At 39.5% G+C, this 1,153,433-nt stretch overlaps 4 protein-coding genes and 2 pseudogenes across 6 annotated transcripts; 2 read left to right on the forward strand and 4 right to left on the reverse strand.

Moving 5' to 3' along the window:
- Positions 1-6,942: 6,942 nt before the first annotated feature.
- On the reverse strand, positions 6,943-23,844 carry EMX1 (empty spiracles homeobox 1). Its single transcript, XM_059078700.2, has 3 exons — positions 22,362-23,844; positions 16,382-16,566; positions 6,943-7,524 (listed from the first exon to the last, which is right to left on the reverse strand). The coding sequence occupies exons 1-3, from the start codon at positions 23,386-23,388 to the stop codon at positions 7,357-7,359; spliced, it is 1,380 nt and encodes a 459-aa protein (XP_058934683.1). The 5' UTR covers positions 23,389-23,844; the 3' UTR covers positions 6,943-7,356.
- Positions 23,845-47,774: 23,930 nt separating this feature from the next.
- Positions 47,775-53,777, reverse strand: SPR (sepiapterin reductase). The gene is made up of 3 exons (XM_059079758.2): positions 52,941-53,777; positions 52,086-52,376; positions 47,775-48,596 (listed from the first exon to the last, which is right to left on the reverse strand). The coding sequence occupies exons 1-3, from the start codon at positions 53,260-53,262 to the stop codon at positions 48,406-48,408; spliced, it is 804 nt and encodes a 267-aa protein (XP_058935741.1). The 5' UTR covers positions 53,263-53,777; the 3' UTR covers positions 47,775-48,405.
- A 74,023-nt stretch (positions 53,778-127,800) lies between these two features.
- EXOC6B (exocyst complex component 6B) lies at positions 127,801-849,121 on the forward strand. Its single transcript, XM_059079741.2, has 22 exons — positions 127,801-128,122; positions 216,405-216,570; positions 221,244-221,291; positions 222,960-223,050; positions 223,163-223,208; positions 236,684-236,888; positions 402,171-402,347; positions 424,092-424,160; positions 484,037-484,120; positions 484,475-484,521; positions 485,924-486,044; positions 499,203-499,274; positions 500,125-500,222; positions 501,841-501,946; positions 502,823-502,932; positions 529,366-529,477; positions 543,872-544,006; positions 559,184-559,363; positions 646,493-646,634; positions 674,127-674,200; positions 841,430-841,542; positions 845,736-849,121. Exons 1-22 carry the CDS (start codon positions 128,010-128,012, stop codon positions 845,860-845,862), a joined length of 2,436 nt encoding a protein of 811 aa, XP_058935724.1. The 5' UTR covers positions 127,801-128,009; the 3' UTR covers positions 845,863-849,121.
- Positions 192,356-193,652, reverse strand: LOC131765832 (general transcription factor IIE subunit 1-like; annotated as a pseudogene).
- LOC131765834 (dnaJ homolog subfamily A member 1 pseudogene) lies at positions 251,471-252,713 on the reverse strand (annotated as a pseudogene).
- Positions 849,122-875,432: 26,311 nt separating the features above from the next.
- CYP26B1 (cytochrome P450 family 26 subfamily B member 1) lies at positions 875,433-895,977 on the forward strand. Of its 3 annotated transcripts, XM_067007406.1 has the most exons (7): positions 875,433-875,507; positions 876,588-876,991; positions 880,484-880,708; positions 889,683-889,958; positions 890,218-890,373; positions 891,848-892,132; positions 892,509-895,977. In XM_067007406.1, exons 2-7 carry the CDS (start codon positions 876,788-876,790, stop codon positions 892,899-892,901), a joined length of 1,539 nt encoding a protein of 512 aa, XP_066863507.1. In that variant the 5' UTR covers positions 875,433-875,507; positions 876,588-876,787; the 3' UTR covers positions 892,902-895,977. The 3 variants fall into 3 exon arrangements, with proteins under 3 accessions (XP_066863507.1, XP_058935732.1, XP_058935736.1); XM_059079749.2 differs by lacking the exon at positions 875,433-875,507 and having other exon boundaries at positions 876,112-876,991; XM_059079753.2 differs by lacking the exons at positions 875,433-875,507; positions 876,588-876,991 and adding an exon at positions 877,133-877,517.
- Positions 895,978-1,153,433: the final 257,456 nt, after the last annotated feature.

Here is a 1,153,433-nt window from a genome sequence, read left to right on the forward strand (position 1 = left end):
AGACCCGGGTTCCAGCCCCAGTTTGGCCCCAGCCCGACTGTGACTTCTAGCCAGGCACCTCCTTTATTCACCCATTCATTCAGTCAGATGTTTATGGAACATCTCCAGCAGAGCCTTGGTGTCCTTAGCTATAAAACGTGAAGAACAGCATCACTTGCTGGACTGGTGTAAGGATGGAAGAGACCAGGTAAGGAACGCACCCAGCTGCTTCTCCCACACCTCCCAGGTGTGGGCGGTGGGGGGGGGGGGGGCTGCTGCCTCCCTTTGCCTGGGCGCTGGGCCTCCCTAGGAGGGCGGGAGAAGGGAAAGGGATGGGGGGAGGGGTCTGTTCTCAAAGTGATACTTTTAGGTCAGGGGGCTTCTGGTCTCTGGGGAATTTCTTTGCTAAGAGCCTCACTGGCCACAGCCCCCATCCGGATGGAAATCCTTGACTCTCAGAAAAGACACAAATCCCTCCTGGGATCTGTTTGTTGTTTTTAGCTAGTTTGGGGGCTCAGCTTCTGCCTAGCCCGGAGATCATTAACACTCCAGGAATGTGGCTTCCCCTGGCCCTATCCCCATCCGCTGGCCCCTAGGGCCTCCCCCCTCCCACCCAGGCCATGGTTAGAAGGAGAGTCAGAATGCTAGCAGATGAGGGCAGTGATGAGTGACCCTTTCCCAAGGCCCTGGGGAGCCGACTTCCCCTGTCCTCCAGAACTGCTGCTGCCCCTGCTATCTCACCCATTCCGCTGCCATTGTTTAGCCCCCCAAACAAGAAAGTCTCAGCCATTCCCTGAAAGGTCTAACCCCCACATGCTTCCCTGCAAGTACCAGGTGTCTCTCTCAGGCAGTGGCCCAGAAGTGTTTGTTCTCCGTGTCCCATTCCGAGGTAGGTGCCGGCAGCCTGTCCAGGTCAGAGCCTGGCTCCTTTCTGACAAGGACACCTCCTCAGCCAGAGCAAGAATCTGGAGACCTACCTCACCCGAGTCCCCTGGGCCTTTCAGAAGGGTAGAGAGAAGGAAGGAGAGAACGAAATGGGGACAGAGAAGGTGTACAAATGGGCAGACAGAGACACCAGATGTCCCCCTGGAAGACCCCATGCAAATCTAGCGGGTAAATGCGGGAAGGGGGCTACCATCAGTCCCCAGCCACCTGAGCTGGTTCTCCTCCCCTTCACATGTGAGCATAGCAGAGGGAGGGACAGTACAGCAGGGCCCTCGCTCTCCAGAAGTGAGCTGCAGGAAGACGCCGGAGACATAAGTGAGCCAGGGGCTGCAGCGCCAAGGGGGCTGGGAGCCATTGGAGGCTTTAAGTGGAGAAGTAGATTCATCTGTCAACGGAGTGAGGTGAAAAGGGGGAAAAGGCAAGACTGCTGGGGAGACCAGGGAAGAGGCCAGTGTGGCAGTCAAGGTGAGGGAAGATGGGGCCTGGACCAGGTGGTGGGATGGGGATGGAGAGAAGTGAAGAGATTCAGAAGTGCTTAGCTCTTGCCGATTGATTGTGGAAAGGATGGCAGAGAAAAGTCAAAGATGGCCCCAGGTTCTTGGCTTGGGCAGCTGAGGACATAGATGGTGGTGCCATTTCTCAGAGCTTAGGAACAGAGAAGGAAGAACAACATCTGCAGAGAAGACGGTACATTCTGTTCTGCAAGTTATTAGACGTTCCTGTGAGATAACCAAGTCAAGATGTCAGGAGACAATTGAGTGTGCTTGTCTGCAGTTCAGGAGGCAGGGTGGGACTGGATGTGTAGATTGGCATGTTATCCATTTATCGAGAGTACCTGGAGCTAAAGGAACAGAGGCAACTACCTCTGTGACTCAGGGGGAGTACGTGGGGGGGGGAGAAGAGGAAGACTGGTTTGGAACCTCAAGGAGTCCCCATCTATGAGGCCTAATGAGACGCTCAGCTACAAGAAAGGTGTTGTGGGCTGAATTATATCCCCCCAGTATGTTGAAGTCCCAACCCCCAGTATCTCAGAATGTGACTCTCTTTGGAGGTACGATCTTTAAAGAGGTAATTAAGTTAAAATGAGATCAGTTAGGATGGGCCCTAATCCTACCAATATGACTGGTGTCCTTATAAGAAGGGGAAATTTGGACACAGACAGGCATAGAGGGAGAACACCATGTGAACATGAAGACAGCCACCTGCAAGCCAAGGAGAGAAACCTCAGAAGAAAACAAACCTGCTGGCGCTTTGATCTTGGACTTCTAGCCTCTAGAACTGTGAGAAAATAAATTTCTGTTGTTTAAGCCATCCAGCCTGCGGTGCGTGTCATGGCAGCCGTAGCAGATTAATACAAGAGGTAAGAGGAAGATAAGTAGTGTGGTATCCCAGAGGACAAGAGATGAGAAGGCTTCAAGTAGGAGAGGTTGTCCACATATATTAAATATGGTGGTGAGAGCTGAAGGAAGATGAAGACCAGGGTGTCTCTCTTGGAAGGACCTGAAGAGAATGGTCTCAGTGGAGTGTGGTCGGGGCAAAAGCCAGATCTCCATGGGCTGAGAAGTTAGCACGACTCCCACCGACTGCCAACGCAGAGAATTCTTTAAAGAGATTTGGTGGTGAGTTGGGCAGAGAGGCATGACAATGGCTGCAGCATCACATGGGGCCGAGGGAGGGCTTCAGAAGGGTGACTCTCGGGCAGCTCAAAACTCTACAGGGTGAGAGTGAAAGAGACTGGAAAGGCAGGAAAGAGGAAGAACCACCCAGAAGTGAGGTCCCCGGCGGGGCAGGAAGCATCTTGGCTGATAACAGGAGGCAAGTGGAGAGAATGAGTTGGATGCAGGCAGTGTGGGGCCGAGGGTGGGAAGCAGGGTTGGGGGGGGAGGCTAGCTTCCCTGGCCCCTCCAGATCCACGCTGCTACCTTCTCCCCCACTCTCCGTCCCAGGAGGCTGACTCATAGCACTTGCTGTCTGGCTCCCGCCATCGGGAGCCAATGGCAGGAAACTGGAGGATTGGAGGAGAGTGAGACTGGGGGCTTTATTCCCCCTAGAATCCCCTGCAGGCTGTGGGCCTCTTGCCCCTAAAGTCTACAGCTCCTGTTTGGGGCCCTCTCCGTCCAGCTGTCCTCTGCTGTCCTCTGTCTGGCACCTGCTCCTGCCCTTGGCCCCTTCAGGCCTAAGGGCCACATGGATTCCCAACGGTTGCTAGTCTTGGGGTCCTGCAACATCTCTTGTTGGTTTCCCAAAATTTGTTGATTGCCCTTGATTCAACTCTTCTCAAAGCGCCTCCATTTGATGAGACCATCTCTTTCTATCAGTCAGGGCCCCTGACTGGTATGAAGGTGTTCCCTTCTAGTGCTTCTAGATGGAAGTAAGTTCCTCTGCTGAGGGTAAGGGGGAAAATGAGGTTTGGGGGACAACCTTGGGGAGAGGTCTGAGACATTCTTGTGGAGAATGGGAGTGGACTTATTAATAAGGGTGAGGCCTCAGCTGAGGGGTGCCATGCAGCCCGCTTGCCTGATGTCCTCACGGACTCAGCTGCAAGGGCAGAGGGGGAAAGGGGTTCAAGCAAGTCTGTGATTTCAGGCAGGTGCAACTAAGGAACGGCGGGACGAGGGGATGTCATAGAGAAAATAGAGGGGTCCATGAGGTCAGAACACGGTTGTAGAGGAAAACTGTGTGAGTGAGAGGAAAGAACGTGTGGTCTGAGAGGAAAGGACATCTCAACGTGCGATTGGAAAGAAGGCGCATTCCTGGGCTCTGATATACCCTGAGAGTGGGTGGTGATGAGAAAGGAAGGGGGTGAGAGGCTGGGGTGCCGGGTGGGTTGTCCATGTAGACCCTCAGGTCTTGGGGAGACAGGAGGACCAGGAGCCGGTAAGGCACAGTCTTTGATAAATGAGGGGGCTGACCGGGACCTGCAACCATACACCCACACATGCCCACACGGTCACACTCACATACGCACGCCCACAGCCCTCCCAGACGCTCCCAGACACCCTCACACACACTCACCCTCACACACGCCCCAGACAGCAGATGGGGAGCTTGGGTAATTGGTTAAACCTGTTCCCGATGTCTGGCTCCGCACTGGCAGTGCCTGTCTGACAGGAAAGCTGGCTGGGCCTGCACCACTCAGCCTGCTGGCCCCCCCCGCCCCTCCCCCTGGGTGGCTGCCCCAGAGCAGGGGTTCCAGAGAGGCCTATGGGCCCGGCCCGGCTCCCTCCTGGGCAGAACCCAGTTCACGAGGCGAGGGTTCAACAAAGCTGCACGGGAAGCTATCCCAGCACCAGTGAGGAGGAGCTGATGTAAACCAAGTGTCAAGATGCTGAGAGCAAGGGCCATGGCTGCAGAGTGCCCAACAGGAACCAAGCCCAGAAAGCCCCATGGTCAAGGGGACATGAAAAGATCATTCCCTGAAAGGAAGGCGCGCAGCTTAGGCCACCAGAGCTGAGGATATAGCTCCCTGTGTTCCCTCCACTTCAGCCACATGCAACGTGGGGTTCTCAAGGTGCTCATCAACAATAGCTCTGCCGGTGGGGCTCTGCTGGGCCCAGGCCAGCCCCACCGAGGGGCTGTGACCGAGCCAGCTCGCTCAGGGAAGGCCTACTGAGCGGTGCTGTCCACCCATCCTCGTCCTCACCTCTGCGGGGCCCTGATCTCCAGGGGGGAGGAACGGTCGGGGGAAGGAAGGGAGCATCCTTCCTCGGCTGCTTCTCCCCTTCCCAGCTGCATCTGTGTCTCTTCGAGAGAGACTTTGGTTTGTTCCCTGGAGAGGGCCCAAAAACTCCCAAATTAGCAAACCTGGCAAGCCCACAGCTCAGAAAATAGTTCATCCTGATTCCATGTTTTTCAGGCTCACAGAAGCCTTTATTAATGAAGTCACAACACCAATATTTACCGTCTGCGGGGAGAGGCACAACACGAGGGCATGGATGGAAGTGTGGCGGGGACTCCCGCCCCACCCCTTGCGGGCCTGGCCTAGGAAGATTGGCGGGTTTCTCTGGGTCTTTTCCAGCCCTTTATCTGGATGACAGGGGTGCTCTGCTGTGATCTTCCTGCACTCCCTCCCCCACCAAGTGAGAGAGAGGAACAATTTACCCATTCCTCCGCCCCTGGGATGGTGCCAAAAAGATGCCTCCTCTTCTTACCTTCACCCCACCGGTGCATACCTGCTCCCCAGAGGCTATCCAACCTGCCTGGCAGCGAGAGTCCACTGTGAGGTTCAACTTGGACTTTCCTGGATGATGTCTGGGGAGGGTGTTAGGATGGGACACAGCCCGTTGGTTTCTAGCATTGACCGGACCCAGGAAAGACACTGACAGTCCCAGCAGCAGGACCTTCTGTGCTTGGATCCCTGCGTGTGCCCCAGGCAACAAGGCTTGGCCCTTGACATCTTTCCAATGACTTCAACACTGATCAACCCCCCCCACCCCCGCCCCCAGGACATTCTAGGTGCCAAGAATAGGATAAGTAAAGGCACAGCAGAGGCCAAACACATGGCTCACTGGGGGACAGGGATGACACGGGTGAGACTGAAGCAGAGGGCACCAGTAGCAAAGGAGGAGAGGCCAAGGGTGGGAAAGAAGGGAGCAGAGTGGGGGCCTGAGGAAGGGGGTGGCATGGCCCTACTTGAGCTTGAGGAAGAGAACCCTAGCCGCAGCACACAGGTCCTCCTTTGAAGTGGGCCTCATCCTTGACATCTGCACAAACCTCATTATGCCTCCCACCCCTCCCCTCCCCTCCCCTCCCAAATCCCCGGGATCCATGTACACTGTTTCCCAAGGTAGAAGAAACCTTGGCAGTTTGCGAAGGTGGGCAATCCTGCAAGAGAGAAAGTGGGGCCGTGAGTCAGCTGTGAACAGGTTGGGTTTGAGGTGCCGGGAGGCGTGGAGGGCAGCAGGCAGCCGGCTCATAGGTCTGCAGCTCAGCAGAGGTTGGCTGGAGGCACTGGCCGGGAAGCAAAGGGAAGTCCTAGAGGCGGATGCAAAGGCCCAGGTGGAGGACACAGTGAGGGAGGCGGGAGGAGCACGGACTGACCCCAAGGTGGACAGAGGTGACGGGACAGGGATAAGACTGGGGAGGACTCAGAAAGGCAGGAAGAGGTGTCAGAGGTACTGGAGTGAAGGCAGGGAGGGGTGGGGGAGCCTAGGAGGGAATGGCCAGAAGATGGGGAGCAGTGAAGCCAGACAGGAAGTGTGGAGTCTGGCCACAAGGGTGAGCATCAAGCCCAGTGGTGAGGCAGAGGAGGGAGAGCAAGGGGCTGGGTAGCACACGGGAGCTGAAGAGGTAGAGGCAGGTCTGGACATTGTAAGGGAAAGGGTGTTAGGAATACAGGTTTTGTTTCCTAGGATGAAGGAAAACATGACGTGTGACAAGCAGGAAAGACAAGTGGGCAAAGGAGGCAGATGAACTAAAGAGATGAGCGGGCCCTGCCTTGAGCTCTTTGCCGGGCTGGGAGGCCCTGAGCCCTCGGGAACCAGTTGCGAGCTCGGCCTCAAGGCGAGGTCCGGAGCTTTCATCTGAAACTTTCATCTGCCGGGAGGGTGAGGGGGGCTCTCCAGGGACAGGTGAGCATCCTGGTGGGGCCAGGACCTGCAGCAAGGACTGTCAGCCTCTGTGAATGGTGCGCCCACCACCCAGCCCCCAACACTCCGTTTCCTCTGGTTTTCCCTCAACTGGAGAAGCCACCAGAGCTCTACGCATGGGCAAGTACAGACGCTCTCTCCTCCCCGACCCACCTGGGCCTGATCCCCACTGCTCAGTAAGTTTGGAGAGACTTGAGCGTAGCCTCCCTCAAGACACAGGGTGGTCCTTCCCTACATCTAGCCTCAGGTTCTCTTGCTGTGGAGTTGAAGCTAGAGACCAGGGTCAACCACCAAGAAAGGAGAAGAGTTCACGGACTGAGTCTCCAAGGCCCCACCCCGGGCTCCCAGGCCCTGAACAAGCTTGCTCTGCCAGTTCCCCCAGTGGCCCTCAGAGCCAGAATCCACGACGCCAGGCTCACAGGCTCTGGTGTTGGAGCTGGATGCCTGTGTCATTAAGAGAGAGACTTTTATTATTCCCATAGGGAAGGGAGACACAAGGGGATCACTAAGAACTACAGCAGGTGCCTGGAAAATAAATTAAAACAGAAACGCATCAAAACAAAAAGGAGATAAGAGAAATGGAGACTGGCTGGGAGGCTGCAGTGGCCTGCGGCCTGCTCAGGCAGGCAGGCTCTCTGAGGAGAAGGTCGAGCAGTCCCGGGCCTCAGCCAGCCCATTTCTTGTCCCTCTGTCGGTGGTGGCCCCAGGCTCCAAGCCCTCTGGGGCCGTGACCTGAGGCCTCCACGCAGCCTGGCCAAGGAGCGGCCAGGGTCCTGCTGGGCCCACCGAGGGGCCTGGCCAGCAGCGAGCAGCACTCCGCCCTCGTGGGTTGTGACCGCCCACCCTAGTCATTGGAGGTGACGTCGATGTCCTCCCCGCTGGCCTGCTTCGTGGCGATGCGCCACCGGTTGATGTGGTGGGAGCCCTTCTTCTTCTGTTCCGACTCGGGCCCCTCTTCCTCCAGCTTCTGCCGCTTGTACTTTGTCCTCCGGTTCTGGAACCACACCTTCACCTGGGCCAGGGAGGGAGGGGCACAGGTGAGAAACACCCAGGAGGCCCCCAGGGCAGCCACCAGGGCCTCAGCACTCAGGCTGAGCTGGGAGCCGGAGGGGGAAACCGAGGCCAGGGTTGTCTCTTTTGGCCGGTGCCACCTCATGCGTCTGGAGGTCTGCCCTTCCAGATGCAAAAGAGGGGGGCCAGGGAGAGGGCACAGTGGGCCAGAGAGCGGCCGTTTTCCTGTCCCCTCAACAGAGGGAAGGGAGGGGGTCGTGGAACTGCCAAGCATCCTGGTTCCTGTGACCACAGGAACACAGAGACCTGGGTCTCTACCAGCTTTTAGAGAAGAGATTAATAATTACTCCTTCTCAGGGTTGATGTGAACAGTAGATGAGGGAGTATACAAGAAGCCATCACACGGGTTCTCATGGCCTGGGGTGAGCCCCACCCCCCGGGGCAACCCTGTGCTCTTTGTGGCACAGAGAGGCAGAGTGGACACGGCTACATAAGCAGGAGGTGGTGTCCACACCAAGAGCAGCGCCCAGGACAGCCAGAGCACTCCTCGGGTCACGGACCCTGCTGCTCGAGGCTCTAACTTCTCATGCTGTCTAGGTTAGTCCGTTTCGCCAGAGGACCCCGTCTTAGCAACCTCAGGTGGAGTTCCAGAGGGTCTCTGGGGAAGGCGGGGCCGAAGGGCAGGGTTATGAGGCATGGATGGTTTCCTGAAATGACAGCACATTTAAAAGGCAGGTAGGTTTAGCCAACTGCAGTTGGAGTGATCCACGGTGCCCATGCCGGTGGTGAGCGGTAAGTCATGTGCGTGGAATGACGATGAGCACCTCGGTTTGGCAGCAGCAGTGACTGCTGAGGGGAGATCCTTGAATCCTGGGCAGGCCTGAAGGCAAACCTCAGAAACACTACCCACTTCTGACCCTGCTCCCTGACGATGGGTAAAAAGCACAGGCCGTAGGCATAAAGCCAGACAGTGACAGCCAAAGCAGGCCTGGCAACCAGGCCCAGGGAGTAGCTTCGTGGCCAGCATGCCCCACTCTCACATTTCCCAGACCTCCCCCTCTGTCCCCTCCATGGAGCTGACCCAACCCAGGGCTCCTCCAACAGCCCACCCCTCCCCAGGGTTTCCATGGTACCATCTGCCTTGCCCCTTGATTTTCGAGCACGAGGATAGGTGTGAGGGCAGCCAGTGGTCCATGACGCACAGAGCAGCCAGCCAGGGACAGGAAGAGATGAGGTACCTGGCCTTGGTGGACGGTGAGGAAAGGCCTTCTTCCCTCATTTCCAGAGCTGGCTTCAAACCCATTGCCTGCATGTCCCAGCTCAGATAGATGGGGAGGATGGCAGATGCTCCAGGCGCAGGGCTTCTGGATTCCATGCCCCTCTTTCCTTGGGCATAGGGCTAGCTGGGCCCTGGGTGGTTCTCGGCACAGCCATTTGGCAGCCAGCTTGGCCCCTGCCTCCCGCCCTGGAGCCCACTGTGAGTGTGCCAGCCTGTATGCGGGGAAGCTCGCCCAGCCTCCTGTGCAAGGCTTGTGTGTGACTCAGGCCTGGGGTGGTGTTCCTGAGAGCCCGAGGGGCTGGCTGAGGGCTAAGCATGGCCAGCCTGGTGATGCGTGATCTGGGGCAGCACCAGGGACACAGGGCCCCTTTCTGCACCTTCTCCCTCCCGCACACACTCCCCAGTCTCCTTCCAGAAGGAGACTCGCCTCTAGTGGGATGGAGCTAGGCTGCTCCTCTCGCCCAGTATCACTGGCCCAAAAAAGGAAAGCTTCTTGGGCACAGGGCACAGGGTATGTTTTCACACCAGGGCTGGCTTCCTGGCACATACAAATGAAAAGCAATTCTGAATACTTTCTCCATGAAAACTACTAGGGTCAAGGAGGCAGCTCTCTAGAAACAGGGACGAAAACCCTCTCCCCAGGCAGCCTGGCTATCTTCTGGAGAACAGCCTTGGGCTGAGTGTCCAGATGCTGTTTACAAAGACTGTAATAACAAGGGGATGCTTATGACTTAGTAATATCAGTGAGACCGGCAGGTTTGGGCACAGTGTGATCACAACCATGGAGAAACAAAGCCTATGCATGGGGAAAAAAGACTAGAAGGAAATGTACCCAAAGTATGGGTGACTTGTCTTTCTTCTTTCCACTTTCCTGACTTTTCTTTAATGCATTACTGATAACAATTACCAGTAATTGCTTTATTTGGAAAAAGAAAAGGAACTGGGCTCCGAGTGTAGTAAGAGATAAGAGTGACACCCCAGCCAGTCAACGCTAGGGTCACCCCAGAACCCCTTCCCTAAAGGACAGAGGACCTAGAAAGGAACCAGGTCACATTGTGTGGGTACCAGCACAGTGGGAGCGGCCTTAGGAGGCTTGCTTATTCTGCACTGCCTCCCCTCAACACCGGCACGCTACTCACCTTTCAAGTCCAGGGCGCACTTGGGGTGCTGGCTGGAGGAACCCCTCACCCATCTCTGAGCCCTCTGGGTTTGGGGAGAGAGAGGTTCCTTGTGGCCGCCCAAATCCCCACCTCACTCAATGTCTCTCAGTTTTTCTGATAAGCGAGATCCTTCCAAGAGTCTCCACTTTTGTCTGAGTTACACCACCTGGAATACTCTCACTTAGTCTTCAAAACCCTGCTCCCTTGTTCCTAGACTGGATGTGCCCCATCACCTGTCTGTAACCCCTTAGTGCTTTTTTCTGTCTCAGTAACAATGACCCCAGCAATGTGTTAATTTATTTGCTCAAACCTCTGTCTCCTCATCAGATGGTATGGGAACCGGGAGAACAAAAATGGTGTATTAGCTGGCTTTGGAGGCCCAGTGGGCATGTTCCAGGTATGTTCAGCCAGCGGGGCAGAGGTGAAGTGACCTAGGCCTATGCTCTAGGAAAGAGGCGCTTGGGCCAACCTGGAAAACAGGAGAAAATCAATGGTAGAGGGATTGAGGTCTAATTGGAAAGGGGGTTTTGAAAGTGCTAACTGCTGCAGAGATGGGATCCTTTTTTGGCTTAGTTCAGTGGACACTTCTACAAGAGGGTCAGTTCTTAAATCTTCATGCTGTGGATTGGATTAACCACTTCTGGGGGTGGAGGTGGAGAGGAAGATCCATTGTTGAGGGGACAAGGGTCAGCTTGAGTCAGGTAGGATAAAGAAGCTAAAACTGCTGCAGATGAATGAATGAAGGCATTAAGGCATTAGCAGATTGATCACTGTACGCATTAATGCATGAAGATGTGCATGAGTGAATGGACAAATGAACTTACAAACAAGCAAACTACAACTCCAGCCAATGTTTCAGATTTTACCTTTGAATGAACCAGGTCTGGATCCCTTCTTTTCCACCACTCCCCATCTTAGCCCATCCCAAATGGGAGCGTCCATGGCTCCTGGCCCCTGCATACTTTCAGGTGAATACCTGTCCTCTCATCAAGGAGTTCAGAAACCTCTATCAGGAGACATTTGAGTCTTGTAACTCTGATACAAGAAGTTCCTCCTTATGTCCTACTGTTGTCTCTTCTGTTTTAATTTAAGTCTGTGTCCTCCTATTCTGTCATCCTCAGACACAGAGAAAGTCCTCATACTAGAAAGAAGCTTAGCGACATCAGTCAAGCCACACCTCAGCCTGCTCACCTCCCTGCCCTCTCCACTGGGATCCACTTCCTAACATTTGATCATGTGAACTGTTCCCGCTCTCAGTGTCAAGCCCAATGCCATGCTAGGCTCAACCCTCACCCCACCAAACTGAGGTCACTGTTGACTCCCCATCAACTAGAGTTCTAACTCTTCCTGAGCTTTCTTGGTTCCTCCTCTCTCAGTCCACCCTGGATGCTTGCCCTCACTCTCAGGGAGACATCACAAGATTTGCCTGCTCGCTCAGGACCACACCCTCAGAGAACCGTTCCAGTCTCCCTTATCTCCCGTGCCCTCTCCTGCCTCCCACTGGACTCCCGGAGCTTCAGAGGTGCAGAAGTTCTTGGAGAAGAGCCAAGACTTAGAGAAGGGATGAGTCCATCTCAGAACACACAGTGAGCTAGTAACCTTTCCCTAAAATTCAAGTCCCTAGGATATCTCCCTCTCAGCCATCTCCCAAAAGGCAGATATTCCAGGCAGGAAGTCTTCTTACCATGCCCCTGGGGTGAAAAACCCATAGGCAGGTGACCACACACTCCTGCCTCCTAAGACCCCATCACCCATGCTCTCGGGACCCAAGAAGGTAGCCAGACTTGACAGCTCCTGCTCCATCTTAATCTCAAAGCCTCCCCTTTCTTCCCACCAACGTACACGTCCCTCCAAGCCTTGCATGTCTGTGGCCTCCCAGGAGACTTCCACCGATGCAGCTCTCCCCTGACTCCCTCAGTCCACAGCTGTGGCTTCAATGGGACTCCAGTCTCTCACCCCTCACATGCCCTGGCACCACATGAGGAATCTCCAAGGCCAAGACACCACATTTCTGCATGCTTTTCCCTCAGTTTAGCTCAGCTAAACTGAGCCAGAGAAGGTCAAGAAACACCTCCTGAACTGTTCAGAGCTGGAGGAGCAGCTGGAAACACTAACCAATCAATCAGCTGAAGCAACCAAATGCTTTCTCTCACTCCCCCCAAAACTAATGTGCCCCTCCCCACACATGCACAGAAGCTCACAGAGGCACTGCAAGCCATGTGTACATAGGATAGCACCTGACCTTTGGGCATGGATCACACTAAGCCCACATGTGCTCCACATTATGGGCATACATATGTTACATACACCCATTATGCACACACACACACACACACACACACACACACACACACTCGAGGCTCTGATCTGACCCAGGCCCAAGTCTGCCCCACCAGCCACCAGGACTGAAGCTTAGATGGGCTTCACTCCAGTCAGACTCCTGGGCCGCACAACAGTGAGGAGCAAATAATTAGAGCCAGAAGGAAGACCTAGCCCTTGCCCAGGGCCCCTCCCTCCACCTCCTGGATTAACCCACGGCCATCCCAGTACAAATACCCCCACACGCAACCAAACTATAGCCCTACCCCAACAAAGCATCTCAGGTTGCCCACCCCCAATATCCCATGCTAGAGCTTTGGGCATACAGACACCCCTGAACTCTGAACTAAGACCCCTACACCAATGTGCTTAACACTCCCAGAAGTTTTATCCGTGAACTGGTAAATAAAATTCGATCATCTAGATCAACAATCAGCTATGAAAGTGTAAGGGAATGATAGAAGGAGAGGGACAGAAAGGGAGCAGTGACAGCAGAGAGTGAGGGAAATGACTGATAAAGTTAACATATGGGTAAGTATACAATCAAGAGAAACTTGCCCGTTCATTCAATACGTATTTATGGAGCATCTACTTTTTGCTGGTCGTGGAGCTGGGCCCTGGAGCACTGCAAGAAATAGGAAGGCTTGGCCTCTGCCTACCAGAACTGAGATGTTCAGGCCTATTGTTTATCAGGATCACCCAGAGAGCTGTTTTTTTTGTTCTGTTTTGTTTTGGTTTTGCGGTATGCAGGCTTCTCCTGTTGTGGAGCACAGGCTCCGGACGCGCAGGCTCAGCAGCCATGGCTCATGGGCCCAGCCGCTCCGCGGCATGTGAGATCCTCCCGGACCAGGGCATGAACCCGTGTCCCCTGCATCGGCAGGCGGACTCTCAACCACTGCACCACCAGGGAAACCTCAGAGAGCTGTTTTAAAAATTTTCATGGGTCCCATCCTGGAACTCCTAAGAGAATCTCCTGTGCAAGGTCCAGGAATCTGCATTTTAAGATTTCTTTGAGAGATGGATGCAACCAGTGTACAGACTGACATTTGGACATGGAAGATTATTAAACAATAGCAAAGTCCTATAAATATTATGATATGCGGGAGATATGCTGTGAGTTCTGAGAACTTGGAGGAGGGATTATACAGAAATACAGAGAAGTAGAATATAGATGAGCCAGAAGCTCAGGGATGAAAAGAACCCTGGAGTTCATTTCATTCAATCTTTCAGATCAGCAACTGAGGCCCAGAAAAAAAAGACATAGTGAGAGCTGATGAGATGATAACCATTACAGACATATGCATACACTGTCAGCTGCTAAAGATCTATAGAGATGGAAGTTTGAGATGGATGGTAGATATACAGAGGGCAAAACAGGGTAGATGATAAAGAGATAATCAACAGTTGGGTGAATAGGAATTATTGTTAAGAAGAAGATAGAATTAATAAAAAATAGGAAATATAAATTAACCAGCTTTGCAGAGGCAGTTTAATGAAAGCAGACAGAAGTACACGGCTAGATATAAAATAGCTCTCTGTGAGAGATGAATATAGATATTGACAGTAGAAGTAGATGGCAGGGGGCTGATGGGAGTGACTGATGCTTGACAAATAGCTGATAGCTAGAAATGACAGGTCAGCCTGCCTGGCAAATACAGAGAGATAAATAGATAATTAGTTAGTTATATAGCCTAGGTCTTAATGATAGCTATGAGAGGGACAGAAAGACAGCTCTGCTGATGAAAAAGACTGAACTAAGAGTCAGGAATTCCAGGTTTGGATCTTATTATAACACTAATTTGACATATTACTCTCAACAAAAGGAAGGGAAGCACTGGGGATGAGAATTAATCTTATTGGAGTTCATATTAGGTGCCTTTAATCCTTAAACAACCTATTTTATGCATGATGAAAACAGAACTCAGAGAGGTTGAGTAACTGGCCCAAGGTCACACAGTCAGTTAGCAGGGAGGCAGATACTGAAATCCCATCTGCCTGCATGGGGTGCTCTGCCTAGTTCATCTCTCCAACTCAAAGGCCTCACCTGGAAAGACAGGACTCTACAAGGAGGTTTCTCGGGCTTAAATCTCCCACAATTCTATTATTTTGTTTGTTTGTTTCATATGCTTAACCAGCTCATTTACAGATGGAACAAGATTAGCCATGCATTTTGATCGTTAGTGAAGCTGGATACATTTTATTTTCTATCTGGTTTTGTTTTAAATATATGTCTAAGCACCTTATAATAAAAATGAAAGAGAAAATCATTGGGTTTACTAACTGGCATTGTTAGGAGCAAATATTGACAGGCAGATAGGTTCAATTGAAAGAAAGTCAATTAAAAATGCTCTGGCTGAGCTAAAAAATTGAAAGTTTAAAAACAATGACATTATTTCAACAAGTGTTAATCTGTGGGTGGTGGTCTTATAAACGGTTTTGTTTTCTTACACTTCTGCAATTAAAATTTAATAACTAATACTTTAAAAATGAAGTTAACTATAAATACCATTCTTAAATTGACACCTTGTTTTAAACAACAATTTTAAAACACTGTTTGCCAAGAGGGAAAAGGGGGTATTATTTTATTAACTTCTTTTAAAAAAAAATATCTTTCTTTAAAACGTTTTTAAAATTAAGTCCGTTGTTTTGTAAGCTTTATCTCTGCAGTTAGAACAGCCCAGCTAGCAAATCTGAAAAAGCCCGGGTCCTGCCGCGGAGATGGGAGCAATGCATTGATGAAATAGGGCATCAGATAGACAGGACAATAGATACCAAAATGCGACGTGAGCGGCAAAGAGTGAGGTCGGGGCTGCAGGATGCTGGGGACGAAGTTTGGGTTTGGACTCCCCCACGACGCCTTCCATCTATCCTCACTGCTACCCGGGAGACCCCAGGCTGCACACACACCCCACCCCCACCTCCAGCCGGACGCCTTCTCACTGTCCAGGACTAGGGTGGAGGATGGTGGGGTGTAAGAGGGGCGAGGCGAGCAGAAAGGGGAGCGTAAGATGAAATGCCGGCGGGCGAGAGCTGCTGGGCCGCGCCAGCCGACCTCTCTCTTTGCAAATCTGGGCGCTGTCAGGGACAGAAGGGAGTTAAGGTCTCCCGGAGCCCATTCAGATACTGAAATCCGCCTCCAGGGCAGCAGCCAGCCACCCCCGCACGTTGGACTCCGGGCGGACTAAGAGCTTAGCGGTGCTTCCAGACAGCATTTATTTATGGCAAAGTCTTTACTTACAATAAACCCAAATCTGCCTCCCTATAATTCCCTTCTAGTTCTTTAAATTCTTTTTCTAATTATCAATTACAAAAATACTACGTGGTGATTGTAATTTCACCCAGTTCAAACCCCTTCAACTCCATTGCAGTTTATTCCCTCCCCAATGCAACAGCCCTTCAAGTGATTGGAAACAGGTCCTGAGTACCAGAGTCTGCTTTCCCACCGTTCCCAGGCCCCGCCAACGCCGGCGCACACACGCCACAGTTTCAGAGCCCTGCCAGCCGGGCTGGGCAGAGATCAGTAACCCCCTTGGACCCCCAGCAGGGCTGCGCGCTCCCGCCTAATCCTCTGCTTCTGATGTTTATAGCCCGAGGACACGTGGGCTTTCTCCCCACAGCACACCCGCTGGGGGACAGCGAGGCCTCCGCCGGCTTTGCCCCTGCACAGCAGCGAAGCCAGTACGAGACGGGCCTGGGCACCCCACACACCCCTGAGGGCCCCCGGAACAGTGGCGGGAGAAGGGCTGCAGTAACCGCAGGGCTGAGACGGCGCCAGAGGGCCCGGGTGGGCGCGGAGTGACCGCGGCTTGGGAGCTCCGCGCTCGGCCGGCTCCCGAGGGCGCCAGCCGCCTTCTGGCAACTGGCACCTCCTATGGGCTATGGGAGTGGGGTCGGGATAAGGTTTGATCCCAACCTCCCGGTGGGTCCTTAGTGCTTAATAAAAGTCCTGTGGCCTCTTCGAGGCTGCATACAGTCGGAGGGAAGACAGGCGTGACGGGGGCGCCGCAGGGGTAGCGGGAGAAGCTGGGGAAGACTGGGGGCGAGGCCGGCCGCTCCGGCCCCCCCTCCACCTGGCCCCCGGGCGCAGCGCGGATCATTACCTGCGTCTCGGAGAGGCTGAGGCTGCCGGCCAGCTGCTTCCGCTCGGCGCCCACCACGTAGTGGTTCTTCTCGAAGGCACGCTCCAGTCGCAGAAGCTGCGAGGGCGAGAAGGCCGTGCGGATCCGCTTGGGCTTGCGCGCGAAGGGGCCATGCAGAAGCAGCCCGTCCTGGGGCACGTCGCTCGCTGCGGCCGCGCCGCCGACGGCAACACACGCAGATACAGACAGAGAGAAGGGCGCCGTGAGCCGCAGCCCGGCCAACGGGCCGCCCGCGGGAGCCGGCCAAGCTACCCATCGCACCGCGCTCTCGCACACGCCCCGGAGCGCCGCTCCGATGCCCTCTCCAGCCCTTGACACACGCACTTCTCCTCTTTCTCTTTTGCCGCCCCTTCTGTAAGTCCGCTCCCCTTCTCAACGCCACCAGGCTGAGGGGGCCTCGCGGAATCGCAGCGCTGCGGATCACTGTTAGGCCAGGAGGTGGGCCCAGGCCCACAGTGCCTGGAGCAACCTAAGAGGCCAAGGAGTGGGAACCTCTTTTTGTCGGCTTGCCCCGTCATGTCTCCCTCAAAGTGGACCAAGAGCAGAGACGGGGCTGGGTGTCAGGAGAGTGGTAAAAGGGGAACAGACAGTTGTTAGGCATCCCCCTACCAAATACAGATTCAAGAACTAGAGGGTATCCCAGGAACTCTCCCTTCACACCTGCTTAAACCAGCCTTGCAACTAAATGTGCAGGCTACTAGCCCATAGAAAACTCCTTCCAACAAGCCAAGGCTCTGCCTTGCCTGTGGTAAAAATAGGCTAGGGGCTAAGTCAACATCCAGGCAGCACCTGGAGGTCTAAAGTTAGGTTTCTTCTTCCCGGCTTTCCCACCTCTCTCCCCTCAGGCCTTCAGGTAAAATCCTCTTCCCACAGGAGACTTACTGCTCTCTGGTGGAAAAAGGCCCTGCTTCATCCCTGAATAATCCCCTGCCGAAGAAACATGTGTATAAATATCTAGACGTCATTTTCTCTCTAATATATATAGATATAGATATACTGGTTTCCGCATGGGTGTGTGTAAATACATGCTCCAGCCTCCCTACTTACTGTCTTCTTCTCCTATCTACCATACAGGATTTTCAAAGAGTGCAACTGTCCCTTGGCAAATGTTGGCCATCATGGGGACTCAGCTCGTACATGCAGGAGGAGGGGCTGACGTTGGGCTGGATGGGGCTCAGGTGGGGGGGTCAGGAACTACAAAAGTGAAACTAGCTTCCACCCACAGTCCCAGTCTCAGTGAACCCCCCCACTAGGCCTTCAACCACCTCTGGCTTGGCTGGACATGCCAACAAGACTGGAAACAGGCCCTAACATCATCCACAGAGCCTCATGCAGTGGCACATAACAGTACCCTGACCCACCAACAATGCAGAGCACTAGATGAAATGTTTTGACAGTTAGTTGTTGAGATTGACTGATCCAATTAATTTCTTCAGAAACGGCCACTGGTTTGACTCAATTTGATTTGTTGTTTCATTTTTTAAGGCAATTGTTTGGATAATTCGGTGGAGATCTCCCACCTCTGGAAATATCTCTGTAAGTGAAGCAAGGGCACATAATTGAGATGCTATGGCTAAAACTCTCCAGGTAACTGTTCATATCCCTCTGCTGGTGGAAACTGCCTGACATGACTCTCTCCACGTCCATGGGCTTTGGACACCTACACAGGCAAACTTTATTGCTGGGGTTTTCTGTGGAAGAGCATTGCCTAGGAATGAGAGGCTAGTGCCTGGGAGGAGACAGAGTTGCCTGAGAGGGAGAAGCCACTAACTTCCAGTCACCTTATCCATTTCAAGTGGCTGGATCTGTGCTGCTATAAAAGTGAGTAGGATCACATCATAGGAAGATGGGGGGAGGACACCCTGCCCATTGGGCCCTTCAAGGTGGGGGCAGATCCAGGGCTCTCAGGCCTGACAGAAGGAAGAGAAATTTAGCTTGTGGTGGTGGAGGGGACAGATGATCAGAGGATGTGGTCTGGCAGAGAGGGGTAAGAGGGAGAGAAAGGAGGAGAATGATCCAGTGCTGATACCAACAGTGGTTTCCTCTGGACAAATGAGCTGAAGAGGGAGAGAAAGCCCACCCCTGTGATCGCAGGGTTTGGCCTCAGCAGCTTGACTGGCCCAGATTGGTCAGAAGTGAAGTGGTAGTGTGGAGAGACCGGGGAGTTGTGAGTAAATGGATGCAGAAGTGTGAAGAGTAGTGTGGGGCTGAGAAAGCAGGACTGCAGCCTGCCTCAGTGTGTGTGATTTGATGGCTATTTTGTAATTTCGTGGTGTGTGTTGGTCACTTGTGTGGCAGAGTTCTCTATGTTTGTCTTTATAAACCCAAAGTGGAGGATGGAAGCAACAAGCTCCTCCTGACATACACGTCTCTTTGCTTCACGTCAGGCTATTTTAGGGGAAAGGTAGGTTGCTTGAGGTCTCCCTCAACGGGAGAGAGAATAGCCCCAGTTCATTGTAATGCCCTGAAGGGACAGATAGCATGTATCCTGTAGTCTGTGTTGCATGTGCAGAAACACAGGGGTCCTTCTGACCCAACCAAGAAGAAGCAGAGGCCAGAAAAAAGTATTCAAGATGTTGATTAGTGATGACAGATTTGATTTCAAAAGAATCAGGGCTCTTTCCTGTAAGGAAGAGTATGTTTAGTACAAAACTGAGAAACTCACCAATAGCTGCATGTTTGTGTAAGAACTAGGGTGGTGCCTATGAGCCTGGGCCACTCTCACTCTGACCTATGGAGGGGGCCTCAAACGTCCCTACCAAGACTTCAGTTTCCCTTAATTGGATCACAAGGGCAGAACAAGCTTGGGACTGGGTTGCGGTGTGGCCTGTTTAGATGCAATAATTCTGGGCTCTGAGCGTGAGCTGTCAGTTTCAGACAAGGACAGGTGGAAAAGTGGAAAAGGGGCTGGCTTAGTCTTCCCTGGAGCTAGTAACTGTACCCTACCCGCTCCGTTTTTCTCCAGCCTTCTCTACGGGCCCCTTTAAGACACTGGCTGGGACCTAGCAACGGAGGTTCCCAGGAGTGAGGCGGCAGGAGGTGGGAGCTAGGGATTCGAAGGCCCGGGGCTCGAGCTGCCAGTCCCTCCTGGAGAGGCCGAGGCAGACTGGGGGCTCTGGGCCGGATGGCGGGGCGGAGGGGCCTGGGGCTACGAGACGGAGAGGCCCGCCCGGCAATGGAGATAACCTCTTTCCCCCTCCTCCTGCCGGAACAAAGGCGCCCTTTGAAGCACCGGCCCATTACCACCACCAGTCCCAGAGGGCCTGGTCTCCCACGGCCCCCTCCCGACGCTGCTCCTCGGCCTGGAAAGTTCCTGCTGTCCGAGGGAAATAGCACCGAAGTGCGGCTAACTCGTCGTCTCCGCCAGCTCCTCCCCTTCAGGCCTCGAAAGCCACCCCCGTCTTCGGCGTCCCGCCGCCTGGTCCCGACCATCCCGCGCTGGCTTTTCCTCTCCCACCGCCTCGCTCAGCGAAGAAGCCGCTTCTCCGCGCGCCGGGACCGCGCTGCTGGAGAGCGCAGCGCACAGAGCGTAGACGTGTTCCTTTTCGTTCGTGTAGGGTTTCGCTTCTTGCATTAAAACGGGGCTGAAATGAGCATCGCAGAGACCCGGTTCTCTAGAAAACGCGGCGCCGGAGGGCCTGAAATGGCTCGGCTCGTAGCCCCCGAGGGCCCGCGGGATCGCAGGACTCAAGGGCGCCCGGGCCGCAGGGGTCTGCCCCGACGATGACCGGCCCTGAAGCCAAAACTTCTTAGGATTCGAAAAGTCCTTCAGTGCCCAACGGATTCCGTGTTCAACAATGCGACCACATTTAGCTCCATCTCCGCGTCCAGACACAGTTCTTGGGAGAAAAATGCAACCATTTTTGCAACTCGACAACGTGCCCGCCGGGACTGACGGCTCAGGGAGAGGCGGTAAATTCCGAGAGGGTTTTGCGGAGGATTTATTCGGCCTCGCCTGACTGGGGATGCTCAGAGCTGGAGCTGGATCTCTCGCAAGGCGCCCCCGACGCTTGGCGCCCCCGGCCATCGCACCCTAAGCCCGCGCGGGCGAAGCCAGAGGCGGGAAAGGTAGCGCGGAGGGCGTGGAGCGCCGGGTCCAAAGCCGAGGGCGTCGCCGGGAGGCCATCTCTGAGTGAGCAGAGACCACAGGGGTCAGGACCAGCTCTGCCCTCTTCTCCGAGCCCCTGTCTCTCTACTAGCCTCTTAACCGCTGGTCCTTACGCCGCCCCGGGCCCGAAGGTTCACAAACAGCCGCGACTCTCAAACTGGCCCGCGGTCGCGAGGTTTAGAGACCCAGGCTGGGGACCCAGTCCATGGAGGACCGAGGTGGTTTGCTCAATTTTAAATAATACTTCATTTTACCAGTAAACATATATTTTAATTGACAGGTTTCTTTCCAATAGCGGCTGACACCATAGGCTTCCCCCCCCCCGCCCCCACAATGATTTGGGCAAATCTTTGAAATCCCCAGGGTAGACAAAACTGCCCACAAAGATTCTTGCTCAAATAATTACATTACCTTATTTTGTGGGATCTGTTGGGTCAGTATCCTTTGGCCAGATGGGACTGAGAAAATTGTCTGACAAATTGGGGCCCGGGAAAGCGGCTTTCCGTGAAAACAGTTAAGCAGCTATAGCGAAAGCTTCAAGAGATCATTTTTCTTCTGTTATCTAGATAATTGTACCCAATATCCAGTTTATTTTGACTGTGTACACCCAGTTAACCCTCGGATTAGCTCCAGGAGCCAAAGCTCTAGCCACATCCTTTTCATTTGTTTTGCTAAAATCAGGGTTACCTACCTCTGAGTCATGGAACCTCATAAGACTGAGGTCCGGTCTACACTAACAAAATAAAACCGGAAACTAAACCAATTACTGCACAAATTAAGGACACTCCAAAAGAAGAAGAAGAAGAAGAAGAAGAAGAAAGAGAAGAAAAACTCCAACAAATTCAAAGAAGAAAACGAACTCCAACTAATGGAACTCTTTCTTTTGGGAAAGTCAGATAATTGAAACCTGTGTGTGTGTGTGTGAGAGAGAGAGAGAGAGAGAGAGAGACAGAGAGACAGAGAGACAGAGAGAGACAGAGAGACAGAGAGAGACAGAGAGACAGAGAGAGACAGAGAGACAGAGAGACCGAGACCAGTGGGGGATCTTCTTTAGCAAACCCACTGCCCAGTGCAGACTAGGGGGCTCGGACTGCCTAGGACCTTAAAAGCCCGCTGCCCCCGCCCCCTGCCTAGGAGGACTGCTGTTGGTCCCCCAGCAGCCGGTGGGTTCCCGGAGTCGGCGAGCGGCGCAGGAAGCCAGCTTGCTATTGCAAACCTTCCCACCCTAGGTCCGAGAAGCACGTGTGACTTGGAGAAGTCGGGTCGAGGTTGCTGACAAACATCCCAAGACAGCAGAGCACTCAACACTGAACATTAACTCTCCAGTTTGCCCTCCCCTCTGCCCCTTCTTCCCACAGACCCGGGGCACGCAGGTGGACTTTCCCCTGCCTCCAAGCGCCGGCGAAGGCGGATCCCTGGGAGTTGGTGGTGGAAATGCGAGCGAAGTATGGTCCCAGGTCCAGCTGGGTCGCAGGCAGGGCGGCAGGCGCTGCGCTCTCTGGGATGGGACTGGCTCAGCCAGGAGAGATTAAGGCAGGCCGCAGAGAGGACCAGGAGAGGCTCCAAGGATGAGCCCGGGATTGGCGTCCGGACCGGCATCGTTCCTGGGAAAGCCTAGAGGTCCCAACCTGGTTCTCTCTGGGAGGGAACCCAACGCGGCAGAAGCGCGGATGGATCTGGCGTGGCTCATCCCTGCTTAAGAATCGGCCTTTGCAGACCCGCAGCCTCATCGGCAACAACTTCTGAACGGCCCCGCACGCCCCCGAGCCTCCCCGCGCCACCTCAGCACGGGCGCCGGCCGGCCGCCGAGGCGGACACAACGTGGGCACTCACCCTGAAAGCGGTGGCCGAAGAAGCGGTTTCGCAGCACCCAGGGATAGAAGTGCAGAGGGTCCCGGTGCTGGGCGCCGAAGAAGGAGTGCGGGGGCTGCAGCGGGGAGGCGCCCAGCTGGTGCGCCGGGTGCACGGTCAGCGCAGGATGGTTCATGGCCTCGGGGAACACGAGCTCGGGCCCGCCGTAGAGCGAGCGGCCGGCGCCCGCGGCGGCGGGGAAGCCGCTCACGAAGGCCGCTTCGGCCGCGCCGGGGTGAGGGTAATTGAGCGCCGTGGGCCGGAGCGGCTCCTCCGAGGCGGCCGCCGCCAGGGGATGGGAGCCTGCACCCCCGCCGCCAGTGCCCCCGCCGGTGCCGCCGTCCTTGGCCACCAAAGACTCGATGGTAAAGCCGCGCTTGGCTGTGGGCTGGAACATGGTCGCGGCCGCCAGAGCCGAGCGAGGCAGCCGGGCGCTGGGGAGCGCTCCGCGTCCTGGCGCCGCCACCGTGCGGGGTGTGCACCCAGCCAGGCACATGCACACACACCAGCACCCCTCACCTCCCCCGCCCGCCCGCCCGCGCTCAGCCCCTGCCCACGAGCCAGGCGCGGAGAGGCGAGGGGTGTGCGAGCCAGTGAACGGAGAGTCGGGCCACGGCGCGCAGCTAGGCTCGCCGGCCTCTTCGGCCGAGCGGGCAGCTCCCGGCGCCGGCACTGGCGCGGGCTCCGTGCGATGCTGCGAGCTGCCTCTATGGCCTGGGGGCTGAGCCCGGCCCCCTCCCTCCCGAGTCCAGCCAGGACCGACCCCCGCCCCCGGTCCTCCCAGCACTGTCCAGCCCTGGCTCGGCCACCTCGACGCGAGGCGAGAGTTAGCGGGCACCTGCCCCGAGCCCGCCCATTGGCCGCGGCTCACCTGCCCCAAGGTGGGGGGCGGGGCGGGGCGGGGCGAGGGACAGCGGGTGGGGACGGAGCAAGCAGTCGGAGGCAAAAACCGGACTGGAGCTTGTACAGGGTGATCTAGGCCTCCTCCCCATCTCGCGTCTTCTCGCATCTCCGCCCTTTAGCACAGTCTGGCTGCCGCGGCAACCGTCTCAACCTACGCGGGAGCCGAAGGTGGCAGGGGCCTGGGGCTTGGGAGAAACTCCAACCCCAGTCCCCAGTGTGTAAATCAGTTGAACCCTCTCCAGTTCGTCCCGGGATGTCGTTTCAGTTCTCAGATAACTTGGATCCGAGTGGAATGTGGGTGTTTGGAGTCCAACAAATAGGTTCTCCCGAGAACCAGCTCCCTGCTCCCCTGGACTCCAGGACCCTCGGGATCACCCATCATCCATCTCCTGGGCTACAGTCTGAAGCCGCGGCCTTGGTCGTGAGGTTTCGCGTTTTCTGGGTGTTATGGGTGACAGCTCCGGAAAGGGGTCGCGCAATTCTTTTCACAAGGGCCCGGGCCGGGGACAGCGCTGGAGGAGCTAGCGGAGCGGTCCCCCTGCAGTCAGCAAGCTGCCGTTCTCAGGGCTTGGAAGGAGCTCCTTGGCCCAGCCACAGACACCGCGGCCGGCTCGCACCGGGACGCAGGGCGATCTGCTTTCCTCCTCTTCTCTGGTCGTGGGGCTCAGGTGCAGGTGGGCCAGGCCAGGCCGGGGCCTTGAAGACACTGTCTTAAATTGGAGGTGGCCAAGCAGTCTAAAGCCATCCCCAAGAAGACATACCGGCCGTCCCGGGAACATAGTGGCTGCCTGGCCTCCCCCGACCCCCACCTTCCCCCCGCGCCCGCGGAGCAGCGTACTACTCCAGCCAGTTTCCATTTCGTGCACTAATTCCCCGGGGATAAGAGGGCAGTTGGGAAGGAGAACCAATACTCAGAAAACTTTTTCATCCGGGCCTTCCAGGCCGCAGGAAAACACCTCATCCAGGCCTAGGAGGGTGTTAGGCGGTGATAGGGAGGCTGGGACGGAGACCCTGACAGCGCACAACGAGAAGGGGACTACAGGCCGATCCGCTTCCTCGCTGCTGCCCGGGTCAATCAGAGCGGCCTGGCCGCGGCCTGGGTGTGTGGATCGGGGCCGGGCCTCCCGGCGCCCCGAGGCCAGGAGGTCCTCGTTCCGCGAGACTCTACAAGAACTCCAGGCCGGGTCTTGGGAGTGGCCCGCCTGAGCGCCCGGAGCCCCGGCCCAGGAGAGCGCTCCGGGCGCCCTTGTTGCCACAAAGCGGGTTAAAGTCTATTTTCCACTCGACTGCTCCGAAAAGCCCCCGCGCCGAAACCGTTCCGGCCCCCTTGGGCTAGGTGGGGAGGGGACAGCGAGGGGGTGGGGGTGAGACTGCCGCACCCTGCAGCCGTTCGCGACCTGAGCAGACCCTGGCCGAGCACCTCGGAGGCGCCCCAGAAACGCCTGAGGAAGGAATCATTAAGGAATTCGTGGCGAGAGCCTGTGTCTCTTTTGCTGGCCTCTCCGGATCTCTCTGGCTCACTGTGCTGGTCTCTCCCTCTCTCCCGTTCCTGTCTCCGGCTCTCTGTCACTTTACCCCTTGCCTCCTTCCCAACCGTCACCCCCCCTTTTCCTCTATTTCTCCCCCCTCTCCCTTTGCCCCATCCTCAGTCCTAGATAAGGAGAAGCTCCCCACAGTGGGGACAGGGACCTAACCAGGCCATATCACTGGGGTGGCGAGGGTGCGGAGCTGGGCAAAGACATAGAGCGAGATTTCCGTTCTATATGGAAGGAGACAACGGGGGTTTTGTTGGAGCAAGGTCCCCACAGGGGCGCGGGTTTAGTTGGATAAGCATTGCCTGGGCCTGTGCTCTGGTGGCGACAGACCGAGTGCTTGGGCCTGTGACCGAGAAGACAGGAACCGGATCTAGTTAAACTCAGCCCCAGGGCCTCATGCCCCTAGCGGGAGGTGAACCTCACCTGTCTAGCTGCAGGCCCCTACCTCCTACCCCACCTCGAGGCTGGACATTGAATCACTAAATTGGGCAGGTAGAGGAGCTTGGAATCTCCTGGGCCATTTCTAGACGTATGTACACTGGCCACATCTACTTTCATCGTCTTGCTCTGGGTATACATCTCCCTATGTAAATCCATGGACCTTCATAATAACAACTCCTTCCCTTGTTGTGGTGCTTTCCAAATACTTTGACATCAGCTGTCTGTCGTTAACCCTGTTTACAGATGAAGAAACAGACTGCACAGGACCAAAGACTGAAGTTGGTCATGGTCTGGGTTGAGGTGGGACAGCTCAATGGTCCTGCCCTGGTTCAGGTTCCGCCCCCATTCTATCCCCAAGCCCGCCACTGCAGCGTACTCTCACAGGATTAGCGATGGGGTATGCCGGTGCCCTGGGTGATGGGAGTTCTACTGCCATTTTTCCTCTCCTTACCCTCTCCCAATGCCCCTTTCTCTCACGTTCCTTTCCTGTAATTCCATAATTTCTCTCCTCCCCTTCCCTCCCTCTGCAGATATTCATCCTTTACCTGATTCCCTCGATTTCTGCTCCTCTTAGGGCCTATTTCCCCATTGTCCTTCCCCTTGCAGTAGGTTAAGAGAAGAATCTGTCAGCCTCAGGAGGTCTCTAAGTCTCCCACTGTGGTCTGGATCCAGCATCAATGACCCCCACCACGCCCCAATCTTTTCTTGTGCCGCATCCCCTGCTCCGTCCCTGCCAAGCTCTCAGACGTTTCCCATTTCGATCTCTCCCCCAAACAGCTGACCGTGTACATGCCTCCTCTCCTCACCAGTAGACAGGCACCCAATCTTAACCAAACACCTGCGGCCCCTCCCCCACCTCTGTTCCCCAGCCTTTCCTCTCCACCTCCCTGTCCTCCCTTTCAGGCTGCTGAGTTCTGCCGGAGCCCCCAGGTTGATCCTGCCTCCCTCATGCTGGAGCACCCTAAAGTCCCACACATCTGCAGGCTGCTTACCTTTCACTCTGCACCTGCCTGAAGCCCAGCCCCTTCCCTGGGTTCCCATCTCCCCAAACCTAGCACTTTGGCTTTCTGCAGAGGAGCCTGATGCTTACTCAGAGTATAAGACCTGGACCATCTGTCCTGGTTCTAGCCCCACATTAACTTTTCTCCTCCTCCATCTCTGGAATAACCTGGGCTCAAATCCTGGCTCATCCATTTACTAGGGGTGAGACCTGGGGCCAACAGTCTTGCCTCAGCTTGCACATTTGTGAAATGGCAAGCCTTGTATGGGACCTCTGTGGGGATTAAATGAGATCTAAGTTTGTGATGTGCAGGACCAGTGCCTGACTCCAGAGAGGCACTCAGTAAATATTACACTCTCTGCCTTTGCCCATGTAGGAAACCTGGGAATCATCCTCAATTCCTCATTCTCTCTCATCCTCCTCATCCTTCCAGTCACCAAGTCTTGAGGTCAAGCACTTCTCAAATCTGTATCCTCTCCCTTTTTGCTTCTTTGCTGGCTAACTTCATTCTTCACAACTCAGTTCAGCTCCTCCCAGAGCCACCACCCGAACCCTCACCACCTCTCACCACTCTGTCATAGCTTTCACCTACAGGGTGGAGCTGCCTGTGCCTGCATCTTGTGGAGAGATTGGTCCAAAATATCCCCAGCCATCTCCCTTTTGCCTTCCATCTCTCTCTTTCCTCTTCAGCCTACTTCATCTTCATGTATCCCTGTCGTCATGTTTCCCTCACTCTGTTAACTTTTCTTCTTCACCACCAAGTTTTTTGAATAACTTTCATCTCTCTCCATATCCCCTATTTCCCCCTTGACTCAGTAAGCCTTTGCAACCTGGCTTCCATCCCATCGTATTAAGAAAATGGCTTGCAAACGCTCCAAAACTTTTTTTATGGTGCTATTACAACAGAAACATGTGCTTATGGAGACGATAATGAGCACAACCTTGTGGCATTATTGTCAGACTGAATAAGTTATAATCCCCACCCAGTGGCCTTAGAGCAATGCCTAACATGTAGTAAGCACTTGATAAATGTTAGCTATTATTTTATAGAGCTGTTCTGTCCAATATGGAAGCCATGTGACTGTTGAGTGCTTGAAATGTGGATGGCCCGAATTGAGATATTCTTTTTTTTTTTGAGATATTCTATAAATGTAAAATACACACCAGATTTGGAAGGCTGAGGGTTGAAAAGTATTATCATTGTTATCAATATTTTTATCATGAATATTCTCTATGTTGATTACATGTTACAATAATAATATTTGGGGGGGGTTAAATAAAATATATTATTTTTATCAGTTTATTTTTACTTTTAAAATGCAACTACTAGAACACTTAAAATTACTTATGTGTCTCACATTATATTTCTCTTGGTCAGAGTTGCTATAGAAAATACAAGTAATCCAAGAGAGAGGGATGGTAAATGGATGTGGGGGAAGGGAAAACAGAGGTCTTATAATTGTCAAATCCTCCTACCCAGAAACAGCATCATGAAATTCTTATAGTATATCCTTCCAGTTCTATCTATATGTACCTCCCTTAAAAGTGGGGTGGGGGGAGTCATACTGTACACAGTTCTGTAATCTGCTTCTTTATAACCATCACAAGCATCTTTGTATCCATTAAATATTCTCTATTGTTGACATTTATGACACTATTTTAAACAAAATTTTGACCAACAGCTCCATGGCTGTATCTCACTATATGTCCCTGAGTATTACTTTTCTATACAAATTTCTAGAAGTAATTTCTAGAAAAGTAATTTCCAGGTATGCAATATTTTAATTCTTTTGATCCACATTGCCAGTTTGGCTCTGGAAGTGTTGTACCCATTTATTCTCCTATGAGAGAGTTTAAAGGTTTCTCTTCATCCTCTGAAATGCTTATCAGGACTCCTTATTTCCAAATCCTAGTCTTTCTAGTTATAATTGTCCGTGGGCTCTTCACATTTGACTGACTTCAACTCTCTTTTCTTTCGGAAACTCTCTCTTCCCTTCACTTTCCTAACAAGGTACCTGCCTAGATCTGCAGCCTCTGGGACTAGCTCCTTCATGGGCTTCCCTTTCTTCTCCTAACTGTGGGTGTCCATTAGGCTCCCTTGTCTATTCCAGCCATCCTATCTATCTATCTATCTATCTATCTATCTATTTATTTATCTATCTATCTATCTAGCTCTCATCTAGCTCTCATCTATCTATCTATCATGTAGCTCTCATCTATCTATCTATCTATTTATCTATCTATCTATCATCATCATCTAGCTCTCATCTAGCTCTCATCTATCTATCTATCTATCTATCTATCTATCTATCTATCTGTCTGTCTATCTCCCTAACATTATTTACTCCCACAGCTTCAACCAGTACCTGATACAGACCCCTTTATGTGTTTGTAACACCAACTCTATTTTTCCCCAGATCAAGTCACTAATTTTTCAAATGTTTGTGAGATGCCTTCCCACAGGCTCCTTAGACACTCACAATACCCTCGAACTGAGATCAACATCTTCCCCACCAAATCTGCGGCTCTGGCTTAGCCTCTTCTGAATCGACCCCACATTTCTCCAAGACACCCAGCAGCTAGGAGCCATCTGTGATATCTTTCTCTCGGTCAGCACCCTGCACATCCAGGCTTTGCATCCATTCCTTCCTTACTGTTCCGCCTGCCACTGGCCTATTTCTGGCTCTTGTTACCTGTCCTCGGTGATCCTCTTATGATAACCATTTGTGGTCTCTCCTCTCTACGATTCATCTTACACGTGGCTGCCAGATTTCTACAACACAACTCTATCCCGTTAAAATGTTTTCACACAACTGTGGGACCCAGGCCAGTTTCTTTACCTCTCTGTGAGTCAGCTTTTCATCTGCAATCTGCAGATAATAATAGTACCTGGAGAGTTGTTGACAGAATTAAAATGAGGTGATTCATGTATAGCTTTTAACACATAGAGTAAGCACTCAATAAGCATCAACTATTAATGTCACTATTTCCAATAAAGTTCAAACTCCTTAGCTGGGCATTCAAGATGCTTCATGAGCAAGTCCTTACTAGATCATGTCCTCTGCTCACCTATGGGTAGCCACACTGCAGCAATACTGCTGCCACCCAAGGCCTTTATCCAGAGACCTCTTGCTCTCTGTGCACTCCCTACACATTTCCCCTGCTAGACTTGCTCAAAAATGTTACTCTAGAGCATATGTCAGTCCATCTTCCGAGAGGAGGAAAATTGTCAAAAGTGCATGAAGTCAACTGTATAGAATGCCAACTTCATGAGAACTTCATTTATTGTGTTCACTGCTGTGTTCCCAATACCCAGCATAATTGCCGGGCATATAATAGATGCTCATTCAAAACTGTTGACTCAACATATCAATTTGAAAAGCGTAATTTAAGATTGTTTGTTCTGAGACAGTTTAAAAATGTAAATTTTCATCACCGTAGAACATAATGAAGAGATGATCCATGCTCTGTGAGGCCTGTGATGAAAGGAGAGTTGGACCTAGGTCTCTTCTTGGAAGATTTCTTCTTCAGAGCTTCCACCCGATGGGAAAGGAATCCCAGACACTTTGAACTTGAACCCTGCCCACTAATTGCCTAAACTCTTGAGTAGGGAGGACTATAAATTTTCCAGTGTGTCTCTATATTGTAAAATGTGTGAACTTGGAGCAAATATCTCTATCTTCTGGGAGGACCACTTCGATGGTTGCCTTACTTTTGCAAAGACAAACAAAAGACTTAATTCTTAAAGAGAGCAATTAGAGATCCTATGACTCAGTGTTCTGCATAATGATAGAAACGTCTTCTCTCTAATCGGATGGTATCTTTGCAGGTTACTATTACTTCAGGGAAATGTTTCTTTTCAACATATGGGTCTAGGCTGCTCTGTCCCTGAAAATTAGAGCTCTTTCTTGGGAGTGTGGATGTGTTCTTATTCAAACAGTTGTTCCATAGAACTGGAAACTGAAGGGCAGGGAGACCTCTATCTTCACCTCCCACTGATAGAGGGGTCTTGACCAGAAGTGCCAAAGCCCACACTGAGCTATTGATTCTGCTGAATACCCACTCAGAATATCAATCCAGAAGGAATATTTTGACTTTTTATTATAAAAACTTGCAAACATACCCCAAAGTAGATGAAATAGTATAGCCCACCCATATTCCCTGTCACTTAGATTTTACAATTACTAACATTTTTCCATTTTGCTTCATCCTTTTTCCTCTGAAGTATTTTTGAGTAGATTACAGGTATCATGATGTTTCACCTCTAAATATCTCACTATGAATCTCTATGGGGAATTCTTTTTGAAAATCCAAGACATTTTATTATGTGAAATTTCAAACATACTTTGTAGAGAGAATGGTATGATGAATCTCCACATGTTTATCACTCAACTTCAATTATCAATCTTTTGCCAGACCTAAAAACATCTTTCTGAATGATGGCTGAGTTGGCACAAAAAATAAGGAAAAATCCTTAATTGCCCAGAAATTATAGAAACTTGAACTGAGACAAGGAAGTGAGTTCTGAAGCTGGAGTTTCTGTTGGAACAAATCCCAGTTCACTGGTGGTCCAGAACTTGGGCTTTAAAGGGCCACAAGTGAGAGGGGGACAAAGAATGGGACAGGAAGTCAGATCAGAGACCTTTGAAAGGTGACATCTTTACTGAGTGAATGAGAAAATATTTCACCTGCCGCAAAAGGAGGTGGAAGACATATATATCTGGCTTACCTTTGGCTCTGTGTGGAAGGGAAAAAAAGAAAACATGTTTTCTTGAGAGGTCCTAACCACAACCCTGGTATACTTGGATTTGGGGCCAGAAATTTTAGGAGGCCCTAAAAGATTCCAAGCTGAAATTTAGTATCCACTGGCAGAGGCAAACAAGCTTCTTTGGAGGAATATACTTGAAAGCCAAATTTTATTTTATATTTTTAATTTTAAATTGGAGTATAGTTGGTTAACAATGTTGTGTTAGTTTCAGGTGTACAACAAAGTGATTCAGTTATACATTTACATGTATCCATTCTTTTTCAAATTCTTTTCCCATTTAGGTTATTGCAGAGTATTGAGCAGAGTTCCCTGTGCTATACAGTAGGTCCTTGTTGGTTATCTATTTTAAATACAACAGTGTGTACATGTCAATCCCAAACTCCCAGTCTATCCCTCCCCGTTCCCCTTCCCCCCAGTAACCGTAAGTTCATTCTCTAAGTCTGTGAGTCTGTTTCTGTTTGAAAGCCAAACTTTAAATAACTTCCCCAGACAAAGTTCCAAGGAAGCCAAACTCACAGTCAAAAATCACAAAATACACAGGGAAATAAACTACCATGAGAGTTAGCAGATACTACAAACTACAAATCAGACCTTCAGAGACAGCATATATTAGAACTATCAGATATAGAATATAAAAAATTATGTTTAGTATGTTTTTAAAATAAAAGAGAGTATTAAAAAGAAACTAAAAATACCTAGCATGGGTGTGGAAAATGGTACAACTTTGGAAAATTATTTGGCAGGTTTTCTTTGTTGGTTTTTTTGGCTTTTTTGGTCATGCCATGTGGCTTGCAGAATCTTAGTTCCCTGACCAGAGAGTGAACCCAGACCCCGGCAATGAGAGCGCTGAGTCTTAACCACTGGACAGCAGGGGATTCCCTTGGCAATTTTAAATAAAATTAAAATGTACCCATTCAGCCATTCTACTCCTGGGTATATACCCAAGAGAAAGGAGTGCATATGTCTACAAAAAGACATTATTCATAATCATCAAAACCTTGAAACAATCTACATGCCCATCAACAGTAGGGTGAACAAATAAATTATTAGAGTCCTACAATTGAATGCAATAAAAATGAACAATGGATCATGTAACAACATGGATAGATCTCAGATATTTTATTGGGTTGATAGAAGTCAGAATAATGGTTACCTCTGAGGGATTCCTGCCTGGAAAGTAGCAGAGTGGAACATTCTGAGGTCCTAGAAATGTTCTGTATTTAAATTTGGGGACTTCCCTGGTGACGCAGTGGTTAAGAATCCACCTGCCAATGCAGGGGACACGGGTTTGAGCCCTGGCCCGGGAAGATTCCACATGCTGCTGAGCAACTAAGCCCATGAGCCATAACTACTTAAGCCCGCACGCCTAGAGCCTGTGCTCCACAGCAAGAGAAACCACTGCAATGAGAAGCCTGAACACTGCAACGAAGAGTAAAGCCTGCGTGCAGCAGCAAAGACCCAGTGCAGCCAAAACTAAATAAATATTTTAAAATAAATAAATTTGGTGGCGTTTACATGGATACACACATATGTAAAAATTCATCATGATGTACACTTAAGATGTATGCATTTTACAATATGTAAATTATACCTCGGTATAAACAAAAGGGGACCTTGTCAATTTGGAAAAGTATAAGGGAGAAATATAAACTAAAAATCACTGAAATTAGAAACTCAATTTATGGGAAATAAGTAGATTAGACATAGCAGAAGAGAGAAATCATGAACTGAAAGACCTAAAGAGTTGAAGAAATACACCACAAAGAGAAGCAAAGATGTAAAAATTATTGAGAGGTTAAGAAATATGCAGGGTGGGCTTCCCTGGTGGCACAGTGGTTGAGAATCTGCCTGCCAATGCAGGGGACACGGGTTCGAGCCCTGGTCTGGGAAGATCCCACATGCCGCGGAGCAACTGGGCCCGTGAGCCGCAATTACTGAGCCTCCGCGTCTGGAGCCTATGCTCTGCAACAAGAGAGGCCGCGATACTGAGAGGCCCAAGCACTGTGAGGAAGAGTGGCCCCTGCTTGCCACAACTAGAGAAAGCCCTCGCACAGAAACGAAGACCCAACACAGCCATAAATAAATAAATTAATAAATTTTAAAAAGAAAAGAAAAGAAATATGCAGGGTGGTCCATGAAGATTTTATCTAATTATGATTCTAGAGGTAGAGGATAGAGGTCATGGGGCAGAGGCATCATTTGAAGAGCTAATGGCTAAGAATTTTTCAAAATTGTTGAGTGACACCAATACTTGGATTAGGGAAGTCCATCAGATTTCAACAAGATAAATAAAAGAAATCCACACATAGACAATGTAATTGCAGAATACTTAAGGAAAAGAGATCGTAAACGTAGCCAGAGGGAAAAAACAGATTATTATAAAGTGATGACAAGGGACTGTCAACAATGGGTGCCAGGAGAGAGTGGAATATATATTCAAAGTACTGAGAGAAATTAACTTATAATCCAGAATTGTATTGCTAGCAAAAGTGGTCTTTCAAAAAAGGAGTGAAATAAAGACATATTGGGACAAATCAAAAATGAAAATTTCTACCAACCAACTTTCACTAAAGGAATTTCAGGCAGAAGGAACATTATTGCAGAAGGAAAGTCTGAGATGAAAGGATGAATGGTGAGTACAGTTAATATAACAAATACTGACTGATTCAAAAATGGGAAAAGATTTGAACAGACATTTCTCCAAAGAAGATACACAAATGGCCAACAAGCACATGAAAAAATGCTTAATTAACTTCACTAATCATTAGGAAAATTCAAACCAAAACTACAATGAGACAGTACCTCACACCCATTAAGATGGCTACAATCAATAAGACAGAAAATAACAAGTGTTGGCAAAGATGTGAAGAAATTGGAAGGCTGGTGCACTGCTGGTAAGAATGTAAAATGGGGTAGCCTCTGTGGAAGACAGCATAGCAGTTCCTCAAATACTTAAAAATAGAAGTATTATATGATCCAGCAAGTCTACTTCTGGGTGTATACCCAAAAGAATTGAAAGCAGAGTTGTGAAGAGATATTTGTACATCCATATTCATTGCAGCATTATTCACAATAGCTAATATGTAGAAGCAATTCAAGTATCCATCAACACATGAATGAATAAGCAAAATGTGGTATATACATACAATGGAATATTATTAAGTCTTAAAAATGAAGGAAATTTTGCAATATGCTAGGACATGGATGAACCTTGAGGACAATATGCTAAATGAAATAAACCAATCACAAAAATTACATACTGCATGATTCCACTTATATAGGGTACTTAGAATAGTCAAAATCATAGAGACAGAAAATAGAATGGTTATTGCCAGGGACTGGGGAGAAGGGAAAATGGGGAGTTATTTTTTAATGGGTAGAGAATTTTAGTTTTGCAAGATGAAAAGTTTTGGAGATGGATGGTGGTGGTGGTTGAACAACAGTATAAATGTACTTAATACCACTGACCTGTACACTTAAAAATGGTTAAGGTGGTAAATGTTATGTTATGTGTATTCTACCATAATAAAAATAATTTTAAAAATAAATACATAAATAAATAATAAATAAACAAATGATGGCATAGCAAGTAGTGTGTGTATATCCTAAAATATGTCTTTCTGGCAAAATAAAAACTTTGCAACACACCAATCTAAAATATAAATATTGACTGTAAAACCTTAATGTTCCTATATAATTTGTAGGACTAAAAAACCCTAAATATTGAACACATTAGTTGGGGTGGAGTGGTAACCAATTAAAGCATATTTGGATCACGTATTTTTCTGAAGAAAGGTAAAGAGAGTGATTAACTTTAGATATTTGGAAGTTACATATGCCTGATAAGATGTCTAGGGTAATCACCAAAAGAACAGAAACAGGGTATTATTTCCAAATTAGTAAGAGAGGAAAAAATAGAATTTTCAAAATCTAGGATGAAAGATAATTAAAGAACAATAAAACATCTTCTTAATTAAAAACTGTAGTCAGTGGGAAAATCTGAAATCCATGGTTTCTAGGCTATTGCAGTAGAATGCCACTAGGCTGAAAGAGCCCTGCTTTGGGACATTAATCTGGTTAGAAAATAACTGAGAAAACATGGAAAGTGTCATAACAAGAAGTGTTAGAGAATCTGTCATTGGCATTCTCTTCTTGGAGATGGAACACAATCACTGAGCAATTCTAAATAAATACTTAAATCACAGGAAATTAAAACATGATGTCAAAACAAAAGTTTGAGTTTCTATATTTCACAAAAATTTCTAAGAGTTTACCATCAAATTATGATGCCAATAGTACTGTGAGGGGTAATCATGTCTTTCACCATCAAGAGTTAATCAGGGTTGACGTGAGTATTGGTATGGAGAGTAACACATTTCAAGCCAAGGTTCTGTACGTGGTTTGAAATTTATGAAAGAAAGTAATAGGCCTTTTCAATCTGAAACTACCTTTAAAGTACAAAAACTTCAAGGAGAATTAAAATATTCTTTTAAAACCTTTGTATTCAGATTGCTGATAGATGGGACCGAGCATTGTAAAAGATGTGCTAATTTTTACCCATTCTATGGAATGGGTATCTTTGTTATTCTGCTAACAAGAATTCAGGAATGAAAAAACTTGAAAAAAATTACTGGAAATTTCAGACAACCAGAAACAATGTGGTATAGTTTTTTAGTAAACATCTACTTTTTGGTGACATTGTCTCTTATAAACTTTTATTTGATTAACTGAAGCATAATGAGGAGAGTAGAATGTATCTACAGTTGAAAATGAAAACTGTGTGTATCAAGGGGATAGGGAATCTAATTTGTGAACAAAAGGAATTGTTTTGAATTGGAAATCAAAGAGAAATATCAACTGATTTAAGTTGGTTTCTACAAACGGTGCTCACTTAATATGAAACTTAGGCAAGTTGCTTAATCTTTCAGTGCCAGCTTCCTTTTTTGAAAAATGGGAATAAATCATAGAAACTGCCTTGAGTATATAAAGCACATAAAATAGCGTCTAGCACATAGCAAGTATTTAGAATTATTAATAAAATAATATAGACATCGTTTCCTTAAATTACTCATGAGATACAATAAGACAACTGATGGTATAATAACACTAAACTCTCAACCTGTGCAAGCTTCCTGCAGAAAATGTCCCAGGCCATCTTAATTAAGCAGATGTTCCTGGGTGCCATGGCTATGGATGAGATCATGGGGAGGCTGTTATATGGGATTATTATGGAAGCTGATTTTAATAAAATGCGTGGCTATATCTACATGGGAGCTGCTGACACCAGTGAAAGATTTAATGTTGTTGCCACAACGTTTACGGAGGATGAGCCAGGAGCTTTATGCACACATTGTCATGCATGTCTTGGGGATTGAATGGTGTTGAGGTTTGTTGGGATATGAAAGAAGTCCGCAGTGATCTCAGTACTGTCAATTCTTTGCATGACACTATTCATGCATCTCTGAAAAGCTGGCAAGTTTTCAAAACATTTGTAAGCGGAGTGAAGGCGTAACATACAGGAAGCTCCAAGGTTGTTGAAAACATGTTGGATTGTTGGTTATGATTGAGGGACTTCCACAGATTATTCAAACATGGGAAGTCCTATCAAGCTATTCTTGAAATGCGCAGGTGACTGGTGCGGTGAGGCTGACTTTGGTTTCCAAATTTGAATTCACCTTTGTTTACAAATTTTAACAAATTTTAAACAAAGGGATAAGCACTGCAGGCATTTTTTTTTCCCCTAAAGAGCTTCCAATGAAGCTATAGACATTTTTCTCTTCGCCATCAAAGTTAGAAGCAAAATTTTATGGTTTATCATCTGAGAGAAGTGATAAATATTTCAAAACCATTTGGGATAGAATGGAGAAATTATGCCAAAAAGTAATCCCCAAGGCTTTCAAAGTGGGAAAAATTGTTTTAAGAAAAAAAAAGTTCATGGTAATTCAGGTAAGACGTTTCCGCTACTACATAAAAAAGTATAATAAATGTTTATTTCTAATAAATAGTAGTCATATTGCTAAATTTGTGTTTTTAAAAACCAGTAATAGCTGGTTAATAAAATGAAAGAAATTTCAGAAACACTATCTTGTGGAACAGTATATTAAATGAAGCTAAAAATGTGCAAGAATTTTCAGTGTGCCTGCCATGCCCACCCTTGCATACACCCCTACCGTCCTGGGTGAACCACAGGCCCTCCTGCTGGCCACAGCTGATTGGTCTGAGGTGGTCACCATAAGCTTGCTCGTGACCTTGATTTGGAGCTGGGCTCAAACAATGAGATTGTCTCTCAGGCATTTGAGTTAAGTGACTCAGAGGGAAATGACACCTGGTAGTGGGCAGAGGGGCAGAGAGTACAACAATCCGGAAGGTGGGGACAGTGCCTGGAGGCCCTGACGGCTGGGCCTCCGAGTGAGCCCAGGGTAGCAGCCCATGCAGAAAGGCCATCCTGGCTTCAGGCTGAGGGCCTGTTGTACTTAAGGTCAGGAGCACAGCCGTATCGTGGGACTGCTCCACCTGTGTCTGTCTCCTTTAGTCTTTGAGAGCCACTCATTATGTTGTGTTATCTTGTGTCCTCCTACGGCAGATGTTCACCAGGCTTCTTGGTAAATGGATTAATTAGGATAAGAGGACAGTTAGGAAATTTGCTAACTGTGAGGGATGTGATGAGTATGATAGACACTTCAGGAGAGGACTCTCGACCTTGTACTGGATCTCCTGGCAGGTGGCCTTGAGTATTGGTGGCATCAGTGGTGGGGAGGGGCCTGGAAGAAGACCGTCAGACAGTCTTGAGAAGTCTCAGGAGCCTGGGGCTGAAGACAGGGGCCTGTTAATATAGACACTCATCCCCAGGAGAGCAGCCCCATGTGAGCCCAGTACCTCAGCCCCAGTGCTTCAAAGACATCGGCCATGTGGTCTCATCCACTCTTAATAGACCATGGGCCACCCAGCTAGCTGGTGTCCCTGTCCTCACGCACCATACCCCTCAGCGCTTCTGCCTTCCACCTCCCATCAATGTGAACCCTGCTCAACTTTCAAGGCCTCTTCTAACCTCACTTCTCCCAGGCAGCCTTCCCCACCCTCCATCCCCTAAATGGTGCCCTTTGGAGTCTTCAGGCCTCCACTCACGCTTGAATTTGTTAACTCAGGAAAGGCATGTGGCACAAACCCAGGACTCCCTGGGGCCATAGCATGAAAAGAACAAGGCAGCCACTGCCCTTGATTCCCACACCAGCCACTTAGGCCCTCCTTAACCCCCTTTCTGCCTCATTCGATGACCCGTCCCCCAACAAGAAAGGAGAGCCAGAAGATGTTCTTTTCTCCCACAACCATGTCTGGATTTCCAGTCCTCCACCTCCCATGTCCAGGGGGACTGTGGTTTCAGCTGTTCACTTTCCTTTTGCCTCTGCAAAGGCACAGGATGCTTGTCCCAGGCTGCAGCCCATCCACTCACCTCCACCCAGCCCCAGGGACACCCCGTCTCTCCCTGATACTGCAGCATCAGCCTGGGTCCACCGCCAGCACCCGGTAGCCAACCACACTTTAACGAGTGCATTCGTGCTCAGGTGTGGCAAGCCCACAACTCTCAGTAAGCTGGGGCGAGCCTCTCGTTATCCTAATGAGCTGGCTGGCAGCTCTTCTGGAGACCCCCTCTCTTTCTCAAGGGATCACAGACTTTGTCCACTCAGTTACACCACTGGGTCTGCATTGCCCTTCCCACCCTGCTGCCACCTGCAGCTCAGGTCTCAACATTGCTGCTCCCATTCCCTGTAGTCTGGGATGCTGATTGCAGACCTTGACCTGTCTGATGTGCTCAGTGCTGACACTGTGGTTGGTGGAATTTCTGGTTGCTTAGAAATGAACCACAAAAAAGGCCAGGACATGCTAAGCCAAGCTTTCTCTTGCTGCAGTGGAAGCCCTATCTCACTTCTTTCAGTGTAATGTGCTCTTCCTCCAGGAAGCCTCCCTGACTACTCTAAATCTGACTCAGCCTGGATCTGCCAGTTCTCTCCAGAGAAGTCTGAAGCTCACAAATGATTCTGTAACACGTGTTCACCTTTTGCATCTCCGTAAGACCTTTATAAATGTATAGAATGGTGTGATTATGCACTTTCCCAATATTCGACAGATATTTACTGATCACCCACTATGTGGGTGCTGAGGACAAAGCAGTGCGCGAAACAAAGCATGGTTGCCCTGTCATGGAGCTTAACTCATAGCATGTTGGGTGAAACAGAACAAGCAACCAGACATTGATGGTACAGTGTGAGCCGTGTTGAGTGGGTGGCAGGAGGTGTTTTGGGAGTAACGTGGCAGGAGCACAATATCAAAAGATGCCAACCATTTCTTGTTCCACCCAAACCCCGATCTGAGGAAACTTTGGTCCAAACAATCACAGTCTGCACTGTGTGAGCCATACAACCCCAAAATGAAGGAGACCCAACAAGACAGGCCCCTAGGCCAAGCTTAAGCAAGGAGTGGGATAGGTCAAGGGAGGCCGCCAGGGATGTGAAGGATCAGGAAGACTTAGTCACCCAGGAGAGGAGAGGGAGGGAGTTTCCTGGAGGTAAGAGTGTTTGTCACGGTGTAAGACCTCCAGGGTTCTTACAACTGCACTCACCACAGCATGAGCAAAACAGTAGACATTTGATAGAAAAAACTGCAGAGCTACATTTGCTTTGAATAGTATAAATCCTTCCTTCCCTCCTTCCTTCTTTCTTTCTCTCTCTTTCTCTGTTTATTCTCTCATTACATTTAATTCATATTGCCAAGGAAATGAATTTTCACTGTGGAAAATTTTTAATATATTGTAAAGCAAAAAGTGCTACACAAAAATTCTTCCAAATTTCACCACTCAGATATCATTATTGTAAAGATCTTACTGTTATTAATATTAATAGTAGCTAATATTTATTGAGCCTAAATATTAGGGCCTTTCTAGATACAAGGCCCTATTCTAAGAGTTTCCATCCATTATCCTCACGACACTAGTAGATGAGTACTCTTTGAAACTCAACCTAGCAGATAGATGAGGAAACTGAGAGATTGTCTAAGTAGGAGACAAAACTGTGAAATGAATCCAGGCAGGTGATAAGCAATCTGAATGATAAGCAGTGTTAAATTTTTGTTGTACATATTTATGGTCTTTTAAGATAAAAGATCATCATCAAGTATGGACTCCTTTCCTGTTTCTTTTTACACATATACTTTGAAGACATTTCAAGTGACATATAGTCATACTTAATATACTTTACATAGATCAATTCATATATTTGTGTTGGAGAAAGTAAAAAATACAGATGATTGTAACAAGGAAAACAAAAATCATTTGTGATCCTCCCCCCCGCGAAAGACTGCTGTTTACATTTAGGATCTATCCTCCATTCGTGGAATGAATTTAGGATTAGGAACATAGCTGCAGCTCCCAAACCAGGCAACATCACCCAGGGAGCCTTTTAATGAGCTGGGAGGCCACGTGAGCATTCGGCAGTTGGGCACACACTGGAGGATGTGAATTATGTTGGAAACCCTGAAGAACACTTCTGTCTGATGCAGATGAGTATGTTACAGACTGTAAGGTTGAACGCTGCACAGAGTCTTTATAAACACCCTGGTGGCAGCGGAAAGGGAGCTGGGCCAGGGGTCAATAGAGCTGGACTCTTCTCCAGAGATGTACAAGTAGGAGAAGTCATTTCCTGTCTGAGCCTCAGTTTCCTCATCTGTACAATGAGCTGCTTCGTTTCGAGGAATGAGTGAATGTCAGCAGAGTTTCATTTCTGGGTTATCTGCTGCGTTTTGGACGATTCCTGACACAGTTCCCACCCAGCTCTGGCACGAAAGAGAAGAGGGCTAGTATTATGAAAGAAGCTGGGGTCAGGGAACACCAAAGGCTTAAGGATGCCCAAAGGAGGGTGTGAGCTCTATTTTCCTGGAGGGCTGGGCCAGCCGAGCCGATTAGGGGCCCGGAGCAGCTGTGGGCTGAGGGAGGCTGCTGGGAGTGAGGGGATTCAAACGGCTCTTTCCCACCCTCTCCCCCACCAGACTGCTCTGTGTAAAAATTCCAAACTCCCAATCAAACCCCCATCTCTTTTCTTCTTTCATTCACCTGCCCATCTTCCTCTCCTCTTCTCTCCTTTTCTATCCAAACTCATAATTAATCGCTCAAGGCAAAAGTAATGAATGTTAATTGGCCATCTGTAGGAAGACTAATTAAAATCTACCACGCTGGGGTTTCAAACATACCTATAGCAACGGAGTGAATCGGGAATGAGGCGAGGAGGGACTGAGGTAACAGCTGAAAGACTGCAAAACACCATTGGGCTTAGGTGTGAGGGAACAACGCCAGCGAGGGGCTGAGATGTTGGAGAGAGGGAGAGAGAGGAGGGAGAGAAGGAAAGGGAGAGAGAGAGAGAGAGAGAGAGAAAGAAACTTATTTGATTTATTCTTACCACTGCAGGACCTGCCATTTTGTTGCTTTCTGTTTTGTATTTAACAAACACATTTATACATTTCCTTCTCACTGGACATGGCTTAAAGGGTGGCTGGAGTTTGTCAGCACACAATTGTCCCTCAGTCACAGACCCAAACACACCCCTTTATTCAAGCACACCTGCATTTGTCAAAATCACACACACACACATGCTGGTTAAATCTCACGCACAGCTTTGCACAGGTTCAGGCTTGCAAGGTCATACGCTGTCTCATGTATACACATGCACACGCAGTTATAAGCTGAGAGCAACCAGGGACATGTGGTTACCCACAATCACACGTAATCACGTCTGCACACTGCTGTATGCATACGTGGTTTAAACATACAAACCAACTGTTATGCGAGTATAAATGCAGGTGTGCACTCACAGTAGTTTACACTTACACTCAAATTCACACAATTGCCTTCTAGGTATGTGTAGACAGACACCCGGACCAACATTTGCATGCAAACACTGTCATCTGGCAAGTTTTACATCAAAACTTGTATACACACAATTACACAAATTCCCCCTCCTTGCATAAGCAGAGCCAAATATTCAAGCATCCATATAACCAATATTAATACTAAGGAGGCAAACAGTGACACACACACATTTGGCTGGGGGCCAGGGCAGGCCCATGTGTGCTTCATATGTATCCATATACGTGCATACAGAGACCCTGGCCCCAGGAAAGAACACACCCTGCATGACGACCACGAACTCTCCTGAGAACACAGGGCTGGAGCCACAGACGCAAGGGCTTAGGCCTCATGTCCTCTCTCGGAACGCCCTGCTCTGAGCAACACAGTTACCTACAGCCTGCCTAGAATGTCCCATCCAACCTTTGGGCAGAAAGGATGGTGGATCTGGGGAAAGAGGGAGAGATGACCTGGGGGTCATGATGGGCTTTGATGAGGCAGGTCACGGGTGAGGCTGCCGGTGGGTGGGATGGGTGGCAGGGCCTTTGGACTCCCCATATCTTGACAGGGTCAGTTCTGTGGGTCTGGGGAGGCTTCCACTAGTGGGCCTGGAACTGTGGGAAGAGCTTTGACCCAGGGGCTGGGTGCCTCTGACCAGGGTTCCTGTTTTCTTAGGCTGAAAAGGCTGCTCTCCTTTCTGAGGCCTCTTCCTCATTGCTGTAAAATCCCTTTACGATAAGTTTAGATGAAAGCAGGAGGGCGTGCAAACACAAAAAAGAACTTCCTGACATAGTTGGCCAGGGATGAAAACCTGGAAAGGCTCAGCAAAGAGAAGGGAGACAGAGCTCTACCCAGGGGTCCTTACCAGAAAGGGGTAAGCATCCCTGGGCCTTATGCCCACTCTCCCTGCTCAGAATCTGAGGTTCTCAGACCTCTGTAGCCCAGAGTCAGCGTCCAAGCACATCCCCGGGCCCAGCAGGGAAATCAGCTGGGAGAAGAGCCAGCCAGAGCAGGGCAATGGCCTCGGTGCTCACAGAGGGAGCTGCATGCTGGGTACATCCCCGGAGGTGAGGAGTCAGCCGCAGAAGGAATCCCCAGCTATAATAAAAGGCTGCAAAGGATCCCTGAGATCCCAGGAGTAACAGACACGCGTGAGGCCAGCACTCATCACTACCCCTGTGGGATCCAGGTAGCTTGGCTACTTTACATCCCCACCTGAAAAGTGAGGACACCCAGCTGCTCTGACTGCCCAGGGCTACGTGGCTGTAAGAGGTCAAATCAGGCCGCAGACACCAAGTCTGGTGCTGGGCCTCTCCCCGTGCAGGCCGGGAGGGAGTGGGCCTGCTTCCCTGGGTGTGGACTTCCTGGAGAGCCTCCGGGCCCTCAGGATCTCCGAAGGCCTCAGCATCCTCTGGGAGGAACAGGCGCACACACATGCACACACTCTCACACTCACACACACAACCCTATGACAGCTTCTACATTTGGAGCTGACAGATGTGCAAGGTAACAGCTCGGCACCGCCTGTGCAGCTGAGGCCCTGTGTCGGAGTGGGATTATTTCCAGCGAGGCTCAGGGCGGCTGCGTGAGCACACGGCCGGGTGTGTGTGAGTGTGTGTGGTTTCTCTCGCTCTCTCTCCCTCCATCTAAATCTGTCTCACTATGTTTCAAATCTCTCTGTCTCTGTCTGTTTTCCTCCCTGTGTTTCTCCATCTTTCTCTCACTGTCCCGTTCACTCTGCCTCCATCTTTCACCCTCGCTGTGTGTCCTGGATGCTCCAGAGAGAAGACCTGCCTCCTCTCCGCTCCCTCACTTAGCCCGGTCCCTTTCCTGTCACACCCGGCAGGCCTCAAGGACAGAGCCCTAGAGAAAGCCCACTTTGTTTCAGAGGACGATGCAGCTGTCCCTGCCCTGGGCACAGGGCCCCTGCCCAGGGGGACGGAGTGGTGGAATCTGGAGCCATCCCGAGGCCGAGAAAGCAGCTCCTCCCTCCATGCTTTGGTCACGGTCTTCAGGCCTGGCCCTCTTCTCTTCCTGAGCCAGCTTACCCCGCCATTCATCATTTATGTGCAGGCCTCTTCTGCTTCCCAAAGTTGTCTATCTCCCTCTTGTTATTCCCAACTCCCAGCACAAACTAAGCCTAGCCTTGGCCCTGTGCTGATCCCAGATCTGGACTCACAATGACCCTGACCTTGGCCATGTGTTGCTCACTAGTTCTGACCTCAAACTAACCCCAACCCTTAAGCCTGACTCTGTCCCTTGAACTTCCCCTTGTTTGAGGGGCTGGCTCCTTTGATCTCTGCCAATACCACCTGGGGTTTGCAAGGTTCACAGCTCACTTTTTAAATTAATTGACTTTTCACAGCTCACTTTGTAATGCTGTAGCGCAAGTGGGGACATACCTAGATCCACTGGATTGAAGTCTGCGGTAAAGGAGAAACAATGGGAGAGCAATTTTTTTTTTTAACTCGCTGGGTGATTCTGACACAGGCCAGTCTTACCTATGTCCACAATACATACATGCGGGCTTTCCTTTAGGGGTTCCAAGGGGCAATCCAAGGGGGGCTTGAACCCCCCGCGTGGGATGCCTGGGCTGGATGGGGGCTTGTCTGCAGGGACCTGACTCCCAGGCACCGGTCATCACACCAAAGCCCTTTCAAATGCTTTACTATACACCAGGCAGTGGGCCACTAGAGCACTGACTTGCTAACTCTCTCATTCATTTTTCATCAAACACTCAACAAGGTCGCAGTGGATTAAGTCTGGGTAAGGGCCGCAGGATACACACAGCCCCTTGAGCCTGAGACCTTGGATCCCCACGGTCAAGCTGGGCCTTGGAAGGGCAGGGCCTGGCAGGAAAGACCTCTGCAGCAGCTGGACTAAGACCTGAACCAGGATATGGGCCAGACAGACTCCTGTGGCCCCAAGAGGAGGTACCGGGTCTGGAAAGTGGGAGCTAGGCCCCTCTCTTCCCTTGCCCTGGGGGTGGGGATGGGGGACATGGGCCTCGGGCTAAGAGACCACTAGACAGCTTGCAGGTCAGTCAGCTGAGGAATCATCTGAGCCCATGGAGTCAGCTGGGGGTGGGCCTGAGAGGTGGATCACCCAAAGGAAAAAGGAAACTTCCATCTCCCTTCCTTTCTTTTCCTGACCCCTTCCTGAAAATCAAAGGTCAGGGCTCTCCCAGCTCACACTAAGGACAGTTAGGGCTGAGGGGATGGGTGAAATGGGAGACAAAGGGGGTGCTAGGGGAGTCTTGCTGTGAATAACAATAATTTGGGTGGGGCTGGAGAGGTGGGCTTTACTTCAAAAGCCCCAGAGAACGTCCAGCATTAGCCCCGTCTCCCAGCACTGCAGGCAGAAGAACTTGGGATCGGGGCAGGGGAGCACGGACGGTTCATTCCCTCCTCTCTCCAGCCACGCTTTGACCCTCCCCATGCTGGTCCCAGAGGCTCAGAGTGAATCCTCAGCTAACGTCCCTGCAAGCTGCCTACTGGCTTCAGGTCCACTCCCCTTTGCTCCTCTACCCCAGATCACTGTGGGTTGCTCTGGGGGCCCCACCCCAGAGGTCACCACATAGGACTCCAGTGGTGAGGGCGCACGGCTGGGCACTCTGAGTGGGAGTTACTGCACACACATCAGCACAGGGGGGCCGTGTTCCGTGCGGAGAGGCTGGGAGAGGGGAGGCCGGAAGGCAGTACCCCAGAGCCCAGCTCTGAGGTGAGACGCGGAGAGAGCAGCGTGGAGCACCGCCCCACGGGGTTTTCCTGAGTGGTGAGGTGGGAGCATCTTTGCACCTCCAGCCTCAGCTAACAGTGAACACAAGCACCAGCCTGCATTTTATTCAGGGGACAAAGGACAGGAATTGGGGGTGGGCAGGGAGCTTCTGACCAGCCCAGTCCCAGCTGGTCATGCTCACAGACAGAGGTGCTGGAGTCCCCTGGGGTGGGCCTGGAATATTCCCCTCACTCTCCTGCTCCCACAGGCCAGCTGCTGGCCTCCAGCACAGGGATATTAAACACAAACCCGAAAAGCTACCAGCTCGTTCACGCCACAGACAAAGAAACCTTGTTTGTCTTTCGGCTAATCCAAGGCCCTGCACGGCAAGCAGCTGAGCTCTGGGCACGTGCAGGCATGTATTGTGTGTGTGTTCGTGTGCACTCCTGTGTGTGGTGGCCAAGGCCAGGCTGTGCACTCTGAGAACACTCATGGCTAGTCCCTGGAGGCTGGCAAGAAAGTTTCCCTGCCCCAGTGGTGCAGGACCTGGGGAGGCTGAGTCCAGGCTAAGGAGCGAGACCTGGGCCACAGCCCATGTGGCCAGAGCCCATGGATCACTTAGGAGGCCTGGGAGGCCTGCCGGGGAGAGTGATCCCAGCTCTTTCTGCCTCCCCAGCTCCCTGGGGGCCCTTGAGAGTCCAGAAGAGAGACAGGTCTAGGGTCTTTTCCAAGGCTCTTAAATCCCTGAGTTCAGAGAGGATATGTCAGGTGTGGGAGGGCCTCGCCACCTTGTGGGGACATGTGGTACTCCTCACGAAGTCCTGGCCTTACCTCCTCCGAAGTCCTGGCCGACCAGCCCTCTGGAGAGGGAGTCAACTCCACGGGACATCAAGTAGGGTTGTGCTTACTTACACTCCCATGGGAGCAAGGGCCAGGTGAGGAAATCTGTCCCACACCCACCAGATAGAGGGGGTAGCCCAGGCCGCACAGCCCCACCTGCAGAGGCAAATCTGATGCCAGCAGATGCAGCCTGACCACACTTGAAGCACCTTAGAGAAAGGTTTGTAGGAAAGAATCTTAGAGCTCATCTGTTTTAGGGAAACTGAAGCCCAGAGATAATGCCCTGCCCAAGACCCGCAGTATCTCCGACACAGAGGGAAGTGGGGCTGAGGGTTCGACTCCAAGGCTTAAGCGTTTTCCTGAGGGTCTGATGAGTCCAGGACCAGCTGTCCACACTGAACCCCAGTCCCACTGAGGCCCAGATTAGAGGCGGCGCAGTAAGAGTTCTTGCCACAGGTCAGCAAGGGAGAGGGCATCTGGGCCATGTGGAGATGAGGCTACAAATGGGGCTGCAGGATGATCTGGATCTTGATACTAAAAAGAAATAAATTAGCATTTACAGGCATTTACTGCAATGCCAGCACTGTGCTAAACATTTACAAACATGAGGTCATTTAATACTCACAATGCCCCTTTGAGGGAGGCACGAATATAATCCACTTTTTTCAGATAAGGAAACTGAAGCAAGGGAACAACTTGCCCTGGGTGGCAAAGCAGGGACCTGAGAACAGTGATTTTGACTCCACTGAGGGCAAAGGCTCTGCTGGATGAAGAAAGAGCATGAGCTGCTCACTCTCTCCTAGGGAACCTAGCAGGGCACTGCCAGCTCTGGCCCAGGGCCTGCCTCCAGAGATAGGGCCTGCCTCCAGAGGTAGGCCCTGCCACTGGTTCTCCAGGAGGCATGGCCTCGGTGCGCCCTCTGCCGTGCGTGAGGAGGAACAGAGAGTTCTGTCCTGCTATCAGATGTAGGGCCGAGTCCTGAGATGGCTGGCAAGGACCATGGTCTCTCTTCCCAAATAAGGAACAGGGACAATGGGCTGGCTGTAGACCACCACCACTGCGGAGCTCCCAGCCTGGCCCACACCTACTGGTCTGCAGAAGGATGGGTTTGGTCACACCCCTGGTTTCTCAGGGCTTCTCCCTCTTAGAATCTTGTCGTTCCCCCCCACTCCCCGCCAAAGGCATGTTGGTCCTAAGTCCACCCCACTGAGGACCAAGATCGTGGGCCAGATGAACACCTCTTGGGTCCAGCAAACCAGGGACTTAGTCATGGGACCTGTATCAGAATCAAAAGCAGGAGTTAATAAAGGACAATCCATGTTTTATTTGTATCTGCCTTTAACATGTACATAAACTCTCGGGGCCCTTTACCCCATCTGGTGGATACATGGTAGGTTCTGGAGGGAGGAAACATCAGAATTAGGACACAGAATTCACCTGAAGGTCCTGCTACCCTAAGCAAGGAGCTTCCCTGTGGGCTGAGACTTGCGTTGTCCTCCCTTCCCTCCAGGCCATCTGTGAATCTATATAGGCCCTCCTATTTGGCCCTAGCTCATCCCCTCTTCCCCAAGGACTCTTACCTCCTGCCATGGGCAGGAGACCCATCCTCCTTTTTTCAGTGTTTTAGCTTCTTGTCCTGTTTTTCCCACCTAAAATTCTATTCCTGGGGAGAGAGAACACCATCAGCCATAACTTGTCTCTCCTAAGCCTACTCCTAACTCAAGGTGGTCAATACAGACCCCTGAGAACTGGGAACTCCAGCTACCTGGCGCCCTCACAGCTGGCTGGATCCGAGGGCAGGACAGTAAGCATGAGTGCTTAACTGCGTAAGGCAGGGTTGGTAGTGCCACTGTGGCAGGATGTGGGGAGGCACAGGACTCCTGGGCATGCCTGAGAGGGGGAAGAAAGCCCTAAGAACCAAGGACATGGGCTTATTCATCGTAGAAATCGACATGGGCTCCAGACTTGAACTTGTCCTTTTGCAGCAAATTCAGAAGTTTCTGGGCTGATATCCTGCAATCCACAAGTTCCCCTTTTGTCTTCAGCTCCTGCAGCCTTTTTCGCAAGTCTGGGTCCACAGAGGTCTCCCGGGCTAACTGCTGCATGTCTGTGTCCAGGGGACCTAGGGGATGAAGAGAAGAAGATGAGGCGGGGGCCCCTGATGTACGTGTGGAGTTGGGTGGAGTCAGGTGTGGCCAAAGGCAACACCTCATCGTGGCTGACACATGGTCAGGATCACCAAGGCTCCACACTGTCACTACTGAGCTCCAGACTCAAATTCCAATGTCCGCTGAACATGGTCCCTCTAGACCACCAAATCTACAGATTCACACTACCCTATCACCCCTTCCCCAAGCCCCAGCAGCTATGTGCAGAGAGAGACACGGTCCCAGTGGGAGAAGAGTGAAGTGAGCACCCAACTTCCTTGGGGGCTCCAGAGTCAGCCTACTCCAGCACCAGGCCAACTCCCATGGCCCTAGGTGGCTCCCTGTGGGTTCCCATGAACCCAGGCCTCCAGCTCATCCTGACACCAGCTCCAGTGGTCCCAGCAGCCCCAGGCAGTTCCCACAGCCCCAGGCAGCTCCTGGAACTCCAGGCTCCTAGAGGGCCCCTGAGAAGCAAGGCCAGCACCAGCTGACTCCCATGGCCTCAGGTGGTTCCCATGGCACCAGGCTCCTGTGAACCCAGGCTTCTGGCACACCCCAGCACTAGCCAACTCCCGTGGCCCTACATGGCTCCTGGAGGTCACAGTGTCTGTGAACCTAGGCTTTAGGTGGGCACTCTCAAACCAGACTCCCAGCTGGTCTAGTGCCAGGATGACTACTGTGGACCCAGGCTTTGTACCCACCCCAGCAACAGGTTGCCTTAGGACTCTAGTGGCAAAACTGCCATGGACATCACCAGATGGCCCACCCAGAATCACTCAAAGAGTTGACTGGTGAAGGGCTCTGCCTACTGAACTCAGTCTATAAAGACTGGAAGAGGTGTCTACTTCCTCAAATGTACAAACACCAACACAAGGCCATAAGGATAATGAATAATCAAGGAAACATGGCACCACTGAAGGAAACTAATACAACTCTGATGACTGACCCTAAAGAAATGAGATGTATGAACTGCCTGACAAAGAATTCAGAATAATCCTCTTAAAGAAATTTCTGTGAACTCTAAGAAAACACGGAGAGACATCTAAATGAAATTAGGAAAACAATGCATGAACAAAAAGAGAAGTTCAACAAAGAAACAGAAACCATTTGAAAAAAACAAACCAAAATCTAGAGTTGAAGAATACAATGACTGAACTGAAGAATTTGATAGAGTTCAACAGCAGACTCAACCAAGCAGGAAAAATAAGTGAACTAGAAAACAGGGCATTTGAAATTACCTAGTCAGAGGAGCAAACAGGAAAAAGAATGTAAAAGAGTGAAGAAAGACTACATGAACTAAGGATTACCATTAAAAGAAACAATCTATGTATTATGGAGTCCCAGAGAGAAAAAAGGAACATAAAGCTTAAAGCAATAATAGTTGAGAACTTCCCAAATCTCTGAGAAGAGATTTACACATCCAAGTTTATGAAGCTAATATTTCAACCCCCAATTATCTTCTCCAAGACACCAGAACTAGAGAGTTTCACTGGTCAATTGTGTCTGTTTTTTATGCCAATACCTTAATATTTTGATTACTGTAGCTTTGTAATATAGTTTGAAATCAAGGCGAGTGAGGCTGGAGAGTTTTTTCTTCTTTCTCAAGATTGCTTTGGCTCATGAGGTTCCATACAAATTTTAGAATTGTTTGTTCTATTTCTGTGAAAAATGCCATTGGAAATTTGATAGGGATTGCATTAAATCTGTAGAGTGGGTTGGATAGTATGGACATTTTAACAATATTAATTCTTCCAATCCATGAGCATGGCATCTTTCCATTTTGTACCTTCTTCAAATTCTTTCATCAATGTCTTATAGTTTTCAGTTTACAGATCTTTTCCCTCCTTGGTTAAATTTATTCCTAGGTATTTTATTCTGTTTGATGCAACTGTAAATGGGACTATTAATTTTTCTTTCTGATACTTCATTTTCAGTGTATAGAAATGCAACTTATTTTTTACATTGTTTTGTATCCTGCAACTTTACTGAATTTGTTTTATTAGTTCTAACAATTTTTTGGTGAAGTCTCTAGGGTTTCCTATATATAATATGTCATCTGCAAATAGAGACAGTTTTACCTCTTCCTTTCCAATTTGGATGCCTTTTATTTTTCTTGTCTAATTGCTCTGACTGGGACTTCCAATACTATGTTGAATAGAAGTGGGAAGAATGGCTTCCTTGTCTTGTTCCTGATCTTAGAGGAAAAGCTTTTAGCTTTCCACCATTGAGTATATTAGTTGTGGGCTTGTCAACTTCCTCACAATGTCCAGGGCAGCCCCCTGAAATGTAACCCAGTCACATGGCACTCTAGAGTTTGCTCTGCTCCTGACTATGGTTTCCATTTGCTCTCTGTTGACTGAGTGAGTCCTAGGCTGAGCTCAGGGTGGGTGCTGAGTTGAATATTAGCTGCAAGAATAACTGTATTACATTAGGGAGGGACAGAAGGAGGATTGGGTACTAGAGAGTATGAGAAAATAGAAAATGCACTGATCATGACATTGGAGGCAAGGTTTGATCCTGGCTATGCTGCATCTGGACTTTGGTCAGGTTAATCTACCTCTTTGCCGATAGGGTTCCAAGGGGAATAGACTAGTGGATCTCTGTCTAAGTTGATCAGACATCATGCAACAGCTATGTCACCACCTTCTAATTCCAGCAACCTCAAGCCGAAAATAGAAGCCTCACTCTTAAGAAAGGTGTACAGTGGCATCATGGTAGGATGATGAGAAACCAGATCAAGTATCACAAGACGCCCTACTCTTTAACTTTCATGAGGACGGGGCTCTATCTTATTTATCTCAGCATTACCCAGTGTTCCAGTACCAGTTCAGCATGGGATGGTCACCATTCAACAATGTCTGTCTGCTCTTCATTCAGCTAACATTCACTGCAGACTGGCTCAGTGGGGTGCTTTACTAGGTGCTGGGGATATAAAGATGAATAGTGCATAATGCCTGCTTTCAAGGCTTTCCTATGCAGAGAGAGAAGTAGAGAAGTATATACAGATATAAGGATAATACAGTGTGGTAAGTCCTATCTAACAATTACAAATGCTAACAATTAGATAGCCCTTCACAGTTTGGGATCACTTTTACATGTTTTACCTCATTCAGTCCTACAAACTGCCCTGTGAGACAGGTAGCATCTTCCCCATTTCACATGAAGAAATGAGGTACAGGCCTGGAATCATCTCTCAAACTCTAACATCTCAGACTTTCTGGCCCCACCCTCAAGTCCAGGCAGCTGCCCACTCTCAATCCATACCTGATAACTACAGCTCCCTGCCCCTGCCAGCACTAACTTTCTTGCAGCCTATATTTCCCTTAAGGAGTGATGGGTCGTGAGTCAAGGACAAAATATTCTATGGGTCCTTTCCTAGAGGAAAAAGAGAAGGCTTCTTGCCCAGTCTCCAAAGGGTAATCAGCTGGTTCTGGGGACAGGGATGGCAGTAATGCTTCACCTACCTGGGGCATAGCTCAGCACCCTCACACTAGGTTCCTCTGCAGCCAGAACCTGGAACATCATGTTACGGGCAGCCTTCCCCGCACAGTACTGTGCCCAGCCCTTGAAGGGCTGCAGGGCACAGAGGGACGAGATATTAACCACAGTCCTACTGAGGCCAGGACTGTCCGGGAAGGCCTTCAGGATGCTGGAAGTCAGGCAGAGCATGGAGGTCAAGTTCAGAGCCCAGTAGTTGTTCACTTCAGCTGGGTCAGCCAGGTCTACGAAGCGTTTGGACACATCTCCAAGACTGCCTGAAAAAACAGACCTTAGGAATCACCCAGTGCAGGCAGGGTTTTCTCTTCTCCCAGCCCTCTTCAAACTCTTCCAGACACCTCCTTCCCATCCAGACCTAAAGGAGGAGAGTCTCCTTAGTGCTTCTGAAGACGCCTCCCTCTTCCCAGCTCTGCAGACACGCATACCTGGGGAACGCACCCACCTGAAGCTTCAAAGTGAGAAAGCGCATGCCCTTCTCTGGGGCTGGGGTTCGGGGGAACTCTGGGGGCCATTTGGAGAAGTGGGGGAATTTACTTCTGCTGGAAGACCCCATGCCCCGACTCACGCCTCCGCCAGAGAGCGCTGAGCAAGACGATCAGAAAAGTTCTTGGCGTTGAAATGGGAAGGGGGGAAGAAGGGGGAGAGAACGAGCCCCAGACAGCACCAGGTCTTCCTCCACACCCCGCTGAAACTAGGGCTTTCAGGCGTCTTTTCAGACTTCTAGGAGTCACCTTTAAAGTTCTAAGAGGCGGGGGAGGTGAAAGGGAGGGACTGGACGCTAAGCAGTATTCCAAGCGCTCACACGCCGGCGGGCGTCTTACCGGCATTGTTGATGAGCAGAACTCGCTGCAGGCCTTCGGGCCTGGGGAGCTCGCGCAGGGCACCGAGCAGCTGCTGCAAGCCGGCCTCGGCGCTTAGGTCGGCAGTCACCCGCACGAGGCGCAGGCCGGGCCTCTCGGCGCCCAGCTCGGCCTCCAGCTGCCTCAGCGCCTCGTCACTGCGGGCGCTTAGGACCAACACGGAGCCGGGCTCCAGCAGCGGGGCCAGGAGATGGGCCAGCGTCCGTCCGAAGCCGCGGGAAGCCCCGGTCAGCACGCACAAGGCGCGCCCCAGGCCGCCCACCTTGCCGACGCAGCCCTCCATACCTCCTACTTTAGCAATCTGGAGCCGCTTCCCCAGACCCGGAAGGGGGCGGGGCGGCCGCGGTGGGAGTAGGCGGAGGCCCCGCCCGGTGTGGGCGGGAACCTAAGGCTTCGGGCAGAGACCGGACGCCCCTACTTTTCTTTGCAGTTGGCGGTGGAAGTGGAGGTGTCTGCAATCTCCGAGGGAGCGCGAAGGCACTAAACCGGAAGGGCTGGAGGCACGGCCCCCACCGGAAATCCTAGACCAGGGCGGAGCGCGGGCCTCATCCTTTACCCTGCTAGTCCCTTCAGTACCCCGCTGGGATGCATTCTCCTCCGAAGTCCAGACCCAACTTCCTTGCATAAGTGACTTCCTCCAGGTCAGGCCATCTTGCTCCTTGCTGGGCATCCCAGCACGTGGCACATGCCAGTTTAGGGACTGGGGTCCCTACTGGGCTGGGGGAACTCACCGCCCCGGGAGCGACCTTTGGGAGAACACAGTCACCCCTCCCGTCAGCTGTAAGAACCTCTTCTCCCTACTCGGCTCTGTGCTCGCACTGATTCCCCTGCCTCTGCGATTTCTCACTCCTTCTCTCCCTAAAGGACTGTGTTCCCAGGGATCCTGCACCCACTCATGCTACACTCTTCCTAGTAGGCAATTCCATCTACTCCCACATTCAAGTTTTTGCAAATGATCATCTAAGTCTGTACGTCCAGGCCTGTGCTTCAGAAAACGCACATTGCCAGCTTTTTTCAAGGAGAGAGGGAAGATGGGAAAGTTGGCAGACAGCCCCAGATCTCCTTAAAAAAAGGAGTCTCTTAAGAGATTAGCAAGGGCAGCAAGCAACCTCCATAGTGCAGCCCAAGTCCTCACAGTGCTGTTCCCTGTCGTGGGGACAGACAGCCAAATTGCCTTTCAAGGCTCCTAGCAAAATGCATTTTGCTCCCTTGTTCTTTGGGCTGTCGTTATAAACACCAGAACAATTTGGGGGAAGCTTTTCACTTTCCACTTAGGTGGCTTTACCACAAACTTTTTGTAAAATGTACAGCCCAGACTGTACATCACTGTGGAACATATTCTAAGAAGAAATGAAACTGCAAAATTTGTAGATTATTTGTTAACATAGCATAGCATTATTTTGAAACTATTTTATGTAAAATACAACAAAGAAAACAAGTAATTATGCAAACTGATGTTAGGAGGCAAGATTTTCAGTGTTAGAGAAAGGAGACCAAGAATGAATTCAAGGAAGTTAAGGGAACAATCTCTTAAGTTGTTTGAATTGGAAGCCAGAAAATTGTAGAATTTACTGCAATTACTTTTACCATTTTCTCTTCTGATGTGTTGGTTCTCCAATACCTACTGTAACAGAGAAAAACAAACCTAACTCCATATTGAATCTTCCTTTAGCTCTAACTTTTGTCTTCTGTTTGTTGCCTGTGCTTTTGTCGTGCTGGCTCTGCACCTTTTGTAAAAGAATGTTGCCTATAGCCTGAAATATACAGGATTGCCCATTCTCAAGACTCTGACCTTTAAAGGTATATCACTCTTATTCACACAGAAATAAAAAGTTGCAGGACAGAGAATAACATTTATTCTGTTGGAGGTTTATAGAAACATTTAGACCAGACCTACTGGACACCTACAAGGACAATGGATTCCAGCACCAAGAAGTTTGCAACAACCAGTCACACCCCCCACCCCTTTTAGTATAAATGAAATCTGAATTCTAACTCTGGTAAGATGGTTCTTTTGGACACTAGTCCACCATCTTCTCAGTCTGCTGCCTTTTTTCTTTTTAATTTCTTTTTATTTATTATTTTTGGCTGTGTTGGGTCTTCGTTGCTGCACATGGGCTTTCTCTAGTTGTGGCGAGTGGGGGCTACTCTTCATTGAGGTACATGGGCTTGTCATTGTGGTGGCTTCTCTTGTTGCGGAGCATGGGCTCTAGGCATGTGGGCTTCAGTAGTTGCAGAATGCAGGCTTCAGTAGTTGTAGCATGCAGGTTCAGTTGTTGTGGCTCGCAGCTCTAGAGTGCAGGCTCAGTAGTTGTGGAGCACGGGCTTAGTTGCTCTGCAGCATGGGGGAATCTTCCTGGACCAGGGCTTGAACCCATGTCCCCTGCATTGGCAGGTGGATTCTTAACCACTGTGCCACCAGGAAAGCTCCCTCTGCTGGCTTTCTGAATAAAGTTGCTATTCCTTGCTGCAACACCTCTACTCTCAATTCGTTGGCCTTCTGCGCAGTGAGCAGCGTGTGCTTGGACTCGGTAACACTATGACAATCCTTTTTAAGAGTTCTCCCTGCAACAGTGGTAGAGATAAAAGTGGTGCCGGATTAAGTCTACAGTTGTGTTTTGTTTGGCCAATAGGGCTTTCTTTTTTCTTTTAAAATTTGAGGTGACATTTCTAAAGTGGAAGATTTTACATAGTATCAGAATTTCCAGCTTCTTTTGAGTAATAGGAATGTCTGGCAAACTGGGTTCTGACTGAGGTAAGCAATAGTGCCTCTTGGAAAGGAGACTGTGCTCCAGTTTGCCAAGATTTTCATCACTTATGGGTGCAGGCATTTTTGTTTCCCACTAATGTTGCATAGCTGAATTCTTACCCAGTGGTGATGGTCAAAACATTTAACAGCTGGGTTGTACTGGTGGGTCTTAGGAGAGGTGAGGAGGCTTTTGATGTTTTAACACAAGTAGGACTATGTATACCTGTATATCATTTGAAGCTTTCCTGCTTTTCACTTATCTATTAAGGATGGAAAATACAGATTTTAAATTTGATTGCTCCAAAGCTAAACTCTCCTGTACTGGCCCAATGGCCTACTCTTTAAATAAATTTTAATAGCTTTTCCCTGCTCTCAGGCCTCAGAAAATAGATTGGTGAAAGCACAATCCCATCCATTCATTCATTTGGCATTTATTGAATTTCTACCTTGTGCCAGGCTTTGAAGAAAGGAGGGAACAATGAAGGGATGGCTAAAAGTCAAACCTAGCCTCTTCTGAACCTAACTGCTTCTAGGAGGAACCATTTGGAAATAGCACCCGCAGAGAGTGTGGTTTTCCTTGACTGGGAGAGAGCCTGGAAAATTTTTCTTTTCTGAGAAAGATGATTATATGCCGTACACCTCCTCCCACTGTCAGTCTTATTTCAAGTACTATTTCAGTAATTTGTGAATAATATTTCAGGGGCAACACAGCCCATAGAATTCATTTAACAGTAGCACAGTGGTTTCCAGATTTGTCTACACATTGGAGTCACTGGGGAACTTCAAAACACTGATGCTGGGCTTCCCTGGTGGCGCAGTGGTTGAGAGTCTGCCTACCGATACAGGGGACATGGATTCGTGCCCCGGTCCGGGAAGATCCCACATGCCGCGGAGCGGCTGGGCCCGTGAGCCATGGCTGCTGAGCCTGCGCGTCCGGAGCCTGTGCTCTGCAACGGGAGAGGCCACAACAGTGAGAGGCCCACGTACTGCAACAAACAAACAAAAAACAACAACACTGATGCTTCTGTCCCACAGGCCTGGATTTGGGAATTTTTTATTCAATTTATTTAAACTAAAAAAACAAACAAAAAAAACAAACCCAGTTCACCCATTTCTCCCACCCCCACCCCCCACCTCTTGCAACCACCAATCTGTTCTCTGTATCTCTCAGCTTGGTTTTTGTGTTTTGTTTTATTTTGTTATTAGAGTCCACATATAAAAGAGATCATATTGTATTTGTCTTTGTCTGACTAATTTCACTTAGTATAATGCCCTTGAGATCCGTCCATGTTGTTGAAAATGGCAAGATTTCATTCTTTTTTTATAGCTGAATGATATTCATTCCACTGTATATATATACCACAATTTTTGAATCCATCCTTGGACACTTAGGTTGTTTTCATATCTTGATTATTGTAAATAATGCTGCAATGAACACAGGGGTGCATGTATCTTTTCAAATTAGTATTTTTGTTTTCATTGGATAAATACCCAGAAGTGGAATTGCTGGATCATATGGTAGTTCTGTTTTTAATTTTTTTGAGGAACCTCTATACTGTTTTCTGTAGTGGTTGCACCAATTTGTATTCCCACCAACAATGCACAAGTGTTCCCTTTTCTCCACATCATCACTGACACGTGTTTCTTATCTTTTTGATAATAGCAATTCTAACAGGTATGAAGTGATATCTCATTGTGGTTTTGATTTGCATTTCCCTGATGATTAGTGATGTTGAGCATCTTTTCATGTGTCTGTTGTCCACCTGTATGTCTTCTTTGGAAAAATGTCTGTTCAGATCTTCTGTTCATTTTTTAATTGGATTGTTTAGTTTTTTGCTTCTGAGTTGTATGATAGTTTGTTTTAGCCCCTTATCAGATATATGATTTGCATTATTTCTCTCATTCAGTGGGTTTGCGTTTTTGTTTTGTTGATGGTTTCCTTTGCTGTGCAGAAGCTTTTTTGTTTGATACCATCTCACTTGTTTATGTATTTATTTATTTATTTATTTATTTTTTGCGGTACATGGGCTTCTCACTGTTGTGGCCTCTCCCGTTGCAGAGCACAGACTCCGGACACTCAGAGCCAGCGGCCATGGCTCACGGGCCTAGCCGGTCTGTGGCATGTGGGATCTTCCCGGACTGGGGCACGAACCCGTGTCCCCTGCGTTGGCAGGCGGACTCTCAACCACTGCGCCACCAGGGAAGCCTTCACTTGTTTATTTTTGCTTTTGTTGCTTTTGCTTTTGGTGTCAGATTCAAACAATCATTGCCAAGACCAATGTCAAGGAGCATACAGCTTATGTTTTCTTTTAGAGATCTTATGGTTTCAGGTCTTACATTTAAGTCTTTAATCCATTTTAAGTTCAGTTTTTGTGTATGGTGTAAGATAGTGGTTCAGTTTCACTCTTTTGCATATGGCTGTCCAACTTTCCCAACACCAATTATTGAAGAGACTGTCCTTTCCCTGTTGTGTGTTTTTGACCCCTTTGTCATAAATTAATTAACCAAATTTATGGGTTTATACCTGGGCTCTCTGTTCTGTTCCATTGATCTGTGGGTCTGTTTTTATACCAATACTATACTGTTTCAATGATGATAGCTTTGTGATTACAGTTTGAAATCAGGGAGCATGATGACTTCAGCTTTGTTGTTTTTTCTCAAGAATTTTCTCTAGAAAGTTTTTAAAGCTCTCCAGGTGATTCTAATGTGCAAACAAGTTTGGGAACTACTGCAATAGCAATTGGCAGTAACTTTTTTTTTAAGGGTACAAAGGCCTGAAAAGTAAGAAATATATTAAAATAAATTTAAAAGCCTAAACCTGATAAAGGCCTTTAGAAGAAAAATTAGTGAAATTTGAATAAGATCTGTAGATTAGTTACTGATATTGTATCATTTCCTGATTTTGACCATTGAGCTATTGTTATATAAGAAAATGTCCTTCTTTTTGGAAATATACTAAAGTATTTAGAGGTAAAGGGCCCTTTACCTGTAACTTAGTCTCAAATGTTTCAGAACAAAAATAGAATGAATAAAGCAAATGTAGTAAACCATTAATATTTGGGAAACCTGGGTTAAAGGTATATGGTTCTTAATACTATTTTTTGCAATTTTTAAAGGTCTGAAATTATTTCTAAATAGAAACTTAAAAAAAAATTAACCATACTTATAACTCAATGTTAAAAAGACAAATATCAACAAACTGAAGGAGAAAAACCATATGATCATCTCAATAGATGCAGAGAAAGCTTTTGACAAAATTCAACACTCATTTATGATAAAAACCTTGCAGAAAGTGGGCATAGAGGGAACTTTCCTCAACATAATAAAGGCCATATATGACAAACCCACAGCTAGCATCGTTCTCAATGGTGAAAAACTGAAACCATTTCCACTAAGATCAGGAACAAAACAAGGTTGCCCACTCTCACCACTCTTATTCAACATAGTTTTGGAAGTTCTAGCCACAGCAATCAGAGAAGAAAAAGAAATAAAAGGAATCCAAATAGGAAAAGAAGAAGTAAAGCTGTCACTGTTTGCAGATGACATGATACTATACATAGAGAATCCTAAGGATGCTACCAGAAAACTACTAGAGCTAATCAATGAATTTGGTAAAGTTGCAGGATACAAAATTAATGCACAGAAATCTCTGGCATTCTTATACACTAATGATGAAAAATCTGAGAGTGAAATTAAGAAAACGCTCCCATTTACCATTGCAACAAAAAGAATAAAATATCTAGGAATAAACCTACCTAAGGAGACAAAAGACTTGTATGCAGAAAACTATAAGACACTGATGAAAGAAATTAAAGATGATACAAATAGGTGGAGAAATATACCATGTTCTTGGATTGGAAGAATCAACATTGTGAAAATGACTATACTACCCAAAGCAATCTACCGATTCAATGCAATCCCTATCAAATTACCACTGGCATTTTTTACAGAACTAGAACTAAAAATTTCACAATTTGTATGGAAACACAAAAGACCCCGAATAGCCAAAGCAATCTTGAGAACGAGAAATGGAGCTGGAGGAATTAGGCTCCCTGACTTCAGACTCTACTACAAGGCTACAGTAATCAAGACAATATGGTACTGGCACAAAAACAGAAATATAGATCAATGGAACAGGATAGAGAGCCCAGAGATAAACCCACACACATATGATCACCTTCTCTTTGACAAAGGAGGGAAGGATATACAGTGGAGAAAAGACAGCCTCTTCAATAAGTGGTGCTGGGAAAACTGGACAGCTACATGTAAAAGTATGAAATTAGAACAATCCCTAACACCACACACAAAAATAAACTCAAAATGGGTTAAAGACCTAAATGTAAGGCCAGACACTATCAAACTCTTAGAGGAAAACATAGGCAGAACACTATACGACATAAATCACAGCAAGATCCTTTTTGACCCATCTCCTAGAGAAATGGAAATAAAAACACAAATAAACAAATGGGACCTAATGAAACTTAAAAGCTTTTGCACAGCAAAGGATACCATAAACAAGACCAAAAGACAACCCTCAGAATGGGAGAAAATATTTGCAAATGAAGCAACTGACAAAGGATTAATATCCAAAATTTATAAGCAACTCATGCAGCTCAATAACAAAAAAACAAACAGCCCAATCAAAAAATGGGCAGAAGAACTAAATAGACATTTCTCCAAAGAAGATATACAGAGTGCTAACAAACACATGAAAGAATGCTCAACCTCATTGATCATTAGAGAAATGCAAATCAAAACTACAATGAGATATCATCTCACACCAGTCAGATTGGCCATCATCAAAAACTCTAGAAACAATAAATGCTGGAGAGGGTGTGGAGAAAAGGGAACCCTCTTGCACTGCTGGTGGGAATGTAAATTGATACAGCCGCTATGGAGAACAGTATGGAGGTTCCTTAAAAAACTACAAATAGAACTACCATACGACCCAGCAATCCCACTACTGGGAATATACCCTGAGAAAACTATAATTCAGAAAGACTCATGTACCAAAATGTTCATTGCAGCTCTATTTACAATAGCCAGGACATGGAAGCAACCTAAGTGTCCATCAACAGATGAATGGATAAAGAAGATGTGGCACATATATACAATGGAATATTACTCAGCCATAAAAAGAAATGAAACTGAGTTATTTATAATGAGGTGGATGGACCTGGAGTCTGTCATACAGAGTGAAGTAAGTCAGAAGGAGAAAAACAAATACCGTATGCTAACACATATATATGGACTCTAAGGGAAAAAAATGTCATGAAGAGGTTAGTGGTAGGACGGGAATAAAACACAGACTTACTCGAGCATGGACTTGAGGATATGGGGAGGGGGAGGGGTGGGCTGTGACGAAGTGGGGGAGTGGCAGGGACATATATACACTATCAAATGTAAATTAGATAGCTGGTGGGAAGCTGCTGCATAGCACAGGGAGATCACCTCTGTGCTTTGTGACCGCCTGGGGGGGTGGGATAGGGAGGGTGGGAGAGAGGGTGATGCAAGAGGGAGGAGATGTGGGAGCATGTGTGTATGTATAACTGATTTAGTTTGTTGTAGAGGGAAAACTAACACACTATTGTAAAACAATTATACTCCAATAAAGATGTTAAAAAATAAATAAATAAATAAAATAAAAATTAAAAAAAAAAAAAAAAAAAGACAAATAAAATTGAAGAATAAATTAACAAAGCAGAAAAATCCAGAATGTGAGACTTTCTGCAGAACATCAGTCAGTTTCTTTGAGTCAATGGCATGAAAAAAAGGTGGGAGGGACAGCTTTATATTAAAAAGACGTGACAACTCAATTAAAAATATGGATCTTGTTTGGATTCTGATTCAAGCAAACCAATGTAAAATATATATTTTAAATAATTGAGGACATTTCAATATACTTGGTATTAGATGATGTCAATGATTTATTGTTATTTTTTTAGGTGTAATAATGGCATGTGGTTACATAAGAAAATGATGACACTTTTTGGAAAATGAAGAAAATGATGAAATTTATTTTTATTTCTTCTGTGAGTTGATTACTCATGTTCTTTGCCCATTTTTCTATTAGGCTTTCTACTTCTGGGCTTCCTTGTGGTTTTGTTTTATTTATTTATTTGTCTTTACTCAAGGTTTCTTTGTTCCATTTTTTTCCCTATTGATTTGGAAGTTACAGATTCTGTTTTTAGTCTACCAATAGTTACTTTTGAAATAAAATTATAAAAGTGTGAACTTTTATTTTTCTATCAGTATTAAAACCCAAACATGATACTTTGGGGAAAACAATGTGACTGAATTTTGGAGGCAAACAGACCGGGTTGGAATCCCGGCTCTATCTCTTATTGTGCAAACTTGGCCAGGTCACGTGACATGTTTAAAGGTCGATTACTTTATAGGCTTGTTTACTCAATATTGCACAAATATTTGTTAAGTGCCTAACATGAACCATGAAATGGGCTAGGCTCTGGAGATGTAATGATGAGCAACTCAGACAATCTCAGTGTTCATAGTGGGTAGGATAAGGCAGCTAAATATAAAGCACTTAGTCTATTGCTTTATAATACAATAAATAGTAGATATTATTACTATTATTACATCTCCAAATTATGAGAGATTTAACATATTTTAATTCCTCCACACCTTCCCATGCACCACCTTTTTAAAAGCAATTTATATGGCCTTTAGATTCAACTTAATTATATTTTATTTCATACATTATGTCTTCTTCGGAAATTATTTTTGATATATTCACTGTTTTATCAGCATAGAAAAAAAGTATTTGAACACTAACTCTGGCTGAGTCAAGATGGCGGAGTAGGAGGATGCAAAGTTCCTGTCTCCCCACAACTAGGGCACCTAGGAGATGCTGGTGGGGGACCTCGACACCCAAGGGGATGGGAGGAACCCCGAATGACCAGGTAGGATATGGGGGGGGGGAAGCGAGGGAGGAGGAGAAGAGGAGGCCAGATGGGACCAGTGCCTCTGAGGGGTGGCTGGGGGAGGGGAGGGGTTCCTGCACCAGGCGGGATCCTTGGGGATTGGAGGATCAGGGAGGGAACTCAGCTGTTTCTCCCTCCCATGCAGGCCCTGGGAAGCCTGCTGGGCTCCCCAGCCTGGTCCTCCGCCTTCTGGGGCCCCCTCCGGCCGTGTGGGTCCTAGGGTTGTGGTGGCGGGGGCAAGAAGAAGAGAGGTGGATGGGGAGGGACCCTCTGGAATCAGAGGATCAGGGGAACTGCAGCTAGTGTTTCCCTGCCCATGGAGGCCCTGGAAAGCCTGCTGGGGTCCCAGGCCTGGTCCTCCACCCTCCGAGGCCCCCTCCGGCCGCATGGGTCCTAGGGGCATGGGAGGGAGCGAGGGAAGAAGAGTAGAGGCAAACAGGGGAAGGACCCTCCAGGACCAGAGGATGCTGAAGTCGGCCCCCAGGGAGCGTGCTGAGGTCCTGGCCTGACCATCTGCCCTCAGAGGCTGGAGGCACTCCAGGGCCCCTCTGCCCACACTAAGCCTAAGCCCCACCCCCAACCCCCAAGGCCTTTGGTGGCCACAAGTGTCCTAAGCCTAGACCTCGCCCCCTGTCTAACCCCCCACCCCCACCCAAGTCCCTCCCACCCACAGCCAAGGCCTTTTCTGGCCTTTTATTTTTCCTTCTTTTTTGCTTTTGTGGCTGTTTTACCCTCCAGTTGTTGTTTCATTTATATTTTTATTTTTTTTGACATATCTGTTAGTTTTCTAACCTTATTTTATTTTTACTTTTTGTTATTGTTCTGCTCGTTTTTTCTTTTCTCTTTTTTTTTCTTCTTTGCCACCCCCCCACCCCAACTCCCAAGGCTTGCAGGATCTTGGTTCATGGGCCAGGGGTCGGGCCTGAGCTCCTATGGTGGGAAAACTGGACAGCTACATGTAAAAGAATGAAATTAGAACACCATCTAACACCATCCACAAAAATAAACTCAAAATGGATTAAAGACCTAAATGTAAGGCCAGACACTATCAAACTCTTAGAGGAAAACATAGGCAGAACACTCTATGATGTAAATCACAGCAAGATCCTTTTTGACCCACCTCCTAGAGAAATGGAAATAAAAATAAAAATAAACAAATGGGACCTAATGACACTTAAAATCTTTTGCACAGCAAAGGAAACCATAAAGAAGATGAAAAGAAGACCCTTAGAATGGGAGAAAATATTTGCAAATGAAGCAACTGACAAAGGATTAATCTCCAAAATTTACAAGCAGCTCATGCAACTCAATTTCAAAAAAACAAACAACCCAATCCAAAAATGGGTAGAAGACCTAAATAGACATTTCTCCAAAGGAGATATACAGATTTCCAACAAACACATTAAAGAATGCTCAACATCATTAATCATTAGAGAAATGCAAATCAAAACTACAGTGAGATATCATCTCACACAGGTCAGAATGGCCATCATTTAAAAGTCTACAAACTGGTCTTCGTTGGTGGCACAGTGGTTGAGAGTCAGCCTGTCCGCGATGCATGGGACACGGGTTTGTGCCTCGGTCTGGGAGGATCCCATATGCTGCGAAGCGGCTAGGCCTGTGAGCCATGGCCGCTGAGCCTGTGTGTCTGGAGACTGTGCTCTGCAATAGGAGAGGCCACAACAGTGATAGGCCCATGTACCAAAAAAAAAAAAAAAAAAAAAAAATCTACAAACAATAAATACTGGAGAGGGTGTGGAGAAAAGGGAACCCTCTTGCACTGTTGGTGGGAATGTAAATTGATACAGCCACTATGGAGAACAGTATGGAGTTTCCTTGAAAATCTAAAAATAGAACTACCATATGACCCAGCAATCCCAGTACTGAGCATATACTCTGAGAAAACCATAATTCAAAAAGAGTCATGTACCTCAAGGTTCATTGCAGCTCTGTTTACAATAGCCAGGACATGGAAGCAACCTAAGTGTCCAACAAAAGATGAATGGATAAAGAAGATTAGGCACATGTATACAATGTAATATTACTCAGCCATAAAAAGAAACGAATTGAGTTATTTGTAGTGAGGTGGATGGACCTAGAGTCTGTCATACAGAGTGAAGTAAGTCAGAAAGAAAAACAAATACCGTATGGTAACACGTATATATAGAAACTAAAAAAAAAAAAAAGAAAGAAATGGTCATGAAGAACCTCGGGGCAAGATGGGAATAAAGACGTAGACCTATTAGAGAGTGGACTTGAAGATATGGGGAGGGGGAAGGGTAAGCTGGGACAAAGTGAGAGAGTGGCATGGACATACATACACTATCAAACGTAAAATAGATAGCTAGTGGGAAGCAGCCAAATAGCACAGGGAGATCAGCTCGGTGCTTTGTGACCACCTAGAGGGGTGGGGTAGGGAGGGTGAGAGGGAGGGAGATGCAAGAGGGAAGAGATATGGGAACATATGTGTATATATAACTGATTCACTTTGTTATAAAGCAGAAACTAACACACCACTGTAAAGCAATTATACTCCAATAAAGATGTTTTAAAAAAAACCAAAAGAACAAAAAAAATACACATTTAATCTTGCTTCCTCCTGAAACAGCACTAAAACTATAATAAAGTTTTGTTGTTCTTTTTAAAGATACAAACATACTTGGATTGGGAGATGGGAAAGGAGGTAATTACAAAATTTTGGAGGCTAGAAATAATATGGACGACTTAGGAGACTCAAGGAAGCCAAATTTTTGGTAGCAGTGGGGAGAGCTGAGATCCAACTTAGTCTACTGACAGAATTCTAAAAAGGATCAGGAACTGGCAACACCAGCTATCTCTAGATTAAAGGTAAGGAGGCAGGTTACAATAATAAGTGGGTAAAAACTATGTAAAACCCAGTGAGATCCTAAATCCCCTCCCTCACTTCACAGCTATAACTGATTAATCCTCCTTTGCCCCAGATGAAGACTTATGGACTGAATGTTTTTTCCCCCTAAAATTCATATGTGGAAATCCTAGACACCAATGTGTGGTGGGAAGCTAATTAGGTCATGAGGGTGGAGCCGTTATGAATGGGATTAGTGCCCTTATAAGAAGAAACTCCAGAGCTTGTTCTTGCTCTCTGCCATGTGAGATACAATGAGAAGATGGCTGTTTGCAAAGCCTCACCAGACACTGGATCTGTTGGCACCTTGATCTTGGATTTCCCAACCTCCTGAACTGTGAAAAATGAATATTTGTTGTTTAAGCCACCCAGGCTATGATAATTTGATATAGCAGCCTGAACTGTCAAAGAAAAGACTAAAGGTTTGTTTTCTGGAAAGGGACAAACATAAGATCTCTGGGCTAGAGAATACCAAGTACAGCTGAGGGCACAAACACCCTAATAAATGGGGAGGAGGGAATGAGGAGGCAGGATTAAGTGGACAAATGAGACTGAAGGCTGGGACCCCCAGGCTTCTTTCCCCACTGAGCCCTGAGAATGATGGCAGCCAGACCTTGATACTTCACACTGCAGATTAGAAAAATCTGACCACCCCAAGAGGAAAGACCTAACATCAGGAGTTCACCATCAAATGGCCTAGCCAGATCACCTTGTGATGAAGTTCAAAGTCAACAAGCCCCATTCACTTACTCAGGGCTTTCAAATAAATTTTTAGTTCCCTTGCCCCCAATATAAAATATCCTATGAATGAAACAAGAAGTAGATACTAAAAAAGAATATTCAGGGAACAAAGAAGTTGTTGGAAATTTAAAATATGATAGCAGAATTGTTATAAAAATTAACAGACTGTGTTTAACAGACTGTGTGATGAATTGGAAGATTGGGATTGACATATATACACTAAAATGTATAAAATGGATAAGTAATAAGAACCTGCTGTATAAAAAAATAAAATAAAATTTAAAAAAAAGTTCTATTAGAAAAAGTTAAGAGACTGGTAGGAAGATAAATTTGAGACTATTTTACCAGATAATAGAGCAAAAAAAGATAAAATAAGGCAAAAAGAAAGCAAGAATGTTAGTGGACCAGTCCAGGAGACCCAAAATCTGAATGATATTTTATAAAGAGAGACAGAAAGAAAGGAAAAGAGAAAAGGGAATCATTAATGAAATAATTCAAGAAAAATGTCCAGAATTAAAGCACATGAATTTCCAGATCAAAAAGGACATGAATTTTCACTGAGTACCCAGCACAAGGGATGAAAATAGGCTACAGCAAGGCTTATCATTATAAATTTTGAACAATGAAGGTAAAGGAAAGATCCTACAAGCTTCTAGAGAGAGAGGTAAAAGCAAAAAAATATATCATATAGAAATAAAGGATGGTAATCTGAAAGTCTTTGGACTTCCAGACAGCCACACCAGAAATTCTGAAGGAAAATGATATCTACCATGAATTCTATACCGACACAAACCATTAATTGTGCATGAGGGTAGAATAAAATGCCTTTCCAGATACACAGGTCTCAAAATATTTCTCTTACATACTCTTTTTTTTTAACATCTTTATTGGAGTGTAATTGCTTTACAATGGTGTATTAGTTTCTGCTTTACAACAAAGTGAATCAGTTATACATACACATATGTCCCCATATCTCTTCCCTCTTGTGTCTCCCTCCCTCCCACCCTCCCTATCCCACCCCTCTAGGTGGTCAAAAACCACCTAGCTGATCTCCCTGTGCCATGCGGCTGCTTCCCAATAACTATCCATCCTACCTTTGGTAGTGTATGTATGTCCATGACACTCTCTCACTTCGTGACAGCTTACCCTTCCCCCTCCCCATATCCTCAAGTCCATGCTCTAGTAGGCCTGTGTTTACATATTCTTTATCAAGAAGTTCCCTGAGGATTATGACACTAAAATAAGATAAACGGCAACAACAAAAAAAGGCATAGGATATAGTAAAGAAGAGATAAAACACAGGAGAGAGGCAATAGTATCTCCCATGATAATGGTTGAATTACTTGACGGCAGATGGAAATGTATTTCTCTCTGTCAGAAGTAGGTGTGTTCTCCTGGGAAGGTAGGTTGCTCTCTCTTCCATAAAATTGTCCAGGGGCCCAAATCCTTCTATCCTGTTGCTTGGGCAACAAGATAGGATGTTGTCCTCATCTACATGGTCCAGTCTGGCTCACCAGCACTTTGTATACATTCCAACCTTCAGGAAGAAGAGGGAAAACAGCTCTCACTCATATCCAATTAGCCAGAATTGATTACATGATATATGTGCTAGGAAGAATGGAAATCACATGCTCCTGAGCTGGGTTATGGAAGTGGACTTTCCTTCCCTATAGCAACATTCCAACTTTATTGCTGTCATTGCCAGACAACTCCTACCTCTTTTTAGTGGCTTGAGAAAAAGGGAAAGAAATCAGAGCCAGTACCTCTGCTCTCCTCTCTGCCAAACCATACTTGTCATTACTCCTCGAAACTTACCTTTTCTAGACAAATATCATATGATATTACTTATATGTGGAATCAAAAAAAATGATACAAGTGAACTTATTTACAAAACAGAAACAGACTCACAGGCATAGAAAACAAACTTATGGTTACCAAACTGGAAAGGTGGGGGAGAGGAATAAATTAGGAGTTTGGGATTAACATATACACACTACTATATATAAAATATATAATCAACAAGGACCTGATGTATAGCACAGGGAACTCTACTCAGTATTCTGTAATAACCTAAATGGGAAAAGAATCTGACAAACAATAGATATATGTATACATATAACTGAATCACTTTGCTGAACACCTGAAACTAACACAACATTGTAAATCAACTATACTCCAATATAAAATAAATTTTTTTTTAAAACTCACCTTTTCTTTATTGCTTTCTTTGATCTGAGATTCCTCAATAGTTTGCCACCTGGTGACAGCTGCTCTATGAGTATTCTTTGGCTTCATTCATTCAGCAACTATTTATTGAGTGCCTATGAAGCACCAGCCTTCCAAGACACCACATCCACACTGCATTTAGGTGCTGGGGACACATCAGTTTAAAAAATAGGCTGAAACTAATATGACATTGTAAATCAACGGCACATCAACTATACTTCAATTATTTTTAAAAAATGCAAAAATTCCTGTCTTCCCAAAGCTTCCTGTAGGCTGGTAGGGAGAAACACACACACACACACACACACACACACACACACACACACACTCACTCACACAAAGTAAAACCTGTAGTATGTTGGATGGTGATAAGCTTCAAAGGAAAATAAAACAAGGATGGTAAACATCAGTGCCAGGCTGGAAGGAGCTTGCAATTTAATATAGAGTGACCCCAGAATGCCATACGGAAAGCACAATACTTGAGAACTGTAGGAGGTGATAGAGTGATCTGTGCAGACATCCAGAGGAGGAATATTTCAGGCATATATATTCCTTCACGTAAGTGCAAAGGCTCTGAAGTGGGAGCCTGGCTTGTATGAAGAACAGAAAAAGGTCAGGGTAGTTTTATTAGTGTTAGAAAGGCAGAGAGAATCTGGAGGGGAGATCAGAGGAATCATGGTAGGCCAGATTTGTATAGGACTTGTAGGCTTTGTAGACTTTTCCTTTTTGTTTTTTTTTTTTTTTTTTTGTACGCGGACCTCTCACTGTTGTGGCCTCTCCCGTTGCAGAGCACAGGCTCCGGACGCGCAGGCTCAGTGGCCATGGCTCACGGGCCCAGCCGCTCCGCTGCATGTGGGATCTTCCCGGACCAGGGCACGAACCCGTGTCCCCTGCATCGGCAGGCGGACTCTCAACCACTGTGCCACCAGGGAAGCCCGACTTTTCCTTTTATTAAGAGAGCATTGGAAAAACACTGGAGGGATCTGAGCAGAAGGGACCTGCTTGGACTCAGGATCATTCTTGCTTCAATTTTTAGAATAAACTATAGATTCTAGGGAGAAGCAGGAAGACCATTTAGGAGATTATTTCTGTAATACAGATGAGTGATTGTGGAGTTTTGCACCAGGGTGATTTAGCAGGACGGTGGTGAGATGTGATCTATTTGGGGATATATCTTGAAGATAAAGGCAAAAAGTATTTGCTGAGGAAGTAGACTTGGGGCATAATCAACAGTGACCCCAAGGTTTGGGGCCTGAGCAACTGTGAGGATAAAATCTCAGGAGATGGCAAAGGCTGCAAGACGAACAGGATTCTTTGCAGGGAGTTCAAGAGTTTGGTTTTGCATATGCTAAGTCTAGATGCCTACTAGACATCCAAGAGGTAGATATTAAGTAGTGGATAATGTTTGGATTAAAGTGGAGAGGTCTGCACTGGTGATATAAATTTGAGAGTATTCAGCAGATAGTTTTAAAGCCTCAAGGCAGGATGAGTTCGCATAGAGAGTGAGTATAGATGGAGAAGAGAAGAAGTTGGGGAGATAAGGAGGAACAGCAAAAGAAAACAGAGATGGGGTTGCCAGATGAAATAAAGGACACCCAGTTAAATTTTAATTTCAGATAAAGAACATATAATTTTAGTATATTATTATCTCATGTAATATTTGGCAAATATTTATATAAAAATTATTTGTTGTTTATCTGAAATTCATCTTTAACTGGGGACCCTGTATTTTGTTTGCTAAATCTGACATTTCTAGACCATGTGAGGTAGGAGGGAAATCAGAGTGTGATGTCTTAGTAGCCTGGTTTAAAAAGTACTTCAAGGAGGAATGTGTGATAGACATGTCATAAGCTCCTGATAGGTCAAGTAGATAGAGAATTGGTGACTGGATTTAACAACATGGAAGTCATTGGTGGCCTTCACATGAGAAGTTTCAGTGGAATGATGGGTACACAGGCTTAATTGAAGTAGGTTCAAGAGAGAACAAATGAGAGGAATTGAAAAATGCTGAGGACAGAATGTAGATTGTCTAAGACCTACTCATCATCCAGTTCTGCTATTTTTGAATCTTCATCTTCCATTTATAGCTGAAATGCAACATGAAGTCCTTAGCCCCCAGGATCATCCAGGGTTTCCCTGTTTGTAACAAGCTTTCTCCTTATGGATCTGTTTGATTATGGGGCACCTTATCCTTCTCTCACTGGCTGATTCTATGAATCTATGGAGTCTCTGTCCTTATTTACAACACTTTCTGCAGGGATCCCATATCCCAGATTAGAAGATGCCAGTGTTAACCTCCCTGAAAAATGTAGGTTACTGTCAACATAATCAGCTTGACAACGTCAATAATACAAATGGAGCACATCATTTAGAACTATTGCAAAATTTAACTTAGAGTGGAAATATCATTTGTTATATGATTTATATGTTAATATTCTGTTATACGTTAAAGTATTATTGCAAGAGTGAAGTTCTGAGGTAATTAATGGTGACTGTAAAAGCTGTTAATTTTAAATATCAAAACAATTGTTACGAGATTTCAAGTAAAAGGGGGAATAGATTGAGTTGATACATTAAGAAAGTGTGTAAGATAAACAATTTAGGTATAAAATTGTATCCTTTTTGGTCCAATAAATGTTTATTTAAAAATGTAAGTATATACAGGCAAATTAATAGAAATTACAATTGAAAACTGCTAAAAGAATAAGAAAATTTTGTAAGGTTAGTAGTACAAAATAAATTTTCTGAAATCCATGGTTTTCATAGTTAGATGATAATTAGTTAGAAGACATAAATAGGAGACCATATATGATTGGTGCATAAAAGAGAATACATAGGTATAAACTTGAACAAGAAATATGGAAAGCATACATAAAGAAAGCTAAAACTTTCCCCCCAAACGCAAAAATAGACCAGAATAGAAAAGTATAAATTGTTCTTGAACAGGAAGACTCGGCCTCACAGAGATGTTAATTCTCCCTAAGCTAATAAAATATTTTAATAGAATCTCGATAAAAATACAAAGAAAAAATGTTTTTGAATGAAACAAGCAATACTAGTTAGAAACTAAATGTGTGCCTGATGCTAAACTGGATCTTGTACTAGAAGTGGAGAAATGGGGGAAAGGGCATTATTAGGTCAAATGGCAAAATTGAAATATGAATGGTAGAACAGGTAAAAGTGTTATATCAATGTAAATTTATGAAGTTGATAATGGTACTGTGTCTATTTAAGAGATTATCCCTATTCTTGGGAAATGCACAGTTAGGGACATCTAGGGCTAAAGAGCCATGGTGTGTGAAACTTGCCCTCAGATGGCTCAGCAAAAAAGATGTGTGAGGGAAAAAAGGTGAACTAATAAAGCAAATGTTAACAATAGGAGATTCTGGGTAAAGGATATATGTTCATTCTTTGTACTATTTTTATTTATGTAATTATCTCTAAATTTGAAATTATTTCCAAATAGAGTTTTTTGTTTTATTTGTTTGTTTTGTTTTTTTGCGGTACGCAGGCCTCTCACTTCTGTGGCCTCTCCTGCTCCGGGGCACAGGCTCCGGAAGCGCAGGCTCAGCAGCCATGGCTCACAGGCCCAGCCACTCCGCGGCATGTGGGATCTTCCCGGACCGGGGCACGAACCCGCGTCCCCTGCATCGGGAGGCGGACTCCCAACCACTGCGCCACCAGGGAAGCCCCTGTTAGTCTGTTTTAAGGAAAAGAATGAACAGAAAGATTCTGAAAAAAACATCAATAGAAGGAACTTGGTCCTACCACAAACACACTACTGAAATTTTGTGCATTGGGCACCCAAATAGACACAGAAGAGGAAGTAAAATAGAAAAATCCAGAAAAAGATGAAAAGCATAGGAGAATTTAGTCTATAATAGAGAAGATATCTCAATGTTAATATGTTATGTTAGGACAACCAGATATCTTTCTGGAAAACATAAATTTGGATCCATACCTCACACTATATACATCAAGACAAGCTCCAAATAGCGCAAAGATTTATGTGGAAAAAAATAAAACTATTAAAGCAGTAGAAAAAATATGAACAAATTTCTACATTGGTGTGAGAAAGGCCTTTCTATGATTCAAAGTCCAGAAGCCAAATAAGAAGAGGTTGATATATTTTATTACCAAAAAAATAAGATGGCAAAAAGCATAGACAAAGCTACAAGGCAGAGAAATAGGAAATATTTGCAACTCAGAAAACTGACAAGGGCTAATCTCCTCAATATATGAAGAGTTCCTTGATATCAAGACATAACGATGCAGGGGACGTGGGTTCGTGCCCCAGTCCGGGAAGATCCCACGTGCTGCGGAGCGGCTGGGCCCGTGAGCCATGGCCGCTAAGCCTGCGCGTCCGGAGCCTGTGCTCCGCAACGGGAGAGGCCACAGCAGTTAGAGGCCCGCGTACCGGAAAAAAAAAAAAAGACATAAAAGAACACAATATGAAAATAGGCAAAGCATATGAACAGATTATTATCAGAAAAAAATTATAAATGACTTTAAACACATGAAAGATACTCAATTTCACTTATAACATGAGAACTGGAAATTAAAACAAAATTGACATACCATTTCTCATGTATAAGATTAGCAAAAAATATCCAAAGTTTGATAACACATATTTTGGCAAGGAACCCTTATGCATTGCTGATTGGGGCCCAAAATATCACAACACTATGAAAGGCAATTCGGAAATATCTTTCAAAATTACAAATGTTAGGGACTTCCCCTGGTGGCGCGGTGGTTGGGAGTCTGCCTGCCAGTGCAGGGGACGTGGGTTCGATCCCTGGTCTGAAAAGATCCCACACGCTGTGGAGTGGCTGGGCCCACGCCCCACAACTACTGTGCCCACGTGCCACAACTACGGAAGCCCACACGCCTGGAACCCGTGCTCTGCAGCAGGGGGGGCCACCACAATGAGCAGCCAGCACACTGCATCTAAGAGTGGGCCTTGCTCGCTGCAACTGGAGAGAGCCTGCATGCAGCAGGGAAGACCCAACGCAGCCAAAAAATAAAAATTACAAATGTTTTTACTCTTTGACCAGTAATCTCACTTATGGAATTTTACCTCAGATAGACTTCCCATGTATTAAATAACTTAGGTTAAAGGTTTTGCATGGTAGCATTGCCTATAACAACAAAAGATTGGAAAAGATCTAAATGTTATAAACAGAGACCTGGTTAGATACACTACGGTACATCTGCAAAATGGAATAATATGCAGGTGTAAAAATGAATGAAACTTTCTCTATGTACTGATGTGAGAGGATCTCCAGAATATACTGAGTGAAAAAGGCAAAGTGAGGAACAGAAAAAAAGTATATATTATGCTACCTTTTGTGCAATAAAAGGGGAGGATAAAAGTATATGCTTAGATTTTCTTACACTCACATATTAAATACTAGAAAGATCCCCAATAAATTATAAAATTGGTTAACTATAGAAGAGGGAGAGGAGACTTGGGGTGGAAGTGAATATACTCAAAGTGCACCTTTTTGAATTATTTTGATTTTTTAAGCCATGTAAACGTATTCTCCATTCGGAATTAAATTAATTAAATAGATTCTTGAATGAAAACAAACTATACTAGAAAAAAAGAATAAAGACAGATTATATCATAGTTTGAATCTTTATAGACTTGATTGGCATTTTAGCATTCATAACATTAAACAAAATAATCTTTAAGAACGAAATTTAATTCTTAGTTATTCAATCTTATTTAGCTTTGAGTCTTTCAAGAAAACGGCCTATTTGGGAATTCTTCACATCACATGAGAATGACTTACAAGGAGAACATCAGCTTTGTCACCACAAAATTTTATAAGAAGGAAAACTCTAAAATCCTGTAAAGCAACATCCATGCTGAAACAACTTTGACCCAGATATAACAAAGAATATAGAATATGAATAAAAGGAGAAAGGTTCAGAGAAAAATGTAATATCCCAAGCCCACTCTGTTCTTAACTAATCAAATTTCAAAACAACAGACTTTATAAAAACATTTCAAGAACATAGGTCCTTCTACTTTTGAGTCTATACAAAACTTTAAACAGAAAGCTTGACAAAAATACTGCTATAGACTGTCAACTATTTTTAGTGCTAAAAGATGAAGAATTTTTGACAATTGATGAAGATAGAAAATTCCTTCTATAAAATATGTTACTAAAACATTTTTTAGAATTAAAGTCTGCTGTGTATAAAAAAGTTAATGATATTATTAAATATGCTACTTCTGTATCCTGTACATCAGACATTTGAAAATGCAGAAACAACCCAAAGTCTTAAAAATATATAAGATAACACTATGGATTGGAAATAAACAGAGTAGACCTTTTCCATACTCTTCTCCAGCTAAAGCAAACAATGTGCTACACAAATACTTGGAATTGCTTTGTCATGTATTTAAGCAAGATGTTCAAACAAGGTGAAATAGCAGTTATTGCACATCAAGAGGCTGTTGGACTGAAAGAAAGCCTTGACATTTTCTTTGCAGATAACAGTAGCAACATAGCAGCAATTCATGGTAACTTGAAGATAAAGCAGTTCATTTGCTGGAACCCGCCGAAGTAATCAACTCAATTGTCTTGTGAAGGCAATGTTCCTTTCACTGTCTGAAACCTGCTGTTGGAGTGGGAATTTACCAATAAACACAAGCAGGGGGGGAAGGCTAGAATGAATCATGTGATAATGGATTGGCATTGGCGATATCAGTTTGAACTCATATTTAGCTTAATATAGGCACAGAAGAATAGACAAATAATTATAGATATGTGAGTATACATATACATATCTCCAAACTCTGTCTTTTGAGAGGGGCAAGAAGCAAAGATACCACAGTAGCAACAAGTACACCCAGTGTCCAGATCTTGGTTTGTAAAGCCATTCTCCAGTAAAAACAACGAGGGCTCCTTAGAGGAATGGCTGATTTTAGAACTTGTGCAGAAAATGGTCTGGAGCATCTTGTAGTGCCAGAAAGTTTTAAAAAGTGCTTAAAAAAATAAAAGCACCCAGAATGATAGGGGTAGGTCAAAGAGACACAAGAGGCAATTGAAAGTGCTCACAGTGGCCAAAGTAGAACAAATTGAGCAACAAACCGGAGTAGACTGGATTGTGACTCAAAGCATAAAATAATTTTTCATGAATCTACATGCTATAAATAAATGATTAAGTAAATAAACAAATGGAGGCGAATAGACACATTTCTCATACAGAAGAATTCCAAATAATTCATGTAGATACAACCATCATAAGGAGGTGCATCATAACTTCTTAAATGTGGCTGTGCATAGTGAATTCCTTCCAAATTGTATTGTATAGAAAAGGGCTGGGGGAGAAGACATTACAGTGGCGAAACCTGACAAAAACTATCTTGGCCTGGAGATCAAGGTCAACATCAACAGTGATGAGTCATGTTGCTAGCATGTACCCTTGATATGATGTGATGCAAATGTCACTTTACCACTGAGGTCTTCCTCCCCCAAGCCCATAATCCCAGTATAATCATGAGAAATATATCAGTCAAACCTAAATAGAAGGACATTCTACAAAATACTTGGCCAATACTCCTAAAAAATATCAAGGTTATCAAAAAGAAAGAAAGTCTGAGTAACTGTCATTGTCAAAAGGGCAATAAATAGACATGACAACTAAATATAATATGGTATTCTGGAAAGGATCTTGGAACAGAAAAAGAATATTAGGTAAAAACTAAGGACATCTGAATAAAGTGTTGATTTTAACTAATAATAATGTATCAATATTGGTTCATTAGTTGTGAACAAATGTACCACACTAATGTAAAATATTAATTATAGGGGAAGCTGCATGTATATATATTGTCACAATTTATTTTGTCAACTTAAAATTACTCTTAGGGGCTTCCCTGGTGCTGTGGTTAAGAATTCACCTGCCAATGCAGGGGACACGGGTTCGACCCCTGGTCCGGGAAGATCTCACATGCCACGGAACAACTAAGCCCTTGCGCCACAACTACTGAGCCTGCGCTCTAGAGTCTGTGAGCCACAACTACTGAGCCTGTGTACCACAACTACTGAAGCCCACACACCTAGAGCCCTTGCTCGGCAACAAGAGAAGCCACCACAATGAGAAGCCTGCGCACTGCAACAAAGAGTAGCCCCTGCTCGCCGCAACTAGAGAAAGCCCACGTGCAGCAATGAAGACCCAATGCAGCCAAAAATAAATAAATTATTTTAAAAAATTACTCTTAGAAAAAGATCCACTCATCAACCCTTCTGTTCTTTTGAAAAATTACTTGAACTTAGGTTCAACTAATGCATCCAAAAAATTATATGGATTAATGGAAGGATAGAGGGCTAATGAGATAAATAGGCATGTGATAAAAACAACTATAGTAAATTATTAATAATAAAATCTAGGTTGTTGAGCAGCAATTCCACTCCTAGAGAATTCCACCCAATTCCACCCAAGAGAAATGAAATCCTATGTCTCCACAATGACTTGCATGCAAATGTTCACTGTAGCATTATTCACAATAGCCCCAAACTGGAAACAATTTAAATGTCCATCAACTAGTGAATGGGTAAACAAAATGTGGTATGTACATACAATGGAATACCACTCAGCAATAAAAAGGAACAGTCCTGATACATGCTACAATATAGGTGAACCTCATGAAAGAAGCCAGAAATAACTACATATTGTATGATTACATTTATATGAAACTTCTAGAAAGAACAAAACAATAGAGACAGAAAGCAAATCAATGGTTATCTAAAACTGAAGGTAGAAGCAAGAATTAGCTGCAAATAGGCACAAGGGAATTTTTGGGGTGATTGAAGTGCTCTAAAACTGCATTGTGATGATGGTTGCACAATTGTAAGAGTTTTCTAGTTTTAGTTCTTAAATTTAAGTTTTTGATCCGTTTGAAATTGACTTATGTGTATGGTGTGAGGTGACGGTCCAGCTTTGGTTTTTTTGCCTGTGGGTATCCTGTTTTCCCAAAATACTTTGTTGAGGAGACTGACCTGTCCCCCACAGAATGGTCTTGGTACACTTGTCAAAAATTAATTGACTGCAGATGTGAGAATTTATTTCTGTGTTCTCAACTTTATTCCATTGGTCTATATGTCTATCTTTATGCCAGTACCACACTGTTTCAACAAATGTAGCTTTGTAGGAAGTTTTTGAAATTAGGAACTGTGAGTCCTTCAAAGTTGTTCTTCTCCTTCAAGATTGTTTTGGCTATTGAGGATCTTTTGAAATTCCATATGAATTTTAGGATGGGCTTTTCCATTCCTGAAAAAAAAGACCAAAAAATGCCATTGGAATTTTGATAGAAATTGCATTGAATCTGTATATCCGTTTTCCAACCCATGAACATGGGATATTTCCATTTATTTAGGTTTTCTTTCATTTCTTTCAGCAACATTTTGTAATTTTCAGTATATGTCTTATGCCTCCTTAGTTAACTTTATTCTTAAGTATTTTCTTTTTGATGTTATTTTCAATGAAATTGTTTTCTTAATTTCCTTTTTGGACTTTCACTGCTGGTATATAGAAATACAACTGATTTTTATGTGTAGATTTTGTACCCTGCAATTTTGCTGAGTTTGTTTATTAAGCTCTAACAGTTATGTATGTGTATGGTGTATGTATTCTTAGCGTTTTCTACAGATAAGATTATACCATCTATGTGCAGAGATCACTTCTTCTTTTCCAATTTGGATGCCTTTTATTTCATTTTTGTAACAGAGAAAAATGAACTTGACTCCATATTGGATCTATTCCTTTAGCTTTAAACTTTGTGCTCTGTTGCCTGTGCTTAGTCATGCTGGCTCTGTTGCCTATAGCCTGAAATATACATGATATCCCATTCTCAAGGCTCTGCCTCCCAGGCTTGACCTTTAAAGGTGTAACACTTTTCCATTCATATAGATGTAGAAAATAACATTTGTGTTGTTGGAGGCTTATAGGAACATTGTGGCCAGACCTATGTGGACAACTGCAAGAATTCCAGCACCAAGAATTTTGCAAAAACCAGCCACAATCCATCCCCTTTTAGTGTAAAAGAAGCCTGAATTCTAACTTGGATAAGATAGTTCTTTGGAACAATAGTCCACCATCTTCTCAGTCTGCTGGCTTTCTAAATAAAGTCACTATTCCTTACCCCAATACCTCTTCTCTCAATTTATTGGCCTGTTGTGTGGCAGTACAGGCTTGGACTCGGTAACATTTTCTTGTCTAACTGCTCTAGCTAGAACTTCCAGTACAATATTGAAGAGAAGTGGTAAAAATTGACATCTTTGGTTTTTTCCTGATGTTAGGGAAAAAGCTTTCAATGTTTCACATTGGGTTTTTTGTTTATGGCCACTATCATGTTGAAGAAGTTCCCTTCTATTCCTATTTTGTTGAGTGTTTTTTATCTTGAAAGAATGTTGGATTTTGTCAAATAATTTTCCTGCTCAATTGAGATGATCATGTTGGTTTTTCCCCTTCATTCTATTAATGAGATATATAACACTGATTAATTTTATATGTGGAACCAACCTTTCATTTTTGGGATAAATCCCACTTGGTCATGATTATAATAATCCTTTTATATTCATAAAGGAATGTTAGTCTGTAGTTTTCTTGTAGTGTCTTTGGCTTTGGTATCAGGGTAATAGTAAAGGAGATTTGAACAACACAGTTACAAGTTTGACTTAAAAGATATATACTGAAAAAAAAAAGATATATACTCTGTGTGAGTGTGTGTGTGTGTGTGTGTGTGTGTGTGGAGAGTCAGCGAGAGAGAATATTTTGTATCCACAGCTAAACAACACCAATCTTTTAACTACCCAAAGAACATTTACAAAAACTCATCGTGAACATAGAAATCTCTATAAATCCCTTAAAAGTCTCTTAACACAATGTAACAAAATGAAAAAATAGCAAATAATTTTTTAAAAATTCACTTGAATTTCTAAATACATCTTGCCAGATAACTCATTTCAAAGTAGAAATTAAAATCTGTTCATTAAATAATAACAATGAGGGGCTTTCCTGGTGGCGCAGTGGTTGGGAGTCCGCTTGCCGATGCAGAGGACGTGGGTTCGTGCCCCGGTCCGGGAGGATCCCGCGTGCCGTGGAGCAGCTGCGCCCGTGAGCCGTGGCCGCTGGGCCTGCACGTCCAGAGCCTGTGCTCCACAGCGGGAGAGGCCACAGCAGTGAGAGGCCCGCGTATCTCAAAAATAATAATAATAATAATAACAATGAGAACACTACTTTGTATACTAGCAAACTCTTCTCAGAGGAAATTTTATATTACGAAATATTTTCTATTAGAAAGCAAAAAAGACAGAAATGAATGAAGTGAGTTCATTGAGCTAAGGATATTTGTTTGCAAAAAACAGAAATCAAATCAGACAAAATAAAACAGAAAAAAATAAATTTTGGTTTAGCTCACAGCACTGAAAGAGAAAGCTAAACAAACAGGTCCATAAAGGGCAGAAACCCCAGGTGGCTCTGGGGTTGCTTTCTGAACCAGGAAACAGAAAGCAGTGAACCAGTACAGAATGAATCAGTTACTAGATGAATCAGCTCCAGCTGTTTCCAGTCTTATCATTTTGCTTAAGATTTAGTTGCCATGGAGAGAGCATAAAATTACCCTACATCAGGTTTCATATCTATTTCTTAACCTAGAAAAGTTCTGTGCATCTTCATTGATAGTTTCACCAAGCAGTATCCAATAGGGAAAAGTTAGTTCCCCAAGAAAAATTGGAGTAGTACTATCAGAGGAAGGGGCAATGAATATGGGGCGGCAAAACAACAAATTGTCCATTACACACCCTTTGAGGCTAGATTTTTGCTAGGATGTTCACTATAGCATTTATTTATAGTACCATAAAGTTATGAGTTCTCAATAGTAACTGAATGGATAAATGAAATATAGTGCTGTGACCTCCCTGGTGGTCCAGCGGTTAAGACTCTGTGCTCCCAATGAAGGGGGCCCAGGTCTGATCCCTGGTCAGGGAACTAGATCCCACATGCTACAACTAAGAGCCTGCATGCCACAACTAAAAGATCCCACATGCTGCCATAAAGATCCTGCATTCCACAGCTAAGAGCCAGCACAGCCAGATAAATAAATAAATAAATAAAGAGAGAGAGAAATATAGTGTGTTTAAGATGGTCTATGATGCATCCACTATAACTATGTTTTGGATTACTACTTAAAGAATACAAAAACTCACCATGGAAAAATAGAATAAAATCTGTTTAGAGTCTATGAATTAAATTCAGTTTAAAAGTCTTATTTATGCATGTAACCAACACCTGAGAAAAATGGGAAATGTATGTGTGTGTGTGTGTGTGTGTGTGTGTGTGTGTGTGTATCCATAACCTAACACCTGAACCTGTGAATATGACCTTATTTGGGAAAAGGGTCTTTGTAGATGTAACTATAATTAAATTAATAATTTTGAGATGAGATCATCTTGGATTATCCTCATCACTTAAATCCATTGACCAGCGTCCTTAAAAAAGCCAGAAGAGAAGACACAGACACAGAGAAGGCCATGACCATGTGAAGACAGAGATTAGAGTAATGTAACCACAAACAAAGGAATGCCTGGAGCCACCAGAAGCTAGAAGAAGCAGGAAACTATTCTCTTTTATCTTGAAGCGAGTGCAGCCCTGCTATAAACTGAAAGAAAAAATAACCTAAAAGTTGCAAGTTATGTTTTTCAGGGACCTTACTCAGGACTATAGTGCAGGAATGCAGCTCTCAAATAGCTCTGAGGAATCGTTCCCAAGAGGTAAGGGAGGAGCCAGGATGTATAGGAGTTTTTGCTGAAAAAAAATATTGTTGAACATCAAAAGATTACTGCTAATCACAAAAAAATCTTAAATTAATGATTTTAGTGCTTTTTTATGCATGGGAAGATGCAAGAGTCTAGGCTCATTGAAATTATCCTTTTGATATGCATCTTGACTATCAAGGGCCAGTATCCTGTCTTTTTCTCCATCCTGAATTCCCCTCAGGGTGGCTGCAGTGCCTGACAGCTCGATGACTGATGGCTTTATGGCCGGACAACATCCTTTGTTTACTGAAATGGCAGGCAACATTTTTTGGTCCACACTGCTGACACCTTGATTTCAGACTTTGGCCTACCACAACTGGGAGAGAATAAATTTCTGTTATTTTAAGCCACCCAGCTTGTGGTAATTTGTTATAACAGCCATAGGAAACATATATATATATATATACACACACACACACACACAAATAAGAGCAATCTCACTAAATAAAGATAGGTGGATAGATATAGAAAATATATAAAATATTTTCCCCAAATTTTGATTTTTTTTTCACAATAAGCAATATTGTTTTAAAATGTAAGTATAAAGAAGGCTAGCAAATTTTACATCAGACAAAATAAATTTTAAGCCAAAAAATTAAATGTGTCTATATTCGCAGGAGCAATTCCCTTTGAAAATGCTAGCCACTGTAACTCAGGGAGCCCATCCAGCCCTGTCTCCTGTTTGCTGCTTTGAATGCTTGGGCTCTTGTAGGGTCTTCCCACCTCCTTCAGGCATCTGTTTCTCTCTCCCTTCTGCTTCCTTCTCTTGGGCGTTAGGGTTGGCTGGGTAGACGGGTTGGGGTTGGGTCTTGCTCCTCTCTCTGCTGCCTTGGTTCCTGCCATCCCCGCCTGTCTGGGAAGGGAGAATCAGATATTCACAAACAGGGGTTATTACCACTTTTCGGGTGCCTACAGCACGTGTGGAGTTGTTAGGGGATACACTGACTGAAACCTCCGCCCTGGACAAGCAAGATAGTAGCCACTTGCATGAGTTCTCTCACAACAGGAGGTCCTGGTAAGGAACACAGAACTAACAAGCTACCACCAACTGGAAGAATTCCAGAAAGGTCAAAAGGAGAAAGAAGACGCCAGTCCACATGTCCTACTAACCTCCTAGAATCCTTCTCGCTGAAATCCATCTTGTCTGAGTGCTGCACGAGCCACCAGGAAGAACCCCGAGTCAGAATGATGGGCCAGAGACAACCAGGAAACTAATCCCGTCACCATAAAACCCAAGATTGCGAGCCATGTGGCAGAGCAGTTCTCCTGGGTTCCCTTACCCTACTTCTCTCTGCCCGGGCCCCCCTTCCCAATAAAGTCTCTTGCTTTGTCAGGACATGTGTCCTAGGACAATTCGTTTCCGAGTGTTAGACAAGAGCCCACTCTCGGGCCCTGGAAGGGGTCCCCTTTCCTGCAACAGAGCGATGATCAGGAAAACCCCACAGTAACACGCTCTCACCACAGTGTGAATTACAATATAGAGCAATGTGGTGAATGTTTGCTACTCTCTAAGGGCCGAGGTGGGGATTAAAGTTATCTTTTTTGGTAGGGTCGGGGAAAGGTCGGGCAGTGAAAACGCAGACCACCTTATTTTTGGCAACTGGGAAGTGGAAGGTGGTGTCCTCAGTATTTTTGGTGCCCAGTGTCCCAGATCACTCAGCAAAGCAGGCGCCATCTAACTGAGCAGATTCTGGGAAGACCGTAGCTCTCTGAGGTGTCCCAGGCAGGTGGAGGATCATTTGCAACAGCGCCACCATCCCAAGCAGGGTTTAAGCCCGGCCTGTCTCACCACCACCGGGTGGTGCCAAAGCGCAAGCAGACCTGGTGGATTTGGATCCAGCAGCCTCAGACTAGACATGTCGGTAAAGCAGAATCAGACACTGCTGTAGGTCTCTTGAGAAAGGGCCCTCCCTGCCTTCTGTGCGCAACCCCCAGGGTTGGAACTCCCCTTAAGGGGATATGAACACCCCCCTTTGCAGCCCCCTGTTAGGGATGTGAGATCCAAAAGTGGAGAGTCTCTGGGTAGAACAGGGAGGCAGCAAGTCTTGCATAAATGAGTCCAGGCAGCCTGGCAAGGTATCAAGATTGTCAAAGGACTAGAGAGCCTGAGAATGCAAAGGTTCCACAAAGGTGGCTGGGAGAGGGCTAGCAGAATGGAAGAGGCCTTGAGGTCTGGGCCAGAAATGTATGTACCAAAACTGCAGAGTGGAAAACAGGCCATTAAGCTAATGTCTGCATAGTCTGTGGCAGGTGACAGGCTTGGGAAGGGAAGTCGACGTACATCTCAAGGGATGCCAAAGTGGGCAGGTGATGAACAGAGCATTCAGATGACCCTCCCTTAGTGCTACAAAAGTTCCCCCTGACTTCGATGCAACCTCCTGTAAGAAGGTGGGAAGGGGGAAATTATAATTGATTGGGAAAATCCTGAAAAAGCAGAAATGGCTGAGTTTACCTGGAAATGACGAACATTTATGTGTGGTTGGTGGTTTTTTTTTTTTCATGGCCATTAGGAGTAATAGATAATTCAAAATAGAGGAAAAGTTCTGTAACATAAAAAGTTACATATTGTTTTACCAAACCTGAATCTGCCTGTGAAATGCATATCAGCTACAAATATTCATAAAAATTGATTGCATTAAAAAACCTTAATACATTCCCAAAGCAGAAATTGTATAGACTGAATTCTGTAGCCACACTGTAACCAATAAACATGTCAAAACAAAACAAGAAAATCCAGCCACTTGGAAATCGTAAAAGGGGGAAAATATCCTAAACAACACTAGAGTCATAGAGAAATCAAGATGACAATATAAGATTTTTTTAGAGAAAGAATAAGTAAGAAAGCACAACATAATAAGTCTAAGTATATGGACAGAGTTGTGTTTTCACATATAAATTTGTAGTTTTAAATGCTTTTGTTAGCTGAGAGAGTCAACTAAATATTCCACTTAGAATTTTAGAAAAAGAAAAAGTCATTTAAAAAGGAGTAAAGAAATAACTACAGAAATAAATTAATCAGAAAAAAGTACAAAGTTAGGTTAAAAAAAAAACCTAATAGACAAATTACACTAAAAGAAATGCAAAATACACACCTCCTACTTACCTTGTCCTTCAGAAAACACTAAGCCATCCAAGGGCCCTTTCGTCCCTCCAACTTGCCCACTGTGCACCTCGAAGGAGAGTCACAATACACCCTTCCTTGTAGGTTAGAGCTTGCTCCCAGCAAGGCTTAAAGTAATCTTTAAAATCCCAAAGTTCCCACACCTACAGAGCCCAGCTGAGACAGGGAACAGTCCTCCTGCAGGATGACAGCAGGGTGATGGGAGTTTCCAGTTGGAAAGTGCTTACAACTTTGTGTGTGTGTACAAGTATGAGTGTGTATGGTTTACTTTCAATCCTAGAATTATTCTAAATTGTTGAATCCAGATAGTCTCTAACCATCCAATCACAACACAAAAGTACACTTTTTATGTGTCCCATGACCAGTGATGAAAATGCATTATAAACCAAGGATTTTGATCAATTCAAATTGTGCACCCCAATTTTTTTTAAAAGACTCCCAGAAAGGAACTACCCTGATTTTCTTGGCTACCTATAATCAATCATCTGTAGCAACTAAGCACCATATACTAAGGACTCAGTGCCAAACAATCATTATCTCAGCTAACCTCTTATCATGCAGGAGATACTATTATTATTATTATTTTGTGTGTGTGATACGCGAGCCTCTCACTGTTGTGGCCTCTCCCGCTGCGGAGCACAGGCTCCGGACGCGCAGGCTCAGCGGCCATGGCTCACGGGCCCAGCCGCTCCGCGGCATGTGGGATCCTCCCGGACCAGGGCACGAACCCGTGTCCCCTGCATCGGCAGGCGGACTCTCAACCACTGCGCCACCAGGGAAGCCCGATACTATTATTATTACCATGCAATACATAGGGTTCACGGATGGGTTAAAGTGACTTCCCCTGCATCACATAGCTTGCCCAATGTCAAGCCTAAATGAGGTTTGTATGGCTCTAAAGATACTGGTCTTATCATTATGCTACAAAAAGTATTATAAGTATTTTTATAATAAAAGTACTTTTAAAGTATTTTTTCTCCCATGCTTTTAAAAGCGTTTTTTCTCCGTTCTTGTTGTATGCATATACAGAATAATATGTATGTCTGCCTCGGACGTTTTGGCCCTAAAATCAGGAGGTCCAGCACAAGAGCTGGGACACCGTGTTGTGGTCTGACCGCCATAAGGTGGCAGCAGAATCTGAAGCTTTTTCACTGACATGCAGTCCAGCCCCTTCTTGCCCTACAGGAATCTGCCCAAGTAGAGGAGCCCTCCTTGTCCTCATTATCCTTTGATCACTAGTCTGGCTTCAAAAAGTTGCTTTTCATCATCCCACTGTGCTGCTCCTCACAAGTGAGCAAACACAGATACTGGCTTGCATTAAAACACCACTGTTGGGCTTCCCTGGTGGCACAGGGGTTGAGAATCCGCCTGCCAATGCAGGGGACACGGGTTCGTGCCCCGGTCCGGGAAGATCCCACATGCCGCGGAGTGGCTGGGCCCCTGAGCCATGGCCGCTGACCCTGTGCTCCGCAACGGGAGAGGCCACAACAGTGAGAGGCCCGTGTACAAAAAACAAACAAACAAACAAAAAACACCACTGTTGGACTTCTCTGGTGGCGCAGTGGTTAACAATCCTCCTGCTAATGCAGAGGACACCAGTTCGAGCCCTGGTCCGGAAGGATCCCACATGCCATGGAGCAACTAAGCCCGTGCACCACAGCTACTGAGCCTGCGCTGTAGAGCCTGCAAGCCACAACTACTGAAGCCTGTGCACCTAGAGCCCGTGCTCTGCAACAAGAGAAGCCACTGCAATGAGAAGCCCGTGCACCACATGGAAGAGTAAAGTCTGCGTGCAGCAACGAAGATGCAACGCAGCCAAAAAAAAAAAAAAAATAGACACCACTGTTGCTAACACACAGTGAATTTTCTGTACTTGAGTCCTATTCAAGATGTAACTTGTATAAAATCAAGGGACTTGGTTTTATCCTGGGACTTCCCTGGTGGTCCAGCGGTTAAGAACCCGCCTTTCAATGCAGGGGTCACAGGTTCAATTCCTAGTCGGGAAACTAAGATCCCATATGTTGCGTGGCACAGCCAAAAAATTTAGAAAATAAATAAATAAAAGAAGCTGTATCGAGGACTGCGAGTCAGAACATCCTTTTAACACACAGTGAAGCCGAACCTTTGACAGTCTTGTGGAACAGCAAGATACTGAATTTGAAGGTTCCTGGAGCTGGCGCCAGGGGCAGTGGAATGCTCCCCCTCCTCCATCCCTCCCCACTTGGCTCATTTCTCACCGTCTCCATGAAGGCAATGAGCTCTGGCTAGACACAAGTGCCTGTGGCTCTGGAAAAGACTCTCGGGAGTGTAGCCCCAGAAGGAAAAAAAGCCAGAAGGGTTATCTAGACTGTTTCAAAAAAATTCTGCTGCTTCTCCTATGTTCGGTTAGGGCAGAGGGTGAGTCTCCTTGTGACCCCTTCTCACCCATGGTGCTCTTTCTGACCAGGGCTCCTTTGGGTCTCTGCTCCTGACCGTGATACTTCCACAGCTGGGTGAAGCCCCACCCTACAAAGGTCCTTGTTGGCAACCACCCTCTCGTGACATCTCGGACAAACATTTGGGAAATTATGCTCTTGCAGTGCGGGCTGGACAGAGAGGGGGTGACCTGACTTTGAAGGAGGGGGGCCTCACTGTGGCAGATCCTCCTACTACCATCATCTCCCCATAGCCAATTGTCCCAGCCCTTGACAAGCTCTAGCGTTTTTTCCCCTCTGAATTTGACTGTTGAGGGAAATGACCCCAAAATGTTACATTCATTTAATAGACCCCTTAGTTGGTCTGAAGGATGAAGGGGAGTGAAGAGATAGGTGTTGCAGTGGAGGGACGAACACCCCAGGGTAAGGGGCCAGCGTGAGGGACAGCTGAGATGGCTGGAACTCGGACAGTGAGGGGCAAGATAAGATCAGGGGTTGATGGGGTTCAAATTTTTGATCTTTATCATGATAGTGACGGAGAGCCATTCAAGAGTTTGAAACAGATTAGTGATATAACCTGATTTGTGTTTTAAAAGATTATCTGTCTTCGAAATAATCTGGAGCGGGGTAAGCATGTTAGAAGGATATAGCTGTGGCCTAAGTGAGAGATGATGTTGGCATGAGGGTGCTGGCAGCCTGGATGAAGAGAAGACTTATTTAGAATCTGGGGGGAGAGGAATGAGAGATGCGTTTACAACACAAGGATAAGGTTATTTTCCTGTGACCTCGCTTACCCTTCCACACACACTCACACCTACATTTATACTTTCTCTCTCCACCTTGGAGGGAAGATTTTCTCTGTCAGTCATCTCAGAGGGAGAACTCAGGGACCTGGTGGCTTTGGGTAGGAGATAAACATACAATAGGTGAGATAAGAAGAGTGAGATCCCAAGGTATGGGTCACACTAGGTCAACAAATCTATTCAACTTCGTCTATCCAGGTCCTCCCTAAGAACCCTGGAGAAAAGCTAGCCAGCTGCTTCCCAGGAGACCAAGCAGCTCCCTGAGTCCAGGTCCCTAGAGAAGCTGCACCAGGGTCCCATGGCAACAGCGGTCATGTGACACACGTAGGCCCCCACTTCCATGTCCCCAAGGACCCAGTGCACCACAGTTGGAAGGAGGTTTGGGAGCAGGACCAAAACCTCCTCACGCAGGGCCCCTTAACTATCTTGGTGACAGACACAGTTGAGGTGTGGTGTTTTCTGACTTTAGCTCTCTACAAGGGGCTAATGTAGTCCAGCCAGAGGGGAGGGTTTAGGGGACCTACAGGCCAAAGGACAGGAAAAGCTGGAGGCCATGGAGGAAGAAGCCAGGTGCCAAGAGAGGGAGGTTGACCACTGGCCTCCAAGCAATAGTATCAAAAGTAAGAAAGTGCTCAAAAAAACAAGAGGATGGGGGCATATCAAAAGGACACAGGGGCTTCCCTGGTGGCGCAGTGGTTGGGAGCCCGCCTGCCGATGCAGGGGATGCGGGTTCGTGCCCCGGTCCGGGAAGATCCCACATGCCGTGGAGCGGCTGGGCCCATGAGCCATGGCCCCTGAGCCTGCGCGTCCGGGGCCTGTGCTCCACAACGGGAGGGGCCACAGCAGTAAGAGGCCCGCGTACTGCAAAAAATAAAATAAAATAAGGGACACATGAACTGATCTGAAGGAGCTCCCAGTGGTCAAAGCTGGAACAATTTGAGCAATAAAATAAATAATATAGTATTGGATTATTATCCAAAACATGAAATAAACATACATGTGTTCATAGTGATAAAAATATGTTTGAATCCATAAGTAAATGGGGGCAGGAGACAAATCTTCCCCCAGAAAATTCATTTATCATATGCCATTTGTCCCTTCTCTAGGAGGCAGAGCTTAGTTCCCCTTCCACACCTGAGGGTGGACTTGACACTGGCTGTATGCCAAAGAATAGAGTTTGGAAAGGGAAAAATAGTAACGTTACTATCAGTGGAGGAACCTGGCAAACACTGCCTTAATCATGTGATCAAAGTAAACATCATGGGTGATGTGTGGATTTATATGTCCCCTTACTGTGATGCAATGAGAAGCGACTTCACCACTGTGGTATTCTTTCCAGAAACTCATAACCCCAGTCTAGTCATGAGAACAACATCAGCGAAACCTAAATTGAGTGGTATCCTACGAAATACCTGACCGGTATTGTTACTCAAAACCACCAAGGTCATGAAAAACAAGGAAAGCCTGAAAAACTGTCACAGATTTAAAAAGACTAAGAGATCTGAAGACTAAATGCTATGTGGTGTCCTGGATTGTATTCTGGAGCAGAAAGAGGTCATTAATGGAAAAACCCAGTGAAATCCAAATGAAGTCTGGAGTTTAGTTAGCAGAAATGTCCCAATATTGGTTTCTTAGTTTTGACAATGTACTATGTGATATAAGATGATAACATTAGGAGAAACTGAAACTGAGTGAGGAATACACAGGAAGTCTCTGCACAATTTTCACAATTTTTCAGTAAATCTAAAATTATTCTAAAGTTAAAAGTTTATTAAAAATATGTATCTCAGTACATAGAGGGCTTCCTCATTTGTTTTTACTACTGTATAGTCTCCATTGATGGATTTACTGTAATTTATTTAACTATTTCTTTACTGATGGACATTTAGGTTGTTTCCAATCTGTTTGCTATTACAAACAAGGATACATGAATGATATCACACTTACACATGTGCAAGAGTATCTGTAGGATGAATTCCTGGAAGTGCTATTGTTGGATCAAAAAATATTGGTGAAACAGGAGGGAAGGGGGCAGGGCACAACCTTTAAAAGAATGACATAGCTGTAGGACTTCCTTAGTGGCGCAGTGGTTAAGAATCCGCCTGCCAATGCAGGGACACTGGTTCAAGCCCTGGTCTGGGAAGATCCCATATGCTGTGGAGCAACTAAGCCCATGAGCCACAACTACTGAGTGTGCACTCTAGAGCCCATGAGCCACAACTACAGAAGCCCGTGCCTAGAGCCTGAGCTCTGCAACAAAGAGAAGCTGTTGCAATGAGTACCCTGTGCGCTGCAACTAGAGAAATCCTGCGCACAGCAATGAAGACCCAGTGCAGCCAAAAATTAAATTAATTAATTAATTAATTAATTTTTTAAAAAAAGAATAACATAGCCACAGTACATGATGAAAATTAGTGAGAACCAACTAGGTCCAAAAAGGTGGAAGATTCAACTTCCAGTAGACCTTGCGCCTCATTCATTGTACATTCATTGTACTACATTGGCATGCTAAATGACACACCCACATGCTCCATGACAGTTTTGAGGCCAACCATAAAAGGTCAAAAAGTGAGCGGTGACCCAATTCCTGGAAATCCCTGTTCCTTCTCCCAAATAGTTGGAATAATCCTCCCACTCATTAGCCTATGAAATTATCCAGCCCATAAAAACTAACCATGCCATATTTCAAGGCCTCCGAGATGGCCTGCACTCTGCCTGTGGAGTGTTTCTCCCAAGCTCTCTCACCTTCCGAGATGGCACACACTCTGTCTGTGGAGTGTGCTTCTCTCTAAATAAATCTGATTTTTACCTATCACTTTGTCTCCAAATTCTTTTGTGATGAAGAAAGAACCTTAACTTCACCAACAGCGTTGGCACTTGTCATTTTGATCAATACAGTGAAATTGCCTTCTATAGAGGTTGAACCAATTTATACTCCAGCCAGCAATGTAGGAAATGCCTCTTTCCCCACATCCTCCCAGCATTGGTTATAATCAAACCAGCTATAGATCAGAGGTTCCCATAACCCCCTCCTCAACTAATTTGCTAGGACAGCTCACAGAACTCAGGAAATCAGTTTACTTACTAGATTACCAGTTTGTTGCAAGGGATATTAAAGTATACAAATGAAGAGATACACAGGAGCTTCCACCCCAGTGGAGTTTGGGGTGCACCACCCTCTTGGCACATGGATGCATTCTGGTTCACTAACCTGGAAGCTCTCCAAACCCCATAGTTCAGATATTTTTATGGAGGTTTCATTAGGTATGATCAATGAAATCATTGGCCATTGGTGATTGAACTGTCTCCAGCTTTTCTGTCCTCCCTGGAGGTCGGAGGGTGGGGCTGAAAGTTCTAACCTTGTAATCACATGCTTGGCTCCTCTGGCTACCAGACTTTATCCTTAGGTTGCCTGGAGAACCTTCTAATAGTCACCTTTTAACATGAACTCACGTGTGGTTAAAAGGGCTCGTTATGAATAATAAGACATCAATTTCACATTTATGTTTCAGGAACTGAGGACAAAAGACCAAATATTATCACAAAAGATGATGCCATTGTTCCAATCGTTTAGGAAATTCTAAGGATTTTGGGAACTGTGAGCCAGGAACCATGGTAGAAGACCAAAATGTATATTTATTATAAATCACAATATTATAGGTTTATAATAGTGTGTGGTATGCAGAATAGCGGCCTCCAAAGATGCCCATGTCCTAATCCCTAGAATCTGTGAATGTTATCTTATGTGACAAAAGGGACTTTGTAGGTGTTATTAAGGATCTTAGATGGGAGATTACCCAACATGTCCTAGGTGGGACCAATGTGAAGCTGAAACTGAGCAGGATCCTATGGGACCTTCCTGGGTACAAAATCCCCTCTGAGTCTCCCATTTCTTGTCTGTAGGAAAAAGGCTTTAGTTTCCTAGGTCTTTTCTGAGTTCCAAAGAGCAGGCACACAGGCAGTTACTAATTAGGGAAGTGAGGGAATGCAGAAACAAAGGAAAAGCAGTTAATTAAGAAAGGTAATGACAGTAGTTCAGCAATAAGACAGAGTCCTAGTTCCTCCTCAAGGGATATACATAACTATCTGACACAAATCTTCAAGATGTTCTGTAGGAATTAAGACCTGCCCCCAACCCATGTAGGTGGAGGATGATGACCTCATGCTGAGCACAAGCACTAGACCCCAGACTAGCTGGAACTAGAAGGTTGATTAAAATTCCTGAAACATTACCCTGTTAACTCGCCACCAGCCAACCAGAAGAAAGTCATGTATCCTGCAGCCCTCACCCCAAATATTGTCTTTAAAAGCCCTTCTCTGAAATCCATTAGGTTGTTTGGGGCTTTTGAGCATGAGCTTCCCATTCTCCTTACTTGGTGCCTGCAATAAACGCTGTACTTCCCTTTACCACAATCTGGTGTCAGTAAATTGGCTTTGCTGCCTGGTGAGTGAGTGGACCTAAGTTCAATTCAGTGACCTGACCCAAGTTCAACATGGTGACTTATAAGGGGCCTTATTGTAACAGGGAAGAGCGAATTCTGACTCCATGTTAGATCTGTTTCTTTTACTTTATCCTTTGCTTTTCATTGTTTTTGTTATTGTAATCACTGTCTATAGCTGTAAGCATACATAATGGCCTGCTGCAGGGAACTCTGTCCCTCTGCCTGACTGTTAAACTAAAAAGCCTTTGTTCAGCTTACAGAGAGACATTCTGATCCTGCCCACCTGTGAATGGCTGCAGAAAATAAGAAATTAACACATCCCTTCCTATTTTGGAAGATAAATGGCCTTTTTACTTTACTTCCTCACCTCCTCCCTGTCTCTGTTCTATAAAAGAAACTGGCATACAGACCCTGATATGGGGACCCTAGTCCACCATCTTCTTGGCCTGCCTGCTTTCCAAATAAAGTTGCTATTCCTTGCCTCAGCACCTTGTCTGCAAATTTATTGGCCTGTCAGTGTGGCAAGCAGAGCAAGCTTGGACTCAGTAACAAATTGTGTTTCTACCTTAGGACTTTGCACTCTCTGTACCCTTTGCCTGTACTGCTTCCCCTTCACCCACAATCTTTACATGGCTGGCTTTTTCTTGTTATTCAGAACTCAGCTTAAGCATCACTTCCTCAGAGATACCTTCTCTAATGATCAATGTAGAAATTACCTGTGTGGCCTCTACTGTGTCACTCCACTTAAAAATATATTTATTTATTTTTATTGTAGTAAAATATACATAACACAAAATCTACCATTTTTTTTTTAGATGTTGGGGGTAGGAGTTTATTAATTAATTAATTTATTTTTGCTGTGTTGCGTCTTCGTTTCTGTGTGAGGGCTTTCTCTAGTTGTGGCAAGCAGGGGCCACTCTTCATCGCAGTGCGCGGGCCTCTCACTATTGCAGCCTCTCTTGTTGCGGAGCACAGGCTCCAGACGCACAGGCTCAGTAGTTGTGGCTCATGGGCCCAGTTGCTCTGTGGCATGTGGGATCTTCCCAGACCAGGGCTTGAACCTGTGTCCCCTGCATTGGCAGGCGGATTCTCAACCACTGAGCCACCAGGGAAGCCCAACCATTTTTAAGTGTGTAATTCAGTGACATTAAGTACATTTACATTGTTGTGTAACCATCACCACCATCCATGTCTAGAACTTTTTCATCTTCTTAAACTCTGTGTCCATCATACAAAAGGTCCCCATTCATTCTGCACCCCCAGACCCTGGCAACCACTATTTAATTTTTGTCTCTATGAATTTGCCTATTTTAGGTACCTCATATAAGTGGAATCATACAACATTTGTCCTTTTGTGTCAGCTTATTTCAGTTATCATGTCTTCAAGTTTCAGCCATGTTATAGAGCATGTGTCAGAATCCCATTCTTTTTTAAGGCTGAATAATATTCATATATATAATGTATATATGTTTTATATATATATATGTAAAAGAGATAAATGGAAAAATAAAATGTCATACATTTTGCTTATCCATTCATCTGTTGATGAACATTTGGGTAGGTTCCATATTTTGGCTAATGTTAATAATGTTACTATGAGCATGGCAAGTATTTGTTTGAGTTCTTGGTTTCAATTCTTTTGGGTATATATCCAGAAGTGGAATTGCTGGTTCGTATGGTAATTCTATGCTTAATTTTTTGAGGAACTGTTATACTGGTTTCCACAGTGGCTGCACCATTTTCCATTCCCATCAACAGTCACAAGTGTCCCAATATCTCTGCATCCACACCAACCCTTGTTATTTTTTGGTTTTTGGTAATAACCATACTAATGTGTGCGAAGTGGTATATTATTCCATTTCAGTTCTCTACATAGCCCTTGTAACTAGCTGAGATTTTATACACACATACATTTTTACCTCCACCAACTATGTTGTAATTTCCATAAGAACAGGGATCTTGCTTACCACTGTATTACCAGCACCTAAGAGTGCCTGGCAAGGAATATGAACAACAACAATAATGACAATAGCTACAACAAATAAAATAGCCAACATTATTATGTACCAGGTGCTGTTTTATAACAATATAACAGTTCTATTGGAGAGGTATTATTATTATTATCATGATTTTACAGATAGGAAAATTGGGGCACAGGGAATTAAGCAACTTGCTCAAGGTCACACAGTGTCACTTTAGTTGCTCAAAAAATATTTTTTGAATAGAAGAGTAAAGGAATGAATGATGGGGAAGGAGGATTTTAGGAAATTAAGTCGGTAGACTATGGTACAAGTCCTGGCACAAGTTGTTAAACCTTGACTTCTGGTGCTAGCAGTGGTGATAGACAAAGGGTGGGCGGATGCAGGCCACTGTTGAAGTAGAATAAATTACAAGTTTCATGGTGTAAATGTGTATTCAGGAATGTACAAGAAAATTAGATTGTCTGGGATAGGCACATAGGTTGTGAGAGGGGGCTTAGAGAGAGACCTAAAGGAGGTGAAGGGAAAACTAACCCCAAACACTCCTGATGACACCATACATTTTAGTACTTGGTTATTTTCAATTTAGCACATTGTTGCATTCTGTCTTTGTGAATTTTCCTATTTGATGTAGATCAGAATAATGCAATTGAGCTTCTACTTTGTCTTTCATTCTTCTGATTTCCTTCTCCCATTCCTAGGGGGCAGTCTGGCTTTGGGTACCATTGCCTCAGAGCCATTTGTATGTCAAGACAGAAATGAAAGTAGTCAGAGGGAAGTTTGAGATCCTTGATGGTTGATACTAGACTGCAGAAAGAGCGAGCATGTTAGTGTCTGAAGGGATAAAGCTAAAGTGGAGAGGGCAGAGGGGAAGGAAGAGTTCTGCAAGATTTCGGGGCTAACTTAGGGGTTCTTAAACATGTAAGAGCCCTGTCGCATTGGAGCATCCTGAAGAGGTGGTGAAACAGTAGAAAGGAATAGCACACAGTGCACCCCAGACTCCAAGGTTGCCAGCCTTACAATGCTTCTTAAGGGGAAAGGTGGTCTGGAGGCTGTGGAGCTACTTCACAGGTCCCCCAGGGCTGGAACAATGAGCACCTCAGTGCTGCTCCCGGAAGGCGCCCCCGGGCCTTTGCTCAAGACTGGATTGAGATTGAATTTTCACTGACCAGAAGGTTCAGAATTTGGAAGTAGATATAAGTTGACTGAAGGGAATTAAATTAATGCACTATTTCTTGCATACCCAGTTTGTAAAGCAAAATTTATGCCTGCTTTAGGTGTGCTAGTCAGCTTCTCCGAACAGAAGAGATGCTCTCTAAATGCAAGGATCACTTTTTATCATTCATTTGGTCAACAAAGATTTATTGAGCACCTTCTATGTGGTAGGCACTGATCTAGGTACCGGGTATACATTAAATTCAGGCATGGTCCTTGCCCCCTTGGATTTACAGCCTAGTGAGGGAGAAAGAAAATAAACAAAGAAACAAACAAACACATATATAAGTATAAATTGGGATGAATTCTATGAAGGAAAAGAACAGGGTCTTCATCTTAGTAGCAGAGTACCTAACATACAAGCTGGCCCCGAAGCCAGCGCTGTCAGGGAGAAGAACTTGATGCAGTAAATTAGCCCATGCATCAGCTCCTCTGCTGGATCACCACCTCGACCAAACTCCAAGTCCTCGGGACTGATGCTGCTTTTTGCAATGGACAGACCTGCCAGATATTTTCAATTTGAACTTATAATACTCAAACACCATGCCCAAGTCATCACTCACATTCTGTTTGCTACTCTCTCTGAGGGGTAACTAACCTAAGACCTACTACTCTGACTCATCCTGCCGGTCTCAAACATAAATTGCAAACCCTGAAGTGGTCAAGGTTTTGGTGTGTATGAGGGACTGAAAGATGGCTGATGGCACTGGAGCGGTTGAACACAGAAAGAACAGGGCAAGGGTAGCCAGCGGGGAGGTGTCCCGGGCCATGGTTTAAGTTTGAATTTTTTCTAAGTGCAATGGAAACAATGTGAGGATTTTAACCTGAGGAGTGCTTATCTAATTTTTCTTTTAAACCGTATCACATAGTGCTAAGTATTAGGGGAAATGATTGTCTATTTGGTTGTTTGATGATTCCTTGCCAAATTGAATTAAACTAGGGGTTGGTAGATGGAGGGAAAGAATCCCTTTACAGAGATGGCTTCCTTAAGGCTAGCAAAGACTGGGAAGTTAAAAAAAACCCAAAAGTTCAGTGTTGAAGCCCTTTTACGTTTCCAAACCTGTGAGAGTAAGAGCCTGGAAAATTTGACAAGTTGTTCTAATTTTCTCTTCCTCAACTTTTCCATTTTCCAGTCTGAAAAAAACACTGAGGAGTGTTTTTGTTGTTGTTGTTGTTGTTTTTGGATAATTCACTGTGTTTCCTGATTTATATTGGTGTGTCAGAGATTCCAGGCAGTGTTTGTGTGTGTGTGTGTGTGTGTGTGTGTGTGTGTGTGTGTGTGTGTGTAGCAAAGTACTGAGTGAAGCTTACAGTTTTAGGGGCAGGCCAGTTATGGTGAAAAACAAAAAGGAAAGCTGTCCATACATAGAAAGAGACTTCTGGGCAAAGAAAAGGATCCCCAAAATCATGGTTAAAAGTTGTCTTAGGGGGCTTTCCTGGTGGCGCAGTGGTTGAGAGTCCGCCTGCCAATGCAGGGGATACGGGTTCGTGCCCCGGTCCGGGAGGATCCCACATGCCGCGGAGCGGCTGGGCCCATGAGCCATGGCCGCTGAGCCTGCGCGTCCGGAGCCTGTGCTCCACAACGGGAGAGGCCACAACAGTGAGAGGCCCGCGTACAGCAAAAAAAAAAAAAAAAAAAAACTTGTCTTAGGCAGGGACATGTGGGTCTGAGTTCCTAAGAAGCCCCATGGAATCAAGGGTGACGTCAGTGTGATTATGACCTTTGTGGCCTGGCAGAACAGGAGGCTGACAACACTGCCCAGGGGATCCAGTGAGCTCAGACTCCAGGGAGGCCTACTCACAGTCCCCAAAGATGCTGGAGCAGCAAACATGACCAGGGGGACACGGGGGACTGAGCTGCTTTCATCTGCTGTGCAATTATTATCCTTTTCCTTCATGCTTCCACCAGTATAGAAGCCTACCTCAGCACTGGTGAGGGAGAAAGAAGGAAGGAGCATTGATGCTCTGCTCCCTGTAAATTTTAGACCTTATGGGGAGACGTATTTTTTCCCTTAAGAGAGCCATCTGCTGGGACAGGTTCCTGCCCACAAGGAGCTCATGGTATAGGTGATGAGACAGACTTGAAAACTAATAAAAGCAATAAAAGAAAGTGTATGAGCTTTGAGGTTAGGCCTGGCTACTAACCTCAGTCTGTCAATTAGTGATTAGCCATTTGACCTTGGTCAAGTTATTTAACCACACTGGGCTTCAGTTTCTTCATCAATAAAATGGAGACAACAATTTTTGTCCTACAGCAAGGTAACTGTGAAGATGAAATGAGAGAAATTGAATTATGTTCCTGGAACCGAGCAGGTATTAATAAACGATAGCTGTTATTATTGCTACTCCTCAAGGTCACACCGTGTGACAGGGACAATGTAGAGTCATCTATTAATACAAGATAGAGATGTTGACAAAGGATCCATTGTTCGACTGCCTGTGTTAGGAAGGGAAGCCTTCTCTTCACAGAAGAAGGTCGCACAAGCTGGATCTTGAAGAATGATTTCAGCAAGTGAGCAAGGAGGAAGAAGGGGAAGTGTATTTCATACAGAAGGAACAGAACTGTATATATAAAAACTGAAAAAAAGGACAAGCAGCTCAGTTCAGTTCAGTTCAGGTCCACTCAAGCTACATGAGCTAACTGTCTTCTATTCCAAGAATTAAAAAAAAATTTTTTATTGTAGTATAGTTGATTTACAATGTTGTGTTAGTTTCACGTGTACAGCAAAGTGAATCAGTTATACGCATACATATATCCACTCTTTTTAAGATTATTTTCCCATACAGGCCATTACACAGTACTGAGTAGAGTTCCCCATACTATACAGCAGGTCCTTATTAGTTATCTATTTTATATATAGTAGTGTGTATATGTAAATTCCAATCTTCCAATTTATCCCCCTCCCTTACCCCCGGTAACCATAAGTTTGTTTTCTACATACATAACTCTATTTCTGTTTTGTAGATAAGTTCATTTGTACCTGTTTTTAAGATTCCACATATAAGCAATATCATATGATATTTGTCCTTCTCTGTCTGACTTAGTTCGCTCAGTATGACAATCTCTAGATCCATCCATGTTGCTGTAAATGGCATTATTTCATTCTTTTTGATGGCTGAGTAATATTCCATTGTATGTATGTACCACATCTCCTTTATCCATTCCTCTGTTGACAGAGTTTGCTTCCATATCCTGGCTACTGTAAATAGTGTTGAAATGAACATTGGGGTGTATGTATCTTTTCAAATTATGGTATTCTCTGGATATAAGCCCAGGAGTGGGATTGCTGGATCATATGGTAGCTCTATTTTGAGTTTTTTAGGGAATGTCCATACTGTTCTCCATAGTGGCTTTACCAGTTTATATTCCCACCAACAGTGTAGGAGGATTCCCTTTTCTCCACATCCTATCCAGGATTTATTGTTTGTAGATTTTTTTTAACATCTTTATTGGAGTATAATTGCTTTACAATGGTGTGTTAGTTTCTGCTTTATAACAAAGTGAATCAACTATACATATATCCCCATATCTCTTCCCTCTTGCATCTCCCTCCCTCCCATCCTCCCTATCCCACCCCTCTAGGTGGTCACAAAGCACCGAGCTGATCTCCCTGTGCTATGTGGCTGCTTCCCACTAGCTATTAATTTTACATTTGGTAATGCATATACATTCAAGCCACTCTCTCACTTTGTCCCAGCTTCCCCTTTCCCTTCCCTGTGTCCTCAAGTCCATTCTCTAGTAGGTCTGTGTCTTTATTCCTTTATTCCTGTCTTGCCCCTAGGTTCTTCATGACCATTTTTTTAAAGATACCATATATATGTGTTAGCATATGGTATTTGTTGTTCTCTTTCTGACTTACTTCACTCTGAATGACAGACTCTAGGTCCATCCACCTCACTACAAATAACTCAGTTTTGATTCTGTTTAAGGCTGAGTAATATTCCATTGTATATATGGGCCACATATTCTTTATCCATTCATCTGTTGATGGACACTTAGGTTGCTTCCATGTCCTGGCTCTTGTAAATAGAGCTGCAATGAACATTGTGGTACATGACTCTTTTTGAATTATGGTTTTCTCAGGGTATATGCCCAGTAGTGGGATTGCTGGATCGTATGGTAGTTCTATTTTTAGTTTTTTAAGGAACTTCCATACTGTTCTCCATAGTGGCTGTATCAATTTACATTCCCACCAACAGTGCAAGAGGTTTCCCTTTTCTCCACACCCTCTCCAGCATTTATTGTTTGTAGATTTTTTGATGATGGCCATTCTGACTGGTGTGAGATGGTATCTCATTGTAGTGGTTTTTTTTTTGTGTGTGGTACACGGGCCTCTCACTGTTGTGGCCTCTCCCGCTGCGGAGCACAGGCTCCAGACATGCAGGCGCAGTGGCCATGGCTCACGGGCCCAGCCACTCTGTGGCATGTGGGATCTTCCCGGACCAGGGCACGAACCTGTGTCCCCTGCATCAGCAGGCGGACTCTCAACTACTGCGCCACCAGGGAAGCCCCTCATTGTAGTTTTGATTTGCATTTCTCTAATGATTAATGATGTTGAGCATTCTTTCATGTGTTTTTTGACAATCTGTTTTTCTTCTTTGGAGAAATGTCTATTTAGGTCTTCTGCCCGTTTTTGGATTGGGTTGTTTGCTTTTTTGTTATTGAGTTGCATGAGCTGCTTATAAATTTTGGAGATTAATCCTTTGTCAGTTGCTTCATTTGCAAATATTTTCTCCCATTCTAAGGGTCTTCTTTTCATCTTCTTTATGGTTTCCTTTGCTGTGCAAAAGATTTTAAGTGTCATTAGGTCCCATTTGTTTATTTTTGTTTTTATTTCCATTTCTGTCGGAGGTGGGTCAAAAAGGATCTTGCTATGATTTATGTCATAGAGTGTTCTGCCTATGTTTTCCTCTAAGAGTTTGATAGTGTCTGGCCTTACATTTAGGTCTTTAATCCATCTTGAGTTTATTTTTGTGTATGGTGTTAGGAAGTGTTCTAATTTCATTCTTTTACATGTAGCTGTCCAGTTTTCCCAGCACCACTTATTGAAGAGGCTGTCTTTTCTCCATTGTATATTCTTGCCTCCTTTATCAAAGCTAAGGTGACCATATGTGCATGTGTTTATCTCTGGGCTTTCTATCCTGTTCCATTGATCTATATTTCTGCTTTTGTGCCACTACCATACTGTATTGATTACTGTAGATTTGTTGTATAGCCTGAAATCAGGGAGCCTGATTTCTCCAGCTCCATTTTTCTTTCTCAAGATTGCTTTGGCTATTTGGGGTCTTTTGTGTTTCCATACAAATTGTGAAATTTTTTGTTCTAGTTCTGTGAAAAATGCCATTAATAGTTTGATAGGGATTGCTCTGAATCTGTTGATTGCTTTGGGTAGTATAGTCATTTTCACAATGTTGATTCGTCCAATCCAGGAACATGGTATATCTCTCCATCTATTTGCATCATCTTTAATTTCTTTCATCAGTGTCTTATAATTTTCTGCATACCGGTCTTTTGTCTCCTTAGGTAGGTTTATTCCTAGGTATTTTATTCTCTTTGTTGAAGTGGTAAATGGGAGTGTTTTCTTAATTTCACTTTCAGATTTTTTCATCATTAGTGTATAGGAATACAAGAGATTTCAGTGCATTAATTTTGTATCCTGCTACTTTACCAAATTCATTGATTAGATCTGGTAGTTTTCTGCTAGCATCCTTAGGATTCTCTACGTATAGTATCATGTTATCTGCAAACAGTGACAGCTTTACATCTTCTTTTCCAATTTGGATTCCTTTTATTTCTTTTTCTCCTCTGATTTCTGTGGCTCAAGCTTCCAAAACTATGTTGAATAATAGGGGTGAGAGTGGACAACCTTGTCATGTTCCTGATCTTAGTGGAAATGGTTTCAGTTTTTCACCATTGAGAACAATGTTGGCTGTGGGTTTGTCATATATGGCCTTTATTATGTTGAGGTTAGTTTCCTCTATGCCTACTTTCTGGAGGGTTTTTATCATAAATGGGTGTTGAATTTTGTCAAAAGCTTTCTCTGCATCTATTGAAATGATCATATGGTTTTTCTCATTCAATTTGTTAATATGGTGTATCACATTGATTGATTTGTGTATATTGAAGAATCCTTGCATTCCTGGGATAAACCTCTCTTCATCATGGTGTATGATCCTTTTAATGTGCTGTAGGATTCTGTTTGCTAGTATTTTGTTGATGATTTTTGCATCTATGTTCATCAGTGATATTGGCCTGTAGTTTTCTTTCTTTGTGACATCTTTGTCTGGTTTTGGTATCAGGGTGATGGTGACCTCGTGGAATGAGTTTGGGAGTGTTCCTCCCTCTGCTATATTTTGGAAGAGTTTGAGAAGGATAGGTGTTAATTCTTCTCTAAATGTTTGATAGAATTTGCCTGTGAAGCCAACTGTTCCTGGGCTTTTGTTTATTGGAAGATTTTTAATCACAGTCTCAAGTTCAGTGCTTGTGATTGTTCTGTTCATATTTTCTATTTCTTCCTGGTTCAGTCTCAAAAGGTTGTGCGTTTCTAAGAATGTGTCCATTTCTTCCAGGTTTTCCATTTTATTGGCATATAGTAGCTTGTAGTAATATCTCATAATCCTTTGTGTTTCTGCAGTGTCTGTTGTTACTTTTCCTTTTTCATTTCTAATTCTATTGATTTGCATCTTCTCCCTTTTTTCTTCATGAGTCTGACTAATGGTTTATCAATTTTGTTTATCTTCTCAAAGAACCAGCTTTTAGTTCTATTGATCTTTGGTATTGTTTCCTTCATTTCTTTTTCATTTATTTCTGATCTTATTTTATGACTTCTTTCCTGCTGCTAACTTTGGGTTGTTTTTTTTGTTGTTCTTCTTCTTTCTCTAATTATTTTAGGTGTAAGGTTAGGTTGTTTATTTGAGATGTTTCTTGTTTCTTTAGGTAGGATTGTAATGCTATAAACTTCCCTCATAGTACTGCTTTTACTGCATCCCATAGGTTTTGGGTCATTGTTGCTTTCATTGTCATTTCTTTCTAGGCATTTTTTAATTTCCTTTTTGATTTCTTCAGTGATCTCTTGGTATTAAGTAGTGTATTGTTTAGCCTCCATGTGTCTGTATTTCTTACAGATTTTTTCCTGTACTTGATATCTAGTCTCAGCATTGTGGTCAGAAAAGATACTTGATATGATTTAAATTTTCTTATATTTACCAAGGCTTGATTTGTGACCCAAGATTTGTGACCCAAGATATGACTTATCCTGGAGAATATGCCATGAGCCCTTGAGAAGAAAGTGTATTCTGTTGTTTTTGGATGGAGTGTCCTATAAATATCAAGTCCATCTTGTTCTTGTTTAATGTATCATTTAAAGTTTGTGTTTCCTTTATTTTGGATGATCTGTCCATTGGGGAAAGTGGGGTGTTAAAGTCCCCTACTATGATTGTGTTAGTGTTGATTTCCCCTTTTATGGCTGTTAGTATTTGCCTTAGGTATTGAGGTGCTCCTATGTTGGGTGCATAAATATTTACAATTGTTACATCTTCTTCTTGCATTGATCCCTTGATCATTATATAGTGTCCTTCTTTGTCTCATGTTATAGTCTTTGTTTTAGAGTCTATTTTGTCTGATATGAGAATTGCTACTCCAGCTTTCTTTTGATTTCCAATTGCATGGAATATCTTTTTCCATCCCCTCACTTTCAGTCTCTATGTGTCCGTAGGTATGAAGTGGGTGTCCTGTAGACAACATATATATGGTCTTTTTTTTTATCCATTCAGCCAGTCTATGTCTTTTGGTTGGAGCATTTTATCCATTTACATTTAAGGTAATTATCAATATGTATGTTCCTATTACCATTTTCTTAATTGTTTTGGGTTTGTTATTGTAGGTTTTTTTCTTCTCTTGTGTTTCCTGCCTAGAGAAGTTCCTTTAGCATTTGTTGTAAAGCTCGTTTGGTGGTGCTGAATACTCTTAGCTTTTGCTTGTCTGTAAGGTTTTAGTTTCTCCATCAAATCTGAATAAGACCTGCTGGGTAGAGTAATCTTGGCTGTAGGTTTTTCCCTCTCATCACTTTAAATATTTCCTGCCACTCCATTCTGGCTTGCAGAGTTTCTGCTGAAGGATAAGCTGTTAACTTTATGGGGATTCCCTTGTATGTTATTTGTTGTTTTTCCCTTGCTGCTTTTAATATTTTTCCTTTGTATTTAATTTTTGATAGCTTGATTAATATGTGTCTTGGTGTGTTTCTCCTTGGATTTATCCTGTATGGGACTCTCTGTGCTTCCTGGACTTGATTAACTATTTCCTTTCCCATATTAGGGAAGTTTTCAACTATAATATCTTCAAATATCTTCTCAGTCCCTTTCTTTTTCTCTTCTTCTTCTGGACCCCTATAATTCGAATACTGGTGCATTTAATGTTGTCCCAGATGTCTGTGAGACTGTCCTCAATTCTTTTCATTCTTTTTTCTTTATTCTGCTCTGTAGAAGTTATTTCCCCTATTTTATCTTCCAGGTCACTTATCCGTTCTTCTACCTCAGTTATTCTGCTATTGATCCCTTCTAGAGAATTTTTAATTTCATTTATTGTGTTGTTCATCATTGTTTGTTTGCTTTTTAGATCTTCTAGCTCCTTGTTAAATGTTTCTTGTATTTTCTCCATTGTATTTCCAAGATTTTGGATCATCTTTACTATTATTATTCTGAATTCTCTTTCAGGTAGACTGCCTATTACCTCTTCATTTGTTAGGTCTGGTGGGTTTTTACCTTGCTCCTTCATCTGCTGTGTGCTTCTCTGTCTTCTCATTTTGCTTAAGTTACTGTGTTTGGGGTCTCCTTTTCGCACTCTGCAGGTTCGTAATTCCCGTTGTTTTTGGTGTCTGCCCCAAGTGGGTAAGGTTGGTTCAGTGGGTTGTGTAGGTTTCCTGTTGGAGGGGACTAATACCTGTGTTCTGGTGGATGAGGCTGGATCTTGTCTTTCTGGTGGGCAGGTCCATGTCTGGTGGTGTGTTTTTGGGTGTCTGTGACTTTATTATGATTTTAGGCAGCCTCTCTGCTAATGGGTGGGATTGTGTTCCTGTCTTGCTAGTTGTTTGGCATAGGGTGTCCAGCACTGTAGCTTGCTGGTTGTTGAGTGAAGCTGGGTCTTGGCGTTGAGATGGGGATCTCTGGGAGATTTTCATCATTTGATATTACATGGAGCTGGGAGGTCTCTGGTGGACCAACGTCCTGAACTTGGCTCTCCCATGTCAGAGGCACAGCCCTGACGCCTGGTTGGAGCACCAAGAGCCTTTCATCCACATGGCTCAGAATGAAATGGAGCAAAAAAGAAACAAAGGAAGAAAAAGATAAAATGAAATAAAATAAAGTAAAATAAAGTTATTAAAATAAAAAATAATTATTTAAAAGTAAGTAAAAAAAGGAAGAACCTCATTTTAGTTTTGATTTGCATTTCTGTAATAATTAATGATGTTGAGCACCTTTTCATGTGCTTTTAGCCTTCTGTCTTCTTTGGAGAAATGTCTGTTTAGATCTTCTGCCCATTTTCTGATTGGGTTATTTATTATTATTATTATTTTTTAATTGAGCTTCATGAGTTGTTTGTATATTTTGGAGATTAATCCCTTGTCGGTTTCTTCATTTTCAAATATTTTCTCCCATTCCGAGGGCTGTCTTTTCATTTGTTTATAGTTTCTTTTGCTGTGCAAAAGCTTTTAAGTTTAATTAAGTCCCACTTGTTTGTTTTTATTTTTATTACTCTAGGAGGTGGATTGAAAAAGATATCACTGCAATTTATGTCAAAGAGAGTTCTGCCTATGTTTTCCTCTAAGAGTTTTATAGTAGCTGGCCTTACATTTAGGTCTTTAATCCATTTTGAATTTATTTTTGCGTATGGTGTTGAGAATGTTCTAATCTACAATTCAATCTATCAAATTACCAATGGCATTTTTCACAGAATTAGAACAAAAATTTTTAGAATTTGTATGGAAACACAGAAGACCACAAATAGCTTAAGAAATCTTGAGAAAGAAAAATGGAGCTGGAGGAATCAGGCTTCCTGACTTCAGACTATACTACCAAGCTACAGTAATCAAAACAGTATGGTAGTGGCACAAAAACAGAAATATACATCAGTGCAACAGGATAGAAAGTCTAGGGGCTTCCCTTGTGGTGCAGTGGTTGAGAGTCCGCCTGCCGATGCAGGGGACATGGGTTCGTGCCCCAGTCCGGGAGGATCCCACATGCCATGGAGTGGCTGGGTCTGTGAGCCATGGCCGCTGGACCCACGCATCCGGAGCCTGTACTCCACAACTGGAGAGGCCACAATAGTGAGAGGCCTGCGTACCACACACACACACACACAAAAGAAAGTCTAGAGATAAACCCACACACCTATGGTCACCTAATCTATAACAAAGGAGGCAAGATTATACAATGGAGAAAAGGCAGTCTCTTCAATAAGTGGTGTGGGAAAACCGGACAGCTACATGTAAAAGAATGAAATTAGAACACTACCTAACACCATACACAAAAATAAATCCAAGTGCTTTCCTGAACTGCTGGAGTCCCAGGGGGTGAATAATAGTATGAATATTAATACTTATTTTAAGTGCTTTGTATATATTAATTAATTTTAACTCCATGAGGTAGGTACTATTACCTTCCCTACGTTATGGATGAGGAAACTGAGGCATAGAAAGATGAATAATTTGCCAGTCACACAGCTTGAACCAGGTAGAGTCAGGATTTTAATCTATACTGTCTGACTCTAGAGTGTCCTAATTACTCTGCTATAAGAGACTGAGTTTTCCTGAGGGGAATAAATGGTAAAATCATGTGGTAACTCTTGGGACTGACAAATACACAGGAGGCTGAGAGCCCAAATGGAGGGATGAGATCATAGAGCAAAGACTCCCCATAGGAGAAGGTGACTCTGGAGTTAAGTCTTAAAGAATGAATGTGTTGTTCCTGGTAGAATGAACAACATTAACAAGAATGGGGGCAATTAGACTGGCTATAATAGTCCTGATATGAGGTGCAAGGACCTGAATTATGTAGGGCAGGGATGGATGCAATAAAGAGAAGTGAACAGATGAGTAAAATTAGCAGGGCTTGGTGGCCTATTGCATGTAAGATATGAGGGGAAAGAAGGAATCTAGAATGACTCCTTAGTTTGTGGTGTGAGCACCTACAGCCATTAACTGAGATGGATTTGAGAAGGGAGAGAGTATAAAATCAGTTTTGAACATATTGAGTTTGAAGCTCGTGGGAGATGTTTAAGATCAAATATCTATTAAACAATAATAGCTGGAGGCTTCATTACACTACTTTCAATAATTGATAGAACAGCTAGAAATAAGGGAAAAGAAAACTTGAACAACAGCAGAATACACATTTTTCTCAAGTGCACATGGAACACTCTATAGGATAGACTATCAATAAATGTAAGAGGAAATAATACAAGGTATGTTTTCTGTAGTGCAATGGAATTAAATTAGAAAATAAATTTGGGGATTCACAAATATGTGAAAATTAGACAGCATATTCTTAATAACCAGTGGGTCCAAAAATCTCATGGGAAATTAGAAAATATTTCAAGATGAATAGAAATGAAAGCACAACTTACCAAAATTTATGGGTGCAGCTAAAACAGCACTAAGAGGGAAATTTATAGCTATAAAATGCCTATATTGGAAATGAAGAAAATTTTCAAATCAACACCTTGAACTTTCACCTTAAGAAACTAGAAAAAAGAAGAGAAGACTAGATCTAAATCAAGCAGAAGGGAGGAAATAAAACTTAGAGTAGAAATAAATAAAATAGAGTATAGAAAAATGATTGAGACAATCAATAAACCAAAAGTTGGTTCAAAAGTTCAACAAAATTGAAAAACTTTTAGCTAGACTGACCTCTCCCCCACCTGCAAAACAAAGAGAAGAGCTAAGTAAAAAAGAATAAAATAATTAGGAATAAATTTAGTAAAACAAGTGTAAAACTTGTCCATGAAAACTACAAAACATTGTTGAAAGAAATTTAGAAAAACCTAAATAAATGGAAGGATATCCCATGTTCATGGGTCAGAAAAGTTAATATTGTTAAGATGGCAATACTCCCCAAACTCAACTATAGATTCACAAAATCCCAATCAAAAGCCTAGCTTCTTTTTTTTTTTTTCTGAAGAAGTTGACAAGGTTATCCTAAAATTCAGTTAGAAATGTAGGGACTGGAATAGCCAAACAACCTTGAAAAAAACAAATTTGGAGGACTCACTCACCCTTCCTAAAATCAAAATTTATTACAGAGATATAGTAACAAAGACAATGCTGTAGTGTCATAAGGCTGGACCTATGGATCAATGGAATATAACTGAGAGTCTAGAAATAATTTATGGTCAATTGATTTTTAAGAAGAGTGCCAATACTATTCAATAGGGAAAGAATAGTTTTTTTATATATATGGTTCTGGGACAACTGGATTACCACAGGTAAAAGAATGAAGTTGGAGCCCTACCTCACACCATTTACAAAAATTAACTCAAAGTAGACCCAGACCTAAATAAAAGAGCTAATACTATAAAACTCTTAGATGAAAACATAAGATAAGTATTTATTACCTTGGGTTAGGCATGGTTGTTAAATATGATATCAGAAGCATGAATAACAAAAGAAGAAATAGATAAATTGGACATTATTGAAATTTAAAACTTTTGTTCTTCAAAGAACACTATAATGAAAGTGAAAAGATAATCCACAGAATGGGAGAAAATATTTACAAATCATATGTGATAAAGAATATATATCCAGAATGTATAAAGAACTTTTACAACTCAATAACAACAAAATAAATGTAAATAAACTAATGGATATATGGGTAAAGGACATGAATAGACATAGCTTTAAAGAAGTTGTATGAATGACCAATAAGCACATGAAAAGATATTCAACAGCACTGGTCATTAGGGAAATGTAAAGCAAAACCATAACAAGATGCTACTTCACGCTGACTAGGATTGCTAAAATGAAAAAGATATACAAAAACAAATGTTGGCAAGAATATTGAGAAGTTGGAGCCCTCATATACTGCTGGTGGGAATGTAACATGGTGCAAACACTTTGGAAAATAAACTGACAGTTCCTAAAAATGTTAAACATAGGGTTACCATATGACCCAACAACCCTGCTCCTAGGTTATACACCGAAGAGAATTGAAAACATATGTCTGCACAAAAACATTTACATAAATGTTCATAGCAGCATTATTCATAATAGTTAAAAAATGGAAGATATCAGATGTTTATCAACTGATGTATGGATAAACACAAGTGGTATGACTATATAATGGAATATTATTTGGCTAAAAAAAGGGACGAAGTGCTGATATACACTCCAACATAGATGAACCTTGAAAAATTATGCTAAGTAAAAAAAGCCAGCCACAAAAGACTACATACTACATTCTATTTATATGAAATGTCCCATTAGGCAAATCTGTAGAGGGAGAAAGTAGTTGCCCAGGGCTGGGGAGGTTTGGGTGAAATGTGGATTATTGCTAATGGGCACAGGGTTTCTGTTTGAGGTGATGAAAATGTTCTAAAATTAATTGTGCTGATTGTTGCACAATTCTTTGAATATACCAAAAACCACTGAATCAAGGAATCTGTGAGAGTAAGAAAACTGTTGTTTTATGCTGTTTTGTAACATAGCAATAGTAAATGGAACAAAGCAGTTCTAACCTAATAATGTCTTTTATTACCATATATATATATATATTTTTTTTTTTTTTTTTTTTTTTTTTTTCGGTACGCAGGCCTCTCACTGCTGTGGCCTCTCCCGTTGCGGAGCACAGGCTCCTGAAGCGCAGGCTCAGCGGCCATGGCTCACGGGCCCAGCCGCTCCAGGGCACGTGGGATCTTCCCGGATCGGGGCACGAATCCGTGTCCCCTGCATCGGCAGGTGGACTCTCAACCACTGCGCCACCAGGGAAGCCCTATTACCATCTTTTTTAATGAAGGGGAGTTGTGGCAATTGTGTGTGTGTGTGTGTGTGTGTGTATGGAGTTTTAGGGATTGAGAAGATTATTGAAGTGGCAAATGATTGCTGAGGAAAATGTGAGAATTGACTAAGGATAGGTAAAAGGCAGTTGCTGGGTGGGGGGCAGGCAACTCACAGATCTTAGCTGAGATTTGTACTTTGGGTTGGTGGCAACAACAGTTTGCATATTTGCACTCTTTTCTCTAGTTGCCCTTGGCACTTCAAGTGTAGGAATGAAGGGTGATTGATTCACAGTTGGGGTTTGTAAGACAGTACAGTGGACGAACGAGAGCCAGGCATGGATGAATAGGATGGAAGAATAGGACTGTCAACCTTGCCTCAGGAAGGCTATAAGGAAAGTAGTGTCCTCAGAGGGAAGTCAAAGCTTATTTAAGGCAGGAACTGGAAGGACTGTTCTGGGAAAGCGTGAGGGAGTCTGGTTTAAAGTAGAGGTCAGCACTGGGTAAGAATTCTAGAGCAGTAAGGGAGTGAGACAGTCCGAGGGTTGTGCAATTTGAAAAGTAGTCAAGAGTGATTAGGATCAAAAGCAAAGAAGAAATTGTTCTGGTTCTACTCTCTGAATGAAGCTCAGAGGGTAAACTTCTGGAGGCTGATCTCTGACCCAATCATGCTGGCAGAAGGCATCCAATCTGTGGGCCACCTTAGGTACAGCTATTCACCCCAGGTGTCCTGAGCTTTGTCAGGACTGAGATGGACCTATACATGTTTATAGGTATTGATTAAATAGTGGGTGATTTTGTTATCTGTCAGAGGGAAGGTGGGAAAGAGTAAGAGCTGATTTTATCAAGAACCTTAGAAATTTGTTTAAAATACTGAGTTTGAAGTGGTAGGAGGATATTAAGCAGCAATATCCAGAAGGTAACCATAAATCTAGGTCTGAAGTTTAGAGGAGAGCATTAGGAGTCAATAGCAGAGTTTATATATATATATTTTTTTGCGTTACACGGGCCTCTCACTGTTGTGCCCTCTCCCGTTGTGGAGCATAGACTCCAGACGCACAGGCTCAGTGGCCATGGCTTACGGGCCCAGCCGCTCCGCGGCATGTGGGATCTTCCTGGACCTGGGTACGAACCCGTGTCCCCTGCCTCGGCAGGCGGACTCTCAACTACTGTGCCACCAGGGAAGCCCCAGAGATTATATTTGATCCTTGAGGATTAAATGAGAACACTCAGAGAGAGAGTGTGAAAGGAGGTTGAGAAGGGTACCAAGAGGATACATAGAATTAAAAAAATTGGTGAAGAAGATTAAGAAAATGCAAGGACAGTAAGAGTGAGCCAGGAGAGTTGTGTCCTACAAACTAATGGAGGAGACACTTTTATGAAGGAAGGTAAGGTGTATTACATAACTATTGTCTCAATAAAGCTGTGTAACCACCCAACCCAAAAGGCATGGCACGCAACAAAAAGTATTTATTTCTCACTTATGAGTTTGTGGTCAGCTGCAGTGGCTCTGTTTCAGGCTGCAGTGTGTAGATTAGCTGGGTAGCTCTGTTCTATATATGTCTTTCTTTCTTCCTGGACCAGTGGGCTTTTTAGGCATGCTTTTCTCATAGTCATGTCAGAAAGGCAAGAGGGTAAGCCAACCATGTAAGTACATTTTAGGCCTCTGCTTATCACTTGTTTATCCCATTGGCCAAATCAAGTCCCATGGCTGAGCCCAAAGTCAAGGATCAGGGAAACACACTCTACCTGTAGGGGGAGGAATTGCAAAGTTACATGGAAAAGTGAAGCATTGGGAAGAATAATGCAATGAACTACATACAAGTAGTCAACTAGGCCTGCTCCCTAATATTTTGTGAAGATCTGAGATAAGGGTTTGAAAGGACATCTACTCTCCTCTCTTCCTATTTCCTGGCTCCACTCAGCACCTGGGGTCAACATTGTCAGATAACAGATAGAGACCAGGTAGGATGAAGGGTGGAAAAAGCCTTTGGATTTGGCAATTAGAAAGTTTACGATTTCCTTTGAAAAGCTATTTTCCAGGAATGATTCAACACATTAAGCATAAGGGGGAAGTGGAGAGAAAGAGTGAATATAAAATACATTTCCAAGTAGTAAAGGAAATGGAGGAACTGGAGTAGCTCAGGATGCAGGGCTGAAGGGATTGAGTTTCTTTTTAATTTTTCTTCCAGCTGTATTGAGATATAACATTGTGTAAGCTTAAGGTGTACAAAGTGATGGTTTGATACACTTGTATATTACAAAATGATTACCACCATAGCTTTAACTAGTAACTGCATCATGTCACATAATTACCATTTCTTTTTTGCAATTAAAACATTTAAAATCTACTCTCTTAGCAACTTTCAGGTATACAATATAGTACTATTGTTATCAAGTCCAAGCTCGTTCTGCTCGCCACATGACAGGCTGATACATTGGGAGACAAGGTGTTGGAACAAGGAATAACGACTTTATTCAGAAAAGCCAGCAGACTGAGAAGATGGCAAACTAATGTCTCAAAGAACCTTCTTCCCCCAGTCAGAATTTAGGCTTTTTTAATATAAGAAAGGGGACGGGAGGGGGTGTGGTTTGTTGTTGCAAACTTCTTGGTGCAGAAATCCTTGTTCTTGTAGCTGCTCATGTAGATCAGGTCATGGTCAGGTCACGATGTTCCTGTAAACCTCCAACAAAGTAAATGTTATTCTCTGTTCTGCACTTTTTTTTTTTTTTTTTTTGTGGTACACGGGCCTCTCACTGTTGTGACCTCTCCTGCTGAGGAGCACAGGCTCTAGACGCGCAGGCTCAGCAGCCATGGCTCACGGGCCCAGCCGCTCTGCGGCATGTGGGATCTTCTCGGACCAGGGCACGAACCTGTGTCCCCTGCATCAGCAGGCCGACTCTCAACCACTGAGCCACCAGGGAAGCCCTGTTCTGCACTTTTTAATCTAAAAGTGTAATACTTTTAAAGGTCATAGCCTTGAGAATAGGCTATCCTGTATATTGCAAGCTATAGGCAGCATTCTTTTGCAAAAGATACAGAGCCAACAAGACTAAACACAGGTGACAGAGGACAAAGGTTAAAGTAAGGTTAAAATAAAAAGAACAGGTCTAGTGTTGAGTCAGATTTGTTCTTCCCTATTACATTATTAATTATAATCACCATGCTGTACATACTGAGAACTTATTCATCTTATAAACAGGAACTTTGTACTCTTTCACCAACATCTCCTTATTTTCCCCATCTCCCATTCCATCTCTGTTTCTATGAATTTCTATGAATTTGGCTTTTTAGATTCTACATATAAGTGATATCATATAGTATTTGTCTTTCTCTGTCTGACTTATTTCACTTAGCATAATGCCCTCAAGTTTTATGCATGTTGCTGCAAGTGGCAGGAGTTCTTTCTTTCTCATGGCTGAATTATATATATATAGATAGATAGATAGATATATAGATAGATAGATAGATAGATAGATATAGATATAGGTATATATATAATAATATATAGATATAGATATAGATATATACCTTCTTTATCCATTCATCTATTTCCAGACACTTAGATTGCTGTTTCCATGTCTTGGCTATTGTGAACAATGCTGCAAAGAACATGGGAGTGTAAATATCTCTTTGAGATCCTCTTTTTATTTCCTTTGGATAAATACACAAAAGTGGGATTGCTGTATCATATGGTAGTTTTATTTTTAATTTTTTGAGGAACCTCTATACTGTTTTCCTTAAAGGTCATACCAATTTCCATACAAACTAACAGTGCACAAATATTCCCTTTTTGTTACATCCTTGCCAACACTTGTTATCCATTGTCTTTTTAATGATAGAAATTATAACAGTGTGAAGTTATATCTCATTGTGGTTTTGATTTGCATTTTCCTGATGATTAGTGATGTTGAGTGCCTTTTCATGTATCTCTTGGCCATTTGTCTGTCTTCTTCGAAAAAAATGTCTATTCAGAGTGGACTGGCCAATATGACAGAGTAGGAAGACCCTGAGCTCACCTTCTCCCAGATGAGCACACCAAAATTACAACTATTTATAGAGCAACTATTGATGAGAGAAACTGGAAGACCAACAGAAAAGATCTTCTACAACAAAAGATACAAAGAAGGAACCACAATGAGATGGGTAGTAGGGGCACAGTTATGATCTACTTAAGACTCATACTCCTGGGTGGGTGACCCCCAAATGGGAAGACACTTACAATTGCAGAGGTTCTCCCCAAGGAGTGAGGGGTCCAGGCCCCACATTGGGCTCTCCAGCACAGGGGACCTGCTCCAGGAAGACAAATACCCAGAAAGTTTGGCTTTGGAGGCCAGTGGGGCTTAGTTTTCAGAGAGCCATACAACTGAAGGAAACAGAGACTCCATTCCTAAAGGGTGCACACAAAATCTCACATGCTCTAGGACCCAGGGCAGAAGCAGTAATTTGAAAGAAGCCTGGGCAGACCCCCCTGCTGATCTTAGAGAACGTCCTGGAGAGGCAGGAGGCAACTGGAGCTCACTCTGGGACATAGACATTGTTGGCAGCCAATTTGGGGAGCTCATTCTATCATGTGGACACTGGTGTTGGCAAGTGTCATTTTCGGGCCCTCCCTCTAGTTTATTAGCTCCAAGGGCCCAGCCCCGCCCACCAGCCTGTCACCACCAGTATTGGGATTCCTCAGACCAAGCAACTAGCAGGCAGGAAACACAGCCCCATCCACTAGCAGGACTGATGCCTGAAGTCTCCCTGAGCTGACCACCATGCCTGGACTGGGCCCTGTCCACCAGTGGGCCCAGGACATGTCCCCACACAACAGTGGGCTTGCACTAGCCCCAGAACCCCCAGGGCCCTATAGCCAGAGACCCTGGGACCCATCTCCACCCACCAATGGGCCAGCACTAGCCCCAGGACCAGCCTCACCAACCAGCCTCAGTGCCCCTGGGCCTTAGCCCCACCCACCAGTGTGCAGGTACAAGTCCCAGGACTCCTGGGCCCTGGCTCTGCACACCAGAAGGCCAATGCCAGCTCTGGGACATTTTGGGTCCCTCAGCCAGCTGGCCCAGGATCCGGCCCCACCCACCCATCAGTGGGGCTGACACCAGTGTTGGGACACACTGGACCCCACAGCCAGCCCTGTTAGGAATTGGGCCTGCCCACCAGCGGGATCTGAGATTTCTAGGAAACTGCAGCCAGAGACCTGAAAACAGATCTACCCACCAGTGAGCTGGCTGGAGCCTCCAGATGCCCTTGTCCCTGGCTGTGCCTACCAGCAGGCCAACACCAGCCCTGGGACCTCCTTCCATCCTAAGCCCTGCCCACCAGCCTGCTGAAACCAGCTCTGAGACACTTTGGACCACTCAGCTGGCCAACATCAGATTTGGGAAATACCAGACCCCACAGCCAGCCATGACAGGAACAGGAACCAGCTATGCCCACCAGCATGCTGACAGTAGATGTGGGACCACCAGTCATGCAACTACCCACTCCAGAACCCAGCTCTGCCTATCAGTGAGCCACCAGCACCAGCGCTGGGACACCTGGGGCCCTTCAGCCAGCAGCCTTATGACCCAGCACTGCTTACCAGTGGCCACCAGCTTCAGCATAATGCAAGGTTTGGCAACCAACTGGACTGGGAACTAACCACACCTATCAGACCACTCATAGTCGACAGTCTACCACACCAGAAACCACACAACTCAAATAGGGATCACCCCTAGAGCGTATAGCTCTGGTGACCAGAGGAGAGTGCACTGCTGGGACACACAGGACATTTCCTACAAAAGACTACTGCTCCAAGTTTGGGAAACATAACCAACTTACCACATACATAGAGTGAAAACAGCAAATTAGGCAAAATGAGGCAACAGAGGCATATGTTCCAAATGAAGGAACAAGAAAAAAAAAAACTCAGCAGAAGAACTAAGTGAAGTGGAGATATGTAATCTACCTGATAAAAACTTCAAGGTAATGATCATGAAGATGTTCAAAGGACTTGGGAGAAGATTGGATGAACAGACTGAGAAGTTAAACGTTTTAAAGAAAGAGTTAGAAAACATAAAGAAGAACCAAACAGAGATGAAGAATACAATAACTGAAATGATAAAAGAATCAACTAGAAAGAATCAACAGTAGATTAGATAATACAGAGAAACAGATGAGTGAGGTGGAAGACAGAGTCATAGAAATCACTGAAGCTGAATGGAAAAAAGATAAAGAATAAAAAGAAATGAAGACAGTTTAAGAGACCTCTGAGACAACATCAAGTTTACTAACATTCACATTGCGGGGTCCTAGAAGGGGAAGAGAGAGAGAAAGGGGCAGAGAATGTATTTGAAGATATAATACCTGAAAAATTCCCTAACCTGTGAAAGGAGGCAGACATCCAGGTCCAGAAAGTACAGAGAGTCCCCAAAAAAATCAACCCAAAGAGGACAAACCAAGACACATTGTAATTAACATGGCAAAAATGAAAGATAAAGAGAGATAAAAGCAGCAAGGGAAAAGCAACAAGTTATGTACTAGGGAACTCCCATAAGGCTATCAGTTAAATTTTCAGCAGAAATTCTGCAGGTCAGAAGGGGGTAGTAGGATATATTTAAAATGATGAAAGGGAAAAATCTATAATCAAGAATGCTCTACCTGGCAAGAATTCCATTCAGATTCAATGGAAAGATTAAAAGTTTTACAGATGAGCAAAAACTAACAGAGTTCAGCACCACCAAACCAGACTTACAAGAAATGTTAAAGGGACTTCTCTAAGCAAAAAAGAAAAGGCACCAACTAGAAAAATGAGAAGTATGAAAGGTAAAATCTCATTGTAAAAGGAAATACACAGTAAAAGTAGTAAGTCAACCATGTATAAAGCTAATAGTTAGGTTAAAAGACAAAAGTAGTAAAATCATTTATACCTGCAATAAGTAGTTAAGGGATACACAAAACAAAAAGATGTAAAATACAGTGTCAAAGACAATAAACATAGGGAGGAGTAAGAACAAAAGGTTGTTAAGATGTATTTGAAATTAACAGATCAACAACTTAAAATAATCATGTAGATAGATAAATAGATATGGATATAGATATAGATAAATAGATAGGAAGATAGCTATGTATAAACCTCATGGTAACCACAAACTAAATATCTATAATAGATACACACACAGGGCTTCTCTGGTGGCACAGTGGCTGGGAATCCACCTACCAATGCAGGGGACATGGGTTCGGGCCCTGGTCTGGGAAGATCCCACATGCCATGGAGCAACAAAGCCTGCAAGCCACAACTACTGAAGTCCAGGTGCCTAGAGCTCATGCTCCACAACAAAGAGAAGCCACCGTGATGAGAAGCCTGTGCACTGCAACAAGGAGTAGCCCACTCGCCGCAACTAGAGAAAGCCTGTGTGCAGCAACGGAGACCCAACATAGTCAAAAATAAAATAAATTAATTTAAAGAAATAGATACACACAGATAAAAGAAAGGAATCCAAACTTAGCATTAAAGATAGTCATCAAATCACCAGGGAAGAGAACAAAGGAAACAAAAGGAACAAAAAAGGAACTACAAAAACAACACCAAAACAATGAACAAGATGACAATAAGTACATACTTATCAATAATTACTTCAAATGTAAATGGATTAGATGCTCCAATCAGAAGACATAGAGTGGCTGAATAGATATAAAAACAAGACCCATATATATGCTTCCTACAAAAGACTCACTTCACATCTAAAGAAACACACAGACTGAAAGTGAGTTGCTGAAAAAAGGTATTCCATGAAAATGGAAATCAAAAGAAAGCTGGGGTAGCAATACTTATACCAGACAAAATAGACTCATAATACAATAATAGCAAGGGATGTTAGCACCTCACTTACATCAGTGGACAGATAATCCAGATGGAAAATCAGTAAGGAAGCAGTGGCTTTAAATGACATATTAGACCATGTTGTTTAGTAGATATATATAGAACATTCCATCCAAAAGCAGCAGAATACACATTCTTTTCAAGTGCTATGGAACATTCTCCAGGATAGATCACATGCTGGGCCACAAAACAAGTCTCAATAAATTTAAGAAAATTGAAATCATATCCAGAATCTTTTGTGACTACAAAGTTATGAGACTAGAAATCAACTATAAGAAAAAAAAAGGGGACTTCTCTGGTGGCACAGTGGCTAAGAATCTGCCGGCCAATGCAGGGGACATGGGTTCAATCCCTGGCCTGAGAAGATCCCACATGCTGCAGAGCAACTAAACCTATGTGCCATAGCTACTGAGCCTGCTCTCTAGAGCCCACAAGCCACAATTACTGAGCCTGCATGCCACAACTACTGAAGCCCGTGTGCCTAGAGCCTGTGCTCTGCAACAGGAGAAGCCACTGCAATGAGAAGGCTGTGCATTGCAATGAAGAGTAGCCCCTGTTGGCCACAACTAGAGAAAGATTGTGCACAACAATGAAGACCCAGCAAAGCCCAAAATAAATAAATTAATTTATTAAAAAAAAGAAAAGAAAAACACAAAGATGTGGAGGCTAAACACTATGCTACAACCAGTGAATCACTGAGGAAATCAAATAGGAAATAAAAAAATACCTGGAGACAAATGAAAATGAAAACGCAATGTTCCCAAATCTATGGGATGCAGCAAAAGCAGTTCTAAGGGGGAAGTTTATATGATACAAGCTTACCGAAGGAAACAAGAAAAATTGCAGATAAATAACCTAACCTTACACCTAAAGGAAACAGAAAGAGAAGAACAAATAAAACCTAATGTTAGTAGCAGGAAAGAAATCATAAAGATCAGAGCAGAAATAAAAGAAAGAGAGACTAAAAAAAAAAAAAATAGAAAAGGTTAATGAACCAGACAAAGATATCACACAAAAAAGAAAATTACAGGTCAATATCACTGATGAACATACATTCAAAAATCTTCAACAAAATATTAGCAGACCACATTAAACAATACATTAAAAGGATCATATCATGATCCAGTGGGATTTATCCCAGGAATGCAAGGATGGTTCAATATCTGCAATGTTAATGTGATATACCACATTAACTATTTGAAAATAAAAATCATGTATCATCTCAATAGGTGCAGAAAAAGCTTTTGACAAAATTCAACTTGAATTTATGATAAAAACTCTCAACAAAGTGAGTAGAGAGGGAACATACCTCCACATAATAAAGGCCATACATTGAGCATGATGTTAGCCCACAGCTAACATCATGCTGAATGGTGAAAAGTTGAAAGCATTTCCTCTAACATCAGGAACAAGACTAGGAGGCCCCTCTCACTACTTTTATTCAACATAGTATTGGAAGTCTTAGCCATAGCAATCACTGTTTGCAGATGACATGATACTATACATAGAACATTCTTAAGAGAGTACTGACAAACTACTAGAGCTCATCGATAAATTTGGTAAAGTTGCAGGATAGAAATTAATATACAGAAATCTGTTGTGTTTCTATACACTAACAACAAACTATCAGAAAGGAAAATTAAGAAAGCAGTCTCTTTTACAATTGCATCACAAAGAATAAAATACCTAGGAATAAATCTAACTAAGGTAGTAAAAGACCTGCATTCAAAAAACTGTAATACACTGGTGAAAGAAATTGAAGACAACACAAACTGATAAAAAGATATATCATATTCATGGATTGGAATACTTAATAATGCTAAAATGACTGTACTACCCAAGGCAATCTACAGATTCAATGCAATCCCTATCAAAATACCAACAGCATTTTTCACAGAAGTAAAAATAATTCTAAAATTTGTATGGAAACACAAAGGACCCCAAATAGCCAAAACAATCTTGAGAAAGAAGAACAAAGCTGGAGATTTCATGCTCCTGGATTTTAAACTATACTACAAAGCTGCAGTCATCAAAACCATATGGTACGGGCACAAAAGCAAACACACAGATCAATGGAACTGAATAGAAAGCTCAGAAACGAGCCCAAAGTTTTATGGGCAATTAACCTACAATTGAGGATGAAAGAATATACAATGGGTAAATGACATCCTCTTTACTTAATGGTTTTGGGAAAACTGGACAGCTACATGCAAAAGAATCAAACTGGACTACTCTCTCATACCATGAACAAAAATAAATTCAAAATGGATTAAAGATTTAAATGTAAGACCTGAAACTGTAAAACGTCTAGAAGAAAAAACATAGGCGGTACTCCCTTTGACAGCTTACTAACATTTTTTGATATGTCACTTCAGGCAAGGGACTCAAAGACAAAAAAAAGAAAACAACAAGTGGGACTAAAAAGCTTTTGCACAGCAAAGAAAACTATCAAAAAAACCAAAAGGCCACCTACTGAATGGGAGAAGATATTTGCAAAAGGTATATTAAATAAGGGATTAATATCCAAAATATACAAGAAACTCATATAAGTCAACATCAAAAGAACAAACAATGTGCAGAGGATCTGAATAGACCTTTTTCCAAAGAAGATATACAGATGGCACATGGCCAACAGGCACATGAAAAAATGGTGAACATCACTAGTCATCAAGGAAATCCAAAGCAAAACCACACATGAAATATCACTTCACACTTGTCAGAATGACTATTATCAAAAAGACAAGAAATAACATGTGTTGGCAATGATGTGGAGAAAAGAGAACCATTGCACACTCTGGTGGGAATGTAAATTGGTACAGCCACTGTGCAAAACAGTATGGAGATTCCCCCCAAAATCAAAAAATAGCAATTTCACTCCTGGATATTTATCTGAAGAAAACAAAAACAGTGATTAGAAAGTTATATGAACACCTATGTTCATTGCAGCATTATTTACAATAGCCAAGATGCGGCAGAAACCCATGTGCCCATGAATGGATAAAGAAGATGTGGTATATATATATATATATATATATATATATATATATATATATATATATATATATATGAATAATAAAAAGACATACACATATATATAATAAACACACACTATATATAACAAAATAGAATGAAATCTTGCTATTTGTGACAACATGGATGGACCTAGAGTATTATGCTAAGTGATATAGGTCAGACAAAGACAAATACTGTATGATTTTACTTATATGTGGAATCTGAAAAGTAATACAAATGAACAAACATAAAAAAACAGAAACAGACTCATAGATACAGAGAAGAAACATGTTGCTGCCAGAGGGGTGGGGTATGGGGAGGGGGAAGAAATCGGTGAGGGAGACTAAGAGATACAAACTTCCAGCTGCAAAATAAATGAGTCACAGGTATAAAATGTACAGTGTGGGGAATATAGCCAATAATTTTAGTATGTTTTTATAATAACATAGTGCAACTAGACTTATTGTTGTGATCATTTTGAAAAGTATAAAAACACCAAATCACTATGTTGTTAAACAGGAACTAACATAGTATTGTAAATCAATTATACTTCCAAACCAAACAACCAAACTCATATTAAAGCGGATCAGATATGCGGTTACCAGAAGCAGGGTATAGGGGGAGGGGGAATTGGATGAAGGTTGTCAAATAGTACAAACTTCCAGTTATAAGATAAACAAGTAAAAGATATGTAATGTAAAACATAATAAATGTAATTAACATTGCTGTATGTTATATATGAAAGTTGTTAAGAGAGTAAATCCAAGAGTTCTCATCATAAGAAAAATGTTTTTTAAAAAAATTTCTTTAATTTTGTATCTATATGGTATGATGGATATTCACTAATCTTATTGTGGTAATCATTTCATGATTAATGTAAGTTAACAACTTATACAGTGTTGTATGTCCATTATATCTCAATAAAACTGGAAGAAAAAATGTCTATTTAGATCTGCCCATTTTTCAATTGGTTTTTTTATTGTTTGTTTTGTTTTGAGTTGTATGAGTTCTTTATTTTGGATATTAACCCCTTATCAGATATATCATTTGTAAATATTTTCTACCATTTGGTATGTTACCTTTTCATTTCAATGATAGTTTTGTTTTTGTTTTTGTTCTGCTTTTTTTTTTTTTTCTGGGCAGAGGCTTTTTAGTTTGATGTAGTTCCACTAGTTCATTTTTGCTTGTTTTGCTTGCACTTTTGGCATCACATCCAAAAAAAATTGTTATGAAGACCAATTACTCTGTGTTTTCTTCTAGTAGTTTTACAGTTTCTAGTCTTACCTTTAGGTCTTTAATAAATCTTGAGTCAATTTTTGTGTCTGATGTGAGATAAGGGTCCAATTTCATTCATCTGCATTTGGTTATCCAGTTTGAAAGGAGAGATTTTTATTTGGAAAGACTCAAGCATATGTTTACTGATCAAGGTAAAGAAAAGAAGGAACATCTGGAGCTGTAGGAGGGAAGGTAAATAGTTGTGGGAACTTCTCCCAGAGGAGAAGTTGACTTCAGCAGGTGACAGTGATCCCCATTTCTCTTACACAGGAGATGAGGAGGAGTTGGATGAAAAGATGGTGAACAGTAGGGAAATTGAAGTTTTCATAATGAATGGTGGTCATTTCAGTGAAGTGGGAGGCAAATGCCTTTTCTAAGAGCAAGAAGGATAGAAGCAGGTCTAGGATTTTAAGTAGAGAGGAAAGGATTATAAATGGGTGCTGTGAGCAGAAATAGAAGTCAAAGGACGGTTGAACAGCCTTGAGGGTCCAAATGATACTGAGCAACACAAATGTGCTGTGGTGTTAGTTATCATGGTCACAACATTTTGTCCCCATGACAGTAGAAGGGGGAGGAACTGGCAGTGTTGGTATGATGAACATCAAGATGTTAAAGGAAGCTAAAGATCTAGAAATGGTTTAGTCAAATTGGTGGCTCATGGAAGTATGGAAACATGGGGTGAGTAGCTTCTAACATTTATTCTGCCAAGCCCTGCGCTGGGCCCCTTACATTAAGTATTCTTAATACTTACAAATGCCTAAGGTAGATATTATAAACTCCATTTTATACCTGAGAAAACTGTAGCTTACGGAAGCCATAACTTACTCAAACTCACCTGCTGATTAATGGAGAAGCCAGGGATCAAACTCAGATCTCTCTGAACTGGAAGCTTGGATAGAAGAAAATTCAAGATAGAAGGGGAAAATGCCAACAGATTTTATAAAAATCAGAAATGAAGACAAAGATTAGAGTAATGTGTAGGCCCCATGGAAATTAGGCAGAGGAAGAGGTGGATGGAAAGGGGGGCACAGAGAGGAATTTCAGAGCTTGTAGTCTTGCCGATAGAGCAATGTTAATAGAATGTAAAGGAAAAAATGAGGCTGTGAATGCATTGCCTATGTGGCATGAGGAACATGGTTGGCATAGTTGGGATCCATGAAGTCAAGGTCTTGGGTGGGTTATCCATGTTGATGTTGAAGTGCCTCAGGATGATGGTAGAGAATGAGGTGGATAGGGAATCTGTGAGCCAAGTGGTTAAATTTCTGAGGAACATGACCACAGCTCAACCTGGTGCCCTACTTCATCAGGAGGGTTGAGAAATTAGGGGGTCAGAAGAAAAGTTTAAATGTGGCAGTGCAGAGTATTGAGAGGCTGTAAATCTACTGAGGCAGGAGACGAAAAATCGGTTCATTTAAAGTGAACAAGGGGGGGCTTCCCTGGTGGCGCAGTGGTTGAGAGTCCGCCTGCCGATGCAGCGGACACGGGTTCGTGCCCCGGTCCGGGAAGATCCCACATGTCGCGGAGTGGCTGGGCCCGTGAGCCATGGCCGCTGAGCCCGCGCGTCCGGAGCCTGTGCTCCGCAGCGGGAGAGGCCACAACAGTGAGAGGCCCGCGTACAGCAAAAAAAAAAATAAATAAAAAATAAAGTGAACAAGGGGAAAGAGGTAGTTCTTTGAAGAGGGCTTCAAAGTGATTTGGAAGGGGTCTGAGAAATGATACAATCCATTATACTAATGGGGAAGCAGATGCAGAGAGGCAGAATGATTTGCTTAAGTTCACACAATAAATGTGTGGCAATGGAGGGGGTGGGTGGGACAGTATGGTTGAATGATCAGGAAATAGAGCTTGGAATGAGATTGACTTGAGTTTGAATATCGGTGTGATCACTTACACTGTGAGGCTTGAGGTATTACCTAATTTCTCAGCTTTCTCATGTGTAAAATGAGATATATAATATCTATAGCAAAGGATTGTTGTAAGGACTTAATGATGAATATGAAGTGCTTACTTTCTGTATTGTGCTTGGCACCAGAAAGTGCCCAATACATTTTAACTACTAAACTGGAACTCAACTGAAGGGCCCCAACTCTTAGTCCAGTACTTTTCTGGTCATTCCACACTGACCTGACATTCTATTTAGAGGACATTCCTGTTAGGCCATCTTCATTGGAGTTTCCTACACTAGTCACTCCAAACTCACACACCCTTGCTGGTAAGAACTCATGTGAGATCCCTGGCCTTTGAGGGGGCTAAAAAAACCCTGCTGACCGTGGCAGAAGCTAGGTTAACCACTACTATACATTTCTGGTCTACATACCCATCTTCCTGTGATGTACAAAAAGCTTTTTGCTGAGTGAGACGCTAAAATTGGTGACTGAAGGGATCTTCTCTCATATATTTCAAGAGGTCTTTAGAAACATGGAAGGCTCCATACTCTCCCTACCTCTCCAACGTCTGTCTGAAATTGTTTAAGCATGAGTAATGAAACAAGGTGAAGACAGCCAGAGATTATCTAGAAACAGACAGGTTTAGCTACTTGCTCAGTTTCTCGTAAACCAGGACTTGTAACCCATTCTCCTCACTACTGGTTTATTTTTAAAATGTGTTTTTAATTAATAACTACAATTTTTTTTAAAAAAGCAGTACATACACGAGGGAAAGAATTCCAAAAGTGCATACATAAGTAAAAATTATCTTCCTCCTACTTCAGGTCCCTTCCTCCCAATCTCTCTCCGGGCTGCCACTACTGTTGACAGTTCCTTGGATATCCTTTCAGAAATATTCTATCTGTGTAGTATTTTATGTATATATAAGCATATATATGAATTTAAAAAAATATATTTATTTATTTGGCTGCCCTGAGTCTTAGTTGTGGCACTTGGGATCTTAATTGTGGCATGTGGATCTTTAGTTGCAGCATGCGGGCTCTTAGTTGAGGCATGTGGGATCTAGTTCCCTGATCAGGGATCAAACCCGGGCCCCCTGCATTGGGAGTGTGGTCTTAACCTCTGGACCACCAGGGAAGTCCCATGATTTTTTATTTTTATTTTTTATTTTTTTGGTGGTACGCGGGCCTCTCACTGTTGTGGCCTCTCCCATTGCGGAGCACAGGCTCCGGACGCACAGGCTCAGCAGCCATGGCTCAAGGGCCGGGCCGCTCCGCGGCACATGGGATCTTCACGGACCGGGGCCCGAACCCGTGTCCCCTGCATCGGCAGGCGGATTCTCAACCACTGCGCCACCAGGGAAGCCCTCCCATGATTTTTTAATTGAGGTATAAATGACATACAACATTAGTAATTTCTGGTGTACAACATAGTGATTTGATATTTCTATATGTTGTGAAATAAGTGTAGCTAACATTCATCACCATATGTAGTTACAGAACTTTTTTTTTTCTTGTGAGAATTTTTAAGATCTAGTCACTTAGCTACTTTCAATTATGCAATACAGTATTCTTTTTGTTTTTGTCAACAAATATATCTGTTCAGTTTTTTTTTTTTTTTTTTGCGGTACGTGGGCCTCTCACTGTTGTGGCCTCTCCTGTTGTGGAGCACAGGCTCCGGACGTGCAGGCTCAGCGGCCATGGCTCCCAGGCCCAGCCGCTCCACGGCATGTGGGATCTTCCCGGACTGGGGCACGAACACGCGTCCCCTGCATCGGCAGGCAGACTCTCAACCACTGAGCCACCAGGGAAGCCCAGTGTTCAGTTTTTTATTCAACCAAACAAAAAGATTCTACGATCAATCCCACTTGCATTTTTTTCCTTGAAATATAGTTGATTTACAATGTTGTGTTAATTACTGCTGTACAGCATATATACATTTAAAATAAATAAATTTATTTATTTATTTATGGTTGTGTTGGGTACTTGTTGCTGTGCATGGGCTTCCTCTAGTTGCCGCGAGTGGGGCCACTCTTCGTTGGGGTGCATGGGCCTCTTACTGTCGTGGCCTCTCCTGCTGCGGAGCATGGGCCCCAGGCGTGCAGGCTTCAGTAGTTGTGGCACGTGGGCTCAGCAGTTGTGGCTCGCGGGCTCTGGAGTGGAGGCTCAGTAGCTGTGGCACATGGACTCAGCTGCTCCGTGGCATGTGGATCCTCCCAGGCCAGGGCTCGAACCCATGTCCCCTGCATTGGCAGGCAGACTGCCAACCACTGCGCCACCAGGGAAGCTCCTATATTCTTTTGTAAAATATTCTTTTCCATTATGGTTTATCATAGGATATTGAATATAGTCCTCTGTGCTATACAGTATGACCTTGTTGTTTATCTCCTTTTCTCTTTTTCCTGAAGTATAGTTGATGTACAATATTATATAAGTTTCAGGTGTACAACAAAGTCATTCACAATTTTTAAAGTTTATATCCCATTTATAGTTATTATAAAATATTGGTTATATTCCCTGTGCTGTACAATATCCTTGTACAGGATGAATACCCTTATTCATTTTATACATAGTAGTTTGTACCTCTTAATCCCCTCCCCCATCTTGCCCCTCCCCACTTCCCTCTCCCAACTTGTAACCACTAGTTTGTTCTCTATATCTGTGAGTCTGTTTCTTTTTTTTGTATTCACTAGTTATTTTATTTTTTTAGATTCCACATATAAGTGATATCATACAATATTTGTCTTTCTCTGTCTGACTTATTTCACTTACCATAATTCACTCCAGGTCCATCATCCATGCTGTTGCTAATGGCAACATTTCATTCTTTTTAATGGCTGAGTAGTATTCCACTCTGTGTGTGTGTGTGTGTGTGTGTGTGTGTGTGTGTGTGTTTGTGTGTGTGTGTATACCACATCTTCTTTATCCATTCATCTGCTGATGGACACTTAGGTTGCTTGAATATTTTTTTTTTAATGAAAATATGCTGTATATACTGTTTCATGCATTTTCCCCCCACTCAACCCTACTATTTGAAGACAGTTTCATATCTGAATATAGAGTCTTTTCTCTTTCTCCTTAATGATTGCATAATTATCCATGGCATAAATTATTTAGCCTCAACTTCCAGTTTGGTTCTTACGTGCCTTTTTTTTTTTTTTTTTTTTTTTTTTTTTTTTTTTTTTTTGCGGTATGCGGGCCTCTCACTGTTGTGGCCTCTCCCGTTGCGGAGCACAGGCTCCGGACGCGCAGGCTCAGCGGCCATGGCTCACGGGCCCAGCCGCTCCGCGGCATGTGGGATCTTCCTGGACCAGGGCACGAACCCGTGTCTCCTGCATCGGCAGGCGGATTCTCAACCACTGCGCCACCAGGGAAGCCCCGTGCCTTTTTTTGTTGATGGCAACACCATTCTCCTGGCTACTCTGCTCCAAACCTTGGAGTAATACCCAACATCCTCCTTCCCCATACCTAGTAAATCATGCCAATTCTGCTTTTACAATGCTTTTCTTACTTGTCCATTCTTTTTCATTCTCATTGCCACTTCCCTGGTTTAGGCCTTAACATTTTCTATAGCATTTTCCTGTCTCCAAATTTTCTATTTCTGTCCACCTTGCACACTTGCTTTAGATCAAGTTTCCTAAGGCCAAGATTTGGTTTGTGTCACTACTCTTCTTAAAAACCTTCAGTGGATTCCCAGTCATTGTGTTATATTTAAAAACTCAAGCAGTGAACAATAAATATGATTTAAAAACTCTAATCTGGTGAATTTATGAAATGCAGATGCCTGGATAAGAATGTCCATATGTAGGAACTTTGGTCTGTATGTAAAAAAAGGATCCAAGGTGCTTTTGATGCAGTTGGTTGTTGGACCAGTGGAGCCATTAGAATAAAGTACAAATTTCTCTTCCCGGTATTCCTTTTCCAAGATGCTTTTCCAGACCCATCTCTTGCTACTACTTCTCTACACACCAGTGCAAATGAAGTTTTTGTTGACTTTCTGGGTGCTCCTCACACCTTCCAATCACATCTTTTAAAAATGTTCAGGCTTAGTCTCTCAATGAATCCTTCGCAGCCAGAAATGATCATTGTGCTCGATTCTCTGAACTGGCTTACGGTACATTATGCCTTATCTCTTAGTTTCGGGTTTCGTAGTTTTGAGCTTTTCCTCCCTGTTAACTTATAAGATCGCTGTCCGCAGAAATCTAGTTAGTCCTTTCTTAATATTCGGGCCTATAGAGGCTTTTGTGCTTTGAGGCAAGGGTCTTAAGAATTTGTAGGTTTAGTGCCATTACCGGACTTAATCTCCGTTGCATATGAAGTCGTTAACTGTTCCTTCCTTTATAGTGGAGCTTTTAACACGTGTTTGCGGATTCAGTGAATAACGTGTGGAACCCCGTCTCCCAGAGAACTACAATCCCAGCGGGAATTGCGCGGAACGTCTGCGGACGTGGTGACGCTAGGGGGCGTGCCGCATCTGAGGGAGGGGTCGTCCTGCGGGTAGCAGGAGGCTCGGGAGGATCTGGAGACTGGGGTGAGAGAGCGGAGAGAGAGCGAGCGAGAGAGAGCGAGAGAGAGGGAGAGAGAGAAGGAGAGAGAGAGAGCGAGAGCGAGCGAAAGGTGAGCCGAGCTGAAGGAGGGCACGCGCTGCCGGGCACCCCCAGTCTATGGAGCGGGGTAAGATGGCGGAGGCGGAGAGCCTGGAGACGGCGGCGGAGCACGAGCGGATCCTCCGAGAGATCGAGAGCACCGACACGGCCTGCATCGGGCCCACGCTCAGGTACCCTGGGTACCGGGGCCACAGATGGGCGGGCATGGGCGGGACCCGGGGGCAGGCTCCCTCGGGGCTGTGCTCCCGACCGGCCAGCCACCCGCAGGGCCAGCGCCGGCCCCTCCCTTCGGAGAGCCAGGCGAGCGACCTCCACCCGCGGTGAGGCGGGTCCCCCTCCGCAGTCCCGCCGTGGGGTCCCTTCCGACCGTCGGCGCCGAGGCTCCTCCTGCCTCCCTCGGGGCTGGGGCAGCCGTCGTTCTCCCTCCGAGGCTAGACCGGCGCGGGCAGCGGGAGCGCGCCCGGCAGGTGGTGGCTTTTAGCATAGCTTCCCCCTGAGGACATCACCCTTCTGCCTCCGACTCAAACCCCGTCCTTCCCTAGACTCAAGTCCTGCTCTTCAGGCAAAACAGAATTCACCGCATGGTCTGTTGCTCGGAAATTAAACTCTTGCCTCAGAATCACAACCACTTCTCAGAATCGAGTTCTTGAAAATCCTAGGCCTGGAAGGAGGGAAGTTTCCTTCAACCTGTCCTGTGAGCGGGTGCTCGCTGAGCCCTGTCAGGAGGACGGCCTCCCCAAATGTGCAGCCTCCTGGTAGTTCTCACCGAAGAGACGTTATCTCCCCTCCGTTCCCTGTGATCATTACTTTGCCCACACACCCCCATTTTATTTGGAGTCGTCAAAACAAGCCGCCACCCACCTCAACTTATTTAACAAAACTTAGGTACCACTTACTATGTAAAGTGCAAGACATTTATTAAGCGATTTACAAGTATAACTTATTCAAACCGCACAACAGCCCTATTAGGAAGGTACTATTATTGCCCTCATTTTACAGATGAAGCACAGAGAGGTTAAGTGACTTGCCCAAGGTCACAGAGAAAATAAAGTAGGAGAGTCGTGATTCCTGCTCACGCATTCTGGATCCAGAGTCTGCATTCTTAATCTCTGTTTTTCTGCCTCAATTGGGGATCACCAACTACCAGTACTTTATGTTAATTACTCACCAAGCGCAATTTCAAACTACCTTTTTCTTTCCCCTCAGTGTATTCGTGCCCTAGAACTAACTTATCTTCGTCCTTCCTGTGGCACCTTCTGATCTCCATGCAACCAACAGAGAGAATTATCTTGCCCACCTTGTACTGTCTTGGGTCGCTGTTCCTCCCTTCAAAAAAGTTATTACTCACTGCTTGTTTTTTCATGGGGAGAGTTGCCTCATGAAGGTGTTTGAAGGAGAGGCAGGCTGGAGACTAGACTCCTCATTTCCACCTGCACAGCTTCCTTCTCCAGGGCATATTGTTAGCACAGTTCTACCAGTGCCATCCCTGGACATGGGACATGACCATCCTTAGTAGTTTGCTTTTTGTCCCTTACTGCATTATGATCATGACCGTCATGCTCCTCTCTTTTCACTTGAGTTCTTAGGGGTGAATGACCCTCATTTCATTATCTTTTCTTTTATAAAAACTAAGGACTACTTACTGGTATTCTATGTGCATTATTAATGGTTATTAATATTTGGTTTTCATGAAACAAAATATTATTAGAGTTACTGAGGATGCTGTTTCAGTATTCTACTAAGATATTTGGCTGCTGAGCTATATAGTTGGCAGCCAAGCAAAGCTCCTGCTGGAACAGTTGGGATTACCAGAGTTTTTAGGAAGGATTCTTCATCAGAACACCATCAATGTTGTCTTGAGTTGGTTGCGATTTTTAATTGCTGTCGTTCTTGGTTTATAGGATAAATGACTTAATTTAGTGTTATCAATTTAGTTCGTTGTGATTTATTATGTTAGCTCTCCACTGAATAGTAATGCATATTTGTTCAGCTGAATTTTGGCCTGTAATTTTCCATTATCTTGTCTGAGGAGTATACATATTATGTTTAAAATATGTTACCCATTCTCCCGCAGATTTGCCTCATTGTTGTCACTGAGTTGTTTTTTTCACTGGAAAGTCAGGTTTTGTTGGGGTAGATGGATTAGGGATCTTTTGTCCTAAGGGAACATGGTAAAAAAAAAAAGTTTTGAAAACCGCTGCACTGTCCTACTACTTTTAGTTGCTTTTCCTGACTCCCTTTTATCATTATTAGGGGCTTTTCATTTTTGGCTTCATCTGGTCTTTGGTGGATAACCCTAAATCTTACTATCGGACCCAAGATTCAATCACTAGAACATCCTATAATACAAGTAGTATCCACTGTCTTTGTCTTTAGTCTAGCTTGTTCTTCCCATATTCACAGGGGATGATATCATCTTTCTTCCTTATTCCATTCAGAGGCAGCAGCATGCACAGACTTGATGTTTCACATCTCATGCTTTACCCTGGGTGCACTTCCATAATCATTGTCTCCTGGTTTTCCACCACAGTTATTAAACAGGTTTGATAAAGGCAGTAGGCTCTCTTCCCTAACTTTACTCTTAACTGTAAATCTCAAACTCTATCCCTCTTCATAGTCTTTCCTATTTCTTCTGAGGTAGCATTTTTAAGGCACTGGGTTCGTAGCTGTTCCTGAGAAAGATTTTGTAAATGAAGAGGAACTAGATAATAATAATTTTTGGTACCAAATTATTCTTCCAGTTTTATCCCTTTTTGTTTGAGGAGCCACAGTGACTTGACTATACAACTACCCTTATTTAAGCTTGAACAGTAAATGCAATGTTAGTTGATTCCCATGTATCATAAGGAGTGCCTTTCCTTACTTACTGTAATTCTGAAAGTCCCAAGCTTATCCATGCTTATAGAGGCTGTTGCCTAGCAAATTCTTTTGGGAAAGCAGCCATCTCTTTCTTCTCTGTCTTCATCTCAACTACAAGTCCTGATTTTGCAGATGAGGAAAGAGGCCCATAAGATGTTAGGGCATGTCTTGTTTTTAAAATACTATTGATTCTTGCCTTGTAGTGCTAATACTAAAATAGTGATCACAAATCACTCATGAACAATAGCTTCATATTTTCATTTTTCAAATCACGTTTACATATCTCTAGTCTTCTTTCACATCAGTTATTCAGAATAAGCCATATCCTCACTTTGCTCTCTGGGTGCTAGCAATTAACATTCAGTCTTAATTGCTATTTAAGATTTTAAAACAGACTTTAAAATCTAACAGTGAAATACATTGCCTTTAAAACAGTAGCTTTATTGGGATATAATTCATACCCTGTACAGTTCACCCATTTAAACTATACAATTCAGTGTTTTTTTAGTGTATTCGCAGAGCTGTGTAATAGTCACCACAGTCTAATTTTAGAACATTTTCATCACCCCCAAAAGAAACCCCATACCCATTAGCAGTCATTCTTCATTCTGTCCCCCTTCCCAAGGCAGTCACTACTTGGTGTCTTTATGGGTTTGCCTATTCTGTTCACTTTGTATAAATGGAATCATACAACATTTTGAGGAATTGCCAAACTGTTTAACAAAATGTCTGTACCATTTTGCATTCCTGCCAGCAATGTGTAAGTGTTCCAGTTTCTCCATATCCTTGTCAGCACTTGTTAGTATCTTTTTTATTTTAGCCATTCTAGTGGATACGAAGTTGCGTCTCACTGTCATTTTGATTTGCATTTCCCTAATGGTTAATGTTTTCATGTGCATATTATTTATTTATCTTTTTTGGAGCAATGTCTGTTGAGATCCTTTGCTCAGTTTTTACTTGGATTGTCTTTTATTATTGAGTTGTAAGAGTTCTTTATATATTCTGGATATAAGTCTCTTACTAGGAATAGGATTTGCAAATACTTTCTTCCATTCTTTTGGTTTGTTTTTTCATTTTTCTTGTTGCACAAAAGTTAAATTTTGATGTAAGTCCAGTGTCTCTAGTTTTTATTTTTTTGCTTGTGCTTTTGATGTTGTATCTAGGAAGCCTTTGCTTTACCCAAGATTATGAAGATTTCCTCCTGTTTTTTTCCTGAGTTGTATAATTTTATCTTTACATTAAGGTCTGTGATCCATTTTGAGTTAATTTTTGCCTATAGTGTAAAGAAAGGTGTTCAGTTTCATTCTTTTACATGTTGATATGCAGTTCTAGCATCATTTGTTGATTGTCATTTTTCTTACCCAGATATATTTCTGGTTGATTTATCTTGGTCTTTTTACCATTAAATTTATATTCCTTATTTGTAGCAGAAATGTAACCTTCAAGACCCTGTCATTGTGTTTGTTTGACTTTGCTGTTTAGCTTGACCTCCCTTGTTGAGTGCTCTCACCTGGGAAGAAGTTTGCTCTAATGTTTTCCGATAAAGGTTTTCTCTTTTTTAGCTTAATTGCTGCCTTCCATTTCTGAGGTTCTTATGTTATAAGAATGATGTGATTGCTATATTTGATCTTGGTAAAGCACTTTACTTTAGGGACTGATTCTTGTCTTACCTCATGGAATGGTTTTGTGTTATACTGCTCAGCTTTAAGATTAACATAAGGTGTATTAATGATAGAATCTTATCTATTTGATCTTTTTCACTGTTGAAACATTAAAAAAGCTATTATGTCAACATTATAAAAATTTTGGAAGCTATATTAGGAATTACTTACACTCCTATAACACTGCTGCTGTTGTTTTGGTGCATTTCCTTTTAGACCTTTGCTTTATGTATTTTGTTGTTAAAAAGCTGTATTCTTGGTGCAGTAACAATTTTCTCTCTTGCTTATTTAATTAAGTTGTGTGTAAAGCTGCCTCTTACAGAAAAGAAATATGGGGAATATTTCCAAAAGCTGTTTTGCTCAGTGTCATTTGATAATTAAATATGGGGAACTGGCTTCCCCACTTACTACTTCTGTGCCTTTGGCCACATGGCTTTGTTTTCCATCCTCTGCCCTCCCCTGTTAAGTTGTACAGAAACCAGTTAATCATAATCCTTGGTTTACGACACTCTCTCATTATTGGTCACTGCATGGACCTCTTTAAACAATTAATTAATTGTTTTTATAAGCAATTTACCACCCTAGTAGGCAAATTTTTCTCATCTTTAAAATAGGGATTATACCACCTACATTGCAGGAACAGTATCAAAAAAAAGAAAAGGAGATAAAGTGTTCTTCACTGTACCTGCTAGGTAGTAGTAACTCCGATAATGTGAATCATCTGCCTTTTACCCTTGAGTTTGCTATGTGGACTTAGGTATTTCTGGTTTTGGAGTTACGTTAATTATAAAACTTAGTGTTTGGAGTGGTTCTTGACTTTTTTTTTCCCCTTCCACTCATACAGCTGAGGGATATAATATTCATCAATAATCAGACCCTGGAAGTGGTTACTTTGATATAGACTGGAGAATGGAGGAGGAGATGGGAAACAATTTTATAAAGGCAGTTCAGGTGACTGATATACTCCATCCTTGACAATCAATGAGGGGAGAGAAATGATCTCCCATTGCTAATTGCTTATTTTTAGTAGTAGCTCCCTTCTAAAGATAACATTTTTATATTTTAATTTATAAATGTAAGGTAATGGCTTGTAAAAAGATAGAAGAAACAGGCAACAATTAATCCTACCACCCTGTCACAATCTTATATTTGTATATTTCTTTTAAACTTTTTCCATATTCATTTTATTACATTAAAAGAATATTATCATGTGTCTTGCTTTTTCAGTTAACATATTATATACAGTTTTATACATTGTTATATATCTATATTATTTTGGTGGCTTCATTCATGAATTAATTTATGCATTAATTCTACAAATATTTATGGAACAACTTCTATGTGCCAGGTACTCTTCCAGGCTCTGGGGTACAACAGGGAACAAAATAGACATGTCCCTGCCCTTTTGGACCTTACATTCTAGTGGAGCACTCACAGAATAAACAAACACATAGATTCATAAAATAATAGTGCTATTTAGTTGTTAGTGTTACATATGATGGGGTATTAGTTTTGATTAGGTGGTTAGAAAAAGTTATTCTGGCAAAGGTTTGAAAAGAGTGAAGGAGCAAGCCATACGGCTCTCTGGGGGAAGTACCTTCCAGACAGCAGGCACAGTGTGAAGACTCAGGAGAAGCATAATGGGAGAAGATGGTAGGAAATGAGTGAGGGTCCAGATAGTGTAGGCTAAAAAGAGACTGATTTTATTTCTAAGTGTTATGGCAAGGTACAAGAGAGTTTTGAGCAGGAAAGTGACATAAAGAACATTCTGGCTGCTGTGTGAAGATTGGAGTAACAGAAGAAATAGGAAAACCAGTCAAGGGATATTTGCAGTAATAAGAACTAAGAGATGGTTGTAGCATGCAGTAAGATGTTGGGGAGGAGATGATGAGAAGTAGTTGGATTTAGAATATATTTTGAAAGCAGAGCCAAAATATTGGATTAGTTATAGGGGTTAAAGAAAGAGAGGAATCAAGCATGATTCCAAGGCTCTTGGCCTAAGTAAACGGGTGAATGGTGGTGCCATTTATTAGAATAGAGAATAAAGGGGGAGGAATTTTATTTTTCTTCGTGGCACTTACTATTGCCTGACATATTTAATTTTAAATTGTTTCTTCCATTAGAATGTGTATTCCAGGAGGGGAGGAATTTTGTTCCTTTTGTTTGCTGCTGTATCCTGGGAACCTGAAAGAGTGCCTGGCATACGGATGGTACTCAATAAATATTTGTTGAATGAATAGAAGAATAAAATAATTGTACCATGAACTGTTAATTATTTGGGGGTTAATTAACTGATTTGTAGATTAACTGTCTTAAAAAATATGACTAGGCTTTTGAGGAAAAAATAAAACTGCTGAAAATCTTGAAAACCTCGGCGTGTTGGAAGTGTTTATTTTTTGGAATTACAAATGATTTTAGAGTTCCTCTTTCTCTTCATCAAAAGCGTAATCTAAAATAATTGGCCTCTAATGCCTGTCATTCTTAAATATTTTTGCAATATTGTTAAAATTTTTCAAATTTAAGTATGGTAACTTTAGTGACTAAAATGTTATGATCTAAGTACACATTGTATAAATAAAGCTTAACATTTGGTAATAAGTTAAAATTTTTGTACATTTTGGAAAAAGGGGGTGCATAGTGTTAAATAAGTTTCAATTACAATATGGAATAAGATAATGAATTTTTTGTGGTTTGATAAAGAAAAGTTAGGTTTTATTCTAATAACTTCATTGACTTGTCAAGCAAATTGAAAAACTAAAAAAGCCCTCTTGTAGCTGATAAGACAGTGCTGGTTTGGTTCAATCAGCAATGGGCTCCAAGTCTGATTTCATTTGAGCTAAATAAACAAAAATTTTCATTGAAGCTCTTCCAGTGGAAGGTTATTCTGGTGTGTTATCTGATCAATTAGATTCAAGCCATAGAAAAATTAGTAGTCACAGAGGGAAATTAAATGGGAGAGTAGCATTTGGCAATCATTCCTATGTTGAATTTAGTGCTGGTGAAACTCATCTGGAAATTTTACCTAGTATAATTCTGAAAATAAAATATAAATTGGTAAATTATCTTTATTTGTATGGGTTTAAAATATTTAAAAAGTGGAAAGAAAATGATATGAACCATAAATCTAGTATCTTTCCCATTCCCTCTATTTCCTCATTTTATTAGTTTGTTGTTTATTCTTTCATTATATTTTTAATGCAAATATAGGCATATATGATTTTATTTTCTCCTCCTCTTTTACAAAAGAAGCAGTGTACTGTATATGCAGTTCTGTAGCTTAGTGGTTTATATTATTTCATCAGTATATTTTGGAAATCTGTCCATATTAGGATGCAGAGATTTCCCTTATTCTTTTTTACAGCTACATAGTGTAAATGTACTGTGATTTATTCAACCAATTCCCTATTTCTATATACTTGGGTTATGTCCCGTCTTTTGTTGGACAAAATAATGCAGTAGTGGATAACTTTGAATGTGTCGTTTCTTATTGTACATTTCATATTGTGTCTGTAGGATCGATTCCCAGAAGTGGGATTGCTGGGTAAAATAATGAGTGTACCTGTACTTTGGTAGGTATTACTTTCTACAGGGGTTGTACCATTTTGTTCTCCTTCTAGCCGTCTATGAGATTGCTCATTTCTCCATAGCATTTTCAACAGAGTGTGTTTTAGACTTTTGAGTTTTTGCTAATATGATAATGACAGATGGTATTTCAGCGTTTTTATTTGTACTGTATGAGTGAGGCTGAACATCTCTTCATATGTGTAAAGGCTGTGTGTGTGTGTGTGTGTGTCCATGTCCTTTGATTATTTTTCTATAAGGTTGGTATTTTTCTCTTTGATTTGGGAGCACCAGTAAAGAACCTTTGATAATTATGCTTTGCTTAAATGCATCAGGAGTGTACAAACTAAAATGGGTTGTGATTATTAAAACAAAGAAACTATTGTTTTTTATGGAATGAAAGTTTCAAACCTGCCTTTTGTTTTAGTTATAAAGGAACATGAATAAACAGACATTTTAAAAGAATTTAAAAAAAATATTGGGCTTCCCTGGTGGCGCAGTGGTTGGGAGTGCGCCTGCCGATGCATGGGATGCAGGTTCGTGTCCCGGTCCGGGAGGATCCCACATGCCGCGGAGCGGCTGGGCCGCTGAGCCTGCGCGTCCGGAGCCTGTGCTCTGCAACGGGAGAGGCCACAGCAGTGAGAGGCCCGAATACCGCAAAAAAAAAAAAAAAAAAAAAAAAATCTTAAACCAAGAGGCTATGATAATTTGAAATCAGAAGGTTTTTTGGGGGAATGCAGTAGCATTATTAGATAGTGCTGCTTCACATACAAATACAGTTCTTAGCAAATCAGAGGATGTCAACATTTTAATAAATTCTCTACTTTAAGATGTTATGGTATGTATTCACATGTTTACATAAGTTCCAGCACTTACCTAATTAGTATATGAATTAGTTGCAAAAAATTATTGATAACGGGCTTCCCTGGTGGCGCAGTGGTTGAGAGTCCGCCTGCCGATGCAGGAGACGCGGGTTCGTGCCCTGGTCCGGGAAGATCCCACATGCCGCGGAGCAACTAAGCCCGTGAGCCATGGCCGCTGAGCCTGCGCGTCCGGAGCCTGTGCCCCGCAACGGGAGAGGCCACAACAGTGAGAGGCCCGCATACCGCAAAAAAAAAAAAAAAAAAAAAAAAAAAAAAAAAAAAAAAAAAAAAAAAAAAATTATTGATAAGGACAATTATTTAGTATGGTTTTGGAAGCAGTTTAGAATTTTAGAGGACATTTATGATGTAGCTTTAGTTTGGAATATGATATGTATGAATATTGATTAGGTCATTAAGGAAAATAAACATTTTGATTCTTTACATCGTTGGATTTGATAGTTTTTAGTATTCGCTAATGATGTAATAATTTATTTAATCACATACAAAATCAAGCTTCCAGCTGAAAACAACTTGAAGAAATAAAATTAGTGAGTAGCTTCTCTATGCAATGTGTTAATCTGGGTTGAGATGCTGAGCAACTATGACATTTAATATTTGCTTGGGGGAGATAGCAAAAATAATGAGGGGGTGGAGGAGTTAGTAAAAACTGAGTTAAAAATAAAGCTGAGCTTAAATGCTTGCAACCTGATGTGACTTATAGCTTATTTCTTAGAGATGTCTGCTATGGCTGTGGGAAAAAAGAGTAAAGCCTTTTTTTGCAGTGTAGTAGTATCTGCTAGAGTATTTAGAAAGCAAAGAAGACAGTTTGCTGACTAGCTGATGTTGCATGGACTTTGAATATTTGAAGTAAGGAGAGGTCAGTTAAGAGATAGATGATGATAATGAAATATTTTAATATTTTGGCTGTTTTAGAAAGCAATTTGTGATGTGTATCTGTAAGTTATATTTATGTTATATTTTACATTCCTAGATGTCCTTGGAATGTTAAATGTTTTCTTTCAAATTGTGGGTAACTTAACATTAATATTTCCTTCACATTTTGACTGATTTTTTTGAAGGGTGATTAATTTTATTTTAACTCTGTTTTGGGGTTATTCTCAGTCTCCTTCCCCTCTTATTCTGGTTGACAATTGACTGTTTCTCTTTCTCTCTGATTTTCCCCTTGCTTTTTAGATGGTTTCCAAAAATCTACATGATTTAAAAAAATACATGTAATAGATACATCAAAGGTGGTGAGCAAATTGGGGTGAGGGAAAACGAAGGTAGGAAAGAGAATATGAAGTCAGGAGTGAGAGCTGTTAAAAGATTATGTTTGTTAAGGTAGGCCATCAGTTTGGCTCTAGGCTTTCCGGCAGCTAGTGCAAAAACAAGATATGCTTTGTTGTTTGAGTTATGGTGTAAACTTAAAAAGTAGTTACTTTGGAGAAGCACAGCTATTCTTGGTTCTAAGAACTGTTTCTCCCATATGTCCTCACAAAGAAGGCCCTGTATAATGTAACTTTAATAACCATATAGTAAATGCAGCAATATGTGACAGGCTGTTTCTTATATTGTCCTTTAGTGAAAGCATATGGCATAACCAAAGCACAATTTAGTAAAAGCAGTTCTGCAGGGAGTCAAGGGAATGCAGTTGTCTGCTTGTCTTGGCTTAATCAAGGCATAGATTTTATAATACCTACAGTGGAAGTTGATGGTGCATTATCCCACTTAACCCCTTTTTATGATTATTGATCACTTTGAGAATCTTTTGAATGCTATACACCCTTTCCTTAGTAAAATGCATGTGACCAGTCTTCATAATTTCTAGTCTAGAAGAGTGTATGCCTTGCATGTACGTTAGTTAAGTCTTCATAAGTACTGCTTTTAGTAGTCAAGGTTTTTTTCTCTCTTTTTTTTTTTTTTTTTTTTTTTTTTGTGGTATGTGGGCCTCTCACTGTTGTGGCCTCTCCCATTGCAGAGCACAGGCTCCGGACGCACAGGCTCAGCAGCCATGGCTCACGGGCCCAGCCACTCCGTGGCATGTGGGATCTTCCCGGACCGGGGCACGAACCCGTGTCCCCTGCATTGGCAGGCGGATTCTCAACCACTCCGCCACCAGGGAAGCCCCAATAGTAGTCAAGGTTTTTGATAACTGACAAGTATCAGTGAGTTCAAGATTATATTTTTTTGCCTTTCTTTCTGAATGTATCACTTGCATGTGTTCTAGGTTAAGTAAGACCTGTATGTGCTTTAAAAGTAAACCAGCTGTGGGCTGGAATATTTTTTTTTATGAAAGTTGAAGAACCTTGATAAGCCACTCTATTCCTTCAAAAGAAGTAGAGTGAGAGAGTACTTAAGGATAGGACCAAGGTTCTTTAGAAGTTATTCGGGTTGTGTTCTAGAAAGAAAGAAATGTCATTAAAGTCACCATAATTTTATTCCTAACAGTCTTAAATTTGATGTTAAAGACCAACCCACCTTGGCCATTTAAAAAATTGCCAACAAATAAAGTAACCATAGATGTTTTGTCTGTGTAATTTAGAGTATACTTCCTGGAAAATGTATGCCGTATTAAGGAGGTTATTTACCTGGAATGTCTGGAACCTACCCTGTTCTGGATTTATAATTAGAAAAAAATTGAGATGTATAAGTCTCAAGAGCACAGTGATTGATAAAATAAATTTAAATGTGTAATATATATTTGCATAACTGTAATTTAGAACTTTAAAACATGCATTGCCTGGTTAAACATCTAAGTGAGCAAGAACTATCACAGTGCAACCAACTAGGTTACCTTAATGTGATTTGTGATGATACATATGGACTAGGACTCTGTTAAAATACATGCCTCCCATTCACAGTCTTGGAGATCATCAGATTGACATGTATCTTGCACTGTAGTGAATTTACCTTCAGTTACTTCTGAGATTTGATAAAAGCAAAAGCAAAAACAATAACAATAACAAACTTTTTAAAAGAACAATTCTATCATTTTTTGTTTATTTAGATGTTTTCAGTGTTTAGGAAGCTGGACAAATGTTCTATTGTATATTAGATAAGTGACAAGGCCATTTGCCAAAAATGATGATTTGGATTAAAATAAGGCTCTTTTGCACATTTGTTTTTGATTAAAAAGCTGTGGAGTAACACAGGCTTTCAGTTTTGATTGTGTTTTTATATACTTGGAACATGACAAATTGGGACGAAAGTGTATCTTTTGGCACTGTGATTTTGTATAGTGGAGCACTAACGTCTTGTTGCATGTTAAAACCTTTGCTCTTCTTGTTCTCAATATCTCTGTATTTGAAAAGTGCTTCTTTATGTTTTTTCCTTTGCAAATTGTGGCTTTGTTTCTTTCCTCATATTTGTGCTTGCTTTTTGTATCTCCCTTCTGCTTCCTGTGAAACATCTAAGCAAGCAAGAATCATTTTGCAGTGCGACTAACTTTCACTTTCTGGGGAAGCTCTGGTGCCAATAAACAATAACATTTTAAGGGTATTGATATGAAATGTGATCTTACCAAGAAATATGAATGAATAAAAACAGCAGACATTGAGCTTGACTGAATCCATGTTATGAAACATTTTTGGTATGGAGTTTGATTTTAGGAAAGACATGTTTGTATAACACATTAAAAAAAAAAAAGGAAAGAAATAAGGGAGCTAGCCAAACATTTTGTTTTTGATGAGGTAAAAGAATTACTTGACATTTGTAAGGGAGAAGTGTACAACAAAGATCTTTTGGCATTGGAATAGCAAAAGAAAGAGGAAAATAAAATGAGAAGAGCTCTGGAAATAGAAAAATAGGCTATTGGAAGCATTTTTAAATGGTAAATGTGGCTCTGACTCTATATATTTATTATTTGATTTTTTTTAAAATGAAACTTTGCATTTTGAGGTAATTGGAGATTCACTTGTAAGAAATTATACAGATATCCCCTGTACCCTTTACACAGTTTCCTCCACTGATAGCATCATGAGAAACTGTAGTACAATATATCAGGACTAAGATATTGACATTGTGACAATCAAAATACAGAATATTTAAATCATCACAAGCATCCCTCATGTTGCCCTCTTATAACTACAACTATTTTCCTTCTGTCCCTATCTGCTCTTTAGCCCCTGAAAACCACTAAACTGTTCTCCATTTCTATAATTTTATCATCTCAAGAATGTTATATAAATGGAATCATACAGTATGTAACATTTTGGAATTGGCTTTACTCAATGTAATTTCCTGGAGGTTCATCCAAATTGTTGTGGTGTATCAATAGTTTGTTCCTTTGTATTGCAGAATGGTATGCCATGGTATAGCTGTATACCACAGTTTTTTAATCATTCACCCCTTAAAGGACATCTGGCTTGTTTCCGGGTTTTGGCTATTAAAATGAAACTGCTATAAATACTTCTGTAAAGGTTTTTGTGTGAACAGACATATTTTCACTTCTCCTGGGTATATAGCTAGTGGTGGAATTGCTGGGTCATATGGTAACTCTATGTTTAACTTTTTGAAGAACTACTAAACTTGTTTTCTAAACTGGTGGTACCATTTTACGTTCCCACCAGCAATGTAGGCGGATTCCAGTTTTTCCAGATCCTTGCTAGCATTTGGTATCACTATTTTTTATTTTAGCCATTCTGATACAGGTGTAGTAGTATCTTATTGTGGTTTTAACTTTTTTAACTTATTGTGGTTTGCATTTTTCTAACTGCTAATGATTCTGAATATCTTTTCATGTACTTACTTGCCATATGTATATCTACTTTGTTGAATTGCTTCTTCATGTGTTTTGCCCAGTTTCTAATTGGATTTTTTTAACTGTTGAGTTTTGAAAATTCTTTATATTTCTAGATACTAGTCCTTTATTGGATGTGTGGCTTGTAGACATTTTCTCCCACTCTGTGGCTTGCCTTTTCACCCTCTTAACAGAGGTCCGTTACAGATCAGAAGTTTTTTATTTTGATGAAGTCCAAGTTACCAATTTTTCTTTGTATGGAACATGTTTTTGGCATCAATTCTAAGAACTCTTTGCCTAGCCCTAGATCTTGAGGATTTTCCCTGGTGATTTTTTTTTATCCTAAAAGTTTATAGTTTTACAAAACTGAAAAGTCTGTGATTCATTTTTTAAAAAAAATTCATTTATTTAACTTATGTTATTTTTGGCTGCGTTGGGTTTTCGTTGCTGCGCTCAGGCTTTCTCTACTTGTGGCGAGAGGGGGCTACTCTTTGTTGCGGTGCTGGGGCTTCTCATTGTGGTGGCTTCCCTTGTTGCGGAGCATGGGCTCTAGGCATGCAGGCTTCAATAGTTGCAGCACGCGGGCTCGGTAGTTGTGGCGTACGGGCTTTGTTAATCCGTGGCACGTGGGATCCTCCCGGACCAGGGCTCGAACCCATGTGCCCTGCATTGGCAGGTGGATTCTTAACCAGTGAGCCTCCAGGGAAGCCCCTGTGATTCATTTTGAAATGATTTTTGTAATTTTGTAATTTTTGTATAAGCAACGAGACTTCAAAATTTCTTCCCCCCCCCTTTTTTTTTTTGGCCTCTGGATATCCAGTTGTTCCACCACCATTTATTGAAAAGGCTGTTTTTCCTCAAATGAACTTCTTTTGCACCTTCGTCAAAAGCCACTTGGGCATATTTTGTTGGTCTGTTCTGGGGTCTTCTCTTTTCATCTATATGTCTATCCCTCTGCCAGTATCATAGTCTTGATTACTGTAACTATATAGAATAAGTCTTGATAATGGGTAGACTGATTCCTTCCACTTTAATCTTCTTTATCAAAATAGTTTTAGCTCATTTAGTTCCTTTGCCTTTCCATATAAATTTTAGAATAATTTTGTTTATATCTACAAAAGTATCTTGCTGAGATTTTGAGAGGAGTTGTATTAAACCTGTATATCAGTTTGTGGAGAATTGACATCTTTACTTCATGAGTCTTCCAGTCACAAATATGATATGTTTATCAATTTGTTTAGCTCCCTTTTGATCTCTTTTTATCAGCACTGTGCAGTTTTTTGCATACAAACTCAGTCCATATTTTGTTAGATTTACACCTCAGTATTTCTTTTTAAAAAAGTGATTGTAAATGGTACTGTATTTTAAATTTTGGTGTCATTATGTTCATTGTTAATATGTAGAAATACAATTAAGTTTTGGCTGTTTATCTTGTATCTTTTTAACTTTATTAGTCTAGGACTTTTTTGTAGATTCCTTGGGGTTTTCTATGTTGATAATAGTGTCATGTGCAATAGGGACAGTTTTAGTTTTTCTTTTCCAATCTGTATGCCTTTTCTTTAACTTTGTTTCACGGGCTAGAACTTTCAGGACTATGTTGAATAAGACTGGCGAATGTGGACATCTTTACCTTGTTCCGAGTCCCAGAGAAAGCATTCAGTCTTTCCCCCATTAAGTATAGTGTTAAGTTGTAGGATTTTTGCAAATGCTGTTTATCAAGTTGAGGAAGTTTCCTTATATTCCTATTTTCTGAGAGTTTTTATCATGAAAAAGTGTTGAATTTTGTCCGGTGCTTTTAGTGCATTGATTGATATGATCATGTGATTTTTCTTCTTTAGTTGTGTGGATTACATTGATTGAGTCTGAATATTGAATGAGCCTGCCTTCCTGGAATAAAGCTAACTTAGCCATTGTGTATATTTCTTTTCATACCTTGAATTCTCCTTGCCCATATTTTCTTAGGGATTTTTGTGTTTATTTTTATGAGGGATATTGTTCTGTAGTTTTATTTATTTATTTATTTGCTGTCTTTGTCTGGTTGTTTTTTTTTTTTTTTTGCGGTACACGGACCTCTCACTGCTGTGGCCTCTCCCGTTATGGAGAACAGGCTCCGGACACGCAGGCTCAGCGGCCATGGCTTACCGGCCCAGCCGCTCTGCGGCATGTGGGATCTTCCCGGACCGGGGCATGAACCCGTCTCCCCTGCATCAGCAGGCGGATTCTCAACCACTGCGCCACCAAGGAAGCCCCTTTGTCTGGTTTTGACAAAAAGTTGCTTCAGAAAAATGAATTGGGAGGTGTTTCCTCCCTCCTTTTCTGTTTTTTTCCCTCTTCTATTTTCAAGAAGAGACTTTAGAATTAATTCATAATTAGATTAATTCTGCTTTAAGCATTTTGTAGAATTCTCCAATTAAACCATCTAGGCCCTGGAGATTTATTTTTTGGGAGATCTTACAAATTCAGTTTCCTTCATAGTTCTAGGGCTATATAAATTACTATTTTCTAGTGGGTGAATTGTGATAATTTGTGATTTTTGAAGAATTGGTTTATTTCATCTAAGTTGTCAAATTTATGTCAAAAGAGTTTATAGTTCTCTTTTATTATCCTTTTGATGGCTACAGGGTGTGTAGTGATGTCTGCTTTCATTCCTTATCTTGATAATTTGTTAGATATCTGTCAATTTTATTGGTGTTTTCAAAGAATCAGACTTTTCATTGATTTTATGTGTTGTTTTTCTGTTTTTTATTATACTGAATTCTACCCTCATCTTTATTATTTCCTTCCTGCTGTTTGTTTTTGCTCTGTAGTTTCTTAAGGTGTATGGGGGCTTCAAAGATTGATTTGAGGTTTTTTTCTCTTTTCTAATGCTATAAAATATCTCTAATGCTACATATCTCTATATTTATAATGCTATAAAATATCTCTAGTGCTATAAATATCTCTCCCAGCACTGATTTACCTGTGTCCTATAAGTTTTGATATGTTGTGTTTTCATATTCATTCAGTTTAGTGTATTTTTGGATTTCCCCTTAGATTTCCTGTTTGACCCATGAATTATGTAGAAGTGTGTTGTTTAGTTTCCAAGGGTTTGAATATTTCCTGTTATCAATTTCTAGGTTGAGTCCATTGTGGTTGGAGAACATACTGTGTATTATTTCAGTTCTTTTGAATTTGTTGAGGTTTGTGTTATGGCCCACAGTATGGTCTTTCTTGATATATATTCTGTGGACTCTTGAAAAGTATGTATATTCTGTTGGGTAGAGTGTTTTATGAATGTTGATTAGATTCCCATTGGTTGATGGTGTTGCATTTTTCTGTATCGTTGTTGACTTTCTGTCTGTCTCAATTGTTGAGAGAGGGGTATTGAAGTCTCAAGTATAATTGTGGAGTTGTCTATTTCTCTTTTCAGATCTGTCCACTTTTGCTTCACATGTTTAGCAACTCTGTTGTTCGGTACATATACATTTAGAATTGCTATGTCTTCTTAGTGGATTGAGTATTTCATTATATAATGACCTATTTTGTGTATGGTAATTTGCTGTGAAATCTACTTTATCTGATGATAATATAGTTAACCCTGTTTTCCTTTGATTACTGTTTACATGATATATCATTTTACATTCTTTTATTTTTAACCTGCCTATTTCATTATATTTGAAGTGAATTTCTTGCTCATAGCATACAGGTGTGTTTTTTCATCTATGCTGTCAGTCTCTGTCTGGTGTAATTAGAACATTTGCATTAATGTAATTATTGATATGCTAAGTCTTAATTCTGTTGTTTCATTTGTTGTTTTCTGTTTATTCTCTCTTTTGTTTTTCTGTTTTCTTTGTCACAGTAATTCTTTGAATTACTTGAACATTTTTAGAGAATTCCATTTTGATTTATCTGGTTTTTTTTTTTTTTTTTTTTTGGTGTATGCGGGCCTCTCACTGCTGTGGCCTCTCCCATTGTGGAGCACAGGCTCAGGACGTGCAGGCTCAGCAGCCATGGCTCACGGGCCTAGCTGCTCCACAGCACGCAGGATCCTCCTGGATCGGGGCATGAACCCGTGTCCCCTGCATCGGCAGGTGGACTCTGAACCACTGCGCCACCAGGGAAGCCCAATCTAATGTTTTTGAGTGTACCCTTTTTGGTGGTTTCTCTAGCATTAGCATTGTTTTTATTTAACTTCTTGCATTTTACTAGTGTCATCATTTTCTACTTTGAGTGAAGTATAGAAATCTTACTCCCCTTGGGACCTCCCTGGTGGCACAGTGGTTAAGAATCCGCCTCCCAATGCAGGGGACATGGGTTCGAGCCCTGGTCTGGAAAGATCCCACGTGCCGCGGAGAAACTAAGCCCATGTGCCACAACTACTGAGCCTGTGCTCTAGAGCCTGCGAGCCACAACTACTGAGCCTGCGTGCCACAGCTACTGAAACTCATGTGCCTAGAGCCTGTGCTCCACAACAAGAGAAGCCGCCACAATGAGAAGCCTGTGCACTGCATTGGAGAGTAGCCCCCGCTCACTGCAACTAGAGAAAGCCTGCGTGCAGCAATGAAGACCCAATGCAGCCAAAAATAAATAAATAAATAGATAAAATGTTAATTTTTTTAAAAAGAAACCTTACCTCCCTTTATATCCCTTTATTTATTCATATTTTTGCTAACTGTCCTTTTTTCCTTTCTGATGTTCCAAGCTTTTCTTTTCTTTCTGTCTTCTTTTTTTAAAAAAAATCATTTCCTTTCCATTTAGAAAACATCCTACAGCCATTCTTTTAGAGTAGGCATACTGGCAACAAATTTTCTTCACATGGGAATGGCTTAGTTTTCCTTTACATGAGAATGTTTTGATTTCCCCTTCATTCCTAAAGGGTATTTCTCCTGGGTTTAGGATTCTGGTTGAAAAGTGCTGTGCTACTTCTTTTTGGCCTCCATGGTTTCTGATGAGAAATTTGCTGTCATTCAAATCATTTTTTCCTTATAGGAAAGATGTCATTTTCCTCTGGCTACTTTCAAGATTTTTTCTGTCTTTAATTTTCAGGAATTTAATTATGATATGTCTCGGCATGGATTTCTTTGGGTTTTTCCTGTTTGGGATTTGCTGATCTTTTTGAATCTGTAGGTTTATATCCCTTGCCAAATTTGGGAAGTTTTTAGCCATTATTTCTTCAAGTACTTTCTTGCCTCACCCTTTTTCTACTCTCCTGGGACTTGGGTAACATGAATGTTAGATTTTTTGGTATAGTCCAACAGCCCTTGAGGCTATGTTCATTTCTTTGTTTATTTTCTCATGTTGTTCTGATAATGTAATTTCTCCTGTTCTATCTTTCGTTTCACTGAGTTTTTCCTCTGTCCCTTCCACTCTGTTCTTGAGTCCATTCACTGAGTTTTTAATTTCAGTTATTGTATTTTTCAGTTCTGAGCTCTACATTTGGTTATCATTTCCTGAATTTCTTTGCTGAGGCTCTCTTTTTGTTTCAAGCATGTTCATAATTGTTTGTTGAATCATTTTTATAAAATGACCACTTTAAAATCTTCATCAGATAATTCTAACTTCTCTGTTGTCTCGGTCTTGGCACCCAGTGATTGTCTTTTTTTCATTAGTTTGGCAACTTCTTGGTTCTTGGTATGAAGAATGATTTTTAATTGAAATCTGTACATTTTTGTATTATGTTATGCGACTCTGGCTCTCATTTAAATCTATTCTTTTAGCTGGCTTTCTCTGACACCACTTTGGCAGAAGAAGATGTGGGTTACTGCTTCATTACTGCTTGGTGGAGGTAGGTGTCCACTTGGCCTCTGTTGACACCTGAGAGGGGCCCCTCATTACTGCTGGAGATGGCAGTTCTGATTCCATACTTGGTCTTTGCTGACACCGTGGTGTGGGAGAGGGGGTTGTAAACATCTGGTGGGGATGAAAGTCCCAGATCCCTTCTTGGCCTTCTCTGACACCCTGACTGAGGTGTTGGGTGCTTTGTTATTATCTGTGAGGGTGGAAGTCTAGATTTTCTTTCTGCCTGTGGTGATGTGGGTATGGGCGGGGCACAGTCCCCCCCCCCCTGCCCCCCACCACTGTGGTGTTTATCTTGAATGGAAGGGTGATTGTATAAATATTTTCTGTCTTAGGCTGCCTCTTTTGTCATCTTTTGACTAGAGAGAGCAAGCTTTTGTTGGGGCTTTTTAAAATTTGCACCTGTTCATGTTTCTGGGTTGCCAGTCTCTTCAGTTCCAAGTCTGGGATATGAGGCAAAAAGAAAACAGAGGAAACTCACCATTGTGTCATTCTTTTTGTCCTGAGGTCCCAAGCCAGTTTGCTGCCTTTTTTCCACCTTTCAGATTTTTAAATTTTTGTTTTACATATAATGTCTAGAGTTTTTAGTTATACTTATTGGGAGGAATAGGAAAAACTATGTCTGCTGTATCTTTCCAGAAGTGGAAGTCTTATTATAAGCCTTTTAATTTTCAAATTATTTTTCTTTTTATAAGTATGCTGCATGCTTATCAGTAAAAATAAAATCAAGCAGTATAGAAGAGTATAAAGAAGACACAAGTACATATCTGGCCGAAATCTGAGAAATAACCATCATTAACTTCAGGTGATCATCATTCCAGATCAACATCACGTCACACAAATATACAAATAGAAGGATGAGAAGAAGAAAATAATTTTCATGAAAATTGGATATACTATAATGCTATTTCTAATAAAAAGTATTACATTTAATTTTACTTAAAAAGGAAACTGAAATGAAACATAATTATTGAATTTCAGGTAAATGTATTTTCATCACAAATAATGTTCATTTTTAAAAGATCTTTTAAACTTAGAGTAAAAAGTCAGCTTCTATATTTGTGATTAAAAAATTACATTCAATTTTAGGCAGTATTAATTGATTTCCTATTATGGAAGAAAAGGAAAATTAGTGCTTTTTCTTCTTTCACAAGAGCTTTATTGAGATATAGTTCACATACTATACAATTTACTTGTTTAAACTGTACAATTCAGTGGTTTTAAATATATTCTCAGGCTACATAATTTCTCCAGAGAAAAATCCCCTGATACCTTGTCAGATATTTGGCTGCTGGAATACCCATGTATGGGGTGCATGTGTAGGGGTCTGACTGTTCTGTATTAAGTCTTCCATTTAATCTGTTTGTTTTCAGTGCTTCCATTATTCTTGGCATTCTAAATCCTGACCTTCTCCATGGTTATGGCTGGTACCCAGACTCCCTTTTGGATTTCATTCCCTTGGCAAATACTCTAGGCTCTTTTTTGTACTATTCTGCTTCATCTTTACTGCCTTTTGACAGCTTTTCTTCCAGAAATCTTTTGCTGTATCTTGTTAACTACAGGTTCTTTTCTTGTCCTTTTCCTTTAATGGGGTCTCAGAAGGGAGGAAGATAAATGCATGTGGTTGTTTCATCACACTGAAATAGAATTCTGGAAGCCAGAGTTAACTCATGCTGGCTTAAGTTGTTATCCTCTAGGCTGAAGCCAGTATACGTTAAATAGTGGATATTCACTAGAGTTTTAAAAATGAAGGAAAAGTCTAAAGAAGATTTTCCTTAGCTACTAACTGCCTTGTCCTGTCCCCCATTCCTTATTTTTCAATACTGTTTTCATATGATGTGGTGACCCTCTCCCATTTATGGAACTCTTTCACTATCTCCTAATTTTCCTTCCACATATTTTCTGTCTCTTTTCCCTCTTTCCTTGTTTTTCACTGCTAGTCATTTCTTATCCAGTGTACCTCAGTTTTCTCTATCCATGATTATCCTGTAGAAGTCTTATTCATATATGTGTCCCAGTGTTTGCATTTCTTCTTTCTTTCATATTTTTGAAACAAACTTTTCAAAAGTTTATTGGTTTAAATGGTTTTCCTTTAAACTTTATTTCTATTTTATGTGAAATTATTTTATGTCATATCTGTGAGTGTGTGACAGTCCCTAGGCAATTCTTTTAAAATTTTCTCTCGTTAATTGAGTAACCTTTATGTTCCAGGTACTTTATTTTTAAACTGTAATGGCTTTTTTTGGCTGCATTGGGTCTTCGTTGCTGTGTGTGGGCTTTCTCTAGTTGTGGCGAGTGGGGGCTACTCTTCGTTGCAGTGAGTGGGCTTCTCATTGCAGTGGCTTCTTTTGTTGTGGACCACGGGCTCTAGGTGCATGGGTTTCAGTTGTTGCAGCACACAGGTTCAGCAGTTGTGGCACGCAGGCCCTAGCACGTGTGGGCTTCAGTAGTTGTGGTGCATGGGCTCAGTAGTTGTGGCTCATGTGCTCTAGAGCACAGGCTCAGTAATTGTAATGCATGGGCTTAGTTGTTCCACGGCATGTGGGATCTTCCCGGACCAGGGCTCGAACCTGTGTCCCCTGCACTGGCAGGCGGATTCTTAACCACTGTGCCACCAGGGAAGTGCTGTAATGGCTTTTAAATATTTTACAATTTTATAAGTTTATTATAAAAAAGTAACAATTTAGAAGTATATAAGTAAATTTTCCTCTCTTCCCCACCTTAAAGTTATCCCTTCAAAGCATTATTAGTAGTTTGATGAGTAGTATTCTAGACTTTTTTCTATGCTTATATAAGCATGTGTATATACATACATTTATATATACATACATAGTCTTATAGTTTTTTTTTTTTTTTAATTTTATTTATTTATTTATGGCTGTGTTGGGTCTTTGTTTCTATGCGAGGGCTTTCTCCAGTTGTGCCAAGAGGGGACCGCTCTTCATTGTTGTGCGTAGGCCTCTCACTATCAAGGCCTCTCGTTGCAGAGCACAGGCTCCAGACACGCAGGCTCAGTAGTTGTGACTCACGGGCCTAGTTGCTCCGTGGCATGTGGGATCCTCACAGACCAGGGCTCGAACCCGTGTCTCCTGCATTGGCAGGCAGATTCTCAACCACTGCACCACCAGGGAAGCCCCTTATAGTTTTTCTTTTTAGCTGGGAATTACCATATACATTTTTATACACATCTCTTTTTTTCCACTTAACAACATATAAATATGTCAGGTATCTTTATGAATTGAAACTTCTAGCTCTACTTTTGTTCTTTTTAATGACTGCAGAATATTCTGTTGGGAATTACATACTCCTCTCTTGGGACATTTAGATGGTCTCCTTTTCCCTTCCCACATTGTTCTTACAGAAAATTTTGTATTCATAAACATCTGTTTACATATTGATACTGGTATTTCTGTAGGATAGATTCTTAAATGTGGGCTTGTTGAATGTAAGCTCTGTAAATTTAAAACTTTGATAGGTACAGCCAATTCTTGCCCTATTCTTTTTTCTTTCCAAATTAATTTACTGTGGAAAATTTAAAACAAAATTGAGACAATAGTACAATAAATTCCTGTGTACCCTTCTCACAGTCTTAACAGTTATCAACACACAACAATCTTGTTTCATCTAATTCTGTCACTGCCTACCCCTTCTCCCCATGGCAACCTTGGCTAATTTTGAAGTAAATCCTTGACATCATATCAATTCATCCATAAACATTCAGAATCAGCTTTATTACTTCTGGAAATTTTTGCTTTGATTTACAAATATTTGCTTCATATGTATGCTCCCAGGAACTTATTTAGTAAGTGAATCAGGGACTGCCTGTAGTTGGTCTGAAATTATCCTTTCTGGCAATAATTAGGCAGCAAGGTCAGTTTTCTGAGGTCACACCTAAAACTGTATAATCATATAAGATATAGCTTTTGTTTCCATTCTCTTTGGGGGTGGGGATGGGGAGGGAAAGAAAGGGAAAAAAGGCATACATTTTCAGCTCAACCAAGAGAGTTTTCAAATTTCTAGGGTATAAGACTAAATAACAATAAAAAGTACTTATTTATCTCACTGAAAATTATCATCTGATGTTTCAGAAGACTTTGCCTATAGTTCCCAGCTCCTGTGCCAAATTTTAGTAATAAACTCTTAAGGACTTTTTTTTTTTTTGAGCTCATAAATTTTTTACCGAGAGTCTTAAGTAAGGGTCCATAAAAGCCTCATGCAATTGATATTCTTTCTTATGATTCATTGCATTCATTGAGTATGCTGGCATGTAATTGTAATGAATTATTTAGTATGTATAATACTAATGGATTATTTAGTAATGTACCGCTTTTTTTTGTTTTTTCTTTACTGAGGATGATCAAAATGTTGTTCTTTAACATAGTGACTCAGGCCCTACTGTCCAATCAGAAAGACCATTTGTGTGGAGCAGGTAAATTGGCAAAGTGGTTCTTAGATAATTCTGGAGGAAGAAAATCTTTTTAAGGCTTTATTTAGCTTGAACTTTTAAATCAGTTGTACGGTATGGGGACCTGTGACCAGTACTTTGAAGTGGCCTCATTTCAATACACAAAGTTCTGAGAATTTATAAAGCTGGGAAAACAACCTCCCAAAGGTATACCAGATTTAAACTGTCATTGTCTCCATTATCAAATTTGGACAGCATGACCCAGAATTTGCCCTTGTTAACCAGACTTGTTAAAAAAAAGTCAGAAGTTTATAATAAATTAATTCTTAAAAAAGTTCCCAGCTGTCCTTTTTGTGGTTTTATTTCCTACGTCATTACATAAACTTGGTCAGAAGCTTTACATTTTGCTATCTGGCAGTCTTTGACAAAGTAGGAGGACAAATTCCATGGCACTTCTAGTTAGTTTTTTTTTTTTTTTTGGCCGCACCCTGTGGCATGCGAGATCTTAGCTCCCCAACCAGGGATAGAACGTGCGCCTCCTTCCTTGAGAGTGTGGAGTCTTAACCACTGGACCGCCAGGGAAGTCCCTCAATCAGTTTTAAATAACCACAGTTTGTTGATTGAAGAAGCAGGGAGAAATTTCTCAAGATACTTGAAGCAGAGTTGTAAAAGTATCATTGCATTACAAGTTGCTAGAAAGACTTTGAAAGACTCCCTTGATCCTTTTGGTTTTCCTCAGTTTGCTAGTCTTCTAAGGCCAATCATACATGGAGATGGCTCTGGAATAGCTCTTTTAAGAGTTAAATGAAGAAGAAATGGTCATCTGTCTGGTCTAGGAGTAAAGTGGGGCTGCAGAATACTGCAAATTTGCTGTATACCTGAGCAGATTTACTTCTGGTATTACGGTTTTGCACCATTAGGTTCTGTTCATCATATAAAAAATTTAAAGAATATTTCATTCAAGTTAGTATATTGTCACTAAAATAACTAGTTGCTAGTAATCAGACCACTCATTTCTCTGTGGCCTTAGGATGGGCTGTATCAGACCTTTGTCTCTTGTGGTATTCTTGTTTTTAGAGACATAACAGACAAAATAGGCAGCCAGACCTATTAAAAAAAAGTAAGTAAAAATTAAATAGACTCAGAAGCAGATGAAGAATATGAATCTGCAGCAGAATTCTCAAACTAATTTTGCTTTCCTATGTACTAGAATCCATAGTCAAAGCAGCATCATCCTGTTTGTTGGAAAAGCAAAGCATCAGAGAACTACCTGCTGTTCTTTATCTGCTTGAGGCTGGAACCCCAGAGCTATATAGTTTTATCATTAGTTACTTGGAAAGATGAGTTTATAGGTTATGTATGTAGTGGGGAGACTCCTGTCAGTCTAACCTCTGTCAGCTTTATGGTCAGACCTCTTAAAGATTTCTGATTCACTATGGAGGTTCAGATATGGTCTAAATTAGGCTAATTCTTTTTTTTTTTTTTTTTTTTTTTTTCAGTACGCAGGCCTCTCACTGTTGTGGCCTCTCCCATTGCGGAGCACAGGCTCCGGATGCGCAGGCTCAGCGGCCATGGCTCACGGGCCTAGCCGCTCTGCAGCATGCGGGATCTTCCTGGACCGGGGCACGAACCCGTGTCCCCTGCATCGGCAGGCGGATTCTCAACCACTGCGCCACCACGGAAGCCCTAGGCTAATTCTTAAGCGTGTTTGCTTTGCACACTTGTGCAGGTTGTATAGTGCATAGCTGGGCCATATCAACGATGATGCCATTTATAGCATATATAATATAGGTTTATACATTCATTAGGACAGTTTTCCAGCAGATGGCAGGCAAGTATCTTGAAGAGGGGAAAGATACCATATGGACAAATGTAGACCCTATTTTTAAGTATATAAAAATTTCTTGCAAAACTGTAAATGAGAACTCTTTTTTTAAGTTGTATTTATAGATGCAGTAATTTTAAGTGCACTGTCCATATATTTAACCCCTCTTTCCTGTATTTATTATTTCTCCCACATTTTCCTTATTTTAATACTGATGGTGTCCCCCCCCCCTTCTGCTGGAGAAATGAGCTCTTAAGTGAATTTGCTGTGAAAGTGTTTCAGACTTATTTTTGATGTGTTTAGTTTGTTCATAATTAAGTAACTCTGAAGCCTTAATATGGATGTTCTTGACATTTTGAGATGACTTAATGCTTGGATCCTGTTAATAGCTCCATTGTATGTTGAATAAACCTTATATCTTTGCCAGAGGGCTGGGTATTACTTAGTTGTGATTCTATCAGTGTGTGGTCAGTTGGGATTCCAAGTCTATTTGTTATTGCTTAAGAGTTTTCAGAAGGTTGCCCTGGATAGCACTAGGCTTTTGATAGTATTCACCATCTGGAGCTGTTGTTTCTAATGTTGGGCTTGGAAGTTTTGTTCTGTTTGCAGCAGGATTAGTCATAGCTCAGGTGGGATTGCTGCTTCATTTCTGATATTTTGAGTATTTTTCAGGCCTTTATTCCCAAATTTTATCAGCAAGAAGGCTCTCCTGGCGGAGACATCACTTCCATTTGTTTGGATTTATGTGGCACTAACAATACCAAGAGGTGTTTAAATTGGCCTTTCAGATCGCCAGGTTTTGAGTTCATCTTAAACACTGGTTCTCAAACTGGAGAATGGATCAGAACCAACTGGATACAGATGTGGGCTCCACCCCCAGATTTTCTAGTTCAGTATGTCTGGAGTGGGGCCTGAGATTTTGCATTTCTAACTAGTTTTAGGTGATGCTGATCAGCTGCTGGTCACTTTGAGAACCACTGCTCTAAGATAAAATTCACTTTGAGAAGCACTGCTCTAAGATAAAATTGTCATATTCTTCTCTAAATTTATAGTACTTAGCATCTGTCATGAAAAGAAATAGGTTCAGGTCTTTGAGAAAACTATCCAAATCTTAGAATTCTTTTCTTATAAGATGAAAAGGGATTTTTTCCTCTGATTTTGAAAATAATATATGTATATAGTAAAAAATTCAAACTAAAAAGATACGTTTAAAGATAAAAGCAAAAAATACCTAAAATCCCATTATCAATACAGTAAACTAATTTTGGTATACTTCATTCCAGATGTTTTTCAGTCCATTCATATACATTTATAATCTCACTTAAAATGATTCAGTTTATACCTGGTATTTTGTAACTTATTTCTAAAATTCAGCAATATACATAGACACAGACATACATCAAATTAGTATTCCATTATATAGATTGCACAATTTATTTAATCAATGATAGTGGTAAACATTTAGATTGTTTCCAATTTTCTAGCAGTTATAAGTTTTTATATTACATCTTTGTACATATGTCTAATCATCTTATGAATTATAAGAAATGGTATTGCTAGGTCAAAGAAGATGTACATTTAAAATTTTGATACATATTGCCAAATTGCCCTCCAGTAAGGTAGTGAATTAACACTTCCAACAAGCTTCCACAGGTTTTGCCTGGAAACTGAAATGGTTTTAAAGATAGTAACTTACTTTATTCCAATCTTTGTATGGTAGAAAATGTTTTTTCTAAGATGGACAATGTCTATTCTTAGAGCAAATAAAGATTCTAATAGTTCTGGGATTGAGAGTCTTTAGTTTTCCATCCCTTCAAATTTCATCATAGTTCTGATAAGATTATTTAATCTTGGTGAGTGGCAAAACACTGTCCCAGATGTACCTTTATATTCATCCCCTTCTGGGATGACAACTGCATTATTTGTCCTTCATTCAAGTTTTGTTGAAAGTTTCTGAGAAGGACCTTTATTGCAGGGTAGGGACAGTCAACATGGTGTTTTAGGAATTCATCTGGTGACCAGTTAAACAACTAAAAATATCCTGAAACTTTAGGGTGTAAAAGGAAACCTTTAAAATAAAAGTCAAACCATCTTTACAGTGATGTAAAAAAAATTGTTTTTTGCTAGTTGTCTATTTTTTGACCATGTATTCCTATCAGTAAACAATGAGCACACATACCTCTTTAAGTATATTTATTTATAAATTATATGCAAGTACTAAAATATTATGTGTATGTATTTTGTAAAACATACACAGAAAAATAGAAATTTAAAAGGATGAGATTAGGATATTGATATTAAGGATGCTAATGTTTTCTTTCTGTACTTCTATAGATACTGGGGCTCTATGCATGGTTTATTTCTTTTTTCTTTCTTTCTTTTTTTTTTTTTTTTTTTGCGGTACACGGGCCTCTTACTGTTGTGGCCTCTCCCGTTGCGGAGCACAGGCTCCGGACGCTCAGGCTCAGCAGCCATGGCTCCCCGGCCCAGCCGCTCCGCGGCATGTGGGGTCCTCCCGGACCGGGACATGAACCCGTGTCCCCTGCATCGGCAGGCGGACTCACAACCACTGCGCCACCAGGGAAGGCCCATGGTTTATTTCTTAAGCATCATTTTCTACAGAGAACAAGGGGCTTCCTGATTTGAGGCATATACCTGAACTGAATTTTTATACCTATCATAGTCTTACCAAGCCCAAATACCTATTTTGATATTTTATTCCTGAACCTTATAACGCAATTTATGTTTCTTTAGCTACTTCTGAAAAACTTCAGTTACTTGTAATCACCACAGTGGAGAAAGAGAAGGAAGAGGATTTTATTTGTTCCTTTAGGTAGATGGATTTAAAATCATTGATAGAGCATATGTTACTTTGACTTTAGATCCAGTTCTATTCAGAACCATAGAGTTTATAAAAAGTATTGTAGAAATCATCTCTTCTCATTTCTCTTTATTACCTAAGTTTTAGTGTGGTGGTTTAGAACCCAGTCCCAGACTCTGGAGTTAGACTAGTTGGATTCCATTTCTAGCTCTGTTGCTTATTCACTGTGTGATCTTGGGTGAGTTACTTTCCCTTTTTGTGCCTTACTTTCCGTACCCGTAAAACAGGGCTATAAGAGCATTCATCTTATGAGGGCTATTGTGAGAAATAATGTCTATCTTGTAGTCAGAGCTTCTATTAAATGTTTGCTATTATTACTACTATTGATTCATTATTATTAAATTAACTTTAATATGAAAAGGAATATTTAACTTAAAATTAAAACTTGACAAATTCACTTATAAATCTCCCACCAGATATTTTGGTATTTTATGGCAGGCAGAATGGCATATCTTTCTGGAGTTCTTGGGTTTGAACCCTGACTTTATTACTTACTAGCTATATCACCTTGGTCAAATCAACTTGTGTTTGCCTCTGGTTATTCATCATTTAAGTGAGTGATAATAATAGTGCCTTAAAGTTGTCATAAGAATTAAATGAACTGTTACATGTATAGAGGTTAGAAGAATGCCTGGGTATGATGAGCGATCAATGAAATCTATATATTTTATTCTTTACAGTTATTTTTTTTTTTATTTATTTTTTTTTTTGTGGTATGCGGGCCTCACTGTTGTGGCCTCTCCCTTGCGGAGCACAGGCTCCGGACGCGCAGGCTCAGCGGCCATGGCTCACGGGCCCAGCCGCTCCGCGGCATGTGGGATCTTCCCAGACTGGGGCACGAACCCGTGTCCCCTGCATCGGCAGGCGGATTCTCAACCACTGCGCCACCAGGGAAGCCCTTTACAGTTATTTGAAAGCATATTTGTAAATTTTAATTTTTAAAGTAAATTATTTCGTAAATTCTTTTAATGCTTTTATTTTGTTATATTTGTAATTTTTAATGTCTATGTAGTATTCTATAATTTTGAGATACTATGAACCCTAAACAATAATTATTTTGCTTCTTTGTTAGAAGTAAGTTGTTTTGTTTTGCTTGTCCCATTTCTTCAAAAAGAAAAAATTCTTTTTTTTTTTTTTTTTGGCTGTGCCACATGGCTTGCAGGATCTTAGTTCACCGACCAGGGATTGAACCCATGCCCCCTGCAGTAGAAGCACGGAGTTCTAACCACTGGGCCACCAGGGAATTCCCAAGATTATTGTTTTTGTAAACATTTCAAAAATAGTTTCTTTAGGACTTCCCTGGTGGTGCATGGGTTAAGAATCTGCCTGACAATGCAGGGGACACGGGTTCGATCCCTGGTCCAGGAAGATCCCACTTGCCGTGGAGCAACTAAGTCCGTGCACCACAACTACTGAGCCTGCACTCTAGAGCCCATGAGGCATGTCTACTGAGCTTGCGCACCACAACTACTGAAGCCCGCGCACACTGGGGCTCACGTGCTGCAACCCCTGAGCCTGCATGCTGCAACTACTGAAGCCCGCGCGCCTAGAGCCCATGCTCCACAGCAAGAGAAGCCACTGCAATGAGAAGCCCGTGCACTGCCATGAAGAGTAGCTCCCGCTTGCCACAACTAGAGGAAGCCCGTGTGCAGCAACGAAGACCCAAAGCAGCCAAAAAAACAACAAAAATAGTTTCTTTTACTTACATTTTGACATTAAAATGCAATTTTAAACTTTAATTTAGAACACATTTCAAATGATATTGAATGTTAGGCCAAATGACTACATAAAATAATACTTGGAAATAAATTCATTGCTGTTATTATATTACTGTCAACTTTTTCTCATTTACCTAGTTGCATAGGCTTTTATGTTACTGTTGCTGTCCATCAGTATTGCTGCAAATGGCAACATTTCATTCTTTTTTTATGGATGAGTAGTATCCTATTGTATATATATGCCACATCTTCTTTATCCATTCATCTGTTGATGGACACTTAGGTTGCTTCCATATCTTGGCAATTGTAAATACAGTAAGTCCCCTACATGCAAATGAGTTCTGCTCCAAGAGCGTGTTTGTAAGTCCAGTTTGTTTATAAGTCCAACAAAGTTAGTCTAGGTACCCAGCTAACACAATAGGCTATATAGTACTGTACTGTAATAGGTTTATAATACTTTTCACACAAATAATACATTAAAAAAACAAAAAATAAAGAAAACATTTTTAATCTTACAGCACAGTACCTTGAAAAGTACAGTAGTACAGTCAGTACAACAGCTGGCATCCAGGGGCTGGCATCTGGTGAACAGGCAAGAAGAGTTACTGACTGGAGGAGGGAGAGGAGGGGGGAGATGGTAGAGCTTGAAGGATCGTCAGCAATAGGAGACGGAGGGCAAGCTGCAATTTCACACACGCCTTATGTTGATGGCACAGGTTCTGGTTCCTTGCTGGATTCAGTTCTATCTGCCCTCTTGAAAAAATGATCTAGTGATATCTGGGTAGTAGCTCTTTTTTTCTTGTCATAGATGACATGGTAGCACTGGATTGCATTCTGAACGGCTGCTGCAACCTTCGTGTACCGTTCTACGTTCAGGTCCTGTGCCTCAAAAACTAACAGTGCCTCCTCAAATAGAACTAACTTAGTGAATGGACATGCGAACACACGTTCGTGTCTTTGAAAGTTCACAACTTGAAGGTTCGTATGTAGTGGACTTATTGTAATGTTGCTATGAACATTAGGGTGCATGTATCTTTTCGAATTAGTGGTTTTGTTTTTTTCAGATAAATACTCAGGAGTCGAGTTGTTGGGTCATATGGTAGTTCTATATTTAGTTTTTTGAGCAACCTCCATACTGTTTTCCCTAGTGGCTGAACCAATTTACATTCCTACCAACAGTGTATGAGGGTTCTTTTTTCTTCAAATTCTCGCCAACATTTGTTATTTGTAGCACGTTGTTATTTTAAGTCAATGTGTGCTACAGATCTGAGTTTAACTTTTTAAAAGTTAAAAGTATTCAATTTTTATATGCTTTTTTCTTTTGAATTTATGTAAGGTGAATTGATTCATAAATTAAATTTGTGATAAAGTTAAGAATTGTAAAAATCATATATACTTATTTTTCTTTGTTCCATAGAGTTACACAAAATGGGATTCTAATCTTTTATGTTTGTCTTTTCCAACAGGTAAATTTTTGGGGTGGAAAATGGCAAAGTTTACATCTCTAGAAGTGTTCTTTTAAATTTAATTGTTTGGTTTATAAACGTTTCTTAAATGTCTACTCTATCAATTACTGTTAGTCCCAAGGGACATGAAGATAAAAATTAGAGAACATAGTTCATTGGGAATTTCTTTGGCAGATTCTTAAATTGAAAAATTATGTTTGAGTAACTTTTTTATAATGTCAGAATTTTTCTTCATGGAAAACAACTGTTCACAAAATATTATAAATATGGGAAGTAAAATTAGTTTTATCATCCTTTTTGTGGTTAGTTTTTTTCTGTTGGGGTGGGGATAAGGATGAAACAAAATTCTCCATATGTTGAAAATTAACTGAAGCTGGATGATAGGTACATGGTGAGAGATTCAGTTAATCTAGAACTTAATCAAATGAAATATTGTTTTGGTAGATACAGTGTTTTGATCCAGTTTAGTATTTCTAGAAAATGTATTGGTCTAATTTGTGGTAAATTTATTCTTTGTGATTTAGCATTTGACTCAGTTTGTGTTTTGGTAAAATTAATATTTAGTTCTGGATTAACTGAATATTGAGATGAGAAAATAGATTATTAAAAATGAACATGGGCTTCCCTGGTGGCGCAGTGGTTGAGAGTCCGCCTGCTGATGCAGGGGACGCGGGATCGTGCCCCGATCCGGGAAGATCCCACATGCCGCGGATCGGCTAGGCCCGTGAGCCATGGTCGCTGAGCCTGCGCGTCCGGAGCCTGTGCTCCACAACGGGAGGGGCCACAGCAGTGAGAGGCCCGCGTACTGCAAAAAAAAAAAAAAAAAAAAGAACATGGAAATAATATGTTACTTAACATTAAGCATGTTTTCCTTTTTCTTTTCAATACACAGAATATATTAAGAATTCTTCTGGTGTTTTCTAGGTAATTTTGCGTTATGGAAAATTTCAAAGATGCACAAAAGTAGAGAGTCTGGTGTAATACTTATCTGTTTAGCTGATAAAGGAAGGTTGAAGGGGGTTTGACTTAATTTTGCTGGACTGTACAAATGTAAGGGGAGGCAATGCAGGCTATCAACTTGATGGCCTTATCCATAGATAATAAGAGGTAAGATGATAGTTTTAAAATCACTATATAGAGCCAGTTTTACATTTAATAAAGGCAGTGGTGGACTGTAGTATCCTTGAAGCTCATTTTAAACTCTGCATTTCATGTAAGAGAGGAAGCTGAGACCCAAAGAGGTGAAGTAAATTGCTTAAGGTCCCAGAGTTTAGTTAGCTGGAGAGTTTGGATTTAAGTTTCTAGTTTCTCTAACCCAAATCTGGTGACTTTTCTTCTTAACTTTGGCTATTGGCAAAGTATATTGTTTTAACTATACTTGGTATAGCCTTGAGTTTATGATAATTTTTCCTAGTGGTGCTATGTTGGAATAACTCCTTGAGAGAGTCCTTAAATTTCTGTTTTTTAACTTGGTCTCTTCCCTCCAAATTCATCTCAAACTTAGTCCCACCTCCTCCTCTAATAAAAGATTCAAATTCTAGACCATTTACCCTTCCTCTGCTTTTGTATTCTTCAATATAGAGACCTTCTCTTATCTTTTCTTGTCTATTACCCACATTGAGCTAAACAATTTTGGGAAGTTCTTTATGTCTAGCTAGAGTATCTTCCTTTAATGAGGGAATCAGAGAAAAAAGGGACATTTTTGTCAGGACCAGGTATAGCAAGAAACTGAGATATATAAACAGCTCTTCCCTTATCCCTTCAGATAAGCCACCCTTGCTGAGGAAGAGGACCAGACTAATGCTGCTTGATTAGTATGGGAAAGGATGAACCAAAGAAAATGATAGAGTGATCAGTGGTGCTGCTGGCGTCAGGCATGATGATACCAGTTTTGGGATTTCCAGAGGAAGCCATTCCTTTGACTCACTTCATTCCTCCCATTGTTTATATCTAAAGTCCCCTCCTACAATTAATTTATCCTCCCAGAAACTTAATTTATCTACTCTATACCTCTTCTCCTTAGAAGTACTGTAGCCTGAGGTGTATTTGTACATTATTAGACATGCTTTTTTGGGAAGTTTACTCTGCAATGTAGCCTTATTCCCTTTTGGTAAATTATCTCCTCTTTAGGGGTGCTGTCCTCCTGTGGTCTAAGTGAAATTGCTTCTGGTTGCAAATTGAGCTAGTTGTGTCCTCTGGCAATAAGAGACCAGTGGGGATGCCTGGGAGACTTCTTCCTCCAAATCTTGACCATATAGAATTGCATAGGGATTGTCCTGGTAGAAGGCCTATATGTACTGGTAGGGGAAGGAAGAGGAATACAGAGACATGAAAGTAGGGGTGAATAGAGAGATTCATTTGTTAAACAAGTAATTATTTATTGCCTAATATGTGTTCAGGATGGAGAGATGAATAAAATAGGTCCCTGTTCCTGAAGAGCACATTGTCTGGTGGGGAAGAGGATTATGTAAACATCTAATTATGATATAATAAGTATATGTATTTATATGGGAGGACAGATAAAATAGTAATTAATTCTTTGAAGTAGAGGTACTTTTTGAGCTGCACCTGAGATAATGAACTCAAATTATTTTTAAATAAGGAAGCATATTAACTTCCTATGGCTGCTGTAACAAATTACCACAAATTTAAAACAGCACACATTTATTATCTTATAGTTGTGTAGTTCAGAAGTGTGACATGAGTCTCACTGAGCTAAAATCAAGGTGTCAGCAGTTCCTTTCTGGGGGCTCCAGGGGAGAATTCATTTCCTTGCCTTTTCCTTCTTTTGGAGGCCATCTACATTCCCTGGCTTGTGGCCCCCTTCCTCCGTATTCAAAGTCAGCAGCAGAGCCCCTGTCTCTGACCCTGCTTCCATCCTCATACCTCTTTCTCAGAGTCGCATCTTCTTTCTCCCTCTTCCGCTTTTCAAAACCCTTATAATTATATTGGGTCCACCTGGATAATACAGGTTAATCACCGTATCTCACAGCTGGCTAGCAACTTCAGTTCCTCCTTAGTTCCCTTTTGACATATAGCCTAGTGTATTCATGGGCCTCTTTGGGGGGGCCATTACACTGCTTACCACAGGAAAGGATAGTTTTTATGTCATTCCCCTGTTTAAAAACTTGGTTAACTTATTGCTAACAAAAGAGATTTTTTTTGGGGGGGTAGAATCCAAATGTGATGAAATGTATGATTCCTTTCACTAGAATAATGATCACATAGAAATTTTGTAAGAGTTTTGGGATGGCCTCTTAGAGGGCTAGTCTGGCTTTGAAGGCCTTTTCAGTCTAGCCCTAGTCTAGCTCTCCCCTTCCTCTGACCCTATTTCCCAACCCAAGTAATCTTTCTAGCTTAGTGCTTCTCAAACCTGGCTGTACCTCAGAAACATCTGTGAGATGGTATAAAATTATGTATCCAAGACTCAGTCCCTTTCCAGCCAGGGTTGAGAATCGCTGATACAGCCACACTGGATTGTTATTCCTGTAGGATTTCATCTTTTTCCTTTATCCCCCTCACCTCCACTGGATAAATTCCTAGTATTTTTTCGAGGCCCAAGTGAAATGGCGCCTCTTCTGTGATGTTTCCCTGGCTCAATTCCTATTAGAACTTCTCTGTTATTTCTTTTCACTTAGATTTCACACTTTTTATTTTTTGTTATAGCAATTAGCTCATTATGTTTAGTTCACATTTGTTTCTTGAGCAGGTTATGAATTCCTTGTTTCTAGCACCTACTACAGTAAATGAGTCATGTTAGGTACTTAGTGTTTATTTTGATCATTTGTCAAATAAAAGTCACTGAACTCATTCATCTGCTTATGTTTAGGTCATAACATAGCAGTGCCTTCTCTAGGAAGTGAATAAAGGAAAGAGATTTATAAAGTGGTAGGAACTGATTAAAGTGTTTTTGATTATTGGTGTACTTTAAATGAATAAACTTTCTTTTCCTGTTTGTAGCTCCACATCTCATCAAAGTATCTGGGTGACATTCACTAAATTTCAAAATTACCTTTGGGATTGTTTGACATTGACTTTGGGGAGCTCTGGAGGGAGGATCACCTGAAAACTAGATAATCATTGCAGAGCAGCTGATACTGTGTTAGGTTAAGAGGCCCATGTGACTGCCAGTTTGGAGAGTCATGTCATACATATTTAAGATGCCATACACAGAGAAACAGTAGTTTCAAATATGAGCTCCAAATCTAAGGTCAAATGATGGCTTATCTATGTTTTATCAAAATTTAGCCGCTCCTAAGAAGGGCAGCTCTATATAGCATGAGACAGGATTTCTCTGTTTATATCATGGTTAATGAGTATACTGAGCAACATGGCAGTGGTTAGTGGGAGGGCAATTAGTTGTTCATATATTAGTGTTCATCTCTCATCCATAATACCAAGGAACACCTCCCTTATGGAGTGAGATTTAGAGCAGTTTCTGCTGGTACACCATGGGTCCAGTGAAGAGACTTGAGGCTGAATTTAGTTTTCTCAGCGTTCCTTCTCTTCCATTTTATTAATATGCCTTACATACTATCTACCAACTTTTTGCCCATGTCATATTTGTTGTTCTAGGTACAAATTATTCAGGCATCTTGTTTTCTAGTGTACCTTTTTGTTTCTACTACATCTTTACCTTCCCAGTGGCAAAAGGGGCTCATCTCCCAGTTGAATTATCCCCCTTTAAAATAGTTTTTCATGATGCTCTACCTAATGACTTTCTCTTACATCTCATTGACTTGTTTGTAAGGGTTGTCCTTTCAACCATTTTCCACCTCAAAACCATACCTACTCTTCCAAGGCCCTCTTCAGGTGTGTCATCTCTTTTTCCCTGACTTTTTTAGGTAGTTAAGTAGTTCATTTTCTTTGCTTCTAAAGAACATTGTTCGTATCTCTGTTGTGGAATTTATAACATTATTCTTACCTGTCAGTTCTTTCTTCCCTGCAAGCCTAAACATTTTACCCTTCTGTGAGTTTTATATTTGGAACCAATGCATCATAGTAATACGTGGGATGGGTGAGGAGTAAGCCTTTATTTTCTAAAGTTACTGTATTATAAATGTAGCCTGTTCTTAGGCAGATCAGTTTTAGGAAATAGCATATATGGGTGTTAGGGTCTGAGTTGGATTCTTGAGAAACAGTATGTCCATTTGCTATTTGGAAAGTTTTTGTGTGTTCTTTGTGTACCCTTTGTGTAGGTATGTGTCTGTTTGAAGGTCACTGCCCTAAAGAAAATCTTTTGCATTTACATCAGGTTACATGTCAAGGAAATGGTTGCAGCATCAATGTATATAATAACTAAAACATGGAAATGATTCAGTTGTACAAAAACAATAGGGTTGTTTGGTAGAACATTATATAGTAATGAAAATGGATGACTCACAGGTAAGGTAGAACAACATGGATTCAGCTCATTATTTATGTAACATTGAAAGAAGTGCACAAAAGAAGTCTTATATTCCATTTGTATAATATTCAAGAATAAGCAAAACTAACCAATATTGTTTATAGGTACATATGTATATGGTAAAATATAAAGGAGAACAAGGAAATGATTATCACAAACTCAGGGTAATGGTTACCTTCGGGGCAAGGAATGTGAGGTAGTGATTAGGGAGGGATTCTCGGTAGGGCAAAAGTAATGATTCTAGTGACCAAGTGAATTGGGGCAAATTATCTAATCTTTTAACCTCAGTTTCTTTAACTGTAAACTGGAATAATATAACTGCTTTATGAAAGTTGCAAGGATTAAGAGAGATAAACTATATAAAGCACTTAGCTCAGTGTCTGGCTAATAGTTAACAGTAGATAAACGATAATATTTTCCTTATTATATTTCTCTCACCATGACTTGAAGTAGATGCTATAGGCTTTTGGTAGGGAGGATAAAGTTCAAAAAAAGTGGATGGAATTGAAATAAGAAGAAAATCTAGAAATTATGATAAGGACAAGGAAACTACATTTAGGTGCTACTGCTGCTTTGTGTCATATGTCTGGCTAGTTGGTTACATTATTTAATCTTCAAAATAATCCTGAGACCAAAGATTCAGTTATAACAGCCAGAGTTAACCCATATCTTGTGGCTTAGGTGTCATTATTACCATTTTTTGTCAGATGGGTTAGGTAACTTTCCCAGGGTTCTACAACTAATAAGTGGTAGAGCTGGGATTTGAATCAAGATTTTTTTCCACTGTGCTGTTATTAATGATTAAATTTGACTTGAAAGTTGCCAGAAAATAGTTGGTAGTCTACATTCATTGTACATGTAAATGCTCTCCAAAGTATTTAACGGAGATGTATCCTGAGAAAGTTTTATTGAAGAACATTAGATTATATCCATTTCCAGGGAGGGACTCCATTTTTCTGTGGCTATGCGGCAGAGTCTGGTTAAACTACTGTAGTTTATTCTGGGCCTCCAGGATTAATTCTCATTTAACAGAGTCCATTCTGGAATGCCAAAACTGGGATTTGAGGAAATTATTTGGAATTTTCCTTGAGTTCAAGATTAGAAAGCAAACCTTACAGGGTTGGTTGCTGAAGAACATCTCATGTTGAATTATTGTGTGCCTCACTGTCTTAGGTGTTTACTGCAGTGAAGCCAGATGTGATGGTGTGCAGTCAGATTTACAGTATACTCCAAGGATTGAAAAGATGACTTCATCAAGAATTGCTTATCCTCCACTAGGTACATATCCTTTGGGTATTGACTCCTTCACAGCTGTGTTTGTTCTCTCATCATTATTATTTCTTAATAAGCATTTATTTAGCCCTTGGTTTAAAATTTATTTTTAATTGGCCTATTTTCAGTTCAGAAAGTATGGTTAGTATTGCTTTCAATTTAAGCAGACAGATAAAGTGGCTTTTAAAAAAACCACCCAGAGAGGTTGCAGTGATATCAATATGTACATCCCCAGCTCCAGATTGCTTTTAGTGCCAGTAGTAATCCTCTGATTTTCTAGACTCTTATTTTGTTTTCTACTGAGAAGTTTTGGATTAAAATGGGCCACTTTTGTCTTGCCTCCTACATTACTTAAGAAAGGAGCTATGAACAGTTTGTTCCCTATATTCAGCTTAAAATATTTTGGAGACCAGAGTAGGCTGAAAGCATAGCTTTTGGTGTGACTGCTTTGGGTCCCAGAAACTATTTGAGAGGCCTTTTTTAAAAAAATTACTTTATTTCTTTATTTATTTTTGGCTGTGTTGGGTCTTTTTTTTTTTTTAACATCTTTATTGGAGTATAATTGCTTTACAATTGTGTGTTAGTTTCTGCTTTATAACAAAGTGAATCAGCTGTACACATACATATATCCCCATATCTCCTCCCTCTTGTGTCTCCCTCCCACCCTCCCTATCCCACCCTCCCTATCCCACCCCTCTAGGTGGTCACAAAGCACTGAGGTGATCTCCCTGTGCTATGCGGCTGCTTCCCACTATCTATTTTGCATTTGGTAGTATATATCAGTCCATGACACTCTCTCACTTCGTCCTAGCTTACCCTTCTCCCTCCCCGTGTCCTCAAGTCCATTCTCTACATCTGCGTTATTATTCCTGTCCTGCCGGTAGGTTCTTTATAACCATTTTCTTTTTTTTTAGATTCCATATATATGTGTTAGCATAGGGTATTTGTTTTTCTCTTTCTGATTCACTTCACTCTGTATGACAGACTCTAAGTCCATCCACCTCAATATAAATAACTCAGTTTCCTTTCTTTTTATGGCTGAGTAATATTCCATTGTATATATGTGCCACATCTTCTTTTTTTTAATTTATTTTTTATTTTTTAGTGAACAGGCCACCAAAATCTCTCTTTTTATTTGGAAATCAAGTTGAACAAATGTTTTTGAAATACTTTTCATATGGTTTACTTCTAAGGTACCTAATACTGTTTTTTTTCTTAAATTTAATTTTATTATTTTTTTTATACAGCAGGTTCTTATTAGTCATCCATTTTATACACATCAGTGTATACATGTCAATCCCAATCTCCCAATTCAGTCACACCCCCACCCCCACCCCCACCGCTTTCCCCCCTTGGTGTCCATACATTTTTTCTCTACATCTATGTCGCAATTTCTGCCCTGCAAACCAGTTCATCTGTACCATTTTCTAGGTTCCACATAATATGCGTTAATATATGATATTTGTATTTCTCTTTCTGACTTACTTCACTCTGTTTGACAGTCTCTAGATGCATCCACGTCTCTACAAATGACCCAATTTCGTTCCTTTTTATGGCTGAGTAATATTCAATTGTATATATGTACCACATCTTCTTTATCCATTCATCTGTCGATGGACCCTTAGGTTGCTTCCATGTCCTGGCTATTGTACATAGAGCTGCAATGAACATTGTGGTACATGACTCTTTTTGAATTATGGTTTTCTCAGGGTATATGCCCAGTTGTGGGATTGCTGGGTCATATGATAATTCCGTTTTTAGTTTTTTAAGGAACCTCCATACTGTTCTCCATAGTGGCTGTATCAATTTACATTCCCACCAACAGTGCAAGAGGGTTCCCTTTTCTCCACACCCTCTCCAGCATTGGTTGTTTGTAGATTTTCTAGTGATGCCCATTCTAACTGGTGTGAGCTACCTCATTGTAGTTTTGATTTGCATTTCTCTGATGATTAATGATGTTGAGCATTCTTTCATGTTTTTGTTGGCAATCTGTATATCTTCTTTGGAGAAATGTCTATTTAGGTCTTCTGCCCATTTTTGGATTGGGTTGTTTGTTTTTTTAATATTGAGCTGCATGAGCTATTTATATATTTTGGAGATTAATCGTTTGTCCGTTGATTTGTTTGCAAATATTTTCTTCCATTCTGAGGGTTGTCTTTCATCTTGTTTGTAGTTTCCTTTGCTGTGCAAAAACTTTTATGTTTCATTAGGTCCCATTTGTTTATTTTTGTTTTTATTTCCATTACTCTAGGAGGTGGATCAAAAAAGATCTTGCTGTGATTTATGTTAAAGAGTGTTCTTGGGCTTCCCCGGTGGTGCAGTGGTTGAGAGTCCGCCTGCCGATGCAGGGGACACGGGTTCGTGACCCGGTCCGGGAAGATGCCACATGCCGCGGAGCGGCTGGGCCTGTGAGCCATGGCCGCTGTGCCTGCGCGTCTGGAGCCTGTGCTCCGCAACGAGAGAGGCCACAACAGTGAGAGGCCCGTGTACCACAAAAAAAAAAAAAGAGTGTTCTTTCTATGTTTTCCTCTAAGAGTTTTATAGTGTCTGGTCTTACATTTAGGTCTCTAATCCATTTTGAGTTTATTTTTGTGTATGGTATTAGGGAGGGTTCTAATTTCATTCTTTTACAGGTAGCTGTCCAGTTCTCCCAGCACCACTTATTGAAGAGACTGTCTTTTCTCCATTGTGTATCTTTGCCTCCTTTGTCATAGATTAGTTGACCGTAGGTGCGTGGGTTTATCTCTGGGCTTTCTATCCTGTTCCATTGATCTATGTTTCTGTTTTTGTACCAGTAACATATTATATTGATTATTGTAGTTTTGTAATATAGTCTGAAGTCAGGGAGCCTGATTCCTCCAGCTCCGTTTTTTTCCCTCAAGACCACTTTGGCTATTCAGGGTCTTTTGTGCCTCCATACAAATTTTAAGATTTTTTGTTCTAGTTCTGTAAAAACTGCCATTGGTAATTTGATAGGGATTGTGCTGAATCTGTAGATTGCTTTGAGTAGTATAGTTATTTTCACAATATTGATTCTTCCAATCCAAGAACACGATATATCTCTCCATCTATTTGTGTCATCTTTAATTTCTTTCATCAGTATCTTATAATTTTCTGCATACAGGTCTTTTGTCTCCCTAGGTAGGTTTATTCCTAGGTATTTTATACTTTTTGTTGCAATGGTAAGTGGGAGTGTTTCCTTAATTTCTCTTTCAGATTTTTCATCATTAGTGTACAGGAATGCAAGAGATTTCTGTGCATTAATTTTGTATCCTCCAACTTTACTAAATTCATTGATTAGCTCTAGTAGTTTCCTGGTGATATCTTTAGAATTCTCTACCTATAGTATCATGTCATCTGCAAACAGTGACAGTTTTACTTCTTCTTTTCCAATTTGTATTCCTTTCATTTCTTTTTCTTCTCTGATTGCTGTGGCTAGGACTTCCAAAACTATGTTGAATAATAGTTGTGAGAGTGGGCAACCTTGTCTTGTTCCTGATCTTAGTGGAAATGGTTTCAGTTTTTCACCATTGAGGATGATGTTGACTGTGGGTTTGTCATATGTGGCCTTTATTATGTGGATGTAAGTTCCCTCTATGCCTACTTTCTGGAGGGTTTTTTATCATAAATGGGTGTTGAATTTTGTCGAAAGGTTTTTCTGCATCTATTGAGATGATCATATGGCTTTTATCCTTTAATTTGTTAATATGGTGTATCACATTGGTGGATTTGCATATATTGAAGAATCCTTGCCTTCCTGGGATAAACCCCACTTCATCATGGTGTATGATCCTTTTAATGTGCTGCTGGATTCTGTTTGCCAGTATTTTGTTGAGGATTTTTACATGTGTGTTCATCAGTGATATTGGCCTGTAGTTTTCTTTCTTTGTGACATCTTTGTCTGGTTTTGGTATCAGGGTGATGGTGGCTTCATAGAATATGTTTGGGAGTGTTCCTCCCTCTGCTATATTTTGGAAGAGTTTGAGAAGGATAGGTGTTAGCTCTTCTCTCAATGTTCAATAGAATTTGCCTGTGAAGCCATCTGGTCCTGGGCTTTTGTTTGTTGGAAGATTTTTAATCACAGTCTCAAGTTCAGTGCTTGTGATTGGTTTGTTTATATTTTCTATTTCTTCCTGGTTCAGTCTTGGAAGGTTGTGCTTTTCTAAGAATGTGTCCATTTCTTCCAGGTTTTCCATTTTATTGGCATATAGTTGCTTATAATAATCTCTCATGATCCTTTGTATTTCTGCAGTGTCCGTTGTTACTTTTCCTTTTTCATTTCTAATTCTATTGATTTGAGGCTTCTCTCTTTTTTCCTGATGAGTCTGGCTAATGGTTTGCCACTTTTGTTTATCTTCTCAAAGAACCAGCTTTTAGTTTTATTGATCTTTTCTATTTCCTTCATTTCTGTTTCATTTATTTCTAATCTGATCTTTATGATTTCTTTCCTTCTGCTAACTTTGGGTATTTTTTGTTTTTCTTTCTCTAATTGGTTTAGGTGTAAGGTTAGGTTGTTTATTTGAGATTCTTTTGTTTCTTGAGGTAGGTTTGTATTGCTATAAACTTCCCTCTTAGAACTGCTTTTGCTGCATGCCATAGGTTTTGGGTCGTTGTGTTTTCATGGTCATTTGTTTGTAGGTATTTTTTTGACTTACTCTTTGATTTCTTCAGTGATCTCTTGGTCATTAAGTAGTGTATTGTTTACCTCCATGTGTTTAAGTTTGTTTTTGTTTTTGTTTTTTGTTTTTTGCAGTACGCGGGCCTCTCACTGTAGTGGCCTCTCCCGTTGTGGAGCACAGGCTCCGGACGTGCAGGCTCAACGGCCATGGCTCACGGGCCCAGCCGCTCCGTGGCATGTGGGATCTTCCCGGACCGGGGCACGAACCCGTGTCCCCTGCATTGGCAGGCGGATTCCCATCCACTGCGCCACCAGGGAAGCCCTCCATGTGTTTAAGTTTGTACAGATTTTTTCCTGTGATTGATATCTAGTCTCATAGCGTTTTGGTCAGAAAAGATACTTGATATGATTTCAGTGTTCTTAAATTTACCAAGGCTTGATTTGTGACCCAAGATATGATCTATCCTGGAGAATATTCCATGAGCACTTGAGAAGAAAGTGTATTCTGTTGTTTTTGGATGGAATGTCCTATAAATATCAGTTAAGTCCATCTTGTTTAATGTGTCATTTAAAGCTTTTGTTTCCTTATTTATTTTCATTTTGGATGATCTGTCCATTGGTGAAAGTGGGGTGTTAAAGTCCCCTACTATGATTGTGTTACTGTCGATTTCCCCTTTTATGGCTGTTAGCATTTGACTTATGTATTGAGGTGCTCCTACGTTGGTTGCATAAATACTTACAATTGTTATATCTTCTTGGATTGGTCCCTTGATCATTATGTAGTGTCCTTGTCTCTTGTCATAGTCTTTATTTTATTTATTTATTTTTTTTGGTGGTACGCGGGCCTCTCACTGCTGTGGCCTCTCCCGCTGCGGAGCACAGGCTCCGGACGCGCAGGCTCAGCGGCCATGGCTCACGGGCCCAGCCGCTCCGCGGCATGTGGGATCTTCCCGGACCGGGGCACGAACCCATGTCCCCTGCATCGGCAGGTGGACTCTCAAACCACTGCGCCACCAGGGAAGCCCATAGTCTTTATTTTAAAGTCTGTTTTCTCTGATATGAGAATTCCTACTCCAGCTTTCTTCTGATTTCCGTTTGCATGGAGTATCTTTTTGCATCGCCTCACTTTTAGTCTGTATGGGTCCCTAGGTCTGAAGTGCGTCTCTTGTAGACAGCATATATACGGGCCTTGTTTTTGTATCCATTCAGCCAGTCTGTCTTTTGGTTGGAGCATTTTATCCATTTACATTTAAGGTAATTGTCAATATGTATGTTCCTATTACCATTTTCTTAATTGTTTTGGGTTAATTATTGTAGGTCTTTTCCTTCTGTTGTGTTTCCTGCCTAGAGAAGTTCCTTTAGCATTTGTTGTAAAGCTGGTTTGGTGGTGCTGAATTCTCTTAGCTTTTCCTTGTGCATAAAGGTTTTAATTTCCTCGTTGAATCTAAATGAGATCCTTGCTGGTTAGAGTAATCTTTATTTTTTAAATTAATTAATTAATTAATTAATTTATGGCTGTGTTGGGTCTTCGTTGCTGTGCGAGGGCTTTCTCTAGTTGCGGCGAGTGGGAGCCAGTCTTCATCGCGGTGCACGGGCCTCTCACTATCGCGGCCTCTCCTGTTGCGGAGCACAGGCTCCAGACGTGCAGGCTCAGTAGTTGTGGTTCATGGGCCTAGTTGCTCCGCGGCATGTGGGATCTTCCCAGACCAGGGCTCGAATCCATGTCCCCTGCATTGGCAGGCAGACTCTCAACCGCTGCGCCACCAGGGAAGCCCTAGAGTAATCTTGGTTGCAGGCTTTTCCCTTTCATCACTTTAAATATGTCCTGTCACTCCCTTCTGGCTTGCAGAGTTTCTGCTGAAAGATGCACTGTTTTACCTTATGGGGATTCCCTTGTATGTTATTTGTTGTTTTTCCCTGCTGCTTTTAATATTTTTTCTTTGTATTTAGTTTTTGAAAGTTTGATTAATATGTGTCTTGGCGTGTTGCTCCTTGGATTTATCCTGTATGGGAAGGTCTGTGCTTCCTGGACTTGATTTACTATTTCCCTTCCAATATTAGAGAAGTTTTCAACTATAATCTCTTCAAATATTTTCCCAGTCCCTTTCTTTTTCTCTTCTTCTTTTGGGACCCCTATAATTCGAATGTTGGTGCATTTAATGTTGTCCCAGAGGTCTCTGAGACTGTCCTCAATTATTGTCATTTCTTGTTCTTTATTCTGCTCTGCAGTAGTTATTTCCACTGTTTTATCTTCCTGGTCAATTATCTGTTCTTCTGCCTCAGTTATTCTGCTATTGATTCCTTCTAGAGAATTTTTAATTTCATTGTGTTGTTTATCATTGTTTCTTTGCTCTTTATTTCTTCTAGGCGTTTGTTAAATGTTTCTTATATTTTCTCCATTCTATTTCCAAGATTTTGGATCATTACTATTATTACTCTGAATTCTTTTTCAGGTAGAGTACCTGTGTCCTCTTCATTTGTTTGGACTGGTGGGTTTTTACCTTGCTGCTTCATATGCTATGTGTTTGTCTGTCTTCTCATTTTGCTTCACTTACTGTGTTTGGGGTCTCCTTTTTGCAGGCGGCAGGTTTGTAGTTCCCGTTGTTTTTGTTGCCTGCCCCCAGTGGCTAAGGTTGGTTCAGTGGGTTGTGTAGGCTTCCTGCTGGAGGGTACTGGTGCCTGTGTTCTGGAGGATGAGGCTGGAACTTATCTTTCTGGTGGGCAGTACTGCATCCGGTGGTGTGTTTTGGGGTGTCTGTGACCTTATTATGATTTTAGGCAGCTTGTCGGCTAATGGTTGGGATTGTGTTCCTGTTTTTCTAGTTGTTTGGCATAGGGTGTCCAGCACTGTAGCTTGCTGGTCGTTGAGTGGAGCTGGGTCTTAGTGTTGAGATGGAGAACTCTGGGAGACCTTTCGCCATTTAATATTACGTTGAACTGGGGGGGTCACTGGTGGACCAATGTCTTGAACTTGGCTCTCCCACCTCAGAGCACAGGCCTGACACCTGGCCCAAGCACCACACTGCTCAGAAGAAAAGGGGAGAGAAAAAGAAAGAAAGAAAGAAAGAAAAAGGAAGTTATTAAATTAAAAAATAATTATTCAAAATAAAAAAAAGGACTTCCCTGGTGGCGCAGTAGTTGGGAATCCTCCTGCCAGTGCAGGGGACACGGGTTCGAGCCCTGGTCCGGGAAGATCCCACATGCTGCAGAGCAGCTGGGTCCATGTGCCACAACTACTGAGGCTGCACTCTGGAGCCCGTGAGCCACAACTGCTGAGCCCGTGACCCACGGCTGCTGAGGCCCGCACGCCTGGGGCCCGTGCTCCGCAAAAGGAGAGGCCACTGTGGTGGGGGGCCCGCGCACTGCAGTGAGGATTAGGCCCCTCTTGCTTCAAATGGAGAGGGCCTGCACGCAGCAGTGGAGACCCAATGCAACCAGAAATAAATAATAATAAATTAATTTAAAAAAATAAAGAAGATAAAAGAAAGAAGAGAGCAACCAAACCAAAAAAGAAATCCACCAGTGATAACAAGTGCTAAAAACTATACTAAAAAAAAAAACCCCAAAAAACAAAAAAAACAGACAGAACCCTGGACAAATGGTAAAAGCAAAGCTATACAGAAAAAAATCACACAAAGAAGCATACACATACACACTCACAAAAAAAGAAAAAGGAAAAAAAAATATCGTTGCTCCCAAAGTCCACCACCTCAATTTTGGGATGATTTGTTGTCTATTCAGGTATTCCAGAGATGCAGGGTACATCAAGTTGATTGTGGAGATTTAATCCGTTGCTCCTGAGGCTGCTGGGAGAAATTTCTGTTTCTCTTTGTTCACACAGCTCCCTGGGTTCAGCTTTGGATGTGGCCCCGTCTCTGTGTGTAGGTGGCCTGAGGGCATCTGTTCTTAGCTGAGACAGGACAGGGTTAAAGGAGCAGCTGATTAGGGGGCTCTGGCTCGCTCAGGCCTGGGGGAGGGAGGGGTATGGAATGCGGGGCGATTCTGTGGTGGCAGAGGCCAGCGTGACGTTGCAACAGCCTGAGGCACGCTGTGTGTTCTCCTGGGGAAGTTGTCCCTGGATCACAGGACCCTGGCAGTGGTGGGCTGCACAGGCTCTGGGAAGGGGAGGTGTGGATAGTGACATGTGCTTGCACACAGGCTTCTTGGTGGCTGCAGAAGCAGCCTCAGCGTTTCTTTCCCATCTCTGGGGTCCGCGCTGACAGCCGCGGCTCGCACCCGTCTCTGGAGCTCTTTTAAGCAGTGCTCTTAATCCCCTCTCTTCGTGCATCCTGAAACAATGGTGTCTTGCCTCTTAGGCCGTTCCAGACTTTTTCCCGGACTCCCTCTTGCCTAGCTGTGGTGCTCTAGCATTCTTCAGGCAGTGTTCACCTAGCCAACCCCAGTCCTCTCCCTGGGATCTGATCTCCGAAGAAGCCGGAGCCTTAGCTCCCAGCCCCCGCCCACCACCGCGGGTGAGCAGACAAGCCTCTCGGGCTGGTGAGTGCTGGTTGGCATCGATCCTCTGTGTGGGAATCTCACCGCTTTGCCCTCTGCACCCCTGTTGCTGCGCTCTCCTCCATGCTCCAAAGCTTCCCCGCCGCCAACCCCGTCTCCACCAGTGAAGGGGCTTCCTAGTGTGTGGAAACTTTTCCTCCTAAACAGCTCCCTCCCACTGGTGCAGGTCCCTTCCCTATTCTTTTGTCTCTGTTTTTTCTTTTGCCCTACCCAGGTACGTGGGGAGTTTCTTGCCTTTTGGGAAGTCTGAGGTCTTCTCCCAGCATTCAGTATGTGTTCTGTAGGAGTTGTTCCACATGTAGATGTATTTCTGATGTATTTGTGGGGAGGAAGGTGATCTCCCCGTCTCACTCCTCCGCCGTCTTGAAGGTCTCCCTGCGTTGGGTCTTCATTGCTGCACGCAGGCTTTCTTTAGTTGTGATGATTGCGGGCTACTCTTCGTTGCGGTGCGCAGCCTTCTCATTGTGGCAGCTTCTCTTGTTGCGGAGCATGGGCTCTAGGTGCGCGGGCTTCAGTAGTTGTGGCATGCAGGTCTCGAGTGCAGGCTCAGTAGTTGTGGCATACGGGCTTAGTTGCTTCGTGGCATGTGGGATCTTCCCAGACCAGGGCTCGAATGTGTGTCCCCTGCTTTAGCAGGTGGATTCTCTTTTTGTGGTATGCGGGCCTCTCGCTGCTGTGGCCTCTCCTGTTGCGGAGCACAGGCTCCTGATTTGCAGGCTCAGCGACCATGGCTCATGGGCTCAGCCGCTCCACAGCACGTGGGATCCTCCCGGACTGGGGCACGAACCCGCGTCCCCTGCATCGGCAGGCGGACTCCCAACCACTGCGCCACCAGGGAAGCCTGATGAGAGACCTTTTAATAAGCTAATTATCAAACTTTACAGAAAGTTCCCATTTTCACATTATTTTTAGTTTGTTCCCCGTTTAAGAGCATAACGTGGATTAGGTCTCCTTTGAAGTTGAGGTATTGATGGGTACTAAATACACGGTTCTTTTCTTATTTCTATTTAATGGAAAAAAATCCCTCTTTTGCTACTTACAGCCTACTTTGTACTTACTTTTTATACTTTTGCTGCTCACAACTTACTTTTTGTACTCTACAACCATAGAAACTCACTACTTACTGCTCCTACTTAACTGCTTTTTCTTAAGTTTATTTGATTGTACTCAGCATTTTCATTCTTGGATTTAAAAATTAAAAATATTATCTCAGGGCTTCCCTGGTGGCGCAGTGGTTGAGAGTCTGCCTCCCGATGCAGGAGACACGGTTTTGTGCCCCGGAAGATCCCACATGCCGCAGAGCGGCTAGGCCCGTGAGCCATGGTCGCTGAGCCTGCGTGTCCGGAGCCTGTGCTCCGCAGCGGGAGGGGCCACAACAGTGAGAGGCCCGCATACCGCAAAAACAAAACAAAATATTATCTCAGTAAAGGTTTCTAGTGCTACCTTGGAGTGGAGATGTTATTCATGGTAGAAGCTTGGGAATAAACTCACCACCAGACCATTCCATTTCAACTGACTGTGTTAGAGCAGATTTATGGCTGCCAGGTGGAAACTCCTTGTCCTCATTAGCCTTCTGCTGTTCCTCTGAGTGTGGCACTCTTAAGGGGGTCTGTGAACATCTAGGTAGATTGGTATAAGAGTTAATCAGGAAAAAATCAGAGAGATTTTGCTTTCTATTAATTAGATGCTATAAACAGTATATTTTTTTTCTCCCCTGAACTCTGGGAGTGTTAGTGTATGAGTGTGTCAAGTACTGCCCTTCTGTCCTCTGCTGTCCCCGCTTTTTATTCAGCAAAATTCCTAATTTACAGAAAAATAGGCCAATCACCTAGATTCAATAATTAATTATTAACATTTGCCATTTTTACTTTATCTATACACATTTTCCTTTTTGGCTTTTTATTGTATAGTTGAGAGAAAATTCAGGTTGATGTCCACCAGTTAGTAGTTCTGATTTTCACATTATTCCTGAAATGTAGAACATTTTGACTTCTGAGTCAGAATGTGAAGTTTTCTTCTTGATGTTAATCATGATACAAACATTAAACATATAATCACACCTACCTTTTAGGAACTTGGGAGGCACACCTAAAATGAGGAAGTAGGAGATTGATATCATTAATTTACATTCAACCCAGAAGATGTTCAGTTGTTGTCAAGAACCCCAGTGTCTCCAAGCTGTGCCTCAGCAAGTTAACCACGCACACCCATGCTAGTCTATCCTCCAGACTTTTTCATTGTATACTCCCTGGAGGTGGGGATTAAGTAGGGAGAAGGGTAGAAAGAAACTAGCATTTATTGATTGGAGCTAGATATATTATATATCTTAGCTCATTTAATAATAATAGCAATGTTCTTATAGATATTACTATCTGCATTTTATAGCTGAGGAGACTAGGATCCGATAAATTAAATAATTTGCCCAGAGTCACATACTGGTAGTAAGTAGAGGAGGAGTATTTTTGAATTAAAAAAAAAAAAAAAAAAACCTGTTATTTTTAGGTCACTATGATGACAGTATATCAGGTACATTTAAATTAGGGATCTCAGGTGAAAAATGGTTCTTTTAACATCTTGTAGTTGGATAAATTATTTGTCTCAGATGATTGGCAGTCTGGGTGGGACTTGTTAATACTGCTTCTTAGGAGATAGTTGACAAAGGTCTTTTGTTCCTTTGGGATTTCAGGGGACTTGATAGTGCTAAGTGAAGAACTTGTAGTCATGTTTTGTGCTTTTCCTCACCCTGATAAAGAAATAGTGGATCAAAACTACAATGAGGAATTGCCTCACACCAGTCAGAATGGCCATCATCAAAAAATCTACAAATAATAAATGCTGGAGAGGGTGTGGAGAAAAGGGGGCCCTCTTGCACTGTTGCTGGGAATGTAAATTGATATAGCCACTATGGAGACCAATATGGAGATTCCTTAAAAAACTAAAAATAGAATTACCATATGACTCAGCAATCCGACAACTGGGCATATACCTAGAGAAAACTGTAATTCAAAAAGACACATGCACCCCAGTGTTCACTGCAGCACTATTTACAATAGCCAGAACATGGAAGTAACCTAAATGTCCATCAACAGAGGAATGAATAAAGAAGATGTGCTTTAACATAGTAAATTTAACATAGTAAAAATTCCATATATACAATGGAATATTACTCATTTGTAATAAAAAGGAATGAAATTGGGTCATTTGTAGAGACATGGATGGACCTAGAGTCTGTCATACAGAGTGAAGTAAGTCAGAAAGAGAAGAACAAATATTGTATATTAATGCATATATGTGGAATCTAAAAAAATGGTATAGAAGATCTAATTTGCAAAGCAGAAATAGAGACAGACGTAGAGAGCAAAGGGTGCGGATACCAAGGGGGAAGTGGGGGTGGGATGTATTGGGAGATAGGGATTGACATATATACACTGTTGATACTATGTATAAAATAGGTAACTAATGAGGACCTACTGTATAGCTCAGGGAACTCTACTCAATGCTCTGTGGTGACCTAAATGGGAAGGAAATCCAAAAAAGAGGAGATGTATGTATACACATAACTGAATCAATTTGCTGTATGGTTGAAACTAACACAATATTGTAAGGCAACTATACTCCAGTAAAAATTAAAAAAAACAGTTAATTAATACGGGCCTACATGTAAACCATACTATGCAATTTAAAATCTTTGCTTATAATCAAGTCCAATAATTTTTCAAAAAAAAAAAACAGTGGAAAATTACAGGCTAAACCAGCCTAAATACAGCTGAATTCCACCACATCAGAATTCTCAGAAGAGATGATGCCAAACATGGCACCACACCCAGATCAGCCTGGCACACCCCATTAAAGAGTCTAAATCAGGAATTCAGTGGAGAGGTTGTGACTCATCCCAGGATCCTAGAGAAAAAGCTGACGTTAAGATCTAAGGAAGATGGATGGACCTAGAGTCTGTCATACAGAGTGAAGTAAGTCAGAAAGAGAAAAACAAATACCATATGCAAACACATGTATGTGGAATCTAAAAAAAAAAAAAAAAAAGGTCATGAAGAACCCAGGGGCAAGATGGGAATAAAGACACAGACCTACTAGAGAATGGACTTGAGGACACAGGGAGGGGGAAGGGTAAGCTGGGACAAAGTGAGAGAGTGGCATGGACATATATACACTACCGAACGTAAAATAGATAGCTAGTGGGAAGCAGCTGCATGGCACAGGGAGATCAGCTCGGTGCTTTGTGACCACCTAGAGGGGTGGGAGGGAGGGAGATGCAAGAGGGAAGAGATATGGGGATATATGTGTATGTATATCTGATTCACTTTGTTATAAAGCAGAAACTAACACACCATTGTAAAGCAATTATACTCCAATAAAGATGTTTAAGAAACAAAAACGATCTAAGGAAGAAGCTCAGGCCAAGAATGTGGTTCTTGCTCAGGGCTTTGCCTGTGGTAGCCACTCTTGATATTCCTGCAGGATATATGTTGTTAAGAGTCTCCAGTTCCAGAACACTGCTAATATAAATGTTGATGTAAGGTAGTTTGCTAGGCTTATACACAGGGTAAATGACTAGCCTTCACATTCATCTTAATACCTATATTTGTATTAGATATTTTAAATAATAAGAGCAGTTAACATTATTGAGTACTTACTTTGTGTGGGCCCTATCCTAAGCAGTTTTACACATATTAACTCACTTAATACAACAACCCTATGAGGTAGATAAGAAAACAAGCTCAGAGAGTAATGCAGAGATCATGGTTAGGCAAAGGAACGGGAATTTGAATCTAAGGAGTCTAGATCTAGTGTTTTTGCTTTTGACTGCTGTGCTGTATCCAAACCATTGTGCTATATTAGAAAAACCCTATAAGGTAGGTATTACCTCATTTTTCTAATAAATTATTTTTTAAGGTCAAGCTTGAATAGGAAAAATGTGGATATCAAGTAGTAGGAAATTCTTTTAGCCATCTCTCTCTCTCTCTCTCTCTCTCTTTTTTTTTTTTTTAAATTTTTGGGCACGCCGCACAGCATGTGGGATCTTAGTTCCCCGACCAGGGATTGAACCTTTTCCCCTGCATTTGAAGCATGGAGTCTTAACCACTGGACCGCCAGGGAAGTCCCTAGTTATGTCTCTCTTACCTAGCCCAGATGGCTTGATGAGTCTTCCTTTTAGTCTTTTGAACTTTCAGTGCCAAATCTTAGAACTTAGACTAGTAGTCTCTTTCTGGATCTAAGCTAAAACCTTCTTGAAGTTTGTGTTATAATTCAAAGTAAATTAAAATCTTGAATTGCCCTTAAAACTGTTATGGAAAATAAGAAAGAAGAAAACCTTAGAGATTGAGGCATGAAGCCTTTTTAAAGATCTTCTGAGATGAATTCGCAGTCGGTGCTAGTTGAGAGAATCACTTCCTAATAACATGTAATACATTGTCAGGTAGTTGTTCCTAGAGTTCTTTGTGAGGTATCTTTGTCACCAGATTGCTTCTTTAGTCTTTATAGCTGTTTTCTCTAAGTTCCTATAGTTCATAGGACATAGACCTTAGTATTTAAATAAAGACTAACTCAGTGTTGATGTCATACCTACCTCTCCCTGTCATTGGCCTAATTCAGGCCCTTATGTTTTTCTTGGACAACAGTTTCCTTACTGTTTCTCTGCTGCAGTCTTTTTTATTTTTTCAACAAATATATACTTAATAATGTCTGCTAAGTGTGAGACGCTGTGCTCAGCACTGAGTGTATCAGCAGTAAACAAGACAGACATTGTCTTGCCCTAGCAGAATATATAGTCTACTAATTGGTCAGTCCATTTTCCATACCATTGCCATAAACGTTTTTGAAAATTCAGGTCTGATTTTTGCTGGTTCTCTTTTGCCTACCTCAGGCTTTTCATAGTCAAGTTGTAGCATACCATAACAGTTCAAATGACTTGTCCAATGAAGCCATCCTTGATTGCTCCTTAGAAGCAGAAAAAATTATTTTCTTATCCTGGTTCACATAGCCCTTTATAAAAATCCTTATCAGAGTATTTATTATATTTTATTATAGTTGTTTGTATCAGTTTCCTCTAAATGTTTGTGAATTTCTTGAGACCAGCGATAGTATTTTATTTATTATTGTTTCATCCTCAGTGTCGGATTTAGAATCTGGAATGTAAGTGCTCCGTAAAAGTTTAAAGTATAGCATAGTCTTAGTACTTTTTATCATGTCATGTATGTATGTTTTGTTCCTCCAACTATTAGGTTACAGACTGTCTTATAATTTCTTTGTATTCCTTCTGTTATCCAGGCTGATGCAAAGGACATCCTTAAAAAATATTTACTGATTATTATTAGCCTTTCAGTATCTTCTGCATTGTAGTTCTGTGTTTAGAAAAGCATTTATTGGTCCCTTGTTTTACAGAATGTCTCACTGTGTTTAAAAAATCCAAATATTTTATTTAAAGGGGCCTTATTTCTATGATACGCCTATCTTAAGCAACAGCTCATTGATACTGTGACTGGTAAGATGGATCTTGCTTGCTTTCTTCTGTTTGTCTACTAGAATACTTAGAGGTAACTTTGTGGTTTACCTTCAGAAAAGATATGATACGCATCTTGTGTATCATCTTCACTTCTGGTCTTATGTTGCTGCCCTTTGTATCTATTATTGCTCTCCTGTTTTAAATTTTATTTAATGTTGTATTGTTTATATCTTTATATGCCACTTTAGATCCTTAAACTAACTAAAAACCAGACAAAAACCTAGAAACCAGTGGTACTTTCATTTATCCTCCAAGTATTTATTGAATCCTAAGTCCTATGCCTTAGGAGATAAATAATACATAATACCTATCCCAAGAAAATGGAATTTGTTAATGTAGAAAACACTTGATGTAAGAAAGGTTAGACAAGAGGGCTTTGGGAGGTGATGGGAGGCATAGGGTTTGGAGATTTAGGTGCTTCTGGAGAAGGTGACATTTGAACTGAATCTTGAGAGATGGCTAGTATTTTGATTGGTAAAAAAGGAGAGATTGGGCATTCTAGTAGGTGGAAACAATAAGTGACCAAGAAAATATAATTTGTCTTATTCATTAGGGTTATCCACCCAAAATTTCTGTTTCTCTTCCCAGTCACATGTTATGATTGCATGTCCTTGCCCCTTGGAAGTTAGGTGTGGCCATGTAAGTTGCTTTGACCAATGATGTGTGAGCTGAAGTGACCTGAGTCACTTCCAAATAGAAGATTTAAGAATCCTTGCATTCACTATGCTTTCTTTTCCTCTGCCACAGTGATCTGCAGTGCTCTGATTAGCCTGTGGGCCAAATATGGTCTGCCTGTATTTGTAAGTAAAGTTTTATTGGAACATAGCCATCGTGATTTGTTTATGTATTGTCTATGGCTGCTTTTGCACTACAATAGCAAAGTTGAATAGTTGTTACAGAGAGCGTATGTCCCATAAAGCTGAATATATTTACTATCTGGCCATTTATAGAAAAGTCTTGCTGTCAACTGCTCTGGATGTTGGCTGCTTAGAATGAGGATTTTGTAGAGCAGAGACTCCTGCTGACCCACAGTGGACATATGCATATACCATCAGCAAGAAATAAATCTTTATTCACTGATATTTTGGGGTTGTTTGTTATAGTAGTACAATCCAGCCCATCCTGACAGCCAGGCTCTTTATAGGAAAAATATTTCAGTTGCTCACAGAGGAAGAGACCTTATGGACAGGAGTAGTGTGGAACAAAGTTGGATAGGAATGTTAGGGTACTGTTGTGAAAGTACGAGACTGTTAAGCTCAGGTGTTTAGAATCCTCAGTATGGAATCAGGACTTAATGATTTTTTTTGAGCGACCGAAGAATAGTTTGGTGGGAGCTTTATGGTAAAAAGTTTAATCTGCCAATAGTTATAGAAAGGCTGGAGCATTTGCTGAGTCAGGAATTTGATCTCTGTAAAACAAAAGTCCCTGGAAACTGGACTGACAGTGGTTTAAATGGAGTTTGTTTTTTTTTTTAATAAGTTGCAGTGACTTAATTGCTTGTGCCATTAATGCTTAATAACAACCTCAGATTTTTTGTAATTTGAACTGTTTGTACAAGTGAGGAAGCATCATTGTAAAGGGAGTTGTGATAGTTGAGGGCCAGTTTTTTTATTTCCTTCTTTTTTTCTTTGATTTTCTCTTTTTTAGGTAAAGCAAACACATCAGACACTGCCATCGACTCAGTGAAATTTGGCATCAGTTAGCCTAGGTAGTTTAAAGTGGAAAATGGTCACTTTAGAATTAGGTCTTACTGCATCTCCTGTTATTTCATCTGCTATATATCTGCTGAAGGAAACCTTTGTCAGTTTGCCAAGTTACGTGAATGCAGCTGAGAGTATATAGCAGTTCCTCAAGGTTAAAATATAATATTTTAGGGTACTGAATCCTTCAGGTTTCCTAAAGCAGTTTTGTCCTACATATATGATGTTTTGAAGATACATAGAAGGAAAAGAAGAACAATAGTAACAATGAAAAATGCTGTAGAAAATTACTGTATAATCAGGTTATTTTGTAAAGTGATGGACAAACTTGTTCTTCTAATCCTTTTTGGCTCTAGTGAAAGAATGTTCTTTTTTACTTGTTTTGATTTTACTGGCATAGGGGCCTTTAGAAATTTGGAAAATTCATTGCGTTGCAGGCTTGTTTTGTTGTTTATTAAGCTGTTAATTATTCTTTTTCTCTTGGATTTTATATTTTAATAATACATCTCACATATAGACCATTTCTTTAAAAGAAATAAACAGTACAGAAATTTTTTTGCCTTTTTATTGATTATGAAAATAATACATGTTTATATTGCTTGGGACTGAGGTTGCAATTTATAGAAACTATGTGAATTAACTTTAGCAAAACAGTTTAATATATTAGCTTACTGTGAGCAGGCATCTGCAGACACAGGGTGAAGCTGGTATTAAGTAAGACTGCAACATGGGACTCTTGTGTTTTTGTCTTGGCAATGTGTTTTACATTTTTAGTAAATGTTTTCTGTATAGTTGAAAAATGCATACAATGTGTTTATATAACATGTATATTTATAAAGTTATGTATATTTTGTATTGGGGCAGCAAGTTATAATGTATACATTTCATATATGTATATTGTGTATTCTTTTTAAAAAAAATTATTTATCTTTGGCTGCATTGGGTCTTCGTTGCTGCATGCGGGCTCTCTCTAGTTGTGGTGAGTGGGGGCTACTCTTCGTTGCGGTGTGCAGGCTTCTAATTGCAGTGGCATCTCTTGTTGTGGAGCACTGGCTCTAGGTGTGCGAGCTTCAGTAGTTGTGGCACGCGGGCTCAGTAGTTGTGGCTCGCGGGCTCTAGAGCGGTGGCTCAGTAGTTGTGACGCACGGGCTTATTTACTCCGCGGCATGTGGGATCTTCCTGGAGCAGGGCTTGAACCCGTGTCCTCTGCATTGGCAGGCAAATTATTAACCACTGCGCCACCAGGGAAGTTCCTGTATATTCTTTTTTATGGGCAGTTAGAGAAATAGATGAGTGTGGGATTCCGTGTCAGTATACTTATACTTTAATCATGGCTCTGTGACTTGGCAAATAATTTATCTTATCTGTGAGTCAGTTTCTTTGTATGTAAAATGAAAATAATACTGTAACTCTATATCATGGGATGGCTTTGAAATTAAGCAAGATAATACATACAAAGTGTTTAGAACAGTGCTTTATAAGTAGTGAAAATGAACTAAATGTTATTATAAATACTGTAATGTTTATATTATATTATTAATGTACACATGCACTATATATATATTGTGTTAATATATGATAGATACATATGGATTTTGTATCTTGCTTTTTTCACTAATCTGTTTGTTTTCTTTATTATATTTTTGAACTTTAACACCATTTAGAAAAATCACAGACCTAAAGGAAATAAACTTTGGAGTTCATTGGTGATCTTAACTTTCCTCTGAAACGTGGCATTTTTGGAAAACCTTTGCTTGAGCATGCTAGCCTGTAACCCAAAGATGTGATGTGTTCAGAAGGAATAGGAGATGACTAATACCCATGAATGCTTGAATGTGTTGGTTAGTGAAATTTGTATATCCCTTTCCTGAATTGAAAAGATAACTTTTTGGTATAAACAGACTGAAGATCAACCAGGGACTCTTTATCAATATATAAAATGACAGTTTTTTCATTACTAGTATGAATCGTATTATGACTAGATTTTAAGTCTGTTTTTATTATTGTGCTCTGCAGAATGACCGATTTGTAATTTGCACTACTTGTGTGGAATTTACTATTGCTGCCTGTTTATATTTTCAGATGTAGCCTGTCGCCCTCCTAAAGATCGCCAGTACTTGTAAACTTTTCTTACGGGACTGAGTGGTGATATAATGAATGTGATTTTTTGAATTGTATAATGAAATATATCAACATTTGCAAGACCTGCAAAACCCAGTGAACCAGTATTTTTCAAATGAAAAATACCTGATGTTACAAAATCATACATGGGTAAAAGATTCATTCGAAGTGTAAGATAGACCAATGAATTTTAATCTAAAACTCATCAAGTTTTGAGGTTGTATCATAAATATGTGTGTGTGTGTGTGTGTGTGTGTGTGTGTGTGTGTGTGTGTATAAAGTTTTCTGGGACTTCCCTGGTGGCGCAGTGGTTGAGAGTCCGCCTGCCGATGCAGGGGACACAGGTTCGTGCCCCGGTCCGGGAAGATCCCACATGCCATGGAGCGGCTCGGCCCGTGAGCCATGGCCACTGAGCCTGCGCATCCGGAGCCTGTGCTCCGCAACGGGAGAGGCGAAAACAAAGAGGCCTGCATACCGCAAAAAAACCCCACAAAAAACAAAAAACAAACCAGCAGGAAAGTTTTCTGAAAAGGCTTTAAAAATACTTTCTCCCTTTTCCAACTACATATGTGCAAGGCTGGGTTTTCTTTATATACTGTAACCAAAACCCCACATTTTAATAGATTTAATGTAGAAATGGTTATAGAGTCCAGATATCTTCTGCAGACATTAAAGATATTTGCACAAATGCAAAAGACTCTTCCAACTATTTTTTATTTGTTTATTTCAGAATATAAAATTATTTTTCATAAAATATATTCTTTAACATGTAAATATTATTGGTTGTTAATATTAATGAATTAATGTTTTCGAATTTTCAGTATTAATTTCTAATATAGTAAATATTGATATTTATATAAATCAATGTAAACAAAAGTTCTTTAGGGCTCTTAATATTTAATAGTATAAAAATTAAAAATTGTGTTTAAAATGCTGGAGAGCTGATAGTTTGGATGAAAGGAAACTGAAGAAACATGACAGTTGAATGTAATACATGGTCCTGGGCTGGATACTTTCCAGGAGGTAATGAAAACGCTCTAAAGAACATTAGTGGGACAGTTGACAGGATTGGAATATGGACTATGGATTAGATTATAATTGTATCAATGTAAATTTCTTGAATTTGATAATTATAGTTAGGTAAGAGAGGAAATTCACAGTGTAGTTTTAAGGGTATAATACATGCAACATATTCTAAACATACATGTACATATATGTAGAAGAGAAAGTGTTAAAACAAATGTGGCAAAAACATTACAAATTGGTGAATTCTGCATAACGGCTAAATAGGAGTTCCCTATTATTTGTACAATGTGAAGTTATTTCAAAATAAAAATTAAAAAATTATGAAGTAATATAATTAATCTCTTAAAAGCAGATTTTACAGATTAATTGGTGAGTGTCTTTTTGTGCTTGTGAATGACTGAGAGGTTTTGAGCAGTGGATAACTGGCTATGTTAAGTCCTTTGGAGTTTTCACTGCTTTTCAGAGGACACTCCTTGTGCTCTGCTGCCCCCTAGTGACTTTTATGCTCATCAGCAGTTCGTTCTGCAAGTACAGTAAGTTGGGAATTTGGATCACTGTAGTCATCATTTAAAAATAATTTAGTATGAAGTAAAAGAATTGTTTTGGGGGGGTGGAGGAAGATACTACTGTGAAGATCTCATGATCTGTTTTGTCTTATAATTTTTTTTTTTTTTCGGTACGCGGGCCTCTCACTGTTGTGGCCTCTCCCGTTGCGGAGCACAGTCTCCGCCTTCAGAGGCCATGGCTCACGGGCCTAGCCGCTCCGCGGCATGTGGGATCTTTCCGGACCGGGGCACGAACCTGTGTCCCCTGCATCGGCAGGTGGACTCTCAACCACTGCGCCGCCAGGGAATACCCGTCTTATAATTTTTAAAAAATTATATTTTTGTTCTTGTGGTTGCTTTGAATTGTATCCTCAGTCTTCCCTTCACCCCCGCTCTTTTTTGAAGATGGTATTATTGGTTCCTCGTCTGACAGAAACAGTAGAATTTCCTGTATTTTCTTTCCCTCTCTTTTCTGTGACCACAAATATTAGTCAATAATATTATCTTAGTGTTTTACTTTATAGTCTTAAAATGTTTAGAATTCTGCTAGCCCATAATCTCTCATTTGCAATTTGAAAATTCGAAAGGCTCTGAAACCATTTGTTGTCAAAAGCTGTCTGATTCATTTGGCAACAAAATGTGATGTGAGTTGCTGTGAGATAGTGATAGTCTTTATATTTACCACTTGTGTGAATATTCCTACATTTGCTGCAGAGTTACTAATGTTACTAAACTAAACCCAAAGGGTTATAGATTAGGGATTGTAGACTTGTACCTGATTTGCTTAGCTTTGACTCCCATTTATGAGGTATGAAGCATCACCAGTTTATACTACTTTCCATCTTTTCTCTCTTCTTTTTATTAGTTGTATAATTTTTACATACTACTGAAAAAATTTTTATTAGAGTATAGTTGATTTACAATGTGTTATCACATACTATTTTTATATACCATATTTTGTCACTCTTAATCTGATCTTTTTGTCTTAGAGTTGTAGTTAAATATGTTCCCTTATTACTTCCAGTCCTTTGTGTTGAAGTTTCTCTTGTCATTTAGTTTGGTTGGAGTTTTTCTCTACCAGTTACCTTCAGAAGGACTTATATAAACAATAATTTTTGAGTTATTGTATATTAAGAATGGCTACTCTGTAGACTGTACATTCAAAGGACAACTTCATTGAACTTAAAACTTTGACTCATATTTTGTTTCCCTGAGTATTGTCTTCTGGTGTTCAGTGTTGTAGAAAGGTCTGATGGCTGCTGGATATTCTTTTCCTGATTATTGACCGGTTTTTTTTTTTTTTTTTTTTTTTTTTGCTGTCTTTTGGTTCTTCTTTTTCTAATCTATAGGAATTACTCTAAGGATTACCACATGCATCTTTGACTCATTAAAGTATAATATAAATTAATTCTTTTATCACTTCCTTGACACTACTAGGACCATATAACACTTCATTTTCATTTACTCTTTTCCATCCGCTAATCTGTTGCTGTCATGAATTTTAATTTTACATGTCATTTAGTGCCCCCAAGACATTATTATTTTGTAGAGTCAGCATTCATTTATGTTTACCCCTTTTTGGTTTCCTACATTTCTGTGCTTTATTCTGAGATTACTTTCTTTTTGCATGAAGAACTCTCTTTAGCATTTCTTTGAATGTAAGCCTAATACTGACACATTCTCTCATTTTTTTGCTTGTTTGTATGAAAAGTGTCTTTATTTTACCTTCATTCTTTTGAAATTGTGGTAAAACATACATAACAAAATTTACCATCTTAACCATCTTTAAGTGTACAGTTTAATGGCGTTAAGTATATTCACATTATTGTGCGATCACCACCATCATCCATCTTCAGAATTTTCGTAATATTCCCAAACTGAAATTCTGTGCCCATTAAACAATAACTCCTCATTCTCCCCTTTCCCTTCTCCTGGCAGCCACTATTCTACTTCCTGTCTCTATAAATCTGACCCATCTGAGTACTTCATATATGTGGAGTCATACAGTATTTGTCCTTTTGTGACTGGCTTATTTCACTTAGGGTAATGTCTTCACGGTTCATCCATGTTGTAGCATGTGTCAGAATTTCCTTCTTTTTTAAGGCTGAATAATATTCCATTGTATGTGTACCACATTTTATTTATCCATTCATCCTTTGATGAACATTTGAATTCCTTCCTCCTTTTGGCTATTGTGAATAATGCTGCTATGAACATAGATGTGTAAATATTTCTTTGAGTCCCTGATTTCACTTTTTTTGGGTATGTACCCAGAAGTAGAATTGCTGGATTATATGGTAAATTATTTGTAATTTTTTGAGGAACTGCCAAACTGTTTTCCATAGTGGATATACCATTTTACATTGCCTGCCTTAATTTTTAAGGGACTTTTTTAAAAAAAAAACTAGTTTTAGGATTCTAGGCTGGCAGTTTATTTTTTTCAGCACTTTATTGTATAATTCAATTGTTGTTTGACATATATTTCCTGTTAAAAAGTTAGCTCTTAATCTTAATGTTGTTCCTTTAATGTTTTTTACTATGTTTTTGTTTTTCTGCAGTTTTACTATGAGGTGCTTAGGTATAGTTTTCTTTGTATTTATCCTTTTGGGTTTGTAGAGCTTGAAACTGTGGATTGATATCTTTCATTAGTTTTGGGAAATAGTTGACTATGATGTTTTAAATATTGCCATTTCCCCATTATAGAAAGACTAGACCTCTTTCTGCAGAGTCATAAATTTAAAACTATTTTCCTAGTAACACTAAGATATTGTTTTCTTCTTTTACTTACATTCTTTTTTTTTAAAACATCTTTATTGGAGTATAATTGCTTTACAGTGGTGTGTTAGTTTCTGCTTTACAACAAAGTGAATCAGTTATACATATGTTCCCATATCTCTTCCCTCTTGCATCTCCCTCCCTCCCACCCTCCCTATCCCACCCCTCTAGGTGGTCACAAACCACCTAGCTGATCTTCCCGTGCCATGTGGCTGCTTCTCACTAGCTATCCACCCTACGTTGGTAGCGTATATATGTCCATGCCACTCTCTCACTTTGTCACAGCTTACCCTTCCCCCTCCCTGTGTCCTCAAGTCCATGCTCTAGTAGGTCTGTGTTTTATTCCTGTCCTACCCCTAGGCTCTTCATGACATTTTTTTTTTCTTAGATTCCATATATATGTGTTAGCATATGGTATTTGTTTTTCTCCTTTTGTTACTCAGATTCTTGCAGGAGAATATAGTGAAGTACCCCAGAGGCTATATGATATGTGAAGACAGTCATTGTTTTAATGGCTAATGTAATATATGCTTATGTATTCTTATGTTTAAATTCTTATTCAGCTTTAATTTTTAATGTGATAAATGTCAATAAATATAACCACATATACAGTAGTTCTTGGGGAGCTCCATATTTTTTAAGAGTATGAAAATATCCTTAAACCAAACAGTTTGAGAACTGCTGGGGTACGCATTTTGACTCTATCCCATATATTTCATATTTTTTATAGTCTTCTGTATTTTATATATATATATTTTTTATATATATTTTTATTTTCCTCTTTATGCTTTTTTTAAATGGGAAGAGTATTCATTTAAATTATGCTCCAAGGTGTTACAGAGCTAGATTAACAAATTTCAGTCAGTATAAAATAGATTTATTGTCAATATTCAGTCATAATACAACCCAGGTAAATGAATCATTACTTTATACAAGGCTCAGATGTTTAAAATCTATCTTAACTTTACACAAGTACTATAAAATGATAAATACTTAAAATGACAATGCAAAGGAAAATATTATAAAAATACAATTGTTGTAGACCCTTGTATGAAAGTTCTTTAAAGTTCTGCCTTAAGGAATAATACCATGCTGCATATCAGAACCAAAAATAAAGTATTTTCCTTGAGGTTACAGTGCATATACTGGATGCACTCTAAAGTACCATGCCTGACAAGAATCAAAAGAGAAATGCCTTCAATAATGTTGAGAGGAAAAAAAAAGAGAGAGGAGTAATCAATTGTCATATACCGATTTCTGCTGGAATGGCCTCTTTAAACAATTTATAGCACTGTGGAAGAACTGGAAAAGAAGGGGACCAGTCTCAGCTTTATATAAAGGATTTCCAAATCAGCACAAACTCAGACAATGTTAAAAGGTACTGTTCCCAGTACTCCCCACTCTTCAACCCTTTACATGGACTCCTCGTCCTAAATCCCTGTTTCTTCTCTAATTTCTTCCTAAGGGTTTACCAAACACACTTTCTGTTTTCTATTATCCAACATACAGACCAAAAGGCATTAAGCAAAACAATATCTGTCAGTCAAGTCAGTTCTAAAGACACCAATTTTGGTTTAGGAATTAATCATGAGATTTACGCGTAACCATCCTTCTTCCACACACACTCCCACCTCCCCTTACATATTGACTCCATCCTAAACTGTGAAGCAATATGAAGTTTTAAGATTTTTTTTTTCCTTCATCAATGATTTGCCTGTTGCCAAGCTGCTTGGTTGACAGCAATATCAGAAGCTGTTTGGAATGCTTGGTCAGAATAGATAAGGATGTGATCAATGAATTACTGTAACCTATCAAAATGAGCTTCTACAGGCAGACATGAAGAATTTACCTTTAGACTTCTCACAGTCATTTCAGAAGGGAGAAAATGTGTCTTAAAAGGGAAAGGAAAAAGATAAGGAAATACAGCAAAATATTAATACTGTAGTAATAGGAAAGGGAATGCTTATAGCCAACCTATATCGTGGGAAAGTTTTTGGCATAAAAATCAAACTTTCTCTCCCATTACTCTTTGCATAAGATTAACAGTTGATTTACATCAAGAGGGGCAGAAAGCCACTACACACTTTCTTCAAACGTAGGGAATTTCTTTTTGAAATGAGCATTAGAGAAGGGAGGAAAAGGTAGGGAAAGCTCAGTCAAAGAGGTCCTCAGACATGCGTTGTCCCATTGCTGTGTACGCTTCCTTTTCATCGGGTGTCATTTGGGCCACCAGCTCTGGCTTCTGGCTTACTTCGCTGTAGGAGAATGGACGGCCAGCCACCATGACAAGGGGGTCATCTGCTCCTTCCTCAAATTCATCCTCCTCCTCCTCATCCTCTTTCCCATGATGTGCAGCCACAGCTGCTGCACAGGGTGGAGAGTCATTGTCTCACTCACTGGTCTCACTCTCAGAGTCACTGCTATTGGCAGTGGTCACAGGAGCAGCTGCCCCCACTGAGCCTGCTGTGGTGGAGGGGGTCTTCTTCTCATGAATGAGCAGTGCTCGCGTGACCTCCTCGTTATCATCTGGTCCCGCACAGCCTTCCTCACGCTCCTGAAACGAGTCTATATCTAAGCCACCTTCCTTCATTTCTTCAGAACTATATGCTCCTTGGATAGTGCTCTCTCTTAACCAAAGAGTTCTCTCTTTGGCAGATTTTTCCTCCAGTGAGGCTCGATGAAGATCGTCTTGGTCATCCATGTTAATGACAACATTCTGAGTGTATAAGTACTCATAAGAGGGACCTTGGTGGCCCATGCTTCCTGGTGGTGCCCATCTGCCAGGTCAGCAGCTGCAGCAGCAGTTGCTGCACGGTCCTTGTTCTGTTTCAGGGCTGGTATTTCTGTGGGTTCTGGCTCAAGTATTTCACAGGCCAAGTTCACATCCTCTGTCTCTCAAAGCATAGCATAAATGGGCTCAGTTTGTTCATTAAACCTTGCCAAAAGTGTGTGTGCATCTTTTTTGGGCATTGCTGATTCATCTTCTTCTACCTCTGTGTGGCAGAAAATACAGTGGAAAGTTCCTGTCATGGGATCAAAGAGCTGATTATCTTCTAAATCTGTAAAAGTACTACTACACATTTGGTGGAATCTCTCTCATCAGTTTCAATCCTCCTTCTCATGTGGTCCAATTTATATTTTACCACATTAACAAGAGTACGATAATTGATAAAGTAGTAGTTGTGGTGAGTGGTTTTCCCATGTGCAGCAGTCTCCACCCTCATTCTGCACTTGATGAATTTGTCTCCCTTTAAATTATTCAAAACTGATCGAAGTTGCTTCTGATCAAACTTGAGCAGCTCCAGCATGTCCTCCTCTTTCACACAGAGGTTTCGGATCAAGATGTCCAAGGCCAAAGCATGCTCAGTGCCATAAAACCCCCGGATCACATACTTGGGTAACTGCTTCAATGCTGCAGGAACCTCGGTGAGGACATCTGGATCTGCCATCTTTAGTAGCAAACTTCAACTTTAAATGTACTGACCAAAGCACATCCTGCATGGGGAGGGCTCTGTGCCACATCATTCAGCCTGTTACCTTTGCCTGAAATACCTTAGGGGACCCAGAGTGAATCCTTGAACACTCCCACTGCAGCTTCCCTCAGCGCCTCCACCACTGGCTTAAATGAGCTGTGCCACTTGTGTGACAAAGAGAACGCCCTATTCCTGCGACCAGCTTTAGAAACCACATGCTACTTTCCTTTTTATGCTTTAATCTGGATATTTTCTATTAATTTATCTTCACTAATCTCCTCTTGTTGATAAATCATCTATGGAGCTCTTAATTTTAAAAATTACATTTTCACTTCTGAATTTTCTCAACTTTTAAATAGCATAGATTTCAAGGCTCTGGTGAATTTTCCATCTTTCTGTCTATTTTGTTCATCTTTCTCCCTTTTTTTCTTATCATATTAATCATAGACATTTCAAAGTCCTTTTCTCATAAAGGACTTTGGATCATCTATGGATCTTGATTTTCAGTTCTGTGGTCCTCTCCCTTGGCATGCTTGGTAATTTTGGACTGCATGGAGATAAAAAACTCACGGAGGTTCTGGGTAACCTTCTCTTCCGTAAGAGAAGGTTAAACTCCCCCCAACCCTGTCTTTTTCGGTAAGGTGGATAGAGTGGCAGTGATCTGAATCCAGTCAGGGACAGAGCTATGGCTATCTCTGGTTCAGTATTGCCTTTTGCTATAGTCCTTCACATTTTCCAAACAGTCTTGGAGTGATGATTAGGGCCCCTTTCCTCAGGTGGACACTGTGTCTGATCTTTACACCATACCTCAAGAAAACCTAAAACTCTGTTCTGCTTCTCAGAGGCCTTTTGCTTGTCGTCTTAGCCTCTTGCCCACTGTAGGTTAAGAATTCAGCGCATGTATTGAGGGAAAAACAGAAGAGTGTTGTGTTTTTTACCATTTTTCCCCTCTAGGATCTTTACCTCTTTTCTCTAATTTATGTCACTTCAGTGCCACAAAACTGTCAAAAGCTGATTTCTCTACCTCTTCTGCTTGATTCCTATACTGGAAACTTAGCCTCTTGTGTGCAGACTTGGCAAATATCTTGGGAAAAAGTGACTTAAGAATGTTGGCACACCCCTTCTCATTCTTCCCCTGGTCTCCAGCATTTTGTTCCCTTAATTTCTGATCATCTTAGCAGCTCTGTAAGTCAACCAAGAAAGAACATCAAAAATAGATATGCATGGGGCTTCACTGGTGGCACAGTGGTTGCGAGTCCGCCTGCCGATGCAGGGGACACGGGTTCGTGTCCTGGTCCAGGAAGATCCCACATGCTGCCGAGCAGCTAGGCCTGTGAGCCATGGCCACTGAGCCTGCGCGTCCGGAGCCTGTGCTGTGCAATGGGAGAGGCCACAACAGTGAGAGGCCCAAGTACCACACACACACACACAAAAAGGTATGCAGAAAGCCTGGATAGGTGTCATTTCAGATGGAGCAGGGGAAATGGGAGCATCAAGAGAGTTTTCCAGAGAAAGGGGGGGAGAATTCCAATAAGAAAGGAATGGTAATCTTAGTATATAACCTGGCTTAAAAGTGAAGAATATTTATATAGTTAAACTAATACAAATGTTGTTTATTGGTTTTAAAGACAAAGTACTGGTAAACCATGAAAAACAGTTATGATTCTGGAACAGAGTATATATGTTATTAACCCAACCCAGTCAATGTAAAATCCACTTCAGCAGTTGGAAGAAAGTGAGGAAAAGAAATGAAGAGAAAGTAAGGGAGAGCTAATGCCTCACTTTGCACAATTAGGGGGTCAAGGTAGTCATAGATAATGATGTAAGAAATAAAAGCATAAGTATATTATTAAGAAATAAAAGTACAGTATTAAGCATAGTATATTAAATTACAAAAATAACCTTTAGAAAAACTAAAAGTGATATAAGTATGTTGAGAGGAGAGGGAGGGGGAATGATATGGTATGATGAGGTAAATCTGCTCTGGTTATAGCAGAAAGACAATATCTAAACTGATTAAAAAAAAGAAATATTATTATATGTTTCACAGATATGGGCTTACTTCCACAAAATTAAGACCAAAAACATTTTAAAAAGTTCCAAGTGGTTTTCTCTGGAATATTAAAATGGAAATCCAAGAACCTTAAAGATCCTCAAGCAGGGTAAACACAAGCAACAAAACTACACCAAGGCACCACAAAAGGAATCACAACAATAGCTCAAAAAGATGGGAAGGGGGAAATGGAAATATACTTAATTAATTAAAAAGAAAGCAGGAAAAGAGGAAATAATTTACATTAATATAATTACCTATTTGACTAGGTTTAAGTCTGTTATCTTGTTGTTTATTATTCATTTGTCCCATCTGTTCTTTGTCCCTTTTTTTCTCTTTTCTTACTCTCCTTAACTAAATTAGATTAACTGAGTATATTTTAGGATTCAATTTTCCCCCACTATTGTCTTATTCAGTATACCTTTTTGTTATATTTATATTTTAGTGGTTGCTGTAGGGTTTACAGTATGCATCTTTAACTTACTATGTTTGCTATTGCCTGAATGTTTTGTGTCCCTTCAAAATTCATATGTTGATACCTTACCCCCCCCCACTCCCCCTGCCAACGTGATGATATTAGGAGGTGGGGCCTTTGGGAGTTAATTAATTCATGAGGAAGTCATGAGAGTGGAGCCCTCTTGAAAGGGATTTGTGCCCTTGTAAGAGGAGACATGAGAGCTTGCTCTCTCTCTCTCTCTCTGTTCTCTGCAATATGAGGATACAGTGAGAAGATGACTGTCTGGTAAACCAGGAAGCTGGCCCTCACCAAATACTGGATATGCTGTGCTTTGATCTTGGACTTCTCAGCCTACTGAACTGTGAGAAATAAACTTTTATGAAGCCACTCAGTCTATGTAATTTGTTATAGCAGCCTGAACTGATTAAGACAACAGTTTGCCTTCAAATGATATTATACCTATTCATGTATAACATAAGATCCTTGTAACAGTATACTTTCATTTTCCCTATTGACCTTTGAGTTATAGATATGTATTTTACTTCTACATATGTTATGAATTCCACAATTCATTGTTATTATTTTTGCTTTAAACTTTCAGTTATCTTTTAGATAAATTTAAAATATGATAAAAATATTTATATTTATCATTTCCTATGCTCTTTATTCCCTTGTATATATCATATTTTGACCTGATTTTATTTCTTTTCACCTAAGGAACTTACTTTAATGTTTCTTGTAGTGCAGGCATGCTGGAAACTTCTCTAAGATTTTGTCTGAAAAAAAAAAACTTTGTCCTTAGGTTTTGGAGAATATGTTTGCTGGCTGTAGAATTCTAGGTTTACAATTTTTCCTTCAGCACTTTGGAGATATCTTTCCATTGTCGTCTTGCTTACATAATTTGGATGACAGATCTGCAGTCATTTTGTTTGTTTGTTTGTGTTCTTTTTTCCCTCCTCTGTATCCTTTTAAGTTATTTTTTCCTCATTTTTTTTTTTTTTTACTGGTTTTCAGCAACTCCAAGAAACCTTTTCTGATTAATCCAATTCCACAGTGAACATTATGTTTTTATAATGCTGTACAGATTTAGGTGTACAGATTTAAACATTATATTAATTTCTATACAGATTAATAATTTATAATTACCTTCAATTGTGTTTCCTTGTGCCTTTCTTATTATAGTATATGCTTCCTCAAAGGGAAACATTCTTGTCTTCATTTTAGTAAATTCTCAATAAATGCTTATTAAGTGAGCCTATGATGGTAAAATGTCCAAACCACCTGGTATAGCCAGTTTTCTTAAGTTTCTGAGAAAACAGTTTTTGTTTAACTTGCTGTGGTCATTTTATTTCATTATTTGGTTATTTTATTACTTAATAGTCAAATTTCTCTTGCATTTTAAAAGTTTATTTCTTCTGGTTTAGTGTATCATGAACATTGAAGAAAATTACTCTCATTTCCCCTCATTAAGTAAACAATCAAGTTACTCCTTAGATTGGAGAACTAGTGTGATAGTGATATTCCATAGCTTTTGGAGAGTGACCTAAACATAATCCTATGAAGAAGTAATTTACTGGTAAGCAATATTTGTTTCTTCAGTGATGTTTAAGGCCATATTAGATTGTCATTTTGTTGACTGAGAATTGACCTGTATAGGGTGTCAGATTCTCCAAAGAAGTTATATGATCTAGACGAGATTAACTGATAATATATAATTGATGATAGATAAGTAATGAAAATATGCATTAGGCCTCAGGATATCTAACAACTTATATAACAGACTTTAATCATAGGGTCATTTCTGAAAGGCAGGCAATTTACTTTTCCCAATTACCCATTGTAAATTACTTAATTCCTTGTATTGAACCAATCATTTGGCTTTAGTGACCTCTGTTTTCGGAAAAATGTCTCTTAACATGTTAAGCTAGTCTGTCTCCAGTCTTTTTTTTTTAATGGTGTGAGTTTTGGTATCACTCATTCTATTAAATTTTATTTTGATTGTTTTAGAACAATTTTTCCATATAAGTCCATATAGATCAAGGTTGTTTCAGATCTTTTTTTATCTTTCAAAGTATTAAAAATAAGATCATTTTAGTGTCATTTATGTAGTTGAACATATATTTTATTTCTTGGTCTAGGTATAAAGTAAATTTATTGACTAGAGTGGATACTAAGATGACTCCATGTACAGAGAGTTAATGACAGAAGTAAAGTCTTAATCAAAGACAATGACCAGCATTTAAACTAGCCCTATCTTGGAACACAAAGGACTGTATAGCAAGGCTGACTGTGATATGCCAGGGCAGTGTTTTGGAAATATGATCCAGATCATTGGTTCTGGATGCTGACATTTGAAAATGATTTCTTGATGGTGTATATGTGACCTTGGAATTATGAATTGTCTTAGAATTTCTTTTCAAGAGAAGGAAGCATATAAACGGGAGGGTAAACAAATATTTTGTTAATAATTTGCTGTAAAGATGGTTTATTACAGTTTAATATTAAACAGCTCAGTAGGCCTAAAATTTATCTCACTTGGTTCTAACTGGTGTTTCTTGCTGACACATGGTGTGAATCAACTGTCCTTCCAACTTGAAAAAGCAGAGAGCTCGCAGACACAACTCCTTTGTTCTAGGGAATTGTTTCCATTGTGCCTTCAAAGAGGAGGGACATTAAAAGCTTTTGCTCATAGCAAGTTCTCTCCAAGTTGGACACAGTTGTGGGGCTGAATCTTGGCTAAAGAAAGTGGAGTTGGTGATTTCTTTTGTATCCTGGATTTTTTTGTTTTGAAATTGAACATTTACTTTTTCAAGCTCTCTACTTGACCTTATGTGATTAACAGTTCTTCCTTCCCCCTTAAAATGGAACCAGAAAATCTCACATAGCTGGTGTTTTCCAGGGTTCTCCTTTCTTAGGTCCTAGAGTTGCTTGGGTGTCTGCCCTTCCTCATAGTTGAGTTTTCTTTTGTGAAAATATTCACGTACCTACTTAACAAAGCAAAACATGAACATGGAAGGTTTAATGACAAAATTCTGTCTCAAAAGATCTCAGAAGACTAGAAAAAGGATTATAATTGTAATAGTAAGTAGTAGATTCAGAATATCAACTGAATGAATATAGCAATGTATTATAAAAATAAATTAAAAGATTTTATGTGACTTTTTTTTTAAATTTTATTTTATTATTTCTTTTTAAATTTATTTATTTATTTATTTATTTTTAACATCTTTATTTGAGTATAACTGTTTTACAATAGTGTGTTAGTTTCTCTTTTACAACAAAGTGAATCAGTTATACATATACATATGTTCCCATAACTCTTCCCTCTTTTGTCACCCTCCCTCCCACCCTCCCTATCCCACCCCTCTAGGTGGTCACAAAGCACAGAGGTGAACTCCCTGTGCTATGCTGTAGCTTCCCACTAGCTATCTAATTTACATTTGGTAGTGTGTATATGTCCCTGCCACTCTCTCACATCGTCACAGCTGATTTTATGTGACTTTAAGCTCAGTGTACAGTATGATGTAACTGCCAGAAACACTAAAGCATTAGGCTGTTTTAATAAGGCCGAGTAACAAAGTTAAAGGAGATGTCTTCTTTTCCTAGTTTGGCCATGTTTGATCTGAAAATTGCTTATATTTATAGCGTGCTTTCTGTGTGCCATGTACTGTTTTGAATGCTTTACTTACATTATGCCATTTAATCTTTACACAGCAACTGTATGAAATGGTTATTATTATCTACATTTTATAGATGTGGAAACTAAAATATAGAGAAGTTTAATAACTTTCCCAAGGTCACAAAATTAATAAACAAGATGAATCCAGGAAGTTTGACTTTGAAGCCTGTGCTCTTGACTACTGTACTACACTGCCTGTTTTGTTGCATTTTAAGAATGTTGACTACTAGAATGTGTTCAGAGGGTAAAAGCCTGAATTGAAAGGCTGTATGTAGAATAGTTGAATAATCTGGATTGTTGAGTCTGGAGAAGGGAAAGGAGGGACCAAGGACTCGTTTTTGGTGGTCCTTTGAGGGCAAAAATAAGATAAATGGTGAAAATTATAGGAAGGCAAATTGTATTTTTTATAAGAACCAACAGCTATTGAAATGGGATTGGTTGCCTTGTAATGAACTTCCCTTTACTAGAGATGTTTCAGTAGAAGCTAGACAAGTATGTGATAGAGATGTTTTAAAAAAATTGAACTTGTATCTGCGAATTAAGGCCAATCATTTCTGAGGTTCCTTTTTCCTGTACATTTCTATATTTCCATATTAAAGAGAGATCTTTAAAATGGCCTCGTGTATACTGCCCTTAAGCAAATGCTTCTGTGAAAAAATGGCACAGTATTGAATCCTAATGGAAACATGGTGTGAGAGGAGGGGTGTGTCCTCATTTATTTTCGTCTAAAACATGAAGGGTATTTTGTAAATAGCTTTATGATATTGGTAGGGAGTTCTTTGCATACAATGTTAGTGGTATAGGAAACAACAGAAAATGGCTTACTTTTCCAATTCACAAATCAAGTTACTTAAATTGAGTAATAAATAGATCAGAGGTTCCATGGTAATAACCATTGAGGCTCCCTTCTTCCCCTCCCATTTGAAGGATCATGAAAGAGCATTAATTGGTGAGGTTCATAGTTGCTATGGAAGGGCTCTAGGAAACTGCTATGTGAGTTTTCAAATAAAAAAATTTCAGGGTATCAAATATATGTATGTTTTAAATACATTTTGAAGTTATGATCAGTAATGAGAAGGTTAGAATATAGAAGAGATGCTGAATTTTAAAAATTCCAGAATTCCCTGGCAGTCCATTGGTTAGGACTCCATGCTTGCATTGCAGAGGGGCATGGGTTTGATTCCTGCTTGGGGAACTTAGATCCCACAAGCTGCGGCAGTGTGACCAAAAAAAAAAAAAAAAAAAAAAATTACGATCAGTGGTGATTGCTTCTTGGGTTTGTCGGTGATAGATTGTGAGAAGAAATTCTTCTCTATTTTTTTACATAATTGTTTTTGAATAATTATTAAAAACTAGGCCCCAGGTTACTCTGAAGTGTTTGTTCTTGTTTGGTTTTTAATTTTAATTAATATTTTATTGAGCATCTACTATGAACCAGGTACTATTCTAGACTTTTAAAAATGCACTTCCTTTTTTCAATTATAAAAGCAATACATGTTTAAGAAAATAAAAAGTTAGAAAAGTAGAAAGAAGAAAGTCAAATTGCCTTATTCAAACATGCCATTTGTATTATTTGTATTATTGTGGTGATTTTCTTCTCTGCCTCCTCCTTCTTGTGCTCATCTTCCTCTGTCCCATTTTCCTTTTCTTCCCTCTCATCCTTTTTCTTTCATCTTTTCCTTGATATAACTGTAGCAACCTGGAGAAGGTAGATGTTTTTGTGTACTGACAATGTCAGAAAGGTTGCTTCATGCGTGAAATGATGATAATGATAACTACTCCAGTAGGATTATTTTTGAGCAGTAAGTGAGTTAGTGTATGTAAAATGTTCAGCAGAAGGCTTGGTACATTATTTTTAAAATGCTTATGTTTACTGTTGTAATTTTGAGCTGGATTTATCCTTTAACGTTCTGGGTGATATCGGTATAGTAAGATTTCCTAGACTGAGTTGCTGGGTGGTTGAATGATTGGCCTCTAATTTTCTTTGCTTATGAGTTGGTACTATACGTAACTTTTCCCCCTCATGTTCTTGAGCCATCATTACAAACTCAGACTTACACCTCAGAGTTTTTTCAAAACCATGATCAGGTATAAATCAACTTAGCTGTTCCGTATGATGTGTGGTAGGATTTCTCTGCATACCCCTATGATAACCATTTAATAGAACACTTGATCCAGGTCAAAATAGAATAATGAAAAGTTGCTAAATAGCAGGACATTTAGCATTGCCCTTTGTTCAGCTCTCTGTGACTGTACATTATGGTGTCTAGTCTGGGTATGAGACTAATGTTTATCATTATGGTACAGAATTCTTGACTACTTTTATGTTCTACCAAATAAAAATCTTTAACAGACTCCACCCTGCCCTCCCCCTTAAAAAAAGAAAGACTTTGCCAACAAATTTTTTTCTCTCCTTTGAGAGTTAGCTTGGTAATTTGGAGCATATAACCATGATGTTTGGGAGCTGTTTCCATTGTTTCAGTCTGATTGTCCATGGTTTAATCATCAGTAGTTAAGAAGGAAAGCAAAAAATGGCTCCAGGCTGCAGAGTACCATAAAAACTTTCCACCTGGAAGCAATTTTTTTCTAAAAGCCCTTAGGGACAGCTGTCACCCTTCCCCTTCTATTGGCAACAAGGGCCAGAAATACCAGTTCCCTTCAGAGCCAGGTCTTGTTGCAATTTAATTATCTTCCTTTTCCTAGCTTCCAGAGAAGGTTTGAGGAGAGCTAGGGAAATAAATTATTCCCAGACACTTCTACAGTAGATTTCCTTGAACCTTCTAAGTTCCTTCTTCTCCTGATTCCTTCCTTTTGTATTTAGCATTTTAGCTGAAGTACAAATTATTTGCACTGCTAGAACTTGAATTTACTTTTGAAGCAAGAATGTTTATTATTAACTCTAGTGCTTGTCTTTGGAGAAAGTCTAAATGTTGAAACATTTTTGGGCACTGCTTTAGGCCCTTTGTCACTTTATAATGTCTTCTCTGTGGGAGGTGGGCATTGTTCCAGGTGTAAACCCTCAAGGAACTCATGGTCCTGTAGGGGATATAGACATGTAAATAAATCATTACTGTGTAGAGTGCTCAGTGTAGTACCCTTTCAAAAATATGAACAAATAAACATTTCAAAACAAAAGAGTATCAATTCAGCTTTCCATCAGTGAATGTCATTAAGTGATGGTGCCCATTAATTTCTAGGATATTATTATGCATTTGTTCAAGAACTTTAAGGCAAAATAGGATAATAGTGCTTCTGGTGAAATTTACCTCAAATCACACATGATTTCATAGGTTCAAGGATGGTTCAGATTTGCACAGTGTCAAAATACGAGCCAGGTGGTAAATGAGGATACTGTGACTGTAAAGGGGTACCACTTATCTTATATGACTTCTTATCAAGGATAGGTCTAGGTGTTTTAGCAGAATTTGTTGCTTCATTTTTTGAAAATAGAATTTTAAATATATTTCTTAAAGATAAGCTATTACATGCTGTAACAGGTTTTTTTTTAACATCTTTATTGGAATATAATTGCTTTACAATGGTGTGTTAGTTTCTGCTTTATAAGAAAGTGAATCAGTTATACATACACATATATCCCTATATCTCTTCCCTTTTGCATCTCCTTCCCTCCCACCCTCCCTATCCTACCCCTCTAGGTGGTCACAAAGCACCGAGCTGGTCTCCCTGTGCTATGCGGCTGCTTCCCACTAGCTATCTATTTTACGTTCAGTAGTGTATATATGTCCATGCCACTCTCTCACTTTGTCCCAGCTTACCCTTCCACCTCCCTGTGTCCTCAACTTCATTCTCTAGTAGATCTGCGTCTTTATTCCTGTCTTGCCCCTAGGTTCTTCATGACCATTTTTTTTCTCTTAGATTCCATATATATGTGTTAGCATACGGTATTTGTTTTTCTCTTTCTGACTTAACTTCACTCTGTATGACAGACTCTAGGTCCATCCACCTCACTACAAATAACTCAATTTCGTTTCTTTTTATGGCTGAGTAATATTCCATTGTATATATGTGCCACATCTTCTTTATCCATTCATCTGTTGATGGACACTTAGGTTGTTTCCATGTCTTGGCTATTGTAAATAGAGCTGCAATGAACATTTTGGTACATGACTCTTTTTGAATTATGGTTTTCTCAGGGTATATGCCCAGTAGTGGGATTGCTGGATCGTATGGTAGTTCTATTTTTAGTTTTCTAAGGAACCTCCATACTGTTCTCCATAGTGCTGTATCAATTTACATTCCCACCAACAGTGCAAGAGGGTTCCCTTTTCTCCACACACTCTCCAGCATTTATTGTTTGTAGATTTTTTTATGTAACAGGTTTTTAATGTAGTTGAAGTTGGCTTCTTTTGGGAAAAGATGCCTAATATCAGCATATCAGTAAGCAGGAGAAAAGTAACCTTCAGTATGAATCTTCAAAGAATGGACTCACAATCCTATTTGGTGTAAATGTCTCCAGAGAGTGCATTCTTGCTGGTTTTATGAACAGTTTCTTAGGTTCTGCCTAGTTTGTAAGGAGGGGAGTTTCTATATCAGGGTATAGTAGTTGTAGGAAGGGAGGTTTTATAGTAGGGGTGTGTTATGAGCTGAATCTTGAAGGATGAGGAGGAATTTCCCAGATAAAGTGATAGTAAGGAGATTGTAGGCAGAGGGTGGGGAGTATTCAAAGATAAATCTGTACATGGAGGGGTCTTACATACTATGCTAGGGACTTAGGGCTTGATCCTGAGGCAGGACTTAATCCTAAATTGTGGTGTGCGTGTGTGTTTCATGATCAATTTCATTTAAAGAAGATTACTGTGAGAGAAGTATTGAACATGGATTTTTAGGGAAATAAGGAGAGGGAGGTGAAAACAGTTGCTTGGAGGAGACATAATGATGCAGGGCAAGGCAGTAGCAGAGGAGGATAGAGAGGAAGAAGAGCATAGAAAAGCTATTATGGAATTAGATTGGGAGGCCTTAGTGATTGCTTGGTTAGTTGGAGGGAGGTGTGACGTGGAGTGAGGCGTCAAGGTTAACTTATGTATTTCTAGTGTGGGTAACTGGGTGGCTCTGGTTGTTTCAATTGAGATGGTGAATATAGGAGGGATGTGCAGGTTTTGGTAGAAAAGTTAATGATTTTAACTTATTTTTTTTTTTTTTGTGGTACGCGGGCCTCTCACTGTTGTGGCCTCTCCCGTTGTGGAGCACAGGCTCCGGACGCGCAGGCTCAGCGGTCATGGCTCATGGGTCCAGCTGCTCTGCGTCATGTGGGATCTTCCCGGACCGGGGCATGAACCTATGTCCCCTGCATCGGCAGGTGAACTCTCAACCACTGTGCCACCAGGGAAGCCCTGATTTTAACTTTTGACATGCACTGTTTGAGATGTGTTTGAGGATGAATGGTGGTTGAATATTCAGGTTTATAGGATTTGAAAGATATGCCTTGTTATTGATTTGGGAACCAAAGATGTTTAATTAACAGTGAAAGCTGAAGTATTGGTGACATCTCCGAGGGAATATGAAGAATGAGAAGAGATGAAGTCCAAGCAGGTATTGAGGGTCAGAAGGACAAAGAATTATTGGAGACTGAGAAGGGGAATGTAATAGAAACCCTGGGAGTAGATATTTAAGAAAGAGGAGGTGGTTAGCGATGGCACATATAAAAGAGGAGTCAAGTAAATGATGAACAGAAGAATGAATATTTGATTTGACAGTTAGTAGGCTTTTATTGACCTTAGCAAGAATAGGTTCATTGGAGGGATGTGGGTAAGAAACAGGTTACACTGTATTGAAGAGCAAATCCAATTTGAGGAAATGGAGGAAGTGAGTATAGACTGCTCTTTTAAGAATCTTAACTGTGAAAGGAGAAAGAGGGAAAGAGAAAGGATACCAGATTAAAATTATTGGAAGAGAGATTTTAATTTTAATAGTACTTCATTTAAAAGACACAAAAAAGCGCCAAGTTATTTTGTTAAGAGGGGACATGTTTTGTTAAGGAAAAGAAGTCAGTAGAGCTGAAACATGAAAAGTACAGACATTTAAAAAAGTATTGATGGGGTACAGGAGAAAGGAGATTTTTAGAACATAGGACTAGTCTTATAAGTAAGGTAGGATGTCTGTTTTATTGAGATAGGAATGCACAAATGTAAGGGTAGATAGAGATATAGATAGACTTGTATATTGGAATGCAGGAAATTAAGAAGATTCATGCCTAATAAGCTTGTATTTTCTTTATGAAATTGGGTGGCACAAGTAAGTTACTGGATCAAGGTTGGACTCTTAAAGAGAATGGCAGTAGTTTGGAATAAATATTCTAGTCATGGAAGAATGAGTTGGTAAAAGACACACCAAATGTTTGGATGCTGCTAACGGTTCATGTATTTTATAATTAGCTCCATCAGTGTAAGGTTCTACACACGACTGTAATTGAGTCATGAAGAGAATGGCAGTGAGTTCTAAATGTTGGTAGATAGAGCTGAATAGAGACAAGTGCTCTTCCTCTGTTGGGGGACTTCTTTTGGTGAGGCTTATAGGTTTGTCTTTTTATTTTGAGGATAACAACTTCCTGTATCTTTTATCAGTTCTGGGAAATCCTCAGCTATTTCTCCGAATATTACGTGTTTTTTGTTTTTTTAAAAAATAAATTTATTTATTTATTTTATTTTTGGCTGTATTGGATCTTCATTGCTGCACGCGGGATTTCTCTATTTGTGGCAAGTGGGGCTCCTCTTCGTTGCGGTGCTCGAGCTTCTCATTGCAGTGGCTTCTCCTTGTTGTGGAGCATGGGCTCTAGGTGCACAGACTTCAGTAGTTGTAGCTTGCGGGCTCTAGAGTGCAGGCTCACTAGTTGTGGCGCACGGGCTTTGTTGCTCCGAGGCATGTGGGATCTTCCTGGACCAGGGATTGAACCCATATTCCCTGCATTGGGAGGCAGATTCTTAACCACTGCACTACCAGGGAAGCTGTTTGTTAATTTTTACTAGAGCTCCCATTAAACCCATCTTATTCTTTATGTTCTTAACCTTTCTTTATTATTTCCTGCTATAGGTTGAGTGTTTTGTGTCCCATCAATATTCATATGTTGAAATCCTAACCCCCAAGGTGACGGTATTAAGAGGATTAAGAGGTGGGACCTTTGGGGGTGATTATCTCAAGAGAGTAGAGGCTTCATGGACAGGATTAGTTTTCTGTGCCATTATAAAGAGGCCCCAGAGAGTTTGCTTGCCCTTTCTGTCCTGTGAGGATACAAGTTGGCTGCCCAGAAGAGGGCCCTCACCTGACCATGCTGGCACCCTCATCTCAGACTTCCAGCTCCAGAACTGTGAGAGAGAAATTTTTGTTGTTTATGTTACCCAATCTGTGGTATTTTGTTATAGCAGCCTGACAGACTAAGACATTTTATATCTTTTGTCTCTGTGCTGCATTTTGTATAAGTTTTATGCATACTTCCTAGTTAAATATTGTCCCTTCCCATTTATTAAATTTTTAAATATCAGTAATTATAGTTTTTATTCAGAAAGTTCTGTCTTTTCCAGTATGTCTGTTTTTGTTTTGGTAATTCCCTCATGTTTCTTTAAACATATTGCACGTTTATTTTTAATTTATACATATTTATTTTCAAGCAAGTCTGATTCTGTTGTTTTTGTTGATTCTTATTTATATGCTTTGTTTTCTTGTGTGTTTCATGGTTTTTGATACTTGAGTTCAGCTCAAAGGAATGTTATTATTTGTGAAAATAATTAGAACTATTGTTAAGATGTATTCCTCTAGAGAAGCTTTTCCTTTTCTTCAGTCAGTTTTCTGGGGGCATTAACAACCAGACTTTTAAAATAAATTCTCAATTTGAGATATCTCAGACCACACAGGTAATATTAAGTATGAACATGGGCCCTCCCTTTGGGTGAGAAGGCCAGGCTGTGGCTTCAAATTATCCCAGGAGTCTGTCTCCCCGCTTCCCCACCCAAAACAAGTAAGTTTCCTTTCAGCCTCCTTTTATGGGGAAGAATTTTTCTACATCTTTCACTAAGGGTGTAGCCCTTGGGTGTCTTGGCTTTACTCACTTGGAGGCCTCTCATTGGACTCCTCATCTCTTGTGGGCCCTAGGTTTTGTCTCTTGTTCTCTATATAGCTATAAAATAGAAGCATTAGGTTATAAGAGATTGGTAGAATCTAGATTCCTGTTCCAGTTTTGTTTTAGCCTCTGGAAATTTTCCTTATTTTCTTTTTTGCTTAGCCACGCACTAAAAAAGATTTAGAAACTTAATTCAGTGGTTTTAGAAGTTTAGTAGTAGAAAGGTTTTCCATGGTATATCCAGTCTTACATATTGTCCATGGAACTTTATCCTGTTTTGCCTACTTAGTTCTCCATCATTTTTTAGGGTGGAAACTATTCTGATACCTTTTATCCATCCTCCTTTCAGGGTCTTCATTGCTTATAGACTTAAGGAGTCTTAAATTGTGATCATTTTTGGCCATGGGGTGTGAAATTAGACCAGGAATTGAATGTGATGTTGGCAAGTCTGGTTCTTTCTCAGAAAATCAGAAAAGTATGTGCGTGTGTGTTTGTTTCGTGCATGTGTGTGTGTATCACAGACACATACATATAGCATATACACTATATAACATACAAATATGTGTATATAATGTATACTTATGTAGGTACATACATACTATACACAACATACACATTTACAAATGACGTCACATTTATTATAGTTTGATTTAGTGATTCTGGGAAACTTGGCTGGTCTAATTTTGTTAGGCCCACATTAAATCTACATGCATAAGAAGACCAGGACTGTTCACTTAAGTGTTTCTAATACCGACCCCCCATTGGTTTGTTTTTCTGTATGAATACGTTTATGATCCCTGTCATTGGAACCATAATGATAATTTTAAGTGTGGAGAATCTGAAGCATTTCTTCAATTAATAGGCAGTCTTTTAAAATATTTTCATAGCTCTTCAGAGTAATTATTTAAATTAAATACTTAAATCTTTTGTAAAGGATCTTAAAGAGTTCTACTAACATACACTAGATTCAGACACATTATGATGGTGGTAGATAGTAAGTGAATCTGTAGTTTCATTTTGTTCTAACTTTACATGTTTAAGTGTTAAACTTGACACTTTGAATTCCATGCAGTGAAACTGGAGCTAATCTACCAGTGTTAATTATAACCCTGTATATACCAAATGTATTAGATTCAATCAGTATCACCAGGCTGTAGATGGAGTATTTCTTTTATTTGGCAGTAGCATCTGAAACCCAACTTTTAGCTGTCAGATTTTATGACCACCACTGAAAGCTGCTATGAAATAAATCTTATTGTACTTATTAATGCAAATTGATACAGAGGCCAAGATGAAGCCCCTAACATATCCTGTAGTGCTTTTGTGTCTTCAGTTGCTTATGCTGATTAATTGTTCTCACAGTGTGACATTATCATGGTAGTAGTTAGAGCAGTCTCCGTATCCTTAATTTGGAGTTTTCTTGCTTTCATTAGTTTATTTCCTAATAGTCTGTTGTTGATTTGACTGATGTTTTGTGACAAGGTCCCCTTCTCCACTTTCCTGTGCTATTTAACCAATACCTAGTTTTTAGTAGGCTCTTTGGCTAGGTGCCATTTGAAACTTCTCTACCCTGTTTTTAACCCTTTGAAAATAGCCATCATGGAAGTGTGGGATTCCCTTCCTGCCTTGAGGGAGAGTTCCATCACAACTTCTTTTGGTTGCGTGGGCTATCTTAGTGAAGCCAGTTGGATACCTTGGTATTTGCAAAGGTGGGAAAAGGATTTGAATGTATTTGGTCTCCTGTGGCAGTACAAAAACATTTGGGTGTAGTCTTCAGCTTAGACTTCATCAATTAGCATATGCTTCCCCTGTCATGGATGGTGATATACAGTGATCTACTTTCACATTTTGCACTCAGAGCATCCAAATTACCATAGTAAGGTCTGAATTAAATTGATAGACAAACTGAAGTAAGGAAGAGAAGGGACTTTAAAATCCTCTTGACCTCCTGCAGTTTCTCTTTCAACATCCTGCTCAAATCTGTTTTTCCACTTTATTTTTAACTTTTGGAATAAACAGAAATACTAATGATGCTTTATGGAGCTTAATAAGAAGAAAATGTTTCAGGACTAAAACCATGACAGAAGTTAAAAAACATATATATGAAAAAGAAAAGAACAAAAATTCTGGAATTTTTTTCTTGGACTAATCAAAAACAAAAGCAAAATGTTCAGTCTTCTGTGTCTTGAAGTTTTCCTTGGTTCTGAAAACATCTCAACAGATAAACTTTGTTTGATGATACTCTTTTTTTCGCGGGCCTCTCACTGTTGTGGCCTCTCCCATTGCGGAGCACAGGCTCCGGACGCGCAGGCTCAGCGGCCATGGCTCACGGGCCCAGCCGCTGCGCTGCACGTGGGATCTTCCCGGACCGGGTCATGAACCCATGTCCCTTGCATCGGCAGGCGGACTCTCAACCACTAAGCCACCAGGGAAGCCCGATATGATACTCTTTTGCATCCATCTTTGAGGCAGTCAGAAACCCACATGTTAGTTTCCTACCCTTCCTTCTCTTTCTCTATCTTTAGCATACATGGAGGATCTCCTCTGTGCCAGGCTGTGTGCTATGAGCTGGAGATGAAATGGGTAAGACGCAGTCTCAATACACAGGAGATTAACATTTTGGTATGGGGAAACTGACAAGTGAATGGGTAATCAGAATATAGTTAAATAGGTTCTGTGATGGCATTAATAACAAAGGAGGAACACATAACAGAGTCTATGTGATTAGAAAAGGTTTCCAGAAAAAGTAAGGTGCAAGCTGAGATTTGAAGAGTGAATTGGGAGTTAACTCTTAACTAAGAAGAAAACCAGGAAGAGCAGTCTAGGTCCTGGAAACAGGATTCCTTAGCCATCCTTAGACTTTGACTGGCTGCTGGTTGTTTCTTTGATTTGCCTGCTACCTTTGAAGAATGAACAGTGTTGTGCATTTAGGATACTTTCCTTTTAAAGTAGCAGACTATTGAGACAAAGTGAAAATAGGAAGTTTCCCTTAAAATAGGAAATTTATTAATGCACATAACATGAAGTCTGGAGATAGGACTGTTTCAGGATTAGTTCATCATCAAGGATGAACAACAAAAAAACAGCAAAACCAGTTGTTTTCCATCTTTCCCCTTTGCAGTCCTCAAATTATTGGCAATATCTCCTCTCTTCTCAGGATGGTTGCTTCATCCCTAAGCATTATACAGGACAATGTCCAAAGTAGGAAAAGCAATTTCTTTTCCTGCATCCTTCCGGAAAGGAACCTTTCCTTGGATCCTCACTTCCAAACTTCCCTTTACTTCCATCAGTTGTGTCATCTGTTAACTGGTCACTGACAAGGGAATGGAATTACCATGATTGGTCTAAATTAGTATTTACCCCTTGCTGTAGGACGGAAAGGTGAAATACCAGAACAAATTGGAACTCTTCCAGCAGGAGGAATGGAATAGCTGTTGTGTAGGCACAACTAATAGTCAGCTAACTCATCATAAAGTAGAAGAGTGTGTGTGTGTGTGTGTGTGTGTGTGTGTGTGTGTGTGTGTCTTTTTAAAAACCTCTTAGCTTTGTGTCAGGCTTCATATTGCATTAGTTTTTCCTGTTTTCTTTGGGAGTCAGGCCCAGGTGTATCAGTAACAAGCAATATAATTTTGATTAAGGCATTTAACTTTTCTTGGCTTCAGTTTCCTCCATTGTACAATAAAAGCTTTGTATTCCATCCTCGAGACCTCTTTCAACTCTAACGTTTTAGGGGTCCATATGACTTTCTTACTTTCCTTTGCTCTAAAAGGAGACAGACTGCTGATGGACTACAGAGAACACTTTCTAGCTGTGTGGATTTGTCAAGTTACTTCATCTTCTTGGATTTTAGGTTCCTCAGTTATAAAATGGGAATAATGTCTAATTTATAAGGTGCCTAGGATTTAAATGAGATAACACATGCTCATTACATTATTTATTTATTTTCTCTTTTGACAGATTGGAGCTGATGTAAGTTCTTGCAAGTGATATAATCCTGTAATGATTCAGTACTTGGGAATCATAAATATTTTTGTTGAATAGAATTCCTGAAGTGTTTTATAAATTAAAATCTCTCTCTTAATCTAGGTGGAATGTTTAGAAGTATGTGTCAGATATGGACACTAGGGTAAAACATTTTACTTTTTGCAAAAACCTGTGGTTTATTTGGGTTTTTTTGGAAATTAGACTCCACAAGGCAGCATTTATGTAGTTGAGTAAAAATTTAGGCTATTAAAAGTTGCTAGTTTCCAAACATATCTTCTTGTTTACCTTTCACTAGGTACCAGAATATTCTTTGGATTATCACAAATAATTAAACCAGTGGTGCAGTTTATTTTGTAGTCTTGTTTAACTGCGACATACCTATGGCACACATGTCGAAAGCATATGACTTTGTTTTCAAGATCCTGCTTTCTATTAGAAACGGATGTTTAAATATTAGAGTACTTTATATAAAATATTATTTAATAACAAGTTATAAGACTTTGACTAGCAAGTATTATAGAATATAGTATTTAGATTTTTAAGCAGGCCCTCTTTGCTTGGTCACATCAAATTTAAGTTTCAAAGCATGTTAGAAATGGGCCATCACTAGATGGCAGTCTTTCTCCAGTTTAATCCATTTTTTGTGGGGGAGGGAGATACTCTGTTCACGTGCAATGTTGATTACAAATATTAGGTTAATTTCAGGAGATCTATGACTTTTCCAGAATTTAAGACTTGTTTATTTTTGTTTTTAGCATTTTATATCTGATAGCTGGTTAGCACTAAGTCTGAGATACACGTGAAATGCTGATGTGAGTTGAACTGTTAGGTACTGATCTATAATTATAATTGCCTTTTCCTGTTAGGCAGTTTGAAACAAAACCTTTAAATCAGTGGTTTTTAACCCTTTTATAACCAGATGAAAACTGTGGATGTTTCCCTTAAAAATTACACATATGTGCTTCTGCTGATACACACAAAATCCACATAAAATCTGGAAATTGTGGTTTTCCAGATGCATACTCATGGAACACAGGGTAATTAAATATAGTCCAAAACTCCTGTTTTAGATGTGTGGGTTTTACATTTTATTCTAACTTTTAAAATTCTCAAGATATTCAGGAGATTCACTATAAATCTTTCATGTTATTCAACATTATTACAATTGAAGAGAATAGTAGAATCATAAAGGCCCTAAAATAGGAGAAACAGGTGGGGCCTAGTGATAAGGATGTAGAATATTCATTAACTTGTTTTGAACTACCCCTTTAAACTGTTTTGAAAAATGTATGATCTTTACATTATTGCTGACTGGACTTGAAAGTGGAAGTGAATTGCAGAAATTTAGAGCTAGGCTGATGCTAAAGAGGATTTCTAATTGATTGCTTCCAATTTTCTAATGAGAAAGCTGAGGGTGAGAGAGATTAACTGAATTGACCAAAGACTCATAGCTAGTTAATTACATTGCTAAACACCAAGGCCACACAGTCAGGCAGCAAAAATCCACTCTTCCTTTCTTTGATTTACACTTTTTTTAATAGAAAGTTCAGGGAGCTAGGATAAATTATGAATTTCTTAACTGTGAGATTTTCTTCTCCTTGAGGTTATCTTTTGTCATATTAATGTAGATCTTTGGAGGGAGAAAAATAAAAAGTTTTACATTGTAGAAGGAAGTATACTTACTACCTAACTTAAAAGTGTTAATGGGTCAAGATATAACTGAATTTGAAACCAAGAGGCTTGTCTCAGTATTGAATAATAATCTTCTTATGCCATTTAGACTGATGAATTTTCCGTGGTTATTGCTCTTCTTCAAATGGCAAGGAATACTGGTGCTTTTACATGGAAATCTTTCTTTTCCTTCCTTTGGAAGGGGAAAAGTTATGCTTATTGGAGGTTAGTTGAAATGTCAATAGTAGATTCTGTCTTGTGTTTCCCAATAGCTCTTTTAGGCAAGTGGTTATGCTATATATAGTATGTCTTAATTGTCAAAAGCCGGGATTGTTTATAATTTATTTGAAGATCTTGTCCCTTTATTTCAAATGAAGGAGAGTGAATCTGGATTGCTCTGGTTTTTCTGAAGTAAGTGTTCATAATTCTTACCAGAATCCAAACTTGTATATGTATCTTCTGTGGTTACTGCTTGAGTTCTGGGTAGTGGAACTGATCTGCTGAGGAGTGGGTGCTCTCTTATCCACAGGACCAGGGTGGTGATCTGGTACCTACAAATGATGATAGAACCAGAAAATGTTGGTAATGAGCAAATGTATATTTGTTGAATAAATGTCAGAGATCAAAGTGTTCTTAGAGATAATGTTATTCATTTACTCAATGAATGTTTACTCACTGCCTATTACCTGTATGGCACTGTTTTAGAGGTACAGTGGTGAATATGGCAGACAAAGTTCTTGCCCCGGAGTTTACAATCTAATTGGGATGGGTTAGGGGGAAGATAGATAACAAACTATGGATGATGAGAAGGAGAAAGTTGCTTGAAGATATAGGGGATGAGTGTTAGTAGCCTAAGAACAGTAAAAACAAAATTCTTGAAGCAGGAAGAGCCTAAAAAAAAAAAATCCTGTGTAGCAGGAGCATAGAGGATGGAGGAAGGCAAGGCTAGGGGGTGGGACCTAGAGAGAAACAAGGTTAGAGAGCTAATCAGAGGTTAGATTATGTGGTATGTTATAGGCCGTGGTAAGGATTTATGATTTTTATTCCTTTTGTAAAGAGAAGGAATTGGAGCGATTTGAGCAGGAGGCTACATCTGAACTATTGCTTCATAAAGTCCATTTCTACTGCTGTGTGGAGAGTATCTGCATTGGGACAGGGAGTAGAGGGGATGAAGAGTGCAGAACGGAGACTTTTAGGAGGCTATTGCATTGATCCAGTGTGCCGATGATACAGGTTTAGACTAGGGTTTTAGTGGAAATGGTGGGATGGTGGTCAATTTTAAGATATGTTTTGAAGGTTGAGTTGTCAGGACTTACTAATGGATTGGATGGGGTGTATGATGGAAAGAGGTACATGAGGAGTGATTCCTGGATTTACATTTTTGACTTGGGCAACTGGATAGTGCCATTAGCTGAGATGGGGTAGCCGAGTGGTGGGGAGCTTTTGGGAGAATCAGGTTTGGGAGTGGAGATAGTTTGGTGATAGATGATTTTTTTTTTTCTATGTTAAAATTTGAGATGGCTTTTAAAAATCCAATTGGAGTTGTTAAATTATAGCTGTGTATTTGAGTCTAGTGCTCAGGGAAGTGCTCAGAATTGAAGGTATAGATTAGGAAGTCTACCACTGTAATAGATAGTATTATAAAGACATGGGATTAGCTGGCATTTCTTGGTGAGAGAGCATAGGTAGGGAAGAGAAGAGCTTTTACCAATATTTAGAAAAAGAATTGAGGAGGAGGAGCCCAGGAAGGAGATTGAGAAGGCATGTCAGTAAAAGGATGAAAATCACTTAGTGTGGTATCATTGAAGTCTAGAGAAAACAGTGTTTCAAGAAGGAAGGTATATTTAAACCATAGCAAATGCTGCCTTTAGGTACAGTAGGATGCTAACTAATGGGGGCTGAGGAAGTAGAAAGAAGTTTTGCTGGGAAGGGGAGCAGAGAAATGAGATGGTAGCTGGAGGAAAATGTGTAGGTAAAGACAGGTTTCTTAAAGTCATGTTTAAATAGCCATGAGAATGACTTAGTGGAGTGGGAGAAATATATAATACAGGATAGGGATAAAAGGGAATAACTGCGGGAGTAAAGTTCTTAGAGACAACAAGAATGACTGTAGATAAGAGCTTGAAATACTTTTTACATTGTTATAGGACGGTGGACAGAATAGGAGTTTCAGATGTAAGTAGGTTGGTTGAGGAGAGGAATTTTTTTTTTTTCCTGTGAAGTGCAGCTGAGAGCCAGAGAGAGGGTAGACATTTGAGGAGAGGAGAAGTAAGGTTTTCACACATTTTGGAGACTACAAAGTGATTTTTTGGTGGTGGTATTTGGTGGGATAATTTCATTATTTTTAACTAGTGGTGTCTGGCTGTCCAATTTAAATTTGTCGTCAGATAGCTAAACTGAGTCTAGCAGCACAGTTACGTGATTTCTCTCCAGCAGTGTCAGGTTCTTGAGTATAATCTTGGAGTAAATATATATTTCGGTTTATCCAAAATTAAGTTTTTCTAGATTAGTTTAATTGAGAAAGAAAGGTACGGAGGAATTGTAATTCAGTCCTTTGATTTTATGATGAGAATTCAGTGATGAATACTGTCAAACACTTACATATTTTTCTGTAAATAAGGAAACAAAATTTTGGATTTTCCTAAAAAAAGTACTCATCTAGCATTGGGACAACATTAATACAATTGGATTACTCTGTGGTTTATGTAACTTAAATACCTGATTTCCAAATAAATTTGCTTCTGGGTTTGTAATTCTGTTTCTCTTTCTTAGATGTAAATCTGGTATAATCTCCATGCCATTTTTTTAAAAAGGTCTGTCTATGATGGTGAGGAACATGGACGATTCATGGAGAAGCTTGAAACTCGCATCCGCAATCATGACCGAGAAATTGAGAAAATGTGCAACTTTCATTACCAGGGCTTTGTGGACTCTATAACGGAACTGCTGAAAGTAAGAGGAGAAGCCCAGAAACTCAAAGTAAGGAGACTCTAAGACTTGTTTCTCTCTGTCTTGGGGTTTTGATGAACATTAAAAGAGTGGGGAATACATTGCAGGTTACATATTTGTACTAAAAATTTTTGAATAGTAAGAAAGGAATTTATACTGCAACATAGATAACTGGGATTATGGCTTTTAGCTGGAAAGGATACTGTTTTAAGTTAAAATTTATTTGGGAAAACTATGTGTGGATGAGAACCAGTGACAAGAATCAGTTTCTTTCAAACAGAAACTTGGTTGACTCTTCATGTCATCTGTCTGCTTCCTTGCTAGTTGAAAGCCATCACTGTTGGATGACAGAATTGCAGGGCATGGCTGCAGAAGTCTTTGCAGCAAGGCAATCTGAGCCAAAGGAAAAAAAATTAGTGTTAGTTGAGGAGTATCTTCTACCAAAGCATGAAGGTTCTTTCTTGATATGACAGATTTAAGTTCAGGAAAGAGGCTAGTAATATTGGTTTTGTCCCTGGCATAGCAAATTCACGTATCTTGGGTAACTGACTTTGATACAGAAATATTACTGTATTTGATTATGGGATGCTGTCCTAGTGCCCATTGTTACATAATAAATAATATGTACCATATTATCTTTATAAAATTTCCAAAATTTTGAAGTCTAAAACACATTGGGTCCCAAGGTTTCAGATTAGAGTTTATGGACCTGTACAACAACTATCCAATCATCATAAGAAATATAATATTGCCAACAAAATTAAATCCCTCTTTTTTATCCTTCTCAGTGACTCTCTCCACCCTCCCCTCCAAAAGTAACAACTCTTCTGATTTGTTGTTAATGTTCTTTAATGCTTAACTATTTTAATTGAAATTAATTTAGATTCTTTTCTCAGTCAATGTAATTTAATTTCATCTGAAATTTAATTTCAGATGAACTAAAGAGTTAAATGTAAAAAAACACATAAAGGAATTAGTAGAAAATATAGATGAATATTTATGTTATTTTTAAGAGTGAGGGATACATTTCTAATCACAATTCCTAAGCCAGAAAAAAATATTGATAGGTACTACAACATTAAAATGACAGAACTTTCTACATAGAAGTTAAAAATATAAAGGTAAATAATAAATAAAAATATTTACAAATACACATGACAAATGATTGATATCCTAACATAGAAAAAGTCTACAAATTAATAGGAAAAATATGAACACTCTAATAGAAAACTGAGAAATACATGTTAATATACAGTTTACATAAGAAGAAATATAAGGGAACTCTACAATTTAGAATTAAAGAAATGCAAATTTAAACAATAAAGTGCCACCTAATAAAATGACAAAGATGAAACAAATATTAAGATTGGAGATGATACCTATCAACCTGGGAATGCCTGGTTGGAGTGTAGACTGTTACAACTTTTAAGGAGAGCAATTTTATTTATCAATACTGAAAATCCACATAGTTTTAAGATTTATTCTGCAGCTACAGGTGCAAGTACAGAGATGTTCCTGTGATTTTTTTTTTTTAATGGCTAAAACTTTAAAATGTCCCTGAAAGTGATGTACTAGAGGATTAGTAAAATAAATCATGGTGTATCCATTTAAAAGAGTAATAAACTACAATATATTGTAGAAGGATATCTGACATGGGAAAGCATTAGAAATGTTTGCTTAATGTATAAAGCAGATTAAAAAGTATGAACAATTTGATTCCATTTAAAAAGTTATACTGAGTTTTGGGGGGCTGAAAAGCATCAAATGGATGGAACTATCTGAAATATGTGAAAACAAAGATACGGGGCTTCTGCCAGGAGCTGTATGTGCCGTTTGTCCTCACTCAGCCATCCCAGCTTCCCATCCATCTTCACCTTGGGCTGTTCTTTTTTTTTTTTTTTTTTTTTTTTTTGGTGGTACGTGGGCCTCTCACTGTTGTGGCCTCTCCCGTTGTGGAGCACAGGCTCCGGACACGCAGGCTCAGGGGCCATGACTCACGGGCCCAGCCGCTCCGCGGCATGTGGGATCTTCCCGGACTGGGGCACGAACCGGTGTCCCCTGCATCGGCAGGCGGATTCTCAACCACTGCGCCACCAGGGAAGCCCTGGGCTGTTCTTGATGCCTGTATTCCAAAACCTCTCCCTCTGCTCCTTGGGCCCTTTGTCCATGATGGGCAATGGGGTGCTCTGTGTCTGGTTACTGAAGTAGTCATGTGGCTAAGTACCTGAATATTGCCCATAATGCTCAACATTAACACCTGGGAGACTCTGCTCTAAGGGGCATCCATTCAACCTGTGTTAAGAGCCTATGGAACTTAGAAATTCTTGAACTTGAGAAGCGTTTAGAAAATGGAAAAGGTTAAGTATTTCCTACTGTCAATACTATTTGAACATAACAATGAAAAATCCTACTCTCTTCTAGGTTGTCCATTATTTCTTTTGATTCACAGTATGTATGTTGGTACGTGTGTGTATATATACACACATACATATACATGTTCTCTGTATCAGCAAGTAGCATCCTAGACAGGCAGTATATATTTCCTCCCATTGTTATGTTCAAATGGTATTGAAATAGTAATTACCTTTCTTATCAAAAGCTTTGGTTAGGCTCCTATGGATGTTTTAGAACTCTGGTTTGCATGAAATCAATTTAGTGGGCCATGATCAGTATTTTTAATAAAAATTGATATAGAATAAAAAAGGAAACAACAAAGTGTATTACATGTAGTAAGTCTAAACATTGTTTCTTAAAAATTTTGTTTCTCTGTGTGTGTGTGTGTGTGTATGTGTGTCTGTGTCTCTGTGTGTGTGCGTGCATGCGCGTGTGCATTCCCTATACTTGTGTACTGGGTTGCAATGTAAAATATATTTCTTACAATGAGTTTGAGGTAAAAAAAAATTTCAGAAATGGTATCTTTATAAAGTAAACAAGTTATTTTAGTAGAAACAGCGATGCTGAATTTAGTAGTATTTATGGAAGGTTGAATTTTTTGAAATCTGTTTACCTGAAAAAAAATCTAATTATTCTTGAACAATGATCACTCAAGGCAACCTACCCCATTTTTATTCACATCGCTTAAAAACTTTTTCTTATATTGAGCTGATATTAACCCCATTTTTGAATAACATTCATTTATTGGTTTGAATAATAAACTTTTCAATCTCACTTATTCTAGATGAAGGATCAGCAAGCTATATCTTGCAGGCCAAATCCAGCTTGCCTCCTAATTTTGTAATAAAGTTTTATTGGAACACAGCAATGCCCATTCATTTATGTTATGTTTATGGCTGCATTTTTGCTACAGTGGCAGTGCATGTGGTAATCTGCTCAGAAAGTGATAGTCCAGGTATAGTGTTTAGTGTATAGTTTAGGGCGAAGTTTTCAAAGGTGTGTTCCTGAAAAACTAGTTTTTTGAGATGATCCTCAATAAAAGGATGTTACATAAAATAAGTTGGAAAACACTGTGTGATATCTCCTTCTTGGGCTTCAGGAAGTCCTGAATAAACTAACCTGTTTAGTGGTATTTCCCATACATATTGATGTGTGTGTGTGTGTGTGTGTGTGTGTGTGTGTGTGTGTGTGTGTATACAGAGTGCAGAGTACCTTTTAACTACCATTTCTTGGTGTTCCAAGAGACATAATAGGAAATGCTGGGTTAAAGGAGTGTCTTAAAAGCGTAAGGAGTCGCAGTTATTGGTGGAAGTATAGAAAGCCTCTATTAAAGAAAGCTTTAGAAGTTAATGTTGCTCATGTTTTGATAATGTTTAAGAAGGTGAGGAAATTACTATTCTATATACTTAATTTTTTTATATCAGTTGATTCTTCAAAAGTGGCTACCAAAATAAATGGTGCCAGTTCCTTTATTTTATTTATTTATTTATTTATTTTTTTTGCGGTATGCGGGCCTCTCACTGTTGTGGCCTCTCCCGTTGCGGAGCACAGGCTCCGGACGCGCAGGCCTAGCGGCCATGGCTCACGGGCTCAGCTGCTCCGCGGCATGTGGGATCTTCCCGGACCAGGGCACGAACCCGTGTCTCCTGCATCGGCAGGCGGATTCTCAACCACTGCGCCACCAGGGAAGCCGCCAGTTCCTTTAAATTATGAACTGTACATAATTTTGAAGCTTGTTCACCTGATTTTGACTGTCTGATGGAGACATTACATTTATAAAAATGGGAATGTGGAAGTGTTAGAAACTATTAAGAATTAATAATTCAAAAATGAAGATAAAAGATTTTCTAAAATTAGATAAGTAGATATATTTGACCCGAGTTAAAAAGTTTAATTTATACACAAGTTTTCCAGGAATACATTGGTGAAGTGAGGACTATCTAAGAAAAAATTTGTCCTTTCTACACATAGTAGAGATGGTAAGGTTCTTTGTGGGTTATTTTTTCTATTATATTTTTCCTTTCCTTTCCAAATGGAAGTGTGATCTTTAGTTGTTATGTTATTTTAGTTTGTAATATTTCAAACTGAACATATTTTTTAGTAATTTTTTTTATTGTTCAAAAGGTCATACAAATGTTCAGTAGAAAAGTTGATATAAGTTGATCCCAAGAGAACACCACTAAACCAAAATGTGGTGGAATATGGAAACAATCTGAATACCTATTCTTAGTCTTTTCATTTAAAATTTTGATCTTATCCAACTATTGTCTAAGTGTTTTTTATGAGTTTAAATTGTCTTCTCTCCACAGAATCAAGTGACGGATACTAATAGAAAACTACAGCATGAGGGAAAGGAAGTAAGGCCAGTTTACCTTTTGAAAAAATCTTTTGTTTCCTGTCATTCTCTTTGATAACTGTGTTCTTGATTTAGTGGCTTGTTAGACCATAAGCAGCATGTTGGAGGAACTTGGACATTATCATTGCTTCTCCTAATGTTTATTTGAAGTGAATGAATATAGCACTAGAAAGCTTAGTGAGAGTATGTAGCCTTCTTCCTTAGCTGTGTTTTTAAATCACTTGAGTAGTCATAATATGGCCAGTGCTGTTTCCTCTGCCTGGAATGTTCTTTCCCAAATGTTTACCTACTTCAGACTTTTGCTCCTCACATGTAACCTCCTTCATGAGGCCTTTTCTAGCCACCTTATTTAGAATTTCAGTCTCACTTTCACCCCTTGTATTCGTTTTATCTTTCCTGCTTTATTTTTCTCCATTGCACCTATCATGCTTTGGTATTATACAGTTTTCCTTATATGTTTGTTTTTTGTTTGTCTCCTTCCATTAGAAATTAAGCTCCATGAGGTCAGGATTTTTTTTTGTTTTTAACTGCATTGCCATATCCCCTCTACCTGCCTAAACAGTGACTGGTACAACATGAATATGCATAAGTATTTGTTAAAAAAAAAGAATCTTTGATTCTTTTAATTGATATACTCACCATTTAAATCATCATAGTTTATAAGATTATTTTACATCCATTTTCTTACTTAATCCTCATGGCAGACCTACGACAAGGTCAGGACTGGTATTATCACTATTTTATTGGTTAGGGAACTAAAACAGATGATTTGCTGAAGTTTACATAGTAATTGGCAAGGCTGGGACTAAAACCCAAGTTTTCTGACTTATAGTCTATTACTGTTCTCTGTATCATGTACCTTCCTCATTGCCTAATATTTATTTAATGTTTAATTTTAATAATCTTTAAGATTAGCCTTTGATCGTCTTATCAGTAACTTAATCAGGACCATTCCCTTTTTTCTTTTTTGCATAGTATCTAAGTAGATAACATTTTTAGGAAAGGGTATGGGATAAATACTATAAGAGGCCATAGATTATTGCTTTTTAAAAGTTTGTCTCATATATTTTAAGTTTTTGTAAAGAATGCAGTTTCTTCTACTTTTATTGTGGTATGACTTCAGATGGAAGGCTTTAAAATGCTGTGAGAAGAAAAGTGAGTTACTCTTCATTAAACTGGAACTCTTGGAAAAGCCACAACTTCTAACTGTGTGGTTTATTTGTTGAAATACAGATTTAGTTGCAGATTATTTTCAAGATTCATTTGAAGCTGTATAGGAAGGACTGTTTTCCTCTAGGAGTCTAGCACTGATGACAGAAATATAAGATCTTCTTAGAAGATTGATGAAATCATAAATCATGAAGAGTCTGAATAGGGTGTGGAGCAAATCTGCACATTTTTTCTTTTCTTCTGGATAGCCCCTGAATTTTAAGATTTCATTTCACCTAGCCTTTTCTAGTGTAGTATGTATGCATCTTGGGGAGAAAGTGGGAAACCATACAGGGATGTTTTACTGGTTGAGAAAGGCAGTTCCGTAGTCTACTTGGCAGGTCTTACTATGAAACTGTCTGGGATTTTCTGATGAGTTGAACATAGGGTGGAAAAATGTGACTGAAAGCTTTTTATTTACAGCTGTTGGCATAATTCATTTTTTTTCCCTCTTGCTAAGCTGGTAATAGCAATGGAAGAGCTGAAGCAGTGTCGACTACAACAGAGAAATATTTCTGCCACTGTTGATAAATTAATGCTGTGTCTTCCAGGTGAGGAACTAGAAATAGAGTAGAATTCTTGATGCAATTCCTTTAGCTTTAATTAGTCTTTTCACTTTCTCTAAATAATGGTTGTGTGCTCTTTTTCCCCTTCTCTTTCAAGTCCTGGAGATGTATAGCAAACTGAGGGACCAGATGAAAACTAAAAGGTAAGATTTTTTTTTGTTGAATACTTTGTAGTATCTAAAATTTCTGTTATTTAGAATTTTTTTAAAAGTCCATATTTAGCATAACCTTTCAAAAAATAATTAAGTCCATATAAAATCTTCTCTCACCTTTTGTATATCTATTGATTCATTCAGAGAGTTATTTATATATGCTGATGTATTTTGTCATGTATTATGTTTAATAAAAAACCCTGCACGTAGTTTGATTTTTAGAAGACCAGCATTTTAGGGGAAAAGTATGTAACTGTTTTAGTGATAGTTAATTTGAGAAACATGCTTTGGTTTAGTATTATAGTAGAAAAAATAGTTACTGGTTTTGCTGGGGTGAATCAGTCAGGGTTCTCCATTGATATAGAACCAGTGTGTGTGTGTGTGTGTGTGTGTGTGTGTGTGTGTGTGTGTGTGTGTGTGTGTGTGTGTGTGTGTGTGTGTGTGTGTGTGTGTGTGCGCGCGCAGAGAGAGATATTTTTTTAGCAAATTGGTTCACATGATTTTGGAGGTCCAAATCTGCATAGTAGGCTGATAGGCTAGTGTCAGGGAAGAGTAAATATTGTTGCCTGAGTCTGAAGGCAGTCTGCTGGCAGAATTCCATCTTCCTCTGGCAGTTTAGTCTTTTTCCTTTCAAGGCCTTTAACTGATTTAATGAGGCCCACCCACATTATGGAGAATATTCATCTTTACTCAGTCTACTGATTTAAGTGCTAATAATTTCATGTAAAAAATACCTTCACAGAAATATCCAGAATAATATTTGACCAAATCTCTGGGTACTATGGCCTAACCAACTTGACATATAAAATTAACCATCACAAGGAGCAAGGTCAAGGTTAAGTTCAGAGGAGTCTTTTCCTGTGTGTTATTTTCATCTGGTTTTATTCCACAGGAAACTTGATAGTGACTCTTTGGCTCTTCTTCCCAAACTAGAGTAAGCATCTCCACCCTCTCTGCCCTGGAGTACCCTGTGGTATGATGGGGGTATGTGAAGCTATAAGATAAACAGGGCACATCTTCCTGGAATGTTAATTTTACCTAGTTTTGAGGGAAAAAGTATGGAATTAAAATATTTAATACTGAAATAAGATTAAAAATATTGTGAATAAAAATGATAAATTCTCAAGAATTTTAAAGTTAAAGCATGAGGCATCAATATTTTTTGAATTTCTTAAGATTATTTCCCAGACTGCCTTCTCCCTGGGAGGATACATTCATATAAGAGAACATAGGTTGAACAGTATGAGAAATTCTGTTCAGTGAGATAGAAAGTAATATTATTTCCCTGATAACCTTTTTGTGAAGTTCTAAAATTATAGAAAATTACAGAGATTAAAAAAAACTTCAGTATCAACTTCTCTGAATTAACAGCAACAATTCCAGTTTTGATTCATATATATGTAAATATTTATGACATATATATATAAACCCGTATGGACAGAAAGAGGTAAAGATGTACATTTAAAAAAATTATAGATAAAACTCATATCCCCTTCCTCAGTCCTATCCCTTTTCCTACTCCGTTGGGGAAACTAGTATAAATTTGGTGTGTCCTTCTAGTCCATGTTTTTAATATCCATAAATCATATGCTGTATTTTGTGTTTTTGGAAACAGTTACATGAATAGTTCTCAGTCCTTGTTTTTTTGAGATTCATTCATTCAATAAAAGTGACTTGAGGGCTTCCCTGGTGGTGCAGTGGTTGAGAGTCTGCCTGCCAATGCAGGGGACATGGGTTCGTGCCCCGGTCCGGGAGGATCCCACATGCCGCGAAGCGGCTGGGCCCGTGAGCCATGGCCGCTGAGCCTGCGCGTCTGGATCCTGTGCTCTGCAACAGGAGAGGCCACAGCAGTGAGAGGCCCCCGTACCGAAAAAAAAAAAAAAAATGAATTGAGTACTTACTGTGTTGTTAGGCATTGCTCTTAGTGCTGGGAATATAGCTCTGAACAAAATAGACAAAAATATCTGCTGTTGTGGGGCTTACGTACTAGTGGAGAGCTTTTAAATTTATGTATAGAGATCTAGTTCACTTACTTTAATTGCTGTATAGTAGTCCATTATATGAACAACCCACATTTCTCCTCTTAATTTGGGTGGCTGTCATAAGTACTGTGCACCAGTATTTCTAGCTCAACCTTTTTCTGGCACAAAGTGTAGGTTTATATGTCTTGGGCTCCTTTGAGCTGTATCAACACTGCACACTGAGTTGCCCTCCTATATTGTATCCTCCTTACTCTACTGGGGCTCTAATACCCTGTGTTATGCTTCTGTCTTCCCTGAATGCCCTCCTCATCCCTGTTTGGCTTTGACACTCCATGCAATGCTGCCTTCCTATACAGACAGTCTTACCTCACTAGGTCCCTGGTGTCCCATGCTGGTCCATCTTACCCCTCACCCACCAGTATGAATGCTCTCATTTATTGAGGTCTTCTTTAATATTTTTCAGCAATGTTTTTAGTGAATAAATCTTATATATCTTTTATCATATTTATCCCTAATTATTTTTTATTTTTTGGTGCTTATTTTAAGTGGTATTGCTGGGGCTTCCCTGGTGGCACAGTGGTTAAGACTCTGCCCTTCCAGTGCAGGGGGCGTGTGTTTGAATTCTGTTCAGGGAACTAAGATCCCACATGCTGCAGCGGTGCAGCCAAAAATAAAAAATTTTAAAAAAAGGTATTGCTTTTTAAATTTCAATTTTCAGTCATTTATTATTAGTATACTATTAAATTTGTATATTTATCTTGTATTCTGCAACCTTACTAAATCACTTACTAATTCTAGTAGCATTTTTGTGTATTCCATTGGATTTTCTATGTAGCTGATTATCTTGTCTACAAATAAAGACAGGTATATTTCTTTCTTTCCAATTGGGATGCTTTCTTTTTGGTTTGTTTTCCTTGTTTTATTGAACTGGCTGGAGCCTCCAGTACAAGGTTGAATAGAAGTAGTGAGAGTAGATATCTTTGCCCTGTTTCTGATCTTAGGGGGAAAGCATTTAACCATTAAGTCATATATGTTAGATGTAGTCTTTTTGTACATGCCATTTAGAAGGCTGAAGAAGTTCCCTTCTATTTCTAGTTGTTGAAAGTTTCTATCAGGAATGAATATTGTTTTTGTCAAATGCTTTCTCTATGTCAGTGAGATGATCATATGTTTTTTTAAAATTTCTTTTTTAGTTTATTAATATGATAAATTGTGTTGAATGTTAAACCAAACTTGCATTCATGGAATAAATCTCACTTGGTCATGGTAAATTATTCTTTTTAATATGATGTGGTATTTGATTTGCTAAAATTTTGTTGAGAAGTTTTGTATCTATGTTCATGAGAAATACTTGTCTGTAGTTTTCTTTTTTGTAATATCTTTCTTTGTTTTTGGTATCAGATTAATGCTGGTCTTGTGAATAACTTGGAAAGTTTTCCCTCTTTGGTTTTCTGGAAGAATTTGTGTAGTGTTGGCAATTACCTTCCTTAAATATTTGGTAGAATCTAACAGTGAAACCACTTGGCCTAGGAGATTTGTTTGTTTTTGGTGAGAAAGTTGTTAACTACAAATTTAATTTAAAAAATAAATACACGGCTGTTTGCATTTTGTGTTTCTTGAGTAAATTTTGCTTATTTGTATCTTTCAAATAATTTGTCCATGTCATCCAAGTTTTTGAATGCCTTAACAAAATTTATTCATGATATTCCTGTATTATTTTAACAGTGTAGGATCTATAGTGATACTTTCTCTTTCATTGCTTATGTTGATAATTTGTCTTTTCTCTCATTGTTTCTGTCTCTGTCTCTGATTATTTTGGCTAGAGGTTTGTCAATTTTATTATTTTTTTGAAAATAGTAATTCAGGTTTTACTGAGTTTTTTTCCTTATTTTTCTATTTTACTGATTTTCACTGGTATCTTTAGTATTTCCTTTCTCCTGCTTACTTGGGGTTTCATTTGCTCTTACAAATTGAAGTATAGTTGATTTACAATGTTGTGTTAGTTTCAAGTGTACATCAAAGTGATTCAGTTTTATATATATATATCTCGTATTTTCTTTATCCATTAATCTCTTGATGGACACTTGGGTTGCTTCCATGTCTTGGCTGTTGTAAATAATTTGCTCTTTTTTTAGCTTTACGAGGTGGAGGCCTAGGGCATTGATTTTGGTTGTGTTTTCTTTCTTTCTTTTTTTTTTTTCTGTTTTCTAATGTAGCCATATAAAGCTGTACATTTCTCTCTAAGCAGTGCTTTGACTGCATCTTACATGTTTTCTGATGTTGTGGGTTTTTTTTTTTACATTTATTTCAAATATTTTCTAATTTCTTTTGTAATTTTTAGAATTTATTTCACCAACTTATTTAGAAGTTCATTGGTTAATTTCTAAATATTAGGAGATTTTCCAGATTTATCAAAATTGATTTGTAATTTCACTTCATTGTGTTCATAAATGTAAAACGTATGATTGCAACCTTTTATATTTTTTGAGACTTGTTTTACACACCAGCATATGTTCTGTTTTGGTGAAAATTACATACACACTTCAAAATAATATATATTGTTATTGAGGAGAGCATTCTTTAACTGGTCATTTAGAGATACTTGGTGTTGTGCAGGTTTTCTCTATACTTATGATTCTGTATTTGTTATTTGTTGACAGAGGACTGTTGAAGTTGCCTATTATAACTGGCTTTGCATATGTCTTTCTGTTCTTTCAGTTTTTGCTATGTGTATTTTGAAGCTCTCTTATTGGATGCATATACGTTAAGCATTGTTGTATCTTCTTGACGAAAGGACCCATTTGTTATTATGGAAGGTTCTTCTTTATCCCTGGTAATATTCTTTTTTTCTGAAATACGTGCTGTTTGGTATTAATGCAGCCAGCCACTGCTGCTTTCTTTTTAATTTTTACATTGTCTGTTTTTAATATCCTTTTTTCTAAAATATTCTTAACAGCTTCATTGAGATACAGTTTACATACTTTTCACTTCATTCATTTAATGTATACAGTTCAGTGGTTTTTAGTGTAGTCAGAGTTGTGTGACCATCACCACAATCAATTATAGAATGTTTTTATTCTTCACAAAAGAAACTGAGCTCCCTGGCCATCAGCACACAATTTTCTCCTGTCCCCTGCCCCCCTTGCCAGCTACTGGGAACTACTGATTTACTTTCTGTTTCTTCAGATTTGCCTATTCTGGACATTTCATATAAATGGAATCATATAATATATCGTTCTTTGTGATTGGCTTCTTTCATTTAACAATGTTTCCAAGGTTAATCCATGTTGTACCATATATCAGTACTTCATTTCTTTCTTAAATTAATTAATTAATTAATTTTGGGCTGCGTTGGGTCTTCACTGCTGTGCACGGGCTTTCTCTAGTTGGGGCGAGCGGGGGCTACTCTTCGTTGTGGTGTGCGGGCTTCTCGTTGCGATGGCTTCTCTGGTTGCGGAGCACGGGCTCTAGGCACATGGGCTTCAATAGTTGTGGCACGTGGGCTCAGTAGTTGTGGCTTGTGGGCTCTAGAGTACAGAGTAGTTGTGGAGCATGGGCTTAGTTGCTCTGGGGCATGTGGGATCTTCCCAGACTAGGGCTCAAAGCCGTGTTCCCTGCGCTGGCAGGTGGATTCTTAACCACTGCACCACCAGGGAAGTCCCACCAGGGAAGTCCCATCTCTTTAATTGCTGGATATTCCACTGTATGGATTTACCACATTTTATTTATCCATTCATTAGTTGATGAGAATTTGCATTGTTTACATTGGGGTTTTTACAAACAATGCTGCTATGCATTTTTGTTTACAGGTTGTTGTATGGACATACGTTTTCATTTCTCTTGGCTATATACACCTAGGAATGTAATTTTGCTTGATCATGGTAACTCTGTTTAACCATTTGAGGAACTGCCAGACTGTCTTCCAAAGCAGCTGTGCCATTTTACCTTCCCCCCAGCAGCATATGAGGATTCGATTTTCTGCACATCCTAGCCAATACTTATTACTGTCTGTCTTTTGATTATGGCCATCTTGGTGGGTGTGAAATGCTATCTCGTTGTTCACCTTCATTTTGAAATATATATATATATATATATATATATATATATATATATATATTTTTTTTTTTTTTGCGGTACGTGGGCCTCTCACTGCTGTGGCCTCTCCTGTTGTGGAGCACAGGCTCTGGACACGCAGACTCAGCGGCCATGGCTCCCGGGCCCAGCCGCTCCGCAGCATGTGGGATCTTCCTGGGCCAGGGCACGAACCCATGTCCCCTGCATCGGCAGGCAGACTCTCAACCACTGCGCCACCAGGGAAGTCCCTGAAATATATTTTTGATGGCCATATAATTCTAGGTTTATAGATTCATGAGTTCTTAAGATATCATTTTTTTGTCTTCTGGCTTGTGTAGTTTCTGAGGGAGAGGTATATGAACAGCCTTAACTTTTTTGTCACTCTACTTAATGTGTCTTTTCTCCAGCTGTTTAAAAACTTTTGTCTGTATAATTTGTTCTCAGCAATTTGATTTTGATATGCTTTGGTGTAAATATGTTTGTATGCATGAATGTGTGTGTATATTTATACTGCTTGCGGTTTGTTTACTTGCTTGTTTTTTTTTTTGAAATTTTCATAAAATCTGGAAGATGTTCAGATATTATTTTTCCAAACATTTTTTTTTGTCCTTTTTCCATCCTCATTCTGAGACTTCAGTTATAGCTATGTTGGACAACTTCACATAATCCCACAGGTGACTTGAGGATCTTCATTTTCTCCAGTCTTTTTTCTCTGTGCTTTATATGGGATAGATTTTATTGCTGTGTTCTTTCTTTTTCATTGTCTAATCTTTTAATCTCATCCAGTGAAATTATCATTTCAGATGATGTATTTTTCATTGTTAGGAGTTCCATTTAGTTGTTTATGTTTAATTTCTTTGGTTATTTTTGCATCTTTTTTTTTTTTTTTTTTTTTTTTTTTTTTTTTTTTTTCGGTACGCGGGCCCCTCACTGCTGTGGCCTCTCCCGTTGCGGAGCACAGGCCCCGGACGCGCAGGCCCAGTGGCCATGGCTCACGGGCCCAGCCGCTCCGCGGCACGTGGGATCTTCCCGGACCGGGGCACGAACCCGCGTCCCCTGCATCGGCAGGCGGACTCTCAACCACTGCGCCACCAGGGAAGCCCTATTTTTGCATCTTTTAAAAATACCTGTAACAGAGCTCTAATTTCTGTTTTTATGTACTTCTTTGCTGTTCTGTCACTTCTGGTATTTTGGATTTCTCTGAAGATTATTTTGTTTTTCCTAGTTACAGGTCAGCTTTTTGATTCTTATCATGTCTTGTAAGTTTTGATTGGATAATTGTCATTATACTATGTTGTTGAGTGTCTGGATTTTGGGGAGCTTCTTTTTTCTTTGAGGGTGTTGGTCTTTGTTTTGGCAAATAGTTTAGTTGTTTTCAGATCCACTTGATCCCAATCCCATCAGACCTTTTTTTTTTTTTTTTTTTTTTTTTTTTTTTTTTTTGTGGTACACAGGCCTCTCACTGTTATGGCCTCTCCCGTTGTGGAGCGCAGGCTTAGTGGCCATGGCTCACGGGCCTAGCCACTCCGCAGCCTGTGGGATCTTCCCAGACCAGGGCACGAACCCATGTCCCTTGCATCGGCAGGTGGACTCTCAACCACCATGCCACCAGGGAAGCCCCAGACCCCATTTTTAAGCTTTGGTAGGCCCTTCTTCATTCCAGGGGTTGCTGGGAGTAGTATTCATCTACTTTGAAAAACTCAGAAATCCCCAGGGACTCTTCACTTTGGCTGTTCAGAGTTCAGATGTTTCTCTGTCTTGCCTGAGCTCCTTGAAGTGTTTATCTTACATCTTGCTGCTGTCTGTCTGTCTCTCCTTCCTTGACCTTCTCTCCCTCCCTTCTCTTCCTTCCCTCCCTTCTTTATGTCTGTTCATGCAGAATTTCACTTTTCCTATGCCTGGCCTAGTACTTAGCAAAGACTCAAGGGAACCCTTATGTAAATCTCTGCACCATTTTTCTGCATTGCTTCCTTTTTTTTTTTTTTTTTTTTTGGAATTCTGCTGCACAAGCTTTCCTGAACTCCTCTGTCTATGAAGCTAATTCTGCTAAGTTGTTGGGCTGTGTTTGGGTTTTCTCTGTGTCCATGATCTAGAAATCACTTTCAGGCAGATAACTTTTTTATTTTACTTATTTATTTTTTGGCTGCATTGGGTCTTTGTTGCTGCTCCTGGGCTTTTTCTAGTTGTGGTGAGTGGGGGCTACTCAACTTTGTGGTGCACGGGCTTCTTCTCATTGCAGTGGCTTCTCTTGTTGCGGAGCATGGGCTCTAGATGCATGGGCTTCAGTATTTGTGGCACGTGGGCTCAGTAGTTGTGGCTCACGGACTCTAGAGTGCCAACTCAGTAGTTGTGGCTCACGGGCTTTGTTGCTCAGAGGCATGTGGGATCTTCCCGGACCAGGGCTCGAACCCATGTCCCCTGCATTGGCAGGCAGATTCTTAACCACTGTGCCACCAGGGAAGCCCCCCAGATAACTTAAATTCACCTTGTTTCCCTTTTTTCAGAGATCACTGTTCTGTGTTACTTGATGTTCACTACGTGAAAGCAGTTGTTTTACATATTTTAGCCAGTATTTTACTTCTTAAGAGTGAGAGTTCATGTCCTTTGTTATTCCTTAATGGCTGGAAGCCTAGTTATTATTTTTAAGCTATAAATACTCATTATACTACTAGGTTTTATGTTCCCTGAGGAAAGATATCTGACCATGTTTCTATCTCTAGCACATAGAAGGGATTAAATATTTCTTAATGATGCTCTTTAATTAGGAAAGACACTAATATTTTCTGTGAGGAAAGCTTTCGTTTTATATTCTTTTTAAAATTTTTTTATTCTTATCATACTCTGAATTTAAAAAAATTTCTCATGGGTAGTTGTAATCCACTTTGAAAGATTACTTATTCGAATTTTAAAAATCATCATTGTGAACGAGTTCCATACCATGACAAAAAAAGTACCAAAATTTGGGCTTCCCTGGTGGCGCAGTGGTTGGGAATCCGCCTGCCGATGCAGGGGACACGGGTTCGTGCCCTGGTCCGGGAAGATCCCACATGCCGCGGAGCGGCTGGGCCCATGAGCCATGGCCGCTGAGCCTGCGCGTCCGGAGCCTGTGCTCCGCAACGGGAGAGGCCACAACAGTGAGAGGCCCGCGTGCCACAAAAAATAAATAAATAAAAATAAAAGCTCTTAAAAAAGTACCAAAATTTAATTTGCCTAGAATCAACATTCCTTTTCTCAGGATAGCATTCAACCATGTCTAAGTTATTCTGACCTTAAGTTATCCAATTTTTAGGATTATTTAGACGTCTTTTCCTGCCTTATTTAGAAAAATTTCTTGCTTTTATTTCATTTACTTTCTTCCTGCTCACATCTCTATTAGGGAACCTGCATGCAGTGGGGGGAGAGGGAAAGCTAGCACATTTGGCTTTTGATTCAGTTTTAATGTTTAGAGGTTGTCAAAAGTAATGTCAAAATTTTGTTTTAGATTTCCACGGCCCCTGGAAATAGAATTTTTTTCTTTTGGTGTCTGCTATAGAGGTGTTTAATTGGCTGTCATTCTTTAACCTGTCACTGATATTGAAGTACACTAGAAATTTGAATGAATCTTATTGATCTGTTATAGTTGGAGTATGAGTATGTTAGGGAAAGGACAATGGGGAAATAAAGTAACATTCTTTATTGCCAGAAATCACTGGGTTTTGTACTAATTAGCCTTGAAAAATGTGGAGTTATTTGACAAACCAGATGTTTTCACCGTGTAGCCATGTGTCTCAACAGTGAATGTGCCTTGTGTCTGCAGGCAACATTGTTAGATTTTTCTCATTCTATAAACAATGTTCCAAAATATAACTAAACCCTAAAGTGTGTTTATCTTTCTGGCTTAATTTCTAGGTTTATATCCATTCTAAAGTTTCTCTCTAGAGGAAATGCATTTTATTGCACATAGCTCTTCGTACCTAATTGTAGTATAAACACCATTCTGTTTATACTAAACCATGTGAATTGTATTGTTTGTGAGTCTGTAAAATTTTAATAAAAGCAACCATTTTAGATTAAACTATATTTGTAATTTTATTTCTTAATTTAAGGGAAATAAATCTTTCTTCCCTTCATTTATTTGGACTAAGATTTTGATTTTTGGAACACAGGAGGGAAAAACATAAGCAAAGAAAACAAGTAAATCCAACCTTTCATCTTTAGTGTTTGTGGTATTACGTGCGTTGGAGTAGGAAGAGTTTAAGTATCTCCCATGGAATTCATTCTTAAAACCTGAAATAGAACTATAAGTCTTTTACTTACAGGAACAAAACTGAGTTTTTCCTATACTAAATATGGGAAATGTGGAAATTAGGAAATTAAAGACATGAAGAAGAAAACTATTACCCATAATGTTTCTATCCAAAGGAAAGAAAAGTCATGGTTAACATTTTGTATATATTTTCTTAGTCATTTTCTGTGCACTTATGTTTGTGTGTGTGCTTGTATTTAGTACTGTGTAGCTCATACATACATACGTATTCATAATTTACACATGTATAATATTTGTAATTTTGAAAAACATTATGATCATACTTGTAAGTTCAATTTTTTTGAAATAATTTTCACTCAACAATATTATAAACACTTTGCTGTTTTATTATTCTTTGCATGTACATATATACTACATGGATATATCATAATGCATTTAACCAATTCCTTGTTAATGGACTTCTAGATTAGTTTTTTATTTGTTAATATAAATAACTACAGTTCAAGAGGCTCATACATATTTTTGTACATGTAATTTTTTTGTGGGGGGGAATACAACTGTTTAGAATACTTGTTTGGTGAAATTTTTCATTGAAAATGTGTATCATTAATATAAATATGTTTACCAGCAGGCTGTGAATTCTCATTTATTAAAACCCCTGATAATAATATCCATTATTTTTTAAGAAATTGTTGGCAGTTTGAGTGACAAAATTATATTTTTTATTTTCATTTCTTCACATCAGCTCAACTTTTTTTTTTTCTTATTTGCATTTTGGGGGCTCTTGTGGCTTTTCTTTGTTCATTGCTTAAAAAAAAAATCCCTGAAGTTTATATGTTGCAACTAATCTTTGCCAGGTTGTTGTTTCCTCTTTATTCTTATTCTCTTTTTATGTATAACTTTTTTTGTTTTTACCTGTTCAACTGTATCAGTTTTAGTTTTATTTGTTCTCTTACGCTTGTGGAAGCTTTCCTACCTATCAGATAAATATTTTCCCTGTTATTATTATGAAATGTGTCCTTCTGTGTTTCCAGAAATATTTGTTGTCTTAAAATCTAATGTGTCTGATATTAATATAGCCATTCAAGCACTTTTATGGTTACTTTTGGGGTATATCTTATTCCAGCTTTTACTTCAGTCTGTTTGTATCTGTGACTCTAAAGTGGGTTTCTTGTAAACAACATACAGTTGGATCATGCTTTTTATTTTATTTACTTATTTTTTATTTTATTTTAGCCGCATTGTGCGGCATGTGGGATCTTAGTTCCCCGACCAGGGATTGAACCCATGCCCCCTGCAGTGGAAGCACGGAGCCTTAACCACTGGAACACCAGGGAAGTCCCTGGATCATGCTTTAAAAATACTGTCTGACAGTGTCTGCCTTTTGATTTGCATGCTTATTAGTTCATTTGCATTTAATATAATTATTAATATGGTTGGGGTTTGCTCTTTATTTTGTGTTTTTCACGTCTTTTTTGTTCTTATTTATCTTTTACTCCTTTTTTGTATTAAATATTTTGTAGTATACTATTTTCTTCCGTAAAGCTTTTAATGTTGTATTTTTTGAGGTTTTTTTTTTTAGAGGTTACTCTGTGGATTATTTGTCACAGTCTACTTTAGGTCATTGCTCATGTAGTTTTGATATAATATATAGAAGTAGTTTTGCTTCAACTTAGCTCCATTTCTTCCCTCTTCTTTTGTGCTATTATTGTCAGTTATATCTATATATTTTATAAACCCAAAATACAGTGTTATAATCATTGCTTTAAAAGTATTGTCTTTTACTGATAGTAAAAGAGAAAAAAAAGCACATTTATTCAGTCTTTTATATTACCATATATTTACTCTTTCCTATGTTCTTCATTTTTTTTTTCCTCTGAATTCAAGTTACTATCTGCTATCATTTTCTTTCTGGCTTTCTTTAGTATTTCTTGTAAGGCAGATCTGCTAGCAAGGAATTCTTTTAGTCTTTGTTTATCTGGGAATATAATTCATTTTCATTTTTAAAGGCTAGTCATCAGCTAATGGTTGGTCCTGGGTGCTCAAAGAAACTTGTGCTGAGAAAGGTGCCTACCCTTTGTTAGTGGACTTGTATATGGGCTAGGGAGTGCATTCAAAATTCAGGCAAGTTTTCAAGTCTGCTGAGCTTTTATATTCTGCCAAGCCTTCTCCTGTGTGCAGGCCTGCAGTCTCCTAGTCAGCCAGGGATGTGTGGAGTGCTTAGGCCCTTTTAGGTGTCCCCTGCATTTGTGCACAGCTTCTCAGTCAGCTAGGGATATTCAGAGAGCTATCAGGTTATTCTATGGGTCTCTTATTTCCAGGACTTCCCTGTCAAGTTTTGGTTGGTTCTCCAGTCTGCTCTTTGTTCCAACCTAGATGACTTCAGGCCAGTAGAGCTGGAGGTTCCCCCCACTCTCTTCCTTTTTTAAAATGAGTTTGCTACTTTTCCTAACAGCACCACTCCATACAGGATTTTCACTCTCTGCTACAAATCATGTCAGCCCCTAACGGAAGAGAAGCTGCTGGTTTTCTTGACAAGCCATAACCAATGATGGGGTGAGGGGAGGTGGAGAGGGTGATGGAGGTAGCCCCAGGCAAGAATACCACAAAGTCCCTCTCTATTTAGCAGTTTTCATGAATAAACCCTTCTCAATTTGTTGTTCTCCTTTCCAGAGTCCTTTCCAATTTCTGGAGTCTTGAAATGGTTGTTTGGGACAGTTTTGTCTAGTTTATATTTGCTTTTTGGGTAGAAGATTTGTTAAGCTCTTCGGTGTGCCATAGTTGGAAGTCTATCCTTGGGTACTTTATTTTATAGGATGATTTTTGTGGCATTGATATGATCATTTTATAGTTCCCTTTATTTTTTTTTCCTAGCAATGGCCTTTATTCTTTATGTAATGAATTTCATTGGTGGATTTTCAAAGTTTTCTGTATTCTTGGGAAAAATCCTTTTTTGATTAAATTTATTAAGTCCTGTAATATATATATTGATTTTTAATAATTTGACATTAATTTTTCCATTGATGTTTTTATTGAAACTTAATCCTGGATTTGTCTTAATGTACAGTGAAAACTAATTCAGGCTAGAAATTTTGCCTGAGGAATATATCTGTGGCCCTAAAGAAGACTGAGTTGAGCTAAAGGTGATGCAATTCCTTTTATAGGCATTATCCTGCACTGAAAACTCTGGAACATCTAGAGCATACCTATCTGCCTCAAGTAAGCCACTATCGATTCTGCAAGGTGATGGTTGACAATATCCCCAAGCTTCGAGAAGAAATTAAGGATGTTTCTATGTCTGATCTCAAAGACTTTCTGGAGAGTATCCGCAAACATTCAGACAAAATTGGAGAGACTGCCATGAAGCAAGTAGGTCTTGGGTTTATGATAGGTTGGCCAATGACTTTGCAAGTATTCTGTTAAACACAGATTTCTTTTTGCTAACTGTCTTAATTGTTTCTTGTCATTTTAGGGAAGTCCTTCATCTTTATGGGAACACATGATTTTAAAATATCTTTTATTTTCTTAGCAGAGCAATGAATTATTTACTAGTATATTGTTTTGCTCTGTGAATATTCAGTACATACTGATTGATTGTGATGGTTTATATTGGTGCTTTGAAGAGGCTTTTCTATTTTTTGAGTACTTTTCTTGACTTTCGGTATGATTTGAAGCCCAAGATTTTTAAAAGTTCTTTTTCTAGTTAATGAGCTAAATTGTGCTACAGGTACCTTTGGTTGATTATTTACTATGTAAGCAAGATGTCATGTTATATATGAATATTTCTGTAATTGTTATTTCTGATATCAGTGGGTATCAGTGAAAAAAGGCCTTTTGGGAAATGCTGGGAATTATGATCACAGAAAGGAATTCATTTATAACTTATAAATTAACGATGTGTTGAAAGTGTTTCGATTTTTTTCTTTCAATATCTTCATCTCTAAGTTATGAAAGCCACAAGGAACATCCAGAATTACTTTGTTGTTATGAATAAAGAACAATAGTAATTTGCAATATTACTTGCTCTTTTGAAATTTAAGTCACACTGCTTTTATTAAAATTTCTCAGTATACCTTATGATGTAACCTATAACAATAAGTAGAAGATTCAGCTGTTTATGGAAAGTGTTTTTTGGTTCTATAAACAACTGTGTTCTTGAATAAGTCATTTGTAGTTCTTATTCTGTGAGGAATGAGGGAGTAGGTCATATTTTTGGTCTCAGCTACCCTTGGTAATCTTTTAGATATGTCTTTGATTCTGCAAAAGAGATCTGCCTCTTTGGAAATCCCTTTCCTAAAGGAATACTCATATTCTTTTCCCATTTCTTCTTTTAATTTCTTTATTATTATACTTTACAAAGTGGAAAGCTTAAAACTAGTTGATGATAAACCCTGATGGAAATAATCATATCATGTCATTTTTTTTTTAGTAGTGAAGAAACAAAATTAATCATTGAAAATATACTTTTGCCTTGCTGTGTATATTTTGAGTACAGGAATGAAGGTAGCTTGTGAGACAAGTCTTTATTGTGGTTGACAAATTTTTACTAATTTTTCAAAATATACAAGAGTATAGTACAAAGTTGCTTTTCCTAGGCCTTTGCTTGAGAAATTACTTCCTTTTTGGTGAAAGAGAGGATTTCATGAAGAATATTATTTCATTTAATGTGAGATATCTGGTCTCTCCCCTAATTATCTGAAGAAATTAAGGCCTAGGCCAGGGAAGTGATTTGCTCAAGTTCAGACATCTTGTAAAGGTCAGATTCTGTAGTAGAATTCAGATTAGATTGAGATGAATTTGTCTGCTATGGCACTCAAAATGTGTAAACTGTTAGCTGTTGGCTGTATTTTTGTCATTTAAAGAAATGGTGAAGAAACCTTTTGTGAATTCAGGACTTTTTAATTAACTGATAACCCTTTATTCCTCCTATAGCATTTTTCATCTCAAGTATAGCTCTTATTGCATGTATTACTATCCTATGCTATGGTATATATAAGATCATTGAATAAAGATATCTTACACATTTAAAAATCTTCTGTAGTACATAAAAAGTAAGGAAAGTAGGAGGGAGAGAAACTACCATATACTTTGTACATAGTAGGTGTTCAGTAAATATTTGTTTGAATTCATAGATGTTAGAAAAGAGGGAGAGGATCTGATTTATTTCTCACTTATATCAAGCCCAAAATGATGTTTCTGATTTATGATGGTTTTCTTTGCAATGGTGATTTAAGGAAAGTTTCCATTATATGGCTCTGTCATTTTTAATATGGTTTTGAAGATTGCTGCAAAAGGGGAAAGACCAAAGAGTATTGCATGTGGTAGGGTTTTTAAGGGCTAGGCATGAATGTGACACATCATCACTTCTTCTCTGATTTCACTGGCCAGATCTTAATAACATGGCCATAGCAACCTGTAAGGGATGCTGGGGAATATAATCTCACTCTGTCTAAGAGAAGAACACAGTTTTGGCAAATAGTAGCGAGTCTCTGGCACAGTCTACCCTTTTGGTCATCAAATATCTCTTCACTCTTTTTTTTAAAAAAATAAATTTATTTATTTATTTATGGCTGTGTTGGGTCTTCGTTGCTGCGTGTGAGCTTTCTCTAGTTGTGGCATGTGGGGCCTACTCTTCGTTGCGGTGCATGGGCTTCTCATTGTGGTGGCCTCTCTTGTTGTAGAGCATGGGCTCTAGGCGCACAGGCTCAGTAGTTGTGGCTCGCAGGCTCAGTAGTTGTGGCACACGGGCTTAGTTGCTCTGCTGCATGTGGGATCTTCCCGGACCAGGGATCAAACCCGTGTCCCCTGCAGTGGCAGGGGGATCCTTTTTTTTTTTTTTTTTGCAGTAGGCGGGCCTCTCACTGTTGTGGCCTCTCCCGTTGTGGAGCACAGGCTCCGGACGTGCAGGCTCAGTGGCCATGGCTCACGGGACCAGTCGCTCCGCGGCATGGGGGATCTTCCCAGACCGGGGCATGAACCCGTGTGCCCTGCATCGGCAGGTGGACTCTCAACCACTGTGCCACCAGGGAAGCCCTGTGGGGGGTTCTTAACCACTGTGCCACCAGGGAATTCCATATCTATTCACTCTTCCTCTTGTCCATAGAACATACTTGTCCCTTCCCTAAGGAATACAACCCAATATCCCATCTAGTTACTACATCCATCTCAAAGTGTGATATATTCCAGGGATGCTTAGTGCTCTCCATCACATCCAGATGTGGCTCTTCAGTGGGCTGATGACCAGGAACTAAGATAGGTTATCTGCACCTGTTGCCCTCCCACCCTCAGTATACCATGGAGAAGCTAGAACAGAATAGCTACAACAAAAACTTCCATTTAGAAAAGGGAAGAACAGGAGATGTACAGTATTACCTGCTTCATAGCAAATCATGTAATCCGTTTGGGCCATCATTGGGAAATCTTTCTGCCTTAGTATTAGGGGAACTTCCTTGTCTAGATGTTGATTCTGTGGAAAGAACTCCTTTGCCCATTGTTCTCCTGGGCTCTTGGCTGCATCTTAGTTTTTCTTACCCTTTTTTTTTTTCTGTGTACATTTCTGAAGTGCGTGCTGGGGAATATACCTTCATTTGAAGATTTTTCTCTCTCTCTCTGTAGATATACACATACATCTACATCTACACTTATATCTACAACCACATTTATCTCTCTGTCTTTCAGTGCTTACTTTCTGCTTCTACAAGTTTAGGAGCCCAAGGGTTGTTTTAAGGTTCTGAACAAAGTTTTATTTAGTCCAGATTTGTGGGTTTTTGGCATTATAGTTACCTCAAAACTTAGTAGACCTTTGATCTGTCTCTTTCCAGTAGGTTCTATTTAGATACCATACCCACTGTTCTTTTCTAAATATAATTTTCAGGAATATATTTTTTTTCTTCTTCCCTGTTTGGGGAGGTAGTAGAGTTGGGGGAGCATAACCCTTGCCTCATGTCTTTTTCTTACTTAGGCCCTACTTGGAGGCTATATGAAATAACGGGTAAGAAAACCATACCTGAATCTAATTTTTGCCTCAGGATTAAGTCACTTTGTTCAAGGAGGTCTTCTTTGGACTTAATTGCTTAAAATTTACCATCTTTTTCTTTTACTATTTGGGATCTATATGTGTTCAGCTTTCTAACCCTCTGAGGCCCAAGTTTCTGGACTTGTGCTATTCCCTGTAATTTCAGTTTTCAAAGTAGGAAATTCTGTGCTCATTGTTTTTGTGTAAAACCTTGCTAAAAGCAGAAAGCAAATGCCAATATACACTATAACTCTCTCTCTACATTCACATATAGAGCTACAGACCCAATAGACATGTGGTGTGCCTTTTCATTTATTACAGGTTCCAGTTTTGCCAGTTGCTTTGCCACAATATCACAGGGCTTTTCAGGCCTTTGACTTGCTAAATATATATTCTTGCGACCTACTGCCTGACCTCTAAGCTGATGTCATTTATTTTAGGTTTTTTTGTTATGGCAACACCATTCTTCCAATGCCAGTGCCTGTTTCATTAAATAACGATGCCTGTTGTAGCTAAGCTCTAAAATCTCACCGTAGAAATTTTATTTTTCGCTCATGTGAATTCCAAAATGGATGTTTCTGGTTGGATAGCTCTTCTTTAAGTGACTGTGAAGGGATCCAGGACTCTTCCAACTTGTGGCTCTATCACTTCAACATGTGGCTTTCAATGTTACAGCAGTAGAGAAAAAAGTAAATAATGCCTGGAGATTTTTTTTTTAATTGACCAGGCTTGTAAGTGATACATATGACTGCTGCCAACATTATATCAGCAGAAGCTCATACACTGCAAGCGAGGATTAGAAATATAGTCTATCTATGTGACCAGGAGAAAGAGGAAATAGGTTTGGTGAATACCTAGCTAGTCTGCTACAACCTGCTATTACAGAGCTTAGAAAAAATACATATTTCCGTGTCTCTTGTCTGTTTTTCTTCACAATTTCATCTCTTTGACATTTCTCCCCCATATGTTTGCCTTCTAATTTACTAATCCAGTTTTTAGCATTATCTATGCCGCTATTCAGAACTTTATCGTCATCATCAGTTTTAGTTCATCAACTGCAGTTTTGGCCTTAAAAATGTATTATTTTCCTTAAAAAAAATTCTAAGTGGCCTATAGAATCATACAAGAAAACAGATTTGAAAGTATCACTTAATATTGATAGTTGGTCTGGGTGCTTCTGAAAATTATGTAAATGATTTTGCTTTTTCTTGGTGGACATCTCCTGTTTTCTTCTTCCACTTACCCTATCCTGAGTTGCTTCATTGACCCACGGGTGGGCTTTGTCCTTTGTACAATGAAATGATGGAGGCAGTTGGTAGATTGGCTTCTCTTTGGGATATAACAGTTAAACTACCAGAAGGACTCCACCCTAATTAGGGTTTAATGAGCAAATTTGGCTCCAAACTTTTACCTGAGATTATAATCTCAAACCGTTTGTTGTCCAATTTTATCAAGAGATATGATGCAAAAAATACTATTTGAGGATGATGCAAAAATACTATTTGAGGATGACCTGAAGGATATGTAGTTTATCCATTTCTCTATATTCCAACTATTATATTGTCTCTGGATAAAGCTTTATCTGTAGGAAGCTCTTTGCTTTGATTGCATGTGGTAGGCAGAATTTTAAGATGGTCCCCAGGATTCCTGCCCCTGGTCTGTGCATCCTGTAAAATCCTCTCCCTTAAGCGTGTGAACCTAATATGTAAGGTGAGTACCTTTAAAAGAGGATCTAGAGGTCAGATATAAAGCTAGAGAGATTAAAAACTGCAACAGATACTTTACTATTGGTCTTGAAGAAACAGAATGCCATGTTTTGGAGGGGGCCACGTGGCAGGGAACTGTAGGCAGCCTTGAGTTGTTGAGAGCTATCCCTAGCCGACAGTCAGCAAGAAAATGGGGACCTGAGTCCTACAACCACAAGGAATTGGATTCTGCCAACTTAGAAGACTGTGAGCTCCAGATGAAACCACAGACCTGACTGACATTATGATTTCAGCCTGGTGAGACCCTGAGCAGAAGGCCCAGCAAAAACATGTTGAACTCCTGACCCGTGGAAACTTAGATAATAATTGTGTGTAGTTTCAAGTCACTAAGTTTATAGTAGTATGTTACACAGCAGTAGAAAACTAATATACTCTATTATTTTGGTCTTGAATAGAATTACTTTTTACTAAACTGTACATTTTTATTTTAATTTTGCCTTTGGGTCTAGGAAACAATGGTATAGTCCGTCTGGTTTAAAAGGTGTCAAGCTAGAAGTTTCTTAGTCTTTCACTTGTCTTCCAATATACAATACCTGGGAAGCTGCAGAAAAGTAAGAAACATGTATAAGTATGAAAACTAGGATAGAAGTTCGATCATATAGCAGAATCTGAGGAGGAATTTAAAAATTGTCCATTCTACTGTGTATTACTATATTGAATTTTAAGTCAAGTGGTCTTATTTTACAAAAAAAGTTTCATGTTCCTGTATATATCTTTTTAACATGGTATTGGAATGAAAGCATTTAATGGACCCACCTATGAGTCTGCCATGGGAAATAGAGCCACAGTTAAAGCAAGTAGAAAAACCCTCCCTTTTATCCTATCCCATTTTCTGTGTTGATATTCTTACAGTGTGCTTCCAAAATACTGTGTATGTCTTATTTTGGAATAATCAACGTAGCTTGAACTGTTTTATAAAACATGTCTAAAGTTGTTCTTCCTTAATTATCTGCTGTTTTTTAGTTCTCCTTTTGAAATTGATTTCTGTAATTCACTTGTTATGGAATTGATTTGTGCAGGAGGGAAGTTCTGTATTTGTTATTTTGGTTAGTTTGCCTTAGGCTTTGTGGGACTAAATAACATTTGTAAGGTAAACATTCTTGGCTAGGTTGATTTCTATGTGGGGCCCTTTAACAAAGGGAAGGATTTACTTACTTTTAAAATTCTAACTTGGCTTTGCCAAATTATATAGATTATATGACTGATGCTTAGAAAAGGAACTGGTTGCTTATAAAAGAAATGGAAGTCTCCCCAGGCATTCTTCCTTTAGTAACTAGTTTTAAAGAAACTGCTCCTTGGGTGAGATTAGCTGTCACCATGGTTCTTTCAGCCCTTGACTTTCTTTGATTAAGTCTTGACTAGAGCAAAATGTGCTGTTTTATTTATTGTGTAGAACACCTTTGACTTAGATCAGGCATAGTACTACCAACTGAGTTCACATAGGCCATATAATGACTGCCAAGTAAAAGCAGTATTGCTGTTGAAATCTCTTTTGTGCTGGATGCTATGCAAAACTTCCACAGAATATGGCCTTTGGAGTCAAAGAAGTTGGTGCTCACTTGGTTTGGTGTTCCTGGATTTACTTTTTCTTTTCTTTTCTTCTTGATTTTGATATTTTTGTGTTTGTACTAATTCTTGCTCCTTATTCTTTGATGATATGGATGGCCTGCGGGTAAGGTGGGGGAATGTGAGAGCTGTGTTATATGGGATTCTTGAAGTAGGCAACAATCAGAGTAGCTTATGATAGATAGTACAATTTTAGAATCTGAGCTTATGATAGATAGTACAATTTTAGAATCTGAAGGGGATAGTAGGGATTTAGTTTACTGTTCAGTAATATGATAGTTAACAGAATAGACTTTGGAGTTTGGGTTAGACTCCTAGATTTGTCATTTGCTAGCTGTATGACAGTGGGCAAGTTACTAAACATCACATTCAGTCTTCACAACTCTGTAGTTGGAATTTTTAATCTTCTTTGCAAAGATGTGGAAATATTTAGGGAAATCAAGTACTTAGCTTAGTCTCAGGCTTATAATACATGTTAAATTAAAAGAAAGAAAAGAAAAGAACCATCCTAGATGAATGGTGAATGTAAATAGATTCTAAGAGTATGGAGAAGGAGAAGATTAAATTAGAGTTAAACTTGGTGATTGAACTACTTTTAATTTTATTCCTAAAATTCAATTTTCTGTGACAATTTTCAGCCTTGAATTTGATCTCATTATTAATCATTTTTTCTCCTTACCATAAAAGTTATTTCTATTGTATACACTTCTAAAATATTTTGAACCTGAGTTCAGTTAAAATGATGACAATTAAATTTAAAAGATAAATGACCCTTGATTCATGTTGAGTGAAAGAAGAGAATTTATTCCTTAAATCTAATTTGATGGCAATATTACAGTTTGCCTTTGAGTTTTCTTCAGGATAAAAAGGAAACTGTATGGTGTGTGTATATATAATAAACATATTATTTATTTGCTTTGGCTAAGCAAAGCACACCAGCTTATCAGGAGAAATTTTCTTGTTATTAAATTTTAAGAGAAAATTGTCATATGGGTTCTCAATATAATTTGTGAACATGGATTTTTAGTGTGCTCATCCTAAAATAGACAATTACTTTAGAGGAACAGCAGCTATTGCAATACTTACCCCATCTCTCACAAATATACTACATATACGCATATATATATATATATATATATATATATATATATGTTTCAGTTATTTTAAGATTAAATTCTTTTGAGAATATTCCTTTTACTGAGCCTTGGCTTGTACTAGTAAGTAGTAATACTTAATTTAAAACAATATGGTATCATAAGAATAAACTGCTGAGTAGAACAGAATACAAGTACAGAAATTGACCCAAATTATAGTATAAGAATTTAATAAGTGATAAAGGTAATGTTATACAAGAGGCATAGACACACACAAATTAGTATTATGCCATATAGGTATAAAGTAACTTTTCCTCAGTAAAACTTATAGGCAGAAAGTTCAGAACAGTGCATGAGAATACGATCTTCCTGTCATTTTGTGGAGGGACCTGATGGCTTCAACTTTTCTGTATAAACAGTGGGACATGCCTCAGGAGAAGGACCCTGCTCTTGTAATATTGATAGGGAAGCTGGGAGAAGGGCAAGAACATCTAGTCAATATGTACTAGGTGGATCTTTGCTGGTCAGAGAAATGACTTGGCTAGGGGAATTCTGTCAATGCCTCTTAGATTAGCTAAAGAGACTTAGTATTCTTCAGATGAGCCGACTCAGTCTACTGAACCAGTTCATTGCTAAGCTTTGAGAATGGGGAAGGTAGAGAGCCACTAGGGCCCTCCAAGGTAGCATCTCATGGCACTAGGGAATGCTATTAGCATGATTGCTGCTTTACTTATCTGTCTTCCCAACCAGTTTATGGTCTCTGTAAGGACAGAGGTATGTTTTTTACCTTTATATCTTCAGCACCTTGCTAGCATAGTGCTTGGTCGTAGTAGATAGTTAATAAATCAATTTATTACTCTTAATTGTGTATTTAATTAAATTTAATGTACCTACACCTTAATATTTTTCAGGAAAAGCCATCCTTTTTAAAAATATTCTAAGGTATATCCTCTTATTCCAATTATATTCTTAAATATATGAAAATATTAAAATTGTACTTTGAATGGATTTTGAAACTATCTGAAAATACTGTGGAGGTACTAAGAAGTGATCAGATTAACTTCTTGTTAAAGATAGTGGGTCGAACACATATATTTCTATCTTCCATCTCTCCAAAGTCATAAAAACAACAGCTAAGGGAATATTTTTAAAAAACACGAGCTCCCAAACATAAAGACTATAAGAGAGCAGGTGATAGCAACATTTTTTGGAAATTGGAAAGTAAAAAGATGTGTGATAATTGTCCTAACATATCCAAGAAAACTCAGTCCTAAACCAGTAGTAGAAGAAACTGAGAACACCCCCCCCCCCTTTTTTTTTTTTTTGCGGTACGCGGGCCTCTCACTGTTGTGGCCTCTCCCGTTGCAGAGCACAGGCTCTGGACGCACAGGCTCTGGACGTGCAGGCTCAGCGGCCGTGGCTCACGGGCCTAGCCGCTCCGCGGCATGTGGGATACTCCCGGACCAGGGCACGAACCTGTATCCCCTGCATCGACAGGCGGACTCTCAACCACTGTGCCACCAGGGAAGCCCACAACCCAATTTTTAGTGTTATGCAGAACTCCTATGTTTAAGAAATTGCTGGCACCAGAGAAAGGGGGTAAAATTGATGGCCAGACAGAAAGATTGGTTGAATGTCTATTTCAGAACCCGTTAGACATCTGGATTCCTTCCCCAGCTTTTTCCTATCAGTTAACTACTTGATCCCAACTCTAGCTGAAGATCAGATAACAATAGCCACAAACTGAAAACAGTGGAAGTTTATATACTAAATACTGAGATTTATCCTAAATCTCACAGCCCTCTTTTCTGATTTGGTTCTCAGAACCAGGCTTATACCCTTCAGGTGTGAGATTGTAAGATAATCTGAATACTCTGAATAATATGATTAGCCCAAGAGAAGTATCCTAAAGAGATGTCCACTGAGTAGTCCCCAGTAAAAAGGGCAAGTCATATCACTTTGAAGGCCACAGTAGACTAGACTGATGTACATTCAGTCAGCTTTTTAGTTTCCCAATTTAAAATTTGAGCAGATGGCTAAGGATCACCAGATATTTGAGAAAAGATTCTAACATTAAAGTACAGTCAGAACAAACACGTACAAAGAAGCAACTTGGAGAAGATAGGGACTATACAAGAAGAGGAAAACCTAAAAGGCAAAACAAGACAATCATCAGTAGCATTAGAAAGATAAGAGAAAATAAATTACATGTAAAAAGCAAGATCAGAATGCTGCATAAAAGGAGAAATGCAGAGAACAAAAAGAATGTTTAGAAATTAAAAATATGATAGCAGAAAACACTTAAAGGAGGGTTTGGAAAATAAAGTTAAAAATATATTCCAGAGAGAAGAGTAAAAAGAAAAAGAGATAGAACATGGGAAATAGAAAAGATATAAGAATATTAGGGGGCAGTCTAGGCGATCCAGCATTTGAATACTAAGCATTCTAGAAAAATAAAGCAAAAATGAAGGGAAGGAATTCATCACAGAAATAATATGGGAAAATTTCCCAAAATTCTAAGACATGAACATGCAGATTAAAGGACCCACCAAGTATCCAACGAAAGGGATGAAAAGAGACTTATATCAAGGCATATTGTGAATTTTCAGAAGCCAGAGGACAAAGTGAAAATCCTAAATGTCTTTAGAGGTTAAAAAACAATATCTTATATGGCTTGGCTATGTATTGCATTTATACAGTTATAATAATTAAATGCTAAAAGTTAATATAGGTAATTAATCCATTGGTTTATCTCTGTTTTGGAGGGATACGTGAATGGCACCACACAGATATTTGGTGCTGGTGTGTTAAGAATGTGAAAGAGACCTTAAACCCCCATCTCCCATGGTGGAACGTCAATAGATAATGCTTAGAACTAAAAAACCCCACAATAGCCAAAAGGCAGAAACAACCCTAGAGTCCATTGATGGATGGATAAACAAAATGTGGTATATACATATAATGGAATATTATTTAGCCTTAAAAAAGGAAATTTGGACACATGCTACAACATGGATGAACCATGAAGACATTATGCTAAGTGAAATAAGCCAGGCATGAAAGGACAAATATTGTAAAGTTCCACTTATCTGAGGTTCCTGAAGTAGTCAAATTCATAAAGACAGAAGGTAGAATGATGGTTTACAGGGACTAGAAGTAAAAGAGAAGAGGAGTTAATGTTTAATGGGTACAGAGTTTCAGTTGGGAAGATGAAGTTCTGAAGATGGGTGGTGGTGATGGTTGTACAACAAGGTGAATGTACCTAATGCCACAGAACTGTACAGTTAAAAATGGTTGGGCTTCCCCGGTGGCGCAGTGGTTGAGAGTCCGCCTGCTGATGCAGGGGACACGGGTTCGTGCCCCGGTCCGGGAAGATCCCACATGCCGCGGAGCGGCTGGGCCTGTGAGCCATGGCCGCTGAGCCTGCGCATCCGGAGCCTGTGCTCCGCAACGGGAGAGGCCACAACAGTGAGAGGCCAGCGTACCGCAAAAAAAAAAAAAAAAAAAAAAAAAGTTAACATGGAAAATTTTATGTCATAAATTTTACCACAATTAAAAAAAACTAAAGAAATAAGCAGTAGCACACATAAGCATGGTTTGTAGAGATAAAGATGTAAGCATCAAAAGAGTGGTTGCTTCTGGGGAGCAGGATTTGGGGAGAAAGAGGAGAGGAGGAAACGGTTGTTTCTCATAATAGACTCTTTATGTATAACTTAACTATGCATAGTTTTGCATGTATAACTTAGGGAAGATATATTGAACAAAAAAAAAAAAGAAAAGAAACAAGTCAGATTAGGTGTATGTGTATAACATGGGATTTGTTGGTGGACTGGATATGAGGTAGTAAATGTTCCAACTCTCAGGGTACAGAGGAAGCATTCCCTTATTGAAGGGACTATTTATACCTATCTATGGCATTATTGATTTTCTTTTCTGCTTTATGTGGGTAATTGAGGAATCTCCAGTCTTCAGATTCATAGCTATATATAACAAGGTGGGAAAGGAATTACGTGTTAGTTGTAAATTAAACTGAGGTCCATTCAAATCTCTGTTGTATTGTGTGCCTTATTAAAGAAGTGAACAGAGAAATTTGATTTAATAAGCAACAAAGCAAATTTAAAAAAATAATATAAACATCTTGAAAGTGATGATAAAGGTTGCAAATTTGTGATAACCAGAATGTTCTCTTTCCCTTGCCATGAATTCTTAAGTTAAATATTTACCATTGTTAAGAAGAGAATATGAGTTCTTCAGTACCTTGCTTTGGTTGCAAAATGTCACACTACCTCACCCCTGCCACTGTTGCAGGTTCACACTCATTTCATACTTGGGCATATGTTCTGCTGAGTGAGTAGTCCCTGTGCTGCTGCAGGAGAAGATGGGGAAAGAGGGAGTTAAAAGAGCAGTGAAGGAAAGTAGTGCTGATAGGCTAGCCTACATATAATTTGACTTGGCCTCAGAGTTTTGTGGGAGAGAGCCAGTGTTAACTTTCTGTTAAATTTACAATAAAGGAAAACGACCTACACTATGAAGTTTTCCTTCAGTGGTTCGTACAATAACTGAATTTCATTCCATTACAATATTCCTGGGATTTCCTACAGCCTCCAAGTATCATGAATAATTGTACCACACTAATGTGGAAATAAAGTTCAGGTCACTGAACTCACTTTTGACTTGAACTTGAGACCAGCACTTTAGATCTAACTTATGAGGTAGAAATGAATTGATCTTATTGACATAAATAAGATGCTACCTGTTTGTGTTTTTATTATATAATTTAGCCTCTGAAATATGCAAGGATATGAAAGGTTATTTAAAATGATGCCTTAAATATAATATGTAAATATACAGCCTAAGTGCTATTAAATATTACTATACAGGGGGCCAAGAACAACCACTTTATTGTCTTTATTATCAGATTAAGTTTATTATTATTTTTTAAAAAGCCTTTATTTTCAAAATTTATTTATTTATTTATTTTTGGCTGCGTTGGGTCTTTGTTGCTGCGCGCGGGCTTTCTCTAGTTGGGGTGAGCGGGTGCTACTCTTTGTTGTGGTGAGCGGGCTTCTCATTGCGGTCGCTTCTCTAGTTGTGGAGCAGGGCTCCAGGCATGTGGGTTTCAGTAGTTGTGGTGCATGGGCTCAGCAGTTGTGGTTTGCGGGCTCTAGAGTGCAGGCTCAGTAGTTGTGGCGCATGGGCTTAGTTGTTCTGCGGCATGTGGGATCTTCCTAGACCAGGGCTTGAACCCGTGTCCCCTGCATTGGCAGGCAGATTCTTAACCACTGCACCACCAGGGAAGCCCCAGGCCTTTATTTATTTGCTTATTTATTTTTGGCCGCACAGCACAGCTTGCCTGGGCCCTTGGCAGTAGAAGCACGGAGTCCTAACCACTGGACCACCAGGGAATTCCCATTGTCAGATTAAGTTTAGATCTGGTCAGACACAGCCTCTCTCTGCCTTTCTAAATGATGAAAGGAAGCAAGATGTATTTTCATCTCATTGGAATGAACTATTATTAAAGTTTGTTTAATAGGTAGTGATCTCTCATTACAGGTCTGAATGAACTAGTATTCTTTTTTTTTTTTTTTGCTTTGTAATCAGTGTATTAAGGAGATTCATACATTTCAAGAATTCTGATATCCAGATTTAAGCTTGTGAGAATATGACTTTAAACATACAATTAAAGCTATTCATAATTTGCTATACTACCAACATTAAATTACAGTTTCTTTGGAGCATAAGTTAAATGGTTTAAAGTAAGCCTGTAATATACCTACAAAACACCTTCCTAACTCATACATGCAAATTACTTCTTCATGTAAAGATCTCATCACTCCAGCCTCTAAGTTACCCTGCTCCAGAAGTTACTACTCTTAAGGCTTACTGAGGTACAAAGAGAAGGAAAAACAAAAAAAAGGAACCAGGACCAATAACTAGATATATTAAAAAAAGATGGCCCAGCAGAAGGGAATGCAGTTCTACAAATGCAAGCCCTCAAGAAGCAGCATGTTATATGATAAACCCCTTCTTTAGAAAGGTGTCATTTCTGTCACTGATACCACAGGCTAAATTAAATTATATAGCATGCCATCTTCAAGTAACAGTAGAGGCAATAGAATAAATGCAGAGGCATCACAATGAATCCCACTTAATCCCACTATACAGACCAACAGTTCTCTACCAATTCTTTGACTGCCAGTTAAATACAGTTTTAACTTCATAGCTGAACAATTAAGGGTCATACACTGAAGTCATTACATATACCTGGCATTTCTAAGTCTAAGCTATTCCATGTACATAGCTGAAGTCATTTACAAAGTATGGCCTAACAAATGCTAGGGGAAATTTTTTAAAGTAGTTTTTACAAGTATTAAACTTATCTTGCACACTGAAGTCATCATACATACAGGGCAAAGTCAGCGCTTTTATATTTGGGTTTATTCTTCATTTAACTTTTAAAACAGTACTGTAGTTGAATATTAAAACAAACAATAGCAAGCAGTGAGCATATTATGATTATAGTCCTTCACTCAATCACTACTGCAAATAAAATGCCAGCAGTGAGTGTTATTCACTGGCCCCATTAGGAGGTCTGAAACTGAACACCACCCCGAGGATGATGTTCATCATCCTCATATGCTTCTCCATTGTCATGGCGCCGTCTTTCCTGATTTGGATCAAAGTCCACTAGTTCTACCTGGTCCATTTCATCAGTCTCTTCCACTTCCTTCCTCTCAGATTGGAGTTTTTCCAGCAAAGGGAGTTTATCAGGGGAGAGAAAGCCATTCTCGGGGAAGTTTACCTTAAATTCATTGATCATGCGACCCTTTTAATATGGTCTACGATAAATTGGCATGCCTTCATTTAGCACACACTTGATATCTCCACGCTCGACAATCTGACCTGGATGAGAAGTGATGACTGTGGTGCGGTTGTCAAGAGTAGATATTGGCTTTTGGAAGCCACACAATGCCTCAACCAGCTGTATGTCCATACACATGAAAAGGTCTTCTCCTCGTCGAGTAAAAACAACATGGTCCTTCTGATCTAAAATGATGATAATATCTCCTGGCTCCAGTCCTGGTTCTTGGTGTCTCCTTCACCATGGAATGTTATCTTCTGGCCATCTTTCATGCCTTTGTCAATATGAACTTCTAGAATTTTCTTCTCTCAAACTGTCTTCCTTCCATTGCAGCTTTTACATCTATCTTTAGGACTGATCTGCTCCCCATGGCCCTGGCACTCCATGCAGACAGACTGAATTTGCTGAACCATTCCAGGTCCTATTTGATGAATTCTTATTTGCATTCCAGTACCTTGGCAATTGGGACAGCACTTTACTGCTCCTTTCTTAGCATCTCGGCCTTCACATTTGTCACAAATCACATTCTTTTGCAGAGCTAGTTTACTTTTTGCACCATGATATAAATCTTCTAAGGTTACTGTGAGTTGATGCACAACATTTTTACCTCTCCTTTCTCTTTGCATCCTGCCTCTTCCTCCAAAAAATATATCAAAGATGTCCATGGGGGAGCCCATACCACCACCTGCTCCACCTTCTTTAATTGCCTGCCTCCACCTTCTTTGTCATATAATTCCCTTTGCATCCGAAAGCTTGAGAAATCTGTTTAAACTTCTCTCCTTCATTTGGATTCTTATCAGGGTGGTACTTTAAGGCCAGTTTCCTGTAAGCCTTTTTCAGTTCTTCTTGGGTGGCATTGGGTTTGACCCCCAAAACATCATAAGTGGTTTCTTTCACCGTTTTCTACAGCCGGTGAGATGAGTGGGCTGATGCCGGTGTTGGGGAGCGGGAAGGAGCGTGTCGCAGCTCGGGCAGCCGCCACTCCTCCGCCTTTTCGAGGAGCGTACTGTCTTACTCTGCTTGTGTATGGATGATGTTTTCTCAAGTCAGATATAACAACTGCATGATTGAAATATGGAATATATATTTTAAAACAAAGACTTGCTTCTCTTTTACTTGCATCTCTTTATATGGTTGGGGTCCCTCCCTCCATTCTTCTCTTATTTTTTCCCTATTTATTTCTCTCTCTTTCTCTCTCTCTCTCTCTTTCTCTCTCTCTCTCTCTCTCTTCCTCTGTTTCCCTCTCTCTTAGTTCTAGAAATCCTGCTTGTAAGACCTGAGAATTCAGCTTCATCTTGAGCAGCCTTACATGCTGACCACCCCAACTGGGAACCTTTATTTTAAAAAGTCAATTGTGATATAAGATCTGAAACCAAAACAGAGTTTGAGAATCATGGTATTTGCTCTCTATTATGTGTATGTTTAGCTGTGTGGATAATGGTTCTTTGGTCTAAAGAACAGTTCCAAGTTTGACATTTTTAAAGGGTTTAAATTCAAGGATAAGAACTCATCAGTTCTGGTTCTTCCCAGATCCCAGATTTTCTTGATGTTCTGATATGCTTTCACTATTAATTCTAGTTAGATTCTAATATCTGATCTTATATTAGCACAGTGAATGTACAAAGCAAACAAGGACACTAAAGACATGTTTTAAAATGGTTGGTAAGGCTTGCATATTTTTACTTAAATGTGATTAATCCTTGGGCCCTGCCTACAGATAGTAATTTATTCTGCTGTTTGAACTGCATCTTAAATTTGGCGAATGCTTTCTCACATTTCGTGCTTCTTTATCCTAAGTTTAGATCTGTTTAATTTTATAAAATAGATCTCATAGAGATCTGGTCATTTGGTCATTTCAACTGTCTTTTATTTTTTAATGCTTTCATTGGGCTAGCAGGGATCATTAATACCCAAGAAAATTGGTCTCATGTAACTGACTATAAAAATTACTGTAACATTTTATAAGTAGGAGAATTATGAGTTATAAAATGTTATAATCAAGGAGGCATTAGCACCAATCAAAGCTACTTTTACTTTAAAAAGATTGAGTTTGATTATATTAGTTATAAGAACACTTCGAGATAGTGGTCTAAGAATGTAGACCCTTAAATGGGAGAAAAGAGACTGGATCCATTGCTGACTCTCTCAAGGACCATAGGCATTTACTTATTATCAACTTGGCTTGCACTAATTGCAGGCTAGGAGAGGTGGTGCCTTACCTTATCTTTGTCATGCAGTTATAGTGATAATAGAGAATACAGAGCAGCAGTCAACTCTCTTTGTAATAATTTTTAGAGAAAATTAGCTCATATCCATTCCTAGTCAAGTCTTTCTTGTAGAAAATTTTTTTTTGTAGTGTCTTCAATATTAAAGAACATAGGTTTGGAGTCAAGAAAGCTGGGTTGAAACTTCTCACTTATAATGGGCAAAACACTTAATCTAGGCCTTATTTTCCTCTTTTATTAATGTGTCAAATAAGATCACGTATGTAAAGTACTTAGACACACAGTAGGCACTTAATAAACATGGCATTTTTGGATGTTTTTGTTTTGAGATCTATGTGATTTTATCAGGCAATTCAGTTGGGGTAGCTTGAGTATTGATAGCTTAATACCAACTGTCTTTCTGCCTCTCCATCTTCTTATTAAATGATTGCAACTACATTTTTTTTCATGAGTAGTTTTTTTTTTTTTTTTTTTTTTTTTTTTGTGGTACGCGGGCCTCTCACTGTTGTGGCCTCTCCCATTGCGGAGCGCAGGCTCCGGACGCACAGGCCCAGCGGCCATGGCCCACGGGCCCAGCCGCTCTGCGGCATGTGGGATCTTCCCGGACCGGGGCACGAACCCGTGTCCCCTGCATCGGCAGGCGGACCCTCAACCACTGCGCCACCAGGGAAGCCCCATGAGTAGTTTTAAACAAACTGATTTGGGAAAGCATAAGCCACTACTTTTAGAGAGAAAAAAAATTTTTTTAACCTGAAGGTTTTCCTTATTTTTTTCAGGCTTCAGTGTTAAGAAATGCAGGGTTTTTGTTTGTTTGTTTTGTTTTTTGTACTATATTGCAATAATTGCTTTAATGTCAGTGAGAAACCAAACCTTACATTCTGCTTAAATGGGCAATTCAGACCATAGAAATTAGTGAGACTTAAATGGATATCTTTATTTTGTTGATGGAAATTGTATTTTGGGTTCTTAGTCTTTCTACAGTTTCTTGAAGTAACTTTACTATGCATGTGGTGATTGTGTTTCTCAGTTACTAGATTGAGCTATACTCTGAGCTCAGTGTATTTTCTCATCTCCTGTGCTGATACTTCTTGGAAAGAACAAGTCAGTTTACTGGTATGCTGTACTTTCCTTTTGACAATTATAGACGCCTGCCACGTGTGCAGAGTGTAGTGGAGCCAAGTTTGAGGTTTGGATTTAGAGCCCTCCCCAAATCCCCATGGTGTACCCTTTGACCTGGGGGATAGTTCTTACTGGCCCTGGAGAAATCCAGTTGAGAATTCCTAGGATTGTTGTCCTCTCAGTGAGTGCTTTATTCTTGTCCTCTGCCAGATGTTTTCTTTACTGAGCAAAAAAACTCCATCAAAATAATGGTAAGGGAGCTGGTATGTGAGGAAATAAAAAGAAAGGAAGAAAAAGAAATATTCAAATATATTCAGGAGGGCCAGAGATGTGGACCTAAGGATGTTCTAGAACAAGAGGAATCTGTTTACTCACATCCTACTAGATCTCCCTGCTAAAAAGTTTTAGCAAGTAACCCTATAGTATCTTTAAAATTAAAAATATTTACATATAATATATCTTTTTTTTGGTGTCCATAAGTTTTTAAACATGCATAGATTCATGTAAACACCACAACAAACAGAACAATTCCATCATCTCCCCAAATTCCTTTGTGCTACCCCTTTGTAGTCAAACCATCTCTCTATTCCTAACCCCTTGCCATTGATCATGAAGTTTATCAAAAGTATAAGTTGGGAAGCACATTGAACAGGTAATGAGGACTACCAGAAACTTTAGTTAATTAATTATTGCTAATTATTATCTCACTGATTGAGAATGTGGCATTTCTCTTATTCCCTCTTGTTTAGGATCTCAACAGAGAAATGAACCCCAAACTAAAAACGCAGAAAAATTAAATTTTTGCAATTGAATAGTGACAGATGACCACCTAAGTTGTTGCTTTTTTAGGTCTATGTGATTCTAAGCTTTAGAGGCTTTATGACCTTTGAACTTGACTGTATTGGGATGAATTCTTTCTGTCTTCATTAGGAGGTGAATGGATAAATGACTGCACCAAGATGGCTAGGGAATTAAAACTCTGGACTGGGAAGTGGTTTGATCATTAGAGGTGAATTTTTCACTCATAGACTCTTTTCTTCTTTGTTCTTTGTGAGAGGCTATTGAACAAAGCAGTGTCAAGAGTTTATACTGTGAGCCGAAAGTTTTCAACTGACTACATTTTATTTGTTTTGAAAGCTTGCAAAAAAGTTGTTTTGTTGACAAGCTCAGGCTACTTTACCTTCCTGACATAATTTTCTAATTGCACATCTACAGCAAATTTAGAACAGCTTTCAATTATTACTTTGTGTGTGCATGCAGAGGAGAAAATGCTCTGCAGATTGGGGCAGTTGTCTGGGGGGAAAGAAAAGGCCTTGTCATGTTGTAGTGCCTACTTGCACGTGTGTGTTTGCTTAAACTCAGAAGTCAGCCAACCATTGAGGCCTCTAGTGTGGTTAGCTATTAAAACAGAACAGTGATAATGGATCTTTATATAAATGTTTAAGTATTTGGAAATTTTTAAAATTGAGAAAATTCTGTTTTACAAATCAGGGTGGGCTGTCAGGGGAGATGATTACACCCTATTAATGAGATTGGGAAGGAAGTAGGGAATTTAAGAGTCCTTATTTTTAGTCTTGCAATGCCAGTGCTTAAGATGTGTTCTGTGGCACACCACCATAAATCACAGAGGACTCACTTGTAGGATACTAGGTACTAAAAGGGATCTGGGACACTTGTTTGGAGGAGGGGAACCTATAGCTAGGATAGAGTTCAGGAAGTGGAACTAAGATGATAATCATTTACTGGCATTTTCTCAAGGGCATATGTATGAATTGGCTTCATCTTGTTGTTCCCATAGAACCTAGCACACTGCTTTGTACAAACTAGGCATTCAGAAAATTTTTGTTATATTATACATACATACACTTTTTTTTTTTCCTTTGGCAGGGCACATATGCATTTAAGGACAGATAATTTCCATGGATATTGTAAGAGTTTCAATATTTTCCTGGTCTTCTTAGGCTCTTAATTTGCTGATGAAACTTGTAACTGTTATGTTCAATTTTGATATCTCAAGATGCAAATTATCTTTGAAGTACCAGGTGAAATTTTTTTACTTAGGTATAATTTTATCTTGATTCTCCTCCAGTGAACCTTTCTCACTTCTGTATACCGGTGCTTTTCTTTTCTCCTGGTAAAATATTCATAACATAAAATTTACCTGCTTAAGTCATTTTAAAATGTACAGTTTTGTGGCATTAATCAGTACATTCACACTGTTGTACAACCATCACCTCCATCCATCTTCAGGACTTTTTCATCTTCTAAAACTGAAACCCTGTAACCAGTGAATTAAAAGCTTATGATTTGTGCTCCAGTACTGATTGAACAAGTAAAATCTTTTATACAGGTGTTGAGGAACTTGCGATCTCTTTCCAGGGAAGAAAAAAAGGCAAAAAGCAAAACCGGAATTCACACAATAGCTTTTTAATTTAATAAGAAATAGATTGTGGTTCTTGAATTTTATAGATAGGTTTTTCTCTTCTTCAGTTTCCTTAAGAAATTTGTTCAGAAGCAACAACTGGAGCAGCCCTTATTCTCTGAAAGTATTTCTAGTCTGTGTGTGTGTGTGTGTGTGTGTGTGTTTGTAGTCTTTGTAACTAACAAGACAAATAGAAAGCTATATTTTTACCTTAGGTTTTGTTGTTAGTGTAATTACTTGCTGGCTTGAACCATGGTGGTCTTAATCTTCTTTTGAGGGTTGTGCCCTTGAGTATGGTGATTTTATTCTGGTGTCAAAGAATTTAAGGATAAAGAGTATCTTTTTTTTGGTACTATAATCTTATTTTTTGACTTAGGCTGAAGTCTGTTATTAATTTGTACCTTTCCCTTACTTCCCATATAAGAAAACAAGCAAATGTCAAAAAATAGTATGGCCTACTTTCCAACAGAATGACTTCAGCTCTCCTCAGTCTGTTAAACATATGAATCTCTTAACTGCTCTGATGAAGAGGCTGTGGTCTATCTGGGCATGTGTTATGTTTGTCTTTCTTGGTAAGTCTTTAAAGCAGAGTTGGTTTTTAACAGTAGAGAGGAGAGATATCTATAGCAGTAGTTCCTAAACATTTTAGGGACATAAACCTTTTGAGAATCCAATGAAAGTCATGAACCCTCTCCTCAGAAAAATTGTGTGGACACATATTTTTTCACAAAATGGCAGAGGATTTGAGTACTCTCTGAAATATATCCTTGTGGGAGCCATCTAGACTATTAAGATCCAATATGAGTATTAGATTCAATAGTGTATTCTGAGACGCTCCTTTTCTGGTTTCATCATGGTTTGTGAAGAATACATAGTGGAAAAGCTTGAATAAAATTATAACAGTCTCACAGTTCAATTTTACATCATTAGTGAAAATGGATGCTATTTTTACTAACACACTGACAAGGTAGATTCGAGATGTTGGTAAACTTTTCTGACTTGCCCAGTTTAGATAGTAGATAGGTGTCTGAGAATACGTTGACCTATATTGTATACTGTGAAAGTTGGATAAGGTTGTATTTCCAAACTTTGGTTTGCCTATGATTTCTCGTGTGCTTTTGTTACTTTTTCTTCTTCTTACTTCTGTTGTATAGGTAATACAGAAGAAATAGAGAAGGGCAAAATAACAATGAAAATAAATTTTGACTTGAAATAGCTAGTGATAGCATAATATGAGTAAACTTAAAATGGCATATTCAGTATGACTTATACTTAAAATTGGTCATATTCAGTATGACATAAAAAGGCATTTTATAATACTTCGGTGAAGACTCACCTTTTTCTTCATAGAGAAAATACTCCTTTTTTCTGTACCTTAACCAATGTCAAAGAGAAACAGGACTTCTAAGCAGAAACTTGCTTGGCTTTCAGCACACTTACTGCTTGATTATATGTTTCCACCATTCTTTATTGCTTCAATTCCAGTTTCCTCCTGTTTAAGACTGTTTCTTCCACTTGTGCTCAGTCTTATTTCTTTGTTCTGTCAGATGTTCCATCTTTCTCTTCCTTCCTTTTTTCTTCAACCTTTCCCTTTCACTGACTCCTTCCACTTTACACTTGACATGCTCAGGTCTCCCTTTCATTGGCTATACCACTGTAATCCTTGTCCCTGTCACCAAACCATCCAGTGCTTTTCTTCCATATTTCCTGTCTTATTGAAAGATATCACTGTTCATCCAAGATAGAAATCTGCTATGCTAAGGAATTTGATAGTTGGGTGGTAATCTAAGTATAGTAAGGAGCATAGTAAGTAAAATATTGTGGGATGGGGAGGAGGATACATAATATTGTAAAGTAAAAATGCATTGTATTAGTAAAAGCAGAATATTGGAACTATGGAGATTCTTACTTCCTGGGATAGTTTGGAGCTTGTAATGTCTGGAAATAGAGGTGGACTAAATAGCTTGATGAGGCTCTTTTTTCAACTTTTACTACATGTACTAGTGCATGACAGCTCACTAAAACTTTTCCAAAAAATTTGACACCCTTATCTTCAAAAGAAATGGAACATTTACACTCAATAGCTGTATATTTGTATTTATAAATTATATATGTATATTAATTTCAGTAGTAATACACATATGGTTCTAAACCTTTTTGATTATGTAAAACATAATCAGTAAAACATTTTTGTATATATATACCTTATATATGTATATGTTATTTATTTATAAGTGGTATACATATGTACTACTCTTATTAGCTACTGTCTCTGGGCAGGATGTATATTTAGGAAGAGAGTCATTGTTAATAATGCATTTAAATCCCCCTTTCAAATAGTCATTTTTATAATTTCAAATTTGGGGTGTTATTTTCAGTCAGATCTGCTTTGATCATCCTTATATTTGCCACATGATATATTTGACAGGGGGCTCTTACCAGGTGTATCAGTAATCTATTGCTGTTAACAAACTACCTCAAAACTTAATGGCTAAAAAAAAAAACTTAATGGCTTAAAGATAATATTGATGTATTCTTTTCTTTTTAAAAAATACGTATTGAGTGGCATCATGGTAGAGCTGAGGCTTAGAAAAGAGGTTTGTTCATGTTAATTCTTGGCTTTTTTTTTTCCTTGGCTGTGCCATGCGGCTTGTAGGATCTTAGTTCCCCAACCAGGAATTGAACTCGTGCCCTTGGCAGTGAAGGTGTGGAGTCCTAACCACTGGACCACCAGGGAATTCCCTGATGTATTTTTTCTTATGATTCCATGCATTTGTCTGCTGTCCTCACCTGGAAGTCACTCACGTGGTTAGCTGACAGTTGGTGCCAGCTGTTGTCTTGGTTCTGTACCTGAACTCTCACCCTGTTGTAGGCTAAACTGAGCTTCCTTATAGCATGGTGGTCTTCCTCATAGCATTCCTCATAGCATGGGTTCAGACAGAGAAAGAGAGCTGAAGGTGCTGGGCCTCTTAGGACCCAGAGTCCAGAATTTGGCAATGTCCATCACCTTCTGTTAGCCAAAAGCAAGTAACAAAGCCAGTTCAGATTGAAGAGCATGGAGAAATGGTCTTTACCTCTTCATAGAAGCAGCGGAGTCACATTGCTAAGGGGCATGCACACAGGGAGGCTTGATTCATTGGGGACCAATATTATAATGGTCTTACCACACCAGGATGAAGACAGGTGTTAAGCCTATTTATTAGTATTGTTTCAAACCACAGTGTATATCTAGGGAAACGTTAAAACCATTTGCCCATTTCCTACAAGTTTAACTAAAATTAGATAATATGATCTAATTTTATTTAACTGAGCACATGTAGTCTGCAACACATCACAATAAACTGAAAGAAAATCAACAAATGAGGGTATTACTATCAACCACTCTGCACTGTTTTTCCTCAGTATATATATCGTGAATTCCATATGTGGTACTTGACTCTTTGTCAGAGAGTGAGGGTGTCAGTGTCATTTCTTAAATCACATATTAGTAACTTAGTTTCTTTGCTTTTTTAAGATGAAAACAAATACAAGCACTAATGTATTGTTTTTGCATAACCTTCCAGGTAGACACCACCCCACTCTGGAGACCATCAGTCTAACTCATGTGGAACAGTTTTGTGCCACAGATCTGTGCCTGTTAGTGTCCACTCTGATAGAAGTCAGTGATTCAGCATGACAGTCTTGCCACTGTTCTAGACTAAGCCTTAGAGTCCTTCTCAGTGGACTAAGCCAGCAGTGATCTAGGCCATCTTTCACAAATGGATCATAGATGGCACATGAGATAAAATGTGGTTGTTATTCTGGTTATAAGAGATTAATTGTACTTGTGAAAGAGGTAGAATGTTCGTATATTTTGTAGTTGGCATTTGGGAAAGATCTTATCAACAGTATGTGTGTGTTTTGGGGGTTTGTCTGAGGAAGTTGGGGGAGATAATGGCCTTCCATCTCTGCTTCAGTAATTGTCTTTTTTGTTTAATCATCAATGGTAACTTTCCTTTGGTTTCCATATTCAAAGAAACTTTAATAATATTTTAATATATTGAATATTTTAAACTTACATTTAGATACATGAAAACAAGTGTTTATTTCCAATATATGAGGTTTGTTTTAATCCTTCGTTTCTACAAAACTCAGTTCACCGTTGAAGTTTCCTGATGTATGAGAGTTTGCTGATGTGAGTTCTTTAGCTTTTGATATATTATTATCCTATTGTACTGCTGGAGTTTTGTGCTTTTACTAAAGAGTTTACTGCTTGAAAAGCCTTGTTAAAATTCTGGTGTACTCACAGCTACTTTTCTTATAGTGTGCTTTTCTGTGTCCTGGTGACTATGGAGAATGCTTCTTCCATGCAGCCAGCAGGATTAACGAATAGCCAAGCTGAACCTAAAGCATTCAACCTTCTTTCCTGCTTTGACCCCATAACCTCTCTTCTGGTTGGCAGTGTGCTGGTGTTGACAGTTCTCCTGGTTCAGCCAAAGGTGAAAGATAATTGCTTGTGGAGTAGCGGCTGGGATGGTATGTGTTTTTGCAGCAAGCACCCCCACCCCCGTCCCCAGGCAAAGCTTTGGATCTGGTGCACATTTCAAAGCATGTGTTAAACTTTATGTGATACTGATTAAAATAGAGGGCTCCAGGGTGAATTGGCAGAGCCCCACAACTGCATCTGCCAAATGACATACAGAGAAATGTCTTGCTACAAATGGAAGGGCTGAATTCTATCTCAGCAATATGTAAGCCTGCAGAAGGAAAGGTGACTCTGGGCATGAATACATACACAGCCTGTGGAGCATCCAGGATTCTTTAGTAACTCCTTTGTTCCTATGGCATTTTAACAGGAACGAAAACCTTTTTATTTTCCTTCTCCTTTAAACAACAACAGCAAAATCCATATGGAAATAATAGTTCACATTACCATGTCCTTCAGTTCGCCATTCCCATTGAACATTTATTAAAAACCTAACTTGGACTAAAGACAGAGGTGGAAGAACTATCTACCTTCTGAAGCTAGATTTATGGGTCTTTGGGATGAGATCTATGAATGTCTTTGTTGAAGGAAGCAAACTTTTACAAAGCAGGTAAGTTTGTGTCCAGAGGTTTTTAGGTTCAAGGTCTCCTCAGGATTTCTTTCTAAAAAGAAGTATGTATTTTTATCTTATGTGTAGATAAACACTTCCCCAGAGGGAACATAAACAACATTAGTATCTCTGGTCACATTTCCTTAGACATCTTGCTCTACTTTTATGAGTTAGGATAGAGAGACCATCAGTTCTTTAAAGAGATTTAGACATTTTGTTAGGAAAAGGTACGGAATTCAGAGGAGTAAGAAGGGTAAGTGGCACACATGCAGGAATAGAAAAGGAAGAAGGAGAAAGAATTGAAGAAATCGGTAGAAAGAGGAGGGTGAATAAAGAGATCAGTCAGGCTTCTAATTCATGGGTGAATCAGAGGGAACAAATATTAGGGATTACAAAAGGTGGAGTGGGTATGAAATATCAACAAAAAGTAGCCACAATTATATCGATTTATGGATTTAAATAACCCCACAAGACATTGATGTATTTCATCACATTCATTCCCTGTTCTAGAGAATGAAGAATTGTTTGATCCTTTGCAGTATTCTTTTGTTTCTCAGAATGGACCAAAAGATGGCTTTGGGGACTTACTATAGGACTTTGTTATCACCCAGGTTGTATTTGAGGTGGGGAAGCATAAGTTGAACAACTTCACAGGCAAAGAAAAGCACTGTGTAGAGCAGATCCTGGGTTGGGAAAACAAATACATTTTATTGTTCAGAACTTGCTTTTATAAACTCTATATAAAAAACAAACACACTAAAAGCAAACACTATACATATGGATATATTTCAGTTTTCCAGGTGAGACCATCAGATCTGTTTTGCTTTTAAGTGTTTTCTATCATGTATCCTATTTCTTTGTTAAATTTTGTCCTCCTCTCCTCCTCATGCTTCTCCTCCTTTGAACTCTTGAAACAAGGGTGGAGAATATGCAGAGAACAGAAAGAGAAAATGCTGGCTGTTTGCCTATTATTTTGGAACTTTTGTTGAATTTCATACAGTTTCTTTGTTTTCCTCTGGTATTAAAGCTCAGCGTTTTAGTCTTGAAGATACTTATTTCTAAAGAGTATTTTCCACAAAACTTTTGTTTAAGAGTGGTTTTGGGGTGGGAGATTGATAATCTGTTTTTCTCTTTGCTAGAGTTTTGGTAGGGTCAAATAGGATTTGCCCTGAAGATATTAGTATTGACTTCATGTAAAAGAAGTGTGAAAGTAAGATTCCACTTAACTTCCTCTCCTGGGCTTTTGTAGCATATTTTGCACAGGGAGAAAAATGCAACTGGAATGTAGTTAGCCACCTATCTTAGTGAATATGCCACTTCTTTCCAAGGATCATCTTAGAGTTTCCTGTGGGTCAGTTACTAAATGGAAGCTTCATTTTATGTAAAGTAATCTTAATTGATAAAGAATTCTATGAAAACAGAAGAGGAAGATTCTACACACTTCTTTGTGTAGTCAAAGTTGTAAAACAGAAGGAAGAATAATAGAAAAGGAATTTGGAACTTGTTAGTAATCACATCGTATTCTCCTTATATAACACATTCATTTCACTATTTTATGTGTCAAAGATTATCTTTATTTAGAAATATCTCAGAATTTGAATAGTTTTTTTAAAAAGTCAAGATTAATATCAAGAGTGCTTACCCAGTTCCCACAGTTGTGTAACGTCAAGATTAATAGCTTTACACTTCATTTATTATTTCAGTCAATAAATACCTATTGAGTGTGTATTAAAAACAAGTCAGTTTAGTTTGTCAGATGGTGATATTTGCTATGCTGAGAAATCAAGCAGGGAAGGGGGAAGGTTTAGCTGTTTATTTTGAGACTGGATAAGGTGTTCTGTCCTTTGGTGTTCTATAGCTACTTAAAAATTAATTTTTGTATTTTCAAAATTCATTGCCTCCTCACATCAGCCAAAACTCATTATCTTGTTAGAGTTTAGGCTATCTTTGGGGGGCAGCACTTAATGCTTCTGCTTTTTCAGTAGCCCAGATTCTGACTATAAGCAACTATTTTTAAGTAAATCGGCATAAAATTTTGTATTTGTCCGTGTTTTTCATAGTACCTTTGGCTCGTGTAAAGCCAAATACAACAGCAAGTCACCAAATAATAATATCCAGTTTTTTAAAAAGAAGTACTTGAAACTTTAAAGAAGTTTTTATGCATTATAAATTTATATATTAGGTGAAAAGTGGATTTGGATGTATTCCCTCTTTTTGTTGTAGTTTTTAGATAGGTTGGTAGACACGTTTATGTTTTACTATTTTATTTCAGGGCGGGAAAGTTTCAAACCAATCAGTCTTTTGGTTGATACTTGCAGTTTTTACTTTTTTACTCTGTAATAGGGTTTTTGAGATGGATTTGTTGAACCCCTTGAAGTGCCTTCAGTATTCTGTCCTTGTGTGTGTATATGCATTATCTTCGCTCCTAACTTTCATGTACTCTCAAAGCAGTCTATGTATCAGTCCAGGTTTAGTCAGAGGAGTAGAACCACTAGGAGAGTACTTACCCATTTCCCACAGTTGCATAAATCAGTCCCTAAGCAGAGCTGTTATCTTTATGTTTGATGCTGGAGTTTGAAATCCAAAGAGAAGGTAGTCAGGAAGGGAAAGAAGATATAAAATAGGGGAGAGCCAAGGACAAGCTGGAACTCACAGGTACGAAGCTGGAACCCAGGAAAATGGACTGAAACCCATTAATCCTTGCTGCTTTTGATTTTGATGATCTGCATATACTTCAGGAGTAATGGTGCCCTTCATCTTGGAGCTAAACACAACTGGCCTAGGAGGAGCCGAAGGCAGGTCCCGGGGAAAGTGGAGTAACTGGCAGGTTTGGCTGCTGTCTCGTGCCAATAAGCTTAACTAGCAGATAAGTGTAACATGTGGGAGCTACGAAACGGCTGCTGCTCCCTTTCCACTCCCTACATCTTGCACAGGAATATCTCTTGTGCCTCACCTTAACCAGAAACACATAGGGAGGGCAACTGTGGGACATGTAGTTCCGGCCTAGCCAAGTCCACTCATTACAGCTATGTGTCTGTTTCCAGGACAATTAAAAAACATTACTCTATAGCAGGGGTTGGAACTACAGCCTGTGGGTGGACCACCTGTTTTTTTAAGTAGAGCTTAATTGGAACACGGCCTTGCTAATTTGTTTACATGTTGCCTACTCTTGTGTTGCCAAGGCAAAGTTGAATAGTTGCAGTAGCCACTGTATGGCCTGCAAAACCTAAACTATTTACTATCTGGCTCTTTAGGAGCAAGTTTACTGACCCTCATTCTGTGGGAACTAAGGGATTCTTTGGATCCCAGAGGACTCATATCTAGAAACACTTCTCAGAAGCTCTAGAACATTGTATTTATCCCTAGGAAGCCTTGCTAGTTTATATTTTCTTTTTGCAAGCATTCCTGTTAAAATTTGGTTTATCTTTACCCTTGCATTTTTAAGTTGTCTGAAACGTTAATCAGAAATAGAATAAAAGTTATGTATAACATATTATCAATTGACATTCTTTTTAGAGCTCTATACATTTAACTGCATATTCATCATAGTTTTTCTATAAGTTTTATAGCTAAACTATATTGTGTGTTAATTTTTTTCCTTTTTAATGTGATCCCTCAGTTTATAGTAAAATTTCTTAAGGTAGGTGTATTAGTTTCCTAGGGCTGTTGTAACAAAGTAACACAAATAAGGTGGCTTAAAAAAACCCAGAAATTCATTCTCTCACAGTCTGGAGGCTAGACATCTGAAATCAAGGTGTAGGCAGGGTTGGTTAATTCCTTCTTGGGGCCTTAGAGAATCTGTTTCATGCCTCTCCTAGTTTTTGGTAGTTGCCAGAAATCCTTGGCATTCCTTGGCTTGTGTCAGTATAACTCCAATTTCTACATCCTTCATCACATGGCATTCTCCCTGTGTGTCTGTGTCCCTTTTCCTTTTCTTATAAGGACACCAGTCATATTGGATTAAGGCCCACCCTGATGGTCTCATCTTAACTTGATTATGTCTGCAAAGAGACACTTTCCAAATAAGATCATATTTACAGGTTCTGGGAGTTAGGACTTCAACATGTATTTTGTGGGGGGACACAATTTAACCCACGACGGTAGAATTTAAGTTGACTGAGTGCCTGGCATGCCCTTCTTAGCAGCTTTCTGTGTATTGTCATGCCACAAGGAAAATGTAGAAATGAGCTCTAAACACCCCAGAAATTTTTAGCATAAGAAACTTTATGAAAAATGGATAAAAACTAAGTAGGTATAACAGGCTCTATATTCAGAAACTCAGGCTAATACAGTATACACAAAGATGTCAAATTGATTACAAAGACTGATTCATGATTTGTTACTAGTGTTCGTCAATAAGCTGTGCCTGACTTCAGTCAACAAATCAATAGTGGTTAGTCATTGACATTTTTTGTGTGACCATTAAGTACAAGGACTTATATTAGGTATTGTCAAAAGGCTCAAAGGAAAGAATCCCTTGAGAACCTTTTCAGGGAAGGTGAATTGATGTATGATCAACTAATAAAACTATTGAGGCAACTTGGGAATAAAGGAATGATTAGGTTAGTTTAATTTAGAAAATAAGATACTCCTCTTTATTTCTTGTCTCATGGAAATGAAATTATTGGAATATGCATGGGTATATGAAGAAGGACATTTGTTAATTTGTCATTAGTTAATTATAATATTGCTCTTCTTGGCTATCATGTACCCAGATGGTACTCAAATGATGAAAAGTTTACTGATGATATGAAACATCTGTTTAGAGGTTACTGTTGACTATTTTTATGAAGTAGGTCAGTGCTTTTTCCTTCTCTGCCTTAGGCTGTGGGGAAAAGCAACTTCTCTGGGCAGGCTGGCTATAGAATTTGATAATAAACTGATTTGAATTGAAGGTTTAATTCCTGGGTTTTAATAAACCACCTCTGCCCCCCTGTCGCGAAGATTTCAAACTCATTTAACAGGTTGTGTTGGCAGAGTCAGAGCTAGAATGAGAAGTTAGGCAATGTTCCCTTGGATGTCTTGTATGTGTTTTGGGCAGACAGTCTGTTTAAGACTGTCCCAGAAATCTCAGGGACACTTAAGCAGCACCTAGCTATGTCCCCTATTTGTCTGGTACATTATGGACCACATGTGCACAATTGTGCATACTTAAACTGGGATAAGGTGATCAGATTGCAAGGAGAGACATTGGAGACCCTAGGAGAAACAAGCATGTGCATAAGGATCCTGGTACAGTGAGCCAGACTTTGGCACAGGACCTGAATATTAGAAAGGAGCATTGATCCAACCATTCTGACCTAGTCTTCTTCCTAACCTCACTCTAGAGCCAAGCAGTTGTATACCTTAGGATATGAAACTTTGAGATTATATCATTAGGATTTCCAGTTCTTCTACTGTGAGGTACCCATCTTTAAACAAACTAGATATTAAAAGAGAAGGCATTTCTATAAAGAATAGAGAGACTCCTACAAAGTGGACTGTGAGTGAGAGTATGAGTGGCAACTGAAGTCTAGCCACTTTGATAAGTGAAGTTTTTGAGCCAGTGGGTTTAGAGACATAATATTTTTAGAATTAGCCTAGTAGGATACTTCAGTTAATGGGCTTAGGGGACATTCAGGTTGCATTTACCTTTCTGAGTTTTAATGTTGCAGCCAGGTATACTTTTTAGTTTTTGTTACTTAATTGTGAAATAAAGTAATGTACCTTTCTGGCCAGCTGCTCTGGGCTAAAATTCTTAGAGCTGGGAATTGGCATAATGTGAATGTGAAAGTTAGCAGGCAGTATGTTTTGAAAGTTTAAAATGGGTGCCATGAGTTTAGCTTTTAATTACACCTTAATTTACTTTTGGACCTTAATTGAAATTTGGACCTTAAATTTCACCTTAATTTACTTTTCGACCTAATGTATCACATTGTTGATTTAGACTCATTTTCTCGTTGGTGAAGTAGGGGTGGTTAATGGTTACCATACAGAGTGATGAGGTTAGTATCATTAACCAAAATAATAGCTTTGACTAGATAATTTTGTAAAAGTGCTTGATAATTTTGGGACCCCCTATCACATACTACTAAGTTATCAGCTTTCTAAAAGACAGTTAAGAAAAGGATTCAAGAGTGAACCTTCAAGAGACAATGTTTTACATTGGATAAGATAGTGACACAAACAAGCTCAGTTATCATGATGGATGTAGCAAATGCAGTTGTGCCCTGTTTATATCCCTTTAGACCTTACCCTTTCAGTGTGTGCCTACTGAACCTCCAATTCCAGCACCTGCATTTATTTGCCTAAGGGTTTTCTTTGGATGCCAGAGACAAGGAATTAATGCCACTCCCCCCACCCCAACGTCCCTGGTCCCAGTAGCCCTCAATCAATAACTGATGGAAGTTGGTGTGTAAATACCTCAGCTCCCTTGCCCATTAGGTGGGAGGATGGTATAGAATACTTCTGAGGCAAGTATTCTATACTATATCTGAGTACTCCACGGAATTAAGTTTCAGTTGACCTAACTTGCTTGATAATAGACCCTTTATAGGCTTCTTTCTTTTCATTGTCTCACTTCTTCATGTCCCTACTAATCCTTCCTGGGGTCTTCTCCCAAATAAATTCCTTGGACTGAAAAGCTTGTCTCTGGGGGATCTTAAAATAAGACAATAATCAATAGCAATGAGAAGTCTGGACTCTGTTTCTATACATACTCAGCAATAAATGTGAGTTTCTAGTAGATCGAAGACAAAGCATACTTACATAGCCACTTAACTCCAACTCCCATTGAAGTTGTTCCCTCTTCTGTTCCCCCCACCTGTAGGGTGATCTGGGTGGACAATTTCTCTGGGGAGAAACTTCCTTTGTCAGTATCTTTTGGTGATTTTTTTTTTTTTGGGGGGGTGCGGCTGGTCAAATTATCCCAAGTAGGAGCTTTTAGGATCCTTCTTGCTTGCCAGCATTTTAAGGAGTCTAAGTGGGAGGAAAAGATTGGAGATCTCAACATTTAGCAAGTAAACTCTCATGCTTAATCTCCCATTTTCAGAATGATTCTTATGTTCTCAATTGTGACAGCTATTCCCCAGTCCATAGACTTTCTAGCCTTTTGCTGTGATGAGGGAAGGATAGGTGGTGCCCAGATGAATTTAGAAAGGGGAATCTGAGAGTCTAATTGCTTCTTAAGCATACTTTCAACTAAGCCTATTCAAGCTTCATTTTCTGCTCTCCCTTCCAGAGATACCTAGTGCTACTGTTACGGTGCAAGTCAGGCTGCCACTTGGTTTTCCCCATTACTTGCTTTGTCTGGTTACCAACTGGGCCCTCTACTTTCCAGCTTCCAGCATTTTGTTGCTGTTGGTTCTTCTGTACTCTTTGATTTTTGTACACTTATGCCTTAAAAAAAAAGGCTGTTCAGTTTTATTTTAGTGGAGTTTTGAGGAAGGAGTTTAGCTCAGTGCACGCTCAATCTGCCATCATAGAAGTTAGTTTTCACCAAAGAAAACATAATAAAAGAAGGCTGTACAGCCAGCAGTATTGAATAAAATGGCAGGTTGTGTATAGTGCCCCAGTAGTTAACAAATTATATATTTCTGAGCATCTGAGGGAAAACATTCCAAGCGATTATTTCTTTTCGGACTATTCATAAAATGCTCGTGAGTAAGAAAAACACAGAAGGGAAAGTTGGGGAAGAAACTAAGATCTTACAATCTTAGTGGCTTGGGATATGTATTCTCTATTTGTGTAGGATATTTGTGCTGAGTTTCATTGTTTGGGATGTACTTACGTATATTGTACAGGGCCTCTTTTATAGTCGGAAGAAATGACTATAGCAATAGTACTTATTTACTATTGTGTATATGAGAAATTCAAAGTCTTTAAACATAAATAACTTAGAAAGTTTGGTTAATTTTATTGATGGGGTGAATAAAGTATTCAGAATCTTGCTTTGGTTACACAGAAGCCTCCAAACAGGTTACACAGAAGTCTCTAATCCTTCATTTCTGAAACCTGGACTTTTTCAGATACTACTCCTTGGCAAAAAATCTGTGCCATATGCATAAATTGTTTTACTTTAGTAGGATTATCAGATCATAATTGTACTTTCTAAGATACCTGTTGACTAGTATTTTTTCCCTAAGAGATTATCTTTCTTCCATCACCCATGATATTGTCTGTTTTATTCTATTTTAGACTGTATTAACTCAGTGAATTTTGTATGTGGCATATTTGTTAAGTTACAGACTTCTGTGGGTGGTTTTTCTATCATGACTCTTTTGCCTCTTAGACTTGAAAGCCTGAGCCTTCCTCAGGAAACCCACTTTCCAAAACTCCAGCTTCACGTATGATGGAACTTAAAGAAAAACTCTTGGCTGAGTTTGAATGCTGAGAACCAGCTAAGTGGTTTTCTCTGTCTGGAGAAAATTGGAAAAAGGGAATTATTAAGCCCAGCAAATGTAGTTATTGATGGAATTGCTGACAGACTGGTCCTGCTTGGTGCCACTGTTGTAAGAAGTCAATCAATATTAGATGTATTGTAAGAGCTGCTGCTTATGTACAAGTTGTGTCTTGTAGACCTTGTCACACATAAATAAACCCCTTCAAAAAATGTTAAGTGATCTTTATAAAAAACATTTATTTTGTTCTTCGTCTTAAGCCAAATTCTTGTTGTTTATGGCTTCCTGTACCCAACAGTTCCTGATTTTCTCAAAAAGCAAAACATGTCCTGCGTGGATTAAGCTGCTGAAATGCCTTTCAGGCATTGTTTATGAGTCTGTGCTCTTTATTTTCAGAGAGAAAGTGAATACTTTAATGTCTTCCATATTCCATAAATCTGTCCCATGCTGCAATTCAAAGCTGTGTGTGTTTTTGTTAGAAGGTACTTCTGGTTGTACTTAGGGAAGAAAAGCTGCCTAAGAACGTTAGTGAATATTTGGGTGGTGGTGGCAGACTCCCCTAAAGAGGATTTGTACTGGTTGAAAGTGCTCTTGATTTTTTAGCTCAAGAAAGAAGTCACCAAAGGTGCTGTTACAGTTAGTAGTAGTGTAGAAGCTCTTTGATTGCTTTGCACCACTGAGTTTCCTGTTTGGCTCATCCTTTGGGACTGGTCTTCCCTCCAGTCAGGCTTGCTGATTTACCGCTTTGACTCCACTACTAAGTAGTATATTGAGTGTGCCTGTCTAATGGTCTTGGACTTTACTTGCCCCCCAATAAGGCTGTCTATCTCTAGAGACTGAGCAAAAAAGTAATTTGAGTTGCAGATCAAAGTTTACTTTTTTCTTAACATTTTATTTTGAGAAATTTCACACATGCAGAAAAGCTGGAAGAATTGTACAGTTAACACCCATATTTACCCACCACCTAGATTCTACAGTTAACATTCTACAATACTCGTTTTGTCATCTTTCTATTATTTCTCAACCCATCACATCCTTTTTTTTTTTTCTTTTTTCTTTTTTTTTTTTTTTTGCGGTACGCGGGCCTCTCACTGCTGTGGCCTCTCCCATTGCGGAGCACAGGCTCCGGACGCGCAGGCTCAGCGGCTATGGCTCACGGGCCCAGCCGCTCCGCTGCATGTGGGATCTTCCTGGACCGGGGCACGAACCCACGTCCCCTGCATCGGCAGGTGGACTCTCAACCACTGCGCCACCAGGGAAGTCCCATCACATCTTTTTAAATGCATTTTAAAGTAAGTTTGAGACATCAGTACACTTAATCTCTAAATACCTCAGGATGCATAATATTAGCTAGAGTTCAGTATTCATTTGATTATTCTTTTTGAGGTAAATTTAAAATACCATAATATGCGCAAATTTGAAGTGAGATTTTGATAAGTATATCCACCTGTTTAACCTAACCCCTGGCAAGATATAGGACATTACCATCTCCCTAGAAAGTTCTCTCATGCTCCTTTCTGTTCGGTCCTCTACTCTTTTCTCCCTAGAGACAACCAGTTTTCCACTATAGATTAATTTTGCCTGTTGTAGAACTTGATATGAATGGATTCATACAATATGTACTCTTTTATATAAGGCTTCTTTCACATATAATGATTTTGAGATGCATTTATATTGTTACATGTTTAAGTAGTTCATTCTTTTTCATTGCTGAATTTTATTCTTTAACATCAGTTGAACAGTGTTTATTCATTCTCCTATGGATGGACACTCAAGATGTTTCTGTTTTTGGCTATTATGAATAAAGGTACTCTGAACACTCTTATAAGTCTTTTGTGGACATGTTTCATTTCCCAGGGTAAATTAAGGGCTTCCCTGGTGGTGCAGTGGTTGAGAGTCCACCTGCCGATGCAGGGGACATGGGTTCGTGCCCCAGTCTGGGAGGATCTCACATGCTGCGGAGCAGCTGGGCCCGTGAGCCATGGCCGCTGGGCCTGCGAGTCCGGAGCCTGTGCTCTGCAAGGGGAGAGGCCACAGCAGTGAGAGGCCCGCGTACCGAAAAAAAAAAAAAATTATATAATCCCGGGGTAAATATACCTGGGAGTGGAATTCTGGGTCACAATTTTATGAGAGACTGCCAAACCTTTTTGCAAAGTGGTTGTTCCATTTTACGTTCTATTAATATGTGAAAGTTTCAATTGCTCTACCTCCTTGCTAACATTTGTTTTTGTCAGTCTTTTTAATTTTAGTCATTCTGATGGGTGTATAGTGTTCTCATTGTGTTCAACATTTATTTTTGTTTTAACGTGGGAATGATAAATAAGAGATGGAAGGGACATAAAGCCAAATTGTAACAGCTTACCTAGTGAATTTTCTGCCCTGCTGTTGGATGTGGATGGAACTGTGAGTGAAGAAAACACAAAGAACAGTAAGACAGAAAGGTAGAGTGATAAGGCGGGTGACAAAGGACCTGAGGGCTACCAGGGCTGAAGTCACTTCAGGGATTTGGGAAAAAGAATAGTAGTTAGCTTAGTGAGTTAAATTTAGTTGACTTTTTTTTCCAACATAAAAACATTTAAATTGTTTTGATATCCATGGGAGGGATTGATACTCATTATTTAAAAATTTCATATACTCTATAATGATGTTTGTGACCAGGAATGTGAGACTCATTCAAAAATCCCGCTACTCACAGATAAACTTTTGGTGAAGAGATTTTAGATTTTTAATCTATGGATAAATGAGAATCATTTGTATAATACATATACATGTGAGTATATACATATTTGCAAAAATGAACTTAAGCTATATATACAAACTATATAGCCTTTTATTCACATCTTAGACATAATGTCCATAAGTATAAATATACCAAATCATTTAAAATATTTTATATAGTGTTTATATAATTATATAATAACCATACAGTTAAATAGTTTTTATATAATTATATAAATACCATAATATAACTTTTCCTCTGTTTCTGAACATTGGGTTGTTTCTAATTTTTTTTTTAAACCTCACTTTTGTTTATTTATTTATTTTTGGCTGTGTTGGGTCTTCGTTTCTGTGCGAGAGCTTTCTCTAGTTGTGGCAAGCGGGGGCCACTCTTCATTGCGGTGCGCGGGCCTCTCCCTATCGCGGCCTCTCTTGTTGCGGAGCACAGGCTCCAGATGCGCAGGCTCAGTAGTTGTAGCTCACGGGCCTAGTTGCTCCGCGGCATGTGGGATCTTCCCAGACCAGGGCTCGAACCCGTGTCCCCTGCATTAGCAGGCAAATTCTCAACCACTGCGCCACCAGGGAAGCCCTTTTTCAAATATTTTTAAAGTAGCGTTTTTTTTTTTTTTTTTTTTTTTTTTAAATGTGCAAAGCTTTATACTAGGCACTGGGTGGGCAAGGTTAAGGAAGGCAGAGAATCGAAAGTGAAAAAGACATAGTTCTGCTTTCTAGGAACTCATAAGCCAGTGAAACTGAATCAGATGCTAAAAGCTTTCAAAGTAAGTGTTTTTCTTACTTTGAGTGTGTGTTGGTTTGTGCAGAAACGCTTTAAGTCAGGTTTAATATGACTCGATTGCTTTTCAGTCCTTTGTTGATATACCTGGGCAGAAAGATTGCCAAATTTTGATAGAGTTTGGTATTCTAAGAAGTATTGTAAACTAGTTGCAGTTAGGAGTAAAAAACTGTTCCTGTGGTTTTCATATGTGGTTCCACAGAACCCTAGAATTGCATGAGAACTTTATGGGGGTTCATTGAAAGAAAGAACAGTTTTAGAGGGTGTGTCTTTTCCAGTGTTTACATGTAATCCCATGATAGTATTTGAAGATCTAGGTTATAAAACAATACCACAGAATAGCTTCATAGCCTTTCTACTTTAACTAATATGGAATCAAGATGGATTTCTTCCTTATAGTTTTCTTCTTAGTTATGTTTATAAAGTCAGAACAAAACCAGTTCAAATATTACTATTTAGTAACTTTGTTACCAGATCACATAAGTCTTTTAAAATAATTGAATAAGTGAACAGTTGGTTTTCTTCTGTGCTTTCTCCTTATCTCTTACGGTTACCCTGTGGTTTATTTTCGGGCCCATCATCTCTCCTTTCAGAAGTACTCCAAAACATGTTTTCTTCCAAGAATCTTCTTACAGAGTTTTCTTACTGAAGGGATAGCAAAGGAGGTGGAGAAAATAATATAAATAGAAAAACAATAAAATATGTCTAGGAGTTTGTGCACTTCTAATCTTACTACTGTCTGAATTTTATCTGGTTTAAATTGTGATCTTAAACTCCAGGGATCTTGTTTCTTGAATGGAATAAATAATGTCAGCCTGTCCATTTGTGAAAAAGGAATCTTAGGAAGAAAGAGCAGATGGTTGGAGCCATTGTGTTTCTTACCCAGCTGGGAAGAATACTATTTTCAAATGTTATTTCCATTGTGTTTCATACAGCTCAAGGGCCTATTTCCAGCAACTTTTTTTATTTGGCCATGTGTTTTGCCCATCTCATTGTGCAAAAAGAACTCTGGTCAAGACTGATTATAGGAATTAACCAGGCATTGTGATTAGCAAGATTAAAAGGCTTCACAGACAAATTGTGTTAGTTCTCTTTTTTTAGATACTCTAGTTTTAGAAATAACTTTATGAACTGAAATTAGGCCATCCTGTTTCATTGCTAGTGGAGAGAAGGGACTTAGAAAGTTGTCATTTATATGGTGTATGCCTCTGGCAGCAAAAGCATTTTCAATTATTAATATTGTTTTTAATAAATTAAGAGCTCAATATTGTTTTTACTGATGTATATTGGGAAATCAATGAACATGTTTTTAGGGGAAATGCCCTTTCTTAGCAAACTACACTGCCATCTACTTTTCCTGAGATCTTGAGGCATGGAGCTGGTTTTTAAAGATGGAAACTTGCGTGACTAACATTTTATATACTTGGTTAAAAGTATAGATTTTACTTAAACATTAGTCCTCTGCTTTGGACAAATGCTTTCATACGCTACCCAATAGATTATCTTATGTCTACTGACATACTGGCATTTCTTGTCAAGATTATTATCAAGAGATTCATTCACTCAACACTAATTGAAAGCCTATATTATATCAGGTTTTGTGCTTGGAATTCAAAGACTTAAAATACATAGGTCTTGCCCCTAAGAAGCTTAATTTTTTTTTTTTTTTTTGCCATGCCACGGCTTGTGGGATCTTAGTTCGCCGACCAGGGATCGAACCCGGGCCCCCTGCAATGGAAGCACAGAGTCCTAACCTCGGGACTGCCAGGGAATTCCCACCCATAAGAAGCCTAGAACCTAATGAGCATGATAGACTAATCAGTGATTATAGTATGATACCCTGGTGGAGGTGTGCATGTAGGGTTTTGTGTGTTCAGAGAGGCATTTACATCATACTAAGTTTTGAGAGTGAATATGAGTTGGCTAGATGAATAAGGGTGAGGTCCTGTTCTAGGCAGAAAAAAATCATCTGTTTTAGGGATTGAAGGTTTGTATTCAGAGAACTACATTGAGGCCTGAGTGAAGGGTATATTTGTGGAAGTGTGTTGAGAGATGAGAACAAAGGGGTATACTGTAACTAAATCATTATGGGCTTTATATAATAAGTTAAAGGAGTTACAATTTTATTTAAAGCTAATATTGAATATTTTAAGGACGGTAGCAATTTATCAGATTGTATGTATAAAAAACCCACTTGACAACCATCAGAGAATAGATTAAAGAATGACCAGCCTGGAGACAGGGAGCCCACACAAAGAATCAATAACCTTGAAGCTGAAGATGAAAAACCATGACTTTTCCCACTGTTTGTTTCTTTTTTTCTGTAATTAGCTTAGTCTAAGGCAGAGAGTGGTGGGCTGAAATGGGGCAGGAATAAGAATGATGTTTGGAAAGGAATGATAACAACAATAGTGATTAAGATTTGAGTGCTTATTTGTCAGATACTGTTCTAATAAACACTTTACATGAATTATTTCATTATCATTTTATTCTTTACAACAACTTGAGGTAGTATTATATTAATCCCTACTTTACAAATGAGGAAACAGAAGCAGAGACAAAGTTAAAAAACTTATATGTCAATGTCACATAGTGAGTGGCAGAGCCAGAATTTGAACCTAGACAGCCACGCTCAGAGCACATATTTTAAAATACTTTTAAAAGTAATTTCAGACTTGGAAAAGTTACAGAAGTTGTACAAATAAGTATATATACACTTTATCCAGATTGCCCAAATGTTTTCATTTTACCATATTTGCTTTACCCATCTCTCTCTAAATATAATTAGACATATTATTAGTTTTTTCCAAACAATTAGTTGCAGACATAACTCCTCTTCTAAAAATGCATTCTCTTATATAATATATATATCTCATATATTCTCTTTATTAATCACATTATCAAAATCAGGGAATTAATATTCATATTATCCAATCTACAAACCTTATTCAATTAAAAACTTTTAAAGATCTTATTGGCTTTACTCAGCAATTCAGGAATCAGGCAGCATCCAATCTAGCAGATAGACAGGAGCTCTCTAAAATTTTATAAAAGAAAAACATTTGTTTTGACCCCAAATCCAGCCCACGATCACCTGTTCAGAGTTTGTGCTCTTAATCTCTATACTGTACAGCCATCCCACGAGCTGTTCACCATTGCTAGTACTATCAGAATCATTGTCTCCAGCCAAATATCAATTATATTCCATTTTTATTTTGAAATCTTCTGTCACCATTTATATCAATTCAAATATTTAATAATTTCAAGGTTCTGTTTTTCTTTTTCAGAATTTTTTTCTCCAATTATAAATGTATAAACTTTACCTTTTCCATCACTTTCTCCCACATTTTACAGCTTTTATACCATCAATGAAGTCCCATGAAATTACCAGTGTTAGAAATTTTATTCTTTCTCCTGAACTTCCTTTCTTCTCTCCTTGAAAATACACTTCTAAAAACATAATCTTAACAGATTACAACTAAGAGACCCACATTTCCTTTGTTTACCTTAAAATGTCTTTTTTTAGAACTGGAATTCTTTTTTTTTTTTTTAATTGAAGTATAGTTAATTTACAGTGTTTTGCCAATCTCTGCTGTACAGCAAATTGACTAAGTTATACACATATATACATTTTTTAATATTCTTTTCCATTATGGTTTATCACAGGTTATTGAATATAGTTCCCTGTGCTATACATTAGGACCTTGTTGTTTATCCATTCTAAATGTAATAGCTTGCATCTACTAACCCCAGACTCCCAGTCCATCCCTCTCCGTCCCCTCCTCCCCTTTGGCAATCACAAGTTTGTTCTCTATGTCTGTGAGTCTGTTTTTGTTTTGTAGACAGGTTCATTTGTGCCATATTTTATATTCCACATATAAGTGATATCATATGGTATTTATCTTTCTCTTTCTGTCTTCACTTAGTATGCTAATCTCTAGTTACATCCATGTTGCTGCAAATGGCATTATGTTGTTGTTTTTCATGTCTGAGTAGTATTCCATTATATATATATATAAACACGTGTGCACACATGCACACCACATCTTCTTTGTCTGTTCATCTGTCAGTGGACATTTAAGTAGTTTCCATGTTTTGGCTATTGTGAATAGTGCTGCTATGAACATAGAGGTACATGTATCTTTTTGAATTATAGTTTTGTCCGGGTATATTTCCAGGAGTGGGATTGCTGGATCATATGATAATTCTATTTTTAGTTCTCTGAAGAACCTCCATACTGTCTTCCATAGTGACTGTACCAAGTTACATTCCCAACCAACAGTGTAGGATGGTTCCTTTTTCTCCACACCCTCTCCAGCATTTGTTATTTGTAGACTTTTTAATGATGGCCATTCTGACTGGTGGTACCTCGTTGTTTTGATTTGCATTTCTTTGAAAATTAGTGATGTTGAGCATCTTTTCATGTGCCTACTGGAATCTTAATCTGTGTTTCATGATCTGTAGGTCCGTTAACCCTCTGCAGTATTATATGTATTTGCAAATAATTTCTGGACAGAGTAATCTTACCTTTCATGGGGGTTTTAAAATAGTTGATAGCCCAGAATGATTTTAAAATTGTCCTGTTAGTTTGTTAACTTCTAGAGGAGAGAAATTACATCTTTAGGGGTTTTTTTGTGTGTGTGTCTTATGAAATCCTAGTAGACAACAAAACAGTAGGTCCTAGCAAATTTTAATCAAGTGCACTTTTTGAGAATTCATAACTGCATGCCAATTTGATAGGTACACATGTACATGTTAGTATATCTATGTTCCTAATTTAAACAGACTGCTATTGTGTATGTTTTAGCTATTAGCCTGCTTCAGTTCCTTAATAAGCAGCACTGTCTCCTTCTCATTGCCACCTCTTCCAGGGAACCAGTGCCCATCCAGCCACACTGTTTTACTACTGGGCAGTGAAATCCGATTGTACACTAGTGGCAGCAGGATTTATAGGCATTGAAACAGAAATTGGTAATTGTGTTACAAATGTTCAGCAAGCCACATTTCATGACCAGCTTTACAAGAAAAAATTGAAAGTGTAAACAGCTGTTGGTGCATTGCATTTGCATTTCTAAAATTTCAAGTGAAGATAAAACATTAGCAGTTGTGATAGATAGATTCCTGCATTTGACCTAGTGCCTCAGGGTGTATAATACATTGATGTCATCAGGCTGTCAGGGTCCTGGTGAGAAGTATGGAGAGAGGGAGAATCTAAGAGATGAAAATAGGTTTGTTATTCCTTTAAGTTTTTTTTTTTTTAATCTAGATAGACCTACTGGAATCTAGCAATTCCCATAGTCAGTGAAAGAGCTTTGATATAGAAATTCCAATAGTTGATTGTTCTCAGACCATGTATGCCTTAAAAATATTAAAGTAGTTATCTCTCTCATGGATTGCCCATTTAAAAATTTTGTCTATTCTGGATTGTATGCTTTTATGAGATTTTAATTCTCCTTTGAATGTGTTTGGGTTTCCTCCTCTGTCTTCACTTAAGGCACTGTTGAGGAACTCTTTTATGAGATCCAAATGCTTGAGGGCAGAATGAAACTTTATTGATGAAATTACTTTAAGCCCACTTCTCATAATATTTATTAATAAATTATATTTTCTTTCTCCTCTAGGAATTATGAAGTAAACTGTCAAGGAATATACCACTGTTTGACTTTTGGGCCCACTGAAGCTCAATGTGTAATGCTTTGGAGAGGGTCCAGATAAAACTGTTAAACAGGATTAAAAGTGTGAAGAGTAGGCTTGGAGGTGTTGAGTGCCTGAAGCTGTAAAAGAAAGAATTGGGGAGGGGCTGGAAAGGATCAGTTATCAGTGTTATAAGGATCTATTTCTTACAAGTTTGAAGGTACTTAGTTATTCTTTACTGTTGTGCACTCATTGTCCCCACTTTGCTGAACTACAGAAAGGAAGGTGTAGGGTTTGTGCTCTCATAGTTGAGAATCAGGTTAGAGATGAGGGCTGTATGGATTCTGAAACACTGGAATATATTCCAAAAGTTAGCAGATTTTTGGTCCAGGGCTATTAATAAAAGGTAAATTTAACGTTTTGTCTGGAATGGTTTTATTTTAGAAGACCCTTGAAGATCTTTTAGTCCAAGATTCTTATGTATCTGGTACTAAGACTTAGTGGACATTATGGTAAGAACAGTAAGTCATTTGAATTTTTTTGGTTTGTTTGTTTCTGGCTCATTTGGATCCAAAGCAAAACTGTGATGTGTCATCAAGGGGGCTAACTCAGAACTTCTTTGTTTTGGGGTTATGTTTTGTTTTGTTTTGGGTTTTTTATTTTTTTGTATGTTCTTTCCCTGTTTGAGAACCACAATAGTTTTGCAGTCAGTGGTAGTATCTTTTTCAGTTGTCTAGGAGGCAGAAGATCTTGTGATCTGATTGTTTCTCAAGAATACAGTTGACATCTGATTAGATAAGGATAGTTTTTCTTGCCTTCTTTTAGTTAGAGCTATTGCCTCTGTTTTGGAAATAGCATTTGGTGGTTCCCCTTTTACTCTCAACCACTAGACCTGTTAATCTTATTGAAGACTTGAGATTTTATGTGCAGCCTGTGCAGGTAGCCAGATGCCATATGCTGTTAATTTCTGATTCCATGAAGGCCAGATCATACAGCTGGAAATGATTGAAAGGAAAAGCCTGTTCTTTTGTTTAACAAGACAAAGCCTATTGTGTACTCTGCTTCTGATGCTTAAAAGATGTATTTTTTTTTCTTACTGCATAGTATGTAGGGCTAAAAGTTTTGAACTCTTCACTTCAGAAATTACTTTTCCAGACAAAAGAGCAAAACAATGTTTGTTTAAATTGTTCTCTGGAACATGACTGATAGTGTTTACAACATTTCTATGACATTTTGATCCAGTGGGGAGTACTTGGAGAGGTATTTAAAGTGCTTTTCACTAAATCAGATGCTTTGTAGTGTTTGAACCTTTAAAAAAATTATTTGAAAGGTTGAGTTGAGAGACAATAAATGGCCAGGGTATTCTCTAAAGACTAAGAATGGCTTATCATAAGCAAAGCTAATTTTTTCCCTCAAAAATTGAAAATCTACTTCTTTTTTAACTAGAATGAGATGAGTACATATTGGTTCAGAGCTTTGTTTATTCATGTCAGCCGTTTCATAAGGGTTGTTTTCCAGAGTGTACCTTCTAATCAATGAGAATTTCTTTGGAAAAAGCCATTGAGGGTGTGTGTGTGTGTGTGTGTGTGTGTGTGTGTGTGTGTGTGTGTGTGTGTTTAAATTCTACTGCAGAGGAAGTTATAGCTTGATTCAGGTACCAGGGACATATTAGTAGAACATAGAGTAAAGCACTATGTAGGTGTCTGTATTGAGCCAAAGATAGAGTTACACGTAGAGAAATTTGTGTTTTGCACATTGATTTTTCTGATCCTCATGTTTGACATGTGAGTTGAAGGCATTTAGCTGCTTGAAACTGCCTCAGGGGAGCTTATGAGCTGTAAAAATTCCACAACATAAGTATTTAAGTAATTGACTCATTTTGCATAATCAGTTACTTATAGAGAATCCCAGCTTTTTTTTTTTCTTTTTTTTAGAATCCCAGCTTTTAATGGTGGATTTTTTAGGACATCAGCCTAGTGGAATGTTTAAATGCTGTCTTTAAACTGGGAGAGATCATGTTCAGCTTTTATTTTATTTTATTCTATTCTATTCTCTCTATTTAACTTTTTAATCAGCTATAGAAATTTTGCATTATAGAATTCCAGGTATGAAAGTCAAAACAAAGTTCAAAGAACCAGTTAGTGATATGCCCTGATCATATGACATTTATCAATAACACTCCTCAGGATTGGACTATGTCTGTACATATCTGTATAAATTATGGCAGAGCAAGATATTTTAGTTTTGCCTGTTTTGAGTGGTATATAAAGAAACATGGTCAACCTGATTTTGTAGGTGGGATATACAACTGAAGAGGCTGTTAACCTAAAGATATGAAAGGAATATATTTAAGAAGCGTTCAAGTATCATATTAAACACACTTATTGTTGTGTATTGGGCAATTTAGATAGTTAAATTGACACTGATTTCTAGGCCTTTGTAAGCTAAAACAGATAAGCATTGTTTAATGTTGGTTTTCAGTCAGATGCACAGCCATTTTAAAGGTACATGAATCATTACTATTGGATAGATGTAAATGATTGAAATAAATAGGCATCTGTAGAAATGCATCTTTGTGTGTACAAGAGTGTGAAAAGTAAGTGGAGAACATTGGAAGTTGAGATAGCACTGGTTCCAAGACTGTTAATTAATGAAATGCTTTGGGACTCTGCATTTGAAAGAATGTTGAAGGTGGAGAGCTTGATCGTCTATAAAAGACAGGACTTTCCTAATTATATAGCAAGATCTGAGAGAAATCTCAGAAGAAGGGTGATGTTGTTGAAGGGAGATTGGGAATATGCTTGATTGATAGAGGTACAAAGGACCAAACTGGGGAAATAGGGAATTGGGGTAACTGGGACTTCCTAGTGAAACTCACTGAAATAAAGAAGTCATAGTTTCATAAAATCAAAGTGGTAAAGGATATCTTTTTTTTTTTTTTTTTTTTCGTTATGCGGGCCTCTCACTGTTGTGGCCTCTCCCGTTGCGGAGCACAGGCTCCGGACGCACAGGCTCAGCGGCCATGGCTCACGGGCTTAGTTGCTCCGCGGCATGTGGGATCTTCCCGGACCAGGGCACGAACCCGTGTCCCCTGCATCGGCAGGCGGATTCTCAACCACTGCGCCACCAGGGAAGCCCAAGGATATCTTTTAAGTCATATAATCTAAACTTTCTACCAATGCAAAAGTCCTTCTTCAGTATTACTAATGATTGAAGGAAAGTTTTAAATGTTGAAAAAAAAAAAGACTTTTGGTCAGCCAATAAAGTGTCTGCTATGAGTGTCTGCTATGTGTCAGGCACTGTACTATTAATGTAGGTGTGAAGGAAATAACAGTCTTCTGCTCATGAATTTTACTGTCTAATTGGGTGTTGATGGTGTAGAAAGAATAATCTTTAGGAACTTAAAAGCTAAATACATGCTTATAATTTTGTGATAAGAATTATTTTCTTTTTTTCTTAAATTTATTTATTTTATTTATTTACTTTTGGCTGCATTGGGTCTTCATTGCTATGTGTCGGCTTCCTCTCGTTGCGGTGAGTGAGGGTTACTTAACTTCATTGTGGTGTGCAGGCTTCTCATTGCGGTGGCTTCTCTTGTTGCAGAGCACGGGCTATAGGTGCACGGGCTTCAGTAGTTGTGGCACGCAGGTTCAGTAGTTGTGGCTCACGGGCTCTAGAGCGCAGGCTCCGTAGTTGTGGTGCATGGGCTTAGTTGCTCTGTGACATGTGGGATCTTCCCAGACCAGGGCTCGAATCCCTGTCCCCTGCATTGGCAGGTGGATTCTTAACCACTGCGCCACCAGGGAAGTCCCAAGATCTATTTTCTTTCCAGAAATAGAGAACTAACTCTAATTACCTTCACCAAAAAAAGGCCGGGGTGGGGGGGAGGAATTTACTGGTGTACATAGTTGAAAGTTCCAGGAATGGATCCACAGATGGATCTAATGTGCTAATTATATCTGCTTTTCTTTGTGCTGACTTAAGGAGACTTTTTTCTACCAGGTGGCAAAGATGGCTGCCAGCACCTCTAGGCTTATATAATATTAAACAGTCAATACTTCTCCAGATAACCTCAATAAAAGCTCAGAAAATTACTCAGCTTGAGTCATATGCTCAGTCTTAAACTATGACCAGAAGAATGGGGTACTCTGGCTAGCCAGTGTCATATGGGCACCGCTGGGGTGGGGAAGACAGAGCATATCACTGACAGTCACTTCATTCATTCCATAAATACCAATACCCTACACTCCAGACCAGTTGAACCTGAATCACTGAGGATGGGGCCTGGGCAATGGTATATTTTAAAAGCTTCTCAACTGATTGTAAGTATCCAGTCTTGATTAATGCTGATGTAGGTCTTGAAAGTTAGTATAAAGACTTACTTTTGAGTGAGAAGGAAGCCCTTGGAGGGTTTTGACCAGGAAAGAATTGACCACTTTTTTGACCCTTGGGTCATCACTCTCACTGCTGTGTGGAATATAGACAGAGAAGGTAAAAGTAGAATAAGAAGACCAGGTAGGAGGCAGTTTCAATAATGAAGGCATGAGAGGACTGTAGCTTAGATAAGACTGTAGTGGTGGAGAAGGCTTATACTCTGGATTTAGTATATTTTGAGTGTAGAACCAGTAGGTGGATTAAGTAGTGTTGTACCATAGAGAGATACCAAGAATGACTGTAAGGCTTTTGTTTTGAATAGCTCAAAGAATGGAATTGCTCTTTACCAAGATGGAGAAGAATGTGGGTGGAGTAGGTTTTTGGTGGGGGAGGAGGAGTTGGGAGGGGGAGTCAAGAGTTTGATTTTGGATATGTTAAGTTTGAGATGCCTGTAAGACTTAAGAGTACACATGTTGAGTAGGGTGATTGGATTTATGAGTCTGCGGTTCAGGAGAGAGGCCTCAGCTTGTATATAATTTTGAGACTCATCATAGAACTGGATGGAATCACCTAGAAGGGAAAGTGTTGATAAAGAAGACATCTAAGGACTAAGCACAGGAACCTCTCCAAAATTGAGAGGATGAGGAAAGGAGGTGAAGCTAGCAAAACAGATTAACTATAGCATTCAATAAAGAAGTAGGAGAGCCAGAAGAGAGAGGTGTTACAGGTTCTTTTATAATGAAGAAAGTTTTCAGTATGAGGGGAGAGAGAGAAAGTTCCTAAAAAGAAATATTGTTGGGCAAATAACAGTATCATATTATATAGGGTCTTGAATGCCATTTTGAGGAATTTGGACTTTTTCCTTTAGCCCTATAAAATGTTTATAAACATCAGAGGGGCATGACCACGTTTGTGTTTTGGGTAGACTTGCTGGTAAGCAGTGTGGTGGCCAGGTTAAATGAAAAAGGAGAGACTTGCAGAATTTCAAGGGAGAGGTGATATAGTTTAATGTACTGGTTCAACTCTGTCAGAGCTAATGCTGCCTTTTTATAAGGAATATTTTGTAATGGCCTCTTTACAGTTCTTAATAAAATAAGTAGATAATATAATCTACCTCTGTACATAATTCAAAAACTAATATAATACCCTAACTGTAATATAAAGGAGAAATAAAAGGAAAGTAACTTATAATAAAATATTATCATAACATAAAATTGTATTATGATATAACTTATTGACTTGTAAAGTGTTTTTTTTACAAGCCATCCAGGTGTGCATGAGTGAATCTGAAGCAGGCACCATTAAGACCGTATAATTCCTACAGATGTGAATCTGAGCCTGTGTATTTTAAAAAATGTTTATTAAGCAGTTTACTCCAGTGGGGCTCCTACCAGACATCTCTCCATTTTGTCTCTTCTGACACTACAACCTTGAGGAAACAATTAGTAATTGGGAGTTGAGTGTTTATAAAATGAGGGTAGGAAGTATTACTGTGGTGGATCCTGGTCATCCCTCTGTGAGATCTTTGCTTCAGGGACGGGGGTCTTATTTTTATCCCAGAAATCTGAAGCTGTTTCCTTTTCTTAGGTCTGTTATATATTGTTTTTATAAAATATTATGAATTCTGGACATGTTTGTAAAACAGTTGCTTAAGATTTGTATAAAATGTTGTTTATGGATCTTCTAATGAATAAACACAAAAAATTCCATAGGTGAAAAATTATGTATTTTTATCTAAAAATGCTTGAAGACATAATGGAATATATTGAAGGCATAATGAAATGGTTAGATACTTGTTAACCTTGTATGTTATATCTATAAATGCAGACTCATGCCAGCACACTGTGTGTGCAACTTAAATACCATAAGCAGCGTTACTATTGATGCTTAATTTTCTGAATTAGAGAACAACTCTTGTGAAGTTCTGGACAAACCACAGAACACAGTTTTCCCTTAATTTACATGGTCATTGCATTTGTGAAAGTTCAGTGTATATTAAAGCTGTTTAAAACCTTCAGGTTATGGGTTCTGATAACTAATTACAGTTTTTGCTTACACAAATGTGATTGGGACCGCAGACATTGCTTTTGTAGGACTATTTGACACATTCAGAATGTCTAGCATCTCTGACCCTGCTCACTGACGGCCAGTAGTGTCTGGCTATAGTGATAACCAGACTTCCTCCACAGATTTCTTAAATGCCTCATCCTCAACTCGCACACAGCATGGAGATCCCTAGTTTAAGGCATAATAGCATGTTTGATTTCTTTGTGTCTGGTGCTCTTCTTTTTAAAGAACTTTGAGGAGAAAGTTATGGTGAATTACAGTGTCATGTTGGAACTTCTTATGAATCATCAGGAAATGGTACTGTTTGGTTTGGTGTTTCTATAATTGTATAGATATACATTTGAATAGTTTCTGATCCCAGGGTTAATGATATATTTATTGTAGTATTAATTCCTCATATATATATATATATTTTTTTTTTTTTCTCATATATTTTTTGAGCTCTGAAACATGTAAAAACAAATTGATGAAAACAGTACCCACTCCCTTTATAAATAAGAATCATTTCTTTGACTTAGTTTTTAATCTCTTATTTTATTAAAAATTGAATGGTCTTTAGCTTAGATTACAGTTACATTTTGGGTAAGAGAAGCTTGACAATGAACCTCCCACTTGTTTTTTGAGCGTTGTGAGGATTTCTTGGCCTCTTGCAGTGGTTGGAACTTTTGCCTGCTGCGTTGTTCTTGATCACTCATGTTCCCAGGATTCATAACTGTTTTTCTGTATTTGAATAATGGGTGGCTTCTTCTCTTTTTTCTTTTTTAAAATAAATTAATAGACTTTATTTTTAAGAGCAGTTTTAGGTTTACTGAAAATTTGAACAGAAAGTACCGAGAGTTCCCATATACTCCGTAAATTCCATCATGCATTAGTGTGGTACTTTTTTTTTTTTTTTTTTTTTACAATTGATGAGCCAAATTTATACATTGTTATTAACTAAAGTCCATAGTTTACATTAGTGTCACTCTTTGTGTTGTATATTCTATGGCTTTTTTCTTTAACAGTATAAATAACACATGTATAATGACATGTATCCACCATTCACTATCGTACAGAAGAGTTTTACTGCCCTAACAATCTCTTGTGCGCCACCTATTCATCCCTCCTTCGCTCCCTCGTCCAGCCTCTGGTAATCACTGATCTGTTTACTGTCCCCATAGTTTTGCTTTTACCATAATGTCATGAATTTGGAATCATATAGCAATAAACTTCCCTGTAAGCACTACTTTTTCTGCAGCATACAAATTTTGATGTTATATTTTCATTTTCATTTAGTACAAAATATTTTTTAGTTTCTCTTGAGAGTTCCTCTTTGACCCATATGTTATTTAGACGTGTGTTTTTAAATCTCCCAATTATTTTGGGATTTTTCCATCTATCTTTCTGTTACTGATTTCTGAAACTCCCTTGTGATGTTCTTTTATGGTCCTCCTCCCCGAGAGCACTATAGTTTCATCTCTTTGAGAATGTCATATAAATGGTATCATACATATGTACACTTTTGAGACTGGCATATTTCATTCAGCATAATGTCTTTGATATTCATCCAAGTTGTTGCATGTGTCAGTAGTTCACTCCTATTTATCGCTGAATATTACCCCATTGTATGGATGTACCACAAGTTGTTTAGTCAGCTTTTGAAAGAATTTGGGTTGTTTTCATTTTTTAAATAGAGCTGCTATAAACAGTTACATACAGGATTTTATATGAACATAAGTTTTCTAGGATCAATCTAGGAAAAATGCTATAGAATGAGATTGCTGGATTATAAGGTAGGTGTATGTTTAACTGCTTAAGAAATGGTCAAACTGTTTTTAGAATATGCCCCACCAGCAGTGTGTGAAAATTCCATTTTCTCTACATCCTCCACAGCACTTGGTATTGTCAGCTCCCCCTGAACCCCACCCCCACCCTCACAAGTCTTAAATATATAGTGATACGTTATGGTTAAATTTGCCTGTCTGTACTGGCTAGTGATCTTGAATATCTTTTCATGACATCCAGGTGATTTTTGTTTGGTTTGGTTTGGTTTGGTGAAGTGTCTGCTGAGATATTTTGCCCATTTTTAAATTGGGTTGTTTGTTTTCTTATTTTGGATTTTGGGAGTTCTTTACGTATTCTGGATACAAGTCCTTTGTCAGATACGTGACTTGCAGATATCTTCTCCCAGTCTGTAGCTCATTTAAAAGTTGTTTTTTTTTTTAACAGTGTGTTTCACACAGCAAAAGTTTTTAATATTGATGTTTAGTTTTTCAGATTAAACAAGTGGATCATGATTTTGGTGTCATGTCTAAGAACTCTAGGCTGTGAATATTTTCTTCTATAAAACATTTCATAGTTTTATGTTTTGCAACTAGGACTGATTCATTTTTAATTTTTGTATAAGGTAAAAAGTTAAGTTCAAAGCTTTTTTTTTGGGGGGGGGGCGGGGTGCAAATGAATGTCCAGGAGTTCCAGCACCAGTTGAATGAAAAGACTATGTTTTTCTCCAGTGAATTGTTTCTGCACCTTTTTCAAAAGTCAAATGGCCATATTGATATGAGTCTGTTTCTGTCATTTCTGTTCCATTGATGTATGTGTCTATCCCTTCACTGATAATATACTGTCTTGATTACTGTAGCTTTAAAGTAAGTCTTAAAAACCAGGTAGTATAGTTCTTCTCACTTTACCCTTCTTTTTCCAAAATAAAAAAATATTCTAGTTCCTTTGCCTTTCTACATAAATTTTAGAATCAGCTTGTCTAATAGCTACAAAAAAATCCCACTGGGATTTTAATTGTAATTGCATTAAATCTGTGGTTCAATTTGGGAAGGATTGACATCTTTATATTGTTGGCTCTTTTAATACATGGATATGGTATGTCTCTCTGTTTATGTAGTTCTCCTTTGATTTCTTTCATTAGCATTTTGTAGTTTTCAACGCGCAAGCCTGTATATATTTTGTTAGATTTATACCAGTTACTTCATATTTCCTTTAAGCTATTGTAAGTGGTATTAAACTTTTTGTTTTCCAATTATTTATTGATAGTTTATAGAAGTACAGTTGATGTTTGTGTGTTCATATTACATTCTCCAAGCTTGCCAAACTCACTTTTTTGTCGTAGGATTTTTTTTTTTAAGGATTCTTTGATGTTTTCTAGGTAGATAATCATGTCACCTGTGAATAGCAACAGTTTTATTTTTCTTTCTATCTATATGCTTTTAATTTCCCATTCTTGTTTTATTGCATTGACTAGGTATTTTTCAGTTCCCTGGCTTTTGTTTTTAATCCTCTAGCTAGAAAGCTGGGGCTTTTGTTGTGGGACTTCCCCACCTGCCCTCTTATCCTGAGCCAAACAGTGGGAAGACAGAGAGAAAGAAAAAAGCACTGGGTTTGGCCCCACCCTCTAAGAACCACAGCTCCACTGTATGGAGGGAAAGATTCTTCTCGCTTAAGAGTTTTAGCTCCTGTAGGATCTCATTAGTGACCAGTGGCACTGTTGTTTAGAAATTGCTATAGGCTATGGTGGGATGGAGAAAAGAAAGAGAAAAAAGATGGGATATTTCTGTACTCTCTGAACTTTAGGTAGTCCCTTTCCTGTTTCTTGGGCCAAAATCGGAGGGCAGGTCCTGAAACTTCGTGGCCCACTTCCAAGTTTATGGTACATTGAGTTCAGGCTAGGAGATACCAGAAGGAAAAAAAAAAAGTAAATTTACTGTCAGTTTGGTGGTACTTCAAATTCTGGTCTTCTTCTCCAGTCAGCCTGCTACTATTTACTTTTCAAAGTCCTCAAATAGCTGCTGCATGCCTTCTGTCCATATTTTATAGCTATGTGCAAGTAGGAGAGATAGGTTTGAATATGTTTACTCCATTTTACCTGGAACTGGACTCCATTAATGGAATTTTATAGAGATTGAGCTAAGCCATCTCTCTTGTGTACAGACTAAATAATCAAGAATGAACAAACTCATGATGTTGCTATAGTTACAACAAAATATTCTGTGATAGATCAATTAATAGGCAAATACATTGATGGAGACAAAGTTGTTGTTAGAAGACATTGGATCAGAATAGCATTTGTACATTGCTCCTGAGGGGAATTTCAAGGATACTGTAGATACTTCATCTTTGTTGTGCCATTAGAAAGAGCTATGTTTCTGTAATTTTTAAAAAAGATTTATTTATTTAATTTATTTTAGGCTGTGTCGGGTCTTAGTTGTGGCACACAGGATCTTTGTTGAGGCATGCGGGATCTTTTGCTGCAGCATGTGGGCTCTTCATTGTGGCACGTGGACTTCTCTCTAGTTGTGGCTTGTGGGTTTTCTGTTCTTCTCTAATTGTGGCGCACAGGGTCCAGTGCATGTGGGCTCTGTAGTTATGGCGCGTGGGCTTAGTTGCCCCACGGCATGTGGGATCTTAGTTCCCTGACCAGGGATCGAACCCGCGTCCCCTGCATTGTAAGGAGGATTCTTTACCACTGGACCACCAGGGAAGTCTCTATAATTTTTTTATTTATTAAAGAGAATAGAAAAAGCCTAATTGTCGAAGGCTGAGAAAGGAGAGTGTTTTCTGAATACCAGTCTACAAATGTCCCTGGAAGTATGTGCAATAAGTATGTATTGTTAACTGTATTCAAGATAATTAAATTATTACAGACTTTTTCCTCCCAGCTTTTTGATTAGATTAGTCATAGCTTTTTGTGTGTGAATTTTAGAATTTTATTTTTTTATACAGCAGGTTCTTATTAGTTATCCATTTAATATATATTAGTGAATATATGTCAATCCCAATCTCCCAATTCATCACGCCCTACTTCCCACCACTTTCCCCCCTTGGTGTCCATATGTTTGTTCTCCACATCTGTGTCTCTATTTCTGCCCTGCAAACCGGTTCATCTGTACCATTTTTCTAGGTTCCACATATATGCGTTAATATATGACATTTGTTTTTCTCTTTCTGACTTACTTCACTCCGTATGACAGTCTCTAGATCCATCCACATCTCTACAAATGACCCAATCTCATTTCTTTTTATGGCTGAGTAATATTCCATTATATATATGTACGACATTTTCTTTATCCATTCGTCTGTCAATGGACATTTAGGTTGCTTCCATGTCCTGGCTATTGTAAATAGTGCTGCAGTGAACATTGCGGTGCATGTGTCTTTTTGAATTATGGTTTTCTCTGGGTATATGCCCAGTAGTGGGATTGCTGGGTCGTATGGTAATTCTACTTTTAGTTTTTTAAGGAACCTCCATACTGTTCTCCATAGTGGTTGTATCAATTTACATTCCCACCAACAGTGCAGGAGGGTTCCCTTTTCTCCACACCCTCTCTGGCATTGGTCGTCTGTAGATTTTCTGATGATGCCCATTCTGACCAGTGAGAGGTGATACCTCATTGTAGTTTTGATTTGCATTTCTCTAATAATTATTGATGTTGAGCAGCTTTTCATGTGCTTCTTGGCCATCTGTATGTCTTCTTTGGAGAAATGTCTATTTAGGTCTTCTGCCCATTTTTTGATTGGATTGTTTGTTTCTGTAATAATGAGCTGCACGAGCTGTTTATATATTTTGGAGATTAATCCTTTGTCCATTGATTCGTTTGCAGATATTTTCTCCCATTCTGAGGGTTGTCTTTCATCTTGTTTGTAGTTTCCTTTGCTTTGCAAAAGCCTTTAAGTTTCATTAGGTCCCATTTTTTAATTTTTGTTTTTATTTCCATTACTCTAGGAGGTGGATCAAAAAAGATCTTGCTGTGATTTATGTCAAAGAGTGTTCTCCCTATGTTTTCCTCTAAGAGTTTTATAGTGTCTGGTCTTAAATTTAGGTCTCTAATTCATTTTGAGTTTATTTTTGTGTATGATGTTAGGGAGTGTTCTAATTTCATTCTTTTACATGTAGCTGTCCAGTTTTCCCAGCACCACTTATTGAAGAGACTGGCTTTTCTGCACTGTATATCCTTGCCTCCTCTATCATAGATTAATTGACCTAGGTGCGTGGGTTTATCTCTGGACTTTCTATCCTGTTCCATTGATCTGTATTTCTGTTTTTGTGCCTGTACCATATTGTCTTGATTACTGTAGCTTTGTAGTATAGTCTGAAGTCAGGGAGTCTGATTCCTCCAGCTCTGTTTTTTCCCCTCAAAACTGCTTTGGCTATTCGGGGTCTTTTGTGCCTCCATACAAATTTTAAGATTTTTTGTTCTAGTTCTGTAAAAACTGCCATTGGTAATTTGATAGGGATTGCAGTGAATCTGTAGATTGCTTGAAGTAGTATAGTCATTTTCACAATATTGATTCTTCCAATCCAAGAACATGGTATATGTTTAAAAATATTTATTTATTTATTTAATTTTTGGCTGCATCAGGTCATAGTTGTGGCACGCAGGATCTTTCATTGTGGCGCCCGGGCTTCTCTCTAATTGTGGTGCATGGGCTCTGTAGTTGCGGTGCACATGGGCTCTGTAGTTGCAGCACAGGGCTCTCTAGTTGTGCCTCACATGCTCAGTAGTTGCAGCCCGTGGACTTAGTTGCCCTGCGGCATGTCAGATATTAGTTCTCTGACCAGGGATTTAACCTGTGTCCCCTGCATTGGAAGGCAGATTCTTAACCACTGGACCAGCAGGGAAGTCCCAGTCATAGTTTTAAAGAATTAGGATAGTACTGCCTGTTGGCAGACTGAGTTTTAAAAGCTAATCCTTCACTTCTTACTCTAACAAACGTTTACTAAAAGGAGAGAGTGAGATAGTGTATAGTAATGGAGACCACCGTACTAGTTTATGCTGTGATTGCTCATTTTGGGGTTTGTCCAGACTGATCTACATGGGATAGACCTTTTGCTGTTTTCAGATTGCCCTTTAGTAAGCTGAGGCTTTTAAGAGTTTAACATTACAAATACCTTAGGTTAATTGGCATATGCAGAACAAATGTGAATCAAACACAAAATTGATTCTTTCAAGAATTTTATTTATTGATGTGGTAGTGAAATACTACACTGTTTACAATAGAGAACTAAGTGGGATTTTGGGTATGCTGAGAAGTTGACAGCTTGTGGGTCTTGAACAAAATACTTTCTTTTGTGGGATAAAAGAAGAAAAGATTATGTTCTTGAAATGATTATTTATAAATTATTTGAAATCTTGTTCTGCTTCCAGCTCAAGAGGCTTTTGCCAGCATTGTGGTCACTGCAATAGAGAAATTTTGGATGCAAAAAAAATCTTCACAGAATCTGTTTGCATTTGAGTAACAAGTTAAAGAACCCTTATGTAGGCTCGGGGCAGTAAAATATAGTTGTGCTCACAATTCTTTCACTTTCTTTTTTATGGTAAAATAATTAGGAATTGGAATTAAAAATTGTAGCAATTCAGTGAAAAGTGAATCATGGGTAGGTGGAAAGGATTTTGCTTGTTATACAGTGGGTAAGAGATTAGCAGTTGCTTCATTGAGGGGATAGAGATCCCATGGAGAGATTTCCTTCTTGTGTGACTTTATCTTCTTTAGATGGGAAAATAATATCTCATTTTAGGTTGATTTTTGGAATTTGGGCTATAGTCAAAAGACTGCATTGTTTTCATATTGTGTATGTTCCAGTTTGTTTATTAATTTATTATATGTTTCTGCCTACTTTCAAAAAAAATTGAGGTACGTTTGGGAAAAGACATAAACCTACAAATACTGGGGTTAAATAAACAGTAATATAGTAATGAAAATGATGGTGGATAGGGGGTATAATGAGAAGGAAGAGGAAATAATTATACCAGGAAATTGATCTACAGGATCAACTAAGGTTAAAAAAGTCAACATGGGCTGCATAATTTTCATCATTATCAGATAAAAAGTATAACTTTTTCCCCTGGAAGTTTCTAAGAGAATGGAGAGGGTTTTTGTTTGTTTGTTTGTTTTTAAACTGTATATTACTCTTGATCATTGGGGGAAGGGTACACAATAACAGTGGTTTAAAATAGTAAAGGTATATTTGTGCAATGAATGAAAATTACTAACTCTTAATAAAAATATATACACTTATTAGAAAGTGTTTTTTTATTTCTCGATCTCTCTCTTTCTTGCCCATCAAAATTGTAACCATCAAATGGCCATTCATATAGGAAAGGCAAGCAAAAGCTCTTTCTTGGCTCTAGTACCACAGTGTCAGGGCTATGAAGGCCAAGGAATTAGGTGATGGGGGAAAGGCAGTGGAAGGGAGGGAACATTGCAACTGGAACTGAGTCTGTGCTTTTCCCTGAATCCATTATAATATTTGAAAAAAATAGAGAGCTCGGCTATGAAACTAACAATTACAAATTATTTTAACAGACAGAAACAATTTGTTGCACTTTGCAACAGGTTTTTTTTTTTGGTCTTCCTATATTGTTGAACCTTTATTGGTTTAAAATTTTTCAGTTGATTTTGTATTTTTTAAAAAAAAACTAGTTTTGCTTTTACTGTGATGTATAATTATCTTTGATTTTGTCTGTCCGCTGCTCCTTCCCTCCAGTTATCTCAGGGTACATTTATTCTTTAAAGTTCAAGAACATATCTATATTGGTTCCTGGAAGATGTTTTTGTATGACCTTCAGTATAGTGAAGGTGACCTTCACCTTTATTTTTTATAGAGAAAGTTAGTACTAATGAGCAAGACTGGATAGTTAACCTGCTCTTTAGATATTTTCCAATACTTACTGCCTTATTTTAATTGTACATATTTTTTTCAAATTATGAAAGTAATACTTGTTTAGTGCAGGACATCTGGGAAGTAAATAAAATAAAAATTGCATATAATTAATACTTAGATGTTACCACTGATAATATTCTCGTAGTGTTCTTATGATTCTTTATACGTCCACCTTTTAAAATCTAGTAGTATGTTGTGAACATTTTTTAATGTAAGAAAATATTCTTCAGTAAAAATAATAGCTAATATTTATTGAGTGCTTTATTTTTCTCATGTAAAATTCTTATGGTAGGCTTGCCAAGACTAATGTAATGACTTTAGCCCACAAAATCATCAGAGACCCAGTCTTTTTCTAGCTTGCTGCTCTGTCATCTGTAAGTGCTACCTCAGGTTGAAGATGACTATCTGAATTCTATTTGTCTTAGCCATATTCCAGCCAGGAGGAGTATTGTTGAAAATGGCAAAAAAAGGAAAGAAAAGAAAAAAAGGAAAGACCTAATGTTGAACAGTCATGGTAATATGGCTAAATGGTTAATAAAATAGATATTGATGTATATTGTTAATTAAAAAATAACAGGTTATAAAATAATACGTGTATATACAGTCAGCCTTCTGATTCAACCAAATTGCAGTTCGAAAGATTTGGGGGGAACAACCCCAGAAAGTTTCCAAAAAAAAACTTGAATTTGCTGTACTTTGGCAACTATTTATATAGCATTTACACTGTATTAGGTATTATAAGTAACCTAGAGGTGATTTAAAGTATGGGCATATCTCAGAGATACTGTGGGTTTGGTTCCAGACCACCACAATAAAGGGAGTATCACAATAAAGCAAGCCACACCAATTTCTTGGTTTCCCAGTGCATATAAAAGTTATGTTTACACTATACTGTAGTCTAGTAAGTGTGCAAATAGCACTGTCTAAAAAATGCACATACCTTAATTAAAAAAATACTTTGTTGCTAAAAATGCTAACTATCATCTGAGCTTTCAGTGAGTCATAATCTTTTTGCTGGTGGAGGGTCTTGCCTTGATGTTGATGGCTGCTGACTGATCAGGGTAGTGGTTGCTGAATGTTGGGGTGGCTCTGGCAATTTCTTAATGTAAGACAACAATCAAATTGGTTGCATTGATTGACTTTTCCTTTCACCAACAATTTCTCTGTAGCATGCAGTGCTATTTGATAGCATTTTACCCACAGTAGAACTTCTTTCAAAATTGGAGTCAGTTCTCTCAAAACTGCTGTTGCTTTATCAATCAACTAAGTTTATGTAATATTGTAAATCCTTTTAGGTCATTTCAACAATTTACACAACATCTTCACCAGGAGTAGATTCTGTCTCAAGAAACTACTTTCTTTGCTCACCTATAAGAACAACTCCTCATCCATTAAAGTTTTATCATGAGATTACAGTAATTCAGTCACATCTTCAGGCTCCACTTCTCATTTTAGTTCTCTTGCTATCTCTACCACATCTGCAGTTCCTTCCTCCCTTCAGAGTTATCCATGAGGGTTGGAATCAACTTCTTCTAAATTCCTGTTAGTGTTGATATTTTGACCTTTTCCCATGAATCAAGAATGTTCTTAATGACATGGAGAATGGTGAACCCTTTCTAGAAAGTTTCAGTTTACTTTGCCCAGATCCATTCTAGGAATCACTATCTATGGCAGCTATAGCCTTACAAAATATTTCTTAAATAATAAGACTTGAAAGTTGAAATTACTCCTTGATCCATGGACTGCAGAATGGATGTCATGTTAGCAGGCATGAAAATAATGTGAATGTCGTTGTCCATCTCCATCAGGCCCCTGGGTGACCAGGTGCATTGTCAATGAGCAGTAACATTTTGAAGGAATCTTTTTTTTCAGAGCAGTAGGTCTCAACAGTGGGCTAAAAATATTCAGTGAACCACGTTGTAAACAGATGTGCTGTCATCCAGGCTTTGTTGTTCCATTTATAGAGCACAGGCAGAGCAGATTTATCATAATTCTTTTTTTTTTTTTTTTTTTTTTTTGCGGTACGTGGGCCTCTCTCTGTTGTGGCCTCTCCCATTGCGGAGCACAGGCTTCGGACGCACAGGCTCAGCAGCCATGGCTCACGGGCCCAGCCGCTCCGTGGCATGTGGGATCTTCCCGGACCGGGGCACGAACCAGCGTCCCCCGCATTGGCAGGCGGACTCTCAACCACTGCGCCGCCAGGGAAACCCTATCATAATTCTTAAGGATCCTAGGATTTTCAGAATCCTGGGTAAATGAGCGTTGGCTTCAACTTAAAGTCACCAACTGCATTAATCCCTAAGAGAGTCAGCTTGTTCTTTGAAGGTTTGAAGCAGGCACTGACTTCTCTTGAGCTATGAAAGTCCTAGATGGCATCTTCTTCAATTATATCTATCCAGACCACTAAAACTTTCTCCATATCAGCAGTGAGGTTGTTTTGCTTCCTTATCATTTGTGTGTTCACTGGAGTAGCACTTTTAATTTCCTTCAAGAACTTACCTTTGCATTCACAACTTGGCTAACTGGCACATGAGGCCTAGCTTTTGGCCTGTTTCAGCTTGTGAGATGCCTTCCTGACTAAGCTTAATCATTTCTAGCTTTTGATTTAAAGTGAGAAACATGCGACTCGTTCCTTTTACTTGAACACTTAGAGGTCACTGTAAGGTTATTAATTGGCTTAATTTCAATATTGTTGCATCTCAGGGAATAGGAAGGCCTAAGAAAAGGGAGAAAGACAGGGAATGGCTGATCAGTAGAGCAGCCAGAACACACAGAATTATAAAGTTTGCTGTATATTGTGGGCGCAGTCTGTGGTGTCCCCAAACAGTTACAATAGTAATATTATGGATCACTGACCACAGATCAGCATAACAAATATAATAATAATGAAAAGTTTGAAATATTGCTGGAATTACCAAAATGTGATACAGAGACACAAAGTGAGCAGATACTATTGGAAAATGGCACCTATAACCTCACTTTGACGCAGGGTTTGCCACAAATCTTCAGTTTGTAAAAAACACATTATCTGCGAAGCACAATAAGGGCATAGCTCAATAAAATGAGGTATGCCTGTATATGGAAGGACGTACATAGGTTTTATGCAAATACTACATCATTTTATATAAGAGACCTGAGCATCCATGAATTGTAGTATATGTAGGGGGTCTTGGAACCAATTGTTCACAGATACCAAGGGACGACTAAATTAGTATATGTATGTATGCAACTGTATTTGTGTGTGTGCTCACACACACACACACACACACAGATTAAAATGGTCTGGAAGGACATACAACAAAGTGATAGTAGTACTCATCTCTGGGTGGCAGTTTTATATATTAAAAAAATTTTAAAACAGTTCTATGATGAACATCCTTGAATGAAGAATTTTTAGTTTCATCAGTAGTGTATGAATGTGGCTGTTTATCTACACTGTTGGCAGACTTTTTTTTTTGTTGAACTATAGTTGATTTACAATGTCGTATTAATTTTTACTGTACAGCAAAGTAATTCAGCTATACATATGTATACATTTAAAAATATTCTTTTCCATTATGGTTTATCCCAGGACATTGAATATAGTTCCCTGTGCTATACAGTAGGACTTTGTTGTCCATCCATTCTGTATGTAATAGTAACCCCAAACTCCCAGGCCATTCCCACCCCCCAACCACCCTCCCCCCTTTGGCAGCAACAAGTCTGTTCTCTATGTCTTTGAGTCTGTTTCTGCTTTGTAGACAGGTTCATGTCATATTTTAGATTCCATGTATAAGTGATATCATATACTATCTGTCTTTCTCTTTCCGACTTACTTCACTTAATATGATAATTTCTAGTTGCATCCATGTTGCAGCAAATGGCATTATTTTGTTCTTTTTTATGGCTGAGTAGTATTCCATTGTATATATGTACCACATCTTCTTTAGCCATTCATCTGTCGATGGACATTTAGGTTGTTTCCATGTTTTGGCTATTGTGAATAGTCATATTGTGGCATACTGTGAATAGTCATGCTATGAACATAGGGGTGCATGTATCTTTTTGAATTAGAGTTATGTCCAGATATATGCCTAGGAGTGGGATTGCTGGAGCATATGGTAATTCTATTTTTAGTTTTCTGAGGAATCTCTGTACTGTTTCCATAGTGGCTGCACCAACTTACATCCCTACCAACAGTGTAGGAGGGTTCCTTTTTCTCCATACCCTCTCCAGCATTTGTTATTTGTAGACTTTTTGTTTTGGAAAAAAATTTATTTTATTTATTTATTTTTGGCTGCGTTGGGTCTTTGTTGCTACACGTGGGCTTTCTCTAGTCACGGTGAGCTGGGGGGCTGCTCTTCATTGCTGTGCACGGGCTTCTCATTGCAGTGGCTTCTCTTGTTGTGGAGCACAGGCTCTAGGCATGTGGGCTTCAGTAGTTGTGGCACACAGGCTTCAGTAGTTGTGGCTCACGGGCTCTAGAGTGCAGGCTCAGTAGTTGTGGCGCACGGGCTTAGTTGCTCTGCGACATGTGGGATCTTCCTGGACCAGGGCTCAAACCTGTGTCCCCTGCATTGGCAGGCAGATTCTTAACCACTGTGCCACCAGGGAAGCCCCTATTTGTAGACTTTTTAATGATGGCCGTTCTGACTGGTGTGAGGTGGTATCTCATTATAGTTTTGATTTGCATTTCTCTAATAATAAGTGATGTTGAGCATCTTTTCATGTGTCTATTGGCCATTTGTACATCTTCTTTGGAGAAATGTCTATTTAGGTCCTCTGTTTTTCTATTGCGTTGTTTTTGTTTTTTTAAATAAACGTTTTTCTGATATAAGAAGGAAAAATTGATATCTTATTTTTTGACTTATAATTTTTTGACTATTTTATTTCTTCTTTTGTGAATTGCCTTTTTTTGTCCCTTAAATTTATTTGTAGGTGTTTTAGTTTTACGTAATCATATTTGATGAGCTTTTCCTTTGTTTTCTCTTATGAAATCTTTCTCCATTATGAGATGAAAAAGTTATTCTCCTTTTGTTTCTTATGGTATGTTTGTTTTAGTATGAGATAGAAACCTGGCATTGTATATTTTCACCAACGTTTATTCATTTATTCCATTTATTAAATAATTAATCTTTTCTTCACTGATTTGAGATACTACCTTTATAATTTTAGGCTGTTTTTGGACTTTCTAGTCTATTCAGTTTTTTCTCCTGTCTACTGCACACTGTTTTAACTATTATCACTTTACGTATACTCTAACATCTGATATTTTAGCTTCCCTCTCATTATTCTTCAGTTCAAAATGATTTTGAGCATTTTCACCTATTTATTTCTTCATTTCCATCATTGTCTTAGAAAACATTGTCACGTTTCATTAGGACTTCGTTAAAATTTTGAAAAGAATTACCTTATATTTCTAATTTAATTTATGGATGAACAGACATTTTGCAGTAGAGGCATCACATCCAAGAATATGGTATGTATCTTCATTTATTCTGGACTTTTTAATGTCTATTAAGTTTTATAGACCAAGATATTATCAGAAAATATGTAAGTTTAAACTGGGAGCCTTTGCAGAATATCTCAAGGATAGTTAACTAGTTCAGTATTACTAAATTAGAAAGGCACTTTCTACATAAAAAAGAAATTTGTAATTTTGGTTATCATGGTTTCAATAATTTTTTGGAATCTATTTTGTTAAATATTTCGATGTTCATATTCAGATGTTGGATACTAGAGTTTCTCCACATTGGGGTTCTTATTTTGATTAGTTTTTATATATGGGAGGGCATCTTTGAATACTTTTTCAGTAAGTGTACATGGAATGGAATTTACATGGATGAAAATATTTTGGAACTATTGTATAGCTGAAGAATTTTTTTTACCCCTTTTTCTTTCTCTCACAAATAACAACTTTCTTGAAAACAGAATTTTTGTGTCACATGTTTTTTCCACCTCAGAAGGTATTTATTTTCCTCCATTGTCTTATGGCATTTATGGTAGAAGGCTTATATCTGCTTGATTTTTCCTTTTAGCTTGTCTTTAAAAATATCTGTAAATGTAAAGAATTAAGAAAAAAAAAGACCCTGGATAGTTTTGAATAAGTTAGCATACAGTTATTTGTATTATGTACTTCTAAATTTTTTATTGACCTTCATATTCCCCAGCTACTGAGGTGATCATAGTTACAGTTATTTCTGCATAAACTTCACTGCTCCTAGTAGTGCTTTGTGTAGAGCAGTTACTAAAATCTGCCTAGTTGTTTGAATCATTGATCCAGTAATTCTGGATGCTGAGTCAGTAAGAAAACCAGATTTGTTTTTCAAAAGATAAATATACTTGTAAGTAAAAAAAATGAAGTAATTATTTCTTACTACTTATATGTGGTATTATTTGTTTTCAGTCAATATTCCTGTTCTTTTTTGGAAAGTGTTTAAGGTAGTTCATGTAGAGTAAAACCCAAGAAAACATGTTCAACCTGTTTTCTGCTCAGTTAACCTATAAAATCATACAGCCTGCTGACTATATTGATATGTGGGTGATAACAGCTGTTGGGAATTATATTTGAGGGCTTTGAATTTAAAATAATCCTGGCATAAAGTTGGGTGGTCAAGAAAGGTAAAAAAAAAAAAAAAGAGAAAGAGGAAGAAAGAAAAAGACAAAAAGAGAAAGAAAAAGAAATTACTCATCCTTGTGTTCAGCATGTAAATATTTCATGTATTCAGAAAGGAAGAAAAGGCACCTAGTTGTTTAATTTTCATCTCTGGAGGAGTCAAAAATAATAAGACAAAATCAGACAAACTCTATATGTCAGTTTTAAAATCTTATCTCTCCCTCAACCCAAATGATTGTTGTTAAATCCTTTTTCTTCGTTAACCTAGCTATTTATAAACATGAGAGAAATTTGGAAACTGACTTCAGTTATATGTGATATATGAACCCTTTGGGAATAAGATAAGACTTGTTAGAAGACAGTTGTTAAAGACTTCTATGTAGATTGAAAGCTGGAAGAAAATCTGATGTCTAAAAGTGTTTTTAAAAAATTAAATGCAGGATGTTGTGCAGTGGTATGTTATCAAAGATAGCCTTACAATCCTTTGGATGTTATTAATACTTAATATCCTTTTAGATTCATTTCTAGCAATGCTACAGCCGTTGTTTATAGAAGCTTGGAATATCGCACTGAAGCACATATATAGGAAGATTTATATTTGATAAAGCCTCTGCCAAATATTAGGCTCAAATGTTAAGTATCAAATCAATAACTTTGCTCAGCCAATTAACGTTATTCCTTCTTTAGACAGTATTTATATATTCAGGATTAGGGAGTAAAATCAGATGATTTTTAAAGTGTCTTTCAACTCAGTGTAAGTTGAAGGGTATTGCTCTCACATTGCTTTCTAGAAAAAAGTAGATTATAAAAGAGTAAGTAATTTTTTCCTTTTCTCTATAGAATTACATACACTTATATGAAATGTCTTATAATTATTATGATATATACATAATATATGTATATACAGGTTCCCCCTACTATCTGAAAATACAGCGTTCCTGTGAAACCTTTGTAAGCCTAAATGCTATAAAGTGAAGAATATATACTCTGCTTTCTGAAAGTTCACATTATACCACTTTGCTTTTATGTAAGTATGGTAATGGCTTTTTTCCATAAAAGTGAAAATCTTCCAGTTTCTTTTGGTTAGCGAAAATGGGCCCTCCCCTCCCCCCCCATCCCCACCGTCTCTCTGTACACACACACACACGCACACACACACACACACACACACACACACTACCCTTTTTCCTTCTCTCACAAATAGCAACTTTCTTGAAAATAGAAATTTTGTGTCACATGTTTCTACCACCTCATAATGTATTTATTTTCCTCCATGTCTTCTTGCATTTATGGTAGAAGTCTTATGTCTGCTTGATTTATCTTTTTAGCTTATCTTTAAAAAAACCTATAAATTTAAAGAATTAAAAATTTATAAATTTAAAGAATATGTATACATATATAATAGCTTATTTTTGTGGATTTTTTTTTCACTTAGGTAAGCAATAGAGATTATAATTAGCTTGTTTGGTGTAGCAACAAATACGAAAAATTTTATTATTATGTCATTGCTGATAATTGCAAAGTTTTACTTGATTAATCAGGAAAAATTATAGGTAGGAAGAATTCTTTTTCGATAGAAACTGTCACTCTGTGTTATAATTTCCCTTAGTTTTCTAACTTTAATATTTGAAGAACAAGCAGTAGCAAGGAGTTGGTAATGGTTGTGTGGTTGCTGGGTAATTTTGTTACTGAGCTAAATAAATGTAAGTATGATATCACTTTGAAGAGGCTGTCAGGTCCATCACTGGATAATAGGATTTGAACTTATTATAAAGTCAGAACAAACTAGAAAGACACATAGATGCAAACTTAATAAGAATAGAGAGAAAGGAAATGTGTATAGGTTAGGCATAAGCTATAAGGGATATACAAATTCAATGGTTTATTAAAAGATGATTTCATTAAAACTACGTAGGGTTTGTTATAGAATACAAATCCTTAATTTTATGAAATAAGATTGTGTACCCTTTTTTGTTGTTAACATCTTTATTGGAGTATAATTGCTTTTACAATGGTGTGTTAGTTTCTGCTGTATAACAGAGCAAATCAGCTATACATATACATACATCCCCAATCTCCTCCCTCTTGCATCTCCCTCCCACCCTCGCTATCCCACCCCTCTAGGTGGACACAAAGCACCAAGCTGATCTCCCTGTGCTATGTGGCTGCTTCCCACTAGCTATCTATTTTACATTTGGTATTATATGTATGTCCATGCCACTCTCTCACTTTGTCCCAGCTTACCCTTCCCCCTCCCCATGTCCTCAAGTCCATTCTCTATAAGACAGTGTGCTCTTTATCATTACTGCTGTTCAACATTTAATAGAAATTCGATCACTGCAATAAAAGAATAATATGAAATGAGTTGTGTAAAAAATGAAGAAGGAACAGGATTTTTTAAACTTGCAATGTAATGCCATTTATGGGATAGACCCAAGAAAATCAATTGGAAAATGATTTGAACTAGTAATACAGAGTAGTAAATAGCTGTAAATATATAAAGTTCAATGCTTTACCATATGCAAGAAATAACAGAAAAATAACATGGGAAAAAAGATGCCATTTACAAGAGCACTGACAAGAACTATGTGTACTCAAGTATATATTTCCTTGGAAAAAATAAGACACAATTAAACAAATTAAACTAACAAAGAAGATGCAGAATCTATGTGAACAAGAGAATAAAACACTATTAAGTGACATAAAATAAGACTTTAATAAATGAAGAGACCATGTTGATGGATGGGAAATCATAAATTAACATAGTTATAATGAAGATTGCAGTGAAATGTGAAATTCTTTTGGATAAAATGAAAAAGTGATCTCAGAATTCACTTGGTGGAGTAACTACAGTCATATTACTGGAATCATATTACTGAATAAGGATGTATGGCTTTTGTGGTATGTATTTGTGATTTGGTGCTAACATATGAAAATATATAATGCTATAACATACAGTAATGACAGAACATAAGACTAGAATAGAAAGTACATAAACAAACCTTAGTACATGTAAGAAGTTGATATATGATAGGAAGCATTTTAAATTACTAGTAGTAGGACTGGAGTTCACTGTGGCACACAGACACTAAAAATGGATTAAAAAAGTAAATATAAAATCCACCACAGTGGGCTTCCCTTGGTGGCACAGTGGTTAAAAATCTGCCTGCCAATGCAGGGGATATGGATTCGAGCCCTGGTCCAGGAAGATCCCACATGCCGCGGAGCAACTAAGCCTGTGCACCACAGCTACTGAGCCTGTGCTCTGGAGCCCACGAGCCACAACTACTGAGCCTGTGCGCCACAGCTACTGAAGCCTGCGTGCCTAGAACCCATGCTCTGCAACAAAGAGAAGCTACCGCAATGAGAAGCTTGTGCACCACAATGAAGAGTAGCCCCCAGCTTGCCGCAACTAGAGAAAGCCCGCGCAAAGCAATGAAGACCCAATGTGGCCCCCCAGAAATTAAATAAATAAATAAATAATAAATTTATATAAAAAGAAATCCACGAAAGTAATAGACAGTATGATTTATTATTAGTCTTGGGGTCAGAAGGGGCTTCTAAACTTGATACCAGAGAAAGTATAACAATGTTTGGGGAGAATTTAGTAAATTTCATTATAAAATTAAACACCTGTGTCTTATTTATTAAAATCAAAAATGAAAGACAAAATACAGACCAGGAGAGAATATTTCATATCCAATGAAGGACTTGTATCCATAATATATGAAGAACTCTTAAAACTCAACAGTAAAACAACTCAAAAAACTGGCAAAAGAGCTGAACAGACACCTCACTAAAGAATACATTCACACAGGAAAATTAGCATATGAAAAGATCCTCTACATCCTATGTCATTAGGGAATTGCAAAGTAAGACAACAATGAGACACCAATGCACACCTAACAGAATGGCCAACATCTGAAACACTGACAACACCAAATAATGTTGGTGATCTGAAGCAGCAGGAGTTCTCATTCATTGCTGGTAGGAATACAAAATGGTACAGCCACTTTGGAAGACAGTTTGGCAGGTTCCTATAAAGCTACACATACTCTTACCATATGATCCAGCAATCATGTTCCTGGGTATTTACCCAAATGAGTCGAAAACTTGTGTTCGCACAAAAAAACCTGCATGCAAATGTTTATGGCAGCTTTATTCATCCTTGCCAAAAATTGGAAGCAACCAAGGTGTCCTTCAATTGATGAATGGATAAATAAACTGTGATACATCCAGACAGTGGAAAACTATTTAGCACCAAAAAGAAATGAACTGTCAAACCATGAACAGACATGGAGGAACCTTAAATGCATATTGCTAAGGGAATGAAGCCAGTCTGAAAAGGCTACATACATATGGTATGATTTCAACTATATGATATTCTGGACAAGGCAAAACTATGAGGGACAATAAAAAGATCAGGGGTTGGAGCTGGGGAAGAGGATGAATAGGTGGAGCATAGGGGACTTTTAGGATAATGAAACTATTCTGTATGATACTATAATGATGGATATATGACATTATACATTTGTCAAAGCCTACAGAACTGTACAACACAGAGAGTGAAACAATGTAATCTTTGGACTTTAATTAATAATAATTTTTCATTATTGGTTCATCGGTTGTAACAAGTGTACCACACCAATGCAAAATGTTAGTTTTTTAAAAAATGCCTAAGAATGCTCTTTGACATAAATCACAGCAATATCTTTTTGGACCCATCTCCTAGAGTAATGGAAATAAAAACAAAAACAAACAAATGAGACCTAATTAAACTTAAAAGCTTTTGCACAGCAAAGGAAGCCATAAACAAAATGAAAAGATAACCTACAGAATGGGAGAAAATATTTGGAAATGATGTGACTGACAAGGGATTAATCTCCAAAATATACAAACAGCTCATACAGTTCAATACCAAAAAAGCAACCCAATCAAAAAATGGGCAAAAGATCTAAATAGACATTTCTCCAAGGAAGACATACAGATGGCCAAAAGGCACATGAAAAGATGCTCAACATCACTAATTATTAGAGAAATGCAAATCGGAACTACAGTGAAATATCACCTCACACTGGTCAGAATGGCCATCTTAAAAAGTCTACGCATAATAAATGCTGGAGAGGGTGTGGAGAAAAAGGAACCCTCCTACAATGTTGGTGGGAATTTAAATTGGTATAGCTACTGTGGAGAACAGTATGGAGGTTCCTTAAAAAACTAAAAGTAGAGTTGCAATATGATCCAGCAGTCCCATTCCTGGGCATATACCTGGAGAAAATCATAATTCGAAAAGATGTATGCACCTCAGTGTTCATTGCAGCACTGTTTACAATAGCCAGGACATGGAAGCAACCTAAATGTCCATTGACAGAGGATTGGATAAAGAAGATGTGGTACATATATACAATGGAATATTACTCAGCCATAAAAAGAATGAAAAATGCCATTTGCAGCAATATGGATGGACCTAGAGATTATTATACTAAGTGAAGTAAGCCAGACAGAGAAAGATAAATATCATATGGTATCACTTATATGTGAAATCTAAAAAAAAAAAAAAAAAAAAAGATACAGATTAACTCATATACAAAACAGAAATGGACCCACAGACATAGAAAATAAATTTATGGTTTCCCAAAGGGGAAAGGGGGGTGAGGGATAAATTAGGAGTTTGGGATTAACAGATACACACTACTGTATGTAAAACAGATAACCAACAAGGACCTACTCTATGGCACAGGGAAATATACTTAATATTTTGTAATAACCTATAAGGGAAAAGAATCTGAAAAAAATAGATGTATATGTATGTATAACCAAATCACTTAACTGTATACCTGAAACTAAACTAACACAACTGTAAATCAATTAACTTCAATAAAATGATGCCTAAAAAAATGAAAGAACAACTGGAAAACATTTATATTGTAGAATGTAAAAAAGATAGTTAATATCTTTAGTTTTAGAGAACTCTGTAGACAAAGAGCCTCATAAAATGGGCAAAGAATATGAACAAAAGAAGACAAGTTCAGTAAAAATGATGGAAATGTACTTTAAAGCTCTAATATGATGTTTTTTGCCACCTGTGGATTTGGCAGAGATATTCAAAAGTGATAATGTACTGTGACCAAAATATAGAGAAACAACCTTTTTTACATATTTCTGATTGGAGGAAGTATCAATATTAGTGAGTGAAAGAAAACTTGAGGATACACATCAAAGCTTTAAAGCCTTTATCTAGAATTTAAAGGTTGACAGATTATCCCAGTTAAAATGATCGAGGGTGCATGCAAAGATCTGGTTATAAGGATATACTCTGCCCTATGTCACTAAAAATTGGAAACCACCTGAATGTCCCACCATTAAATAAATTATTGTATGTTTATACAGTAGAAAAATATGCTGAAATGGTTTTCTAGACCAGTGATTTTCAAACTTGAATGTGCTTCAGAATTACTAGATCCCCAGAACGCCATCATAAGAAATTCTGTTTTGGCAGGTCTGGAGTGGGGGCCATGAGTTTGCAGTTGATCAGCATCTGCTGGTCTGGGAACCATATTTTAAGAACCACTTTTTAAGAGAAATATTTAAGGAAAGAATACAGATTATAAAAGTGTTTATAATGTGATTCCACTCTTATAAGTGAAATAAATAATATTCATTTGTAAAACTTGAAATAATATACAGCAAAATGCTTGCAATGGTTGTTTTGTATGACGGAGATATGGGTGATTATTCTTCTTGCTTTTGTTAATGTGTTTTTAAAACTTTACATAATGAAGAAATTTTTAAATAAAGTAAAAAATTGAAACAACTTAAAAAACAAAAAGGTAAGGTAGAAGAAGACTTAAATCTTTTCAAGTTCAACATGAGAACTAAAAGCTCAAGCTATAGGTGATTCCTTTCTCCTCTGTCATCTCCCACATGCTCTCAGTTGTAAAGATGTATCAGTTTTACTTTCTAAATATTTCTTTAATCTTTCCTTTGTTTGCCGTTCCTTCAGCCATTTACGTCAATTTGGTCTGTTATAATCTCACTGTTCGGTTTCTGGAATAGACTCCTAATCTGGTTCCCTTCCAATCCATTCTTTACTCAACAGGCAGAATAATCTTTATAACATTAAAATTTGAAGCATTGAGCACTTAATGTGTCCTTAGCTGCTAGAGTAAAATCCAGACTCTTACCTCTCTTGCTTATCTTTCATAGTTCTCCACTTCTACTTTTCCAAACATTCTGAGCTCCTTTTATTTTAGATCATGTAAGATGTATTTTAGTTTCACCATTCAGGTCTGAATACTTTTCTTCCCCCCCACTATTTTTGGAGCTTATCCTTCCACTTCACCCCTGACCTAACTGACTCCTAGTGACTTCAGCATAAATGTTGTTTTCTCTGGGGAGCGTTTTCTAAGGTGCTTCCTCCTCTACTATTTCCTGATTCTACATTAAGCACTCTTTCTGTGTACTTACATAGCATTCTTATCATAGGACCTTCCGCACTGCATTTTAGTTGCGTCTTTTCTGTATTACCCATTTGACTATAAACCGTCAGAGGGTAGGGATCAGTGCCTGGTATAGAGTGGGAGCTTCAGAAATAATTGTTGATGACTGAGTGAATGAATGAATGGATGAAAAATGAAAGATGAAGATGAGATGTAGAGATGCATTGATGTATGGTCCATTAAGTATAACTCATGTAACCTGCTCTGGTTAGACTGGAATTCTCTTTACTTCTTTGTGCTACCAGAAGTTAAACTTGGAAAGAATTTGGAGGAGAATTACCCTAATGTTTAAAGAGCTAGAAAGTAGAAACAATGAGGCAAAATTAATGGAATTAGAAAATTATGAGTAACCTGAAAGTTAGCAGTATGATCTAAAGCTGTATTTAAGTACATGCATGCACAGTTAATTTTCTAAGAATATTGATCAACTATTTGTCACTATTTCATGAGGAAAAATAATTTGATTGATTCTGTAGCAGAATTTAAATTCAATATATGGGGGAAAACTTAATGACTGCCAGTAAATCCTGGAATTATTTACTATGTGAAGCAATGGGAAGTGCCAACTTTTGTTTGAATTTGTAAAAATCCTTGTAAATAGAGAAGTATTGTAAAATACTTGTAAATGTGGTTTCTGATGTTTATTTTGTCAGTCAATAAAATACAGATAATCATAGTGCCTCAGATACTATGGAAATTTAAAACTAAAATTTCTCCTCCAAAAAAGCTCTTCAGACTTGAATATTGTTGATACCGAATAGTTTTGTGACTAATCCCTAAGCTAGCCTCACCAATTTCCTCTCAGGATTCAAGAAATTTTAGTCTTAAATCTATGGAGAAAATTCTGTCAAAATCTGAGATGTTAATAATCAATATATAGAGAACTATTCTAGGGGTAACATGAGCCTAGCAGTGTTGACTTGAATGTGAGTGAGTGATGTGTATCCTATATAATCAGCAGAATGTAAGGTTTAGCTTTCTCTGCAGCTGCAGGAGACATATTTAATTAATACTGGAGCAATTATCTTGACAAGTAAATCAAACTCAATTATATCTCAATTAGAACATTAACATTTTCTCAAATATTGTATGGTTGCCAGATGGTTACACTTTTTTTTTTTACCCCCCTACTCCCCTTTTCTTCTTTTAAAGATTGACTTTCCCACTACTGTGTTTATTAGGTATAATCATTCAGTTTTGTTTTCTTATTTTGGGGAGCAGATTTGAAATTTAATATAAGTGTATATCAAAATTCTCTTCCTAGCAATGTGTGGTTTTGTTTTATAGAAATTTGCAAAAGTAACAAATATTCACTTATTTATAAAATTAACAAATTCTAATTATAGATTTTTGATCGCTTAGGAAGAGAGATTTTTAGAAGGTATTTAATTCATACCCTTGCCAGATGCAGCCCAAATTACAACTGGATCTATGTATCACTGTGTCATAGTTATATTTTGTTTTCGAGTAGAATGGAATCATAGTTTTTTAAGACTTAATAAGCATAGGCGTCTGATTACAAACTGTAATGTAATGCCCACTAAATAAGAAATTATTGTAACAGCTTCTACTAAGCAGTTAGTTATACTTATGACAACTGTATCTTCAGAGGTTTTCCTTTCTAGTTCCTTTTCAAAGGTCAACTAAATTTATATCAATTCAGGTCCAGCTATTTTACCTCAGTCTTAAATTTAATTTCTTGCATCCTACTTGGTTGTTCACTCCCAGATAAAAGTGGAAGGTAGTATAGTAGAGGTAGTATTGAATCATGGAACAGAACTGCAGGTTTTGTGATCAGACTACATGAATTCTGAGTCCTGGCTTTCCCACTTCTTAGTAGTGAGGCTTTGGGCAAGTGACTTAACTTCTGTGATCCACAGTTTAAGGTAAAAAACCTAGTTTAAAAGATAGTTGAAGGTTTAAAGCAGATAGTGTTTAGTGTAATTCCTTGAACATAGTAACACTGAGTAAAAATTGGCTGCTGTTGTTATTATTCATGTACTTAATCATTGGTTTTATTCATTCACTAATACTTGGGTAATACTAGTCTCTAGATAACATTAATTCTTAAATTTAAGGATTCTGGATTTTATTGCGTAGCATATATGTAAGATTTTCAAGAAAGATGAAATACTCTCCTAAATTATTTTCTTGTTTCTGTTTTTGTCATTCTTCTATCTGTTCTCCAAATACTCTACATCAGGTGTGGGCAAATATTTTGTTTCAAGGGCAAGAGAGTAAATACTAATAGTAAATATTTTAGGCTTTGAGGGCCACACAGTGTCTGTCATAAATATATATATTTCTAACTTTTTACTTTGAAATATAGATTTACAGAAAGTTGTAGAGATAATACAGAGGTCTCATATACCTTTCACACACTTTCTACAGTGGTTACATCTTACATAATTATATTAATTTCACATTGTAATTCAGCACGTCATATATTGGTGACATTGGTATGTGTGCGTAGAGTTCTGTGTTATTTTATCACATCTGTAGATTCCTGTACCTACCACCTCAATCTGCAATCAAGATACAGAATTATCTCATCAGTTGCAAAGAACTCCCTCATGCTACTCCTTTATAGTCATGCTCACCTCCTCATCTCACTATCCCTAACCAGTGGAAGTCTCTAATCTGTTTATATTTTTGTCATTTTGAGAATTTTATATGAGTAGAATGATATACCATGTGACTTTTGGGGATTGACTTTTTTCCCTTGTTCTTGAGGTATAGTGTTTCATGTTATGGTGTACCACAGTTTGTCTATTGTGTATAGTTTTCGAGGAATTGGTCCATTTCATCTAAGTTGTGTAGAGTTGTTTGTAGTATGGCCTGCATAGTGTGTGGTGATCCTGGTTCCTTCCTGATTTACACCTTTTCTCTTTGTTTCATTGTCAGTATTGTTAGAAGTTTGTCAGTTTTACTGATATTTTCAAAGAACTACCTTTTTGTTTCATTGACTTTTCCCTACTATTTTCCTGTTCTCAATTTAGTTGATTTGTGCATTTATCATTATTTTTCTTCCTCCTGCTTGTTTTGGGTTTATTTTCCTCTTCTTGTTTCTTGAGCTTAATTTACTTGAGATTTTTTCCTCTTTTCTAATGTATACATTTAGTACTATGAATTTCCCTACTACTTTAGCTGTATCCTACAAATTTTGATGCACCTTATTTACATTTTCATTCAGCTCAGTATATTTTTGAATTTCATTTGAGACTTTCTCTTGACTCTTGTATTGTTTAGAAGCATTTTGCTTAGTTTCCAAGGTGTGGGAGATTGATTATTTTCAGAGATTATACCCTGTTTCACTTCTATTAAAATTGTTGACATGTGTTTTATGGCCCAGAACATGGTCTGTCTTAGTATATGTTCTGTGAGTACTTGAAAAGAGTGGGTATTCTGCTGTTATTGTGAGGAGTGTTCTATGAATGTCAGTTAGATCTTGTTGGTTGATGACATCTTGAATTCTTCTATATCCTTGCTGATTTCCTGTCTACTTGTTCTATCAGTTGTTGAGATAGGGGTGTTGAATCGCTAGCTATAACTGTGAATTTGTCTCTCTTTCCCATTCTATCACATGGTCTCCATTGGCACCGTGCAGGGGTTCCTTATTACTGCCCTGGCTCCCTACTCTGCCTTTTCTGACAGCATCCTTAAATGAGGGAGGAGTTAGAGCACCTCATTATAGTCTGGAGGGGTGGGAGTCTTGGCTCCTCACTAGGCCTTTGATGAGGCAGTGATGAGTGGGGCTGTAATTTTTTCTGTGGTGTTTGGCTAGGGTAGAGTGGTTACTGTGTAAGTTTTCTTTTTCTGTCTTGGTAGACTGCTCCTTTCCTGGTCCTTTGGCTAGAGACAGGGAACTTTTTGGACTTCTTTTGATCAGCTTTCATTGGCTTTTCCATGTTGCTGGCTTCCCTAGTATCCAGTATGGTACATGTGAGTCAAAATAAAACCCAGGGAACCCACTGCCATGTTGTTTGTTGGCTCCCTACATGGTCTGCTGCATTCTTTCCTCCTCTCAGAATCTCTATTTAATATCTAGAATTTATAGCTGTACTTAGTAGCAAGAGTAGGAAAAATACATTTATTCTATCTTACTGGAAGTGGAAACCTGTTTTTTGTTTTGTTTTTTTAATTAATTTTTTAAAGACATTTTTTGGGGGGCAGTTTTAGATTCACAGCAAAACTGAGAGAAAGCTACAGAGATTCCCCATATATGGTGCTGTCACCACATATGTGTAGCCACCTCCATTATCAGCATCCTCCGCCAGAATGTACATTTGTTTCAACTGATGGACATGTATTAACACATCATAATCACTCAATAGTAGTTCAGTAATCACTTTGAACTACTATTACATTGTAGTTCACTGTTGGTATTGTATGTTCTATGGATTTGGACAAATGTATAATGATATATATCTACTATTATAGTATCATACAGGATATTTTCACTGCCCTGGAAATCCTCTGTGCTTTGTCTGTTCTCCACTCACCCCTGCAACCCTTGGCAACCACTGATATTTTTATTAACTTCATAACTTTGCCTTTTCCAGAAGAATGTCATATAGTTGTTATTGTAAAGTATGTAGTCTTTTCAGATTGGCTTCTTTCACTTAATATAAATTTAAGTTTCCTTCATGATTTTTCATGGCGTGATAGCCCACTTCTTTTTAGTGCTGAATAATGTTCCACTGTCTGGTTGTATCACAGTTTACTTATCCATTCACCTAATGAAGGACATCATGGTTGCTTTCATGTTTTGGCAGTGATAAATAAAGCTGCTGTAAACATTCATGTACGTTTTTGTGTGGACATAAGTTTTCAGCTCCGTTGGATAGAAACCAAGGAGTGCAATTGCTGGATTGTATGGTAAGGCTATGTTTAGTCTTGTAAGAAACTGCCACACTGTCTTCCAAAGTGGCTGCACCATTTTGTGTTCCCATCAGGAATTAATGAAAGTTCCTGTTGCTCCACACCCTTCTCAATATTTGGTGTTGCCAGAGCTCAGGATTTTGGCCGTTCTAATAGGTGGGTAGTGGTATCTCATTGTTTTATAGTGTTTTTTTGTACAATCCTTAAAAACGTTAAAAAACATTCTCAGCTCTAGGACTATATGAAAGACTATGGAGTAATTTGGGTCATGGGTTGTAGTTTGCCAATATGATAGCTGCCTCTGTTTTTTTTTTTTTTTTTTTTTTTTTTGTATGCGGGCCTCTCACTACTGTTGTGGCCTCTCCCGCTGCGGAGCACAGGCTCCGGACGCGCAGGCTCAGCAGCCATGGCTCACGGGCCCAGCCACTCCGTGGCATGTGGGATCTTCCTGGACCAGGGCACGAACCTGTGTCCCCTGCATCGGCAGGCGGACTCCCAACCACTGCGCCACCAGGGAAGCCCTGCCTCTGTTTTTAAAGTCTCATCTTGAGTCTTTCTCCTGGTTGCTCAGTGTATTGCAGTCACTGGATTTTTTTTTTAAACCTGCCAATTCTTTCCTGCCTTTGGACCTTCAAACATGCACTTTCTTAATGGGTCTCATTCTTACCTCCATTGTTCCCCTCCATATCTCCTGTTTATCCTTTAGACTTCAGCTTAAATATCATCTTTTAATAGCAATCTTTCTTGACCCTTAGCAGTCTAAGTTAGATTCCCTACACTACTTCATAAAACTTTTCTTTTATAGTGCTTATGACAGTATTCTAAACTTTTCTTTTATAGTGCTTATGATGATATCTTATTCTAAATTTTATAAGTGTGACTATTTGTTTAAACCTTGTTTTTATTTTTACAAAATTGTACGTTCTTCAGGGGAGCTGCACCCCCCCACCCCCACCGCCGCTAATCTGTTTTATTCACCACCTTACACTGCCCTTAGAACAATATTTCAGTGCTTAACTCGGTAGTTGACACTTCAGTTTATTAAGGGGAAGTTGAAATTTTCATTTGACTCAGCTCCAAGATACTGTTCTAGGTGTTTTACCTATGTTTGCTAATTTACTATTTATATAAATCTGTAAGGCAAACATTGTTATTCCTTTTTATAAGTGAGGATGCTGAACCTCTAAGAGCTAAAGACATTTAAGGTTGGAGAGGTAGAACCAACCAGAGTTGGGTGGTAGCCTGAATCCAGACTTATTTTGTTTTTAATTATACCAGCGGTTCTCACTGAGGTCTCAGAATCTTGATGGCAATAGGAAATGGAGAGGTGATATTAAAATAACAACAACAGCAAAACCAAACGCTATATGCTCTTAACTATTTCCTTCCCCAGTTTGGGGGCAGGAAGACAGGTGGCCAGGAATGTGCTCCTGTGTTTAGAATCCCTGCACCTCCACCTGCTGGCAGACAGAGTACTTTTTGTTAAGTGGCTTATTACTTGGTCTGAGGACAAATTTTGTGTTTTATAATTTGCTAATGAGGCAGAGTTAAATCAATGCTAAAATAAAAGAGGATATATCAATGGATATACCGAGGAGGGTACAATTCATTCTAGCTGGACAGTTTAAAGAAGTTTGTTCACATCCCGTTTCCTTCATTGGGAAGCTAGGGTGTAAATTAAGAAGGTGGTGTCTGGGATTTACTTCCTGGGGGCCGGTTAGTGTAGTTTCTTACTAGACGTAACATTGGGTACTAAGAAGTAGGGGGTAAACTAATAATGTAAGAGACTACTGTTACTGAATTTTTGCTTATTTTCCTCTAGAATTTTTGTCTCCATGGCTGTGCTTTTATAAGCATATTCTCAATCATACTGTATATGCAGTTGTGTATCTTATTTTATACATTTACTTACAAGTATTTTCACGTTGTTTATTCTATGCAAACCTCACTTTCAGTGAATGTTTTGTATTCATCTAGAGAGTCATTATGCTATATGTTAATTATTTTTACTAAATGATGGATATTTAGATTTTTAGTTTTTTTAATATTAAAATATCAATGATGTGCCCATAGCCTTTTCCATATTAAGATCATTTCATTCAGATAGATTCTGAGAAATGGAATTATTGAGTTAAACAATATAAATATCTTCAAGGTTCTTGCTACCTATTAAAGAATTGTTTTCTAAATTGATTTTTCTCATTTTATTGATATTTTCAGAGAGTTTCTGTTTCCTTGTACTCTTGTCGGTAGAGTGTATTATTACTTTTTCAGTAGTTTTAAACGTAATAGGCATTGTTTTACTTTGCACTTCTCTAATCACTAGTAAGACTAAACATTTTAACGTGTTTATCCACTAGTTATATTTCTCTTTTGTGAATTGTGTATTCATTTCCCTTGTTCATTCTTCTATTCTGTTGGGACATAGTACCTAGGTTTTTTGTTTTTGTTTTTTTTTAAATCATCAATTTGTGTTTACTCCATGTAGTATCTTCTATTATTTTTTCTTTGGGATTTCTTATTGTTTTTATGTTTGGATATTTATATTTGAGCCTATTTTTAAAAATAGTTTTGAGTGTTTTTCTCCCTTAATTTAACTGTTTAATCCATTTGGAATTTATTTTGTTGTGTGGTTAAAGTAAAAATTATTGGATAATCCTTATATTCTATTATGAATTTGACTCCTGTACATGCCCATGTGTTTGTGCATTAACTTTTGCTGGTTTGATGTCAGGAGTTAGAGTAGAGCAGTAGGGGTTCTATATAATAGTGGTGTGGGATTATGGATAATTCACCTTTGACTCATTTACGTTACATTGTTTTATATACACACAGATATACATATATGCACATACATCCATAAACACACACACATGATTTCATGCTTTAGAACTCTGAAGGAATATTAACCGTGCTATATTACCTTTTCACACTGTGATATATTTTCCATTATAAATAAAAGTTAATTTTTGTAGAATGTTCTGATTAGTGATAGTAATGCAAAGTCATGATGAATGTGCTATTATGTAGTTTGCTATATTAGGACATCACTTTGGGATTATTTAGTTTCGTTTGGTGATTAGATATGGTGCCAGCATTTCTCTTTTAGGGTTGACTAGTGCAGCATTATTACTCATATTGCTACCTCCTCCTGAGATTTTCACTTGAGCATTAGACATTTTTTTCCAGTGTAAAAATACAGTTAATATGCTTTAGGATTGCCATTTCTCCAACTGTAATTGTTTAATTATCTAGCTTGGCTTTCCTCTCTTACTTAGCTTGAGAAGTAATCCTATATTTCCTAACTTCTGACAGCATTACTTTCAAAAATGTAAAATGTTTTATTTATTTATTTTTTTTGTTTGGAAAAATATACACACATTTATTGTACAATACAGAAGAGTATGTAAGAGTTTGGTGATCTCAGAATAAGATTTCAGAGGTCACAGTGGAAGGGTTGGGGGAAAAGGTTATGGACATGGATAGGACTAGATTGTACTAGGACAGATATTGCATATTCAGTTAACTCCAGGAATTAAGCAGGTGTGTAAATGAGTACAGTGAGGATTGTGTGGTTCTAAGGGGATTAGCTACTATTAGCTCTAGCTGATTGTTTCAGTGGGGCTCATTGTTATCAGACCTTAATCTTTTTTTTCCCAAGAGATATTGGAAACATGGATGTTGTGTGAATTCTCTTAATTTCTAAATATTGGCAGGTCATACATTTGTGATCTTTCAGGAGATCTAGAGAGCATTTGGGGATGACAGTCTGGAGGGTGATGCATGATTAAAGAAGGTTTGGCGTCATTACTGAGGTAAATAGATGTGAGGCATGATAGAATTTGTCCATGAAGCCTATGAAATGATGGTGGGTAATTAGATTTCTTGCTCTGGTCTGGACCCTTTCTTTCTGAATTTATTGGCTCTTTGAGGCTTGGCCTGATGTAATGATACCATAGCTAAAGGTGCTTCCAAATAAAGGCTTGCAGTCTGGTGAGTATGAAACACAAGTAAAGAAGAAATTATAACAAAGTACAGTGACTGTTGTAATAGAGGAAGTGCAGGGTGTTTCTGAATCTCAGAAGAGGGATAACTAACCTAGATTTGGGTGATCAAGGAAGACCTCCCATAAAAAGAGGTGTATTCACTGAGACAAAGGAGTTTGATGAAGGTGGGGTGGTAGGTAGGGCCTGTTGTGTGTAGAGGACGGAGTTTACAAAGGCCTGAAGGCTAGAAAAGATGGTGCATTTAGAAACTGGAAAGTAATTCACTTCTTTTAACTATCCCTCATTTTTAACATTGCTTTATATCATTGGCAGTTTAGTTACTGTTTATACACAGTGAAGAACTATGAGTTGAGTAAAAAGACCAATAAATAGATAACTGGTTGAATAAAAAGTACAGTGATAAATGAATCTGTACAAATAGAATATGGCTGCTATTGTATAGTAGGGTCCTTTGTGTTGAGTATTGGCTTTTTCATTAGAATAAAGATGTAATGAATAGGATGAATATGAGAAACAAGATTCTGAAGGCTCCTTATAGGGTGATGAACCTGGTTTCATCCAATAGAGTAAAATTTTGTCTTGAGTTGAAATTTTATCTTGAGTACGTTGCACTGCTCTTAAATCTATAATAATAATTAACTGTTAAGAAAAGTATGAGAAAATTTTATAAGCAATTTGTGTGTGTGTGTAGCAATCTGGTCATTCAAAAAAGCCAAGGATGCATGAGTAGTTATTACTGAATGAGAGTATTCTGTTTGGAATACACCTTGAATGTTATATTCAGCTTTTGGTGCAGCACTCTAATAGGCTACAAGTGAAGCAGAACATTTTCAGGGAAATGGAAAGAGAGTAGCTATCCAACAAAACACTATTGGATATGATGAGTAGTTAAAGGACTAAAAGGTTTTTTTAATTTGGAAAAACAGAAAACTTTGGGGGCCATCGATATGGCTTTGTATTTTGAAAGGGTTAATCATGGAAAATTAATTAGAATCGTAATGTTTTGGCACCGATAATGGCATTATATCAGATGGATAGAAGCTTTGGATTTGGGGAAAGATTAGGGTGCAGGAAGAAAGCAAAAGGATGGGAACTGACATTTCATACTTTAAATGTATTACATCATATAATCCTTATAACACCCTATACATTAAATATTACCTTAAGGATAATTTAATTTTGTGTATAAACATTTTTATAATATAAAGTATTTTTACAAATTTGCTAATTCCACATTTGCATAAAACTACATTTAAAAGCTAATCCTCTACATCAAATGGCTTCTACATCCTGCTTTTTTTTTTTTTTTTTTTTTTTTGTGGTACATGGGCCTCTCACCGTTGTGGCCTCTCCCGCTGCGGAGCACAGGCTCCGGACGCGCAGGCCCAGCGTCCATGGCCCACGGGCCCAGCAGCTCCGCGGCATGTGGGACCCTCCCGGACCGGGGCACGAACCCGCGTCCCCTGCATCGGCAGGTGGACTCCCAACCACTGCGCCACCAGGGAAGCCCTACATCCTGCTTTTACAAAACTAGCAAAGAACAACAAATGCATGTACAGGAATACATTTATCACAAATATACCGCAACAAAAAATGAGAAACCGGGGATCCTCAACCTTCTATACACTATATCTTTGTGTTTCTTGTGAGCAAATTTTCCAATCTTGGCATTTTCTGATTACAAGGACCTAAAGCACCAGGGATACGCTATATCATTTTCTTTCAAAAAAGAAGAAAAAAGACTTCTGCCAGGCCTTTGCAGAGCACATGCTTCCAAGGTAGCCAAATTATGCATGGCAGTTGAATAACAGAAGTAGAAGCAACCAATGCTTTTCATTAACAGCTCATGTAAGAGCTTTTATTAGTAACTTTAATGATTTTTTTCTTTGAATATACAAACATAACATATTCTAAATACTTGAAGCTAGCTCCATCCAAAAGCTTTTCTACCTCAGGAATGATTTCTGTGGATGGAGCGCTGGTTGCATAAGAGTGTACAGCATAGTCTGTTCAATTACAAAGGTTCTGTTCTATGAATGGCGAGTTATTATACAATTGGGCAGTGATCTCTAATGTGGCACCAGTAAAGGAAGCACTGCTGAAAAGGAGAGTGTTTTTATTTTTTTTGTGGTACGCGGGCCTCTCACTGCTGTGGCCTTTCCCGTTGCGGAGCACAGGCTCACGGGCCATGGCTCATGGGCCCAGCAGCTCCGCGGCATGTGGGATCTTCCCGGACTGGGGCATGAACCCGTGTGCCCTGCATCGGCAGGCGGACTCTCAACCACTGCGCCACCAGGGAAGCCCAAGGAGAGTGTTTTTAATATGTGCATTTGTAGGGTCTTAGACTCAATTAGAGAAGGAATTTAGTTTGTAGTTTGCCCTGACTTTTAGTAACCTGAGAAGCACAGATGAAGAAAGGAACAATTTTGCATGCAGAACAGCTAAAGAGAAATAATAAGACTCTAATTTTTCATTTTGCTTACTAAAAACCTGTGCATGAATTCTTTCCCCACCCCATCTTCATAATAGCTGAGAGCACAGTCTCTCCTTACTCAACTACAAAACAAACGATATTCATCTGATACTGCTCTCTTCCTTAAATCTTCAATCAGCCCACCCTGTGCAATAGAATACTCCATCAGCCTCATTAAATAGAAATTAAAATTGCTTCTGAATATTAATAAGGCATAGGTCAGAATCATCTTAATTAAGATCATTGCCCAGAAGGGATCAAACGTCAGCCCATGTATTTAAAATAAACATATTTTAAAATAATATAAAAGCAAAAAGAGGTTTTCTCCCATTTAAGTAGATTATGGGGTTTCAGGAAGAGAAAAAGCTCCTCCTCATACTTAGCACGTTTAATAGTATGTGTAAAGTATTGTGCAAGTTAGATGCCAAAAAATTTATTAAATGGTCATGATGTTGTCTTTAGTATTATTATAGTCTATGTGGGAAGACAAAACTATTATACATAGAAAGAAACTAAAATGGTAGTATATAAATAGCAAATAAATGTTATAGGCAATGTGTAGTAAAGGTTATCAGTACAGGGAGAGATCACTGTTAGATCCAACAGTGTTGGTGGAATGGTCAAGGAAAGCTAAATGAGAGAATTCACAGAGTCTCATAGTTTGAAAGGACCCCAAAAATCATCTTGTCTAATAACCCACTTAAGGATTGACCAATCTACAGTCAGATACCTCTAAAGATTGGAAACTTACCTCTTTGGATGAGGCTAAATCATAAAATATTCCTCAAAATAGATTTGGGAGCTATTATGTCACCTATTTATTATCTTAAGGGGAACTATATACTATTAAGAGTCTTTGGTATTCTCTTTTTTATAACCATTTAGTGTTTATTCTCTTCTCAGCTAGATCAATGCTGAAAAACCCAAACATTTCTATTGTTGAATATGAGTTCGTCTATAAGAATGAATTTAGGATATTTTCATATTCTATCATGCCTTATTTTTTTTAAGTGAAAAAACATGTGTTTTGGAATTTTAAATTATTTTTTTCTAGATTTGGTGAGGTGTTCTGGGGGATGGAGAAAAGCATATCTTCAAATTACTTGATTTATGCAGTAGTCCTGATATAGGAAAGGAAGGGCTACTGTTTAAATTCTGAATGAAGGTGAATTCAGAAGGGAGGGATAGATTAGTAGAAACTTTAGAGAGTAGCCAGAACATTTAAGTTTAGTCTCTGAAACCATGGAAGAGTTATAATTTTGTAAAATCCACAGTAAATTCATTTGAAACCATTGTTTACTGTAAATGATGACCAAATGTGAATTGGAGATGAGGGTATTCCTGAAGTTAGATTTGTAATGGATCTGCTATGGTGGTCTTGAAGCAACAGAAGGAGAATAGGAATACCCACTGATATTTATACAATTCAGTAAGACTAAAAATCCCAAGAGAATGCATGACATTTGGGATCTTTAACAAGACTGCAGGAATTTGGAGGTAATTGGTATGGCCTGGTGCCTTTCTTGGCATATGTTAGCGAATTATGGGAAATAAAAAAGTTCTTTTTCCAGATGTGTTACATGGGAGAGTTTTTCATGAGCTGCTGGAATGAGGACAATAGGAGAAACAAGAAACTGACGTTTCCTTGCCCTCCTTTGATGGTTAGGAGAGGGGGCCAGTCCCTCTTCGGAGTCTGGAAATAAATTTTGTGTGAGAGATAACTGAAATTAGTGGACCTAGCAGAGCTCTATTTAGGCTTCTGGACATGTACTTGACTATATAATTACAGACAAATATGAAAAGACTGTCTCATTTGAAATTTCATAAGTGAATGAATGTTAAAACAGTCTCTTTTTAAATGTCTCTTTTTATAGAAAAGGAAAGCTTTATATGTTCCTGAGCATGGAAAAAGATATGGAAAGACAGATCACCAGGCTGTTATCATTGATTAGGAGGTAGAAGAGTATAGTGGTTAATGCTGTATGGACTCTGCAGCCAGACAAGCTGTTTCAAATCCTTACTCTGTCACTTACAATATGTGTGACCTTGGGGAAGGTACCTAACCTCTTGGTGTCTGTTTCTTCTTTCATAGGGTTGATATGAAAATTAAGTAAGGTAATACTGTAAAGTACTTAGAATGGTGCCTGGCAAATGGTCAGTACTATATAAATGCTTTTTAAAGTAAAATACAGTAAATAAGATTTTCTGACCTTGATCTAAGGGGAGAAAATATAGAGTTACTCTTTTATATCTTCATTCTTCATTCTACTGAGGACTGAACACAGTATATTTTTAAGTGATTGTGTCATCATATTGATGTGCCACAGTTTATTGAACCATTTCTCTACTATTGGGCATTTAAATTATTCCCAATCTAAATATTAGGGTCAAATGGCTCTTTCAAAGATCTTATAAATATATTACAAAGTTGTAAAAAATAGGATCTTAATCTGACTTAAATATTCATACAGATATGCTTTTAATTTAAAAGGGATGGGGTTGGAGGAATTGGGAGATTGGAATTTACACATATACACTATTGATACTGTGTATAAAATAGACAACTGATGGGAACATACTGTATAGCACAGGGAACTCTACTTAATGCACTGTAGTGACCTAAAAGGGAGGGAAAACCAAAAGGGAGGGGATATATGTATATGTATGGCTGATTCATTTTGCTGAGCAGTAGAAGCTAACACAACATTGTAAAGCAACTATACTGCAATAAAAATTAATTTAAAAAACTGTCTCTGATGGTTTTAATTGAGATTGAGTAAACAAAATCAATTTTTTTAACCTTAAGAATATCTGACTTTATCTTATTCTATCCTATTGAACTTTATTCCCAGAAATGAACTGTGGTTTTTGAGAGAGACAGTGAATTGCAAAATTAAGAAAAAATTATAGTTATTTCCTGTGGAAAGTTTTTTTTTTCTACCTTTTTTGATTCAAAGACTAATGAAGAGGATATATATGAAACTGTAGTGTTGTGCCTCCTTTCTGGACTGTATCCAAATATTTAAGCAGATCATATTTAAATAGCACATTATCACTGTTTCCTTTCCTATAAATGAGACAGTAAGATTAGAGCTTTTCCCCAAATTTTGATTTTCTATTTATGAGTCTAGGTGCAAGTGAAAGATAATTTGGTACACAAAACTCAGCCCATAGAATTTGGTTACCCTGAATAATGTTTGCATCTTTATATTAATTAACATTTATTAAACATCAACAGATAATGCCATTTTTATTGATCTCTAGCTTAGACCTCTTTTGACCTTTGTCTTTTTTGACCATTAAAAAAAAATCACACTAGGGCTTCCCTGGTGGCACAGTGGTTGAGAGTCCGCCTGCCGATTCAGGGGACACGGGTTCGTGCCCCGGTCTGGGAGGACTCCACATGCCGCGGTGCGGCTGGGCCCGTGAGCCATGGCCGCTGAGCCTGCGCGTCCGGAGCCTGTGCTCTGCAATGGGAGAGGCCACAGCAGTGAGAGGCCTGCGTACCGCCAAAAAAAAAAAAAAAATCATCCTAATTTCTTTTAGTTAACAAAGAATTTTCACATTATTTCTTTTGTCCTTTAAAAATTTTATGGAGTTTATATTCATATGCCCCTTAGATTTTTAAAAAACTGAGTCATAAAAACATAAAGTATGCAAATGAAAAATAATACAGGCAATGAATTATTTAATTCCTTCTATGTGTTTGTTGCTTTCCACATAATTTCATTAACTTCACAGTGACTCTGTGAGGTTGATATTATCTCTTTTTTTTTTTTTTTTTTTTTTTTTTTTTTTTTTTTTTGTGGTACGCGGGCCCCTCACCGCTGCGGCCTCTCCCGTTGCGGAGCACAGGCTCCGGACGCGCAGGCTCAGCGGCCATGGCTCACGGGCCCAGCCGCTCCGCGGCATGTGGGATCCTCCCGGACCGGGGCACGAACCCGTGTCCCCTGCATCGGCAGGCGGACTCCCAACCACTGCGCCACCAGGGAAGCCCTATCTCATTTTTATAAAGGTGAAAACTGAGGCTTTGAAAGTTAAACATTACTTGATCTAAGTCACATACCTGGTAGTTAGTACAGCAAGAATTCAGACCCATCTTAGACTGATATCCCATACTTCGTTCATCATACTAGTAGCTTCTCTAAATATCTAGTATTTTCATTGTTATAATTATTTAAAAATATTTATTGTTTTTTTATCTTTCTTCTTTGAGATTCTTATTATTTGGACAAATATATAGAAGAGACAGGGAAAAGAAAAGGTTAATGCTACCTGCTTTCTAGGGATACTACTGCTTTTATAGTAGAACAGGGTACTGCTTTATCACATTATGAGCATTCCTCAGATTTTCTCGGGCTGGAGTCCTTGCTTCTCTCAATCTTCTGTACTTACTGAAATTTGCCTAAAATTTGATACTCTGATATGTTTTTAGCCACATCATTTATATTTCCTATATTTAGTGGTATTTTGCTTTGTTTTGAATCTTAGTTTTGCCATACTGTTAATGAAACTTTATTCATAAGTGTTTGAACTTATTCCTAAGATTCCTATTGATTATAGAATAGTTACATATTACATATTACATCAAGGCTGTCCACAGCTTGTCACAGCCTCTCTCTCTTATCTCATTGTCCTTTTCTCCTTTACTCAAATATTCTCTTCCTGCCCAGATTGTCCTGTGAACATATCAGGACCTCAGTTGGCCTGCTATATCCTTTGCTTGTAATAAAACCTAGCACTATATTCAGATCCCAGTCAATTGCTACCTTCTTCATATAGGTTTCTTGGTATCTTCAGTTGACTTTCTTAAAATGTTTAAATTTTAAAATAATTATAGAATTACAAAGATTGCAGGGATAGTTTGAAGAAGTCCTGTGTACCCTTTACCCATTTTCTCCCATTGGTCACATCTTACATAATTATAGCACAGTATTAAAAGCAGCAAACTGACAGTGGTACAGTGTGTGTGTATGGATGAGTGTGTGTCATTTTCTCATTTGTATAGGATGTAGAACTGTTCCATCACCACAGAGATCTCCTGGTATCAGTGTTTTACCATTTAATGTGTAGAAATCTTACCTCTCCATGTCTCTTTACTCTCCCTTGAAGAGAGTATAGTTGTCTTAAAATTTTCCTCTCTATGTATTGAAATCCCCACCAGACAATACAATATTATATTTTTGCTTTGATCATTGAATATAATTTAGAAAACTCAAGAGGAGTAGGCAAGTCTATTGTACTTATTCATATTTTTTCTCTTTCTCTTTTTTCTCCTTCCTTCTTTCCTGATGTTCCAAGATTCATTCATTTATCATTTCCTTTCTATTTAAGAACATCCTTTAGGCATTCTTTAGGGTAGGTCTGTGGGTGACAGATTCTCTCTTAGTTTTCCTTCATCTTTAATGTTTTGAGACATTCTGACAATATCTGACATGATTTTCCCTTAACTTTTTTTTTTTGCTATTTATTTTTTATTGAGATGTATTTGATTTACGGTATAAAGTTTCAGGTGTACCACATAGTGATTCACAATTTTTAATGGTTATATTCCATTTAGTTATTATAAAATATGGCTGTATTCCTTGTGCTGTACAATATATCCTGTAACTTACTTATTTTCTACATAATAGTTTGTACCTCTTAATCCCCTTCCCCTATCTTGCCCTTCTCCACCTTCCCTCTCCTGGCTGGTAACCACTAGATTGTTCTTGATATCTGTGAGGTTTTTTGTTTTTTTGTTTTTTTAAAATATTCACTAGTTTGTTTTATTTTTTAGATTCCACATGTAAGTGTTAGCATATAGTGTTTGTCTTTCTCTGACTTATTTCACTAAGTATAATACCCTCCAAGTTCATCCAAGTTGTTGCACATAGCAAAATTTCATTCATTTTTATGGCTGAATAGTATTCCACTGTATGTGTTTATGTGTGTTTGTGTGTGTGTGTGTGTGAGAGAGAGAGGGAGAGAGAGAAAGGGAGACATCTTCTTTTTCCATTCATCTGTTGATGGACACAGGTTGCTTCCATATCTTGGCTATTGTAAATAATGCTTCAGTGAACTTTGGGTGCATATATCTTTTCATTTCCCCTTTACTCTCTCTTTTTTTGGTGGTACATGGGCCTCTCACTGTTGTGGCCTCTGTTGTTGCGGAGCACAGCCTCCGGTTGCACAGGCTCAGCGGCCATGGCTCATGGGCCCAGCCGCTCCGCGGCATGTGGAATCTTCCCGGACCGGGACACGAACCCGTGTCTCCTGCACTGGCTGGCAGATTCTCAACCACTGAGCCACCAGGGAAGCCCTCCCCTTTACTCTTAAAGGATAATTTCACTGGATATAAAATTTGAGGTTGGCTGTTCTTTTTTTTCAGCACTTGGAAGATATTGTATCATTTCGTTTGTCCTCCATAGTTTCTGATATACAGTAGTAGTATTTGAATTGCATTTTGTGTCTCCTGCCAAATATGGGAAGTTTTTAGTCATTATTTCTTTAAATGCCTTTCAGCCCCACTGTCTTTCTCCTTTCCTCTGGGATTCCAATGTTAAGAACATATTTCCATGTGTCCCAGGGGCTCTGTTTATTTGTTTGTAGTCTATTTTCTCTCTGTTGTATAGGTTGAGTAATTTCTATTGTTTTCTTCTCAAGGTAACTAATTGTTTTTTCCTGTGTCTTCTCCATTTAGCCATTGAGACTATCCACTGAGACTTTTAAATTTCTTGGTTGTTGTAGTTTTTAGTTCTAAAAATGTTTTTAGCTCTCTGTAGTGAGAGGAGAAGTGCATCCTTTTCATGAGTTAGCTTTTGGATAGTACTATACAGTTGACAGTCCATTTGTTTCAAGCATGTTTATAATTGTTTGTTGAAGCATTTTTATGGCTGCTTCAGAATCCTTGTCAGATAGTACTAACATCTGTGTTATCTTACTTTTGGTGTCTATTGGTTGTCTTTTTTTTTTTCTAAGTTCAAGTTAAGAGCTTCCTGGTTCTTGATATTATGCATGATTTTTTATTTATTATGTGTGTTTTACATATTATGAGGTTAGATCTTATTTAAATTTTCAATTTTAGCAGATATTTTTAGCTGTGCTGGACTGTTTCAACAGAGAAATTGGTTACATTTTGCTGCCAGTTGTAGTGGAAATTTGGGTTCCCCACTTGGCCTCCTTTGACACCCTGGGAGGAAGAGTGCTTTGTTACTAATAGAAGAAGGTAGGATTTCAGGTTCCCCCCAGGCTTTCACTGACACTTTCTTGGCTGGGAGGGGGAGAGACACTTTGTTAATGTTCCTTAAGTGGCCTGTACTGACCCTGCAGTGGGAGAAGGATTTGTTACCACTGGATGATGGTAAAAGTTCTGATTTTCCCCACTGGGCCTCCTTTGACACTACCTTGTTGGGGTGCTGGAGAGGAATACCTCACTATTACTTTATTGGGGTTGAAGTCTAGCATCCCCCTCATAACCTCCACTGACACCATGGGGAGGGGCCTTGTTACTGCCTGATGAGGGTGGGAGTCTCTTCCCAACTTGGCCTTTTCTGTTGGGGTGGGAGTGGAGTTTGCATTTTTCCCCCAGGGTGTTTGGCTGGAGGGGGATTGTTACTTTCTAAAAGTGTACTCTCTTGCTAGGTTGACCCTTTCCTAGTCCTTTGGCTACAGAGAAGGGGCTTTTCTTTGACCATGTCTGCTTTGGTTGGTTTTTCTTGGTTGTTAGTTTCTCTTATACCTGCTCTGGGATATATGAGACCAAAACAAAACAAAAACAAAAATAACAGTAACAAAAAACCCCAGGGAACTTAACCTCTGTGATGTTCCTCAGTTTCCGAGGTCCCTAGGCAGTCTTTCTTATTCTCTGTACCTTTCTGAATCTTCATGTTTGTTTTATACATAATATCCAAAAATTTTAGCTCTACTTATTTGAAGGAATAGGGAGAAGCATGGTCAACTTAATCGTTAATCATGGTCAACTTAGTTAACTTTTGTACATTACTTGCAGTTGGCAAAATATTTTTATATATATCATCTCAGTTGATTTCTCATAAGAATTTTATGTGGTATAGCTGTTGGTATTATTATCTACTTTTAATAGATTTAGATTTGGGCTCAGAGGTTTATTTTTTATTTTTATTATTTTTTTGTGGTACACGGGCCTCTCACTGTTGTGGCCTCTCCCGTTGCGGAGCACAGGCTCCGGACGCGCAGGCTCAGCGGCCATGGCTCACAGGCCCAGCCACTCCGCGGCATGTGGGATCTTCCCGGGCCGGGGCACGAACCCATGTCCCCTGCATCGGCAGGCAGATTCTCAACCACTGCGCCACTAGGGAAGCCCGGGCTCAGAGGTTTAAAAAGAAATTCAGGAACAGAGCTCAGATTAGAAACTCAGCAATTCTTGTTCTACATTTCTTTTTCCTCCACTCTACTAGTTTGCTTCCCCATCACTCCAGTCTATAGCAATCCTCCTTCATTTGAATGAGAATAGCATTTACTATCTGATCATTAGTTTGGTAATCTTCATGTGATTTTTAAAAATTGAATCTTATTTCTTTATGTATTTGCCTTGACTCTATAATGAGGTTTTAAATTCTTTAAATGAATGATTATCCGTCTGAACATCATTTCATCTTTGGTTTCTTGTACAATGTCTTGATCATAATTAGTATTTAAAAATGTTGCATTAAATGAGTAGCTTGTGTCTCCTTATGTTACTGCTTCACATTGGCTGTATCAGTGTCAGTGAGTAGTACATTTTGATTCTTTTGTAGGAGGTATTGACAGGAAAGATGGAAAGACTAAAATGATGTTTTTGATAAGGGCAGTTGAATGGAAACAGAGTTATGGGCAGAAGTGGGCTTCCTTCTTTTCATCTCCATCTCTATCTTCATCTCTATCTATTCCTCCTTTTTTTCTTTTCCTCTGTCTATCTCTCTCTTTCTTTCTCTTTCCATAACCAGCTTGGTTTGGCATTGTATGTTGTTCTTAATAGTCTTGCGCTAGGTACTGCTTAGGGTTTCCTAGTCTCTCTCCACCTTATGCCCCTCTGGCTGCCATGTTTTCTATTCCCCCTTTTCATTGCCTTTCCCGTCTTTCCATTATTTTCTCCATGATTTCCTAGTGGTTTAAGCTATTTTAAGAACATTTAAAAAAATATATAGGGCATTTGTCCCCCAAAGGGCTCTACACCTGGTTTGATGCACTTGTAATAATGTCCAAGTTTTGTCCTTGACCACTTTTTTGGTTTGTACTGTAGGCTTTCTGCCTAAGGAAACATGAAAACTCTCAGGACTTCGACTATTATGTATGTATCATTGACTCTTAAATATCTTTGTCTGCTCTGAACTCTTACCTAAATTCCACTCCTGTTTTCTGACTGCAGGACAGCTTCATCTTAATGAAACTCAAAATGGTTTCTAAGACTCAAATTGTCTGAAAATAAACTCATATTCATTCACCCTGTAAGCCTGAACAAGGCCTTCTCTTCTTTTTTCTTTCTCATTTGGTAGCTGCACTAACTAGTCTTTCAAGTTAGGGATCTAGACATTCATCTTTCTCTCTTCCTCTTTTTACATGTACTTCATTATTACAGTCTGCCCAACATTACTACTGCTGCTACTGCCACAGTTGCCAAACCATTTTTCAGTATTCATGCTTTGGCATGCACTATTCTGAGCTCTTTACATGTGTTAACTCATACTCACAGTACACCTATGAAGTAGGTGCATCCCTATTTTACAGATGAAGAAATTGCCCAAGATCATACAGCTAGAGAGTGGAGGAGCTTGGCAGGTTTTAAACCTCTGCTCTTACCAAGTCTTGAAGATATTTTTAAAATCTTCCACCTCATATCCACCTCTACTACTAATGCTCCAGTTTAGACTCTCATCATCCTAGGTTAACAGACTTTACAGCCTTCCATTGTTTCATCCCTCATGTCCATTCTCTACATAGTCATTAGGATGACAGCACTAAAGAACAACGTTTTTCAAATAGCAGTAGTTCCCAACACTTGGGAATAATATCCAGGCTTCTTAACCCAGTATACAAGGCTGTCCATTACTATCTGGTTCCTGTCTAGTTCCTGTTCTTCTCCTGTCACCTCTTGTGTCTCTTTTCATTCTAGCACCTGTAAAATTGACGGTTTCTGAAGTTATTTAGACAGAAACTGGTTATGTGAGCATTCGTTTTTTTAATTCCTTCATGGGCTCCTTTGTCATCCACTTTTGGTGTCCTGCCTTAGCCCATGAATCTTCTTTTTCTGTGTTCTTGCCATTGTACCTTTCCTCATATTCTCTCTTGTGCTGGGTATATTCTTTTCTTTTGGCTGAACAAACCTAGAAGATTCAGTTCTAGGTCACCTCATCTTAGAAACCTTCCCTGAATTCTTTCTCCCATTTCCTCGCTTTGTGGGCTAGTGTGGTACCCTGTACATACCTCTGTCATTGCACTTAGTCTTCAGTGTACTGATATGTTTTTGTTGGTCTTGCCCACTCAGTTGGACTATTTGAGGGTAAGACCATGTCAGTGATACTGGCATATAGCATTGGCAGAGTGCCTCACACACAATAGGTATTTAATAGACGTTTGTGTGTTTCAGCTGAATTGTTATATTCATTTTTATATTTCTAGTATTAGCCACTGTATGTGTCATATACTTGTTGCTGTCTTCTTGGTAGGTGTTATATGGATTCAATTTGTTGGTATGAAGCTGCGAGTTTTTTCATTGCACACAGAAATGACACTAAACAGAAGTACATGTGGGCAAGTTCATTGCTAAAACAGCCCATTCTGAAATGTTTCATTTATTCTTCTAAATATGGAATCAGTAATTTTAAGGTAAGTAAAATACTTTTTATAGTATTTTACTGGAATCATGGTATATTGGATGTGGTGGTTTGCATCTTGTTTCTGATTTTCTAAGTGATAGTCGACCATTAATATGTATCTTTTAACTTTGTTTTTCTCATCTGGAAATGCTGGCAATTAATGCGGATAGTCTCCATAGACCAATGTGAATACATGTGATTGGAAATTGCTAGGCCATCATCAATACTTTTATAAATATTTACCTTTCATCCTGAGCTGTTCTTTGTGTAGTCTCTCATACTTTGCTTTTTCTTATGATCACCTGTTCATACCCCTGGGTTTCATTAAGGTTTCTTGGGAATTCATTTAGCCTATGTTTTCTTTGATGATTCTTTCTATTTTCTATACAGGCTAATTCTTGCCCCTGCCCTTGTATTTTTGTTGTTGCTATTGTTGTTGTCAGTTTTCTCCCTTTGACATTGATGACGTCAGGACTTTTTTCCTGTAGTCTAACAATATCCCTACCATATCCTGCCAAATTGTTTTACAGCTCTTTGAATCTGGTCAAATATACCCCCTGCAGTTTTGGACACTTGGCAAGTAGAACCCTGAAAAAAACCCTACACATTTGTTACACAGCTGTAATCTACTAGTGTTCGAAGTGCTTTGCATTGGAAGTTTAATCCCTGTCACATCTTTATGATTTATATTGCATAGGATGAAAAAAATGACAGGATTAGCCTTGTGCGTACCAAATTTGTCAGTAAGAAGAATAAAAAGTGCTTAGCTTTCCATTCTGTGCTTACTCTGCCTTCTTTGAGAGTGGCATTATCCAAGAGTGAAATTTTTACCATATTAATTTTTACTGTTTTTGTTTGCAGTCATTTCCAATTTTACTCACATGAGAATATGTGTGAGTCAGTATATAATAGAGATTGTGTGTAGATCCTAAGCAGTTTGCACTAACATGTGAAGAAGAAGAATGTTCTGGGTGTATTAGATTCTAGTTTTGCCCTAGTCTTGCTTGTGACTTTAGTGAAGTCATTTAAACTTCTTGAATGTGTTTTCCCAACCATCACGTGATGTGGTTACCTCCTAGAATAGATCAAAATTATGAGAACTGCCAGCAGAATCAGCAATTCTGAGAATACTTGCTAAATACTTTGAGAGTGAGAGCCCTGACTTTTAGATCTTTTAACAGTAGATTCTAGTACAAACCTTTAGGCTCTGTCTTCACTGTCACTTGACTTTGTATTCTATTTACATTTTGCCTTCTTATTCTTTACACTTACCTGCATTTTCTTTACATGATTTTTCTTAGCCCCAGTCTTCTTATGACAACTGACACTAAAATGATTGCTTCTGTGATTTTATCCCCTTCCATGACTATGAGAATATAACATACTCCAGGGGATAAAAAGAAGGAAGACCGGAAGATATCAACCTCTGTTTCACCTTTTATCTCTTGAGAATACCTTAGTTTTAGTAAGTTGCCTACCTGTTTTTTGACCTTTGTTGGTCTTGCATGGAAATGATAAATGCTATGTAACATCTGTAGACAGTTAATTATAAATTTGCACAATATGTTCTTTGGGGTCATGTGTTTTTTGGCTTTATAAAAGACAGAAGTAAAATTTTTTTTACATCTAATTTTTTTCTACATCCAGTTTCAGTTGTGGGTATTTGGAATAGTTTGTTACCCACATCTTTTGGTTTTTTATGGGGCTCTTGGCCTAAGAACATTGTGACCATTTCAGTATTCCACTATTTTTTAAAGTGTTCCAAAGGCTACATTATTGGAACTTCCCTTATGTAGAACATAAAAGTGTCATTGTTGTTGTTTTTAAAATTGCAACCATATTTTTTAAAATTAAAATCAGTTGCAATTCCAGTGAACAATAAGTCAGAAAATTTTCCAAACATTTGCCTTGAGCTGTTGTTTCTATTTTTAATTTTATGGAAACTAACTTTTTTCTGATTATAAAAGTAATATATGTTCATTCTAGAGAACTTGGAAAATGTTAAGAGGTACAATGAAGAAATACACATCAATAATGATGTATCAGCCAGAAAGAGATTGTTAGCATCTTAATAGAGTTTACTTTTTTGAGAGATATATAAAGACACTTATTTATTAAAAACATTGACATCATATTTTTAAATAGACTATTGGACATAGTTTAGTATTTATATTTTTCATTTGTTATAAAATATATAATGCATTAAAATGTATAATATATGAAAAAATATATATTATAAATGTATAATATATGAAAATTATAAAACATAAAAATAAGATAAACATCTTTGTCCTGCTCTTCAGCTTAAGATAGATATTATCAGCAAATTTGAAGCCCTCTGAGTAGATCAATTACATCATATCCCTGCTTCTTCCTCTACAAGAGATAACTAGTATGCTAAATTTTGTGTACATCATTTACTTATGTTTTTTGTAGTTATGTCTCTAACCATATATACTGTATTATTTACTTTTCCTTGCCTTTGATCCCTATGAAAAGGGTAACATATCTGAGGCTTGTATTTTACACTCAACATTATGTTGCTACAAATCGTCTGTGTCTTTGTGGCTCATTTATTTTCATTGCTCTATCAAAATATCACGAGGTACTTCACCATTCATCTGAAGGTGGACATTTGAGGATGGTTCAAGTTTGATGACCTCCAAGTAGTGTAGTATGGTTTGGTATATAAAATTATATATATAAAGGTTATGTGTGTGTGTTTGTATTATATTATAGTGCTTACTATCACTTTTTGTTTTGTTTAGTTTGAAGCTGTGTTATTAGGTGTTCGAATCTCATCGTAATATTATTTTTATCTCTAGTAATGATTTTGTCTGATATTTTGTGTGATATTAAAAGAACTGCTATGTATGTATGTATGTATGTATGGTTAGTATTTTTATTATTTTCAGTTTTTTTGAAAATAAGTTTTTAGGTGTGTCTCTTGTGAATAGCATATGGCTGCACTTTTAAAACAATCCAGTTTGATCTATTATCAGTGCTATTTATATTTATTAACAGGGGCATTCAGTCCGTTTACATTTAGTCTACTACTAGTACATTCAAAATTTTATCTATCATTTTAATTTGTGTTTTCTGGTTTTTGGCTCTTCTCTGTTTCTTTCTCACCTCTTCTTGTCTCTTTTTGGATTGATTTTTAAAAATCCTTTATTCACTGTCCCTCAATTATCTCTCCCTCTTTGAAAGTTATACACACTTTCTGTTCTTTCAGTGGTTACCCTAGAAATTACAACATACATCCTTAACTTACGAAAATTGAAAGTTAATTAAACTTTTACTTTCCTCCTGGGTAAGGACTTTAGAACACCTAAATTCCGTTTACCTTCCACCTGATTTGTGGTATCATTGTTCTATATTTTAATTTTCTTTTTATTCCTGCTTGACATTATTATAGTTTCATAAAATAAATGTTAGTTTATATTAGCCTTCCATTTGAGATCACTTACCTTCTGCCTGAAGAATGTCCTTTATAATTTCCATTGATGGAAGTCTGTCTGCAACTAACATTTTTAGTTTTGTTTTCTGCTGTTTGGCTTGAAATTTATTTCACCCTTATTTTTTTAAACATCTTTATTGGAGTATAATTACTTTATAGTGTTGTGTTAGTTTCTGCTGTATAACAAAGTGAATCAGCTATATGCATACGTACATCTGCATATCCCTTCTCTCTTGCATCTCCTTCCCACCCTCCTTTTCCCACCCCTCTAGGTGGTTTCAAAGCACCGAGCTGATCATGGCACCCTTATTCTTAAAAGTAGGAATGTAATTCTGAGATTGCAGTTATTTTCCTTTAGTACTTATCATATAGTATCTCAGTGATTTCTAGCTTCTTTTTTTGATGGTTTTAAATTAGCTGTCAGTGTGACTCCCACTTTGAATGTAATTTATCTTTTTTCTCCTTTAAAATTTTCTTCATGTCTTTGGTTTTCAGCTGCTTCATTGTGAAATGTTTGTGAGTAGATTCCTTTTTATTTATACTGTTTTGATTTTATTGCATGTTTGATTAGTGTCTTTCATCAGTTCTGGAAAATTCTCAGCTGTTCTTTTTAAAAATATTTTCCTTGCCTCAATCTCTCTGTTTTCTCTTTCTGGAATTTTAATTAAATACATATTAGATTAATTTCACTCTAAAATCCATGTTTGTTATTTCCTGCTCTATATTTTTCATCATTTTTCTCTGACTTGATTCTCTATAATTTCTTCTGATCTTTCTTCCAGTTAATTAATTCTTTGTTCTGCTGTGTCTTATTATCAGTGATATACACTGAATTTAAAATTTGTTTTTTATCCCCATTTCTAGGATTTCTGTTGTTTCCCCAAATGTGGAATCTCCCCTCCTAACAGTTTTCTATTTAAAAACTTTTTAAAAATTGAAGTATAGTTGAATTACAGTATTGTTAATTACGGCTGTACAGCAAAGTGACTCAGTTATACATATATATGTACATTCTTTTTCATATTCTTTTCCATTATGGTTTATCACAGGATATTGAATACAGTTCCCTGTGCTATATATAGTACGACCTTGTTATTTATCCATTCTGTATATACCAGTTTAATATAGTTTTCTATTTTTATAAGATATTTTCAACAATTTTATTTTCTTAAAGCAGATAAAGAATAGTTGTCATATCTGTGCCTATTAATTCTAATACCTGAAGTCTTTGTGGGTATTTTTCTGCTTGTTCACACTCATGGATCTTGATTTTCTTTTTTGCCTACTTTCCTTTGACTCTGTCATGGCTATTACCATTGGAAAAATGTGTGTGTGTGTGTGTGTGTGTGTGTGTGTGTGTGTGTGTGTGTGTGTGTGTATGTGTATTCCTTGAGGTCTGTCAGGTACCTAGTAGCACTGCCAATAAGGGAGTTTCTTAAACCAATCTCATGTGATCTGTCCAGGTGTGGGCTTCAAATTCTTGTGAGGCTTTGGCTATGACTACACCTTCCTCAGCATCTTGTTTTTGTTTTTCTCCTCTACTCCCTCACCTAACTCCCTGCCTTTTTGTTATTAATTTTGTGTTCTGCTCTGCAGGAAGGTAACTTGTCTTTGACTCCCCTCTGGATGGTAAGGATTTAGTGATCTATCCTTACTTCTAGGGTGTAATTGTCCTTTGAAGCTCTATATGGGGAGAATCTTGGATTCTTGGATGGATTTGAGTCTTTCTGCCTTCCTTGCCCTTTCAGGCTCCCAAGATGAACCTCAAGTTTCTAGAATTGTAATTGGGAAATGTCTTCAGTTCAAAATCAGTTTGGTGCTCTCATATTCTTACTTCTCTGGGTATCAGGTTTCTTCTGGAATTTGTCCTGGTGTTTTCACAGCAGCTTATTAACACTTCACTGCTTTTTTATGCGATGTTTTAAATGTTTTAGCTAACATTTACTTGTTTTAAGAAGAAATGTTGGTTTGAGTAACCAAGCTCTCTGGTACTAAAAATAGAATTTCTGTTGTGATTTGTTGTTGTTGTTAGTGCTAACTCAGTTTCTTTGGAACTTTATTTATGGATGCTATAGTCCTTATGAGAAAATTGTATTAGCAGCTGCTCGTGGGGTGAGGGACATTGATTATTTAATTCCAATGTAAATTAAATTTTCAACATGGTATTTTTTGAGCCCCATATCTATATGCAGGCTGTGTAGTGGCCACAAATGCTCAGGGAAAGTCCTCTTCTTATTCCCTGGTACCCTGCCCATGAATAGTTACTGTGGAAGCAGGCATGTGTCTGTGCTATGTGATTTTGTGGGATATATATTTCTATAGTTCACTTGTGATTAAGTGTGTAGCCCTTTGTCATTACTGCCTTTTTACTACATCTCCAGTTTAATTCCTTGCCCTGTGTGAGCCAGAGGCTTTCTTTCCTGTCCCCTTTGTGTATTCATTAAAAATGAAGCTCTTGGCCAAGGGTTGGCAAACTTTTTCTGTAACGGGCCAGATAGAAAATATTTTAGGCTTTGCAGGTCATACAGTCTCTGCTGTTGTGATATGAAAGCAGCTGTAGACAGTAGTTAAATGAATGAGCATAGGTGTGTTGTAAAAAACTTCATTTATGGACACTGAAATTTGAGTTTCATAAATTTTGTTAAGATTTCTTCTTTTTTAATTTTCAACTATTAAAAAATTTAAAAACTATTCCTAGCTTATGACTATAAACTGGATTTGGCTTGTGGGCCATAGTTTTCCAACCCCTGCTTTAGGCCATTAAGATAGCTTTCCTCCCTGCTGCTCTCATTCCTGGCTCTTTTAGAATTTTTCTCGCTTCCAGGAAAGCTTAATATTCATTTTAATATGAAATTTTAAAAGTACATTTTCTGTTTTATCCAGCATTTTAGGTGTTTTGCAGTAGGAACATTTCAGAATATATATATACATATATATATATATATATATATATATATATGTGGCCAGATTCATATTTATTTTATCATTTCATATTTAGTAATACATAGTGAAATATGAACAAAAAGGCAAAACATTCCCTATTTGAGATTTTATGACCCTGTCTGATCCTTATTTTACATTATTCACAATCTCCGTACTTATTTTTTAATGAATATATAATATTCTTTGTCTTACTGTACTACAGTTTCTTCAATTAACTTCCTTATTTGGGAATTGGGGTTTTTTTCCCCTCAGCTATTTGTCTTTGTTGTTGATTGTAACCGAGTAGTATAGCAAATTTAAAAAGTGGAAATAGTTTCTGTCTCCCATCATGGTTCATTTTGTTAAGACAGTTTAAAACACTTAAAGGGAGGAGCTTCTTGAAGAGAAGATCTTATTTTATTCTTTTTTCACTCCAAATGACCTCTGCACAGCAAATGCCTGCTCACTAAAATGTTTTGTTATATAAACACTACTCATTAAGTTAAAGTAAATTGAGAGTTTTAACTCTGATTTTATTGTCATTGTTTTAATAATAAAACAACTCAAGTTGTTTATCCTTAGCCTTCCCCCAAACAAGGATGGAACAGTTCCTCTTCTACCTATCCCAGGGGAACCTAAGCCAGTATTTATTGTGGCTTGAAAAATACCAAATACTATTGAGCCTGAATGACTTTCTTAAAAGTAGATTTTGTTCTCTTTGCAGGACATATAATAAGAAAAATTTGGGTACAGGAATCAGTTCTTTAATGTTTGGATTGTATACATGTGCTCAGAAGAGAAAACTTGAAACAGTGGTGTTTTAAAAATATGTGGGGGTGTTATTTTTGTCTTGTAACACAAAGTAGGGAGGGTAGGCAGTTCAGGGCTTTTGCAGTTGGGGACCAGGCTTCTTCTATCTTTCTGCTCAGAAATCCATAACATGTCGCTTTTACCCACATATTTTCTTCTCATAATTTCACGATGACTGTTCTATTTCCAGTGTAATGTCAAGAAGAAAAGGAAGGGTAAGAGGTAAAGGGGAACACAAACTTAGCTGGGTCTTTACCCTTTTAAAGAGCGTTCCTAGATGATTTTTGTATACAATCAAAATGTAGTTTTTTACCTAAGCACACTGCTATTTTTAATAAAACTGGAAATCTTTTAGAATGGAAAGAGAGAATTGATTGTGGATAGGCAAATGTCAGATCTACCTCATTTAGGATGATACTTTTGTAGAAACCTCAAAGGAGAGGTCATAGAATTGAAAATTTTACCTTCAGGCATGTGGTGCTCATCATACTTGGTACACCAAGAAGAGAATTTTAAAAAAACTATTATGTGGAAAATGTATAGATTTCTTTAATTTACTTTGTTCCTTTCTTTATGCATTATTGCCAGTGTTGTTTGTACATTTTATAAGATTTAGATATACAGTTTTTAATCTTGATTTTCACACTTGAAACATTATTTAGTAAGCTTTTACCACATTGTTAAAATTCCTTTTAAACATTTTTGAAGGTTACACATAGTATCCCATGATATAGGTGTACCATAATTTGTTTACCATTTCTCTTGCTATTAAACATTTATTTAGTTAGTTTGATTTTTACTAATGTAATTATAATTGGGGGGAAATAGTTTTAGATTTACAGAAGAGTTTCAAAGATAATACAGAGAGTTCTGGTATGCCCCTCACCCAGTTCCCCCATTGTTAGCAACTTACATTTACGCTTGTCCAAACTAAGAAACCAGCATGGACACATCACTGTTAACTAAATGCCAGAGTTTATTTGTATTTCACCAGTTTTTCCATTAATGTCCTCTTTCTGTTCATTGATTCAGTTGAGGGTAGCACATTGTTTAGTTGTCCTGTCTCCCCATATTCCTCTGATCTGTGATAATTTCTCACTCTCCTTGTTTTTCATGACCTTGGCAGTCTTGATAGTTACTGACTAGGTATCCTGTAGAATGTCCCTCAATCTGGGTTTGTCTGATATTTTTCTTATAATTAGACTGGGGTTATGGGTTTGTGGAAAGAATACCACACAAGTCAGCTTCCCTTTTTATCTCATCATATCGGGGAATGTGTGGTATCCACATGGCATCACTGGTGATGTGACCCTTCATCACGTGGATAAGGTGATGTTTGCCAGGTTTCTTCACTGAAGAGTTACAGTTTTTCCCTTTCCTTCTTCTTCTTTGGAAGTGAGTCACTAAGGGTAGCTTACACTTACGGTGGTATTGTGGGAGTGGGGTGGGGTGGGGAAGAGCAGATTAAGCTTCACCTTCTGGAAGGAGTATCTACATAAATTATCTGGAATTCTTCTGTAAGGAAGATTTTTTCCCTCTCATTCCCCCATCATTAATTTATTGGTTCAACCCTTTATATCAGCATGGACTCATGTATATTTTATACTTTGAATTGTAATCCAAAAGTGTATTATTTACTTAGTTTCTCAAATCATTCTAGTTTAGGTCATTGTAAATTCTTTAAAGGCTGTTTTCTATATCCCTTTGATATACTCCCATTAAAATTTTTTTTTTAGCAGTTTCTTACCTTTTAGTACCACAAGATGCTCCAATCTCATCTTTTATTTTTCCTGTCTTAGTCCTAGAATCATCCATTGCTCTGGGTAGCCCTGGTTCCTTTTTATTGGAGAATGGCATTTAGAAACCAAGATCTGGTTGCTCATTGCTGCTAGTATCATTGCTTCTAGTCCCTCAGTGGAAAGAGTTGCACTGTGTATGTGTGGAACCAATGAATACACACATGTAGATTAAGTTTTATTATGTATTTTAAGTGGTTTGACCATTTTATTATTATGAAATCTACCACTTTATCTCTGGTAGTAGGCTTTGTCTTGAGATTAATTTTGCCTGATAGTAAGATAGACACACTGGTTATTTTTTAGGATTACTGTTTGTGTGTTGTCTTTTTCCACCTTTTTTAGTTTATTTTTTTATTGAGATATAGTTGATTTATAAAATTATATGTTTCAGTTATTTTTAAATATTGGCTATATTCCCTGTGCTGTATAATACATCCTTGCAGCTTATTTATTATATGTAGTAGTTTGTATCTCATAATCCCCTAGCCCTATCTTGCCCCTTCCCCCTTCCTTCTTTCCACTGGTAACCACTAGTTTTCTATATAGATCTGTGAGTCTGTTTCCACATATAAGTGATAACATACAGTATTTGTCTTTCTCTGCCTGATTTATTTCACAAGCATAATACCCTCCAAGTCCATCCATGTTATTGCAAATCGTGAAATTTCATACTTTTATATGACTGAGTGGTATTACATTGTATATATCTACCACATCTTCTTATCCATTCATCTTGGCTATTGTAAATAATGCTGCTAAAGACATTGGGGTGCATATGTCTTTTCAAATTAGTGTTTTTGTTTTTTTCAGATATATACCCAGGAGTGGAATTGCTGGGTCATTTGGTACTTCTGTTTGAAGTCTCTCTCTCTCTCTCTTTTTTTTTTTGTTTGTTTGTTTGTTTGTATTTTGGTCGTGCCATGCATCTTGTAGGATCCCAGTTCCCTGACCAGGGATTGAACCAGGGCCCTCAGCAGTGAAAGTGCAGAGTCCCAACCACTGGACTGCCAGGGAATTCCCTTGTAGTCTTTTAAGGAACCTCCATACTGTTTTCCACAGTGGCTGTACCAATTTACATTCCACCAACAGTGTACAAATGTTTGCTTTTCCCCACAGCCTCACCAGCATTTGTTATTTGTGGTCTTTTTGATGATAGCCATTCTGACACGTGTGAGGTGATATCGCATTGTGATTTTGATTTGCGTTTCTCTGATGATTAACGATGTTGAACATCTTTTCATGTGCCTGTTGGCCATTTGTGTGTCTTTGGAAAAATGTCTGTTCAGGTCTCCTGCCCATTTTTCAGGCAGGTTGTTTTTTTGGTATTGAGTTGTATGAGGTGTTTTTGTATTTTGGATATTAACCCCTTATTAGTCATATCATTTACAAATATTTTCTCCCATTCAATAGGTTGTCTTTTTATTTTGTTGATGGTTTCCTTTGGTGTGTAAAGGCCTTACATTTAATTTAATTAGGTCCCATTTGTTTATTTTTGCTTTTGTTTTCTTTACCTTAGGAGAAGGATCCAAAAAAATATTGCTAGGATTTATGTCAATAAAAAATAAAATAAAAGTGTTCTGCCTATGTTTTCTTCTAGGTCTTTCATGGTTTCTGGTCTTACATTTAGGTTTATAATCCATTTTGAGTTTATTTTTGTATATGGGATAAGAGAATGCTCTAATTTCATTCTTTTGTATGTACCTGTCCAGTTTTCCCAGCACCACTTATTGAAGAAACTTTTTTCTCCATTATGTATTCATGCCTCCTTTGTCATAGATTAATTGACCGTAAGTGCATGGGTTTATTTCTGGGCTCTCTATTCTGTTCCATTCGTCTATGTGTCTGTTTTTGTGCCAGTACCACACTGCTTTGATTACTGTGGTTTGTAATATAGTCTGAAGTCAGGGAATGTGATACCTCCAGCTCTGTTCTTTCCTAAGATTGTTTTGGCTTCAGGGTCTTTTGTGTTTTCATACAAATATTACAATTATTTATTCTAGTTCTGTGAAGAATGCCATTGATATTTTGATAGGGATTGCATTGCACCTGTAGAGTGCCTTTGGTAGTATGGTCATTTAAACAGTATTCTTCCAATCATGAACATGGTATATCTTTGCATCTGTTTCTGTCCTCTTCATTTTCTTTCATCAGTGTCTTACAGTTTTCTAGTACAAGTCTTTTATCTCCTTAGGAAGTTTATTCCTAGGTATTTTATTCTTTCTGATGCGATTGTAAGTGGGATTGTATCCTTAATTTATCTTTCTGATAGTTCATTGTTAGTGTATAAAAATTCAACAGATTTCTGTATATTAGTTTTGTATCCTGCAAGTTTACCGAATTCATTGGTGAGCTTTAGTAGTCTTTTGGTAATGTCTTCAGGATTTTCTATGTATAGTTTCATGTAGTTTGCAAACAGTGACAGTTTTACTTCTTTCTTTCCAATTTGAATTCCTTTTACTTCTTTTTATTGTCTGATTGCTATGGCTTCCAAAACTATGTTGAATAAAAGTGGTGAAAGTTGGCATCCTTGTCTTGTTCCTGATGTTAGAGGAAATGCTTTCAGCTTTTCACCGTTGAGCATGATGTTAGCTCTGGGCTTATCATATATGACCTGTATTATGTTGAGATATGTTCCCTCTATACCTACTTTCTGGAGAGTTTTTATCATAAATGGATGTTAATTGTTGTCAAAAGCATTTTCTGCATCTATTGATATGATTATATGATTTTTATTTTCAGATTGTTAATGTGGTATATCATTAACATTGCAGGTATTTAAAACATTTTTAAAATTTGGGTATAGTTGATTTAATGTTGTGTTAGTACATTGCAGATATTGAACCATCCTCGCATCCCTGGGATAAATCCCACTTGATCATGGTGTATGATTTTTTAGTATATTGTTGAATTTGGTTTGTTAATATTTTGTTGAGGATTTTTGATGTATGTTCATCAGTGATATTGGCCTATAATTTTTTTTTTTTTTGGTCATATCTTTGTCTGGTTTTGGTATCAGGGTGATGGTGGCCTTATAGAATGAGTTCAGAAGCATTCCTACCTCTGCAATTTTCTGGAATAGTTTGAGATGGATAGGTGTTAACCCTTCTTTAAATGTTTGGTAGATGTCATCTCAGAAGTACTGGACTTCTGTTTGTTGGAATTTTTGAAAATTTCTGATTCAGTTTCATTGATGGTAACTGGTCTGTTCATATTTTCTATTTCTACCTGTTTCTGTTTTGGGAGACTGTACATTTCTAGGAATTCATTCAGTTCTCTAGGTTGTCCATTTTATTGACATATAGCTGTTCATAGTAATCACTTATGATCCTTTGTATTTCTGTGGTGTCAATTGTAACTTCTTTTTCATTTCTGATTTTATTGATTTAGGCTCTCTCTCTTTTCTTCTTGGTGAGCCTGGCTATAGGTTTATTGATTTTGTTTATCTTTTTAATGAACCAGCTCTTAGTTTCATTGATTCTTTTCTATTGGTTTTTTTTTTTTTTTTTTTTAGTAACTTTGAGTTTTGTTCCTTCTTTTTTTTCTAGCTACTTTAGGTGTAATGTAGACCGTGTATTTGAGATTTTTCTTGTTCCCTGAGGTAAGCTTGTATTGCTATAAACTTCCCTCTTAGAACTGCTTTTACTGTGTCCTGTAGATTTTGGAGCACTATGTTTTTATTTTCTTTTGTCTCAAAGTATTTTTTGGTTTCCTCTTTGATTTTTTTCAGTCATCCATTGATTATTTAGTAGCAGATTTTTTTTTTTTTTTTTTTTTTTTTTTTGAGGTACGCGGGCCTCTCACCATTGTGGCCTCTCCCATTGTGGAGCACAGGCTCTGGATGCGCAGGCCCAGTGGCCATGGCTCACGGACCCAGCTGCTCCGCGGCATGTGAGATCCTCCCAGACCAGGGCACAAACCCGCGTCCCCTGCATCGACAGGCGGACTCTCAACCACTGTGCCACCAGGGAAGCCCTGTAGCAGATTTTTTTTTTAGCGTGTTTTTTGCTTTTTTTTTTTCTCGTAGTTGGTTTCATGTCATAATATTGTGGTTGAAAAAGTTGCTTGATATGATTTCCATTTTCTTAAATTTAAGGAGGCTCATTTTGTAGCCTAGCATGTGACCTATTCTGGAAAAATGTTCCATGTGCATGTTGAAAATAATGTGTATTCTGCTACTTTTGGATGCAGTGTTCCATATACATCTATTAAATCTATCTGATACAGTGTGTCACTTAAGGGCAGTATTTCCTTATTGATTTTCTGTTTGCGTGATCTGTCCATTGATGTTAGTGGGGTGTTAAAAGTCCCCTACTATTATTGTGTTACTGTCAATTTCTCCCTGTATGTCTGTTAATATTTGCTTTATGCATTTAGGTGCCCCTATGTTGGGTGTATATATATTTACAATTGTTATATCTTCTTCTTGAATTGATCCCTTGATTATTATGTAATGGCCTTCTTTGTCTCTTGCAACAGTCTTTGTCTTAAAGTCTATTTTGTCTGATATAAGTATTGCTACACCAACTTTCTTTTCTTTTCTGTTTGCATGATAAAACTTTTGTCCATACCCTCACTTTCAGTCTATGTGTCTTTTTTTTTTTTTTTTTTTGTGGTATGCGGGCCTCTCACTATTGTGGCCTCTCCCGTTGTGGAGCACAGGCTCCGGATGTGCAGGCTCAGCGGCCATGGTTTACAGGCCCAGCCGCTCTGCGGCATGTGGGATCTTCCCGGACCGGGGCACAAACCTGTGTCCCCTGCATCGACAGGCGGATTCTCAACCACTGCGCCACCAGGGAAGCCCTGTGTGTCTTTACATCTGAAATAAGTCTGTTGTGGGTAGCATATATGGGTCTTGTTTTTGTATCCATTCATCTACTCTGTGTCTTTTGATTGGAGCATTTAGTCCATTTACATTTAAAGTAATTATTGATATGTACCTTTTTACTGCCATTTTGTTAATTGTTTTTGTAGTTCTTTTTGGTTCCTTTTCTTCTTCTTTTTGTTTTTTCTCTTGGGATTTGATGACTGTCTTTAGTGTTTTGCTCGGATTCCATTCCGTGTGTGTGTGTGTGTGTTTGTGTGTGTGTGTGTGTGTATTTGTTATAGATTTTTGGTTTTTGATTACTGTGAGGTTTTAAGTTGCTGATCTCTTAATTTCAAATTCATTTTAACAGTCCTGCATTTGTATTCTCCTCCCCTCATGATTACTGTTTTTTGACATATTTTCCATCTAATTGTTTTGTGTATCCCTTAACTGCTTATTGTGGATATGGATGATCTTACTCCTTTTACCTTCCTACTAGCTTTGTATGTGGTTGATTTTCTACCTTACTGTATATTTGCCTGTTCTGATGAGCTTTGTTCTTTCGCTATTTTCATGTTTCTAGTTTTGGCCTTTTCTTTTTTGCTTAGAGAACTCCTTTTAACATTTCTTGTAAAGCTGGTTTGGTGGTGCTGAATTCTTTTAGCTTTTCCTGGTCTGTAAAATTTTTATCTCTCCATGAAATCTGAATGAGAGCCTTGCTGGGTAAAGTATTCCTGGTTGTAGGTTTTTTCATTTCATGAATTTAAATATATTGTGCCACTCTCTTCTGATCTGCAGAGTTTCTGCTGAAAAGTCAGTTGATAGCCTAATGGGAGTTACCTTATATATAACTTGTTGTTTTTCCCTTGCTGCTTTTAATAATCTCTTTATCTTTTTCTTTTGCCATTTTAATTAAAATGTGTCTAGGTGTTCTTCCTGGACTTGAATGTCTGTTTCCTCTCCCAGGTTAGGGAAGTTTTCAGCTATTATGTCTTCAAATATGTTCTCTACCCCCCCTTTTTTGTCTTTTCTTTCAGGGACTCCTATAAAGCAAGTGTTAGTATGCTTGATATTGTCCCAGAGATCTCTTAAACTGTCCTCATTACTTTTTATTTTTTTTTCCTTCTTTCTGTTCAGCATCAGTGATTTCTGCTGCTCTGTCTTCCAGCTCACTGATTGGCTTCTCTGTATTGTTTATTCTACTTTTGATTTTTACTAGTGCATTTTTCATTGCAGTTATTATATTATTCATCTCTGTTTGGTTGCTCTTTATATTTTCCTACTCCTTGTTACAAACTTCTGTCTTCTCACTCTGTGTGTCCACTCTTCTCTCGAATTCTTTGGTCATCTTTACAATCATTACCCTAACTCTTTCTCCAGTAGTTTGGTTATCTCCACTTCACTTAGTTCTTCTTATGGGGTTTTATCTTGTTCCTTCATTTGGAACATGTTTCTTTCTTACATCATTTTTGCCTAACTTGTTGTTTTATTTCTATGTATTTGGTAGGTTGGTCATGTTTCCCAACTGTGTAGCTGTGATCTTTTATAGGAGACATCCTATGTTTACCAGCAGCCCACTCCCAATTGGTCACCACAGTTATATGCTCTAGGGATGCCCCATGTGGGCTGTGTGGGTCCTTCTGTTTTGTGGGACTGACTACTCTGGGTGGTCTGGTGGGCTTGGTTGGCTCCCAGTCTGATTGGTTGCCAGGCCCTGCCTTGTGCAGAGGCTGCTGGCAGCTCATTTGCAGGACTGGGTCATACTGCAGCTGGCTGAGGAATCCTGGAACAACCAGGGCTAGCACTGGCTTACTGGTGGGTGGAGTTGGTGTCCAGGAGATCCCAGGGCTGGTGCCTGCCCACTGGTGGGTGAAGCCAGGTACTGGGGCTACTGCTGGCCCACTGGAAGGCAGAGTTGGGTACTGGGGTCTGGCTGCAGGGCCCAGGGGTTCCAGAGCTGGTGTCAGACTGCTAGTGGGTGGGACTGGTTCCTGACAACTGGCTGTGGCGTCCAGGGTTCCTGAATCTGGTGTTGGCCTGATGGTTGGTCAGCTTTGTCCTCAGGTTTTGGGGTTGTAGTTGTCCTGTGGCTGGTGTACTCTTGCTGATGGGTGAGGCTACTTCTGACACTAGAGAAGAATGCTGGTGGGTAGGGCCAGGAATTCTGGGGCTAGTACCTGCCCCCTGGTGTGTGTAGGTGGGTTCTGTGGTCTCTGTCAGCAGGTTCCTGTGGGTCCCAGGTCTAATGTCTGTACAGTGGTATACAGGGCTGATCCTGGGCCCTTCTGTTGGGCAGGGGTGGCTGTGGGCTCATGGAGTCTTAAGGTAGCCTCTCTGCTGTTGGATGGAGCTATGTGCCCACCTGCTCATTTAGTTGCTTGGCCTGAGGTGTCCCAGTACTGGTGTCTGTAGGCCATTGGGTGGGCACGAATCTGGATTCTGAGGTTAATAAGCTAGAGGGAGGATTCTAAAATTGTGCTTGCCAGCACCAATGTCCACATGGTAGAACAAGCTCCACAGAATGGCTGCTGCCACTCCTTTTCCCCAGGGTAAGCTCCAGTTGCCTTCTACCTCTCTGGGAGACTTTCTAAAATCAGCAGGTAGGTCTGACCCAGGCTCCTTTCAAGTTACTGTTTCTGCAGATGAGATTTTGTGTGTGCCTTTTAAGAGTGGTGTCTTTTTCCCTAGCCTTTTGGGACTCCCAAAAGTAAGCCCTGCTGGCCTTAAAAGCCAAATGTTCTGGAAACTTGTCTTCCTGGTGTAGGACCCCTGGCTTGGGAAGCCTGCTGTGGGGCTTAGATCCCTCACTTTTGGGGAGAACATCTGCAATTGTAATTAATCTCCCGTTTGTGAGTCACCCACTTTAGGGTATGGGACTTGACTATACTGTGATTCTGCCCCTCCTATCCATTTTGTTGTGGTTCCTTCTGTATATCTTTAATTATAGAAGATCTCATCTGATAGGTTCCAATCATTTTCATCAATGGTTCTGGAAGTAGTTGTAGTTTTGGTGTGTCATTAGAGGAGGTGAGCTCTGGGTCTTTCTACTCTGCCATCTTGGCCGATCTCTTCTCCATCTTTTTACTTTAACCTCTCTGTGTTCTTTTATTTAAAGTGTGTTTCTAGTAGGTAGCAAGATTTAGTCATTCTTTTTTGTTTGTTTTTGTAAATCCATTTTGGCAGTATCTGTCTTTTACATGGTATTCTTAGTTCATTTGCATTTATCATAAATCCTTATATGGTTGTGTTTAAATCTTTCAGTTTGTTTCTTCTTTTTTACCTGTCATATCTGTTCTTTATTTATTTTTTCCTCCTTTCTTAACTTCTTTTGGGTCCTTTCAGCATTTTCTAGAAATGCAATTCATCTTCTCAATGGGCTTTTTGGCTGTAGTCTCAATTTTTAGCTATATACCAATTTTTTATTGGTAAGTCTAAAATTTTAATATGTATGTTTCACTTATCATAGCCTATCCCATATAGTACTAGTTTACAATTTTTATACTTTACAACAGTATAATTCCACTTACCTGCACTCTCATTTTTTGTACTATAGTTGTATTTTATTCCTACAAATCCCTTTATTTATTTTTCAAATCCCTTAATATGTTATTGCTATATTTCTTTTAAAGCCAGTAATCTCTTAAATAAATTTTACAAGAAGTCTTTTATAGTTATCCACCTATTTAAACTGTTTGGTGCTTTTTTTGGTCCTTCATAACTGGGTTTCCATCAAAGATCATTTTTCTTCAGCCCGAAGAACTTAGTTTAATATTTATTATTGTGCAGGTTTTCTGGCAAGTTTCTTTCTGTTTTTACTTGTCTAAGTGTGCATTTATTTCACCGTCATTTAAAAGTGTATTTTTCACTAGACAAATTTCGAGGTCAATTTAGTTTTTTCCCCCATCATTTTAATCATGTTATTTCATTGTTTTCTGCTTCCATTGTTTTTGATGAGAAGTCAGTTGTAAATATCATATAATACTGCTTATATGTGGGATCTAGAATGGTACAGATGAAGTTATTTGAAACGCAGAAACAGAGTCACAGACGTAGAGAACAAACTTATGGTTACCAAGGGAGCAAGGAGGGGTGGGATGAATTGGGAGACGGGGATTGACATATATACACTACTATGTATAAAATAGCTAACTAATGAGAACCTATCGTATAGCACAGGGAACTGTACTCAGTGCTCTATGGTGACCAAATTGCGAAGGAAATCTAAAAAAGAGTGGATATATGTGTACATATAACTGATTCACTTTGTTGCAGAGCACAAACTAACAGAATGTTGTAAAGCAACTATATTCCAATAAAAATTAATTTTAAAAAAGTCAGTTCTATTCTAATTATTCCCCCCCTGAATGCAGTATGTGTTATTTTTCTAGCAGTTCTTAATATGTTTTTTATTGTTGAGTTTGTGCAGTGTGCAGGTGAGGGTTTTTGGATGTGTGTGTGTGTGTGTGTGTGTGTGTGTGTGTGTGTGTGTCAGTTTTTTCATTCTTGGGGTTTACTGAGCTTGTTGGATCTCAGATTTGAAATAATTTTTTAGTTTTGGGAAACTTATACAGCATCTCTTCAGATATTTTTTCTGCTGCATGTTTTGTCTCTTTCTGGGAATCCAGTTATACATCTGTCATGCTGTTAGATGTTGATCATTGCTCTCTGATCCTTTTTTTCACCTTTGATAGTTTGTTTGATTTCATTAGTGCTTTCTTCTGTTTCATTATGTCTGCTTTTAAGACCAATACATTCTCATTTCAGATACTGTATTTTTCATCACTAAAATTTCTGATTCTTTTTTTTAACTGGAGTAAAATTGCTTTAAAATGTTATGTTAATTTCTGCTGTAAAATGAAGTGAATCAGCTGTATGTATACCTATATCCCCTCCCTCTTGGACCTCCCTCCCCCCATCCCACCCATCTAGGTTGTCACAGAGAACCAAGCTGAGCTTCCTTTGCTTTATAGCATGTTCCCGCTAGCTATCTATTTTATGCATGGTAGTGTATATATGTTAATCCTAATTCCCAGTTTGTCCCACCCTCCCCTTCCCCCGCTGTGTCCACATGTCCGTTCTCTACGTCTGTCTCTATTCCTGCCCTACAAATAGGTTCATCTGTACCATTTTTCTAGATTCCACATATATGCGTTTTTTGTTTTTCTCTTTCTGGCTTACTTGACTCTGTATGACAGACTCTAGGTCCATCCACATCTCTAAAGATGAACCAACTTTGTTCCTTTTTATGGCTGAGTAATATTCCATTGTATATATATACCACATCTTCTTTATCCATTCATCTGTTGTTGGACATTTAGGTTGTTTCCATGTCCTGGCCACTGTAAATAGTGCTGCAGTGAACATTGGGGTACATGTGTCCTTTTGAGTTAATGGTTTTCTCAGGGTATATGCCCAGTAGTGGGATTGCTGGGTCATATGGTAGTTCTATTTTTGGTTCTTTAAGGAACCTCCATACTGTTCTCTGAGTGGCTGTATCAATTTACATTCCCACCAACAGTGCAGGAGGGTTCCCTTTTCTCCACACACCCTCCAGCATTTCTTTTTTCTACATTTTTTGATGATGGCCATTCTGACCAGTGTGAGGTGCTACCTCATTGTAGTTTTGATTTGCATTTCTCTAATAATTAGTTATGTTGAGCATCTTTTGATGTGCCTCTTGGCCATCTGTATGTCTTCTTTGGTGAAATGTCTATTTAGGTCTTCTGTGCATTTTTTAATTGGGTTGTTTGTTTTCTGATATTGAGCTCCATGAGCTGTTTGTATATTTTGGAGATTAATCCTTTGTCTGTTGCTTCATTTGCAAATATTTTCTCCCATTCTGAGGGTTGTCTTTTGGTCTTGTTTATGGTTTCCTTTGCTGTGCAAAAGCTTTTAAGTTTAATTAGTTCCCATTTGTCTCTTTTTATTTTTATTTTCATTACTCTAGGAGGTGGGTCAAAAAAGATCTTTCTGTGGTCCATGTCAAAAAGTGTTTTTCCTGTGTTTTCCTCTAAGAGTTTTATAGTTTCTGGTCTTACATTTAGGTCTTTAATCCATTTGAGTTTATTTTTGTGTATGGTGTTAAGTAGTCTTCTAATTTTATTCTTTTACATGTAGCTGTCCAGTTTCCCTAGCGCCACTTATTGAAGAGGCTACCTTTTCTGCATTGTATGCTCTTGCCTCCTTTGTCATAAATTAGGTGCTCATATGTGCATGGGTTTATCTCTGGGCTTTCTATCCTGTTCCATTGATCTATATATCTGTTTTTGTGCCAGTACCATACTGTCTTGATTTCTGTAGCTTTGTAGTATAGTTTGAAGTTGGGTAGCCTGATTCCTCCAGCTCTGTTTTTCTTTCTCAAGATTGCTTTGGCTGTTTGGGGTCTTTTGTGTTTCCATACAAATTGTGAAATTTTTTGTTCTAATTCTGTGAAGAATGCCATTGGTAATTTGATAGGGATTACACTGAATCTGTAGATTACTTTGGGTAGTATAGTTATTTTCACAATATTGATTCTTCCAATCCGAGAACATGGTATATTTCTCCATCTGTTTATGTCATCTTTGATTTCTTTCATCAGTGTTTTATAGTTTTCTGAGTACAAGTCTTTTGCCTCCTTAGGTCAGTTTATTCCTAGGTATTTTATTCTTTTTGTTGCAATGGTAGATGGGATTGTTTCCTTAATTTCTCTTTCTGTTGTTAGTGTATAGGAATGCCAGAGATTTCTGTGCATCAATTTTGTATCCTGCAACCTTACCAAATTCATTGATTAATTCTAGTAGTTTTCTGGTGGCATCTTTAGGATTTTCTATGTATAGTGTCATGTCATCTGCAAACAGTGACAGTTTTACTTCTTTTCCAATTTGTATTCCTTTTATTTCTTTTTCTTCTCAGATTGCCATGGCTAGGACTTCCAAAACTATGTTAATAAGAGTGGCAAGAGTGGACATCCTTGTCTTGTTCCTGATCTTAGTGGAAATGCTTTCAGTTTTTCACCATTGACTGTGATATTAGCTGTGGATTTGTCATATATGGCCTTTATTATGTTGAGGTAGCTTCCCTCTGTGCCCATTTTCTGGAGAGTTTTTATCATAAATTGGTGTTGGATTTTGTCAAAAGCTTTTTCTGTGTCTATTGAGATGATTGTATATGGTTTTTATTCCTTAATTTGTTAATATGGTGTGTATTACAGTGACTGATTTGCATATATTGAAGAATCCTTGCATTCGTGGGATAAATCCCACTTGATCATGGTGTATGATCCTCTTCATGTGTTGTTGGGTTCTGTTTGATAATATTTTGTTCAAGATTTTTGCATCTATGTTCATCAGTGATATTGGTCTGTAATTTTTTTTGTGATATCTTTGTCTGGTTTTGGTATCAGGGTGATGGTGGCTTTGTATAACAAATTTGGGAGTGTTCCTCCCTCTGCAATATTTTGGAAGAGTTTGAGGAGTATCGGTGTTAGCTCTTCTCTAAATGTTTGATAGAATTCGCCTGTGAAGCCATCTGGTCCTGGACTTTTGTTTGTTGGAAGATTTTTAATTACAGTTTCAATTTCATTACTTGTGAAAGGTCTGTTTATATTTTCTAATTCTTCCTGGTTCAATCTTGGAAAATTGTACTTTTCCAAGATGTTTTCATGTCTTCATGGTTGTCCATTTTATTGGCATATAGTAGTTTGTAGTAGTCTCTTATAATCCTTTATATTTCTGTGGTGTAAGTTGTGATTTCTCCTTTTCTATGTCTAATTTTATTGATTTATGTCCTCTCTCTTTTTTTCTTGATGAGTCTGGCTAAAGGTTTCTGTTTCATTCTTTGTAGAGTTTTCATTTCTCTGCTGAGTTTCTTCCAGTCTTCTAAATTCTTTACATATTCGTAGTACTTATTTTAAAGTTTTTGTCTGCTAATTTGGATAATTAAGTTATCTATGGGTCTTCTATGTGTGTTAGTTCTCCTGAATGTGAGGTCCTTTTTTTTTTTTTCTTTATTCCATGTCTCGTAATTTTTGATTCTTTGCTCTTCTAGCAGGGCTCTAGGATGTGACAACTGTGAAGCTCTCGTTTTCCCTGTGTTTTCCAATACCATCCATGTCTTCCCACATGTTGCTTACTTAGTTATGTGAGTAACTCTGTGAGCAGAGGTAGGGTGTGAAGTGGTAATCGTATGGGTGAGGATAACTAGCTCTGTGTTTGGAACATCTCTAGGTTCCAATCCCTCATATCAGCCTAAGTGTTAATTTTTCCTTGTTCCAGCAATGTGCCTCTATCTGTGGTAGGCTTATTTCTCTTCTCACCTGTGACCCAGACTTGACAACTTTCCCTGCTGAGGATAATGGATGCCATTGTTTGCTAACCTTGAGAAGAGCTTGTCTCTTTCTGGTACTTTGTCCATTTAGATGTTTTTCGTACACATCTCCTGTATGTTTTTAAAGAAAAAAATACATATTAACTTTTTGATATGTGTTTTTACTCTTGTTATTGGTATGGTGAAAGCAGTGGTCTTTTGTGGCCTTCTGTAGCATAAATAGAATTGAAACTCCTTTTTTTCTTTGAATTTAGTTTTTACAAATTTCTTTCAGATTTCACATTGCTTGTAAAAACATTAATGTTCAGGGAAAATAGCACCAAATCTCATGGCTCCTCTGTGTGTGTGTGTGTGTGTGTGTGTGTGTGTGTGTGTGTGTGTGTGTCTATGTATGTACAATAAAAAAGAAATTATAAAGGCTTTTTGGTTCAATAATGATTTTGAGCATATGTGACTATTTGGGGGAGAAGGTATGAGGCTGGGTTTCACAGGAAGAACTAAACCATTAATCTAAGGAATACAAAGATCTTATTCAGTTTTTTCTAATGAATGAAAATTCATTAGTCAGTAAAACTACTCAATGATTTCTAAGATCAAAGATTTTTTACTCCTTACAAGAAGGAGTTTCTAGAATTTAATTATCTTTAGTATCTAGAAATTTTGAGACTTTATTGTATGTCCCTTATTCTCTGCTTTTTACACCTGTTTCCCTTTAATATCTTCTTTGTGATGGTACTGAGTAACTTATTAAGTCCTTAGGGGTTTTAAAAGTTCCTTAAAGCTCTGGGCCTTTTTGTACTAAATATTAATGCTCTACTCTGAGATCCATGAAACTCAAGATTTCAGGGAGAGAATTTTTAGAATCTTTTGTATTGTGTTCTGTTTTATTTAGCATTGTGCATTCAGGTCTAAATAGCATTGTTTAGTTAATTTAAACTTGTTATTTTTGATGATGCCCTTCTTTTATTTGCTGAACCTATATAAACTGTTGTTTCTTTAATATTCCATTTGTTTTGGCTCTTTTCTGGTAATTAATGTGTTCACTTCGAATTGGAAATCTTTTCTTTCTTTATAGTAAAACTTTCATACTTAGTCTTTTCATTCCATCATCAACAGTTATGAATATTTCAGTTTTAGGCTTTTGACCACCCACCAGAAAATCTTATGATAGTTGTATCTGATGTCTTCAAAAATTGGATGTGTTGGATGTGACCTGTCAGCTAGGAGGCTAGCTGTCTAACAGTATTGTAGCCATGTTTTCTTAGGTTGTCACATTGAATACAATCAAATATTTGGCTTATCATGTGTTGGCTCTTTTTTTAAACATATATATTTCTCTCTTCACAAATGGACATTTTTTCAGCTTTATTGAGGTATAATTGTTAAACAGAACTGTAGGATATTTAACATGTAAAACACAATGATTTGATATACATACATTGTGAAAGGATTCCTTCCATCAAGTTAATGAACATATCCATCACCTTACATATTTACATTTTTTTTCTAAGAACATTTAAATTTTACTCTCTTAGCAATTTCAGTTATACAGTGCAGTGTTGTCAACTATAGACATGTTATAAATTAGATCTTCAGAACTTATTCATCTTATAACTGAAAGTTTGTACCCTTTTAACAACCTCTTCCTATTTCCCCCACCCCCACCATGCAGTCCCTGGCAACCACGTTTCTACTGTTTCTATGAGTATGATTTTTTTGTTTGTTTTTTAAGTTACACATATAAGTGATACCAACACATGGGCATTTAATTGACTTAGTATGTTTGAAGACTCTTAGAAAAGTTAATTTATATATAAATTTTTATGAAGTTAGAAAAATTTACCATGTTATTAATTATCCAATTACCATGTAAACCTCATTAAAGGGGAAGACTATTGTTTTTTTATTTTTTCCATCTGTGGACCAGGGAATGACTGACTGCACTCTAAGGTATAACATTTATTTTTCAAGCATCCACCTAAAGACTTGGATTGAGCATTATAATGTATTTGTAAAAATGTTGTTAGGTCTTGAGAGTTTCTAAAACGTAGATGATTTTAAAAATTGGGTGGGTATAGTCATATTTTCAATAAGTTATGAGAGGGCTTCCCTGGTGGCGCAGTGGTTGAGAGTCCGCCTGCCGATGCAGGCGACGCGGGTTTGTGCCCCGGTCTGGGAGGATCCCGCGTGCCGCGGGACGGCTGGGCCCGTGAGCCATGGCCGCTGAGCCGGTGCGTCCGGAGCCTGTGCTCCGCAATGGGAGAGGCCGCAGCAGTGAGAGGCCCGCATACCCCATCCCCCCCCCAAAAAAAAATAAGTTATGAGACACAAGACTGTCCTAATTATTTGGGGAAATAACTTGAGATTTAGAGTTAGATTTGGTTCAGATCTAATGGTATTTGGGAAATAACTTTTTTATACTGTAATTTGTATTCAGTCTCTTTCTTTAATGCTGTTCTGAGAATGGCAATATGTTTAAAATGACATAAGAAAATTTCACTGAAATAAATTCTTGTTTTGTTGTATTATATGTATTAGTCAAGAGGGTGATTTTGTTAAGTTTGATACTTGGAATATTTGGTAGATTAAATCTTGGTAACATTAGGTTAAAAGAATGTGAATGTACTGTATTTATATTTTTGGGAAGTGATTGTCTTCTTAACTTTATATTACAGAATCATCACTAATATTTGGTTTATTTTGGAAGGAGGGTGGGTGGAAGGTTTTACTAATATGGAGTAGATTTTTAATGTTTAGTCCATAGGCCTGTCTAATAGTATATGTGTGTATTTATTTGTGGAATGTGTGTGTATATATGTGTGTGTATGTACAGACACACACACGTAGTATATATAAATCCCTTTATCTTAATAGGACACTGAATTTAAATAAGCTTGGTAAATTACGTGATTGAACCCTTGAAATATTTTGTTTAAAGAGTTGAAAGCACGTAGAATGTTTTGTTTGAAATTTATGTAGATTAAAATGAGAGCAATAACTGTTGGCCTAATTGTATTAATGCATAATAATCTGAAAAATCTTTATTTAGTTCTGTTTTTCTGGTTCACTCCACTAATGGCCTGTAGAGGGCATTGCATGAATAGTAAATACAGCTTTGTGTTTTCAGTTTTAATCTGAAGTCATTGTACAAGGTGAATAGGTTCTGAGTTATTATTCACATATTCTATGATATAACATAAATGTCAATATTATTGTCTTTAGTGATATTGGCTTGAGATTAAAAGATAGTTATGAAACTGTGAATTAATTTAATTACCATGAATATTTGGTTATGGTAATATTTTTCATTAACTGTGGTTTCATCTTTTCTTAGGGCTAAATGAAAAAAGTAGGCTTAAAGGAATTTTGAGAACATATAAATAAAGCTTCCTAAGAGATGTTTGCCTGGAATGGGTTAGTTAATGAATCAGGCTTTTAACATATGTGTACTAGTGTAACCTTTCCTGAAATGCTACCTGAGTGATCCTTCCCACTGAAGAACAACAACAAAAAGAGTAAAGTTTTTTTCTTATTGCAGACATTTTGTGAACTTAAAATGCAAATAAAACAGTTTAGTTCTTCTTATTTCTGAGACAAGTTAATGTGATATAGTGAGAACTAGTAAAAACTTACAATATGCTTTTCCTCTGGCCTAAGAGAACAATTACATAATCAAAATAAGAATGGGAAGAGACTATTAGATGGGACTGGAAGTTGTGAAGCCCTCCCCACTTTCTTTTCACAATATAAATTGATTAAGTGACGTGCTTTCTTATCTTGGGGTTTTAGTATTCCTCTCTGTGAGTTGGAGATTAATTGTAACCTTTATAGGTGGTGTTTTGCTTTCAGATTTTATGAGATTCTTAAGTGCATTAAGAGATGCTTGTGTTTTTATACACATACCACTGAATAATTAAATACATAGGGCTACCGCTGCTTTTTTTAATGGTGTCAATGATTGGGAAATTGAGTAAATGAATGAGGGATTTTGAAAAAAGAATTTGTGTAAAGGCTTATCTTTACAGAATGGAAAGACTTTTTTCTTTTAAAAATTTCTCTCACTCTTTGGTATAATATATGCCAGGTTTGGAATTAAATAATTTTAATATAAGATAGCCTGATATGATCAGCAAGAGATGTCCAGCTATTATGCACATGAGAATATAGTTGTATTGAGTAAGTGTATAGCCATTATTGTTAGTTTGCCTTCAAATCTTTGTTGTGTCACTCTCTGGGATTTGTAATCTGTGGTCACTTAAAGAACCTTTCTAACCTTTAGATTCCTCTTCTCCAAAGTGGGAATAACAAAAGTATCTACTTTATATAGGGTTGTTTGTGGTTTAAATAAAATTATCCAGGTTTTGTGTTTAGTATAATGCCTGGTGTATAAACAGCATACATAAACATTTTTATTATCATTATAGGATTCCTGTTTGTAATTAATTTTTAAGGCAAAAAATGATGAGGTTTTCCTCATTTTAAGGGTAGAGTGAAAATTTTAAAGTATTTTTGAAGGACCTGAAACCAGAGTTTATTCACAGGTTTTTTTGTAGTGAATTTAAGACTGAATAACAGTAACTCTCATGGGAAAATCTCCAGACATCTATGATATCTATTTCAGTAACACTGATTTTGCATTTCGTATTATACTTCTTCCTAAGAAGGTTAGAGTCAGTAAGTCATTTGGGGACTCTAGAAGATCAGTGTGACAGAAACTTACATCAGCACCAAGTGACCAGATGCTAATAAGTCTAAGATTTTTTTTTTTTCTGGCACAATTAATAATTGTTCAGAAACTATCTTGATGGAGCATATAAATGAAAAAAAAATTTTTAACATATCAAGAATCCATTCCTGATATTAAGGGGGAAAAAAAGTCCAAGACCATAAGGGAAAAATGTAGTGGGTGGGGAAGTCCTTGAAAAGTTGTTAACTTGGGTAAGGGAAATACCAGCATCTCTGTGGTCTTTCAGGAACAAAAAACATCTTTTGCAGAGGGCCTTGTGTTTGAGCCAAGATATAAACTGACCTCCATGGCTGGCTGGCTCAACTTCAGGTTTTCCTAGGAGAGTCGGTCAGCATTGCTTCAGTGCTTGACAGTGGGCAGCATATCACTTATCAGTGGGAAGCAAGGAAATGATGGTTGAAGCAGGGAATGACTGTTATTTCTCACCAGCAGATAAGTACACATCACTTGCTGAAATGATTCAGCAGTTTAAGGTTGAGAGCTGTGAGACTTTGTGAGTTACCACATTGGAAACATAGGACCCAGGAGGGTCAGCTCCATTGGAATACTTCTGGGATTGCTCTGTTCCCTTTTGCTTTGAATCACAGGCTGATGTACAGTTGTAGCCTTTTTCTTCTTTTTCTCCTCACTCTTAACCCTACCCCCAAGGTTCCTTAACTATTTATAACAGAGTATTCTAGCCAGCAGCAGGTAAAACTTTTCAGGTGTGGGGGGACTGAAGGGGGCAGGGGAGGGATGGGAGGAGAAGGAAGTGCTTCATCTATCCCATCGGTGTTTAAGGTACTTCCATCTTTTAAAACTGACATAATTCTGTTTCACACTCACTCCCTGGAAAAAAACAGGCCTCTTGTCTGGATCTTTTCATTTTAATGATTTCCATGAAAAAACTTTTACCCAGGCTCTGACATGACTGTCAGAACACACATTTAAATAAAGGCGAGACTGCTTTAAAGGCTATTGATATTCCCTGGTGGAAAAGAAAGTGCTTAAAAAAAAAAATCCATCTGTCCATGTACAAGTTAACCCTGACTATTTATTATTATATCCTTTCTCTCATTCTTCCTCCTTTTTTCTTTTCTCCCTTCTTTCCTCCCTCCCTCCCTCCCTCCCTCCCTTCCTCCCTTCCTCCCTCCTTTCCTCCCTTCCTTCCTTCCCTCCCGCCCCCTCCTTCCTTCCTTCCCTCCCTCCCCCTCCTTCCTTCCCTCCCTCCCCCTCCTTCCTTCCTTCCTCTCTCTCTTTCTCTCCTCCTTTTCTTCTCCTCCCCTCCCACTTTTTTGGTCAAAGACTCAGTTTAAAGTCAGATCCTTGTTCTCACAAAATTCATGTGTCACCATCTCTTGGAAGCTGTCATTTTTATACATTGATGTCTCTGATGAATTTTTTTTTTTTTTGGTCGGTATGTGGGCCTCTCACTGTTGTGGCCTCTCCCATTGCGGAGCACAGGCTCCGGACGTGCAGGCTCAGCGGCCATGGCTCACGGGCCCAGCCGCTCTGCGGCATGTGGGATCTTCCCGGACCGGGCCACGAACCCGTGTCCCCTGCATCGGTAGGCGGACTCTCAACCACTGCGCCACCCGGGAAGCCCTCTGATTAATGTAATCCATATTCATGGATGTTGAATGGGGAGGAAGAATGCTTAATTTTGATCTAAGGCTGCGTTGCTGTTTAGTCTCTGCAGACTGTTCTTTTTGAATATGGGGCTCATTTCTGTTTGTCTCAGATATGTTAGCAGAAGTCAGTAATCTGTGTGATAAAAAGATGATATATACAACAGGAATTGTATGTAGTATTTATAATAAAAAACACACTGGGCATTAAAAAAAAACACATTGGGCCTGAATTTACTGAGTTAGTGGGAATTAAAGCTCCTATCAGAGTGCTGTACTATATAAGCAGTCTTTTATATAGCAAATGGGTTCTGAAGTAACAACCAGTTATTTGATAAGATTTTAATTAATTGACAGGCATGAGAATATGGAGCTGTCAACATGGTTTGTCTGTTCTATTGGTGAGAGAATGTTCTACTTACTATTAACCACTATGTTCATTGTTGCCCTCTCTTCCTCACATGAGGTATGATGGTTTTATTGAACAAACAAGAGATTTAGGCAGGAAGTTCCATAACAAGAAAAAAATTACTGCTACTGAGAATTTATTCCTGGAAAAGGTAATATAATTATCCAGATTGTATCCATTATAATCATGCTACCTGAACTCACCTAGACATTTATGTCTACTTATAAATACTTATAATTATCTCACAAGTCCTGATTACTTTTCCTGGGGTGACTATTCTAAACTTTTCTCATGTTACTCAGTCCCACGACTTTACCTCGATCCTGTATTTCAGCAGGTGATCTTTTACCTAGAAAAGGGAGATGATTAGGTAGAAGTTTAAAAGAGATCTAGGCCATTTCTCAAGTTTCTTTTTTTCTATTTCAAATTCCCTCTGGGTCATCACCCTCCCTTTCCTGTTTCAGAGAAAGAAGTGCCTGGCTTCCATAATGAGGCTAATAGCTACAAGCTTTTTGATCTTGCTTCTTCCTGATTTTTCTAAAACATTGTTTCAATAGTATATCCCTCTTCCTTACATTTTCAGTCCCTTAGTTGGCCCTTTTCCCTCTGCCCACAAACTTGGTGTTGTACTTCGTAATAATAATAATTAAAGAATAAAAAAAGAAAATTCTTCTAGTCATGCTTCCCTCTTGAATGAAACTTTAGCTTTATAGTTGTTTTCAATGCTTTAGCAGTGATACTTTTGATGTTTTCAGTTCAAGTCTATATTTACTGAGGCCTGCATACTGTGTGCTCAGCACAAAAATGAACGAGTTATGGCCTCTGTCTTCTACGAGTTTATGTATATTTCAGTTGGTGAAGAAGAGTATGTCTAGTTATAATATTAAGTGATAGATGCTTTAATAGAGATATGTACTCAGTGCTATAGGAGTTTACCCTGGCATTCACAGTGTGCCCGCAACTTGGCTTTTCACTTTTCACAACACTCTTATTGTTGAATATTTGATGACTCCCCCAATGAAGGATAAAGAAATTAATGCTCTTATACTATATCCTTTTTCTTTTCATCTCATTTATTCTTACCTTTTTTGTTTTGGAGGGCATGATTTCTGGTTATAATTAATTCTTTTTATGTAAGATGAAGTTTTAAAATATAATCTTTATGTAATATAAAGCTTCTAATTATAGCAGTTCATGTTGTCTTATCAATGTGGGTAAATTATTTAGATTTAATTCAATTTTAAAAGAATTAGTCTTTCTACTAATCCTTTAATAGCCAACTTCTTCAGTCACAAGTACTTTATTTTAAATCAAGATTAGTTGCATTTCTGGGCTTCCCTGGTGGTGCAGTGGTTGAGAATCCGCCTGCCGATCCTGGGGACACGGGTTCGTGCCCCGGTCCGGGAAGATCCCACATGCTGCAGAGCGGCTAGGCCTGTGAGCCGTGGCCGCTGAGCCTGCACGTCCGGAGCCTGTGTTCCGCAATGGGAGTGGCCGCAGGCCCGCGTACCGCAAAAAAAAAAAAAAAAAAAAAAAAAAAAAAAAAGATTAGTTTCATTTCTAACTTCAAGTAGGGTTTTCAAGGACTCATAAAATGTGATTTTTCCCCAGGGATTAAAAAATATGAATACGTCCCCGTAATATATGTTATTTTAAAATAACTTTTTGGCTTTTTCAAAAAATTGATAGGCTATATTATTTTGGTAAGGTTTAGGTTTATAGAAAAATTGAGTAAATAGTCAGAATGTTCTCATATACCCCTTCTCTCCCCATTATAGTTTCCCCTGTTATTAATATCTTTTATTAGTGGAGTATATTTGTTACATTTGATGAATCAGTATTGATTTTTTTGAGATGTAATTGTGTAAGTTTAAGGTGTACAACGTGTGGACTTGATCCATTTATAATATTGCAGTATGATTCCCACCATAGCTTTAGCTGACACCTGTATCATGTCACATAATTATAATTTCTTTTTTCATGGTGATAACATTTAAGATCTAGTCTCTAAGCAATTTTGAAGTTTATAATACAGTATTTCTGACCATAATCACTGTGCTATGCTCTAGGACTTATTTATCTACTAGTTGCAAGTTTGTACTCTTCTCTTAAACAATATCTCCTGAATTTCCCCCACCCCCCCAGCCCATGGTAACTACCATTCTATTCTCTGGTTTTATGAATTTAGATTTTGGTTTTTAGATTCCATGTATAAGTAATATTATACAGTATTTGTCTTTGACTTATCTTGCTTAGCAAGGGTTTACCTAAAGGAAATGAAAACAAGATATCGATAACTGTACTCCCATGTTTATTACAGGATTTATTCACAGTAGCCAAGATATGAAAACAACTTAAGTGTCTGTCAGTGGATGAATGGATAAAGAAGATGTGGTATGTATGTATATGTGTGTGTGTGTATATAAATAAAATGGAATATTATTCAGCCACGAGAAAGAAGGAGATCCTACCATTTGTGACAACATGATATATTATTATTAACTAAGATTTATAATTTAAATTAGGGCTTATTCTTTGTGTTGTACAGTTCTATAAATTTTGAGACATGCATAATGTCACATATTCATAATTGTAATGTCATACAGAATAGTTTCACCAGGCTAAAAATTTTCTGTGCCTCACAACTATTTATCCCTTCCTCCACCTCCAAATCTCTGCAACCACTGATCTTTTTATTGCCTCCATAGTCTTGTTTTTTCTAGAATGTCATATAATTAGAATCATATGATATATGGGCTTTCAGACTGGCTTTTTTCACTTGGCAGTATGCCTTTAAGTTTCCTCTGTGTCTTTTCATGGCATGATAGCTCATTACTTTTGATTTTACAATAATATTCCATTGTATGGATGTACCACAGTTTCTTTATCCTTTCACCTATTGAGGAGCATCTTGGTTGCTTCCAAGTTTAGGCAGTTATGAATATAGCTGCTATAAACATTTGTGTGTATGTAAATTTTAAACTTCTGGGTAAATACCTAGGAGTAAATTCTGCGTGGATCATATGGTAAGACTATATTTAGCTTTGTAAGAAACCACCAAACTCTCTTCCAGAGTGGCTGTACCATTTTACATTACCACCAGCAATAGATGAGAGAGCCTATTGCACCCCATCTTCACCAGCATTTGATATTGTCAGTTTTTTTTTTTTTTTTAATTTTAGCCATAATAGGTCTGTAGTGGTATCTTGTTGTTGTTTTAATTAGCATCTCTCTAATAATAGATGATGTTGAGCTTCCTTTCATATGGTTATTTGTTATCTGTATATATTCTTTGGTGAGGTGTCTATTTAGAACATTTGCTCATTTTTAAGTTGGGTTGTTTGTTTTTTTGTTGAGTTCTAAGAGTTCTTTACATACTTTGGTACCAATCCTCTTATTAGATATGTGTTCTGCAAAGATTTTCTCCTAATCTATGAGTTGTCTTCTTACTCTCTTAACAGGGCTTTTCACAGAGAAGATGTTTTTAATTTTAATGAACTCCAACTTGCCAGTTCTTCTTTCATGGATCATGCTTTTGGTATTGTTATCTAAAAAGTTATTACCAAGCCCAAGGTCACCTAGATTTTTCTCTAATCATCTAGTGGTGTTACATTTTTGCATTTTATATTTAGATCTATGATCCATTTTGATTTTTCTTTTTTTTTTTGTGAATGTTATTAAAGTCTGTGTCTATATTCATTCTTTTTGCATGTGGATGTCCAGTAGTTCTAGTACCATTTGTTGAAATGACTCTCCCTTTTCTATTGAATTACCTTTGTTTTCTTGTCAAAGATCAGTTGACTATATCTGTGTGGGTCTATTTCTGGAATTTATTTTCTGTTCTATTGATCTGTTGGGTTGGCCAAAAAGTTCCTCTGGTTTTTAAGTAAAAATAAAAGACGTTTTTTATTTTCACCAAGAACTTTATTGAACAATGTATTCACCATTTTGTTCCACTGCCTTCTGCCATTTTTCAGGCAACTTCATAATTCCATCTTTTTTTTCTTTTAATATTCTCTTTTCCCTGACCATCAATTATATCTTTAATTTTTAAAAATTAATTAATTAATTAATTTTTGAGTGCGTTGGGTCTTCATTGGGGTGTGTGGGCTTCTCATTGCGGTGGCTTCTCTTGTTGCGCAGCACTGGCTCTAGTTGCATGGGCTTCAGTAGTTGTGGCATGCGGATCAGTAGTTATGGCTCATGGGCTCTAGAGCTCAGGCTGAGTAGTTGTGGCACACGGGCGTAGTTGCTCCGCGACATGTGGGATCTTCCTGGACCAGGGCTCGAACCCATGTCCCCTGCATTGGCAGGCAGATTCTTAACTGCTGTGCCATGAGGGAAGCCCCATAATTCCATCTTCCCAAAACTTTTAATCTTTTTGAGCAAAGAGCTGTTCTAGGTGCCTTTTACAGTCTTCCAAGGAATTGACATTGTTTCCATTAAGAGAATTTTGTAAAGACCTAAATAAATGGAAATCTGAAGGTGCAATTTCTGGTGAGTATGGTAGATGAATCAAAACTTCCCAGCCAAGCTGTAACAGTTTTTGCCTGGTCATCAAAGAAACATGAGTTCTTGGGTTATCGTAATGGAATATTACACATTTTCTGTTGACTAATTCCAGACGCTTTTTGTTGAGTGCTGCTTTCAGTTGGTCTAATTGGGAGCAGTACTTGTTGGAATTAATCATTTGGTTTTCTGGTAGGAGCTTATAATAGAGGACTCCCTTCCAATCCAACCATATGCACAACATCATGTTCTTTGGATGAAGATCAGACTTTGGTGTGGTTGGTGGTGCTTCATTTTGCTTGCCCCACGATGTCTTGTGTTGCACATTATTGTACAGTATCCACTTTTCATCGCCTGTCACAATTCGTTTTAAAAATGGAACGTTTTCGTTAAGTTTAAGTAGAGAATTGCATGTGGAAATACGGTCAAGAAGGTTTTTTTCGCTTAACTTATGTGGAACCCAAACATCAAAGTGATGAACATAACCAAGCTGGTGCAAATGATTTTCAACACTTGATTTGGATATTTTGAGTATGTCGGCTATCTCCCGCATAGTATAACGTTGATTGTTCTCAATTAATGTCTCGATTTGATCACTGTCAACTTCAACTGGTCTGCCCAACTGTGGAGCATTTTCCAGCAAGAAATCTACAGCATGAAACTTTGCAGACCACTTTTGACACATTCGATCAGTCACAGCACCTTCTCCATGCACTGCACAAATCTTTTTTTGTGTTTCAGTTGCGTTTTTACCTTTTTTTTTTTTCTTTTTCTTTTTTGTAGTACACGGGCCTCTCACTGTTGTGGCCTCTCCCATTGCGGAGCACAGGCTCCGGACGCACAGGCTCAGTGGCCATGGCTCATGCGCCCAGCTGCTCTGCAGCATGTGGGATCTTCCCGGACCGGGGCACGAACCTGTGTCCCCTGCATCGGCAGGCGGATTCTCAACCACTGCGCCACCAGGGAAGCCCTTTTACCTTTCTTGAAATAATAAAGTCTAATATGCCAAAAATTTTGCTTTTTTTCCCCTAACATCTTCAATATTAAAATGGCTACACAAAAATTCACTAATTTTGATAAGTTTTTTTTTTAATGCACACTGATATGACAGCTGTCACAGTACATCTAACAAAATTGTTTTGAATGAAGTTAAAGACAACTTAAGCACTACTAGAGCCATCTTACAGAAAAAAACCGAACGAACCTTTTGGCCAACCCAATATTTGTATGTTCTTTTGCCCATACCACACTGTATTTATCACAGTAGCTTTATACTAAATCTTGAAGTTGGACACTGTCAGTCCTCTTATACTGTTCTTTGTCTTCAGTATCATGCTGACTGTTCTGTGTCGTTTGCCTTTCTACAAATTTTAGAACCAGTTTGGTGATATCCACAAAATAATTTGCTGAGATTTTTATTGGTATTGCATTGAATCTATAGAACAAGTGGTAAAGAACTGATATCTTAACAATATTGAATCTTCCTGTCAATGAACATGGAATATATCTCCATTTATTTAGATCTTTGATTTCTTTCATCAGCGTTTTGTAGTTTTCCTCCTATAGGTTTTACATAGTTAGATTTATAGCTAAGTATTTCTTTTGGGTCCTAATGTAGGTAGTGTTGTGTTTTAAATTTCTAATTCCAATTGTTCATTTCAGGAATTTATGAAGCAATTAACTTTTGTATATTCACTTCTATCCTGCAACTTTTCTGTAATCACTTATCTGTTTTAGGAGGTTTTTTGGTTGTTGTTGGTTCTTTGGAAATTTTTACATAGACAATCATGTCATCTTCAAACAAAGACAGTTTTATTTCTTCATTCTTAATTTGTATACATTTTATTTCCTTTTCTTGCCATATTGCATTAGGTAGGACTTCCAATATAGTGTTGAATAAGAGGGAACATCCTTGCCTCCTTCTTGATCTTAGGAGGAAAGCATATAGTTTCTCAACATTAACTGTAATGTGCTATGTAAGTTTTTAATAAACGTTCTTCATTAAGTTTAGGAAGTATGTAATTATGTAATACCCTCTTTATCCTTGATGCTTTTCCTTGTTCTGAAGTCAGCTTCAGACCATAGTATAGTTATTTCATTTTTCTTTGGATTAGTGTTAGCATGGTATATCTTTCTCCATTTCTTTACTTTTTTAACCTGTGACTTTGTTTTAAGTGGGTTTCTTGTAGGTAACATATAGTTGGGTCTTGTTTTTTAATTTATTTTTCGGTCTCTGTATTTTAGTTGGTATATTTAAACCATTCACATTTAAAGTGATTATTGATATAGTTGGCTTAATATCCATCATATTTGTGATTCTTCAATTCATTGCATTTGTTCTTTGTTTTTGAAAAACCTTTTCTAATTCTGCTTTCTGTAGTTTTGAGTATTTTATGTTTCCGTTTTCTCTCTTCTCTCAGCAAATAATTATACTTTCTTGAAAATTCTTTTACTGGTTGCTCTAGCACTTTCAATATACATTTATAATTAATCAATTCCACTTTCAAATAACACATCACAGGTTGGGCAGATATCTTAAAACAGAGTATTCCTAGGTCCTCCTTCTGTCCCATATATCATCATTGCTTTTGTACATTTCCCTTACCCATTAGCTGTAATAACCTAATACATTTAGCTATTATTATAAAATTTTAAAAAAATCTTTTTTAAAAATTGAGGTGAAATTCAGATAACAGAATTAACCATTTTAAAGTGAATGATTTAGTGGCATTTAGTACATTCACAATGTTGTGTAACCACCACCTCTGTTTACTTCCAAAACATTTCCATTATCCCAAAAGGAAACCCTGTACCCATTTATTCCTCATTTCACCCTCTCTCTAGCAGACGTGATGTATCATATAATAGGAACTAAGGAAAACAGGATTTTAATGTGAGTGTTTATGTTTATCTGGGTAGGAGTTAGGCTGTATTTAATGTTTGCTATAACTGTAGTTGTCAGAGGCTTCAATTTTTTGTTTTGCTTTTGTTTGACCTTTTGTCTTTGGGTTTCCCTACTTCCTCCTTTAAAAATAGAGTCTTTTTCTTGTAGTTCTCTCAGTTGTAATTCACTGTAAGTACACTGGAGCCCTGTTGATGTGGTGGTAAGGTATTGGGGAAGGGAAGTAGTTTGTAGTTTTATGATTAGATCTCCATTTTTGTTTTGTTTTGTTTTAGATTGGACAAAATCTCTGAGCTGTGACCTTCAGAGTTTCTTAACCTTTCTTTTTAATCTCCTTCTGTGATAAAGCAGGGCTAGAGGGGGCATATTTCAAAATGGTGACTTTTCCATTTCCTCTGTCATAAGTATGAGGGAATTTTTCTTGGATGTTCTCCATGAGAACCTTGGACGGCTTCTGGAGGTAAAACTCATGGATGTGTAGGGGCTCTCCTATCACCGGGTCCCCAGGAGTTTCAACTCTTAAGCTATCTCAAACCCAGCCTCCAGGGAATTCAATTATTATTTAAGTTTTCCTACCAGTTACTGGGTAGGTTTTAGGCACTTCTCCTTCTGATAAGCTGTGATTCTCTGTGTCTACCTCTCTAATTCTTGGGTGGCAGTCTGCCTTGTGACCTCAGTTCTCTAATGGATTTAGAAGAGTAGGTTTGTTTTCTTGTTTTTTAGCTTTTTTCTTGTTATGAGGACAGGAGTGACAACTTCTAAGCTCTTTGCCCTTCAGAGCTGAAACTGGAAGTCTATTCCATTTCAGCTTTTTTTTTTTTTTTTTTTTGCGGTATGCGGGCCTCTCACTGTTGTGGCCTCTCCCGTTGCGGAGCACAGGCTCCGGACGCACAGGCTCAGCGGCCACGGCTCACGGGCTCACGGGCTCAGTTGCTCCGCGGCATGTGGGATCTTCCCGGACCAGGGCACGAACCCGTGTCTCCTGCATCGGCAGGCAGATTCTCAACCACTGCGCCACCAGGGAAGCCCCATTTCAGCTTTTTATATTATCTTTGGAACAGGTCCTTCCTGGGCTTTCTCTCTCCTAACCCCCTCTTATCTTTTGTTATTGAAAAGAAGCCTGAGATCTACTTGACTTCTTTTGACTTGATAATGATAAGATCTTTAGACTTAAACTTTTGGAATCTTACTAAGCTGTATCTTGGTATTGATTATTTTGGGGGAAATGTGGTAGTTTTCTTTGACATAGAAATTTAGAACTTTAAAAATTTTTTATCCTTCAACATTTTTATATTCTACTTGTTTTTTTCTCTTAATCTGAAATAGTACCTACCAGTTTGTTAGCGTTTCATTGTTCTTCATATTTATCATCATTTCACTAATTTTTCATATCTTTGTTATCTTATGTATATGTGTATTTTTCCTTTAATTTATGTCAGTTCTCTGCTTCTTGCCCCTGACTTGGTGTATTGCTTCTGGCTTCTAATATTCTTTCAGTTCTATAATGCTTTCAATATTTTACTCACTTTCTTCCACTAACACTCATCACTCCTAAAAAAAAGATTCTTCTGACATTTTCCCTTTTTTTGGCATGTTGTTTCTCTTCTTTGATCACTTGTTTTGTAGTACTTATGTTTTCTTAATTTCTCTGTTATTGTTTCTTTTACTACATCAATTATTTTTTGAAAAAAATTTAACAAAATTATTTTTATTTTAAATATTTAAAAAATATTTTATTTTTATTTTATTTTTTAAAAAAATTATTTTTATTTTATAGCCTATCTTTTGATTTTATGTCTTTCGTTTGGGTTCACTTTAATCCAATTAATGCTTAGTATGAGTCTCTACAAGGGCCTGTCTGATCCTGACTTAACCTTGTCAAAGGGTGCAACATTCAAGGTTTCAGCCATTAAGAAAGGTATACCCAAGGCCATTCCTCCCTGATGGAACTTGACTTTTATTCCTGTTTTCTAATGTTTTGGTATTGCAAAAAGTGCCATTTAGCCAGTCTGTTACCCTTTCAGTATTGGTAAATGCTCTCAAAGGAAAAATGGCTTCAGATGTTGGTGTCTCTTCCTTATGCACACTTCCCTTTCCTGGATTCTGGCCTACCTAATAAGTTTTCACCATCATGTTAGCTTTCTGAAGTCTTTAAGCAGATGGCTTTTATATTTTGTCTAGATATTCTTATTTAAATTATCTAGTTTACCATTGTCTGAAGTGGATATTCCTTTATGGTTGTTTATATCCACATCTGTCTTATAAAATTTTGATATTGTATATATAAATTATATCTTGATTTTTTAAACTTAACATAATATTTTAAAAAAATTTTTATTTTATTTCATTTATTTTTTTTGTGGTACATGGGCCTCTCACTGTTGTGGCCTCTCCCGTTGTGGAGCACAGGCTCCGGATGCGCAGTCTCAGCGGCCACGGCTCACGGGCCCAGCCGCTCCATGGCATGTGGGATCCTCCCGGACCGGGGCACGAACCCGTGTTCCCTGCATTGGCAGGCGGATTCTCAACCACTGCGCCACCAGGGAAGCCCTAACATAATATTAAGAATATTTCTTGGGGACTTCCCTGGTGGTCCAGTGGTTAAGACTCCACACTCCCAATGCAGGGGGCACAGGTTCAATCCCTGGTTGGGGAACTAAGATCCTGCATGTGTGGCCAAACAAACAAAAAAGAATATTTCTCTGTGTAAGTAAATATTCTTTAAAGACATGTCTTTAAATTATTTTATTGAATAATATTTCATCACATTTGTGTTATATAATTTCCCATTAGTTTTTCTGATCCAATTCCCTATTAGTAGACATTTTATATTCCCTCTTTTTATTTGCTACATAGTGCTATTTCTAGATTCAAAATTATTTACAGACCCTCTACTTTACACGTTATAAATATAAACTTGGTCATCCTTACTGGGATATATGTGTTGTGATAACAAAATTGAATTTTTGGGGGCGGATGCATGGGAACCTTTAATATCTTGAGAAACACCTGGCTTTTAAGTTAAAACTGGAAACAGAAGCTTGTGTAAATGTATAGTTTTACACCTAGCAATAAGAGAACACATGTCGGTCTGATCTTAGGAAGATTTCATAAGTTTCAAATGGGTCTTTGGCCCTGAGCCATTCTTGCTGTCATTTTTTATTAACTTTGTTCTCTTTTTCTTCTTATAGAATGCCTGCTTTTTGTACTATTGATATTTAAAAAAAAAATACAATTCCATATATATTGTAAAATGGTGTCTTAAAATAGTGTGTCTCAGCCCATTAAAAAGACTCATAAAACATCATAACACAAAATATGCAGTAATTAGAACCACAGAGTTAATCTTAACCCTCTTCTAGCTATTCATAGTAAATCATCTTGCAATGATCATCACAAAACAGCAAATTAATTTGTGTTTTTATTTGAAACTAGCGTTTCTAGCTTCTTTTGTGGGTAAGAATGAGGCATTCAAAATCACATTTGTTAGATGGACAGTCCAAATTGGAAATTTTAATAATGTCATTGAGATTAAATCTTAAAGTTTACTACTCAGTTTTTGTGTGACATTTGTATCAGCCTTTTGATTTATTTTCATAAACTAGATCATATTTGTGATGTTTGGTCTTTCATAGATTGGCTAACTTGCAATTATTGCTATTCTTTTTCATGACACTTTCTTAAGAGTAGGAAGTAGAGATATGTTCTCTCTATTCCATAACACTCCGCCTACTGTGGTTTATCAAAACTAAATGGAAAATTGAGTTCAGTTTTTTAATTCGTTTTTATGAACTAGTTCATGGTTGTTATGTTTAACAGTCTTTCTTAGGGTGACTAAATTGCAATTATGCTGCTCCTTTTCCTATGGCACTTCTTAAAGAAGTGGGTAGTAGAGATATGCTCTTGCTGTCCTGATATTCTTCATACCTGCCTAGTGTGGTTCATGAAAAACGTATCTTCTATGTTGATAGAAAGCAATTGATAAAGCAAGGAAATGTTTTATTATGGAAGGAAGAAAGAAATTGTTATTTTTCAAATGTCATTTCACATTTTACTGTGTGCCAGTTACAGTGCTAGGGACTCTCACATAAAATGAAGAGAATGATTTGCTTAGAACCTTTGAAATTTTAATGAAAACTTTCAAAGTGGTTGAAGCTTAGCTTTGGAAAGTTAATTTGTGCGGTATTTTCTTTGTAATTTTTATTGTTTCCAGCAGATTTGAATCAAGTACAGAATAGTAACTTATGTAATTTTTTGCAAATATTCCCATTCTTCATAGATTGGATCTCTTAGTAGCTTTTCTTTAAACAGTCTTTGTGTTAGAAAATGGACTTATGTTTAGTATTTTCATAACTTTCCTATTTATATTATAAACTACATTGTTATCTGTATTATTTTTCCAGATTTGCTTTATTACCAGTCGTTAATACAATGCATAAATTTTAGTAGGACCATAACCAAGTTTTGCCTTCTATGGAGTTTTTCTGTATGGGTAATTGTCTTATATACATTTGCCTCCCCCCATCCTTGGTCTCATTAGCACTCCACATAGCCGGTGAATTATATCCAGTAACTTTACTGCAGTCCTAAGATCGTGCCCCAAAGTCAAGGTAATTTACAGGATAGGAGAAGCATACCCTGGCTTTTCTAGTAAACCACACTAAAGGTATGGGTTTCCTCTGCTAAAAATTGGCTTCCTTCATCATTCTCCTCTCTTTAGAGGGCAGTTTGGAGTATTGCCCTTCACTTTGATGTGGTCTTTAAATTTCTTCTTTGCATTGGACTTCTTACAGAAGCCTTTATTTGAAACAGAATGTTTAAATCCAAATGTGGGTTTCTAACACATCATTTTTTTTTTCATTCAATACCATGTCAAGTAAGTTATGTTGGATCTGTGAAATCATTTTCTTGATGCAAAGCCATGAGGAGAAGAGCATATGTAGGTAGACATGGGGAAGTAATTCTGGTAACTCAGTGCACGTACTTAGAGCAACTTGTTTTTAGACTTCTCTTAATTTTGCTAGGGGAAAATTAATTTTTAGGCAGACAGTATGTCTTATTGGGTACAAAGTAATTACAGATATACCTTAACATCCTGCTCCTTTCCAAAATTTAAAACTTACTTTTTAAACAAAAGAATAGTTTTCTTTATCTCGACAATGTGCTTAAGTTTTTCAAATTTTCAATGTATATTATTGAATATTTTCCATTTTGATAATATTTAAGAAACTCATAGCACTTTGTAATATTTTGTCGAAGAAGATGGAAGGGAGAAAAGTTTGCCATTTACTTAGAACTACGGTGACTATTTTTGATTCAGATTTTTTAGATATTAATTATTACAGCAGTTATTAACTTTGTATCTTCTATCTTATCAGAAAGTTACAGTACTTAAAAAAGCTGATCCCTTTAAAAGCTTTTTAATTTTCAAAGTTGGATAATTATTTGTTCTATCCCTTTTTTAATGAGCTTATGTTGTTTCAGGTGTTGAAATAATAAATGTATTTATAATTTTCAAGCTAGAATTATCTTTAGAGACTCAAAATTTTCATTTTCTTTTCAGCAAGCAAACCAAAATCATGTTAGGTCATACAAGTAATGAGTAGTGCTTAGAACTACAAGTTACATCTCATGACTCTGTCCAGTATGTTTTTTTTAGTCATGCCATTTTGTTGTTTTGTCTTAGTAATTCTTTAATTTTAACTTCCTTGTGAAGAAATCTGTCATGAAAAAAAATTCTTTCTGACAGACAATTAAAAACTGGGGCCTGGGCTTCCCTGGTGGCGCAGTGGTTGGGAGTCCGCCTGCCGATGCAGGGGACGCGGGTTCGTGCCCCGGTCTGGGAGGATCCCGCATGTCGCGGAGTGGCTGGGCCCGTGAGCCGTGGCTGCTGGGCCTGCGTGTCTGGAGCCTGTGCTCCGCAGCGGGAGAGGCCGCGGCGATGGGAGGCCCGCATACCACACACACACAAAAAAACAAAAAACAAAAAACACTGGGGCCTAATTGGATTCTTCTTTTTATGATAGGTTACTTCAGAGAGAAAACCCTAATGGTACATTTGAAAGGAAATACTATACTGGATTGGAATCTTCAATATAATGTTGTTAGAATGAGAAGCATTTGTCCTTTGGGTTCTATTAGTAGTGATATTAGATTTTTTGTTTTTTAGATTTACCTAACATTTCCTCTCCTCCTACTCCCTACCCTTCTCAGCTCCCTTCTTGCTCTCACCTGTACTCAAACAAATAACAAATAATCATTAGAGTTTGGAAGGGATGAAGAAATGTGGTAACAATACTTGCCTTTGAATAAAAGACTTGTACCTCAGACATTTTTGAAAGATTGGTATCTCCTCTGTTTCTGAGAGCTCTTGAGACTCTGGATTTTATTACAAATGCATTCCAGAATTTAAAGGTATGGGCAAAAGGCAAGAATTACCTAGTTTCCTAGAAGGAAGACAGTGGATAAAGATTGATAAAGATATATAAAGAATTTTTATTTTGCTGAAAGGGTGAATCAGTAGAAGAGATAATTTTGGAATAATTCTTCCTGTTAAGGAATAGATCTCAAGTTGCTATTGATTTTACTTTCTGCCACTACAGTTCTTCATTTTATCCTTGTGTTTTTGTTTTCCTTAAGTGGCTTTTGACTGTAAGTATTGTAAGTGGAATAGATAAAAAGAAGACATTTTCTCCATAAGTCTGTCTAATGTAGAAGAAATGAAAGGTTCATTGAGAATAATAGCTTATTGTCTACTTTGGTGATATACTATGACTGTGCTACCTAGTAACACTTTCTTTCATTGAAATATAATTGACATACAGTATTAGTTTCTGGTGTACAACATAGTGATTTGACATTTGTATACATTGCAAAATGAACACCATAAGTCTGGTTAAATCCAGCACCATAGAAAGTTAATACAATATTAGTGACTGTATTCCCCATTCTGTACTTTACATCCCCATGGCTTATTTATTTTATAACTGGAAGTTTGTACTTCATGATCCCCCCAACCCTATCCCCAGTCCTTCCTTCCTCCCTCGCCATGGAAACCACCAATCTGTTCTCTGTAGCTATGAGTCTGGGTTTTGTTTTGCTTTGCTTGTTTTGTTTTTAGATTCCACATATAAGTGAATTCATGTGGTACTGGTTTTTCTCTGTTTTACTTATTCCACTTAGCATAATTTTATCCTCAAGGTCCATCCATATTGTCACAAATAGAAAGCTTTTATTCTTTTGTATGGCTGAGTAGTATTCTATTACACACACACACACACACACACACACACACCATATCTTTATCCATTGATGTGTCATCCATCAGTGGACCCTTAGGTTGTTTCCATATCTTGACTATTGTAAATAATGGTGCAATGAACATAGAGATGCATATATCATTTCAAATTATATTTTTGTTTTCTTTAGATAAATACCTGGAAGTGGAATTGCTAGATCATACAGTAGATCTATTTTTTAATTTATGAAGAACCTTCATACTGTTTTTCATAGTGGCTGCACCAATTTACATTCCTACCAACAGTGCACGAGGGTCCCTTTTCTCCACATTCTTGCCAATACTTGTTATTTCTTGTCTTTTTTATAGTAGCCATTCTGACAATTGTGAGGTGATGTCTCATTGTGGTTTCACTTTGCATTTCCCTGATGATCAGTGACGTTGAGCATTTTTTCATGCACCTTTTGGCCATCTTTTTGTCTTCTTTGGAAAAATGTCTATTCAGATTCTCTGTCCATTTTTTTATTGGGCTGCTTTTTGTTGTTGTTGAGATATATGAGTTCTTTATGTATTTTGGATGTTAACCTCTGTTGGATATATGATTTGCAAATATCTTCTCCCATGCAGTAGGTTGCCTTTTCATTTTGTTGATGGTTTCCTTTGCTATGCAGAACCTTTTAATAAATGTAGTCCCATTAATTTACTTTTGCTTTTGTTTCACTTACCTTTGGAGTCAGATGCAAAAAAAATCTCTAAGACTGGTGTTAATGAGCTTAGTACTGACTATGTTTTCTCCTAGGGGTTTTATAGTTTCAGATGTTACATTTAAGTCTTTAATCCATTTTGTTATTTTTTGTATATGGTATAAGGTAGTGGTTCAGTTTCATTCTTTGGTGTTGTTTGGTAGTTGTCCAGTTTTTCCAACACCCTTTATTGAAGGGACTGTCCTTTCCCCATTGTATATTCTTGCCTCTTTTGTATAAATTAATTGACCATATATCCATGGGTGTATTTCTGGGCTCTCTTTTTTGTTCCATTGATCTATGTGTCTGTTTTTTTTTTTTTTTTTTTTTTTCAAATACCATGCTGTTTTTATTATTATAGCTCTATAGAATAGTTTGAAATCAGGGAGCATGATACCTCCAGCTTTGTTCTTATGTCTTCAAGATTGCTTTGACTATTCAGGATATTTTGTTGTTCTGTACAAATTTTGGAATTATTTCTTCTCATTATGTGAAAAATGCCATTGGAGTTTTGATAGGTATTGTGTTAAATACATAGTTTGCTTTGGGGAGTATGGACATTTTAACAATATTAATTCTTCTAATCCATGACCATAGAATGATTTTTACTTATTTGTGTTTTCTTCAATTTCTTTCATCAATGTCTTTTAGTTTTCAGATCTTTTACCTTCTTGGTTAAATTCATTTCTAGGTATTTTATTCTTTTTGATGCAATTTTAAATGGGATTGTCTGATTTCTCTTTCTGATAGTTCATTATTTATGTATAAAGAAAACAGATTTTTGAATATTAATTTTGTATCTTGTAGCTTTAGTGAATTCATTTATTAGTTCAAATAGTTTTTTGGGGACTCTAGGTTTTTCTACATATAATATCATGTCATCTGAAAATAGTGACAGTTTTGCTTCTTCTTTTCCAACTTGTATGCCTTTTATTTCTTTTTCTTTCCTAATTGCTGTGGCTAGGAGTTCCAATACTATGTTGAATAAAAGTGGGGAGAGTGGGCATCTTTGTCCTGTTCCTGATCTTAGAGGAAAAGCTTTCAGCTTTTCAGTGTTGAATATGATGTTAGTTGTGGGTTTGTCATATATGGCTTTTATTTTGTGAGGCAAGTATTTTAGTACCATGTTGTTTAATTTCCATGTTTTGGTGGTTTTTCCAGTTTTCTTCTTGTAATTTCTATTTTCATACCATTGGGGTCAGTAAAGATACTTGATATGATTTCAGTCTTCTTAAGTTTATTGAGACTTGATTTTTGGCCTAACGTGATTGATCCTGGGAAACGTTCCGTGTGCACTTGAGAAGAATGTGTGTTTTGCTGCTTTTGGATGGAGAGTTCTATACAAATCTGTTATGCCCATCTGATCTAATATGTCATTTAAGGCTGATATTTTCTTACTGATTTTCTGTCTGGGTGATGTATCCATTGTTATAAGTGGTGTGTTAAAGTCCCCTACTATTGTTATATTGCTGTTAATTTTCTCTTTAAGTTCATTAGTAATTGTTTTATATATTTTGGTACTCCTATGTTGGGTGGATACATATTTATAAACGTTATATCTTCTTGCTGGATTAACCCCCTTAATGTTACATAGTGCCTCTCTTTCGTTTATTACAGTCTTTGTTTTAGAGTCCATTTTGTCTCATATGAGAATAGCTATACCGCTTTCTTTTCATTTCCATTTGCATGGAATGTGTTTTTCCAACCTTTTACATCCAGTCTGTTTGTGTCCTTACGTGTGAAGTGAGTCTTTTGTAGGCAGCATATAGATGGGGCTTTTTTTTGTGTGTGTGTGGTATGCGGGCCTCTCACTGTTGTGGCCTCTCCCATTGCAGAGCACAGGCTCTAGACGCACAGGCTCAGCGGCTATGGCTCACGGGCCCAGCCACTTCGCGGCATGTGGGATCTTCCCGGACCAGGGCACAAACCCGTGTCCCCTGCATCGGCAGGCAGATTCTCAACCACTGCGCCACCAGGGAAGCCCAGGCCTTTTTTTTTTGATTGGAGAATTTAGTCCAATTTATGTTTAAAATAATTTTTGATAGGTATGTACTTATGGCCATTCTGTTATTTGTTTTCTGGCTATTTTTATAGTTTCTCTCAATTCTTTTTCTCTCTTCCCTGTGGTTAGTGATTTTCTTTAGTGCTTTGTTTAGATTCCTTTCTCTTTTTTAAAAAAATAGATTTTTATTGGAATGTAATTGCTTCACAATACCGTGTTAGTTTCTGTTGCACAACAAAGTGAATCAGCCATATGCATACACATGTCCCCATATCCCCTCCCTCTTGAACCTCCCTCCCATCCTCCCTATCCCACCCCTCTAGGTCATTGCAAAGCACCGAGCTCATCTCCCTGTGCTATGCTGCTGCTTCCCACCAGCCAACATTCGGTAGTGTATATATGTTGATGCTACTCTCACTTCGCCCCAGCTTCACCCTCCCACCCCATGTCATCAAGTCCATTCTATATGTCTACCTCTTTTTACCTGCCCTGCAACTAGGTTCATCAGTACCATTTTTTTGTTCATTTTTGGATTCCATATATATGCGTTAGCATACAGTATTTGTCTTGCTCTTTCTAACTTACTTCATTCTGTATGACAGACTCTAGACATCCACCTTACTACAAATAACTCAATTTCGTTTCTTTTTATGGCTGAGTAATATTCCATTGTATATATGTGCCACACTTCTTTATCCATTCATCTGTCGATGGACATTTAGGTTGGTTCCATGTCCTGGCTATTTTAAATAGTGCTGCAGTGAACATTGTTGTGCATGTCTCTTTTTGACTTATGGTTTTCTCAGGGTATATGCCCAGTAGTGGGATTGCTGGGTCATATGGTAGTTCTATTTTTAGTTTTTTAAGGAACCTCTGTACTGTTTTCCATAGTGATTGTATCAATTTACATTACCACCAATAGTGTAGGAGGGTTCCCTTTTCTCCACACCCTTTCCAGCATTTATTTTTTCTAGCTTTTTTGATAAGGACCATTCTGACCAGCTTGAGGGGATACCTCACTGTAATTTTGATTTGCATTTCTCTAATAATTAATGATGTTGAGCATCTTTTCATGTGCCTCTTGGCCATCTGTATGTCTTCCTTTGTGAAATGTCTATTTAGGTCTTCCGCCCATTTTTTAACTGGATTGTTTGTTTTTTTGATATTGATCTCCATGAGCTATTTGTATGTATTTGGAGATTAATCCTTTGTCATTTCATTTGCAAATATTTTCTCCCATTCTGAGGGTTGTCTTTTGGTCTTGTTTATGGTTTCTCCTTTGCTGTGCAAAAGCTTTTAAGTTTAATTAGGTACCATTTGTTTATTTTTTTTTTTTTTATTTCTGTTACTCTAGGAGGTGGGTCAAAAAAGATCTTGCTGTGGTTTATGTCAAAAAAAATGTTTTTCCTATGTTTTCCTCTAAAAGTTTTATAGTGTCTAGTCTTATATTGAAGTCTTTAATCCATTTTGAGTTTATTTTTGTGTATGGTGTTAGGTAATATTCTAATTTCATTCTTTTACATGTAGCTGTCCAGTTTTCCCAGCACCACTTATTAAAGAGGCTCTGTTTTCTCCATTGTATGTTCTTGCCTCCTTTGTCATAAATTAGGTGCCCATATGTGTGTGGGTTTATCTCTGAACATTCTATCCTGTATCATTGGTCTATATTTCTGTTGGTGCCAGTACCACATTGTCTTGATTATTGTACTTTATGGTATAGTATGAAGTAGGGGAGCCTGATTCCTCCAACTCCGTTTTTCTTTCTCGAGATTGCCTTGGCTATTCGGTGTCTTTTGTGTTTCCATATGAATCATAAGATTTTTTGTTCTAATTCTGTGAAGAATGCCATAGGTAGTTTGATAGGGATTGCATTGAATCTGTAGATTGCTTTGGGTAGTATAGTCATTTTCACAATATTGATTCTTCCAATCCAAGAACATGGTATATCTCTCCATCTTTTTATGTCATCTTTGATTTCCTTCATCAGTGTGTTATAGTTTTCTGAGTACAAGTTTTCGCCTCCTTAAGTAGGTTTATTCCTAGGTATTTAATCTTTTTGTTGCAAGGGTAAATGGGAGTGTTTCCTCAATTTCTGTTTCTTCGTTGTTTGTTAGTGTATAGGAATGCAAGAGATTTCTGTGCATTAATTTTGTATCCTGCAACCTTACCAAATTCATTGATTAGTTCTAGTAGTTTTCTGGTGGCATCTTTAGGATTTTCTATGTATAGTGTCATGTCATCAGCAAACAGTGACAGTTTTACTTCTTCTTTTCCAATTTGGATTCCTTTTATTTTTTTCTCTTCTCTGATTCCTGTGGCTAGGACTTCCAAAATTATGTTGAATAAGAGTGGCAAGAGTGGATATTTTTATCTTGTTCTTGATCCTAGTGGAAATGCTTTCAGTTTTTCACCATTGAGTATGATGCTTGCTGTGGGTTTGTCATATATAGCCTTCATTATGTTGAGGTAGGTTTCCTCTGTGCTCATTTTCTGGAGAGTTTTTATCATAAATGGGTGTTGAATTTTGTCAAAAGCTTTTTCTGCATCTATTGAAATGGTCATATGGTTTTTATTCCTTAATTTGTTAATGTGGTGTATCACATTGATTGATTTGCATATATTGAAGAATCCTTGCATCCCTGGGATAAATCCCACTTGAACATGGTGTATGATCCTTTTAATGTGCTGTTGGAGTCTGTTTTTGCTAGTATTTTGTTGAGAATTTTTGCTTCTGTGTTCATCAGTGATATAGGTCTATAATTTTCTTTTTTTGTGATATCTTTTTCTGATTTTGGTATCTTTGTAGAATGAATTTGGGAGTGTTTCTCCCTCTGCAATTTTTCGGAAGAGTTTAAGGAGAATTGGTGTTAGCTCCTCTCTAAATATTTGATAGAATTTGCCTGTGAAGCCATCTGGTCCTGGACTTTTGTTTGTTGGACTATTTTTAATTACAGTTTCAATTTCATTACTTGTGATAGGTCTGTTTATATTTTCTAATTCTTTCTGGTTCAGTCTTGGAAAATTGTACCTTTCCAAGAAGTTTTGCGTTTGTTCCTGGTTGTCCATTTTATTGGCATATAGTTTTTTGTGGTAGTGTCTTACAATCTTTTGTATTTCTGCTGTGTCAGTTGTTATTTCTCCTTTTTCATTTCTAATTTTACTGATTTGTGTCCTCTCCCTTTTTTTCTTGATGAGTCTGGCTAAGGGTTTATTAATTTTGTTTATCTCTCAAAGAACTAGCTTTTAGTTTTATAAATCTTTGCTATTGTTTTCTTCATTTCTGTTTTATTTCTGCTCTGATCTTTATGATTTCTTTCCTTCTACTGACTTTGAGTTTTCTTTGTTCTCTCTCTGGTTGTTTTAAGTGTAGGGTTAGATTGTTTATTTGAGATTTTTCTTGTTTCTAGAGGTGAAATTGAATTGCTATAAACTTCCATCTTAGAACTGCTTTTGCTGCATCGCATAGGTTTTGGGTCATTGTGTTTTTGTTGTCATTTGTTTCTATGTATTTTAAAATTTTTCTTTGATTTCTTCAGTGATCTCTTGGTTATTTTAGTAGCGTACTGTTTAGTTTCCATGTGTTTGTGTTTTTTTACAGTTTTTTTCCTGTAATTGATTTCCAGTCTCATAGCGTCATGGTCAGAAGAGATGCTTGATACGATTTTAATTTTCTTAAATTTTCCTAGGCTTGATTTGTGAGCCAAGATGTGATCTATCCTGGAGAATGTTCCACGTGCACTTGAAAAGGAAGTGTATTCTGCCACTTTTGGGTGGAATTTTCTATAAATATCAATTAGATCTATGTGGTCTATTGTATCATTTAAAGCTTGTGTTTCCTTATTTATTTTCTGTTTGGATGATCTGTCCATTGATGTAAGTGGGGTGTTAAAGTCGCCTACTATTATTGTGTTACTGTTGATTTCTCTTTTCATGGTTGTTAGCATTTGCCTTATGTATTGAGGTGTTCCTATGTTGGCTGCAGAAACATTTATAATTGTTATATCTTCTTCTTCAATTGATCCTTTGATCTTTATGTAGTGTCCCTCCTTATCTCTTGTAACAGTCTTTATTTTAAAGTCTATTTTATCTGATATGAGTATTGCTACTCCAGCTTTCTTTTGATTTCCATTTGCATGGAATATATTTTGCCATCCCTTCACTTTCAGTCTGCGTGTGTCCCTAGGTCTGAAGTGAGTCTCTTGTAGATAGCATATATATGGGTCTTGATTTTGTATCCATTCAGCCAGTCTGTGTCTTTCGGTTGGGGCATTTAATCCATTTACATTCAAGGTTATAGGTATGTTATTCCTATTACCATTTTCTTAATTGTTTTCAGGTTGTTTCTGTAGGTCCTTTTCTTCTTTTGTGTTTTTTCTTCTCTTGTGTTTCCCCCCTAGAGAAGTTTCTTTACCAGTTGTTGTAAAGCTGGTTTGGTGGTGCTGAATTCCCTTAGCTTTTGTTTGTCTGAACAGCTTTTGACTTCTCCATCAAATCTGAATGAGATCCTTGCTGGGTAGAGTAATCTTGGTTGTAGGTTTTTCTCTTTCATCACTTTAAGTATATCCTGCCACTCCCTTCTAGTCTGCAGATGTTTCACTGGGAAATCAGCTGATATGGGGATACCTTTGTATGTTATTTTTTGTTTTTCCTTTGCTGCTTTTAATGCTTTTTCTTTGAATTTAAATTTTGTTAGTTTGATTAATATGTGTCTTGGTGTGTTTTTCCTATAGGGTTTATCCTGTATGGGACTCTCTGTGCTTCCTGGACTTGGGTGACTATTTCCTTTCCCCTGTTAGGAAAGTTTCCCACTATAATTTATATATTTGCTGAGACCCTTTCTTTTTTTCTTCTTCTGGGACCCCTATAATTCGAATGTTGGTGCATTTCATGTTGTCCCAGAGGTCTCTGAGATTGTCTTCAATTCTTTTCATTTTTTTTCTTTATTCTGCTCCTCGGCATTTATTTCCACCATTTTGTCTTCCAGCTCACTTATTTGTTCTTCTGCTTCCGTTATTCTGTTATCGATTCCTTCTAGTGTATTTTTCATTTCAGTTATTGTGTTGTTCATTTCTGTTTGTTCTTTAGTTCTTCTAGATCTTTGTTAAACATTTCTTCTATTTTCTCAATCCGTGCTTCCATTCTATTTCCGAGATTCTGGATCATCTTTACTATCATTACTCTGAATTCTTTTTTAGGTAGATTGCCTAATTTCCCTTCTGTTTATTTGGTCTTTTAGGTTTTTACCTTGCTCCTTCATCTGTGACATATTTTTTTTTTTGCCGTCTCATTTTTTTTTTTTTTTTTGAGTGGGATTGTTTTCGTGTTGTACTGTTTATTTGGCCTGAGGCTTCCAACACTGGAGTTTGTAGGCTATTGGGTAGAGCTGGGTCTTGGCGCTGAGATGAGGAACTCTGTGAGACCTTACTCTGATGACTATTCCCTGGGGTCTGAGGTTCTCTGTTAGTCCAGTGGTTTGGACTTGGAGCTCCCACTGCAGGAGCTTCTGCTTGACCTTGTGCTTGCAAATCAAGATCCTGCAAGCCACATGGGGTGGCAAAAAGACAATAACAAAGTAAAAAATAAAATTAGAGTAGGAAGCTAACAAATATGTTAGAAAGAATATAAAAATAAAAATATAGATGAATCAACAATCAGAAGGTACATCCATACCACAATAGTAAAAAAGAGGAGGGAAAAGAAAAAAAAAAAGAAAAGGAGTGGGGGAAAAGCCTTGGCTGTGGAGAGTGGCAGCCTAAGCAAGGGCAAGGTTTGGGTGGTGGGCGGGGCCAATACTCAGGACCCACAGGGCTGGAAAAGGCTCTGGTGGCTGTGGTGAGTGGGCCTTAGGCTCAAAGGGGGCCTAGGCATGCTCTCTCCCCGTGCCCCCCCCCCGACCCCCATCTCAGAGGACATGAGACCTCTCCTGGAGCCCAGCAGGCTTTCTGGGCTTGAGTGGGCAGGGCAAACTCCCTCTTTTCCTCTCCTGCTTCTCTGGTCTGTGGTCTGGGAGGGCCCCTCATGCCTGCCTCTCCTGATCTCCCCAGCCTCCCTGCTATGCCCCCAGGACCCACATGGCCTGGAGGGGGCTTTGGATTTCAGGGGACCAGCCTGGGAGCTCAGCAAGCTCCCCGGGCCCCAGTGAGCAGGGCAATTGCCCTCCACTCCTCTCCCAGTCCTCCTGGATGGCCCCTTCCACCTGCCACTTCTGATCTCCCCGACCTCCCTCCTATGCCCCCAGGACCTGTGTGATCTGGATAGGGCTTTGTTGGTGGGGGGGACTGGCTTGGGAGCTCAGCAGGCCTCCTGGCCCCTGTGGGACAGGCGATCACCCTCTGCTCCTCTCCTGCTCTTTCCGGAGAGTCCCTCCCACCTGCTTCTCCTGATCTCCCCTGTCTCTCCTGATCTCCCTGGCCTCAGGGACACCGATCTTGTCTGGCCTCCAGTTGTCCTCCCCCGTCGGTCCCTCTTTGTCCTAACAGTTCACTTGGTAGGGGCGTTCTTCCCATCTCCTTGGGGGTTAGAGTCCTCCACCAGTAGCTGGCAGGCGCTCTAGTTGTGGGGAGGCACTAACTCTGGGTCTTCCCACATGACCATCTTGCCTCCTCTCTCTCTCACTTTTATTTGTGTATTTACTATAAGTTTTTCCTTTGTAGTTATCATGAGGTTCACATGTATATCCTATGTATCTAAGAGCCTATTTTAAGTTGATAGCAACTTAGGTTTGAGTATACTCCACAATTTTACATTTTTTACTACCCTCCACCACATTTTGTTTTTGATGTCACATTTTACATCTTTTTATTTTGTGTTCCCTTAACACATTAATGTATTTTTAGCTAATTTTACTTCTTTTATCTTTTAATCTTCATGGTAGCTTTATAAATGATTGGTCTACTGTCTTATATATTTACCCTTTCCCCCGAGATTTTTACTTTCATAAGTTTTCTCGATATTAATTAGTGCCTTTTTTTTCAGCTTAGAGAAGTGTCTGTAACATTTCTTATAAGGCTGGTTTAGTAGAGGCCTCTTTTAGCTTTTGCTTATCTGGAAAACTCTTAATCGTTTCTCCATTTCTGAATAATAACCTTGCCAGATAGAGTATTTTCGGTTGTAAGTTTTTTCATTTCAGCACTTTGAATATGTTGTGCCACTTACTTTTGGCCTGCAAAGTTTCTTCTCAGAAATCTGCTGATGGGCTTAACTTTTGACATTTTTATTATAATATGTTTTGGTTGGTTCTCTTTGGGTTTATCTTATTGGAATTCTCTGGGCTTCCTGGACCTGGATGTCTGTTTCTTTCCCTAAGTTAGGGAAGGGTTCAGCCATTACTTTTTCAAATAGTTTTGCCCTTTCTCTTGTTTTTCTGGGACACCTATATTGCCTATGTTAGTTTACTTGATCATGTTCCACAGGTCCCTTAATTTTCTTAAAAACATTTTTTTTTCATCTTACTGTTCTTTCTGTGTGAGTTCCATTGCTTTGTCTTCCAGTTCACTGATCTGTTCTTCTATTTCATCTAGCCTGCTGTTGAACCCCTTTAGTGTATTTTTCAGTTCATTTATTGTACTCTTCAGCTCTGTGACTTCTTTTTGGCACTTTCTTATATTTACTGTCCCTTTATTTGAAGTTCTCACTGTGTTCATCCATTCTTCTCTTGAGTTAGGTAAGCATGTCTATGACCATTATTTTGAATTATTTTTCAGGTAGATTACTTCTGTATCATTAAGTTTTTTATCCTGAGGTTTTTGTCTTGTTCTTTCGTTTGGAGCATATTTCTCTGCATCCTCATTTTGCTTGACTCTCTGTATTTGTTTTTTTATATTAGGTGAAACAGATAACTCAGTCTTGAAGGTGTGGACTTGTGGATGTGATGAACCTTCTTGTTCAACCTTGCCTTAGCTGTTCATTGTCTTTCAAACCTTTGCAATTGTCTGAACTGCCTGATTTATTCTTGATGTGTCCCCATTGATGAGAGTGTACCAAGGCCTTTAAGTGTGTGCCCAGGGGAGGAATATTAGCACCTATTTTCAGGCTGATTGGCAAACAAATCTTCAGGCAGCAGCTTTTAAAGTATGCAAGTGTATACATTCCTTTGGGGCCAGAATCGTAATCCCTGCTGGCCACCAGTCCAAGAGATCTGGAACGTGTCCCTTGGGTGACAGTTGCAAAATTCAGGGCTTCAGATGAGTTTATAATCTCCTTTCCGGGAGGTCTTGTTGAGCTGTATCATGGCCAGAGGGATGCCCAGGGCTGGTGTCTTTCTGCTTATATTACCTGGGAGTGCCTTCTTATCCCTGGATGTATGTGAAATCTGAAACTTGTCCCTCAGACTGAAGCTCCAGGCTAAGTAAATAGATCTTTTTCACAGGAAGACTGGAGTTGTATTTCAGTTTGCTGTCTGTGTAGTGTCCTGAGAATGGTGACCTGCCAAGAACTGTCTTTCTGATTGTTACTGTTCTGTGGAGCTCTGTAGCTCCAGTCTCTTTGGCCACCAAGGTCTGGTAATCAAGTAGTGTCCCCTGTGTGGATTCCATGCACCCGCTGGCTTTAGCAAAGGCAGCAAAGAGCTAAAAGGGCTGAGTCATGCTAACTAGCTTCAGAAAAGCAGTGAGAAAATATCTTGACTGTGTGGTACTTGCATATGTTTCTGCAGTGCTGTGGGAGAATACCTTGTCTGTGGGTGTGTGCCAGTTTTAGTCCAGGAGTGGAAGAATGCCACAATTGCTTCTACTCTCCCATCCGAGTGAGGGAGTAGGAGTGTGCTACAACTGCCCATGCTTTTCAGCTTCAGGAAGGCAACAAAATAGTGCTGTGACCGCTTGCCCCTGCCTGTCTTAGCAAGGTGGTGGGAAGGTACTGTACAAACTTGCCTGCGTGTGCTAGCAGGGTAGGTGGAGAATACAATAATGGCACCTGCCAGTTCCTTTAATTCCAGAGAGAGAGTTTCAAGCATCCCCTGCCCCTCCTGCAGGTGCTTTTAGATTAGTAAATGAGTATCCTTCACATATAGTCCAGGTGCTTTTCAAAGTGCTGTTTTTTTGCTGGGTCTTTGGTGAGTAAGCCCATCTGCTAGCCCTTTAAAAGGGGAATCTTGGTTCCCTACAGCACTTTGTGTCCCTTGTGTCCCTTTGGTTTTCTAAGCAAGATGTTTTTGGTGCTTGTCTCTCTGGTGCAGATCCCAGGAATTAAGGTGCTTGATGTGGGGCACCAACCCCTTCCTCCTCCAGGAGAAGCACTGGACTGGTGAGATTCCTTCATCTTGTGTGTTGTTGCACTGAGCTGTGGTTTTTGCCAAGACCATGTCTCTGCCTTTCCTATCCATCTTGATGTGGTTCTTCTATCCTTTATTGTGGAGAAAAAGTTCATTTCATTTTCAGATCTTTTTCATAGGGAAATGATCCATATGTAGCTGTAGATTTGGTGTGTCCATGGGAGGAGGTGAGTTCAGGATCTTCATATACTGCCAGGTTGGACTCCCTGTAATATATTTATTAGATGTTTACTTTTTAGATCTCCTTTAGTTTGGGTTGACTGAGAGGAGTTATTTATAAGTTATGTGAGTTGTTAAAATTGACCACAGAATAGGTATAGAGGGATATATGCCTATAGTTTTCTCCCCCAATTTTAGCAATTGTCTTCTGAACCAAAAATAGGTTCCATAAAAGTAATATTTTTGGGGTATAATTTTATTCTTTGTTGTAATGGAAGCCCAGAAGTCAGATGGAAAATTGGCATCTTTGTTGATACCATAGTTACAATTGAAACTATTGATTCAGTTGAAAAATTGACTGAACCAGTAGTTTAAATTAGAACTATTTCTGGCCCTTTTCAATTGAGATGGGGTGGTCCTTGGAGGAAACCTTGTTTATATATGACTTATCTTTTTTGGGAGACTAGGTTAATAAAATATTAAGTAGCTAGTACTACTTCCTACCCTAGATTATTTTTCTTCCCAACTTTACTTATTTTTGATATTTGGGTGTCATTTTTATAATCACCTAAAAATTGGCATTGGTAAAGGATGTAAAACTCAAACTGATATGTGGTGAAAAAATTGTGGAGAAAAGTTAATGCTATTTTCAAAAATAATGTTAAAGATTATCTTGAAATTTAGTTTATCCATTGACCAGCCTATCTTAGAATGATGCATAAATGATCTCGAGTGATCTTTTAGTGTGCTAGACATTTAGCAAGCCTACCATAATGCTCCTGCCTTAGGTTATTGGCGTTCTAAACGAATGTTGTATTTGAAAATGAGTAAGGGGTTCTTGAAATATTATTAACATGGTAGATATTGTCCTTCCAGATATTAGAATATATTATGTTTACAATAGTATAAAATCTGTGTAAGAATTCAGGAGTAAATATTAACTACATGTATGTCTCTTAAACCTCTACCAGTATTAAATAAATAAGCACTAATGTGTGAAACACAAATGCCACTTTATGAAAGATACTCTTCTTGATCACTCTGTATTAAAAAAGCAGCTTCTCTTTTCTTCTTTTATAATTGCTAAACTATTTTCCATTTTCTATGCCAATTATTCATTTATTCATTCATTCTTGAGAATCTGAGTTTCCATCTGGAATCATTTCCCTTCAGCCTGAAGAACTTCCTTTAGCACTTTTATAGTGCAGGTGTGTTGGTCTTAAATTCCCTTAGTTTTCTTTTATCTGAAAATGTTTTCCTCTTGCTTTCATTCCTGTATTAGTTTTCTAGGGCTGCCATAACAAAGCACCACAAACTGGGTGGCTTAATAAAAAAAATCTACTATCTCACAGGTCTGGAGGCTACAAGTTCAAAATCAAAGTGTCAGCAGGGTCATGTGCCCTCTGAAACCTGCAGGAGAGAATCCTTCCTTGTGTCTTCCTTTCTTCTGGTGTTTTGCCAGCAATCTTAGCATTCCTTGGCTTGCAGTTGCAGCACTTCAATATATGGCTCCATTATCACCTGATGTTCTCCTGTATGTCTTCTCCTCTTCTTATAAGGGCACCAGTCATATTGGATTAAAGGCTCAGCCTGCCGCAGTATAACTTGATCTTGAATACATCTGCAGTGACCCTGTTCCAAATAACGTCACATTCTAGGATGTTTAGAACTTCAGCATTTCTTTTTAGGGGACACAGTTCAGCACATAACAATTTCTGAAGGATATTTGCTGGATTTAGAATTCTAGGTCGATAATTTTTCAATTTTATTTTCATTTCTATTGCTTTCTGGCCTCTGTAGTTTCTGATGAGAGATCAATAGACATTTGTGTTGTTTTTCCACAGTATATAATGGGTGTTTTTCTTTCCCCTATGGCTTTCAAATTTTTCTCTTGATCTTTGACTTTCAATAGTTTGACTATGATGTTCCCATTGGGATTCACTGAGCTTCTTGACTCTGGTACTCTATGTCTTTTATAAAATGTGAGAAATTTTCACCCATTGTTCTTTCAGATATTTTTTCTTCACTATGTTATTTCTCCTTTTTTCTAGGACTCTAGTTCTACTTAGGTTAGACTTTTTGATATTATCCCCCATATTCCTCAGGCTCTGTTTTTCATGTTTGTTTGTTCGTTTAATCTATTTTTTTCCTTACTGGATAATTTCTGTTCATATATCTTCAAGTTCACTGACTCTTTTCCTTTGTTATCTCTATTTGACTGTTAAGTGCATTAAATGATGAATTCTTTATTTCAGGTAGTATATTTTTTAGTTCTAGAATCTACTTTTGGTTGTTCAACATAGTTTTTATTTCTCTGCTGATATTTACTATCTTTTCATTAATTTATAATGAGAATGAAGAGGGCATAATAAATCTTTGGCAAAAAGAGAGTGGAGGTGCATCTAATATCAGAGAACCTAAATATGTTAAACAATGCTCACAGCTCTGAAGGGAGAAATAGACAACAATACAGTAATAACAGGGGACTTAAATACCCCACTTTCAACAATGAATAGATCATCTAGACAGAAAATCAGTATGGAACCACAGGACTTGAACTAAACCTTAGACCAAATGGACTTAAAAAAACATATGCAGATTATTCCACCCAACAGTGGCAGAATACACATTCTTCTCCAGTGCACACAGAACGTTCTCCAGGGTAGATTATACATTAGTTCACAAAAGAAGCCTTAGCAAATGTAAGAAGATTGAGATCATATTAAAGATTGAGATCATATGTTTTCTGGTCACAGTGGTATGAAACTAGAAGTCAGTAACAGATGGAAAACTAGAAAATTCATAAATGTGTGGAAAGTAAACAACACAGTCCCGGACAACCTAGCCATAATGAATCAGGAAGAAATAGAAAATTTGAAAGGATCATTTATGAGTAAGGAGATTGAAACAGTAATCAAAAACTTCCCAACAAAGAAAACCCCCAGACTGGATGACCAAACATCTAGAGAAGAATTAACATCAGTTCTTCTCAAATTCCTCTAAAAATTGAAGAGGAAGGAACACTCCCAAATTTATTTTACAAGGTGAGTCTTACGCTGATCCCAAAGTCAGTTAAGGGCACTACTAGAAAAGAAAACTACAGGCCAGTATTCCTGGTAAATAGAGGTGCAACAACTGTCAACAAAGTACCAGCAAGCAGAAATCAACTGTATATTAATAGTATCATGCATCATGATCAAGTGTGATTTATTCCTGGGATGCAAGAATGGTTCAACAGAGGCAAATCAATTAATGTGCTATACCACATTAGTAGAAGAAAAGATACAAATTATATGATCATCTCTATAGATGCTGAAAAGTACTTAACAAAATTTATCATCTTTTCATCAGTAAAACTCTTAGCAAATTAGAATAGAATAAATATATCTCAACATAATAGAGGCCATATATGACAAATCCCCAGCTAACATCATACTCAGTGAGAAAGGCTGCAATCTTTCCCACTAAGATCTGGAAGAAGACAAGAGTACCCACTCTCACCACTCCTATTCAACTGAGTAATGGAAATCCTGGCAAGAGAAATTATTCAAGAAAAGAAATAAAAGGTATCCAAATTGAAAACAATAAGTAAAATATTATCTATTTACAGATGATATGATCTTATATGTAGAAAATCCTAAAGACTCCATAAAAAAAACAGAACTAAGAAATAAATTCAATAATGTTGCAGGATACAACATCAATACACAAAATCAGTTGCATTTCTATACACTAACAGTGAACTATCTGTAAAAGAAGTAAAACAATCTCATTTATAATAGCATCAAACATAAAAAAATACTTTGGAATAAATGTATCCAAGGAGGTGAAATATCTGTACACTGAAAATTACAAGACATTGATGAAACAAATTGAAGAAGCACAAATAAATGGAAAGATATCTCATGTTTATGGATCAGAAGAATTAATATTGTTAAAATGTCCATAATACCCAAAGTGACCTACAGATTATATGAAATTCCTATCAAATTTCCAATGGCATTTTTCCAAAAAATAGGAAAAAACATTCTAAAATCTGTATGGAACCACAAAAGACCCTGGATAGAAAAGTGATTCTAAGAAGGAACAAAGCTGGAGGCTTTATTCACAGTAGCCAAGATACAGAAACAGCCTAAGTGTTCATTGACAGATAACCAGATAAAGAATATATATCTATATATACCTGTATGTATATATCTAATTATCTATGTTTCATCCATGACACAAGGAAATCCTGCCTTTTGCAAAACATGGAATGACCTTGAGGGCATTATGCTAAGTTAAGTAAGTCAGATAGAGAAAGACAAAAACTTCATGGTGTCTCTTAGATGTTGAATCGATAAAACCCAAACTCATGGAAATAAAGAGTAGAATGGTGGTTGCCAGGGACTGGGAGGTGGGGGAAATAAGGAAATGTTGGTCAAAGGATACAAACTTACAGCTATAAGATGAGTAAGTTTTAAAGATCTAATATACAGCATGGTCACTATAATTAACAGTAATTTATTATATACTTGAAAGCTGTTAAGAGAGTAGGTCATAAATGTTATCACCACATACAAAAATGATAATTATACGAGGGGATGGAGATATAAGGTAACTTACTCTGGTAGTCATTTTGCAATATATACGTGTGTCAAGTCAGCACATTGTTTAATGTTAACTTTCTGTATTAATTACATGTCAATAACAGCTGGAAGGTTAAAAAAGAAAGTGGAGGGAAGAGTGGTAAATATATATAGTTACCACTATATATAGCAGGGTGTGTTAAGCCACAACTGAAAGTATAAACAGGTTCATGTGGAATGGAGGAAACAGTTCAATACAGACAACTCCAGACAAGCTGAATCTTTGGAGGTGTGAATTATTATAGATGATGTGGGTATAAAGCAGTTAATTCCTCTACTTCTCCTCTCCCTTGCATGGAATATTTGTACTTATATTCTTAAGTGGGAGATTGGAAAATTCTTTTCTAGAGAAATTCATAAAGGACTGCCACAAAGTGCCATTTGGATTTCCCCATCAAAGAGGTGATTTCCTTTGTAGAATTCCCTAAAGTGAAGCATGCTACCTGACAAGTATTCCTATGCCCATAGACCTTCCTGTGAACTCTTAAGTGATTTATTATTAAATATGAATGACTGGCCAAGGATCAATAGATATTTGAGGAAAATATCCAACTGGAAAGAGAGAGATAAAAATACCAATATGAGAAAAGCAGTAACAACAATAAAATATACCTAGATGGAGCAAATAATGCAGAAAACAAAATAATGTCAGAAAAATTCATTGGTATCCTCAAAAATTAAAACTTTTATTTGTTATAGAAAAATATTACAAACATCATCAGGAGGTGTACCAATGTTTTCTTAGGTCAGTCTCCCAAGGCAATAGAAATAAAAGCAAAAATAAACAAACGGGACCTTATCAAACTTCTAGGCTTTTGCACAGCAAAGGAAACCATAAACAAAACAAAAAATCCTATGGACTAGGAGACAATGTTTGCACATGATACAACTGTCAAAGGGTTAATTTTTCCATATATACAAACGGCTCATACAACTCAATAACAAAAAAACAAACAACCCAATCGAATAATGGGCAGAAGACCTAAATAGCCATTTCTCCAAAGAAGACATATAGATGGCCAGTAGGCACATGAAAAGATGCTCAACATTGCTAATTATTAGAGAAATGCAACAAAACTACAGCTAAAAGTAGAGTTGCCATATGGTCCAGCAATCCCACTTCTGGGCATATATCTGGAAAAGACGAAAACTCTACTTTGAAAAGGTACATGCACTCCAATGTTCATAGCAGCACTATTTACAATAGCCAAGGCATGGAAGCAACGTAAATGTCCATTGACAGATGAATGGATAAAGAAGATGTGGTATATATACACAATGAAATACTATTCAACCATAAGAAAGGAATGAAATAATGCCATTTGCAGCAACATGGATGGACCTAGAGATTATCATACTAAGTGAAGTAAGTCAGAAAGAGAAAGACAAATATGTATAATATCACTTATATGTGGAATCTAAAATACGACACAAATGAACTTATTTACGAAACAGAAACAGACTTACAGACATTGAAAACAAACTTATGGTCAGCTTAAGGGGAAAGGGGTTTGGGGAGGGAAAATTAGGAGTTTGGGATTAGCAGATACAAACTACTATACATAAAATAGATAAACAACAAGGTCCTACTTATAGCACAGGGAAATATATTCAATATCCTATAATAAACCATAATGGAAAAGAATATGAAAACAAATATATATAAATATGTTATAACTGAATCCCTTTTCTGTGCACCAGAAACTAACACAACGTTGTAAATCAGCTCTACTTCAATTAAAAAAACCGAAGATCATCAGGAGGAATTATATGAGAATTCAGTATCCATTAGGAGTTCTAGACAAGGGGAGAAAATCATCAGAGCATTAGTATAAGAAAATCTCAGGACTTCCACATGTATTGCTTACTGAGTATAATGAACAAGTTAAAGACCTACACCAAGGTACATCCCCTGAGAAACTGAGAATATATACAGTAAAAGGTTTGAAAAGCTTCCAGAGAGAGAAAGTAATATATAAAGGAATGAAGATCAATATATCATTGCTTTTTCCACTAGCAATAGGGGGTAGTATAGGACAGTAGTGTGAGCAGTGCCTTCAATAACCTAAGGGAAAATTATTGTCAACCTTGAATTCTATAGTTTATTTGGAGAAGGATTAAAGTCACTTTTAGAATGGAAGAATTCAAGAAATTTAATTCTTAATTCTTAAGAATTATCTGAAGGTGTGTGCCAACAAAATGAGAGTCTGGATTAAGTGAAATATAGATATGGAATTATTGAAACTGAAATGAAAGTAAGTCCCCTCCAGAATGACTATTTATCTGCATAATTGCTAATACATTTATATTGTTATGCCAAAAAGTATCATACTTAAGTTTTTAAGTCTGCTTTTTGCTCAAAAATATTTCACAAATATCTTTCTCTACAAATAAAAATACTTACAATAATATTTGCATTGTACTACATTTCAAAGAATGGGTATTTATTTGAATATAGTCTACTATAGGACAGTCCTTATAGGACAATCAGCCCAGGTTATGCCTTTAGGAATAATAAGGTTTGGATAGAATGTCTATTATGATGAGCTTTTTGGAAAAAATCAAGATTGTTGTAGCTAGAATATTAGAGAATTTTTTGAAAACGTAGGCAATTTGAAACTCCAAGAAAAACAAAAAACCGTACCAGAAAGGAACTGTAATCAAATATGTAATCATTGGGCTTCCCTGGTGGCGCAGTGGTTGAGAATCCGCCTGCTGATGCAGGGGACACGGGTTCGTGCCCTGGTCTGGGAAGATCCCACATGCCTCGGAGCGGCTGGGCCCGTGAGCCATGGCCGCTGAGCCTGCACGTCCGGAGCCTGTGCTCCACAACGGGAGAGGCCACAACAGTGAGAGGCCCGCGTACTGAAAAAAAAATTAAAAAAAAAAAAGTAATAATTGCATATATACTTGACTCTGTAGTAAGACGATTTGGTTACATGACATGATGATTAATATTGATTATTGTTTTTACTTAAAATACTTGGTTGGGAATATAATTTAAGAAGCAGTAGTGTAAGGGAGTCTACATTTTTAAATGATCTACGTTTTTAACAGAAAGTAAGGGTATTACTAGAAACGTGGGTATAAAAATATTAACTCTACAGAGCAGGATTGGGGATGGAAAAAGGCATAAGGGGGAGTCTACAGTTTTTTATTACAATATTTTAAGTGTTATTAGATTTTTTAAACCATGAAATTATATTCATTTTGCAGACATTTAAAATAAATTGGGAAAAGATAAATTGTACTGTAAAGTTGAGTTGGGGTGAATAATCATTTGAGGGAGTAGTTTTCTTCCTCTAATAAAATAATTAAGGATATCCACATAATTTTAGCTCTGGAATTAGTCTTTGCAGCAGTTATTAAATAGCAAAATATTAGAAGCAATATGAATGTCCTATAGTAGACTATATTCAAATAAACATCCATTCTTTGAAATGTAGTACAATGCAAATATTATTGTAAGTATTTTTATTTGTAGAGAAAAATACTTGCGAAATAATTTTGAGCAAAAAGCAGATTTAAAAACTTAAGTATGATACTTTTTGGCATACCAATATAAATGTATTAGCAATTATGCAGATAAATAGAAAATACAGATGAGCTAAAAGAGAAATCTTTATATATGTACAGAAAATAGGCTGGGTTGTAATTCATCAAGTAACTGATTATTACTGGATGGAGATTTTATATTTTTTTTTCCATTTTTTTCTTTATGTTTATTTTGTAATTTATTTTACAGTTAACTACAATTAACATTGTGCTTGTGGTGTATATATGTTGACGAAAGAAAAAGATAGTATTTAAAAAGAGCTGGGGGCTTCCCTGGTGGCGCAGTGGTTGAGAGTCCGCCTGCCGACGCAGGGGACACGGGTTCATGCCCCGGTCCGGGAAGATCCCACATGCCGCGGAGCGGCTGGCCCCGTGAGCTGTGGCCGCTGAGCCTGCACGTCCGGAGCCTGTGCTCCACAACGGGAGAGGCCACAACAGTGAGAGGCCCGCGTACTGAAAAAAAAATAAAAAGAGCTGGGATTATCCTAATTCACAAGAGAATTCTTTTAACTTTTACTATTGCTTTATACAAATTGTAATACACTATATCTAGTATATCTTGTTGAAATGAATTTTGTTAGTGCAAAGACTTTTTCCCCTCTACGAAATATAGGTTTAAATATGAACTGTAGACTTTCAAACAGCTAAGGATCTCAGTTATAATGTTGAAGGCGATATAGTGAACACCTTTTTCCATTAAAAAAATTTTCTATGAATATCATAATTCTAGATTTCTCATTCTATTGATGGAAATTCTTTGGAACCTGATTAAATTGTATGAAAAACTGTTTATTTGTTTATCCCTCCTTTAAAATATTACACAAAATACACATATATAATGCATGTATATACCCCTATGGACACTAATTTGTAAATAACTTTTTGGATATGGTCTTGATATGTTCTATTTCCTTCATTTTAACTCACTATCCTTGTTTTGTTTTTATTTTGTTTGAACAAGATCTGATATTGGAGCTAGTCGCCAGAGAATGCTAGTTGCCAGAGCTAGTGCTAATAAACATGAAGAAACCTTTTTGAAATTGCAGGTCTTGTAGTTCTTTTGACTGGTGAGAACTGAAGAGGGTAGCTTTGGAGTCTTTATATCTTGGTCTTGCCAGTTATTTTCATGGACATCCTTTGGGCTTCAGATACGGGGTCATAATCCTACTTCATTGTATTTTTGTATGGGATGTTATTTTAGCCTTGATTTCCCTGGAGAAACCTGAGAAGTTGGTGTTTGAGTGGCGTATACAAGCATAAGGGTCAGGAGGAGTAAAAAGAAAAATTGTAGAGTCAGTACAGTGGTACATTGTAGGGCAGTCTGGTTCCTTAATCCATGAAGAAGCTATATGGAACTCACCATGGGAGGGATGCAATGGGGAGCGTTTATCTGTCAGCTCTTTGGTCAAGGTTTGCCTCACTTCTGGGTTGAGAATCATGAATGCTAAGTAGTTCTGTTGGGATTCCACACTGTGATGTCTGCAAAACCTCTGGGCAAGAAGCTAGAGGTGTGGTGTAAATGCTAGAGCTGGTTTCAGTTTACACTATATGAGACTTGCAAGGCTGCCCAGAACAGGTTGCTGATGTTCTATGTGGAATAAGAGCTGAGGCTGAGAGGATCTGAAGTGGAGCACAAGAAGTGTGCAGTACAGATATCTAATACTTGGCATGTAGCACAAATACAAAATTGAATGGCAATGTGAAGCAGTATTAGATGCCATTAATGATTATGTATCTAAGTATTGCTAGATCTTCAATGCTTCCAGAATAGACGGTGAAACAAGATTCCTATCTCATATTCAGAGGGAAGACAGGTGGAACTTAAATTTTTAGTGTCTTTTTTTTCTTTTGACTTATCTTTTAATTCAAGATAATTTACATGTATTATCTCATTTAATCCTTGTTGCAGTTCTGAAGTACATTTTATTAACCTTGTTTTTTTTTTTTAATAGATGGGATGTTGCATTGAAAAGAACCTGCCCATGGTTATGGAATTAATATGTTGCAGAGCTTAGATTTAAAGACCCGTCTTACTCCAAGAAGGTTTTTTTTTTTCTTCTTCTTCTTTTTTTCTTTTCTGGTATAGCACCCTGTAATTGAAGTCCATGTAGTTAGTTATATCAGGTCTTGAACCTGTAAGCCTACACCTGTCTCTCTCTCCCTTTTCAACCGGTTTCTGATTTTCAAGCTCAATTTAATGTATTCTTGTAGTCCACTAGAGGTCAGTATTGGGCTGATAAAGAAAGGAGCCTTTGGCTTTTGATTCACAGAATTTTAACTCTTTGAGTCTTATTGCTAGGAACCCTTAGAAGTTGTATTAACAACAAAACTTTATTTAATAGCGTGTGTAATGACAGTTGTAAAAGTTTTAGTAGCTACATTTTTAGGTGAATAGTTCAGGTTAGGTAATTCTTATGGGTTGCCCCTACCTCATCCCCATCCACCTTCTAATAGGTAGGAGAATATCTAAATCATGTCTTTTACAGATATCCCTCTCTTTTATTGGGCCAAATCTCATTCTTAAATAAGTTTCTTTTATCTTTTGCCTTTATATAGTAAACATTTATCTGAATTTACTATGTGTCTGAGCTTGAGGGATTCTAATAATGGTGAAGTATGTTTCCTGTCCTAAAGAAGAGAAGAGTTATACACTGAAGTGCCATACTGTTATTCTTTACTTGGATATCTGACAGGCTTATTGAACTCATCTTCTCTATCCTACCTTCAACTACTTATTTCCACAGTTCCTATTGTTTGGAGTGATCCCACCATCTAGTCATAAAGACCAGAATACTTGGAGTTATTTTTATTTCCTTCCCCTCTTCCATGTACTACATTTAAATCAGTAAATTCTGTTGCTTCTACTTTTTCTGTAGCTGCTGCTACCTTAATTCAAGTCCTCATCATTGTTATTTGGACTCCTTTCATGATCTATATTGGTTTTCCTGTTTCTATTTTTCATCTTCTCCTAGTTGACCATTCCTCCGCTCCTAGGGGATTTGCCTAAATTGTAAAGCTGATCCTGTTCTTCCCCTGCTCACATTCTTCTGTTGTTTCTCCATTGCCTGCTAGCTAACCTTGAAACTGCTTTGTATGGCATCTTTAACTTTATCTCTTGTTAGTCCTTCATAACCTATGTTCTTATACAAAATTATTTATTCCTTGTATGGATAATGTTATTTCACATGTGGTGGTCTTTTCTCATCCAGTTTCTTTCTTCTGGAATGTTTACCCTTTCTATGTACTTCCCTTTGGAAAAATCATATTCATCTTTTAAGAGCATAGTTTGCTACCTCTTCCTCTGTGAAGTTCCTGACATCCCTACAAGCAGATATGATTACTTTCTCCTTTGTCTAATCACTGCACCTGTATTTATTTCTATCATTATACTCTTTGCATTGAATTTTAGCCACTCAATTGCTTACCTATTTCATACAATAGAATGATGTGAGGTTCAGGAGTCAGAGAATCCATCTTATTCTTTGTATACCCAAATTCTTTGTATACTCAGCGCAATATCTGGTGCCAAGTAGATATTCAATACACGTTTGACTGAAAGTAGGGATACAGAGAGAAAACACCGTGAGTTAGAACAGTGAGAGGAGGCTTCCTAAAGGAAGAATAATTTTACTTGGGTTTTGGAGGAAAGATTGGATACAGGCAGGAAGAGGTCATCTAGAAGGGAAATGGCATAAGCAAAGATACAGTAGTGGAAATGCTTTTAGTATATTATGAGGTAGATTCTGATCCAAGTTGAAGATTCACGTTGGAGAGTATTGGATAATACATTGGAAAATTAAGTTCAGCTTCCATTATTGTGGAGCCTTAGTGATAAGATTATGGAGTTTGAATTTGTACTTGTTCAAATTGTTTCCCCCAGTTTACCTCATGTTTAATTGGTGTGATGAATGATGTGGTTTAAGAAGAGCCTGGCTGCAATATGTGTGGGAATTGTAATGAGAAGGTGATGAGTTCCATTTTAGGTATGTTGGAAGTGAAGTGATGGTGGAACACACAGTAATAATGTGAAACTAGAGATATGCTATTGGATCTTGGGAGAGTGGAAAGAGTGGTAGAAGAGTAGGGGCTGAGGAATAAACCTTGCTTAATTTCTGTATATTAGGAAACCAGAGAAGAACATATGTGAGGAATCTTGAGGAAGATGTGGGTAAACGTGTAAAGATTATTCACAAAGAGAATGAACAACTAAGAAAATAAAAGCCTAAATGCTTTCTAAAGTCTATTTGTGTGCTTGATACTCTTTTACCTCTACGCCAACCTAGGCAGCAGAAATCAGTAGCTGCTTCTTTGGCTCCAAGGTTGTCTTTGGAGGGACAGAATAAATGATCCTGGTGAGGTAGCTTAGCATGTTAGAAAAGAGCTCTGAAGAGCTTTTATTATTTTTTTTTAATGGACTTTAGAGTCACATGTTAATTTTAATATATTGCATATATTTACATATTTATATCTACATTTACTCTTCTCCACTTCCTGCCAGTCCCATAATATACATTTTGAATAGATGGTAGTTTTCATTTGCTTCCTAATGGGTAATATCTGAGTATTTATTTCGTTGTTCTACCTGTTTTAGTATTTCCAACTTGGCCAGTTCTTTCTTGGCAGATCTGCCCTGACAGCTTATTTATAGACTGGAGAAGCCTTGATAATTTTGACAGAGACCCCAGGTTCTCATAGAGACTTGGAATAAAACTTGCCGTGCTCTCATTTCTAGCATAGGGATTGCTATTTTAAGTTGCTGATTTGGCCTAAACTGCTTTGCGCTCCATCAAATTGATTGGTAAACCAGACACACCTAAAAAGAACAAATCATAGATGATCTAAAATTACTTCCATAGGATACTTTCAAATTTTTATCATTTCAAGTATAAATGATAGTACTTAAGTGTGGCTCTTTTTGATTGCTTTTGGTACACTGATAGTATTTTAGTGATTGTGAAGGAAAAATATTTAACTTTGGATTCAATAAAATAAGACCAACTTATGAAAGCTTTTGGTTTTGTTGTACTGAAAGAGAGGATAAAGAGACAAGTGGTTACTCTCTAGTTGAGAGCTTGCTTTTTTAAATATGAAAGCTTTAGATTTCTAGAGTCCTGGATCCCTTTTTGTGTGGTTTGCATTGGTAGTAAGTGGGGGAGAACTTCTTACTTTTGAGAGGAGTAGAAAGAATGTTCTATCTAATTTGGGGTCTCAAACGCTTGGAGGATATGTATGTCTTGTGTACAAACATAAATGTACTTGGATACCTTCTCTCTCAGTTTTGTTATTGAAGCCATGTACTTTATGTAAGTCAAACCAAAATATCAACAAGTACTATGTAGAGAAACAAGTTAGTCCATTGATTCAAATCTCTGGAATGTAGATTCTTTTCATTTTCTTGGCAGAAACTAGCTCACATAGTTCAAGTTTTTCTGTGTCTTGTTATAATTGTCTCATTTAACCGGTACCTGGACTAACACCTTATACTGAATATTTATCTAGAATTCCTTAATCTCATTCAGAATATTTGGAGATGCTGATTTTTCTCCTGAACTAATTTCTACTTGTCACTGAGTAGAAATATCATATATTGATTAAGCAATGTATATTCTGGGAGGTCACATTTCTTAAGCTTTGTCTCTTCAGATGATACTAAGTATTAGTATTATTTCTTCTAAAAAGGAAAGTTCCACTGTGAAATACTTTTGGAATGTGCTGGGTTAAACCATATTAAAGAAGTTTCCTTAAAATAGGACTTCTCCCAGTTTTTATTCTGTTAATGTGCATCGTATATCTACAAGAAGGCTTGTATAACATGCAGTGTTTCCCGTTTATTTGACCACAGAACTCTTTTTTGGGGGGAAACCTTTTTGTCATGCTTTGAGGGACTGTTGGTATAGTGGGAAGATCACTGATATGGAATTTAGGAGATCACACTTTGGGCTTCTGATTTATCACTTACTAGCCTTGTAGTTTCAAACAAATCCTTTGTCTTCTAGCCTATTTCCTGAGTGGTGACTAAGGTCCCTTCCAGCTCTCATACTTTGGTTTAACTTCTTTTGTTGAGTCTGTATAGTCACACTTTCCACCTCTTTGGATCTATGGAAACCACACCATCATTTAAGTCTATTTTGTTAAGGTGAGGGAATTATACTTTTCTATAAAAGTTTAGAAAAAGAAATGCTTAAAACTCTGTTTTCCACAGACTAAGCTCATGAAATCCTGTTGAATTCGTTAGTTCAGATTACTCTATTAAGATATTTCATTCTCCTGATTAAAACTTATTGGTCTCTTGTATCCATATATGTGTTTCTAAGAGTGCCCTAAGCTTAAAGGCTCCTGTCCCTCTTCTCCCAACCACAGTGGTTCTAGTATAGCACTTATGTTTCAAGAGATAAATATTCAGTCATTTGCACTAATCTCTTGGCTACTTAGGTACAAATCAGTAGATTTCTTTTTTGTGATGACTTAGTGTTTGTGTTTGAAAAGTCTCATGATAATATTGACTGATTATCTTTTTTTCTATGGAAACTGGGAAAACAAATAAAGATGGGTAGCTCCAGGGTTAAAAATCTATACATTAATATGTTTGGTTTTATTTCTGGCACTAAAACTTTATGTATTAAGGGATTTTGTTGTATTTTTTTTAAGATACCAATTAGTTCAAAATTAGAAGTTCTTTGAATACTTAATTAAGTTCTGTTTCTTTTGTTTCTTTTTTTGTTTATTTGTGTCTATGTGTTTCTATCCTAGGCCCAACAACAAAGAAACCTGGATAACATCATCTTGCAACAACCCAGAATAGGTAGCAAGAGAAAACCTAAGAAAGATGCATATACAATTTTTGATACAGAGATAGGAAGCACTAGCCCCAAGTCTGAACAGGATTCAGGAATTCTGGATGTTGAAGATGAGGAAGATGATGAAGAGGTAACTAACATTTGAACCGGGGAAGTGAACCTGTTGTTACATTTCAATATGGTATGTTTGAGATGCGATGAAGAATTTATCCATATAACATAGCTTGTGTTATCTTCTGGATATTAAATATCATTTTAAATAAAAATGTCCCTGATTTAAGGAAACTGAAGATGTACTAAGATATCTTAGATTCTAATTCTTTAGACTTTAAATATACTCATCCTTTTTTTTTTTTTTTTTTTTTTAAAGTTTCAGGGTTTGTTGATTGTATACTGACTGGGTACTACATTAAGGGAAGAGTAGAGTTTACCTGACTTAGAGAAAGAGATCTATTGATAGGTGATCTCCACTGAAGTTGGAACAGTTACTTCAGACAAATAAAAGATGTTACTTTAAACAGTAGGAGTAAACAGAGATTTCTTAGGCTTGAGAAATGGTTCAGATTGCAATTGTAAAAAGGTTCCAGAAAGTTGAGAACACATTTCTGGAGGAAATAAATGTATGAGTGATTATGGGGTATCTGGGAATTTTGTGATATATCCCTAACCTCTTAGTTCTGTGACACTTTCAGGTAAAGAATAAGATTAAGTGGCTTAACTAGTACATTTTTTTATATCCTTCTTTGTTGTTGGAAATATATTTAATGTGTTTTTAAAAATAAAACTACTATGACATTTGAGATTTCCAGTTAAAACATTTTTGAACTACTTATCATTTGCATAATCTGGATCAGTTTTTTGTGAGTATAGTGGTTAGGCGCATGAGCTTTGCACTTACAGACTGCATTCAGATATTGGTTTTGCCATTTTGTTTTATTTTACTGTAAAAATTGTCATTAATGATCATATTATTTACTTTTCAAATGCTCACTGACATGTGCAAGGAACCATTTACTCCTGTTCTCAGTAACCTGTTTTATCTTTAAGTATTTGTCTCCTTTTCATTGTTTCATTTCTCCAGATAAAACTGGATTCATTGTTTCTTCTCCATCATTGTTCTTTGTTATGCCCTTACTAACCTTCTTACTCTCTTCTCCATGCCGAAACTACAGCCCCAAACTTTTCACTGTCTAACTTTTTAATCTTAACGGTAATCTTGATCCCCTGAATATTTTTTAGCATTCTCTCTTGCCTGGAATGACTGGTATGGTTGGATATATATCCACCCTGGAGATCAAATTGTCAGGGATTAGACCCATCACAGATGACAAATTACAGTAATAGTACAATAAAACATCAGGATCAAGATAAGTCCAGTTAACATTTTAAACTTACATTTTGGTTGCCCATTAAGGAAATTAAATTCTATCAGGCACTATGGCTTAAGGAAACAGAAGTTAAACATTGTCTGTGCCCCTGGATAATACACACCCCAAAGAGATGGTTATGTGATAAGATGAAAGTATGAAACGTACACAGTTCTCATATATTAGTGAGCACCTTCTGGATATGAGCTGTCCAGAACCTTCTGGATATCATTAGCTCACTGAAGATCCTGGGCAAGTCCTTTTTAATTTTTGTGCCATATTTCTTCATTGTTTTGTCTTCTGAGGTCCAAAGAGGATAAAGAAAGTACGACTTGTAAAACGTGTTGGGATCCCTCATAAAGGAAAAATTGTAAGAATGTACTTGGAAGTTAACATTTTAAAATGGTTCTGTATCCCAAATCAAACAGAATTCATATTAGAGATTTGCTGATTGAGCTCTTACAACAAGAATTCAGCACTTTGCTGTCATCTAATGGCATCCTATCTTAAAAAAAAAATCCTACCTTATATTTATTTACTTCTCAGTTTGAATCTTCTTCAAGTGCACATTCTTAATCTCAAACCTCATGTAGAGAATTATTTATTTAGATGTCTCCAAACTGGTTTCTTGGCATAGTTCTTGCATGGTGTGAATAAATTCTTCAGATAAGGTCTTCCGTGACCCACTGTGACGTTCTGACCTTCATTCTTGTCATTCTTCAACAGACCTCATTGAGAGTAGCGTAAATAGTCTTTGAAATATTTTGACTTTTAAACTGTGCCATAGAATCTGGTAGTTCTTAATCTATTTGGAGGTCATTATATTCCTCTGAGAGTTTGATAAAAAAAATATGGAGTCTTTACCCTGTAAAATCTATGTATATTCACTCACAAAAAGTTCTGCATGAAATTTCAGGGAATTTGTGAAACTCATGTTGCCCTTAGGACCTGAGTTAAGAACCATGTTGTAGAGAAAGTGCTTCTTGAACTTAAATGTGCATAGGAATCACCTTGGAATCATATTTAAATGCAGATTCTGATTCTGCAGGTTGAGGGGGTGAATCTGAGAATCTACATTTTTAACAAGCTCCCAAGGTAAGGATGGTGCTTCTGGACCCTGGGCACACTTAGAGTTGCAAGGCTATAGTGGACCATGAGGAAGCATTTTTAGTACATAAAGCAAACAAACTCATGAATGTTTAGGTGTCCTATTGCTTTTTCATTAATATGTCCTAACATTTTTCCAGCAATGAATACAGTACTTGAAGAGAAAGTTATATTTTGTCTTCTAAAATCTGTTGCTTGTAATAGATTACCTGCATTATTTTTAATGAAATTTTATGATTCTGATTTAATATACTTAAGTTTAGGTATATTTTTCATTCTCCAAAGAACTTTTTGCCCTTTCCTGTGCTTTTAATGGAAGTGTACTTAATACATTCTTTGAGCCAAGTGACATTTGTACATTATTTACTATGTTTTTAGTTTGATAATACTTAATAGTAGGCATAGAATGAGATGGGTAAGGAAAACTAAACACCTAGAAAATAGCTTTGCACATAGTAAACAAGTTAGTATATTGTTAAACTGAAATAAAGTTTATGCCAGAGATGGGAAAAACTTGATAGCCTGGGGAACTGAAGATGAAGTCATAGAAGTGAATTGTCATCTTGGATAAAAAGCTGACTACATGAGCTGACTGACAGTCAGTCTCTTGATTGCCGAGAAGTGTTGCAGGAAAACTATTCCCCTGTAAATTCTCTTCCTATTGTATTTTATTTTTGTCTAACCTAATGAAAGGGTTGCCTTAGTTAAGTTTTTTTTAACTTGTCTTATATTAGAGTTGAACTATATAAACTACTGATATTTGACCATTTTTGATCAACAGCTTAATTCGATTGGTTTTCAGTGGAAGTATGTATGGTTTGGGGAATTTAAAAAAATTATATAAGTTTCAAGTGTACATCATAATTTGAGATCTGTATATACTACAAAGTGATCATGTACCAAATGGTCACATCTGTCACCATACAATTGACCCCCTTAATGCCTTGCACCCATCCCCCAACCCCCTTCCCCTCTGTTAACCACCAATCTGTTCCCTGTAACTGTTTGTTTTTGTTTTATTTGTTTTGTTTTGTTTTAGTTTCCACATGTGAATGAAATCATACAGTATTTGTCTTTTTACTTCTGACTTATTTCACTTAGCATAATACCTTCAGTTCCATCCATATCATCCCAGATGGCAAGATTTCATTCTTTTTATATAGCTGCATAGTATCATTGTAGGTATATCTGTATCCCTAGATCTGTATCTATGCCTTTATGTATACCTATATGCCACATCTTTTTTATCCATTCATCCATTGATGGACACTTAGTTTTTTTCCCTGTCTTGGCTATTATAAATAATGTTCCAGTGAACATAGGGTACATATATCTTTTTGAATTAGTGTTTTCATATTCTTTGTATATATACCCAGAAGTGGAATAGCTGGATAATATGGTAGTTCTATTCTTAACTTTTTGAGGAATCTCTGTACTGTTTTCCATAGTGGCTACACCAATTTACAATCCCACCAACAGTATGTGAGGGTTCCCTTTTCTCCATATGCTCTCCAACACTTGTTATTTCTTAACCTTTTGTTAAAGCCATTCTAACAGGTGTGAGGTGGTTACACCTCTTATTATGGTTTTCATTTGCATTTCTCTAGTAATTAGTGATCTTGAACATCTTTTAATGTGATTTTTGGCCATCTGTATGTCTTCTTTAGTAAATTATCTATTCAGATCATTTTCCCATTTTTTAATAGGGCTGTTTTTTTTTTTGTTGTTGAGCTGTATGAGTTCTCTAGGTATTTTAGATATTAACTCCTTATTGGATATACGATTTGCAAATATCTTCTCCCATTCAGTAGGTTGCCTTTTTGTTTTAATGATGGTTTCCTTTGCTGTGCAGAAGCTTTTTAGTTTGATATAGTCTCATTTGTTTATTTTTGCTTTTGTTTCCCTTGCCTTTGGAGTCAGATCCAAAAAACGTCACTAAATAGAAGTCAGTGAGATTACCATCTTTGTTTTCTTCCAGGAATTTTATGGTTTTAAGTCTTATATTCAAGTCTTTAAACTATTTTGAGCTGATTTTTGTGTATGGTATAAGATAATGGTTCAGTTTCATTCTTTGGTCTGTAGCTGTCCAATTTTCCCAATACCACTTATTGAAGAGACTGTCCTTTCTCCATTGTATGTTCTTTGCTCCTTCATCATAAATTAATGGTCCACATATGTGTGGATTTTTTTCTGGGCTCTTAATTATGTTCCATTGATCTGTGTGTCTGCTTTTGGGCTAGTACCATTCTGTTTTGATTACTGTATCTGTGTAGTATAGTTTGAAATCAGGATCATGATATCTCTGGCTTTGTTGTTTTTCAAGATTGTTTGAGCTATTTGGGATCTTCTGTGGTTCCATACAAATTTTAGAATTATTTGTTCTAGTTCTGTAAAATATTCCATTGGAATTTTGATAGGGATTGCATTGAATCTGTAGATTGTTTTGGGTATTATGAACATTTTAACAATATTAACTCTTCTAATCCGTGAGCGTGGAATGTTTTTTCACTTACTTGTGTCTTCTTTAATTTCTTTCAACAGTCTTAGAGTTTTCAGTGTATAGGCCTTTTACCTCCTTGGTTAAATTTATTCCTAGGTGTTTTATTCTTTTTGATGTAATTGTAAATTGGATTGTTGTCTTAATTTCTCTTTCTGATATTTTAGTACTATTGTACAAGAAATGTCATACATTTCTGCATATTGATTTTGTATCCTGGAACTTTGCTGAATTCATTGATTAGTTATAATGTTTTTTTGGTGGAGTCTTTAGAGGTTTCTATATATAGTATCATGTCATCTGCAAACAGTAACAGTCTTCTTTTTTTTTTTCTAATTTGGAGGCCTTTTATTTCTTTTCCTTGCCTAATTGCTGTGGCTATGGCTTTGAATACTTTTTTGAGTATAAGTGGTGAGAGTGGGCATCCTTGTTTTATTTCTGATCTTAGAGGGAAAGCTTTCAGCTTTTCACTGTTGACTGTGGTGTTAGCTGTGGGTCTGTCATATATCACCTTTATTATGTTGAAGTATATTCCCTCTGTACCCACTTTGAGAGTTTTTATCATAAGTGAATCTTGAATTTTAAAAGCTTTTTCTGCATTTACTGAAATAGTCATATGATTTTTATCCTTCATTTTGTTAATGTGGTATATCACATCAGTTGATTTGTGGATGTTGAACTATCCTTGATCCCTGGAGTAAATCCCACTTGATTGTGGTGTATAATCCTTTTAATGTATTGTCAAATTCAGTTGCTAATATGTTGTTGAGGTTTTTACCTCTATGTCCATGAGAGATATTGGCCTGTAGTTTTCTTTTGGTGTTGTCCTTGTCCAGTTTTGGAATCAGGGTAATGCTGGCCTCCTAAAAAGTGTTTGGAAGCATTCTCTCCTATTCATTTTTTTGGAGGAGTTTGAGAAGGATAGGTATTAAATCTTTTTTGAATATTTGGGATGATTCACCAGTGAAGCCATCGGGTCTAGGCCTTTTGTTTGCTGGGAGGTTTTTGATTACTGATTCAATCTCCTTACTAGTAATCAGTCTATTTAACATTTCTATTTTCTCATGATTTAATCTTGGTAGACTGTATGTTTTTAGGAATTTATCTGTTTCTTTTAGGTTGTCCAATTTGTTGGCATATTATTCTTCATAGTATTCTCTTATCATCCTTTGTATTTTTGTGGTGTCAGTTTTAACTTCTGTTTCATTTCCGATTTTATTTGAGCCCTCTCACTTTTTTTCTTGCTTAGTCTAAAAGCTTGTCAATTTTGTTTATCTTGTTAAAGAACCAGCTCTTAGTTTCATTGATCTTTTCTATTGTCTTTTTAGTCTCTATTTCATTTATTTCTGCACTGATCTTATTATTTTCTTCCTTCTACTAACTTTGGGCTTTGTTTGTTCTTCTTTTTTTAGTTCCTTAAAGTGTAAAGTTAGATTTCTCTTGTTTCTTGAAGTAGTCCTGTGTTGCTGTTGACTTCCTTCTAAGAACTACATGTGCTGCACCCCACAGATTTTAGTATGTAATATTTCTGTTTTCACTTGTCTCTACATATTTTTTTATTTCATTTTTTATTTCATCAGTGACCCACTGGTTGTTTAGTAGCATGTTGTTTAATTTCCACATTTTTGTGGAGTGTTTTTTTAAATTCAGTTTTCATCTTGTAGTTGATTTCTATTTTCATAGCTTTGTGGCCAGAAAAGATGCTTCATATGATTTTGGTCATCTTAAATTTATTGAGACTTGAATTTTGGCCTAACAAGTGATTTATCCTGGAGAATGATCCATGTGCACTTGAGAAGAATGTGTATTCTGCTGCTTTTAGATGGAGTATTCTGTATAAATCTATTAATTCCATTGGATCTAATATGTCATTTAAGGCTGATGTTTTCTTATTGATTTTCTGTCTGGATGGTGTATCTATTGCTATAAGTGGGGTGTCAATGTCCCCTACTATTATTGTATTGCTATTAATTTTCTCTTTAAGTTCGTTAATATTTGCTTTATATATTTTGGTACTCCGATGTTGGGTGCATACATATTTTAAGTGTTGTTTCCATAGTGTAGTGGTTATCACATTTGCCTCACACATATTTATAAACGTTATATCTTCTTGCTGTATTAACCCCTTATTGTTATGTAGTGCCTCTGTTTGTTTTTTATTACAGTCTTTGTTTTAGAGTCCATTTTGTCTCATATGAGTATAGCTATATCAGTTTTCTTTTCATTTCCATTTGCATGGAATGTGTTTTTCCATCCTTTTACATCCAGTCATTTATGTCCTTACTTATGAATTGAGTCTTTTGTAGGCAGCATATAGATGGGTCTTGTTTTTTATTTCTGTTTTTTAATCCATTCAGCCACTCTGTCTTTTGATTGGAGAATTTAGTCCATTTATGTTAAAGTAATTATTGATAGGTATGTACTTATTGCCATTCTGTGATTTGTTTTCTAGCTATTTCTATAGTTTCTCTGTTTCTTTTTCTCTCTTCCCTTGTGGTTTGATGATTTTCTTTAGTGCTTTGTTTAGATTCCTTTCTCATTTTCATTTTTACTATAAGTTTTTTCTTTGTAGTTATCAGGTTCACATGTATCATCCCATGTATATAACAGTCTGTTTTAAGTTGATAGCAACTTAAATTTGAGCACATTCCACAATTCTACATTTTTTACTATCCCACTACATTTTATGTTTTTGATGTCACATTTAACATCTTTTAATTTTATGTTCCCTTAGCAAATTATTGTATTTTTAGCTAATTTTATTTCCTTTGTCTTTTAAACTTCATGGTAGCGTTATAAGTGATTGATCTGCTACCTTCTTATTTACCTTTTCCTGTGAGATTTTAATTTTCTTATGTTTTCTCCTTATTAATTAGTGCCATTTTTTTTCACCTTAGGGAATTCCCTGTAACATTTCTTATAAGTCAGTCCACTTTAGTGGTGATAAACTTTTTTAGCTTTTGCTTATTTGGAAAACTCTTTATCTCTCCTTTAATTCTGAATGATAACCTTGTTGGGTAGAGAATTACTGGCTGGAAAATTTTTCCTTTCAGTAATTTGAATATGTCATGCCATTCACTTATGGCCTGCAAAGTTTCTTCTGAGAAATCTGCTGAAAGCCTTATGAGGTTTTCTTTCTATGTAATAAGTTGCTTTTCTCTTATTGCTGTTAAGATTCTCTCTTAGTCCTTACTTTTACCACTTTAATTATAATGTGTCTTGGTGTGGTTCTCTTTGATTTTGCCTTACTTGGAACTCTTTTGGACCTGGATGTCTGCTTCCTTCTCCAGATTAGGGAAGTTTTCAGCCATTACTTTTTCAAATAATTTTTCTGACCGTTTCTCTTCTTTTTGCCTTCTGGGACTTCTATAATGTGAATGTTATTCTGCTTGATGTTGTCTCAGGGGTCCCTTAGGTATATTCACTTTTAAAAATATTTTTTTCTTTTTGCTGCTTTTTCTAGGTGATTTCCATGCTTTTCTTCCAGCTCATTGATTCATTCTTCTTCATCCAATCTGCTGTTGAACCTCTCAAGTTTATATTTCAGTTGAGTGGTACTCTTTGGTACTTTCTTATATTTTCTATCTTCTTATTAAGGATATCACTGTGTTCATTCATTCCTCTCATGAGTTTGTTGAGTATGTTTAGAACCATTACTTTAAACTGTTTATCAGGTTGGTTGTTTATCTCCATTTCATTAAGGTCTTTTTCTGGACATCTTTTATTTTTTGGTTTGGAATATTTTCCTTTGTCTCCTCATTTTGCCTGGCACTCTGTGTTTGTCTATATGTATTAGGTGAAACCGCTGTCTCTCTCAGTCTTAAAGGAGTGTTCTTGTATAAGGTATGATCCTTGTGGCCTGGAAGCACAGTCTTCCCTGGCCACCAGAGCCAGGTGCTCAAGGGTTGTCCCTCATGTGGGCTGCACCTGCCCTCCAGCTGTGGTAGGACTTCAGCTGCTTCGTGGGGAGGATGGGGAGTGGTGCACTTGGCCGGCCTGGTTTTGATGTTGGAAATCTGTTTTGAATCTTTATGTCATACTGTGGTATATGCAGATGTTATTGCTTTTTTCTAAATGTCTAGACAGAACTTAAAAAATATTTTTAGAAGTAGTGAACATTTTAGCTTGAGAATATATTAGATTTATCCAAAATATTATTTTTGAAATACTGGAAGATATAGTACAAAGAACCACTTAAGGTGATATATTATTTGTGAGAAAGGGGACAATAATACCTACTAAGGATAGGGTCGTTGTGAGGATTGACTGAAGTAATTTATATGATGCTTCTGTCATAGTGCTTGGCACATACAATGCTACCAGTATATAATAGTTACTATTAGGGCATTCTGACTGTGTGCTTGTTTTGGAATAAAGGTGAAATATATCTTGATGTAGTTTTTGATGATGTATATTTACATGGAGTGGTGAATACAATCTACTGTAAACAAAAAAATCTACTGAAATAAAGCAGTATTGAGTATGAAATAGTTTGAAGAAGCAGGACCTATGATTTCTTCTTTGTTTCTGGGTTACTTCAGAGCTTCTGTATTCTTAGAACGCTTCATTGGTGTCATATTTCTGGCACATATCTCTCTTAATTTGTTTTCATACTGTTAGTGAGCAGTGGTCAATATGTTATCCACAAAACTCTTAATAGAATATGGATCAAATAAATGTTTGTCGAACAAATGATTGATGTCAGGTTTAACTCTTAAGATTTTGGTGTCTTTTTTGAAATATGTAATTAACATGATGGAAGTGCTAATCTAAACACAAATGTCATGTGTTTAATATAAAGCCTTCCGAGATGTCTTTTTGATTATGGTACTTTACTAATTTTGAGGTAACATGTTGTATTTGTTTGCTAGAACTGCCATACCAGAATACCACAGGTTGCATGGCTTAAACAACAGAAATTTATTTTCTCATAGTTCTGGAGGGTGATACTCTCAAGATCAAATTGCCAGCTGGGTTGGTTTATCCTCAGGCCTTTCCTCTTGGCTTGCAAATGGCTACCTTCTTGCTGTGTCCTCACATGGCTCTTTCTCTGCTTGCATGCCCAGGTGTATCTTCCTCTTCTTATAGGGACATCAGTCCTATTGTATTAGGGTCCCACCCTTATGACTTTATGTTACTTTAATTACCTCCTTAAAGGCCCTATTTTCAAATGCAGTCACTATGGGGGTTAGGGCTTCAATATATGAATTTTGGGGGAGACACAATTCAGTCCATAACAAGGTGATTGTAAAAAAACACAAGATTTGTCTCTAAAAAGTGTTAAGTTCTGTCAGCTTTTGTGCTGTTGGAGGAAGTCCTATAATTTCTCTAAGCATCTCTTTTCTCACCTATAAAGTAGTGACAATAATTAATTAATGTCAAATTGCTTATGTAAAATTGTGGTTATGATATTTGATCCAAATTTCAAATTGTTTATTGCAAAACTTTCTATTGACGGAAAGGTAACAAAATGAGGGTTATTTCTCAGCAAGTTAAAGTGAAATAAAAGAAGCTGTTAGGACTTTAGAGTTTAAATTAGAGGTTGTATATTGGCAGCCCATGGGCCAGAAACAGCTTACAGAATGGTTGTTGGCTTGTACAGTGCTTAAAAGTTTTAAAATTAGTTTCAAACTTTTAAAAGTTAGTTGAATTCACATAAAAAATCTATATTTCCAACCTAGTCTCTTTCTAAGCATGGTAGTAATATACTAGCCCTGAGCTTCAAGGTTGCTACAAAGGATATGGTTTTTCCACTAAGCCACAATCCCAGTTGTGTCTGCACATTGGATATTGCCATTTATTATCATATTTTTGCAGTTGTTGAGGGAAATATTACTTTTACTGAGTGTGTATTAAAAAATGGCAAAATGGAAGATACACTAGCAGGGCCACAGGTTTGGAAAAAAAAGATGAGAATATACTCCATTGTAAAAGTAAGTAGTAGTCCTAGGTATTTCATATACAAATTATGTCTGTTAAAAGAATACAGTTTAACATGCTGGCCTGCTTTGCTGGTTCCCTGTATCCACTGACCCCTGTCTCCTTTGAGTTTTCCATTTCTATTCTTGATGAAAGCTGGTCTATTAAGGATAAATGTAGTCAAATGAAAAGTAGGTACCTATATTTATAACCAAATGGCAATAAAGACAATTGACAAAATTGAATGAAAACATTATGACATGCTTAGATATTCTGTTTTGCTTTTCTTATTCCTATTTTTTTGATCTTTTGGGTCTGTCCATTGGCAAAAATTTATTATGGCTCTCATTGATTTAAGATCTTTAAAATTTTTTCATTTTCTGATAGTGTAAAGTTCTTGTTTTGAAATTATTTGCCTTAATTATAAAAGTCTACTTGCCTTTTCAGGTCTTCTGGAATATCTCCTTTATGTGCTCATTGCTTATTCAACTACCACCTTCACTCTGTGCTAAGTTGCTAATAACCCCAACTAGGGAATGTACTCCCCGCCCACTCCTTGTCTAAAATACCAAATTCTACTTTTCCCTGAGGACTAGGTCAATCTCACCTCTTCTGTAACATCCTCTTCTTACTTATTTATAAGAATTTAAAATTACAGTATAAGTGACATATAGCATTATATTAGTTTTGGGTGTACAATGTGATGATTTGATATTTTTGTATATTGCAAAATGATCACCACAGTAAGTCTAGTTAATCTATCACCATACATAGTTGCAATTTTTTTTTTTTGGTGATGAGAACTTTTTTTTTTTTTTTTTTTGTGGTATGCGGGCCTCACTGTTGTGGCCTCTCCCTTGCGGAGCACAGGCTCTGGACGCGCAGGCTCAGCGGCCATGGCTCACGGGCCCAGCCGCTCCGCGGCATGTGGGATCTTCCCAGACCGGGGCACGAACCCGTGTCCCCTGCATCGGCAGGCGGATTCTCAACCACTGCGCTACCAGGGAAGCCCGGTGATGAGAACTTTTAAGATCTACTCTCTTAATAACTTTCAAGTATATAATACATTTATTAAAAAAATACATTATTATTAACTATAGTTGCCATGCTGTACATTACATGCCATGACATTTATTTTATAATTGGAAATCTGTACCTTTTGACCCCTTTCACTCATCTTGCCCATCCCCAACTCCCACCTCTAGAGTAATATCCTCTTTTAAAAAGCTTTTTTAAAAGAAATTTTAAATCTTTAGAAAACTTACTAGAGTGGTAAGATAAACATACATATACCTTCACTTAAATACTTATAAAATTTGGAGATTTTCCTCTCAAAAAATTGATTTTGAAAGTCAATTTTATTCTCCACCCTCTCCCACTGCCCCAGCTAAAGTTGAATCATTTGAAAGAAAGTGGCATATTTCATCCATCATATTTGAACTCTCAATACAAAAACTTCTAGTTTTCTGAGAATGACATCCTTCCATATAACCAAAATACAATGGTCACGCTCAGGAATTTTAATTTTGATACAATACTACCTCTTTTTTTTTTTTTTTGTGGTAGGCGGGCCTGTCACTGTTGTGGCCTCTCCTTTTGCGGAGCACAGGCTCAGCGGCCATGGCTCACCGGCCCAGCCGCTCCGCGGCATGTGGGATCTTCCCGAACTGGGGCACGAACCCGTGTCCCCTGCATCGGCAGGCGGACTCGCAACCACTGCGCCACCAGGGGAGCCCAATACTACCTCTTAATATATAACTTGTATACAAATTTCCCCAGTTGTCCCCATAATGTCCTTTACAGCAGTTTTTTTTCTTTCATTTTTTTCCTGCAACCACATGTAGACAAGTATCACACATTGCATTTTAATTTTTATGTCTGTTTATTCTCCTTTAATAGCCCTTTATTTAGGTACATCTGGTGTGTCCTCATGATTAGATTCAGTTAATCATTTTTGTCAGGAATATAGCAAAAGTATGTGTTCTTTTCAGTGCATCATAACAGGATGTACACAATTGGTTAAGGTGGTGTCTACCAGATTTCTCCACTGTAAAGGTGCCTTTCCTCCTTTGTAATTAATAAGTGATCTATGGAGTGATACTTTTAGATCATTCAGCTATCCTGTTCCCTACTTTTCACCTGTTGGTTTAGAATTCATTGATGGTTTTTTTCCTGAATCATGTGTTACTGTGGTGATTATAAAATAGTGATTTTTCTGTCTTTATCATTTCATTCACATTGATTAGTTGACATTATTCTATAAAGAACTTTACTTTTCTCCCTTTCTTTTGTGTGTCAGCGTTGTCACATATATTCTTTTTTATATACAATGGTTATAGTCCATTTTTGTCTTTCATTTTGATTCTTCAGTTGTTCCAAATTTGGCGAGTGGGAGTCTCATCCATTGTCTTCATCAATTTTTGAGCACTTCCTTTTTGTTCTGGCACAAGATATTCTTGGTCTACTCCAGGTTTTGTCCCAGCCCCCAGTATTAGCTATTTTGTCAAAGAGTTCTTGTTCCTTTTACTGGACAGTGATATTTAGAAACTGAGATGTGGGCATTAGATATGCTCCTTTTGTGGACAGAGTTAAGAAATACACATACTATACCAACATGGGTATTTTTATAAATTGTGAGTTAAACCTGATGCTTCTAATTTAAACCTGATATCATAGTTCTTCCTCTTCTTCTATTCCATATCTGTGTCTCTGAGAATTCTGGTTCCCAGAGTATTAATATATTTACTCATTTGCCTAATCACATAGCACAAAATAGTTTCACAATTTCTATGCATGTGTCACTAAAAGCAGTAAACTTATTAAGTCTAAGATTTCTTTGCAGTTCTTCTCATTTTACAATACAGTGGAGCTATATAGTTCAGAGTATTTTGTTCAGATGTTTCTTGGCTATTCCATTTTCTTGTGTGTGATTGTTACCAAATTTATATATTCTTAGGTTCATTTGTTTCTTTTTGTGTTATTTTTGGGGTTCCCCATCCTTATTAATTTAATTTTTTTGACTATGTAAAATATGAACATGGTTCAAAAGGCAGAATTATGTAAGAAGATGTGTTAAGTGAAATGCCATTTTCCTCTTTATCTCTCCCTTCCTGATCCTAACCACCCTTTGTAAGTAATCAGTATTTTGAGTTTGTGTGTGTTTGTGGTGTGTGTACTTACCCTTTCTCATACCTTACACAACATTAATAGCATCATACATATATATTTTTTGTACTTTGTTTTTTCACTTGAAAATATATCCTGAAAATAGTAATTTTCATATCAGTTCCTAGAAATCATTCTCATTCTATTTTTATTGCCAAATTGTACTCCATTATTTGAATGGACCATAGTTTATTCAGCCAATTTCTTATATGTAGGCATTTAATGATTTCCAATCTTTTCCTATGAAAGTATAGTGTCTCTACTACATAGCTATTTGAATTAGCTTAACAAAATACAAAATCAAGTTCTGGCAGGGTACTGAACAACTTAAATATTGCTGTGAAAATGCAAAATGGTACAGTCAGTTTGGAAAACAGCCTGTTAGTGTATTATAAAGGTGAACATACACTTACCATATGACCCCAGCAGTCTCACTCCTAGGAACTTACCCATTATATTCACACAATAACCTCTACCTGAATGTTTATAGCAGCTTTATTCATACATTGCCAGAAAGTAGAAGCAACCCAACTGTCCTCCAGTGAGTGAAGGGATAAATGAACCGTGGTATATCCATAATTAGAGTATCACTCTGAAATAAAAAGAAGTGAACTATAGATACATGAAACAACGTAAATGAATCTCAAATGCATTATGCTAAATGAAAGAAGCAAGAATCAAAGGCTACATTTGTATGAGTCTATTTATATGACATTCTTGAAAAGGCAAAACTCTAGGGACATAAAATGGATCAGTGTTTGTCAAGGGCTGAGCATTAGGGAACAATTTGACTACAAAGGGGCATGAGGGAAATTTTGGGGGTGGTGGAACCCTTTTTGAAAATCTGGATTGTGATAGTGATTACAGGACTATATGGATTTTTTTAGAACATACAGAGTTGTTCACTAGAAAGGATGGATTTTACTGTATGTAAAACACCTTAAAACTTAAAAAAAGTTTCATAATAAACCCCCAAACCTGAGAATTGTTTTCCATATAGTTGGAGATGTTTCTTCAGGGTAGGTTTCTAGATTGTTGATTTAAGGGGTAAATGCATATGTAGTTTTGTTGGATAATGTCAATTTCTGCTCCATAGAGATTGTAACATTTTCTATACCTCCCCGCTACCAGCAATGTATGAGGTGCCTATTTTCTTGTAGCTTCCTTAAGAGACCATTTTGTTAAGTTATTGAATTTTTCCAGTTGCATAAATGAGAAATGGTATAGTTTGAGTTTGCATTCCTTTTACTGTGGGTGAAGTGTAGTATCTGATAAGTTTGAGGGCTATTTGTATCTTTTTTCCCCAATAAACTATCTGCTCATGTTTTTTGCCCATTTTTTTCTCATGGTTTTGGGTTATTTTCCCTTCAATTTTTAAGATTTCCTTATATATTAGGGATATTAGTTCTTTATCTATAATATTATACTATTTTCTTCTACCTACTTTTGATCACCTTAACTTTTCCTTCTCTTAGAACTTTTATATTTAATACCATATTCGTGCTAAATTTCCTTTTTGCCTAATAGTTTAGAGCTTCTTATCATATAGTAGACCATTGTTAAATAAAGACCAGTTGAATTTTTATTTCCTAAGTGTTCAGGTTCAAGCAGAGAATTCTTGAGGGACCCTCATTTAATTTTGGCCACAAGGTTTTTTGCAATGTCTCAGTAAGGAGAAATGCTAATATTTTTCCTGATTTCTTCTATTTAGTGCAAGTACTTGAGTAAATTAAGTGGTAATCTACCAAGGGATTTCTCAGGAAGAATTCTAATAATTTGCGAGAAGCTCAATAGAAAAATACTGTACTTTTTAGGATAGGGCTCTGGTCAGGGTATTCTTATATGTTTAAAAGCTTAGAACAATTTTTATACTTTAGCCAATTCTAGTCATTTAGAATCCTATGCCTTCTAGTTTGTGTGTCTGTGGTGTTTAGTCCAGCTTTATTAAAGCTTATGTCCAAATGAATTCTACCCTTCTTTTCTCTGAAATTTGGAAGTCAAGTAGTTCAGAAAAGTACACTGGTAAAAAATGTTTGACGAGTATTTCCTGGCTTCCAAACATAATATGGGCAGTCAAATTTGATCCTCTGAATTCAGAGGCAATGCCCCTTTAGCTAATCATTTGTTGTTTTCTCCTTTGAGAAAAATGCCTGATGCATTTTTTTTTTTTTTTTTTTTTTCCTGCGGTACGCGGGCCTCTCACTGCTGTGGCCTCTCGCGTTGCAGAGCACAGGCTCCGGGCGCGCAGGCTCAGCGGCCATGGCTCACGGGCCCAGCCGCTCGGCGGCATGTGGGATTCTCCCGGACTGGGGCACGAACCCGTGTCCCCTGCATCGGCAGGCGGACTCTCAACCACTGCACCACCAGGGGAGACCCCCTGGTGCATTTTAATGACTTGAGATCCAACTAATTTTCAGATATAGGCACCAAGACCCTAGATTCATTTACCAATACCAAGAAACCAAAATACCAAAATACTGTTTTAAGTGGTAATCAAAAAAGTATTTTCAAGATGGAGAATGATTCAAATAATTAGTGAGAAACATATCTAAATTCCTTGCAAACTTCTATCATACTCTTTTTGGAAGATCCACCTACTTTAAAATGGTTCGTAAGAGAGAAATAAATGGCCTCTGTGTGTGTGTGTGTGTGTGTGTGTCTGTGTGTCTGTGTGTCTGTCTGTCTGTATCTCCTGGGACAGCTGTGTGAACAACAGAACTAGAGCACATTAATGCATTTCTGTTCTCATGTACTGTCTTTATCAGCAGCCTAGGTAAATCTCTCTTAGTACATTTGCTACTCTTCTTGAGTGGAAGGAGACAAGCGATGGTTTCTTGTACTCTATTCCCCTTTTCTAATGATGTGCTTACACAGTAGTAAACATGTAGATTTACCAGGTTGTTACCTACAGATACTCTTTCTTCCTGCCTCCCTTCACTAGTGAGCCTTTAAAGGTAGTGGAAAGAACTAACTTCTAACTCCTTTTTTTTTGGAAAATAAATATTAAATGAGTGTATCTGTTAAAACTTGAATGTCATTATTTATTTTAAAATCAAAATCTCCTTTTTTAAAAAAATTAAAAACATTTTCCTTATCATATGTGAGATGAACTTACCCACTAACCTTTCCATTTTCAGAAACTTCCTTTGACTTGAACTAAGATGTATTAGAAAAGAAGAAAAACATAAAAATCAGATCCTGATGTTTTGCAAGAATTTTCATAATCAGAAATACTCATGTTTATTTTCTTCTTGACATCTAATATTCCCGTTTCTCCTCTGAATCTTTATATCTTCTCTAATGTATATTGTGTACAGAGGTTCAAAAGACTATTTTTTTCAGGGTGCTTTTCATTAATTCTATTTATAAATTTACTTTTCTTACTTTGCAACAACCTCTGTCCGACTCTTTTTGCCATCTGTTTAGTGGCGTCATGTGATAGCTGGTGTATTGATGGATGTAATGCTATTTAACAGCAAATAGTGTATAGACAAGAATTAGGGAGTATTTCTTTGACTGAAGCTGTTAATATTTATCATAGGAATATAAGGTTGAAACAGACAGATTAGCCATATATATTGGTATCTAACAGTACACGATCTCTAGTGGGTATGTGAATGTTTAATTATCGAACGTAGTTGTTGCCTCCATGACATCTGCCTATGGATGTTGTAGGACAGTCACCTGTAAATTCTTTTAACAACTTATTATTATCTGTTATTTTAAAATATATCAAAGTTCTTTTAATTTATATAATATTATAATGTGCTCTCAGGCATAGATTTCTTAGGTACATAATCTAAAATTTTACCTACTCTTTGCTCCTCCCTGAAAATAAAGAGGTTTGAGCTGGCAGAAGGCGCTCCATTCAGAAGCTATATAGGGAATTAGGCAGCTGCTGTCCTTGGTGATGAAATCATTTCATGTGAATTCTTAAGGAAAACAACTAGTTAAAAAAGTGGGATAATCTTAAGTATATTGTTTGTGGCTACTGTTGGTATGAAGATAGATCTATCTGAACTAGAAAAATACAGACTCCAGTATCTTAATGTCTTGAGTTCCTGACTGCCATGCAGAGGAAATGTTTAACTATTTTAATCATGTTTCTGTATCTCAGAAAGAAAGCCCTTATGAGAGGAAATGACAACGTCCTACCACAAAGTTATCTCTTATCAGTTATAGTCTCAGTCGATAATGATTTGTCAAACTTGGACATGTGTAAAATGCAAAGGCTGTGTTATTTACTTTGGAAAGGAAAAATTAGATGAAGCTGATAAAGACGGAGTCATGGCTTTTGTTAGGAGACAGAAACCATTAGAGGCAGTCATTGTTAGCTTAGGAAAGTGTCCTTGGACCCCTCCCTTTGCCCCAGCTGAAACCTAAACCTGCTTGGATCATTCTTTGCAAACTGAGGGGAGGCAGGGGCAATGGAGGAGAAGAAGAATGAAGACAGCTCTGACAGAGATTTAGCATTTTTTAAATAGGGAGCAAAATGTGGACCTTGAAATAGACTATTTATGTGAGTCAGGAAACATTGCCTTTTGTTCTAGTACTCCTTCCCCACTCCCATTTATTTAGGTTTTTGAAAGTTCATTTCTTATCCTTTCAAACGTGTAGCATTCCTTCACGTACAGTGTATGTTGCTCTCCTTCCACCTTTCTGAAGATGTAAGTGATTCTTTTTCATTAGTGGAAGCAGAGAAAACACATCTAGCTCAAAGCAACATGAGTCAGTGCATGCTTTACATACCTTCCTTCTCACAGCACTCTTCTGGGTTCTTCACAGTGTTCCTAGTGTTCCTCACAGAAGGGAGCATGGAGGAAAAATGATTTCTAAACAGTAGGCTATTTGGAGGGTGGAAATAAAGTTTGCCCCATTCAGCTCCTTCTTGTCTAGATTTCTGTGTACCACTTTCAAAGCAGCAAAGCATGCTTAGGAGGACTTAACTGGATTATGATTTCAGAGGCTAAGAAATAGTAGAGCCAGTACTTCCAGGTCAGAGTACTTTAAAACAGTTTGAAGCTGAATATGATGATGTCAAGACAGCCTCATAGAGAATAGGTTTGATAAATATTTGGTGGAGATGACAGGAAAAGCCTTTGTCTGCTCTCTAATTATATTTATTTTTTACTTGGCCCAGATAAACCAGTCTTCTCAGAACATTAGTAAAGGGCCCCATTAGGTTATTTGTCACAGATTTCTGGGGAAACTGTCCCCTAATGTGGATGTTCATTCTGTAAGGATGGGTCTGACTTGTGAAGTGGCCAAGGCTCTGTCTGAGCAATGGTTAGAAGCAGTTTCCTTTTGAATGAAACCATGGCTCTGAGTTCAAAGCAAAACAAAATAAATAAACTGTATGAATAAGAGCATATAAACAAAGTTGTGATGAAATTTGTTATTTAAAATTAGGTAAAGTTTTCTTAAACTTTTTTAAAGTATATATTTCTAAAAAAATAACTTTATAATCGTTAATTCTAAATAAAGGGAAAAAGCTTTCATTTTCTATACAGATCAAAAAAAAATTTTTATGCATTTCTTTCTTGTCTTTTTTATATGCACATGTAATTTTTAGGTAATTTAAATACTATTGTAAATATAATTTAATGGAAAATTTCGATTGTTTTTTCTTTCGAGATTGTTTTCCACTTAGCTGTAGTTTTCACTAGTAGGCTCTGGTTTTCTGGAAAAATAAAATAAATTTCCTTGAAATCTCCAATTCAAAGAGGAGCGACTGTAAATGTGCTTTAATGTTTTGGTCATTTCAAATAAGAATGCCTGAAATGATCACCTGCTGCCCCTTTTTGTGTTAAGATGAAAATGAGTATCCATGGTATTCTTAAAGTTAGAAATTTTACATGCTTTTTAGTTGTACTTTTCTTTACCTACATGGTGCCCATCTGTCCATAAAATGTTTTTCTCAGTAATTTGGCAATGCTCACTAACTTTTTCTTTCTCTTTTTTCTTTTTGGCCGCACCACGCGGCATGTGGTATCTTAGTTCCCCGACCAGGGATCGAACCCACGCCCCCTCCATTGGAAGCGTGGAGTCTTAACCACTGGACTGCCAGGGAAGTCCAATGCTTACTAACTTTTCTAAATGCCTTTTTTTTTTTTTTTTTTTAAAGGGAAACTATGCTTTAGCCATGGTGTAGGATCTTAAGCACCTTATCATCTTTGGATTCACAAAAAGTTTGTTTTGAGTGCTTATAGAGTGTATACTGTATAGAGTGAGATTCCCAAACAAAGATTTAATCTCTACTCTCATGGATGCAAAGCAAATGAATAGAATAGTCAGTAAACTTGAACCAATATATAGAGAGATATGATGGGTTTGGAGGGAAAAGAAAGTAGGTATTGTACTGTTGAATTGCAGAATGAGTAGGTTTCATTAGGAACAGCATCTTGATGAAGAATCTGATCCCTAAAGAAGATATGAGGCTTACTTTATAAAGTAAAGGAAACTGACCTTATAATCATGAATCAGCCCAACGCAATTTAGATGTGCCTGCTGCCTATATTCTGATGAATGATACAGTTACTAGTGTTACAGTAAAAACTTTAGCTAAGTCTTTATTTTGACTACTGTATTTCTTTATGTAATTTTGTCTTTTCTTTTTTGTTTTATTTTGTTTAATATTTGCTTTCAGTGTTTCCTTTTATTCTTGTTAAATTTCTATGGGTCAACTGGATAGTTTTTTGTCAGATGAGGAAATTGAGGTCAAAGTAAAGTGTGACTTATTCATCATCATGATTGTAACAAATCAGTTTTAGCACTGTGACTATACTGCAGTTCTTACCTGATGTTTTTTGTTTCACTTTCTTTTTTTTTTTTCTTTTGCGGTACGCGGGCCTCTCACTGTTGTGGCCTCTCCTGTTGCGGAGCACAGGCTGCGGACGCGCAGGCCTAGCGGCCATGGCTCACGGACTTAGTTGCTCCGCGGCACGTGGGATCCTCCGAGACCGGGGCACGAACCCGTGTTCCCTGCATCGGCAGGTGGACTCTCAACCACTGAGCCACCAGGGAAGCCCTTACTTTCTCTTTTGATGTCTAGGATTAATCTGTATGCATTGTTCAAATTACAATTTGTTGATATTACTCTAGGTTTGGTTTTCCATTCATTATCTTACTTTTAAAAATACAGGGACTTCCCTGGTGGCACAGTGGTTAAGACTCCGAGCTCCCAACGCAGGGGGCCTGGGTTCGATCCCTGGCTAGCGAACTAGATCCCACATGTGTACTGCAACTAAGGAGCTGGCAAGCCATAACTAAGGAGTCCGTGAACCGTAACTAAGGAGCCCACTGGCTGCAACTAAGACCTGGCGCAACTAACTAACTAAATAAAATTTTTAAAAAAATCATCTCCGCTTCTTCCTGGCATATTTCTGTATTTTGAGTGCATGCTGACTTAAATATTCACTGATTCTTATGCCCTTCAGAAGTTGCCTGGCAGGCCATTCAAGTGGCAAGTTTTGTTTTTGACCACTGAAACTTAGTTTTTTTATGTAGAGTACCATGTATCTAAGAAGACAAAGTCAAGTTAGCAAAGTCACATTTCCACCTTTTTCTTTTCCTTCTTTTTCCTGCAGCCTCCAAATGTGTCTCTAAAAGCAGATGCAGGACCAGTTACACCTGTTTCTGTTCTGTGTCCCAACCTTGGTGATATCCTCATTGTTTATTAATGCCATGGCTGAAATGCCAAAACTAGGTTCCTGGAAGCATACTTTCTTTTTTTTTTTTAACACTTGAGTGTTAAAAAAGAGTGTAGTTGCTCTTAATAGCCTTGTTTGAATATTTTACGACAATCTTGGTTGTTTTGCAGGTACCTGGGGCCCAAGATTTGGTTGATTTCTCTCCTGTTTATCGATGTCTACACATATATTCTGTCCTGGTGAGTCTTTATCTGGCTCTGCCTAATAAAAATCTATATTGAATTCAAAACTCTGCATTCTCATATTTGATAGTTTTTCTGTTTAGTATTAAGAGTAAGGAATAAGAAACTGTTACTTAAGGAGTATCAATTATTTAAAAAATAATTCTTTCTTCTTGAATCTTTTATTTGTTTGCCATGTGATACGCTATAGCTAGTAATGTTAATTTCTATCAGTCATCAACAAATTATTAGATTATACCTAGAAATAGTGATACACAAATTCAGATTTCTATTCTTAATTTAATAATGTAGTTTTTAATATAACAATAGCTTATCTTTACATATTAAAATAATATTTGTAAAAAATGTTTGCTTTATCATTCCTGATAATTCTTCCTTTGTCATATAACACATATGGGAAGAGGAACCTCTCTGGGGAGAAATATTATGGGTATTAATGGTATGCTAAGAAAGGTGCTTTCTCCTTGGTAGTACACCTACATGCAGACACACAGGTACATACAGTCAATAAAAAAATTAAACTATGAAGCTAAAGTATCATCAAAGACAAATTGATGAGAGAAGTCCATTATTGATATATTTTATAGCAAAGTTCAGTGAAACTTCTATCATGTTGTTTTTAGTATATTTGAATATGTCTTATTGCCCAGTGTGTTATCCATTTTCTTTCCTCATATATTTACCATAGTGTCACTTAGTCATTACTCCAGATGGTTTGGGTGGACTTTATGGCCTGAAGTATTTTTGATCTCCAGTAGTTTGAGAAAAGAACTGATAGTTTCTTCTCCTCTCCTCTCCTTCCTCCTCCCACTTCTCCTTGCTCTCTGCTTCCCTCTTTCCCTCTCCCTCTTTTCTCACTCTCTATTCCTTCTCTCCATTTATCATTCTTGCTATATAAAAATGAAGCAAGGTATAGATAAAATTGTATCAAGGCATCTAAAATAAGTCACAGTTTCTTTTCAATATCACGTACAGAAAGTTAAATAAATTATATACATCTTGGTTTGTGACACACTCTTTTCATCATTTCATACAAGGCCCCTGTTGTATTTTATTTTATCATGTTTTTTCCATTCATCCCATGTCCATAAGCCCATTCGTCTCTCATCCCCAAGTATACTAACTCTAATATGTTTAATATATGATCGTGGTTGTGTTTGTGTCCTTGAAAAATATATAGTGACTTGTATATGTATTTGTTTTTAACTTTTTCAGATAGTATTGTCTTATGGATGCTATTTTTAATATCTGTCCTCCTTATAGTCTGTATATCTAGTTCATTGCCTCCCACTTAAACGTGATAGTTAATGGATGGTCTGTATTGGCTGTATTTAATTATCTATTACTTTAGTGATAACACTTAAATTGCCTGTAATAGTCTGCTGTAACAAATAGTACCCTCTTATGGACTGGTGTGTAAGTTTCTATGTTTTCTTTACCTAGGCATGAAATTCTTGGGTTATAAGGTATATGTATCAATATAATATTTAATTTCACCAATTTCTAATTTCTGCTAACCTGATGGATATTGATATCATTTTAATTTGCATTTCTCTGATTACTGGTAACATTATGCTTCTCTCTATAGACTTACTAATCATTTAAGATTTTTCTTCTCTGAACGGCCTACTTTTAGTCTTTGTTAGGTTTTTTAAATTGATTTCTTGTTTTTGTCTTTTCTGTTTGCCAGAAAGAGACATTTCAGAAATTATTCCAATATTGTAGATATTAACAGTTTAAGATATTACAGATATCTGTTTTCCAATTTGCCACCAGATTGTAAACTATGTCTGTGTTATCTTTTGTGAAACAGAACTCTTTGATTTTAATATAATCAAGTCAATCAGTATTAACCTTATAATCTGTACTTTTTGATTCTTGTTTTTATTTTATTATTTTTTTATTTTTTTTGATTCTTGTTTTTAAAAAATCCTTCTCTCTTTCAAGGTCATAGAGCATTCCTCTTCCATTACCTTTAACATTTTATCATTCACATTTTGATTTTGATCCATCTTGTTTTCATTGCTGTATGTATAGGTATGAGGTAGGGGTCCAACTCAATTGTTTTCTATATGATGAATTCAGTTTTATTAATCCCATCTATTACATAATCTGTACATCACTCAGTAATTCCTGGTAGTACATCTGGCATACACTAAATAGTCATATTTATGTGAATCTGTTACTCAGCTCTATAGTTTGTTATATTTGGTTTTGTAATATATCTGCATATATAGTACAAGAAGTACCTTCTCATTTTTCCTCTTTTAAATTGCTTTCACTATTTATAGAACTTTATTTTTCCATATATATTTTATAGTCAGTTTGAGTTTATAAGAAAAAATTTCTTAGAATATTTGTTTGAATCAATTGAATTTATAGATAAGTTTTGGGAAGAATTGACCACTTTATAATGGTAAGTTATCCCATTTGTGGAAGAATAAGATCTACTTTAAAGTTATTTAATTAAGATTTTTTTCTATGTTAATAGTCTTGGGCATTTTTTTTAAGTTAACAACAAAATGCTTATAGTTTTTGTTGCTATTTTCTACTTTATTTTCTAATATTATTGCTGATATTGAGAAACACTATTGATTTTTGTAAGTTAACCTATATCTGGCAACCTGCTCAACTCTTTTGCTAGTTATTGTAGTTTGGTTTTTTGGTTTATGATAGGTTTTCTGTGTAGTTGATCATAATATATGCATATATTGACTTTGTTTCTTTTCTTCCTAGCCATATATCTCTTTGTTCTTATCATGCTGTTGTATTGACCAGGATCGTCATTACTTTGTTGTTAGTAAAGTGATAGTGGACATCCTTCTCTGTTTTCTAATTTCAAAGAGAAAGTATCTAAAGTTTCTCCATTAACTTGATATTTGCAATAGGATTTTGGTAAATATTCTTTATCTAGTTATTCCTAGACTTCTTATAATTTTTTATAAAACCATAAATGAGTACTGAATTTTATTGAATTTGTTTTCCAGATATACTGATATAATGCTATGGTTTTTATCCTTTAATTCATGAAGGTGATGGATTTCATTGATAGATATTTCTGATATTAAACAATCCTTGCATTCCTTAGATAAATCCAACTTGATGAGGATGTATTACTGCCTTTTTTTTTAACACCCTGTGGAATTCAACTGCTTTTTGTTTATTTATTTTATTTTTAATCTTTTTTGTGTTTCTGTTTATGGCCATAGTGTTCTTTTCTTTTCTTTTCATCTAACTCTTTTTTTTTTGCATTGTCTTTATGTAGTTTGTAAGTCAGTGTTATTTTAACCTCATTAGAAATGTTGAACATTCTTCCCTTTTTTCTATTTTATAAAATGATTTGTATAAGATAGAAGTTATCTATTTATTGAAAGTTGAGTAGAAATCACATATGCAGTAATACGCATTTTTCCTTTGCCATGTACTTCCCTCTCCTTTCTCCCTTATTATCTTGCTTCCATGCTCCATGATTTTATTTAGTCTCTTCAATAGTATGTACTGTTAAAGAACCATATTTGCTCATATAAAGTTTAATAAGCCTCATAATTGCAAAATCAAGTGAATATTTCCTCTCAAATAGTGTAGTCTTGAAAATGGGTAGTTTGTTTAGTTTAATGCTATATCCTCAGTACTTACAACAGTACTTCGTGTAGGTACTCAATAAATATTAGTTGAATGAATAGATAAATAAGTGGTACCTAAAGATGGATAAGTCAAGGACTTATGCTTTAACAAAACTATAATATATCAGGAAAGAAGTTACAACCTTTGAATGACTATAATATGATAGCACTATATCATCACTGTGTGTATGCTAGTTTTTTTAAGCTTTATTAAGATTTAATGATATAGAATAACAGATTTTCCTCAAGTGAGAACTCTAGTAGTGATTCATAATAGTACTGAGGTAATTTTTTGCACACTAGTGGTGTTAAGCAAGTCACCCAAATCTTAGCTTTCTCATGTATAAAATGCAATAATTACCACTTAGTGCAGTTATAGATATTGTATGAACGGTGCCTTTCTCTGGCACATAGTTGGCATTTAAAAAATGGTAGTTAATATGGCAAAAATTATGTGTCTCTGAAGCTGGTCATTAGACATGTTATTGGTATTTTTCAAAGTATATGACAAAGTGTAGACATGTTGATAGAGGTTGTAGTTTCTGCCATCAACATGCAAAGTTTATCAATTATTTAAAATTCACACATTCTTAAATATACAAAGCCTATATAATCTTAAATTGTGAGGACAAAACAGGGAGACCTTAAACTGCCCACTTCAAAATAAATTCTATACACTGGTATTCAATAATATTGAAATATTTATTGTTCATAATAAAGCATTATTTATATGGCAGAAACAGGCCTCTTCCCCCATTCATAATGTTTCTTTTTTTGTGTGTGTGGTACGCAGGTCTCTCACTGTTGTGGCCTCTCTCATTGCGGAGCACAGGCTCCGGACGCACAGGCTCAGCGGCCATGGCTCACGGGCCCAGCCGCTCTGCGGCATGTGGGATCTTCCCGGACCGGGGCACGAACCCATGTCCCCTGCATCGGCAGGCGGATTCTCATCCACTGTGCCACCAGGGAAGCCCCATAACGTTTCTTGAGTTTTGAAGAAACACCCTATCTCAACTAGGGTGATAAGAACTCAGCTCTATTTTTTCTGGAATACATGTTTATTTTTTAGATATCGCTGTTCCATTCCTATAGGGTATTTAAATAAGAACTCAAGTATCTCATTTGCTAAAGCGAGGGCCACAACATGTATAACTTCTAGGGTTGACTTTTCACAGCTTTTTGGGGGCAGTAATTTATCACTTTTCTGTATTTGTTTCCCCATTCTCAAATCACTAATTTGTATTATTGTATAATGAAAGATAGCTCCTCATAATATTAATGACAAAGATATTTAATATAAATATTCACAACATAAATATTTTCTTATTTGCTGATGTACTTAATATTAACATTAGGCTTTAAGGAGAGATTTAGGAGTAGAGAAATGAGGACTGAGCATAAAGTAAATCTCTCTCTCATTCCTTTCCATTCCTATACTTGTCTCTACTTTTTTACTCTTCATTCTCTCATCAACCCAGGATATTTATCTTCTGTTCATACCACTACCCTGAATCTGTATCTTACTGGACTTTTCAGCTGCTTTTGACTTTGTTGACAGTTTACCACTTAAAACACTTAATCCCTTCCTTTTTTCTCAATGACATATCCACATCTCCAAATCTTGCAAATGTTACCTCTTAAATGTAGTTCTACTTCATCCTCCCCTATCCTAAAATGATTGCCCTAGTGCAGATTTTCATCAGGATTATTGAAAACAGTCTCCTAAATGTTCTCCCTACCTTGTATCATAACCCTCTCACTCACTTTTTCACTGTAGTGTTAATTATCTGTCATACAAATCTGACCAATGTTGTCTGCTTAAAACGCTCTAATTGGTCATCCATGGAGTAAAATGTAGAAGTATAGAAGAAAACACAGCATATGGAAGTACATATCCATATCTGGTCTGCCATATTTCCTGCTGCTTACCATCTTGCTTTAATGATACTGAACTGCTTCCAGTTCTTTGAATGTACCATGTTATTTCATGCATCTCATCCTTTTTTCATGCTAGTCCTTCTGCCTGAATTACTATTCCCATTTCTATTTTACTGCTTCATATTTATTTCCTATTTATGTCCTCTAGCAAATTTTCCTGATGTTTCACTTTGAGCACAGTGGACCTTCTTCCTCTTTGCACTATTATAGGACTCAGTACATATTTACATTAGTGCTTACTGTATTATATCATGGTATTCTAAATAGGCATTTTTTTTCCTCAATAGACTATAAACTTTTTAACAGCAGGTACCATATTTCATTCATTTTTTTTAGTCCTAGCACTTTGCACTTAGAATTAGTAGTATATAATACTAAATAAATGTTTGTTTTTTATTTTGAAAGATAGCTACCCTCCTTTTGACCTGCAAATGAATCCAGCATTCTATTCTCAGTTAGTGTTATACAATATCAGAGCTGGGACTTATACAAGGGAAAACAGTTCTATTGGTGTCCAACGGAAGGATCATAACAGAAGTAACAAAAAGTTCTAGTATTTGTCATTTACAATAGTGTTTATCTGAACTTTTGGCCTGGAGGATAACAAGGCACACTTTGAATAAACATGGCAATATTTATTATTTTTAGTGAAAGCGACCTTCCATTCACCCCCCTTTTATGGCTGTGCTGCTTATAAATTCCCAAAGGATTATTTGAAAAATCCTACTTATATCTGCCAGCCTTATCAGTAGGGCAGGAGTTCACGTATTGTAACAGGAGGTCAGATTTCGGTCATGGTCTTATAGATGGGGCCAAGCACCTGTAAATTCTTCCTTTGGTGACTAAAGTGAAGTACAATATCAAACAGGCTGTGAGACTTTTCTAGGAAGTGCTGAACTTTGGCAGGAAGGGCAAACTTTGGCAGGAGGAGGGGAGGGAAGAAAGTGAACAAGGGTCAGATAGTGGTTAATTGAGACTTGGTCCTTGATGTAGTAATGCAAATGGAAGTGTGCAGGGCAAAGGTAGGTGTGTTTTATAGAATTGTTTTAAACAACTTATACTGTTTAAATCTTCCCGTACAGTTTGGAAATGGGCAGGTAAGGGACAGGATATGAAACATTTTACAGTCATTAAAGATAATTTTTTTAGGAAGGGAGAAAATAAAGTAAAAATTTTACTGGAAGGGGAATGATGAATAATAATAATCTGAAGTTCTTGTACATAGTATAGTTGTAGTTAAAAAGATGGATGGACTATCTGTCTAATGAATACAGAAACCAGTGTGTCTTACAGATTTTTAAAAAACTCTATACAGTGATGTCAGCCATGTTTATGGGCTCCAAGCCTCGAACTCCAGTCAATTTGGACAAAGATTTGTATGTACTTTAAGCTTCTCTATTTACTATAACATTTTTCTGACTTTTCTCCAAATTTGCTGCTCACTCACCCTTCTATCACTGAAAGGGTGTATATATGTCCCCTAACAAGTATCTTGGATATCATTAAGAGATTGGGGGAGCAAACCTGTAAATATAACTGTACCCCTAGTTTGTACCTCATTTATGATCTTCTTGTGGTATATTGTTGTTAATGATCATTTGCTCATGAACAATTTAAAAAAATTCCCAGATTAAAAAATGTTGACAAATGTACACCTTTGATTTATGTACTTTTCTGCATGTGTGTTATACTATAATGGAAAGTTTACTTTAAAGATTTCTGACATCTTGGGTCTAGGGATAGCTATTATAGCAATATATGGATTTTTTTCTTAGTAGGCAGCAACCCCTCAGTATTTCATAAATCATCAGAACCTTAGTTTTATCTAATTTTCCTTCAGTCACTAAAGGACACTGTAAAACAGCCTAAGATATAAGGAAAGAAGAATGTTGTTGTTCAGTGAATTCATTATTATAAAGAATATATAGTACTGCAAGTACAGTATTTCTTTTAAACTTTCTTCAACAAGAGGCCTCTGAGAATTAGATGAGAGCCGTGAACCCTTTCCGCAGACAAAATGCATGTATATACATGCACCTGATATTTTGCTTAGAATTTCAGAGGCTTCCTTAACTCCTGAATCTTATCCATAGGCCTAGAAAGAATTCCTCGTCTAAAGGGAACTACAAGCTGAATTAGGTTTCAGGTATCTACTGACTATAGACCTATGCCCCAGAATAGTTTACCCCATTCTGTTTGAGTATCCCCTTTTATAAGCCTCCTAGGGACTCCCTACCACCTTGTCTTTTTCTTAGATTTGGAAACCTTGACAAAAATCTAAATTTAAAAGCCTATTTCAAAGTGACCTTATTTCTTTGTCATAAATCATTATTCCCTGGGACCATTATATATGGGCAAGCTGGTGACCTGTTTTTCTGGTACGAGTAAGTTAGCCTCAGCATCTAAACTAGTAGTTTTGTCCCCTGAATTCTTCTACTTAGAAGGGTTCAGAGCAGAGATTTAGAAATAATTATGAGAACTGGAGTTAGTAGTTTATCTCCCCGAATATAACTAACTGTGTTAAATTTCAGAATATTTTACCTCTTACTTGCGTTTAATAATATCTCTTTTTAAGTACTTGGCTATAATTAGGAGAGGTGAATAAGCAGAAGAGTTAGAACTTACCCACAATTTCTTTACTGTCCTTCATGATTATCGTTGAGGCAGGGGATGGGGAAGGTTGGGTGGGCAGGAATATTCCTGGAACATGTTTCTCCCTTTATAATCTGATATAATCCCTTTGCGATCTATTGGTATGGTCTGTACTGGCAGCTGGGAGAATTTACAAAATCCATCGTCATTAACTACAGATATAGCAAGGAAAGGATTTGGAGTGTGGAAAAAGGAAAAGATATTAGCAGTTCTAAGTGACATGAGTTTTCTGAGGTGTTAAGGGAATTACTTAATGAAATTACATAAAGAATTTTGTGGTAACAATTGGCTATTATATAAAAGTACTTGGGGAATAAACATATGAAGAGTCTAAGACAGTATTGAAGTTTTCAATGAAAGAAAAATGATTAGTTTTGGCATTCTCAAGGTTAGACTTCAAGATCCTTTTGAGTAGTGGTAGTTGAAGTGTTGTTTCTTATGCATGCATTTATAATAATATTATCTTGGATTTTATATAGTACTTTGTCCAGCAGTCTCATAGTGCTATACAAACTTGACTGCATTAAATGAGGAAAACATCTCACTTGGTAGAGACTAGCCTCACTCCAAAATAGTTATTTTATTGCTACCAGAGGTAAGGTTTTAGGATTCTTATTTCTGTACTTTTATCAAGAGGCACTTCAGCTCTTTAATAACCAAGTAAATTTAGTAGCAAGAATTGGAACATAGACTTAAAGCAAATCTGAAGGATTGAGTGTATTTTTGATGGTCAGATTTTTTTTTATTGTTATTGATTTAAAAAAACGAGACCCCCTTTAAAAAAACAGCAAAACATCTCAGCTACATCTTGATTTTAAGATAGTTGATTGCCAGATGAAAAAAACGATATTCATACATCAACTTCACATAGCTTTTGACAATGCTTCTCACAGACCATTGATCTGGCAGTGAATGCTAATAACTAAATAGAGCTCTGACTGATTTTTTTAGTGTTCATTAGAATTGTACTTTTACCATAACCTAGTTTTTTTTTTTAAAGCTATCCTGATTCTACTTTAAACAGAGACTATTGATTTTTATTAATTTATATAACTGTAGTAAAAATCCATTATTTAAACTCTTTCAGTTTTTTACAAAGACACTTGAATGAACATTTAAATTTTGGTTTGGGTGTAAATACAAGTGGGATCACTTACTACTTCAATGGTAGAAATTAAGACAAATGAGTAGGGCCTATACGCAAAATTCTAGATGCTTAGAGTTTGTGAATAAGGTGTTTTTTTCCCCCCCTCCCCTTATTTGACATTTCCAAAGATGGTGGTACAGAGAGAGGGAAACATCACTTGATTTTGCTGGTCACATGAAATTGGAAATTTTGGATATAGAATTTTAGCATTGCTAGAGACAGATAGAGCTTAATGATCTAGGTCTCCTTAAAGTTGTTTCTGGAGCTGTATTTCTGGGGAACACCACTTTCATCAGTTGATCTGTTTTTTTCTGTTTGAAAAAAAGGAGGGGAGCCCTACTTCAAATATCATTGAAGCTGTGTACTTTATTTCTGTCTTGAGTTTTTTACAGTTCACACTAGTATATTCAAGTATATTCTGAGAAGATCTGCAAAAAATGAACATGTTATATTTTATTCAAGCAAGTATTTCCTAATATAGTGAAAGATGTAAAGATGATCAGAATGTTTCCTGATCATCAAACTTTTTGATGATCAAAAAGTTTATAATTTAATGAATCTAGAGAAAATCTCCTTTGTAAGAGACTCTGAAGAGGCCTGTTTTTTTTTTTTTTTTTTTTAAATCTATCATGTTTATTTGGGAAATACGAAAAGAAAGATTGAACTTTTAATCAAAAAGCCTTCCTGAGAACTGTAATTTGAAATGAGTAGGTACTATTTTCAAATCTTTATGCTGTTAGAACAGAGCTAGAAGCTTTCCTGATTGTTTCCATGGTGACCTTGAGTACTTCTGAGCAATAAGAATGTATTTTAAGTATTTTCTTTAGAGATATTTTTTTTAATGTGGAAAGTTTTACCCTGAAGTATTTGGTGACTCCTAGTCCATCTCTGACACTTAACAGATTGTCTCATCACTCTCCTGCCATATCTCACTGCCTCCTAGTTTTACTGACCTACCAGTGCCTGGTGAGGTTAGATAGGCATAAACATAGATCATAGAGAAAAGCTGAGGGTGAGATACTTTGTGCACTGCATTGATAAGGACACAGGAAAAGCCATTTATAGTGATAACTTTCCTGTAGTATGGGCTAATGGGCCCTGGTTTGTAGTAGCTGTAATCTAACTTTTTATAATTGTCATATTGCTCTTTTAACCTGGTGACCTTATTACCCATGGGCATACATATCATTTGGCTTTGAATAAAACAAGAGGCAAAAAAGAGTGATTAAAAATTTTTTTTTTCTAAACATGCTTGCGTTTGTTTTTCAAAATGCTTACTTTGGGAACATTGAACTTCTCAAGTGTGCTTACTTCTTTTTAAACAAGAATATCTCACTTAAACAGCTTTAGATACCACAATAATATAACTATTTTTTAAGCCCTGACAAAATGAACAAGAAATACTTAACTTTCTGTATAATGCCCAGTAATCTTCCTAAACACAGTTTAAATCATGTCAAAACTGTGCTTTAAATACTTTAATTTCTTACTGTTCTCAGAATAAAGTAAACTTCTTAACTTGGTCTATATAGTTTTCCATATTGTATCCTTGGCTTATCTCTCTTACCTCCTTTCTAGTTGCTCCTTTCCTTCTTCCTGCTCATAGTCTATGCTCCAGATGTACAGCCCCAGTGTTCTTTCATAATGATGCCTTTGCACAGGCAGTTCTTTCCTGAAACATACTTCATATTTTCTTTCTTTCTTTTGATGTTTCTTCCTATTAATTATGCCAAATTTCTTCATTGCTCTGATATCTGGATTTGGCATTTACAGTCTTCTCTCTCTCATCTCATATATCCATCCAGATCTCTTACATCGTTTTCTTCCTTTTCCTTTCTTTCTTAGTTGTGACTGCCAGGATTTTTGTTTGTTTTCAGTTTTTAAATTTAAAATTTTAGAGTTTTTTTTGTTTGTTTCTCCAAAATGCCTTCTATACTAGGTACTTAGTTTAATACATTGCCCCAATAGTTTTGGATGTTTGTGGGGGCATAAATAACTGTTGCCGGAACCTTGTGATCTAAGTAAAAGGGCACGTAGGGAAGGAATTTCCTTTTGTTTTATAGGGGAAATTTGGTCATTCATTTATTTAAGCTGCATGTGCCAAAATGATCTTCTATTCAGAAACAAATACTGGAGCTTGTGTTTTTCTGTGGTTGGTTGTAGCAGGTGTAATGAAGAGTTTGTTTTTAACCTATGACTGTAAATGATTTATTTTAAATTGTGGGGGATTTGAAAAGCTGAGTTTGAAACTGAAGTCGATTCTCTAACTTTTTCTCATTCCAAAACTCAGACCACAATCTTGAGGTGAAGTAATGTAGGACTTTAACGCTGAGGTAGAAAATCAAACTCTTTGCCTCTCCACACCTCAGGGTTTCTCAGGGAATGTAGGCAGAATTCATTTTAGTTCCTTTCTTCAGAGTCTTTAACTAGAGCTTCTGGAAATCTCAGAGTACTGTGTCATTCCCACCTCATAGAAGGAGCTTAACAAATAATTGTGGAATGAATGAACGAACAAATGAATTGTCAAAATACCTCAAGAAAATATAGTAAAAAATAGAGACCTATAAAAGGACTATAAAATATGCCATAGTCTAAGAAGATTTAGTTGTTTTGATTGAGATTAATATAGTTAATTGATTTATTATATAGAGTGTTATTATTTAAGATTTGGGATTTTTTCTTGCCCTGAAACAAAGTGTAAGATGTGTTAACATATTTTTTTAGATGTGAAAAATGAGGTCATGTATGATGTTTAATGGTGATGTTTGTAGCAGTTCAGATTGTATTTGGTTCCGTGTAACTAAAACTCATCTATAATGGTTTAAATGAATACAGAGGTTTTTTTAAAAAATAAATTTATTTATTTATGGCCACTTTGGGTCTTCGTTGCTGCACGTGGGCTTTCTCTAGTTGTGGCGAGCGGGGGTTACTCTTCGTTTTGGTGTGCGGGTTTCTCATTGCACTGGCTTCTCTTGTTGCGGAGCACCGGCTCTAGGCGCACGGGCTTCAGTAGTTGTGGCTTGCCGGCTCTAGACCGCAGGCTCAGTAGTTGTGACACATGGGCCTAGTTGCTCTGCGGCATGTGGGATCTTCCTGGACTAGGACTCGAACCTGTGCCCCCTGCATTGACAGGTGGATTCTTAACCACTACACCACCAGGGAAGCCCAGAGTTTCTTTATATATGACAAGAAGTCTAGATGTAGGCAGTTCACTGTTGGTATGGTGGCTGCACACTGTCATCAAAAACTTAGGTTCTTTTAGTTGTTCCAGCCCTCCTTCTTTAGCATGTAGTTAATTTGTCTTCATTCTTTCAAGGTGGATCATTTTCATATTTCAGAAAGAAAGCAGGTGGGAAGGCCAAAGTGCAAAAGCTGCATTCCATCTGTGTCTATTTCTGTTGTCAGGAAAACAGTAGCTTCAGTCAAAAAATAAAAGGTTTTGTAAAAATGTTGAATTCTTTTGTAATTTTAAAAGCAATTAAAATTAAAAGCCTATTGATTTCTAGTCACATGGTGTTTTTTGTTTGTTTGTTTTTTGGTTTTTGGGTTTTTTTTTTGCAGTATGCAGGCCTCTCACTGTTGTGGCCTCTCCCGTTGCGGAGCACAGGCTCCGGACGTGCAGGCCTAGCGGCCATGGCTCACGGACTCAGTTGCTCCGCGGCATGTGGGATCTTCCCGGACCAGGGTACGAACCCGTGTCTCCTGCATCGGCAGGCGGATTCTCAACCACTGCGCCACCAGGGAAGCCGGACATGGTGTTTTTTTAAAAATTGGGAACAAATCAGATAAGCTTGAATCTAGATCTTGGTCTACATACATTACTTAACTTCTCATAGCTTCAATTTCCCCATTTAAAAATGCAAATAATAGTGTTTATCTCAGTGTTTCTGTGAGAATGAAAGAGTATATGTAAAAACACCTGGCATACTAGCTAAATCTTAAACAAATATTTCTCCTTCTAACTTGTACATGTTCTGCTCACCATCCCCCATCACCAAATTTTTATATTATAAAAAGGACTTTTAAAGAATGCAATGCAGAAGGAGTAAGGGACTAGGAACTAGACTAATGCATGTGTAGACATACATATGCAGATATAAGAAACAATACAAGAAAACCTGTACAATTCCTCCCATAGCCCATCCCCATTTAATGTTACATTTATAAAAATTCTAATCTAGAGATTAAAGGCCATAATATATTAGGGAGAGAAAGGCCTTTGTATACCCTTTCTTTTAGTCATCTCTTTTCACAGAAACGGAAACCTTGGCCTAGGGCAGTTAAATTACTCACCTAAAGTCACCTGGTAGTAAATAGCAGAATTAGAACTAAAAATTCTCTGCCATCAGTTTTCATTATCATTAAAGCAGATAAATTTATCATACTTTGTGTGATGTCCTATTCTAAGCACTTAAAAGTGCTTAGTATATCAGTATCAGTATATGATATTGTACCCTAATATGGTATAGAATAGATATATGAACTTTATAAACCTAATTAACCCATGGTTTTTCTTATTCCACTACAGTAACGGACTAGACCTGGTTTCCTGTCAGTAATGATTGCAAATAGGGATGGAGGTGGGAAAGCTTTCTACAATATATTTATTAGTCTATCTTAAAAAGAAAAAAAACTTTTCTTTTTCAGCATTGCCTTTGGTATATACTTTAACAGTTCTGTACTCTCAGTTTTTATGTGACTGTGTTTGTCAAAATTCTTACTCTGGTTGTCCAGAACCATCTTATGGGAAGGCCTGATGACCATAGTTGTTGTAAGGAAAAGAACGGGATTTTCCTTTCTTAGTAAGGTCAGTTACTTTTCGTCCATAAAGATGGTCTGTTTGCTTCCTAGTTCTTTTTTTTTCTTTTCTTGTAATATAAAAAGATGCCATTGAAACTGGTATCTATAATAGAGTGAATAGTCCACACCAGACCACAGTAGGCTGCAGCTGGTTTTGGGCTTAAGCTATCAACAGCAACTATTTGTGAGTTTTTTTAAGCTATTATTCAGGTTTTTAGGAAGGGCTTGAGGACACTTACCCTAAGTTTTAGTTACATTTGGCCTGTTGTCTTTCTAGATTTTCCTACATTATTTAGAAATTCACAAGAATAATTTCTTCCATCAAATGACACAATACAGTGTAGTTGGGCTTTAAAATCTTAATGGAAAATAGAAAAATAGGAAAATTTGTGAGTATGGGTATTTTCATTGGGGAAAAAGTAGAAAACCATGAATCTATACTAATAGTAAACAGGTATATAAGTGAATGAACGATTACATATATACATTAAGTACATACATAAATAGAGAAGAGGGCTGTGATCTTACTCATAGTAGGGTGCTGCATGCCGACTTTTGGGAGACAATTATGGGTGTCTTGTATCTCTCTACATCTTGTGAGCAGAGGCACTGACTTTCTTCTGGACCATCTTTTCAAGAATGTGTAGTCAGCTGCTTTATAAGGTAGGGATAATGTCTTTGACCAGAGGAAAAAGCAGGTGTGCTTCCATGTTTGGAAGATTGAGATAGTGTTTTTCTATGGAATAAAGATATTTTGATTCTCTACACTCAGGGTTCCTCACCTTTAGAGCAAACCACTGTGTGTGCAGGTGTCACCTGGACTCCTTTGCATTGCCATGTGGAAATTGGGACTCTGGGAATTGGTGCAAGTATAAATGCTGTTGATACTAGTAATAAAGTCCTTTGTCTCTGATCCAGGGATCCAGGTTTTTTTTTTGCCTTCTGCTAGCATCCATGAAACTGTGGCATGCTAATTTGTTGGCTTGCAAGTGGATAAAATCTCAGACTCTTTATGGTTCTTCATTTTACAGTCATTATAATAAAGACTTATTCAGGCAGGGATCATCAATAGATACTAAATCTAGTGGTGAAATTGGTAAGAAGTAGTTTATTTGTGTGGTCTTAAATTGTCTTCCCAAGATTGCTTATTAATAACAAGACAAAAATTGTAACTGGGCACCATCTTTACCAGGTGATCAAAATTAACATCACAATTAAGGATTACTGTGTGACTCTGAATGAGAAGCCCTGAGAGGGATATGGCATTACTTATGTACTATTCTGACCTGGAGTGTATAACCTGAATCTAATTTATGAGGAAACGTAACAGAAACTTAAACTGAGGAGCATTCTATTATGAAAGAAAGAAAGAGTTGGAGGGAGGGAGGGAGGGAATATTTTTCAAAAATATCAGTCATAAAAGATAAAGACATGCTGAGAAACTCTTTCAGACTAAAGGAAGCTAAAGAGGCATGACAACTAACTAAATGTCCTAGACCTTGGATTGGCAAATATTTTCTCAAAAGGGCCTGACAGTAAATATTTTAGGCTTTGAGGGCCATAGGGTCTCTGTCACAACCACTCAAGTTTACTGTCACAGCTCAAAAACAGCCAAGACACAATATGTAAGTGAGTGAGAGTGGCTGTATTCTAATAAAACTTTATTTGCATAACAGGTAATGGGATTTGACCTATGGGCCATGGTTTACTGACCCCTGTCCCAGATTGAATCTTGTGCTTGAGGGAAAACATGCTATAAAGAACATTTTTGGGTCCATTGACAAAATTAGAACATAGACAGTAGATTAGGAAAATGTTATATTTTCCAAAATGGATAAATATTCTATTGTTAGAAATTATTCTTATTCTCAGGAAATACACAATGAAGTATTTTAGGAGTAAAGAGATCTGCTGTATATTACAAACTTTCAAATGGCTAAGGAAAAAAATATATGTAGAAAGAGCACATGATAAAGGATATGGGGCAAAATATTAACAGTAGGTGAATCTGGATAGAGTATATGGGTTTTTTTATACTATTCTTACAATTTTTCTGTTAATCGAAATTATTGCCAAATAAAAAGTTAAAAGAGTATATGTGTTTATATATGTGAACTTATATACATGCACATAGCCCATAGGGAGAGAAAAATATAAAAGATTTGGTAGCTTCTTTATGCTCTCTTGATAGATACCTAAAAAGAGAAATTAACCAAAACATGAATTGAAAATGAAAATCTGTGGTTGATGTAACACGGGAAGCCAGCAGACATCATCCTTGGCCTAATCTGAATGCACTTAGTTACCAAGCGGCTGTATTCTAGGGGCCAGAGGCTTTAGTGTGGTCTGAAAATGATGGTGGGAGCCACATTTTCCAGACTGTGAAACACAGGTTACCTTGTTTAGTCAGCACAGTTTAGGTCAAATGTGGTTATGAAAAACAGATGAATTCTGGTGATCAAGTTGTTCTTTGACAAATATTCCATTGTTTGAACATGCAGTAATTTCTGAAAAATGTGAAGCAGCCTGGACTGCAGAGATTGAGTTCTCTCTTCTCAACTCCCTTGCCTGCTCACAAAGGTCTTGTCATCATGGGGAGTAAAAATAACTGGGCAGAAGAAGTATGTTAGATACCCCCACCCCTTTTTTCCTGTTTCTTTCCTTTACTGGTAAATCAAGCAGTTTTGGGCAGGCTGTTTTGTCAGCTGGAGGTCTTGCCCTACTCTGGGCTTTGGGGACAGCTTTTGTGCTTCAGGTTTATGGATAGTGGTGTGTTCTAAGTGATTATGGATAGTGGTGTGTTCTAGTGAATTAGATACTTTGAGTTTATCCCATTAATAGAAAAATGGTATTTGAGGTTTAGTGAGACATTGCTATATTTCACTGGCTTCTCTGTTCATGACCTGGGAGTCATTATTTCGTTCAGTGTCTACCCCTAGCTCAAGAGGCTTATCCATAGAGCTCGGTTCCTATAACTTAAGAACTATAGTAATAGCATAACAGGCCAGAGATGCTTGATGCAGAGGACTCCACATAGAATCAAGTCCTCTTTGATGGCTTATTTTTCCATTTATATGCTTGTGTTGTACTTTTTTTGTTGCGTCAGGGTTTTGTCTCACTTTACTCACTTTGTTCATTTATCCATTTAACAAATATTTATTGCATACTTACTGTATGCAGAGCACACGATCCAGCCTTTTGCCTTTGGGTAGGATTTTCATTTTGGGTGATTTAGACTTGTGCTGTTCAATATGGTAGCCACCAGCCACATGTGGCTGTTGAGCACTTCAAACAATGGATAGTCTGGATCAAGATATACGTATAAAATACACGTCAGATTTCAAAGACTTAGTACAAAAGAAGTGCAAAATATTTTATTAATAATTTTTATATTGATTACATATTGAAATGATATTTTAGATATATTGGGTTAAGTATATTATAAAATATTAATTATAATATATATTATATCAATAAATTATTAAATTTTATATTACTTTTTTACTGTGGCTTATTGAAAATTTAAAAATTGCATATGTGACTAACATTTATGGCTTGTATTATATTTCTTCAAACATTGTTGCTCATCAAATATGAACCCTGAGTATTTTTTTCCCCCGTCTCTTACATGAAGTGATCCTGGTGATTTCTAATATTAGTATGTTTAACATTTTTATATAAAAGACTAATCAGTCACAATTACTATACCCTCATTATTTTTCTTTCAATTTTGATGATGGTCAGTACATCTCAAAAATATCATCAGTTCTTATCAAATTGGTATGTCATTTATGAATAAATTTGGAATCTTGATGAATGTTTCTGAGCATTTAGATACCTTAATAACAAGCTGACATTGGTAAAAATGATGACTATTGGTCAGAAATCTTGAATGTAGTGTTCTCATGAATTCTGCTAGAACTTTTATATAAGCTACTAAAACCTTAAGGAAAGTTTCCATTGTTTTTGTTTGTTTTTTTTAAACTATTCTAGCTACAGGGAAATAAGGTCATGGTAGTTTCATGAGTTGTAAAATATGAAAGAAAGAACTCATCTCTAGTCTTGAACATTTAGTAATTTATAAAATTATAAGTGAGTTCAGAATGATGCAGTGCATGTTTAATACTTATTTGTAAAGATGACTTTTTGTTGCTGAAATCCACAGTGCATTCTGCTTTGAGGAGAATAGACTGGGGAAATGTTTTTGATGGCTGCCTGGCTGCATCTTTGGAAATGTTGGTTCTTTCATGGCCTGGGAAAGCTGCCAAGATATAAGTATTTCAGTGCCCTACAGATGGCTTTATTTTTTAGAAGCTTGAAGCTAAATCTTCATTGTATACATTACAGTGTATATATACTAGTTTTGGAACTCTGCAAATGATTGTGGCAGTATGAACATCTTTTGTCATCATAGACCCATGGTTTGGATTTAGTTTGTCTTCCATTAGGTAAGTCATATTTGGTGTTAGTGGCATACATGAATTTGGGAAAGTTTTTAACCTCTCTAAGTCTCAACTGTGGTATAGATACTTTTCAGGGCTGTAAGGACTTCTGTGACTTGAGGCATTCTGATGAGGAATGAAGTTGAGGGCAACTTTAAGGGAGGGGAGAAACAAACAAACTTCTGCTGTAGAATTGCTTAAGCAGAGGGTAGAAGCATGGATTTTAGCCAAAAAGAATCATATTCATCTGGAGCTCTACATTAGGAAGCCAGAATGGGAATTATCATCCTTTTTTTCTCTTTCATTTTTTTGTTTGTTTGTTTTGTTACCTGATATTGACATATCTTTGCAATGAGCTTACTGGGAAAAAGACCAGTCAGTCTGAGAATATTGTTTTTTACTATGTCTTATACATTGAGGAGAGACAAAGAAGTATGAGACATATTCTTACATTCAAGAAAAATTGATATACTGGGACTTCCCTGGCAGTCCAGTGGTTAGGAGTCCATGCTTCAAAGGCAGTGGGCATGAGTTCAGTCCCTGGTTAAGGAACTAGCATCCCACATGCCGTACAGTGCAGCCAAAAATAAAATAAAGTGAAATAAATTCCTTAAAAAAAGAAAATTTGGTATAGATAAGACATGAGATAACTACCAAGTATGTACGGAAGTTTTTTCATTTGGTAAAAGGCATCTATGAAAACTCCACAGCGAAGTTCATACATAATAACTAAACTTTACAATGATTCCCAATAAGCTGAGAAGAAGACAAAGACAAATACTAGCGGAAAGATGCCAACTGCCAGCCATCATGATCATTATTCCCAAGGTTCTAGGCCAAGGAAAAAAGATAAAAAAGAGAAGAAAATAGATTTTAAAAGTTGTACAACATACTCAATAGCAGTTCTCTAAATCAATTATATCCATCAAGAAACTACAATTGAAAATAAATAAACCCTTTAATAGGTTATATAGAAATTAACCTGAAAAATGTACAAGGCCTTTATGATGAAAGTACTGAATAAATGAAGAGATAGATAACTCTTTTAATAGACAGGATGTCTGAACATTGTAAAATTGTCAATTTCTCCCTAATTTAATTAGTAAAATTAATGAAATTCCTATAATAATCACAATATAGGAGTTTGTGGTAACTTTGTGGTCCTTTTTGTAATTCATCAAAGTTGCTGTGCTATATGTATAGACTAGTGGCTTGCTGTCAAGACTTGAGGCCACATTATGATGGTCTCTACCCCACAAAAAGCTCTCCTTTATTTCCACAAGGATACATTTATGAGGGTGTTTATTTTGGCATTGTTTAGGGTAGCAAATAGTGGAGGCAATCTAGGTATTCATCACTAGGGGACTAGATGAGTAAAATTGGTATTTACATATGATTGAATGTAATATGAAACACATACCAAGCATTGTAAATGATGAACAATATTTTTATATAACAATATATTGTAAAGATTTCAGAAATATGGTGCTGGGGATCAGAGTAAGAAACAATATAATTGATGGCTTAATATTATTTATATAAATTAAAATTAATCCATAAACTAATACTATACATACTTATTTCAAAGACACACTTATGTAAATAACTATAAAAGGTTCATTTGAATGACGTCATATGTAGTAGGATGGGTGTTTGTGTTGATAAGGGGAATGAAATTAGGAATGGGGTATAAAAGAAAAAAATCAAAATGAGTAATACTGCATACTTTAACACTATGTCTTGAACTGGGGTAGTATTATAAGGTCAGTTCTTTGCAAGTGATGCCCTAATAAAATGCTCTAAACTGCTTCTACCTGAATGTCACATTATCAGAGAAATTCCATTAGCATTTATCAAAAAGCTTCTGGGAATTTCCTGTAGAACTATTTTACCCTGAAAATCGTGACAAAATTGCCACAAAACACAGGTGGAAGGTTTTGTATACTTCTTTTACTTTTCTGCAGCTTGAGTTCTTTTTAAGGTCATTAATGTACGTGTCAGACCACAGAAAGTTGTTTTCCTTATCTATTTTGTAGAATCAAAATAGAAAAGATTTTGATGCTTACAGCAAAGAGTGTGTACACATCTGTATTCCTACAGTGATTTTTAGTCATTATATATTCTTTTTTTTTTTTTTTTTTTTTTTTTTTTCGGTACGCGGGCCTCTCACTGCTGTGGCCTCTCCCGTTGCGGAGCACAGGCTCCGGACGCGCAGGCCCAGCCGCCATGGCCCACGGGCCCCGCCGCTCCGCAGCACGTGGGATTCTCCCGGACCGGGGCACGAACCCATGTCCCCTGCATCGGCAGGCGGACCTCCAACCACTGCGCCACCAGGGAAGCCCCATCATATATTCTTTAAAGGCCAATCTTTCAAAGGAAAACATGTATACCAAAAAAAATAAGTAACTAATGCTTTAATACAGTCTACTTATTCATTCAACAAATATTTATTACGAATATATTTTATCCTTTAAGGGTGAGTTTTAAACCAATTAACACACCAGATTCTGAAGAGGAACATCAGGGATTTCTTGCTTTTTTTAAAAAAAAGTTACTTGCTGAAAGTCTCAGCACCTTTCTAAACATAAATGACATTGAGAAGGTCCTTGTTCTTAAAGAGGGAAAAAGATGTAAATGATATGATTAGCAAGTTTTTCTTTTTCTTTTTAAGCTTTTCATCTCTAACCAATGGGTAAAACATTCTTTCACTAAAACAATTTGATGCAAGTTCCCTGAAACCACAATGGACCTGTCTACCTCCCCTGAACTTTAATGTGACTTAATCTGAAAAGTTTGATTTGGTGGGAGAGTTTCAGAAGAAAATCTTCATCCATTCATGGAGGGAAAAAAAAAAGCTACCCTTATTAGGTTCCTGCAAGTAGAATCTATGGAACTAGACAGAAAAACCTGTATAGAAAAGGGTATATTGCAAACAGTATGAGCCGGTATCAGACAAATTTGTATGGCTATCCATGAACTTTGTAATTTCGGCTTTCAGTTTCCTTATAGGGGAAAGAAAATATACTTTTTAAAACTGGAGTATAATTGTTTTACAATGTTGTGTTTCTGCCGTACAATGAAGTGAATCAGCTATATGTATAACTATATCTCCTCCCTCTTGGACCTCTCTTCTACCCCACACCCCCATCCCACCCATCTAGGTCGTCACAGAGCACCGAGCTGAGCTTCCTGTGCTTTATAGCATGTTCTTGCTAGCTATTTTATGCATGGTAGTGTATATATGTCAATCCTAATCTCGCAATTTGTCCCACGCTCCCCTTCCCCACTGTGTTCACGTCTGTTCTCTATATCTGCGTCTCTGTTCCTGCCCTACAAATAGGTTCATCTGTACCATTATGGCTGAGTAATATTCCATTGTATATATGTACCACATCTTTGTTATCCATTCATCTGTTGTTGGACATTTAGGTTGTTTCCACATCCTGGCCACTGTAAATAGTCTTGCAATGAACATTGGGGTACATGTGTCCTTTTGAGTTATGGTTTTCTCAGGGTATATGCCCCGTAGTGGGATTCTAGTTCTATTTTATAGTAGTACTAAAAATAGTAGTTCTACTTTTAGTTCTTTAAGGAACTTGCATACTGTTCTCCATAGTGGCTGTATCAATTTACATTCCCACCAACAGTGCAACAGGGTTCCCTTTTCTCCACACCCTCTCCAGCATTTATTGTTTGTAGATTTTTTGGATGATGGCCATTCTGACCAGTGTGAGATGATACCTCATTGTAGTTTTGATTTGCATTTCTCTAATAATTAGTGATGTTGAGCAGCTTTTCATGTGCTGCTTGGCCGTCTGTATGTCTTCTTTGGTGAAATGTCTATTTAGGTCTTCTGCTCATTTCTTAATTGGGTTGTTTGTTTTTTTGATATTGAGCTCCATGATCTGTTTGTATATTTTGGAGATTAATCTTTTGTCAGTTGCTTCATTTGCAAATATTTTCTCCCATTCTGAGGGCTGTCTTTTCATCTTGTTTATGGTTTCCTTTGCTGTGCAAAAGCTTTTAAGTTTCATTATGTCCCATTTGTTTATTTTTGTTTTTATTTTCATTACTCTAGGAGGTGGGTCAAAAAAGATATTGCTATGGTTTATGTCAAAGAGTATTTTTCCAGTGTTTTCCTCTAAGAGTTTTATAGTTTCTGGTCTTACATTTAGGTCTTTAATTCATTTGGAGTTTATTTTTGTGTATGGTGTTGGGTAGTGTTCTAATTTCATTTTTTTACATGTAGCTGTCCAGTTTTCCCAGCACCGCTTATTGAATAGGCTACCATTTTTCCATTGTATGTTCTTGCCTCCTTTGTCATAAATTAGGTGACCATATGTGTGTGGGTTTATCTCTGGGCTTTCTATCCTCTACCATTGATCGATATTTCTGTTTTTGTGCCAGTACCATACTGTCTTGATTACTGTAGCTTTACAGTATAGTTTGAAGTTTGGGAGCCTGATTCTTCTAGCTCCATTTTTCTTAAGAGTGCTTTGGCTATTTGGGGTCTTCTGTGTTTCCGTACAAATTGTAAAATTTTTTTTATAATTCTGTGAAGAATGCCATTGGTAATTTTGTAGGGATTGCATTGAATCTGTAGATTGCTTTGAGTAGTACTGTCATCTTCACAATATTGATTCTTCTAATCCAAGAACATGGTATATTTCTCCATCTGTTATGTCATCTTTGATTTCTTTCATAAGTGTTTTATAGTTTTCTGAGTACAGGTCTTTTGCCTCCTTAGGTAGGTTTATTCCCAGGTATTTTATTCTTTTTGTTGCGATGGTAAATGGGATTATTTCCTTAGTTTCTCTTTCTGATTTTTCATTGTCAGTGTATAGGACAGTGTGCATTAATTTTGTACCCTGCTACTTTACCAAATTCATTGATTAGCTCTAGTAGTTTTCTGGTGGCCTCTTTAGGATTTTCTATGTACAGTATCATGTCATCTGCAAACAGTTACAGTTTTACTTCCTTTTTTCCAATTTGGATTCCTTTTATTTCTTTTTCTTCTTTGCAATGCTGTGGCTAGGACTGCCAAAACTATGTTGAGAAAGAGTGGCGAGAGTGGGTATCCTTGTTTTGTTCCTGATCTTGGTGGAAATGTTTTCAGTTTTTCACCATTGAGAATGATGTTTGCTGTGGGTTTGTCATATATGGCCTTTATTATGTTAAGTTAGGTTCCCTCTATGCCCATTTTCTGGAGAGTTTTTATCATAAATGGGTGTTGAATTTTGTCAAAAACTTTTTCTGCATCTATTGAGATGATCATATGTTTTTAAAAAAAATAAATTTATTTATTTATTTTTGGCTGCGTTGGGTCTTCATTACGGTGTGTGGGTTTCTCATTGCAGTGACTTCTTTCATTGCAGAGCACGGACTCTAGGTGCACAGGCTTCAGTAGTTGTGGCTCGCGGGCTCTAGAGCACAGGCTCAGTAATTGTGGTGCATGGGCTTAGCTGCTGCACAGCATGTGGGATCTTCCCGGACCAGGACTCGAACCCATGTCCTCTGAATTGGCAGGTGGATTCTTAACCACTGTGCAACCGGGGAAGTCCCGATCTTATGGTTTTTATTCCTTAATTTGTTAGTATGGTGTATCACATTGATTGATTTGTGTATATTGAAGAATCTTTGCATTGCTGGGACAAATTTTACTTGGTTATGGTGTATGATCCTTTTAATGTGTTGTTGGATTCTGTTTGCTAGTATTTTGTTGAGGAGGTTTGCGTCTATTTTCATCAGTGATATTGGCCTGTAATTTTCTTTTTTTGGTGATATCTTTTTCTCATTTTGGTATCAGGGTGATGGTGGCTTCATAGAACGGATTTGGGCATGTTCCTCCCTCTGCAATTTTTTGGAAGAGTTTGAGCAGGATAGGTGTTAGCTCTTTTCTAAATATTTGATGGAATTCGGTTGTAAAGCCATCTGGTCCTGGACTTTTGTTTGTTGGAAGATTTTTAATTAGTTTCAATTTCATTACTTGTGACATGTCTGTTTAAATTTTCTAATTCTTTATGGTTCAGTCTTGGAAAATTGTATCTTTTCAAGAAATTGTCTATTTCTCCGAGGTTGTCCATTTTTTTGGCATATAGTTGTTTGTAGTAGTGTCTTATAATCCTTTGTATTTCTGTGGTGTCAGTTGTGATTTCTGCTTTTTCATTTCTAATTTTATTGATTTGTATCCTCTCCCTTTTTTTCTTGATAAGTCTGGCTAAAGGTGTATCAATTTTGTTTATCTTCTCAAAGAACCAACTTTTAGTTTTATTGATCTTTGCTATTGTTTTCTTAATTTCCATTTCATTTATTTCTGCTCTGATCTTCATGATTTCTTTCTTTCTACTGACTTGGGTTTAGTCTGTTCTTTCTCTAGTTGCTTTAGGTGTAAGATTAGATTGTTTATTTGAGATTTTTCTTGTTTCTTGAGGTGAGATTGAATTGCCATAAACTTCCTTCTTAGAACTGCTTTTGCTGAGTCCCATAGGTTTTGGGTCATCGTGTTTTTGTTGTCATTTGTTTCTAGGTATTTTTAAATTCCTCTTTGATTTCTTCAGTGATCTCTTGGTTATTTAGTAGCGTACTGTTTAGCCTCCATGTATTTGTGTTTTTTAGAGTTTTTTTTTCCTGTAATTAATTTCTAATCTCATAGTGTTGTGGTTAGAAAAGATGCTTGATGTGATTTCAATTCTCTTAAATTTTGCGGGGCTTGATTTGTGACCCAAGATGTGATCTATCCTGGAGAATGTTCCATGTGCACTTGAGAAGAAAGTGTATTCTGCCACTTTCAGGTGGAATGTCCTATAAATATCAATTAAATCTATCTTGTCTGTTGTGTCTTTTAAAGCTTGTGTTTCCTATTTATATTCATTTTGGATGATCTTTCCATTGGTGAGAGTGGGGTGTTAAAGTCCCCCACTATTATTGTGTTACTGTCGATTTCCCCTTTTATGGTTGTTAGCATTTCCCTTATGTATTGAGGTGCTCCTATGTTGGGTGCATAAATATTTATAGTTATATCTTCTTCTTGGATTGATCCCTTGATCATCATGTAGTGTCCTTCCTATCTCTTGTAACAGGCTTTATTTTAAGGTCTATTTTATCTGATATGAGTATTACTACTCCAGCTTTCTGTTGATTTCCATTTGCATGGAATATCTTTGTCCATCCTCTCACTTTCAGTCTGTATGTGTCCCTAGGTCTGAAGTGGGTCTCTTATGGATGGCATATGTATGGGTCTAGTTTTTGTAGCATTCAGCAAATCTGTGTCTTTTGGTTGGAGCATTGAATCCATTCACGTTTAAGGTAATTATTGATATGTATGTTCCAGTTACCATTTTCTTACTTGTTTTGGGTTCGTTTTGGTAGGTCCTTTTCTTCTCCTGTGTTTCCCACTTAGGGAAGTTCCTTTAGCATTTGTTGTAGAGCTGGTTTGTTGGTGCTGAATTCTCTTAGCTTTTGCTTGTCTGTAAAGCTTTTGATTTCTCCGTCGAATCTGTATGAGATCCTTGCTGTTAGAGTAATCTTGGTTGTAGGTTTTTCTTTTGCATCACTTTAAGTATATCCTGCCACTCCCGAGTTTCTGCTGAAAAATCAGCTGATAACCTTATGGGGATTCCTTTGTAAGTTATTTTTTGCTGCTTTTAATATTTTTTCTTTGAATTTAATTTTTGTTAGTTTGATTAATATGTGTTTTGGTGTTTCTCCAGGTTTATCCTGTATGGGACTCTGCACTTCTTGGACTTGGGTGGCTATTTCCTTTCCCATATTAGGGAATTTATCCATTATAATCTCTTTAAATATTTTCTCAGACCCTTTCTTTTTCTCTTCTTCTTCTAGGACCCTTATAATTTGAATGTTAGTGCATTTAGTGTTGTCCCAAAGGTCTGTGAGATTGTCTTCAACTCTTTTCATTCTTCTTTCTTTATTCTGCTCCTCGGCAGCTTATTTCCACCATTCTGTCTTCCAGCTAATATATTTGTTCTTCTGCCTCAGTTATTCTGTTATTGATTCCTTCTAGTGTATTTTCCATTTCAGTTATTGTGTTGTCCATCTCTGTTTGTTTGTTCTTTATTTCTTCTAGACCTTTGTTAAACATTTCTTATATTTTTTCGATTCATGCCTCCATTCTATTTCCGAGATTCTGGATCATCTTTACTATCATTACTCTGAATTCCTTTTCAGGTAGGTTGGTCTTGTAGGTTTTTACCTTGCTCCTTCATCTGTGACATATTTTTTTGTTGTCTCATTTTTTTTCTTTTATTTTTTATGGGTGGGATTATGTTCCTGTCTTACTGGTTGTTTGGCCTAAGGCTTCCAGCATTGGAATTTGTAGGGTGTTGGGTAGAGCTGGGTCTTGGTGCCGAGATGAGGATCTCTGGGAGACCTCACTCTGATGAATATTCCCTGGGATCTAAGGTTCTCTGTTGGTCCAGTGGTTTGAACTCAGAGCTCCCACCCCAGAAGCTCCGGCCTGACCCCTGCCTTGTGAACCAAGATCCTGCAAGCTGCACGGAGCAGCCAATAAAAAGGAGCAGAAATAGTCACAAAGAGTAAGAAATAAAGTAAGATTTATGTTATAAAAAATACATATATAGATGAAACAACAACCAGAAGGTAAAACAGAGCCACTATAGCAAAAAAGAGGAAAAAGGAAAAGAAAAAAAAGCCAGAAAAGGCCTTGGCTGTGGGGAGTGGGGCTTAGGCTCAGGATGGGGCTTAAACAGGGGTGGGGCCTATGCTTAGCATCCACAGGACTGGAAAAGGCCCTGGGGGGGTCAGGGGTGGGGCTTAGGCTCAGCTCAGCAGGAGGGACCCAGGAGTGTCTCTGGCTTTGGAGGGCAGAGGACCAGGTTCAGGACTCCAGCAGGTTCCCTGGGCCCAAGTGGGCAGCTGAAATGTTAGGCATGTTTCCCTCATCCTGTGATTTTGGAGGGCTCCTACCCTTTGGCCTCTCTTCTTCTTTCCCTGCCCTCCTGTGCCCCTAGGACCATGCGGCCAGAGGGGGACCCAGAAGGCAGGGGACCAAGCCCAGAAGCCCAACAGGCTTCCTGGGGCCCAAGTTGGAGGGGGAAACATTCACAGCAATTCTCCTGTCCTGGAGTGTCACCCTCCTGTCTGCCTCTCCTCCTCTTCCCCCCCTTCCTCCCTTCCTTCTATGCCCCAGGACCCATGCGGCTGGAGAGGGTCTTGGAGGGCAGAGGACCAGGCCTGGGAGCCCAGCAGGCTCCCCGGGGCCCGAGTGTGTAGGGGGAGTACTAGGCATGCTCCCCCCTGATCCTCCGATCCAAAAGGGCCCCTCCTGTCTGTCTCTTCTCATCTTCCCTGCTCCATGCTCCTAGGACCAAGCAGCCGGCAGGGGCCCTGGAAGGTGGAAGACCCCAGCAGGCTTCCTGGGGCCTGAGTGGGTGGGGGAAATGCCCGCTGCGCCTCCCCTGATCCTCTGGTTCTGGAGGGTCCCCCCTCCACAGTCTGCCTGTCTTCCTCTTCCCCCCCTCCTCCCTCTCTCCCATGCCCTTAAGACCCACATGGCCGAAGGGGGCCCCAGAGAGCCGAGGAGCAGGCCTGGGAAACCAGCAGGCTTCCCAGGGCCCGAGTCAGTAGGGGAAACACCCTCTGCACCTCCTGTGATCCTCCAATCCCAGAGGGCCCCTCCCCATCCACCTCTCCTCTTCTCCGCCCCCCCCCCCCCCAACCCTCCTATGCCCCTAGGACCAACATGGCCTGGAGGGGTCCTCGGAGGGTGGAAGACCCGGGCCGGGAGCCCAGCAGGCTTCCTGGGGCCCTAGTTGTTGGGGCAAATGCCCACTGCACCTCCCCTTGTCCTCTGGTCTCAGAAGGTCCCCCCCACCCCCCGACCCCTTCGCTTCTCTTTCTCTTCCCCCTCCTCCCTGCCTCCTACACCTCTAGGACCCATGCAACTGGAGGGGGCCTCCTAGGGTGGAAGACCAGGCCCAAGAGCCCAGCAGGCTCCCCGGGGCCGATTGGGCAAGGGAAACACTAGCCACACTTCCCCCTGATCCTCTGAGCCCCTGAGCGTCCCTCCAGGCATGGGAACCTCTCCCCTCTCACAGCCACCCCTCATGGGCACCGGTCCTGTCTGGCTTCCACTTCTGCTCTCCCCTCGCTCCCCCCCAGCTCCTACCCAGTTGCTTGGGGGTTCCTCCCATCTCCTTGGGCGTTGAGGTCCCCCACCAGCGTCTGGCAGGTGCCCTAGTTGTGGGGAGACGTGAACTCTTTGTCCTCCCATGCTGCCATCTTGACTTCACCCCTGAAAATATACTTTAAAGAGTTGTTGAGAATAATAAATGAGATAATAAAATTGTTTTTATGAAGCATATAGTAGGTGTAGTGGTTGCTCAGTATATATTAATTCTTTGTAATAAATATTTCTTAAAGTATCTGTAAGCTTGCCTCTTTCATTTCATCAAGTCTTAAATCCAACCCCTACCTCTTCAAGACTCTTAGGTGAAGTTTATTTTTACAAAGTATATAGTTAAAATATACCATCTTTAAGAGAAAATTTTATTATATGCTTTTTAAAACCTGAAGCATAGATTATTTCAGTTTTCAATTGTTTTTTTTTTCAAAATAATTAAAAATATTTGTTTCCTTGTGGCTTCTGTGAAATATCCTTTGTGAAAATGGCAAGCACAGAGGATCCAGTTTAACTTTTAGAGCTATATCTGTCTTCTCCTCAAACAGTTCTTGCAAGTATGAAAATAGAAAAGGATCAAAGTGTAATCCTCATTAGAAGGATAGTTTTTGTCTTTTTTCTCCATTTGACAACATTAGCTGTATCCATAACGTGTTCTACAGTCAGCACCCCAGACTGCTGAGTTCTTTTGAGTTTAGGAACTTTGTGTTTCTTCCACAGCACTTTCATACACACAGTCTCATTTGAGCCTCAGAATACCACTCTGACATAAGCAGGTTTTATAGTGAGCATCTTATATTGACTTGGTGGTTGAGGAAACTGAAGCTCAGCAAGATTAATTTAGCTGCCCAATGGATCACAGCACTAGTGATTGGCAGAAATAGGAGCCAAGCTTGTTTTTGAGTTGTATTTGAAAACTCTTATTACTTTTCTTTATTATCAATGTTTGTTTCAGGGGCAAAATTTGTGCAGTAAGTAAAAAGACTTTTTCCATAGCTATACATTCTGAACATACTGCTAAAAAATAAACATGTCGGCATTGTTTTGCATTAATATCTGGTTTCTGAAGTTTGAGGAGAAAGAAAAATTTATAAAATTTTTAATTAAGAAAGCCATGCTCTTGTAATTTATGGAAAAAACCTACTTTGAAAATAATAGTTATGCCCTTCCTTCTAATATTGGCAAAGACCTGGAAATCAGATATAAGGACCTGGAGAAACTCAGTCATATAAACCACATAGGTTTTGACTTAGAAAAATGACTGGGGTGGAGAGAGAAGATGGACAAAATATGTTTAATATTTTGCTCCTTAGATTAGGAGTATTGGCTTATGAGGAACTCTAATAATGTGTTAATGTCGTCATACAAGGTCTCTTTGGGCCTGTCAGGGTTCGGCAACTGTCATGTAAAACTGCAGCCTTGCTGGGGTGGTTCTCCACAGTTCATCCTAAGGGGTTATTTTTAATTAGAAATTATCCTGTGCTCTCTCTCTGCTCTTTACTCTAAACCTGGCTTGGGAAAATCAAGAGAGGAGGGTCAGGTGATAATACTGCTGTTTTAAAAGGATCATTGCCAGCTCTAAGTTAAGCAAAGCCAAACTCACTCTGGACTAGTCTTCGGGTAGATCATCCTTCCTTGAGCTGCCAAATAGTCCTTCATAGTGCCAGGTTATTTTGCAGTTTGTTCCAGGAACAAGCTTCTTTTGGACCCTCCCATTCAGAAAAGAGCAAAAATTTCCCCTTTTTCCAGGCATAGCTTTATTACTCTCTTAAGGGAAACGTTCAGATATTTGGCTATTTCAAAAGACCTTTTGTTGAAAGTTTCTACAGTGCAGGATGTCTTCTGTTGCCTGAAATCATCCTGTACAGTTTTGTAGAGTTGCATACTTGGTATTTACAGTGAGAAGTCTTCAGATAGCCAGGCACCTTGTCTGTAGTCACAAGTGGTAGATGACAGGTCCATAAAGTATCTGTTTTATGGTTTTCTTATTGATACCAGGACAGTGAATTTCTTTCCAGGTGCCAGCACTGTTACTCTAACTGTGTCGAAATCTAGGCGTAGCACAGGAGCCACTTTTATTCTCACCTATCAACTTTAGAGAAAGCACATATTTTTTTCTCTTCTTGTGTTCTTTATCTTGGGATCTGAAAGTTTCTATACTTATCATTCCACTGTTGTCTGCTCTAGGCTCTTTCTGCCCTGACCTGGTGAGATCAGTCAGTGGACATTGTGATGCCTCTGATAAAAGGGAACTAAGGAAATATCTTTATTTTTCACCTAAATGTCATTGTTTAAAAAACTTGAAAAATTTGAAGAAACCAAATTACTTGCAACTTCACCACAATTTTGGTATACTTCTTGCAGACATTATTCTCTGGACACATTTGATATACTTTTTACATAAATTGAATTATACTATGTGCATTTCTTTATATTTTGTTTCTGCCTCCCCTTAACATACACCATATCACAAATATCTGTACATGTCAATAAATATAGATCCAACATTATTGTTTTTGTTTTCACTATATAGGTTTACTTAATCTAATGTTGTAATTAATCATGACAGTCATGACGGCGATGATGATAATGATGATGACTACCATTTATTGAGAACTTAGTATATGCTAGGCATCATATTATATGATTTGCATACACTGTCTTATTTAATCCTCAAAGCAATCCTGACAAGTGTATTTATTAATATCCCTACTTTGCAGGTGAGGCAATGACACTTAGATTAAATAAATTGCTTAAGGTCACAGAGTTAGGAATAAGCCAGGATTCTAACCCATACTGTAAGAATATGAACTCAAGTTCTTTCAACTGTGTACATTTTAAGCATTTTTTAAAAAATCACTGGTCTGATGATTATTAAAGTGAGTTAAAGGGCATACACATTTTAAGCTTCCTGATACTTAATCTCTCAAAACTTCATAACAATTTGCATTCTTTGACAAAAGAATTTAGGAGTGCAGTTTTACCATATTTTCAATAATATTGAGTATTGTCCTTTTTCTTTTGCTAACTTGGTGGCAGGAAAACAAAGGGTACATTGGTGAATTTCATTTGCATTTTAAAAATCACTATTGATTGTGGACATTTTTCTTTTTTCTTTTTTTTACAAAATTGTTTTTTTAATTGAAGTATAGTTGATTTACAAAGTTGTGACAGTTTCAGGTGTACAGCAAAGTGATTCCATTATACATACATGTATGTAGATATAAACACGTATATATTTTCTTTTTTAGATTCTTTTCCATTATAGATTATTATAAGATATTGAGTATAGTTCTCTGTGCTGTACAGAAGTCCTTGTTGTTTATCTATTTTATATATAGCACTGGATATCTGTTAATCCCAAACTCCCAATTTACTCCCCCGCTTCCCCTTTGGTAACCATAAGTTTGTTTTCTATGTCTGTGAGTCTATTTTGGTTTTGTAAATAAGTTCATTTGTATCTTTTTTAGACTCCACATGTAAGTCATATCATATAGTATTTGTCTTTCTCTGTCTGACTTACTTCACTTAGTATGATTATCTCCAGATCCATCCATGTTGCCACAAATGGCATTATTTCATTTTTTTTAATGTATGAATAATATTCCATTGTATATATATACACCACATCTTCTTTATCCATTCCTCTGTTGATGGACATTTAGGTTACTTCCATGTCTTGGCTGTTGTAAATAGTGCCCCTGTAAACATTGGGGTGCATGTATCTTTTTGAATTAGAGTTTTCTCTGGATTTATGCTGAAGAGTGGAATTGCTGGATTGTGTGGTAGGTCTATTTTTAGTATTTTAAGGAACCTCCAGATTGTTCCCCATAGTGGCTGCACCAATTTACATTCCCACCAACAGTGTAGGAGGGTTCCTTTTTCTGCACACCCTCTCCAAGATTTATTATGTGTAGACTTTTTGATGATGGCCATACTGACTGGTGTGAAGTCATACTTCATTGTAGTTTTGATTTACACATCTCTAATAATTAGCGATGTTGAGCATCTTTTCATGTGCCCATTGGCCATCTGTATGTCGTCTTTGGAGAAATGTCTATTTAGATCTTCAGCCCATTTTTTGATTGGGTTGTTTGTTTTTTTGATATTAAGCTATACAAGCTGTTTGTATATTTTGAAAATTAAGTCCTTGTTGGTTACATCATTTGCAAATATTTTCTCCTATTACGAAGGCTGTCTTTGTTTCGGTTTCCTTTGCTGTGCAAAAGCTTTTAAGTTTAATTAGGTGAAGAGGGTCAAGAGGTACAAACTTTCAGTTATAACAAAAAGTCCTGGGGATGTAATGTTCAACATGGTGACTATAGTCAGTAATATTGTAGAGCATACTTGAAAGTTGCCATGAGATTAAATCCTAAAAATTAAGTTTGTATGGTGATGGATGGTAACTAGACTTATTGTGGTGATCATTTCACAATGTATACTAATATCTAATCATTATGTTGTACACCTGAAACCAACATGATGTTATGTATCAGTTATAGCTCAAAAAAAAGCTTTTTAAATTTTTTTTAAAAAAGATGTGTGGAATTGCCAAAGGGCTAGACAGATCAATGGAACAGAATAGAGAATTCAGAAATAAAAAAATATTTGACAAAGTTGCAGAAGCAATTCAATAAATGGTGCTAGAGCAATTGAACATTCATACACCAAAAAAGTGAACCTTGAGCTACTTCTCACATTTTGTACAAAAAGTAACTCAAAATGTATCATGACTTAAATGTAAAATGCAAAACTATATAACTTTTGAGAAAAATAGGAGAAGATTCTCAGACACTAGAGATAGGCAAAGAGTTCTTAGACTTTACTCCAAAAGCACTTACCATACCACAGAAGAAAAAATTTGATAAATTGGACCTCATCAAAATTAAAAGACCCCATTAAGAGGGTGAAAAGCCAAATTACAGAGTGGGAGAAAATGTTTGCAAACCGCATATCCAACAAAGGACTATTATCTAGAATGTATAAAGACTTTTCCAAACTCAACAATAAAAAATAATCCAGTTAGGATATGGACAAAAGACACAAATAATTCACCAGTGCATATGTACAGATGGCAAATAAGCACATGGGAACATCTTTTGCTTTGCATCATTAGTCTTTAAAAAGAATTCAGATTAAAGCCACCATGAGCTATCACTACACTCCTATCAGGATAATGACTACACCAAATACCATTACGATTGCTGGTGGGAACATAATATGGTGCAGTCACTCTGGCAAGCAGTTTGGCAGATTAAAAAACTAACCATGGGGCTTCCATGGTGGCCCAGTGGTTGAGAGTCCGCCTGCCGATGCAGGGGACACGTGTTCATGCCCCAGTCTGGGAAGATCCCACATGCCACGGAGTGGCTGGGCCCGTGAGCCATGGATGCTGAGCCTGCGCATCCGGAGCCTGTGCTCCGCAACGGGAGAGGCCACAACAGTGAGAGGCCTGCGTACCACAAAAAAAAAAAAAAAAAAAAAAAAAAAAAATTAAAATTAAAAAATAAAAAAAAAAAGAAATAAATAAGTAAAAAAGTAACCATGCAACTACCATGTGGCCCAGCAGTTCCACTCCGGGTCATTTATCCCAGAGAAAAGAAAACTTATTTCAGGTATTTTACATACCTGATAGCAGCTTTATTCATGATAACACCAAACTGTTATATCTGATATATTTCAGTAGGTGAATAGTTAAACTGTGGTACATTTATACCATATCAGCATGGTATATTACTCAGCAATACAAAGGAAAGAACTATTGATATATGCAACAACCTGGATGAATCTGCAGAGATTTATACTGAGTGAAATAAGCCAATCTCAAAAGGTTACGTAATGTAAAATTCCATTTATATAAGTCTTAAAATGACAAAAATTATAGAAATGGAGAACACATTAGTGCTTACCAAAAGTTCAGTAGGAGGTAGGGATGGAGGGAAGTGGGTATGGCTATAAAAAGGATGCTTGTGGGATCCTTGTAGTTTTGGAATGTGCACCTTGACTGACTGTACTGTCAGTGTCCCAGTTGCGATAGTGGCCTATAATTTTCTAAGATGTTTACCATTGGAAGACCTGGGTAAAGGAACAGGGGATCTGTCTCTATTACTTCTTTATATAAATTTACTTTATTTATTTAGTTTTGGCTGCGTTGGGTCTTCTTTGCTGTGCGTGGGCTGTCTCTAGTTGTGGTGAGCGGGTGCTACTTGTCGTTGCAGTGCTCGGGCTTCTCATGGCGGTGGCTTCTCTTGTTGCAGAGCACGGGCTCTAGGCACGTGGGCTTCAGTAGTTGTGGCATGCAGGTTCAGTAGTTGTTGCTCTCAGGCTCTAGAGCGCAAGCTCAGTAGTTGTGGTGCACAGGCTTAGTTGCTCCGCGGCATGTGGGATCTTCCCGGCCCAGGGATTGAACCCATGTCCCATGTATTGGCAAGCAGACTCTCAACCACTGCACCACCAGGGAAGTCCCTGTCTCTCTAATTTTTTATAATTGCTTGTGAATCTTCAATCCTCTCATTATAAAAAGTTTAATTAAAAAATTGGTATTAAAAAAAAATGCCAAAAAAAAAATTGGTATTGAAGCAAATTTTATTCAACTTTTAGTTTCCTTTTTTTCTCTTAAGCTATATTCTTACTTTTTCTTTTCCAGTAAATATCAGCTGAATATATGTCCATTTTTTTGTTTTTAGATATTCTGCTTGTTTTTCTAAACATCTGAAGTTCAGTATGACAAATTTTTTTTTATTCTTACATTCTAAAGTTGTCTGTTTCTGTACAGTTTCTGTTAATGAGGGAGAGAAGGCATAGATTTATTTATATAGAATTTCCCCAATCCTCACTTAACTATATAAAGGGCTATTTTGGGGTGTGTGTGTGGCAAATTTGATTTTGAAATGCAAGGAGCAGCCATGTGTCTTTAATAAAACAGCCATTACATACATTTATATATCATAAAAATAACGTGTATAGCCCTTTCAGTTTATAAAGTACTTAAACTGAGCCTCAGATTTTGTGCTTTTCCTGGCATTGACTTCCTTTAATATACATGGGAAATCACTTTAAAAGCTATTTTTCTAGTTCTTTTTGTATAAAATCTTATATTGTATCTTCTATTAAGCCAGCACTTTCTATTTACTTATTGTTAATAGTGAGAACTGTTAGTTCTCATTGCCTTTCATCTCCATGAAGTGATTGTGTGTAACAAGTGTGACATCACGATATTATTTTTATTTACATTTTTCTGTACTCTCTTTAGTAATTGTTCAGAGGTCCTATTCATTTTGGAAACATGAAACAGATTAAGAGGTTTAAACTTCTGAATTGTGAAGCACTTCAGCAATTTAAAAGATTGACAAGTGTGAGTTAGAAGAGGCTTCTAACCATCATTATCAAACCATCATGCTGTATGCCTTAAACTTGTACAGAGATGTAAGTCAATTATTTCTCAGTAAAATTGGAAAAAAACATGAAAAAAATTCTCCTGCTAATTGTCTACAAATTGATTAAATCATATTATAATATACAATTAGCATATTATTGGGGCATATAATTGTATGTGCACAGTTATCTGCAGCTTATGCAAGCTAAGGTTTTTCTAACAAAAGGGACACATCTTAAAAGTGAAATCCAAGTCTTTTCCTGATCAATTACCTTAATCATAGAGGAAGTCTGGGTTTTTGTTCTAGCCAGGTAGGTAGGTTGTAATTTTAAGCAGTTTGCTAAGCATGATTAAGACACCGTTCCCTTTGAGGTTTACCCTTTCACTTCTAAGGTACAACTGTTTATCATCTTGGGTCAAAGGTTATAAAAAGTAGTCATCAATTAAAGCTTTATTGGTTATAATTGGTAATGCTATGAAAGGAGCCAGCCAAACTGAACCTGATAATAAAAGACTCTTTGTTAAAATATTTAATAAATTAACACTCTTTCATGGAAGGGGGAAGCTAATTACAAAGCCCAAGATTGTTAATCATAATGTTTACTTTCTTCAAAAGCACAGACTCAACTACTCCATAATCATTAGGCATCAGATTTCTTTCTTTTTCTTTTTTAAAATTCTGCAGACTTGGGTCATTCCCGGAGGGGATGTTCTTTTCTATGGCTCAGGCTTGGGGTATGGCCGAAAGAGGAAATGCCAAGACAAACATAAGTTAAAAAGGGCATCTTAAAAATAAACAGGGTTCTGTTAGAACGTCAGACTGCCTTTGCTCTTCAATAAGGATCAGAAGTTTATGTAGATTTACTTTGTGGGCTAATTGAGTGATATAAAGAATTGGAACATTTGGAAAGTAATGTATTTTTTTTTCATAATAAATTATCTACCAGAGCTATTATCCTTTCCTCATACATAGATTTTTTTTTTTTTTTTTTTTTTTTTTTTTTTTTTTTTTTTTTTTTTTTTGCGGTATGCAGGCCTCTCACTGTTGTGGCCTCTCCCATTGCGGAGCACAGGCTCCAGACGCACAGGCCTAGCGGCCATGGCTCACGGGCTTAGTTGCTCCACGGCATGTGGGATCTTCCCGGACCAGGGCACGAACCCGTGTCTCCTGCATCGGCAGGCGGATTCTCAACTACTGCGCCACCAGGGAAGCCCCATTGATTTTTTTTGAGGTGTTTGACAGTGTTGTGGTTCTTGAATTTTAGACATTTTTCAAAGACCTAATATAGGTAAGTGGAGCTGTGACACATACCACCTCCATGACTCTTGAATGACCTTGCCATGGAAGCTCTCTGAATGGGCTTTTACATCTGGGAATCAAATGAATGTTTCTAGATTTAAGCAATAAGGGGCATCTTGGGTTTGTTCTTTACATGTGTTTCTGTAGTCTGATCTTTAAGGCACTTGTAATGAAAGAAAGTCCTGCTTTGGGCCTGCTGTGCAAATTAGCCATACGGTGAAGTGTAATATCCCGTTGAATGTCATTATGGGGCCCTGTGATATGTGCTCCCCTTTTCGCATGGAAGCAAATTAAGATGGCCCTTTCAGATTTTTTTTTTTTTTTAACACTCTGAATAAACCTGTCTTCACTTGGATGCTGGGACAGTTAAAAGGGAGTTCTCCAGCTGCAGTCAGGGTGGTGAAATTACAGGCTTTGCCTAAGACCAAATGGAAATATTGCTTCCTGTAGGCAAAGCCGGAAGAACAGTGGTGTGTGCTTCCCTCCTTCCATTTCCCTCTTGTCTTTGTGTACTTGTCCTTAGCTGTTTCTCAATCCAAGGGTTAACTTTCTGTTACTGTGATAGATGGGAAGGTCTCTGCCTACTTTCCAGCAGACCTCATATCAGTCTTTACCAGGAAAGATACACTAGATGAAGAGCTGTTTAGCCAAATAATGGCATAGTAAATGTTTAATGAAGAATATACAAGGTCTGTTCCTCTTTCCCTGTTATGTAGACATGCTGCCCATACGAAATAGTAGTGTCCCAGCGTAAGGTTTTTTTTTTTATTTCTATGAAGCTAGACACGTAGATTCCACTAATGTTTGGAGGCATGGGATCAATAATTGTATGAAATGTTCAGGATATTTGTGTACATAGGATACATTGTTACCTTTTATGAAGGAAAGAAATCCAGGAAAAGTCTTTCATCTGGCCTTCTCTTTCCCCAGGAAGAGCAAGGACCACATGATCCTGACTTACTTGATTACTGGTGCATGTTTGTGAGCTATAGCAGCTAAATTTTGACTTTGAGCTTTGTTAGCAATGAATTTTATCACTTTTATGTACAAAAACAAAAGGCTTCATTCATTTGCTCACATTGAGTGGCAATACTGTGTTTGTTATCTATGTTTATATCCAGACAAATGTCTAGATACATGGGGACTTCAAAGTCATCACTGTGTTTTTATTTTTATTTTTGAACATTTATTCAAAGCCCATGTTTGTTCCAGCATTTGTATGACAGTTTATAGCATGTGTGTGAAGAAAGGGAGTTGGAACAGTGTTGTGCAGTAAAAGTGGATCATACTGAATTATGATTTTCTAAAAAAGATTTTTGCATGGAAAGGTCAGTGAAAAGAGTATGTATAGTATGATCCTATTTATATATGTGTATATGCACATATGTGTGTAGGTAAAATATCTGTCTATTTAGAATAGAAAAACATTTGTGAGGGAGTACACCAAACAGTAAGCAGTAGTTATCTCCAGGTGATGGGGATTATGAATGACTTTTTTTTAAATCGAAGAAGGTTGATTTATAATATTGTGTTAGTGTTAGGTATACAACATAGCGATTAAAAATTTTTATAGCTTATACTCAATTTAAAGTTGTTATAAAATATTGGCTTTGTTCCCTGTGCTGTACAATATATCCTTGTAGCTTGTTTATTTTATATATACTGTAGTAGTTTGTACCTCTTAATCCCCACACTTATCTCTTGCCCCTCCCTCCTTCCCTTTCCCCACTGGTAACCACTAGTTCACTCTGTATATCCATGAGTCTTTTTCTGTTTTGTTATATTCATTCGTTTTATTTTTTAGATTTCACACATAAGTGATAACATACAGTATTTATCTTCCCTTGTCTAATTCATTTCACTAAGCATAATACTTTCCAGGTCCATTCATGTTGTTGCAAATGGCAGAATTTCATTTTTTCTTATGGCTGAGTAATATATATATATATTGTATATATGTATATACCATACATATATATTGTGTGTATATACCATATCTTCTTTATCCATTCATCTGTTGATGGACATTTAGGTTGCTTCCATATCTTGGCAATTGCAAATAATGCTGCTGTGAACATTGGGATACATGTATCTTTTAGGGTTTTTTTGTTTTTTTGTTTTTGTGGGGTTTTTTTTAAACATCTTTATTGGAATATAATTGCTTTACCATTAATGGTGTGTTAGTTTCTGCTTTAAAACAAAGTGAATCAGCTATACATATACATATATCCCCATATCTCCTCCCCCTTGTGTGTTTCTCCCACCCTCACTATCCCACCCCTCTAGGTGGTCACAAAGCACTGAGCTGATCTCCCTGTGCTATGTGGCTGCTTCCCACTAGCTATCCAGTTTACATTTGGTAATGTATATATGTCCATGCCACTCTCTTACTTCATCCCAGCTTACCCTTCCCCATCCCTGTGTCCTCAAGTCCGTTCTCTACATCTGCATCTTTATTCCTGTTCTGATGCTGGGTTCTTCACAACCTTTTTTTTTTTTTAAGATTCCATATATATGTGTTAGCATACGGTATTTGTTTTTCTCTTTCTGACTTACTTCAGTCTGTATGACAGACTCTAGGTCCATCCATCTCACTACAAATAACTCAATTTCATTTCTTTTTATGGCTGAGTAATATTCCATTGTATATATGTGTCACATCTTCTATATCCATTCATCTGTTGATGGACACTTGGGTTGCTTCCCTGTCCTGGCTATTGTAAATGAGCTGCAGTGAACATTGTGGTACATGACTTTTTGAATTATGTTTTTCTCATGGTATATGCCCAGTAGTGAGATTGCTGGCTTGTATGGTAGTTCCATTTTTAGTTTTTTAAGGAACCTCCAAAATGTTCTCCATAGTGACTATATCAATTTACATTCCAACCAACAGTGCAAGACGGTTCCCTTTTCTCCACACCCTCTCCAGCATTTGTTGTTTGTAGATTTTTTGATGATGGCCATTCTGACTAGTGTGAAGTGATACCTCATTGTAGTTTTGATTTACATTTCTCTAATGATTAGTGATGTTGAGGATCCTTTCATGTGTTTGTTGGCAATCTGTGTATCTTCTTTGGAGAAATGTCTATTTAGATCTTGTGCCCATTTTTAGATTGGGTTATTTGTTTTTTTCACATTGAGCTGCATGAGCTGCTTGCAAACGTTGGAGATTAATTCTTTGTCAGTTGCTTCATTTGCAAATATTTTCTCCCATTCTGAGGGTTGTCTTTTGGTCTTGTTTATGGTATCCTTTGCTGTGTAAAAGCTTTTAAGTTTCATTAGGTCCCATTTGTTTATTTTTGTTTTTATTCCCATTTTTCTAGGAGGTGGGCAAAAAAGGATCTTGCTGTGATTTATGTCATAGAGTGTTCTCCCTATGTTTTCCTCTAAGAGTTTGATAGTGTCTGGCCTTACACTTAGGTCTTTAATCCATTTTGAGTTTATTTTTGTGTATAGTGTCAGGAAGTGTTCTAATTTCATTCTTTTACATGTAGCTGTCCAGTTTTCCCAGCACCATTTATTGAAGAAGTTGTCTTTTCTCCATTGTATATTCTTGCCTCCTTTATCAAAAATAAGGTGACCCTATGTGTGTGGGTTTACCTCTGGGCTTTCTTTCCTGTTCCATTGATCTATATTTCTGTTTTTGTGCCCGTACCATACTGTCTTGATTACTGTAGCTTTGTAGTATAGTCTGAAGTCAGGGAGCCTGATTCCTCCAGCTCCATTTTTGTTTCTCAAGATTGCTTTGGCTATTCGGGGTCTTTTGTGTTTCCATACAAATTGTGAAATTTTTTGTTCTACTTCTGTGAAAAATGCCAGTGGCAGTTTGATAGGGATTGCATCGAATCTGTAGATTGCTTTGGGTAGTAGAGTCATTTTCACAGTGTTGATTCTTCTAATCCAAGAACATGGTGTATGTCTCCATCTGTTGGTATCATGTTTAATTTCTTTCATTAGTGTCCTATAATTTTCTGCATACAGGTCTTTTGTCTCCCTAGGTAGGTTTATTCCTAGGTATTTTATTCTTTTTGTTGCAATGGTAAATTGGAGTGTTTCCTTAACTTGTCGTACAGATTTTTCATCATTAGTGTATAGGAATGCAAGAGATTTCTGTACATTAATTTTGTATCCCGCTACTTTACCAAATTCACTGATTAACTCTAGTAGTTTTCCAGTAGCATCTTGAGGATTCTCTATGTATAGTAACATGTCATCTGCAAACAGTCACAGCTTTAATTCTTCTTTTCCAATTTGGTTTCCTTGTATTTCTTTTTCTTATCTGATTGCTGTGGCTAAAACATCCAAAACTGTGTTGAATAATAGTGGTGAGAGTGGACTACCTTGTCTTTTATTTTAAAATTTTGAATTTTCTTTTATTTATATTTTTATACAGCACGTTCTTATTAGCCATCAATTTTATGCACATCAGTGTATACACATCAATCCCAATCTCCCAATGCATCACACCACCATCCCCACACCCCCGTGGCTCTCCCCTCTTGGTGTCCATATGTTTGTTCTCTACATCTGTATCTCAACTTCTGCCCCACAAACCAGTTCATCTGTACCATTTTTCCAGGTTCCACATACATGAATTCATATACGATATTTGTTTTTATCTTTCCGACTTACTTCACTGTGTATTACAGTCTCTAGATCCATCCACGTCTCAACAAGTGACCCAATTTTGTTTCTTTTTATGGCTGAGTAATATTCCATTGTATATATGTACCACATATTCTTTATCCATTCGTCTGTCGATGGTTGTTTAGGTTGTTTCCATGACCTGGCTGTTGTAAATAGTGCTGCAATGAACACTGGGGTGCATGTATCTTTTTCAATTTTGGTTTTCTCTGGGTATATGCCCAGTAGTGGGATTGCTGGGTCATATGGTAATTCTCTTTTTAGTTTGTTGCAGAACCTCCATACTGTTCTCTATAGTGGCTGTATCAATTTACATTACCACCAACAGTGCAAGAGGGTTCCCTTTTCTCCACACGCTCTCCAGCATTTGTTGTTTGTAGATTTTCTGATGATGCCCATTCTAACTGGTGTGAGGTGATACCTCATTCTATTTTTGATTTGCATTTCTCTAATAATTAGTGATGGTGAGCAGCTTTTCATGTGCTTCTTGGCCATCTGTATGTCTTCTTTGGAGAAATGTCTATTTAGGTTTTCTGTCCATTTTTGGATTGGGTTGTTTGTTTTTTGAATATTGAGCTACATGAGCTGTTTATATATTTTGGAGATTAATCCTTTGTCCATTGATTCATTTGCAAATATTTTCTCCCATTCTGAGGGTTGTCTTTTCTTCTTGTTAATGGTTTTCTTTGTTGTGCAAAAGCTTTTACGTTTCACTAGGTCCCATTTGCTTATTTTTGTTTTTATTTCCATTATTCTAGGAGGTTGATCAAAAAAGATCTTGCTGTAATTTATTTCAAAGAGTGTTCTTCCTATGTTTTCCTCTAAGAGTTTTATAGTGTCTGGTCTTCCATTTAGGTCTTGAATCCATTTTGAGTTTATTTTTGTGTATGGTGTTAGGGAGTGTTCTAATTACATTCTTTTATATGTAGCGGTCCAGTTCTCCCAGCACCACTTATTGAAGAGACTGTCTTTTCTCCATTGTATATCCTTGCCTCCTTTGTCATAGATGAGTTGACCATAGGTGTGTGGATTTATCTCTGGGCTTTCTATCTTGTTCCATTGATCTATGTTTTGTTTTTCTGCCAGTACCATATTACCTTGATTACTGTAGCTTTGTAATATAGTCTGAAGTCAGGGATTCTGATTCCTCCAGCTCGGTTTTTGTTTCTCAAGACTGCTTTGGCTATTTTGTGTCTTTTTTGTCCCCATACACATTTTAAGTTTTTTTTGTTCTAGTTCCATAAAAAATGCCATTCATAATTTGATAGGGATTGCATTCAATATGTAGATTGCTTTGGGTAGTATAGTCATTTTCACAATATTGATTCTTCTGGTACAAGAACATGGTGTATCTCTCCATCTATTGGTATCATCTTTAATTTCTTTCATCAGTGTCTTATAGTTTTCTGCATACAGGTCTTTTGTCTCCCTAGGTAGGTTTATTCCTAGGTATTTTATTCTTTTTGTTGCAATGGTAAATGGGAGTGTTTCCTTAATTTCTCTTTCAGATTTTTCAACATTAGTGTATAGGAATGCAAGAGATTTCTGTGCATTACTTTTGTATTGTCCAACTTTACCAAATTCATTGATTAGCTCTAGTAGTTTTCTGATGGTATCTTTAGAATTCTGTATCTATAGTATCATGTCATCTGCAAATAGTGACAGTTTTACTTCTTCTTTTCCAATTTGTATTCCTTTTATTCTTTTTCTTCTCTGATTGCAGTGGCTAGGACTTCCAAAACTATGCTGAATAATAGTGGTTAAAGTGGACATGCTTGTCTTGTTCCTGATCTTAGAGTTAATGCTTTCAGTTTTTCACCATTTAGAATGATGTTTGCTGTGAGTTTGTCGTATATGGCCTTTATTATGTTGAGGTGGCTTTCCTCTATGCCAACTTTCTGGAGAGTTTTTATCATAAAAGGGTGTTGAATTTTGTCAAAAGCTTTTTCTGCATCTGTTGAGGTGATCATATGGCTGTTATTCCTTAATTTGTTAATGTGGTGTATCACATTGATTGATTTGCATATATTGAAGAATCCTTGTAACCCTGGGATAAATCCCACTAGATCATGGTGTATGATCCTTTTAATGTGTTGTTGGATTCTGTTGGCTAGGATTTTGTTGAGGACTTTTGCATCTATATTCATCAGTGGTATTGGTCTGTAATTTTCTTTTTTTGTAGTATCTTTGTCTGGTTTTGGTATCAGGGTGATGGTGACCTCATAGAATGAGTTTGGGAGTGTTCCTTCCTGTGTAATTTTTTGGAAGAGTTTGAGAAGGATGGGTGTTAGCTCTTCTCTGAATGTTTGATAGAATTCACCTGTTAAGCCATCTGGTCCTGGACTTTTGTGTGTTGGAAGATTTTTAATCACAGTTTCAATTTCATTACTTGTGATTGGTTTGTTCATACTTTCTATTTCTTCCTGGTTCAGTCTTGGAAGGTTATAACTTTCTAAGAATTTGTCCATTTTTTCCAGCTTGTCCATTTTATTGGCATAGAGTTGCTTGTAGTAGTCTCTGAGGATGCTTTGTATTTCTGTGGTATCTGTTGTAACTTCTCCTTTTCATTTCTAATTTTATTGATTTGAGTCCTCTCCCTCTTCTTCTTGATGCGTCTGGCTAACAGTTTATCAATTTTGTTTATCTTCTCAAAGAACCAGCTTTTAGTTTTATTGATCTTTGCTATTGTTGTCTTTGTTTCTATTTCATTTATTTCTGTTCTGATCTTTATGATTTCTTTCCTTCTGCTAACTTTGGTTTTTTTTAATTCTTCATTCTCTAGTTCCTTTAGGTTAAAGATTAGATTTTTTTATTTGAGATTTTTTCTTGTTTCTTCAGGTAGGCTTGTGTAGCTATAGACTTCCCTCTTAGAACTGCTTTTGCTTCATCCCATAGGTTTTGGATCATCGTGTTTTCATCGTCATTTGTCTGTAGGTATTTTTTGATTTCGTCTATGATTTCTTCAGTGATCTCTTGGTTATTTAGTAATGTATTGTTTAGCCTCCATGTGTTTGTGTTTTTTACGTTTTTTTCCCTGTAATTCATTTCTGATCTCATAGCGTTGTGGTCAGAAAAGATGCTTGATATGATTTCAGTTTTCTTAAATTTACTGAGTCTTGATTTGTGACCCAAGATGTGATCTATCCTGGAGAATGTTCCGTGTGCACTTGAGAAGAAAGTGTAATCTGCTGTTTTGGGATGGAATGTCCTATAAATATCAATTAAAACTATCTGGTGTATTGTGTCATTTAAAGCTTCTGTTTCCTTATTTATTTTCATTTTGGATGATCTGTCCATTGATGTAAGTGAGGTGTAATGTCCCCCACTCTTATTGTGTTACTGTCAATTTCATCTGTTAGAGCTGTTAGCAGTTGCCTTATGTATTGAGGTGCTCCTATGTTGGGTGCATATATATTTATAAGTGTTCTATCTTCTTCTTGGATTGATCCCTTGATCATTATGTAGTGTCCTTCCTTGTCCCTTGTAACATTCTTTATTTTAAAGTCTATTTTATTTGATATGAGTATTGCTACTCCAGCTTTCTTTTGATTTCCATTTACATGGAATATCTTTTTCCATCCCCTCAGTCTGAAATGGGTGTCTTGTAGACAACATATACATGGGTCTTGTTTTTGTATCCATTCAGGAAGCCTGTGTCTTTTGGTTGGAGCATTTAATCCATTCTCATTTAAGGTAATTATCGATATGTATGTTCCTATTACCATTTGCTTAATTGTTTTAGGTTTGTTTTTGTAGGTCCTTTTCTTCTTTTGTGTTTCTCACTTAGAGAAGTTCCTTTAGCATTTGTTGTAGAGCTGGTTTGGTGTTGCTGAATTCTCTTAGGTTTGGTTGTCTGTAAAGCTTTTGATTTCTCCATTGAATCTGAATGAGATCCTTGCCAGATAATGTAATTTTGGTTGTAGGTTCTTCCCTTTCATCACTTTCAGTATATCATGCCACTCTCTTCTGGCTTGTAGAGTTTCTGCTGAGAAATCAGCTGTTCACCTTATGTGAGTTCCCTTGTATGTTATTTGTTGTTTTTTCCTTGATGCTTTCAATAATTCTTGTTTGTCTTTAATTTTTGCCAGTTTGATTACTGTGCGTCTTGGCATGTTTCTCCTTGCGTTTATCCTGTATGGGACTCACTGTGCTTCCTGAACTTGGGTGGCTATTTCCTTTTCCATGTTAGGGAAGTTTTCGACTATAATCTCTTCAAATAATTTCTCTGGTCCTTTCTCTCTCTCTTCTCCTTCTGGGACCCCTATAATATGAATGTTGTTGCGTTTAATGTTGTCCCAGAGGTCTCTTAGGCTGTCTTCATTTCTTTTCATTCTTTTTTTCTTTATTCTGTTCCACAGCAGTGAATTCCACCATTCTGTCTTCCAGGTCACTTATCTGTTCTTCTGCCTCAGTTGTTCTGCAATTTATTCCTTCTAGTATAGTTTTCATTTCAGTTATTTTATTGTTCATCTCAGTTTGTTCTTTAATTGTTCTAGGTCTTCATTAAAGATTTCTTGCATCTTCTCGATCTTTGTGTCCATTCTTTTTCTGAGGTCCTGGATCATCTTCACTATCATTATTCTGAATTCTTTTTCTGGAAGAAAAAGAATTTTTCTGCCTATCTCCACTTCATTTAGTTGTTTTTCTGGGGTTTTATCTTGTTCCTTCATCTGGTACATAGCCCTCTGCCTTTTCATCTTGTCTATCTTTCTGTGAATGTGGTTTTTGTTCCACAGGCTGCAGGATTGTACTTCTTGCTTCTGCTGTCTGCCCTCTTGTGGATAAGGCTATCTAAGAAGCCTGTGCATGTTTCCTGATGGGAGGGACTGGTGGTGGGTAGAGCTTACTGTTGCTCTGGTGGGCAGATCTCAGTAAAAGTTTAATCCACTTGACTGCTGATGGGTGGGGCTGGGTTCCCTCCCTGTTGGTTGTTTGGCCTGAGGCCACCCAACACTGGAGCCTACCTGGGCTCTTTGGTGGGGCTAATGACACACTCTGGGAGGTTCACACCAAGGAGTACTTCCCATAACTTCTGCTGCCAGTGTCCTTGTCCCCATGGTGAGCCACAGCCACCCCCCGCCTCTGCAGGAGACCCTCCAACACTAGCAGGTAGGTCTGGTTCAGTCTCCCCTGTGGTCACTGCTCCTTCCCCTGGGACCCGATATGCAGACTGCTTTGTGTGTGCCCTCCAAGAGTGGAGTGTCTGTTTTCCCCAGTCCTGTCTAAGTCCTGCAATCAAATCCCACTAGCCTTCAAAGTCTGATTCTCTAGGAATTTCTCCTCCCATTACGGGACTCCCAGGTTCAGAAGTCTGACATGGGCCTCAGAAACTTCACTCCAGTGGGTAGATTTCTGTGGTGTAAGTGTTCTCCAGTCTGTGAGTCACCCACCCAGCAGTTATGGGATTTGATTTTACTGTGATTGCACCCCTCCTACCGTCTCACTGTGGCTTCTCATTTGTCTTTGGATGTTGGGTATCTTTTTTGGTGAGTTCCAGAGTCTTCCTGTTGATTGTCCAGCAGCTAGTTGTGATTTTGGTGTTCTCACAAGAGGGAGTAAGAGCACGCCCTTCTACTCCACCATCTTGGTTCAGGGCCACAGTAATTCTGGACTGCCTTGTCTGGTTCCAGAAAAACTGAAATGGTTTCAGTTTTTTACCATTGAGAATGTTGCTGGCTGTGGGTTTGTAATCTATGGCCTCATTATGTTGAGGTAAGGTCCCTCTATGCTTACTTTCTGGAGGGTTTTTATTATAAATTGGTGTTGAATTTTGTCAAAAGCTTTTTCTGGATCTATTGAGATGATCATATGGTTTTTATCCTTTAGTTTGTTAATATGGTTTATCACATTGATCGATTTGTGTATATTGAAGAATCCTTGCATTCCTGGGTTAAACTCCACTTGGTCATGGTGTATGATCCTTTTAATGTGCTGTTGGATTGTTTGCTAATATATTGTTGAGGATTTCGGCATCTATGTTTTCAGTGATACTGGCCTGTAGTTTTCTTTCTTTATGACATATTTGTTTCGTTTTGGTATCAGGGTGATGGTGGCCTTGTAGAATGAGTTTGGGAGTGTTCCTCCCTCTGCTCTATTTTGGAAGAGTTTGAGAGGATAGGTGTTAGCTCTTCTCTAAGTGTTTGATAGAATTCGCCTGTGAAGCCATCTGGTCCTTGGCTTTGGTTTGTTGGAAGATATTTAATCACAGTCTCAATGTCAGTGCTTGTAATTGGTCTGTTCATATTTTCTGTTTCTTCCTGGTTCACTCTCAGAAGGTGGTGCTTTTCTAAGAATGTGTCCATTTCTTCCATGTTGTCCATTTTATTGGCATATAGTTACTTGTAGTAATCTCTCATGATCCTTTGTATTTCTGCAGTGTCAGTTGTTACTTCTCCTTTTTCATTTCTAATTCTATTGATTTGAGTCTTCTTCCTTTTTTTCTTGATGAGTCTGGATAATGGTTTATCAATTTTGTTTATCTTCTCAAAGAACCAGCTTTTAGTCTTATTGATCTTTGCTATTGTTTCCTTCATTTCTTTTTCATTTATTTCTAATCTGATCTTTATGATTTCTTTCCTTCTGCTAACTTTGGGGTTTTTTGGTTCTTTCTCTAATTGCTTTAGCTGTAATTTTAGGTTGTTTATTTGAGATGTTTCTTGTTTCTTAAGGTAGGCTTGTATAGCTCTAAACTTCCCTCTTAGAACTGCTGCATCCCTTAGGTTTTGGGTCGTCCTGTTTTCATTGTCATTTGTTTCTAGGTATTTTTTTAATTTCCTCTTTGATTTCTTCAGTGATCTCTTGGTTATTAAGTAGTGTGTTGTTTAGCCTCCATGTGTTTGTATTTCTTACATATTTTTTCCTGTAATTGATATCTAGTCTCATAGTGTTGTGGTCGGAAAAGATACTTGATATGATTTCAATTTTCTTAAATTTACCAAGGCTTGATTTGTGACCCAAGATATGATCTATCTTGGAGAAAGTTCCATGAGCACTTGAGAAGAAAGTGTATTCTGTTGTTTTTGGATGGAGTGTCCTATCAATATCAAGTCCGTCTTGTTTAATGTATCATTTAAGGCTTGTGTTTCCTTATTTATTTTCATTTTGGATGATCTGTCCATTGGTGAAAGTGTGGTATAAAAGTCCCCTGCTATTATTGTGCTACTGTCGATTTCCCCTTTTATGGCTGTTAGCATTATGTATTGAGGTGCTCCTTTGTTGGGTGAATAAATATTTACAATTGTTATATCTTCTTCTTGGATTGATACCTTATCATTATGTAGTGTCCTTCTTTGTCTCTTGTAATCATCTTTATTTTAAAATCATTTTATCTGATGTGAGAATTGCTACTCCAGCTTTCTGTTGATTTCCATTTGTTTGTAATATCGTTTTCCATCCCCTCACTTTCAGTCTGTATGTGTCCCTAATTCTGAAGTGGTTCTGTTGTAGACAGCATATATATGGGTCTTGTTTTTGTATCCATTCAGGCAGTCTGTGTCTTTTGATTGGAGTATTTCATCCATTTACATTTAAGGTAATTATTGATTTGTATGTTCCTATTACCATTTTCTTAATTGTTTGGAGTTTGTTATTGTAGGCCTTTTCTTTCTCTTGTGTTTCCTGCCTAGAGAAGTTCCTTTAGCATTTGTTGTAAAGCTGGTTTGGTGGTGCTGAATTCTCTTAGCTTTTGCTTGTCTGTAAAACTTTTGATTTCCCCATTGAATCTGAATGAGATCCTTGCTGGGTAGAGTAATCTTGTTTGTAGGTTTTTCCCTTTCATCAGTTTAAATATTTCTTGCCACTCCCTTCTGGCTTGCAGAGTTTCTGGTGAAAGAGCAGCTGTTAACCTTATGGGGAATCCTTTGTATGTTATTTGTTGCTTTTACCTTGCTGCTTAATATTTTTTCTTTGTATTTAATTTTTGATAGTTTGATTAATATGTGTCTTGGCATGTTTCTCCTTGGGTTTTTCCTGTATGGGACTCCCTGTACTTCCTGGACTTGATTCACTGTTTCCTTTCCCATATTAGGGAAGTTTTCAACTATAATCTCTTCAAATAGTTTATCAGTCACTTTCTTTTTCTCTTCTTCTTCTGGGACCCCTATAATTTGAATGTTGGTGTGTTTCCTGTTGTTCCAGAAGTCTCTGAGACTGTCCTCAATGGTGTTCATTCTTTTTTCTTCTTTCTTCTCTGTGGTAGTTATTTCCACTCTTTTATCTTCCAGGTCACTTATCTGTTCTTCTGCCTCAGTTATTCTGCTATTGATTCATTCTAGAGAATTTTCAATTTCATTTATTATGTTGTTCATCATTGTTTGTTTGCTCTTTAGTTCTTCTAGTTCTTTGTTAAACATTTCTTGTATTTTCTCCATTCTGTTTCCAAGATTTTGGATCATCTTTACTATCATTACTCTCAGTTCTTTTTCAGGTAGACAGCCTATTTCCTCTTCATTTGTTTGTTCTGGTGGTTTTTTATCTTGCTCCTTCATTTGCTGTGTGTTTCTGTGTCTTCTCATTTTGCTTAACATACTGCTCTTGGTGTCTCCTTTTGGCAGGCTGCAGGTTTATAGTTCCCATTGTTTTTGGTGTTTGCCCCCAGTGGGTAAAGCTGGTTCAGTGGGTTGTATAGGCTTCCTGCTGGAGGGGACTGGTACCTGTGTTTTAGTGGATGAGGTTGGATTTGTCTTTCTGGTGGGCCGGACCACGTCTGGTGGTGTGTTTTGGGATATGTGTTATCTTATTATGATTTTAGGCAGCCTCTCTGCTAATGGGTGGGGTTGTGTTCCTGTCTCCCTAGTTGTTTGGCATAGGGTGTCCAACAGTGTAGCTTGCTGGTCATTGGATTTGGGTCTTGGAGTTGAAATGGAAATCTCTGGGAAAGCTTTTGCCGTTTGATATTACGTGGAGCCAAGAGGTCTCTGGTAGACCAATGTCCTGAACTTGGCTCTTCCACCTCAGAGGTACCTGCCTGACACCTGGCTGGAGCAGCAAGACCCTGTCAGCCACATGGCTCAGAATAAAAGGGAGAAAATAAGAAAAAAAGAAAGAAAAAGATAAAATAAAGTTATTAAAATAAAAGATAAAAAATATTAAAAATAAAAACAATATTAAAGTAATAAAAAAAAGAAAGAAAGAAGAGCACAACCAAGCCAGAAAACAAATCCACCAATGATAACAAGCACTAAAAACTATACTAAAAAAACCCAAAAAAACAAAAAACACCAGACAGAACCCTAGGACAAATGGTAAAAGCAAAGTTATACAGATGAAATCACACAAAGTCTGCAGCCTCAGTGTTGGGATGATATTCCAGAGATGCAGGGTACATCAAGTTGATTGTGAAGATTTAATCTGCTCCTCCTCAGAGTCCTGGGAGAAATTTCCCTTTCTCTTTTTTGTTCGCACAGCTTCTGGTGTTCAGCTTTGGATTTGGCCCGCCTGTGTGTTTAGGTCACTTGAGGTCGTCTATTCTTTGCTCAGACAGGATGGGGTTAAAGGAGCAGCTGATTAGGGGGCTCTGGCACAGTCAGGCCACGGGGAGGGAGGGGTACGGAATGCGGTGCGAGCCTGCAACAGCAGAGCCCGGCGTGACATTGCACCAGCCTGAGGCACACTGTGTTTTCTCCCAGGGAAGTTGTCCCTAGATCACAGGACTCTGGCAGTGGCGGGCTGCACAGGCTCCCAGGAGGGGACCTGTGAATAGTGACCTGTTCTTATACACAGGATTCTTGATGGCTGCAGTAGCAGCCTTAGCATTTCATGCCTGTCTCTGGTATCTGCACTGATAGCCGTGGTTCATGCCCATCTCTAGAGCTTGTTGAGGCGGTGCTCTGACTTGCCTCTCTTCATGTACCCTGAAACAATGGCCTCTTGCCTCTTAGCAGGTCCCAACTTTTTCCCAGACTCCCTCCCGGTTAGCTGTGGCGCACGCACTAGCCCTCTTCAGGCTGTGTTCACACAGCCAACCCCAGTCCTCTCCCTGGGATCTGACCTCTGAAGCCGAGCTTCAGCTCCCAGCTCCCGCCCATCCAAGTGGCTGAGAAGACAAGCCTCTCAGCCTGGTGAGTGCTGGTCGGCACCAATTCTCTGTACGGGAATCTATCCACTCTGCCCTCTGCACCCCTGTTGCTGCGCTCTCCTCCGTGGCTCTGAAGCTTCCCCCCCGCCAGCCCCCATCTCTGCCAGTGAAGGGGCTCCCTAGTACATGGAAACTTTTCCACCTTCACAAGTCCCTGCCAGAGCTGCAGGTCCTGTCCTTATTCTTTTGTCTCTGTTTTTTTTTCTTTCTTCTTTTGCCCTATGCTGGTACGTGGGCAGTTTCTTGCCTTTTCAGAAATCTGAGGTCTTCTGCCATCATTCAGTAGGTGTTCTGTAGGAGTAGTTCCACATGTATTTCCAGTGTATTTGTGGGGAGGATGGTGATCTCCAGGTCTTATTCCTCTGCTACCTTGAAGGTCTCTCTGCCAACCTAAGTCTTTCTTAACTTTTACTAATATACTTTAGATGTATTAAAGTCTGAAAATTTACAATATTCATTGATAAATACGGTTGATAATTCACAATGTTGTCCAAATTGGAATAAATTTTCTCTATGTTTAGAGCTGATAGAATGGGTTGAGAAATCCAGCTGTTGAGTGATGTGTGTTTTGCTGTCATCAACAGAGCAAACCTTAAAAGTCAAAAGACAGTTTATCCCTCTTCTATGGTATGCCTTCTAGATTGAAAATACAATCCTGAATTGATGAATAGATTGGTTGTTCACCCCTCTACTGCATGGATTCTCCTTTTTAGTGCTACCAGAACGTGGGATGAGGGGAAAGAGAGGGACCTTGGTTGGCAGCACAGTTCATTCTGTGCTGGAGAATACTCAAAGTCATAGTGCTGTACAAGAGCACAAATAGGAAAAGCTTACATTATTGTGGTTTTCATAAAGCTTAAGAAGTTCAGAGAGTTAAAACACTGTGAACTGTATGGTAGGAGAATGTTCAGCCATATTTCATACAAACTTAGTAGGCCAGTTCTTGCTAGACACTGGCATTAGTTTGTGGATGGCCTTTGAAACAGCTTTGTACCTGTTACAAATTGCCACTTCCATAAGGATGTTAGATCTATAGCCAGATGAGTGGTGAATTGGCCAAAGGCAAACCACAAACCAAGAAGAAAGTACTAGTCTAGAAGGGACTCTTCTTGTTCTAGACAGAGCAATTGGGAAAATGAAATAATATAAAACAAAATATGAGATCTGAGAAAACATACTGAATAAAATGGGACTGGGACTTCCCTGGTGGTGCAGTGGTTGAGAATCCACCTGCCAAATCAGGGGACTCGGGTTTGATCCCTGGGCTGGGAAGATCCCACATGCTGTGGAGCAACTAAGCTGCAACTACTGAGCCTGCATGCCACAACTACTGAAGCCCATGCGTGTAAGAGGCTGTGCTCTGCAACAAGAGAAGCCACCACAATGAGAAGCCTGCACACCTCAATGAACAGTAGCTCCCATTCACTGCAACTAGAGAAAGCCCTTGCGCAGCAGCAAAGACCCAGCACAGCCATAAATAAATAGTAAATAAATAAATAAATTTATTTTTAAAAAGGGACAAGGAACATTATCCTAGAAATTCAGAGGGAACATGATTGTAAAAATGATTTTATAAAGGAACCAAAAGGAAATTTTAGAAAGTTGTTTGATATGAGGAAGACATAACCTCTATGAAATAGGAACAAAAGTCTTTAAAAGGATAAATAGAGATAGAAAAACAACAGAATGACATGAATAGGAATAATTATAAAGAAGTGATTATTGTATAGAAGATAAAGTGTAAATATAACATAAAAATGATATCTTAAAATATCAATTAATATTTTACTCATACTTTTAATCAATTTTCAAACGAATGCATATTGATTGCCAATCATGTGCCAGACATTGTTCTAGGGGCTGTGAACACAACAAAAAATAAGACAAACAAGAAACTTGTTCTCATGGAGCTTGCGTCCTAGTGAAATGAGTTAGACAATAAACAAATAAACAACATAATGTCAGATGGAGATATGTGCTATGCAAAGAATTAAAAGAGGGTTATATGTTAGGCAAAACATTCCTTTTTAAATCAAGTAGTAGAAAAAATCTTCTCTAAGTAATTGACGTTAAAAGTTATATATTGATTACAAGAAGGAGCCAGACATGTCCAATATGGAAGTCATTATTATCAGTCTGTCCAATACATTTGATTCTTATTATTCATGGTAGTTGGCCAAAAATTTCATTCGGCTTTTTCCATAAGACGTTATGGAAATCCCGAATGAAGGTTTTGGCCAACCCAATATAAACTGTAAACACTTAGTTAATGAATACTTGACCATTGCTGTTAGGAGAAATACAGGGTTAGGTTTCTGTGAGCTTCTGATCACAACATTTTCATCAGCCAATCAACTCATAACCTTGTTTTACGTGTTTCTCATTTGATACCTTATTTAATCTCTATTGTTGATTCATTAACATTGAATTCAACTTTATAACTCATGCCTGAATGAAGCTCATCTAAAATGTATTTTCTCTGTAAAGTACATCTTGCCTTCTTGAGCTTAGGTACACCAGATAGCACTTCAGTACTATGTTTGAGGTTCATTTTAAATAGCAAAATCACCAACAAGAAGCACAAAAATTTAAGACACAGAGGTGGCTAACAGATACATGAAAGTGAGCTCTACATTAGGGAAATGCAAATTAAAATCACCATGAGATACCACCTCACCTGTTAGAATGGCTATTATCTAAAAGACAAGAAATAACAAGTGTTGGTGAGGTTGTGGAGGAAACGGAACCCTCTTGCACTGTTGGTGGGAATGTAAATTGGTTCAGCCGCTCTGGAAAACAGTATGGAAGTTCCTCAAAAAATTAAAAATAAAACTACCATATGATCCAGGAATTCCACTTCTGGGCATTTATCCAAAGAAAATAAAAACATTAACTCGTAAAGATAAGTGCATCCCTATGTTGCAGTATAATCTACAATAGCCAAGATAAGGAAACAACCTAAGTATCCATCAATATATGAATGGATATAAAGATGTGGTACATATATACACAATGGAATATTATTCAGTCATATAAATATTTCAAATAAGAAACCTTTCTATTTGTGACAACATGAGTAGACCTTGAGGTCATTATACTAAGTGAAATAAGTCAGACAGGGAAAGACAGATACTCTGTTGTAACTCACTTGTATGTGGAACCTAAATAAATGAACAAAACCCATCTGGACGCATTGTTACAGAGAACAGATTGGTGGTTGCCAGAGGCAGGGAGTAGGGGTTGGAGGAATTGGATGAAGGTGGTCAAAAGGTACAAACTTTGTTATAAAATAAATAAGTCCTGGGGATGGAATGTACAGCATGGTGACTATAGTTAATAGTACTGTATTATATATTTGCAACTTGCTAAGAGAGCAGATCTTAAAAGTTCTCATTACAAGAAAAAAAGTATGTATAACTACGTGGTGATAGACGTTAACTAGACTTATTTTGGTGATCATTTTGCAGTATACACAAATATTGAATCATTAAGTTGTACATCTGAAACTAATATAATGTTATGTCAATTATGCCTCAAATTTTTTAAAAAAGCACAAAAATTTGAAAAATGTGGCACTAGATAGACCATGAAAAGAATAATTGTTTATAGTGTGTGAACTGAAATAAGAAAGAAGAGTGTTGCTTTGTTTGGCCTCAGCTAGGAACATGTGCATCGGGCAACGCAAAATTTTCCCCACACTGCGTACATCCTTGAATGACTATGAAAGTGCCATGAGAATTGATTTTGAGGCTACACATAAATTTGAGCATGTAGGTAAATTTGCAAATTAGGAAACCATGAGTAATAATCAACTGTATTTCCTTCTGATTCCTCTCTCATTAAATGACACCACCAACCAAACTAGTTAACTAGGTTAGAAACCTCACATCAGCCTTCTTTCCTTCATGTCCTTTACCACATATATCCAATTGGCTTATGCCTCCTAAATATATGTCAGATTCTGACTGATCTTTTTGTAGCTAATTTCCCCTTCCTTTATTCTACTCACTACATTACAACCTCCAGGTGTCTAAAACTAGAGTTGAAGTCCAAATATCTTAACACGATTTACAAAGTCCTCTAGCCTCGTCTCTTGTCATCCCTCTCCTTTACACCCTGAACTTCCAGCCATGAAGAACTTCTTTCAATTCATGGGATATGTGATACCTTTTTTCTTTGAACTTCTGTCTCTACAAGGAACATTTTTTTTTCCTTTCTGTTTACCTGGCTTATTCTTCTGAGTCATTCTTCAATTATGAGTATAAATGTCATTTTTTTCCTGAGAATCTTTCTCTAACATTCCTCCCACCCCCTAAGTGCACGTGCGCACACGCATACACACACACACTCAGACATACATCCCACTTCAATCCATAGGGTTCTAATATAATTTTAATAGGATTTTAATATAATTGCTTGTTTAATTTCTAGTCCTCCACCATAGACTATAAATTCAGTGACGAGATTCTCAGTGTCTATCACATGGTGAGCACTTTATATACACTGTGACTAATTTTTCTGTGATATTGTGTGTATTAATTCATTAATTATTATATAGCCTTTGTAGCACTGTCATACTAATGACATAAAATGAAAAACAGAACAACTTTTCACTTGCTTGCCTATTGTTTTATATCTATTTGTTTATACCTTCAGTAGCTTTTGAGGTGGTTTTTTTTGTTTGTGTTTTGTTTTGTTTTTTCATTTGAGTGATTAAAGGAGCTTGAAGCTGAAGTGGCAGAACTCTATAGTTCATTGTCTATTGATTGACCTATTTGTGAATAGGCAGGCACTTCATCATTTACTCAACTGGATTGGTCAGACCTCTATTTCTCGAATTTCTCGTATAAGCATTGAGTTGACAAAACTGGCAAAGGAAATAGAATAATCAGAGGTGAATTTATTTAGCACCCACTAGGGAAAATCTAGCTCATTTTTGTAAATGGGGAAGCCAGACCTATTAGATAAATTGGTCTTTTCTTATGTTTTAATTTTATTGAAAAAGCAAAATGTATATACTTTAGAATTAAGTAAAGGTTCATGATTTGGTTTTTATATAGAATTTCATCTTGTTTATTTTCTATCATTTACAACAAATAATTAAGTTAATATAGTGTGTTCTAATTAGAAAACTTTCCCTAAATTCTCAGCTAAGTGTATCTTGGCTAGAAAGCATGTTGAAAGTGAAACGTCACACTAAAATAATAAAGGGCCTTTAGGGCTGTTAACCTTAAAATGAAAAGCCATTCAGTGTGTATAGAATGTAATTGACATTTAATAATACCTCTATGCTGTGAAATGGTGACAAGTGGGGAACAGCTTTAACAAACCAACAGGCAGTTTCCACTTTTTATTTCTTAAATAGAATTATTTGCTACCTCACTAACTTATAGACTAAGAAAGCCTTGAAATAGCTGTCTTAATGTTTGTTTTCATTTTTTAGGCAGAAAAATTCAGGTGTGTACAGTTATAATAACTTTAGTGTTTTAAAACCTTTGTTTTTAAGCTACCCCAGGGGTTATCAAACCATGACTAATGGGCGAAATCCAGTCTACTGCCTGTTTCTGTATGACCTGTGTGAACTTTTACATTTCATTTATTTATTTGCTGTACACGGGTCTCTCACTGCTGTGGCCTCTCCCGTTGCACAGCACAGGCTCCGGACGTGCAGGCTCAGCGGCCATGGCTCACAGGCCCAGCCGCTCCGCGGCATGTGGGATCTTCCCAGACCGGGGCACGAACCCGTGTCCCCTGCATCGGCAGGCAGACTCTCAACTACTGCGCCGCCAGGGAAGCCCAACTTTTACATTTTTAAATGGTTGGTATTCATAAAAATAATCATAAGAGGAGTAATATTTCATGACAGGTGAAAATGATACAAAATTCTAATTTCAGTTTTCATAAATAAGGTTTTATTGGAACACAGCCACACTCATTTATGTATTGTCTGTGGCTGCTTTTGCACTACAGCAGCAGAGTTGAGTAGTTGCATTAGGGACTGGATGGCTCACCAAAGCCTATTTACTGTCCTGCCCATTATGGAAAACATTTGCCAACGCCTGAGCTACACTATTGAGGCTGCATGATTTAGTACCTTAAACAGTTTTCCTGGTTTAGGGATCTAACAAAGAAATCATGTTGAGTGAAGTTCTTCAGACTTTTGGGAAGGTGAAGAAAACTGAACCAGGTATTTAATGGAGTTTATGTTCACTCACATGGGCTGGGCTTTCTGTTTCATCACCGATTTCATCTTAATTATGTTTTAAATAAGTACTTGCATAGTGGTTATTATTTATCAGGTACTATTCTAAAAGCTTTATAACTCTTCTAAATCCTTATTACAACCATGTGAGTTTGGCATCTCTACAAATGAGTAAACCATAGCACATCTATTAGTGAAAGGTAAAGAGTTAAATAGTGGAAGTTAAAATAATGAAAGGGAAGTTACATAGCTAGTCATATGAGTTATACAGCTAGTAAGGGGCAGAGCCATGGTTTGAGTAAAATCATTTGGTTCTAAAATCAGTACTCTTAACCACTGTGTAATGCTGTCTCTCCCTTTCTACTTTTGTTTATTTAGAAAAGTCTTGGGTTGAGAGTAGAGTTTAATAATGGGGAGCATCATGTTTTAAAAGCTTTGAGCTTATATCAGTTTCCTACGGCTGCTATAATCAAGTACCACAAACTGGGTGGCTTAAAATAAGAGAAATTTGTTCTGTCACAGTTTTGGAGACTAGAAATCCAAAATCAGGATAGCAGAAAGCCATCCTCCCTCTCAGATTCTGGGTAGAATCCTTCCTTGTCTCTCTGTAGCTTCTGGTGGTGGCCAGCAGTCCTTGGTGTTCCTTGGCTTGCAGCTGCATCAGTCCCATATCTGCTTGTGGAACCATATGTTGTTCTCCCTGTGTTTCTGCCTTCATATAGCATTTTCCTCTTCTTATGAAGACACCAGTTATATTGGATTAAGGGTCACCCTACTGTAGTATGACTGCATCTTAATTTAACTAATTACATCTGTAATGACCCTATTTCTAAATAGGTTCATGTTGTGAGGTCCTGGGAAGGACATGAATTTTGAGAGGACACTATTCAACCCTAGTTATAGAGCTCATGAGTTAGCTCTTGTTCTCTAGAGCACCTTTCAGTTTAAGCCCAGAAACCCTAAATGAAAAGTAGAAACTGTGTGCTAAGACTTTTCAGAGCTTCGTTTCTTCCTTTTTGATATTAATCCTGTGCTAGATTATATTCTGTCTGAGAAGACTGACTTAATGTTCTCAGCTCCTGCCTTTTTCCTGCCTCCCTTTGGCCTTTTGGTCATGATTTATTTGAGACTAGTTTTTATTCTGGAATGTTCTGTGAGTTTTTTTTTTTTTTTTTTTTTAAGAACAATTTTCTAAACTGTTGTTATCACCTATGAGAATGTTGGTTTGTCTTTCTTGTGAATTTGTGATAATTGATTCAGAAACCAGCTTTGGTGTGCTGGAGGCTGAGTTCTGGTAGTTTCCTCTTAAGAATTTTTTGTATCCATCTCTGTTGGTATTTGTAAGTAAGGTTCAATAAGTGGTAATAGTTATTTTTATTTTTCTGAAGATTATCCGTGTTAAAATAGCAGATTTTGAGAAATGTGGGGCTGCCTCAATTCCTGACCTGGGAATTTCCCATGAAATACTAGAGTAATTAGTCCAAATGTATCAACCCATTTCCTTTTGTTTGTTTTACAGGGTGCCCGGGAAACATTTGAGAACTACTACCGAAAACAGAGGCGAAAACAGGCTCGTTTGGTGCTCCAGCCTCCTTCTAACATGGTAGCATCACCACCTTTACTTTTCTCCCTTTTTCACTTTTCTTCTCTGGTATCTTTTACTTATTTTCCATTTGGGCTCCCCCCCACCAAATTGTCACTCTGGGACCACTAGATGTGACTTGCATTAAGAAAGTAGCAAGTAACATCTGTTGCTTGCTATGTGTCAGGCATTGTTCTAAGTACTAGATATGTGTTGTCTCATTTCATCCTCACTGTAATCCTATAAGGTAGGTACTATTATTATATTTACTTTATAGTCTTTGGAATTGAGCCTTAAGAAATTAATTAGCTGATTTTAACTGTCTTAATGTGTCAAAACAGAAACAATAACTTTTTTCTCTTTGCTTTGTTGCAGCATGAAACTTTAGATGGCTACAGGAAGTATTTTAATCAAATTGTAGGGTGGGTATATGTGTGTTTGTGTGTTTTAAATTTATACACTTTCAATAGTTTATATACTTTTTGTGAGACTTGGAAAAGTATATCAAGTGTTCTTTGGGAAATTTTTTTTCTTTTCTTTTCTAAATTCTTAAGACAAGATTTGTTTTGAATATCTGATGATTTTAAAGGAATGTCTATTCGTTTCATAGAATTATGTTGGGGAACATAATTCTATATTGTTGGGGAATCCTTTTTATGGATAAAGGTAGAAAAATATCGAATTGTAGTCTTATTATATGTGATGTTTTGTTTTTTCATTATTGTTAAGAGGGAACCAAATAATCAGCAAAAGTTGGCAAGTTTTTTTCTAAAAGGGCCAAATAGTGAAGTATTTAGGCTCAGCAGGCCATACGGTTTCTGTTAGAACTATTCAGCTTTGTTGCAGTACGAAAGCAGCTATAGACAATATGTAAATGAAAGACAATGGCTGTGTTCCAATAAAACACTGTTTATAAAAACAAGCAGTGGGCCAAATTTGTTCCATGGACTGTATAGTTTGCCATCCTCATCTGGAGTATATATACTAGTATGGAATTGCAGTTCCCAAATAAACATCCCAAATATAGGCAGCTTATTCTAATTGCAATATAGTAACTTTGCAGTTAAAAAAAAAGGAAATAAGTTGGATTGTTCCATGAAATTTCTTTTTTTCCCCAAGTTTAGATTGTTGCAATGTAATTGATACCTTTGATTAAAATGTATCGTAACAATTCCCTATTTAAAGAATTGTTTTAATTAGTATGAATATTTAGGCAAGAAAGCTGAAGATACATTTTAGATGCATAAAAATTAAGAAGCCACAGATGTTAAAAATATGTTAAAAATATGTGTATTTTTTCTTTACCTTTGTATAAATATATAAATATATCTATTTATATATTTATATTTAAGATATCTTTTCAGTACTTTGATGAGAAAGTTTATGTAAGGGGAATTATTTCGGTATTTTGTGTGTTGGATTCTTAAAAAAAATGTGTGCTTTAACTTTCATTGTCTCTTTAGATTCTATTAGTTTTTAAAAATGTATTAATGGGCTACTGATTTTAATGTAGTGAAATTATCCTTCTTTACCTATAAACATTTTTCTTCTCTTTTAAATTTCTAGATAACATGGTTAACATTTAATAGGAATGTAATTCCAATTTCTATAGAAGTGGTTAAGATGATATCATGATCAGAGGTATAATTCCAAGTCTAAGATATCTGATTTTTTTTGTTTGTGATACCAAACAGCTTTCTTTAAGAAAAAGTGACTAGTATTAACTTCCAATTTGATGGCAACTCTTAACGTTTGTCATCCCCTGATGATAGTAGTCAAACTGTAATTTCTGACAGCTGTGCTTTCTTTTTTCCTCAATCTTAGCTTTTTTGTGGTTGAAGATCACATTTTACATACAACCCAGGGCTTAGTAAATAGAGCCTACATCGATGAACTGTGGGAAATGGCACTTTCAAAAACCATCGCAGCACTCCGTACTCACTCGGTATGTAAGAAGCACAAGAGAAGTTCTTACTTCAAGCTAATTATCTATATGCTATTTAGTCTTCTACTGCTTTAAAATCATCATATGTGTATTGTTTGAAATCAGCCATTTGGAGTCATTTTCTTCAAAGATATATGGAAGTAGTCACTTCAAACTGCATGTTCTGTAACGCTAAGCCCACTTTTGTGAATGCTCTTTGCAATAAGAAAACAGCAGCTAACATTTATTGATTGCTATCTATGTCTCAGGCATTGTTATTATATTGTTATTGTGTACTGCATATATATTTCATCCTCACTTCATCCCTATAAGGCAGGTGCTGTTGTTATATTTACCCTATAGTCTGGGGAGCTGAACCTCAGAGAGGTTAAGTAACCAGCCTGATGTCACCCAGTAAGTGGTGGAGCTTAGATTCAAACCTTGACGGTATGACTGCAGAGCCAATGTTCTTAGCCGTTACTCCATATTGCCTTCATAATGCCTATTAATACTGATTTGGAGTTCACAGATTTATTCTTACTCTACAACATTTCAATAAGTTGCTTAATTATGAGTTTCCATGATCTATTGATATATTTTATGATAGCATCAATTGTTGATGATAATCTACTTTATTATAAGCAGAGAATGCTGGCTCTGAATTATTCATTCATTCAATATTTCTTGAACAAGTATTACATGTTGGCAATGGGAATACAAGAATGAATAAGAATAAAGTCTTTGCTCTCAGAGAGTTACATTTTAATTGGGGAGATTGCCAATAAACAAATAAACAGTAATATCAGACAGTGATAATGCAATGCAGACAATTAAAATAGAGTGATAGATTAGGGCAACTAGGTGTCTGCTTTTGACTGGTTGATCTGAAGTGGCATTCTGAGATCTAAGTATCGAGGAGTAACTATTTGTGGAAAGATCAATTAAAAGATCATTCCAGGTGAAAAGAACAGTAGTACAAGGACTTTGAGGTACTCTTATGTCTGAAGTGTTTGAGGAATAATAGTGAGGAGTTAATAATAGAAGATAATTTGGTATTTAAAAAATTTCAAGAAATGGCTCTAGTATACATCTAGTTATGCTAACCAGAAACTTTAAAGTCATTCATAACCCTTCAACTCTCTGTATCTAGTCATTAGCAAGTGTTCTAGAGTAAATACCATGTGTAAAATCTATAATTGAAAGGAGTGTAGCCATTTTAGGAAATTGAAAGATGTCCTGAGTGGTTAGAACATAAACATAGAAAGCTAAGCAACTAAGGTAGGAAGTGGGAATAAAGAAGTAGGTAGGTGTCATATTATTTAGGACCTGTTTGACCCTTTAAGCAGTGTGTTGAGTGAGTCTGTGTGTGTTGGGGGCAGGAGTAGGGTAAATTGGAGTGAGAAAGTCAGATTTCTATTTTTAAAAGATTGTTCTGGCTAAATTACAGATGAGGGATGAGAATGGATATGGGGAGAACAGTTAGTAGGCTAGTCTAGTATTCCAGACAATAGATTATGATTGCTGGATCAAGGTGATAGTAGGTATAGAGAGATATGGATGAGTTTGAGAGATTTTTAGGAAGTACTTTCTGATGGATTAATATACAAGAGGTTAGGTTGAAAGAAGTATCAAGGTAATGCCTAGGTTTATAGTTTCCTTCCTTGGATGATAGTGTTGGTTTTGATGGTTTGGAGTAGGGAAGTCGTAAGTTACCTTTTGCTGTGATTACTTTGCGATACTTTTTGTGCTATTCAAGTAGTAAGGTCTAGGAGATTGATTAATGTATGAGTTTGAAACCAAAGAGGGTATGTCGTTATTGAATGTGTTGCAAATATTTTTCTCCTTTTATTTTATTTTGTTTTTTGCGGTATGCGGGCCTCTCACTGTTGTGGCCTCTCCCATTGTGGAGCACAGGCTCCGGACGCGCAGGCTCAGCAGCCATGGCTCACGGGCCCAGCCGCTTCGCGGCACGTGGGATCCTCCCCGACCGGGGCACGAACCCGTGTCTCCTGCATCAGCAGGCAGATTCTCAACCACTGCGCCACCAGGGAAGCCCTCTCCTTTTATTTTTGTTGGTGGTTTCTTCTTTAGTATTTAAAATGTTAAATGTTTATGTATCTAATTATATTTATCTTATTTTAAAATTTCTCCCATTGCTTATATGTGTCCAAGGACTTGATCTGACATGTTTACCATTAACATGCTTGTGTTATCATAATAAAGTCTGGAACATTTAAAAATATTTTTTTAAAGTTCTGCCTGTTCTGAGACTAAAAAACAGTCTCAACTATTTCATGGCTTGATTTTTACACATTTATGTAGTTATTGCCACCTATTCTTATTGTCATTTAGGGTATGATTAAAGATCTCATTTTATTTTTTTTTGCAATAGTGTATCCACTGTCCTAGGACCATTTTTAAAATGCTTTACTTTCCTCCATTGCATGGCGTGCTCTTACATAAAAAAATTATACAAAGATAACATGGTTATTAAAAGATAGGAAATATTGATTTTTAATAGTAACGAGTTTGGCCATGATCCCTGGCATGATTATTATTAGCTTTCTTATATGTAAATTTCAAGACACCTTTTTCTGTTTATGAATACATGATATACAATATATATTTTAAGTAAAACATGCTGTATTTTTCATTTAATATCTAATGAATTTGTATTAGTTTTAATGTGCATTTGTATAATATTCCATTTTTAGGAATGTACCATTTAAAAAAATTAATTCACTTGATACACTTTTTTTTAAAGTTTTTTTAAGCTGTTATAAACATTGAAGTAAATATTTTTATTAACATATCCTTGCACATTAATTATACTTAGGATAAATTCTTAAATGTGAATTTAGTGAGTTAAAGGATCTGTATATTTCTGAGGCTCTGGATGTGTATTGCTAATTTGCTATACAAAAAGATTGATCCATTTAGCATCACTAAGCATCAGCTGTTAGAATTCCTATTTCCCTATTCCTTTTATTCCTCAGAAAGTTACGATTAAAAACAAAAAGTCATTCCCAATATAATAATAATGTCAGAAATTATATGTCAGAAATTAATTTAATGTTTTTCTTTAATACTGATATTAAAAATCTCTTCACATCTTTTTAGTTATTTGTATATCTTCTTAGAATTTCCTGTTCCTATTCATTGCCTTTATTTTGTATTTTAATCATTTTATTTTATATTTATTAATAACACATGGATGTTAATGTTTAACATTAACTTTAATCTGAATGTTAATCTCTAGTCTAATATATAGATTGTAAATATTTCCTTAGTTTCATGTGTTTCTAACCTTTGATTTTCTTTTCCATGGTTTTACAGAAGTTTTAAAATTTTTAATGGAGTTAAATTTATTGATCTTTAACCTTACTATTTATGTCTTCCTTATTCCAAATAAATGTAATTATTTGTCTTTATTTAATTTTAGTATTTCTGTAGTTACTTGTTTAACATATAATTCACAAACTAAAAGTTTATTTTAGTGTTGTGTGTGAGGTTGGACTTTATTCTGAAAATGACTCATCACCTCCAATAACATTATTGTGATAATCTGTTGTTTTAACATTATTGTGATAATCTGTTGTTTTATTCAGCTCAGGTTACCATAATGAAATATATAGATTGGGTAGCTTAAACGGCAGAAATTTATTTTCTCACAGTTCCAGAGGCTGAAAGTCTGAGATCAGGGTGCCAGCATGGTTGGTTTCTGGTAAGGACGCTCCTGGGTTTCAGATGATCACATTCTCCTTGTGTCCTCACATGACCCTTCCTCAGCATGTATTCTAGTGTCTTCTCCTTCTACAAGGACCCCAATCCCATCAGATTAGGACCTTACCCATATGACTTCATTTGACTTTAATTATCTCTCCAAGGCCTCTTCTCCAAACAAGGCTACACTGGCACTAGGGCTTCTACACAGAATTTCGGGGGGAATGCAGCATTCAGTTCATAAATATCTGTCCTTTCCCAACCTATTTTGAAGACCACCTTTATCATAATATGTTATATAAATACTAAGATCTGTTTCTAGGCTCTGATTCCTGCCCACCCCCTTCCTTCTCTCTCTGTATGTCTTGAACCAGTACAACATTGTTTTGATTATTACATCTGATATAGTATGCTTTAATTTCTTATATGACATATATGTCCTATAAAATCCTCTTTTTAAAATATACTATTTATCTCCTCAATATTCTTCTAGGTTAATTTGAGAATCACTTTGTCACATCCCTTCCACCTCTTACCTCCCCCTAAAACTGACCTATAGTGTTAATATGCAGTAAATCTGCAAATTTAAATGGAGATAATTGACATATTTCAGCATCTGGTATTTTTCAACAGGAATATATGTATTTTTCTCACTTATTTGCTTTAATATCTTTTGGTAAAATATTTTATGTGTTCCCTATCTAAGTCCTATTTTTGGTATTTTATGGTTTATTTCAGGTAGTATTTTGAGGAAGGTTTGTTTCTGATATTAACTAGTATTACTGTCATTCTATGGGAAAGAAGTCCTTGATTTTGTTTGTTTATTTTATATCTGTCCATTTCCCTGATTTTACCAATTTTATTTTTTTTCCTGGGAAAAGGTGTTTTTCTTTTAGAAAACTTAGATTTCTTCCAAACAATTTCTTTTTTCAAAGCAGTGGTTTTTTTCACATTTGAGAATGTGATAAATCTATAGGAGTCTCTCAGGAGGAAAATATACTCTTTTCCTCATCATGCAACCATACTTATTGTCTTGAATAGGACACTTTACAATGTGCTGATTAAAGTGTATACCTATGGAGAAAATTAATCTTAATGGAATGTTTCCTTGTAGATCTACTGTATATTCTTTTGAACTGAAGAATAAATGACAGAAATACCTTTTAAAAAATAATAGCTTAGCATCAGTCTACAGAGGCAGAAAGAAATTAGTGGTCTTCTAGGGCTGGGAGTGGATACGAGGAATAAGCAGGTGATAGCTTAAGGGGCAGGGTTTCTCTTTGAGATGAAGAAAATGTTCTAAAATTGACTGTGGTTACGTTTGCACATATCTGCAAAAATATTAAAAAAACTAAAAGCTGTTGAATTACATACTTTAAATGGGTGAATAGTATGGTATGGGAATTGTATTTCAACAGAACCATTAAAATAGAACTCAACATCATGTACATTTACTCACTGAACCATTTTTATCCATTATGAGACAAAGTGGTTGATGCCACAGATACCAATTCTATTTTATGACACTATTTATTGTGTTACATTATCAGCAAGAAAGAAAAATAAGAACAACCTAAACATCAAAACAAATCTCAGAAGGAAACATTATATCTGAGTGTTTATTTTTTGTAAAAAATCTGTATAGTTTTCTAACTTTCTGTGTCACTAATTAAAACTTTTTATATTTTCTGATTGAATTATCAGTCACTGCATAAATTGGAAACATTTTGAAAGATATAATATTCTCAATGCTGATTTCAAAACATGATAGAAATCTTATGCAATCTTATACAATCCATCTCACTTAGAATTCAAATTTAGCAGTACCTGTATATTAAAAGAATAATATGCTAATACAAAGAATTCATATCAGGAATGGTTTAATATTAGAAGATCTGTTAATATAATTGATAGTAGGACGGCCAATAAAATGGTAAACAGATCATCTGATAATACTAGAAAGTTATTTTTTTATGATTTAAAATTATGGAACAATGTAATTTGTGTGGCCCAAAATCTTCATGTTTTGTAGCTATTAAATATTGGACATTTTTTCTTATTATGTGACAGGCAGACAAGAGTGTGTACTGTAATAGTGGGTTTTGTGTGTGTGTGTGATTGATTGATTCATTGATTTTAACATCTTTATTGGAGTATAATTGCTTTACAATGGTATGTTAGTTTCTGCTTTATAACAAAGTGAATCAGCTATACATATATATGGAATCTAAAAAAAAAAGGTTATGAAGAACCTAGGGGCAGGACAAGGATAAAGACACAGATGTAGAGAATGGACTTGAGGACACGGGGAGTGGGAAGGGTAAGCTGGGACGAAGTGAGAGAGTGGCATGAACATATATACACTACCAAATGTAAAATAGATAGCTAGTGGGAAGCAGCTGCATAGCACAGGGAGATCAGCTCGGTGCTTTGTAACAGTGGTTTTATACACACCCACATCCATACCCATCCCCCCCACACACATATGTTAAATTTCTTTGAGTCAAAGGGTGTACTAAGCATATATGTCAAGCAGCTCTCTAACCAAATTGCTATTGAAATAACATGTAAGAAAAACTAAAAAGAGAAACACTACAAAGTACCTCTATAGGCCAGAAGTTTTGAAAAATTTCTTTGAATTTAGAAAACAGATGGAATCAGAATAATGACTCAACCTGAGAAAAGAAAATATTACATTAAATATGGTGTAGAGGGTATTGTCAAAGTAGGAAACATTGTTCCAAATGGAATCTAGGAACACTCTAAATTCAGTCAACAAATGTTATGAGCAGGAATGAGGCTGGGAGAAATCTTAAGGGGAAATTATTTAGAAGTCTACCTTCTAAAAATCTTGGCTAGACAGCAGGTTACCCAATTCCTTTGGCCAACCTTACCATCAACATAAAGAGATGATAGCATGATTAGTGAAGTTCTCTAGTACTACTTTTTGAGCAAGGTGATTCATCTGCCCCACCTACATACAAAGAGCCTGTAGTCAGTTTTTGGAAAACAGACTTAAAAGCTGCAGAGGGTGAAACCCATACCAGTTATATATACTAATCAATCTAGTCCTTCATTTCTAAACATAAACAAATGCTGAGTCATAGAATATTTGAGGAAAACCAATCACATCAAATAGAAGACAATAATAAACAAATTGCATAGCTATTCTTTAGCAAATACAAATAACTCATGGACTAGGAGATAAATTTATAAAGTAATAATTATTTCTCATTTTAGGAATATAGGAAGCTAGGTCATTCATAGCAGCTGTTCAGCTTGAAACAACTAAAAGTACTGCTTTATGTACTGCATATAAGATGTTGTTTAAGTCTAGAGTGCTTAGTAAGGTTATTAAGGAATTACCGGGCCAAATCCAGGGGAAATTGAGAGTCCAGAGGTCCAGAAAGATAGACTTAAACACTTAAACTGCATTTGCCTTGAGGTTACTTGTTAGTCCAGGCAATTTGTACTCAGATTTGATAGTCTCTGGGGCCTATCTGGCTTGGAGAGTCTAATATGGTGCCCTCTCCCACATTAGGCTGGAAAGAACTATTCTTTTCAGGTTAAGATTGAATCAGAAGTAAATGAAAAAGCAGTCAAAATTCTTCCGTTAAAGAAATCTTCAGGTCTAGGGAGTTTTTTCTTGAATTCCTATCTTACATAAACTCTTGGAGAATAGAAAAGAGGAAACACCAACTCATTTTATAAGGTGTGTGTAATCTTGATAATGAAGCCAGATGAGGATAGTACAAGAACTCATAAACTCATAAATATACAGGCTCATTCATAAATATAGATCAGAAATCTTAAATAAAATATTAGAAAACAGAATTCAGCAGTTTACAAAAAACATTAATACGTTGAGTTTATCATAGCAAATGCAAGCTGTTCAATATTACAAAGTCTATTAATGTAATTTAATGAATTAATAGATTAAAGGACAATAATTATGTAATCATTTCAATAGATACAGAAAAGCATTTAATAAAACACACCATAAATTCATGGTAAGATCTCTTAGTAAATTGAAAACATAAGAGAATTTCTTTAAACTGATAAAAATCTATCCTCAAAATCCTATAAGTATCATATTTAATTACCATCACTCCTATTTTGTATTGTATTTGACGTCATACTTAGTGTTATAAAGATAGAAACATAAATAAATTAAAAAATACATCTTTGAAAGGAAGAAACAAAATTGTCACTTTTTCAGATGATATATTTTTGTACATTGAAAATTCAAAGAATTTACAGAAAATTTATTACAATTAATGGAAGAGATTAGCATGTTTCCTGATAGGAAATCATGCAAAATCAATTGTCATTTTATAAACCAGGAATAAAAGTTGAAAAGTTAAAATTTTTAAAAGATAAAATTGATACAATAGCATACATTAAAAGTAGTAGAAATATATCTAGCAAAATATGTTCAAGACCTCCATGGAGAAAATTCTAAAATGTTTTTGAGAGACGAAAAGGAATTAAAGAGGACCTAAATAAAATTGAAATAGCATGTTCATTGATTGGAAGAGTTATTGTAGATATTTGTTCTCTTAAAATTGATCTATAAATTTAATTCAGTGGCAGTCAAAAATCTCAATAATCTTATTTTTGGGAGGATGAGTACCTTTGCAATCTGATTGTAATATTGTTAAGCCAGTACAAAAGCCAGGAACAGCTAAGAGACTCCTAAAGACTGAGATAATGTAGGTGGGTTTTCTCTATTGGATATCAAGGCTTAATTTAGAAATCTTATTAAATGAGTGCCAGACACTCCGGTACTGTCATTGGATAGATAATGAAACAGAATATAGGGCCTCCAAAAAAGATCTTTGATATTTATAAAAGAGATAGTATTGCAGGTCAGTGGGTAGAGGACAGACATTTCAATGAATAGTACTGGGACAATTGACTATCAGTATGGGGGAAATAATACACCAAAAAATGAGTTTCAGGTTGATAAAATATCAAAATATAAAATGTAAGGCCATAAATCTTTCAGAAGATAGTATAAGAGAATATCTTTATGATTCAGGTTAGGGAAGGAATTCCTAACTAAAATAACAAAGTCACTAACCATAAAGGAAAATATTCATATATTAAATATTAAGCTACGTTAAAACTGCAAGAAAAAAAACAAAAAAATGAAAGATAGTAGATAAAATAAGCTATATGATGAGAAATGATGTTTTCAGCACAAAATCAGCAAAGAACTAGCAAAATATATAAAAAATTCACTATTCATCATGACAATCGAGACAGACATCTCAATAGAAAAAACAAGCAAGGGCTTCCCTGGTGGTGCAGTGGTTGAGAGTCTGCCTGCCAATGCAGGAGACACAGGTTCGTGCCCCAGTCTGGGAAGATCCCACATGCTGCGGAGTGGCTGGGCCCGTGAGCCATGGCCGCTGAGCCTGCACATCTGGAGCCTGTGCTCCTCAATGGGAGAGGCCACAACAGTGAGAGGCCTGCATACCGCAAAACAAACAAACAAAAAAAACAAGCAAAAGATTTAAACAGGTACTTCACTAAGGAAGGAATTCACTTGGCTGAGAAACATGTGAAAGGTGATCAACTTTAGTGCATCATTGAAATGCAAATTAAAACCAAATGAGATAACATTATGTAAGAATTAATAACACAAATGTTGATAAGGGTACGAAGTATTCAGAACCCCTTTGAAAAAAATTAGCATCATCTTTTAAAGTCGAAGATCCTCATGAACCAGAAATTCTTTTCCTAACTATATTCCCTTGAAAAACTTGCCCTAATGTACCATAATACACATGCAAGAGTATTCATTCCAGCATTGTTGTATTTTCAAAATTAGAAATGACTTAAATGTCCATTGGTAATAAAATGAACAATCTGGGTTAAACTCCTAACATGGAATATTATACAGCATGAAAAGGCCCACCCTATTGCTATATACAGTAGCATGGATGTATTTCACAAGTATAATGTTGAATTATAAAAGCAAGACAGAAAATTATACATACAGATTTTTTCCACTTATATAATATTGAGAAAGAAAATATTGAGTAAGACTGAGTATTTAGATGGTTACAAAGCAATGAAATTAAGGGAATAAACTGACAGGCATATGTGATAAAGGCCTGGTACTGAAAATATAGAGAACTCTTAACACTCAACAGTAAGAAAAACATTTAAAAACGGGCCCAATTAAAAAACAGGCAAAAGTTCTGAACAGATACCTCACCAAAGAAGATATTCAAATGGCAGGAAAGCATACAAAAGATGCTCGACAACATATGTCCTCAGGGAATTACAAATTAAAACAACAATGAGCTTCCACCACACACCCATTAGGATGGCTACAATACTGACAACACCAAATGCTGAAGAGAATGTGGAACAGCAGGAACTCTCATTGTTGATGGGAATGGAAAATGGTACAGCCAGCTTAGAAGAGAGTTTGGCAGTTTCTACAAAATGAAACATACTCTTATTATATGATCCAGCAAGTACACTCTAGGTATTTGCCAAATGAGTTGAAAACTTATGTCAACATAGAAACGTGCCCATTCATGTTTATAACAGCTTATTCATAATAGCCAAAACCTGGAAGCAACCAAGATGTCCTTTAGTAGGTGAATAGATAAACAAACTCTGGTACATTCTTATAATTGAATATTTATTCAGTGGCAAAAAAGAAATGGTCTATGAATCCACAGAAAGACATGGAGGAAAGTTAAATGCATATTGCTAAGTAAAATAACTCAATCTGAGAAGGCTATATACTCATGATTCCAACTATATGACATTCTGGACAAGGCAAAATTATAGAGACAGTAAAAAGATCAGGGTTGCCAGGATTTGGGAAAGGGATGGAGGGATGAATAAGTGGAAGACAGGGAATTTTTAGAGCAGTGAAACTATTCTCTACGATATTGTAATGGTGGAATATGTCATTATACATATGTTAAAACCCATAGATTATATAACACAAAGAGTAAACTCTAATGTAAAGTATGGACTTCAGTTAATAACAGTGTGTCAGTATTGGTTCATCAGCTGTACCAAATGTTACCACACTAATGCAAGATGTTATAATAAGGGAATCTGCATGAATTTCTGTGTGAAGGGATATATGGGAACTCTGTACTTTCTGCTCACTTTATCTGTAAATGTAAAACTGCTCTAAAAAATAAAGTTTATTAAGTTAAAAAATACAAAGAAGCAAAAAATGAAGGCAAGACATGGAATTGATTATCATAAATGTCATGATAATGTTTTCCTGAGTGGAGAGGAAAGAAGTTGTTTTGGAGCTTCTGGCATGCTGGTGCTATTTAGTTTTGTTTGCCTGGTGAAATTGTACATATAGGTTTTATTTATTTATTTTCTTTATGTATACTATATTCATAATTTTAAAAAACATGGTAAGGAGGAAAAGGAAGGAAGCAAGCCACAGAAGGATAGAAATCAAAGATAAACCTTGCTTTCTTGGAAATTTATGACTACCATAATAGAGAAATTTAATTCAAAGATTAAATAGATAAAACTGCATATCATTCTGTGATCAAGAAGACAAAATCAAATATATGTCCCAAAATATAGAGTGAAGACACAAAGAGATGGAAAATATGAATGCAAAGTTAAGGAACATGGATAATTGATGTAGATTTTTGGTTGTATCTAATAGGGATTTAGAAAGAAAGTACAGTCACACAGCAGGAGACTGAAATATTTAAATAAAAGAGGGGAATTTCCCTGCATTAAAGAAAGACTAGGTTATTACAGTTGAAAGAATGCATTTTTTTGGTCAGGCAGGGTAAGTTAGGGCAGACAGTTTTCTCGCATCTGAAATTGTGTATTTTAGTTTGAGTGCAAAAGAGAGGCATTTCCAAACACATGAGTGTTCAAAGTTTACTTTTCACCCATCCTGTCTTACTGGTGTTTTACCAAAAATGAAAAAGAAATTCTAAATACAAGATGGGATGGGAGTAAATAAATGTGTGCAAAAGTGAGAGTAAAACTCATAGATAAATCTAAATAACTGATTGTTTGATTATTTGTAAAGTTTATGCTATTAAGAATGCCTAAAAGAGGAGAGGCTTAATGTTTAAAACATTTTTTAGATGAAAACCCAGATTATTTCAAATAAACAGTGGGCAGAAAGTGTATAACTTATTAATAACCAGTATAAGATAATTTGAAAAAACTGATCCAGTGAAAAACAGGAAAGGAAACAAAAAAGAAGGAAGAAATCATTGAAAATAGAAAACTTAAAATAAGATGGCTAGAATAGGTCCAAATATGTAAGTATTCATGAGAAATGCCAAAGTTGGAAAGTGTTATAGTTTGGTTACTAAGAGAGATTCATACATTAAGATCCCACAGAAAGATTGAAAATAAAGAATGGGGAGCAAAAAGGACAATATTCTTCAAGAAAATTGGATTGGAGTTAAAGACCATTAAATGGGAGAAGATAGGAACATTTGTTTTGATATTATTTTTAACCCATGAAAAAGACAGTAACCCATTTACTGGGGACAAGCAAACATCAGTATGTAAATAAACAAAAACTGTTAAGTAGTAGGAAGAGAAACCAAGGGACCACACCACTGTGGGAGAATTCAACACTCCTTCAGGAACTGAGCAATTAAGTAGAGGGCAAGTAATCAAACTATAATTAAGAGAATTTGAATGTCAAAGTCACTGAAAAATAGTGCCATATACCTCTTTGTAGCTTGCCCACAGAAGGTATCTTCCATGTCATTTCAGTTTTCAAATTTGTTGATAAGAGGTTATACATGGACTTTATTTGTAATTTCCTCTGTATTTATGTTTGTTTTTGTATTCTTTGTATTGTTTTCTCTTTGTTGTTTAATTGGACTTACCTGTGATTTGTCTATTTTATTGATTTTATGTTTAACTTGAGCTTTTGGTTTCATTGATCAAATCTTTCATGTCTTCTCTATGTCGTTAATGTCTGCTTTATATTTTATCAGTTTTGTTCTCTCACCTATTTATGGTTTATTTTGGCTTTTTTTGGCCTAGCTTCATGAGTTGAGTGTTTGTTTATTTTAAATCTTTTATGTTTTCTAATGTTCACATATAAAGATGTAATTTGTTTTTAAAATGGCGTTAGCTGCATTCCATAGGTTTTGATATGAACTATTTCATTGCTGTTCATTTTAAATATTAAAATTTTAAATTTTAAAATAATCTGCAATATCAATTTTGATTTCTTCTTTAACCAAACAGTTATTTAGAAGTGTGTTTTTAAATTTCCAAGTGTTAAAAATGTAGATCATGGATTATTGGAGTCTTTACTCACTCTTCCCTGGCTGAATCTGGTGTTACTTTAAACCAGGAAGGTTATCCAGAGAGCCTTTACCAGGTGCAGCATTAAGCAGTTGAGTAACTCAAAATTTACTTTTATTTTTAATAAAGGTGTTTTTCCTCATTGTCTTTTATTTCCTTTAGTCTTACTGCTCTGATCCAAACCTCGTGTTAGATTTGAAGAACCTCATTGTGCTTTTTGCTGACACACTTCAGGTTTGTGGTTTATGTTTACACAGACTTATCTAGATGAGTGTTTCATCAGCTCTAAATCTTTTCATTGTCTATCTAAGCTTGAGTAAGTAACTTTTAGTTTTTAGTTGTGTTTCTTCTTTTCTGAGAGCTAGATCTTTTTATCTCTTTGTAGCATTTCCTGGTCATCACCTTGACCGTTTATGTTCTCATAAATTGTTCTCATCCCCCTTTTTTCTCAAGGCAAATCAATTAATTGAACTCACTACCTTAGTTCTTCAAAACGTACTTAATTCAGATATAATGTCTGAGTGATTTTGGAGTTTCTTAACTACTATTTTAAATAATGAACCACATTTTGTTTTTGTTTTTGTTTTTGTTTTTGTTTGAGGTACGCGGGCCTCTCACTGCTGTGGCCTCTCCCGTTGCGGAGCACAGGCTCCGGACGCGCAGGCTTAGTGGCCATGGCTCACGGGCCCAGCTGCTCCACGGCATGTGAACCACATATTATATCCAATAGAATTGTATTAGAAGTGGGTGATATTGGTAGCATTCTCATTTTCTCTCCCTATTGCTGGAGGTTGCTAAGAGTTACAGAAGGAGTTGTAGGGAAAACTTAGCTGACATTTATACCCAGTATATATTAATTTTAATGTTCATCTTTTAATTTTTTTCTGACTGGCTCATATTGGTATATATCTTTTAATTCTTGAGAATGAACACTAAATATTAGGTGGGAATGAAAGATTTTTCTTATCATGGTTTTATTTAAATTTTTGGCCAAAGAACAAAAATATCTTTCAGTGCCTAATCTCTCATGTTGCTTTAAAAATATCACCTTATGAAATGAAGCTATTTTCTTATTTTGTTTCAGGTGTATGGTTTTCCTGTAAATCAGCTTTTTGACATGCTGTTAGAAATCAGAGATCAATATAGTGAAACTTTGCTAAAGAAGTGGTCAGGTATTTTCAGGTGAGAAATTGTCTATAGTTGTGTGTGTGTGTGTGCACATGCACGTGCACATGCATGTGTGTACACATGTCTTTATACATAAGGTTTTTCAGATGTAATAATCAACAAGTATATGTGGCGTATTTTTTCTAGCTCTGATCCCAGTTATGATTAAAAATTCAAGTAAGGTGTAGTTATGTCCCAAATAAAGTTCCCGAGATATCCAGTCTCAGTATATTAGTACGTACTATGTGAGGAGTCCCCAGATCCCATTTTGGCTTTTTTGTTTCCTTGAATGAATGTCATATACCTTGGTTCATACCAACCAGATCGCCTTGTGTCTTCTTAATCTGTTTTTTGATTTTCTCTTTGAGGATCATGCCCAGTCTGTGTCTCACTTGTAAAGTAGTGGCTTTTGAGCCCTTTCGAGTAACTTAGTTTTTTTGGAACTTTTTTGAAGACTCAACTCATGTGATTCCTCATCTTCTTCTCTTATACCCAGAGAAGAGATCTTATACCCAGAGATACAATCCAGTATTAATTTAATTTAAATAATTTGAAGCATATTATTTAAATAGTTACTGCAACATGCATACAACAATAAGAAAATTATTGTATTACACCTCCACTTACAGATGTTTCCTTGCACTGTTTTCCTGGCACACAACTCATGTCAGCTCACTTGTTTCTTCTCCTTTTGAACCTTTACTCCTTAAAGTGATCTTTCTGCTTACTGTAAGACCTCTTCCCCAGATCAGCTTACTCTATTTTCAGGTTCGTATAGCTTTAAGATATTATATTGTCCCTTTAATCTTACTCTTCACATTTTATGAACATGTCTCTGATAATCATGTAGTGCAACTCATTTATATATTAATATAAACATTTGTGTTTCTAAAAGCCCGGTTTATTAATGATACAGTTTTATTTAGAGGAGGATTATCTCTTGAAAATTAGTAACATGATATATCCATGGTTTTAAGAGCATCTGATCTGATGCCTTCAGTAAATTTCTTTTTTGATTTTGGTAGTATGGTCTCTGCTTTTAGAGAACCCCCAGTCCAGTTAAGGAGGCAGAACCTATGGATGAAGAAAAAGTCATTCTTAATATAGAGCAGTAGATGAAGTAAATGAACATAATTTGGATTTATTATAGAACTTGCTTTTCCTCATCTAACAGTTTTGAAAGTTAGATCTAGTACAGAATTAAAGAACATAATAAAAAATGTCTTATTTTTTTAAAAAAGCAAATAAAACCTCTTTGCCTTCTCCAGAGCTCACATTCTTTTATTATTTACTTCTCACTTGCCTTAAGGCTTCAACATGTTGCCTTAAAATTTTCTGTCTGACCTGTAAATCTCAAATACTATGAGGTCATGTTTATAATTGTGTTCCATTTGTTTTAGAGTGTAATTTTCCTTCTTTTTTCTTTTTTTTAAAAAAGATGTCCTTACCTGAGACCAAATAGCTGTATTATAAAAGGAATACATTAAGGACTGGGAAACATTTATTTTGGGTTGTGGTGGATATACAACTCTTGGAGCTCACCTGAAAATTATTTGTGATCACTATAGTGATTAACTAACCCTTCTTTCCTTTTTCCCTCCTGCCTTCCTTTCTTCTTTTATTTTCTTTATAGAAACATACTTGATTCTGACAACTATAGTCCTATACCAGTAACAAGTGAAGAGATATATAAAAAGGTGGTAGGACAATTCCCATTCCAAGATACAGAGCTGGAAAAGGTAAGGAACACTTTAAAATAAACTTCTCTGATTTGGCATCCCCTTAAAGCTTTCTTTGTATCAGTCTCATTAAAGGCATAACTTCTAACTCAATGGGTTAGAAATATAAAACACCTTCAAAGGACGATTTTGGGGCTTAGAAGGGCTTAGAAGAACAGAAGTTCCTGTTTGGGGAATCAGTAAATGGCTTTCGGGTATTGTCACCTCTGAAGTGTTTGGGGGATTGCTGGAAGTGTTCCATTTTGCCTTACACTTTCAAATACTTGCTTTTATTATACTTTTAGGACATTTTATCCCCAAAACATACAAGTAGAATTTACCATGCTATATAACTGTATTGGTTTTGACAGTGCATTGTCATGTATGTACTACTACAATAATGATACAGAACAGTTCCATGATTCCAAAAAATTGCCTCATGCTACACCTTCTTAATCAGTTCCTCCTCTAACCCCCAGCCTTTGCCAACTACCAGTCTTGTTGCTATCCATCACTTTTGCCTTTTCTAGAATGCCTTATAAATGGAATCATATAGTATGTAACCTTTTGAGACTGGCTTCTTTCACTGAACATAATGCTTTTGAGATTAATCTAAGTTGTTGCATGTATCAATAGCTCATTACTTTTTATTGCTGAATATATATCACAATTTATTTATCAGGTTTTAGAGGACATTTGAATTATTTTTTATTTAATTTAATCTTATTCTTTTTAGTATCAGGAAACTTTCACTAATATATATTTTTTTAATTTGAGGTTGTTAAGCAGGCAGTTCACAGTGTGGAAGAAAATTTCTTTTGCATTTTAATTAATTTATAAGTATTTTCAATGTATGTTGGTTTGTGACTTGGCTTTCATTAATTCTTGCTTTTACAGCAACCATTTCCAAAAAAGTTTCCATTCTCTGAATTTGTGCCAAAAGTTTACAACCAAATTAAAGAATTTATCTATGCCTGTCTGAAGTTTTCAGAAGATCTTCATCTAAGGTATAGTATGAAACAATGGAAATACAACAGATAGTGAGATTATGGATCCATATACATAAATATTCTGGGAATACTTTTGATTTTCCCTTACCTCTTATTTTGAAAGTCTTAATATTAGCCCTTTACAGTGTGGCACTGCTATATTTATATGGTCATGGTGAAAGGGAAAGTTGGAAACTCTTGAATAATTTCTTTTTGTTTATATTATTTACTTTATTCTCTGCTATTTTCTTTACAGATTTGCATTTCAACACTTTCTATCTAGTGAGAATTCACTAGAAAAGAGTAGTATAATATACTAGTTTTTACATTCTATTTGATGAAATTTTAAGGCCTGTAGGGGAGTAGCATGTGAAATTCTTTGGAAATACCATTCTTTCCAAATATTCTCTGGACTTGTTAAAGGAATTCATATCTTCTTTAAGTTTAATTATTTCACTAACGTATATTGAACCTATTTATATACCAGATGCATCCTGCTTTCTGGGGATGCAGAATTAACAGACACAGTTTTTTGCCCTTAGATATCATCAGTATTTACTGAGGATAATAGACATGAAAATAGACAGTTAAAATATACCATGGTGAGTGTTGTAATATGTATAGTGTGCTTGCAAAACACTGAGAAGAACGCTTAATTCATCTTAAAGAATTTGAGGGAGAATTATTGGCTTTTTAAAGGAGCCTCCTTCTCTCAGTGAGTATCACCATTCGCCCATATTGGAAATCCGAGAATCATTTTCAACTCTTATTTTCTATAATAACTATTTTTCTTAAAAATAAAGTTTCAGATATTGGTCTAAATTTTTATAAACCCTTCATGAATATGTTATTACATCTATAAAACTCAAAATAGTACTTATCTATGAGGTACCAGGGAGCATACTCCATTGTTACAGAGGAGGAATGTGAGGCAAACAGAGATTAAGTAACTTCATGAAGGTCACACAGGGAGTAAGTATTCAAGCCAGGATTCAAATCCAATCAGCATCAGCATCAACAAAATAATTACTGCCATGTTTATAAATCTTATTCTTTGGCAGTCATATTATGAAGTATTTTATATGCATTATCTCAGGTATTTATAATATTTCTTTGAGGTAAGCACTAATTATTACCATTTAACAAATGAGGGCAGTACTCATTTGTAAATGAGCTTCCCTAAATCTAATTGAGGACAAAATTAAATTGATTTCTTTTTTTCAGTTTTTTTTTTTCTTTAAAGTTTTCTCTTTCCAGTATGACTGCTTTAATTGATGTTGTAGTCATATTTGTCTTGGACTATGTAAGTAGTGTCCTAATTGTTCTTTTACCTCTAACTTTACTTTCCCAACCATCTGTTATTTCTTTTTCCTTTTTCTATTCTGTATGTCCCCTAGAGTAAGTTTTCTAAAATCAAATCTTATCATTTAACTTTATTCTTCTCACCTTTGCAGAGATTTCTCACGGCATACAAGATAAAGTTCTCACGGCATACTCTAGCCTGACATATTTGTCTATTTGCCTCCTCCTCCATTCCTTGACCTAGTCCCCTGTACCTTTTCCAGATTCATATCTCGGTAATTTCCCTGTCACCCCATGCTTCAGTCATACCAGCCTATTTGCTATTTTCTGATCATAACATGCTATTTTTTATCTCTCTTAATTTGCTCATGACTTTCTCTCTACTTGAAATTATTTCTTCTCTTCTGAAGCTCCTGACTCACTTCTAACCATCCTTCAAGATTTAATTTAAACATCATGTGCTGAATGAAGCTTTTTGACCACTTCCACCCCTAATGGAGTTGATCTGCTGACTCCTTTGTGCTACTTCAGTAATCTCTGAATACTGTCATTATAGCTCATCTTAGATTTTATTGCTCAATTGTATCTATGCGTTTCTCTCTGTGCTAGACTATAAGCTCCTTTGTTTATTTATTTGTTTTATTCATCATGCATTGTGAGTAATCTATTTGTGAGATGGTGCTTGGTAGTAAGGACATTAAGATGCTGAAAATCTATGTCTTCAAAGAGTACCTACTGTAATTGAGGAACTGTGCAATTATTATTAAGTGCTGTGATGAAAATATACAGCAACAAAATAAGAACCAAGTCTGAGATAAATTGAGGATGTAAGAAAAGGCCTCTTGAAGGATAGAAACATTTTAAGTTTTGTTCAGCACAATATCCTCTGCACCCAGCTTAGTAAATTTTAAAGGAAGGAAGGGAGGGAGGGAGGGAGGAAGGGAGGAAGGGAGGAAGGAAGGAAGGAAGGAAGGAAGGAAGGAAGGAAGGAAAGAAGGAAGTGAGTGGAATATATGGTATGCCACGCAACTCTGAAAATAAACAACTGGAAAATAGTTTGGTAACTTGCTTGATAGACATTCTTACTAAGTAAAAAAATGAAACATGGGGTTTGTGTAATTAATTAGTTCTTTTCTCTGAAAATGAGATTGATTTCATAGAAATGTTCTTTTGGAAATGAGATTATCTTTGGAAATTATAAACCAAAACTTTTTTACCCTTCAAATGACCACCATCAAATTACTTAGTACCAGAGAATGGTCTCTAAGGTACTTTTGGGTATGTTACTGTATGTAAGTTATTACAAGTTCATTGCATAATGACTTTTTCTATCCTTTTTTGGAGGAAAGGTAATATGGTAAAGGGATAATCTGAGTAAATTGTTCAGAAGTCTTTTTACTGCTTAACTATATTAAGTTTTTGCCTGAAAACTCCTTTGATACATTTAACATAGACAGTTAAAAAAAAATATTCAGTTTGGTGGGGGTTGGTTTACAGCTGCATTTTACTCTTCAATTGCTGTTTATCTTATTTCCTGGGCTACATTTACATTATAGCCTGGAATGACAGAAATCACTTTGGTAATCGTAGCTGTCATTGCGGGAGATTATATTATGAGGTGTAAGACACAATATGAATAAAAACAGTTTTCTTAAACACAAGGCTCTCAAAATAAGAAAAACTGCTGTATTGAGATTCTTACGGGGACTTGCCTGGTGGCGCAGTGGTTAAGAATCTGCCTGCCAATGCGGGGGACATAGGTTCGAGGCCCTGGTCTGGGAAGATCCCACATGCCGTGGAGCAGCTAAGCCCATGTGCCACAACTACTGAGCCTGTGCTCTAGAGCCCACGAACCACAACTACTGAGCCCACATGCCACAACTACTGAAGCCCACTCTCCTAGAACCCACAACAAGAGAAGCCACTGCAATGAGAAGCCTGTGCACTGCAATGAAGAATAGCCCCCGCTCACCACAAATAGAGAAAGCCCACATGCAGCAACAAAGACCCAATGCAGCCAAAAATAAATAAATAAATTTATAAGAAAAAGAGAGATTCTTATGAAGCTTTCAGCATAATTATCCTCTTAAATCAAACTTTAATTTTTTTTTCCTAGCAAGAATTTTGTCTTTTACATTGAACAGAGGATACTGAGAAAGATTACAGATATTGAATACATATGTAATTGTATGAATTCTGAGGACACAAAATTTATTTGAAAGTTTATTTTAAAAACAGGAAATAAATGGCATTTCTATGGTAAAATAATGTTCTGTCATTTGCACTTGACTTAAAAAATAGAATACACATATGTATATGCACACACAGTCTTTTTTTTAAGTTATAAAATTAGCTCTCTGTAAAGAACTTGAGAGATATAGAATAGCACATAGAAGAAAAATGTAAACAACCCAAAAGTCTACCACATTAATAACCACCCTTTCTTTATGAGAATTTCTTTCTTTTTTCTTTTTTTTCAGTCTTTCTTTTGAATACATGCACAACACTTTTTTTTTTTAAAGCTAATTGCTATGAGATACTTCTACTTATGTCTACACTATAGAAAGCTGGAAAGAGTATTGCTTCTTCCCAAACAAAACAGATAAACTACAAAATGAAAACTTTTCTGGAACCCATTAGAGAGCTGAAGTTATGGAGTGACCAAATACCTGGAAATCCAAGTAGAGACTAGCCCCTCTCAGGAGAGAGTGACAGGATGCCCTGACTCCCTCATTTGTGGCAGAGCAAAGCTAACACACAAGTGAGAAAGAGGAAATCAACTAAAGATGTAATGAATCAGTAACATCTTAGTTGGAGCTAAGATCCAGGAGGAATTTCACTCACTCATATGTCCTTTTCCATGGACCTCCACTGAGTGCTCATGAAAAAGACTGGGAGCTGGGTAAGAGATCAGAGAAAGCCATCAATGATGTTACAGGCATAGAGGATGGGATCTGCCACTGCTTTGAGAAGGGCATGAAGCCCCACCCCCCCTAGTTTGGACCCTTCACTCACGTAGACCAAAAACTTTGTGACACTGGGGGATGGGCAGCAAACTGTCTTTCTGAAGAACACAGGTAAAGACCCATTGTTAAAACCGTGGAGAAGGTAAAAGAAAAAAAAGCCTTTCAACCCTTGGGAGAAGGACAGAAAATAGTCCTGGGCTCAGGATCTTATACCAGTACCATGAGAGGTCTTCTAATACTGGGAGAGGGCAGAAAATTTCTGCACTAGACCCACCACATATACAAGGCAGAGTTTGGCTGCCACTGGAAGGAAGGGCAAGGATGTTGAGCAAGCTCCATCCCTTAGCATCAGGACACATGACCAGTCTAAAACTGAAGCTGGCCAGGACAGCAGAGTAAGTCCTTTGATCTCCACTAATAGTCCAGTAAGAACTAAGTAACAAGTGGCAGCAATCTACCACTAGGTAATGGGCAAGAATTTAGGGAAAGAGAGATCAATTCTTTATTGTAGGCATGTAGGTATAGCTGAAAAATGTGGATGATGCAGAAACTTTTTGAAAAACCTTCAGGGATCCCAGTAATCACACATAGGCCCATGCTATCATTAGAAAAATTTGAAATCTGTGAAGCACTGAAGGTAATCATAGCAACAATAGAACCCAAACCCAGTTCAACTACTTATACTAATGGCCCAACAGAAGGAGAGAGATATAGGAGCACCTCAATATGTGAGCAAATGCTAACAGCTATAAAAGAAGAAATTGACAGTAACACAATAGTAGTGGGGGACTTCAACACCACACTTACATCAATGGACAGATCATCCAGACAGAAAATCAATAGCTAAACAGGTCTTAAGTGACACATTAGATGGACTTATTTGATATTTATAGAGCATTCCATCCGAAAGCAGCAGAATACACATTCTTTTTAAGTACTCATGGAAAATTCTCCAGGATAGACCACCTGCTGGGCCATAAAGCAAGCCTTGTGAAATTTAGGAAAATTGAAATCATATCAAGCATGTTCTCTGACCATAATGCTATGAGATTAGAAATCAACTACAAGAAAAAAAAAACTGTAAAAAACACACACACGTGAAGCCTAAACAATATACTACTAAGTAGCCAATGGATCACTGGAAAAAATCAAAGAGGAAATTAAAAAATACCTAGAGACAAGTGAAAATGAAAACAAGACAGTCCAAAACCTATGAGATGCAGCAAAAGCAATTCTAAGAGGTAAGTTCATAGCACTAGTATCTTAACTCATAAAACAAGACAAATCCCAAATAAACAACCTGACCTTAAATCTAAAGCAACTACAGGAAGAATAACAAACAAAACTCAAAGTTAGCAGAAGAAAAGAAATCATAAAGATCAGAGCATAAATAAATGAAATAGAGATGAAGGAAACAATAGAAAAGATCAATGAAACTAAAAGCCAGTTCTTTCAAAAGATAAATAAAATTTTTAGCCAGACTTATCAGGAAAAAAAGGGAGAGGGCTGAAATCAATAAAGTTAGAAATGAAAAAAGGAGAAGTTACAACTGACACCACTGAAATACAAAGGATCATAAGAGACAACTACAAGCAACTGTATGCCAACAAAACGGACAACCTAGAAGAAATGGACAAACTCTTAGAAAGGTACAGTCTCCCAAAACTGAACCAGGAAGAAATAGAAAACATGAACAGACCAACCAAGCAATGAAATTGAAACTGTGATTAAAAAAACTCCTGACAAACAAAAGTCCAGGACCAGATGGCTTCAGAGGAGAATTCTATCAAACATTGAGAGAAGAGTTAACATCTATCCTTCTGAAACTGTTTCAGAAAATTTCAGAGGAAGGAACACTTCCAAGCTCATTCTATGAGTCCACCATCACCCTGATACCAAAACCAGACAAAAATAGCACCAAAAAGAAGAGAAAATTACAGGCCAATATCATTGATGAACATAGATACAAAAATCCTGAACAAAATACTAGGAGTCCAAGTCCAACAATACATTAAAAGGCTCATATAGCGTGATCAAGTGGGACTTACCCCAGGGATGCCAGGATTTCTCAATATCCACATATCAATCAATGTGATACAGCACATTAACAAATTGAAGAATAAAACCAATGTGATCATCTCAATAGATGCAGAAAAAGCTTTTGACAAAATTCATTACCCATTTATGATAAAAACTTTCCAGAAAGTGGAGATAGAGGGAACCTACTGCAACATAATAAAGTGCATATATGACAAACCCACAGCTAACATCGTACTCAGTGGTGAAAAATTGAAATCATTTCTTCTAAGATCAGGAACAAGACAAGGATGTCTACTCTCACCACTTTTATTCAACAAATTTTGGAAGTCTTAGCCACAGCAGTCATAGAAGAAAAATAAATAAAAGGAATCCAAATTGGAAAAGAAGTAAAACTGTCACTATTTGCAGATGACATGATACTATACATACAGAATCCTAAAGATGCTACCAGAAAACTACTAGATCTCATCAGTGAATTTGGTAAAGTTGCAGGATTCAAAATTAACATACATAAATCTCTTGCATTTCTATGCATTAACAATGAAATATCAGAAAGAGAAATTAAGGAAACAATGCCATTTACCATCACATCGGAAAGAATAAAATGCCTAGGAATAAACCTATGTAAGGAGGCAAAAGACCTGTATTCCAAAAACTCTAATATGCTGATGAAAGAAATAGAAGATGACACAAACAGCTGGAAAGATATACCATGTTCTTGGATTAGAAGAATCAATATTATCCAAATGACTACACTATCCAAGGTAATCTACATATTCAATGCAATCCCTATCAAATTACCTATGGCATTTTTAGCAGATCTAGAACAAAAAATCTTAAAATTTGTATGGAAACACAAAAGACCCTGAATAGCCCAAGCAATCTTGAGAAAGGAAAATTGAGCTGGAGGAATGAGGCCCCCTGACTTTAGACTATACTGTAAAGCTGCAGTAATCGAATCAGTATGGTACTGGCACAAAGCCAGACTTATAGATCAGTGGAACAGGATAGAAAGCCCAAAATAAACCCACACACCTATGGTCAATTAATCTACAACAAAGGTGGCAAGATTATACAATGGAAGAAAGAAAGTCTCTTGAATAAATGTTGCTGGGAAAATTGGACAGCTACATGTAAAAATAAAATAAAATTAGAATATTCTTTAACACCATGCACAGAAATAAACTCAAAATGAATAAAAGACCTAAATGTAAGACTGGATACTATAAAACCCTTAGAGAAAAACAGGCAGAATACTCTTCGACATAAATCACAGCAATTTCTTTTTGGATTCACCTCCTGGAGTAATGAAAATAACAAAAATAAACAAATGGGACCTAATTAAACTTAAAGGCTTTTGCATAGCAAATAAACCATAAACAAAATGAGAAGACAACCCACAGAATAGGAGAAAATATTTGCAAATGATGCAACCGACATGGGATTAATTTCCAAAATATACAAACAGTTCATGCAGCTCAATATCAAAAAAACAACCACATCAAAAAATGGGCAGAAGATCTAAATAGACATTTCTCCAAAGAAGACATACAAAGAAGACATAGATGGCCAAAAAGCAGATGAAAATATGCTTAACATTGCTAATTATTAGAGAAATGCAAATCAAATCTACAAGGAGATATCACCTCACACTGGTTAGAAAGACCATCATCAAAAAGTTTACAAACAACAAATGCTAGAGAGGGTGTGGAGAAAAGGGAACCCTCCTACATTGTTGGTGGGAATGTACATTGATACAGCCATTGTGGAGAACAGTATAGAGGTTCCTAAAACAACTTAAAATAGAGTTACCATATGACCCAGCAGTCCCACTCCTGGGCATATATCCTGAGAAAACTATACTTCGAAAAGGTTCATGTACCCCAGTGTTCGTTGCAGCACTATTTACAGTAGCCAAGACATAGTAGCAACCTAAATGTTCATCTACAGAGGTGTGGATAGAGAAGATGTGGTACATATGGAATATTATTCAGCCATAAAAAATAATGAAATAATGCTATTTGCAGCAACATGGATGGACCTAGAGATTATGAAGTCAGACAGAGAAAGGCAAATATCATATGATATCATTTGCATGTGGAATCCAAAAAACGATTCAAATGAACTTATTTACAAAACAGAAAAAGACTCACAGGCTTAAAAAACAAAGTTATGGTTACCAGAGGGGGAAGGTGGGGGGCAGGAGGGAGAAATTAGGTGGTTGGGATTAACATATACACACTACTATATATAAAATAGATAATCAATAACGACCTACTGTATAGCACAGGGAACTCTAGTCAGTACTATGTAATTACCTATAAAGTAAAAGAATCCAGAAAAGAATAGATACACATATATGTATAACTAAATCACTTTGCCTTACACCTGAAACTAACACAACATTGTAAATCAACTATACTGCAATAAAAAATAAAGTGAGGATGATGCTGCCCTCGTGGGCCCCCACCCCTCCCTTCATGTGTGTTAACAATGGAGCTTCTGTTATAAAACTTCTGCTTCATCCTGTGACCACACCTGGTTGTGGCTCGGACCACACTCCAGCCCCTTAAGGGTATCTCTGCGCAGCCTACCCCAGTCCTCTTCCTGGGTCTCTCTGTTAAATCTGGATATTCAACACCCAGGCATCACACACACCTGCTGCTGCATGCACATCTCTTTTGGGGAGTGCAGGGAGGTGGCCAGGACCACCTGTCATGGTCTCTCTATGTTCTGCCTGCTGCCATCTGGCTGCTACACTCTTCTCTGAGCCTATGCCATGCCTTTCTGTTCTGGCTGATCTCCCAGCTGGTGAAGGGGGTGCCCCAGGTGAGGAAACCTTTCCCGTTTTACAGCTTCCTTCCAGAGATGCACGTTCCTTTTTTCCCTTTCCTCCTACCCTGTTACGTTACGTGGTCATCTTTCTTGTAGTTTTGATTGCAAGAGATCTTTTGCCAGAGTTCAGCAGATATTCTGTGAGAATTGTTCCACATGTCAATGTATTTTTGATGTATTTATGGGAGGAAGTGAGCTCTACATCCTTTTATTCCACCATATTGATCTCCTCTCCAAATCATATATGATTTTTATTCTTCAGTTTGTTAATGTGGTATATCATGCTTAGTAATTTGCAGATGTTGAGGTATCCTTGCATCCCTGGGATAAATATCACTTGATGATGGAGTATGATTGTTTTAATATATTATTGAGGGCTTCCCTGGTGGCGCAGTGGTTGAGAGTCAGCCTGCCGATGCAGGGGACGCGGGTTCGTGCCCCGGTCCGGGAAGATCCCACATGCCGCGGAGTGGCTGGGCCCGTGAGCCATGGCCACAGAGTCTGCACGTCCAGAGCCTGTACTCCCCAACGGGAGAGGCCACAGCAGTGAGAGGCCCACGTACCACAAAAAAAAAAAAAAAAAAAAAAAAAAAAAAAATATATATATATATATATATATATATATTATTGAATTCAGTTTGCTAATATTTTGATGAATATTTTTGGCTCTGTGTTCATCAGTGAAATTAGCCTGTAATTTTGTGGGTTTTTTTTTTTTTTTTTTTTTTTTTTTTTTTGTGGTGTCTTTGTCTTGTTTTGATATCAGGGTTATTCTGTCCTCAGAATGATTTTGGAAGTGTTTCTTACTTTTCAATTTTTGTGACTAGTTAGAGAAGGATAGGTGTTAATTCTTTTAAAATATTTGTTAGAGTTTATCTGTGAAGCCATCTGGTTCTGCACTTTTGTTTGTAAGGGGCCTTCTTTAAATTATTGATTCAGTTTCTTTATTTGTAATCAGTCTGTTCATATTTCTATTTATTCTTGATTCACTCTTGGGAGATTGTACATTTCTAGGAATCTGTCCATTTCTTGCAAGTTGTTCATTTTATTGCTGAGTAAGTTTTTGTAGTAGTCTCTTATGATCCTTTTAATTTCTGTGGTGTTGGTTGTAAGATTGCCTCTTTCATTTCTGATTTTATTTATTTGTGCCTCCTCAACTTTGATTCTAATGAATCGGGATGATGGTGTATTGATTTTCTATTCAAAGGAGCAACTCTTAAGTTTTATTGATTGTTTTTTAGTGTCTATTTTTTTTATTTCTGCTCTAATATTTATTATTTCTTTGCTTCTGCTTACTTTGGGTTTTATTTATTCACCTTTTTCTGGTTTCTTTAGGTGTAAGGTCAGGTTGCTTATTTGAAATTTTTCTTATTTCATGAGATAGGCTTTCATTGCTATAAACTTCCCTCTTAGAACTGCTTTTACTGCATCCAATAGATTTTCGATTGTTTTGGTTTTGTTTCTGTTTGTTTCTAGGCATTTTTAAAATTTCTTTCCTCATTTCTTCAGTGATCCATTGAATTTTTAGTAGCATATGGTTTAGTCTCTACGTGTTTGTGTTCTTTTGCAGTTTTTCTTCTTGTACTTGATTTCTAGTCTCATACCATTGTTATCAGAAAAGATTCTTGACATGATTTCAGTCTTCTTAAATTTATTGAGACTTGTTTTGTGGCCTAGCATGTGATTTATCTTAGAGAATGTTTCATGTGCAATTGAAAAGAATGAATATTCTCCTTTTCAATGGAATGTTCTAAATATATCTATGCAGTGCAACTGGTCTAATGTGTTGTTTAAGGTAAGTGGTTCCTTACTGATTTTGTCTTGATGATCTATCCATTGATGTAAGTGGAGTGTTCATGTCCCCTATTATTATTATTGTTTACTATTTGCTTTATGTATTTATATACTCCTATGTTGCATACATATGTATTGAGAATTTTAAAATCTTGCTAGATTGACCCCTTTGTCATTATATAATGTTCTTTGATTTTGTTACCATCTTTATTTTACACTGTGTCTTGTCGGATTTGTGTTGCTACCCCAATTTTCATTTCCATTTGCAGAGAATATTTTTTCCATTCTCTCATTTTCATTCTGTGTGTGTCTTTAGATCTGAAGTTGGCCTCTTGTAGGTGCCATATATATGCACTGTGATTTTTTTTTTAACATCTTTATTGGAATACAGTTGCTTTACAATGCTGTGTTAGTTTCTGCTTTATAACAAAGTGAATCAGTTATGCATATACATATGTTCCCATTATCTCTTCCCTCTTGCGTATCCTTGCCTCCCACCCTCCCTATCCCACCCCTCTAGGTGGTCACAAACCACCTAGCTGATCTCCCTGTGCTATACGGCTACTTCCCACTAACTATTTTACGTTTGGTAATGCATGTCTGTCCATGCCACTCTCTCACTTTGTCACAGCTTACCCTTCCCCCTCCCCATATCCTCAAATCCATGCTCTAGTAGGTCTATGTCTTTATTCCCGTGTTAGCCCTAGGTTCTTCATGACCTTTTTTCCCTTAGATTCCATATATATGTGTTAGCATACGGTATTTGTTTTTCTCTTTCTGACTTACTTCAGTCTGTATGACAGACTCTAGGTCCATCCACTGTACTACAAATAACTCAATTTCATTTCTTTTTATGGCTGAGTAATATTCCATTGTATATATGTGCCACATCTTCTTTATCCATTCATCTGTTGATGGATACTTGGGTTGCTTCCATGTCCTGGTTATTGTAAATAGAGCTACAATGAACATTTTGGTACATGACTCTTCTTGAATTATTGTTTTCTCAGGGTATATGCTCAGTAGTGGGATTGCTGGGTCGTATGGTAGTTCTATTTGTAGTTTTTTAAGGAACCTCCGTACTGTTCTCCATAGTGGCTGTATCAATTTACATTCCCACCAACAGTGCAAAAGGGTTCTCTTTTCTCCACACCCTCTCCAGCATTTATTGTTTGTAGATTTTTTGATGATGGCCATTCTGACCAGTGTGAGATGATATCTCATTGTAGTTTTGATTTGCATTTTTCTAATGATTAATGATGTTGAGCAGTCTTTCGTGTGTTTGTTGGCAATCTGTATATCTTCTTTGGAGAAATGTCTATTTAGGTCGTCTGCCCATTTTTGGATTGGCTTGTTTGTTTTTTTGTTATTGAGCTACATGATCTGCTTGTAAATTTTGGAGATTAATCCTTTGTCATTTGCAAATATTTTCTCCCATTCTGAGGGTTGTGTTTTGGTCTTGTTTATGGTTTCCTTTGCTGTGCAAAAGCTTTTAAGTTTCATTAGGTCCCATTTCTTTATTTTTGTTTTTATTTCCATTTCTCTAGGAGGTGGGTCAAAAAGGATCTTGCTGTGATTTATGTCATAGAGTGTTTTGCCTACGTTTTCCTCTAAGAGTTTGATAGTGTCTGGCCTTACATTTCGGTCTTTAATCCATTTGTGGTTTATTCTTGTGTATGGTGTTAGGGAGTGTTCTAATTTCATACTTTTACATGTACCTGTCCAGTTTTCCCAGCACCACTTATTGAAGAGCCTGTCTTTTCTCCACTGTATATTGTTGCCTCTTTTATCAAAGATAAGGTGACCATATGTATGTGTGTTTATCTCTGGGCTTTCTATCCTGTTCCATTGAGCTATATTTCTGTTTTTTTGCCAGTACCATACTGTCTTGATTACTGTAGCTTTGTAGTATAGTCTGAAATCAGGGAGCCTGATTCCTCCAGCTCCATTTTTTGTTCTCAAGATTGCTTTGGCTATTCGGGGTCTTTTGTGTTTCCATACAAATTGTGAAATTTTTTGTTCTAGTTCTATGAAAAATGCCAGTGGTAGTTTGATAGAGATTGCACTGAATCTGTAGATTGCTTTGTGTAGTAGAGTCATTTTCACAATGTTGATTCTTCCAATCCAAGAGCATGGTATAGCTCTCCATCTATTTGTATCATATTTAGTTTCTTTCATCAGTGTCTTGTAGTTATCTGCATACAGGTCTTTTATTCTCTTACATAGGTTTATTCCTAGATATATATATATTTTTTGTGGTATGCGGGTGTCTCACCACTGTGGTCTCTCCCGTTGCAGAGCACAGGCTCTGGATGCGCAGGCCCAGCGGCCATGGCCCACGGGCCCAGCCACTCTGCGGCATGTGGGATCCTCCTGGACCGGGGCACGAACCCGTGTCCCCTGCATTGGCAGGCAGACTCCCAACCACTGTGCCACCAGGGAAACCCTATTCCTAGATATTTTATTCTTTTTTTTGCAGTGGTAAATGGGAGTGTTTCCTTAATTTCACTTTCATATTTTTCATCACTAGTGTATAAGAATGCCAGAGATATATGTGCATTAATTTTGTATCCTGCTGCCTTATCAAATTCATTGATTAGCTCTAGTAGTTTTCTGGTAGCATCTTTAGGATTCTCTCTGTATAGTATCATGTCATCTGCAAACAGTGACAGCTTTACTTCTTCTTTGCTGATTTGGATTCCTTTTATTTCTTTTTCTTCTGATTGCTGTGGCTACAACTTCCAAAGCTATGTTGAGTAAGAGTGGTGAGAGTGGGCAACCTTGTCTTCTTCCTGATCTTAGTGAGAATGGTTTTAGCTTTTCACCATTGAGGACGATGTTGGATGTGGGTTTGTCATATATGGCCTTTATTATGTTGAGGAAAGTTCCCTCTATGCGTACTTTCTGCAGGGTTTTTATCATAAATTGCTGTTGTTGAATTTTGTTGAAAGCTTTCTCTGCATCTATTGAGATGATCATATGGTTTTTCTCCTTCAATTTGTTAATGTGGTGTATCACGTTGATTGATTTGAGTATATTGAGAATCCTTGCATTCCTGGAATAAACCCTACTTGATCATGTGGTATGATCCTTTTTTTTTTTTTTTTTTTTTTTTTTGTGGTGCATGGGCCTCTCACTGCTGTGGCCTCTCCCATTGTGGGGCACAGGCTTCAGACGCACAGGCTCACCAGTCATGGCTCATGGGCCCAGCCGCTCCGCGGCATGTGGGATCTTCCCAGACCGGGGCACAAACCCGGGTTCCCTGCATTGGCAGGCAGATTCTCAACCACTGTGCCACCAGGGAAGCCCTGTATGATCCTTTTAATGTGCTGTTGGATTCTCTTTGCTAGTATTTTGTTGAGGAATTTTGCATCTCAGTTCACCAGTGATATTGGCCTATAGTTTTCTTTCTTTGTGATATCTTTGTCTGGTTTTGGTATCAGGGTAATGGTGGATTTGTAGGACGAGTTTGGGAGTGTTCCTCCCTCTGCTCTATTTTGGAATAGTTTGAGAAAGATAAGTGTTAGCTCTTTAAATGTTTGGTAAAATTCACCCGTGAAGCTCTCTGGTCCTAGGCTTTTGTTTGTTGGAAGATTTTTAATCACAGTCTCAATATCAGTGCTTGTGATAGGTCTGTATATATTTTCTATTTCTTCCTAGTTCAATCTCGGAAGGCTGTGCTTTTCTAAGAATTTGTCCATTTCTTCCAAGTTGTCCATTTTATTAGCATATAGTTGCTTGTAGTAATCTCTCATGATCCTTTGTATTTCTGTAGTGTCAGTTGCTACTTCTGCCTTTTCATTTCTAATTCTATTGATTTGAGTCTTCTCACCTTTTTTTCTTGATGAGACTGGCTAATGGTTTATCAATTTTGTTTATCTTCTCAAAGAACCAGCTTTTAGTTTTACTGATCTTTGCTATTGTTTCCTTCATTTGTTTTTCATTTATTACTGATCTGAACTTTATGATTTCTTTCCTTCTGCTAACGTTGGGTTTTTTTTCCTTCTATCTTTAATTGCTTTAGGTGTAAGGTTAGCTTGTTTATTTGTGATGTTTCTTGTTTTTTGTGGTAGGATTGTATTGCTATAAACTTCCCTCTCAGAACTGCTTTTGCTGCATCCCATAGGTTTTTGGTCATCGTGTTTTCATTGTCACTTGTTTCTAGGTTTTGTTTGTGTGGTTTTTTTTTTTTTTTTTTTTTTTTTTTTGCTGTACACGGGCCTCTCACTGCTGTGGCCTCTCCCGCCACGGGGCAAATGCTCCGGATGTGCAGGCTCAGCGGTCATGACTCACGGGCCCAGCTGCTCTGCGGCACGCAGGATCCTCCCGGACCGGGGCACGCACCTATGTCCTCCATATTGGCAGGCGGACTCCCAACCACTGCGCCACCAGGGAAGCCCTCTAGGTATTTTTTGATTTCTTCTTTGATTTCTTCAGTGATCTCTTGTTTATTAAGTAGTATATTATTTAGCCTCCATGTATTTGTAGTTTTTACAGAGTTTTTTCCTGTAATTTATACCTGTGCTCAAAGCATTGTGGTTGGAAAAGGTACTTGTTACAATTTCAATTTTCTTAACTTTACCAAGGCATGATTTTTGACCCAAGATATGATCTATCCTGGAGAATGTTCCATGAGCACTTGAGAAGAAAGTGTATTCTGTTGTTTTTCAATGGAATGTCCTATAAATATCAATTAAGTCCATCTTGTTTAATGTGTCATTTAAAGCTTGTGTTTCCTTACTTATTTTCATTTTGAATGATCTTTCCATTGGTGAAAGCGTAGTGTTAAATTCCCCTAGTATTAAACTAGTCCCCTAGTGTTACTGTCAATTTCCCGTTTTTTGGCTCTTAGCATTTGCCTTATGTAACGAGGTGCTCCTATGTTGGGTGCATATATATTTACAATTGTTATATCTTCTTCTTGGATTGATCCCTTGATCATTATGTAGTTTCCTTCTTTGTCTCTTGTAATAGTTTTTATTTTAAAGTCTATTTTGTCTGATATGAGAATTGCTACTCCATCTTTCTTTAGATTTCCATTTGCATGGAATATCTTTTTCCGTCCCCTCACTTTCAGTCTGTGTGTCCCTAGGTCTGAGGTGGGTCTCTTGTAGACAGCATATATACAGATCTTGTCTTTTTATTTATTCAGCCAGTTTGTGTCTTTTGGTTGGAGCATTTAACCCATTTACATTTAAGGTAATTTTCGATATTTATGTTCCTATTAGCATTTTCTTACTTGTTTTGGGTTTGTTATTGTAGGTCTTCTCCTTCTTTTGTGTTTCCTGCCTATAGAATTTCCTGTTGCCTTTGTTGTAAAGCTGGTTTGGGGGTGCTCAGTTTCTTAACTTTTGTTTATCTGTAATGGTTTAATTTCTCCGTTTAATCTGAATGAGATCCATGCTGCATAGAGTAATCTTGGTTGTAGGTTTTTCTTCTTCATCAGTTTAAATATGTACTGCCACTCCCTCTGGCTTGCAGAATTTCTGCTGAAAGGTCAGCTGTTAACCTTATGGGGTTTCTCTTGTATGTTATTTGTTGTTTTTGCTTTGCTGCTTTTAATATTTTTTATTTCCATTTAATTTTTGATAGTTTGTTTAATATATGTCTTGGCATGTTTTTTCTTGGAGTTATCCTGTATGGGACTCTTGTGCTTCCTGGACTTGATTGACTATTTCCTTTCCCGTATTAGGGAAGTTTTGAACTATAATCCCTTCAAATTTTTTTCAGTCCCTTTCTTTTTCTCTTCTTCTTAGAATGTTGGTTCATTTAATGTTGTCCCAGAGGTCTCTAAGAATGTCCTCAATGCTTTTCTTTTTTTTTTTTTCTTTTTTCTGCTCTGCAGTAGTTATTTCCAGTATTTTATCTTCCAGGTCTCTTATCCATTCTTCTACCTCAGTTATTCTGCTATTGATTCCTTCTAGAGAATTTTAAATTTCGTTTATTGTGTTGTTCATCATTGTTTGTTTGCTCTTTCGTTCTTCTAGTTCCTTGTTAAACGTTTCTTGTATTTTCTTCATTCTGTTTCCAGGATTTTGAATCATCCTTACTATCATTACTCTCAGTTCTTTTTCAGGTAGACAGCCTATTTTCTCTTCATTTCTTTGGTCTGGTGGGTTTTTACCTTGCTCCTTCATCTGCTGTGTGTTTCTCTGTCTTCTCATTTTGCTTAACTTACTGTGTTTGGGATCTCCTTTTCACAGGCTGCAGGTTCATACTTCCCCTTGTTTTTGGTGTCTTCCCCCAGTGGCTAAGGTTGGTTTAGTGTGTTGTGAAGGCTTCCTGGTGGAGGGGACTAGTTCCTGTGTTTTGCTGGATGGGGCTGGATCTTGTCTTTCTGGTGGGCAGGACCATGTCCAGTGGTGTGTTTTAGTGTGTCTGTGACGTTATGATTTTAGGCAGCCTCTGTGCTAATGGGTGGGGTTGTGTTCCTATCTCCCTAGTTGTTTCACATAGGGTGTCTCGCACTTTAACTTGCTGATCATTGAGTGGAGCTGTGTCTTCACATTGAGATGAAGATCTCTGCGAGAGCTTTCACCATTTGATGTTACATGGAGCCGGGAGGTCTCTGGTGGACTAATGTCCTGAACTTGGCTCTCCCACCTCAGAGGCTCAAGCCTGACACCGGCCGGAACACCAAGACCCTGTCAGCCACATGGCTCAGAAGAAAAGAGAGAAAAAAAGAAAGAAGGAAAGAAAAAATGAAAATAAAGTAATTAAAATATAAAGTAATTATTAAAAGTAAAAAAAAAATTAAAAAACGAAATAAAGAAAGAAGAGAACAATGAAACCAAAATCAAATCTGCCAATGATAACAAGCACCAAAAACTATACCAAAAAAAAAGACAGAACCCTAGGACAAATGGTAAAAGTAAAGCTGTAGAGAGCAAATCACACAAAGAAGCGTAGACATACACACTCACAAAAGGAGAAAAAGGAAAAAAATGTGTATCCCTATATATATAAAGAAGGGAGCAACCAAATCAATAAGCAAATATGCAAATGAAAATAAACTCTAAATACTAAACTAAGATAAACATAAAACTAGAAACAAATTAGATGCAGAAAGCAAATCCCAAGTCTATAGGTGCTCCCAACGTCCACTGCCTCAGTTTTGGGATAATATGTGTCTGTTCAGGTATTCCACAGAGGCAGGTTACATCAAGTTGATTGTGGAGATTTAATCAGCTGTTCCTGAGGCTGCTGGGAGAAATTTCCCTTTCTCTTTGTTCGCACAGCTCCTGGGGTTCAGCGTTGGATTTGGCCCTGCCTTTGTGTGTAGATCTCCTGATAGCATCTGTTCCTCACCCAGATAGGACGGGGTTAAATGAGCGGCTGATTAGGTGGCTCTGGCTCACTAAGGCCAGGGTATGGGAGGGGTACAGAATGCGGGGCGAGACTGCAGCGGCAGAGGCCAGCATGACGTTGCAACAACCTGAGGCACGCCGTGTGTTCTCCCAGGGAAGTTGTGCCTGGATCACAGGACCCTGGCAGTGGCAGGCTGCACAGGGTCCTGGGAGGAGAGGTATGGATAGTGCCCTGTGCTTGCACACAGGCTTCTTGGTGGCTGCAGCTACATCCTTAGCATTTCGTGCCCATCTCTGGTGTCTGCGTGACTCATGCCCATTTCTGGAGCTCATTAGGCAGTGCTCTGACTCGTCTCTCCTCTTTCACCTCGAAACAATGGTCTCTTGGTCTTAGGCTGGTCCAGACTTTTTCCCGGACTTCCTCCCAGCTACCTGTGGCGCACTAGCCTCCTTCAGGCTGTGTTCACGCAGCCAATCCTAGTCCTCTCTTTGGGATCTGACCTACAAAGCCGGAGCCTCAGCTCCCAGCCCCCACCCATCCTGGCAGGTGAGCAGAGAAGCCACTGTGGCTGGTGAGTGCTGGTTGGTATTGGTATACTGTGCGGGAATCTCTCCGCTTTGTCTATGCACCCCCGTTGCTGTGCTTTCCTCCATGACTCCAAAGTTTCCCCCCTGCCAGCCCCCATCTCCACCAGTGAAGGGGCTTCCTAGTGTGTGGAAACTTTTCCTCCTTCACAGCTCCCTCCCATAGGTGCAAGTCCCATCCCTTTTCTTTTGTCTCTGTTTTTTTCTTTTTTCTTTTGCCCTACCCAGGTACATGGGGAGTTTCTTGCCTTTTGGACTGTCTGAGGTCTTCTGCAAGCATTCAGTAGGTGTTCTGTAGGAGTTGTTCCACATGTAGATGTATTTCTGATGTATTTGTGGGGAGGAAGGTGATCTCTGCGTCTTATTCCCCCACCATCTTGAAGGTCTCCCCCAGCTATAATTTCATTAATCTTTTTCTTTTTTCTTTTTCTGGGATTCCCATAATGTGTATATTTGTTTTTTTAATGGTAGTCAGTAGGTCCCTATGCTTTATTTATGTTTTCTCTTTGCTCCTCTTTCTGATATCAAATGGCCTTCTGGGCTTCCCTGGTGGCGCAGTGGTTGAGAATCCGCCTGCCGATGCAGGAGACACGGGTTCGTGCCCTGGTCCGGGAAGATCCCACATGCCGCGGAGCAACTGAGCCCGTGAGCCATGGCCGCTGGGCCTGCGCGTCCGGAGCCTATGCTCCGCAACGGGAGAGGCCACAACAGTGAGAGGCCCGCATACCGCAAAAAAAAAAAAAAAAAAAAAAAACAAATGGCCTTCTTCTAATTCCCTGATTCTTTCTTCTGTATGACTTAGTCTTCTCTTGAAGCTCTCTGTTGAATTTTTCAGTTCTATCATTGTATACTTCAGCTCCAGGATTTTAGTTTGGTGCTTTTCTGTGGTTTCTATATCTTTATTAACCTTCCCTTTTTGTTTGTGCATAGTGTTCCAGATTTAATTTTCTTGTTTTTCTGTGTTTTCTTGCATATTATTGAGCTTGAGATGATATTTCAAATTCTTTGTCAGACAGTTTGTATGTCTCAGTTTCTTAGGGATTCGTTACTAGAACAATATTTGTTTTGTTTGGTGGTGTCAGGTGGTTTGTCAAGTCTTTGTGATCCATGTAGCTTTGTGTTGATGGGCTCTGCCTTTGTGCTTGTCTTTGGGAGCATGGAGTTATGTGTCTCCGCCCAGGTCCCTGGGTGGCAGTACTAGTCCTATACCATGCCTGAAAGGGTCTGGAGTCAAAACACAGGACCACTTCAGGTTTCCAAGTAGAATTACTGATAGATTACAGCTCTGCAATTGCATTGAGGGATTCATCTGGGGGTGCTTATGGGGATTCCTCCTGGTGCGTTTCTGGGCAAATAGGGTTTCTCTTGGACCGTAATTGGGAGTGGCTGGGGCCAGATTCCAGAGACACTTCAAGATCCACAGTGAGACTGAGGTCAGTGGGCCTATCTCTAGGGCCACATATGGGCGTGTCTCCTGCTGGATCCCTGGGCAGGCAAGACTGCTTCCCATCCATGGCTACAAGGGGCTGGAGTGAGGTCATGAGCCACGTCAATATCTATGGTCAGATTTGAGGTTGGCGGCCCTACCTCCAGATGCATGGAAGAGTATGTGGCCCAGCAGGTCCCTGAGTGGACTGGAGTACTCTTGGTCTGTGGCTATGTGAACATGGGGTCAGGTTACAGGGATTTTTTTTTTTAGTATTTGCAATCAGACTGTGGTTGGAGAACTTGCCTAGGTTCATGGACAGGCATGTCTCTGCCCAGTCATTGGCAGGCAGGGTTGGCAGCTAATAGGGTCTAGAGTTGGGTCATGGAACAATTCAGTGTTTACAGGTAGAACAGAGTTTGGTGGGCCTATTACCCAAGGCACAGGTTGGCATGACTGTTACCACATCCTTTGGCAAATGGTGATGATGGAAAGGCCAAACAGGCCATGTCCATAGGCGGTCAGGGGCCAGAGTCGCTTCCTGTGCCTCTAGCTAGGACTATGGTTAGGAAGTATGCCACCGAGTGAGTTTGGGCTTGCCTTCTGAAAGCAACCCTCCTTGGTCTTGGGCTTTGCTGGATTTTACAGTCTTCTTTCTTGAATCCAAAGTTCCACAAGAGTACTTTTGTCTCTGCTTGGCTGCCAAATTATTGTTGCTGAGAAGGGATATATGTGCAGGACTTCCTGTTCTGCCATTTCTAATGTCACACCTCTATTTTTAATTGCTCTTAAAGAAAATTGCTTGTGTAAAGGAAAAATAGTAACAGTGTCTAGTAAAGGAAAAGTAAGTGTAAAAGTAAATATATGATAATAATAGGACAAATGATATGAGAGAGAAATTTGATTTACTGTTTAAGGTTTTTACATTATACATGAAGTGGTATATTATTTGAAAATATATTCTGTTATATTCTGTCTCTATATATAGTATAACGTATAACAACCACTGAAAAAATGGTCAGAAAACCATGAAACAGGTGAAAGTAATAAGCTAATAATGAGGATAAAAAGAACTCATAAAAAGCACACTCAATCTAAAAACAGTCAACAAAAGAGTTAAATGGGGTATAGAACAGGTGGAACAAACAGAAATCAACTAGCAAGATGATAAATTTAAATCCAATTATAACATTGTTCCATGTACACTTGAATAGAATGTGTATTCTGTAGTTGTTGAGTGTTGTATTCCCTAAATGACAGATTAAGTTTAATAGTATTATACAAATTTTCTGTATCCTTCCCTTTTTAGGTCTACTTCTTCTGTCAGTTACTGAGGAGTGTTAAACTATCCAGCTATGATTGTAAATTTGTCTATTGTTTTTTGTGATCTCTCAAGTTTGCTTCATTTATTTTGAATATATCTTTTTAAGTTCATAAACAATTTGATTGTTATATCTTATTGTATTCATCCTTGTAATTTTGTGAAATGTCCCTCTTTATCTGTGTTAAAAATTAAAATAGTCAGTGTCTTCTTTGACTAATATTAATATAACCATTACTTTCTTTTATGGTATACGTTTGTCTGTTCTATTACTTATAACCTTTTCTTCTTTTTTTGTCATGTTATTTTCAAATAATTTCAACATTAAGGAAGAATTTCGAAAATGTGATGTACTGAAAGCTTTTTCCTGAAATTCTCCAATTTTTTAATTTTTTGCCATGTTTGCTTTATGACTTCCTCCCTCTCTTTTTGTCTGTCACTCTGTATGTGTGTATGTGTGTTTGTATGTGTAGTATTTTAATCCCTTATGGTTTACGTTAATTTTGATTAACTATTTAAGATGTTGTCTGTTTTCTCCATATAGTTATAATTTTTCCTTTTGTAATAAGTAATGTTTGTGTTGAAATACGTTGAGACCATGTATTTATTTTATTAGTTACCAGATGTCCTTCACTTCTTTACCTCTTACAGTATTCATTAGTGATTCGTGCCTGAAATCAGTTTTTTTCTCTGATAATCATTAATATATGATTTTAACTAATTTATGATTTTTTTATTCCTTTTATATGTATTACTTGGAATTCCATATTAAGGAGTCCTTCCCCATTATCTATCTAGCTAGGTAGCTAGCTACCTACCTCCCTATCATTTCCTATTATCATATCAGACTCATGGATTCTTCATTCAGTTGGGTTATTCCTTTAATGACCTTACTCATTTTGATACTCAAATTGTCCCAGATGTAGCTAGTGTGAGCCACTTCAAGCTGGCTCCTGTGCCTTGTTGATGTGTTCTTATCACTTTGAGGACATTTCCTAACTTAACCACGGTATTATTCATTTTTTCAAGGAGCTCAGTTCTTTTTGTGCTGAGTGGCATCTTGACAGTAAGATCTAGACATGTTCCTTGTATTTAAATGTGTGTCATTTTGAATCAACAAGTAGTTGGGTATTGGTTTTTTATTCATTCTACCTAATTGGAATGTTTATTCCATTGCATTAATCTATTTAGTGATTTGGTTGGATTTAAGCCTTTCATCTTGCTGTTGTTTTTCTGTTTGTTCCATTCTTTTTTTTTTTTTTTTGCTCTTTTTTTCCCCCTTTTTCCTTCCTTCTCGATTAATTTTTTTTAGTATTATGATTTAGTTTCCTTATTGGCTTACTGGAGTATAACTTTTAGTTTTATTTATTATCTGCTTGTGTGTTTGCTCTGGGAATTACACTGTGTATCCTTAACTTATCACAGTTACATGTAATTTAAGAATCTTACAGCAGTATAGTGTAATTTATCTTTTCACTTCCTTTTCTGATATTGTTGGCATATACTTATTTATACACTTGTTTTTAAACACTAAAATATGTTATTGTTTGTGTTTGAGCATTTGATTGTATTTTAAAATTCAAGAAAGAAAAGTAGTTCATTATATTTATCCACATATATGCTATTTCCAGGCCTTCTCCTTTCTTACAGATCTGTGGTACCCTTTGGTATCATTTTCCGTCAGTGTGAAGAATTTCTTCTAGCTATTCTTTTAGTGTATATTTGCTGCTTTTAGATTTTCTTAGCTTTTGTTTGTCTAAAAATATTTTTTCATCTGTTTTCAAAAATATATTTTTTAAGATGTAGAATTCTAGGCTGACAGTCCTCCCTTTCCCCACACTTTAAAGATGTTATTCCTCTGTTTGCTTTCATTGTTTCTGAAGAGAAATAAGCCATTATTCTTATTGTTGTTCCTCTAACTGTATTGCCTTTCTCCTCTGGTTGCCTTTAAGGTTTTCTCTTTGTCTTTGCATTTTGCAATTTGACTGTGATTTTCTTGTGTGAGGTTTTATTTGCATTAATTGTGTTGGGGTTTTGCTAAACTTCTGAGATCTGTGGGTTGAGATCTTTTATTAGGTTTGGAGATGATGTTGCCAGTCTATCCTTAAATATGTCTCTTTTCTCATTTCTTCCTCCTCTGCAATTCCTAACTACTTAATGTATCATTCAGATTTCATCATTACTTGAGTGAACTGAATGTGAGTCTCAGTTTTTATTAGTTTCAAATTACTTCTGATTTCAATTCTACAAATGCTATGGTAGAAGTCTTTTTGTCTTTAAGACTCTGAAATTCCAAAGCTTTTATCCAGGCGCTTATCTTTTATTTTAACAGGATTTGAGTTGGGCTGGGTTTCAGCTTTAGTTAGTTTTTACTCTCCTTTGGATTGAATTCAAAATTTGCAAGACTTCTCTGATTTCTAGCACTACCCCCACCATTTGTTATGGAACAGAATTCTTATAGGGGCGAGTTGTTAGGTCAGTATATTTATTTTTGTTTGGGGGCTCTTCCAAGATTCCAATCTGCAATAGCAGCCCACACTGTTAAGGGGTTGGATGATTCTTTTTTTGTCCTACCAAAATCTCTCAGCCTATCTCAGTATTTCACTCCCTCATCTACATGTACCCAGATTAGGCAATTGGCCTTAGATATGAAAGTAGCTGCTACTCTTTGCTTATCTTTCAAGGGCTTTATCCCAGTGTGCAATTACATTCAGTTATACATTTTTTCTGTTCATTGTACATCATTAACATTAAAGGAATATACAGCTTTTAGCTTAGATCTGGCTTTCTTGTGCTTTTGAAGGTAGTGACAGTTTTTCTCGATCTTTTATGTCATATCCAAGAATGGAACTTCTACTAGATCTTCATAAAGCATAATAGAAATAAGTAATAAGTAGAGATGCCAGGAGAGTGATTAATATCAGGGGCACAAGATTATTTTGGACACCTGTGTTAATCACTTTTATAGCAACCTGTACTTATTCATAACTCATATTACAATTGATATGATATAATTATGAGTTTAACATATGAACGTAGGAACCATGACTATTTCTTCACCGCTGTAATTTCAATATTCCATCAACACAATGCCCAGCACCTTACATATTTTTGGAATGAAGTTTTAAATTCAGTAATAGTTTTTGAAAGGGTAGCAATAGGCCAGAGGATATTGTTCAATTAAATATATCCTTACATGGACCCTGTAAAAATATTTTGAGGTATCTATTTTCTAAATGAATTTCCTAAGTGAATTCCTTGCATTCTGTAGTCTTATTTATTTCTAATATTTTTGTCTTCCACACAGCATGACAATGTAGCTAGCCTGTATATTTAGTATTTTAAGATTTTTAATTGAACTATACTAAGCCTCTGATTTTATTCTGTAGAAAGAGAAATCAATGAGATAAAATTTGTGACCATTGTTCACAAGCAATAAATTATTGAAAAAGAACTGCTCACAAATTTTTATTTACATTTATTTCTTGATAAAGAAGTATCATTACAATACTAACTTTATTATTGAAGAAATATTTGTCTCAAAAGGGTATCTTTTATAGAAAGCCATCTTGGGTGATGCTTTCAGGGGCTTATGAAGGATGTATAGGTCTAGAATTTCATTTGTTGGTTGCAAGATTGTTGTTTTCTTTTTTAAACTTTGCATATAAAGATAGATTTTTAAAATTTATTTATTTATTTTTTGCGGTATGCGAGCCTCTCACTGTTGTGGCCTCTCCTGTTGCAGAGCAAAGGCTCCGGACATGCAAGCTCAGTGGCCATGGCTCATGGGCCTAGCCGCTCTGTGGCATGTGGGATCTTCCTGGACAAGGGCACGAACCCGTGTCCCCTGCATCAGCAGGCAGACTCTCAACCACTGCACCACCAAGGAAGCCCTAAAGATAGCTTTGGAATCATTTTTTTTTACGTTTAGTTTCCTTTACTGAATAGAAAATGTCATTATTGATCATTTTTGGAATAGTAAGGGTTATAAAACATTTATGCAGAATTAAACTACTGGTTTAGTTTCAAACTCAGTGGTTACCAGTGAGGAGAGGGGAGAGAGGAGGGGCAAGATAGAGGTAGAGGATTAAGAAGTACAAACTACTATGTATAAAACAAATAAGTTACAAGGATATATTATATAGTACAGGGAATATAGCCCAATATTTTATAACTTTAAATGGAGTATAATCTTTAAAATTTTTGATTCATTATGTTGTGTACCTGAAAGTTATAAAATCTTGTAAATCAATTTTTTTAAAGTCCAAAAAATGTAACTATTGGCTTGAAACATTCATTTTGGAATGAGAGCTAAATAGACATATGAAAGATGATGACATAGGGACCTTTTTTTTTTTTTTTTAGGGACCTTTTTCAGCTAATTGTGCAGAAAGCTTACAAAGAGATCAGGTTGAAAAATTATAAATATTAACTGCGAAGGAACTTGAATGTATCGGAGACATAATGGTTTCAGAATGCAGAATCATGTTAGAGAACTCTGTCCTAAGATGCAGTATAGCATAGTGTTTAAATGCTGTAGCCTTTAGAGCTACACTGCCTGTATTAAAATCTTTTTTTGCTATCTACTCACTGTGTGACCTTCAGCAAGTTACTTAATTTCTCTTTACCTTCATTTCCTTATCTGTAAAGTAGAGATAATACTAAAACTAATTCATATGGTTATTATGAAGGTTAAATGAATTTTGATACATTAAAATACTTGGAATCTAATTTCTGATATACAATAAATGTTATTTATGGTTGCCATTATTATTATTATCATTATTATTATTATTACTATGAGTACCACTGGCACCTGGTTTGCAAAATAATTTTCCTACCTGGTATGATTGACTCTTGACATTTCCTTTTCAGTTCAACTGAAGTAGATGACATGATTCGTAAATCTACAAACCTGTTGCTAACTAGGACTCTGAGCAGCTCTCTGCAGAATGTCATTAAAAGGAAGAATATTGGACTTACTGAGGTAAAGCTGCTCTTATTGGAGGCAGCCAAGGCAATTTGTGAACAGATGTCCTAAGCTCTGGGGCTTGTGTGTAAATTAATTATAATTTTCTATGTGCTCTATCATGTTCTTTCTGATGGACTCACGGTGAAAGTGCAAAATAAATTCCTTGTGTTTTTCATTCAGTGCCTTGGAGAAATCCATTATTTTTTGGAAAAGTCACTTTTTTTTCTCTCTCTCATTGTCTTCTTTAGTTTAACTGGTTTTCCTTTCTGAGGTTGTTGGGTTAAATTTGTATTATTTGCCATTGATTATATTAAAAAATTGTTAGTTGGAGAATAGAGTCAACATCAGTGTCCTATTTAAAATAATGGCAGTTCAAATACAACATACAGCATGAAATCACATTTTGCCTACATAAGTCTTTGATGCCAGGGATATTGGCATTCATAGTCACTGGTTAGTGTTAGATTTTGTGTTTGAGATACATCACATGTATGAGTGATAAATTACTCTTTTTAGCATGTAAGTTTGGGGATTTGAGATTGAGGAAATGTGAGAGAAAGGCAGTCATTACATTTCTGTGGAAGCTTACACAATCTCATAAAGGGTGGAGGGTTATCGTACATAGGTTGAGAACAGTATCTTGGCAAACTGAAGACTTGACGTGTTGGTGTAAGTCCTAAAATTTAGAAAGATGCGACATTTCCCTTCTCTTAGAAACCCAGGTTTGTATGGGAGCCTCATCCTCCCGTTTTATGGAAATTAGAGTGCCAGGTGTGAGAGAGCTTGGAGGAATTTTCTTCACAGGTGAAGGGAAGGGCTGTTTGTTGGTCATCTGTTTTTAGAGGTGGTATAGTTTCAAAGTCAGTTGGTCTAGGAAATATTGACATTTTCAGATATACATTATCAAGGATGAACGTCAGTAAGTGGTTAACAATACTGACCCATAGATAAGTACAGCTGGAAGCCAGGTGAACATCTATTTCTGATTTTGGAATGATTGTTTCTTTCCCTGTGTTAAGATTTAAAAACACTGTTATTATAATTTATAAATACTTTATTATAATGTGGGACATTGGCAGTGACTGAATTCTACTTATAACAAACTTTTTTTTTTACAATTTAAAGTCACATTCGACGTTATTTGGACAATTCCCTCATTTTGCAGAGCTTCGTTTCTCTTGCCTGGTATAGAAATATTAGGCATTGCCATTATGTGTCTGAGAATAGGCTAACTTCTTTTGTAATCAGGAATGCTACAGAAAAGCAAGGTTGGATTGAAAATTTGGAAATCCTTATGCTTTTGTAGATTATTCTGTTCTCCTTTTCTGAATCCCAACTAGGACAGAAAATTTATTTTGTGAACTACCTCTACATTAAAACTCTTGATATAATTCTTCTTAGGCCATTTGATTTATCAATCTCTTAAAAGCCATTTTATTTAATTAATTTATTTTTACTGAAGTATAGTTGATTTACAATATTGTGTTAGTTTCAGGTGTACAAAAATAAATCCGTTTTAAACAAGTAGAATAGCAGGAACATGGTGTGATAGAAACAGCTTTGGACACAGAAGACTCTGGAATTTAGTTGTGACTATGCCATTGACTTACTGTAGCATCTTAAAAGAAGACTTAACTCTTCAGTTCTTCAGTTTTCCTGACTCCATTGTCCATTTCAAAGGCACTGTACAGATCAAGTAACAATAGGAAGAAGCAGTAGGAGCTTATCAAGAAGTACTGTATCATAGTTCTTGGCATAATTTCAGTGTATGCTAAATGTTATTCCTAAGTCAATGGATCTTTTTCGGCAAAAATACTTTTGTTATCAAAATCTTTACATATGAATGAAGGAACATCCACACGTTTATTTATTTTGGCTTTGATGGTGGTGTGTACCTGTATAGACACATACAAAACCAGTGATTTTTTCATCACCAACCAGTAAATCTTTGACTAACTATATTATTCACCTTTTATGAAAGGGAGGACATTATATCCTTCTTTATAGGTAACTAAAGTGATTTCACATCTGGAATCATCATCAGTAATAGGCAGTGTTTGTGGAACAATTTATATTCTTCAGTGTCCATTCACAGATAATCACCTTATTTATTACAATAGCATTTGAAGCAGGCTGGGCATGTGTTATTATTCCCATTTTATAGAAGGTGTAATTAAAGTTCAAGGAGAATGCCCAGGCTAGCAAAATGATAGAAATGAGACCTAAGTTCAGGTTATTTTTTTCCCCAAACTTACTCATTTTTACTGTAGTGTACTACTTTCCATATTGATTTAATTATTCCATCATAACAAAGATAGAGATTTTTACAGAAGGTCCATAGTAACATGGAAATTGTTCTAGTTAGAGGTGATTTTGTAACAGGGAGCAGATATCCACTCAAATGATAAAAGTAGTATAAGCACTCAAAACTCACAGAATCCTATTTCTGGTTACCAGATAAACAATTCTTTTAGTATTTAAAAGTTTGTATAAGCTAATGTCTTTCTGCCTGTCTTGATTTGAGGTTATATGGTATCTTATCTCTTATTTTTTTTGTCCATATGCTCTATTCTTTTATCTCTTTCTCTCTATATACTGGCTTTCATGCTTTTCTCATGGCTTCTTTACTTCCCCATGTTAAGCCAACTCTACTTTACCTTTCAGTTCTACCACCTACTGTAACTTGAATGCCTTTTATTCTCAGACCCTAAGTGATGATCTCTAGTTCAGTCAGCAGACACAGCTGTTTTCCTAGGGCTGCTTCTTCCAGGTCTGTGAGAAGAAGGTCAGTCAAGAGTATATGTTCTAAAGCAGACTGCCCAGGTTCCAGTTCTGGTTCTCCCCTTAATAAATGTGTTTTTGGGCAGATTGCTTAACTTTATGTGTAAAATGGGGACAATAGTAGCATGTATTTCACAGGATTGTTGTGAAGATTAAATGAACATGTAAAGTGCTTAGAATAGTGCCTAGTTCATTGCAAATACTCAGTGCATATTGCCTGTTACTAAGAAAGAGGTCTGGGCAGGTAAACAGTGGTTGTTAGGGCTAGTATAGAAATGGAGTTTTTCAAATAAGAGAAGTCAGAAGATTAGAACAAGACGTCCTGTTAATTAACTTTACAATATTTATTGAGTGCCTACTATGTGACAGGCACCAATCTAAGTCTTAAGAATAAGTAAGTAAACAACAAGAACATCAACAAAAGAGATTCTTGCTTATATTCTAGTGGTAGAAAACAGGTAATAAATTGTTCAGAAAATAAATAAGTAAATCATGTAGTATGATGAAAGGTCGTGAATGCTATGGAGAAAGAGAAAGAACCTGGGTTAAGGAAATCAGGAGTCTGGTGGAGGTTCAAGGTTGGTCTTATTAAAAAGAGCAACATCTTGACAGTAAGTTATTATTGAAGGGAAAAGAGCATTCCTGACAGAAGTTAGAACTAGAGCAAAGGTCTGAAGGTAGTTAAGTTATTGGCAAGTTTAGGGAATAATAAGGAGGCTGGGGTAGCTGGAATGGAGTGAGTAAGGGGAAGAGAACAGTAGATTAGATCAGAGAGGTACCAGGGGTTCATGGTAGGCCATTATAAAGAGTTTGGCTTTTATTTTGTATGAAATGGGAGCCATGGCAGGATTTTGATTAATGGCATCATCATCTGACATATTCAAAAAGGATCACATTGACTATGGCACACCACAACTAGAGAGTCTGCACACCTCAACTAATGAGCCCACACGCTCTGGAGCCCGCACGCCACAACTAGAGAGAAGCCTGCATGCCGCAATGAAAGATCCTGCATGCTGCAACTAAGACCCAATGCAGCCAGAAATTAATAAATGAATTTTTTTTTAAAAGAATTGAACCCTTGGGCTCTATCATATTAAGAAGCCAGGGGAAAAGAGGAACCTGGAATGGAGTTGGGAAGGAGCTACTAGAGAAGTAAGAAACAGCAACAACAACAACAAAAAATAAAAACAGAAACACGAGAGTATGGTGTCCTGGAAGCCAAGTGAAGAAAGAAAGTATATCAAGAAGGAAGGAGTGGACAATTATAAATATTGGGGATACATCAAGTAAACTGAAGATTAAGAATTACCATTGGACTTAGCAACTTGGAGTAAGATGGTGTCCTTGATAAGAGCATTTTTAATAGAATGATGGTAGGAAATTCCTGATGGAGTAGGTTTAAAAGAGAATGAGTCCTACACAGAAGAATTTCAAATAATTTACATGGATATTACTCCTTCCAGGGTTGGAGCTTAGCTTCCCACCCCTTGTGTGGATGTTGTTCTTAGTGACTTACTTCCCAAAAGCAGAGTGTGGAAGGAGGGAAAAAGTTACTTTACAGTGAAGAAACCTGACAAATACTATTTTAGTCAGGTGATCAAGGTTAATATAATATCATCAGTGATAACTTGTGTTGATGGCATGTACCTTTGATATGATGTGATGAGAAGGCATTTCACCTCTGTGGTCTTCCTTGCAAACCCATGAGCTTAGTCTAACCATGAGAAAAACGTTAAACAAACCCAAATTGAAGGACATTCTACAAAACACCTAACCAGTACTCCTCAAAACTTCATGGTCATCATAAACAACGTGTGAGAAACTGTCACAGACCAGAGGAGGCTAAGGAGATAGGACGACTAAATGTAATGTGATATCTTAGATGGGCTCCTGAAAACTGTTAAGAACATTAGGAGAAAACTAGTGACACCTGAATAAAGTGTGTTGTTCAGTTAATAGTAATGTACTCATGTTGGTTCCTTAGTTATGGCAAGCATACCATAGTAATGTAAGATGTAAACAGTAGGGGGAACTGGGTGTGGTTTGTTTGGGAACTGTTTGCACCTATTTTGTAAATATAGAACTGTTTTAAATAAAGCATTTATTTATATTAAAAATTTTAAAGGATGGGGAGAGAGGAATTGGAGACTGTATATAAGACAACTCTTTCAGGGAATTTTGTTACAGAGGTTAAGTAAGGAAATGAGGTCGTAGCTGGCAGGCGAGGTCGGTTAATAAAAAGCTTTTTTTTTTAAAATAGGAGAAGTTTAATAGGAGAAGCATGTTATTTATGATGAGAATGATGCAATAGAAAGCAAAAAGCTGATGATGTAGGAGAAAGGGGGAAATCTCTGGAGTACTGTGCTTAAGTAGGAGAGAGAGTTTAGAATCTCATGCACAATTAAAGAGGTTGGTTTTAGGTAGTGTAAAGTTCACCTCTGGTAACAGATGAGAATCAAGAGTATGTGTACGCAGATGATGGTGGTTGTGTATATGTTATGGTGGCCCTCTCCAAATGCTCAGTTTTCCCAGTGAAAGAAAGGTCTTCAGCTAAAAGTGGAAACAAATGTTGGGTTTAAGGTATCTCTGGAGAAGAGACGGTATCTCTGGGTGTATGGAAAAGAGAATTAGTTCATGACCGATGATGTGATTAATTCATAGCATTAAGTGCCCACTTTGGCTAGTGGATATAAATTAAAGTGAGACTAGTCAGCATGGTTATATATTTTCTTAAGCCATATAAGCCACTTTTAGCTGGATCTATAATAAGTAGTAACTCCATATCAATAATAGCTCCCATGAATTTGGTATATTTTACACACAATACTTTATTCTTTATATTAGTACTTATATTTAATTATTTATAATGTATTTATTATTTCCTTGATATGACATTGAGGTTATTATTTCAATTTTAAGGTGATGAAAGACAGTAACTTTGCTTAAGGCCACTCAACCAGTAAGTAGTTTGCAAATGAAATTGGAGATAAATTTTGAAATACATTTTCTTTTAAAAATAAGATGAAAAAGTCTACAATTAATCAATGTTGGAGAGAGTGTGGAGAAAAAGGAACTCTCCTACACCATTGGTGGGAATATAAATTGGTACAGCACTATGGAGAACAGTATGGGGGTTCCTTAAAAAAACTAAAAGTAGAGCTACCCTATGATCCTGCAATCCCACTCCTGGACATACATCCAGAGAAAACCATACTTTGAAAAGATATGTGCACCCCAGTGTCTATAGCAGCACTATTTACAGTAGCCCAGACATGGAAGCAAACTAGATGTCCATCAACAGATGAATGGATAAAGAAGATGTGGTATATTTATACAACAGAATATTACTCAGCCATAGAAAGAATGAAATAATGCCATTTGCAGCAACAATGATGGACCTAGTGATTATCATACTATGTGAAGCAAGTCAGACAAAGGCAAATATCAAATGATATCACTTATATGTGAAATCTAAAAAATGATACAAATGAACTTACTTACAAAATAGAAACAGACTCACAGACTTAGAAACTTATGGTTACCAGAGGGGAAAGTTGAGGGGGAGGGATAAATTAGGAGATTGGGATTAACATATACATACTACTATGTGTAGAATAGATAATCAACAAGGACCTGCTGTATAGCACAAGGAACTCTACTCAATACTCTGTAATAACCTATCAATATATGGGAAAAGAATCTGAAAAAATATATATAAATATGTATAACTTAATCACTTTGCTGTACACCTGAAACTAATACAACATTGTATATCAACTATAATTTTTAAAAAAAGATTTGAAGTAAGTTTTAAAATAAGATTTATTTTTTTCTAAACCTTTGCTTTTTCACTACACTGATTTAAAAATGATATCATGGAGAGAAAGGAAATAAGCCACTAGTTTATTAATCTCAGAATATCAGAGAATTAGTTAAATTTGGAAGAAGGTTTACAGTGAATCAAAGGATACTCTTTCTTTGTGAAGAATGTATTGATAGAAAGGCTTAAAATATAAATTAGATTTTAAAGAATTTATTTATTACAGATGATAGCAGTATACCTTCACTTAAGTCCCTACTCAAATGTTATTTCCTTAAGGAACCCTCCTTGACCACCCTATCTCAAAATAGCTCAGATCTAACATCCCCATGTAACTCTTTATCCTCCCTTCTATTTCCAGTGCTTATTACCACCTGCCATCATACTATATGTTTACATGTGTATGTGTTTACTGTAATATCCATGAAGCCAGGGACTTTGTCTTGTGTATAACTGTGGACAGCTCTATCCCAGTTCCATGGCACATAGGAGTTATTAATTAATGAAAGAGAGAAGAAAGAAAAAAAAAAAAGAAAGTAGGTAGGTAGGTTCTTAGGGCAAAGTTAAAGAAATTTAGAGGTCTTGGTAGTGATACCGTATTGAATACTTATATTTTTATGATTATAATAATGCCCCAGGAGACCTGAATAAATGACCAATGATTTGTATTCACCCTTTGTTTTTATTATAGTCTGGATTGATGATCATATGGCTCTGTCCTGTGTTATTTATCTCCGACATACCATTTGTCTTCATCCCCAATTGTTAACAGCAGTGATATTGCTAATATTATGTTAAAACATTTTATACATAAGTCTTTTCAAATATAAGCTCTGTACTAGACCTTTGAATTTGAAACCAGGAGTTCCAAGTATTTTAGCAGTTTATGTATTTGTCTTGGAGAAGGTATAAAATGAGTAGCTGACACAGCTTTTTATACCCTTGCTGGGGTGAAATGGAGATAAAATTCCTTGTAGTCTTATGGATAGCTTATTTTTGTGAATGAGAACCAAGGCTGTTATTTAGTTCTTTATCTTCCTGCAAATCACTATTTGAGAGGCACTGATGGTGTGGTGAGGAGTCATTTTCTTGGTTTGGATTAGTCCATTTGGAGCTTCAATGTACTAAATTCTCTGATTTGGGAAACAAGATAATATTGATCCTAATTACAAGTAGATGTGTATACCCCAGAAGTAATTTATAATTGGGAATGGACACCTAAATTTGTGGAATTTAGGGCTTAGTTTTGAACTTTTGGAGAAGATGAAGCCTTTTTTTTCCCCTGGAGTTGGTCAAGAATATGAATATCTTCTGTGATCATGGTTCAGACTCTGCTGCGGTAATCGGAACAGGGTTGGAAAAGAAGTGACTTCCACAGTCTAGTCTGTGCCTTCCTTATTAGATTCTCTCTGATACTAGGAAGGAAAGACAGAAAAAGTTTCTGCTTCTTAATGGTTTTTAGCCTAAGTGACTTCTGTCATTTAGCTGTGAGAGGTGTTTGTTTGCTTTATAGTGTTTTCTTTTCTTCTGGACAGGTTTCACAGAACTCCACTTTATATAAGATATAACCAATATCTTAATACATTGTTAGTTCCATGTCCTTCAAACAATAAGGACAGTTTGGATGGCTACAGTGATATATTTTTGTAAGAGGGGGAAGAAGGGGTTAAAAATATCAAAGGAGCTCAAACTCTGATGGAAGTTGATACTTGAAATTGCTTTGTTTCACCCTTAAGTTCAAAATTTCCCCCAAAGCATCTGGCTTCACATTTGTAAATGCCATTTTAAGGATTTTGTTTAGCTGTCATTCAGGAGTAGAGATCACTTAGACCTCATTAACAGACAATATTCCCTTTGAAAATGACATGGTATCTACTGTAATCCTAGAGTGTTTTAATAGTCTATTCTATGCTCAGCAATGAAACATTTCAAAAGTGACTGACAGCCAATTGATGTAATTCATGGTGATCTTTTGTGTTGACAGATCTTTAAAAAGTCATGGGAAATTACTACTGTACCCAGTGAAGCCGCCTCTTTATTTTTTTTTTTTTAACTGCCAATATCCTGCAAAACACGACAATTTTCTCTTTGACTGCCACTGTTTTTTATTTCTATAACATGACACGATTCCTCCTTATTATTAGGATTTCTTTTGATAGATAGAATGTGTTCCCTATAGGTAATGCTCATTTTAAAATAGAAAATTTTCAGTTCCCCAAATTAACTCTCTTACTTTTCTGGCTTCCCTATCACGACAACCTTGCCACTAGCCACCTTCCCACTCATGAAGAAGAGTGATTTAATGTAGACAATTTAAATTTTTAAATTTGAATTTAAAAAATTTTGTCCTCCTCTGAAGGAGAAACATGTTGAAAGGAAGAAGGTGAGGAATTGCTTATTTTGGTGGGTGTTTTTTAACTCTAAAGTTAAAAAGCTGATGTTTTGGGTAATTTTATAGGTGATGGAATTTGTGTCCAAAACTCAGTCTCTAAATCCAAACTATTTTTTTAACATCTTTATTGGATTATAACTGCTTTACAATGTTGTGTTAGTTTCTGCTGTAAAACAAAGTGAATCAGCTATGTGTATACATATATCCCCATATCTCCTCCCTCTTGCGTCTCCCTCTCACGCTCCCTATCCCACCCTGCTAGGTGGTCACAAAGCACTGAGCTGGTCTCCATGTGCTATATAGCTGCTTCCCAAGAGCTATCTCTTTTACATTTGGTAGTGTATATATGTAAATGCTACTCTCTCACTTCATCTCAACTTACCCTTCTCCCTCCCTGTGTCCTCAAGTCCATTCTCTACATCTGCTGCTTTATTCCCGTCCTGCCCCTAGGTTCATCAGAACCATTTTAAAAAAGTTTTAGATTCCATATATATGTGTTAGCATAAGATACTTGTTTTTATCTTCCTGACATACTTCACTCTGAATGACAGACTCTAGGTCCATCCACCTCACTACAAATAACTCAATTTTGTTTCTTTTTATGGCTGAGTAATATTCCATTGTACATATCTCCACATCTTCTTTATCCATTCATCTGTCAATGGACACTTAAATTGCTTCCATGTCCTAGCTAGTGTAAATAATGCTGCAATGAATATTGTGGTAAATGACTCTTTTGGAATTATGGTTTTCTCAGGTATATGCCCAGGAGTGGGATTACTTGATCATATGGTAGTTCTACTTTTAGTTTTTTAAGGAACCTCCATACTGTTCTCCATAGTGGCTGTATCAATTTACATTCCCACCAACAGTGCAAGAGGGTTTCCTTTTCTCCATACCCTCTCCAGCATTTATTGTTTATAGATTTTTTGATGATGGCTATTCTGTGAGGTGATACCTCATGGTAGTTTTGATTTGCATTTGTCTAATGATTAGTGATGTTGAGTATTCTTTCATGTGTTTTTTGGCCATCTGTATATCTTCTTCAGAGAAATGTCTATTTAGGTCTTCTGCCCGTTTTTGGATTGGGTTGTTTGTTTTTTTGATATTGAGCTGCATGAGATGCTTGTATTATTTTGGAGATTAATCCTTTGTCAGTTGCTTTGTTTGCAAATATTTTTCCCATTCTGAGGGTTGTCTTTTCATCTTGTTTATGGTTTCCGTTGCTGTGCAAAAAGGTTTTAAGTTTCATTAGGTCCCATTTGTTTATTTTTGTTTTTATATCTATTTCTCTAGGAGGTGGGCCTAGAGAGGTGGGCCTAAAAAGATCTTGCTGTGATTTATGTCAAGAGTGTTCTTCCTATGTTTTCCTCTAAGAGTTTTATAGTGTCTGGCCTTACATTTAGGTCTTTAATCCATTTTGAGTTTATCTTTGTGTATGGTGTTAGGAAGTGTTCTAATTTCATTCTTTAACACGTAGCTGTCAAGTTTTCCCAGAACCACTTACTGAAGAGGCTGTGTTTTCTCTATTGTATCTTCTAGCCTCCTTTATCAAATATAAGGTGACCATATGTGCATGGGGTTATCTCTGGGCTTTCATCCTGTTCCATTGATCTATATTTCTGGTTTTGTGCCAATACCATACTGTCTTGATTACTGTAGCTTTGTAGTATAGTCTGAACTCAGGGAGCCTGATTCCTCCAGCTCCGTTTTTCTTTCTCAAGATTGCTTTGGCTATTCGGGGTCTTTTGTGTTTCCATACAAATTGTGAAATTTTTTCTTCTAGTTCTGTGAAAAATGCCATTGGTAGTTTGATAGGGATTGCACTCAATCTGTTGATTGCTTTGGGTAGCAGAGTCATTTTCAAAATGTTGATCCTTCAAATCCAGGAACATGGAATATCTCTCCATCTGTTTGTATCATCTTTAATTTCTTTCATCAGTGTCTTATAGTTTTCTGCATGCAGGTCTTTTGTCCCTTATGTAGGTTTATTCCTAGGTATTTTATTCTTCTTGTTGCAGTGGTTAATGGGAGTGTTTCCTTAATTTCTCTTTCAGATTTTTCATCATTGGTGTATAGGAAAGCAAGATGTTTCTGTGCATTAATTTTGTATCCTGCTACTCTACCAAATTCATTAATTAGCTCTAGTGGTCTTCTGGTTGCATCTTTAGGATTCTCTGTGTATAATACCATGTCATCTGCAAACAGTGATGTTTTACTTCTTTTCTATATTGGATTCCTTTTATTTCTTTTTCTTCTCTGATTGCTGTGGCTAAAACTTCCAAAACTGTGTTGAATAATAGTGGTGAGAGTGGGCAACCTTGTCTTGTTTCTGATCTTAGAGGAAAGGCTTTCAGTTTTTCACCATTCAGAATGATGTTGGCTGTGGGTTTGTCATGTATGGTCTTTATTATGTTGAAGTCGATTCCCTCTATGCCACTCTCTAGAGAGTTTTTTTTTTTTTTATCATAAATGGGTGTTGAATTTTGTCAAAAGCTTTTTCTGCATCTATTGAGATGATCATATGGCTTTTCTCCTTCAATTTGTTAATATGTTTTATCACATTGATTAATTTGCATATATTGAAGAATCCTTGCATTCCTGGGATAAGCCCACTTGATCATGGTGTAGGATCCTTTTAATGTGTTGTTGGATTCTGTTTGCTAGTATTTTGTTGAGGATTTTTGCATGTATGTTCATCATTGATATTGGCCTGCAGTTTTCTTTTTTTGTGACACCTTTGTCTGGTTTTGGTATCAGGGTGATGGTGGGCTTGTAGAATGAGTTTCAGCATGTTCCTCCCTCTGCTCTATTTTGGAAGAGATTGAAAAGGATAGGAGTTAGCTCTTCTCTAAATGTTTGGTAGAATTCGCCTGTGAAGCCATCTGGTCCTGAGCTTTTGTTTGTTGGAAGATTTTTCATCACAGTTTCCATTTCAGTGCTTATGATTGCTCTGTTTATATTTTCTATTTCTTCCTGGTTCAGTCTTGGAATGTTGTGCTTTTCTAAGAATTTGTCCATTTCTTCCAGATTGTCCATTTTATTAGCTTATAGTTGCTTGCAGTAATCTCTCATGATCCTTTGTATTTCTGCAGTGTCTGTTGTTACTTCTCCTTTTTCATTTCTAATTCTGTTGATTTGAGTCTTCTTTTTTATCTTGATGAGGCTGGCTAATGGTTTATCAATTTTGTTTATCTTCTCAAAGAACCACCTTTTAGTTTTATTGATCTTTGCTATTGTTTCCTTCATTTCTTTTTAATTTATTTCTGATCTGACCTTTATTATTTCTTTCCTTCTGCTAACTTTGGGAGTTTTTTTGTTCTTCTTTCTCTAACTGCTTTAGGTGTAAGGTTAGCTTGTTTATTTGTGATGTTTCTTGCTTTTTGTGGTAGAATTGTATTGCTATAAACTTCCCTCTTAGAACTGCTTTTGCTGCATCCCGTAGGTTTGGAGTTGGTGTGTTTTCATTGTCATTTGTTTCTAGGTATTTTTTTGATTTCCTCTTTTATTTCTTCAGTGATCTCTTGGTTATTAAATCGTGTATTGTTTAGCCTCAATGTGTTTGTATTCTTTATAGATTTTTTCCTGTAATTGATATCCAGTCTCATAGTGCTGTGGTCACAAAAGATACCTGATATGATTTCAATTTTCTTAAATTTACCAAGGCTTAATTTGTGACCCAAGATATGATCTATCCTGGAGAATGTTCCATGAGCACTTGAGAAAAAAGTGTATTCTGTTGTTTTTGGATGGAATGTCATATAAGTATCAATTAGGTCCACTTGTTTAATGTTATTTAAAGCTTGTGTTTCCTTATTTATTTTCATTTTGTTTGATCTGTTGGTGAGAGTGGGGTGTTATAGCCCCCTGCTATTACTGTGTTACTGTTGATTTCCCCTTTTATGTCTGTTAGCATTCGCCTTATGTATTGAGGTGCTCCTATGTTGGGTACATTAATATTTACAATTTATTATATCTTCTTCTTGGATTGATACCTTGATCATTTTGTAGTGTCCTTCTTTGTCTCTTGTAATAGTCTTTATTTTAAGCTCTATTTTGTCCGATATGAGAATTGCTACTCTAGCTTTCTTTTGATTTCCATTTGCATGGAATATCTTTTTCCATCCCTTCCCTTTCAGTCTGTATGTGTCCCTAGATCTGAAGTGGGTCTCTTGTAGACAGCATATGTATAGGTTCTATTTTTGTATCCATTCAAGCCAGTGTATGTCTTTTGCTTGTAGCATTTAATCCATTGACATTGAAGGTAATTATCCACATGCGTGTTCCTGTTGCCATTTTCTTAGTTGTTTGGGGTTTGTTTTTGTAGGTCTTTTCCTTCTCTTTTGTTTTCTGCCTAGATAAGTTCCTTTAGCATTTGTTGTAAAGCTGGTTTGGTGGTGCTGAATTCTCTTAACTTTTGCTTGTTTGTAAAGGGTTTAATTTCTCTGTCGAATCTGAATGAGGTCCATAACTTGAAGGTTGATTACTTGGATTTGAATCCCAGTTTTAATGTTACATGATCTAGAGTAAATCAGTTCATTTTTTCTTTTTTCTCTTATAGTAGAATGGAAGTAATAATTATGCCCACTTAACTTACTTCTTCAGGTTGCTGGGAGGACGATCTAAGAAAATGAATTGTGCAGTGCTTTACAGACGTTAATTGTATACAGACAGTAGTATTCTTCCTTATTCTCCTCTCGAAGTAATTTATAGATGACTTTTTATCTTACCAGTACTGCCTTGTTTAAGGATCTACTATGTAAGAAAAGGAAAATAGTGTTAACTAAAGAATATTTAATTTTCATAATAATTCTGTGATTTAGAAATTATTATTAACATTTTATGGGTAAAGAAAAAGGCTTAGAGAAGTTAAGTAACTTTCTCAATATCAATAATTTTGTAAGTAGTTGCTCCCTGGTTTCTCTGACTTCAGTGCTCATGTTTTTTTTCTTTCACAAACTAATGTTGTTTGTTAATATACTGCAACCTGTTCCAACCATCCTGTGTTCATCATGCCTAATTTTGAAACTTCTTGACATTTCAGTCATTCTTGTTCTTTTAATTGGAGTTCACTTATTTCATGCATTTGGCAATTATTTATTGCCAGGTACGATGCTAAACACTATCAGTTTTTGATCTTAGTCTAGTCTTTATTTTGAACAGAAGAAAACAGGTTTAAAATAGTGACAATTGCTCCTATATTAGGGGGAAATACAAGATGCTTTGGGAAGTCAGGGAAGTCTTCACAGAGGAAGTGATACTTAAGCCTGTGCTCTAACATTAACTTTTTATAGAATACAGATGGCCTCTGCCATTATGCCTTTTGTTTTTCTTGTACCATCAGATTCATATTGAGCCATTCATCCTAGGGTGAATAGTCAAATTACTCTTACATGTTCTTGTTATTTTCCAGCTTGTCCAGATTATTATCAATACAACACACTTGGAGAAATCCTGTAAGTACTTGGAAGAATTCATCACCAATATCACTAATGTGCTTCCAGAGACAGTCCACACCACAAAGCTCTATGGCACCACGACTTTTAAGGTGAGAAAGCTCTACATTACTGTAGAAGTGCTTCTTGTGTGCTGGGGCATTCTACCTAACACAGCTTTGTTTCTCGCATAAGTCATACATGGTCTTCAGAATAAGTCCTTATGATTTCCTTAGAAAAACAAATAGCAATGCCAATTTTGGGGTGTTTAAAAATGGTCTACAGCTGTGTCCACTAAATCTTCCTTATATTTCGTTCATGAAAATGACTATTTCCTCAGTTGACCACCTGACAGTCAAGTATTTTCAAATATGGTCTAGAAAAGAGTGGTTGCAGCTGAAATCAACAGCACTTTAAAAATTTTAATTTAGCTATCCTCTCTTTTCTGTGTCCTGGGTCCAGTTTTTTTTTTCTTTTAACTTTACATTTTAGTGAGGAATTTCTGTCCCTTGCTATTGTAGTTAGCAATTTTATAATCGCCTTACAAGGCCACAGGACTAGTTTTGATGCAGTGTTGAATTAAATGGAAAAAATGACACTCTTATAGAGCAAAAGAAGAATTGATGGTAGATGAGTTTCTGGAGAGTAAAGAGCCTTAGGAAACTCATTTATATTGCCATGTGAGCTTTAAATAAATATAAAGCAGAAAGAGTAACAGGGCAATATCTTAAACTAAAATGGTAGATTCTGACATAATGGCCAACATGTATACTTTGGGAGTTTGTTATCGTTGTTATTATTGTTTGATTATTTTAGTTCTGAAACAAATCTATGTCACCCTTTTGAAATCTAGAAGTTGTTAATTAGATATGAAGCGGTAGAGTTGAACTCATGATTTATGTTTATGGTATCTCCTTTTTTTGATCATTTTGTTCTCTTTCCCTATTTATTGGTACCTTCCCTTGAGAATGGATTTAAGAGAAGAAATCCAATTTGATTCATATTGCTTATTATATTTTATGACATATAAAAATTGTTGGTATGATCTGCTCTTTTTTCTGTTCCAAGAAAAAAAATATGAAAGATCCTGGCCAAAGCAATCTTGAGAGAGAACAAAGGTAGAAGGATCACACTTCCTGATTTTAAATTATATTATAAAGCTATAGTAATCAAAATGGTATGGTATTGGCATACATACAGATACATAGATCAGTGGAACAGATTGGAGAACCTAGTAATAAATCCATGCATATATTGTCAATTAATTTATGACAAAGGGGCCAAGAATATACAATGAGGACAGGATAGTCTTTTCAATAAAAGCAAGCCAATACCACAGTGAGATAATACCTGAGATAAACACATGTTAGAATGGCTATCCTCAAAAATACAAGAGATAACATATACTGGCAAAGATGTGGAGAAAAGGGAAACTTGTACACTGTTGGTGGGAATGTAAGCTGGTATAGCCACTATGAAAAACAGTATGGAGCTTCCTCAAGAAATTAAAAATAGAACTACTGTGTGATCTGGCAATTCTGCTTCTGAGTGTGTATTGAAAGGGATCAAAATCATTATCTTGAAGAGTTATGTATACTTCCATGTTCACTGCAGAATTAATCATAATAGCCAAGATATGGAAACAACCTAAGTCTCCATCAACAGATAAATGGATAAAGAAAATGTTATATACATTTTCTCCATATATGTATCCATATATATGTGTGTATATCATATGTGTATATGAATATTATTCAGTCATGAAAAATGAGGAAATCCTGCCATTTGAATCTTTTAAAAAAGTCAAACTCATAGAAACAGTAGAAAAATGGTTGCCAGGTACTGGGAGAGTGGGTTTGGCAATAGAAGTTGGTAGAAGGGGTACAGACTTTCAGCTATAAGAGGAATAAGGTCTGAGGATCTAATGTAAAACATGGTTTCTATAGTTGATAATACTATATTGTACAATGTTTGCTAAGAGGATAGAACTTAAATGTTCTTACTAAAAAAATGATAAATATGTGAGGTGATGAATGTGTTAAATAACTAGATGATAGAAAAGAAATCCTTTCACAATATATTTGTATATCAAATCACCACAATATGTATTTTAAATGTCTTATAATTTTGTTTTCAATTGTACCTCAGTGAAGCTGAAAAAATGGAAAAAGTGAGATGTGTAACAACAAGATATTCTTTATCTATGTTTATGATTAGGTTAGCTGCTAGATGAGTTACACATTCATGATGTGACCATGGGTTGTTTCAAATTCCCTATAAAATTACTTACAACAGAATTAATTATGCATGATATTATGTTGGTATCTTTACTTGTAAACTTTTCAATGATGTCTCCTTGTAGTAATACTGATACACTTTTAGTGAAGGAAAGACTTATTTCATAAAGAGGCCCCAATTATTAGTATGAAAATATGACAAGAGCTTTAAGAATTTCAGGATGACCTTCCTTAGATAGTTTAATAGGAATTATAAGTACTCTTAATATTAGCATTATTGTGGAGCATGGGTAATAATTTTATCAAAAATATTTCTACATGATTTCTACATGTGGAAGCCAAAATTTCTCTAGGAAAGAAAATGAGGGAGACACTTATAGGTAAGTGTTCAATAGGAAATAGAAGTTAGAGAGTTAGAATGTGATGTTCATTTATACTTGTTTATCCTATGGGGAATATGTAATATGTACTGCTGTTCTTCCCCTAATCCATCTCAATTTTCTTATTTCAAGGGCTTTTCAAATTATGGTCAGAAATCCTCCCAAAGGGTGGCTTGTGTATTTTGTTGTTCCAGCATTAAAATTGCTGAGGGAAAATTAAAGGCAGACAGGAAGCCATAGAGGTTGAGCAGCCAGTTAAATACTTAGTAAAGGAAAAGTTCTGGAGACCACTAAAGGTCATGTTGACAGTGCTTATTAAAAACACTGATTGCTTAAAACACATTGAAAGTTTATTTTTACCAGGACTGTTTCAGACCATCTAACCCAGAACTCAGTATAAACATGGCAATTATAACAGCTACATATTGTGTATTTTCCTAAGCTACTGTTTCCAGAAAACTTTCACTTACAGATGGAAACCTTAATGCTGAAAAAGGGGCAAAAACAATCAGAAAGTCTTCAAGGTATTTTCTTGCAGAGTTCCTTCTTGTTTCTACCATATGTGACCTAATGAAGCTGGTATCCTTAGCTTTCCTTGTTTATAAGAATTCCCTCACTTACAAAATAGAATGAAGGTATTTATTAATTTACCCCATCACAAATATTGCTTGTGTACCTACTATAAAATATGGAAGAGAAAATATTTAGTCCTTGGATTTAGAGTCTATAATCTACAGGGAAGACAGACACTGTGAGTTCTGTAAAGAGCTGTGCAAAAAATGCTGGAATAGTATAATAAATACATTAAATCTCTCACTGATTCTCCAAGTTTTTATAAAGCATCTGCTATATACCAGGCAATAAACCAGTCTCCTGACTTTACACAGCATATATTCTAGTGAGGGTGATAGATGATACACAAACACAAAATTTAATATAATGTCAGGTAGTGATAAGAGCTAGGAAGAAAAATAAATGACGTGAATGAAGTAAGAAATTGAATCACTTGGATTTCTGATAGATAAGCAGGCCAGTCAGAGGTAACAATATGGTAGAAGGTATTGGTGTATTCAAGGTGATCAGTATGCAAGGGGGTCAGTCAGGCAGTGATGTATTTATCATTGGTAAGGGTGGTAAGAGACAAGATCGTCAGGAGTCATATGATTTCTGGACTTGTAGGCCCCAATAAATACTTTCTATTTTATTTTGAAGTGAAACATGAGGTCATTAGAAGACTGGAAATGGTGGTGATAACCTGATTTATGATGGGGAACCCTAGTTGCTATGTGGAAAATATACTGTAGGTCAATAAGAGTGGAAGAAGAGAATCCAATTTGAAGGTCATTGCAGTAGTCTAGGTAAGAGATAATGGTCACTTGGACTACAGTGGTAAGGTTGGAAGTGGTAAGAAATATTTTTGAAGATAGAGATGGCAAGTTTTATTGCTAGATTAGGTATGAGATTATAAGAGAAAGAATGGAGTCAAGAATAATTCCAAGATACTTAAACTAAGCAAACTGAATTAACTAAGATGGGGAACAGCAAGAAAATAACAGTTTGGGGGAGTGGTAGTAGAATCAAGATTTCTATTTTTCGCATATTAAGCTTGAGGTATTTATTAGTCATTTATCATAGAGATTAAATTGACAGGATAAAGTCATAGCTGGACATAAAAATTTAGAATTCATAAGTGTAAAGATGGTATTTTATGCCATGGATCTGGCTTTCTTCTGGGAATTTAATATAGATAGGGAGAAGGTGTGAGGATTGAGCTCCAAGGGAAATCAACATTGACAGGTCTAGAAGAAGAGGTGAGTGGTACTTATCTCAGCTGTGAGACCTTCAGGGAGGACTTACCAGAAAAGGTCCAGTAGGAGGTGTCCAGCAGGAGTATCTTGGGACCAGCAGGAGGTGTCCAGGTGGAGAAAGGATGAGGAGGGAGTAAGGGACATTTTTAGGTGAGGCAACTTCATGTAAAAAGATGAAATAATGAAATAAAATCATACTTCTTCCGTGTAGAATAAGGGTAGCAATGACATAGAGAAGTAGGTAAATATCAATTGTGAAGCACTTTGTTTTAGAATGATAGATAATTTGGACTTTATCCTACTAAAGTCTTTGAGAGACTTCAAGCAAGGATGTGTTGCAATTTTTAAAATAATCATTTACTTTCCCTAATTAGAAAGAAGGAAGAAAGGAATGAAAAAAGGATGGAATGCAGGAAAGGAAGGAGAAAAGAAAGGAGAAAGGAAGGAATAAATAAATCACAATTACTTGAAATTTATAATCAGAGGAAATGAAATACCGAGAGTACTTTGTATAACTGTGCTAATAAATTTGATGGTCTATAGGAAAATATGTGATTTAAAAAGTGATTCAAGAAGATAAAGAGGACTTCCCTGGTGGCACAGTGGATAAAACTCGGCACTCCCAATGCAGGGGGCCTGGGTTCAATCCCTGGTCAGGGAACTAGATCCCAAGTGCATGCCACAACTAAGTGTTTGCATGCCACAACTAAGGAGCCTGTGTGCTGCAACTAAGGAGCCGGTGAGCCACAACTAAGGAGCCATGAACCGCAACTAAGGAGCCTACATGCTGCAACTAAGACCCAGTGCAACCAACTAAATATTAAAAAAAGAAAAGAAGATAAAGAAAATTGACATAACTATGAAAAAAATGAGAAAGTTATTAAAGACTTCTTAAAACTGGGGAAGTTTCACATGATTTTGCCAGTTAATTCATTCAGGCTTTCATGAAACAGATAATTTCTGTATAATTTAAACTACTCCATACCATAGAGAAAAATGGAAAATATCTCAGTTAATTTTTGTGAAGTCAACATAACAATGATTCAAAAACTAAAAAAAATAAAGGTTCTGAAGACCCTAGGGGCAGGACAGGAATAAAGGTGCAGATGTAGAGAATGGACTTGAGGACATGGGAGGAGGAAGGGTAAGCTGGGATGAAGTGAGAGAGTGACACGGACATATATACACTACCAAATGTAAAATAGATAGCTAGTGGGAAGCAGCCACATAGCACAGGGAGATCAGCTCAGAGCTTTGTGTCCACCTAGAGGGCTGGTATAGGGAGGGTGGGAGGGAGATGCCAGAGGGAGGAGATATGGGGATATATGTATATGTACAGCTGATTAACTTTGTTGTAAAGCAGAAACTAACACACCATTGTAAAGTAATTATACACCAATAAAGATGTAAAAAACAAAGATAATAACAATTGATAAAATAAATACTAGAGCAACAGAAAAAGAGAGATTTGGTCATAACATGAGGTTAGCCAATATTTAATAAACTCATGATTCCCTCAGGTGTGCCAGGCTCTTGATGAAAGTTATTAGATTTAATAAATGTGTTAAAACTATGGAAAAAATGTATCATAGCTGAAATTAAGTTTAAAAAGAAAACTAGAGAAACCATAAAATCCCCGAACAATTAAAGACAAATATTGATGTAAAAATCATAAATAATAAAATATGAAACAAAATCCAGAAGTGCATAGAAAGCAGGGATAAAGTAATGTTAAGAATTCAAGGATGATTAGTATTAGAAAGTTGTTTAAAATTATTCACTACTGTAATAGATCAGGTGAGAAAAAAATGCATGAGTATTTAAAAAGATACTAAAAAGGTATTTTATGTAAGGCCACATCTCTTCCTGATAAAATCTCTTAGTAAACCCCTCTATCAGTAATTGACAGATCCAGGAGGCAGAAAATTAGTAAGGATATTGTTGAACTGAATGGTCCTATCAATCAGCTAGATCAAATTGACATTTATAGAATACTTCATCTAACAACAGCGTAATACATATTCTTCTCAAGCTCATAAGAACATTCACCAAGACAGACCATGTTTTGAGTATTAAAGCACATCTTAAAAAATTTTGAAGAATAAAAATCATATAAAGCTTGCTCTCAGACCAAATGGAATTAAACCCTGGAAATAAATAACAGAAAGATAGCTATAAAATCCCCAAATATTTGGAGATTACCCAGCACACTTCAGAAAAACACTTGGGTAAAAGAAAAAGTTTCAAGAGAAATTAAACAGTACTAAATTAAAATAAAGTACAACTTACTAAAATTTGTGGCATCAGTGAAAGCACTGCTTATAGGGAAATTTATAGCATTAACTGCATAAATTCCAAAAGAAGAAATTTCACGATCAGTAATCTAAGCTTCTACCATAGGAAACTAGGGAAGGAAGAGCAAATTAAATCCAAAATAATCAAAAGAAAAGAAAAATTAGAGCAGAAATAATTGAAAACAGAAAAGCAAAGGAGAAAACCAATGAAACCAAACATGGATTTTTAGAAAGATCAATAAAATTGATAAACTTTGAGTTAGGCTGACCAATAATAAAAGAGAGAAGACACAAATTACTAATATCGTAAATGAAAAAGGGGCCATCACTACTGATTCCATGGACATTAAAAGATTAATAAGGGCATATTATGAGGAACTCTATATCCACAAATTAGCAACCTACATAAATCGAACCAATTTTTTCAGAGACACAATTTACCAAAACTCACACAAGGAGTAGTAATCTAAATAGCCTTATATCTGTTGAAGAAATTGAATCAATAATTAATGGCTTTTGAAAATAGAAAACACCAGGCCCAGTTGAAAGAAGTTGAACAAGACACAAGTAAATGGATAGATATTCAATGTTCATTAACTGGAAGAATTAATATTGTTAAAATGTCCAACCTACCCAAAGTGAACTTCAGATTCAATGCAATCCCTATCAAAATGGTACTTTTTTAACAGAAATTGAAAAAAAATATTAAAATTTGTATGGAACCACAAAAGACTCTGAAAATCCAAAGCAATCTTGAGAAAGAACAAAGCTGGAAACAACACACTTCCTGATTTCAAATTATATTATAAAACTATCATAATGAAAACAGTATGGTATTGGCCTACAAACAGACACATAGATAAATGGAACAGATTGGAGATCCCAGAAATAAGCCTATACATATGTGGTCGATTAGTTTATGACAAAGGGGCCAAGAATATACAATGAGGAAAGGATAGTTTCTTAAATAAGTGGTTTTGGTGAAACTGGACAGCCACATGCAAAAGAATGAAACTAGATCTCTGTCTTATACCATAGACACAAATCAACTCAAAATGGATTAGAGACTTGAATATAAGACTGAATCTATAACACTCCTAGAAGAAAACATAGGGGGTAACTTCTTTGACATTGGTCTTGGAGGTGATTTTTTGGAGTTGACACCAAAAGCAAAGGCAATAAAATAAAGAATAAACAAGTGGGAATTCATCAAACTAAAAACTTCCTGTACAGCAAAGAAACCATCAACAGAATGAAAAAGCAACCAATGGAATTGGAGAAAATATTTGCAAATCATGTATCTGGTAAGGGGTTAATATCCAAAAACTACAAAGAACTCATACAACTCAATAGCAAAGAAACAATCTGATTAAAAAATGGGCAGAGGAACTGAATAGACATTTTTCCAAAGAAGACATAAAAATGAGCAACATGTAAATGAAAAGTTGTTCAAAATCACAAATCTTTAAGAAAATGCAAATCAAAACTACAATGAGATATTACCTTACACCTTAGAGTGGTATCATCAAAAAGATAAGAGATAGGGTACATATCCAGAGAAAATTCTAATTTGAAAATATACATGCACCCCAGTGTTCATAGTACACTATTTACAATAGCCAAGACATGGAAGCAACCTAAATGTCCATCAACAGATCAATGGTTAAAGAAGATGTGGTATATATATATACCATAGACTACTACTCAGCCATAAAAAAAGAATGAAATAATGCCATTTGCAGCAACACGGTTGGATCTAGAGGTTACCATACTAGTAAATCAGACAGAGAAAGACAAATGCCATATATCACTTATATGTGGAATCCAAAATATGATACAAAAGAACATATTTACAAAACAGAAGTAGACCCACAGACATAGGAAACAAACTTAAGGTTACCAAGGGGGAAAGGGGATGGGAGAAGGATAAATTAGGAGTTTGGGATTAGCAGATACAAACTACTATATATATAACAGATAAATAAAAAAGTCCTACTGTATAGCACAGGGAACTATATTCAATATCTTGTAATAAACCATAATGGAAAAGAATATATATATATATGTGTGTGTGTGTATATATATATATATATATAAAATATATGTATAGCTGTACTTTGCTGTACACCAGAAACTAACTTAACATTGTAAATCGACTATACTTCTATTAAAAAGAAAAGACACAAGAGATAACAAATGCTGGCAAGGGTGTGGAGAAAAGGGAACCCTTGTGTACTGTTGGTGGGAATGTAAGCTGGTACAGCCACTATGGAAAACAGTAAGGAGCTTCCTCAAGAAATTAAAAATAGAACTACCATATGATCCAGCAATTCTACTTCTGGATGTATATTCAAAGGAATCAATATCTTGAAGAGTTATGTATACTTTTGCATTCATTACAGCATTGATCAAAATAGTCAAGATATGGAAACAACCTAAGTGTCTATTAATGGATGAATAGCTAAATTATACACACACACACACACACACACACACACACACACACACACACACACACCCCATACACACAGTGGAATATTATTCATCCATTAAAAAAAGAAGAAAATCCTGATCAGTTGCAAAAACATGGATGAACCTAGAAGGCATTATGCAAAATGAAATAGACCAGATAGACAAATACTTCATGGTATCATTTATATGTGGAATCTAACAAAAAAAGTTGAACTCATAGAAACAGAGAGTAGAAACATTATTGCCAGGGCTGGGGGGGTGAAGAAATAGAGGTTGATAAAAGGGTACAAACTTTCAATTGTAAGATGAATAGTCTGAGCATCTAGTATATAACAATGTGACTACAGTTGATTACATTATGTATAAATGATAACTGCTAAGAGAGTAGAACTTCAGTGTTCTCACCAAAACAAAACAGCAAAAAAAGTAAATATGTGAGGTGATAACTGTGTTAATTAACTTGATGTGGGGAATCCTTTTGCAGTGTATACCTATATTTAGTCATTATGTTTTTCATTTTAAATATCTTACAACTTGTCAGTTATACACGAATTAAGCTGAAAGAAATTCTACCTAATATTTAAGGATGAAATTTCACCACTTCTCTATAATATTTTCCAGGAAATAGAAGCAGAGAAAATACTATGTAACTCACTCTATGAGGCTAGCATTACCGTAATACCAGCAAGACATTGCAGGAAAGGAAAACTACAGACTAATATTTCTCATGAACTTAGATGCAGAATCCTCAACAAAATATTATGAAATTGAATCCAACAATGTATCACAATTATACACTACCACCAAGTGGGTCTGCAAGACTTATTAAACATCAAAAATCAAGTATTGTAATTGATCACATTAATGGGCTAAAGAAGAACAATTACAGAATCATATTAATAGATATAGAAAATGCATTTGACAAAGTCCAACACCTATTCATGATAAAAACCTCTCAGCTAATTATAATAGAAGGGGAACATCCTCAACTTGGTAAAGAACATCTACAAAAGTCCTACAAATAACATCATACTTGATAGTGAGAAACTAGAAACTTTCCTGCTAAAATCATGAAAAAGGCCGGGATGTCCTTTTATACCACTCTTATTCAACATTCAGTAAGCCATGAAATAAAGGATTTACAGACTGGGAAGATAGAAATAAAACTGACTTAGTTTACAGGTGACATGATTGTCTAAGTAGAAAAAATGAAAGAATTAACAATAACAAAAAGACTGCTGGAATAAATGAATGTAGCAAGGTTCAGCATATAAAATTGATATACAAAAGTTATTTGCTTTATCATTATACCAGTAACAAATAACTGGAATTTGCAATTAAAAACATAATGCTATTTACATTAACATTGAAAAAAGAGAGAAATAGGTATAAATCTAACAAGATAAACAAGATCTATGTGAAAAAACCTGTAAAACTCTGATAAAAAGTAATCAAAGAAGTAAGCTCTAAATAAGTGGAGGGCTTCCCTCGTGGCACAGTGGTTGAGAATCCGCCTGCCGATGCAGAGGACATGGGTTCGTACCCCGGTCCAGGAAGATCCCACATGCCGCGGAGCGGCTGGGCCCGTGAGCCATGGCCGCTGAGCCTGTGCGTCCCGAGCCTGTGCTCTGCAACGGGAAAGGCCACAACAGTGAGAGGCCCACATACCACAAAAAATAAATAAATAAGTGGAGATATGTTCCATATTCATGGATAAGATGATTCAGTATTTTATCAAGATATCAGTTCTTTTCAACTTAATCTAAAGATTCAGTTCCAGTCCAAATTCCAGCAACTCATTTTGTGGATATTGACATATTGTTTCTGAAGTTTATATGGAGAGGCAAAACACCCAGAATAGTCAACACAATATTGATAGAGAAGAACAATGTTGGAGAACTGACACTACCTGACTTCAAGACTTACTATAAAGCTACAGTAATCAAGACAGTGTGGTATTGGCAAAAAAAAAAAAAAAAAATTAGGTCAAGGGAACAACATAGGAGCCCAGAAATAGACTCTCGCAAATACAGTCAACTGATTGTTGACATGCAGTAAACTCAGTTTAATGGAGAAATGAAAGTGCTTTCAATAAATGTTGAAACAACTAGACATCCACCTGCAAAAAAGAAAAAAAAAAAATGAAACTAACCATAGATGTTACACTTTAAAATTGAGTTAAAAATTTGAGTTTGAATTAAACTCAAAAACATTTGAGTTAATTGAGTTAAAAATTAACTCAAGGCTAGACAATATCAAACTCTTAGAGGAAAACATAGGTACAACACTCTATGACATAAATCACAGCAAGATCCTTTTTGATCCACCTCCTAGAGAAATGGAAATAAAAACAAAAATGAACAAATGCGACCTAATGAAACTTAAAAGCTTTTGCACAGCAAAGGATACCGTAAACAAGACCAAAAGACAATCCTCAGAATGGGAGAAAATAGTTGCAAATGAAGCAACCAACAAAGGATTAATCTCCAAAATTTATAAGCAACTCATGCAGCTCAATAACAAACAAACAACCCAATCCAAAAATGGGCAGAAGACCTAAATAGACATTTCTCCAAAGAAGATATACAGATTGCCAACAAACACATGAAAGGATGCTCAACATCACTAATCATTAGAGAAATGCAAATCAAAACTACAATGAGATATCATCTCAAACCGGTCACAATGGCCATCATCAAAAAAATCTAGAAACACTAAATGCTGGAGAGGGTGTGGAGAAAAGGGAACACTCTTGCACTGCTGGTAGGAATGTAAATTGATAAAGCCACTATGGAGAACAGTATGGAGGTTCCTTAAAAAACTACAAATAGAACTACCATATGACCCAGCAATCCCACTACTGGACATATACCCTGAGAAAACCATAATTCAAAGAGTCATGTACCAAAATGTTCATTGCAGCACTATTTACAATAGATAAGACATGGAAGCAACCCAAGTATCCATCAACAGATGAATGGATAAAGAAGATGTGGCACATATATGCAATGGAATATTACTCAGCCATAAAAAGAAATGAAACTGAGTTATTTGTAGTGAGGTGGGTGGACCTGGAGTCTGTCATACAGAGTGAAGTAAGTCAGAAGGAGAAAAACAAATATCGTATGCTAACACACATATATATATGGAATCTAAGGGGAAAAAAATGTCATGAAGACTAGGGGTAGGATGGGAATAAAACACAGACCTAGTAGAGCATGGACTTGAGGATATGGGGAGGGGGAAGGGTAAGCTGTGACGAAGTGAGAGAGTGGCATGGACATATATACACTACCAAACATAGGGTGGATAGCTAGTGAGAAGCAGCCGCATGGCACAGGGAGATCAGCTAGGTGGTTTGTGACCACCTAGAGGGGTGGGATAGGGAGGGTGGGAGGGAGGGAGACGCCAGAATGAAGAGATATGAGAACATATGTATATGTATAACTGATTCACTTTGTTGTAAAGCCCAAAGGAACACACCATTGTAAAGCAATTATACTCCAATAAAGATGTTTAAAAAATTAACTCAAAAGGGATCACAGACTTACATGTGAAACACAGCAGTATAAAACTCTTAGAAGATAAAATAAGGGAAAATGTTGGTAACCTTGAGTTTGGCTATGACTTAAGGTACAACAACCAGAACACGATCCATCAAAGAAAATACTGATAAGATGGGCTTCATTAAAATGAAAAACTTCTGCTGTAGAAAAGACACTGTTAAAAGAATGAAAAGAAGCAGAAAATGTTTGTAAAATGCATATCTAATAAAGGACTTATATCCAGAATATACAAAGAATGGGTAAAAGTCAACAAGAAGAAAATTAAAAGTGGGTTTAATGTGGGTTCACTTTAAAAATGGGGGAAAGATCCAAATAGATACCCCACCAAAGGATGGAGAGGGAGTTGTAAGTTAAAACAACAGTGACATACCATTGTACAACTCTTAAAAAGGCTAAAACTGAAAACACTGACAACAAATGCTGGAGCAATAGCAGCTCTCATTCATTGCTGGTGCTAATACAAAATGGTAATGTTATTTTGGAAGACAATTTGTCAGTTCCTTACAAGGCTAAACAGAAATAGACTTCCCATGCAACTCACCAGTCATGCTTCTTGGTAACTATCCAAGTGAATTGAAATGTTAAGCTACACAAAAACTTACACATAAATCATTACAGCAGCATTATTCAAAATTGACTACACTCAGAATCTATCAAGATGTCCTTCAATAGGTAAATGGATAAACAAACTACGATACATCCTGACAATGGAATATTATTCAGTGATGAAAAGGAATGAACTATCAAGCCATAGAAAGACATGGAGGAAAATTAACTGCACATTGCTAAGTAAAATAAGCCAATCAGCTACATACATGGTTCCCAGTATAAGACATTGTAGAAAGGCAAAGTTCTGGAGAAAGTAAAAAGATGGTTTGTTTCCAGGATTTGGGGGATGAGCAAGGGAGGGATGGATAGAGTGGATTTTTATGGTAAGAAAACTATTCTGTATGATTCTGTAATAGTGAATACATGACATTATCCATTTGTAAGTACCCATGGAACTGTACAACACAAATAGTAAACCCTGATGCAAACTGTGAACTTTAGTTAATAATAAAATATCCATATTGGTTCATCTATTGTAACAAATGTTCCACACTAATGCAAGGTTTTTTAAATAGGGGAAACAGTGGGAGGGGAATGGCAGGCAGTATCTGCAAATGCCCTGTACTTTCTGCTCAATTTTTCTTTAAGCCCAGATTTCTAGAAAATAATGTTTATTAATTAAAAGAAAACTTAGTAAAATGAGAATTCAAGGACAGTATTAAATTATCATACAAGTAAGTAAATATGTAAGCAGAGGAATGCTCTTAGAACTGTGTTCATATAAGTAAACATAGTCAATGTCTATATTATAGTATGTAAATACCTGTAAAATTATGCAACCATTAAAAAGGTGAAAATGGAGAGGATGGTATGAGTTCGAGTAAAATTTGAGGGTTAGAATTTATAGGACACCGTGACTATGAAGGAAAGAATGGAATCCAATATGTTGCTTAAATCTCTGCCTTGGCCTGAAATGAACAGGTGAAGAGTGGGAATTATGATTATTCTCGTCCTGGACTTACAGTATTCAAAGTTTCTGTGAGCCATAATGCAGGAAACAATCAGAAATATGGGTCTTTAACAAGGAAGGGTTTGGACAGATACAATGGAAGCCATAGGAGGTGATGAAATCATCCAGCGAAAGTGAGAGGATTAGAGGCCAGAAAAGTAAAAGTAAAACTATGTCCTGAAATCCAACAGAGAACAGGGTAAGATCAGACTGAAAAATGGTTATTGGATATGGTAGCCTGGCGGTCATGGATTACCCTGGACCAATCCATGTTGATGCATTGTTAGATTGCAGCATAGACTGTTTTGTCCTAAAAATGTTTTTCTTTAAGCTTTAGTCCCATAACACTTCTTAGAGTCTTTTATATGCCAGTGTAAATCAAGACTCGTTTAAACTGGGTTTCTCAGACTTAATTGATCTAGGAACATTTTTGCTGTCATTTAAGCATTTTTCAGGACTATTTTTAATTAGAGCATATTTTAGGAAATGTGTGCCAATCTTTGAAGAAACTTGATTATAAAGAATCTAGAAATGTAGGATAGTGACTAGGGGGAACATACAGCATTAAATTAGAAACTTCAGGATACTTAAAATAAGCAAAGTGAAGAGACTAGCAACTATAACAGGTTGATATTGCAGGAAGGGAGGTTGTTGGAATCCCAGAAGAGAAGAAAGAGAATAGGATCCTGAGAATGAGTGTAGTTTTGAACATAGGTAAGAAGGTACAAAAGATGCAGATAGCTGAGGGCAGTGAAGGCAGTTTCTCTATTTGGTGAATCAATATAATAATTTGTCTTGCAGATACAAAATAGAAAGGACTCTACTGAGCTTTTGAAAACAAGAAAAATTAATGGAGACTGTGATATTACTTGATATTCTCAATTATGTTACTTAGTTTGAGATGTCTCCCAGCAGAGATTTCTGCTTTGCTTATACTGGAATTTTGAACGATTATTCAAATTTCATATTTCACAGGATGCCAGACATGCAGCTGAAGAAGAGATTTATACCAACTTAAACCAGAAGATTGACCAGTTTCTTCAGCTGGCTGACTATGACTGGATGACTGGAGAATTGGGCAACAAAGCTAGTGATTACCTAGTAGACCTCATTGCCTTTCTACGTAGCACCTTTGCTGTCTTCACACACCTTCCTGTAAGTGACCATTGCTTTTACTTTGTCCATCATATAGAAAAAAGGTTTCTTAAAATCTAGATTGGTGAAATATGTTTGTTTCTGCTTTAACTAGCCAGGAAGCTGTGGATATAAAAGCTCACACTATAATTATCATCCCTTAACAGGATTTAAAGACCTCTTTCTCATTTATTCATTGGCATTTGCATTTTGTTTTTTCTGGAAATGGTTCCTAATATTATGTCTACTTATATCCCTCCTAACTTCAAGGTAATTAGTACAAACACATAATGAATGCCTTGGTAGAAGTAGAATAGAAAATTAGGAATTAGAATTTTAGATATGTATTTTTTAATTCTAGAACGTCCATTTAAATTTTTTTATATCCTCAAATTCTCTGGTGAAATTCTCCATCCTTTTTCCAATTTGTCTATCTGTTCTCTATTTTCTTGAGCATATTTATCACAGACTTTAAAAAATTGAAGTATAGTTGATTTACAATATTATATTAGGGACTTCCCTGGCAGTCCAATGGTTACGACTGTGCTCCCAATTCAGGGGACATGGGTTTGATCCCTTATTGGGGAACTAAAATCCCGAATGCCTCACAGTGCAGCCAAAAAAAAAAGTTACAATATTATATTAGTTTCAGGTATACAGCATAGTGATTCAGTATTTTTACAGATTTTACTCCATTAAAAGTTATTATGAGATAATGGCTATAATTCTGTGTGCTATATGATATATCCTTGTTGCTTATCTATTTTATACATAGTAGTTTTGTATCTCTCTTTTTTTTTTTTTTTTTTTTTTTTTTTTTTTTTTGCGGTACGCGGGCCTCTCACTGTTGTCGCCTCTCCCGTTGCGGAGCACAGGCTCCGGATGCGCAGGCTCAGCGGCCATGGCTCACGGGCCTAGCCGCTCCGTGGCATGTGGGATCTTCCCAGACCACGGCGCGAATCCGTGTCCCCTGCATCAACAGGCGGACTCTCATCCACTGCACCACCAGGGAAGCCCATCCCTTTCTCCTGTCTTGCCCCTACCTCTTTCCCTCTTTTCTATTGTTTCTTGATCTCATTTTATTTATTTCCTCTCTAATCTTTATTCCCTTCCTTCTGATGACTTTGGCCTTTGTTTGTCTTTTTCTAATTTCTTTAAGTGGTTGGTTAGGTACTTTATTTGAGGTTTTACTTATTTCTTGAGGAAGGCCTGTATTGCTATAAACTTCCCCCTTAGAACTGCTTTTGCTGCATCTGATAGATTTTGGAGTGTTGTGTTTCCTTTTTCCTTTGTCTCAACATATTTTCTGATTTCCTCTGATTTCTTCATTGACCAGTTGGTTTTTTAGTAGCATGTTGTTTAGTCTCCACATGTTCATGCTTTTCCCATTTTTCTTCCTGTAATTGAGTTCTAATTTTATACCACTGTAGTGGGGGAAAATGCTTGATATAATATCTATCTCCTTAAATTTGTTCAGCCTTATTTTGTGGCCCAGTGTGTGATCTGTCCTGGAGAATGTTCCACGTGCACTTGAAAGGAATGTGTATTCTGCTGTTTTTGGATGAAATGTCCTGTAGCTATCTTTTAAGTTTAACTGTTCAAGTGTGTCATTTAAGACCACTGTTATATGATTGATTTTCTGTCTGGATCATATGTTCATTGATGTAAGTGAGGTGTGAACGTTCCCTATTGTTATGGTATTATTGTCAATTTCTCCCTTTATGTCTGTGAATATTTGCTTTATATATTTAGGTCCCCCTGTATTGGGTGTACATACTAATGAGTGTAATATCCTTGTCTTGTATTGATCCCCTTATCATCATATAATGCCCTTCTTTGTCTTTTGTGATAGCCTTTGTTTGAAAGTCTATTTTGTCTGAAGTGAGTATTGTTACTCCGGCTTTCTTATTGTTCCATTTGCATAAAATATCTTTTTTCATTTCCTCACCTTCTTTGTGTATGTGAGTTTCTTAGGCAACATATAGAAGGGTCTTGTTGTTTCATTTAATCAGCCACCCTATGTCCTTTGAGGGAGCATTTGTCCATTGATATTTAAAGTAATTATTAATAGGTATGTACTTATTGCCATTTTGTCGCTTGTTTTCTGCTTGTTCGTTTAGTTCTTCTCTGTTCATTTTTTCTTCTCTTTATTTCTTCCCTTGTGGTTTTGTTAATTTTCTTTAGTAGCATATACCAGAGAACTCCTAGATGTTTTCAATTTTTACAATTTGCTCTTTTCTTTTGCTGTTCTGATTGAGTGATTTACATTATTCTACCAGATCACTTATGTATTCTTCTGTATCTCTTAGTTTGCTATTCATTCCTCCTGGTGTGCTTTTACTTTCAGCTGTTGAATTCTTCATTTCTGATTGGGTCTTTTAAAATATTTTCTAGTTTCTTATTAAAGTTATTAATGTGTAGATAGATTCTTTCCCCTAATTCAGTTAACATTTTTTATAACCAATGGTTTGAATTCTTCTTCAGGTAAATTGTTTATTTATGTTTCATTATTTTTTCAGCTGTTTTTTCTTGCTCTTTCAATTGAGAACAGTTCTTCTGCCATTGCATTTTGCTTAACTTTCTCTGTTTCTATGAGTTTAGGTAAAACAGTTACCTATTGTGGTCTTGAAGGGGTGTTCTCATGTGGCAGATTCCCTATGTGTGCCCAGTGCCTTTGGTGGGAGAGCTGGATTTGGTGTGGAAACAAGTCACATCTTTCCTCAGGATGTGCTGGTAGCTATCAGCTTGGAAGGGAGTGGGGCTAGAGATGGAGGAGCTAGAGCTGCCACCAGGTGTGAAGTGGGACTTCCCCTCTGCTCAATGGCCATGACCACCCTATGAGGGGTGGGGTCTGATCCCAAATTCCTGGAGCAGAAGCCCTGAGGGTCTTGCCTGGACCAGCTCTGTTCCCTTTAACTGTGTGTTTCCCCCTTCTTCCACACTGTGAGCCTTGCCCAAGTGGCGGGAAGTGCTGAAGTAAGTTGGGTCCATGGGGTCTCTTGGCCTGTGTTGACTTCAGACAGAGGTTCAAGCTGTCTCTGATACGCTGCCTGTATAGGTTCCCACAATTGTTTCCCTCACAGCTGATCACAGCCCCCATCCCTGCTGCCCCTGCCCTGTTGTGGAACCACACTATAGAGCTGTTGTTGTCTATATGGACTTTCAGTATCAGGAGTTGAGCTATGCTTGAGTGCTGCCATCAGAGATTTGGGCTGCTTGTGATGTTCTGCTTGAGTAAGCACTAACAATGACCCCAATCCCACCCAGCCTCCGTGCAAAGACCAGTTTGTCTCTGCATCCCAAGATCGAGTTTTCTCCCTGGTCATGACCACCCCAGATTTAATGCCCTGCTGCGACATCGAGTGAGCAGCACTGGTGCATTGGCTCGCTCAGGCTGAGGGATGCACTGAGGTGGTTGTGGGAAACCTGGCAGCCACTAGAGCAGAACTCTTTCCACCCTGCCTTGAGGGCAACCCAGCACTCATGTGATCTTCATGAGTAGCATTCAGGCTTCCCAGTGCCCCCGTTAGTCCCAGTGGTCCTTCAACCAGCCAAGGAGGCTTGTCTCCCCTGCACAGGACCCCAGACTTGGGCATCCAATCTGTGGCTCTCACCACTCACTCCCCAGGGCAGGTGTCCACCCGTGTATTCTTCCTGTTACTCTGAGTGACCTCCCAGGAACACAGGGCCCAAACCGATCACTTTCTTCCCATCCTGCCTGATTACCTGTATCTTTCTTACAGCCTTGTTCGTACCAGATTCCTTCTACCAGTTTCCACTTAGTTTTCAGTGAGAATTGTTCGACATGTAGATGTATTTTGATGTGTTCTTGGGGAGATGAAAGCTCCATGTCCTCTTAATCCACTATCCTGATCCTCCTCCTCTACAGTTCTTTTAAAGACATTTATTAATGCCTATGTGTAGTTCATCTACATATTGGTTCGATTTGTTTCTGAGGTCTTGGTTTTTTGGGTTTTTTGTTGTTGTTTTCAGTCATATGGTACTATCTCTTCCTAACATTTTTTGGTATATATTAGACATTGTTTTTAAAATATGTAGAGGTTCCAAATGATATCACCTGCCACCAGAATCAGTTCATCCTTTCCCTTACTAAGTAGCTAGAATGAGTGGGTGGGTTGTGGTTTGAGCCTTATCATCTTAATCCAACCATGGATTGATTGGGGTTGAGCTTGGGTTGCAGTTGTAATGTACCTTTGGTTTACCTTTTTAAAATTTAATTTTTTTAACATCTTTATTGGAGTATAATTGCTTTACAATGGTGTGTTAGTTTCTGCTGTATAACAAGGTGAATCAGCTATACACATACATATATCCCCATATCTCTTCGCTCTTGCGTCTCCCTCCCTCCCACCCCTCTAGGGGGTCACAAAGCACCAAGCTGATCTCCCTGTGCTATGCGGCTGCTTCCCACTAGCTATCAGTTTTACATTTGGTAGTGTATATATATTCATGCCACTCTCTCACTTTGTCCCAGCTTCCACTTCCCCTTCCCCATGTCTTCAAGTCCATTCTCCAGTAGGTCTGCGTGTTTATTCCTGTCTTGCCCCTAGGTTCTTCATAACCTTTTTTTTTTTTTAGATTCCATATATATGTGTTAGCATACAGTATTTGTTTTTCTCTTTCTGACTTACTTCACTCTCTATGACAGATTCTAGGTCCATCCACCTCACTACAAATAACTCAATTTTGTTTCTTTTTATGGCTGAGTAATATTCCATTGTATATATGTGCCATATCTTTTTTATCCATTCATCTGTCGATGGACACTTAGGTTACTTCCATGTCCTGGCTATTGTAAATTGAGCTGCAGTGAACACTGTGGTACATGACTCTTTCTGAATTATGGTTTTCTCAGGTATATGCCCAGTAGTGGGATTGCTGGGTCGTATGGTAGTTCTATTTTTAGTGTTTTAAGGAACCTCCATACTGTTCTCCATAGTGGCTGTATCAATTTACATTCCCACCAACAGTGCAAGAGGGTTTCCTTTTCTCCACACCCTCTCGAGCATTTATTCTTTGTAGATGTTTTGATGACAGCCAGTCTGACTGATGTGAGGTGATATCTCATTGTAGTTTTTATTTGCATTTCTCTAATGATTAATGGTGTTGAGCATTCTTTCATGTGTTTGTTGGGAATATGTATATCTTCTTTGGAGAAATGTCTATTTAGGTCTTCTGCCCATTTTTGGATTGGGTTGTTTGTTTTTTTGATATTGAGCTGCATGAGCTGCCTGTAAATTTTGGAGATTAATCCTTTGTCAGTTGCTTCATTTGCAAATATTTTTTTTCCCATTCGGAGGGTTGTCTTTTCATCTTGTTTATGGTTTCCTTTTCTGTGCAAAAGCTTTTGAGTTTCATTAGGTCCCATTTGTTTCTTTTTATTTCCATTTCTCTAGGAGGTGGGTCAAAAAGGATCTTGCTGTGATTTATGTCAGAGTGTTCTGCTTATGTTTTCCTCTAAGAGTTTGATAGTTTCTGGACTTACATTTAGGTCTTTAATCCATTTTGAGTTTATTTTTGTGTATGGTGTTAGGGAGATTTTCTAATTTCATTTTTTTACATGTAGCTGTCCGGTTTTCCCAGCACCACTTACTTATTGAAGAGGCTGTATTTTCTCTATTGTATCTTCTTGCCTCCTTTTTCAAATATAAGGTGACCATATGTGCGTGGGGTTATCTCTGGGTTTTCTATCCTGTTCCATTGATCTATATTTCTGTTTTTTTGTCAGTACCATACTCTCTTGATTACATTCACTTTGTAGTATAGTCTGAACTGAGGTAGCCTGATTCCTCCAGCTCTGTTTTTCTTTCCCAAGATGCTTTGGCTATTCGGGGTCTTTTGTGTTTCCATACAAATTGTGAAAATTTTTGTTCTAGTTCTGTGAAAAATGCCAGTGGTAGTTTGATAGGGATTGCACTGAATCTGTAGATTGCTTTGGGTAGTAGAGTCATTTTCACAGTGTTGATTCTTCCAATCCAAGAACATGGTATATATTGCCATCTGTTTGTATCATCTTTAATTTCTCTCATCAGTGTTTTATAGTTTGCTGAGTACAGATGTTTTGTCTCCTCAGGTAAGTGTATTCCTAGGTATTTTATTCTTTTTGTTTCAATGGTAAATGGGAGTGTTTCCTTAATTTCCCTTTCAGATTTTTCATCATTATTATTTGGAATGCAAGAGATTTCTGTGCATTTATTTTATATCCTGCTATTTTACCAAATTCATTGATTAGCTCTAGTAGTTTTCTGGTAGGATCTTTAGGATTCTCTGTGTATAGTATCATGTCATCTGCAAACAGTGACAGCTTTACTTCTTCTTTGCCAATTTGGATTCCTTTTATTTCTTCTTCTTCTCTGATCGCTATGGCTAAAACTTCCAAAACAATGTGGAATAATAGAGGTGAGAGTGGGCAACCTTGTCTAGTTTCTGATCTTAGTGGAAATGGTTTCAGTTTTTCACCATTGAGGATGATTTTGGCTGTGGGTTTGTCATATATGGCCTTTATTATGTTGAGGTAAGTTCCCTCTGTGCCTGCTTTCCGGAGGGATTTTACCATAAATGGGTGTTGAATTTTGTTGAAAGCTTTTTCTGCATCTATTGAGATGATCATATGATTTTTATTCTTCAATTTGTTAATATGGTGTATCACATTGATTGATTTGCATATATTGAAGAATCCTTGCCTTCCTGGGATAAACCCCACTTGAACATGTTGTATGATCCTTTTAATTTGCTGTTGGATTCTGTTTGCCAGTATTTTGTTGAGGATTTTTGCATCTATGTTCATCAGTGATATTGGCCTGTAGTTTTCTTTCTTTGTGACATCATTGTCTGGTTTTGGTATCAGGGTGATGGTGGCCTCATACGATAAGTTTGGGAGTGTTCCTCCCTCTGCTATCTTTTGGAAGAGTTTGAGAAGGATAGGTGTTAACTCTTCTCTAAATGATTGATAGAATTCACCTGTGAAGCCATCTGGTCCTGGGCTTTTGTTTGTTAGAAGATTTTTAATCACAATTTCAAGTTCAGTGCTTATGATTGCTCTGTTTATATTTTCTATTTCTTCCTGGTTCAGTCTTGGCAGGTTGTGCATTTCTAAGAATTTGTCCATTTCTTCCAGGTTGTCCATTTTATTGGCATATGGCTGCTTGTAGTAATCTCTCATGATCCTTTGTATTTCTGCAGTGTCAGTTGTTACTTCTCCTTTTTCATTTCTAATTCTGTTGATTTGAGTCTTCTCCCTTTTTTTCTTGATGAGGCTGGCTAATGGTTTATCAGTTTTGTTTATTTTTTCAAAGAACCAGCTTTTAGTTTTACTGATCTTTGCTATTGTTTCCTTCATTTCTTTTTCATTTATTTCTGATCTGATCTTTATGATTTCTTTCCTTCTGCTAACTTTGGGGGTTTTTTGTTATTTGTCTAATTGCTTTAGGTGTAAGGTTAGGTTGTTTATTTGAGGTGTTTCTTGTTGCATAAGGTAGGATTGTATTGCTATAAACTTCCCTCTTAGAACTGCTTTTGCTGCATCCCATAGGTTTTGGATCATTGTGTTTTCATTCTCATTTGTTTCTAGGTATTTTTTGATTTCCTCTTTTATTTCTTCAATGATCTCTTGGTTATTTAGTAACGTATTGTTTAGCCTCCATGTGTTTGTATCTTTTACAGATTTTTTCCTGTAATTGATATCTAGTCTCATAGTGTGGTCGGAAAATTACTTGATATGTATTCATATTTCTTAAATTTACCAAGGCTTGATTTGTGACCCAAGATATGATCTATCCTGGAGAATGTTCCATGAGCACTTTAGAAGAAAGTGTATTCTGTTGCTTTTGAATGGACTGTCCTATAAATATCAAATAAGTCCATCATCTTGTCTAATGCATCATTTAAAGCTTGTGTTTCCTTATTTATTTTCATTTTGGATGATCTGTCCATTGGTGAAAGTGGGGTGTTAAATTCCCCTAGTGTGATTTTGTTACTGTCAATTTCCCGTTTTTTGGCTCTTAGCATTTGCCTTATGTATTGAGGTGCTCCTATGTTGGGTGTATAAATATTTACAATTGTTATATCTTCTTCGTCAGTTGATCCCTTGATCATTATGTAGTTTCCTTTGTCTCTTATAATAGTCATTGTTTTAAAGTCTATTTTGTCTGATAGGAGAATTGCTACTCCAGCTTTCTTTTGATTTCCATTTGCATGGAATATCTTTTTCCATCCCCTCACTTTCAGTCTTTATGTTTCCCTAGGTCTGAGGTGGGTCTCTTGTAGACAGCAGATATACACTACTTGTTTTTGTATCCATTCAACCAGTCTATGTCTTTTGGTTGGAGCATTTTATCCATTTGCGTTTAAGGTAATTATCAATATGTATGTTCCTATTACCATTTTCTTAATTCTTTTGAGTTTGTTATGGTAGGTCTTTTCCTTCTCTTTTGTTTCCTGCCTAGAGAAGTTCCTTTAGCATTTGTTGTAAAGCTGGTTTGGTGGTGCTGAATTCTCTCAGCTTTTGCTTGTCTGTGAAGGTTTTAATTTGTCCATCAAATCTGAATGAGATCCTTGCTGGGTAGCGTAATCTTAGTTGTAGGTTTTTCCCTTTCATCACCTTAAATATGTCCTGCCACTCCCTTCTGGCTTGCAGAGTTTCTGCTGAAAGATCAGTTGTTAACCTTATGGGGATTACATTGTGTGTTATTTGTTGTTTTTCCCTTGCTGCTTTTAATATTTTTTCTTTGTATTTAATTTTTGATAGTTTGATTAGTATGTGTCTTTGAATGTTTCTCCTTGGATGTATTCTGTATGGGACTCTCTGTGCTTCCTGGACTTGATTAACTATTTCCTTTCCCATATTAGGGAAGTTTTCAAGTATAATCTCTTCAAATATTTTCTCAGTCCCTTTCTTTTTCTCATCTTCTGGGACCCCTGTAATTCAAATGTTGGTTCGTTTAATGTGTTCTAGAGGTCTCTGATTCTGTCCTCAATTCTTTTCCTTCTTTTTTCTTTATTCTGCTCTGCAGTAGTTATTTCCACTATTTTATCTTCCAGGTCACCTTATCCGTTCTTCTGCCTCAGTTATTCTGCTATTGATTCCTTGTAGAGAATTTTACATTTCATTTATTGTGTTGTTCTTCATTGTTTGTTTGCACTCTAGTTCTTGTAGGTTCTTGTTAAACGTTTCTTGTATTTTCTGTATTGTATTTCCAAGATTTTGGATCATCTTTACTATCATTATTCTGAATTCTTTTTCAGGTAGACTGCCTATTTCCTCTTCATTTCTTAGGTCTGGTGGGTTTTTACCTTGCTCCTTCATCTGCTGTGTGTTTCTCTGTCTTATTTTGCTTAACTTACTGTGTTTGGGATCTCCTTTTCGCAGGCTTCAGGTTTGTAGTTCTCTTGGTTTTGGTGTCTGCCCCCAGTGGCTAAGGTTGGTTCAGTGGGTTGTGTAGGCTTCCTGGTGGAGGGGACTAGTGCCTGTGTTCTGGTGAAGGAGGCTGGATTTTGTTTTTCTGGTGGGCAGGTCCACATCTGGTGGTGTGTTTTGGGGTGTCTGTGACCTTATTATGATTTTAGGCAGCCTCTGTGGTAATGGGTGGCATTGTGTTGTGTCTTGCTAGTTTCTTGGCATGGGGTGTGCAGCACTGTAGCTTGCTGGTGATTGATTGGAGCTGGGTCTTGGTGTTGAGATCGGGATCTCTGGGAGATTGTCACCATTTGATATTATGTGGAGCTAGGAGGTAACTCAGCTCTCCCATCTCAGAGGCACAGGCCTGACGTCCGGCTGGAGCACCAAGACCCTGTCAGCCACATTGCTCAGAAGAAAAGGGAGAAAAAAAGAAAGAAAAAAATTAAATAAAATAAAGTTATTGAAATAAAAAATGGAAAATAATTATTAAAAATTAAAAAAAAGAAAGAACGAATGAAAAGAGCAACCAAACCAAAAAACAAATTCACCAATGATAACAAGTGCTAAAAACTGTACTAAAGAAAAGAAAAATACGGACAGGCAGAACCCTATGACAAATGGTAGAAGCAAAGCTATAGAGAGAAAATCACACACAGATGCATACACATACACACTCACAAAAAGAGAAAAAGAAAAAAAACATATATATATATATATATATATCGTTGCTTCCAATGTCCACCACCTCAATTTGGAATGATTCGTTGTCTGTTCAGGTATTCCACAGATGCAGGGTACATCAAGTTGATTGTGGAGATTTAATCTGCTGCTCCTGAGGCTGCATGGAGAAATTTCCCTTTCTCTTCTTTGTTCGCACAGCTCTGGGGTTCAGCTTTCGATTTGGCCCCACCTTTGTGTGTAGCTCGCCTGAGGGCATCTGTTCTTCACTCAGACAGGACGCAGTTAAAGTAGCAGCTGAATAGGGGGCTCTGGCTCACTCAGGCCAAGGGGAGGGAGGGGTACAGAATGTGGGGCATGACTGTGGCAGCAGAGGCCGGCATGACGTTGCACCAATCTATGGCATGCCGTGTGTTCCCCCAGGGAAGTTGTCCCTGGATCACAGGACCCTGGCAGTGGTGGGCTGCACAGGCTCCCAGGAGGGGCGGTGTGTATAGAGACCTGTGTTTGCTCACAGGCTTCTTGGTGGCGGCAGCAGCAGCCTTAGCATCTCATGCCCGTCTGTGGTGTCCACGATGATAGCTGTGGCTCATGCCTGTTTCTGGAGCTCGTTTAGGCAGTGATCTTAATCTCCTCTCCTCATGCACTGTGAAATAAAGTGGCAAGGAAAAGTCTCTTGCCTCTTCGGCAGTTCCAGACCCTTTCCCAGACACACTCCCTGTTAGCTGTGACACACTATCCTCCTACAGGCTGTGTTCACGCTGACAACCCCAGTCCTCTCCCTGGGATCTGACCTCCAAAGCTCGAGCCTCAGCTCCCAGCACCCGCCCACCCTGGTGGCTGAGCAGACAAGCACTTGGGCTGGTGAGTGCTGGTCAGCACGGATCCACCGTGCGGGAATCTCTCTGCTTTTCCCTCAGCACCCCTGTTGCTGAGCTCTCCTCCATGGCTCGGAAGCTTCCCCCCTCTGCCACCCCCGTCTCTGCCAGTGAAGGGGCTTCCTAGTGTGTGGAAACTTTTCCTTCTTCACAGCTCTCTCCCAGTGGTGCAGGTCCCATCCCTATTCTTTTGTCTCTTTTTCTTCTTTTTTCTTTTGCCCTACCCAGGTACGTGAGGAGTTTCTTGCCTTTTAGGCTGTCTGAGTTCTTCTGCAAGCATTCAGTAGGTGTTCTGTAGGAGTTGTTCCACATGTATATGTATTTCTGATGTATTTGTGGGGAGGAAGGTGATCTCCTTCTTACTCTTCTGCCATCTTGAAGGTCTCTTCTGGTTTACCTTTGTTGCTGGGATGTGTTTTTTCTGAGCTTTTAATGTGAGCCTGGCACATTATTGTCTGTTCAGTACCGAGAGGACTATGAAAATTTCTCCTTTTCAGATAAACTTATCTCTTCAGCCTCCTGCTTTTTTCAATTTTAGAATTTGGCAAATATCTTGAGTAGAAGTCTTACCCATATCAGCAATTGCCCACAGGAAAAAATGTGGTTAGAAACTGTCAATATCAATTCATTACTCCCTGAAGAGCTTTCAAGCTTCCACCTGAGATTCTCCTGAATCCTCCCACTAGTGAGTCTTTTTTCTTTAAACACTGTGAGACTGCAGGAAATCTTACTTTGCTTTTGAAAGGTTTTGGCTTAGACCTTTATTTTCCTCAGCTGTGTAGCTTTAGAATTCAGAAAATGTCTTGAGGAGAAAGCTGGCTCTGAGATCTCTAATTCTGGCACTTCAGCCCCATGGAAGCAACAAAAATTCAGTGATTTTTTTTTTTTCACCCTGGTAGCTACTCTCTGCCTGGACCTAACCCAGATTCTCAGTCTGTTTCTGTTCCTAGGTTTGCCAAATGCCTCCAGGGACAGCTTCAGATCCTCAGCTCACCTTTAACAGGTCTGCCTTCTTTGCAATTTTATTCCCTTTAGTTTTCATTGTTTCCCAGCCTTCTGGTGTCTTTAAATATATATATTTTTTACTACCTTTCCTAGTTTTTGGTGGGAGTATTGGCCTGTAGAAAACTAGGTCATTCCCTCAAGTTTCATCTTGATACCAAAGCCAGAGAAAGTAGCACAAAAGACAAAAGTTACAAACTAATCTCACAATTATGGATGAAGACAAATTTAGCAAGTCAATTCCAAAATATTTTAAGAAAGTAATTTAACATTAGTATGTAGGATTTATTTTAGAAATGCAAGGATGGTTTGATATTTAACAATCTAATAATATAATTTATCACAGTACTAGGTGAAGGAGATAAAGTATATGAACATCTTTATATATTCTAAAAAGACATTGTATAACATCCAGCCTGCATTTCTGATTTTTAAAAAAAGTTACTAGAATACAAGCAATATAATATTTCAATAACATGATAAAGAGCATCTTTGTGAAATTCAGCAGCCACCATAGACATAGCAGTGGAAACATTTATTTGCATCAACTTCAGAAGAATGGTGAAGATTGTTCTCACCACTGCTTTAGAAGTTCTATCAAATAACTATGGTAAAAAAAAAAGAATAAATTACAAATATTACAATGAGCCATGTATCTTATCATTATTCATAGATTATTATTGTGTGGTTGGAAAACTCAAGAAAATGAACTGAAAAATAATTGGGACCAATAAGACTTTTGGTTACATGGTACACTTAGAAAACAAATCAACTTCTCTTATGTTAGCAAACCCTCATGGAAAGTATTGCCTTAAAAGTGCCCTATTTGCTATTGAGGCATAAGATATAAGATCTCTGTGAGTATACTTAACAAGTAATGTATAACACAAATGTGAAAAACATGTCACAGAGTAATTTAAAAGATACTTCATTATGTACAAATATATGCATATTATGTACAAATATATGTGTTCTAGGATGAGAATATTTCATATTGTAGAGAGTTTCTCTGAAATTAATCTAACTGCAATGAATATCAAGTGAATTTGATGGTGGTGGGTTATCTTAACAAAATAATTCTACAATTCATTCAGAGACAAAATTGGAAAATATTTGTCCAAAAAAATAGAAATGTTATTATTAACCAAAATAACTTAATATTCTTCTTATACTGGAATAGACTGGTAGGTTAAAGGAATAGTTAAATACAAAATCTATAAATATTTCAAAGTATAAGTAAGAATTTAGTATATGATAAAGATGGCATTTAGCAAGTGCTGTTACCAATACTATCTGCTCATTTGGGTGAAAACAATATTAACTGTATCTCATATATCAAAATGAATTCTAGGCCAAATTTGTGTTCATATTTTTAAAAGAAAGAAATCATGGGGAAACCAATAAAAATATTAGCAAATATTTCTATAATCTGAAAGTGACTCACCATCATAAGGATGACACCAAAGACTGAAATCATTAAGGAAAAGGTTAATAATTTGACTACAAAAGTTGATTTTTAATCATTTAGGTTTAATGCACCTAAATGGTGTTGATTAAGAAAATAGAATGTAAGATTATCAGTAAAAACAATTACGATAAATATTCTGAAAGGTTAATATCAATAATGTGTAACAAAATCACACATTCTTTCAAATTTAACAAGAAGAAGATACAACTTGATGAAGAAGTTTACAAAAGTTGTATTAAGGCAGTCAGAAGACAAGAAAAATAAAAGACTAGTGATAGCATGAACAAAACATGTAATTCTAGTAATAAGATATATATAAATGTTGTGGGGTATTTTTGCCTATAAACTTGCCAAAAGTAAATAAGAAAATGATAACGTTCAATATTTATGATTAATATTTCAGGAAATAGTTCTCCTGATACATTGCTGGTAGGTGTGTATAGTCTTCTTAGTGGTTATGGGTGTAGTCTGTTAGTGGTTAGTTTTTCAGTATCTCTCATATATCTTTTAAAAATTGTTTACCTTTTACCCTGCAATCACATGTATAGAAATCTAACTGAAATAATCATGGGTGTATTATAAAATTCAGATATAAATATGTTCATCACAGTGTTATCTTTTGTATAGTAAAGTGTTGGGAATAAATTAAAAGTCCAGTAACAGATGTATTAGCTAAATAAAGTATTATATATTCACATAATGTGATGTCAATCATTCACTAAATTTAGATTATATTTATTCGTTTAAAAATATGTTATTCATCTCTTAATTTGGAAAGCAGATTACTTTTCAAACTGTTTGGAGGCAAGGTAAAGTTCAATAATGCTCTTGATTTTAATCCCCACATCACTCATCACCTTGTTCTTTTTCTTTTTTTTAATAGTTATTTATTTATTTATTAGCTGTATCGGGTCTTAGTTGTGGCAGTCGGGCTCCAGAGTGCATGGGCTCTGTAGTTGTGGCACTCGGGCTTAGTTGCCCGGTGGCAGGTGGGATCTTAGTTCCCTGACCAGGATCAAACTGTCCCCCTGCATTGCAAGACGGATTCTAAACCAGTGGACCACCAGGGAAGTCCCCATCACCTTGTTCTTAAATAAAGAAGCCTGAGGTCTAAGAAAATAAAAAAGGGAATTCCCTGGCTGTCCAGTTGTTAGGACTCAGTGCTTTCACTGCCAGGGCCCGGTTTCAATCCCTGGTCAGGGAACTAAGATCCTGCAAGCCACTTGGCATGGCCAAAATGAAAAAACAAAAATAAAAACAAAAACTGTAACAATATGATCTCATTTTTATTAATATACATATAGGAGCATTATTCATCTATATTATATATAGTAAAAATCTAGAATTAAATACTCCCTGATTTAACCGTACTCATCTTTAGTCTGTAATTTTTCCCTTTTGTTTATCTGTGTTAAAAGTATTTTTTCCTATCATGAAATATTTATAATCCTGGGTTGGGAGAAGGTGATGTTTAGAGTCATTATTCTCTATCTCAAGATTATTTTCTTTGATAATTAATTTATATTAAAAAACCACTTTTATTGATGAAAGATTTTTTTTAATGTGTTTCATATTTTGAAAGGAAAATGGGCAGTAGTATTTTGGTCATTATGTCTCCCCCAGCATTGTACAGATATTTGAGTGAGTAAGATTTTGGAGTATCATAAGGTAAAAATGCAATACTGCAAGTCAAATCCATCCTGTATAGGTGTTCTCAATATTCAAATTTCTTGTTTTTTTATTTCTCTATTCTTAAAATATGAAAACAACCCTCATACTAAGTGTTACTGTTCATACATGTCATATAATATGTTCCTGTATATACCGGAGCTATCATATGTCAATACCATACTTACTTTAACATCCAGGCAATTTAGAAGTAGTACGCTGAGTTAAACTCATGTTTGTCTAACTCCAAATACATGCTTTTTCCACCTATAGTGATGTGATCTTTGTTACAGGGTTATTTTGTAGGTAATTAGTTGAGGGTTTTTTCCTTTTCTTTTTTTGTTTATTCTAAGCTACCATTGCTACCTAAATACTATACAGTAACCTCTCAGTGTAGATTGAGTTGATCCTACCATTCATAATCACCTTACCACTTACCATTCAGAATTGAAATTGGAGGTAATTCACAGCCCTGAATCCTCAATATGGCTTTCATAACTGCCATGTTTTTGTCTTGTCTAATATAGAGATGTCTTTCTGAAGCCACACGTTCAAAAAGTAGTCATATTCACCAACTATTGTATTCATTAGAATCAAATTAGTATGATTTCTAAAACTGTCCCTTGTTCTGGTTTTCCACAGGGAGCAAAATAGATGACTCAGAATTTATGTTCACGTTCCCCAGCATGCTAGATAAATTCTTCATGGAACCTCATTTTAGTAAAATGTATTAGCAAAACAGAGCTGTGTCTAAAATTCACTGTTGTACATTATTAGCGAAAGATGAGAGAGGAAGGAGCTAGCTATTTCTGAGAAAGAACCAGAGTCATTTGTCTTTTAATAAATATAAATACTTCTTTTCATTTAAACAATTCCCTAGCAATAGTGACTCTCTGTCAAAGAGGATTGAATGATAGGAAATAGGGATATGGAAAGAACTGTAAAGAAAAAAAGCAAAGACTGTCTTGTTCTCTTACACTTTGAAATCCCCGGTTTTTCTTACTTCTCAGGGATGTTTTGTCACCACAGTAGCGACAAAGTTAAAGGGGTATGTTAATGTCTGTGTGTGTGTGTGTGTGTGAGAGAGAGAGAGAGAGAGAGAGAGAGAGAGAGAGAGAGAGAGAGACAGAGAGAGAGAGACAGAGACAGAGAGACAGAGAGACAGAGACAGAGAGACAGAGATGATATCCTAGATTACACTTTATTAGACAGTGAATGATTAGGGGAAAATTATTGAAATTTGTAACTATTTTCCCCTTGAAGTTTTGGTGACCAAGGTAGCTTAGCCCTTTTCATGAGGCACCCACAAATCATTGTAATAATAAGGTTTCCACAGTTAGACTTCTAAAATGTTGCTGTTTCCTTTGAATTAACAGATGAGGTAAGCACACAAGCATTTTATCAGGCTCCAATTGTATAATTTACAGTTGTATGCATAGCTACTCATTTTGCATGCTCAGCATAAGAACATACTTTTGAGAGTTTATCCTTGTTATTCTGATAATTATCTTTCAGAAATGCTTGAGAGAGAGGAAATACTGTCTCAAGTAACAGACCCAGAGGAGGGAATCTTGAGTTAGTTTTCTTTGTCTGCTGTTAATGTTAATTTATATGACCTGGGGCAAGATCTCTCTTAACCCACCTTGTTTTGCCTTAGTTTCTTTGTCTGAAAATACAGTGATACCTGTCCTTGGTCATCCTTCCTGCGCAGTTACTTGATGGCTTATCTTTAAGGAAAAGTTATTTTCTACATACAGGTTCCTGAAATTTTTCCTGTCTAAAACCCTTTAAAAACAGACATTTCTGGTGGCACACCATTTAATTCTGTGAACCGCTGCCATCGCAAGACTAACCAAATGATTCTGCTATTTAGAAACTGTCAGTGACTTCCATTAAGTACAAAATCTGCTCTGTAAACATCAAGACTTTCCATAATATGAACTCCAAACTACCTTTTTGTCTTTGTCTCAGTTTTCTATTAGCCCAAGACTGAAGTATTGCTGTTTGTCAAGCACACTCTACTGTTTTATACCCTTGGTGTTTTTTCATGCTTTTGTCTACTTTTACTGCTTCTGCCCCTTACCTGTATCTGTTGAAATCTTACCCATCCTTCAAGGCTCATTTCAAATCCCACACCTTCCATGAAGTCTTCTCCAGTTCACTTAACCAGATGTGACATCTTCCTTTGTTGTGGCACTTCTTTTATGGCACTAGCCTAATTCGGACTTGGGTGGGTTGTGTCCTTCATTTGTGTGCTTACTTCAAGAAATGGGAGGGTGGTAATTAAGATGTATGGGTGCCAGATGCTTTACATGTGTTATATGTCATCCAGTTAATGAAGACTCAAAATACCTCAATCAGATAAGTTTCACATTTTAGTAATGAGAACATGAACTCAGGAAAGTAATGTACTTTGTAAGAGATATAGCATATAGGTGTCAGGGTCAGGATTTAAACAGATTTATTTGAATTTAAAACTTTTCCGTTTTACCATCTTACCTACTAGATTGATTGCCAGCTGTAGGGCTGAACTCTGGATAGATGGAGACTTTGTCTTATTCATCTCTATCTCTGTGTACAGTTCAGCATCTCCCATGAAATGGTGCACAGTAAGTTTTTGTAGAGTTCTTGTTTTGAATTATAAAATAAGTGAATTCCTACCTGGGGATCAAAAACCATTTTTGGATCATATACATTATTAAAAGTAATCATTTAATTATTAAAAATAAAAGTCATAAACTATTATTCTGAAATAAGGACCAAAGGTTGGTTTGGGTTAAAATTCTAAATTGGTATTTTTCCTTCCATATTCTCTCTTGCTTACCCAAATAAAGAAGGTAATTATTTTTCAAGTGACAGAATTTTAATTATAAAAATGCCTTGCATATGTGTATTACTTTATAATATTCAAACTTCTTTTGCATATTCTCATTGTCTCATTTGGTTTTTTAAACAACCTCTCTGATGTATGAATAGTTATTATTTTTCCTTGTGGACAGATATGGAAACTGAGACCTAAAGTGGTCTTGCGGAAGGTCAGAAAATGAATCATTAGTAGGGGTAAATCTTAGGTTTTTTTACTCCGGCTCATGCTTTCTCCACCATATAAAACTGTCTCTCAGTATTTAATAATAGCAACTGGTTTTTGAGTACATATCATGTACCAGGTACTACATTAAGCACGTTTTCTATGTCTCTGTGTGTTTGTGCGTATGAATTTGTTGCAAGGAATAAATGAGAATGTACGTATATCATATATGTGTGTGTATATATATGTGTGTAGACATGTATTTTTTTCCTCTGTTGGAGCAAAAATTACATATTTACTGATGATTTCTCTGTCTACTGAGAAATTGTTCCCTTTTTCTGTGCTGTTAAGATTTTGGTTATTTGAGCTGCATAGAGTACTTTGAAATAAAAAAATTAGCTCATTATCAGTGTGGTATTGGATTTGTGAGTTTAGTTAGTCACTTACATCCCTTAGGAGTTTCATATTTCTACAGAGGTATCTTTGTATGAGCTATTACTTAGCACTTTTCCCCCATAAAACTACTATTAGCAATAGCCACAGCCATTCTTTCCGGTAGTACTCAGCCAGTAGTCCTTTGCCTCTAATGATATTGATCGTTGGATTATCTCCTGCTCTTATAATTATTAAATAAAAGAGTAAGAAAGTTTGAGTCCAAATACTAATCCTTCTAATTCTTTATTTGGTGATGAGATAAAGTAGAAAATAAGGAGAATCTAGAGCTTAAAGGACTATAAAATCCTACAACTTTAATGCTCCATATCTGATATGCTGTTTAAGAGTCAGAGATACCAGTGAGAACATCTTGGATACTGCTGTATCTGACCATCTTAATATCTTGGATACCTTTATAAAACGGAAAGGAGGCTGCTCTGATTTTTCTCATTGGTGCTGGTGTAATGGGAAACTGGATATTTTCTGAGGACAAAACAATTATTTCTATATTGCTTATAAGAACAAATAATTAAAAACAACCTTAATTGTATAATAGGTAAATGGTTATATAAACTATAATACTGTTGCTCAATGAACTATTATGCATTTATTAAAATGAATTTATGAATATCAAGTAGCATTGCAAAATATTTATAATATAATGTTAAATGAAAAGCAGAATGAAAATTTTGTAAGCATAATGATTACAAGTGTGTAAAACTCTAAAAACATGTTAAAGTTCAGAAGGAACTATGTTAAATGTACATATTTGTGTTTGTAGTAAGGCTTCCTAATCTTTTTCAAATTGTGGGTATTTTATAATTTTTTGTTATTAGTATTTTAAAAAATATTTAAATATTTGCTATATTAAAAAAAATCCTGAGATATAGCTCCTCTTCCAGTTCATATTTGCCTTTGCTCATACAACAGTGAAAGAAAAAAAAAATCCACATTTTAAAGTTTATTTATGTTCTGGTCTTCTTCATTTAGCTCATTTCAGTCTGCATATTAACCCCTTTTTACAGATTAAATTTAGGTATAGACAGTAAATCATTGCCCAAGATCATACAAGTAATACATGGTAGAACAGAGAGGCCTCTCATGCTGAAGCCCATGATCTTTTGCTATAGTAAACGAGTTGCTTTTTCCTAAAATTTCAGACTAAAGAAGATGTTTGGAATATGTAGGGATGCTGTAGAGTTGAGGTATCCTAGTAATAAGTTCTAGGCAAGAGGACTGAGAAGCATGATCAAGATTAGATCAGGGATAATAAATCATAACTGAGGCCAACTGAGGGTATGTGGTTGTTAAAGGAAGAACATAAGGCAGAGTTTCTCTTTATGCCAATGTATTTACAGATGTGTACTCTAGAAACACTGGTGTCTGTCATGCCCTCTTTTCATCAATTTTTAGTGATTCGTACACCTTCTAGTGTAACTCTTGTCCATACTACGTATATTTCCCATAATTCCTTTACATAAACTCTTTGACTTCAGCCAAGTATATCTATTCATAGTTCCTAAACATACTATGCTTATTCCTGGCTGTAGATTTTTGTTTATACTTTTCTTTCTCCTTGGAAGGACTTCTCATCTCACTTTAAAATATTTCCTTCCTTTGAAATACAATTCAAAGGCTATTTTCCCCACGAAGTCTTTCAGGACTGGTCCCCTTCCTCTCCAGAGGGAGGAAAATCCCAAGGGTTTGACTTTCTTGTAAACATCTATAGATCTTATTATGTCCATTCTCTATTTGAAATTTAAGATATATTATCTTTAATTATTACTTTTCCTATATATTCCCATTATCGTCTACTCAGATTACAAGTTCTTTGAAAGAAAATGTCTTAGACTTTTTAATATATCGAACACTGAATAAGTATCCAGTGAATATCATGAAGAGATTGGATATGTCTAAAAGGGACATCATGTATGGAACAGTGACGTCCAACTCAAATAACTGTTTGCCATCACATGACATCTTTTCTGATTACAGCTCTTTATTACAAATTTATTTTGCTTTACAATTCCATTTCGTAAGAATGAGGTTGGGAAAGCAGTGAAAATGTATTTATCCAAGTTCCCAAAGAAGAAAATACTGCTGCTTAGGAATATTGCAGTTAGGTCATTATAAACTATATTTTTACTTCTTTGACAAGATGGTAAATTTGAGCCTGCAATGCATTTGGTGCCAAGATACTCTAGCACATCTAGTGCACATACTATGGGGTGAGGAGTTCACAGTTAAATTAACAGGAATCTGGCACATGCCACTGTTCTGCAGTACTTTCATGGTGGTTTACAGCCACAGTTTTAATATGGTTTAGTAAGTGCTTGAACTTCTCCAAACAAATGACACACATTATTGGAAATCAGACACAGTGCATACTTGCCTCTGGGGACTCCTCCTACTTTGAATTAGGAATTGCAGGCTTGTTGCTTTTTAGCTCCCTGGTTGTAGATGAGGTCCAGGCTCTTCTTAGGGAAAAACTACCATCTTGAAAAATTATTTTTGTGACATACATACACACACACAAAGCCAAAAAAATGAATTTTCTACCCTGAAATGCTTCCCTGAATGTATTACAATATATTTAAAAAATATAACATAATGCATTTCTGATTATGTTAAGAATATCTACTTGTTCTTTTCATTTCACTTAGGATAATTTGATTGCCCTTACAATATTCCTGCAAATGAATTATTTACTACCTTTGTTCCAAGATGGAGACTTTTTTCAACACTTACAGTGACAGTCAAACTAACAAAATGAGGAAGTTTTATGTCGTGTCTTTGAATATGAGTGTTTTGTTTTGGTGAATTGCTGGGTTTTGTTTTTATTTTAAGTTTCATTGTTTTGTATCTTGATAACTCCTTTGGAAGATAGTCTTAGGATCAAGAGCTGATGAGGACCTGAAAATGGGAAGCTGTCTTTCAATAGACAAACAGGCCTGAGCTCTACAGGCTCAAGGAGTCTAACATGAACCCTTTGTGAAGGTATTTTTCTTCTATGCCTGTTTCTCCTATATGTGAATATATATCCAACTGGAACTGTGTAAAATCTAAGCATTGTTCTCTAGAACTGTATTTTTGGTGCCATGTTGACCATATCTATATTTCTGCTGTTGTAAAACAGACATGGTGACCCCTATAGCTCATTGTTTTATGTAAGAGGCCCTTGAAGATACGTGTTTTTTTAAAATACTCCATCCTTGAGAAAAGGAAATAAGTTTATTTACTTATTTTTAATTGAAGAATAACAAACATATAGAAAAGTAAACAAATCATAAGTACATAGTTTGATGAATTTTCACAAACTAGACATACCTGTGTAATCAGCATGAAGACCACGAAACAGAATATTACCAGTTTCCCAGAGGACCCTTCTAGCCTTTCCCCTATCAAATCTTCACCTTTCTCCCTGTGGGTAATCTTTATCTGTACTTCTAATACTATAGCTTGGTTTTGCCTATTTGTGGAATGATACAAATTCCATTCTTTTGTGTCATGTCATATGTATTCTTTTGTGTCATTTCTTAGGCTCACCATAATTAATCTGTGATAACTAGCATTTGTTCATTCTTATTCCTATATAATATTCCATAATATGAATATGCCATAATTTGTTATCTGTTCTAAAGTTTTTAGACATTTGAGTTTCCAGTTTTTGGTTATTAGAAATAGTGTTGCTTTGAAACTTCTTGTTTATGTATTTTGGTGAACATATTTCTTTTGAATACATACTTAGGAGTGAAATTGCTGTGTCATAGTATATGAAAATGTTCAGTTTCCTGCCAAACAATTTCCCAAAGAATTATACGACCTATATTTAGGTTTATTTGTCTTTATCATTTTAATCTTTCTATTGGTTACATATTGGTATTGCATTGATATTTCATTTGAAATTGAACATTTCACATGCTTATTGGCCACTTGTATATACTTGTATATACTTCTTCGTGAAGTGTCTGTTCCAGTCTATTGCCCATTTTTTAATTGGGTTATCTGCCTTTTTATTAAAGATTTTCTGTTCAGGATATATTTAGTTAAGCAGCTGTGGTATGTTAATGGCAAAAGGAACTTTGCAGATATGATTAAGCTAAGGTTCCTGAGTTAGGGAGATTATTTTGTAATATCTGGATGGACCCAGTGTAATCTCAAGGGTCCTTATAAGAGGGAGGTAGGTGTGTCAGAGTCAGAAAGGGAGATGTAATGATGGAAGCAAAGGTCAGAGTGATGTAGCCAGGAGCTGGGAAAAGTGGGCAGCTTCTAGAAGCTGAAAAAAGCAAGGAACAGATTTTTTCCTAGAGCCTCCAGAAGGAAGTTGCCTTAATTTTAGCCCTATAAGGCCTATTTTGGACTTCGGACCCCCAGAACTGTAAGAAGCCACTCAATTTGTACTGATTTGCTACCGGAGCAATAGGAAGCTAATACAGCTATACTCAAAGTTTTGGTCTTCAGACTCCGTTTTATTGAGGAATCCAAAGAGCTTTTGTGTATGATCTTCATATCTATCAATATTTATCATATTTGAAATTAATACTGAGAAATTTAAAAATATTTATCTGTTTATTTTAAAATAACAACAATACACCTATTATTGTTAATGTGAATAATATATTTTTCAAGAAAATAATTCTGTTTTCCAAAACCAAAGAAATTTAGTGAGAGGAATGACATTGCTTTTTTTTTTAATATATAACTTTAATGTCTGGCTTAATAGAAGACAACTGGATATCACAAATCTACTTCTGCATCAGTCTATTGTGATACATTGTTCTGGTGGAAGTATATGAGAAAATCTAGCCTTGTAGATATGTTGAATAAAGGAGTACTTTAACAGCCTTTTTCAGATAAATTTTTATATTTTTTTGATACTATAGCAGAACTTGACATATAATAGTTTCTTATAGGTTAGTTGCAATGTAGAATCTGAAACCTTATCAATGAATTTTTCATATTCTGTAACCTTAGAGTTCATTGGTCTATTTTGTACTTTGAATAGATCTGTTACCCATGCATGATTTTGTAGCATCATGCATTGTTCATTTAGAAAATATTGGTCCACTGAGTTGTCCAGATCTTCCAAATGTTGACATATTTTAGTATATAATATAAAAAAATCACACTCGGTATTATTACTACCAGTCTCATTTAAAACGTCTTTAAGTACTGGTGAGCTATATCATGATGGCAGATACTAGTTTTTCAAAATTCAAAATTTTGCTTGTAAGCTTGAATTGTGTCATTGGCAACTGTTGTTTTCTTTTAAGTGGCAGACTCAATCTGATCATTTTCAAGAAAATGCCTACCAAAAACCCAAGTCTGAATAACCATAATTTGTCTGTCCGCTATTTTTTCAAGTTGGAAAAAAGGATGTTCCATGAAAAAGGGAGCTAGTTCAGCTTGCAACTCAAACTATCATGCAAATGCTTTTCTTTATCATACTTTAGTATGCAGCATAAATATTTTATGCATACTTAACAGTTTGTCACAGAATATAAAAGAGACTTACATACTCAAGGGTTGGGATTTAATAAAATTAATAACTTTCACTGCTTCTTCAAGGACATTCTTACACGAAACTGGCATTTGTTTTACTGCGCATGCCTGGCATTGAAGAATACATGAATTACCAGTACAGTTTGGTGCCATGCCATTAATTCATGTTAAGGCACCAGCTGTTTTGCCCATCATTACTTTTGCAAATGTCAACACAAGGGAAATGTCATCAGTGCAGATTTCAACACAGTGAAAAAAGCAAATAGCATGTTAATGTTATTGTGAAAATTGTTTTGAATTTGTGGACCCTTGAGAGAGTCTGAAAGACTCCCAGGCATCTGCAGATTACACTTCGAGAACCACTATACTAGTTATTAGTCTTTTATACCTGTACTGCAAATATTTTCTTCCAGTTTTTGGCTTGCCTTTTCACTCTCTTAATGATGTCTTTTGATGGTATGTATTGCCCTTTGAGAAGTATACATTTCTTTTTAAATATAATTTTCAAAATTGAACCTTTTTTCTCCATAAAGGATTGAAGTATTGGTCATGACAAGTTGTTCATGTTATCATTTCCCTATTCTACTTCTCTGTGCCACATCTCTGATTCCTAGTCTCTCTGTTTTCTCAATGATATTGAGTTTTCCATTCTGTATTGTTGAGGTGTGTGATCTCTGCTTCTTATAGGTCTGCATTCTTTAATTATATGTATTTACTATATTTTACTTCATGGTTCAAACATCACAGGTAACCTGAAGCATTCATGATATTAACTGGTAGATTGGAAAGAAAAAGGGAAAGATTATAAAACTATATCTCAAAGATTTATGTGAAGTTAGGTTCCTCACTATGTGATCTGTTAGATCACAGATAGTTTTTCATTAACAGTTGTAGGCCTGCAGAAATTTTATTTCAGGTAGTGATTTATTCAGGATTATCCTAAAACCATGAAAACTTTTATGGAGTAAATAATAATATTGCTTAACATGTGGCAAACATTTAATAAGTATTAACTATAAAGTTTGTAATAAATAATACTAAATCTTATGTAATAGATGTAACATATTATTATTATTATTAAAACTTTAAAATTCTTCTATAGTATGTATATAAGAAACATTCATTAATTTGAGATTATTGAAGGAATAGTGTTGATATGCTACCTTGTCATAAAGGAAATATGAAAGGTCAGTTACTGAGGGGACATTTAATTGTGATCTTTCTTTAGGGTTTCCCTTTCCTTTAACAGTGGTCCATAAGGATACATCCAGTGGTTTTTGTTTATCTCTTTAACTTCCTCATGGAACCTGGACTCCCATGTGTAAGATAGGGACTGAGTCTAATGAGCGTAAGCTTTATAACATGTTGAGTTTCAATAGTTCAGCTCTGATCTTAGTTCATGGCCCCAATCTACTGCAAATGATATGGCAATGATTAGCCCTAATCATACCATTTCTACAATATTGAGGGAAGATTGCTACACCTGGAATGATTTTATTACTGATGCTAACTGTGGAGAGTCATGAGGAACATCTAGTAATCTTCTGTCTGATTCAGTGAATTCCTCTATTTTACATAGCATTTGATCTGCTTTTGAGTAAAAACTGCCACTACCCAAAACTACCAAACCACAATGTCTTTATAGATAACTCACAAATATTTACTTTTCTTATGACTTACCTTGACTCTGTTTTGCCATGATTTAATAAGTAATCTCTCTTACTGTTTAATTCATTTACTTTTTAAATATCATGTGAAAGTCCTGTGATTAACTTTTAATATGTTTATACCATCTACAGTATATGATCTCTGCCTTTGAAGGCCCTCTGGTAAATGTGCTTTCTCTGATTTCATGGAACCTGAGCAGATATTTGGCTCAGTTACTTCTATCCAAAAGCCTGGAAGGCACTCTGAGAAAGTGATCTTGTCCAAATACCAGAGTTTAGCTTCTTTTTCCTCTTTACTTCAGATTTCTCTGCGGTCCGTTTTACCCTCTTTATAGTAACAAAGTATGTGAATACTGAGGAGCCTGCCACAATTTTCTGGAGTTTATTATTATTCCAAAGGATAGACTTTCACATTGTTTTGGAAATAAAGCAGTTTATAGCTTGCTGCTATGAATATTGTTCCTGACTCTTACCAGTAATTTGCTGCCTTTATATTTTAGAATAAAATTTGGATAACCTCTGTTTCCTCTTCTAGAAATGGAAAATCCAAATGCTGGAAAAAGTGGTTGTATGGAAGATAGATTAGACCTGTTTTGAATGGATCTAAAAAGTAGAAGTTAGAGAGAAGTGAGTTAAATAGAGCATGAACTAGTTAATTCATGGTCAGCAGTAAAATAGAGGATAGTATTTTTATGGGACATTTACTGTAAAGGCAGTGCATGCATAGGACAGAGTGCTAGACTAGGACTCTGAGTCTTCCAACCCTGAGATTCCTGTGTTTCTACCTCTCTGTGCTGGAACAACAAATGAGGAATAACTTGGTGTATAATTTATCATGGTGTCTGTATAATGTTTAGAGGTCATCCAACCCAATAACTTGAAAAGCATATTAGAAATTATACTAATAGCAAAGATAAATTTTGATGGACCTGAATTTGGAGTCACTTTCACCTTATATTTCTTGTATTACTCTTATTTAGTTATTAAATACTTATATTTGATCCAACATAGTTATAGAACTTCATATTGGGAGGAATCTCTTCTAAAGCTTCATTATAATTCTGTCCTCCAATAACTGCAATGGGAAAAATGCTATAAGACAAATTGCAAAATGAAGTGAGGAACTAAACACCAAAGGTAAAGGACTGAGAACATAATTTATAGTTTACTGCTCTGGTATAAGATTCCCAAAATCTATATAATGTAAGCTGAGGATTATTTTCCTTTTTGACTGAAGTATAAGTGAAACAATAGACTTGAAATTGTATGCTTTTCTCTTATTTCATTTTTGGCACTATGGAATGTCATATGACCTTTTCAAATATGTGAATATATAAAAGAATGCTGATGACACTTAGTCTCTCCTAAAAGTCCTTAGCCACCTTCCCAGATGCAGTTGTGACAATCACAGTGTCCTTTCCAATACTGGGCAGAGCTTATCCTGAAGTGAACTGATCCATGGTTAGTCTCCTGTCCAGAATTTCTAAGACACCAGTGAATTCAATATTTATAAAGAACTTAGATTTGAGCAGTTTAGATGTGAACATACTATTGATTTAGCCAGATGCTCCAAATCAAGGGAATTGTTTGTATAGCACAACATATTGTCATTTTTCTAATTTTTATATTCTACTTTCATTTTATATTTACCCCATTATTTTACCTGTCTAGGATATTTTAGGTGTAACATTTTGTTCTTTTATTCTGTGATCACAAAATAAAAATCATTTTGTTAATTGAGAATCAATGATAATAGATATCTAAACTTTTCTCCCACAAGTTATTGTTTTAAATATACCTCAGACGCTTTCCTGGCGGTCCAGTGGTTAAGACTCTGCACTTCCACTGCAGGGGGCGCAGGTTCGATCCCTGATCAGAGAAATAAGATGCTACATGTTGTGCAGTGTGGTAAAAAAAATAGTAATAAATAAATAAACCTTAAGTGAAAATGCATTAAATAAACAAATATTGAAAATACGTTGAAAATGTAGAAAAATATATTAGTTGTCTCTTTGAAAGTTGTTACCTATATCATCATGAGTTGATTTTGCAAATGGTTGCCTAATCACAATTTGAATACCACTTAGTTAAATTAATAGAGAATGGGGTCAGCATTGGGCACAGCAGCTGGAGGCCAGGCTCACCACACACACTGCTCTCTTTTGAAAGGGTAAGGGAAAGAATAGGAAAAGAGAGAAACTACAGGAATCTACATCAGTCTAAACTGAACCTGTAATGTCTCCAATGCCTGCCTGTTCATACTTTAATTGATTAAAATTTCAAAAAAATGACCAGAAAGCAGAACAAACATAGAGTATGGGAATATTAGCCAGACAAAAGCACAGAAGAATGGAATGAAAGACAAAGAATTATAAAATAAACACTTTGAGAGCAGAAGCAAGAAGAACTACAATCCTACAGCCTGTGGAACAAAAACCACATTCACAGAAACATAGACAAGATGAAAAGGCAGAAGGCTATGTACCAGCTGAAGGAACAAGATAAAATCCCAGAAAAACAATTAAATGAAGTGGAGATAGGCAACCTCCCAGAAAAAGAATTCAGAATAATGATAGGGAAGATGATCCAGGACCTTGGAAAAAGAATGGAGGCAAAGGTCGAGAAGATGCAAGAAATGTTTAACAAAGACCTAGAAGAATTAAAGAACAAACTAACACAGATGAACAATACAATAACTGAAATGAAAACTATACTAGAAGGAATCAATAGCAGAATAAATGAGGCAGAAGAACAGATAAGTGACCTGGAAGACAGAATGGTGGAATTCACTGCTGTGGAACAGAATAAAGAAAAAAGAATGAAAAGAAATGAAGACAGCCTAAGAGACCTCTGGGACAACATTAAACACAACAACATTCGCATTATAGGGGTGTCAGAAGGAGAAGAGAGAGAGAAAGGACCTGAGAAAATATTTGAAGAGATTATAGTCAAAAAGCTTCCTAACATGGGAAAGGAAATAGTCACCCAAGTCCAGGAAGTACAGAGAGTCCCATACAGGATAAACCCAAGGCGAAACACGCCAAAACACATAGTAATCAAATTGGCAAAAATTAAAGACAAAGAAAAATTATTGAAAGCAGCAAGGGAAAAATGACAAATAACATACAAGGGAACTCCCATAAGGTTAACAGCTGATTTCTCAGGAGAAAATCTACAAGCCAGAAGGGAGTGGCATGACATATTTAAACTGATGAAAGGGAAGAACCTACAACCAAGATTACTCTACCTGGCAAGTATCTCATTCAGATTCGATGGAGAAATCAAAAAGCTTTACAGACAAGTAAAACCTAAGAGAATTCAGCAACACCAAACCAGCTCTACAACAAATGCTAAAGGAACTTCTCTAAGTGAGAAACACAAGAGAAGAAAAGGACCTACAAAAACAAACCCAAAACAATTAAGCAAATGGTAATAGGAACATACATATCGATAATTACCTTAAATGAGAATGGATTAAATGCTCCAACCAAAAGACACAGGCTTCCTGAATGGATACAAAAACAGGACCCATATATATGCTGTCTACAACAGACCCACTTCAGACCTAGGGACACATACAGACTGAAAGTGAGGGGATGGAAAACGATACTCCATGCAAATGGAAATCAAAGAAAGCTGGAGTAGCAATAATCATATCAGATAAAATAGACTAAAATAAAGAATGTTACAAGAGACAAGGAACGATGCTACATAATGATCAAGGGATCAATCCAAGAAGAAGATATAACAATTATATATGCTCCCAACATAGGAGCACCTCAATACATAAGGCAACTGCTAACAGCTCTAAAAGAGGAAATCAGCAGTAGCACAATAATAGTGGGGGATTTTAACACCTCACTTACACCAATGGGCAGATCATCCAAACAGAAAATTACTAAGGAAACACAAGCTTTAAATGACACAATAGACCCGATTTAATTGATATTTGTAGGACATTCCATCCAAAAACAACAGATTACACTTTCTTCTAAAGTACGCATGGAACATTCTCCAGGATAGATCAAATCTTGGGTCACAAATCAAGCCTCGGTAAATTTAAGAAAATTGAAATCATATCCAGCATCTTTTCTGACCAAAATGCTCTGAGATTAGAAATTAATTACAGGGAAAAAAACGTAAAAAACACAAACACATGGAGGCTAAACAATACGTTACTAAATAACCAAGAGATCACTGAAGAAATCAAAGAGGAAATGAAAAAATACCTAGAGAAAAATGACAATGAAAACACGATGATGCAAAACCTATGAGATGCAGCAAAAGCTGTTCTAAGACGGAAGTTTATAGCAATGCAAGCCTACCTGAAGACACAAGAAAAATCTCAAATAAACAATCTAACCTTACACCTAAAGGAACTAGAGAAAGAAGAACAAACAAAACCCAAAGTTAGCAGAAGGAAAGAAAACATAAAGATCAGAGCAGAAATAAATGAAATGGAAACAAAGAAAACAATGGCAAAGATCAATAAAACTAAAAACTGGTTCTTTGAGAAGGTTAACAAAATTGATAAACCAGTAGCCAGACTCATCAAGAAAAAGAGGGAGAGGATTGAAATTAATAAAATTAGAAATGAAAAAGGAAAAGTTACAACAGACACTGCAGAAATACAAAGCATCCTAAGAGACTACTACAAGCAACTCTATGCCAATAAAATGGATAAGCTGGAAGAAGTGGACAAATTCTTAAAAAGGTATAACCTTCCAAGACTGAACCAGGAAGAAATAGAAAATACGAACAAACCAATCACAAATAGTGAAATTGAAACTGTGATTTAAAATCTTCCAACAAACAAAAGTCCAGGACCAGATGGCTTCACAGGCGAATTCTATCAAACATTTAGAGAAGAGCTAACACCTATCCTTCTCAAACTCTTCCAAAACATAGCAGGGGAAGGAACACTCCCACACTCATTCTATGAGGCCACCATCACCCTGTTACTAAAACCCGACAAAGATACTACAAAAAAAGAAAGTTACAGACCAATATCACTGATGACTATAGACGGAAAAATCCTCAATAAAATACTAGCAAACAGAATCCAACAACACATTAAAAAGATCATACACCATGGTCAAGTGGCATTTATGCCAGGGATGCATGGCTTCTTCAATATACCCAAATCAATCAATGTGATACACCATATTAATAAATTGAAGAATAAAAACCATATGATCATCTCAATTGATGCAGAAAAAGCTTTTGACAAAATTCAACATCCATTTATGATAAAAACTCTCCAGAAAGTGGGCATAGAGGAAACCTACCTCAACATAATAAAGGCCATATATGACAAACCCACAGCAAACATCATTCTCAATGGTGAAAAACTGAAAGCATTTTGTCTAAGATCAGGAACAAGACAAGGATGTCCACTGTCACCACTATTATTCAACATAGTTTTGGAAATACTAGCCACGGCAATCAGAGAAGGAAAAGAAATAAAAGGAATACAAATTGGAAAAGAAGAAATAAAACTGTCACTGTTGGCAGATGACATGATACTGTACATAGAGAATCCTAAAGATGCCACCAGAAAACTACTAGAGCTAATCAATGAATTTGGTAAAGTTTCAGGATACAAAATTAATGCACAGAAATCTCTTGCATTCCTATACACTAATGATGAAAAATCTGAAAGTGAAATTAAGAAAACACTCCCATTTACCATTGCAACAAAAAGTATAAAATACCTAGGAATAAACCTACCTAGGGAGACAAAAGACCTGTATGCAGAAAATTATAAGATACTGATGAAAGAAATTAAAGATGACACAAATAGATGGAGAGATATATTGTGTTCTTGGATTGGAAGAATCAGTGTTGTGAAAATGACTCTGCTACCCAAAGCAATCAACAGATTGAGTGCAATCCCTATCAAACTACCAATGGTATTTTTCACAGAACTAGAAGAAAAAATTTCACAATTTGTATGGAAACACAAAATACCCCGAATAGCCAAAGCAGTCTTTTTGGAAAAAAACGGAGCTGGAGGAATCTGACTCCCTGTGTTGAGACTATACTACAAAGCTACAGTAATCAAGACAATATGGTACTGGTGCAAAAACAGAGGTATAGATCAATGGAACAGGATAGAAAGCCAAGAGATCAACCCATGCACCTATGGTCATGTAATCTATGACAAAGGAGGCAAGGATATACAATGGAGAAAAGATAGTTTCTTCAGTAAGTGGTGCTGGGAAAACTGGACAGCTACATGTAAAAGAATGAAATTAGAACACTCCCTAACACCATACACAAAAATAAACTCAAAACGGATTAGAGACCTAACTGCAAGACCAGACACTGTAAAACTCTTAAAGGAAAACACAGGAAGAACACTCTTTGACATAAATCACAGCAAGATCTTTTTTTATCCACCTCCTAGAGTAATGGAAATAAAAACAAAAATAAAAAATGGGACTTACTAAAGCTTAAAAGCTTTTGCAAAGCAAAGGAAACTGCAAACAAGATTAAAAGAGAACCTTCAGAATGGGAGAAAATATTTGCAAATGAATCAATGGACAAAGGATTAATCTCCAAAATATATAAACAGCTCATGCAGCTCAATATTTAAAAACAAACAACCCAATCCAAAAACAGGCAGAAGACCTAAATAGACATCTCTCCAAAGAAGACATACAGATGGCCAAGAAGCACATGAAAAGCTGCTCAACATCACTAATTATTAGAGAAATGCAAATCAAAACTACAGTGAGTGTCACCTCACACTAGTTAGAAAGGGCATCACCAGAAAATCTACCAATAAGAAATGCTGGAGAGGGTGTGGAGAAAAGGGAATCCTCTTGCACTGTTGGTGGGAATGTAAATTGATATAGCCACTATGGAGAACAATATGGAGGTTCCTTAAAAAAACAAAAATCGAATTACCATATGACCCAGCAATCCCAGTACTAGACATATACCCTGAAAAAAACATAATTCAAAAAGGCACATGCACCCCAATGTTCATTGCAGCACTATTTACGATAGCCAGGTCATGGAAGCAACCTAAGTGTCCATCGACAGACAAATGGATAAAGAAGTTGTGGTACATATATACAATGGAATATTACTCAGCGATATAAAGGAACAAAATTGGGTCATTTGTAGAGACGTGGATGAATCTAGAGACTGTCATACAAAGTGAAGTAAGTCAGAAAGAGAAAAACAAATATCGTATATTAACGCATATATATGAAACCTAGAAAAATGGTACCGATTAACTGGTTTGCAGGGCAGAAATTGAGACATAGATGTAGAGAACAAATGGATGGACACCAAAGGGGGAAAGCGGCAGGGTGTGGTGGTGGTGGTGCTGTGATGAACTGGGAGATAGGGATTAACATATATACACTATGTATAAAATGGATAACTAATAAGAACCTGCTGTATAAAAAAATAAATAAAATAAAATTCAAAAAAAATTAAAATAATAGAGAATGGGATGTATTCTTCTGTAGCTATAGGTAGACAAACATAACTATGTTTTTTAAAAAGATGAGGATCCAAAAAATTAGGTACAGTTTCATATACTGTGTAATGTTGTAGAAGATAAAGGAAAAAGCAACCTTACTTATGTGTTAGACGTTGAGAATACAGCAAAATAGTGTCTTTTTTAATGTAGCAGCCTCTGTCTTTTCATATTATTATAGTATCTAGCCTGATATTTAGCATATTTCATTTCACAGAGATAGGAAAATGAATTTCAAAGACCTTAAGTGACTTATTCAAGCTATCATAATTGCTTAATGGCAAACCAAAAAAATTAAAACCCAGATCTCCTGATTGTTACTCCAGAACTCTTTTTAGGTATTATACTGCTTCTAAGATTTTTTTCAGCTGTGATATATGTGTGTATTCACACATATGTATGTATGTATGTGCGTGTATGTACACATGAAGAGAATATGTATATAATATGTGCATATATGTAGTATATGTTTGTGTGTTTATGTATATAGATATATGATAGGTAGGTAGGTAGGTAGATAGATAGATAGATTGATAGATAGATAGATAGGGTCTAGGTGATAGGAAAATAACTGATAGTTTAAGTTCCCTGCAAGTAAACACTTTATGTATTCTTGGAGTAGTAAGTTCAAAACCTTTTACCTCCATTTTCTGATTAAAAATAGATGTGGTGTTCAGCAATCATTCAGATGAGTTCATTGAACCCCTACTACGTGAAAGGCACTACACAGGTATTTTAATAATGATAGGTCAATGTAAGATGCGATCGGTGCCCTAAGAGTGATACAGATAAAGCCCAATGGAAGACCAAGGAGACTTTAGCTGAGAAAGAGGAAGTGTGGGAATTATAAAGAAAACACCATCTGCAGTAGGTCTTGAAGAATACTAAGAAAAGGTCTTTTAAGATAGAAGTAACCCCATAAAGAAAGTAATAATGACTGAAAGCTTGGGGTCTGTATGGGAAATAATGAATATTTTGATATTTCCTGAGCTTAGGTTATGTAAAGGAAAACAGCAGGGAAAAATAAATCAGAAAAGCCAATTTCCAGGCTGTGGAAGACCCCAGCTAGCAAGTAAAGGAAAAATGGAGTATCACTGATAGGTTTTGAATAAGGAAGTGCTAAAATCATAGCTTTGTTTCTGGAAAATTAATTTGATAGCAGGAAATTGGATTGGAGGTAGAACAGATTATGGATAGGTAAACTAATTAAGTGTTAGTTGCAGGGACTTCCCTGGTGGCGCAGTGGTTAAGAATCCGCTTGCCAGTGCAGGTGACATGGGTTCGAGCCCTGGTCCGGGAAGATCCCACATGCTGCGGAGCTTCCCTGGTGGCACAGTGGTTAAGAATCCGCTTGCCAGTGCAGGTGACATGGGTTCGAGCCCTGGTCCGGGAAGATCCCACATGCTGAGGAGCAACTCAGCCCGTGCCCCACAACTACTGAAGCCCACGCACCTAGAGCCCTTGCTCCGCAACAAGTGAAGCCACTGCAATGAGAAGCCCGCACACCCCAACAAAGAGTAGCCCCCACTCACCGCAACTAGAGAAAGCCTGCACAGCAACGAAGGCCCAGCACAGTGAAAAATAAATAAATATTTTTTTAAAAAAAAAGTTAGTTGCAGAATGTCCTCCTAGTACATCCAGTTTAGACTGAAGAATGTTTGACTTGACAGAACAGAAATGAAGAGAGAATTAGTAACAGAGATATTATGGAGGTAGAATTAATATAAGTGGATAATGAGTGGATGTGTTGAGCAAGAGGAGAGTTATAGATGACTGAAAGCTTTGATCCAGGAGTTGAGATGGTGACAGTGTCAATAAGATAGATAACCTATAAAGAAGAGCAGTTTTAGGACTAGGTGATGAATTTATATTTGGACATAACTTTGAGGTCGTTTAATATGTACTTATTCTTAGGACTGCAGTGTTACGCTTAAGGCATTTTGTAAAATATTTGGAATAGACCTAAATGGTTCCTTTTACTGATATGATTCTATGTCTTTCAACTTTGTCCTTTTACAGAAAAGCTAGTGGAGAGGTTATTGCCTTGTACTTAATGAAAGCATATTTCTGATATTGAAATTTCTTAAATGTGTTCACTCTGTAGGATGTGAGTAGCATCTATATTTTATATATTGTTGGTGGTAGGTTATATAGCAAGAATTACTAACCTTTGTCATTATGATTCCAGGTATCTTTTTTCACTTACAAGAGATGGAAAAGGATTCCAGATTAGAATAGCACTCAAGGCTCTCATTTTTATTTTAGAAAAAGAAATATCTTAAATGAGGCCAAATGCAAAAACAGAAAGAGTTAAGTGAAAATGTTTTAATTTATAGATTTTACAATAATCTTTACATTGCTATATATGAGAAATAAGCCTTTTGAGGTTGTTTCTCCCCAAATAGATTTTATTTATTTAACAAAAACATATTCATCTACAGTATACACCAACTGTTCTAAGTTACTTTACAAATATTAATTGTTTTAGAACCCTTTGAGATTGGTAGCATTTTACTCATTTAATGGATGAGGAAACTAAAGCATAGAGAACTTAATTAAATTGCCCAAGGTCACACAGCTGGTAAGTGGAAGAGGTAGAATTTTGTTCCTCTAGTTCCTGAGTAAAAGCATCACCCACCTTTTACAGAATTAACCTAGTATTTCTTAGTAACTGATGTTTCTCTAGACAACATTGTGGAAGTTAAGTAAAATTAGGATTTAGAAAACATTTTAAATGAAAATTATGGCCCTTTGACTCTGGGTTTGTATACTTGCTTCAGATATCCATGTAGCAAAACTCTAAACTGTGATTTTTTTCCAAAGAAGACATACAGATGGCCAACAAGCACATGAAAAGATGCTCAATATTGCTAATTATTAGAGAAATGCAAATCAAGACTACAATGAGGTATCACCTCACACCAGTCAAAATGGTTATCATCAAAAAGTCTACAAATAATAAATTCTGGAGAGGGTGTGGAGAAAAAGGAACCATCCTGCACTGTTGGTAGGAATGTAAATTTGTGCAGCTGCTATGGAAAACAGTATGTAGGTTCCTTAAAAACTACACACGCACATACACAGACACACACACATACACACACAAAAAAATGGAACGTTACTCATCCATAAAAAAGAATGAAATGATGCCATTTGCAGCAACATGGGTGGACCTAAATAAAGGCTGTCATACTAAGTGAAGTAAGTCAGACAGAGAAAGACAAATATTATATGATATCACCTATATGTGGAATCCAAAAAATAATACAAATGAATCTATATACAAGATAGAAACATACTCACAGGCATAGAAAACAAACGTATGGTTCCTAGAGGGGAAAGGGAGGGGGGGAGATAAATCAAGAATATGGGATTAACAGATACAAACTACTATATGTAAAGTAGATAAGCAACGAGGATTTACTGTATAGCACAGGAAATTATATTTAATATCTTGTAATAACCTATAATGGAAAATATTCTTAAAAATGATACATAACTTGATCACTTTGCCATACACCTGAAACTGACACAGTATTGTAAATCAACTATACTTCAATAAAGAAAAAACTTGGATTTGAAGTATTAATGAGAAGAAAATGCATTAAATGTGAGTTGAAGGTGATTTCTAAAAGAGTAAGGAAAAAAGTATATATACTGGTCTATAAGAACATATCTTTCTAAATATTGATAACTACAGACCCAAATTTCAGAATTATCATATTCTTCCCTCCAGTGTTTTTCCAATCAAGTTTTAATGTATCTTCATAGTCTAATGCCTTAGATAAATTACTAATAATGCAGTTCTAATTCAATTACCTTTCCTTTTCATTGTTTAGTCTATTTTTTTATGATGTGCATAACTTTAGAATAACGTGAGCTCCTAGAATTTGAAATTTAGCTCAACGAATATTTATTGAACACCTGATATGTGCTCAGTGATATGCTGTGCTGCCTGGTAGTAAAGACGAAATCTCTTTTCCAAGGAAGAATATAGTGTAATGATTTGAGTACTGCTGATTTAACTGCACAGGATGCATTTGTAATTCAGTAATCCTAAAGATGCCCTTTAAGAGTAATTCATCACTAAGATAAGCTGATATCAGTAAATAAAGAGATTTACTTGAGGTTTAATTCTTTGCCCTCACTAAAGGTCTAGGTAAGAGCACAACCTGATCCTGTTTCTGTTCTTACAGCCACATCAGAAAAGAGCAACTCCTTAATTCCATGTCCATTATTGGTAGAGGTAATGTGCAGTAAAATTTAAAGGACTAAACTAGTCATCAAAATAAGTATTTAAAATTTATTATGAAATTGTTGGTGAAACTTATTTGAAGCCATGATAATAATTCTGGAAAAGTATGTGCAAAATGAGAGTTTCTGTACTAGGTAAGAGTACTCAATAACTGAAAAATGGTATTGTGGTCTTCTTAATGCTCTAGGAAGTTAAATCAGGCAAGCTGAACTATTTGATCTTTTGGTCTCTGCTATGATTTATGATTATAATAGTAAACAACACCTGACAAGACAGATTTTAGTATCCGTCTTTTACAGTGGAGGAACCCTTGTTCCCATAGCCATGAATTGGTTGGCCCCCAAATCAGTCTCAAATCTCTGGCTCTAAAGTTTGTTCTCTTAAGTGCACAATGTATTATAGCTCTCATTGGCAGGATTGGCATTATTGGCAGCTCAGTTTCTTTGAATAGTTTTACCAAAAGAGAAATTCAGGATTTCTTCTTGCTTTTAAAGTTTTCACTTTAATTAAGATTATTCATTTCGTTCAGTGGACATTGGTTGCTAGTGAAATGATATCTAAGTGAATTACAAAGTTAAACCTCCTTCTGGTGTAACTTTTCAAGACTAAGGAGTTTCTATAGGTTCTGTTTTCCATTTACATCATTTTTGCTCAGACTTTATCATAAAGAGTATTCAAGACTTGTAGGGAGAAACATCTCTTCCATCCATACACTTGGAAGCAAAGACCAACTTTATAGATGAGCAGAAGATGTTGACTACATCAACAGTTTATTTCTGCTTTCTTATAAAACTCTACAGATAATGATGAAGAAATTTAACCTGATCTCAGGGGAGTGTGTGTGTGTGTGTGTGTGTGTGTGTGTGTGTGTGTGTGTGTGTGTGGTTTTTAAAGCAATCATGTCATAACATACTTCTAAATAAATTTTGTCCTTCATTATAGTCTTCTTGGAAAGCTATTACAGTTTTCTCCAAAACAATATATTTAGAAACACTTTGTGAATCGTGTCATTTTGCAATTATCCCAAAGAGTGTTATTCAATTTAGTTATTTTTTCATCCATGAAATATTTGTTAAATGCCTATAGATTGCAAGGAACCATGCTTAAGCGATCTCCCATCTTATTCTTCAGTCTTGGCTCTAAACCACGGCACTATTGACATTTTGGGCTTGGTAATTCTTTGCTAAGGGGGCTGTGCACTGTGGGATGTTTTACAGTATCCCTGGCCTCTACCCATTAGATGCCAGTAGTCCCCCTGCCAATATTGTGATATCCAAAAATGTTTCCAGACGTTGCCAAATGTCCCTGGAGAGCAAAATCATTCCCAGTTGGGAATCTCTGCTCTAATGTCTGAATTAAAAATTAAAAAGGAAAAAAACAAAAAACCACAGACAGTGAATAATTGCTACCACTGAGGATGATAAAAGCAATGGCCATGAAAACTGTTCTAAAAGACAAGTTTCAGGAACACTGGGAGAATGATTAGCACTATTGTATAACCTCCTGTTATTACCTAAGTTCTGAAACGTTTATTAAAATAACTAGACCACTTTATGCTTATATTGTATCATTACTTGTCTTCGATGCTTTATTCATTTCTCCTAATGTGGCCTGTTTGCTTTTAATCAGACTTGTTTAATCATCTAAAACAATCTTTAACTTAAAAAACGTTTTAGTTATCTTCCAATATCTTCCATTTTTTTTAAATCTGCCTCTTCCATTTTGGGTAAGGGCAGGAATAGTCCACTGAAAACAACTGGGTGCTCATTTGACAGAAAGTACCAGAGTATTTCTAGGCATCAAATGTAAAGACATCAGGATATGTCACTCCATGATGATTTTTAGAAAAGCTCTTAGAATGATGACAGTGTCATTGGAACCAAACAAAAACTAAAAATAACTTTTTCTTGTCATTTGCTTGTGCTCTTAAAGGTATGAAATTAGTGAAATTGTATTAGAACTCTCTAAATCAGCATAAAATTCAAATATAATTACCACTAATTACAAAGACCTATTATTTGATATCCTTAAATCTGGTTTCATCAACTTTTATGTGAAATTATCTGAAATTTATGTGAAAATTGAAATTTTAGAGTTCTAGGAAAGATGGCTGATTGAGCAGATTGCCCTACCTGAAACACTCTGAAATGGACATAAAGAAGCAAAAATAGAGATGTAAGCTTCAGCTATAGATGAAACTATAGGAGTAACCTTAGCCCCATTCTATTTATTGCAAAGATTATTTTCTAGATATTAACTTAGAGATAGGAGCATTACGGATACAAGTGGCAAATACCAAATTGGGGCTGATTTTCATACTTCAGAATATGAGATGACAGGCAGGTGAAGCTGTTAGAGGGTCATGCTATACTATGTTTTTCTCAACCTAACTTCCTTTCGTAGAAAAATCCTTCCACTTGTGCTGCTAGCTCTGAAATAGATAATGGCTAAAATCTGAACTACCCACATGTAATCAATTCAGGACAAGAGAGTTATCCAATTTGATAAGAAAGTATTTGGAGACAAAATATTTGAGGTTAGGTCATCTCTACTAGATTCACTCTTTTCTACCAACCTCTCGCCCCTTTGTATGGCATATAAAGGAGTGAACACAGACATTATAGCCAATCAATTTCTAGCTTTCCAGCTCAGAGTATAAAGTATGTCTTAAAAAATGACTGAGGGGCTTCCCTGGTGGCGCAGTGGTTGAGAATCCGCCTGCCAATGCAGGGGATACGGGTTCGTGCCCCGGTCCGGGAAGATCCCACATGCCGCGGAGCGGCTGGACCCGTGAGCCATGGCCGCTGGGCCTGCGCATCCGGAGCCTGTGCTTCGCAACGGGAGAGGCCACAACAGTGAGAGGCCCGCATACCACAAAAAAAAATAAAAAATAAAAATAAAAAATGACTGAGAAGCAGAAGAATCCAACCACACTAATCATAATAAATAGCAGATAGAACCAAATTGCTCCTCTTCTTAGCTAAATGACAGGCACAAGTTAGAACCTGTATATGAGTGCTACCATAAATAAATAAAATACATGGAACATAAAAGGCAAGTGAGGAATATATTTTGAAAGAATTATCTCAGGAAACTAAAGAACAGTTAAAGAAAAAATAATTTTCAACATTCTCAAGGGGATAAAAGTGACCATAGACTCTACGATAAGAGATCAAATAAGAGATTTAAGAGATTAAGATACAGATAAAAGGACACCAAAGTTAGATTAAAAGAGAGCAGGCAGAGGGGGATGGGTAAAACTATAAAAATAATTAAAACCACATTAGATACAGGAAGATGTAGAGTGAATGATGCAGCAGATGGACTTAATGACTTAAAGGAAGTGCTTGAGAAAAATCACACAAAATGCAGTGAGAAAGATTAAAAACTATTAGTGGCAATTTATTGATACAGAAGGGGAAAAATCATCCCTGAAATAAAGGACCTCAACCTACAGGTTGAAAGCGTTTACTAAATACCAGGAAAAAGTAATAAAGACTTAGACTTCTCCAGGTAACTTTTAAGATTAAAAAAAGTTCCTTAAATGTTACTATAGGAAAAAAACAGACACCTTTTTAAAGTTGGCTTCATATTTTTTTCTCATACCCCAAATGACACTGTAATGTCTACAGAATGTTAAAGAAAAAAAAAAGACAATTTAAAAAGTAAGAAATTACAGCCTTTATGAACCCTTTCTAAAAATTTACTTGGAAGATAAATCAAAAGAAGAAATCCATAAATGGTAAAATTATCATATAGAAAGACTGGTGGTGAACATGTTAAACAGAATCAAACAGACTTGGAAAACAGGAATGAAATGTTAGAATTCTTAAATAGAAGATATATTATTTAGAAAAAATTTGATTCTAGTTAACCGGGATTAAAAGTTCAGAAAGAGCCAGCAAAATGGAGTTTTTTTAGGGTGTGGGGTTGAAAACAAAGGTCATATTAACATGCCAATTACTTCATCATTTCTAGGAGAGTTTATTTTTGAAGTATATAAATGGAAAAATGTGACTTCAGCATACTAGTGTAGTTCATCAGTTGTAAAGAATTTTTTTTTTTTTTACATTTTAACATTTCTGGAATTGGAACATATTTCCTAATCAATAGTGACTTAACAGTTATAATTGGCACCATATTTTCTTTCATGGTCATTTTGAAATAACAATGCATCTTATAGTTATTGACATTTTTGAGGGCATTAAATATATATTTTAAACATTGAAGTCATCACTAATGGAACTAAAACTGACAATTCTTTGTACTATTTAAATTAATGATTAAAGGGAATAAGGGGAATAAGAGAATTAATAAAATACAGACCAGGGCTTCCCTAGTGGCACAGTGGATAAGAATCTGCCTGCCAATGCAGGGGACGTGGGGTTCGAGCCCTGGTCCAGGAAGATCCCACATGCCTCGGAGCAGCTAAGCCCATGCGCCACAACTACTGAACCTGCACTCTAGAGCCCGTGCACCGCAACTACCGAGCCTATGTGCTACAACTACTGAAGCCCATGTGCTTAGAGCCTGGCTCCACAATGAGAGAAACCTCCGCAAGGAGAAGCCCTCACACCACAATGAAGAGTAGCCCCTGCTTGCCACAACTTGAGAAAGCCCATGTGCAGCAATGAAGACCCCATGCAGCCAATAATAAATTAATAAATTTATTAAAAATAAAACAAAATAAAATATAGACCATAAAACAAAAGATTGAAAACAAAAGAAATACTGTTAAAGGAGACAATAGAAAATAATAATAGTTGAGAGCGCCTTCTCTGGAGTCACACTGACTTGTGTTCAAATTGCAAAATCAGTCAAATTATCTGTGTAATAATAACATGGACAATTAGAAAACTTTCTATTAAAAAATTCTGTGATTATAAAAGAAATCAAAAATATAACTTCAGAATATTTTAAAACTAGTGATAATAAAAACAAAATATCTCATAGCCGATGAGCTACAATTAGAAGCATTCTTCAAGGAAAATTCATAACCTGACTGTTTCCAGTTTTAATCTAGCAGGAGTTCAAAATGAATTTTTAAAATTAATTAATTTATTTATTTATGGCTGTGTTGGGTCCTCGTTTCTGTGCGAGGGCTTTCTCTAGTTGTGGCAAGCGGGGGCCACTCCTCATTGCGGTGCACGGGCCTCTCACTATCGTGGCCTCTCTTGTTGTGGAGCACAGGCTCCAGACACGCAGACTCAGTAATTGTGGCTCACGGGCCCCGTTGCTCCGCGGCATGTGAGATCTTCCCAGACCAGGGCTTGAACCCCTGTCCACTGCACTGGCAGGCAGACTCTCAACCACTGTGCCACCAATGAATATTTTTTTTAAAAATCAGAAACAAAAGGAAAGCAACAGGAACTAATTAATAATGACAAAACCATTAATTAAATATCAATTGAATTGATAGATTTAATAGCTTTTTCATTGATAATGTAAAAGTCATTAGTCTAAAGTCGAGGAAATGAAGAAAGCCCCAAATATACAAAATTATAAAAGTAAGAATGGGGAGAAAATTGAATGCTGCAACTATGCACAAATCTGTCTACAAATTTGAAATTTTAGTTGAAAATAGATGATTTTCTAGGAAATTTTAAGCAAATTTAAAAGGAGATAGAATATTTAACAGAAAAAAAACCCCATAATGGTAAGAATAAAGCTGTTCTAAAGAACAGCTTATACCTCTTAATTAAAATGCCTTCTAGATGGCTTTGTGGGTCAATTGTCCTTAACTATCAAGGAACAGATAATATTAATGCTGTTTAAACTGTCCTTGATCATAGAGATAGAAGGCAAAATTAACAATTACATTTATGAGATAACATAATATTGATACAAAAACATGATGTTGAAAAGTAGAAAGAATCTGCAAGTCCACCTCACACAATATTGATGAAGATAATCTTTAAAAATTTAGCAAATGCAATACAGTGCTGTATTAAAGCAACATAGGTCATGGCCAAATAAGAGTCATTCTAGGATGCAGGGTTAGTTCAGTATAATTTTCAGACTATATTGAAAAAAAAGATTAAATTTTTAGATACCTAAAAACACTTGATATAATTGAATATTCATTTCTAAATAAAACCCTTAGATTTTATGTATTTCCATGGATGGGTAAATAATACCTTAAAATAAATGTGTGGGCTTCCCTGGTGGCGCAGTGGTTGAGAATCCGCCTGCCGATGCAGGGGACACGGGTTTGTGCCCCGGTCCAGGAAGATCCCACATGCCGCCGAGCGGCTGGGCCCGTGAGCCATGGCTGCTGAGCCTGCGCGTCCGGAGCCTTTGCTCCGCAACCGGAGAGGCCACAACAGTGAGAGGCCTGCGTACCACAAAAAATAAAAAATAAAAAAAATAAAAAATAATAAGAATAAATGTGTGTCTCTGGAGGTGCTAGCTAAAGCAATTATGTAATAGCAACAAATTTAAATATTGGGAAAAGAAGAGGTAAAATTATTACTACTTGCTTATTATATGGTCAAGTATCTGGACTGCCATGAGGCTTACCTAAGGAACAATTGATTAGAAACAAAAAATTACATAAATTAATAAATACATTAATTTGTAGTTTTCCGGTGAATAAAACAAAACCTACAAAATGTAAGGGTGAAAGGATTGCATTAGTAAATGGTGACAAAAAGATTGGAACATTTAGTAATAAACATGAAATATGTGAATAATATATTAGGGAATTTATAAAACTCTACTGAGTATCATAAAATAATCTTTTCATATGTGGTGAGATGTTTGTAAAAATGTCAGTTATCCAGTAATCCAATACAGTTCAATAAAAATTCTAGTGGGAATTGCATTGGAACTTATAATTATGTAAAATTTATTTGGAAGAAAGAATGTGATACAAGGAATGATCAGTAGAATTCTAAGAAAGAAAATTAGGGAGAACACAATTTTCGTACCTAATCTGGAAGGTTAGATTCATTCAAACATTAGGTACTTGCAAGGATATGAATATATAGTTCCTTGAAGTACAGTAGATAATCCATAAATAGATCCAACACTATTCGGGAATTTAATATATGATAGAGATATCTCAGATCACTGGGAATAAGGATGGACTATGGAATAAATGTTGTAACAACCAAGTTAAGATGGGGAAAAATGGATTCCTTTCACTGCCCTTACACCATAGATTTAAATATGTTTTTAAAAGTCATAACAGTACTAAAAGGAAATGGAGTGGAGATTTCCTCAGCATGGAACAAAACTCAGGGGCCATAAAGAAATGTCTGTTAAATTTGATTATGAAAACTCAGTACTTCTCTGTCAAAATTACCATAATCAGTCAGAAGTCTGGTGGGGACAGACAGGGCTAATTTCCTAAAAACCAAAATGCTCTTATATATTAAGAGCATGTAATATTAAGAGCATATAAGATGCTTTTACATATTAAATTAAAATATTACCAATAAAAATGTACAAGATTGTCTTCCGTGGTGGCATACTGGTTAAGAATCCACCTGCCAATGCAGGGCACACAGGTTCAAGCCCTGGTCCGGGAAGATCCAACATGCTGCAGAGCAACTAGGCCCATGTGCCACAACTACCGAGCCTGCACTCTAGAGCCCACGAGCCACAACTCCTGCGCCTGCATGCCACAACTACTGAAGCTCGTGTGCCTAGAGCCCATGCTCCACAACAAGAGAAGCCACTGCAATGAGAACCCTGCACACCTCAACAAAAAGAGTAGCCCCTGGCTTGCCGCAACTAGAGAAAGCCCGCACACAGCAATGAAGACTCAGTGCAGTCAGAAATAAATAAATAAACTTGTTAAAAATATACTTCTAACAGAATATGTGTAATTCCAAAAAGTTAGTTCCAATTCAACCCAGGTATTATTAAAAAAAGAAAAGTACAGGATCAAGATATACCAGGTATACGTATCCAAATATTTTTAACTCTCCAATCCCATAAAATAGTAAAGCAGATACGTATTTTAATGCAAATAAATTAATAACAGTGCAAGGAAACAAGAAAGAATGTTACTGGCATACCAAATATTAAGGGATTTTTGAAATATATAAAAAATATATGAGATTATTTAGAGAAAATACTGGAGTAAACCATCCTGTAAAGGTTAGGTAGGAAATCACTCTGGTTCCAGTCTGCCAAGCCCAGAGCCAGCATGTTGTCTATTTATTCTCTTATATTCCTGCTGACTAGCTCAATTCTAGGGCAATTAGGATAAGGGTACTGAGAACAATCTAAGCAGAAGGCTCCCTGGATTTCTCCAGACTACAGCCCATTTATATAGTGCTCTAGGAGAGAAAATCTGTGGTTCCTCCTTTGCACTGATGTTAGTGAGTAGAACTGGCAATACAACATGGATATCTAACTTCATAGCATCCATGATAGTACTTCCCAGAAGCTATCTTGAGTTATCAGGATAAGCTTAACACTTTTGTACATAAATCATATTCTTTTCCTTCATGTCTTTATTTTTTTCAGTGGCATGACTCCGCTCTCAAACTATGGTTAAAACTGGGCCAAACATATTTTGCCCACTTTTCACATACTGTTTATTTCATGCTTTTTTCTCATTGCCATGGTGTGGGGTCTATTGCCAGGGTAACTGGGAATGGAATTATATGCCATGCATCTTTTTTTTTTTTTTTTTTTTTGCAGTACACGGGCCTCTCACTGTTGTGGCCTCTCCCATTACAGAGCACAGGCTCCGGACACAGAGGCTCAGTGGCCATGGCTCATGGGCCCAGCTGCTCCACGGCATGTGGGATCCTCCCATACTGGGGCATGAACCCGTGTCCCCTGCATCAGCAGGCGGACTCCCAACCAATGCACCACCAGGGAAGCCCTGCCATGCATCTTTTACTAACACTTTTAACTCCCCTTTGTGTAATTTCTGTTCCCCTAGCTATCCTCATACATGTGGTTAAAAGGGTTCAAATCATTCCAAGGTTCTGACAGCATTCTCTAGTAGTCATACTCTCAACTCTCTCCAGAGGGTCTGGTTTTCTTTCCACAGGGTTTGTCTCACCTTCAGAATTCTTTCAAATTTACTGATGACTTCTTAATGTCTTACCCTTTTCCCATAATAGATATCTTTTTAAAATTAATTATTTCTACTCAACACAGTTAATACAAGTAAGAAACTAGCTCTGGGACAATTGTCAGTGTAATTTTTTTTTTTTTTTTTTTTTGGTGAGAAGTTGGCCCATTGACCCCTAACGCTTTTTTACTTCTATTCAGTGGGCAACTGAGAAGTGCTCTGTGTGTGTAACAAAGTGTGTGTGGCAACCACAGCTGACTTGACAAGGCAATTCCTACGTAGATACTGCCCCTTAAAGAGGGATGGGCATCACTAACAGCCACAATATAAACTGCCAATACTCTTCCCAGAAGCATGTCCATCCTGTACCACACTCACTGAGGGTGTATTGCTGTAGATATAACCAACATTAACAGAAAGATAAATGGATTCTTAGATACAAAGCTGAACAGACAAATCAAACCAATAATTGAGGAAACCAACAATATGAAAGGTAGGCATGAAATGACAAAGAGAAGAACTAACATCTGACTTAGAAGAACTTCCAAAAATAAGTTTAACTAAATCCTCAGAAAAATTCAAAAGGAGGGAAAATTTAAAAATTAAAAATATGCTAAGTGAATTTTTTAAAACCTCATTATACTAGCTATATAGAATAGGCACAGCTGAAGAAAAATTATTTTGAAATTAGACTTCTGTTACTCTGAAATAGTATTACAGTGGCATAGCAAAATAAAGACACTGTTGGATGTGGAAGAACTTTAGCTTTCCATCTTTCTTGGAAATCACTCAAAAATATTTTTCAACAAAATTAAACTTAAATCCAGGTAAGATCAGTGAGCAAAAAAACCAATATAATATATATTTAAAACTAAATGATAGTTTATGTATATAGTAAAAGACAAATGTCAAATAATCTCAACATACAGCAGATACTAGGCAGGAGAAAGTATCCTAAGTCAGAGAAAGTATCCTAAGATTTTTGTCTTATACTGCTGGAGACTGTTGATATTGATTAACTCTAGATACTAACTGAAATACCTTTTAAAAAGTGTTTAAAAACGTTCAGGGTAGCAATTTAAAATACTAAAATATAACAGCATATGTAATACATATTATATATGCATATAATATAAAAAAGGATAACAGCAGAAGGAAAACCAGAAACAGGAAAACTTGACCAATGTATATTCAGAGAAAATAAAAAGAAAGAATAATAAAAGAGAAAGTATGAGAAGTCCTAACCACAGCAATCAGAGAAGAAAAAATAAATAAAAGGAATTCAAATTGGAAAGGAAGTAAAACTGCCACAGTTTGCAGATGACAGGATACTATACATAGAAAATCCTAAAGATGCTACCAGAAAACTACTAGAGCTCATCAACGAATTTGGTAAAGTTGCAGGATACAAAATTAATATGCAGAAATCTCTTGCATTCCTATACAATAACAATGAAAGATCAGAAAGACAGATTAAGGAAACAATCCCATATATCATCACATCAAGAAGAATAAAACACCTAGGAATAAACTACCTAAAGAGGCAAAAGACCTGTACTCAGAAAACTATTATATGCTGATGAAAGTAATCAGACACAAACAGATGGAAGGATATACCATGTTCTTGGATTGGAAGAACCAATATTGTGAAAATGACTGTACTACCCAAGGCAATCTACAGATTCAGTGCAATCCCTATCAAATTACCAAGGGCATTTTTCACAGAACTAGAGCTAAAAATATTTAACATTTATATGGAATCACAAAAGACCCTGAATAGTGAAAGTAATCTTGAGAAAGAAAAATGGAGCTGGAGGAAGCAGGCTTCCTGACTTCAGACTATACTGCAAAGATACAGTAATCAAAACAGTATGGTACTGGAACAAAAACAGAAATATAGATCAATGGATAGGAAAGAAAGCCCAGAAATAAACTCACACCCCTTTGGTCAATTAATCTATGACAAGGGAGGCAAGAATATAAAATGAAGAAAAGACAGTCTCTTCAGTAAGTGGTGCTGGGACAACTGGACAGCTTTCATGTAAAAGAATTAAATGAGAACAGTCCCTAACACCATACACAAAAATAAACTAGAAATGGGTCAAAAACCTAAATGTAAGGCTGGACAATATAAAACTCTTGGAGTAAAACATAGGCAGAACACTCTTTGACATAAATCGTGGCAATATCTTTTATGATCCACTTCCAAGAGTAATGAAAATGAAAACAAAAGTAAACAAATGGGACCTAATTAAACATAAAAGCTTCTGAAAAGCAAAGGAAAACCATCAACAAAATGAAAAGACAGCCCACAGAATGGGCAAAAATATTTGCAAATGATGCAGCTGACAAGGGGTTAATCTCCAAAATATACAAGCAACTCATGCAGCTCAGTATCAAAAAAACAAACAACCCAATCAAAAAAAGGGTGGAAGGGGCTTCCCTGGTGGCGCAGTGGTTGAGAATCCGCCTGCCGATGCAGGGGATACGGGTTCGTGCCCCGGTCCGGGAAGATCCCACATGCCGCGGAGCGGCTGGGCCCGTGAGCCATGGCCGCTGAGCCTGCGCGTCCGGAGCCTGTGCCCCGCAACGGGAGAGGCCACAACAGTGAGAGGCCCGCGTACCACAAAAAAAAAAAAAAAAAAAAAAAAAAGGGTGGAAGATCTATAGACAGTTCTCTAAAGATGACATATAGATGGCCAAAAAGCACATGAAAAGATGCTCAACATCACTAATTATCAGAGAAATGCAAATCAAAAGCATAATGAGGTATCACCTCACACCAGTCAGAATGGCCATCATCAAAAAGTCTACAAACAATAAACGCTAGAGAGGGTGTGGAGAAAAGGGAAGCCACCTACACTGTTGGTGGGAATGTAAATTGGTACAATCACTATGGAGAACAGTATGGAGGTTCCTTAAAAAGCAAAATAGCACTACCATATGATCCAGCAATCCCACTCCTGGGCATATATCTAGAGAAAACCATAATCCAGGAGGATACATGCACCCCAGGTTCATTGTAACACTGTTTACAGTAGCCTAGACATGGAAGCAACCTAAGTTTCCATCAATACATGACTGGATAAAGATGTGGTACATATATACAATTAGTCAGCTGTGAAAAAGAATGAAATAATGCCATTTGCAGCAACATGGATGGACCTAGCAATTATCATACTATGTGAAGTAAGTCAGACAAAGACAAATAATGATTTCACTCATATGTGGAATCTATTTAAAAGAAATGATACAAATGAACTTATTTACAAAACAGAAGCCGACTCATAGAGATCAAAAACAAATGTATGGTTACCAAACAGGAAACATTGGCAGGAGGATAAATCAAGCACTTGGGTTGAATACACACATACTACTATATATAAGAAAGATAATCAACAAGGACCTACTGTATAGAACAGGGAACTCTACCCAATATTCTGTGATAACCTACCTATATGAAAAAAGAATCTAATAAAGAATGAATATAGTAGTGAGGTGGATGGACCTAGAGTCTGTCATACAGATTGAAGTAAGTCAGAAAGAGAAAAACAAATACCATATGCTAACACATATATATGGAATCTAAAAAAAAAATGATTCTGAAGAACCTATGGGCAGGACAGGAATAAAGACACAAACGTAGAGAATAGACTTGAGGACATGAGGAGGGGCAAGGGTAAGCTGGAACGAAGTGAGAGAGTGGCATGGACATAAATACACTACCAAATGTAAAATAGCTAGCTAGTGGGAAGCAGCCACATAGCACAGGGAGATCAGCTCGGTGCTTTGAGACTACCTAGAGGGGTGGGATAAGGAGGATGGGAGGGAGATGCAAGAGGGAGGAGATATGGGGATATATGTATATGTAGCTGATACAGTTTGTTATAAAGCAGAAACCAACACGCCATTGTAAAGCAATTATACTCCAATAACAATGTTAAAAAAAAATGTGATCCATCCATACCATGGTATATTATTCAACCATAAAATGGAATGATGTACTGATAAAAAAAAGGAATGAATACATGTATAACTGAATCACATTGCTGTACCCGTGAAACTAATACAACATTGTAAATCAATTATACTTCAGTAAAATTAAAATATTAAAAAAATTAAACTTCATTACTAAATTTAAAAAAAGAGAAAGTGTGAAATAAGATAATAGTAATACATCCAAAATGCATTAAAGATCACACTAAATGTGAAAATAGTAAAATTTCCTTTCAATATTGAGGTAGTCAGATTTACTTTATACAAAAAGTACACTTTATACAAAAAGTATACTTTTTACTTTATTTGTGTTGTTTACGAGAGATACTACCAATAAAATAAAATAGAACAGCATAAAATAAATGTGAGAAATAGTCGAGGCTGGTGCTAAGACAAAGAAAGCATATTAACACTATATGGTTAGCAGACATTTTGTCCTTTCCCAAATGTTCATACAACATTAGGTCTATGCCAAAAGGTCCTTGATATTTTGTCCTGTTCAAAATCATTTGGCATGCTTATGGGTGTTTTGGATAGGATCATATTTCAAGGACCTTTTGGCAGGGACCAAATGTCTTATGGACATTTTGGACAAAACCAGATGTCCTGCAAGGCATTATATAAAATAGAACTTAAGGCAGACAACCTCAAAATTAGATAAAAGAGGTATATAATGTACTTTAATCCTACCAAGTCCTTGGATCATTACTATTGTTTGTCCTTTAGAGCAGCAGTTCTCAAACTTTCTGGTTTCAGGAACTATTTATACTCCTAAAAATTATCAGAGAACCCAAAGAACTTCTGCTTATTTTTGTTGTATGTATTGATATATGCCATATTAGAAATTCTTAGACATCTTTTGTGGTATTTTATTTTAAAACAGCAATAATAAATCCAACGTGTTAACATAAATAACACTTGAATGAAACATTACTATTTTCTAAGCAAAAATTTACTCTTGAGTAGCACTATTTTACATTTTTGCAAATCCCTTTACTTTCTGGCTTAAGAGAAGACAGGTGAATTCTTATACATACTTCTACATTCAGTCTGTTGTGTTACATTGTTTTAGTAGATTGTATTATTTTCAGTTATTCAGTTCCCTTCCCTGTGTCAGGCTTGGCCATGTGACTTATTTTGGCTAGTGAAATAAATACCTTATGTTACTTTTCAGAAGAAGCTTTAAGAGCCATTTTGTGGTTCTACATCACTCTTTTCCCTCTGCTATGTGCATAGAATGTCCTAAAGAGTAGGTGCTTCATTTCCAACTTTGTTCTAGAATAAAACTGTCACGAAGCAGAGCAGTTGATACTCGGCCAACAATAATTGAGGGAGGATTAAACCTTGGTTGTAAGACACTGAGATTTAGCGGTTATTTTGTTACTGTATCATAACTGAGTATAAGGTGACTGATACAGAAATTGATAACTGAATGAGATACTGCTGTAATAAACACACATACAAAAATACCTAAAATAGGGCTTCCCTGGTGGCGCAGTGGTTGAGAGTCCGCCTGCCGATGCAGGGGACATGGGTTGGTGCCCCGGTCTGGGAGGATCCCACATGCCGTGGAGCGGCTGGGCCCGTGAGTCATGGCCGCTGAGCCTGCGTGTCCGGAGTCTGTGCTCTGCAACGGGAGAGGCCACGACAGTGAGGCCCGCGTACCACAAAAACAAACAAGCAAACAAAAAAATCACCGAAGTAAATGACATTGACTTTGGGACTAGGCAAAAGGTGATTCTCAGGATAAAACTTCTGGTGAAGTTGTCCCTTGAGATAACTGGAAATCAGATAATGTACCAGATGAGTATGTAATATTGATACCGACCAGGGTTCTTGGCCTTCCCCCATCAATAGAAATTGACTAGAAGCCAGACAAGAAATTCAGGCAAGGCTTTATTGGGGCCCCTGCTGCAGCAGTGTGCAGTGAGAACAAACGACAGGTTCCCTTGCTTGCTTGCTCACTGAGAGGGGGAAGCTTGGTCCTTACATGGAGTGAGGGTAGGGGTGTGCCCAGGGGTCGGGCTGGAGGGGTGGCTTAGGTGTTTTGCCCACCCCTTAGGTGGTGTTGTGTGCAGGGGACATGTGCAGTACCCTGCTTTTGTTCCCAACACCCTGTTTTTGCTCCTGGCTCTTCAGAAATGGCAGTTGGGTTTTTGATCTCTTTGTATCTTTTGTCCAGAACTTGCCCCAACTGGGCATGCGTGCAGTTATTTTTAGTCCCATATAGTTTCTTTTTATTTTGTTGCTCGAGGAGGGGTTTGTCCAGGTGTAAGCATTGCAGCACTGCAGCAAATGGTCCCGGGTTCCATCCTGTCTCAATGTTGAGCAAAGAGTTTGGGAAACAAAATTCTGACCAATATTTTTTGATTGCTATTGGCTTCATCTGATTACAAAATAGAGATGAGCTCAGGAAAGAATTGGCCTGTTTATAATCAGAGTGTAAAGGGAATGGAGAGAATCTAGAAATTTCAAGAATTGAAGGGTCAAAATACATAACTTTCTCATTTTCAACTGGTAATATATATAATTGAAAAATTATTTGAATGGACAGAAGCCTATTATATTTCAGCCATCTATCAAAGACCACGTGAGGGCTAAAAGCAGCATATTTTTTAAAAAACTTTAGATTCAATTAAAGTAGGTACCCAGTAAATTGTTCCATTTGATTGAAATGGCTCAGAAGGGAATAAAAGCACTGAGTGTGTGGTTATCTGTTAGAAACTTGCTGACCTCAAGGAACTTGTAATTTAGAGTAAGAGGTATATCCTTAAAAGATTTGTGGGCTTCCCTGGTGGCGCAGTGGTTGAGAATCCGCCTGCCGATGCAGGGGACACGGGTTCGTGCCCCGGTCCGGGAAGATCCCACATGCCGCGGAGCGTCTGGGCCCGTGAGCCATGGCCGCTGAGCCTGCATGTCTCCACAACGGGAGAGGCCACAACAGTGAGAGGCCCACGTACCACAAAAAAAAAAAAAAAAAAAGATTTGTGAGTCTGGCTATTGGCCTAACAAGATGACTGCAATTAAATAAATAACTAAGATTTTGAGAGCGTTGTACTGCCAAATGAGCTAGTAGGTTCTACGAAAAGAGATTGTGATTGTTCATGACTTGTGTGCCTCCTACCTTCTTTGAATGGGAAGTAGCTTGAGAAAGCTGCTCAACCACCAAGGTAGTAGTAGTGAAGCATAGTCTTCAATAACTTATCTGTAGATCTAATGAGTATCAGGGAAAATGAATGACCTCCTAGAGGGCAGAGCCAGCAGCTTCAGAAAACAGTGAATTAGGAAGCTACCCCAGGAACGTAAAACCAGGGTCCAAGAAAGGAATGTTCGCTACTTCCAGGGCAAGTGTCCCTCGTAACTTCAGAATTCATATGAATAACTGCATATGACTGCCTGTGTCCAATGTAATGTGAACAGAAGGAATGGATGTCACCTCCAAGCAGAACCATTAGAAGCATTACCTTGTTCTGCCATGGCTGTCTTCCCTTTGCCATGAAGTTTGCATGACCCAGAAAGGGGCTGCTTCTTCAGCCTGATCCCCAACTGACATGTAACGTGAGTTAAAAATAAATGTTTGTAGTTGTCAGCCACAAAGATTTGGGAGTTATTTGTTATTGCAGATTTGGGAATTGTTTGTTATTATAACCTAGTATAAGCTGTCTGACAAATCAGTATTGGCTGAAGTTTTTGTGTTTACTGCTAGAATCCTGAAGATGCTAAGACTCCAAAATCTCCTAGAAATCACTTTTTCTCTGTACTTTACTAACGGAAGATATAGAGTAAAAACTATTACTGCTATTTGGCACTGTTTCATATATACTGTGTATACTATTGTTATTTTTTTATGGTTCCAATCTCCTACTTGCTTCAAGGTCAGAAGGCTGACCTTGCTTTAAGGCTACTTGTCATAAGGTCAGAAATTTCACTTTGTGCTACCTATTCCTTCTCATTAGTGGAGTGAAGCAGTGTTCTGCAACAGTTTTATTCAATTCAATTTTATACTGGCATGGTTAATTCTAGAAGCTGTGATCTACATTTGTTTATCATACTTTGGACACTTAGAGACAGTGAGTTGTAGAAGCTGTCTATGATTGATTACAGTCAAAAAACACACAGAAATGTCTCCATACTTTCCAAACTACAGTGTCTATACATTTTGAAGAGTTTTCAGGATCCTTTTCATACATAGTTTTTGTTTTTTGTACCCTGCGAAGACTTTGCTACTTTCCCTCACTGCTTTTTCTTGCCACAGCTACAATGATTTGGCCTTTGATCAGTGTATTCTTTGGAGGACCCCAGGCTCAGCATCTTTTTCCTTTTTGTTTGCTCTTTGACTTGTAAGCTTTCTGAACTCTGTAGCCGAGTTTGGAAGATTGGGGCAAAAGCTGCAGACAGGAAATCTGTTTTCTTTAATTTAGCTGAATTGTAGAGCCTTAAGGTTCATTATCTTTCCTAACTTCAAAATATGAATGAATACCTGAGTTTTAAGAATCTTTCAGGGTTGCTACAGCCATTGATTATGTTTCATAAAAGAAAGATATATAAAAACACAGCATGTTCATATCCTTTACAAAAACATTTTCACCAAGTGAGTGAGAGGGGAGTGTTTATTATCAGGCTAATTCAGCAAAGGCTGTGGACATGGAATCTTAAATTAGGCCAGGAAAGAAGGACTGTCATAAAAGTTAGATTGTAGTATATGTATAACTGATTCACTTTGTTATAAAGCAGAAACTAACACACCATTGTAAAGCAATTATACTCCAATAAAGATGTTAAAAATAAATTTAGATTGTAATCTAATAAATTGTCTGACTATTGATCCTCTGCTAACCAAAGCATATTGAATTGAGGTAAGTATGAGCAGAGCTGGGCAATTTCAGTGAGCTGGTAAATTTTTATAGACTTGAAGATTTGGGATTTATCTTAAGTCTGTCAGACTGACTTGAATTGGCTTTGGTGCCCAAGATGTTGGCACAAAAAATAACTAAGCAAAGCTATGTGAAGGTCATTAATTTCTAAAGTTTAACAAATTGACACTGAGTGCATCTGGTCTTGAAAGGCTGTTCTCTGAGTATGTTAATATCCCTGCCTAGAGAGCCTCTGTCAATATTATGTGGAATTGGTAGGGTTCTTGGTCTTCATGTCACATTAGCTAACTGGGGTCAAGCGCTCAAATTTGAAAGTAATTTTTTTTTCAGTTTTGGGTAAGCATTTATAAAACTGGTTTTTTGGACGACTCATAATTAGTTAAACTATTCATATAGTTGTAAAGGAAACATTTATTTTTCAAGGGTTTTTGGAAAGCATTATATGGTTGATTCATTGTTTTTTGACATCATTAGCAATTCTGTTATGGAATTAAAAAAAATGATTTTTAGAATGCTCAGTCCAGAGCCTTTGAGTTCTCTTAATGTCAGGGAAAGGACACTAAGAGATCTTAAAAAACTGGCTTGCTTATAAATTAGAGATGATGGAGGTATGGAACTCCTCTTAGCTTGATGAACTAAAGCTAAAATATAAAAAAATAATATACTCTCCTTCATATATGAATGTCATTAATGGCCTACCATGTGTAACATGCATTTTGTTGATTTTCTCAATAGAGATAGAAAACAAGGAATGGGAATGTTTAATAGGTTATTCAAATCAATTGTGCCTGTAAAAAAAGCCTTGAGAATTTAAGTTGACTACAAATTCAGGTTTAGTAAGCAAGATGATCTACCAAAAAGCTAAACCGTTCTAAGATTTTGTTATAGAAGAATATTATCTAACAGTTTTCAAAATGTGGTTCCTAGAACAGCAGTGTCAGCATTTTGTTAAAAATGAATGATCTCAGGCCCCATCCCAGACATACAGAATCAGAAACTTGGCTTTTGCCCTAGCAATGGGTATTTTAATAAGTCCTCCAGGGAATCCTGATGTATGCTAAAGTTTAAGAACTACTGATCTAGAACAAAATCCTCTCTGATGCTGATCAGAGCATTTCTGGATCAATTATTTCGTAGTCTAAGAAAGATGCTGAGGGCTTCCCTGGTGGCACAGTGGTTGAGAATCCGCCTGCCGATGCAGGGGACACGGGTTCGTGCCCCGGTCCGGGAAGATCCCACATGCCGCAGAGCGGCTGGGCCCGTGAGCCATGGCCGCTGAGCCTGTGCGTCCGGAGCCTGTGCTCCGCAATGGGAGAGGCCACAACAGTGAGAGGCCCGCGTACCACACAAAAAAAAAGATGCTGACCAGCTGGAGTCTTCTAAAAGAAAATGCTGTGGTATAGAAAGGACTAGAAACTAAATCCTATAGGGATATTTGAAAAAGATGTTTGTTTATTTGACCTAGAGAAAAGATAACTTAGAGGCTTGAGGCATATAATTGTGGCCTTCAGTTAGCTAAAGGGCTGTCTTAGCTCCAGAAGGTAAGACTTCGCTGAAAAAACATGGCAAAAGTTTTATTTGATATCTCTGTGATTTAGTGACCTTCACTTCTCTGGAGGCATTTGTGTAAGTTCTACACACCCTCTTAAGGGCAGTGCTGTAGTAGTCATTTGTGAAGTGATTTGAATCAGATGCTACTAAGGTCTTTTCTATATTTAGTATATATCTATGACTTGCACTAAGTTACCATATTCTCAGTGAGCTTCTGGTTACTACCTAGAGCAGTATTCTCAGATTTAAGTGATGTATGAACCCCTCTTATCTGAAAATGTTATTATTTCACCTCTGTTCATCTCTAGATAGAATTATGAATTAAACCTTATTTTTCTTCTGCCTATTGAAGATATTATTTCACCATTTTCCAGCCTCTTGCTGCTGTCAGTCTTATTTACTGTTCCTTTGTAGGCAGTTTGTCTTTTCTTTCTTGTTACTTTTAAGATTTTTATCTTTTTATATCTCTGACATATTCTGGGTAGTTCCTCAAATCTATCTTATAGTCCAATCTATTGTTTGTATAATCTATCATTTTAAATTTCAGTGACAGTATTTTTCTAGTATTCCTATTTTGTTCTTTTTCATATCTATCTGTTCCATAGTGTTCTGTTATTTTGTAATGATTTGAATTTCTTTTATCTTGTTTATCACCTTAAACATAGGTATTTTAACTTCCCCAAAGTTCTTTTATCTCAGGTCTCTGCCTATTGCTTTTTATTCTTTTTGATCTTTAGACTCTACCTCATGAAAAATCAGTTTTTATGCAGTTTTTAATTTTGACTGTGAGCTTATCTTTAACATGAATTGTTTTTCTGTGGGAACTCGTGTTTCTTAGATTATAAAAGTGTCCATATTGAGCTCTTTTACAATTGTTTTTCCTGGTTTTCTCGGAGGTTTCACTGATCTAGGACCAGTTTTTTGTTCATGTTTTAGCTTAGGGCTTCCTGTACTACATTTGTATTGTAAATTCTAACAGCACATCAACACTTGGATTTTGATTTCTCATGGGAGACTTTTTTTCCCCCTGCCAAGTGCACAGGTAAAACGAAGCTTCCATGTCACTTTAATCTGATTCCATTTCACTGAAAATATAGCCTTTTTGAGGTCTCAAAAGTATGCACATGCTATGGACTGAATATTTGTGTCCCCGTAAAATACATATGTTGAAATCTAAACTCCGTGATGGTATTTGGAGGTGGGCCTTTGGGAGGTAATTAGGAATGAAGGTGGAGCCCTCATGAATAATGGATTAGTGCCCTTGTAAGAAGAGACCAGAGAGCTAACTTGCTCTCTGCTCACCATTTGAGGATACAGTGAAATTGGCAGTCTGCAACTTGGCAAAGCGTTCTCACCAGAATCCAATCATACTGGCATCCTGATCTTGGACTTCCAGTCTCCAGAGCTGTGAGAAATCAATTTCTGATGTTTACAAGCCACCCAGTCTATGGTACTTTGTTGTAGCAATCTGAGGCGACTAAGCAGGAGCCTAGTTTATATCCCTGTTCCTTCTGCAGAACCCAAGGCCTATCCCTGTGCTGATATTAAAATCCAATATGTAGCTGTTAGGTAATTCTGGCCTTATGTCCTCCTGAGATCAGGGCAACAAAATACTAGCAGAGTGAATCCAACAGAATATTGAAAGTTTCATGCACCTTGACCAACTGGGATCTTACCTAGGAATGCAATAGTGGTTCAGTTAAGAGGGTCAATCATTGTAGTGTAATACACTACATTAATAGAATGAAACAAAACTACCACATGATCATCTCAATTCTTGCAGAAAAGTGATTTGACAAAATACAACACCTTTTTGTGGAAAAAAATAAACAATCAGAAAACTAGGAATAGAGGGGAACATCCTCAATATGATAAAGAGCATTTATGAAAATTCCACAGCTAGCATCATACTCAATGGTGAATGACTAAAAGCTTTCTTCCTAAGAGCAGTATCAAGACAAGAATCCCTGCTTTCACTCTTGCTGTTCAACATTAAACTGGAAGTTCTAGCCAGATCAACTAGATGAGAAAATAAATAGATAAAAGCCATCCAAATTGTAAAGGAAAGAAGGTAAATTGTCTATCAGCAGATGACATGGTTCTCTATATAGAAAAACCAAAGAATTCACAACAAAATCAGCAAAGTTTTAGGGTACATGATAAACACGCAAAAACCGGTTTTGTTTCTATACACTCTCAGTGAACAATCCAAAAAGGAAAGCAAGAAAGCAATTCCATTTACAATATGTCTTTAAATATTTCACCTTTAGTATGATATTTTCTATATTTCTGCAGCTGTTGGTTGCTTGATTTTTAGTAGGTACAGTTATCAGATTAATACATTTCCTGATATTCAAAGATTATGAGTAGTTGTTATCATGAGTTGTTATTGAATTCTTCACTTTCTTTTCTTACATTTATTGAAAAAGAGTGTGATTTTTTCCCTTTATTCTGTTATAAGATGAATTACAATGAATGACTCTTGCAATCCTGAAATAAACTGATTGTGATACATTTTTATCTGAAACTAGGTTTCGTGTGCAATAGCTTGTTTGGAATTTTGTTTCTATATTCATGTGAGAGATTGCCCTGTGCTTCTTCCTTGTAATGTCTTTATCAGACTTTGGTATTAGAGTTATTCTGCCTCACAGAACAAGTTAGGAAACGTTTTATTCTGGAAGTATTTGTGTAAGATAGGTGTTATTTGTTTCTTTACTGTTGGAAGATTCAGGGAAGCCACCTGGGCCTTTGCTTTCAAGGAAAGTTTGATTAGCTGTGAAATTTTTAATTACAATATCAATGTATTTTACATGTTAAGGCTATTCAGATTTTCTTCTTGTGTCAATTTTGGTAAGTTGTGTTATTTATTCATTTCATCTACCTTGTTAATTTTATTGGTGTTTATTTGTTAATAATATACTCTTTTTAATGTCAGTATTTATAGTGATGTCCTGTTTTTCAACATTACTGATACTATTGATGCCTTAAATCCTCTTGATATTATTTATGCCAACCATTAAGTTGTTTATAACTTGATTTATGCTTTCAAAAGCCAACTTGTGGTTTTGTCAGTTTTCTGTATTGTATATTTTTCCATTTCATTTATATTTGTTCGTATTTTTATTATTTCCTATTGATATATTTTAAAATACAATTTCCTATTTTTTCTTAGCTTTTTGAGATGGGTTCTTAGATGATCAATGTACAGCCTTTTAAAACCTATATATGTTTATGGCTATAAATCTTATAAACATATCTTTACTTACATTCCTCAAATTTTGAAACATTATATTTTTCTCCTAGTTTAGCTCAGAGTATTTTTTAGTTTACATTGTGATTTATTTCTTGGCCAATAGATTATTTGCTTGATTTTCAATTTTTGTTGTTGTTGCTATTGGGAGCGGATTTCTTTTTTTGGTGTCTTTTTCCAAAAATCCATTTCTAGCTTAATTCCAGTATGGCCAGTGACCAAAATCTATATTAAATTTTAATACTATCAAATTCATAGGGATTTATGCTATGACCCATTACTTTTATGAGCACTTGGAACACATGTATATTCTGCAGTTGTTAGGTGCTGCATTATTTTATATATGACAATTAGGTTAAGTTTTTTCATTGTGACATTTGAATATTCTATATTCTTCTGGTTTATTTGGATTAATCTTTTTTTTAGTTCAGTTATTTCTCTTTAATATTTTTGAAGCTTGTAAGTACATATAAATTTAGATTTATTATAGCTTTTCGTTGGATTAACCCTTTTATCTCTGGGGATATTTTCATACCTTATAATCTTTTCCTGATATTTGCTAAGGTACACAAACTTTCTTTTAAATTTTACATAGTGTATCTTTCTCCATCTCTGTGTTGTTACTTAAAGGTGCATCTCTTTCAAGTAGCATATTATGTATGTATTGCTATGTATTTTAAAAAATTATTTTGACAATTTTTCTTTAAATTGTACTGTTTATTCAACATACTTCTAATATGATTACTGTAGCATTTCTGTTTAAATTCACTACCTTACTTTTTGGCTTCTATTTTTCCCATCTGTTTTTTGTTTCTTCATTTTCTTCTTTGTCTTCTTTTGATTTAATCAATTCTTATTATTCTGTTGTACTCCTATATTAGCTTGTCACATAAATTTATTATTTTTAGTTGTTTCTCAAGAGATCACAACATGCATTTAAAAAATTGTTTAGGAACATCCCTGGAGGTCCAGTGGTTAAGACTTTGCCTTCCAGTGCAGGGGGTGCAGGTTCAATCCCTGGTCAGGAAGCTTAGATTCCCACATGGACTGCAGCCAAAAAACCGAAACATAAAACAGAAGCAATATTGTAACAAATTCAATAAAGACTTTAAAAATGGTACACTTAAAAAAAAATCTTAAAAATAAATAAATAAATAATTCTTTAAATGTACTACAAATAAGTAATTTTGCCAGTGCCTGAATAGTGCAAGAATGTTGTAATACTACTATTCCATTACCTTCCTTCTGCCTTTTGTGCTACTATTGTCATGTATGTTAATTTTACATTTATTTCAAAACTTTTAAAACCTTATTATTACTGTTTTTACAGTCTATGCACTAACCTCATTTTAAATTTCTTTTTGTAGTATTTTACTTCCCTCTTGGTATTATTTATGTCCTAGGGAATTCCCTTTAGTATTTTTTGTCTGTGTGGCTTTACTGGTAGCAAATTCTCTTATTTTTGTATGTCAAAAGTTTTTAGGGCTTCCCTGGTGGCGCAGTGGTTGAGAGTCTGCCTGCCGATGCAGGAGACACGGGTTCGTGCCCTGGTCCGGGAGGATCCCACATGCCGCGGAGCGGCTGAGCCCGTGAGCCATGGCCGCTGGGCCTGCGCGTCCGGAGCCTGTGCTCTGCAATGGGAGAGGCCACAGCAGTGAGAGGCCCGCATACGGCAAAAAAAAAAAAAAAAAAAAAAAAAAAAAAAAAAAAAAAGTTTTTAAATTGTTTCTTCATTCTTGATTCTTTTTAATTAATTTTTATTTGGAGGTAGTAGGTTTACAGTGTTTTGTTAGTTTCTGCTTTGCAGCAAAATGAATCAGTTATACGTATACATATAACCAGTCTTTTTTAGATTTCCTTCCCATTTAGGTCATCACAGAGCACTGAGTAGAGTTCCCTGTGCTATACAATAGGTTCTCATTAGTTATCTATTTCATACACAGTAGTGTATATATGTCAGTCGCAATCTCCCAGTTCATCCCACCCCGCACCCACCTTGGTAACCATAAGTTTGTTCTCTACATCTGTGACTCCATTTCTGCTTTGCAAATAAGTTCATCTGTACCATTTTTCTGGATCCACATGTAAGCAATAGTATACAATATTTGTTTTTCTCTTCCTGACTTACTTCACTCTAGGTCCATCCACGTCTCTGCAAATGGCACTATTTCGTTCCTTTTTATGGCTGAGTAATATTTCATTGTATATATGTACCACATCTTCTTTATCCATTCCTCTGTTGATGGACATTTAGGTTGCTTCCATATCCTGGCTATTGAAGATAGTACTGCAGTGAACATCAGGGTGCATGCATCCTTTCGAATTCTGGTTTTCTCCGGATATATGCCTAGGATAGGAGTGGAATTTGCTGGATCATGGTAGCTGTATTTTTTTTTTTTTTTTTTTAAGGAAACTCCATACTATTCTCCATAGTGGCTATATCAATTTACATTCCTACCAACAGTGTAGGAGGGTTCCTTTTTCTCCACACCCTCTCTAGCATTTATTGTTTGTAAATTTTTTGATGGTGCCATTCTGACCGGTGTGAGGTGATACCTCACTGTAGTTTTGATTTGCATTTCTCTAATAATTAGTGATGTTGAGCATCTTTTCATTTGTTTGTTGGCCATCTGTATCCCTTCTTTGGAGAAACCAAATTAGAAAAGAAAAAGTAAAACTGTCACTGTTTGCAGATGACATGATGCTATACATAGAAAATCCGAAAGATGCTACCAGAAAATCACTAGAGCTTATCAATGAATTTGGTAAAGTTGCAGGATACAAAATTAATACACAGAAATCTCTTGCATTCCTATACAATAACAATGAAAGATCAGAAAGACAGATTAAGGAAACAATCCCATATATCATCACATCAAAAAGAATAAAATACCTAGGAATAAACTACCAAAGGAGGCAAAAGACCTGTACTCCTAAAACTATAAGATACTGATGAAAGAAATCAAAGATGACACAAACAGATGGAGAGATATACCATGTTCTTGGATTAGAAGAATCAATATTGTGAAAGTGACCCAAGGCAGTCTACAGATTCAGTGCAATCCCTATCAAATTACCAAGGGCATTTTTTGCAGAATTAGAGCAAAAATTTTTACAATTTGTATGGAAACACAAAAGACCCTGAATAGCAAAAGCAATCTTGAGAAAGAAGAATAGAGCTGGAAGAATCAGGCTCCCTGACTTCAGACTATACTGCAGAGCTACAGTCATCAAAACAGTATGGTACTGGCACAGAAAACAGAAATATAGATCAATGGAACAGGATAGAAAGTCCAGAGATAAACCCACACATCTATGGCCACCTAGTCTGTGAAAAAGGAGGCAAGAATATAAAATGGAGAAAAGACAGCCTCTTCAACAAGTGGTGCTGGGAAAACTGGACAGCTACATGTAAAAGAATGAAATTAGAACAGTCCCTAACACCATACATGAAAATAAACTGAAAATGGATTAAAGACCTAAATGTAAGTCTGGATACTATAAAATCCTTAGAGGAAAACATAGGCAGAACACTCTTTGACATAAATCATAGCAAAATCTTTATCGATTCACTGCATATAGTAATGAAAATAAAAACAAAAATAGACAAATGGGACCTAATTAAACTTAAAAGCTTTTTCACAGCAAAGGGAACCATAAACAAGACAAAAAGACAACCTTCAGAATGGGAGAAAATATTTGCAAATGAAGCAACTGACAAGGGACTAATTTCCAAAATACACAAACATCTCATGCGCTCAATATCAAGAAAACAAACAACCTAATCAAAAAATGAGTGGAAGACCTAAATTGAAGGATTTTTTTAAATTTTAGGTTGCCACTTGTTCCCACCTCATCCCCCAAACCCACCCCCAACAGTTTAAAGTGGTAAATCCAGTGATCTTCTTACATCAATCATTGCTATTGAAAAGTCAGCTGTCAATGTTATTGTTGCTATAATTTTTTTCCTCTAGCTATTTTTATTATTTCTTTTCATCTTTACTTTTCTGAATTTGTATTAAGATGCTTGGATGTGCGATTCTTCTTATTTATTTTGTTTGACATTCATAGAGCTTCTTGGATCTGGAGCTTAATGTTATTCATTAGTTTTGAAAAATTCCCAGCCAATATCCCATCAGCTATTTCTTCCCCTTTCTCTCTCTCTTTACGTTCTTTCAGGGACTTTAGTTACACACATATTTTATCTTTTACTCTGTTTTATATGTTCTTACAATATTTTCAGTCTTTTACATCTGATTTTCTATCTGTGCTTGAGTCTGAATATTTTCTTTGGACCTATCTTCCAGTGTTCCAATCCTCTCTTATGCTATGTCTAATATGTCATTAAAAACATCTTTTGGGTTCTTAATTTCAGAAGTTGTGTTTTTAGTTGTAGAATTTCATTGCTTTTATATTTATAGAACTCAAGTCTCTAGTGAAATTCTCTATCTTGTTACCAATTTTGTAAACATATTAAATTATTTTGTGTGATAATTACAATATCTGAATCACTTTTGTGTGTGTGTGTGTGTGGTACGCATGCCTCTCACTGCTGTGGCCTCTCCCATTGCAGGACACAGGCTCCGACGCGCAGGCTCAGTGGCCATGGCTCACGGGCCAAGCCACTCTGCAGCATGTGGGATCTTTCCAGACCAGGGCACGAACCCATGTCCCCTGCATCAGCATGTGGACTCTCAACCACTGCGCCACCGGGGAAGCCCTGAATCACATTTTTAAAATTGAACTGTAGTTGATTTCCACTGAATCACATTTTTTATCTTGTTTCACGTCACCACCTTCCATGATATATTTCTTTCTTTTCTCATCTCTGATAATTTTGTCTATTGAATACAAGAAATCATCTATAATTTTTTTTTATAGTTCTAGATCATGTACTCTCCCTGCAAAGTATGATATCCTTAAGGCTTTGTAAAGATTGATCTATTTCTGGTTTACACTTAGTCATAGGGCATAGTTCTGCTGGGATCTCAGCTTGAATCCTGGGCTGTATACCATGGTCCTTCCTCCTTGGTAGAACCTGATCTCTAATTTTCTGCCCAGCTTTGTGAGTCTGCTTAAACTCTGCTTTGCTTTCTCAACTCTTAGCAGGTGCTTCCTTACTGTTGTTTCTGTTTCATACCTCATATTTCATTTAGGATTAAGTAAAAGCAAACAATATAAAGGATATTCTTATTTCTCTATAATGCACTGTACTCTAGCATCATTTTATTTCCCAATTTTGACTGCCTTTGCTTGGGAGAGGACCTGGTGGTGAGAGTACTGAACTCCATTATTCTTCAATTCCACATTATTGAAAGGCTCCTATTTTCTTCTCAGCTTCCATGGCCTGTGTTGGAAATAAGAAAATTCCCTGAGGGGAAGAAACATTGGAGAAGTTCCATGTCACCTCATGTTTAATTTCTACCTTTTGTTTCCGTAAATTCTTATGTTTTTGATTGCTCTTTGATGCTTTCAAACAGCTCTCTTTCTTTTGTTTTGTTTCTGGTATTTTATCAAGTTTTACAGTGCGTCTTGGTGGGAGGATTTGTTTTATATAGCTGCGTTGTCAATGAAGGCTCTTTAAGTTTCTTTTTGTCTGTAGGTAGTCTACATTTTTATAATGCTTTGCCAATTATTTGTTAAAGAAACTAAGTTATTTGTTTTATAAGATTTCCAATAATGCATTCCTGTGATGTTACTTAACATGTTCCTGTGTGCTCTGCATTTCCTTTAAACAGATGGTTAGATATAGATGTAACTTTGACAAAAATTCTTTACAGATATTTGTGTGTATTTCTAATTGCACTGAATTTGGAGACTCATGTCTGGTTTTTCTCTGTTTTTGTAATGTTAAAATTAATCCATGGGCTCAATTTTATTTTAATATGCATTTGTGTCTTTTGGTAAATGTATGTTTTTAACTTTTGAAGATACTGACAGTGGTTTTTGAAAGTAGCTATACAATTTTATGATCCCAAAACCAATGTATGGGAGTTCCTGTTGCTCAAAATTCCTATCAACATTTGGTATTGTCATTTTTTTGTTGTTAATTTTAGTCACCCTAATGAATATGTACTGGCATTTCCTTGTGGTTTTATCATTTCTCTAATACCTAATATGCTGAGCATTTTTCATGTGCTCAGTGGCTATTCATATATCTTCTTTTGTCAAGTCCCTGTTCAAATCATTACCCCATATTTTATTTTATTTCCTTCCAGTTTTATTGATATATAATTGACATACAACACTGTATAAGTTTAAGATATACAATGTAATGATTTGATTTACCTAAATCATAAAATGATTACCACAATAAGGTTAATGAACATCCATCATCTCATATAGTTACAAAATAAAAGAAAAAATGTTTTTTCCTTTTGATACGAACTCTTAGGATTTACTCTAACAACTTTCATATGTAACATAGCAGTGTTAATTATATATTTATCATGTACATTATATTCCTTGTACTTATTTATCTTATAACTAGGAGTCTATACCTTTTGACAACCTTCATCCAGTTATCCCTCCTCATAACCCTTATCTACAAATCTGATCTCTATTTCTATGAATTTATTTGGTTTTGATGTGTATTTGACCTACTGTACTCTCTTAGTTAGTGGTATGTAACATAATGATTTGATATTTCTATGCATTTCAAAATGACCACCACAATAAGTCAAGTTACCATCTGTCACCATACGTTACATAATTATTGGCTATATTCCCCATACTGTACATTTCTTACCTGTACGTCATTTATTTTATAACTGGAAGTTTGTACCTCTTAATTTCCCTCATCTACTTCTCTTATCCTCCCACCGTCCTTCCCCATATTTTAAATTAATTTATTTTTCTAATTATTAAGTTATAAGAATATTTTATATATACCAGTTCTATTTCAGTTTTATATATGGTGAGTCCTTGCCTTTTTATTGTGTCCTATCTAAGAAATCTTCTATTCCAAGTTCTAGAAATTTTTCTTGTACATTTTTTTTCTAGAAGGTTTATAACTAACTTCTTGGGTTTACATATAAGATCCATTCAGCTATTTACTTTTGTATAACATTGACAAAACAGTTGAGGTTTATGTTTAGCTGTGTGGTTATCTACTTGCTCAAGCATTAATTCTGAAAAATCCTTTAGGATTTCATTGGAAATTATCAGTTAGAAGACATATTTCCTGACCATGGTGTACAAAGTTCAATATATATATATTTTTAAAATCCATATTGTTGCATTATTATTCAGACCTCACTTATCATTGTAATTTTTCTGCTTGATCTGTCAATTTCAGTATATTTTGTTAAGACCTTTTACTATCATTATACTACCCATGTTTATTGGTATTTTCTCTTATCTACAATTTTTTTCTTTATGTATTTTCATACAATATATATGTTGTCTTAGGGCTTGTGGTAGTCAGATCTTTGCAGAATCCTAATAGGAAATGACTCTTTTGTTTAATAACTTTTGCCTTGAATTTGAGCTTATCTATTATTAATATGTTGCTATCTCTTCTTTTGTATTTGCTTTTCTCTTTTATGCCCTTACCCATTACTTTTTCAGTTTCATCAGTTTTTTTGTCTTGACTTTCTTTATCTTTTAATAAGATAATTTAAAGAATATACAATTATTGTGCTGTTTATTGGCTGTAGCTGTGTTATTTTGTTTTGCTCTTTCTCTCTTTAATGTTTCTTTTGTTTCCTTTGTTCTGCTTCATATGCCATATTTTTTAGTTTTGCAAATCCCCAGAGCTTTGAAGGACATAAGTCCTTTAATTTTTTTCAAAGTGTTCTTCAACTTATAATTCTCTAAGTGTTGGAATTAAGCATGCAAAGTTTTATTTGTGACATAGTAAATAAGTGGTTTATAACACATTTTTATTCTCACTCTTCCTCTCCTATATTTTTAAATATACTAAGTTGTATTAGATCAAGAGTGTTATTATTACAGCATTGTTTTCTCTGTTATATGTGTTTTTTCAACAGTAAACACTGAAACTTATATTTAGTTTTAAGACAGTTATTAAACTCATCTCACTTTTAATTAACTTCCATGCTCTAGACCATGGCTTTTACAGTGTATTCCTTCAAGTAAAGATATTTGTTTATATTTTATGAGGCCTTTCTTAATGTATTTCATAATGCTTTCTTCTCCCCTGTTAGCTTGATTAAAATTTTTTTATGTTACATTTTTCCTTTCAATACTCTGTACATTTTGTTTCACTGTCATCTAGGTTTTAGTGTTGCAGTAGAGCAATCTAATTTTGTTCTTTGGTTATCAATCCAACTTTTCTGCCTGAATATTTGTACCATTTGGTAAATTTTTTCCTCTGATATGTTGATTATTCTTGGTGTTTAATTTTTTTCTTGGCTCCCCTTTACAAACATCAGTTGACCTGGTATTAACTTAATCTTCTGTCTTCAAATTGATCATCTTCTCTATTATGATTTTTAGCTTCATACTAGTTTTCTAAGTTCTGGGAAATTTTTTCATGTTTGTTTTTCAAATAACTTGGGTAATTTTTCACAACATAAATCCTAAACTTATTCTCTCTCATTTGGATCTTAAACTAATTACTATGCTTTTGGGTTTTCTTAATGACTCTTATCTTATTCGTCTCCCTTAATATTTCTAAATGACTTTTTGATTTATCATGCTATCATTTCACCTCACATTATTTTTCCTTATTGTTTTATGCTTCTCTCTCTTTTTTTAATGTAGATTTGTCCATTTTTATTTATTTTTAACATCTTTATTGGAGTATAATTGCTTTACAGTGGTGTGTTAGTTTCTGCTTTATAACAAAGTGAATCAGTTATACATATACATATGTCCCCATATTTCTTCCCTCTTGCATCTCTCTCCCTCCCACCCTCCCTATCCCACCTCTCTAGGTGGTCAATGCTTCTCTTTTAATGGAAATGTTTTATTTTATACGCTAGATGATGTTGCCAAAGAGTTTTTTGAAAAAATTTTTATCAATCCTCTAATATACAGTTTTCTGAGGCTTGATAATTCTCCTAGTCTTTTGGATGTTGTATTTGTCAGGGTTCTCCAGAGAAATAGAACCAATAAGATATGTGTATATATATCTAAGAGATTTATTATGAGGGATATGCTCATGCAGTTATGGAGGTTGGGGAGTCCCAAGATTTGCTATGGCAAGCTTGAGACTCAAAGTCGGTATAAGTTCCTGACTGAAAGGTGGCATGCTGAAGATCCAATAAGAGCCATGATTCAGTTTGAGTCTGAAAGCTGGAAAGACTGATGTGCAAGCTCACGGCAGTTAGGCAGAAATAATTCCCTCTTACAGGTGGATAGCCTTTTTTTTTCTATTCAGTCCTTCAACTGATTGGATGAGGCCCACCCACAATAGGGAGGGCAATCTGTTTTACTTAGTCTGCTGATTTAAATATTAATCTCACCCCAAAATACTCTTACAGACACATCCAGTATAATGTTTGACCAAACATCTGGACAGCCCATGACTCAGTCAAATTGACACATGAAATTAACCATTGCAGATTTTGTGCCCTTTCCTTTGTTTTGCAGTGTTTTTACTTGGGTTGTGTGCTAATTTTTTACTTTCCTCCTTACTTGACTTCAGATGTAGAGTCCTTTACACACTGTATACTTGTCAAAAAACAAGGTAAGTAGGTATCCTTTTATCCTTTTCTCCAGACTATTTATGTGCCTAATGATGTACACATCTCTCATCCAATTTCCTGATTCTACTGGCTTTCATTTGGTTATAAGTTATCAATAATAACAGTTAACCAACTTCAGTGGTTTGAATACCTAAGAGTGTATTTCCTCCTATAATAACAACTCCAGAAATGATAATGGCTTAAAGGCTCAGGAATATCAGGGCTAAGGTCTTTGCCTTTCTCTTGACCTTTTCCTCAAGGTTCCAAGGTAGCTGCTAGAATTCTACCTATCACATCCACATTTAGACAGCAGAAAGAAGGAAAGATCAGGCCAGAGGGCTTCTTGAAGACATTTCTACTTTTAATTCATTTGCCTTCCACATCTGACAAGAGGTTGAGTGATTAATTATCCTAACTGTTTATATTGCCAAGTATTATTTTGTTAAGGTAGAAGGGAGCATGGATAATGAGTAGGCAGCTAACATATTCTGCAGGTATATTTTTTTCTTCAGTGGCAGCATCTTCTTCTTATCACCAATGTTTGGTTCTCTGAAAATTTTCTGAACTTGTGGAATACAATGTGAATGATCAATATCTAGCATGTCCTATTATAGATATCCTTCAGTTCTTGTTCTTACTTTGCTCAAGGAACTTTACTCTGAGATCACATTCTATTCCACTAGTTGTTTTTTTTTTGTCAACCAAACTTTATGCCATTGCCAAGATTTGCAGCTTCTGATTAAATAAGAAAGCAACCAGGCAGCAGATAGTAGGTGAGGGACTCAGTAGGAATAGGGAGAACCACATTCTAACTTAATGGCTAGGCATAGCAAAGTATAAAGAGGAACAGCTGCCTAGTTCTGTATTAGGCAATGCCCAGGGTCTCTGAGAGCAAGGGATAGATGGTAGAGGACTTTACAAGAATGCTTGATGTCTTATATTCTGAATTTCTAAGAAGATTTTCTTAAGTCATCTTCTGCCTTCTACTTAGGATAACTTCATCTCTGGGTTTGTCAGTCTTGGTTTTAGCATTATTGTGGCTTTTCATCTTTTCTGGATCTTTACTGTTGGAAGTGTTTGTAAAAAGCTATATTGAAGGGCTGTTAGCAGGCAACCTTTATTCAGTGGGTATTTATTTTAATAGCCATTTGGTTTCATTATCTCTTAATGAGTTCTTTGATAGCAAGTTCCTTAATTAACAAGGCAGTCTTTCAGGTTTCCTCTTCTCTAATTGTTAACATATTTTGGTGCTTTCACACAGAAACACTGTGATGAAAACTTTCCTCTTTTATAGCTCCTGTAGGGCCATTCAGAAGGGCAAAAGACAGGGATGGGAAGAATATGCAGCATGTTTCCTTGAGATATAAATGGTTTAAGAGCATTTATCCTCCCAAACTGAGACATAGTCTTACTTTATGCTCAATTTCCTGCAATATGAGTAACTCAGAGTGAATTTCTAGCTGTATGAAAGTTGATTTAGTCCAGCTCACATTAGGATTTGTATGTTGAATTTTTATATAACCACTTTCCAAGAAATGTGGCACACTTAATTCTGCCTGGGACCCAAATAAATTTTCCTTGAACTATGGGCAGTGCTCCTGAAAATGACAGGAATATTTTATAATAAAGTACCTACCAATCATTGAGCCTCTACTATGTGCCATTGAGCCTCTACTATGTACTATGTACCTATACTATGATAGGGCTCTATATTATATTATTTATAGCATACATTTTCTGCAAAGTTGATGTCATATTCATTTACTGATGAGGAAGCTGAGTCTAACCAAGATTAAACAACTTTCCTAATGGTCACTTAAGTGATAGGGCCAGGATTTGAGCCTAAGTTAATATGAACCAAAGTTCTTTATCTATGTCTCACTTCTACTCTAGTCCTATCTTGCTTTCACTACCACTTACCATAAAATGGATCTGATGGTTCATGTACTGTTCTCCCAATAGTGAGGTTAATTACAGAGCTAATTAAATTCTTGTAAAGAAGATCTTAAATTATTTTCCTCAGAGAAACCTAAGGTTTTAAATATTCTGAAATGAAGTACTGAAATGAAGCAATTCATTATTGGCACAAAAAGAACCAAAGTACCTACAGGATATGTTAGCTCAAAAAAGAAACTCAGGCTAATGAGGTGTTTGGGTGGAGAAATGCTCTTATTTAGGGTATTGACCAGTTAGAGAACTGAGTAATAAGTTGTATGTGGAAGTTAAAAGCAACTGGCTGGCAGACAGTCAGGCGTCTGTAGCATTGTGTTTTGTAAACTTTCTCCTATGGCTATGGTGTGTTTTTTCCAAGCCCACTTAATTTTTTATGAGGTTTGTAAAGGTCTTGAATAAACAATTGAGATTATAGAGGTTTTCCTGGAAGCTTTGGTTAATATTTTAATATGCTCTGCTTTGTCACATTATTAAATAGCTTATTGGAAGGTTTGAAAGAGAGGGTTTCTTTTTTATTTTTCCTATTTTTCTTTTTCTCTCCCTCTCTTTTTTTGTTCTAATAGTTAAATATCAGAATTGGATGTAGTTTTTAGCTGATTCCTGCTCTTCATTTTATTTTAACTTTATACCTCTGCAAATCACCCTTGGATTGGGAATTCAGCATCTGGGAGGCCTCCACTTAAAATGCACTTCAAGTGAAATTACTGTTTAGAGGGTATATCTTGAAACTAAGCCAGTGACTATAAATGTATGTAGTAAGAGAGGACTCTGGAAAGGGAGAGGGAATTGGATAGGGTCAGAAAACAGGAACTAATAGAACTTTGGAGATTACCTCATCATGACCTTTTGCTCATTAATATTTGAATCTGATTCTTTGGCATCTTGGTTGCAGTCGGTGAAATGTCAAGCATGGCAAAGACTGAATGCCCTTAAAGATATTTCTGTGTTAATGAGATGACTTGATGAAGTTGACCTTTAACCCGAATAGCAGTTGAGAAAAGGGAAAGGAAAAGTTCTTATTTCTCATTCTGAGGACTTTTTATTCTATGGAAATTTGCATAGTAATAATTGTTGTTATTTGTAGAGTACTGTATATTACCTCATTTCAAATTGGAAGCCACTTAAATAATTCCATGTTGTTGTTGTTGGGATGCAATGAAGGTCACCCAGCAAATCCTACCACTTTTGTGAAGACTTCTCTGATTACTGTGGCCTCATAAGCTTTTCTTCTAAAATCATATAGTACTTAGAGTTTATTCTGCTCTATTTAGCACTTAATTGCATGATGTCCTTGATTTGCTATAGAATAAGAATACACTTTCCACTTTTTTCATGACAGAATTTTTGGTTTAAAAGAAGAAAATCATGTGACTCTATAAAATGCATAAATGGTTAGAAAATATTATGCCCTCATGAAATACTTACATTTTAAGCAAGTATACCCAATGTCTTTTTCTACTGATTTTCATATTCAGGATCATAGGAATAAAAATTATAATAATCATAAGACATTTACTGAATACTTAATATAAGACAGGTACTGTGGTAAATACTGCATAGGAATTATTTTTATTTAACCATTATAACAGTCCTATTTTACAGATGATGAAATTGAGACAAAGGTTAAAGTTAGTGTTCTGGGGCATTGTATTTAATGTGTATGTTGATTTTCATTAAACCACATATCTGTACTTTCTCCATTTACATTTATATATTTTTCTTTGTTTTGCTCTGACACTGTTTTGGACTATGGCAGTAGAACATACAAGTTGAGATTTTTGCTGGTGGTGGTATTGTTGTTTTATAATGGGCATGTACTGATTATTGGCTATATCCGTTATCCCTTGTTGTAAATTTGAGTTCAAAAGACACATATATGTATGCATTTTCTTTATAAAGCAAAAATGATTGACAGGCTGATAAAGGAAATCAAGACTAGGGCATGTAAAATTATTGGCTGGAGAGAAATTCTTTAAATGGCTATTACAGTTTTCTTCTGTTGATATGTATTGTTAAATGAAGGTTGTTTGGGGGTTCTAGTTGTGATGCCATAGATAGTATCAGACTTACACTCTAGTCATAAACAATTATAAAAACTGGACAAAATATAAAATCAGGTATTGTCAAAAGAATGAATCAATGCTTGGGATGCCAATAAGAATAGGTTGTAGAGAAACAGAATACCAAAGAAGAAAGAAACACAGAAAAAGGACCATCCCTTACCCCCACCCCACCCCCGCCAGTGTCTTTATAAAATTCCCTTTCAGTCCTTGGCCAATTTCTAAGCTTCATATGAATAGGGCACACTATGGGGCTTTAGAAGACATCAGTTGCTGAGATATTGATAGCTGAACAAATATTCTAGAAGTTGCACAGCAGAGACATTGCAGATTAGACTCACAGAGAGACCTGATGAACATTGTGGCCTTTCGGTTTAAATAACAGTAAATCTGTTTTCAGGGATTAAGGACAAAGTCCTAAGAGTAAAGGCAAAACCACTGTAACTTTTAAAACAAGCCTGACAAAATCAGTATGGTCCACTAATAATTTAACTGCCTGCCTAAACAAAACTTAAAATGCTATTGAGGAAGATAAGATAATCTAGAGCCTATAGCATCTTATCTACAATGTATGGCATATAAAACAAAATTTCTTAACATGATAATAAGCAGAAAAAGCTGAACTATAATCAAAAGTTAAAACAGTCAATAGAAGCAGATCATTAGATAATCCAGATATTTATGCTAGCAAACAGTGATTTCAAAATAACTATGATTAATATGTTAAAGAGGAAGGAATGGACAAAATACCAAAAAAATTATTTGTACAGATATTAAGAAGCAAATGTGTATTCTAGAATAGCAAAATACAAAATCTGTAATGAAGAACTTATTAGGTGAAGTTTTAAAAATGCATTAAATGGGTTTAGCAACAGACTCAACAAAGCAGAAGTCAAGATTAGTAAACGCAAAGATCTATAAAAAAAAATCTAAACCTAAACACAGAAAGAAAAAATAATAAAAATTTTAATTTTAAAAATGACAAGGAGCATAAAAGAGAGATGGAACATAGTTGAAAGGTGTAACATATGTGTCTTCGGAGTGTCAGAAGGAGAGGAGAGAATGAAAATGTTGCAGAAACACTACTTAGAGAAATAATGCTTGAGCATTTTGTATATCTGAAGAATTGCATCAATCCACAGATTTTGGAAGCTCGACAAGCATTGGGATTCCACTGAGTCTTTGGCTGAATACTAACTGTTCATGTTTAGGGTGAAAAATCCATGAAGTCAGGCAAAAAACAACTTCCAGGGCACAGAAGCTGAGCACAATTGCCAGAATTCACAGAAGAAAGGGAGATGTTCGAGTTCCAACTTGTAAGACAGGAAAGACCCCACCAAACTCCTGAAGCATTCAGTAGAGCTGCCAGAAGAGTGGCCAGTAGAGGGTTCTAAAGTATCATTTATACTGGGCCTGAAGTAACTAGAGTAAAGATGATTCTAATCGCTACATAAAAGTGCATGCCAACAAACCTCAAAATTTAAAACTGAAACAAAAGAAATGGAATTGTTTGCCACAACAAAAGTCAACACTCTTTAAGGAAATTCAGCAAGATAGAGACTGCAATAGGTTAAAGATGCATATTATAAAGCCTAGAGTAACACTACATGTATAAAACAAGGAGCTGTAGCTAATAAGCCAAAAGTGGAGTTAAATAGATTCATAAAAATATTCAGTTAATTCAAAAGAAGGCAGAAAAATAGGAAAATGGGAGAGCAGATTGGATGAAAACAAAACTAAGATCAAGGTAATAGACTTAAATCCAACAAAAACAATAAATTGTTTCTATAATTTATATTGTATAAACACTGAATAAATGGCAGAGATTGATTATTCTGCATGAATGAAATTATTCAACTATATTCTGCCTATAAGAAACTCACTTTAAATTATAATGACACATATAGGTTAAAAGTAACAGGAAGGAATAAAGATATACCAAGTAAACAATAGTCATAATAAAGTTGAGTTTCTGTATTAATATCAGGTAAAGTAAATCTCAGAAGAAGGAATATTCTAGGGATAAAGATTGACATTTCATAGCAATAAAATGGCCAGTTCACTAAGAATATATTACAATCTTAACTGTGTCTGCACTCAGCAATGGATCTTTAAAATGCGTGAACAAAAAACAACTTAGGACTGCAAAGACAGACAAATTCACAGTTACAGTTAGCTATTTTAGCACTCCTTCAGTAACTGATAAAACAAGTAGAATACCAGTAAGGATAATGAAGACTTGAACAGCAGTATCAAACCATTTGACTTAATATGCATTTATAGGACAGTCCACCACCAACAGCAGCCTTGTTTTTTCCATTGTAAACGGAACATTGACTAAGCTAGAGCATATTCTGGACCATTAAACAAGTCTCAATAAATTTAAAAGGAGTAAAATCATATTGACTATTTTGCCATCCACAACAGAAATAAAGTGAAAATTAATAACAGACACATTTATATAGACATAGTGCATCATCTTTTTTTAATATGATGCTGTATTTGATTTGCTTTTTTTTTTTTTTTTTTTTTTGCGGTACGCAGGCCTCTCACTGTTGTGGCCTCTCCCGTTGTGGAGCACAGGCTCTGGACGCGCAGGCTCAGTGGCCATGGCTCACGGACCCAGCCGCTCTGAGGCATGTGGGATCTTCCTGGCCCGGGGCACGAACCTGTGTTCCCAGTATCGGCAGGTGGACTCTCAACCACTGCGCCACCAGGGAAGCCCTGATTTGCTATTATTATGTTAAATTTTTGTGTGCACTTATGTGAGATACTGGTCTATAGTTTTCTGTTCTTGTTTTGTCTTTGCCTTTTATTTTGTTACCTGGGTAATGTTGATTTCATAAAATAAGTTTACAAATGTTTTCTCCCCCGTCTCTTTTGTGAAGGATTTTGTTCAGAATCGGTTTAATTTCTTCCATAAATATTCAATAGAATTTACTAGAGAATAATCAGGGACTGGAGTTTCTTTGTGGGAAGGTGTTAAAATACAAATTCAATTTCTTTATTAGAAACAAGCTTATTCAATGTGTATGTTTGTGCGTGTCTGTGTGTGTCTGTGTGTACATGTGATCAACTCAATAGATGCAGAGGAAGCATTTAATTGTCATGAAAAAAACTATCAGCAGACTAATCTAGTCTTATCTAATCGGATAAAGCGTATCTATGAAAATCCTACCACTGATATTTTACTTAATGGCAAAAGACTGACATTTTTACCAAAGGCAAGTATGTTTGCTCTTACCATTTCAATTCAGCATCCTGTTGGAGCTGGTTAGGGCAATATGGCAAGTAAAAGGAATAAAAAGCATGATACTTGAAAGGGGGAAGAATTAAACTTTATTCTTTTTTTAAAAGATAACACTCGGGTATTTTTATTCGTACAAAATATTTATTGAAAAAAATAAGGAAACCACAAGAAAAAGACTTACAAATTGGACTGCATAAAAAATTAAAATTTCTGCATTACAAAACACACAGTACACAAAGTGAAAAAAAAAGTCAAGCTACAAAGTCATAGAAGGCTTGCAATACATAAAGCCAACCAACAAACAAAACAAAACAAACAAACAAAAAAAAACCCACTGTTGTCTATGTAGAAAATCCTAACAGGTCTACAAAAAAAAGATATTAGAACTAATAGTTTAGCAAGATCAAAAAATACAAAGTCACTATGCAAAAAGCAATTCTATTTCTATGTACTAATAATGAAATAATTCGAATCTGACATTTAAAAAATCAATATAATTTAAATAGCATCAAAAAACAGGAAGTACTTTGTAATAAGCCAAATATGTGCAAAACTTGTACATTCAAGACTACAAAACATTGTCAGCAAAATTAAAGATCTAGCTAAATGGAAAAGTGTACTATATTTATGGACTCAATATTGTTAAAATGTCAGTTCTCCCAAAACTAATCTATGGCAGCTCTTCACCAGGCTTCTGGGTGAGAATTAAGCCTTAATGCTCAAAGACATCCATTATATATGATAAATTAACATTTCTTATGTTCATGTAAAATCATACTATCTATACCAATCTTGAGGGAATGAATGTAGATGTTAACAAGCTGATTTTAAGATCTATATGAAAATTCAAAGGGCTTAAGATAGTTAAGACTATCATGAAAAAGAAGAATAATATTGGAGAACTTTATGCTGCCTGATTTCTATATCTACTCTGAAGCTTTGGCTATTAAGACAGTGAAGTGTTGGCATAAAATTAGACAAAAAGATCAATGCACTAGAATGGGGAGTCTCAAAATAGACCCACACCTATGTGGTCACTTGATTTTCAACAAAGGTGCCTGTGCAATGCAGTGGGAGAAGGATGAGTCTTCTCACTAGATGTGTTCAAGCAATCCAGTATTTGAATTGAAAAGAAAATTAATCTTGACATCTATCCTACACTATAAATTAAGATGGATTATAGAGCTAAATGTGAAAACTAACACAGTAAATTGTCTAAAAAATGTGTGAGAATATCTTCAAGACTTTGACGTAGGCAAAGATTTTTTAGACAAGTCACAAAGGTCATGAGCCATGAAAAGAAAAGTTGATACATTGTTCTTTATCAAAATTATACATTTCTGATCATCAAAAAACACCATTAAGGAAGTAAAAAGGCAAGCCACAGAACATGTTGAGAGTATTTGCAATACATCTATGTGACAAAGCAGTCATCCAGAAAAGACAAATATCTTGTACAAATCTCTAAGGAAATGTTAGACAGTCTGCACTTTGACCCACTCCCAACATGGACAATAAACTTGAACAGGTACTTTACAAAAGAGGATATCCATTTGACCAATAGGCACATGAAAATATGCTTTCAACAGAATTATGCATACGGGAATATAAATTGAAACTGCAGTAAGATGCCACTATACTCTGGTAAAATAGCAGGAATTAAAAAGACTTATAGGGGCTTCCCTGGTGGCACAGTGGTTAACAATCTGCCTGCCAATGCAGGGGACATGGGTTTGATCCCTGGTCCAGGAAGATCCCACATGCCATGGAGCAACTAAGCCTGTGTGCCACAACTACTGAGCCTGCACTCTAGAGCCTGCGAGCCACAACTACTGAGCCCACGTGCCACAACTACTGAAGCCCGCGTGCTCTAGGGCCTGCATGCCACAACTACTGAGCCTGTGCTCTTGAGCCCGTGTGCCACAACTACTTGAAGCCCACATGCTCTAGGGCCCACATGCTGCAACTACTGAGCCCACGTGCTGCAACTACTGAAGCCTGTGCTCTACAACAAGAGAAGCCTAGAGCCCATGCTCCACAGCAACGGAAGCCACCACAATGAGAAGCCCGCAAAACTCAACAAAGAGGAGGCCTCACTCACCGCAACTAGAGAAAGCACGCACACAGCAACGAAGACACAACACAGCCAAAAATAAATTAAAAAAAAAAAAACAGACTTATAATACCAAGTATAGGAGAAGATATGGAACAACTCTCATAATTGCTGGTGGGAGTATGAAATAGTATTATCACTCTGAAATTTTGTCAGTTTCTAATAAAGTTAAGCATACAACGACTCTATGATCCAGTTTCAATCCTAGGTATTTTTGCAAGGAAAATAAATAGTTCCACTTAAAGACTATTCATAATAGCACCCAATAGGAATAGCCCAAATAGATATCAATAGGAAAAATGAATAAACAAATTGTGATTTATTCATACTTCTCAGTAATAGAAAGGAAGAAACTGGATACATGCAGCAACATGGATGAATCTCAAAAACATACTGAGCAAAAGAAGCTAAGCATAAAAGAGGACACTACTGTAGGGTTCTTTTTATATGAAGTTCAAGAAAGAGGCAAAACAAATCTATGGGGCTATAAGTCAGAAAAGTTACCTCATGGTGTGGGTGGATCTACTGATTTGAAAGGGGCGTGAGGAACTTTCAGGTTTATGGAAATATTTCCTATCTTGATCTGGATGGCAGTTTTATAGGTTTTTACATATGTAAAGGTCATCAAGCTGTATATTCTTAAGAGCTCCATATGTACTGTTTGTAATTATACCTCAATAAAAGAGTGCATAGCAAAAAGTGTTTTTAAAAATATTTCTGTGTTTCTTGAAAAATGACTGAGTAAGAAAGCGAAACAAGTGGATAAGTCTGAGAACCAGGTTTATGGCATCTGTTACATCCCTCCTCTGACACCTCCTTCCATCTACATCCTGAGTATATACTTCCAGTTTTCTTTTCACTATGCTTTTTCCTTTGAACTTCTTAATTTTTTTATGACAAATTAAGTAGGGATTGTGTAGGGATTTTTCACCTTTATTTACTTTTTGTTATGTTTTTCTTATTTTTATTTTTATTTTTTTTCGGTACGCGGGCCTCTCACTGCTGTGGCCTCTCCCGTTGCGGAGCACAGGCTCCAGACGCACAGGCTCAGCGGCCACAGCTCACGGGCCCAGCCGCTCCACGGCATGTGGGATCCTCCCGGACCGGGGCACGAACCCGTGTCCCCTTCATCGGCAGGCGGACTCTCAACCACTGCGCCACCAGGGAAGCCCTGTTTTTCTTATTTTTGATTTATTAGAGGTTCACCATCTCATTGTAGGCTCTACTAAAGTCATCAAATAATACCAAATATCTTGCCTAGGATATATTAACTATCATCCTTGGGCTTCATTTTCTTTAGCTGTTAGGGAACATTTGTTTGTCTAAAATAGGGATTTGTGAATCTTTTAATGAGTGGATATTTGTATAGATTCTCTAATTTGAATTTAAGAATGTTCTTTAAGTAGGATTGTAATCCTTCCTAAGACATGGATACATTTGTGGGAAAATCAACTTGGAGAGGATATGTGATTTTTAAGATTGTTTAGGTATAAAGATAAAGTAAGACTTTGTCATAGGGCTTCTGCAGCACATGGGAGCCAAAGTTCCAAGCATGGGTCCCAGATAACAGGAACATATGGGAAGATCCAGAACTCTATCCTCTGAATGTGGCTTCTTTAATGTCCATCCTAAGTAAATAGGAGGCTTAGTACTATGAGAATGAAGTGGCCTCACCCATAGCCATGGGATATTGAGGAAAAAAGGAACAAGACAGCTTCCTTGTTCAGTGAAGGAAGGGGCAGGCTGAAGAAACTGTCTACAGTAGTGGTCAGGGTAGGAGGTTAAGGAATTAGAGGTATAGGTACACAGAAAGAATGAGCAATTTATAGAGTGGCTTTACTTTACCCTGAGTAGTTCTTACTTGCCTTGCTAGATCAGTTTGTGTCTGAACTTTTCTCTATTTCATGATGAAATAACTCATTAAATAACTAAAGAAAGATAAAATTTGACACACCAAAATGTAAGCAAGGGAGTGTTACTCAGAAAGCACAGGAGAAATTTGGTGTGAAAAGACAGCTGTCTTTCCTGGCTCTCTTTAAGCATTCCTTACTTTGAAACGTGTTAAGATTATTCAGAGAAAGAGAAATTTGGCTTTGACCACTTAAGTCATTTAGTTAAGATTCCTGATGATCTGGAACTCCGATCTGATCCCAGTAGGTTGACAGAGAGCTGTGGTTGGAGTCCATTCTAAATATCTGCTGTGAATCCAGCGTTCTTTTGATGCTTCCTTAGATGCAGAAGGGAGGGAAAAAAAAATGTTTTCTTCTTGTCCTCTTCTTCGTTGTTCTCTTACCCAAAGTCGCAAAGCAACAGAAGGACAATGTAGCAACTACCCCAAGGCCTTTTACTGGGAGGCAGGATCAAATGATTGTTAAGAGCCTTTGGAATTTGACAAGGCTGGATTCACATCCTAGGTCCACGACTTACAAGGTATATTCAGATGGCTTAACGTCTCTGTTCTTATCTATAAATAGAGGGTTAAATACCTCATGGGGTTCTTGTGAGAATTATGTGAGAAAATATTTTCAGAACATTTGGCACATAGTCAATGCTCAATAAATGGAAGCAGCTGCTCTGGTGATGGTGGTAGAGTTTGTGTTGATACTGAGGATGATAATGCTTTCTCTAAGCTCTTCACCTCTGCTCACTTGTATTTATTACTATGACATAACACTTAGTATTGTGTAATTGAAGTATGTAGTAATTGAAAGTAATGAATACTGAGCTTTCTGTATTCTTTGAAGAAGGAATTTGTAAGATTCCTGTTTGTCTTAATTGTGTTTAATTGTGTTTTTGTGTAAGAAACAATGGATGATATCTCCCTCTGTGTAGAAGAGAATGAGATACCTCCAAGGCATAAAGTTGGGCAGCAGTGTGTACCCACTTTGCAGTCTAGAGCTATGCTTCATTTAGATATACCAAAATAAAAATGCCATAGTTTCTTTCCTTGCAAATCATGTACTTTTCAAGGAAACGTAAATGCATGAAATGGCAGTGCAGTAAATCATCTAGTGCAAAGTTTTATGCTACAAGTTAAGACAGTAAAAAGAGAATAAGAGGTAGATGGAATAATTCAAATTAGAGGATATGAATCTGGGTATATTTTTGAAGTTAATGAGTTGATTTGGTTACCAAAGAGCTACATGGTGAAAATCAAAAAAGTATTTTCATAGAATTTTATTTATTTATTTATTTATTTTGCGGTACGCGGGCCTCTCGCTGTTGTGGCCTCTCCCATTGCGGAGCACAGGCCCCGGACGCGCAGGCTCAGCGGCCGTGGCTCACGGGTTTAGCCGCTCCACGGCATGTGAGATCTTCCCGGACCGGAGCACGAACCCGTGTCCCTCGCATCGGCATGTGGACTCTGAACCACTGCGCCACCAGGAAAGCCCTTTCATAAATCTTGACTCATGCCCAGTGATGGTTCTCACTGTGGTCATAAGCTTGACTTTGAATTAACAACATGAATTTAGTCACCAATGTACTCTTCTTCCCTTCCCAAAACTTTTTTTTAAAAGGTATTTTAGGGGCTTCCCTGGTGGCGCAGTGGTTGAGAATCTGCCTGCTAATGCAGGGAACACGGGCTCGAGCCCTGGTCTGGGAGGAACCCACATGCCGCGGAGCAGCTAGGCCCGTGAGCCACAACTACTGAGCCTGCGCGTCTGGAGCCTGTGCTCCGCAACAAGAGAGGCCGCAATAGTGAGAGGCCCGCGCACCGCGATGAAGAGTGGCCCCCGCTTGACACAACTAGAGAAAGCCCTCGCACAGAAGCGAAGACCCAACACAGCAAAAAATAAATAAATTTATTAATAAACACCTACCCTCAACATCTACAAAAAAAATTACTAAAAAGGTATTTTAACAGGCTTGAGAAGTAGTATGAATTATTTAAGTGCTTTGGTAGTTGACTTTCAGTTCATTTAGTTGATATTTATTGGCTGTCTTGGAATACAGAAATATTGTAGCTGCATTAAGAGGCAGTATGATGTTGCGTGTAGAGCTAGTTGTAACATCTTGTGACTCAAATCTCCCTGCATCCCAGGTTCCTCATATGTTCAAAATATGATGATAATACTCAGGTCATTTTTCATCTTGTCTGGCATTCTGTTTCTATTTCTTGTGTAGTCTGTGTACACTGAGACTATCATAGCTTCATAAGATATAACCTAGTTGTGATTATCACTGATTTGAAACTGTTCCTGGAGGTATATGCAAAGGCAGTTTTGGTCATTTAGGTTTTGGTCAGTTTATGTTTTGTTCCAAATTCTTACCCTGTCCTAGAGATTGGCAGTTGGTTCCTAGAAAGAATCTGCTCCATGAAGAGGGTGAAACCACCAATTTTTATTGCTTAGTGTGTTGATTGTTATTGCCTGGGTCTCTGTCTATCCTTTCTTAGAAAATCTATGGATACCATGGTAGTAATGGAAACCAGAAGTGAAAAAGAGAATAGATAGCAGACTGTGAATTAGCAAAGCTCCAAAATGCTTTCCAGAATTAGAGAAATATTTAACAATGAAAATATACATTTCTGTAATTATCACTGTGTTTGGAAATAAAGAATTAGCTTGAGGGGAAGTAGGGTGGAAAGTGATTGGAGGACAGTTAAGTAACTCAGTATGTTAGGATAGTATAACATATGATCACATATAAGTGCCTTTGGCTCTACTGATTGATATATATTGATATAGACTTGTTTCATGTTAATGTTAATAAGCTGCTTAATATTTTGAGATGAATAATGAGTCTGAAGTGTCAACTAACTTACACTAAATTACACTTCTAATGAGTGGGAGACATAAAAATTCAAACTTGGTACTTTCTGACTGTGAGCTATCTTATTTTCATTTTATTAGGCCAGCTTCGTTTCTCCTTGGCAATCTGTTTTGACCACTGGAAACAAGCCTTTCAAGTGCTGTCTTCTCAGCCTCCAGCTTAATTGGGCTTTTAGCTCTCTGATTTTTACAACATCTCCATGTTCAGTTTGTTAGGACCTTTAAGTGTTGGCCTTGGCCTAGATAGTTATGCTGGACCACAGTTAAAAAGCATGCCCCAGCAGATACTCAGTATTTGAAGAGTTGGCTCCTGAACTGTCTTACCTGTTTGGATCTAGTTTTTATGTCTTGGATAACCTGTTAACCCTGTTATTATCTGGATCTGTTTTTGCCCAGCTGTTCCAGTATAAGACAGTATAAGATTTAGTGTTGCTTATTAGGTGATGATTTACTGGAAAGATACAAATTTAGGATTGGGTAGAAGTAACAAATAGCTGTATGACTTTGTCTAAATTTCTTAACCTTGCGGAGAACCTTCGTTTATTCATCTACAGGAAAGGAATAATACCAACTTCTTGGGTTGATCGTGAGAATTTAGTGAAATAACATAAGATGTCAGCTGCCTAAGTATAGCACATCTTGGGCATATAGTAGTGTCCAAGAGACAGCAGTTTCTTTCCCCTTTCTCTGCCTTCTGATCTGCAGTGTTGTCTCTGGACATCTGCTCTAGTCTATCCTCATTTCTTTACTGCACTCCCACTCTCATTGTTGAAAAGCCATAGGGCTTCTCACAACTTTGATCTGCCCCCTCTGATTCTTCTCATGGGGCATAGCCTGACAATTATGTTGAACTCTGTGGCTCCTTGGTGATACCTGTTCCAGGTCTCCAGTGGGTTTAGTTGAAAGCATGCCATTTAATATGGATTTCTTTTACGTAACTTTTCTCTTTAGGATTCTTTATGCTTCCATTGCCTCATTCCGACTTGGTCTCTACGGTATTCCCTACTTAAGTATTTCCATTTGTTGTGTTAAATCACCCACAGAGTGTGGGTCTTCAGAACCTACAAACAGAACCATAGAGGAGAAACATTTTTAGAATGTGTAATATAATAGGTCATTGTTTATTACTCTGTTATTTTTATTCTATAAAATAATATTTTAGTCAAATAAAAATTTAGAAGATATTCAATCTCACAAAATAATCAAAGACAAAAATCATAAAGTATCTCTTGTTTAATTAGTAGAAAAATTTGTAATAGCACTCAGTGCTGGTGATTATGCAATTAAGTGATACTCTAGGAAATATCTAGGGACATTGTAAATCAGAATATACCATAGGCAAAGCAGTTTATAGTTAGATATTTGGAGATCTGGCTTCCACCTGTGTTCCTCTTCGTGTATACACATGTGCATTATGAATCACAATACATTGATACCCCTCATTCTAGTAGATTTGAGAAATAATCTTAAAGGAATTATCCAAAGTATATAAAAAGTCATGCAAATTTTAAAATTCATTCTGGTATTATTTGTTATATGTTTTTCCATTTAAAGCCTGCTAACTTTTATGGAAGACCCTGGCCCAGTGAAACGTATGAAAAATATATATATTAGGGCTTCCCTGGTGGCACAGTGGTTGAGAGTCCACCTGCAGATGCAGGGGATACGGGTTCGTGCCCCGGTCGGAAGGATCCCACATGCCACGGAGTGGCTGGGCCCGTGAGCCATGGCCACTGAGCCTGCGCGTCCGGAGCCTGTGCTCCGCAACGGGAGAGGCCACAACAGTGAGAGGCCCGCGTACCACACACACACACACACACACACACACACTATATATATATATATTTAAACTATAGTCAGAATCTGGCATTTTCATGAAGACCGACATTACTCTATGACCTACTCTGTTTATAATAGCAAAAGAAAAAAAAAAGAAACAGCCTAAATCTCCAACAACAGAAGAATGGACAAATAAATTCTGGTATACTCCTAAAATGGAATACTGTGGAATAATTAAAGGAATAAACTACAACCACATGTATTTCATTTATAAACATGCACATTCATAACATTGAACCCAAAAAGCTAGTTGTAGAAGGACATCCTTTGTAATACAGAAAGTTTCAAATATGTAAAATAATAAAAATATTGTTTCTTATTATATACTTGTCATATAGTATTTTTATAATACAAATGGTATACTCAACACAAGAAATGGTCACCTCTGGGGAGAAGGAATAAAATGATTTAAGGAGGTCATGTAAGAGCTTTAACTATATTTGTAATGTTTAGTATATACATAAGTGTTCATCATATAATTCTACATATCTTTCTGAATGAGTGAAGTATTTCATGATTTCAAAAAAGAAGGATCCACTGACTAATATGAGGACTCAGACTTTTTCAAACTTATCCTGTTTTTCAGACTAGATGATAACAAAAATAAAATGGATATATATCTGGGGAAGAAATGGATATATCTTTCATAATGTATAACTTAGACCTGGAACTAAGATATAATTCACTAGTGTAAAGTGAATCTTTTAAAGAAGATGGTAAAATACTAATTTTAAGATCAGTATTTCAAAAATTAGCTTAGAGTGTGTGTTCATAAACCTCAGTGTTTATTTTTTAAGAAAAGAAAATTTATCCTTTTAATAATTTTTTTCAGAAAACCATTTTGTTTTAAACCATCTTTTCATTTTATATGTGTTAAATCATAAAGTAGTAAACACTTTGGTTTCAAGATAAGTTAGGAATTGTTTACATTCGCTTTTTAAGAATTATGGTATTTTTAGAAGGGACTCTGAAATTTATTCTCTGTGGAAACATTCCTTCTCAGTTTAATTAAGATTTTGAATATTGTTAAATCTATTGTTGATTTAAGAAGAAAGCACTTCGTAAATAAATAGCTGGGCTTTATGAATTTTAGCTGAGTGTTATACTGACATGACTGATGGTAATGGAGCTAAATATTTAAGATGTTTGCCATGAGGTGCTATTAATTTCAAAGTTATTTGAATGCAAGGGTTATCATGATGGAGAAAACCTTCAAAGAAATTGCTAATTGAAAAATAAATGATTTTAATTTTCGTTGGAATTTCATTTTAATCCATCAGCCTTATGATTTACATTCTTGTATTTCAGGGAAAGGTGGCCCAGACAGCATGTATGTCAGCTTGCAAGCATTTAGCTACGTCCTTGATGCAACTTTTGCTGGAAGCTGAAGTAAGGCAGCTCACCTTGGGAGCATTACAGCAGTTCAACTTGGATGTCAGAGAATGTGAACGTAAGGCAGTAAACCATCTCTTTGCTTATTTGTTTTACCTGCATATTCACTTCTGTGGAAAAAAAAGTTTTAGGTCTGTGGGGTTTTGGTCCTAATGGAGTCAAAGAGTACTAGAAATAAGAGTCTGTCACCAAGCTAATTTGAACACCCAAGAGTGCCTAGGCCCATATGTAGAACAAAGAAGATCCCTGGCATGGAAGTTTGCAGTCTAGAGGGGGATACAAGGCAGACATGCATTTAATACACACCAAAAAATACCTGATTAGTTCAAAGACTTCAAAAGAATGCAGTTCTCAACCATTTCCTTTTTATGTTGTATTTGAAAACTATTTTTTCATCTTATCTGCAAACTCTTCTTAGTCGAAAGCACAAATGGAGTTTGCATTTATCAGTCAGAAATGCTTTCTATGACAGGTAGAAACAGAAAACCTTAGACAGAGTGGCTAAACTAAATAGGTTTTATTTTTCTCAGAGGCAGTGAGTTGCTGTATTAGTTTAGTTGCTCAGTGATGTCATCAAGGACCCAGGCTCTTTTGTTCCCTCTCTTCTGTCATACTTAGAATTTTCCTCCTCATCCATATTATAGTCAGAAGGGACTCACATTCAATGCAGGAGGGAGGTGCCAGCATCACCTATTTTTTTATTTAAAAAGTTAAAATCTTTTCGGTAAACCTCTAACAAACTTCCCTGTGTGTCTCATTGGTCAAAATATAGTTGTGTGGTTGCCTTCAGCTCTCAGGGAGACTGGGAAATTGAGTATCTGGCAAAGAGAAAGAGGAGCATCATTATTGACATAGTTGATTTATCATGAATTGTCTACTTGGAATTAAACACAAAATCAGGCTCTGGTTAGCAAGGAAGAAGGAACAAATGAAGAGTGTTGTGTTCATTGTGCCATCAGTGAGAAATGAAAATGAACAAAAATGATATGACTCTTGGAAACATTTTTCTGATTCTAGGAAAATTAAAATAATGGAAAATTACATGAGTCTGCTAATACTTCTGCTCCACCTTTTAATTTTTTTACTGTTTATTGGTTTCCCTTGGTTGACTTTTTTTGTTTGTTTTTCTCCCACACTACACAGCTTGCAGGATCTTAGTTCTCTGACCAGGGATTGAACCTGGGGCCCCTGCAGTGGAAGCACAGAGTCCTAACCACTGGACTGCCAGGGAATTCTCCCGCTTGGTTGACTTTTGATGGCTGGAAATTAAGGCTTAATTGGCTATGCTATTTTTAATTAATTAATTAATTAATTAAGACTTCCAGTTTCAGCCATCACAGAGTAACAGGTATAAGGGTCACCCTTCTGCCATAAACAGCTATAAAACTGGATAAACTGTATGAAACAACTTTTTTCATGCATTAGACAGCAGAGAGCACAAGGCTATGATCCTTCAAAGGGAAAATGTACAAGGTAAGCTTGACATTTACTCTTGTTTTCTGTCTGGGGGCACTATCCAAACACAGCACAGGAAAGTAGAGCCCGAATAAAAAGCAGTGTTTTGCACAGAAAACCGCCCCAGAAATTGGCTTATAGGGCTGTTGAGGCAGTTTAGTTTTGTGGAGAAAGGTACCTGAGAGCAAGGAGTTGTTTAAAGAAGTTGCTCCAGAAATCTGCATTGGAGAGCCCTTGAGTCTTTGATCGAAAACCAAGTTGCCATGTGTGGTGTGAAACTCTGGGAGGCTTAGCGGAGAATAGCCACTGAAGATCTATGAGCTGAATAGCAATGCCAGTGGTCACAGCGTGCTAGGAAATACTGGAATTCTGACCAACCAGAGTGGAGAGACCACCTTAACATATTGTGCATTCAGTAATACCCCAGAAGGTTAGGCATTAAGAATGCTATTCAAGCTCTAGAGTAAGAGCTAATCTTGAGCCACCCTAATAAAGTCTAATAAGAAGACTTGACAAGATAAAGGTAATCTGCCAGTAAAATAACTGCCTGCCAAAACACTCAACAATCTTTGAAGGAAGAGGAACATGAAAAAGTTTTCAGATTCTCAACCATATAGCATCTACACTTTCACATCAAAAAACTAAAATTCGACATACAAAGAAGTAGGAGAGTATGACCCATAACAGAAGAAAAAATAAACAATAGAAATAAACCCACTGATTATACAAATGTTGAAAATAGTGGACAGGGCCTTTAAAAAACTGAATATAAATATATTCAATAACTTAAAGGAAAAAGTGGATATAATGCATGACTAGAGGAAATTTTTTCCAGGTTTGACAAAAAAAAAGTATTAACTCACTGATTCAAAAAGCTCAACAAATCTTTAGCAAGATAAACATATAGCCACACTGAGGCACATTATGGTCAGATTGCTAAAAATAACAGCAATAAAAGAGAAAATCTTAATAGCAGAAGAAAAGACACATTACATAATAAAGAGCAATGATAAGAATTACTGCTAATTTCTTATCAGAAATGGTGCAAACCAGAAGGCAGTAGAGGAACATCTTTAAAATCCTGAAAGAAAAAAAGCCTGTTAACCTTAACCTGAATACTCTTTATCTTGTGAAAAATATCCTTCAAACATAAAGGTAAAATATAGACATTTTCAAATAAACAGAAGTTGAGAAAATTTGTCACCAGAAGATCTATACCATAACACATTTAAAAGGTAGTTTTTCAAGTTGAAAGGAAATTATACTAGATGTCAACCCAGCTCTACAGTGCAGATTACATTGTTCAAAGATGTCTACCACAATATCTCTTTTCCTAGAATCTTGACACTACCTTATTAAGAATTGACATCTATTAGAGGGAAATGCACAGTATTGTATGCATATTCAAAATTATTTAATTGAAAAAAAAAAGAATCAACCTCTAATTTCCCTTCTCTTGAATCTGGGCAAGCTGTGACTTGATTGTAACAATAGAATGTGGCAGAAGTGGCCTTTGTGACTTCTGCGGCTGGATCATAAAAGACAGTGCAGCCTCCATCTCCTTAGTTAGCTGCTGTATAAAAAGTCCCACTACCCTGAAGCCTCCATGCTGTGAGGAAGCCTAAACCAGCTCACTTGGAGAAACCACATGGAGGAGCTCTGATACATAACATTTAAAATTTTATGCTGTTGGTACTGTATTTTGTTGCATTCCTTTAAATAGTGCTAGGTTTTGTTCTGACTTGGATTTACTTTACTTGGTTGGATCCTTTCAAGGTTTGCTTTTTCGTTTATATTGGGTCTAGAGCAGCCTTTCGTCTAGGTCATATTTAAATCCCAAATCTAAAGCAATGCCATTTTGAAGGATTCTAGGCTGTGCCCCAGGTATCTGAAGATCTTTCAACTCTGGCTGATGGAAACCCAAAGTATGCCCACCTCTATAAGAGCTCCACAAATTATTCTGCCTATTCCTCTCTGGTGATTCTTTCCCCAGCCTTGTGTAGTTTCTTCTCATACATGCACAGATTAGTACTCAACCAGATATTCAGTAGGAGTCTTTTGCAGTTTTCCTTTTGCAGCTCCCTCCATCTAATCATTGGCCCTGCAAATACTAGCTGCCTTGGCATTCTGGACTATAATCTCTGACTTTTCAACTCAGACTGCCATGCTTTGTTTGTGTTCCTTCCCTTTGTCCGCTATGTATCACACCCCAGAAACTGCTGCTAGATATGCTCACCTGGTTTGTTTTCTTTCTTTCAGGGATCACAGCCCTGCATTGATTGTTGTCTAATATCTAAAACCATTCTTTCAGATGCTTTTTCCAGTTTTCCAGGCTTTTCTTTTTTTTCCAGTGGGAAAATGTCTTCTTCCTATTACTCCATCATGAAATTAAGTGAATTCCATCATGAAATTAAGTGAATTCCATCATGGAATTAAGTGAATATCTTTTCAAGGTTTTTCTTTTTTTAAAAAAAATAAATTTATTTTATTTATATATTTTTGGCTGCATTGGGTCTTCGTTGCTGCGCACAGGCTTTCTCTAGTTGCAGTGAGCGGGGGCTACTCTGTTGCGGTGCACGGGCTTCTCATCGAGGTGGCTTGTGTTGTTGTAGAGCACGGGCTTTAGGTGCATGGGCTTCAGTAGTTGTGGCTCATGTGCTCTAGAGTGCAGGCTCAGTAGTTGTGGTGTACGGGCTTAGTTGCTCTGCAGTATGTGGGATCTTCCTGGACCAGCGCTCGAACCCGTGTCCCCTGCATTGGCTGGCGGATTCTTAACCACTGTGCCATGAGGGAAGCCCAAGGTTTTTCTTTTTTGTTTGTTTTTTTTTGGAGAAGTAATACCTGCTCTTTGTGGAAATTTGGGGGGAAAAAAGTACAAAAAAATTATGATCTCAGCATTCAGAAATAAGTACAGTTCCAGGGCTTCCCTGGTGGCGCAGTGGTTGGGAGTCCGCCTGCCATTGCAGGGGACACGGGTTTGAGCCCTGGTCCAGGAAGAGCCCACATGCCACAGAGCAGCTGGGTCCCTGCGCCGTGGCTGCTGAGCCTGCGCTCTAGAGCCAGCGAGCCACAGCTGCTGGGCCTGTGTGCCACAACTGCTGAGGCCCACGTGCCTGGAGCCTGTGCTCCACAGCAAGAGAGGCCACCGCAGTGAGAGGCCCGTGCGCCACAATGAAGAGTAACCCCTGCTTGCCTCAACTTGAGAGAGCCTGTGTGCAGCAGCAAGGACCCAACACAGCCATAAATTAATTAATTAATTAAATAAATAAATTTTTTTTAAAAAAGAACTGGTATCTGAGATTAAAAAAAAAAAAGAAAGAAGTACAATTCCAGGGATCACATCCAGGCATGATAACATCCAGCAGCCACAGAATTATTTCTAGAAGCCATCCACTAGATTCCTTGCATCTAGTTAGCCAGAATTGTTTTACATGGCTCTGTCTTAACCAATTACTTCCCAGGAGAATGAAAACATAATGATTGGCTAAACCAGTCAAGATTGATTCTTTTTTTTTTTTTTTTTTTTTTTTTTTGCGGTAAGCGGGCCTCTCACTGCCGTGACCTCTCCCATTGCGGAGCACAGGCTCCGGACACGCAGGCTCAGCGGCCATGGCTCACGGGCCCAGCCGCTCTGCGGCACGTGGGATCCTCCTGGACCAGGGCACAAACCCGTGTCCCCTGCATTGGCAGGCGGACTCTCAACCACTGCGCCACCAAGGAAGCCCCAAGATTGATTCTTAATGTAGGATACGAAGTCATCATTTTCTAAGTCTTGAGGAATAGTAGAACCTCATTGTGATATAAGTAAAAGGGAGAAAAAGGCTTTGGGGTAGGTGACCAACCAATACCAGTGGTTGAACAGCAAAGCCTGATGAATGATTGGGAATAACTCAATCAAAATGACTGCATTTTTGATAGAGCTTAAAGGTAAAAAAGGATGGAGGGTAATAAGCTAAAATATATGAGCCTTGAGGAAGAGGAGTAATGGTCTGAGAGAAGCACCGATGAATAAGGAAAATGCCCATCTTATAGCCTGATTCTGAAGTACATTTTTTGTACAAGAATGAACAGCTTCTATTTTAGAGAACTATAAGCGAATTGGTATCCTTAGCAGAGAGCCAGCTTTCAGTTGACTAAGAGGTAGAGAGATCATTTAATGAGAAGGTGGAAACTATGAAAATAGTTTGTTAACTATGGCAGAGGTGTTCCAGAGAGCCAGTGTCTTGCCTGAAAAGCCATTCAATATTTGTAATAGCCTTTCAGACTTAGGATCAGCTTGACGCTAACATTTGTGAGGCATGGCAGTGCCTCTAATAACCATATTACCACTGAAATTTTTTCCCCATATATTTAGAGCCACTGAGGTTCATTGATTTAGAATTTAATGTTTCATTTCTGATTGGCATTAATTTGTCTGTCAAAAAACTTTCCATGGACATTTATTTTAAAAGAAAGAATTCTATGTCTTTTGCTATACCATCCCCCTCATTTTCTTCTTTACATGCTCAGTGGTCTATAAAAAATCTTAAAGAAATGATACATAAGATTCACAGAACTATACAGAGGCGTATAAAAGCAGCCCCAAATGACAAGATAATTAACACTTACATCTTTCTACCCAGTGGTGTGTACGTGAGGTATTTTTGCTATTGTCTCTGAGTCATTGGAAGAACTGTGTATAGGTCCTGAAAGAAATAAAACTTTGGACAAGATGGAATGTGAATGTATCTTGAGTGTTTGACTCTGAGGCCTGGGCTGCCACTTTGTTAGATCCCAAATACATACAGGAATTATATGCATGCAAGCCTGAGATATTCAGCTCGTATAGTGTAGTCATTAAGAACACAGATTTAAGAGTCAGCTCAATCAGATGTTCAAGTCACCACTTCTTTTTAGTGTGACCATATATAAATTATTTAACCTCTCACAGCCCCATTTATGAAGTAGGAATAATAATAGAACCTAATATTACAGGAATGGGGTCAGAATTAAATGAGATAATGCATAAAAGGGTTTATTTCATGGCTGGCAAAACATTAAATATGCAATAAGGAGTAGCTTCTCTTGTTGTTATCATTATCAGCAGCAGCAACGACAGCAGTAATAAATATACAGCAACTCTCATAAGGTCTTTTGCAGACCACGCAGACCTTTGTCTGTAGTTTGTCAATCAGTTAGGTTTGGAGATGCCCTTTTATTCAATGTAAGTTTTGCTTTTTGTAGTTATCTGTCGAACTTCTGTAGTTGTTCTGAAAGTTATTATCCAGAACTGATGATTTTCTAATTCTCAGCCTATGCTTTTGCAAGAAATCAATTAGTTAGCTCACATGTTTACTAGAGATGTAACTACTGCTTTGGATACCACTATCTAATAGGAGTGTTGTTGATTCTTACTGACAGGCTAATCAAACCAAGTACCTTTATGGTGAAGATTATTAGGATTTAGGAGATGTGAAGAAAATATTCCTTTCCCTTTAAAAATTGACAGTGACCTCTGGGTATTTCTGCTCTATGTGAATTTCATCTTATATCTCCATATGTTCGTATATCTTATATTTGGCTTTGGATATTGGAACACTGGATCCCGACACAGAAACTGGATTTTAAATACTAGCAGGTCTTGATGACCTAATACTTACCTCCTCGATCAAACCTGGGCTACTGTAGCATTCATGTACTAGGATGTTCAGTCTGTGTCTGGATTTGGAATTTCCAAACTGTTTTCTTTGTATATGCTAAAAATAAGGAGTTCTAGACTCATATTCCAGCTCACCTACTTGTTAACAGCGCTAATTCAATAATCTGTTCATTTATTCAACAAATATATGTGGAGCCCCTACCCCTACTTTGCATGGTACTACATGCAAAGGACCATGCTGGAAGTTTGAGAAAAAATGGGAAACCATTGATGTTAAATAGGAGAGTGACTTGATTAGATTTGTGCTTTTGGAAGGAACTCTGCAATTTATCAGGGGCCTCAGAGATCAGTTATAAGGCTGTTGCAGTAATCCATGATGGAGATGATTTGGAAGCTTCAGCATATTTATGCATCATAATTCAAGCCCTTGGAGTGAATAAATCAACTCATCGACCCTCCCTGAGTCCATCAGTAAACTAGACATATTAATCCCTGCTATAATTTTTTCACAGTATTGTTATGAAGTCAAATAAGATACTATGCATAAAATCATTTGTAAACAGCCATGGAAATTTTATTTATTACAGTTATCATTTCTTTATGCATATGCTTTCATGTGTTTTTGTCTTGTTTTCTTTCCCACTTCCATTGTTATATGGTTTGTAATGTTAAATATTTCAGTTTTTAGTTGTCTGCTCAGGTTCCTATATTATTCAAAAGACTGGCATATTAAAAATATAATATAATTAATCCAAATCCAGGGGACGTTTGGTTGTGAGGAAATGCAGCAGCAATTGCATCTTTTAAAATTTAGTGTAATCCATCTTTTCGCAGGGCCCATCGCCTTTTGCACAGAATAGACCGAGTCCCTGTTCAGAAAGGTAATAGAATGCATCTTGCCAAATTCTCCGTTCTTTGATGGTCAAGTTAATCTGAGCTTGGGAACAAGGACTCCAAAGCCTTCCATTTCACCCTTCTTACCATAATAGCCCTTACTTTACAGGTCAGGAAACCAATGAGGAGAATCTGCCTAAACTCAGGATTTAATGAAACAACTTTAGAGTAGATTCATGATCTCACTGAGCCTACTATGATATAAAATATTAGCAGAACACCTTTTGTCACTTAACTCCATAGACCCCACTCTAACTGAAAGATCAGATTGCTTTCTGCATCCCTAGAGAAGTAGTTTTAGCTCAAGGCTAAAAAAAAAAGTCAGGATCTAATAGTCTAGGACTGAGAAGTTTGAATTTTCCATCTCTTAGTATATATTTACTAAAAAAAATGGCTGCAAGTTCCCTAGTGTGGTATAGCAGGCTCTCCTCTGACTCAGGTGTGAGATGTTTTAGCAAATCTTAATCAGGCAAACCTTAATAGGCTTGCTTATGACTTTGCACTGGGGCTTCTGAACTAAGGAATCTTTGTAAAGCGATCTCTCTGAACCTTAAGTACCAGGCCCAAACACCTGCCATTTGGGGTAACTGTGTTCACTTATTTTTATTTTCTCCATTACTTGAGCCCAGCTATCCTTGACTCTCCACATCCATATAGTTAATTATCCACCATTGGTCACTCTCCACAAGAGCCTGTCCTAAGCCTTCAGGCATTCCTTTACCAATCTCTTCCTGTTGTGAGGGAGACAGAAGAGAAGTGAGTCCTCGGGACCCTGGTCAGAAGCGTAAAGGAAACAAATGTGACAGGTCTTACCATCATTCTTCTCTTGCAGACTTTGAAGTTTACATTTTGCAAAAGGAGTTTTGGTCCTTAATAACTAAGCCAGTACTAAATCCAAACTGCATCAGCCTACCAAACAAACTGTTAAAGTGACTACCAGCTCGTACATTAAATCAAGCCTCTCCAATGAGATGCCCAATAGTAATTAATTTGTCATTCAAAATTATGTTTAGTCATCCTTGAATAACTAGTACAAAATGTGTATCCACACAAGTTTGTTTGTTGTTTTTTTTTTCCTGCAATTCCTTAGAAAACTCTTACATTCCCTCTGAGTATAATACTTTTCTCCCCTACTCTTATTTTGCATATCACCCTTGAGCCCATGTTGTGTTTAGGACCTACTCACAGGACAAGATTCAATAAGGGATAGAGCAGAGCAGAGTGCTACCCTTCTCTGGCAAGGGAGATACAATACAAAGCATTCTGGAGAAGGCTGAGGGATCAAGGTTTCACAATTTCACTTAGCAGCCTTGCATTTATCAAGGAAATATGGTAAAAGTATGAAGATAGCTGGTGTATCAGTTCATAGATCAGTTTGTGCTCTTGATTTTCAGCTCACCCAGCTATCCAGCTGCAGACAGAAGGGGATTATTATAGTAGTGCCTCACGATGGTTCTGTTTTCTTGGATTTTTTTTTTTTTTTGCGGTATGCGGGCCTCTCACTGCTGTGGCCTCTCCCATTGCGGAGCACAGGCTCCGGACGTGCAGGCTCCGCGGCCATGGCTCACGGGCCCAGCCGCTCCGCGGCATGTGGGATCTTCCCGGACCGGGGCACGAACCCGTGTCCCCCGCATCGGCAGGCGGACTCTCAACCACGCGGACTCTCAACCACGGCGCCACCAGGGAAGCCCTCCTGGATTTTTGAGCTATGCATTCTAGCAAGGACCAGAGTGCCCCATTTGCATTGTAATTTGTCCAGTGTTATTAAAAGCTTTCACATGAAAGCTTTCCATATTCTTCAGTTTCTTTAAATTGAGCAATGGCAGGACAACCTAGTCCTCCAAAGCTTCGCCCTCAATGGGAACTTGTTCCCAGGTGACTTAAGATAATACCTTAATTATGAGCTTGGCTGCCACATTCCACAGACTGTTGACTTCTCATCCTGGGAAATGAAAGGATGTCTTAATGCCCTTTTCCCTGCCATCACCTGTTAACGAGTTCCAAATATTGTACATTTTCTCTAAAGTCTTTGTTTTGCCAGCTCAATCCCTAATCATCTGTCTTAATTAAATTATGTTTATTTGCAAGGAACAAAAATTTATTCAAAACAGTTCAAGTAAAGAGGAGGGCTTATTTTGAATATATGGATTTCGTAGGATCCAAGAAAAAGGTAAATAGTGGATCATGTCTGCACACTCCTGTGTCCTTAGCCTCTAGGCACAGTGCCTGACATATGGTACTTGCTTAATAAATATTTGTTGAATGAATAAAAATGATTCAACTAGCAACTACCTAAGTTTCTGGATCTTTTTGGTCACCTCTGAAGATGGAAGGGTGTAGAAGTAGGAAGTGGCTTGGGATGGAAGTCATGTGATATGAATAGCAAGACAACCAGGGATGTAGTTGGAATCCTAAGGAATACTCTCTTAGGCGGATGTACAATTGGCAACTTGAGTACACATATCCTACCACCAACTTCTATGGATTATCAAGCCATTCTTGCCAGCAACAGTCAATTCTCAATATATCATCTGTATAATATATAATAATTAAAATCAGAGGTAATAAAAACAGATAGACCTTTGAAACCAATTTGTTTCTATCATCTCTGATTTTTGTTATTATATATTATATTTAGTAGTTTGGGCATACTTTATTCCTCTTCTTAACCTCAGTGTCTTTATTTATAAAATGAAGTTACAATGATACTATCTCACAGACTTGTTGAGATGATTAAGTGAGTAACACATAACAAATGCTCAGTAACTGCTAGCTGCCATCCTCATTGTCAAGTGTCATTATCATCATCATCAGAAGGAGTACTAAGCTGGAAGGAAAGTTGTATTATAACCTCAGTTTTGTCACCAACTTGCTGTGTGATCTTGAGAATTCATTAAACCTGTTTGGGCTTTGGGCTTCTCATTTATAATATGGGAACACTTGGCCAGATGATTTCTGAGTTTCCATTTAGTTCTAAGACATTACAGTTTATCATGAGAGGGAAGATTGTGTGGATATTTTCATGTGTATGGAAAGTTGTTTTAAGAATTAAATGAGATAATGTGTATGAAATGCTTTAGAGATCCTAATACACATATATTTGTAACCACTAGTAAATATTAAATGTTTATTATAGTTTTAATTATAGTTATGTATGATAACATGTTCATCAGGGACTTAGAGTATATGGAAGCAGAAAGCAGGCTTTGAGTGATTGCCATCAGGGGCTCATAAATTTAATGACCATTGGAATAAGGTCGGTAATTTTTTTTCTCGAAGAAACTTTCTATATAATTGTTCTCAGAGTCTGCTTTATGGTATTTACTTTTGGATAATATTAGTTTAGGAAGAAAGCAAGCTGTCTAGTGAAGACCTAACGCACTATAGTATCCTATAGAAATGTCAGTGTGGTTGTGGATAAGATCAGAGTTGCCATGATGACAAGTGTTACTTAAGCAGTCCTGAATTTCAGAAGAGTCTAAAGAGTATGAATACATTTCTTTTGGAAACTTAGTTATTAGGACGTGAGTACTAATATAGTACTGATGTGACAGATAGATTTAAAGAAGACAAGTTGGCTTTCTGTGAGATTTACTTCAATCTTAGAAATGTTGAATTGTTGTAGCAACTGCTTCATTAGCCGCTGAGCCGGCGCGTCCGGAGCCTGTGCTCCACAACGGGAGAGGCCACAACAGTGAGAGGCCTGCATACCGGTGTAAAAAAAAAAAAAAAAAAAGATATCATACTGTAGGATTCTTGTGAAAAGTTTTGAATTTAAATACTTCCTTTCCAATTAAAGTATATATTTTATATTTTATCAGAACAACACGTTTCAAATTGTATCTTAATTGTACCTCGCAAGTCTTAAAAAGAGAGCCATTTTAAGAATATAGGGTTTGAAGAGAGACAAATGGAAAAATTTGAGCCCAGTAAAATTTTAAACCTCATCTCCCTAGGTTATATCAAAATAACAGATGCCTCCTTCATTTGATGATGTGTAATGCCTGAAGATGCAAATTTCCTGTTGTAGACTACTGAAGGACATTTTGTGTGTTTCAGTATCATTGATTTCAGATCCCTCAGCTTCTATCCTCAGCCTCATCTTTCTGAATTATAATTTTAAAACAAGCTTTCCCGTTCTGCCTTCTTCCATCTGAGGAACATTAAGGTAAAAAGATTGATGATAGACTTTGAGTTTGTATGCAGAAAAATAAACTTGCTTCCTATAATTTGCAGTGTTCTGCACATGTGAAAATCTAAGGATAATTAGTTATTATTGCTTTAATGTGATGGAGACGATAACTTGTTCTATGAGACAAGCTCTATGGCTAATGAATTTTGTCTTTTGGTTGATTGACTGGTTAATGGAATCAGAAAAAATATTTTTTGTTTCTTCTTTACAAAAATGCTTCCATTCTCTACTGGAAATAGATATAGGGATTTGAGTAGCCAGTCTTTGATAGAGCACATCCTTCTTTATTTATTTTATCATTTATTTTCCCCTTTTCTCAGTTATGTTCTGTATTCTTGTTTCTAATTCTCATTTTGATTCAATATTTGCAGTGAAACTTGTAAATTTACAAGGGAGAATCATTAAGTTGGCAATTATATATGTATATATATTATATATAGTTATCAACATTTCATTCATTCTCTTCATTCCTTGTTTTCTCTGCAAGACCTGGAACACTGTAGATATTCTATACAAGAAACCAGATTTAAAACTCAAGTGCAGTGGGAATTTGTAGGATGAAAATAGAGGCCATAGTCTGGTACTTTCTCAGGCACACAGCTCTCAGTCAATCTATGCAAAAGCTTCCCCAGAAACTTACGGATTGTATGGCTTTGTCTCTCTCCCACTTCCCAGGCCCTTACCAGTTCTTTTTAAAAGCAGGATTGAGCTTGGATTCTCAGATCTAAAATGGTGTGGGAAGAGCACAAACTTCAGATATCTTCCTTCTGTCAAAAATAGGCAGTACAAAGCCCTGCTTTGTTTGCTTTTGTCATGCTAGGTGCTATGCTAGGTGCTGTGCTATTATGCTATGTTATTATGATGTGCCTTTCTTAGCCATGAAAAACCCAAACAGAGGGCTTCCCTGCCATTTAAATGGCCATGTCACTTCTCTTTGACTGTGGATGATGGACCCTGTACCCTCTGGAAGGACTTTTCTCAGACATGGATCAGTGAGTAGTACCCACTCAGCAGTTATTTTGGTTTATGAGCTGAAGTTCCTTGAATTCCAGGAGATAAGGCAGTCATTGTCTCTCTGAACCCATTGCCAGACACCCAGTCATTTGATAGTAGGTGCTGCCAACCTGAGCAGTGAAGGCGGGCAACCTGCTCTTCCTCACCATGGCCTAAGGTGCCATCCTTGTCAAGAGAATGGAGATGGATCATGCTGCTCTAACCTTGTTATATATCACTGTCAAACCCTGCTATTGGCTTCCAGAGATTGGCCAACAGAGACAAAGTACTTTTTCTGGTAGCAAATGTTACCTTGGACTGTTTGTGAGTCATTTAAGTGATGAGGAAGTACAAAGGACCTGCTATGTGAAGAATCATAATACCCAGTTAAGCTTCTTTATCTGTGGCAAACCTCCCAATACCCTAAATTCTGTTTGGCTGTTTGGTAAATGCAGTACTTATCCCGGCTCTAAATAAGGACAGTGACTGATTCCTCTTAGAAACTGTTTAGATTTTTCTTTGACACCTTACACACTTTGGAAGTTTCAGGGACTAGAAAGATTAAGAAATGCCATTTCAAAGAAGAAAAAGTTTAAAAACATATTGTGGTTATTGCTGTTTTCCTATTACTTAACCCTGGTTCCAGATTCCGTAAAAAGATTTTTCCTAAAGTTAAAGGAGTATGTTATTACAATTTCATAATCTCCAAAGCCTTTTTACTATTCCTTTATTAGAAACTTTATAAAACAATTATTTAAAAATTTTCATTAATCCTCATGATTTGCTTGAAAACACCCAGAAGCATTTTCATGGAGAAATGAGCCCATTGAAACAATAGCTTGTCTTAATCATTGCAAACCAGACCTCACCATTAGCACCAGAGCAACGTGTGGCCATCTCTTTCTGCTATATCAGCTAGGTACAAACATCACCTCAGCTGAAAATTATTTCTTTAGCACCGCTACCTCATTCCATCAAGCCATTTGCACCTCCCTTTTACTCACATAGGCTAAAATCCTAATGTTTGTAGTGAGCCAGACTCTCCCAGGAATATCTGATGCATTCACTGCTCTTGTCTCCAAGTGTTTACACTGGGACATTTTATACATTTTATATTTTCTTTGGCCCTAACTTCATGACTTTGGGGCTGAGGCCAGTAAACTATTTATTTTAACTGAGCCATTTTATAGGGTGTAAACCAGGAAATCATATTAAATACCATGTCTATTTAAAAATTATTATAATAGTTGAAAGTTGACAGACTTCTACTCAGGCCTACAAGAAATTCTTGTAACATTCTAGCCATCTGCTGCCTTTAGGTGGAACAGTACCTTATACAAAAACTGACTAAAGTCCTAATTTTTATGAGACATTTTAAAAGAAATAAATTTCAGTCCTTTCCAATATTACCTGCTCTAGTATTTCAGCAGTTAACAGATTCTGATTTGAGTTCTGTTGTTTTAATTAAATCATCTATCTAGTCTACTTTTCGTATTACAAATTTTAGAAATTTATCCTTTCTCTCTTCCTCCCGTGTGTGTGTGTGTGTGTGTGTACACGAGAGAGAGAGAGAGAGAGAGAGAGAGAGAGAGAGAGAGAGAGAGACACCACAAAATCCCCTTAGCATTCCCAATTTCATGTTTCTAAGATTGGAATTTAGAAAATGTGAGGAAAATATCATTGCCAACACTTCCATTTAGAAAAGCTGAAGTTTTCAGAAACTAGTGAGTCAATTTATAGAATTTTTAAAGTCTTACCTATAATGTTCTATAATGATGATTGATCTATATTTTACTTCTATTTTCTACTCCTTTCCTGGGAGGAGAAGGTGGTATATGGTAGGGTCTCTGGTGGGATAATGTACACTTGTATGGGTGAATTGAGGCCTATATCTTTGTCTTTGTTTGATCACTAAGTAGCTGTGAATTTGGACAACACACTTAATCTCTTTCAAAATCTTTTTACCCATTTGTTATATGTGAGTGGTTTGGACTAGGGTATCCCATTGGACTACATGGCTAGGGATTAGCCATTCAAGTAGGATGAGGTAGGTTGGGAAGGGTGTTCTGACAAAGGCAAGTATTTATATAATTCTGGGAGGAAATAAAGAACATGGCATATTAGGGAACTAAAACTAGTTCGTTATGACTAGAGAATAGGGTGAAATGAAGTGGGGTAGCCAGAAGGAAATGTGGAGATATAATCATTGTTAGTGGATCCAAAGCAGGTTTTAGAGAGAGTACTTTTAATGGAAGTAGGGTGATAGACCAGATTGCTGAGAGTTGAGGAATGAATGGAAGATAAAGAAGCTGAATCAGTGCTTGTAAAAGACTCAGAAATTGACATGGAAAGAGAGGAAACAAAAGGTTGTTTATTTAATTGCATCTCTTAAGCCTAATAATTGGGACTGTTTAATTGTAAGTAACACCAAATATTTTATATAATGTAACCAAGAATAGGAGAAAAATAACACTTTATTGTCTTTGTGGGTATCAGTAAAATTTGCCTGGTAATCTTTCTCCTCTTTTTGTCTTTCCCTGCCCTTTCCTCCTGAATGATGTGCCTTTCTGAAGAAATTCAAGACTCCTCAGTTTTTCACCACATCCCAGCAGTCCCATGGCTTAAGGCCTGCCCTTCCCCTCTGACTCCCAGGAATCTCTTTGTCAGCTGTCTGCCTGTCAATGGATGGAAACAAGGTGTAGCATCAGCTCCTGCCCAGGCAATTAACCAGGGAAAAGGATGAGGTTCTGTACTCTTCTGTAGAAAAGCATTTTTGAGGGCTTTTAAACATTTTAAAGACAGGAGTGCTTTTAATACTTGAGATGCTCATTTATCTCCTATACTTCCTAGTAGTTAAGATATTCCTTTAAAAGCACCCGTTTATCATGGAAAGAAGTTGCTTAGGTACCTTAAGAAACAACTCTTTTCATTTCCTTTTTCTCCAGCTAACCTAAATTCTCTCAAAACACTAATCTCCCCCTCTCTTACCAGTGCCTAGGAGTTAAAAATGCCTAATGCTTCCTCTAGTGTTCCTGTTGTGTCTGCAGTCAATTCCCTGATCTTGTAACTACCAGCTTAAGGTCTCAGGTTTCACTGACAGAGATTCTCTTTTTCTCCTTCTTTTGTTTTTGTTTGTTTTAGGGGAAAAAAAGAAAACGGAAAACACACCCCCAAACTGAACTCTTAGTGGCAAAGTTTATATTCTCTAGTAAGATAGATCCTAAGTTTAGATCTTGACCTCTGAAAATAAATTCATTAGTCTGTGTAACAATAATGGCAGGCCAGTATTTATGTTCATATTGATCTTTCACAAACATTTAACATGGATGTGGATCATTGTTTTAATACTTTACATTATAATTCCATTGAGGGGATGGAATTCCCAACTAATACTAGAATAATTGTATGAAACAAAGCTAGAGAATATAGAAAATATCATTCTCTGGGCAAGATATGCAGAACTTTTTATTTTGCCATATCAAAAATGATCTCTCATAATGAAGACTTGCTTTAGTGTAATATCTTTTGATTCATTGAAGAAGTAACCATGTATGCAAAAAAAAAGCATATTATTATTTTATTGTATCCAATTCCAGTAAATTTCACATTAATTATGCTGGGACACATCTGGCTATAACCTAGATATTAAAATGGACTCAATATCAAGTTGTAATATGCTTGATCTGGATTGGACCTGTGTTCCAACAACAGTTTTCCAACACCAACTGGGTGTTCTACAATTTAATCCAGTTCTAACACTAACTACCTGGAGTGACTGCAGACTCCACAGGGTAAGGGGTCAGTCCCACAAGACTGCCCCTCTTCAGGCATCAGCCACAAGTCACAGGTGACCTCAAGCCACTCACACTTCTTCCTAGCTGACTACAGATTTGGGGCTCATCACATCTCCTTTCAGCTCAGTAATTCAATAGAAAAACTCACATAACTCACCAAAAATACTGTACTTATGATTACACTTTTATTATAAAGGCTGTAACTCAGCAACAGCCCAATGGAAGAGATGCATAGGACAGGATCCTGAGGAGGAGGGGAACAGAACAGAGTTTCCATGACCTGTCCTTAAGGATTCCAGGCATGTCAACCTTCCAGCACATCAGTATGTGCTGGAAGGAATTCCTGATCCACTGAGCTTCAGTGTCCAGAGTTTTTATATGGGGGTTTCATTACATAGGCATGATTGAATAAATAATTGGCCACATGATTGAAATCAGTCACCTTCCCCTCCCCTCCCTGGAGATTGGGGGTGGGGCTGAAAGTTTCAAACGTCTAGTCACAGGCTTGGTCTTTCTGGCTTGTCCAGCCTCTCCCTTAAAACTACCTAAAAGCCCACAGGAGTCATTTCAGCATAAACTTAGGTATGGTCAAAAAGAGCTCCTTGTGAATTGCTCGGGAACTTTCCTATTGCTCAGGACCTTTCAAGGGTATTTGAAACTCTATGTCAGGAGCTGGGACCAAAGACCAGATATATTCCTTGTTATATAATAGACCTCAAGAATATATTTTATTCAGTCGCATAGCTTTAAGCAAGTGAAATATTATTAATTTCATTTTACAGAGGAGACATCTGGCACTAAAAACTTATGTGATTGGCACAAGGTCACATAAGTGAATTCTAGAAAGGATTGGGATCCCACAGTTACCTTAGCTAATGATATATCCATTTTCTGTGGACATCCATCAGCTAAGACTATGAGACTCAGTTTTCCTGGCAAATTGCGAGACTATCCATGAAATGTATACCAAAGAAGCATTAACTATCTGCTTTCAGTTTAGAAAGAATCATAATTGACTTTAAAAAAAAATCTAGCTCTTTTAGCTTGGGAAACATCCTATGTGGAACCTACCTTAATCATTTCTCTTTCAGTATTTTTCATAGCTTTGTATGACATACCTCCACCCTGTTCAAGGGTGCTGACAGTGTCTTGATACTTTTCCTTTTAATGAGTCAGCATTTGTTTTGTATTGTATGCTTACAAAACATTTTGCAGTTACAGATCAGGATTGCTACTGGTATCACTTGCTGGGGAAATTGAGAGCCCAAGAGCTTTTTCCAGAAACATATGCTGCTCAACTATTATTATTTTTTAAAAATTATGCCTGAATCATTCCAAAAATGATTTGAGACCAGTTTCAGTAGGATAAGTTGAAAAAAATAATAAATTAGATATAAGAAAAGAAAATGGGATGAAGAGAAGAAAGGTAGGAATACTAGCATAAGAATTAATAGAGAGATAATATAAAAATTTATTGACAGGCACAGTGAAGAGCATACAAAGTATATAGCTCTCTCAGAGGTTGACCTATCTTTAAAATATGGGCTGAATAGAAGACATTGTGTAGCATCAGGAACATTTGCTTCAATCCTAATTTCATAGCCAATGGAAAAATGGAATTCATATTGTTATGAATTTGGGGAGTGCTCTTTCCTTGTCATTTCAAAGTCTGAAATCATTCTTTGCACATTTCATTTTAGTTCTCATTCTTTACAGTCAACATCATCTAAAGCTGTGCTGTCCAGTACTATAGTTACCAGCCACAAGTGGCTCTTAGAGCATTTGACATGCAGCTCAGAAATGAGTTGTGCTCTAAGTGTAAAATACATCCTGGATTTTGAAAAATCCTCATGAAAAATTTTTAAAATACTAATTTATGTTGAAATTAATATATTTTAGGTATATTGGGTAAAACAAGGTATACTATTATTAATTTTACAATTAATTTTTGTTTTCTTAACCTGTCTACTAAAAATTCTAAAATTACACATGCAGCTCACACTTCTATTTGGACAGTGCTTTTCTAGAGAATTGATTTTCACCGTTATGTTAAATGCCCTACAGAATCCTTCTCAATGTAAAATTTCAGATAACTTAGCTCTGAGTCTATGTTCATACAGCAAAATAATCAGTGCTGAACAAACACATGGATAAGATTAAGTCCTTGAAAGCAGAGTAAAAATATCAAGGATACAAAGTTACTACTTCAGAACACAAGTCTTTCTCATCTCTCAGGAAACCCACGCCTTTCATGGCAGATCCTCAGTTTTCTGAGAGATGCACAGAAGCACTGCTGATTGCTAATTGGGAGAGGCTTCTTTTCACTATAGTTTTAAAAGATCTATTATGAAATTGGCCCTTATTTTGCGAAATTGCAAAGCATTTGGGAACTTCAGAGGAACCTTGTGGCTTTACACAGATCTATATATTTTTATGATTTTATTCTCTAACTAAATGAAAAAGATATAGATACACACATATATCCATATATGTGTGTGTGTATATATATATATGGAACATGTAGAGTGAAGATTTGCTTTTAGACATTCTAGATCAGGGATGCATATGAAATAATAGAAAGACAGATTTAGAGGGATTAGGTTCTATCTGGTTCACTGACTTACCTTTTCGGCTTCTTAATTTTTTTCTTCTGTAAAAGTCCTCAGTAATTACAAATGCTCCTTTCAGCTTTAGGATTCTAGGTTGTAAACGCAAGTCCTAGGACAGCTTGTGCTATGTTTTTGGTGATTATTTGTGGAATATTAAGGGAAAGGCCAAATGCCATGTGGCATGACATTGTTCTGCCACTTGCTATGGTCTTGGCTTTCCTTAACCTTCTTTCTCTGCAATGCAAAAGATACTCTGTTTAATTTGGTGAATACAGCTAAAGTATTCTTATCCACCATTTAAAATATTATTTCCTTAAACAAAGAACAGTACCCAGTGGCCTCCTGGACTCCATGACATGGTAGGAATTTATGTGATCTCCTTTTAAATCTCGAATAAAATTGTTTTCTAATTTGCTTTCCTAGATTCAACCAATTAATTTCATTAAACTGTTTACAGATTTTTTTCTTATATGTTAGATACGTTAAGCAAGGCATAGAAATCAGCTTCTCCAGTTTTCTAGGTTTATTCCACATAAGACAGCTACTCTCTCCAGGGGAATGTATATTGTCATTGACACCAGTCACTGCCAGTACCTGAACCCTCATTTCCTCTCAGTGGTATAATATAAAGGACAGCCAGATGGAGACTGATTGGCTTATTTACTCAGCATCATCATGAAAGTTCTTCATGCTTGTGGCCATTTCCTAGCTTATAGGGGATTAATCCCTTACTAATTAAAAAGCTATGTCTATCTGTCCTAGTTTTCAGTTGTCTTTTAGAGCAAAAGGGGTTAGGAGAATTAAACTTTGAAAACAATTTATAAATCTGTTTAGAGTACTGGTTTGGCATTTGCTATCAGACTTTTTTATTATCAGTTTTAATCATATTTCTCACACAGAAACTCAGAATAGGTTAGTTACACTGTACTTTTCTCTGCCCTTCTTGAGGTAGGAGATCTAGTGAGTTACTTATTTAAAATATGTAAAAGCAAAGAAAAATTTACATCACAGAATTATACCCTAGATAATTAAAGGTAACTATTTTTTATGATCATGTGTTCATACAAGTACACTTATACAAGTATAGTAAGCTGAATCTCCAAGGAACTTTTCCCTCCTACCAGTCCTCCCTCCCTTTTTCTGTCTCCTTGATAGCTCTCTCCTTAGTACTTACTTCCTTATGTTCTGGCTGACCTTTCTCTGACCAGCAGGGCCTCCAGTGGAGTCCCTGTGGAGTCCATCAACTCTTCTCTGTAATTAGCTTAGTGGAGCCACTGTGAAGTGATGCAAGAAGGTTTTAGCTTCCCTAGAGCCACACTTTGTAGTCTAGCATACTCCTTATCTGTTGTTCCAGGGACCCAGATACCAGGAAACCATTATATTAATACAGCAACAGCAGCTCTTATTTTTTTAATCCCATAAAAACCACATGTGACCTGACATGATCTTAAGATATAAACAAGTACCCAACACACTTTGGGCTCCAGAGTACTGACTTTTCTTTCTTACCTGACATTTTGGCCAAAAACCAAACCCTTAATCCATTCAGTGAAGGCTGGTGATGCTATCTTGTCCACTGTCTGACCTGGAACTTCACTGGGAGCAGTAGTATATGATACTAACCAGGAACCTCTGGTTAAAATTTTGCCCACTACTTTTTCAACTTTCCCTTATTTGAGCAAATTAGCTTTTCCCCTAAGAATTGCTATTTTACCTATTTCCCAGATATTGTACTAGTTTTGATTTTCTGAAATAAATTTTACCTTGCTTATCTCCTTTGTAAATTATTCTTGTTCTATGGACAATTTGCAAAGATTCAGAAGAATTAATTTTATATTCTGTTTCCCACAGCTTGCTTTTGATAAATTCTCAAATGTCCTGTCTAGATATACAGATTACAGACTCAGGCAGTCATTTATTTTTTTGAGAGTTATGTTTTATTTGGTGACCTTACTGAGAACTAAAGCCTGGGAGACACCTCTCAGATAGAACTGTTCCTAAGAGGTAAAGAGAGGAGTCAGGGCATATAGGAGTTTTTGCTGGAAACAAACAAACAAACATGGAGTCAAACATCAATAGATTATAGCTAATCACAAAAAGCAGACATCTCAAATTAATGATTTTAGTGCTTGTCTGTGTATGTAAAGATGCAAGAGTCTGGACTCATAGAAATTATTCCTTTGATATGTATCTTAACTATCTAGGGCCAGTATCCTGTTTTTCTTCATCCTGAAATCTCTTCAGGGCACACTGTCTAGGGTGGATGCAATGGTTGGTGGCTTGATGGTGGGTAACATTCATAGTTTACCAGAATGGCAGGCAACATTCTTGTGTACTGAAATAGCAGGCAATGTTTTTTTACCATACCAGTGTTAAAACTTAAAAGTCCTGTATCCTGGGAACCCTATATGCAAGTAGGGGCAGGAAAAAAAAAAAAAAAAAAAAAAGAGTGAGACGAAAGCATAAGTCAAGCTTTTCCAGGTCCTCACCAGCCAACTTCACCTGTAAACTTTTATTCTTTTAATTAATTTATTTTTTAACATCTTTATTGGAGTATAATTGCTTTACAATGGTGTGTTAGTTGCTGCTTTACAACAAAGTGAATCAGCCATACATATACATATATCCCCATATCCCCTCCCACTTGCATCTCCCTCCCTCCCATGCTCCCTATCCCACCCCTCTAGGTGGTCACAAAGCACCAAGCTGATCTCCCTGTGCCAGGCGGCTGCTTCCCACTAGCTATCTATTTTACGTTTGGTCGTGTATATATGTCCATGCCACTCTCTCACTTCGTCCCAGCTTACCCTTCCCCTCTCCCTATAACCTTTTAACCTTTCTCAGTTTCATTCACTTCCCTCTTCTCTCTCAAGGCCTTGAACTCTGAAAAACCAGAGTACTTTTCTCTGGCTGTAAGGCAGTCATTTTGATTCCTCAAAGCCCCTTCTAACTCTGACTCTCCCGTTTTATTCTAATTAGGGTTCTCTGCCTTTTATAAAATTTATATTTTGTTTTCCTCAGCCAAATATGAATGTACCAGATAATTTTTAAGTTGATTTAAACATTTTTTTCCTCCCCCCGTCTAAGCAGCAGTTAATTTTAAGACCAGCCTTCAAGCAGTGTAGAAAGCATTTTGAAATTAGTAGAATCCCTCCTTTTTGTACTTTGACAATTTTATTTCATTATAATATGAGGATTATTAGAAATGTAAAACTATAGGATACTTTTGAGAAATTAATATTGCTTTAAAAACAGTTGCCACACCTCATCGATTTAAGTGTGTATGAGAATGTGAAGGAATGTTGGATATTTGTTAAGTGAGGGGTTTTTTCTTTCCTTTTTATACCTTTATACCTCTTATTTTCTTTCCCTCTTTATACCTTCGCTTAACAATATGCCTTCTTTCCGATAACTTTGTACACCTCCTTTTAATTTTTTTCAAATGAAAATTTATGTCATTAAAAGATTTTTCACATTTGCAGATTGGATCTTGGAGGCAGGCCCTGATCCCAGCTTCAACTCTTGTCCATACTGTGATTTGACAAGGACAAGGAAGTGCTGCTGGGGAGAGCCAAGCCCTCTGAAGGATGGCTGGGTGCTGGTCAGGGGCTCCACTAACCTGAACAAGTTTTCCAAGAGGAAGCTTTCTTGCCAGCCTCATTGGAACCTTGATTCAGTCCCCACTAACATAAGGTAGTCAGAGGTAGGATTTGGTTTTGTGTTAAGTGGAGGGCCACTCTGCCAAACTCCAGCCTTTGGAAACTTTGGCACTGGCTTAAGCCACTTAGAGACTGAAAACATACCACAGACGTTGGAATCCAGAGACAAGTCCAGAAAGAGACTTTTTCACTGTGCCCCATATATCCATTGGTTCCACTTGGCCACTAGTACAGACATGTACTCCTTTTTATGATGTCAAAAGAAGGAAAGTTTTTATTCATGATTCTAAAGAAAAGCTTCTGTGTGTACATATAATCAGTTTGTGTATGTGTCAGCAGACTTGGGGCTCCTTGTCCCCCTCCCATGTGTAGTTTTCCTTCTCTCTATCAAGCAGCCTCTGAGGACATGGGTGTGCAAATCAATCCCAGTTGCCTATAATTCTAAATCTCTTATTACTAGAGAAAATAGCACTAAATAATTTTGAGGGGTGTGTGTGTGTGTGTGTGTGTATGTATATGTATGTGTGTGTTCTGTTTCCTTTTCTCTGATTATAAAAGTGGTTTCTACGCATTTTTAAAGTTTATAAAATGTAAAGAATAATAAAATCCCTTGTAATCTTCCTCTCAGTTAACATTATGAAATAAATGCTTACTATCGTGTTTTCTATTCATATTGTATTTTACATAGTTGACGTCAGACTAAATACAAACTTTAATTTAAAAAAATATTCACACTTTCTTATGCTATTAACATTTTTCATATATGGAAAAAATTGACTCTAGAAGAACAGTCATGTTTTAAAGGAAATAATTGAATCACAAAATCATGGGAGATCTATTTCATGCATTTATTGATTTCTAAAATAAAACCAGTGAAAATTACTGTGCTGTGGCTAATATACTAGTAATTAGTCATATCAGCTTCCTTTAAGTGAAGCACTTAAATATTTGCCTATAAATTTTCAATACCAACTCACTAACTCATAACTGAATATTAGCTGAATTTCTTCTAATGTTTTGTCCTGGATATAGAATAGTGTCTCTTGACCTTTGTTTGGTCACCAACCCTCTGGTGAGTCAATAAAAGATATGAACCTTCTTCACAGAGAAACACATATTCCCACAGGAAACTAATTGTAATGATAATCAATTATGATATGCCAGGCACTCCGCCAACTGCTTTACATAGTTGTTTCACTTAATCCTCATAGCAGCACTATAAGGAATATACTGTTACCCTTATTTTTGAGATAAAGACATTGAAGCTTTAAGGAGATTAAGTAGTTTGCACATGGCCTTAGAGCTAGTAACTGGAGCTCAAACTGATTTTTATGACCCAAAACCCATCACCTCAATCATTGGGCATCTAATTTTAGGGAGCTCATAAATTCCTAAAGCCTACTTATTGATACTCAGGTTAAAGGCACCCTACTATTGCAATCCAAAGATTTTCATTGGCAGTAAAGACTATGTGTAATTAGTTAATCTTATTATTTCTGTAAATTAATATATAAGTATTTGTTGGACATCTACTGTTTTTTTTTTTTTTTTTTTTTTCGGTACGCGGCCCCCTCACTGCTGTGGCCTCTCTTGTTGTGGAGCACAGGCTCCGGACGCGCAGGCTCAGCGGCCATGGCTCACGGGCCCAGCTGCTCCGTGGCATGTGGGATCCTCCCGGACCAGGGCACGAACCCGTGTCCCCTGCATCTGCAGGCGGACTCCCAACCACTGCGCCACCAGGGAAGCCCATCTACTGTTTTTGATACTTGCTGCGTTCTGTGATATGGTCCTTATCCCTAAGGACTTTACTGCCTACATGGGAAGACAAGAATTACATATATAAAACAATGAGAAAAAAATGTAAATATGAAGTTGAATATATAGTAATTAAACATTTCCATAAGCTATACACAAAAATTAATCTCTTTACTCTGTCACACATGATGTAATTTTCATTCCCTGATTTATAAAAGGAAAATCAAATCTAAAAGGCCACCGTGTCCTCTGGGAACCTGGAAGATTCAGTGTATCATAAAATGAGGTCTATAAAGTACAGCTCTGACTAAATATGTATCACATCCAGATTCCTGAGTGGTTTCATCAGCATCATGTCAACCCCAGGGGGCATGCCCAATAAGGAGATTCAAGAATGTGTAGCCAGCTCTCAAGCATTCAAACCATGTATCATAGGGCAATCCTGTTGAACTGAACATGTGTAGGGCAGCAGAACACCGTGATAGGTGCTGCATCTTGACTCAAGTAGGGTTCCTACTGACAGAGAGGACTTCAGGTGATGCAGCATAGCTGTTATATCATACGGGAGCAACAGTGATAATCTACCAACCTTGGATGAAACTACCAGGCATGGGAAGCTTATTTAAGCTGACCACCTGACAATCAAGACTCAAAAAGAGTGGCTGCGGCTATAATTCAAAGAACTGCTTTTTACAGGAGCATAGTATGGGAAAGTTGTAATTGAGCAGTGGCCATATACAAGTTTATCACAGATAATGGCTATTGTAAGATACGAAGGATGGATTCTGTCAAGCTCTTATTAACATGGCTCTCATCATGTATTTGTATAGTCTTAGAAGTTTACTCTTTTAAAACTTTAATCATTTGGGCTATACATATGATAGAATTCATTTATAAATGGCATATAAATTTTCTTTCCAAAGTAAATAGAAACTTAATGTGCTAATCATTCTATATAGTTTATCTCCTTCCATTTGAGTCATTTTTATTTAAAATCTCTGGAATAAGAATATGTTGTGTTACAGTGGTACACTTTGTGCTCTATACAATTCATTTAATAACTTGTTTTAAATTTCATTTCACATGTTTTTGTGTTCCCTGCAACTTACCTTGTTAACATTATTTTTTCAAGTAGGTCAAGGATTTTATGAAAACCTAGTAGACATCTCCTAGATGGAAAATATTTTTAAAGAACAGAAATTCCTGTCATTGTTCATAAATCATTTGAATCTATGCAGCTACTAGTTGTTTGAAGTAATTTTCCAAACATATATGCAAATATCTTGATGGATTTTATTTAATTTCAAAAGACTAATATGATACCAACTTTCTATAATTTCTTAAATTCATTCCTGAAGGAAAATATAATTGAAAGGAAAACATTCCTTTTCATATTTGCATTGAGCAGATAATTGTTTTTGAGGTAAATAGTAGATTTATGTTAAATGTTTATCATGCTTTGGCTTCACAGAGAGAATTCAAGGCATAGTTAGTAACTGTCCAACTTTTGAATTTGCTCTGTATGTGTGTGTGTGTGTGTGTGTGTGTGTGTGTGTGTGTGTGTGTTGTGCATATGTAGGGGCTTAAACAAGACCTTTTGATTGCATAATAAGCAGGGCTTAGGGACAATAAAATTTGACATTCTTAACTGTTACTAGTATTTGTCCCTATAGCCCTGTGCAGTTATCTTCTTATTAACAATGTGGAAGCCAGAGTCATAAACTGAGCATGTACCCAAGGCACTACTGTAAATTGCAAATAGCATTCATATGGTCTCTTTGACCTAAGACTAAATTGGGCTAGAAGGAAGAGAAAAAAGAATTTTTGAGAGTGGACTAGAAGTCAAGAACAAAGAATACACTAGAAGGATGGACATGTACAAATGTTTCCTTAGTTTTTGCAGTGAGATTTATTTAGATGGGTCTTTTCATATCTGCAGTACTCTTTTACTGAAGAGCCAAGCACTAGATTGGGGCAGCCTCTGCTGCCGGTGTGTGTGTGTGTGTGTGAGTGTGTGTCCGTGTGTGAGCTGGCGATAATGCACTCATGAGATAATACAAATAATCAGTGAGGGAATAATTAATGATGTGGCAGGGAATATTTTTTGATAAATGCTTGGGGAATGAGGTGACAGGCGTGAAATTAGAAAATTCCTTCAGCGATCTAAAATATAAATAGCTTTCGGAACTGAAAAGAGGTTCACAGCTGAAGATTTTATTGTGTTGAGAGGAAAAACTTTTTTCTCTCCCCCACTCCCTCCTCCTTTGCAAGTTGTTTGTCCATTCACAAAACAAATACTCTGAAGCCCAGCGCGGCTCATGGGAATAAATTTCAGGTCGAATTAGTACAGTTTCCTTGCTGTCAGGATGCTGGAATTAATGGTGTTTTGATGACACGAATTTTGAAGGGCAAACAAAGAAGCTGAAGGGAGAGAGACATGACTCCTTAGAAGCTTGGTCCTCCTCTCCCCCAGCCTCTCTTGTCTTCCCTGTCATCCGTCTGCCAATCTCCCTGTCCATGGTTAGTTAAAGGCGCTTTTTATCCTCTTTTCTTTCCCACAGAGTTTGCCAGATCCGGCCCGGTGCCTGGGTTCCAGGAGGACACGCTGCAGTTGGCCTTCATCGACTTGAGACAAGTAAGTCTTTGTGTTTTTGTTTTTTGTTTTTCTTTTAAGATGTGTGACTGAAGACCATCAGGTCTTAAGGAAAAGGGGAGGGGAGGGGGATTGGCGTTGGCGATTCACACTGGAGACCTAAGGGTTTTTCCCTGTGTTTGAGGCCACCTCTTTTATTTAGCTATCTGGGATCCTTAGCTATGGTGGAGTTAAAGGTTTTGTGGGTGGAAGGGAAGGCAGGACGTGGGAGGAGGGACCCAGAATGTAGAGGGACTCAAGTGACCCTCAAGTGATGTGACCCATTGTGCTATAGTTGGCTTCTGCAGACACAGCAAAAAGATAGCTCAGCAAACCAATGCTAAGCAGGTGCACTGATGCAGAGACTGCCTGCCCGGAGGACTTTTGTTTGCAGATAATGAGGGCAGTAGCATTTAAGAGAAATGAAATATTTTACATTCTGGATTGTTGGTTTGGTTTGTTGACTTTTTTCTGTTGCCTTAAGTCTTCCCATCCCCTCCTTTGTAGAATGCGGTCAGCCATAAGTGACTAAGTGGTCATTTTAGATAATTAGCAAAGGCCCTGACCAGTCATGCTAACCTGACAGGCAACCCTACTAAAGTAATGTGATGAAAGCTGATACTTAGGTATACCTGAGCTTTGCAAGCCCATTAGATAGAAAGAGTCGTGCTATAGAGCTGTTGCTTGCAGATTGAAAAGGGTGGGTTGGTAGGCCTTGGCGGATTGGGTATAGAGGAGAAGTATGGGCAGGGGCCGAAAGAGGGAGAGAGTTAACTGGGCTCTGTCATCTCTTCACTCTGAAGATGGATGGGGTTGGATAGAAAGTGTGAATGAAGTAAGAATCAATGACTGATGCTTCTCTCCTATTAAAACAATCTTTTTTTTTTGTCTGTTTTTTAAAAGGGGGCTGGCTTTGTTTCTCCTGCCATAATGATGCAGTGCCTCTTGTTTTCAGAGCTGACAAAGTTTGCATTCTGAGAACTTTTAGATGCCCAGGGTATTTCTTAAAGCTGTAGGACCCCTTGTATTGGTCGTCTCCTTACTACTGTGACTCGATTCATGCTAGAACAGCTTTTAACCCATAATGGATGGCCTGAGCTACCCCTGAATCCTTGTGGATGGGTGGTGTAATCTGTCATCTGATGACAATCCTGGAAAGCCCTGTTAAGCAGAAAACAGAAAATTGTGTCTCTATAGACCCGCCAAAGTTTGAGGATTCAGGCCGCGTCCCAGAAACGTGTGTCAACTTAATATTTAGGAGTTGAGGTGGGGGTTCTCTTACACATAAAGGCTTTCCCAGCATGGTCCCAAATGCAGCTGAGTTATCTCTTTCCACACTTAACACCTTCCACCTGTGGATTCAGCAACACAACGAGATGTTCAGGTTTTAACCCCTTGGCTGATGTAAACCTGAAAGATTGGGATTTTGCTTTATGGTTTTGTGGAATGGTATCTGCTTGACTCTCCCAGCACTGTTTCTTCTCAGAGACTTCTGAGCCAATTGGCATTTCTTGGAAAGCAGAAATTGAATTTCATTGGAAAAACACATCCAAGGAAAATTTTTTCCCTTCTCACTCTTCATAGAAAGGAAGTGTGGTCATTCTCTCGAGTTTGTGGTTTGGGTCCCTATGGAAAGCAACTAGTGTTCACAGAAAATGTTAACTAAGGGAGTAAGTTAGAAAACACAGCCAAAATAAGGTGGATCTGAGCTGGGGATGAATGCTCAAGTACTTGTGAGCTCTCAGTGAGCACTGTTGCTTATGCTTAAGTTCCTATTTTCTGTTACAGTTTTGTTCTCAGAGTTCCTGTTATGAAGTTTTAGTAGTAGAAACCAAAACTCCAAAATTTCACTGAGTGAAACAATATGCCTCTTGCTATTGAATCTATCACTTAATTTCGATTTATGTCTGTCTCTATTAAAGCAGCTTAAATTTTTCTTAGATCATTTGAAAAACTTGCCTAGCTCATTATTAGCAGGCCTCAGGTAGGTTGAATCAGTGTGACAAAAATTATCTTTCTACATACCGTGCTGAGAATATTTATCTCTTTGCAGTTCATCTTAGTCATTCTCATAACTTAAAGTGACCATCATTTTTTTTTCTTTTTCGCGATACGCGGGCCTCTCACTGTTGTGGCCTCTCCCGTTGCGGAGCACAGGCTCCGGACGCGCAGGCTCAGCGGCCATGGCTCACGGGCCCAGCCGCTCTGCGGCATGTGGGATCCTCCCGGACTGGGGCACAAACCCATGTCCTCTGCATCGGCAGGTGGACTCTCAACCACTGCGCCACCAGGGAAGCCCGACCATCATTTTTAAAGCGAGCAGCTAATGAACTATAAGAGATGTGCCGATTATAATAGAAAGTCTGGAAGTGTGGTTTCAAAGGAGATATCTTGACCTCAAATGAGACATGATTAGGTTTCCTTGAATATGTGTCCTTTTGCCTGTACTCTTTGGAATCCTAAAATAGAGTTATGGAATTTGGGGGCTGGGTGCTAATCTTAAAAATCATGTAGTATAACTTTTGGCTTGATACTTGGAGTCCCTGTACAGCACCCTAGACTGTGCTTGAATATTCTCCTTGAAGAGAACTTGCTTCCCCAAAGCAGCAGGGTCCACCTCAAGAAAATCTGATTATAAGAAAGGTATTTCTTAAGTTGGCTAAAATATGTCTAACTTAACTTTGATCCTTTCACTCTTTGCATTTTTATTAATGCACTCCAATTTGGGGGACAGGCCTTCTATCCTGATTTACTGAGCTTCCATCTGCTAGTAATTAACTCTTTTTCACATGTAGAATTGTTACTCATTCCATATCTAGTCTTTATGTGGTTGATTTTATACGCCACAATTGAAGACTTTACTCTCTTTGGTCTGCGTTTTCCTTTTAGACATTCTATTGACAAACCAGATTTTAATCATTCTTACTTATTTAGCCTGTCTAAACCTTTTAAGGTCCTGACTCAGTTATCCACCTTACTACTTGATTTAACCATTATGCCCTTTATAAGTCAAAGATAACAATATTAATCAGGAATGGCCGAAGTTAAAGGAAGAAGTTAAAGTTAAGGCAAGTTATAGGATACATACACGCACCCATGCAAAAAGGGGATTTGTCCCCAGTTCAGTGCAGCAAGGATATTCTTTTACTGTCATTGAGTGTATTTTCTTCACTGGTCTATGAACATATTCATTCTGATCATGCTTTCATGTTCTTTTGCTTTACAGTGTTTCAGGCTCTATCAATTGAATGATAATTTTTAAAATATTCAAAACATGGAATATTTGATGAACTCATCTCTGTATAGACTATAATAGCAGAGTGTCATTTAAAAGCCATAGAATTTTATTAGGAAGCAAATTAGATGTGGATAGCAAAACTATTCATCCTTTCTGAGCCATCCTGTCTATTCTAATTTTTCTACTTCTTAAGGAAAAAAGTGAAATGACATTTTGAATACACAGGCTTTCATGATATTTTACACTTTTATAGCACGTCAAAGTTAAAGTATATTTACCTACATACCTCATTTGTCAGGTTTCTGGGTTTAGAAAATCAGCTGTTAATGTGAATTGGTGCAAATCAAAATCTTCTTCTTTGCCACTTTATAATTTCTATATTCCCAAGCTCATAAAAGTACGATTGCAGTACAACTTCACATTCATGTATCAAATATATGTGCATATTTCTATGAAAATCCAAATTTGGGTTAATGCTAAATCTTGAGAAGGACAACTTAAAGGCTCACTTATTGACTATCTTGAAGTAGCATTTATATTCCAAGTACTGATAATTGCTGGCCCTTAATGGTTCATAATTGAGAATAACAACACAAGGCCAATAGTAGATCCTCAGTAGTTATTTGATTCTTAAGCAGTACTATGGTTTGTATTTTCTTCTGTTGTTAAACATTAAGTAAATTATGCTGATGAACACCAGAATTTGAACTTCAGATGATTTTCATTTCAGTTTATCAAACTCTGAGTGCCTACTGTGAACAAAGCACAACTTAGGTGTTGTGGGAATACACAAATGAATATAATACAGTCTCTGCCCTCCAGTAACAAAGAGGTGAACAGCAAATACTTGATTCTAATATAAGGCACACTATGATTAAATATTTCATTGGAAAGCTAAAACAACTGTGTATACAACTGTGTATGTTTCAATTATTTCAGCAGCTTTTGCTGCATAACAAATCACCCAAAAACATATTGGCTTAAAACAAGAACCATTTATTTAGCTCAAGTTTCTACAGATTGGATAGTTTCAGCTGAGCTCACTCATACTTTGAGATCAGCTGCTGGATGGGCTCTGGATTGCCTGATGTAGCACGCCTTAGCTAAGGCGACTCTTCTCTGCTCCTTGTGATCTCTCACTAACCAACAGCCCAGTCCAGGCTTATTCACATGGCCTCCTGGCAGGGTTCCAGGAGAGCAAGAGGAAATGTGAAAACCTCTTGAGGCCTATGCTTGAAATATCACTTCTTCCACATTCTGTTGGCTAGAGCTAGTCACAAGGCCAGCCCAAATTCAAGGAATGGGAAAATTCCTTGAATGGGAAAACTCCAACTTACACTCTAGTTGGAATATAAGGCTTTTATATAATCATGTGAAATAAACAATGCAAATCAGGAGCAAGATTGAATCTCTAAGTGCAAAAAATGGCCATGAAGTACAGAGGTCTTTGTAGGCCTGATTAGTTATAAAATATTTCATGGAAAATGTGGAGAGTTAAACTGAGAGGAAGTTAGGTATTGTTGAGGGGTAAAGGTATTTCAAACACGGAGAAGAGCTGGATTTAAGTTTTGTTTGTAAAAATGTGTGTGCGTGTTTGTATGCATGTGTCTGTGTGTGTGTGTGTGTGTATATGTGTGTGTGTATTGATTTAACCAGGATCTAGACTGTTTTGCCACCTTTAAGTATTAAACTAATCTCTTTAAATCCCCTTTTCTTAATTTCTCTTCTTTGTTCTTTGCTTTTACTTTTCAGCTTCTTCATGGACCTCTTTTTTATGTTCTGTATCTCCTCATCAAGTGCTGCTTATTACAGGCTACCCTGAAACACTTCACATTTCTATTATTCCATTCATTGTGAGAGAAGCTTAACTTCCCCAGATAATTATTACATTATTTATTTAATTTCTAGCTGTTCACCTTCCATGTCTGACCAACAGGAAGAGGTTTGAATATGTTCTTTAGAAATGTTTCTGTTCCTTGACACCAACTTTTTTTTACTTCCAATATACGTAAGTTTTTATAAAGCTGAGTGAATTAGGTTGTGACATTGCATCAGATCTCCTGAATGGAGCTTGTTGGCAACAACTCTTATACAGCAAAGCCATCCCAAGATATCTGTGGCTTTTTTTTAGATTGAGTTGGTGACATTCCCTCTAGGCCACTTATTCCCCAATTTCTAAACCTTCAGTCTACAGTGCATTTCCACTGCAGGCACTTAAACTGCCTTAAAAACAACTATAGAACCTAAGAGAAATAATTGTATATTTCTTTGGAGACGTTGAACAAATTCTGATATTATGCCTATTAGAGGTATATAGGTAAAATCAGTATTTTCAGTTAGTCAACATCAGGTAGGGAAACCTGAGAACCACTCAAGAATCTGACTGTGTAGACACCTCCCCTTTTATTTCCCCTCCTATCTTGATCCTATTCAATAAAATTTTGGTTTTTGAATAAAATTGCCTTCCCTTCTTTTTGCCCTACCTCCAAGTCTAATGAACAATATTCCCATTAAGAGGAACATGTCCCCTTTTCATGACTGCTCTTGGCGCTTATGGAAAAAATCTTAACTTTGCTTATGTTTTAGCCTCAGTAGAACATCCATTTATATCAAAAACTGATTTTGTCTGATATGGCACATTATCAAAATGAGGCTCAATAGAATTTCTTTTATAATATTTCACCCTAACCAAACTAAACAACCCCTAACTAGGTGATTACATAGGAGGCTGGGGTGGGAGTAGGGCAGGCCCACATAAAAGGCCTCAGGGATCAGTCTTCATCACAACACTTAAGCTATATTAAACTGGAAGAAAGCCATCCCCCACATGTACTTCTTAGTAGGCAGGGGTGGTGGCCTGTAGTTTTCCCAAGTATTTGCTGAGCAGTTGTCAGTGAGTCATGGTGAGGAAGGGAGGTGTGGGTGTAGGTAGTAGGGGAAAGTTTTTATGAAAGGATATTCTTGGTGGAGGAAAATATAGTGGTATATAACCCTCTAGTAGTGAAGTGTGTGAATCAGTAATGTTGTCAGTAGAAATACTCTCCAGGTGCTCAACTGAGATATTTTGTTGATCTTGAATAATGGCCTATAAAAGTGGGAGTCATCTGCACCAGAGTTAGCAATCAAACAGTTTGATAACTCATGAAGTTAGAAGATGTCATTTCTATAACTGATGTTAATGGTGGAGTTAGAAGGAATGGTTTAAGCCATAAAGCATATTATCTTGGAAAAGATTATCTGCACAACTGATATGGTAGCATATATAGCATGTAGATGTGGGTAGATGTCATTTCCGAAATGAAATCTGAGGTTATCATATCCCAAAGGCATTTGTTGATTAGAAGAGGATGTAGTAATATTAATATATTAGAACTCCTGCACAAATCTCTGCTGATACAGAGCCACTAAAAGTTCCTGCAGACTATAGGCCATGTCTTGACATGGGCACAGCAAGCACTTGAATGTAGATATAGACCTCCTTAATCAGGAAGTATTCATTCATTCATTCAACACTATGCCTAGCACTGTTATAGTCGGTACAGTGGTATAGAGGGTAGAGTGTAGTGAATAAAATGTGACCCCTGCCCTTGTGGAGCTTGCATTCTGGTGTAGTTTGCCCATGCTTGTAACATAGGCCTTTTTAACATTCTGCCCTTCCCGAAATCTCTCTTCAGGTGGCCCTGGTGATTTGAGGGAGTGCTACTTTGTCTAGATTTTTATTTTTTGTATTGATGCTCTATTAATCAGTTTTAGGGACAGCTGCAGAATTTTTTGGAAAGATCCCCAGGACAAGGCCAAATGTGCTGTATATTGATAAGCAGACTTTCAGAAAAGAACGTTTAGCTGTGTTTGACAGCCTGGCATAAATAAGATGGTCAACTTGAAATACTTCCTTTCCAAACGTAGTCCTTTGTTTTTTTTTTTTGTTTTTTTTTTTTTGTGTGTGTGTGTGTGTGTGGTACGCGGGCCTCTCACTGTTGTGGCCTCTCCCGTTGCGGAGCACAGGCTCTGGACACGCAGGCTCAGCGGCCATGGCTCACGGGCCCAGCCACTCGGCAGCATGTGGGATCTTCCCGGACCGGGGCACGAACCCGTGTCCTGTCCTTTGGTTTTTGAAAGCAGGTTTTTCTGGTTGTATTAACAAAATTGTTTTGCCCATGTTGTTTTCACAGACACTTATAACCTTCACAGTGATACCTCTCACTTTAAAGGAAGTTCTGACAGCAAATAATTCCTATTGCCAAGTAGAAGAGAGCTAACACCTTTGGGTCTGGTTTTGTAAAATAATAATAAGAGGAAGAAAATTGGGAACATTTCTGAGAATAGATTCCACTGAGCTAGACCTTTGACCTCATATAAGCCAACACTAGATCATCATGCACAAGGATGGTGCACAGGTGAATAAGGTCTTCAGCTATGGGATGTGGCTGCAGCTTCTGCAAATCAGGTATATCCCCTTACTTTGCTTGGGACATTATTAACTAGAGCCATCACAGAAAATTAATAGAAGGAATTGCCAGTAATATGTAACACATTCTGGGATTTACTGAGTGTTTTTGGTTGATTGGAGGAGAATTTATTCTAGAACTGCTGAGACTTTGTCTCACCTATACCAGCCTCTTAACTGGGGAGGAGGTGTGTGTCTGGAAATGCTGAATAATTAACGACAGGGTCTTTAAACTGAATTAATGGCAGATATGTGGAAATAAGCAATGGGTGAAGAACCTTCAGTTAGAGGGGTTGTGGACAATCTTTTGGGTAGCAGGAGACAAAACACCAGACTTTTGATGTATTTTCCCATCAATAATGCATTGGATTTGGCCTTTGACTTATGGGCCTCCCAGGCTAAGATTATCCATTGTTACTGGCAACCCATATTGGTACAGTCCTGGGTTAGGTGGCTAACCTAATCTAAAGCTTGGCCAACAGAGTTGTCCAGCACTTCCTACTTTAAACTGGAGGCAGAGAGATCTGCCACCTAGAGATTCCACCAGAGTATAGAACAGCCTTTCCAGTAGTGGCTAGAAGGACCTTTTCCAGAAGTCTGAGTCTAGTCTGTGACAACCCTGCTACCCCTTTGGTCCAGTAAAACAGCTGTAACTTTTAATGTGGGCACGGTGCCAGCATCGCTCGATAGCCTCATAGTAAAGTCTGTCAGTTCAGAGGCTAGAGTTGCATTCCATTTCAACTCTTGTGTGAAGAGCTAATAAGCGTAGCATAGTAAGCCACCTGGTTATTTCTACCTTAGCTCATAGACAGCATTTGTGATCCTCATGCTAAATAATAAAAGACCTAGGTAGTCTGTGAGGCCAGCTGCTAGGCTAGCCTGAGCCACTTCACTGCTCTCTGCTTTCCCAAGAAGCCAAGGCCTCAGAAACTCAGGAGGTCTCTTTCTTACTTCCAACACAGCATGGATATGCATACCCATAAACCTGGAATTTGTGAATTTCTTAGGTAATCACATCTGCAAGAGAAAGGACAGGAAAGTCGTCACCAATGAATTTCCCTGGGAGCAGCAGTGGAATCAGAGGCTGTTGTGGTAGTGCTGGCTGAGTTAAAGCCTAATGGGTTCTGAACACAAATCTCATCTGCATTAACTACACTGTCTAGTGTCCTATTAGAGGATGCTCATAGGCCAAAGAAGGGACAGTAGAGCCAGGCCTTGGAACTAATTTCTGACAAGTGTATCCTACTGATAGCCGCTGGAGGGCAGCAGAGAGTGACAACAAAGGGCTAGATTTAGGGAATTGGGGCATATTTCAGTTTGCCAAGAAAGAAGCCCCCCATAGCTGTAAGAGAATTAGCTATCTGGGAGCCACCATTACAAGCATAGGCGCCTGGGGGAACAAGGAACAAAAAGAGTGTCCAGAACCCTGATCTGAAGGTTTAAACCCTCCTACTAGGCAAGTTCAGAAACCAGTAAAGAAATGAGGTAGAACAAACTATGAAAGGGGAACCAGACAGCATCAGTAAAGATAGGGAACCAAAATAACTAAAGTGTCAAGTCCCAAGGGGGCAAGCAAAGATGGAACAGGAACCAAGTGAAAGAAAGAACTACAGTGGGAAGCAAGCCAGAGTCAGTGAGTTGAGGAGGCAAAGGGACAATCCAGAAAGACTGATTCTGAGGCAGCCATACCCAGGAAGGAGTCTTTCTGTAGGACACCTATCAGCAAGCAGGGAGCTGCAAAGGAACCAGTTTCATACACAATCACACAGCTATATCAATGGGATGCTTATCTCTTAAAGTAGTCCCTCCTTGATTAGCCAGGATTATTTCATTCTTGGTCTTTCTTCATTTCAGGAGTAAAATAGCTCATTGCAAATATGGAGAGAGAGAGAGAGATGATACGGCATTTTAAGATGTGACTAAGGGATTCTTACACATGAAATGAAATTAAACTTGGGCTTGAAGCCCTTCTGGATAGCATTGGTGTCAAAGGACAGCTCACTTTCCTAGAATAGCTTCTGATATTGCCTTTTGATATTTTGCACTGTAGCATTTGCTAAGAATATCCAGTGGAAAAGAAAAACTGGCTCTGGTGACTAGTTATATAGGCAAGATCCCAATCAATCCAAGGATTTAGGATCTGTTCCCAGTAGGTTAGCAGAAAGCTGTTTGGAGTCTCTTCTAATTGCTGTGTAAGCAGTTTTCCAAACCCCTTAAGGATGGAGAAAGAAAACTCTTTTTTGGCCTATTAAACTTCTAGTGTCTCCCTTCTTTGTCTTAACTCCTTAAACATCAGGAAAATGGGACTCCTGTACCTGCAAATTCCAGTAAATATTTAATGCTTACTCCAGGATTATAAGTCTTATAAGCTATAAAATCTTTATTTTTATAGCCTAAGAAACGTTTCCAGTAGGTTAGTCCATAAATATAACAGGTGAATGACTAAATAAATTATGCTATACCCATATAAAGAAATATCACTCATCAATAAAAAGAATGAACTATTAATATATCTAGTTCTCGAATTTATGTAAAATTCCAGAAAGGGAATTTCATACAGCATAATGTTTTAAGATTCATCCATGGACAGATTCAATGCAATCCATATCAAATTACCAATGGCATTTTTTACAGAACTAGAACAAAAAATCTTAAAATGTGTATGGAGACACAAAAGACCCCGAATAGCCTAAGTAGTCTTGAGGGAAAAAAACGGAGCTGGAGGAATCAGACTCCCTGACTTCAGACTATACTACAAAGCTATAGTAATCAAGACAATATAGTACTGGCACAAAAACAGAAATATAGATCAATGGAACAGGATAGAAAGCCCAGAGATAAACCCACGCACCTATGGTCAACTAATCTATGAAAAAGGAGGCAAGGATATACAATGGAGAAAGACACTCTCTTCAATAAGTGGTGCTGGGAAAACTGGACAGCTTTCATGTAAAAGAATGAAATTAGAACACTCCCTAACACCATACACAAAAATAAACTCAAAATGGATTCAAGACCTAAATGTAAGACCAGACACTATAAAACTCTTAGAGGAAGACAGAGCAAGAGCACTCTTTGACATAAATCACAGCAAGGTCTTTTTTGATCCACTTCCTAGGGTAATGGAAATAAAAACAAAAATAAACAAATGGGACCTAATGAAACTTAAAAGCTTTTGCACAGCAAAGAAAACCATAAACAAGACGAAAAGACAACCCTCAGAATGGGAGAAAATATTTGCAAATGAATCAACAGACAAAAGATTAATCTCCAAAATATATAAACATTTCATGCAGCTCAATATTAAAAAAACAAACAACCCAATCAAGAAATGGGCAGAAGACCTAAATAGACATTTCTCCAAAGAAGACATACAGATGTCCAAGAAGCACATGAAAAGCTGCTCAACATCACTAATTAGTAGAGAAATGCAAATCAAAACTACAATGATGTATCACCTCTCACCAGTTAGAATGGGCATCATCAGAAAATCTACAAACAACAAATGCTGGAGAGGGGGTGGAGAAAAGGGAACCCTCCTGCACTGTTGCTGGGAATGTAAATTGATACAGCCACTATGGAGAACAGTATGGAGGTTCCTTAAAGAACTAAAAATAGAATTACCATATGAGCCAGCAATCCCACTACTGTGCATATACCCTAAGAAAACCATAATTCAAAAAGACACATACACCCCAATGTTCATTGCAGCAGTATTTACAATAGCCAGGTCATGGAAGCAACCTAAATGCCCATCGAAAGATGAATGGATAAAGAAGATGTGGTACACATATACAATGGAATATTGCTCAGCCATAAAAAGCAACGAAATTGGGTCATTTGTAGAGACATGGATGCATCTAGAGACTGTCATACAGAGTGAAGTAAGTCAGAAAGAGAAAAACAAATATCGTAGATTAACGCATATATGTGGAACCTAGAAAATGGTACAGATGAACTGGTTTGCAGAGCAGAAATTTAGACATAGAAGTAGAGAAAAAACATGGACACCGAGGGGAGAAAGCAGCAAGGGGTGGTGGTGGTGGTGTGATGAACTGGGAGTTTGGGATTGACATGTATACACTGATGTGTATAAAATGGATGACTAATAAGAAAATAAATAAATAAACATACACAGGTTAAAAAAAATATTCATCCATGGTATTGGATGTATCAATAGTTCATTCCTTTTTATTGATGAATGATATTCTTTGTATGGATATATCATACTTTATTTGGTCATTCACCTGCTATGTTTATGAACATTTTGTTGTTTCCGATTTCACACTGTTATGAATGAGGCTAATGAACATTCATGTACAAATGCTTGTGTGATATATTGATATGTTTTTATTTCTCTTGAGTAATACTAGGAGTGGAATTGTTGAAGTATACATTTAACTTTTTTTTTTTTAATGTCAAACTATTTTTCAAAGTGGTTGTACCATTTTCCATACCTGTCAGCAGTGAATGAGAGTTCCAGTTGTTCCACGTTCTCTTCAACACTTGGTGTGACAGTCTTTTATTTGTTTGTTGGTTTGTTGAGGCATAATTAACATATAGTAAAATTCATCCTTCTTAGATATACAGCTCTGTAAATTTTTACAAACTTGTGCAGTTGTGTAACTACCATCCAAATCAGCATGCAAAATGTTTCCATTACTCAGAAAATTCCTTTATGCCTCTTTGCAATGAGTCTCCTCTTCCTATTCCCAGCTCCTGGCAATGACTGTTCTGATCTCTGATGCTACAGTTTTGTCATTTAAATGGAATAATACATATAAATGGAACCATACTCTTCATTTTGGCCTCTTTCACTTAGCATGATGCTTTTGAGATTCATTCATATTGTTGCATATATTAGTAGAGATTCATTCATATTGTTGCATATATTAGTAGTTTCTTCATTTTTATTGCAGAATAATATTCCATTATGGGGATAATTTGTTGACTCATTCACCAGTCGATGAATATTTGGATTGTTCCCAGTTTGGGGATATCATGAAAAAAAGCCACAATAAAGATTTGTGTAAAGGTTTTTATGTGGACATATGTTTTCATTTCTCTAGAGTACTTAGGAGTGGGATTACTGAGTCATATGGTAAGTATATTTTTAACTTTATAAGAAACTATCAAACTGTTTTCAAAGTGGCTTTACCACTTTACATTTTCACCAGCGATATATGAGAGTTGCAGTTGCTCTGCACCCTTGCTAATATTTGGTGTTGTCAATTTTCTTTTCATTTTTACCATTTTAGTGGGTATGTTGTAGTATCTTGTGGTGGTTTTAATTTGCATTCATGTAATGTCTGTTGATGCTGAACATTATTTTTTGTGCTTATTTGACATCTGTATCTCTTCTTTTGTGAAGTGTTTGTTCAAATCTTTCATCCAGTTTTTAAAATAATTATTATTGAGTTGTAAAAGATTTTTATATATTGTGATTAACAGTTCACTATTAGATATATGTTTGGTAACATTTTCCCCCTAGTCTGTAGCTTTGAATTTTCTTAATAGTATTTCTCTAAAAGTTTGAGTGTTTTATCTTAATAAAATACAGTTCTCAGTGACATCATTTTTTCTTTCATGGCTCCTGCTCCATTTGTCCTATGTTAAGAAATTTTTGCCTAACCCAAAGTCACAAAGATTATCTCCTATTTTTCTTCTAGGACTGTTATATATAGTGTTAGATTTTTTTTACATTTCATCTCTGTTGACACATTTTGAGTTAATTTTTCAATATAATATACAATATGATCAAAGTTCATATTTTTATATAGAATATATAGTTGTTCCAGCACCATTTGTTAAAAAGATTGTGTATTTTTATTGATTTGCTTGACACCTTTATCAAAAATCAACTGACTATATATGTATTGTTCTATTTCTGGATTCTATACTTTGTTCCGTTGATCTATGTGTCTATCCTTTTGCTATGTCTTGATCTTACTTTTATATTAAATCTTGAAATCAAGTACTATGGTATGAGTCCTCTAACTGTTGTTTCTTTTTGAAAATTGTTTATTTACTCTAGGTCCTTTACATATGTATTTTAAAATCAGCTTGTCAATTCCTACAAAAAAACCTTGATGGAATTTTGACTAGGATTTTATCAAATTCATAGATCACTTTGGAGACAATTGACATTCTGACAATATTGAGTCTTCTAATCCATGTACATAGTCTATCTCTCCATTTATTTATGTCTTTGATTTCTTTTATCAGTGCTTTGTAGTTTTTAAGCAAATATTTTGTTAGAATTAATCTTCAGCAAATATTTTGTTAGATTTAATCAGAGTATTTCATGTGCTTTTTAAATACTATTGTTTTGTTTTTTGTTTTTTTCTGTGGTATGCGGGCCTCTCACTGTTGTGGCCTCTCCCGTTGTGGAGCACAGGCTCCGGACCTGCAGGCTCAGCAGCCATGGCTCACGGGCCCAGCCGCTCCGCGGCATGTGGGATCCTCCCGGACTGGGGCATGAACCCGTGTCCCCTGCATTGGCAGGTGGACTCTCAACCACTGAGCCACCAGAGAAGCCCAATACTATTGTTTTTATGTCCGTTTTTAATTGTTCATTGCTAGTGTATAGAAACACAATTGGTTTTTATATGTTGATCTTGAATCTCAAACTTTCTGTACTCATTTATTAGATCTAGTAGTATTTTATACATTCTTTGGGATTTTCTAGGTAGACAGTTATGACATCTGTGAATAGAGACAGTTTTACTTCTGCCTTTCCAATGTAGATGCCTTCTGTTTCTCGCTTTGTTGCACCAGGACCTCCAGTACAATGTTAAATAGAAGTGCCGAGAGCAGATACCCTTGCTTATTCCTGATCTCAATGGGAACGTATTCGATCTTACACCATTAAGTATAATAATAGGTGTAAGTTTTTTATGCTCTTCATCAGTTGAGGAAGTTTCTTTTAATTTTTAATTTGCTTAGAGTTTTTATTATGAATGGTACATCAGTTTTATATCCCATCATTTAATTAGCCATTATTATTTTTGAACTTACAAGTTATTTCTAATGTTTTCTTTTTATATTTAAATTATAATATGTGTGTTCATACTTAAAGCCTTTTTTTTTTAACATCTTTATTTGAGTATAACTGTTTTACAATAGTGTGTTAGTTTCTCCTTTACAACAAAGTGAATCAGTTATACATATACATATGTTCCCATAACTATTCCCTCTTTTGTCACCCTCCCTCCCACCCTCCCTATCCCGCCCCTCTAGGTGGTCACTAAGTACAGAGGTGAACTCCCTGTGCTATGCTGTAGCTTCCCACTAGCTATCTAATTTACATTTGGTAGTGTGTATATGTCCCTGCCACTCTCTCACATCATCACAGCTTACCCTTCCCTCTCCCCATATCCTCAAGTCCATGCTCTAGTAGGTCTGTGTTTTATTCCCTCCTACACTAATCTCTTCATGACATTTTTTTTTTTTTTTTTTTTTTTAGATTCCATATATATGTGTTAGCATACGGTATTTGTTTTTGTCCTTCTGACTTACTTCACTCTGTATGACAGATTCCAGGTCTATCCACCTCATTACAAATAACTCAGTTTCATTTCTTTTTATGGCTGAGTAATATTCCATTGTATATATGTGCCACATCTTCCTTATCCATTCATCTGTTGATGGACACTTAGGTTGCTTCCATGTCCTGGCTATCGTAAATAGAGCTGCAATAAACATTTTGGTACATGACTCTTTTTGAATTATGGTTTTCTCAGGATATACGCCCAGTAGTGGGATTGCTGGCTCATATGGTAGTTCTATTTGTAGTTTTTTAAGGAACCTCCTTACTGTTCTCCATAGTGGCTGTATCATTTTACATTCCCACCAACAGTGCAAGAGTGTTCCCTTTTCTCCACACACTCTCCAGCATTTATTGTTTCTAGAGTTTTTGATGATGGCCAATCTGGCCGGTGTGAGATGATATCTCATTGTAGTTTTGATTTGCATTTCTCTAATGATTAATGATGTTGAGCATTCATTCATGTGTTTGTTCACTATCTGTATATCTTCTTTGGAGAAATGTCTATTTAGTTCTTCTGCCCATTTTTGGATTGGGTTGTTTTTTTGTTATTGAGCTGCATGAGTTGCTTATAAATTTTGGATATTAATCCTTTGTCAGTTGCTTAATTTGCAAATATTTTCTCCCATTCTGAGGGTTGTCTTTTGGTCTTATTTATGGTATCCTTTGCTGTGCAAAGCTTTTAAGTTTCATAGATCCCATTTGTTTATTTTTGTTTTTATTTCCATTTCTCTAGGAGATGGGTCAAACAGGATCTTGCTGTGATTGATGTCATAGAGTGTTCTGCCTATGTTTTCCTCTAAGAGTTTGATGGTGTCTGGCCTTACATTTAGGTCTTGAATCCATTTTGAGTTTATTTTTGTGTATGGTGTTAGGGAGTGTTCTAATTTCATACTTCTACAAGGTAGCTGTCCAGTTTTCCCAGCACCACTTATTGAAGAGGCTGTCTTTTCTCCACTGTGTTTTCTTCCCTCCTTTATCAAAGATAAGGTGACCATATGTGTGTGGGTTTATCTCTGGGCTTTCTATCCTGTTCCATTGATCTATATTTCTGTTTTTGTGCCAGCACCATACTGTCTTGATTACTGTGGCCTTGTAGTATAGTCTGAAGGCAGGGAGCCTGATTCCTCCAGCTCCATTTTTCGTTCTCAAGATTGCTTTGGCTATTCGGGGTCTTTTGTGTTTCCATACAAATTGTGAAATTCTTTGTTCTAGTTCTGTAAAAAATGCCAGTGGTAATTTGATAGGGATTGCATTGAATCTGTAGATTGCTTTGGGTAATAGAGTCATTTTCACTATCTTGATTCTTCCAATCCATGAAAATGGTATTTCTCTCCATCTGTTTGTATCATCTTTAATTTCTTTCATCAGTGTCTTATAGTTTTCTGCATACAAGTCTTTTGTCTCCTTAGGTAGGTTTATTCCTAGATATTTTATTCTTTTTGTTGCAATGGTAAATGGGAGTGTTTTCTTAATTTCATTCTCAGATTTTTCATCATTAGTGTATAAGAATGCCAGAGATTTCTGTGCATTAATTTTGTATCCTGCTACTTTACCAAATTCATTGATTAGTTCTAGTAGTTTTCTGGTAGCATCCTTAGTATTCTCTATGTATAGTATCATGTCATCTGCAAACAGTGACAGCTTTACTTCTTCTTTTCCTATTTGGATTCCTTTTATTTCTTTATTTTCTCTAATTTCTGTGGCTAGAACTTCCAAAACTAGGTTGAATAAGAGTGGTGAGAGTGGGCAACCTTGTCTTGTTCCTGATCTTACTGGAAATGGTTTCAGTTTTTCACCATTGAGAACAATGCTGGCTGTGGGTTTGTCATATATTGCCTTTATTATATTGAGGAAAGTTCCCTCTATGCCTACTTTCTGCAGGGTTTTTATCATAAATGGGTGTTGAATTTTGTCAAAAGCTTTCTCTGCATCTATTGAGATGATCATATGGTTTTTCTCCTTCAGTTTGTTGATATGGTGTATCACGTTGATTGATTTGCATATATTGAAGAATCCTTGCATTCCTGGAATAAACCCCACTTGATCATGGTGTATGATCCTTTTAATGTGCTGTTGGATTCTGTTTGCTAGTATTTTGTTGAGGATTTTTGCATCTATGTTCATCAGTGATATTGGCCTATAGTTTTCTTTCTTTGTGACGTCTTTGTCTGGTTTTGGTATCAGGGTGATGGTGGCCTCGTAGAATGAGTTTGGGAGTGTTCCTCCCTCTGCTATCTTTTGGAAGAGTTTGAGAAGGATAGGTGTTAGCTCTTCTCTAAATGTTTGATAGAATTCGCCTGTGAAGCCATCTGGTCCTGGGCTTTTGTTTGTTGGAAGATTTTTAATCACAGTTTCAATTTCAGTGCTTGTGATTGGTCTGTTCATATTTTCTAATTCTTCCTGGTTCAGTCTTGGCAGGTTGTGCATTTCTAAGAATTTGTCCATTTCTTCCAGGTTGTCCATTTTATTGGCATAGAGTTGCTTGTAGTAATCTCTAATAATCTTTTGTATTTCTGCAGAGTCAGTTGTTACATCTCCTTTTTCATTTCTAATTCTATTGATTTGAGTCTTCTCCCTTCTTTTCTTGATGAGTCTGGCTAATGGTTTATCAATTTTATGTATCTTCTCAAAGAACCAGCTTTTACTTTTATTGATCTTTGCTATTGTTTCCTTCATTTCTTTTTCATTTATTTCTGATCTGATCTTTATGATTTCTTTCCTTCTGCTAAATTTGGGGTTTTTTTGTTCTTCCTTCTCTAATTGCTTTAGGTGCAAAGTTAAGTTGCTTATTCGAGATGCTTCCTGTTTCTTAAGGTATGATTGTATTGCTATAAACTTCCCTCTTAGAACTACTTTTGCTGTATCCCATAGGTTTTGGGTCATCGTGTCTCCATTGTCATTTGTTTCTAAGTACTTTTTGATTTCCTCTTTGATTTCTTCAGTGATCACTTCGTTATTAAGTAGTGTATTGTTTAGCCTCCATGTGCTTGTATTTTTTACAGATCTTTTCCTGTAATTGATATCTAGTCTCATAGCGTTGTGGTCAGAAAAGATACTTGATACGATTTCAATTTTCTTAAATTTGCCAAGGCTAGATTTGTGACCCAAGATATGATCTATCCTGGAGAATGTTCCATGGGCACTTGAGAAAAATGTGTATTCTGTTGTTTTTGGATGGAATGTCCTATAAATATCAAGTAAATCCATCTTGTATAATGTATCATTTAAAGCTTGTGTTTCCTTATTTACTTTCATTTTGGATGATCTGTCCATTGGTGACAGTGGGGTGTTAAAGTCCCCTACTATGATTGTGTTACTGTCGATTTCCCCTTTTATGGCTGTTAGTATTTGACTTGTGTATTGAGGTGCGCCTATGTTGGGTGCATAAATATTTACAATTCTTATATCTTCTTCATGGATCGATCCCTTGATCATTATGTAGTGTCCTTCTTTGTCTCTTGTAATAGTTTTTATTTTAAAGTCTATTTTGTCTGATATGAGAATTGCTACTCCAGCTTTCTTCTGATTTCCATTTGCATGGAATATCTTTTTCCATCCCCTCACTTTCAGCCTGTAAGTGTCCCTAGGTCTGAAGTGGGTCTCTTGTAGATAGCATATATATGGGTCCTGTTTTTGTATCCATTCAGCCAGTCTGTGTCTTTTGGTGGGAGCATTTAATCCATTTACATTTAAGGTAATTATTGATATGTGCGTTCCTATTACCATTTACTTAATTGTTTCGGGTTGTTCTTGTAGGTCTTTTCCTTCTCTTATGTTTCTTGCTTAGAGAAGTTCCTTTAGCATTTGTTGTAAAGCTGGTTTGGTGGTGCTGAACTCTCTCAGCTTTTGCTTGTCTGTAAAGGTTTTAATTTCTCCATCAAATCTGAATGAGATCCTTGCTGGGTAGAGTAGTCTTGGTTGTAGGTTTTTTTCCTTCATCACTTTAAATATGTCCTGCCACTCCCTTCTGGCTTGTAGAGTTTCTGCTGAAAGATCAGATGTTAGCCTTATGGGGATTCCCTTGTGTGTTATTTGTTGTTTTTCCCTTGCTGCTTTTAATATGTTTTCTTTGTATTTAATTTTTGACAGTTTGATTATTATGTGTCTCGGCGTGTTTATCCTTGGGTTTATCCTGTATGGGACTCTCTGTGCTTCCTGGACTTGGTTGACTATTTCCTTTCCTATATTAGGGAAGTTTTCAACTATAATCTCTTCAAATATTTTCTCAGTCCCTTTCTTTTTCTCTTCTTCTTCTGGGACCCCTATGATTCGAATGTTGGTGCGTTTAATGTTGTCCCAGAGATCTCTGAGACTGTCCTCAGTTCTTTTCATTCTTTGTTCTTTCTTCTGCTCTGCAGTAGTTATTTCCACTATTTTATCTTCCAGGTCACTTATCCGTCCTTCTGCCTCAGTTATTCTGCTACTGATCCCGTCTAGAGTATTTTTCATTTCATTTATTGTGTTGCTCATTGTTAACTTGCTTCCTCTTTATTTCTTCTAGGTCCTTGTTAACTGTTTCTTGCAATTTGTCTATTCTATTTCCAAGATTTTGCATCATCTTTACCATCATTATTCTAAATTCTCTTTCAGGTAGATTGGCTATTACCTCTTCATTTGTTAGGTCTGGTGTGTTTTTATCTTGTTCCTTCATCTGCTGTGTGTTTTTCTGTCTTCTCATTTTGCTTATCTTACTGTGTTTGGGGTCTCCCTTTTGCAGGCTGCATGTTCGTATTTCTATCCCTTTTTTTGGTGGCTGTCCCCAGTGGCTGAGGTTGGTTCAGTGGGTTGAGCAGGTTTCCTGGTTAGGGGGACCAGTGCCCCTGTTCTGGTGGATGAGGCTGGATCCCGTCTCCCTGGTGGGCAGGTCCACGTCTGGTGGCGTGTATGGGGATGTCGGTAGCCTTACTGTGATTCTAGGCAGCCTCTCTGCTAATGGATGGGGCTGTAGACCTGTCTCGCTCTTTGTTGGGTATAGGGTGTCCAGCACTGTTCGTTGCTGATCCTTGAGTGAATCTGGGTCTTGGTGTTGAGATGGTGATCTCTGGGAGATTTTCGCCGTTTGATATTATGTGGAGCTGAGAGGTCTCTTGTGGACCAGTGTCCTGAGGTTAGTTCTCCCACCTCAGAGACACAGCCTTGACACCTGGCTGGAGTGCCAAGAGCCTTTTGGGAGGTCTGAGGTCTTCTGCCAGCGTTCGGTGGGTGTTCTATAGGAGAAGTTTCACGTGTAGATGTATTTCTGATGTATCTGTGAGGAGGAAGGTGATCCCCACGTCTTACTCTTCCGCCATCTTCTCGCTCCCCCCAAAGCCTTTTTTTTAATCTGAATTTTTCCTTAAGGTAATTTCTTTATGTAAGAGTTATGAAAACATTTTTATGGCTTTTAAATGTATTGTTGGTTCCTATAACAAAGGGTTATTATACCAACTTAAAGTACACCTAGCAGTGTATTCGTGCACTAGCTTTGCAGCAGCCTCACCAACACTGAGTCTATAAATTATAAATTTTAAGTGTTTGGTTAATACAATAGGTATAAGAGGGTACCTTTTTTTTTATTCCATGTCTTTTTTTTGCTACACATTAAAAAGAATTGAGTAGCCTGTGAACATCAGTAAGGGCATGAATTTATCAATGTCTGGTTTTCAATTCTCCTTGCCCTGTCCTGTGAAAGGTTTTTTGCAATGTGATTTGATGCATCTCTAATTTAACTTTAGCTTATTACAATCTAGTAAGAAATACAAGACTGATATTTATAAACGTTAACTACTAGTTAAAAGTAGCATATGTTTAAGTGACAAATTAAATATTGTGCAAGCATTGCATGAGTTTGAAAGAGGGAGACATTGCTGAGCCATTAGAAGTGATGATTCTTGCCTTTCTGGTTAATGGGTCAGTAGGAGCTGATTCTGTTTCTTTTGTTTATTTAGTTTTATAAAAGCCTTCTGTGACCAAAACATTTGAGATTCACTCTTCATGGTGTCTCTAAAATTGTGTGTGAAATTTAATTCCCTGCTAATAATAAAAAATGTTCAAACCATTGTTTGTCTCCAGTGTTACTACAGAAAGAGTAAATTAGCCTGCTATTGGCTAGAAGAGCTAAGGTGTGAGGTCTCTATTTTCCAGAGTATGCTAATAAAATATGCTCTAGAGACTTTATCTGAAGATTGAGGTGTGGGTGTTCACCTAAGGTAAACATCAATCAGAAAGAGGCCTCCCAAATTCTTCCCAGAGTTCTGATGCTTTGGGCCTGATGAAGACAAGTAGCAGGTTCTCTACAGCAATGTTCTGGCTGCCTTAAAAGCTACTGCTAGTATAGTCTGTAGTATTGTGTCAATTGGCACTGCAAGAGACTTGGAGAGACAATGGGGAGAAAGTGGTTCTCAGAAGCTACTGGTACAGCAAGGCTATATTAAAAAAGACTATCTCAGGCAGTAGTAAATTAGCAACATCACTGAAAGTGAATGTGTGTTATGAGGCAAGGGGAGACGTATTGTTCTTTTTAGAGTGTATACTGCTAATCATTTGTCAATACAGCATTTGTAGTGTGTGTGCTTCCCTGTTCTAAATCCAAGTGTGATTAGAGTTCCATATGATGCTCTTAATTTTTCCTTCCCTTATAACCTCTGATAGAAATCATTAAAGAGAGAAGGTGGTTTTACATGTGTTTTCTCTGGAATGCTGCCTTCCTACATCTATCTATCTGTATGAACCTCTTTTCTTTCCCAGTCTGTTTGATGAAATGATAGTGAAAGAAGACAGTTAATTTCATTGGAGGAGGTAATGATAGGTTTGGGGAATGGGGAAGGCGAATGGAAGTGGATAGTGGGTATGTTCATGGTTCTTTCTATTAAGTATGAAACTATTTTATTCTTACTTCTTCTCTTGATCTGTCTTATGCTACTACCATTGAGAATCTTTTATTTCTTTTCTTTCATTCTGCTACCTACTGATTTTTAAAAACACAATTATGATTATGTCATTTACCTGCTTAAAAAGCCTGAGAGCTCTCTGTTGCCCAGTGAACAAAGGACAAACTCCTAGCAAAGCAAGTCTGGTCCCAGCTTGTCTCTCTAGTCTCCTTTGCCTGTCATTTTTCCCCCTGTAATCTCTACCAGGACCACTCTTTACACCTCCCTGATCCAAAAACTGGACAAGCTTTAGGCCCCTCTGCCTGTCACAGAGTGCTCTCCCTTGATAAGGTGACAAACTCCTTCCCTCCCTAAACTGCTTGGCTCAAATGTCATCTCCTTTATAAATTCTTCCCAACCTCCTCAGACATATTTAATTGTTCCCCCTTTGGATCCCTGACATTTTATATGCCCCTTCATTACTAATTCCTTTGTAATTACTTGTTTAATCATCTGCCGTGCCCATTACATTCTGAGTTCACCAAGGGCAGGATCCCTGTTTCATTTATCCTCAAATTCCCCCTCCTCCAGTGGGTAACACAGTTCCTATTAGGTATTATGCTTTCATAACTGCTTTCTGAATGCATTGACTTAATATTGTTTTGTGTCATTTCAGAAGTAAATGGAATTAGATTGAATTTCTGAATAATATTTGTACTGAAACTCCCTTAAATAAATAGTGTTCATTATTTTCCTCCCATACCATGCTCTTCATTTTCACTTTAATCTTGTTAAATGAAGTGCAGAGGTCACAACCCTGAGGAAAGGAAGGACCAAATATTGGGAAAGGGAACTTAGCTGGTAGTCCCTGTACCCTAGCATAGGGAGGACATTCTATAGTGAGAGTCATGAGGGAAGCCTACCTAGGAACAGCAACATGCAGCTAGACAGTTCATGCTGAAAAGGAAAATAGCTCCTCACCTGGTAAATTATTCTCACTGCTTCGACAGGAGATAACTTCTCAGATGAAACACTTGGTCATATTCTTCCAACCCTGGTGAGCACCTGGGTTCAAGTATCAGGTGTTCCCTTTCTCTTTCTATGCCCAGATGGGGGCCATTTTTCTTAATGCACGTGTGCCCTTAGAGTTCATCCAGCATTTCTTCCTTGTTGTATCTGTCTGAGATGCATGTATCCCACCTGAGCTCCAAAATTAGGCCAGAATGTCAGTCGAAACTCCGAAACCAATTCAAGATGTTGAAATCTTTTTTAGAATGACTTCTAGTTTACAAATAATTCCTGCTGAGGGAATTAGGAATTTTGAATGAAAGTGATGAATGCGTTGAAAATGTAACATGGCCTTTTTCTCCATGCCAGAAGTATACTTATCTTCATCCTGTATAAATAATTTTAAAAACTCTTAATGTGTTATATCCTATTATAATTTAAAATGTTCTAAAACCAAGTTCCTGCCTGTTCCTTCTGCAGTCTTCTTCACCTCAATTAATGGCAATTCTGGTCTTTCTTCTAGGAATAGAAATCTTGAAGTCATCCTTGACTCCTTTCTTTCTCTCACATCCCACATCCAGTCTGTCAGCAAGCCGTGTTTTCCCTCCCTTCAAAATATATCCAGAAACCAGCCATTTATAACTATCATTTCTTTTCTCATGATTCAAGTAATAATTATTTCTCATTGTATTCTTGCAATGGCTTCTTAACTAGTCTCCATGGTTGTGACTTTCTATAGACTGATCTCAATATGGCAACCAGCATGAACAGTTAAAACAGAAGTCAGATCACATCAGTCCTCTGTCCACAACCTCACAATGACTTCCCATTTCACTCTAAGTAAAAGCCTAAGTCCTTTTAATGACCTACACGATACTATAGAATTTTCAGGCACACACACATACCACTTAACTGTCTGACCTCATCTCCTACTTCTTTCCTCCTCAGTCTGCTCTTGCTCTGATAGCCTCCTTATTGTTTCTCAAATATGCCAGGTACAGGCCCATCTCAAGGCCTTTGCACTTGATATCAACTCTTCCTAGAAGGCCCTTTTCCAGATACTTGTAGTGCTTGCTCCTTTATCTTCCTCGGGTCTTTATTCAAGTTATTTAAAGTTCACCTTTTCATAGAGGCCTTTCCTATTTAAGGTTGTAATTTCACTCTCCCACTAACCCTGCCACCCCACCACCAAACCAAAACCAAAGCAAAACTCTATCTATCCTTTTCCCTGCTTCATTTTTCTCTGAAGAATTTATTATCTTCTAGTATATTATATATCTTACATATCTTATTTAATTTGTTTCCCCTCCAATAGAAAATGATTTTATGGGGATAGAGATTTTGCCCATTTTGTGAACAACTCTATTCTTAGTGCTTAGAACAATTCCTAGCATATGGTAGGCCTTCAGGAAGTATTGTTGAAGGAAAAAAAATGTAATCTCTACACGTTTGCCTTAGTTTTAAGTATTTATAGGTTAATAGCCTTTTAGACATGAATTGTTCTACAAAGCAACCTGATATACACCATTAAAAGTAGGGATTTCAGAAAGTTTTTAACCAGAGGTTTAAAAGTGTGTTGTACATATTGGACTCTATACCTTTCAATGAAGTAGAAAAAGGATATTTCCTAAAGGTGTTCTTGGTTGTGGATTTCTTTGCTTCATAATATAGATTGATAGATACCTGCTGATAAATGTCTATCTCGAATCACATATTACCCAGATGTTGGTGATGATGATGATATTAGTCTGGAGAGGTAAACTGTGAGCCAGGTGCCACAGTTTCTGATCACAAGTTGGCAGTGAGACTTAAGGCAACCCAGCTTATCAAGAAATGCAGAAGTCACTTAAAAATGGTCAGAGTGGGGGCTTCCCTGGTGGCGCCGTGGTTGAGAGTCCGCCTGCCGATGCAGGGGTCACGGGTTCGTGCCCCGGTCCGGGAAGATCCCACATGCCGTGGAGCCGCTGGGCCCGTGAGCCATGGCCGCTGAGCTTGCGCGTCCGGAGTATGTGCTCCGCAAGGGAGAGGCCTGCGTACCACAAAAAAAAAAAAAAAAAAAAAGTCAAAGTAAGTCAACAGAACATGTTGGGGAGCAGTGTTTTGGTAAATGGAAAATTTGAGTCCTGATTGCAAAAGCGTGTTGTGACTTTTACAGAGGACTTTTAATGTTATGCAGGGGCAGAGTAACCTCTTTTTCCAGCAGAGTACAGTAGAATATGATGAGAAATGGAGAGTTTGGGAAATCAAAGGATACCAGGTGAATGTGACACCCTGGATAATGAGTGTGAATATACCAAGGAGAGAGAGGCATTGTGGTAGTCCAAATACAGTATTTTGTATAACAACAACAGCAAGAGATATTTTAACTGTGTAACCTACAATTAGAATCTATAAATTCAGTAGCTCATCCTGAGAAGTGGCAGAGAAATCTGAAATAAGATATTCAAGGCTATTTAGTCCCTTTGTGGCTTTCTTCATGTCCTTTTTCTTCATCTCCTTTCTCAATACAGTTGTTCGTGTCTGGAGGGCTTTAGGCCCACAAAAACCCAAGAGAAAGGAGGGTGATCTGTGGAGGATCTAGCCTGCTGAAATCTCCCACTTGTTTTACAAAAGGCAACTGGCAACAGCTCACTATCCTTAAGCAGCAAGTTGCCTGGACAGGGATCATAGGATTTAATTGTTAAATCTGTGACTGGCTAATTGCATAGATGCTAGGGTTGGGTGGCCTAGATAGGCCAACTGACTCCTTAAAATGTGGGTTTTTTGTTTTCTTTAAATTTCCCAGTGTGGAACAGAAGAAAATAGCTGTGGTTTTATGTTAGTTGTATCCTGTAGTGTGCTGGGGAGCATAAGTTTCAGAGATTTCTTTATTGTGGCTCCCACTTTTTATGAGGTAATAGAACTAAAAAAATCCTGGCAAAAATCAGAGGTGGCGGAGGTGAAACCATTCACCTTTTTTCCTACTTCCTCTTTCCCACTTTCATTCCCCAGAATTTAGTGGTAATTTTACATTCATATACACACCTCAAAATCTCTTATGCAGAGCTATTGAGTTTTGAGTTGTGTACTGTCTCCTGGTCTTCTAGGCATGCTGGCCCCTGGGAGTGACCTAGAGTTCATCGGTTTTCATAAGTCATCCCCTAGTACATTTGAAAAGATGTTGTTTAGCCTCAGAGATCAGAGAACTGAGTTTCCAGTAGAGCGAGGCTAGAATTGCTCACAGTGTTAAAGCATTGTGAGTGGCAGTGCTTCACCCACATTTTTGTCGTCCTCACTGAGGTCCCAGAATAAAGTGGCTGAGAAAAGAATCCATTTAGCAACTGATAGTAGAGCCGCCCACTATGGACCATCCCAGGATGTAGAATATTGAAGGGGAAGTCAGGATATCTGTGATGTTGCCAGCAACTAGGTTATTTTGGAAAAGTCCCTTGCTTGTATTTTAATTTCCCCAATGTAAAATGAAAAGATTAGGTTAATCTTCATGTTCTGTTTGATCTCTTGTGTCCTCTGATTTGGGTTCATCCTTACTAGCTTTAAACGTATCCTCTTCAAGATGGTTTCTTCCTTAACTTCTCCTATGTACTTGCTTAGAATTCCTATATGCCTATATTTCAGTTTTAGAAGATAGCATGTATTTAATAGGAAGCTTTTTGGCTTTACTGTCACTGATGAGCCTCAGCTTATAACACAGGATCCACTGAAATCACTTAGTTAAGTTAATACTTATCACTCCAGGGCTTCCCTGGTGGCGCAGTGGTTGGGAATCCGCCTGCCGATGCAGGAGACACGGGTTCGTGCCCTGGTCCGGGAAGATCCCACATGCCGCGGAGCAACTAAGCCCGTGAGCCATGGCCGCTAGGCCTGCACGTCCGGAGCCTGTGCTCCGCAACGGGAGAGGCCACAACAGTGAGAGGCCCGCATACCGCACAAAAAAAAAAAAAAAATACTTATCACTCCACAAGTCTGTATCTCATAGAACTTATTGACTCAGTTGGGGGGAAAAAGTATTGACACCAGGAGATTCCCTGCTTAGTTTCTCCTTTTGAAAACCTGAGGTCAGTATCTTACTTGCCAGCAGTGGAATCTGCCATCAAGGTATTGCAGCTTTCCACAGCTACCTTGCTTTAGGGAGTTCTAGCATGATCTATTACTCTATTGCCTGGAGCAAGATGTTCCTGGAAAAGAGGTCTCTGAATGTTCAGCCAATTTAGCAATTCATTGGCTCAGTGTTCTGAGATATTTCAGGATATTATGTGCAGAATTGAAATTTGTCTGGTCACTGCCCAAGAATCAGCACTATTAACGATGGCTGGATTAGGAGGTAAAAGACTGGGCAAAAGAGCTTTGAGAGAACTGTTTCCAAGTTAAAAGAGGAAATCAGTACGTCAAGAGCAGGCAAAACTTCACATAAGAATCTTTAAGATACCTCTGGATCTACCTCCTCAATTGCTTCTTCTCAGGCTCTTTTTTGCAGGGGCGGGAGTGGGTGGGTTTCTTTTCTTCTGCGTATCCCTTAATATCGTACTTCAAGGGCTCTACCAGTCTTCTGTTCTATCAGTTCTGTTAGTTCTCTGTTCTCCTTACTCTGTATATTTACCTAGCTGAGGAAAAAATATAAGGGTGTGTGTGTGTGTGTGTGTGTACAGCAGAATAAATGCCCTGTTCCCCCAAAGATGTCCACATATTAATCCCTGTGACCTGTCCATGCTACCTTTAGGACAAAAGAGATTTCACAGATGTTGTGATGTTAAGGACCTTGAGCAGATTATCCTGGAATTATCTGGGTGAGTCGAGTCTAATCCTGTGAGTCCTGAAAAGCAGAAGCGAGAGACAAGATGGAAGAAAAAAGAGAAATTCAAAGTGTGAGAGGGATTTGACCAACCTTGTTGGTTTAGAAGGTAGAAGAATGAGGCCACGAGCAAAAGAGTACAGGTGGCCTCCAGAGGCTAGGAATGACTAGGAATAGCTGACAGCCAGCAAGGAAATGGGGATCTCAGTCCTATAACCACAAGAAACTGAATTCTGTCAATAACCTAAATGGGCAAGGAAACCAGTCCTCCCCTCGAGGCTCCAGAAAGGAATGCAGCCCTGCCAACACCTTGATTTTTGTTGATGGAAACCCGTGTTGTACTCCTGACCTATAGAACTATAAGATAATAAATTTGTGTTGCTTAGACTACTAAATTTGTGGCACTCTATTATGGAGGCAATAGAAAACTAATACAACATGCATTCCCTCTTTTATTGCCAAAATCAAAAACTTTATATTATGCTATTTAATAATGAAGTGCAGTGCAGTAGAGAAAACAGAGTATGGCCTGTACAATTAGACAAAGCTGGATTTGAATCTTGCCTCTATCATATCCTACTGAATGACTTTGAGAAAATTCCCCTTTTGAACTTTTTTTTTTTCTCTAGAAAATGGCCCAATACCAACTAGGTCAGAGAGAGGGAGAATGAGAGTAAGAGCAAGAGAGAGAGAGGGCTAGAAGGAACTGAAAAGAGCACACATAAAACACCTGGCATATGGTAGTAAGTTGATAATTATAGTGATTAATATAATAAAAATTAAAGCCAACATTGACATATTTTAGCTATCAAAAGAAGCACCATAGTTAAATATGATATCAAAGAAACAAGCAACAAAAGAAAAATAGATAAATTAGACTTCATCAGAATTAAAACTTTTTTGTTTCAAAAGACACTATCAAGAAAATAGAAGACATCCTATACAATGGAAGATAAATTTGCAAATCATATATCTGCTAAGGGACTAGTATCCAGAACATATCAAAGAATTTATAACTTAACAATTAAAAAAACCCCAATTTTAGAATGGGCAAAGGATTTAAATAGATATTTCTCCAAAGAAGGTATGCAAATGACCAATAAGCACCTGAGAAGATGCTCAACATCATTAACCATTAGGGAAATGTAAATTAAAAACCACAATGCAATGTTACTCTGTACCCACTGGATAACTTTAATCAATAAAATGGAAAATAACAAATGTTGGTGAGGATATAGAGAAATTAGAACCTTGTACATTGCTGGTGGGAATGTAAAATGGTGCTATCTCTGTGGAAAACAGTTTGGTGGCTCCTCAAAAAGTTAAGAAGAATTACCATATGACCCAACAATTCCATTCCTGAGTACATACCCAAAATAATTGAAAACAGGTGTTTAAACAAAAACTTGTACTGATTGTGCATAGCAGCAATATCACCATAGCCAAAAGGGGAAACAACCCAAATGCCCATCAACTGATGAATGGATAAACAAAATGTATTATATATACAATGGAATATTATTCAGCCATGAAAAGGAATGAAGTACTGATACTGGTACAACATGGAGGGGCTTTGAGAACATTATGCTAAGTGAAAGAAGTCAGATGCAATAGGTCACAAAGTATATGATTCTATTTATATGAAATATCCAAAGTAGCCAGATTCATAGAGACAGAGAGCAAAAGGAACTAGGCAGGAACCAAAAATGTAAGGATGCATGTTCAGACTAATTTTCAATAACTCCACATTTTAGTGAGGGGTATATAACGAGAGGTTCACTTGAAGGCAAAGTTTCTGAAGAGATTAGATTATCATCAAGTTGGCACCAAATGGTGGGAGCCAAATGAATCCCCTATAGTAGCCAAATCATCTTCTCCTCCTTCCAACTTCTCTTTCCCATCTACTTGTTTTTCGTCCCTCTTTTCTCCTATAAAAATCATTAGGTGGTCATTTAGGATCAATCACAGAAGTAGAGAAAAATGAAAGCAGGAAAACTTCAGGGCAGTTTTGTGTTGCTGTAGAAAGCAACATCACCTCTTGGTCAGAGGGAGTCTCGGTCTGTTAGGGCTGCTATAACAAAAATATCACAGACGGATCACTTAAACACCAATTTCTTTCTTTTTTCTTTTCTTTTTTTTTTTTTTTTCAAATTGCAGCAGCTAATACTTATTGAGCATTTGCTTTGTGCCAAGTACTCTTTTGAGTACTTTATATACCTTGACTCCTCTACAGGCTGTTAGTGTGTCTCATCTTATAGGAAACAGCATACAGAGATTAAGCAACTTGTCCAAAACAGGCTAGTTGAGCGCTTTCAAATTTATCTCAGTTGTTTTCTTACCAGTACGTATCTTATAAGTACTTTCAATTGGTATTAAATTTCTTGAGTAAGAGGTATTTTCCTTAGGTTGGTGCCAATTGCTTGTTCTCACTCAGGGCCCTCCTGAGTTGTAACATATTTGTTCTAGTAAGAGCTTAATCAGTGCAATTCATCTAACTTCAAATTGAAATTATTTCAACCTGTTTTTAGTGACAACTTTAGTAGATTGGATTATTGTACAATAGGTTCTACAGTCTTAAAACACAAATTACTTGTTTTTTAAAAAATGAACTTCAAGTGTTTTTTCCTTTGTTTATATCTAATTTATGACCAATTTTCTCTCTCCTTGTTTAAAAACATTTTATGTCACTTTATGATCAGAACCCTCCAGTGGTTTCCCATTGCACTGAAAATCAAGTTTCAGTTTCTTAACAAGGCTAACATAATGTCTTTTTTTATTATGAATTTTTATTGTAGTGTGGTTGCTTTACAGTGTTGTGTTAGCCTCCACTGCACAACAAAATGAATCAGCCATGCACATGCAGATATCCCCTCCCTTTTGGACTTCCCTCCCATTTAGGTTACCACAGTGCCTTAGGTAGAGTTTCCAAACACTTATTTCTTACAGTTCTGAAGGCTGGGAAGTCCAGTATCAAGGCATTGGCAGATTTGGTGTCTGGTGAGAGCCTGCTTCCTAGTTCATAGATGGTCGTCTTCTTGGGGTGTCCTCACATGGCAGAAGGAATGAGGGAGCTGTCTATAAGGGCACTAATCCCATTTAATGAGTCCACCACCATCGTGACCTAATTATTTTCCAAAGGCCCCGTTTCCCAGTACCATCACATCAGGGGTTAGGATGAATTGACAGGGAGACACAAAACATTCAGTCTATAATGTAAGGTTATTCTTTGATTCCTCATGATTCTGCTTGAGGTGACTTATTTCCTAAGGTTTTTTATTACCTTTCTTTCTATCAGATTTGCCATCTTTTTATGTTAGTAGAAATTATTTTTTTCTAATGACAATAAAAGCAATTTGATTTACGTACTTCCCTTATACATTTAAAGTCATCATTTTCATTTAAATGACAGAAACCACCTTTCTTTTCCTACTAATAAAAATTAAAGAAGTAGACAAAAATTTTTAACTAAAATAGTTCTAGATGTTATGAAGAACTTCCTCCCTATTAGGATGGGGAAAGTAATAATGTTGGAATATCAGGAACTTCCCTAGAAATGTACATATATAGAGGCTGTCATCAGCCATGAATAAACTAGGAGGTCTCTTCTTGGCCCAGAATGCTGGCCCAGGTTTTTATTTACTTAACTTACTTTATAACTTCTAGCTGCCTAATGAGAAATTTAAAAATAACATGATAGTAGTGCCAGACACTAAGCATTTCATGTGCATTAACTCATTTATTTCTTATAATACCTCTGTGAGGTGGATACTCCTGTTATTCTCACTGTACAGATGTGCTTTTGGTAGCAGAAGTTGATCAGTTAGAAACATTGTTTTACTTTAATGTGTTCCTTGTTACTTACCTGTTCCATAGCCATCCCATTACTATTTTATTCCATAGCTGTCCCTCTTTTACCTTTTTAGATCTCTTTGTTTAGGCTTTCAGTGTATCTACAATAAATGAGAGTTGATTTTGAAAGTTAATAATGCCATAAAACATGAGAATCCAGGGATGAGATGTTTAAAGAGATGATCCACTGTCGTGGAAAGGAGGTAGTGTTTGGGGTTGATAGTTCTGGTTGGGCATATGCCAGTAGACACATGGGCATTTCCTGGAGACTTTAGGATTATTTGGACATAATAAAGCAAGTGGAAAAAGCAGAAAATGTTTAGGTGTTGTGATCTTTGCTGGGTTTCCCTTCTTTGAAGTCTCTGCAGAGGAGATTTCTTCACTTCAAAGTATTTAAAGGACTTAACTTATTCAATTTTATAAGTCTTTCCAATGAGTCAACTATATTAACTCAGCATTTCTGATGAATTTTCAACAATGGACTCCAGAAGTCTGTATGGCTATGTTTTTGTGATTTGTGATTGCCTCTTCTAATTTATATTCTATCATATAAACATATTTATAATGTTTTATGTAATAATATTAAGGAATATTTGCCAGACACAGACTTTACTAAGTTTGCCCTCTGTATTACATGTTCATATAAATCCATTGAACTCTTAATTGAGTGTAAGATGCTGTGCTAAACTTTGGGTGGAAGAAATACATAAGAACTGGTCCTTATCTTTGGTTTATACACTAGTATGGAGACAGTATATATGGTATCAAGTTCTTAAACTCCTGAGGTAAAGAACGCCTACTTACTGCTCACCTGAAAAAAGGTTCTTTGCTCTTGTAGAGTTTTCTGCAGTTTACCAGAGGGATCAGACATTCAATAAGTAATTTTGAATAAGGTGAGCTGGATAGTGAGGGAGCTCTAAATTAGTGGTGGACTTCAGTGACATTTAAGAGTAGCTCCATAAAATTTAGCTGGGAGAGGGAGTGGCAGTACCAAGGTGCATGCATTTGAAGACCCCAAAGTAGGAGAGAATGAGATATACATGGCCAGATGTTCCAGAACCGTATAGACCACGTTAGGATTTTTGGACTGTATCATAAAAGTAATGGGAGACCATTAAAGATGTTAAGAAAGGGATATAATGAGACTTGAGTTTTGTTTTGTTTTTTTTAAACATCTTTATTGGAGTATAATTGCTTTACAATGGTGTGTTAGTTTCTCCTTTATAACAAAGTGAATCAGTTATATATATACGTATGTCCCCATATCTCCTCCCTCTTGCATCTCCCTCCCACCCTCCCTATCCCACCCCTCTAGGTGTCACAAAGCACCAAGCTGATCTCCCTGTGCTATGCAGCTGCTTCATACTAGCTATCTATTTTATGTTTGGTAGTGTATATACGTCCATGCCACTCTCTCAAATTGTCCCACCTTACCCTTCCCCCTCACCGTATCCTCAAGTCCATTCTCTAGTAGGTCTGTGAGACTTGAGTTTTTTAAAAGGTTGTTCTGATTGCAGTGTGGAGGAATTGAAGGAGGGCTTGACAGACTTGGGAAAACAAACTAGGAGGTTCCTTAGTTTATTATGTGAGATAAATTTGATCCTAAAATGTGTGCTGAAGTGAGCACCTAAAAAAGCGACATGAGAGGAATCTCATTTATAAACATAGATGTAAATATCTTAAATAAAATCAAATTCGGTTTTAATAGCATTATCTAGAAATTCATAACTAGTGATTAGGAACCATTATCACATTTTCCCAGAATTATAGAGATTGAGAGCATATGGAAACTCACTACCAGTTACAAGAGAAGACTAGGATTTTTGGAGATGTAGGCTTAGATGTAATTGAGTAAATTGCCAGTCTTTTTGGAGAGGAATTTAGCAGTATACAATGAAGATCATAAAATGACCACTATTTTTGACCTAAAAATACTCTTTATTTTCATAAAATTACACAAAGGGGGTAAAAGAGAAGTACTGTTACACATAAGATATTTGTAGCTGCACCATCAATATTTTTAATAAAGAAAAATGAGAAACAGTATAAATATCTAACAGTTGCGGAGTTAAACTGTTGTGTGTTAATCAAAATTGAATATTGTAACTAAAATCACAAACTTGTGGACTATGTTAGTGCGTGTGAGGGGAATAATACACGTAAAATGTACAACAAAGTAATTTTTTAAAAATCAGAAAATGGCACATCCATAATGATACAATTATATTAAATGTATTTTTTAATAGTAAACATAGGAAACATTTATGTCATTTATGTTTCTTAGACTCAGTTCTGTTAACTGTGAAAGGATATTGGATTATAAAGGTGTACATTTTCTTTTCAATTCTGATCTATGAATTATTTACCCCCTTTTTTGTAAATATATTTAAGTGGGCAATATATATGAATATATCTTGAGATATGTCTTAATATGAGTCAGCCGATTTGGGGTAGGAAAAGTTCTTCCTTTCCTTCAGCTGGGCCTGCTCTTCCCAAGGGGAAAGACTTTCAGAAATTTTAGGTCTTTGGGACCATGCTGCTTGCTCCACCTTTTGGAATAGAAGAACAAGATGGGAGGCCCCAGTCATGTGCTATATGTATATAAATTAGAACAGATTTCTGAGCCCTAGAAATACAATCTTTTTATTTCACTGGCTTCTTGAGATAGTTTGAATCTAATCAGCTAGTGTTCAGAGTTTTTACAAACCTAAATTAATTTGAAGAATCAGTAGAAATTAGTTTCCTGAAAATTAGGAGCATAATAATATATTGAAACTTGCTATATATTAGAGCACACAAGTAATTTGGTGGAATACATTAGAGGGAAGCTTTGTGTAACTATATGCTGGAAGTATCTTCTTATAGATCCTTCATGTTGAACACAGAATCTATCTTAGCACTGTAATCTACTTAACGCTGCAGTCTTAGGTGGATAATTTGACTATATAATTTTAGTATTCACATGAACACAGTTAACACTCCATGAAGACAAATCCCCTAACCTTTCTTCACAGGGTTCAAAGGGAACAACTGTATAAAGCTTATAACTTGATCAAACATTGGAGAGGAACATAGAAACATCATACACGTACCTACAAGCACGCACTCAGACACTCACTCTTACACCATATATTTTTTCAACTTAATTGTTTTAGGCATTCCCACAAATTCATTCCTCCACTAGCCTCAGAGCCAAAGCTAACCTGACATTCACCTACATAAACTTAGCAGTATAACTCTGAACAAGTTCATAACCTTTCTGTGCTTCAATTTCTTCACTTGTAAAATACACATGATAACAGTAGCTACCTCATATGCTTGTTGTCATGATTAAATAAGCTAATCCATGCAGAGTGCTTAGCATACTACATGTCATATGATAAACATTGAAAAAATGTTCGTAATTTGTAGTTGTTCTGTTCAGAAACTCCTTCATCCTTTAGATACATGCACACATTGGGTTTATTGAAAGAAAAAAATGTATGATGCATCTGCTCCCAGCCTCTCTACCAGGTGCCTCTGAATGCCTACTTTTCTTAACAAAACCTTGTTCTCAATCTCAGCTGCCTGATACTGACCCAAATAACCTAGCCCCAGTCTTACTGAATTTGTTCCTTGTTGTCTAGGGGCCCTTGCAACTTAAAAGCTGTCAGGTTCCAAAACAGTACTTTCCCATTTTGGGTAAAGGAGGTTAATTATAATAGAACTGATGTGACCAAAAGTGAGGGTCCTGTTGAGTGCAGAGCTGACTAACCTTTTCATATCACAAAAAGGATTTTGTATTAGAGGGTTCGTATTCAAGTTGACTTTCTGCTATGTAAAGTTCACTCCATCTACTCCATTCTATTTAGTTTAGCATGACTTTTGAGAGCCCTACTTACTGACAGGCTAGAAAGAGATGATTGGTAGGCAACAGACAGATCATCACATAACACTGAAAGGTATGTGTTTGTTTTAATTTTAATGCATTGGAAGAATGAGAAGTTACCTAATTTGTCCTAGTTTGGATCAGCTGGATTTATGTCTTCTGCATCTCTCAGAAGCAGCAGTCTAGAACTCAAGGAGTGCTATGGCAAATTCGGGAATGAGATACACTCTTCATCCACAATGAAGTGAGGCATAACTGTTCTAGAGGTATGATAGGTATTTTATTCTTTGTTTTGATATTTTATTTTAATCTAGATATTTTTAATTTGGAGATAAAGGATCAATTTCTTGGTTACTGAACCTGATATTTCCACTACATATTTGATCATAAATATTTCCCCCAAATTATTGCTCGGAACTGCTTCCCACCCCCACCCTTACCCAATACTCAGTTTTGGACCTGAATCACAAAGAAAACTTCCTGGGTGAGGAGGCAGTGACTATGTCTTTGTTGTCCTCTCCTTAGTGGAAGGAAAGTACATGAATGACTAGCTTTTGTTATCTTGTTTTATATTAATATTTTTATACTTTCTTGCTATTTTGCTTGTTTCCTCTCTTTTGCTCTTTGGCCTACTATGTTTTTATTGGTTTTTATTTTCTCTAGTAAACAGAAGATATGTGTTATACTTTTATTTCTACTAATTTTTAGTTTTACCATACTTAATTTTATTTTCTCATTCATGTATGAGATGTTATCTATTTATTCATGCTCCTCTGCCATCTGAATAAATAATGATGATTTTTCTTCTCCTAGTCGTTTCCCTCAACCTTGCTTTTGCTATTGATACTTGTATATATACGACAGTAGTATACATATAGTAGTATACTGATATATAAAATACATATATTGTCAGTAAGAAACCTGGAGAGAGGAGGGGTAGGTAAGTGACAATTGCTTAGTGAGAGAACTAGAAAGTTTAAACAGGAGATGACTATGACAAATGCTATAAAAGGAAATCAGGACACACAGTACACACCTAACCTGAATTAAGGATGGGAGTCCTTTCAGGAAATAGTATTGGCATTCGTGTCCTGTTTTATAGTTATATTTATAACAATTTTTAGATTTAATATGTTTGACTGATTTCTGTGTTCATTATCAGAACACAGACCACATTGACAACATGATTTTTCCATTCATGAATTCTTGGTAGACTAGCGGGTGTCTTTGCATAATATTTTCAGAAGTAGATTGAAGTAGGTTTTGTACGTATTTATTTACTTGAAAATCTCTCTTTTTTAGTGTCACATGGAAATAACGACTTGAAGAGTATAAATTTCTTGGGTCATATCCTTTTTTCCTCTTGAACATTGCTTTGTGGCCAGCCTGATTTTTGTTACTTGGTAATTTACCTCTTTTGCTGCCCACATATTTATAAGCTTATTTTCTTAGCCTTGAAGTTTAACAGATTCCCCAGGATATATATCTCTTTCATTAAGTTTGCTTGTTATATGGTGCATCTTTCTACTCTGTATGCTTAGGTCTTTGCACTGTTCAATTTATTTTTCTATTTTATTAATTTATTTTCTATGCTCTTGTCTTCTTCATAGAATTTGAATAATCTATATATCATCAAAACTTTATATTCACTATTATGTTCTTTCTGTCCTTTCCTCTGCTTTCAGAGTAAACATCTCCAACCAAATGGTTAAATCTATCGGGTTTTTCTATTTTCAATATTGATTCTACACTTCACTTTGTAGGGCAGATTGTAGTTTTACTTGCATTTTTATTTCTTTACCATTTCTTGTATCATGTACCTCATTTTAGAAGTCCATGAAACTAATACTCTTTCTGTTGTGTTGTGTATTTTTATTTTTCAACTCTTTCCCGCAGAGAATCTATCATTCCTTGAAATCTATTGAAAACATTAAATTTTCTTCTGTGCTAAAGTTTATTTCTTTAGTTTACTTTCTTTTTATTATAAACTCCATGTATATTCTGTTAAGTTACCAAATTTTTCCATGTCTTGCATGTTTCTTTTCTTCCTTTTCCTTAAAACTATGTGCCTAACTATGAAAAGAAAGGTCTATTTGGATCTATTATTTGCTTCTGAACAGGTTGTCACATAATTACCAAAGCATGGTCTGCACACTTCTCATCCAGGAATTGTTAGAAATGTAGAATCTCTTGCCCTACTCTGGACTTACTTAAACAAGATACTTCAGGTGATTGATATACATATTAAAGTTTAAAAAGCACCAATCTACATTAATGCTATTAGAATACATATAATCTCAAGTTTCAGGGATGATTGATAGAAGCATCACCTAGACCCATTTGATTAACTGCTTGATTATTTTTATATAGGGAAGCAATCTGTAGTTCTTCTTTTGCTATAAAAATTGGGGGAGGAGCAGGAATCAATAACCTACAGAATACACTACTCTCATGGGTTTTCGAGGCTCATCTCCTTCTTATTGACAACTTTTCACTCAGAGGTAAAGCTGTACCCCTTTGCTCTTTCAGCCTCAAACTATGTTGTATTCCTGGTGTAGAAGAGGAAGTACTTTTATTTTGTACCCTCAGGTTCTGTTTGGGGGCCTACAAATTAAACTGACAAAAGACAGACTAACAGGAAAAAAGGCATTAACTTTTAATAGTTTTACATACGTGGAGGCTTCACAGAAAAGAATTGAAAACCCAAAGAAGCAGCTAGATTCAGTGTCTTATATACCATTTTAACAAAGGGTGATAAGTTGTGGAGAAGTGACTAGATAAAGGAAAGGGGATTTGGGATCCTAGGGGTGGTGAATTGTGGGACAGTGATTGGAAAATGTATGATAGTTAAGGGTTGTTTAGCAAGGTTTGTTATGCAGACTCATCTGGTGTGGAATCTGGTCTTCTGGGTGTGGGAGAGGTGGGACACCTTTACAAATGGAAATTTATGTCATCTTTACAAAGGAAAATTTATGCCCTGCTCTTAGGCTGAAAGTGGGAGGGCAGAGTGTTCTTCCTGTGTAAGCTGTTTCTCATTTGCCTTCAGCTCAAAACAATCCTAAATAATACTAAAGTGACATATTTTGGAGTGGCATATTCTGATCCCCTTCATTGGGAATCATAGTCTTGAAATGCCCTTGTCCATGCTTTAAGGCCGTATCCATGCTTTGAATATTGTGAATTCTTCCTGCCAAATAAGTGTCTTAGTTTCTAATCAGGTTGCAACTTGTCATCACTTACTGTAGTTTCATGAGAATTTTAACGTGAAGCTGAGGAAGGGCAAATAGGGCATTGTTAACATTCCCATCATTGTCTGAGGAGTCCTCACTATAAAAATGCAGGAGCCAGATGGCCATTTTTGAGAATGCTGTATGAAGAATTCCTCACTGATGGAAGATTGCATGGGTGTCTTTGAGGTATCCTCCCACCCAAACATATTATCATTTGGTGGTCCTTTTGTTGCATGTAATCCAGTTTATATACCTCTCCCTAACATAGAATCAAGTGAAAATGTGAAAGGCATACATCTTACAGTGTTTAACTGTAAATACTGTTTTACTTTAAGATTTTGACCTTCTTAGAGAGATTGGGCTCAGTCCTTTTTTTAATCATTTAAAGTGTTGAATCATTTCTAGTATTTAGTTTATAATTTACACACATTACCTTAATTTATATCTCCATGTTACTCTTTTGAGTCACATTTTACAATTAAACTAAAATGTGGTCAAAGAGATTAAGCAATTTGTTTAATATAATTTAGGTGATAATTGCAGAACCTCAACTACTTACTGGCTGCGTAACCTTCTCAAGTGACTAACCTCTTTATTTTTCAATTTCCTCATTTATAAAAAGGACATTGTACCTTACTGCAAATAGTTCTTGTGAGGATTGAACATGTCAATGTATGTCAAAGCGTCTAGCATAGTGTCTGGTAAATAGTAAATGTTCATTAACTGTTTATTTTTTCCCTTTTCTGCAGTTGTGGTTTCCCAGGCACACTTTGTGCCTTTCTGGTTTCATGTCTCTACTCTCTCTTCTCTCTTTGCCACTAATTTCAATCCATTGAAAAGGCACCCATTTAATTTAGACTAAGGAAATAATCACACAACTGCACAAAGCTGTATGTACCAAGAAGTTTGTCACAGTATTGTTTATAATGACAAACATTTGGAGTAATTTGATTAAATTTTAATTTAGTTAAATTAAAATTTGATTTATTAAATCCAAGTTTGGATTAAATTATTGAATCAAAATTTGATTTCTTTAATCTGATTAAATAAATTATGATACATATATACCATATGGTATGGTATGGTACATACCTCAGATGTAACGATTAAGTGAGTTGATATTTATAAAGCACTTAGAACAGTGTGTAGTACATAGTAATCACTATGCTTTTATGAAATGGTAAATTCAAATCACAGAATGTGATGCACTTGTTAAAAATGATTTTTTTAAATCTACTTTTATTTATATTCGAATTGGTCACAATATATTGTTAAGACAGAAAATAGGTCATAACACAATTATCTATGATGTCACTTTTAAAAGTCTGGAGAGATATATTAAAAATATTTGTTAAAAAGTGCAGCGCCAGAAATACAGCCTGATTTTTCTAACGCCCGATTTCCTTGGCAATAAGTCAGAAATGGGTTATATATGACCTTGGGAGATTTATTTAATGGTGATGAGTTTTAAGGATTTTACCTCAGCGCCTCTTAGTCCATGTGGCTGTCAAAGTAGATTCTTATGGGCCTTGTTTTTATTCTGATTGAGTAAGAGTGATGAGATTCTAGAGCTCAAACTGATTAGGCTTGCTTACTTGGAATTAAGGATCCTTGGGGTTAGAGGACAAGTGGCAACTTGCTTAACTCACCTTAGGTGGGGGTGTTCAGATATAACTAACAGATTTCCTTAAAGGGGAAACTGTCAGAATGTCCTTTCTATGAGAATGCTATCTGGGGAGACTAATTCCAGTTATCCCTCATGGGGTTGTTGTGAGGATTAAATGAATTAATATATTTAAAGCACTTAGAAGAATATCTAGCATATAGTAAGCACTATATACATTTCTTGATGCTTGTGGTTTTATGTGTGGTTTTATTGAGCCATGCAGTATTTAAATGGAGCAGAAGTTCTAGTGAAGTATCTGTCACCCTATGACTACTGTCACTCAACCAAAAGACAGGGAGAAATGATGGGTTTTTTCTCAGCATTTTTGACTAAATATAAATATGTATATATATATTTGAAAGGAGAAAACAAAAGTGTCCTTATTAACAGAGTATATCATCAGCAGCCTAAACATTTCAAGTGAATTGATTGAAAAATAATATGCTAATAAAAAATGGTGAGCAAGATGGTCAGACATAAAATTAATATACTAAGACAAATAGCTTTCCAATATAATGGAAAATACCAGTAGAGGGGAAAAAAATCCCATTTATAATAAGAACAGAATCCAGGGGATATGGGGATATATGTATATGTATAGCGGATTCACTTTGTTGTAGAGCAGAAACTAACACAACACTGTAAAGCAATTATATTCCAATAAAGATATATTTTTAAAAAACAGAATCCATAAAAATCCTGAGGAATAAACCTAATTAGAAATGTACAGCATCTGTAGGGAAAATATTATAAAACTTTGCTGAAGGAAAAAAAAGAAGAATAAACGGAGGGACACAGCATGTTCCTGGTTTGGAAGATCTAGGAATTTTGTCAATACGTTCGTCAGTACTTTCTCCTTGAAACTAATCAGGAGATAGTTTTAGTGGAATATTAAGCAAAGACCCCATGGAATTTTTTTATGAAACTTGATAGACTGATTCTCAACCTTATCCTGCAGGTAAAATGTGTGAGAATAGCCAAAAATTTTGGAATAATAGCTTATCATATTTGAATTCTTACTATGTGTTACGTACTGATTTAAGTACTTTACATATCTTTACATATCTTTCCTTTTTTAATACTACTAGTAATAGGAACTATTAGTTCCTATTACTAGTAGGATTAAAAATGTACGAACTATTAGTATCACCATTTTTCAGATCATATCTACTAGAAAAGTACAGAGAGATTGAGTAACTTGCCCAAGGTCACCCAACTAGTAAATGACAGAGCTGAGATTTCAATAGTCTGATTCGAGCCCCTGTTCAACCACTACACTACTGCTTGTATACTAAGGGAATACTTTCACCACTTGATATCAAAACATCATATAAAGCTATAAATTAAAAATTATGATTTTGTGCAAGAATAAAGTTAGCACAATAGAATAAAATAGGTCCATGGGAATTTAACTTATTTATGATAAAGGGGCAACTTAAAATCAATCAGAAAAATGTTGGTAAATGGTGCTGAGACAACTCACTATCTCTTTGGGGAAAACCTTAGGTTAAATCCCTGCTTCATACCATTCCCAAAAATAAATCCAGAATGTATTAAAGACCTAAACAATAAAAGGTATTTAAGAAAAATGGGAGAATATTTTTCTATGCTCAAGGTGGAAAAAGACTTTCTAACTAAAATACAAAATCTAAAGCCATAAAATAAAAGATTGACAAGATTTAAGACTAATATGGCAGAAGACAGTGTAAACAAAGTTCAATCACAATCTGAGAGAATAATGGCAATATCAATAATGAAGCAATGATTAATATCCAGAATATATTAAAAACTCTGTGGACTCAATTAGAAAAAAATGCTAACAACCTAGTAAAAATGATCAAAAGATAATCAACAGGCAGTACTTAAAATAAGAACTAAAAGTCCCCCCACCCCAAATGAAGATACTTACCTTCATTATTAATGGAAACTAAATAATAATGAAGTATCATTTTTTGATTATCAGATTAGAAAAAAAGTTTTAATTTATAATATCTAGCATTTCAGAAAGGAGTGAAGAAACTGATATTATTTGAAGCTGTAAATTAGGGTATAAATTGGTGCAGCATGTTTGAGAACAGTTTTGGAAGTAACTATCAGTACTTTATTTCATCTTATTTATTTTTTTAAACACTTTTCAATCTCCCTTTTTTTTTAATTAATTTTTTTTTTTGGCTGCATCGGGTCTTAGTTGCAGCACTTGGGATCTTCGTTGAGGCCCGCAGGATCTTTCGTTGTGGCAGGCGGGCTTCTCTCTAGCTGTGGCGTGCAGGTTTTTGCTTCTCTAGTTGTGGTGGACAGGCTCCAGAGCACGTGGGCTCTGTAGTTTGCGGCACACAGGCTCTCTGGTTGAGGCGCGCGAGCTCAATAGTTGTGGCGCGCGAGCTTAGTAGCCCTGAGGCATGTGGGATCTTAGTTCCCTGACCAGGGATGGAACCTGCATCCCCTGCATTGCAAGGTGGATTCTTTACCACTGGACCACCAAGTCCCAACTCTCAGTATTTTAAATTACACCTTCCATTTGGTCTCTAATAATTTTACCTCTAAGAATCTATTCTAAAGAGATACTGTCATGTATCCAAGAATATAAGTATAAATTATTCATTAAAGTATTCTGTGTAAGAGTGAGAAATTAGAACAAATATCCATTAGTAGAAGAATGGTTAAGTTATGAGCCATTTCTAATTGGGATATATACATCCCTTGAAAAAGTTGAGGCAGTCATATATGTACTGGCATGAAAAGATCTCCAAGACATAACCAACTTTAAAAAGATAAGTCACCAAACAATACTTATAGTAAAATCCCATCTACACCTAAAAATCTGTTTATATTGTGCATATTTATATATGGTAACAGTTGAATTATCCTTTCATCTTGAGAAAGGAAGAAAAGGGAGAATTTCAATTTTTACTTGTTATCCTTCTTTAAACTTTGAAGAATTTGTGCACATATTCCTTGCATACTTTTTCAAAATGCAATTAAGTATAGAGCATAAATTTAGAGGTGGAAAATTTCTGTAGAATAATTTTGTTCATCTCCTTTCTTTCTTTTCTCTGCAGGTGTATTCTCTGTAGAATAGTACGAAAAGAACAGTCTTTCACATGACTGCAAACTGTGTTCCTCAGGGAATTTAGTTCACAAGTAGAAACTTAGGAAAAAACTTAGGAAAAATAAACATTCTGTTTATCCTGCCTTTTCCTTTGCCTAATTTCATCCCATTACACCTAGTTAAACTCTCTTGAGATGTTTTACTCTTCTCTCCTCCTTGACAGTCATGTTTTAAATACCTGGAGAATCGTCATACAATCATGTCATTTCTATTTCCATTTTAAAAGCATTACTGTATACATCTTTTTTTTAATTTTTAATCTTATTTATTTTCTATACAGCAGGTTCTTATTGGTTATCTATTTTATACATATTAGTGTATACATGTCAATCCCAATCTCCCAATTCATCCCACCCCCCACCCTCCCCTCCATCTTCCCCCCTTGGTGTCCATATGTTTGTTCTCTACATCTGTGTCTCTGTTTCTGCCTTGCAAATCGGTTCATCTTTAACATTTTTCTAGATTCCACATATATGCGTTAATATAGGATATTTGTTTTTCTCCTTCTGACTTACTTCACTCTGTATGACAGTCTCTAGATTCATCCACGTCTCTACAAATGACCCAATTTCGTTCCTTTTTATGGCTGAGTAATATTCCATTTTATATATGTACCACATCTTCTTTATCCGTTAGTCTGTCGATGGGCATTTAGGTTGCTTCCATGACCTGGCTATTGTAAATAGTGCTTCAATGAACATTGGGGTGCATGTGTCTTTTTGAATTATGGTTTTTTCTGGGTATATGCCCAGTAGTGGGATTTCTGGGTCATATGGTAATTCGATTTTTGTTTTTTAAGGAACCTCCATACTGTTCTCCATAGTGGCTGTATCAATTTATATTCCTACCAACAGTGTAAGAGGGTTCCTTTTCTCCACCCCCTCTCCAGCATTTGTTGTTTGTAGATTTTCTGATGATGCCCATTCTAACTGGTGTGAGGTGATACCTCATTGTAGTTTTGATTTGCATTTCTAAAATAATTAGTGATGTTGAGCATATTTTTATGTGCCTCTTGATCATCTGTATGTCTTCTTTGGAGAAATGTCTATTTAGGTCTTCTGCCCATTTCTTGATTGGGTTGTGTTTTTTTTAATTATGAGCTGCATGAGCTGTTTATATATTTTGGAGATTAATCGTTTGTCCATTGATTCATTTACAAATATTTTCTCCCATTCTGAGGGTTGTCTTTTCCTCTTGTTTGTAGTTTCCTTTGCTGTGCAAAAGCTTTTAAGTTTCATTAGGCCTCATTTGTTTATTTTTGTTTTTATTTCCATTACTCTAGGTGGTGGATCAAAAAAGATCTTGCTGTGATTTATGTCAAAGTGTGTCCTTCCTCTGTTTTCCTCTAAGAGTTTTATAGTGTCCGGTCTTACATTTAGGTCTCGATTCCATTTTGAGTTTATTTTTGTGTATGGTGTTAGGGAGTGTTCTAATTTCATTCTTTTACATGAAAACTGTCCAGTTTTCCCAGCACCACTTATTGAAGAGACTGTCTTTTCTCCGTTGTATATCTTTGCCTCCTCTGTCATAGATTAGTTGACCATAGTTGTGTGGGTTTATCTCTGGGCTTTCTATCCTGTTCCATTGATCTATATTTCTGTTTTTGTGCCAGTACCATACTGTCTTGATTACTGTAGCTTTGTAGTATAGTGTACACATATCTTTTATCATGAAATACTTGGAACACTTTTTGGGAACAGACAAAATAAGTAAATAGCCATAATAAATCATGATATCTTCATCTATCTGCTCTACTCTCATTACTATTTAAAGGGGCCCTCGATAAACAATGAATCATCTTTAAATATTTAGGAGACTCTCTTGAACGCCCCTTCTTCCCTGTCCATGTGTGCTATAAAGAGAACAGTGGTATTGTTATTCAGAAGGTCAAGGAAGTTTGACCTTATGGTTTCGGCAACTCAGAAAGCTTTTCCACTGGAAAAATCTGAAAGGCACATGTTTCTTCTCCCCCAAGCATATCAAGGTATCATTTCAGCTAGCTCAAGCTATATTACATTAGAAACTTCCTGTTTTATATTAGAAACTGCCAGAATGAATGTAATCTTATATTCAGCACTTCAGTAGTACATACTCATTTATTCTGAAGGAAATCTATTTTATTTAATATTTTTTAATATCATGTAAAATTGAGACATACATGTTCAAGATACTGTTATGATTCTCTTTCTGTGTACCCTTGGACAAACCCATAATGACTCTAATCCTTCAGTTCTTCATCTTTAAGAGGATATCTTTGTATTTATTTTACAGAGAAATTATGAAGCATAATTCTTATTACAAAGACTCCTTATAAAGTTTTAACTTCTACCTTCTCCTTTATACAATATCTTTCCTTATAGTCTAGAAAAAATACATACTGTAAGTCTGCTTTTCTCTTCTTAATTTGTTTTATATTCGGGCATCTAATCTTTTAAAGTAAATATACTAGAAGTGACTTCAAAATGTCATCTGCTCTAATAATTGGGTAAGCAGATGCTTCAAGAACCCAAGATAGTCATCTTTTCTCTTTTTGAAAAATCTGGGAAGATGAAAACTTCACGTCTTTCCTTTTTCAGTCATTTAGCATGAGACCCCTGAGATTGAGGAAGTAGTTCTTTAAGCCCTGTCCCAGTTCTTACTGTTTTAATAAACACTTACTGTGGTGCTCCTTGACCATAGAGAACAGGTCAGTATCTACTCATACGAACACTCCTTAGAGTTATTGGACAATTTTAACTTACCCCTTAATCATTTCTATTAGTTATCTTCTGCTGCATAACAAATTACTCCAAACTTAGTGATATGAAATAACACATTTTTTGTCTTACAGTTTCTGGGGGTCAGGAATGAGTGTGGCTTATCTGGGTTCTCTGGCTCAGGACCTCCCAAAAAGCTGCAGTCATTTCAAAGCTCTGTTGGGAAAGATTTACTTCCTTGCTTACTTAGCAGTTGGTTATTGGAGGATCCATTTCCTTATACGTTGTTGGGCTGAGACCTCAGTTCCTCAAGAGCTGTTGGCCGCACACCTTCTTTAGTTCCTTGCCACATGGTCTCTCCCTAAAGCATATCACAACGTGGCATCTTGCTTCATCAGAGCAAGCAAGTGAACGGGTAAGAGAGTATGATAGCAAGATGGAAGTCAGTCTTTTGGAACCTAATCACAGAATCCCCTCACTTTTCCCATATTCTACTTTTTTATTCTAGTCTAGGTAGGTACTAATAACCTACCTGCTGACATGACCAGACACATGACAGCAAATATCCAGTTGTTTCTTATCAAAAACAAAAAATTTCACCTCTAGCTATAGAGATTTAAGAACTATACCAATTTGTAGTCAGCCGAATTCACACCTAGGGCCAGGATTCAGACTAGGGATTGATTCAGCAAATCACCTGACAGAACCTTGAAACCAAATATTCCTCATGTCTTCCTCTTTCCTCTAGACCTAAAAGGTTGGATAAAAGATAAACCGAGGCACACGTGTCTGAAAAATAATACAGAAACTCATGTAGATGATGAAACATCTTCACTTTCAAACTAGATCAATACACGTTGAAAGCTGGGCTTATTTCTCTCCTACAGAAAGTTATCACCTGTAATGACCACCTGTAATGAACCAGGCAGTGACCAGGCAGTCAACATTGGAGCACTGTTACCATTGGAAGATGTACATATGAAACAAGAAAGCAAATCAGATCAGTTTTGGTAAGGAAGGGGGCTTCTTGAGGAATAAAGCAAGGGAATCTCTTTCTCTCTCGGTCGAAGTTTACCTATCTTAGAAAATTAGGGGGGTTGGCTTCCCTGGTGGCGCAGTGGTTGAGAGTCCGCCTCCCAATGCGGGGGACACGGGTTCGTACCCCGGTCCGGGAAGATCCACATGCCGCGGAGCGGCTGGGCCCGTGAGCCGTGGCTGCTGAGCCTCTAGCGTCCCGAGCCTGTGCTCCATAATGGGAGAGGCCACAACAATGAGAGGCCCGCATACTGAAAAAAAAAAAAAAAAAAATTAGGGTGGCAGTTTATAAGGTGGGAGGGAATAGTTTTCACTGTCTTTGAGAAAAGAGATTCTGCAGTCTCATGGTAACTTTATTCCAATATTTTCAACCCTTCACCTGAAACCTGTTTCTTGTTATTCTGGCCTTGATTGAGCTCACAAGCCGTGCAAAACTATTATTGCATTAATTTTGGATCACAGTTGGAAATGGACACACATGCCACTGTATATACCTAAACAGGTACATACACTTAGGGAATTTTCCTCTCATCCTTTCTTCTCAAGGTTCAATTCTCCCCAACTTCATTAGCCTCTCCTAGAATCTGTGTTCTATCTCTTAAACCTTGTGGCTTAAGGCATTCTTTGAATTTTTAGTGTAGTTTTGTTCTACCTCTGTGGTTCTGACAGCCTTAATTTCAGATATTTTTACAGATATTTCATATAAAAGTTAGTTTTGTTTTTTGTTTGCAATCCATTTTATCCAGCCTCTTACTCTAATGTCGTTTTTTTTTTTTTTTGGTTAATAGAGAGGGATTACAGGATTACATTTTTATAATATAGGTCCTAGATATCCCCTCAAATATATAAATAGATAGGTAGATACAAATAGAGAGAGATAAATATGTACATAGATATAAACACCTAATAAGAATTTTATTCTGGCAGATCTGCTATAAATTTAGGAGAGATGAAAAAAGAGGCAAACCAAGGATATCTGCTCTGAAAATCAAGAGAGTTTCCTTGTACTTTTTTTAAATGGTATTTTGAAACTCAGAGGCGTTGTCCTGGCTGTGCATCCAGTTGCAGTGAACACTGGTCCCACTAGATTGTGATGCATCTTTCTCTGGATTTATTAGGAGTCCCAAAGCTCTACTTTCCTGGTAAATGACTCCTTATCTCTCCACCTTTCTCCTCCTACCATCTGGAAGACATACATCTCCTGATATAATTTCAATTCCAATTTCTTTCTTACAGTTCCGATTTGGTGAAAATGAGAACCCCACCCATTAGAATCACTGAAAGCTTCATACATATCATTATACTGCAAGATGCGTGCAAATCTTTCTATATTCCTTTTCCAGTCAAGTTCAGGAAGCAGACAAGATTGAAGTTATTACTCTTCATTCTGTATATCAGTCTGGGTTTGTCATACTCATAAAGAATCACAGAACCTTTAGGATTCACCCTAAAGTAAAGCCCTGTTGCTTCTACAGTCATCAGAATGGGACATGGGACAGACTCTTAGGCTTGCTTTTACTTTACAGAAAAACCAAGTTTTCTACTGATAGAATGAGCATGTCAAAAGAAATTAAGCAGACTCTCAGAGATTATGTGCTTTAAAGAGAGCATATTTGGTCATTCAGGTTTTAGAGTTTAGAGGAAAAAAAATGTTGGCTCATAGGCCACATCACCATAAGTCATTTCTAGGCCAAAAGCTCAAATACCAGACTTTCAGTTTTAAAAATCAGACACCTGTTTACCCTGTTCTTGAGTGTGATTAGCCTCGTCTCAGATCCATGGCTGGAGAACACATTGATACACACAATTCCTATCCAAGTAACTCACCATTAGCAATTATTCATCAAATGCAACATGAATGGTTTATCATAAGCCTATACCCGCATTGTCTCTTTCTCTGGCATTAACCAGAAGATGAAGGAAAATGCATTGCCCCAATATGTCCTCTTACTGGGATCTTTAATCTGTACCCACATTGTGACTCCATAATGCTTTGCATCACTCAAGTCCTATTGCCTTCTGCCATGTTATAAAAGCACAAGTACTAGGTAGGGGCTGAGAAAAAAGGATATCCAGCTTTGCGCACCTCAGGAGGCAGCAACTGGTAAACGAACTGCTGGGAAGCATGCAGCACAATTGGATCTCTCATGTATATGTTACTGGTGGGAATATAAAATGGTACTGTCACTCTGGAAAACAGCCTAGCAGTTTCTTATAAAATTAAATATATACCTACCATATAAACCAGCAATTACGCTCCTGGGCATTTGTCCTAAAGAAGTGAAAACATGTTTACAAAAAAACCTGTACATGAATGTTCACAGCAGCTTTATTTGTAATAACCAAAAACTGGAAATGTACTTCCAATGTATAATCCAAATGTACTTCAAAGAATAAATGGGTAAACAATCTGTGATACATCTATACAATGGAATACTACTTGACAGAAAAAAGGACTGATCTATTAATATATATTCAAAACCTAGGATGGCTCTTGAGGGCATTATGCCAAGTAAAAAATAAAAGCCAATCTCAAAAGTTTACATACTGTAGAATTCCATTTATATATAACATTCTCTAAGTGACAAAGTTACAGTGATGGAGAACAAATCATTGGTTGCCAGAGGTTGGAGCTGGGAATAGGGTAAGGTTTGACTTGTGAGAAGTAAAACAAAGGAGTTCCTTAATGGTGATGGAACAGTTTTGCATTCTTTACACAAATCTCCATGTGATAAATTTTTATGCAACTGTATACAACATACACACATACAAGTGCATATAAAACACATGTATATGAGAATGTGTATAAAAACTGGTGAAATCCAAATAAGGTCTACACCTGAATTCATGGTATTATATCAGAGTCAGTTTCCCATGTTTGACAAAGTATTCTGGTTATCTAAGGTATTATCATTGGGGTAAGTTTGTTGAAAGGTTTATGGAAATCCTTTGTATTATTTTTGAAACTTTTCATGAGTCTATTTCAAAATTTAAAAATTATGTTTTAAAGAAAGCAACAAGTGTGCAACAGAGCGATGTCCACCCAATTTTTGTAATTGGTATAGACCAGTCATTTTCAAACCTGGGAGATCATCAGATTCATGTAAAGTGCTTTATAAAAAAAAGTATTCACTTCTGCTCCCCCTGCCCCCATCCCCAACACCAGACCTATGAATCAGGATCTCTAGAAATGGAGCCAAGGAATCTGTATTTGCAGAAAATTGGCCAGTGTTGGAAAACAGTGTTATAGAGCCTGGTTTCTGAGCCAGGGGTAGGTCTATTCTGTATGAGCCCTGGATTGTGATTCTCAATTCTACTGTAGTCTTGTTAGTTTGAAAATCCTTCTGAATTTTGGCAATAGTTTAACCATTCATTTTAGATTTTAACATTGTTAAGAGTTTTTACTTTTTCCAGTGTTTTTATAGCCATTTCAATGGGAAGTGTCTTGAGGCTGTGTCTTTAGCTACTAATCAGTTGGCAGTTTAAACCAGAAGCAGGGCAGTCGTACTTTTATAGATGGTCCCTGTCTTTGCCTTATCTACATGTGAATGGTGACTTGCTTCCAGCTTTCCCCAGTTAGGCTACAGAGTTCTACTTTACTTGATCAGATTTTCACATTGATGTGGCATCAGCGTAAATCATGTTTCCCCCAAGATTGGCTAGTGAGTGGAAGACAGCCATGGCACACCACAGTGAAGACATCAGTTAGGAAAATTACATCCAAAACCTGAAAGTGGCTGTCACTGAAGTTTTTGTTTATGAAAATTGGAAAAGCTCTCCCCTCTCAGCCACTGACATCCCTGATTTATTGTTTCTTCACTGAAAATTATCCAAAGATGTTTTCAGACATTAGCTGGTGAAAGCCAAATTTACTGAAGGTGGAGGAAAATGTAAAGAACCATTATATTTGTGAATTTCTCAGTCAGACATGGCAACCTTTTAATAGCTAGAGTTGACCAGATTCTTTTTGTGCATGTTAAAAAAATACTAATTTGAGGAGCTATAATATGACCCATAGTGCTAGAAGGGACAGATATCTTATGCTGTGGTGCAAAGAATTCTGGCCCAATAATCAGGACACTTGAGTGTTTACCCTGACTCTACCACTAACTAAAACTGTATTCTTAGTTGATTACTTAACTGCTCTGGGTCTTGATTTCCTTATCTGTAAAATTTGGGGGTAGACATTAGATCCAAATCTACTTATATGATGTGTTGTTTGAAATTTTTAATTTTGAATATTAAAAACCGATTTTTTTAAATTTCAAGTTGTGTTTCTAAATAAAATAAGAAAAGCTATTTCATGCTAGTAAGTGCAAGTATTTCTCAAAAATAAATGTCACCATGATAACCTTAAATCCTAATAAATACAGAGTCAAATTGAATTAAACACATTTCCTCTTTTTAAATATCAGTTTTTAAAAGACTAAGAATAGTTTTAGGTACATTATAAGGAGTTTGATCCATGACTGCAACTACAAGTTTAAGATCATATTTCAGACTTATTTGCAAAATTATAATCAATTTTATAGGCTATATATTTTTATTTTTTCAGTATTTCTCATGTTTTCTGCCTTTAACAAACAATCTATTATGAGCAAGAATTAAGCAATATATGAATGTATTAGTCAGACTTCTCCAGAGAAACAGAACCAGTAAGGTGTATGTGTATGTATGTGTATATATTTATTTACTTACTTATTATAATGAATTAGCTCATGTGATTATGGAAGCTGGCAAGTGTCCCAAGATCTGCAGTCAGCAAGCTGGAGACACAGGTATAGTTCCATAAAGATGCTAACAGGCTTGAGACCCAAAAAGCTGATGTTTTCATTTCAGTCCAAAGACCAGAAAAGACTGATGTCCCAGCTCAAGGCAGGTAGACAGGAGTTTCCTCTTATTTGCAGGAGGGTCAGCCTTTTTTGTTCTATTCAGTTCCTCACCTGACTGGATAGGGCCCACTCACATTAGGGAGAGCAATCTGCTTTACTAAGTCTGTCGATTAAATGTTGATATTTATCCAGAAATACTCCCACAGACAAACCCAGAGTAATGTTTGACCATATGTCTGATGCAGTCAAGTTGACACATAAAATTAACCATCACAATGAGTAAAAATGAAGACATTTTCAAATTTTATGATGGTAAAAATACACACACACACACACACAGATATCACAGAACCTAGCTGTGTTCAGCTGAGGGGAAAACCAGCCAAGTGACTGGATCACGAACACAGGCTTCTGAATTCCTTCGGCTGCTACTCATGACTTTACACCCACTTAGAGGATCTCAAGCAATACAGATTTAAAGGAAGAAAGTTTACAGATGAACTTATTTACAAAGCAGAAATAGAGTTACAGATGTAGAAAACAAACTTATGGTTACCAGAGGGGAGAGGGGGGTGGTGGGGGAGGGATAAACTGGGAGGCTGGGATTGACAAATACACACTGCTGTATCTAAAATAGATAACTAATAAGGACCTACTGTATAGCACAGGGAACTCTTCTCAATACTCTATAATGACCTATATGGGAAAAAAAATCTTAAAAAGAGTAGATATATTTATGTGTATAACTGATACACTTTGCTGTACAGCAACTAACACAACATTGTAAAGCAACTATACTCCAATAAAATTTTTTTTAAAGACAAATAATTCACATCTACTTCTTTTTTTTTTTTTTTTTTTGTGGTACACGGGCCTCTCCCATTGCGGAGCACAGGCTCGGGACGCACAGGCTCAGTGGCCATGGCTCATGGGCCCAGCCGCTCCGTGGCATGTGAGATCTTCCCGGACTGGGGCACGAACCCACGTCCCTTGCATCGGCAGGTGGATTCTCAACCACTGCACCACCAGGGAAGCTCCACATCTACTTCTTAATAAATTCTACCTGTGAAGAAAAAAAATAAAGGAGGAAAGTTTTATTCCTTTTATTGACATTTTAAAATAAAGGTTATTATAGAACACAAAAAGCTATAAATCATAATTATGCAACTTGATGTGTTTTTGTAAAGTGAATGCGCCCACAAAACCCAGATAAAAAAATAAAACATTACTAACATACCCTGAAGTTCCTATTATACCTGCTCCCAATCCCTAATACCTCCCATCCGATAATAATCACTCTGCTTATTTCTATCAGCATTGAATAGTCTGACCTGTTTAAGAGATTCATCTAAACTGTTGCATGAAGCAATAGTTTATTCTCTCTCATTGCTGTAAAGCATTCCATTATACAAATATGCCACAATTTATTCATTCCTGTTTGATTGTTGATAGACATTAGGGATGTTTCTTGGTTTGGGTTTTTACGAAGAGTGCTGCCTTGAATAGTCTTGTAGATGCATTTTGATGTGCCCATTTCTGTTAGAAATATACCAAAGGGTTGGAATTGCTGGTTATATGTTAGGATATATATGTCAGCTTTAGTAGATACCACTAGTTTTTCAAAGTGATTGTAATCAGTTTATACTAAGAGTGATGATAGTTCAACTTACTCCCACATCTTCAACAACACATGGTATTGTATTCTTTCTAATTTTAGCCATTCTGGTGGGTGTGTACTGCTATTTCATTGTGAGTTTATTTTGTATAATGTTATAATATCTTGTATAACATGATAATTTGTATTGTTTCCCTAATACTAATGATATCGAGCAACCTCTTCATATGTTAATTAGCCATTTTGATATCTTCTTTTGTGGAGTGCTAGTTCAACTATTTTGCCCAATTTTCTGTTGGATTTCCTTTCTTATAATAGCCTTTTGGGGTTTTGATATCAAGGTTATGCCAATCTACTAAAAATAGTTGGGAAGTTTTCCCTGATTTTCTTTCCTAAAAAGAATTTGTGTAAGATTAGTATTATTTTTTTTTCCTTCAGTGTTATAAAGATTTCACCAGTGAAATCATATGGACCAGGAAATTTCTTTCTGAGAAACTTATTATAGACTCAACTTCTTTAATACACAAGTGACTAGTCAGATCTTCTATTTATTCTTATGTCAATTTTGGAAAATTGTGTTTTTCTCGGAATTTGTTTCATCTAAATTTCCTAATATATTGGCATAAGGTTGTTCATAATATTCTCTCATTATATTTTTAATATCTGTAGGATCTCTAGTTATATGCCCCTTTTCATTCTGAGTACTGGTAATTTGTGCCTTCTCTCTATTCTTCTTGATAATTGTCTTTTCAAAGAGCCATTTTTGACTTTATTGATTCCACTTTTCATATGTATTCTACTTCTCTTATTCTGCTATGAACAGTACAAGCAGCAGCAGTTTGCTATTCTTTAACTTCTTTTTTTTTTTTTTTTGGCGGTACATGGGCCTCTCACTGTTGTGGCATCTCCCATTGTGGAGCACAGGCTCCGGACGTGCAGGCTCAGTGGCCATGGCTCACGGACCCAGCCTCTGCACGGCATGTGGGATCTTCCCGGACCGGGGCACGAACCCGTGTCCCCTGCATCGGCAGGCAGATTCTCAACCACTGCGCCACCAGGGAAGCCCTAACTTCTTGAGATGCATATTTAGATCTATCTTTTTTCTTTTTCAGTTTTTCTTCTTTTTTAAGGTATTCATTTAGGGCAATAAAGTTCCCTTGAGACACCTTTGTCCCAGAGATCTTGGTACATAATATTTTCCTTAACATTTAGCCCAAAATATTTTCTAATTTCCATTTTTATTGCTTCTTTGACACATGAGTTATTTATTAGGGCATTATTTTCCATTTTTAGATTTCCTACCTGTCTTTTTGTTGTTGATTTCTACCTTGATTCTACTGTGGTCAGAGAACATAATAGAATGACTTCTAGTCCTATGAAATTTGTTGAGACCTGACATTTGCTTCAGTGTTTGATCAATGTTGTAAATATTCTACATGCCCTTTAAAAATGTGTGTGTGTTTACATTTACTGGCTGCAGTGTTCTATAAACATCAATTAGATAAAATTTGTTCATCATAATGGGTAAATCTTCTATATTTCTACTGATTTTTTTATTTTATTCTAATTGTTCTGTCAGTTCTTGAGAGTTTTGTGCACCTCTCCAATTATTATTGTGGATTTATTTCTTTTAGTCCTTTCCATTTTTCCTTTAAGTATATTGAAGCATATATTACTGGGGACATATAAATTTAAGATTGTTGCATCTTGTTGTTAGGTTGATTTTTAACATTGTAACATGTCCACCTGTATCTCTAATAATGCTCTTTGCCTTAAAGTCTACTTTGTCTGATATTAACATAGGCACATCAGCTTTCTTTTTGTCTAGTATTTGCATGGTACATATTTTTTCATCAGTTTACTTTCAACTTTTCAAGATTATGTTTAAGGTGTGCTTTAATAAGTGGCATGTAGAATGTTTGTTCTAACAAATTTTGCTTTTTAATTGGAGTATTTTGTTAATTTGCATTTCAATTAATTAGTGATATATTGGGATTTATACATAGCGTTTTAATTCCTGTTTTCTCTTTTTGCCCTCTCTTGGTTTTTTTTTTTTCATGTTTTCCTTCTTTCTTGCCTTTTAAAAATTAATTATATTTTATTATTCTACTTTTTATCTCTGTTAACTTGTTTGTTATAGTCTCTAAGTGGTTCCTCTAAACACTACAACAGGTACCTTTGACTTATTAAGAGGCTGATAAAACTTAAATCCCACAAAAATGCTAGAACTTAAAACAACTTTAATGTACTCCATTCCTACTTTTTTATTTTTGCTATCACTTTAACTTCACAAATATTTTAAATCCAAAGGAACATTAGTATTATTACTGATAACATTTGTTTATATGTATCTACATATTTAACCTTTGGTTTCTTTGCACATTCTTTTTTTTTTTTTTTTTTGCAGTACGCGGGCCTCTCGCCGTCGCAGCCTCTCCCGCTGCGGAGCACAGGCTCCGGGCACGCAGGCTCAGCGGCCATGGCCCATGGGCCCAACCACCCCGTGGCACGTGGGATCCTCCCAGACCGGGGCACAAACCTGCGTCCCCTGCATCAGCAGGCGGACTCTCAACCACTGTGCCACCAGGGAGGCCCTGCACATTCTTTTTAATATATCTTTTAGTGTAGGTCTGCTGATAATAAATTATCTTAGCTTTCGTTTGTCTTGAAATGTATTTTTTTGTTTGTTTTTTGGTGGGTTTTTTTGCCTTCATTACTCAAGAATAGTTTTACTGGGTAATGAATTTTAAGTTGCCAGTTATTTTCTTTTAAGTTATTTTCTTTTAACACGTCAGTGTGCAGTTCCATTGTTTACTGATTTCCATCATGTTTCTTGATGGAGTCAAGTGTAAGTCTTGTAGCTACTCCTCTGAAGATTTATCTTTGGTTTTGGCAATTTTACTCTAACGTGCATGGTGGGGTTTCCTTTGTGTTTTTCCTCTATGGAGTTTAAAATTCCTCTTGAATCTGTAAATAGGTGTCTTTTATAAGTTTAGAAATTTTGCAGCTATTAATCTCTTCAAATTTTCCTTCCCCCATTCTCTAGCTCCTGCTTTTTTTTTTTTTTTTTCTTTGAGGGGCACAGGCTCCGGACGCGCAGGCTCAGCGGCCATGGCTCACGGGCCCAGCCGCTCCGCGGCATGTGGGATCTTCCCAGACCGGGGCACGAACCCGTATCCCCTGCATCGGCAGGCGGATTCTCAACCACTGCGCCACCAGGGAAGCCCTAGCTCCTGCTTTTTAGGACTCCAGAGACTCATATTTTGGCTCTTTTCACTATGTCCCATATGTTCTATCTTTTAGCTTCAATCTATGAATTTGCTTCAATCTAGATATTTTGTACTCACTACTCTTCCAATTTACTAATCTTCTCTTCATCTATGTACAATCTGTTCTTCAATCCACTACTATATTTTTAATTTTAGTTATTTTTCAATGCTAGAATTTCTTCTTTTTTAAATATTTCAATTGTTTGGTGAAATTCTGCATTTTCTCCTCTGTTTTATTGTACATGTTAGTCACAGTTATTTTAAAGCCCATTTCTGATTTTGTTCACCTGTAGGACTGTTTCTATTGTCTAGTTTTCTCTTACTCCTGTTTTTGGCATATCTAAATTTTTATTGAATCCCAGTCATTGTGAATGAAAAAATGTTAGTGGTTCTGGATGATGATATTCTACTCCAGAGATTCATCTTGTCTTTTGGCAGGTATCTAGAGTGTGGGGGACATCACCACGATCCATTCACAAACTTTGCAGACTTGTGTCTGGGATGCAGTTTTTATGAGATTCAGCCTACACTTTGTTCATATCTACCATTATAGGTATTTTCTTTGTGTCCCAACTGAGAGCCTAGGACATTTTAGTCAGGCCTCTCCTAGGTGGGACCTAAACTCTAATTTTTATTTCCTCAGCACCAAGAGTCTGTAGAAAACTCTTTTCTACTTCTCAGCCATTATCTGTTTGGCTTCTCAGTCCCCTGCCTTCTACAGCTTAGCATCAGCACATGCCAGTAGGTTCACTTTTCTGTCCCTTGCTTCCCTCTGCCATCTTGATTACTTAAATTCTTTCTCCCTTGGTAGCACCAGACTTCAGTTTTCATCTTTCCAGCCCTGTGAGTTTGCCAGAAGTTCTCCTGGCTTCTCTGCCTTTCTCCCAACACCAAGAACCTGGTATACAGAATTTTGGATTCATCTCAAAGACCTTTTTTCTCTTTCAAATCTTATCATCTGGATGCCTCAGTAGTTAGCTGATGCTTTTTTTTTTTTAATTTACGCTTTTTTTTTGCAGTACGCAGGCCTCTCACTGTTGTGGCCTCTCCCGTTGTGGAGCACAGGCTCCGGACGCACAGGCTCAGTGGCCATGGCTCACGGGCCCAGCCCCTCCATGGCATGTGGGATCTTCCCAGACCGGGGCACGAACCCGTGTCCCCTGCATCGGCAGGCGGACTCTCAACCACTGTGCCACCAGGGAAGCCCTCTTTTTAAAAATTTAGCTTCTGGCTTTTCTAATTGTTTTTGGCAGAAGTGTTGGTCTGCTTCAAGTTACTTCATTATACTCAAAAACCTGTTTATTGATTTAAAATAGAAATTCTTAGTGATGCCATTACCACCTTGAACACTTTGAAGCCTCAGGGGTTCCCAGCCATGTCTATGACTAAATGATTCTGAGGTATATTTAATTTTAACTTCCAATGATTCTTTCATGTAAACATCATGGACTTTAATGGTGTATGGGAAATGGTCATTTCTTTTTGCTTAATTCTAACATCTGTTTTATCTTGGGGTACTTTATTAGAAAAAGGGTTATGAGCACAAGAAATGTGAATAGAAGGAAAAAATAGTGAGTTTCCACGGTTGAAACATATTTGAATTAATTTGTGAACCAGTCATAGGCAATGAAGGCTCCCAAAAAAAGATTATGGTATGTAATAGGGAAATAAAAGTACAAAAAAGAATGTCAGGATATGTTGTTTGACTCTATCTCATAAAAAATTGCTGTGTTCTCATGCCATTTTTTTAAAGCACAGAAAGGAGAAAATAGCAAAATTGAACTAGAATGACAAGATGAAATTAATGATGACCAGAGCTTGTAATGACTAGGACCCTATGCAGATTAAGTACTTGATACATGCTTGCTGTGAGACAAATGAAAAATGTACTTTTAGGAAGCGTTGCTTGGTTCAGTAAAGCAGGATTTTGTTGTTGTTGTTGTCATCATTGTTGTTAATAATGATGTTGTTTCCCAGTCATCTGACTGTTTCTCAATGACTTAGTACCTTTAGAAAAATTATCTATTTTGCTAGTTCATTAATGTTGATCCGGAGGGAAAGGAGGGTAAGTTTAGCTTAGCTAAAGTTCCTTTGTCATCAGAACTTTAAGAGGAATAAAAAAATGGCTTCCAGCTCAGAATTATATTTTATCATATACAAAAAGCAATTCTTTAGCATTTGAACCCTAATATAATTTTTGTGTGGATCAAGGTCCAGATTTTCTAAGGCACCAGGTCCCTTACCCTAGCCGTCTGGACTCTGATCTAAAGGACTGGGTCAGATTATCCCTGAGGGGAATCTAAACATGTGACTTTGTGACTCCAGAAAGTTTAGCAGAGGAATAATTAACTAAAGGAACAGATCTTAACACTGGTAATAGGCCTATGACTTCTTCACTTCTGAGAATATCTAGACTCTGTTCTACTTCCAGGTCGGTCCTGATTCAGGTATAAAAGAAGGAAAGAGAGGGATTTCCCTGGAAGTCCAGTGGTTAAGACTCTGTGCTTCCACTGCAGGGGCATGGGTTCCATCCCTAGTCGGGATGGGAAAGATGTGGGGATTGAAATGAAAGTCCTTTTCATATCAGGGAGCAACTATTAGTATGATTTCCCTACAAAGTAAATGTGGCTCTGCTTCTGCCTTTAATCTTAGTAATTGAACTGAATCCAGTTCAATTTGATATATCCTGAGGCTTACTTTGGAACAAACCCAGAGCTCTGGGTCCCTCCCACCCCCATCGCACAACTTTAATCCCCTAAAGTTAAACTTGTACCCCTGAGCCCCTTGAGTATTAAAATACAAATTGCCTGGATGTTCACCTTATGGCAGTTGATTTACAAAGTCACAATACATTTCCTTCTTATCTCTCTCTTTTCTTGCGGTACGTGGGCCTCTCACTGTTGTGGCCTCTCCCGTTGCAGAGCACAGGTTCCAGACGCACAGGCTCAGCGGCCATGGCTCACGGGCCCAGCCGCTCCGCGGCATGTGGGATCTTCCCGGACCGGGGCACGAACCCGCGTCCCCTGCATCGGCAGGCAGACTCCCAACCACTGCTCCACCAGGGAAGCCCCCATACGTCTCTTTTTACTCTTGACGTACTTAGGATCCCGCACAGGATCCTGAATTAGTTATGTACCAGGAACAGTGCTTGATATTGTCATAAATATTATCTTTTATATCTTGAAAATAATCTTGTGAGGTAGCAAATATTATTCTACTTACAGAGGTGAGAAAACAAATACGGTGCTCTCAAGCAGTATCTTACTGCTATGAAGTAACAATCTTAAATTCAGGCTCCAGTGTTCTAACTTCAAGTTCAGTGCTCTTCTTAGAAACACAAAGGATATCAGTAAATACTTGGTTGATTGTTGACTGAGAAGGAACAATTTTCCTAAAATAAAAGGCAGACTTCAAATGACTTCCTTGCTTCAGTTTAACACTCATTACCTCCTTTTGAATGCCAGGCAAGGGAAATGATTTGTTTGATTATTGCCATTTATAAATGGGAAAGGGAAATGATTAGTTTGATTATTGCCATTTATAAATGGGAAAGTTGAGACCAAATAAGCTTTATTGAAGGCCTCAACTTTCAGTTGTCATTCTACATTTCTCATTAAGAAAAGCTGAGATGTGTGGCTGTTGTCACCTTGTTTGAAGGTGAGATGGAGTGTTTCAGTGATGAAGAGAGTCTGATATGATGACTAGGATTTCTGGGTGAATACAGAGTGAGGGAGGGGGGAGATATCATTTCTGCCCCCTTAAAACATGTTCTGCACCAAAAATAATTTTTCCCAATCTGAGACAAGGCATTGTAGTGCAACATTTATTAAACATTTAGAATGAGCTAGGTATTGTGGGGGGTATAATATAAACAAGCCAAAGCTCTGGTCTTCAAGAGATAGTCATTTAATGGAAAAAAAAATGTTCTGACATGATCATTCATATAGTTCTGGGTTAATTAAGTTTGAGGAAATGATTTGCCACTTACAAATACCTACTTTCTAATTCCTACCAACACCAAGTCTTAGTAGTTTTTAAGCTGTATTGCGTGGCAGCTACTGGTTCTGTTGAGCTCCCTTGGGTGTGATTCTGTGCTGTAATGGTAGAAGTTGAGGAAATGGGGGAGGTAGACAGGCTGAGTTCATAGGTTCCTGGGTGGTTTATCCTAAATTTGCCTGAGCAGCTTTGATATTATATGTTTCGTATTTTGGGCTTCTTCGTAAGATTCATTTGGGAGAAGTAAACAGGCTCTGCAACTAAAAAATTTAAATCATATTGCTATGCAACAATAACAAAACATTCAGGCTCTCTGGTGGGGCACTCATCTAAATTCTTTGTGGTCCTGCAGCAACCAGAAATTACCTCCCTCATTTGAAAAGCAGTATTGAGATAATCTGCGGTTAAGTTTTGAGAGTGAAAAGGGTTGTTTCACCGCCCACTTATTTGCCAAGAAAGGATCCTCTGAAGAGGGAATGAGTGAACATTATAGAAATTGTCCTTTCATTTTGTCAAAAGGGATTGACAAGATAGATCAAGCTGTAAGAAAAAAGATGCAGCCCAGCCAAGTGGGATCTAAATGCCAGGGAAGACTTCTCTTAAACAATTTGAGGCAAAGTACCATAAAACTAATACTTGTTTCAAGGGGAATAAATGGCCAAGAATGAAATATGCTAGTGGAGTCTCTACTTATTTTTTGTCTCTCCAAGACAGTTCATAGTATGAACAATAAACACTAAGCAGTTCAGTCATTTAGATAGTTTGAAAAAATAAAAGAATTAAAACAAAACAAACAAAAAATGGCTAAGTTCTGTGAAATGGAAAATGAGATTTCCATGCAGATGACTGATGAGTTATGCATAAAGCATTCCTGAGCAAAAGCTGTGGGGCCACTTGCTTTTGGTTTGGTTTGGTTTGGTTTGGTTTTTAAGTGGGAAAATGGGTCAGTTGGTCTTATAAAACATTCCCACAAAACTTGTCATTCTGACATGTGGTACGTACGATATAGGCAGCAGAGATAAGAAAAATCACATCTGAAATGACTCCTCTCATTGAAGTTACTTGGTCTCCTTCAACCTGATTTGTAAGAGCGCTTGTCTGTAGAAAACATTCATCCCTCTGAAAACTTCCTTGTCTGTTTCTACTCACTGAGGAAGCAAAAGGAAATCAGCATCTGTCCCAGTTACCTTCAATGCAGAATCAAGCTTCCACTGTTGTGATCACTTAAGAATAAAAATACAAGGCTGCTTTTGACCCAGTTTTGTTTCTGGCGGTGATGTAATCATTAAAGAAATATCTAGAAACTCCTGTAAGGCTCCACCCCAAAAGTGCAGGGCCTTCCCCAACGAGCCAGAATCAGCTAAGATGGCCATTGGTAGCAAACGTCTCAAAACTGCAGAAGGCAGGAGCCATAGCTCTGCTTCCCTTTTCTACCCTCTCCCTTCCTTATCCCCCCCTCCCTTCTACCTCATAGCTACTAAGTGCTCCCTCTGGAATGTTTGAAGGTGAGGATTTAGGTTTGGGCAACCTGTTAAAAATATGAATTGTTACCATGAACTCAAAGTGGCCTTTCAGCTTTGCTGACAGAAATGTACTCCATGTAGACAACCCCCCACCCCGCCAAAAAAATTACGCAGGTAAGGTCATTTGGAGTTGAAACAAGCATGTAGTCGGTGTGTTTGAAAATGAAATTATAATTAACCTGCTGATGGCTGTGAGGTGTTACCTTGAACTCTGTGTGGCCTCTTGGCACGGCGGCTGAACTTGCTTTATTGAATACCCAGAGACCTGAACAGGTGAAATCAGGATATGTCCAGGGCCAATTGTACTTTTAGAAAGAAGGTTATGTCTCTTTTAGTGCCTGTTGTAAGAGAGTTGAGGATTAGTTGAGCGGCACTAATCAGAAAATAAAAATGAATTTCGACCGTCCATGTCTATGTGAAACATAAAATTTGTTACAACTGGTGAGGAAAATGACTTGCCCACTTGGTGAATTGATTCCTGAAGTGATGAAAGATTACTAAGCCTGATAGTGGCCTAGGAAGATGATTGCAATTTGGAAATCATATATTATCTACGTGTTTAGGAACACATTGTAATTACCAGCTGAGAGCTATGAAGTGTTGCTCGAAGTCCAAGTGGTCTGTTGACACATGGTCTGGACAACTTTATGGAACTATTCAAAATGAGGTAGGTAAAATTATACAGCAGTAACTTAGCATTGTTAATGACAAGGAGGGATGGTGAGGTCATTTATGGTGTTGAATCAATGAGTCAGAGATAAACTTTAACTCTCTCTTGTCCATGAAATATTATTTTAAAGGAAGTGTGCAGCTTACTGCCTTATATAATCAACAAAATTGAATAATGGTACTGCAGTTGTTAACTATGTTCTAGGTTAAGGAAATACCATAAACAATTGATTTATTGACAGAGTTGGTTATAAGGTATACCTTGTCATGCCTTTAAACTGGCAAGAAATCCATTTCATCCCTTGTCACACTGAGTAAAAACGAACTGCATTATTCTGTTACTTCTGTCTTCACATCTCTTCCCTCTCATTATACAATATCAGTGCATGGTAAAGTCACATTTTATAAAAGCCAAAATTTGGGGATCCTCCTTGTTTTGGCTGAGAGTACCTATTGTTAGACTAAACAAAGTGTTTGGTTCATTTTGTGCTTTTCACAGACTGGCTAGAATGAATGCTCTTGTTGTTTTATTAAACAAAGAATAATAATCCAAAATGGGGTTTTATTACTGGGTGGGATTACTCATTCATGGAATGATCTAATTGTTCACATCTCTGCCTACTTTAAGCAATAAAGTATAGGTAACATGGAGGTTTTCCTATTTCAAAAGAAGTTTCAGTTAGGACACATATAAAAACATTCTTGGCCTTCCCAACTTTTTTTTTAGTAGGAGCCTATGTTATATACTCTTGTATTTCTTATAGAATACTTAAATGAAGAAGAAACTTCACAAGGTACAAACCAGTAATCCAGGCTCATCTCAATTTAATGCATTTCACTTGGTTGGTGATTAAGCTTCAATATTGCTAACAGACCAGAGGGATGTATCTTTTTGAAAGAAAATGCTTTGTATTTGCCCAGCGTGTTTAATCTCAACCCAGTGCACAAACTTAGAAATAGACTAAATCCTCTACCATAGTTTTAGGTATGATCATGTCAGCTCAGTGTCAACAGAGGTTGACTGCCTCACTGCCCACAGTGATTGACTGCCTAGTCCCACTTTGGGGTGCCATATAGATTTTGATGGACTTTGGTGTAACTTGAAATACCTGCCTAAATGTATAAGGCCTCGGATAATTTTATTCCTCTTGTTTTCCCCAACAGTCTGATAGGTGTTCTCCAGTTCACAGGTACATCATGTTTCTATCCTGTATTTAGAAGCATCACACTTTATTTGTGCTGTTTCTGCAATCTGGGATGCTCACCCTATCCTAGCTTCATCTGTATCTGTCTGCCTGCCTTCTCTGTGAAGCCTTTCCTTATCATCCCATTCCAACCTCTGAACTCTTATATTGATTTTTCTACAGCACTCAAAATGGTGGCAGATACATGACAAAACTTATGCAAGTATCCACACTAATATCAGCACTTATAAACTTTATCATAGTTATTTTACATATTTGTCTCAGTGACTCCTCTGCTTTTGCATGGTAGCCCCTCCCTTCCAATTATTGCCAAAGTGACCTTTCTAAAATACAAATTTGATTGATCATTCTTCTGGATCTGCCCATCACCTGCAGGGAAGAAAGAGAAAGCCCTTGCATATAACTATCTTTTTAGGCCAGCTCCTACCTGCCTTTCCAGCTGTGTCTTCTACCATTCCCTTGGTATACCCGCACAAAATTTGTTGCTGTTCACCCAACATGACATAGCAAAGTGTCTTCCTCTTAGCTAGGCACTTATACCCCTGGCAAACATTTACTCAACTTTTAAGACTCAGATGTTTCCTCCCCTTGGAAACTTTCCCTGACTCTCCCAGGCAGGGACTGACCTGCTCTCTGCACCTCCTTAACACCTTACACAATGCTCTGATATAGCGTATCTTACTATACTGTATCTATTTTCCTATATGGCTCCTCTACTAGCTGTGCACTGTTTAATTAATATAGAAACTGTTGCCTTGCTCGTTTTTATATCCTTACCTCGGTTCCTGGCACATAGCAGCTGTTCAGCAAATGTTTGTCAAATGAATGAATGAATGAACAAATGAACTTTTTTAAATGAAAAATTTTAAAAAGCCAAGTAATCTCCAATGAGAGAGATGCTTTAAATTAAAGTATTTTATATCTATAAATGTCCTTCTTTTACGTCAATATATGAACTACTTGCTAAGGGGCCTGGGTACACACACTCTATTGTATTTCATCAGAGAATCCAGTCCCTTGAAATGTGTCTTGACCACGAATACTTTGATTGGAGAAAGTCTTCTAGTTTGAGTGGAAGTGATTATTACCATTGTTGTTGATCACACTCAGATTGCAAAGTAGGTCAGATAGGTGTAAGGACAATTTGACTGTAATGAGAAGGGTAAAGTCTTTAGTCGCATCTCTTACCGTCTGTTTAATGCAATGTGAGCTTCAGAAAATGAAAACTGTTCCTTAGTGTTCTGCAATATTTTCAGCCAAGACCTTAACAGGAGGGAATTAGTCAATATTCCCACCTGCTTTGTAATTATTCTCCAGTAAGACCCAAGCAATGGCCAATTCTATCCAAAATTAGCATAAAAGAACAATGCCACTAACATCCTATTCAGGGCCAATCACAGGGCTGCCCCATCAGCCAATCCTCAGCCCCCAGAACTGAAAGCACAAACTTGAAATATGATCTTGTGTTTCTTTTTCTGTCACTGAGACTTAGTTCTGCCCGCCAGGGCTCTCTAAGCAGGTAAGAGAAGCAGCTTAGGAATAAATAGTGAGAACTGCCATTTTACAGAAGAGTAGAAGAAGGCATGCCAAGGTCATGTAGTTTGTGAAATGATGTTGGGAAGGTTCAGGTACAGGTCAATGCAGTGCTGAGGAAAGCACCCAGGTATCCTTGACAAATACCTTGGCTAAACACCCAACACTTCCACCCTGGGCAGTTTAACTTGTGCCAGTGATCCCACAGATTTTCTGAATGAATTACCGTAATTGGATTTAATTAAGGGGGGGATGTTTCCTGTACACACCAGACAAGCTGCATATTGGATTGTTTTGCCTAGATGACAGGGAAGAAGAAACCCAACAGGAAATATATCTTTGCAAATTAGAAAAGTTGATACACTAAGTCCTGCAAACATTGGGCACTTATCCAATGTGAACTCCTAGTGACCCCCTGGCACCTTGGCTCACCTCACCATACTTCATAGCCAGAAGCATACCAGGTGGATTCCCGTTCTTACCTCCCTGATAAGGCAGCAGGACCTTGCCACACCCATACTCACATCCAGTCTCCTTCCCTGCTTCCCCTGACCCCAGGTCTGTTAGAAATCAGGGTGATAATGCTATTGAGGTACAGGCTATAAACCATATCAGTATGTACGTAAGTAGAGGGAGGGGAAATGGGGAGGAAAAAGCACAAAAGGCAAATGGAGAGTTCAGCTTCACCTCTAGGTGACCTTGGCAGCATGTGGAGTAGAAGGGAAATTGCCAGGAACTTGCAGTCTTTTGTTGAGCATTGTTTTGACTTGGCTTTGCTACAGAGCAACTTTGGGGGACTGGGGCAAAAAATAGGTCATTGTGAACTGCAGGTGCAGTTTTGATCTTGAACTATAATCTGTTGCAGTATATGTGCAAACCCAGAAGTATTTATCAAGATGAAAATGAAGCTTTTCCTCATAGGTACACAGACCACTTTACATTATAATAGCGCCAACAACAGAAGTGGGTTTTTCCCCCAAAATGGAAGGATAAAATGGCATTCTGTCCTTCCCTCCCCATGCCCCTCTCCCTCCCTTTTTCTCTCCCTCCCTCCCTTCCTCCCTCAATCTGTCTCTCTACCTCTCTCACCTTCCCTCACTCCCTCCTTCCTTCACCCCCTCCTTTGATAGAGGATGCTTCTCTGTTGTGAAAAACCTCATTTGACAAACCAACTCTTGACTCTCAAGGTTCCCTCCTCAGGAGATACTGATTAATGTAGGCAGACTCACTCAAAGATTCAGTGACAGGCAAGATATTCAGAAGGCTGGGATTTTAACAAACAGTCAGCATTCACCATGATCTTTGCCTACTTAATTTAGGCTCTTGAGAGCATGCACGCCAGTGTGCAGAAAGAACATATCCCAACGAATGAAAGGAAGAGAGTTTTAAAACCCTTACTCTTGGCCTCAATCGTGTCACTTAATCCCTCCCACCATCTGTTTCCTCATTTTCTAAACGTAATAGGAAACATGTCAAAGCACCTGGCTGCTAAAATGATAGGCACTGTCTCTGGACGAAGAGGAAAATCTGGAGAGTATTGCTCGAGCAATTTTGTACTGGAGAATTACTAAAAAACATTGCTGGGTTGCTGATTTCTTCCTTCCAAAGTATTCTGTACACTCAAAGACAATTAAGAGAGCAGAGGTTTAAATTTCAGCAAGAAATACTTAGATTAGCCTAGAAATGCCCTCCCACCTATTTGTCCAGGGAAGGAGCCATTTAGGTGAGGCTTAATACCAAATAAGTAACTTTTATTCATTTTCTGATCCCTGTGACTTTTGAAGATTAATAAATAGAGGAAAATAGATACCTGCTACTGATAATTTTTGGGCAAAGTTGGATTCATTGACAGAGAAATGTAAACAGCTAAGAAAAGCAGTTGTTGAGAACTGTTGAGAAATGTAAACAGCTAAGAAAAGCAGTTTTATTATGTTTTCCACAGTGGCTTGTGATGTGTTCTGGATAGCACGGGCGGGAAGGTGGAATATGAAGGATAGGTAGACAGATGGACTCCTTTGGAGGTTTCTTCAAATTTTGTGATTTAATATGTTTGAAGAGCTCAAATTTTTTTTAGGTTTTTATTCTGAACCTTTATTGATATTTGGAGGAAAGAGGTATAGAGTATTGTCCCTTTTCAGGAGGAAAGCGAGACTTGGACCGGACAGATATCTTAGGACAATCTGTTGGCCTTCATTTGGGATTCCTCCCCTGTAATTCAGGGTGGGATCCCCTGAGACCACTAGGCTGCTTAGAAAGAGTACCAGCTGCCATCACCTTCCAGTGCCCCAGAATTTTGTCCACCCAGGGGACTCAGCTGCTGCCAACAGAAAGTCTCACATTTCTGTGATCTCTGGAATCCAGGTTCCCAGAGGGAACTAGCTACCAGCTACACCTCTGTTGTTCTAGAAGCCTAAAATTCCCAGGCCTGGATTCTGCTAAACTAGAATAGTGACTCTCAGTGATGATGGGTGGGTGTTGGGGGTTGGGGCACATCTAGAAGACTTCCTGTCTCTGGTCACCACCTCACATCCTATACTTAACTTATTCACCCCTTCATATCTCCCACTATTATGATGGAAACCTCTCATATTCATCATGTATGTAAAATTAATAAGAGAATGGTTAACTTCAAAAAGCCCATATATAACAATAAGTGCTCCCTCATCCCTTTCATTTTCACTGACCATTCTTCGAATATTTCCTATGTACTAGGCAAAAACTAAGCAGTGGATTCATACATTAGCTCAGAAAATTTTCCAAAACCTATGTGAGATAAGAATTATTATTTCCATTTTATAGATGAGGAAACTGAAGCTCAAAAAGGTTAAGCAGCGTAGCTAAAGTCACACTTTGTGGCCAAACCGGGAGTTGAGCCCAGATCTGTCCGATGCCAAAGCTACTTAATTGTTATGCTCTTCTGCCTCCTCGTGCCAATGACCTTGCCTAGAACTAGTATAGCTGAATGGCTGGCCCATGTCTGAAGTAGCAAATGTTCATTCAGATAGCCATGAACTCTCCATCTTTAAGTTTCAGAGGAAACATTAAACGGTGTTAAGTTTTTACTTATGTTTAGAATTCCTGACATCCCACAGATGCATTTTTCCATACCTCAAAGTAAATACAGTCAAGTGATTGGCCCCTTTGAGACCTAATTTTTTAAAGAAATTTAAATATAACAAATACTGTATCCCCACTATCCAGACTTGAAAATTATCATTTTTGTTTGTTTGTTTCATCTTTATTTTTATTTAAAAATTTATACAATTGGCAAGAAATAGAAAGGAAAAATAGTTAAATGAAAATAAATAAAAGAAAGCAGGGCTTCCCTGGTGGCGCAGTGGTTGAGAGTCCGTCTGCCGATGCAGGGGATACGGGTTCGTGCCCGGGTCTGGGAAGATCCCACATGCCCTGGAGCGGCTGGGCCACTGAGCCTGCGCGTCCGGAGCCTGTGCTCCGCAACGGGGAGAAGCCACAACAGTGAGAGGCCCGCGTACAGCAAAAAAAAAAAAAAAAAAAAAAAAAAAAAAAAAAAAAAAAAAGCAAAACATTGTAGCATAGATAACATCCTACCTGATACCGCAAGCCCATTCCTGCCATGAATTTGGCATTTATCCTTTCAGGTTTTTTAAAATATTTTTAAGCCATTTATGAGTATCTGTGTATTATATGTAATGTGGCTTTGTGTGTTTTCTAAGTTAATGTATGTAGATCATGCTGTGTATCATTCTGCAACATTTTTTTCATTCAGTAGTATTTTCAGAATTTCTTCATGCTAATAGTGAGATCTAATTTGTTCCTTTTATCTGTTATGTAGTATTCCATTCATTGTTATGCCATATTTTATTTTCCATTCAGCTACTGATGAACATTTCAATTGTTTCCATTTTATTATTTTTTTTCCAAATAGTATTTCATGGAACATTCTTATTTGTTTCCTTGTGCATACATATGTGTGTTTCTTGAGAGTTTATACCTAAAAGCATACCTAGAAGTAAAATGACTGGCTCATTGAGTTGTCTTGTCTTGAGGCACATGAGATTTTTATATGTTGAGATGAACCCAAGTGAAACCATCAGTGTGTGTTTACAGTAAGAGGAGAAAGGTGGGGATAGTGTCAACATAGAGTGTAGAAACGAGACACTCTGGCTCCTATGGCTGTCTATAGCATTGTTCCCATTCAACATGTAATGTCAGTCTTCAGCTCTATAGGCAGGAGAGATCAACGTGGTTCAGTGGATTATATATGTCATCTTTATTGGTACATTATCCCTTTTTTATACACTTGGGGATAGGTCCATTCCTTAATTCAGAAAAAGGAAATAAAATGTTTTATGCCCCAAATTCAAGCATCAGCCAGCTCTGTGGTGTTCTAAGCAAACTGCTTTCAGGATCTTCATAATAGTCCAGCTGTCCATCAGAATGCTTTATTGTGGTGCCTGCAGCAGAACCTGAAAGAGAGAATTCCCCTTTGCAGGAGTGGCTGAGAAAGGCAAGACTGTGCATTGTCTGGGCATTCTGCTGCATTTATAAAGTATTTATTTACTTTATTTAGTGGCTGTGGCTATGACTTTATCTTCTTCTAGCTCATTTTCCAGCGTAACATGATAAGACCACTCCTGCCATTATGATTTACCATGCAGTAAACAATGAGGGCTTTTGGTTTGCATTTTATAGAATTGCTTTATTCTGCTCTCCTTCCAACCCCTTTGGGAAACAATTGACGATTGGTGTTTCTCTTTTGGATTTCTCAAAGTGAATTCAACATTCCTAGATTTGGTTTCTATTTGTTATTCAGCTTGTAAAATCCATCACTTTGGGGATAAGAATGGCTTGTGTCCAGCATAATAGCTTTTTGCTTACTAGTCTACCTGGTGACAGGAAGGGAAGAACAACGTGGCTTTCCCTGGCCCTATCTCTATTGTTCTTTTCATTTTCTACTTCAAACATAGTAGTGCCCCACTCCCAAACAAACAAGGATTGAGTGTCACTATTGACCATGGAGCATAGTCTCTTCACAGCAGCCCATCTTCAGTCATAGGAAGTTCAGGTATATCAGAGTCAAAGTACTGCAGAACTGACCATACTGGGATATGCAGGCCAAGTCTGACACTGGCTGCTCTCCTCCTATTAACCGGCTCTAGCAGCCTGTTCTACAAACCTGCTCATCCTAGGGACCAGTTAATTTCATAAGGCAAGTTTATTCCACTGATAGAAGAGCAGTTTCTGGATCTTTTGTGTTCAGAGGCTTCCATGTAATTTTCAATCTGATGTCAAATGTAAATTAATCCCAATTTTAAATTATCCCCCAACTTTGGATCTTGCTTTCAGAGGAAAAGCTTCAGTATAGGTGTGTTTATATTTTATGCATCCTTTTTTTTCTCATATCAGCATAGCTTGTTTATTGTCTGCATGTTTGTCTTTTTAATATTAGTTGCTGAGTTCCTTTAAGGCAGGCCTCATTCTCTTTTTTTGTGAGTTTCAATTCTCAGTGCCTTTTGTCTTGTTGATTTGCAGTAAGTATATATTGAATTAATTCCATATGTATTTTGAGGGATGAATTCAGAACTTATGGGAGGTAGGAAAGATAAAAAGAAAGCACATAAGCCAAAAGCCAACCAGTATGCAACAGAATGCTATTTTGCCCAATGCTCTCAAACTTAATTTTAACTACTACCCCAGAGGTAATATACATCATTTCATTCTGCACCTTTGCTATATATATATTATATTCAAAATTCTGATTAAAAGGTGAGTATAGTTTATATCCCAGGACTTCACCTATTACCGCCTGGGCCAATATTTAATTGTCTTGATTTTCTTTATGATTTGTCTTTAATGTCGGGGGTAAGTGTTGGGATTTCAGTTGGGAGGTGCAGGAAACCCATCTGGGCTGCACTGGACCTCTGAAACAAAGACCAGGGGATACTCACTCAGATGCTTTGATGCTCTGCTACTAGATCCTTTAAGACCTCTATCCAGCGAGGTTAAGTAAGACTACATTTTCTTTTCCTTTGTGGACAGGAGTAGAGACCCAAGTAAGGAAATTAAACTGGCCTAGAAGAAGGACGTTCTTGAGCCTAAGACTCGTTGTTTTCCATTCATTCCTTTTGTCTTCACAAAAACTCTGTTATCCATGTTGAAGAAACATATTTTTTCTGTCCAACAGGTTATTTTCAATGTGATATATGGAAAGAATTCTGACCTAAGAATAAATAGATTCGTTTCCTATTTCTATCTCTGCCACTACCTTTTTGAGTAAATGGGAACAAGTAATCTAACCTTTCTTGTCCATTGTCATTGGAGGCAGTTAGCTGTGATAATAAGCCCATACCTAAGGCATTGCATTTGATTTGGAGTACCACATTTTAAGCAGGGCACTGACAAAGTACATTTAGAAGAAAAAATTAATCAGGTTATCAACAGATCTGGAAAACCTGTTTAAAGAACTGTGGATATTTCAACCTGGAAAAGAGAAGACTCAGGAAATTTATGATATCCAGTTTCAAATATATGAGGACATAACTTGAAGAAAACTGTGAGTAGACTTACTTCTGTTTTGCTAACTAGGACCCATGATTGGAAGTTAAAGGGAAGCAGATTTCCTCTCAGAGAAAAACTTGTCAACAGCTAGAGAGCTCAAAAATTGTAGCAGACCACATTTCCTATAACTGGAGGCATGCAAGCAGAAAACAGATTCACATTTATAAGGGCTGTTTTATATTGGGTAGCAAATTATACTAAATGATTGCCAAGGTCCCTTCCCAAGCTAAAAGTCATGATTTTGTGAGTAGACAAAGTCAAACTCCTTCCACCCTTCACTTCTGTCATCCTAAAAGATCCATATGTTTTAACAAACTTTTCTTGAAATCATGAGAAGAATAGATAAAACATGTTGTTTTATTACTTTTGAATCTGGCAGAACTTCTCAGTCTCTGATATGATCACATGTTCCCTGGAGGGGGTGCTCCAAGCTTGTTCTCCCTCTCTCCAAGCACATCTGCCACGTTTTTTTTTTTTTTTTCTTCTTCTTCTTCTTAGTGATTTTTGTATTTCTTTGAATCTTTACAGGTGGTAGCAATTTTGGTTCATCTGACTTGATGGTATGAAATTCTAAATAGTTGGGGGTCATTTGGAGTGATTACTTTTTTCTTTGTATTCTGGGAGCCTGGGGGAGTGTGTTTGGAGCTGTGTTAGTTTATAGTCCTTGTCAACATAAACTCTTTATTCATCTTCACATCTCTCTGAAGAACAGACAGAGGAGGTTCATGATATCACAGATGTCATGCAGCAGACACATACAGAGTCAAGCAGAATTGTAGTAGTCTCTAAACTGGATAAATTTAGTAACTTATATTTTTAAGTCAGTGTTTTAGGGAAAAAAATTCTGTAGATTATCACCAGATAGAAAGTAAGACTTCGGTTTTGGTGGACAGTGTCTCTAATAGGAAATTTGTTGGAATATGCTCTTGCATGTGGGAATATCTTCACCTCACCATCCCCCCAAGGATTAAGTTACCGAGAATTGCAGCTATTACAAGGAAATTGCCAAGATCTTCTCTGTTCTCTTATCAAATTATCTGGATGGCTGGGTTTTTCTTTTTTTTCTTTTTTTTTTTTTTTACTTCCCCCACTCCCCTTTCTGAAATCTGCTGGAGCCCACATTTTATATGAGATTCTTTCCCATTACACTTTCCGGGTGTTTGAAATCCTGACTAGATTATTGGCCATGGGGCAGGGAAAGGGAATCTTTGAACTTGATCTCTGTGGCAACATATTTTAAAACAATCTCTCCCAACTTCACAGAGGTTGTGCTAGTGACCCTCTGCTCACATTTGTTGCTTCACATAATCAAAACTTGATATGATTTCTGTTATCCTACAGACTTGCTCCAAAGCAAATTTTTAAAAGTAGATTGCCATTCTTTCATAATGCCCCAATCAGGCTTACCTCACCCTATGATATCGATGAAAGCCTGAAAGTCTCCATGGACCCCAGCATTCCCCTTGGATATACACACACAGTTAAATTTCCCTTCATATATCTACATTTCTTTAAGGTATAATTAAAGGTACTTCTTTATTATTATCTATAAACTTTATTAGCTATAAACTTAAGGGGGATCTCAACCAGTGCTACTCTTCTAAGGCAGAGGAGTCCAGAATGTCATACTGGAGTGACACTAGCTGGAGCTAAATTGTTCAGTAAAAAATGGGCTGATTAGAGCAACCAGAATGCTCCTACATTGTTGATGGGAATGTAAAGTGAAACTCACTTTGAAAAATGGTTTGGCACTCTCTTATGAAAGTAAACATGTACCTACCTTATAACCTAGCAATTCCAATCCCCCCGGTACCTATCTAAGATGAAAACATATGTCCACAAAAAGACTTTAAAAAGAATGCTCATAGCAACTGTATTCATAATTGTAAAAACTTGAAACATCCCAAGTGTCCATCAATAGGAGAATGAATAAACTGTAGTATATTCATTCGATGGAATATCATTCTTCAGTAAAAAGGAACTGCTGATACATACAACAACATGGGTGCATTTCCAAAAGATGATACTGACTGAAAGAAATCTTATGTTAAAGAGAACATATTGCATGCTGTTGTTTATGTGAAATTTCACAATAGGTGACTATCTACTTTACAATATTCATGGATCAAGCAATACTAATAAGGTGGGAAAAAAATCAAAACAGTGGTTGCCTCTGAGAAGTAGGGACTGAGTGATGGAAATATTCTACCTTAATAGGGATTGGGGTTACACAGGTGTTTGTAGTTGTCAGAACTCATCTAAACTGTACACTTAAGATTTGTGCATTTCATTACTTGTAAATTTTATCTCATAAAAAAAAGTATTGTAAACAAATATCGAACTCTAATTAATGATATGCATGATGAAATTGTTTACAACTTACTTTGAAACATACCAGAAAAAGAAGAATTGATGAATATGTGTATGATAAAACAACTATAATAAAATGTAAATTGTAAAATTTAGGGGATGGGTATATAGTTGTTCATGTTAAATTGTTTCAACTTTTCTGTATGTTTGAAAATTTTTATAAAATGTTGGTAGGGATAGTTGAGAAACATTAGTAGACACAATGACAAGAAAAGCCAAGCTTAAAATTTTCAGTGGAGTAATTACTGTCTCAGTCTATATATATTAGGGCCTTCTAATACTATTATTATTTTTTTTAATTTTTATTATATTCACTCATTCACTTATTCAGCAAGCATTCGTAGAGTACCCACTCTGCATCAAGCCCTGGTCTAATTGCTGGTAACACCAGAATAAAAGAAACATAAACCCTGCCCTTAAAGAGCTCATAGTCTAATAGGGGAGATAAGAGATGCTTCCACGCTGTTCATACTTAACTTTCTAAAAGAAAAACATCTTTGTTTCCTTGCTTCTTTGTCTTAGTAGTCTGAGAATTTAAAAATAAATAATTGAAAGAATGCTAGGCCATTTAGGTTTAAAGAATGCATAAGAACCTTTTTTTTTTTTTTTAGATTCCAAGACGTAGACATAGAGAATGGACTTGAGAACACGGAGTTGGGGGTGGTGGTGGGAAGGGGAAGCTGTGGCGAAGTGACATATATGTGGCATGGACATATATACACTACCAAATGTAAAATAGTTAGCTAGTGCAAAGCAGCAGCATAGCACAGGGAGATCAGCTCAGTGCTTTTCGACGACCCAGAGGGGTAAGATAAGGAGGGTGGGAGGGAGGCTCAAGGCGGGGGCGGGGAGAATATGGGGATATACGTATGCATATGGCTGATTCACTTTGTTGTACAACAGAAATTAACACAGTATTCTGAAGCAATTATACTCCAATAAAGGTCTGTTAAAAAAAAAGAATGCATAAGAATCTAATCAAAGTAGGATTTTAGCTGTAAAGTACTTAAAGACTCTAAAGGTGAAATCTAATGAGTGAACCAGCCTCCTCCTGAAAATCTCAGGATAGACGTTCCCAGAGGGTGTCCATTTTGTAGGACTTAACACAGAACAGTGGGAAGAGTCCCAGTTGCCTGAATGAGATATTTCTGTGCCCATTTAACTTTAACTCTTCAAAGAGACTGGAGTTGTAGGAATCAGAATGCTGTCTGGGATGGTGATTCCTCCCCATCAGCCTCATACTGTCCTGTGACTGTGTAGGTTTTGGTGACTAGCCCAGCCCTGGAAAATGGGGTGGTTGGAACAAACAGAAGTAACTCCTGCTTTGATCTTCCTCAAGATAAGGAGACATCCGTGTTTCATTGATCTTTCTAGGTCTTCCTAATTCTGCAGAATTTGCAAATCCTGTGATCTTCTGTAGCTGACAGACATGTAATTCAGGCTCTGTATGTTAACAGGCCTTGTTAACACATGGTATGCAGCAAATGGTAAACATCAGAATAATAGATTTCCTTCCTTGTTGACTTAATGACCAGGGATTCATAGTGATTTTTCATTCTGCTAAGATGGGGTTCACTCAGGATCAACAAGTTTTAATGATTAAATTTAGGCTCTAATACAAATGTAATTTTTCCATACCTACTATTGCAGTTAGACGTTAAGTTCAGGAGAAAAATAAAATGTTAAACTTGAGAGTCAAGAAGATAACTCAAGCCTGGGTTTGAAAACAAACAAACAAAACCATATTTAGTCAAACTTGGCCTTTTTTCTAAGAAGGAAGATGTGTTTTATTTTCTTTTTTAAAGCCGTATGACTTCTGAAAGATGGAAAAGATTTTGTGAATATTTTTCTCAGATGTGACAAATCCATGTTGGCAGTACTAGCTTATATACAGACACTTCGAACAATACCTGTTTCACTTGGCCCGTGTTGTGTCACATATGTGCTTTCCCTTTGTGGAGAGAAAATACATAGTCATTTTGTTCACAGAACATGATGAGATGGGACAGGAGGGAGTCAGCTTAGGGACAGTGACTAGTTATGCAGAACAAAGGATATTAAGGGTTACTTTAGGCCCAAATTCCATGCCCCTGGAACCTGGAATAAATAGGTTCCAGATACTCGCTTTTATATTCAGCCTCTTTATGTTCACAGATGCACACAGTCCACACCATCCATACATTTAAGTGTTGAAAACTATGAGAATAGGTCTCTAATCCAATATAAAATTTAGCACTAGAAGGGATTTAATAATCATCTCTCCCTGTGATTCCCAAACTTGGTGGTCTTTAATTAATGGAACTTTTAAAAGATAGATAGATTTCAGAGCTGCAGTGATTCTGAGTTAGCAGGTTGGACAGCGGTGGTGTGATAAGGGCTGGGAATCTATAGTTTTATGTAAGCTTCCCATGTGATTCACTTGATCAGCCAGTTTTGAACTGTATTCTCCCGTACTCATCATCCTCATTCTCAGTTTTTCAAATAGGCAACTAATGCCCAGAGAAGTTATGACTTGTCCAGAGTCCCACAGCTAAAGCCAGAACTAGAACTCCAGTCTCCTAATTTTCCTTCCAGTGCCTTTTCACTCTACCTTGAAGCAACAGTTGCAGAGACCATCTGTTTCATGCTTTTTCTTTAAACTGAAATCACTTAAGTTCTTTAAACTTTAGTTACCTTATCTGCAGAACGTTATCTTATTTGCTGTATTAGTTTCCAGTGGCTGCTATAACAAATTACCACAAACTTGGTAGCTTAAAGCAACAGAAATTTACTTTTTAACATTTCTGGAGGCCAGAATTCCAAAATCAAATGTCGGAAGGCTCATGCTCTCTCCACAGCCTACAGTGGAGAATCCTTCCTTGCCTATTCCAGCTTCTGGTAGTTCCAGGGGTTCCTTAGCTTGTGGCTTGCATTACTCCAATTTTTGCCTCTGTGTTAACATGGCCTCTCTTCTTCTCCCCATGTCTTCTCCTCTTTTGTCTCTCATAAGGATAATTGCCATTGGGTTTAAGGCTCATCTGTTTAATCCAGGAATGATGTTTTCTTAAGACCTTTAACTAAGTTACATCTGCAAAGATCCTTTTTCCAATATGGTCACATTCACAGACACTAGAGATTAGGACCTGGACATATCTTTTTGTGGATCATCATTTAACCCACTAAATTTCACCTTCTGGCTTCAAAAACTTCAAATCCATCCCACATGTAAAACACATTCACCCTACTCCAACATCTCCAAAAGTTCAACCCATTACAACATTTACTCTAGGTCTGAAATCTCATTTAAATATTATCAGCTCAAAAGTTCCAAATTTCATCATCTAAATCATCTGTATCAGATGTGGGTGAGAATCTGGCTATGAGACATACTGGAGCAAAACTCCTATCTATGGCTCTGTGAACCTAGAAAATAAGTTGTTTCCAGAGTACTATGGTGGGACAGGCACATGATAAACATTTCCATTCCAAAAAGAATACCAAAATTAGGAAATTTACTGTTAGGAAAGTGTGCTCTTGGGAAAAGGACAAGGGTGTGCCTGGATAACCTTTTGCTGAAGAGATTCTGTATGTGACTCATTGATCCATTCAACCATCTCAGCAGAAGCCAGAAATAGAAATGGGTTAACCAGGAAAGATCTATGGTGGGCCCTCTTTTTTAATGGTATTTCACCTCTGGCTAGTGGGTATAAATCTAGATAGAGCCAGTGGTAATCAAGAGTAGATGAGTTGCATGTTTTTTTGTGAAAATAATCTCTCCCCACCAGTCATCCGTAACCAAAACACACACACACACACACACACACACACACACACACACAGGATTGAGCAAGAAGAAAGAATGTCTACATAAGGCAACAATAACAGACATTTCATTCTTGTTTAAATAAATAAAATTAAATAAAATTGTATAACTTCCAAAAATAGCTAAAACCCCTTCTGTGGCTCCAATGCCCTTCTCCCCTTTCCTGTGCCCTAATTTTACTCAGGAGTTATCAGATTGAGAGCTAATACAACACGTTTACACAGTGATGGGATAAATAAAGAGGGAAGAGTTGATTCTAGAGAGAAATAGAGGATAATGGCAGGAACAAAGCTTTTTAGTAGACAAAAAAGAGTGGGATTAGTGTGCAAGTGAAGGAGCAAGGATAGTTCATTCATTATAACAGAGGAAAAAGCAGAAGGTATGGATACGGATGCAAGTGCTAATAGATTTGGTGGTGATAAAATGGTATAAACAAAAATAGTTGTCTAATGTTGATGTTGATCAGGTGTGAAATTATTTAAGCTTTACATTTGCTAAATGTTAAATGAAAAATCAGATTTTATTTCAGTTATAGCTGCGTTAATCATGATTATGCTTCATGAATAAAGTTACGAAAGAGTAGAACTGAGGAAATGCTAAGTCAAGTGTTCATCATATCCAATGACCAGTATATTTATACATTTCTCTGTAGGGAGTATCACAATATGGGTAAAGTATATTTTCCTGAGACCCAGTTATCTCAAGTGATTTTGAAGTTGTGGTTTCAAACCTCATCCACGTCATTTGTCCTACTTAGAAAAATGCTATCCTCAAACTTACACATGTATCTCATTAACTAACCTCTTGACACTTATAACCATCTTGCACATGCATACCTTTAGTTTCAAATGAGTAACAGTGGGAATGGATTTGGTTCATATCTATGCTTACCACTGGAGAAATAACCCAGTTCACATTTGACAGCAGGTATGTCATCATCATACTTACTCCTTTCATATAAGGCATTTAAATTAACTACTTCTTTTATATTATTAGACTCTGGTGAAGAACAAATTTTATTACCTAAACATAAATTCCCATGTACACTTTGAACCATTCTTTGTGCCTAGAAAACCTATTCTAAGAGGTTACTTTATGATGAAAGGCTTGGAATCCAAGTAGGAAAAGTTCATCAAAGAATAAGATCAGGAACAAGCATGCTAAGGATTAAGCAGATGGGCGAGGTGGAAGAGGAAGGCAAGTATGAAGACACTGGCAATATCAGATAGAAAGTAAGCATGTGAAATAATGAAGACCGATGCTTCTTTCATCTTCAGATAACAAATTGAAATTGAGTTTTTAATAAGTGATAAGAGGAAAAGGAACCATAAAATTTCCCTCAAATCATAATAGATTTAAAACCAAATAAATGTATTCGCTTACAAAAATCTGACTTTTGCAGAGTATGCGCATATCTAGACAGTGTTGTCAAGATCAGAAAGGTACCAATCTGTTTGGTCCAACATAATAGAGACTGTATAGGGGCAACACGTTCTGACTTTGATTGCCATGCTTATATAAGAATTTAGAGGGCTTCCCTGGTGGCGCAGTGGTTGAGAATCTGCCTGCTGATGCAGGAGACACAGGTTCGTGCCCCGGTCCGGGAAGATCCCACATGCCGCGGAGCAACTAAGCCCATGAGCCATGGCCGCTAGGCCTGCGCGTCCGGAGCCTGTGCTCCGCAACGGGAGAGGCCACAACAGTGAGAGGCCCACATACCGCAAAAAAAAAGAATTTAGAGACTGCTTTTATCCCCAGAATGATAAAAACTGATTGAAGCTTGATCATCAATCTTTTTACTCTATCATTAAGCTTTATGTTACTTTGTGAATGAAAGATTTCCTTGAAATAACTCAAGGAGTAGAACATTCATTAATTCAACAAAGCATTTTTGGATACTACATGCCAGACAGTAAGGATTTGGCAGTAAACAAGCTAAGCCAAATCATTATTTTCAGGAAGCTTACATTCTAAATAATATCAATCAGAATTGATCTTACTCACTCTTGATGTTTAACCTAAATAACTTGCTACAGCTATTATATTAGGTTGAACCATATAAAACCACCAATGGTCAGTGAAAACACCAATTTCATGCAGCTTAACCAGCTATTAATTGGGTGAATGCCTACCTACCATACCAAAGAAGGTATGCATTTTTTCTGTGCCATTAACATAACTTTATTTATTTAAACTTTTGTTTGTTTAAACTTATTTAAGCTTTATTTATTTATTTAAATAGCAATATTTCTATAAACTAGAAATGATTATAAGAAACAAGTAAAGCCATTGGCTAATAGTTGACCCACTTAAATTTATTTGTGTTTTCAGCAAGCATTTATTGAGCACCTTCTCTGTGCCAGGCATTCTTTCTTGAGGCAGGAAAACAATGCTGAACAAGACAGACAATCCCCACTCTGTTTACAAGCTGATGGAAAGAGACAAACAATGACCATACAAATAAACAATAAATTATCAGGTAGTGATAAGTTTTATGGTGAAAATAAACCATATACATTTGACTTTTGATGCTGATATAAGAAATATCCATTTGGAAAAAATTTTACAAATCTTTTATAAAATTAAAGTCAGAAACCCTGTATACTTTTTTGTCCACCATGCAAAAAAATTTCTCTCCTAGAATTCAGTACCATGAAAATGTTTGACTGTTCAGATGAACTCTGCTGAAACTAGAAATTTAGTGTGTTTCTCTTTTTGTCTGGCAACTAGGAAGCCAGTAAAGCTATTTAATTCTCCATTACAGTGATAAATTTACCCAGATTCCCAGTTATCTTTCTTTCTCTCCTATTTTTAAATTTTTAAAATCTAACTATTTTCTATTTATCTTATGTCTATTTTTAAATTTTATTGTATTTTTATTATTTCTGTTCTATTATTTATAATATATTTACTATATATATTCATAATATATTTTTATTATTTCTACTATTACCTTTCTTATTTCTACTTTTTCTTATTTTCTATTGCTTTTTAAAATCATCTTGTTTTGTAATCTGTATATGTTTTAATATTGCAGGCAACCTTATATCCTTTTTGGTAGTAAGGTAGGAATAATAATTTAACTAGCTCTTAATGCACACTTTTTCATTTATTCTATAAATACCCTTGGATGAACCTACACTGCATATGGCACATGGTATAAATTGAGCCAACTTTAAGCTAAAATGCCTCTGCCTACAAAGAGCTTAAAATTCAGCAAATCCAGATATAACTGTTATTTCTTAAGTGTCTCTAAGTGTTTACAATAAAATGATGATTTATCAAATCTAGATCCTACCTTCAAAGATGGTCAATCTGGTTGGTAAATAAGAACAGAAATCTAAGATTAAAGTAACTGAAAGTATAGTACCAATATCTGCCATGGGATATAGAATTATAATAATAAAAAAGTTCTAACACATTTTTAGATGTTGTCATTGTTTTTGTGTTATCTAAGTAGTTCAGAGTCTGACAGAGGGGGTCAGATAATATGGAGAAATGCTCCCAAGAGGTTTAGAGAACAGGCCAGTATCCCAGGGCCAGTGGCAAGCGTAGCCACCAATAGACTCACTCTCTGATCTGATTATGTATTATTATAGATTCTTTGGTGAAAGACTCTTCAGGAAAAATTAGTCCATCTCCCATTCTCCAGGCATCCTCTACCTACACCATAAAAAAAGATAGATGACAATCTTTCTAAATCGCCAAGATTCTTAAGAAAGAGATCCAAGTTTAGATTCAAAGCATCTTAATATGCATTCCAAACTTTTTCATAAGATGAATCAAAACAAATCATTGACCAAAAGTATCAACTTTGACAAAACTACTAGCCATCCTTCCCGTCTCTCCCCCCCAAAATAATCTCATCTATGAGCCAATCATCATGTTCTGATAAATTTGCAAATTTCCCATATTTGCCTTCCAAGGCAGCTGTAGAAAAGGAGATGGGAGTTTACATGAGTAGTTACAGTCTCAAACTTCAGCTTGCCAAAAAGTGTCTCAATTTCATAGCAGATCTAAGAGGGAGGACTTTGACATCTGGATGCAGCTGGAAAGGCCAGAGGCACACCATCAGGTCAGCACAGTATATTATCCTTGGGAAACCCTGGAAGAAGAACTAGAGGAAGATTAGAAACTTTTAAAACGCACTAAGCAAACAACAGCATTTGTATGATAATGATAGCATCCTCAAGTGTCCTTGTTCTCTCAAACAGTAGCCTCTGCTGAATTTTTTCCTCTCCTACTTCAGGAGAATCCTTCAAAGACTTCCGGCTTCTCACAGGAGGGGTCACAATTCCCTATCTTGTACACATGGTGGTATCAGTAGTACAACTCCTGGTATCTGCCCATGTCTTGCCTTTTCACTTCATTCCTGAGACAGGGATAAGATTGACCAAATAACCACCCCACAGAACAGAATCTGTTTCATTAATTTAAAAATATTTATCAGACACATTCTCTTCATCTTCTGATGACATCTTCTTGATGTTTGCCTTACAGCGCAGAGTCTTACCTTGTGCATTTTTAGGTAGCAGTTTTTGCTACCCACTTCTAGAAATGTGTGTTTGCTACCATGTGAGCCACTTTCCTTTGTAGGTAAATAACTGTTAAATTGTTCCCATGGGAACTATGTTGTGGAAACTAAAAAACCTCAATAAAACAGGTTTTTTGAAGGTCATATTTTTCAGCTCCCTGCTTTCATAGATTTACAATGGAAAATGATCTCAGAGAAATGTTCAGTCTCTTACCCAGTATTTCAGATCTGTTTAGCTCTGTCTCCAGGAATAGGGTATCAACTGCTTCCTAACTTAACCTATTCCAGAACGTCAAATCAATCAGTCAGTCAGTCAGTCAGTCAGTCAACTAGTCCTGAATACCTACTGCTAGCCACTGCAGATATAACAATGAGAACTACAGGCCCTGCCTCCATGGAGCTTACATTCCAGAAAATAAAACAGGCAATATGTGATGAATATGACAAATGCTATAAAAGCAGAAGTGTAAATTATAGAAGTATAATTTATAATTACCTAGACTAATCTGGAGGAGTTGGAAATGGCCTTTATGAAAAAGAGACATCTAAACTGAGTCTTCAGAATGAAGGGTGACATAGACTGGTGCGTATGAGGAGCTAAAATAATGAAGTACCTGTAGAGCTCAGTAAGATGGATAGATTATGAGTTTATAGACAGCATATGGGTCATGGCTTTGTAGACCATGTTAAATTTTTAAAATAAAAAAAATTTTATCCAAAAAGCAATAAGCCCTTGATGAGTTTTAAGCAAGGCACTGATGTAATATGATTTTTTTTTAAAAATCACTATAACTACAAATTGGGGAAATAAAGAATAAATGTGGGGTGGTGATGGTGGGATGAATTGGGAGATTGGGATTGACATATATACACTAATATGTATAAAATAGATAACTAATAAGAACCTGCTGTATAAATAAATAAATAAGATATTAAAAAAAAAAACAAAAGGAATAAATGTAAGACACCAATCTGGAGGTTTTTGCAGTAGGTCATATGTGAAAGAAGGCAAGAAAGAAAAAAAGAAGGAAGGAAGGGAGGGAGGGAGGAAGGAAGGAAAGGAGGAGGAAGGAAGGAAGGGAAGGAGGTAGGGAGGGAAGGAAGGAAAGGGAGGGGAAGGGAGGGGGAAGGAAGGAAGGAAAGAAAGAAAGGAAAGAAAGAAAAAGAAAAGAAAGAGAGGAAGGGAGGAAGGAAGGAAAGCTTGAACTGCTATAATAGCAATAGAGGTAAAGAAAAGTGGGTGGATTAGAAAGAAGTAGAATTGACAATATTTGGCGAAAGACTGAGAAGCAGGGAAGAAGAAAGAATCAAGGATGATGTATAGTGTATAAACCATGAGTTCTGAGAAGGCTCTGTTTTCTTTGTTAAGATATGTTTAGTTTTTGTTGTATCCTTAGTATGTAGCATATATGAGGTATTTAAATAATGTTTGAATGAATAAATGAACACATGATCATACATCCAGGATTCTAATTTGAGCAATTGGATTAAGGGTGATGCTATTTATTTAGATAAGGAACAGAAAAGGAGGAAAATATTTAAGGAGAATGTGAGTTTGATTCCTTGATTATTCATATCTAATTATTAAAAAGAGATATGGTAGATATAAAATAGAAATATTTCACCTTTTTAAAAATGAAGGCCATTTTTTAGAGTTTTATTTTTATAGAAAAATTGATTACAAAGTACTGAGTTCCCACGCACCTACTTCTCTCCTCTCCCTGCCATAGCTTCCTCTATTATTTACATCTTTTGTTAGTATGGTACGTTTGTTAAAATTGATGGACGAATATGAATACATCATGATTAACCTAGTTTACGTTAGGGTTCTCTTTGTATTGTACATTCTGTGGGTTTTGACAAATGTATAATGACATGTATGCGTCATTATATGTTATACAGAATAGTTTTCCTGCCCTAAAAATCTCCTGTGCTCCATCTGTTTTTTCCTTTCCTCCCTCCATCCGAACCACTGGCAATCACTGATTTGTTAACTGTCTCCATAGTTTTGCTTTTTCCAGAATGTAATACAGTTGGATTCATACAGCATGTGGACTTTCCAGAGTGGATTTCTTCGCTTAGCAATATGCTTTCAAAGTTGCTCCATGTCTTTTTGTGGCTTGATACCCCATTTATTTGTATCATTGAATAATATTCCACTGTATAGATGTACCACTGTATGTTTGTCCATCCACCTATTGAAGGACACCTAGGTTGCTTCCGAGTTTTGGCAATTATGAATAAAACTCCTATAAAACTTCATGTAGAGGTTTTTGTATAAACATAAATTTTCAACTCATTTGAGTAAACACCAAGGAGCAAAATTGCTGTATTGTATCCTAAGATTTTGTTTAATTTTGCAAGAAACAAACTGTTTTTTGAAGTGGCTATATGATTTCGCATTCACAGCAGCCATAAATGAGAGTCCTTATTGCTCCACATCTTGTCAGAGTTTTGGATTTTAGCCATTGTAATAGGTGTATAGAAACATACCTTGTTTTATTGTGCTCTGATTTATTGTGCTTCACAAACACTGACCTTTTTGTATTTTGAAAGTTTGTGGCAACCTACGACGAGCAGGTCTGTCACTGCCATTTTTCACAGCATTTGTTCATTTCATGTCTCTGTCATATTTTGGTAAATTCTAGCAATATTTCAAACTTTTGCATTATTATTATTATTTAATGGTGATCTGTGATCAGTGATCTTTGATGTTACTGCTATAACTTGCTAAGGGTTCAGGTGATGGTTAGCGTTTTTTAGCAATAGAGTAGTTTTAAATTAAGGTATGTACATTGGGTTTTTTAAACGTAATGCTATTGCACACTTAACAGACCACAGTATAGTATAAACATAATTTTTATGTGCACTGGGAAACCAAAAAATTTTTGTGACTCACTTTATTGTGATATTTGCTTTATTGCAGTAGTCTAGAACCAACCCCACATATCTCTGAAGTATGCCTGTATTGGTGTCTCATTATTGTTTTAATTTGCAATTCTCTGATGACATATAGCATCATTTTATATGCTAATTTTCCATCTGTTTATCTTCTTTGGTCAGATGTCTGTTCATATCTTTTGTCCATTTTTAAATTAGGTTGATGGTTTTCTTACTGTTGAGTTTTAAGAGTTCTTCATATACTTTATTTTTTTTATTTTTTCTTGTATTTATTTATTTATTCATATACTTTAGATATAAGTCCTTTATCAGATATGTGTTTTGCAAATATTTACCCCAATATGTGGTTTATATTTTCATTCTCTTAAAAATGTCTTTTGCAGGGCTGAAGCATTTAAATTTAATGAAGTGCGGCTTATCAATCATGCTTTTGCCATTGTATCTAAAGACACTGGCAAACCCAAAGTCACTTAGATTTTCTACTATGTTATATCTTCTAGAAATTTTATAGTTTTGTATTTTACACTTCGGTCTATAATCTATTCAAATTAATTTTTATAGAGGGTGTAAAATTTGTGTCTAGATTAATTCTCTTTCATGTGGATATCAAGTTATTCTAGCAACATTTGTTAAGAAGACTAACCTTTCTTTGTGAAATTGTCTTTGCTTCTTTCTCAAAGGTCAGATGACTATATTTATGTGGGTTTATTTCTGGGCTCTTTATTTCGTTCCATTGATCTATTATACTTGGATATCCTTTTCTGATACCACACTGTCTTGTTTATTGTAGCATTAAAATAAGTTTTGAAGTCAGGTAATGTCAATCCTCTGACTTCGTTCTTCTTTATTATTATGTTGGGTATTCTGGGGCTTTTCCGTCTCCTATACACTTTAGAATCAGTTGGTTGATATCCACAAAATAACTTGCAAGAATTTGACTGGGATTACACTGAATCTATAGATCAACTTGGGAAGAATTGACATCTTGGCAATATTGAATCTTTCTGTCCATGAACACGGAATAGCTCTACATTATTTATATCTTCTTTGCTTTCTTTCATCAGAGTTTTATAGTTTTTCTTATTCAAATCTTGTACATGTTTTGTTACATTCATATGTACGTATTTCACTTTTGGAGTGCTAATGTAATTGTAAGTGTAATGTATTGTATTTTTACTTTGAAATTTTAATTCATCATTTCTGGTATATTAGGGAAAAAATTGACTTTTAATTAGCCCTGTACCTACAACCTTGCTATACAATTGCTTATTAGTTCCTATAATACTGATTTATTATTCCTTTATTCCCAGCTTTATTGAGATATAATTGACGTAAAACATTGTATAAGTTTAAGATGTGTGATATGATGATTTGATATGCATATATATTGTGAAATGATTACCACAATAAGGTTAGTTAACACATATATCACTCACAGTTACTATTTTTTTGTGAGTGTGGTGAGAACACTTAAGATCTACCCTGGGGCTTCCCTGGTGGCGCAGTGGTTGAGAATCCGCCTGCCGATGCAGGGGACACGGGTTCGTGCCCTGGTCCGGGAAGATCCCACATGCCGCGGAGCAACTAAGCCCGTGAGCCATGGCCGCTAGGCCTGCGCGTCCGGAGCCTGTGCTCCGCAACGGGAGAGGCCACAGCAGTGAGAGGCCCGCATACCGCAAAAAAAAAAAAAAAAAAAAAAAAAAAAAAGATCTACCCTGTAAGCAACTTTCAAGTATACAATACAATATTGTTTACTATAAGTACCACACTGTACATTACATATCCAGAATTCTTTCATGCTGTAACTAGAAGTTTGTACCCATGACCAACATCTTCCCATTTCTCTCACCCTCCAACTCCTGGTAACCACCAATCTACTCTCTGTTTCTATGAGTTAGGCTTTTTTAGATTCCACATATAGGTGAGGTCATACATTATTTGTCTTTCTCTGTCTGACTCACTTCACTTAGCATAAAGCCCTTAAGGTTCATCCATATTGTCACAGTGGTAGTATTTCCTTCTTGTTTATGGCTGAATGATATTCCATTGTGTATATATATATACACCACATTTTCTTTATTCTGAATGATATTCCATTGTGTGTATATATATATATATATATATATATACACCACATTTTCTTTATCCAGTCATCAATTGACAGACACTTAGGTTATTTCCATGTCTTGACCACAGGAAATGATGCTGCAATGAACATTGGGATGCAGATATTTTTTCAAGATAGTGGTTTCATTTCCTGTGGATATATACCTAGAATGGGGTTACTAGATTGTATGGTAGTTCTATTTTTATTTTTTTGAAGAACCTCCATACTCTTTTCCATAGTGACTGTACCAGTTTACGCTGCCACCAAAAGTACACAAGGGTTCTCTTTTCTCCATGTCTTTGCCAGTACTTGTTATCACTTATCTTTTGGATAATAGCCATTCTAGCAGGTGTGAGATGATATCTCACTGTGGTTTTGACTTGCATTTCCAGATGATTAGTGATATTGAGCACCTTTTCATGTACCTGTTCGCTATTCATAAATCTTCTTTAGAAAAATGTCTATTCAGGTCTTTTGCCCATTTTTTAATGAGGTTTTTGTTTGTTTGTTTTTGCTATTGAGTTGTATGAGTTCCTTATGTATGTCAGAAATTAACCCCTTATCATATAGATGGTATGCAAATATTTTCTCCCATTCCATAGGTTGCCTTTTCATTTTATTGATTGTTTCTGTGTTATACAGAAGCTATTTAATTTGCTATTGTCCCACTTGTTTATTTTCACTTTTGATGCTTGTGGTTTTGGTGTCATATCCAAAAAAGCATTGCCACAACCCCTGTCAAGGAGTTTTTTCCCTAGGTCCTTTCTAGTTTTATGGTTTCAGGTCTTATATTTAAGTCTTTAATCAACTCAAGTTAATTTTTGTGAGTGGTTTAAGATAGGAGTCCAATTTCATTCTTCTGCATGTAAATATCCAGTTTACCCAGCACTGGTTATGAAAAGACTTCCCTTTCCTCATTGAGTATTCTTGGCACCTTTGTCAAATATTAGTTGACCACATGTTCATGGGTTTATTTCTGGGCTCTCGATTATGTTCCATTAGTCTATGTATCTGTTTTAATGCCAGTACCATACTGTTTTGATTACTGTAGTTGGGTAATATAGCTTGAATCAGGAAGTGTGATACCCCCAGCTTTTTTCTTCTTTCTCAAGATGACTTTGGCTATTCAGGTCTTTTATACTCATGCAGATTTGGGGATTTTTTTTTTTCCTCTGACAAAGTGCCATTGGAATTTTGATAGGGATCTCACTGAATCTATAGATGCCTTTGGGTAGTACAGACATTTTAACAATATTAATTTTTCTGATTAATGAACATGGGTTGGCTTTCCACTTATTTGTGTCTTCTTCGGTTTCTTTCATCAATGTCTTATAGTTTTAATGCTCTTGTAAATGGGATTGTTTTCTTTATATCTTTTTCAGATACTTTGTTGTTCCTTTATAGAAACACACGACTTTTGTATGTTGATTTTGTATGCTGCAACTTTACTGAATTCATTTTCTTGTTCTAAGTCTTTTGGTGGACTCTATGATTTTCTGTTTTACCAGTGAAACCACCTGGTCCTGGGCTTGTTAGGAGATCTTGAGTACTGATTCAGTCTCCTTAGTTGTTACTGGTCTGTTCAGATTTTCTATTTTTCATGATTCAGTCTTGATATATTGTTTGTTTCTAGGAACTTATCCATTTTTCTATGTTGTCCAATTTAATTGCATATAATTGTACATAGTAGTCCTTATTGATCCTTTGTATTTGTGTGGTATCAGTTTTAATGTCTCCTCTTTCATTTATAATTTTATTTATTTGAATTTGCTTTTTTTCTTCATTAGTCTAGCTAAAGGTTTGTCAGTTTTGGTTATCTTTTCAGAAAACCAACTCTTAGTTTCATTGATCTTTTCTAGTATTTTCCTATTATTTATTTCACTTATTTCTTCTCTAATCTTTATTATTTTCTTCCTTCTGCTAACTTTGAGCTTTTTTTTCCTTCATTTTCTGGTTCCTTATTATGCTGTGTTAAATTATTTATTCAAAATCTTTCTCTTTTCTTAATGTAAGCACATAGCTATAAACTTTCCTCTTAGAACTGCTTTTGCTACATATCATAAATCTTTGTATGTTGTTTCCATTATCATTTGTCTCAAGATATTTTCTGATTTCACTTTAGTTTTTTTCTTTGATCCATTGGTTGTTGAGGAGTGTGTTGTTTAGTTTCCATGTATTTGTGAATTTTCCAACTATCCTTCTGTTATTGAATTTTAATTTTACCATTGTGATTGGAAAAGATACTTGATATAATTTCTGTCTTCTTAAACTTGCTGAGACTTGGCTTATGGCCTAACATATGATCTAACCTGGAGAATGTTCCATGTGCACTTGAGAAAAACTGTGTACTCTGCTCCTATTGGAAAAATGTTCTGTATATGTCTGTTAGTTTCATTTGGTCTGTAGTGTTCTTCAAATCCACTCTTTCCTTATGGATTTTCTATCTGGATGATATCCATTGTTGAGAGTAGAGTATTAAAATACCCTACTCTTATTGTATTGCTGTTTATTTCCCCTTTTAGGTCTGTTAGTATTTGCTTTATATTTATATATTTAGCTGCTCCAGTGTTGGGTGAATAAAATTTACAATTGTTATATCTTATTGATGAATCGACTCCTTTATCATATATAATGACCTTATCTGTCACCTGTGACCATTTTTAGCTTAAAGCCTGTTTGTCTATTTTATCTAAGTACCTCTGGTCTCTTTTGGTTACCTTTTACTTGGGATATCTTTTTTCTCCCTTCACTTACAGCCCATGTGGGTCTTTCAAGATAAAGTGAATGTCTTGTAGGCAGTGTATTGTTGGATCTTGTTTTGTTATTCATATGGCCATCCTGTGTCTTTTGATTGGATACTTTAATCCATTTATATTTAAAATAATTATTAATAGATAAGGACTTACTGTTGCCATTTTGTCAATCATTTCCCAACTGTTTTTGTAGTTCCTTTGCTCCTTTTTTCCTTACTACATTTTTCCTTTGTGATTTGATGACTTTTTGTGGTGGTATACTCTGATTCTTTTATCTTAATTGTTATGTATATAATGCAGGTTTTTCCTTTGTGGTTATACAAATTATCTTATAGTTATAATGTCCCAATTTAAGCTGATAACAACTTATATTTGATAGCATACAGAAACTCTGTACTTTTACTTCTCCACCCCTTATATTTTAGGTTATTGATGTTAGCATTTACATCTTTTTTATATTATTTATCCAACAACAAATTATTAGAGTAATAGTTATTTTAGTATTTTTTAAACTAGGGTTATATGCTATTTACACACCACAATTACAATGTCAGAGAGTCGACTTTGACTATATATTTACCTTTATCAGTGAATTTAAACATTTCTATGTTTTGTTGTTGCTGATTAGAGTCTTTTCATCTTAGCTTGAAGAGTTTCCTATTTCTTATAAAGGTGATCTAGTGGTAATGAACTCCCTTAGCTTTTGTTGTTTGGGAAAGTCTTTATCTCTTCTTCATTTCTGAAAGACAGTTTTGTCAAGGATAGTATTGTTGCTTGACAATTTTTTCTTTCATATTTTGAATACATCATCACACTCTCTCCATGGCTGCCAGATTTCTGCTGAAGGAATCCACTCATAGTCTTATGAAGTCTCCCTTTTTTAAAAAAATTTATTTATGTATTCATTAATTTTTTTGGCTGCGTTGGGTCTTTGTTGCTTCACACAGGCTTTCTCTAGTTGCGGTGAGTGGGGGCTACTCTTCATTGCAGTGCACACGTTTCTCACTGCTGTGGCTTCTCTTGTTGCAGAGCATGGGCTCTAGGCACATGGGCTTCAGTAGTTGTGGCACACGGGCTCAGTAGTTGTGGCTCACAGGCTCTAGAGCACAGGCTCAGTAGTTGTGGCACAAATGCTTAGTTCCTCCATGGCACGTGGGATCTTCCAAGACCAGGGCTTGAACCCATGTCCCCTGCATTGGCAGGCAGATTCTTAACCACTGCACCACCAGGGAAGTCCCTGGAGTCTCCCTTATATGTGACAAGTTGCTTTTCTTTTGCTGCCTTCAAATTTCTTTTTTTTTTTTTGTCTTAACTTCTGACAATTTAATTATGTGTCTCATTATATCCTTTTCTGTTTCAACCTTTTTGGGGACTTTTGGGCCTTATGAATCTAGATGCCCATTTCTTTCCCCAAGTTTTGGATGTTTTCAGCCATTATTTTTTTAACATAGACTTTCTGTCCCTTTCTCTTTCTCCTCCCCAGGATCCCCATAATGCATATATTGTTTGGTGGGTCTTTTTTGGCCTGCATGTGGGATCTCATTTCCCCAACCAGAGATCAAACCTTTTCCCCCTGCTGTGGAAGCATGGAGTCTTGACCTCTGGACCAGCAGAGAAGTCCCTATTGTTCATTTTAATGGTGTTCTGTAAGTCCTGTAGGCCTTCTTTACAATTTTCGGGGGTTTTTCTTGCTCCTTTGACTATTTAATTTTAAATGATCTGGCTTTGAGTTCACTGATTCTTTCTTCTTGGTCCACACTAGCTTGGTCCAGTGTGCTAGTGAAGCTCTACTGAATTCTTCAGTTCAGTCATTGCATTCACTGATTTCTGTTTTGTTTGTTTTTTATGGTTTCTTTTTCAAACTTTTCATTTTGTTCATACATTGTTTTCCTAATTTTTTAGTTGTCTATCTGTGTGTTCTTATAGTTCACTGAATTTTTTAGAAGATTATTCTGAATTCTTTGTTAGACAGTTCATAGATCCTCATTTCTTTAGGGTCAATTATTGGAGCTTATTATTTTTCTTTGGTGGTGTCATGTTTACCTGATTCTTGGTGATCCTTGTATCCTTGTGTTGGTATACGTACATTTGAGGAAATGGTCTCCTCCTCCATACTTCATGTGTTCACTTTTCTATGAAAAGGCCTTCACCAATCAGCTTAGCTTGGCATTCTGGACAGGTCATCTGATAGCATTTGTGAACAGGCTAGGCTTGATTTTGAGGTCTACAGTTGGTTGAAGCCTCTACCTATGCTCTGTGATTTCAAGGGAGGTGGGCCACTGCCTGGGATCCATGATTGAGAGGGTCTTCTGGCTGTGCTCCACATTCGATCAAAGCCACTATCTGTGCTCACTGGTTGGGAGGAGCTGTGCTCTGTGGTCAGATGGAGCCAGTAGCTAGACTTGTAGTTAACTGTGGTTGGACAAGGAAGCAGGCTGTGCTCCCTGGCAGGGCAGCACCACTAGCCGGACACTGTGATTAGGCAGGGCTGCATTCTGTGCTCTGCAGTCATTCCTGGCCTCAGGCTGTGCTCCCTGTCCAGGTGGTGTCACAGGCTGAACTCAGAGTTCAGGAAGGGCCACAGGGAGGGCTTCACAATAGAGCAGTGCTTCAGGCTGTGGTCCATGATCAGGTGAGGTTGCAGTCTATGCACTAAACTTGGGCAGAGCTGCAGGCTGGGTTCCAGTATTGGAAGGGCTGTTGACTGTGCTCCACTGTTGGATGAGGTTAAGGCTGCACCCACTGGTCAGGGAAGGACTCCAGCTATACATTGCAGTTGGGTGAGGATAGAGGCTGTGCTCCATGGTCAAGCAGTGTTGCTGTCCAGGTTCTCTGATCAGGTTGAACTGCAGGCTGTGCATGATTGGGTGAATCACTGGCTCATCTCCCTGCCTGAGTAAGGCTGCAGTCTGCTGAGCAATTGGGTGGGGCCACAGGCTGGCCTTCAAGGCTCCCCAGGATCACTCTTCAGTGTCCCTGGTCAGGTAGGCCAAAGGACAGCTGGTTTTCCTCTTACCCAAGAGGAGCTGTAGGATTTGCTCTTTGGCTGCCTGGGATCTCTGGCAAGGCCTCCTGTTTGGGCAGGACTGAGACTATACTCAGAACTTGGGTGGAGCTGTTGACTTGCTTTCCTGTCCTAGCAGTGCTGTCTAAAGGGCTCCACAGCCTGTACGATTCATTTACTGGAGACTAAAACCAGGCAGAAATGCCAGTTGAGTTCCCTGGCCAGACAGAGCCACCAGCACAGCTATGCCAATAGGCAGAGTCACTGGCTGGAATCTCTGCTGAGTGCTGCCACTGCCAATAGGAACATGATCTGCTAAGATCAAACCGCTGGCTGCTTTAAGCTGCACCGTCTTCTTCATCTATATCTGATTCCCCCATAATCCACCCTCCCAGATTCCCCAGGTGGGGTAACACCCAAGGGGGATCTCATGGGAATTGTCCATCAATGCTGGGGAAACTGGATGTCCATCTTGGGCTCTTTTTCCCACTGGGGAAACCAAAAGTCCAGGCAGGCCCTCTCAGGGTGGCACTGTGCCAGCCTGTGGTGGGAGGGTGATGCAGTCAAACTGAGACCACTCCTCTTACTCTTTTACTGCAGTCCTTCTTTGTCTCTGTGTCCAAGGGGTTCTTCAGCCTTACTTTGGGTTCTGGGATTTTCACAAAGGTATCTTGTTTTTGCATATTTGCCACTTGTCTTTACGTGAGGGAGCTAAAGTCAGAGACCACCTATTCTGCCATTTTGCTGACCTTTTATTATTCTCTTAATGTCAATGCTATCAGTAGTGGTAACCTCACTTTCATTTCTTTTTTAAAAATTTTTTATTTTATATTGGACTATAGTTGATTTACAATGTTGAGTTAGTTTCAGGTGTACAGCAGTGTGATTCAGTTATACATATACATATATCTATTCTTTTTCAAATTCTTTTCCCATTATTGTTAATAGGTTATTACAGAATATTGAGCAGAGTTCTCTGTGCTATACAGTAGGTCCTTGTTGGTTATCTATTTGAATATAGTAGTGTGTGTATATCAATCCCAAACTCCCAAATTATCCCTCCCCCTCACCTTTCCCCTTTGGAAACCGTAAGTTTGTTTTCTAAGTCTGAGTCTGTTTCTGTTTTATGAATAAGCTCATTTGTATCACTTTTTTTAGATTGTGCATATAAGCAATATCATATGATATTTCTCTTTCTCTGTCTGAGTTATTTCATTTAGTAGGATAATCTCCAGGTCCATCCATGTTGCTGCAAATGGCATTATTTCATTCTTTTTAATGACTGAGTAATACTCCATTGTATATATGTACCATGTCTTCTTTATCCATTCATCTGTCTATAGACATTTAGGTTGCTTCCATGTCTTGGCTATTGTAAACAGCACTGCAATGAACAATGGGGTGCATGAGTCCTTTTGAACCATGGTTTTCTCTGGATATATGCCCAGAAGTAGGATTGCTGGATCATATGGTAGCTGTATTTTTAGTTTTTTAAGGAACTTCTGTACCATTCTCCATAGTGGCTGTACCAATTTACATTCCCACCAACAGTGTAGGAGGGTTCCCTTTTCTCCACACCCTCTCCAGTATTTCTTGTTTGTAGACTTTCTGATGATGGCCATTCTGACTGGTGTGAGCTGATATCTCATTGTCATTTTGAATTGCATTTCTCTAATAATTAGTGATGTTGAGTAGCTTGTCATGTGCCTCTTGGCCCCCTGTATATCTTTCATTTCTGATAATAGCAATTTGTGTCTTCAGTCTTTTTTTCTTAGCCTGGCTAGAGGTTTATCAATTTTATTGATCTTTTTAAAGAACCAAGTTTTCATTACTTTATTTATTGTTTTCAATTTTATTGGTTTCTTTTCCTAAATTTTATTATTTCTTTTTTCTGCTTATTTCAGATTTAATTTGCTTTTCTTTTTCCAGTTTCCTTTGGTGGAAGGTTTGATTATTAATTTTAGTTGTTTCTTCTTTTCTAATATCCTCATTCAGTGCTATAAATTTCCCTCTGAGAGCTACTGTCACTGAATCCCAGAAATTTTTTAAAGTTGTATTTTCCTTTAATTCAAAATATTAAATTTCTCTTGAGACCTCTTCTTTGAGTAGTGTTATTTAGAAGTGTATTATTTAATCTCCTAGTATTGGGGGATTTTTCAGCCATCTTTCTGTTTTTGGTATGTTGTTTTTGATATCTAGTATGGTCTTGAAGCATTCTTTGTATGATTTCTATTTTTCTAAATTTGTTAAGATATATGTTTTATGGCCCAGACTGTGGTCAATATTAGTGAGTGTTCTGTATGACCTTAAGAAGATAATCTGTTCTGCTTTTGTTGGATGAATTTTTCTATAAATACAAATTAGATCCACTTGATTGATGGTGCTGTTCAGTTCAACTATTTTCTTACTGATTTTCTGGCTGCTGGATCTGTCCATACCAATAGAGGTATGTTGAAGTTTCCAGTTATAATATTGGATTTGTCTGTTTCTTCTTGTAGTTATATCGGTTTTTGGCAAACATATTTTATGCTCTGTTGTTTGACACGTATGTACTAAGGATTGCTATGTCTTTTGGAGAATTGACCTCTTTATCATTATGCAATGCCCTCTTTATTCTTTTTTTTAATTGAAGTATAGTTGATTTCACAAAATAAGTTCATTTGTATCATCTTTTTAGATTCCATAAATAAATGATATCATGCGGACTTACTTCACTTAGTATGATAATCTCTAGTTCCAGCCATGTTGCTGCAAATGACATTATTTAATTCTTTTTATGGCTGAGTAACATTACATTGTGTGTGTGTGTGTGTGTGACATCTTCTCTATCCATTCATCTGTCCAGGGACACTTAGGTTGCTTCCATGTCTTGACTATTGTAAATAGTGCTGCTATGAACATTGGGGTGCATGAATCTTTTTGAATTAGAGTTTTCATCTTTTTCAGATATATGTCCAGGAATGGGATTGCTGGATCATATGGCAACTTTATTTTTAGTTTTCTGAGGAACCTCCATACTGTTTTCCATAGTGGCTGTTCCAACTTACATTCCCACCAGCAGTGTAGCAGGGTTCGTTTTCTCCACACCCTCTCCAGCATTTATAATTTGTAGATGTTTTGATGATGGCCCTTCTGACAAGTGTGAGGTGATACCTCAGTGTAGTTTTGATTTGCATTTCTCTAATAATTAGCAATGTTGAGCATCTTTTCATGTGTGTTGGCCATCTGTATGTCTTCTTTGGAGAAATGTCTATTTAGGTCTTCTACCCATTTTTTGATTGGGTTGTTTGTTTTTTTTATATTGAGCTGTATGTGCTGTTTGTATATTTTGGAAATTAAGCCCTTGTCAGTCATTTGCAAATATCTTCTCCCATTCTGTAGGTTGTCTTTTCATTTTGTTTATGGTTTACTTTGCTGTGCAAAAGCTTTTAAGTTTGATTAGGTCTCATTTGTTTATTTTTGCTTTTATTTCTTTTGCCTTGGGAGACTTACCTAAGAAAACATTTCTACAATTTCTGTCAGAGAATATTTTGCCTATGTTCTCTTCTAGGAGTTTTGTGGTATTGTGTCTTATATTTAAGTCTTTAATCCATTTTGAATTTATTTTTGTGTATGGTGTGAGAGAGTGGTGTAACTTTGTTGATTTACATGCGGCTGTCTACCTTTGCCAACAAAATTTGCTGAAGAGACTGTCTTTTCTCCATTGTATATTCTTGCCTCCTTTATTGAAGATTAATTGACCATAGGTGTGTGGGTTTATTTCTGGGCACTCTACTCTGTTTCATTAATCCATATGTCTGTTTTTGTGCCAATACCATGCTGTTTTGATTACTGTAGCTTTGTAGTATTGTCTGAAGTCTGGAAGGGTTATGACTCCAGCTGTTCTTTTTCCTCAGGTTTGCTTTGGCAATACTGGGTCTTTTGTGGTTCCATATAAATTTTAGAATTATTTTTCTAGTTCTGTGAAAATTGCCCTGGGTAATTTGATAAGGATTGTGTTAAATCTGTAGATTTCTTTGAATTACCTCTTCATTCTTAATAATTTTTCTTGACTCTGAAGTCTACTTTGTCTGAAATTAATATGTTTTATTCCATCTCTTTACTTTTAATCTGTCTGTGTCTATATTTAAAGTGAGTTTCTTGTAGATAACATATATTTGCATCTTTTAAATTCACCCACTCTGTTAATCTCTACCTTTTAATCAATATTTAGGTCATTTACATTTGAAATGATTGTTGATATAGTTAGAGTAATATCTACCATATCTGTTGGTGTTTTCTACTCATTGCCCTTGTTCTGTGTTTGTTTTTTATTTTTATTTTTGTGTTTTTTTCCTCTCCTTCTGCCTTCTGTGGTTGTAATTGAACATTTTAGATTCCTTTTTTTCTCCTGTCTTATCATATCAATTATACTACTATTTTTAGTGGTTGCCCTAGAGTTTGAAACATAAATTTCCTATGACTCCAAGTCCATTTTCAAATAACAATGTCCCTTCATGGGTAGTGCAAGGACATCATAACAAAGCATTCTCAATTTTCCCCACCTGTTTCTTGTAACATTTCTGTCAATTTATATCACTTATCGATAAGGTATATTATGTTGCTATTACTGTTTTGAACAAACTGTTAGATCAGTTAAGGTTAAGAAAATAGATTTTAGGGCTTCCCTGGTGGCGCAGTGGTTGAGAGTCTGCCTGCCAATGCAGGGGACATGGGTTCGTGACCCGGTCCAGGAAGATCGCACATGCTGTGGAGCGGCTGGGCCTGTGAGCCATGGCCGCTGAGCCTGTACGTCTGGAGCCTGTGCTCCACAACGGGAGAGGCCACAACAGTGAGAAGCCTGTGTACCACAAAAAAAAAAAAAAAAAAAAAAAAAAAGAAAGAAAATAGATTTTATCTTACCTTAATTTATTCCTTCTCTAATGCTCTTTATTTAGAGCTGATTTTCTGATGTATATAATTTTCTTCCTTTTAAGAACTTCTTTTAAAATATCTTGCAAAGCAGGACTACTGGCAACAAATTCCTTCCATTTTTATCTTTCTGAGAATGTCTTTATTTCTCCTTCATTTTTTGAAGGCCATTTGAACTGTGTACAAGATTCTAGGTTGGTGGGGTTTTTTTTTCAGTGCTTTAAATATTTCATTCTACTCTCTTCCTGCTTGCATGGTTTGTTTTTTTTCAAGAAGTTCAAAATATTTCTTGTCCATGTTCCTCTATAGGTAAGATGATTTTTCCTCTGACTTTTTTCAAAATTTTCTCTTTGTCTTTGATTGTTTGCTATTTCAATATATGCCTATGTGTGGTTTTTAGATATTTATCCTGCAGGTGTTCTCTGAGCTTCCTGTATCTGTGGTTTGATATCTGTCTTTAATTGTGGAAAATTCTCATCACTGTCACTTCAACTATTTCTTCTCTTCCTTCTTCATTTTCCTTCTGGTAGTCCCATTACACATATGTTACACTTTTTGTAATTGTCCCACAGTTCTTAGATACCAGAACCCCTACCCCACTTTCTGAAAGTTCATGTTACATCACTTTGCTTTTACAAAAGACCTACATCAGAACCTGTTTTCGCTAACCAAGATGAATCCAAAGGGAATTTTTGGTTTTACAAATTAAAAAACTGTTACCGGGCTTCCCTGGTGGCGCAGTGGTTGAGAATCCGCCTGCCGATGCAGGGGACACGGGTTCATGCCCCGGTCCAGGAAGATCCCACATGCCGCGGAGCAGCTGGGCGCATGAGCCATGGCCCCTGAGCCTGCGTGTCCGGAGCCTGTGCTCCGCAATGGGAGAGGCCACAACAGTGAGACGCCCATGTACCATAAAAAAAATAAAAATAAAAATAAATAAAATAAAATAAAAAACTGTTAGCACACTAACATAGGTCTTTCATAAAAGTAAAGTGGCATGATGTGAACTTTTGGCAAGCATGGGTTAAGTCTTCACTTTATGCCATTTTGACTTATAAAAGTTTTCATAGGAATGCTCTGCTTTCAGATAGTGGGAGAGACCTGTATTCTTTTTCTTTTTTTTTTCAGTTTTTTTCTCTTTATATTTCAATTTTGAAAGTTTCTATTGACATTTCTTCAAGATCACTGATTCTTTCCTCAGCATATCCAGTATAGGGATGAGCACATCAAAGGCATTTTTCATTTCTGCTCCAAAGGGCTTTTGATTTCTAGCATTTCCTTTTGATTTTTTCTCAGAGTTCTTATCTCTCTGCTTACATTAGCCATCTGCTCTTACATGTTGTCTACTTTCCTCACTAGAGCCTTTAGCATCCTAATCATAGTAGTTTTATTCCCTGTCTGATAATTTCAACATTTCTGTCACATGAGTCTGTTTCTGGTGCTTGTTCTGTCTCTTCATCTGTCTGTGTGGTTTGCCTTTCAGTATGCCTTGTAATTTTTTTGTTGTAAGCCAGACATTATGTACAGGGCAAAATAAACTGAGGTAATATGCCTTTAGTGTCAGGCTTTATGAATATCTGGATAGGAGTTAGGTTGTGTTTACTATTTGCTTTAGGTGTGTCAGAGGCTAAAATTTTCTCTGGTGACCTTGTTTTTGTCTCCCTTGTCTTTGGTTTTCCCTAGAAACTTTTTTTTTAAATAACACCTGAGATATGTTGTTCATTCAGTTATATTCCTCTTTTATTATGTAGGAGCTCTATTGATATGGTCATAAAGTGTGGGGAGAGGGGAAGTGTTCTATAGTCATGGAGTTTGGTCTTAGTCTTTTAGTGAGCCTTTGCTCTTGGGGTATTACCTTCACAAGCACATCTCAGCTCTCCCCACCCACTTTGATGGAACAGGAAGGCTAGAGAGGGCTGGAGTCCAGTATTTTCCTTCCCCCAGTCTGGAAGGAAAAGCTTGGAACAGTCTGGAGCATTTCCTTTCCCCAGGATTGTTAGGCTTTGATAAAACCCCAGTTAGTTTCTTAACAAAATAGTTTTTCTTGAGAGCAAGCCTTGCTAAAAACAGAATGCTCTAGGAGTATTTCAAAATGATTACCGAAAATAGCTACAAGGTTTCTTTCTGGACTGATGAAAGTGTTCTAAAAGTGATGGTGGTGCTTGGTGCACAGTTATGTGAACATCCTAAAGACCACTGAGTTGTACACTTTAAGTGGGGGAATTTTATGGTGTGTGAGTTGTATCTTAGCTAAACTGTTAAAAAAGAATGTTTCCTCAAGTCCAAAAGTGAGAGAAATTTTTGTTTCCTTCTTTCTTTGGCCTTGGCTTTCTCCTGCCTCTTCTCCACCCACACTTCAAGCCAGTAGCCTCCAAGGAGCACTCAGTTTACAGCCCCTGCTGCCACAGTGTCAAACTCTTTAGAAATATGTTATGCATAGCAGAAATCAAAAAGTCATAGTATGTGAAGTCCGACACAAACTGGCAATCGCACAGACACTTAGAGGTTAGGCAGGGGGCGAGGGTAAGAAGAAGGACAAGCTGCCTCTGGAACGTGTTTAAATTCTCTTTGCCATGTAGCTTGTTTTATATTGTCTACTAGAGGCTTTACTTTATTTATACTCAAGTTTTCAGTTTTTGTGTTTCGTTCATAATCTACAAGTTGAGTTCTTTGCATATTTTTATTATGCATATCTATTGACTCTTTGTGCCCCTGTAGTATTTGCGCTCTTTTTCTAGGAAACATGTATGATTGAAATTTGCATGCTTATATTTTCAGCTTCATGATTGTATTCTCAGAGAGCGAAGTGTATTTGGCCAATGATAAAAATATTGATCAGAAGTAAAGGAGATAGAGTCTCAATTACCAGCTGCCTGTCACACAGCACACATGCTTTCCTAGTTTGGTCTTGGCATTTACTCATCTTAGTGATATATTTAACTTTAGGAGCTTAACAGTTTCCATTTCCACTAAACAAAATGCCTAACCCCTCTTAATGTGCTCCATAAATATTTATGAATTAATGAATGAGCTACCTGGATAGCCTCTACCTAGTACTGATGCTTCCACTGTCTTCTTTTCTCTGGGCCACTATGCCTTTTTCATTTCCAAGCCTGCCTTTCTGCCTTGAAGTCTCAGGAAATATTGACTCTCCTTAGAGTTTATAGTCTTGTCATCTGTCTACCCTGCAAGTAGAAAATCATTCTGGAAGAAAAGAAAAACATGATTACTACTCTTCTGTGTCTAAATATGAGACTAGTCATCTGCTGTTAATAGTGACCAGAGACAGCATTGACTTTGCCAAAGAGCAGTGGAATCACCTGAAATTGTATAGGAGGAATGGAGACCCTTGTGGTCTCCTGAATTTTGATGTCACTCTTTGCTGGCAATTCCACTGGATATCTGTTTGCACTAGATCTGGCTAAATGACAGTTAAGTCAAAAGTTGCCAGGAAAGTAACTACATCTTACAAGACTCTTCTGCTGAGTCACAGAAATCCCAGCCACTTTGCCTGTGGAATAGCATCACTAAGTGATTGAATCATCATGGGCCAAACATGTCAAAACAATTCAAAGACAGAGACAATGCGGATATGAAGTTTCCAGGGCATTCTGCAGAACCTAAGAATACTTGAATTTGTTGGTAGCTGTCTTGCAGGAAAGTGTGTTGAAAGTTACATTGTATTTGAAAGCCAAATATTTAGTGATTTTAGAAGTCGAAGTTCAAGACAGTACTGACAAGTCAGTGCCAGGATGTGATTTACTTCCCCTTGCCCTCAAAATAGTGTATACAGAGTTATTTTCCAAGCTCAGAGAAAACCAGGATTCTGAATATTTCAAACCATTTCATCTCCTCTTGTGTATGGAGTAGCCTAATATTACAGACATATTCTCCAACTGCCATGTGCCTTCAAACATAAGTCAATACCAGCTATGCTGGTAAGCAAGCAATGGTACGGAAGGGATCAGATACTTTGATTTGCCAATAGGCTGCCTGATGTGGTCAGGAGAGAAGCATTCTTAGTTCATTTGGGTTTAGCTCGAGAATCTAAGGGAAGTAAGTTAACTCTTCTAGATGTTAATTTTCATTTCCATAAAATGTAAGTAGGAATCCTTTCTTCTCATGAATGGTCAGAAATGGTTAATACAGCATTTCTTAGATGTTTTAAGCTGTGTCATCAAACTGATATCTGTTAAGCACTTTTGTATGGCTGTGTTTACAGTCCTCTTGATGAGGGAGGCAAAATATACCTGTAAAAAGATAAGCCACAATACAAGGTGGTGTATGATAAATGACAAGTAAGTGGTACAAGCATTGGGAAGAAGAGGTGACAGCAAAGGCTGCGATGGTGTAGAAAGACTACCTGGAGAGACCAAGGGCCTTAACCATGCAGCAAGGGGGAAGAGAAGGACTGTGCTGTAGAAAGGAGGACAACAGATCCAAAAAGCATGGTTGGGAAAGAGGGCTGGAGTAAAGGAAGTTATAAACCGAAAGCCCCATACACCCGTGAAGTGAGATTATCCTTATGTTTCACTCTGTTTATAGATAGCACCATTTAGAAGCCATAGTTATCAATTCTGCCTAAATTTCCCAGTCCCTTTCATTTAATAAACAAAATATGATTCCACAGTCATTTGATCTTTTGAGGTTCTTGGTTCCATTGTCCTTTTTTAAGGGTATCATATTTAGTAAGGTTTATTTCCCTGAGTATAAAAGTAATACAGGTTTATTATAGAAAGTTTGAAAAATATGTTTACCCATGTTTCATAGGAGCATTACATTCTTATCAGTTGTAGCTCTTTATATAGTAATTACTTCTTTGTCATATATACTGAAGACATTTTTCATGGTTTCTTTGCCTTTTATTTTTGTTTTTTATATACATTTATTAAAGCTGTAAATTTGTATGTAGTAATACGTAATTTCTCTTATTTATTCTTCAAAAGTCCTTCCACGATCAGAAGTAAGACTAATACCTCCATTTCTGATTTATTGTTCCATTTTTTAAAAATTATATTGTAAATGCATCTAGAATTTATTTTGGGGAAAGGTCTGAAATTAGGATTTAATTTATTTTTGTTTCATGCAGTTAATTTTCCCAGCACCATTGTTGATTAATCCATTTCCCCAGATTTGGCAATCCTGTCTTTTAAATCTACGGTGCTGTCTACTTAAAGATTGTGTGTGTGTGTGTGTGTGTGTGTGTGTGTGTGCTGTTTTTCATGTAAGATAGGAAGTTGGGAAAATCTTCCACCATGTTAAACCAGAACTAGGTTCTATTTTCGGTGGGAACTTTTAAACCAAACATTCTCAGTGGGTTTGATTTTGTCAAATCAATGTTATTCTTTATCTCCAGCTGTTCTCATTGATGGGAAAAGATTTTAACTGTTTCCGTATTGACTCCTTTTTTTTAGCCTTTATTCTCTGACACATACCTGTAAGGCCTGTTTCTTCATTCTTAGGAATATGTCATTTTTATTCCTGCTTTCATTCATAGTGCTTTTTGCCTGAAAGTACCTCTTTCTAGTTGTCTCCCAGTAGTACCTCAATACCCAGATCAGATCCTAATTCTTCCAGCTAGGTTTGTTTGGTCCTCTGAACTCCAGTAGCACTGATCATCTATACGTAACAATTGAACCCTTTCATTCATTTTATCCCATATGTAAATCTTGTTTTACCAGATATTGTAAGCTTCTTGCAGAGACTATTTCTTATCTTCCTTAATACCTAGCACTGAGATTTTCTTTTAATCTCATTTAAATATATGAATCAGGTCAACAGCTAAAATATTAGAATGCAGAGAATTCATTGTTGTGTATTTGCCACCTTCTCTGCCAGCATCTCACACAGCTAGTATCAGGGTCTCTATAAGACCAAGGCAAAATAAATTACTTTCCCCACTTGACACGAGAAAGAAAGAATTGTAATGCAAAAAAGTACCATCGGTTACTTAAAGACATCACTCAGAAGTAAGAACTCCCAAATTCAGTCCTTTTGTCTTTCTACTAGCTACTAGCTACCTTTCCCAAGCTACTTTGTTGCCAAATAATTTTTAAAATTTAGCTTGTATTTGTCAAAGTATGTTCAACAGAACCATAGTTCCATAGCATGCTAATAAGTGTCTTGCAATGAAAGAGTTCCATAGTAAATAAATTTGGGACATGCTGAGTTAAACAAATTTCAAATGGGCTTCTTTACAGCAGAAATTCTCAGAATCTTTAATACGGTACTTAACATAGTGAGTCAAACTTACTGCCTGCAGAACTCTTTTTTTTTTTTCACAAAGAATCTGTGAACATACTTTGGGAAATAGTGCTGTTCTATTCCTTTCTCTCTTCACTCACCCCTTTCTTTCCTGCTTCTTATATTCCTTTTTTGGTTTTCTGTCTAGGGTATATTGTACAGTAAGTTGATCCTGCCATTATAAGATGCCTTGAGATGGGGATGCCTGTCAGAAAGAATCTCTTGTCTTGATATGATTACACGTACAACCACAAAAATAGCCAAAGCTTTATCATTTTAAGGAATGTTATCAAGTGGCATGTGGTATCTATTGCTTTGAAACAGACAGCTTTTCTAAAAGAAATGTTTTGAGTTAGTATACCAAAATTTACCAGTTTGAATCTTTGTTGGGAATTTAGATGATTTATCATTTTTGCTATTGCAAGTGCTTCTATAATATACATTTTCATGCAGTATTAACTATAGAAGAATGAAAATGGAACAGATATTTGAATTTGTAAATTGTCTCTCTCCTCCTTTCTTCCCTTTGTGTGATGCTCCGCAGCCTCCATTGGGGAACTCCCTGCCTTGACCCCTCTGATAAATACCTGATTTCTTCCAGGCCTGGAAAGAGATGTCTTGCTTATCATTATAGACCATAAATTGTTGGACTAAACTTGTCCTGTTGTCATAAAGATTGCAAATGGCAGGCTGATTCTGGTTGCTCCGTTTCTGCCAGCTTGAATCTTTCTAACCTGTAATCTCCACTTGCTTCCCCCTTTGCTTGATGCTGCTTCCTCTAAACTCTCTCATCACTGTCAGAGTTCAACCTTCTTCAGGATGTCCCAATAGTACTTCAAATGCAGTGTAGCCTAAATTTCATGCTTTATTTTTCCTTTTTTCTCCATTCCTTCTCCCCTTTAATGGCATCACTACCCAATCCATCACTCAAACTAAAAAAATCTTAAATTTATCCTTGATACCTCTTTTTTTCCCACTTACTACTCATTCTCCTGTGTATAGGGTAAATTTTCAAGTGATGTCAATGCTATGCCCTTACCACATCTCAAACCAATTGTTTACTCTGTATCTCTATTACTTCTAACACCAATTAAAGCTCTTTCAACTTATCACTTTTTCCATTATTTCTTCAATGTAGTCCATCCTCCACAATGGAGTAGAATGACCAAAGTTACCAACTCCACACTTAGACACCTTTGATCACTTCCCTTTGTCTAAATGATAAAATCCAAACTTCCTTCTCCTGTACAGAATCCAAACTCGCTGACTCTAGTCTACCTTCACAGCCTCTTTTCTACCTTTTCCCTCTCATCCTATGTATACTTTGATCAGACTTTCACCCTGAATGTCTTGCTCGTTCATATATTTTTACCTTTATAAACAATGTTCCTCCACCAGCAATACTCTTTTTGTTGGTGTGATGAATACTATTAGTGAGCAACATTACTTATGTAATGCTGAAATGACCAAGGTGTTTTTCTAAGTTGAGTAAAATTATTAGCTTTCTGATGAAAGATTGTCTTGTTTAAAAAATAAATACAGGCAGTTTCAAGTTATTTATGATTTTATTGCAGTGATTCCAAGAATATGGTAGTTTTTGAGGCTTGCTTAAGGGCATCTTTGTGATCTGTTTTTGTAAACACCCCACACGTGCTTGAAAAGAATGTATATTTTCTAATAAATAAATGCAGCATTACATATCCAGTGAATCACACTTAATAATTGTGCTATTCAAATCATCTGCATCTTTACTAATTTGTATAAAACCTGCTTTATCCAATTACCAAAAGAAGAATGTTAAAACCTCACTCTATTATTGTGGTGTATCATTTTATTCTTAATAATAGTGTCAGTTTTTATTTTGTATATTTTGTTGTATATTCTGAGACTGTGCTCTGGGTATATAAAAGTTTAGAAATTTTATGTCTTGGTGAATTATTCTTTTACCAATATATAGTGACCCTCTTTATTCCTAAATATTGCTTTTTTGTCTTATAGTCTGTACTGCACCTACTTTCTCTTTTGTTTTTAGTATCTGCTCAGTATGTCTTTTTCCATTGCTTGACTTTGAACTTTCTGTGTCCTCATAGTTATTTTTAGATTTATCTCTTATAAGCAGCATACAGTTGTATTTGCCTATTAATACATGAAAACTTTTATCTTTTAACTAATTAATTTAGATCATTGCAATCACATTTTTGTTTCTAACATCTTATTTGTGCTATTTACCATGCCTTTTCTTTGTTTCTTTTCATTTTTATCTTTTCCTGCTTTCTATTTTTTATATTTTGGTTTTAAAATGTTAGCATTACAAATATGAATTTATAAACGCAGATATTTTTTAAACTATTTTACACCTGGAGTCACTTACAGTCTTTGACACACATATCAAGGATTATATCTTTTTTTTGCTTTTATATAATGGCTGTCAATTCTACTGCTTCCTATTTACTTGACAAATACACTGACAACTTGCTTCTAGTTAAGAAGGCAGAAAAATCCCCAATTTCAAGATATTCGTTTTTCCTTTTGCCCTTATTTATTTGAATGACAGAGATGTCAAATTTAATATAATCAACACCACCTGGCTATTTACATAATTTGAATACCAATTCACTGATGTACCTAGTCTGCTGACTTATTGAATGAAGTTATTCCCTTTGCAGTTACTACCAGAATGACAGTGCTTTGGTGATGATATTAAGAGCTAATCAAAGTGAACATAAAACCTAAATTCATATTTTTTCTTTAAAACGTGAGAACCAACTGACAAAGGATTAATCTCGAAAATTTACAAGCAGCTCATGCAGCTCAATATCAGGAAAACAAACAACCCAATCCAAAAATGGGCAGAAGACCTAAATAGGCATTTCTCCAAAGACGATATACAGATTGCCAACAAACACATGAAAGAATGCTCAACATCATTAATCATTAGAGAAATGCAAATCAAAACTACAATGAGACATCATCTCACACTGGTCAGAATGGCCATCATCAAAAAATCTAGAAACAATAAATGCTGGAGAGGGTGTGGAGAAAAGGGAACCCTCTTGCACTGTTGGTGCGGCCACTATGGAGAACAGTATGGAGGTTCCTTAAAAAACTAAAAATAGAACTACCATACGACCCAGCAATCCCACTACTGGGCATATAGCCTGAGAAAACCATAATTCAAAAAGAGTCATGAACCACAATATTCATTGCAGCTCTATTTACAATAGCCAGGACATGGAAGCAACCTAAGTGTCCGTCGACAGATGAATGGATAAAAAAGATATGGCACATATATACAATGGAATATTACTCAGCCATAAAAAGAAAGGAAATTGAGTTATTTATAGTGAGGTGGATGGACCTAGAGTCTGTCATACAGAGTGAAGTAAGTCAGAAAGAGAAAAACAAATACTGTATGCTAACACATGTATATAGAATCTTAAAAAAAAAAAAAATGGTCATGAAGAACCTAGGGGCAGGACAGGAATAAAGACACAGACCTACTAGAGAATGGACTTGAGGACACAGGGAGGGGGAAGGGTAAGCTGGGACAAAGTGAGAGTGGCATGTACATTATACATGACCAAATGTAAAGCCGATAGCTAGTGGGAAGCAGCCACATAGCACACGGAGATCAGCTCGGTGCTTTGTGACCACCTAGAGGGGTGGGATAGGGAGGGTGGGAGGGAGGGAGACCCAAGAGGGAAGAGATATGGGGATATATGTATATGTATAGCTGATTCACTTTGTTTTAAAGCAGAAACTAACACACCATTGTAAAGCAATTACACTCTAATAAAAATGTAAAAATAAAGATATTTTATATTATTTATTTACTTTTTATAAATTTATTTATTTATTTACTTTTGGCTGCATTGGGTCTTCGTTGCTGCGTGCAGGCTTTCTCTAGTTGCGGCGAGCGGGGCTACTCTTTGTGGCGGTGCGCGAGCTTCTCATTGCTGTGGCTTCTCTTATTGCGGAGCACGGCTCTAGGCGCACCGGCTTCAGTAGTTGTGGCATATGGGCTCAGTAGCTGTGGCTTGCGGGCTCTAGAGCACGGGCTTAGTAGTTATGGCGCACGGGCTTGGTTGCTCCACGACATGTGGGATCTTTCAGGACCAGGGCTCAAACCTGTGTCCCCTGCATTGGCAGGTGGATTCTTAACCACTGTGCCACCAGGGAAGTCCCAAGATCAAGATATTTTAATGGGATGTTATAGAAAAAGGAGTAATTCAGTAACTTACACATTCAGAGATGCACCTTTACTCTCCAGCAACACCAGGCTACCTCTAGTTCCTTGCATGGATAGTGCTGTTTCCCTGTCCATGTCTTTGCTTCTACTACCCTCTTCGCCTGCTGGGATGTTCTTCACCTTTCCCCTGTTTTTTATGTAAAATTTTGGGGGAAATATTTTAGATTTACAGAAAAGTTGCAAAGATAATACAGAGAGTTCCTGTATGCCTTTCACCCAGTTTCCCCTAATGTTAACATCTTTTCTCTTACCATTGTATATTTGTCACAACTAAGAAATCAACATTGGCACATTATTATTAACTAACTATAGACTTTATTCAAATTTCATCAGTTTTTCCACTAATGTCCTTTTTCTATTTCAGGATCCAATCCAGGATACTACATTACATTTAGTCATCCTATCTCCTTAGACTCTCTGCCTTCTATTTGATTGGTTTTTTAATCTCCTTTCCCTCTTTTTCCTTTTAGTTTGATGGTTTTGCATTCTATTTCTGTTCTTTTAGAACTTACCAACACACCATGTTTCCTGGGATATGGATAGACTGTCACATATGTTGCTGTGGTGGTATAAATTGGTACAACTTATAAGGAGGGAATATAGTGTGTATATCTTTTAATCCAGCAGTTCCCCTCCAGTGACTCAGTCCTACAGATTTATATACTTGTGCACATGTACCAGGTTATTTACTACATCATTATTTATAATTGTTTAATAGGATACTAATGAAGAAGTTTTATATACTGATAGGAAATGATGCCCAGTATATTATTAAGTGGGGACGGGGAAGCAAAATTCAGAACAGTGTATTTAATATGCTTTGATAAAAGGTTTCCTTATTCCTACTAGATTTGTTTTCTGGCCTGCGCTTTCACTAAGGTTCAGCCCGTGAGGAGTCTTCTTTTCACAGCAATCTCAGTTCTAACCAGGCTGCATAGACAGGTCCAAGTCATTGTCTCCAGTCCCCGTGTGGCCTTGAAAACCCAAGCTTCAGGGACTGCACTGCCCACTAGGACAACCAAATGAATTTTTCATTACTCCCAGTTTTTGATAATAACTTTTTACATCAATGTAAAAAACTACTCTATCACCTAGGAATATGAAAATTAAATAAAGAATAATATATGCAAAGAATTTAGCTCAATACCTGACCCAAAGTACCCAATAAACATTAACTATTGTTGTTGAGTTGCTTTTTCTAGTTTTCTGTGTGCTGTCAGACTTACTATTGCTATTTAGATTGATAATGCAGATCACAAGACATTAATCTAAAAAAATCCTTATTTAGGCTTTTGCACTCTGAAAATATTTGGAGCTTAAACAAACTGAAAAAAAGGAGAGAAATTAAACTGGAAAGTGACTATATTTATAAACAAGCAGTCTTGAAACACAAGACCATTGTGGTAATTGGAATGGTCTGTATCCCAGAATGTCCTGCTTAATAGATGCAAAGCTCACCAACTAACTGGGAAAAGGCAGAGCACTGTGTTTACCCCCAAGGTGGTCAGATGAGGCAAATCTGAATTCCTAAGCTCCACAATTACTCTCTACCCAAAAACTTACCATGGCCCTCACCATCTAAATGTTTACATTAAGGATTCTGTTATCCTGAAGTGTTACAGGATTCTGGCTCTTAAAAAAAACAAAAAACAGGCATCTACTAGATCTGAGAACATTTTCTCTCTTTATAAATGTATTTAATAATAAAATAGAAACATATGTTCTTTTTCCAAATACCATGTTAATTCAAAAAAGGCCTTTTCATTAGATGATATATACACAAGGGCTAAAGATTACAAAGGAAAAAAATTAAATTGTAAACTATACAAGGATGCTTAGGAGAAGACCTTAACAGCAGCCGTAATCAAAGATGCTATCCCTTCTACTTGCTCTGTTTGCAATCTGACATTCATGGCGAATACTGTCTAGGGAGAGCCTGAAATGGTTTCATAATCTGTAACCACAAAGGGATGGCTCAGATCTTTATCTTTTATAAACTGCACTCATAACTTGGTGCTTTACTCTCTTTCCCAAAGTCTAAATGTTTGGTCCAATGATTTAAAACAAGTTGAAGGCATCTCTTTGTTTTGGGGGTCTTTTTCCCCACTGCATTTTCTGAATAGTGGTTTCTCAGTGGCTGTTAGCTATTGCAATCCGTTAACCCTCATAACTTTATCTGCCTGTGGGGCTCTTTCTATCTTCTCACCAAATTAGAGTGGAGCCTGGTGACTAAGGAAAAGACAGCAGTATTCTTTGCCAGGAGGGATGCAGGGCAGAGGAGATGGACCTTAGACATACTGAACACAGATGCTGCTGCCACCACACATTTTCTGTGCTGGTGACTCACACAGAAAGCAGCTAGTCTCTGAAGAGAGAGTGAGTGTACTGCAAGGTCTCACATGAAAGTAAGTGTCTCTTCTCTTAGTGTCTTAGCCACACCAGCCTCATCTTATTGTTTGGGTTATTAAGGAATGGTAAATACATGAGGGGACCCCTAGCATGAAAGTCCCCTCTGCCCAGTTTGGGTTCAGAGTAGCTTGTGATGAGTTATTTGAAGTGTTGTACATATGTTCAGTGATATACACAACTCATTGTGCAATAATAGCATTTTCCAGGAGAATTACTCATGTAGTCCAGGGAACCCCATGACCTCTCTCTGACATAGGCCAGAATCAGATACTGCTCAGAAAGCTACTAATGCGCCCAGAAGGACTCAAGTTACAAAATACTCCATCACAAGAAGAAAGGCTGTGTGCTCTGCGTGCTCCCCCAGCTGATAATTAGCTCAGTTTCTAGCCTAGGGCTGTTTGTTTGTTTCTTTTTGAGATTCTATAACTAGATACAGTGCTACTCAAATATACTTTATATTAAAAATGATTAAGAAGCTTCTTGAATAAATTGTCCAATGCCTTAAAAATATAATTATTACATAGTTGTTCTCATGTCTACACAGAAATATTTTCTTCCACACTTTAAGGCCTATCTTTCCTGTAGAAAGGTTTCTCTGATAAATTCTGGACACAAAGATGACCTTTTGAACTTTTCTTATATATGGCATTTCCCTACTGCAGTGAGTAGGTGTTTGTCAGCTTGGGATATAGCACTTGCCTCTCTTTTTTTAGATCTGACTCTGTTTTCCAGTGGCAATCACAGAATTCTCTGTGTCTTATAGGACTTGTTATTCAAGTGTCCAGAACACACCAGGTAGCGGGGTACAGACAACAAAAGGACAGAAGTTGTAAATGTTTAAAAGAAATACCATCTTCTTTGGCTGTTTCATTAGTGAATCTCCCAGGTTCTGAGAACACTTAATGACTTGTCTCATTATTGTGAGAATACCGACTGTTTCTCAGTTATTCTGGATCTCTGCTCAGTTATCCTTTACCTTTTCCTTCATATCCCTTGCCTTTGCCCAGCCTCACCTCCCCAGCTTGACCCTCTTACCAGCTAGCTAATTCATAAGGGTTTCCCAAAACCAAGGAGAAGACAGATAAAAGAAGGCAGTCACAGAGTATTTATGGGTTTCAGATACATATGTCAAATAGGATGTGTTTTCAAATATCTTCTGGGCCGAAACGCTGAGTTGATTACAGTGACACTCAAAAGAAGGTAGCCTCTGCCCTTAAGTACTTTAAAAGTAAGTTATTCTTAGAGGTTCATTCGTTCATTTATTCAATAAATATTTGCTGAGCCTCTGCTGTGTGCCAGGCACTTGAGATATATCAGTGAACAAAACAGACCAAGATTTCTGACCTCATGGAGCTTACAATTTAGGATAGATGAGTGAGGAAATAAATAAGGAGAATAATTAATCAACTGTATACTTGCAGGTGGGTAATAAGGATTGTGGAAAGAATAAGAAAGTAGAACAAGGGAAAGGGGGTTGAGACTATGGAGATTTGGAGAGACGGGTCACAGTATTAAATAAGAAAGGGTAAGCCTCCTTGAGGGTGAGATTTGAGCAACACCTTGAGGGAGATGATATAATTAGCCAAGCAGGCACCTGAGAGAAGAGCAGTGTTCCAGGTGATGGGAGAGCCATGATTTATCATTTAAAATTTGCAGGCATTTTTAAATTTAGCAATTTGATGTAGATTGTTTTATTCTTCTTTTTCAAATGAAGAAACTGGATATACCAGCTGAATATCAGCTCTGGCTTAAAGCAACCATCAGTTGAGGTAGATTTTAGACAGAGGCCATTGTCTTGGTTTTACAGATTGGGAAAAGTAAAACACATGAAGGAAAGGGGAACTAAATTCCTTAGAGTCATGAAACTGAGCAACATGGAACAGGCCACAATCTTATAGATTAGCACTGCACTAATATGTCATCACAGGGCTTGTCTTCCTTGGGGCTTAGAGATTTCTTTCCTTGTAAATTGATTTCAGATATTTTCTCTGATATATTAAATTGTCATCAGTTGCCCTATGTGATATGATGTACTTACACTTGTTATAAAGCAAGTTAAATGAATTTCAATGAAGACGGGGAAACTATAGCATGGAGACCCTAGACATAAGTCTGGTCATTTCTTAGCAGCATTGCCACACTGTACGTGCTTTGAATGCCCTGGAAATTATTAGGATGTTTTCTTAGAGGTCAGAGTGCCCATCTGGAAGGTCTGTAGGGAATCTGCTTGTGATCATCTCTGCTGCCCCAGGAGGCATGAAGAGCCAGCCCTCTTCTGGTATTTTCTCACCGTCTTGGCTGGTTAGCGGGCAGCCACCTGCTTTGGTTCAAGTGAGGAGGGCCAGCAGAGAGAGGACTTGCAAGTAGCAGGGCCATCACCTAGCAGCAGTTTAGAAAGAGCTGGGTGTATTCCCTAAGCTCAGTCCAGTTTATATACTTTGTAGACCCTGGAAAGTATGAGCACTCACAGATAAATTCATCTCATTTCCACGCTTGGGTACCTAATGGAGCCTTAACATTCATCAGAGTTTATTAAAACATATATGTAACACTTGGAATCTCCAAAACCCTTTACAATTATTTATTGGCTAATTAAGCTCTGCAGCTTCCCTGGGAAGCAAGTTGGTACTTTCATGCCCATTTTAGAGATTAGACACAAATAGGTTAAGTGGCTTACCTGAGGCTGTACCATGAGTCAGGTCCCCAGTAATTCCACAGTACGTGAGCCAGTATTCAACCATGGTCCCACCAGCACAAATCACTTAACCTCTCTGAGCCTTAGTTTTTCATGTATGTCTGAGATACTAATGATCTTCGTCCTACCCATTCCAAAGAATGATTGTGCAAATAAAATGAGGCAAACTGAAAGTGCTATAATGCTCGTTATAATTAGGTAATGGAATAAGGCAGAAGGAATCAGCAACCTCATTATTTAACATTTAGGGAGTGCTACTTGTTTGGGGCCAGAGTGGAAAAAATGGAAAGAGAGACAACCTATCACTGACCCTTTAACAAAACAGTCCTTCTGCTTGTTTGACTCAGTTTAGATTAGAGTAGGGAAGAGAAGAAAAACAGAAAGTAGTAAACTAAAGATTAAAAGAGTGAGTAATGCTAGGAGGAGAGAAATGAAAGAGGTAAAATTGCGAGTCTTCCCAAGATTAGCAATAAACTGCTAATCTCGACCTAGGAATCATTATCTGAATTCAAGCAGTATTGCAGCGTACAGGGAGAAGCTTCCAATTCCAGAGCAGAGGATGCTAGCTGGATTCTGCTGTCCAAACCATTGGTCTGTGTCCCAGATCTGGTAATGATCTTTCAAGATCATGTAGTCCTACACTCTCTCCCTCCCAATCCGCTCGCACCTCACTCCCCGCTGCAGCTGCCTAAGCCAAGCTTTAGAAAATGAGGCCATTGCTTGGTTGTCAGTATCCACGCACTGGCTGAGCACTTGATGATCGCAGCTGGCGGTCCCTTCAGCCCTCTCTAGTCTGGCCTTGAGAATTCCAGACCAGCCCTTTCTTTCAGTATCATCACAGGGGAATGCCAGTGCCTCTTGTTGCCTGTATATAGCAAGGCCCCCAGATACAAGCAATTGCAGGTACAGTCAAGTTGCTAAAACAGCCTTCTTTTCATCCCCTCTGGTTTGTTTGTTTGTTTGTTTGTTTAAAGTTGGGCCATATAAGAGTAGAATTGAAGTTTTAAGGAAATATAAAAACTGGAGTAAGTGGTGAGGGATAGATGCAAAAGAAGAGGTCCTGGGAACAAATAAAAACGCAGCAAGGTGATGAACAGTGTTGGAGGACAGTGGACAAATAAATCATTACTAGTCAGGTTAATTTGTTATGGATGAAAACGCATACATACGCATGTATTTGTGCGCGCACACCCACACATACGCCATGTTATGAGACCTTTGTTAGATGACCTCCTTATTCTAGGTTGAGTCCCTAGAAATTAAGATAGGATCGAAGAATTCATTCATATCCATAAAAGCGAAAGGTAAAATGTCTTTATGCTTAGGATTAAAGCTCTATAGCTACTAGAGCAGGAAGCAACCTGAAAAATTCACCTTGCTGAGGAGCTGGACACGAAGTAGCCATTCTATAAGCCTTACTGCACACATCCACAAATAACAAACACATTTATGAGGTGTTTTCTTGGTTGACACAAGGCACACAATATTTTTCCTGTGAGTACACACCGACTTGTTAATGGCAAAAGTTTCTACCTTCATTGTTCCTAGTAGCATGCATTTTCCTTTTCCAAAGAGTCCTTCAGTGATTTAGAACAAGTTACTTAACCTCTCTGGCCTCATTCTCTTCATCTGTAAAGTGGGCTTATTAATAATCCCTGCCTCATAGGGTTGTTTTGAGAATAACTAAAATGATATATAAAGATGCTTAACACAGTGTCTGGCACGTAGTAATCGAATTAACACTTAGCACTTACTGAATGCCTGCTGTCTGCTAGGTCCTTTTCAAGGCAGTTGAGGCACAAAGAAAATAAAGCATAACCAAGGAGCCTTCAAGATGCTCATCCTCTCTTCAATTCCTGGAAATTCCTAACTAAAAATGCCTGATATCAGTCCCTTGAAGCAGACCCATTGGGCCTAAGCACTCAGGCACCCATACTCACACTGTGATTGTCTTGTATCTCTTTCCCTATCTTCCACTCTTCTGTCTGGCCTCTTGAAGTCAAGTTCCCTCTATCCTACTTTGAACAAGGAATACCCCTACGGTAGAAGACTGTGTCTTGGCCACTAGGTCAGAATCTCCCCGGTTGGGGGACTTTTCCTTCCTCCACTGCAGGCACTTGGTACATCGTGAGTCTTGCACACAGTGAGCTCTCTGAATGTAAAAGGAGCTCACCCACTCCTTTTACACCAGCTCCGTTTTGTAGCTGAGGGGACTATATGCAGCAGAGATGATCAATACCTTCATTCCACACCACTGAGTTTGGAGGTCCAACCTGGGTAGCCATGCTATACCAACTTCTTGATCCTCCTCTGTGTTTGTTGTATGCTCGTTCCTTATCCTAATCTGAGTAAAGAAAGAGAAAGTAGCCAGGAGGGAGGGGTTGTGAGGTTTAGGTACCAGAATTGCATAATGTGTTTAATCCTTAACTTCTCATGACCTGCAAATATTGGTATTATCCAAGGCGTGCCTGCAGTGGGAAAACAGGGTATAATAGTGGGATTCTATGGAGGCACACAATGTACACCTTTAATCCCCAAAGCTAGGCCTATAGGAGCAGAGAGAGACACCTCAGTTCAGGCCACCTTCTTCCCTTACCTCATTTGCTACAACTTTTCTTCATGGTCTCCCTGCTGCCAGCCTTACTGTCCGCTGGATGATATTTTCCATGTTGCTGTCAGATGGAAGTCATCTCTTGCTGCTCAGAGATCCCATAACCATAGTTCTCTCTTTCGACAGTTATTGCTTTCTACCTTGTATGTAGAACTGTGTGTGAGTATCCTGTCTTCGCCAGATTAGAAGGTTATAAGGTCACTGTGCTGCAATATCTTTCCCTCCTTTGACTATCAGCGTTCTTTCATTTATGAGCTGTGCTGTCTATAGTTGTCTATGGAATCAATTGCCTCTATTTAAATCCTGGCCCTGCCACATGCTAGCTGTCTGATCATGAGTAAGTTAACTTTTCAGTGCCTCAGTTTCCTCATTTATAAGAAGAAGATGATAATAGACTCTTGTAGAGCTACTAAAGATCAAATAAGGAGACACACAAATAATACCTGGCATATAGTTAATAGTCTATAAATGTAAGTTGCTGCTACTACTACTCTACTACTACTACTACTAGTAGTAGTAGTAGTAGTAGTCAGATGAGTGTTTTTCTTCAGGGCTTCTGAGGTTCTGTGCTTGCTTCTAAGGTGACGACCTTCCCATAAAGAAGACTCATTCTTGGTCATGGGTAAGAGTACTTGCTACGGTACCAGCTCTGAAAAAGCAGAATCTGTCCTTACTTAACTCTGTATTCTTTACAGTGCTGTGGAAATAGATGCTAATTAATGTCTTAAGATTTATTTTTCCAATCTTAAAGCTAATAAATACTCATTAAATAAACTTAGAAAATGTAAGGTATGATTCAGAAAAAAAAAAATATTACCCATTGTTTTACCACACAGAGATAATCACTGTAAATATTTTGGTGTATCTTCTTTCCTCACTAATATGTATATATAATTTTGTACGCTGGTTTTTATATACCAACTATTTTAAGAACATTTTCTCCTATATTTTTACAAACATAACTAAAATTGTCATGGCTGTACTGTAAATTACATTAACATTCCCTTATTGTTGAATGTTGCCAATTTTAAGTTATAATGAATAAAATCTGTAATGATCATTTTGGTATATAATGCTTTTTTCAAAGCATGAGAGGTGATTTAGTACTATAAGCTATCAAGAATAAAATTATGGCGTCAGAGAATATCAGTGACAGTATATGAAGTGTCAATTTTAGGTTTCAGCATCCATTGTCTTCCCTTTTTTGAAAAAAGTTGAGACAACATTTGGTCAACTCCATGCTTCTTATTTTCCAGTAGTTCTTAAGCATCTGTATATTCAAAAAATAAAATTAAAGGTGAGGAGGCGTCTGCAGAGGACTCGCCTGGCAGGCATGTCAGTCTGGGCAGGATGAGAAGGCTCTCTGTTTGGAGGGTGGCCTGGCTCAAGGACCCAGGGCGCAGGAGGGTGAGGAAGGCCTCCCCACAGAGAGGTGGCCTGGGGTGGTCTGTCAGAGCGCACACAGGGTGAGGCAGGAGTGTGTGCATGGGGGCTGTCTGGCTCCAGGTGTCAGAACCCACAGAGCAGGGAAAAGCACACACTCGGAGGAGTGGCGTGCCGTGGGCAATCAGAGCACAGGGGCAGCATAAGGGAGTCAGAGCCAGACACAAAAAGGGAGGGTATCCACATGAGGGAAAAGGTAGAAACTCATGATATGAAGGGAAATTGATTAAATAAGTGAATACATTAAGGATAATGAGAGCCAGTTTCTAACTGTCAGAGAAGGGGTTTACAGATATGGAAAAGGAAAAAAGTCAAATGAACCCTGTGGTGTGAACTCATGGTTTTTTATTATAGATAAATATAGAAATAAATATAGAAGTAAATAAGTATATGTGTTATGTATACGTACATAAGAACATATATAATACATATGTTCCCTAAGTTGGTCTGGGAACAGTAATACCCCCATGGCAATGAGCAAGCATGTCTAGTGCTATATCTTGGCTTCTCAATATAATTTACTTAAAGGAACCAGCGCATTTTGGACAAATGACTATTTCCTGGGAAAGTACAAGATGAGCCTAGAACATCTTTTTGTACCAGAAATCAAGTGCTCAAAGAATGATGGGGATATGTCAGAATGATACAGAAGCCAGCCTGAAGGGGCCACCACTGGCTAAACTGGGGATAATTTGAGCACCAAAATAAATTATTAGAGTAACAAATTATATTGAAAAGATAAGAAATCACAAGTCAATACAGATACAAATAAAAAACTGAATACATTGAAAGTTTGATGAGGAATGGGATATTTCTATAATTTCAAAGTATGTATCTCCCCACAAAATACTTATTAGTTAAGAGGGAGAAACTATGCCATTACATTGGAGAAGGCTAGCAGACGTCACCTTAATCAAGTGATCTAAGTGAACATCATCAGTAAAAGGGCAGTTTGAAATCAGGTGCTGCTAGATAGGATGCACTGAGGAAAAAGGCAAGATCACTGGTATATTATTGCCAAAAATGAATCTTCTGAATCTAATCATAGGAGAACATCAGGCAAATCCAAATTGAGAGACATTCTATAAAGTAACTTATCTGTAATCTTCAAAAGTGTCATGGTCATGAAAGTCAAGTAAAGTCAAGGAACTAACAGTTCCAAATTCAAGGAGTCTAAATAAATGACAATTAAATGCAACTTGTAATTCTCAGCTGGGTGCTTCCGTTCTAAAAGACAATGAGACAACTGGTGAAACTTGGGTGGGATTTGAGGATTAGATGATAGTAACCTATCATTGTAATTTTCTGAATTTGATAGTTGTATTGTGCTTATGTAGAATAATGTCCTTGTTTATAGGAAATATATGTTAAAGTATTTGCTAGAGATAGGGCATCAGATTGGCATTTTACTCTCAAATCGTTCAGGAAATTAAAAAAAAAGTTTTTTGTACTGTATTTCCAACTTTTCTGTAAGTTTGTAATTATTTCAAAGTGTAAAATATTTAATTCAAAAAGAGAAAAACTAAAGCAGATTCAAAAATTATATGAAAACTGAAATAAATTAACCTAATTAAATTGATATATATTAAATTGATAACATAACCATGTAGAACAAATAATAATTGCAAATTACTTTTGAAAACAGTTCTGTTCTTTCCACAAAAGGACTGCCAAAAATCTTTTAAATTTTACTCATAAGTTCATTATAGTTGATAATACTGATGTTATACTTTGAATCAATTTTATGTATATTATAGGTAAACAACTTAATAGATTAACGTTATTAGGAACAAAGATTTTTTACTAAAAGAAAGAAACTAATTTAAAATAAGTAATAGAGACTTGAGGGCTGAACGGTGCTCTGATGAGGTTTTTTTCCTACATATTTTGTGAATAATCCTATTTAATGTACCCCTGTATAACACTATTTAAATTATATCAGAACTTAAGAAAAATAGAACATTTTCCCAGTTCACTTTATGAAATTAGCCTAATTCTAAAAGTTACATTTCCAAACACACACACAGAAAAGCAAACTATCATTTTTAATTAGAACATGGATTTCTTTTAATCTCAAATAAAATACTATTGAGTGAATTCAACAGCATTTTAAAAGAATAATCTATTTTGACCAAATGAGATTTATCTGAGAAACACAAGGATATTTCACATTATCAGAAGATGATACTGATACTTACTTCTTCACTAGGTAAGAAAACAAGAATGCCCACTGTCACCAGTATCATGGTACTATATATTCTGGTTAATGAATGTGACAAGCAGAAATAAGAGGCAAGGAAAAGAAAAAAAATTTTCCTCAATTATAAACAATATAATTGTCTGCTAATAAAACATAAGACTAAATTGAAAACTAATTGAAGTTTGATGGGAACTTATAAAGCAGAGTTGAAATACAAGTAACAGACTAGAAGAAAATGTGTTCAATATCTGTAATTGACAGGTTAACATCCAGACTATATAAAGAGCTGTCACTAATCAATAGGAAAAAGTCCACAGAAAAGTGTGCAACAGATGTGAACAGGAAAGTCACAAAATTAGAAGCCAAGAAGTATATGAGGTCCCTCATAATCGAGAAACTAAAAATAAAAACAATGATAACATTTCTCTCTATCAAATTAGCAAATTTTTTTAAAGACAAATAATATTTAATCCTGGAAAAGGTACAGAGACTGGCTTTCACATTCGCTACTACTTGGAGCGTAAATTGGCACAACTTTTATGTTGTCCTTTTTTAAAATTATTATTGAGGTATATTTTACATACAGCAAAATTTAATCTTTGTACCATACAGTTCTGACAAGAACGTAGAGTTGTATATAACCACCACCATAATCAAGATAGAGAACAGTTCCATCACCCTAAAGAATTATTTCATCTGCTTTGTAGTCAAACCCTTTCTCTTCCCACCCCCACTTCCAACACCTAGCTTCTGAAAATCACTGCTCTGTTTTCTGTCCCTGTATTTGTACCTTTTCCAGAATGTTATATAAATGGAATTATACATGCAGCCACTATGGAAAACGGTATGGAGGTTCCTCAAAAACTAAAAATAGAGTTGCCATATGATCCAGGAGTCCCACTCCTGGGCCTATGTGTGGACAATATTATAATTCGAAAAGATACATGCACTCCTATGTTCATAGCAGCACATTTACAATAGCCAAAGCATGGAAGCAACCTAAATGTCCATCAGTAGATGAATGGATAAAGAAAATGTGGTATGTATATATGTATATATATACACACACGAGCATATATACACATATATATATGTGTGTGTATCTGTATATGTGTGTTGTATATATATGTATATATACATACATACACAATGCAATACTACTCAGCCATAAAAAAAGAATGAAATAATGCCATTTTGCAGCAACATGGATGGAGCTAGAGATTATCATACTAAGTAAAGTAAGTCAGAAGAGAAAGACAAATACCATATGATATCACTTATATGTGGAATTTAAATTATGACACAAATGAACTTATTTACGAAACAGAAACAGAAACAGACCCACAGATATAGTGAACAGGCTTGTGGTTGCCAAAGGGGAGGAGGGGTGGTGGAGGGATGGATTGGGAGTTTGGGGTTAGCAGATGCAAACTATTACATTATAGAATGGATAAACAACAAGATCCTACTGTATAGCATGGGGAACTATATTCAATATCCTATAATAAACCATAATGGAAAAGAAAAACAAGGAATTATACACTATGGAACTTTTTCAGTCTGGCCTCTTTCACTTGCATATGCATTTGAAATTCATCCATATTGTAACATGTATCTGTAGTTCATGCCTTTTGTTGCTGGGCAGTATTCCATTGTATGGGTGTACCACTGTCTGTTTATCCACTCATCAGTTAAAGGAAATCTGGATTGTGTCCAGTTTTTTGCAATTATGAATAAAGCCATTTTAAGCATTCACGTACAGGTTTTGCTCTGAAAATAAGTTTTTATTTAGCTTTTATAAATACCTAAGAGTGGGATTTGTATGTATGAATTGTATGTTAAGCCTTAATGAGAAATTGCAAAGGTGTTTTCCGAAATGGATGTACAATTTTGTTTTTAATTTGAGCTATTCTAATAGGTGTGTAATGATCTTACTGTAGCTTTAATTTATATTTCCCGAATGACTAATGATGCTGAGCATCTTTTCATGTGCTTATTGTCATCTGTGTATCTTCTTAGGTGAAATGTCCATCTAAACCTTTTTCTCATTTTAAAAATCGGGTTGTTTTTCTTATTATTGAGTTTTGAAAGGTCTTTTTTTTTTTTTTTATTCTGGATACAAGTCCTTTATCATACATACGATTTGAAAATATTTTATCCCAGTCAGTGGCTGTTTTTTCATTCTCCCTTGAAGAGCAGAGGTTCTTAATTTTGATGAAGTGTAATTTATCAATTTTTTAACTTTATGGATTATTCACTTTGTATTATATCTAAGAAATCTTTGTCTAAGCCAAGGTCACAAAGATTTTCTTCTAGAAGTTTTATTGTTTTAGATTGTATGTTTAGGCATTATGATCCATTTTGAGTTAATTTTTGTACATGGTGTAATGTATAGATTGGAATTTTCTCTCTTTGTATGCATCTGTGGTGGGCTGAATGGTGGTCCCCAAAAAGATATGTCCACGTCCTAGCCCCCAGAACTGTGAAAGTTACTTTATGAGGCAAAAGATGTGTTTAGGTTAAGAATTTTGAGAGGAAGTGTTTATCCTGTATTATCCAGGTGGGCCCTAAATGCAATCACATGTATCCTTATAAGAGAGGGACAAAGGGATTTTTGAAACACACAGAGGAGGAGGTATTTTGACCACAGCAGCAGAGATTGGAGTGATGTACCCATAGGCCAATGAATATCTGGAGCCCCCAGAAGCTGGAAGAGGCAAGGAACAGATTCTCCTCTAGAACCTTCAGAGGGAATACAGCCCTGCCAACAACTTGATTTTGGACTTCTGGTCTACAGAACTGAGAAGGAATAAATTTTTGTTGTTTTAAGCCACTCAGTTGTGGTTATTTATTATAGTAGTCATAAGAAACTAATAAAATGACTCTCCAATTCTTCCAGCAGCGTTTGTTGAGAAAGCTTTCCTTTCTCTATTGAATTACCTTTGCACTTTTATCAAAAACAAATGACCACACATATGTGTTGGGTCTATTTCTGGACTTTCTATTCTGGTCTACTGACCTGTATGTCTGTAATTTCACTAATGCTACTAATACTACTTTGTCATGATCACTGTAGCTTTATAGTAAGTTTTGAAAATAAGTAGTGTGAATCTTCCAATTTTGTTCTTTTTCAAAATAGTTTTGGCTTTTCTAGTTTCTTTGCTTTTCTATATAAATTTTAGAATCAGTTTGTCAATTTCTACTGAAAAGTTCCTGCTGTAACATTAATTGGAAATGTGTTTAATCTACAGTTTGGGAAAATTTGACATCTTACCACCCTTGAGTCCTCCAATCCATGAGCACAATATATCTCTACATTTGTTTGGGTCTTCTTTGATTTCTTTCATCATTTTGTAGTTTTCATCATACAGATCTGGCACCTAAGTATTTCATGGTTTTTGGTGTTGTTTTTTAATAAATTTACTTCAATTTCTAATTGTTTATTGCTAGTATACAGCAGTAGGGTGGATCTTTTTGTATAGTGATCCTGTATCCTGTGATCTTACTGAACTTAGTTATTAGTACTAGTAGCTTTTTTGTAGATTGTGGGGAGATTTTCTATGTAGATAATCTTATCATATGTGAGTAGTGCTATTTCTCTCTTTCTCTCTCTCTCTTTCTCTCTCTCTCTTTCTTTCTTTCTTTTCTTTCTCTTTCTCCCTTGCTTCCTTCCTTCCTCCCTCCCTCCCTCCCTCCCTCCCTTTCTCCTATTGCCTTGCCAGAAACCTCCACTACAGTGTCAAAGAGAACTGTAGGAGTGGCCATCCTTATTCTAAGTCTTCGCTTTGTGCTTCATCTCAGAGTGTCTCTCCTCCAGCAGTTTACTGCAGGCATTGTGCAGGCATTGGTTATTCGTTGTTTGCTAGCTTGGTGCTGAGGGGTGGAGGTGTTCACATTTTCTGTTCTTAGTAATCCTGTCCCTCCCTCAGCAGTAAGGGATCTCTAATGATCTTGGACACAAGTTCCTTTTTCTGTCTCTCCCCCATGGATACAGGGTGGGGTTTTTTTTTTTTCTGTTCCCTTCCCCCAGCTGTACTAGATCTCCTGTGCCCTGAATGCTGCCCTTTCTTTCCTAAACAGCTTAAGAATTTTGCTTTGTAGTGGAGAAAGGGTAGAAGCACCTTTTTCCTTTCTTGAAGTGGCTACTACACATCTTCCCCAGGCCTCCACCATGAAAGAAGGCTTTTCTAGTCTCTCCTCTTCTGCTCCCCATCTCCCTTGAGTGGTGAGGTCTGTGAGAAAGAGTCTCCTAAATTCCTCTTGCGTATATTGCTCCCAGAGGTTCTATACTCTCCTGCTACTCCACACTCAGCCTTTAAGAATGTGTTAACAATTTTAGCTGACTTCTTACCAGCTTGCCTGGCACCCAGCATCTGCTCCAGGTAAGTAAATGCTCATGTCCATGTCTCCCATCTGCTTGAAGGTGCCTGTCTTTCTTTAGGTTTCAGATGAGTTGGTTCTGCAACCTCAGCTGTCTGATAGGTTCAAGAGTTGTTCCTTCCTTCGAAGTTTTTACTCTGCTTTGATTTTCTTCGTCATTTTTATGTAGTATAAGGGTTCCTTTCTTGGAAGCTAAGTTTAGTTAATAAGCACTGTGTTTAGTAGGGGAGTAAGACGTGTTGCGTAGGTAATGTGAGGCAGAAGATACATCTGCTTTGGCCTTCTTGGTTACTGGGTGATGGTAGGGTGGTAAATCAAAGAGACATGATGGAACCTGTGCCCAACCCAGGGCAATCCCAGAGTGAAACAAGATTTCTCCTCCATAACATCGTACCTCAGAGGAGAAACATGATACTATTAGACTTATTAACTTGAACATCTGTGCCTTCTTTCTATGCCCAGCCAGGCCAGAGAGGTGTTCTTGAGTAGGCAAGTGGGAAGGAGATGAGATTATTTGGCCTTCTCTCACTGTTCAGCAAGAGGAGATATGTGATGTCCTCTTGCTCCCCATTTCCAATGTAAGCCAGACTCCTGTGATTAATGTGATAGGGCATTCACTAATGCTTTTAAAAGATGGATCATTGTGAAAAGGCCCAACCCTGTTTGCTGCATTTCCTCCCTAAAAGCAGTCAGTCTTGACAGAAGCTATGCGAGTCATCCTGTCTCCCATTAACAATGACCTCAACTGTTTGTTTTAAAGAGTTCACAACCCCAAAGCAAAATTTTCACATACAAAAACACAGCATGAACCAAACCCTTTGGGAAAGCTTCTCCTGAGCCCTCAGCCTGTGCTTCTGTTCATTAAATCAAATCAACCCTTTATAGTAGGTGGGACTCTTCCACCTATGACATTGGTATGATCTTAAAGAAGGAAGCCTGCAAGTGGCCTCCTCTCCATGTGCCTGATGCAATCTAACTGCACATCAGGTGATGAGTGGAAAGTATGGCTAGCAGGAAGGAAATAGAAGAGATGATTCCATGGAAGCGGGGTTGATTGGCTAGGGAATCTTAGTCAGAAACAGACACTGAAAAGGGGCTTGGGCTACCACAGTGGTATGTGGTAACAAATGGTCATCAGGGGTGGTACTTGTGAGCACATCCTGTGCCCCAGGCACCAGTAACAATTCTCAATAATAGCAAATGACAAGATCAACAGAAATGACTCATTCTTGACTTAAGTTTTCCACAGGAGGAAGAGGCTCTAGGGGGGTAGTGGGCAAAAGAGCATTATTGGAGCCCCTTTTTGAGCAAGAATGAAGAGTTTCTGTTTCAAGAGCTACCAGCCTACAGAGAAAAGTCAATTTTTCCTTGAAGGCTTCCTTTCAGTAAGTGCCATTCAGAAATCCTAACAAGACTTACTATAGAGAATCTAAGGGAGTTCATTCCTCCTTTTTCCCCATGTTCAGTGGATTGTTAAAACCAGAAGGGTGAATTTGAGACTTCAAACTCTCTCTGACTGAGTTCCCAAAACTGTGACTATCTAACCTGTTCCTAGAATTTATCTAGGAGGGAGATTTCCACCTGTTTTGATTATCTTTTGCTAATGTTAACCAGCTACCCCAAATTTAGTGACTTCAGTAAACAATCATTTTATTTGTTCACCATTCTGTAGGTCAAAGATTTGGCCAGGGCTCAGCTGGGCAGTTCTTCTGCTTTACATGGTATTAGCTAGTGTCTTTCATGAGGTTGCAGTCAGATGGCAGCTGGGGTTGGAGTACCGGGATGGCTTCACTCACAAGTGTGGCACCTTGGGAGAGCTGGCTAGGTGACTAGGATGTCTCTCTGTTTCTTCACATGGATAGCTTAACCTTTACATGGCAACTGGATTCCAAGAATGAGTATTCCAAGTGGTGAAGGAGAAGCTATGATCTCTTAAGGCCCAACTACAGAGGTACATATATAGCATCATTTATGGTGATGAAAACAAGTCCTAGGGCTAACCCATATTCAAAGGGAGAAGAATAGACTCCACTTCTTCATGCGGGAATGGAAAGGTTACTATGCAAAAGAGCACATGGCATGGGAGATATTGTTGCAACCATCTTTTGAAACACAATCTACTACACCACCTAATGCTCTCCTTCCAGTGCCTCAGATTCTGCTCTGGCAAGAACTGTTTTGTATTTAACCACAGCATTGTGTACTGCAATTGGCATTCATGCTTTTTTGTTCACTTTTTACTGGAAGTGGAGAATATAGGAGTCATTATCCCTTCATACGTCCCTGAAAGGCTGATTATCCAATAGGCTTGAACTCTGCATAAGTAAGATTAGGAGTTGTGAGGAAAAACTTGGAAAGAAACTAGATGCAAATTCTTGGTTCATTTTCCCCATTATTAAAGTCAAATGCATTTTTATTATTATTAAGTTAAAGGTGTTTTATTATCCACACAGGGATTTTCAGTTCATTTAATATGCTTGATACTGACATTTAATTATTTTATTACCCTATTCTTTTATCCCTTCTCAGGACCAGCAACTCCAAGTCCTCTTTTATAGGGCTATTATTTTCTAGGGCTATTCTGTTCCTGTGTGTGTGTTAGAAATTGGGTGTTTCTCTATGATATGTTAGTAATTAAAGCAAATCTCTACAACAAGACATAAAACGGCCTGACCTGCCCCAAGAAACTGGAACTATGGAGAGGACTAAGAGCTGAATCAGACAAAGATAAAAAGCTGTGTTGGTAGCTGATACATCCACCCCATTACACCCTTTGAAACAGTTTCTGCTCCCTACATCTAGACATGCTTCAGGTCCTCCTGCGGGCAAAAATGCCACCTTTCTACAAAGAGAGGCACCAACCTAGGCCAAACAATTACCTTTGAAACAGCACTCGTCTGACTCGGCATTCTTGGGCCAAAGGGAGAAACATATTCCAAAGCAATGGAGCCTTTTTTTGTTTTTCCACCTCAACACACCAAAGGGATTCCATACACTCCTATCAGTGGTAGAGACTCATTAGGGCAGTGAAGGGCTTTGTGGTTTGGGAAAAGTCCACCACTGAGAATCACTGAGATAAAACTTTAAACAGTTTAAGGTAACACTGGATGGCAGAGAAAGCCAAACCAAAGGAACCGGTCAACCAAACTGATATACAACCTCCTAAATCCTTCACACAGCCTCTGAGGTTAACAAAACAAAAAATACTTTTATCCAAAATCACACTGGTTTCATAGTAATCCCTGATTATGCTACCTGACCACATAATAAATTTACAGTGAGAAGTGGGGAGTTGGGTAATTAAAAAAAAAAAAAAAAAAATCATCCATAAGGGGCTTCCCCGGTGGCGCAGTGGTTGAGAGTCTGCCTGCCGATACAGGGGACGCAGGTCCGTGGCCTGGTCTGGGAAGATCCCGCATGCTGCAGAGCGGCTGGGCCCGTGAGCCATGGCCACTGAGCCTGTGCATCCGGAGCCTGTGCTCCGCAACGGAAGAGGCCACAACAGTGAGAGGCCCACGTACTACAAAAAAAAAAAAATCATCCATAAGTCTGCACATCACCTTCTAGTAACCTTGTGATGCATGATGCCTCATTCAAATCTCCATAAAACCTGCCCTATGGTGGGTGTGGTGTAATGTTCCATCTTAAGCAGTGACCAGGTTTTTGTTTCTGTTATGGCTTTGCACTCTTTGGGGCATATGGTAGGCATTCATTATAGGTCTTCATTAACGAGTAGATGAGAAAATGAATGCATGTGTGGAATTAACTCTGCCAACCTAAGTCCTGACCTTGTACCTGACTTCTCTAAAGGCTTTACTTTCCCTGGCAGTACAGCTTTAGCAGAAGAGGAAGGCTCCATTTCCCACCTCAATCTCTCATTGGTGAATACGGCATATTTAAAGGGCCCTTAGAAATCAGTTAGCCCCCAAACTTCATTTTACAGATGGGGAAATTGAGTCCAGAAGTATTATGACTTTTCCCAGCATCACCTGTCAGTACATCTGTAACTGAATCTCTGCAAGGGGGGCATGTAAACTGGCCCACAGAGGACTGAGTCTTAGAGGTCGCAGGTGCCCAGGCATTTGGTGCAGACAGGACACATTTCAGGTTGAGAGGGAGGAGAGTAAAACTGCTAACCCTTTCCTGGATCAGCTCTGGCAAGAGGATACTGTGGCTGCCTTGGGAGGGTGAGAGGTGGTGTATTTACCTTCTACAGAGACAATTTTACTCAGCCTGCTGCACTCTTTCTTAATCAGCACCCTCAAATAAATGCTCAGTGAAAACACTTTGAGAAAAACCCCTTGTAAACTACTGTTGCTCTCTTGTAACTCAGCTATAATATCAAAGATTTCATGGCTGAATGCCCTCTCCCAGTCAGCAAATGGCTGATAGGGGTACAAGCCACGGGGTTTCTATGGGGATGTGTGCATGCTTTGCTGAGGAAACAAGCCTCACCACTGCAGACCTGTATTACCACCCACCAAAAATCCCAGTCTCATTAGAAGTGCAAACCAAGCTCCCATGGGCACTGTCCCCAGAGAAGCAGCATACACTGACTTGCTACGTGAGACATACCCCCTCTGGGATGGCTGCCAGAAAACTGCACAACCTTATGGAAATTGTAATGACTCAGGGGCCCTTTGGGGAAGGTAGATGTCCTGGGAAACATCTGGTCCCTTAGCTTTGAAATAGATGGCAGGTCAGGAGAGAGGGGAATTCATTCTATAAATATTTATTGGTTGTCTACTCTGTGTCAGGCACTGTTCTAGGAAATGGGTATGTGGTATGAACCAAATAGTGTTATTGCCCACTGCTCTTTCTTCTAAACCTGTCCTGCACACCAATATGCTCATTTTATTTAGCATCAATGGAAAATTAATAATATGCCATCCATAACAATAGTATTTTTATTACTTAAATATGTTGGTCTGGATCCCCAATTAAATTGTAGCCTCCTTGAGGGCAGAGGTAGTATCATCTTTTTCCTTTGTAGTCCTCATAGCATTTCACATGATGGTAAGTGCAGAGAAAATATTCAAAGGGTGATTAACTAGATCCCTAAAAAATAACCTGTAGACAACCAAAGAGAATTAGGGAGGAGGCGGAAAGCAAGCAAAAGTTTAGGACCCAAAAGAGATGGCACTTCCATATACCCATCAAAAGAAAGCTTTACTATTTACAGTAGTTTTTAAAATGTAAGTCTGCATAATCCATGCATAACAGCATCATGAGGTGCATCATATTTGAATGTGAACAGCAGTCATAAAATACGTTATCATTGAAGACCAAAATTAAATCCCTTTTTTTGTTTGCGGTACACGGGCCTCTCACTATTGCGGCCTCTCTCGTTGCGGAGCACAGGCTCCGGACGCGCAGGCTCAGCGGCCATGGCTCACGGGCCCAGCCGCTCCACGGCATGTGGGATCTTCCCAGACCGGGGCACGAACCCACGTCCCCTACATCGGCAGGCAGACTCTCAACCACTGCGCCACCAGGGAAGCCCAAATACCATATATTTTAAGAAAGAAGGATTGCCTTTATTATGGCCCTTGTTTTCAGGTGCTTACAATTATATTTTCAGTGCACTTGTCTTGATTTTAACACTCAGGACACAGGTTATAGCACTCATGCTGTAATGCAGACCTAAGTCTTTATTTCAGCAAATACTGTAATGATCAGAAATGTAACTAGAGCCCAGTTTTTAAACGAGCCACCTGTTCTTTTCTGCTATGAACTTAAGTCTGCATTGGGTCTTTGGCTGAAACACGTATAGCTATTAGCAGGGGAGGGTGCTAAGATGGAGATATTTAGAGAGGTCCTGAAGACACCAGGCTGAGCTTTGCTTCTTTAGAACCTGAAAAATTAAGAAACAAGGGCTTTGGGAGGAGCAAGGAGCAGCAGGAGAGAAGCAAATAAGGAACTTGCACTTGTTAAATTCTAGTAAATGCTCACCGTTGATGAACTGAGAGACAACTAAGTAAGCTAAAATATTTCAAGCTACTTCTATCTTTTTTAACTCCTTGCCTGTGTGTCCCTTTGATATATGAGTTACTATGGAATAGAGAGAAATAGCTGTGGTTGCAAGATAAGATCCAAAGAGAAGACGATTCTAAGTGCCTGATTAGTGGCAGTGAAAGGTAAGAGAACCCTAGAGAGCTTTTGATGTGAGGTGAAGGGCACAGGCACCCCGAGCCTATAGCATTATGAGGTGCAGGGCTGGGTCTTAAGATCTAGAAAACTGAGTTAAGAGGAGACTTGGCATCCATTTTATTTTGTAACTTAATCATCCCTCAGTTGTCCCAATTGGAAAGTATGAGTTTCCGTAGCCAATAACTTATTACTGTGGAAACGTATTGTTTTTACTACAAAATGAGAATATATTTGAAAATACTTTACAAATTATAAAGCACTATACAAATGCAAGTTAGTACTCTCCTCCCCAAATGTTCCAGATATTTTCAATGGGTTCTCTGGATTTTCAGTACATTTATATGATTTAGGAATTAAGGCAAGGAAGCAAGGGATCTTATGGTAGATAAGAATCCTTGAGGTCCCTAAAGCTTTTCATTCATCTAGGCTCTATTCAGGTATTTCCATTCAAAAACACTCTGATATATGTTAATGGGAGAGTAAATTGATACACCATTCTGGAGGGCAGTTTATCAATGGATATCAAAAGCTGTGACTGAGAATTCTGCTCCCAGGAAATTATCATCAAGTATCATCATCAACATCATTATGGCTAATGTTGGTCATGCATTTACTGTGTGAAAGGCACTGTTCTAAGTGCTTTGCATGAATTAACCCATTCAGTCCTCACAGCAATGCTATGATATCTGTTATTATTATCCCTGTTACATAGATAATGAAACTGGATTATAGAGAAGTTATATAACTTGCCCAAGGTCACAAAGCTGATAAGTGGAAGAGCTAGCAATCTAAGTTAGGCTGTCTAGATCCAGAGTGAACGCTTTTAACCACTGTACTATATTGTAACTTGTGTTTTTTCCTAAGGAAACAATTGAAGAAATGCACAAAGATGTATATACAAGTATTTTGTCAAGGCATTGAGTAATATAGGAAAGGTTTGGGGGGAACCCAAAATAGCTACCAGCAAGGCATTTGTTCAACTTAGTATGGTGTATGGCCATTAAAAACAGATACTTTGGTGTCTTTAAAATGATTACGTTCATCTATATAAGTTCTCTTACATGTAAAAGATGTCTGTGCTGTATTAGTAAAAAAAAAAAAATCAGCTTTTGAAAGTACGTATAATTTGCTCTATTTTGGTGAGAAAAAAGTATTTAAGGCTAGATACCAAATCATTGACAATTATTATCCCTCAGAGATGAGATTATGGATGATAGTTTTTCCAGTTTGCTTTTCTGAGTTAAAGAAGTTTGTCTTCAATTTTTTTGCAGAGCGTTTTTTGTTTCTATGAAGAAATACACAATAAAGCTACATCATTTGGGGAAAAAATTATACTCAAAAGAAGTAGGTCTCATTCTACTCTTACATACATCCCTTACACCCTCCACTCCAGTACATTCCACTGACGAACAACTCTCTTTGTTATAAAATGTTTCCTCATTTTGTACATTGAGCTTTTTGTTGGTTTCTGGGGGCTTAGTCACAAATGTATTGAGGCCCCACTGTGTGTCCCTTGCTGTATTAGGCATTGTGGATCTCAAACTGCAAAGAATTGACTTTCTATTCTGGGAGGTTTTATCTCCCTTAGGTTTGGGTTTCTCTCTATATCAACATCTGGTTTACCGACATAATCAACTGTTCAGTTGTGAGGGACACAGAGTTGGAAGAATAGAAAAATATGTGAAGCAGTGCTTCCTGTGCACCATAAACAATACGTACAAGTGGAGTTCAGAGAAAGGATAAATCTAAGAAGCTGATAGCAGTATTCAAGCTTTCCTAAAGGAGATAAGGACTTAAGCAGGATCTTAAAGGATGGTAGGAAAAGGAGGAGGACATTTTACTCAATCTTACGGGCATGAACTTTTGTATGTTTCCTTCCTGGTTCTAAGATTCTACTCTCATATTTAAAGATGCATTGAATCAAATAAACCTGGGTTCAAATTCTGACTTCTTTATTAGCAGTGAGCTTTTGAGCAGTTGCTTAATTGCTCTATGCCTCAATTTCCTTATCTTTAAAATGGGCATGGTAAGAGTATCTTCCTCTTAGAATAACATTAAATGAGACAGCGCCCAAAAAGCATTTAATATAGTGCCTGGCCCACTTTCAGCTCTCAACAAACGTAACTTTTATTATGCTTCCCACCCCCTCATCCCCCAGTTTCCACCCAATGGTCTAATTTCATATTTTCTATCTCTTGGCACAGGTTTATTTGCCTTTCTTCCTCTCGGGTTTGCCTTTTCAGTTCCTAGCTGTCCTGTTGAGTCTGTCTCATTGCCCTTGGCTGGTAACTATGTGTTGTGCAACTGTTTGCCTGATTTCAGACTGTCGGCTGCAGTACAGCCCCCTGCTTGCTGACTCCACTTTCCTGTGATTCTCATATCCCAGCCTCCATATGTTCAGACTCCTGGACTCTCCACCAAACACAGAACTTGAATTGAGAGGCAGGAACCTATTTTCTTTCTTCTCCAAGTCCAGCCTAAAGCTTTGGACACCAGTTGCCGCCTGGGAACAGATGATGACTTCAGAACTCCCATGCCAAACTTAAATACCCCAATACTGTCCTGGCTCCATGGCCATTTCACTTCCCCACTCAGCTCTGTGTGTCAGAGGCAATGCCGAAGCATTTCCGAAGGCCTAATTCTTCTTACAAGCAGAGGGAGATCTTGCCTAGAGTAGAAGTTGAGCTAAGCCGTCAGCTGCTTTTCTCATGTGATGGACCCTGCGCTTTGCTGCTTTTATGGTCAAGGCCTTGCCAACCGTAGAAACAATGAGCCTCTTTAGCAACCCTGTCTCTGCTGTTGGGTAACCAGAGACAGAACAACTCCTTTCCAAAGGTGAATTTGCTGGCCAGAGCCTATCGCCTCAGTCTGGGCTTCCTGACCACTTTTTACAATTCTTTTGGATCAAATCGAGTACTCCATGGCCTTTTCTGATTATAGAGGTCTCATTGTGTAATGGTTAGTACAAGCCTTTTGCAAGCATATCTTGGCTTTGGAATCCTCGAGGCCAACTTTATTTCAGTGGAATATCCATTTTGTTCTTACTTTAAGCATGAAACAGTGAATCATAGAAACAAATGTTCTTGGGTCATCTGGTCAGCCTCCCGGGTACAGCTACAGGGTGTTTCCTTTAGAGTATGATCTAGTCTTTGTACAGTCGCCGTTTAAACATCCCAGATGTTAGGGCATCCTCATCTCTCATAGCAGCTCAAAGAACAAAACAAGCAGTGTTTTCTTGCAGCCTTCTTTCTCCTGACTGCTGCCCTGTCAGCTTGCCCCATATTTTGTAGCAAACCCAAGGAAGAGCATCTCTCTCTCACAGCCAGAAGTATGACCTCAGGGATACCCTTCACGATGAGCCGCAGCAAGGGTACAACAGGTTCATGTTCACCTGCAAACTTGCAGATTGCCGGGAAATGGGACCAAGAGCAACTCTTCTGTTGAGTTGGGGGCTTTTGAGTCTTCTAGAGCTTTAATTTCTCTCACATGGCCAAATTTCTTTCCCCTTCTTTCTGGGACACCTATGCAATGTTTTCTCCTTTGTTCAGAGCTGTGAAAAGGAACTGTTTGTTTGACTATGAGTTTCCCTTTTTTTAACTCCCTCCACCCTAAACCCATAGCTCTCTTCCTCTTCCAAAGAAGAAAGAGGAAAGCAAGCCACAATAATACTTCTGTAAATTTATGGCCACTCTGTAATGTTTAATCACAGCTACGTGACTGGGGGCTTCAGAGCAGGCGTACAAGTTCAGCGCAAGGTGAATCTTGTCTGAGATAATCTGAAAGTTCATTCAGAGGTGAGGGCAGCAGCCTCTTGCAGACGGGTGAGGTTAACAGGAGGTCACCTGCTTTTTTTTTCTTCTGGTCTTCTCCCATTTAATGTGTAAACAAAGGGAAAATGTAACTTCCAATGAACTTGGCATATGTTGTGCTCACGCTAATCTTGGCCTGGCCAACTGTAAACAGTCCAATATCCTGTAGCAGAGTCTTTCCACCCATTCTCCGCCTTTTGGAGAGCATGAAGAAACACCAACAGAAAGCAGACACTAGCACCTAGTGGAGGCAGCGTCCTGTGCCCCCAGAGAACCACCAGGGGCCCAGGGGAGGCCCTGAAGAAGACCGCAGACCAAGGTATTTGCTGAGATGCATGCAGGGCCTCCAGCACTCTGGCCTCTTGTGATGCTTTCTGACAACCATCAGTCAGCATGCATTTATTGAGCTTCTTTTCTGCCCCACTACACAGTGCTAGACACTCAGAAGACAAACACGGATGAGCCCTAAGGTGCTTACAGGCTGAAAGGCGAGAGTACCTATGATCTGGCCCTAGAGGTAGGAGGATGAAGGAGGGGACTTTGCTGGTATCCAGAGAAAACTGATGACAGCTTCTGGCTGGAGTGAACCCTGTCAGAAGTTCCCCTCCAGTAGGACTGTGTTTGGTTCCCATCCCATTTGCATACATGTCTCCAGGCCAGAGAATTCCAGAAACTTACAGAGGCAGTGTATGTGGGCAGTATGGAGGCCCATGGTCTGAGCATCAACAGCTTTTGGTAGAGCAGTGGCTGCTTGATGATTGGTGACTAACTCTCATTTGCCACAAGCCCAATTCCTTGGGAGTCCAGAGCCTCTGGGCCGGTGCAAATGTGCTTGAGGAACATACCTCTGCTGTACCCTCTTGGAATGTGGGAGTGTAATTAGTATTCCAGTATCCAGAGCAGGAGTTAATAATTAGTGAATTATCTGTGGCAAGTGTTAAACCTCAAACCAGCTTTTAGAACCCCTTACTCATTTGAGGAGTATTTAGGGAATGTGGACTTTCCCAGCTTTCAGCCAACATAGGACCATTTTAGTAGTATGAGGTAGTAAGGAGGTCCTGAGCCGCCAAGAAGATACAGTCTCCAGCTGTGAAATTCCCTTTTTACTGGGCTTGGTACCACTCTGTGACCAGGAAATAGAAACCTCTTTACCTACACTGGATGCTGAGTATTGCATAGCTACCATGGGCCCAGACCTGTGCCAGGTAGAAGCAGAGAGAAAGATCCTGTCCTTAAGGAACTTATAACCGCCCTGAGGAAGCAAGACAAAAATAATAATAATAATAATTAGGAGTTTAAGATAGGCTTTGGTACTATCAAGTGAGATATTATACCTGGAGCACCTAATAATAATTAGGAGTTTAAGATGGGCTGTGATACTACCGAATGAAATATTGTGATGAAGCCTTCTTAAGGGTCTCCTTAGAAAGGGAAGGATCCGGATAGGACAAAGAGAAAAGGGGAGGTATTCCAAATCAGAGAACAGCATGAAGGCATTGTGAGGGCAGAAATGAGTTGGTCAGCTTCATTGTCATTTTCTTCTTCTCCTTCTTTCATCATTGTCATCATCATAACTAATATTTGCTGAGCATTTACTATGTGCCAGGCACTATGCTGAGTACTGTACCAAGGTAGGTATTATTATTTCCACTTTAATGAGAGGCTGCTATCTTCCCCGGGGCCATAGAAGTGAGAAACAGTGAAAATTCTGAACTATAGCTCCTAGGCAGAATGACTTGGATTCGCCTCAACAGCACTCATCTTTATAACTCTGAAGATTTCCTAACCCTGTTCCCTCGGTCCCCAGCCCAGTGTTGTAAAGTGTTTGTTTTTGAGATCCACAAAGGGGACAGGAGAAGGTGTTGAGAAAATTTAGCTGTTAAAGAGGACACTTTCAAGTCAGGAAAGGGGTTAGTCCATGGAGAGGACTAGTTAAGGGGTGACAAGATGATGGTGATTTGCCAATGCACTGTGGTATCTCTTTGGGGGTTATTTTCTTATAGACAAGGGAAAGATCTCAGGTAAAAGAGTAGATTGTTTTTCCCTCAGCTTGCCCAGGGTGTTTAAAATGTGGGTGGTCCCCTCCTAAAAACCATTGCTTATGATCTGGCCGTTGAAGGAACTCTGATCCCAGGGAACAAGCCACATGGACAAATGCTAATCTGGAGAATGTCCATCTGCCCCTGGCTCACAGAGAATATGGACATGATGGCCCTGGGGTCAGGAGAAGAGAGTTGCAGCTTGAATGAAAGCCAGGGGCTCCAGCCAATGTTACATTGAAGCAGAAGTCAGACAATTGTTGTTGCTTTAAAGTTCATGAAGGGTAATGTTTAGTTGTTTTTAAAAAATGTCTTTGAATAGTAATGATACCCTGTGATAAGAGTGTTATTAACTCTAACAATGTGAAATTTTCAAGTCGTTTCACATACTATATATCTCTTTTCATACCTTTCTGCAGTAAATTGAAAAAGGTGTTTTTTTAACAAATTCACATCAATGATTGAGTCACTGAGTCAAAAAACCATAATGATTTGTTTGAGACCTCACAACAAGCCATACTATAATCCAGAGATGATAAACACAAAGATCTAGTGTTGGATAAAGGCTCCCATGCCATCAAGGACTAAAGACCTTATTACTCTGGCCATACAAGGAATCAGAAGACTGAGTTTATCTTTGCAAAAATAAAAGAAGGAATTTTTCCATTCTAGGATCTCTGAGAATGACACCAAACTCTCCCACATGGAGGCTTCTTTCTTCTCCTAATTTCTCCTTCCCACCCAACTCAAACACTAGCTAATGGGCATTCAGATGCTCCAAGTTCAAGGAGATAGAGGATAATGGCTATGGAAGCAGAGTTTGCCATTCTCTACCATCCCAGGTCAACCTCAAATATCTTTGAAAATCCTGTGGAAACTTCCCGATCCATTCCCAAAGGCTCAGAAAGGGATGTAACTTCCTGACATTACTATTCAGAGAAGAAATATTTTGTGTTTATCTTAATTCTAGTCAGAGTGAGCGTGCTTCTTTCTTCATTCCTCTGCATGTTTTTTCTCAAGGAGAGATGGAGATCCTTTTAGTTATCTGTTTAAAAGTCTTGGCCTGGACTGAGTTTCCTCTGTGCCACTTGCTGTGGTGTCAGATTCAGGGGGTATTTAAGTTGGCCCATTACGTGACCTGACATTTTTACATCATTTCAGATATGTTTGGTGGTATGGATGGACTGATACTCCTTTCTCACTATACTCACCTAGAATGCTGCCTATTCCCTGGGTACAGTCAAGCCACTGCAGGGATTCCCTATCAGCCAGAAACACAATTGTGCAAATTCTCATTATTTAATGAATTTGATAAATACAGTGTAGTATATTTAAGTACACTTATACAGTGGAGAATACTGTTTAGCAGTCAAAATTAATGAACTAGGTTTACATGTATCAACGTGGATAGATCTTGAAAACATAATATTGAACGAAAAAAGCAAGTTGCAGAATGTTGTGTACAGTATTATAATATATATGTGAAATAAAACACAAAACATTACCATTTCTCTAGTAAAAGCATAAAAACATGTAGGAGATACATAACCAAATCACGATAGTGGTCTGTCTCCTCCAAGAAGGCAGAAGGGAGGGGGATTTCACCTTTATTTATAATGTTTTATTTCTTAAAAACAAAGGGAGGATCTGAGGTAAATTAAATGCTAACAAATTGTTAACATTTGTTCACTAGGGGTAAGATGGACTTTATATTCTTTTTTACTTTATTTTTTTAATTGAAAAAAAAAAGCCTCTCTTTCCTTCTCCTTCACCTCTCTAGGCATCTGACTTGCATTCTGTTCTCATAGATTTTGACTCTTCACCAGCTGGTTAAATTGCACCACATAGTAGAAAGAAAAGTGGACTAGGAATCAAGAGCTTATGTTCTAATCCCACATCCATTCATAGTAGTTTTGTGTATGATCATGAAATCTTTCTGGACCTCAGTTTCCTCCTCTGTAAGATGAAAGGACGGTCCTATTCTCTGCGATTCCTCACAGTTTGCCATTTTAGCAGGCTCGTTCCTGCTAAGTGATGAGAATTACTCTCTGTCCTGTAGCTGTTTACTTCCTGATAAGGAATTATCTAGATTTAGAATCTTAGAGCTGGAAGGGACATTAATGTCGTTGGTCATCAGTAGGTGTGATTTTTTTTTTTTTTTTTTTTTTTTTTTTTGTGGTACGCAGGCCTCTCACTGTTGTGGCCTCTCCCATTGCGGAGCACAGGCTCCCGACGCGCAGGCTCAGTGGCCATGGCTCACGGGCCCAGCCGCTCCACGGCATGTGGGATCTTCCCGGATCAGGGCACGAACCTGTGTCCCCTGCATTGGCAGGCGGACTCCCAACCACTGCGCCACCAGGGAAGCCCAGTAAGTGTGATTTTTAGAGGAATCCTACTTAGTAGTAGGACTGTCTGCTAGTGGTAGATCCAGGGCTACAGTGCTAGCCGTCTGTCTCTTATTTTGGCATTGTGAAAACCCTTCAAAAGCCAGAGGAATACATCTAAAGCTGGCAAAGGAAAGCAGGGTGGCTAAAGGTATGTTTACTAACCAAGAGGCAGATAATATAGAACAAACCAAAAAGGTTTGGGATCCTGAGTGTTTTTTAAATGCCAGGCATAATTCAGGCAAAAATTGTTCCCCCTTCAGAGGATAATTCTGAGAAGTAACTTTGTGACAGTTTCTGACATGAGGACAGTTTTAGAAAGAGATTCTGTTAGAAAAAGGAAGGCCATTCATGGTTGTTGGGGACAGGGGTGGAAATGGAGGTGGAGAAGAGGCTCTCTAGGGTTTAGATAATTTCTAAGATTCCCCTGTCTCTCTCAGCCTTAACTGACTTTAGTCACATTGAAACTTGCCATAGGCCCTTGGCCAACCTGACCCTCTTACCTGTAAAACTCACTGTGAGCAGGGACGAAGGGAAAAGCAGGGTGTGTATTTCCCTCCTCCACAGCCTAAGCAAAAGGCAGGTGTGAGAACTCAGAGACATATTGATTCGTCTGCTTTTGTTTGGAATGAGAATGGTTATAGGAAGCACCCGCTTGATTCATTCATTTGTATTACTTGCCTGGTCCCCGGAGGATACCGAATTTGAAAACTCTGCTTTGTGATCAGCATTTAGTCTTCGCTGTCCCCCTCTAACACTCAGCCAGCCTTCAGTCCTTCAGATGGACCCGATAAAGTCAGTAGCCATCCTGTCGTCCTATTACTGCCATCTTAGTCTAGATCCTCATTACCTCAGATCTTCCTGCCTGAAAATTTTCTCCTCAAGTCCATTTAGCTTACTTATAAATTGCTACTGAAATGTTACCACGTCCCATGAAATATAAATTTTTAAAAAAATCCTTATAAGGGCAATCAGCACTCTTCGTAGTCTAACTCAGCTACTGCCTCTTCAGTCTTCCCACTCCTGTTCCTCTATATGCCACCTCTGCTCGTCCAAGTTGTAATACCAACAGGCCTTTGAGAGAAGCTCAAAAGGGAAAAGAGGGAAAGGCCCCATCTTGGGGGTCTAAGTCTTGACTCTATCACTTACTGAATATGTTCCTTTTGGTCCATTCTTTGAACTTTTCGGGGCCCTCATTTCTTCATCTGTAAAACAGAGATGCTAACCTCTTAGGCTGTTGGTTTTCCTGGAAATTAAATGAAATAGATGAGTAAGTTGCCTGGCCTAGCAGAGTATCTGTCACGTAGTAGGTGTTCAAGAAATGTCCCATTCCTTCTTCCCTTGAGCACATCTCAGCTACTCCTCTTTCTGCACCTTGGCTTCCACTAGTCTCTTTGTTTCCTTCCGTCCTCCTCTCTGTTTCATCTAAATTGTGCCCATCCTTTTGAAAGACTAGAACTTGAAATCTTTTGGGCCTCTCCCATCTTTCCTTGCCCTGAATGCATCCTGCACTCACTTCCCCAGGGCCCTTCATTTGGCTCTTAAGGGCAAGTGCCATGCTCAAAGCACGTTTTATCAAATTTGTTTAATTCCACCTATTTCCAAAATGGCCTTGAGGTGACTCATTGAAATGGTACATAAAATATAATTAGGAAAATAGAATTGAAAGGAAGGAAAGAAATTTAATGAAAAGGGAACCAGCAAATATTTACACCAACCTCACCGGGCTGAGTCTCTAGCCTTCCTAGGAGCTAGTGTTTACTTAACACAGTCTTTGGGAGGCAGAAACCTTTTGAAGTTTGGAGCTTATAGAGGGGAAACAAACAAACAAAAAGCAACCCTTGATGGTTGAGAACCATTTATCATCGAATACCTCTTTAACTGGTCTATTGATTAGTTCCAAAATTTGACAGCGGAATCTGAGTTGCAATTTTACTCAGTCTCCAGCCCCTCACGCACAGAACAAAATAGATTTTAAATGCATATCTGACTGGGCTAAGGGTCTTAAGAAGTTAGCCATCTAGTGCTGAGCCTTTTGTCCAGATGCACGCCCATTTCCCAGGCCATGGAGAGTCTAGCTTTTTCTAAACTTATCCAGGGTATAAGAATGTTCCCTGCTTAACTATCCTTTTGATGTCAGATATTTTTTCTTATGCCAATCATGAAGTTCCTGGACTGTAATTTGTAATGACTCATATAAGACAAGACAACTAATGTTTCTAATTTATCCATTTACAAAAGAGAACCCAAGCCATTTTCATTATGAATTTGTGATAGTTTTTCCTGCAGATTATCTAACCAGTGTCTCCAAACTTTTCTGATTGGCCACTACTGATGACAAAGAAATCTTGAGGACTCACCTCTAGTATATATATATATATATAACAATTTATTAACAAATTGTTAATCAATAAAATTGCCCTCCTCTGCCCCTCCCCTGGGCAACTCAAACAAATAATCTAAAAACAATACTCACCGTAGCTCTACTTCTAATCTCATTATTGGCAATTAGCCTAGCCTATGAATGAACTCAAAAGGGACTAGAATGAACTGAATGTGGTATTTAGTTTCAAACAAAACAAATGATTTTGACTCATTAGATAATGACTAAAGTCATAACTACCAAGTGTCTTTAGTGTACGCAAATATTATTATAGCTTTCACAATATCCCTTGTAGGACTGCTAATATATCGATCCCACTTAATGCCCTCACTATTATGTCTAGAAGGCATAATATTATCACTATGCGTCATGGCAACCCTAATAATCCTAAACTCACACTTCACCTTAGCCAGCATAATAGCAATCATCCTATTGGTATCCGCAGGCTGCGAAGCCACGCTCAGATTATCCTTGCTAGTAACAGTATCAAATACGTCTGGCACCGACTACATACAAAACCTTTATCTCCTCCAATGCTAAAATTTATTATCCCTACGATTATACTAATACCCCTGACTTGATTATCAAAAATAATATAATTTGAATTAATGCTCCAACCCATAGCCTGCTGATTAGCCTCACAAGCGTGCTTCTTCGTAACCAGTTTAATAGCCTTAATTTCTCATTAATATTCTTTTTCTGACTCCCTATCTGCACCACTACTGCTCTTGACAATATGCTCCTACCTCTGATATTAATATCCAGTCAGTCTCACCTGCTCAAAGAATCGCTGACCTGAAAAAAAAATACATCACTATACTAATCATATTACAAACATTTTAAATCATAACATTTACCACCACAGAAGTAATTCTATTTTACATTATATTCGAGGCCACACTAGTTCCTACACTCACCATCATCACTCAATGTGGTAACCAAACAGAACGCCTCAATTCAGGGCTCTATTTTCTATTCTATACACTAGTGGGATCACTTCCACTGCTAGTGGCAGTAGTATATATCCAAAACACCACGGGCTCTCTGAATTTCCTAGTACGCCAATATTGAACCCAAGCATTACTCAACTCCTGATCCAACGTCTTTACATGACTAGCCTGCATAATAGCCTTTATGGTAAAATTACCCATCTATGGCCTCCACCTTTGACTACCCAAAGCACACGTAGAAGCCCCTATCGCAGGCTGTATAGTCCTTGAAGCCGTATTACTAAAACGCGGGGGCTACAGCATACTATGAATTACAGCGATACTCAACCCCCTGAGAGACTTCGTAGCATACCCTTTTCTTACGCTTTCCTTATGAGGAATAATCATAACCAGTTCAATCTGTCTACGCCAGACAGACCTAAAATCACTTATCGCATATTCTTCTGTCAGCTACATAGCACTTGTTATTGCAGCTATTCTCATCCAGACTCCTTGAAGTACATAGGATCCACCGCTTTAATAATCGCCCATGGCCTCACATCATCTATATTATTCTGCTTAGCACACTCAAACTACGAGCGAGTCCATAGCCAAACTATAATCTTAGCCCGAGACCTACAAACTCTCCTCCCACTAATAGCCACTCGATGACTACTGGCAAACCTGACAAACTTAGCCCTACCCCCAACTATTAATCTAATCAGAGAACCGTTCGTAGTTATATCAACCTTCTCATGATCAAATTTTACCATTATCTTAATAGGAACTGACATTGTAATTACAGCCCTATATTCTTTTCTTTTTAAACATATTTACTGGAGTGTAATTGCGTTACAATGTTGTGTTAGTTTCTGCTGTATAACAAAGTGAATCAGCTATATGTATACATATGTCCCCTCCCTCTTGCATCTCCCTCCCACCCTCCCTATCCCACCCCTCTAGGTGGTCACAAAGCACCGAGCTGATCTCCCTGTGCTATGCGGCTGTTTCCCACTAGCTAGCTATTTTACGTTTGGTAGTATATATATGTCCATGCCACTCTCTCACTTTGTCCCAGCTTACCTCCCCCCTCCCCATATCCTCAAGTCCATTCCCTAGTAGGTCTACATCTTTATTCCCGTCTTGCCCCTAGGTTCTTCATGACCTTTTTTTTTTTTTTGGTTTCCATATATGTGTTAGCATACGGTATTTGTTTTTCTCTTTCTGACTTACTTCACTCTGTATGACAGACTCTAGGTCCATCCACCTCACTACAAATAACTCAGTTTCATTTCTTTTTATGGCTGAGTAATATTCCATTGTATATATGTGCCACATCTTCTTTATCCGTTCATCTGTTGATGGACACTTAGGTTGCTTCCATATCCTGGCTATTATAAATAGTTCAGCCCTATATTCTATATATATACTAATTCCAACACAACTCAGTAAATACACCATATTAATAATATTACACCCTCTTGCACATGAGAAAATGTCCTTATAACCCTCCACATTCTACCCCTCCTACTCTTGTCACTAAATCCCAAAATCATCCTAGGCCCCCTGTATTGTAAATATAGTTTAAAAAAAACACTAGATTGTGAATCTAGTAACAGAAGACTGAGACTTCTTATTTACTGAGAAAGTATTGCAAGAACTGCTAATTCATGCCCCCATGCCTAACAGTATGGCTTTTTCAGGCTTTTAAAGGATAGTAGTTATCCATTGGTCTTAGGAACCAAAAATTTAGTGCAACTCCAAGTAAAAGTAATAAACCTGTTTTCCTCTCTTGCTCTGGTCACACTGCTTATACTAATCATCCCAATTATAATAACTAACACAGATTTCTACAAAAGCAACAAATATCCATCATATGTTAAAAATACTGTCTCATATGCTTTTATTACCAGCCTAGTTCCAACAATAATATTCTGCCACACAGGCCAAGAAATAATTATTTCAAACTGACATTGAATCACTGTCCAAACCCTTAAATTAACACTTAGCTTCAAAATAGATTACTTCTCAATAATATTTGTACCAATAGTGTTATTTGTTACATGGTCCATTATGGAGTTCTCAATATGATACATACACTTAGACCCTTACATTAATCGGTTCTTCAAGTACCTGCTCCTCTTTCTCATCACCATGCTAATCCTTGTTACTGCCAATAACCTCTTCCAACTTTTTTTTTTGTGGTACGCGGGCCTCTCACTGTTGTGGCCTCTCCCGTTGCGGAGCACAGGCTGCGGACGCGCAGGCTCAGCGGCCATGGCTCACGGGCCCAGCCGCTCTGCGGCACATGGGATCCCCCCGGACCGGGGCACGAACCCGCGTCCCCTGCATCGGCAGGCGGACCCTCAACCACTGCGCCACCAGGGAAGCCCCCCAACTTTTTATTGGTTGGGAGGGGCTTGGAATTATATCCTTCCTGCTTAATGGGTGGTGATATGGGCGAGCAGACACAAACACAGCTGCTTTTCAAGCAATCCTACATAACCGCATTGGAGTTATATCAATAGCATGATTCCTGTTTAACTCAAACACAGGAGACCTGCAACAAATTTTTATACTCGACCTAAATCTCTCAAACCCTCCCCCTTATAGGACTCATACTAGCTGAAGCCAGATAATCAGCCCAATTTGGACTTCACCCTTGACTCCCCTCAGCAATAGAGGGCCCCACCCCTGTATCAGCCCTGCTCCACTCAAGCACAATAGTTGTGGCAGGAGTCTTCCTACTTATTCGATTTTACCCTTTAACAGAAAACAACAAACTTATTCAAGCAATAGCGCTGTGCTTAGGAGCCCTTACCACCCTATTCACACCTGTATGCGCTCTCACCCAAAATGACAGTCAAAAAAAGTGTTGCTTTCTCCATTTCAAGCCAATTAGGCCTAATAATGTTAACAATTGGGATCAACCAACCCTATCTAGCATTCTTACACATCTGCACACATGCTCTTTTTAAGGCCACACTATTCATATTATCTGGATCCATTATTCACAGCCTGAACAACAAACAAGATATTCGAAAAATAGGAGGCCTATTCAAGGCTATATATACCTTTCACCGCAACAGCCCTTATTATCGGGTGTCTGGCATTGACAGGAATGCCTTTCCTCACTGGCTTCTATTCTAAAGACTTGATCATTGAAGCCGCTAACACATCCTATGCCTGAGCCCTGTTAAAAACTCTAATTGCCACCTCCCTCACAGCTGTCTATAGTACCCGAATTGTCTTCTTCACACTATTAGGACAACCTCTCTTCTCTCCCCTAACCTCTATCAATGAAAACAACCCCCTCTTAATTAACTCCATCAAATGCCTACTAATTGGAAGTGTCTTTGCCAGATTCATTATCTCCAACAACATCCCCCCAACCACAATCCCCCTAATAACCATAACCTCACATCTAGAACTAACTGCCCTTGCAGTAACCATCCTAGGCTTCATATTGGCACCCAACATTAACCTGAACACACAAAACTTGCAATTTATCTATCCCTCAAATACCCTTACATTCTCTAGTCTCTTAGGATGTTTCCCCACCATCATGCATCGCCTACCTCCTCACCTAAACCTATCAGTGAGCCAAAAATCAGCATCCTCCCTTTTGGACTTAATCCGACTAGAAAACATTTTACCAAAAACCACATCCCGTATTCAACTTAAGTTCCCCCAACTAATCTCAAGTGAAAAAGTCCTTATCAGACTATACTTCCTGTCATTCCTTGTTACTCTCACCTTTAGCATGCTTTTATTTAATTACCACGAATCATCTCCATAATAACCACAACACCAATAAGCAGCGACCAACCAGTAACAATCGCCAACCAGGTACCATAACTGTATAACTCCGTATTAGATACTGAACAGCTATGAAAGCGTAGTCCTACACACACCCTTCTCCCCACCTCAGTTTAAGAAACAGAACATTATTATTACCTTTGGAAGTCTGCTTGTGTGTATGCCCATGTGCATGTACATACTCATGTTACTATCATTAATATTTCAAGGCACAATATGTACTTAAGCTAAGTAAAGTTCATTGTTCACAACAGTGGATGCAAATCATGTTTTAAATAGCCTTTTTATAATTTCAAGTTTGGAGGACTACTTTATCAAATCTAATTAGTCATCACTGTCTTTACTTTGTAACGTGGATGGCAAAGAGCTTGCACATGATATGGAGACGTGTAAGTTCTGCCATTTTCTTAATGTTTGCTCATACTTACATTGGTAATATTGTCTTCAATTAATGGTGTCTTTGTAGGAGTATTTTTATTTTATTTATTTTATTTTTTATTGGAGTATAATTGCTTTAATTGCAGGGGTATTTTTAAACCACTTATTTATTTTGGCCAGAGAGGGAGGGAGGGTAGTTTAGTTAAAACTCAGTAGTATAGTCCCTAGTCCGCTCACCTAGCAACCTTTAACAAATCACAATATCCCGAAAGGAAACTGGCCCACGGCTCCCACCTCCTTATCCTACCACATCTATGGCAGCAGCTCCATCCCAAACCGACACCTGTCTGCCTCCCCGCTTCCCCACCCCAACAAGGGGCGACTCAGTCAGCCCAGGGCAGAGGTCTCCCATCCTCCCCTTGAACATATATGTACAGTATGGTTATTATCACCCTGCAGCAGGATAGATGCTGTCATCAATGAGAAATGGCCTTATAGGACAGTCTCTGACACAGTGGAATGCTTGGTGTTCGATTTTTTTAATTTTGGAAATCTTCCCTCAGACACCAACTGATGACAGTGGGAGAGCCTTAAGCCTCCCTATTTTTCTTTTTCTCTTTACCAGAGTAGTCTCAGAGGCGAAAAGTTTAGATAGCAAACCTATAAACCCACATTTATGAGGCAAATAAATATTTTTCAGAGAGACATCCCCTTTCAGGCGGAGCTGCCGATGTGCAATTGGTCTCTGATAAAGAGCTGATTGAAGCTTCCACCCACCTGGCAGCTGGGGTGGAGGGAAATCAGGGAACAGCACAGCCACTGCTTACCCTTTGCCTGCCTGTACTCAGCCAGGGGGGAAAAGAGGAGGAGGGCAGAGCTTTCTGGGAGGCCCCGCTGCCAGCTTATGGAGTGGCCATTGTTGCAAAACTCAGGTATAAGCCAGATCCTTTTAACCTATAGAGATCCAGAGAAACGTGGAACCTCTCCCCACCCCAGTTTCATAGCCTGTGGAATATCCAAAGGCCTCTTTCAGATTTCTGTGAATCCCTAGAGCTCCGGTCTTCTTGTTTCCTGCTCCCCTTTCCACGGTGTAGTTTTTCAGCTTTCTAGGTGTGAAACTCAGCCTTTCTGAGTTCAGAGGGGGGAAAAAATCATTCACCCAAGCAATTAAGAACACAGTAGATTTATCTAAAGAATGGGATTGAGGGCATAGATTTTTAGGGATTTATATCATATACTACACAGCAAACAGCTTTGAAAAAGTCACTTATCAGGACTTCCGTGGTGGCGCAGTGGTTAAGAATCCACCTGCCAATGCAGGGGACACGGGTTCGAGCCCTGGTCCGGGAAGATCCCACATGCCACGGAGCAACAAAGCCCGTATACCACAACTACTGAGCCTGCGCTCTGGAGCCTGCAAGCCACAACTGCTGAGCCCACGTGCCACAATTCCTGAAGCCCGCATGCCTAGAGCCTGTGCTCCGCAACAAGAGAAGCCACCACGATGAAAAGCCCACGCACCACAACGAACAGTAGCCCCCACTCGCCGCAACTAGAGAAAGCCTGCTCACAGCAACGAAGACCCAACGCAGCCAAAAATAAATAAATAAATAAATAAATTTTTTTTTAAGTCACTTATCAGACATCCCAGATCTCCAAAGATGTTTGGGGCCATAATAGCAATAGGAATTCCCTTCTTAACCCTTCTCATACATGTTAGTTAAGTCTCCTCTCTTTAGATTAGCTCCCTGCCTCTTAAGAACCAGAGTAACAAATTCCATCCCCCTTCCCTACCATATGTCTTGGCACCTTGGGGATCTTACAGAGCAAGATATTTCCCCCAAACACGTTTCTCTATCCTAAAAGAATTCCGACGCCGATGTTAAGATAATGAAGTTTTTTCCATCTCATTATAATCAGAATGGTCTCCTTGAAACCATTTTCTTTCTTTCTTTTCTTTAATTTAGTGGCTATTAGACATTTTACATCTGAGAGAATTTCAGACCACACTGCCCTCCCTGACCTGGATCTAGAGGCAAACTTTTTCTGTAAAGGACTAGATAGTGAAAATTTTAGGTTTTTCAGGCGATAATGGTCTCTGTCACAACTACTTAACTCAGCTGTTATAGCACATAAACAGTCATAGACGATACGTCAACACAGCATGGCTGTGTTCCAATACTTTATTTACAAAAACAAGTGGTGGCTGTAGTTTTCCTGCCCATGATCTAGAAGAAAGCACATAGCAGCTTTGATGAAAATAAGTGGAGAAGCCTCCAGGCTAAAATTCAATCTCCTTAGCTTGTTAGTATAGGAGGCCTTTTATCATTTGCTTCATTCCTACTGCTTATTCTTAAGGCAGTCCCCACCTACCTGACTCAAGCTTAGATGCCCTTCTTCTGAACTTTCTTTGCACCCTGTTAGAGTACATCTCAGAGTGCTCACATCACTCTGTATCTGTTATTTACTAGACTGAGTTCCTCAAGACTAGAGATGTCTTATTCATCCTTTCGTGTGCCTAGAAGAATGCCTGATACATTGTTGGTACTCAGTTTGTGTTTGTTAAAATAATTGCTGCTTTCTCTTTCCTGTGTTTGCCCAGATTTCTGTGTCAGGAAGTGCTCCTGAGGATACGTGGGAGGCAGACAGATGGTCTTCTCTGAATGAGAGTGACCCAGCACCAGGGACAAGGCGTTGGGGGAACCTTGGGCAATAAACACAAATGAGTCATTAGTCAAGTCCATGCCTTTTGGTGGACTTCCCACAATTGTCCTCCTGATCTGTCCTCAGCTATTGATAGGAGCTGTTGTGTTTCCATATCCGAATGAGAAAAACAGATTTGGTGACTTATCTGGGGTCACGCTGTCAGTCAGGGGACCCCCAGCCTGAGAGTCTTTTTGCTGTGCTAAACTGCCTCTTAAAAGGCACCTGTGCATTAGCGTTTATGAAAAATACTTTATAATGATGCGATTGGTTTCATCCTGTCAAAGACTGGGAGTGGACCAAAAAAAACCAACAATCCCCTGGCTTTGTGTTCTGTATGTTTACTGTTCTCTTAAGTAAGTAAGTAGGCTGTACTTTATATGGTAGCTGTGTTCTGAAGAGATAGCATATTTAGAATTTTGCCATTTAGATTATATGTTAAGTGTTCCAGAGGAGCATGTTATTTGAAATCGTTTTGCTGTCTAACCTGTTTAACGTGAAGATTTCTTCTGGAATGTATATAAAGTGCAAATTCAGATTTCTGTAAATTAAGTTTACTTCAAGGACATACCTACTTTGGGAACACAATTTTCTACAGGACTCAGTGTGCCTGTTCAAAAGAAAACATGTAAAGAAAATCACCCCTGGGGGAAAGAGGTATGGCTATTGTCAGTGTGTCTTTGTGTCTGTCTGTGTGTACCTTCGCTCCTATGGTCCTTTGCTTCCCATGGAATCTTTAAGAGGTGGCTCTCCCTAACATGAGGTAGGCCCCATGCTGCCCGCTAGGAGCCAGCCCAGATGACTTCTGCTGAATTCTGCTGAATTCCCATTCACTAGTCATAGGATCTTCCCCTGGTACCTTAGAACCAAATATCCAGGGCTGGGTTCCCACTCATCTGTCATAGCTATTATCACTCCTGTTTGATGTTTCCTTCTTCCTCAGACAACCTTCCTTCTAGTGCTGGTCAGAAGGACTCTAGGTTTGGTCTGTTTGGAAAGTTTGTTGCGAGAAACACAAATTATATGTCCATCCCACCACCTATCCAATGTTGTTCCTATAACATTGTCAGTTGACCTACTTTAATTCTATGTAACATGTTTTTACTGACTACCTGCTAGTAATCTAGCCCTATGCTGGCCCATGCTGTAGAGTAGTTGGAGGAGAAAACATGATCCCCATCCTTGGGAAGCTCCCAGTCTACATGGGTGATGAGGCTCACATCTCAGGAATTAGCAGTAAAGGCAAGAATATATAAAACAATTCTCCTCACCAAAAGTAGGCATGATATGAACTGGTTTGGTAACAAATACTAGTCTAGTTGTGGGAACAAGCTGGGCATTCTTCACCAGTCTTTTCATTTTTACTTTCTGAGTTCTGTGGGTAATCCTTTCTGCCTATGAGAACACAGGGGCACCCTCAGGATCATTTGCTTGCATATTAACCTATAATTCTCCTTTACCTGTGAACAACTCATCCATTTGAAATCACTTCTACATCTTCTGTTGGAGAAGTATGTATGTTGATATGCATGAACAAGGATCAACGAGTCCTACTTTATCTTAGTATCTCATTTCAAAGGTATTTCCTAGAAGTTTGCAATTGTTCTGCTATTCTAATGCTATCTGCACTCTGTCCAGTTAACTCACTCTGTGGTCTTGGACTAGTTTTCACTTTGACTCATTTGGACTTTGCTAGTCTTTCTTAGCTACCATTGCAAAAAAGAAAGTCTGTTCAGAAGTTTGACCTAGCCTTAGGCAAGTACCTTACCCAAAGGCTGAATCAATGAAGATTTTGAAAAACAAACAGCTATGGCATCTTGGGGAATGTAAGCCATCAAACCATCTCTACCACTTGTCTACTTTGTGATTTTCAGCACTTTTCTCATCCTTTCTGGGTCGTTGACATTCCCACTCCCGCATGAAATCAGAATTTTAATTTGAGTCCTATTAAGCCATGAGCATGTTCTGAAATAACAGAAATATATTAGAGACAGCTTTAGAACTGCCAAAGCCCTAGTAAGAAGTCATATAGATAAAAGTCATAGAGGAGGCAAAAAAAGAAAACAGATATTCCATCATAGTAGCTTGTTTAGTATAACCTGATTCAAATGTCTTTCCTTGTCCTATCCTTTCCCACTTGTACACATTTTTGTATAATAACCAATAATTAACCTATGTAGTTTATAAGATGTCACATCAACTACTACATGAGTTTAGTTCTCCTGTTCCGATAAATACTATAAACAAATAACTCTGTGTTTGAGGTCAAAGCATCATTAATGATTGGTTGAGTTTGCTTTTGATTGAAGTAGCCATAACATTTATCAGTATGTTCTACTCTTAAAATATCTAACACTCCTCTTCCAACAGTTAAATGATAAAATGCCCCCAAACATAATGTCTGATATGTCCCTTGAAAATGACTTATCTAGTTTACAAAAACCACATGTATATGAATAAATCAAGAATATGATCATTAACAAGGAATTAGTATGTTTTGGAGTGAGTTCTAGGATTACAGTTAAGTGAAAAAGGCAGAAGTGCAAAAGAGTATCTATTGCATGCTACCCTTCAGGTGAGAAAGAAGAGGATATAAGAAAATTCACATGTATCTTCTCATTTGTACAAAAGAAGTAAAAGAAAGATAATCCAGAACCCTGCAAAGGGTCGATAGGAAAGATGTAGAAAGAAATGGGGAGAATAGAACAGCTTAGTTGGGACAAGGAGGGAATGATACTTCGGAGTATACTTTTTTTAATGTAGCTCTGACTCATTCCCCAAAATAAATGATTTAAACCAACCAGAATGTGATGTGGTGGGGGTCCAAATTGAGCACAAGCAGTGAAAAATAAATCTAACTTAATTATGAAAGGATAGCATAATCACACTGAAAGGAGTGAGGAAGAAAAGAACTAACCTAAGTAATTTAAAAACCAGTATCCTGACTGACATAAAGAATCCTAAAGATGCTACCAGAAACCTACTAGAGCTAATCAACGAATTTGATAAAGTAAGAGGATACAAAATTAATGCACATAAATCTCTTGCATTCCTATACAATAATGATGAAAAATCTGAAAGAGAAATTAAGGGAACACTCCCATTTACCACTGCAACAAAAAGAATAAAATACCTAGAAATAAACCTCCCTAGGGAGACAAAATACCTGTATGCAGAAAACTATGAGACATTGATGAAAGAAATTAAAGATGATGAGATTGGTTCAAGATGGCAGAGTAGAAGGACGTGTGCTCACTCCCTCTTGCGAGAGCACGGGAATCACAACTAACTGCTAAACAATCATTGACAGGAAGAAACTGGAACTCACCAAAAAAGATACCCTACATCTAAAGACAAAGGAGAAGCCACAACAAGATGGTAGGAGGAGTGCAATCACAGTAAAATTAAATACCATAACTGGTGGGTTGGTGACTCGCAGACTGGAGAACACTTATACCACAGAAGTCCACCCACTGGAGTGAAGGTTCTGAGCCCCACATCAGGCTTCCCAACCTGGGGGTCTGGCAATGGGAGGAGGAATTCCTAGAGAATCAGACCTTGAAGCCTAGTGGGAATTGACTGCAGGACTTTGACAGGACTGGGGGAAACAGAGACTCCACTCTTGGAGGGCACACACAAAGTAGTATGCACATCAGGACTCAGGGGAAGGAGTAGTGACCCCATAGGAGACTGAACCAGACCTAGCTGCTAGTGCTGGAGGGTCTTCTGCAGAGGCGGGGGATGGCTGTGGCTCACCGTGATGACAAGGACACTGACAGCAGAAGTTCTGGGAAGTACTCCTTAGTGTGAGCCCTCCCAGAGTCTGCCAGTAGCCCCACCAAAGAGCCAGGTAGGCTCCAGTATTGGGTTGCCTCAGGCCAAACAACCAACAGGGAGATAACCCAGCCCCACCCATCAGCAGACAAGCAGATTAAAGTATTACTGAGCTCTGCCCACCAGAGCAACACCCAGCTCTACCCACCACCAGTCCCTCCCAGGAAACTTGCACAGCCTCTTACATAGCCTCATCCACCAATGGGCAGATAGCAGAAGCAAGAAGAACTACAATCCTGCAGCCTGTAGAACAAAAACCACATTCACAGAAAGATAGACAAGATGAAAAGGCAGAGGGCTATGTACCAGATGAAGGAACAAGATAAAACCCCAGAAAAACAACTAAATGAAGTGGAGATAGACAACCTTCCAGAAAAAGAATTCAGAATAATGATAGTGAGGATGGTCCAGGACCTCAGAAAAACAATGGAGGCAAAGATCGAGAAGAAGCAATAAATGTTTAACAAAGACCTAGAAGAATTAAAGAAAAAACAAACAGAGATGAACAATACAATAACGGAAATGAAAACTACACTAGAAGGAATCAATAGCAGAATAACTGAGCCAGAAGAACGGATAAGTGACCTGGAAGACAAAATGGTGGAATTCACTGCTGTGGAACAGAATAAAGGAAAAAGAATGAAAAGAAATTAAGACAGCCTAAGAGACCTCTGGGACAACATTAAATGCAACAACATTCTCATTATAGGGGTCCCAGAAGAAGAGAGAGAGAAAAGACCCAAGAAAATATTTGAAGAGATTATACTCGAAAATTTCCCTTCCCTAAGGAAGGGAAATAGCCACCCAAGTCCAGGACATGCAGAGAGTCCCAGGCAGGATAAACCCAAGGAGAAACACACTGAGACACACAGTAATCAAATTGACAAAAATTAAAGACAAAGAAAAATTATTGAAAGCAACAAGGGAAAAATGACAAATAACATACAAGGGAACTCCTATAAGGTTAACAGCTACTTTCTCAGCAGAAACACTACAAGCCAGAAGGGAGTGGCATGATATATTTAAAAGTATGAAAGGGAAGAGCCTACAACTAAGATTACTCTACCTGGCAAGGATCTCATTCAGATTTGACAGAGAAATCAAAAGCTTTACAGACAATCAAAAGCTAAGAGAATTCAGCACCACCAAACCAGTTGTCTACAACAACTGCTAAAATAAGTATTCTAAGTGGGAAACACAAGAGGAGAAAAGGACCTACAAAAAACAAACCCATAACAATTAAGAAAATGGTGATAGGAACATACATATGGATAATTACCTTAAACGTGAATGGATTAAATACTCCAACCAAAAGACACAAGCTCCCTGAATGGATACAAAAACAAGACCCATATATATGCTGTCTACAAGAGACCCACTTCAGACCTAGAGACACATACAGACTGAAAGTGAGGGGATGGAAAAAGATAGTCCATGCAAATGGAAATCAAAAGAAAGATGGAGTAGCAATACTCATACCAGATAAAATAAACTTTAAAATATAGAATGTTACAAGAGGCAAGGAAGGACACTACAAAATGATCAAGGGATCAATCCAAAAAGAAGATATAACAATTATAAATATATATGTACCCAACACAGGAGCACCTCAATACATAAGGCAACCGCTAACAGCTATAAAAGAGGAAATTGACAGTAACACAGTAATAGTGGGGGACTTTAACACATCACTTACACCAATGGGCAGATCATCCAAAATGAAAATAAGGAAACACAAGCTTTAAATGACAACATTAAACAAGATGGACTTAATTGCTCTTTATGGGACATTCCATCCACAAACACCAGATTACACTTTCTTCTCAAGTGCACACAGAACATTCTCCAAGATAGATCACATCTTGTGTCACAAATCAATCCTCAGTAAATTTAAGAAAATTGAAATCATATCACGCATCTTTTCTGACCACAACGCTATGAGATTAAAAATCAATTACAGGGGAAAAAACGTAAAAAACACAAACATATGGAGGGTAAACAATACGGTACTAAATAACCAAGAGATCACTGAAGAAATCAAAGGGGAAATCAAGAAATACCTAGAGACAAATTACAACAAAAGCATGATGATCCAAAACCTATGGGATGCAGCAAAAGCAGTTCTAAGGGAAGTTTATAGCAATACAAGCCTCCCTGAAGAAATAAGAAAAATCTCAAACAATCTAGCCTTACACCTAAAGGAACTAGAGAAAGAAGAACAAACAAAACCCAAAGTTAGTAGAAGGAAAGAAATCATAAAGATAAGAGCAGAAATAAATGAAATAGAAACAAAGAAAACAATGGCAAAGATCAGTAAAAATAAAAGCTGGTTCTTTGAGAAGATAAACAAAATTGATAAACCATTAGCCACACTCATCAAGAAAAAGAGGGAGAGGACTCAAATCAATAAAATTAGAAGTGAAAAGGGAAAAGGTACAACAGACACCACAGAAATACAAAGCATCCTAAGAGACTACTATAAGCAACTCTATGCCAATAAAATGGACAACCTGGAAGAAATGTGCAAATTCTTAGAAAGGTATAACCTTCCAAGACTGAACCAGGAAGAAATAGAAAATATGAACAGACCAATCACAAGTAATGAAATTGAAACTGTGATTTAAAATCTTCCAACAAACAAAAGTCCAGGACCAGATGGCTTCACAGGTGAATTCTATCAAACATTTAGAGAAGAGCTAACACCCATCCTTCTCAAACTCTTCCAAAATTGCACAGGAAGGAACACTCCCAAACTCATTCTATGAGGCTACCATCACCCTGATACCAAAACCAGACAAAGATACTACAAAAAAAGAAAATTACACTACACACCAATATCACTGATGAGTATAGATGGAAAAATCCTCAACAAAATACTAGCAAACAGAATCCAACAACACATTAAAAGGATCGTACACCATGATCAAATGGGATTTATCCCAGGGAAGCAAGGATTCTTCAATATATGCAAATCAGTCAATGTGATACACCATATTAACAAACTGAAGAATAAAAACCATATGATTGTCTCAATAGATGAAGAAAAAGCTTTTGACAAAATTCAACACCCATTTATGATAAAAACTCTCCAGAAAGTGGGCATAGAGGGAACCTACCTCAACATAATAGAGGCCATATATGACAAACCCACAGCCAACATCATTCTCAATGGTGAAAAACTGAAAGCATTTCCTCTAAGATCAGGAACAAGACAAAGATTTCCACTCTTGCCACTATTATTCAACATAGATTTGAAAGTCCTAGCCACGGCATTCAGAGAAGAAAAAGAAATAAAGGAATATAAATTGGAAAAGAAGAAGTAAAACCATCACTGTTTGCAGATGATATCTCTATACTATACATAGAGTATCCTAAAGATGCCTCCAGAAAACTACTAGAGTTAATCAATGAATTTGGTAAAGAGGCAGTATATAAAATTAATACACAGAAATCTCTTGCATTCCTATACACTAATGATGAAAAACCTGAAAGAGAAATTAAGGAAACACTCCCATTTACCACTGCAACAGAAAGAATAAAATACCTAGGAATAAACCTACCTAAGGAGACAAAAGACCTGTAAGCAGAAAACTATAAGATGCTGATGAAAGAAATTAAAGATGATACAAACAGATGGAGAGATATACCATGTTCTTGGACAGGAAGAATCAATATTGTGAAAATGACTATACTACCCAAAGCAATCTACAGATTCAATGCAATCCCTATCAAGTTACCAATGGCATTTTTTACAGAACTAGAACAAAAAAATCTTAAAATTTGTATGGGGACACAAAAGACCCCAAATAGCCAAAGCAGTATTGAGGGAATAAAACGGAGCTGGAGGAATCAGACTCCCTGTGTTCAGACTGTACTACAAAGCTACAGTAATCAAGACAGTATGCTGGCACAAAAACAGAACTATAGATCAATGAAAAAGGATAGAAAGCCCAGAGATAAACCCACGCTCCTATGGTCAACTCATCTATGACAAAGTAAGCAAGGATATACAATGGAGAAAAGACAGTCTCTTCAATAACTGGTGCTGAGAAAACTGGACAGCTACATGTAAAAGAATTAAATTAGAACCCTCCCTAACACCATACACAAAAACAAACTCAAAATGTATTAGACACCTAAATGGAAGACTGGACACTATAATACTCTTAGAGGAAAACATAGGAAGAACTCTCTTTGACATAAATCACAGCAAGATCCTTTTTGATCCACCTCCTAGAGTAATGGAAATAAAAACAATAATAAACAAATGGGACCTAATGAAACTTAAAACCTTTTGCAAAGCAAAGGAAACCACAAACAAGATGAAAAGACAAACCTTAGAATGGGAGCAAATATTTGGGAACAAATCAGTGGACAAAGGATTAATCTCCAAAATATATAAACAGCTCATGCAGCTCAATATCAAAAAAACAAACAACCCAATCAAAAAATGGGCAGAAGACATAAATTGACATTTTTCCAAAGAAGATATACAGATGGCCAAGAAGCACATGAAAAGTTGCTCAGCATCACTGACCATTAAAGAAATGCAACTCAAAACTACAGTAAAGGGGCTTCCCTGGTGGTGCAGTGGTTGAGAGTCTGCCTGCCGATGCAGGGGACATGGGTTCGTGCCCCATCCGGGAAGATCCCACATGCCGCAGAGCGGCTGGGCCCATGAGCCATGGCTGCTGAGCCTGCGCGTCCGGAGCCTATGCTCCACAACGGGAGAGGCCACAACAGTGAGAGGCCCGTGTACCGCTAAAAAAAAAAAAAACAAACTACAGTGAGGTATCACCTCACAGCAGTCAGAATGGGCATCATCAGAAAATCTACAAACAGCAAGCAAATGCTGGAGAGGATGTGGAGAAAAGGGAACCCAGCAATCCCACTACTGGGCATATACCCAGAGAAAACCATAATTCAAAAACAGTCATGTACCACAATGCAGCTCTATTTCCAGTAGCCAGGACGTGGAAGCAACCTAGATGTCCATCAACAGATGAATGGATAAAGAAGATATGACACATATATACAATGGAATATTACTCAGCCATAAAAGGAAACAAAATTGAATTATTTGTAGTGAGGTGGATGGACCTAGAGACTGGCATACAGAGTGAAGTAAGTCAGAAAGAGAAGAACAGGGCTTCCCTGGTGGCGCAGTGGTTGAGAATCCGCCTGCCGATGCAGGAGACACGGGTTCGTGCCCTGGTCCGGGAAGATCCCACATGCCGCGGAGCAACTGAGCCCGTGAGCCATGGCCACTAGGCCTGCGCGTCCGGAGCCTGTGCTCCGCAACGGGAGAGGCCACAACAGTGAGAGGCCCGCATACTGCAAAAAAAAAAAAAAAAAAAAAAAGAGAGAAGAACAAATACTGTATGCTAACACATATATATGAAATCTTAAAGAAAAAAAATTGTTCTGAAGAACCTGGGGGCAGGACAGGAATATAGACCCAGACATAGAAAATGGACTTGAGGACACAGAGAGGGGGAAGGGTAAGCTGGGATGAAGTGAGATACTGGCATGGACATATATACACTACCAAATGTAAAATAGATAGCTAGTGGGAAGCAGCCACATAGCACAGGGAGATCAGCTCAGTGCTTGGTGTCTACCTAGAGGGGTGGGATAGGGAGAGTGGGAGGGAGATGCCAGAGGGAGGAGATATGGGGATATATGTATATGTATAGCTGATTCACTTTGTTATACAGCAGAAACTAACACACCATTGTAAAGCAAGTATACTCCAATAAAGACCTAAATAAATAAATAAATAAATAATAAATTATAAAAAATAAAAACCAGTATTCTGACTGGAAATTGTAAGGCTAAAGACAAAAGAGAACTGTATGAAAATACCTTACTCTAGTTAGTAAACTTGTTTTTCTCACATGGATATGGATTAGCAATTCTGAAACTACTTTATACTGCACTAGGATTGAACCAATAAGTAAAATATAATGAGAACCAGGTTTCTCACTGTTACAGAAAGAAGTGATAAATAAGGAAAGAGGGAAGGAGAGAATGAAGGGAAGGGTGTTTGACTGGAATCATAGACATCAAATATGAACTCATGATTTTAAAATATATTCACAAAAGATGTAGATGTGTTAATAAACATACTTATATTTCTTAGCTCTGTCCACTGAGAGGGCCTAGAGGCAATAACACCTCAATAGAAATGAGCATGCTAAGTGCTCAGATCTTGGTTTCTAAAAACCATTCCCCAAAACAAGGAACTAGAGCTCCTTGGAGAAGTAACTGGTTCCAAAGCAAAGGCAGGGAAAGTGCAAGATGAGCTTGGAACATTTTATAGTGCCAGCAAGTAAGGAATTGTTCAAGAAAGGGTGGGGACAGGTGGAAAATACACAGGAGAGCCAGTCTGAAGGCATCCCTAATGGCCAAAGCCAGAATAAGTTGAACAACAACATGAATAATGATTGTATTAGATTATAATCCATGAAATAAAATAGATATCTGTGAGGTCATACTGATATAAATAATTGGGCAAATAAATAAATGGAGGAAAAGGGACAGCACTTTTCCTCACAGGAGAATTCCATTTAATAACTACATATATTAAAATTATTAATATTATTAATATTATCAATGTTAACAAATATTGTTGTAGGCAGGATCCACCAATGGATGTTAAAGTTAGTGGACAAAAGTTTGAGGAGAAACAGGATATTTGCATAGTATTAAAGTATATCTCCCATAAAAAATGTATTAATTATTTACAAAGGTAAAAGTAATAACTTTGCAGTAGAGAAACTCACCACGTTAACCAAATGATCAATAATGAGATATGTATGTGGGCATCATATAAACCTGATATGATGCACTGAGAAGGGGGCAGTATCACTCCTTTTCTACAGTATTTTTCCAAGAAAAAGAAAATTCATAACCTCAATCCAGAGTTTCTTAACCTCGACACTATTGACATTTGGGGTTGGTAATTTTTTGTCGTGGGTCTGTCTTGAGCACTGTAGGATGTTTAGCAGCATTCCTGGCTTCTACTGACTCGATGCCAGGAGCATCACCACCACTGCCATCACCCAGCCTTGTTACAACCCAAAATGTCTCAGACATTGTCAGATGTCCCATGGAAGGCAAGATCTCCCCTAGTTGAGACTACTGCCTCAATCTAACCATAAACAAATATTGGGCAGACTCAAGGGACATTCTGCAAAATAAATGACTGGGGACTTCCGCAGCAGTCCAGTGGTTAAGACTCCATACTTCCACTGCAGGGAACACAGGTTTGATCCCTGGTTGGAGAACTAAGATCCTGCATGTTGCGTGGCACAGCCAAAAAAAAAAAAAAATTAAATGACTGAAAGTAAAGTGTAAGTATCAAGGTCTTGAAAAATAAGAATGAGAAACTATAGCACATTGGAAGAGTCTCTGGAGGCATGATGATTAAATGAAATGTGGGATACTGGATTGGATCAGAAAAAGGACATTAGTAGAAAATCTGGTGAAAATGGAATGAAATCATAGTTTAGTTAATAGTATTGTACCAGTGTTGATTTCTTGGTTCTGATCATTGTAATATAATATGTGGACATTAGAGAAGCTGGGTGAAGGGTATAGAGGAACTGTCTAAACTATTTTTGCAACCTGTATATAAGTCTAAAATTATTTTAAAATAAAAATTTTTTAAAAAACAAAATCTGCCACTGATGTTAATAAAATGCAGGCAAATTTCCATATTTGACTCTATGACAGATATAATTGTAATGTATTTGTTATTGCTGAGATGATTCTCATCACCTTTAAGACATTGTCTGATAATCAAATTAAACTTAAACCCAACGTACGTGTATGTGTGTTTTGAACCACAATTTATATTTGCTCTTTAAATTTTGTTGTAAGTGGAAAAACTTGTAAAACGTTTGGTTGATAGTTCAAAAAGAAGAAGAATATGTCACTTAATAGCATTTAACTTATTTGGCTTGGATTACAGTTATTTATGTTTTTCTTTTACAATATTCTATGTGAGGGAGAACCACATATTTTAATATCACTTGAAAGGCCAACCCCTGTCCTTGCATATATTAGATGCTTTTAAAAACATTTGCTGAATTCAGTGGGTTTATATCTTCATTAAGAACAACCAAGATAAGCAAATATGTTTTATTATTCATGTTTCAAATCCTATGAGTAAATAGAAGGGGTCACTTCACTTGAACTTTTTAAATTTAAGAAGGTTATAATTTTTATGCAACTCTTAAGAAATATAAATAGAATGAACACAGTGCAGGCCCACAGTGTGGTTCTGTAAATTCAATCAGAAGTCATCACATGCAGAATCAAGAATTTTAACTCTGTCCTGACACAGAAGTAAGAGCTTATCAAAAGCCAACTACATGGAAACCCACTAACTAACGAGGATACCTGGTGATGAGAAAAATGAACTATCCTTGTGGTTGTGTTAGCAAGTTGCTCCAGCTCATCCAGACTCACCAGGCCTTACCAGCCAAACCAGACCCTTGGCTATTAGCTCTCCTGACCAGAACAGGACACAGGGCCCATGTGTACACGGATCTTCTCTTATAATGAGACTAATGTTATAGGTGCTTCCTTGTGTACATACACCACTTAACACTATTCCAGGCACACTGTCATCACTTAACTCTTGGCTGAAGTCACAAACTAATCCCAAAACATAGTGTGGATGGAATACTGGAGGTACAGAAGGCCACATGAAGTGGTACTTGAGATACAGGTTTAGACAGTACCCAGATGCACCATTAAACACTAAATCATGTTATAGTCTTTGTGATGACAAAGGGAACGTCTCATTGTGGTGCTAGTATTTGAGTTATCTTCTATTTCTGACAAGTATGAATGGTTTCCCATTTGTGAAAATGATGTAAAGTATTGTTTACAAAATTTTTATGACCAAAATATGAATCAATACATACAAAAATGTTAAGTTAATAATAACACATGTGGCATGAGGATGTGGTAAAAACTGCAAAAGTGGTACTCAATAAAATTTGAGGAATAGTGATCTTAAGTTCAGTCTCCCACCTTTGATGCTCCTCATTTTTCTTCTTCTCCATCCACCACCTACTTACAAACATCAAGAAGTAAGCTGCCTTAAAATGCATATATAGTATGCTACTTTCTGTGAAAGAAAGAGGAGGGAATAAGAAAGCATACGTGTATCTGCTTATCTTTACAAATAGAAACAAAGGAAGGACAAATCCATAAACAATGGAGTTGGGTACCTATAAGGCATGGTAGGAATTGGGGTGAAAGGGATACAACAAGGGAAAGAGTGACACTTTTCTGAGTTAACATTTTTTTATTGTTTTGACTTTTGGAAGCATGTTAATGTCCTACATATGTAAAAAATTAAGAAGGATGGGAGGGAGGAGCCTAAAACTAAAAGCAAATGGAAACAAATGAAGCCAGTTATATTTAGATGAATACCATAACCAAACTGAAGGGAAAATTAAAGGACTAATCCAAGTGGCTTATGAGCATAGGCTTTGATTATACACACTCAAGTTGGGAGAGGAAATTGCAAACAAATCTCAAACTCTTTTTAGCAGGCTTTTTTTTTTTTTGTAGTGGTATATACAAACAATTCTGAACTGATTTTAGATATATTATAGGATTGAGCAAATTAGTGAATGAGATGATGTCGTTGAGAGCCAGGATTCTCACTGTGGAAGAAAGCACATGCATATACGGAATAGAGGAAGGCAAAAAAGAACTCTGTGAGAATGATTAGAATTGGAGGTATTGGTGTAAACTCATGATTTCTAAAATGTGTGTGCATACATGCTTATATAAGTACACATGTATGTATGTATATGTGTGCATGTGTATATGTGGATTACATGCATATATTTCCTAGCTCTGTCCGCTGAGAGGGCTTAACTCCCCATAGATTGTCCCCAAGTAGCAATGAGCACACCTAGCACCCAAATCTAGATCTCTAATAACTTTCCCACTAAAAGAAACCAGGGCTGTTCAGAGAAATGGCTAATTTCAGAGCTGGGCATGGTAGATACAAGATGAACCTGCAACACCTTATCATGCCAGAAAGTAAGGAAGTCCTGAAAAAAACAATCACGGGGGCATGTCACAAGGACACAGGCTCTAGCTTGACAGATCTCCCACTTGCCAAACCTGGGACAATTTGAGCATCAAAGTAATTAGGTACAGTAATGAATATAAACCATTGAAAAAATGGAAACCCATGAATCCATACCAATAATAAAATAGATAAATTAATGGGGGAGAAGGAGAGAGCACTTGCTTATGGTAGAATGCTGAGTGACAACTGATAAACGTGGAGGGAAGGATAGAATTGGAATGTCATCAGTGTGAGACCATCATAGTAAAGACCAAAGCGAAGAAGAATCCTCAATAGATGCTAAATCTAGGGGGAAATTTTAACCAGGAGCAGTATATTCACATGGTCTTAAGTTGTCTCCTCAATTGCTTCCTAGTTGCAAAAGAAAATAGAATACCTAGACGGTGGAGAAATCAGACAACGTCTTGACTGGGTGATCCAAATTAATATCACCAATGAGAGACAAATGAACACTGTATATTGTATACCTCCAGATATGATGACCTGAGGAGGACATAACATCACATGTAATATTCCGGCCAGAAATACGTGTCTTATATCTTATTACAAGCATTAGAAAAACCAAAACTATGGGGGGAAAAAGGAGACGGGGAACTTTTGAAGAGTTGACATCCTTCAAAACTGTCAATATCATATAAGTAAGAGACAGACTGTGGAAATAGTCCAGATTAAAGTAGGCTCAGTAGATAACTAAATGTAATACCTAATCCTAAATAAACAAAAAGGCTGTGCAGGATATTACTGGATCAATTTATAAAATTAGGGTATGGACAGTATCAATATTAAATTTATTAAAGTTAAAAACCATACTGTGATTATGTATGAGAATAGCCCTAATTCATAGGAACACTGAAATATTTGGGGATAAAGGGTCATGATATATGTAATTTACTCTCAAGAGACTCCAAAAAGAGATACTGTGTGTGCAAAGAAAGAGAGAGAGAACACAAATGATGGAGCGTATGGGATAAAATGTGGACAATGGATGGATCTGGGAGGAGGGTATATGCTGCTCCTTATACTACATCTAAGAACTTTCTGATGAATTGAAAATTATTTCCAAATGAAAAATTTTAAAAATAAAAAAGAATGTGATCGTTAGTGATGACTGAACGTTCTGCATCCTTGAGAGAGACTTTATCGAGATTTAACAAGGTCATTGCATGCAGAGAACTAGGCTGAGAGGGCCTGGTTCACCTTTGAAAGTCATAGTCTGGATACCAAAGTGCTGTATTGATAAACAGGCCTGCCGGTTTTCTTGTTCTCTTATTCTAACACTGTTTCTAAGGAATCCAGTAGAACTGCACCCCAAGGCAGTTAACTTAGTTAAGTCCCACCCAGACTCTAGTATGTATCCATCTGTCTCAGAGGAGGCCATCAGACCTAGGTACAGGCCACTGAAAAGAACTGTAGAAAGCAGCACAGACCCAGAGTGTGAGCTACAGACTCATACTGGTTGTGCTTAATAAAGTTTGTGTAGCTTCCATGCCTGGAGTGGGATAAATTAGGTAGCTTGTCATCCCAGAGCTCTTGGTCTCAGTACTGGCATTGAGAGACTTTGGCAAGAATTTAAAAATAGAAAACTTAGAGCTGAGTTATGAACTGCCCTCAACACCCCACTGGTGATTTACCCAGGTTTCATCAGCCCAAAAGACATGGTGTTCTTTACAGTAAATCAGAAAATACTGATACCATTAATTCCATCACTGAAATTAGGAATTCGATAGTAGAGAAGGTAGTTTTATTAAATGCATATATATGTCCACATCTGAAAAGTAATACCTGAAATAGCTTTAAGAAATCATGTTTTTCCAATTAAACTTATTTGTTCCTCTTTCACCTTTCTTTTGTTAGCTCCCTAACATGCAAACAGTAAAAGGTTTTTTTAATTTTCTGAGAAAAAATTTTAGTTAAGAAAATGCTGTCTTTTTAATAGTTTTTTCCTTGGGATTTGGGGGAAAAGCATAATCATATTGTAGAAGACCTTTAGAACAAGGGACACTCCAAGTGTCTGTCATGCTTCCTAGGAGGAACTGTCTTGATGGGTCTTTGGACACTATAGGATAGAAATACTAAGATTAGAATAGGAAGTCAAGGAAATATTTCTTCTAAAGGAGAGCTCTGCAAGGCCTGGGGACAGCAAAAGGAAGTGGTAGAAGCCCTTTTACTTGCCAACTAAACTAGGCCTGACCTAAAAGAGACCTGAGAGGGCCTTTTGGGGCCGTGCTGACCCAGGCCAACCAAAGTGTCTGTCTCCCTCCCCATCTCCTCTCATCTTTAGCATCCCTTTCTTGGCTGAGGGTGTAGGGGCTTTTCTCTGTTTTAGCAAAATTTGGGGGACTTCAGCCAATTCCCATCCTGTCTGAGGAAGTTCATAACAGCCATTCTAAGAGAGTGGATGGAAGAGGAAGCTTGGCCAAGTAGGGCAAGGCCCACACTGCCCATTTGCCCAGTTGGGCAGTGAAGACAGACAAGGGAAGAAGGTGTGCCTAACAGCCCAGGCCCTGGCATTGGATTGACTCTAGGCCTCTCTTTGTTCTGCACAGAGTGATAGCCATCTACAATCTTCATCAACTGTTATCTCTTGGAAAGGGAGAAGTAAAGAAATGTGTTGAGTCCAAAAGCACTTATATGTATCTCATTGCTAGAAAGCCAGCTTGAAGGCCCTTCTTCTATGTAATGATGTGAGTCTGGGATGGTGACCCTTCTAGAAGTTTATAGAGGGGAGCTAACACCTTGCCTTTCATCACCCCTACCTTTGAAAGGCACTGATTTCGTTTTTCTTTTTTAGCTTTATTCAGTTACAATTTTAAATATTTATTAGAGTGATACCTGAGGCTAAAGCTGGCTGGGAAAGAAAGCCTTTGACAAAATGTGTTTAGTTAACAGGTTTCCATCTGTTCAGCCAGTGTCCACACAGGTGTAATATATTGCCTCATGTAAATATTGCATGGCCCATTTATGCCTTGGTTCAGTGTTTCTGTGTTGTCTGTGTGTCTGGTTTGTTTCTGGCATGTGCATGTGTCTGTATCAACTGAGTAATTTGGGCAAAGTCAACGCAGCAAGTCATGAAACTCGTACTTGAACCCAGACCTTCCAACCTGAAAGCTCATATAGTTGCATATGTGGCACTGGACACATCCACCTTTAATTGTTCATTGTTGAATTCTGAGCTCCTAGAATGGTGCTTGGCACATGGAAGGCATTTCACAAGTATCTATTAAGCAAATGAGTGATTATTATTATAGTCTTGTGTTTTGATTCAGTCCAATGTTAGTTTCATTACAGGCCTGCCTCTGAGAGCTGTCTGCTAACAGCATGTACTCTTAGCAACATTACAGTGCTTATGGAAGAGATGACTCTGCCTTATAGTTATTACTCATTTATTTTCTTAATTGCAATACAGTCTATAGCCATTCTTTCTCTTACTATATTTTTAATTTTATTTTTCAAGTCTACTATAGATGGTAGTGAAGGATGCTAGGGGTTTCTGAGATCCTGATTTGTCTTATCTGTCTGATGAATTACTGGGGTGGGGGTTTGGATATTTTACAGCTTTTAGATCTCTTCCTCCAGTGGGATTGGTCAACCTACCTTGCTGACTATGGTCAGCCTACCTGCAAGTACCTCCGGGTAAACCCTGTGACAGCTCTGACCCTGCTTGAGAAGTGAGTACCCCCATCCAGTGGTCTGTGTTGGGGGGTGGGGAAATGGGGATGGTGGGTTGGTATAGAGGATAATTTTCTCTTTGCCAATACTTTGAAAAGACTGCAAAGAGGCCCCATTCTTAAAGTCTCCATAGGTGCTCTCAGCAGTCTCCATCACTGGATTTGGCAGGCCAGTCTTCCTCTTGTAGCCTCTTAATTCCTGAGCCTTGACAAGCTAGGGCAAGTATGGGTCAATTGGGCTCTGACATTACCTCAGAGCTTACCTAGATATGACAAGAGGAGAAAAGAAGATGCCTTAGTTTGGGGCTCAGTTCAGCCTGGTGGACAGCGTGAGCCTGGCCCCAGGCATCTGGGGTATGATGATGGATGAAGAACAGCCCCACAGAACAGATGGCTTCTGGTTCCTAGCAGAGAAGCTCCTGAAATTACTGAAACCTTCACCTGCCCCTCCAAGCCCTGCCCCTGCCAGATTGAGCTTTACTGTGCTGACTGTCCCAAGAACGCTATGTTGGAGGTGCCTAATTCTTGCCTTAGGCGGTCACTGGCCCACAAAAGTCCTGCTACAGGGCTGTAGCATCTCTGACGGAGGGATGCTTCCACTGAGATTGAGTTAGCTAGGTCCCGAGCATCTCACTAACCAATACGTCACCCAGATGCTGGAATCTGCTATTCATTATAGCCTGGCTCTGGCTTTAGCTCACCTAGTTGAGAGCTGGCAGACCAGAGACTAAGACCCATGTAAAAGGGAAGCTTTTTCTTGTCATCAAACTAGATAACCGCTGGCTTCTTAACAGCTTCCTAGGAGAGTGCCTTGCGTCTCGACAGTGTAGCAAGTCTACGTATATAGCCAGCCAAGCAGGTCTCAAATCCTAGCAAGGCAAGGATCAGAGTCCAGGAGGCCAGAGTGGCACCTTAGAAAGAAGCAGAGGCTGAGGTGTACCTTCCTACTGTGCAATATAACAGGGGAGAGAAGGGGAGGAGGCAGAGGTGTGTGTTTGGAGCCAAGAAACTAAGAGCCCAGAGTTAACTTTCTCCAGATCAAGACAGAGACTGATGTTTCCATTTTGACTTTGTTTCCCATGGTTCTCTCTCCCAATGACCTTCTTCCCTAGGATATCTAGAGAGTAAGTATATTATTCACTTGGGCCTTTTCCATCACTTTGAGGCAAGTCCTTCTGGTCTCCTCATTGACACTAATGACTACACTAATATCCCTACCCTGTGAGTTGTCCCCACCCTGACACACTAATCTACTAAACCAGGCTGGTGCCAACTGGCTGGCCGCCTCCTCTCTCCTTGGTCCTTAGAGTGACCCTTGGCTTACCAGTTCCTTTGGGGCTGGGAGTAGTAACAGGGATTTTCCCCTGTTGGTGCCAGGTGAAGGGTGGTTCCCACCCAGCTTCCTGGCACACGCAATACTCTTGCTAGTCAGGGCCTAGCCCTGACCAACCCTGGCAATTCAGCCCTGACACAAGGGAGCTCCTCAGCAGTCTCCCCTCCCTCCCAGTGGTGAGGCCCATGGCTCTAAGATCTCCCATCAAAGACTCTTTATTAGAGGCAAGGCCTCATCCCAGAGTTCTCAGTACCCAGCTGAAATGGCTTTTGAGTTGGTACTTAGATGTCATATTCATTATGTGTCTAAATGGGCTCTAGGATTCCCTTTGGCCAGTTGCCTCTCAACTGTTCTTTACTCCTCTGTTCCTGAGAATCTCTAGATCCAAGAAGTACTGGCTCATCTACTTCCTATGGATCAACAACAGGCTAAAATAATCAGCCTCTCGGGAGCATTCTGGAGGCCTAGCCAGTGATAAAGCCACGTGCTTAGCCCAAGCGATCAGCGGGGTTTAAAAGCTCCCTTCCAAACACAACAGGGCCAAAGGCCACCCAGATCACTAAAATCTGTATTTCCCAGCCTCACAGGAATCAATCCCTTTACCTGACCCATTCCTGCTTTCCCCTTGACACTCTCTCCTTTTCAACCTGACACTTCTTAGCAGAGTGAGACATGGAAAGACCCATAGACCTGATGAGGACATTTCAGGAAAGAGAAGAGGCCCCTGTTCATTGAGAGGTGGCCATAGCCAAAGTAGATCCAGATCCTAGGCTTACAGAATGCAGCGGGGCATGGGGAGGGCTCTCCTTTTGTTTTAGAGCGTTCCAGGGTACAAACCAGCATTCCACCGTCAGCCCTTAGGGCACTTGAGTTTGTCTTTCAAGTAATCTCAACTCCAGGTCTTAATGGCTAAAACATCCTGGCCGCTGGGGTCTAGAGACCACCCTCTTTTTCCCTTTCTCCTACCTTATTTCTGGAACTTCCCTATGGGAGCTGAAAGCCAGCTCTGGCTGCCTATCTCTGGGCTGCTTTGAGGAGTCATGAAACTAATGATCACATAGGATGTTAAATTAAATGTCCTATTGAGGTAGGAAGTATTTTTATTCCCTTATTATTTCTTTTTGTTTTGCTTTGTGTTGGTTTTATTTAGATTTATAGTCTATCCAGAAAAGGTAAAGGAGCTGTTCTCTGGGATAAATAATCCTAAATCAAGCCAGTTCCACAAACATAATTGTGCAGTTAATGTTTAAGGGACCAAATACAGTAATCATCATAGCCTTGGGGACCTTTGTACTTTGTTTACAACCTAAACCTCTAAACCTCTGTCATCTCTCCTCCTTCCTCCTGTCCAAGCACAGGCCTCCACATGTGGGTGGTTGTACCTTATACACAGTGTCTAAGCATGCTTGATGAGTAATTCCAAGCTGAAGGCCCTAAAGCTTAGGTCAGAGAGAGAAGTCTCAATTCGTCTGTGGCTGTCACTGTCAGCAAGAGCCATAAAGCAATGGTGTTCATTAGAACCTCCCTACCATATGGATATAAATGTCCTTATGGGCTCTCTGGCCTTTTGACCCACTGCACTGGCCTCTAGCCTGTCCCTCTGCACAGGGCCACCCCACAGAAAAAAAAAAAAATATGGGCCAGGATTGGCCAAAGGCCCTGGGAAATCTGCCTGAGAGCAGTTTACTCCCCTGTGCCAGGTTCCTTCCGTCCCCTCTCCTAACCTATCTCCGTGCAGGCCAGGGGACTGTGAAGTCAGAGAGCTGGCCAAGTTCCTGGGCGACGGTGGTGAGGAACCGCCTAGCCTGACCCCAAGGAGAAATGAGTCTGGGCAGTGTCCTTAATTCTCTACAACTAGAACTATCCGTGGGCTGGAGGTCCAGTTAACAGTCTGGAGGCTGGGGCCAGAGCTAACTATCACCAACAGATGTCAGGGGCTGTGGGCCCTTTTTGGGAAATAACAGATTCCTGGGATCTGTCACAGTGGCTTAATCGGGCTTGGGGGCTGCTCTGGCGACCTCAGCCTGGCCTTGACTTTCTCCATCCATGCTTCCCAGTTAGGTCTCTCCATCTGGTAGAATTGGTGGCCAGAACTGCCCATGGTTCGTGCTCTAGGAATATGCCGTCTCTGGAGTTTTAGCATGAGCCAGTTAGAAAGTTTTCCAAAGGTCAAGATCTGAAGACATAGCAGCCGTTGAGAACTTAAGGGCTTCTCTTGCCTAACCCCCCCGGTTGGCTCCGCCTTTTGGCACCTGCTTTCCTCAGCACCATGCCCTCTCACCACCTCACTGCCCCTGGGCCCCTACCCCGAGGCAAAGGAAAAGAGATCAGTCAAGCCCTTGGTTTTGTTAGAGGTAGGATAGACTAACCAGATAGAGTAAGGTTTGGAAATGCACAGTGACTTTCAGTTACTCATGTTCTTTTGGAATTGCTAGTTAAGAGCATCGTTCTGCTTTACCTTTCAAATACCAGCTGTAAGGTCCCAGTAGGATTTAGTAGGCTTATGAGGTGATGAGAAGACCTCAGACGTTCTCTAAGGTCCTGTTGACCGTCAGGGCTGCAGCAGGTGCCAGATACCTACAACAGAGGCATACCTGGGCATAGAAGGGAAGGAAGTAGGTAGGGTGGGTATGGATGAGGAGGCGATTGGCCATGGCTGGCTCTTGACTGTTCTCCAAAGGTGACTGAAGTGGGGAGGGCTTTGGGTGCCAGGAGGGCAGCTTCGTGAATAGTAGTAGGTGAGTATGCGCCTGACAGTGGAAGTGTTCTGGACTCTCTCAACTCCGGGTGGTGGTTAAGACACACTAGCCACCATTGCCGCCTCAAACACTTTGCTCTCTTTCTTCCCTTCTCTGTTTAGGATGAAGGACACTAGCCGCAAGAACAACATGTTTGCACAGTTTCGGAAAAATGAGCGAGACAAGCAGAAATTGATTGACACTGTGGCCAAGCAACTCCGGGGACTCATCAGCAGCCACCACTCATGAAGGCGGGCCTCGGGCCCACGGAGGCTGCTGGCTGCAGCCCCAGAGTCCGGGCCCCAGCACTGGCTGGCCCTACATTTGTGCATTCTTCTTCAGAGAGAGCAAATGTATTTTTTTAATAACCTATGTACAGTATTCGCATAACCTTTCCTTATAGTAAAAGAGGCACAAGGGTAAGCAAGTCCACGAGTTGTTGCTAGGCTGGGCTTCAGGGGAAGCCATACTACACTGTCTGTATTTTCCTAGAGATGGCGGTGTCATCGGTCCAGTATGATAAACCGCATTTCATCCGTGGCTCTAGAGCTTAGATCTGGGGCTCAGAAACTACACAAACAAAATGGGTACTTGCCACTGGGAGGTAAGGTGAGTAGGCAGAAGGATAATAAAGTACATCCTGTTCACTCCTAGGTGCCCCATTCACCGTGTAGGTGAGGCCGATTCTTCCTGATGCAAGGAAAGGGCCTGGAAAACACTACTTAGTCTATCAAAGACCAGCACACAGTTCTGGAGGTTCATCTCTTCAGTCCACTGACTTTCACTGACCGGTGAACAAGCGTGCTGTGTGGCAAGATGACGGCTTCGCTCCAATCCCCCCAAGGATGGCATTTTTTAGCCGAGATCTGACCCAATGCTTTTACTTCTAAGTTTTCTGGGGCACGGTAGAGCTGAGTATGCAGCGGGAAGAATTGGACCTCATGACTAACTATAGGCTGCCCCACACCAGGAGGAGATCTTGAAAGCCAGTGCAAATGGAATCAGAGCCCCAGCCCTTCCCCATTCCTCTCATTGCCTTCTTTCAGGGTCAGGGTACTTGGTTCAGGGCATAGGTCAACAGTTATTCCATAGACAGAGAGTCTCAGACTTGGCCTCTTCCAGCAGCGTCATTGGGATAGTCAGATTCCAGAAGCCTGAAAATGACCCTTACTTTACCCTTAGGTAAAACCTTGGAATCATTCCTTTGTGTTTTAAAGCCAACTTTCTGGCCACCATCTTTAAAGGAAATGTCATCAACTCTGTACTGTGGGGACAGCTATAGCTGGACTGGATGCCTTTAGGGATGGAACCACTGTCACCATGAAGTAGAGCAGGTCAACCATGGCTAGTGGTTTGTTACCCATGGCACAGCTGTCCCTCACTAAGTCATATCCTGGATAAGCTCTTCTTGCTCAAGCCCAAAGCTTCCATCCCCTTTTGAGATCCCCATAGCTATCTTTTGGCTTCATCTGAGAAAGATTGCCTATAATCCTATCCCTCAAGCTCTGGAGTTTGTAAAGGAGCCTGGACCAGCTAGCTTGGAGGCTGTGTCCTCTGTCCCAAATGGGCTCCCAAGACTTAATGCAAGGGCTTCTTCACTCTGAGGTCAGGCAGAGGAATCTGCCCTTTAAGACACTTCAGGAAGATGCTACCAAGGCTACTGGCAAGAGTATAATTGTGCATCACCAAACAACGACAAATAAGCCACACAGTCTTTTCCAGCTTGGGTTAGTGGAAAGACAGACTCATCAGACAGAATTCTTCACTCCGTTTGTCAGCTGCTGAGTTGCTTCTAGGGAAGGCAGTGCTTCCTTTTTCACACGCCCCACCAAATATTGTATCACAACTTGAAAACCATGGGGAAGAAAATATGCACACCGACACGCAGGCTTCCTCAAAGCTGGAGACCAGGCTGCATGTGGGCTCTGCAGAAGCCTTCCGAGGCTCATCCTAGGGGCTAGGCAGTTTGCCCAGGGTCTTAGGATGAGGCTCAGAGATGAGTGCTGCCACCCAGAACTTCCATAGCCAAGGAAAGGCAGGGGTCCATGGGAATGAGACCCAATATACCATCTCTCAGGCTCTGGACTTTATTAGAAAAGAACGAGAAATGACCACACTAATCCCATTGCTTCAGAAGGGCCCCAAACACCCTCCTTCACTAGATGCCAGCTTACAGCAAGATCTCTTCCGCTCTGAGTGCTGAGACTTTGAAGTGGAATGGAGAGAACCTTAAGCATATCACAATATTTTTCAACTGTTATCATTGCTGGCCTGGTCTCAAACCTGTTCCCTGGAGAAGCAGTGCTATAGAAGAGAAAGTGAACAGGGTGGAGGAACAGGGGTTACTCTGCCCGTTGCACACAGAGGTTCCTCTACAGAAAATGCTTATTCAAGCCCAAGACTCATAGGGTGCGTCCTTTGCTAGATCCCTTCTTCCCTCTCGGTCTGCCTCAGCCTTCCCTAACGAAACCAACATGCAGCTACTGAGTTGTCTGTGGGGACACACTCTTGGTGAGCAGGGAAAGGTTAAAAAAAGGAACCAGCAATGTCCAAGCTGTTTGAATTGGTGAAGTAGGAGTTTTCAGTTTTGTCTATAGGCCTCTAGCTGCGCCTGCCCTTGCGAGGACTTGTGCAAAGCATGGGTGTCCATGCCCCTCAGACTCCTGACATCTGGGCTCAAATGCCCACAGATGTAGAAGTGCCCTGGAGGCCTCAGTAAGAGGCGAGAACATGGGTGCCTGGAGGTCTTTCCATCTTCTAGTTGGCTGAGCTCTTGGGAAAACCAGGTCCATATTCCTGAAGGGACAGTGAGGTTTGGGACCCTAGTGGGTTTCAGTAGTAATTTAGGCAGCTGGTATAGTTTTAATGTATCTCATAGCAAAATCTCTTTGTGTAGACTGTAAATGAAGCTGTTGGGGGTGGGGAAGAACAGGACCTGGAAATTGGAAACAACAGAGAGTCCTCACTGGTAAAGGGAATATACAGGCTTATAGGGAGCAGTCCCCAGTATTTTCATCGTCTCCCAGGCCTCCAAGTCAGCCTGCACACTTGACAAGCGCTTGCTCAGCAAATCCCAGACCCAGGGCCCTGTATCCCCAAGATTGGCATTGCCCATGACCTTCCCCATGAGGCCTCCAGACACACTCCCTTGGGCCTGCTGCAGAAATCCCCCTCAGCGTAGCCTCGCTTCTCCCAAGACTCTGCACCTGGCTGCTTCCACTGCCTCTTTTTTTTTTTTTTTTCCTTTGGCCTGAGTTTGCAGTTACTTTTCATTAATGTGTTGGAAATGGCCTTTTTATTTTGCACATTTATGGGGGAAATTTAGGAAAGTCCATTTTTAACTCTAAAGGGAACTTTTTTCTTTAAAACCAGTAAAGGTACTGATACAGATGGGCCTCATGGTTAGTAGAAAATCTCTTATGTGGAAAGAGCATGTGTATTCCTCCTGTATGTTTTCCTCTTTTAACTGCTATTAAATAAGAGAGCCTATGTACCTGTTCAAAAGCTACAGGGTGGTCTCATGGTTGTTTGTTCTCCCGTCCCCTTTGCACACTGCAGCCATGGTTGGTGGTCTGGATGATGGCCATTGCACCCCTTGAGCCGGACTGAGGACCAGAGCAGGAGAAGCCTGGTGGGGAGGAGAAAGCCGGCCTGCCAGACAAGGCAAGGAGTCGAATTGTGGCCTTGGAAACATTCCAAACTACTGGGCTAGGCTTTCCTGTCTATACAGTAAACACTGGCATCGTCCTTATCATCAAGAGGAATAAACCTTGACATGCCTGGTTTGTGGGGAGTACCGGGCTAGGCAACTGGGGACTCAGTGTGTTTTGAACACCAGCCCTGCTGTGGAAAGGCTCCTGGTTAAGGTGCAGCCAGGAGGGATTATCTAGAGGAAGGAGCAAAATGAGCCCGCCTTAGAGCTCGGCGGCAGAGAGGGACAGGCATCACTGTCTGGTGTAGGAACGGGTCTGGTCAGGGAAGACAGCACAGGGAAACCAGGCTGTTAATTAGCTGGGCCTTGAAGGAATTAAATTCAATATGGTGCCAACCACATTAGAGTGAAAAGTTGGCACAAGTCTGGTGTGCACTGGGAGGAGAGTGGGGACCTGGTAGGCATATCTGAAACCATGGTGAGTAAGGCCTGAAATGTCTGTGTAACAACACCCAGCCTTCTTGGCCCCGAGGCTGGCATGGAAGCCATGGGAATAGGCTGGAGAGAGTTTCTTCAGTCAACAAGTCTGACTACTGCAACTGGGCTTTGGTTCCTGAGAGACCTGGGCTTCAATTCCTGCTGTGCCACTTACTAGCTGGATGACCTTGAACAATTAACTCCCTAAATCTCATAAGCCTCAGTGAAAGCAGAACTGTAGTGCCTAATTTACAGGCTTGCTGTGAAGTGTAAATGACCTATTCGTGGTCGATATGCCTAGGCAGTTCCTAGCCACAGCACGTGAACCCTTTCAGGCCTTTCCCTCCCTCCCCTCAAATTCCACAACATGCTGTGGCTGAGCATTGGACGGAAGTGTCCAGAGCTTCTCTGCCTCCTGGCTTCCACTCCCCAAGCCCATCACAGGCTTAATGGTACTGAGGCCCCTCGAGCACGTGTGTAGACACAGAGGAACAAGCCCTTCACATCAGACAGCCAGTTGCCTGGCTCAGAGTAGAGCCAGTCCTTTGGGTAGAATCTGCCCCTCAATTCCACCTGGAACCTCCTCTGCCAAAATGTATTCCTCCTTTTAGAATTCAAGAGTTCTTGACCAGAGGTCCATGAACCCTTGGAGTGTGTGTGTGTGTGTGTGTGTGTGTGTGTGTGTGTGTGTGTGTGTGAGAATACATGTACAGGTGCGCAGGCTTGCATCCACTCATTTTTCTGGCTATAAGGTACATGGCTTTCATCAATGTCTATGGAAGATTCAGGACTGAAATCCTGAATAATAACCAAATCCCTTTGGAAGTATAGATCTCCCTGTGAGGAAAAGCCAGACACTCTGAGCAGTTACCTCCTCTCCCTGCCTCATAGAATTCTGGCAGGAGATTTTTCAAGACCTGCAGCCCTGCCACCCCACCTCTTCCGGGAGCCCTCACAGGATCTCCAGGTCACACCTAAAGACCAGTACAACCACCGTTCCTAAGCTTGATCTCCCCAAACCAGTTCAAGGTACTGAGGGAGGCACGTGGACCCTGTACTTCTAAGAATACAGAGACCTCCACCTGGTTGAGGGGATCACGAACCAGAGGGTCCAGTACAGAGGCTTGGGCTGTCAAAGCCAAACTGAACCCAACTCACCCCCGAATGTTTCCCACAGCTTCTGAGTCAGCACTGACGGGTACAATGTCTTGCCCAAGGCCTTGTCCGGAGAGGGCTCTGCGGGGAACCAAAGCAAACCAGGGACAGATGTGAAGCCGTCACCAGCTTGCCCCTTGTCTCATCTGCTCACCAGGCAGATGGGGATGGGGAATGGCTAGTGGGAGGTAAGGGGAGGGAGGAGAAAAAGTGCCAGACCCTTTCCCCAGAGGCCTCAGCTTTGAATTTAATGGACAATATTTGCTGGGAATGAGAGAGACTCCAGACCCAAGAGACCAGAAGACAAAGGCTCTTGAGGAAGTGCAGGGAGGAGGAGGGGAGTGGTGGGGGCAAGGCATTGTGCGGGGGGCACCACCCCTCTATCTGTTTCCATCACTGCTGGGGTTAGGGTTACCCTGCATTTGGGGCCCCAGCTGCTCTGCGGGGGTCTGTGACATCAGCTGTTGTGATGTTAATGCAGGGGCCTCACCCCTTCGCCGGCCAGCCCACATGGACTCCTGGAGAGGATTCCAGGTCCTATTCCCTCAGGGAGGGGGCAGTCTGTGGGCCCAGAACTGAGCCCAAGACAGCAGTCCCCCTCCCGGTCTGAGCCCACTGCTAAGTGTACCTTCCAAGCCCAAGCTGTGACCTTCCTCTCTCCAAAGCTCCAGAAAAGGAATGAAATCTGAACATTGAGACGCTTTTCTGGCCCTAAACAATCCTTCCATTCTCTAGGCTCAATGATGGGTCTATTTCCTCCTGTAAATGGGTCTCGTAATCTTCAACTTTTACCTTTGCTTCAAGGGTAATTAATTGTATCTCCCTCTTGTTCTCCTCACACACTCCCCTCTCTGTTACAAGGCTCAGGTTAAGCTGGGTGGATGGCTTTTCTTTCTTTCTATTCCACGGAGTGCTTATTTTTAAAGCTGATGGAGTAACGCCCTGCCCTCTCTAGTGAACCTCTTTGCCAGAGAAGACTGCTGGGGAAACACCACTTCCATGGGCACAGGAAAGGGGCCTCGGACTGCCCAGCTCTAGGTTTTTCAGATAGCCAGTTCTGAGCAACCATTTCACTTTTTTTCCCCCCAGGTATGTTTCCAAGGTTTTAGGGAAGGCATTTTCAGGTACCACTCAGGAGCAAAGCGGAGGGTTAAGTGGTGATCTGGACACTGGAGACAAAGGGAGGCAAAGATGAGCATATGGGAGAAAGTAAGACCAAAGGGTCAGAGTCTCTTTTTTTTTCCCAGGATGAGGAAAAACAGTAAGGCTTCAAGTGCAGGGCAGCTTGAGGGCATCAAGTTAGGAAGGGTGAGGATAGGGCCCGTCCAGGGCAGCTGGCAGAGAAGCTGCTTTGGGGAAGCAGGTCATACAGGCAGTAAATTGAACCACAGAGAGACTGATGGTTTCTAGTGTCTGAGTACCTGTCTGGTGGCTCTGCTCTTCAAAGGCAGGAAAGACATCACACGCCTGTCTGAAACCCCTGCAGCACCTTGCCCAGCCGATGGCACATGGGCACTCGTGACCACATCGACCACTCTTGGTAGTGATTTGCTACCAAGGGAGGGGACTGTGCAAGCAGCACTCCTTGCTACGAGGAATATTTTGTCACTGACGTTCTTTAGAAAGCATATGGTGGTAATAAAAAGCAAACCAACGTTAAGCCAGCTTTATTATCGTGTAAAATTCTCTGCAAATATGTACCACTCCACTCTTGGTATGCCATGGAATAAGGAACAGGTTGAAGACAGATTGAGTAAGGTGAGAAATCAAAGTAGCAGTTTAATTCCTGATGGGCAGAATGTGGTCCTGGTGGTGGTGGTGAACGTGTGTGTACATGTATATGTACGTGTGTACGCAGGTATCTGACAGAACTACTGGAGGATTTCCCCGCTGAGCCCTAATCCCATTTTCCACATATAATCACTGCTAACAGGATGGTGATGTTCTTTCAGATCACTTTACTACATATATACTGACTTTTTTCATTAAAAGAATTAGAATTATAGTGTATTAAATTACAGGGTTTTTTCCACACTTAATGTATCTTAAACAGCTTTCGTAGCAACATATAGGACATCTTATCCTTTGTGAAGCCCATAAGTATTTCCATTGCATTGTATATACCTTGAGTTTATTTAATTGTGAGTTGATGGATATTTAGGATGTTTCCAGTATTTCACAATTACAAACGATATTTCAAGACATTTGTATACATCTTTGCCTTCTTGCTTAGGTATTTCTATAGCATAAAATTTCAAGAGTGGAATTGATTGGTTAAAGCCTATAAATATTATAAATATTAATAAAAATGGTCTTACTCTCTTGAAATGTATCCACGTGTGCAGAAGGAGACAAGTGTAAGATTGTTCACTCTATCATTGTTTGTAATGATGAAAAGTTAGAAATAACCTAAGTTTCCACCAAGGAGAGAATAGATAAATTGTGATATATTCATGTAATAGAATACTATACAGCAGTTAAAATGAACTATAGCTACATGTGTCAACATGAAAACATCTTTAAAAAGTTGTTGAGTAAAAAAGCAGGTTGAAGAATGATAGCAGTGCAATACAATTTAAACTTTGAAAACATGCAGGAGAAAAACACCAAGTTCCCTCTGCAGAGGGAACAAAATAAGGTTCACTGGGGTACAGAGGGTTGTTGTTTTTTTTTTTTTACTTTATAAAGTCTAATTTCTTTTTTAAAAATCTGAAATGAATATGGCAAAATGTTGAAATGTTTTTACAAATAGATTTGTAGTCTACATAATAGTCTCAACCTTTTTAGTGGCTGCATAGTATTCCATGGTGGGACTACCCCTTAACTTAGCCATTTCCTTATTATTTATTTAACTTGCTTTCACTTACTAATTATAACCAAAACTGCTGAGTCAGGCATCTTTGATATCTTTTTGCATATGTACAAACATTTCTATAAGATTCCTAGTAATTCCTAGGAGCAGAATTATTAGGTAAAGTGTATACATTTTATATTTGGCTAGACGATGCCAACTGTCTCTCAAAAAGGCTGTACTAATTTATATTCTCACCAACAACATAGGAGATTGCCTATTTCCCAGCACCCTCAGTGAGACTGTCAAACTGGAGTTGGGAGAAATGGTTTATTAATTTGCAACTGCCAATTTCTATTAGGCTGAATCATCTTTTCATGTCTCATTAGCCATTTATAGTATTCTCAAGAAATTGCCTGTTGATACTTTTATCAGTTCGAAGTATGTTCAGCTACAAGTAATTGAAAATAGACTATGAGTACGGTAAAGAATAAGGTAGGGTTTTTTTGTTGTTCTTTATTTGGTTTGGTGTTTGGTTTTGTTTTGACATAAGAATTCTGGAGGTTTAAGCACAAGCAATACAGGACTAGAGCATCTGAGGAGCAGAGACCCAGGCACCTTCTGTCTTCCTGTTCTGTCATCCTTAGCATGCTTATCACTTCACAGGCACAGGGCAGCTGCATCACCTCCATATATCACATCCACTTTCCAGGCAGGAGGAAGAAGGAAAAACAAAGAGATAAAGGCCTGTGCAGGTCAAATCTGTCCCTTTCTTAGAAGCCTGTGATTTTCATCTTTCTTTAGGTTTGAATATTTATTACCCTAAAATTATGTATTTTCAGAATTATTTAAATTTAAATTGCTATTTAACACTATCCCTTTATATTACCTCCACTTACATTTTTTTTTTTTTTAATTTGGCTGTTCTGGGTCTTAGTTGCAGCATGCGGGATCTAGTTCCCTGACCAGGGATCAAACCCAAGCCCCCTGCATTGGGAGCGCAGAATCTTAACAACTGGACCACCAGGGAAGTCCCAACCTCCAGTTACATCTTACTGGCCAGAACTGAATCATATGGCCACCCCTAAACCAATCATGGCCAAACCAATCACGGCCAGACTATGATGTCTGATTTAGAGCAATGAGGGTACATTCCCTGTAAGCTCCATGAGAGCAAGGGGTTCTGTTCACAGCTTAATCCTCACGGCCTAGAAGACTTTCTGCCACATAGAATATGTTCAATAAATTTTGCTGAATCAACTAACTGTATGCATGAATGAAAAGATAAATGAAGCTGGGATAGGGGCGGGAGATCAAGGGATCTGGACCACTATTTGAGCCACTCTTGAGTCCCGATAGCAGGGAAGTCATGGGGAATGAATGCTGTTAAGAGAGGGGGTCTGTCATAATATCCTCAACCCACTGATCTAATTGATGCTAATTACCTTTGTTTTTGTTATATATGAGCAAATATTTTCTCCCAGCCTTTCACTCATTTTTTAAACTTAATTTTAGAATAATTTTAAGCTTACAGAAAAGTTGCAAAGTGGTACATAGTTCCATATCCCTCACCCAGATTCCTCCATTAACATATTACCATGTGCATTTGTGAAAATTTTAAAAACCAACAGAGTTTTCCTAGCTCCTTAGTCTCCTCTGGTCCGTGACAGTTTCTCAGTCTTGTCTTTCATGTCCTTAACCACTTTGAGGAGTACTGGTCAAGTATTTTGTTAGAACATCCTTCAGTTTGCATTCCTCTGATGTTTTTCTCTTGATTAGACTGGGGTTATGGATCTTTTTGAGCGAATACCACACAGCTGAAGTGTTCTTCCCGTTATATATCAGAGGTTACATGATGTCCATGTGACATCACTAATGATGTGAACCTTGCTCACTTGGGTAAGGCTGCGTCTGCTAGGTTTCCCCACAGTAAAGTTATTATTTATCCCTTTCCATATTCTGTTTATTAGAAGCAAGTCACTAATTACAGCCCACACTTTAGATGGTGACAGGGAGAGGTGGGGTGTTAAACTTTACCTTCTAGAAAGGGTATCTAAATAAATTCTTTGGAATTCTTCTAAAAGGAATTTTTGTCTCTTCATCCTCATGTATTAATTTAAATCATTTATTTATATCAGTGTGAACTCATGTACATGTTTTTGCACCAGTTTTAGGCTTTTTTTATTTTTTGTAACTTCTTGTTGTGATATAACTCACACAACATAAAATTCATCACTGCAAAGTGTACAATTCAATGTATGTTTGTATTCTCCCAATGTTGTGCAGCCATCACTGTCTAGTTTCAGAATATTTCCATCACCCCAAAAGAAATGCTGTATTTATTAACAATCACTTCCAATTCCCCTCTTTCCCTATCCCCTGAATCTGCTTTCTTTCTCTATTAATTTTCCCATTCTGGACATTTCATATAAATGGAATAGTAATATGTGTCCTTTTGTGTCTGGCTTCTTTCACTTAGCATAATGTTTTCAAGGTTTATCCATGTTGTAGCATGTATCAATACTTCATTCCCTTTATGACTAAATAATATTCCATTGTATAGATATACCACATTTTGTTTATCCATTCATCTGTTGATGGACCTTTGTGCATCAACAAATGGACAGATAAGTCCAAAAAATGAACAAATAACTTGTTTCCACTTTGGGGTTATTATGAACAATGCCGTTATGATCATTAGTGTACAATTTTGTTTGAACATGTGTTTTTAATTCTGTAGGTCCATACCTAGAGGAGCTGCTAGGTCTCTATGTTTAACTTGTTGAGGAACTGCCAAACTGTTTTCCAAAGTGGCAGCATTATTTACAGTCCCACCAGCAATGTATGAGGGTTCAAATTTCATCACATCTTTGCCAACACTTGCTATTTTCTGGTTTGCTTTTTTTTTTTTTTTTAAATAATTGCCATCCTGATGGGTATGAAGTGCTATCTCATTGTAGTTTTAATGTTCATTTCCCTAATGACTAACGACGTTGAGAATCTTTCCATGTGCTTATTAGTCATTTGTATAGTAACTTTGGAGAAATGTCTATTTCTTTGTTCCTTTTAAAATTGGGTCATTTGTCTTTTGTTTTTGAGTTATAAGAGTTTTTCATATATTCTGGGTACTAGACCCTTATCATATTGCAAATCATTCAATGGAAAAAATCATTTGATGCAAAAAAGTTTTAAATTTTGATGAAGTCCAATTTATCTTTTGTTTTTGTTGTTGCTTGTGCTTTTTGTGTGATAGCTAAGAGTCTAAGAAACTGTTGCTTATTTTTAGTTTTTTAAGGAACCTCCATACTGTTCTCCATAGTGGCTGTACCAATTTACATTCCCACCAACAGTGCCGGAGGGTTCCCTTCTCTCCGCACCCTCTCCAGCATTTAATATTTGTGGATTTTTTGATGATAGCCATTTTGACTGGTGAGAGGTGATATCTCATTGTAGTTTTGATCTGCACTTCTCTAATAATTAGCAATGTTGAACATCTTTTCATGTGCCTCTTTGCCATCTGTATGTCTTCTTTGGAGAAATGTCTATTTACATCTTCCACCCATTTTTCAACTGGGTTGGTTGTTTTGATGATATTAAGCCGCATGAGATGTTTGTAAATTTTGGAGACTAATCCCTTGTTGGTCACATCATTTGCAAATATTTTCTCCCAATCTGTGGGTTGTCTTTTCGTTTTGTTTATGTTTTCCTTTGCTGTGCAAAAGCTTTGGAGTTTAATTAGGTTCCATTTGTTTTTTATTTCATTTCCATTACTCTGGGAGATGGATCAAAAAAGATATTGCTGTGATTTATGTCAGAGAGTGTTCTGCCTATGTTTTCATCTAAGAGTTTTATAGTGTCCAGTCTGACATTTAGGTCTTTAATCCATTTTGAGATTATCTTTGTGTATGGTGTTAAAGATTATTCTAATTTCATTTTTTTACATGTAGTTGTCCAGTTTTCCCAGCACCATTTATTGAAGAGACTGTCTTTCGCCGATTGCACAATCTTGCCTCCTTTGTCATAGATTAACTGACCATAGGTGCTTGGGTTTATTTCTGGGCTTTCTATCCTGTTCCATTGATCTATATTTCTATTTTTGTGCCAGTACCATACTGTTTTGATGACTATAGCTTTGTAGGTATAGTCTGAAGTAAGGGAGCCTGATTCCTCCAGCTCCGTTGTTCTTTCTTGAGATTGCTTTGGTCATTCAAAGTCTGATCCTGCAACCCCACTCCTGGGCATATATTTGGATAAAAACATGGTCCGAAAGGATACATGCACACCAATGTTCATTGCAACACTGTTTACAATAGCCAAGACATGGAAGCAACCTAAATGTCCTTTGACAGAGGAATGGATAAAGAAGACATGGTACATATATAGAATGGCCATTAAAAAGAATGAAATAATGCCATTTGCAGCAACATGCATGGATCAAGAGATTGTCATACTGAGTGAAGAGAAAGTATTTCTCTTTCTCAGACTGAGAAAGAGAAATATCATATGATATCACTTATATGTGGAATCCAAAAAGAAATGATACAAATGAACTTATTTACAAAATAGAAACAGACTCACAGCCTTAGAGAATGAACTTATGGTTACTGGGGGGAAGAGTAGGTAGGGGGGAAGTTAGGGAGTTTGGGATTGACATGTACACACTACTATGTTTAAAACGGATAACCAATAAGGACCTACTGTATAACACAGAGAACTCTGCTCAATATTATATAACAACCTGAATGGGAAAGGAATTTGAAAAAGAATGGATACATGTATATGTATAACGGAATCACTTTGCTGTATACCTGAAACTATCACAACATTGTTAATCAACTATACTCCAATACAAAATAAAAACTTTTTAAAAAAGAAAATTGATTTTTATACATTAAAAAAAAGAGAAACTGTTGCTTAGTCCAAAGTCATGAAAATTTATGCCTTTATTCCAAGAATGTTTTAATTTTAGCTCTTATATTTAGGTTTTTGATGATCCATTTTGATTTGGATTGTTTTATATGGTATAAGTTAGGGGGTCCAAGTTCATTCTTCTACTTGTGAATATCCAGTTGTCCCAGCACATTTGTTGAAAAGACTATTCTTTTCCCATGGAATAGGCTTGGCACCCTTGTTAAAATCAATTGACTGTAGATGCATAAGTTTATTTCTGGACTCTTAGTTCTGTTCCACTGATTATATATCTATCCTTTGGATTTATATATTTATTTTATCTTTTGTTTATAATCCAGTGCTATATTATTTATTGTATTGCTCAGATTATTCCAGGTTTGGTAAATGGGAGCTCTTTCAGGTTGGCTCCAGCGTACCGTTGATAAATCCCCATTCTTTTGTTAAAAACATTTCCTTGCTTTATAAAACTATAAGATGTTTTAAGATTATCTTGTCCTTTCCATGTTCCAGCCCTAGAATTAACCAGTTCTTCATGGAGCCCTGGTTCCTCTTATGAGAGAATGATATCTAGAAACCAAGATCTGGGTGCTTGGTGTGCTTATTGCTATTGAGATGTCATCTTTTTGGCTCTCAGCATTCAGAGCTAGATACTTTATTATGTATGATAACCCATATATACACACATATCTATAACTGTTTCTGTATCTATACATCTATGTGTATATGTGTGTATGGTATGATACATATATCACTGGACAAAGGTTCAGTGAGAACCTGGCTCCCGCCATCTACCAGCCATTTACTTATTTATTCAACCCCAGTACACAGTTTCAGAATTGTTAACCCATACACTCACTTTCATCTATTTTTAATTGTTTATACTAGCTTTCCTCATATAGAATTCTGAAATTTGATATAGTTTGTCAGTCCTTTCCTTAAACCTAGAAAGGCTTTCCTACCCACCACCCACCCTCATATTATAAAAATAGTTTTGTTTTACATTTAGATATTCAACCTTTCTGGATTTTATTTTGGGGTTATATAAGATGCTGATCTTACCTTTTTTTTGTTTCCTCAAATGGCTATCTGAACACATATTATTGGTCAATCCTTTTCTCACTGATTTGCAATGCATGGGTCTATTCCTAGACTCAATATTCTACTGGTCTACTTGTCTATTTCTGTGCCGATAGGAAACATTTTAGTTTTTGTAACCTTAAAATATTCTGATATCTAATAGGGAAAGTCTTCCATCATTGACCTTCTCCAAAAATTTCTTGGCTCTTTTTGTATGTTAATTCTCACAGATGAGCTTTAGAATTATTTTGTGAAGTTTCATTTTTAAAATCCCATGGGGATTTTGATTGGGATTACACTGAATTTATTCAATTTTGGAGAAACTGACTCCCAACATGGTGAGTCTCTGTTTAAGTCTTCTTTTATGTCTTACATAAAGCTTTATGTTTTCTTCCTGTAACTATTGCATTATTCATGAATTCACATTATTTGCATTACTCACATAAATCCACATGAATATTCATATTATTCATTACATATTTTAAATTAAATTTTCAATTTTATTAATGCTAACATTCAAGAAAGCTATTGATTGTATATTTGTCATGTGTCTGAACAAGTTACTGCATGCTTATATTAGATCAAATAGGTTTTCAGTTGATTCTCTGGGATATGCTATTGTAGGCAGTCCTAATATCTGTAGATAATGACAATTTCCCATTCCTTTGTAAATCAAAAACTGTTTATTGGTGGGGGAATGAAACACACAAATCACTAAGCAAACCTAATCAAGGAAAAACAGTGTAAAAAAGTACAGATACTATCTTGATTTCTAAACAAAATTAGGAATCAGAAAATGGAAACTACCACAGAAAAGGAAGTTTAAATAATAGTTTAAATATAGGTAACGTTGAGAATAATCTATTTAATTTTGTGGAAATAAGTCCATAAACCTAAAGAAAGATGGTTGATGCTTCTAGAAAAATATATATTACCAAGATTGACCCAGGAAGCGAGAGTATTTATAAGAGTATTTATACTCATAATTTTTATTTACCCTTGCATGTCTGATCTTTTTCTTCATTTAATTAGCTAAGACAACCAGACAGTGTTGAATATTAGTGGTAATGGTAAGAATTTGTCTCTTTTCTTGCTTTAATCAAAATGCTTCTAATGTTTAGTTATTAAATATGAGGTTTGCTATAGGCTTATAAAGTTGAGGGAGTTTTCTTCTATTCTTAGCTTACTATAAGCTTTTACAAGAAATTAGTGTTGAACTTTACTAAATGCTTTTTTCAGCATTTTCCTTTACCTATTCATAAAGTAAAAAGTCCTAATGTTGGAACATCTTCTTGGTTCATTTATGGGTTCAACCATAAATTGGTCATGATGTATTATTATTTTGGTGAACTTCTGAATTTTATTTAGTAGCACTTAATTTAGGATTTTTGTATAAATATTCATAAGTAAGATTCGTCTGTACTAACACTGTGTTTGTGCTGCCTTCAAAATGTTTGTTTTGGGCTTCCCTGGTGGTGCAGTGGTTGAGAGTCCGCCTGCCGATGCAGGGGATACGGGTTCGCGCCCTGGTCGGGGAAGATCCCACATGCCGCGGAGTGGCTGGGCCCGTGAGCCATGGCCGCTGAGCCTGCGCGTCCGGAGCTTGTGCTCCTCAAGGGGAGAAGCCGCAACAGTGAGAAGCCCGCGTACCGCAAAAAAAAAAAAAAAAAAAAAAAAAAAAAAAAAGTTAGTTTTGATACTCAGGAAGAATGTTTTTGAGAGACCTTATTATTATTATTATTTTTTGCTTTGATGTATCAAGGGTTATCTGTTCCTTGACATAACTTGTAAAATTACTTCATCTGGGGTAGGTGGAAGTAGCTAGAGTGCTGGTCATTGAGGTTTGTGATTCCTATGAGCCATCAGATGAGTGTGGATGGGGAGAAGCAGTTAGGGTGGGAAGTAACCTGAGAAAATAGGTTACCAGTAGACTTCGTTTGTATACATTGTCTCTAAACAAACTCTTAACCATCCTGAAGATTCCTCTACTCCGAGGACAGTGGAAATGGGGACAGAGATGAGGGGTAGATTCAGGAACCCACATGGAAGGTGAACCAATTGACTTTGGTTAACTAAATAGCCAGGGAGGTGGGAGATGTCAAGTTAATGTCTCCTTGATTTATTGTAAAAAAAAAATGACAGGGTTGCTGGAAACAAGAGGTTCCAGAGGAGGGTTGGTTTTAGGGAAGATGAGGAATTCAATTTGGGACATATCCTTCAGAAGCTTGATGAAGGAAAGAGACTGAGCACAGAGTGCTGTCCAGTGGTGAATGTAATCCTCACAACTAATTTACCTCTGATGTACAGATCAGTAAACTGGAGACCTGGAAAGATTGAGTTCTTCATGGTCTTTTAATTCTGACGATCATGTTCTTTCCAATGCATGCTTTATAAGGTATCAGCCCAGAGTTCATTGGCATCAAGGGAAAGTCTTTTCAGGCTAAGAGAGATATTAGCTTGGTCACAGGCAGAAGGAAAGAAATGTTTAGAAATGGCTAGAATAAAGTTGCTTGAAGTAAGTGAGGTCCTGCAGTACATAAGACAGGACTTATTCAGGAAAACACGTTTTGAGAGCACAGACACTGGGACCATGAAGAGCAAGAGGGCACAGTTTCTGTACTTGATATAATTTTAATCTATCAAGAAAAACGAGCATGTTGTGAATTGCCTGATTTCCCCATTCCCACTGATATAGCCCACCCCTCCTTCACTCTTCTTCCTCCCTCTTTCCAATGGTTCCAAAAGGCAGGAACCATATCTTCCTTAATGGCCAAGGTAGAGGGTAGTGTGTGAATGAGAAAGAGAGAAAGGATTACAGTGAGATGATAAACGTTAGGATACAATGTACAGAATGTTCTGGAGCACCAAGGAAAGGGTAACAAACTGGAAAACTCCACACAAATAATATGATACTTGAATTGGGTTTTAAAAGATAAGTAGGAGGGACATCCCTGGTGGCGCAGTGGTTAAGAATCCGCCTGCTAATGCAGGGGACAAGCGTTAGAGCCCTGGTCCGGGAAGATCCCACATGCAGCAGAGCAACTAAGCCCGTGCACCACAGCTACTGAGCCTGTGCTCTAGAGCCCACGAGCCACAACTACTGAGCCCATGTGTCACAACTACTGAAGCCCACATGCCTAGACCCCGTGCTCTGAAACAAGAGAAACCACTGCAAGAGAAGCCCACACACCACAACGACCCTACACGCCACAACTAGAGAAAGCTCACGTGCAGCAACAAAGACCCAACACAACCATAAATAAATAAATAAATAAATAAATAAATAAATTCATTTAAAAAAAAAAAAAAGATAAGTAGGAGTTTACCAGTCAATGAGAGGAGGATATTTAAAGCAGAAGGATATTCAAAACAGTGGTAACTGGTATGTGTACAGGCTTAGGTTACTTTATACCGATCAGACTGGCAAAATTAGAGAGTGGAATAATGCAAGTGCTGTTTATGATGAGGGGAACCAGCCATCTTTGTTCACAGCTGATGAGTGTGGACCAGTGCAGCCTGTCTGGAGTCACACAGCAGAACTTAACTTAAAAATGCACATCCCGTAGGACCCTGTAGGCTCATTCCTGGTTAAACGCCCAGAGAAAATGACATTCACTGCATAATGTTTGTAGAAATAGGGAGCTGGAGGAAATCTAGGTGTCCACGGTAAACTGTGGTAGATACATATTTTGGAATATTTTACAGCAGTCAGAGTGACAAACTAGAAGAACATAAAGCAACATAAACAGATAGCAAAGACAGTGCTACATTTTTAAAAACCCAAAACAAACAAGATCTATACTGCAAGATCTTTTATGTTAGTTAAAAATGCATACATACAAAAGATAGCACTATTTTCAAAGACGCACACATCACCTGCGCATATACCACCACAATGGATTGCGGGTCTGGAGGTGAGGGCGGGAATCGAGACTAGGGCTGGGGATCAAAGGGGAAAGGGAAATGAGTGAAGCCTGCACTGACTGAAATATACAGGAACTGATGGGTATGATGATCAGTTTCCTGCCCCTGAAGTCCAAATAAAGGACCTAGAAGTGTAAAAGTTTATGTCATGCTTTTGCCACAGAAGGGGCTGGGTGAGTTGGAGGGGGCCCCAGAGCTGAGGCTGGGGGAGGGGCTGGAGTCAGAGTGCCAGCCGGGGCCCCATCCTGAGGGCAACAGGGAGCTGCTGACAGCTTTTAAGGAGAAAAGAACATTTTGCTTTAAAAGGTCCCCTCTGGTGACCTAGAGGAAAGCTTGGAGACAGTGCAGTGTTTAGAGGACCACTTTAAAATGACAGGAGAAAGACACAGAGATCAGAACTAATGTGGGTAGGTGGGGTAGCAAGACCGTGGGTGGTCTGGAGTGAGTGCCGTCTCAGGGCCCCTGTGGGAACCCACGCCAGACCACCTCTTTTTTTTTTTTTTTTTTTTTGAGGTACGCGGGCCTCTCACTGCTGTGGCCTCTCCCGTTGCGGAGCACAGGCTCCGGACGCACAGGCTCAGCCGCTCCGCGGCATGTGGGATCTTCCCCGACCGGGGCACGAACCCATGTCCCCTGCATCGGCAGGCGGACTCTCAACCAATGCGCCACCAGGGAAGCCTCAGACCACCTCCTTTCTGAAGGGAAGCAGCCACTGGCTTCCCTCCTTTCAGAAGAGCAGCTGGGAGGCCAGAGTAACATTGTATCTCCTCTCTTAGTCGCATTCCCTCCTCCATCTCTGCCTACCCTGACACAGAAAGCAAAGGAGACTCAAGTGCTAAGTCCAGCTCTTCCCTCTGGTTCCAGAAGTGACCTTGGACGGGTCACAGCTTCTCTCTGGGCCTCACTTCCCCTCTCCCTTTTCCAGTCTGCATTTTCTTTGGTTCCGTATTATTTCCCTAGTAATAGCCCTCGACAAGGAAATCGTGCTCCCTCGTGAAATTCCCCCCAGGTGTCTCAAAAGTCCTGACATCCTCCTTAATCTTCCAGCTCCTCTGCCCCGCCCTGGTGAGGAAGAGCAACAAATTGGTATTACAATGGCCCTGCTGATCGCATTATGGGTGTCTAATGTAATATGCCCTCGTGAGGACCATCCATCAGAGCAGAGCCCCTCCCCAAGTCCCTGCCATCCCCAGTCACATTAGTCAGGCAGCCCATTCATCACTACCACGCACCTCCATGGAGACCGGCCTAGACAGATGAGGGGCCGAATCAGATTTATGGGGAGGAATCGTGGAAAAAATCAGCCCCATCCATCTCCCAGACACTGAGGAGGGAGTCCTGTGTCCCCACTCCCTCCAAGGCTCCTTAGGGAAACGGGTACTAATGGAGAAGCCCAGCCAAGTTGCTTTTGTCTTCCTGAAGGCCCATTCCTGAGCGCCAGGGTTGCCTAGCACCGGCCTAGAACTGGCTTCTCGAGGAGTTCATAATTTTTGGAGCAAAGGCCCCGCCAGGACTGGGACACAGTGCCCAGAGTCAGCCCAACTTCTGAGAATCCAGGGAATTCATTCAAGGGGGTCCCGGGTTGGGTTAACTGCTGTGAGTGAAGGATCGGGTGCAGTAGGTACTAAGCCCAGCTCAGGGATGGGGCCAGGCCCAGGTTGAGCATCTCAGGGAAGGTGAGTGCACCCAGGCCTTCCATCTGGGATGAGGCCTTGCTCGGGGCTCATTTCAGCTCTGCCCGGCCAGACCAGGCCACTCTCCTGGGCACGGAAGTGACTGAGGATGGAGTGGAGCAGGAAGGGGAACAACTGCCTCTCAGGTCCCAGGATCTGTGAAACCTGAAGCTTGTATGACTTAGTGGAGCCTCTTGAGGAAAATAATGCAAAGTATGAATTGCCAGGGCTTTGGAAGGAGACTGTACAAGTGAGAAATCCCAAAGTTTTGGCTTCCTTGGCTTTACCTTGAATCTGTCCCAGCTCTGAGCCCAAAATGTCACAACTACCAATTGCCCAGTAAGGCAAGACTTCTTCTCCCCATTCCTATAAGAAAATTGAGCCTGAGACATGAAGTGACTTGGCCACGACTCTACAGCTGATGAATGGCAGGACTGACTCCCTGAGCTGTGCAGGCGTTGGCTGGTCCTATAGTGGGCGGGGCGGGGCCTCCTTTCCAGGCCATCCTCAAGCTGTAGACGGGGTGTGCCCTCAGCCCTCGGCTGCCCTCTACCCCAGTGCTGCAGCTGCCCTGGGGATCCTGACGAGGGACCAGTTACAGGAACAGGGGGGTGGAAGAAATCCTCCATGGGTGCTCTGAGCTCGGGGCTGCCCCTGCCCTACAGTAGCTATTCTTGCTTCCCCTAAATTGACCAGGGTGCCATCGGAGCTGGGTCCTGGTAGAGGGAGCTCAGGGGCTGAACAGCACTGGAAGCCTGAATCTTGGGCCCAGACAGAGGGCCACGAAGGGTCCTTTTTATGTCCGTGTAGCCTTCTCTGAGAAGCCTGCCCCACCCCACCCCCAGTCTCATTCCCCAGGCCTTCCTCACTCCACCTGGGCTCTGGTGAGCTGTCCCTTATCCTGCAAGCCAAGCCAGTCACTGCTCATCTGGGTACTAAGGTGCTGAGAAGATTGGGTGGCCCTCCTCCTGCCGGGCCAGAGGCTCCAAGGCCCTGAAGCTCCACCCTGAACCAGCTTGTGGAGAATGGGGAGGGGTCCGGGCATGCATAGCGGTGTGTGTGGGGTGGGGGAGGCGTGGAACGTGTGAGTCTCCATGAGCACGTATGAATGCACAAGGAGCATCTGTGAGAATAAGAATGTGTGTGTCCACCCAAGAGAGGAAGCACTGCAAACGTCTCCCTGCTCATTTGCTCTCCATGTGTTGACTGTGCTGGGTAACTTCCCCACAAGTGCCACTTTCCCCTGAGGGCAACACCACGCCTTGTCTCCCCTCAGAGGGCAGGCCTAGCCTAGGGCTGTCTGAGCTGCCGCTTTCTTAACCAGCGTGTGGAGACCTTACCTAAGTACCTCCATCCTCCTCCCCTTCCCTCGCCAGTCTCTCACCCTTCCCTCCTGGGTTCCTCCAGCCCAGACCCCTCCAGGCCAGCTCTGCACCCCGGCTTGCTCCTCCAGCACGTGGACTCTCCTGGATGGGTCAGGAGAGTGCGTGGGAAGAGAGTCCATCCCTCTCTCTCCATTGCCTGGCTTTCTTCCCATGCTTTCTCCATTTCCCATTCCCACATGGGGTTTCAGTGGGACCAGTCCATGGATCAGGTTTGGTCCTCCTTCTGACCTCACTGGATCCTCACACACCCTGATCCCACAGCGGCCCCCTTCCTGTCTCAGCCCTGAGCACAGAGCGCAAGGCTACAGCGTCAGGTTGTGTTCTCCAGGAAGCCACAGTCTGCTGGAGCACACAGTGCAGTGAGGGAGCTCTACTTTGACATGCAGCCCGGATGGAGTCTCAGTCTGGGGCAGGCAAGACCCAGACCCGCTTAGGAGGTGCCCCTAAAAGTGTTATGTCACCGTATGACATGGTGAAAAGCTCTGTGAAATAGATGGTTTTATATACAAGTATAAGATGCCAAAATTAACTCAGCAGCTGGATAAAGAATCCTACCGATCGGAGTTCATAGGTCAGGAAGCTCTGTGTGTGTGTGTGTGTGTGGGGGGGGTGTCCCTGGGTTAGGCAGGGGTGAAATTACTTAACCTGAGTTCCTTGGTAACCCTGAGATTCCCTAAGTGCTGAGGGGAAACAAACAAATAGGATAATCAGTCTCAGGTGAGGTTAACTAAGACATGAGTTTTGGCCAAAGAAAAGAGGTCCCTATTTCCCAGACTCCTTTTCCTCCTCTTGTGCCTTAAATGTTGGTGTTCCTTGGGGCTCTATCCTAGGCCCACTTCTCTTTCTGTGTAGGCTTCTCTACTCTCCTGTCTTCCTTTAGCACCTGTATGCCGATGATGTTTAAATCACCTCTAACAGCCCACCAGAAAGCTCCATTTGAATATCCCTTAGTGATACAGGACCTTCCAGGGTAAAACCAAACTCATCATCTTGTCCCCTAAGCCTCACTCTCCTCCTGAGCTTCTACTCAATAGATAATCCTGCCATGTTCCCAGCTACCCAGCCTGAAATCCTAACACCCCTCCTCCCTCGCCACCAAATCAGTTGCCAGATATGTCACCTTTTTTACTGGAACTCTAAACGCTTCTAAAATATGTCCACTTTTCTCCATCCTCACTGCTGCTAGCTTGGTTTTGTCCTTAGTGTACTGGCTAAGAGCTCAGACTAATCCAGATTCCCTGGGTTTGAATTCTAGAGGAGATTAAATCTAACACCCCAAATGCAGCAGGATTCACTTGGGCAAGTTGTCCAATCACTTGGTGCCTCAGATTCTTCCTCTGTAGAGTGGGAATATAGTATCTACCTCCTGGGGTTGATGTGAGGATTAAATGAAATGATATATGTGAAGTGCTTTCGAAAGAGCCAGACACAGAGGAAGTGCTATTATTACTGTGATATTGTTATCACTATTGTTACTACTGTTATTGTTCCTGAGTTATCACCAGTCTCCTAACAGGAACCCCTGCCTCAACCCTCATTCCCTTCTAATCCATTTGCCACGCTGAAGAAGCGTCCGAGGCTCAAATAGGGGAAAGCACGGTGCTCACGGTAATGAGTGGCGGCGCAGATTTGGGGCCCAGGTCTCATAGATTCCAGAGCCATTGTCTTCGCTATAAGCCACTCTGCCTATTTGCCGTATGATGAATGAATGGATTTGGAGTAGCAGGACATCGAGGAAGGAATGAAACCAATGGAGGAAAAACGAAAGAGAGCATCAGAGGAGCTACAGATTTTCCATACAGAAGGGATTTCAGGGTGGCAATCTAGTTGCAGGGGGTGGGAGACCAGGGGACTTGTATTGAAGCTTGCTTTGAAGGGGAAGCATAGAGCTTTGCTGATGGAAAGAATGTGTAGGAGGGGCCCAGGTCCTCCCAAGAATCTCCTGATACCTCAGAGTGGTCAGGCTCAGGCAGTGAGGACCAGGTGAAATCCTGAAGGGATCACAGGCATGTGCTAGAATAGCCTTGGACGTCAGAACAATCTGGACCACAGGGCATCTTACTGGGAGTTCCTCCTCTGATCTTTGGCCACCCCAGGAGTGTCTGGGGAGGAAACTCATGAAAGCTGCGGCATCTGGAACTGAGTTAGCTTGGAGCTGCGGTGGATGGTGGTGAATAGGTGTGAGAAGAGAGGTGGGGGGCGTTCAGGTGGGCAGCCCCACAGCCTCCCTGCTCTGCATCTCCTCCATCGTCTTCTCCTGAGAGAGTCAGCAGGAGCCATGGTCTCATGCAAGAGGAAGGGATTTGGACTCGGGGGTGGGGAGCTCTACCAACTAGCTTCTCAGGTTAGCTCTGTTCTCTGAGCTTTCTGAGCAGGGCTGCCAGTCAGTCGGCCGGCCTGCCTGCTGGGTGGCTTCTGGACCAAAGCCAGCTGGGAATGGAAGGCTGGGTAGGCGTGGACTTGTTTCAGGCACTGTCTCAGAACTCTGGGTAAGGGGATATTCTTCCTGACTCGTTCGTCTGCATCTGTGGCTGGGGACTTGGGTTGCTGCCCTCCCCTCTACCCCCAAAGGATGAAAACCTTTGGGAAAGCAGTCCAATGACCCCATGTACTTTGCTTCAGGCCCCAAACTGCCTTGACAGTTCACCCTTCTCCATCTAGCAATCTTCAGAGCTCAGGTGCAGGGCAGAACTTTGGCAAGGAAAAGCCTGCCCCATCCCTGTCCCAAACAGACACCAGCAGAGAAGGTGGCTGCACGGGCTGAGATGGGGGGGTGTTGGGGACAGAGGGCACTGTACCTCTTTGAGCGACTTCTCTGGCATGGGGGGCTGGGAAGGGCAGCCCCGAAGGGAGGAAGCAGTGCTCCAGCTTATCTGACTCAGCCCATGTGAAAATGAACAGTGTTCCTTTTAAAAATCAACAATCTTGCAATTTCTAGGCTCCCTGGGATTTTTGCAGCTGAGGTTGAGGGGTGGGGGAAACAGTTTGCAACACCAAAGAACATGAAGGCAAATTGACTCAGAGCTACCCGACCACATCCCCGCCTTTGACATCAGTGTTTTACCTTCCACAAAAGCCCTGGGTTCTCTGTCATGCCTTTCTTTCTTCTTCCTGGATCTCTAATTGTCAAGCCTTCAAGAAAATGCACTTCAGTCCTTTGTCACTGAGTGTAATTTGATAAACTGAGCAGAAACACACTGCTCTCCCCATCCTTTCAAAAACTGTTACCGCCAGAGAAAGAGGATGAGGGAAAGAGATCTGAGGTCTTTGAATGGAAGTTTAAGCACGAGCGCACGCGTGAGCGTGCGCGCGCGCGCGCACACACACACACACACACACACACACTCTCATGCACATACCAGGACATGGAGTTGCCTGGGATGGGAGGAGGTGGCATCCCAGATTCCTGTGCGTGGGGCCTGGCCCTGGGGTCCTGGGGCGGATGCCCTCCCAGCTCCTAGCGACTCGCCTAGTTGCAGGCCTGGTTGCAACCGCCCAGTGGGCGGTGCCAGGGCAGGTTTCAGGCTATAAAGGGCTCTTGGCTCCCCGGGCCTGAGGGAACGCAGTCGCTGCGGCAGTGTCCCTGGCAGCCAGAGCCAGCTTGGGGCACTGCCGGTGTCCCATCGCCACCGGGCAGCCTACTCTTTTCCAGGCAGTGCCGACTTGGACACTGCCAGCTGCGTTCCTCGTCCCTACCTCGTTCTCTCCATCGGCAAGTCCCTTTTGGGGTTGCTTTCGTGTGGTGTGGGTTGAGTGTGGGATGGGAGGAAGGGGACTGGGTGTGGGAGCTCTGACAGGGGAGGGTGGGGGTATTTTCATTTCTCCGAAAAAATTCCTTCTGGGGCAAGTGTCTGAGGCTGCGATTTCTGAGATTGAGGTACGGGGTGAGGCTTGTGCCATATCCAGGCAAAGGAGAAAGCCACAGAGTTCTTTCCTGAGGGCCTCCCCCTTCCCAGGGCCGCAAGGGGGTGGGTGGGTGAGGGGCTCGGCCCCGGCTGTGGGTCTCTGAGCAGCTGGGAGTGAGGGGCCAGGCTGTGCCTGCATCTGGCCCTGCCAGGTACGGGCGCTTGGATGGGAGTTGTCATGGATAGAGCCAAACGGAAACAAAAAAAGTCTAAAGAGCCAGTGATGAGAGGATACAGGGGGTGGGGTGGGAGCAAGTCACACTAGGGGACAAAGAAGAAGAAGAAGAAAACCTTTAAGAAATAAATAACTGGCATCCAGAATCGCCGATAGCAGGATGGCGGCTCCAAATGGGCGGGCAGGCTGGGACGCGGCAGGTGGTGGTTTTGAAGGGGCCAGAAGGTGTTCCAAACAACAGCCACGGAACCCTCGAAGCTGCAAGGTGGGGGCTGGAGGAGAGCTTAGCCTCTGGGGGCTCTAGAAAGGCAGCATCGGTGGCACTGTGGTGATTTCCAAGCCGAGCTGGGTTAAGTCCTTACCCCCGACCAGCATGGACAGCGGGGGACCCAGCCCCTCTCAGAATCGCCAAGGCACAGTCAGGGACTGTCCTCTAAACTGTCCTTGAAGTTTGGTCACCAGAGGGGCACTGCCAGCCTTGCGGTGCCTGATCTGGAGGGAGGGCACAGCGTGGGAGAAGGGCAAACAGGCCTCGGTGTGAATATCTGGGGCCACAGCTGGGATGCAGGGCCAAAGGGGCTCTGCTAATCTGCTGGGGTAGCAGTTTCGGCTCGAGTTCTGGAGAAGCCGTGGAGGAGCTTGTCTAAGCAGGACCTGGCGGCACAGGGTAAGACCTCTCCTCCACCGCCCCTCAGAAAGAAACAGAATGTTGCTTCCCCACTGGACTTGAAACTTTTCAGGCAACGGGTCCTGCCACTGGCAGGTGTGTATGGAGAGGCCTCAGAATGAAATGGGGACCAGCCTGAGGCCCTGGGGAGGATGAGGAGGAGCTGAGAGCTGATTTCCAAGGGTTCTTTGGTGCCAGCAAGGCAGGACAGGGCAGCTCCATCCCTCAGGCTAGACTACCATGGGCCCAACAGGAGGCCGGCAAGACCCTGCAACCTGTTAGACCCCTGAACACCGGCCCTGTTTCCTGCCCACAGCCTCCTGGTCTCTGCTCTGGTCACTGGCCACCCCTACTTTTATCCTGGGCTTTTGCTCCTTTCCATTTGGCTGTGGTTGGAGGAAGCAGAGGTAGTTTTAGGGGAAAGGAAGTAAATAAGCATCAATTAAAAAAAATTCAGGCCCCCAACTATGCAAAATTAAGTGTAAAACTCATAGCTCCCCCCATCGTCAGCTTTAATGGTCAGAAGCATGGATGTTAAACAAAGGGGCAGCTGCCACGTGGGACAGGATCTCACGTCTCATGGGGCTGCGTGCTTGATGGGGGAGAGGGAATAGGACAATGCAATGGGGATGGGGAGGGAAACTCTGGGCCTCAGTTTTTTCATCAGTACAAAAAAATAGTATGTAAATCTAATATCTAAAAATAGTGTTATCTCCCAGGGCTGTGTGGAAATGAAATAAAATAGTAGCTGTAGAAGACATTTGTTGGCCCTACAGGGCTGCACACATGTAAGGGATTTGGAAAGTGCAATGTCTTTATTCCGTTGGGCATAGAAAGGCTGGGATACTCCTGGGGAACTCTGTGCCTCTATGAGGAGCAGATTTGTCCCTGTTGATGGGTGTTTCCTGAGCCCGGGAAGAGGGCACAGAGGCTGTGCCTTGCCCCATTGGCTACATATTCCAAGAGTGTCTGATGCCTGCCCTCTGTATTCTCCCAGCCCCTCTGCCAAGCATTGCAAAGTTGATCCAGGCAGAGCTCCACTTGAACCCGCATTCCCATGACTGATCCCCCAGTCTGTTCTGACTGATTTCAAGGTACCTGTAAGGCTACAGGGACATGGGAGGCAAGCTGTGAACCAAGGCTTCAGAGCACTTCAGGCGATAGCTGAAGCCCCATGGGAAAAGGTTGTAGTTGGAGCAGGGGGTGGGAGGGAGATAATTCTGTCCTACAGTCCAGTCCTGCTCCCAGAGCCTCACAGGTTGAGCTGTGCGCCATCTCTGGGGAGTCCACAAGGGGCCAGCCATACTCCTCTTGCCAAAGGCAGGGTTGGATGATGCTTGAGAAGACTGGGGTTCAGTCTGGGTCAGGGACAGGGTCACTCTATGACCAGGATTAAGGGTCAACCTGGGATTAGGCTCAGGGGTCTGTTTTAGGTCAGGGTTACGGGTCAGACTGAGGTCTGGATCAGGGCTTGGTCTGGGACCAAAGTCAGAAGTCCAAGTGAAGCGGATGAAGGAATGTCCTCGGATGGAATCTGGCTGGTGAAGTTGGTTGCTGACCCTTCTCTGTACTAGCCCCACTCTTAACAAGGCTGCTCCACAGCCCTAGGATTCCTACTCTCCCCAGCACCTCCGGCAATGTAGAGAATTACAATACCATGGCTTCTTTTCTTTTTTTTTCTTAAGTAATCTTTGGGATTTGAGAAGAGAGATGGTTCCAATCAGGAAATCCAGCGACTACTGCTGCGAAGCCATGCTGTCCCTATGGACATTCCCCAGGACTCCACTTGGTGGCTGGGCCATAAGAACTCAAAATGACTCCCCCAGGGCCCCTCCCAACTCCCACCTGAACAGGAAGAGAGGATGAAAGTGCCCAAAAGCCAACAGTGAAGTAGGAGAGGGGGAGGGGAAGACAATGGTTCGTGGAGACTTCTGGGGCTGTGATCCCTGCAGAGCAGACACCTTCTGTGGTCTCTTGAGGTTGGAGGAAGGTGTTGTGTGAATTTGTTGACAATGATTCTCTAAGTGTACGTGCCTGCGTCTTCGTGTGTGTGTGTGTGTGTGTGTGTGTGTGTGCGCGTGCGCGCGTGCGCGATCGTGCATGCCCATGCTCTCTCAGTATTTGCCTGTGCATCTATTTGCATCTCTATAAGGCTGTGTGTCCATCCGTTCAGAGGTTGATGTCTCCACACGTGGGTTCCCCAGGGTTACCTTGCCTATTCTGCCATCCCGGAGGAGTTCTGTGTCTGGGGGTCAGGCTATATTCTTAGGGCTCTTTAAAACAGCAGAGCCTCAACAATCTCCCCCAGCCCCACTCTTGCCCAGTTTCACCCACCACCCCCCAACAAAGGGAACGGTGTGGTTTTGGTCTCGTGGCTCCCAGGTACCCAAGCCAGAGTTGATTGTCCTGTGAAACCTCCCTGTTGTGACGATGTGCCCCAGCTCTCTATTTCTGGGGTCACAGTGGTCCTGACAGGGACTTTGTGAGGGTCTGGGCCCCAAGCCGCCTGAGGTGGAAGTCTGAGAGCACTGAAGCAGGAGTGGAGCCACTTAGGAGCCTGCAAGCAGGCCCTTTAGGGCTGATCTTCCCTGTGAATGGAGACAGAGGGAAGGGGGGAGCAGGAATTGCCTCCCCCTGAATCTGTAGTGCTACGACTGTCCACCAGGTGGGGTTCCAGGGCAGAGAGTGAGAGTCGAGATGACCCAGCGCTAGAAGCAAGAGAGCTTTTAAATCTCCGCCCGCCACATCAACCTCGGAAGGGCTCACACGGGGAGGGACAGCACAGATGCTCGCCCCTTAGACACACACACGTTCTCTTCTGGTGAACTCTAAAATAGAACTCGTATTGGATGCAGGGGAGGTGTTAAAAGGGGAATCTAATTTCGTTTACACACACGCCATCCTAACTGAAGGTTACGTCTTCTGTTCTGGGAGTGCAAGAGTGAACGACGGAGAACAGGGGGCTGGGGGGAAACAGGACACGCGGGAGAGGGCGAGCCAGGCACCAGCTAGACCGTGTCGGGGTTGGCACGCATAGCTCCATGTATCACAGACACGCAGGAGGAGAGCCCAGATGACAGACGGATGCACGACGCACAGACACACATACAGCGCCAGAGAGAACACACAAACCCGCAGACACGCCACACAGCTCCACAGACGTCGGGCTGACCCGGGGACACACTCGCGCGCGCACACAGTTGCGGCCCCGGGCCACACGCACACCTCGCACAGGCACGCGCGCTGGGCCCTCAGCGGCCGGCTGGAAGAAGGTGGCCGCGCTCACCTGGTGTGCTTATTTACTAATTTATCAATGAACGTTTGTACCCAACTCTTCCCGCCTCTGGGTGCCGGGGCCGCAGCATTTGTCCTCTTTGGACATTCACCGGACCAGCATCGGGGTTCCTCCGACGCAGCGGGGGGGCGGAGGGGACTACAAATTAGGGGGTCTCGAGGTGTCCGAAAGGAAGGCTGCGGCGTCAGCTGCCCGGGACGCGGACGGGGAGTGGGTAACTTCGGGGTCCTGTAGGGTAAGAGACGTATGGGGGGAGGGAAGGGACCTTGGCCTCCGAGGTTTGAGGATGTCCAGATCCGGGGTGGAGGACCCCCGGCTAGGAGAGATTGGGAGTGGCAAATGAGAGGATTGAGGGGTTCCGGGAGATAGGAGCCAGCGGGGTCCCGCGGGATAAGAGCTGGAGACCCTAAGCACAGGTTCAGGGGCTTTTGGAGCCTCTCAGTCGAGGGGTAGTCCGCCTGAGACCTCAGCTACTGGGGCGACGGCCCACGCGGGACTGCCTGGGATGCGGGAAGGGGGCCGGGGCCCGACAAGGAGGAAGAGAGGGAGGGAAGTAGCCTAGCAGCCAAGCGGGCACCGTGCGAGCGCACACCGTGTGTGTGTGTGTGTGTGTGTGTGTGTGTGTGGTGTGTGCGTGTGTGGTGTGTGTGTGTGTGTGTGTGTGTGTGTGTGTGTGTGTGGTGTGTGTGTGTGTGTGTGTGTGTGTGTCTCATCTCGTCCGTCTGTAGGTGCCGGGCTCAGCGAGACGCCGGCGAGAAGGAAGAGGAGGCGAGAGGTGAACTGAGTTTGATCCTGCGGCGGCTACAAGTGGGTCCGGGGCGGGCGGCGGGCTGCGGGCTGCGGGCGGCCTGGGCGGGGCTGGAGGCCGGCGGGCGCTCACACGCTCCGGCCGCCGGCCTCTCACCACGCCTCCGGCTTCGAGAGCGCGGCGGAGGTGGGGGTGGGGGTGGGAGTGGGGGGTGCTGGCGGAGCGCCCACGGCGCAGCCTCCCGGCTCTATATAAACACACGCATCGCCTGGCTCTCAGAGGCACAAATTCACATTGAGAGAAGCTTTTAAAACCATCAGCCCTGAAATCCTGCCTCCTGCTTTTTCCCTTCTTTCATTCCTTTTGCCTTCCTTTCTCCCCACCCCCCCACCCCCCCGCTTTCTTCTCCCAGCAGCAACTCCTGAGCCGAGAGACTGCGTCCCGGGACGGACTGCCTTTTCTTAATTGATACAATAGCCCAGCTCGGGTTTTCACCTCCTCCCCCAACCCCACCCCGCCTCACCCCTCCCGCCCGCCGCTGCCGCCGCCGCCCCAGCGCCCGCCCGGGGCTCTGTCGCCGGCTGCGTCCCGTCCGGGCCGCGGGCCGCCGGCTCCGCACCCGCGCCCGCCGCGCCGCCTCGCCCGCCGCGCCCGCCTCGGGGGTGCAGCGGCGGCTCTGGGGCTCCGGCGCGCCGCCCGGGGCAGCCCAGGGGCGCTGGGCTCCGCCTCTCCACTCGCCTCAGCCGGGGAGCCTTCCCTCTCGCACCCAAAGTTTCTGGGTTCGTTGGAATTTGGGGATTCAGGATTTTTTCCTTTTTTTTTTTTTAACCTAGGAATTTGAGGGGAAAACTTTTAACAAATCGATCGCACTTTCTCTCCGCTAGTTCTCTGTCCCCCCCCCTCTTTTTTTCCCCCCCGAGCAGGGGAAGGGGCTTACGAGAGAGGCTCCCACTGGACAAAGTTTTCCAAAGTTTTCCGAGTGTGATGGTTGCGGGGAGAGCTAATCCACCAGCTTGATTCACGGCTTCGTCTCACCACCCCTCCAGCAGCCCCTAAGCCCGCTATAAAGGAACAAACAAACAAACAAACAAACAAAGTTACACTCCGAGTCGCCTCGTGTCTCCTCTCTCTTCTTTTAGGCGATTTCCCCCCACTGTCTCCGCTCCCTTTGCAGCCTCCACTTCCCTTCCCTCGGCTCCTTGCTCCTTTTCTGTTTTGGCCGGAGGTGCCAGGACCCCCGGCGGCAGCCTCCCCTCCCCCGCCGCTCCCGTCCCTTCTCGTCTGGCCCTCCCCTCCCCCGCCGCGGCCAGCACAGCCAATCCCCCGAGCGGCCGCCAACATGCTCTTTGAAGGCTTGGAGCTGGTGTCGGCGCTGGCCACCCTCGCCGCGTGCCTGGTGTCGGTGACGCTGCTGCTGGCCGTGTCGCAGCAGCTGTGGCAGCTGCGCTGGGCTGCCACCCGCGACAAAAGCTGCAAGCTGCCCATCCCTAAGGGCTCCATGGGCTTCCCGCTCATCGGAGAGACCGGCCACTGGCTGCTACAGGTAAGGGCGCTCTCGCTCCGTTGCTCTCCAGGGTCCGCTAGCGGCGAGCACCAGGCGGATGGAGCCGCGGGCCGGCCAGGGGGCGCCGGGAGCCTGAAGGCACGGGTCCCCGCCCCGCCCCTTCCCTCCTCTCTGCCTGAGCCGCCCCGGCTTTCCCTGTCCGCCTGAGGAGTGGTTCCGAGCCCGCTGGCGCCGGGTGCGCAGGTTCAAGGGGCTGGTAAGAGAGGTTGCCGAATCCGAGAGGGGTCCCAAGACCGACTTTTTCCAGTCGCGAGCGACTCAACAGGGGTGCGTCGAGCGTCCTGGGGGCTCCCTGCGCAGCGCGAGCCGGAGGGGGCATCCAGTCGTGAGCTGCTTTCGCCTCCCCTTCGCGCTCCAGGCCCCAGTCACCGTCGACTTCCCGGGCCTTGGCGGTGTCACTGGGACCCGAAAACTGAGTCAGGGAAAGAAAGAGTGGGCCAGTGGCAGCCAGGATTGCCCCTTTAAGACCCGGGCTGTGTTCCTGCCGCGTCACCGGCCACGCCAGGTACTATAGCCCCGTTCTATGGTCTGAGAAAGTGTGTGTGTTTTGTGGTGGGGAAGGAAGGAGGTAACCCAAGGAAAATGAGAAGCCTGAGACCCGAGGTTTCTCGGCTTTCGGAGAAAAGGGTCTATTTACTTACTGGGTGGGGACAGTCTAGCAGGGGAGAGTAACTTGGGAGAGGTGTGTGTGAGACCCATAGAGTGCGTTTGTGTTTGTTGTGAGACGCCACACAACCCGCACTGCTGGTGATAATGGGGGTGGGCGCGTCGGGGACCAGACCCAGGTAGGTAATGGGGAGATTAACCTGGAATTAACATCCTCAAGTGCTAGATAATCGCTTTTGCAATTCGATACACAGCAGGTTTTTCTCTGGGGAGGGGTGTTCTCTGGGTTAACCGCGGAAGGTGTGTTGTGTGGGCGTGTGCACGCGTGTTTGTCCGGCAGATGCTGTTAGGAGTTAGCAGAAGGTTGGCTGTACTGAAACAGACAGCCTCGGCCCGGGAAAGCGGAGGCGGGAGGTGAACGCAGAGACCTGTGAGTTTAGAAGTGCGAAAGCTTGGCTTGAAATTAACAGACGCGTGTAATCCGCGTGCACACACACATACACCCTGCGCAGCCCCGCCCCGCCCCGCGCCAATTGACAGCAGAGTTGGGGCGGGAGGGGCACGCGAGGTTCGTCTGCCCTGCGGTCTTCCGGAGTCCCGGAATCAGCCCATCTCTTTGGGGGCCTGTTCGTGCAACAAGGTGGGGTTCACTTCAACCAATGGGACCTCCCCCCGTCCCTCTGCCGTAAAGAAATCCCCAGAGCCTCTCCCGTGCCAACACACTTAAAGGGTTAACTGCAGCGGTGGTCTAGGCTTTTGGCCGAGAATTTAGGAAATAAAATATATTCACAGGGGCTTCGGCCCCTGCCGTATTAGAGCCAATCTGCAGAATTCGCGGTCTGTCACCGCCCCCCCTTCCTTACCGCCCCCACCCCACCCCCGCCACCAACGTCCCCTGACCTTTTCTCCGAATCCCACAAGGGCCTCTGGGGTTCTGCGTCCTACCCGCACGTGAGATGGGGAGGGGGAAGCAGGCCTACGCCACCCCATCCGTTCGCCCCCGGGGCCCTTGACTCTGAGGTGAGAAGGAAATGGGAGATGCGTGTAGAGAAGCACTGAAGGGGTTAATGGGAACCCTCTGAATCCCAGCTTTATTTTTTCGGAGTCATTTATCAGATTTTACGGGGGGACCTCCAAGGGCTCTCCGTTTCCACCGTGCACCATCTAAACAGAGCCCAGGGCTAAAAATACAACATTTTTGTATAAATTGGACTCGCGGCTCGAGCGGCCGCCCCTATGAAAGTACTCTTTGTGAAGACCGTGGAAACGGCGGACAAATAACTCTTTATTAATGCCACAAAAAACGCACTTTAATTATAGTTAGGCAGATCAGAGGCGGGGGAGGGGGTGCCGCGGGAGAAAGGCGGCGGCGACCTCGGAAAATTCACAACCCAACTCTTGTGTCGAAAGAAAAGAAAAACAGAGGAAACGCAGGAGAGGAGAGTCAGACGTAGTGAGAGAGACCGGTACAGCAGATCGAGGGAGGGAAACCCGCTCTCTGCCCCCTTTTGTCGCACCTCCACCCTCGCCTTGATTTCTCTTAAAGGGGTAGACGCCGTCTAGAACCGCGGCAGGGTGGCGGGAGTTCTCCCCGACCCGCCAACCTGGGAGTGGGGCGGTGTCCCCCGCGGCCCAGACCCCCTCCTGGAGGCGCGGGCGCTCCGGGCTCGCTCCCTGTCGCGCGCCCGGGCTGGAGGCACACGTGGAAAAGTGATTAGGGCTCCGGGTTCTGCAGAGTCACTTTTCGGCAGGGCTGGGGTGTGTACACATCTAACTGGCGAATGCTTTTCCGTGGAAGAAGGGAAAGTGAGGAGGGGGACCAAGCCGGGAAAAGAGGAAGCGGAGTGTCCCTCCGGGGAGTGCATGACCCCGCAGATCTGGAGCCGGCATCCGCACGTCTGCAGGCGGGCAGGCGGGACGGCCTGACAGGTGGCGCCCCTCTCCTTCTCACCGGCTGTTGCCCCGGCCGGAGAAGGGTTAATGCGCGGTGGGGTGGCGAGCTACGACGTCAAAGGTGAGCGGGACGCCCCTGCTCCCGCCCTTCGGAGGTCCCCTCTGTTTCCGGTACCCGCGTGGGGCCGACACAGCCAGCTCCTCCGAGCGCCGGGCCCGGGCCGGGGCCTGGCTCCGCTCGGCTCGCGCCGCCGCCGCCGGGGATCCGGTTACCTGCGACGGCGGCCCCGCCCAGCCCTACTCCGCCCCACGGGAAGCGCCTTCCTCCATTCTCGCGTCCCAAACTCCAGGGCGACGACGAAAGTCCTCCTCAGTTATTACCAGGGCATATTGCATTAGGAAAATCGCGGCTCCCGGCCCGTGACTCTACCCTGCGGAGCCCTCAGAGGGCCGCCGGGTCCCTTCGCGGCCCACACCAGCGAACGGAGGAAACCCCAACCCCCATCTGTAGTGATTGCCTCCGGGCACCGACCGCTCGCCGCTATAAATAATCTTTGGCCTGCGGCCACCCCGCGGGGTCTCGCCAGCCGGTGGCCGGGAGCCTGGAAATATTTATTCCGAGAGTCTCGAGCGCTAGGCGGTGGAGGGGGGAGGCGGAGGTTCTAGCTTCTGGTCCCGCAGTCCAGGATATATCTTTTCCCTCCCGCAAGTCATTACTAAAAAACAACCTCCGGGGGGTTGCCCTGGGCCTCTCGCACCCTTGCTTTATTTATTATCCTCTAGGCCCCAGTTCTTATGCATGCTGTGAAAAATAAAACCTACGTGCGTGCATGCGTGTGTGTGTGGGGGTAGGGGGACTGGTGCCCCGGGTGGGATTCTCCGCCCCTCCCCCGCGGGCCCTCGACGCTGGGCCTCCCGGGTGTCCCATCTGGAGATGTGGGCCCTGAGAAAGTTTTTGCGTGGCACCCGCAGGGTTCTGGCTTCCAGTCGTCGCGGAGGGAGAAGTATGGCAACGTGTTCAAGACGCACTTGCTCGGGCGGCCGCTAATCCGCGTGACGGGAGCGGAGAATGTACGCAAGATCCTCATGGGCGAGCACCACCTCGTGAGCACCGAGTGGCCACGTAGCACACGCATGCTGCTGGGCCCGAACACGGTGGCCAACTCCATCGGCGATATCCACCGCAACAAGCGCAAGGTAAGAACTCTAGGCCAAGAGCCCCGCAACCGTGCTCCGAACCTCTTCTCCCGTGCACCCGCCTCGGGATAAGGAGTTCTCGGAGACCCGGGGACGTCCCTACCAGAATCCGCGCCCCCATTTGCACACCATGTGGGAGGACCCCGAAGCTCCCTGCCTAGACGGCTGCGATCCCAGATCCAGGGCCTGTACAGGCCTCTTCCGGGTCTGCCCTCTTGGTAAGCCACCGCGCCGTGCGCACTACCAGGCCCAACGGGTGGCTAATTGGGGGTTGGTTTGGACAACTTGAACATGCGGCGACAGGGGCGTCCAACGCCTTTCATCGTCGTGTTTCACAAACCTGGAAAAAAGAGAGGGCGGACGGTGGCCAGCGCTTCTCCTTTTCGTCCCCTGGAATTCCGAGGACTGGAAACGGATCGTTCTAAAATCATACCTAGCTTCCCGGCCACAGGTTGCTTAAGGGCGACGAGGGCAGGCGCGGGGGCTGGGGGCACCTTGTGGGCAGCGGTTGCTGGGCCTTGCCTGGGAGGGCTGAGGTGAAATTTGGGCCACTGCGCGCACCGGTCTGGACAGAGGGGGAAGGGCGAGGGGTGGGAGAACTTCGGCGAGCCGAGGCGCGGCGGGGGATCAAAGCGAACCTACCCCCTCCCATAAAGAGGAAGAGAAAGTGGGTGTTTATCCTGTGGATTTCCCGAGCGCCTGGAAGAGGCTCGGAGGAGGCGAGCCAGCGCGCAAGGGGCAAGCCTCCCCGCCCCCTCCCAGGGCTGCGCCGCCGCTGCGGCTCAGAGCGCGGGCGGCACGTGCTGTTTGAACTGCAGTAACCCGAAAGCTGAGCCGCCGGAGGGCGGGGCGCCGGCCCGCCGGCTTAAAGCGGCCGCGACTGGGGTGCGGGGGTGGGGAGGGGCAGCGCTGCACGACCTCCCCTCCCTTCACTTTTTCCATTGGGTCAGAGGACTCACCCGGTTTGAAACCTAAAGGAAAGGGAGAGGCAGCCTCTGATCTCCGGGAAAAGTGGCAGAGCCTAGGAGACAGGAGAGGGCCATGGTGGGGCAGCCCCCTCCTCCGGACGTCTGTGTGTGAACAGAGGAGTTCATCCTGTAGAATCTGTCGTCTTCCGAACTGCCTGCGAAGAGTAGTACTCCGTAACAGACAAAAGGAGGAAAAATCAGAGGGGACTGGTCAGCACGTACACACACACACACACCCCGCCCTCGCTAAAGCACGTATTTCAGGGGCTGGGAAAGGGGCTCCTGAAGTAGTCTTCCCATCTGCTTCACTAGAGCAGGAAACAGCTAACAGAGCCCGGGGGCAGATGGGGAGGGTTCTTGGGAGTGGCTGGGAGGGGGCCGTAGGCTCAGGAATGGGGGCTCTTCAAATATGCCTAACACTCCTTTTTTTCTTAGTCTTTGTGACTCCACCAAAAGCGTATTTCAAAGAGTTAGGAGAGAGCTTGAGCCTCAGAAACCCAGCTCCAAAGAATGTGGCTGCTTCCTCATTTTATCTTTATAAAGACTTTGACAAGAAAGCAATTACTGTCCCTTTCTCACAGAAGAGGAGCCCGAGGCTTGGAGAGATTGAGGGACTTGAACCAGGTCGGGAAAGGAAGAAAAGGCAGGGCAGAGCCTGCAACACAGGCATCCATGGGAGAGTGGTTTCTAAGCCACCAAGTAGAGCCCTCCTCAGCCCTGCCCACCTGGGGCTGCCAGAAGCTGAGGGTCAGGGTGGAGGTGGGGAGGGAGTGCTGGGAGGAAGAAGGCTTGGTCAGGACCTGAGTGTGAGACCCTGGGGGTGCAGAGGGCTTTAGGGAGAGGCTGTTGCCCTGCAGTTCCCTTCACCCTCTGCCTGACTTGGCTTTGGGCCTCCAGGTGGGGAGGGACCTCCTGGAAAGCCCCAAGGTTTTGGTTTACATCATCCATTTGGGAGGAGGCAGGGAGGAAGGGGGGGGGGCACAGATGAATGCTGCTGGAGGAAAACACAGAGAAGGAAGCTGGAGTGAGGGACAGGGTGAGGGGGTGGGACCTGGGTGGGGCCAGAAAGGAGGACCACAGATGAGGCATAGATACTCTCTCTCTTCCAGGCACCCTTGCCCTCTAGCACCTTGCGAATAAGGGAGCAGCCAGAAACCAGCTCATCCTGACAGAGGCTTGGGAACCCAAAGCAGGGCTGTCTCTCTGTGTGCTAGTTGTGTGCTTGCTATGTGGCATGTGCGTCCTATGTAAATGGGCAGATGAAAACGTCCTTCGCCCTGCCAAATCTCTAATTGATGTTCCATAAACTTAAGTTTACTGAGTTAAGTAGCAGGCCTTAGGTTAGATACAAGCATAAAGCTGGAAACTTGGTTCTTGCCCTTAAGAAGTAGAATCTAGCTGGAGGGATGAGAAGAGAGTACTCAGAGACACACAGGTTGGTCCTGGAGAGAATGGCCAGTCTGCTGGACCCAATGCCCGGTGGATCCAACTTGGCCAGGGTGGGGACTGCCCTGTGCCAATCACTCTGCCTTAGCCAGCCACACTGCAAGCAGGCTGGAGAGCGGGCTGCTGGGCCGGGCCCAGCCTGGTCAGGATGTATTCGCAGGAAGTGGGGGCCAGGTGTGCTGAGGCCCTGCTGGCGGGCAGCTAGGACCATCACTATTTCCACTGGGGCTGCTACCCCACCCCTTCTCTGGAGGTCTGACCAGATGTGCTGGGGAGGGGTTCCTCACAGCCATCACTGCACTCCAGGTGTTTGTCCAGGCTGCCCTGGTGGTCTAGGGCCAAGAGGGGTAGGGTGGCCAGGGAGAATGTCCAGAATACCTTGCCCAATCTAACAGAATCCTCTCTGGAAGCCAGGCCTGTGTCCCTATAGCTTCACCTCAGATTCTGTCCCTCCTCCTTTGTTACCCCTCCCCTACCTGGGGCCAGGAGGTCTCTGGTTCATGGGGGAGGGACTGCATTTCTCTTTGTATGCAAAGAAGCTGAGTATTGCCCTGGAAGGGTGGATGGAGTCTGATAGGGAAGATGGGGGAGGGAGGGTTACCAGAGTGGGGGGGGGGTTTGTCATGGGTAGTTCTGGAAGCATCCAGTGCCCAGCCCCACACAACAGGATCAGACATTTCCTCTTTTCCTTTGGAGATAGGGCTGGGTCTCTTTGCACCAAAGGGCCAGCATCTTCAGGGCATTTCAGGCAGTGGCCTTGAGATTCTGTCAGAGAACTTGGAGTGCATCCCAAGGATGAACTTAGCTTTGGAACTCTGGACTGGAGAGACCCTAGGAGTGGTCTTCTTGCCCCTCCTACCCTGACCCCTGGCTTCAGGGACTTCTGTGCCCGTGGCTGAGGTGGGGGAACAGCTCCAGATGTTTTGGGGATAGGAATTAAGAAGGCTGGCCTGCCCACCCACCGATCCTCACTGACTTGGCCTTTGGGCCCCGTCCTGGCTCGGGGTGGAGCTCAGGCTCAGGGTTACCGCACTCACCTCAGAAATCCTCTGTAGGCTGGGGTTTGTGTCCGGGATGGAGAGGCCAGGAGGTGCCTCAGCAGGAGGGCGGAGCCAAGAGGGCCCATGGTCGTGGGGTCCTGGGGGAGGCCAGCTCAGACTGGCTCCAGGTGGCCTATGAACCACTGCACAGCCTCTGGCGTCAAAGTCATGTCTGCCAGGCTCAGCTCAGGGCAGAAGTTTCCACCTGTGTGGGATGGGAAGGCAGTGGCATGGCCAGGCAGCCGTGCTACTGGGAGCTCTGTCCCCGCCCCCTGGCAGAGGCACGGAACCTTCGTGCTGCCAGCGGAGGTCCTTCACCGAAAGTTACTGTAGCATCAGGGGCTGCTGAGGGGGCAGGTGGCAGGAGCGGTTGTCTCTGAAGGTCAGCGGGGGAGGGTGCCCACGGCCAGCCACCAGGGAGTGGGTGCCCTCCCTCCTCGTGCCCTTGTGTCAGGCAGGGGTGAGTGGTGTGGGCCCTCCCTTTCACCTCCCTCGGTGTCCTTTTCCCAGGGCAGGGTGGGGTCCAAGGCTGTGATGCTGTGATGCTTGCTCTCCCAACCTTGGGAGACAGTTGTGGCCTTGGCTGGAAGTGGGGAGGCTTGGCTGGGGTCTTCTCTGGCCCTGATCCCTCTAAGCCAGTTGTTGTATCAGTTCCAGGTTCCCGGGGCTGAAGGGCAGGGGTGGGTGTGCCTCCAGGGGCTGACAGAGTAGCCAAAACAGCTGGCCTTACCCTTAGAATAAATTTGGGCCCTAGAGGAGCGTCCCCTTCTAGCTCTTAGATACATCCAGAGCCCCCAGGACTGGTAGAGGGTGGCTCAGTGGGGTTTGGATTAGTGGGAGGCAGGGTGTTCAGGGACCCTGGTGAGTGTGGCCAATTGTGCCCCGGACTGTGACCTTGGGAAAGCCCTTCCTTCTTTGGGCCTCAGCTGTCTAAGGGGGTTTCTCTATGGTTGGAGGAGGGATAGGAGGGTCTGGACAGAACTTCTCAGAGCCCGGCAGGTATGTGCCAAGTGCTGCTCTCCCCTCATCCACAATGTGCTTTTGTTGTGTGTAGAAGAGTTGGGGGGACAGTCAGAGCTGGACTCGAGTCGGGGACAGATACTCTGCCCACAGATGCTGGGGACCCAGAAGCGGGGGGATCTGGCCAGCCCCTCCCAGTCAGAGGGGCTGAGTGGGGACTGGCTCAGGGGGCAGCCAGGGTGGAGTGGAGGTCCAGTGAAAATGCCAGGCAGCTGAGGGATGACGTCCTTTCTCGTCCTCCCCTTACTTGAGCATAAAGTACACACCTTGGCCTCACCCCTGTGCTGCCTCGGCGGCTGCCCGCCCTCTGTTATTCTTTCCACTCTGCAGGCCGCGGCCTGGTGGTTTGGCGGGGTGGCCTACCTAGGCCCCCACCCTCCCGGGCAGCCGCCTCCATTCCTCCCAGTCTGAGTCACTGGACCGGGGAGTGGATCCCCTCTCTGGCTCTTCCCGCTTCTGAGGCTGCCCATTCTCCTCTCCATCCATTCACAGCCACCAGTTGAGAAGGGGAGGTTATCTGGCTGAGCGGGTCAGCGTGCAGGGTCATGGGGGACCAGTGAGCGACTCCCCTCCCAGGGGCGCTGGGTAAGAGGCAGGAGTCGGGAGGGATGCCTGGGGGTGTGGGGGAGACATTTGTAGGAACAATTATGCGGAATTTGAGCCTTGACAAGCCCCCTGGTGGTTCCCCCAGACCCTGGTTGTGGATTCAGCTTTTATTACAGGGAGAGCGAGAACCTGGGATGTGGGCTCTTAAGCCAGCTGCATTGTTGGGAAAACCCGTAGAGGTTGGGGGAGGGTTTCCAAGTACATCCTTCAAGGCCAGAGCCCATCCTGCTCCGTGTCTGTGCCTGGAGTTCCCAGGTCTCCCATGCACTTCTGCCCTGCTCTCCCCAGCGCCAACTCGGATGGAATGTCCATACCTGCTGCTCCCTGTGCAGGGCTCTGCCCGAGCCAGGCTGGCTCCCGGTGACCTTTGTCCAGCATTCTTGGCTCACTTGTGGGAATTCCGAGGGAAGCCCCAGAGGGGAACAAAGCAGCCCTGGCTCCTGCTGCAGCTGCGGTCAGGCTGTGGGCTCTGGGGCCGCTGGGAACCCTTCCCCTCTTCACAATGAGCTGCTCCACCAGTGCCTTCCCCTGTGCCCAAGTCCCGACCCTGACCGCCCCCACTTGCCCAGGCCTTCCTGTGCCCTGGGCGGCACCTCCTCCTCCTCCTGGCCTTTGTGGTGGGCGGTGGTTTCTGGGCTGCCCTGGCTTTGGGAAGTGCCCACGTTGTTAACGCTAGGCACGGTCCCAGGGATGAGGCCCTGGAGTTTCCCGGCGCCTGGGAGGCTCTGATGCCTGTGGAACAGCTGGGCGGGAGGCAGGGGCATGGACTTGGTGACCACCGAGCAAAGCCCCTTGAGCCTGGAGTGCCCACAATCTGCCTTTGCTCGGCTTCTCACTTGGGTAGTTTCTCCACCTCTTGGGGCCTCTGAGGAGAATCATGGGACATCCAGGAGGAAAGGGACCCCAGAGCATCCAGTCAGACTCCTGTCTGGGTCAAGATAAGAGACCTGGTCGTGGCTGCAATTCTTTCAGAAGCCCCATCCCGGGGGGCCTGCAGGTGCAGGCTTCCTGTGGTCATTTCAGCTCCTGGCCTTGCTCAGGGCCCCTTCCCACCTAGAGGTCAGGTGTGGACCCCCTGCCCTTGGAGTCGCTCTGCCCAGTCCCAGGTCCCCTTGGGTCCTTCCTGCTCTCCGTGGCCCCCAAGGCTGGAGAAGGAGCGATTCAGCCGGCCATCGCTAGAGGGCGCAGGGAATGTAAGCTTTGGGACAGACGGGGCAAGGCTTGTCCCTGGGTCCTGTCTGGCCACTCCTCGGGGTGCAGTGGGGTCCCTCAGAGCTCCCCCTTTGGTAACCTTGGGATGGCCCCTCCTGAGCCACTGTAGCCCATACGAGGTGTGTGAGTGGGGGCCTGGCAGGCACTTACACCGGGTGACTGATGAGGTACCAGATTCTGGGCTTCTTTGAGGGGATAGCGTCTACTTAGGGACACACGGATATTGGTGTTCGTGTGATCTGTGCATTGAAAGGGACCACAGAGATCACCTGGTTCAACCTTATCAATTTACAGATGAGGAAACCGTGAGGCTGTGAGGTGACTTGGCCATGATCCCACAGAAAGTTGGTGGATGATCTGGAAATAAAACTCAGGTTTCTGGGTGCCCAGCCTGCCTTTTCCCACCACCCACTGCATCTTAGGAGCCTAGCTGACTTTGACTTCGGCTGGTCCTGGTCGTCATGGGCCTCTGCTTGATTCCCCCTCCACGTGCTCACCTTTGGGCCCCGGTGTCCTGTGTGCTGAGGGCCCTGACCAACCCCTGCGACATTCCCTCCAGGGCAGTGCCCTTGACTCTGCCCTGGGTTGGCTAGCTCTGGCCAGACATGGCCCCCCTGCCCCTGCCTGCCCTACCTCCAGCCTCCCCACTGACACCTGGCAGCCACGGAGTTATCCTGCATCCCTCATGAGCCTGCTTGGCTCCCACGGACCACTTACTGCTCCTTCTGTGGGCTCTTTGCTGTTTCGTAAGGGCCCCTAGGCTGGCCAGTGATGGGCTCTGGGGCAGGGCCCCACTCCTACCCATAAAACTCCTAGACCAAGAGTGGAACCTGGCATCCAAAGGACACTAGGGTCCAGGAGGGCGGAGCTGAGGCAGAGAGCACCCTGGCGGGAGATGGCCCTGGAAATTCCCCGGACCCTCACAGCTGAGCAAGGTGTGAGTGACCTGGCCAGGCCTGGGCTGTCCCCGGCCACTTCCCCTCATCCTTCTACGTTTCAGCTGTCCCTTAGCAGCAGGAGCAGCCCCAGACAATGCTGGCTTTTCTGCCCCTCACCGGCCTCCTTCCCTCCCTCCCTCTCTGCCCACTGGGAATTTCGGAATGAAAGTGCTATTGTGAACGCCTGGCTGGGCCACTGAAGGGCCAGCACTGTTATTTCTGCAAACCAGCCCTCCCATTAGCCATGCAGGGCTGAGGCCAGGAAAATGTTACCTTTTCCTCCTTGAGCTGACTGCAGGGGAAATTCTCACATTTACAGTTTGTGCGGTGGTTGTGTTTGGGGGCAGGAGGGGAGGGTGGGCGCGTGTGTGTGGTTTGCGTGGGGTTGATGGGGGTGCGGCTAGAGGAATACTTGTCTCTTTCCTCTGTGCTGCCCCCCCCACCCCGCCTTCCCTGGTGAACTTTCCCTTGGCCCCGGTGGGGGCACCCCCTTCTGCTCTGGACTCTGGGGGTCGGGGCTAGAGACATTGTTGGTTGCCTGTGTGACCCACCGGCCAACATTAAATAAACTAACATCTTACCCTCTCCTGTACACCCCGGGCAGCAGCGTGAAACTGGGCGCAGGGGCATCTGGGTGAGGAGGCAGCAGGGGGGCTGAGGAACTTGCTCAGGAATCAGGAGGACAGCAAGCAAGGGAAGTGGAAACAGGGACTCACTGGCTACTGAAAATGGACAAGGAAGATGCGGGAAATTAAAAGGCCTTCTGTTTGGCTTTCTGATCTTTTGAGGTGGGAAGCCTTGTCCCCATCCCCGTGCCTCCAGACCCGGCCACACTCTGAACATTTGGATGGCACAGTTAACAAACTCCCTATGATCTCTGCCCAGTAGGTATTTCCCAGGGAGTGAGAGCAGTCTTGGGTCTCAGGAAGTCCTGCTTGCAGTCTAGCCTTGGACTCTCTTGTTCTCCCATCAGTAGAGTAAAAGAGCCACCTACTGCTTTCCACCTCTTCCTTGTCCAGTCCATTCACCTGTGTTCTGTTCCTCCTGGCCATGTCTGCCCCGTGGCCTGGGCATTCGGGAATGGCCCCTGCAGTGGAGGGGCAGCCTCCCCTCCAGCCCTGCCCAGCGCCCTCTTGTGTTGCCTCCCACTCTGGTATGGCCACATCGCCTGCAGACCTGTTGGCAGCTGGACTGCCCGGTCCCCGGGCTTTGCCATTATTTGGAGCACATGATTTTCTGGGGTTTCAGAAAGGAATGCCAGCTCAGGTCACCCTGTGAGTGATGTTGAATGTCCCAACTTTATGAACTGTGTTTTATTTTATTTTATTTTATTTTTGCGGTACGAGGGCCTCTCACTGTTGTGGCCTCTCCCGTTGCGGAGCACAGGCTCTGGACGCGCAGGCTCAGCGGCCATGGCTCACGGGCCCGGCCACTCCGCGGCATGTGGGATCTTCCCGGACCGGGGCACGAACCCGTGTCCTCTGCATCGGCAGGCGGACCCCCAACCACTGCGCCACCAGGGAAGCCCTGAACTGTGTTTTAATCTCGTCCTTCCCCTGCCTCCCCTCCAAGACGTGGGCAGTAGGAGGGGTGTTCAGAGTAGAGCAGCCAGCAGAGGGACTGTGTCAGGAGACTGAAAGGCTTGAGCTTGATCAGGGTAAGGACCTGGTGTTTTCCCTGATCAGCAGTGAATCAGTTGGGCCGAAGGGGCAGGCCAGAGTCCATCTGACCCTCTGCCTTCCAGGTCTTCTCCAAGATCTTCAGCCACGAGGCCCTGGAGAGCTACCTGCCCAAGATCCAGCTGGTGATCCAGGACACACTACGTGCCTGGAGCAGCCACCCCGAGGCCATCAACGTGTACCAGGAGGCACAGAAGCTCACCTTCCGCATGGCCATCCGAGTGCTGCTGGGCTTCAGCATCCCCGAGGAGGACCTCGGGCACCTCTTTGAGGTCTACCAGCAGTTTGTGGAGAACGTCTTCTCCCTGCCTGTCGACTTGCCCTTTAGTGGCTACCGGCGGGTGAGCACCCAGGGCCTGGGAGGAGAGGAGATGGGCATCCGTGAGCCCACCCTGAGGGAGGGGCAGCTGACTGCTAAGATGGTCACTGGTCACACAGACAGAGGGGAGGTTTCAGCGGGAGCCTTCGCCCAGGATCTCTGCTGCTTAGATGGGAAACTCTCAGAAGAGTCCCCACCCCGCCCTGCCCGGCCTTGGGAGGAGGCCCTCAGTGACCCTGCCCTTCCCCTTGGGTAACCAGATGGCCTCCTCCCCGCCTCAGGGCATTCAGGCACGACAGACCCTACAGAAGGGCCTGGAAAAGGCGATCCGGGAGAAGCTGCAGTGCACGCAGGGCAAGGACTACTCAGACGCACTGGACATCCTCATCGAGAGCAGCAAGGAGCATGGGGAGGAGATGACCATGCAGGAGCTGAAGGTGGGGCACCCCTCCCCACCCACCTCAGGCAGCGCAAACGTCTGTGCTCCGTGCTGGGGCTGCTCAGGGTGGGAGCACCCACACGGGCGGGGCCGCCCCTGCCCTCCCCACGGCTTGCTCTGCACCCAGTCCTGGTGGTGAGCGGTCCTCACAGCAGCTGGGCCCCACTGTCTCCATCTCACCCACAGTCCCATCTACCATGTTGGAAAAGATACCGAAAACTGGTTCTTAGAAACCCTGAACAGACTCGGCGTCCGTCCGCAGCGTCGTTGACCCCCTCACTCTCCCCAGCCAGCCCCCCACCCCAGTATTCACTATTTCAGAGAATTTTATGGTCACGGTAGCCCTAGGAGGTCACCTAGGGAAATGCGGGCCCAGAAGGAGAAGCCACTTGCAGGAGGGCAGCCTCAGCCCCTGGGGAAGAGCAGCCTTTTCAAGTGGGTGGCGCCTGACACTCTCCCAGCCTGCCTGGCACTGGCTGTGCCCAGTTGGGCTGCTGGCCCCAAGACTGTCCACACTGGGCTCCAAGAAGGGCTTCCTGCCTGCCCTTTCTTAGGGTGGATGTTCCACCTGAGGGGGGGAGCATTAGTTCGTCCTCGTCTAGACTCTGACACTCACGTGCTTGCCAGGTGCCTGTGGATACTTCACTGCCGACTGCTCTGTCCCTACTGTCTCTGCTTCCCTGTGTTCTAGCTCCAGTTTTGTGTTTTTGTTTTTTCCTCATGAGCCAGGAAGGAGCCCCCAAAGACTTTCCCATTTCATAAGAAGTTTTGCGACTTGTAGGTGGTGCCATGGCAAGTAAAGGACCTGTTCTTCCCCTCCCCTCTCTGGGCTCAGCATCCACATTTGTAAAATGCAGGGCTTGGAACAAGATAACTTGGTGGGGCCTCTGTGAGGGGCACCACTGCTCCCCAGAGGACCCTGGAGGGGCTCTAAGTCTTCTGGGGACCACCTTCCCTCAGCCTTCTCACTGCAGTCCCATCCCAGGTCCTCATGGGTATGACCCCAGACTGCTTTCTCAACCCCTCAGCTCTCTTGACCACCTACCAGATGTCCTTCTCCCGGGGAGGGAGGAAGGAGCTAGGGCTGCCAGTCCGAAGGCCCAGGTCGAGACCCTGCACCTCACCCCCACTCACCCGCACAGTGCCTGCTCCTTGGGATTTGCTCTCTTTCTGCTGTGAGCTCACTGCACTCATTAGGGCTACTGAGGCCGGCCCTGGAATCTGGCAGTGAGAGAGAAGCGGCCTTTCCCCAAGGGACTTTTAGGCTTGTGCTTCTGCCCAGCCAGGAGACTGGACCCCTGACCTCTGTCCATCGTGGCCCAAATGGCTCAGCAACGTGAGGCTCAGAGGAAGCAGCAGGGCCCAGCTAGATGACCCTGGGGCCTGGGGGACACCGGCAGAGAGGGGCTGCCCCCAGGCTGGGACCACCAGGCCGAACCCAGGTTGCAAGCGGTGCCTCTTTGCTGCTGCAGGACGGGACGCTGGAGCTCATCTTTGCCGCCTACGCCACCACCGCCAGCGCCAGCACCTCGCTCATCATGCAGCTGCTGAAGCACCCGGCTGTGCTGGAGAAGCTGCGGGAGGAGCTGCGGGCCCAGGGCATCCTGCACAGTGGCGGCTGCCCCTGCGAGGGCACGCTGCGCCTCAGCACGCTCAGTGGGCTGCACTACCTGGACTGCGTCATCAAGGAGGTCATGCGCCTGTTCACGCCCGTCTCCGGTGGCTACCGCACTGTGCTGCAGACCTTCGAGCTTGACGTGAGGCTGGGCCCGTGGGCTGTGGGGTTGCGGGTTGGCCGATGGGAGAGACCAGCTCCCCATGGGGTACCTCAGCCTCATGGGGAGACGGTGCTTGCTTTCAGGGAGCTTTCAGGCTGATGGGAGGGACCCAGCAGGGACCCAGATGCTGGGTCAGATGCAGCCCAGCTGGGTGTGCTGTGAAGCTGCATGGGGACATCTCTAAGTAGGTTGACTGACATGCCAAAAGGGGAGGCTGGCCAGTCCCCCGGGGACCACAGTGGGGTGCCTCCAGGAACATCTGGGTGGGGGCTGGCAGGCAGAAGGTCCTGGATCCTCTCAGACCTCCTCTGGTTCTCACCACCACATTCCACCCCTGCCCCCGCCTTGCCTCCAGGGTTTTCAGATCCCCAAAGGCTGGAGTGTCATGTACAGCATCCGGGACACACATGACACGGCGCCCGTGTTCAAGGATGTGAACGTCTTCGACCCTGATCGCTTCGGTCAGGCGCGGAGCGAGGACAAGGATGGCCGCTTCCATTACCTCCCTTTCGGTGGTGGTGTCCGGACCTGCCTGGGCAAGCACCTGGCCAAGCTGTTCCTGAAGGTGCTGGCAGTGGAGCTGGCCAGCACCAGCCGCTTCGAGCTGGCCACCCGGACCTTCCCCCGCATCACCTTGGTCCCCGTCTTGCACCCTGTGGATGGCCTCAGTGTCAAGTTCTTTGGCCTGGACTCCAACCAGAACAAGATCCTGCCAGAGACGGAGGCCATGCTGAGCGCCACGGTCTAGGGCGCCAGGCCTCGGGGCAGGAGGCGTTGGAAGGGTAGAAACCTGTGTGTGGGAGGGGCCTGGAGCCCGGGGAAGAGGGAGGGCCCCCCAGGCCTTGCCCGCCCCTCTTCCCCTCCCCGGCAAACCTGCCCCAAGTCAAAAGGGCTCTCCGGGGTCGGGCTCTCCCCCTGGCCCCTGCTTCTCTCTAGTCTCTCCAGTCCCCAGCAGCTTAGCTCCCCCGGGAAAGGGCCTGGCCCCCCCACCCCGCATGCCCATCACAGTGTTAGGTGTCGGCTGTGCTGCAGCCTTTGCTTGTGATGTTCTGAACTGGTCTCTCCCCTCTCTTTTCTTTTGGACTCTTTTCGTGTGAGGTCAGGTGGTTGACATGGGGGGAGGGAGGAAAAGAGGTGCCCCTTTGGCCCTTTCTTCAGCACCCCTTCCCCTCCTGCCTCGGCTCAGATGAGACGAGTGCCCCTCCCGGTGTGGCCACCAGTGCCCGCGGGGAACAGCATCCTGGGTAATAGAACACCAGTCACCCTTGGCAGGGCGGGGCCAGGCTGTAGCCAGCCTGGAGGCCCACCCCTTGCCGTTTTGGACATTTGAAATTACCTATTGCTGCTACTTTTTCTCTCTTCTGACCTTAGGGTAAAGGACCCCCAGGCCCTATCCTTCCAGCGTCCTCCCTGGTGGCCCTGGGCACGCGCACTGACACCCGCACCTTTCTGCCAGGCGGCCTGGAGCCCTCCCTGCTCCCTATTACACATACACCCAAGGCCCTCGGCTCATGGATGGCCTTCCCCTCACCCCCATATTTATTCACTAATATAACCTAATCTTGGTGTTACTGGGACTGGAACAAGTATCTCCTCCGTCCCCTGGCCTCCATCCCAGCTGTCCCCGGCAGGACTTCTGCAAGTGACCCAGCCCCCCCCCCCGCCCCCCGCCGGCCTAGGGTCGAGCAGCTCCCCCAGGCGCCAGACCTTCTGTGGGTTCAACCTCAGAGCCTCACTCCCGAGGTGAAATCCAGCACATCTGCCTTTGTACCCTGGTGGGGATGGGGAAACGGCCCACCACCTCCCTCCCTGCTCTGTCAGAAACCTTGATCACCAGGGATTTGGAGGCTGCTGCCATGTCCCACTTGGTCACTGTTCACCCCAGTGCCCCCCACTCTGGCTAGTGAGTATAGGGAAGGATACGGGTTCTTTCTTCTGACGGGGAGCCAGGGCCTCCGTCATCCCTCCCTCAACCCTCACCCTTTGCCCTTTGCCCTTGGAAAGGTGTCCTTGAAGTCCCTTCCCCCCTCTATGCCACTGTCTGCTTAGCCCAGCTCAGGGGTGCGGGGACCAGGTGAAAGCAAGGGGAGGTGAGTGCAGAAGGCAGCCCTTCCTCAGAGCTGACTCGGGCCCTCTGCTTGGTCTTGAGGCAGCTGAGGAGGTCGCTGCAGCGAGAGCTGAGGAGGAGGGTACGTGTGATTTGTCAGAAGTGATTTGCTTGAAAACCGGCTGGTCAGGGGATGAAAGAAGAGCAGCTCCTGCCACTGGCATTTTGAGTGTTGGCAATTAGGGATGCCTCCCGGGGATGGTTTGGGGCCTATGGTGAGTCTATAAGTGATTTTGTCTGTTTTCAAGTTTTTCTTTGCTTTTCGTGTTTCTCTGTTAGCTTTTGATGTTTTAAAAGCGGTGAATCCCCTTTAGGAGAAAATCAAAAACACACAGAAGAAGAATGCGGGACGTCGATTCCCCAGTTGCCTCTCCGTAGCAGTGGCCACTGTGAACAGCTCAGTGGCACCCCCAGTGGTGTTCAGTGGGCAGGCGGCAGCCCCCCACTCCCGCCCCCATGCACACCTGCCTTGTGGTGGGCTTTACAGGAAAGGCTCGTGCCTGCGGACTGTCTTTCACCCCCATTCTCAAGTCTTTCATTTGGTTCCTACCTTTTCACTGTTAAAAGGCAATTGCGGCACAGACGTTATTGGCAAAAACCTTAAAAGAATGAATAATATCTCTCAACCTCCCCCACCCCACCGCCCCGTTCTGAAAAACAGGCAAAAATGTGGAAAGACTCATCAAAGCTTCAAAACAGCTGCATGGTGCACCAGAATCTGTTACCTACAAAAAAGCCCGGTGTCTGGAAGTTTAATTTTCCTCTAAGCTGACCCAGCTTGCCCTGAATCAAATGTCTTTGACTAAATATCAAGGATTGCAGTAAGTGCAGCTTCAGACAGGAAGCCTGCCAGGCCTGGCCCCGGCGAGGGGCAGGGAGCTGGAGGGCTGCGGGAGACCTCAGTGGCCTTTGGTTTGGGTGACCAGCCTGGGAGGGGCAGAGAAGGCAAGGCTGAGGGGATCCCTGTGAGGGAGGGAAGGATCATTGGCCCCACTGGGTCTCAAAGGCAATAAGAAGAGAACTGAAGAAAGCTCTTGACTGGCTGACAGGAGGGTTCCAATGTTGAGACTCACCCATGTCTCCTCTTTACATCCATCCGTGTCTGTGTGCTAGTGTGTAGGTTTTATAGAGGTAGCATTAGGTGGGTGATGTGTTCTCACTTACCATTCCTACTATTGTAACTTGACATTAAAAAGACAAAACCCCACAAAACTCTTCCCGCCATGGGCTTGCAGATTGAAGCACTTTCAATGTTGGGCGCTGGCATTTGTGTTCTAGTCACCATCTTGACCCTGCCCAGATCGCTATAATATAATTTTATACACAAAACTTGTTTTTTCATAAATGTTATAATTTTTGTGTCTGTCTTTATAAACTATTATAAGTACTATTTTTGTTATAATTCAAAATAGATATTTAGTATAAAGTTTTTGCTGTTAAATATTTGTTATTTAGTAAAATATGAATTTTCTCCTCTATTGTAAACATGGTTCAAAATGTTAATATGTTTTTATCACAGTTGTTTTAATATTGAAAAAGCACTTGTGTGTTTTGTTTTGATATGAAACTGGTGCCGTGTGAGTGTTTTTGCCGTCGTGGTTTTAATCTGTATATAATATTCCATGTTGCATATTAAAAAAAGTTGTGCATTTTGTGATTTTGGAAATACTCAATGTGGCTCTTTTATAGGCTTCTATAATAAACCTTGAGGACTCACCCTCGTTTGGCTTTCTGGTCTCTGCCTTCCCAGGTCCCTGAAAGGGTTCTCCCGTCCACCCACCTTCCCTTCCACAACACCCAGTCCCACCTGTCAGGCAGGAAGTTCTTCCCCGAAGTGTTTGCCCTGAGGGGCCAGCCCCCATTCCCTGCATGAAAGCACACAGAGGTCTGTGACTGTATCCTGTGAGCAGTAGGTTCCCTGGGGAGGGGAGGATGTACCTGGAGGGCCACTGTCCCCAGAGGCCTGTTGCAGCACGGGGCAGCTGGGGTCCGTGTCCCTGGCCATGTGGCTGGGCCTGGCTGGGCCAGGTGTCTCGGTCCTGGACACGGCAACCAGAGCACTGCAGAGTCCATCTTGTTCACACGAGTGAGGACACGGATGTCCACAGCCACGTGGCACACAGGAGAGCAGAATTCAGTTCTCCCAACTCCCAGCCTCATGTGCCGTGAGGCACTTCTCAGAGCCTGTTTCATGGGTGCTGCAGGAGCAAACGGATTCTGGGATCGAATCAGTCTGGGGAAGGGCTTAAACAGCGCTGCGCAGACTGCTGCACTGCGGGACCGCTCAGGACCTTAAGCCTGGGGGTGGGCATGCTGAGGGACTGAACGGTGTAGAGCTCAGAGGTTGCAGGGCTCCCCGAGCCCACTTGACGACGGAAACCATGTCATCTTTGCCCATTCTCACACTCTGTGAAAAGCTGCTCTGCAGCCTGACTGTCCCAGAAGCCCATAGGTGACCCAGCAAAGGGCGTCGTCCGCTGCCAGACAAGGAACGTCCAGGGCGGTCCCCAGAACTTAGGGTGGGGATGGAGGGCAGTGAGTGGCAGAGCCGTGGCCCCTGGAGCTGCACCAGGAGCTGGGGGGCCCGGCCCTGGCAAGGGCCAGGCCTTACAATGCCCAGGCCGGGCCCAGCCCCTGCCTTGCCAGGTTCCCTCCCCAAGCCCCCACTGAGCCAGCCTAAAAAAAGACCATTTTGTGGCTCCAGTGTTTCTTTTTGATACACTCAGTCAGACCCAACCTTGGCCCAGATACATCCCAGGACACAGGGCCTCTCTCAAAGAGCCTGGCACCCAGAGGGGCATCACCAGCATCTCCTGAACAGTGCCACTGGGTGGTCTGCTCAAACTGTCCTTTTCCCTGTGCCATCTTTCTGCCTCACCTGACCCTCCCCAGCGCAGGTCTCTGCTCCCCGAGCCTTAATTTCCACCCTGGGGAGGGGAGAGCAAGATGATCTCCTGTTTTGCATCAGATGAAGCAGAGTCTCAGCATAGCAGGGACCTTTTCACAGCCACACAGAAGCAGAGGCTGGTCCTGGGCCAGGACGCGGGCCACCTGCCCTGCACAGCACATGCCCCACCAAGGGGGATCCCTCCGATGGAGGTCTCCAGGGTCAGCTAGAAGCAGCAATGGACACCCCCAGCTTCCACTGGGAAATGTGCCAGTGGAAGGTAGTAGTTTTTCAGAGTGTAAATTCCATCTCTCCCACTGGAATGTCCTGTGTGGCAGCAGAGGTGAAGGAAGCGTGGTCCTTGGGCTGCCCTTGGTCTGACCGCCCTGCCACGGGGTGGGAGGGCCCAGCCGGCCGGGTGGCTGGCTTGTCATCACCCAATCTGTCCTTGCCTCTCCCCCGTAAGCCCAGCGGGTCGGTGACATCCCCTACCCGGCTGCCTGCCCTCGGGATCTCCTGTCCTGGAAGGAGAACACAGGCCGCTGTGGACAGACCGACACGCCGCTGTTTGTCCAGGGGCAGGGGCGTCAGTTTGGAGGGAACTCACAGACTGCACATTCTGCCACCTCCCAACACTTTTCCAAAACAGCCTGGCCTCGGTTGGGCCTTGCTGCCTGGGATGGTCGGGGGCTGGGAGCCAAGAACAGGGCAGGAACAGGGGAAAGCAGGGCCTCAGGGCCAGCAGAGTGAGCTGACCAGGTGAGAGCAGAGACAGCACGCTGCCAGAGTCAGCCTGCTCAGCTCTGATGGGCCTTGGTGGGGAAAGAGAGAGAGGGAGGAGGGCTGCGTGTATCTGGGTCGGGGGCTAAAGGAAAAGCAAACCTGACTTGCTGAGTCCACAGGCTGAGCCAACCAGGCTCCGTTCCTCACAGAGGCTCTGGAGCACTGAGCATGGTGGGGAGGCGGTGACGGCGAAGCAGCAGGCTGGGGGTCGGCTGCAGCTCCTCATCCCCCGCCCCACTTCCGTTCACCAGACTGCTCTGCCCCAAGGTTTGGCCTCCACTGGCCTCACTCACCCCCAGGGACTGTGACCTCCCAGGACACACTTATTCCAGGCCCAGCAACCTTGGCCTTCCCATAAGGAGAATGCCTCCCCTCAACCCCCCAAGCCTTGGTGTCTAGGACTTTGGTCCCCTCCAACTGATACCCCATTCTGCACAGCAGGAGAGTGACAGGTGAGCCCACAAAGACTTCCATGGGAGTGTGGCACTTGACACCACCCTTGGAAGCAGCTGGGCCTGCCCTGGGGGCCGTCGCAGGCACAGTGGGGGTTCCTTGGCTGGCGGTAGCCATGTGGCTGGATTGCTGGCCCACGTGAGGGCATCAGGCTCCCTGGGAGTGAACGTAGGTGGTCTGGGAAGCAGATGTGCCTGGGCAGGGTCCACCTACTTGGCTACAGTCCCCTCCTTCCTGGCTTATTAGCACCCAGAAAAGCCCTTCTTGCCTTGCCTGCTGTAGACTTGACTTTTGTTTTTTAGACTTGTCATGTTGGTTAAGTCCTTCCTTCCCACAGCTTCTTCTTCTGGCACTGAGGCTTAGATTCCCTCTGAGTATAACGTTTTGTAGAACACATTGTCAGTGGTGCCCCCAGAGGGATGCAGCCGAGAATGCATCACTCTGAGCCCATAACTGCAGCAGTCACATGGCAACCCCCTGCAAGGACTCTGATTGGTCCAATTTTAGTCGCATGCGGGAAGGAGGATGGCTACCTCTGATTGGTTGCCTTGGGGTGGGGGCAGAGAGGTGGCATATGATTGGCCGGCCAAGGAGGAGTTGTGAGGGAATTGTTGGAGGGGACAGATGAAAGTGAAGTTTACCCTAGAACCAGCCAAGGAGGGAGGGAAAGGAACTAGCATTATGGGAGAAGATTGGGGCTGCTGAAGGGATGTGCCAGGAGGGTAGAAGGAGGATGGATGATGAATGATATTTCAAGAGAAGAGGTCTTAAGTGGAAGACGTGACCACTTCTGGTGAGGGTGTTTGCATTACTATGATGTCAACTCCTCCTCCATCAGAATAATGTCTGCCATGCTTCCAAGGGCTTTGTGTGACTGTGCATGTGTGTGCTTTATTTTGAAATAATTATAGAGTCACAGGAAGTTGCAAAGATAGTACAAGAGAGGTCCCATGTACCCTTGTACCCTTCATCCAGTTTCTCCCAATGGCTTCTTACATAATTATAGTACAATATCAAAACAAGAAAATTGACACTGGCACAATGTTTACGTATAGTTTGATGCCATTTTATCACACATGTAGATTTGCATAATCATCACTGAAATCAAGATACAGAATTATTCCATCATCACAAAGATCTCACTTATGCTTTATAGTCACTTGCTACCTCCCCACCACTCCCTACTCTTCCTAACCCGTGGCAACCACTAATTTCCCATGTCTATAATTTTGTCATTTCAAGACGGTTATATAAGTGGAATCATTCAGTGTGTGGTCTTTGGGGATTTTTTTTCACATAGCATAATGCCCTGAAGAGCCATCTGAGTTAATGTATACATCAGTAGTTTGTTTCTTTTTGTTGCTGAGTATTATTCCATTGTATAGATGTACCACAGTTTATTTAACCATTCACTCATTGAAGGATATTTGGGTTGTTTCCAGTTTTGGGCTATTACAAATATTATTTTGAGGTAACTTCCTTCTATTCCTAGTTTGTTGAGTGTTTTTACAATGAAAGGGTGTTGAATTTTGTTAAATGCTTTTTCAGCATCAGTTGAGATGATACTGTCATTTCCCCACAGTCATTCTGTTGACGAGATGTATTACATTGATTGAATTTTATATGTTGAACCATCCTTGCATTCTAGGAATAAACCCTACTTGATCATGGTGTATAATCCTCTTAATGTGCTATTGAATTCTGTTTGCTAGTATTTTGTTATGATTTTTACTTCCATATTCATCAGGGATATTGATCTGTAGTTTTCTTTTCTTGTAGTGTCTTTGTCTGACTGTAGTGTCAGGGTTATGCTGGCCTCATAGAATGAGTTTAGAAATGTTCCCATCTCTTTAATTTTGGGAAAACGTTTGAAGAGTATTGGTGTTAGTTATTCTTTAAACATGTGGTAGAATTTATCAATGAAGTCATGTAGTCCTGGACTTTTCTTTGTTGGGAGGTGATTTACTAATATTTTATGGGGGATTTTTGCATCTATGCTTATGATAATATTTAGTAGTTTTCTTTTTTTGTATTGTCTCTGTCTGATTTTGGTTTCAGGATAATGGCCTAAGAAATTTTTTAGGAGGTATTCTCTCCTATTTTTGGGAAGAGATTGTGTAAAATTGGTGTTGATTCATCTTTTTTCTTTTAATAGATCTTTATTGAAGCACAATTCCTCCACAATACTGTGCCAGTCTCCATTGCACAACAGAGCGAATCAGCCACATGTACACACTTGTCCCCACCACCCCTCCATCCCGAGCCTCCCCCATCCTCCCCCTCCCACCCCTCCAGATCATCCCAAAACACCGAGCCCATCCCCCCATGCCTCGCTGCTGCCTCCTACCAGCCAACCACCCCACATCCAGTAGTGTACACATGTCCACGCCACTCCCACTTCACCTCAGCTTCCCCCTCCCACACTGTGCCCTCAAATCCATTCTCTATGCCTACCTCTTTATTCCTGCCCTGACCCTAGGTTCAACAGTACCATTTTTTTTTTAGATTCCATATATATGTGTTAGCATACGGTATTTGTTTTTCTCTTTCTGACTTACTTCACTTTGCAGTAAAGTACAGCCTCTAGGTCCATCCACCTCATTACAAATAACTCAATTTCATTTCCTTTTATGGCTGAGTAATAGTCCATTGTATATATGTACCACATCTTCTTTATCCATTCATCTGTTGATGGACATTTAGGTTGGTTCTGCATCCTGGCTATTGTAAATAGTGCTGCAGTGAACATTGTGGTGCATGTCTCTTTTTGAATTATGGTTTTATATATGCCCAGTAGTGGGATTGCTGGGTCATATGGTAGTTTTAGTTTTAGCTTTTTAAGGAGCCTCCATACTGTTTTCCACAGTGGTTTTATCAATTTACATTCCCACCAACAGTGCAGGAGGATTTGCTTTTCACCACGCCCTTTCCAGCATTTATTGTTTCTAGCTTTTTTGATAATGGCCATTCTGACTGGCATGAGGTGATACCTCATTGTAGTTTTGATTTGCATTTCTCTAATAATTAGTGATGTTGAGCATCTTTTCATGTGCCTCTTAGCCATCTGTATGTCTTCATTTGTGAAATGTCTGTTTAGGTCTTCCGCCCATTTTTTAACTGGATTGTTTGTTTTTTTGATATTGAACTCCATGAACTGTATATTTTAGAGATTAATCCTTTGTCTGTTGTTTCATTCGCAAATATTTTCTCCTGCTCTGAGGGATGTCTTTTTGTCTTGTTTATGGTTTCCTTTTCTGTGCAAAAGCTTTTAAGTTTCCTTAGGTCCCATTTGCTTATTTTTGTTTTTATTTCTGTTACTCTAGGAGGTGACTCAAAAAAGATCTTACTGTGGTTTATGTCAAAGAGTGTTTTTCCTCTAAAAGTTTTATAGTGTCTGGTCTTACATTTAGTTCTTAATCCATTTGTAGTTTATTTTTGTGTATGGTGTTAGGGGGTGTTCTAATTTAGTTCTTTTACATGTAGCTGTCCAGTTTTTCCAGCACCACTTATTGAAGAGGCTGTCTTTTCTCCATTGTATGTTTTTGCCTCCTTTGGAGTAAGTTAGGTGCCCATATGTGCATGGGTTTATCTCTGAGCTTTCTATCCTGTTCCATTGATCTATATTTCTGTTTTTGTGCCAGTACCATACTGTCTTGATTACTGTAGCATTGTGGTATAGTTTGAAGTTGGGGAGCCTGATTCCTCCAACTCTATTTTTCTTTCTCAAGATTGCTTTGCCTATTTGAGGTCTTTTGTGTTTCCATACGAATTGTAAGATATTTTGTTCTAATTCTGTGAAGAACGCCATTGGTAGTTTGATAGGGATTGCATTGAATCTGTAGATTGCTTTGGGTAATATAGTCGTTTTCACAATATTGATTCTTCCAATCCAAGAACATGATATATTTCTCCATCTGTTTATGTCATCTTTGATTTCTTTCATCAGTGTTTTATAGTTTTCTGAGAACAAGTCTTTTGCTTCCTTAGTCAGGTTTATTCCTAGGTATTTTATTATTTTTGTTGCAATGGTAAATGAGATTGTTTCCTTAATTTCTCTTTCTGATTTTTGTTGTTGGTGTATAGGAATGCCAGATGTTTCTGTGCATTAATTTTGTATCCTGCAACCTTACCAAATTCACTGATTAGTTTTAGTAGTTTTGTGGTAGCATCTTTAGGGTTTTCTATGTATAGTATCGTGTCATCAGCATATAGTGACAGTTTTACTTCTTCTTTTCCAATTTGTATTCCTTTTATTTCTTTTTCTTCTCTGATTGCTGTGGCTAGGTCTTCCAAAGCTATGTTGAATAAGCGTGGTGAGGGTGGACATCCTTGTCTTGTTCCTGATCCTAGTGGAAATGTTTTTGGTTTTTCCACCATTGAGTATGATGCTTGCTATGGGTTTGTCATATATGGCCTTTATTATGTTGAGGTAGGTTCCCTCTATGCCCATTTTCTGGAGAGTTTTAATCATAAATGGGTGTTGAATTTTACCAAAAGCTTTTTCTGCATCTATTGAGATGATCATATAGTTTTTGGTTGGGGCATTTAATCCATTTACATTCAAGGTTATTATCTATATGTATATTCCTGTTAACTTTTTCTTAATTGTTTGATCCATCTTTAACTGTTTGGTAGAGTTTTCCAGTGAAACCATCTGGCCCTGGACATTTCTATTTTGGGAGAAATAGTGAATTCAATTTCTTTAATGGATATAGGACTATTTTAGATGATCAATTTCATTTTAGTTGAGTTTTAGTAGTTTACGGTTTGAGGAATTGGCCCATTTTTTCCAAGTTTTTGAATTTGTGGATGTAAAGTTATTTATAGCATTCCCTTATTATCTTTATAATGGCTTCAGGATTTGTAGTGATATCCGCTGTTTCATCCCCAGTATTGGTGATTTGTGACTTCTCTCTTTTTACTTTTGTTAAGTTTTTATAGAAGTTTATGAATTTTATTGATTTTTTCAAAGAAGAGATTTTTGGTTTCATTGATTTTCTTTATTATTTTCCTGTTTCAATTTCATTGATTTCTATTTTTCTCATATTTTTTAAGATTTTTAAAAATACTTCTTTCTTCCAATTTTATTGAGGGATAACTGACATACAGCACTGTATAAATTGAAGGTGTACAAAATAATAATTTGATTTATATAAAACATGAAGTGACTATTGCAATAAGTTTAGTGAACATCCACCTTCTCATATAGACACAAAATTAAAGAAATAGAAAAAAAAATTTTTCTTATAATGGAAGTCTTATGATTTACTCTCTTAACTTTCCTATGTAACATACAACAGTGTTACTTATATTAATCATGTTGTACGTTGCATCCTTAGTACTTATTTATCTTGGAATTGGAAGTTTGTACCTTTTGACTGCCTTCATCAATTCCCCCTCCCCCCATCCCCTGCCTCTGGTAACCACATATCTGATATATTTTAATATGAGTTTTGTTGGTTTGTTGGTTTTGAAGTATAATTGATTTACAACACTATGTTAGTTCCTGTTTAAACATTATAGTGATTTGGTGTTTTTATACATTTCAAAATGATCACCACAGCAAGTCTAGTTGCACTATGTCATTATAAAAAATATACTACAAAGTTATTGCCTATATTCCCCACACTTTACATTTTATATCCATAATCTTTATTTTGCAAATGGAAGTTTGTACCTCTTAGTCTCCCTCACCTATTTCTTTCCTCCCCTTACTCCCCTCCCTTCTGGCAATCACCTGTTTCTTCTCTGTATCTATAACTCTGTTTCTGTTTTGTTATATTTGTGCATTTGTTTTGTTTTTAGATTCTATATATAAGAGAAAATATACAGTATTTGTCTTTGTCTGACTTACTTCGCTTAGCATAATACCCTCTAGGTCCATCCATGTTGTTGCAAATGCAAGATTTCATTCTTATTTATGTCTGAGTAATATTCCATTATATATGCATACATAATATTGTATATATAATATATATGTGTATATATATATATATATATATATAAAACACATCTTCTTTATTCATTCCTCCATTGATGGGAACTTGGGTTGCTTTTGTATCTTGGCTCTTGTAAATAATGCTACAATGAACATTGGGGTACATATATCTTTTCTATTTTGTGTTTTTGTTTTCCTCACATAAATACCCAGGAGTGGAATTGCTGGATCATATGGTAGTTCTATTTTTAATTTTTTGAGGAATCTCCATGCTGTGTTCAATAGTGGCTGCACAAATTTATATTTCCACAAACAATGTATGGGGGTTCCCTTTCCTCCACATCCTCACTAACCCTTTTTATTTGTTGTATTCTTGATAACAGTCATTCTGAGAGGTGTGAGGTAATATATCATTGTGGTTTTGATTTGCATTTCCTGGTTGATTAGTGATGTTGAGCAACTTTTCATGTGCCTGTTGGCCATCAGTATGTCTTCTTTGGAAAAATGCTCATTCAGGTCCTCTACCCATTTTTAATTCATTTTGTTTTTTGTTTTGTTTTGTTTTTGTTTGTTTGTTTTGAATTGAGCTCTGAGTTCTTTGTATATTTTGGGTATTAACCCCTTATAAGATATATCATTTGCAAATATCTTCCCCATTTAGTAGATGGCCTTTTAATTTTTTAAAAAATTTATTTATTTGGTTGCAAGGGGTCTTAGTTGTGGCAGGCAGGCTCCTTAGATGCAGCTCACCATCTCCTTAGTTGTGGCACATGGGGTTCTTATTTGTGGCATGCAAAGTCTTAGTTGCAGCATGCATGTGGGATCTAGTTGTCTGACCAGGGATTGAACCCAAGCCCCTTGCATTGGGAGCATAGAATCTTATCCACTTTACCACCAGGGAAGTCCCTGGGATTTTAATTTTGTTGATGGTTTCCTTCACTGTGCAAAAGGTTTTCAGTTTGATCTAGTCCCATTGATTTATTTTTGCTTTAGTTTCCCTTGCCTGAGGAGACATATCCAAAAGACTATTACTAAGATTCATGTCAAAGAGCATACTGTCTATGTTTTCTTCCAGAAGTTTTATGGTTCAGGTTTTATAGTTAAGTCTTTAACCCATTTTGAATTTATTTTTGTGCATGGTGTGAGAAAGTAGTCCAGTTTGATTCTTTTATGTGTACCTGTCCAGTTTTCCTGATGCCATTTATTGAAAAGGCTGTCTTTTCCCCATTGTATATTCTTGCATCCTTTGTCACAGATTCATTAACCATATAAGTGTTGGTTCACTTCCTGTTTTTCTATTCTGTACCATTGAATTTTGTGCCTGCTTTTGTGCCAGTACCACATTGTTTTGATGACTGTAGCTTTGTAATATAGTTTGAAATTGAGGAGCGTGATACCTCCATCTTCGTTTTGCTTTCTCAAGATTGTTTTGTTTATTGGGGGTCTTTTGTGTTTTCACACAAATTTTAGAATTATTTGTTCTAGTTCTGTTAAAAATGCCACTGGTACATTGATAGAAATTGCATGGACTCTGTAGATTGCCTTGGGTAGTATGGTCATTTTAACAATATTAATTCTTTCAATTCATGAACACAGTACATCTTTCCATCTGTTTGTGTTGTCTTCAATTCCCTTCATCAGTGTCTTATAGTTTTCCAAGTACAGGTCTTTTACCTCCTTACTTAGATTTATTTCTAGATATTTTATTCTTTGTGATGTGATAGTAAAAGGTACTGTTTCTTAATTTCTTTCTCTGATAGTTTGTTATTACTGTATAGAAATGCAACAGGTTTCTGTATATTAATTTTTTATCCTCCAACTTTACAGAATTCATTGATGAGCTCTAGTAGTTTTTTGGTGGCATCCTGAGTCATGTCATCTGCAACCAGTGACAGTTTTACTTCTTCCTTTCCAATCTGGTTTCCTTTTATTCTTTTTATTGTCTGATTGCTGTGGCTAAGAAGTCCAATAATACATTGAATAAAAGTGGCCAGAGTGGGCATCCTTGTCTTGTTCCTGATCTTAGAGGAAATGCTTGCAGCCTTTCACCATTGAGTATGATATTAGCTGGGGGCTTATCATTTATGGCCTTTATTATGTTGATATATGTTCACTCTATACCTACTTTGTGGAGAGTTTTTATCATAAATGAATGCTGAATTTTGGCAAAAGTTTTTCTGCATCTACTGAGATGGTCACATGATTTTTATTCTCAATTTGTTAATGTGATTTATCACATTGATTGATTTGTGGATACTGAACCATCCTTATACCACTTTATCATGGTGTATGATCCTGTTAATGTGTTATTGAATTTGATTTGCTAATATTTTTTTGAGTATTTTTGCATCTATGTTATCAGTGATATTGGCCTGTAATTTTTTGGTGTGATATCTTTGTCTGATTTTGGTATCAGAGCGATGCTGGTGTTGCAGAATGAGTTCAGAAGCATTCCTTCCTCTGTGATTTTTTGGAATAATTTGAGAAGGATACATGTTGACTCTTCTCTAAATATTTGGTAGAATTCACCTGTGAAGTCATCTGGTCCTGGACATTTGTCTTTTGGGAGTTGTTTTATTACTGATTCAACTTCATGCCTTGTAATTGGTCTGTTCATACTCTCTATTTCTTCCTAGTTCAGACTTGGAAGATTGTACATGGCTAGGAATTTGTCCATTTCTTCTAGGTTGTCCATTTTAATGGCGTATATTTGTATGTAGTAATCTATTATGATTCTTTGTAAACTTCTCCTTTTTCATTTTTGATCTTTTTTTGATTTGGGACCTTTCTCTTTTTTTTTCTTGATGAGTCTGGCTAAAGGTTTATCAACTTTGTTTATCTTTTCAGAGGACCAGCTCTTAGTTTCATTGATAATTTTCATTGTTTCTTTAGTCTCTATTTCAGCTTTGATCTTTAGGATTTCTTTCCTTCTGATAACTTTGGGTTATGTTTGTTCTTGTTTTTCTAGTTACTTTAGGTGTAAGACTAGGTTGTTTATTTGAGATTTGTCTTACTTTTTAAGGGAGGCTTGTATTGCTGTAAATTTCCCTCTTAGAATTGCTTTTGCTACATTCCATAGATTTTGGATCACTGACTTTTTATTTTCATTTCTCTCCAGGTATTTTTTAAAAAATTCCTCTTTGATTCCCTCAGTGATCCATTGGCTGTTTAGTAGCATATTGTTTAGCCCCATGTGTTTGTGTTTTTTGCAGTTTTTTTCTTAAAGATGATTTCTATTCTCATAGCATTGTGGTCAGAAATGATGCTTGATTTGATTTTTCAGTTTTCTTAAATTTACTGAGACTTGTTTTACTGTGGCCTAGCCTGTGATCTATCCTGGAGAATGTTCCACGTGCACTTGAAAAGAATGTGTATTCTGCTACTTTGGGATGGAATGTTCTATACATATCTATTAGGTTGAACTGATCTAACGTGTCATTTGAGGCCCCTGTTTCCCTACTGATTTTCTGTCTGAATGATGTGTCCATTGATGTAAGTGGGATGTTAAAGTCCCCTACTATTCTGTGTTACTGTTGATTTCTTCCTTTATGCCTGATAACATTTGCCTTATATATTGAGGTGCTCCTATGTTGGGGGCATATATATTTCCAGTTTATATATTTATATTTCCTTCTGGGATTGATCCCTTAATCATTATGTAATGTCCTACTTTGTCTTTTGTTACAGTCTTTCTTTTAAAGTTTATTTTGTCTGCTATAAGTATTGCTACCCTGGCTTTCTTTTCATTTCATTTGCATGGAATACCTTTTTCCATTCCTTCACTTTCAGTGTGCATGTGTGCATGTCTTTATACCTGAAGTGAGTCTCTTGTAAGCAGTATGTATATGGTCTTGTTTTTGTTTCCATTCAGCCACTCTATGTCTTTTGATTGGAGCATTTCATTATTTAAATTTAAAGTAATTATTGTTAGGTATGTATTTATTTACATTTTGTTCACTGTTTTCTGGTTGTTTTTGTAGTTCTTTTTTGTTCTTTTCTTTATCTTTTGTTGTCTTCCCTTGTAATCTGCTGACTATTTTTAGTGTTATGTTTGTATTCCTTTCTCTTTTCTGTGTGTGTAACAATTATAGATTTTTTGGTTTGTGGTTACTGTGAGGCTTACATCTCTCTCTCTCTCTCTCTCTCTCTCTCTCTCTCTCTCTATCTATCTATCTATCTATCTATCTATCATCTATCTATGATTATTTTATGTTGCTGATCTTTAAAGTGCAAATGCATTCACCTCTGCATTTTTACTCCCTCCTCCCACATTTACTGTTTTTGATATTATATTTTGCATCCATTTGTTTTGTGCATCTCTTAACTGCTTATTGCTGATATAGATGATTTAACTGCTTTTGTTTTTAACCTTCCTACTAGCCATATATGTCATTGATTTCCTACCTTAACTATATGTTTGCCTTTACCAATGGGCTTTTTCCTGTCATAATTTTCATGTTTTTTTCTTTTTCACTTAGAGAAGCCCCTTTAACAATTCTTGTAAAGCTGATTGGGTGGTAGTGAACTCTTTGAGCTTTTGCTTCTCTGTAAAACTTTTGCTCTCTCCATCAAATCTGATTGAAAGCCTTGCTGGGTAGAGTATTCTTGGTTGTAGTTTTTCCCTTTCATCACTTTATTGTGCCACTCTCTCTGGCCTACAGAGTTTCTGCTGAAATGTCAGCTGTAAGCCTTATGGGATTTCCTTTGTATGGAACTTGTTGCTTTTTCATTGCTGCTTTTAATGTTCTCTATTTATCTTTAATTTTTTTCCATGTTAATTACAGTGTGTCTTGGTGTGGTCCTCTTTGGTTTGATCCTGTTTGGTACTCTCTATACTTCCTGGATATGGATGTCTTTTTCCTTTCCCAGTTTAGGGATGTTTTCAGCTATTATTTCCTCAAAACGTTCTCTGCCCCTTCTCTCTCTTTTCTCCTTCTGAGACTCCCATAATGTTTATGTTAATAGGCTTGATGTTGTCCTAGAGGTCTTTTAAACTATCTTCATTTCTTTTTATTAAAAAATTTTTTTTTCTGTTCAGCTACAGTGATTTCCACTACTCTGTCTTCCAGCTTGCTGTTCTGTTCCTCTGTATCATCTAGTCTGCTGTTGACTCCTTCTAGTGTGTTTTTCATTTCAGTGATTGTATACAGTACTTCATCTCTGTTTGGTTCTTTATATTTTGTAACTCTTTTAAATTTTCTAACTCTCACTGTTCATCCAATCTTCTCTCAAGTTCTTTGAATATCTTTATGATCAGTACCTTGAAATCTTTATCCTGCAGATAGCCTATCTCCACTTAGTTTTTCTTCTGGGGTCTTATCTTTATTTTTTTTTCTTTAATTAAAGTATAGTTAATTTACAATGTTGTGTTAGTTTCTGGTATACAGCAAAGTGATTCAGATATATATCTTTGTCTATCTATATCTACATATTTATTTATATTCTTTTTCATATTTTCCATTATATTTTATTACAAGATATTGAATATAGTTCCCTGTGCTATATGGTAGCACCTTGTTGTTTATCTATTTTATATATAGTAGTTTGTGTCTGCTAATCCCAAACTCCTAATTTATCCCTCTCCCCATTTTTCCCCTTTGGTAACCATAAGTTTGTTTTCTATGTCTGTGAGTGTGTTACTGTTTTGTAAATAAGTTCATTTGTATCATACTTTAGACTCAACATATAAGTGATATCATATGATATTTGTCTTTGTCTGACTTATTTCACTTAATATGATAGTCTCTAGGTCCATTCATGTTGCTGCAAATGGCATTATTTCATTTTTAGTTTATGGCTGAGTAGTTTTCCACTGTATATATATATATACACCACATCTTCTTTATCCATTTATTTAGGTTGCTTCCATGTTTTGGCTATTGTAAATAGTGCTGCTATGAATATTGGGGTGATGTATCTTTTCAAATTAGTGTTTTTCTCCAGATACAGGCCCAGGAGTGGGGTTGCTCGATCATATGGTAACTATTTTTAGTTTTTATAAGGAACCTCCATACTGTTCTCTATAGTGGGTGCACCAATTTACTGTCCCACCAACAGTGTAGGAGTATTGTTCTAGAGTTTTATCTTATTCCTTCATTTGGAACATATTCCTCTATTGTCTCCTTTTGCCTCATTTGATGCTTTTATTTCTATGTACTTGTTAGGTTGGTTACGTTTTCTGACATTGGAGTAGTAGCATTTTGTAGGAGACACCATATGCATCCCAGCAGCACACTCCTCTCTGGTCATCAGAGCTATATGCTCTATGGTGACCTATGTGGGCTACATAGGTCCTTCTGTTGTGGGTTGACTACTGTCAGTAATCTGTAGGCATAGCTGGCCCCTGGTCTGGTTGGTTGCCAGGTCTCACCTTGTGTGGAGGCTGCTGGCCTCTGGTTATTAGGGCTGTGTCACTAAGTTGAATACAGAACCCCAGTAGGTCCTGGGGCTAGTGATGGCCCACTGGTGGGTTGAGCCTGGTTCTGGAGTGCATGGTTGCAGTGTCAGAGGTCCTGGACCTAGTCTTGGCCTGCTGGTGGGTTGGACTGGTTCTTGACCCAGCTGGCTGTGGGATCCAGGGTGCCCCCAAAGCTGGTGCTATCCTGGTGGTGAATGGGGATGGATCCTGGGGCTTATGCTGAGGCACTGGTTTTTGGAGCTGAATTCTGGGCCCCGTGGTGGACAGGGCCATCTCCTGGGGCTAGTGCCAGTGCACTTGTGGGTGGTACGATCCTGGTGCAGCTGGGGGCTCAGGAGGTCCTAAGGCAACCAGCCTGCTGGTGGGTGGATCTGTGTGTCTGCCCGGCTAATTGCTTGGCCTGAGGTGTCCCAGTTCTGGCACCAAAAGGCTGTTAGGTGGGGCCAGGTTCCAGTGCTAATAAGCCAGAGGAGGATTCCAAAGTGGTACTTTCCAGCACCATTGTTCTTGTGGCAGAACGAGCTCCCCCAAAATGTTGTTGCCAGTGTCTCTGTCCCCAGGGTGAGCTCCAGTTGCCTTCTGCTTCTCTGGAAGGCTAAGATCGGCACGTGAGGTTTACCCTGGCTCCTTTCAAATTACCCCTTCTACCCTGGGTCCTAGAGCTTGTGGGATTTTGTGTGTGCTCTTTAAGAGTGAAGTCTTGTCTTCCCAGCGCAGGATCCCTGGGCGGGGAACCTGATATTGAGCTTGACCACTCACTCCTTGGGGGAGAACCTCTGCAATTGTAATTATCCTCACATTTTTGGGTGACCCACCCAGGGCTATTGGTCTTTTTAAAAAATTAGTGTTTCTTTTTTTTGAAACATCTTTATTGGAGTATAATTGCTTTACAATGGTGTGTTACTTTCTGCTTTATAACAAAGTGAATCAGTTATACATATATACATGGTCCCATATCTCTTCCCTCTTGTGTCTCCCTCCCTCCCACCCTCCCTAACCCACCCCTCTAGGTGGTCACATACAACCTAGCTGATCTCCCTGTGCCATGCAGCCGCTTCCCACTAGCTATCCACCCAACGTTTGGTAGTGTATATATGTCCATGCCACTCTCTCACTTTGTCACAGCCTACCCTTCCACCTCCCCACATCCTCAAGTCCATTCTCTAGTACGTCTACATCTCCATTCCCAACTTACCCCTAGGTTCTTCATGACCTTTTTTTCCCTTAGATTCCATATATATGTATTAGCATACAGTATTTGTTTTTCATTTTCTGACTTACTTCACTCTGTATGACAGACTCCAGGTCCATCCACCTCACTACAAATAACTCAATTTTGTTTCTTTTTATGGTGGAGTAATATTCCATTGTATATATGTGCCACATCTTCCTTATCCATTCATCTGATGATGGACACTTAGGTTGCTTCCATCTCCTGGCTATTGTAAATAGAGCTGCAATGAACATTTTGGTACATGACTCTTTTTGAATTATGGTTTTCTCAGGGTATATGCCCAGTAGTGGGATTGCTGGGTCGTATGGTAGTTCTATTTGTAGTTTTTAAAGGAACCTCCATACTGTTCTTCATAGAGGCTGTATCAATTTACATTCCCACCAACAGTGCAAGAGTGTTTCCTTTTCTCCACATCTTCTGCAGCATTTATTGTTTCTAGATTTTTTTAATGATGGCCATTCTGACTGGTGTGAGATGATATCTCATTGTAGTTTTGATTTGCATTTCTCTAATGATTAATGATGTTGAGCATTCTTTCATGTGTTTGTTGGCAATCTGTTTATCTTCTTTGGAGAAATGTCTATTTGGGTCTTCTGCCCATTCCTAAAGATGCTACCAGAAAACTACTAGAGCTAATAAATGAATTTGGTAAAGTAGCAGGATACAAAATTAATGCACAGAAATCTCTGGCATTCCTATACACTAATGATGAAAAATCTGAGAGTGAAATTAAGAAAACACTCCCATTTACCATTGCAAAAAAAAGAATAAAATATCTAGGAATAAACCTACCTAAGGAGACAAAAGACCTGTATGCAGAAAATTATAAGACACTGATGAAAGAAATTAAAGATGATACAAACAGATGGAGAAGTATACCATGTCCTTGGATTGGAAAAATCAACATTGTGAAAATGACTCTACTACCCAAAGCAATCTACACATTCAATGCAATCCCTGTCAAACTACTACTGGCATTTTTTACAGAATTAGAACAAAAAATTTCACAATTTGTATGCAAACACAAAAGACCCCAAGTAGCCAAAGCAATCTTGAGAAACAAAAACGGAGCTGGAGGAATCAGGCTCCCTGACTTCAGACTATACTACAAAGCTACAGTAATCAAGACAGTATGGTACTGGCACAAAAACAGAAATATAGATCAATGGAACAGGATAGAAAGCCCAGAGATAAACCCACACACATATGGTCACCTTATCTTTGATAAAGGAGGCAAGAATATACAGTGGAGAAAAGACAGACTCTTCAATAAGTGGTGCTGGGAAAGCTGGACAGGTACATGTAAAAGTATGAGATTAGAACACTCCCTAACACCATACACAAAAATAAGCTCAAAATGGTTGAAGACCTAAATGTAAGGCCAGAAACTATCAAACTCTTAGAGGAAAACATAGGCAGAACAGTCTATGACATAAATCACAGCAAGATCCTTTTTGACCCACCTCCTAGAGAAATGGAAATAAAAACAAAAATAAACAAATGGGACCTAATGAAACTTAAAAGCTTTTGAACAGCAAAGGAAACCATAAACAAGACCCAAAGACAACCCTCAGAATGGGAGAAAATATTGGTCTTGACTATACCATGTCTCTGCCCCTCTTGCCCATCTCATTCTGGTTCCTTCTTTATATATTTAGTTGTAGAAGATCTTTCCTTCTAGTTTTCCATTTTTCCTCATCAATAGTTGCTCTGTAAAGAGTTGTAATTTTGGTGTACCTGTGGGAGGAGGTGAGCTCAGGGTCTTCCTACTCCGCCATCTTGGCCACTCTTTCTCTACTTTTCTCTTTATTATTTCTTTCCTCTTCTTGCCTTGGAAACCTTTTGCTCTTCTTTTTCTAGTTTCTTGAATAGGAATTTAGATTGTTGATTTGAGGACTGTCTTCTTTTCTAGTGTATTCTTTAGTGGTATAATTTTCCTTCTCAGCATTGCTTTAGCTGCATCCTACATATTTTGATACATCATATTTTTTATTTGCATTCAGTCCTATCTATATTTTATTTCCTTAAGATTTCCCCTTTGACCCCTGGATTATTTAGAAGTGTGTTGTTTACTTACCAAGTGCTTAGACTTTTTTTTATTGTTTTTTGTTACTGATTTCTGCTTTGATTCCATTATGGTTAGAGAACATATTCTGTATGATTTCAATTCTTTTAAATTTGTTGAAGTTTGTTTCATGGCCTAGAGTATGGCCTTTTTGGTGAAAAGTCTGTGTATTTTGCTGTTTTTTGAGTGGAGTATTTTATACATCTCAAACAGAACTTGTTGAGTGATTGGGTTGTTCAGATATTCTATATCTTTGTTGATTTTCACTCTAGTAGTTCTAATAGTTGCTGAGGGTTTTTTTTTTTTAAAGTCCCCAACTATCATCGTGGACTTGTTTATTTCTCTTTTTAGTTCTATACATTTTTGCTTTATGGAATTTGAAGCTTTGTTGTGTAGTGCATACACATTTAAGATTATTATTGCTTCTGGTATATTGATCCTTTAATTATTATGTAATGTCTTTTTTCCTAATAATTTTCTTTACTCTAAAGTGTACTTTATCTGATGTTAATATAACCACTCCTGCTTTTTTAAAAAATTAATGTTTGTGTAGCATATAGAGTATATAACCCCTCCCTCTTGAGCCTCCCTCCCACAACCCCCATCCCACCCCTCTAGATCATCACAGAGCACAGAGCTTATCTCCCTGTGCTATACAGCAGCTTCACACTAGCTATCTATTTTACACATGGTAGTGTATATATGTCAGGGTGAGGTGTAGGAAAGGTATCTGAATGTATTCAGAGATGTTTTGTCCTAGGCTCACACACACACACAATGTACTTATGTATAAAATGAATGTATCCCCTACAACAATCCAAAGAAGTGGGTTATTCTTCCTTCACAAATGAGGAAATTGATACCTGGAGAGGCTAAATAACTTGTCTAAGGACAACAGAAGTGACCTTTTGCCAACAGTGGAACAACCTTGCTTCCTTTTGAAGAGTGACCCCAAGAAACAGAACATAGAGGGATTTAGCAGGGAATTTATTAATTGGGAGTGGTAGGTGGCGAGTAGGGAGAGGAAGCAAAGAAAACCTCAGGAGCATTCTGCAGAGGCCACCATTAAGGGCAAGTGTCTGGCATGGTTTCTATGGTGATAGATAGCCACTCTTGCCACAAAACCTCATCCTCGTCTAGGCAGAGAACCTGATTTGATGATTTCACTGAAGCTGTGGAATCAGAGCCACTCAATCCTGTGTCAGCTCAGGGAACTGCCTCTAGAAAAATACTTTTTATTTTAATAGGTCATTATTAACGATTCTTCTTTCTTGTCTCAGAAATGTTCTCCTGCTCAGTGATGTGCTGAGTGAATGAGTGTTTTCTGAAATTTTCCATATCCTTCAGATTTGGTTCATGTGAAAAAGAGTTGAGAAGGTGGAAAATTTCCTTTACTTATACTGAAATGTGCATCACCAGTTGTCTCTATATACGTGAATCTGTGATGTGCCGTTTTCTCCTTAACATCCAATAGTAGTTTGATGTCAGATGGTGGTTTTGGTTCAATTCCCAGACCCACCCCTCCCTAGTTCTGTGATTTGGAGCAAGTTAATAAACCTCCCAGAGTTTCAGTTTTCTTATCTATATTGTGGGACATGATGCTAATGCTTGTTTCATAATGATAAAATGGACATAAAGTGCTTAACACACAGCCAAAAGCTAAATAAATTATTAATCTCAAAAAATAATGTTTGTGTAGTATTTTACTTTTTCAGTTATTTTACATTCAATCCAATTATGTCATTGAATTTGAAGTCAGCACCTTGTAAACAATATATATAGTTGGTTTTTTTTTTTTTCATTCACTCTTCCAAGCTCTGTCTTTTAATTGGTGTATTTAGATCATTTACATTAAATGTAATTATTGAAATGTTGGGGCATAAGTCTGCCATTTTATTATTTGTTTTCTGTTTGTTTACTCTGTTTCTCATTTCTTTGTTTCTCTTTTGCTGCCTTCTTGTAGGAACTTGGACATTTTAAAAGAATTCCATCTCGATTTATGTATAGTGTTTTTGACTATATTTCTTTATGGTTTGCATTTCTTTTGTTTGCTCTGGGTATTATAATATATATGCCACTTATCAAAGTCTGCTGATATCAACATTTTAATACTTTGAGTGAAGCATGGATTAATTCTATTTAAGTCTTTTTACCTAGCTCACTTTTAAATATTACCCTCTTGGGTTTCAGATGGTGTTATATTTTTTGTGTCAGTCATAAAATATGGTTTATGAAGCTTATAAGGAAAGAATAGTTTGTTGTATATACACATATTTATTTTTATTCTATTGTTTTATTTTCCTGCCTGATGCTCCAAGATTCTTCCTTATATCATTTCCTTTCCATTTGGACAAATTCCTTTTGCCATTCTTTAAGGCTAGCCTTAAATTATCTTTTTATTCATATGAGAATGTGTATTTCTCCTTCATTCCTGAAGGATAGTTTTACCCAATGTAGAATTCACAGTTGATAGTTGTCTTATTTTTGCCTTTGAAAAATATTATGCCACTTCCTTCTGCTCTCAATGGTTTCAGATGAGAAATTTGTTATTCAAGTTGGTGTTCCCTTACAGTTAATGTGTCATTCTATTTGCCAATTTCAAGACTCTCCTCTTATCTTTAGTTTTCACAAATTTAATTATGGTGTATCGTGGCATGGATTTCTTTTGAATTTATCCTTTGGTGTTCATTCAGCTTTTTTTATCTGTGGGCTTTTATTTCAGCCGTTATTTCTTTGAGAACTTTTTCATCATTGCCCCTCCTCTTCTGCTTCCTGGATGACAATTGTATGAATGTTGGGTCTTTTGTCATTTTCACATAGATCCCTGAAGCTCTGTTTATTTATTTATTTATTTTCTTTAGTCTTTTCTCTATCTCTTGTTCAGACCGAGTAAATTCTATTATTCTGTTCTCAAGTTCACTGATTCTTTCCTCTCTCATCTCCATTTTACTATTTTGCCTATCCAGTAAGGTTTTTTTTTTTAAAAAAATCTTCTGTTATTTTTATTTTTCAGTTTTATGATTTTTGTTTGCTTCTTTGTTATAGTGTCGGTTTATTGGCTGAAATTTTTTATTTTTTCATTTGTTTCAAGATAATTTATAATTGTTTGTTGAAGCAACTAACACTTTAAAACTTTTGCCAGATAATTTATCTTATTGTGGGCATCAGTTGATGGTCTTTCCTCATTCAAATTGTGATTTCCCTGACTCTTGGTATGAGTGATTGTTTCTTTTCTTCTATCCTGTATGTTTTGGCTATTATGTTAGGAGACTCTGGTTTTTTGTTTTTTGTTTTTTTAACATCTTTATTAGAGTATAATTGCTTTACAATGGTGTGTTAGTTTCTGCCCTACAACAAAGCGAATCAGTCATACATATACATATGTTCCCATATCTCTTCCCTCTTGCATCTCCCTCCATCCCACTCTCCCTATACCACCCCTCTAGGTGGTCACAAACCACCTAGCTGATCTCTCTGTGCCATGTGGCTGCTTCCCACTAGCTATCCACCCTACGTTTGGTAGTGTATATATGTCCATGCCACTCTCCCACTTTGTCACATCTTAACCTGCCCCCTCTCCATATCCTCAAGTCCATGCTCTAGTAGGTCTGTGTTATATTCCTGTCCTACCCCTGGGCTCCTAATGATTTTTTTTGTTTTTCTTAGATTCCATATATATGTGTTAGCATATGGTACATGTTTTTCTCCTTTTGACTTACTTCACTCTGTATGACAGACTCCAGGTCCATCCACCTCACTATAGATAACTCAATTTCGTTTCTTTATATGGCTGAGTAATATTCCATTGTATATATGTGCCACATCTTCTTTATCCATTCATCTGTTGATGGACACTTAGCTTGCTTCCATGTCCTGGCTATAGTAAATAGAGCTGCAATGAACATTTTGATACATGACACTTTGAATTATGGTTTTCTCAGGGTATATGCCCAGTAGTGGGATTGCTGGGTCATATGGTAGTTCTACCTGTATTTTTTTAAGGAACCTCCATACTGTTCTCCATAGAGGCTGTATCAATTTACATTCCCACCAACAGTGCAAGAGTGTTCCCTTTTCTCCACACCCTCTGCAGCATTTATTGTTTCTAGATTTTTAAAAAGATGGCCATTCTGACTGGTGTGAGATGATATCTCATTGTAGTTTGGATTTGCATTTCTCTAATGATTAATGATGTCGAGCATTCTTTCATGTGTTTGTTGGCAATCTGTATATCTTCTTTGGAGAAATGTCTGTTTAGATCTTCTGCCCATTTTTGGATTGGGTTGTTTTCTTTGTTATTGAGCTGAATGAGTTGCTTATAAATTTTGGGGATTAATCCTTTGTCGGTTGCTTCATTTGCAACTATTTTCTCCCATTCTGAGGGTTGTATTTTGGTCTTGTTTATGGTTTCCTTTGTTGTTCAAAAGCTTTTAAGTTTCATTAGGTCCCATTTGTTTATTTTTGTTTTTATTTCCATTTCTCTAGGAGGTGGGTCAAAAAGGATCTTGCTGTGATTATGTCATAGAGTGTTCTGCCTATGTTTTCCTCTAAGAGTTTAATAGTGTCTGGCCTTACATGTAGGTCTTTAACCCATTTTGAGTTTATTTTTGTGTATGGTGTTAGGGAGTGTTCTAATTTCACACTTTTACATGTACCTGTGCAGTTTTCCCAGCACCACTTATTGAAGAGTCTGTCTTTTCTCCATTGTATAGTCTTGCCTCCTTTATCAAAGATAAGGTGACCATATGTGTGTGGGTTTATCTCTGGGCTTTCTATCCTGTTCCATTGATCTATATTTCTGTTTTTGTGCCAGTACCATACTGCCTTGATTACTGTAGCTTTGTAGTATAGTCTGAAGTCAGGGAGCCTGATTCCTCCAGCTCCGTTTTTGTTTCTCAAGATTGCTTTGGCTATTTGGGGTCTTTTGTGTTTGCATACAAATTGTGAAATTTTTTGTTCTAATTCTGTAAAAAATACCAGTAGTAGTTTGATAGGGATTGCTTTGAATGTGTAGATTGCTTTGGGTAGTAGAGTCATTTTCACAATGTTGATTTTTCCAATCCAAGGACATGGTATACTTCTCCATCTGTTTGTATCATCTTTAATTTCTTTCATCAGTGTCTTATAATTTTCTGCATACAGGTCTTTTGTCTCTTTAGGTAGGTTTATTCCTAGATATTTTATTCTTTTTTTTGCAATGGTAAATGGGAGTGTTTTCTTAATTTCACTCTCAGATTTTTCATCATTAGTGTATAGGAATGCCAGAGATTTCTGTGCATTAATTTTGTATCCTGCTACTTTACCAAATTCATTGATTAGCTCTAGTAGTTTTCTGGTAGCATCTTTAGGATTCTCTATGTATAGTATCATGTCATCTGCAAACAGTGACAGCCTTATTTCTTCTTTTCCAATTTGGATTCCTTTTATTTTTTTTCTTCTCTGATTGCTGTGTCTGGAACTTCCAAAACTATGTTGAATAAGAGTGGTGAGAGTGGGCAACCTTGTCTTCTTCCTGATCTTAGTCCAAATGATTTCAGTTTTTCACCATTGAGGACAATGTTGGCTGTGGGTTTGTCATATATGGCCTTTATTATGTTGAGGAAAGTTCCCTCTATGCCTACTTTCTGCAGGGTTTTTATCATAAATGGGTGTTGAATTTTGTCAAAAGCTTGCTCTGCATCTATTGAGATGATCATATGGTTTTTCTCCTTCAGTTTGTTGATATGGTGTATCACGTTGATTGGTTTGCATATATTGAAGAATCCTTGCATTATTGGAGTAAACCCCACTTGATCATGGTGTACAATCCTTTTAATGTGCTGTTGGATTCTGTTTGCTAGTATTTTGTTGAGGATTTTTGCATCTATGTTCATCAGTGATATTGGCCTGTAGTTTTCTTTCTTTGTGACATCTTTGTCTGGTTTTGGTATCAGGGTGATGGTGACCTCATAGAATGAGTTTGAGAGTGTTTCTCCCTCTGCTATGTTTTTGAAGAGTTTGAGAAGGATAGGTGTTAGCTCTTCTCCAAATGTTTGATAGAATTCACCTGTGAATCCATCTGGTCCTGGGCTTTTGTTTGTTGGAAGATTTTTAATCATAGTTTCAATTTCAGTGCTTGTGATTGGTCTGTTCATATTTTCAATTTCTTCTTGGTTCAGTCTCAGCAGTTGTGCATTTCTAAGAATTTGTCCATTTCTTCCAGGTTGTCCATTTTATTGGCTTAGAGTTTCTTGTAGTAATCTCTCATAATCTTTTGTATTTCTGCAGTGTCCATTGTTACATCTCCTTTTTCGTGGAAATCAGAAGAAAACTGGAGTAGCAATTCTCACATCCGACAAAATACACTTTAAAATAAAGACTATTACAAGAGATAAAGAAGGACACTACATAATGATCAAGGGATCAATCTATGAAGAAGATATAAGAATTGTAAATATTTATGCACCCAACATAGGAGCACCTCGATACATAAGGCAAATACTAACAGCCATAAAAGGAGGAATCGACAGTAACACAATCATAGTAGGGGACTTTAACACCCCACTTTCACCAATGGACAGATCATCCAAAATGAAAATAAATAAGAAAACACAAGTTTTAAATGATACAGTAAACAAGATGGACTTAATTTATATTTATAGGACATTCCATCCAAAACCAACAGAATACACATTTTTCTCAAGTGCTCATTGAACATTCTCCAGGTTAGATCATATCTTGGCTCACAAATCAAGCCTTGGTAAATTTAAGAAAATTGAAATCATATCAAGTATCTTTTCCAACCACAACGCTATGAGACTAGATATCAATTACAGGAAAAGATCTGTAAAAATTACAAACACATGGAGGCTAAACAATACACTACTTAATAACGAAGTGATCACTGAAGAAATCAAAGAGGAAATCAAAAAATACCTAGAAACAAATGACAATGGAGACATGATGGCCCAAAACCTATGGGATGCAGCAAAAGCAGTTCTAAGAGGGACGTTTATAGCAATACAATCCTACCTTAAGAAACAGGAAACATCTCGAATAAACAACCTAGGCTTTCACCTAAAGCAATTAGAGAAAGAAGAACAAAAAACCCCCAAATTTAGCAGAAGGAAAGAAATCATAAAGATCAGATCAGAAATAAATGAAAAAGAAATGAAGGAAACAATAGCAAAGATCAATAAAACTAAAAGCTGGTTCTTTGAGAAGATAAACAAAATTGATAAACCACTAGCCAGACTCATCAAGAAAAAAAGGGAGAAGACTCAAATCAATACAATTAGACTCTGGGTTTTATACACATTTTAAATTTCAGTAGTCAGTCACCCTGTTTATGTTTAGCACAAAGGTCTTGGCTTAATTTTATGAGCTGTAGTTTCAACGAAAATTTAATTTTCAGAGTTATTGTGGTCTACTTAGTTTATCTACTGCTAGTGAAGTTACCACTGGTCTTTCTGGTGCTGCTTGAGAGAGCAGACTGGGTTGCCTCTTGCTTCTATTTGGGAGAAGGGCATCTCCAGCCTGCAGGGATAAATTGCTCTTCCAGGGCTGGGCACTTGTGACAGGATAGTCCCTACCTTGAGCAAAGGAGAGCATTTCCCAGGCTGGGTGTCAGCTGTGAGGGAGTGGGGAGAATCAGGCTTGCAAGATGAGGGTACTTCCCAGGTTGGGTGCTTGTCTTTCTTATTGTAGCTCTATGAGCCTTAAACTTGGGTAGAATGATTTCTTCCACATTATTCTTCCTTTCCAACATTGTTTTAGCTATTCCAATTCTTTTGCCTTTTGATACAAAATTTAGAATAATCTTATATATATCTACAAAAATTCTTGCTGGGATTTTGATAGGAATTTCATTAAATTTATACATCGATGTAAGGATAATTGACATCATGGCAGTCCAAGGTCAAGATGGGGAGGAATGGGGGAAGGGACAGATGGAAACTAATGTTATCCCAGAGGAAGAAGAAGGAGCTAGCAAGACAGCGAGTGGGCTGGGAGTAAGAAATGACATTTTAAGGGTAGAGAAGCTCTAAGATGAAGTTGCTGTTGCTCCATGTGAAGTTGTTGAGTTATTATGATGTCAAATCTTCCTCCATCAAAATTAAGTCTACCACATGCCAAGGGCTTTGTGTGACTCTGTGTGTGTGTGTGTGTGTGTGTGTGTGTGTGTGTGTGTGTGTGTGTGTATTTTTAAAAATTAAAGCAGGACTGAGTTTCACATCTGGGTCCCTGAATACAGATGTGTTAAGATGCATAGAGACAGGAGTCCAACGTCCAAGGTCAGAGGGTAGGCAGAATGTATGCCCCTGGGGACCCCAGGGTTTGTCACTTGTAGAGTCAGTGGGGATAGGAGATGCTGAGTTTTTTTCCCCTATCTCTTAAGAGCAGAGGAACCTAGCTGACATCTTTGGTTTGCTCCCATTCTGTTCTAAAAACAACCAGAATTGGAAATTCCCCCAATAGTCCTCTACCAGTTTAAAGAGTGAATGGGGGGAAAGAGGGTGAAATTAAGTCAGATGTGGCAGAATGATTTCTTTTAGGGACAGAAGGGGCCCATGGATGAGTGTGGATTGTGAAAAAGCCCTGGTCTCCTCACCTCTTCTCAGAGAGGCAAGGTCAACCTTTCTTACAGAGAGAATTTACCTCAGAAGTTGCCTCCGCAAATGCTTTCTCATTCCCACGTTCACTTTTTCACTCTCCACTTCAGGATTTAGAACCAGTTTTCCATCCCCTTGAAGGCATGAGAGGTTAGAGAAAAAAGAGGAGGAGTTTGAACCAACCCAGTCCCATCTCTACCACCATTCCCAACTAAATTTCCAGACCACCCTGTCCTACCCAAAGGCACCTACATCCCAAGTAAAGCCTCACGAGGCCAGATCTTAATTCCATTAAAAAATTGGGATATCTTTTGGAGCTGGTTGCAAGAATAAAAAATCATCTTCAAGTTTGAGAATCCTCTGCTGTTTCCACCCTGCTTGGGGATTAGAAGATGCATCAACCCCCTCTGCGAGGGCTGTCACCTGGCAACCCCTCCCAAGGTGTTCTGACCAACAGATGCCAAGTTTGCCCCATGGACTTGAGACATAACCCACACACCTTTGCCATGAGCGAGATATCTCTTTAGTAATTTCTTCATTCAAATCATGACTCATGAAAGCTCAATACCCCAGTTAGCACAAGGGTTGGTTATAAAAAACATTACAAATTTCTAAATGCAAATATATGCTCTTCAGCCAGCCAATATGACCTCAGGGCCCATAGGTAGAAACAGTGCTGGCTCAGAGAAGAGCAGGGTCCAGACAACACTGCCCAGAACTCTCCCTTCCGCTTCCTTCTCCCCGTCCCCCTGTCAACCTTCAGGGCAAGTCCAGAGCAGGTGGCCTGTGGGGAGTGGAGAATATGCAGAAACCTGGCCCCACCCGCGGGCACTTGGACACTCTGATTCTAGGCAGGCAGTCCTGGGAAGATTGGCGTAGTGTGGAGAGAGGCTGAACAAATATTTGCTGCATATAGAAAGGCCCAGAAGTGGAGATGAGCAGGCAGGGAGCCATAACAACAGGGAGCTCAGTGGAGGTCACCAGCCTACCTGATCCTTCCTGGCATCCGGTTGTATTTGGCACAGGACACCTCCTCCCCTGCATTGCAAAGGGCTGAGCGAATCAATGCCACAGGAGGGGTCGCTCCTGCCACCCTTGGACTGAGGAGGTGTGGCGTAGTTCCCTGGGCACACCGAGAAGGCTCAGCTTTCTGGCAGGATCCCCCAGTGTTCCTGGCTGCTGTGTAGGTGAGCATCCACCCCCGTGTGCCCAGGACATTCCTGGATTTGGCACTGAAAGTCCTGTGTCCCAGGAAACCCTTCAGTCCTAGGCAAATAGGGACAGTTTTTTTTTTTACCTGATTTCTGTGAGTGGCTGTGAAAGTCATTTCTAAGCTACTTGGGGGGCAGCCCTGAACACCTGTCTGGCACGCACAGGTTGGCTGAGTGCAACTTAGAGGACTTCTGGAGGAGGAAGTGTATTGAGCGTGATGGAAAGTGCCCCTTCCAATCTGCCTTCTAAAGCAGGGGTCAGAGCATCCCCACCTGGGACACATTCCTGGGGAATCCACACCCAGTCTGCACCCATTCTAACCCAACCTCCCACCTCCTGGAAAGGCAGGCAGAGCCTGTCCACCTGTCACCAGGACACCAGGAGGCCAGGTGCCCTCTTCCACAGCCTAACGGGTTTTCCTCGGGAAGCAGCTACTGCTGGTTTCACCTCCCTGCCTCTGTACCTTCTGACACCGCTCCTCCTGAACTTCCATGCTGGGACGTGCTGAGGTCACTCAGGTAGGAGGACTGGCTAAAATCTGGCAGCTGCAGAATGGCTCTCTGACGTCCTCACAGGCAAAATGTCAAGGGTTCCGAGAGACCTCGCAGACCAGTAAAGTGTGTTTCCTCCCTCCCTTTTGCCTGTAAGAAATTCAATGCCAAAGTCACTTGACAGTTAGCACTGGAATTACCATCCAGGATGCTGCATCCTTGGCTTTCTGTGCAGTCCCCGTTGTCCCTGATCTGGGCAGATGCACAGGTATCTTCTCTGCATCAAGGACCCAGAGCTAAAAGCCAAATCTAATGTAACCATGGGGGGCCATGCCTTAGGGGCTTGAACTGGAGAGCCCCGACAGTGAGAGAACTCAGGGTCGGCTCCAGGGGACCCTCCCCCAGCCTCTCGCTGTGCTGGGTGCTGGAGGAGGTTGAACAGTAGCTACATTGGTGTTTGATTTATTAGTGTTTTCTACTCTATACATTTATATGTTTCTGTGTGCTATTTCCATTGGTCTGGTGTAGTTCACACACACAAAACTTAAAATTCAAAAGAACATGAGATTTGTCCCAGGTAAGAGGTACAAGGGAAGTGGGGAGCAGGGCATGGGACCACATCCTTCTGAGGATGGCCACCTTGCCTGGAGGCACCTGGGCCAGGATGCTGTGGGGTGGCAGGCAGCCTGGTGGGATAGAGACCCTGCAGGTCCCACAGGCTTCCCTCTGCTCTGCCAGGATAGCTGCTGACATCTCCAGGCGCTGGTTAGGATGGAGGACGAAGCCACATGGAACTCCTGTCTGCCTTACATGACCCTGAGAACGTGCTCCTGGATGGGCATACTGGAGCAGAAAAAGCACTTTGTTGTGGACCCAGAGTGACCAGGAACAGTGGCCTCAGACAGCCCTGAGCTCCAAGCCCCACCCCACACTGCATTTGCACAACAGATTTCTAACCTGGGGTTCATGGGTGGCTGCAGGGGCCTTTCCAACCCTGGTATTATAGTTACAATGTTTGTATGATGTGTCTTCTTAGAGGTGAGAGGTCATAGCTTCCAGAGCTTCTCAAGGAGCTCCAGATCTAGAGAGAGGTTAAGAATTAGTGCTCTACGTTTACGTCAGTAAGAGTCAAATAAGAAGAGACTATCTTTATTCATTTTCTTCTATGTCTCTCTTTTCTCAGATGAGGAAACTGAGGCTTAGAGTGCTACGCAATTTGTCCAGGTTCCCACAGCTGGAAAATTGGAGTCCTCAGACAGAGGCTATTTCTTGGGGTTTTCTGCAAGTGAGGGGAGGAGCGGGGTGGGGGGGCCCAGTGTGCAGCTCGCAGGAAGCCCGGGGCCTCTCTCTGCTCAGTGTGCGAACGCAGAAGTTGGGATGGCTGCCCGATGGGCCTGGGGTGTTCATGCAGAGGCTCCACGTCGGTGCAAAAGCTGTCAGGCGTGGCCTCCTCCCTGCTCTCCGTATGGTGGCAGAGAAGGGGCTGAACAAAGGGACAAGTAGGCCCCTCTGAGGGCTCTGAGATGGGGGGGGGGGGCGGAGAACAGCTCCATGCAGCTCCTTCTCTGGCCTTTAAGGGGCTCTGGGGCAGGGGGTGACCCTGTGGGACTCCTCGGAGTGGCAGGCTGGGATCTGCACCTGGGAGGTTGGGAAGGGTGATGTGAACACAGAGAAGAGGCAGGGCATGCGTGGGCTCAAACAGGAGAAATAGCATAAGGTTTGTCCTGAGGGGCCAAACCGACAGCATTAATACTGGGTGGGAGAAGCTGATGAGGCACACATTCTTAAGAAAACGACCTGGGGGTCAGGGCTGGCCCCAAGCTGGCCGTGAGCAGCACTGAGAGAGAGGGGGTTGTGGGGTGGGGCCCATGACAGGGTGTGGAAGGGTTGAGAGCCAGGAAGTGATCTTTCCTCAGCTCTCGGCATCAACCCCACCCTCCCTGGAGTATCCTGAACTCTGAAGGGCAGGCCAATGTCTGGCCTGGAGTTGGGGGACCACTGGGTGGGTCTAATGCCCGTGCGTGGAAAGGGGGTGCCCTTCTCTGTCCCTCAGACTTCACTCACACGCTCAGCCTCTCAGACCGAGGAGGGGTGAGGGAGAAGAAGCGAGTGAGGGACGCGGAGGGTCCCACGGGGCTGGGTCTGGAGGGTGCCCTGTGTCAGGAGCCTGGCCTTGGTGCCGCCCTTTCCCGGCACTTTCACTCCCTCCTGTCTGTCAGCCCCCTGCCTGTCAGTTAGCAGGCTGAGTCAGAGATGCTCTGGGGGTGGGGGCCGCCTGCCAAAGGCCTGACTCACTGAGGATGGTTGACTGATTCCCCCACCTCTGCACCTCCCTGTCCCAACACGCCGAGGGGTGAGGGCTGGGGGAGCGCACCGCATCTCTCTCCCCCCGGGCGGCTCCTCCCACAGCAAGGGGCACTGGACTTCTGTCCCGCACAGGGCCACCCCCTGCCACCGGGACCCCAAACTTCTGGCAAGGCCCTCCCGTGTGGGCTTCTGCCCACTCCTGAGCCTGACACAGATCGTCCACATGCTCAGAACACGCCTGGTGACGGAAAGAGTGATGCCCTCTTCACTGCTGGCTGCAAATGACACTCCAGCCCTCCCCAGTCCACACAGGATCGTGTGGACCCCCGGCTTCCTCAGTTCCACAAGATGGGAAACGCTCGTTTGTGTGCCGTGGTCCAAAAAGACATTTTCCTAACATCCTACTTAGTCCCATCATTAGTTGTGATTTCACATTTTATTTAAATGAGAAATAGCTCACTAACTTTCAAGCTAAGGAGACAAATCGAATGAAGGGTCTGGGCAGGGAGTGAGCCTTGAGTGTACGTGCTATGGAGCAGCTCTTCAGAGCAGGCTGCATTTCTGCCTGGGGCTCCCGGCTGAGGCCGGCCAGCCGTGCTCAAACGCCACCCAGTCCCTGGGATGCGTGGGCACCGTGCCCTGGCTCTGCACCTATGCTCTGAGCTGCAGACAGGGACTGTCTAGGAGCGAGGTCCTCATCGTGTTGAAGCTGAGGCTGCAGGGCCACAGGTGCTGCATGGATGAGGGCTGCAGTGACAGCTGACGAGTGAAGGTCCAGGTGCACAGCATCCTGTTTGTTAGGGCGGTGTCAGTCAAGACTCTTTCATTTACAAGCAGCAAGAAATAGGACCCACTGGCTCCCAGAGCTGCCAAGTCCAGCTCAGGCACACTGGTCCTGGGGTTCAGATGCAATTCCCCATCTGATTGTCTGTGTCTGGCTCCATTCTGAGTGAGTAGGGGGCAGGCTGGCCATGGACTGCCCCGTCCATGCAACTCCGGTGGCAGGAGAGCTCTCTCTCTGTTCATACGACAATGCCAAGGAAAGCTCTGGCTGTGGGCAGGGTCCAAGTACTTGGTTGGGGTCACATGCTTGCCCCTGTGGGGTGATGGCGGGAGTGCGATTGTCAGTCCTGCCGCGAGTGCCTGGAGGGAGAGAGGAGCTTCCCAGATGACCACGAGGACGGTGGGATGCATGCCTCCTCCAGCCCCTCTGGGATGCTTGGCCTGCGGTGCACACGGGCATTTGCGGCTCTGACCCTTTCTAGCTGTGTGACTGAGTGAGTCCTGACCTGCTGCGAGGCTCACGGTTCGGGGAGATAATAGACCTGAGGGGACTTAGTGGGAGACTGTAGCAGAACTGCTGTCTCAATAACAAAGAATTTTAAGCCAATCCCAGGCAGACAACCTCCCACAGGGAAAACTTTTCCCTTGTGACCAGCAAACGGAGACCTGTGATCAGGTCGCACACATTTGCTGGGTCTTCTGGAGGAGCTGATTGGGGGGAACTTCCAGCCCCGGGGCCAGCAGGATATTTGGGTCCTTGTCACTCACCTCATTTGGGGGTTGCAGGGCCAGATGTGGGGTGTGGGAGAAGGACTACAGTTGTGGGGCTCCTAGGCTGCGTGGTCAGGATTCTGTCCCCACTGGGTAATGCAGCTCTCTGCCCCATCCACCTTCTTGTGGAACTAACCTCTCGGCACTGGGCTGAGGCTAGTCTTGGGGGCCCTGTAGGAGGCCAGCTCCCTTTCTGGGAGACCAGGCCACAGAATTCATTTCCAATAAGATAACTCTCACCTCTCACCTCCCTCCCTTGGCCCGGCCACAAACCACCAGGTCCTGCACAATCATCCTCCAAACACCCGCCAGTTGCAGATGGAGTGCAGCAGGTGTGGCGTGGAGCCACAGGTGTTCCCTGCCACGGGCTCTGTCAGCCACCGAATGGGGTCAAACCCAGCACAGCTGCTGGAGGCCTGGCGTTAGAACATACTGAAGCTTTCCTACAGACAGAACACTTGACACTGGGGAGTGTCTGATGGTGGCACTGCATCCTGCAGCCGTGGAGAAGGCCTCACGCCTGAGGAGTGGACACGGCACCCCCTCCAGAAAGCTTCAAAAACTCCTCCACACCATGGCTCCCCACATTTCCGTTCCCTGTTGGCCTGATGCTGCACTCACCCCATGGTTTACAGACCTGAACTCGTGACTTTCACCTCTCCCTCAACCCACCCTTGGTTCTGACCTTTTCAGCCTTTTCTGAACTAACAGGACACTTAGCTCCAGGGGACGTCCCCTGCTCCGCCCCATCCCCTACCACTTCTTTCAGTGCCCATATGGGAATCTTCCCTCGAGTCAGCCTCTGCTTGTACTGCTGTCTGGGTGCTGTGTGTGGCCCTGTCTTCTCAAGGAGAACAAGGCCTCTTTAGTGACCCTGGTCACTAAAGTCACTTTGTCACTTGTCAGTGACCCTGGCACTCTGTAAATATTTAACAAGTAGAGACCATGAGGTTAAATTAGATGTGAGCTTCATTTGGGCCAAACTTTCCACTTGACAGATGAAGTAACTGAGGTCCAGGGAGGAAAAGCGACTTGCCCTTATCCAGCCAGCAGCTGAGGCTGGAACTGTTTGTGAAACCTGACTGTCTTGGCTCTCAGGACAGTGTCTGTCCACCTGCCAGTGACTCCCAGGGTACTGATTCAGTGAATGAGTCCCCTCGGAACCAGCCACTTGAAGGGATCAAATAAAAATCCTCAGACTTTCTCGTGCATGTCAGAACAGGCCATTTTGAGAAATGCTCAATAAGCAAACGTATTATTCAGGATTCTTTCAGTTGCAAGTGACAGAATCCCCACTCAAACTAGCTTACACACAAGAAGGAGTTTATTGCCTCCTGTTCAAGGCAGTCCAGGGAGGTGCTAACCAAGAGGTGTCAGGCTGGTGCCAATCTGAATGGACAGAGGGGCTGCCTGAGACTTAGGACCAGCTAATGCAGCTCCTTCTGGGGAAGGGGATGGGGATTCCTGGCAGAGGAAGGGGCTGCAGCTTGTGAAACTTGTAGGGGGAGGTGGGGGGTGAAGAGAGTGAATGCTCAGTTGCTGAGTCTAGAAGGAGCCCTCAGTGTAAAGTCCTGGGTCATGAAGCTGTGAGAATCTTTTCTTTTTGATTTGTTACTTTGTGAAGTATTTCTTACATATTGAAGAGCATTGAAGAATAACAATAAAGCAAATACTGTGGAACCACCACTCAGGATGAGAAAATGAACTCTGCCAGGTCTGGTACCAACCCAGTGAAACTCACCTCAATTGCACACTATTTCCTTTCCATCCTCTTCAATTTTGAGCTTATTATTCTTTTTCCTACCTTGGAATGTAGCCTTAAGCAAAACAATATCTCGTGTTGCCTACCATCTTGTAAATAGAATCATTCTTCTTTTACTTGTTTCTTTTGCTCCACGTTATGAACTTTGAGATTCCACAAAATTATGTTGATATGTAGAGTTGTGGTTAATTTTTTCACTACTGTATAATATTCTATTATATATTTAAACATACTTGATTTATCTATTCATTCTACAGTGGATTGTTTCCATGTTTTTTTCTCCATAGGCAGTACACTATGAATGTTCATGTGGCCTGATGAACAAATTCCAGAAGTTCTTTAGAAATTGGTTGTAGGATACATGAGTGGGAGTGTTCAGCTGTACAAGATGATGTCAAGACTGTTTCCCAAAGTTTGTTCTTCCTGTGTGGTTGTTCACTCCTGATACTGTTCTAATGCTTCCATCAAGAACATAGTCTAAACTCTATGGTCTGATGAGTTAATTTGATAGAGGTTAATGGTTTCATGGCAGGAAAGAGGGCATTTGGCTCTTGAATGCCTTGCAGTGTGAACTTGCTGGGGCCTGTAGCAGTCCCTTGGAGACTCAACGTAGTTTCCAGGGAGATCTATACAAACAAGAAAGAAGACCATCACTGTGACCTCATGGCTGGCAGAGATGATAAAAAGGATGGCTGGGGAGCTTGCTGGCTCTAATGTTTGGGAGGTGGGAGAGGCCCTTGCTAACACTAGCATTCAAATATGCCCATACAGAAAGCCCTTCTGCACAGTGAGGAAGCACCTGGCACCAGGCTTACTAAGCCATAGAAACTTCTGTATTCATCAAGAATAAATAAGCCTCTTGACAGGAAAAGTAAAGTTACAGCAGAGCTCAACCTTTCTCTTCTCCCTCCTGTAGGATGAAAGTGTTGAACAGAGACCCACATGCTTTCTGGAACAACTTATCTCAAACTCCAATACTGGGTTAGTGGAGGGAAAGTAACATTTATTGAAATGACCGAATAGTTCAAAAGAAGGGGACTGTATCAGTTATGTATGGCTGCTTAACAAATTATCCTAAAACTTAGTAGTGTCAAACAACAATAAACACTATCTCTCAAAATTTCTGTGGGTCAGGAATTTGGGAGAGACATGGAGGGGTGTTTCTGGCCTGGGGACTATCATGAGGGTGGTCCTCCAACATATTGATTGGGCTACTGTCATCTGAAGGCTTCTTGGGTTGGGATGGTCTGCTTCCAAAGTTGCTCACTCACGTGGCTGACAAGTTGGCACTGGCTACTGTTGGCAGGACTCCTTATTTCTTTTCCAGGTGGACCTCTCCTCAGGGTTGCTTGGGCGTCCTCATGACATGATGGTGGGCTTCCTCCAGAGTGAGAGAGCCCAGAGCACAAGGAGGAAACCACAATGGCTTTATAACCTAGCCTCAAAAGTCATACACCATATTGTCTGCATGGTAGTGAGACACCATTGGTCTCACAGGTCACCCTGGTTCACTGTGCAGGGGGAACACAGAAGGGCAGGAATAGCAGGAGGAGGGGCTCTTTGGGAGACTTTTTGGAGGGTGGTTAGACCAAGGAAACTGAACAAATATTCTCCTGTGGAGCAGAGTTACTGCAAGAAACAGGAGAAAAAAACCCAAAATGAAATGAAATAAAATACTATATCTCTCTTTATAGTTTCTACAATTTTCATTGCACCTGTGAGAAAAGAGTAATTACAATTACAAAAATTTCTTTTATATGAAAAATCACTAATATAAAATTATAAGATGTGAATAGTAAAAAACCAAATAATATTAGAAAACTAGCTTGAAAATTTCTATTAAACACCAGAGGAAAAGTCTAAAGAGATGAAGGAAAACATAAGCGACATAGAGAATACAGGTGATACAACATTTGTATAATTGGAAGATGAAGAGAACAAAGAAGAAGGAGAAAAAAAGATTCATTCTTTCATCCACTTGTCATTCATTCAACATATATTTATTGAGTTTATTAGGAGCCGTTATAGTGGAGATTTTTTTTACACTAATTTAAAGTTTCTAGTTAAGACAGAGAAAGACAAATACTATATAATCTCACTTATATGTGAAATAAAAAACAACAAACCAAATTAATAGAAAATGATACGGTTACCAGAGGTGGGGGTGGTGAGTGGGGGAACTGGAAGGAGGTGGTCAAAAGGTACAAATTTTCTGTTATAAGATAAATAATCACTGGTGATATAATGTAGAACATCATGACTATAGTTAACACTGCTGTATAGTATATTTGAAAATTGCAAAGAGAGTAGATCTTAAAAGATCTCATCACAAGAAAAAAACATTTTCTCTTTCTCTCTTTTTTTGGCAATTATGTGAAGTGATGGTTGTTCACTAAACTTACTGTGGCAATCATTTCACAATATATGTAAATCAGGTCATTATAATGTACATTTTAAACTTATAGAGTGCTGTATGTTAATTATGTCTTAATAAAACTGAACAGAAAAAAATCCAAAAAACGTTCTAAAGATTTTGTTTAATTATTTTCTGTAATCTACTATTTCTATAATCAAAGAAATAATAGAAGAAATTTTCTCTGATATGAAGGAAGGTGTAAGCCATCAGATTTAATGGCTGAAATTAATGTAAAGCGACACATGCATACTTGTATCTTTATAAAATTTCAAGTTTCAAGGATAAAGGAAAAACATTTTCATTTTTTAGGAAAGAACAGTTTACCACATAGAAAAAAATGGGCTTATCCTAGACCTTACTAAGGTAACTCTAAATTCTAGAAGACCATGAAGCAATATTTGCTGAATTTTTAGAAGCAACAAATGTGAAGAATTCTTTAAGTAACTATGATGTCATTCATACATGGGTCAAGAGAAAGACATTCTCAGACATGTAAGGACTCACATAATCTGCCTGAAAAATAATGCCCCAAAAGGTCCACCAATCAACTGAGAAATGAGTCAAAATAAAGAACCCAAGAATGGAAGAGGTGGTACAAAAGAAACAACCATGAGTAATTAAGCCAGTAAAGAATAGTTAATGTCTAAATCATTGTTTGGAACATGGTTATGAAACCAAATACAAATGTCAAAAATAATTCATGAAGGGAAAGTAACATAAATCCCAACTATATAATTATTCTGACAAAAATTTAAGATGAGGGAAAAGCAAAGAAGGAAGTGCCCTAAATTTCTCAACCAATTTCAATGTGGTTATAGATATTGTTTAATTCTTGAAATTGGTAGAATATTTTGTTTTAAATATTTTGTTTTATTCTATATGTACATAACTTTCAAATTATTACAGAAAAGCAAGCCAAGAGAAATTGATCAACTAAGCAAAATTCAGAAAAAAGAAACATCAGGGAAATAAAGTAAGCACAAAATAATATGACAAAAACAATGCCAAACATAACAGTTTCATTCAAATATGAATGTATGAAATTCTACTATTAATAGTTGAAAACTTTTAGATTGTATAAAAAAATTAAAGTATTCTGTTTACCAGAATCATACGATGTTATGGAAAAGTGAAAAATAAGTGAATGTGAAAGTATTATACTCAGGAAATGCAAACAACAAAAAAAGTAGAAGTAGTGATATTGAAAGTATATGAGGTAAAATTCAAGAGAAAATGCAAATAAGAGAATGTTAATATTGATCAAAGTGTCAGTCCACGATAAAGATACATGGCAAAACTTTTATGAACCAAATAACATCTCATTAAAAAATAGAAAGCAAAAACTATTACAAAAGAAGAAATTCACAAATCCATTGTATTAGTGGGGGTTTAAAACATATGAATCCCTGTATTTGACAAATTGAGGGAACTAAAAAGAGTTGTAGAGAAATTGAATACCATGTATACAACAGTAAAGGGGAAAAGTGGAGACTCCCAAGGTTTTGTTTGAATAGTGCAGAATCACCTTCTAAGGCTGCTCTGCTCCCTTCAGAGTCTGTTGGGAGAGAAAGGAACACAAACACTTCATCCTCAGCCTAGCCCAAGATTTTATTCTGGGATTAGATCACACTCTCACCTCAGTGCCTTTACACCAGCTTTCCCTTAGTTGGGAATAACCAGGCCTCTGCCTCACCCATACTTAACTGACTCATCCTCACTGCATTTTCTTGAAAGCTAGAAAGTCACCTCCTCAAAGAGGCCTTCCTTGTCTCTTCATGATAGGATTTTTCCCTGCTGGCTCTAGGCTATCACTATGTTCTCATCCTGCTTTCTTTGTTTATTTTCTGCACATAAAATTATCACTACTTGACATTACTCTATTATATAAGCTATTGGTTTGTTCACTTTTATATCCCCAGTACGAGAACTCTTGCACACAATAGTTTTGGTTGTCACAACTTGGTAAGGGTATTGCTACCAGCCAGCAGCTAGTGGGTAAAAACTGAGGATGCTGCTAAAATCCTACAATGCACAGAAAAGCTCCCACCACAAAAGATTACCTGACCCCAAATAATACTGTGGAGGTTGGGAAACTCAGCTATTAGAGCCATTATTGCCTTCTTTGTTCAGGAAGATACCTTCTTAGGATTTAAAAAATTGTAAATATGTAATAACGTTAAAAATCAATTTTAAGTGTTAAGTTTTAAGTGTTAAGTGTTAAGTCAATTTTAAGTGTTAAGGTTAGGGGGTAGAGAGAGATGAATAGGCTGAGCGCAGAGGACTTTTAAGGGGTGAAACTACTCTGTGTGTTACTTGTGAATATATGTCATTACACTTCTGTCAAAACTGTAAAATGCCAAGAGTGAACCCTAATGTAAATTATGGACTTTGGGTGATGATAATGTGTCAGTGTAGATTCACCTTTTGTGTGGATACTGATGCTGGGGGAAGCTGTGCATGTGTAGGGGCAGGAGGTAGATGGGAAAATGCTGTACCTTTTGCTCAATATTGCTGTGAATCTAAAACTGCTCTAAAAATAAAGCCTATATAAAAAAAGCAGAGTTTTACCAAGGCACATATGTATTCCAGCTCTTTGATGTTCAAATCGTGGTCTTCAGATCAGATACATCAATGTTACCTGGGAACCAGCTTGTTAGAAATGCAGACTCTGGACCCCAGGCCACACCAGCGGAACGAGGACCTGCCATTTAACCGCAACCGGGGCCCAGCACAAGCACACTTGAATTTGAGAAGCACTGGGCTAGGACACCCATTCCCATTCTTCGTTGTTCGTTGGAACCACCTGGAGAACTTTTTAAAATCCCAATTGCCAGGGCACACCCCGTGCCGATTAAATGAGAAGCTGGGGGCTGGGGCCCAGGTATTAGTATTTTTAAAAACACCTCAGGTGATTTCATTGTGCACCCAAGTGGTGAACGACTGCAGAGACCATATGCAGAAGTGACAAAAGACCTAGTAAGAAATTGGTTTTGTGACTTGGGCCCTTTGTAAAACCACCGTGCAAGGGCCAGGTGGTTGGGGTTAGAGAAGATTTGAGAGGGAGGGTCTCCTTGGAGAATGTGGGCATGAGTGAACCTCAGTATCCCCCAAACCTCAGGGCCTGGGAGAGCTTGGTCTGCGTGTCCTGGATGTGGGGATGCAGCGGACTGGGGTCTGACAGCTGCCTGAGCAGAGGCTGAGCTGGCAGGGCAGAGGGTGCTTGGCCACATGGGGACCAAGGTGGCTTACACCGAGGGCTGGTCTGGGCGTGCCCGTTTCTCACGGACCGGAGTGAACCTCGTTGTTGAGAGCTCACCAACTGGCCTGAGGGCTGTGGGCCCTTCTAGTGACAGTGAAAATGAGAACAGGCCAAGGGAGAAAATGCATCTCCCCATTCAAAGCAAGTGCAGCAGGGAGTTCCTGCAGAGGTGCACACTCAGAAAGTCATCTTTAAATCACAGAGTGTAAAGCCATTTTGTAACAGTACCTGTCAGGTGGAAACTCGTCTGTCGCCCATCTCCTTACTCTTTCTTTCTCTCCCCCCTCCCAAGACCCCCAGCCCTGGAGGGACAGATGCCATAGCTACTGGCCAGGGGAGGTAGCAGAGTGCCAGGCAGTGAAAGAGAAAACAAGTCTTATGCCTAATGCCCACGCCCAGTTGCCCCCTATAGACACCCCCCTAACCCCCATAGGGGAGAAAATCAAAATCAGGTTTGAGGATTTCATTCTCACTTAGGGGCCTGGATGCTTCGAATTTAGTCACTATTTGGGACTTCAAGCAATTTTTATTATCTGAAAGTGAGATAGAGAAAAAAAAAAAAAAGCTCCAATTTTTAACCCAAGGGTTGGGGATAAAATAACACTGCTCACTGAATAAAGCTTAAAGGGCTGATGATGGGATACAGGAGTAAAGGAGTCTTCTGAAGCTGCTGTATGATCCAGGCCCAGTGTGTGGGCTATAGAAGAGGGCTAGATCCTTCCACATAATTGGGTAATGAAGAAGAGAAGGAAGGGTCTTGGGGTGAGGGGAAAAGAGAGAGAGGACTGGGAGAAGGGACTCAGAGAGCAAGGCAAGGGCACGGGCTTGTCCCCGAGGGACGTGGACCAGGGGCCCTGCAGTGCTGGCACGTCCCAATGTGTTGCTCTGAGAGTCTGTGCCGGTCTAGACCCGTATCACTGCACTTTGTCTTTTTTCTAAGGAAGACAAAGCAGTTAGGCCAAGGGTAATTAGGTTCTCTTTTCTTTGAGTTTGTGTCAGGATTTAAGGACTCCTCTCTTCAACCCGCCCCCTCCCCTCCCCTGTCACACTTGGCGGGGAAGTGTCGGTCAGGAGCAGACCTGTTCTCAGCAAGTCTGGCTGGTTTCAAGGACACCTTGTGGCTCCACTTGGCCCCTCTGCCTTTTCCCGTTCAATAAGTAGGCAAAACTGGGACCCCAAGCAGCCAAACAATGCTCCTAGAGGGGGCCCACACCCTCACCTGCCCCAAGTGTCCGGAGGGAGAGCTTTGGTTTGATTGGCCCCGGGGGGATTTAAAGTCATGTTTTCTCCATCCTTCCAGCTTGCTCAGGGGTCATCTGAGAGGATCCTACAAGCAGGATATACATTCTCTTCAAACACTGTTGAGAACACTTTCAAAAATTGTTCTTATGCCAGGTCGCAAACACATTATCAATAACCTCTAAAATGTACAAATTGTACGGGTCTCATTCTCTGACTAGAATTAAGAAAACTAGAAATTTAAAACCATACGATAAACAAACAACAAAAGTACTGAACCACTTGGGAAATCAAACATCACTTTTCTAAGTCACTCTTGGGTCGAAGAGGGGGATACAGACATCCATAATGGGCAGTATAGAACATAATGATCATGATGACCACACAGAGAAATAAATGAGTCAAACATTTATTCCAGATGCCAGAAAGAGAGAAAAGCAAACTACCACCACCATCACCACCACAACCCAAAGAAACAAGAAGGAGAAGCTAATAACAAACCCCCCAGAAATTAATGAATTAGAAAATGGGAAACATAAATTGATAAATGCATTCAGAGTCTGGCTCTTTTAAAAGACCAATGATTTAGAGAAACCATTGGCACAGCTAATCAAGAAAAGGAAAATGTGATCGTGCAGAAATGAGAATTGGTATGCAGTAAATGAAAAATATAGAGGAACAGGTTTTATGACTTTATGCTAATACACTTGAAAACCTCAATGAAGTGGATGGTTTTCTGGGAAAATAAAAATGATCAAATTTGACTGAAGAAGTGATAGAAAAGCTGTCTAGATGAATAAGCCTGGAAGAAGCTGAAAAAGATGTCCAAAAAAGTATTAAACCCAGACCATTTCAGAGGTGAATCAAGGAACAGATCATTCCCAAGTCATTTTAGTAAGTCAGTGTTGCCCCGACACAAAAGCCAACCAGTCAGAAAGGTAAAAGAGAAACTGCAGCCCAATGTCACAAATATAGAAACAAAATATTAGAAAATCGAATGCAACCAAATGTGTAAAATAACAATACACTATTATACCAGCAGGGCTAACATTAGCAAAGCAAATGTTATTCAATATCAGGAAATCTCTTAATGTGATCAATTATGTTAGTAGATCAAGGAGAAAAACCACATTATCACTGTCTTAAGAGCTTAGGTTTCAAAATCAGAAAGACTGAGTACAAATCCTACCTTTTTTCAGTTCCTAACTGTGGACCTTGGGCACTTCCCCTATCTTCAAGTTTGGGAAATAATGTCTAAAGTCAGGGACATGTACAGATTAAATTAAATAATGAATATAAAACTCTTGGCACACAGCTGGACACATAATCAGGGCTTAGTAAATGAGAGTTTTAGAAAAATTCCAAGACTTTGCCATCCATTTCTGGTGCTGTTTTGTAAATAAAACGAGAATGGAAGAACACTCCGTTCGTATTACAAAGATAGTCTCTCTCAAACGAAAGCAACAGCATAATTAACTGTGAAAACATTAGTGACATCCAGTTAAGCTCAGGAACAAGATAAGGATGCCTCTACCTCTCCACTATTATTAATGTTCTGGAAGTTCTAGCAATGGGATTAAACCAGAGGATAAAATAAGAGTCACAAATATTCCCAAGGTGTAAACATTATCATCCTCATTTTCAGGGGATATGTTTTTTTTGTAATCAATGGAAAAAGTCATGGAGCTAAGTAATGAGTTTAGTACAGTAGCAGTCACAAAACACAGAAATAGAGATGTAAAACCGATACCCTTTTAATGATAATGAACAAGCCGTTAGAACATATCATGGAAATGTATTGCATTTACAGCAGCAACAAAAGTCATGGGAATTAACTCAACAAGAAATGGACAAGATTTATGCAAAGAAAAGAAAAAAATTTTAGAGAGAAACTCAAAACGAGACAACAGGAGAGACACTCTTTTCCAAGAAGAATCAACAATATAAGTTTTCAGTTGTCCCAATGATGCTATAAATAAACAAATTCCAATCAAAATCTCAATGAGGTTTTTTTCTTAGGGAAATCTTGACAAAATTATTGTAACTTTCTCTGGAGGACTAGAAGTGTGAAGAGGGAAATGTTGCTGGAGAGCAAGGTGGATGGACTTGCCCTACCAGATATTGAATAAAATTAAAGACTCCAACAATTAAAACAGATTCACTGGTAAATAAAAACAGACAGGTAGATTCATGGGACAGACTAGGAAGGCAGGAACAGATCCAAGTGTGCATGGAATTTATAATTGATTATGGAGGTATTTCGTAGACCAGTCAATAAACAAATCTCAGCTTCTACTTACGTATATTTTTATTTTTGACTTTTTGTTTAGAAAAGATTTCAAATTTTTAGAAAAAGTGCAAGAATAGTACAATAAATTCCATTATCCTTCAAGATGATTCACCAATTGTTAGCATTTTACAATCGCTTATAACTTTATGCTAATAAACTTATAAATCTTATGAATTCAAATCCTGGCTTTTTTCCACTTCTTGACTGTGGAATTTACTCACACACACACACAATTTTTTTTTCTGTAACAACTGAGAGTAAGTTTCAGACAATGTGTACACTTTACCCTTAAGTACTTCAGTGAGATTTTCCAAAGAACAAGGGCAATTCTCTTATGCAACCACAACACAATGATCAAATTCAAAATATTTAACATTGAGACAATACTATATCTAATGCTTAGTCCATATTCAAATGTTGCTAAGTTTCCCGTTAATATCCTTGACAGACATTCCCCTTCTTCTATCCAGGACTGGAATCTGGAATCATTCATTATATTTAGCTGTCATGTCTTTAGTTCCCTTTAATCTGGTATAATTCCTCAGCCTTTCTTTGTCTTTCATGTTACTGATATTTTTGAAACATACAGACCAGTAGTTTTGAAGAATCTCCCTCCATTTCTGTATATCCAGTACTTCATAATTAGAATCAAGTTATGCATTTGTGTGGGAGCAATACACAATGCATGTTGTGTCCTTCTCGGTGCCACACTCTGGGAGACACACGATGTAGGGTTTTCCATTATTGGTGATGTCAACTTGGATTGATCCCTTGGTTAAGTAGTGGTTAATGGATTTCTCCACTGTGAAGTTAACTCTATTTCCTTCTGTGATTAATACAAAATCTATGAGAGGCTACTTTGAGGCTGTGTGAATATCTATTACCCATTTTGCCTAAATTAGTTGCTGCTAGGATTGTTGTAAGGTGGTGGTTTTCTAACTCTGTTATTCCTTCTGTATTTATTAGTTGGCCCTTTATTGTACAGAAGAGCTTTCTCTCCCTGCTTTTCTCCCTCCCTCTCTTTTCTCTTCCTTCTTCCCTCCTCTCTTTCTTCCCATCACTGTGAACTCATGGATTCTTATGTTACTCGACGGACCATCATCCATTACCGTCATTATTCATTTTGATGCTGAAATTGCCCCATATTTGGCCAGTGGGTCCTTTGGCCTTGTGAAAAATTCCCATCATTTGTAAAGCTCTCCTTTGCTTTCTGACACAACAAGATATTCCAGGCTCATTTTGTACTTTCTCTGCTCCAGACTTGGAGTCAGCTGTTTCTCTAAGGAACTTTGGTTCTTTTCCTTGGGAACTGGTATTGAGAAATAAAGATCTGGGCATAATTAAATATAAAAAGTTAAATCATGAAAGAACCATAGATGAAGAGTTATATAATCTTTGGGTGAGAAAGAACTTTTAAATATAGTATCAAAGGCAAAACTCATAGATTTAACTGTGTACAAATTTAGGAACTTCTATAGGAAATCATCATAAACAAAGTATTGAGAGGTCCAAGGCTCATTCCTTGAATTTCTTCTCTTCTCTTTTCACATTCCTTCCCTTGGTGATTTCATTTGATGTTATGGCTTTAAGGACTACTATGTTCTGATACTTAGCAAATTTGCATCTCCAGCCTGGACCTCACTTCTGGACGCCAGACTTGTGTGCTCAACTGCACACTCAGTATCTTCACTTAGATGTCCACTATGGATTCCCAATGTCTCTACCCCTTCCCAGGTTACTCATACCACATCATCCTTCCATCAGAACCACGCCCCCCCCCCCAACCACCCGCCACCGCCCGTAGCTCTCATAACACTTGGAAAAGAAGCCCAAGTCCTTATAATGTCCTCCACAGTTCAACATCATTGGTTCTTAACTCTGGCTGCACGTTAGAATCATCTGGAAACTTTAAAAGAAGTAGAGATGCCTGGAGCAGGGCCAATTAAATGAGAATCTCTGAGAGTGGGGCATGGGCATTGGGAGAGTAGGAAAGCCCTCAGGGTCCTAATGTGCAGATGAAACGGAGAACTCTTGCCCTACACAATCTGCCCCATTACCTCTTTGTCTTCATCTCCTACAACTTCTCCTTTCTCCCTTTACTCACTCCATTCCAATTGAACTGGTCTTTTCACTGTTATTGAGTACACCAGGAATGCTCCTGCCTCAGGGCCTTTGCACAGACTGTTTCCTCCTGCCTGGAACTTCTTTCCTCAGACATCTGAAATGAGGCTTGGCTGCCTCATTTCCTTGAAGTCTTGCCCTGAATTGAAGACATGACCTTCTCACGAAGATCTCTTCCTTGTTTAGAGTTACAATCCCTATCTCCCTGCCAGCATGCTTTGTCCTCTTCCCTGCTTTATGTTTTTTTCTTTAGCACCTCCATAATCTGACATTTTATGAATGTATATATGTATTTATTGTATATCTCACTCCTCTAGAGCAGAGGTTAGCAAACTACAGCATGTGGGTCAGATTCAGCCAAGCCTGTGTTTTTACAGGCCAGCACTGTAAGCTATGAAGACCTAGTCAGAGCACCCTCCTGCACCCATTTTCCCCTCAGTCTCCAGGGACTGCCTCCCTCTCCCACCTCCCAGGCTCCCAGGATCCTCTGGTTGCCATCTCTGTGCTGTGGGCAACTGCCAGGCACTGACTGGTGGAATCTCAGTCCAGGAGACAGAGACTCAGACAGCAGCCTCCTCTCTAAACAGCTGCTCTGGTTGAGATGGCAGGCTTTCCTGGAAAAGCAAAGTGAGTTGGTGTTTGGTTGTCCCTGGGACAGAGGGTGAAACTGCCCATTGCAGCTGCACCTCCCTCCTGCCTGCCCCACCCCCACCCCCACCTTGGGATGGTCACTCCTCTTCCCAAGAATGTCTGCAATGGAAGGCCACCAGTGCAAATTGTGCCCATCACCTCGGCAACTGAGGTGGGCTCAGCAACTGAGGTGGGGCAGGGAGAAGTGGGAGTTTTCTCTCTTGTTACCTAAGTACCTACCTTGAATTTGCCTACTGACCTAAAGTATTTAGTATTATCTGGTCCTTTTACAGAAAAAGTTTATGGACTTTGCTTAAGCTTCATTAAGTCATGTTTTTTTAATTTTATTTTGCTCACTGATGATTTTTCTGTATCTAATAGGGTGCTTGGCACATAGTAGGTAGGTACTCAACAAATATTTAATAGATGAATACAAACCAAATGGTAAACTAGAAAAATATAATTTATAAAAGTATATTAAATATTATATATAACAAAAAGGCTTAAAATATAAAGAGCCGGCATATATCATTAAGAAAAACATGAACATACTAAGAGAAAATCAGGTAAAGACAAGAAGACAAAGGTTCACAAAGTAGAAATACAAAGACCAGTAAACATGTGAAAACTTTAACACCAATCAAATAAATCCAAAATAGAAAAGGATAAGTTTCACTTATCAGGCTGGCAAAGACTAAAACAATGGAAATACTTGGTTTTAGGAAGGCTGTTTGAACTGGTTAGTGTATTAATTTCTGGGTAATGAGATTATGGATTTTTTTTTCTCTTTATCTTATATGAATTTTTGAAGGTTTTACAATGAGCACATATTACTTAAGTAATGATCTAGAAAATTATTAAAGGACAAGTGGAGTTGCTGGGACAGCTGGATATCTATATGGAAAGAATAAATCTCGATCCTTACCTCTCATAAAAATTAACTCTACATGGGTCATGGACCTAAATGTTAGAGGTAAAATAATAATGTTTCTAGAAAATAACAGGAGAAAATATTTGTGACACTGGTTTAGGTGAAGATTTCTGAAACAGAACACAACAAACATGAATCACAAAAGAAAACTGGTAAAATGAATTTTATCAAAATTACCAAATTTTGCTTTTCTAAAGACAACATTAAGAAAATGAAAAGGCAAGCCACAGAATGGAAGAATATATTTACTAAACATACGTCTGACACAGGACTTGTATACAGAATATTTAAAGAACTCATACAAAACAATAAAAAGACAAATAACCCAATTTAAAAGTGAGCAAAATATTTGCAGAGACATTTCACCAAAGGAGACACATGAATGACCAATAAGCACATGAAAATATGCTTGACATCACTAGTCTTCAGTGAAATGCAAATTAAACTCACAGTGAGAGACCACTATATGACGCCTGCTCTAATTAAATTAAAAAGATTGACCATACCAAGCATTGTTGACGACAATCAACTAGCAATCTGATTTATTACTTTGGAATGTAAGGTGTTACACCCTCTTTGGAAAACAGTATGGTCCACCTTATCATAGCACCTAACAATTCCACTCCTAGATAGTTACCCAAGAGAAAGAATATTTGTCCACTGACATACTTGTATGTGAATGTTCACAGCAGCTTTATTCATACATGGCCCAAACTGGAAAGAGCCCAAGTGTTCATCGACTGGCAAATGGGTAAAAAATTGTGGAATTTCCATACAGTGAACTTAACAATAAAAAGAACAAAATAGTGGTATACACACAACAGCACGAATGAATCTCAAAAGCATTATGCTAAGTAAAAGAAGTAAAGCATAAAAGGCTACCTACTACATGAGTCCATTTATGTGAAGTTCTAGAAAAGGCAAGATTATAGTGACAGAAAGTAGCTCAATGGCTGCCTGGACCTGTGGGGCTATTGGAAGGGACTAATACAGAGAGATACCAGGAAACTTTTTAGGGTGATGAAAATGCTTTATATTTTGATTGTGACAGTGGTTACATGACTGTATATAATTTCCCAAACTCATCAAACTTTACACTTAAAATGAATATAAATGTGTATAAATTATAACCTAATAAGGCTGATTTTAAAAAATCACAGGGAAAAAAGTAGAAAAATAATAGGAAGGACATTCAAAAAAGAGGGAATGCAAAGAGATCTCCTGCTCATCCTCAGAGTGGGAGGGGATCACTGGAACCTGAAGGATAATGTGTCCTAAGACAGAGAACACAGTGTTTTTGGTAAGAAAAGAGGTCTTAAGAGTAATGCTTAAATTAAAGCTGTCAGCCTTGGCCATACCTCACCACCGTAATTCTCAAGAAAAATGCTGGCCTAGACAGAATTTTCCCCATTCAAGGGTGAGTAATAAACAGAAAGGAATCATCAAGAAAACTGGTACAACAGAGAAAGGAGAAAAGACACATAAAAGTAGAAAGCTGATGAAGAATGCATATTGGAAAAAAAAATTACTTCAGGAAACAGAGGAGCATTTCAGAAAAATACTCTGTCCATGATCTCAAAGAAATTAATGAGAACATGAACTCTTAAGGGGGAAATGGAGGAAGAGAAGAGATAAAAGAGATTGAAGAAGCAACTTTAAGACAATGGAGAGAGATTAAAAAGTGAGCCCATAAAGATAAAAAAATAGACATGTAAGATAATAATAAGTGTGTTAGAAACATAAAAACCTTATTGGCGATAACAAAAATTGAGCATACTTTTGAAATCAGAGTAAGATGCATAGTGGAAAAATATGAGAAAAATCTCATAAAATGAAATGGAAAGAACAAATAGAAAAAATAGGTTAAATGTTCAAGATATACCAAAGAACTCCAGCATGTATGCAATTGTTGTTCCATTAGAAGTGATAGAGTAAATGAAGGAGAAAAAAATTCAAAAGTAAATGAAAACTGTTCTATAAAGGAAGACCTGAATGTACAGTTTGAAAGGGCACGTTTATGTTCCAGGAAGAACATATCCTAGGGAAGTAATTAGGTATTAAAGTCAAAGGAAGAATCACATGGGCATCCAGGAAGAAAAAGCAAGTCACTCAAGGGAGGAAACAATATCAGCTGGCCTGAGCCTTATCCCCAGTGACATTCAGTAGCAAAAGAGAGTGGAGCAATGTCTCTAGAGTTCTGAAGGACATATGACCCAACAAGTTTTCACTCAGCCAAACTGTCACTCAAGTCTACAGGCAACAGTCATTCACGAACCTGAAAATATGCCAGGACCGTTGCATCCAGTACTTCTCGAAAAACTACCTGGGGATGGAATCCAGTTAATCAAAGGATGAATCTAAATAAAGAACCCTGGAATGAAGACACCATTATATTAAATGGCGGGTGATGAATCTTTAATAATAAATGTATGTGTAGAACTATTATGTTTATATTATAAATATAATATTGAAAATGTAAAAACTCTTGTTGTAAGGCACTGAAATTTTGGGATTGCTTGTTACTGCAGGCTAAACTAGCACAAGCTAATTGATACACCAATATTGGTTTAACAAACCAGTTTATTTGAATGAGAGACTGAGGGGATTTCTGGGAAAGAATATGTCCTAAGATTAGAAAGATCTTGGTTTGTCTTGGAGAGGCTAAGGGTCTAATACAGGGTGATGTCCATTACTTAAATATGTTCTTGACCACATCCCATTAATTCATATCTTATCCTTGAGGGAGAGAGAGCTACAGTGCAAGTAAAAGTGAAATATCTGTTTCACTAAAAATTGAAAAGATAGTGTGGCCAGAACAATTAGCTTTGAGATTCTCTCCCACACTGTAACATGTTGGGGGAAGAGAGAGTCTGTCTCAATGACCTGACCCTCTGGTGGCTTTGCATCTTGACGGTTCCAGGTCAGTGGTGTCTGTGCCCACTGGGAAGTGGTGTATGTAAGAACCATGTTCAGGAGCGGAGATCAGAGCCCAGTGGGAAGTGGCAGTAGTACACTGTTTGTTAAGGTGTGTTGGATGGTGGTAGATTGTGGATCTGGCCTGTACAGAAGATGTAGTGATGATGGTTTCAGTTGCAGTTAACAGGATTGTTAACAATGGAAACAATAAAGGGAATTTATAGGCTGAGTATATGGAAATGTCCCAGCAATGCAGTGAGATGAAGGCAGTTTGATCCAGAAGTCTAAGGATGTCACTGAGGACTTGATTTCTTTCCATCTCTCTGTTTTATTTCCATGAGATCAACTTCATCCTTCAAATAGGTCCCCTTGTGTTTGCAAGATGGCTATACCTCCATTTCTTTGATTGACTCATACAAGCAGGTGGTCCCCTGCAGTGGAGCACAGAGTCTTAACCACTGTACCACCAGGGAAGTCTCTCTAATTTTCTTTCTTTTTTTAAAAAAAATTTCCTTTCTTTTGTATAGCAGGTTCTTATTACTTATCTATTTTATATATATTAGTGTATATAAGTCAATCCCATTAGATCTTCATTCTAATTAGACCAGTTTAGGTCATTTATCCAAACTAATAATGTAAAGGGAATGACATTATGTAATTGGCTTAGACCAGCAGTTCTCAACCAAGGGCAATTTTGTCCCCAAGAGGACATTTGGCAATGTCTGAAGGCATTTTATCACAAGTGGTGTGTGTGTATGTGACTGGCATCTAGTGGATAAGGGCCAGATATGCTGCTAAACATCCTACAATGCATAGGCCAGCCCCACTCCCCACTCCAAACAAAGAATTATCTGGGCCAAAATGTCCACAGTGCTGAGGCTGAAAAACACTGGCTTGGACCAATCAGGATCCCCTTTAGAGTTGAGATGGGGTCAGGACCTTCAAACTGCCTGGCAGCTACATGCAGGAAGGATGAAATGGATGCTGAGAAGGCAGTGTGAAACCCGCTACCACGGCTGATGAACCTCTAGGTGGCAAATGGACTTGTGTGTTGACATGGGTAAGGCACTCCTGGGGCCTCCCAGAAATACTTGGAGTGGAGATTGTAAGATGCCAAATTCTTGTATAATGTGGACCAGAGAAATCAGGGTTATCGTCAATAGGTTGACTTCATTTGTTCCCAGAGGCTAGTGAGGGCTTGGCCAGCCCAGGTTACACAATTGTAGGATTTTGGAATAAGACCTGGAGGCCTGGGTACCATTACCTGCTTGAGTTGGGGGGAAGGTCTAGGGATGAGGTCTGGGGCAGAGCAGGAGCTGTAGAAGTGGGCAGCTTCAGAACGGGAGGGTTGCAGGCCTGGCCAGAGATGGCCGTCTCCTCCCAAAGATGATAAGTATCCCTTGAGAGATGTTAAAAAGAGGAATGATCACCGGGCTTGCATTTTATAAAAATTACACCTTGTGTGGAGGAAGAGTTAGATTGAGGGGGGACACGGGCTGGGCAGGATTGTCTCTAGTTAGGAGACTACAGCAGCATCCAGGGTGAGGCCAGATGACACATGGTACCAAGAAGGAGGTGGAGAGGAGGACATGGGCTTGACAGTCCCTAGGAGAAGGCAGTTATAGGATCTGGAGATGTGATGAATAAAGGAGGTAAGGGAAAGGCGGTAGTCAAGAATATCTCCCACATTTCTGACCAAAACTGCTGGCTGGGTGATAGAACCACCAACAGAGATGAAGCACAGATGAGGGGCTGGGGTGCTGGCGTGGGGAGGAGATGGTAGGTTGGGTTTTGAATCTGTTGGGTTTGCAGGCCTTGTGGGATTTGGATCTGGAGCTCAGGAGGGCTAGAAAGAGAGAGCCTGAGGGAGGCCCAGGAGGAAAATCAGAGAGGGAGAGACACTTGGGAGAAGCAGGGAGTTGCCAAGTATCAGACACTACCAGGAAATCATGTACGATAAGGCCTGAAAGCGTCTATTGAATTTAGCACCAGGAGGCTGCTGGCGACCTTGGGAACCAGTTATTCTGCAGTGATAGAGGCGGAAGTCAGATTGCAAAGCCCTGGGGAGAGGATGTGAGGTGAGGAGATAGAGGGGGTGAATCCAGACCCCTCTAAGGAGAAGGTTGATCAGGAAGGGAGCAAAAGGAGATGGTGGCAGGAGGAAGGGAAAATCGGATAGACAGAAAATTCAGAAAAACCACTGCTTCTATTACATTTTAAAACCAAATAATTAAAAAAAGTTCACAGACAGTGAGCTAAATTGCATTAATAAAGGACTTCCACTGAAGGAAAAAAAAGTGAGTGTAATACAAACTTAAAAAAAAAAAACAATGTTTTTAAGCCAATATGTTTAGCTTTTGTTAAGTAATATGATATTTTTGTATTATAAAAGCAATACAGGGAACAGTCTCCTAGGTTTCCGTACCCTGCTGCTTCTGCTTGAGCGCCCCTTTCCAATAAATTCTTTTGCTTTATCATTGAAAAAAGAAAAAAAAAAAAGCAATACATGTTACTTAAAACTCTAATTTCAATTTTAATAGCAAAATTAAGTTAATCATATCATTTTACACTAAATATAATTTATGGATATAAGAAATACATATACATTTAATATACATTATTATACATTATTTAATATACATTAATATACATAATTTAATATACATTAAATCATTTTATAATTTATGTAACTGTTTCTCTCTTAGTGAAGTTATTTCTGTTTATTACGATGGTGAGAACTTTCATGCTGAGGGGAAGTGGAGGGGAAGAGAGAGTGAGATGCCCTGTTCCAAGTTCACAGTCCCCCTAAGACCTTGAAGTATCCTGTTCTGACTCAGGGACCCCTTTAATTTTCCATATATTTGAGGAAGAGATAACCAAGGTCGAGGGATAAGCAAGCTCTTGCCAGCGGAAGTCACCATGCCCAATGCCCAATGCCCAATGCCTCCCTCTCATCTTCCAAGTGAGATCTTTTTCTGGAAATTTATTACATCTGCTTTGCATCCATGTTTCAAAATGTGCAGTGGCAATACACTGAAAACCTATAGTAGTCGATTCCTCGTGTGAGGTGGAGGAGTTTGGACTTGACCTTACAAAATGAGTGAGAAATAGACTCCTATGCTAACCACCCCCTAGTGTAAGCAGGCCTCCTCCTGCTGCCCCGGGCCTGAATCTTTCCTCCCCTTAGGTGAATGATCCAGAATGAATTCAAATGTTCCATTCCACCACTGCCCTTGTGAACCAATGACTCAGATGATACCCAACTATCGCCTCAGGGTAATCAATCCGTGTGCCCATATCCTGTTCTAAGTGGGGGTCACACCGCAGGCCCAGAGACAGCCGCATGATTGCACAACTCCAAGTCATCATGGAAGCTGGGAGGGGATCAGGAAGCCTGGCCCAATGCCATTCTGAATTTAAAAACTGAAGAGAAGATGGATTACGGCAGAAAGTATTGTGCCCAAGTTGGCTCCTTGACTGGATGGGTGAAAAAGAAAGTGGCCAGTGCCAGGAACCGCCCTGTCTTTGCTAGAAAAACCTGTGAAACACCTTCATGTTCATTTTTGATGGATTATGAATTAAAAGGAGGGGGCAGGTGTGTCTCTTTTACCCAAAGTTTCTCAGGTCACCCCTGTGGGTCAAATGGTGATCCAGGGGCTAGGATGACCTAGCCCTCCTCTGACCCTGCATTTTTCCTCCCTTTACAGCTGAGACCTGGTGGACGTCCAGCTACCTAGAAGGTTGATTCAGGAATATATCCCAACCAGGGTTTTGGGAAATGTAAGGAGCTCAGTGTGGAATTGGTTAAGTCAGTACAGTTACCTCTTATTTTCAGCCTTGCTCTGACCTAAAGTCTCAGATCCAGAGATTAGGGGGTGGCCTTGAACTCCATCTAACAGAGGGTCCCTCTTGTCCCTGAGCCCTTTCAGGAACTCTGGTCTATCCAAGTGTTGGGTCTGTGTCTGCTGCGACCCCTCTTCCCAGAGAACCACAGGCTGTGCCATCCGGCCTGCCAGGGTTGCCATTACTGTCTGAGGCTTAGTCCTCTCTCTGGCCCCTCTGGCCCCTCTTGCCAGGCCTCTCCAAGGCTGACCCTGCCTTGGCAGTATCCACTGCCAGTCTGCTCTCTTTCCACTGGCCCAAGCTCACTTCCTGCCCCCATGACAGCTGTGTGTCCCAAGCAATCGACTGCTCCACAATCATGTTTTGTTTATGATCCTAGCATTCCCACAGCCTGCAAGCCTCCCGCTCCTGTTCTCACAGGTTGGAGCCAGAAGCACTAGTCTGTGGAACTCCAGGTGCCTGCCATCCCCACTGCCCCCTTGTGAAGAGAGTGGCCTTGGGCATCTGCTTGCAAGTGAATGCTGGGTGTTATGGTCTGGGACTTTGCTCCTCTCTGCCCTCAGTGAGTCGGCCCAGGAATTAGGACTTGAGCCCAAGGAAGCCATTTTTTTGGCTGGATTCAGGTTAGACTAACATCCCATGAACTAGCCCAGCCTGGTGGTAAGATTTTGCACATAGGGCTGTTCCATGTTGGACAGTGACCAGCTGGCTCCATCAGATCCTCTCTCTTGGGAATTTTGAAAGTGAAATAACTCATAGAAGTCAGGCAGTGAAAAGGAGAAACAAAGGCAGAGGAAGGGCAGAAGGTCTGCCTGCTTCTGAGATGGGGAAGACACACTCTGCACCCGTGTTGAGCATTCCTGGGTACCAGATATCAGTCTGGTTCCCCGACCTGGGAGCCCAATATGGCTGAGCCCCGGCTGGGGCAGGTTTTTCTCACTTTGCCATCTCCCAAGGTTGCCCTGAGCCAAGCCTTGATCTTACCCAGCCTCTCCAGGAGTGAATGGCCACACCTAGAGAGTGTTAATTGAGGAAATGATTGAGGTCAGATGGAGGGAGTTTTCAGCAGAATGTCCTGGCTTGTTATTGATTCTAGTAGCTAAAGAGATGAAGACATAGGTGACGTGCTTATCAAATGAGTGTGTGACTCAGGATTGAGAGGGATAGCGAATGGGTATCAGGGTCAAAGATCAAAGACACTTAGTGTCAGGCTGGAGAGATGGGCCAAATCCAATGTGATGACACTCAAAGGACAAATAGGAACTGCTCCCTTCACCCGCCGTGTAGCACTACAGCTCTTTAAAAATACTTGGCATGTCTCATTGGCTGCAGGAAAATAGCCCAGAGCGAGGGAGTTGCCCCAAAGGGAAACCAAAATGTTTGAGTCCTATAATAATGAGAGTATGGTCTCTTGTTCAACCTCCAGCTGGGACAAAATGTCATGAGGCCCCATGGGCTATTCTAGTAGTGGGTGGAGCTTTCCATGGGAGGGGTAAAGGGGCCGATGGTGCCCAGGGCATCACCCTAATCTTTCCTTTTTAATCCTTCCTTCCTTCTTAACCTTTCCTTTCTAAACCTTCCTCCTTCCCTTCCTTCTTTCTCTTCTTCCTTTATCAAACACCGACTGAACACCTCTTGTCTGGCATCATGGTAGGTATTTGGGCTCACAGGAGAACAAAGAGGCCAAAGAAGTTTTACAGAGAAGCTTGTGTCTGGAGGAATGAGTAGGAGTTTCATTTAGTCAAGCAGATTTAGGAGCAGGTAGGGGGGTGGAGGAAGATCATCCCAATTTGAGAGAAGGGTGAGAAGTTTAAACTGGCTGGAGGTTGGGGAATGGAGGAAGAGAAGTTGTGATTCCCACAGTGGAGGACATTATATATGCTGCCTCAAGGACTGTGGCTTTTACCCTGAGGTTGATTATTAAGAGTTTTTAAGCAGGGACAACACAACCAGATCTGAGATTAGAAAGATCTCTCTGGTGGCGGGATGGAGGATGGTCTAGAGAGGAAAAAGATCCAGGGCAGGTAATCCAGTTACTCAGATGGCAGCCTTCCTTCTCTCCCAGGCAGAAACCACTCCCTGGCAAAGGACTAAAAATGTCAGACACTCACTTTCCCAGCTTCCTTTACAGCTAGATGTAGGCATGTGACCTGAATTGACCAATGGAACCCAAGGGAGTACTACTGGGGATGGGTTTCTGGGGAAGAAAATTCTTCCCTGATAAAAAGAGAAAATTGAGGTGGAAAATGTCTTCTTCTTTGCCTTTAGACTTCGCCTTGTGCGAATGTGATGTTGGATTCCATGGCTATTGTCTTACACACTTCCGGGGAAAGCCACGGGAATCAAGGCACGGCTGACCCCAATCCCTAACATCTGGGTGGCTGAGTTAGCCAGTCCTGGTTGCCTGCATCTTGGCTACCTGTTGTGGAATAGTTGAGGCTAACATTTTTTGAGAGGTCTCCCGAGAACTTTACATGTATTGATTATTTAATTTTTTTATAATAACCTCATAGGGAAATTAAAGAAACTACATATATATATGATATATATAAATCTATACATGTTATATATATTATATATAATCTATATTATATATAGTTATATATGTTATATATAATCTATACATGTTATGTATATTATATATTTTATATATAGCTATATATAATGTATATAATCTATACATGTTATATATATTATATATATAATATATGTATATTATCTATGCATGTAACACATGTAGGTTATTATCCATACCTTACAGATGAGGAAATGGATACACAGAGGACCAAAGTGACTTGGGCACAGAGAATGCAACAGCTACTGCATAAAAGAACCAGTATTCAGCATCTTACTTGGTTAAGCCTCTATGAGCTGGGCACCTTGTAACTGACGGGTGGAGGCATCCTGACTGTTGGAGGAGCCACTGCTGTCGTCTTAGGAAGAGAGGGTCAGGTGAGCCGGGGCACTGGCTCTGGCATGGGAAGAGAAGATGGATGAGAGAGACATTCGAGGCGTAGATGGTCTGCCGTGGTGCCCCACTGGGTGTGGGAAGTGAGGGAGAGGAAGGTGTGAAGAAACTTCCTGAGTGCATGGTGAGGTTGTGGGGTGACAGGGCAGGAGGGGTCTCTGGAAGAAGAGGAATTTGGTTGGGAACTGTCAAGTGGGGTGTCACTTTGGAGTTGTCACGTAGCACTGGGGGTCCAGCAGGCCCTCAGAAACTCTCGTGTGGGAGGAGAGCTGGAGCTCTAGGTCTGGGAGCTGTTGACACAGGCAGGGAGCTAAGCCGTTCGGAGTGAAGTTGTGCAGCATCGAGGGTTTGGAGGTGGTGTGGTTCCTTGGGATGAACTATCTTCTCACCTCCTCCGCCGCTGTGCCTCTTCTCCCCTCTCCTCCTCCTGCCCCTGTCAGTGAGGGCTGCAGGGGCTTGAGGGAGCCAGCCGGCCCACAGTGGTGGTAGGAATGGAGCCTGGGCAAAGGGCAGCTTCCTCTGGGCAGCCTTCCCAGGTTGGTGGGGAGCTGGTGGGCTCCCACACAGCTTACAGCTTGCCCAGTGGCCTCGCTCCTCAGTAACTGACCTGATTGCCTCATATCATCACTTTCATTGAGCCTCACCCTTACCTTGGCCTTTGTGTAGCGGGCGAGTGTCTGTCTGTGAAGATGCCTTTCTCTGTCGAGACTGGGCCCTCCTTTCTCCCCGAGGCACACTCTGGGAGGGAGGTGGTCTTGGGGGATGGCGGGCTGGGAACCCCCCAGGGTTTTACTGGGGCTCCAGGGCAGAGTTCCCACGAGGAGGTATCAAGAGGGGACTTCAGGGAGGTGAGATGTCCTTCCAGGGCTGTGGGGTTCCTGAGTCTCACCTTCTGCCTCCAAAGCCTGAGGCTTGGCTGAGTTCCACACCTCTGCAGCTGTCCTGGCTTGGGGGAGTCCTTGCTGCTCCAGACCCCCAGGTACCTGTCTAGGGGAAGCCTTCGAGGCGGCAGCCCTGCTGGGTGGGGCACAACAGGTCACCCAGCTCTGGGGCTGCCAGCCCCTCCTGCCTGTCGGTCTGCATCCTCTTTCAAGGGAGAAGGAAGTCCTTGGGGTCACTTCCCTCTGTGGGCAGCGGTGCCTTGTGCAGAATAAACCCTGCTCCAGGATAGGCCCTGGAGCCAGGCTGCTTGGGTTCAAATTCTAGCTGTGCAGGTGCCAGCAGAACAACTTACGGGCACGTTTTTTTAACCCCTCTGAACTTCCGTTTCCATTTGTAAAACGGGGCTAATAATGGTACCCACTGCATGACTTTAACGTAAGGATTTAAATGAGATGATCCACGAGCCTGGCGCTGTGGTGTTTTGTTCCTTGGTGTCCTTGTCAGCGGCAGCCCTGCCCCCTGCCTGCTCCAGGAACCCTCCATCCTGGGGGAGCAGACAGACAGGAGACAGCGCTGTCTGAGGCAGGCTGCGCGTGTGTGCGAGAGGAGCTGATCCGTGAAGCGGAGGCTGGCATTCACTACACTCATCTGCAGGATCCCAAATGGAAACAAATACAAAGCCTCTCTGTAAACAAAGACGGTGTCTTAAAAGGAGAACAAACCAATGAGCCGGTCTGAACTGGAACTGAACCTCTGGGTTTTCTATCTAAATCGAACACCGCCCCACCCCAAGCCCCAGACCTGACTGTCCTCCAGCCACGTGCCGGGAACTCTCCAGCTGTGGGAAATTCTTCCAGCGGCTTCTCTTACAGTGCCAGCCAGCTGGGAGGGGAGATGATGAGGCCCTTGCCCCTTGAGGGACTGAGTTTAGTGGACACGTTCTCCCCGACCCAGGACACGCGAGGCTGAGGGCTCCCATGCTCCACTCCCCCCCCCCCCCCCCGCCCCAGCACCCATCTCGGAAGCAGAGGTCATCATGGACGAACAACGTCAGCGTTTTCGTCTGGTCTTGGCGCCACCTTTCTTTCACCTTCCCTGGGGCACACAGGTTGCCTCCGCCCACCTCCCAGCCCCAGGCCTCCCCACCCCAAGGCTCCCAAGGCCTGTCTCCCACCTTCACAACCTGTGCCACCACTTGTGTCCCTGCCGACCCTTCTTCACTGGCCCATCCCAGCTCCAGCCTGTCTCCCCCCACACCGCACAGCTGCAGGAGGCTCCTCAGGCAGAGTCACTGGACCCGCGGATGTTTATTGGCTGCTGCAAAGGGCCAGCCTCCGAGCAGTACCTGGGAAAGTCATGGCCTCTTCTCCCCGCCGGCCCCCTCCCCAAACAGCTCTGACTGCATATGCCTGTGCCCACGCGGCCCCCATCTCCAAGAGGAGAAAATCAGGCTCCTTAGCAGGTGTCCGAGACTCTTCACAATCTTTCTTTTTTTTTGCGGTACGCGAGCCTCTCACCGCTGTGGTCTCTCCCGCTGCGGAGCACAGGCTCCGGACGCGCAGGCTCAGTGGCCATGGCTCACGGGCCCAGCCGCTCCGCGGCATGTGGGATCCTCCCGGACCGGGGCATGAACCCGCGTCCCCTGCATCGGCAGGCGGACTCTCAACCACTGCGCCACCAGGGAAGCCCCACAATCTTTCTTAATTTTCACTTCGAATTCCTGCTTCCCTACATGCCACCCACCTTCGGAGCCCAGCACACACCCTCTTCCAACCATCAAGCTCCCCTAGCACCCTCGAGGGGTGACAGGGTAGTGGGCCTGTGCAGTCACTGCTTCCAAATCCAGCTGTTTTATGTCCATGTCTCTGCACGTGATTCTCAAAGTGTGGCCTTCTCGCACCTCTGCCCGCCCTCGCCCCAGCTCCCCGTCCTCACATGGGACTCTCCTGGGAGACGTGGTAGACAAGCAGACTGCAGGGTTCCCGCAGGGCCCCCAGACCCCATAGACTCAGACGCCCTGGAGTCACCTCTTAGGCCAGCTGCCCTGGTGGTGTTCTGGTTCTTGCTGACTTTTGAGGAGCCCTGTGGACACTGTGAGGGAGACTGAAGCCTGGTGAGGGACTGTCTCTCTCTGCCCCACCCTTCCCACAAAGCCCAGCACAAAAGGAACTCGAGGAAAATCATGTTCCATAGGAGGCCTGACCCTCCACGGGTTGGCCTGCCTGCAGGTGGGGACACTCATGTCAGCAGAGACCGAGGAGGGGCTTTACACAGGAGGGAACCTCAAAATACCACTTTCCTTTATTAAAGGGAGGGGAGAAGACAGACAAGAGGGCCTTCAGGCCAGGGTCCATGCTGGGAGCGCCCACCCTTGTAATGTCCCCAACCTGATGGGTAAAGGACACAGTCCCCATCTTGGGGTGCAAACTGGAGGATGCACCCACGAATCAATTTTTTCTGAGAAGGTGACAGGTGTGGGGTCTCAGGAGGGAGGGACCAGCTGCCCAGTGATTCCTGAGGCGCTCCTGATCGTGGCCAATTCATCCTCCAAGCCAACCATCATTGTGTGCGAACAGGTATAATTGTACACCCTCATTGCACCCTAAAGGGAGGCTGCAGCCAGGCAGGTGTGAGGTGTTCTCCATGCCACTCAGGCCTGACACAAGGGTGATACTGGCCTTCTGTCCTCCAACCGGTTTCTGACATCCAGTAGCCCAGGCTCCACGGGGCCACCAACTCCCGGCATCCCCTCTCCCCCGAGGCCTGGCTCGCTCTAATCCGGTTGTCAGCAGTCCATCAGGGCCATCGTGGGCACAGGCGGCACTCAGAGCAGCAGAAAGAAAACAATGCATGGCTCAGAGTTCCACGCTTCTGCTGTGCGTTCTAATTTTAGGCCATTGTTCCATTCCTCTCTGACTTTCTCAGAATTCTAATGGGTGGGGACAGGCCACCTTGCCAAGATGGAGACCAAGGAGACGATGGGGTACAGGACCCAGAGGTGGGACTGAGGCACTTGCTCTGGGGGCTGGGCTGAGAGCGGGCTGTGAAGAAAGATGACCCTTCGGACGAAGGGTCTCTGCCACCCTCCAGAGAACAACGTAAGGGTGGGGAAACTGGTGGCTCTGATCCTTGTAACCTCTCTGTGATTACTCAGAGATGCCATCTCAGCTAAAGGGAGGGAGACCTGGAAACCCCATAGCTCTGAGTCACTTGGGCTTGCAGGCAAGTCAAAAGCCCCACAAATCTCAGAGAGACGGCAGGATCATACCCTGGTGTATGAGCTGGGTGTGCCTTCCGTGGCTGCAGTGCTGGCTGAAGAATGGCTCCGCGGCCCCTGGCTTTCCCCACCCCATCCAAAGAGGGACCAGCAACTGCCCTGTTACCGGTGGTGCAGGCATGAGGTGAACACTGGGTGTGGACTCTCACCGCCAGGAATCCATCCAGGCACTCTTTCCTTCCTGGGCTCTCAGCATCTGTGTTGATTACGAAGGGTGGACAGAGGTCCAGTTTGGAGTCTGACTGCCTCGTGTTTCCAGAAAGCTTTTCAGAGCCCACATTTCCCCTGAGCAGAATGTGGTGTGTGATTCATAGCTCCCTGCGGTCTGATACGTGTGTGTGTGTGAGATCGTGCAGGTGTGTGCGAGCCCGCACGTGCACTCCAGCGCAGTAAACTCCCTCCCTGAATAACCGTGGTCCTTCCTGGAGACTAGCTTTGAGCTGGGATGTGAGCCCCTCGCCTGACCCCCCTCACCTTTCTGCTCTTCACTTCCTCTGAGGTGATCACTTAGGTGCAAACAGGTGGAAAGAACAGGGGTGGGAATCCACGATCCCTTGCATCCGGCTCCAACCCTGGACTGGTTGTGTGGCCCTGGGCAGTTTCTTGTTCACCCTAGCATATGTTCGCCCAGAAGCTGGAGCCCAGAAGCTGGAGCCTTGCCTGCCCTTCCTTTCCTCCTCAGAGAACTTGGGACGGTGGAAGGACTCTGAAGGGAGCCGTGGGTCCCACTGTGTGTGGCTTTTGGCCCTGCGAGGGTTTCACTGGCAAATGAAGATGGCACTTCTCCTCCCTTGCTGACTCAGGCAGGGGACACAGCAGGCTGGGTGCCTAGAACCCCACGAGGGCTCAGGGGCTCGCACCCCCTTTCACATCCTTCCTGCTTTCTCCCCCTGAGTCCCCTGCCCCTTCACCCCTCATTCAACGAGGCTCTTTTGGCCCACATGACTTCTGGACTCCTCCACCAGCTGTGCCCCCCTCATCCCTTCTCATCTACTTTAGGGCTATTTTCTCCCAATTCAGTGCCCCTTTTCTTTACCCCCACTTTCTTTCCCTCAAGATCAGAAATATTTATTCTGTCTCTTCCCCTGCAACTTCTCTGTGCCCACTAATGTCAACACAAACCATGCCTTCATTAGCTCCAGTCCACAAAAGCTTTTTGCACTTATCCTGGCCCTGAGTGGTCTGCCCCAGTAAGTTATCACCATGTAACAAACAACCCCCAAACTTTAGAGGTGAAAGACAACCACCATTTTATTACATGTCACAATTTTGTGGGTCAGGAATTTGGATGGGGCTCAGCTCGACAATCCTTCTCCTCGTGATGTTGATTAAAATCACTCAACAGTCCTTAGCTGGTGAAAGGGCTGGTCTGCAAGATCTAGGATGCTTCACTCAGACGTCTAATACTCCCAGTTGACTTTTCCCAGAGTGAGTGTTCCAAGAGGCCTGGATGGAAGCTGCCAGGTGAAGTTCAGCTGGGGCTCTCACCTGGAGCATTTACAGGTGATCCCTCCAGCATGGTGGTCTCAAGGGTAGGCATTCTGGGTGACAGCCTCAGCTGAGCCAGCCCACATTCAGGAGGAGGGATTAGACTCCACTCTCAATGAGGGGACTAGCGAAGACTTTCAAGCCATCTTTCATTTACCAGAACATCTTTCAAAGTCTTGTACTGAGGCCTCTCACTTTGCCCTTGTGGGTGAGCTGTTGCTTTGTAACTCTTTCTTAGGTCGTTGATGGTCTTGGCTTTCCCCGCTGGGCTGTGCACTCTTCTAGGGAGGGAGGAGGGGGAGGTCTTGGCCAGATGCTGCAGGCAGAGGCTACACCCAGCAGATGTTTAGCAAAGACAGCAGGAGAGGCCCCCAGGAGCTGGAAGATGAGTTGTATAGGTTGAGCATCCTGTTGATGACACGTATTATCCATGAGCTGCCCTCCAAATACCAGGTACAATCATGGGACCATGAAATCCTAGCTCAGAGGACTTGTCAGAGAACAGGGATGTGGGGTTCCAGGCAGATGAGGCAACAACCACCTGGTCAAAGTGGGCAGGGCTAGTGCCGTCCCGATGATGGCAGTTCTCACTCACAGGCTCTTGCCTGCTGCAGATTTGAAGCTGGCTGACTCGTCAGACTAAAGCTTATCATTTCCACCTGCTTCCGCAGCATGGAGCTATGAGGCATGAAGTGTCAGTGCACAGGCTCTGGAACCACAATGCCTACATTCAAAACCCTGATCTACCACCTGGACTAAGTTGCTGCATCTCCCAGAAGCTCAGGTTCCTTTTCTTTAAGGTAGAACAGTTCATAGCACCCATCTCCTCATGCTGTCGCAAGGATTTAATAAGATAATGAAGGTTAGCCTCTGTCATTACTGTCAGTATTGTCCTCAATCATTAGGTTCCAACCAGGAGGAGAAGAAAAAGAAAATTTTCAGGAAAATTAATAATTGCAGAGAGAAAAACCATTAATTAAAACACATAAAGAGAAAATAATTTATGACAATTTATATGGCTACAGTAATAGTTAATTTACAATATGCCTTCACAAATGTCAGCACCTTACTTAAACCTGTGTTTTAGTTTGATAAAGTTATATATGTACATGGTTGAAAAAGTCTAGTAGTTCCACCTCTCCCCTCCTCTGCGTTCCACTTCCCAGAGAGAGGCATTTTTAACTTTTTCAGTGACATTAGTCTCTGTATTTTTAAGTATCATACTTAACTATATCTTTTTGGTTGAACTAATATTTAATCTTGACATTTTGACCATTTAATCCATTCTTCAGTTGAGCCATGTAGTGTACTATGATTACATTTCCTTTCCTGTGCAACTTTTGTTTTCTCTGGGGTCAATAACTGTCCATTTTCGGTTGCTTGGTTTCTATACCTATCACTTATTAATCCCTTAACTTTCCAAAGGAACTGAAATATCCTCTCAATATGTTCAGACATATTGTAGTTAACATTGGTAATCAATCAACTCCATTTTATTCTTGTCCAGATTCTTCATCATATGTTGGTGATCCTTGGTTGTCTGCTCATATTTAAGAATGGGGCACTAAAAATTTACTTGAAAACTGTGTGCATGGGTGAAGCTTTTGACTATAGGTGATAGTCTAGGGCAAACTTTCTGGGCTGATTTGTTGGGTGGTACCACTGAATGTCAGTATCTGCAGGTCTTTTCTCCTGGGCTAGTTGGTTTAATCACAAAGGGATCCACCGTCTCTTGCCCAAGGGTGGGAGTGGTGCCTAAATCTTGCTGCAAGAGTGTGGGAGCTGAGTTAGGGGAATGGACTGCATGCCCTCTTCACTTAATTCCCCTATTTACAGCTTGGAATCCTCCCCATGATCCTTGGCTGCTCCCTGTGCTTCTAAATTCAGAGCTTCTCCGTTTCAGTCTCTCTAGAGAGGTAAACTCTAGTCTTCTGCCAGGATGGGAGAGAGTACTGGGGGTCTAATTATCCCTCATAACGACTTTTAATCAAACCTATTTTCAGCCTCATCTGCACCCTCAATTTAAAAGGTACCTGGTACTACCAATTCTTAGATTTTTCAGGGACACTGAAGCCCAATTAGCCTATCATTGGTCTTTCTCAACAATTTGTTTGAGTTTCAGCTTTCTGGAGCCTATTGTCAGTTACCATTTGGTTATCCACTTTTCACCTTCCAATATTTTGTGACTGTTTTCTATTCTATTTGTCTTTGTGGGTTTGTACCTAAAAATTATTCACTTTGGTTTTAGTGGGACTTCCAGAGAGAGTGGCTCAGTCTGCCATGTTTAACTGAAGTCCCAGGGGGCATTACTTAGTCACTTTATAATGAGAAAACTCAAGCTCACAAAGAACGTGAGCTGTGTAAAAACACAAAAACAGTGAAGGGACTTGAACCCAGATCAGGTTCTAAATCTTGCACTTTTTCTTGACCCACCCTTCAGTCATTCTTCTAATGATCATTTATCATAAGACAATTTTGTGCAGCAGGATCTGCTGAAGATTCAAGGGGATAATGGAAGGAGGGCTATATCACAGGGTATATAACTCATTGAGTATTAGATGTTTTAATACTCAGTATTGAGTATTAGATGTTTTAATACTCAGTTCTTCCCACAACTGGGAATTTATTACTGACTACTCCTTTTCCTTTGGCCCCCAAGCTACTCCCCTCTCTGGTCTTCTGTCCTCTCTCTATTTCTCTCCATATTCCAGGTGACTTCATTCTCCTTTTCTCAAGTTATCCATGAAAACTCAAAATTTCTCTCACAATATTCTGCACAACAATTTAGCTATTTCTTCTGTATTCTTTCCATGTCATGGACGTAGCAGGAAGATAGGGAATAGGGAAGAATTAATTCTGAGGAAATAAAAATTCCTTTGTATTAGTTAGGGTAAAAGGGTAAATTTCTGGGAAAAAGGAATCCAAAATTATATGACTGAAAACAATTTATTTCTCTTGTGTTGGGGTAGTTGGTGGAGGTCTATGCTCCATCCCATCTTTCAGGGAATCAGGCTGATGGCAGCTCTGCCAACTTGAGCATTGGTTTCCAACGATGTTCTAGTCCTTGTCATCTCAGCTGAAGGACTATGGAGAAATGAATGAGCAGGGCCCTCACCTACCCTGTCCTCCTGGGCAACTGGAAGCCACCCTTAACCAAAAACTAACAGAAAGAAAGCCAAGAAAAAAATCTTGTTATCCAGGACTAAAAATTTGAATAGGATCCAATACCTAAACGATTGCTGACAGACTATATTATAAGTCCTAGTCCTGGACAAATATATATATCTTCTGTATGGGCAAACAAAAGTCACCACACACATGAATAAATTCAGCAGCTCTAAGCAAGTGATTCACTGAGAAAGATAAAAAAAATATATAAGAAAATATGAAAACAAATGTTTTCCTTTGAACCCTATTTTAAAAAGAAATTGTCTATATATTTCCAGTGAGATGAAGGAGGAGTCTGAAATTAGGATCCAGTGGTAATTGAACCTCTCTTTGGGATTTTTAGTTGTTAATCAATACATTTTCTTTTCCGGAAGGATCCAGGATCTGGGTGCAGATTCCATCTTCTGTCATCCCTCAGCTCTGCAGTTACTTTGGGCTGGCTTCTTTCTCAGGTAGGCTGTCTACATGGTGGCCCAAATGGCCATTAATAGCTCTGAGACTTTGCTTTTATAATATTTCCAGCAAAACCAATCTCATTGGCCTGGCATTCATCAATTCCCATTACTGTACCTATTATATGGCCAAGTAATTGCCATGCTTTTATTGTCATATATCCATTCACCCCTGGGATCTGGGGATAGAGTCATCTCCATCCAGCCCACATGAATGGAGAATGAGGAAGAGGAGGTTCCTTAAAGGAAGAGATGGGTGATAGGCCACCAGAATCAATTGTTCACTTACCCAACCTAATTACTGTTCATGTGGAAGACAACACAGAGACGTTCTTAGATGTGCTTGGATTCATCTATTACCCCTTCTGAAAAGTTGTTTGAAGAAATATAACTGAGAAATGAATCAAAACAAGAACTCCAATATGGAAGATGTACTATTAAAAAAATGGTGGCAAGCAATACAACTGTAAAACTTCGAGTTAATGTATATATTATTGTTAGTAATATAGTTAGAAATTTAATAAAATGAGAAAAAATTCTTTAGAGAGCTAACCAAAGTGAAAAGAAATTTGTAGTAATAACCGACACCAAAAAGCCTCTGGTTATTCCAGTGAAAATCCTCAGATTAGGTTAAAACAGGAAGAGAGATAGATGTGAAGTAGGAAAGAATAAGAGCAGAGATAGATGTGAAGTAGGAAAGAATAAGAGCAAACTTGAACCCATCAGGACAGACAGGAACATGTGTCTATCTCTCACTGCTCTAGTAAGCTGGAATCAACTGTAGGTGCAACAGAGTCAGAATTCTGAGGAGCAGGAAAAGATTGCATGGGATTTCATTTAGATCCCACCCTGGTAATCCAGGCTAATCTTCCCATCCCAAGATCCTTTATTTGATCACATCCGCAAAGATGCTTTTGCAACGTTTACAGGTTCTAGGGATTAGTATGTGAATATTTTTAGAGGACCATTTTTTCAGCCATAACCTCAAACTGGAAATAATCCAAATTTGCATCAACTGATGAATGGATAAATACATTTTGGTATATCCATACAATAGGATACTATTCACCAATAAAAAGAGCCAAACTCATAATATATGCATGCATGAATCTCAAAAACATGCTAAAAAAATGAAGTTAAATATAAAACACAAATTTTATCTGATTCCATTCCTACAAAATTCTAGGAAAGGCACAGTTACAGCGATAGAAATCAAACCAGTAGTTGCATGGGGGAGGGGCTGGAAGAGGGTATTGACTGCGAAGGGGCAAGAGGGAACCTTTTTGGCATGATGGAAATACTCTGTATTTTTGGTGGAGGTTACAAGAATGCATTCATTTGTTAAAACCCACTGAACTGGACACTTAAAATGGGTGAGTTTTTAAATGTTAATCACACTTCAATAAAGCTAATATTAAAAAGGAAAGAGTAAAAGGCTGAGAAATTTGAAAATCTAGTAGAATTGGTTGAGTTTTAAGGAAAATATAACTAAAATAGAGTCAAGAAGAAAAAGAAAGTCTGAGTAGAGCAATAAACATGGAATAAATCAAGAAGTTTATGAAGAACTTTGCCCCTTTTCCCCATATCATCTAAACTGAACCATAGGAACAGAAGGTAGACCTGCTTGCTGGTGATTTATTTCAAACCTGAGAGAATTTCTTTTTTTGACTGTCAGGTTTATTGCATTATCAGCTGTTTTCTTGTGCTTACATTGTTCTGAGTACAATGCTTGAAAAAGTTTTCCTTTTAGAGAGTGAAAAAAATAGGTATTGAGTTAAATCTGGAGGTTAATTTTGTTCAACAAATGTCTATATATTTCATCATCCAACTGTAAGGCAACAAGTAGCAATCAGAGAGATATGTACTCAAGGAAGACTCAGGGTAGTGTTCTGTAGTCCAGTTAAATGTTGCCTCACACATTTCTCCCCTCAGACCCCTTACTTAGGACTGGTGAATTAAGGATAGGAAGAAAAATAAATGTCTTGTTTAATTTTTAAGTTAAGAGGACTGTTACCTATTGAAGTCTTTATTTTATTGGAGTATAACTGCTTTACAATATTTTGTTAGTTTCTGCTGTACAATGAAGTGAATCAGCTATATGTATACCTATCCCCTCCCTCTTGGACCTCCCTCCCCCCTGCCCCCCATACCACCCATCTAGGTCATCACAGAGCACCGAGCTGAGCTCCCTGTGCTTTATAGCAGGTTCCCACTAGCTATCTATTTTACAGATGGTAGTGTATTTATGTCATACCTAATCTCCCGATTCATCCCACCCTCTCCTTCCCACCCATATTTTGTACCACATCTTCTTTATCCATTCATCTGTTGATGGACATTTAAGCTGTTTCCACGTCCTGGCTATAGTGCTGCAGTGAACACTGGGGTACATGTAACATTTTGAACTTTTTTCTCAGGGTATATGCCCAGAAGTGGGATTGCTGGGTCATATGGTAGTTCTATTTTTAGTTTTTTAAGGAACCTCAATACTGTTCTCCACAGTGGCTGTGTAAATTTACATTCCCACCAACAGTGCAAGAGGGTTCCCTTTTCTCCACACCCTCTCCAGCATTTATTGTTTGTAGATTTTTGATGATGGCCATTCTGACCCCTGTGAGGTTATAAAACTACATCATTGTAGTTTTGATTTGCATTTCTCTGTGATGTTGAGCATCTTTTCATATGCCTCTTGGCCATCTGCATGTTTTCTTTGGTGAAATGTCTATTTAGGTCTTCTGCCCATTTTTTGATTGGGTTGTTTGTTTTTTGATATTGAGCTGCATGAGCTGTTTGTATATTTTGGAGATTAATCCTTTGTCCATTGCTTTGTTTGCAGATATTTTCTCCCATTCTGAGGGTTCTCTTTTCGTCTTGTTTAAGGTTTCCTTTGCTGTGCAAAAGATTTTAAGTTTAATTAGATCCCATTTGTTTATTTTTGTTTTTATTTTCATTACTGTAGGAGGTGGGTCAAAAAGGATGTTGCTGTGGTTTATGTCAAAGAGTGTTTTTCCTCTGTTTTTCTCTAAGAGTTTTATAGTGTCTGTTTTTACATTTAGGTCTTTAATCCATTTTGAGTTTATTTTTGTGTGTGGCGTTAGGTGGTCTAATTTCATTCTTTTATATGTAGCTGACCAGTTTTCCCAACACCACTTATTTAGAGGTTGTGTTTTCTCCATTGTATATTCTTGCCTCCTTTGTCATAAATTAGGTGACAATATGTGTGGGGGTTTATCTCTGGGCTTTCTAACCTGTTCCATTGACCTATATTTCTATTTTTGTGCCAGTACCATATTATCTTGATTACTGTAGTTTTGTAGTATATTTTGAAGTTGGGGAGCCTGACTCCTCCAGCTCTATTTTTCTTTCTCAAGATTGCTTTGGCTATTCAGGGTCTTTTGTGTTTCCATACAAACTGTAAAATTTTTTGTTCTAATTCTGTGAAGAATGCCATTGGTAATTTGATAGAGATTACATTGAACCTGTAGATTGCTTTGGGTAATATAGTTGTTTTCACAAAATTGATTCTTCCAATCTCCAATTGATGGAGAAACAGATATTTCTCCATCTGTTTATGTCATCTTTGATTTCTATCATTAGTGTTTTATAGTTTTATGAATACAGGTCTTTTGCCTCCTTACATACATTTATTCCTAGGTATTTTATTCTTTTTGTTGTGATGGTAAATGGGATTTTTTCCTTAATTTCTCTTTCTGATCTTTTGTTGTTAGGTGTAGGGATGTAAGAGATTTCTGTGCATTAATTTTGTATCCTGCAACCTTACCAAATTCATTGATTAGTTCTAGTAGTTTTCTGGTGGCATCTTTGGAGTTTTCTATGTATAGGATCATGTCATCTGCAAACAGTGACATGATTTGGATTTGGATTCTTTCCAATTTGTATTCCTTTGATTTCTTTTTCTTCTCTGATTGCCATGGCTAGGGCTTCCAAAACTATGGTGAATAATAGTAGCAAGAGTGGACATCCTTGTCTTGTCCCTAATCTTAGAGAAAATGCTTTCAGTTTTTCACCATTGAGAAGGATGTTTGCTATGGGTTTGTCATATATGGCCTTTATTATGTTAAGGTAGGTTCCCTCTATGCCCACTTTCAGGAGAGTTTTAATCATAAATCAGTGTTGAATTTTGTCAAAAGTGTTTTCTGCATATATTGAGATGATCATATGGTTTCTTTTTTAAAATTTGTTAATATGGTGTATCACATTGATTGATTTGCATATATTGAAGAATTCCTGCATCCTTGGGATAAATCCCAGTTGATTATAGTGTAAGATCTTTTTAATGTGTTGTTGGATTCTTTTTTTTTAACGTTTTTATTAGAGTGTACTTGTTTTACAATGGTGTGTTAGTTTCTGCTTTATAATAAAGTAAATCAGTTATACATATACATATATCCCCATATCTCTTCCCTCTTGTGTCTCCCTCCCTACCACCCTCCCTATCTCACCTTTCTAGCTGGTCACAAAGCATCGAGCTGATCTCTCTGTGCTATGCAACTGCTTCCCACTAGCTATCTATTTTACATTTGGTAGTGTATATATGTCCATATATACATCCCAGCTTACCCTTCCCCCTCCCCGTGTCCTCAAGTCCATGATCTAGTAGGTGTGTGTCTTTATTCTCACCTTGCCCCTAGGTTCTTCATGATTTTTTTTTTAGATTTCATATATATGTGTTAGTATACTGTATTTGTTTTTCTCTTTCTGACTTACTTCACTCTGGACAGACTCTAGGTCCATCCACCTCACTACAAATAACTCAATTTCGTTTCTTTTTATGGCTGTGTAATATTCCATTGTATATATGTGCCACATCTTCTTTATCCATTCATCTGTTGATGGACACTTAGGTTGCTTCCATGTCCTGGCTATTGTAAATAGAGCTGCAATGAACATGGTGGTACATGACTCTTTTTGAATTATGGTTTTCTCAGGTTTTGCCCAGCAGTAGGATTGCTGGGTCATATGGTAGTTCTATTTTTAGTTTTTTAAGGAACCTCCAATACTGTTCTCCATAGTGGCTGTATCAATTTACATTCCCACCGACAGTTTATGAGGGTTCCCTTTTCTCCTGTGTTGTTGGATTCTGTTTGCTAGTATTTTGTTGAGGATTTTTGCATCTATGTTCATTAGTGATATTGGTCTGTAATTTTCTTTTTTGTGTGTTATCTTTGTCTGGTTTTGGTATCAGGGTGATGGTGGCTTTGTTAAACGAGTTTGGGAGTGTTCCTCCCTCCACAAATTTTTGGAAGAGCTTGAGATAAATAGGTGTTAACTCTTCTCTAAATGTTTGATAGAACTCGCCTGTGAAGCCATCTGGTCCTGGACTTTTGTTTGTTGGAAGATTTTTAATTACAGTTTCAATTTCATTACTTGTGATTGGTTTGTTTATATTTTCTAATTCTTCCTGGTTCAGTCTTGGAAAGTTGTACCTTCCAAGAATTTGTCCTTTTCTTCCAGGTTGTCCATTTTATTGTCATAGAGTTGCTTGTAGTAGTCTCTTAGGATCCTTTGTATTTCTGCAGTGTCATTTGTAATTTATCCTTTTTCGTTTCTAATTTTATAGCTTTGAGTCCTCTCCCTTTTTTTCTTGATGAATCTGGTTAAACAAAATTTATCAATTTTGTTTATCTTCTCAACGAACCAACTTTTAGTTTTATTGATCTTTGCTTTTTTGTTTTCTTCGTTTCTATTTCATGTATTTCTATTCTGATCTTTATGATTTCTTTCCTTCTACTAACTTTGTGTTTTCATTGTTCTTCTTTTTGTAGCTGCTTTAGGTGTAAGGTTAGATTGTTTATTTGAGATTTTTCTTGTTTCTTGAGGTGAGATTGAATTGCTATAAACTTCCCTCTTAGAACTGCTTTTGCTGCATCCCATAGGTTTTGGATCGTGGTGTTTTTGTTGTCATTTGTTTCTAGGTATTTTAAAATTTCCTCTTTGATTTCTCCTGTGATCTCTTCATTATTTAGCAGGGCACTGTTTAGCCTCCATGCGTTTGTGTTTTTTACAGTTTTTTTTCCTGTAATTGGTCTCTAATATCATAGTGTTGTGGTCAGAAAAGATGCTTGATATAATTTCAATTTTCTTAAATTTCCCAAGGCTTGATTTGTGACCCAAGATGTGATCCATCCTGGAGAATGTTCCATGTGCACTTGAGAAGAAAGTGTATTCTTCTGCTTTCAGATGGAATGTCCTCTAAACTGTACCATAGGAACAGAATGTAGACCTGCTTGCCGGTGATTTATTTCAAACCTGGGAGAATTTCTATGCAACTTAAATTGCTCTAGTGAATAAATAAATAAGGAAAAGCTTTCCATTTGTTAAATGAAATTTGTTTAACCTTAATACAAAACCTTATAAAATAGCACAAAACGGAAAGCTACTAAATAATATGCACTTGAATACAACATTAATAATACATTAGAAAATCAAGTACATTCCTGTGTGAGAAGAATAACACTACTAAATTAGAGTTCATTCAAGACATACATGGTAAATTTGAGGAACTAAGAAAAATAGGTAGAGATTAACTTTGGACTTTTGCTTCCAACCCCACCCTCTCCAAGTCCCTAGGACAGATGATTTCTATCTGGTGGGAAAGGAGGGGAGAGCTCCTCGCAGTGCTTGCTGTTTCTTTCTGGGTTGCAAAGGGTGAATGAAGCCCAGCCCCAAAGAGTTGTTTTGTGGGGGTGGGTAGTGATTGAGATGGATTTCTGGTGCCTTCCCTTTTCACCCCAGGTCTCTTCCACACTTACCATGTCAGCTCTTTGGGACTCACATAGAAAAGGGTCTGGCCTTCTCTCAGTTGCACTGACTCACAGAGCCAGCAACATCCCCAGAAGAAAATGAGCTGAGGTCCAAATAATACAGTTTAGAATCACAGACATTCCAAACAAAAAATAACACACAACTGGAGTACAGGTTCCTTCAGAAGGAGAAATATTAGAACAGACAGATGAACAATTTAGAATTAGAGTAATAAACTAAAAGTGATAGGGGAAGATATTAGCAATATCTAATATCTTAAAATAAGAATCGGGAAACATAAACAAGACCAAGCAGAAATATTAGTATGAAAAATATGGTAGTTAAAATAAATAATAGAACAGTTCAGATAAATAGCAGACAGGATCTATGTGGAGGGGATGCACTAGTGCTGTGAAAGACTAAACTGAGATCATTTTAAGGAAGAGGGAAAAGACAAAAAAATAAAAAAATATGAAATGAAAAGGCAAGACATATGGAAAATAAAGTTGAAATACTAACATCCAGATAATAGAGGTTCCATAAAGAGAAAAAAATGGAGAGGAAGACATATTAGAAGAAATAATGATGATAAAGTTTTCAGAGTTATCTAGAGGGAAAAGAGGAGGATAAGGAGGAGGAAGAGAGAGGAAGGGGAAGGGGAGAAGAAGAGAAAGAGAAGGCAGAGGAGAAGAAAGGCTTTCGATTGAAAGATACTGCAAAGAATAGATAGGGAAGACAGAATGGGAATGTGCAATTTAAGAATAGCAAAGTCTAGGGAGAGACCACAACAGTGAGAGGCCTGCCTACCACAAAAAAAAAAAAAAAAAAAAAAAAAAAAAAAAAAAAAGAATGGCAAAGTCTAAGAGAAAATTCTAAAAGTTTCCAGAGAGAAAGAATAGTTCACACACAAAAGAACAAGAGTTAGATTGACCATAAGAGATTTTTCAAACAAGCACTATATACAGGAAGTCATGAGTATCATTTAAAAAATATAAGAAGGAAAGAATTTAGACTCCGTAATTTTATATTTAGTCAAGACATTTACATATGAGGGCATGACAGAAATATTCTTAGTCCCATAAAGCTTCAGAAGGTTTGTCACTGACAAACCACACTGACAAAAAATCCACACTGACAGCTGTTTTGGATGAAATATATAATGAGGAAATGCAAACCCAGATTTGGCTACCATATTGAACAGCACAAGTGTAGATCCTTGCTATTCAAAGTATGGTGTTTGAACCAGCATCGGCATCACCAGAGAGCTTGTTAGAAAAACTCAAGTCCCACCCTAAACATCCAGAATCAGAATCTGCCTTTTAACGAGAATCCTAGATGCCTTGAGAGTTTGAGAAACACAGGTCTAGATACATCAATATGATTGGGGTTAGGATGGAGGGAAAACTAAGGGAATGTAAAAATGTGCTAAAATTCTTATCAAATTAGAGGGTAAATGATTGAAAATAATCATTAAAAAGTGCTGAAAAATTAAGATGGTAAAAACTAATCCAATATATAAAAATAATTATAATAAATGTGAATGGACTTAACTCACAAGTTAAAAAGAAATATTGACAGATAGGATTTAAAAATTCAGATGTATGTTATTTACAAGACATACTTAAAAAGCTAAGTACAAGCCCAAGTTAATATAAAAGGAAAGGAAAAGATATATTGGCAAATATTAACCTAAACACAATTGTTATAGCTATATTACTATCAAATAAGATTAACTTTAAGGCAAAGGGCATGACTAGGGATGGATAGAGCACTACATTATGTAATGATAAAGTGTTCATTTTTGCCAAGGAGACATAGCAATTTTAAAGATGTATGCATCTAACAAGATAACCTCAAATATCTATATAAAGCAAAAACCAATAAATAACAAGGAGGTGATAAATCTACCAACATACTAGGAGATCTCAACTTTCTCAATTGTATCAGCAAGGATATAAAAAATATGAATAATATAAATGATTAGCTTTACCTAATAGGCATTTATGAAATTCTGAATACAAAAATTAGAAAGTACACATTTTCTCAAGCACATCAGAAATATTTACAGTTTCAAATAATAGATATAACTCAGAACATTCTCTCTGACCACAGAATACTTAATTTTGAAGTGAGTAATCAAAAGATAAATAAGAAACCTTACATATCTGAAACCTTGAAAAATATACTGCTAGTCAGCAGTAGATCAAGAAAAAAATCATAATAGAAAGGTAAAAATACCTAAATCTTAAAGACTGTGAAAACACTAAATATCAGACCTTGTGGAACTTAAAAAAAAGTATAGCTTTAAATATGTATATAAGAAAACAAGACAGCCTCAAAGTTAATGAGCTATGTGTCTATCTTAAGAAGGTAGGGGAAAAAACCAATAGAATAAAACAAAAGGAAGGAGAAACAGATAAACATAAGAATAAAAAATCAAGAAATAAGAAAAAAAGTGCAGTAAAGAATATCAACAAAACCATAAGTTGGATCTTTGAATGTCTCATAAGATAGACAAATTCTATTAAGACTAACCAAAGGGCTTCCCTGGTGGCACAGTGGTTGAGAATCCGCCTGCCGATGCAGGGGACACGGGTTCGTGCCCCAGTCCAGGAAGATCCCACATGCCGTGGAGCGGCTGGGTCCGTGAGCCATGGCCGCTGAGCCTGTGCGTCCGGAGCCCGTGCTCCACAACGGGAGAGGCCACAACAGTGAGAGGCCCGCGTACCACAAAAAAAAAAAAAAAAAAAAAAAAAAAAAAAAAAAAAAAAAAGACTAACCAAAAAAAAAAAAAAAAAAAGAAAAGACACATATAAACACATACTATGAATGTAAAGAGAGGAATAACTTCACATAGAGATTTAAAGATAAGAAGAGACTATCAGCAACTATATGCCAATAATTTTGAATATGTAGACAAAATAAGCAAATTCCTAGGAAATTACAACTGAAAATGCTGCCTAAAAAGAATTAAAACGAAGCATCAGTCCCAGATGGTTTTACAGATGAGTTCTACAACACTTTCAAAGAACTCATCATTCCATTTTATACAACTTTCATGTAGCAGAAAAAGAAGGAATGTAACTTATTCTATGAGGACTGTACTACCCTAATACCAGAGCCAAACAAAGACATATTGAGGAAGGAAGAAAAAGGGAAAAAGGGAAGGAAACAAAGAAGGAAGGAAGGAAAGAAGGATGAAAAAAAGGTGGGGAGGGAGAAAGGGAGGAAAGACTATAAGCCCATTTCACTCAAGGATATCGATGCAAATATGCTAACAAAATATTTTCAAATAGAGTCCAAAAGAATCAAACAGTGTTTAAAAAAGATTAACTCACCACGACTAAGATGAGTTTCTTCTAAATGAGCAAAGATGGTTTAATATTTTAAAACTCATAAACATTAACAGATTAAAAGAAAAAACTGCATAGTCATTCTAAAAGTTGTAAAAGAAGTTATTTGACAAAACTCATTCATGAGTAAAACACTTATTAACTCAGGATTAGAATGGAAATTTATATACGTTGTAAAGAGTACTTATGAAACGTCCCCAAAATGGGGAAATGATTTCATTTATAATCAGGAACAATATGCTAACAATATCACCACCATTCCTCATTTTATTGGATGACCTAGTCAGTTCCATAAGGCAAGAAATAGAAATTAGAGGTATAAGAATTAGAAAAAAGAAATTAAAACCATCATTATTTGTAGATAGTCATGTAGTTACATAAAAACACCAGAGAAGTCTACAGACATATAATTAACAGAATAGATTCTAGCAAGATGAGTGAGCATAACAAGAATAAACACAAATCAGTTACATTTTTACATAGCAGCAGCAAACACATTTAAAGACATCATTTAAAATGTCATCAGAGAATGTCAATTATCTAACAAATGGTGTATAGGACTTCTACAGGGAAAATTATAACACTTTACTAAGAGAATTTTAAAAGGTATAAATATATGGAGAGATACATTCAAGGGTAAGAAAACAATAGAGTGAAGCTGTCAATTCTCCCTAAATTAATTTACAGATATAAGGCAATTCCAATCAAAATTCTAACATGTGTGGAACTTGAGTACAAGAAAGAGGTGGCATATCATGTAAGCAAAGAAGTGAACATAGCTGGAAAATAGTGGTTATCCATGTGGAAGAAGATGAAATTGTAATCCTGCTTTTCACCATGTACAGAAATCAACTCCAAGTGAATTGAAGACTTACGCTTTAAAATCCAAAATTTAAGACTCCTAGTAGAAATTTTTTTTTTTTTTTTTTTTTTTTTTTTTTTTTTTTTTGTGGTACGAGGGCTTCTCACTGCTGTGGCCTCTCCCGTTGCGGAGCACAGGCTCCGGACGCGCAGGCTCAGTGGCCATGGTTCACGGGCCTAGCTGCTCCGCGGCATGTGGGATCCTCCCAGAACGGGGCATGAACCCGCGTCCCCCACATCGGCAGGCGGACTCTCAACCACTGTACCACCAGGGAAGCCCAGAAAAATATTTTTAAACAAGATACAAAAATGTCAACTCTAAGGGAAAGATTGATAGATTTGTCTATATTAAAATTAAGAACTTGGTGCTGGAACAAATAGATATCCTTTACAAAAATTAACTCAAAATGGATCACAGACCTAAATGTATAATGCAAAACCATAAAACTCCTAGAAGATAACACAGGAGAAAACCTAGAAGATGTTGGGTATGGTGATGACTTTTAGATATAGCACCAAAGACATGATCCATGAAAGAAATAATTGGTAGGATGGACTTCATTAAAATTAAAAACTTTTGCTTTACAAAAGACAATGTCAAGAGAATGAGAAGACAGGCCACAGACTGAGAGAAAATATTTGTAAAAGACACATCTGATAAAGAACTATTATCCAAAATATACAAAAAAACTCTTGAAACTCAATAATAAGAAAATAAACAACCTGATTAAACAATGGGCCAAAGACCTTAACAGACATCTCACCAAAGAAGATATACACATGGCAAATAATCATATGAAAAGATGCTCCGCATCATATGTCTTTGAGGAGATGCAAATTAAAACAGTAATGAGATGCCACTATACACCTATTAGAATGGCCAATACCACTGACAATACCAAATATTGGTGAGGATGTAGAGCAGCAGGAACTCTCATTCCTTGCTGGTGAGAATGCAAAGTGGTACAGCCACTTTGGAAGACAGTTTGGTAGTTTCTTACAAAACTAAACATACTCTTACTAAACATTCCAGCAATCACGTTCCTTGGTACAAATGAGTTGAAAACTTATGTCTACACAAAAATCTGCACATGAATGTTTATGGTAGCTTTATTAATAATAATGCAAAACTTTAAAGCAACCAAGATATCTTTCAGTAGGTGAATGGATAAACTGTGATACATTCAGACAATGGAATATTATTCAGCACTAAAAAGAAATGAGCCATCAGGCCATGAAAAGACATGGAGGAAAGTTAAATGCATATTACTAAGTGAAAAAAGCCAATCTGGAAAGAATATAGACATATGGTTCCAATTCTATGATATTCTGGCAAAGGTAAAACTATTGACACAGTAAAAAGATCAGTAGTTGCTAGAGGCTGCGGGTGGGGGAGGAGGGATGAACAGGCAGAACACAGAGGATTTTTAGGGCAGTGAAAATAGTCCGTATGATACCATAATGGTAGCTACACACCATTATGTTTATCAAAACCCATAGAATGTGCAATAGCAAGAGTAAACACTAGTGTATACTGTGGATTTTGGATGATTATGATATGTCAATGTAGGTTCATCGATTGTAACAAATGGACCACTCTGGTAGGGAATGCTAATAATGGGGAGGTTATGCATTTGTGGGGGGATGGGAAATCCCTGTACCTTCCCCTCAATTTTGCTGTAAACCAAAAACTGCTGATTAAAAAAAGTCTTAGAAAAAGAGAGAGAGAAATTAAAACAATATTGCAAAATTTTTAAGAATTAAGAATTTTAGCTTTCTAAAGGACTTTTAAGGGACTTCCCCGGCGGTCCAGTAGTTAAGACTTCGCCTTTCAATGCAGGGGGTGTGGGTTCAATCCCTTTTTGGGGAGCTAAGATCCCACGTGCCTCATGGCCAAAAAACCCAAACATAAACAACAAAAGCAATATTGTAACAAATTCAATAAGGAGTTTAAAAATGGTCCACATCAAAAAAAAAAATCTTTAAAAAAAGACTTTTAAAAGAAAGTAGAAAGTCAATCTAGAAACTGAGAGAAGATCTTTGCAATATCTACAGATGATAATGAATTTGTATCAAGAATATATAAAGAACTCTTACAAAATAGTAAGAAAAGCACATATAACCCAACAGAAAATTGTCCAGAGATATGAGGAGACATTTCACAGAAGAAGAAACACATATCACCAACAAATAGATGAGGAGATGTTCAACATCATTAGTGATAAGAAAATGCCAATTAACACTACAATGAGACAGCATTTAATACCCATCTAATTGGCAAAAATGAAAAAGTCTGACAATATCAAAAGTTGGAGTGGATATGATTCCAGATGATCTCTTTCTTATACATTGCCAGTAGGAATTTAAATTGATATAAACATGGTGGAACACAATTTGGGATGACCTCCTAAAGTTTATCATCTCTTTTGTGCCAGCAATTCTACTCCTAGGTATATACCCAAGAGAAATTTGCACATGTACAACAAGAAGCATCCACAAGAATGTTCATAGCAGCAATGTTCACAATAGCAAAAATCTGGCAATTAAAGTGCCCATCAATGGAAGAGTGAATGATTAAACTGAGGTATTTGCATGATAAAGAAGTACATGGCAGACAAGACAAATGAACTAACATGATACACAACCATATGGATGAATCTTAGTAGTATAATATTAAGTGAAAATGTAAGCGCTAAAAGATTACACTTTTTTAAACTAAAAAAATGTACAATTTTAATGAATATATATGCAATAAAATTATACAAAAAGAAAAGTTTAAAAAATGATGAATCCAAGATTATGAATGATGATTAACTAGAGTTGGGACAGGAAGGGGAATAAGATAGAGGGAGACCATGTAGTTAGATGCAGGTTATACTCAAGTTCCAAGCTTTTGTTTTGGATGTTGGGTTCACAGATGCTTATTTAATTATTAGAATTAACTAACCAGCTAAGTAACTAATTTACTACCCATTTCAATTATTTATTGTTACATAACAAGCCACTCCAAGGTTAATGGCTTAACAGAACATTTGTTATTATCATACCTCATGATTTTCTGTGTTGAGAATTTAGACAGTGCACAGAGGGGCTTGTCTTGGTTCCACAATGGCTGGGTCCGTTGGGACGAATCCAACAGCAGGGGGCTGGAACAATGAAGGTCTGGCCAGGCATTTCTCTCTTTATTTCCATGGGACTAGGCTTTCTCACAGCATGGCAGCCCCAAGGTAGTTGGACTTCTTACATGGTGGCTGAGGACTCTAGAGTGACTAGGTGGAAGTTGCAAGCCTTCCTGTGATGTTGCCTCAGAAATCAAGAGAAAGGGAGGAATAGACTCCATCTCCCTTCACCTCTGGAAGGGCAGGAAGGATGAAGAAGAGAGGAGTTGATGGCAACCATCTTTACATAAAAGCCAATGGGAAGACTGTATCATAAATAGATCTATTCTCCCCCAAATAACCTATTAATTTGATATGAGTCTCATCAAAAATCAAAGTTCTAAAATTTACACAAAGATTCAGTATGAAAAATGTCCTAAAGTTTATGCAAAGATTCAATAAGAAAGAACAGTCAAGAACATTATAAAAAAGAGGAGTAATGAGAGATACTTTTCCTACAAGGTATAAAATATATTCTTCGGGAGATGCAAGGGGAGAGGAACAATATAGGGATAGGGGATTAAGAGGTACAAACTATTCTGTATAAAATAAGCTACAAGGATATATTGTACAACACAGGGAATATAGCCAATATTTTATAATAACTAAAAATGGAGTATAATCTTTAAAAGTTGTGAATCACTGCATTGTACCCCTGTAACTTATATAATATTATACATCAACTATACTTCAGTTAAAAGAAATTAAAGCATAAAAGTGGAATTAAATAGAAAGTCCAAATCCAGACAGGTGTTTATAGGGATTTAGTATAAGGTAGAAATGAAATTTACTTCAGTAAGGAAAGGACAGGCTATCTGATAAATGGTACCTGCATAATTGGCTTCTTTTATTAAGAAAAAAATATGGTTGGATTCTATTCCTTATTCCTTACTTTAAAATAAATTTCATGTTTAATACATATTTAAATGAAAAAATTAAAAGAGAATATAGATCATATGGTAGTTCTATTTTTAGTTTTTTAAGGAACCTCCATACTGTTCTCCATAGTGGCTGCATCAACTTACATTCCCACCAACCTAAATGTCCATCGATAGATGAATGGTTAAAGAAGATGTGGCACATATATACAATGGAATATTACTCAGCCATAAAAAGAAACAAAATTGAGTTATTTGTAGTGAGGTGGATGGACCTAGAGTCTGTCATACAGAGTGAAGTAAGTGAGAAAGAGAAAAACAAATACAGTATGCTAACACATATATATGGAATCTAAAAAAAAAAAAACAAACTGGTTCTGATGAACCTAGAGGCAGGACGGGAATAAAGAGTTAGGCATAGAGAATGGACTTAAGGACACAGGGAGGGGGAAGGGTAAGCTGCGATGAAGTGAGAGAGTAGCATTGACATATATACATCACCAAATGTAAAATAGATAGCTAGTGGGAAGCAGCCGCATAGCACCTAGGGGGGTGGGATAGGGAGGGTAGGATGGAGACTCAAGAAGGAGGGGATATGGGAATATATGTATACATATAGCTGATTCACTTTTTTATACAGCAAAAACTAGCACAACATTGTTTTACAATTATATGCCAATAAAGATGTTAAAAAAAAGAGAATATAGAATATTATTTTTACTGTTTCAGAATGGGAAGACTTTCTACTCTTGACAGCAAAAGCAATAAAATTAAGATACCGATAGATTTCACTACATAGAAAGTACAAATTCATGTTGTAAAAATTATTATTCTGAAACAATGAAAAAATAAAGATATCAAAGTGGAATTTTTTGCAAAAGTACATGAAGAGTTAATATTCTCTATGTAAAGAACTCTTAAAAATCAGTAAGAACATGAATAGCCTAATTGTAAAAAATGGCAAATTACACAAGCAATTTACAAATGAGCCAATACATATATGAAAAAAGTTGATATTCTTTAAAAATGCAAAATGAGATATTTTTCTCCCCCTATTAGATTGGCAAAGATTAAAAGGAGTAAAACTGCACAATTCTTATCAGAGTATAAAGAAATAGTCACTTTCATACCCCACTGGTTTGAGTATAAATTAGACTTTCCTGGAGGGCATTTTGACCATCTCTACCAAAAGCCTTAAAATGCAAGCAAGCCCTCTGGCAAAGTAATTTCTCTTCTGGGAAGGAATTTATTCTAAGCAGATAATTGGAGAGCTTCAAGTTAAATATGGTGGATTGAAAAAAAATGGATTTAACCCTGCCTCTCTCCTCAAACCCCACTAGACTGATACAAAGTTAAAAGAGAGTGTAAAATAACAAGGAGATGACAATGGGATAGAGTTGTCAACATAACTTTGGAAGATGAAAATGGATGAATGAGCAGAGAATGGCAAATTGAACACATGCGTTTAATTTTGCTCTCTTCCAAAAATCCCACTAAATCTACAGTAAAGGGGTTGTTTAAAAAGGCTTGAACCCACAATGGTGGGGAGAATGGGAGAGGAGAGAGGAGGAACACAAATTTGTACGATAGAAAGTTGGTGGATGAGTCATAATTTACTTGTTGAACCTGAGAAAGCCGAGAACTCACCTGGTTTATACCACAGAATATTCAAAGGACACAAGAATTGGAGGCCCCAGTTCTTCTGGAAGGAAGTGGGGGAAGGAATGTGTGTGACTAACATAGGGAAGATTGTTTGAAAGCTACTTAAGATCCCTATGCCCCCTCTTCAACTCTGTGTCACTGAGTTCCTGCCTCTCCCCTACCCCAGCAGGTGACTGGAGGTTTATTCTCCCTGGAGAAGGCTGTTTGCATTCCTTTTTTAAAAAATTAATTAATTCGTTTATTTATTTATTTATTTTTGGCTGCATTGGGTCTTCTTTTCTGTGTGTGGGCTTTCTCTGGTTGTGGCCAGCGGGGGTTACTCTTTGTTGCAGTGCACGGGCTTCTCATTGCAGTGGCTTCTCTTGTTGCAGAGCACAGGCTCTAGGTGTGCGGGCTTCAGTAGTTGTGGTGCGCAGGCTCAGTAGTTGTGGCTCACGGGCTCTAGAGCTCAGGCTCAGTAGTTGTGGCACACGGGCTTAGTTGCTCTGCAGCATGTGGGATCTTCCTGGACCAGGATTGAACCCATTTCCCCTGCAGTGGCAGGCAGATTCTTAACCACTGCACCACCAGGGAAGTCCCTGTTTGCATTCCTTGACCTGTGGCCATGTCATGCCAGTCTCTGCCTGCATGGTCACATTTCCTCCTCCTCTTCTGTGTCAGTCTTTCTCTGCATAAGGACACTTATGATGGCATTTGGGGCCCACTTGAATAACTCAGGGTTATAACCTCATCTCAAAATCTTTGAGTTAATCTCACCTGCAAAGACCCTTTTTCCAAATCAGGTAACATAGGTTCCAGGAATTCGGATGTGAATATCTTTTAGGGGACCATTTTTCAGCCTGCCAAATATGTTAAATTAAATTTATTGATTTTCAAGTGTTAAACCAGCTTTCCATTTCTGAGATAAACCCTACTTTGTTTATACTGTATTACCCTTTCTGAAAATACATTGTTGGATTCAATTTACTAAAAATTTTAATAGATGTTTTCTAGTTCAAATATCATGAATATCATGAAGGACATTTGTCTAAAATTTTTGTACTCCCTGTTAGGTTTAGATATCATGGTTGTGATGTCAGTTTTTACTTCATGTATTTTGAATAGTTTTTGGTTTCACTGATTTTTCTTTATTGTTTTTCTACTTCCCTTTTAAAAATTGATTTCTGTTCTTTATTATCTCCTTCACTTTTTTTTACTTGGGTTTAATTTGCTTTCTGTTTGTTTGTTTCTTTTAGTTTCTTAAACTTAAACCATTAGTTTGCAACCGTTTCCCACTTTGCCCCCCCATATATTAGCATTTAATGCTACAAATTTCTCTCGAAGCACTGCTTTACTTGTAACCTATTTATTTTGACTGACTGTATTTTCACTTTTATTTAATTCAAAATATGCTTTTATTTTGTTTGTGAATTCTTTGAAGCATAGGTTATTTAGAACTGTTGCTTAATATCAAAATATTAGGAAATTTCCCAGTATTTTTCTGTTACTGATTTATAGTTTAAATCTGTGTGGTAAGAGAACTTTATTTGCATGATTTCAATACTCTTAAATTTATTGAGACTGTTTTATGGTCCAGAATATAGTCTATTTTGGTAAAGACTTCATATGTCCTTGAAAAGAATTTGTATTTTGCTATAGTTAGATGGTGTGATCTATAAATGTCAGCTAAATCAGATTAGTTGACTTAAGTCAAGTCTTCCATATTCTTACTAATTTTCTACTTGTTCTATTCAATTACTGAATGAGGAGTGTTGAAAAATTATTTCTTCTTTCAGTTATATGCTTTTACTTCATCTATTTTGAATCTTTATTATTAGATGCATACACATTTAAGATTGTTATGTCCTCTTGATGAATTTATTCTTTATTGTGTCTTTAGCCCTGGTAATATTCCTGTTATGAAGTCTACTGTATATGATATTAAGAGAGCTACTCTAGGCATTCTTAGGAATAGTGTTTGCAAGATACATCTTTTTCATTATTTTACTTTTAACCTATCTGTGTCTTTGTGTTTAAAGTGGGTTTCTTGGAGAGAATATATTGTTTGAAAGAAAAATCAAATCTGACAGTCTCTTCCTTCTAACTTGTATGCACAGACCATTTATATTTAGTGTACATTTAAATATTTTTCAGCTTAAATCTACCAACTTCCTCTTTGTTTTCTTTTAATTCCAATGCTATTTGTTCCTTTTTTCCTCTTTTCTTCCTTCTCTGGATTAAATTTAAAATTTTTTATTTTATCTCCACTTGGCTTATTACTCTACCTCTTTGTTTTATTTTTTAGTTATTGCTCTATGGTTTGCTATAAACATCTTTAACTTATATTATAATTACATTATAGTCTAATTAAAATAATATATAACATCACATATAGTTGTAGGAAACTTAAAATAGTATATTTTCATTTCCCTCTCCATCTTTTATATTAATTTTCCTTATACATATTTGTAAACTGCATAATATATTGTTATTATTTTTACTTTAAATAGTCTATCTTCTTCTAAAGATATTCAAATGTGACTTTTAACATTTCTAGTGCCTTTATTCTTTCTGTGGGCCCATTTTTCTGTCTGGTTTCATTTTCCTTCTGCCATATTATCTTCCTTTAACTTTTCTTATAGTGCAGGTCTGATGGCAATAAATTCTCTCAGCTTTTGCCTGAAAACTTCTTTATTTTCTTTTCAGCTTTGAAAATATTTTTTTCTTCCTTTTTTTTTTGGCCATGTCACATAGCTTTCAGGATCTTAGTTACTTCACCAGGGATTGAATCTGGGCCCCAGCAGTGAAAGTGCACAGTCCTAATCACTGGACCACCAGGGAATTCCCGAAAAAAATTTTTTTGAGTAAAAATTCTAGGTTGACAGATTTTTCTTTTGTTCAGGACTTTAATTATACCTCACCTTTGTTTTCTGTCTTGTATAGCTTCTAATAAGAAGTCAGTAAGCTGGTAAAATCATAGAGCCCATTTTGTTTGTTTCCCTTCTCTCAGTTATTAAAGTCCTGGGCAACTTATTCCAATGTCTAAAAACCATTATTATATATATATTTTCTGGTTTTCCAATTGTGTAAAGTGAGAGAGTAAATCTTGTCACTGTTACTAAATGTTGGCTAGAAGCTGAACTCTACTGTTATGATCATTTTTAAGTTTCTATTATGATTTCTTTTTGAATCATTATTTAGAAATGTGTTTCTACAATAATCATAGTTTTGTTATTGAGTTCTCATTGAATTGCACTGTGATGAGAGATTGTGGTTTGAAGTTAGAGCAATTTTTTGAAATGTGTTAAAGCTTGCTTTATGTCCTGGTGTGTAGTTAACTTTGTAAATTATTCATGTGTGCTTGAGAAGTATGCGTATTTTCTTTCTTTCTTTCTTTTTTCTTTCCCAATTAAACATTTATATGAAGGAGATTGATTCTCCTCCCCCTCAAAGAACCTGTTTGTAGCTGGGGCTGCTGGTGGCCAGTGGGGGATTAGTGTCTCCAGGGAGGGGCAGGAGCAGGGGTGGGGTGGGGTGGGGGCTTGCAGTGGAGCAACTCCCCTCTGTGCCTGGGCCACAGCCAGCACCTTGTCAGCACCCCCTTCCCACGCCAAGCCCCACAGAGGGGACACTGCTGACTGGTCATGACACCTGCAGGGTCCCTGTTGTCAGGGCTCCTGTGTTGGCTGCCAAGTCCGTGTCTTGAGTGATTTACCTGCGAGATCAGTCGTGTGCATCTCACTGAGGTTTATTTGGCAGAGGGGGTGCGTGAGGGTCTGGCAGAAGAGGATGAGTGGGCTACCCCTCGGGCCCAGGCTGGTTATGCCCTGGAGCTGTCCCTGCATCCAGGGGACAGTGGCAGGGTCTCCTCCTTGGAGGGTTTTGGGTGTTGATGTGGAGGTCTGGTAACTGGTGGTCCTCAGTGCCCTGCTCTGTCAACCTGTCCACACTACATGCCTCCTACCCCCAGCCCTGCCCAGCCCCAGCTCAGAGCTCCCACTCCGAAAATCCTTGAATAATTTGAGACCCTTGTACAAAGGCTGGGGTGGGCAGATATGTGTGTGTGTGTGTGTGTGTGTGTGTGTGTGTGTGTGTGTTTACTCACAAATGCCATCTGAACAGCTCTCTGCGTGTGGCTCCAGGAGCAGACGCCAGACTCCACACAGTGATGGCATCCTGCAACTCCCTGCCTTTTATAAACCTCAGGGGTGAGGACCCTCCTGTCTGCCCTTCTGCAGGTCTGGCTTTCTGAAATGGTGATGCACGTGACACCCAGCAATGCACCCCAACCCCCCGTCAGCCTGGTAGGTGGGAACTGCAGCCCCTCCAAACATGTTGCTCTGATGCCCAGAGCAGCCTAGGGCTCCCTGTCAGCTGCCTGTGGGCAGTCGTTCCCCATGTGGGCCGGTCCGCATGATTCTCTCACACTCACCTTCACATCCATGCCTGTGATCCATCTGGAGCCACCTTTTTATAAACACCAGCCTTCTCTCCCCAGGGATGAGCCAGTCCCCAGCACGTGTACCCTGGTCATTGGTCACTGGTCCCCTTTGGAGCCCACGAGTCCCCAGGCCCGTTCAGGGTGACCTTGCTCCTTCGTTGGCAGAGCTGGCCTGTCACTTATGTTATCGTAGTGACCACAGCTTTGGGGTTATCTCCATTCTGGGAGAGTGAGCGCTTTCTCTTTGCTCTTTTTCACTTCACATCCCCATTCCTGGGCCTTTATTCCTCCACAGGCCAATTTAAGAGGAGTTTCCTAAAACAAAGCCTGCTGGAATTTGGATTTGCATGACATTGACCTAGACACTAACTTGGAGACTTTTGTCAGCTGTGCTGTCCTGACTGCAGCACTTTCTCCATTCTGTTGCTCATCTGCGTCCTTCCGTGGAGTCTCAAGAAGGTCATGTGCACGTCTGCTCTTTGGTACTTAATTCCTGGCTTTCGGCTGCCGTTGTGAGTGGTGTCTTACTTTCTGCTTATTATTGCTGGTGTGGAGTCTTATGATTTCTGTAGGTTTATCTTGTGATCCATTAGTTCCAATGGTTCTTGTGTTGATTTGGTTACACTTTCTACAAAGACAGTCACATTATTCACAAGTGATGAGGGTCTTATCTCTTCCTTTCCAATCCTCACACCTCTGACTTCATTTTTTGTCTTGCACATTTCCTGGGACTTTCAAGATTATGTTCAACAGAGTAGTGACAAGCAACATTCTTGATTTACTTCTGATCTTGAAGACATTGTGTCTTAGATTTCTCTCTTTTTTTTTTTATTCTTCTTTTTTTCACATCTTTATTGGAGTATAATTGCTTCACAAAGTTGTGTCAATTTCTGCCATTTCTGCTGTACCTCAAAGTGAATCAGCTATATGTATACATATATCCCCATATCCCCTCTCTTGAGCCTCCATCCCACCCTCCCTATCCCATCCCTCTAGGTTCTCACAAAGCATCGAGTTGATCTCCCTGTGCTATGCAGCAGCTTCCCACTAGCTATCCATTTTACATTTGGTAGTGTATATATTACAATGCTACTCTCTCACTTCATCCCAGCTTCCCCTTTCCCCCCCATCCCGTGTCCTCAAGTCTGTTCTCTACATTTGCGTCTTTATTCCTGCCACGCCGCTAGGTTTATCAGTACCACTTTTTTAGTTTCCATATATATGCGTTAGTATACGGTATTCTTCTCTTTTTGACTTACTTCACTCTGCATGACAGACGCTAGGTCGTTCCACCTCACTACAAATAACTCAATTTCATTCCCTTTTATGGCTGAGTAATATTCCATTCTATATATGTGCCACATCTTCTTTATCCATTCATCTGTTGATGGACATTTAGGTTGCTTCCATGTCCTGGCTATTGCATATAGTACTGCAATGAAAATGGTGGTACATGTATTTTTTGAATTATGGTTTTCTCAGGTTATATGCCCAGGAGTGGGATTGCTGGGTCATATGGTAGTTCTATTTTTAGTTTTTTAAAGAACCTCCATACGGTTCTCCATAGTGTTTATATCAATTCACATTCCCACCAACAGTGTAGGAGGGTTCCCTTTTCTCCACACCCTCTCCAGCATTTCTTTTTTCTAGATTTTTTGATGATGGCCATTCTGACCAGTGTTAGATGATACCTCATTGTGGTTTTGATTTGCATTTCTCTAATGATTAGTGATGTTGAGCATCTTTTCATGTGCTTCTTGGTCATCTGTATGTCTTCTATGGAGAAATGTCTATTTAGGTCTTCCTTCCATTTTTGGATTGGGTTATTTGTTTTTGTGATATTGAGCTGCATGAGCTGCTTGTATATTTTGGAGATTAATCCTTTGTCCATTGCTTCGTTTGCAAATATTTTCTCCCATTCTTAAGGTTGTCTTTTCATCTTGTTTATGGTTTCCTTTGCTGTGCAAAAGCTTTTAAGTTTCATTAGGTCCCATTTGTCTATTTTTATTTCCATTACAACCCAAGTGTCCATCAATAGACGAATGGATAAACAAAATGTGGTATATACACACAATGGAATATTAAAAAGGAAGGAAATTCTGACATGTGCTACAATATGGATGAATCTTGAAAACATTATGTTAAGTGAAAAAAAAGCCAATCACAAAAGAACAAACACTATATGGCTCCACTTATATGAGGTACCCAGTGGAGTTAAATTCATAGAAACAGAAAGTAGAATGGTAGTGGCCAAGGGCTGGAGGATGGAAGGAATCAGGAATTGTTGTTTAATGGGTACAGAGTTTCAGTTTTGGGAAATGAAAACAGTTATGGAGTTGGATGGTGGTTATGATTGCACAAGAGTGTGACTGTACTTGGATGGTGGTTATGATTGCATAACAGTGTGACTGTACTTAAAGCCACTGAACTATACAATTAATGATGGTTACATGGTGAGTTTTGTGTTATGCATATTTTACCACCATAAAAAAAAACAGCATTTTGCATTGGACCAGAAGAGATTTCTCACTAAAAAAAAATCTATGCCCATCCCCATTGAAGAACAATTAACTGAAGACCAATTAAATCAGATTCTGGGGTATCACCATATATATTTTTTAAATCTCTACTAGTGATTCTAATGTAAAGCCAGTATTGAGGACATCTGACCTGACTTATACATCTCAATGATGGAAGAATATTTTCCTGACTTTATTTTTATTTCCCTTATGTTTTTGAGTTTGGTTATAAAATATAAATTGTATTTAGGTAATTTTTCTAGTATCTGGTTATATTTTAGTAGGAGGAATCTTTAAAATATAAATTTAGAATTTTATACCCAGCCAAACTATTCATCAACCTGGAGGGTAGAATAAAGGCAATTCAGATGCGTAATCTCTCAAAAATGTTATCTCCTATTCTTTCTGAAGAAACTATAGGAGGTTGTATTCCAACAAAATAAGAGACTAAGTTAAGAAAATGAAAACAGTGGAACTAGGAACTAGGCTAGCCAACATAAGAGAGAAGCAAAGTGAATTCACAAGATGATGATGAAAGAAATATGAGAAAAAAAGAAGTATTAGGTGGTGTAGAAGTACATATAGTGGTATGAAGTGCTTGAGAGCCAGACCAGATGACAACAGCAAGGTAAATAACTACTTAAGGTGTTGACCTTATTTAGAAAGGTTTCATGGTTCTGTCAGAGAGTTTGAGAAGAATTAGCAAAAAGTATCGATACAGAGAGGTAAATTAAAAATTGAAGCAGTTATTAACTCCAAGAAGAAGTGAAAATTTTACAGGAAAGGAAATGTAATCATAGTATACTACATGGCTCAGATTTAAGAATGTTGTAATTTAACTCTATTGGAAGATCAAGGAGAGGGGAATTGTTTGTGTGTGGCAGTATAAGCACTCCCTTCTCATCTCCCATAGTAGAAAGTAAATAGATGATGTTTAAACTTGGTTAATTAAGAAAGTAGAATATAAACAAATTACTTATATATATGCAGTTAAAAACCACCAAAGGAACTGTGAATGTCTAGGCAGAGGGGGAGGAGTGAGACAGGGCATTGTTGGTTTTCATTATGAGATTTTTTGACTTTTAAAATTATGTTCAGGGTATTCCCCTGATTGGTGAGATGTTTTTCAAGTACACAAGTGCATAAAGATGTATCGTAAGTATGTTCATCTCAGCATTGCTTATGATAGTGGAAAAATTACTAGCTACTTGGGGAGATAATTTGAGTGTATATCGTACATGCAATCATTCTGCCAAGGAAAAAAACAGTTGAAGAAGACAATAGAAGGAATGTTTGTGATTAGTGGCCAGATGGATTATTAAGTTACATGGCTGCAGGATTTCAGAAGAGAGAGAGAGCCTTCTGGCTGCGATTGGTTTTGGGAAGATGATGTCTGTGTTTGGCTGTTAAGATGGGACTCAGGGAGTTCTGAAACTGGGGCAGCGGGTTATCAAGGGCCCAGAAGAAGGCAGGAGCCCAGGGTCAGGGAAGAGTGGGCACACTTGCTTGGCAGGTGGGGGAGGGGATGGTGAGGAGGAGAAGAGACTCAGTTGTGTAGGGCGTTAAGGCCACGCTGGAGAACAAGGGCTGTGAATGGCTGGTGCAGTCTTTTCCCATATGCAGCCAAGTGTCATTCCCACCAAGCCCTGCAGTGGGGTTCTCTGTGGTGTTTCTCCAGAAACAGCTACATGCTGTTTTCCTCTACCTCTGAGATCAAACATGCAGTTTTGAAGTGGCCAGTGGCCAAGATTAGGCTCAGCAAATGTGGAGAAATTGGGACTAGGGTAAGTCTGAGGACAGGTTTAGTGGTGAGTTTGTGGCCAGGGTTAAAGCTCAGTCTGAGGCCAAGTCTAGGGTTCAGTCTGTGATCAGTGTTAGGGTTTGTCAGCAGATGCTGGTTTCTGACTGGATCCCATTTTTTCCCATGTCAATAAATGTTGCTTAATTTCATGGGTGAATTGCAAATTTTAGCCAGCTATTCTCTACAAAGCCTTTCAGCCTCTGCCCCTTCTTCTGGCTTTCTGTCTCCCTCTTACCATACCACACATACAGGCATCTCTCCCAGACCTCCCCAGGCCCAGTCGTCACTAAGTCTCAACGCACTACCTCCCCCTGTTCTCATTAGCTGGGGTCCAAGCCCTCAGGCAGTGGATGCCTGGCCTGTGCTGTGAGGAAGCGGCTGCATGGTGGGAGGTGGTGGTGTTGCTTTGGTCTCCTTCAAGAGGTGGCTGGGCTCCCTCACCCCCTGCCCACCTCACCACAACCAGCGTCCAGTGGCTCCTCTCCACTCATCATGCTGGGTTGTCTACCTTACTCAGTGCCCAGGAATCCTGGCCCATGCAGTGCCTGGGTGCTTTCGAGGCAGATTACTGAAACTTTTATCCCAGCTTTCCTTTCATTCCTGATCCTCTCCCCAACTGCCATGGTCTCATTCAGGCCACTCCCTTTCCTTGTCCCCAGTAGACACCGGAGTCAGGCCTTGGAGGAGGAGTCCCCATCCAGCCCAGCTCAGCCCTCTGGGTGAGGGACTGTCCCTTGGCTAGGTCGGGCTGGAGTGGAGGTATGATGGTGAGGGCAATGGGACAGGTCAATATCTCCTTGACTCACTGCCACCCCCCTGGGTGTATGCGTCCCTGACATCTGGTCCTCGGCTGCCTTCCAATTTGACTGCCTTCTTCCTGGCCTTCATGCTTCAACATGCAGGAGTTTCAGGAGTGGCTTTGAGGGTGCAGAGCCCAGCCTAGCACCGAGGCAGCCAGGGAGGGAGAGGCACACTCTCTGGCTGCCCTTCTGTCTCTCTAAGTTTCTGCTGGACTTCCTCTCTGTTGTGTCTGTTTGCTCTCTTTTTGTCCCTGCCCCACCCAGGCCCTGGTCTCTACCTGTCTCTGCTTGCCCCTCTCCTCTTTCCCTGACCTGTCTGTCCCTGTCACTGTCTTGCCTTCACCCTGGATGGGCTCTGCCTCCATCCCTGGCTGGGATCGAGCCCCCATCTTGTTGCTCCTCCCTTTTTCTGTCTGTATCTCTTGCTTCCAGACTTTTCACTCCATCATCACAGATTGGAGGGGCAAGTTTCATCCTTAATTACTTGGCAACAGAGACATATGACCAATACCTGTTGGTGATGATCGTAATTTGAGGGAGGGACCCTTCCCCTGACTTCTCCAGACCCAATGATCCCCATATAGGAGACTTCATCACCCACCCACTTCTTGGAGCTAAGGAATTCAAAACCACAGAATGTTCTCTGATCTCCTACCAGGCACGTACCAGCACTCTGCTGGGGGCTGGAATGTGTTAGTAAAACAGGTCTTCATCCTCCAAGAGTTTACAACAGAGTAGATGTGACGGTGGAGGCAAGAACGCAAATGCTGAAAAAAGGAATAACAATCTGAGATGAAAGTAATTAATTGTTGAAGGCAATAATTGGGGGCTCTAGTAGAACGTGCAGGCATATCTCCCCTACTGTTTTGAGGACTAAGCAGTCATCATGGGCTGAGGGGGCTGTGCAAATCCTTCCAGAGCTTGTGAGTGCTGGGTGGGATTCACAGATGAAGTGAATGCATGTGGGGAGTGAGGCGGCCATTCTAAGGTGGGAAACGTGAACAGTGGTGCAGAGGTAAAAATGTACATGAGGCCAGGGTCCTGGGAGGTTAGCCTGCTAAGACCTTGGTGTTGGTGTTTGTGAACAAATGGGGAAAAATTGAGAGGCCACTTGAGCCCAGATAGTGGACTCGGACTTGACCCATTGGGCAGTAGGGAGGCAAGGTAGCTTCTTGAGCACAGGGCTGATGGGCCTCAAGTGACCATCAGGAAGCAACTCCAGGCTGCTGTGTGCAACCTGCTTCCTCCCTCAACCCACAAGCACCAGAGGGCTTGGGCCACGGACATTATCCATGTCCACGAAGGCAGCTGTGCAGATCCTGGTCTCCACTGAGGACCCAACTCAAGACCACAGCATCTGTCTCCAGTGGCACGTCTGCAGGGATGAGGACCTCTGGACATATGCCCAGGCAGGTCAGGGAAAGTTGTGATGGCTGTGTCCCCTGTGCTTATGCTCTTCAGTGGCTTCCCCGGTGCCTAGAATAAAGCTTAGAATCCGTGCAGGGGTCTCAGGTCCCACCTGGCCTGGAGCTTGTGTCCTGTAGTACCTCCCCATGGTGGGGTCCTCTCACATGCTTAGACTGTCTCCCCACGCACTGTCTCTCAGCCCACTCCTTCCTGCCAGGGGCTTCCACATGGAGGCCTGCCTTGCCCACTTCAGATGAGGTTTGGTCCTGCCCTTGTGTCACACTTAGGGAGCCCTGGCTCCTCCGTGGTGGGGCGCCTGGCTGCTAACTGGTGCCTGTAAAGCACTTGAAAACATAAAGGATGACACCAGCGAAGAATGCAGCTTCTAATCTCAGTGTATCTTGAGTCAGAGTCAGAGGAGGACATGGGGAGGGGACAGTCCCGAGAAGCTTCTGGACTGGTCTCCTTTCCATTTTCAGGAGATCTGCCCCTTCCGGGTCTGCATCCACAGGGAGGGTGCCAGGAGACCCTCTTTCCAGGAAGCACCCCTTAGCAGTGCCCCGGTCATGGTTGCTTCTGTCCCTCGGGATGAGGTAGAGTGCAGGGTCAGGAGACCCACGCTCTGATTTCTAGAATGGCTGTGAGGTCATTAAAAGACATATCTTGTATCTGCAAACCCAGGTGACAAGTAACTGAAGGCCAGCCTCAAAGCAGCTTAAAGAAGAGGGTTTATCTTCTCACACAGCAGGGAGTCTGGATGTAGAGTGATCCCAGACCAGCGGACCTAGCAGGCCAACTGGCCCTCAACCCTCAGGGATCTGGGACCTCTCATCCTTCCTCTGCCTAAAGCAGCTGTTGCAGTGTCTCCCTCAGGGTGGTAAATAGTAAAATGGCATCTCGCTTTTCAACAGTGAGAAAACTTTCCCTTATACCCCTCCCTCCCAGGTCCTATTGACTAAGATTGGGTGACACACTCAGGCCAGGGGAGTGAGACCCTGTCATCAGCCTGCACCGCTGGCTCTCAGAGGCAGGCCATGGCACTTTGTGGTTGTCCTGGTGATGGGGGTGCTATGGCATTTGGAGGGGCATGGCTGGAGATGGCCTGCCACACATGGGATGGTTTGCATCCTCCATGACTTTTGACTGTCATACAAGCCATTCATGAAGGTGAAAAACCTTACTTTTATTATACAAGCATAGGCCCTAACTCCATGTTATAGAAGTGTTCTTGCCCAAAACTTACCACATAAATTGAGGGAAAATTCTCCATGGTTTAGAGCCGCCCACCGCTTTGGAAGATCCCAAAGCCTAGGTGAGGCTGTATGGGGCACGAGTGACCACTGCCCCTTGGGTCACTGCCTTTGCCGCTGTCCCAGTGCAGCCTCTGGGGTGGTCCTACTTGGCCATGTAACATATCAAAACACAATCATCTTATTAGAAGTTGCTTTTCTTGTATTCCTCCTTTATGTTAGGTATGGCATTGTGTTGATTTTTTTTCTTTGAAACTATATTATCTATGGATTTCACTTCAGGATAGGAAGGTGGCTGGCTCAAAAAGTCTGCTATCAAAAACGGGTGTAGGGTTTGAGAAGGTTGTGAGCCACTGCCTTAGGCTAATAGAGTTTGTCCCTGGGGCCAAGAGGGGGGCATCCTCCTTGGGCACCTGGGATGATAAGCATCAGGACAAAATTGGGGGTTACCAGCAACAGAGCCTTCTGTGGGGTGGGGTAGAAAATCAGGTGGGAAGTTACACTTATCCCACGGTGGGAGGGGCCTCAATTTGCTCATCTGTGAAATAGGTTGTTAATTTCAGCTCTGCTCACCTCCTCCCTTGTGAGACTCTAATGCAGGGAACTGTGAACTTTCCTGGAGAGGGGCAAAGTGCTGTTGACTAGGAGGGCCCCGCTGTGTCTTTATGGATCCCTGTTCATGCCCTCAGGAGCCCATGTCCTCCCAATCCCATATTTTAGCCCCAGAATCATTAACACCATTAACAACAAACAGAAAGGCTGTTACCAGACATAGAGAACAAACTTGTGGTGGCCAAGGGGGAGGGGTATGGGGGAGGGATGGAGTGGGAGTTTGGATTAGCAGATGTAAACCAGTATATATAGAACGGATAAACAACAAGGTCCTACTGTATAGCACAGGGAACTATATTCAATATCCTGTGATAAACCATAATGGAAAAGAATATGAAAAAGGATATATATATATATATATATATATATATATATATATATATATATGTATGTATGTATAACTGAATCACTTTGCTGTACACCAGAAACACAGCATTGTAAATCAAGTATACTGCAATAAAAAAATTAATTAATAAAAAAGAAAATACAAAAATAGATAAGTGAAAGAAAAAAAAAATGTTGTTACCAAAGCATCTGCCAATCCACCAAAATGTGGTGTTTCTTAACCCATCTCCCCAGGAGGCTAGCACATTCCATTGGACTGCCCCTCCCAGGGCAGGACTGCATGCAGATGGGCCCTGTGTTCCATAGAAAAGAAACAAATGGAGATGGTGAAATTCCAGGCAACAGGAAGTGTGGAGATGGAGCAAGTGCTGCTGCCTGGCATCCACCCTGCTCCCCTGGAATTCACTCCTGGAGACATAGTTGCTGGCTCTCAGTTTCTTCCAAGAGGCAGGAGTAGGAGGGGTAATGGGGGTGATGGGGGGGTGCGTGGGGAGAGCTTTGGCAAAGCTGCAGCTTGTTTGAGTCGGGTGGGATGGCGTCAGCCTCAGCCGTACAGGCATATAGTGGTTAAGAGCAAGGCCGACCACCTGGGTTTAAGACCAACGCCTGGGGCTTCCCTGGTGGTGCAGTGGTTGAGAGTCCGCCTGCCGATGCAGGGGATACGGGTTCGTGCCCCGGTCTGGGAAGATCCCACAGGCCGCGGAGCGGCTAGGCCGGTGAGCCATGGCCGCTGAGCCTGCGCGTCTGGAGCCTGTGAGGCCACAACAGTGAGAGGCCTGCGTACAGCAAAACAAAAACAAAAACCAACGCCTGGATTTAAATGCCGGAGCCACATTTTAACCACTCTCTGAGTCAGTTTCCTCATCTATCAATGGTATAGTAACATATCATTGGATTAAAAGAAACAATGTATATAAAGCTTTAGAACTGTGTCTGGCACCGTATGATTTTGCCATTAGCTGACTTGTTGCTGACACATGAAGTGCTGAGGCTGAGAGCAGCGTGCTGCTGAGGTACCCCTATCCTTTGCTGGGCCCCGTAGCTGTAGTCCTAGAGATCATGACTCACAGGTACTCTGGGGGAGCTGCCTCGGAACCTCTGCTTCCCCTCCCAGGCCCGGGGTGGCTGGGCCCAGGGAATGACCTCAGCCAGGAAGAGGAGTCTATAGGGCTGCCTTCCCCTGGGACCCTCCCCACTCCGCCTTGTGCCTGCTCCTAACAGCTGACCCACAGGCAGCAGGTCCCCAGGGGTCACCCCAGCGATTCACTGTGGCCTCTCCATCCAGACCCAGTGCATGGGACCCCTCGGCCCCTCGCTTCTGCAGCCAACCCCAGTCTCAAATGCACCATTGACTTTGACCTCTAGCTGATACCTCAAGCCTGCTTCTGACTGATGTGTGACCCTGAGCTTTGACTGACCTCTGACTCTGGACACAAACTGACTCCTGGGCTCAGACAATCCCAGTTCTGGTTTTTGGCTGAGCTCTGGCCTGGCTACAGACTAACCCATCTCCCAGGCATGGAAGGTAGTCAGGGAGGGGGCTTCTGGGATGAAGTCCTTCTCTTGTCACCACTTGTCCTTCCGTTCTGATCCTGGTTTCTGGGCTGGGGTGCTCCATCTGCCTGGCAGTCTGACTCCCAAAAGGCGGGGAATGCCTGCCTGACACCCCTTACTGGGAGTGGTCACATGCAGAAGGGACCTTGGCCTTGGAGGAGAAGAAGCTGGCTTTGTCACTTCAGTCCACTTCTCAGTGATGCCGACCAAGGAACATTCTTCCTCCTGTCCCTTCTGACTACAGCTCCGAGATGGAAGGGACCAACCTTTCCCCACGCTGCCCCCCCCACACACCTTGTTAGCCTAGGGGTTCCCTAAGAGCAGTGACAGAGCTTCCCTATTGGACCAGGTTTCTTAAGGAAGAACTATGTCTCTTCCATCAGACTGGGGCATCCCCCAAAGCTGGAGTTGTGTCTCAATCACCTGAGTGGGGGAGGTCTGCAAGAAGAGGATAAGAGCAGCTTGAGTGCTGGAGTTGTATATACCTGGATTCAAATTTTGACATCGTTCATTAGCATGTGTCCTTGGACCAGTCTCTTAACCTGTCTGAGCTCAGTTTCTTCACCTGCAGAACGGGGCCAGTGACATTACTTACCTCATAGACTTGTGAGGATTAAATGAGATGAGCTTCAGGAAGCTCTGGGCATAGTGTCTGGCACTTGTAAATGCTCTGCAGATGTCAGAAGTCATGGATTTTCTTTTTTTTTCTTTTTTTGTGGTACGCGGGCTTCTCACTGTTGTGGCTTCTCCCCGTTGCGGAGCACAGGCTCCGGGCGCGCAGGCTCAGTGGCCATGACTCACGGGCCCAGCCGCTCCGCGGCATGTGGGATCTTCCCGGACCGGGGCATGAACCCGTGTCCCCTGCATCGGCAGGCGGATTCTCAACCACTGCGCCACCAGGGAAGCCCCAGAAGTCATGGATATTGTATTGCCATCTTGTTAGGGGCAGGTAGGCTCAGCAAAGCTGAGATCTTTGCCCTCCACCACTCAAACCAGGTTGTCCCTGGGGAGGGATCAGATGGCAGTGTCTGGGCTGGCCTCCCCTGCTACCCGCAGGGGCTCTGGGACTGCAGAGCTTGGCCCAGCCTCTCCGTAAAGCTCCTCTCTGCCCTTCACCCTAAGAAGACTTCTCCTCCTTGGCTTCACCCCTCTACATCTACTCATCCTTTTTTTTTCCGGTCTCTCCAGGAAACCTCCTGGGTTGATGTCCTCCAGGGCCCAGCTCTCTAAGGCTAAGTCACAAAAGCCAGGGTTGATCCTCCACTGCTGATGGCCTTGCCATGATCCTTGACTGCCTGATTCTCCAGAGACAGTGAGGATCTGGGGCCAAGCCCGCCCTTCCCACCATGAACCCTAGGACAGGGCTGGGGTAGAGGTGGGGTGAGTCGTCTGAACATGAGCCACTGCGCTGGGGACATCTCTGTAGCACTTGTGACCCAAACAAGTACCCACACTGTCCTTGGGAGGGTTTGGGTTATTTTTCTCTCTCTTTTCAATTAAGCACATCAATTAAGTCATTTTGAATCGCTTCAGTTGGCCACGTGGGGCTTTCTCCTTAGTGAAGCCTGATTCATTAAGACAACAGGACAGGTGCCAAGGTCCGCCATGACTTCATGAGCTCAGGGCATACTTCCTGTGGGCAGGCTGGGGGGTCCTGCCCACAGACCATTACTCAGGAGAGAGAAAAGCAAGGCAGGCACCCCCATACATGCCCCATGACTGACCTCTGGGGAAAAGACCAAGAAAACAAGGATGTGATTGATGCCCTGTGGGGTCACTTGGCCAAAGCAAGGCATGAACTCAGGTTGCCCCAGAGACTGGGGCATCCATTTTTTCAATCAGCCACGAGCATTCTTCAGTGGTCTTATAGATGCAGGTTTGGGGGGAAGATTTATAAAAATGGTTCTATGACTCCTGGAGACTCCTCTTTACCTTGGCTGTTGGGGACCTCAGATATTAATTTAATCCTTAATCACAGTGATCTGTGTCACCCTCTATGTGTGACATATTTGTGTCTTTTTCCTCTTGAATTTTTATTTATTATTATTATTTGTTAGTAACAGCATAGTAGAATGCATGTATTTTATTGTAAGCTATGTTGTGTCCTCTCTGGAAGTAAGTAGAATATAAATGGAAACTCAAATAGTGGGCTCCAGAGGAGCTCACAGACCATTGAGGGGGACTCGTGGGAACATCCTGTATATTTTCTTCTCGGTTGGAGGCAACCTCAAGCTAAAGGGTGTGGATAAAGTGAATTTTCTGGGGCCTGAGGACCTGGAAACAAATTTCAGCTACAGTCTCTGGTTAGGGTGAGGAGGCCCTTGGCCCAAACCACAGCTCTCTGTGGAGGGAAAGTGGTCCAGGTTTAGGGCTGCAAGCCCTGACTTTTGACCCCAGCTCCACCTTTCTCTGGCAGTGGCAGCTCCTCTTGCCCCAGTGGGCCTCTGTTTACCTGGGTGTTAAGTGGGTATGATGGGGGGCCCGACTTTGGCTTTCATGGGGCTCCTCCAAGGCTCCCCTGAGCTAGTGGGTGATTTGAACAATTTCTCTGGTCAGGACTGGTTTACACGCTGCCCTTGCTACTCAGAGAAGGAACAGGGAGGGTTTGCTCAGGCTTCAGAGCTAGAAAGGCTCCCTACTCCTAGCTCCTAGAGAATCCATGTGTTATAAGAATGGCTGCTTCCGTTGCCAGAAAGACCTGCTCCCCACCTGAGGCCTAGTGCCCTCTGGCCACTGCCTCTTCCACCGGCCTGGATCCCTCTGTGTCACATTCCCAGCATCCCGTGGTGACCCGACGCATGTGTCATAGCTGCCCACCTCCCTTGGAGCGGCAGCTGGCTTCTCAGCTTGGGGGTGCCTGCCTGAGGCTCTGAACAGGAGGAGCCTGCTGAGCGAGCCGATGTGAGCTTCCAGGGGAATCGCTAACCTGGAAATGTGCTGAGTGGGCCCTGAGCCACCTGCCTCCCAATGATTCCGTGCAGATGATATCATGGGCACAGTCCGCATTTACTGAGCACACGTTATATGCCGCCTGCTGAGCTGAACACCTTCTTTAATCCACACAACAATCCTAGGAGGCAGGTACCATTATTAGCTTCATTTTACAAATGAGGAAACCAAGGCACAAAGAGGTTGTGTCACACAGTTAGGAAATCGTGAATTACCAAAGTTCTCTTAACCATTACAGACTACCAGACTTTCAGTCATTCATTCCACAACTGTTTCCTGAGTGCATATCTCATGCCAGGTGGTAAGGATCCATTAATGAATGAACCGGACTGGAAGCCCTGCCCACCTGGAAGTGACATTCCAGAGGGGGAAAAAAAGACAATAAACAATAGACACCGGTAGACGAGCAAATGATCTAATACATTAGAGGGTAACAAGTGGTATGGGGAAAATAAAGGAGAGTAAAGGGGACTAAGGAGAGAGGGAGTGGGGAGAGTGCAGTTGAAGTGGAATGGCCAAGGAAGGCCTCATTTCTGGGAAGACTTGAGGAGGTGAGGGAGGGAGCCCTGTGGCTCCCGGGGAGAAAGACACGTGTGGGCCCTGCGCGAGTGAGCCTGGCAGCAGGGGGCCGAGTGTGGCCGGAGGGAGGCTGAGGGGCATGAGGAGAGAGAGAGAACGGGGGACCCGGACACTGTGTGCAGGCCCCTGATGGCCACTGTAAGGCCTTTTTTACCTTTTTTTCCCCAAAACTAAATTGGTTTGATTATAAGAATAGGAGGATGGCTGCATCATCAGGGCTTTGGTTTCTACTTTGAGAATAATGGCAGCCTTTGAAGAGTTCTCAGCACAGAGGGACCTGGTCTGACTTCATGTTTACAAAGGGCCCTCTGACTACAGAGGGGAGAGCTGATGGCAGGGTTTCAAGGGCTGGATTCCAGCGGTCGTCCAGGGGAGACCCCAGGGCCTGGTCTGGCAAGGGAGGAGAGGTGCAGTGAGAAACAGTGGGATTCTGGATCTATTTTGAAGGTGGACAAAGGATTTGCCATCGAATTGGATGTGGATGGGAGGGAACAAGAGGCGTCAAAATGTGTGGCCTGAACAACTGGTAGGATGACTTAACCATTTACCCAGATACAGGGTGGAGAAGTTTCTTTTTGGGGTTTGGGGGAGGATCCAGAGTTCAGTCTTGGGCATGTTGAGTTTGGGCTGCTTCTCGTGTATCCCAGGCAGAGCTGTTGAGCAGGCAGCTGGACCTATGGGTCTGGAGTCCAGGGAGAGGCCAGGCTGAGGCCTTGTCTCCGGGCGTCCCAGCATCGGAGCTTAGGGGTTGCTGAGGACCAGGAGCAGGGGTAGGTCAGGCCACGCAGTAGGCAAGTAGCAGGGCTGGGACTGGCACCTCATGCTATCGCTGGGGAAAAGGAGCCCCTGCATCCGCTGCCTCCCAGCGATGCAGCCAGGGCAGGAGAGGGCTGTGGCTGGCTGAGCCCTCCATGCCCTGGAACAGAGAAGGGAACTGAGGCCCACGTGCCTTGCCTGGACCAGCGAGGACAGGCGGCAGAGCTGGACCCCAGGCCTCCCTGACGCAGGGTTCAGAGATTTGTGTGTGGCAAGATAGCAGTCATGGAAGCGCCCTGACAGGTCTGGAATGTCGGGGTGAGTGTGGTGCTGATCATTTGCCCCATTGGCTGGCCAGGGGTGCCTTTCAGCAGGATTGCCCTCTCACCCAGTGAGCTCTGGGGACCGGCTCAAGCTCCTCCTGCTGGGAGAGGGCCGGGCCCCTGGGTGGGGGCCTCACGCTCAATCCCTGCCTCCTGATTCATTCCAGCTCTCCTGGTGGCCTGAGTCACTTACTTTCCAGGTGAGAGCTGCTTCCTGTTTGGCAAATCCCTGGATCCCAGGGGGAGCAGTGGGAACTAGAGCCCAGGTTGGTCCTGTGTGAGGGAGGCAGCCACCCACACCTGTCCCAGATCCCTGCCCCAGCCTGGAATTCACTCACTTGTCTCGCTCTCCACCCAGCCAGCAAATCCCGAGTAACCATCTCTGTTCAGGTACTCCATATTGTGCAGGTTACAAGCCACTTTCAAATGGTCCTGTTTTGCAGATGAGAAGACCAAGGCTCTGAGAGAGGAGAAGGCTGGTTCAAGAGTGTCCAGCTAGTTCGTACGAGAGCCAGGGTCCAGCCTTGCCTTGTCTGACTTCATGAGCTTTTCTGTTTACAGCCACTACTGTCGCCAAGCCTGGCTGCCATTTTCCAAGTCTTGGCCCCAGTTCTCCGCTCTGGGAGGCAAACTGTGACCTTGGGGAAATCTGTCAATTGGCCTTGTACTTTGGGTGATGGAAGAAGGAGACAGGGGCCAGTGAGGAACAGCCTCCTGGATGACTGTGCAACAGGGGCTGGACAGTGGCTGTGGGAGAAATCCTGGTGGGTGGGAGCTTAGCAGTAGCTCTGCGGAAGCAATCAGAACATCAGAGGAGAAGCCAGCTGATAGAAGGCATTCTGGGGAGGGAAATAGCCAGAGGAATGGAGTGAAGTGTGTTCAGGGGCCAGGATCATAGGGTGTGTGTATGGGGTGGGGGAAGGTCAAATTGCAGACGTTTCTGAACGCCTATGGAACATTCTGGGCAGTACTGGTGAGGGGCTAAGGCACCTCTTCTCCCAGGAAGTCTTCCTGTGTAAACTGTTCTGGTTCCTCTGCCCCAGCCGGCTCTCCTTCCTTCCCTGGCATAGCCTGTACTGCAGAAGGAAAGCATGAAACTTCCTGGGTCATGCCCTCTCTCCCAGGAAGCAGGGCATGGGGCAGCTCACAGGGTATCCACGTTACTGATAAAAACCAGAGACTTTCCCAAGAAGGATCAAAGCTCCAAAGGAGGACAGGTGGACTGTGTTTTAGTTGAGGTGTATCCAGAAATCTTCTCCCCAAAGAGCCCCAACCAAATGTTATGGCGCCTGGAATTCAAGCAGTGAAGATTCACCGTTTTGGACAAACGCACACCCCCTTATCATAGGCAGATTTCCTGGAGAAGAGTGTCATTGCTTCCATCACTATGAATGCCACAAGTTAACACTTTCCTCCCCGGGTGGGTGGCGAGGGTGGGATGGGGGGCCAGAGAGGAGGAGGGCAGCCTGAGAACCCCACAGGACGGCCGGGGTGGTAGAGGTACCTCGGGCCACTTCACACCTGTGCTGTGGGAGGACTGGGTCCATTTGGAGTCTTCACAATAGTCCATCCCCACGTTTTACCGATGCCCCGGCAGCTAGATCAACTTTTGCCCTCCTTCAATAAGACTCTTGGTGGGTGTTGGTCTTCCTCGTTATAGGTGGGTGTAAGGGCTGATTTAGGGGGACTGAGGACGGGGCTCTTGGAGCCCAGTGCCCCTTAGCAGGCAGAGCCTAATTCAGGGAAAGCAAACCCGAGCACCTGTCAGGTAGCCAGTCTGTAGAGGGCACAAAAGAGTCAAGCTGTAAAATGATGCCATCTCAGGTTTCCACCTATGACCCCATCCATAACTGCCCGATGCAAATTAGCTCCACTCCCACTGAAATGGACGGTGTCCTTGAGCAGAATTAAGAAAACATTAATGCCAACCTATCTTGACTGTGTATTTCTGCAATAAGTATGCACATGTTGCGTGATGCATTTACATGCCACGCCTCTCGCGTAAACCCAGAGTCAAAGCTGCAATCAGCCAAAATCTTGCAACCAAACAATGTATGGTGCATATGGCACTGCTTTGGGGGAAGGAGGGATTTGTTTTATTATATAAAGTTAAAGCTTTTGACATGACCCTCAAAAGCAGGTCTGGTTTAGAAAAAGGAAGTCTGAGAACTTGAGGAACGTAGCCAGTGGGTGACCATGAACCAGAATAAAAATAATGTTTAAATGTATTGTGAATAAGGCTTAGTAATGATAGGTATAAGGTTAAGAGTGTGCTTAATAGTGGTCAGTTATAAATAATAGGAAGATTGTGAAATAAAGGCAGTTCCAAGTAAATTAAAATGTATTACATTTACCACAAATAGTTGATTCCTTGTTTTGAACATAAAGAAAAAAGTATGTAATTTACATTAACTGAAAATCTGTATCTTCAGTTCCACTGACTAAAACTGAACAAAAATATGTTTGATGGTTTATTGGGACATGAAATTATTAGCTTTCTTGCGTTGACTGAGTGCCTTGTTCTTCTCTTATGTGAATGGCTGGCGGCATAGAAGCTGCTTATGGGGTATTTGGGAATGTTGGTGCTACATATTTGTGATATAATAATACATGTGCTCCTTATTAGTGCTTTAAATAATAAGATCTAGCGGCAGGTTTAAGAATAATTGCAGTTTCAGTGTAATGATGAGCATTTATGATAATTAAGAATATTTTCCCAACCGGTGCAATCTGAAAATACCTGATTTCTACTGGTGATTAAGTCACAGGTTTTCTTCTGTTGTGTGTGGCCTCTAAGCATAATTAAAAGAGAATTCAGTTAGGGGTTAGTGAAGGTGTAATTTCCCCCGCCTCACCCAATTCCCAAACCCTCTACATTCTATCTATGGATTCCCCTTCCTCAGGGGCTAATGCAACCCTGGTAACCCCGGCCCACAGACCTGCGGTGTAGTGGGGAGAAAGGCTGCCCTCCCCATGGGCGACTCCCACTGTGTGGGCTCTCTTTGCACCATGGTCTTTGGTCTAAAGCCCCTAATGCAGTTGCAATTTTCCTTTTCTTTGATGGAGATCATCTCCCCATCCAGGCTGTAAGTTCTGAGGAGGCCCTGCCGGTGCCCGTGCCTGGCGCCTGGCACACAGTGGAGTTCAACAGTTACTACTGTTCCTGGCAGGCGGTCAGGCAGAGCCTACGGACGCTCACAGCTCCCCTGGCCTCTTCAGAACCCGCACACTCCCAGCTGGGCTTACTCAATATTTCCCCGCCCACTGGCTAGGTCATGGCTTACTCTTCTTGCAGGAGTGCTGCCAGTGACTCAGACCCAGCGTGGCGGGGCCTGGCTCTGAGGGAGCTCCCCGGAGACCGGGTAGGTGCTCGGGAAACGTGTGCCGAGTGTCAGCCAAGCTTGGAGGCAGAGGGTTGGACAGGATGGCCTGGTTGGAGGAGGGTGGCCCCTCAGAGGAGGGGACAGACAGGACAGGTGCCCAAGGTCAGGGTTCAATTCAGGGTCAGTTGGCGGGGCCCAGCTCAGGGGAAGGTGCTGGGGAGCCCGTGGAGTTCCACGCCCTGTGATCTGGGCTGGGTGCTCCAGATAGGATCCTGGCACACCCCCAGTGGCCTGCCCCCACCTGCTCCTGGGGCAGGGGCAGCAGGTGGGGCCCACTTATCTCCAACCAGGCCAGCAGGTGGAGCTGGCCCGGCACTGGGGATATGGCAATCAGCTGGCACTCCTCAGTGGAAAATCACCTCATTGCACAGCCCCTTACTGGGAATGGGAACAGAAAGAACCTGGGAGACACGGGGCAGAGGGCCACCACCGGGTGTTGGGGTCTGTGGAAGATGCTCAGACTCCTTTCACACTAGAGGCAGGTGGGCCTCCTCTCCGCAGGACACACAGGTGGGCAGTGGTCAGTCAGGCTCAGTCCTGGGCTGTGTAGATCTTGGCCTTCTGGGGTCTTGGAAAGCAATTGCAGCCTCCTTCTAGGCCCTTGGGGGAGGGTTCTCTAAAATCACCTCTAATCAGTAGGCTTGGACCAACTTCAGTTACGGTCTCCTGAGGTGTGACGGCACCCTTGGCCAGGGCCAGCTTGGGGGCGGAGTGCTTGGGATAATTTTTTATGGGGGCTGGGGCGGCTGGCCTCCTTACGTTCAGGGTGGGCAGGCTGAAGAATGTCCACATCACTTACTAGTTAATCTGTTTCAACACGAAGACTTTTACATGACATGTGTGCATATACTCAGAGCATATGCTTTCCCACACATATCCACAAAGGAAGACATGCTCTTAAGTGACCACAGACATAATCAGGCTCCCGTGCACCAGTGCAGAGACTCAGTGCAGAGGTACACGCGTATACCAGTCTCCACGTGTAGGATCACTGCCCTGGTCCTGTTTGGGAAGGTGGGTAGTCATGCAGATCTCCTTCCAGCCTCTTTTCTATGCACTTAAAAACCATACTTACAGGTGAACTGTTTGTACAATTTTGTAGCTCATGTCATGAAACACTTTTTATAAGCTTCGCTTTAAATCATTGCATAATCTACTGTCACATGGGCGGACCATAATTTATTAAAACCAATTCCCTATTATTGAACAAGTAAGTCGTTTTCAGATTTTTCACAAGACTGTGCATAAATCTCTATCCACCTAACAGACAACTTCCTTGGGCTGAATTCCCACAAGTCACAATACTGTCAAAGGGTAAGACATTTTTTCCCCATTTTTATTGAGATATAATTGATGTATAAAAGAGTAAGACTTTTTTTAAAGGCCTTTGATAAATATTGTCAAATTTACTGAAATGGTCAATTTATATGCCCATTAGCAGTGTTCATTTTCTCATTCCCTTGCCAAGCCTAGATACTCTTATTTCAAAAACTATTTATTTCAAGTGCAAAATAGTTGTTTGTCATTCTTTTAGTTTGCATTTGTGGATTATTAATGATTATAAACATTTTTACATGTTTGTTAGTCATTTATACTTCTACTTTTTTCTGTTAGGTCCTTTTACCATTTATCTATTTTGACCCTAGCTTTTTTTTTTTTTCTTCACATTGATTTGTAAGAACTTTGTATATGAAGGACATAACTCTCCCTTTACTGGCCATATTTATTTCAAATATTGTTCCATGTTTCCTACTTGATTTTATATTTTGCTTATTTTTTTTTTTGACATAGAGAAGACATACAATCTAAGCAGTCAAAGTTAAAATGTTTTTCTTCAGAACTGCTCCATTCAGTTTTAAGAAAGCTCTTGCCTATTCTAGCTGTTGATTATCTCTTCTGTTTTCTTCTTGTGTATGTGTGGCTTCATTTTACATACAGCTCTAAAATCATTTGGGAAATAAGGAAGAGATGACATTATCCCTGCCCCCAAGGAGCTTGCAAGGGATAGAGGAGAGGGAGTACCAGCTTGTGTTATCACTGCTTTCATCTGTTCAGATATGCAGATAAGGGTTCAGTGAAAGGAAAAGGAAGCTACATGGAGGAGATGGGACTTTACTCAAGGTTGCACTGGGCTGAGAGAGGCTTTATTTATTTATCAAACACATACCTAGGATTACCATGTGCCAGGCATTGTTTTAGTGCTTTATACATTTTAACTGATTCAATCCTTATAATAATTTAGAATGATTATCTTACTATCAATATCCCCATTTTATAGATTAGAAAACTGAGCCCCAAAGAGTATAAATACCTTACCCAAGACAGTGTATGGAAGGGTCAGGATTGGAACTCATGAAGTCTGGTCGGGTTGGAGGGAAGCAGGGCTACTTAAGACTAAGGGACTGGAATGTTCAAAGGAAGAATTTAGACCAGCAGTTGGCTAGCAGTTGGCAAACTTTTCCTGTAAGGGGCCAAAGAGTAAATATTTAGACTTTGCAGGCCAAGCTGGAAAACTGAGGATATTATAGGTACTTATATAACTAGAGAGAAAACAAATTCCCACAAATTTTTATTGATGAAATTAAATATAATAATAATAGAGTACAATTTTAAAAAATAATACAGGTCTACAAATGCGAAGAATGGAATATTTTTGGAGAGATATACCATTTTGCTCAATTGGGATTTAAAGTTAGTGGTCCCAGTCATTTGACTGAGTGCGAATGTTCATCTGTAAAAGCCACTCTCAGCTTGTGGAGCCTTAGGAACACAGACTTGGCCTTGCACGTTGTCGGCTGACCTCAGTGTGGACCTACTGCTATAGGGCTGAGCTGCATTGAGAAATGATGGATGCCCCTGTGGAGCTGTGCACCAGCTACTGCTGGGGTTCCCGGGTCCACCTCAGGGTAGGGCGGTGTAGGTGGGGACGCAGGACAGATTTGCTAGATTTTTCTGAGGTGGGCTCCCAGGTGACTAGCTGTGGGGAGAGGGTACCACAGACAAGGTGGGGTGGTGGGCATGACCTGGCACAGGGAAGCACAGTCCTGCCCACCGAGTCAGCAGTACCCTAGCACCTGCCTTCTCTCAGATGGCTCAGAAGAGCCCATCCGGAAGCCTTGGCTCAGGGCCGGTACACCAAAGAAGACAAGGACATTGCTCCTGCCATAATGCGGTGGATACGTGCTGTGCGGTGGGGCCGTGCTGTGTGTGGGGGGAGGGGCGTGCTGTGCTGGGGGGTCGTGCTGTGCGGGGGCGAGGGTGGGCGACGTGCTGGGCGGGGTGTGGGGCGGGCTTGCTGTGCGGTGGGGCCGTGCTGGGCGTGGGGGGGAGGGGCGTGCTGTGCGGGAAGGACTTGCTGTGCGGGGGGCGGGGGGCCGTGTTGTGCGATGGGGGTGTGGCCCGTGCTGTGCGGGGGGTAGGGGGTGGGCGTGTTGTGCGGTGGGGAAGTGCTGCTACCTGGCACCAGGAGAGCCCTGCAGCCAGAAACAGTCTCCATGTCGCTCCACATGGCTCTGACTGCAGAGCGACCTCTCTCGGGCTCCAGCGTTGCCCCTTCAGACTCCTTTCACAGGATGACGGGACAGCCAGACCTTCCCCTTCAGGGCGGATGAGGGGAGGGGCTGTATGGTGGATGAGAGACTATTGCTGAAATGGGGGGAGGAACACAGAAAGGGAATGTGAGGCCATCACCTCCGTGGCCACAGTTTTGACTGAGGCACGTCCCACTATTGGGAAAGGCTCTGTGACTTCTCTCCCTGATACCTCCTCCAGGAGCACAAGCCCGCCCCCTCCTGTGCCCTGTGTTGGGGGCGAAAGTGGCCACTTACTGCGGCTGGGCTCTGTGATTAAGTCTGTAGCAATGGGCAGGGGTTAGGACAGATCTCATCCCAAAGTTCTTGTTGTCAGTGGGCTTAAATGCAGACAGGTGGCTTACGAAAGGCTCCTGAGAAATCATCGCGGGTGAGCCCAAGCTGCGCCAGATGCAAATGAGCCTGAGGGACAGACACAGGGTACCTCAGCTGTGGGTGCGGTCACCCCTCCTGTCCTGAGGTCCAGAGGGGCCTTGGAGAGCAGGGTTAGAGGGCTGAGGGCCAGGGAGGGGCTGTTTCGGGCCCACGGTGGTCAGCACTGGGCTGAGTGAGTGTCACTCCCCATGCACAGGCCTTTCCCTTAACCCTGACCTCAGAGTGACCCTGTTCTAGCCTGACTAACCCTTGACCCTGGCCTCAGACAGAGCTTTAATCCTCCTCCCTCTCCAGACTGACTTTGAGTCCTATTCAGCTTACAAAGCAAGCATTCTTTAGTCTAAGGGAGATTGGGCACAGCAGTTTGGCAGCTCCCTATGGATCCAGAGGGACTCAGCCCACAGCCTGAGTCTTAATGCCTGGAGGGTGGGCCATGGACAGATCTGGAAGGTCACTGGACTGAAAATCGGGCCCAGCCTTCTCCCCCGGCTCCCACTCAGCTGGATGACTCTCGGCAACTCTCTTAACCAAAGTGAGGTCTGCGTACTCAGAGAGATGCACTCATCTGTCCAGTGGCTATAACTATACCCCAATATCTGCTTTTGCCATCTCTTGAAGTAGGTGTGAATGTTCAATGGGGAGAAGTGGACGTGATTTGGAAACCGTAGAGCATTATGATACGGACTTGTAGTATTAAAATGAGAAGGATTGCTTGTGTAGATTGCCTGCCATCAATCAGTCTGTACTCTGTGCTTCCAAACCCTGAGACATATGGTAGCTTGGTTACACGTTCTTTTCCCCTAAAATTTTCTACTCTTTCCATTCTTTTTCCTTTTAATATTCATTGAGAAAAGTTCCAAACATTCTCAGAAGTAAATAGTTTAATGAACTCTTTATGTGGTGGCCAAGAGAGCGTGCTCTACTGTAGGTGCCCTAATTGACCTGGGGTCCAACTGCTGGGCTCTAGTGGGGCAGGGGCTGCACCTCCCCAGGGCTGGACCCTGCTAGCATGGCAGGTACACTAAGGCCACCCCGCCCTGCGAGATTTGGGCTCCTGTGCTGGCGACTTCAGCTTTGTGCAACTGTCCTCAGCTTCCAAGTCACCCTGAAGTCTGAGATGCACCTCCCCAGTCTTTCTCCTCCCTCCTTCATTCAGGGGCAGACTTGCATTTATCAATAGAATGCGGCTCTCCCAGCCTTTCTGCCCCTCCTCTATTCTCTTTCTCACAGGTATTTCCTCTAATAAAATGAAAACTTTTAATCCCATTTTGGAGGACATGGACTGACAGACCTGATATTGCATACATCCGTCCTCCAAGGTCAACAATTATCAATATTTTCCCACATTTGCTTCATCTCCTCTATCCTCATCCTTTCTCCCTCCGATGAAGTGATTTACAGCAAATCCCAGACAAAATGCCATTTCACTCTTAGAAGAGTTATTGCTCATTATTCACGAATTCTGAATTTGCAAGTTCACCTACTGCTAAATTTTATTTGTAAGGCCAAAGTCAACACTGCTGTGCTTTTGTGGTCATTCACAGAGTGGTCAAAAATGTGGGTTGCTAGCTGTCCTCAGCTGAGGTCAAACAAGCCAATGTTCTGCCTTTTTGTTTGTTCCAGCTTTATTGAGGTATAATTGACATATAACAGTGTCTAAGTTTAAGGTATACAAGGTGTTGATCTGATAAACTTATATTGCAAAATGATTACAGCCGTAGCATTAGCTAATACCTCCATCACATCACATAATTACCATTTTCTTTTTTGTGGGGAGAACATTTAAGATCTACTCTCTTAACAATTTGTTCTGCCATAGCAAGCGGCCTTTACACAGTCTGTCTGGCGCCACATTTTTTGCATTTTTGTGCCTTTTTTGGGTGATTTTTCTGTTTAAAATGGTCCCCAAGCATAGTGCTGAAGTGCTGTCTAGTGTTTTTGAGCTCAAGAAGGCTATGGTGTGCCTTGGGGAGAAAACGTGTGTTAGATAAGCTTTATTTTAGGCTTATGAATTATTCACTTTCATGAATTATAGTGCTATTGGCCAAATTCAATGTTAATGAATAAACAATATATAGTAAATAAGGTGTCTTTAAACAGAAACACACATAAAACAAGGCTATGTATTGATCAATTGATGAAACTGTGACCAGAAACTCACAGGAACCTAACCTTGTGTATCCCCTGAGAACAATGGTTTAGTATTCAATAATTCAGTGTTTTGGTGATTTTATATAACTTCCAAAGTTAATGAAAACCAATTGTTAATGTATAATGAAAATTTCCTTACAGGACCACAATGTCATTATCACACCTAACAAAATTAACACGTGTTCCTTGGTAGCATTTAATAGCCCATTATCGAACTGCTTCAACTGTCTCAAAAATGTCTTTTTATGGTTGATTTATTCAGACTGGGCGGGATCCAAACAAGAGCCACATTTCATATTTGGTTGTTATTATTTTTAAGTTTTTGAATCTAGAGCATTTCTCCCTCCCCTTTTAATTTTTTTTTTTCCATGCCACTGACTTGTTGAAGAAACCAGGTCAGTGGTCCTGTGAAATGTCCCACATTCTGTATTCTGTCTGTTGGCCTCCTTCTGGTATCATTTATCATATATTTTGTGGCAATGGAATTTATTTCTAGAGGATTCTATTACTGGTGGGGTCAAGGTATGAAAGGTGAATGGTGAGAGTTGGGAATGGAAGTCAGAGTTGTATTGAAGAGGGTGACGTTAGGGTTGGATTGGGTTGGAATCTGAATTCAGGGCAGAACTACATTTGGCAGGATAATCCAGTGGTTAGCAAAGACTCAGAACTCAGGATTTCTGGGTTTGTGCTCTGCCACTTAATAGATATTGACCTTGAACAGGTTATGTAACCTCTCTGTGTCTTAGTTTCCTCATTTGTAAAATGAGGATAACAAGAATCCTTACCTCGGGGTTGTTGTGGGGTTTACATGAGTTACTATATGTAAAGCACTTGGATTGGTGCCTGGAACATGGTGATTGCTACATGTTTTTGCTATTCTGTTGTTATTGGGGTTAGACTAGGGGTTGGGGCTGGCTTAGTTGCAGGGTAAGGGTGATTTCTAGTTCATGATTCTACCCAGTACTGGAAGTTCCACCTCATGGTCAGAGAGGTTTGGGGGTGGGGAGTGCCAGGACCACCCCTGCTTGGATGGCCTTCCCTCACTTCCTATCTGGATACCAGTTTGGGATGGAATGGGGGGCCGACACGGCTCCATCTCACTTTCCCTTGGAAGCCTTCCCATTCCATAACCAGTTCCGACCCTGACCCTTCTCCTTCCTTGCTCGTGTGCCAACAGGGCGGTGGATGTTCCTTGATACAACCACAGTCCTGAGTGGGGTTTTAGAAGGGTGGGGGGAAATAGGCCTTGGCCTCTAACTCACTTCTGAGAAGGAAATTTTGCAGGGTGAGGACACTTGTGTGGACATTTGGATCAGTTGCATGGAGCTACAATGGAGAAGGGCTAATACAATTCTAACTCAAGAATAAGACAGATCGTACAGTGGCCACTAGAGGTGTTGGTGGGTATGGGTGTAGTATTCATCTATCCATCTATATGTCAACCGTCCAGTCATCCATCCATCCATGTACCCATCACCACAACAAATACCAGGCATCCACTATGAGTCAGGCACATCCTCCTGGCACTCAAGCAGCTCACTGTCTAGAGAAGAACACTGTATTTAATGACTACATGCTGTGCTAGTGGAGGAATGTACAATATGCAAAGAGATTTCTGGAGAGGGTGGAACCATCTATGGCTGGGGCCAGGGACTAGAAAGGAGGCCTCCTCCTTCCTACCTTGGACCTGATTCTTCTGCCCTGGTGGCAATTCCTGTCCTAGGACTGGGTCCAGTGGCAGGCTAATTCTTCAGTTTCCTTGTTCTAAATCACTGGGTTCAACTTGAGAAGAGAACCGTTCCTTCTGGGAAGGAATTTGGAGTTGCCAAATCAATCCACCATGCCTGGACAGGCACCCTGGGGTCATGGCCAGAGTCTCTGAAGATAGGTTGTCTTCCTCATGAAGGCTCCCTGGGGAGATGTCCAGGCCACATGGACACAGTGTCCAGGCTACCTCCACCCACGGGACTGGTAAGGCCATGGATACAGTAGTGCTGCCCCAGTTTGGAGCTGCTTCCTTACTTGGGGCAGTGGACAGCAAGCCAGAAGCCCCTCTTGTGCCCTTCTACTCTGCTGCCCCCACCCCCCTCCAGCCCACCTCCTGGCCCTTGGCTTAGGTCTGTTATTAATGGCTCTCAATCTTGAGTATCCTGAGAGGGAATAGTTTGCCTCTAACTAATGGCAGGCTCCAGAATCAGAGTGCAGGAAATGTGATTCTCCCAAATAAGACCAGGCTCCCAAAAGCTGCTGCATGGTACAGGCCATCTTTGCCATTGGCCTGGGGGTCAGAGGGCAGGGGTTTTGTCTGCTCCACCAGCCTAGGGCAGGGGAAAAGGCCCCACCCTTCATGTCTCTCCAGCTCCAGAGCGGCAGCAAGCCCATGGAGCCTCGCAGACTGGCCTGTTTATGGGAAGAACCTGGCCAGGGCCTGAGGTGGTTTCAGCACACTCTCCCTCCCTCCATCTGTCTGACTAATGCTTCCATCTGCAAGTCCCAGGTGAGAGACGGCCGTGTCTCCCACGGCTGCCCCAGTGAGTGGCCATGTTTGTGGTGTAACTGCCTGATGGCATCACAGAGGGTGGTTTGGGTGAGCTGTCTCTTGGGAGTGTCTGCCTGTTGTCTGCCTCAGCCCCAACCTGGACCCCACACCAGCCTCTGCCTGAGCTCATTGCATTATTCATAGAACCGTACGCCCAGCACCCCTGCCACCAGCGCTGGGAGACCCCTCCCTGGTTGATGCTGGTGTGTGTGTGTGTGTTTCAGGGTAGAGGGTCCTCTCTGCACATCTTCTTGAACTAGCCCCAGGACTTCTCCTCTGACATGTCCCTTAATAGAAGCTCTGCAGACATAATTGCTGCCAGGGTGTCTCTGGAGATGGGAGGCCTTGTTCCCATCTTCCGGCTCACAGAGAATCCCAGCAATGAGCCCTGAGGTCTGGCTCCCCATTCCTGAATGGCCCCTAAGTACCTTTTCCTGTACCAGTGGGTTCCCAGCTCCTTATTCGGGGAGATTTTTTTCTCTGCTCCCCCTAGCTGAAAGAGGGCCTCTTCCTGGCCCCAAGTCCCTTCCACAGTAAGAGAAGACAAGGGACGATGCCATCAACAGAACTTGGTTCCCAGCCTGGCTCAACCCCTACCACCAGCTGTGTGAACCACCACCAACAACCCACCTCTCCCACTGTGCCTTAGTTTCCTAAGCTGTAAAGTGGGAATAATAGTATGAAGAGTCCCTTTGGGGTTAAAAGAGATCATGTGAGCAAAAGTGTTGGATGCAGGACTCCCAATTCTTAACGTTCTTCCTCTCCCTGACTCTGTCCCTGCAATCCTGTATTCCCCAGGGACTGTCTCCTGAGCAGCAATCATGCACAGAGTGTATCAGAGCAGAAACGAAAACACGAGAAGTAATGGAGGGAGAAGAGCCCCACCCTATAGGATCCCCTGAGCTGATGGGAGAGATATACTGTCTGGCAGGGAAGCTGTGTGTGTGTGTGTGTGTGTGTGTGTGTGTGTTTGTATGGGTGTGTGTGTGTGTGTGTGTGTGTGTGTGTGTGTGTGTGTGTGTGTGTTGGGGGCATTGTCCAAGCTCCCAGATACATGTATCTAAGTTAGACCAACTACTGTAGTATCTTTTTAGCAGGCAAGACCAATCAGCAAATTAAGTTCCTGTTTGTTTTTTTTTTAACATCTTTATTGGAGGATAACTGCTTTACAATGGTGTGTTAGTTTCTGCTTTATAACAAAGTGAATCAGCTATACATAAACATGTATCCCCATATCTCCTCCCTCTTGCGACTCCCTCCCACCGTCCCTATCCCACCCCTCTAGGTGGTCACAAAGCACCGAGCTGAAAGTTCCTGTCTACCATCAATTGTCAAAGCTAATAATTTGATTTAACTAAGCTGATTATCTTTATTAAAAATCATTAGTTCCCATACGCAAATGTTCCTGCGTTTGCATTTTCATAATTATGTTGACATCTCACAACTTGCATTTCAAGGGAGTCCCGCACTCAAACTCCTCTTCCACCCCAGCCCACAAGGCTCTCTGTGTTGACCTCCTCAGCCTGGGGGCTGTGCTAGTGTCGGGGGACAGTGGGGAGCAAGACAGGCCTGGCTGTCCTTTGCCTGCAGCCCACACTCTGCATATCCATCACATGCTGCCTCTGGTGTCCTGGATGGTCCGTGCCCTTCTGTCTGTGGGCAGGGCCAAGGTCAGCCTGACATCCAGTTTCGGGAACCTCCAGGTGCCCAGTTGCCTAACTGAGTCTCTTGCAAGTGGGACAGCCCTCAACACTGCCTCTCAAGGTCACCATTGATCAACACGCCCACCATTAACTAGGGGAAGGGAGGCCCTCAGTCCCCCCTCAGGGAAGAGGAAGAAACCAATGTTTGTTGAGCACCCACAGCTGCCAGGTGCTGGCACCGAGGTTCCTTCTTTAATCCCTCCAGGAATGTATCAGCCTATCTGTTTTACAGAGGATGAAACTGAGACTTGGGAAGTTAAGTAACTTACCCAAGTTCACATGGCCAGGAAGAGTGTCTGTTCTGGGTCTGCACTCCAAGCCTGTGCCTTTTCACCCCATCCTGCCTTCATTCCCAAGAGAAAGGTAAACACAGCTCTGGGTGCTCCTTATCCCTGGTTCCCTAAGGTTCCAGTGCTGGCTTCACTGGCTCCATTGGGAGGAATGGGAGCCGACATGACATCGCACTCCACGAGGGTGGGTCTCAAGGACACCGACCTTTCCCCAATGCCCTGTGATTTTCCCTTGTATCACAGGTCCTGGCCTGGCCCGGGAGGCATCTGAGCCCTAAAGAGTCTTGTGCATTTTGGGATCCTGGGCAAAAGAGTGCCTCACCTCCCTTCAAACCCCCTGCAGCCCACAGGCAGGCTATGCTCAAGGGAGCTGGAGCCCACCATCTGTCTTCCCACCTACCTTGGCTGGTGCCCTGACGGGTTTTCCTAGATGCCCAGCCCCCGGGAGCAAGGGCCAGGGTCTGGGCCGGGAAAGTGTGGAGACGGCACACCCTGGGAGGGCTCCAGATGCAGCAGAGGAGCCCGGCTTTGTAATAACCACCACCGGAGCTGACACCCACTGAGCATCGGCTGTGTGCCCAGGCCCCGTTCTAAGCACCTTGTCACCGACAGGCAGCAAGATGTACCTCTTGGAGCCTCGGCCTCCCCATCTCCTTGTTCGTGTCCAGGGACGTGTGCCTTGTGGGAGCAGAGAGCTCTGAGCTTGGCTTTCTGGGCACCGTGGACATAGCCTGCCTTTGCCCCAGACTGTAAAGCAGGGGGGCTGTGTCTGCCAGGGTCTCCCTTGCTGGCCCCGCGAGTTGGGGCAAGTCTGAGCCTGGAGGAAGGAAGGGCCCTTTCCCAAGGGTGGCATGAGGGCCCAGCCCCACACAGCCTCCCCCGCTCGGCCCCTTCCCTCCCTGTGTGCCCTGCTTCCTTTCCCTGTGTCCTGGCCTCCTCCCCGTCTCTCTCTCCTCACCCCCTCTCTGACTTGCTTGGCCCAGGCCTCACCTGGGGGGGCCGTTCCCAAGGACACCCCTGCAGCCCAGGTGCAGGAGACCAGGGCTCCCTCCCCTCACACAGCACAACGCGGTCCCTCCCTGGGACCCCGGGAGCTCCTGCCTGCTGTTCTTTCCCTGGCCTCCGGCCTTCTCCTCCCCTCTCTGTCGCCTCCTCTCTTTCCCCTGCCTCCCCCCTTCCTGCCTTCCCACACCGGGAGCTGTCTCGCTGAGTGTGAACACCTCCCAGCCCTGTTCTGTACCTCCCATCTCACGGTCCCATCTCCTGCTGCCCCCCCACAACACCCCCAGACCTGAGATGGGAGCCTCCTCTACACTTGAGAGAGACAGAAGCTTCTAGACTCTAATGAAAAGAGACCAAGGGCCTGGATGGAGGCCTTGGGTCTTGGACTTTCGGAGGAGCCGTGGAGCCCAGCAGAGGAGACACATTTTGCTCAGAAACCCAAGAGAGCCTGTGGTACGTTCTTTGGCATGTGTCCCTAAGGGAAATCTCCTGCTCTCTTTGAGGACAGAATTGACCTTTTAAAAAAACTTTAAAGTTATCGCGACCCAGATGGTGAGTGAGGAGAGTTAGAGAGGACCCTGTTGGGTGGGAACCTGGGCCTGGCGATACAGAAAGACTGCTTTTGCGTGCCTTGTCGGATCAGGTCTGCTCTCTAGGAGACGGCTGGCCCCACCTGTCCTCCGGAGCTCACGTCCAGTGGACGGGCTACCTGAGGGCTGCCGAGAGTGCTTCTGGGTATGAGAGAGAGCAATGCAGTTCCTAGGGAGAAGGCACATTGAGACGTGGGAATTCTTCTTGAAAGCGTTTGCCGCTGGGATGTGAAGGATTGGGAGCCACGGTGCCAGGGAAGCAGGCCTGGGGCCCACTGGGACTGTGTTCCAATGTCACCACTTTCTGTGTAACCTGGAACATGTGACTCTGGGGCTTGGTTTTTCTCATCTTTAAACTGAGAATAATGTTCGGACACATCTCATAGTGTTCGTGTGAGGCTTAGCAACTGAAGGGGCTCAAGACATTTTTGCTTTAGAAAAGGACATTTCTGGGCTTCCCTGGTGGCGCAGTGGTTAAGAATCCGCCTGCTAATGCAAGGGACATGGGTTCGAGCCCTGGTCTGGGAAGATCCCACATGCCGCGGAGCAACTAGGCCCCTGAGACACAACTACTGAGCCTGTGCGTCAGGAGCCTGTGCTCCGCAACAAGAGAGGCCGCGACAGTGAGAGGCCCGCGCACCGCGATGAAGAGTGGCCCCCGCTCGCAGCAACTAGAGAAAGCCCTCGCACAGAAGTGAAGACCCAACACAGCCAAAAATAAATAAATTAATTAATTTTTTTTTAAAAAAGGACGTTTCTAAAAAGTGTACCATTTTGAAAACATTTTAAAGTGAAGTATGAACAGCCTCCCAAGCAATTACACAGGAGTCCAACCATCCTTTGGTGTACCCAAATGGAAAAGCTAGATTCTACTTTGTCTCCGCCACTCCCCTGCTGTGTGCCCATCTGTAAGATGAGGAGGCTGTAAAAGATGTTTCTCAGTTCCTGCAGGTTTGACATTATTTCCTCAAGAATCTAGTGTCACTTTTTTTTTTGGTCACTGGCCCATAGCAGTGGGAACAGTCAGATGGGGGCTGGGTGGGGGGAGGTGGTGGGTGAGAGGAAGGCCTCCTTCCAAGAGCCTGGATCCAGGAAAAAAAGACCAGATAGGAGAAATCTGGTCTTGAGTCAACTTCTAGAAGGAAATAGGGTCCATGCCTGCCCTGGGGCCCCAAACTCCAATATTTGGAGGCTTCTGCAGCTGGGGTATGGTAGGGGTGAGTCACTCAGCAGGGGAAAAGAGAGAGAAAACATTCCACTTGTCCTCCTTCCTTCCCCATCCTGGGCTCGAGAGCAGGGAGGCTGACCAGGATGAAAGCCACACACCCCACCAAGAGACAGACATGGGCATATTTAGTCCCCAGGCCCGGGGGAGCGGGGACGGCGGAGTGGGCAGTGGGGAGGCTGTTTCAGGATGTAGCAATGAGAACACGCACACCTCCCTCCCCACCACCTTGCAGTGGTTTTAATGAGCTCCTTGCAAAGCTATGGCCCTTTAAACAGTTCACGTCTATCCACGTCAGGAAGAAAGCATTATTAATAAGTTGCCCGGGGCACCTGGTGATGATTGTGAGCGGTGGTGAGCCCGGGTACACGAGGGCACTGCAACTTGAAAGGAAACATTTTCCAAAGGGAGGTGATAGGTCTTGATAATTGTTATAATAACAGCTCAGCGGGCCTGCGTTGGTTCCTTTCATCCTGTGAGGTCATAAATGGCTTTCTCTACCAGGGAAAGGACAGGGCCTCCACCCACCACAAACACCCTCTTGCCCGCACTCACCCAGCTGGGGATTTGCCCAGCTGTTATTTCTGAGCTGGGAAAACTTTGGGATTGTTAAAACAAGGTGAGCTAATCATGCCTGTGTGCGCCATTCTCTCCAGATGGGAGTGGAAATTCCACTTGTCAAGTAGGTTCTAGAGTCCTCTGCCAGGAAGCCTGGTCCATTATACTGGCCCGGTTGCCCCTGTTGTCTCGCACACAAACCTGGAGTGTGTTGGTAGTGGACTCTTTGTTTGCTGCGTGAGTGACCACAGATGCATGGCTGATTTACTTTCCTCTTCTCCTCAAGTGCGCTTACACTTGAAGAGTTGACAGTTGTGTCCTGAGAATGGAAGGGTTAACACAACTCTGACTTACATCTTTGTTGGGCTCTGAGCATCTCTGTAAGGCTCTACCAGTGACCACTTCGCAGGGCCAGCAGCCAAAGGGTGGGCTGGCAATCAGGGTGCCAATGATTCATGTATAGATGTTGTCCAGACCGCATATTTATTTAAGGCTCTCGGCCTCTGTCTGTTTTCTTCTACGACGGTCTGAGATGGTGAGATGACAAGAGCATGGCCTAGTGTGTGCCAACCTGAGACCATGGTACCGGGGGGCCCCCTCGCCCCACTAATTCCCATGCGGAGGAGGTGGCCACATTCATGGTCACTTGGTCCGGAAGATGATGGTGGTCACCTCCACTTTGCTCCTGCCTCTGGTCTGGTTCGAAGCTGCCTGCCCTATGTGTGGCCTCTTCCCAGCCCTCAGGCCTGGCCAGGCCCCCTCCTCAGTCCTTCATAAAGGCCCCTCTGGGGTCTTTGGTCCCAAGATATTGGCCTTGCTGAGTAACCACAACCTTCCCTGGGAGCCTAGTGGGAACACACATCCCGGGCTTTCCTGTGAATCTTGATTCAGTGTTCAACCCTTTGTTATGCACTGGGCCACGTTTAGAATTTGGGAAAATGGCCCCTTGATCTTCTTCCACGCCAGACTTCCGCACTTAGATGCTGTGTGGCACCACGGATGTTTTCACATTATGTTCTGTTCTCTTGTTTGACTATGCAGACCTGGGCACAGAATGGGCTTCTGGGAAATGCTGTTGAGATTGAATGGAGGATATCTGAAGATGGGCAGGTGTGTAGAGAGCTTAGGAACAAGGGTTCAAACTCTGATCCTGCCACTTGAGCAAGTTATTTGCCTTTGCTGCTTAGTTTCTTCAGCTGTATAATGGGGATAAGACACGTACGCCATAGGATTGTGAGAAGATGAAATGAGTTAATGCAGGAACAACATTTAGAGCAGTGCCTGGACCACGGACTGTCAGCTGCAGTAGCAATCATTATTATTTTTATTACTGTAAAAGTGGAGGAGCTAAACTCTGACCTTTCCAAGTCCCACTCCCCAGAACCAGGGCCTCCGTGACTCACAGATGTGGAGTAGGCTACCAGCCGCCAGCAGACAAGGATCTTGTTAAAGCCTCTGAGACCATCCTTAACTCTCAGTGAGCTTCAGGCTTCCCCTGTCAGGCGGTTCCCCTTAGGTCAGACTTCTAGCCTGCATGCTACAGCCAAACCACACCTCTGTGCCTCCCTCGTGCTTCATGTAGAGAAGGAGGAAGGCCCAGTTTCCCAGACTACGAGGTATCCCAGTAACCAGAGTCCAAAAGGTGGGGATGATGCCAGAGTAGTTCCTGGGCATGCCAGCCTGCGAGCCCAATACCTGTGGCCCCAGTTCCTTAGATCCAGCCCTTAGAGCAAGAGCAGCCACTCAAACACCCAAAGGGAGTGCCCATAAAGGCTCTGTGTACAAATCCTCACCGTATACACCCCTCACCCCAGAGCAGCCTCTGACTGCAAGGGCCACACAGATGTTCTGTCACCATGACTTTCCCTCCATCCCCTACGACGCAAGGAAGGTATGTTCTCCCAAACATCAGTTCACCGCCCACACAGGTGCTACCACAAAGGGTGTTCTCTTCACTCTGTGCTGACTCCTATCCACCCTTCACAGCTGGCTCACATGTCACCTCCCCCAGGAAGCCTTCTCTGACCCCTTTGGTCCATACCCCGCTCTCCCTCTCTGAGTTCCTCTGGCCCTTGGCATTGATATGAGATAGGCCAAAGGTTTATCAGGGCCTATACCACCCTCCCACCCTATGCCTCTGTGACGGCTGAAGTCTGTGGCCAGGATGAAGTGGCAGGACATCACAAAATTTCTTCAGAAGCCAAGAAACAGACCTGCAATCCCGCCCTTGGGGAGGTGGATCTTGCCCTGCACGAGGCTGTAATGGAGCCCTGGCCACATCTGCTTCTGAAAGGAGGGGAAGAGTCACTGGATCTCCCTTTGAACTTGCCGTGAGATGCGTACAGGATTCAAAGTTAAGGGCCGGGGCAGGAGAGGACGGGCTGCCCTCCCTCAGTGTTGGATTTGGAGGTCAAGTGCTTCCCAGATAGCTGGGAAGCAGTGTCTCAGTAAAGACTGCTTTGCAGCTGGTGTGCCCTCATCCTGCAGCCCTGATGCTCTTTGGATCTCCCTTTGCCCCTGTTGCTGTCTCTCGGTTTCTGTGCCACTGTTCCTCGGCCCTCTCTTAAGGCAGGCTCACACAGGCGCCTGGACTGGCCATCCTCACACATCAGCAGAGGAGTGTGGAGACCCAGCCTTGGCACAGAGAGTCTTCTGCTCAACACCACCACCACCCCGCCCAACCCCCGCCAGACTCCCATCGAACATCAGCACACCACCAAGGCAAAGACTGGCCAGCTGGCCCCCAGTATCCATTTTCCAGGCAGGCACCGGCAAAGTCCTGAGCCTGAAATACCAACCTGCCATGGTTCCCCACACTCTGGATTATGCTGGAGTGAAGCCCCCCTGGCTCAGAGGTTACTTTTTTTGTCTGAGATTATCTATATCACACATGGAAAAGAAAGAAAATAAACTGCCTTCCAGAAGAGGGAAATGAGGGGGTCCAAGACAGGAAACGACCATGACCCAGTGTCAGCCCCTGGGGTGGCTGAGCTCTGACCTCTGCTTCTCCTACCACGGCTCTGACTCGGCAGCCGCAGGGAGCAAAGGAACCACGTTAGGTAACTGGGCAGGGTGCTGGGATAGTGGGGAGAAAGGGGTGGCCCAAAAGTCAAAGACCAGGAGAGGTGCATCCGGGACGAGACCGCCACCCTGAGGCAAGACTCCGCTCCCAGATCCAGGCATCTCTCTTTGTGTCCTGGCTGGACACACCTCACCTCTCCCTGAGGATCTCCTTCCCCTCGAGAGTTTTCACACACAATGGTTGGCAGACTCTGACATTTATTTTCATCACTGTTTTTAAGGTGAATGGCCTCTGTCACATTCCTTCCTGGCTGGCTTTGTTGTGGGGCGATTTCCCACTCCCTAATGACAGGTGAGGAGGTAACACTCAGCACCTCTGGGCAGCCTCGCCATCCCTGCCAGATCTGGTTCCCACAGCAGCTGCCTCTATTCCCGGGATCTTAATTAAGATCCTCTGTAATGATGGCAGGGGACTTCTCCCGCGATTACCTCCTTGCTTTGCCAGGTCTCTCAGGCTCCTGCCCTCCATCCTCCTCCCAGCTCCCACAGGCTCCGCCCCTCGCCCTGATGTGACACAGCCTTTTCCTGAGGGCTTGGGGGTTCACGCAAGGGTTTTGGGAATGTTTAGACATTCCAGTGATGCTTGAGTGCAACATAATAATAACATGCAAGATAGTTTTAATGCCTGTGCCCTAGAGAAACTGTAAAACTACAATGTAGCCCAGAGCCTGGTGCACAAACGGAACTCATTACATGTGGGGTTTCATGAGTGAAATGAATGAAAAGATTAGCGTGTGGGCGAGTTTAGGACTGAACACAAAATGTGGACATTGGGGACAGAACACTTCTGGTTTTCTGACCGGAAGCCGTCTTAGATTCCAAGCCTCTCTGTGAGCTAAGCATTTGCATTCATCAAGTCCGAGACATGGGGTTCTGCCCACGATGTGCTGGGGGTGTGCAAGGCCACACAGTGGGGACAGCACTTGCCCAGGCCCTGCCATCCCAGCTTCTGTCCCAGTTCTGACCTGATTTCACTTTTCTGGCCTCCGTTTTCTGGCCTGCAAACTGGGGCTCTCAACCCCAATTGCACAGGTAGATTGTGAAGCAGCGACCAGACTCTGCCTGTAAAAATGTCCGGCAAGAGCCATTCCAGGTTGATACAAGTTAAAGGTGGACTTCGGCTTCTCCATCTGGAGGAAGAAGGGACTGGCCATTCGAGGACTCCGGGGCCTTGGCCTGGGCTGCAGCCACAGAGCCCCGCACGGGCCCCGGCCTGCTCGCAGGCTTCTCCCTGGCCTCTTTCCCCCCAGGGTCCCTCCTCCTCCCGCCCTCTTTTAGGCAGCCTTCCTGCCCCCAACTCCCACCGCAATCCGATGCTTAACCTGTTCCTTCAGACCCCCACGAGGTCTACCTCACTCAGCCACATCTCGTATCTCTGAGGTTACTACTTTCCTAAAGGAAGTTCTGGAATCGTATGACCAACACTGAGGCCAGAAGGACCTAGGACTCATTCAGGTCAACTCTTTGATGAGAAAGGCTGAGAATAGGCTCTCAAAGGTTAAAGGGCAGGGCCGAGGCCATCCAGATTGTCAGCTGTCCAGGCTGGAAGGAATTGACACCCAACCCTACACTCTTCCCGGAAGACCTAGTAGCCAGGACTCATACAGTGTGGCACAGACACGTGGGAGGTGGAGGGGAGGTATGTGTGTGTGAGTGAGAATCCCCATCATCCCCTGATTCTGACTGAGTCTTGCACTTTGCCCGGCTCTGATCGTGGCATGGACACTCTGCGTAGGAACACTCAGCTTGTTTCCCCTCCCTCTCTCTGAGCCTCAGTGTTCTCAGCTGTAAAGTGAAGAGTTGCAATAGGAAAACTCTTGAGTTGCCTCTGGCTGGGTCATTCCCTGGCACCATGAAGTGAAGCAGGAGATGTGGTGGCAATCGTGTCCCAAAGACCGCCCTAGCCCACGCTCTCGCCTTGGTCGCCCTCACACGCCCCTGTCCACTGTGCGCTCCAGTGGCCCTGCGGGAGGCTGACCTGTTCTGAAAGGTGGCTGGCTTTGGGTGGGAGTGGTGAGTTGCAGGCTCGGAGTCTGGAGTTTTGAGCTCTGTTGCCCACCTGAACACTCACTCGTAGCATAGCTGGCAGAAAACCATGGGATGATTTTTGAGCCTGATTCTTTGCAAAATTGAGATAACAGTTAGCTTCCAATCACCCACCTCCTTGTGGTTGTGGGGCAGATCAGGAGATCTCCTGCCCTGCCAATAAGGGGCCATTATGACTAACCCCGAAGAGCCAGCAAAAGTGTGAGAAGGTGGAGAGAGTGCAGTCAGGTCAAGCCCAGAGGACAGAGGGGGCTGGAGGGATAGCTGAGAGGGGGAGGGCAGAGCCCCTATAGGGGCCGATTCTGCACAAGGCATTGGAGGTTGAAAGGCAGCTCTGGCAGAGCCAGGAAGCTGAAAGGTGGTCGTGAGGGAGCCCGGGGCTTTCTAGGGCTCCGGATACATCAGACTTAGGCTGGTGAATGTGCTCAATATTTGTGGATTTGACAGAATGTTTTAATCGTGTCAAGAAAGATTTAGTGAAGATTCTAGAAGGACTGCCAACCCATTTCTTTGACCTGGTCCCAGAGCTGAGAATTTGGTTTGGGGAGCTGGGGCTCTGAGGGGTGTGGAGGTCTGGCAGGCTTGGAGCCTGCCCTGCCATTCAGGTCTTCCTGGAGCTCTTCACCCAGAGCTTGGTTTTTATTTGCCTAGTGCCTTCCTTCCCAGGAACTCAGAGGAGGGGCACTTTGTATCTTGGAAACTTTCAACATCCAGGGGAGGCTGGGAGGTGACTGGGATCCTTATCAGGGGTGTGGCCCAGGCCTGGGGAGGGGCCACCCCATCACTGCTCAAACTTCTGGCAGCCCATAGTCTAGATTTTCTGGGGCAGCTTGGTTTCAGCATTCGGACCCAGGAGACATCTGGCCCTGCTATCTAATTGTTGCCAGAAAGAAAGACCTCAGATCAAATACTTTATTAGCAAAATCATTATTTTTGGTGCTATCCCGGGCTTTAAACGTCAGTGAATCATCCCACACAGGTCTCCTCCAAGCTTCCTTGGGTTGCACTTCACGAATGGTTTATCTTGGAAGGTTTAGCAGGAAGGAGACTGCTCAAAACTATGCATCCAGAAGACTTCACTGACACACAAAAAGAGCGGGTTGATGTTTAGCTGGCTCTGCTTTAAAATGTTCCCAGGCTCAAGTCACTCGCAACATATTTCATTGGTTCATCATTATTTTGGGGGTCTCTTTGATTTTCACAAGAAGATGTCCAACCTTCCCCAATTTGACATCTGGCGGCTCCCTGGGTCTTATACAAAATTTTGTCACCTGGAAGGGCTTCAGGGAAGGCCAGTCATGAGAAATTAAAGTCCCCACTGTCTGAATCTGGCCCAGAGACACTTTCCTTCAAAAGCATTTTAGGGATCTGCAGCCAACACCCTCCATCGTTTGCTCTGACATCTACCGCTGGACAAAGTCAGATCATCAGGAACTCGTGTAGCTATACCGAACCTCACATCCCTAACCCCTCAACTAACTGCATTTCACATTAGGCAGACTCTCCTATGCTCCGCTGATGAATGTAAGAAACAAAACTGACAGCCGTGCCTGATGCAAAGATGCTTCTGAGTGCTTTGCCCATTGTCTTATCCGTTGTCCTCTTTGTGTATGTGTGTGCGCGTGTGTGCGTGTGTGTGTGCGTGTGTGTGTGTTGGGGGCGGAGGGGAGAGATTAAGGAGACATTTCTTTCTGTTCTCTGGGACATCAGGAATGCTGGTGTTTCTCCTAGGCAAGTAGTTTGCTTTAATCTTGAGGATCCTGGGAATTGTGCAGCTGATCGTGTTTCATCTTGGCACTGGCTTTTAGAAGTTTTAGAGCCAAATTTGTGGCCCACCCCTAGCAAATGGATCAAAGTTTATGGTATGTTTATTTTGTATTAGTCCCATCCTTGGCTCCATTTTATGGCTTTATCCTTGCTTTTTCATTTTTTTCTTTCTCACCTGCTTCTAATTTATGTCATCTCACTGAATTTTATGCATCTTTATAAGATGCCTTAAATCCTTTTGTGAAACAAAGAGGTATATACACAAACAGACAAACAAACAAATGAATATTCCTCATCACTAGACAACATACCTTAATTTTTGATTCGGGAAATCAGGTCCATAAAGCTCCAGCTGTCCCCAGGGCCGCCATTCTTCCACAAGGCCGGCCAAACAGATCAACTGTGAACAAAGCTCAGCATCTACTCTCCAAGGGATGGAGAGAAAAAAGCGAAAACATAACAACACAAAATCAGGCAATGCTAAGGGCTGTGATGAAGATAAAGCAGGGTAGGGGGACTAGGGGACAGGCAGCCTGGCGAGGGGTGATCTCACTGAGAGGAGATTTTTTTTTTTTTTTTAACATCTTTATTGGAACATAATTGCTTTACAATGGTGTGTCAGTTTCTGCTTTATAACAAAGTGAATCAGTTATACATATACATATATCCCCATATCTCTTCTCTCTTGCATCTCCCTCCCTCCCACCCTCCCTATCCCAGCCCTCTAGGTGGTCACAAAGCACTGAGCTGATCTCCCTGTGCTATGTGGCTGCTTCCCACTAGCTAGCTATTTTACGTTTGGTAGTGTATATATGTGAGAAGAGATTTTTGAGCCGAGCTCAAGGAAGAGACGGAGGTACTCGGGGTGTCCATGGTGGAAGAGCATCCCAGGCTTAGGGACTGGCTAGCGCAAAGCTTGGTGGCAAGCTGAGAATGTTGAAGGGACTCAAGAAGGCTGGTGTACCCGGAGCTGACCAGTGAGGAGAGTGGCAGGAGATGAGCAGCAGGTCCTTGACCCCAGGCCACAATAAAGACTTGATGATCTTCTGAGAGGAGGAGACTCTGATGGGTTTGAGCATAAGTGTGGCATGTTCTGACTTAAGTTTCAGCACAACTACCATGACAATCAGGGCAAGGATGAAGCCGGGAGAGGAGTTAGGAGAACACTGCGGTCCAGGCAAGAGCTGATGAGCGTTTGAACTACAATAGCAGCAAGAGAAGAGGTTAAAAAGTGTTCTGATTCTGGATCTTTCTCCACACTGTATCACCAGACTAGAAATCTGTATTGTCTACTTTCTTTGTCTACATGTCCTCGTCCTTTTCATTCTCAAACAGTGTGATCCACCTGCTGCTCCCAGCCCCTCACAGGTCGTTAAGAATTCCTTCGGGGCTTCCCTGGTGGCGCAGTGATTGAGAATCCTCCTGCCGATGCAGGGGACACGGGTTCGTGCCCCGGTCCAGGAAGATCCCACATGCCGCGGAGCGGCTGGGCCCGTGAGCCATGGCCGCTGAGCCTGCGCGTCCGGAGTCTGTGCTCCACAACGGGAGAGGCCACAACAATGAGAGGCCCGTGTACCGAAAAAAAAAAAAAAAAGAACTCCGCATGCCGGTCACTCCGGGGTCCTCGCTTCTTTTGCTTCCACGACCCACCTCTCCTGTATCTCCTCCCACCTGGTACAGCCTTCTCTTGTACCACCCAGCCCTTTCAGCTTGGTGCTTCAGAACATTTTGTCTTTGTCCTTCTTACCTGCAAAAATTGCTACATAATTTGCAGGGCCCCGTGCAAAATGAAAATGGGGAGCACCTACTTTGAAAATTAAGAAATCCAAGATGGCGACAGCAGAGCATTGAACCAAGCATGGGGCCCTTCTGAGCACAGGGCTCTGTGTGGTCACACACCCATGAAGCCAGCCTTGCTCACTCTGCATGTTCCCAGGACAATCCCATCCATGTTGCCATTAACTATCACACACACTAATGACTCCCAGATACATCTTCTTTCTTGGGCTCCAGACCCAACTGTTGGCCCAACCTATTGTCACTCTACAGGCAACTTAAAAGCAGTAAGTTCAAGGATGAACTCATTAACTTTCCCCCAAACCGGCTTCTCCTCTTGTATTCTCTATATTGATGAATAGAAACATAATCCTCTGAGTTGCCCAAACCAGAAATCTCTGAGTCATCCCTGACTCTACCCTCTGCCTTACCCCCATATCCAATAGGTCGCCAGGTTCGAGTGATTATAGTTCCCTATTATCTCTGGAATCCATCTTGTGCTGTCAGTGTCTGTGGCCACTGCCCTAGTTCAGGTGCCCAGAAGCTCCTGCTTACCTTCCTCTGGTGCAGTTGTTTCCTCCCCACCTCTTGCTTCTTAGCATCCACCCAACCTCCTCCACCCTGTCATCACAGTGATGTTTCTAAAACACAAAACCGAATTACCTCACTTCCTTTTCTACATCTCCCAGAGTCTGAAGAACAAAGTTCAAACTCTTTGGCATCATATGCCAGCTCTTCAGGATCTGGCTTCTGCCAACCAGCATCTCCCAATGCTGACCCAGGCCACTGATGCCAATGGTCCAACCGGCCAATGATGCCAATGGTCCAGCTATTCCTGTCTCCCCCTGATGGGCCATGAACTTTCATACAGCTTACCTTTGTACATCCTGGTCTCCCAGCACGGTGCCCACTTCCTAGCTCCCTCTGAGTGCTGTACTCCTTCTGGACCATCATGAAGCAGCTCCAGGATAGCACTTCTAACCTCCCAAAGAGGCACTGAAATGACCAATGAGAGACCATTGGGAGATGGTGACCAGTGAGAGCAAGAGTTAGGAAAGGTCCATAGCAGCACTGATAAACAGAGGAAGCTGCTATGGAAAGAGAGGACATTTATAGAAATTTCTGGAAGAAATGAAGCAGATAGTGTCAGGTTGGAGGAACAGCTGATCAGCACACAGGTGAGCATGCATTATAGGTGAAGAAATTGCCCCTGAAAGTGAGAGGAGTGGCCTTCCCTACAAAACTTCAAAGGACCCAGTGCTTGAAGCAACAGGGTCAGCAAACAGGGGTGTGTGGTGGGACAGTCTTGCTGGCAAATTGAAAGGACATGACTGGAAACTGGGTCACTTCTCCATGGTGATAGTGGTGGATTCATTTTACGTGTGTTCCTTACCATGTCTCAGTATGGACTGAAGAATAAAGTGGGTGTGGCGGGGCCACAATACCACAAACTCTGAGCAGTACCACAAATATGAAGAATTGAAAGGAATCTGAAAGATGGTTAAATCCCCTAAAGCACCCACAGTGGCAACTCCTTTCCTTCTTCCTGTTGACATCATTGTCTTTGCTAAAGGCACATGTGTCCTGAAGTTCTCTCAGTAGGAGGCCAAGAAGCTATCAGCAAAAACCTAATGGTCTTCCAGGGCTGCCCAGAGCTCTTCATCACAGCTGTTGGCCAAGGCACTCTACAGCCCCCAGGCTATATACCACTTGAGGATGAGGTGGGGAGCTGTTACGGCCATGAGTCTTTTACTGAGAATGCTGGCCTGCTGCTCTGTTCTTTGCCCACCCAGCCTGAAAGGAAACCATAGTGGTCCAAGTCAGTCCCTACCCCAGGCAGACCCCACCTCTGAAGCATGGCAGCCATCACTCACCTACCTTTACAGAGGAAATGATGGTGACCTGGAAATCTATACCAGCCCAACTGATGTTCATAGGTGAGAGACAAAGAAAAGCATTTCTAGAACAGAGAAGTCAAAACACCTTCATGCCCTTTCTGAAAGGGCAAGGCAGAGGAGTTGAGGAGAAACAAAACAGAAAATTAATCAGAGAAAAATAAATCCAGGTAAAGGAAGATCCAGGATGTAAGAAATAGTTTAATCCAAGTGAATGTGTTAGTAATGAGATTTGGAAATTTAATGCAAGTATTATGGAAGGATTATAAGAAGAAGAAAAACATAAGTATAAAAATCTGGGAAGTAAGGAGACACAGGAAAGAAATTTTAAAAAGCATATTCAAATTTTCATTTTGTTTTTTGAGACACTGTTTATTAAGGTGCATATTTTATTCAGATTTATTTGTTAAAAATTAGAGATAACAAATCGTAAGATAGTAATAGGATGTAGGACTTTGAAACTACTGCAGAATAAAAGGAACTAAAAATTTATACAGTAAAACTTAAGAAAGGAAAATAGAACTTATTGATAAATACAAACTAGAAGATAAAATATCAGGAATGAGATCAAACATAAAAATGACAAGAAGTGTAACTAAGTTAAATTCTCTATTTACAGAAAAAAAAAAAGCTTAGATTGGTTGTAAAAGCCAAATCCAGTATTGTGCTGTCTATAAGAGAAACATGTAAACCAAACTGATACAAAATGTGAAAAATAATGATGTGGATAAAGATATATTGGGAAATGAATGTGCACCAGAAAGGGAGAAAGAGAGATTGGGAATTAAGAAAAGGATTAGAAGCAGGGATGGCAATATCAGTATCAGAGTAAATAGAATTCAGGGCAAAAAATTAGATTGGAAAAAATGGAATAATTTATATTTATAAAAGGTATAGGACTTCCCTCGTGATGCAGTGGTTAAGAATCTGCCTGCAAATGCAGGGGACAAGGGTTTGAGCCCTGGTCCGGGAAGATTCCACATGCCATAGAGCAACTAAGCCCATGTACCACAACTACTGAGCCTGTGCTCTAGAGCCTGTGAGCCACAACTACTGAAGCTTGCATGCCTAGAGCCCATGCTCCTCAACAAGAGAAGCCACCTCAATGAGAAGCCCGCACACTGCAACAGAGAGTAGCCCTCACTCAACGCAACTAGAGAAAAGCCTGTGTGTAACAATGAAGACCCAATGAAGCCAAAAATAAATAAATAAATTTATTTTTAAAAGTATAATCAATGAAAATATCCAATATTAATGAAACTTTGTGCTTTGAAAGCTAATTATAGAAAGGTATAAACTGCTAGAAATGCAAGAATTTAATGAAATCATAGCCATAGTGAGAGGTACCAGTACATCTCTGTCAGAATTGGATGTTCAAAAGGATTTAGATAACACAGTTAATTTGATTTAATGTATTTAATAGAACTTTATACCCAGTATATAGAAAAATATCTTTTCAAATATCTGTGAATCATTTACAAAAATTAACCATGTATAAGTACATTAAAAAATTCTCAATAAATTTCCAAAACTGACGACAGTGCAATAAAACTAGGAATAATTGTTAAAAACCAAAAAGTTTTCTAAAAATGGAATCACTTAGAAACAATTTTAAAATTATTTTCTATTGAAAAATTAATAACAAAGAAAACAATATATCAAAACTTATGAGGTGAAGCCAAAGCTGCACTCAGAGTAGAATTCATTGCCTTAATTATTTTATTAAAAATAAAACATTGAAAGGGAATGCTTGAGAGTTTTGTTTCAGAAACTAGAAAAGAAACAACAAAACATCAAAAGAAAGTAGGAGGAAGAAATTGAAACATTAGAAAGAAATGAATTGATATAGAAAGCTAAAACAAAACTCTATTGATTTACCCTGTCAGTAAATATTTATTGTGTGCCAGATTTGTGACAGGTACTGCAGAAAACCCCAGGGGATTCTGAGACGAACACTGAAGATGTGGTTACTATTCTTGAGGAATTTCTTTGAAAAGTTTTATAAAATAGAAAACAAAAGACAGGCAAGATAAAAAAGGAAAGGGTGAAAAAGAATACAAATACACAATTTTATAAATAAGAAAGTGGATATAATTACATATATGGAGGAAAAACTTTTTAAAGTTAGTGTCATATAGATTTGTCTGTAAAGTTGAAATTCTAGATGAAATGGGCACTTTTCATGACAAATATAAATAGCAAAATTAGTTCAAGAGAAGACAGAAGACCTAAAAATATCAATAAGCACAGAAGAAAGTGTAAAGGTAATAAAATATGTAACCTCAGGCCAGATGGTTTTACAAGTGAGTTCTATCAGCTCTCCAAAGGGCAAATATTTCTTATCTATACTTAGAGATAAAGCCCTTCCAGAACAATTTTATGAGACTCATTTAACCCTAATGCTAAAATCTGACAAAGATAGCACTAAAATATGAACCAATTTATGGAACTGTAAAAATTCTAAATAAATCATTGGAACTTTCAATATATCAATACAACTTTTAAAAGAGAAAAATACCAAGCTTAATTATTCCAGGCATTCAAGGCTGATTCAATGTTAAACCATTCATTAATTTATGTTAATAGATTAAGGAAAAAATCATGATGATCTCAATAGATGGCAGAATGTTATTTGGTGAAAGTTAAATTCTGGTCTTGATAAAAACTGCTTGTAAGCCAGGTGGGCTTCCTGAATACCAACAACAACCTGTTAGAAAATAAAATGTGAAAAAAAAAACCCTCATTCAAAGAGCATGCTTAACTACAAAATATCTAGTAACAAATTTATTAAGAAATGTATATGATGTATATGAAACAAATTATATACTTTTTAAAAAGGATATAGAAGAATATTTGAATTAATAAATGGAGAGACACAATAAGTTTTTGGATGGGTAGATTTAATTGTGTAAAAATGTCAATTCTTCCCAAATTGCTGTTAATTTAATTTAATTCCAATAAAAAACCCTATGCAATTTTAACATTTGAACATGGTAAATCAATTGTAGTTTTGTAAAAAAAAAAAAAAATAAAGAGAGAGAGAAATTGTTTTATGAGCTACAGACAGTACTATAAAATAAAAATTGTATGACAGAGATACAAAGGAAGAAAATGATTAATCAAAGAGAATAAAGAGTGTAAAAGTAGATGGATGTACATACACATATAAAAAGAACTAAGTATGTGAAGTACACAAAAAGGTTGCAATCATATTAATAGAGGCAGAATCTTTTAAATAAATGGTGTCAGAATATGTAGATATTCATTTGAAAAAATATGGTGTCTATAGCTTCTTGACACCATACACAAAAATAAATTTTATTAAGTAATTAAATGTAAAGCATCTTACCATTAAAATATTGGAGAGTACTTGCATAATCTTTCCATTTGTAACACCTCTCTAAGCATAACTTAAAACCTAAAAGTTATCAAATGAAACAATGTCAGATTTTATTAAACTTTTATGTCCAGTGAAAGACCGAAATAGACTTTAAAAGACAAATGCAAAACTGGAAATAACATTTGTAATATATATACCAGAAAAAAATCATTAATAATCACAATACATAAAGAATTTTTTTTAAATATTGATAACTCAGAAAAAAGGGGAAAAATTATGGAAAGCAATTCATAGAAATCAATAAATATAAGAAAAGATGCTCAAAGAAATTCAAATTAAAATTTATCAGTTTGATAGGAAGGATTAAGAGTATTAATGCGAATTGTCAAGGAGACTAAGTTTGCAGTGTCTGTCCCTTTTAGTCAGCAATTCCATTTCTGAGAACTAAAAAGTTATATATAAGGATGTTTATATGTATGGTTTGAAATAATGAAAAATTGGAAACAACCTGAAGGTTCATCAATTGGGGACTAATTAAATTAATTATGGTCAGTTCAAGTGCCAAATTGTGCAAATGTGTACAAGAAGGGTGAGGAATTGGGAGGGAAAACCTGGCAGCAGCATAGTTGAGCATCATATGCCTAATTCTGTAACCCAGAGACCATAATCCACTTGGATACTAGGATAGAACTTGGAGATCTAGATTTAACACGTTCTTTTGAAGATGAGGAATCTGATCCTGACAAATGTTTGTCCATCTTCTATTTGATAGACCTTGAGTGGAAACCCTGGTAAAAGCATACTTCCCTAGGTAAAGCAAATCTGACTCTCTGAAACCTACTTGTCATCAGAGAGCAGCTGAGGAGACTGGGAATGATGGATGGTAGTCAAAGGAGACAGAGTTCAGTGTAATGAACAAAATCTTTAGGATTGACTGAAGGTGCCCTGGTGGGATGACTGCTGGGAAGCACTGTAGAAGGAATGTAGATGTTATTTGTGGAAGTTGATTAATTGAACATCAAGCCTTAAGATCTCATGATTCTGTGGTTCCACTCATTGGATTCAGTTTTGTCCTTTGGAGAAGCACAGATTGAGCCTGATCTCTCTCTCGTTAACGCCCTTTACGTAACTGTAGAGCACTCTCCAGTTCACTTCTCGTGTTTTCTTCTTCAGGCTCTATGTCTCCAGTTCCTTTTTTTAAAAACCATTTTTCTTATATTATGACTTATTGACTCATCTTCCTCCTGTCCAACTTCTTTTCTTTTTTAACTTAAACTATGGAACCTAGAATGTAACCAAGAATTCTAGCTATGGTCTAATACAGAATACAGTGAGAGTTTTTACTTTCCTTAGTTGGGACATACAGCTCCTGTATGTAAAGTCCTAAGCTACTTCTTCTACTGCCATTTTACATATCTGGGTCATACCAGACTCACAGAAGGGATGCTCTAATGTATAGTGAGTTTACGTACTGCACAACTCTAGGGGGCTCTATTTATAGCAGATTGTAGATTTATATATTTCTTATAATAATTTCCAGCAGATGGCAGTAAAGTGTCTGAGGAAGGGGGTGCCTTTTCTAATTCATACAGAGACCTTCTATGGGCTAGCAATGACCCTGGATCATAGTCAATGAAAGCAATAGATATTTTTAATATGAGTATACATTCTTTATGGCAGACTCCCCAATATTCATCTCTTCCCTTCTTCCTTCCTAACAAACCACAGGTTTGTTCACATATCCACCACTCTCTAACGTGACTTTCAGGAAGGCAATCCCTCAACTCCCCCAGGTGAAGATTACTGTAAATCAGAGTTTCTTAGGACTATGGACATTTATGCCAGATAATTCTTTGTTGTGGAGGCTAAACTTTGTAGGATATTTAACAACATCCTTGGCCTCTCTCTCCCCACTAAATACCAGTAGCACACACCATCCCCCCCATCCCCCCAGTTGTGACAACCAAAAATGTCTCCAGACATTGTCAAATATTCCCTGGGGGAAACTACCCCCACCCCCATTGGTTGAGAATCACTTTACTTTCAGAGAAGTAAAACTTTCACACCTGAAGATACTTTTCCTCTGTTTCTTTGTTATAGGAGATGATAAATTGCCGTATTCATCTTGAACATGTATTTTTGTTACATGCAGCCCAAAGCATGCCCATCTAATACAAGGAATTACTGCTAACTCATGTCAACTCTTCCTGTGCTTATATTATTGCTTTTTTGTTACCTAAATGAAAAACTTTTTACTGCTTCCATTCACTTTGTTAGTGTTAGCTTTAGTCTAAGTTCCACTCTATCCAGAGACTTTGGAATCCCAGTTTCATCATCTAATTATTAGTTATCCCTCCCAGTTTGGCACTCTTTGCAAATCTGATAAACATGTCATAAATACTCTTGTCTGAGTTGCTGATTAAAAATATTTTATCAACATCCTTTAGGTATTGTTGTTTAGCCAGATACACATTTACCTAATGTATCAGTAGCCAACTCACATTTTTTTATCTCCTATACTAAAATTTCCAAAGAGGCTTTGTCAAATGGCTCATTAAAGCAAGGAGGAGCCATGCTCATTCTGTTGTCTAACTCATAAATCAAATAACCAAGTGGAAATCAACGAGGTTATTTTGTGTGAGCTATTCATTCCTCGAGAACCCATGTTTATGCATAGCAATTTAGAGTACAGAATCTGTTTATTAGTCCATTCTGGTGTTTTGCTGGTAAGAGGTGTCACACTCATCAGTCTGAAATTCCCACATGCCATCTATCTTTCCTACATGAAAAATATTCAACATCTGTTGGTCTCCTGTTTCATGGTCATCTCTAGTTTTCTAAGAACGCTCAAACATTATCAACCATGGTTATATAATCACATTTGCAATGGTATTTGTTGTTCTGAGACTTAATTCACCTAATACATGAATTTATTTAAAGTTACCTCTTGTGTAAAAGATATTAAATAAAGGAGTTTATACACTTAACCAAGACCACATATGCAAAGAATTGTCTACTAAACACAGTGCTGATGGGCCTGATTAATAAATACCATAAAGAGTTGTCAGGCTCCACCTCTGTATCCAAAACAAATAGGACGTTTGGTAGACTAAGGGGAAAAGAGAACCCTTGGAGAGCCCTTTGGGCATGAGAAAGGACTCTGTTGAGAAAAGAAAATAGAAAGAGATGAATCAAGCTGGCAACTTCCACTGAGTTGGATTGAATTCCTTTCTCTGCTTCTGACTGACCAATTCCTTCCCCCAACTTACTCCTGCAGCCTCCAGAGAGACCTTGTTGATAGGAAACTGCAGTGACAGCAGGGCCCATTTAGCTGTCAGGAGTGAGCATCTGCAGCAGATGCCAGCCCTGGGGGATGAGCCAGACCCGGCAGAAATAGCAATGTTGAGAAGTGGACCAAAGGGACCACACTCAGTGGTTCCCCTTGAAAGTAAGGAAATGGAGGTCTCATCACAGAGCTATCTACAAGAACCGTGGAGGGACATGGAATTATCAGTCTGTACCAGGAGAATGTCATGGTACCCACAGTCTGCTTATGGACGAGGAGTGAATCTTCAGTGACTCTCCTCCCCCGCCTGGGCTCTCACTCCTTACCTGTAGGTTGCAGTTAAGGGGGCTGGAGCCAGACTGATTAGGTTCAAATACTGGATCTCCAAATTATCAGCTATGGGACCTTGGACAAACCACTTAACCTCTCCGAGTTTCACTCTTGTTGGAAAACAAGGGGGCACGCTTGTTATGGTGCTTAGCACACAGAATGCAGGGATGTTAGCAACTATCACTCTTATTTTTTATTTTTTAAACATCTTTATTGCAGTATAATTGCTTTACAATGGTGTGTTAGTTTCTGCTTTATAACAAAGTGAATCAGTTATACATATACGTATGTTCCCATATCTCTTCCCTCTTGCGTCTCCCTCCCTCTTACCCTCCCTATCCCACCCCTCTAGGTGGTCACAAAGCACGAAGCTGATCTCCCTGTGCTATGCGGCTGCTTCCCACTAGCTATCTATTTTATGTTTGGGAGTGTATATATGTCCACGTCACTCTCTCACTTTGTCACAGCTTATCCTTCCCCCTCCCCGTATCTTCAAGTCCATTCTCTAGTAGGTCTGTGTCTTTATTCCCATCTTACCCCTAGGTTCTTCATGACATTTTTTTTCTTAGATTCCTTATATATGTGTTAGCATACAGTATTTGTCTTTCTCTTTCTGACTTACTTCACTCTGTATGACAGACTCTAGGTCCATCCACCTCACTACAAATAACTCAATTTCGTTTCTTTTATGGCTGAGTAATATTCCATTGTATACTTGTGCCACATCTTCTTTATCCATTCATCCAATGATGGACACTTAGGTTGCTTCCATGTCCTGGCTATTGTAAATAGAGCTGCAATGAACATTTTGGTACATGACTCTTTTTGGATTATGGTTTTCTCAGGGTATATACCCAGTAGTGGGATTGTGGGGTCGTATGGTAGTTCTATTTGTAGTTTTTTAAGGAACCTCCATACTGTTCTCCATGGTGGCTGTACCAATTCACATTCCCACCAACAGTGCAAGAGGGTTCCCTTTTCTCCACACCCTCTCCAGCATTTACTGTTTCTAGATTTTTTGATGATGGCCATTCTGACTGATGTGAGATGACATCTCATTGTAGTTTTGATTTACATTTCTCTAATGATTAATGATGTTGAGCATTCTTTCATGTGTTTGTTGGCAATCTGTATATCTTCTTTGGAGAAATGTCTATTTAGGTCTTCTGCTCATTTTTGGATTGGGTTGTTTGTATTTTTGTTATTGAGCTGCATGAGCTGCTTGTACATTTTGGAGATTAATCCTTTGTCAGCAGCAACTATCACTTTTAGACCATCCACTTTGGAAACTTCCTCCTTGCAGAGGTTTCCTCCCTTGAGGGAAAAGAAGGCCAAGACATTCAAAGCTTGATCCTCAAACTGAGAATTGGTCCTGGGGTTTACATAGTCCTGGTAAAGAGGGTTGAAGCTTCAGGTGATTTTCTTTGTTGCTAGAACTGGGTTCTTGGATTCATTATTGGACAATAGCCCTGTGATTAAGCAAAGCAAAGGGAATGGTTTTCCAAAGAGCTAAGTATCTGCATAACAATGTTAACAGGCTATCTTGAACAAGAGTGATGGAGGTGGGGAGGGGTGGTTAGAGTTGCACCTCTGCAGAAACACTTAAAGAAATGCCTCTTTCACAACTACTGGATTAGGCTGTCTTTCTTGATATAATATTGCTTGTTCTCAGGAGGCATTTTTTTAGGGGAGACTCTGAAGATGACAGAAAGCCTGTAGAAGTCTGGTCAACACTTGTTGCTGGAGAAGAGAAGAAAGGAGTGGTTTAGTGTTGGCTTAGACTTTTGATAGCTCACAGATGGTATTTTTCAAGACTAAATAAGTTGGAGTCTGGGAAATGTCTTGATTTGTAACTTTGGTTTCAGATATCTTTTATAGGTCAAAGGGAAAGATCATATCCTTGTGGGTTGGGTTGGGCTTTTCTTGAAGGAAACTGATTTCTCATTGTCATTCATCCTTGTAAAAGGTTAATCACAGGACTGAAAAATAAGACCTTGGGAGGTGGGTCCGAGAACTGAGTGAGGGAAAACTGCCTCCTGGCGGCAGGCTTTGGGATATGACTCAGTTGGATCTTGGGTTGGACCATGATGTTCAAGGCTACTTCCTTTGAGGTAGACCTAGTAAGAGCTAGCAGATGGGGGCAAGGCACGGAGGTTGACCTCTACCCAAGAGAGGAGCGCAAGTATCAAGAGAAAAAGGAGGGCAGTAGTGGGTCCCTGTGAAGGGACCTGGGCCTGTTTACTCAGGGTAACCATCACTAACATTCAGTATAAACCCTTTGTGCAGCAATCCTGCCTGTCATAGCCTACCCCTCAGCCAGCCTCTGTTAGGTTCTATATCAACAGAGGAATGGCAGGAGTGTTCTTCTCATACTTGAGGAAGAGTTGGTCCCAGGAGAGCAGGAGCATCTTGAGGGAACCTGATCTTGAGCCTACAAAGGCAACATTCAGAAGAACAAGCAGTGTTCCAGAGCCAGATGATGCCTGGAAGTGGGAAGAACTTAGGAGACATTTGGAGAACTCACCAATATTCCCCAGGAAGTCCAGGCAGAGCTGGGGAGGGACAGTAGCTTAGAGTTCTATGAATCAGGGGAAGTATAGCATGTGTGGCTTCCTGAACTTGTAAAGCCTGGGATGTCAGGGAATGCAACCATGTCACCTTCTGACTGCACGGCTTCGTGCAAGTTACTTATCCTTCCAAGTCTGTTTCTTCATCAGGGAAATGGGGATAATAACACTGACTACCTCATAGGATTCTTGTGAAAATTTAATGAGCTACAGTAAAAACCTAGTTCATATTAACTACTGATACTAACCCCAGGAGTGCTGGGAAAGGGGGATTAGTGTACTAAGCAAAAAGCCATTACAACTAATTGACAGGAGAATTCATATAAGTTATATAGATAGTACTGTTGCTCAGGGAAGAGGTGCTCTCAGCTCATCACTGACTGATAAGAAAATAGCCCTGACCTAGGAATCTGATGTACCAGTGGGCATTCAAAAGCTCTCTTCAGCTGAAAACCAACAGACCTTGGTCCTGCAGTAGCATCTCAAGGCCTTGAATCTCACCTTCCCTAAGCAAAAATCTACTTGCTGAGGCCCAGAGATGATTCAAAGGAGAGTGCTAACCCAGAAAACTCTGTTGGAAATGGGTGTGGAGGATTCAGTACCAAGCTGCCTCAACCCATTCTTCTCAAGCTCAACTTTGGCAGAGGCAAAAGAACAAGAATTTTGCCATAATTCTACCTGGATCCCTCAGTGGACAGTCAGCCATGCCTGTATTGAGGTGATTTGATAATGAGCTTCTTGCTGACCCAGAAACTATTCCCAGACCTTCCTTGTCAGCCTTCCTGTCCAGCTACCTGTAGCCAAGTTCCCTGTGGTATTCCCTTGAGCATTCTGGCTCCAGCCACCGGGCCCTGTTCTCTACCCCCAGAGCTGTTCCCTCCCAGGCTTGGTGCCTTCTCTCATGGGATTACTGTTTTCTGGAAGTTTCTGCACACCTGCACCACCAACTAGTCTGAATTAGGAGTGAAGTGCCCCTCCCCGGCACTCCATTAGTCCATCATGCTTAGCACTGTCATATCGTTCTATGTAATCACTGACTTTCTGGTCTCCTCTCCAGTTGGAATGTTTGTTGCTTTGGGAGAATGGGCCATGTCTTCTTCCCTTGTTTGTTCCTATTTCTAGGTCAATGATTATTCCTATTTCTAGCATAGTAAGCACACTTTACACATGTGTTGAATAAACTCTTGAGCATATGAAATGAACTCAACTATAGAGAAGTCAAACTAGAAAAGGCATTCATTAATAAATCTGCTCAAGCATTGATTGAACACCTAGTGTTTGCCAGACACTCCTCCCATGCAAATTCCAGTCAGTGTGGAGGCCTAGAGGTAAGTGAGCAGATGGTATGCTCTCAGTTGGCAATATGTACTATGAAAAAAATAAAGCAAGGAAAGGTGGGGCAAGCCCTAATTATTACACTGAACATTTTCAAGACAAACATTTTAAGTAAAAATGTATTAAACATTAAATAGAAATAAAAAAGAAGATAAACTGTTCAATCATATTTAGAAGAAAATATTGGAGTTCATAACCCAGGATTACGTTTTTTTAATGTCTGAAATGATTAGAAACATGGAAGATGCAAAATAACTAATTTATTTATTCTTTCATAAAATGACTACAAAGTTATTATTTGGTCTTTGTCTTTTAAAGTTATTTAATTTCTTTGTGCATATACACAGGTAATGTTACAAAAAAGCATGAATGTGTTGCTTTTGTTTCCCTTTTCTGTTTGGCATCTCTTTCCCATCTCTTTCCCCCTCCCTCTATAATAGCACTCTAATCCATGTTAGTGAACTAGTATGTAATCTGTATTTTTCTCTATGCTAATATGATAATTTACATATGCATATAAACACACACAGTCATATACATAATAAGAGCTTTTTTGTTTCTCTGTCATTTTTCATACAAATATAAAAAGGAAATATATTTACCCTTTTCTACGTCTTGCTCAATAAAACCTCATGTAAATCTCTCTACGGCAAAAGGTATATTTCTAATCATATTTTAAAAAAACAGCTGCATAATATTCCATGGTATGGCCAAATCATATTTTCTCAGCTATTCCCTTATTTATAGGAATTAATTTTGCTTCCAGTTTTTCTTTCACAATAACAAAGCTGCAATAAATGCCCTTGAATATATGTCCTTATATTCACTAGTGCTCTTAATGTTATGGTCAGATTCCCAGCAGTAAGATTACTAGGTTATAGGTGTATACATATATATAGTTTAATTTCATAGGTTGCTTTTCATAACAGTTGTAACTTTTCATATTGCCATCAGCAACATGTTAGAGTTCCTTTTCCTCCACATGTCCTCTAGGAATAGATGTTGTTGAATGAAGTGACATTTCATTATTACTTTAATCTGTGTTTCTCTGTCTACTGGTGATTTAGATTTTGTATTTGGGTTTTAGTAATTCAATAAATATCATTTTTAAGTAAACTTTTTATAGAAGCACAACATGTGCACAGAAAAGTACACAAACCCTTGTGTGCAGCTCAATGAACAAATCCTTAAAACCAGTATCCAGATCAAAAAATAGAACATTACCAGCTCCCCAAAAGTCCTTTCATGACCCCTACCAGTCTCTAGCTCCTCCACCTCCAAGGGGAATCACTATTCTGACTTTTATCATCATAGATTATTTTTGTTTACTTTTGAAATTTATATAAGTGAATCACATAGTCTATACTCTTGCCCAATATTATTTTGTGAGATCCATACTGTCACATGAAGCAGTAAATCTTTTACTCTCTTTGCTATAAAGATTTACATTATGTAAATGCAGCACCATTTATCTGTTCAATTGCTGATGAACACTTGGGTTGTTTCCAGCTTTAACTATTATGAATGTTGCTGCCATAAGCATTTCAGTATGTCATGATATCCTGTTGATCTATATCTAGCAATGGAATTACTGCGCCATATATATATCCATGTGTTCACTTTTAGGAAATACTGGCAAGGATCTACTGCCAAAGACCACTGCCAAAAATGATTCTTATGAATTCACACTATCCCAGCAAGTGTTTGAGAGTTCTAGGTCCTCTATATATTTGCAAGCATTTTTATCTTTATAACTTTAGCCTGTTGGGTGCGTTTTTAATTTACATTTTCCTTATGACTAATGATACAGCACTCATTTTCATGTTTTTTGACCATTTAGATAATCCTCTTTTGGGGACATGCTTATTAAAGTCTTTTGCTCTTTTCTCTAGTCATTTACCTGTCTTTCAAGATTTACAGGACCTCTGTATATATTCTGGAAAAATGTTTTTTTCTTCCTTGTCAGATAATTTAATGTCACCTCCCATTTTGCTGCTTGTCTTTTCTTTCCCTGAATGGTGTTTTTGGATGAATAGAAGTTCTTAATAATAATGTAGTCTGATTTATCTTTTTTTTCCTACTGTACTTAGTGCTTTTTGTGTACTGTTTAGGAAATCTTTGCCTACCCCAATATCATGAAGACATTCTCCTGTGCTATCCTCTAGAAAAATGTTTCTCAACCTTTTTTTCCATCCCTGTGATGAATAGACTCTAAGGTGGTCCCTATAATCCCCACCTCCCAGTATTTATGCCCTTGTGTCATCCCCCGACCTTGAGTGAGGGAGGAACCTGTGACTTGCTTCTAGCCAATAGAGAACAGCAAAGGTGATGAGCTGTCTCTTCCACCATTATGTTACCAAAGATTGCTAGGGGACTCTGCTTTGCTGATTCTGAAGAAGCTTCCATATTGTAAGCTTCCCAAGGAACTGAGAGTATCCTCTAGATGACAGCCAGGAAGAAATTGAAGTCTTCAGGCCCAAAACCTGTAAATAACTGAGTTCTGCCAATAACCTTGTGAGCTTGGACGTGGATCCTTCCCCTAGGCAAATTTTCAGATGAACCGGTTCTGGTCAATGCCTTAGTTGCACTCTTTGGGGACCCATCTAAGCCATGCCCAGACTCCTGGCTCACAAAAACTGTGAGAGACATGTGGCTTTAAGCCACTGATAATTGTTTTGCAGTGATAGATAACTAAAATATTGTTATATTACAGTATTGTAATATTGTTTTGCAGCGATAGATAACTAAAATATCACACCTCCAAAGGAGATCTCCTTGACATATTTTTTCCTAATTACTACCCACCCCTCCACTGTGCAACTTTAATACTATAAATATAATATACATCTGTTTATGTATTATATGTATATCTGTATTTTATACATAAAAAGAGTAAGATTTTTTTCACCCCCAGAGAACTATTTTCAACCCCCTGGGGGCAATATTGCTTTTGTTGAAAATGCATAAGATAGGTGTTGGCAAATTAAAGCCTACTACCAGTTTTGAAAATAAAGTTTTATTTAACACAGCCATGCATATGCATTAACATATTGACTGTCGCTGCTTTTGTGCTGCAATAGCAGAGTTGAGTAGCTGCAACAGAGACCATATAGACTGCAAAGCATTGAGTATTTACCATCTAACTATAGAAAATATTTGCCAACCATGGCTCTAGAAATTTCACAATTTTACCTTTCACATTTAGATCTATGGTCCACCTGGAATTTAAATTTTGACATTGATATTAGATAAAGGTCAAGACTCTTTTTATTTTCCATGTGGATTTCAAGCTACCCAACATTATTTACTGAAAAGTCATCCTTTCCCCACTGCATGGTAGTGTCACCTTTGTCTAAGTCAATGACTGTATATATGTAGGTCTCTGCGTGTGGGTGACATAATTTGGAGACAACTGATATCTACAATATTGAGCTTTCTAATTGTTGACATGATATATACTTTCATTTATTTAAATCTTTTAAAATTTTCTCAATGGTATTTCTATTTTTCTTGCAGAGGTCTTGTACCTATTTTATTAGATTAAGTCCTGGATATTTGATCAATCATAAGTAGTATCATATAGTCATTTCCACTCTTTAATTGTATGCTGCTAGTATATGGAGGTACAATTGCTTTTCCTATATTAATTTTGTTTTTAGAGACTTTTTAAAATCCATTACTAATTGTAGTAGTTTACCTGCAAATTATTGCTGATTTTCTATGAGCACAATCATGTCATCTGTGAATAATGACATTTTTATTTCTTCTTTTGTAATTTTCAAATCTTTTAATTTATTTTTATTTTGTTGCCTTAACTCATTGACTAAAATCATTAATAAACATTAAATAGAAGTAAGAGCAAATATCTTTGTCTTATTCCGGGTCTCAATTGGGAAAGCTTTAAATATTTCATAATTAAGTATGATGTTTTCTGTTTTGATGATGGTAGTTTTGTAGTATAGTTTGAAATCAGGGAGCATGATTCTCCAGCAATGTTCTTCTTCTTCAAGATTGCTTTGGCTAATTGGGGTCTTTTGTCATTCCATACCTTTAGTATTATTTGTTCTATTTCTGTGAAATATGCCATTGGTATTTTGCTTGGGATTGCATTTAGTCTGTAAATTACCTTGAGCGGTATAGACATTTTAACAGTATTAATTCTTCCAATCCATGGGCATAATATACCTCACCATTTGTTTGTGTCATTTTCAATTTCTTTCATCACTATCATTATTTTCAGAGAACAGGTCTTTTCCTTCCTTGGATAAATTTATTCCTATGTATTTTATTCTTTTTGATGCAATTGTAAGTGATATTTTCTTAATTTCTCTTCTGAGAGTTCATTGTTAGTGTTTAGAAACTCAACAGGTTTCTGTACAGTGATTTTGTATCCTACAACTTTATTGAATTCATTTATTAGTTCTAATAGTTTATTGGTGGAGTTTTTAGGATTTTCTACATATAATATCATGTCATCTGCAAATAGTGACAGTTTTACTTCTTCTTTTCCAATTTGGATTTATTTTATTTCTTTTTCTTGTCTGATTGCTGTAACTAAGGCTTCCATTATTATGTTGAATAAAAGTGGTGAGAAAGGACATCCTTGTCTTGTTCCTGATCTTAGAGGAAATGATTTTAGCTTTTCACCATTGAATATAAAGTTAACTGTAGGCTTGTCATATATGATCTTTATTATGTTTATGTATGTTCCCTCTATAGCCACATTGTGGAGAGTTTTTATCATAAATGGATGTTGAATTTTGTCAAATGCTTTTTGTGCATCTGTTGAGATGATCACAAGGTTTTATTCTTCATTTTGTTCATCTGGTGTATCACGTTGATTGATGTGCAAATACTGAACCATCCTTGGGATTAATCCCACTTGATTATGATATGTTATCCTTTTAATGTATTGTTGGAATTGGTTTGCCAATATTTTGTTGACGATTTTTGGATCTGTGTTCATCAGAGATATTGGCCTGTAATTTTCTTTCTTTTTACTTTTTTGATGTCTTTGTCTGGTTTCGGTATGAAGGTGACACTAGTCTCATAGAACGAGTTTGGAAGAATTCTTTCCTCTTCAATTTTTTTGGAAGAGTTGGAGAAGAATAGGTGTTAACTCTTTTTTTAAATTTTTTTTTGTGGTACACGGGCCTCTCACTTTTGCAGTCTCTCCTGTTGTGGAGCACAGGCTCCGGACGTGCAGGCTCAGCGGCCATGGCCCACGGGCCCAGCCGCTCCGTGACACGTGGGATCTTCCCAGACTGGGGCACAAACCCATGTCCCCCGCATCGGCAGGAGGAATGTCAACCACTGCGCCACCAGGGAAGCCCCTAACTCTTCTTTTTAAATGTTTGGTAGAATTCACCTGTGAAGCTATCTTGTCCTGGACTTTGGTTTGTTGGGGTTTTTTAAATTACTTAGTCAATTTTATTACTACCAGTTTGTCTGTTCAAATTTTTTGTTTATTCTTGGAAGACTGTATGTTTCTAGGAATTTATTTATTTCTTCTAGGTTGTACAACTCATTGGCATATAATCATTTGTAGTAATCTCTTAGGATACCCTGTATTTTTATGGTACCAGTTGTAACTGCTCTTTCATTTTTTGATTTTATTTATTTGAGCCCCCTCTCTGTCTTTTCTCTAGTCTGACTAAAGGTTTATCAATTTTATTTATCTTTTCAAAGAAGCAACTCTTAGTTTTATTGATCTTTTCTATTTTTAAAAATCTCTATTCCATTTATTTTCACTCTGATCTTTATTATTTCCTTTCTTCTTACTAACTTTGGGATTTGTTTACTCTTCTTTTTCTAGTTCCTTTAGGTGTAAGATTACATTGTTTATTTTAGATTTTACTTGTTTCCTGAGATAAGCCTGTATAATTATAAACTTCCTGCTTATAATTGTTTTTACTGCATATCATAGATTTGAAAATGTCATGTTTCCATTTTCTTTCGTCTCAAGGTATTTTTTATTCTTCTTTCATTTCTTCAGTGACCCATTGGTTGTTTAGTATCATATTGTTTAGAATCCCCATGTTTGTGTTTTTTCCAACTTTTTTTCTTGTAGTTGATTTCTAGTCTCATACCTTTGTCATCAGAAAAGATGCTTGATTTGATTTCAATCTTCAAATTTGTTAAGACTTGTTTTGTGGCCTAGCATGTGATCTATACTGTAGAATGTTCTTTTTGCATCTGAAAAAATATGGGGGACCTTCAAGATGGCAGAATAGTAAGAAATGATCACCTTCCTCCTCACAAATACATCAAAACTACATCTACATGTGTAACAAATCCTACAGAACACCTACTGAACACTGGCAGAAGACCTCACATTCCCCAAAGGCAAGAAACTCCCCACATACTGGGTAGGGAAAAAGAAAAAAGAAAAAATGAGACAAAAGGATAGGGACGGGACCTACACCTTTGGGAGGGAGCTGTGAAGGAGGAAAAGTTTCCACACACTAGGAAACCCCTTCACTGGTGGAGACAGGTTGTGGTGGGGGCAGGGGGAAGCTTCAGAGCCACGAAGGAGAGCACAGCAACAGGGGTGCAGAGGGCAAAGTGGAGAGATTCCTACACAGAGGATCAATGCTGACCAGCACTCACCAGCCTGAGAGGCTTGTCTGCTCACCCGTTAGGGTGGGTGGGGGCTGGGAGCTGAGGCTCGGACTCTGGAGGTCAGATCCCAGGGAGAAGACTGGGATTGACTGTGTGAACACAGCCTGAAGGGGGCTGGTGGACCACAGATATCTGGGAGGGAGTCCAATAAAATGTCTGGAACTGCCTAAGTGGCAAGAGACCATTGTTTCAGGGTGCGTAAGGAGAGGGGATTCAAAGCACCACCTAAACGAGCTTCAGAGATGGGCGTGAACTGTGGCTATCAGCGTGGAAGCCAGAGAAGGGCATGAAATGTTAAGGCTGGTGCTGGAGCCACCAAGAAGCCTGTGTGCAAGCACAGGTCACTATCCACACATCCCCTCCCAGGAATGTGTTGCATAGGCAACCTGCCACTGCCAGGGTCCTGTGATCCAGGGACAACCTCCCTGGGAGAACACATGGTGCATCTCAGGCTGTTGCAACATCACACCGGCCCCTGCTGCTGCAGGTTCACCCGGCATTCCGTATCTCTCCCTTCCCCTGGCCTGAGTGAGCCAGAGCTCCCGAATCAGCTTCTCCTTTAACCCCGTCCTATCAGGGCAGGGAAGAGATGCCCTTAGGCGACCTACACACAGAGGTGGGGTCAAATCCAAAGCTGAGCCCCAGGAGTTGTGCAAACAAGGAAGAGAAAGAGAAATTTCGCCATGTAGCCTCAGGAGCAGTGGATTAAATCTCCACAATCAATTTGATGTACCCCACATCTGTGGAATACCCGAATAGACAACAAATCATCCCAAAATTGAGGCAGCAGACTTTGGGAGCAATTGTAGACTTGGGGTTTGCTTTCTGCATCTAATTTGTTTCTGGTTTTATGTTTATCTTAGTTTAGTATTTAGAGCTTATTATCATTGGTAGATATGTTTATTAATTTGGTTGCTCTCTTCCTTTTATTATATATATATATATATATATAATCTCCTATTTCTCTTTTTGTGAGTGTGGATGTGTATGCTTCATTGTATGATTTTGCCTGTATAGCTTTGCTTTTACCATTTGTCCTAGAGTTCTCTCTGTCCATTTTTTGTTGTTTTTTCTATAGTTTTTTAGTGCTTGTTATCATTGGTGGATTTGTTTTTTGGTTTGGTTGCTCTCTTCTTTCTTTCTTTTTTAAAATTACTTTTCTATTTTATTATTTTTAATAATTTTTTTATTTTAATAACTTTATTGTATTGTATTTTTTTTCTTTTTTTCTTTGTTTTTCTTTTTTCTCACTTTTCTTCTGAGCTGTGTGGCTGACAGGGTCTTGGTGCTCCAGCTGTGTGTCAAGCCTGAGCCTCTGAGGTGGGAAAGGCAAGTTCAGGTCTCCACAAGAGACCTGCCAGCCCCACATAATATCAACCAGAGAAAGCTCTCCCAGAGATCTCCAACTCAAGGTTAAGACCCAGCTCCTCTCAACAACCAGCAAGCTATAGTGCTGGACACCCTATGCCAAACAACTAGCAAGACAGGAACACAACCTCACCCATTAGCAGAGAGGCTGTGTAAAATCATAATAAGTTCACAGGCACCCCAAAACACACCACAGAATGCGCTCCTGCCCACCACAAAGACAACATCCAGTCTCATCCACCAGAACACAGGCACCAGTCCCCTCCACCAAGAAACCTACACAACCCACTGAACCAATATTACCCATTAGGTGCACACACCAAAAACAACAGAAACTACAAACCTGCAAGCTGCGAAAAGGAGACCCCAAACACAGTACGTTAATCAAAATGAGAAGACAGAGAAACGCACAGCAGATGAAGGAGCAAGGTAGAAACCCACCAGACCAAACGAATGAAGAGGAAAAAAGCAGTCTACATGAAAAAGAATTCAGAGTAATGATAGTAAAGATGATACAAAATCTTGTAAATAGAGTGGATAAAATACAAGAAACATTTAACAAGGACCTAGAAGAACTAAAGAGCAAACAAACAATGATGAACAATACAACAAATGAAATTAAAAATCCTCTAGAAGGAAGCAATAGCAGAATAGCTGAGGCAAAACAATGGATAAGTGACGTGGAAGATAAAATAGTGGAAATAACTATTTCAGGGCAGAATAAAGAAAAAAGAATGAAAAGAATTGAGGACAGTCTCAGAGACCTCTGGGGCAATATTAAATGCACCAACATTCTAATTATAGGGGTCCCAGAAGAAGAAGAGGAAAAAAAGGGACTGAGAAAATACTTGAAGATATTATAGTTGAAAACTTCCCTAATAGGAAAGGAAATAGTCAATCAAGTCCAGGAAGTGCAGAGAGTCCCATACAGGATAAACCTATGGAGAAACATGCCAAGACATATATTAATCAAACTGTCAAAAATTAAATACAAAGAAAATATACTAAAAGCAGCGAGGAAAAAACAACAAATAACATACAAGGTAATCCTCATGAGGTTAACAGATGATCTTTCAGCAGAAACTCTGCAAGCCAGAAGGGAGTGGCTGGACATATTTAAAGTGATGAAAGGGTAAATCCTAGAACTAAGATTACTCTACCCAGCAAAAATCTCATTCAGATTCAACAGAGAAATTAAAACCTTTACAGATAAGCAAAAGCTAAGAGAATTCAGCACCACAAAACCAGCTTTACAACAAATGCTAAAGGAACTTCTCTAGTCAGGAAACACAAGAGAAGGATAAGACCTACAATAACAAATCAAAAACAATTAAGAAAATGGTAATAGGAACATATATATTGATAACTACCTTAAATGTAAATGGATTAAATGCTCCAACCAAAAGACATAGACTAGCTGAATGAATACAAAAACAAGAGCCATATATATGCTGTCTACAAGAGACCCACTTCAGACCTAGTGACACATACAGACTGAAAGTGAGGGGATGGAAAAAGATATTTCATGCAAATGGAAATCAAAAGAGAGCTGGAGCAGCAATTTTCAAATCAGACAAAGTAGACTTTAAAATAAAGACTATTACAAGAGACAAAGAAGGACACTACATAATGATCAAGGGATCAATCCAGGAAGAAGATATAACAATTGTAAATATTTATGCACCCAACATAGGAACACCTTAACACATAAGGCAAATGCTAACAGCCATAAAAGGGGAAATCAACACTAACACAATAATAGTAGGGGACTTTAACACTTACACCAATGGACAGATCATCCAAGATGAAAATAAATAAGGAAACACAAGTTTTAAATGACACATTAAACAAGATGGACTTAATTGATATTTATTGGACATTCCATCCAAAAACAATAGAAAACACTTTTTTCTCAAGTGTTCATGGAACATTCTCCAGGATAGATCATATCTTGGGTCACAAATCAGCACTTGGCAAATTTAAGGAAATTGAAATTGTATCAAGTATCTTTTCCTAGCACAACACTATGAGACTAGATATCAGTTACAGGAAAAAAAATTCTCCAAAAAATACAAACACATGGAAGCTAAACAATACACTAGTAAATAATCAAGAGATAACTGAAGAAATCAAAGAGGAAATCAAAAAATACCTAGAAAGAAATGACAGTGAAAACACGATGACCAAAATCCTATGGGATGCAGCAAAAGCAGTTCTAAGAGGGAAGTTTATAGCAATAAATCCTACCTATACAAACAAGAAACATCTCAAATAAACAACCTGACATTACACCAAAAGCAATTAGAGAAAGAAGAGCAAAAAAACTCCAAAGTTAGCAGAAGGAAAGAAATCATGAAGATCAGATCAGAAATAAGTGAAAAAGAAATGAAGGAAATGATCGATAGCAAAGATCAATAAAACTAAAAGCTGGTTCTTTGAGAAGATAAATAAAATTGATAAACCATTAGTAAAACTCATGAAGAAAAACAGGGAGAAGACTCAAATCAATAGAATTAGAAATGAAAAAGGAGAAATAACTGACATTGCAGGAATACAAAGGATCATGAGAGATGCCTACAAGAAACTATATGCCAATAAAATGGACAACCTGGAAGAAATGGAAAAATTCTTAGAAAAGCACAACCTTCCAAGACTGAACCAGGAAGAAATAGAAAATATAAACAGACCAATCACAATAACTGAAATTGAAAGTGTGATTAGAAATCGTCCAAGAAACAAAAGCCCAGGACCAGACGGATTCACAGGTGAATTCTATCAAACATTTAAAATAGAGCTAACACCTATCCTGCTCAAACTCTTCCAAAATATAGCAGAGGGAGGAATACTCTCAAACTCATTCTATGAGGCAACCATCACCCTGATACCAAACCAAAGATGTCACAAAGAAAGAAAACTACAGGCCAGCATCACTGATGAGCATAGATGCAAAAATCCTCAACAAAATACTAGCAAATAGAATCCAGTAGCACATTAAAAGGATCATACACCATGATCAAGTGGGATTTATCCCAGGAATGCAAGGATTCTTCAATATACGCAAATCTATCAATGTGTTACACCATATTTTCAAATTGAAGGATAAAAACCATATGATCATCTCAATAGATGCAGAAAAAGCTTTCAACAAAATTCATTGTGCATTTATTATAAAAACCCTCCAGAAAGTAGGCCTAGAGGGAACTTACCTCAACATAATAAAGGCCATATATGACAAACCCACAGCCAGCAGCATTCTCAATGGTGAAGAACTGAAACCATTTCTACTACGATCAGGAACAAGACAAGGATGTCCACTCTCACCACTCTTATTCAACATAGTTTTGGAAGTTCTAGCCACAGCAATCAGAGAAGAAAAAGAAATAAAAGGAATCTAAATCAAAAAAGAAGTAAAGCTGTCACTGTTTGCAAATGACATGATACTATATAGAGAGAAACCTAAAGGTCCTACCAGAAAACTACTAGAGCTAAGCAATGAATTTGGTAGAGTAGCAGGATACAAAATTAATGCACAGAAATCTCTGGCATTCCTATACACCAAGAATGAACTATGAGAAAGAGAAATTAAGGAAACAATCCCATTTACCATTGCAACAAAAAGAATAAAATACCTAGGAATAAACCTACCTAAGGAAACAAAAGACCTGTATGCAGAAAACTATAAGACACTGATGAAAGAAATTAAAGATGATACAAATAGATGGAGAGATATACCATGTTCTTGGATTGGAAGAATCAACATTGTGAAAATGACTATACTACACAAAGCAATCTCCAGATTCAATGTGATCCCTATCAAACTACCAATGGCATTTTTCACAGAACTAGAACAAAAAATTCCACAATTTGTATGGAAACACAAAAGACCCTGAATAGCCAAAGCAAACTTGAGAAAGAAAAACAGAGTGGAAGGAATCAGACTCCATGACTTCAGTCTATACTACAAAGCTATAGTAATCAAGACAGTATGGTACTGGCACAAAAACAGAAATATAGATCGATGGAACAGGAGAGAAAGCCCAGAGATATAAACCCACCCACATATGGTCACCTTTATCTTTGGTAAAGGAGGCAAGAATATACAATGGAGAAAAGACAGCCTCTACAATAAGTGGTGCTGGGAAAACTGGACAGCTACATGTAAAGGAATGAAGCTGCAACACTCCTTAACACCATACACAAAAATAAACTCAAAATGGATTAAAGACCTACATGTAAGTCCAGACACTATCAAACTCTTAGAGGAAAACATAAGCAGAACACTCTATGACATAAATCACAGCAAGATCCTTTGTGACCCACCCTTAGAGAAATGGAAATAAAAACAAAAATAAACAAATGGGACCTAACGAGACTGAAAACTTTTGCACAGCAACAGAAACCATAAAGAATACGAAAAGATAACCCTCAGAATGGGAGAAAATATTTGCAAATGAAGCAACATACAAAGGATTAATCTCTAAAATATATAAGCGGCTCATGCAGCTCAATATCAGAAAAACAAACAACCCAATCCAAAAATGGGCAGAAGACCTAAATAGACATTTCTCCAAAGAGGACATACAGATGGCCAGAAGCACATGGAAAGCTGCTCAACATGACTAATTATTAGAGAAATGCAAATCAAAACTACAATGAGGTATCACCTCACACCAGTTAGAATGGGCATCATCCGAAAATCTACAAACAATAAATGCTGGAGAGGATGTGGAGAAAAGGGAACCCTCTTGCACTGTTGGTGGGAATGTGAATTGGTACAGCCACCATGGAGAACAGTATGGAGGTTCCTTAAAAACTAAAAATAGAACTACCATATGATCTTGAAATCCCCCTACTGGGCATGTATCCCGAGAAAACCATAATTCAAAAAGAGTCATGTATCACAATGTTCAGTGCAGCTCTATTTACAATAGCCAGGACATGGAAGCAATCTAAGTGTCCATTGACAGATAAATGGATAAAGAAGATGTGGCACATATATACAGTAGAATATTATTACTCAGCCATAAAAAGAAATGAAATTGAGTTATTTGCAGTGAGGTGGATGGACCTAGAGACTGTCATACAGAGTGAAGTAAGTCAGGAGGAGAAAAACAAATACTGTTTGCTAACACATATATATGGAATCAAAAAGAAAAAATGGTTCTGAAAAACCTAAGGGCAGGACAGGGATAAAGACACAGACATAGAGAATGGACTTGAGGTCATAGGGAGGCAGAATGGTAAGCTGGCACAAAGTGAGAGTGGCATGAACATATATACACTACCAAATGTAAAATAGATATCTAGTGGGAAGCAGCTGCATAGCACAGCGAGATTAGCTCGGTGCTTTGTGTCCACCTAGATGGGTGGGATAGGTAGGGTGGGAAGGAGACACAAGAGGGAAGAGATATGGGGATATATGTATATGTATAGCTGATCCACTTTGTTATACAGCAGAAACAACACACCATTGTAAAGCAATTATACTCCAGTAAAGATGTTTTTTAAAAAATAAAGATAATATATGGCCATGTTTTAAAAATAATATATGTATTCTACTAGTTTTGGATGGAATGTTTTATATTCAGCTGTTAAGCTCATCTGGTTTAATGTGTCATTAAGCCCAGTGTTTCCTTATTGATTTTCTGTCTGGATGATGTGTTTATTGATTTACCAATGGGATGTTATAGTCCTTTACTATTACTGTATTACTGTCAGTTTCTACCTTTATTTTTGTTAATATTTGCTTTTTATATTTAGGTGTTCCTATGTTGGGTGCATATATATTTGCAAGTGTTATATCTTCTTATTGCAGTGACTCCTTTATCACTATGTAATATCCTTCTTTGTCTCTTGTTACAGTCTTTGTTTTAAAGTTCATTTTGTCTGATATAAGTATTGCTACTCCAGCTTTCTTTTCATTTCCATTTGTGTGGAATATCTATTTTCATTCCCTCAATTTCAGTCTGTGTGTGTCTTTAAACCTAAAGTGAGAGTCTTGTAGGTAGCTCTATATTTGGGTCTTATTTCTTCCATTTGGCCACTCTGTCTTTGACTGGAGCATTTGCTTCATTTACATTTAAAGTAATTATTGATATGTATGTACTTATTGCCATTTTGTTTGTTGTTTTCTGGTTATTTTTGTAGTTCTCTGTTCCTTTCTTCTTCTCTTGCTCTCTTTTCTTGAGATTTGATGACTAGTTTTAGTGTTATGTTTGGATTCATTCCTCTTTATTTTTTGTGTGTCTCTTAATAGGTTTTTGGTTACCATGAGGTTAATAGATAACAATATGTGTGTGTGTGTGTGTGTGTGTGTGTGTGTCTATTTAAAGTTGATTATCTCAAGTTTAAATGCATTCTAACAACTCTACAATTTTACTCTGCCTTCCCCACGTTTTTTGTTTTTGATGTCATAGCTTGAAGCTTTTTATTTTATATATCCCTTAACTGCTTATTGTAGTTATAGATGATTTTACTACTTTTCTCTCTTAACCTTCCTACTAGCTTTATAAGTAGTAGATCCACGACCTTTATGTTTACCTTTACTGGTAAGGTTTCTCCTTTCATAATCTTATTTCTAGTTGTGGCTTTTACTTTTCTGTTTGAAGAAGTCCCTTTTTAGTTTCTTGTAAGGCCAGTTTTGTGGTAGCAATCTTTTCTAGCTTTTGCTTCTGTGTATAACTCTTTTAAAAAATATTTTCTTCAATACTAAATAATAACATTGCCAGGTAGAATATTCATGGGAGCAGGATTTTTTTCTTTTCAGCATTTTGAATATATCATGCCGCTCCTTTCTGGCCGGCAAAGTTTCTGTTGAAAAGTCATCTGATGTTCTTATGAAAGTTCACTTGTATGTAACTAGTTCTATTTCTCTTGCTGATTTTAAGATTCTCTATCTTTAACTTTTTGCCATTTTAATTATAATGTGCCTTGGTGAGGACCTCTTTTGGTTCATCTTGTTTAGGACTTGCTTCCTGGAACTGGATGTCTGTTTCCTTCCCCAGTTTAGGGAAGGTTTCAGGAATTATTTCTCTACACATTTCCCTGTCTCTCTTCTCCTTCTGGGACCCCTATAGTGCAAAGTATGCTTAGGATGCTTGATGTTGTCACACAGCTCTTTTAAGCTATACTCATTTTTTAAAGTTTTTTTTTCCTATTGTTGTTCAGACAGGATAATTTCCACCACTCTGTCTTCCAGATTGCTGCCTCCATTCTTCTTTATCATCTAATCTACTGTTGATTCCTAGTGTATTTTTCATTTCAATTATTTTATTCTTCAGCTCTGATTGGTTCTTTTCTATATTTTCCAGTTTTTTCTTGAAATTCTCACTGTGTTCATCCATTCTTCCATCAAGTTCAGTGAGCCCTTTACAATCATTACATTGAACTCTTTATCAGGTACATTGCTTATCTCCATTTCATTTCATTTAGTTATTTTCTGGGGTTTTGTCTTGTTCTTTCATTGGAAAGATATTTTTCCATTTCCTCATTTTACTTAATTCTCTGTATTTATTTCTATGTATTGGGTAGGTACATATGTCTCCTGATCTTGGAGAAGTGACCTTATGTAGGAGACATACATAAATGGTCCAGGAGTATGCTTCTCTCTGGCCACCTGAGTTAAATGCTCCAGGACTATGCTCTATGTGAGTTGCATGTGCCCTTCTGTTATGGTGGGGCTGACAGCTGTAGGTGTGCTGGTAGATAGGGCTGGCCTCTGGCCCAGCTGGCTGTGAAGCTCTGTGTCATGTGGTTGCTGTAAGCCTGCTGGTGGGTAGGGCATACCCTAGTGGTAATAGGCTAGATGGAGGATTCCAAAATGGTATTTGCCAGTGCTGGTCTCAGCACAATAGAATGGGATTCAAAAAATGGCTGCTGCCAGCATCTCTGTCCCCAGGGGGAGTTCCCACTGCCTGCAGTCTCTGTTGGAGGCTCTCCAAGATCAGCAAGTGGGTCTGACCCAGACACCTTTCAAACTCCTGCGTCTGCAATGGGACTCAGAGCATGTGAGATTTTGTGCATTCCTTTTAAGAGCGGAGTCTTAGCTTCCTATAGACTTCTGGCTCTTCCAAACATAAACCCTGCTGGTTTTCAAAGCCAGATGTTGTTTTCCTGGAACCCCGGGCTGGCAAGCCTAATGTGGGGCTTGAATCCCTTGCTCCTTGGGAAGAAACTCTGTGGTTGTGATATACTTCCAATTTGTGGGTAGCCAACCCAGAGGTATGGGTCCTGACTAGACTGAATCTCCACCCCTCCTATCCATCTTGCTGTTGCTTCTTTTTTATATAACCTACAGCTAACATTTCACTTAATGATGAAAAACTGAATGTTGCCCCCCACGATCAGAGACAAGGCAAGAAGGTTCACTTTCATCACTACTACCAAATAATCTACTAAAAGTCCTAGCAAGTGCAGTAAAGCAATAAAGATAAATAAAAGCCTTACCAATAGAGAAAGAAGAAATAAAAGTCTCTCTATTTACAGATGACACAGGAAATCTCAAGGAATACAAAGAAAAACTTCTAGAACTAATAAATGATTTAACAAGAATGGAGGATACTAAGTCAACACATAATTTATATTTCATATATACTAGCAATAACTAATTATAAACTATTGGAACTGAAATGTTAAAAAAACACAATAGTTCAAAAAATAAAACAAATCTTACAACACATGTACAGAATTTGAAAACTATAAAATATTGATGGAAGAAATAAAAATGTTCTAAAAAATTGGAAAAACATACTATGTCCACGGATTGGTAGACTTAACAAAGTAAGGATATCAATTTTCTCTAAATTGATTTTTAGATTTAATACAATTCCAATCAATATCCCATTCAGATAATTTTGTAGACATAGACAAGCTAGTTCTAAAATTTTTATAAACTTCATACCATATACAAAAATGAACTCAAATGTATCAAAACTTAAATGTAAGAGCTAAAACTATAAAAACTGTTAGGAAGGGCTTCCCTGGTGGCGCAGTGGTTGAGAGTCTGCCTGCCGATGCAGGGGACATGGGTTCGTGCCGTGGTCTGGGAAAATCTCACATGCCGTGGAGCGGCTAGGCCCGTGAGCCATGGCTGCTGAGCCTGCGCGTCCGGAGCCTGTACTCCGCAACATGAGAGGCCACAACAGTGAGAGGCCCGCATACCGAAAAAAAAAAAAAAAAAACTGTAGGAAAATATAGGGATAAATTTTTATGACCTTGGGTTTGTCAAGGGAATCTTATATATGACACCACAAACATGAGTAACAAAAGAAAGTATAGATAAATTGGACTGCAAAAAAATTAAAAACTTTTGTGCATCAGAGTATACTATCAAGAAAGTGAAAAAGCAACCCACAGAATGGGGGAAAATATGTACAACGCATATACCTGATAAGACTCTAGTTTCCAGAATACATAAAAACTCCTACAACTTAATAATAAAAGGACAAATAGCTCAATTTAAAAATGGGCAAAGGGGGCTTCCCTGGTGGCGCAGCGGTTGAGAGTCCGCCTGCCGATGCAGGAGACACGGGTTCGTGCCCTGGTCCGGGAAGATCCCACATGCCGCGGAGCAGCTAAGCCCGTGAGCCATGGCCGCTGGGCCTGCGCGTCCGGAGCCTGTGCTCCGCAATGGGAGAGGCCACAACAGTGAGAGGCCCGCGTACCGCAAAAAAAAAAAAAAAAAAAAAAAAAAAAAAAAAATGGGCAAAGGATCTAAGTAGACATTTCCCTAAGGAAGATATACAAATGACCAATTAAACATATGAAAACGTGCTCAACATCACTAGGTATTAGGGAGACACAAATCAAAACCACAGTGAGATTCTACTTCACGTGTACTAGTAAGGCTACAATCAAAAAGTCCTATAATTACAAGTGTGGGTGAGGATGTGGTGAAATTGGAACCCTCACTGACTGCTGGTGGAAATGTAAAATGGTGCAGCCTCTTTGTAAAACATTTTGGCAACTCCTCAATAAATTAAACATAGAGTTACCGTATGACCCTGTAAGTCCACTCCTAAGTATATACCCAGGAGAAATGAAAAGGTATACACAAATGTTCATAGTAGCATTATTCACAATAGAACAAAGGAGGGAACAAACGAAATGTCCATCAACTGATCCAAACTGATGAATGGATAAACCCAATGTGGTATATCCATGCAGTGGTATATTATTCAGTTACCAAAAGGAATGAAGTATTGATACATGCTTCAACATGTATGGACCATGAATACTAAGTGAAAAAAGCCAGTCACAAAGGACCACATATTATATGATTTCATCCATATGAAAGTTCAGAACAGCAAAATCTCTAGAGAAAGAAAGTAGATTTGTCTCGGTTGCTTAGGGCTGGGATAATAGATAGATAATAGGGATTTCATTTTGAGGTTATAAAAATGTACTAAAATTGACTGCGGTGATGGTTGCACCTATATGTGAATATACTAAAACAATTGAATTGTACATGCAAAATGGGTGAATTTAAGTGATAAGGAAATTATATCTCAATAAAGCTGTTAAACATTTAAATGGAAAACAAAGGAACTAGAGAATAGCCAGAACAATTTTTTAAAAATGAATAAAGTTGGAGGAATCACACTACCTAATTTTAAAATTTATTATAAAAATTTGAAATTTACTAAAGCTACAGAAATCAATAGTGTGAAATGAATGAAGTGGTAAACACATAAATCAATGACACAATGGAGAGTCTAGAAGTCACACACACAAATGTGGCCAATTGCTATTCTTGTGTGTAGTAAAATACACGTAACATAAAATTTACCATTTAAATCATTTTAAAGGGTACAGTTTATGGACATTTAATACATTCACAGTGTTATGTAACCATCACTACTGTCTAGTTCCAGAAAAATTTAATCACCTCAAAAAAGAAATGCTGTTCCCATTAAACAGTCATTCTTCATCCCCCTCTGTCCCCAGGCCCTGTCACTCACTAATCTGATTTCTGTCTTTATGGATTTGCCTATTCTGGATATTTCATATAAATGGAATGATACAATATTTAGCTTTTTGAGTTAGGCTGCTTTTACTTAACATAATGTTTTCAAGGTTTATCCACGTTGGAGCATGTATCAGTACTTCATTCCTTTTGATGACTGAATAATATATTATTGTATGGATATGCCACATTTTGTTTATTCATTCATCAGTTAATGGATATTTCCACCTTTTGGCTATTGTGAATAGTGCTGCTATGAACCTTTGTGTACAAATTTTTGTTTGAACATCTGCTTTCAAATCTTTGGGATATATACCTGGAAATGGTATTGCTGTGTCACATGATAATTCTATGTTTAATTTATTGAGGAAATGACAAACTGTTTTACATAGTTGCTGTAACATTGTACATGTCCACCATCAGTCAATGAGGGTTCTAATTTCTCCGCATCCTCATCAATACATATTACTTTCCAGTTTTGTTTTGTTTTATTATGGGCACCCTAGTTTGGGACTGAAGTGGAATCTCATTGTGGTTTTGATTTGCCTTTCCCAAATGACTAGTGATGTTCAGCATCTTTCCATGTGTTCATAGGCCATTTGTGTATCTTCCTTAGAGAAATGTCTATTCAGATCCTTTGCCCATTTTTAAATTGGACTGTCTTTTTATTATTGAGTAGTAAGTTTTTTTTTATGTATCCTGGATACCAGACCCTTATCAGATATATGTTTTGTAAATATTTCCCCTCCTTCCAATTCTGTGGGTTGCCTTTTCACTTTCTGGATAGTGTCCTTTGATACAGAAAAGTTTTAAATTTTGTTGCAGTCCAATTTATTTTTCATTCCATTGCTTCTGTTTTGTTGTCATATGTATGAAACCAACGTCATAGAGATTTACAACCATCTTCTAAGAATTCTACAGTTTTAGCTCTTACATTTATATGTATTTAGGTCTTTGGTCCATTTTGTGTTAATTTTTATATATAGTGTGCGGTTGGTAAATTGATTTTTTTTTTTTTTTTTTGTGGTACGCGGGCCTCTCACTGTTGTGGCCTCTCCCATTGCAGAGCACAGGGTCCAGACACACAGGCTCAGCGGCCATGGCTCACAGGCCCAGCCGCTCCGCGGCATGTGGGATCCTCCCGGACCGGGGCACAAACCCATGTCCCCAGCATCGGCAGGAGGACTCTCAACCGCTGCGCCACCAGGGAAGCCCGGTAAATTGATTTTTGACAAAGGTGCAAAAGCACTTCAATGATGAAAGGACAGTCTTTTTAATTAATTGTTTGTAACAACTGGATATTCATATGCAAAAAATGAACCTCAACCTATACCCCATGCCTTTACCTTAGGAGAGAGAAGACCATAGATTAGCTTAAAAAGAAATTTAGAGAGAACACTAGCATCCAGAGTTGTTTGGAGATCAAATGGCAAATCAATGGAGAAGAGGTCATTCTCTTCCTTTTTACATAAAACCCAGCAAAACTTTGTTATCCCAAGGACTGGAAGATTTGGCAGCACATGGAAAATGCACGTTGGCATGGATAATGGGGTCTCATGCTGGACAATAGCAGTGGCAACTTGACTATTTTTAGAAATGGGCTAATTTCATAGTACACCACACAAAGTGCTGGTCCAAAGCAGCCCTCTGAAGGTAAGCCCAGGAAAGTACAAATGTGGAGCCCTCGTTAAGTAATAATGACAACCTAATGATACCCAGGAACTGGATGCATTTACTAATCCAATTCATTTTCTTACAATCCTTGAGAAGTATTGAAACAATCCAAAGTTTCTACAATTCTTTTCTCCTGTTGCTCACCATTTGCATTTAGAGAGAAATGGGAATCCCACTGGGGAATGTCATTTTCTCTGAATTAAGGGGGTTGTAAGGATGGTGCCTGGCAATGGAATGAGAATTATAAATGTCTGACTCTCCACATGATGTATCTTGGTCTTTCTTTGAAAATAGGAGGCTGAAGTTCTTGCATTTCCTATTATTCATAAATCCCCAAGGCTGAGGGCTCTTGGCCATTCCTCAGAACTGAAGAATGGATTCCAGTTGTAAACAACAGTTGCTGTGATGACAGGATGTTATGGTTTATCTATTTGCTTCTCAAAAGTACACAGAATATGAGGCAACTAAGTTCTTTACATAAGCTTGCTCTTGGTCCAGTTGGGAGTCTCTTTTCTGTTCACTCATCTTCAGGAGAGCAATGTGAAGGGAACCTGAATTTTGGAGTCAAATAGATACACCCTGTTTCAAACCTCAGTCTAGTCAGTGTTTTAGCTGTGTGACAGTGAACAAGTTTCTTAAGCTAACTGAACTTCAGTCTCCTCATGAGTAACAATGTGAATAATAGCACCCATTTCACAGAATTGTTGGGAGGAAATATAGGTGGAAAGATAGAGAAGGTACTCAGAAAATGTTAATCTCTCTTCTCTTTTCTACTTTAAATGAATGACTGAAATTCTGCTCTTTGATATCTGTAGCAGTTAGGAATTAGCATTGGTGTAACACCCCAAGTAACAGTGACTTAAATTTAAGAGAGAAGTTTATGTTTTTCTCATCTAGTGTCTGGAGATAAGCAATCCAGGTGGTCTAGGAATCCCATTGCTCCAGCATCCCCTTGGTCCAGGGTGACTCCACATCCATACTCCAGACAGCAGAGTGCTCCTTCCTTCAGGGAAATAAACACTATTGCCTACATCATTTCCCTGCACAACCTGTGACCAGATCTTAGTCCCATGGCCACCTTAGCTATAAGGAAGGCTGGGAAATGTATTTATTCTGAGCAGCCGTATGCCCAGGTGATAATTGAGAGTTCTATTATTGTAGAGGAAAGGGAAATGGGTATTAGGGGACAGCTTATAGCCTCTGTCCAGTGTCTACACACTTTTCTCTTGCTCTTGTCACACAGCTGAAATTTTTAAGCATAAGTTCAAGCTATGTCAATAATAGTAAAACCAAAATTAATCTTACACAATTAGAAAATGCATAGACTAAATTATATTAGAAAAACATGTAAACGAGAAATCAGAAAAAGGAGCATTAAAGACAGAGAGAATGATGAAAGGTCAGTTTCTATTGAGAGTTAAAACACATAGAGACTTTTTAACAATGTGGAGTCTTTGTGCTGGACACCTTTTGTGTTGCTCTCTGGACCCACTCTTCATCTCATCTCCTTGCTGCTCTGAGGTCCAGGAGATAGACCTGTAGGAGCCACATTTACAGCTCCCTTGCCCTTTGCTTGCACCTGGGTTTGGCTAATAGAGAGCATCAGCAGGAGATTGAGGGGAGGTTGGAGGCTGCAACTGGGTGCCCAGAAGCCTTCCTGCAAGGGTGCCACAGGTTGTCTCTGTCCCTCCCCTGAGCCCACATTTCCCACAGGGTAGCTTGTTCCAGATGGTGCTCCCTATTTCCAGGTTCCCACATCAGCTCTCATCCTTGACCCTTCCAGCCTAAGGAACATAATGGTCCCCTGATGTTTCTAGCCCTAGGGTGCTGTACTACCACTTTGGTTTCACTGCACCAGAACCACACCCTTGCATATAGTCTCTTTATTAAACCCTTAGAGTGGGCCATCTCTTTCCTTTTAGAACCCAATCGACACTTAATGCTCCAAACACTATAGCATCAAAAGACACAAAGCAAAACCTATCAGAATTGTAGAAAGAGACTTATAAAAACAAACTTTCTTGAGATATTTTTAACCAACCAATATCCATCTAAACAGTTTAAGCATTAATGTAAAATTTGCATCTTAGATAAAAGAATATGTACTATTTTCAAATGCCCGATTTAGAACATTGAACAATATCTCCAATAAATATGGCAAAAAGATAATGTTATTAAAATATAAAGAGCTTTGAAACAAAGTTATGAAAGGTTAATAAACACATTTAAAATTTTTAACATGACTGGTAATTAAAATATGCAAATTAAAGCAATGAGGTGTCTTTTTTAGCCTAACAAATTAACGAAGATTGAAAAAAATAGTGCTTGCAAGAGTGTGATTTGGCACTTTTATTCACAGCTGGTGGGAGTATGAACTGATAAAAATTTTCTAGAAAGAAATCTGTCCTCTATGTATCAAGAGCCTTATAAAGATTCATAGTCTTTCAACCAGTAATTCCATTTCTAGAAATTTTTTATAAAGAAATAATAAACAATGCAGATGTGTTTATGGATGCATAGCACACATTATTTATAAGAGCAAAATAGGAATAGTCTAGATAATTGACAATAGTTGATGGTTACTTTAAGTTATGTCTATGGAAAAATACAGAGACATTAAACTAGAGCTTTTTTAAAAAATAAATGAAATAGGACAATAACCCCCAAATAATATTAACTTATCATAATGGGACATAAAACTATAGAAACAGTTTGATTCTTAAGTTTAAAATATACATAAAAGTATTAACAGTGTTCATACAAGTAGTGAATTACAGATAAGTTTTACATCTCTCTCCACTTTTCTTCATGTTCCAGTTGTTCTACACTGAGTCTGTATTACTTTCATCACACTGTGTATTTTTAAAGGAGCAGCAAAATTGTGAAAGGCCCAAGCTACTTAAGAAGTAAGTCATTTTCACAAACTGTAATGTTTCAGGAGCTCAAGTGATACTGAGGTAGAGCATACCCTTTCCACCTTCTCTGCTCCACACAGAGTGCACCATCTTGGAAACGCACATTCTTCTCACCCTGGAAGAGATTTGGAGCTATCTTAGTCCAGCTCAAATTGAGTGCTCTAATGTAACAATTCCAGAGCTCTCAGGGTCCCCACAATTTAACATTGCAATAGCCCTTTGCAAGCCTCCCTCTGGAAGCTGTCTTATCCATTTCATGTTCTCAACACCCATCCCTTGGCAGGTGCAGAAGTTTTGGACTTGGAATAGACAGACCAGTGTTCTACCTCTGGTTCTGCTAGCAAAAGCTGTGTGAGCTTGAGGAGAACCTTGAACCTATTTGGGTCTCAATTACTTCATCAATAAGAGGAAGGACTGACTTCGATGGGGTCCAAAATTCCTTCCAGCTCTAACATATTTTAATTTTCTGATTCTAAATTCTACATCTGTAGGCTGAATCAGTCAGAGCTTTGGTCCTAAACCTGCCTGCCCAGCATTTCCAGTTGTATGTCCCAACATGATCTCAATCTCAAAAACTCTGAGACCTGTCATCATTTTTCCCCACAACATGGTATTTTTTGTTTCTACCAATGTGACCATTGTTCTTCCAGAAACCAAAACTCAAATATTTAGAATCACTTTTAATGGCTTACATGCTTTGATCACGTATGTTTAAGTGATCACCAATTACCACTCTCTCTTCCTTAAAAAATTATCATAGTCATCCTGTTTTGGACTCTTACTGCCATTTGTTAAGATCAATCTAGATCGATCTATATCAATCTCTGTTTTTCATATATATCTACATTGATAGTTGTATCTGTACTTGTGTCTACACCTACATCTACATTTATATCATTTGTATCCCCAGTCTCTGCCTTAAGTTTCAGGCCCATATCTTCAAATATATACTGAAAATGTCTACCTGGCTTTCTCTCAGGCAACCCAAACTCATTATCCTCTCCTCAAATGCCTACTTCTCCTCTTGTGCTACATGTCTTGTGTGGAGTTGTCACCATGCACTGGATTTCCCAAGCTATAACCTTGGACATAACCTTAACTCCCTCTCTAATACCATTCGTTCTATCTCAGAAATGGCTCGCAAACCTTCCTCTACTCCCTGGAACGTACCTCCTCAAATTGCCCTAGGTCAGGCTTTTGTTATCTCTCACTGAACTACTGCAACAGTCTCTTAACAAAATCCCTGCTGCAATTCTCAGCCTACTCGATTCTTTACATTGATGTTAGAGAGTTCTTTTTAGGGCACTAAACCCACTTAGTACATCCACGGCTTGGCAACTTTCAAGGTTCACCCTTTTCCTGTGAGATCAAATCCAAATGTTTTAACATAGCCTGAAATGACAAAATGATAAGAAGAAGGTGTCCTAAGGTGGGTAGGAGGTGTTCAGAAACGATTTCAAATGGTAAAGCTCTCAAGGGAATTTTCTCATGAACACACATAAAATATGAGGTAAACAAAGATGGAGACCTGGTGCATCCAAGGAAAATCAGATTTCATAAAGAACTCAGGCTTGAAAAAAAATGCAAAATGCTGACTTAAGTATTGGTCTGTAGTGGGATGACCAGGTTTCTATCTGATTTTCTCCTTCTTTCTGCCTCCTACAATGAGGATGCTCAAGGTTGAAGATTGGTCCACGGGACCAGAGTCGTGGTCTGCTTTCTCTCCTGAATTCAGTGATGACTTACTTTCACGGGGATGGCAAGTTGGGTAAACCTGTTGATGCTCCCACTGCTGAGGTTGTCCTCCTGGATCACTGCTGACCTGGGTTCTAGGGCCAACACCCTCTTATCGCGCACCCTCCTCTTCTTCCCCAGGGCAGGAGTGCTTAGGATTGCCCTTCCTTACATGGCAACAGCTCCAGGATCTGAGACTGGTCTCAACTGGAGAGGAGAAAGTCACCCAAGGTAACCAAGGGAGAGCTGGCCTAACCCTGCACTGGGGTCTGGATGAAGTCCCCACTGGAAACAAAGGTATCCTTTGCTTAATTTTGTCTTCGTGTTTATTTTCCCTTGGGGGGAGTCTGGGGAATGCTTGTTGTTGAAAGCCACATTTGGGAGCCCATATCTGGGCCACTTATGTCTCTCCATATACCCATCAGTACATCATTTTGCTACAACTCAAAACCCTCATGATTACTTTGTGTCAGACAAAGCAAGAGGAATAAAGAAGGGATAGGAACACGTTTTCTAGCAGATGGTATCTGGGAACAGATGACAAAGAGAAGACAGGTCAGTCGACTCCTACTGAAAGGAAAAATTGGCTTTCTCTGCCCAAGACAGAAATCTTCATTCTCGGAAGTATAGAACAAATGTGGTTAGGAAGGAATGTGAATATAAAAATAGAAGTAGGTGGTAAGAGAGCAATTTATTGCTTTTGAAAAATATTTAATGGTAAGTTTTTTAACTTTAAAGAACAGTTTGAAACTGAAATGTAGAAAGAAGGAAAGCCACTGCTAGTCCCACCAGCCAGAAATGAACTTTATTATTATTATTTTTTACTATTTATTCAATCAGTTTATTACCACAAACAAGCAAATAAGCAAACAGATCCATTACCACCCAAATAATTTTTAAAGGCCTCCACAATAGATCTACATAAAGTAAGCTGTTAAAACAGACTTATACAAAGAAGGCTGCCAAACTGATGCAAAGCAAGTTCAAAATAATGATATTAACATACTAAGGAAAAAACTCAAATCTAAAAGCAAGGATCCAGATTATATTATCTCAGAACAGCAAGAGACTCTGTTATTTTTATTTACCAATATTTATATGTATATTATGTAACAAATAATCATGTTTAAGTTATATCTTCATCCAAAGGTATCTAACTCCCTATATGCTTAAAGCATATTATCTTCCGTAGACTCATCTTTGAGAAGGATGCATATGTAGTACAGAGGTTGGCATTGTCACAACTCAGTGGCTTGGTGCCAGAATCTGTAACAACACTGCCTAGCAACTTCCCCATATCACAAATAACACAACAATGTACTGGTGGTTTGAGAAGAGCAAGACAGAACAAAAATTTACATAAAATAAATAACATTATAAGGGACAAATATTCACCTATTTAATATACTACAATAAAGTGCATTAAAGATTTTCATAAGCCAATAAAAATGTAAATGCAATATAACGAATTCTGATGACTAGAAAGCATTTTATTATCTGATAGTTGTATGTTCTTTTATATACAGTCATCTTTGTTTTATTTATTTATTTATTTATTTATTTTCACACACACACACACACACACACACACACACACACACACAGTATTTTATTTTTACAAGAGGTAAATAAACTAACACCAAACATTGTAAATGGATGACAACAACAAAAGCAACAATGATTGCAATTACCAAACACGAAACACTCATACTATGTCATAATATTGACATTCAGTCCAGTAATCCTCCACTGTAACAGCTCCTTTACATTGCAGTGAAAATTGATTTGTATATTTTTTGCCTCTGAGTCCTTGTGGGAATTTCTTTTTTAATTCAAACAGAAAGTCACAAAAATTATAATCATCCTCATCAGTTCACTCAGTCCCATGTAATTAATTTTTTTATCTTGATCTTTTGTTAGCACTTTTATGAATTCATCAGTTTTCCATTAGAGTTCTGAAAATGCTTATTCAGTTCAGCAGTATAGTCAGTTACCAGAAACCTGTACTTGTCAGAGTCTTTTCCATGAATTCCTTGAAGATGAAACCCTTTTATAGGAACATTTTTGCAAAAGTATCAGAGTACACCCAGAACAGTATGTAAATGACAAAAGACTTAAAAATGACCACGGTTAAAGATTTGTTGAAAGTTCATAATAATGCAATTGACAAGGAAATTTAGTTATTTCTGATATATACATTTAAAGTAATAACTAGAATTGACTTAATTCATTATACCAGAACATATAAGATTTTTAGAAATTTCATGTAATGTCTGAAACGTTTATATTAACATATTTCCAAACAAATAACCCAAAGAAAGTTTAGTATTAGTTGTTATTTTTTTGTTGTTTGTTTGTTTTTTTATACTGCAGGTTCTTATTTGTCATCAATTTTATACACATCACTGTATACATGTCAATCTCAATCGCCCAATTCAGCAAACCACCATCCCCACCCCACCGCGGTTTTCCCCCTTGGTGTCCATACGTTTGTTCTCTACATCTGTGTCTCAACTTCTGCCCTGCAAACCGGTTCATCTGTACCATTCTTCTATGTTCAACATACATGCGTTAATATACGATATTTGTTTTTCTCTTTCTGACTTACTTCACTCCGTATGACAGTCTCTAGATCCAACCATGTCTCAACAAATGACTCAAATTCCTTCCTTTTTATGGCTGTGTAATATTCCATTGTATATATGTACCACAACTTCTTTATCCATTCATCTGTCTATGGACATCTAGCTTGCTTCCATGACCGGGCTATTGTAAATAGTGTTGCAGTGAACATTGGGGTGCATGTGTCTTTTTGAATTATGGTTTTCTCTGGTATACGCCCAGTAGTGGGATTGCTGGATCATATGGTAATTTTATTTTTAGTTTTTTAAGGAACCTCCATACTGTTCTCCATAGTGGCTGTATCAATTTACATTCCCACCAACAGTGCAAAAGGGTTCCCTTTTCTCCACACCCTCTCCAGCATTTCTTGTTTGTAGATTTTCTGATGATGCCCATTCTAACTGGTGTGAGGTGATACCTCATTGTAGTTTTGATTTGCATTTCTCTAATAATTAGTGATGGTGAGCAGCTTTTCATGTGCTTCTTGGCCATCCATATGTCTTCTTTGGAGGAATGTCTATTTAGGTCTTCTGACCATTTTTGGATTGGGTTGTTTGTTTCTTTAATATTGAGCTGCATGAGCTGTTTATATATTTTGGAGAGTAATCCTTTGTCCATTGATTCGTTTGCAAATATTTTCTCCAATTCTGCGGGTTGTCTTTTCATCTTGTTTATGGTTTCCTTTGCTGTGCAAAAGCTTTGAAGTTTCATTAGGTCCCATTTGTTTATTTTTGATTTTATTTCCATTACTCTAGGAGGTGGATCAAAAAAGATCTTGCTGTGATTTTTGTCAAAGAGTGTTCTTCCAATGTTTTCCTCTAACAGTTTTAGACTGTCAGGTCTTACTTTTAGGTCTCAAATCCATTTTGAGTTTATTTTTGTGTATGGTGTTAGGGAGTGTTCTAATTTCATTGTTTTACATGTAGCTGTCCAGTTATCCCAGCACCACTTATTGAAGACTGTTTTTTCTCCATTGTATATCTTTGCCTCCTTTGTTATAGATTAGTTGACCATAGGGGCGTGGGGGTTTATCTCTGGACTTTCTATCTTGTTCCATTGATCTATGTTTCTGTTTTTGTGCCAGTACCATATTGTCTTGATTACTGTAGCTTTGTAGTATAGTCTGAAGTCAGGGAGTCTGATTCCTCCAGCTCCGTTTTTTTCCCTTAAGACTGCGTTGGCTATTTGGGTCTTTTGTGTCTCCATACAAATTTTAAGGTGATTGGTTCTAGTTCTGTAAAAAATGCCATTGGTAATTTGATAGGGATTGCATTGAATCTGTAGATTGCTTTGGGCAGTAGAGTCATTTTCACAGTATTGATTCTTCTAATCCAAGAACATGGTATATCTCTCCATCTGTTGGCATCATCTTTAATTTCTTTCATCAGTGTCTTATAGTTTTCTGCATACAGGTCTTTTGTCTCCCTAGGTAGGTTTATTCCTAGATATTTTATTCTTTTTGTTGCAATGGTAAATGGGAGTGTTTCCATAATTTATCTTTTAGATTTTTCATCATTAGTGTATAAGAATGCAAGAGATTTCTGTGCATTAATTTTGTATCCTGCAACTTTACCAAATTCATTGATCAGCTGTAGTAGTTTTCTGGTGGCAATTTTAGGCTTCTCTATGTATAGTATCAAGTCATCTGCAAACAGTGACAGTTTTACTTCTTCTTTTACAATTTTTATTCCTTTTATTTCTTTTTCTTCTCTGATTGCCATGGCTAGGACGTCCAAAACTATGTTGAATAATAGTGGTGTGAGTGAACATCTTTGTCTTGTTCCTGACCTTAGAGGAAATGCTTTCAGTTTTTCACCATTGAGAATGATGTTTGCTGTGGGTTTGTCATATATGGCCTTTATTATGTTGAGGAAAGTTCCCTCTATGCCTACTTTCTGCTGGGTTTTTATCATAAATGGGTGTTGAATTTTGTCAAAAGCTTTTTCTGCATCAATTGAGATGATCATACGGTCTTTATTCTTCAATTTGTTAATATGGTGTATCACATGGATTGATTTATGTATATTGAAGAATCTTTGCATCCCTGGGATAAATCCCACTGGATCATGGTTTATGATCCTTTTAATGTGTTGTTGGATTCTGTGGGCTAGTATTTTGTTCAGGATTTTTGCATATATATTCATCAGTGATATTGGTCTGTAATTTTCTTTTTTTGTAGTATCTTTGTCTGGTTTTGGTATCAGCGTGATGGTAGCCTCATAGAATGAGTTTGAGAGTGTTCCTTCCTCTGCAATTTTTTGGAAGACTTTGAGAAGGATGGGTGTTAGCTCTTCTTTAAATGTTTGATAGAATTCACCTGTGAAGCCATCTGGTCCTGGACTTTTGTTTGTTGGAAGATTTTTAATCAGAGTTTCAATTTCATTACTTGTGACTCTTTTGTTCATATTTTCTATTTCTTCCTGGTTCAGTCTTGGAAGGTTATACCTTTCTAAGAATGTGTCCATTTCTTCTAGGTTGTCCATTTTATTGACATAGATTTGCTTGTAGTAGTCTCAGGATGCTTTGTATTTCTGCGGAGTCTGTTGTAACTTCTCCTTTTTCATTTCTAATTTTATCGGTTTGAGTCCTCTCCCTCTTTTTCTTGATGAGTCTGGCTAATGGTTTATCAATTTTGTTTATCTTCCCAAAGAACCAGCTTTGAGTTTTATTGATCTTTGTTATTGTTTTCTTTGTTTCTATTTCATTTATTTCTGCTCTGATCTTTATGTTTTCTTTCCTTCTTCTAACTTTGGGTTTTGTTTGTTCTTCTTCCTGTAGTTCCTTTAGGTGTAAGGTTAGATTGTTTACCTGACATTTTTCTTGTTTCTTGAGGTAGGCTTGTAAAGCTATAAATGTCCCACTTAGAACTGCTTTTGCTGCATCCCATAGGTTTTGGGTCATCGTGTTTTCATTGCCATTTGTCTCTAGGTATTTTTTTTATTTCCTCTTTGATTTCTTCAGTGATGTCTTGGATTTTTAGTAACGTATTGTTTAGCCTCCATGTGTATGTGTGTTTTACATTTTTTTTCCCTGTATTCATTTCTAATCTCATAACGTTGTGGTCAGAAAAGATGCTTGATATGATTTCAATTTTCTTAAATTTACTGAGGCTTGATTTGTGACTCAAGATGTGAGCTATCCTGGAGAATGTTCTATGCACACTTGAGAAGAAAGTGTAATCTGCTGTTTTTGGATGGAATGTCCTATAAATATCAATTAAATCTATCTGGTCTATTGTATCATTTAAAACTTCTGTTTCCTTATTTATTTTCATTTTGGATGATCTGTCCATTGGTGTAAGTGAGGTGTTAAAGTCCCCCACTATTACTGTGTTATTGTTGATTTCCTCTTTTATAGCTGTTAGCAGTTGCCTTATGTATTGAGGTGCTCCTGTGTTGGGTGCATATATATTTATAAGTGTTCTATCTTCTTCTTGGATTGATCCCTTGATCATTATGTAGTGTCCTTCCTTGTCTTTTGTAACATTCTTTATCTTAAAGTCTATTTTATCTGATATGAGTATAGCTACTCCAGCTTTCTTTTGATTTCCATTTGCATGGAATATCTTTTTCCATCCCCTCACTTTCACTCTGTGTGTGTCTCTAGGTCTGAAGTGGGTCTCTTGTAGACAGCATATATATGGGTCTTGTTTTTGTATCCATTCAGCAAACCTGTGTCTTTTGGTTGGAACATTAAATCCATTCATGTTAAGGTAATTATCAATATGTATGTTCCTATGACCACTTTCTTAATTGTTTTGGGTTTGTTTTTGTAGATCCTTTTCCTTCTCTTGTGTTTCCTGCCTAGAGAAGTTCCTTTAGCATTTGTTGTAGAGCTGGTTTGGTGGTGCTGAATTCTCTTAGCTTTTGCTTGTCTGTAAAACTTTTGATTTCTCCATCAAATCTGAATGAGATCCTTGCCAGGTAGAGTAATCTTGGTTGTAGGTTCTTCCCTTTCATCACTTTAAGTATATCATGCCACTCCCTTCTGGCTTGTAGAGTTTCTGCTGAGAAATCAGCTGTTAACCTTATGGGAGTTCCCTTGTATGTTATTTCTCATTTTTCCCTTGCTGCTTTCAATAATTTTTCTTTGCCTTTAATTTTTGCCAATTTGATTAGTTAGTGTCTCTGCATGTTTCTCCTTGGGTTTATCCTGTACGGGACTCGCTGCACTTCCTGGATTTGGGTGGCTATTTCCTTTCCCATGTTAGGGAAGTTTTCGACTATAATCTCTTCAAATATTTTCTCTGGTCCTTTCTCTCTTCTCCTTCTGGGACCCCTATAATGCGAATGTTGTCACGTTTAATGTTGTCCCAGAGATCTCTTAGGCTGTCTTCATTTCTTTTCATTCTTTTTTCTTTATTCTCTTTCACAGCAGTGAATTCCACCATTCTGTCTTCCAGGTCACTTATCCATTCTTCTGCCTCAGTTATTCTGCTATTGATTCCTTCTAGTTTAGTTTCCATTTCAGTTATTGTATTGTTCATCTCTGTTTTTTTTTCTTTAATTCTTCTAGGTCTTTGTTGAACATTTATTGCTTCTTCTCGATCTTTGCCTCCATTCTTTTTCCAAGGTCCTGGACCGTCCTCACTATCATTATTCTGAATTCTTTTTTTCTGGAAGGTTGTCTATCTCCACTTCATTTAGTTGTTTTTCTAGGGTTTTGTCTTGTTCCTTCATCTGGTACATAGCCCTCTGCCTTTTCATCTTGTCTGTCTTTCTGTGAATGTGTTTTTTGTTCCACAGGCTGCAGGATTGTAGTTCTTCTTGCTTCTGCTGTCTGCCCTCTGGTGGATGAGGCTATCTAAGAGGCTTGATAGGAGGGACTGGTGAGCTGACTGTTGTTCTGGTTGGCAGAGCTCAGTAAAACTGTAATCCACTTGACTGTTGATGGGTGGGGCTGGATTCCCTCCCTGTTGGTTGTTTGGCCTGAGGCAACCCAACACTGGAGCCTACCTGGGCTCTTTGGTGGGGCTAATGGCAGACTCTGGGAGGGCTCACGCCAAGGAGTACTTCCCAGAACTTCTGCTGTCAGTGTCCTTGTCCCCATGGTGAGCCACAGCCCCCCCCGCCACCTCTGCAGGAGACCCTCCAACACTAGCAGGTAGGTCTGGTTCAGTCTCCCCTGGGGTCACTGCTCCATCCTCTGGGTCCCAATGCACACACCACTTTGTGTGTGCCCTCCAAAATTGGAGTCTCTGTTTCCCCCAGTCCTATCAAAGTCCTGCAATCAATTCCCACTTGGCTTCAAAGTCTGATTCTCTAGGAATTCCTCCTCCCATTCCTGGACCCCCAGGTTGGGAAGCCTGTTGTGGGGCTCAGAACCTTCACTCCAGTGGGTGGACTTCTGTGGTATAAGTGTTCTCCAGTCTGTAAGTCACCCACCCACCAGTTATGTGATTTGATTTTACTGTGATTGTGCCCCTCCTACCATCTCATTGTGGCTTCTCCTTTGTCTTTGGATGTGGGGTATCTTTTTTGGTGAGTTCCAGTGTCTTCCTGTCATTGATTGTCCAGCAGCTAGTTGTGATTCTGGTGTTCTCACAAGAGGGAGTGAGAGCACATCCTTCTATTCCGCCATCTTGGTTCCTCCCCAGAAATGAACTTTATTAACAATTATTCACAAGTTCCTCCCATACCCCCACTTTTACTTTAACTGTGCATATATTTCTTCTACTTATTTTGCAAACTGCAGTCTTCATATACACAAAATTTTGTATTCTTTTTACAGGGACATTACAGAATAGTCATCTTTATGTTTTATTACACAGCTCTTGTAAATGTTTGTTAGTTCAGCAAATACTCATCAAATACTTGTGATGCCCAGGTATGGGCCGGTCACAATGAGGCCTCTTCCCTCATGGTGTTCACGATTGAGTGAGGCCAAGGCACGAGGACATCAAGCCTGCAGATGCCTGAGTGTGGGACAAGGGCAAAGAGAGGAAAATACAGGATCTGGAGTAGCACGTACGAGGAGCCCATATGTCTGTGGGGCGGGTGTCACAGAAGCTTCCTGGAGGAAGGCTGAGACTTGGCCAAGAAAAGAAGGTGAGAGAAATAGTGTGTCCAGGGGTCTGGGAGAGAGCAAGAGCAGGAGAGAGTGGAGGAAGTTTGATCTATGGAGCATGTGGAGAGCTGGGTTGTGAGCACAGGGTGGGGGCAGGTTCCAGAAGGGGGAGAAGCAAGAGAGGGGGCCCGTTGTGGGAGTGGAGGCAAGATGGGCCCTGTCAGCTTTGCCCAGGAGTCTGAACGCTGTCTGGAAGGCAGTGGGGAGAGAAAGCACTTTCAGAAAGGGAGTGACAGGTTAGGGCTGCATTGTAGAAAGACTGCTTAGGCTGTACCGTGACGGACACACTGGGACGAGATTAGAGTCCAGTCAGGGAGATGTTCTAAGTCACACGGCAGTACTCTGGGTGAGAGCCGATGGATCTCTGAACCCGTCGTCTCTCCTTCCAGCCCTGCTCTCCATCAGGTTTAGAAGAAACAGCCTTCCACAAGCTTCTCTACTGACTTTCTTTGGGACCCACTCCTTGCTGGCTTCAGGGGACTCTTTGGTGACTTTCTTCTGATCTTCCCCTTTAGGACTTCTGCTTTCCTAGCTTTCCCACACATTTGTGGTGTCTTATTCCTATAATATATCCCCCATTTCTTAATGCTCACAGCATCTCTGCTTCCTGACCTAACCCTCACGGATGTTACCTGCTTGGCCCCCAATCATGCCAACCCATGACTCTGTTGGCACTTATCCTGCAAGGAGTAGCCTTGTCTCCTTGTGCAGTGTTTGTCTCTGCTACACCGTGAAGCCCCCGAGAGCCGGGTCTTGATCTGTTTTGTTCCTGAGAACAGTTCCTGGTCCATGGTAGGGGAGCAAATATGTTTGAGTGAGTGAGTGTATAGGTGCAAAGCTCAGGGGAGAGTTCTGGGCTGTAGATGGAGATTCTAGTCACCGAGACCATGCCAGTGAATGAGATCACCCCAGGGAGAGTGTAGAGTGAGAAAGGAAAAGGAGGAGAGTCAAAACCAGAATTCTAAAAAGGATCCATGATGGAGAATGAGAAGACGCAGCCAGAGGTAAGAGTCAGTTCAGGGGCGCTGGGCTGAGACAGGCAGGGGAAAGAGCATGGTGAGTTGGAGACGTGGTGCCATGTGCTGCTGAAATTGGATTTAGCAATAAGGAAGCCTTTGGCTGCTTGGAGAGAGAAGTTTCAGGAAAGTGGTGGGGACAGAAGCCATACTACTATGGATTGAGGAGAGAGTAAGGGTGCGGAAGGAAAGCCAGCAAGTGTGTGTATTTCCAGGAAGTCAGCTGTGAACAGAAGAAGGGAGTGAGTGTGGCAGCTGGTGCTGTGTAGCTTTAACATGGCAGATGCTTGACCATCATAAATGCCAATGGGGGCGGGGGCGGGTAATAGAGAGCAAGAGATTAAATCATGGAGGGGGTGCAGGGGTGCTAATTGCAAGAGGGAAGTCCCCGAGGAGGCAGGAGGAGACACCTGTGTGACTCTCACTGGGGATGGAGCCCAGAGGGGGCAGAGGCTTGGAGTAGGCAGCTCCCCCATGTTAACTCGAGGGGAGGACCAAGGGACCCCTGTACGTCTGGGGATAGGAGATCCAGGGATTTCCATTCCGCTGCTTCTCCTCACAGGGAGGTGGGAGCCAAGGGCATCTGTTCCACGGGCTGGGCAGTGGAGGGATAAATGATTTTGGCTCCCGTCCCATTGGTACACTGAATTCTTACTAAGGACGGCACCTCCTGGGGCCAGAATGCCACTGGTCCCTCAGCTAGGCCCTGAAAGTGTTAATTCCCATCTGGAGTCTTTGACTAAGAAGAGTTTCCCCTTCTTTAGGAAAAGACCATTTCTTAAGCTCTTCTGAGCCTCCTCCCCACACTTTCTCTGGGGACAGCCAAGGGCCCGGCCTGCCCTCCTGTCCAGTGCAGTCTCCGAAGAGGACAGTATTCTCACAGGTGGGCCCTGTTCTAAGGAGCCCCCTTATAAGAAGACTCCAGCTCTTTAAACTGGGGCCAATAAAAGAATTTGCCCAGAGGGTCTCTGAAGTAATGACCTCCCTAGCTAGTGCCTTGAAACATATTTTTACATCTTGGAGGAGAGATTATGGGCTGGGGGGCCCGAGAACTGTAGGAGGGCAAAGACCCCGAAGGTGGCAGAACCTGGCTGCTGTCCAGAGGCCCCAGCAGGCGAGCCGAGGCTGCTGCTCAGGGAGGGCCCTGCGGCCTGGGGAGTCAGCTGCACAGAATTCTAAGCCCAGCTCCTGGGCAAAGCGAGATTCATCTGGATTAGACCTGTTTATTCTCCACAAACCCAGCCGGGCACTGTGTGGGGCCCAGGTCAGCTGAAGCTGTGTGTTGTGGCCCCTTTCCCTGTGTCCCCTAAGAATGAGCAGGGTGTGGGCAGAGGAGGGTGAGGGGTGAGGGCAGGAGTGTAGAGAGGAGAGAGAGGGGAGATGGGCCCAGAGGGAGGCTGACCCATGTGGTCGTAAGCATCTTTAGCATGATTTTTAAAATTGTCTCATTTTCCCATCCATTTATTCATTCCCCAAATCTTTATTGAGCACCTATTATATGCCAGGATTATTACTGAGTGAGATAGGCTTGGTCCTGGCCCCACGGAGCTTGTATTCTGTGGGAGAGACAGACCATAAACAAATAGGTGTGCCAATGTGTAATGAGGGACCATGAAAGAGCTACAGAGAGGAGCTCTCATAAATGTGAGTCATGAGAGCTTACAACAGGGACCCTGAAGGGTGGAGAGTGCAGTGGCTGGGGTTCTGGGGAAGCCATCTTTGAGCTGGGACCTGACGCCTAAGTTGGCATTCACCAGGGTTGTGTAGGATTTGAAGCCAAGGGAACAGCATGTGAAAAGGCCCTCAGGAGCCCAAAGTGGGCTGTTCTAGGAAGCAGAAGACCATCAGGATAGCGGGACACAGAGATGGCATGTGGGGTGTGGAGGTGGATGAGATTAGGGAGGTTGGCAGGGGCCAGATCACGCAGGGCCTTGTGGGGGGCAGTAAAGGGTCTGGATTTTATTCTGGGCATAAATTGGAAGCTCTTGGCAGCCATGCAGTGGACGGCAGAGGTTTGGTGTGGAGGCCTCCTCCAGGCAATGATGCGGCCCTTCTGGTCAGGAAATAGAAAGAGAAGTCTACACCACCACTCCCAGCCTCCCTTTCCATTGGATTTCTCTCCACCCAGGAATGTCCCCAGGGAACAGCTAGAAACAGAGGGACACCCGGCTTCTCCCTGCTCTGGACTGTCAGGCTTCCCCGCAGGATCGTTCCATTGCCTGCAGGAGGACACCAGGTATGGTGAAGGGCCGTCCTCCTCTGGTCTTAAGGATGTACAGACTGATGTGGGAGCAGGCCGGAGCTCTGCAGCTCCCTCGGGGCATTCAAGATGCCAGAAATGCTTCACCCAGAGGTCTCAAGTGCCTCCCACCTGCATCTTTGGTGAATCCTTATTGTGAACCAGATGCTGTAGGAGGGAAAAAAGCAGACAAGATGTGTGTGTGTGTGTGTGTGTGTGTGTGTGTGTGTGTGTGTGAAAAGAGGCTCAGAAATGCAATGTGATTTCTTTGCAGTCCTCTCAGCAGATTGGCCCACGTCAACATTAGGAATCTTGTATGATGCTGGAATGCAGGATAAATTGATGGGGTGTGGGGTGAAGAGATGGGGGCTGGGCCAGCAGTTCCGAGGCTGCTGTGGTCTAGGAGGAAAATAGTCAGGTATGATTATGGGGGAGGCAGGGAGGTTGGGGAGGAGTAGAGGCTGGGGTGCTGCCAGCAGAGGCCCCAGTGGGACCTGTTGAGAGATGAGCTGTGTGTGTGTGTGCTTGTGCACGTGTGTGTGCATGGGTGATGGTGCTGGTGTGAATCTCAAAGGAATCACAGCCCACTTCCGGGTCCTGAGGACCTTTTCACATGCTGTTCCCTTGGCTTCAAATCCTCTATCACCCTGGTGAATGCCCACTTAGGCGTCAGGTCCCAGCTCAAAGATGGCCAGTGGCATTCTTAGATGACCGTGGCATTTGTTCCAGGTTGGGGTGCAGGGTGTGGATCACTTTGGCCAGAGCCACACTGAGGTGCTGAGCAGACACTCAGCTCGGGAAGCCAGTGGAGAATTGGAGAGTTAGGCCTAGAACCCAAAAGGGAGGAGCTCTGGGGTTAACTAGCTTCCGGTATGAATTCATCACCAATTAACAGATTATTCTATAAGCAAAATGCTGCCTCTATGAATTCTCACACTTCCCAGTCAAACCCTGCCACCCCAGTTATTGAATTCTGACTTGTCATCCCGGAGGTCAACCCCACCCTTGACTATCAGTAATGACAGCATTAGTTCATCCTTCATTCTCTACACCTCTACTTCCTCTTCCAACTCTGGGTGGAAACATACAGGGAAACTCACCTCTCGATTCCCATCTGACTTATCTCCTGAGCTTCCCTAAGGTTCCATTGCAACCCCAAGGCAAATCGCATGGCTCAGTCATTTGAGTTCTCACTGACATTTTTGCTCATGTGTTTGGCCCGTCCTGGTGCTCCTGCTGGGATGTCCACCCTTCTCCTGGCTTATCTCAGCTTTCCCAGGGGGGCAGCCAACAATTCTTGTAGGTTGAAAACCACAAGGCTATGTGAACCCTGCCCATTTCCCAAGCCCAGTCCCTAGTTTCACCTCCTCCAGGGACTCTCCCATGATTACGCTTCAGCCAGTTCCCCCTACAAGGCCAGCAAGGTGCCAACTCTGTATTATATGGATTGCTTGGACTGCATGTGGCATTCGCCCAGCAAGCTAGAACTTGGTCCTCTTCTGCCTGTTTTTGCTGCTCCCTGCTCATTTCGTGCAAGTGAGCTGTGCTAATCTGACTAGCCCGGAAATCCGGCCTCTGGGGAAGCAACAGGTTCACTCTGAAATCTCAGCAGCGTCACACGATGCAAGTTTATTTCTTACTGATGCTGATGCTGTATGTCCCCTGTGGGCCACTGAGAGGCTCTGCTCCTTTCTCACTTGAGGATCTGGGCTGATGGTGACCTAAAATCTTGGAGCTTCACCACCTAGGAGGGTGTTGTCCCATAGAACTTTCTGCAAGGATGGGGATGCCCTGGATGTGCTGTGCAATGCCATCTCTGCCCACCACATGTGACTATCAAGAACTTGAAATGTGGCTAGTGTGACTAAGAAACAGAATTTGAAATTTCACTTAATTATAACTGATTTAAATTGCCACACGTGGCTAGTTGCTACCACATTTGGCAGTGCAGATCTGTACTATGAGGTCTCCGTGTTCACCTCCCAGGTGTAAGGAGAGAGTATGTGGTGGATCGTGCCTGCCCTTCTATGCTCAGCCAATAATTCATCATTGGTCAGAGATGGACTCCAGGCCCACCTGACTGCAAGTCTTCTAGAAAATGTGGGGGAGCCCATAAATATTCAGAGAGCAAGAAATAGCTTTGCCACAGGACTCTTCTAAGTGCAGTTGAAACTGCCTGAGGCTAAGGTGCATGCAACTTTGGGGGTAGGGGAGCAGATTGAGGTGGTCTGGATGGAGGAGGAAGAGCAGGGGTGGCCTGAGATAGTGCAGAGGGGTTGTAGCTTACAGCTGCCGAGACAGGCCCAGAGAGGGCAAGGAGTACACACAGCCAGGCTGGAGTCTCGAAGTCCTGGCTCAGGGAAGAGGGAAGGGGGAAGGCGCAATGCTCTACCTGCCCTTGGAGAACAGCAGCCCTGGCTGAGAAGCATCTAGCCTTCCATTCTGTGTCCCTGGGAAGGGAAGAGCTCAGAGCTGCCAAAGGCCTGTTCTCAAAGCCCTTGGATGGAAAGGGCCTCACAGGGCTTTCAGTTTTCAAATGGCCTTGGCTCTCTCCCCCTGAGGTGATTCACTGAGCTGCCTGCTGAGAGATGAACAGATGAAGAGCAGGGCAAGAGCCCAGCATGAGGTCATCTGGGCCACGCTTCCCGCCTGAACCCGGCCCTGGGGCCAAGTTCAGGGAGTTTCCCAAGGCCAGTGAGGAAGTGGGGTCATGCCCTGACTACTGCGGAGCTCCAGCCACTGCAAAGGGGATGGAGGTGGGCGAGGTAGGTGCTGTTGGGGTCAGGGCCCAAGAGCCGCGAAATGGATCTCAGCTGGGGTAGGAAACTGAGACCCAAAGAGAGGCCCCAGGATGCTCAGGAAGTTGGCAGCGGAAGGCCCTTTGCACCGCACATGAAGGAGCCCCCAAAGCGGTGTTGCCCAGATTTCATCCTCACCGTCTCCAGGTTGGTGCCTATTCCAGCTGTTTCTATGTTTTCCTAGAGACCCACAAAACCCAGGCTCTGTCCACTTCTGATTTAAATCTTTGCTGCTGTTGGAACCCATTTCTTTTCCTCTCATCCCCCCTAGGACAGACGGCAAAGCTCCAGATGGCAGATAAAGACCAATGTGAGCAAAGGAAATGGAGCCAGGGAAGTTAGCCTCTGCTTCCACTGACCAGGTGGACACAAATCTGTATTTTCAAAAAAAAACTACAGTTGGAGAAATTCTTCACTTTACAAACTACTGCTCATTTTAGAGCAGACTTTACCATAGGTTTCCATTAAGGCAAAGAGTTCCTGGTATATTTCATATGGAAGTTGATTCACAAACCATCTAATTTCATCAGCAAAATGCTATCAACAATTACCATCTATAAGGCACCAAAGGTTTTTAAAAGTATGGCATGTCATCAAAGTCAGGCCTGCCTGTGGGTTCCTCAAGCTTCAGGGAACCCCAAATCAATTTGGACTATGCCGGCCTCCAATCTGTCCAGATTGGGAGAATTTAACCCCCATTTCATAATGGGAAAATGGATGTTGGAGTAAAGAATTAGAGCCAAGACCAGGGAAACTGTCAGGCCTCTACTGTGCAGCGGAGGGAGTGCTGGGAATCTGGTCCTTGCACAGCTCCTCCTTGCCCGCATCTTCCCACCTATTCCCATGTGTCCTGCGGGCTGGCGGCTGCCTAACTTAAGTGTTTAGCTACCATTGTGCCAGAGGCCAGTGTGCATTCCAGAAGCAAACTCTCTTCCCCTCTTTCTAAATCTTGTTCAGAAAGCCCAAACCTCAGCCCAATCTGACCTGCCCTCTGCTGGTTCGTGGCAGATGGTATTTTCCAGAGAGTTCCAAATATTCCAGAGAGTTCCAAATATCTCTGATCCACCTGTTCTACAGCGTGACCATGCCATGCTCCCGTGGAGGGTGGAGTCTAATTCCCTTTGCCTTGTTTCTTATTTCTTCCCCCTTGATTGCTTGAACAATAGAGCACAGTGGAAGTGAGGCTTCTGAGGCTGGGTCAGAGAAGGTGACACAACTTCTGCCCATTTTCCATAACTTGGGGCTCATGGAAGAAATCCAGACACCTTGAGGCTGGCCACCATGCTATGAGAAAAAGCAAGCCACGTGGAGAGGCCACATGCAGGTGCGCTCTGGCCAGCGGTCACGGCCCAGGTGCCGGACTTGTGACTGAGGAGCCTTCAGACGATTCCAGTCCACAGCCGCAGAGCCACTCCCAGCCTTGGGTTCTACCCAGCTGAACCCCAGACAGCGTGGAGCAGAGACTAACCATCCCCACCAGGCTTTTCCAATTCCCAGCCCACAGAGTCTGTGAGCATAATAAATGGTTGTTTTGAGCTGCAAAGTTATGGGGTCATTTGCTCCTGGGCCATAATAACCGAATGATACCTTGTTCTCTTCCGTAGCACTCGGTGCAACGGTAATTAATGGACCCACTATCAGGCGATTCCTTCTTGACTGTCTTTCCCATTCAACTCTGAGTTCCAGGAAGACAAGGGATGCTGTCAGGCCCATCACTGTACTCCTCGGGTGCTGGCCACGGAGACACTCTGAATATTTAATGGATGACTGACCTTAACACTGTCCTCAGACTGACCCCTAAACATGACCTCAGAATGACTCTGGCCCTGAATTCAGACTGACCTTAACCCTGGCCACAGACCCACCCCTAATTCTGGCATCGAAGACTTAACCCTGGGCACAGCCTGAGCACAGCCTCTCGCTCTGGTGCCTGACCACTAAGCCCAGCTTCAGACTGACCTCTAAACGTGATCTCAGAATGACTGCTGGCCTCGCCATGGCCCAGATGGGCTGGCCCCAGCCTGGGTGTCCTGGCTCGCCTTTCCCCACGTCCCAGCTCTATATTCTTGCCTCATGGCCCTCCTTGCAGTCACTTCAAGGAGTAAAGCTCCCTCGGCTGTCAGCACCCCAGCGTACACTTGGCCCTGCCAGGAACACTCTTTCCCTGCTAACGCTACTCTTTCTTTCAATCTTGCCCAAAAGTCACTTCCTTTAGGATCAGCTAATTTAAATGAGACCCTTATACATAGAATTAAGTAGATTGCATGTGGCCCAATGGCCGGGGGTGGTAGAGATGTATGTGGTATTTGTTGCATCTATTAAATATTTATACATTAAAAAATAAAAAATAAAAAAATAAATGAGACCCCTTTATAAATGCTGTTAGCATTCTCACACTTTATAACTATAGATGTGTTTGCTATCTGATTGATGTCTTTCTGTTCCTAGAGACTGGACTCCTTCTGTGAGTACAGAGACCACATTTGTTTGACTCACCACTCCATACACAGTATACCCAGCAGGGCGCCTGGCACCTACACGGGGGCTCTTGATCAACAGTGAGATGACTGAATGAACCAATGACTGGGTATCTCATCGTCCAGGAAGCCATCCCTGTGGCCCTCCCGGCCCTGGTGGGGCTCCTGGTCTTTCCTGCTCTCTCCCCAGACCCCATGAACAACCAGGTGGGAGCACTCAGCCAGGAGCTGGGTGATTTTCGTGCCTTCCTGTCTCTCCCACCAGTGTGTGGCCTCCTCCAGCCCCGGGCTCAGCCTCTCCCCTTGGCAGCTCCAGCACGCACAGGCCCGGGCAGCTCAATAAATGTTGGTTGAACTGTTGAACTAAACCAATCCTTCTCTCCAGCCTCCTTTCTGGCCCCAGCTCTCGACTGATTCATGTGAGGGGCCATCAGGAGCAGCGCTTCAAACAGAGAAGAAACAAACGAAGAAGCCGAGAAATCTGCAGTAGGAGACAGGCGGAGACATCCATCTCCTCCTGCCCTCTGTCCTCATGGCCATCCCCCTGAGGGCTGCAGGCAGTCAAAAGTTCAGGCTCCACGTTTTCTGGAAGAGGGAGGGAAATCTGTGTGTGGGGGGGGATTAAAAAAAGTCCCCAAACTCAAATCACGCACACAGAACAACAAGCCATAAAACAGAACACCACTGGGACAAGATGGGGTCACATGGTGGGAATCTGGATTGCAAAGGGGGGGGGTGGGCGGCACTTGAGAAAACGCAGCCCGCTCAATGGGAACCAGATGGGCTGCGTGTTCTTAAATAGAATCCCAGACTTGCAGCGCTGGCGGGAGCCGGGCCGGGGGGCTTTCCCCTTGGCCCCTTCGTGGGCAGAGGGGACGTGGAGACAGAGGGAGATGGTGGCAGGGCCCGAGGCTCCGACAGAGCTGCATCTAGACCCTGGCTCCTGGCTCCGGGTCAGGGCTCCACTCACCCTGCCACGCTGTCTCCCAGCCTTTTGCCAGGATCTCCAAATTAGAAGCATATCGAGAAGCAATACAATTTCCCCCCTTTTCTGGTCTTTCTTCGAATTCCTTCTCTTTGCAGTATAATTTTAGAGGTGCCAGGAAGTCCTCCTTGTTCCAGTATCCCTGTTCCCGCCCCCACCCCATCAACAGAACACACGACAAGACCTGTGCCGGACCCTGGGGGGCAGGGGCTCTCTCTACAGCTCTCTGCTCATGAAATCTTCCCAGCGCCGGCGAGGGAGGTGTTGGTCTCTTAGTTCAGCAGGATGGGAGGGAGGATGGGGTCAGATATGTCTTTTTGCCTTTTATTGACCACTTAAGATTTAGTGTCTTAACCAGAGATCCTTGTGGCAAACAAAGCAAAAATAAAGCTGTCCCTGCAGAAGCCATTGTGTGAAGACACGAAAGTGGCCTTGCATTCCCTTTCCTCCCTGACCTCTCCTCCCAGGACAAAGGCACCGCTGGTCTCTTTCCCCCTGAGAAACAGACTCTGGCAATAACCTCTGCGGGGCGCTGCATGTGGCCCTCGGAACAGCTCCAGGGGCACCATTTAATGCTGTGAATGACAACTCCGGTCCCCTGCTGAGCCTTCCTGATGCCCACCCAGGCAGGAGGCAGGACCTCAGGCCTCCTCGGGGCATGGTGAGGAATCCCTGCTCCTCTGGGAACTCAGAGAAGTCTGTGTCTCCTAATAGGAGGGACAAAAAATTAGTCATGCACTTAGACATTTGAAATCTTTTCCCTCTGGGATGCCCTGGGGTTGGAAACCCTTCCTTTTGAATCCTTCCAGGGGTGAGAGTGTCACTAACAACCAGTCACTCAGTCATCCAACCAGTGGTGGCCAGCACCTTGCCGTGTGCTCCTGAATTGTAGGTGAACGAGCTGCGGACACGGGGAGGGTGTCCTGACAGAGGAAGAGCCAGAGCAAAAAGGCCAGGAGGGGAAAGGGCTGGAACACATGGGGGCTGGTGTGGCCGTAGCACAGGGATGGGGGAGGAGGGCAGCAGCGGAATCAGGAGGTGTGAGCTTGAAGCAGGGACCGACCCGAGAAGGGTCTGGAAGGCCGTGGCCAGGAATCTGGTTTCTATTTGTAGCGTGGTGGGGAAACCTTTGAAAGGCTGTAAGTAGGGAAGTGGCATGACTGCCACTTTTGCCACCTCACTCTGGCTGGAGTGGATTAGAGGGAACAGAAGTGGAGCGGAGCGTCAAGAGAGGAGACTATTTCAAGGGTCCAGGGGGGTTTAGAAGGTGGCCTGGACAAGTCCACTGTCAGTTAGATGGAGAGAAGAGGATGGATTTGAATATAGGTTGGAGAAAGACTTCTGGAGTTCTTGTGGGATTGGATGTGGGTGTGAGGGGCGAGGAGGAGGGTCCTAACTTTGGAGCCTGTGTAAGCAGCGTAGCTGGAGGGGTCATTCGCTGGGACAGGAAGTTTGCTTCCTTTCCTAACCCCCCGTCCCTGACTGCTGCAACCCGTGACTCCAGCAAGTGAGTCACACGTGCTGTGGCCTCTCTCTGCTCCCTTCCTTGCAAAACAGATGGCGAGAGAAGGAAGAAGGCCAAGCCTCCGCGGCTGTGATTGTACTTTCCACTTTTAGCTCAGCAGTTGGGAGCCCATGGCCTTGCCATTCCTTGCCTCCCACTCCTGGTTTTTGCAGCTCTGCTCTAAATCAAATTCGCCCCAGAATTATTTGCCGAGCACCTGCTGTGGCTCAGCCACATAAAGGCACTGTGGGCTAAATAGGAGAAGGAGCACATGGGGTCCAGCCATTATGGCGTGGGGACAGCCAGGGGCAGGGGCAGAGAAGGGCCCGAGCAGCCAGGGAGGCCTTCCTGGAGGAGGCAAGTGTTTGGCTTGGCATGAGGGATGGCTACAAGCTGGGTGGTAGAGAGACCAGGAGGGGAATCCCCATGAAAGTAATTTCATGGGAGAGAAAGAGTCCTAGAAAGCTGTAGACACTTCTTTGAGGTCAAACAGTGGGAACTGGAGGAAGAGTCAGCGGTTCGGATGAACCCCTGAGGCAGGGACAGGCCAGCACCAGCTGCATGGCTTTCTCTCCCCCTCTGTCTCTCTGTCCGTCTGTCTCTCTGTCTCTCTCTCTCTCACACACGCACACGCACGCATGCACGCACACACGCACACACATACCCACATGCATACTTCCAGGGGGCCGCTCCTGATCTCTCACCTCTGGCTTATTTCTCCCTCCTCCCTGATGGGGTGGAAAGATGGGAGGAGACGGGCCATCATTTGTCCACTTCTCTGCCTCACCATCCCAGACCACCCCCAGAGAGCCAGCTAAGAGGCTTTTGAAGATAGCCATTTGCTGACCTTCTGTTCTGAACTTCCCCACATGGCAGGTCAGCTTGTCCATGCCTCTAGAAAACTCCAGAGGTTTTCAAGGTGTGGACCCCAGATCAGCAACATCAGCATCAACCTGGGAACTTGTTAGAAACGAACATTCTCGGGCCCTACCCCAGACCTGCTGAATCAGAAACTCTGAGGGTGGAGCCTCAGAATCTGTGTTTTCACAAGTCCTCCCCCGGGGAATCGGGGGCATGCTCAAGTTTAAGAACCTCACTGTCCTGGGACAAAACTTCCCCAGAAAGCAGAGATGTATCTCTTCTGCTGCCGCCCCGAGAGGAAGCTCCCACTTGGCCCCTCCAGGGTCTAACCCTGCTCCTCCCCAGAAGTCGTTTCCGCCCATATGGACTCTTTAGCTCTTCAAGTTTACGGCCCACTCCCACCCGACCCGGGGCTGTGGGAGTTGAAGGCCAGGTGGCTGCATCTGCCGCCTTCTCACCCTCCCACCCCACCCAGCCTGTTCTGCCACATTCGTGCAGTGTCCTCAGAGAAGCCAGAGTCATCCATGGAGAACATTCTAGGCAGCAAAATAAGTGAGTTGGCTTGTGAAAAGGGAAGAGTTGTACCCCAATGGCCCTGTTCCAGTTCACTTTACCTGGCTTGCACTTCTTCCCCAAAACACTCTCCCTCGCAGAGGGCCAACAGCAAGCCATTGGCATGCTGCTTGGCTCCTGTAGATTAAAGATGAAAGGCTGGTGTGCATTGCAGACAAAATCATTTGTCTGTTGGGCTTCCCTGGTGGCGCAGTGGTTGAGAGTCCACCTGCCGATGCAGGGGACGCGGGTTCGTGCCCCGGTCCGGGAAGATCCCACATACCGCGGAGCAGCTGGGCCCGTGAGCCATGGCCACTGAGCCTGCGCATCCGGAGCCTGTGCTCCGCAGCGGGAGAGGCCGCAACAGTGAGATGCCCGCGTACCTCCCCCCGAAAAAAACATCATTTGTCTGATGGCTGCTTCCTGGGATGGGACAGTTTCATTGCCCCTAGGGAGCTCATATGACAACATTACCTCCAACCAGGGGCCCCTGTTTTCTTTAAAACTACAAGCAGGAATCACCCACTGAACAGTTACTCCTTCACGGAGCTCCTGTTTGGTGGGGCTCTTGGCTGAGCCCTGTGGGAGGCACTGGCTGGGGGGGGGTCTTTGGTGCTGTACTGGGCAGGGCCAGAGAGAAGGGGGCTCGAGCCAAACAGGCAGAGAAGGCTGTGTGGGTGAGCATGCACTGTCCAGCCAGCCCCTGTTGGCAGAAGGGAGAACCAGGGGGCCTAGCCCAAGCTCCATCACCAATAGACCGAGTGGCACTTGGGGAGTCAGCTTCTTTGGGCCTCAGCTTACTTGACAGACAAAAGGGAACAATATTAGCTCTGTTCCCGCCCCCCCCACCAGGACCATCATGATATCCAAGTGAGCTAGCTTCTAAAATGGCCTTGAAAATATTGATACATAAAGCAAGGCATCGTATTCACAACAAGGTCATTGCCTCTTCCATGCAGGCTAAGACCGCGGCTTTCCCATGTTTTATATTCCCCAGGGCACCTGATCCCGCCTGTGGCAGGTGGTCAATCAATACTTGTTGAACGGATGAAATAGAAGACACGGTCCCTGCCTCCATGGGATTGAAGACCTAGCTGGTGGACGGTGGTGGGGGTGAGAAACACACAGTGGAAGAAAATTAAGAAGAGTAGAGAGGCCCGTGTTAGCTCTGACATCTCTAATTTAGAATTTGTTGATGCTTTCCCAGGGCCGGAGAGGAATTGGACCCTGCTGATTGGAACGTGCGCTGAGCAAACTCCTAGTGGGAACGAGATAATAGTAACAGGAGCTCCCGGGCCTCCGAGTGCGGGCTGTGTTCCAGATGGCAGAGAGGGAGTTCTGTGCCCTTCGGCAACACCCAGTTGCAAGGGAGCAGTTAGCAGCCAATCACAAGTGAACTCTGACCTCATCTCTGAAGGAGCCAGCACCTTTCCTTGACCATGTTTTGTTAATGGCCGTTCAGGGTGACTTCATGTATTTAAGGAACATAAAATTTTATTTTGTTAAGACTACGCCATTACTGGCCTCCCAAGCCTCTCAGATCCATTCACAGTTTTCAAATAGACTTGGTGACAAGGAGCCTGCAACCCATTTTATCTCAGCTTCCCTGGAGGAGGGGACATGGGCTCCCTTGGCAGCAATCAGGGGGGTTCGTGGGCCTGGCAGAGAACTCTTGTCTCTTGGAACTTGAGCCAGCCACTGGCCCTTTCTGGGCTACAGTTGCCCCAATAAAATGAGGAGGTTGGATCAAATGAATCTCAAGGTAGGTGCCTGCTGCATTGGACTCCCTAGTTCTTGGCTGAGGATTGCCCAGCCCTGGGGCAGTGTGAGAACACAACGGCTCCTCTCCTGGCCACTGCCACCTCCTGCCAGGTGCTCTGGCCGGGAGGTGATGTGGGCTCCACGGGCTAGAGGCAGAGGTGGCCCGGGTTGTTCTGTTCATCCTTCTTGGTCCCAGATGCTTGGGCCAGGCTCCTAGGGGAACAGGCCTCAGACGGGAGGAGTGTCCAGGTAAGCCCTGCCAACAGGGGTGGAAGAGAGCACAGGTAAACGCATGAGCACTCGTGTGGCAGCGGGAAGATGAGAGCTCAGGTCCCTGCTGGAGAGAGGGGGCCGTGGGTAGTGTGGAGATACGGTAAAGGGATGGGGTATGAAGGCTTTCAGCTCTAGGGAGAGGGGCTCAGTCCTAACTGGTAAGAGGGAGTCATGGCTGGCTGTGATCGAGGTCCTGTGCACTGGTCTGCAGCCACTCCTGTGAGACAGGCTAGAGCCCACAGGCTCTAGGTGGGAGACCCGGGGGACTGGCTGGCTGCAGAGGTTCAGCCCCAAGGGCCAACGGGGCAGACAGTGGACTAGCAGAGCTGGAAGTCCTTCTAAGGTCAGAACTGCTAACTAGGGGCAGTGAGAGGGGCCCTGGAGAGACCCCTCTGTCCATAAATATCTCAGATAATAGAGATTCAGTAACCCCTGACCCCAGCCTGAGTCCCACAAGGCATCTACATCTCTACTGAATCCTCACACAGCCTTCAGCACTGCCATTATTATCCTCATCTTGTGAATGAAAAACCCCAAACTGGAGAAACTAGCAACATAGCTGGAGGTCCCAGGCTGGGAAGGGTCTGAGGCCGGTTTTGGAACCCTGCCTGTCTGACTTCAGAGCCCCTGCTCTATCCATAGTACTACCCCCCACCCCCATGCCTGGAATGGCCCCCACCTCCAGGCCCAGAGCTGGCATGGAGATCGGGCTCCTAGGGAAGGTGCAGGCACCCGCTGGGCACAGGGTCTTGTCTCACACCCCAGCCCTGCAGGGCAGCTGGGCCTGATCGGTGGAGGGGGTGGGTGTGGTCCTGGCAGACTCCATTGTAGAGCTTCTGGGTCTAAGTGGCAGGGGAAGGCTGGGTGACATCCTGCCCTAAACACACCCTGTGCTTTCTGACCTTCATGTCCTTATTCGGACTCTTTTCTTCTGCCAGTACCGCCACTTTCGGGCTGAGCTTCCCGTCAGGTCTCCTCACATATCTTCACACCTCCATTTCCTCATCAATAAACTGGGGCTAATAACAGGATAGCGTGGCTGTGAGCGAATAAATGGAACAATACAGGCTGAAGTAGGTGGACTGCTTTATTCGGGAAACCTTATCTGTAGACTTCTTCCCATTTCCTCTTGTTCACCTGTTACGCATTCCACTCATTTTTCAAAGCCCAGTGTAAATGCCTCTCATCCCTCTTGGCAGAATCTGTTTCCCTGATTTCTGTCCTGCTAGAAGCTTGGTAACAGCTTTATTGCATGATTTATCGTGGCCTGGCTGTAATCAGTTGACGATATGTCTGTCCTTCCAGACAGTGAGACCCCGAGGGCAGGGGCTGTACTCACCTCATTTGTTTGCTCCTCCCTGGCTCAGGAGGGGACAGCTGTTAGGACAGCTCTCAGCAGTCCCCAGACACGCGCCCTCTGGCCATACCCACTCGGGCTCCCTCCTTCTCTCAAAGGAGAGGCCTCTGGTCTCAACACTCGGCTTCCTTAAGACCTCCTCATCTCTCAGCCTCCACGACCTGCTTCCTGACTCCCAGGCCACCTGTGACCCCAACAGCTATTCTTTATTTTGCTGACTCTTTCAGTGCAGAGTCCACCACCTTTATCTAGAAACGAATTTCTCCTTTTGGCAGTGTCATTATTTTCCTAGGTTTTTCCTTGTTCCGGCCGGTCTTTTTCTCTATCCTTCATAACAAAGATGGATATTCATAACACTTCAAAGTGATTCCAACTCAAGGAAGTTCTGAGAAAGGTTGCCCTCCATGGACCTTCCACATGGCTGTCCTTCTACGGTGTCTGCATGTGCTTCTGCTTTTCTGCTGTCAAGTTAACAGATCTAGATGAGCTGACAGCAAATACAATCACAATGAGCCATCAACATAGAGTGAAAGACAATGTGTGTTTATATCCACAGAATGGCAGAGATGCTAATGTGTTCTCCAAACCTCACTTCCTCTGCCTCCTGGACCACCTCCCTTGCAGGGACTAAATTCTGGCCAATGGTATAAGAGCAGAAGTTATAGAGGGCACTCCAGGCCTGGCCCTGAGAGCCTCCCCTACAATATTCCATCCTGGCTGGATATGGAGAGTCCAGCAGAGAGATCTGGAACTATGGAGTTGACAGATTCCAGGTCTCTGAGTCACAATAGGAGGAGAGTCACCCAATCAGCAATACTTGCATTGGATTGCTACAGTAGAGAGAAACAAACTCTAATTTATGTTAGGTCATTTCAACTTGGGTTACCCTACCCTGATTACTACAACCCCAAGAGTACTTATGCAGCTTACACAGATATTTATATCAAGAATATAAGTATAGGGGGCTTCCCTGGTGGCGCAGTGGTTGAGAGTCCGCCTACCAATGCAGGGGACATGGGTTCGTGCCCCGGTCCGGGGAGATCCCACATGCCGTGGAGCGGCTGGGCCCATGATCCATGGCCGCTGAGCCTGCGCGTCCGGAGCCTGTGCTCCTCAACGGAAGAGGCCACAACAGTGAGAGGCCCGTGTACAGCCAAAAAAAAAAAAAAAAAGAAAGTATAAATAGCTAAGGAAATCAAGATGGGGGCAAAATAGATTAGGGAGGTAAGATGAAGTCAAGGGTAAAAGGAAGTTGACAAGGTCTAGAGGTCTAGAGACAAAGGCTCTGAGCAGGTAGCTTCCAAGTGAGTTCTCCAAGGCCAATGCATATATGAAAAGATGCTGCTGAGTAATTAGGGAAATGCAGTTTAAAGAAAGAATGACATAATCACTCCTCCTTCAAGGAAGTACAAAATTCCTCATCTTGGCAAAAACTAAACATTGTGATGATACCCAGTGTTGGTGAAGAGAGGGAGAAACAGCAACTCTGGGTCTCTTGATGGGCATGTTAATAACTCCAACCTCCTTAGATAATAATTTGACAATATCTAGTAAAGTTGAAGCTGAGCACCTCTATAGAAACTCTCACACATGCACAACTGATACAGAAGGGATGCTAATTTGCCTCTGAGCTTCCCACCAGCCAACACAAAGAGGAGCAGATGATTAATTACAAGATTCTCAATGCTCATATAATAATAAAAGGCTCTGGGTTTTTGGCCATGAAGTTGGAGAAACTTTTCTCCTCTGAATTGCTCCTGGGAGCAATGTGTACTTTAATAAACAAGATCTTGTGCAACCTTCCCATAATAAATAGTAAATTGCATACAACTTACTAAGTTTCAAAGCACATATACAGTAATATGAAACTTACTATTGATTATAGGAATGAAATTCAAGCTGAGACCCAAAAGACAATTCAGTAACAACAGTTATAGGAGAGTTCAAAGCCATGTGGTCCAAGTATGAGCTCTCCTGTGGCTTAGGATAGCCTGGCTTCATTCAAGAATAAGATACTTAATATCACCAGGAACCCTCCCTCCCTGCCCCCATGATGACTATTTCTCCAAAGCAAGCTTTTGAATAGAGCTGAGTAACAGAGAGTTCAGGTTACAATATCAGGCAAGCAACCAGAGTGAAAATATCCTCTACTATTGATTTAAGGCGTGACCATGAGCTTTGTTGATGACATAAGCAAGAAAATGGCTGTCTTTTCATGAAAATGAAGGAGTCCTCACTGGGAACAGTATCTAGATAGATAGGCCCCCAATCCAGAGGTGTGTAGAGGGGGTAGAGGTAAATAAGGGAAAATGATATCAAGAAATCACATAACTGCAAGCTATGGCTGGTTCTTGATCACAAACTTTTGATAGGAGCTTCCTTGTGGCCTAAAGGAAAATGGACGGTGATCATACGCAGTTCTATCTTACATTGCTTCTCTGTGGGAGTTCATTGACATTTGTTCTGAAAGGTCCAGGTCATGGTCAAAGTGCCCAGTTTTGTGGTTCATGAGCAAAGCTGGGAGCCCCTGGAGGAGTGAGTACTTGCCTTGTCCCTTAGCCCAGTCTTTCCGGTGATCACGGCAAAAGCCGCACTCCTGAACCAAATGTTTGGTTCAGAGCAAGAAGGGGCCTCGAAATCAGTCCTCCGTTATCCTGTTTCGCAAAGGGGCTCCTCTCTGTCAGATGGTTACTCCTGGCACTCCCAGTGTAGTAGGGTGGTCATAGGGGTTCTCAGGACATACCTAAGCCTTATTAAAACCACACAATTGGCCCCAAAGTGATTCCTGTCCAGGAGTTAAAGGCCAGGACTGTGGGACCCAAACTGAGAAGAGGATGCATGGTTTTCAGCTATTGCCTGTGTTGGGTAGGACAGTGTGATGGGGCATCAATGAGGGGATCATTGTCATCCCACACTTCAAGCTTACAGAAAAGGATCTTCCAGGGCTTCCCTGGTGGCGCAGTGGTTGCGGGTCCGCCTGCCGACGCGGGGGGCACGGGTTCGTGCCCCAGTCCGGGAGGATCCCGCGTGCCGCGGAGCGGCTGGGCCCGTGAGCCACGGCCGCTGGGCCTGCGCATCCGGAGCCTGTGCTCCGCGACGGGAGAGGCCACGGCAGTGAGAGGCCCGCGTACTGAAAAAAAAAAAAAAAAAAAAAAAAAAGAAAGAAAAGAAAAAGATCTTCCACCTCTTGCTAAGCTTGAAAGCAGCTGGCTGATAGGTCTGATACTTAGAGCAGAGGAGCTGCCCCTTCAGTGGCGACCCAAGACCCTGCTTTGGGTTCAGCCTTTGTTACCTACCCAGGAAATGGAATAGACAGTTTGCAGGAATTTGGACCCGCAGCTTAGGGCAAAAGTTTAAGAGCTCTGGGAGCAAAGAGACCCTTCAGTTGCATTCCTCGCTCTAGGAGGCAATCTTTAATCAATGACGTCGCCAGGTGAAAAGGATGATTTTGGGCTCCACCCAGATGCCTTTTGCGGTTCTTTGTGCTCATCCCCCAGCTCTTTGTGAGCTTCACTCCTAAGAGTTTGCACCTTTGAAGGCTACCATTGGGTCACTAGAGCCACTTCACCTAGACTCCTGGAGATCTAGAAATGCTGAGTTTCTATCCCCCTGGGGCAGACTGAAGCTACTGCCTAATTGCTGGAGGAATATGGCAGCCCAGTGCCCTTATCTCTGTGGGGAGAAACTCTGTGATGTGATTTATGCCCCAGAGCTCCTTGCAGGATCAGGTAGAGCCTGAGACTTCACCTGAAATCACAGTTACTGAGCGTCTCCCCATCTCTGTCCTGCTTTCCCCACTTCCTTCGTTGGTTTCTCCGGGGAACATTTCCTTGATGAATCACTTGTACCTGAATCCCCATCTCAGGTTCCGCTCCTGGGAGACAGCAGGTCCACTAAGGGGGCTTTCTGGGGCCTGATGCAGAATGGAGGAGGAGACCTGGGCCTGCTCTGACTTGTCCCCCAACACCTCATTCCTCTCACTCTGCCTAGGTCAAGGGCAGCAGGGTCCTGGGTTCTGTATTCATTGTCAGCCTTTCATGATGCAGCCAAGGACCTCCTCCAAGACCTATGACAACTGGCTGGATGTCGAGGCTTTTGAGAAATGTGTTGCTCATCAAGTGACTGAGATGCAGTGCATTCTGACCTCTTCCACCTTGCTCCTCCGGGGCTGCCCTTGTAGGCTTGCCAGGGGACTTCTGGCTTCCCAGAGAACCTCGTAAAACAAGAATTTTATAGCCAGAGTCTCTGCTGCCCAGATCAGGGAAGTCAGACATCAAGCAGCCCCACTGGTGCTGTGTGACCACAGGGAAAGCACCACCGAGAGACGTGGCAGTGACTATGCGTCCACCCCTCAGACCTCAGGGTGGTCCCAACCCTCCCAATGTCTTCACAACCGCCTGACTGAACCTGTCCAGGTTCCCCAGAGTTTATCTGAGGCCACCTATGTGCAGAGGGAGTTTGCGGGTAGACAGCCTCCCTTTTGGAACCCTCTAGAACGCCCATGTCACAGATATGGCAGTTGCATCATCAAAGACACCAGCCCTTTGGCTGAACTGCGAGCCCATTTCCCACCAACGTGTGCGATGGGCTGTGTTGAGCAATAATGTGTCAGTTGGATCAGATGGCCCCCTTCAGTCACGATGACTTTCCCAGAGGTGTGGCCCATGGAGAGGCAGTCTTCGAAGACAGCTTGCCTGCAGATGGGGCCCAGCCCGGGCCTATTTGCCAGTATTCCTGGCATCCAGGTCACTTCCAATTAGCACGGCAATCAGTAGTGGGCCGGATGGGGAAGCTGGGACCCCGCGCCAGGGGAGCCTCCCCTGAGTCGCAACAAAGGAACACAGATGGTGAAACTGGTCCTGTAGGGCTCAGTCAGGTACCTGATATTCTCCAGGGGCAAGGCAGCCGGCCTCCAGCAGGTCACCTTGTCAGCCATCGGCCGGTAAAAACCAAAAATCCAGGGTTCTTACAAAGGGCATCAGCTTGGAAAGGGGCTCCACATGGAGCTCCTCCCACATTCTAACCCCACCCACTCCCTGCCCTTCCCCCAGCTGGGCACAGCCCTCCATCTCACATCCAGAAGCACCTTCCCTCCTGTCTCAGAGGAAAAGTGTCTAGCATGCTCTCCAAGGCTGCAGAGGGCTTCTGCTCTGAGAACCAGCCCTCTGGTGACTTCTCTGAGACCATGTCCCAGCACTTAGTTTTGTAACCCCATGTCAGTTATTGTTCGGCCTGTGATGTTAATCCCATCCTCAGACTGACACATAGGACTGGCCCGCTCCACCTGTCGCTGAGTTCTGGCCTCTGCTCTGTCCCCTCATGCCACAGAGGCCATCCACGTCCTCTGCAGGCAGAGACAGAGGCATCTCAGTTGTCAGTGTGTTGTTCTCTCTCAGCGTAGGAGGCAGTTGGTCATGGCCCCCTTCTTGACACCACCTTCGCTGTCTCCCCTCCCCCTGGCCGTGCCTTCTCCAGTCTTTTGCAGGCCCTTCGTCCTCTGCCCCTCTGTCCTCACTCTTCTCACTCTTCCTGGACAGGTATGGCTGGGCTGTTGCCTGGCGCCAGTGACCACCTCTGTGCCGGTGACCCCTGGTGCTCCTTCCTGATGGTGTCCCTACTGGACACCTCTCTGGGAATGCGGCAAAGTCTTGGCCAGCTCACTTGCCCCAAACTAAACCCATCTTATCCCCGCTTTCCCCCAAATCTGCTCTTCCTTACTAAATTCCTCACGTTTCGCACCCACCTGCTCCTCTTCCCCCAACACTCCCCATCACAGCCAACAGCATCACCGGCTATGTAGGCGCTCACGCCAGAAACTGAAGCACCACCCCACTCCATGCCCTTTCACTCCTTGGCCCTGCATGAGGCCCTGTTGGGTTTCTCTACATGTGACTTGATAGTTCTGTCTCTTGTCTCTATGGCCAGGGCCTAGGCTCTGCTCAGACCTCATCACCTCCTTCCAGCCCCCTCCTGGAGTGCTTTTGCCTTGCACTGCCAGGAACAGGAGGGAGAATGAGGGCAGGGCTGGGGATGGGCCACAAGCCTAGCTCCTTGCCAGTGGGATCTGAAGCCATATGGCTGGACCTAGGTTAAGGTCTGTCAAGAGTGACAGGAGCCTTCCTTTGTTGGCTGTGTGTGTCCAGAAGCCTCTCACCCAGGCAGACTCAGTCCTGGGGGCATTTTCACTCCATGGCCACGCAAAGCTCCATCTGTAGAGACTTGTCTGGTGGGTGGAGGAGGGGGTGGAAGTTCCCCAGCTGTGACCTCATCTGGATACGCACTGCCTCCACCGCACTCCAGCAGCTCCCCACGGCGTAGAAAGCTCTGCTCTGCCCACCCCAGCGCAGCAGCCCCTCAGCAGCACAGCCCCCTCCCCAGATCGTTGTCTCCTAGCCCAGCCACTCTGGAGTCTCCAAATTGATTGTTTCAAAAATCCTGAACCACCCTGACCCAAACACCACATGTCCGACTTGGGAAAAAGCCTCTTCTTCACCCTCACTCCCAAATGAGCAAAACGGAGACCTCAGGGGTGTAACGAGACCCCCTGGACCCTCAGAGGGGCTGCCTGTGGTGGTTTATCTCGGGGAAACTGCCTTGCTCCCCCCAAACCCTCTGACTTGGTGCAAAGGCAGGACACTCCCGGGAATTTGTCATTTCTCGGGCAGATGCCACTACAGGCTGAGAAGTCCCATAGGTTTATCAGCAGTTATGACTAGCCCTGCGGAGAAATTGGACCATGGCCTGAGGGGGTGTGTGTGTGTCAAGGGGAGGCATGGAAAGGCAGGGTGAGCACCCCTGGGGACCTGCAGGCTGAGGGGAGGGCCGTGTGGACACATCGGGGCCCCTGGGAAGTCGGGGTGCTGGAGAGAATCCCTGGGCCTGGCCGGCTTTGGGAACCCAGCGTGGTGGCCTGGGGGAGGGGTGGAGGCTGGTGGGAGAGAGGCTTTCAGACTTTCAGGGAACGTAAATTTTACCCCCAGCTACTTTCTCTGGGATTTATTTCTCGGTGAACTTGAGACTTTGCCTAATTACGTTTGGGTCTCTTTCAAAGCACATAAATTGCATCCAGTTCTTCTGCCTCCTTCTTAGGAATAAATTGTCCCTGTGCAAGGAGGGGTCTGGGGGAGAGAGTGAGACTTTATTAATTCGACACAGAACTCTGTTCCCCTGCCCTCCCCTCTGCCCCCTGTTGAATAATAAAATAATGAAGATTTGACTTGGACCAGGATGTGTGGATAAATATATTGGTGACATGATGGGAATGGATTTACTGCATAAACAGGAGACTTCATCAATTTAAACCTGGCCTCCTTTCAATGGGCATAAATTACATTTTCTTTTCCTACCAGTTGCTGTTGTTGTTTTTTTTTTTTTGTTTTTTTTTTTTTTTAAGAAACTGGATTTATCGGAATTGAGATTTCGGTAATTTATTTCATGAAGCCTCATGCTTCCTCTTTCTGCCCAACTCATTAAAGACAGGTTTTCTTCCAGCCACCCTTCTCGGGTCTCCCCCACCTCAGGCCCGGAGCAGCTCTGCAGCCTGCTGGGAGTTCATGGTGAGCGGTGGCCTGCAGTGTGGGCTGTCTCTTTGGGCCTTGAGAGACATTCATGCCTCTACTCCCTCTAGAGCCATTCAGCCCACCTTAAAGAAGGTTGCTGAAACAGGGCGTCCAGCCCAGAAGCAGAAGAAGGTCCCTTTCCGGGCCCCGAGGAGGGCCTAAGATGACCTCGGCTCATCCTAGGATGGGTCAGCAGGCAATGGCAGAGAGATTCTGCCAACAGGATTGCTGGGAGACGTTTGGCTGTGCTTGGCCAGGAGTCCCAGGTGAGGTGGGGTGGGAGGGGCACAGAGAGTGCTAGAAGCTTCCATCAAAGACCAGTGGCAGAATGCTCACGGCACAAGAATTGATTTCAGGGTCCAATTTATATAGACTCCCTTCGTTCCCCTCCTCCCCCTTCTTCTGCTGCTTTCTCTTAGCAAAATGGAGATTCTCAGCAGCACTAGCCAAAATGTGTGGTTGGAGCAGGACAGAGAGCTTGAGACTGTCTCGTAGTAGACAGTGTAGCCGTTGCAGTCTGACTTGGCTTTTTCTGTATCTTTGCTGGCATGTCAAGGTTGCTCCCAGCCTGGGAATTGCATGTACGGAGCCTCCTATCTGCCTTGCCCCAGGAATCTCCCCTCCAACTTAGGGCTGGAAGTCTTGAATATTCTCAGTGACTTAAAGTGCTAAGAAACTCACTATGTTGACACTCCTCAGATATACGGATGGCAAAGGAGTGTGGCTGCCATCTTATTTAGAGAACCTAAAGAAGACAATGACTAACTCAGGGGGGTGACTTACGGGGGGCGTTTTGGGCACTGCAAGAACCAGCCAGTGAGAGATTCCTGTTCGTTGACCCTTCCTGACCCTCGAGTCCCACATGGCAATGGGAAGGGCGCTGCCTCAGCAACGCTGGCCCGGTGGAGGCTTAGGGAGGAGGGGAGAGGGACGGAAGACACCACCGCCACCCAAGCCCTCACCCCCATCTCCCGACCCACCCTCTTCCCCAGCCCCTGGATGGGCGGCTGGGGGGGTGGGGTCAGTGGCGGCTCTGCAAGCTGTCATTCACCAGGCCTGCTGTCTGGTGCAGGTGTTTCTAATAAGGGCTCCTTCAGGCTTGCTTCATCCAGGAGGATGTTTACAAGAAGGTCTGATGAGAAATTGTCTCCAAATGCTGTCTTGTAAGCAAGACGTTAAGAAGGGATGGGGGTTAGTGCCTCAGGCTGTAAGCAAGCAGGGCTCCTGGAATGGGGCCTGGCCAGTGTGCCCTCCACCCCCAGTCCTCTTGGCCAGGACTGGCAGGCTGGGGCCTGGACAGGTCTGGGCCCGCTGCCAAGGGTGCTGAGTGCCATGGGGTTTGGGTTTCAATAAACAAAAGCAATAATGTTGGAAGAGCCTCTACCCTAAACAGAGACTGGGGCATCCCAATATTGCCACCCAAGCCCTAAGGCCTTTTCTCTGACCCTGTGATCTTTCTTCAGCCCCTCCTCCACAGGTTGGGGGCAGGCAATCACAGGTTTTATTACCATCAGAATGAACAATCCACATATCATTAAGGAGCATCTTTTTGGAGACGCCCAGAGAAGGAGGGGAGGTATGCTGTATCCAAGCCTTCACACACAGAATCTTCGAGTGTGATTAAACCCTCTGGGAGGAAGGTAGGGGATGTACAGCAGAGGTGGCAAACTTTTTCTGTAAGGGCTGGAGAGTAAATATTTTTGGCTTTGGACCCCATATTGTTTCTGCTGCAACTACTCAAGTCTGTCACCGTTGGGTGAAGGCAGCCATAGCCAACAGGTAATTGAGAGGACATGGTTGGATCTGATCCACCTGTAGTAGTTTGCTGACCCCTGACGTATAGGATCAAATGAGTCCCAGGGAGGTGAAGTGGTCAGCTGAGATCACACAGCTTGTGGGCAAGAGAGCAGGACAGTCACCCAGGCTCCTGACCCCTCGCTCAGCAGGCTGCACAGACTGCAGTGACCCGACTCGGTATAGTGCCTGAGATGGTTCCCTGGAGACCTGAGCTTGGCACAAGGGAATTATAGCTCATGGAAGAGGTCAGTATGCTCAAAGTTGGAGTGGAATTTGAGACTTAGTCAAGTTAAACATGCAAATGTAGCTGCTGGTCTCAGTGTTCCTCGGTAAGAACAGCTGGTACCTTCCCTGGGTCATGGAGCTAGGCCATAAGGAGAACATCAAGGTCCCAGGTCTAGGCGCTGCTGCCCACAGGAGTCTGGAGACCGTACTCCCTCTCTGAGTACCATCTCTGTGTGTGCTGTTTATGTAAGGTCACAGGCTCCATGGGGCCAGGTTGTATTAGAGAATAGGGTATAGTTGAACTTGGGTGGTCTCTGTGAAGATGGAATTGCAGGTCCCTTCAGGTGTGAGGTTGAAGGGCACAGAGGGAGGCTGGGCTGGCAGTGTTCTGTGGTGGGTTGGTGTGTATACGGGATTTGAAGGCCCCGTGAGTCTGGGGGTTCAGTGCGGTTGGATAACCAGTGAATAGTGAACAGTGGGTAGGTTTGGGTCTGCTATCAGAGAGCCCGCTGTCTCTGTGGAGGGCAGTGAGGTTTGGCACAGGTGTTCACCTCCCAGTCAGGTTGGGGGTTAGTGTAGTGTTTGGCTCTGGGGTCAGCATGTCTTTGCTGTTGTCTTGGGCTGGTGGTAAGAGCATGGAGGGAGTGTGACAGTCAGTGTATGCTTGGGACATGGTCACTTTGATGTTAAGTCAAAGTCACTCTTTGTTGGGACTGAGAGTGAAGTGAAGTTCTGTGGTTAAGGATGAGGCCTTGTTTGGGGGTCAGAGTGCCTGGTTTTGGGGTAGCTGGGACTGAGGTCTTTGGTTGACGTTCATGGCTGGAATTGAGGTCATTGGTTGAAGATCATGAAGTCAATGAGTGTTCAGCTTGGGATGTCTATGCCGGTGGCTCTAACTGGATGGTGGGCATCCATGTGGGGCTTGAGATGGGAGTGACAGGCAGTGATTGGGACTGGGGGTCAGCTTGTGGTTGGAAAGCTGGCTCTGTGTCTTGTTGAGTTGAGAGGGTTAGTGCATGTGCTGTTTGGGACTGGGGAGCTGGTGTGTATTAGGGATTGGAACACCATGTGTGGGACTGAGTTCAGAGATAAATGGGTGGCTGGGCTACATATTCTAGTGTGGTTGTGTCTGTGGGTCAGTGTGTAGGGAAGGGATGGAACCGAGGCTTTCATGTGTGGTTGGCATTATGGTCTCAGCGTAGTTTGGGGTCAGTCGTGGTTGAGGATTCAAGATATAGTTGGCCTTGCAGTGTGTGGGTCTTCTCAAGTTGTGTTATCAGATTGGAGGATCAAGGTGCAGGCAGGTTTGGGTGGTCAGTGGGGGTTGGGAACTGGTTGGTCATTTTGAGGTTCAGTTGGAAAAGTCAGGATGTGGAGGGAATAGGGGATGGGGATGGATGAATGGTCTCCGGGGAAGGCTCCCAGAGGAAGGGAACCCCGTAAACAGAGGTCCCAAGGCTACATTGGCATCAGCTGGTGACTTGGGCGGTAGGTTCCACATGCAGTGGGGTTTAGAGGTCAGCTGGTCAGCATGTGATGATGAGGGCGAGAAAGAGTCATAGGAGCTGGTGGAAAGAGTGTATTTGGAGAGTCAGTGCCTTGTTTGGGGTGGAGAGTTCTGGGTGTGGACTTTTGAAACTGGGCTTCTTAGAGCATGCAGAAATAAATACATTTATTTACTGTAATAAATTCTACTGTTTCCCTGCCCATACCCCCTTGGTACTCACCGTTCCTTATATGCTGCTGATTGCTTTTTGCACCTGCAACTCTGCCTGGGCACATGGTCTGGCTGTGCGAGCAGGTTTCTTCCTCACCATGCAGGTGCCCTCAGTGACAGCCCAACACTCATGACGGGCAGGAAATGGTGGAGAAATAGCCCGGCTTTGGGTCCTCAGCAGGACTGAGCCCCTTCCCTAAGGAGTCCCTTGCTCATTAATCCCCCCTGTATGGGCTCCCTTCCCTGCCCTGGCTCATTACTTACGTGCCCACTCATCTGTGGTGCTTCCTGGGATCACAGCCCAAGTAAACAATTTGCCCTCATATCCTTGTCTTGGGTTTGCTTCTGGGGAACCCAACCTAAGAGAAACATTTTTATAATAAAGCTAACGAAGATATATTATGGAGCATGAATTCCACATGGCTTTTCAAGATAAAGCAAAAACCACGATAGGGAGTGCATGCACCTGGCATTGGGGGCCCCTCTATCACCTTACCAATAGGGGCTCTAATCCGGGAAACTGGCTGGAAGCCAGAGGGCAAGGGGGCACGATGCCATCCCTAGAGGCCAGCCTCCTGGGCACAGACAGCGCAGAGAAGGGTGGGGCGGGAATTTGGGTGGGGGCTGGAAAGTACTGAGCAGAGCAGTGCCCTTGAGTTTGGGGGTGGAGGTTGGCATGTGGCTTGGGTGCAGTAAGGGTGCTGGTGAGATTCCTCTTCTGTTTCTTCTATTATAGGGTCAGTGATGGACTGAAGTAGCTCAGCTTAATGATCAGTTACGTTGGGGTGGTCTGTGTCCTGATGACTCTGTGGGGAATCGATATGCAGTTGCTGTGGGGTGACCAGTTTTGAGCATTATATGGTGAGTGGACAATCAAAGCACGCTCAGGATCGAGGAGATCAGCAAGTTACTTAAGTCAGGAGTTGACGATTGTCATGAATTTGACTGGTGGGAAGGCTGTGAAATTTGGGAGTACAGGGAGTCATTGGATTTGGGGGTCAATGTTTGAAGCAGTCAAGGTAGAGATTTAGATTTATCCAAGGGGTCTGTGAGCATGGCTGCCAATCATATAACACCTTTGTGTGGGTTTTAAAAATGCCCCACTCTGAATAAAGGCACAGAACTACTAGAGCATGGACTTGAGGATATGGGGAGGGGGAAGGGTAAGCTGTGACGAAGTGAGAGAGTGGCATGGACATATATACACTACTAAACGTAAAATAGATAGCTAGTGGGGAGCAGCCGCATGGCACAGGAAGATCAGCTCGGTGCTTTGTGACCACCTAGAAGGGTGGGATAGGGAGGGTGGGAGGGAGGGAGACGCAAGAGGGAAGAGATATGGGGATATATGTGTATGTATAGCTGATTCACTTTGTTATAAAGCAGAAACTAACACACCATTGTAAAGCAATTATACTCCAATAAAGATGTTAAAAAAATAAAATAAAATAAAAATGCCCCCCTCTGGGCAGATGTAGCCCTGCCCCAGGGGACAGGTGTGGCGGGACAGAATGCAGGTGGATTTCAGCCCTCAATTCTGTCTGCATGGGTGCCTCCGGGTAGTAATCAACCTGCAAGATTCCACACATCAGCCTTAGGGTTGGTTGGGGTCTCTGAGCTGGGGATCCCCACTGACCCCAGCATCCTCCACCCCCTCCCCAGTGTCTCCTCCAGCTGTCCTGATCTTCCAGAGGAGGCTGAGCAGGTTTCTGCAGTGTGAGCCCCTGCACCCCGTGAGCTGGCTTCCTGGAGTGAGGGTCAGGGTCAGAGTTCGAGTCCTGGCCACGTCGTATATGTGTCAGAATGAGCAATGCCTTTTTAGGTCACATATACTTTGGACTTCAACACTGCTTTATGTAGGCCGTAAAATTAATAGGTGGGAACGAGATTTATGGGCCCCACTGGGCTGTTCTTTGCTTGTTAGGTTAAACACACTGATTTCCTGGTACAAAAGTGCTTGTTAAAATAATCTCCCCTAGCATGTTCAGAGGGGACATATCTGTCTTGTTTGGGGGAGGTAGGGAGAAGACCGCGGCGCCCCATCCCTGCCTCCCGAATGGCCCACCTGTCATGGCCTCCCCCAGCCCCAGCTGTGTGTGTGATGGAATGAATGATGATGTTTCTGGGTGGGGGCGGGCAAAGGAAGGAATGTGCCTCTGTGCAGATAATGCCAGAGCCAAACGTGCACTCCCATCACCGCCCCCGGCCCCACCCCTGAAGAGCCCTAGTCTTTGTTCCTGCCACAGCTTGAGGAGGAAGGCTAGAAGCACAGGGCATGGTGTTGTTGGAGCGGACAGAGGATGTCCGCTTCTGAAGATTCGAATGTCAGAAATGGAAGCAGAGAGAAGGAGAGGCGGGCCCTGCTGCCTGAGCACCTCTCCACTTCTTCCAGCTGAAGTAGCCTCAGGTGGCACCGTGCTTGCAGGCATATGGCGCTCGACTCTGCATCTCTGCCCGCTGTCCCTCATCTCCCACAATGCCCCGGGGTGGGCCTCCTCTGAATGCCTCAGCTACCCCAGGGAGTGGAGACTGTCTTACCATCTCATGCCCTGATGGGGTATCCATCTCCCCCTAGGGGTATGATGGTGGGGTCACAGGTAGAGTAGATTATGCAGAGTATGTAGGGAACTTCTGGCAGGTCCAGGTTGCTGACAGATGTGCAGGGCAGAGCTGGGAGGTGGGTCTGGGTGGGGCTTGAGTGGGCCTGATCCAGGTGAGGGCAAGACAGTGCTGTGCGATGCTGCGGGAGGCATCTGTGGTGTAGAAGAAGGGCCCAGGCTGAGCCAACACAAGACTGGTGTTTGACCCTTAGGTGGCCCACAAGACGCTCGTTGAACAATGGCCTGCTGACTGGAGCACTCTTAGTCCTCCACTTCCTTGTTAGAGTCTGGCTCACTGTGAGACCCTCTGAAGATCACATTTCCCAACCCTGGCATCATGGAACAGAGGGGCGCTCCCTGAGTTCTTTTCCCACCCGCTGGGAACCTCCTCCTCCTGTCAGTCAACTGCTCCACCTGGGAAACTGATCTCATGGCCCCTACTTTGGACACCCCTTGCCTTTCATGTTTGACATTTGTGGTTATTGCAGTGAAGCACACAGGCCACATTATGCCTGATTCTTCTCCCATTTAACCCTATGAGGTCTGTATTACAACTAATTATAGACAGATTAAAAAAACTGAAGGCCTGAGACATCTTTCAACGTACCAAGGCCACCCCCCAGTGAACAGAGGAGCCGGACTTGAGCCAGGTCTGAGGACTCAGTCAATGCCCAGGCCCTTAGCTGCTACCCAGCTCCATCATCCCAGGGCATCAGAGAGCTCCTGGAGCGGGATACCATCTAGACCACTTTTGGGTCTCTAGCCCCCAACACAATACTTAATGCATGATGGAAATTCAGGATAAGCTGTGGATTGAAGCACGATATTACATCTGTACAGAGTTTAGGTCTGGATCTGGAGTTAGGCTGCCTGGGTAAGAATCTTGGTTCCAGTACTTCCTGGCTCTGTGGTTTTGAACAAGTTACTAAACCCTTCTCATGTGTAAAATGAGGCTAATGATAGTACTTACCTCACTGAATTGCTGTGAAGTTTCAGTGAGATGCTCTGTATAAAACATTTATGACAATGCCTGGCACATAGTAAGAGCTCAGTAATTCCTCTTTCTATCATGGTCCTCACTTGTCACCTTCTTGTTCTGAAATACTGCCACCTGCTGGTAGGCCTCTGGTGCAACCACCATGTACCATCGGTGCCCAGAGCAGCTGAGCTCCCCACTGGCAGTGCCCTGGATTCCTCCATTTGGACCATCCTCCTCCCCTCCACAGTAAGCCCTGCTCTTCTTCTTGCAGATGCTGCATAACAGCACCTCCTTCTGGGAGCTTCCTTGATTATCAACCCTGCACACTGGGGAGCATAGAGCCATCTCCAGCTTTTCCCCTAAGTCGGCCCATCCTCTATTTCTTTGGTTGCATGGATTTTAGAGCCAGACAGATGTGGATTTTGACCCTGGTGTCAACACCTAGTAGCTGGTGACATGGAGTAAATGACTGAAACTCTCTGAGCTTCATGATTAAAGGACCCCCCACCACCATAAAGGGTTACTACTGTCACTATTCATCTTCTACCCCCTTGTCTCATTCAGCCCCTGGTGTCCCCCCTCAGGTCCCCACAGGGCACCATGTGCCTCCTGGTTCCCAACTGCACATACCCTCGTGGCAGGTTCTGAAGACTTTTCCCTGCCAGTAGCCAAAGGGGAAAGGGAGCAACGTGCACACAGAGAAGGAGGTTATGCTAACAGCTACAGCCCATCGTGAGGGTGACACAAAAGGACCCGGTCCCCACTCTCTTGGTTCTGTTCTCATTGCCATGTGTTTCGTCATAGGTCTTGCTTGGAGGGGGCCCAGGCTTCCTTGTGTCTCCTGACCACACCCCATGCTCTCCCAAAGCAGCAAGCCAGAGGAGCTTGGCTTACTGCAAATCCTTCTGGAGGGGATCTGTAAACATGGGGGTTGGACCACAAAGTTCTCTGAGGTCTCTCCTAGCTTTGGCATGCGTTGCGTTTGAGACAACCGTTTTTGGCTGAATGACTCCCAAGTGTCTGCTTGAGAGAACTTGCCTTTGTACAAGTGAGTAATTGACACTGAGTACCACCCACATTGACCCAAAAGGAACCTGCTGGGCCTGAAGGTGGTAAGTAGGTGCTCTCCTCTTGATGGAAGACCGTCTCTTTGTTCAAATCCAATACATGCAGGTATGAGGCTGAGAAATAATGGGAGAGACAGGCCGGGGCAACGAGGCACACTGCTTCTTCCTCAACACTTACTCTGAGATGGGCGCAGTGCCCACTGTGATGGATGCCCCACGCAGGGCCCTTTGCCCCAAAATGTGCTTTCTGCACCCAGAATCTCACTATTTGTGTCCTTCCTTTGGGTTCTCCTCTACAGGCTCATCTCAAACCCAGCCTTACCCCAGAAAGGACGACATATTTGGTGCCCCTCCCCAGGCTATGTGAGTTTCCCAGACCCTTGCAGGCAGCCTGTGAGCTCCCAAAGAAATGGAAGGCTGTGGGGAAGGGCTCCAAGGGGGCCAGACTGGGGAGCGCCATTCACACAGCCCTCGTCGCGGTGGTGCAGAGCCTGCGCACAGGCCTGGTGGATTAGAAGGGATGTTTGGTGAGCCCATAACCAGCCCGCAGTGGCGGGAGCTCTGCTCAGAATTTGTAGACCATCCAGTGGTCTCTTTCAAAACAGGATTTTGATGAGTTAAGTGTAAATGAATCAGAAACACATGGGTTGGATTTCCCTCCAAATGCAATGGGGTTTGAATACAGCTCAGGGAGGGAAGGGCGGGGGGTGGGGGGGTCTGGGGAAGAAAGACGTGGCTTAATCAGACAGGTCTTTTCTTTTTCAGTTAACATTTGCCACCACTGCCCCAGGGCTCCCTGGCCTCCACCGTCTCCCCTACCCCACCCCCAGGAGTGGGAGGCCTGGACCTTTGCTGACTGTGCTCAGTGGAAGATCCAGGGCCAGCCCTGCCGGCGTCAGACTCAGGGAGAGCTGGATGCTCCCAGCCTCCCTCCGGCGGCCATCCAGGATGCCTGGCAGAAGCAGCTGGAAGGCTTTTCTCTGGAGACTGTGCTTTGCTGCTCATCCTAGACTTCTGAGGTGGGTGACCCGGGCGGGAGGGCAGAGCCAGGGAGTGTGAAAGGCCCTCATCAGGGTAGCCCCATGGGACTCACAGGAACTAGACCCCCTCTTAGAATGTGGTGTCTCATCAGGAGGTAACTTCTCAGGCAAGACTGTGTCTTCATCTATTTAAGTCACATGTATTGTTTTACTGTTTTATAAACATCACTTTTTTGGTGTAAATCTTAAAAGCACAGAAAAGCAAAATGAAATAAAAGCTACCTATAACCCCACCCAGAGGTGACTTTGTTAACATTTTGGTACAGCTGCTTCCAGGACCATATTGTATGTTTTAAAAAAAAATACAGATTCAGAGTCATGCAGGATGGAGACAGTAAAGTGTACTGGTTAGAACTGGGGTCTAGACTAGACTACCTGTGTTCAAATCCAAACTCCACCATTTGCTGCATGTTGTATCACTTTTCCTAAACTTCAGGTCCCACATCTCAAATTGATAACAGCAACAACGACAACAATAATAATATGGTAGTTGCCAGGATTGAGTGGGATAGCATACATAAAGCATTTAGAGGAGTCCCAGTGCATAGTAGCCACTCAATAGTTGTTAGCTATTAGTGTTTCTATTTTGTATCCTGTCTTTTCCTCTTATATGTATGACATCAACATCTCCATATGTCATTAATATTCTCTATGACATGATTGAATGGTTGTATTCTTGTCATATGTTATTTGACCAACCTTTTCCTTTAAACATCTGTTATAAATAACACTGTGATGAACATCCTTCTGCATTCCAAGAGAGCACAAGCTTGAGTCTGATTTGTTCTCACACAAGTTTATTTTTGCATAAGTTAATTTGCATGAAGAAAATTAACTTGGACAATATTTATGCTTATGAACTTGGAGGAGATATTGGAGATTTCTAATCCCTATAGTTTTGCTTTTTCTAGAATGTCAAATAAATAGAATCTTATTGTACGCACTGTTTTGTGTCTGGCTTCTTTCACTTTGCATAATGCTTTTAAGATTCATTCATGTTGTTGTATATATCAATACTGCATTTCTCTCTATTGCCATGTAGTATTCCATTATATGGGTATACATAATTTACTTATCCATCTATTAGTTGATAAACTTTTGGATTATTTCCAATTTGGGCCTATTATTATTTTTTTTAGATTTTATGGAAGTATAGTCGATTTACAATGTTGTGTTAATTTCTCCTGTACAACAAAGTGACTCATACGTGTATATATATACATGTATTCTTTTTTTTTTTTTTTTTTTGTGGTACACGGGCCTCTCACTGTTGGGGCCTCTCCCGTTGCAGAGCACAGGCTCCGGATGCACAGGCTCAGTGGCCACGGCTCATGGGCCCAGCCGCTCCGCGGCATGTGGAATCTTCCGGGACCAGGGCAAGAATCCGTATCCCCTGTATCGGCAGGCGGACTCTCAACCACTGTGCCACCAGGGAAGCCCTATATATGTATTCTTTTCCATTATGGTTTATCACAAGATATTGAATATAGTTTCCTGTGCTATACAGTAGGACCTTGCTGTTTATCCATCCTATATATAATAGTATGCCTCTGCTAATCCCAAACTCCAATTCCTTTCCTCCCCTACCCCCGACCCCTGGGCAACCACAAGTCTGTTCTCTATATCTGTGAGTCTGTTTTTGTTTTGTAGCTATGTTGATTTGCACTGTATTTTAGATTCCACATATAAGTGATATCATATGGTATTTGTCTTTCTCTTTCTGACTTACTTTGCTTAATATGATAATCTCTAGGTTCATCCATGTTGCTGCAAATGACAATATTTCATTCTTTTTGAAGACTGAGTAATATTCCAGTGTGTGTGAGTGTGTTTGTGTGTAAATATCACATCTTCTTTATCCATTCATCTCTCAATGGACATTTAAGTTGTTTCCATGTCTTGGCTATTGTATATAGTGCTGCAATGAACATTGGGGTACATGTGTCTTTTCAAAGTATGGTTTTCTCTGGATATATATGCAGGAGTGGGATTGCTGTATCACATGGCAACTCTAGTTTTAGTTTTCTGAGGAACCTCCATACTGTTTTCCATAGTGGCTGCACCAAATTATATTCCCACCAATAGCGTAAGAAGGTTCCAATTTGACCTATTATAAATAAAGCTCCTAAAAATTTACATTCCAGTCATTGGGTAGACATGTGTTTTCATTCTTCTTGGGTAAATTCCTAGGAATAGAATTTCTGAGTCATGTATAATAGTAAATGTATCTTTAACTTTATAAGAAACTGCCAAACGTTTTTCTCAGAGGCTGTATTATTCTGCATTTCCACCAGCAATGGTTGAGACTTCTGATTAATCATATTCCTCAGCAGCACTTGGAATTATCAGTTTTTAAAATTTTAGCCATTCTAATAGGAATGTAGTGGAATCATACTGTGCTTTTAATTTACATTTTCCTAACCATTAATAATGTTGAGCCTCTTTTCATGTGCTTATTTGCTATCCATATATGTTCTTTGGTTAAGAGTTTAAATCATTTGTACTTTTTTTTTTTTTTTTTTTTTTTTTTTTTTTGTGGTACGCGGGCCTCTCACCATTGTGGCCTCTCCCGTTGTGGAGCACAGGCTCTGGACTTGCAGGCCCAGCAGCCATGGCTCATGGGCCCAGCCGCTCCGCAGCATGTGGGATCCTCCCAGACTGGAGCACAAACCCGTGTCCCCTGCATCAGCAGGTGGACTCGCAACCACTGCGCCACCAGGGAAGCCCAATTTGTACATTTTTTAATTGGGTAAATTGTTTCCCTATTATTAAGTTGTAAGGATTCCTTATATATTCTAGATACAAGTTCTTTATTGTATATGTGTTTTGCAAATATTTTCTATCAATCTGTGTCCTGACTTTTCATTTCCTTAACTGTGCCTTTTGAAGAGCAGAATTTTTTAATTGGATAAAGTCTAACTTATTGATTTTTTTCTTTTATGAATTGTGCTTTTTAGGTCAGAGATAAAAAACTTTGCTCAACCTAAAGTCACAAAGGTTTCCTCCAAAGTTTTTTTCCACAAGTTTTACAGTTTTATAATTTACATTTAGGTCTATGATACATTTTGAGTTAATTTTTATATGGAGTGAGGTATGGATTGAAGTCAGTTATTTTGCATGTGGATGTCTAATTGTTTCAGCGCCATTTGTTGAAAAGGCTATGCTTTTTCTAATGAATTGTTTTTAATCCTTTGTTAAAAATCAGTTAACCATATTTGTAAGGGTGTATTTTTTGACTCTATTCTGTTCCGTTGATCTTAGTGTCTATGTTTTCACCAATACAACTATCTTGATTACTGTAGCTTTATATTAAGTTTTGAAATCAGATAGTATGAGTTTTTCAACTTTCTTTTTCAAAATTATTTTGGCTATTCTAGTTCCTTTGCTTTTCCATATAGAGTCATACATCAGAGATATTGCAGGTTTGGTTCCAGATCACTGCAATAAAGCGAATGCCGCAATAAAGCAAGTCATATAAACTTTTTGTTTTCTCGGTGCATGTAAAAGTTATGTTTACATTATACTGTAGTCTAAGTTATGTGTACACTATACTGTCGTATGCAATAGCATTATGTCTAAAAAAAACCAATGTGCATACCTTGATTTTAAAATACTTTGTTGCTAAAAAATGTTCATCATCATCTGAGCCTTCAGCAAGTCATTATCTTTTTGCTGGTGGGGGGTCTTGCCACAATGTTGACGGCTGCTGACTGATCAGGGTGGTGGTTGCTGAAGGTTGGGGTGGCTGTGGCAATTTCTTTGTGTGTGTGTGTGTGTGTGTGTGTGTGTGTCAGTTTCTTAAAATAAGACAATAATGAAGTTTGCCACATCAATTGACTCTTCCTTTCATGAACAATTTCTCTGTAGTATGCATTGCTGTCTGATAACATTTTACCCACAGTAGAACTTCTTTCAAAATTAGAGTCAATCTTCTCAAACCTGCCATTGCTTTATCAATCAACTACATCTATGTAATATTCTAAATACTTTGTTGTCATTTCAAGTCTTTAGAGCATCTTCACCAGGATTAGATTTCCTCTCAAGAAACCACTTTCTTTGCTCATCGATAAGAAGCAACTCCTCATCCATGAAAAGTTTTATCATAAGATTATAACAATTCAGTCATATCTTCAGACTCCACTTCTAATTCTAGTTATCTTGCTATTTCTACCACATCAACAGTTGCTTCCTCCATGGAAGTCTTGAACCCCTCAAAGTCACCTGTGAATGCTGGAATCAACTTCTTCCAAACTCCTGTTAATGTTGACATTTTTATCTTGTCCCATGAATCACAGATGTTCTCAATGACATCTAGAATGGTGAACCCTTTCCAGAAGGCTTTCAATTTACTTTGCCCAGATCCATCCAAGTTATCACTATCTATGGCAGCTAGAGCCTTACGAAATGTATTTCTTAAATAATAAAACTTGAAAGTCAAAATTACTCCTTGATCTATGGACTGCAAAATGGATATAATGTTAGCAGGTGTAAAAAGATTAATCTATTGTACATCTCAATCAGATCTCTTGGGTGGCCAGGTACATTATCAATGAAGAGTAATATTTTGAAAGGATTCTTTTTTTCTGACCAGTAGGTCTCAACAGTGGGCTTAAAATATCCAGTAAACCACGTTGTAAACAGATTTTCTGTCATCCAGGCTTTGTTCTTCTATTTCTAGAGCACTGAGTGGATTAGTAAAATTCTTAAGGGCCATGGGATTTTCCAAATGGTAAATGAGCATTGGCTTCAACTTAAAATCACCAGCTGCATTAACCCCAACAAGAGTGTCAGTCTGTCCTTTGAAGCTTTGAAGCTAGGCATTTACTTCTCTGTAGGTATGAAAGTCCTACTTGGCCTCTTCTTCCAATACAAGGATGTTTCGTCTACATTGAAAATCTGTTGTTTAGTGTACCACCTTCGTTAATTATCTTAGCTGGATATTCTGGATAACTTGCTGCAGCTTCTACACCAGCACTTGCTGCTTCCCCTTGCACTTTTATATTATGGTGATGTTTTCTTTTCCTAAACCTCATGAACCAACCTCTGCTAGTTTCACTTTTCTTCTGCAGCTTCCTCACTTCTCTCAGTCTTCACATAGTTGAAGAGAGTTAGGGCCTTCTCTGGATTAGGCTGTGGCCTAAGGGAATGTTGTAGCTGGTTCGATCTTCTATCCAGACACTAAAATTTTATTCATATCAGCAATAAATCTGTCTCACTTTCTTATTATTCATATGCTCACTGGAGGAGCACTTTTAGTTTCCTGTAGGAACTTTTCCTTTGCATTCACAACTTGGCTAACTGTTTGGTGGAAGAGGTCTAACTTTTGGCCTATCTCAGCTTTTGACATGCCTTCCTCACTAAGCTTAATCATTTCTAGCTTTGATTTAACGTGAGAGACATGTGATTCTTCCCTTCACTTGAACACTTAGAGACTATTGTAGGGTTATCAATTGACCTAATCTCAATACTGTTGTGTCTCAGAGGATAAGGGAGGCTCAGGAGAGGGAGAGAGATGGGGGAATAGCCAATTGGTGCAGCAGTAAGAACACATACAACATTTATCAATTAAGTTCACTGTCTTGTATGGGTGTGGTTCATGGCACCTCAAAACAATTATAATAGTGACATCAAAGATCACTGATTACAGATCACCGTAACAAATACAATCATAATGGAAATGTTTGAAATATTGCAAGAATTACCAAAATGCAACAGAGACACTAAGTGAGCAAATGCTATTGGAAAAATGGCACTGATAACACCTGCTCAGTGCAGGTGTTATCAGTGCCACAAACATGCAATTGGTTAAAAAATGCAATATCTGCAAAGCACAATACAGCAAAGTGCAATTAAACAAGGTATGCCTGTAAATTGTAGGGTTAGCTTGCCAATTTCTACCAAAAACTTACTGGGATTTCATTGAAACTATAAATATAGGGAACAAGTCCTCCCCACCCCAGTATTTCTATTTGATTTTTTTATCGTTTTCATCTCTATGCTTAAATTCCCCATCTATTTAAGCATGCTTTCTCCACTAGATCCTTTAATGAATTAATCAGTTATTTTAAGGTTCCTATTTGATCATTCCAACATCTGGGTCATCTCTTGGTCTGGTCCTATTGACTGCCTTATCTCTTAATTTTTGATAGCTTTTTAAAATGTATCTTGTAATTTTTTGTTGAATGTTGGACATGGTGTGTAGTAAAATAGCAGAGACTGAGATAAATAGTACTTTTGCCCTGAAATGGACATGACTCTTCTTCTGTGAGACCATTTGTGTGTGTGCGTGCATGCATGCGTGTGTGTGTGTGTGTGTGTGTGTGTGTGTGTGTGTGTGAGTGAGGGGAAGTTGTTGAGTTAATCTAGTCAATATTTGAACTGGGTTTGAGTATTGCTGTTGCTATAGTTATCTTCACAATATCACATCTTGCAAACTCCTCTAGCAGTGGGTCACTGTTATTTGTGTAACCACCCCTTTCTTCTGCCCTCTGTCAAAAGGAAATAGTTTGTGTGTTCCATTTCTCCTCAAATGGGCTTTTTACTCTTTGAAATCTAGTTCATGTGGTAGCCTGTGACCTCAGCTCTCTGATGGGTTCAGGCAAACTGATAATTCTCTAGATTATCTGGCTTTTCTTAAACCATTTTTATGAGGGGAAACAGTGTTCCCTTGTGATTTTCTGAATCTTAAGAGAAAGCAGAGTTTTCTTGCCTTTTCATGCCTATCTAGATGATCATTGTGTTTTCTCCTTTTGCCTAAGGATGCAGTAAATTATATTAATGTAATTCTTATTAAATCATTTCTACATTATTTTAATAATGCACATTGCCTCATGTTATGTTATTCTTTTACTGTAGTACTAGATTTGATTTTCTAGTGTTGTTAAGCAATTTAGTTTTGTTAGTTTATTTCTTGTGTTTTTGTATCATGATTACCCACATTTATAAAATCAACTGTGATATTTTATATCTTTTTCTATTCTCTGTCAAAGTTTATGTAGCATTTAAATCCTCAATTCCATGAACATTTGAGTGATAAAACATTCAGGTCATTGCACCATTTTGGGAGGTAGTTCTATATCAACCTTTTCAATTTGTTCCTTAATTATTGGTCTTTTAAGGCTTTATATTTCTTTAATTCCTTGTGGCAATTTGTATTTCCCAAGAAAATAATTTATCTTATTGAATGCTTTAAGTATAGACTTGACTGAGTTTGTAACCCTTGGATTAGCATGAGAAGGAAAGAGAGCCTAGAAAGAGGCTCTAGGAGCACCAATATTCAAGATCAGAGGAGGAAGAAGTATTAGAAAGGAGTGTAAGAAGGAACATCCTGAGAAAGAGGGAAGAGCAGGAGGCCTGGAAACAAAGGAAGAGAAATTTCTCAAGATTGACAGTAATCAAGCTGGGCTCATATTTGTTTGCCATGTACATAGCAGAAGAAATTAAAAGCAATCTATCCAGAATTTTTAAAGGAAAATTTGAGATTCAAGAATTCTATATGTGGGCTTCCTGGTGGCGTAGTGGTTGAGAATCTGCCTGCCAATGCAGGGGACATGGGTTTGAGCCCTGGTCTGGGAAGATCCCACATGCCACGGAGCAACTCGGCCCATGTGCCACAACTACTGAGCCCGCATGTCTGGAGCTTGTGCTCCGCAACAAGAGAGGCCTCAACAGTGAGAGACGCCTGCACCGCGATGAAGAGTGACCCCCACCTGCAGCAACTAGAGAAAGCCCACACACAGAAACGAAGACCCAACACAGCCAAAAATAAATAAATAAATAAATAAATATTTTAAAAAGAGAAAGAATTCTATATGCAAGGTAAAGTGCCATTAGTGTATTAAGGCAATAGAAATAAATTCTTAGTTATATATATATTAAGGAAAAATACCACACATCTACATTTTCCAGAAAAAATCCTACTTAAAAAGATAAACCAGCTAACAAGGAGATAAAACAAGAGTTCACAAATGGGTAAGTCATGATATAAAAGAAACTGGTGATAATTGAAGTAATGTGTACACAAAACAGTCTAAATTATTGCCATTATTTTCTTTTAATTTATTTATTATTATTATTATTATTATTTTTAACATCTTTATCTGAGTATAACTGTTTTACAATAGTGTGTTAGTTTCTCCTTTACAACAAAGTGAATCAGTTATACATATACATATGTTCCCATATCTCTTCCCTCTTGCGTCACCCTCCCTCCCACCCTCCCTATCCCACCCCTCTAGGTGGTCACAAAGCACAGAGATGAGCTCCCTGTGCTATGTGGCAGCTTCCCACTAGCTATCTAATTTACATTTGGTAGTGTGTATGTGTCCCTGCCACTCTCTCACTTCGTCACAGCTTACCCTTCCCCCTCCCCATATCCTCAAGTCCATGCTCTAGTAGGTCTGTGTTTTATGCCCGTCCTAGCACTAATCTCTTCATGTCATTTTTTTTTCTTAGATTCCATATATATGTGTTAGCATATGGTATTTGTTTTTCTCCTTCTGATTTACTTCACTCTGTATGACAGACTCTAGGTCTATCCACCTCATTACAAATAACTCAGTTTCATTTCTTTTTATGGCTGAGTAATATTCCATTGTATATATGTGCCACATCTTCTTTATCCATTCATCTGTTGATGGACACTTAGGTTGCTTCCATGTCCTGGCTATTGTAAATAGAGCTGCAATAAACATTTTGGTACATGACTCTTTTTGAATTATGGTTTTCTCAGGGTATATGCCTAGTAGTGGGATTGTGGGGTCATATGGTAGTTCTATTTGTAGTTTTTTAAGGAACCTCCATACTGTTCTCCATAGTGACTGTATCCATTACATTCCCACCAGCAGTGCAATAGTGTTCCCTTTTCTCCACACCCGCTCCAGCATTTATTGTTTCTAGAGTTTTTGATGATGGCCAATCTGACCGGTGTGAGATGGTATCTCATTGTAGTTTTGATTTGCATTTCTCTAATGATTAATGATGTTGAGCATTCTTTCATGTGTTTGTTGGCAATCTGTATATCTTCTTTGGAGAAATGTCTATTTAGTTCTTCTGCCCATTTTTGGATTGGGTTGTTTGTTTTTTTGTTATTGAGCTGCCTGAGTTGCTTATAAATTTTGGAGATTAATCCTTTGTCAGTTGCTTCATTTGCAAATATTTTCTCCCATTCTGAGGCTTGTCTTTTGGTCTTGTTTATGGTATCCTTTGCTGTGCAAAAGCTTTTAAGTTTCATTTGGTCCCATTTGTTTATTTTTGTTTTAATTTCCATTTCTCTAGGAGATGGGTCAAAAAAGATCTTGCTGTGATTGATGTCATAGAGTGTTCTGCCTATGTTTTCCTCTAAGAGTTTGATAGTGTCTGGCCTTAGATTTGGGTCTTTAACCCATTTTGAGTTTAGTGTTAGGGAGTGTTCTAATTTCACACTTTTACATGTACCTGTCCAGTTTTCCCAGCACCACTTATTGAAGAGGCTGTCTTTTCTCCATTGTATAGTCTTGCCTCCTTTATCAAAGATAAGGTGACCATATGTGTGTGGGTTTATCTCTGGGCTTTCTATCCTGTTCCATTGGTCTATGTTTCTGTTTTTGTTCCAGTACCACACTGTCTTGATTACTGTAGCCTTATAGTATAGTCTGAAGTCAGGGAGTCTGATTCCTCCAGTTCCATTTTTCGTTCTCAAGATTGCTTTGGCTATTCGGGGTCTTCTGTGTTTCCATACAAATTGTGAAATTTTTTGTTCTAGTTCTGTAAAAAATGCCAGTGGTAATTTGATAGGGATTGCATTGAATCTGTAGATTGCTTTGGGTAATAGAGTCATTTTCACAATGTTGATACTTCCAATCCAAGAACATGGTATATTTCTCCAACTATTTGTATCATCTTTAATTTCTTTCATCAGCGTCTTATAGTTTTCTGCATACAAGTCTTTTGTCTCCTTAGGTAGGTTTATTCCTAGATATTTTATTCTTTTTGTTGCAATGGTAAGTGGGAGTGTTTTCTTAATTTCACTCTCAGATTGTTCATCATTCGTGTATAAGAATGCCAGAGATTTCTGTGCATTAATTTTGTATCCTGCTACTTTACCAAATTCATTGATTAGCTCTAGTAGTTTTCTGGTAGCATCGTTAGGATTCTCTCTATATAGAATCATGTCATCTGCAAACAGTGACAGTTTTACTTCTTCTTTTCCTATTTGGATTCCTTTTATTTCTTTTTTTTCTCTGATTGCTGTGGCTAGAACTTCCAAAACTAGGTTGAATAAGAGTGGTGAGAGTGGGCAACCTTGTCTTCTTCCTGATCTTAGTCAAAATGGTTTCAGTTTTTCACCATTGAGGACAATGTTGGCTGTGGGTTTGTCATATATGGCCTTTATTTTGTTGAGGAAAGTTCCCTCTATGCCTACTTTCTGCTGGGTTTTTATCATAAATGGGTGTTGAATTTTGTCAAAAGCTTTCTCTGCATCTATTGAGATGATCATATGGTTTTTCTCCTTCAGTTTGTTGATATGGTGTATCACGTTGATTGATTTGCATATATTCAAGAATCCTTGCATTCCTGGAGTAAACCCCACTTGATCATGGTGTACAATCCTTTTAATGTGCTGTTGGATTCTGTTTGCTAGTATTTTGTTGAGGATTTTTGCATCTATGTTCATCAGTGATATTGGCCTGTAGTTTTCTTTCTTTGTGACGTCTTTGTCTGGTTTTGGTATCAGGGTGATGGTGACCTCATAGAATGAGTTTGGGAGTGTTCCTCCCTCTGCTATGTTTTGGAAGAGTTTGAGAAGGATAGGTGTTAGCTCTTCTCTAAATGTTTGATAGAATTCGCCTGTGAAGCCATCTGGTCCTGGGCTTTTGTTTGTTGGAAGATTTTTAATCACAGTTTCAATTTCAGTGCTTGTGATTGGTCTGTTCATATTTTCTATTTCTTCCTGGTTCAGTCTTGGCAGCTTGTGCATTTCTAAGAATTTGTCCATTTCTTCCAGGTTGTCCATTTTATTGGCATAGAGTTGCTTGTAGTAGTCTCTAATAATCTTTTGTATTTCTGCAGTGTCAGTTGTTACATCTCCTTTTTCATTTCTAATTCTATTGATTTGAGTCTTCTCCCTTTTTCTGTTGATGAGTCTAGCTAATGGTTTATCAATTTTATGTATCTTCTCAAAGAACCAGCTTTTACTTTTATTGATCTTTGCTATTGTTTCCTTCACTTCTTTTTCATTTATTTCTGATCTGATCTTTATGCTTTCTTTCCTTCTGCTAAATTTGGGGTTTTTTTATTCTTCTTTCTCTAATTGCTTTAGGTGCAAAGTTAAGTTGTTTATTCGAGATGTTTCCTGTTTCTTAAGGTATGATTGTATTGCTATAAACTTCCCTCTTAGAACTGCTTTTGCTGTATCCCATAGGTTTTGGGTCGTCATGTCTCCATTGTCATTTGTTTCTAAGTACTTTTGATTTCCTCTTTGATTTCTTCAGTGATCACTTCGTTTTTAAGTAGTGTATTGTTTAGCCTCCATGTGTTTGTACTTTTTACAGATCTTTTCCTGTAATTGATATCTAGTCTCATAGCGTTGTGGTTGGAAAAGATACTTGATACGATTTCAATTTTCTTAAATTTGCCAAGGCTAGATTTGTGACCCAATATATGATCTATCCTGGAGAATGTTCCATGAGCACTTGAGAAAAATGTGTATTCTGTTGTTTTTGGATGGAATGTCCTATAAATATCAAGTAAATCCATCTTGTGTAATGTATCATTTAAAGCGTGTGTTTCCTTATTTATTTTCATTTTGGATGATCTGTCCATTGGTGACAGTGGGGTGTTAAAGTCCCCTACTATGATTGTGTTACTGTCGATTTCCCCTTTTATGGCTGTTAGTATTTGCCTTATCAATTGAGGTGCTCCTATGTCGGGTGCATAAATATTTACAATTGTTATATATTCTTCATGGATCAATCCCTTGATCATTATGTAGTGTCCTTCTTTGTCTCTTGTAATAGTTTTTATTTTAAAGTCTATTTTGTCTGATATGAGAATTGCTACTCCAGCTTTCTTCTGATTTCCATTTGCATGGAATATCTTTTTCCATCCCCTTACTTTAAGTCTGTATGTGTCCCTAGGTCTGAAGTGGGTCCCTTGTAGACAGCATATATATGGGTGTTGTTTTTGTATCCATTCAGCCAGTCTGTGTCTTTTGGTGGGAGCATTTAATCCATTTACATTTAAGGTAATTATTGATATGTGTGTTCTTATTACCATTTACTTAATTGTTTCAGGTTGTTCTTGTAGGTCTTTTCCTTCTCTTGTGTTTCTTGCTTAGAGAAGTTCCTTTAGCATTTGTTGTAAAGCTGGTTTGGTGGTGCTGAACTCTCTCAGCTTTTGCTTGTCTGTAAAGGTTTTAATTTCTCCATCAAATCTGAATGAGATCCTTGCTGGGTAGAGTAATCTTTGTTGTAGGTTTTTTTCCTTCATCACTTTAAATATGTCCTGCCACTCCCTTCTGGCTTGTAGAGTTTCTGCTGAAAGATCAGATGTTAACCTTATGGGGATTCCCTTGTGTGTTATTTGTTGTTTTTCCCTTGCTGCTTTTAATATGTTTTCTTTGTATTTAATTTTTGACAGTTTGATTATTATGTGTCTCGGCGTGTTTATCCTTGGGTTTATCCTGTATGGGACTCTCTGTGCTTCCTGGACTTGATTGACTATTTCCTTTCCTATATTAGGGAAGTTTTCAACTATAATCTCTTCAAATATTTTCTCAGTCCCTTTCTTTTTCTCTTCTTCTTCTGGGACCCCTATAATTCGAATGTTGGTGCGTTTAATGTTGTCCCAGAGGTCTCTGAGACTGTCCTCAGTTCTTTTCATTCTTTTTTCTTTCTTCTGCTCTGCAGTAGTTATTTCCACTATTTTATCTTCCAGGTCACTTATCCGTCCTTCTGCCTCAGTTATTCTGCTATTGATCCCATCTAGAGTATTTTTCATCTCATTTATTGTGTTGCTCATCGTTGCTTGCTTCCTCTTTACTTCTTCTAGGTCCTTGTTAACTGTTTCTTGCAACTTGTCTATTCTATTTCCAAGATTTTGATTCATCTTTACTATCATTATTCTGAATTCTTTTTCAGGTAGACTGCCTATTACCTCTTCATTTGTTAGGTCTGGTGTGTTTTTATTTTGCTCCTTCATCTGCTGTGTGTTTTTCTTCTTCTCATTTTGCTTATCTTACTGTGTTTGGGGTCTCCTTTTTGCAGGCTGCAGGTTCGTAGTTCCCTGTTTTTGGTGGCTGTCCCCAGTGGCTGAGGTTGGTTCAGTGGGTTGAGTAGGTTTCCTGGTTGGGGGGACTAGTGCCTCTGTTCTGGTGGATGAGCCTGGATCTTGTCTTTCTGGTGGGCAGGTCCACATCTGGTGGTGTGTTTGGGGATGTTAGTAGCCTTATTATGATTTTAGGCAGCCTCTCTGCTAATGGATGGGGCTGTAGACCTGTCTTGCTCTTTGTTGGGCATAGGGTGTCAAGCACTCTTGCTTGTTGGTTGTTGAGTGGAGCTGGGTCTTAGCATTGAGATGGAGATATCTAGGAGAGGTTTCACCATTTGATATTACTTGGGGCCTGGAGGTCTCTGGTGGAACTATGTCCTGAGCTTGTCTCTCCCACCTCAGAGGCTCAGGCCTGACACCTGGTCAGAGCACAAAGACCCTGTCAGCCACTGAGCTCAGATGAAAAGGGGGAAAAGAAAGAAAGAAAGAATAAATAAATAAATTTAAAAGTTATTAAAATAAAAAAAAATTTTAAATAAAAAAGTAATTAAAAAAAGAAAGAAGAGAGCAACTACCAATGATAATAAATGTGAAAACTATACTAAAAAAAAGAAAAACAAACACACAGAATGCTAGGAAAAATGGTAAAAACAAAGCTATACTGACAAAATCACACCAAAAGGCATGCACATACACATTCAGAAAAGGAGAAAAAGGAAAGTGTGTATATATATATATATATATAATGGAAGAGAGCAACCAAATCAATAAACAAATCTACCAATGATAATAAGATAATAAGCTGTAAATACAAAACTAAAATAAACCTAAAACCAGAAATAGATTAGATGTAGAAAGCTAACCCTAAGTCTACAGTTGCTCCCCAAATCCACCACCTCAATTTTGGGATGATTCGTTGTCTATTCAAGTATTCCACAGATGCAGGCTACATCAGGTTGATTGTGGAGATTTAATATACTGCTCTTGAGGCTGCTGGGAGAAAATTCCCTTTCTCTTTGTTGTTCTCACAACTCCTGGGGCTAAGCTTTGGATTTGGCCCCGCCTCTGCATGTAGGTCACCTGAGGGCATCTGTTCCCTGCCCAGACAGGACCACGTTAAAGTAGCAGCTGATTAGGGGGATCTGGCTCACTCAGGCCAGGGGGAGGGAGGAGTACATGTGGATAGTGATCTGTGCTTGCACACAGGATTCTTGGTGGCTGCAGTAGCAACCTTAATGTCTCATGCCCATCTCTGGTGTCCGCGCTGATAGCCACAGCTCGTGCCTGTCTCTGGAGCTCATTTAGGCAGTGCTCTGAATCTCCTCTCCTTGCTCACCCTGCAACAATGATCTCTTGCTTCTTAGGCAGTTCCAGACTTTTTCCCGGACCCCCTTCTGGATAGCTGTGGTGCACTAGCCCCTTTCAAGCTGTGTTCATGCAGCCAACCCCAGTCCTCTCCCTGGGATCTGACCTCCAAAGCCTGAGCCTCAGCTCCCAGCCACCACCGTCCCCAGTGGGTGAGTAGATAAGCTTCTCAGGCTGGTGAGTACTGGTCGGCACCAATTCTCTGTGCAGGAATCTCTCCACTTTACCCTCTGCACCCCTATTGCTGTGCTCTCCTTCGTGGCTCCAAAGCTGCCCCACCCCACCACCCCCCATCTCCACCAGTGAAGGGGTTTCCTAGTGTGTGGAAACTTTTCCTCTTTCACAGCTCCCTCCCTGAGGTGCAGGTCCTGTCCTTATTCTTTTGTCTCTGTTTTTTCTTTTTTCTTTTCCCTACCCAGGTACGTGGGGGTGTTTCTTGCCTTTTTGGAAGTCTGAGGTCTTCTGCCAGCATTCAGTAGGTATTCTGTAGGAGTTGTCTCACATGTAGATGTATTTCTGATGTATCTGTGGGGAGGAAGGTGATCTCCACGACTTACTCCTCAGCCATTTTTAGTGTCCCTCTAAATGGTTTTTTTTTTTTTTTTTTTTTCGCTACACGGGCCTTTCACTGTCATGGCCTCTCCCGTTGCGGAGCACAGGCTCCGGACGCGCAGGATCAGCGGACACGGCTCATGGTCCCAGCCGCTCCGTGGCATGTGGGATCCTCCCGGACTGGGGCACAAACCCGTGTCCCCTGTATCGGCAGGCAGCCTCTCAACCACTGCACCACCGGGGAAGCCCTAAATGGTATTTTTAAACGATTAATTTCTAGTCATTCCTTGCTAGTATATAAAAATAAAATGTGTACTTGTTTATTGACATTTTATTCTGTAACATTTGTAAATTTAGTTATTCATTTCAGTAGGATTTTTGTAGATTGATTCCTTATTTTATGAACCTAAACATGTCATCTGTAAATCGAGTTTAACTAATGCTTGTCAAAATTATATCCATTTGTTTCTTTTTCTTGCCTTATTGTACTTGCTAGGATTTCTAGCAAAATGTTAAATATAAGGGGTGAAATTGAATAACTTTGCATTGTTTCCCATGTTACGTGGCAAGTATTGTCATTGCTAAGTATTATGTAAGGTATAGGGTTTTTTTTGGTTTCAGGTTCACAGCAAAATTAAGAGGAACATAAAGAGATGTCATGTACCACCTACACCCCTCACATGTGCAGTCCACCTCATTACAAACATCTCCTATGAGAATGGTACATTTGTTACAACTGATGAACCTACACTGGCCCATCATACTTACCTAAAGTTCATAGTTTACATTAGGATTCACTCTTTGTGGTTTACATTCAAGAGGTTTGGTCAAATGCATAATAACATATATTCATCATTATACTATAATACAGAACATTTTCACTGCCCTAAAAATCGTCTTGTGCTCTGCCTATTCATCCCCCCCAAACCAAGGCAACCACTGATTCTTTTTTAGTGTCTCCATAGTTTTGCTATTTCCATTTCCATAATGTTATGTAGTTGGAATCATACAGTGTGTTGCATTTTCAGATTAGCTTATTTCATTTAGTAATATGCATTTCAGCTTTCTCCATGCCTTTTTTGGCTTGATAACTTATTTCTTTAGTGCTATATATTATTCTGTTGTCTAGGGGTACCACAGTTTTTTTATCCATTCACCTACTGAAGGACATCTTGGTTACTTCCAAGTTTTGGCAATTATGAATAAAGCTTCTATAAATATTCATGTGCAGGGTTTTGTGTGCAAGGTTTCAGCTCAATGAAGTAAATACCAAGCAGTGAAATTTCTGGGTTGTCTGATGAGAGTATATTTAATTTTGTAAGAAACTGCTAGGTTATGTTTCAAAGTGGCTGTACCATTTTGAATTCCCATCATAAATAAATAAGAGTTCCTGTTGCTCCACATCTTAACCAGCATTTGATATTGTCAGTGTTCTGACTTTTGGCCTTTGTAATAGATGTGTAGTGGTATCTCATTGCTTTAATTTACATTTACTTGGTGACATATGATAAGGAACATCTTTTCATGTGCTTATTTTCTATCTGTGTATCTTCTTTTGTGAGGTGTTTGTTAAGGTCTTTGGCCCATTTTTTAGTCAGGTTGTTTGTTTTCTTATTGTTTTAAGAATTCTTTGTGTGTTTTGTATAATAATTCTTTATCAAATGTGTCTTTTACAAATAATTTCTCCCAGTCTGTGGCTTGTCTTTTCATTCTCTTGACAGTGATTTTTCACAAAGATGACATTTTTAATTTTAATGAAGCCCAGCTTATCAGTTATTTATTTTGTGAATTGTGCCTTTGGTGTTGTATGTAAAGAGTAAGTGCTATACCCAATGTCATTTAGGTTTTCTCCCTTGTTATTTTCTAGGAGTTTTATAGTTTTGTTTTATGCTTATGTTTATGATCCATTCTGAGTTAATTTTTGTGAAGGATTTAAGATCTGTGTCTAGATTATTTTTTTCTTTTTTCATGTGGATGCCCAGTTTTTCCAGCACCATTTGTTGAAAAGACTATCTTTAACACATTGCATTGCCTTTTCTTCTGTGTCAAAGATCAGTTGACTATGTCAGTTGGGGTCTATTTCTGGACTCTCTATTCTGTTTCATTCATTTTTCTATTCTTCTGCCAATATCACATGTCTTGATTACTGTAGCTTTATAGTAAGTGTTCATGCAGTAGCATCAGTCCTCCAATTTTGTTCTCCAATATTGTGTTGGCTGTTCTGGGTATTTTGCCTATCTATATAAACTTTAGAAGTAGTCTGTTGCTATCCACAAAGTAACTTGCTGGGATTTTGATTGAGGTTGCATTGAATCTATAGATCAAGTTGGAAAGAACAGACATCTTGATAATATTGAGTCTTCCTATCCATGAACATTGACCATCTCTCTATTTATTTAGTTTTAAAATTTTGTTCATCAGAGTTTTGCTGTTTTCCTCATATGGATCTTATACATATTTTGCTAGATTTATATCCAAACATTTAAGTTTTTGGAGTGTTAATGTAAATGGTATTGTGTTTTTAATTTCAAATTTCACTTGTTCATTGCTGGTATATAGGAAAGAAATGGACTTTTGTATGTTAGCCTTGTATCCTACAACCTTGCTATAATCACTTACTAGTTCCAGGATTTTCTTTTGTTGTTGTTTCCTTCAGACTTTATATATAGACTATCATGTCATCTGTGAACAAACAGTTATATTTCTTTCTTCTCAATCTGTATTCTCTTCCCCACCTTTTTCTTATCTTGTTACATTATCTAGTACTTTCAGTATGATGCTGAAAAGGTGTGGTGAGTGGGACATTCTTGCCTTTTTTCCTGATGCTAATGTGAAAGCTTCCAGTTTCTCACCATTAAGTATAATGCTAGATGTAGGTTTTTTGTTTGTTTGTTTTTTGTAGGTATTCTTTATCAAGTTGAGGAAGTTCCCCTCTATTCCTAGCTTACTGAGAGTTTTTATCATGAATGTTGAATTTTGTCAAATGCTTTTCGTGCATCTATTGACATGATCATGTGATTTTTCTTTTTTAGTCTGTTGATGTGATGGATTACATAATTGATTTTTGAAAATGGAACCAGCTGTACATACATACATAAATCCCACTTGGTCAAGATGTACCATTCTTTTTATATATTGTTGAATTTTATTTGCTAAAATTTTTTTGAGAATTTTTACACTATGCTCTTGAGAGATATTGGCCTGTAAAAATCTCCTTCTCCTCCTCCTTCTTCTTCTCCTTCTCCTTCTCCTTCTCCTTCTCCTTCTCCTTCTCCTTCTCCTTCTCCTTCTCCTTCTCCTTCTCCTTCTCCTTCTTCTTCTTCTTCTTCTTCTTCTTCTTCTTCTTCTTCTTCTTCTTCTTCTTCTTCTTCTTCTTCTTCTTCTTCTTCTTCTTCTTCTTCTTCTTCTCCTTCTCCTTCTCCTTCTCCTTCTCCTTCTCCTTCTCCTTCTTCTTCTTCCTCTTCTTCTCCTTCTTCTTCTTCTTATGTCTTTGTCTTGTTTAGGTATTAGGGTAATTCTGGTTTATTGAATGAATTCTGAAATATTTCTTCTGCCTCTATTCTCTGAAAGACATTGTAGAGAATAGGTATAATTTCCTTCTTAAAATGTGTTGTAGAATTCACCATTGAACCCATTTAGACATAGTGCTTTGTTTTGAAAAGTTATTAATTATTGATTCAATTTCTTTAGTTTATATAGGCATATTTAGATTGTCTACTTCTTCTTGTGTGAGTTTTGGTAAATTGTGTCTATCAAGGAATTGGCACATTTATCTAGGTTATCAAATTTTGGACATAGAATTATTCATAGATTCCTTTATTATATTTTTAATGTCTATAGGACCTGTAGTGATGTCCTTTTTTCATTTCCAATTTTAGTAAATTGTGTTCTCTCTCCTTTTTCCTTAATTAGCCTGGCCAGAGACTTACTGATTTTATTGATCTTTTCAAAGAACAAGCTTTTGGTTTTCTTTATTTTCTCTATTGATGTTGTGTTTTAATTTCATTGACTCCTGCTCTAAATGTTCATATTTCTTTTCTTCTGCTTACTTTTGATTTAGTTTGTTCTTCTTTTTCTATTTTGCTAAGGTGGAAACTTAGATTATTTATTTTAGATCTCTCTTCTTTCCAAATATATATGTAATGCTATAAGTATTCCTCTAAATGTACTGCTTTCACTGCATCCCACAAAATTTGATAACTAGTGTTTTCATTTTCATTTAGTTCAAAATATTTTAAATTTCACTTGAGATTTCTTCTTTGACCCATGTGTTATTTAGAAGTATGTACTCCCATGAATTCCCAAAATACCCCTTGTATTTTGGGGTTTTCTAATTATCTTTATTTTATTAATTGCTAGTTTAATTTCATTGTGGTCTGAGAGCAGCCATTTTATAACTTCTACCCTTTTAAATATGTTAAGGTGTGTCTTATGGCCAAAAATGTGATCTATCTTGGTGAATGTTCCATAAACTCTTAAAAAGAATGCTTATTCTGCATTGATGTATGTCCTTACTATAACTTCAATTAGGTCATGTTGCTCAATAGTGATGTTCAACTTTCCTATATACTTCCTGACTTTCTGTCTACTTGGTTTTTTTAAATTCAGGAATAATTGACAAGTATAATTGTATGTATTTAAAGTGTACTATGTGATGGTTTGATATGCACATGCCTTATGAAATGATTGCCAGTATCAAATTAATTAACACTTCCATCACCTTACATAGTTAACTCTTTTTGTTTGTGTAATGAAAATACTTAAGATCTACTCTCAGTAACTTTCAAGTATATGATACTATATTATTAACTATAGTCACCATGATATACATTAGATCCTCAGAACTTATTCTTCTTATAATTAAAAATGTGTGCCCTTTAATTTACCCACTTCATTTCCCCCTACCTCAGGCCTTGGCAACAACCATTCTATTCAGTTTCTATAAAATTGGCTTTCGTATAAAAGATTCCACATATAAATGATACCACACAGTATTTGTTTTATCTGTCTGACTTATTTCACTTGACATAATGCCCTCCACATTAATCCATGTTTTTACAAATGGCAGGATTTCCCTTCTTCTTTATGACTTAATTATATATTGTTTCCATGTCTTGGCTATTGTGAATAATGTTACAGTGAACATGGGTATGTAGATATCTTTTTGAGATACTGATTTCAATTCCTTTGGATATATACCCAGGAGTGGGGTCACTGGATCATATGGTAGTTCAATTTTTATTTTTTTTGAGGAACTGCCATATTGTTTTCCATAATGATTGTACCAATTTACATTCCCACCAACAATGTATGAGTTCCCTTTTTTCCACATCCTTACAAACATTTGTTATTTCTTCTTTTTTATTTTATTTTATTTTGAATTTTCAAGTAATTTATTTTATTTATTTTATTTTATTTATTTTTTTAAACATCTTTATTTGAGTATAACTGTTTTACAATAGTGTGTTAGTTTCTCCTTTACAACAAAGTGAATCAGTTATACATATACATATGCTCCCATATCTCTTCCCTCTTGTGTCACGCTCTCTCCCACCCTCCCTATCCCACCCCTCTAGGTGGTCACAAAGCACAGAGGTGAACTAAATAGACATTTCTCCAAAGAAGATATACAGATTGCCAACAAACACATGAAAGAATGCTCAACATCATTAATCATTAGAGAAATGCAAATCAAAACTACAATGAGATATCACCTCACACCGGTCAGATTGGCCATCAATCAAAAACTCTAGAAACAATAAATGCTGGAGCGGGTGTGGAGAAAAGGGAACCCTCTTGCACTGCTGGTGGGAATGTAAATTGATACAGCCACTATGGAGAACAGTATGGAGGTTCCTTAAAAAACTACAAATAGAACTACCATATGACCCAGCATTCCCACTAATGGGCATATACCCCGAGAAAACGATAATTCAAAAAGATACATGTACCACAATATTCATTGCAACACTCTTTACAATAGTCAGGATATGGGAACAGTCTAAATGTCCATCAACAGATGAATGGATAAAGAAGATGTGGCACATATATACAATGGAATATTACTCAGCCATAAAAAGAAATGAAACTGAGTTATTTGTAATGAGGTGGATAGACCTGGAGTCTGTCATACAGAGTGAAGTAAGTCAGAAGGAGAAAAACAAATACCATATGCAAACACATATATATGGAATCTAAGAAAAAAAAATGTCATGAAGAGATTAGTGGTAGGACTGGAATAAAACACAGACCTACTAAAGCATGGACTTGAGGATATGGGGAGGGGGAAGGGTAAGCTGTGACGATGTGAGAGAGTGGCAGGGACATATACACACTTCTTTTTTAGAAAATAGCCATTTTAACATGTGTAAGGTGATATCTCATTGTGATTTTGATTTGCATTTCCCTCATGATTAGTTATGTTGAGCAACCTTTCATATACCTCTTTGTCATTCATATGTCTTCTTTGGAAAAATGTTTATTTAGCTTATTTTCCTACTTTTAAGTTGGATTATTTTCTTTTTTCTATTGTGTTTTATGAGTTCTTTATATATTTTAGATATTAACCATTTACCAGGTATATGGCTTATGAATATTTTCTCCCAATCTGTATGTTATCTTTTCAATTTATTGATTGTTTCTTTTGCTGTGCTGAAGCTCTGTAGTTTGATGTAGTTCCACTTGTTTGTTCTAGCTTTTGTTGCTTGTGCTTATGGTGTTTTATGCAAAAAATCATTGCCAAGTCCAATGTCAAGGTTATTTTCCCTATGTTTTCTTCTCAGAGTTTTATGGTTTCAGGCCTTACATTGAAGTCTTTTATCCATTTCAAGTTAATTTTCCTGAGTGATGTAAGATAGGTGTCCAGTTAGTCTTTTGCATTTGGAGAGCCAACTTTCCCAGCACCATTTATTGCAGATGCTATCCTTTCTCCAAATGTGTTCTTGATGTCCTTGCCAAAAATTAGTTGACTGTATATATGTGGGCTTATGACTGGGTTCTCTATTCTGCTCCAATCGTCTATGTGCCTATTTGTATGCCAGTACCATACTGTTTTGATAACTAGCTTTGCAATACAGCTTGAAATCAGGAAGTGTGATACTTCCAGCTTTGTTATTCTTTCTCAGGATTGCCTCAGCTGTTTGGGGTCTTTTGTAGTTCCATACCAACTTTAGGATAGTCTTTAACTATTTCTGTGAAAAATGTCTTTGGAATTTTGATAGGTATTGCATTGAATCTGTAGATTGCTTTTGGTAGTATGGACATTTTCACAATATTAATTCTTCCAATCTGAGAACATGGTATATTGTTCCATTTATTTATATTGTCTTCAGTCTCTTTCATCAATGTCTTATAGTTTTCAGTGTACTTCTTGAATAACTTTATTCTTATGTATTTTATTGTTTTTGATGCTATTGTGAGATTGCTTTATTAATTTCTCTTTCAAATAGTTTGTTGTTGGTGTATGGAAACACAACTGATTCCTATATGTTGATTTTTTATCCTGAAAACTTTTTTATTGAATATATTAGATCTAACAGTTTTTGGTGGTGTCTTTACGATTTTCTGTATATAAGATTGTGTCACCTGCAAACAGATAATTTTACTTATTCCTTTCCAATTTACATGCCTATTATTCCTTATTCTTTCCTAATTGCTCTGGCTAGAACTTCTAGTACGGTTGCCTAGAAATGGTCAGTGTGGGCATTCTTGAATTGTTCCTGATCTTAGGGGAAAGACTTTTAACTTTTCACTATTGAGTATGATGTTAGCTGTGGCCTTGTTATATATGGCCTTTATTATGTTGAGGAACATTTCTTATATACCTAATTTGCTGAGAGTTTTTATCACGCAAAGATGTTGAATTTTGTCAAGTGCTTTTTCTGCATCTATTGAAATGATCATGTTATTTTAATTCTTCATTCTGTTAATGCAGTGTGGCACATTTATTGACTTGCATTATGTTAAACCACCCTTGTATGTCAGGGGTGAATCCCACTTGATCATGGTGTATGATCCTTTTACTATGCTCTTGAATTTGGTTTGCTAGCATTTTGTTGGAAATTTTGCATCTGTGTTCCTCAGGGATATTGGCCTGTAATTTTATTTTCTTGTAGTATCCTTCTGGCTTTAGTATCAGGGTAATGCTGGCCTCATAAAATGAGTTTGCAAGTATTCCTTCCTCCTCAGTATTTTGGAAGAGTTTGAGAAGGATTGGTATTAATTATTCTTTAAATGTTTGGTAGAATTCACCTGTGAAGTCACCTGGTGCTGAGCTTTTATTCGGGAGATTCTTCATTACTAGTTAAATCTCCTTGCTCATTATTGATCTATTCAGTTTTTCTATTACCTCAAGCTTACATCTTGGTAAGTTGTGTTTTTCTAGGAATTTATCCATTTTCTGTAAGTTTTCTAGCTTGTTGACATATAATTTTTCTTACTAGTTTCTTATCATTCTTTGTATTTCTGTGGTATCAGTTGAAATGTCTCTTTCATTTATAATGTTGTTAATCTGAATCATCTTTCTTTTTTTTCTTAGTCTGGCTAAAAGTTTGTCAGTTTTATTTATCTTTTTTAAAAAAACAGCTCTTAGTCTTTTGATCTTTTCCATTGTCATTCTAGTTCTAATTTATTAATTTCTGCTCTAATCTTTACTATTTCCTTTCCTCTTCTAACTTTCAGCTTAGTTTTTTCTTCCTTTTTTAGTTTCTTGAGATGTAAGTTCAGTTTGTAAGTTTAAGATCTTACTTTTTCTTAATTAAACGTTTGTTGGTGCAAACTTTCCTCTTGGAACTACTTTTGCTGTATCCCCAACTTTTGATATGTTGTGTTTCCATTTTTGTTTCTCAAGATATTTTTAAATTTCTCTTTTGATTTCTTCTTTGATCCATTGGTTGTTCAGAAGTGTGTTGTGAAATTTTCAGATATTCATGAATTTTCCTCCTGTTACTGATTTCTAGTTTTATACCATTGTGTTTACAATAGATACTTGATATGATTTCAATATTTTTAAATTTGTTGAAACTTGTTTTGTGACTTAATATATGATTTATCCTGGAGTATGTTTCACGTGGGTTTGAGAAGAGTGTATTCTGCTGCTGTTGGTTGGAATGTTCTGTATATGTCCATTTAGTATAAAGTTTAGTTCAAATACATTATTTTCTTGTTGATTTTCTGTCTGGATGATCTATCTGAAGTGCGGTATTGAAGTCCCCTAATATTATTTCATTGCTGTCTACTTTTGTCTTTAGATCCATTAATAACTTTTAAATCATTTTCTGGGAAATTCTTTTTCTCTCTTTCATTTCTGAAGGACAACTTTGCTGGGTAAAGTATACTTGGTGGACAGCTTTTTTCTTGGTCACTTTGAGTATACCATCCCACACCCTCCTGGCCTGCAACATTTCTGCTGAGAAATTTGCTGATAGCCTTATTGGAATTTCCTTGTATGTGATGGGTCTTTTGTCTCTTGTTGCTTTCAAATTTCTCTTTGTCTATGATTTTTGAGACCTTGATTATAATGTGTCTCAGTGAAGATCTCTTTGGGTTAAACTCTTTGGGAATCTTTGAGCTTCATGTCCCCTGAGGACCATATCTTTTCCCAGATTTAGGAAGTTTTTAATCATTATTTATTTAAATAAGCTTTCTGTCCCTATCTCTCTTATCCTTCTGGGACTCCAATAATGTATATATTGTTTTGTTTGATGGTACCTCATAATTCATGTATGTTTTCTTTACTCTTTTTAATTCTAAATTATTTTTTCTCTGACTGGATAATATCAAGAGATCTGTTTTTGAGTTCACAGATGGTTTCTTTTGCCTTGTTGAGCTTGTTGTTGACGCTCTCTATTGCATTCTTCATTTCATTTGTTGTATTTTTCAGCAGCAGAACTTGTTTGGTTCTTTTTATGATTTCCATCTCATTGTTGAACTTCTCATTTTATTCAGGCTCAGAGCAGGAGTGACTGGGCTAGTAATAATGGGACAAAGCAAGGGGTTGGAGGTGGGGCACAGAGAAACAGCCATTTCATTTATGTATATGGTGAGGCGTTGTAGCATCCTGATTCTCAAGAGCAGGGCACAGAACCAACTGGAACCCCTGGGGGCAGGTCTCACCTCAGAGACAGCTCTGGTCCCTGGGAAGAGATGCAGTGACAGGAACTCTGAGCAGCTTCATCAACTGGGATCAGTGTGGGCAAAGACTGTAGAAGGACTCAGTACCAAAGGCTGCAAATGTCCACAAGCTGAGTCTGGTTGGGATTTCCCCCTCTTCTTTCCCCCATGGAGTGAAATGCCTCTAAGCATTTCCCTCTTCGCTGTGAGCAGCTCTGAAATACGAGACACAGTAATGCAGGTACAATGATTGCTATATTTTCTATGTGACTATCCTCAATTTTTGAGCTCTGCAGGGTTTTGCCTGATGGTTCTTTGTAGTACAGAGCTTTCCCTGAGATATTTTCATCAGTTTTTAGTTGTTTCCTTATTGGTTTTATGGGAGGAGATGAGCATTGGGACTCTTTGCCCTCCATCTTGCTGACGTCACCCTCTTTATTCTTTCATTTACTGAGAAAGGCATGTTCAAAATTATAATTAGTTATGGATTACTCTATTTTTCCATTCATCTCTGTCAGCTTTGGCTTCATTCATTTTGATGCTGTGTTATTAGTCACCAGAACATTTAGGATTATCAAATCTTTTTGATGAATTAGCTTTTCATCATTACAAAATATCCCTTTTTCTGTCTGATAATATGATGTGTTATTGAGTTAACCTTGTTATTAAAATAGCTAATCCAGCTTTCTTATGATTAATGCATGTATGGCAAATATCTTTTCATTCATTTACTTTTCATCTATTGATAAATTTATATATATATTTTCACATTTTTATTGGAGTATAAATGCTTTCCAATGTTGTGTTAGTTCCTGCTGTACAACAAAGTGAATCAACTATATGTATACATATATCCCCATATCCCCTTCCTCTTGAGCTTCCCTTCCACCCTCCCTATCCCATCCCTCTAGGTCATCAAGTTGACCTCCTTGTGTTATGCAGCAACTTCCCACTAGTCATCCATTTTACATTTGGTAGTGTATATATGTAAATGCTACTCTGTCACTTCATCCCAGCTTCCCCTTACTGCCCTGTGCCCTCAAGTCCGTTCTCTAAGTCTGTGTCTTTATTCCTGGTCTGCCACTAGATTCATCCATACTGCTTTTAAAAATTCCATATTTATGAGTTTACATATGGTATTTATTTTTCTCTTTCTAACTTACTTCACTCTGTATGACAGATTCTAGGTCCATCCACCTCACTACAAATAACTCAATTTCGTTCCTTTTTATGGCTGAGTAATAGTCCATTGTATATATGTGCCACATCTTCTTTATCCATTCATCTATTGATGGACATTTAGACTGTTCCCATAGCCTGATTATTGTAAAGAATGTTGCAATGAATATTGTGGTACATGTATCTTTTTGAATTATGGTTTTCTCAGGGTATATGCCCATTAGTGGGAATGCTGGGTCATATGGTAGTTCTATTTTTAGGTTTTTTTTTTTTTTTTTGGCTTTGAAGTATTATTATTTTTAACATCTTTATCTGAGTATAACTGTTTTACAATAGTGTGTTAGTTTCTCCTTTACGACAAAGTGAATCAGTTATACATATACATATGTTCCCATAACTCTTCCCTCTTGTGTCACCCTCCCTCCCACCCTCCCTATCCCACACCTCTAGGTGGTCACAAAGCACAGAAGTGAATTCCCTGTGCTATGCTGCAGCTTCCCACTAGCTATCTAAATTACATTTGGTAGTGTGTATATGTCCCTGCCACTCTCTCACATCATCACAGCTTACCCTTCCCCCTCCCCATATCCTCAAGTCCATGCTCTAGTAGGTCTGTGTTTTATTCCAGTCCTACCACTAATCTCTTCATGACATTTTTTTTTCTTAGATTCCATATATATGTGTTAGCATATGGTATTTGTTTTTATCTTTCTGACTTACTTCACTCTGTATGACAGACTCCAGGTCTATCCACCTCATTACAAATAACTCAGTTTCATTTCTTTTTATGGCTGAGTAATATTCCATTGTATATATGTGCCACATCTTCTTTATCCATTCATCTGTTGATGGACATTTAGACTGTTCCCATATCCTGACTATTGTAAAGAGTGTTGCAATGAATATTGTGGTACATGTATCTTTTTGAATTATCGTTTTCTCGGGGTATATGCCCATTAGTGGGAATGCTGGGTCATATGGTAGTTCTATTTGTAGTTTTTTAAGGAACCTCCATACTGTTCTCCATAGTGGCTGTATCAATTCACATTCCCACCAACAGTGCCAGAAGTTTCCCTTTTCTCCACACCCTCTCCAGCATTTCTTGTTTCTAGATTTTTTGATCATAGCCATTCTGACTGCTGTGAGGTGATACCTCACTGTCATTTTGATTTGCATTTCTCTAATGATTAGTGATATTGAGCATCTTTTCACATATATATTGGCCATCTTTGTCTTCTTTGGAGAAATGTCTATTTAGGTCTTCTGCCCATTTTTGGATTGGGTTGCTTGTTTTTTTGATATTCAGCTGCATGAGCTGCTTGTATATTTTGGAGATTAATGCTTTTTCAGTTGCTTCACTTGCAAATATTTTCTCCCATTCTGAGGGTTGTCTTTTCATCTTGTTTATGGTTTCCTTTGCTGTGCAAAAGCTTTTAAGTTTCATTAGGTCCCATTTGTTTATTTTTGGTTTTATTTCCTTTACTATAGGAGGTGGGTCAAAAAAGATCTTGCTGTGATTTATGTCATAGAGGGTTCTGTCCATGTTTTCCTGTAAGAGTTTTATAGTGTCTGGCCTTACATTTAGGTCTTTAATCCATTTTGAGTTTATTTTTGTGTATGGTGTTAAGGAGTGTTCTAATTTCATTCTTTTACATGTATCTATCCATTTTTCCCAGCACCACTTATTGAAGAGTCTGTCTTTTCTCCATTGTATATTCTTGCCTCCTTGTCAAAGATAAGGTGACCATATGCACATGGATTTATCTCTGAGCTTTATATCCTGTTCCATTGACCTATATTTCTGTTTTTGTGTCAGTACCATACTGTCTTGATTACTGTAGCTTTGTAATATAGTCTGAAGTCAGGGAGTCTGATTGCTCCAGTTCTGTTTTTCTTTTTCAAGATTGCTTTGGCTATTCAGAGTCTTTTGTGTTTCTATACAAATTGTAAAATTTCTTTTTCTAGTTCTGTGAAAAATGCCATTGGTAATTTGATAGGGATTGAATTGAACCTGTAGATTGCTTTGGGTAGTATAGTCATTTTCACAACATTGATTCTTCCAATCCAGGAGCCTGGTATATTTCTCTATCTGACTATGTTATCTTTGATTTCTTTCATCAGTGTTTTATAATTTCCTGAGTACAGGTTTTTTGCTTCCTTAGATAGGTTTATTCCTAGGTATTTTAGTCTTTTTGCAGTGGTAAATGGGATTTTTTTCCCTTAATTTCTATTTCTGAACTTTTGTTGTTAGTGTATAGGAATGCAAGAGATTTCTGTGCATTAATTTTGTATCCTGCAACCTTACTAAATTCATTGATTAGTTCTAGTAGCTTTCTGGTGGCATCTTTAGGATTTTCTATACATAGGATCATGTCATCAGCAAACAGTGCCAGTTTTACTTCTTCTTTTCCAATTTGTATTCATTTTATTTCTTTTTTCTTCTCTGATTGCCATGGTTAGGACTTCAAATACTATGTTGAACAATAGTGGCAAGAGTGGGCAACCTTGTCTTGTTCCTGATCTTAGAGGAAATGCTTTCAGTTTTTTACCATTGAGAATGATGTTTGCTGTGGGTTTGTTGTATATGGCTTTTATTATTCTGAGGTAGGTTCCCTCTATTCCCACTTTCTGGAGAGTTTTTAAAAATCATAAATGAGTGTTAAATTTTGTCAAAAGCTTTTTCTACCTCTATTGAGATGACCATATGGTTTTTATTCTTTAACTTGTTAATATGGTATATCACATCGATTGTTTTGCATATATTGAAGAATCCTTGCATCCCTGGGATAAATTCCACTTGATCATGGTGTATGATCCTTTTAATGTGTTGTTAGATTGTTTGCTAGTATTTTGTTGAGTATTTTTGTGTCTATGTTCATCAGTGATGTTGGTCTGTATTTTTCTTTTTTGTGTGATATCTTTGTCTGGTTTTGGTATCAAGGTGATGTTGGCCTTGTAGAACGAGTTTGGGAGTATTCCTCCCTCTGCAATTTTTTGGAAGAGTTTGAGAAGAATAAGTGTTTAACTCTTGTCTAAATGTTTCATAGAATTCGCCTGTGAAGCCATCTAGTCCTGGACTTTTGTTAGTTGGAAGATTTTTAAATTACAGTTTCAATTTCATTACTTGTGATTGGTCTGTTTATATTTTCTAATTCTTCCTGGTTGAACCCTGGAATGTTGTACCTTTCCAAGATCTTGTCCATTTCTTCCAGGTTGTCCATTTTGTTGGCATATAGTTGCTTTTAGTAGTCTCTTATGATCTTTCATATTTCTGCAGTGTCAGTTGTAATCTCTCCTTTTTCATTTCTAATTTTATTGATTTGAGTCCTCTCCCTTTTTTTCTTGATGAGTCTGGCTAAAGTTTTATGAATAGGGTTTATCTTCTCAAGGAACCAACTTTTAGTTTTATTGACCTTTGCTATTGTTTTCTTCATTTCTATTTCATTTATCTCTGCTCTGATCTTTATGATTCCTTTCCTTCTACTAACTTTGTGTTTTCTTTGTTCTTGTTTTCTAGTTTCTTTAGGTGTAAGGTTAGATTGTTTATTTGAGATTTTTCTTATTTCTTTTTTTTTTTTTCTTATTTCTTGAGGTGAGCTTGAGTTGTTATGAACTTCCCTCTTAGAACTGTTTTTTTTTGTGTGTGTCCCATAGGTTTTGGATCATTGTGTTTTCCTTGTCATTTGTTTCTAGCTACTTTTTAATTTCTTCTTTGATTTCTTCAGTAATCTCTTGGTCATTTAGCAGTGCACTGTTTAGCCTCCATGTATTTGTATTTTTTCAGGGTTTTTTCTGTAAGTGATATCTAATCTCATAGCATTGTGGTCAGAAAAGATGCTTGATACGATTTCAATTTTCTTAAATTCACCGAGGTTTGATTTGTGACACAAGATGTGATCTATTCTGGAGAACGTTCCATGTGCACTTGAGAAGAAAGTACATTCTTCTGCTTTCGGGTGGAATGTTCTGAAAATATCAATTAAGTCTATCTGGTCCATTGTGTCATTTAAAGCTTGTGTTTCCTAGTTTATTTGCTGTCTAGATGATCTATTGGTGTAAGTTGGGTGTTAATTTAAAAGACTTTATTTTAAAGTCTATTTTATCTGATACGAGTATTGCTACTCCAGCTTTTTTGTGATTTCCATTTGCATGGAATATCTTTTTCCATCCCCTCATTTTCGGTCTGCATGTGTCCCTAGGCCTGAAGTGGGTTTCTTGCAGACACCATATATAAGGGTCTTATTTTTGTATCCATTCAGCCAGTCTGTGTCTTTTGGTGGGAGCATTTAATCCATTTACATTCAAGGTGATTGTCAATATGTATTTTCCTATTACCATTTTCTTAATTGTCTTGGGTTTGTTTTTGTGGGTCTTTTTCTTCTCTTGTGTTTCCTGCTTAGAGAAGTTCCTTTAGCATTTGTTGTAAAGCTGGTTTGGTGGTGCTGAATTCTCATAGTTTTTGCTTATCTGTAAACCTTTTGATTTCTCCATCAAATCTGAGTAACGTCCTTGTCAGGTAGAGTAATCTTGGTTGTAGGTTTTTCCCTTTCATCACTTTAAATATGACCTGCTACTCCCTTCTGGATTGCAGAGTTTCTGCTGAAAGATCAACTGTTAACCTTATGGGGATTCCCTTGTATATTATTTCTTGCTTTTCCCTTTTTGCTTTTAATATTTTTTCTTTGTATTTACTTTTTGTTAGTTTGATTAATATGTGTCTCAGTGTGCTTCTCTTTGGTTTTATCCTGTATGGGACTCTGCCCTTCCTGGATTTGATAGACTATTTCCTTTCCCATGTTAGGGAAGTTTTGGACTATTAACTCTTCAAATATTTTCTCAGACCCTTTCTTTTTTCTCTTCTTCTTCTGGCACCCTTATAATTCGAATGTTGGTGAGTTTAACATTGTCCCAGTGGTCTCTGAGACCGTCCTCAATTCTTTTCATTCTTTATTTCTTTATTCTGCTCTGTGGTAGTTATTTCCACTCTTTTATCTTCCAGATCACTTATCTGTTCTTCTGCCTCAGTTTTTCTGCTATTGATTCCTTCTGAATATTTTTAATTTCAGTTATTGTGTTGTTCATCACTGTTTGTTTGCTCTTTGTTAGATCCTTGTAGATCCTTGTTAAACATTTCTTGTAGTATTTTCTCCTTTCTGTTTCCAAGATTTTGGATTATCTTTACTATCATTACTCTGAATTCTTTCTCATGTAGGTTGCCTATTTTATCTTCATTCATTTGATCTCATAGGTTTTTACATTGCTCCTTTGTCTGTAACATAATTTTTTGTCCTTTCTTTTTTTTTTTTTTTTTTTTTTGATGGGTGGGGCTGTATTCCTATCTTACTTGTTTGGCCTGAGGCGTCCAGCACTGGAGTTTGCGGGAAGTTAGGTAGAACTGGGGCTTAGTCTCAAGATGAGGACCTCTGGGAGGCCTCACTCTGATATTCCCTGGGTCCTGAGGTTCTCTGTTAGTCCAGTGGTTTGTACTTGGTGTTCCCACAACCAGAGCATGGACCTGACCTCTAGCCTGGGAATCAAGATTCCACAAGCTGCTTGGTGTGGTGAAAGAAAAAAAGGAGCAGTACAATAACAAAGAATGCAAAATAAAATAAAATTAGAAAGATAAAAAATATATTAGAAAATATAATTGAAAAAAACTGCAACAAGGTAAAACAAAACCACAACAGAAAAAAAAAAAAAAAATAAAGGGTTGGGGGGCAACAATCCAAAAGGAGCAGAACAATAACAAAGTATAAAATAAAATTAGAAAAATAAAAATTTATTAGAAAAAATAAAAATATAAGTGAATCAACAACAACAAGGTAAAACAGAACCCCAACCTAAAAGAAAAGAAAAAAAAAAAAAAAGGCTGTGGCTACAGGGCATGGAGTTTAGGCAGGGAGTGGAACTTATGCAGGGGTGGGCTTAGAGTGGGGCAGGTCCTAGGTGTAGGCGGGTGATGTTTGAACATGGGGCAGGGCCTAGACTCAGGACCCACAGAGCCGGTAAAGCCCTTGGAGTTGGGGCCTAGGCAGGCCCAACCTTAAAGCATGGAGTGGGGCCTCTGCTTAGGACCTGTGCGGAAGGGGAGAGGCAGCACATGTGGAAAGTGGAGTTCCGGAGTTTGGAAGTAAGGCACTGGGTAAAGGTGTGTGGGTGGGATTTAGGCCCAGCATGGTTAAAGGGGGTCCCCGAGAGGGTCTCCGAGTATAGCGGTAGGGCCCTGGGTGGGAGTGTAGGGGCAGGGCTTGGGCTCTGCATGGCAGGAGAGAGGCTCCAAGGGTAGAGGATTAGGCAAAGGAGCCCAACAGGCTTCCCAATGCCTAAGTGAACAGGGAAAGTGCCGGCCGTGTTCCTTTCCATTCCTCTTCTTCCCTCCCCCAGTGTCTCCTCCATCCCCACTGGACCCCTAAACGTGGTTGGGTCTGGCTGGATGTCGGAACTCCTCCCCACCAAAGCCACCCCTCAGGGGTGCTGGTCCAGTAGGTCTGGCCTTTACTGTTGCTCCCTCATCCCTCCCTCCCATTCCCTCAGGACCCATGAGGCTGGAGGGGGCCTCATTGGACAGAGGACCAGGCCTGGGATCTCAGCAGGCTCCCAGGAGCCTAAGTGGACAGGTAAAACCTGGCCACTCTCCCTTTTGCTCCTTTGCCCTCTCAATGTACCCCAATTTCCCTCTACAGGTGTGCAATCCCTTCCCCTCCCCCAGCCGCCCCTCAGCAGTGCTGGTCCTGTCCTGCCTCCATTTCTCTTCACCCCTCACTCCCCCCCACGCCCCACATCCTACCCAGTTGCTGGGGGTTCCTCCTGTCCCCTTAGATGTCTGTGGTCCCCCACCAGTGTCTGGTAGGTGCCCTAGTTGTGCAGAGATGCTAATTCCGCATCCTCCTAGTCTGCAATCTTCACTCTGCCCCGGTAAATTTATATTTTAAATGATTTAGAACATATGGTTGGAATTTGCTTTTTTATCTAGACTGAACTTTTCTGCCTTTTTTTGGAATTGTGTAGATTAGAGGTCAGCAAATTATATTCTGTGGACCAAATATTGCTGTACCATTCAGTTTCATATTGTCTATCACTGCTTTTGCATGTTGACTAGTTGTGACAAAGACTTTATGGCCCACAAAAGCCTAAAATACTTACAATCTGGCCCTTTACAGAAAATGTTTACCAAACTCTGGTTTTGACCATTTACACTGAATGTGATTATCAGTACAGTTTTATGTAAGTCTACCATCTTACCATTTATTTTCTTTTTGTCCCATTTATACTTTTTGTCTTCTTTTGAGTTAATTCTTTTTTATAATTCTATTTTGGCTCCACTATGATTCATTAGCTATACTTCTTTGTTTTATTTTTATAAATTGCTCTAGGTTTTTTTTTATATATCTCTTTAACTAATCACAGTCCACCTTCAGATACCATTATACTGTTTTATGTATTACATAAACCTTACAACATACTTACACTCTCCCCATTCTTTGTGTTGTTATTGGCATACATTTTACCTCCTAATAGGTTATAAACCCCACATTTCATTCTTATTGTTTTCAAACAATCAATTATATTTTAAAGAAATTTATTTTTTCCTTCCAGTTTTATTGAGATATAATTGATATACAGTACTGTATAAATTTAAGGTATATAGCATAATAAGTTGACTTACATGCATCAAGAAATTATTATCACAATGAGTTTAGTGAGCATCCATCATCTCATACTGATACAAAATTAAAGAAATAGAAAACATTTTCCTTATGTTGAGAACTCTTAGGATTTACTCTCTTAACAACTTTCATATATAACATACAGCAGTGTTAATTATATTTATCATGTTGTAATTTCATCCCTAGTACTTTTTTATCTTATAACTGGAAGTATGTACCTTTTGACTGCCTTTATCCAATCCCACCCACATCCCCCACCTCTGGTAACAACAAGTCTGATCTCTTTTTTTATGAGTTTTTTGTTTGTTTTTGAAGTATAATTGACCTGCAACACTATGTTGTTTCTTGTTACACAACATAGTGATTCAATATTTCCCTACATTTCAAAATGATGACCACGATGAGTAGTTATGATATGCCACCACACAGAGATATTATAGTCACTGGCTATATTCCCCACACTATACATTTCATACCCATGACTCATTTATTTTGCAGCTGAAGTTTGTAATATCCTAACCTAAGTTTAGGTTACCTTAACCCTAACCCTAACCCCTTAATCCAATCTACCTCAACTTATTTTTCCTCCCCCATTCACTGCACCTCTGGCAACCACCTGTTTGTTTTCTGTATCTGTAATTCTGTCTGTTTTGTTATGTTTTTCATTTGTTTTGCCTTTTAGATTCTACATATAAGTAAAATCATACAGTATTTGTCTTTCTCTGCCTGACTTATTTCATGTAGCGTATACTCTCTAGGTCCATGCAAGTTGTTACAAATGGCATTATTTCATTTGTTTTTATGGCTAATATTCCATATATATATATTCATTTATCTATTGATGAGCATTTAGGTTGCTTCCATATCTTGACTATTGTAAATAATGCTACAATGAGCATACGGGTGCATATATCTTTTCTATTTAGTGTTTTTGTTTTCTTTGGATAAATATTCAGGAGTGGAATTGCTGGATTATATGGTAGTTCTATTTTTACTTTTTTGAGGACTCTCAATAGAGTTTTCCATAATGGCTGCACCTATTTACATTCCCCCCAACAGTGCATGATGTTTTTCTTTTCTCCACATCCTTGCCAACACTTGTTTTTTGTAGTCTTTTTGAAAATAGTCATTCTGACAGGTGATATCTCATTGTAGTTTTGATTTACATTTCCCTGATGATTAGTGATATTGAGCATCTTTTCATGTGCCTGTTGACCACCTGTATGTCTTCTTTAGAAAAATGTGTATTCATATGCTCTGCCCATTTTAAAATCAGGTTGTTTGTTTTTTGATGTTGAGTTGTATGAATTTTTTGTATATTTTGGATATTAACCCCTTAACAGGTATATTATTTGCAAATAACTTCTCCCATTTAGTGGGCTACTTTTTGTTTCTTTTTTCCTTCACTGTGAAAAAAGCTTTTTAGTTTGATGTAGTCCCATTTGTTTATTTTTTATTTTGTTTCTCTTCCCTGAGGAGATATATCAAAAAAAATGTTACGAAGACTGATGTCAGAAAGACTACTGCCAATATTTTTTTCTTGAAGTTTTATGGCTTCAGGTCTTACATTTAAATCTTTAATCCATTTGTAATTTAATTTTGTGCATGGTGTGAGAGAGAAGACCAGTTTGATTCTTTTGCATATAGCTGTCCATTTTTCCCAACACCATTTCTTCAAGGGGATGTCTTTTTTCATTGTATATTCTTGCCTCCTTTGTCATAGATTAATTGCCCATATAAGTGTGGGTTCATTTCTGAGTTATCTCTTCTGTTTCATACATCTGTGTTTCTGTGTTTGTGCCAGTACCATATTGCTTTGATGACTGCAGCTTTGTAGTAAAGCTTGAAACCAGGAGCATGATTCCTCCACCCTTGTTCTTTCTCAAGATTTTTTTGGCTATTCAGAATCTTTTATATTTCCATACAAATTTTAGAATTATTTGTTCTAGTTCTGTGAAAAATGCAATTGGTATTTTGATGGGGGTTGTTTTGAATCTGTATGTTGCCTTGGGTAGTATAGTCATTTTAACAATACCAGTTCTTCCAATCCATAAACATGGTATATTTTTCCATCTGTTTGTGTCATCTTCAATTTCTTTCAATAGTATCTTATAGTTTTCTGAGTACAAGTCTTTTATCTCCTTAGCTTTGTTCCTAGGTATTTTATTCTTTTTGGTACAATTGGAAATGGATTACTTTCTTAATTTCTCTTTCTGGTAGTTCATTGTTAGTGTATAGAAATTCAACAGATTTCTGTATACTAATTTTGTATCCTGCAACTTTACCAAATTCATTGATGCGTTCTAGTAGTATTTTGGTAGCATCTTTAAGATTTTCCATGTATATTATTATATCATTTGCAAACAGTGACAGTTTTACTTCTTCCTTTCCAATTTGTATTTCTTTTATTTTTTCTTCTTGTCTGATTACTATGGCTAGGACTTCCAACACTATGTTGAATAAAAGTGGTGAGATTAGGCATCCTGGTCTTGCTCCTGATCTTAGAGAAAATGCTTTTGGCTTTTCAATGTTAAGTATGATGATAGCTGTGGGCTTCTCATATATGGACTTTATTATGTTGAGGTATGTCCTCTCTATACCCACTTTGTTGAGTTATCATAAATGGATGTTGAATTTTGTCAAAAACTTTTTCTGCATCTATTGAGGTAATCATGTTCTTTACTCTTCATTTAATTAATGAAGTGCATCACATTGATTTATTTGCAGATATTGGAACATCCTTGCATCCCTGAGATAAATCCAATTTTATCATGGTGTATGATCCTACTGATGTATTGTTGGATCTGTTTTGCTAATGTTTTGTTGAGGATTTTTGAATCTATGTTCATCAATGATATTTTCTTTTTTGTGATTTTTTTCCCTCTGATTTTGGTGTCAGGGTGATGCTGGCCTCAGAGAATGAGTTCAAAAAGTGTTCCTTCCTCTGCAATTTTTTGGAAAAGTTTGAGAAGGAAAGGTGTTAACTCTTCTCTAAATGTTTGGTAGAATTCACCTATGAAGACTTCTGATACCAGAGTTTGCTTGTTGGGAGTTTTAAAAATTATTGAATAAATGTCATAACTGGTAATTGATCTGTTCATATTCTCTATTTCTTCCTGGTTCAGTATTGGGAGATTGTAAATCTCCAGGAATTTGTCCATTTCTTTAAGGTTGTCCATGTTATTGGTGTATAATTGTTCATAGTAATCTCTTATGATCTTTTGTATTTCATAGTGTAAGTTGTAAATTCTCCTGTAATTTTATTCTGATTTTAATTGATTTGAGCCCTCTTTCTTTTTTCATTATGAGTCTGCCTAAAGGTTTATCAATTTTGACAATCTTTTAGAAACAGCTCTTGGTTTCATTGATTCTTTCTTTTTTTGTCTCTATTTCATTTACTTCTGCTCTGAGTTTTATGATTTCTTTCCTTCTACTAACTATGGATTTTGTTTGTTCTTCTTTTTATAGTTCCTTTAGGTGTAAAGTTAGATTGTTTATTTGAGATTTTTCTTCTTTCCTAAGGTAGGCTAGTATCACTATAAACTTCCCTCTTAAAACTACTTTTGTTGCATCCCATAGATTTTGGATTGTTGTGTTTTTGTTTTCACTTGTCTCCAGGTATTTTTTTATTTCCTCTTGGATTTCATCACTGAACCATTTGCTGTTTAGTAGCATATTGTTTAACTTCCACACATTTATAGTTTTTGCAGTTTTTTTTTCTTATGGTTGATTTCTACTCTCATAGTGTTGTGGTCAGAAAAGATGATTTCAGTTTTCTTAAATTTACTGATATTTCTTTTATGAACTAGCATGTGATCTAACCTGGAGAATGTTCCATGAACACTTGAAAAGAATGTGTATTCTGCTGCTTTAGGAAGGAAGTTCTATACATATCTATTAAGTCTATGGTTTAATGTGTCCTCTAAGGCCAATGTTTCCTTGCTGATTTTCTGTCTGAATGATATGTACATTTATATAAGTGAGGTGCTAAAGTCCCCTACTATTATTGTGTTACTATCAATTTATCCCTTTATGCCTGTTAATATTTGCTTTATGAATTTAGGTGCTTCTATGTTGGGTTCATATATATTTAAAAACTTTTATGTCTTGTTGTTGAATTGATCCCTTGATCATTATGTAATGTCCTTCTTTATCTCTTGTCTTTGTTTTAAAGTTTATTTTGTCTGATATAAGTATTGTTATCCCATCTTTCTTTTGATTTCTATTTGCATGGAACAGCTTTTTCCATCCCTTCACTTTCAGCCTGTGTGTGTCTTTAGATCTGAAGTGAGTCTCTTGTAGGCAGCATATATATAGATCTTGTTTCTGTATCCACTCACCCACTCTATGTCTTTTGAATTGAGCATTTAGTCCATTTACATTTAAAGTAATTATTGATAGATATGTACTTATTGCCACTTTGTTAATTGTTTGAGTTTTTTTAAACAAGTTTCTTTTCTTTTTTTAAAAAAATTATTTATTTGTTTATTTTTGGCTGTGTTGGGTCTTCATTTCTGTGCAAGGGTTTTCTCTAGCTGTGGTGAGCGGGGGCCACTCGTCATCACGGTGTGCAGGCCTCTCACTGTCGTGGCCTCTCTTATTGCAGAGCACAAGCTCCAGATGTGCAGGATCAGTAGTGTGGCTCATGGGCCTAGTTGCTCTGCGGCATGTTGGACCTTCCCAGACCAGGGCTCAAACCCGTGTCCTCTGCAACAACAGGCAGATTCTCAATCACTGCGCCACCAGGGAAGCCCTTTGATGGTGTTTTTATAGTACTATTTTGTTCCTTTCTTCTTTTGCTCCCTTCCCTTCTGATTCGATGACTATCTTTAATGTTATATTTGAATTCCTTTCTCTTTTTTGTGTGTTTATCTATTACAGATTTTTGGTTTGTGGTTACCATGAGGTTTATATATAGTGATCTAATTAGAAAAGTGATTATTTTACATTGCTAATCTCTTAAGTTCAAACACATTTTAATAACCCTGCATTTTTACTCTTCCGCAACCATGTTTACTGTTTCTGACATCATATTTTATATATATATATATATATATATATATATATATTTGTGTGTGGTACACGGGCCTCTCACTGTTGTGGCCTCTCCTGTTGTGGAGCATAGGCTCCGGATGAGCAGGCTCAGCGGCCATGGCTCACGGGCCCAGCTGCTCCGCAGCATGTGGGATCTTCCCAGACCGGGGCACGAACCCGTGTCCCCTGCATCGGCAGGAGGACTTTCAACCACTGTGCCATCAGGGAAGCCCCATATTTTATATTTTTTGCTTTGTGTATCCCTTAACTACTTGTTGTTGATATAGATGATTTTACTACTTTTGTCTTTTAACCTTCCTATTAGCTTTACACTTGGTCGATTTACTACCTTTACTGTATATTTCCTTTAACAATGAGATTTTTCCGTTTGTAATTTTCATATTTCTTGTGGTCTTTTCTTTCTCATTTAGAGAATTTCCTTTAATATTTCTTGTAAAGTTGTTTTTGTGATACTGAAGTCTTAGCTTTTGCTTGCCAGTAAAGCTTTTGATCTCTCCATCAAATCTGAATGAGAACCTAGCTGGCTCGGGTATTCTTGATTATAGTGCCACTCCCTTCTGTCCTGCAGAGTTTCTAAAAAGTCAGCTGATAGCCTTATAAGAGTTTGCTTGTATGGAACTTGTTGCTTTCTCCTTGCTGTTTTTATTATTCTTTTAAAACAATATCTTTAATTTTTGCCATTTTAATTACAATGTGTCTTGGTGTGGTCATTTTTGGGTTGATCCTGTTTGAGGCTCTCTTTGCTTCCTGGACCTGGATGCGTGTTTCCTTTCCCAGGTTAGGGAAGTTTTTGGCTATTATGTCTTCAAATGAGTTCTCTGCCCCTTTCTCTCTGTCTTCTTCTTCTTCTGGGATCCTGATAATGCAAATGTTAGTACATTTGATGTTGTCCTAGTGGTCTCTTTGTCCTCATTTTTTAAAATTATTTTTTCTTTGTTCTGTTCAGCAACAGTAATTTCCTCTACTCTGTCTTCCAGCTCACTGATCCATTCCTCTGTATCATCTAATCTACTCTTGATTCCTTCTAGTGTATTTTTCATTTCAGTGATTTATTCTTCATCTCTGTTTGGTTCTTCTTTATATTTTCTAACTCTTTGTTTAAAACTTTTATATTCTTCCTCTATTTATTCAATCTTTTCTTGAGTTCTTTGACCATCTTTATGACCATTACCTTAAACACTTTATCAAGTAGATTGCTTATATCCACTTCACTTAGTTGTTCTTCTGGGGTTTTACTTGTTCCTTTGTTTGGAACATATTCCTCTGTCACCTCATTTTGCCTAGCTGTTATTATTTCTATGTATTTGGTTATTTTTCCTAACCTTGTAGAAGTGGTCTTTGTAGGAGATGTCCTATGCACCCCAGCAGCAAACTCCCTCTGGTCACCAGAGCTCTATGCATAGGGTTGCCCACCATGAGCACTGCATGGGTCCTTTTGTTGTTGTGGGTTGACTGCTATGAGTGATCTGTGAGGCATGGTTGGCCCCCAGTTCTGTTGGTTGCCAGGCCCTGACTTGTGAAGAGGCTGCTTGCTCTGGTGGGTGGGGCTGGGTCATAAGGTGTCTGGCTGTGGAGGCCAGGGTGTCCTGGGGCTAGTGCTGGCCCACTGGTGGGCAGAACCAGGTTCTAGGGTGAGTGGTTGCAGAGCCAGGTGTTCTAGCTCTAGTGTTGGCCTGCTGGTGGGTAAGGCCAGTTCCTGACATGGCTGGCTGCAAGGTCCAGGATGTCCCAAAGCTGGTGACAGCTCTCTTGTGTGGATCCTGAGGCAGCTGACTGAGGGGTAAAATGAGTCCCAGGGCTAGTGCTGGCCCGCTGGTGGGCAGAGCTAGGTCCCAGGGTCTCTAACTGCAGGGCCCTGGAGATCTCAGAGCTGGTGTGTTAGCCAATTAGTGGGCAGGGCCAGGACCCAGGTGATCCTGGGGCTAATGCCTGCCCACTGGTGGATGAAGCTGTTCTTACAGCTAGTGCTATAGCCCACTGGTGTGTGGAGTCAGGCCCCAGGTTCTCTGGCTGCAGGGCCCCAGGGGTCCCAGTGCTAGTGCCCATGCACTGGTGTGTGGGACCAGGTCTTGGGCCCTCTAGTGGATAGGGCTAAGTCCCAGGGCAGCTATTGGCTCACAGTGTCTTAAGCATCCAGTCTGCCTGTGAATAGGGCTGTGTCCCCACTTGGCTAGCTGCTTCATCTGAGGAATCCCAGTACTCGTGGATGGGGCTGGATCCAGGCACTAATAAGCTAGTGGGAGATTCCAAAGTGGTGTTTACCAGCACCAATGTCTTCATGGTAGAACGAGCTCACAAAAATGGCTGCCCCAGTGCCTATATCCCCAGGCTGAGCTCCAGTTGCTCCTGCCTCTCTCTCCTCCTGCCTCTTCTTCCAACTGACCCGGGGTCCTTTCAAATTACTGCCTCTGCCCTGGGTCCCAGAGTGTGTTGGATTTTGTATGTGCCCCTTAAGAGTGTAGTCTCTATTTCCCACAACTCTCTGGCTCTCCCAAAAGTAAGCCTCACTGGCTTTCAAGACAAACTTCTGAGAGCTCATCTTCCCAGTGCAGGACCCCCAGCCTTGAGAGCTTGAAGTGAGGTTCAGACCCCCTCACTCCTTGGGGAGAACTTCTGCATTTGTAATTATCTTCCTATTCTTGTATCACCCACCTGGGGGTATGAGGTTTGGCTATACCATATCTCTGCCCCATCTACCAGCCTCACTGTGGTCCCTTCTTTATATTTTTAGTTGTAGAAGATCTTTTCTGCTAGTCTCCTGGTCTTTCTCATCAATAGTTGTTCTGTAAATAGTTGTAATTTTGGTATACCCATGGGAGGACATGAGCTCAGGGTCTTCCTACTCTGCCAGCTTGACCACTCCCCCTAAAGAAATTTAAAATAAGAAAATAATATTTTATATTTATATCCTTTTCAGTGGTCTTCATTCTTTTGTGTAGATCCCAATTTTCATCTGGTATCATTTTCCTTCTACTTGAACTACTTCTTTCTACACTCCTGTAATGAAGTATATAAATAATGAATTATCTCAGCTTTTGTCTAAAAAAGGTTTAATTGTACTTACAATTTTTAAATAAATATTCACTGAATTTAGAATTATAGTTTTACACTTTGTCTCAGTACTTTAAAGATGTCATTTTTGTTTTCTGGCTTGAAAAGTCTTTGATGAGAGGTCTGTGATTATACTCTTATCCTTGTCTGTATATATTGTATCTCTTTTCACTCGATACCTTTAAGATTTTCTCCTCAACATCACGTTTTAGAAATTTTATAATGGCTTTCTCTTTCTGTTAATCTTTTGTGGGGTTTGTTAAATTTGGGGGTAGTCTGTGGGTTTATAATTTTCATCAAATTTGGAAATTTTTTAGTTATAATAGCCTCAAATACTTTTCTGCCCCTCTCCTTTTTCCTTTGAGATTTTAATAGCATATGGACAGGTTATGCCCTTGATCCCTTGATATTATCTCACACATCATTAAGGCTCTATAGTCTGTCCCCTATCTTTTTTCTCTCTCTGCTTCATTTGTATAGATTCCAATGCTGTATCTTCAAGTTTGCCAATTTTTCTTTTGCTGGTTCTAATATGCTGTTAATCTAATTCAGGAAAATTTTCATTTCAAATGTTCCATTTGAAATATGTCATCTATCTATCTATTCCATTTCTTTACATTCTTGAACATATTCATAATATCTGTTTAAGTATCCATCATCTATACCATCTGAATCTCTTTCCATTGGGTGGGTTTTTTTTCCTGGTTATGGATCACATTTTATATTGGAGACTTCCCTGGACATTGTCAATGATGCATTCTTGAGAGTTGGGATTTTGTTGCCTTCCTTTAAAGAGCATTGGGCTTTGTTGTAGTAAGCTGTGAAATTCCTAATGGCTTAACTCATCCTTTCAAGACTTGTTTTAAGCATTTTTCTGATGAGCCTTTAATCTAGGTTTAGTCCTACTATTAATGTGTGAGTCTTCTTATGTTCTCTGCTCTACATGTACAACAAGGACTCTTCCAGTCCTGTCTGATATCTTAAAGTTGTTCAGCATGTGACTCCCTGATTATTCTTTTCCCACCCTCAGGGAACTTTACTCTATGCATAGTCATCTTAGTATTCATCAAAAATATAGAGGACCCTCTGTATGCAAATTTCTCAAGTTCTTTTCTAAATAGCTTACTCCATCTGGGAATTCTTCTCAGCACTCAGCTGCCTCAGACTCCCTTAACTCAAATCTCTGTTTCTTCAACCTAGTGAGACTGCCATACACAGCTTGGGATACCCCTCCCTCTTCTGTGGTCCAGAAGGTACCTCCAGGCAGAAGCCAGTGCAATCAGAGGGGTCTCCTTATTTGTTCCCCGCCTCCCCAGGACCACAATCTTGAGCTGCCTGTGGTCCAACATCTGAAAGCAGTTGTTTCATATATTTTTCTAGTTTCTAGTTGTTTAAGGTGGGAGGTAAGTCCTATCCCTGTTAATCCATCACCACTGGAAGTGGAAGAGTAGGTACTTTATCCTTCTTGACTTGGATAATCATAGAACTATAGACTTAAATTAGTTGCAGAAATTATCTTCGTTGATTTTTTTCTGATATTTACTAAATATTACCAAAACACAGAAGTTATGACAAAGACAATAACCACTGTTAATATTTTGACATGTGTCTTCACAATTACTCTCTATATTTGGTGACACTAATAGATATGGGTTTATAACTTTAACTTTGTAGTGGATGACAAGGCCTTGATAATTAAACAAAGTAAAAATCAGTAGTATAAATCTTGGAATAGAGTTAGAAATGTTATCATTATTTACAGATAATATGATTGATTGTCTATTTAGAAAACTCAAGAAAATTAAATATGACCGGAGATGGTAAGATTTTGCAAAAAGATTTTTATATGCCAGTATTAACTAATTAGAAAATATAATGGGAAAAAGATCTTGACTACAATGGCAACAAATGTAAGTGATGTCACATATATATGTAAAACTCAAAGCTCACTTGAATTTTTAATCAGTAGGAATATTGTGTTCTAATTTGGGAACATTTAGTACTGGAAAGTTGTCTATTTCCCACAAATTAAGCTATAAATTGTTTGTAATCCTCACCAAAATCCATATGGCAAAATGATTAGAAGTAGGCAAAATTATTCTAAAAATCACTGAAAAAATAAAGTTTGAGAAGATCCAGAGGGGGGGTTGAAGAAGGAGAATAACGAAATGGGAATTTCCCTACCAGATATTAAAAGGTATAATAAAGTTATAATAATCACAATCATATGGAACTAGTGCAGGAATAGGCAAAACAGGTCAGTGGAGCAAAAGACAAAGCCCAGAAAAAGTCCAAAAATATTCAAGAAAGTATTGCAAGTTAAAACTGGCATTTTAAGTCAGTAGGGAATGGATGAATTTATTTAATAAATAAACCTGAATTTACTATCTAATGTATTTTGGGACAGGGAATAATTTATGTCAATATAAATCCAGGTAGATTAAAGGCTTAAATGTATTGAGTTGGCCAAAAAGTTCATTTGGTTTTAAGTAAAAATAAAAGACACATTTTTCATTTCACCAAGAACTTTATTGAAAACTTATTCATTCACCGAACAAACTTTTTGGCCAATTCAATAAAATATTAAGCTTATCAAGGGGGTGGGAAATAGGTACTCTCATATATTTTTGGTGGAGAGCAATTTGCATAACTCTTTGGAGGACAATTTGGCCATACCTACTAAATAATAAATAAAGGGATGCTCATACACATCAACCCCACAATTCCTCTTCTGTTAATTCATCTGGTACTTTGTATAGATATACACAAATAAATATCCTTGGACAAGAATACTAATGGCAGCATTATTTATGACAGTGTAACAAAATATTAGAACACAACTTTTCTTGGCTCAGGACACCAAAGTGAATGTGCATACACCCCTCCCTCTCCATAAATTGGCAATGGAATTTGGCCAAGAATCTGTTCAATGATTCTTGGACTGCTCAGCCACATCAAGGATGAAAACAAGGTCTGAGACTACAAGGGTGGGGCATTTCAGGAGGGGATTCTTTAGAGAGAAATGTTGCCTTTCTGGGTCTTCACCGACATTTGGGGGACCAGTGAGGGAGGCTACTGTCAAGACTAGCAAGGGGGGTTTTAAGGAATCTCTCAGGGAGCTTCAAGAGGCTTTGCCAGCAGTGGGAGGCACAGAAGACCAGTGCCTGGCCCAGGGTTGGGGGTACTAAAATGGCCTGAGGCCAGGGGCTGACACTCCCAAGAAATTCAGAAGTTAGAGAAGGTCTGCCTTGCGGCTTTGGTGGTGAAGCCCTGCAATCATCACTGTGTTAGGATCATAGATTGTTAGGACAAGGGATACATAAATGTTTCCAAGGCCAGATATGGGCCATATGCCAAAGGGAGGACCAGCATGGGGTTCCCCTGAGTCTGGTTTAGTAGAGCTGCCCAGAAAGCCAAGGGAGAACAAGGGTGACAATACCCCCATATGCTCACACCAAGGAAGGAGTCCCAAGGGATAATTAGGGACAGGCCAGGAGAACTGCAGGGAAGACAGGCCTTCTGGGGAACCTCCAACAACCCTCCAAAGCTCACCAAGAGAAAGAGGCAGCATGAGCCATCTGCTAGGGGCAGAGAACTCAAAATCACCCGGCCAAATGGTAACAACCATCTCATTCCTTCACCTTTCCTTGTTCATTTACCCCTACCCCCATCTTGACTCTCATGGGGAGTAAAACAGCAACTAGTGGGGGAAGGAGTGATGAAAGGAAGAGAAGCAGATGGACCAAGGTCCCTTCTCCACTGAAGGCTTACTAACAAAGTCAAGTTCAGGGAGTTGGCTCATTACATGGGAATAGATATTATAATTTCTGAATTGAGGCTGTGTTTGACCAAAAATGAAAGCCCATAAGAACTTCCAGTGTTTTCAAATAAACACGGGAAATGTTAACCTAAAGAAATACTTTTAAAGGAATGATGGAAGAAAAAAAAATAAAGTTTTATTTTGGCTATGTCATGAGACATGCTTGTTTAACATACCAGTTACAGCAGTAAAACACTGGGAAAACTTAAAGGTCCACCAGAAAGAGCTGGATAGGTACACTGATGTGTCCATTATACTAAGATATTATGTAATTGTTAAAAAATAATGAGGAAGATATTTATGCACTGATAAGGAATGATCTCCAATTAATGCATTCAGTGGGGACAAAAGGAAAGTATAGAACACTTTATGGAGTGTGCTACTCTAAGTGGGAAAAGAGGGTGGAGGGAACATAAAGTATATATACGGTTTATGCTAGAGTATCTCAGGAAAGTTACCTAAAAAACTGGTCACACAATTTTCTTCTGGAGAAGACAAGTTGGATACTGGGGAACAGGTATGGAAAGGACATCTATTTTCTACCATGTGCATTTATAAATAAATTGTAGAATTGTGAAAGCACTAGAAAAAAATGGTTGTTATTTATCCAAATAAAACCTGGGTAGTTTCATAGTTCAATCTTACAGTTAAACAATCTATACAGGAAAATAGAACTGAAAAGAGTTTAAACCTTGCTCTTGAGTAAACACCAATGGGCTGTAGTGACAGTATGTGCCTGTGTGAGAGAAGCACATATTTAATGAACCACAAAACATTTAAAAAATTCTCTCCCCATCTCTGCCATTCTCTATGTTCTCCACATGTACAACAGCTGGTAGCTACAAAATTTGGTATTTGTTCCACTCATACTCCCAATCAAAATTCATTTTGAAACTGAGAATGCATGGCTCAATTCTCCCACTCCTTCTCTTCTGTGGATATACATTTTTCTTTTGCTAGAATCTTCTTTCCTAGGTAAAAGTCTCCAACCCCTCTTCTATGTCCTTCTGATTCTGCAGCTCTTTCTACCAAGTATTTGTAGATATAACAAAAAATCAGGGATCTAAGCAGACACAGAATATTCTTTGGCATGGAAGAAGGTAGGGAAGCTATCAAATATTCAAAAATTCTCCCTATGACATTTTTGTAATCTTGAGGTGGGGCACACTTTCCCAAATATGACTAAATATAAAGGGGGAAAATATTATACTTAACTATATTTCTAAAACAACTTTTGAAAAAACGTGATATAGGAACTCTTTTGATCATGTATCAAGACATTATAAAGGTATAATTAACATAATGTGTTGGTGGTGTAAGGATTGACAAGAAGACCCATGTAATATAAGAGCACAGAAACAGATGCACTCATATATAGAAAGTTAATATGACAAAAAGGGCAATAAGAAGCCAGTGGCAAAAGGGTGAATGATTTAACAAATGGTGCTGGAATTGTAGGTTATCCATATGGAAAAAAAATTAGATCTCTACCTCACATCATATTTTAAAAAAAACAAAACTCCAGGTAGATCAAATATAAAAAGCAAAAGTTTTTAACATTTAGAAGAAAATGTAGGACACTATCATTATGATCTTTGGATAGGGAAAGCCAAATTTAAAACACACACACACACACACACACACACACACACACACACACACACACACACACACCAAACCCTGAAGAAAAAGATTGATAGTAAGATTACATTAACTTTTAAGATTTTTCTCAACAGAGACATTATACAGATTTACTAAGCCAACCACCAACTGTAAAACAATCTGCAACAGGTAAAACTATAAAGGAATACTACAAGTTAATTAGAAAAATAAATAGAAGAATGGACAAAATATGTGAGGATTTACAGAAGAGGGAACCCCAATGTCCAAAAAATGTGTGCAAAGTTAACGAAATTGACTCAGGATCAAGAAAGTGTAAAAATATACAGTGAGATAACCCATTTTTTCCATAATATTTACAAGAATTAAAAGTCCGATAATACTATGAGTTGGAGTAGAGAAACAATACCCAGGAGAGAGTAAAATGGCACCACAGCTTGGGAGAGCTATTGTCACCATCTAGGGAATCTGAAAACATGCACACCAGCTACCAAGGCAGTCCACATCTTGGCATGTATGTGGAGAAACTCTTGCACATGCACCTAAGGGCCACATGCATGCAATAATATTCAATGAAATGTTGTTCTTATAATGAAAATTTAGAAGGAAAAGCCCTAAATGCCATACAATAAAAAGATGAATAAATTTTGATCTATTTATAAAATAGAATACTATGCCTCCATTAAAATGAATGAATTACAGCTGTATATTTCAATACAAATACATTTTTAAAGCACAGTGTTCACCAGAAGCAAATTACAGGACACCTTCAGTACAATTTCATTCATGTAAAGTTTCAAAACATAAAACGTGCAGAACAATATCACATACATCGTTTATGGACACACACCTGTAGCAGTGCTATTAAAACATGTATGAGAATAATATATTAAAAAAATAGGTTAGTGATTGGATTTGGAGAAAGAGAAAGGGAGATGCAATTATGGAAAGGAACAGAGAGTACATCAAATGTAATAGGAATGTTTTGTTGCTTTAAAAAATCTAAGGCAAATTGCCAAGTTTTTATTTCATAAGGCCACATGAAAGAATACACAGGTATTATGTCATATTTCTATACTTCATAATTCAAACTGTAAAAATATTTGCAAAATATGTGACAAAAAGTGGTTTGTACTTTTATATATATGGAATGCTTAAAATTCAATAACAAAATTACTCAATCTCTAGAGATCTAAATCTAAACAAACTATGTAAGTATCCATGTCTCAAATTATGATATAAAGACATAAAGCAATATAAAATTATGTTATAGATATATTTTCCTGAAAATACTTTGATGATATAGAAAGTGTAAAATTCACATTACAAATAGTGTCTATTTTATATCTATAAATTCATTTATGGTTTTATATAGTAGACATACACATAAACATATATATATATATATATATATCTCCATAGAAAGAAGTCTAAAACAAAAATACATGAAAGTGTTAAATAGGCAGTTACAATTCAGGTATTTAATTTTTAAAAAATTTTCTAACATTTGTGCTATGCTTGTATATTACTTGCATGTGAAAAGGAAACAAAACTAACACAAGGCAAGAATGTGCTCTTCCTCTGAATCTTGAGGGTGATGCTCTCCTCCTTGTTGGTCTAAATATTGGAGAGGAAGAGAAATTATCATTATTTGAGAATATTACAGTTTTCCTAAGAAAACCAAAGAGAATCAATTAGAAAAGTATTAAAACAGTAGGAGTGGACAGTGGCTTGATGAAAAACAGATATATAAATCCCAAGGGATTTCTTATACACCAAAATAACCAGCTAGGAAACATAATGAAGAAAAATATATCTCCAATAACAACAAAAACCATAACATCTAGGAATAAGCTTAATAAGTATAGTGGGACCTATGTGAAAACACACACACACACACACACACACACACACACACACAATATTTACTCATATATACCATCTACGCACCTAGCCATATCCAAAAAGAACTTTAAATGAGATTTTCATAAATAGATATTTTGGAAGAACTGACATCAATATATTTAACACAGCCCAATCAAAATCTCAGTGTGATTTTAGGAGGTGGAGCAACTGTCAAATTTAAAATTACAAACAATTGTAAAATTATCCTGAAAGAATAAACTCATGACAATATCAAAAAAGAAGAAAAAGGAAAAGAGACTTGTACTCTCAGATATTAGAGTCTACTGTAGATATATAATAATCAAAATAATGTGGCTGGGGTCCAGAACAGAATAGAAAGTTCAGAAACCAATCCAATTAAATGGTAGAATTTAGTACATATGTAAAGTTGTCATTTCAAATCAGTAGAAAAATAATTCTTTAAAAAAAATAATG

This window comes from Kogia breviceps, chromosome 11, assembly GCF_026419965.1.
Source record: "Kogia breviceps isolate mKogBre1 chromosome 11, mKogBre1 haplotype 1, whole genome shotgun sequence".
NCBI lineage: Eukaryota > Metazoa > Chordata > Mammalia > Artiodactyla > Physeteridae > Kogia > Kogia breviceps.

What these genes read in the sequence shown, in the direction of transcription:
- EXOC6B (XM_059079741.2), top strand. Translation starts at nt 128,010, where the DNA reads ATGGAGCGGGGTAAGATGGCGGAGGCGGAGAGCCTGGAGACGGCGGCG. An exon ending in TACAGCATGAGGGAAAGGAA is followed by an intron (nt 221,292 to 222,959) that starts GTAAGGCCAGTT and finishes CCTCTTGCTAAG; the next exon opens with CTGGTAATAGCAATGGAAGA. An exon ending in CCTTCATCGACTTGAGACAA is followed by an intron (nt 674,201 to 841,429) that starts GTAAGTCTTTGT and finishes GATATTTTACAG; the next exon opens with CTTTTAGATCTCTTCCTCCA.
- EMX1 (XM_059078700.2), bottom strand. Translation starts at nt 23,388, where the DNA reads ATGCGAGAAGACGCGAGATGGGGAGGAGGCCTAGATCACCCTGTACAA. An exon ending in CTTCGGCCACCGCTTTCAGG is followed by an intron (nt 16,567 to 22,361) that starts GTGAGTGCCCAC and finishes GCGCGGCCGCAG; the next exon opens with CGAGCGACGTGCCCCAGGAC. An exon ending in TCAGCCTCTCCGAGACGCAG is followed by an intron (nt 7,525 to 16,381) that starts GTAATGATCCGC and finishes TCCCTGGCCCAG; the next exon opens with GTGAAGGTGTGGTTCCAGAA.
- CYP26B1 (XM_067007406.1), top strand. Translation starts at nt 876,788, where the DNA reads ATGCTCTTTGAAGGCTTGGAGCTGGTGTCGGCGCTGGCCACCCTCGCC. An exon ending in CCGGCCACTGGCTGCTACAG is followed by an intron (nt 876,992 to 880,483) that starts GTAAGGGCGCTC and finishes TGGCACCCGCAG; the next exon opens with GGTTCTGGCTTCCAGTCGTC. An exon ending in CCTTTAGTGGCTACCGGCGG is followed by an intron (nt 889,959 to 890,217) that starts GTGAGCACCCAG and finishes TCCCCGCCTCAG; the next exon opens with GGCATTCAGGCACGACAGAC.
- SPR (XM_059079758.2), bottom strand. Translation starts at nt 53,262, where the DNA reads ATGGAGGGCTGCGTCGGCAAGGTGGGCGGCCTGGGGCGCGCCTTGTGC. An exon ending in TCTGCTCATCAACAATGCCG is followed by an intron (nt 52,377 to 52,940) that starts GTAAGACGCCCG and finishes CTGTTTTTTCAG; the next exon opens with GCAGTCTTGGAGATGTGTCC. An exon ending in GGTGCTGAGCTATGCCCCAG is followed by an intron (nt 48,597 to 52,085) that starts GTAGGTGAAGCA and finishes TTCATCCCCTAG; the next exon opens with GTCCCCTGGACACAGACATG.